The sequence below is a fragment of the Canis lupus genome, chromosome 16, assembly GCF_011100685.1.
Source record: "Canis lupus familiaris isolate Mischka breed German Shepherd chromosome 16, alternate assembly UU_Cfam_GSD_1.0, whole genome shotgun sequence".
Classification (NCBI taxonomy): Eukaryota; Metazoa; Chordata; class Mammalia; order Carnivora; family Canidae; genus Canis; species Canis lupus.
In genome coordinates this window covers 20,499,612-21,653,044 of record NC_049237.1, presented here as the reverse complement: position 1 = coordinate 21,653,044, position 1,153,433 = coordinate 20,499,612, and the positions used below count along the sequence as shown (strand labels likewise).

Sequence of the window (1,153,433 nt, the reverse complement as noted above, 5' to 3'; positions counted from 1 at the left end):
TTCTCTCTTTACAGTAGAAAGCATATGCCTTATTATTTGTTCTATTTGCCAGAAAGAGCTTCCAATGTTTTCAATTTTAAATACAAATAACATTTTTCTGGTTAAAATGTTTAAATTTCATTGTTTTTAGCTTACGTGAACCACAATTTATTTGCGTCTATGGTCAAGGTCATTCCAAGCAATGTGGTCTCTCCTGTTCTAAACAAAAAGCCTCCAGACAGACCATGCACCGGGCTCCTGTGCCCACCCCAAGCGCCCACTGAGAAGGCCACTTGGCGAGTCTTATTCGTGAGAAATCTCAGACACACACCGTGGAGAACCGCCTTCCTTGAATCTGTCTCCGACCCACGCCTACATGGCCCAGAAATGCAAGCTTGAGGCACTCTTGCACAATATGCTTTAACTCAGTTTTTCCACTTCTCCCTGGTAAACTAGGACAGAAACAATTGCCGCCAGCCTCCCTCCCTGGTGAGAAGGAGGGACAACAAAGATTAATGTGATAACGTTCAAAGAACTACCTTAAAAACTTGGAACAGAAGCAGGCAGTACATGGAAAAATCCATAATCATATCTCAAAATTGGGCTTGTAGATGGTGTCAGAGTCTATATTTTGCAAATGCTGTTTTTCTCCATTATTGGCATTCAGGGATCAAAATAGGACTGTAAATATTTGAGTTAATTTTTGAAAGAGAACGCATACAGAAGAATGTGCAGCTTTCCCCTGATACAGGCTACATGTGTTCCTCCACAGAGGTGCTTATAACGTCAGGAAGGAGACAGCTGGCAGACTTTGTCCCTTCACTTGCCCTCAGAGGGAACCCCAAATCAGCACATACACTTCTCTCAACACTTGCTTTTGATTACTTTATATTTTAGTTTTCAGAAGATAGTTGAGATATTGGAGGACAGATACAGACTTCACCTTCATGAACGTGCTCATTTCAAAGCCCAGATGGCCACCCTTAGCAAAACACAGGTTCCAGAACCAAAGTAGCCCCACCTTTGGCTACATTGCCTTGTTCCATGGCCTCACACGCTCTGAACTCTGACCAGATACCATTCTTTACCACAAGGTGGTAGAGATGGGAGACTTGGATGGGTTTATGTAAACCCGCAACACACAACGGGTATGAAATGACTCAAGGCTCATACCCTACTGGTAGACGAGCAACATCATCTCCAAAGGTGTCAGAAGTTTCTGCCCCTGCGTGAGTGTTAGTTTGTTATCTTGGTTTTCTCAGAGTGCCTTTTTAATTCAAACAATTTTTAAAAACCTTAAAATAACAAGTCAAGTCCTTCATGATACCATCTTCCAGAGATAACCACATACAGTGAACAGTTTGGTTCATGTTCAAATATCCATACACAGAGTCTGGATATACCTTTGAAAGTTTAACATAATTTTTTTATAAATTTATTTTTTATTGGTGTTCAATTTGTCAACATATAGAATAACACCCAGTGCTCATCCCGTCAGTGCCCATCACCCAGTCACCCACACCCCCCACCTACCTCCCCTTCCACCACCCCTAGTTCGTTTCCCAGAGTTAGGAGTCTTTCATGTTCTGTCTCCCTTTCTGATATTTTCCACTCATTTTTTCTCCTTTCTCCTTTATTCCCTTTCACTATTTTTTTATATTCCCCAAATGAATGAGACCATATAATGTTTGTCCTTCTCCGATTGACTTATTTCACTCAGCATCATACCCATACCCTCCAGTTCCATCCACATCGAAGCAAATGGTGGGTATTTGTCGTTTCTAATGGCTGAGGAATATTCCATTGTATACATAGACCACATCTTCTTTATCCACTCATCTTCCGATGGACACCGAGGCTCCTTCCATGGTTTGGCTATTGTGGACATGGCTGCTAGAAACATCGGGGTGCAGTTGTCCCAGCGTTTCATTGCATCTGTATCTTTCGGGTAAATCCCCAACAGTGCAATTGCTGGGTCATAGGGCAGGTCTATTTTTAACTCTTTGAGGAACCTCCACACAGTTTTCCAGAGTGGCTGCACCAGTTCACATTCCCACCAACAGTGCAACAGGGTTCCCCTTTCTCCACATCCTCTCCAACAATTGTGGTTTCCTGTCTTGTTAATTTTCACCATTCTCTTTGGTGTGAGGTGGTATCTCATTGTGGTTGATGTGTATTTTCCTGATGGCAAATGATGTGGAGCATTTTCTCATGTGCTTGTTGGCCATGTCTATGTCTTCCTCTGTGAGATTTCTGTTCATGTCTTTTGCCCATTTCATGATTAGATTCTTTGTTTCTTTGCTGTTGAGTTTAATAAGTTCTTTATAGATCTTGGATACTAGCCCTTTATCTGATAGGTCATTTGCAAATATCTTCTCCCATTCTGTAGGTTGTCTTTTAGTTTTGGTGACTGTTTCTTTTGTTGTGCAGAAGTTTTTATCTGTTGAAGTCCCAATAATTCATTTTAGCTTTTGTTTCCTTTGCTTTCATACATGTATCTTGCAAGGAGTTGGTGTGGCCAAGTTCAAAAAGGGTGTTGCCTGTGTTCTCCTCCAGGATTTTGATGGATTCTTGTCTCACATTTAGATCTTTCATCATTGTGAGTTTACCTTTGTGTATGGCATAAGAGAATGGTCCAGTTTCATTCCTATGCATGTGGATGTCCAATTTTCCCAGCACCATTTATTGAAGAGACTGTCTTTTTTCCAGTGAATAGTCAGTCGTTCCTGCTTTGTCAAATATTAGTTGACCATAGAGCTGAGGGCCCATTTCTGGATTCTCTGTTCTGTTCCATTGATCTATGTGTCTGTTTTTGTGCCAGTACCACACTGTCTTGATGACCACAGCTTTGTAGTACAACCTGAAATCTGGCATTGTGATGCCCCCAGCTATGGTTTTCTTTTTTAATATTCCACTGGCTATTCAGGATCTTTTCTGATTCCACACAAATCTTAAGACGATTTGTTTCAACTCTCTGAAGAAAGTCCATGGTATTTTGATAGGGATTGCATTAAATGTAAATTGCCCTGGGTAGCATTGACATTTTCACTATATTAATTCTTCCAATCCATGAACATGGAATATTTTTCCATCTCTTTGTGTCTTCCTCAATGTCTTTCAGAAGTGTTCTGTAGTTTTTAGGATATAGATCCTTTACCTCTTTGGTTAGGTTCATTCCTAGGTATCTTATGCTTTTGGGTGCAATTGTAAATGGGATTGACTCCTTAATTTCTCTTCTTCAGTCTCATTGTTAGTGTATAGAAATGCCACTGATTTCTGGGCATTGATTTTGTATCCTGCCACACTGCCAAATTGCTGTATGAGTTCTAGCAATCTTGGGGTGGAGCCTTTTGAATTTTCTATGTACAGTATCATGTCATCTGCAAAGAGGGAAAGTTTGACTTCTTTGCCAGTTTGAATGCCTTTAATGTCTTTTTGTTGCCTGATTGTTGAGGCTAAGATTTCTAGTACTATGCTGAATAGCAGTGGTGAGAGTGGACATCCCTGTCGTGTTCCTGATCTTAGAGGAAAGGATCCCAGTGCTTCCCCACTGAGAATGATATTTGCTGTGGGCTTTTCGTAGATGGCTTTAAAGATGCTGAGGAATGTTCCCTCCATCCCTACACTCTGAAGAGTTTTGATCAGGAATGGATGCTGTATTTTGTCAAATGCTTTCTCTGCATCTATTGAGAGGATCATCTGGTTCTTGTTTTTTCTCTTGTTGATATGATCAATCACATTGATTGCTTTATGAGTGTTGAACCAGCCTTGCATCCTGGGGATAAATCCCACTTGTCATGGTGAATAATCTGCTTAATGCACTGTTGGATCCTATTGGCGAGTATCTTGTTGAGAATTTTTGCATCTATGTTCATCAGGGATATTGGTCTATAATTCTCCTTTTTGGTGGGGTCTTTGTCTGCTTTTTGAATTAAGGTGATGCTGGCCTCATAGAATGAGTTTGGAAGTACTCCATCTCTTTCTCTCGGAACCGCTTTAGTAGAATAGATAGTATGTCTTCTTTAAACGTTTGATAGAATTCCCCTGGGAAGCCATCTGGCCCTGGACTTTTGTGTCTTGGAAGGTTTTTGATGACTGCTTCAATTTCCTACCCCTTTATTGTCCTGTTCAGGTTTTCTATTTCTTCCTGTTCCAGTTTTGGTAGTTTGTGGTTTTCCAGAAATGCATCCATTTCTTCTAGAATGCCTAATTTATTGGCATATAGTTGCTCATAATATGTTTTTAGGGCACCCCGGGTAGCTCCGTGGTTTAGCTCTGCCTTCAGCCCAGGGCGTGATCCTGGGGACCTTGGATCAAATCCCAAGTCAGGCTCCCTGCATGGAACCTGATTCTCCCTTCGCCTGTGTCTCTGCCTCTCTCTCTCTCTCTCTCTCCTCTATGTATTCTCATGAATAAATAAATAAAATATTTAAAATATATACATATATATATATATTTAAATCGTTTGTATTTCCTTGTTATTAGTGGTGATCTCTCCTTTTTCATTCATGATTTTATTAATTTGAGTATTTTCTATTTTGTTTTTAATAAGGCTGGCTAATGGTTTATCTGTCTTATTAATTCTTTCAAAGAACCAGCTCCTGGTTTTGTTGATCTGTTCCACAGTTCTTCTGGTCTCTGTTTCATTGAGTTCTGCTCAAATTTTATTAACTCTCTTCTTCTGCTGGGTGTAGGTTTTATTTGCTGTTCTTTCTCCAGTTCCTTTAGGTGCAATATTAGCTTGTGTATTTGAGTTTTTTCCAGTTTTTGGATGGATGCTTGTATTGCGATGTATTTCCCCCCTCAGGACTGCTTTTGCTGTATCCCAAAGATTTTGAATGGTTATATCTTCATTCTCATTAGTTTCCATGAATCTTTTTAATTCTTCCCTAATTTCCTGGTTGACCCTTTCATCTTTTAGCAGGATGGTCTTTAACCTCCACATGTTTGAATTTCTTCCAAATTTCTTCTTGTGATTTAGTTCTAGTTTCAAAGCATTATGGTCTGAAAATATGCAGGGGACAATCCGAATCTTTTGGTATCACTTGAGACCTGATTTGTGACTCAGCATATGGTCTATTTTGGAGAAAGTTCCATGTGCACTTGAGAAGAATGTGTATTCAATTGCATTTGGATATAAAGTCCTGTATGTATCTGTGAAATGCATCTGGTCCAGTGTATCATTTAAAGCTCTTGTTTCTTTGGAGATGTTGTGGTTAGAATATTGTCATTTACAGAAAGTGCCGTGTTGAAGTCTCCCAGTATTGCTGTACTATTATCTAAGTATGTCTTAACTTTGGTTATTAATTGATTGATATACTTGGCAGCTCCCACGTTCAGGGCATAAATATTAATGATTTTAGGTCCTCTTGTTGGATAGATCCTTTAAGTATGATATAGTGTCCCTCTTCATCTCTTACTACAGTCTTTGAGATAAACTTTAATTTACCTGATATGAGGATGGCTACCCCTGCTTTATTTTGAGGACCATTTGAGTAGTAAATGGTTCTCCAACCTTTTATTTTCAGGCTGTAGGTGTCCTTACATCTAAAATGAGTCTCTTGTAGACAGCAAATAGATGGATCTTGCTTTTTTTATCCAGTCTGAAACCCTGAGCCTTTTGATGGGATCATTAAAATGGCCCATTCACGTTCAGAGTTACTATTGAAAGATATGAATTTGGTGTCATCATGATACCTATTCAGTCCCCGTTTTTATGGATTGTTTCCTAGGGCTTCCTCTTTCTTTTACAGGGTCCCCCTTAATATTTCTTGCAGAACTGGTTTGGTGGTCACATATTCTTTCAGTTTCTGCCTATCTTGGAAGCTCTTTATCTCTCCTTCTATTCTGAATGAGAGCCTTCCTGGATAAAGTATTCTTGGCTGCAGGTTCTTCTCATTTAGGACCCTGAATATATCCTGCCGGCCCTTTCTGGCCTGCCAGGTCTCTGTGTAGAGGTCTGCTGTTAACCTAATACCTTGCCCCATAAAGGTTAGGGATGTCTTGTTTCTTGCTGCTTTAAGGATCTTCTCTTTTTCTTTGGAATTTGCAAGTTTCACTATTAAATGTCGGGTTGTTGAACGGTTTTTATTGATTTTAGACGGGGACCTCTCTATCTCCTGGATCTGAATGCCTGTTTCCCTCCCCAAATAAGGGAAGTTTTCATCTATGATTTGTTCAAATACACTTTCTGGTCCTCTTCCCTTTTGGCGCCCTCTGGAGCCCCAATTAAATGTAGATTTTTTTTTCCCTTCTGAGGCTCTCATTTATTTCCCTTAACCTTTTCTCGTGATCTTTTAACTGTTTTTCTTTTTTCCTCAGCTTCCTTCCTTGCCATCAACTTGTCTTCTATGTCACTCACTCATTCTTCTACCTCATTAACCCTCATCGTTAGGACCTCCAGTTTGGATTGCATCTCATTTAATTGATTTTTAATTTCAGCCTGATTAGATCTAAATTCTGCAGTCATGAAGTTCCTTGAATCCTTTATGCTTTTTTCCAGAGCCACCAGTAACTTTCTAATTGTGCTTCTGAATTGGCTTTCTGACATCGAATTGTAATCCCAATTCTGTAACTCTGTGGCAGGGAGTACTGTTTCTGATTCTTTCTTTTGTTGTGAGTTCTTCTAGTCATTTTGCTCAATGCAGAGTGGCTAAAAACAAGTTGTACTGGAAAAAGGATGGAAAAAAAGAGAAATGAAACAAGAGGGGTAAAACAAAGAAAGGAAGAACAAAGAACAAAAAAACAAAAAACAAGGAGGGGTATCCTCTGATTCTATATACTGATACTATATACTGTCTATATACTGTCCCTCGACTTCGCCTGGAGCTTTCCAGCACTGCTCGGTCAAGAACTTGCTCTTCGGGGATCCCTGGGTGGAGCAGTGGTTTGGCGCCTGCGTTTGGCCCAGGGCGCAATCCTGGAGACCCGGGATCGAATCCCACGTCGGGCTCCCGGTGCATGGAATCTGCTTCTCCCTCTGCTTGTGTCTCTGCCTCTCTCTCTCTCTCTCTGTGACTACCATAATAAATAAATAAATAAATAAATAAATAAATAAATAAATAAATAAAAATAAATTAAAAGAACTTGCTCTTCCCCTGTCCTTCTAGACTGGTCTTCTGGGGGAGGGGCCTGCTGCTGATTCTCAGATGTGTGCACCTGGGAGAGCTGCCCCACCCCTGCCAGGTGCACGGCTCAGTGGGAGCTGTTTATCCTGTGAGGCTCTGTTTCCTGGCGGCCCTGCTCAATCCCAGGTACAAGGTGACACAGGGAGAAACAAGACTGGCGGTGGCCAGCTCTCTTGCCCTGGAGTCAGCTCCCGCAGTAACTACCGCAGTTTCCCAGTCCGCAGGGGCCTGGATGCTCCGGAGGGTGGGGGCGCCGATCTGCACAGCTCAGGGCCGCCTGGCAGCAGGAGTGTCCTCGCTGTCCTGTGCCCTCCTGGCCTCCACCTGTCCCAGAGGATGCGCAGGATCTGGGTGTGTTCCTCGGTGTCCTGGGCTCCGGGGCCTGCACTGCTGGAATTGCACTCCCAGGGCCGCGCAGCCGCCTCCGCGGAGCCGCCGCCTGAGCTATTCCCAAAGCCCTGCTGGACAGGCGCTCCAGCCCTTTACCGCGCTCAGCCCGCGGGGTGTGGCACACTCTCCCCCCGGGCGCCCCTCCTCTGTTAGTGCCCCTGGGACCCTGAGGGCATCCCTGCCCCTCCTGGGATCCTGCCCGAGGCAAGCGCCTTTCCGTCGGGGAAGATTGGTAAAGCTCCTGCTTCTCCGGGACTGGGCTTTCCTGTCCTGGAGGCTCTGGCAGCCTGGACCTTAGACCCGGCCCCTCACCGGGGTGCCTTCCCCACTGGAATCTTTTTTAAATTTTTTCCTGTCTTTCCTACCTTGATAGAAGCGCGAACTCTTCTCACTGTAGCATTCCAGCTGTTCTCTCTTTAAATCTCAGGCCGAATTTGTAGGTTTTCAGGATGATTTAAAAGTTATCTAGGTAAGTTGGTGGGGACAGGTGACTTGGGGACCCTACTCTTCCACCATCTTGCCACCTTTTACCTGATACTTTACTTATTAGGTAATTTTGACTGCCTGTGACTATTGCCATTTGCATTACATGTTATCTTTTGAAAAATCTCAGTAATCAAACTTGCCAAAAAGAAATGTAATAATGAACACAGAATTCAGCTCTGTAAAAATTCATCTCTTAAAATGGGGGAATGTCCACAATCTCCACTACTGGCCAGCATCTTGCTAGAGATATTACTCAATGCAATTAGGTAAGAGAAATAAATTGAAGGCATAAAAACGAGTCAAGAAATAAAATTATCCCTACTGGCTGATGATATGATGGTAAACTTGAGCGCATAGCAAGATACCCTCTATTCTTGATTAGGATGATTCAAAATTACAAAGTTTAATTTATAATTTTAACATAATTCCAACAGAAATACTGACTTATAGAGTTGGACATGTTGTTACTAAACAAGCATGTAAAAACAGCCAAGAAATCTCTGATAAAGATAAAGCTATGTGTAAGGACAGGCCCAAGCAGACATTAAAACATGCTTTAAAGATACTTTAGAGCTTCTGCAATGAAGCTCTTTACTACTGGCATGTAAATAGACAGATCAGTGAAATGGAAACAGAGAGAGCCCAGAAATAATGTAAGCACACATGGAAACTCAGCAAATGGCAAACGTGGCCACCAGGGCAAAGATTCACTTTTTCATAAGTGGTGCTGGAACAGCTGGTTAACCAATGTGGAAAATAAAACTAGATCCATACCTCACACCACACGCAAGAATAAACTCCCAATCAGATTAGAGATGAAATGTAAAAAATGAAATCATACAAAGCCCAGAAGAAATGTGGGTAAATCCCATTTCAACCATACAAGAAGAATTTCTAATTATGACTCAAAAATCAAAGGCAATGTAAAAAAGAGTCGATAAATTTGACTACAGTAAAATAATTTTTTAATTAAATGTTAAAAACGGGATCCCTGGGTGGCTCAGAGGTTTAGTACCTGCCTTCAGCCTGGAGTGTGATCCTGGAGTCCCGGGATCGAGTCTCACATCAGGATCCCTGCATGGAGCCTCCTTCTCTATCTGCCTGTGTCTCTGCCTCTCTATGTGTGTTTCATGAATAAATAAATAAAGTCTTTAAAAAATTAAATGTTAAAAATGTCATTTAAAAAAAAGCAACTGACACCCCAGGAGAAAATATTCACTGCACATATCACAGATAAAGGGCAGATACACATAACAGATCAAGAACTCTTAAAAATATGGGATCAAAGGGCCCAAAACCCAATAGAAACATGGGAAATTGCAACAAATAATTCAGGAAAAGAGATATAAAGATGGCCCTCAAGCATATTTTTTTGAAGTGTACAACACATTCCTTGGGTGAGGACGTGGGACGAAATGTACTCCCAAATGTTGGTGGCAAGAATGCATCTGGTACAACCCTTCATGAGGGAGATCAAATCCTCACAAAACTGCATACACACTTACATTTGATCGACCCAGCAATCCCACTTGTAGTGAATCCCACTGAACCCTAAAATATGCCTCCAGCAATACAAAAATGCATAGACACAAGATTATTCATTGAAGTGCTATTTGTAGTTGAAAAATACTGGAAACCACCAATAGGCCCACATGAAGCCACATGTTCCAATCAATGGAGTGCCTGATATGATGTAGTGAGAAGGGAATATCACCTCTGCGATGTTCTTCTTAAACACACCAACTTAGTCTGATCATGGGGAGATATCAAACACACCCAAATCAAAGGAGGTTCTATAAGATGTGCGAGTAGTACTTCAAAGAGCATCCAGGCCCTGAAAGAAAAGGAAGGCCACGGAGAGTCACAGGCTGAAGACAGCTGGGTGGGACAGCGGGACCTCACCACATGACCCAGTGATCTTCAATCAACATCGTAACCCAGCCAATAGCATTGCACAGGGGGATGCTCTCCTTTGACAACTGTACAATGTCCATGCCAGATGTTCACATCAGACAAAGCTGAACAAAGGATACAGATGACTCTGTATTCTTTTTGCAACTTTTCTGTAAATCTAATATTATTTCAAAAATTTTCTAAAACTCGTAACTCTGTAGACCCACCCGGAAAAAAAAAAAAAAGAGAGAGAGAGAAAGAACCAGAGGGAGCCTGGTTTCCTTGGCTTGCTTGTGTTTGTTCAGTTTACCCTTATCAGCTGTGTTAGCCTCCAGAAGCACCACCCTCAAGGTCTCCCGAGTCTCTAATCCATGGAGAAGTGTTTGTTTGGCAGGCAGGGGTGGTTGGGGGGAGGTGGGGCAGAGTTTTCTGTATTTGCTTTAAATTTTTGGTGGGGGGATTCAAATCCCTCAAAAACAGAAAGGCAATTTTTTATTTTTTATTTTTTTTAAGATTTTATTTATTTATTCATAGAGACACACAGAGAGAGGCAGAGACACAGGCAGAGGGAGAAGCAGGCTCCACGCAGGGAGCCCGACATGGGACTCGATCCCAGGTCCTCAGGATCACACCCCGGACTGCAGGCAGCGCTAAACAGCTGTACTACCGGGGCTGCTCAGGCAATTTTTTTAAATCATAGAATTGACGCATATAAAAAGGAGGTGTAAGTAGAAATAACAAGAATTTTTCCTTCCCACCAAGGATGCCACCCTACAAAGGTCACCTCTGTCGACCGTGGGAGGGTATTAATGTTTAGATACATGAAATCATATGGTACTACTGCAATTCAACCTGCTGTTTTTCACTTAGCATTTTTGGACCTTGTACAGTTCCTAATGGCTGGTTCCCTACTAACTGACACCTAAATTGTCACACAAAATTCCACAACCATGTGTGTATGCACTGCTGTGAGGGCAGCAAAGAAACAAAGAATCTAATCATGAAATGGGCAAAAGACATGAACAGAAATCTCACAGAGGAAGACATAGACATGGCCAACAAGCACATGAGAAAATGCTCCACATCATTTGCCATCAGGAAAATACACATCAACCACAATGAGATACCACCTCACACCAATGAGAATGGTGAAAATTAACAAGACAGGAAACAACAAATGTTGGAGAGGATGTGGAGAAAAAGGAACCCTCTTGCACTGTTGGTGGGAATGTGAACTGGTGCAGCCACTCTAGAAAACTGTGTGGAGGTTCTTCAAAGAGTTAAAAATAGACCTGCCCTACGACCCAGCAATTGCACTGTTGGGGATTTACCCAAAAGATACAGATGCAATGAAATGCCAGGACACCTGCACCCCGATGTTTCTAGCAGCAATGTCCACAATAGCCAAACCGTGAAAGGAGCCTCGGTGTCCATCGGAAGATGAATGGATAAAGAAGATGTGGTCTATGTATACAATGGAATATTCCTCAGCCATTAGAAACGACAAATACCCACCATTTGCTTCAACGTGGATGGAACTGGAGGGTATTATGCTGAGTGAAATAAGTCAATCGGAGAAGGACAAACATTATATGGTCTCATTCATTTGGGGAATATAAAAAATAGTGACAGGGAATAAAGGAGAAAGGAGAAAAAATGAGTGGAAATATCAGAAAGGGAGACAGAACATGAAAGACTCCTAACTCTGGGAAACGAACTAGTGGTGGTGGAAGGGGAGGAGGGCGGGGGGTGAGGGTGACTGGGTGACGGGCACTGAGGTGGGCACTTGACGGGATGAGCACTGGGTGTATTTCTGTATGTTGGCAAATTTAACACCAATAAAAAATAAATTTATTTTAAAAAGGGGTTCTTTCTAAAAATTGAAATCATTGTTCATGTTTTGTAATGTGCACTGATGCTTTTTTTATTTAAATACATTTGCTGTCTGACTAAATGTCCCATAAAACCGTTAATAACAACAGAGGGTCCTATTTTATGGATATACCACAGTCTAACCCAACTGTTCTCAAACCAAGTCTAGCTCAAGGTCCATTTTTCTGTGCAGGCTAAGAATAGTTTTACACGTTTAATGGTTGTGAAATCCAAACAAGGAGGTGAAGCTAAGGCCCTATGTGGCTGGAGTGCTTCCTGTCTGGCACTTCACAAAGAGCCAGCTGAGCCTTGCTTAACCTGCTGGTCAGCACTTACCATGTTCACAGACTTCATTCCCGTGTGTGCTGCCCAATGACCATCTGATTCCAGCTCCACCAATATCATGACCAGGAGTCCTGAAGATCCTCTCTGCAAACATCTAAGATGCCATAAACGTGTAACCAGTATCCCTCAGAGCTCTCAAGAAAGAAAACCACATGGACACACCTGAGAGAAAGAGGGGCTCAGGCATGGAGAGGGGGCGGTTGACAGGAGCTGCGTTCAGCTGGGCAAGAAGGGCCACTCCGCAGATAGCGGATGGCGGCTGTACCCACGAGCAGGGTGACAAGGGAGCTCTCTGGCCTTGGGAATTTGCAGGCCAGGTAGACGCCCTACGAGGCTGTGACACCTGAATGTCTACCACCAGTATGGAAAAATGTACCGAGTCCTCACTGCACTTAGTAACCTGGTTATCCGCGTTCTGCTGGCACAAGCGCACACCCAGCTCCACCAGCTGATGTCATTCTAATACAAGCAAAGAAACCGTTTTCGTTAACTCGTGCTGCCTCCTAAGTGTGACCTCCGCTGGACTTTGGGGATCTTGGGAAACAACCCTGGGAACCACCTGCCTCCAAACTGCCTTCAAATACAAAATGCTAGACAGTGATTTTGGCTTCCAGATGGCCCCGCCCAACACTAGCTCCCTGTGTGATTTTTCATTGCTGGAACTTCCTGTTGCACTGATTTTGCCTAGGACTTCTAAAATTATGTTCTTTACAAGAAAATACCCTTCAGGCAAGATCAGAAAAAGCAATGAAAATTCATTTTAAGATTTTATTATTTTTTTTTATTTATTCATAGAGAGAGAGAGAGGCAGAGTCACAGGCAGAGGGAGAAGCAGGCTCCATGCAGGGAGCCCGACATGGGACTCTATCCCGGGTTTCCAGGATCACACCCCAGGCTGCAGGTAGCACTAAACTGCTGCGCCACCAGGGCTGCCCTGAAAATTCATTTTAAAATATATTCACCAAGCAATTTACTCTTCCAACTACATTCATAAACCTTTGGAACAGTGAACAAGCAGAAAAGCTGCCTGAGCGTGGGAGCGCCTGGCTGGATATTTGGCTTTTCTTGAAGAGAGAGCTTTCTCGCCTCCCATGATCTCTGCCAGTAGCTGGCTGGGAGTGGGGAGGGGGCGTCCAGCCCTCCTTCGTGCACAGTTCCCATGAGCAGGAAGCATGCTCATCACACTGGTACATCCAGAGGCTCTTCTCTGCAGACAGCTTGCAATCATGGATCTAAGGATGGGGGTCTTTCTCCCCTCACACCCTGCCTCAAAGCAAGCATATCTTTTCCCTATCTAGCAGGTGAAACCCAGGGGGTCGACCTGCAAAAGCACAGCTCTGTAAGATAAGGAAAAGGGAGGACCCTGATCCCAGAACCTGTAGGGTAGGCTCTTTACAAACTGCTCACGAGAAACTGTCCCCACTGCATCAGAAAGCATGGTGTTGCCTTTGGGTTCTGTTATTGTTTTTGGAGCATCAGAATAGTACCCTACACATGGAAGTCTCTCCTAAGACAAAAGGAGTTCTTAAGGCCCAATCTCCCCTAGCCCTCACCTGATGGAAGAATTCCAATGATTTCTTTGGATATTCTTGACCTGGCAAGAGCACATCCCCACCCATCCTCAACAGGGGTCAGAGGGGGGCCCATGCCACCTTCTCAATGGGATGGGAATGGCCATTGTGTCCCACTCATGGCATGAAGGTAGCCAATGCATTGCCTATAGGGTACTGGGGTCAGGCCTGCAGGTAATGAAGCTCAGCAGGAGCTTTGACAAGACTTTGGAGACAAGGCCCTGCTGCATTCTCTCAGCCCTGTGCCCGGTGGCTCTTCTGGCCACATCTGATCCATCTCTTAAAATGGGCTCTCTTAGGGAGCTCTGTATGAAAGATCTCAATGAAGCGAGCTGCCATGTACGTAGACATGGCTACTGACAATTTGCTGGGCTAGTGATTTGAATGAACCTGAACAGCCCCTCTGAGAGCACATCTGGCCAAACAGAAGCACTGGAAATCCCAGCTTTCAGCTCCTGGCTGCAGGAGCGAATCAAGTCTCTTCCATGATCGTATGTCTACACCGGCAACAAACGTTAAACAAATACAAGATGGTAAATTCATGCCACTTTGGAGAATGAAGAGAATCTAAAATAATGTACCCTGACCACCAGGGCAGACAGGGCAGGAGGTAAGTCCCTGCCCTATCCACACTTCTGACTGAAACCCTTGAGTTCATCCTCAGAATGAGAGTTCTGTCGCCTGAGCTCCCATGGAAGTTTCCAGGGAAAATTCGCCGGAGGTGTGGCGTACATGAAAGTGTAGCCATTTGCTTGTTTGGCAATTGTGACTTATATATGCAAAGTCTATGCTCATCAGTGAGAATACCCAATATGTTATCACTACATACCATAAAATTATCAAAAATAGCTGGTTTAGGGGTTTCCGGCTGTCCCAACAGGTAGAGCAGGAGACTCTTGATCTCCTGAGAGTTTGAGCCCCACGTTGGGTATAGAGATTACTGGCAGAGGGAGCATCCGTGGTGGCTCAGCGGTTGAGCATCTGCCTTTGGCTCAGGGTGTGATCCTGGAGTCCCAGGATCTAGTCCCACATTGGGCTCCCTGCATGGAGCCTGCTTCTCCCTCTGCCTGTGTCTGCTTCTGTGTGTGTGTGTGTGTGTGTGTGTGTGTGTGTGTGTGTGTCGTCAGGAATAAATAAACAAGATCTTTTTAAAAGACAGAGAGAGAGAAAGATTACTGGGCGGGGGGAGGGTGCTTTAATAATCTGTTCTGATTCTCTGAAGCAATGCTTATAATCTATACGTTAATTTTTATCCTTAAATATCAGTGGAAATCTTGGAATCTGGTGCTATAGAGAAAGAGAGTCTGAGGGTAAGAATTCAGAAGGTCAGCAGATCAAGTCATAGAGCCTCCAGGCACTTTAATGGGAAATGAATGTGGGATGTCCTAGTTCAGCCTCTCCCTAGACAGATGAGGGAATGAGCCCCAAGGACATGGGGCCTTTTCCACAGGCTCCTCTGAGGTGGGCCCAGAACTCCATGTATGAAGTCATATCAGTATGCAAACCCCAGCATCTTTGCTCTGAGGACAGGGTATTATATGGAGAAATTAATTCTGATAATATTCCATAAATAAGGTTAGAAAGGTTGTTTGGTAGGCACCTGGGTGGATCAGTGGTCGAGAGTCTGCCCTCAGCTTAGGGCGTGACCCCGGGGTCCTGGGACCATGTCCCGCATCGGGCTCCCCACGGGGAGCCTGCTTCTCCCTCTGCCTATGTCTCTGCCTCTCTCTGTGTGTCTCTCATGAATAAGTAAATAAAATCAGAAAGAAAAGAAAAGAAGAAAGAAAGAAAGAAAGAAAGAAAAAAAAAGAAAGAAAAAGAAAACCGAAAGAAAGAACATAACGAAAAAGAACAGAAAAAAACTAAAAAACGCAAAGAACGCATACCGCCCTCATACCCCACCTCCAGACCACACTCCCTAACGACCCCAAGAAATAAACGAAAAGAAAACGAACAAGAAAGAAAAGGAAGTATTGGGACAGCCACAGGGAAATGCCAAGAGGAAATGAGGAGGAAAGGTTATCCGACAAGCCTGAAATGTAGAATTTAGTAACCAATAGACAGTTTGAAACCACTCTCTCTCACAGGAAGGCATTATCAGTCACTGCCAGGCAGGCCAACTCCCAGGACAGACACTAAAAATGCATATTATCCTCATGCCAAAAACCTGTCTGCTCCAAAATAGAAAAATAACATTTTCTGAGGTGCAGCAGGTGTGTTTGGAAAGAACAGCAACAAATCGCACTTGATGATGCATGGCCCCTTTCAGAAGCAGGGGAGAAGGATCTGAAGCAAGGACAGTGGTGTTTGCTGAGTGCCTGACATTTGCCAGGGGTGTGCAGACATGATGTTCTCTGCTTCTCAAAGCAAACCTGTGCATGAATAACCCCCTTTTGCCGATTAGGGACAACTGCAGCTCTGAGCAGCAGAGCCAGGGCTCTGAACCCAGCTCTTCCCCATCCAGGGTCAGAACTACAGGGGCCAGAGGAAGTACGGGGGTATAGGAGGCTCTAAAGTTTGGATCTTGTTTCTGTGTGTGATGGCTAACGGAAAACTTATAACAGCTTGTTTTTAACCTTTTGCCTTTGCACCAAATTACCTGGAAACACCTTGAAAGGAAAGAAACCATTTTAGCAGCTCCCTGAATATTCACCCTGAACTCAGCACCATGATGATGTAAAATATCAGAGAGGCACAGGATGCCAGGCTTCCCGAGGTGGTGCTACTTCATCTTCGGTGACCAGCACATACTTCCAGCAACACAACAGGAAAACAAGATACAGAAAAACTGTACCTAACCGTGGGATCCCGGCTGTCTTGGGCACACACCAACAGGGAAATGGACAGTTCATCCTAGTCTTTGAGAACACACCTGGTGCCAGCTGCCCTCCAATTGTGGAGGGCCGTGGCCTCAGCACCTGCACGCTCAGGAGCCAGCCCATCCAGAACCCGTCCTAAGACCAAACCACGGACAGTTGCCTTGACCATCACTTCGTACTTAAGCCTCCAGATAGGAGAGTTTCCTTCCTGCAACCCTACTTCCCAAGATAGTATCTATCACAGCGTGGGTCACATAGGAACACACGAGTATCTATAAAATGGAAAGATGAATAATAACATGAAGGAAAAATCAGAAAATGCTACTTCCAAAAATCAGAAATCAAAACTAACAAGAATCCAAGCAAGAAGTCAGAGATCAGTCAGAGATTGCAGAGATGCAATCTTCCCAGGGGTTGTGTCCACCCCAGGGGACCACAGGGTGGCTAGGTAAAGGGAGGAATGTCTCTTGAGTGCCATCCTACCACATGAAATCACTGGACCTTGGGACTGCATCAGAGCACAGATTTCAGGGGTCACGAGCAGCATGGGGAGCACGGGACAGCCTAGGGTTTGCCATTCCCCAGTTTTGTGGTGTCATGTGAGGAAGCCAGGGCATATGATACTGTCTCTTTGTCAGAAATATCTCCACAAAGAATTAATATTGTGAAAATGTCAATGTTACCCAAGGCAATTTACACATTTAATGCAATCCCTATCAAAATACCATGGACTTTTGTCAGAGAGTTGGAAAAAATTATTTTAAGATTTGTGTGGATTCAGAAAAGACCCTAATAGCCAGGGGAATATTAAAAAAGAAAACCATAGCTGGGGGCATCACAATGCCAGATTTCAGGTTTGTACTACAAAGCTGGGGTCATCAAGACAGTGTGGTACTGGCACAAAAACAGACACATAGATCAATGGAACAAAATAGGGAATCCAGAAGTGGACACTCAACTTTATGGTCAACTAATATTCTACAAAGCTGTAAAAGAGACAGTCTCTTCAATAAATGGTGCTGGGAAAATTGGACATCCACATGCAAAAGAATGAAACTAGACCACTCTCTTGCACCATACACAAAGATAAACTCAAAATGGATGAAAGATCTAAATGTGAGACAAGATTTCATCAAAATCCTAGAGGAGAACACAGGCAACACCCTTTTTGAACTTGGCCACACCAACTTCTTGCAAGATACATCCATGAAGGCAAGGGAAATAAAAGCAAAAATGAACTATTGGGATTTCGTCAAGATAAGAAGCTTTTGCACAGCAAAAGATACAGTCAACAAAACTCAAAGACAATCCTACAGAATGGGAGAAGATATTTGCAAATGATGTATCAGATAAAGGGCTAGTTTCCAAGATCTATAAAGAACTTATTAAACTCAACAGCAAAGAAACAAACAATCCAATCATGAAATGGGCAAAAGACATGAACAGAAATCTCACAGAGGAAGACATAGACATGGCCAACAAGCACATGAGAAAATGCTCTGCATCACTTGCCATCAGGGAAATACAAATCAAAACCACAATGAGATACCACCTCACACCAGTGAGAATGGGGAACATTAACAAGGCAGGAAACCACAAATGTTGGAGAGGATGCGGAGAAAAGGGAACCCTCTTACACTGTTGGGAATGTGAACTGGTGCAGCCACTCTGGAAAACTGTGTGGAGGTTCCTCAAAGAGTTAAAAATAGACCTGCCCTACGACGCAGCAATTGCACTGCTGGGGATTTACCCCAAAGATACAGATGCAGTGAAACGCCGGGACACCTGCACCCCGATGTTTCTAGCAGCAATGTCCACAATAGCCAAACCATGGAAGGAGCCTCAGTGTCCATCGAAAGATGAATGGATAGGGCTTAAATTTTTCATAAGAACTCAGGAAAAACGTGGGGAAACAAATATCTTCTGCTGAACGGTGTTCCACATGAAGAGGCTCAGGCAGGCCCCCTCAGGGAGACTTGCAGCGATGGCACGGGACAGAGCCCTTGGCAGGGCGCCCAGGGCAGAGGGAGCCAGCACATGTTAGAGATGCTGCTGAAGTTGGTAGATGCTGTAAACACATGGAGAAAAAGCACTTGGGCGACCGTAGGAAAACCTGGAGCAAGGATGACATAACTGCCCTCTGCCCTGATAGCCCTCTGCAGGATGTTGTCCTGAACACAGTGAGACCCTGACAAGACTGGCGTATGAATGCTGGCAGAGAACCTCATGGTACACATTTGCCCTCCGGCTTTCACCCTCCTTGCAAAATTGCCAAATGAGATCCATAAGAGAATTCCATACACAAACCAGATTGCCACGAATGAACTGACAGTATCATCTGGGCTAATCCAGGGGCAGGCAGACCCAGGTGGGCCTGGGGACCGGCTGCCCAGGACCCTGGCTGCCCAGGACCCCAGCCCCAAGTCTGCAATAGCCGGGATGGCAGATGCCAGCAGAGCCCGGTCCCCTCTGAGAGCCAAGCACCAGCTTTGTGGTCTTGGGCCCTCTTCATAGGCAGCACACTCACTTTGGGCTCTTGTCTTTACAGGGTTTTCTTGGCTTACAAGTCTCCATCTTCCCCCTTCTGACAGACGAGCACTTTCTTCAGTTACACTCACCTTTAATCAAGTTGCACACAGGTTTCTGCCTGGGACATTTGGTCTATGAGGTCACTTTACATGTCTTTGCTTTGATCCACGCTAAGTTAATTCTCAGAGGGCCACCAAGTTCCTGCTTGAGGGAAGTCTATCAATACGAATGATAAACATACACATACAAAACCAACACTGGCGATGCATATACAGTGGAACAGGAACATTCATGAGGCTGTAGGAGTCTGGGGGGACTGCAGGTGTACATGGGAAGGTTCCAGAGGGGACACCTTGACACGGAGTGTTAAAACACAAGAAGTGGCTGCCCCGTGAAGGAAGTGGAATGGGTGTCCGAGGAGCACTTCCAGGCTGACCAAACAGTAGAAAACTTCCAGGGATCCACAGTAGTTCAACTTCTAAACTTCAACACCTTTAAGGGGAAGACTTGTCTTATTCACCCCTGTTCACTGTAGAAGAGTTCACTTATAGCAGAGGCTCAAAAAATATTGTTGAAAGTTGAATGAATGGGTCCTAGGATGCATGTGGCAGATGGTGAAAAATGAAGCTATGAATATACATAGCATTCATCCATAAAGCCACTTGTTTAACATGCCAAGCAGTCTGGATATTATGCTGGAAACCATCGGAGATTTCGAGCAATGAAAGTAACATGATCTAATGTTGCTATGGGAATCTGTGGGACCAATGAGAAGGGCCCCAATGATGCAGGTGGAGATGAGGAGATGGATTCAAATGAGTGTGAGAGGACTTGTGTGGATGATAAGCAGAAGTTGTCCAAGATTATTACCTAACCATGAATGTGGACAGCTGGACGGGTAGTGGTATTACTCACTGAACTAGGAATTAAAGGCAAGAATTCATTGCCAAACAAGATTACATTTCTATTATAGATTAAGATTAATTTCTATTATATTATAATAAAAAATTTAGGCATGGAACTTAAGAGAAGAAAGAAGGGGAAAAGGGGATGGATGGATAGATGATGGATGAATGTAGGACAGATGTTTGATGGATGAAGGATGGGTGGCTTATAGATGATGGATGGATGATAAGAGGATGATGCGTGGATGATGGATGGGTGGGTGATGGATGGGTGGATGATGTGTGGATGATGGGTGGGTGATGAGTGAATGAGGGGTGGATGATGAATGGATGGGTGGGGGATGAGTGGATGATGCATGGATGGTGAATGATGGGTGGATGATGGATAGATGACAGGTGGATGATGGGGGTATGACAGATGAATGATGAGTGGAGGGGTGGAGGATGGGTGGATGACAGGTGATGATGGGTGGATGATGAGTGGATGAAGAATGGATGGGTGGATGATGGATGGATAATGGGTAAATGATGGGTGGATATGGGTGGATGATGGGTGGATGATGGTGGATGGGTGGAGGATGGGTGGATAATGAGTGGATGGGTTGATGATGGGTGGATGATAAGTGGATAACGGGTGGATGATAGGTGGATGATGGGTGGATGATGGGTGAATGTTAGGTAGATGATGGGTGTGTGATGGGTGGATGAGTGCTGAGTGAATGGTGGGTGAGTGCTGAGTGAATGGGGGGATAATAGGTGGATGATGGGTGGATGATGAGTGGATAAAGAGTGGATGGGTGAATGATGGGTGGATGATGGGTGGATCCTGGGAGGATCGAGGGTGGATGAGGAGTAGAGGGAGGGATGATGAGTGGATGATGGGTGGATGATCAGTGGATGATCGGTGGATGATGTGTGATGAGGGGTGGATGATGAATGGATGAGTAGGTGATGGGTGGATGTTGAGTGAATGAGTGGATGATGGGTGGATGATGGGTGGATGATGGGCGGATGATGTGTGATGAGGGGTAGATGATGAATGGATGAGTAGGTGATGGGTGGATGTTGAGTGAATGAGTGGATGATGGGTGTATTATGGGGGATGTTGAGTGGATGAGTGGATGATAGGGGGTGATGGGTGGAGAATGGATGGGTGATAGGTGAATAATGGGTGGATGCTGAGTGGATGATATGTGGACAATGAGTGGATGGGGGATGCTGAGTGGATGGGGGGATGATGTGTGGATGACGGGTGGATGATGAGTGGTTGATGAATAGATATGAGTGGATGGGTGCATGATGAGTGGATGATGGGTGGGTGATGGGTGGATGATGAATGGATGATGAATGGATGGGTGGGGAATAGGTGGATGTCTGGTGGATGATCGGTGGATGATCGGTGGAAAATGAGTGGATGAGGGGTGGATGACGAATGGATGGGTAGGTGATGGGTGGATGTTGAGTGGATGAGTGGATGATGGGTGGATGATGGATAGGTGATGGGTGGATGATAAATGAATAGGTCGATAGTGGTTGGATGATGGGATGATGGCGGGGTAATGGTTGGATGATGAATGGATGGGTTGGTGATGGGTGGATGATGAGTGCATGGGTGGATTATACCCATAATCCAATCCTGATGGGTGGATGATGGATAGAAGATGGGTGGATGATGGGTGGATGACGAGTGGAGGGGTGGATTTTGGGTGGATGATGGTGAATGATGGGTGGATGATGGGTCAATGATGGGTGGATGTTGGGTGGATGATGAATGGATACAGGGATGATGGGTGGATGATGAGTGGATGATGAGTGGATGGGTGATTGATGGGTGGATTATGGATCGATGATGGGTGGATGATGATGGTTGATGAGTGAATGAGTGGATGATGTGTGGATGATGGGTGGATGATTGGAGAATGATGAGTGGATGGGTGGATGATGGGTGGATGATGAGTGGATGGTCAAATGATGGGTGAATGATGTATGGATCTGTGAATGATGGGTGGATATTGTGTGGATGATGGGTGGATGAGGGGGAGATGATGGGTGGATGATGGGTGGCTTATGGGTTGATGATGGGTGGATTATGGGTGGATGAAGAGTGGATGGGTGGATGATCTGTGTATGATGGGAGAATGAAGGTGGATGATGGGTTGGTGAGGAGTGGATTGGTGGATGATGGGTGGATTATGTGTGGATGGTTGGTTGATTTGTCTGGATGTTGCATAATGGGTGGATGATAGGTGAATGGGTGGATGATGGTTGGATGTTGGGTGGATGATGGGTGAATGATTAATGGATGATGCGTGGATGATGAGTGGATTGGTGGATGATGGGTGGATGATGAGTGGATGGGTGGATGTGGGGGGATGTGTGGATGATGGGTGTATCACGAGTGGTTGATTAGTGGATGGGTGGATGATGTTTGGATGATGAGTGGTTCAGTGGATGATGGTGAATGATGAATGGATGATGAGTGGATGAAGGGTGGATGTTGGGTGGATGATGGGTGGATGATGAGTTTGCTAAATAGCAAGATGTCATTTCTAAAACTACTGGAGCAATTGGATGCTCCATAGAAGAACATCAGACATGCTCCTAAATCTGAATAACTTGCTTACATCTGTCAGAAGAAAGCTGAAAGTACCAGAGTGTGAAATTTTGAGCAATGGGTCCCCAAATGCTCCAAGAGGTTTTCTAATTGCATATTCTTTATGAACACTTAATTAAACTTGTCACATTAATTTTTAATTAAAGAAGCACATTAACGTTTCATCTGCATGAACATTTGTGTGGACACAGTCCCTGGGTGATTAAAATCCAGGCTTCACTTGGAGGACACATGCACTCTGAGCTCTGTGCTAATGAGCAGGAGAGGGCAGGACAATCCTGAGAGCATGCCAGCATACAGGGAACCAGGAGCCTTTCTGGGTCTGGCAAGAGCTGCTCTCTGCCTTGGGCCTCAGGGATAGCTCTCCCCGTGGGGCCTGCCCTTTACTTTTTCCTAAAAACCCTCTCTTCTCTCGGGCTGACCACTGTGCTTGGGCCTTCCACTTCCAACATTAGCCTCCTGATGAAATTGAGTTGCCATCCGGAGAGCAACCCTACAGAGGAAAATGCACACAGAAGATGCCCCAGCTGTGCAGAGCCAGTGTGGAGAGGGCAGTGCTGCTGGTCATGCTGACCAACAGGCCTTTGGCCCCTAGAGGCAGGCAAGGGTGCTACAGGGAAGACATGGATAGTAGCTGAAGTCACAGTGTGTGCTTGAGCAGCCCGAACCCCGGGGGAGACCAGGACCTCTGGCCCCTGCACCCACTGGGCTCTGTGAGCTCTGAAGCAGGCACGGGCCAGTTATAGGGCCTGGGAGCAGCTCAGATGCTAACGGGACATGCCAGAATAAGGAGTTTCTCCCCTTGGGTACATTCACCTCCCTGTCCACTCCAACTTCTCTTGCCTCCATCCAGGAGGACAGTGGTGATGGTTTTGGGGAGTGGGGCTGTACAAGCTGTGTGGGGTTCCAGCCCCTCCCGCATCAGTCCCTTGTACATTTGCCACTTCTTGCTCTGGGTGCTTGGAAAGATGCTCCACGCAGACTCTTTCTCCCACCAACATTATCAGAAATAAATCCTAAGTAGCATCTGTCAAGTGCCAGACCCCGTGTCATCACTGAGGCTATGTCTGTAACCAGAAACGCAGAGAGACTTTCATCCTTGAGGAGTTCTGTGGACCTCAGAGCCTGCCCCATGCCCCTTACAAGGATCATGCCAGCATTTATTTCACTCTCTCCTTAATGGGGGCCCTTAGATTCTCCCAGTTTTTCATTAGTATAAACAAGAAAGCTGTCAGTAGCCTGGTGTAGAACTTCAGAACGAGAAATCGGCCTCCATTCAGAGCAGCTGGACAGCCAGCTGTCCCACTGTGTGGGACCCAGTGCCAGGGGCAACCTCTATGCAGATAGGGCCATGCACTCAGAGTTACCCACAATCTGGCTTCCATATCCTCACTCGAAAAACCAGCAAGTTACACCAAAATTCTAAATTATTTATTTATTTATTTATTTACGATAGTCACACACACAGAGAGAGAGAGAGAGAGAGGCAGAAAAAAAAAAAAAAAGAGAGAGGCAGAGACACAGGCAGAGGGAGAAGCAGGCTCCATGCACCAGGAGCCCAACGTGAGATTCGATCCCGGGTCTCCAGGATCGTGCCCTGGGCCAAAGGCAGGCGCCAAACTGCTGCGCCACCCAGGGATCCCTACACCAAAATTCTAAACACTTAAGCTAACATCCTATGGTCAGGACTCTGTAGTACCTTTTTTATTCCTCCACAAAATCAGGAGTTGATGGTTTTGGAAAGGATACTAGAGGATGGGCAACGTGCACCCTTAGATCTGTGAGATTCTCCAGAGAATTTTCTTGCAGAAACCTCATGAGCCAGTTAGCCAACTCAGAATATCCACATGTGACTCACTCTGAACACAGGGCTCACCATGTGACCCTGGACACTGTCCCGGGGTATCCCTCAGGTCCAGAAAGCAGTGGGGGAGCACAGAGCTTCGGATGCACAGCAGGAGGACCACTTTGGTTGGGTAGACACTGAGCCAGCCTCTCCCCTCCACAGCCCCGGCACCACACTCCCCCCATGACTTCTCCATGGGACCCCAAGCACAACTAGCATAGCTGATGCCATGGGGGCATGAAATACTGTCAGGGAATCATGGGCAAGCAATCTGAGCTCCACCCCATATTGGTCTGGGAGGGGCCGTGGATGGGACAGATGGAGGTCAGCCTCACAACCTCCTCCTAGGGCTTTCCACGGGGTGGGGTGGGGCGAGGCTGTCTCGCTTCCGCCTGTAGAAACAGCTTGGGAAATTCGATCTCCCACAATGTGTGTCTCATCCCTGTGATTGTAAAATCCTATTATAAATGGTCCAGGCTTGGGTGTCACAGTCCAAGGCTCGATGCCACCATCCACAGAATTACCTGGTCACCAGGCCACCTGGTGGGAAACTGCGCTAATGCTTCTGTGGCTGGTGGCCAGGTGACCCAAAGAGAGCTTCCAGATCATCCAATATAATGCTCGGCTACTTCTCCATGGGTTTTTTCACCCTTGGCAGTGGGGCCTTACAGCGGCTGGCACACTGGTTATCAGCATGTCTTTGCTAATAAAAGAACACTGTATGGTGTTGCCAGGTCCAACGAGTCCCCCATCCTTCAAGGACTCTGTCTTATAAGGTCGGCACCATATCAGCTTCGAGGGTGCCAACCACAGCCCCTTGGCTTTCTGGGCGAGCCCACTCAGCCATCCACCAGTGGCTGGGGGAACAGGTATCCGAGGCCCCTGCCCCACATGAATCGACAGCCCATGCCCACAGTGCCTGCGGGTTAGGATCTCCCTGTGACATCATGGCTCCTCCCTCCTTAGATTTGTTTGTTTCCCACTTTGGTCCATGCTTTCTCTCAGAGCCGGGACAAGGAGCCTGCAAGGAAGGTCTTGGCAAAATACTTGCTTATAGTTCCCATGTGAACTTACACAAACCTTGGATGCCTGGCTGGCTCAGTTGGTCAAGCATGGCTCTTGATCTCAGCTCAGGTCTTGATCTCAGGGTCGTGGGATTGAACCCACCTTGGGCTCCGTGCAGGGCAAGCAGCCTACTTAAAATAATAATAATAATAGAAATAATAACTTACACAAACGTCTGTGGGGTCACCCCAGGGCAGTACTCTGACAGGAATGTTGGAGGTAATTGGACTAATTATAAAGGTCCTTCCTATTGTTTGGCATGCTTTGGTTGGAAAAATCAAGCCAAGTCTGGTCACAGTGAGGGAAGTCATCACAGAAGCCTCCCTTCATTGTTGAGGCTCAACAGGGGTGTTTCCAATCACCCCCCAGAGCTCCCTCCTCTGCCTGGATCCTGGAGGGGTTTGATAAGCTACTGAGAAGGGATGAAAACAGGGCGTCAGATGGTGTGATTCACACCTGCACACGCAGCCTGGCTGGAGGGGGTGAGGCAAGAGCCTCCCCATGGCAGGAAACCACTGTGGGCCAAGCCTTGAGCTGCAGACTGGAGCTCCACTCCTGTGCATGCTGACCACCCAGGGAACGTTCCACCTTTCAGGATATCTCCCTGGAAGCTGTCCAAGTTGACTTGTTACAGGAGGAGGGCAAGGTTTGGTTCTGTCCATGCAGAAACAGGGCATGTGCAGCCTTCACAAACATTCATTCCCCAGGGTGTGGAAACCTCACCAAGGCGTGGGGGCCATGCAGACCATGACTCCCTACTGACCTGGGGGCAGGTGGCCCCCTCCACCCCCTCTGTTCTCTGGGTCTCCCTTCAAGCCCACTGCCCGCAAGCAGGTCCAAATGTCTGTCCCTTTGCTAACACTGCTTTACTCTTCAGCAAACACCTGCTGTTTGGGTAAATGCCACTTGATCTCATTGTGGGCTTTTCCTGGCTTCTAGCAAACGTGTATCAGGTTTACCAAGTGCAAGACACAAAGTCGCCACTTATAACTCTACTACTCTGCCATCACATGGGGTCCAAGCTTTGAGAGGTAACCTCTGCGTATGCAGGGATTTCTCACTGTGCTTTGACCCCTTACTCAGGGTAATATGTGGCCCTGGAAGTACTACGGCCAGAGATTTCACTGAAGTATTTTTTTACCTTTTGCTATAAAAAGAAAAATAGCATTTCTGTCATTTTAAAAGATTAATTCAAGTTGATGAATCTAGAAACATTGGCCAAGGCATCAAATGGGGATATGCATTACTCTTGCCAATGACTGTGACCAGAAATAATGGCAGCATCTGGTCATATAGGGCCCAAAACTAGAAAGAAGCACTGGACCATAAAAATAAGCCTCCAGGGCACCTGGTGGCTCAGCTGGCTAAGCGTCCGACTCTTGCTTCCAGCTCAAATCTTGATCTCAGGGTCATGAGATTGAGCCCCATGTCAGGCTCTGTGCCCAGTGCAGAGTCTGCTCGAAATTCTCTCTCCCTCTCCCACTGCCCTTCCCCACTGTGTCTCTCCATCTCTATTTCTATAGTAAATAGTATCTTTAAAAAATAATACACCTTCAACAATATATAAGGAACACTAACAATTCAACAACAAAAAGCCAACAACACAGTTAAAAAATGGGAAAAGGACAGACATTCTTCCAGATAAAACATAAAGATGATGGAAAGATGCTCAACATCAGTAGTCAGTGGAGAAATGCAAATCAAAGCCACAGAAGATACCACCTCACACTCACTAGGATGGCTTTATCCAAAAAAAAAAGCCAGAAAATAATAATAAATATTGGTGCAAATGTGGAGAGACTGCAGCTCCGGCACGCTGTTGGTGGGACCGCGGCTGGGAAGGGGGTCAGGGAGTCAGCACAGAGGGAGGACAGGGTTTCAGGTCGGGAAGATGAGGGAGTTCTCAAGATGGGCAGTGGTGATGGTCGCACAACAGTGAGAACGTGCTTAATGCAGCTGAGCCGGACACTTAAAAATAGTGAAGATGGTCAGTTTGTGTTAAGTGTATCTTAGGGGAATAAAAAGGAGCCCTCATGACCTCGGGAGGAGCAGGTGGTGCCCAGTGAGAGATGGACGAGAGGGAGGCCCGTTGTGGAGACAGGGCAGCCAGGGACCCAGAAAACACTAACAGGATGCCACCCAGAACGAGGCATAGGGGGCTCCTCCACACCCAGATTCCATCTCTGGGCACTGACTTGCCCAGGCCCAACCTCGGCGGTGTTTCTCATGAGAGGATGTCAGGAAGAGGGCTCGGGGGAGCGAGGAGAGGCCACATACCCAGGGCCAGCAGCCCCTCCACATCCTGCCCCTGACTTGGGCCCACCCTTGGCATCCTCTCCAGCTCCCACAAGGCTACTACTCACGGAAAACCATGGCAGCAAACCAGGAGTTCCCGGGGTTGCCACCATGGACACTGTAGGCAGCTGCACGAAGTGGAAGTTGCCAGAACCATTGTCTTGGACACAGAATTGTTTTTGGCCTAGTGACCAGGCCTGGAGCAAAATGGGGGAGGTGGTTCCTCCTTTGCCCGGCCCCCAGGCCCCCCAGCTTTGGGGTCCAGGTCCCTGCAGGGTTCTGCTGAGGAGCGAGGAGCTGGCTGCGGCAAGCCCAGGGGGTGGGCTGCGTGAGGACCACATGGGGGCTGCGTGGGGGGCAGCCAGGCTTCCAGGTGGGTGGGAACGAAAGGAAACGCCCAGGGTGTTCGGGTTGACAGATAAACTCAGAGGAGGAATGAGGAGTTGCTGCAGCAGTCATGTGACCCAGAGCAAACCAGCAGCCAGGAAAAACGGTCTTATTCCCAAAATAAACGTCTCTTTTCCCCTCAAAGACTAGAACATGCAAGGGCCCGCTAATGACCAGAATGGCCGTCAGCAGACTATGTCATTCTGGACACAGGGTAAAGCTCCAGGGGCCTCGGGTCACTTGAACTCCACTACCAGAGGATGTGCACACCGCCACAGACAGCCCTCTAGAACCTTCTAGAACCTGCACCAGGGCCAGACTCCCACTCCCTGTCCTTTCCTGAAGGCTCTGCATATGCATGGCCAAGTTCTACATTTCCTGCTAATGTGCAGTGTTAAAGGACGCAGACGCCAAGACACATTTGTAAGATCAGATGTGAAGCCTGCCGCTGGCACCAAACCTCCCATGCCCATGACTAATGACATTGGAGCGGCTGCCACTGTGCCAGAATGAGGGATGTGACTCTCAGAGCGTGGAGTTCACACGGCAGGTGACGGGTAGCTGGCAGAGGAAGGTGCATGGAGCTATTTCTGGAACCCATCATGCGAGACCGAAAGTGCAAGTTCATGGGGTGCACGACGTGCCCTGATGCCGGCTTCACCGTGTACGTGTACCTGCCGTGTGCCCCCATGTGCCCTCCCTGTGCCCCATGTGCCCACTGTGTGCCTGCCCTGTGCCGGCTCCCATCCAGGTATGCTCGCAGGAACCTGTCAGTGCAGACACCACATGGATGCCAGGGAGACCCCACCACCCTCATGGCTCCCCACCCCGGGAGACAGAAACCATGAGATGCTAAGCAACGAGCTAATCGCAGGCAGCAGTTGTGTAAGTGCCATAAGCGGGGAGCGCGGGCACACCACCGGGAGGGTGGACGGAAGGCCCCTCGGGGCAGGTGAGCTGCCAGGAGCCCAAGGCAGCAAAGGAACCAGCCACGCCAGCAAAGGTGTGTGTGTGTGCAGGTGTAGGAGGGAGTGGTGAGTGTACACGCACGCATGTGCTTATAGGTGGATGTGCATGTGTGGAAGGGTGCTCCAGGCAGAGGGATCCACACATGTGGATGAGCTGGGACGTCCCAGAAATGGGAAGGACTGTTGTGCCCAAGAGCGCGAATCCGAGAAACCACCGAGGAGCCGACACCGATGCAAACACACGAGGGTTTATTACAAGCTGGAGCTTGGGTCCAGGTGTACCCGACACTGCGGAGCAGGGACTTGGACCCCGAGACTAAGAGGTGTAGCAGCTTTATAGGGGCCAGTGGCCCATGGGATACGCAGAAAGTTGCACAGTCCTGTCGGTCCACACGCAGGTGGCCAATTGAATTACATCTTACCCTATAGGATCCACTTGAGCTGGCCTATTACTTTGGTCAGAATCGGCGCGCAGTTTTGGCGGGCACAAGGCAGGGTTACATGGTTATGAGCCGATTTCCGATTAGGGTGTGCCCTGGGCTTGACTAGGGTGGGGCAGCGCCTTAAGCAATAAGCAGGTCATGTGGGGGTCACACAGGAGGTGGCGGGTGCAGCACAAAATGGAATCAGTCCTGCTCTGCTTGTCCAGGGGTAGGGGATTCTTGTTAAATTTCCTGGGTCCCACAGGACACCTGTGTGACAAGAATGCGATTTCTCCAAAGGCCGGGGAGGCTGCCAGGCAGGGCAGAAATGAGATTCCGCCAACATTTAGAACAGCTGCTCCAGCTCCGTGCATCCAGGGCATCCCTTGGGGGGCCCCGCTCCCCCCGTGCCCCCCACCGCTCCCCTTGGCCCCCGCACCCTCCTGCTCCCCTGCTGCTGGGGCTCCCGTGTTAGGTGGGAAGGAGCCCAGGTTCAGGGTGCCCACCCAAGGGCCGACATCTCCGTGTCCCCTCGCCCTCAGACATCCCCACCTGCAGCTGCGCACACTGCTTGCGGGGACACATCTGTAGGCAGCGATCCAGGAGGGCGGCAGTGGAGGTCATCCCAGGCCCCACTGGGTCCAGGCTGGGGAGGGGGCCCTGAGGAGCAGGGACAGGAGAGCCCTTCCCGCTCTGGGGCTCCGAATGGCCTGTCCGGTGGCACCAGGGCTGCTCTTGACACTGGGCAGGCTCAGTGGGCGAAGCCTGGAGGGTGCGGAGCCGGGGCTGAGGGGCCCTGGGCAGAGCACATGAGCATGCCCCAGAGAACAAGGTCAGTGTGTGACCTGGCACCCCGTGATCCCAGACACCCTGCCACCGGATGAGAGGCCCTGCCTTCCGCAGACCAACATTGACAAATGTGCTGCTGTAGAATTGCCAAGCACCCAGGCTCCCACGGCACCCCCACCTACTGCCCCCACCCGCCACCCTCCAGAGACGCTTGCCAATGTCTCCATCCTGAAAATCTCTACAGCCCTGCTCTCCATGAGGACAGCATCTCTCCCCTGGGCTCCAGGGCCTGGAAGGCCAGCAGATCGCCCGGAGAGCGCCGCGGGGAAGTGTCCACAGTCCAGGCCTCTGTGTGGGCGAGGACCCCCAGAAGTAGGAAGTGGCATTTTCATAAGCCTGGTCTTCTGCAGCGCCCACACCACCGGTGAGGTTGGTCCCATGGAGCCCATCGCAGTGACCCCAGGCACCCCAGGCCCAGGTGGTGGTGTCCCAGGCCCGGTGGACACAGGAGGGAGCGGTGCAGCAGCTGACATGTTGGGAGGGTCCATGCCAGAAGACAAGCTGCCCAGGGACCAGACACCTGTCCCCGCCCATGCTGGAGGCAGCACCAAACAAGGGGTCCCTGCCAGCTGGCATGGTCCAGATCCCCCAGAACCTGAGCAACACGTGGCACCAGTTCCCACGACCTGCAGGTGGCCTCCCTCTGGGCACTCACCTGTTACCCTGGGACCTCAGGGTCCTGCAGCAGCGCCCTCATCTCCCCATGTCACCTGGCCGCCTGTGCCCTCCCAGGCCCCTCCACCCTCTGCCTCCTGGCAAGCGGTGCAGGAGAGAAGCGCACCGGGCTGACCTCACTCTGTCAGCTGCTCTCTTGTCTGACAAGGGGCTTCGATCCTTGAGGATCATCCCCAGGAGGCACAGTGTCTATGAAATGGCAGTTGTGGGCCGAGAGCCTCTCAGAGGTGGTGCAGGTGGTGCTGCCCCCAGACGGGCTCCAGGCAGCAGTGCCCTGGGGAGGCTGCAACCCAGCCGTCAGCCAGGCCGCATTTGGACAACGGGGGTAAGTGAAGCCCTGGTGACCTGGGGGATTGAGGGCGGCAGCAGGAGGGCTGCTCCTGGGTCATCCATGGGTCATCCATGTCAGAGGTGTGGCCCCTGCCCCAGCTCCCCTATCCCTGAGACCATCACCCAAGGAAGGAGAAAGGGCCCCAAAGCCACTTTCAGCGGCTCCCCCCACCCTGGGTGACAGCCCTGCCCTAACTGCCCCAGGACTCACCCCCTGAGTTCGGGGCTCCTCTCGGGGCTCCCCCTGCAGTAGGGACCAGGCCTGTGGCATGCTCCCCAACTCCACCCAGCATCCCACCTTCCAGGAGCGAGGCTCCTCATTCCCAAGGCACCTGCCCACCCTCCTGGCAGCTTCCCTTGGCACAGAGGCGGCCCCTGTCCTTCCCAAGGCTGAACGTGCCATGGTTGGGAACATAGCAGCAGAATTCTAGGCTCCAGCTGCTCTGACCCTCTGTTTCCTTATTGAAGGAAGGAGGGGATGTTGCCTCCTTTAGGACCACAGGCAAGAGTGCAGGGCAACTGCATACTCTGCCTCACACGCAGAGTCCCCATGTCCTTCACCGTCAACACTATTTCCTGTCTCCACCAGCATGGCCCGCTCTTCCACCACCTGCCCTCCTTCACCTCTGCAAAAGCCTCAGCCTCGACCAGCCTCCTGAAGAGCAGCCAGGCCTCGCATGTCCCTGGGTACCCCCTTGTCATCAAAAACTATTCTAGATGTTTCTGGGATAGTGTCTTTGGATGGGATTGATATCTATGTCAGTGGACTTGGAGTAAAGCCCTCACTACAGTGAATGGTCCTCATCCCAACAGCCTAACGTCTCCATAAAGAGAACAGGACTGTGGTCCCTGGAAAACAGAATTCAGGCAGCAGACAGGCTCTGGTCATGGCATAGTCTTGGCTCTCTTCCAGTCTGCAGCCTGCCCACCACCCTGCCGTGCAGTCAGTGTCTGTCATGCGACTGAGTACATTCCCAGGAACATGAGGGTGTCACATGTGTTGCTAACTCCTCCAACATGTGCTTGTTGAGGGCTCACCACATCTGGAGCACAGGACGGGAAACCGGTGGCACCATGGTGTGCTCCTGCCCAGGATGGGGACATGGAGAGGCCCCAGACCCTCCCAGAGAGGCCCAGACCGTGCTGCAGGCAAAGGGAGTGGTGCAGACCGAAGAGGAACGTGAACCTAGCAGATCCAGACAGGAGCTCTGGCCTCCTGCCCACAGGACTTCCCACGCTGGGCCCGTAGCTTCACCTCCTGAGTTACAGCAGACGGGGTGACCCTAGGCCCTAGGAATCCAGCAGGGGGCCTCGTGTGAGGCCTTTGGAGGGTCCTGCTGAATGCTGACTCCGGAGCTTTAACATAGAGAAGCCACAGGGGAAAAGAGAAAGCTGCTTCAGTGATAAAATCCAAGTTTTAAACTCATGAAGAACAACCATCATCGCCTTCAGAGGTGAACACAGTAAATGTCCTATAACTTGAAGGAAGTGATTGGCCTGCCCAAGGCTGCCCTGCAATGTCCAAGCTGCTCAGGGACCCACTCGCATCGGCCTCTTGGGTAGCAAGGACGTAACACCACAGTGGTGCACAGGTGCCGCAGAGGGAGGAGCTGCTGAGCCACAGAAATGTGTTTCCCACAGATCTGAGGCAGGAAAGCCAAAGTCCCGGTGCTGGCAGGCTGGGTGTCTGGTGGGAACCTGCCTCCTGGGATCGTGGGTGGCACCTTCTTGCTCTGTCTGCACATGGAGGGGGTCAGGTGGGCTGTCTGGGGTCTGTCTTACAAGCCACCGACTCCATCAGGAGAGCTCCACCCTCGTGACCTGGTCCCCCCTGAAGGGCCCCACTGCCAACACTGTCACCCTGGGGATTAGGTCACCACATCACCCACATGAACTTTGAGAGGGACTCAAGCGCTCAGTTCATAGCACCATCACCTGCGTGGAGCTGTTAAAGAGAAGGCTTAGAGACAGTCTGTACTAACAGGGAAAGGTTTAAGTTGTAGCACTAAGTATGAAAACAAATCAGCACCCACAATTATAGACGAGTGCAGCCCTGAGATGCCCACGCCACCACCAAACTGTGAACGCACACATGGTCAGGAAATCAGTCTACATGAAGCACTTTCTTCTCTTTCAGCCATTCCAAACCCTTCATATTTCATGACCATGAACTATTTTTATTTATTTATTTATTTATTTTTTCATGAACTATTTTTATAATGGAAAAACAAATAGTAAACCATTTTTTAAATAAGTTGCAATTCTGAAGAAGAAAAAAATCAAGTGGGTAAAGAAGTCTTAATAATGAAATGGCAGGTTCCTCCTCACAGAGTGTTTAAGGAAACTTTTGATTTGGAGATTTTGTGGAAGAGAGTCACCAGTTTACAAGAAGGGTGCCTTCCAACGCTAATACTCTGAAATTTTAAAATACTTTATTTTCCATTATCAGAAGAATCTTCAATCCTTGATGCTACTGTATAAATTAAAAATACCACTTGTGGGCCATGAAAAATTAAGTTAGGGACATTGTTTTCAATATTATGTTGTTAAGTCTTCATTAATCTAGAATATAAACGCCTTTACTTTGCAATTTCTCTTCCAGCAGCTAATTTTCATTTTTTCCCACTGTAAGTGAGCATTTGCCTGTGGAGAGAGTTTAGATCTGTTACCAAATGACAAAGACTTCATCTCAGATCTGTGATGAACTCGAGATAACTTAAGGGTTTTGGTGCCATTTTAATATGGAAGTTTCAATTATTGTTAGCAGGAGAGAACACATTTAAAAACATTCATGACAAAAAAATAAGAAATAATTAAAAAAACATTAATGACAAAATTACCCATCTTCTGCATTTTCTCTTTTCAGATCTCTGCATTGTTGTCTCTATTCTAAGCAAGACATCACGTCCCCATTCTGAATTACATGTCTTAAGAGCATGTTCTCTGGCATTTTAGGCCATAAGTGAAGAAACCGGTGTAATTGGTTAGTCAAGAAAATAGAATATAGGCGTTCTTGAGTCAAGACTCAAGAAAATAGGCGTTAGATCCCAACTGCCTGAACTAGCTTCCTTGAAACGCCATGTCTGAGAAATCTGTGGGTAATATGAGGGAAAAGTGATAGGTGGTGTCCTGGGGCTTGAGGAATTTTACTTTATTACTTTTAATTTATTGTTTACATATAATATTATCCATGCACGTGTACATATAATTTATATATTATTTTGCTACTTTATTATTTTATTTACTTTGGAGATTCGCACCTCACATGAACCTATTACAATCTCTGAGAAGTCCTGCCATATAATAAGCTCTTTACCTATCTTCAGGCCAGTATTTACAACACTCACTGTATTTCATCGAATCTAAGAAGCCATTGCTTGAAAACATGTGGCTGTTTTTTTTTTTTTTAATTTATTTTTTATTGGTGTTCAATTTACTAACATACAGAATAACACCCAGTGCCCGTCACCCATTCACTCCCACCCCCTGCCCTCCTCCCCTTCTACCACCCCTAGTTCGTTTCCCAGAGTTAGCAGTCTTTACGTTCTGTCTCCCTTTCTGATATTTCCCACACATTTCTTGTGGCTGTTTTGTGTACTAAGTAAGAAAGGACAAATAGGGGCGCCTGGGGGCTTAGTTATTTAAGCATCTGCCTATAGGGGCGCTGAGGAGGTACGGCTGTGGGGGGACCGGGTGGCCTTTGCTCCCCGCCCCTGCAAGGCCCTCGGAGATATCTTTTAAGGACAATTTTATTTCTGACTTTCCTCCTATTTCTGGGTCAGTGTTTGTTGTTCTGTTGCTACGGAAACACTAAAATCTGGATCCCGCTTGACTGGGAAGCTGATTTCTTGGGCTTGGCGGTGAGCAGAACATGCGGGCAACGCTGCCCTTTACTCTCCGCGTGGAGCCTGACGCTGTGCAGAACTGGGGGTCTGGACCCCGCCCAGGCAGCCTCGGGCATAGCGAGGCCAAGGGGTGAGCACTACACCCCGCAGGCCGCCCCCGCACCGTGCATAACCCCGGCCCCCTCCCCTCCGAGCAGGCCAGGAAACAGGCCAACAAAGCCCAGGTGCCGAGTCCCATGTGGCTCCAGGAGAAATGAGTGTTGATCTGAGGAAGGATTTTGTCCACTGACACAGGAAAGAAAGAAACGGGAAGGGGAGGTTGTTGCAGTCCCCGGGAGGGGGGAGCGCTCTGAGGCAAGGAGATCTTACCAGGCTCCGCAGTGAACCCAAAACTGGGCCATTCCCAGCTGCCACCCTGGAGTCAGACGCACGCACACACCTGGACACAAATGTCTATCTATACAACTCTACACAGGTGGGGGGGCGCCTGGGGGCTCATGGGGCAAGCATCTGTCTCAGCTCAGGGCGTGACCCCAGGTCCTGGGGGTCCTCCCTCTCTCTCTGCCCTCCCCCTGCTCGTGCTCTCTCTCAAATAAATAAAATCTTTAAAAAATAATAAATCTATAGCAAAGGAAACATCACGGTCACTGGGACCAAGCAGGGTTCAAGCCTGAGGAAAGCGGTGGAACTCTGTAAGAGAAGACAAAGTGTCCAGATGGAAAATCTGCTAACTGGCTGATTGTCGAGGAGAATCTTGTTCATAGAAACTAGACAGGTGGGATCCCTGGGTGGCGCAGCGGTTTGGCGCCTGCCTTTGGCCCAGGGCGCGATCCTGGAGACCCGGGATCGAATCCCACATCAGGCTCCCGGTGCATGGAGCCTGCTTCTCCCTCTGCCTGTGTCTCTGCCTCTCTCTCTCTCTCTGTGACTATCATAAATAAATGAAAGTTAAAAAAAAAAATCTAAAAAAAAAAAAAAAAAAAAGAAACTAGACAGGTTTAGTGGTCCCCACACTGGCGCACACGCAGCGCCCCATACAGCACATGCGTGCACAGCCACACACACACACGTGCACACCAGGGCAGGGACCTGGGACTGGCTGTGGGGTGGCAAGGCTGCAGTGACTCGTCTCATCAAACTGCCAGGCCAGGGAGGCCCTGCCGTCAGTGCTTGGCTGCCCCCTAGCCCACGCACAGTCTGGACCTCACATGCATGTGGCCTCTTGGGGACGCACAGTGCCCACAAGCATGCAGTTCTCAGGGACAGGCCGATGCGCTGCCAGGGCTGCATCTGAGCACAAGCCTCGCTTGCCCCTATTCACATCCATCAATCCCAGCTGCTCTTACGTGGTCATATAACTTCTCCTGGAGAAAATGTTTGGTTTGTTGGCACAAAGCCCACCTGCCATTTATTTTGAGGCCCATCAATCATGTGTGTGCCACACCTGGAGGCTAAGCATCTGTTTGGTTTTGTTGTTTAGCTGAAAACCTGAGCTGAGGAGCACCAGTCATGCATGCCTTCTGTGACAGGGGCATCTGGGGTGACAGTGCTAGAGACACACTTGGGGCAACAATCTTGACTTAGAATTTATAGGAATAGGGCAGCCTGGGTTGCCCAGAGGTTTAGCACCACCTGCAGCCCAGGGCGTGATCCTGGAGACCCGGGATTGAGTCCCACATCGGGCTCCCTGTGTGGAGCCTGCTTCTCCCTCTGCCTGTGTCTCTCCCTCTTTTTCTCTCCGTGTCTTTCATGAATAAATAGATTTAAAATTTTTTTAAAGAAAATTCAGAAAAAAAAGAATTTATAGGAACAAAACCTCTCATCTCCAGCCCTCACGCATAGGCCGAGTCAGAGAGGTGGGGGATTCTCTGAATATGGTGTGAAATAAGGGAGGGAAGGATCCTATTTTTCTGAGCTGCTTCTGCTGGAGACAGAAAGGATGACCCATGCTCCACGGGAAGGTAGCCACGGCAAGCACAAGCGCTTCCTTTACAAAACTCAGCTATGTCATGCAAACATGTCTAGAAACCAAATACATCTGCCCAGTTCGTGGAGAGCTGTGAGGCCCTATGAAAGCACAGAGACTCCGCAGGTGGGGAAGCTGCATCAGTGCACATACGTGGGCACACTGACGAGGGCACAGTGACAAGGGCACACTGACAAGCACACGTGGGCACAGTGACGTGGGCACAGGAGGGAGGCAGCGGCCCAGGCACTGCACGTCCAGGGAAGGCCAAGCTCCAGGTTCAAGCGCTAATAAAAGCTCTTTTCACAGAGTAAAGACAGAATTGTCACGGGGGTGATCTCTCATTGCTCCAGCAACTGCCGTGGAAGCTCCCCTCATGTCTCCGCGGCTCCCCAGCTGCGCAGGGATGGGGTCTGACTGAGCTCTCACACCTTGGGAAGTTATCAGGTGGCATCGGGCAGGCAAGTGGGGGGTGCAGCTCAAGCTCTCTCTGGCTGCTTTCAGGCTAGAGGAGGAAGCATGGACACCTGGCGACACACTACCAGCCACCCTGGCTGGGACCACCCGAAGCCTTGGCGGAGGCACCCGAGAGGAAGACTTCTGCTGGGCAGGGCCGGGGGGGCGGGGGGCCAGGGAGCAAGACCAGCTAGGGGAGGTGCACAGGGGGGTCCGTGAAGGAGGGACACCCAGCCGGAGCCGCGTGAGCCAGCTCCCTGTGACGAGAGGGCACTGCAGGCCCTGAGCCCAGAGAGCCCCACTCGGGCAACAGAGACCCAACGGCCTGTCCAGCCTGTGTCCTGGAAGAACCAGAATCCAGGAGGAAGAAGAGGGGAGGAGGGAAGGCACAGACAGGCACCCCTGAGCCACCACACACTCGCAGACCCAGGCGGGGCCCCGCCGGAGGAGATGGGGCTTGGACTGATGGGATGAGACCCAGGTCAAGGTCAAACCAGGCAGCAAGGCCTGTCCAGGACCCGGAGTCGCCGAAATACGGCAGGATCCACCTCAGATACCTCCCAGGCCAGGGCTGACAGCCACACAGAGCCATGGAGACACTGGGATTGCTCTTAAGTGACCTGCTGTTACAAGTCAGCAGCAGAACATTGTTAGGTTTTTTAGTCCATTTGTCAGTTTTACAAGAATACGGGCCTCGTGGCTTGATGTCCCCTCACCTGAAGGAGAACACGAATACCATGCCAGAGAGCTCAGAACGTTCGCCAGGCAAGATGCCAAGTGATGCCAAGTGCATCAAACATGCATCAAGGATCGTGGAGTGAGGGAGAGGCTCGGCAGCTGCAACCCAGAGGCTCCCCTCCTGCCTCCTCCTTCCCCAAACTTTCATTCCTGAAAATGAATTCCCCACGTCCACCCCCGTGGCACCTCTCAATGCTGGGGGTTCTCCTTTCCAAGTAAAACAATAAAAGCTGGAGAGGTCCACCATCCCTTCATGTGATGAACGAATGGGTCTCTGCTGACAGTGTGGGAGACATGGACTTGAGATCTCAGAGACATATTTAAGGAAATTTAGAATAATATCCATTCAGAAACCCAGGCCCATTTGCATATATAATAAATCACAGTTAATTCAGGAGAAAAAGGCTCTATTTGTGACAGGTCACACACACAAAAAAACAAAAAACATAACAAGTTAAAACATGAGTCATCTAGTCATTTGGCATGGGGCAAAGATAAAAGAACATTTTATTTTATTTTTTAAGATTTTATTTATTTATTCATGATAGTCACACAGAGAGAGACAGAGAGGCAGAGACACAGGCAGAGGGAGAAGCAGGCTCCATGCACCGGGAGCCCGACGTGGGATTCGATCCCGGGTCTCCAGGATCGCGCCCCAGGCCAAAGGCAGGCGCCAAACCGCTGCGCCACCCAGGGATCCCTAAAAGAACATTTTAAAAAGACACCAACAAAATGTGTCTTTCTCCTCGTTTGGAATCTGCAGTTTACGGCTCCAAGACAGACACGGAACATGGAGAAGGATAATGAGCACACTGGGTTTTCAATAAACACTTGCTTAAAGGAGTGTGTCACCATTCTCAGCGAGCACCTTCATTCAGAAAACACACGCAGAGCTCTGGGAATCATCACTGCAACGTCCAGGAACCCACACCTGAGTAATCCACCCAGATTCCGCACACTCCGCAGGGAAAAGGCATTCATTTCCATGGACAATTTATTGCAAAACAGCTGAACAGGGATATTGGTTAAACAGAAAGAATTATGACACCAAACAGAGATACCAACCGGCCACTGATTCCTCGTCTACTTCCCGCAGCTACACAGAGTCAGGCTCTAACAGCCACCATTAGTAGGAGAGCCTTACAGAGTCTACTCTAGGGCCACCCCCCTGGGGCGGGGAGGCTCAGCAGTGAGAGTCAGCCTTCAGCTCAGTTTGTGATCCCAGGGTCCTGGGATCGAGTTTTGCATCAGGCTCCCCGCAGGGAGCCTGCTTCTCCCGTGACCTGTGTCTCTGCCTCTCTCTGTGTCTCTCATGAATAAATAAGCAAAATATTTTAAAAAGAGAGAGAGAGAGAGAGAGAGAGAAAGATTCTACTTTAATAAAACCAATCAATTCAACACTAGGCACTTTGCATGTAAATTGGAAGCATCATAGACACGAGTCCTCCCCCCACCCCCCGGCCCCCATGCCCAGTCTGCTGCGGCTGGGGAACCCAAGGCCAGGCTTCCAGCTTGTTTTTGTCCCCCATGTCGTTCTCTTTCTCTGGCACATTTCCCGGGGTATTTATACAACTGCCCCCAACTCCAAGGTCTTATGAGTGGCCTTGCCATGCAGGCCTGGGCTGGCCGCAGCCCCTAGGTTATCCAGACCAGCTGCCACCCTGAGAAGCGCCCTTGCCCAGCAGAGAGCAGAGCCCGTGCAGATCCTGCCCTTGCTGCCTGAGCCGGGGCTAGGGAAGCACGAAGTGGCTCTGGCATGGAGGACGCAGCTTCTGGCTCAAGTCCGAGAGTAGTCAGGTCTGCATGAATGGAGCGGCAGGCCTTGGCGACACCCGGGCAAGAGGCAGTGGTATGCGCTTGAGTGGGAATCTGGTGGCCCTCCCCCGTGGGGACGTGGCCCCTGAACCTGCATTCCTCTCAGATCAGTTTCTAGGACCAAGGAGAAAGCCCAGGAAAGGGTCCCTTGAACCAGGAGCCGCTCAGAACAGAGCCGTCCTCCTGGCAGGCCTAGGCAGGGAGCCACTCTCCTTGAGCCAATGCCCGAAGATGCCTTATGACCTGCAGACACACCCAGCAGTCCTGTGTGGAGCAGCCCAGTCTCTCAGGGACCCCACCTGATGCTGCGGAGCACACAGAGCAGCTGCACTTGGCTCCTCCAGGGCCGACCAGATGTTGGCCTCGTGAGCTGTGAACGTCGACCTTCAGAGTGAGAAAGGAAGTCTAACATCATCTCATTGCTCTATTCCACATGCACGGGGCTGAGTCTTTGCAGCAAACAGTCCATGAGTCTCTGACATGCTCCATGGCTTCACTCCCTCCCTGATTTTGCACCTACTGAATACCGGGCCCACTGCTGAGGATGCAGCTCCCTGTAGCACCCCGCAGGCGGGCGCGAAGGAGGAGGTCCTCCTACCACCCTGACAACAAGACAAAGGAAGGGGATGGAATCGCCCCAATGGTAGTGAGAATTAAGTTCTGAGCAAGTGTTAGGAGAAGAACCATATTTGTAGACACTGATGGGGGGTGAGGGAGCCTTTGGTAGAGCCCCACGCCGGCCAGGCTCCATGCAGGTCTTCAGGGGTGGCTTGGATATATTTACACCCACCCCCCCAAATTACCCTGAGCTCCCTGAGTATGTGGAGCCAAGATGCTGTAGGAAGCAGAGCCAGTCAGGAGGACAAGGGAGTAAACATTTGGTCCTGGTCAGCAGAGCACGGGCCAGAGTCCCCAGGGCTGCCAACGGCAGGTAGAGGCAGAGAACCGCCAACATGAGGAGGAAAGGGGGGCTGTGCTTGGGCTCTCTTGCCAGCAAGGGGCTGGAAGCCAAGACGTCAGAGTAAGACAGTGATGTGCTGCCAAAGACAGAGCAGGTGCTCACTCGCATCTGACAACAGCATGGTTGGTATTCGGCAGTCACGAAGCATCTCGTCATCAATGCCGACAAACCCACCAAGGCCATGCTCATTGTGGGGGGCAGGTGCTAACCCCCGGGCTCCCAGGACCTCCGTCCTACGGCCAGTCCGGGTACTTGGATTCTTTGCATCTGTATAATTGTGATTTCAGTTCCAATCCCTGGTTACAATTGTAAATAGTTTCAAAACATACTCAGTTTGATGCTGTAAAATAAAGAGCAACTATGTGCACAGGTGACTGCCTATCACGGGCCAGACAATGAAACTTAACAGGAGGAATTTCCAAATATCTCAAACACACCACAGAATTTTTAAAATTAAAAGGGTTGGGGGGTATCTGGGGAGGCTCAGTGGCTGAAGCATGTGCCTTCGGCCCAGGTCATGATCTCGAGTCCTGGGGTCAAGCCCCAAGTTGGGCTCCCTGCTCCGTGGAGCACCTGCTTCTCCTCTCCCTCTGCTCACCTCGCCCTCCTTTCTCTCAAATAAATAACATTTTTTAAAAAATTAAAAGGGTTGATGTGACACATTCTTGTAAAGAAGACGTTTCCCCCTCTGAGCAGCAGACGTGAACTAAAGCTATCTATCTATCCACCAATTCAGTCAGGAAGACACGTGGAGCTGCCTGAAAGACAGGGAATGCCGGGTGCAGGCCATGCGTCCCACCTCAAGCCGGGCCACGGGGGCCAAGGGTGCAGGAATGGCTGCAGGAGGACAGAGGAGCCCCGGATGGGTCAGCCTCAACCGCAGGAGCCAGTGAGACCTCATGTCTGCATGATACCGAGGAAGAGCATCCCCTGGGGACCGTGATTCAGTGGCCTTCTTGGGGACAGGCTGGATTTGCACAGGAGGGATGCCAGCCTGCCATCACAAACCCTGCTGGAGGGAGACCACAGGAGGTCTTGCCATCAGGGGCTACATGAGGGGCAGGGACAGGCTGGGCAGAGGACACCGCAGTCCCTCTCAGGGAGCCCCTCAACTGTCTGGAACATTCTTAGAACCACCGAAGGCCTGACACGGTGGTTTGGGTGCAGCTGGGGCCAGGGCACTTTCACGACCAGGTGCTTTGAGTAAACAGAGGCCCTTCCTGCAGGATAGCAGAGGGTCTCAGGAACACCAGGAGGAGAGGCTATGGCTGGTGGCCTGGGGAGGAGGGGAGTGGGCGCGTCCAAGCAAGGCCCGCGGCCAGGAGGTATCCACTTAGAAAGTGCACTTGGTGGAGTGTGGCTTCCTTGGTCCCTGGAGGAGACAGCATGAATTTCATGTGACCCTCACCCTGCAGGATGCAGGGATCAGGTGTCTGTGCCCTGGGCTGTGGGACAGCTAGCAGCCTGGGCTCCAGGTGTCTGGGGTCGTGGGGTCATGGGGTCCCGCGTGACGGATGCATGGTTCCAGCCCCACCAAGGCCCTGACGTGACTGAAGTCGTCTGTTGAGTGAGGATAAGGAGCAGCGACCGTCCCTGCGGATTGGTTCCCATGGGCACAACCAACAGGCGTGTGATGACTTCACAGACGCCCCTGCGCATCCCCGGATGGCCCTCCAACCTCAAGAGCCAGAGCCATAGGTCAGCACCATCGAAAATGGAATCTGAAAACGTGTGTCATACAAGTCTGGACATGAGGAAGACAGTGGTGGAGCCCCCTTGGGGTGGCCTGTCTTACACAAGCGTAGACACCCCAGATTTCTAGAGGCAGCAAACCAAGTGGTGTGCACAGAGCACAGGTAAGAAGCAGTGGCCTCAGGCAGGTCCGGGGGAGGCAGAGCGGCGGGCAAAGCCATGGAGACCAGGGCTACAGCACGGGGTGGGACGACAGGGCACCACCAGGGGGACAGGTGGCTGCTATGCTACAGGGTTGACGGCCCACAGACTGCAGGCACGCTGCACCCCCCACCCCCACTGTCCTGCGTGGGTGGGGCCAGGGCCTTAAGCATCGAGCTCCCATGGCCACAGCCACTCACAGGACGAGTGCAGGGACAATGCTGCCCCTGCTCTCATGTACCTGGCAGGGCCGCAGGCAAACTGACTTGTCTGAACCCAGGAGTGGGCACCTCGGCCTCCTGACCCCAACCCAGCTTCTGCCCACCTGTCCCCTCGCGGCAGCACAGGCTGTGGGAATGGCAGGACAGGGTCTCCCTGGCATCCCTGAGGAGCGCCTCTGCTGGGAACAGGCCCTGCCCTTCAGGCGGACGGCTTCCCCACAGCACCCCAAGCCTGGCTCCCATGGGGCAGCCACCAGCTGTTCCCATGTCCTCCTTCCCCTTCTGCTGCCTCAGCTGTGGCGGCGACGTAGGGGAACCCAGGGCACAGGAGGCCAGAGCTTGTCACCAGGTAGTCCTCGGTCTCCATTGTGTCCTAGGCCAGGGCTCCAGGAACCTTTCCTGTGACCCTGAGGATAAAGGCACCCCCACCATCCCTGCAGCACTGACCTGGGGCCAGGCCTGTGCCTGCAAAGCCACCTGCACAGGGGTGGGCTGCCCATGTGGCCAGCCCGGCCCACAGACAGGAAAACAAAGCCGCTGGCCCCAGGTCCTCACAAACCCTACAAAGAAACCAAATTCGACCAGTGTGAGGGTATCTCACACGTTAGCAAAATGGTTTCAAGGTCGTGCTAGATGGACACGCAGAAGGGCCCCAGCACCCAGCGGCACCCGGAGCTCCCAGGCTCTGGCTCCTGGGACCAACACCCCCACTGCCTCTCCTGAGGTTGGGGCTGTGCCACCTCCATGGCCCAGGCTGGCTGTTCACACTGTTATCACACCCATGTCAGAGGCCATGGTCCAACAGCCGAGCAGGGTGTGCAGGGATGGGTGGGGCTCCTAGGACCCCAGCCCCTGGGCAATCTCCAAAGTCAGGCATCTGGGAAACACAACAAAGGTCAAACACAAGGGTTCTGCACACAGGAACACTGGACTTGGGCCTACACTCAGGCCTGTGTGCACACTTGCTCGCATGCGCACACGCACACACGCACATGTACATAGCCTGGTACCACGGACAGAGGCGGTGGGCAGGCTGTGCCCTCCCATTCCCTCAGTCCCCTTGGGAGCACAGTCCCTGCATCCCTGGCCAAGACCTCCTGTCCCCTGAGGTCCCCTGGGAGCACAGCCCCTGCATCCCCAGCCAAGCCGTCTCATCCTCAGGGACCTGCCCCGGGAGAGGTGGGTCTGTCCAGGGCCCCCATCCCCCCCAGCCCGGGGTCTGGTGCCAGGAAGCCCATGAACCACAGTCAAAAGCCACAGTCTGGTCCATTTTCACCCAGTTGAGTCCAAACCCCATCAGGGAATGAAGGGGGAGTATTTGGTCCCTAACACAATAGTAGGTAGACACTCATATTTATTCCTATTTGAGCAGAGAGTGGACCAGGCAGGTAAGGCCTAGATCGCAGTGTTTACACCCAAACCTTGGGGCTCCGTGTCTGCTGTCCATGGTGCCTTCACTGAACCCCTTTTATCCAATGCCCGGTACCCACCAGGCCCAGAGGAGCCTTTGCCTGGGCCCTACCACAAAGTCAGCGCTCAGTAAGATGGAGTGTCATCCCTTGGGGAGGGAGAGCCCATCCTGGCCCTCATGGGCCCCCCACCCTGCACAGCCACCTCTGATGGGCAGTGTAGATGCAGAGCAGCATGCAAACCCAGACACACAGACCCCGTGCCTGTGTCCCAAAGCCAGGTGTTTCCTCGGACCTCATCCTAACTCTTCAGAGGCCTGAGACTGGCCATCGTGATAGCAGGGGCGGGCCGGGCCCCCAGCTGCAGGCTTTCCTGTGTCCTGTCACCACTACCTGCTAGGAAACTCAAGGACAGAGCCACTCAGGCCATAATCCACATACCCTGGACCTGGGCGCCTGCTGATGGGCCCCACTCTTGCGTCTTCACCTGGGCAGTGGTGCACGGGCCCTGAGCCTTTTAGTGAAGATGTTTCCTGGTCTATGCAGAATTGCGGCCCCATCTCATCTGACTTGGATTCAGTCTCAGGAATTAGAGTATAAAAGACAATGAACACAGGTCTTTTAAAATTAAAAAAAGAGGCGGGGCAAGATGGCGGAAGAGTAGGGTCCCCAAGTCACCTGTCCTCACCAACTTACCTAGATAACTTTCACATCATCCCGAAAACCTACGAATTTGGTCTGAGATTTAAAGAGAGAACAGCTGGAATGCTACAGTGAGAAGAGTTCGCACTTCTATCAAGGTAGGAAGACGGTGGGGAAAAGAAAGAAACAAAAGGCCTCCAAGGGGGAGGGGCCCCCCATGAGGAGCCAGGCTAAGGCCTGGCGTTGAGTGTCCCCGGGACAGGAAAGCCCAGGCCCAGGGAAGCAGAAACTTTACCAATTTCCGGGTCGGAAAGGTTCTCACAGGGAGCTCGGGCAGGATCCCAGGGGATGCCCTCAGGCTCCCAGGGGCACTAACAAAAGAGGTGGGCCCCGGGGAGACCGCGCCATATGCCACGGGCCGAGCTCTCTAAAGGGCGGCAGCAGCTCAGGCGGCAGCTGAGGGGGCTGCGCAGCCCCAGTTGCGCGATTCCAGCAGCCGCAGGCCCCAGAGCCCAGGGCGCCGGGGACACAGCCCATTATCCTGCGCTCCCCCTGGGACAGACAGAATCCAGGAGAGCAAGGATGCTCCTGCCACTGGGCGGCCCTGAGCTGTGCGGATCGGCGCCCCCCGCCCCCGGAGCATCCAGGCCCCTGCGGACTGGGAGCTTCAGTAGTTACTGCGGGAGCTAACTCCACAGCTGGAGAGCTGCCCAGCGCCACCGTTGTTCCTCCTGGTGTCACCTTGTACCTGGGACTGAGCAGGGCCGCCAGGGAGCAGGAGCCTCATAGGGTAAACAGCTCCCACTGAGCCGTACACCTGGCAGGGGCGGGGCAGCTCCCTCAGGTGCATACACCTGAGAATCAGCACAGCAGGCCCCTCCCCCAGAAGACCAGCTGGAAGGACAGGAGAAAAGCAAATTCTTGACCAAGCAGCGCCGGAAAGTTTCAGGGGAAGTCTAGGGACTAGACTCGTATATAGAATCAGAGGATACCCCTCTTTGTTTTTTGTTTGTCCCCCCCCCTTTTTTTTCTCTCTTTTTCTCTTTTTTTTCCAGTACAACTTGTTGTTAGCCACTCTGCACTGAGCAAAATGACTAGAAGGAAAAACTCACCACAAAAGAAAGAATCAGAAACAGTATTCTCTGCCACAGAGTTACAGAATATGGATAATTCAATGTCAGAAAGCCAATTCAGAGCACAATTAGAAAGCTACTCATGGCTCTAGAAAAAAGCATAAGGGATTCAAGAGACTTCATGACTGGTGAATTTAGATCTAATCAGGCAGAAATTAAAAATCAATTAAAAGAGATCCCTGGGTGGCGCAGCAGTTTGGTGCCTGCCTTTGGCCCAGGGCATGATCCTGGAGACCTGGGATCGAATCCCACGTTGGACTCCCGGTGCATGGAGCCTACTTCTCCCTCTGCCTGTGTCTCTGCCCGCCCCCCCCCTGTGTGTGTGTGTGTGTGTGTGTGTGTGTGTGTGAGAGAGAGACTATCATAAATTTTTTAAAAAATCAATTAAAGGAGATGCGATCCAAACTGGAGTTCCTAACGACGAGGGTTAATGAGGTAGAAGAACAAGTGAGTGACATAGAAGACAAGTTGATGGCAAGGAAGGAAGCTGAGGAAAAAGGAGAAAAACAATTAAAATATCATGAGGATAGGTTAAGGGAAATAAATGACAGCCTCAGAAGGAAAAATCTACATTTAACTGGGGTTCCAGAGGGTGCCGAAAGGGACAGAGGACCAGAAAGTGTATTTGAACAAATCATAGATGAAAATTTCCCTAACCTGGGGAGGGAAACAGGCATTCAGATCCAGGAGATAGAGAGATTCCCCCCCTAAAATCAATAAAAATCGTTCAACACCTGACATTTAATAGCGAAACTAGTAAATTCCAAAGATAAAGAGAAGATCCTGAAAGCAGCAAGAGACAAGAGATCCCTAACCTTTATGGGGCAAGGTATTAGGATAACAGCCGACCTCTCCACAGAGACCTGGCAGGCAAGAGGGCCGGCAGGATATATTCAGGGTCCTAAATGAGAAGAACCTGCAGCCAAGAATACTTTATCCAGCAAGGCTCTCATTCAGAATAGAAGGAGAGATAAAGAGCTTTCAGGATAGGCAGAAATAAAAGAATATGTGACCACCAAACCAGCTCTGCAAGAAATATTAAGGGGGACTCTGTAAAAGAAAGAGGAAGCCTTAGGAAACAATCCAAAAAAACAGGGGACTGAATAGGTATCATGAAGACACTAAACTCATATCTTTCAATAGTAACTCTGAATGTGAATGGGCCATTTTAATGATCCCATCAAAAGGCACAGGGTTTCAGACTGGATAAAAAAGCAAGACCCATCTATTTGCTGTCTACAAGAGACTCATTTTAAACATAAGGACACCTCCAGCCTGAAAACGAAAGGTTGGAGAACCATTTACGAATCAAATGGTCCTCAAAAGAAAGCAGGGGTAGCCATCCTCATATCAGATAAATTAAAGTTTATCCCAAAGACTGTAGTCAGAGATGAAGAGGGACACTATATCATACTTAAAGAATCTGTCCAACAAGAGGACCTACCAATCATTAATATTTATGCCCCGAATGTGAGAGTTGCCAAGTATATCAACCAATTAATAACCAAAGTTAAGAGATACTTAGATAATAATACACTTATACTTGGAGACTTGAATACAGGTGTTTTCTACAATTGATAGATCTTCTAAAAACAACATCTCCAAAGAAACAAGAGCATTAAATGATACACTAGACCAGATGGATCTCATAGATACTTAACAGAACTTTACATCCAAACTCAACTGAGTACACATTCTTCTCAAATGCACATGGAACTTTCTCCAGAAGAGACCACATACTGGGTCACAAATTAGGTCTTAACCAATACCAGAAGATTGGGATCATCCCCTGCATATTTTCAGACCATAATGCTTTGAAACTAGAACTAAATCACAAGAAGTTTGGAAGGTTTTCAAACCTGTGGAGGTTAAGGACCATCCTGCTAAAAAAATGAAAGAAAGGGTCAACCAGGAAATCAGGGAAGAATTAAAAAGATTCATAGAAACTAATGAGAATGAAGATACAACCATTCAAAATTTTTGGAATATAGCAAAAGCAGTCCTGAGGAGGAAATACATTGCAATACAAGCATCCATCCAAACACTGGAAAGACCTCAAATATAAAAGCTAACATTGCAGCTAAAGGAGCTGAGAAGGAACAGCAAATGAAACCTTCCCCCATCAGAAGAAGACAGTTAATAAAGACTCGAGCAGAACTCAATGAAATAGAGACCAGAAGAACTGTGGAACAAATCAACAAAACCAGGTGTTGGTTCTCTGAAAGAATTAATAGGACAGATAAACCATTAGCCAACCTTATTAAAAAGAAGAGAGAAAAGACTCAAATTAATAAAATCATGAATAGTATTTTGATAGGGATTGCATTAAACATGTAAATTGCCCTGGGTAACATTGACATTTTCACAATATTAATTCTACCAATCCATGAGCATGGACTTTCTTCAGAGAGTTAGAACAAATTATTTTAAGATTTGTGTGGAATTAGAAAAGACCCCGAATAGCCAGGGGAATTTTAAAAAAGAAAACCAGAGCTGGGGGCATCACAATGCCAGATTTCAGGTTGTACTACAAAGCTGTGGTCATCAAGACAGTGTGGTACTGGCACAAAAACAGACACATAGATCAATGGAACAGAATAGGGAATCCAGAAGTGGACACTCAACTTTATGGTCAACTAATATTCGATAAAGGAGGAAAGACTATCCACTGGAAAAAAGACAGTCTCTTCAGTAAATGGTGCTGGGAAAATTGGACATCCACATGCAGAAGAATGAAACTAGACCACTCTCTTTCACCATACACAAAGATAAACTCAAAATGGATGAAAGATCTAAATGTGAGACAAGAGTCCATCAAAATCCTAGAGGAGAACACAGGCAACACCCTTTTTGAACTCGGCCACAGTAACTTCTCGCAAGAAACATCCACGAAGGCAAAAGAAACAAAAGCAAAAATGAACTATTGGGACTTCATCAAGATAAGAAGCTTTTGCACAGCAAAGGATACAGTCAACAAAACTCAAAGACAACCTACAGAATGGGAGAAGATACTTGCAAATGACGTATCAAATAAAGGGCTAGTTTCCAATATCTGTAAAGAACTTATTAAACTCAACAGTAAAGAAACAAACAATCCAATCATGAAATGGGCAAAAGACATGAAGAGAAATCTCACAGAGGAAGACATAGACATGGCCAACATGCACATGAGAAAATGCTCTGCATCACTTGCCATCAGGGAAATACAGATCAAAACCACAATGAGATACCACCTCACACCAGTGAGAATGGGGAACATTAACAAGGCAGGAAACCACAAATGTTGGAGAGGATGCGGAGAAAGGGGAACCCTCTTGCACTGTTGGTGGGAATGTGAACTGGTGCAGCCACTCTGGAAAACACCATGGAGGTTCCTCAAAGAGTTAAAAATAGACCTGCCCTACGACCCAGGAATTGCACTGCTGGGGATTTACCCCAAAGATGCAGATGCAATGAAACGCCGGGACACCTCTACCCCAATGTTTATAGCAGCAATGTCCACAATAGCCAAACCGTGGAAGGAGCCTCAGTGTCCATCGAAAGATGAATGGATAAAGAAGATGTGGTCTATGTATACAATGGAATATTCCTCAGCCATTAGAAATGACAAATACCCACCATTTGCTTCGAAGTGGTTGGAACTGGAGGGTATTATGCTGAGTGAAGTAAGTCAATCGGAGAAGGACAAACATTATATGGTCTCATTCATTTGGGGAATATAAATAATAGTGAAAGGGAACAAAGGGGAAAGGAGAAAAAATGAGTGGGAAATATCAGAAAAGGAGACAGAACATGAAAGACTCCTAACTCTGGGAAACAAACTAGGGGTGGTGGAAGGGGAGGTGGGTGGGGGTTGGGGGTGACTGGGTGATGGGCACTGAGGTGGGCACTTGACGGGATGAGCACTGGGTGTTATTCTATATATTGGCAAATTGAATACCAATAAAAAATAAATTTATTTTAAAAATTGAAAAAAGAATAAATTTAAAAAAAAGGAAAAGGACAAACATTATATGGTTTCATTCATTGGGGAATATAAAAATTAGTGAAAGGGAATAAAGGGAAAAGAAAGAAAATGAGTGAAAACATCAGTGAGGGAGACAAAACATGAGAGACTGCTAACTCTGGAAAATGAACAAGGGGTAGTAGTAAGGGAGGTGGTCCGGGGGTTGGGGTGACTGGGTTATGGTCACTGAGGGGGGCACTGATGGGATGAGTACTGGGTGTTATGCTATATGTTGGCAAATGGAACTCCAATAAAAAATTTTTTTAAATAAAAAAAAAGAACGAAGAACAATCAATCAATCAATCAATAAAAATTTTAAAAATGGGCAGCCCCGGTGCTCAGCAGTTTAGCTCCACCTTCAGCCCAGGCCCTGATCCTCGAGACCTAGGATTGAGTCCCACGTTGGGCTTCCCTACATGGAGCCTGCTTCTCCCTCTGCCTGTGTCTCTGCCTCTCTCTCTCTCTCTCTCTCTCTCTCTTCTGTGTGTCTCTCATGCATAATTTTTTAAAAAGATTTAAAATTTAAAAATATTAAAAAGATGTCTTTTAAGTAGAAGTCTTGAGTTTGCGACAACCAGATGGTGCGTCCCAATACTCTGGTGAGACCCTGTTATCATAGATTTATAAATATCATATCAGCATGAAGCTGAACTATCAAGATTCCAAGTTCTGATGGTAGCTTTTTAATTGCCTTGGGGTTGTTTTGCTTGGGGTCTGTTTCCTGTTCTCGAGGCTAATTCCCCCCTGTCCATGCATAGGGCAGGACCGTGCTCCCCCACACTACACCCCTGATCAGCACTCCAAGGGCAGACGGGAGACCCCTCCCCAGCTGCACTCACCCTCCCCCACGTGTGGAGGCCTCCGGGGCATTCTTGAGTCAGGCTGAATGCCTGGTGTGCTCAGAAAACCCAAGAACTGTACAGACAGGCTTTCTATATTTCTCATCTCCATTCCTTATTCCATTTGGATTTCTTATAGCAAAGAAACCCCTTCATGTATATGGAATCAACAGTTTATAACATTTTCACAAGGCTTTTTTGGGACTACAGTCAATGATCAGCAACACACAATAGTGGCCCAACTCTACATGACAATCACTAGACAAACTGGACACCCTCTGACATGTGTACACATCTGCATGGAAAAGTACTATGTTTTAGACTTGGACTTGTGTACTTTACTTCCCCTCTCTAGTAATAGTAAGAAATGACATGCACTTTAATTTGCCAAAAGCAATGCTTGTATTCTGGCAGCAACATGCTACTTCTATTACATAGTAAAGTGAATACCAGAACTACAAAGGCAGGAGGTGTAAGTGAATTTTTATTGGGAAGGGAAGTTGTCAACTAGCAGCAAATGAAGAATGAGTAAGGAAACTTCTTGTATGGAAGTTACTTGACCTGACTGTGGGTTTTCTGAGTATTTCACATTACTGCATATCAAAAATAGAAGATCTTTCAAAAAAATAAGTAATCACCCCCTTGATATCACCCTGAACAGACTGGATCCTGGTGGGTGTCTTTAGAATCACATTTCTTAGAGGAGAGCTCTGGGTTGTACTCTCCTTGCAAATGTGTGCGGTTTGGGGATCGTACATGCAAGCTCTGCAGTGAAGCCCAGGAGGTGGAGTGGAGGGACGGCCGGAGATGTGCTGTCCTGCAGGGCTCACTCTCTCACAGCCCATGTGCCTTCTGCAGATGCCCAACCCAGAGCATCCGTGAGGAGTGTGCTTGTGTTCAGAGGGCTCCAAGCAGCACCAACAAGCCACCGAGTCTGGGGGAGCAGCAGCCTATGCCCACGTAAGAGCTGCAAGTACACACGTCCCCAGGCCCAGCCACGGGCTGGGGAGACCCAGGAGAGGTGGGGACCTGAGTTGGTGACCTGTGCCAGGTCAGGGGCATCTCTCCAGGCTTCTCTCCTGGACTCCTGCCCTGGGCACTGGCAGATGCATGGCCCTGAGACCATCCTCCTGGTGACTCCTGGTGCCAAGCTCCCCGGGGCTGGGACCTTCACGATGTCTGTCTACAGAACAAGCCTTAACCTGTCAGAAGGCACACTCTTCAACAGGATGCCTAAAGTCCACAAGGCAGGAGACAACAGGTGTTGGGGAAGACATGGAGAAAGGGGAGCCTCATGCACTGCTGGTGGGAATGCAAGCTGGTATGGCCACTGTGGAGGACAGGGTAGAGGGTCCTCAAAATGTTAAAAATAGAGCTACCCTACAACCCAGCGATGGCAATGCTGGGAATTTACCTCTCAAATACAAAAACACTGATTCAAAGGGATACATGAACCCCTATGTTTAGAGCAGCATCTACGATAGCCAAGATATGGACACAGCCCACATGCTCGTGGACTGATGGAGATGGAAGATGTTGTATGTAATACAATGGAATATCACTCAGCCTTCACAAAGAATGAAATCTTGCCATTTGCAATGACATGGATGGAGCTAGAGGGTATTATGCTCAGTGAGATAAGTCAGAGAAAGACAAATACCATGTGATCTATCTCATATGTGGAATTTAAGAAAGAAAACAGATGCACAGATGAACATATGGGAAAGAGGAAAAGATAGGAAGGAGAGAGGGAAACTAGCCATAAGAGACTCTTACTGAAAGAGAACAAACTGGGGCAGCCCCGGTGGCGCAGCGGTTTGGCGCCGCCTGCAGCCCAGGATGTGATCCTGGAGACCTGGGATCAAGTCCCACATCAGGCTCCCTGCATGGAGCCTGCTTCTCCCTCTGCCTGTGTCTCTGCCTCTCTATGAATGAATAAATAAAATCTTAAAAAAAAAAATGAAAGAGAACAAACTGAGGGCTGCTCGAGGGAGGAGGTGGGGGATGGGCCAGACTGGTGATGGGATGGAGGAGGTACCTGTTAGGAGGAGCAATGGGTGTCGTATGTAACTGATGAATCACTGAATTCTGCTGCAGAAACCAGGATTGCACTGAATGTTAACTACCAAAAAAAAAAAAGGACTCTCTTGGTACCCTCACAACATAAGGGATGATCATACAGCTAGGAGGGAAAGAAAGACAGGGTCCCTGGTAGGGATGGGGGAAATAGGTGCTAAGTTCAGGACGTGGCCAGGAAAGCAGATCACCCCTGAAACGTGGTGCCAGGGCCTGAGGCAAGGCTCCATCAAGACAGAAACCCGAAGTCCACCCTACAACAAGGCAGCAAGCATCAAGCAACAAGTCACCTGCTGGAGGACAACAGAGGGAACCCCAGCTGAGGATGGAGCAGATGCTGAAGCAAGGCTCTCACAAACAAGCACTATCCCCCAAGACCCACAGGATCTATGAGAGAAATTGGTAGCAACAGCAAATCCCAAACACATCCAGCCCCGATGAGACTGACTCAAGCCCCAAGGGAAAGAAAGGCCTGGCAGAAGAGAAGGCTGGCCACTGCCAGGCCTTGGTCTCTACTGTCCTACACCAGATATGCCACTTCCAACAAAAAAAAAGAGGCCTACACAAAAGGAAGAAAAAAATATGACAGTGATGTGACAATTAGCCTACTAGTTCACAGGGAGGGAACTTAAAATAACTATGATCAACACATTAAGGTTTAAAATGGAACAAGTGGACAACACACAGGATCAGATGGGTAATTTCTTTTTTTTTTATAAATTTATTTTTTATTGGTGTTCAATTTGCCAACATATAGAGTAACACCCAGTGCTCATCCCTCAGATGGGTAATTTCAACAGAGAGATGGAGACTATAAAAAATTAATGTGATGTAAATGCTAGAAAAGAAAGACACAGCAGCAGGAAAAGAATGCCTTCAGTGGGCTCATTCTTAGACTCAACACAGCCAAGGAAAGAATCCATGAGCTGGAAGACAGGGCAAGAAAGTTACCCAAACTGGAACAGAAAGAGGGGGGAAAAAGAAAAGGAAGAAAAAGGCAGGATGGTTGTGAGATAATATCATACAATCTAATGCATACATTGCTTGAATCTGAGAAGAGAGAACAGGGAAAAGAAATATTTGAGGAAATAATAGCTGAGGACTTTCCAAAATTAATGACAGACACCAACCTGAAGATCCAAGAAGTTCAGAGGATGCTGAGTAGGGTGGGGGGTGGGGGTGGGTGAGGGGTTGGGGGGCAAGAAACCCACACATCATATTTAAATCGCTGGTAAAATTAAAATGGAAATCCTGAAAGCAGCTGAGAAGAGGCCTATTACTTACAGGGGACAAAGATGAAAATGTGGGCATCTTCTTTTCAGAACTGGCTGACGATGGGGGGACATCTGTACTGAATGAAAGCACCAAACCCAGGAAGGGACTGCTGCACTCAGTGGGGATGCATCTCAGAAAAGGGCGCCTGGGAGCTCAGCAGGGGAAGCGGACGACTGTTGCTTTCAGCTCAGGTCTTGATCTCAGGGTCATGACATCAGGCCCTGGGTCGGGCTCTGGGCTCAGTGGAGAGTCTGCTGGAGAGTCTCTCTTCTGTCTCTCTCTCATAAATAAATTGTTATTAAAAAGTGGAGACGGGCAGCCCGGGTGGCTTAGCGGTTTAGCATCGCCTTTGCCCCAGGGCCTGATCCTGGAGCCCCGGGATCGAGTCCCACCATCAGGCTCCCTGCATGGAGCCTGCTTCTCCCCTCTGCCTGTGTCTCTGCCTCTATCTCTCTCTGTGTATGTCTCTTATGAATGAGCAAATAAAATCTTTAAAATAAGTAAGTAAATAGTGTAGGAGAAATAAAGACTTTTCTAGACAAACAAAATTCTTAGGAACATTAAACCCCCAGGAGGAAGAGGGGGGTGGGTGCCCTGCGCCACCCACCGGGGGTATGATACAATCTGGGGCAGACTCACGTTAAACACATGCATGTTGTAAGCCCTCAGGCAATCACCAGCAACTCATTAAAAGAGATATTAAGTGCTTAAGTCAACAGACATAAGATGGAATCATAACAAAAATGCTCCATTAACTAAAAAGGAGGGAAAAAAAGAAGAAAAATAAAATTCGTTTCCTTGACGCTGAAAGCACACTGATGGCGGACGCAAATGCTGACCTTGTTGCTGTCTGTGGAGCACCTCCCAGTGAGCCTTCTGACTCAGGTAAGTAGGTCTTTTATCAACTCAGGGAGTTCTTCCTACAATTGTTTATTGTTACTTCTTTTCCATTTGTTCGTCCTTGGAAACACTTAGAATTCCTTGTCTGGACCTCAGGTCTTCCACTGTTTCCTCAGTCTGTCCCTCTGCACATTGCTGAACCATCATTCCTTGTGGAAAATACACACTCATCATCCTCAGTGTGGGTTAACTCTGTCTCTAGCACTTAATGCTTAAACCTGGTTTCTCCTGTGGCTTTCTAGTCCTTCTCACAGAAGCCATTTCTCCTCGTAGCCTATCATTTTGCCATTGTTTGCTGCTTGCCCATTTTTCTTCCTCTGGCTGTCTGCAGAGCTCTGCTCTTTCTCAGTCCTCAGGATGAGATCCCTTCGTCTGCCGTGTAATGTATTTCACAGCACTCCAATCATCACGAATAGTCTACTGCTCCTCGGAGTCTGGCTGCCAAGAGCAGGGTCCAGCAGGACCTTCCCTCCTAGACACTGGGGTCAAGTGTACACGATCCCAGCCCAAAGCAGACACACTGGCCCAGAGCCACTGGACTCAGATGGGGCCTCCTCTTCTGTCCTTTTGTCTCCAGATGCTCTAAACAAGCTCTTCAAACAGCAGCTCCCACCCCAAATGGGCTTCTCCAGTATAACTGCTGGCAGGGCCCTTCCAATCCCCATGCCCTCAAGGATAATTTTGACAAAATTGTATGTTGGCATTGATCTTCCTCTTGGTGTTTCCTGGTGTTGGGGCCTCCATGTGGAGGGGAGAAAGGAGGTGCCACTGGTGGGCATGGGAGGGCTTCGCCTGTGGAAGCAAGAGCAGCCACTGAGGGAGGAGCAGTTCTGCAGGGATGCAGCAGAGTGCACACAGGAGTCTTGAGTCTAAGACCCAGGCTTCAACAGGAGGACCTTGGTCTTTCAATCCACTTTTCAGGCGGAGTCCAACGATGCCACATCTCGAAGCTGCTCCTAATCAGTGGGCCAGTCTTTGGTAGCTATGCTTTGTCTCTTCTGCATCTTCTTGAGCCTCTACTGGGATTTAGAAGAGTTAGTGTGGCTGCTAACTTGATGCCCTCTTACTCTGGAGGCCGCTGGAGGTTACTGGTTATCACTAGAGAAGCAGTTAGACTGCTCTCAATTCCACTGTAGGTCAGATTTCACAAATAAGGACCTGAGGGCTGGTGGTGGATAAGGGGCCGAGGGGCCGGGCCTGTTTCCAGGATTAAAATCTCCACACCCAGCTACGTCAGATGGCAATCTGACAGTACTCTGCTATGCATTAGCGAGAGCCACATGGACCCCTCACCCAATGGCCATGCGTTCCTTTCTTCCTTCTTTCACCATAGGCTGAGCGCCTACTGTGTGCGAGGCAGGCACACAGCCCTTGAAGATGATAGTGACAAAAGAGACACGTCTCTGTCCACAGAGCTCCCGGTCCAGTGAAGGAAGCAGAGGTCAGCCTCCTGGACACCAGTTCCATGGTGAAACCCTCATGCTGCTGGCCAAGTGGAAGCTCAATGTGGCCAGAGAAGACAGAAGCCCTGCCTGGACCCTTGCTGACCATCCCACCCTCACTGAGCCAGGGACACTGGGTGTGGGACAGGGGCCATCCCAGACTTTCTTGGATCTCATCTCAGAATTCAAGAGAATTTATTTATTTGTGTTATTTTTATACAAGGACATTTTAAAATACTAAAACATAATGTAAAATGTGTCTGACATTCAAATAATGTGAAAGAAAAACAAGAAAGTTTTAAGAAAACACGGTTGACAGAGGTCATTTCAATGACATCACTCCTTTAATTTACACCTGAGCATGTCCTTTTCTGCAGGACTAAGAAAACTGTTCATTAAAATACATTCATGGTACATAGTTTAAAACATAAATGTGCTAATATTTTAAAGCTATTCAAAGAATAAGTAAAAATATTCTCAGAGAAGAACATAATCGAAATCGACTATTTCCTCTCAAGTTCAACATACACTAAAATGTTTGTTGTTTCCATTCAAAAATAGTGATTTATTTACTGGGAACACTGAGGTAACATTCTTATAAAACAAGTTACACACAGAATCCACGCCTTCTATCTACATCAATGTACATGCACTCAGATAGAGCTGGTCTCTCCACAGGAGTCATCACCTGGCCCTGTCCCCCACAATGAGCACACCTGCAGCCCCTCCCCTACAGGGCCTCCTGCAAGAGCCGCTGCAGCCTCCTCAGCTCGTCGCGCACGGGGGCCACCCAAGCCCTCCTCAAGTACTGGATGTCCACGCTGCCAGAGGCTCTGGCCAGCACCAGGGCCAGGAAGCTGCCGCTGGTCTTCTCCGCTTCACCCACGACCGTCATGGCCACCAGTCTGAAAGCAAGAGGCACAGCTGTGTGACTGTGAGTCTCCCAAGTTATCCATCCTCCAAGGAGAGAGCAAAAAGGAAGAGAATTCTGAAAATTTCAGTGTCAAATGAAAGGTTAGGCCAGAAATAAACGTATAAAAACCTATAGAAACCACTTAGAAAATGCACTTCTGTGGCTGACTGTTTGCGAGCCGACCGGCCACAATGAAGGACACGCCAGGTCAATGCCCCAAGCACTGGGGCCCTGTCCAGCCTATGCCTCCCAGTGACAGGGATGCAGGTGGCCCTACAGTGCCCGGCAAAAAGCCTGAGGCCAGCCTCACAGCCCTGACTTTGCCTCCGCCACCCCCTCACTGCCACTTTCTCCGTTCGGGTCCAGTCTCCAACCTCTCCCCTCCCAGGCCACCGGCAGACATGCAGAGGCATGCACCCCGTGTGCGCTAGAGGCCTGCTGGCTGGTCAGGGCCAACCCCACCCCAGTCCCCACACGGCTCCGATGGGCAAGACTCCTGGGACATGATCTCCCGTCTTCCTCTGGTCACTCAGAGGATAACTCTGAGACCTGGCTCAGTGGCATCCTCCCCACCCCGAGGTCTCCCCTAGCCCCTGACCGTGCCTGATTTGGTTGGGGGTCCCCAGCATCCTGGGAATGCCCGTCACACACTCATCCCACCTTACAACTCACCAAGGAGCTAAGGCCTGTCGTCTCCTTGCAATGACCAGGGGCCATGAGCTGTGAGTCCATGACTGGCCTAGGACAGGAGTGGTGAGCCCCTCAGGGGTGCCAGCACTCACGGGTAGCAGGGAACCCCGCTGTGGCCCCCCAGGGTCTGAGCACCCGCTGAGGTCCTGTAGACTTGCCCCACGGTGCAAGGCTAGCACGGCACATCCTGACGGGGACCAGGCCCCTCGGAGGCAGCTCGGCACACACCCACCCACAAGCCAGCTCTGGAGTGCCCCACACGTTCAGGGCATCTAAGCCAACCAGGAAAACTTACCATCACAGAGGGAGGCAAACCAGGGGTGACTCCTAATCATAGCGTCATGCTAAGGGTCACTGGAGGGAGTGGGAGATGGGTCACGGGAGGGGGGGGCGGGCATGGGGGAGGGCACATGATGGGATGAGCTCGGGGTGTTACAGGTAACTGACAAGTCCCTGACCGCCACCCCAACAATGATACTACACCGGCTGTGACTTAAATTTTAAGTGATTTAAATTTTAAAAAATTACAAGAGTCACCTCAACACTGTTCAACTACTCGTGTCAAATACAGGTCAAACTTAGTTGCCACAAACTTGGGGGCATGAGTACAGGTGACAAACACGAAAGGCCCCCACAGTGACTGCAATGCATGCCCAACATGGGCTGCAGAGTCCACGCAAGCACCAAGAAGACACGCTAAGAGCACATGTCGGCACCACAAGACCTCTTAGGCGCTTAGTAAACACTTGACTAAGTAACAGGCAAACTTTTGGGAATGGACTGTGTGTGCATCATGTGCTTCTATGGGAATCACAGTCTGGAGTTCGATGATGTACTGGTCTAATAACTAGAGTAACGTAAGAATAATGAGTTCTGGACCTAAACAACTGCGGTTCTTGTTTTCCCAGGTCTTATTGGTGTGTCCCCACGTTCTGTCAAACCATGCCCTGGGTTTGATCATGGCTTGTCCTCTTTCTTCCACAAAGTGGAAGATGCTGGCTGGCCTCGTCCTCCCCAGGTCATAAGGAGCCTCCATTTCACAGCAGGAATATAAAATTCCAAGGAAGAAAATAGGTATAGAGACAAAGTGGGGACAAGAGAGAGTCCTTCATAGTGAAAACTCATTACATATTTCAACTTTGGATTAAACATAACAAAATGGAATTATTTAAAGCATCAAGAACTACTCACATGAGTGTGTTTCACATTAAACTGTGCAGAGGCTGGGTGGACTGTGATGTTGTTGTAGGGCCGACAATGACACTGACGTGAAATTAAGGGAATTACTGACTCCCGTGGAGCATTTCTTTTTAGAAACTAGAAGGAAGACTCTGTATGTTACTCGGCCAAATACTGAATTTAAACATCTAGTAAATGAACATAACTAAGGAACTCACAAAAAGTGTTTTCAAGGGAAAATAGTAGAGTGTGAATTCTCTCATTCAGACTTTTCCGGATGGGATATGAAATAACATTTTCTAAAGTGGTTTTCAAAATATTAAATATGTAACTATAATAATAGTTAAATTTAAACATAAGTAACCATGTCTTAAAGCATAGTTACCTTACACATGAGACCATCCAGGATGCTTCTGAAAGGATCTGCCTATGAGGGCACATCATGGGACTCACCTGTCTGGAGAGATGAGCTGTTTGGCCACAGGACCCAGGTCACTTTCCAGCAGGTCCCAGATATAAATACAGGATGTTTCATCCTGGGCCAGGAACACAGCAGGTCTTGTCAAGGACCAGCGGAGGCCGGTGACCGCGTGGCCCTCGGTGCTGCCGTTCCACTGCAGGAGAGGGCACTCGGAGGTCAGCTGGTGTAACCGGATGCTTCCATCTGAACAGCCGGCCTGGGAACAGGGGTGGAGATGGTTGGTCTCCATTCTCTCTTCCTTTTCACTCAGATTCAGTAGCGGCAGACACTTCAGAGCATTGGCTCTGTCCTCACAAACCATAAGGTGAGCACTCACCCTGGAGATGCTGATACACTTTGGACCCCTGCCTCCTTCCCAAACAGTCAATACTGAACTCAGCAAATATAAAAACAGGTGTTTATCTTTAACAAAGTTGAATTTTGCTAATTCAACCATCAGCCATTAAGACTGGCCCTGAAGAAATCATTTATTTACCCACCTTTTTAAAAAGATTATATAAGTCTAAACCATTACTGTGGTTATATATTCCAGTTAGATTGAGATTTTTATAAAACAAAACTTGGCTGGTTTAGTAAAAGCCCAAATTTTTAGCTTAGAGAAGCTTAATTACTATTTAAATCATTCTCTTTAATCCTTCACACCCTTCCTCCAAAACAGCAGTAGCAGGAGTTAACAACCACGAGATGGCCTGTGTGCTCTAGGGTCGAGCACATACACATACAGTGCGGGCAGAACAAGCCGGGCCTCCCGCTGCCAGGCGAGTGGAGGGAGCACTAAAGGTGCATGGCCAGCACCGAGTCTGTCAGTGGGTATGGAGCTGTGTCTGTCCACATCTTGGTTTCTTGGTATTTTTCTACTGATGGGAACCAGGACTGCTTGGAGAAGTGGCTGATCCCAGAGTCTGCTGTCCCAGAAAGCACAGAATGAGGTCAGAAAACACGAGAACCAGCCTGAAGGATGTGCCCAGGACAGTCTGGGCGGCAGGGCAGAGGATGTAACACAGTGAGGAGAGGAAATAGCCCTGCGTCCACTTCCTGTCCTAAAGGCACACAAGCAGGCCTGCGGAGGACAGAGGGGAGGCCTTCCACAGCTGATAACGTCACACTTAGGGCAAGACTAGAAAACCACCATCTGCCAATCACCCAAATGACGGAGGCAGCCACACCTGGATGCCAAGCTCAGCAACGGACTCTGGGGAGCTGTGCAGGGAGCTCACACACACACACACACACACACACACACACACACACACACACGGGAATCAGACAGGGAATGCGGGGACCCCACATGGAGGGAGCTGCGGAGAGGGCTCAGCACAAACCCAAATCCAGTCGGGGGGAAACATCATGCAGACTCAAACTGAGGAGCACTGTATGCCCTTCAAAAACATCAAGGTCAGGAGAGACTGAGGCACTGTCCCAGAGCTGAGTGAACTTATGCCCTGGCTGTGATTTTATTCTAACCCAGAACATCATCGACCCACCCATCAGAGAGCGGGGGCTGCGCCGGGCCTAACTTCCTGGTGGTCGCGGCCAGACTGCGGCTGCAGGACAATGACCCTGCTTTAGAAAACTACACCAAACCATTTAGGGACAGAGTGGCATTTCTGCGACTTCCTCTCAGATGGTAAAGCACGTGCATCCACACAGACTGGGAGGGTGAGGACGGAGCCACAGAGGTCAAGTGTGGTGTGAGGGGCTGGCGATCGCAACTTCTCTGTAAGCCCAAATTATGGGAAGATAAGGAATTTTAAGGCCCATTCTACAGCCACGTGGAATGACCTGCATGAGCTGCACAGAGGACACAGTCTCCCACACCGCCCATTGGCACCAAAGTGATCAACTTTAAGAATAATCCCCAGAGATCACAGCCGAGTTTTGCTGCCCAAACAGAAATGGTGCTTCAACCAACAGCTTCTTTACCAAGAAGACTGGTTCTCCAAACGGTGAGAAGTCAATCACGTTCACTCGGACGGGTCTCACATCGTGTTGCTGAGGTTTGTACAGTTTGGGAGATACTCTCAGATCTTGCCTGGTGCCGTGACTTATCAGACCCTGGGAGCAAAGAAGAGCAGTGGTGACCATGGAGAGTGAGGCAGGAGGTGGGACAAGCATCTGTTCTTGATACAATGGTACAGCATCGTCGTAACAGAAGCAAACAAGAAGTTAATCTTCAATGAAGATATTTGCCAAGCGACCAGGGAAGGAAAATGAATTAGAGTGAGATTTCAAGTCTTACCATGTCTGTGCCGACAATGAAGTGACTAGGGTCTGACGGCAGGAACTTCACATTCAGGGTTTGTGTGCAGCCCCAGAACTCACAGCCCTTCTGACACAGGCTGTAAAGTAACAGCAAAGATGAGCAGATGTTTGATCCTAACCCAAATTATGTGTCAAGCGACTAACGGTGATGTACAGTTTCAGCGCACGTACAGATTCCTCACTACGACCCAGACCTTCTAAGAAGAACCATGCTAATACAACAAATTCTCCAAGGGAAAATCGTATGCTGGTAACCCCCAACAACAGATGGCAAAAGAAAAGATGCTTGGGAAATAAATTTACACAGAATATATAAATACCACAAGCAATATACGAATATTTAATATTTGTGTCACATAAAGTGATAGGAGTAAAAGCAAAAATTAAAATTTCTGAAGAAACTTTCATATTGAGGTTTGTTTCTTGAAACTTACCTATTTAAGTTCAGAGTTATGTGAAAACTTGGTGAAAAATAGTCAAATTGTACCAATTTATAAGATAGAAATTATTTTAATCAAAGAAAATATTGTTAGCTCTATACCTGGGAACTGTATTTACTACAAGGACTCATTAATATTAAACTAATTTAGCAAAAATAATGTGAAAGGTTGGATTTTTCAGCACGCAGCAGAACATCTTCTGTTCATGCAATTACTTAATGTCACTTCCTTCTGTGGGAAATCGGTCCTGTGAGAGGAGGGGATGTCCTGACCCAGAGCAGCACAGGCTTACCTGTCGCTCAGCTGAATCGTAGTGCTGTGCACCAGCTTTATCCTCCCTCCAGGTATCAAGCCTACGAACAGGAAGCCATAAAGAAATGTACCTCTTAATACAAGTTAAATCAGAATCCAACTGGAGTTGCCTGAAATTGTTTTTCATTGTTTAAATATCTGTGTTAGGAAAAGATGCCAAAATGTGGCCCATGAAGTGTTCCCTCCCTCAAGCAGGCACGGTTCCTGCAAACTGAACTAGAATAAAGGAGTGTGAAACCAGTCAAGACTCCTTTACATTTTTAGATTTGATAAAGTAAAATAATGGCAGTATGCTAAGCAAAAAAAAAAACCCTCCAAACCCCAAGCCCTCAAGTCCCAACAGGAATTCGTTGCTGTAAATGCCCACTGGAGGCCCCACGCTGGTCAGAAACTCCCAGGACCTCCCTCCTCACTATGCGAGGCATGCCCGATGGGCCTGCTCCTCAGCACTGGCACCCCTTCCCTGGACTCCTAACCCCAACCCTCAGCCCCTCACAGGCTTTGCCTCCGTTGTCTGTTCCCAACAGACTCCTCCTTTTGTATAATCACTGCAAATGAGGGAACTAAAAATTTATGCATATGGAAACCCAAGTTCTGGGCAAGGTATTGCCTAGAACCGTGGGAGTGGGGAGACCGTAACCACACAGGTAAATTCCACTGGCAATGGGGCGGGGGGCGGGGTGATTCCTCACACATGACCAGCTCCAACACAGTCTCGACTGTGATGTTGAGTACTGCTGTTGCAGACTTGAAGCCACCCTCCCACAGGAGCTCCAGGGCTGAGTCTCCCCACGTCACAACCTCACCTGGGAAGCCTGCCCTGCCCTTGGTCCTCCGCGGAGCAAGGAAAGATGGTGAATGATCAGCTCTAAGTGTGACCTGAGTTACACACACATGAGAGCTTGGAACTACCCCCATACACTCCCGTGGGCACGTAATGGCCAGCACCCCTCCACTGAGTTCTGGTACGAATGTCATCCCCTCTTTTCCCAAAAGCAAAGTGGAAACATGGTCAGAGTTTGGGTAAGTGGTCCTGTAGATAAAAGGAGTTTTTATACAACAACACTTCACAACAAACTTTCCACATCACTACCAAGTATTTTTATGCAAAATGATTTTGTCTCTATGGGAAGATCACAAACTAACCGTGGAAGACACTCTAAGTCCTCATCACCATCTAAAATTCCTAAGAAACGCCCCGGTAATGGCCCAAATGAGCAAAGCCCTGGGATGTGCTTGAAGGCCACAACGTCCTCGGGCCCAGGGCATACACCCGGGTGAAGGCAGGTGAGCCTGAGCCTGACTGTGAGCCCAGGGCCAGGAGCGCCTCCCTGACACCCACCTGCTCTGACGCTCCCAGGGTCTGGGGCCCCCAGAGGCTCCACACACTCAGGACAATGGTCTTGTCATGAGCAGACTGGATGCTCGGCCTTACATGTGTTAGCAGTGAAGTCAGAGAAATGACCCCGCCCCGTTCTCATGGCCAGCCGGGGGCACAGTCCACCGGCACTGGCCCTGACATGCAGCACTGGCACCTGCTGCGTCCCGTCTCTAAGTCCCTGATTTCTAAATGGTGGGAACAAGATGCATGTTGGCCAGGCTGGTCCCTGGAAAGCCAGCACTGACAGCTCATGACGTGAGGGCAAGTCAGGGAACGCCAGACCCGAGGAAGACTCAACAATTCCCCCAGATGCATCCTCCCTGGAGCGGGGCCTGGATGCCACGGCCCAGAAGCAGCAAAGTGCTGGAGCTGCCACCCACAACTGAGGCACAGCAAGGAGCAGACTGGGTCCACAGGGGACTCCTCTCAGGCCAGGGCCACCTGATTTTCTAGCCTTTCCCACGGGAGCTGCCTGCTGCCAGGAACTAGGCAGTCCCCAGAAGCCACAAGCTCCCAACAAGCCCCCAAGACGCAGTCTGACCAGTGCACCCCCATCCGGCATCCCGGACCAGTGCTAACTCTTCAGCATCTCAAAGGGGAGTTCAGCTGTGAGAATCTGACCAAACCGCTGAGCCAAGATGGACCCCAGCACTGACCCTTCACCTATATCTGCCTCATAATCATACTGAAAATCACACCCAGGGATGGGGACATCACATGCTAACTAGACACATAGGGTATGTAGCAGCATAAAGAAGCATGACCTGTGAGTGTGCCCTACACATTTACATGTCACCCTTTCCCCACCAGAGTTTCTTCAAAGCCGTGGCCAACAGCTCCTGGGGAGCCAGCCTGAGGACCCTCCACCATGCATCCCAATGCTCTAGCACAGGCCCCAGCAAAGCCCCGAGCTCCCTTCGGGGCTCCTGGCCATTTCTACCGCTCTCAGCACACACCGCACTTCTGACATGAGGCCCTCCCAGCACCACCTGCGCTGATGTCCCAGGATGAGGGCTCGGGCCCAGGGTGACTGACATGTCAAGAACCAGAGGGAGACAAGCCACAGTGATTGTGTGTCAAGCACTCAGGACAGAATAACACACACAGACAGGCAGGACCTACAAGCCCACAATGATGCGAAAGCACCGTGAGCTCCAAGGAAGGTCAATGAGTCATGCGGAGGTGCCCACCCAGCGGCAGGTGAGGTTACATGACACTCGACTGTGGCGCTCATCTTCAGGCAGCTTTGTGCTTGTTTTCAGAGTGGTTGTCGGGATCTCTAACCTCCACTCACTGCAAAACACTAACTAAAATTAAGTCTTTATGTCACACTTACCTAAGTCACTCACTGAACCTGCGATATCTGCCCTGGGTAATTCCACCACCACCTAAAACAGAACATTGACATATTACCATGCATCAGGGGTGACGAGGCCACAGCCTGATGATGTGCAGGTCTAACCAGGGCCGCGTGCTTTCATCAGTACTAAAACACTTCTCTGCTCCAGAGAAGAGACTGATCGCTGACCTCGGAACTAGTATTTTCAATGTCGTGAATCCCTTTCTTTGACCTCTATTCACATCTCTTCACTCAAACCAGTGGCCAGAGCCTCAGTGCTACCTTGAGAGCCCCGCCCCCTCCCCAGGCCCCGCCCCCAGGAAGTCATGCCCTCCAGGCATGTCATCCTGTCATCAGGTCACCGTGTCATCGCAGTCCCACCAGCAGGTGCCGACCCGGCCTGGACTGCCACAGGGGCCAGCGGGCAAGGGGCGCAGGCCTGGTGTGAGCCCAGAGCACGGCCTACTCACCCAAACGTTGAGCACCCCACTCTCATCCAGGGAAGCAACGTGGAAGGACAAACCTGACATTTCTAGTGGAAACAGAAACAAGAATGGCTTATGAACAGGAATCCACGGTTCACAACCTGCTTTAAGGATTTTTACAGAAACGAAAGTCGCATACCTTCTTGCATAGAAAAGGGGGAAAGCACAAAACTCTGTTTTTTGTAGACAGACGTGGAGATGGATTCTACCGCTTGGATGGGACTGCAGTGATTCACAGAGGTCAGGACACCATCTAGGGTCAAAGCACACAGGACCGATGAGGGAGTCAGTCACAAGCACGACTAATGCTGCGTGGGGTATGGCCACCCTGACGCCGCAAGCAAACCACGTGTGATCATGGCACTTAGCGTAACTGTGAGGCAGAGACCCCGGACCTCAGCACACCCGGAAGGAGACAAAGGACTGATCATTCCAACAAGTCCCAAGTCCACGGGCACCGAGGGCCGGAGGAAGTGAAGGCTCTTGTGGGGGAGGGGCCGAGGTTGAACAGAGATACTAGCACCCGCAGAGAGAAAATCCACCTTACCGCGCAGGCCCAGGGTGTGGGGGGCTCAGCAGCTCCAGAGAGGAATGGAGGAAGGCTGGCAAGGGTGTAGACACCCACCTGCCTGCCCGGGACAGAAACGGCACTTCACAAACTAACACCACAGAGCTCCTGTGACCTATAAGAGCCATCCACAAAATGTCCAAGAGGAGGGAAAAATCAAGACAAACCACATACAAAATTGCAGAAAAAAGAAATACAGGATGCAAATCAAGGCACTGAGATGAAAATTCTCCTCCCCCAAACCTGCGCTTAGCAGAGCCCAGAAGTCACGACTACAGACGAAACCACACCTGTTCAGACACTACCTGAAAATGCTCTCAACGCAAGAAAACAGACACACCTGACACCAGACCCAGGACGGACAGGATGGGGGGGCTGAGGCTGAACCCCAGGGAAACAGACAGGGGAGGACACACCTGATACCAGATCCAGGACAGACAGGGATGGGGGGGCACAGGAGGGGCTAGGGCTGAACCCCGGCAAACAGACAAGGGAGGACACACCTGACACCAGACCCAGGATGGACAGGGATGGGGGGAGGGGCTGGGGCTGAACCCTGGGAAACAGACAGGGAAGGACATACCTGATACCAGAACCAGGACAGATGGGGATGGGGGTGCTGGATCTGAACCCCGGGAAACAGGGGAGGACACACCTGACACGAGATCCAGAATGGATGAGATGAGAGGGCTGGGGCTGAACCCCGGGAAACAGACAGGGGAGGACACACCTGACACCGGACCCAGGACAGAAGGGGATGGGCGGCTGGGGCTGAACCTCAGAAACAGACAGGGGAGGATAAGACTGACCCCAGACCCAGGACAGGGGAGGGGACAGGGGGGCTGGGGCTGAACCCCGGAAAACAACACACAGGGAAGGATAAGACTCCAGTTCCTAGAGCTGGAGGAGGGGCCCTGGAGCAGCATCTGGGCAGCCCACGTACTGGGAGGAGCACAGAGGAAGTGAGCACGATGAGGGGAGCACACTGGGGGAGCACAGGAGGAACACAGTGTGGGGAGCACTCCAGAGGGAATCACAGTAGGGGAAGCAGTGCAGGTAGCACAGTGGGGGCAGCCACCAGAGGGAGCACCGTAGGGGAAACACACTGCGGGGAGCACAGTGATCCATCAGGAGCACTTACAACCACACCATAAACGCAATCCTCTATGACAGCACCCAGCCCTAAGGTACCTCTAAACCCCTGTATCCTCAGCAGCAGCATGTCTTCCCCAAGGAGCCCCCCGTGTGGTGCACGTCACAGACCCCGACACCAGAACCCTTCACAGGGACCCCGGGGAAGGATGGTCCCCGTGTCTCCTGCAGGACAGCCACCCCTGCTGCAGCTCAGCCACTGAGAAACTTCCAGGAGCCTGAGCCCCTGTGAGCCTCTGCTTCTCTTCAGCGACTTCCCTTCAAAATGACCCTCCCACATCCTCCTCCTCCAGGAAATAACGTCCCTCCACTCTGCTTCCCGCACTTGCCTATAGATCCCACTGCATGCCTGTCCCGGGTTGCGACCCTCTGCCATTCCCAAATACATCCACCTGTGGTGGTACGATAACTGGCAGCTTTAAGGCTCAGTATAAAACACAGCTGTGCATGAAGTGAGCATTAAACACACATGCAGCAGATGTGTGTTGTCATTGGAAGGGAGAATGGAACAGAAAGCTTAAAGGGCTACGAGCCACAGCCTGGGAGAAACACTCATCTGATGCAAAGGTTATCCAAAAAAAAATTTTTTTTAAGGAAAGAAACTTCTTAAGAAAGCAACAATAAGGCAAAAGCAATCACTCCTTAAAATGTGCAAAAGATCTGAAGAGACACCTCTTCGAAGAAGACACGCAGGCCTGGGTGGTGCAGTCTGTTGAGTGTCCGACTCTTGGTTTCAGCTCAGGTCATGATACTGGGGCTTGGGGTCGAGCCCCACATTGGGCCCCCTGCTCAGCGGGGAGACTGCTTCTCCCTCTGCCCCTCCCCCAACTTGTGCGCGCGCGCGCTCTTTCTGTCAAATAAATAAAATCTTAAAAAAAAAAAACCCTAAAAGTTATTTGACAGAGGACTTATTTAGAGTCCAGATATTTAAGGAGAAGGAGCATTCTAATCTCTGATGGCCACAAGCTGAGCACTGCCTCGTAGATCCTTGTTCTTACTATTCACTCAATGCCTCTTTTGCTCCTAGGTCAGATCTCCTCCTCTGGGGTGATCTGAATGCACAAATGCATATGCCCCTCAGCTCTGTCGCAGCTTTTCTACAAGATGCCTGATGAGCAGGTGGGCATCACTGACCAGTAGAAAATGTTGCCATCCTGAACGTCCAGAAGCAATCACCCAGCTTCACATACTGGTGTATTCTGGAATCTTCCCGTAGGTCCCACAGGATGATGGAGCCATGCGCTGTCCCAGCAAACAGTAAAAAGGCTTTAAAAGGGCTAAAGCAGCAGCAGGTGACCTAGAATGACACACACAGAGGCTGAAGGCCACAGTCCTAGGGGAACAGCCCTCCCACACCCCACGGTGCCCCATGTGCTCTCCACCCGGGAGCTATGGGAGTGGATGTTGGCTCCGCGGGGAAGGTAGGGAGGACAAGCTACACCGCGGGACTGGAGTTCACAGACATAGTGCCACACACATAGCTGGCACGGGGTGTGCACGACCATCCCTCTGTTCAACCCACGTAGCCAGGCCCAGGATGGCACAGCCATGTTTGTCAAAACCTGATTTTTGAGCCTCAAAACCTGTTACCTGTAAAACTTATTCTTCTTCTTTAGTGAAAATCAGTGACTCTGAGATCAAAGAACATATGAACAGGAAAATACAAATATGTATTTTCCCAGTCCAAAAGGAAGCAAACCTAGGGGCTGGAAGAAGCATGAGAGGCCTCTGAAGACCTTCAGGCCACAGAGAAACCCCTAAGATACCACAACTCAAGTCATGGAGGGCAAAAAGGCCATCCTGGGGCCCCAGAGCCACAGCAAGGGCGGCCAACCTCTGGACGTCTGTAGCTACACTGATGCCCACTAGTGCCCTTGGCCCCCCAAAGCTGTGATAACCTGGAGTTCTTCAGTCTGAGCTGAGTGTTGAACTAACAATTTCCAGAGTCAAAGCAGATGGAACAGGGCCGAGCCGGGAAGTCCCCGGGGTCCAGCGCTGCCATCGCCTGGCACCCCACCCACCCCTCCCACAGCCCGGCCCCATCTCGGGGCCCCTTAGACTCTCCTGCAGCTGTACCTTCGACTCACACAGCAGGACCTTCTGGGGCCCTGAAGGTTGCCGGATGTCCCACACGCACAGCACGTGCCTGCTGTCCAGCGCAGGGGCAAAGGCCGCTGCAGGCAGCCCGTGCACCGACACCACCATCTGTCTCTGCACCTGGGAGGCACATAAGCAGGACACTTCTCGATCTGGGGGTAGAAATGAGGAAAGTGTTTCTGCACATTAGTGTTTGCCAGGAGCCATGTGATGTTCACACACTTAGCAGTCAGATATGTCCCGCTAATGACGAAACAAGCAGAATTCCTTTCAGGGAGGCCTGGGCCAGAGGCAGGCTTTCAACAAGAGGCCACCACTCCCCTGGAGAAGCCGAGCGAGCCTCAGGGTTTTCGATGCCAGCGCAGGCTGCACCTCATCTACTAGCTGCTCCCAGAAGACCTAGTGGCCCGGAAGCCTTTGTCAGGGGTTCCTTGATCCCATGGTCTTCACACAACGAGGCCTCCCCCAAGAGCCGAGAGCCCCCCACCCCCACCCCGTGCTGTCCTGGGAACACGAGCATGATGCACAGCACCCTCGCTTCCTCAGTCAACAGGCTAGCATTGGCCGCCCCCTCTGCAGCACGTGTCCAAGGAGGGCGGAAAAGGGGGAAAACAGGACCCAGTCCCCCAGTTGCAGGTGAGACCCACTCCTCACTCTGTCAGGCAACCTGTCATCTGATCTCACTTCCTTCTGTTACCTCAAAATTCATGTCACTGAAGGGGCACCTGGGGGGTCATCTCAGGGTCGTGAGATCAAGCCCCATTGGGCTCTATACAGGTGTGGAGCCCACCAAGGATTTTCCTCTCCCCAACCCCTCCCCATCACCCTGCTCTCTCTGGCTCCCTCTGAAAATAAAAATGCCTGTTACTGAAACACAAAACAAGCGCAGTGCTGACACAGGGAAGCCAAGCCCGCCTCCCAAGGAGCACCGTCCCATGTCCTTCACAAGTGACTCTAGGTGCACAGACACCACCCAGCCCCCTCTGGTCTTGGGAGCTGTGCTTCCTCATCAGCACCTGGAGGAGGGTAAGGTGGAGTGTGGGAGCGAACAGGTATACTGTGAGCTACAGATACAATCACCGCTTTTCTCATAGAGTAACTCCTATCTTTTGAAACTAAAACGTTCTCAAAGAATACAAGTTTTTTAAATTAATAATGCCACATTTGTTGATGTCAAACACAGAGGGAACAATTGTGAATCTACATCTCTAAGCAGTGGGCAGAGCAGAATACGCAGCTCTAGCCAGGACAGCAACACCTGGGTTCCCCCAGGCCAGGGAGCGGGTCTCAGGGGCCCCCGACTGGAACGCGACAGCCAAACTCTCCCGTCCTCCGAGGACCACAATGTGCCTTTACTGAATTCAATCCTAATACTGTGTAGCTGCCACCATCTCACTATAGAGTTTTTATTTACTGTCAGTTCAGGCACTGAATACAGTTTCATTCTTCGTACAAGAATACCTCTGTCTCTCTGTACATACAATACAGCAAACAAGTTATTTAATAAATTAAAAAAATACCCTTCCTCTCCTTCCAAAGGCAAGCCAGTACCAGGCTGTGGCAATGACCTCACCAGCCAGAACCACAGCAGAGAGGTGAGCAGGTCAAGAAGCATGAATCTGACCATGTGAACATACTTTGCTCACAGCAATGTAAACGGTTGCATGGGGGCATGTGGGTGGCTCAGGGGGTTGGGCCTCTGCCTGGGGTCCTAGGATCAAGCCCCACATCGGGCTCCCTGCTCCCTGAAGCCTGCTTCCCGGAGCCTGCTTCCCCCCTGCCTCTGCCTGCTGCACCCCCTGCTCGTGCTGCCTCTTTAAATAAATAAATATAAATCAGGGACATGACAGGGATGTCCACTGCTATTCAACATAGTACTAGATGTCCCTTGCCTCAGCAATCAGACAACAAAAAGAAATAAAAGGCATTCAAATTGGCAAAGAAGTCAAACTCTCTCTCTTCGCAGATGACATGATACTCTACATAGAAAACCCAAAAGCCTCCACCCCAAGATTGCTAGAACTCATATAGCCATTCGGCAGTGTGGCAGGATACAAAATCAATGCCCAGAAATCAGTGGCATTTCTATACACTAACAATGAGACTGAAGAAAGAGAAATCAAGGAGTCAATCCCATTTACAACTGTACCCAAAAGCGTAACATTCCTAGGAATGAACCTAACCAAAGAGGTAAAAGGATCTATACCCTAAAAACTATAGAACACTTCTGAAAGACATTGAGGAAGACACAAAGAGATAGAAAAATATTCCATGCACATGGATTGGAAGAATTAATATTGTGAAAATGTCAATGTTACCCAGGGCAATATACACGTTTAATGCAATCCCTATCAAAATACCATGGACTTTCTTCAGAGAGTTAGAACAAATTATTTTAAGATTTGTGTGGAATCAGAAAAGACCCCGAATAGCCAGGGGAATAATAAAAAAGAAAACCATATCTAGGGGCATCACAATGCCAGATTTCAGGTTATACTACAAAGCTATGGTCATCAAGACAGTGTGGTACTGGCACAAAAACAGACACATAGATCAGTGGAACAGAATAGAGAACCCAGAAGTGGACCCTCAACTTTATGGTCAACTAATATTCGATAAAGGAGGAAAGACTATCCACTGGAAGAAAGACAGTCTCTTCAGTAGATGGTGCTGGGGAAATTGGACATCCACATGCAGAAGAATGAAACTAGACCACTCTCTTGCACCATACACAAAGATAAACTCAAAATGGATGAAAGATCTAAATGTGAGACAAGAGTCCATCAAAATCTGAGAGGAGAACACAGGCAACACCCTTTTTGAACTTGGCCACAGCAACTTCTTGCAAGATACATCCATGAAGGCAAGAGAAACAAAAGCAAAAATGAATTACTGGGACTTCATCAAGATGAGAAGCTTTTGCACAGCAAAAGAAACAGTCAACAAAACTCAAAGACAACCTACAGAATGGGAGAAGATATTTGCAAATAACCTATCAGATAAAGGGCTAGGATCCAATATCTATAAAGAACTTATTAAACTCAACACCAAAGAAACAAACAATCCAATCATGAAATGGGCAAAAGACATGAAGAGAAATCTCACAGAGGAAGACATAGACATGGCCAACATGCACATGAGAAAATGCTCTGCATCACTTGCCATCAGGGGAATACAGATCAAAACTACAGTGAAATACCACCTCACACCGGTGAGAATGGGGAAAATTAACAAGGCAGGAAACCACAAATGTTGGAGAGGATGCGGAGAAAGGGGAACCCTCTTGCACTGTTGGTGGGAATGTGAACTGGTGCAGCCACTCTGGAAAACTGTGTGGAGGTTCCTCAAAGAGTTAAAAATAAATCTGCCCTACGACCCAGCAATTGCACTGTTGGGGATTTACCCCAAAGATACAGATCAGTGAAACACCGGGACACCTGCACCAATGTTTCTAGCAGCAATGTCCACAATAGCCAAACCATGGAAGGAGCCTCGGTGTCCATCAAAAGATGAATGGATAAAGAAGATGTGGTCTATGTATACAATGGAATATTCCTCAGCCATTAGAAATGACAAATACCCACCATTTGCTTAGACGTGGATGGAACTGAGGGTATTATGCTGAGTGAAGTAAGTCAATCGGGGAAGGACAAACAGTATATGGTCTCATTCTTTTGGGGAGTATAAAAAAAATATTGAAAGGGAATAGAGGGGAAAGAAGAAAAAATGAGTGGGAAATATCAGAAAGGGAGACAGAAGATGAGAGACTCCTAACCTTGGGAAACGAACAAGGGGTGGTAGAAGGGGAGGGGGGTGGGGGTGACTGGGTGATGGGCACTGAGGGGGGCACTTGACGGGATGAGCACTGGTTGTTATTCAATATGTTGGCAAATTTAACACCAATAAAAAATAAATAAAATATATATAAATCTTTAAAAAATAAAAAATGCATGGTCATGCGTGTTAATGGCAGCTTGGCTCCCCTCGCTCAGCATCTGGTGCTCTGGGGCCAGCTGAGGTCTGAGGACCAGGACCCATTAAGAGCAGCTCTCATCTTTAAAAAAGAAAAAAAAAAAAAAAAAAAAAAAAAAAACGGCAGCCCAGGTGGCTCAGGGGTTTAGCGCTGCCTTTGGCCCTGGGAGACCCGGGATCGAGTCCCACGTCAGGCTCCCTGCGTGGAGCCTGCTTCTCCCTCTGCCTTTGTCTCTGCCTCTGTCTCTCTCTCTCTGTGTCTCTCCTGAATAAATAAATAAAATCTTTAAAAAGAAAAAAAGCGGCTCTCATATGGCTCACTGGACACCCACTGCACACTCCCTTAGGCCGCTCCCTGGGGCCCTCCCCTCTGAGAAACCGAGTAATAGGACTGAGAAAGACACAGGACCTGCACTACCCACAGTAGCTCAGCCTCTGCTCCCTTCCAGGACAGCCTCCCCTGACCTTCGGCAGTGCCTGCAGCTCTACTTGAGAGCCAACCTCACGCTTCACTGCAGACACTGAACGTGTTCTGTATTCAGTAGACCCCGTGACGTGGGCACAGGATGCAACAGGAGGGGTCACCACTTTACCATAGGTGCCTGCTATCAGACAGACAGCACAGCAAGGACAGGCCCTTACCCTGAAGGAAGGGCAGGCTGGTGTTCAGCTGGGAGGAGCTGTCACTGATGGCCAGGGTGCCGTCCACTGCCCTGGGGCTCCAGCTGGGCTCTGCGGCCACACGGTCCTCTTCCAGCAGAACAGCAATCACCTGCATTTCAAATACATTCACTTTGATAAGAAACACAAAGCATGTATCATGACCTACACATCTCTCCATTCCTGACAATGGCCACTGACCTCCAGGACATCACAGAGATGGACAGAATGAAAGGATAATGTTCTTTCTGAAAGTAAGAGACTAACAGGTAAAGTTCCATGAACACAAACTCCACAACAGAGTCATTATTTAATGTTAAATGTCATTTTTTATAGTAAATGCTCTGCTAAAAATAACAGGAGGGGAAAACAGCCGACACCCTGGTTTCTTGATTAAAGAAGAGGTATAAACACTGCCAGGCACACACCAGCACCATCTTTCCCATGTGGCCACGGCAAGGACAAAATGAGCAGTGCCTCGCTAGAAGGGCTCTAACAGAGTCAGGTGCACCCAGGCAGGATGGAGGCACCAGCATGGGAGGCTGGGGCAGGGGAGGAAGCACAGCTGGGAGGTCGAGGTCAACCCTGACCCCACTGAGCTCCAGGCCTCACTCATTCCCATGCCAGCCCCATTTCCCAAGTGCTGTCTCCTCGTAGCTCCCCAGGGACTGACCCTCCAAGGGGAAACTACGTCAAAGCATGATCGCTCCATAAAGCGCAACTCTCCGTGACACAGCACAGGGACAAAGGGGCCACCACGTGTGCAGAACATGGACAGAAGAACAGGCTGCCTCCAAATCCACAGGTCAGGGTCCACTCATTGCACATGGCAGACAACTGAGGACGGGGGTATTGGGAATGCTGATCCTCTGGACAGACACACGGAAACATGGGGGCCGAGTGTTCAGAGACAGCTGGGGGCGTGTGGCAGGAGTGCAGGGCTCGGACAAGGCCGCAGGCACGAGGTGATAACCAGCAGCTCACATGAGGTTCCACAGCCATTCCCATTATCTTGTATTTTGTGAATTTCCACCATCAGCTAAAAATCATGGATTTGCTCATTTCTAACGCCTGGTGCATGCCTGCCCTGACAGCATGCTATGCCTGTTTCTTAGTCTGTATTTATTTCAAGAATGTATTTGGTATTAAAGCACAGAATCCAAATCCACAGTCAGCGTTGTGGGCCAGTGAGCGTGGACAGACATAGGACAGTGCGTACCTGGCAAGCAGCGCGAAGGAAGCTGGCCAGCCTGGGCGTGTTGACCTTCGGGGCTGCGGCCACCTCACGGACATCTCCACTCCCGCTCCCTAGAGAGAAAGGGACTGAACCCACTGAGCTGACCCTAACGTCATGTCTTACACAACTCAGGGACCAAAGAGCTGTTACCAACTTTTCCCTGGAAGGAAAAGCCAGAGAATTTACATTGTACTCTCTAGATTTACCATGATGCTTCCAAAAGCAGCTACATCTTGTTTCACAGAAGGTCTGGACACAGAGTCCTACTCACAAGCACTAAGTTAAAGGCATCAATTCAATCACTTTGCAAGCGTTTGGTGGGGGTAGATCTGGGGATCTTCTGCGCTCAGGGTGTGGTCTCCCACAGGAAAAGGAGCGCCAGCGTCCGGGGCACACAGATGAGTCCTCAGATAGGCTGGCAGGAGGACAACGCTGTTGTGCAGCAGGATACCATGCACTCCTGGGGTCCACTCTTTGCACAGAAGTAACATATCCAAACTGTGCCTGACACATGAAATTCTCTATTAATGAGCACAGGCCCATTTCAAAGTGCTTGTTTGGGACACAGACGCCTCTGTGTTCAGGAATAAAGTGTTATAAACCCCGGTCAAGGGGTGCTGGGCCTTTGGCTCCAGTCATGACCCCGGGGTCCAGAGATCGAGTCCCACATCAGGCTCCCCGCAGAGAGCCTGTTCTCCCTCTGTGTCTCTGCCTCTCTCTGTATCTTTCATGAATAAATAAATAAAATCTTAAAAAAAAAAAAAATAAACAGTCAAGGGACACAGTGGGCCTCCTGCTCAAGCTAACGTGGGTGGCTCCTGAACACAGGTCTGCTCTCATGGAGAGTTTCGGGGGCCCCCCAGCCTCATGCTAACAACCACATGGAAACCAAACAGGGTACCACACAGTACCCGTGGGGGAACACACTCAACACCGGCACCAACACAAGGACGCTGCACTGTGGGTGCTCACCCCCTGACACAGCCGTGCCCTCTCCGGGGTGCTGCGTCCACACCCCCCTGGTCTCAATCTCTTCTGTCTGGATGTCTCGGTCAACATTATCCTCATTGTACTGAACATAGGCCTTAAAGAAGAGAGAGATGCAGGAATTAGCACCAGGTTTCAACTTCAGAGCAATTTCTCATCACTGGAAAGAAAAAACAGTTAAAATGATTAAAGTTAATAATGTGTCTTCTTGCCTCCATCGAAAGTATTGTGGTATAAATAACAATCATGCAAAGACCACTTGTCCTAAATGCTGATATCCACAGGCCTAATTTTTGAAAGTCTTCAAAAAGTCACACTAAACTGTTGGGTAAAACCTGGACAGAGCAGTGGAGAGAGCGTGCTGAGGCCGAGGCAGACTCCCGAGTCCCTGAAGGGAACTGATCCAGGCACGACTGCAACAACCAAGGCTCCACGTTAAAACCTGACGTGGGGCTGATGACAGAGGGCTGCGGGTACGGGGCCTGTGCCCCTCATCTCCGCCCCAGGGGAACCCCTAGACTCAGCAGGAGGTTCCAGTACGAACCCAAGGACCGGGGGTGCCTCCCTCAGACAGCGCTCCTCCCGCCCCCGCATAGCCAACAGCTTCCACCACCCCTACTCCAACTTCACAGGGTCCTTGGCTTCACAAACTGCTTTACGCTTGCTGCCTTCCTCCTGGAGCTCTTCATCTGAGCACAGACCCCCTTCTTCTCATGGGGGATCAAGGACCCTGGAGACCTCCACTCACACAAGGCAGATGCTCCCACATCCCTGGTCTGAGAACACTGCCACCTCACCCCCCAGTGTTCTAGTCTCTGATGACACACTCTGGCTTTGTAAGACTAAACACAACATTTCTTTATTCTTTTTATTTTTTTAAATATTTTATTTATTTATTCATGAGAGACCTAGAGAGAGGCAGAGACACAGGCAGAGGGAAAAGCAGGCCCCATGCAGGGAGTCCGATGCGGGACTCGATCCTGGGACTCAGGGATCACACCCTGAGTTGAAGGTAGACACTCAACCACTGAGCCACACGTAACACAACATTTCTTATCTCAAAACGGTACATGCTTCCATAAAGATGATTTTGTTACTAATAGCTCCGCGATGAGCAACATGCGCAAAACAGCAAGGTAATCTTCCCTAGGCCAGGAGGACCAGCTCTGAAGCCAGGGCGTGTCGGCTTTTGGAGGTCTGCCCTGTCAACTCTGTCCTGCTGAGAGTCTTACACTCGCACTTGGGGACAGAAGAACACTGTACGAGAGGACTCCCGACTTTAGAACCTCTACGGTCTTGCTGGAAGATGGACAGCCATGCAACTAATGCCTAGGATACTATGGGGAAGTACAAAGTGTGGAGTGCCCCAATCCACCCCTGGGGGAGTGGGCATCTGCCCACACTCAAGCCTGTGTGGCATCTGCGGGTATGTGCACAGTCTCTCCATGTTCATGAGCACCACACAACCAAGGGGTTCTCTTTCCCTCAGGTCTCTACCCCCTACACCGTTCCCCGGCTCTAATATCCACAATAAGATGCAGAACGGCATAAGCACACCTTCCTGCACTTTACGTGCTTTTTTTCACTTAGTTAACACACCTTCCACTAACCTGCTTGGTGTTTTTTTTCCCAAAATTTCTGATGTACATGTCATACTCATTTACTGGCGGTAGATCCAAGAGAGAGAAGGTAAATGAAAAATCCAAGTCAATAAGCCGAAGCAGTTTTGTACTCCGCGTCCTTTAAAATAAATTGGAAATGACAAAAGTTAAATTAATACTATGCAAAGGAAAAACAAGGAGAGTGTAAGGAATCTCATGATCCAATCAGGTAATCGTCAAGGCCCACTGTGTGTGTGGGTGTAGGTCTGAGGTATTTAATAGTTGCTGACAATAAGACAGTCAAGCACACACTACGAAGCAATTATAGGATGAACCAAACTGTTGAGTATTCTAATTCCATGCACCTAGTAGCAAGTGCACACCTAGAATTTTCATGGAAAGCAACCACCTCACTTCATGGATTGACATCGTGGTCAGAGGCTCACATTCTGTGATGTCACCTGGGTCATAGCCAGGTGCATGCTGTTCTCTGGGCCGCTCCTCTGAGATGACGGGACAGGAAGTAGCCAAGCAGCCCCCGACACAGCTCATCGCCCCCTGCCCAATGGGCCTGCCCACACACTGCCTGCCCGTGCGTGGCTTTCCTGGGCCTCACACTGCTCCTCGGCCACTGGAGCTGGGCTCTCCGTCCTTCTGGCTACCCTGATGTGGCATGCCCAGGGACCTCTGCCTGGCCAGAGTGTTTTCTCTCTTTCATGGACTGTGATTTCCACAAGCTGGGGCTCAGCATGCATGTGGGCAATGGTCCTCCACCACTTGGGCATCTTGCAAATGGGATCTGCTCCCTCTCTCCCTGTGTTTGCTCCCATCCTTGGGTTTTACCAAAAATGCCATCTTCCCATAATCTTACTCTCTGGCCACTGTCACCATCCTCCCAAATCAGTCCCTTCAGTCCTCCACATGTAGTATAATTTCTGACCTGAAATAATTCACATAATACACATACGCACCACGTATCATAATATGGCAACATCCCAGGGTCTGCTGCCCAGCGCCAGGTGACCTGCACCCACAGAGGGCTCCCCCTGCCCCTGACAATCACTATACAGAACTTGGTAACGATCATCTTCATGCTTTGCAAAATACGGTTTTATCTTACATTTATATATGCCTAAACATCACACTGTGTGGTTCTGATGATCTCTGAGTTTATAAAAATTATGTTAAACTATATGTAGTTTCCAAGACTTGAATGAGGTGAAAGCAAAAACAAAACCCAGCCATAGAGGCAAAAAACTGGCTTTGCTACCTCACTGGGAGGCCCAAAATATGAGGACAACAAAAATGATATGAAAACTTACTCTTATTATTCATGATTCATTTGTTCATTAAGCAAAGTTTCCTGAGGACCTACTAAGGCCACGTACTGAGCTACATGAAAACCATTTAATTTTTACATTTACTCCTAAATCATATTTGAGTTTAATATGGCAGACCCTTGACTTGAGACTGTATCCTTGACTTTTATAACCTTCTGAGCTGTAAGCTCAGACCATGACCTCTGGCTGTCCTGGCCCAGGACTCAGCTCTACTGCTCACCAGATGTGGACCTTGAGCCCACTCTCATCTATGAAGTGGGGCTCTAGGAGCCTGGTGAGCAGCTAACCCAGGAGGCCCGTGCCCAGGGCACAGGGGGAAAACCGCATGTCATGTTTTCCCAGCTCCTAGTCCTCCTGACCCTTACAGCTGCCTCAGCTTCCTCATCGGAGAAACAGATGCAGGGACACTGAGCTCACCCTGGGCTCGCCCTAGGCTTGCAGGTGTGGAGCACAGGTGATGCTGGCTGTGCCTCGACGGGGAGCAGCAGCGAGATGCGGCGAGTGCCATGCTTGCTCGGTTCTGGGAGGTGCGGCCCTGGGAGCCTGCCTCTGCCACCACAGAGCCTGATGCCTGGGCTGACCAGAATCTACAAACACTGAACACCACGTGGCGGGAGACAGCAGCGCATGCTTACACTGTTACACCATATCTGAACATGGACAAGTGTAGCACAAATTTAAAAATCAGGGATGAAAATAAAAAGAAAAGCTCTATTTTTTAACCTATGTCAAAGTCTATTAAAACTCCATGATAAAAAAAAAAACAAAAACAAAAAAACAAAACTCCATGATACCCCTCACAAATTCCTAACACACCTACTTTTGCTTAAGGGCCTGAGTCGGACTCTTCTGACGGCGTGAGGCTGTTGCAAAATCCACGAAAATTCCACAAACAGGGGCTCTGGCAGGGGAGCTGTTTGCATCTGTACAAAAAAGAAAGCTATTTTGTGAAGCTGAACTATTTCTTTCAAGCAGGAGCTGCTCTGGCTATAGAAACACTGGTTTCACTCTAAGCTGAGGGCACTCGCCAGCTTAGTTCCGTTGCCTGTGCGGTGGGCACAAAGTCCAAGGGTCCTGGGTCGCCTGGCTGGCTCTGTTGGAACAGGTGACTTCATCTCCTGGTCATGAGTTCGGGCCCCATGTGGGGCGTAGAGATTACTTAAAACAAAACTTTAAAAAAATGAGGCTAATAATCATCCTGCCTGAGCTTTATTTGGATTATTACATCGTATTAATTACTAATAATTAGTTGTATTAATCACTATTTTACTAGGTAATTTAAAGCAGTGTCTTATCTAGTAATATTTTTAATATTACCCTATTTGACTTTTGTGCTATATTTAATGCTATTTTATCAGAATGTCATAGCTTTCCCTTTAAGCAACTTTAAAATACTCACTTCCATTCTTTTAATTTAATTTTTTTATTCATGAGACAGAGAGAGAGAGAGAGAGGCAGAGACACAGGCAGAGGGAGAAGCAGGCTCCATGCAGGGAGCCTGACATGGGACTCGATCACGAGACTCCAGGGCCACACCCCGGGCTGAAGGCAAGCACTAAACCGCTGAGCCATCCAGGGATCCCCTACTCACTTCTATTCTTACACGTGACTTTATCACACCGCAATGCCAAGAATTTTTGAGAACACATTTCTAATTTCGTACAGGATATCCTTGAGGAAGAAGGGCCCACTAGGGAGCGCTCATGAGACATGTCCAGTGGGTCACATTCCTCACTGCAGCCACCGCCCACATCTGCTCTGAGCCTCCCGCCAGCAGGGTCCTTTTCCTTGTGAAACGCAAAGACGGTGGCACCAGAAAACAGGAGCACACAGCGCAGACGGACCGCTCCAGGGCCACTGGTTCCTGCGTGGGTGCCCGGGAATGATGTGTGCTCACAATCACCTGCAGGCAGCAGGCATGAACCCAAGCGGGGAGGCCACGCGCAGCTTCTCCACCCTGCACACTCATTGCCAGAGTCCTCTCTAGCACCGTTGCAGGAGCACATGAGACCCGCATCTCTGCCCGATAACAGTGACTGTCCACAAGGACTGTGCAGGCGTGGCGCCCTCTGTCCTGAGACACAGATGCATGTACCTGTCTCTGAGCTCCTCTCACCCTCCAGCAGACCTTGCTTCTGCGATAGTCTGTAGGACAACTCGCCAATCCTTTCGTTTTCTGCATTAATGGCTTTATGAATTTCCTGTATCTCCCTTTTTCTGGCCAGAGGAAGCTCTTCAATCTTCTCTTTCAGTTCCAGCTCGTTAGAGCTATCATCATCTCCATCACAAACCTCAAAGTCATCTTCATAGTCCTACAAACAATAATCACATTTTTGGAACATTTAAGACAAACTGGCTTTAAAGCACACACATTTGGAACAAAACATACAATTTAGAATTTAAAACAGACAAAACCTCATTATGGCTAAGAAAGATTTTCATAGTTTACAGATGTCAACGCCACTGAGTTATAAATCTCTATAAGCTACTAACTTATCCTCTGAAAATGAACCACACTGTATAGATTTATGTACACAGACAGCCATTATAACGATAAAGTGCTCACATTTTTGTGCTGAGGCTGTGACAGTGTGTGTATATATAAACACATTTACAAATATACATCTGGAGATCCCTGGATGGCTCAGCGGTTTAGCGCCTGCCTTTGGCCCAGGGCATGATCCTGGAGTCTCGGGATCGAGTCCCACGTTGGGCTCCCCGCATGGAGCCTGCTGCTCCCTCTGCCTGTGTCTCTGTCTCTGTCTATGTGTGTGTGTGTGTGTCTTTCATGAATAAATAAATAAAATCTTTAAAAAAAACATATACATCTGTTCCAACAGACACATACATGTTTGGATGCAGTGCCCTTAATGGGCTAAATTGTAAAACCATGTAATCACACCACATTGGTAATAACCCTAAATCAAACAGACATGGAATATTAAGAGCAACAAAAAGAAAGAAATATCAAGCTATGTAGTTACTATACTTAAGCAGATTGTAAGAACAAATTATTTTTAAACTCGGAAAAATTTTAACTTTTATACAGACTTCAAAATCATCTTCAAAACAAGCTGCATATTCGTCAGCCCCAGCATTTTCTGAATCAATGTCCTCCTTTTCAATTTCCTAGAGGTAAAAATCAAACACGTAAAAAAATCAATCATAAATTTGAATCTTGCAAATAGGCTGGGAAAATGTTTTCTAAGATAAATTTAATATTGCTAATTTTAAAACGTATTTATAAAACTAACATAACCCGGGACACCTGGGTAGCTCAGCGGTTGGGCGTATGTCTTCGGCTCAGGGCATGGTCCCGGAATCTGGGATTGAGTCCCACATCACGCTCCCTGTGAAGAGCCCACTTCTCTCTCTGCCCCCCCCCCCTCTGTGCCTCTCATAAATAAATAAAATAAAATAAAAAAAACAACTAACATAATCCAACTTCAACTTCTTTAAGAAATGCCATGCTAGCTAGTAGATATGACCATAAAGAGAAAAAAGTTCATGAATTTATCCTTTCTGACAAACCCTAGAACTCTGACAAAAGCTGTAACAGGAGGGTCTTAGCAAGGGCAGATGAGCTGTGCCCCTCAGAATCGGAGCACACCCCCACCACCTCATTACTCCAGGCCTGGGGATAGCAGAGGTTCACTACGTCAGGCTCTGGAGGTGTAGGGAGGCTGCATGGATACCCTACAGCCATGTCGTGCAGGGGTTTTCAGCAAAACTCACAGCATCTTGCTGCTGAATCCTGTTTCAGTGACCCGGACCCCTGACACTGACACACACACACGAGGGGACTCTGCACCACGTCCAAGGCTGCATCCCCAGTGTGTGCCAGGCTCCTTGCCGGGGGTGGCAGAGCTGACACATCACCTCTTTGCAGAGCTAGAGCCCAGGCAGGGATGATGACGATAAGGTGCCACCAGCAGCAGCTCAAGCACCCTTCCTCCGTGGCATTAAGCAGATCGGATACTGATTGGATCTGGTCTGTTATCAAAGATCTCCTCCTAGAAGTAGTGCCACTTCTGCAATCTCCCTGGTTTGGTGTATATTTCTGGAAATAATCTGCTACTTGACTCTGTCTGACTGATAACAAAGCACATGTTTTGAGATGTGTCTAGTTAGTCTCTTCAATTCTCCTCAACTTTCCTGAATTTCAATACAGAGCAATGATGAAAAGGTTGGTGAATCCCTCAGCTGGAACTATGTCCCTGCCACGCTCCCTGCAAAACCTCCTGTGTCCCCACAGAGAATGACTGTGGTGTCTGTGTGCACACAGCGAGTCACACCTCCTCCAGGCTGGAACCAAGACACCTTCAACACCACCCCGGACTCTCACATTACAATCTGTCTCCCCTTTGTGCCAATACTCTGCTGTCTACAAGGAATAATAATTACCCTGAAAAAAAGGTACGAGCAAAGCCAAGAATCACTAGTAAAAGCATATCTTTGGAGAGGAGCGCCAAAACACACTCTCCTCACCACCCTTTTTTGTTTTCCTTGCCTCCAAGCAGCTTCCAGGGGGAGGCGCCAGTCAGCCAGCAATAACCCAGTAATCCAGAGCAGCCCCAGACCTCACCTGGCCCCCACAGAAGTGCTGCCCTCAGTGGTTGAGGACTGGGATTTTGGCCCTGAGGCATACAAACACGGTCACCTAGGGCAAGTAACACCTGTGCCTCGGTTTTCTCTTCTGAGAAATGGGGACAGAACAGTACAGTGGTCCCTCCACCAGGGATGCAAGCCAAGACCCCCAGCAGATGCCTAAAACTGTGGATGATACCAACTCCCAAAAACACACTACTATTTTCCTACACATACGTACATATGATAAAATCTAATTTAAGGTGAACAACAACTAATAATAAAATACAACAGGGCAGCCCGGGTGGCTCAGCGGTTTAGCGCCGCCTTCAGCCCAGGGCATGATCCTGGAGACCCGGGATGGAGTCCCACGTCAGGGCTCCCTGCATGGAGCCTGCTTCTCCTTCTGCCTGTGTCTCTGCACCTCTCTCTCTCTTTCTCTCTCTCTCTCTCTCTCATTGTCTCTCATGGATAAATAAAATCTTTAAATAATAATAATAATAGTAATAATAATACAATTATGATAACCTGTAGTAAAAGTTCTATGACTCTGGTCTCTCTCTCTCTCAAAACATCCTCCTGTCCTGCACTCACCCTTTTCGGGATGATGTGCACTGATAAGATGCCTATGTGATGACATGAAGGGAGGCGAGGGACGAAGGCATGTGACGCAGCGCTAAGCTACTGCTGAGCTTCTGACAACGCGTCAGGGGAGCATCATCTGCTCCCAGACCACTGCTGATCATGACATCTGAAACTGTGGGGAAGGGGGCACCACTGGACCTAATTCCTAGTGACAGCAGCTGATAAAGTGACCCAGCAAAGGAAGCACTATTTCCATTCCTGTTGTGGTTACTGGCATGAGACATCAATACCCACAACTATTCAGTGGATAAAACTGGGGACACCATGGTACATTGCCATGAAGAAAATAAGGAGCTTTCCACGTATCCAGAAAATCATCCTGCATATTATAGGCTTCTCATAAGGCTGAAGACTTAAAATAAGATAAACTCAGTGTTGATGCTCTAAAACATAGGACCTAATTATAAGCAAAAGTGAGCTGTCAAACACATTCAAGAATCCTTCAGGGGAAAAATATATCACATATTTTCCTCTGCTGGCAAAAAAAAAATGTAAACTATATCTTATTGATATTTTTATATTGATTACCTGTTGAAAGAATATTCCAGAAGAGATGCATTATATAACATGTTATTAAAATGAATTTTGTTTCTTTTTGCCTTTTTAATGTGATTAGAGAATTTATAATCATAAATGTGGCTCACATTATAACTCTAGTTAACAGTGCTCAACCAGAGCTCACAAGAATTAGAAGACATAAGGAAAACACTATAAAATCTATATATTTTCATCCAACAACTTCAGTTCAATCATTTATCCCCAAAAGGTGTGAGGCGGATCTGCATCATTTGAACAATGAATTGAGAAAAACAGGAGGCTGCATGGGGTGGGGGGTGAGGGGGGTACATGTGCAAAACAGAAAAAAGGCATCACTAAGTCCCAAATACATAGACTAACATACAGTTGTAAGTAAAAGATAGTATAGCAAAAAGATTACCTAGGAAGAAACTGTTTTAAGGTTAACTTTTTTCCTTAGCAGCAGCTTTACCTAGATGATGAGTGATCCACCTCCCTCCCCCAAAACTGAAGGAATAAAACATACCCACATCGGAACAACACATGCCCTGTGATCTACTTGACGTAAAATTCCATGTGTTCGCATATAGAATAGAGATACATAAAAATATGGCACAAAATGTCAGATGATTATCTCAAGGTCACGGGTTTCAGATAACTACCAAAGAAAATGACAGAACAAATTCTTCTTCAGAAGTAATAACCCAAAGTTGCTTGCCACATAATAACAAAACAACAAACGGGAAAATGGCTGGATGATAATTAAAACCTAAGGCCCACTACTTTGTAGTTCCTAAATATGCACCATGAGGACTATTGTCATGGTACTAATGATGATGTGCTCCGAAACACAGGGACTGGGAATGGCCCTCCATCCAAAGCAGACGGCTGCGGGAGGGTGGACCACATGTGGGGAGCCGGTGTTGGTAACATATGGACAGAATGTGCCCACAAGGTCATCGGACACTGGGTTTCCTGTGGGAAGACTTTACCACAGAGGCAATTTCCTCACTTGCCAGGTTTCTGACCTCTTCTGGAGACAGCCGTGGTGATCCCTGTGTCCAGGAGCTTGCTCCTTCCCCTACAGGGCCTAGTGCACTGGTGGGAAATGCTGTCACTCTATCCCCTAGTGAAAGGCAGCCCAAGTCTCTACAATCATAGAATCTCCATTTCTCCCTTTAACTCTGTATTTGGAGGCTTTTGTTGGGTATGTGTTCATTTACAACTGTGACATCTTCCATCATCACAAAGGTCCTTAATTTCACTAACCTTCTGTCTCAGGATCAATCCTGTCTCACTCTAGTGAAGCCACTCGAGCTCCAACACAGCTGCCACGTGATGCTTTATCTTGTCCAGTTTTCTACTTTCAATCTATTTGAGTCTTTTAATCTAAATACGTCTACTATGTCCTCAAGTAAACCCATCTGCAGGCAAAGCCTATCTCAGGCTCTGCCTCCCAAGGGAATCACACACTGAGACTCATGGCTAATCTGGCTGCATAATAAAATTAACATAAGTGTCTTACCTTCCTTCTTGAGTCTTTATCTTTTCCATTATTTCTTACTAAATTCTCTGTATACCTAGAAATTATGATCAAATTCAAAATTAATTTTAAACAAAGACTTGAAACATGAAGCATTTTACATTTCAGTGAAGGCCCTTACCAATATCTGATGTCACTAAGGGCTGCAATAGCCTGGCAAACTTCTGAAGCATGTCTCATTAGAACTGCAGACACTAAAGTCCTTCTACATGTTTAGTATTTCAGCAGCAATTCAAGAAAGAGAATATCCTCAGTAGAAAGAAGAAACTATGTGTTTTAACGAAGTTGTATGTATGTATGACTCTCTATCCTTATGAGTTCTAGAATACTCCTGTAATTTTATTAGCCAATCCCAAATATTATTTTACATTTAACATATTTGTATTCCTAAGGGAAAGATTTAACTTAAAATACGTTCTATTTTTAAAGATTTTTGTTTATTTATTCGTGAGAGACACACAGAGAAAGAAGCAGAGACAGAGCAGAAGGAGAAGCAGGCTCCCTACAGGGAGCCCGATGTGGGACTTGACCCCAGGACCCCAAGATCACACCCTGGGCGGAAGGCAGGTGCCAAACCTCTGAGCCACCCAGGCGTCCCACATTCTATTTTTTAAATCAGATTTTCTACATTGGTGAGGGCCTAAAATTTAGGCTCTCAGAATTCCAAACCGATTCTCCATTTTCTGAAGACACAGAGAAGTGAGAAGCCCTGTGCAGCCCAGCAGGTTTGCAGCACAAAGTCTGGGAACCTGCATCCCCAGTGTAAGTGCTAGCTTTGCTCAGACTTCAAAATTCAGGCAAAGTACTTTTAACTCGAGTTTCCCTGATATGAAAAGGAATTATCAAATGTGGTTGTCATAATAACAAATTAAAATCTAGAGAGTTTACACTCAAACTCTACTCTGTAATCTTCATCAAAATAAAAGGAAAAATAAATAAATAAATAAATAAATAAATAAATAAATAAATAAATAAATAAATAAATAAATAAATAAAAGGCTTCCTGGGATCCCTGGGTGGCACAGTGGTTTGGTGCCTGCCTTTGGCCCAGGGCGCGATCCTGGAAACCCGGGATCGAGTCCCACATCGGGCTCCCGCTGCATGGAGCCTGCTTCTCCCTCTGCCTGTGTCTCTGCCTCTCTCTCTCTCTCTCTCTCTCTCTCTCTGTGACTATCATAAATTTAAAAAATAAAAAAATAAAAAAATAAAAGGCTTCCTCACAGCAAAGGAAACAATCAACAAAACTACGAGGCAACCTCCAGGATGGGAGAAAATATTCGCAAATGTCTTATCTGATAAAGGGTTAGTATCCAAAATATATAAAGAACTTTTAAAACTCAATACCCCCCAAAATTTCAATTTAAAAATGGGCAGAAGATATGAACATTTTTCCAAAGGACATCAGATGGTCAACAGACACATGGAAGGATGCTCAACATCTCTCATCATCAGGGAAACGCAGATGAAACCATGATGAGCTATCACCTCACACCTATCAGGATGGCTAAAATCAACAACTCAAGAAACAAGAGGTGTTGGGAGGATGTGGAGAAAGGGGAACCCTCCTGCCTTATTGGTGGGGATGCAAACTGGTGTAGCCACTGTGCAGAACAGGATGGATGTTGCTCAAAGTTAGAAATAGAGCTACTGTATGATCCAGTAATCATATGACTGGGTGTCTACCAAAAGGGTACAAAGATATGGATCCAAAGGTGCATATAAACATGCGCCCAAAGTTTATAGCAGCGTTGTTCACAACAGCCACACCACGAAAGCAGCTCAAGTGTCCCCAGGCTGATGAACAGAGAGAAGATGTTGTATATATACACACTGGAGTATTACCCAGCCACCAAAAAGAGTGAGATCCTGCCATTTGCAACCACATGGATGGAGCGAGAGTATTATGCTAAATGAAATAAGTCAGTCAGAGAAAGACAAATACCATATGCTTTCACTCATATGTGGAATTTCAGAATTGAAACAAAGAAGCAAAGGGGGGTAAAAAAGGGAAGCAACCAAGAAACAGACGGTTAACTCTGTAGAACACACTGCTGGTCACCAGAGAGGAGGGGACGGGGGTAGGTGAGACAGGTGACAGGATTGAGGAGTGGTGTACGGAAGTGCTGAATCCCTACATTCTACACTTGATACTGGTATTTCACTGTGTGTTAAGCAACTGGAACTTAAATTAAAACTTCCGGGCAGCCCTGGTGGCGCAGCGGTTTAGCGCCACCTGCAGCCCGGGATGTGATCCTGGAGACCCGGGATTGAGTCCCACATCGGGTTCCCTGCATGGGGCCTGCTTCTCCCTCTGCCTGTGTCTCTGCCTCTCTCTATGTCTCTATGAATAAATAAATAAAATCTTAAAAAAAAAAAAAAACTTCCAAAAAAAATCTAGAGCTTATGTACAAAATGAGAATTTACCCACAAACTCTCATTTGTAATCTTCACAAAACAGGTGCTGTTATGAGACTTTTGCCAGTGAAGAAACAGCTCTGGAGGGCTGCCCAACATGCCAAGTAGAGGCAGGCATGCCATTCCTGCAGGTTATTAAAGCTGCAAGGCCAAAGAAAACACATTTCATTTGTGCTCTGACTTACAGACACTGGTTGGGGGGCACTGGCTGGCAGAAAGAGGAGCCAGGAGCCCACCTGCAGAAACTGTACCCTCTCCAGCCATTGAGTTCAGCAAGGGCAGGGGCCGCCTCTCACATATGCACACCTCAAAGTGAATACTGATTCTCAAGTTTGTGTGAGCAAATATAAAAAAGGCAAAGTAGGACTAGTAATTTATAACAAGTTCCCAAGCTCCTCTAGTGCGCCTAGAATATAACTTGGAGGGGCTGTATCAAGACTAAATGAAGTATATCTATAATTCACTCTCATTCACTGGATATAATCAGGCCCAGTAAGAAAAACTCATTTTAAAGCATTCTATGAGAAGCACAGTGCACAGAACAGTCACCAGAGAGCGCATGTTCCTTCCTGGCTGCCGGCTGGATCTCTCCTTGAACTTGCACCCCGATTTCTGTGCTCATTGTTCTATGAAACAAAAAATTCCATGATGCTCATTAGTATATCATAATGAAGTAACTACTAATAAACTCCGTAAAACAAGCATGGACTCAAAATTTAATAAAAGCATCTGCACCACAGGAATCTTCTGAAATAACTGTTTTTACCAGCTATCTTCAGTAAATTACATAATGCAAGGAAGATGAGTAAAGGCATACTAAAAGGTGATTATACATTACCTTAGTAGTAAAAGACATCTATGCTTATCAATTTCACATTACTTCAGATACATTTGACTAGCTCCTCATACTGCTTAAAATTATGAACTTTCACAAATAATGTGGCTATTTCATAGATCCATCTACCTATATAAAATAAAATTCAAACAACTGATCTATAAATTCTACTCTGTAATTCTCTTGAATTAAGTGAATTTGTAAAAATAAAATTAAAACCATCAGATTGCAAAACAACATATCTAAGTAGGTCATTTAAAAAGAGAAGCATCGGGCAGCCTAGGAGGCTCAGCAGTCTAGCGCCACCTTCAGCCCAGGGCCTGATCCTGGAGACCTGGGATCGAGTCCCACGTCAGGCTCCCTGCGTGAAGCCTGCTTCTCCCTCTGCCTGTGTCTCTGCCTCTCTCTCTCTCTGTATGTCTCTCATGAATAAATAAATAAAATCTTAAAAAAATAAAATAAAAAGAGAAGCATCTGTGAAGTAAGTGCTGGCAGGAAGCATAGTCTGGAGGAAGATCATGAGGCCAGAGTGTGACAGGTAAAGAGCCCAGGGGGACCAGAGGCATGCCTCCCAGGAGCAGAAAAAGCTCAAAGACCTGGGGGCCGATCCATGAAGAGTGCAGAACAGAAGAAAGTCAGTCTGAAGGGCATATCAAAAGCTTTAAAAACAGTTAAAAATATTCAAATAGTTTCTTTGATCTATAAATACTTCTAGGAAGTTATTGCTATAAAACAATCAAAGAATAAATAAAATCTTTATAAAAAAAGGGGGGGGAGGGAACATCTGGGTGGCTAAGCGGTCGAGTGTCTGCCTTTGGCTCAGGGTGTGACCCTGGGGTCCCCGGATCGAGCCCTGGGTCAGGCTCCCTGCTCAGTGGGAAGTCTGCTCTCCCTCTCCCTCTGCTCCACGCCCTCATGCTCTCTCTCTCTCAAAATCTTAAAAAAAAAAAAAAAAATCATATGAAGAAAGTGAGAGAGAACCCAGGAGAACCCAATCTGCAGGACCGGTCCTGGTTCATACCTGTGGCCTGGCATAGTTATTAGTAGTGCCCCCTTGTAATTTATGGTCCCCTCAGCAGCAGTCACATCCATCACCAGGCTAACACACTAAGTTAAAAAGCGTATTTTGAGCATCTGAAAGTCAAGGCAAAGAAAGATGTGGAACACATAATGCTCACTAGTCATTCCTCATATACTGCATACTTATTTATTTCCTCATCATATGGTTTCTCCAATGGAATATAAGCGCCACAAAAATAAAAACTTCTGGCCACAGCTGGGTCCTCAGCACGTAGAACAAACACTGGCACAGAGAAGCTACTCCAGAAATATAAACAAATTATTGAAAGAAAAGAAGTTTATCGTCCATGAGATTATGTTACCCCTTATGGAAGGAGCACTCTTGAGGGCAGTAAGCTTTATTAACAAGGGGCCCTTCTTACATCCAGCCACAATAAAAGCCAAATGTGTAAACTGTGACAAGTCTCAGGAAGGCATTTCTGGGGGAAACCAAACAGAATGTTCCTAGTGACTAAATTGGATCCAGGGAATGTAAAATAGGTAAGTTTAATGGAACGTTAGTGGTAGGATCTAGGTGGCAGAAACTTGTCAACTTTGCTGTATGTTTAAAAATGTTCATGACTAAAAATTGGGAAAAACACACTAAAAAGACCCTGTTATAGGGAAGGAGATTTAAAGCACAAGAGGACACATGCCTGTTTGTGAGGGTCCATTCTCACCTCCAGCCTCCCTGTGCTTGGTCTGGTGATAGGTCTCAGGTGATAGGGTGGGGGTGCAGCCCTGCCCAGAGGGAAGGATGGGCAAAGGCAAGGAGGCGGCAGGTGCGGGCATCATTTACCCGCTCAGCAAAGAGCCAGCCAGGGTGGGCACGAGGCCAGGCAGCAACTGCAAAGATGTTTCAGGACATCCTTAACAAACGCTCCTCAACACACACGGACACACACTTTGATGGATGGCCCCACTCAATCAGAGGCCCCAGGCTTTGGCCCCAGAGGCCTGACTCTCCTGAGCCTCATGGCACCTGACCCTCACTTTGCTTCCACCTGAAAGGAAGCACCAGCAACAAACAGGAGAATGAAATCGCTTCCCTTCAGAGTCTGGAAAAACAGAACAGTGGAAGTACATATGTGAGCACGGAAGATACACCAGTAGAGGAAAACATCAAGCAACTGCAGAAATTACGTCAACATATGTGGGAGGAAAATTAGACCCTTTGCAATCAATAGTTTTATTTTTGTGTCTGTTGGTATTGCAAACTTACACTACTAATTCTAATTCAAACATTTTGCTATTTTGTTCATTTTTCCACTTAATATCATCTCCTTTTTTTAATGGTTCAAAATTTCAGTATTATCATAGATTTCTGAATATACATTAAAAGTACATTCACAATATAATCAGAAAATCTGACTTCCTACTAGATCAGCAATTTCTCTACACTGATCACATTGCACAGACGTGAACCAGGTTTTTGCCCTGTGGTCTTAGGGGCCTACAGAGCCGAAGGGGCATCAGAAACGGTACCTTGGACTCCCTTTTCTTAGGCTCTTCTCTTGTCAGCCTCTCTCTTTTATCGGTGCTACTGTGGTGCCTCTCTTCATCTAAATGAGAGCCTTCCTTGTGGCGTTTATCCTTGTGCCTTTCTTCCCCTTTCTTGTCTGAGGACGAATTACTTTTTTCTTTGGCATACTTGTCTCTTTTTTCCCTTGTGCTGCTTTTTTCTCGATGTTTCTTTTCTCGATCTGGTTCTTTCTGCTTCCTGTGTCTCCTTTCACCTTCTTCTTTATAAAGCCAATACTTAAGAGGATTGTCTTTACTGTCGCCGTACTGCAGCTTTGAACAGGACATATTGAAAAACGCATGAGCATCCGTGCCATGGGTAGCTGTCCTTCACACATGCTACAATCAAGGCAGTGAGGCTGCATTGCCCCTCACTCCACTACCCTGACTCGGAGGATGGCCTTCTGGAAAGAAAAACCCACTGCTGGCCATGCAACCCACAGGACGGTGGCCACGCTGCACACCTGCCTCCCCCAAAGGAGGAGGGAAGGATGGGCAATGGGCATCAGGGGCAATCTCCCCTGATGTGGAGAGGCACATCCAAAGTCCTCAGCATGGCACATGTGCCCCCTCCCCAACTGTGAATGCACCCTGAACTCCACCAGCCACAGTCCTGCCTGTGAGATGTGTGGCTTCCGCGAGCAGAGCACCACGTGCCCTGCCAGTCCCTGATGTTGGTAGTTCACATGGAGATTCTTAAAACTGGGCACCACCATTCAGTCATCTCTGTATCCCCGAAACCACTGTGGCCACTCAGGAATGACTGGGATATCCACCCCACAGTGACACAGGGCTCTTTGAAGAACACGCTGCTGATACGTCACATTTTTGGGTCAGACTCACGGTTTGGGGAGCATTGCCAGTGTGCCTCAACAGAATCCCAAATGGAACTGCCCTTTCCTTCCACCCAGGGCCTTCTCTACTCACAGCCAACAGTGGGTCTCTGCTCCCTCTGCAGCCACCGGGTGCTTACCTCCTCCTTGGCTCAGCACCCCCACTCCCGCCACCCCTCCTGGGGCCACCCAGCAGCTCTGACTCCTCTCCTGCCCCCGATGCCCACCCACCCTGTTCATCTCTGCCAGGATAACCTCCCATGCTGGCAAGCTCCATGGCCAAACTCCTCAGTTGTAAAGTCAGATTACTACTACACACTTGTCACCAAAATCAATTCTATGGAGATTAAAGATTGAAGTGGTAAAAAAAATTTTAAGGACCCAGAATAAAATACAAGCAAGCATTTACATTACCCTGATGGGGGGAAAAGGCTCTTTAGCATTACGTTAACAACCAAACAATAAAAGACAGACCTGACTACTTCATAACTTTAAACTTACTCACAAAACAAAGATTTCACAAGTAAAATTTGAAACAGAAATAACTAGCAGAGAGTTTATCTTGAAAGTACTCTCAGAATAAAATGCTCCATGAGGAAAGTAAACAAACGTACAGGGAGTAACTAACAACAGGGCGGTAAACCCTTTCATAAAATGCTAAGAAGTACTTTGTTCTGAATCAAATTAACAAAGATTAAAAATTATGACCATGCCGGTGGCTGCTTAGCTCAAGCTTATCATCACACTTTGATGATATAAATAATCACAGCTGGTCTGCAGTGCAAATGGAGTAAATTTACATTTACTTTCATCCAGTAAGTTCATTTCCAGAAATTAATCCATAGGAAAATAATTATGAATAAATGCAAAAACTTTGCATTGTAAAGACATCTGTGGGGTAGACAGATGTCTTTACAATAAAAAAAAATCAGAAGCAACAGAAGTGTCCAACAAAAGCAGAGGTATCAAGAAAACTAGGACACATCTGCATCAGTGAGTGTTGTCTTGTGCAGCCATTAAAATATTATCGAGAAAAAGGACTTAGAAAAATGCTCCGTGTATCCAGATTAAAGTTTATAAAAGAGTAAAAATCCAAAAGTGGGTATATATGTACATTTACAAAAATGCATACATAAAACCTACTTTGTTAGGATATATACTTAAATATTATCAATAATTGTCTTGGGGTAGAACTTGTTTTTATTTTCTTCTTATTATTTATTCATATTTTCCAAATAGCCCAAAATCACCATGTATTTCTCCTGGAAAGAGAACAACATGTAAGGAAAGTGGCTGAGAATTTCCTCAGACTTTGAATCCTGTGTGACAACACTTTTCAAAAATGCTCCTACTAACAATGCGTGAATGGCCTCCACTCTACAGATGCCAAGGACCCCTCCAGCTTGCCCACGTACCTTTCTTTCTCTGTATCGTCTTTCTCTCTCCTCGTCCCCCCTCTCAGGGTCTTTATCTCTCTTCTCCTTCTCTTCTGTTCTCACTTTGCTTACTACAAAAATAGAACGTTATTTTTAGCATTTCCAAACTTGACCACATCATGATGATCTTCTAACATCTTGCATTAACAATGTACTGTATGTTAGTTAACACATAAGAAAACATTCTTCAATTAAAACACATCCTCCAATATCAAGCATGGAAAGTTCTAGAATCTAATAAAATGGGCTAAAGAGGGAAATCACAATGGCAACAGCGACTGAAGCAACCTGGAAAATATAGAGTGACCCCCTGGAAACTCAAGCCCACACACACATGCCTAGTCCACTATGAAGAACCAGCTCAGTTGCCAAGTGCTCGGAGGCAAAGAAACACCTGCCTCGGAGACAACAGGGGAACTGCGCCAGCCCCACAGCCTCCTCGAGCCCACTAAGGGTACAGTAGGTGGAGGTGGCCCCTATGAGAAGGAGGCAAAGTGCAGCCCACCTGCCAGCACACACATCTACCCACAACTTGAGATGTCTCCCTGATGGTGAAAGGAGAGCTTCACTTTTGAATCTGTACAGACAAAAAAAAAAAAAAAAAAAAGTCATTAGACTTAAAATGAAGAGAATCAACAATTTAAAAGATGAGGATGAAATTAAAGAGATCATTGAGATACAGTTCACTCCTTCACAAAGTGCTAGTGGAGCACTGACTGCTATTCTGGGATCCTGGGACTCAAGAGATCAAAACAACAGGGCAGGGAGCAAAGGGCCAGGCTCTGCTGACTGCGGAGGAAAAGTGGGGTCCCACTGACCCCCAGGTTTTCCTGCCTGAAAGAGGGAAGGATGTAGTTGCCATTGACTAAAATGGGGGAGGTTATGGGGAAGCAGATTTGTGGGAATTCCAGAAGCTGTCCAGGACCCACTAAGTTTCCAACATCTATCAAACATCTGTGAGCCCGGAATTCAGGGATGAAACCTAGGCTGGAACCAAAACCTGGAAGTCAAGAACAGATGACCAGCACTGCAAATCATGAGAAAGGGTGCAGTCACTGAGGGAGGGAGCAGCCACCGAGGTCCACAGAACAAGGCCACACGTCACAGCAGGGGAGGCTTGGAGGAGATGCAAAGAGGCACAAAAACAGACAAGGAGGGAAAGGGACATCAGAGAGCCTAATCGTGTAACTGTTCGCATAAATGATACAGTGAAGGAACAAGATCAGGTAGCAAAAAAAGAAGATCTGAGAACAAAAACAATTCTATTAGAAATACACATGAAGAACATCAAAATACTAACCCTACAAACAGGCAATGGACAGTAAGAGAGATGCTGTGAAACATGCCAAGTGGTGACCCCGTGAGCCCACAATCCCACCCTAAGTCCCTCTAACCCAACAGCAGTGCACACATATACTTCGAGAGCCTCACAGGACGCACACCGTGGACACACACAGGAGCCCCCCCCAGAGACACACACAGAACCCCCAACCCTCCCCCCCACAGGGACACACACCTGCCCACGTCTTGCCCGCCCGGTCCAGGAGCGGCCGGCCCAGCAGACTCTGGTGGACGGCTGTCTGCCGGAGCTCCTCCTTCCTGGCCCTGCGGTCTCTGTCCTTCTCGCGGTCTCTCTCCTCTGCCGTGAGACTTGTCTGCATCCGGCTCCCAGTGTCTGTCCTTATGCCTCTCTCGGTCCCGGTCCCTGGAGTCCTTCTTCCTGTCCCTCAGCTTCTCTGGGTCTCTGTCCCCGAGAGTGTTCTCCCTGTCGCCGGGCCGGTCCCAGGCCTTGCTATGCTTCTGATCTTTGTACTCGGGGACGTCCAGGTCTGCCTCCTTATGCAGCCTCTTTTCCCTGTGCTTCCTGTCATCCTTGGGACTGCCCGACGGCACCGCCTATGTCAGAAGAGGAGAGTGAAATGCAGAGTACAGGTCCCCCTCCCCAAGGGTCTTCCCGCTCCCACAACTGCTTCCCCCAGATACGTGGGCCTGGGAGGGGGGCTCTGAACGCAGGGCCGGCCCGTCCCCCCCAACGACCATGGGGCACTGAGGCTGGCCCGAAGGTCCCAGCCCCACAACCTAGGACAGCACACACAGACTCCCGCAACAGTTTCGGGGGTCCTTGGTCTCAACCAGTTAACCTTAAAATAAAACCGCCAGTGGCTCTATCCCAGGAACTGGGTTTGTGCGGGAATAGCGGAGAACTGCAGTCTGCGACAGCAATGCCATGGCACGACCACAGGTGATGCTGCAAAGACAGGAGGCTCTCGTACAGAGGGTAGGGGGACTCGGAGGGGCTTCTAGCGGCTACACGTCCACGAGTGTAAACCGGGAGCCAGGAAGCATCTGGCTTCCCACCACGAGCTGCTGCCAGGGCAGGAGGAACCTCCCTCTCTCCATGGGTATAGCCCAGAGGCCTCCCCAGGAACACACACGTCCCCCTTCGGGTCTGCAGCCTCCTGGCTCTAGTCCAAGGGGGCTTCTTTCACACGTTTGCACAGCCCAAAGTGCCTCCATGCACACCACACATGCACACACTCACAGAGACCACACACGTGTGCACACACCACATGCACACACCCTCACACCACACAAGCACACACATGCACACACTCAGAGACCACTCAGAGAACACATACATGTGCACACACCATACACACATCTACACATGCACACACACACACCACACAAGCGCACACATGCACACACTCAGAGACCACACATGTGTGCACACACCACACACACAGCTACACACACACATATACACATATGCGCACACTCTCACACCCAGAGACCACATGCATGCACACACAGACACAGATGGCCCGAGCCCTGAATCAAAACAAAAACCTGACAGAGCTGTGCACCGCTAGGCTGAGCAACCCTGTGCCTCCACAGTTCCGACCTAGTAACCACAGGCCTTTATCTCATCTCTGGAATGAGCCACATATAAGCAACATTGAAAACAAGGTAAAACTACCCAAGAAACCATCCAAGGTCCAAATGACCCCAACTCAGATCTTTAAAATTCGGTACCGAAAGATGTCTTCTGAGCTCATCTGCTTTCCAAGTATCATCTTTTGTTCTTCTCTAAAAAGAAAAGTATAAAGTCAGAATTTTTAAAGTTTAAAAAACTACTTTTGTACAGTCTAGTGAGCTGCTTTTTCATTAGGCCATTTAAGTCAATGGCAATTAGGTCTTGACATGCCAGAAATCACTACCTTCTAGAAGAAAAGGTAATAGTAATACAAATTAAAAAAAAAAAAAAGTATTCCCTAGTCCAAAATTACCTATAAACAGCTACAGAATGTGTTCCTCTGGCTACTTCATCAGTGTACGTAAGCCACACTCCTGCCTCCCCGTGTCACCCACTCCCAACAGTGCTTCCGGAGGCCAAGGGAGCAGATGCCCTTGGAATGTCCCTGCCTGGCAGGCCTCCCCCCACTCACCCCCAGGTACTGAGCACGCAGCAACATGACTCCTCCGTCAGCACACATATAGTCCACCTGCCATGCGCAAGACTTATTTAGATAATGAAGGAGCTCATTAAGCAAATTAAGGATATTTCCTGTAGACAAAAGGCAGATTTATCCAAGTTCTCTCTTTTTCCCTTGGAGAAACACTGCTTTGAGGGTACAAAATAAGTAAAATTTTCCTAAGTTTCAGATTTAAAGCAAATGTAATACAAATGAAAAACAAAAACTTATTCATGGATAAGCCACCAAAAATCATCCTCGTGTTGTAGAAATCCGGGAAACAGAGTTCGCAATAGTTCATAAATACACCTACTAGAAATAAATAAAATGCCATCAATTATAAGAACCTAGCAAATACATACCATAACCACAAACTTTACTGTTATCTACTATAACAAGAAAACATATTTTTTTATAAATTTGTTGATTTAACAAAATGGGACCTCAGTAAGATATGGTATAAGATGATGAGCAATCAGCACAGCTATCACAGTTTCTGAAGATTGAAATTTTCCTTCTCTAATTCACTGCCCTGGGTAGAGGTTTAATACAGGACCTTTTCCAATCAAATGGTCCAGAGCTTGTTTGCCATGAGAGAGACCCCTACAGCGTGGAAGGGCACCTCCAGGGCCCAGGGGCAGACCTCCTACCACCTGTAATTACATTACTTTTGCTGGTAAGTAAAAACCATGAAGGCAACAGCTCTCTGATAGACCACAGGATCTTCCTTCTGCCTCTTGCAAGATCAGAACAACGGCCTTGCTCAGCCCTAAAGCTTTTTCTTTTTTTCACTTTTAAATGTTTTATGTTATAAAAAAAAAATTGTTTTATGTTGTAAAATAACACACAGTTCTCGCATGTCCTATCACACTCCCGTGTCACACCTACCTTCAGGAATTCTATGTACATAAGTACTTCAGACAAGGAGCCTTTTGTCTTTTTCACCCTACGCCTGGCTAAGGTTTTTTAAAGACCAAGTCCACCAGCATTTCAGCCCCTGCCCAGTGGACCAGAATTTAATTGGTTTCTCCATGTACAGAATAGAAAGGCAAAGTCAGGAGAGCTGCCTATACATCACAGTCTTCAAGCTACAGAATTACTCAGTCCACACACAGACAAACCTGAGAGGCCAATGTCCACACCAGGTGACCCCGGGGTGCGTGTCTGCCGTGTGTAAGATAAGCAGCGACTCCCGAAAGAGCCCCAGTACAGCCGCCGGCACCTCACATGAGCCATCTGGTGAACGGGCTGAGTGAAGCTCTCTGGAGCACTGTGCAGGGAGTCTTGGACAGCCTTCAAGGTGCTGTCCATCTGCCCCTAGAGTATAGCAGGACTTCAATGGCATTCCCTGCTCTTCTCGTCCACTTCATGCTGACAGCCCAAGAGACCCAGGAGGAGGGTGTGGGAGCTGGGCACCTCGCCCAATGTCCTCTCAGGAGGCAGGGCCTGCAGAGTACCTCCTCCTGGGCCATTGCCCTTTCCCCTCATTACATGATGTACTGTTTATTCTCGAGCCAGACTCAGGTAGGAAAGCCAGAGCCTCATTCTCTGAGTCATGCTCCAGGCCTGTTATCTCCAGTCATCCCTCCAGCCCCACTTCCCTGTTCCCAAAAAGCAGGTTCCCCAAAGCACATGGATCCCAGAACACTGCGCCTCAACTAAACAGCTCAGCCACCTGGATCTGCCTCCAAACCCCTCAGTGGATGTAGTTTCCACCAGTTACACCCACCAACCCAGGAGCTTCCAGGGTGTCCTGGACGGGCAACCCTGTGCAGCCATCCGATGCCCTCAACACCTGCACCATCTCAGCAGAGCAAACGCTCACGCGCTTGCCAAACATTAAAGCTAAATGTCAGTTGAACCAGTTAGTTGCGTGTTAGCAAATGCTTAAAAGTGTTGTTTTGTTTTCCATAAATTCTTTGAAAATGGCTGCCCCAGCTCCTGATACCTGGGGGCTGAGCACCCCTGCCTTCAGTACACTAGTTGCTGGTCGCAGCGGCTGGGCTGTATGCCAGGACTGGTCTAGTGGGCAGGGTACCCACATTCCATTCTCAGATCAGAGGCAACCCATCACCAAGTCCTACTATTTCTTCTTGTAACATGTTTTCTAAAGTGAAAGAAATCCATAGTCCCTGTCCAGTCCAACTGCCCTAAACCCAGCCCAGACCTTCACGTAGTGGAAGTCACATGTTGTGTATCTGCAGCACCACTCATCCAACCCAGGGGTTCTTGTTTAGAGCGCCCAGAGGTGATGTCCTTCGTGACATCAGCAGGAATGCCCAGAACTACAGGCTGGAATGAGCAGGGATACTGGAGGCCACAGAAGGGTGGCCGCCCAAGCCCACAAAGTGACTGACTAGTGTATTTGCCTGAAGACCCAAAGGGGGGAGCTGGCTCTCACACAGCTCTGGGACTGAGACATAATCTACCTCTATCTTATTCAAAATTATCCCTTATGCGAGAAGATGTTTTATATTATCAAATTCGATTACTTAGGGGTGCCCAGATGGCTCAGTGGTTGAGCGTCTGCCTTCGGCTCAGGGTGTGACCCCAGGGTCCTGGGATCGAGTCTCGCATTGGACTCTCCGCAGGGACCCTGCTTCTCCCTCTGCCTGTGTCTCTGCCTCTCTCTGTGTGTCTCTCATGAATAAGTAAATAAAATCTTAAAAAAAAAGAACTAATTCAAAGGGATACATGCACCCCAATGTTTACAGCAGCATTAGCTACCCTAGTCAAATTATGGAAGCAGCCGAAGTATCCAATGATTGATGAATAAAGAAGATGTATATATACACAATGGAATATTACTCAGTCATAAAAAAGAATAAAATCTCGCCATTTCCAAAGATGTGGATGGAACTAGAGAATATTATGCTAAGTGAAATAATGTCAGTCAGAGAAAGACAACATGATTTCACTCACATGTGGTATTTAAGAAACAAAACAGGGATCCCTGGGTGGCGCAGCGGTTTAGCGCCTGCCTTTGGCCCAGGGCGCAATCCTGGAGACCCGGGATCAAATCCCACGTTGGGCTCCTGGTGCATGGAGCCTGCTTCTCCCTCTGCCTATATCTCTGCCTCTCTCTCTCTCTGTGTGACTATCATAAATAAATAAAAAGTTAAAAAAAAAGAAACAAAACAAATAAGCATAAGGAAAAAAAGAGAGAAATCAAGAAACACTCTTAATTATGGAGAACTGATGGTTACCAGAGGGGAGGGGTGGGGGGATGGGTTAAATTGGTGATGGGATTAAGGAGTGCACTTGTCTTGATGAGTGCTGGGTGATGTATGAAATTTTCAAGTCACTATATTGTACACTTGAAAATGATTTAACATTGTATGTTAAATACAGTAGAATAAAATTTTTTAAAATTTTTTTCACTTTTAAAAATGAAAAACAAAAAACAAAAAACACTTCCTGTTCTAAGCCCAAGGGAAGACAGTGCTTCAAGAGCTATCTCCCTCTTTATTTAAAACAATAAAAGTTGTATGATTTCAAAATTAATTAAATTAGAAATAACAAGCAGATGAAACTAACAATAAAGTTGGAAAAATCAGAATATAGAAAAAAAAAAAGTCAAGGAGATGGAAAACATGAGCCATGAATTCAACATCTAACATGAGACTGAATCAGAGTTCAAGAAAGAATGGGGGAAAAAGAAAGAAGAAAACGTAGAATACAAAAAATGTCCTAGAAGTAAAAGTAGACTTGAGTTTTCATTTTGAAAGGGATACTTAAGTGTTGAAAATAATGAATGAACAAAAGATCCACAATACACATACCGCCACATGTGTCCAGAAAACCAAGGACTAAATCTTCTGGGGAAAAAAAAAAAGTTACTTTCAAAAATATTTCATCAGCCCAACTGGTTGACAGAAGATTAAAGAATGCCTTCAAAGTCCTGAGGTAAGTATGGGGCACATAGGTGGCCCAGTCAGTTAAGAGTCTGACTTTAGCTCAGGTCATGATCTCAGGGTCCTGGGACTGAGCCCCATGTCAAGCTCCCTGCTAGGGGTGTCTGCTTCTTGCTCTCCCCCTCCCTCTCTGTCTTCCCTTCACTCATGTGTGTGCTCTCTGTCTCTCTCTCTCTCAAATAAACAAATAAATAAATGAATTTTCAAAGTCCTGGAGAAATTAATTCTGATCCTAGAATTCTATGCTAAGCCAAAGTTTCAAACAAGTGTATTAGTATAATAAAAAAACTTTCTTAGAGTACAGTTTCCTCCCTACATATTTTAGTTAAAAAGGTACTCGAGGGAAAAAAAAAAAGGTACTCAAAGATTTACTCCAGGGAAAAAAGGGAGGATTTCAAGACTGCTGATGACAGTGGATCCAAAAAACAGTACACCTAACCCAAAAGTACAAAGAAAAGAAATTCCCAGAAGATAGCTCTGAGAAGGTCTAGAAAAAAAAATTAGCCATAATTAGAACAGAAAGTCAGCAAACTCTGGAAAGAATTTTTTAAAGCAGATTTTATTAAACAGATAATAGGGCAGCCCCGGTGGTGCAGCGGTTTAGCACTGCCTGCAGCCCAGGGTGTGATCCTGGAGACCCGGGATGGAGTCCCGCATTGGGCTCCTTGCATGGAGCCTGCTTCTCCCTCTGCCTGTGTCTCTGCCTCTCTCTCTCTGTGTTTCTCATGAATAAATAAGTAAATAAATCTTTTAAAAATAAATAAATAAACAGATAATATGACTGATTAAAAAGCTAAAATATGGGATCCCTGGGTGGCGCAGCGGTTTGGCGCCTGCCTTTGGCCCAGGGCGTGATCCTGGAGACCCGGGATCGAATCCCACGTCGGGCTCCCGGTGCATGGAGCCTGCTTCTCCCTCTGCCTGTGTCTCTGCCTCTCTCTCTCTCACTGTGTGCCTATCATAAATAAATTTAAAAAAATTATTTAAAAAATAAATAAATAAATAAATAAAAATAAAAAGCTAAAATATGTAAGTGGTAAGGTTAAGGAAAAAGGCTTACATTTTGCCAAAGAGAAGGCAAACACGACCTACAGGAAAATCAAAGGACCACTTAAGAAAGGCAGGGTCCAAATATGAAGTAAACTACATTAAGGAACAATTTATTGAAGGCAAGAAAATCTGATCTATTGACTCTGTTCCCAGGAACATAGTTCCTTGAGCAACACAAGCTGAGGGATACAGGACCACATTTTCTCTATCAGCCTATTCGCACACCTTACTTAGTTCTGCACTGAATATTGCTTATACAACCATGGTATTACAGTATGCACAGACTTTTTAGTTCAAAAACGTACGTATAAAAAAATCAGAAAACGCAAGTTAACAACGACTTATGAAAACATAAGGGAATGGTATAGAACGTGACGGAGGCCAGTAAGCTGGAGGACTTAAAAGATAGATGGAGGGTGGTAGGGTAGGGTAGAAAGTTCCTAATCCTAACCAGCGGGACGTTCAAAGATACTATCTAAAGTGGACATAACACAAAATAGAAACAAAGAACCTTATGTAACATTGTCAAAGTAAATGATAGAAAAAAACAAAAATAATAGGAAAGGTAGGAAATGCATGGGAACTAGAGCCCTCACCTTTTAGTGTTCATCGATCAGTACACAGAAAATAGCAAACAGGAGTTAGTGAGCCTGAGTTAAGCACTTTTGTACGCACTTCTATGACACTGATTCGATCCTCATAAACGCCCCCGAAAGTCGCTACAGTTATTCCCAAAGTCTCCAACCAGAAAACGGTGTAGTCAGTTTCCCCACAGCAGAGAAGCAAGCTCAGAAGCCAGAATTCACTCCGCCACCGCCACAGCGACCTTCCAGGCCCACAGGGCCTCTGCCTGCAGCCCACCTCCAGGTGAGGGCCCCTCAGACCCCGCGGGGGCGGGGGTACACAGCACTCAGCCCCAGGAGGGAGGAGGAGCCCCCGCAATCAGCCCGGAGAGGGCAGAGGACCCCGCACTCAGCCACGGAAGGGCAGGAGGAGCCCCGCACTCAGCCCCCGCACTCAGCCTCTGGAGGGCAGGAGGAGCCCCGCACTCAGGCCATGGAAGGCAGGAGGAGCCCCGCACTCCACCCCTGGAGGGCAGGAGGAGCCCCGCAGTCAGCCCCGGGAGGGGAGAGGTTCCCCGCACTCAGCCACGGGAGGGCAGAGGAGCCCCGCACTCAGCCCCCGCACTCCCCCCCGGAGGGCAGGAGGATCCCCGCACTCAGTCCCGGGGAGGGAGGAGGGGCCCCGCACTCAGCCCCGCACTCGGCCCCTGGAAGGCAAGAGGAGCCCCGCACTGAGCTCAGGGAGGGGAGAAGAGACTCCTTCCCGGCAGCACCGCGGTCTCTCCGCCCCTCCACCCCCACCCCCACTCCCACCCCCACCCCCACGCCCGCGGGCCCCTCTGAGGACTACAAGCGTTTGGCCGCACGACTCCGGGGAACCATCGCGACACCGCCTAGCGCGCGACACCACCACGGCAGGAGGGAGGCCAGGACACCGACAACCGTGCGGGTGTATATATATATACAGGCCAACGGGAGACCCCCGGGCCCGCCCCGCGCGCCGCCCGCTCGCACCCACCTTCCCAGGCTCCATCGCAGCTGGTAGGCCCGGGAGGCCCGCCGGCGTCCCCGGCTCCTAGCAACTGGCAGGCCCTGGCAGCCGAGCGCCGAACGACCGCGGTCCGGCATGCCGCGCGGCGGCCCCTAGCGCGCTCGCGCCACTTCCAGCTCCGTGCAGTTGGCAGGCTCGAGCAGAAGAGCGCCGAGCCATCGCTGTCCCAGAATACCCCGCGGCCGGCTCCTAGCAACCGACAGGCGAAGCGAGGGAAGGCCGGAGCCATTGCTGACCGCGTAGATTACCCGCCTCCCCACCGGGTCTGAGCGGTGGGCTGCGGGCAGAGACCCATGTGGGCTGGGAAGGTGGCGGGGGCGGGGTGAAGCCCCGGTCAGCGTTCGGTTGGCTGGAGGCGCTGGGAACCGAGCTGGGCTGACCCTCCGGCCTGGCTGGGACGTCCGGAGTTACGACAGGGAAACTGAGGCACGGCTTCTGAGCCGCCTGCTACCTCAGCAGCTCCCTCGGTTCCTGGGTGCCTGCATCCGCAGAGCCCACGGACCAGGTGCACTCAGGTTCTGGAGCAGCATCAGGAACCGTCTCTCGTCCCACCTCTTAGAAGCAAGAAAATTAGGCACCCTAAACTCGATTGAGCAAATACACAGTAGATTGGGAGAAGAGATTTTCCTCTCTGTGCGCTCGGCACCTGGGAGTGTTTGCCGGTTTCGCAGGATGCTGCGGATCCCAGAGTATCTGACAGTTGGACGCACGGTTTCACGGTTCTTTATCTAAGACGAGGGAACTGAGACGTTGAGAGGGCTATTCTGCATTCCAGGTTTATTTTACCAGAATTATTTTATTGGAAAGTTAATATAAAAGTGCCCTTGAGCCTGCAGGCCGAGGAGGGTGGCCCTGTTCGGACGCGGGGCGGTGTGACCTCGGTTACCGTTTCCACCACCTGTATGGCCCAGTCACCACAAGTGTGACTGAGACTGCACTTAGGTTCTCAGGCACACACGCAGGGTAGACTCTCAAATCATAGTAACTGTCTGCCTTCCTGCAGATAAAGAATGTATTCTGCAGATGTGATCATTTTGAATCACATGGTATTTGACCATTTACCTAGCTTCTAGCCTGAGAGACACGAATAATGGATGCAAAGAGCGTTTGATATTCCACTGTACTCTGGTCCCCGGCATATCAGTGCGCCCTTTTCATTCTCGCTCACGAACACTCCTGTTAGGAAGAACGTAACAGAAGAGATCAGTTGGAAAGGCAGTTTCAGTGATAGCTGTGACACGGGGAATTGCTCCAAGTGAGCCCCAGACTCATTTCTCATGAGGCCATTCCCTTAATTCTCGAGCATTCGTGTGAGGTAGACATGTTACTGTTTTTCCAATGAGGAGATGGAAGGCCAGAAAGGTTAAGCACTTGCCTAAACTCACAAGGCCAGGGCAGCCCCGGTGGCGCAGCGGTTTAGCGCCGCCTGCAGCCCAGGGTGTGATCCTGGAGACTCCAGATCTTGTTGGGTCGGGCTCCCTGTGTGGAGCCTGCTTCTCCCTCTGCTTGTCTCTCTCTCTCTGAATGAATAAATAAAATAAATCTTTATTAAAATAAAAAATAAACTCACAAGGCCAGAGTGTGGATGTTCTGACGCCAGAGTCCACACTCTGTCAGCCCAGGAAACAGCTGACTCTGGGAAAGCCTCGGACCCTGTGGAACAGGAGGCTGAGGTCATGCACTCCACATGACCAACTTGGGTGTGGCCCTGAGACCCTGCTCTGCTCCCCCAACTCCCAATGCAGCCAGACTCCTTCCCAGATCACTCGGTGCTGACTCTGCAGCCCCGCTGTGTGCTCACTCCCTGCTTCCGCGGCCACCAGCTCTCCTTCACGAGCATCCTCAGATGCATCGTGCTCACAGGCTTGGTGGATGCTGTGTCCTCTGGCTCATGTCCCCACCACCAGTGCCCAGTACATGGCTACCAGCCCATCTTTCCTCACACAACCAACTTCTAAGTAATGCATTTGACAGTCCCACTGCATCCTGTAATGTTCTATTGTGTTCGTGTACTGGGTAGATGCCTTCCTAAGTTCATCTGATGACCTGGGAAGCTAGAGACAGGAAACTACATAAACACTGTCTAGACCTCTGGAGGCTCCTAATTGCTAGGACACAGAAACAGGCAGGCAGCTGCCCAGAAAATGCAAAGCAAGGGTGTGAGGGATGGCTGTCTGGAAGAAAGAACTGAGGTCAGGAAGGACGCATAATTTCCCAGACAGACAGGCTGGGAAGAACAGTCTGATGGCCCAAATGCAGAGACAGGAAGGGCTCCAGAAAATAGGGTGACTGTACCTGTAACCGTGCTGCCAGTGGGAATATAATGTGAGCCACGTACATCATTATCAATTACCTAGCAGCCACATTTTAAAACGAAACACACAAAATCAAATTCAATGATGTATTTAGCCAAATACACACAAAACATCATCATTTTATCATATCGATTTAAATATTGAGTTATTTTACATGCTTCTTACATCATCTTCAAAACCTAGGGTGTATTTTATTCTTGAGGCACAGCTCAGTTCAGACCAGCCACAGTTCAGGGGCTCACACCCCCATGTGCAGCAGGGCAGGTCTGGAGCGCAGGGTACATGCATGGAGGTGGCAGGGTCCTAGAGAAGCATGAGGCGGGCAGAGAGAACGCTGAGAGGAGGACATGGCCATTTGGGGAAGGGCATTGAAATGGCATGAGGTGAAGACTAAAGTGCTGCTGGGTGGTGGGAAGAGAATGCTGTGTTTGAGGCTGAAGGACAGGGCTGCGGCCAGCCCAGGGTGGGGCCTCCTGGTGGCTCCGCTCCTCTGCCCTCCCCCAGCCACCTGTGCCCCAGGCCCTTGGAGCCCCAGCGGCAGCACCTTGCACACCCTCCCCTGTTCACGCTGGTCCCACGTGTGTGGTAGATTTCTCCTACATCCTTTTTCTAGAATTTAAACATGTCTGTCCCTCTCCTTTGCTGGACTGTAAGCCAGTTTATGATTCTAGATTATGATAAAAACAGAACCTTTTTTCACAGTAATAAGCAACTTTGTCACAAGAGTCAAGAACTTTCCTTTCCCAGCCTCTTTGGTTTTGGAGGTCAGGTAGAGCTGGTGTCACTCCCAATGTCCCATATACGGGCATGCTATAACACCTGCCTGTGGGATTAACTGGGATTAACTGTGGAGGACATGGAGTCCGGTGGGCCCCTCACTGGCTATGTAAACCAGGTGGTGTGTTTCAGCACCTCGTGCTTCAGCCAGAACCTCAGGAACCTGGGGATCATGAGGTGACCCTCCTGTACAGCAGCCATGAGCATGACAGGAGCAATCACGTAAAGCACCCAGAACAGCACTGAGTGCAAATGCAGCACAGGGCCTAACAGGTTTACCACTGCTACCAACAGACCGGCACTGGAGTTATAAACACCTAGGGCAGGTGAAAATAGGTGGGTGCCAGAATCAGGGCCTTCCTTCACAAATGTATAAATTACCTGCTACTGCCTGGAACCCTAACTGGAGCCCTTCCTTCAGGAGTCCTGCCCCTGGCATCCATGCCCTGCCCTTGGGTGTGAGCAAGACCTGTTGAGTGTGACGGGATCAACTCACAGGGCCAGGCTACTGGTCAAAGGGGAGGTAATCCTATGTGGGCCACTCCTACTGTCTGTGAAGAAGATGAAGAGGCCAGAGGGGGCATATGTAAGGAACATAGGTGACTCCTGGCTGTCACCCAGCAGAAGTCAGGGACCTGTCCCTACAGCTGCAGGGAACTGGATTCTGCCAACACCCTGAGCGAACTGGGGAGGGGATCTCAGATGACAGTCTCCAGAGGTGACCACAGCTCAGCCAACACTTGCTTTCACCTAATGAGACCTGAGCAGAAGCCCTCATGAAACCATGCAAATATCATCTGCAATATCGAAAAAAAAAAATGGAGTGGGAGGGACACCTGTGTAGCTCAGTTGGCTAAGCGTCTGCCTTTGGCTCAGGTCATAAACCAAGGGTCCTGGAACTGGGGTCCCCACTTGGGACGCCTGCTTCTCACTCTCCCTCTGCCTGCCACTCCCCCTGCTTATGCATGTGCTCTCTCTCTCTCAAATCTTTTTTTTGAAAAAATACATCGTAAAAAAATCCTAGAATGTGGCTTGTGACTTCTAGATGGCTCCAGGTGGGTGCTCTAACACGTACCATCTAATTCAGACTCCCCCCTCCCAAGAACATCAGGGCTCCCCCTCACCTGCACAGAGCTGCTTCTAGGGCTCCTGAGGGCTGAGCTGTATTCAGCAAAAAGTGTAGTCATGGAAATAAGCATAAAGTATACAAAGGACTAACTCGAGGAAGGAAATACCACAAAACGTTTCACAGAAATGGATATATACAAGTTGTTTTTGAAGGATGAACAGGAGTTTTGCATCAGGACAGAGGGCGAAGGGCAGGTCAGATGGAGGAGGGATGAGCAGCAGTGTAGACCCTAGATCAGGAGGACAGGTGAGAAGCAGGGTCAAAAGTGGACAAGAGCCTGTCCCACACAGGAGCCATAACTTCACATTAGAGGCAAAGGAAACATAAGGAGGGAAGAGATTCAATCAAACCTGCATTTTGAATTGGACATTTGATAGAAATATGAACTTTTACCAATGACATTTGAATTAATTTCATACTTAGAGAAGATATGCAAGTACAAAGCACTCCCCATCTCCGTTGCCCAGATTCCCACCGTGAACCTCCCGGCACATTCACTCCACTTGTCTATCATCTAGTATTCATCCGTCTACACACACACTTACCCATTATCGTTAGACTTGTTCTGAGTCATTTGACAAAGAGCTTCAGCTATGATTACTCATCAGTCTGAAATATTCCAGTGTTTGTTTTCCCAAAACAAGGACAGCCTCTGCTCCACAGCCCTCCCAGTCAGGGCGTCAACATAGATACAGGTCTGTTGTCCAGTCTACAAGAGCCCCTTGTTCACTGTCCCCAAAACATTCATTTTCCTTCAGATCCCACAGAGGAACATGCGTCCCACATAGTTGTGTCTCTTCAGTCTCTTACGATCTGGGATAGTTCCTCAGTAAGAACACAGAGGGGGGATGCCTGGGTGGCTCAGTGGTTGAGCGTCTGACTTCAGCCCAGGGTGTAATCCTGGAGTCCTGGGATCGAGTCCCACATCGGGGACTCGCATGGGAGCCTGCTTCTCTCTTTGCCTGTGTCTCTGCCTCTCTCTCTCTCTCTGTCATGAATAAATAAATAAAATCTTAAAAAAAAAAAAAGACAAGGGGACCCACACTGTATCTGTCCCCAAGTCCCTAGGCCATAGTTGGGTCAAACTTTCTCATGCTCTCCAGCAAAATGCCCCAGAAATGCTGCTCTGTTCCTCTTTCCCTTAGCAATTGATAAGTATCTTGTAGAAAGGATTCCAGTATTATTCCTCATCAAACTCACCTACCATCCTCAGCCTTTGTTGATGACTTGCTCTTGTACTACAATGACAGCTCAATGATGACCTTCCACTTCTTTCACTCTAATGATTTATTTTCCGTGCATTCCTCACTCACTCATTTATCTACATCAGAATGGACTCATGGGTTCCTGTTTTACTCCCTGGCTTGTAATCTGCCAATCCCCATTGATTTTGCTGTTCAGGTTGTCCCAGACTTAAACAGTGAGAGTCCTTCACGTTGCCTCCATGTCCTTTGACAGCACATGATTCTTTGAGCATTTTCTTACCTCCCAGCACAACAAGATATTCCAGGCTTGTCTTGTACTTTCACTGCTCCAGCCCTGAAGTCAACTATTTCTCCAGAGATCTCTGGTTTCTTATTAGAAAATGGTATTTAGAAGCCAAGATCTGGGAGTTACTTTGCTTATTGGTCTTGGGGTACCAATGCTTCTGGACACTCTCAGTAGACAGCAATAGAGAACATATAACATAAGCTATAGACACACTAATACAGACAATCTGAAACTATTTTTGGGTCTCTCTACATGTATATCAAACACATGAGTTTATACCTCCTCCAAGTTCAGCCCAACACATGAGGGTTCTTTCTGGACTCTCCCTTTCCACACTTGTATGGTCTTCTCCAACAGCAAGAACCCTGGCTCTCATTATCCTCAACATTATGTGCTGACTTGCTAATATAACCAGGCTGAACAAAGTCCACCTGTCACCCCAGATAGGCCTGCCTCCTCCATGGTGGGGAGGGGAGTTCTCTGTGGACCTTTTAGAAAGGGCAGGATTAAAGGACTACCAGTCAAGTAAGAGATTTTTGTAATGATCTGAGCAAACAAGAAAGGACCAAGCCTTTTCCAATTCTTCTGGTCACATAGCACAGAAGCCCACTCAAGTAGCTCCAGTAATGAACGTATGGTTGTGTCACCAAAGGAGAATCTCAGAAAAGATTGGCATCTTGGTGAGCAGTATGAAAGGAAGAGAGCAAAGTATGCTCCCACGGTCTACAATGAAACGTACGGGGAGTTGAGAGTGAAGGAGCTAGGGCAGGTAGTTGGTAAGGCCCAGACTCAGGCGAAAGGCGATGTGAAACATAGCAGAAAGGATTCAACTTCAACAGAAGGCAGCTCTTTTCTTTGAAACTGGAAAGGTTGAGGGCTGAGACTGACACTTTATAGTTTTCTTACATCACTCACAATGACGTTCTTTCCTCTGAAAGTAGTACCTTTCACTGGAGAAATGTCAGCACAGAAGGTAAGGAAGGAGGTAACGTGGAGAGCTTGCAGGAGATTGGGAGGTTTAAAAATACTAGTAGAAACCCAAGAACCAAGCTGCACCTGTTGCTAGACTCTACAGAATGAGAGGGCTTCTGGCTCGCTGGGGTGATTAGGACAGGAAGGGGCCAGGCCAGGCACTCTTGGCGGTGAGGGCAGCTCAGTGCTGTGCACCGCAGACATGTCTCTTCAGGGCACCTCACATCCCTAGGCCACGCAGGTCAAATACTCTACTCGCACCTCCACTCAGAGGTGCGAGATGTTTTACGTGGCTTGTGTTCCTTCAAATCTTTATAGGATGTGAGTCTACTGCTCTCTGCAGGAAAGACCGCAGGACAGAAAGGTTCATGCCCCTTCCTGTGTTCAGAAGGGAATTAAGTGTCTGGAGTTTCTAACAGTCTTGAGTGAGACTTGGTGTTAGGACATTTAGCTGTTGCACAGGAAAAGGTTTGAGATAGGCCATTTTCTACACTTACAATTTAGTGTAATTTGGGGACAAGCAAGAAAAGAGAACTTCTTCCCTTGCTTGAGGTTTGCGTCCCTGCCCAAAGTTGGGTGTCCAAGACCCCAAGGCAATGTTTCTGGCAGGAGATCCATCGTCTACCTCCGTGGCCACCCGCACATAGACGCACAGGTAGTTACACAGACGGAAGACGGGGGCGGGGGTACCACTCACCCAGGCGCCCAGCCAGCCTGAAGACAAGACAGACACGACACACTAATAAAACAGGCTGCTTGAAGCACTGCGGAGACGGAGACGGCGGCATGCCCTCGAGGCATGCACAGGCGGCCCAGCCTCGGAAGGCCCGCGCCTGGAGGACTGGGCCGCTGCAGGGTGGTCCCTGACCATGCTTCCCCCTCCGGGCACTGCGGCGGGGGTGTCCCAGGGTCGCCACAGACACCAGGGTCCCCACGGGGGTCTGGGCCGACCTCGGGGACACGAGGCGCACAGGCGGCCAGGGCGGGAACTCAGGCCGGAAGGTGTCCTGCGGTTTGTGGGGCCCTCCCAAGGGTAGGAGGGCAAACTAGCTCTGCCGTACCGCAGAGGGACCTTGGTTGGAGTTCCATGCGCCGAGGACTAACTAGCGGGGAATGACCCCGGGTTTCCTGGACAGTCAAGGACCCACGCGGTGTGCGGGCGCCTCCAAAATCACAGGGGACCGGCCTGTGGGCGTGCGCGCGCCTCCGCGGGGATCCAACCTCCAGGACGCCGCTGGGTTCCAGTCCCCGGGCTTCGTGTTCTGTACGCCAGAGCGGAGGGGGAGCAGCCCACGGACCGCCCCACGGAAGGGGACGTGGCCACAGAGGGAGGGCGACGGCCGCACGGAGGGAGGGAGACGGCCCCACGGAGGGAGTGGGACGGCCCCACGGAGGGAGGGGGACCGCCCCACGGGGAGAGGAGGACGGCCCCACGGAGGGAGGGCGACGGCCCCGCGGAGGGAGGAGGGCGGCCCCGCGGAGGGAGGGAGACGGCCCCACGGAGGGAGGAGGACGGCCCCGCGGAGGGAGGAGGACGGCCCCGCGGAGGGAGGAGGACGGCCCCGCGGAGGGAGGAGGGCGGCCCCGCGGAGGGAGGGAGACGGCCCCGCGGAGGGAGGGCGACGGCCCCGCGGAGGAAGGAGGACGGCCTCACGGAGGGGGGGGACCGCCCCACAGAAGGAGGGAGACGGCCCCACGGAGGGATGGGGACCGCCCACGGAGGGAGGAGGACCGCCCCACGGAGGAAAGAGGACGGCCCCACGGAGGGAGGAGGACGAGCCCACGGAGGGAGGGGGACCGCCCCCACGGTGCCCTCACTGCCCGCCCCGCCCCCCGGGAGCGCGCTGGGCCCGACGTCCCATTACACACTGAGGTCCTCACGGGCAAAGGTGCGCACACACCGGGACGCGCCGTGCTCGGGCCGCACGACCCAACCGCCGAGCTCAGCCCGCCCTTCGGGTGACGTCACTCGTAGGCCCCGCCCCGTCCCGGAAGCGTCAGCAAGTCGGGCCCGCCCCCGCAGCCAAGGGATGGGCCCTGGCGCAGGCCCGCATCCAGCGCCGCAACGGCGCGCCCCGCCTCGCCCGCCTCAGGTGACGACTCTCCGGGCCGCCTCAGCGGCGCCCCGCCCGCCGCCTCCCACGTCGGCCCCACCCGCTCCCGCCTCCGAGGGCGCCCGCCCCGCCCCCGTGATGACGCCACATGCTGGCCCCGCCCACCCGCCGTGGGTACGCGGCTCGGGTGCAGGACCGCGTCGCCGCCCCCCCCCGCCCCCGTACGGCGCCCCACCGGGCGATGACGTTCACGTCGGACCCCGCGTTTACTGTTGCCTCCGGGGACGGGGGCGGAGCGGCGCCCGCAGGATGACGTCACCCACCAGGCCACGCCTCGCCCCGCGTGGTGATCCCCCTGCCCCGGGCCGGGGCCGCGCCCGCGCCCGCCGCCGCCTCGCCCACCCTGCGTGCTGACGTAGCACGCCGCCTGCGGGCGGAAGCGCGGGCGGGCGGTTGCGGCGGCCGGGTCCCCTCAGAGGGGCGCTGGTGCGCGGGCCGAGGCGCGGCGGCCGGGTCGGGACGCGAGCGCTGCGCGATGAGCGGCGCGGGGGACCGCGGCCCCGAGGCCGGCGCTGCCCGGGCCGAGCCCCCGGCAGCGGGGCTGAGCGTGGACGTAGCGGGGCTGCTGGCGCAGCTGGCACGCAGCTTCGCGCTGCTGCTGCCGGTGTACGCGCTCGGCTACCTGGGCCTGAGCTTCAGCTGGGTGCTCTTGGCGCTCGGGCTGCTCGTGTGGTGCCGCAGGAGCCGCGGCCTCAAAGCGACGCGCCTGTGCCGGGCGCTGGCGCTGCTGGAGGACGAGGAGCGCGCCGTGCGCCTGGGGGTGCGCGCCTGCGACCTGCCGGCCTGGGTGAGTGCGCCTGGTGCCCCGGTGCGCCCCGCCCGCCCCCCCCCCAGCCGTGCGGTTGCGGGGACCTGCGGGTGTCCTGAGCGCCGCCAGGCTCCCCGCCCCCGCTGTCTGTCGGGCGTCCCCGCGGCCAGGGCCGCGCCCGCCCCTCCCCCGGGTCCGCAGACCCCCACTCGCATCCCCCGGCCGGCAGCCCGGGCAGGCCCGCTTAGGGGCGGGGGGCGGGGGGCGGGAGGCGGGGGCGGCTGGCCCCGGCTCCAGGCCCCGGCCCCGCTGGCAGTGACTCGCGCCTCTGGAATGTGCCCTGGGAGGCGGCGGCGGGAGGTGCGCCCAGCGTCCGGCCGGGTCCCGCCGCCCCTGCCCCTGCCCCTGCCCAGCCCTGGGACCGTGGGCGCTCGTGGTCCCGGGGAAGGGAGCGGGGGGACGGTCCCCAGAAGGGGGCTGCGAGCCCTTTCACTCTTCCTCTAGGAAGCTCTGGCTCTGTAGGGTGGACGTGACTCCAGCCTGAGCTTCGGAGGAGGGGTCAGAGCTCTTGGGCACTTGCACGGACAGCGAGAGTCTTGTTAATTGATCATTTTCACCCGGGAGCTTGTGTGCACAGTGGATTTCTGCAGCGAGCACAGGCATGCACTGGCTTCCCCCCTTTTTCTGCTCACTCCGAACTCTAAGCGGGAGTTGCTGTGACAGCTTCAGATGCAGGAAATCGTGGTCACTTTACGATCAACGGCGTTCCCCGGAGGCTTGGGGTGACCGTGGCGTGACACGGCCGGCCAGTGAGGCTCGCAGGGGTGGTGGTTTCTTGGCGGAGCAGAGCGCCTGGAGAGGAGCGGCTGTTTCCAGCCCCGAGACCCTCGCGAGGTCGGGCGTGGGGTGTGAGAGCGGGGTCAGCCGGGGGCCAGCCTGCTCGGTACCACCTAGCGGGGCAGGCCACACTTTCTGTTTCCTTCGCGTAAAATCAGCGAGTCACACACACGGTTTGAAGTGAGGCTCGACAGTAGGAGCAGCCTGCTAGGAGAAAGCGAGCATTCCCGTCTTGGCAGTACTGGGACGTTGTTCTGGGGCCCCTGAACTTCAGGGTGCTGTCTTGCTGTGAGTGAGATGTGTCTTCGTGGTGCGTCATTGACAGCGGTGATTCATCGTAGGGTGGACGCTAGGAAGTCCTGAACCAGTGGGTACCCACTTCCTAAGCCGCTCTGGTCGTGTCCATCCCTAAAGTAATTTATGCAGGGTGTGGACAATCGAGGTAGGGTGACTACTCCGAGAAAGAGCATGTACACTTTTGAATTAAGGGGGGCGGCTGGGGCGGGGGGGGAGGCTACCGGGATATGAAACATGGATCTCACTTAACCCTGTGAAAGTTCTATTAGGCCTTGATCCTATAGCTTGTATATAAACCGTGTTGTTACTCATTCTACACTGTTTTCCCGGTCAACAGGGAAAATGCTTGACAAGTGTGGATCGGTGGATGAGGACTGGCCTTTTGTCCAACAGTGTTAATTGGGCCCCGTAAAATTAGACCAGGGGTGAAGGGAATATTATTGAAGAGTTTTTATAGAAATGAAAGAAAAAAAAAAAAGAAATGAACAAGGACGATTTTCCAGTGAGATTTTTATTTGAAATATTAGAACTGGTATGAAGTCTGCCCCTTTCCTACTTTTACGGCTGTCCATAAATGCTGACTGGATGGCTGCACATAATAAGTAGAAACTCAAATCTGGCATATGCAGTACTACTTAACTGTTTTGACAGTTGGTCTTTTATTGCTCTCATACTTTGATGATTAACATTTAAAGCAGCCAGCTTCCTTATTAGGCAGTTGTGTACTCTTAATGTACAAGCTTTTCTTTGGGGAGAGTTCTTTTTCCTGTAGTTATTCTGGGAAGTCCAGGAGAATTTATCTCTAGCCAAAACTGAGTTTGTGTGGGCTAAGAAACGAACAAGAGAAAAGAATACACTTTGGTCTCAAAAAAAAAAAAATACACTTTGGTCTCATATGAAGGAGGACAAATATTTTTTATTCTTAATGTTAATCATTGACTTACACTTTAATAAAATTTGGTGAATACTTGTAAAAAATAGTCACATAGCTATATAAGAAACCACGGTTTACCTCTTTTAAACAGTGGTTGCCACTTTACAGTTAGCTCTTAGAGCAATTATGTGCTTCCAGAAGATGTTAGAGACCTCTTCATGCTGTGAAGGAGATGTGGATGCTGCTTTGGTGGTGTTTTTTTGTTTTTTTTGTTTTTTTACTTATACTGGTGCTTCTGCTCTAATTTAAAAAGGAGGAAGACTGTTGCTCTGAGTTATTTGGTCTAAATGCTTCATGAAGTTAGAACAGAATGCCTCAAGAGTACTAAACATAGAGTAGTAATGTCTGTTTTTTTTAGTTTGAAGTAAAAAATGGATTTAGAGTTAGGATATATGTTAATATATCAACTTGTATGCTCTGGTTTTAATAATACTTGTTTTAGATTAATAGTCTGTATTTCAAGATGGGAAACTATAGAGCTAGTACTGAACTGTAAATAAATTTAGGAATTAGAAATATATGGGATATGTTAAATTAATGTTATATTAAGTATATTTATATACTATAGCTCTCTATCTTGTAGAGAACCAAAGAACCGAAGTATGAAAAACTGAGTAGTAATGTGGTATTCTTGTTAGGCCTAGTGAACCTTTTATCTTTTCTGTAGACTTTCATGATTTCTACACTGATCCCAACATTTAACTTAGAATGATATCACAGATGTTGTGATTATGCTAAAAACCGTTGAATTGTACATTTTAAATGAGCAAATTGCATGGTATGTGCATTATATCAGTAGTGCTATTAAAAAGTGTTATAGATATTGAATTTCTTTTAAAAATAAATGAAAAGGGTAGTTACAATACAAAGTAAGCCACACATATGCCCTTGCTTATGGAATTCCAGCAGAAACTATTACAACTCTTTTTAAATTTCATTAAGCTTTTTATTTAAATTCTAGTGTAGTTAACATATAGTGTTATATTAGTTTCAGGTGTACACTATATTGTAAAACTGCTATAACTTTTAAAAATTATTGTTCCCAGAACACCTGGGTGGCTCAGCAGTTGAGCGTCTACCTTTGGCTCAGGTGTGATCCTGGGGTCCTGTGATCCAGTCCTGCATCAGGCTCCCTGCAGAGAGCCTGCCCCTCCCTCTGCCTAAGTCTGCTTCTCTCTCTGCCTCTTATGAATAACTAAATAAATCTTAAAAAAAATTATTGTTCCAACTTAAATTTCAAGGCGTTTATATTTTAGAGAATGTTTAATGAAAAGTGTGGGCTTATGAATGAAAACTAGCAAAATAAATTTTTTTACCTTAACACTCATGTTACCATAAATATTGGCTAGACAAACAATTTTGATAAATGATGCAGAAATCATGCAGAGATATAGATAGCTTAAATGTGTGTTTTTCTGTGATTATTCTAGACTTTGATTCAAGGTATTGATACATAATTATGTATAAAATTTTAGGGTATAGATTGGTTTTATATTAGATTCATTTTATCATAGCATGATTTTAGAATGTTGTTGAGTCTTTATGGCTTTTAAAATATTTTATTGATTGATTGATATTTATCTATTTACTAGAGACACAGAGAAAGAGGCAGAGACACAGGCAGAGGGAGAACCAGGCTCCCTGCGGGGAGCCCGATGCAAGACTTGATCCCAGGACCCTGGGATCATACCCCGAGCTGAAGGCAGCTCAACCACTGAGCCACCCAGGTGTCCCATATTATTTTATTCTATTTAAATTCAGTTAATTGACATAGTGTATTATCAGCTTCAGATTGTTATGGTCTTTTGTGTTAAGTTACTATCTGTTTTGGTTTCCATGACACAGTGCTACCTCAGATGAATTTTCTTTCTCCATTTAAAGATCTGGGCACCTACTGTATGCAGAAGTAGAAGAGGTCATCCTGCTTTCATGTGTGTGCTGTCTTTCAGATAAACACAAGGCAAGATGTGATGGCCCCAGTGCCCTAGCTGTCAGAACAGAGGATAGGAGGTGTTTAGTGGTGAGGCAGTGCATATAGACAAATTTTGTGGACATTTAAGAATAGAGGAACGTGACATTATACTCTATGGAAACAGCACAATAAAGGTGCAGAAGCAGGAAATCAGGCATATCCTGTGGCGGGAACATCAGAGCTCACCTGGACTGTCCCATCTGGAGGAAGCTGTTTGGAAGGAAGGTGATGAATTGAGGCTCAGGGGTGAGAAGCAGATGTATTCCATCCAGCTGGGGCGCACGTTCTCAGGGCAGCTCTCCCAATTCACAGGGAGCCTGTATTGGGCATAAATATAAATAACTGCTTTTTTAAATTCAGTGTTTTAGCATGGGAGAAAGGGGAGATAGTGATGTATTCAGAATTAAGCTTCTGAAATCAGAAAGTAGAAGCCCCTGTGCAGTGGGAGTGGTGTTCTCTTCTTCTTTTAGCTGCCAAAAAACAAGCCAAGATTATTGCTGGATTGTTGTGCTTTGCCCCAGGAGGTAGCTGAAAGTACCCAGCCACCTTCCCCCAAATAGACCATTCTCTTTTACCCTAATGATCTTATTGTGCTTATACTGAGTCACCTTGTGTTCTTTTGGAGTTGGGTGGGGCACAGTTCTTACATAAACAGTATCAGTGGTTTCTTTTGTGTGGAGTCATTTTTCTATTACACGTGTTTTACTTGAGAGTTTTCTTGTGATCTTTCTCCTGGTTACTGACTTTTCTTCATTTTTCTTAGCTGTTACAAGAGTCTAATTTTTCTTTTAAGGAAACCATTTATTTTTTTATTTGTTCCTGGAGTAGATTACATTTTAAGGAAGTAGTAGTTCAATTTACATGTAGGGATTAGAAATGAGCCTTTATGGATTCATCGAGTTACTCAACCCACATTTATTAGCATTTGCAATGTTCAGGTCTCTTGCTGGGTGATAGAGATGAACATGTGTAAGACAGGCCTTAAAAATTCAAAAATTTACTAGCTGGTAAGAGCACAGATCTGTGTGTAAATCTAGTTTTAGTCATAGTGTGCTTTTGTAGTTCTTTTTTTTTTTAATAAAAGTAATACAAGCTCATTTTTTTTAATCCTGGAAAAAATCTATTAAAAACATCATAATTCCAAACCACCCATAATTGTAGTTTATGGAGAATTACAACAACCTTGAATGGAATTGTTATTGTGATTTTTTTTTCTGTTTGTGATAAACCATACTGAAAATAATTTGTTCAGGAAAATGTGGTTTAGATTTTAAGTTTTTTTTTTTTTTACTTTTAACTATGTATGGAAAAAGGAAAGGCAGGCCTTTCTTAGGTCTTTCTGTTGGTAAAGTGGTATGCTCATTTTCTTAAAAACTCTGCCATTTAGAGCATTTTGTACATTTCCTAAGGTAAATCTGGAGTTTTTTTTTTTTTTTTTAAGATTGTATTTATTTATTCATGAGAGATAGAGGCAGAGACCCAGGCAGAGGGAGAAGCAGGCTCCCCACGGGGAGCCCGATGTGGGACATGATCCCCCAACTCCAGGATCACTCCCTGAGCCAAAGGCAGACGCTCAACCACTGAGCCACCCCGGTGTCCCAAATCTGGAGTATTTAAATCAATGCATTTGATAATTATTTATTTTTTAAAATTTTATTTGAGAGACAGCGTGCGTGCATGCACGCACACGAGCAGGGGGAGGGGCAGAGGGGCTCAATCCCAGGACCCTGGGATCGTGAACCCAGCCAAAGGCCGATGCTTAACTAAGTCACCCAGGCACCCCTAAACCAATCTATTTTAAAACAAAGATTTTATTGGTGAGGATTAAAACTTTATTCTAGGTTTTGTTGAACTAGCTATGCATAGAAGTCCAGTTTTATGCTCTTGCTGTCTTTGCTTTGTGAAAGGCAGTTTTATGATTATTCACAATGGACACCTCTGTGAGCCCACAGTTCAGCACCTGGCGGATTACAGCAGGGTATGCAGACGAAAGTATCAGTGCAAAATAACAGCACATTTTGAATGCACCCGTGTGTCAAGAGCAGTGCTTTGTTTCCTAGTGACTACATATGGGAATTGGCAACAGCCACACCCAACAGCAGATGTGGAAATACTAACCTGACAGTTCACACTGTGCTTTCCTTTTTGTTATTTGCAAGATTGTCATTGAAGTTGAACTTAAAGTTCTTTTCTTTACTCAGTGAAGTTCCTCTTACCTATTTTTAATGAACACACAGTTGTGTTTTTATGTCCCCAAAACATACAATCTTTCTAGTATGAGAAGAAAGCAACCTCATTATAGAACATTTCAAGCTTTGGAGAAGCGTCAAAAGGAAAAAGTCACCTGCATCCTACTAACTAGTGATGACCACTATTAACCTTTTGATGATTTTCTGAACCTTTAATGCATATGGATATGTGTGTGTGTTGTATCTTTCTTCATTGTGCATTATGTTGTGGACATATGTCATTATTCAGAATATGACTTCGGTTATTGCGATATTACCTATTTAATGGGGATGCTGGGTTTTATTTAAATGATGTCTGATAGATTTCAAAAACAAGATTGTTAGATATTATCTGGTGAGAAAGAAAACTAGAGTTTGAGACATATTCAATATTCTGTTCTTTTCAAGTTATAAAATATTTATTTGAGCTATATATCAGATCTGTTCTGGGACACATGAACTATTTCTGAACTCAGGAGAATAGCATGATCATTTTATATAGAGAAAACTCACTTTGGAGGCCCATGTTTCATATGGTGTTGATGTTCAAATGCATAGTCGATTCATCCAGATGCCCTCGTATGTAAATAACCTTGAGAAGGAAAGCATTCCTCTCACGAGGAGTCACAACTTTTCAGTAGCTTATTCTTTGCTGTGTTGGGATATTAGTTTGTTAACAGGAAGAACGTTTTAAACTGAAGTAGCGGCTTCAGGTAGCAGTGTCCTGATGGCTACTGGAAGGTTGCTGAGAAGACTCCCTGGGTTGTCACTAGCCATGTGACCAGTTAATCTGGCAGCCCTTGGTCACTGAGTGGTGTGTGGCACGACCATTCCCACACGTGAGGGCGTCACTACGTGGGCGCATGCTGGAGAAGCAGATTCTGGCCCTGGTAACTGAATCCAGTCCTTTCTTAACTGTGCATGTGGGCAAGTTGGCCACACCTCTTAGACCTTAGGTTCCTCCTCACTAGGTAAGCATTGAAATGAGCTGTGAAATGAACATGGTGTGGCTATGAGGCTGGAATGAGGAAAGGCCCAGGGAAATGCTGGGCCTGGGAGGGCAGTGGCTGCCCAGGGTGCCCTTGAGCTGGTGACTTGAGTGGCTCCTGCTTCCTAGCAGTTGCCCTTGTGTTGCTGCCAGTTTCCTGCTGCCTGAGTCACTTCTCTTACCCACTTCAACTGAAAGGGGGCAGATGAGACCTGGAGTTTCTCTTTGTTTCTGTTTGCTGTGGTTTGTTTGTTTTGTTGCTAAGAGTTTATCTACATTAATGCTTTGTTATTGTTCACACTGGAAAGTACTACTACTAATTTCTCTCTCTTCTCTGTACTTCTCTAAAATGATAGCCAAGGAACCTATGTTATTAATCTGCTTCCCTCCTGGTGTTTCCTTACATGCTACCCTGAGGACATGGTTCTGCTTGAAGCAACTGCCCTGATGCAGTAGATAACCATAGTTGCATTCCAACCGTATCATGTTGTAAAGTTGGTTCATTCTCACACTCATTCCCTTCCTCTTGTGAATAAGTGTTGGTTAATGACTAAAGTGGGGATTTGAAAATCTCCTATTTCTGGGTCAGTTATAGTATCTGTGGAGTCGTTCCCTTCTGTTAGCATCTGAGGGGTGATATGTGTTAGGTTTCCCTAAAATAAGGTAGAACTGTGCAAGATAAACCTGATAATGTGGGAGGAGAACATTGTCCAACTTGTTTCATGCCATAAATACTGCACTGGAGTACATGTTATAAGCTGGTTTTCAGTTACGCTGCTTACATTCTAAGATACCAGCACCAAACTGCTAAAATTATTGATCTGAGCAATACTCTTATTTTCTATTTTCTTAATAAATGTTGCTTTCATATTTACTAAAGCATTTAGTTAAATTTGCTTTGTCCTGTACTTGTGTGTAGAATTAGGAGTTTGAAGACAAGGACTTTTAATATTCATTAGAGCATCTAGCAGAATGCCTTTATATATAATTTACTTGGTAAAACTAGGGAATTTTTAGAATAGTGAACTACTGGTTGCTTGTTTCATTAGGACTTTCTATACCCAGTTTGTACATTGTTACGTAATGTCCATGTTGCCATTATTGTATATGTTTGAGGTGAACTGTCTACTGAGTTAATTTATTATGCTTCTGCTATAAGTATTTAAATGGCTAGCAAATGAATACATGAGATCTGTTAATAGTTTCTAAGTTAATGTCTAAGTACTGGGTTTCTTTTTTTTTTAATATTTATTTATTTATTTATGAGAGACACAGAAGGAGAGAGAGGCAGAGACACAGGCAGAGGGAGAAGCAGGTTCCATGCAGGGAGCCTGATGTGGGACTCGATCCTAGGACTCTAGGATAACGCCCTGGGCCGAAGGCAGGCGATAAACCACTGATCCACCCAGGGATCCAGTACTGGGTTTCTAAAAGCAAAAGCCCAAATGTAACTCAAACCATAATTCAAACCATTGCTTTCTGCTTTCCACCTATATCAAATCTCCCTAGGCTCCCTCTCAAAAGGATGCTGTGATTGTGTTATGGCATACCTGGCTTATCCAGGATAATCTCAACTCAGGATCCCTAGTTTGTCATGTCTTTTTTGCCATATAGGGCAACACTCACAAATTCTAGGGATTAGGATATATATATGTATATCTTTTGGGGGGCCATTACATACGCTACCCTGTGTCTTGGGATACCTGGCAACCAGGATGGCTAAACAATGGTAATTGTGGCTCAGCCATAGTTCATCAGTTCTGAAAGATACTCCCAACCCCACCCCCCACTTCCTATCTGTGGACTCATCTCATAACCATGTGTCATTGTTGAGTTCAGCATGCTCTTTCCTTCTTAGGGCATAGAAAATAATGTCTGTTTTATAATTGATCTCGTCTTGGATGCAACACTATGGCTATTCCTGTTCTCACTGTGGCTGAGAATTATGTGTGGTCTTGAAGAGATGGTATAAGTAGAAACAAATGGGAGAAAGAGCTGAGCCTTTGGAAAAAGGGTGGCCTACAAGTGACAGTGCTTTTGCATTGTAGATGACGAGACAAGCACAAGAAGCAGGGCCTTGCACTGTGTCAGTGTAGACATTAGGGAAGCATCAAAACATTTAAAAGAGTGGTGTGTCTCAAGTTTAAAAGGGGCCTGTACAGGGTGATGTATGAAAGTGTTAAATTACTATATTGTACCCCTGAAGCTAATAGGACACTGCATGTTAACAATTGGAATTAAAAACTTTTTTTAAAAAACACTTTTTAAAGCAATTAAAAATACTTTAAAAAAACAAAAAATTAAAAGGGCATGTGTAACAAGATACATTTTGGAGTGATATCCAGACAGACCGAGAGGACAAAGACTGCGGTTGGTCTGAGCATGAGGAAGGAAGGAGTGCCTGAATCTCAATGGAATCACATTGAGAAGAAAGGAAGAAGAGGCGATGGAAAAGTGAAAGATGACTCCAGGTTACTTGCCTGAGCTCCTGGGAGAGGAGAGGATGTTGCCATTATGCCAAGAAGGATATATAGGAGCAGCAGTTTGGAGGCCTAGGGCTAGGGACAGGAGATTATTAATTTTGTTTTATAAACATGTCAGGTGTAAGAAGCCTAGGGGAATTTCAAGAGGTATTATCCAAACATCAATGAGAAGTAGATGAGATCAAAGAGACACATATCAGCATGTGTTCAGCTCACAGGCGATGGGTGGCTGAAGTCATGCTTGAAGAGGGAGATGGAGGAAGCACATGTAGATAGCATAACAGGAGCTGATGGCCTGGGGCACACCCTTGGTGATTCTGGAGGAACTCAGAATGGGAAGGTAAAGAACACGGTTAATGCATTTAGTGCTTATACTGTGTGCTTATCTAATGCTCTATGTAGAACTCATTTAACCCCCACAGACCTGTTACCCTCATTTTACAGATGAGAAACTGACACCATGCTAACTCTTGAGAGGTACTGTGACTTGCCTTTGGTCCCAGAATCTGAAGTGACAGGGACAGAATATGAACTGGTACCTTTGCTAGCTGTTGCTCCATTGTTTTTCTGCTCTCCACTTTCTCTTGATAATAGTGAAGAAGATACTGGGGATTAGACATTGTCTTATCTAGTCATTTTGATAATTTCCACTTTTCAGAGGAGGAAGCTAAGGCCTTAGGAATTCAGCAGTTACCCACAGTCACACAAGTACCAGAGTGATGCTGGGCTACGAGGTCAAGTGTCCCTGCCTGCCATACCCTTTCCACTGCTCTCAGGGCCCAGAGAGCTGGGCCCAGGCACCTGCAAGGGTGAAGGTGGCCTTGCTGCCAGTAGAGCACACTAGCACACTCTCATGGCCTGTCTCAGGAGCAGATTGGACATTCAGTTTATATAGCATTTTTATTTTTATTTTTATTTTTATTTTATTTTATTTATTTATTTATTTATTTATTTATTTATTTATTTATTTATTTATTTATTTATTTATTTAATTCAGGATAGACATAGAGAGGGAAAGGCAGAGACACAGGCAGAGGGAGAAGCAGGCTCCTCAAAGGGAGCCCGATGTAGGACTCAATCCTGGGTCCCCAGGATCATGCCCTGGGCTGAAGGTGGCGCTAAACCACTGCGCCACCCTGGCTGCACAACATTAACATATTTAATTATTACGTTAGGGGTAACAAGTGGACAAGGGTATATATTTCAAATGTTTTTGATCTATGCAAGTATTCGGGACAAATAATAGAAACATTCTTCGTGGTCTTTGTTTCCTCCTTACATTTCCAAGTTTTTGTATGGGATCATTTTCTCCTGACTATAGAACTCACTTTCATATTTTTTTTAGTGCAGGTCAGCCAGCAGTGACTTTTCTGTTTGTGTTTGTTTACAGAAAAAAATGAGCAAATAATACAGAGTTCTCATATTCCAACCTATATACAATTTTTTTTTGAGATTTTATTTATTCATAGAGATGCAGAGAGAGAGAGAGAGAGAGGCAGAGGGAGAAGCAGGCTCCATGCAGAGAACCTGACGTGGGACTCCATCCAGGGTTTCCAGATCACGCCTTGGGCTGCAGGCGGCCCTAAACCGCTGCGCCACCGCCACCGGGGCTGCCCCATACAATTTCTTATATTAACATATTGCATTAGTGCCGTGTATTTGTTGCAATTATTGAAGCTGTTGATTCTTTTAGCTAAAGTCCACAGTTTACACTAGGAGTCTCATTTATTTTTTTAAATTAATTTATTTAGAGAGAGCATGCACACATGAGTGGGTAGGAGGAGCAGAGGGAGAGGGATCAGCTGACTCCCCCTGAGGGCAGAGCCCCATGCGAGACTCAGTCCCAGTTCCTTGAGATCACCACCCCAGTCGAAAGCAAGGGTTGACACTCAACCTACTAAACCACCCAGGCGCACCAAGAATCTCTCCTTATTTTGTAGAATAGTATCATTGCCCTAAAAAATCCCTCTATTCCCACCCTCTTCCAAGCTCCTGCGTGGTTATTGGTCTTTTTACTGTCCATAGAGTTACCTTCTTCAGAATGTCAGGTAGTTGGAATTACGTAGTCTGTGGTTATCTTTATTGCAAAAATATTTCAATAACAAAATTAACTTTTAAAACATGTGCAGTTCGGTGTCATTTAGTACCTTCACAGTGTTGTGCAACTATCACCTCTGTCTGGTTCCAAAACATTTTCATCACCCCAAAAGAAACCCTGTGCCCATTAGCAGTCCCTTCCCATTTCGCCCTCCCCCTACCCCAGCAGCTGCTGATCTACTTTCTGTCTCGTGATTTTCCTATTCTGAATATTTCCTGTAAATGGAATTATACAATATATGACCTTTTGTGTCTGCTTTATTTCATTTAGCATTATATTTTCAAGATTTTATCCTAGAGTATACACCATTTCTTTTTATGGTGAATAAAACTCCATTATATGGATATACCACAATCTGTTTATCATTTGTTTATCATTCCATCCATTGATGACCATTTGGGTTGTTGCTTTCTTTTGGCCATTGTGAATTGTGCTGTGAACATATGTGGACAAATTTTTATTTGAATACCTGTTTTCAATTTTGGGGGGCGGTATATACCTAGAAGTGGAATTGCTGGGTTTGACTTTTTGAGGACCTGCCAAACTGTTCTCCACAATAGTGGGGCTATTTTACATTCTAACCAACAATGCGAAAAAGTTTCAAATCCTCTACATGCCTGGCAACGCTTGCTATTTTTTAAACTATTTATTCGACTTTAAAAAAAAAAAGATTTATTTATTTATTTATGAGAGAGAGAGAGAGAGAGAGAGAGAGGCAGAGACACAGGAGGAAGGAGAAGCAGGCTTCATGCCAGGAGCCTGACGTGGGACTCGATCCCAGGACTCCAGGATCGCGCCCTGGGCCAAAGGCAGGCGCGCCAAACCACTGAACCACCCAGGGATCCCCTATTTATTCAACTTTTAACCAATGGGCACTTACAAAACTTTTTTTCTTTTTAGTAATCTCTGTGCCCAACGTGAAGCTCAAATTCAAGACTCCAAGATAAAGAGTCACTTGCTCTACTGAGCCAGCCAAGTGCTCTGAACACTTGTCATTTCATTTTTTGTCTTTTTGATTATAGCTATCCTGGTAGATGGGAAGTGGTATCTCATTGTGAGTTTATTTGCATTTACATAATAAGAAATACCACCTTTATGTGATAATGTGCATTTCTTCCCAACTCCACTTTTTTTTTTTTTTTTTTTTTTTTAAGGGAAAGCACTTAACTCCACATTTAATGAGTTTTTTGGGGTAGTTTTAAAATTGGCTATGTTGAGAATATTTACATACTAGAGTCGGCAATCTCAGAACTGGTCGTAAATGTGTAACAGCATATCACTGCTCTGAATGATGTTCCCCTCTTCCAGACAGGGCTCACCTGTCCTTTAAAGGCAGAATGGGAACAGGTCACCTTAATCTAATAAGGTTCTGAGTTAGGCCTAGGGCAAGTTGCAGGGAAAAGCTCTATCTCGTCTGATCTCATCCATTTTCAGGCATAGCTCCCCAAATGTTGTAACTAGAGACATGCTGTGTTGACTAAGTCCCTCTTCATTCAATCTTAGGGTCCACATTATGCTTTCTCAGTATAAGGAACCTGCCAAAAGCTCTGTTTTGCTTGTTAGAGGCTAGTTCCTGGTACTGAGTAGTTTAAGAATTTGGCAAACACCTCAAGGGTAAAACTATAAGAGTAAGTTCACTTCCCTCTGCCAAGGATCTTGGACCTGGGGTCCTCTTGCTCAGCTGACCCCACCCAACTCCCTATTCTTGACTCTGGTCTTGTGGGATTTCCATTACTCTGGCTTCTCTGCTTCTTAGGCATGTTCTCAACCTTTTAGACCACACCCCTGGGGGAAGACAGCCTTGGAATGTCAACTCACCACTGTAGTGCCTTCTCCCCTGCATTTTAGCCCCTCTGGCCCTTCTTGCTTTGGCAGATTTCCAGTGTCTTCAAGTGCATATATGCATATGTGAGAATGTGAACATGTGTGCTGAGTGTGTTTTCATCTGGCTTCTCTCATTGGTCTGCTGCAAGGTACTCCTATCCTCATAGCTTGAAGCCAGTGTTATTTTTAGGGAAAAGTGGTTTTGTGAACTCCTAGTATATTGCCCTGTGAAAATTAGAAAAAAAAAGTATTTTGTTGACTGTGTGATTTGGAAGTGGGATGGGAAGATAGATTCAGGAGAAAGGGATTAGGGGTCAAGTTTTTTTATTTTTATTTTTAAGATTTTATCTATTCATGAGAGAGAGAGAGAGAGAAAGAGACAGAGACACAGAGAGAGAGGGGGGCAGAAAGATAGGCAGAGGGAGAAGCAGGCTCCCTACAGGGAGCCCAGTGTGGGACTCAATCCCAGGACCCCAGGATCACGCCCTGAGCTGAAGGCAGACACTCAACTGCTGAGCCACTCAGGCATCCCATAGGTGTCAAGTTTTATTCATATAATTTTATTTCAAAATGTTTTCCTGGGTAAATATTTTACATTTATGTGGGTTTCATGGTACTTTTCCCCTCAGCTTTTTATTTAAATTCCAGTTAACATAAAGTGTAATATTAGTATCAGGTGTAGAATTTAGTGATTTGTCACTTACATATAACACCCAGTGCTCATTACAACCAGTGCCCTCCTTAATCCCCATCACCTATTTAACACATCCCCCCAATGACTTCCCCTCCAGTAACAGTTCTCTATAGTTCAGCTGTTTTCTTGGTTTTCCTCTCTTCCCCTTACCCTACATTGTGTTCATTTGTTTTGTTTCTTAAATTCCACACAAGAGTGAAATCATATGGTTTTGTCTTTCTCTGAATGACTTAACTCACTTAGCATAATATCCTCTAGTTCCATCCATGTCGTTGCAAGTAGCAAGGTTTCATCCTTTTTTTATGGCTGAATGACATTCCATTGTATATGTTGAGCATCTTTTCATGTGTCTGTTGGTCATCTGGATGTCTTCTATAGAAAAATGTTCATGTCTTCTCATTTTTAAGCTGGATTGTTTGTTTCTTGGGTGTTGATTCTTCTAAGTCCTTTATATACCTTGGGTACTACAGGGTACTTTCTAAAAAATTTTTAAGTAGGCTCCATGCCCAGTGTGGGGCTTGAACCCGTGACCCTGAGATCAAAAGTCACACGCTGTACCAACTGAGCCAGCCAGCCATTTCAATTTTTAATTGAAATTTAAAATTTATTTATATATTTACTTACTTATTTTAAATATTTTATTTATTTATTAATGAGAGAGAGAGAGAGAGAGAGAGAGAGGGGCAGAGACACAGGCAGAGGGAGAAGCAGGCTCCATGCAGGAAGCCTGATGTGTGACTCCATCCCCGGACCCTGGGATCATTCCCTGAGCCAAAGGCAGATGCTCAACCCACCCTGCCACCCAGGCGTCCCTAAAATTTCATTTTTAAATGAAAATACTGTTAGCACTAGGTGTGAGACAACCTGTAAATTTTAAACGGTAGAGCTTGAAGTAAACAGATAGAGAAAAATCCAGTTTGGGCTTCACTTATTTTACCTGTGAAATGGTACCTGACAAGTTTGGTAAACTTGGGAAATACCTGTCAAACATGACCATTGAGTGAATTTATGTTTTCATGGGTCACAAGCACTGTTTCATTTATTTTATACTTTATAGTTTCAGGAGGAGGACAGGCTGAAGACACTGGTAATGTGAATTATAAGTAGAGGAGAAAAATGGATTTTTAAACCTTGACATGTGTCCCATTTGTATATAAGGAGGGGAGGGAAATCTGGCTGCCCTACAGAATAGTTTGGCTAGCACTGCCTCAGGGGAGCTTGCCTGGTGTATGCTCTGGATGTGGAGTCAGGGTCAGAGTCCAGACCTCCATGGACCCCAGCTCAGTGGCTCTTGGCCAACATCAACCTAATGGGGCTCAGATCTTTCATCTGCAAAGTGGTGAGGAAGTGCATTGGTTGCTCTCTCAGGTCCATGCACCCTCTTAAAAATAAAAATGTACCAGGAGCAAAGGATGGGAGTGGAAGAGTAAAGGGGTGAGGTGATGAAGGAGTTGGGGTTGAGGAAGGGAAAGAGTAGGTTGTGCTGGGTAAGTATAACCATTGGTTGTTAAATATACAGCCTATGATGCAGTAAAACAATTTATTCATGTATCATTATGGCCTCACCAAATAGCTCTGACATGTATACAAGTTTGTAACTTCAGAAACAAGTTAGGACCATAGTGGCATGACTGTGTTCCTGCTTCACTAACGGTTAGGCCAGGCACCTAGTAAGGGCACATAGATCACTGATATGTCCTTGTTTGTTGGCTTATCCACTGACAAGGAACCTTCCATCAGGCTACTGTCTCTAGGCCTCTGGAATTACATATTTGGTTCTGATATTATTTGGGGAAATATCAGAATAAAATATATGAAGTATGGTAACACTGTATATTCCAGGGAATAGAATATTCATTTCCTTTTTATTTTTTAACAGCTGTATTAGAGATATAATCCACATACCATACAGTTCAGCCACTTAAAATATACCATTCATGGTTTTTCCATGATTGTGGAGCTAAAATCACCAGTGTCTGATTTCCATGATTGTGGAGCTAAAATCACCAGTGTCTGATTTCCATGATTGTGGAGCTAAAATCACCAGTGTCTGATTTTAGGATGATTTCGTCCTCTGTTAAACTCCACACCCACAGGGCACCCAGGGGGCTCAGGTCATGATCCCAGGATCCTGGGGTTGAGCCCCACGTCTGGCTTCCTGCTCAGTGGGGAGCCTGCTTCTCCCTCTACACCCCCCCCTCATGTTCTCTCGCTCTCTCTCAAATAAATAAACATCAGCAAATCCATGCCCACTAACGCTCATTCCCCGTTCCCTCCATGTTTCTCACACTAGCCCTAGGCCACTACTGATCCATTTTCTGTCTCTATAGACTTACTTGTTCTGGGCAGCCTGAGTAAAGAGTCAGTACGTGGTTTTTGTGACTTTGACTACCTGTGTGATAGAGAGGTAGATAGATGATAGAAAATGAGAGGTGATAGGTGGTTGATAGAGAAGTGGTAGATATTATACCCACTTCCTGATTTTGAGGGTGCTCTGCAGTTGTAGAAGATCCACTCATTGTGGAAACTGGGAAAGTGCACACAGGGCCTTATGGTGCTTTTTGCAATGCCTGTAATTATTTCAGAAGAAAAGAATGGGGTGCGTAGGGGGCTCATTCGGTGAAGCATCTGCCTTCGGTTCAGGTCATGATCTTAGGGTCCTGGGATCAAGCCCCACATCGGGCTCCCTGTTTAGCAGGGAGGCTGCTTCTCCCTCTCCTTCTGCCTCTCATGCTGGAGCTTGCATGCTCTCTTTCTCTCTCCCAAATAAGTAAACTAAATCTTTTTTTAAAAAGGTAGAGATTATTGAAGATGCTCTTGGGATCTAGTTATTGTTTCTGCGTATAGTTACACATATAGAGTGAATAAACAGCGATCTTATCATTTCTGTATGTAATGATGCACATATAGTGAATAAACTAGTGGGTTTTCTGGGGAGAATTGGAGAGAGCCCAGGATTTGATCAAGAAATATACATTTTTGTGATTATTTTCTCCAAGATTTCCATCATTAAGTCTCTTATATGGAAAAGAGACTGATAGAGTAAGCCTGTCTTGTTTCTCCCTGGGAAATCCTGTAACATCAAAATGGAAGGTGTGGGTTTTTTGGGTCTTGTTTTTTGTTTTTAGGTGTTTCTGTCACAGTTGATGACAGGCATAATGGGAGGTGTATCAGAATCTTGGTTTCAAACATCTAGTAAAAATGATATTTAGGAAAAAAGTCCTAATGTTTTCAGGTGCCTTATTATTTATTGTTCTTCATTGCATACCAGTAAGGAATAAAAAGAGAGAACAAGTAGATTTTGGGTTTGTAAATATCTTTGACTTCATTTTTATTTTTTTAAATTTCATTTTTATAATGCTTCAAATATATAGTTTGTGTGAGAGAATAAAATTAAGCTCTTAGAAATATGTAAACCTGTTTCTTAAAAATGAAAAATTCATAGTAAAATTTCAAACATGTAATGACTTCTGAGTCCATGTAGATGTTTGGTATTCCTGTCAGTTCCATACTCCAGGGGATTTTATTTTATTTATTATTTTTTTTAATAATAAATTTATTTTTTATTGGTGTTCATTCAATTTGCCAACATACAGAATAACACCCAATGCTCATCCCATCAAGTGCCCCCCTCAGTGCCTGTCACCCATTCACCCCCACTCCCCGCCCTCCTCCCCTTCCACCACCCCTAGTTCGTTTCCCAGAGTTAGGAGTCTCTCATGTTCTGTCTCCCTTTCTGATATTTCCTACCCATTTCTTCTCCCTTCCCTTCTATTCCCTTTCACTATTATTTATATTCCCCAAATGAATGAGAACATATAATGTTTGTCCTTCTCCGATTGACTTATTTCACTCAGCATAATACCCTCCAGTTCCATCCACGTTGAAGCAAATGGTGGGTATTTGTCGTTTCTAATGGCTGAGTAATATTCCATTGTATACATAGACCACATCTTCTTTATCCATTCATCTGTCGATGGACACCGAGGCTCCTTCCACAGTTTGGCTATTGTGGACGTTGCTGCTAGAAACATCAGGGGTGCAGGTGTCCCGGCGTTTCATTGCATCTGAATCTTTGGGGTAAATCCCCAACAGCGCAATTGCTGGGTCGTAGGGCAGGTCTATTTTTAACTCTTTGAGGAACCTCCACACAGTTTTCCAGAGTGGCTGCACCAGTTCACATTCCCACCAACAGTGTAAGAGGGTTCCCTTTTCTCCACATCCTCTCCAACATTTGTGGTTTCCTGCCTTGTTAATTTGCCCCATTCTCACTGGTGTGAGGTGGTATCTCATTGTGGTTTTGATTTGTATTTCCCTGATGGCCAGTGATGCAGAGCATTTTCTCATGTGCGTGTTGGCCATGTCTATGTCTTCCTCTGTGAGATTTCTGTTCATGTCTTTTGCCCATTTCATGATTGGATTGTTTGTTTCTTTGGTGTTGAGTTTAATAAGTTCTTTATAGATATTGGATCCTAGCCCTTTATCTGATAGGTTATTTGCAAATATCTTCTTCCATTCTGTAGGTTGTCTTTTATTTATTTATTTTTTATTTTTTATTTTTTAAATTTATTTATTCATGATAGAGAGAGAGAGAGGCAGAGACACAGGCAGAGGGAGAAGCAGGCTCCATGCACCGGGAGCCCGATGTGGGATTCGATCCCGGGTCTTCAGGATCGCGCCCTGGGCCAAAGGCAGGCGCCAAACCGCTGTGCCACCCAGGGATCCCTGTAGGTTGTCTTTTAGTTTTGTTGTCTGTATCCTTTGCTGTGCAAAAGCTTCTTATCTTGATGAAGTCCCAATAGTTCATTTTTGCTTTTGTTTCTTTTGCCTTCGTGGATGTATCTTGCAAGAAGTTGCTGTGGCCAAGTTCAAAAAGGGTGTTGCCTGTGTTCTCCTCTAGGATTTTGATGGAATCTTGTCTCACATTTAGATCTTTCATCCATTTTGAGTTTATCTTTGTGTATGGTGAAAGAGAGTGGTCTAGTTTCGTTCTTCTGCATGTGGATGTCCAATTTCCCCAGCACCATTTACTGAAGAGACTGTCTTTTTTCCAGTGGATAGTCTTTCCTCCTTTATCGAATATTAGTTGACCATAAAGTTGAGGGTCCACTTCTGGGTTCTCTATTCTGTTCCATTGATCTATGTGTCTGTTTTTGTGCCAGTACCACACTGTCTTGATGACCACAGCTTTGTAGTACAACCTGAAATCTGGCATTGTGATGCCCCCAGCTATGGTTTTCTTTTTTAAAATTCCCCTGGCTATTCGGGGACCCAGTCTCCTATAGTAGTAGTAGCTACTGCTGCTCTTCCTTCAATAGTAGAACAAAGCTGGATTGATTCCGTGTGGTATATAGAACATGTGCAGTTAAGTCAGTGCTATGATTACGTATGTATCTTCTGGTCCGTTTCAGTCAAAACATAAGCATATAAATTTGAATAGTAGCATTTGATTTGAATTTAAGACCAAAAACAACCAGATTGTCTTAAATGTGTTAGTGAAGGAGATGAGAAGACATGTTTCCTATTCTTAGACTCATTTTAGTTTGTAAAATTGATGTAATTTATGCCAGAACCTCAATTCTAAATCAAGATTATCACATAATCTGTTTGACTTTTCTTTAACAGTTGCAGAAAGAATGTCTAAATGACTTTAGAATTTTGTTAAATTATGCTTCTAGCCCTTGAAAAATATCCATGGATCTGCATCTGTATGTAAGGCATTAAATAAATCTCTTGACATTAGTATTTTGATAAAGGGTATCTAATTGTTGTCTGGGTAGAATTTATGAAGTGCCCCTGTTTTGACTCTGCCATTGAATATTAGCCCTGGCTTAAATTCTCCCATGCATGCACTGAAACTTATGCCCCTCTCATCCTTCAAAAATAAATGGATGAACAAATAGTTCATCTAACCAGGGCAAATAATGCTATGTGAAATTACAGAAGGTAAAATTTCTCTAATGTATATATTAGTGAATTAGAAATAAGAATTGGTTTTCAAATGATTTAGACAGCTTGGTTAGTTATAAAAGATGTGCTGGGATAAACTTAGCTTTTTAGTTTGGTTTTACTTTTTCCTGATTTACAAATATAGGTAGTGATCATTCATATAATAACAATAGTAATGCATTATTGTAGATAAACATGCTTTAAGCAAACATTTATGTATGTTAATACTTCCCCTCTCTGCCATTGCTTGAGCCAGAAGAGTGTCAAGATCATGGAGCTGAGGTGTGGTCCATACTTGTGGCTCTCCATTGGGGTTTCAACCAGACTTCCTTTGTCAGCAGCTAGTTCTTATTTCAAACTGTTAAGAGTTTAAGACCACAGAAGAAAGCAACAAATTTACTCCATTAGGTATGTGGTGAGCATAATAAAAAAGTGATTACGTTACTGCCTTTGCTCTAAGGTAAACACTGCAGGAATATTAGTGCTTCTCAGATTCCCTGGTGAAATTTCTTGTTAATGTAAAAAGCACCAAGGAGAGAATTTTAAAAATGTTTCCTGGTGGGAAAAGGCCCTTAAACAAAGGTGGATTTTCCAGCATGGCCATTGTATTTTAATGTCTTTGTGCAATATTATTCCTTCTAGTGTATGAAATCACACTGTTACACAGTAGTCCAAATCCACGTGAAGTGGACCCAAACTACTGAGAAAGGTACAACTGTTTGGACTTTGAGAAAGGTTAATTGCCTTCTTTACTGCGTGAATTAGTTGGTTGCCTCCCTTTTATGTAGACAAGGAATAAGTAAACCCAGTTATTTTGTAGTTTCTTTTTACCATCTAAATGACTAATTTGACCACTGTTAATATTTCATTACAGGATTGTTAGGTTTTGAGAGAAACATTCCTCTCTCATGCTTTTAACCTTGAATATTTTCTTTGTAGAGGTGCTTTTAGGATAAAGCACCCCAGTATCTTAGAGAAAATTATTGTATTAAGATTTCTTGACTCCAGTTTTTAGAATTTGCATCTGTATGGAGCCTCTGGGGAAGGTGGGAGCAGGGCAGATTGTGAGGAAAGATAGAGGTAGTTTACAATAACCCTTCTGGGAAATAGGTAAAGAAGTTCAATATAAAAAGATCGGAGGGCACAAATTTATGTTGGTACCAGTTTCACTGGAGTCATTTTCTCTGGTATGTTCAACAGCCAATCTGTCAGAATGCTCGGAGCTCCTCACTGATATGTTTACCAAGAGGTAACATGTACACTGGAAGATACTGATGACTTACAGTTTAAAATTTTTGAAATCCTTTCATTTGGAAATTTGTCCAGTGTTAGTACTTAATACTTTTTCTAATGCCTTTTTTTTTTTTAAGATTTATTTATTTATTCATGAGAGACACAGACTGAGAGAGAGAGGCAGAGGGAGAAGCAGCAGACTCCTCACAGGAAGCCCAATGTGGGACCCGAACACAGATCCCGGGATCACGACCTGAGCTGAAGGCAGGCGCCCAACCGCTGAGCCACCCAGGCATCCCTCTAATGCCTTTTTTCCCCCTCATAACTATATAATAGAAAGAAATTGTGATTTCTTTCCCCCCTCCAGGTTCCATGGAGAAGTCCCCAGGTCCCCTCCACTTATCTCAGCAGGCTATACATATTTTGTTGTCTGTGTCTGTCAGGACTGGAAAGCACCGGCATGGAGAATTGTAGATGTCCACTTGATCCAAGGTCAAGAGAGTGAGACCAATTTCTGACATTCTTGTACTGGTGTCCTATACTTCCATCTTTGTTGATAGCAGTTCCAAATCCTGGATTCTATACACTGGGTCCTTGGACTCCTTTTGGTTGGTTTGTGAGTTAACCGGAAATTTTCTGGGTAATTTTAACTTGCTGCAAGTCTTTTTCCATTTGCATTGATTTTAAAATTAAGCAGTATGCAGACAAGACAATATTAAACATTTGAAGATTTTTAGTTAGTATCTCCCCAGCTTATGAACTGTTTGAGTGCAGCTCAGATCTATTTAAGTAAACCTGCTGTGTACCCCCAGGCAAAGGTATGTGTTATTACTTAAAGGTTTTCTAAAAACCGAGTTTCTTTTGTGATATAATGAATAAAGTATAGGCATATCATGTTTTCTTAGAATCTGTGGTTGTCCTGTTATTGCCTAATTTGATCTTATTTTTGAGAGGTAAATGTTAATTTTAGATAAGGAAATTGCTGAAAAGTCTTTTTTCAGTTTGTAGGCTTACGTAGAACTCATTGCATGGTGTAGGAAGGTTGGTGTTTTGGGACTGCCTATATGTGGGTGGCTCTCACTTGTGCTGGATGGCTGCTGAGGAAAGGCTGGCTTGGGTTTATGCTGGTTGGGACCTCCCCCAGGTTCCAAAGGCACACTCAGAATAGCTATATCAGAAGGACTGAATTCCTTTTTCCTTTGCCCCGAAATAGTGAAAGAATTCTTTCACTGGAACCAGTCACCGCTCCAAGTAAGAATTTAGTAAGTTTTTGGTATTGGGCATGGTTTTGCTATTGGTTTTTATTTGTTTTTGAGTAGTGCCTAAAGGACAATGCAAAAATGAGCAAAGCTCAAATCTTTCTTAGGATGAGGAAGAACGTGAACATAAGTGAATTTGATGAACTTAATTGGCCAATTTCCTGTTTGAAGTTTAATGACATTTGGTTTCCAAAATGATCACTTTATTCATTTATCCTTTTACTTAAAAATATTACATCAATCATGCTTCAGGTGTCATAGATACATATCTTCATATTTTCCCAGAGCATGATTACCTTATTATAGATTTTTTTTTTAATAAGGGAAGGAGTCCACAACACTTATACTGTATGTTTCAGTGCTGGTACCGTGAGTGAAGTTTAAAAGGACACCCCACACTCAGTGTGCTTCCTGTGTAGTTGCTGGTGCCCAGTCCTCTGCCAGTGCTGGATTGAGCACTCATGTTCCACACAAGTGCTAAGTGTCCACATTGTCTTCAAGGGGAGTACTGTTTGAAGAAAAAACTCAGTCCTTTAATTGAACTTCAATTTTAAGTGTTAGCCTACATTATTTTTAATGCTCAGAAATGGGGAAAAAAGATACAGTGAAAAAAGTTTAGCTGTGCTCTGACTTGCAGCACCCTTTGTACTTCAGCAGGTGGGACAAGGAGAGTCTCTTCCCTCCAGCCTGTTCCCCGGTGTCTTTGAACAAATTAGTCATCCTCTGTGAGTCTGTTTCATGACCTATTAGATGGAGCCACTGATGGTTCAAAGTGTTGGGAGGATTAAACAAGATACTGTATGTTCTTGGCACACAATTAATGTTCTGTCTTTGTATATTTGGTTTAATTTTTTTTAAAACAAAACAACTTTGGTAATATCAACATCATATTAGAATCCAAAATATGTCTTTGTTCTTTTTAAAGATTAAAAAGAGATTTCTTGTGTAGTGTCAACTTTTAAATATAGTCAAAACTTAAGTAACCATACAATGATTCTTTCTAGTTTGTAGAGATAACATAAATAATAAATACAAAAACTTGTTTTTTAATTGGACTTAGAAAGGAAATTTAAGTGGCTGTTGTGTTTTTTAAGTTCAAAGATAAGATTTGAAACCAAATGATGTGTGTTCATAGACTCTTCTGTGATATAGGAATGTGTTTTCTATTTTCTCTGTACATTCCAGTTTTTATCTTCGATGTTTTTGCTACTTTAAATTCTGTTTGGTGGAACATAAGCAAATGTTTATGAATATGTATTAGTGAGAAGCAGATTTTTTGACTTAGTAAATAGAATTAAAATTTGGTAACAGATTTACTTTCTTTAATTCTGATATATTTTTCTTTGACACTTTGAAATAATCCCTTATAAATTAGAAGTCTCAGAACTATTGAGTGCTTTGGGATCCTACTACAAGGAGGTAGCTTGACTCTCAATGCTAGCTAGTTCACTTGCATTGAGGGCTTATTTGTACGGGTGGTTTCTCCTTATATTTTCAGAATAGATTGGGGGTACTGCAGAAGTGTTTCCTTGAATGCTAATCTTCCATCATTTCTCTACTGAACACTCTAGCATTGACCCATTGCTTGTAGAATAAAATCAGCACCCCTTTGCACAGCATTCAGTCTGGGCTTGACCTTATTTTTCAGCTTCAGCATTTACCATTCCTCCCATCTCCAAATCCAGCCAGTATAAATTGCATATGCTGTTATTTCTGCATAGAATAGTCTCTTTACATAGCAAGCCCCAACTGATTTTTCCAAACCAATATTACACACTGTTCTTCCCAGATTTCTTATGGACTCTTCCAGGCAGCATCAGATAAATTCCTTGGGCTCCCAGATCTTCCCTCACAGACCAGTGGTTACACCTTTCCACACCAGCCTACTCCACCATCTGTGAGCTTCCCAGAGACAGGAGTGTGTCTAAGTCTATGGTAGTATCCTTAGCTCTGAGGACGGAGTCAGAAGTTAACTGGTCAAAAAATAGCTGCCTCAGCCCATGTCTCAAAAATGGAGTCTATACGTGTGCAGTAGTTTGAGAAATAATAGCATGGTGACAGAAATGCAGTAACAAAATCAGAATTCACACTAATCAAACTGTATTTCTGTTCTGGTGCATGATGGTGAGTTAGAGAAGCTTTATTACATAAATTTAAATTCTGTGGACAATTTGTGGGACTGTTGTGTGTTTTGCAGGAAAAGTCAATAACCTTATAGGGTTACTCTTTTTTTTTTTTTTTTTGTAAAGATTTTATTTATTCATGAGATACACAGAGAGAGGTGGAGACATAGGCAGAGACAGAAGCAGGCTCCATGCAGGGAGCCTGATGTGGGACTCGATCCCAGAACTCCAGGATCATGCCCTGGGCCGAAGGCAGACACTCAACCCCTGAGCCACCCAGGTGTCCTTGGTTACTCTGTCTTTAAGTACCACAGGGTGAGTAGGAACTTGTTAGCATACCATTGGACCCAATTTGAAAAATACCAGTGAAGTTAAAGAAACCAAATAATGTTAGAGAAGGCACATGACTTCATTGTGGAATGTTTTTTGCAGAAGTCATTTTATATTTAATAAGTTGCTTAGAAATGGGATTGCTGGGTCACAGGGTAAATATATTTGGGATTTTATCATTACTGTTTAAATATCATCGCCCTCTCATGCAAATGTTAGGTAAAACCAGTCTTTAAATTACACTTTTCTTAGTCTTGGGTGAAATACTGGGTCTAGTGATTGTGTTTTATTGTAAATTGCTATCATGCTTGCTGAACTTTGCTATCAGCTATTTCAGGACTTGTACTGTATTTGATGTCCTGAGTCCAGATAAGTAGATCACTATTAAATACAAAATTTTCTACTTCTGACTTAGTACTTCCTATAATTTAAGGCATATAACCTGAGTTTTGAGCTTTACTCTTCAATGGGAGTCTGCCCTACTGAGAACTTGATGGACTCTGGGTTGACTATCTCCATGCCACTCTTTACATCCCTCAGTAATACAGTGGTCAACAGCAGGGGCAGACAGATCTGATTTTCCATCCCCTTTCTGTCACTTAGTAGCTATCCTGTACGTTGGAGGTATTAATGATTCCTATTTGTAGATTTGCTGTTTAGAATGAACTCAGAGCATTAGAAGGAAAAGCTGACCGGGGTTGGGGAGTGAAGGAGAGGCAGAAATGGTGACTCTGAGATTTCTGGTTTGCTCAATTGGGTGGATGGTTAGAAATAGTTCAGGTGCAATGCAGGAGAGAAAATTAACACAGGTCCCATATATGTGACTTGGGAGATGGAAAGCTTCATGGACTCGTTGAGACAATTCCTCAGTCTACTCTGAAGGCAGTTGGATGAGAAGAAGGAAGAAACGTGGACACATGCACTTCTGCAGCAAATATCTGAGGATAATGGGCGTGGATCCATGTCCTGGGTTGTGCAAACTAGTTGTGTCTACCTTATAGTCTACACATACACACACACACACACACACACACACAGAATTAGCTCAAATGTATTTTGATAGCTTACCACAGAACCTGCCACACACATAGTAGCACATAGTACTGCCTGACTAAACTGGTTACCAGTTACTTTTATTATTTCAACCAAGTATACTTGGGTTTGAAAACTCATAATGCCCTTAACTCATCTTCCAGAAACACGGATGGACAGAGATTTATTATCTGTTCCTCAGCCATCCAAGGGACGGGGTCTTCAGCATCTGCCTTCCTTCGCCTTCTTCAAACCTTTTATATGAAAGGCTTTGAAGGGACCTCAACCTTATTGACTACCTCATCATATGATCTTAGCTTTCTTGGATTTGTGGACTCTAAAAATCTGATGATTTATCTTTAAGTAAATTTGTATACATACAGCTTTGTGTGTGTGGATTCCCAGACAGGATCCTAATCTTTGAGCTTTAAATTTGAAGTGGGTGGAAAATCTAGATTAGTCAAAGCTTTCTATGTGTGAGGCATTGTACTTAGGATAGGTGGTTATGGGCTTTTAGAACTTAGCAAGAATTCAGTTCTTCGAAGAAACTAAGGAATCCTAAAGAAAAAAGTGAAAACTGCTATAAATACATTTTACCTCTCAGTAGTAGAAAGAAAACCTTTTGCACCTACAGAGAACGTTTCTCTGAAGTATGTGTGATTAATAGATGGCTCTCTACCAGTCAATGAAAAGGAACTGACCATTTACCTCCTCCCTGCTCACTGGAGAAAGATGCAGCCCATCTGGCCCAGATGTGTCTGGGAAGACCTGAGTCTATCCCGTCTCCTGGTTATTGAGGGATATCCATCTATAGAGGTGCTGGGACCAGCCCCCCAAGAGCCTACCGTGTTCTCAGTAGGGATGGACATTCTGATGTTTGCCTTAAGTGATGATTTGCGGCATCACAAGCTTAGAATCACAGCAGGTGAAGTCATTGTTTTCACAGATGGTGTTTCACTTGTTTACTGGGGATAAGGTATAAATGAACATATCCTTTCACTTCCTAATATTTGGGAACAAAAAAAGATCTGAAAACAGGTAAAAGGAAGTCTTAAGTGACAGATTAAACTCATCTTGCTATAACTTGACATTGGGAATATTTCTTTATGAAGCAGAGCAGCAGTTTAAGATTTCTAGAACTGAGGCCATATCTCCTGTGCAGGCCCCTCTCACTGACATCCTGGCATCATCTGCAAGCCCATGTGGTCCTAAGGATTATCTTGATGTGGATCGCTGCTATTTTTATTCAGTGTGGAATGATACAGGATTTTAATCTAAGTCCAACACTGTATTGAGGTTTTACCCTTCACATGACATTAAAGTAGAGAAATTTACAAAAAGAATTTACAGTAATTTCAGTAATATTCTAAATAGCCACAAATATAGATGTCTCTGAAAAAGCAAAGTCCACACAAAGAGTCAGGAGTGTTGTTATTAGGTGGAGTGTTGAGCAGTCGGTCAGTTCTGAGCAGCCTCTCTTTAGAGCATCTCTCTAGAGACACTTCTTTCCTTTGTACAAGTATGTTCTGCACTGGGCCAGAGGGAGGGGTTGGGTACACAGAGTGATTGTGACAAATGCAGATTTCTGGACAGAACCTGAGTGTGACTGTGCCATGGGGCTGAGGAGTGATTGTGAATGGTGACATGTTTGCGAAGTTGTTTGGAACTGAGGTGAGCTGATTATAAGGGGAAATGGCCGAGAGGGGAAGTTAGGAAAAAGGTAACCAGTAAATAAAGAAGAATATATTTCTGCACAAAGGAGCCATTATTGTTTGGTTGAATTCCACAGGGCTGTGATAAAGACAAGATTTGGGCATGGCAAGTCAGAAAAAATGATTTGAACCAGGTCTTTGATCTCCCGATTGATAAACATGTAGGAGTTTATGGCCTTCAGTGAGGGTAACTGAAATGGAGCTCCTGTGTTCCTAGAGTTCTAGAGCTAGGCAAACTAGCATCATGTGTGGCTGGGAAGCCGAGCAAGGCCTCCCTGTGAGTGGGTGTCAGCAGGCCCGGCATCACCAGGAAAGGCAAGCCTGCCGTGAGAATTGCCGACTCTATCGTTTGCCTTGAAATTGTAGGAGAAACACACCTACAGTGAAGGGGTTCTGGCTCTCCCCTGGTAGGTGCTCTGCTTGTGCTTTTGGTCCTTCCTGTTGCCATTGTGGCTAGTTGGATTCAGAGGGACAGGGGCCAAGGGAAGACCATCTCTGTCCTGTGAGGGAGCAGCAGAGCACACAGCCTGCAGAGGAGCTGCACACACTTCATTTTTGTACCCCGTCCAGTCACTCTAACACGCCCCCAGATTTTCAGCTTCTTTGCAGAAAGTAGTTCCACAGTGGTTTGTCCTCTGGATTTACACAGTCTTTGCCAGCTGTTCTCTTCCCTAAGTCATTGCCTTCTTGAATATTATCCCTCCCAACTCTCAAGACTTTTTCTTAATTCTGGAAGGTTGCCTTCCCTTTGGTTTTGTCCCAGGATGGAGTCAAGCTAACTGACTTAGAAGGCATTATTTCTGTTCCCTCTAGCCCACCCTCGTGGTTTGGGTATCCTGAGTCTGTGACATGGAGGGGTGGGCTGCCCAGGCACGTGGACAGACACACAGGAGGAGGAGGAACCTGCTGTGTCCCCTCTCGTGGGGCAGTGATGTGGCCTCCCCCCAGGAACCAGCTGCGGCTGCTGCTTTGCTCCTCAGGACGAAACATGAGAGCACTGTCTTCCTGGGAACCTCCCTGCCCCCTGCCACCCTGTTTTTCTCTGGCCAGCTCCTCTGAGCTAGACTGTGGGGTGGGGGGTTTGTCTTTCACTGGCTGCTAGTGTGGCAGTTCTCGAAATCAGAATGTTTCTCAGACCATCTCTCAGTCATCCTTACAGAACTGCCTGTGACCCATTGTACCTCTAAACCAAAAATATGGTTTTCAGAACGTTGGTATGGCCTGTGTGGTATTCTTTCTTTGAGGAAGTACCTAGCATTTCTCAGAGGAGAACTCCTTACCCAAAACAGCTTTAGCCTTCCTCTGCACAGGGTTTTTATTTTAACAGCAAAGAAAATACCTTTTCATCTTTTTTTTAAATAAGTTTGTTTCTCTATCTGTAAACACTCATTTTCTGCAGTATACAGGCCCTACTCACGGAGAACTAGAACTATAATATTCATTTAGGAGATGGTGTGAGAGGAGCCAGTTACAGAAAAGCATCTGCTGGCTGGTTTGGGCCAAAAGAGGAAAGTAAGAGGGAAAAGTGGGTTCTTGAAGACTGAGAGCATAGATGTTTGGATACAGATGGCAGTGCTGGCCATGGAATGGAGAAGCATGTCTCTTCAAAAGGAGGAGATTACAGCGGAATACTCTTCCCAATGTTAAGCTTCCTTCTGGACCTCAGAGATACAAAGAGGGGACTGTGGCATTGGTGGTCACTAGACTTTTCTGCCCCAAAGTGGTGTTGGGACATAAAGAACCAGAGTGTGACACGTTTCAGTTTCTCCTCAGAAGCCATTGTGCAGAACTTCAGAGGTGGGCAGGTAAAGAAGTATTATCTAAACAAGCATGCAGTAACAATATCAAAGCCTGTGTGACATTTTATGTACAGTTGCTGGGAGTCCATAAGTCATGTGTATGTTTTTTTCTCTTAGGTTCATTTTCCAGACACTGAAAGAGCAGAATGGCTAAATAAGGTAAGAATAGAATATACTAAATACCAGATTATCAATGGGAGTTAGAAGATGAGTTGCCATCTTTCCATTTTGGGGAATTTGGATGTTGACAATATGTGAACTCATTTGGACTTAGTGGGCTGGCTCCTGCTCTCCAAAACACTGAGTCATAACTAATATATTACTTTCCTAAATGGTGAAAACTGTGTCTTTAATGCGAAAAAATTGATTATATATTCATAGTTGTGTTTTTGGTCTTGTGTCTACTTCCCTGGTTGGCTAGTCCTCAAGTCTATTTTATAATGATCACAAGCACAATTTTTTTGAAATACTACAAAAAGGAGTATAACTCCCAAGAAACTTAGTAATTAATAATTATTTTTAAAGGTTATTTTTTAAGATCATATACTTTGAAGTAGATGTTTGTCCCTGTATTTTATATGTCCTTAGAGCTACAGAGGAGGAACTAATTAATGTTTGCCTTACAGCACCAGAAGTTAGTCCATTATTAAAGAAAACTCATTAATGTTTACTAAAAAAAAGCCTAAAAAAAAACAGATCTGTTTTAGGTTTTTAAAAATGAATTGGAACCACAAGGCTTTCTGATTTTTTTCCTAAGCAACTTGAAATGTACTAATATGCTTATAGGGAGTGCTTACCCAGAATAACTAATTCCTGTAGCATATTAGTTTTTTGTTGAGGTCCATTTTTGAAAATCAGATCATGTTATTTTGCGTAACAAAAGTAGACACTCCCCCCTCTTTTAACTTTCAAAAATTCTGGTAAACTATAGAGGTGTAATTTTTCATGATGACATAAGTACATTATTATGTATTAGAGCATTTTATTTGACATGGGTTCTTTCTTCTTTACAGACTGTAAAACATATGTGGCCTTTTATTTGCCAGTTTATAGAGAAGTTGTTTCGAGAAACTATTGAGCCAGCTGTGCGGGGAGCAAACACCCACCTTAGCACTTTCAGTTTCACAAAAGTTGACGTGGGCCAACAGGTTAGTTTCTTAAGTATTCTCAGTTGTGCGTATGGTAGAATTGGTGTGAAAACTTAAAAAAAAAATATTAAACTACTTTATGGGGATCCCTGGGTGGCTCAGCAGTTTGGCGCCTGCCTTTGGCCCAGGGCACGACCCTGGAGTCCCGGGATCGAGTCCCGCATCGGGCACCTGGCATGGAGCCTGCTTCTCCCTCTGCCTGTGTCTCTGCCTCTCTCTCTCTCTCTCTATGTCTATCATCAATCAATCAATCTTTAAAAAAAAAAAAAAAAAAAAAAAAGGAAAACTACTTCAAATTACTTTCTAGAGAAAAACCTGTTCCTGAGGAAGGCCTGGCAGGGTGTCTCTGCAGCTTGTCCCTATGCTACCTCATGTGGGACACCCTCCCCTCACTTGTACTCATTCTGCCCCTGCTGTCTGTGGCCAGTTCAGTCTCCTTGGGCAGTTTCTCTCAGTTCCCAGTATGTCCTTGTACCTTACAGCCTTCTGTCAGAATTACCTTTGCAGTTTTTCACAATCTGTCTCATTGGAAAGGGAGTTTGTATGTGAATTCATACTAAAAGTTTAATAATTGACAACAAACTTAAAGGCATTTACCCCTCAGGACATTTAAAATCAGCCATTAAGGACTCTGGTGCCAGGCTTGTAGAATCACATTAACGATGTGGATGAAGGGAAAGATAGATTTTGTTATTAGAATCATACAGAAAGAAAAACTGGGGATGCCTGGGTGGCGCAGCGGTTTAGCACCTGCCTTTGGCCCGGGGCGCGATCCTGGAGACCCGGGATCGGATCCCACCTCGGGCTCCCGGTGCATGGAGCCTGTTTCTCCCTCTGCCTGTGTCTCTGCCTCTCTCTCTCTCTCGTATGACTTTCATAAATAAATAAATAAATAAATAAATAAACAAACAAACTAACTAACTGCTAATTCCTAAACTACTAGTGAAAGCCTCAAGACAACATCTAAATTAGTTGAGCATAGCGGGCTTCCTTTTTTATTTAAGTCAGTGTTTACAGTGATTAGCAACAGCAAACAGTGATTGCTGCTTCCTGGTTCAGTGGAAGTCGTGTGATTTTTGTCTCTGTATCATGTATTAGATTGTATTGATTAGATTAAAACAGGTAACATTTTTCTTAACTGAGGTATAATTGACATGTAACATCGTATTACTTTCCAAGGTAGCATTGTTTTGTATGCCTAATGAAAATTCAGAATTCAGTATTACTTTTAAATACATACAGTTTACACACACTTAGTGCTCGTTCAGTAGACCCAAACAACACACCATCGCCATGTGCTGTAGTTTAGATTTCCTTGCTTCACACCATTAGGGTTTTAATAAATGTGGCCAGGAGTGTCTGACCTGGTTGTGGTGTTATGTTGTCAGTGCTCCTAGGTCCATTCCCATCCTTTACTCCCTAGGCCATCTGTCACCTTCCTCCAACACCAGATGATTTTCTGTGTGCGGAGAATGCTCCATCTTATCTGCAGTTACTCAAAAACTGGGGTCTCCACTGTAGGCACATGTTGTACTTAGCCATCTTTCCTCTTGGCTGTGAGGTGTCCAAATATATTAGAAGCTCGGGATCTGATCGTCCTCTTGTTGAAGCGCAGAAGTGCCTGCATAACCTAACACTTACCTTTCATATGTACTTTACTTTCTCTGACCTAAAACGATAACAGCAGATAGGAAAACACAGTTATAGGTAGAATGTTATGTGAGTATGAAGCAAGAGTTGACAGTTTTTCTGTAAAAAGCCAAGTACTATATGTTTTAGGCTTTGACAGCCACATGAAGTCTTTGAGGCATATTCTTCTTTCCCCCCATTTGTTTTATAATCGTTTATAAATATAGAAACCTTTCTTAGCCAAAGGCTAAATTTAACCTGCAGGCCATGGTTTGCAGTCCCATAATGTAAGATGATATGCTTGTGTTTATGGAGATTTAGAATTCTAACCCCAGCTGGATTTGTTTTAGGGAGAATTATGTTCATTTTCTATTACACACTCTGAGATTATCCTTGGGAAATAGGACAAATGTTAAGAGTAGTGCTGACTTATCAGAGGCAGCATGGCATCGTTACCAAGTGCCCCAGTATCTTACAAGTACAGGTGAACCCGGGCTCTCTGAGGAAGGAACAGGCTAGAAGGACATGCAGAGCCCCGAGCAGGGTGCTTTGTACACACCTGATGTCAGCGGGGTTCTGTTGCCTTCAGGTGTTCACTGTGTTGAGATAATGCCCAGTCATCTGGAGTGGGGTTGGCCTTGCTGCTTCTCCTCATCTCATATGTCATGTTAAGGGGATAAAGGGAATATTATCTAATGCAGACAGTTAAACTAAAGGTCCTAAGCCCCTGTACCCCATTTTCACTCCTCAGCATAATGATTTGAACTGTGTTCATTGTGATTCACCAGGGAAAAGGCTGGGAACCTAGGGCAGCAGGAAATGTAGATGCACAAAGACTTAGAAATTAGTCCTCCAGCTAGTTGAGGGGTAAGATGTTAGGGCACCTAAACCTCATAGTAAGCTCTAATACTCCAAAGGGAAGGCATTTCTTCAGCTTGAATGTTTGATGCTCAAATGTGAGGTTGAGAACCTCTCTAGAAGCAATCTCAAAGTGCTAAAATGAGAATAGGTTTTTGAAATGGTATTAAAGCTGGGTCCTTGAAACATGGCGTGTATTATAATCTGCTGTTTCTTCTTACAGTCATGTGATTTTTGTCTCTGTATCATGTATTAGATTGTATTGATTAGATTAAATCATACCTACAGCCAGTATTTTTTATTTCATTCAAAAAGCCCCATTTTGTGAAAATTTTAAGAAATGAAAAATTATAAGACCTAAAGGGGAAAAAAAGCTATGTTTCAAACCATGTCAGGACAGAATAGAGGGAAAAGAGGTCTGACCTCTAAGCGCTCACACACCAGACACATTCCCTCTGTCCTTTGATTTCACAGTAGCCTTGTGAGATAGATGCCATTGTCACCCATACTTCACAGATGAAGGCCTTGGAGAACGGAGGCCTGATAACTTGTACTTTGAAAGCAGAAGTTTAATTCCTATAGCCCAGGGCTAAGTTTGTCCTCATTTCTATGCCATATTGCAAGGTTTGGGTTTTTTTTTTTAAATAAGCTGCCTCTTGTTTCAGCCTCTTAGGATCAATGGTGTTAAGGTGTACACTGAAAATGTGGACAAAAGGCAAATTATTTTGGACCTTCAGATTAGGTAAGTTTTTATTTGTGTTATATTTATGTCATAGGTAATGACATACAATGTCATTTAGCTGTACCCATAAAGTGGAGGATATAATGAGCACATTTCTTACCTGATGTTTGGTGGAATTTGACTAAATTGTTGAAGACCCAAATTTATTTACTTTCTGTGTCTTAATTCTTGATAGCCTAGATAATTGCCAACATAAGCATGTTAAATTAAAAAAATTAAAGACAGGGCGCCTGGGTAGCTCAGTCGGTTAAGCATCTGCCTTCAGTTCAGGTCATGATCCCGGGGCCCTGGGATCGAGTCTTGCATCAGGCTCCCTGCTCAGCAGGGAGTCTGCTTCTCCTTCTGCGTCTGTACATGTGTATGCTCACTTGCCCTCTCTCTCTCCCTCCCTCCCTCTCAAATAAATAAATAAGTAATCTTTAAAAAAAAATAATAAAGACACTACAAGAAAACTACAGGCCCATATCTGATGCCAAATTCCTCATCAAAATACTAGCAAACTGAGGGATACCCGGGTGGCTCAGCGATTGAGTGTCCTTTGGCTCAGGGCATGATTCCGGAGGCCCAGGGTCGAGTCCCACATCAGGCTTCCTGCAAGGAGCCTGCTTCTCCCTCTGCCTGTGTGTGTGTCTCTCTGTCTCTCTCTATATCTATCATAAATAAATAAAATCTTTAAAAAATAACTAGTAAACTGAATTCAGCAGCATATTAGAAGAATTATATACCATGACCAAGTAAGATTTATTCTCAGGGTGCAAGGATCCTTCAACATATGCAAATGAATCAGGCACTACATTAATAGAATGAAGGGGAATGATCAACTCAGTTGATGTAGAGAAAGCATTTGAGAAAATTCAGTTTTCTTTCATGATAAAAACAGTCAACAAACTGGGAACAGAAGAATAAAAGGTATAATAAAGGGTAAGAGGTGTGTGGCTGGCTAGTTGCAGGAGTGTGTGATTCTTGATCTCAGGTTCATGAGTTCCAGCCCCACTTGGATGTGGCAATTACTTAAATAAATAAATACTAAAAAAAAAAAAAAGGCCTATGTGAGAAACCCCCAGCAAATATCGTATCAGTGGTGTGAGACTAAGCTTTTCTTCCAAGATCAGGAGCAGGCATGCCCACCTCCATTTAACATGGCCCTGGAAGTCCTAGCCAGAGCTGCTAAGTAGGAAGAAAAAGGCAAGGCATCCAGGATGGGAAAGAGGAAGTAAAATTGTCTCTGTTTACAGGTGGTATGATCTCATATGTAGAAAATCATAAGGATTCCACAAAAAAGCCTCGGAGAACTAATAAATTCAGCAAAGTAGCAGAATATAAAGTCAGCACACAGAAAATCAGTTATGTAACAATGCACAGTCCCAGAATGGAGTCAAGGAAAGTCTTGTTTACTTTAGAATCAGAAGAGTAAAATTTGTAGGAATTAATCAAGAAGGTGAAAGACTTGTACAAAGAAAACTATAAAACACTGCTGGGAGAAATTATAGAAGACGCAAGTAGATAGAAGGCATCCCATGTTCTTTGTTTGGAAAACTTAATATTATTAAATGTCAACACTGAAAACAGTCCATAGAATCTGCACAGTCCGTATAATCACATGTCAGGTAAGGGTTTAATATCTGAGGGTGTAAAGAACCCCTAAAACTCAACAGCAACAAACAAGCTGATTTGGAAATGGACAAAAGGTCTTGAATAGTCATTTCTCCAGAGAAGATATACAAATGAGCAGTAAGCACATAAGATCCTCCCCTCATTACTAATCAGGGAGATGCAAATCAAAATCATGATCTACTTCCTCATACCCATCAGGATGGCTACTGTCAGACAACAGAAGGCAGCAAGTGTTAGCATGGACATGGATAATGGACCCATGTGCACTGTTCATGGGAATATAAAAATGGTGCAGTTTGCTGTTGAAACAGAATAGTTGTCCTTCAAAAAATTAAACATAGAATCACTGTTAAGACCCAACAATTCCACTTCTGGGGCTATACCCAGAACCAAAAACAAAGTTTCAAAGAGATAATCCGTACACCCACATTTGTAGCAGTTCGTAACCATTAAAATGTGGAAGCAACCCAAGTGTTCATTGACAGGTGAGTAGATAAGGAAAATGTAGTCTGTACGTGTAGTGGAATATTACTCACCTTTAAAAAAATCTTCATGATGAACACCAGATGATTAAAATAAAAACTTATAAAAGACTTTGTGACTTTGGGATATTGCTAATTAATACCATCCTAATGCTAAAGAAAATAGAAGGAAATTCTGACACCTGCTGCAACGTAGATGAACCATAAGGACATTATGCTGAGTGAGATAAGCCTGTCATAAAAAGACCAATACTGTATGATTCCACTTAGATGAGTACTTAGGTTAGATGCATAGAGGAAGAAATTGGAATGGTGGGCATCAGGGTGTGTGGTAAGTTGCTTCACAGGGATATTCAGTTTTATAAGATGAACAAGCCGTGGAGGTGATGCTAGTGATGGTTGCACGATAAGGTGAATATGCTTGATACCACTGAACTTAAAAATGAGTAAGATTGTACAACATACATTCTGTGTGTTTTACCACAATAAAAAGTAATTGAGAAAAAGATTGACAGTCTGCCAGGTGCCACACCTGGCAGATAAAGGTGGTTTTGTTTAGTTCTTGTCCTCATTCTTTGTGCACTTGCTCATGGCTTCCTGCATCTCTCTGAGGCCTTAAACAGCTGTGGAAGGGGAGCTGCTGAGGTGTGTCAATTGACAGACTCCACTCATAGCTTTCTTTCTTTTGTCCTTGACTGAGGATCCTTTTGTTTTATAATGTCATCTTTGAGTTTCTAAAGTATATATATATATAGTAAACGTACAGAGTTTATACCAGTGACCTTTACTTTAGAAAAGAGCATTGGGGGATCCCTGGGTGGCGCAGTGGTTTAGCGCCTGCCTTTGGCCCAGGGCGCGATCCTGGAGACCCGGGATCGAATCCCACGTCAGGCTCCCGGTGCATGGAGTCTGCTTCTCCCTCTGCCTGTGTCTCTGCCTCTCTCTCTCTCTCTCTGTGACTATCATAAATAAATAAAAATTTAAAAAAAAAAATTAAAAAAAAAAAAAAGAAAAAAAAAGAAAAGAGCATTGACTGCCTCTAATGATCTGATTGAAAAATCTGTATCTTTAAAGTATCAGGTATTACTACAGACACTGTTGTCATCAGTGAGATAAAAGGAAGCCCTATGTCTTCAGCTTGGCTGTACCCTGGGACTGTCCACTAGGCTGATAATGAGCTTCATGAGGATGGAAACTTTGTTCTCTGGTTCCAGCACCAAGGGAGGATTTCATACACATTTATTAAATAAACATTTGAATGTATCAGTTAATGGACGCCATTGTGAAGACGCAGTCTGGCTTTCATGGTTTTAGCAGTCATAACAACATATGCAGATTATGCTGCTCAGATATTTATGTCTCTAAAAAAAAAAATCTGCATTCCACTTTCTTCTATGTTCCAGGCTGGAACTTTAATTAGGTTATTGGCAGTGGAGATGGGGGAGGAGTAGTTGGCAGATACTAGGAAATAAAAAGATCAGGTCTTAGGGTGAAGAGGAGAAAAGTTTTGAGATGGGTTTTTAACAGGTGATTTTATCAGCTAGATCCAGAGTCATGCTCAGTAAGAAGAATCCATAGATGCTGGCGTTAACACCAGGACATAAATATTGAGAGAATTCATCCCAGATGCCTTTCATTAGTATTTTACTTGTGTGTTTAGATATTCTCTTTGCAACATCTCTCAAACTGCCCCATGTTCTCAGGAGCATGGTGTGCTGCCTTTGAAGGTGGGAGTCAAATCAGAGATCCTGCACAAAACATAGATGATGTTTCACGTTCATACTGAGAATAGCAAGCCTGGCATTCAGCATCATGCTCTGTTCTTGTTTCATTTGTTTCATTTTGTATTAATGACTGAAATTATTTAATCATTGAGTAAAATTGGTGCCCCCAAAAGATGCATCATTTCTAACCTTTGATGTCACAGAGCCCTGGAACACTGTTGGTAGTTTTCTCACTACCAGGGAGCATAGGTGTAAAATTTACTTACGGTGAAATATAATATGAGATTCTCTTTAGGTTTTAAACAAACTCAGTTGTTTATAAAACAAGTGAAAACTACATTCCATCAAGAAACAGATCCAGAAGTTGCACTTTGAGAAGTGACATGTGTAATTGGTGTGGCTGCATCGAATCTGCTAGTGGGGATGCCTGCGATTCTGGGCAGTAAGATACTCGGGCATGGGCCTCAGGTCACAGTTTTGCCTGTAGGCTGATTTTGGTTGTTCTACTATCATTTTACTCAGATTATATACCTTGCATGTCTGTGGTGATTAAGAGACAGTAATACAGAACTTTTTCTGGCTAGTTTTGTAGGAAACTGTGAGATTGATTTGGAGATCAAGCGATATTTTTGTAGAGCCGGTGTTCAAAGTATACAGGTAAGGTTTTTAAAGTTTCATAGTCTTCTGAAATTCTGTATGCTCTGTTCAAAATGAAAACTGTGAAGTTTTTATTAACTCAGAATTTCTTTGAAGTTAAGTTTTTTATTTGTAGGTTATACTTGAAGTCAGATGCTCAGAAGTCACTGAGATGACCATGTGTCCTCTTTCTTGCATCAGTAGGTGGCCTGTGGGTTTGTCTTATGTGACATGTTCTGATTTCTCGTTTGAATTTAGATTCATGGTACAATGCGGGTGATCCTGGAACCGTTGATTGGAGACATGCCCTTAGTGGGAGCCTTGTCCATTTTCTTCCTTAGGAAACCAGTAAGTCAACATTAAGTTCATTTTTCCAATTAACTGACAAAGATATGTAAGGAGAGAAACATAGTCTGTCCTTCTCTCACTTTTCCCTTTTCTGTTACATGAATCCTGTGAGTGTTTTTATGCTTCTTTATGCTCTTAAAGGAGGGCTTCATCTCTTAATAGACAGCTTTTTTTCCCCCTGATTTTAAAAGTAGTATGTTTCTTACAGGAGATTTGAAAACATAGATTTTTTTAAAAGTGTGGGTTGTAACTAACATTCAGCTCCTATCACTGAGTGTGGTTTATAGATATTTGCTCATCTAATCCTCATTAACTCTGCAGTTGAATACTAATGTAGGTTCCTTTTACTGACCAGGAACTGAGAGTCTAATTTGTCAAAGTTACAAAACCAGTAACTCCAGGACCCCAGGCTGACAGTTGCAGTTGCTATTCTCATACTAACCCATAAATCTCCTTGGCAACCCCCACGAACAAAGGCTGCCATCATTCACATGCATTGTCTTTCTGTCGTGGTATGTTTAATGAACTACATAGTACATGGTTTTTAAGATTCATAAAGGTTTTGGAGGGCTTTTTGACTGAAAAAAAATATATATATATATAATATTTTTAAGTAGGCTCCACATGGGGTGAAGCCCAGTGTGGAGCTTGAACTCATGACTGGGATTGAGCCACCCACATGCCCCTACTGAATTATATCCTAACACTTGGATACACGATAATAATCATCACTTCACATTGTTAGGCATATATGTATATTCCACATTTTATTATAAATAGTCAATACTTATTACTCATTATTAATTCAAAAATAAGACAACAAAAATGTCTTTCCTGCCTAGTCTCCTCCTCACCTTGGCCCCTCCCACTCACCTGGGTGGCTCCTTACCTACCAGGCTCCTCTGATGTGGCCTCCTGCAGCCTCTGACTGGCTTCCTGCCTTGACTCTGTCGTCAGTAGACTTCACTAGAGTTAACCTCCCAACGTGCACACGGACCATAGGGACCATCTCTTTCTTGCAGACAAGCGTCATAATCTAGGTGGGGTCTCTCTCCAGCCTCATTTCCTGGCACTGCTCTGATGAGCATCCCAATTTCCAGCCACAAGGAAGGATCATAACCCAAGGATTGTACTGACCCCCCTCATTGCTCATCACCTCCCTTTGTCTTTTCCTCCTCCCAGAACACTGTCTTCATCCCTTTGTGCAGTCCCTTCCAGAGACACAGGAAGTCAGCTTTCCCCATATTCCCCAGTGCCATAGTGGCCTCTATGTTGTGGCCTACTTCTCATGAACTCTTTGAAAGCTACAGCCAGATCTGTCTCCATACAGTTTAGTAAATATCTGATGGATGAATTGATCTGTATCTCAGTTATCTTTTCATAATATACCCTTTTTGTAACTTCTGTGAGTCCTTTTCTGGAGGTACCATTAACATCATGTATAGTTTAAAAAGGGAATATTAATTTTTATAATTTGATTTAAATAACTTAATACAAATTATTGTTAGGTTTTTAATATACAAGTTTGCTTAGACCAAACTACAAGTCGCATTTTTTTATGTGTAAAACCACAAGACTTTCGTGTCTTCACTTTGTTACCTCTAAAAGTATTACTTTGATTTGCTTTTTATTGCTTAAATAACAGGCTTATTTTGAATGTATTTTAACTACATAAAACACAGTAAAATTAAAAGGAATAAAAGAATTTCTTGTAAAAATTTAATTAAAATTTTGAGAAATGGAGAGCTTCATAAAAGATTTAAAATTCATGTTTCTTCCCCCTCACCTACCAGTTGTTTAAAAGCCATTATGCTTAAGAAACTTCCTTCAGGGCAGCCCAGGTGGCTCAGCAGTTTAGTGCCACCTTCAGCCCAGGGCCTGATCCTGGAGACCGGGGATTGAGTCCCACGTCAGGCTCCCTACGTGGAGCCTGCTTCTCCCTCTGCCTGTGTCTCTGCCTGTCTCTCTCTCTGTGTCTCTCATGAATGAATAAATAAAATCTTAAAAAAAAAAAACTTCATTAATATAAAAAACTAATCTTTAATAAATGGCTAAGTATTTTTGATTTACAGAGAATTTTTAACAGTTAAAGACCTTTTTTTCAGTTCAGAAAATAATGAAATCTGAGTCTTTAAATCTCCCTCAAAACTTAGTAGTACTCTTCCTTAGGTTGAGTCCTCCATAGGTATATTTACTTTAAAAATAACATTGCCATGTAACTTCCAGACAAAATCTTAGTGTCAGAAATGGATGAGGCTGTGAAAAGTTCAGAATTATTCATTTCCTTATATGGTAAGTAAAGTCACCACACATATGCTTTGAAGAGAAGGGAATTTTTTTTTTTTTTTCAGTTATTTTCGACTGGAAAATATGAGAACAGAACTCACTACTGGTTGCCAAGTAATTCTTCCTCACCCAAAGGAAAATACAGCTACAAAGATTTGGGGTTTTTTGGCTATCCAGATGATTTAGAAATATAGTGTCAGAGACTCTTATGAAACCTTTGCACATTTTTGTTCTTGTTGATTTGTTTCAGTTAGGTTTGATGATATGCTACTTGTAAAAAAAAAAAATTCAAAAGTTATAAACTTTCAGAGCACAGTAAAAGCAGTATATATGGTGGTTCAGTGACAGACTTGGGTTTCTCCAGCCTGGTCTTCCACACCTGGATTTTCTCTTCTGACCATGTGCCTTGTGCTGTAAACAGTTTGTTTAATCTAAGACCAAATCTCCTCATCTGTGACATGGGGACCACATGTCAGTGGGCATCTCCTGTCTGTGACTCGGGAACTACATGTCACTGGGCATCTCCACATCTGTAACATGGGGACCACATGTCAGAGGATGTCTCCCCACAAGATTAAATGTTAGTAGGTATAAAACAGTAGGTGCCTGGTGCATAGTAAGTCCTCAGGCTTTTAAGATATTAAGTATTTTCCTACACATAGGTTTAGCATTCTGGTGGGTCTTAACATTAGAAGTCAAGTTTTGGTTAAACAGAGAACCTTGGGTAAAGGTTCTGGTAAGGGCCAGAACAAGCCAGTGTCTCCCTTTGGGCGTCGCAGGGAATTGGTCACTCACTCATGCTAACCTGACTGTTGTTGAAACTGCCTCTGGCATACACTGGGAGAGATGTTTCAGAATCCTCAGTTACTTGTTAGGTCTATTCCAGGATTACAGATTAGCCTCAAGTAAATCCAGGAGGTTTCTTCCAGAACTCATTCAGAAGATGATCCAGGGCATGCCCATAATGTGTTTATCCTAAGACAGTCCTCCCAGCCAACAGTCTGAACCACAGATTGCATTTCTCCATCTGTAAAAATGGAAATATCTTTATTTTACAGCGACCATGAGAAGAACTTGAGTTCTGTTTGCTACACATCCAGCAACTGAGATACTTTGATCAAAGGACAGGAAAAAGGAAAGGCTTTATTTAAATGAAAATAGCATGTATTGCTCTCTCATGAAACCTACTGGAATGCAGAATTTGAAAGCCTTTGTCACACAGGCCTGATAGGCCCTTGCTGCATTCTTTCTTCCCTGTGAGACCAGCTTCCTCTGGTCCTCCAGTACACATGCCAAAAACAGGGCTGCCAGTGCACTTCCTGCCTTCCGTTCCCTGCTCCATTCCCCACTCCAGCTATGTCAGATATAGACTCCTAGACTGGCTGGGAGGAGGAAGGTTGCAGTGTTTGGATCAGGTTCCCGGAAGCCAGTTCTACAACCCTATGTAGACGGCAACAGTGAGGTGGAGAGGCAGGGCTGAGCAGACAGGTCCACCAGGGCCTGCCAGACTGGGGAAGGTCCCAGACTTAGACCACACATTAAGTCATCTGGGAGCTTTGGGGGTATTTATCCTGCCAGGTATTTGGTATCTTTCATTATTTTGGATAGTCTTGCCCTACCCCCATTTGGGACCGGGGAGCTTCTCATTGCCCTGGCCTGTACTGGGCTTCACGGCTGGCGCCCTTTCAAGTGACCTTGCCTTCTCCTTTTGCTTGTGTCTTTGGTGGGTCTTATGCAGGAAAGAGTCTGCACACCCACCTCCAGTAATACAGGATCTGTAATGGTCAGGACTTGAGATGGTGTCTTCTCCTATCCCCCAGCTGCAGTGAGCCTTCTCCTCTGTGTCCCTGTTCCCAGTGGCTTCTCTTCCTTACCATGGAAGGTGGAGTTTGTGTCCTTCCAGCAGCACCCTCCCTGCGGTTCCCTCCCTGGCCTCACCCCTGCTAGAAGTGTTCTCGGTAGTCTCTGTAGCGCGTGCTCGCTGCTCAGCCCACCAGGGCAGGGCAGTTGGAGATGCCCTGTGTCTGGATTTCAGAGGGCTTACCTCTGGCTCACCTGTACTTGGTCTTTAGTGATGACGATCCAGCTGGAACCTCTCAGCTGCCCTGGGGTAGCCATAGTCACCCTGTAAAAAAGAGTTTTGGGCGGGTGGCCCTGTCACTCAGCTTTCCTGTGCATTCAGCAGTGGTGCCTTTCCAGTTTTCAGCATCCTAGGTGGAAGCTGGAAGTCCCAGGAGTTTCAAAATAAAAGCATTCTTGACCCTTTACCACCAGTGAAAAGTGACTAATTGAAAAACTCTGGAGAAGGGTGGGAGCCTCTGGTCTGTACTGTACAACTTAATGTACCTGGAACACCTGGTGTATAGTAAGTGCTAAAATAAACAGTTGAACTGTCCATCTCCCTCCGTCCATCCAACCATGCATTGATGGAAAAGCAGAGAGGAGATGGGATGTCTGTGGTTTTCATGAAGTACACAGATTCATTTGTGTTGTTCAGTTGAGTTGTAACCACACTACTGCTTCCATTTGTCCTAGAAGAGCTGCAGCAGCCCAGAGGGGTGGTTGGGAAACATCTCACTGTCTCTTCAGTTTGTCCCAGTGCACTTAAGGTGGGGGCAGGGGACCTGGGGGTGCTGCTTTTCCCAAGCATTGCCTCGCTCCCTGCCCTCTCCTGGCTTCCCCCTCTTTGTGCTCACTTTCCAAATCTCTCTCACTCATCCTCAGGTACATGCACACTTGTTCTCACGTGTGCTTATACTCATCCTCGTTCTCACACATGCTCACTCTCACATGCTCTCACACACTGGCTCACACACAAGCTTGCTCTCCCTCCTTTCTCACTACCCCTCCTCTGTGGCTCTGGACTCTTCTTTTCCTCCCTCCCTCCCCTGTGCTTGAGCTCCTCCCTCAGGCCTCCAGTGGCCCCTTCCCTGGGGGCTCCTTTCTTGGATTTGGATCTCTTCCCAAACGCAGCTGACTCCTGTTCTAGCCTCCCTGGTGTTGTTTCTCTGAACTTGGGTAGCATTTAAATGTATCTCCTCATTTTGACAAGGGTCATAAAAGGAAGCCCTCTTATGTTAACAGTTTGCGCACCAGTCCTGGAATCACCTGCTGCTTCACAATCCCTTGGAAGATGTATTTAGAGATCATGATCAGGGTGCTGGCTGGCCAGTGCTGGTTGCCCCAGACTGCCATTGCTTCCACACCTGTTCTTGGGGGATGGGGGGGGGGCATAAGGGCACCAATATGAGTTTGTACTGATATTTGCAATAAATTTACATTTAATTTCTCTTATTCTGAAAAATCTTAAGTCTTTTAGGACTTACTAAAAAAGAATTTCCAGTTTTGGTCTATCCAAAAGAATCTTGACTCTTCTAGTTTGTATTTATTTATAACTGTGTATTTCCCAAAGGGATTTGAGCAGTTTTATTACTGTAATTATATGGGTAATTGAGATCATGCAATCTCAGCATTTTTTTCTACAAATATAAAGCACAAGTAATTTTATTATGTGTAATACACACTTTGACAAGAAAGCAGTGTTTCCAATCAAGCTTTTTTTTAAAACCCATCTGTATCCAATAAATAGAATCTTATCTTAGCCAACTGTATAGGAATTATTCTAATACCCAAATACCCACTAGAAAATTGAGCAAATAAAATACATATGTTGACTGAATGGATAGAATATGTTCCACTGATACCAGGAAAATGCAAATTGAAACAGGGATAAAGTACCATTTTTAAACTACCAAATGGACTGATTTTTAATATGTTTTTGGTGAGAGTATAAAGAAAGGACATTTTTACATTTAGGGTGGGAATATAAATCAGTACAGTATCTTGTTTATTAAGGCAATTGGGTAGCATTTGTGAGCATAAAAAAATGAACATGTATACAATGGAATATTACTCAGCCATTAGAAATGACAAATACCCACCATTTGCTTCGACGTGGATGGAACTGGAGGGTATTATGCTGAGTGAAATAAGTCAGTCGGAGAAGGAAAAAAAATTATATGGTCTCATTCATTTGGGGAATATAAAAAATAGTGAAAGGGAATAAAGGGGAAAGGAGAAAAAAATAAGTGGGAAATATCAGAAAGGGAGACAACATGAAAGACTCCTAACTCTGGGAAACGAACTAGGGGTGGTGGAAGGGGAGGGGGGGCAGGGGGTGGGGGTGACCGGGTGGCAGGCACTGAGGTGGGCACTTGACAGGATGAGCACTGGATGTTATTCTGTATGTTGACAAATTGAACACCAATAAAAAATAAATTTATTTTTTAAAAAATGAACATGTAAGGGCACCTGGCTGGCTTGTTCAGTGGAGCAAGACTCTTGATCTCGGAGCTGTGAGTTTGAGACCCATGTTGGGTGTAGAGATCTTTTAAATAATCTTTGGGACGCCTGGGTGGCTCCGTTGGTTAAGCATACGACTCTTGATTTTGGCTCAGGTCTTAATTTCAGGGTCGTGGGATCAGTTTGAACGTCGCATGGGGGCTTTGGGCTCAGTGCACTCTGCTTGAGGTTCATTCTCTCCCACTCCCATCTGCCCTCCCCCCACACACAGATGTGCACTCATGCTCACTCACTCTCAATATCTTCTAAAAAAAATACAATTTGTTTATTTTAAAATTTTTTATTTATTTGAAAGAGAGCACAAGTGGAGCAGGGAGAGGGAAAAGCAGACTCCCTGCTGAGCAAGGAAACCAATGTGAGGCTTGACCCCAGGACCCTGAGATCGTGACCTGAGCTGCAGTGAGACACTCAATGGACTGAGCTACCCAGGCACTCCCAAAACAAAAATTTGTAAAAAAAAAAAAAAAAAAAAATATATATATATATATATATACACACACACACACACATATATATGTGTGTGTATATATATATATGTCTTTGACCAAAACTTTCTTTTTGAATGCTAGTTTGCATGTGCTATAAGAATGTGTATATAAGAAGATATTAACTGAATCCTTACTTATAATAAAAGAGAAATTATAAATATTCTAAGTGTCCATTAATAGGATGAAAGGTATATAAATTACTTGATTTTATCAGAGGGACAGATGCTATCAAAAACACACAAGAGAGAACACTCTGCGTAACAACAAAGGACAATGACTTTGATATTTGACAAAGTGAAAAGGTGTAGTAGGACAGTGTTATGAACTCATGCATTTTGTTTATAAAGAAACCTGTATGATTTGATTTGATAATTGGAAATAATTTGGAAACTTAATATTTTGCCCTTTTCTTAAACAGCTTATAGAAATTAACTGGACAGGACTGACTAATCTTCTCGATATCCCAGGATTAAAGTAAGTATGATCTCATGCCCTAAGGTTAGCTTGTTGATGGTGTAATGTGTGTTTCTAGTGTCATGAAAACACAGAATGGGCACCAAGCAAAATCTGTGCCCCTCAGGCCAGCCCTTGTGTGCGACTCAGGCGAAGAGACTTGGGTAGGCTCCACACTCTTGACTGCATCTGGGACACTGGAAGGAGAGTGAGTGAGGGGGTTCGACAGCATCACTCACCTTTCATTTTACTTTTCCTTCATCATGAAGCATCTTTCCAGCTTTTGTTGTTTCTTTTCATTTTTATTTTTTAAGTAGGCTCCACATCCAGTGTGATGCTTGAACTCACAACCCTGAAATCAAGAGTCACACTGTGAACTAAGCTAACCAGGTGCCCCAAGCATTGGTGTTTGAGAAAAGTAGCAGCCTTTTAATATCCTTCAAGTTAATTTTTAAATTTGTTTTTTCTTATTTTCCCAGAAAAATGAAACTTCAGAAGTGAATTTATGAAAAAAAATTTTTAATCTATAAAAAAATAATAATAAAAAGAAGTGAATATATGTTTCAGAACTAGCCCTTTGGATTCTTTTCAGGCTGTGCTACTGCCTTGCATGCCTCCAGCAGCTCCTCACAGAGGGGTAAATGTAGGTACCAGACCTAGAATGTATAGGTTGGGTGTGAGAGCTGAGAAACCTGGACTTTCTGCCTCACATCACTGGAGTCTCTTCATTATTCTGTTGGAATGTCACATCTAAAACATGAGGAAATTTGCCCATAATAAACTTAGGAGACCATGAAGGTCACATCCCTGCTGTGGGGAAAGTGAAATCTTCCTCAGGTCACAACCATCATCTCACCTGATGGAAGGTCCCTGTGTGCGGTGAACCTATTAGTTGTTGCCAAGCAGAAAATTCTGGAAACCTGCTTTTGCGGTTTACTCTTATATTATTTGAAGGTTGGAATACATTACTTATTGGTTACAGTTAACTATGTTCCTAGTAGATAACTTGTCTAATTGGATTTTCTTTTTTTCTAAACTAGGTCAGACACTAGTCTGTTTTTTTTCTGTTCCCATGTGTTTGTTTAGGTCCCTAAAATGACCGCTAGAAAGAGCTTTATTTTGTTTCATCATCAGGGAAAATTTAGGACTTTAATAAAATGAGGCATGGTCCTAATAAAAAAAATATTTCTTAGATACTGTGGTTTAATGGACATAGAAAGTACTGTTCATCTTGAAAAGATCTTTACAAAGAAAGGACAACTTAAAGAATTGTTGAAGTATTCATTAGGATAGTTGGTTGCAAGCTATAAGTCCAACACAAGTAGTCTTTTTTTTAAAAAAGTAAATGAGCAGGGAGTATTTGGCTGCCTCAGTTGGAGGAATGTGCAACTCTGAGATTGAGGTCCAAGGCCCACATTGGATGTGGAGATTGCTTAAATAAATAAACATTTTTAAAAAGTAAATGAGTAAATAAATACTATTTTTTATTCATTTATCCAACATGTAGGTATTGAGTGCCTGCTATGAGCCAGCCACTTTTCTGTGCTGTAGTGTAGCTGTGAACAGAACTGTCACACCTGCTCTTGCAGGGCTCCTATCAGACTGGCTTCTTCCTAGCTGGTGTCACTGAGCAGTCTGGAGCACTCTCTGGGTGAAATCAGTCACAGGCAGGCATTGTTGTCCATGCGATGCCCTGAAGACTCCCTGCCCAACTCTCGACTCTGGTTTTCTCTGCGTGGGTTTGTTGTTAAGCAGGCCCTTACTGTGAATTAGCAGCTTCTACCTTCTGTTCTTCATGCTTAGCAACTTCAGTCTGAAAAGAACCTTCTTCTGCTAGTTCTGGCAAAAGTCTCAGAGCTGACTTGTTTGTCCACCCATCCTTGGACAAACCCTATGATTCTGATTATTAGGTGTGGGTCTCATGCCCATCCCCAGAGGAGAAACAGGGGCACCAGGAGAAACCAAGGAGGAACTTTCACCATTACTTGCATCTGTGAGAACAGATGCTGATTAGCCAGCAAAACAACAAACCTGCTGTTTAGTGTAGAAAATGTTTGAGGTGGCTCAGTTGATTAGGCAGCTGACTCTTGCATTCAGCTTGGGTTATGATCTTGGGATCCAGGGATCAAGCCCTACATCGGGCTCTGTACTCAGCAGGGAGCCTGCTTGAGGACTCTCCCTCTCCCCCCGTAGACTTTCTCTTTCTCAAATCAATAAATCTTTTTTTTTTTTTAAATGTGTTTGTTCTGCTTTCCTGTTGTATGCATCATGGGAGGACTGAAAATAAATGCAAGCTTGTCAAGCAGCTACCCTGTAAATAGCATTATATTAGTTCCCTTAGAGAGTGAGCCAGAGGGCGTATTTTACCTTTGGCAAGCCTGCTGCTGGGGGAGTCAATCTCAAATCATTTATTTAAAAGAGAGAAACCTGGGTGGCTCAGTTGGTAGAGCCTGCAGCTCTTGATCTAGAGTTTTGGAGTTCAAGCCCCATGTTGGGCATAGAGCCTACTAAAAAATACAAAATACAGTGAAAGGGCTCCTGGGGGATAAGTTAAGTGTCTGACTCTAGCTCAGGTCATGATCCCAGGGTCCTGGGACCCAGCCCCATGTTGGGCTTCCTGCTCAGTGGGAGTCTGCTTCTCCATCTCCCTCTGCTTTTTCATGCATGCTCTCTCTCTTTCTCTCACAAAAATAAATCTTTAAAAATAAGGTAAAAGACAAATTATACACACTCACACATATATGTCTATACACATGGAGAAACATATACACTCAGTTGTACTTAATGATAATGACAGATTCTCTTTATACAGTAATAGCTTCAAGCTATTTTATATATAGATTTCTATGCACATATATAAAATATATTTAGTATGTAGAGAATTATATATGTCATTAAAAATATATACTCATGTATATTATAAATTTGGAAGGAAATACACGCTAGTTCGAACCAGAACTATGATATAAAAGGTATATATAAAAACATCCCCTTTAAATAAAATAATATATTTATATAGGATGTATATAAACAAAATTATGTAAAATTTATGTAATAAAAGATATTTTATATTTATATAAATGCTACGTAATATATACATATATACTTAAAACTTGGGCTGTGCTTTTCTCACTTAAAGACTTTCTAGCAATCACTGCTATGGCAAATCTTACAAGAGTAAATATTCGGTAACTTTGAACCTAACACATTTTGCCCTGAGGGTTACAAAATGAGTATCTATTTGCTGTATTCATTGATTAAAAACAGAACCCCGGGGCACATGGGTGTTTCAGTGGGTGATGCGTCTGCCTTCAGCTCTGGTCATGATCCTGGGGTCCTGTGATTGAGCCCCACATGGAGAACCTGCTTCTCTCCCTCTCCCTCTGCTGTGCACTCGCTCTCTCTTCCCCTGCTGTGCTCTCTCTCTCTCTCTCTCTCTCTGTCAAATAAAATCTTTATGAAAAATAAAAACATAACCCAAGGTATTATGAAGTAGCAACACTGCCTAAATTACTGTACTTCACCATAGGTTGGCTACCCCTATCAGTGAAGAGTCCTAAACTCCGTGCTAAAGGTATAGGAAGGGATGAGAATTATGGGAGAAACAGAAATAAGGGCTGCCCGGTGGGGCAGCAGTTTAGCGCAGCCTGCGGCCTGGGGTGTGATCCTGGAGATCCGGGATCGGGGCCCACATCAGGCTTCCTGCGTGGAGCCTGCTCCTCCCTTTGCCTGTGTCTCTGCCTCTCTCTCGCTCTCTCTGAATAAATAAATAAATCTTAAAAAAAAAAAAAAAAAAAAAAAAAGAAAGAAACAAAGTGATGAGCAGGCAGTTCTGAAAGACAGAGGCCTAGATACAATAGCTGTTCCTGACCATGACAGCAGCCAGGACCAGCAGAGGGGCCCGCTAGATGTTGGGAGTGATTAGGAGCAGCACTGCAGCCCTGATGCAGCTCTGAGGAGGCTGGTGGGTGTGCAGTAGGGTAGAAAGGTGAGCAGGAGTGAGGCATCAGGATGGGTCTGCTGCTGCTTTCCTGGGTGTTGGGCCTCAGTCTGTATGGCCAGGTGGTGGTGAGGTGGTTGGCCTACCACCAAGGCATTTGAAGCATATCATCATCAAAGGATCTTGTGTTCCAGCAAATTTTTTAATATAAACAAACCTAGTATTTTTGGGAGGAAATGACTAAACTGAGAATATGCTTGATCTTGAAGCTCTGAAGGCCCACCTCACACTACTGCTTAATGGACATATATCTGACTATCTGCCAGCTGAAATCCTCTCTGTCTCTTTAGACTATTAATGTCTAATTAACTGACCTCTTCATAAAAGAGCAGTGTTTTCTGTGGGGTTTTGGGTATTTCAGTCTTTTTTCCATCTTGAACTGAAATGTCCTAAGTAAGGTAAGACCTCTTATCTTGTTACTGTGTTTGGATACCCAGCTTCCAGTAAATGTTCAGTTATTACTGCAAGACTGTGCCTTTCACTCTGTCCCAGTAGGTATTTCTCTGTGTTCACATCTCAGAAGTATGGGCGGGAAGTAAGATTCTCTTCAAACTTCTCAGTTCTGATTAAAAGTGTTCTTCTGCATCAGTGAAACTTCATTGATGTGTGCTTTCAGAAAGTGTCCTCAATGCTCACATTTACCCCAAAGAATAGCCCAAAACATGTTTATTTTCTACATTTTATTCATGTTACTGAGTTCTCTGTGCAGTGGCAAATAGAATTTCAAAATTGTGACAGTATTCAGTTCCCAAATATAGTGTGAAGAGAGAATAAACTAAATTATTCTACTTCTTTGGGGGATCCCTGGGTGGCGCAGTGGTTTAGCGCCTGCCTTTGGCCCAGGGCGCGATCCTGGAGAACCGGAATCGAATCCCACGTCGGGCTCCCGGTGCATGGAGCCTGCTTCTCCCTCTGCCTGTGTCTCTGCCTCTCTCTCTCTCTCTCTCTCTCTCTCTGTGTGTGTGTGACTATCATAAATAAATAAAAAATTAAAAAAAATTATTCTACTTCTTTGGGAGCTGTGAATATATAAGGGGAGAAATTTAATGTAAGAAACATGGAATGAGTAGGGAAGATGTTTGTTATGGTATTCCTTGCAGTTTTTTGAACATTTGAAATATGCTAAAAAAAAATGTAATGTGTCTTAGTCAATATTAAGTCAATGATGAAGTTATGTAGGAATATATGAAACATTATTTAGAATATTATGAAATGTAGCCAGAATATTAACTGCGTGTTCTCAGCTATGTATGTATCCCACATAATAGTCACCGTAGCCATATTGCAGCTAAAGTATTGAACTGCTTGTTTTAAATATTGTCTTTAAGAAATTAGACAATTCTGTCTTTGTAAATGGGGTGTTGTTATCAGTTTGTGCTAAGTTAACTGTTAAAGTGATAACTAGTGTTGCTATGCCTGATAGTTGGTTTGTTCTTTTTACTGCCCACCTGATAGTGGTCTGTCGGATACTATCATTCTGGATATAATATCAAACTATCTGGTGCTTCCCAATCGGATCACTGTTCCTCTTGTCAGTGAAGTTCAAATAGCTCAATTGCGGTTTCCTATACCAAAGGTAAGTATGCTTGAGCACTCATTAACACTTAGACATAGACACAAAGAAGCTTATCACATATTCGGGTATTATAACTTCCTGTGATTTTCTCTCTCTCTTTAGATTTATTTATTTGAGAGATCACAAGCAAGGGGGAGGGCAGAGGGAGCCCAACTCCGGATCCCAGGACTCTGGGATCATGACCTGTGCTGAAGGCAGACACAGTCACTCAAGTCACCCAGATGCCCTCTCATGATTCTCTTAAAAGTGACCTTGCCACTAGGATCGTGATGTAATAGTTTGTCCTATCACACTCCTTAGAAGGTTGGCCAGTATGCATCTCAGAGACTTCAGGGCAATTCTTGAACCCCAGCCGTGAACATCCAAGGTGCTTATGGGGATTTAATTCTGCAGATGTTACTGCAAGTCATGAAAGATCACTGTGACAGCTTAATTATCTCAGAAAACACATACTATTTGTGTTATCAGAACATAACAGCTTAGTCTAAGTGATGGGCACTTTGTATAATGACTGTTTTCTCTCAGCTGTGAGAGTATGGTTTACCTCTGGAGTCATTTCATAAGCACCAGGGCAGAGACAGTGCTTGTGTTACAGCTGCCCTGGACAGGATGGAAAAGGCAAGGCGTGGATCTCAGTCACAGCCCTGGAGTCTAACAGCAGCTTTGCTTTTTGGGCGTATTATTTGGCGTGTGTGAACCTCAATTTCTTCATCTGTAAATTGGGGGTGATGCTTAGCACACACAATTAGGTCACAGATATTGGGGTTGCCTTCAGTTGCATAAACTACATAGCCTCAAAGACAGTGAGAACTTTCTAGTCAGGGACAGAATTTCTTCCACTGGTCAGAGAGGAGGTGCTTGGCGTGCATGGACCCTCACAGGTTAGTGAGAGCATTACCCTTAAAAGTGAAACCCCCAGGGGTGCCTGCATGGCTCAGTCTGTTAAACATCTGATCCTTGATTTCCACTTGGGTCATGATCCTCAGGGTTGTGGGATCAAACCCTGCTTCAGGCCTGCTTAAGATTCTCTCTTTCCCTCTCCCGCCCTTTCCTCCCTGCCTGTCTGTCTCTTCCTCCTTCCCTCTCCTCCCCCACTGCCTCCCTCTCCACTCCCCTTAAAAATAAAGGGAACCGGAGCCGGGAGGCCGCAGGGGGCTCTGGCACCACTGCTCTGTCCCAAAGGAGGAGACCCGTGTGTCCCTGGGGAGGCCACTGGGTTGTCCCCGAGGTGGGAGGGAGGTTCCTCCTGCCTTGGCAGCAGCTGGGAAGCCAGCTGCTTCCCTGCTCCCTCGCTGATTGGGTCAGTACTATTACCTGGTAATTTTAAAAGGGTTTGTGGAGGACAGTGCTGCCCTGTGCTAATGTTACCGCCATTGTTTGCCCTGAAAGAAGTGTGAGTAAGTATTTTTTATTTTACCAATTAAACATTTTAGGAAAAAAAAAGTTTGCTTTAAACTCCATGAGTAGGGACACCTGGGTGGCTCAGCAGTTGAGCCTTTAGCTCAGGGCATGATCCCAGTCCCGGTGGGGAGCCTGCTTCTCTCTCTGCCTATGTCTCTCTCTCTCTCTCTCTGTGTCTCTCATGAATAAATAAAATCTTAAAAAATAAAAATAAAAATAAACTCCATGAGTAGTATAGTATGTATTAAAAGTTTTAGTTTCCTATCTGTAAAATAAATATGACGACAGTACAGTTGCCCCTTGAATAACACGGGTTGGGCCACTGACACCCTGAGCAGCAGAAAATCTGCATATAAGTTTCGATTCTCCCAGAACTTAAGTGGTAGTAGCCTAGTTTTGGCTAGAAGCCATACCAATGACAGAAACAACACATGTTTTGTATGTTATGTACTATTCTGTATCATAATGTCAGCTAGAGAAAAAAATGTTACTAAAACTATATAAGGGAGAGAAAATTTATAATTGTGTATCGAAAAAAATCCATGTGTAAGTGGATCTGTGCAGTTCAAACCTGTTTTGTTCCAAGGTCAATTGTTTTTCATGGAATTGTTGTAAAAATTGAAGTCATGAGTGCCTGTCGAGGGCTTAGTAACACTTGAGACTTCCTGTAGTGGTGCTTCTCAGTGACTGTCTTATTGAAATGGATGGCTGTTGGGTGAGCCTTGGGGCTCTGCAGCTCAGGCTCCTGGAGCACACACTCCACTGGACCCTGCCAGAAATCTCCCAGGAAGCTCACACCTCACCCCCCTCCCTGGTGTGGCCTCCCAACTCAGGATCCTATTACTCGAACACTGTCATCTCGCCCTGCTTCGTCTCCCTCAGCACTGCCACCTGACACATTGCACATTTACCTTATTGCTCGCTGAGCAGGAAAAGGGTCTTTGTTTCATTCTCTCTCCGTTCTGTGAGCATGCAGTCATTGTTCTACGTCTGTCAGATGACCCAGCAAACCATCCACACATTCTTCTCCTTTTCAGGGTGTTCTAAGGATACATTTTATTGAAGCTCAGGATCTTCAAGGGAAAGATACTTATCTTAAGGGACTCATCAAGGGAAAGTCAGACCCATATGGAATTATTCGAGTTGGCAACCAAATCTTCCAAAGCAAGGTCATCAAAGAGAGCCTCAGTCCAAAGTGGAATGAGGTATATGAGGTAAGATATGTCCAGTGGCATCAGTTAGCTTCTCCGCACGTTCTGATTCCACTTCTGTGACACAGGAGTGTGGTTGGTTTAGAGGGTAACAAATCATTTTTGCTTTAACTTCCCATCTTTAAAGTATTGTACCTCTGTCCCTACCTTACAACGTTCTTGTTGTACTAACACATAAACAACACATAAATTTTAAACTTTAATTGCATTAAACTGTCACAGTAAATAATTGACAAAATGATTTCTGTGGTTGTTAACATATATAACCATTTACAAACATGAGATTATGTTTTGTAAATTCTCATTTAATACATGTAGACATCTCTGTGTCAGTACATAGAGATGGACCTGACCTGTCATTGCCATTCACTGAGTAGATCCCATCATTTCTTTACCCAAAGAGATCTTGGCTGTCCATGTCAGCATTGGAACCACTGCTGTTACCAATGCGACGTGAAGGTAGTGTTCTTCACTTGACCACTTTTCTCCAGATCAGCTTCTCAAAGTGGAATTGCCACCTCATTATGCCTTTTTTTTTTTTTTTGCAAAATTTTTCTCCAGAACAGTTATCCACTTTATACTTCAGCAGCTCCCCATCTTCCTGATTCTGTTTATTGCTAGATGTCTTACTCTCTAAGTGGTGGTAAATGGAGCACCACTTGTAGCTACCCCAGGAGCAGCACTTGACCAGAGCTGCTTTAGGACTACAGAGATGTGCCAAGCCTGTACCATTCGTGGGTGCTGCCTTGGGACTTCATTTCGGAGCAGTGGAAACGCAATCCCAGAAAACTGGAAACAGTAGAATGTTACTATGTGAGCACGTATTTCATCACGATTTCCCATGGGAAAATCTGTGTCTGTGTCAAAGCAGACACATTGGTTTGACGATGATGTGAAAGTGCTTTACAACTACTTGCATGAGAGAAATACACCGTGCTGTTAACTACTGTCATCATCAGCTGCTGCCAACGCTAGTAACAATGTGAGATAACTACTCATTATTTTTTCAGGCTTTAGTCTATGAACATCCTGGACAGGAATTAGAGATTGAGCTCTTTGATGAAGACCCAGACAAGGATGACTTCCTAGGAAGGTAAACCCTTTGGGAAGGACAACACAGGGTACCTTTCTTCTGAGTGGTCACACATAAAACTAATACAGCTTCAAAAAATAGGCCTATGTATGTGTTGCATGTATTTTTACGTGGCTCTTAGGTAAAATGTTTGTTTCACCTTAAATTTCTTAAAGTATGTTTTATTCCTAAAACAGCTTACATTTAAGGACAAGAAGGAAAAATTCTACATCTCTGTCTGTCACAGCAGCTACTGGCCACATGTTGCTATTTAAATTAATCAAGTAAATAGAATTTTAAATTCACTTTTGTAGTTGTACTGCCCCCATTGAAGTGCTCATAAGCCACATGTGGAGTGTGGCCCTGATGCCTGTGAGGCTCTCCAGCTCTCACACCATGCTGGCAGCTTCACTCTAGATTGAAGAAACGAGTTTTTAAACTTTTTCCATTTGTTGAGTTATTTAGGGAGCAGGAGGGATAGTAATTTATACCGTGCCTACACATTGGAAAAATAAATTTGCTTACTTAGAATAACCAGTACAGCTAAAAAAGATATTTTAAAAAATATATCTAACCCTGATGTTTATTACTTAACTGAATTTCTTGTAGCAAAAAGAAAAAGGGATAGATGACATTGGACAGATTTGGCCTTTTCAAGAATAGCCTGTGCATTATGCTGTGACTTCAGAGTTCATTCATGAAGAGGTTTAACAAGGAGTGACCGAGAGCTTATAAGCAGGGCAGTGACAGATCAAATGTACATTCTAATAAAGCCACTGTGTGGCCCAGAGGACCAGGGACTGAGACTGGGGGTTGTGGCGATAGCTCAGGAAAGAGCTGGGTGGGCTCACCTGGTGTAGGGGCAGGTGCTAGAGCAGATGGAATGCCGTTTTCCCATCCTCATCTCCCGCTTCTGCAGGGGGAGCTCCAGGCTTTGCGGTAGAGCAGGATTCTTAGGGGAAATGGAAGGGGCTCTCAGTGGAGCCAGAGGCCCCTGTGGGGCTCCAGAGACCCGATGGTCCAGGGCTATGGAGCGAGGATGGGAAGGCGGCCCCAGTGACTGCCCTGTAGTGACGACGAATGGCAGCGCCGAGGGGCTTGCAGACATTTTTGGCACATTGTAAATAGCTACATTGTGGGGCAGACCGCAGTTTTTACACCTGATCCTGGCTTTGCCAAACTGAGGATCCTCACCTCCCAGAGACTCACCCTGGCTTGTTTCCTTACTTCTCTTCATAGTTTTGGGATAAGTATGAAGAGCTGGAAGAAGTCTTTTCTTGATAAACTGTAGCATTTTGATGCATTTCCGGAGCACTTTTTGTAGACAAATGTTTAAGGTTATTTCTTAAATAAGAAGAAGTTGTAAGAAGTGTGTTTCTATGTTCTAAAGTTGTTGTGTTGTTATTTCTATAGTCTTATGATTGATCTTATTGAAGTTGAAAAGGAGCGCCTTTTAGATGAAGTAAGTTTTCTTTGAGTATTATTCTATTTCATGAGCATTGATAGACCTGCTGCCCCCACACAATGTTCTGAGAACTTAGGCCTTTTAGTAAAAACAAAGTGAAGAGAAATAAGTTCAACAGCTCAATCAGATGGTATGTACTGAGTGCCCCCCATGTGCTAGAAATTCATAAGAGTACAAGCACAGACCTACTATTTCAGGCAGGTGTGTGCTTCCTTTGGGAGTCAGGATAGAGGCTATGAGAAGCCTCCTAAAAGTGGGCTTTTTAAAGAAAGCTAGAGTTAATAACAGCTAGCACAGTGCAGTTGGTGAGAAATGGTCACGTGAAAGCTGCCTATAAATAACAGTGAGAATTGACAGTAAGCAGACACTACTTCCAAGATATTGCTATCAGAATAAAAAATATTCTTAAAAAAGAAAATTTTGAGGTGGCTTCTAAAAGATGGATATAATTGGGATAAGTAGGCCATGATTAACCAAGTAAGTGTTGAGGTCCACTGCTTTCAGAGTAACACATTTTCCTTCCTCTGCACTCAGGGCAATCTCTCAACACTGAGATTTGGGGACTATCTTTGATTAATTGCTTTGTGGTTTTTAAGCTGAAACAGTCGTGTGCTATTTTATTAAGTAGTATAGTGGTGGTTAAAAACAAGCATGTGAACTTTTTTGATAATGAAATTCAGTATTTGGGATCAGTGTTCTATTATCTCCTGGCACATAAATTCTATTAAATCTATACATGGAAGCCTGATAATACTGGACTGTACTAGAGGACATTTGAATCTTGTGTATAAATTAGGGATGAAAATAGTATTTATTCTACAGTGGTTCCCTTCATGTAAGTAAAGCATTGAGCACGGCCCCCAGTCAGCAGGCAGTCCTGGGCTGGTTCCAGCCTGATGCTGCTGTGTCCTCTGGGGCCTTTGGCTCATTGGAAGGACACAAAGTGAACTATGGTAGGCCTTGGTCCTTGAGTACTAATCCCCAACTGTCCGTGCCTCACGTGAGAAGCTCTTGATGTTTGTGGAAGCTGCTTGACTGGAAAGATTGACTCAGGAGTACTTGTGTGAACGTTTGCATTCTCTCCGCAGTGGTTCGCCCTGGACGAGGTCCCCAGAGGAAAGCTCCACTTGAAGCTGGAGTGGCTCACGTTAATGCCAAATGCTTCAAACCTTGACAAGGTGCTGTGATGTGTTTCCCATGACAACCACCACCCTTCATAGCTAAGAGTAGTTTCTTCAGGGCACTTTGCTACTGGCTTAAAAAATAACAGCAGTAATTTTGATTACTGTGCTATAAGTCACTACAGTCATGTCAGGGATAAATTAAAGATAATGGAATTTTTTTTGAAAGACAGATTTACAGGTCATTCCCACCTGTTTTATGAGATCTTCATGCTTTGTGCTTGATACATTATGGAGGCTGTGGAGAGCCACAGATTATCTTGCTTTCTTTAGTTGATTCATACAGATTCTTGTCATTAAAAGTATATTTATTGTGTTCATTCTCTTTGTGTTGCATGTATTGGATGATTTATTTCCCCACCCCCTCTTATTTTCTTGAGCATTGCAGACATAATCAGGTAGAAATAGTCTAAAATCTTATGGAAATACACCTGCTGAGGCTTCTTGTCCTTTCCTCATAGGTGCTAACAGACATCAGGGCTGACAAAGACCAAGCCAATGATGGTCTTTCCTCTTCGTTGCTGATCTTGTATTTGGATTCAGCAAGGAACCTTCCGGTAGGTAATGCCATGGGAGCTCCCTTGGGTGCTCCTTTCCTGGTAGCAGATGTTGCTGCATTCAGCCACACTGTGTCACCTGTTACTATTCCTGTGTTTTCACTTCACTCCCACCTGGAGAGCACCAAAGGGAAGGGATCAGTGTGTATTTGCTTCACGACTATAATTTATGTCTATACACTTTACTGATTTATCCAGATGTTCAGAATTATTTTTACTCTGACATGTTTTATGAAGACATCTCCGTCACATAGGAAAGGAATGTTCCTTGTAGTTAGAGGAGAAGATATTCTGTAGAAACTCACTAATTATTAAAATAGAGTTACCTAAAGATGGAAGCTGTCTCTAATTGTCATGGAAGTAAAATGAAGCAGCTCTGCCTACAAGCCCAGAGTCCATCCTGGCTGTAGTGTGGCAGGATGACAGACAGGCAGCCTGGAAGAGCAGGGCCGCGGAGTGCAGCCTCTGGTGTTCCCCCCTGGTGCACACTGTCCTGGTCATCTGTCACACTCAGCTCCTGCAGCTCAGAGCAAGTGCCCCTACTCATTTGCATCATAACTGTTTTGCTCTTAGAAAAAACTGTGAAGTACAGCTTTTGAAGGTAATGACTGTGGGGAAGAAAAATCATACTATTTTCATTCACGTGAGCACCACACTTTTTTTTTTTTTATTAGAGTTCAGTTTGCCAACATATAGCATAACACCCAGTGCTCATCCTGCCAAGTGCCCCCCTCAGTGCCCGCCACCCAGTCACCCCAACGCCCCGCCCACCTCCCTTTCCACTACCCCTTGTTCATTTCCCAGAGTTAGGTGTCTCTCATGTTTTGTCACCCTCACTGATATTTTCACTCATTTTCTCCTTTCCCCTTTATTCCCTTTCACTAATTTTTATATTCCCTCAAATGAATGAGACCATATAATGTTTGTCCTTCTCCGATTGACTTATTTTACTCAGCATGATACCCTCCAGTTCCATCCATGTCGAAGCAAATGGTGGGTATTTGTCATTTCTAATGGCTGAATAATATTCCATTGTATGCATATACCACAACTTCTTTATCCATTCATCTTTTGATGGACACCGAGGCTCCTTCCACAGTTTGCATATTGTGGACATTGCTTCTATGAACTTTGGGATGCAGGTGTCTCGGTTTTTCACTGCATCTAGATCTTTGGGGTAAATCCCCAGCAGTGCAATTGCTGGGTCATAGGGTAGCTCTATTTGTAACTCTCGGAGAAACCTCCACAGAATTTTCCAAAGTGGCTCTACCAGTTCACATTCCCACCAACAGTGCAAGAGGGTTCCCCTTTCTCCACATCTTCTCCAACATTTGTTGTTTCCTGTCTTGTTAATTTTCACCATTCTCACTGGGAGCACCATACTTTAAACTCACTATTTAGGATAGTGTGACCGTTATATAAACATATCGTTTTGATCATTTCTCCTGAGTGCCAGTTCACTTATTCAAGAGATGGCCATTCTTTATTTCATTGTGTCAACCACTAGTTTTGTGAAATTTGGTGAAAGAAAGACCATAGACTATAGCCATAAGGTACAGGTTGTTTTCCTCCCAAAATTATAATAAATTCTCACCCATCCAGGTGCATTTGCATGTAATCTCCCCTTGTGCTCCCCTTGTTGACATCTACTTGGTGGAGACAGATAAGAAAGCAGTGTGTTCACTGCCCTTCATGGTTTGCATCTGAGTGTCATGTTGGGTTGTTTTTACCTCACCTCACACAGCTAGATTATCTCCTTTATCTCATGAAATGCCCTAGTTTCACTTAGCACCTTTCAAGGTTTTAAAATTGTGTTTTACTTACATTTAGCTCAAAAAGAAATAAATGTACTTGGTGCATCTCTTTGTTTTAAAGTTTTAACAAAATATTAAAAATGATCATTTTTTTAATACCAAGAAGATGTAATTGAGCACTGTGTGTAATTATATGTGACTGTACTCTTTCAGTGAAGAGTACAGGTTGACTGATTTTAACTTTACAAATCCTTATTTTTTCTTAAAGTGTTACTTTTTGGCCTGTCTTCCAGTTAACTCTGTGACTTTTTCTGTTATAATTTCAATTTGGGGAAAGTTGTTATTTAATTTAACCTTCCTACAGAATTTCTCGTACAGCAGAACTTTGTTTATAATCATAGTAATGTTTGTTATAAAGTCTTTTATAATGCCTGATGGAAGTGAATTTGTTGTATATTTTAGGATACAAAGAATAGTAGTAGTGAATTGGCAAGAAAGAATTAGGCCTCTTTCAAACTGTATATTTTGTCACGTTAAATTGAAATTTGAATAACATCACGTAAGCAAAACAAAAGCAAAAGTGAATTTATTAATCTATTAAGATGGCACTTTGTGCATGAAGTATGCTCTGGGTGTCAGAGGCAAAGGATCTTTGTGAAACCACTGCCCTGTTGGGTGTTTGTTTTAAATGGGAGCATTTGCCCACCGGTCCTCCTGCGTTTCTGTGGGATGCTTTGACTCTGCCGTTGCACTCCTGTTTATTACGGCTTCCTGTGCGTTCATTGACCGCAATCCACCGTTCTTTGCTTTCTCCTCCTGTTTCTACTCTCCTAAGAGTATCTACGAGGGAAACTTTGGGTGTGGCTACTTAAAAGAGAGGCGAGCGTCGGGACTAGTGTTTTGTGAAAATACTACCTCAGTCTATAGAGCACTATTTGTGAGTTCTTCAGTGTTCTTTCTTCCTTTTGTTTTGATGGAGACTGCTAGAATGTGGGCTGGAACTTCTAATGCCATCAACGCTCTGGTGGAATGGTGTGGCATGCTTTTTAAACTTTCTTGCATGATTTCAGTTACTGTCCGTGTGTTTCTTTTGTGCTTGTTTTGTAAAAGTAACACTGCTGTAGCCAACTTTGGTGACTGCATCTGATGATGAGATGAACAAACCTGGTGAGTCATGAAGAAGCCATAGTGGTTCATCTCAGTGTGAGATGTAAATATTTTTTTGCAAGCTTTCAAAAAACTTCCTTAAATCTACTTTTTCCTCCTGACAAAACACAGGAGTGTCAGAACTTGGCTTTCCCTAAAGTGCAAGCCGTGGCCTCACGGATAGTCAGGACAGAAGTCCACCTGTTACCCTGGAAACTTACCTTCTCCCTCACTTTTTACCCAGAGCTTCTACGGGAGAAAAAAGCATATTGGGTTTGGGATTCAGCTTCTCTTAAGGAACTTACAGAATTTCCAGGAGTGGATAATTGAACATTTCTAACCCTTCTCTGGGAAGCTGATTCCGATCTCATTATGTCTGTTTCCTGGGGCCTTGATTCCCAGTACTGTTGGTGCTTTTAGCTGACAGTTATTCTTCCTTGCTTTGAGGTCAGAGAAGGTCACCAATGGCTTAGTCATCAGTCTAGAAAGTTATTCTTTCCAGACTGATTTAATTCAATAAATAGTGAGGTCCTTAAAGTTCTTTAGCCTTTGGATCTAATAGTGGTAGTGCTTTGCATTTTTGAAGGATTTCCATTTCTATTTCCACGTGCATTTTCAGTTTATTCTTATTAAAAAAAAAAAGAAGGGTGGGGCAAAACTTGAAGACTAGGTGTTCTGTCCCATTTTATAGCCAGGGAAGTAAAGACTCAGACCCTGAAGGCTTTGCTGAGCTGTGGAGAGTCACAGAGGCAGGAAATGGTAACCATGGATGGGCTCCTCATTCTTGGCTTGTTCCTGTTAAAGGCATATTAAAAGTCAAAATGAGGCCACTGATGCATATGGCAACCATTCTCTGCCGTGTTTTTATAAAATGACTTTGTTTTAGGCATTTCTTTAGTGGAAGATGGTCCTGTGAGCTGTTGCTGCTGCAGAAGCTCCAAACTACAGCAGCTTTCCTCAGTTACTTCTCATTCTCTAACTCTTAGGAAATATTTCTGACCTTGTGTCAGGATTTTTTAATTGCTTTACATGATATTTAGCTCCTACATTGCTGGGTTATCAAAACTAGCTTTCCTCCCACATTTTCAAAATCACATACTAGTACTGCCTAACGATTCAAATATAGGCATTAACAAAATGTTTTATAAAATAAATTTGAAATTATTTGATTGCCTTTTTTCTTTTTTAAACCCATTGGTGTTCAGTGTGAAATTAAATCATTGCTTTCTCAATTTTCCCTCAAAGGCCTGATACCATTGGTATTTCTAATAAAGGCCAGCTCCATGAAGACTCTTAGCTTCTACCTATTGAGAATACTTAATTTCCAACCCCAGGCATGTGTTACCACCACTGAGGCCATCTGCAAACCCTTAGTGTTACAGGACTTTCTCCTCTTGGAAAGAGCTTCCTGACAATATAGACTGTCAGCACTTTGCCTCTTTCTTTTGATGAAATTTCAGGCTGAATTTGAACCTGGAACATGGAGGGTGTTCTCTGGCTCCCAGTGGCTGGCTTTACAGCCTGAGACTTAAATGGTAGCATACGTTTGCTAAGCACCTTCCAGGGGCTCTACCTATATGGCTCACTTAGTCTCAGGCCCTCATGATCACTTTCAGACAGCACATAGAGTGTGAGGGACTGAGGACAGACCCAAGGTCACAGGCAGTTAGTCACAGAGCGAGAATTTAAGCTCAGCTGTCTACTCCTTCCTAGTTTAAAGTATATTTGTTATCACTTCAAGTTTGTAAGCTCATAGAGCTGTCCATGGAGCTTATCTGAGATGAGTGTTCTATATACTTTCTACTTTCTATATAAATATGCTAGCTGATGTGAAGACCACTGGGTGTGATGATGCCAGGTGCCATCTCACTTTTAAAAAGTACAGGTGGTATTACTTTAAAATCTTTTAAAAACAAAGCAGGGGCACCTGGCTGGTTTAGTTGGGAGAGTATGTGAGTCTTGTTCTCAGGATTGTGAGTTCAAGTCCCGCTGGGGGTAGAAATTACTTAAAAATCTTTTAAAAGTGCAGGTAGCTGTTACAGTGAATAGCCCATTGGCAGAATATGCAGTGACACCCAGGGCTCACCGTGGGCTCCTAGTGCAGCGGTGTGATCTGGCCTGCCTGTCCCTGAAGCCTATACAGCTTTACACAATCTCACAGTGCTCCGCTAGCACCCTGACCCACACCACGGCCTCTCTCCTCATTTTGCTTTCACTGATGCATGTTAGAATAATATATATACTTAGCCTAGATCACATCCATCCAAAGTGAAATTCAGAAAGGTTTTTATGACACCTGAAGATGGTCAGTCCTCACACCTCAGGGCAGTGGTTCCCAGCCTCACCTACCCCGGCTCCTGGGGATCTGATGGATCCCATTTTTAAAGCTCCACAGGCCACCTCAGTGTTCTGGCCTTTATGTCACATTAATTCCTTATGGCCAAATTTTTTTTATCTTCTCACCTGGCCCACCTGGCCACAGGAGGCAGGGGGAAGCCAGTTGTCCATCTTTCTTCATTATGAAATCTGTTTAATGAAAACATAATAAAAAAAGCAGTTTGTCATATGAAGTCCATAAAGGAGCTTACAGAACAACTTAGTCACCCTCTGTAAGCCAAGAAATCAATTAATTAAAAAAGTCGATAAAAGTAGAACAAAAAACCCATAATAGAACTTTAAAGCCAGGACAAACTTTTGAAGTGATATGATCAGAAGATGCCTCTGCATTTGATGCTTAGGAGAGAATGGGAGTGAAGTGGAGAAGGCCCACACCTGCTGTGGGTTTGCACAAAGAAGGAAGTAAAGTTGCATCTGCTAGGGTAGGATATGATCTGACTTGTGAGCAGTTTGGGCATTGACAGCCCATTCATTTGTAGTTCAGATAAAACCTGTAGTGTATTTATGGTTGATATTTTAGGGTTTTATTCAAGTAAAGGATAGTAAATAAAACCCTTTCTTAAAGTGTCCCTCCTGGATTTTTCAAATCCCAAAGACAAGAGGGCTGGGAGTAAAAAGAACAGTGATCCTAAAGGATTGTAGTAATCATAGAGGAAATGTGTTTTGATATTTATAGATTAAAGGTTTATTCTCAGATGAAACCTTACTCATAAAGAAGGATTTTATGTGCTAACAATCAGTTTTATTGTTTTTTTTGTGTGTGTGTCATTCTTGTTGGTGGTTTTCATTTAAAAATTTTTTTGTTCTCATAAATTTTCATGTCATTAACCTTACAAAACTCATTGCATGTTTTATTAACCCTTGGTATATTCATTTTCTTCTGACTTGAAAGAGTAACCCATTAGAATTTAACCCTGATGTCTTGAAGAAGTCTGCAGTTCAGAAAGCTTTAAAGGTAAACTAAAGCTTCCCTTTGAAAAGTTAATTGAAACATATTGAAAGAGATGATGCTTTTTAACTCTCATGGGTCTATTGACAAATTGCCTCCCTACTAATGTAGTAGTTAGTTATCTAATTAGATGCTTTTTTTGTTACCCAAGAGTTGTTAGTTAGAATTTGTCAACTGTGAAAATAAATTTTATAAAGTACCAATATGGTAAACTAGACTTCTGTCTTATTGGCCTTAGGCAGCAGTATCTAAGGTGGTTTTAAATCATCTGCATTTTATTTGGATTTGAATTTGTGAAAATGGAGAAAGAGAAGATCTGTTTAAAAACTTAACCAATTTCTAGATTATGATTTCAAGATATTCCTTCCTTGTGGAGTGTGACTATCCATTTAGAAATCACCTCTTCCAATATGCTGAGTTAGGGCTGTCTCTGAGTTGGTTGCCTCATGGCTTTTGGTGCTGCTGAGTTTGGGTGACAGATCTTTTGAGAAGCTTTACATTTCGTTAAATGAGGTATATTGAAAACTAAGCTCCACTCCCTAAAACAACATGAACATGTATTTTCTGGCTAAATTGTTTCCTATGACTTACAGTGTTTTATTTCTGTCTCTCTGATTTCTTTGAATGTTTAAGGCTTAAATATTGGGGAGGGGGTGGATTAAATGTAATTGTCTTAAGAAAATTCTATCCAAAGGAATCAGGAATGGCTTTTAATCAGCTTCATCTAGAAGAATAGTTCAGTTTTAAAAGAGAGGAAGACAAACAGTGTCTACTTTCCAATATAATATTTATTAAGCCCTTACCTACTCTGAGATGAGGTGTGGCCTAGCAGTGAATTACTCCTTTATAGTACTAGTTGGCACAGCAGTTGAAGTAACTGCCCCAAATACACTGGAAGGAATTAGATTGACAGTCTCTCTTCACCATTTCTGTGATATTGGAGGGTCATTGGCCAGTGAGACACTATGGTTGGAACGAAGGCTCTAGGTCATGTCTTGGTGTGAACACTTACCAATGTGACCTATGGCAAAATGTTCAATCGTCTGTTAGACACTGGTAATGATACGATCTTTTTTGGAGTATTGAGTAAGATTATGCATGTAAGAGAGCTTAGTGTAGCTATTGTTAGGACATCATTTCATTTAAACCTAACAAGGCTTTGGAAACTGTATTGTGTACATTTTTTAGACATGAAAACCAAAGTTCGAGTAGTTGAAATATGTAGGTCTCAATCAATTGCAAACAGCTGAAATATAATTCAAGATAGTCTAACTTAAAAACTCATGTTTTCGAGGTATCTGACTGGCTCAGTGAGTAAAGAATGTGACTCTCAATCTTGGGGCCGTGAGTTCAAACCTCCTTTGGGCGTGGAGCCTACTTAAAATTTAAAAAATGCTAACAAAATAAAAATTCATGTTTTCATTATATTTGTGTCTCTGACTCATGCTCATACATTTTAAATATTGCATCACGGTAGGAGACTTAGTGATTTAACCTTATTTCATGGAATCTAAAACATCATGCATTTAAAAATACACCATTATTTTATGTACTACTAAAAGAGGAAAAAAAGGTCCAGTTAAGGTTTGGTAGTGCTTATGTTTATTAGAAGAATTTTTAGGTTTAAGATAAATACAGATTTTTGTTACATCACACACAACAAAAGGAAAATAGAAGTAAAACAAATCAGTTAAAGTAAGAACAGCTATCTCACAATTGGGACCTGCTCAAAAATAAATATATAAAGTTACCAATTGTAAGTTGCATTCTGTTTTCAAGAGAGGTTAGAAAGTAAAAAAAAAAAAAAAAAAAAAGTGTGTCTCAGAATTGATAAGGTATAGTAACTCAGGAATGAATGCCTGCTTTTTCAGAGATGAAGTAACTTACATTAACTGTGAAGTAGTTTCTATATTAAAGCAGCTGATTTATCAGAAGGTGCAATATCTTAAGTAAGACAATTTTATTTCCCTATAACAGAATCGTGACCCAGGGCTCTGCCGTTCTATACCTCTAGCCCAAAGTGGCACTGTGGAGGGCGGTCGGGTCGCCCCTCATTGAAAGCCGGACTGTTACCTGGCCACATCCAGCTGCATGGGGAGTTCAGAAATAGAATTTTCAATTACAGAGCACTTGTGCTCTGCTGGAACTCCAGGGTTCCAGTATTAAAGGAAGGATTTAGGAGAAAAGTTAGTATTCTCTACCAGCAGTCTATAGCTTTGGATATTTTTTTTAACAATATTTATTTCATTTTGCAGAATTTATTTACATCAAAAAGATGAACCAGAAAATAAATTGTCACAGTATGTTTGGGCTAATAATATTTTATTTTGGTGATAATATGAATTCGATGCCTATTTTTATCATTGCTGCAGTGTTGAGGATCGACTCTGAAATTGTTTAAAAAACATTTTTATGACCTAATTAATTCTCACTAACACAGATATTTAACTACATCTTGTGGGGCTAAGTTATAAATAAACCTCATGTCCCATATATGTTGTGTTTTACTGTGTTCTGTCACCTGTTTGCTAAAGTATGCTTCTTACCATTTTTTCTCATTCCGGGATATTTCTCATATTTATATCTGCTTAATTTAATGCAATTCTAGATTGATGTTTATTCTTCCAGTCAGAATTAACTTAGGAGCTGGTAAGCAAGATTTAATACCTGATAGCTACATGTTTGCACAGAAGGTACTCAGTTAAAAACATGAAGACGTCTCTGATACTTTGTAGTATTTTTATTATTCCAACCAGGGAACTGTTCTGAATTGTACCCTACCTTTGCCCTTCCTCATGCTTTTCTGTTTCCATTCGCTGCAATTAATCATCCTCTTATCCCAGTAAGATAAGTTTTGAGAACTGGAATTAGCATTAAAGATTTTTTGGAAGATTCTGTTTTTCCAAAATAATTTGCTTTAAAAATGAAGGACTTTAACATTTAAAAAATGCATACAAACAGGAATTTTTTAAATTTATTTCATGGTAGATACAATTATGCTTCGGGATATACTCAGCAACTCTTTTCCAATTAAATTATTCCCAGATATTCCTTGTAACTGAAGTATCAGAAATAAATAGAAGTGATTATTAATATGAGCCAATAATCTCATTTTCAGTAAGCCCCATTTCAAGATGTATGCTTACTTATTTTCTCTTTTTTTTTTTTTTTTTGGATAGTCAGGGAAGAAAATAAACAGCAATCCAAATCCTCTTGTGCAGATGTCAGTTGGACACAAGGCCCAGGAGAGCAAGGTAAAGCTGCCCACTAGTTTTCTGGGATGTGACTGTTGCCGGTCTCAGATGAGAACTGTTGTCAGCTGGCTGATGGTGTGGGCATGAGATCATTGATTTCCATATTTTCTCTTGTTTTCTCAAATCAGTCATCTCATAGTTAACCATACTTCTTTATTGGTCAACACATTGTTCGTTTTTAAAAATAGCATTAAAAATACATGTTTTTTGCTTAATTTTGTGAGTGAATGACATAGGATAAATTTCTGAGTTTCCTTGGAATGCTCTTTTATTTTGTTGGAGAGATAGTCAGCAGTCCTTAAAATTCAACAAACACAATTCTGCTTAAGAATTGAGAGGGCAGGGATCCCTGGGTGGCGCAGCGGTCTGGCGCCTGCCTTTGGCCCAGGGCGCGATCCTGGAGACCTGGGATCGAATCCCACGTCGGGCTCCCGGTGCATGGAGCCTGCTTCTCCCTCTGCCTGTGTCTCTCTCTTCCTCTCTCTCTCTCTCCCTGTGTGACTATCATAAATAAATAAAAATTTAAAAAAAATTGAGAGGGCATTGCTGTTGCTGTAATGCCTTCCACTTTCCTAATATAAGAGAAAACATTTTGTGAATTATTTAAAGCTACAGGCTATTCACTTTTTTTTTTAAAAAAAGATTTTATTCATTTATTCATCAGAGACACAGAGAGAGAAAGAGAGAGAGAGGCAGAGACAAGGCAGAGGGAGAAGCAGGCTCCATGCAGGGACCCTGATATGGGACTCGATCCTGGGACTCCAGGATCACGCCCTGGGCCAAAGGCAGGCAAACCGCTGAGCCACCCAGGAATGCCCCCATTGTTCACTTTTAAATGTTCACAATTTAGGAAGCTTCCTGACTTACCAGCATTTTGTAGTCCCTGAGGAAGAGGTAGGACAGCGACCAGACAGAGCAATTGAGGTCGTCACTGGGATGGGCACACAGTTCATTCCCCTGACCCACTCTGAAAACTTTGGACTGTACCCACCTTTGAACACTTTTCACAATTAATATGTAATATCACATGTTGAGTAAATAAATGTCTTGGAATTTAATTAAAGTTATCCTAAGTTTCCAAACACAGTAAATGAATAAACACAGTCTCAGTAGCCCTTTTCTGCAGAAAATATCACAGAGCTGATACTTGGTTATTTCTTTCAGATTCGATACAAAACCAATGAACCCGTGTGGGAAGAAAACTTCACCTTCTTCATTCACAATCCCAAGCGCCAGGACCTCCAAGTCGAGGTATTTTATTTGCATTTTTAAATAGTTTCATTGAAATATAACCAACATACAAGTTGCTGCACAGATCTAAAAAGTACAGTTTAGGGGACCCATCACTGTAATGGACACGTCTTTGTCAGATTTATCCCTAAGTATTTCATACTTTTTGACATGTAAATTCTTTTTTCAAATTTCAACTTTTGATTGCTTGTTTCTAGTATTCGAAATGCAACTGACTTTTGTATATTGATATATTATTGTACTGAGTTGTTTGCATAACTTCTTATGGATACTTTAGGGTTGTCTTCAATCTGGCAGTCATGTTTTCTGCTAATAGTGTCCTTTCTGCTTCTGTGTTTCTAATTTGGGTGCCTTTCATTTCCTTTTCTTGCCTGTCACCCTGCTGTGGCCCTCCCACCTCTGGAGTGAATAGTCCCCTCCACCTCCTTCCTGATCTTAAGGGGAGAGCCTCAGAGTTTCACCATGAAGTCTCTTAGGAAGTTTCCTTTTACTCCAGCTACTAACTAGTTTGCCGAGTGTTTTTTTAATGAATGGATGTTGAATTTTCTTAAAGGCTTTTCTACAACTATTGAGATGATCGTATGGTTTTTCCTTTTATGTTTGTAAATAGGGTGAAATATGTTGTTCATTCTCAAATGTTAAACCTTCCAAACCTATATATGGGGATAAGCTCCACTTGGTCATGATGGTCATAGGCGTGGAGCCTACTTAAAGAAACAAGGAAAACTGTGGGAAAAAAACAACCTAACAAGAATAGTACCTGTTACAGAAATAATGCTGAAAGATTATTTAGGAGACAGAAATTACCATGCATTTATTTATTTTTTAAAAGATTTTATTTATTCATGAGAGACAGAGAAAGAGAGAGAGAGAGGCAGAGACACAGAGGGAGAAGCAGCTTCATGCAGGGAGCCAGACATGGGACTTGATCCCTGGTCTCCAGGATCCCACCCTGGGCCGAAGACGGTGCTAAACCCCTGAACCACCGGGGTTGCACATTACCATGCATTTAAGTGGATACTGTGAATTTTCGAAACAAGCAGGTAGATTTTGAATAGAGAATGCTTAAAAGGTACTTAGAAATGTTTTTCTCAAAAAAAAAAAAAAAAAATGTTTTTCTCCAAAAGCAAGTATCACCAGTAGAAACTTGGTAGACACATCACTATGAATGTATATTTGTCATCGTTTTCACAGACTTTAAGACGTTTCTCCCTAATCTTCAGATTTGAATAGATTAATTACTCTCTATTAACTCACGCTTCTAGTGGATTCCTTAAACACAGTATTGTCTCATGCTCATTGTAACTGTGTGATCAGGAGGTAGCAGGCACATGGGCTTGGGCACATTGTAACCTCACTCGTCACAGGATTCTGAGGGGTGGCCATGGTGTCCGTCGTTTATGAGAACCTACTTAGAAATGGCGGAAGTGGGGATCCCTGGGTGGCGCAGCGATTTGGCGCCTGCCTTTGGCCCAGGGCGCCATCCTGAAGACCCAAGATCGAATCCCACATCAGGCTCCCGGTGCATGGAGCCTGCTTCTCCCTCTGCCTGTGTCTCTGCCTCTCTCTCTCTCTCTCTCTCTCTGTGTGTGTGTGTGTGACTATCATAAATAAATAAAAAATTTTAAAAAAAATGGCGCAAGTGTTTTTTAAAGATTGGATTTTAGACATTTATGCATTTTCTGTCTTTACCTTCAGAGCTAAGTGTGTTGTGTCTTGTGTCTTGCAGGTCAAAGATGAACAGCATCAGTGTTCTCTGGGGCATCTGAAGATCCCTCTCAGTCAGCTGCTTACCAGCGATGACATGACCATGAACCAGCGATTCCAACTCAGTAATTCAGGCCCCAACAGCACTCTAAAGATGAAGATTGCCCTCAGGGTACTGTCGTCTTCTGCATCATGTCCAGGAGTGGATGGGTTCGTGAGCACTGCTCCCGAGTGTGGTAACAGGCATGGGACACTCGTGGACGGTGATCACGCACTTGTCTGGGAAGCAGGGAAACCACTGCTGGCAGCATCTCAGTGCCCAGGGGACATCCGCCCAAGTTGGTATTTCCAGATTGCTTAAGCAGACCAGATTAAAATTTTAAAGGTCATTCAGGAGAGAAAATTTACTAAAACTCCACAGGGTGGTAGAAACTACAAACAAAAATTTTTTTTGTCCAAGATAGACACTGATTCTTGTGTGCCTAAGGAAATACTCAAAATAAATAAAATAGAAATGCTAAAACTCACAGATTTTTAAAATGCAAATTAAAAAGAAGAATCCACTTTTAAAAAAATTAAAGCAAACTTAGTCTGTGGAGAATGCAGTGTACGTGGTCTCTTTCCACTTGGCCCCAACTCTGGGGATCAGCATAGTTTCTCCAGAAAGGCCTGCAGTGTCTCCAGGACTTAAATCATAGAGCCCTTTGAATCAAGAACCCTTTCTCTGCAAATCTGACTTTCCGTAAGAAGAAATGCAGACAGGCCATGAACATAAAGCTGTTTGCCGCAGCTTCATTTTATAAAAGTGGGAAAAGGTGACACTGTCACAGTAATGCCAGAGTGCAGGGGTTTGTGGAATATAGGCTCTGCTCAGTGAGTGTGAGTATTGCACACTTGACATAGGAAAGCCAGCAAAGCAAAGGGTCCGCATGCTCACACGAGCCTATGAGCATGAGGCCTGCTCCTGCATTGAGGCTGGTGTGTATGGAGGCCACTGGGGAAGATGTCCTTGCCTCTCATCCTCTCTTGGGGGCACTCAGCTCAGGTTCACCCATCAGGGACATCGCTTCACAACTGTGCGAAAATGTGTGCAAATGGAAGAGGCTGAGGAGAAATACAGAAATGACATTTCATGACGAAAGTGTGATCCTTTGATTAGATTTCCTTTTCTAAACTGTAATACGGCATTGCTTCAGTAATAAGAGTTGTTGAACGTACTGACAGGTATCAGGCTGTCCTAGTGTCGCTGATTTTAATTTCATTTTCATTTCCACCTCTAGGTACTCCACCTCGAAAAGCAAGAAAGGTCTCCCAACCACCAACACTCAGCTCAAGTAAAACGACCTTCTGTTTCTAAAGAAGGGAGGAAAGTGTCTGTCAGATCTCATATGTCTGCATCACCAGGTTCTGGTGACAGCAGCACGGCCCCATGCACACCAGTTATTGGGAGCAGTGATAAGCCTGGTGTGGAAGACAGAGCCCAGCCTGTGGAGGCCAGCCCCCAGGGGCCCCGGGACCTGGGCAGGAGCTCCTCCAGCCTCCAGGCTGGTGCCACCTGCTCCCCAAGCCACATCTCCGTCAAGGAGCCCACCCCAAGCATCGCCTCTGACATATCACTGCCCATTGCCACCCAGGAGCTTCGGCAGAGGCTGCGGCAGCTGGAGAAGTAAGTAGACACCCTCTTTGTTCTTGTCAAGTCAGAGTACATGTCTCTCATGCTGCAAGGATGGAACATCATCTTAAGTTAAAAGAACCTACAGTGGCCTTGGTTTTTTACTCAGTCTTTGACTTTTAAAATAAACCTGCCATTTTCTAGGACCTAATATTTGACTCATTTAAGGATCAGGAAGCAGTGGGATAGCATGTTCCATGAATAGGAAAGGGTCTGAAGCCACGGCATTTCTGTCCTCATACCAGGAAGGCAGGACCCTAAGCTGATGTTTGCTGTTAGCACTGTGATTGTATCTGTGCTCCCAGAAAGAGTCCTGTTTGCTCAGCATGGCGCCACTAGCCCTATGTTATCTAGTCTCTGGATGCATATTTAGGCTCCAGAGTCTTCAGAGGAGGAGGAAAATAGCTGACAGTTGTCACAGGCTTCAGACCTTGGCCTTAGCTTTCAGCAGAAGGAATAAATGTGCACTTGGAAGCTACTATTTCTGTTCTTATTCTCAGAGGTGTGTTGAGGAATCAGAAATGGAGGCAGAGATAAAGGTTGTGCTCCTGAGTCTAGAGGAGAGAGTATGCAGGTCTGTGACCCACACTCAGCACGATTTTCTCCTTCAGACTTTCTTGGGTCCACTATTTGGGGAAAAGAAAAAAAAAAAAAAAGCCAGTCCTTTCTCTCTTGCTTTAAAAGGAAATAGAATTTTAAATAAGAAAGTACTTTTTCTGGGGCACCTGGGTGGCTTGGTCAGTGAAGCATCTGCCTTTGCCTTAGGTCATGATCTCAGGGTCCTGGGATCAAGCCCCACGTCGGGGTGGGGGGCTCCCTGCTCAGCATGGAGCCTGCTTCTCCCTCTGCCTTTGTCCCTCCCCCTGCTTGTGGTCTCTCTCACACACGAAGGCTCTCTCTTTTTCTCTCTCCCCAATGAATAAATCTTGAAAAAAAAAAAAAAGAAAGTACTTTTTCTCAGGAGCCAAATTTGGGGAGCAGCTGGGATTTTCCCAGCTGGGCGTTGCATCTTGAGAGTCTGTGCCTCACCCCTGAGAGAGAAAGCCAAGAGGTGGTGCTTCATCCGGGAGGCTGCCCATAAAAATCAGAGCAAGCAATGTGTGTGGGGCTCTGAGAACACATATGTAGGTTTGGATACAGATAGGCCAGACGTTGCTTTGCGGAGACCAAGGAATTATTAGGGGACCTCTGAGTCTCATTTTTACCATGGGCCTTAACTGAAAATGCTGTCAGTGCTGAATAACTCAGTTATATTGAAACCTTGTTTGAAACGTGAGCTCAGCTGGTTGATTCCAAGTTCAAAGTTTAAATTATTTTCAAGTCCATGGGTAATTTGGTTCCTTTTTGTGCCAGGGACACACACCCCTCAGTCCTGAGGAGAGCTGTAATTCTCTGCTTTGCTTCCCCAGTGGGATGACCCTGGGGCAGTCGCCCCTGGGGCAGATCCAGCTGACCATCCGGCACAGCTCACAGAGAAACAAGCTGGTGGTGGTTGTGCACTCCTGCAGGTGAGCTTGGGCACTAAACAGGTTGCAAAACACTTAGTTGTAGCCTCACCAAACAGGTGAATTTATTTTATCTTTAAAGAACAAAGTCATTAGATTATAGCATAACCGTAGTATTCAGTGTTGTGTTCTTGATATTTGTTTCACAAGTATTTTATATTCATAGCCATTTTGGTTGCTTTGAAATACATTCTTGAGCTGCCATCCTGGATGTTTAAATTGTCCTATTATGTATAACAAAGTAATGAACATATGTTTCTTTAAGTGTCTCTTTGGAATTAACTTTTCAGGAATAAGTGTATATCAATTCAAAGGATCCAGAAAACTTTATAGGATCATGTTGGTATTGCCAGTAATCTCTGTAGACTGTTTCTGGAGCAAACCAGTTGACATTGGCACAGAGTGTACAGGCGTGCCTTTCCCACCCCCAGTCAGGAACAGTTCATTGTTCAGTGTACTGATCTAGTAAGTGTAAGGACATGACAGTGTTGCTTTAATTTGTATTTGATTGGGATGCCTGGGTGGCTTAGCCGTTTAGTGACTGCCTTCGGCCCAGGGTGTGATCCTGGAGTCCCGGGATCGAGTCCCGCATCAGGCTCCCTGCGTGGAGCCTGCTTCTCTCTCTGCCTGTGTCTCTGCCTCTCTTTCTCTCTGGGTCTCTCATGAATAAATAAGTAAAATCTTAAAAAATAATAATTTGTATTGGATTAGTGATGATGATATGAAGCCAAATAAATAGTTCTCTTTTAGGAGACTTGTCCATCCCAGGAGAAGGTATGATGTTAAGGTGTGACATAAATATTTGCATCTTCTAAAAGGCTCTTAGAAGCCCAGGAGTTAAAGTGAGTGACATTTAGAAATACATATATAAATGTAGAGTTTAGTTTCATACCTGTTTATTGGCACTTTATTCATTCTTGCTGTGAGATAATTACTTTCACCAAATAGTCCCCTGACTGGATTTCCAAGGTGATCAGTAGGTGAATAATTTGAAGTAGTTGTTGATCATTAAATACTAGACTGTGTTTGGCTCAGACCAGTTGTCCTAGGACAAGAGCAGCATGAGTTGCACAAAGGAGGTGAGGGGTTTGGGTGAATGGAGGGTTTGTGGGCTGAGCAGCCCAAGCAGCCACACCCGTGGAATGTGGGTGTCCTTGCTGGGGTGTCCCAGCGGGTGCTTCCTTTAGCTGTGAGGCCCACCATTCTCCCTCAGGAGAGATGACAGCCAGGGTAAGTACCATGGAAAGGGAAGCAGCACATTCTGCTCTGATGCCAGCAGAGCTAAGTGTCAGAATGTCCTCCAAATACTGGGCTCAAGAAATGGAGGCAGAAGTCACCTCCGCCAACAAGCGAGCAGAGTATGAAGACAGGAGCACACTTTGCTCCTTTGTGCTGCTCAGCATTTTAGATAAATAGGAATTCAGAATAGTTAATTTGAATGTGACACTACCATTTTCCTAGATTCTAATATTTAGTGTTCTCTGGTTTGTGTCATAAGAAATCTCATTGCCTTCTCTGAAGATGGCTCTGACCCATATGTCCGCATGTATTTGTTACCAGACAAGAGGAGATCAGGAAGGAGAAAAACACACGTGTCAAAGAAAACACTGAACCCTGTGTTTGACCAGAGGTATGGTGTTCACTGGTGGGGGGAGGGGGGCAGGAAGGCTGGATCAGTGCCTCTGAGCCCCTGATGCATTCAAACCAGTGCTCTGTCGGGAAGTATCAATAAAAAGTCACACTAGCACCGTGGCTAAACTAAGAATTTAAAAATAAGTATATATTAATTTTTTTCTTCAGATTTTTATTTAATTTCTAGTTCATGGACATACAGTGCAGTATTGGTTTCAGGAGTAGAATTAGGTGGTTCATCACTTATATACAACACCCAGGGCTCAATTTTAAGTTTTATTATAAATAACAATAATTAACCTATAACATCTTAAAATATTCTTCTGAAAAACAGCTAGTTTCTAAAACAATAAAAAAAATAGTGAAAATAAATAAATGGCATTATTTAACATTTTTGCAGATCTCTTTAATGCATGTCTTAATAGGGATCCCTGGGTGGCGCAGCGGTTTAGCGCCTGCCTTTGGCCCAGGGCGCGATCCTGGAGCCACGGGATCGAATCCCATGTCAGGCTCCCGGTGCATGGAGCCTGCTTCTCCCTCTGCCTATGTCTCTGCCTCTCTCTCTCTCTGTGTGTGACTATCATAAATAAATAAAAATTGTTTTAAAAAATGCATGTCTTAATGAAGGTCCTATATGCTTTTGCCATCACTTTGATGTGCTCATCTCCAGAGAGGGCCTTGGGGGCTTAGGAGCCTCAGGAGCCACATTTAAATAAGCCTCAGTCTGTACAAACTGGGTGCCTTACATTAGAGTCTCCATAGCTAAAAGTCCACCAGCATTTTGGGAAATAATAAAGTCAAATGGTGTCAATATCTGTCACTTCTGTTTACATTTATCTGTAAAAGGACTGGTCCTTTATCATATTTTCATGCCAACAGCTCTGTTTAACCAACAGAGACTGACAGGTGTGGTGCACCTGGGTGGCTCCATGGTTGAGCGTCTGCGTTCGACTTGTGACCCCTGGGTCCTGGAATCGAGTCCTGCATCAGGCTCCCTGCATGAATTCTGCTTCTCCCTCCTCCTATGTCTCTACCTCTCTGTGTGTATCTCTCATGAATAAATAAATAAAATATTAAAAAAAAAAAACTGACAGGTGTGTACCAGATTCTGGTATCAGTGTGTCTTGACTGTGTTCTCATGAAGCCCCAGCATTTAAGGTTTCAGAAACCTGACCTGCCAGGTTCCTAGCTACTCTAAATCCGTGGACAAGCCGGCCACCTTCCAGCCATGTCCCTGTGGGGCTGGGGGCTCTTTGTCCCCTGGTTTACTAGAGACCCCACCTCACAATGGCCAGACACCAGCCAGCTTTGAGGATGTGGTTCCCTGCAAGCATTTTGGTTTGCAGCCTCTGACTTCAGTCATTAGAAAGTGCACTGGACATCTGTTCCCTTCTGTGAAGCTCTGTCACATAATACCTTCCTTCAGTTCACTCACCCAGGCTTTGTAATCACTGTTCTTTGGTTGTTAGACCTGGATGAGAGAACTTGTCTGCACTCCCTGCCATGCCCTGTAACATCCATAGGCCCCATCGATAGGATGATGACGACGATGGAGGCTCAGGTGTGGATGTTCCAAGAACACCCCTCCCCACACATGAGGGCCTTTCCCCTACTTAGAGTGCTACAATCGTCACCTCACATTTGGAAAATAATGGGAAAAATTTGTTTTTGAGTCTTTATGAAATGCCAAGTCCAAACATTGAACAAAACTCAATTGTATAATAAAAACCAGCATAAGATTCAGAACTGTCTCATAAGCAGAAATGTCATTTTTAGTCATAGTAAAATACAACAAAGTTAAGGGGAAATTTAAGGAAGGTCCTCTTTTTTCCATGTCAGCTTTGATTTCAGTGTTTCATTACCAGAAGTACAGAGGAGAACGTTGGATGTAGCAGTAAAGAACAGCGGCGGCTTCCTGTCCAAAGATAAAGGGCTTCTTGGCAAGGTAAGTTTGAAAACTATCCTTGGTTAATTCCTATTTTTTTATAAATAGTAAACACTTAACCAAAATGCATTTTTTTAGACCATACTTAAATAAGTGGAAAGGAGTGAGCTCCCTGTGTGATTAATGCTTATTTATAAAATAATAGACAATAAAAGACTGTTGTCTTAAATCTGAGTACATTTTCAAGATTATTTTATTTTCAATGTTTTTACATATTTTTTTAATGTTTTTACATATTGATAGCATATATTCATCTAACAAATTAGTGGCTTTATTTCTCTGAACTTATTCTAGTTTTTGTGTAAATTCACATGTAACTCTTACACAAGATTGCATATTCTTTAATATTAAATGTACACAGAGGTCAGGTTAGGAAAGAGGAGTTTTCAGCTATCGATAGCAGTTACCGACTGTTCATACCAGCTGTGCTGCCATGAGTGGCATGTGAGCCAGTATCCCAGTAAACTATCTGCACTGGTTCTTATCTGCATTTGGAGTCTGCTGGATACGGGGTGCAGCCCTTGGACCCAGTGACCTAGTGTCTCACACACGGAGGAGCAGGTTCCACTGCGGCAGGAAGAAAGGCCGGGAGGCTGGCGGAGGGTGAGTGGGGCTGCTCCACCCACTGCAGAAGATGTCGTTTGCCCCCATAGGTCCTGGTGGGTCTGGCATCCGAAGAACTAGCCAAGGGTTGGACCCAGTGGTGAGTTCCCCGCACAGACAAGCCTGGTGTGTTTGCTGCACAGCACTCTCCCCAGCTGACCTCACTTCTGTCCTCATCCCCTGTGCGCCCCTAGGTACGACCTCACGGAAGATGGCACGAGACCCCACGTGGTGACGTAGTCTGTGCCGATGTGAGGAGCCTGCTGCGCTGTGCCCTCCACCCTCCCACACGTGTATCAGGACTACGTTTATAATTTCAGTGTATTTAGTTACATAAATCTTAATAGTTTTATAAGCCATGTTGACATTTTAGGCATATTTGGCCAATATTACCATTAGATTTTGTATGTTTAATTTTCTGTAGTATTTCACCAGTTACTATAGTATGTAAAGGGGTAGCAGCTCATTACTGTGTCTCATAGAGCTGTGTGTCTGTAAGTCATGTCTACTAGGAAGCAGGTGTATGTACATGCTTTACTGTTGCCTTGTTTTGTACACACTGAGGTACATTATGCCATGTAAATAGACTATTTTTTATAATCTCTACATGCTGGTTTGAATTCTGAAGAAAATGGATTAAGGAAATATATTTTTTTCTTCTAAAATGTATTAAATTCTTATGACAGATAATCATTTTGTCTTTGCAGGATAAAGTTCTCAGTGACCAATTTTATGGTGTTTCTTTTTAAAAAGAAAAGCTGAAAGATTAAATATTAGTATACTTCTGCCCGTCATGAATGATAAAAGTATTCAAAATATTACCAGTTTCATGAATGTAAAGATGTATTATTGAGAGTTAGTTGAAGTGCTTATAAGGAAAAGTGTGTAACTGAGTAATACAAAATACTAAGAGCATTGTCATGGTTCATAAATCATGGTGCACTAATTTGAAATTCTTTATGTAAAATGAAATGTCTTAAGTTTATTTTTAATTGCTTGATATAACTTATTCCTAAATAGTACACAAATACATAATTATACTTCCTAAAATATAATACAGATTTTCCATGTTAGCAGTTAGGCTGCCTGTAATAGTCGGTCATGAGCTTGTTGATTTTCAGTGTTGTCCCAGCCTGTGAAAACAGGCTTACGGGATCACCATAAAGTTTGTGGGCTAGATCTGAGGAAGCAGGTAGGAGGTGGTTTAAACACCAACAGCTCATTGATTTATCCATCAGTGTGACATTGTACATTGGACCCCCTGCGCGGCGCTCAGCTTCTGGGCCCTGCACAGAGGGCCAGAGGGTTCCAGCATGGCGGCTATTGACTTGTAAATAACCTTTTCCTGGGTCTCCTCATTTATGCCATGACTGACCTCAGTATTGGGATATTGTTATATCGTTTTTATTTTGTAATTTTTTTTCCTTTTTTGGATTACTGTAGCATGTTTTATATACTTGAGTCCCAAACTTCTTGGGGGATGAGTTTCTGCAGCAGTGTTGTAAGCTGTGCACGTCTACGAGAAACGGATGCAGAGTTTTAAATATTTTAAGCTGTATGATGCAAATGACTTCCTTAGCCATAAGAACATTCTAGAATCATATCTGACTATATTGGGGGGATAGAGCTTTGTGACTGAAATTGGAGATCTTACCATAAATCGTCTCATGGACTCATGGACTGCTCATATGACCAAACATACCAAAGTGCCTGTGGTGGACGCTGATTGTTACTTCTGCACACTTCTGCCTTCCAGCAGATTTTTAGGTTTGTTTTGATTTACCCTTGGAGCCAGGGGTTTATTTATAATGGAGTCTATAGTTCACAACACATTTCATGTAATCATAAAGACTAGTATAATCTCATTGTTTCCTATTTAATGAAGCTTCACTATAAAGCCTCACTATAAACCATTTCCAATGTTAATGTACAGGAGGAAGTTTATTAATATTGATGCACACATGAACATATATGCACACAAAAAATTTAACAGGTATTTTAGTAGCATGATAAAGGCAGGTAACTCCTTACTACATCTAGTTGCCTGCTCATGGTATTAGATTTATTGAAGATTTATTTGTTTTCTTAATTGGTCTGTTGAAAGGCTTCTGGCATAATCTATTAAAAAGAGAACCACTCACTGAAATTCATCATACCAATAATTTTTAGCAACATCCTAAACATTTGGGTTTTGCAATCATATGCTCACCTATTTGGTACATATTTACTTTATGGAATGCTTAATTTAAGCAGTTAGGCAAAATAAATACAACGGAATAAATACAACGGAAGATATAAAGCTAGTTAGCATGACCCCTGCCTTGTGACGCAGGGACAGGGAGTCTGGGAACAGACCCATCTGCAGGTCCTGAGGCCTTTGGCAGCAGGCTTCATTCTGTTTAGAAGGAGAGAGAGAATGGAAAGGGATGGTTCTAAAGACATGAAACGTTTCCAGATGTGATTCTGTCTTTCGTGGCAAGATGAGCATTCAGTGGGGAGCTCTTATGCTCTTTGGGGATGGGTGAGAACCCACTGTTGAGGCCACACCCAGTGCTGCAGGGTGAGTTCTCAGAATGTTCATCACTGGTTCTTAATCATTGCTTCATCCAGGAAAAGGGAACATTGACTTATTTATATTGAGCCAAACCAATGGGAGGAAAATTAAATGGATTTTAATTCTGTGAGTGTGTACACGTGGGTGGTTTATCCTGTGCCTTAAAGTATGGAAGTGCTGGTGGTGTTTTCAAATCTCAGATCACAGCTGTATTCACTGCAACTTGTGTACTTGGAGAACTCATTCTACAGACACACTTCATTGGGAGGTCAGCTCTTCAAGGACTGCAGCTCAGTGCAGACCAGTGTGTGTGTGTGTGTGTGTGTGTGTGTGTGTGTGTGTGTGTGTGTGTTTATACTCGGGTTATCACCCGCTGCAAGTGGAGAACGGCAGAGGGTTTTTTATTATTATTAGAAAATGTCCTTTTTGATCAACTAATTTTACATGACAATGCATGTATTTATTCAATAAACTTTTGTGTTAGCTCACTTGGGATTTGTTTTTCCTTTGTGTTTTGAAATGAAGCTTTAGGTGTGGGATCTAATGATTTGAAAAGTAGATGCAGTATGTTATTCATACATGCTAATTGTGAATTCTTTCCTTTTCAAAAGAAGGTGGGATGGTTGACATTAGCCCTCACATTCCCATCTGGAAGCCCTCGGTCGGCCCGCTGGTGCCTGCGGCCACGCCAACACATAGGCCTCCCCTCTGTGCTGTTGGTTGCCAATGAAGCTCACATACCACCTCCACCTTGTAAGTGTGGACGGATACATGCTTTGTTCCTGTCCCATTTTTGGGATTCACTCTACATTCTGCTTATAGCACTGACATGCTATGGTTTTGTGTATCTGCAGTGTATGCCGCCGGGCCTCGTGTGCCTTCCACACGGTGTCCTGTCCACCTGTCAGGTCTGCCTGGGAGCCTGAGATGGAGACCTCTGGCCCCTGTGCTGCTGTTCCCATGTGCAGATACTGGGTCCCTGCGTTCTGCCAGAGTGCACCCACTCGGCTCCTGTCTCCTGCCTGTCAGCTCCGTGCAGCAGCCGGAGGGATCTTTGAAAACACGTCTCTGTTGCTAGAATAAAAACCAAGAGCATATCAGGCCATGGGACGCCCTCACCTGTATTTCCTTCCACACTGCCGCTCGCCATAATGCTTCCTCCCATTGCTGCACACGTCCACCTTGTGCTCCTTCCCACTTCTGTGCCCCCAGCGCATTCGCACGTGGGCCTGGCCAACTCCTGTTGCCTTTGGGTTCTCAGCCCAGGGTGCGTTTCCTGGGCCACCCCTCACAGCACCCCCCATTAGCCTCTCAGCACCTCATATGCATGCTTAATATAATCACCCCAGCTGCCTGTGAGCCCGGGGGCAGAGGTTGGGTGGTGGTACGTCCTTTTCCAGCTCTTAAACTGCTCTCAGCCCATGGTAAATAGCTGCTGGATGAATTACTTCTCAAGTTTGGCAGACCTTGGCTGATTTGTCCTAAGTTTCCATTTAAAGAAAGACACATATTGACAGTTCTTAGTAAAGCCTAAAGAGAAAGGTACGATGAACATGAAGAATAGATAGTATTGCAGCAAAAAGCCAACAGTGTAATTATCTGAAACAATTGAGCACAAAGGTGGGAAAGGAGCAGAGAAGTCTGCCTTTAGTTTGTGTTCTGGAAATCCTGGGTGATACGCTATGAGACGAAAAAAAGATGATAAATGGGAGAAGTTGTTTTCAAAATACGAGATTGTCTACCTGTAAAATCCAAGAAAATATCTGAAAACTTATTAAAACAAGTGTTTAATAAGGAGCCAGTCATGAAAACATACAAAGCTCTGTGTCTCATATACTATTACCAGCTACTAGACAATATAATGGTGGGGGCCTGGCTGGCTCAGTGGGTCCTGAGCTGGGGGTTGTGAGTTTGAGCCCCACATTGGCTGTGGAGATTATTTAAAAAAATGGAAAAAATAAAATATAATGGGAAAAGTCATGCAGCAGCCTTGGGACTCTGCTAGTGGTGACTGCAGCGAGAGGGGGAGCGTGCAGCCTGGGTATAGAGCACCCCCAGGCACCCTCATCTTCAGGGAACTGCCCCTCCATGACCTGTGTGGCTCCTGGGAAAACTATCAAAAACCCTCAGTGGCATTTATGCAACATGGTGGTTGCATGGGGCAGGGATATCAGTCAAGAAACATGAGGCCAGCCAAAACAAGGGAAGTCTGGAAAAGGAGTTGCACATGGAGGAGGGCGGGGTGCACCTGCCGAGCTGGGTGGGGCCCAGAGAAGCCCAGGGCCCAAAGAGTCACCACGGGTGTTCTGTCCTCAGTCAAGGAAATCCCTCCAATCCTTAGCTCCAAACAGCCAGCTGGGCAGACTTCAGAGGCAGCTTTTAGATAATTTGCCCAAGAAAGTTGCTAAACCAGAAACAACAAAGTTAAGGAGGAGGGTTCTTACAGAGTTGCCATACTGTGTCCAATTTTCTTTGTATTGTTTATTTTATTTTATTTTATTTTATTTTATTTTTATTTACTTTTTATTTTATTTATTTTATTTATTTTATTTTATTTTATTTTATTTTATTTTATTTTATTTGAGAGAGAGACACAGGGATAGTGAGAGAGCACCAGCGGGGAGAAGGAGAGGCAGGAACACCCCCCCACACCGCCCCCCCCCCCACCGTGAGCACGCTTGCTCGCTCGCTCTCTCAAATAATGAATCCATAAATCTTTAAATAACTAGATCATTCTTCGTAAAGTGAAATGCCCTGACAGCCCATTACATCAGTTATTCTTTTACTAAACTGTCCTATTATCACAAATATTTAGACCATCCTTTGCGTTTAATTATGCAGTAACAGCCAGTAGGATGATAGTCCATTTTCTAGCTCATAAATGGACAGGAAATTTTCCAAAAGAGTATAGGACAGAATATATGACACGAAGTGAGTTAACAAGTCAGCATTTATTTGGATAAAACAAGACTAATCTAGGAGCCACATATAATCAGTACACTTGGAATTAATGTACCCAGAAGGTTTTGAAAGGCAAATGTGACTTTTCCGTCACAAGACTTGGATGCATGACAGTAAGGGATCAGGGGCCACAGGTGTGATGACGCTGCTGTGGCTTCACCGGGGTGCGTGCCTTCCTGGGGTGGTGCAGGGAGGGACGCTCACCAGGGTCCCTGCCAAGCCCAGTGGACGCTCATCTTCCGATGCATTCGGTGAGTGCCTCCTGTATGCTGGAGTGTGGGGAACAGTGTGGGGCCTGCCCTGGGGGGTGCACAGTGACCCATGCCAGGCCCTCACCCACCATCAGGGGCTCTAATCAATGAGCCTGCGGGACCCAGGGCACTCTGGGGGGGGAGGGGCGCTCTCGGCCGCCAGGGACACCCAGGCAGCTGAGCCTTGCTGGGCCTGTGAGGGCAACGGGGGCTCAGGCCCCCAACCCACCCCAGAAGGGGTGCAGCGAGGCTGAGGACTGGCTGAAGGGGCTGGCCATCCACCCACAAGTTTTAAAAGGAGAAGGAAGAGGGAAGACATTTATAGCCAATCTCTGGTCAGTTAGGAGTGAAATTTTGGGTGCGAGGTGGGGGTTCATGCTTTCTTCCACCCATGTACCCAGGAGGCTTCAGCAGGGGACACTTCACCTCTGCACCCTCAGGGCTTCCCCAGAGCTCATGTCCATGCAGGCAGGTGTGGAGCAGAGAGGACAAGTGAGCGCCGCGAGGTCCCAGTTGCTACTGCTTTTCCTTCCAGGGTTGTTCAAACACATCCACAGCCACGTTTCCCAGGTTCAACATTAGAGATGCTACAGCGTAAAAGCATGAAGAGGAAGGGAAGTTTCTGCGGCCTCCTGGTGAGTCACCACCCCACCCTCTTTCTTGGAATCCAGACTCAAGACTCATCTGCGGGTTCCCCCTGGGCTGGTGTGCCCGGGATGCCTGTGAAATAAATGCTCCTGGCGTCAGCACCAAGCTGATGATCTGACCAGTGGCCTCCTTCTCTTTAGATTATTTTCCCAGTTCTGAATATGATGATGAAATGACAAATCTTGTGTTTTCTTATGAGGCAGAGACTATTTCTGGAAGGATAACCAGGAAACTGGTAACAGTGGTTCCCATTGAATTTGAATAATTCATATTTCTTACTTGCTCAATACAAAATAATTTTTTAAAAGACTTTATTTATTCTTAAGAGACACACAGAGAGGCAAAGACACAGGCAGAGGGAGAAGCAGGCTCCCTGTGGAGAGCCCGATGCCGGACTCGATCCCAGGACCCCGGACTCGATCTTCAGCTGACCTAGGGGTCAGCTGAAGGCAGGTTCTCAACTTCTGAGGCACTCAGGCATCCCTACAAAATATTTTTTTTAATAAACCTGAATTTTATCTTCAGCCTCAGTTTATATTGCCTTACCATGGGGTCCAATGTTAATCCTCCACCTCTTCTCATTACCACATGGTAAGGTTCTCAAGAGACAGATCACCCCAAAACTCATTCACTCATTTATTCTGAAAACATTTTCTTTAGGCAACTAAAATGGGGTGGGGGGGGGAAGCCTGGCTGCTCAAGCAAAGCATGAGATCCTTAGTCTTGGGGTGGTGAGTTTAAGCCCACGTGGGGCACAGAGCCTACTTGACAAAAACATACAGAAGCAAGGCTGCCAGACTCACTGCAAGGCTCTAGGGCTGAGTAGGCTGTGGTGTTGACACAGGGGCACAGACAGGGCTGTGTATGTGTGGGGTGCTCCAAGGGCTCAGGACAGATGGGAAGGTGTCAAGGGTTTTCAGGAGGCCTGGCTTCATCCATGAGGAAAGGCCCACTGTGTGTGTGAGGGAGCCAACTCCAGTCACCGCCTGTCCCATCCCAGGTCATACAGATGGTAGTGAGGGGCGCAGCCCAGTGCCCAGATGGTGTGGGTCCAGACCCCCACCCCAAAGTGTCTGCTGCTTCTTCAGGAGGCAGAGCCACCAGAAAGAGGTAATGGGGTGCTGCGAGATGGAGCGGAGATGGGGCAAGGCTTCCGTGGCCGGGAGGGGCAGCTGGATTTCAGGTGTGGCTATCTGCAGGTTGACCGAGGGGTGGGCAGTGAGTGGGGGGCTCCTCAGCTCCCAGATGGCAGATGGTGCCCGAGACAGGGCGACAGCATCAGGAAGGAGCCCAGGGTGCCCGGGGCTGGGAGGAGGTGCTGCTCTGCGGTGGGAGGGGTGGGCCAAGGGAGGGGTTGGTGCTGGGGTGACATGGGGAGGGGGTGCACAGAACTTCCCAGGCTGTCATCGGGCCCTTCCCCTTGCCTTGTGGCCGCCAAATTCCCCACATACCAGTACCCTGCCTCAAAGCCCAAAATTTTATATTGCTCAGTGCAATGATAATAGTTTTGATTCATTTATTCTTTTAATAAAGCACGTGATTAAAATTTGTTTGACTTTTTAAATAGATTTATTTATTTATTCATGAGAGACACAGACAGAGAGAGAGGCAGAGACACAGGCAGAGGGAGAAGCAGGCCCCCTGCAGGGAGCCCAATGCGCGATTCTATCCTGCATCCCAGGATCACGACCTGAGCCGAAGGCAGGCGCCCAACTGCTGAGCCACCCAGGAGTCCCTGTTTGACCATTTTCATTTTTCCTGGAGTGGCAGCTGGAGGTCTGCAGCTATGTCTGTGGCTCGCGTGGTGCCTCCACCCGACACCCCTGGGCCAGGACAGCCGCGGCCACTCGGCCTCGCGGAGGCTACATCAGGGGAGCAGAATCCCCTCTGGATCTTTCAAGCCGGAGGGAGCCACGTCCTCATGGGGGACCAGGTAGGGTGACAGCAGGTTGGGCTGGCCGCGGGGCCCCAGCTCCGGAGAATTCGGATGGCACTGCACGTTTATGATCATGGGGCCATCTTAAAGTCCATCTTTACTATCACGTTGAGATCGCAATCACTTCAGCTGTTTAAATCAATGATAAAACATTTAGACCTGAGACTGAAAATGCCAGACCTGCGCAGAAGCGGGAGGGGCGTGGCCGGGAGCGGGGGCGTGGCCAGGGGCGGGGCGGGGCCGAGGGCGTGGCCGCGGCTCCACCCAGGCACGCTCGGCTCTCGCGAGAGCGGCGCGTGATGACGCGCGGGCCGGCAGGGCGCGTCCGCGGCGCGGGCGGGCGGGTTTGAATCTGGTCGGAGCGCGGGAAACGGCGGCCGTCCTGGGCGAGGTGAGCGCCGCGGTGCCGGCCGGCGACGGGCCCGGGGCGGGGGCGGGGGCGGGAGCGGGGGTCGGGACGCGGCCGGAGCCGGGCGGGGCGTGGGCCGCGTGGGCCGCGTGGGCCGTGACCCGAGCCCGCGGCTGGCTGGCGGCTGTGAGGCGGCCCCGGGCCGAGGGGAGGGGACCGTGGACCGGCCTCGGGGAGGACCCGGCCCGCCTGCCCCGGCCCCAGCGCCGCCCCCAGCTCTGACCCCGGAGCCGCGCTTCGGGAGCCTGTCCGCACGCGTCTGTGAGGACCCGAGGGGGAACGGCCGGCTCGGGGCGGGGCGGGGGGGTCGGGGGCGTTGACCCGCGGCGACCCGCCCCGTCGTGTGCCGCCGCCCCCTCCTGTGTGCCGAGCCCCCAGCGGTGGACCGGGCTGCTCCCCGCCGGCGCGGCGTCCCGCGGGAGCCCCAGGGCACAGCTGGTGGCGGGGAGCCGAGTCCCGGAGAGCCGGGCCGGCCCCCGCCGGGAGCAGAGCGGCCGTGCGGTCCGCGCCCTGGCCTGCGCCGCCCGGGAGTGTGGGGTTAGTCATCACCTCTGGGCGGGTCCGCCCCGCCGCCGGGCCGACGGGGAGCTGCTCGCAGCTCGCAGCCCGCGGAGACCTGGCTGCTGTCCGTGACCACGGGGCCCTGACTGTTCCCGCCGGCGCCGCTTGCAGCGGTGCACGGGGTTCTGGTCCCTGCCCCCTGGGGCTCCGACTCAGTCTTGCAGACGGAGCGCTGCCAGCGGCTGTGAGGGCAGCGTAGGATCCCCCGGGGCCCCCCCGCCGAGCCCCGGAGCCCCGGAGCCCCGGGCGGGGGCTGCACACAGGCCCCCCAGCGGGTGGGTGGAGCGCCTCGGAGCGCCTCGGAGCGCCTGGCGCACCTGCCCTGCTAACAAGCTCCCTGGTGGCCGCGCCGCTGTGACGGTGATGGTCTTGTTAGAGGATGGCGGCCTTCAGGATTCAGCAGCTGAGGTCAGCCTCTCCCTTTGTGTTTTTTTCTGTTAGTACCTTCTTTCATTGACTCCAACACTTTGTGTTCCTGTTCTGATGGAATCAGCCTCCTTTTTCTGAGCTGACTCAGACCTGCCTGAGCATCGTGGTAAGGAAAGGAGAGAAGGTGAGCCTCCTAGAGCCTTCGTTGCTAACGTCGTTAGTAACGTTATGTCGATACTATCCTTGATAAAGTAATAGTTATTTTTTAGATATGGTAATGTTTGTGTCATAATATTGTTAGAAGCCGTTTACCATAGATGTTATGGGATCTTTTTTTGTTTTGTTTTGTTTTTTTTGTTTTAAATTTTGGATGTTAGTACCAAATTACATCTTGTAGGAAAAGTTATATTTGCAAATTCAAGTTTCAGTATGACTGTTTTCTGCTAGGGTTACAGAGTAAATGCCATATGAAAAGCAGTTTCATCTGTCATGGAAAAGCGAGAGACATTTGTACAAGCGGTGTCTAAGGAGCTGATTGGAGAGTTTTTGCAGTTTGTTCAACTTGATGTAAGTTTTAAGTTTAGTTTTCTTATGATTTGGTTGTTTACGTCCACAAATGAAATATAATCCTCTCAGTGAATCCTTAGGGACCAAAGTTTATTCAAAAAAAAAAAAAAGAACTATATTCAAATACACCTGCTGATGGGCAGCGATGCACACACTGTATTTCCTGCTTCTTTTAAGAGACTTGTAAGAATGCTAAGTGATGTAGCACAAGGTGCTTCTATTTACTTAAATATTTATTGATCTCTTGCTTTGTGCGTGGCATGAGGAAGACAACTTTTTTGGTCCTCAGGTTATTTACAGTGTTGTGGTGGATCCAGGTGTGTAAGTATAGCAGAGTAACAAGGCTAAGCTGGGGCAAGGATATGGGAGGGGGCCCACATTCAGCCACGGACTGCTTCCTGTCCCAGTGGAAAGGGTATGGAAGCTGTGATTAAAGAGTAAACAAGTCAGCCAGTCAAAGAGGGATGTGGGGAAGGACCTCTCCAAGTAGAGGAGATAACTTTAAAGACCAGAGAAGATACACTGTGTTTGAACTTGAAGATATTTGGTAGGGCTAGGGCAAGAAATGCCAGGTCAGGCAGGAAGAGGCAGGGGCTGAGATTTGGATTATGACAGCCCTTCTTTACCATGTTATCCTGAGAGGAATGGGGGCTTGTATACACATAGGTGGAGAGTAGTGAAGAGGCTGTGCCCTGCACAATGGTGGTTGCATTAGGAGATATGGGTGCCTTTGCAAGCTGTCAGGTTGCAAGGTGGTGGTGCTCTTGACTGGATGTAGGCCACGGTGGATTCCAGGTTCTGACTTGTGGTGCCTTTCAGTAGGAAGAAGGCAGGTTTTAGAGGGACGATAGGCTCCATTTGGGACATTTGGATGACTGCCAGGGGGATGTGCACACGATGACCAGTAGGTGGATCAGTAGCTGTACCTAAAGCCCAAGAAAGAGGCCTGCATAGAGACAGATTTGGGTGTCCTCAGTGACACTTGGAAGCTTCAGTCATGGGAATGCAATGGGACCATCTGTAGTGTAAGAAGAGAAGCCTAGGACAGAACCTTGAGGAACCCCAACAGTTAAGGTATCAATTCTAAAACACTTGTGACTTTGGGTCAGAAGATGCATGTCATTTGTTTTGCTCATGCAGTGAAAATTAAGTTAGTAGTAATTAAAAAAAAAAAAGTAGTAATTAAGTAGAGAGAAACCTAATAGAAAATTTATTGCTAGCAACATTTATGAAGTTTTTTTTTTCTTCTTTTTTAAGAGATTTTATTTATTTATTCATGGGAGACACAAAGAGAGGCAGAGAGAGAAGCAGGCTCCCTGCGGGGAGCCCGACGCAGGACTCTATCCCAGGATCCTGGGGTCACAACCTGAGCCAAAGGCAGACGCTCAACCACTGAGCCATCCAGGCATCCTGGAATTATTTTTAAGAGGGAAATGAATTATGATATGATTTCATATTGTAAAATAGTACCCTGTAAACAAAAATAGTCAGTACAGACTCACAGGCAGCACATCTCAGAAGTGTCTGTTGAGAGCACACTATTTAGATGTTATATAAACACTTGTTTTAGTAGGAGTGTAGATGATATGTCTTCTGTTATGTGTGCAATACACGTGTGGTTTAAAGTTTACAAGATTATTGTTGCAAACTTTTGTCATAGTATTAACTACTATCACAAACTAAATTGATGATGATGAGGCTAGTTAATATTAATTTAAAATCAAAAGGCCAAAATAGCAACATCTGGGTAGCACAGTCCCTACAGGATCAGGCTGATGTAGTGACAGGGCGCCCTTTGAGATCCTTGTCCGCAGCTACCCCTGGTCACATGCCCTAGTGCCTTGGACTGTTGCTCAGCAGCACATATCTCAGGAGGATGCTGAGTTAGTCATTGTATTCATAGTCATTCCTTTTAGCTTATGAGTAGCAAGCCTTATTAACACTTAATTATTTAGTATCTTAATCACCGTGTAGCTATTAGTTAAACACGAAAATGAGAAGATGTAGGATTATGCATCACTTGTTTTCTTCGAGTTGAATGATATGAAATGCCATTCTGTAGGTCAGAATAGTTGAGTGTAGGCAGCTGTTTGGTGGCATATCCTTCAGTTTGCACTTCTTTGATGATTTGGTTAAATTCATTTTATGCGTTTTGACAGGAGCTGCATAAGTGGTGTTTTGTCTTCCTCAGTGGAGGCACATGATGTCCGTTTGTCCTGTTATTGCTGAGGTTAGTTTTAATCAGTCACTTAGGTTGGGGCTATACCAGATTTCTCCACTGTCAAGCTGCTGTTTCCACCTTCGTAATTAATAAGTGATCTTAATTGGGGAAGTAAGTTGAGATTAGGTAAATACCCTGCTCTTCATCAGACTTGTACCTTCTGGTTTTAGTGTCAATTGATGATTCTTGCCTGAAACATTTATTACTATAATGGCTATTATAGTATATAGTATAGAAAATTGTGATTTTCTAACCCCATATTCCTTCCATATTTATTCATTGGTGATCTATAGCATGCTGATGCTGTTTGTTATTTATTTATTTATTATCAGTTTCGTTTCACTGGTTCTTACTTTATTGATTGGGTTATAATCCATTACGGTCACTTGATTGGTGCTCACATTGGCTGCACACAGTCCCTTTAAGATGAATGCTCTACCCCTTTGGTAATGGTTTCTATTTGCTGTATCAGAGAGTAAGCTCATCAGCTCAGAGTGAGAAGAAATGGTTGGCTCGGGGGTTTTAGGGATAGTTGAGAGGATCCGATATAATCTCATTGGTTAAAAGAAGAGAATGATGTCTAGAGATGAGTAAGAGGGGGTGTTGAGGGTCCAAGTTGGGTTAGAGATCAGCAACTTCAAGTATACTCAGTTGGCTTGGCTGTGTTGTTGTTCTTGTACAGCTCCAACATACTTTGTGCCCTGATGATAGGCCTGGAGTGGTGGACATCTGGATGGATTGATTTTAGAGAGGATATTTCTAAGTGGGTAAAATTTTTAAACTCCAAAGACTAGGTTACTAGGGCTGAATATATAGATGAGAAACCTGCTACTTTCTTATTTTACTTTTTGAATTTACTTATTACACAGAGTGAGAGTGTGTACACACAAGTGAAGAGAGGGACAGAGGGAGAGAGAGAAGCAGACTCTACGGGGCTCCATCCCAGAACCCTGGGATCACGCCCTGAACCAAAGGCAGATGCTTCACTTACTGAGCCACCCAGGTGCCCTGGCATCTGCTACTTTCTGTCTCATAATTCCTGTACTTTTCCACTTAGGAAAAGTATTTCAAAACTACAGCTCAACTCTTGAAATGGTCATTAGCTTAGCACTTAATGAATGCACTTAATTTAGCAAAACTTCCTTTTGATGCCATTATAAAGGGGATAGAACTAATTTTTGTAATTGAAATATAACAATTGCTATTTATTTTGCAGAAAGATGCTTCTGACCCTTTCAGCCTAAATGAATTACTAGATGAATTATCAAGGAAACAGAAAGAAGAGCTATGGCAAAGGCTCAAGAATTTATTAACGGGTGTATTGTTAGAAAGCCCTGTGGCTGAGTGGCAGACGTTGGAAGTCCAGGGTGAAGACATTATGGAAACAGAGCATGAATCAAAAATGGTAGTAGTAATTTTTCAAATAGAAAACCTGTTACCTTTAATTTGTTAAAAAAAAATATTGTATGTAATTGAATTTTAAGTGATGAAAAAAAGCTAGAATTTAAGAAAGAATATTAGGAGTATGTTTATTATAGTTTTACTTTAAACAATTCTGCCCATTATTAATCTGCTATTCAATGTTGCTGTTCTCTTTGGACAACTGACCTGTATTCAAATTTAATTTACTTTTTAGAATAAGCTAGAAGTGTGGGTTAATTTTTATAAAGTTAGTAACATTCACGTTTCTTTTTAAAATTCTATTTTAAGTTGATTTTAAGTCACTTGAATTTGAATTTTTTCATTTGTAGAAAAACAGCATAGAAATAATTCATGCAATTACATGTGTGGTTCTTGCTTCTGTATCTGTAATAAATGAAAGTGAGAACTATGAAGACTTACTGGAATGTGCAGTGATGTTGAATGGTGAGTTGCATTTGTGATATCATGGCATGTTTAGAGGTGGGCATCTACTGGTTCTCTATGGAAGGAGCCAGTCTTCATGTAGAAGCAGAAGTATTAAGGTGTAACTTTGCTTTTAAGCTCTTTTACTTCAGCTAGAAAAGGAGCAAAGAAGTATTCTTTTTTTTTTTTTTTAAGTTTTTTTTTTTTTTTTTTTTTTTTATTCATAAGTGACAGAGAGGGGCAGAGACACAGGCAGAGGGAGAAGAAGGCTCCCTGTGGGGAGCCTGATGTGGGACTCAATCCAAAGACCCCGGGGTCACACCCTGAGCTGAAGGCAGATGCTCAACCCTTGAGCCACCCAGGTGTCCCAAGAAGTATTATTTTAAGGGCTATCCTGATGCACTGATTTAGAATGTAAATTACTGAACAACTGACTGCTGTTCTCAGATTTTCCAGTACGTCTTATTTGACCTATGGGACCAGTGGTAAGAGCTTATTAAGGAAAAATGGTCAGATTATAAATTCCTCAGTTGGTGATTACTGCCAGAAAGTTTCAGTTTAACCAAGCATTTGTGACGCTGCATCATTTTTTAAATATGTTATGAAAGTGACCTGAGAAATAGGTGTTGACAATTAGGGGAACTTTACTATTAAAATTTGTATCATGGTGCTTTTCAGATTTTAATTAAACTGTAAAACTGTAGTTTCTAATTTAGGAGGAGCACTAAGAATTAATGAGAATATCTAATTATAAAATACATAAAACTATTTTACAGATATAAAAGATGCAAAAATGATTTTAAGTAATGAGAAGAAAAATCACCTAAGTGTCCTCACTTTCACATTGTAATTAATTCTGTATGACACGCTTTCCCATCAGACTTTGCATTCTTAGTGCTAACACTTAGATGTATGTAGATGTTTTATTCAGAATTCTTGCATTGAAATACAATGTCTGATTAAGATGTTAGCCCTAATCAGTATATAAATAGTTCCCAGTGTTTTGTGAATGTAACCATAGTTTATTTTCAGTCTCCAAATAACTTTTATAAATGATTAGTGCTGATATTGTAGTTGTTTCTAACTTCCCATTAATTCAGGAATTTAACGTGTATGTAATGGCATTCAGATATCTATGGATTATAATTATGAACATATTATTAGTATTTTCATTTCATTCTTGAGCTTTTCAATTAATAAAAGCACTGCAGTTTTTGTATTCATTTTAATAATTCTTTTTTTTTCCATTTTAATAATTCTTTTACTGTTTTTCGCCAGTGAGCCAGAATTTGAGGCCAACTTATGAAGGACAGTTGTAGTGGGTTACTGGTCACCACACCTGACCTGGGTTTGGTGTTGAGTATTACCTGTGGGTGTTGTAGTGCTTACGTTTGGGTAGTATGAATACCTGCCTCTCTTAAACGAGGAGTTTGGACAGTGTGACCCTTCTGAGTCTTACAGTACTAAAATTCTGTATTCTATTGGATCTGCTTTTATAACAGTAGTTAACAGTTTTTTACAAGTTATTATCATTTGTATTCTATAAATAATGTATATAAATTTCTGGCAAGTTAGATGTAAACTAGTGTTTGCTTAGCAAACCTTTGTGAGTCATGGCACTTTACACTATTGACTCTGAGCTAATATTAGTTTATAGTAATTTACTAATTGAACATTTACTGTGCTCTGTTTTAGGTATTTTATATGCATTACCTGAATCTGAAAGAAAGCTGCAGAGTTCCATTCAGGATTTGTGTGTCACGTGGTGGGAGAAAGGTCTGCCTGCCAAGGAAGATATGGGAAAGACTGCTTTTATCATGCTGTTAAGGAAGAGCCTGCAGACTAAAACAGTATGTTTACTTTTTAAAATAGTGCATGTGTTTATACCAGTTATGAATTATGTTCACTCATAAGTGGCCTGACTGCAGTTGCTTCCTGGGTTAGGGTCTTTTTTAAGATGTTTGGGGGAGGGCAGCAGGCAATGGCTCCACATTGCAGTTTCATGCAGGCTTTCTCCTCTACCTTCCAGGGTGTGTGGTCCTTGCCCTCTCTTACCACTTCATGGTAGCAAGGCGGCTGCTCCACCTCCACTTTGTTGTGTGAGTTCCAGGCTGGAGGAAGAGGCAGGGAAGCAGCAAGGGCCAGACCTCAGAAGTTCTTAACCTATAGCCACATCTATCTGCTGCAGATGGGATTTTGAAGGGTTACATTGCCACTGTTAGCAAAAGTGGATATTTTTAGTAGCGAAGAAGGGATGAGATAAGTGGGAATGGCTGCCCATCTTAGTGTGGTCCTCTGAGACTGCATAGGATTGGATGTGTGTGGTGAAGGGTGATGGGGCAGGAGTGGTAGAGAAAGTCCTCGGGCCCACGTGGAGGCACCACACCTGTAGGATGTGGGGTCGTGTCAGACTAAAGCCTAGACCTAAAGTTTTAGAGAGCAGGTTTGAGGATTGGATTTAACTTGGTGCATTTCTCAGCCTTTCATCTTTGGTGTGCAGTTAAGATATCCAGAAAGAGAACTGTTTCTGTCCCCTGATCAAGAGAACAAAAGATATTTAATGTTCATCTTAGAAAATTGGGCAAGTGAAGAAGGGAAAATGAGGAAAATGAAATCCTCTGTAATTCCACTACCTAAGGAATTCCCATTTTAGGGATATTTAGGAATTTCTCTTCCTCTTTCTTCCCCTCATACCTTTACTTTCTTATGGCAGATTCTTAGAAATGAGATTCATGGTTAGTGGGTTTGACCTTGATACCCATTGCCAATTTCCTAGCAAGCTTGCACTTCATCACACTCCCACTATCTGGGTCTGTCTCACCATGACCTCCAAGGAGCCGCCAGTTTGATGACAGAAAAGACTGTCTACTCCCACAGTTTGTCACAGGATTGTCATTGTTGGTTTATCTTTTTAAAACCTGTTTTTAAAAAATCATTTTTCCTGTCTTTCTGTTTAGCTTTTATTTTTTATATTTATTTGTTTGTTTGTTTATTTATTTATTTATTTATTTTCTGTTTAGCTTTTAAATCAAGACTTTACTTAATGTCTCTAGTGTTTTACACCTGTGTGGTAGCATGTGGGCGCCACTAGCAGCACAGGGCTATTTAAGTTTCACTTGTAGTGAGGAAAACTAAACACCAGGTCCCTCATCGCATTGGTCACACTTCTGTGCTCTGTAGCCTAACAGGGCTGGTGGCTGCTGCACTCGGCATTGCAGAAACCAGATAGTGCTGCCTATTGGTGCTTCTGTTTGCTTTTGCCATGGTTTTTTCCTTTTTGATGAATAGAGTTGTAATTATTTATTACATAAAGTGTTCTTATTGTAAATTTGAAATGTGACCTTAATTGTTTATTAAAAAACTAACATTTTTCTTTATGTCATTTCTAGGGCACAGACATATGTCGGCTTTGGCGTATTCATCAGGCTTTATATTGCTTTGATTATGATTTAGAGGAAAGTAAAGAAATTAAAGATATGCTACTTGAGTGTTTCATAAGTGTTAAATATATCAAGAAAGAGGAGGTAACCAGGTTTTTTCTCTTTTGGTGTTTCTGTGAACTGCTTTTTAATGGTTGTTTTCCCTGAGTTCATGTAGTTGCTTTTGTACCACACTCAGTGTTCTAATGAAAGAGTCAGCCTAGCTCTCGAGTTGTTATATTTATTGCACATTTTTACCACATAGTAGTATTATGCATACATTTTATAAATTGTTGCTTATTTCATCATTAAATCAGATGGTAATAGGTGGCTGTGAATCCTAGGGGAGCTGGGATTACACTTTAAATTAAGAATGGGGATCCCTGCGTGGCGCAGTGGTTTGGCGCCTGCCTTTGGCCCAGGGCGCGATCCTGGAGACCCAGGATCGAATCCCACATCGGGCTCCTGGTGCATGGAGCCTGCCTCTCTCTCTGCCTATGTCTCTGCCTCTCTCTCTCTCTGTGACTATCATAAATAAATAAAAAATTAAAAAAAAAATAAATAAATTAAGAATGATCGGGGATCCCTGGGTGGCTCAGCGGTTTAGTTGCCTACCTTCGGCCCAGGGTGTGATCCTGGGGTCCCGGGATCATGTGCCACATCGGGCTTCCTGCATGGAGCCTGCTTCTCCCTCTGCCTGTGTCCCTGTCTCTGTCTCCCTCTCTCTCTCTCTCTCTCTCTCTGTATCTCTCATGAATAAATAAATAAATCTTAAAAAAAAAAAAAGATTGAATGGGAGATGGGCTAGATAGGTGATGGGCATTAAAGAGGGTACTTGCAATGAGCACTGGATGTTGTGTTTAAGTGATGAATCAGACCAGAAACCAATATTGCATGGTATGTTCACTAACAAATTTTTTTCTTAAAGATTTTATTTATTCATGAGGGAGAGAGAGAAAGAGAGAGGCAGAGACACAGGCAGAAGGAGAAGCAGGCTCCATGTAGGCAGCCCGACTTGGGACTCGATCCCGGGACTCCAGGATCATGCCCTGGGCCTAAGGCAGGCACTACACCACTGAGCCACCCAGGGATCCCCTCACGAACAAAATTTTAAAAATAAGGTTGAGAAAGCACTTCCCAGTGGATTGAACGTGACACTCTGCCCTAATCCTGGCTAACTGGCATATACTCAGAACCATCATCACATAATATTCTCAGATTTCTTTTTTTCTGCCATCCAGTCAATCCAAAGAGCAGCTTCTGGCCACTGCTGCATGGTCCGTTTTGGTGGTCATTCCCACATGAGGCTACTGAGCATGTGGACTGTGGCCAGCAAATTATAACCTTCATGGATTCAAAACTTATTATGAAAAAGAATGTAAAATGGCTCATTAGCTATTTTTATATACTTATTACATATTTAAATGGTAATAATTTGGTTATGTTGGCTTAGGTAAATATATTATTAAAATTAATTGAATCTTTTTTCCTTTTATTACTGTGGCTATTAGAAAATTAAAAATTGGGGATCCCTGGGTGGCTCAGCAGTTTGGCGCCTGCCTTTGGCCCAGGGCGCGATCTTGGAGTCCCGGCATCAAGTCCCATGTCGGGCTCCCAGCGTGGAGCCTGCTTCTCCCTCTGCCTGTGTCTCTGCCTCTCTCTCTCTGTCTATCATGAATAAATAAATAAATAAATATTAAAAAAAAAAAAGGAAAATTAAAAATTATGGAGTGGCTTGTATAGTTCTCTTGAACAGTTCTGACTTGTTATCTTAGGATTCGGATGTAGTCCTTTACTGAATGTGGACTATATTCCCATGCTAGAAGTGCAAAGAAGAATGTTTATATTACAGAAAATAGCCTTTGTTTGGTCATTGCCTCATACATACATGAGGCAAAAGGAGGAAGTCGCCACTCCTCCCTGAAGTAGGTGAGGAAAGACTTCTTGGATTTGAGGTCCATAAATGAAGGTCCTACAGCTAGTCAGGAGCAAAGACACGGTTTGACCTTGCTTTGCTTGCTCGAGCATACCCTCTCCAGCTAGAGAGGTTAAAAGGGCCATATGTGGTCACTGATCATACTGACCAGATCCCTGTCTGCTCACCTACTAGATGGTGGCCTTAATGAGACTACTTTGAACCTTGTGTTTCCTTCTGTAAAATAGGAAGCACAGTGGTTCTTTGTCACAGTTCCAGAGGGACAAAGTGCCGTGCATACATGCCTAGAGCCATTAGCATAGCGCCTGGCAGGTTCTGAGCACGTGGGAGGTATTCCAACTGCTCATTGCTGTTACCAACTCATCGTCGTTGGTAAAGACGCCTCAGGCCTGTGCCCTCAGCACCTCCAGGACTGTGGTAGAGTGTGAGGCTCAGAGCCAAGCAGCAGAGGGGGCCAGACAAGTCAGTTCCACTTACAGTGACTTGTACATAGTGGGTGCTGACCTGCATGTCAGCCTGTGTGTGTGTGGAGGTGCAATTGGTAGTACAGGCATAAACGTATGTCTCTTTTAACACTCCCCCTTTTTTTTTTTTAAATTGATGTCTTTTGAATTTATGATATCTAAACTTAGTTTCCTAATGAGTCCTTACTTTGGTTAGTTCATTCTGGATAAATGACAAATATCTTGTGCTATCATGTCAAGTACTTATAGTAAATACTTTTTAAGTATTAAAAAGTATTACCCATGCCTTTTGCAAGCATGGGTGCCCTGCTATTTATATCAAAGTGTGTTGCATTTCTATGGGATTCCAGAGACAGTACTGGTGGACTGGTAAGCAGTAAAGAGGTGAGGGTATTGTTTGCAGGAAAAGTTTTAGATATATTTTATGTGCTGTATAGAGTGTAAGTATCGTATTACTGCTTTTTAGGGCCATGTGTCATCTAGTAGTATGCATATAAACTAACACGGGGACTGTGTGTATTTGAAAATTCTAGTTTGGCAGATACTAAGCCTCTTCACAAGTCCTCACTTTTCTCATTTATAAAAGATGAAATGAAGGATTCTTTGATCTTAGCTAATGTAGACAGAGCCAGAATGAAATGTTTGTGGAGCATTTACAAATTGAGCTACTGAGCAGTATGGGACATGTCTGTGCAGTCCTGTGGCTGAGCACAGGAGATCAGTGCTGGACCCTCCAGAGGGGAGATCCTTTTGTCGTGGCCCTGCTCCTGAGCTCTATCCTAGACTCCAACACCCCCATTGAGGCCCTGAGTTGTAGTTATATATGCTTCCTTCACTGAGAATAACAGACTTTTCTGTTACTAACATCCAAGGAATTGTTTCCTTTTTAGTTATCTGAACTTTTTATTTGGTTGCAACATTGTATCTTATTTTTTTTATAGGGAAGAAGATTTCTTAGTTCACTCTTCATTTGGAATGTAAATTTTATTAAAATGATCCACGAGACCATTAAAAACCAGTTACAGGGGTTACAAAAGTAAGTATTGAGGGCAATTGGTATTTTGTGTTGTCTTGATGATTTTAGAATATGGTATTTGACCTGACTTTTAAAGTTATATTAATTGGGACACCTGGGTAGCTCAGCGGTTGAGCATCTGCCTTCCGCCCAGGGTGTGATCTTGGAGTCCCCGGATGAAGTCCCACATCCAGCTCCCTGCATGGAGCCTGCTTCTCTCTCTCTGCCTGTGTCTCTGCCTCTCTCTGTGTCTCTCATGAATAAATAAAATCTTAAAAAAAAATAGTTATATTAATGTATTGGAAGCTTTAAAAATTATCTCTTAGATTATATTATTTGTGATGTACTGTTTTTACTATGTGTTGTTTTTAACTACATATTATGTATTATTGTATCACTGTATAGTTTTTTCCCCGCTGTAGGAAGTCATTTTCAGTAATGACATTTAAGTTAAGATTTTAACTCGTGGTCGTTCTTTAAATAGTCAAAATATTTACCAGTTAAATCTTAGTCTCAATTGCAGTATGGACATGGACACGGAATAAATTCCAGGTCACAAGTACTTCTGATACCATTTTTTTTTTTAAGATTTTATTTATTCATTCATAAGAGAGAGACAGAGACACAGGCAGAAGGAGAAGCAGGCTCCATGCAGAGAGCCAGATGTGGGACTTGATTCTGGGTCTCCAGGATCACACCCTGGGCTGAGGGCAGGCGCTAAACTACTGAGCCACCCAGGGATCCCCTTCTGATACCATTTGAATGTAATGTCTACTTTCCTGTTTACTGTGGACTGAGCTATGTGGTTGGGTGGGAAGAGTCCTGCAGTCAAAGAGTCTAGGGATGCATGCACAAGTCGGAGCTCTCAGCCTCTTAGAACCTCACAGCAGTTGGAGCTGTCACGGTGAATGTTTGAATGTTTTCTGTTTGCCAGGTGTAGGGTTCAGTGCGTAATCTGCTCTGCAGCTGAGTACTTAGTGTGCATTTTCAAATGGAATCCTTCAACTGTTGAGGTGGGCTTGGTTGCTGAGTTTCCCTCTGTCAGGCAGCTAGCTTTGGTTAAGTACTGAGCTGAGATTTGACTCTGACTCAATGACAGAGCTCCTGCTGTTTGCTAGAATGCTTTCTCCTCCTGTTTCCCTACTGGCAGAATATTGGGGTTGAACTAAGGGGCTCAAACTCATGACTTCGAGATCCAGGAGTCCTGGCTCTGTCAGAAAAACAAAATAAATAATAAACTTTAAAAAAAAAAAAGTGTAGGGGATCCCTGGATGGTTCAGCGGTTTAGCGCCTGCCTTTGGCCCAGGGCGTGGTCCTGGAGTCCCGGGGCGTCGGGCTCCCAGCATGGAGCCTGCTTCTCTCTCTGCCTGTGTCTGCCTCTCTCTTTGTGTCTCATGAATAAGTAAAATCTTAAAAAAAAAAAAAAAAGAAAAAAGTGTAGTGGTTTGAACATGCATTAACTTTCTTTTTTTCCCATAGATCTTTGATGGTATACATTGCAGAAATTTATTTCAGAGCTTGGAAAAAGGCCTCAGGAAAAATATTGGAGGTATTTTCATTTTATTAAATGTTAACATTCATTTTTGTTGTATTCTAGTAAATAATAAGTTGTCATGGATAGTCATTTAATATGTGTTGATGCTCTTTGTCAAAATAAAGTCAGATAATGAGACTCCATGGGTTGGAGACTTCATTCTCATTCCCACAAATGTTCATGCTCAGTCTGAGACCCAGGATTCCTGCCACTCATTGAGATGTGTGGTTTGAGTGAAATCAAGATTTGCCCCATATCATTTTGGTAGGTTTATTGGATCTGTAATGTCCACCCACCTGTAGCTGCCATGCACTGGGAATGTGCCTAGTCTGAGTTGAGACGTGCTATAAGTGTAAGAAACACACCAGATTCTGAAGACATAGTGGGGGAAGAAGAATGTAAAATATCTCATGGGATCCCTGGGTGGCGCAGCGGTTTGGCGCCTGCCTTTGGCCCAGGGCGCGATCCTGGAGACCCGGGATCGAATCCCACGTCGGGCTCCCGGTGCATGGAGCCTGCTTCTCCCTCTGCCTGTGTCTCTGCCTCTCTCTCTCTCTCTCTCTCTCTCTCTGTGACTATCATGAATAAATAAAAAAAATAAAAAATAAAAAAATAAAATATCTCATGAATGTTGTTTTAAAAATACTGCTTGGATGTTGAAATGATAGTGTTTTGGCTATATTGGGCTGAACAAAATACATTACTACAATAATTTTGCTTGTTTCTTTGTTTTTAATATTGCTATGAGAAAGTTTTTATTTATGATTTTATTTACTTGACACAGAGAGAGAGAGAGAGAGCACAGGCAGGGTGAGCTGCAGGCAGAATGAGAGGGAGAAGCAGACTCCCCACTGAGCAGGGAGCCTGAGGTGGGGCTCCATCCCAGGACCCTGCGATCATGACCTGAACTGAAGGCAGATGTCTAAATGACAGAACCTCCCAGGCACCCCACCACTAGAAAATTTAAAATTGAGTTTGTGGTTAGGGTTCTGTTTCTGTTGGGCTTTTTTGCTCAGGAACCTCAAACTACCTCTTTCAGTTACATTATTGTTGAGAAATTAAAGACATTTGTTTTGAATTACGGCTAACCTTGAATGACTGGAATATCTATCTGCATTATGAAGATGTGGCTGTGTAATTCACAATCACAGTAAGGCTCAAAGGCTCTTTTGGAAAAATATCAGAATACTTTTTGTCAATATCCTTTGTGTTTTTCTTATACTAGTCTGTCAAACATGTTTTCTTTCTGAGAGTAAAATTTTTAATCTAAGTCAGAGAGGGGAGCAGGCCCTGAGCTGGTGGGTTGGGGAGAGCTTTACTGATCTCTGGAGCTTCCTTCTGTCCACTCTGCTCCTGTGCAGCTTAAACTTGGTTTATCACTGACTTCCACTTCTAGAAGAGGAAATGATCTCTCATATCCCCTGCTGACAGCATCTACAGTCATTTTGCAGTGTAAAAGTTTTTGGAGGAAGGGACAAAACCAGGACATTGCTATACATTTTTGCAGTTTTATTATTCATGACATTTGTTCATAGGAAAGAATATTGGTCCCCCTTTTCTCTAATAGTGGATTTATTTGTTTGTTTACTTAAAGATTTTAGTTATTTATTCATGAGAGGACAGGCAGAGACACAGGCCGAGGAGAAGCAGGCTCTCTGCAGGGAGCCTGATGCAGGGCTGGATCTTGGAACTCCAGATCAACTGCTGAGCCACCCAGGTGTACCTCCAATAGTGGTTTTAAAAATAAATGTTGGGCAGCCCGGGTGGCTCAGCGGTTTAGCGCTGCCTTCAGCCCAGGGCGTGATCCTGGAGTCTTGGTATCGAGTCCCGCGTTGGGCTCCCTACATGGAGCCTGCTTCTCCCTCTGCCTGTGTCTCTGCCTCTCTCTCTCTCTCTCTCTGTCTTTCTCTGTCTCTCATAAGTAAATAAATAAAAAAAGATAAAAAATAAAAATAAATGTTTGTAGGGGTGCCTGGCTGGCTCTGTTGGTGGAATGTGCAACTCTTGATTTCTAGTTGTGGGTTTGAGCCCTGTATTGGGTGTAAAGATCACTAAAAATAAATAAATTCCGTTTAAAAAAAATGTAATAGTTGCACACATAATTGTTTGATCGAATCTGTACTGAATTTTAGTGCAGCTCTGTACTTCTCAGGCTCGGCTTCCCTCTTCCTCCCTCCCTTCCAATTTTTCAAGCAAGTTCCAAATAGGACATCTCATATCTATGTGCTTCAGTATGCATCTCTAAGGAATATGGTTATATACGGCCTTTAACATACTTAACAAAATTAACATTTTCCGGGTATTTTTTTTAAAACATTTAAATTTCTCTGCTTTGTTTCAAAAATGTCTTTTTCTAGTTTTTTTAGGGAAACAGGATCCAATAAGTCTATGGCATTTCCTTGTTACGTCATTTAAATCTCTCAGAGCATTCCTCCCTCTCTCCTTTTGTGTTTTTAAAACCTGTGCCCCGCATGAATATGTTGAAGAAACTGGGTCGGTTGTCCTGTAGAATGTCCATATTCTGATAGTTAACTCTAAAGGTTCAACTTTTGTGGCACAAATACTTAGTAGGTAGTGCCATGTATCCCATGTCAGCGTGTGGTTCCCCGTAGGTAGTGATGCTAAGATTAGTGGCTTCAGGTGAAGGAAGTATTTTCAGAGATAATAAAGGGGGCTAATAGTAGTAACAGGCTTTCCTAATGTCCTTCCCTAAAGCCATGGGAACCTAGGGCTTGGAGGCAGAGTCCAGGGTAACGGACCAGAGGATCCTCAGGGGATTTCGGCTGCTCCCTGTGGTTGGGTCTGCCTTCTCTGCCCAGTTCTGGAGGTTGTAGGTGTTGTGGGCTAACCGAAGAGCTCCCTACAGCCAACTCCCTACTGCCCTCCATGGAAGCCCTGAAAGATGTTGTTTCAGGCACTTTGGAGTCCTTGTCCCCATCTTGAGGGTAGTTCAGCGTCAGCTCTGGGGAGGCTCTTGGAACAGACTCAGTCCCTAGGTCGTCTGGTTCAGGATGACTCAGAAGAGAGGCCCTCAGGGCATGCTCAGGCTCTGAGCCATCTGGCTTGAACTAGCCTCAGGTGGTAGGGAGAAGCTTGCTGTGCCACCTGGCACAGATTTGGTATTTCATCAAACAAGGTAGAAGAAACCAAAGGAATATCAAAACTAAAGGGATTCCAAGAGGTATAGATTTGAAATAGGAGTGCTCTGAGTGAGGGATCCTGGTGCTTTCCCTCATGATCTAGAGGACCCGTGGAGCCGCCTCAGCAGCTACGCTCCCTGTCCTGACCTCTGTCGGAGCACGTGCGCCAAGTACTAACAATGTGTTTGCCATTCCAGACCATTGAAAACAGCTGCATCCAGGACTTCATGCACCACGGGATCCACCTTCCACGCAGGTCTCCTGTGCACTCTAGGGTGCGTGAGGTAAGCAAACCATTGTGGTGCTAGTCATGGATTTTTTGATAAAGCTGATAAGTCCTAGCTTTGTTTTTAGATTATTGTTTTTGTTAAATTTAAAAATTAAGTTAACCCCTCTCATGCATCAGCCTAAAGGACTTTCTCAGAGTCTTAGTATTTGGTATCTGGCAGTTTTAACTAGAAGAAAGGTATGTTATTGAGAGTCAGAACTTTTTTCAAATAATCTTTAAATTCTTTGACATAAAAATGTTCAGAATCATTACTGTCTAACTGCCATACCACTTTTTCAAAAACAATATTTGGAATTATTTTTATTACTTATTTTCATATGTTAAATTTTCATTTTGATATTCTGTAAACCAAATGGAATAAATGTTTGGATAGTTTCTTGTGTGTGTTTTTTTTCTTTTTTAATTTTTATTTATTTATGATAGTCACACACACACACACACACACACAGAGAGAGAGAGAGGCAGAGACACAGGCAGAGGGAGAAGCAGGCTCCATGCACCGTGAGCCCGACGTGGGATTCGATCCCGGGTCTCCAGGATCGCGCCCTGGGTCAAAGGCAGGCGCTAAACCACTGCGCCACCCAGGGATCCCCTCTTGTGTGTTTTTAAAAGCTAATCTCAGGGGTGCCTGGCTGGCTCAGTCAGTAGAGCATGTGATTTTTTTTTTTTAAGATTTTATTTATTTATTCATGAGAGACACATAGAGGAGGCAGAGACACAGGCAGAGGGAGAAGCAGGCTCTTTGCAGGGAGCCTGATGTGGGACTTGATTCCCAGACCAGGATCACGCCCTGAGCCGAAGGCAGATGCTGTACTGCTGAGCTACCACGGCATCCCCAGAGAATGGGATTCTTGATGGCAAGGTCATGAGTTTGAGCCCCATCCATGTGTAGCATAGAATTTACCCAAAACAAATTTAAAAAAAATTTTTAAAGCTAGTCTCAGAATTTAGATGTGAATTTTATACTTACATTGTAAATGATCTGACTAAATGAGGCTTTATTTTCAATGTCTTAATGACACTGATAGGTGTTTGATAATAATAATGATCTTGGCAGATGGAATTGGGAAATGTGGTCTGTTTAGGACACAGGGTCAGTATCCTGAACCAGGAGTGATGCCTTGTGTGTTTGCTGTTAGTTTTGGCAACTGTGTATCAAGAAGCTAAATGAATAAAGACTTACCTTTTTAGTGTAGTGAAATTACTATTATTTATAGAATGTAAACATACATTAATTATATTAAGCTTGAAAGGATAAGGAAACATTTCTTTACATTATTGATACTTTACTTTGAGTTATCCAAAGATAAACCCAGAGATAAATATATCTAGTTGATGCTTGACCTCCAGCCCCAATGACACACAATCCTAGTGTGGCTTCAGTAAGTTGTAGGTCAGCTTGGGTCATTTATTTGGTGTTTCAGATTCTCTCTCTCTCTCTTTTTTTTTTTTTTTTTAAATATTTTATTCATTTATTCATGAGGGATAGAGAGGCAAGATTCTCTTTAATCATAAAGAATGATAGCATGTTAAATTAGATAAATTTGTGATGTTGATTGCTTCCTTCTTAGTACCAAATAAGTTAAGACTTTTTCCCCTAAGGCTTCTTTTGATATTTGATTTTCTGCTCTGGTAATCTGAGTAATTAAGATATTATAAGTATAGATATCACTGATTGGTAAACTATGGGAAAATACATAGAATTAAAAGGAAGAGCATTAATTCTATTTCACTTTTTGAATGCAGTATGTTCCTGGACTTTTAATTCTTATTGTTGCTTACAACACATTGTAGCTTCTTCCTCAAATCCCTTTTTTGGGTAAACATCACATTTCTATAATAAATTATTTTACTGATATGTTGAAAGAAGGTTTAGGAAATGCTTCAGACATTTGAAAGTAAAAATCCCTATACTGTTGATGAAAATCTTCTAACATTAGGTATTTGGGGTTTTTTTAAGATATTTTTTATTTATTTGAGAGAATGAGAGCACACAAGCAGGGGGAGCAGCAGAGGGAGAGGGAGAAGCAGGCTCTCCGCTGAGCAGGGAGCCTGACATAGGGCTCCATTCTGGGTCTCTGGGATCATGACTTGAGCAAAGGCAGATGCTTCAGGCAGACTGAGCCACCCAGGCACCCCTAAAATTAGGTGCTTTTAATGGTTGCCTAACTCTGGGAATATATACTAAAGCCCACTGAATTATGTACTTTAAAAGAGTGACTTTCATGGTTTGTGACTTATAACAATAAAATTGTTTAAAAATCTTCCTGTACACATTCAATGCAATCCCTATCAAAATACCATGGACTTTCTTCAGAGAGTTGGAACAAATAATCTTAAGATTTGTGTGAAATCAAAAAAGACCAAATAGCCTGGGGAATATAGAAAAAGAAAACCAAAAAAAAAAAAAAAAAGAAAAAGAAAACCAGAGCCGGAGGGCATCACAATGCCGGATTTAAGTTGTACTACAAAGCTGTGATCATCAAGACAGTGTGGTACTGGCACAAAAACAGACACACAGATCAAGAGAACCCAGAAATGGGCCCTCAACTCTATGGTTAACTAATATTTGACAAAGCAGGAAAGACTATCCACTGGAAAAAGGGCAGTCTCTTCAATAAATGGTGCTGGGAAAATTGGACAGCCACATGCAGAAGAATGAAACTAGACCACTCTCTTGCACCATACACAAAGATAAACTCAAAATGGATGAAAGATCTAAATGTGAGACAAGAATCCATCAAAATCCTAGAGGAGAACACAGCCAACACCCTCCTTGAACTTGGCCACAGTAACTTCTGGCAAGATACATCTATGAAGGCAAAGGAAACAAAAGCAAAAATGAACTATTGGGACTTAAGAGAAAAAGCTTCTGCACAACAAAGTAAACAGTCAACAAAACTAAAAGACAACCTACAGAATGGGAGAAGATAATTGCAAATGACCTATCAGATAAAGTGCTAGTATCCAAGATCTATAAAGAACTTATTAAACTCAACAGCAGAGAAACAATCCAATCATGAAATGGGCAAAAGACATGAACAGAAATTTCACCAAAGAAGACATAGACATGGCCAACAAGCACATGAGAAAATGCTGTGCATCACTTGCCACCAGGAAAATACACATCAAAACCACAATGAGATACCACTTCACACCAATGAGAATGGTGAACATTAACAAGACAGGAAACAACAAATGTTGGAGAGGATGTGGAGAAAGGGGAACTCTCTTGCACTGTTGGTGGGAATGTGAACTGGTACAGCCACTGTGGAAAACTGTGTGGAGGTTCCTCAAAGAGTTAAAAATAGATCTGCCCTATGACCCAGGAATTGCACTGCTGAGGATTTACCCCAAAGATATAGATGGAGTGAAAAACCGAGACACCTGCATCCCAAAGTTCATAGCAACAATGTCCACAATAGGCAAACTGTGGAAGGAGCCTTGGTGTCCATCGAAAGATGAATGGATAAAGAAGATGTGGTCTCTGTATACAATGGAATGTTACTCAGCCATTAGAAACGTGATTCAACGTGGATAGAACCTGGAGGGTATGATGCTGAGTGAAGTAAGTCAATTGGAGAAGGACAAACATTATATGGTTTCATTCATATGGGGAATATAAAAATAGTGAAAGGGATTAAAGGGGAAAGGAGAGAAAATGAGTGGGAAAAATCAGAGAGGGTGATAGAACTTGAGAGACTCTTAACCCTGGGAAGTGAACAAGGGGTACTGGAAGGGGAGGGGGACAGGGTGACTGGGTGATGGGCACTGAGGGGGGCACTTGACAGGATGAGTGCTGGGTGTTATAGTATATGTTGGCAAATCGAACTCCAATAAAAAAAGTTATACAAAAAAAATCTGTAAGGAGCATTTGTGTGGCTCATTCAGTTGAGTGTGTGACTCGTGGTCTCAGCTTTGATCTCAGGATCATAGGTTCAAGCCCTGAGTTGAGCTCCAGGTTGGACATGGAGCCTACAAAATAAATAAATGAATGAATAAATGAATAAATACCTACCAACCTACCTTTCTGTAAAGTGAGTATACGATTGATACCAAAACTTGATAATATTTTACACGCAAAAGAACTGTAGTATAATATCACCACCGTCAATAAAATTTTCTACATAAAAAATTAACAATCAGAAAATAATCCCCAGACTGTAGTTCGTTTAGGATAAAGTTGATTCAGGTTCAAACACTTAAAGTATAACCTATTGTTGGATAGCTTAACTTAGTTTTTATTTTCCACTTATCACTAATAGAATTTTAGTTCTAAAGAAGAGTGGTGAATTAAGGAATTTTGGCAAAACTGAGTTGCTGGAGACAAGAGTCTGAAGAGTTATGGGAAGACTGGCTAGTGAAGAGGGCAATAGGACAAAGTAGTGGATGCTGAGTGTACAGCCCATCCTTTGATTGTTCCTAAGCTTGGGGATGATCAATATCTAAGTTAAGCTGGTACGGTAAAGGCCCACGGAGCAGTGACACCCATTTTGAGATATATGCATGTTTCAGATGCTCTTCAAGGTTCTTCGAACCAGACACTTGTAGCCAGCTCATTTTGGAACCAGAAGGGGCTATAGAAACCATTCAGGCTGACTCCTTTACACACACTCCTCCTCCACTTCACCTTGAAGGTCAGAGGTCTCTGAACTCATTTTGAGGTTATTTGACTTTTGGTAGAAGGGTAGAAACTATGACCCAAAGTCATTGATCTTTGTTTCTTCATAGGCTTCTTTCCATGTGATTTCTCTCATGTGTTTAGTACAGTCAATATCTATTGTTATATCTTCTCTTAGGGAAGAGTTGTCAAGACTTGTGAAGCATGAGGGCCTGTTTTGGTGTAGAGGACAACCTGCCCTCTCTGTTCAAAGTAGGATCTTAAATGCTGTTTTTGAAAACATTACCTTTCTTTCTTTCTTTTCTTGGATCTCAGGTGCTGAGTTATTTTCATCATCAAAAGAAAGTTCGTCAGGGAGTGGAAGAGATGCTTTACAGATTGTATAAACCCATCCTTTGGAGAGGACTAAAGGTACACCTATTAAATACTCCATCCATGTTAAGAATGTGCTCATTATGCTTTTGAATTTATTGTGCTGTAATTCAGGCTTGTGATAAGGCAGTATAAATGACACTGGAAGCTGGGGGCTTTCTGAAGTTTGGGACACTTTTTTTTTTTTTTTTTTTTTAAGATTTATTCATGAGAGACACACAGAGAGGCAGAGACACAAGCAGAGAGAGAGAAGAGAGAAGCAGGCTCCATGCAGGGAGCCCAATGTGGGACTTGATCCCCGGACTCCAGGATCATGCCTGAGCCGAACATAGACGCTCAACCGCTGAGCCACCCAGGCATCCCTGGGACAAATGTTTTATTCTTGTATTAAAAACATTTTTAGGCCTATTAGACTGGGAATCTGAATTGGTTTAGTGCAGATTCCACAGTAGGAAGGGCATTTGTCATGCCATATAAACCAGCAGAGGTGTTGAGGTTCTGTATAGCTGAGCTGGGCCATCCTGGCTCTCAGAACCTTCTGCTGATGACTGAGACACAGAATCACAGCTGTCGGGGAGTGATGGAATTAACATGAATGATTTTCTACATGGTAAACCTAGTGTTTCTGTTTCTTAGTGACATAAGATGGGCTTTGAGATGAGGAATTGGGTCTTTATTTTTTTTTTTAAAGATTTATGTATGTATTTTAGAAAGAGTGTGTGCATCTGTAGGGAGGGGCAGAGGAAGAGAATCTCAAGCAGACTCCCACTAAGCAGGGAGTCTTACCCCGGGCTCAATCTCACAACCTATGAGATCATGACCTGAGCTGAAAGCAAGAGTTAGAGGCTTAACCAACTGCACCACCAAGGTGCCCCCAAAACATGTGGTTTGTACCCTCCTTCCGTCTTTCTTTTCTTTTCTTTTCTTTTCTTTTCTTTTCTTTTCTTTTCTTTTCTTTTCTTTTCTTTTCTTTTCTTTTCTTTTCTTTTCTTTTCTTTTTTTCTTTTCTCTGTCTTTCTTTCTTCCTGTCTTCCTTTCTTCCTTTCTTCCTTCCTTTCTTTCGTAGGCTCCACGCATGGAGCTTGAACTCATGACCCTGAGATCAACACCTGAGCTGAGATCAAGAGCCAGATGCTTAACCGACTGAGCCAGCCAGATGCCCCCAGGTCTTTTAATATCTGTCCTTACTGAGCCAAGGGTTTGGTTTAGCCCATGGATTGTCTAAGTTTGGTCAGTTTAAAGGTTGTAATTGTCTTTAATATGTAAGTAAGTCTATATTGAGATACTTAGAACCATTTAGGAAATCTATATTGAAGCCTTTGAATGTTTGCTCTTTGGATTCTGAAACACTCTTTCCTTATTCCAGGCCCGAAACTCTGTGGTCCGGTCAAATGCTGCCCTACTGTTCATTGAAGCATTTCCTATTAGAGATCCAAATTTCAATGCTATTGAAATGGATAGTGAAATTCAGAAACAGTTTGAAGAACTCTATGTATGTATTGCATGTGACTGAGTCCCCTATGATGTCAGCTATGTCTGGGCCTGTTGTGGGTCCTGGCCCCCTCCTCCCCCACCCCCACCACTCCATAACTACCTGTGTGCTGCCCTCTGATGGCAGGCTTTCTAGATCTTGACACTTCATAGAAATCCATGTTCTTCCTGGTGCCTTCTCTCACAGTGTGGACCCAATAGTTTTCTTTTTGTCACCTTTGGAACATCTAATTATTTATTACTCTGTATAATTTTAAATGTTTTCCCTGTCTTCTTGTGTCCCCAGCACGGAGGCAGTATAATATGTAATTATAGTAGATTCCCAGATTTGATGCTACTTCTCTATAATTGTTATCACTTTTGGCAAGCCACTAACTTTTCTGTCTTTATCTGTGAATCGGGGATGTTGGTATTGCCTGCTCTCAAGTTGTGGGGTAGTGTGGATGAACAAACACTGGTGATGTTTTAAGGCAAGCCTGTGAATAATGCCTGCTGCAATAGATTTTTCAAACGACTGATTTTTCTTTTTTTTTTTTTTTTTTTTCTGACTGATTTTTCAAATGAGACTTTAGAGCATTAGGATGCCACATTTATTTCCAAAGATACATGGATCTTCTTCATCCGGCTGGAAAGTGCTATCCTCTGTCTATTCCTCTACCTTCCCTTACATTTTCAGGGCTTCCTAACACAAGCTAAAAAATATTATTTATTGTCCTAGTTAGTAGAATAAAATTTTAGGAAGTGATAGCAAAAATGCCATGATAAAGGTGGTTAACCATGGCATTCCTAAAATACTTCCTTTTGTTGGTTTGTTTTTTAAGGTTCAGGATTTTTTTTTTTTTTTTTTTTTTTTTAAGAGAAAGGGAGCTAGCACGAATTGGGGGAGGGACAGAGGAAGACAGAGAAGCAGACTCCCTACTGAATGCAGAGCCTGACATGAGGCTCAGTCCCAGGACCCCGAGATCATGACCCAGCCAAAGTCAGATACTTAACTGACTGAGCACCTTGCTGCCTGTTTGTTTTTGATTTAATGAAAAATCTCAGGCATGCAACAAGTTGAAATAATAGTATAATGAATATGTATAGACTTGGCTCTTTGTATGCACATACATATATACATATGTGCACACGTGTGCATATACGTACATACACACCTCCATACAGACACACATCTAAAATGAACAGTCATTGGTATTTTGCTTTAAGTGCCTTATTTGCATGTATATTTATGTAAAATTCCCCTTGAGAATCATTAATTTTGTGGGGCTAATGTTGGTAGGCAAATCAAAGCTAGATTTTGGTAGTTTTTAGCCAAAAAATCTATGAAAACGTTTATTTTTCCTTTTTTAGTAGAGATTTTATTTTATTTATTTGAGAGAGACAGAGAGAGCATGAGCCAGAGGAGGGGCAAAGAGGGGGGAGAAGCAGTCTCCCTGCTGAACAGGAAGCCTGACTTGTGATTTGATCATGACCTGAACTGAAGTCAGGCACTTAACTGACTGAGCCACCCAGGTGCTCCAACTTTTGCTCTTTTTAACTCAGGTGTCCAAATCTGTGAACCACTGTTGTTTTTAAATGTGTAAGTGTCTGCCTTGGATGTGGTGATGGAGTGTGTGCTGCCAGTTTTCTACAGTACCTGCCATTTCACACATGCACAGGGAGGGTATGGCCCCCATGCTCCTGAGCAGAACACGTGCAAGCAAACTATAGATATCTTGCTGGGGACCTCCTTAGCCCTAGTGCTGGGCAGCAGCACACATAGCGATGGAGAGCATGGAGCCACACATTTTGTTTTGAATCCCACTTAATAAGTTTGGTCTTCATCAAATTGCATAACCTCTCTCTAGTCCTGTTTTTTCTTTAAAATTAGAAATAATATTCTGTAGGATTGTGATAAGGTCTCAATGAAAAATTGTAAGTGAAACATTTAGCTTAGTCCTAGCATTAAGATGACTAATGGTTATAGGTAAAAGGGATTTAGAGTACACTTATCTTTATAAGCACCGAGTAATATGTAGAATTGTTGAATCACTCACTATATTATACACTGGAAATTAATAACACTATGTTAACTACACTGGAATTAAAATAAAAAAATATTGTATAAAAAATGACAGTGGTTGTTACTGTCCATAGGATCATTGAAAATATGTAAAGTGATGTGATTATCCCATATAATATGAGGAGCATATTGGTGAATCCTATGTCTCTTGTACTAGAAACAAATGAATTTCTAGAGGTGTATAGGGAGCTGTTAGTCTCTTAGAGAAGTAGATGCCGTCAAGTACGTGGTATCTTGGATATTCTTAGAATATTGGCTAGTGATTGGTGTAACTATAGCTCTTTCTATTCCATTAAAAATCCCTTATGTTGTAAGTTGGAGAAATCGTACTGTGAGAACCTCATAGTTGGTAGAAATATTGTTTGAATAAAAATGTTTCCAAACTACAGAGGTTCATATAATTTTAGCAAATGTGTGATATGTACATGTTAATAAGTTTAAGAGGCAGGACCTATGAAATAATTGTTTTACAATGAAAAATAAATTAGGGGGATCCCTGGGTGACTCAGTGGTTTAGCGCCTGCCTTTGGGCCAGGGCGCGATCCTGGAGTCCCGGGATCGAGTCCCATGGCAGGCTCCCTGCATGGAGCCTGCTTCTCCCTCTGCCTGTGTCTCTGCCTCTCTCTCCCCCTATGTCTATCATGAATAAATAAATAAAATCTTTAAAAAATAAATAAATAAATAAATAACGATGTGGAGTACTTTTAAAAAAAATGAAAAGAAAAATAAATTATATATAGGAATGGAGATTCTTTAAATTTTTTTTTTTTAATTTATTTACGATTGTCACACACACACACACACACACACACACAGAGAGAGAGAGAGAGGCAGAGACACAGGCAGAGGGAGAAGCAGGCTCCATGCACCGGGAGCCCGACATGGGACTCGATCCCGGGTCTCCAGGATCGCGCCCTGGGCCAAAGGCAGGCGCTAAACCGCTGCGCCACCCAGGGATCCCGGAATGGAGATTCTTAATAGAGAAAATACCTAAAAGAAATGCCAAATCTCTGTTAGATTCTAACAGGTAAGCCGTATTAAGACTAGAATGCAGTCATCTATATTCAGATTAATCATTGTTAATTTTGTTTTTGTTTTGTTACCTATTAAAAAATAAAAATTACCTAATGTTAGGAGCACCCAGCTGGCTCAGTTGGTGGAGCATACAACTTTGGATCTCAGGGTCATGAGTTCCAGCCCCAGGTTGAGTGTAGAGATTACTTAAAATCTTTTTAAAAAAATTATTAAATGATATTTTATTTGAATAGAAAGGAAGAAAAAACTAAAAGATGATTGAAGTTAAATGTTTTTTCAGAACAAGAATTAAGTTCTAAATGATTCCTCTAAGTTTAACAGATAGAAAACACCAATGGTATAGTTGTTTAAAATTATGTATTTCTGGGCAGCCCTGGTGGCCCCGTGGTTTAGCGCTGCCTTCGGCCCAGGGTGTGATCCTGGAGACCCTGGATCGAGTCCCATGTTGGGCTCCCTGCATGGAGCCTGCTTCTCCCTCTGCCTGTGTCTCTGCCTCTCTCTCTCTCTCTGTGTGTCTCTCATGAATAAATAAATAAAATATTAAAAAATAAAATTATGTATTTCTTAGTGGAGATGGGTTTGTGTATTTCAAGTAGCAAAACTTAGCAGTCTCATAAAAATGAGATATCAATGTCTAAATGGGTTTTTAAAATAATAGTTTCAAAATTGAACATAATAATAGTCTCTGCTCCAGCAGAAAATGACTGGTGTGTGAGCAACATATCCTGTGGAGGCTGTGAATCACTTCTGGGGGTGAAATGAACCCGTGGGCAGTCATCAGAGCTTTAGGAGCTGAAATAGTTTCCATCAGCCCTGCTCTGCAGCAGGGCATTTTTTGGAGGCATAGATTTCTGAGTATTTGAATCCCAAAGTATTATTTTTTTCCCCTAACACCTAATTTGTAGTTTGGCCAGATCAAGAGAATTTTTTTATGTTCAAAATCATTTTTTTCTAGGACTGTTAAAATAGTCTGTATTGTTTTCTAGCATCAAGTGTTTCTGAAACTTTCAGGATGTTTTTCTCTTTTTTTTTTTTTGTTTTTTTTTTTGTTTTTTTGTTTTTTTTTTTGTTTGTTTTTCTCTTTTTTAAGAGATTGGACAATAATAGTCTCTAAAGTTCTTTTTTTTTTTTTTTTAAGATTTTATTTATTTATTCATGAGAGACACACAGAGAGAGGCAGAGACATAGGCAGTGGGAGAAGCAGGCTCCCTCTGGGGAGCCGGATGCGAGACTCCATCCCAGGACCCTAGGATCATGCCCTAAGCCAAATTCAGATGCTCAACCACAGCCACCCAGGCGTCCCCAGGATGTTTTTCTGTGTCTTGATTTTTTTCCTCCCCTCTGCTGAGTTTACCAGGAAACTTAGTCTATTCGTTTGAATCTTAGGCAAATGAAGCTTTCTTAGTGTAATCTCTTTATTTTCTTTTTCTTGATGCCTGTTCTTTCCTAGCTCCTTTTAGGAGGCAGTGCAGTATAATAAAGAGCATCTGACAGGCCAGATGATAATGAGGGTAGGTCCGTGGACCATGTGGTCACAGCCATGGGCTGCATAGAAGTGAGTGAGTGTGGTTTGTTCCAGTAAGACTGTGTTTGAGAACACCAAAATTTAAATTTCATGTAATGTTCACATGTCACAAAATATTATTATTCTGTTTTTTTAAGCATTTAGAAATGAAAAATCATTCTTAGGCATTGTGGACCACACACAGATGGGCCTGGGCTGGATTTGGCCTCCAGGTTGGCTGAGAGTTCGTGATCTTGTTGGATCAGGTACTGAGTAAATGGAAACAAGTTTTCATGAGGACTGATAAAGGAGATAATCCAATACGTAAGAGCAGTGATCATTTCCTGGTGTCCTCCATGTGCCTTAGCTGTTCTTTCATACTTTTGTTCTGTTGGTGTTTCTCAAACTTGAGTAGTGTAGAGAGTTTCTTTTGAAGTTCAAATGTTGAAGCGTCCTGTGAGCATGTGGGTGTTGAGACACAGTGACTCTCCTGGAGAAGCAGCATCACAAGTGCCCACCCTGAGTGACTTTGGCAGTCCTGGGATTGTTTGGGGATACAGAGATGAGCCCAGAACTCGTATGAGACTGTGTGCTAATAAGCTAATTATCCAGAGTATATTTTTGAAGAATGACATTGAAAGTAATTCATAGGAAACAAAATCTATAAAAGAACTATCCAAAGATAGTTCTTCAAATTCCAAAAGTTCTCTCTCTCTTTTTTTCCCCTTTTTTATCTTGCTGTTTGTTTTTTCTCTGATGACCTATTACTTTTCTGTCCTTACTTTTGAGAAGAGTTGGGTGATGAGGTGGTTGGCAGGGGTTTTTCTCTAGTTGGGTAGGCATTTTCCTTTTTTTTATTTTATTTTATTTATTTTTTTTTTATTTTTATTTTTTTTTGAGTTAATTTGTTTTTTTTTTTTAAATTTATTTTTTATTGGTGTTCAATTTACTAACATACAGACTAACACCCAGTGCCTGTCACCCATTCACTCCCACCCCCCGCCCTCCTCCCCTTCTACCACCCCTAGTTCGTTTCCCAGAGTTAGCAGTCTTTACGTTCTGTCTCCCTTTCTGATATTTCCCACACATTTCTTCTCCCTTCCCTTATATTCCCTTTCACTATTATTTATATTCCCCAAATGAATGAGAACATATAATGTTTGTCCTTCGACTGACTTACTTCACTCAGCATAATACCCTCCAGTTCCATCCACGTTGAAGCAAATGGTGGGTATTTGTCATTTCTAATAGCTGAGTAATATTCCATTGTATACATAAACCACATCTTCTTTATCCATTCATCTTTCGTTGGACACCGAGGCTCCTTCCACAGTTTGGCTATCGTGGCCATTGCTGCTATAAACATCGGGGTGCAGGTGTCCCGGCGTTTCATTGCATTTGTCTCTTTGGGGTAAATCCCCAACAGTGCAATTGCTGGGTCGTAGGGCAGGTTGAGGTTGAGGAACCTCCACACAGTTTTCCAGAGTGGCTGCACCAGTTCACATTCCCACCAACAGTGTAAGAGGGTTCCCTTTTCTCCGCATCCTCTCCAACATTTGTTGTTTCCTGGGGTAGGCATTTTCCTTGTATGGTAAGTGGCTTGTTGTTTTGCACAAGTGGGCAGGGCTTGTCAGCAGATCGGGTTCCCTTTGGGTTCTGTGGCTGAGGGTTACTTGAGGCCAGTGACCCCATGATAGGGGAGGGGCCTTTCCTCCTGGTGGCTTTTTTTTTTTTTTTTTTGGACAGGTCTGAGCTCTGGCAGGGTATAGGAATGTCTGATCTGGTCACAACCTTTTCTGCTCTTTCTATGAAATCTGTTTTTACTTTCCTTCTTGTAGAAATCTCTAGTTTTAGGGGCACTTGGGTGGGTCAGTTGGTTCAGCATCTGCCTTTGGCTGGGGTCGTGATCTTGGGGTCCTGGGATTGAGGCCCACGTTGGACTATGCTCAGTGGGTAGTCTGCTTATCCTTCCCACTCTGTGCTCTCTCTCTCTCTCTCTCTCAAATAAATAAAACCTTAAAAAAAAAATCCTTTGTTTTCAATGTTACTATCTCTACTACTTTGTCATTTTTGTCAGATTTGGGGAGGAGAGGAAGTAGGTGCTTATTCATCTTAACTTGAACAGCTTTTTTCCACTGATTACAGAGTAAGAATTATTTGTGCTTTTAAACTTTTATAATAGAAAAATTTGCACATAATAGTAGAGAGCCTAGTATGATGAACCCTGTGTACCCATAATACAGTTTCAGTAATTACTGGCCCAAGCCTAATCTATTTCTTCTTTGTTTTTTTTTTTAAAGATTTATTCATTCATTCATTCATTCATTCATTCATTCATTCAGAGAGAGAGGCAGAGACATAGGCAGAGGGAGAAGCAGGCTCCATGCAGGGAGCCCCGACGGGGGACTCGATCCCGGGTCTCCAGGATTACACCCCGGGCTGCAGGTGGCACTAAACCGCTGTGCCACAGGGGCTGCCCTTCTTCTTTGTTTTGAAGCAGATCTGAGATATATCATTTTAATTCTTAAGTATTTCAGTAGAAATTACTTAAAGATAGTGATATTTATTTATTTATTTTTAAAGATTTTATTTATATATTCATGAGAGACACAGAGAGAAAGGCAGAGACACAGGCAGAGGGAGAAGCAGGCTCCATGCAGGGAGCCCGATGTGGTACTCGATCCTGGGACCCCAGGATCACACCCTGAGCCAAAGGCAGAGGCTCAACCATTGAGCCACCCAGGCATTCCAGTGGCTTTTTTGTTTAAAAAGGATAATCATGCCATCATCACAACTAAAGAAAAATGATTAATTGAAGTTATCAAATATTGAGTGGTGGCTTAGTTTTTTAAACACTTAAAAATTTTGTTTTTAATTTTTAAGTAAACTCTGTGCCACATACGGGATTTGAACTGAGGACCCTGAGATCAAGAGTCACACGCTCCCTTGACTGAGCCAGCCAAGGTTCTCCTGGGTCATTGTTTTTGAGTGATATTTCAAACAGTTTTTCCTGTTTTGTTTGAATCTGTGTCTAAGACCCACGCATATGATCAGCCAATATATTGGTAAGACCTGGTAGCCTCAAGTCTCTTTCTCCTTTTGGCTTGCTATTTTTGTTGTTGTTGAAGAAGCCAAATTATTCTTTTGTTTCTTTCATTCTGGGTTTTATAGAACATAGCCCTGTGGTGTTGCGTTCCTCTGCCTTTTGTCTTTCCTGAATGTCAATAGGTGTAGAGTTGATCGATTATTTTTGTGGGGAGTTTGTTTATTGTGTCAGATTCTTCATGGGGCTGTTGTATACTTCCATTCAGAGATAAACAACATAAAAAAAAGAGATAAACAACATCTCGTTTATTTTTGTATTTTTTTAAAGGGGAGGTGAGGGGTAGAGAGAGAGAGAATCTTATGCAGGCTCTACACCCAGCATGGAGCCTGACGGGGGGCTCCATTTTACAACCCTGAGATTATGACCTGAGCTGAAACTAAAAGTTGGACATTTAACTGACCGAGCCACCTAGGTGCCTCCTCTTTTTGTATTGTTAGCAACCACTAATGACTATTTCTTGGATTAATTCATTACAGGTAGAATTACTTTATTTTGGGCTTAGTGCATTACAGAATTTTGGAAATTCAAGAGAGTGGTTTACATGGACTGTGCCTGTAGGATCAGCTGAAGTCTGCATACCTCACTGAATGTGGTATTTTAGGCTCTGCTGTCAGCAAAGTCCTATAGATGGGATTGACAGATATGGCACCACACATGTCTGGATTGTCCTCTTTAAATGCTCAACTATAGAAATGATAGTTGATATAGAATGATAAATAGAAATGATATAGAAATGATAATGTGTGAATCTGTATAGGACCAGTATTTCTGTAACTTGAAATGGCTGCTTCTTTGTGAATGCACAGAGTGCTAATCTGTAAAGCCAGTGTTGATATTAAGGAAACTGATTTAAGATTTTAAGTCTTTTTTTCCCCTGCAACTTATAGAGCCTATTAGAAGATCCTTATCCGATGGTCCGTTCTACTGGGATCCTTGGTGTTTGTAAAATAACTTCCAAATACTGGGAAATGATGCCTCCAACCATTCTTATTGATCTCCTCAAGAAAGTAACTGGGGAACTGGCATTTGACACAAGCTCAGCTGATGTGCGCTGTTCTGTCTTTAAGGTAGGATTTAAAATGATAAAGCAATATTTATCATAGAATAATGAAAAAATACAGAGAAAGAACAAATTTTAAGTCACTTGTAATTCTGCTTTATAGATATAACTCTGGGCACTTGTAAAGAATTGTAAATGTCTTCTACAAAAAAGACCTACTGGAAATAATACCAGTTTTTGATGTATGGCCAGGATGGGTAGGCAGTGCTTTTAAAACAGGAACTGTATATAGTAATTTTTTTAAAAAATTAATAGTTAAAATTGACTTTTTTGGTGTACCATATGTACTTTTAACAAGAACCTACAAAACTGTCCTTTCTCCCATCATCTAGTTTCAACAGTTGTCTAAAATACATCTCCTCTTGTTTCATCTTAGGCCAATCCATTGTCTCCCACTATTGGTTACTTTGAAACAAACCCTGGACATTGTATCAGCTCATCAGTAATTATTCAAGTATGATGATTAAAACATAAGGTCTCGTTATAGTTAATGATAATAATATTGTATGGTGCAGATGGTAACTACACATTTTGTGGTGAATATAGCATATGTATAGAATTGTCCAACTACTATGTTGTACACCTGAAACTAATGTAACATTGTATGTCTATACATACAGTGTCAGTCTATACAACTGACTATAATTCAAACAAAAAAGAGGTCTCTTTAAAAAATTGTTTTTCCTAATAAGTGGACAAATGAAGGTGGAGTATATCAGATATTCATATTGCTGCCTGGTCTGAGTTTGGGGAGGTCACTCAAACCACCTGTCAAAGGTACACATGTCTGTAGGCATGCATCATGAGTGCCCCCGGCGGGTGTTCTGTAATCTCTGGTTGTCATGTAGGATTGAGTCAAGAAATAGGAGAATTCATGGGCTACTAAAAAAATGTGAAAGGATTGTTGAATCCTAGCTTTGGACACAAATTGGCTTTGGAGCCCTCCACCAGCACTTGTTCTGTGTTTCTTTCAACTCTGAAATCCTTTAAAGTTTGGCTAAGAGCAGTACCTGGGGAGCTCAGTTGTTGAACATCTGCCCTTGGTTCATGTTGTGATCTCAAGGTCCTGGGATCGAGTCCTGCATTGGGCTCCCTGCAGGGAGCCTGCTTCTCCTTCTGCCTGTGCCTTTCTCTCTGTGTCTCTCTGTGTCTCTTGTGTCTCTCTGTGTCTCTTGTGAATAGATAAAATCTTTTTTAAATAAATAAATAAATAAACAAACAAATAAATAAATAAAATTTGACAAAGAGAAAGCATTGCAGAATTATTTCATAACTGCTTTAATTTGTTTGGGTGGGACAAAAGATGAGCTGATTATCAGTGTTGAAACTATACTAATTCATTAGAAGTTTGCTTTTTATATGAAACAGTTTTATAAAAGTTTCCTGTCGGTATATTTATTTCACTAGTAGTTCACTAATAAAGATGGAACTGAGTATTTTCTTAACTTTTTATTGTTTATATTCTAAATTTGAATTGTTTCTATTTCTCCTTTTTGATAGTGTCTGCCGATAATTTTGGATAACAAATTAAGCCACCCACTATTAGAACAGCTTCTGCCAGCACTGAAATACAGTCTCCATGACAATTCAGAGAAAGTGAGAGTGGCTTTTGTGGATTTGCTGCTGAAAGTGAAAGCCGTGCGGGCTGCTAAGGTAGGATAGGCAGGACTTTATCATCGAAGATGTGAAATTAAGAAGTATATTCGTTTTCATCAGCACAAAGACAAAGCAATTTTAATTCCAAGAGTTTTATTAATCATGTTTAAACTAGTGGATGTCTGGTATGTTCTGCCAATTTATTTGCGTCATAAAATTTTGTTTTGTGATTTTTACTGAAGTTTCTAGAAATATCATCAGTGTATTTTCTTTCTGAAAGACATTAATGTAAAGCAACCCCCACCTTAAGTTTTATTTTTTTAATTTTTATTTTATTTATTCATTTATTTATTGAAGATTTTATTTATTCATGAGAGACAGAGAGAAAGAGGCAGAGACACAGGCAAAGGGAGAATTAGGCTCCACGCAGGGAGCCCGATGTGGGACTTAATCCCAGGACTCCAGGACCACGCTCTGGGCTGAAGGCAGGCGCTAAACCGCTGAGTCACCCAAGGATCCCTTAAGTTTTATTTTTATCATATGCATAAAAGCTTTTGTTCAAATACTGAAATGCTTGCCACTCAGCAAGGACTTAAATATTACTAGGAGAATTCCCTTCATTTTATAGAAGGAAGGAGTAATTGTGCTGTGATGTACATTTAACATCGTGTAAACTTTGACAGTGAGGGTGTGCTCCCTTAGCTTGAGTCCAATTTAGCTTTTGTCTCAAAGTATTAGATTTTTTAACTTCATTTGTTAATGCTATGTCTTTTCTTCCTCCACATAGTACTTTTCTGACATTGACTTTAAAATGCTATTTTGTCCCAACACAGAATTTGGGAAGAACCTGACATGTCCAGTAGTCTCGGGTTAACCATATAGACCTGTGCTGTGTTCACAGAATGAAAGAACGCTATGTTGCAAGCAGTGTAGCAAAGCAGGTGAATGGTGAATCCATGCATTGGCCATTTGGTCTTGGGTTGAATCTGCTTCTGTGGTGGTTGTGAATTTGCACTGCATAGTTAGGTGCACTGGAGTGTGTTGGCAAGTGTTCTTTGCTGGTGGTGTTGTTAGCTACAGATGTGCTATTCAGGATTACAGCTCAGTATACCCAATAGCCCATCTGGACTGACACGCAGGCAGGAGGGGGAACAGGGAAGGTAGATCCTTCAGGTCAGATCCTCAGACTCATCACCCCCCTTCTCTTAAACCTTGAAAGCACTGCCTCTCACCCTTGAGTAAAAGTCTCCAGTCACCTAATTGCCAGCCTTAGTTTTGTAGTTAGTTGGCTAGACGCTCTACTCTGAAGCCATCTGGCTCTGTGGGGCAAGGGCTGATAGAGAGAGGTAGGCTGCCATACCATCCTCTCTGTTTGACTTACTGCTGGCAGCACTGTGGTGCTCTTTGCCTCCCCAGAACCAGCTGAGTAGACTGTGGGACTTGGACTTATTGTCTTTACTTCAATTACTTTTTTGGAAATACTGAGAGGTATGAGTGGAAGTATCCCAGGAGGTTTCCTGGGTAAGTAATCAGTAGTGTCAGATACTCAGAGATTTCCTGGAAGGGGAGGTATGAATATCTTCATCTGGATTTTCCATAGAGGTCATTAGGACTTTGGCAAGAACAATCTCAGTGAGAGTAGAAGCCATGCTACTGTGTGCTGAATTATAAGTGGGGTGAGGAAGTGGAAGTAGAGGCAGAGAGAGGTCCCAGGTGGAAGGAAAGGTGAGCTGCAAGGAGTCAGGAAATTGAGTTTTGGGGGAGTTTTGGGGGGTGGTTTTTGTTTTAAGAGTTGAGATGACCTGAAAATCTTTCATTGCTGATGAGAAAGATCAGTTGAAAGTCCTGGAAAGGAGACAAATTGTTAGAGCCAGGTCCTTGAGGAGAATGCATGTCAGTAATATTATCCCCATTATACAGAGGAGGAAACTACCAGGCATAGGTATTTGCACCGGATTGCCAGCTGAGAAGTGACTTAGGACAGAATTTGAACATTTCACCATTAGAATCTATTTCTACTACTATTTTTCTCTTGTCTGGAGTGTCTTGCCTAGAAGTTTGGCCCTCTTCTTTAGGCAGTAGATGACTTTGAGGCTTTTGAGCAGAGGGACTATAGAACAGTTGTGGTCAAACAGCAGCTGTAAGGTGGGCTAGAGGAGGCTGGTGTGGTCCTCTAGGCAAGCTGGCCCTGCAGAGGGGGAGGCCACACTGTGCCAGAGGGTTCCGCCCACTGTGGGATGCAGACCAGGTACCTCTGGGGGTCAGGAGTGATGTCTCTGTGTCTCCGACTTAGGGAATGGCATATCCGCTGTAGCTTTCTATGTCCAAACTGTTGTCAATTTTTCTATTCACTGTTCTTCACATTAATGGGCCAAAGCTTATGGTGTTTTAGGAAATTTTTAAATTTTATGACTGATAATCACAGCTATCATTTGAAAGTTTACAGCAAACATGTTACTAACAAGTTGTAATTAACCCTCCCAAAAGTGTTATACTTAGGTACCTTCTAATGTCAGTGCTTCTTACAATATGAATTTATTCTAATTTCTCTACGGAAGAGTCACAGATTCTGGTATAGTCACTTGAAATGAGTTCTCTTGAATATAAAAATTAGTTCCTTTTTGACTTTGCTCAGGAATTTTTGCTTAAAAAGTGTTTTTAAGACTGTAGGGACAATTGACTATTTCCTTCTGTGTGTGTGCTCCATACATAGTTTTGGAAAATATGCCCCATGGAGCATATTTTGGCTCGTCTGGAATCAGATTCCCGGCCAGTGTCTCGGCGCCTGGTGAACCTTATCTTCAACTCTTTCCTGCCTGTGAACCAGCCGGAGGAGGTGTGGTGTGAGCGCTGTGTCACGCTGGTCCAGATGAACCATGCGGCCGCCAGGAAGTTCTATCAGTATGCCCATGAGCACACCGCCTGCACTAATATAGGTATGGGACACCTGCATCTCAGTGCTTGTTATGTTGTCTCCCTAAAAGCATAAGCAATGCTATGTATCCTCAGCATTGGTCATTTTAATAAGCCTCATGCTTTAGTGCATTTCTTAATGATTTCCCTTGAAATAAGACTCTCGATGGTTTGGGATTATAATTTTACTATTAGAAAGACCATTTTTTTGAAGAAACATACGATTTTTATGTATGTTTATGTAATGATTATCTTAAACATTTTAGCAAAGCTGATCCATGTGATTCGCCATTGCTTGAACGCCTGCATCCGGAAGGCAGTGCTTGAGTGCCACGAGAGCCATGAGGAGAGGGAGAAGGAGAATGTGAGTGTGGTCCGGTTTGCCCTGGCTCAGCCATGCCTGTGGCCATGTTACCTTTGAGGCAGACAACACCTCTGTGCTCCATGCTTAGAGACAGGCAGAACGCTAGATGAAAGCTGGCATTTCCATGGACTGTTATGTTGGCAATATTTTTATTTCCCATTCCTTTAGTATTGATAATTCAACTAATTATTTTAGAAGATCATAAATAGTGTTTTTGAAATAATTGTTCTATATCTTTTGTAGTTCACTGTGGAATTGGGGCAGATTTAATTCAGAGGAAAATTTATTACTGGTAACACTCCCAAATATTCTTGGCCTTAAGCTGTATATTTTATTCTGGCTTTGATGTAGCATACACCTGGATTGGATTCTGGATGTTACCATATTTTATAATTAATGAGTATTATTATTGTTCTTAAGGACTTACCCATAGCCACTATTGTGAGATTCTACTAGAAACATCTGGGGGTTGAATATCTAGGAATGAACTTTATTTAGAATTGCCTTTTAAAAAGTAATTAATTGGGGCCCCTGGGTGGCTCAGTCAGTTGAGGATCCAACTCTTGATTTTGGCTCAGGTCATGATCTCACAGTCCTGGGACAGAGCCCCAGTCCGACTCTGTACACTGGGAGGTCTGCTTGAGATTCTCACTCTCCTTCTCCCTCTGTCCACAAACATGCCTGTATCCTCTCTTTCAAATAGATAAATAAATCTTTAAAAAAAATAAAAGTTTAGAAAATAAAACGTAGTTAATCAAAAGGACTGGTTAGCTGCTATTTCTTCAGAATCCAGAGTGACCACTTATAAGAAATTTAAGGCTTAGACATATATTACTTATAAGCATCGTAGTCCCTTTTCAGGAAGTTGTCTGTAGTGGTTGTTTTCAGGTTGTCAGACTGTCTTGGTACAGTCCCATTGTAGGACTGGCTAACAGACCCCATCCATGTGTGTCTGAGCTCGTTGTGTTCTAGGGCTTATGTTCTGTGTAGAAGACTTGGCCAGAGCGCATTTGTGGTTTAAGTGGAGCATTCAGAAGAACATAGTGATTATTGCTTATGGCCAGCATAACCTCAGATATGAATGCTATGTTATTTTAGAACAGTGATTGAGTGGGAGTTGGTCATCATCAGCCCTCACCAGACCTGCAGAGTGAAGTGGCTGGCAGACAGCCTGGGGTGATCTGATGGTCCAAGTGTGTAGCTGACTCTCAGTAGCAGTCACATCTAGGTAAATTCTTCCCTCCTCCCCCAGTCTGTTCACATCAAAGTTTATGGCAGGAAGTAACATCTTTTTTTTTTAAAGATTTTTTAATTAATTAATTAATTCATTCATTCATGAAAGAGAGAGAGAGAGAGAGGCAGAGACATAGGTAGAGGGGGAAGCATGCAGGGAGCCTGATGTGGGACTCAATCCCAGGACTCTGAGATCACGCCCTGATCCAAAGGCAGACACTCAACCACTGAGCCACCCAGGGGTCCCTAGAGATTTTCAAGTAGAGGATAAAGTCATTTTCATGAAATGAAAATAGACTTGATAATCTTTTATGTTTTTGCTTTAAGTCTGAAATTCTGAGATGTACTTTTAAAGATAGAGCTGTTGTAATAATTGTTCTGATTTAATTCTTTCACAATCAAATTATTTGTGTCTTAGGTTCTGGACAAAACACTGTCTGTAAACGATGTTGCATCCATGGCCGGTTTGCTAGAAATCATTGTGATTCTCTGGAAAAGTATTCACAGAAGTATGGAAAATAATAAGGAAGCCAGAGTTTATACCATTAACAAGTTTGCCTCTGTGCTTCCTGAGTACCTGAAAGTCTTCAAGGTAAGCCTGCTCACACTGTGGGTGGGTATATTAAGATTACATTTGTGCAGTGTTAGCAGAAGTGTTCAACACACTTACCTGGCAGGACCTGGTTGGTCATCTGTAAGGGCAGAATGCTGAGCCAGTACATACCTGGCAGGGTAAGTGGCCTCTTGCCGTTTTTGCAAGTGGAGGCCATGTGTCCTTCTGCTCTATATCTCCAGCACTCAGGGAAACGTGGGGTTGAATGCTCAGTTTTCCTGTCTTCAATGGTCTATAACACTATTTGAGAATCTAGTTTGATTCGCTGGGAATTGAGAAGGAAGAGTTTGCAAACACAATATCAGAGTGGCTAAGTTTCGTGGGCACTTTCAGGCATTTGATGGTGTAAGCAGATGGGCTTCTGTAGTGTTTGAGTTGCATCTGCAAGTAGAACCATGCGTGTAACTTCTATTTGGATGAAGGAAACTTGTTTCTTAACTTTTTACTTCTGAGAGAAGTTCCTATTTCCAAAACAAATAGAAATAAGACTGAACGAGAGATGAAAATGTACTCCCAATTATAAAGCAACCATGGTTTAAGTATAGACTATAAGGATCCTAGGTTTTTGTTTGTTTGTTTTTTTAAAGATTTTATTTATTTATTCATAGACACAGAGAGAGAGGCAGAGACACAGGCAGAGGAAGAGAAGCAGGCTCCCTCCATGCAGGGAGCCCGATGCGGGACTCAATCCTAGGTCTCCAGGATCACACCCCAGGCTGCATGCAGGCGGTGCCAAACCGCTGCGCCACCAGGGCTGCTCAGGATCCTAGGTTTTATGAACCATCCTTCTCTTGGTGAATTGTACTTTGGGGCTCTTCCCAAACTGCTTATGTGACCTTGACCCCTTAGCTTTTCTGAGCTGCATTTCTGTGACTATCAAGTCTCTAAGCTTCATTATGTCCCTGAAATGCAACTCTGACCTATTCAGGAAGGTAAATAATCTAAATTGCCATTATTAGTACATTTAAAAGCTTAAATAATTACATTGGACTGAGAAAACAGCACTATCTCAAAATTGTCAGACCAGAACACAGAAGTCCATGGTATATTGGATGAGATGATAGATGAGCAGTGTGGCCTGCAGGTGTCTAGGGACCCAAGGAAGGCCATTCATTTCAGATGATTCTGGCAAGTGGTCGTCTCTGCCCTCAGTTGCTCTAAGGACATTGTGGTCTTCTTTTTAAGTGAATAAACAGTCTAAAAGCCAGACAGAGTGGAATTAGTGGTGATTTTCAGTCTACTTTTGTAACTATAAGAAAACATTTTCTGTATTGGGACTTGGGGCGGGGGGGGGAATGAGTCCACTCCAACCAGATGCAAAGTGCAGGTCAAATTTCAGTGTTGTTTCTGCTTTTGTTCCATGTATGTTTTCAGGAAATTTGTAATTTTTTTTTTTTCTCTGTTAGAGTCCACCATCTCTTCTCTTGCAAAACAAGGATATTTTCTATTAAGTGTTCTTGATTGAGCCTGGTTTACTCTTTGTTTTAATGGGGAATCACAGTAACACTGGTGTGGCTATAGCTTATTAAGTGCCACTGAGGATGGGGTGCTGTGGTGTGCCTCACTGGGTCCTTCCAGCTGCGCCCTCCGCTTTTGCAGAGGAGGAGGTGGACCTCACTGCTGCCTCTTCCTCGGTGCTGTTTCAGCTGGTAAAACTGTGGAGTCTGGTTGGACCTAGATTTGGCTTGGTACCTCCTAAGCCTAAACATTTTCCATTGTACTATACTGTCTTTCCAAAGATTTTCTGACTATTTTATGGAAAACTTTTTCTCTGACTAGTTCATTCTCTTGACATTTATGTTCAGGATGCCAAGTGGACACAGTTCATTTTTTTCCCCCTTTCATCAGTATTATTTCTATAATAGGAATCAGTGCCTCGATAGCAAAGAATTTGTCTATTCTGTTTACGGATAAATTCCCCGAGATCTAGGTTGGCAATTCATACACAGTACATGCTTAAATATGGTCACAAATTAATAATACATCACACACAGTGGTAAAATGTCATTTAAAACTTTGAAACTGCTTCTCAAATATGAGGCTTCCCAGTAGGTTTGTTTCCCATGACCACTGACAGGAGTGCTCTAGTTCTTACTGAGTGTCTCTAAAGGTAAGTTATTAGGAAGTTAAATGGACATCTTTTGAAAATGTCATTGCATTTAAATACCTTTTTTCCCCTTTTTATGCTTTTAGGATGATCGCTGCAAGATCCCTTTATTTATGCTTATGTCCTTCATGCCAGCCTCCACGGTGCCTGCATTCAGGTATTCTCTCTCTCGGGAGGTAGTGAATGGGAACCCTGCATCCCTGTGCTTGGTTATTAGTGTGGCCTTCAACAGATTGTCATGCTTCAGTTTTAAGTTCACAGTGGTGGCGGGAAAGCGGCAGGATACATTTTCCAGCGGGCTCTGGAGTTGCTAAGGAATATAGAAGAGGCTACATGGAATTCAAGCAGTGTGCTTCCAAGCCCAGCAGGCAGGGCCTTAGGAGTCATGCTGCCTGTGCGTCTGGCATGACGCGGGTGCAGAGTGTACGTGGGCTCGGGGCCTGGCCTGGAAGGAGGAATGTGAGGAGCCAGGTGGTTTTCTGTTAGTTACACCTGAAGACAACATTGTGGAGACAGTGGGTTAGAGAAGATACATTATTGAAATTAATTGTATCTGTTTTTCCTTACTTTTTTAAAGGTGGCTACTAGAAAATTTTAAATGACATAAGTAGCTTGCTTTTGTGGCTCATGTTGTATTTTTTACTGGATGGTGTGTTCTAAAATGTTGGTTACTATCTCAGTAAAAATGGCTCAGTTTTATTCATATTTATGGAAAATATTAATGTTTTGATGCTAAGCAAAAATCATTCTCCAAAAAGTAGGAGTCTTTGCTCTGGAGTCTTACTCAGATGACAGAGAAAAGAAAAGCCGGGGGTTTTATGGAACTGGCATGTCCTTGATGACTTAATACTCCTATGGGACTGCCTTGACTTCCGTGTTCCTGAAGCTGCCTCAGATTCAGTATTTCCTGTTGGAACTTACCCTGTGTAGTAATTGTGGGGAAACTATGTTTATTCCTGCAGTGGAGAATATCCAGGAGTACCCTTAGTTTTTAGCTTCCTTATTTTTTTTTCACCTTTTTGCAATGTGGGAAATTGTTACTGAAATGTTAGATCTGATTTTATGTATTTGACGTTTTTAGCTGTGGTGTGATTTCCACATTAAGAAACCAGGAAGAAGAAGCAGCAGACAAGCGTTATTGTACTTTGTTGGACTGTCTCTGCTCCTGGGGACAAGTGGGACACATTCTGGAACTTATCTGCGACTGGCTGCCAGAAGAACAGCCCCAGAGCAAGGTGTATTTCTGTCATGGTTCTTTAAAATTGCTGAGTGAGGATATGTGTGTTAGAAATCATATGCTTTCCTGAGAACATGTATTTTAATTGTTACTTTATCGCTCTGTTTTTTCAGAGTAACTCAGCATCTAAACGGAAGGTGAAAATCCATGATACACGCCCAGTAAAACCTGAATTAGCTCTGGTTTACATAGAGTATTTGCTGACCCATCCAAAGAATCGGCAGTGCCTGCTCTCTGCTCCCCAGAAGAAACTTAACCACCTTTTGAAAGCACTTGAAATGTCAAAGGTAATTTTATAGAACAGATATGGACACTGAAAGTTGTCCATGTAATTAGTAGGAGTGACAAAATAAGCTCTAAATTTTTCATACTTAAGAGTATAAAATTTTTCCGTCTGGAAAGGAGTTAAGAGTTATCTATCCCTCCTCCTTCAATTTGCAGGCGGGGACGTGACACTCAGGTGACTCACTGGCGGGGCAGGGGAGGAGCCAGCTTACAATTTGGGCCCTTGGATAACCCTGTTTCTCAGAACACGCCAGTCTAAAGGAAGACTTCTTCCTGCACTTCCCTTGCTGTACTCCTGCACATTGATGTGGGAATACTAGCTTCTCCTCACAGTCCTTGGCAGGCTTTTCTAGGAATCTTTGAAGAGTGTTTCCTATGAATTCAGCATCTCCTTCTTTCTTACTGGCTCTCTGGCCGTCTCCTCCAGGGTCAGCCCTCAGAGACAGCATCTGTGACTGCTGCTAAATTTGGTCATGCCAGAGGCAGAGTATCCAGTGCTTAGCATCAGATGGGGAATGGGAGGGAGAGATCTGAAGGAGGAGAAGGAGGCTCACAACTGTCCAGGAGAGGAGATGAGCCAGGGCTGGCTGCCCCGCATTTGTAGGCAGAGCTGGGATTTTGCCCATGGACAAGGCTGGGCACTGGCTATGCTACTGTGCAAAAGTAAGGCTGCCTGTGGGTTTTGGGAAAGACGGATGGGTGCATTCCCCTGAAGGCTTTGCTAGGGGCCACAGATGACATCCCTACCTACTAATGCCGGTGGGACCTCCTCCCTATCTGTGTGACAACCAAACACAGGCTTTCCCAACACTAAGGTGCTCCTCCTTTTAGGGTACAAGGTTATGGAGCCATGAGCACGCTGAGGCTCTGACCCTGCCTGGGTGGTGACAGCATTGTTCCTGGGAGGAACTGCCTTTCTTTCTCTTCCTTTTTTTTTTTTTTTTTTTTTTTAAAGATTTTATTTATTTATTCATGAGGCACAGAGAGAGAGGCAGAGACACAGGCAGAGGGAGGAGAAGCAGGCTCCATGCAAGAAGCCTGATGTGGGACTTGATCCCGGGAACCAGGATCACACACGCCCTGAGCCAAAGGCTGATGCTCAACCTCTGAGCCACCCAGGCATCCCTCTTTCTCTTCCTTTGATGGTCTCCTCCCTCTCAGCCTCCTGACTGGGAGCAGGTCAGAGTTTGCCCCAGGGGCAAATGCTTTGTGTGCTTGATCCTGATCAATAACTGTTAGGAGTTTTTATCTTGTTCTTTAGAAGGAAGGATCTGCTCCTGAAACCAGGAGTACACTGTAAACTAACTAGAATTTAAATAAAAACTCAAAACAAAAAAAAAAATAACAGGAGGATCTGTTGGGGGAGGGGAGGAAAAAGGGAAAACCATTTCTCAGATGGTTTTGTGGTTTAGTTAAATCACCTCCGATGGCAGCTATGTGTCAGGTTCTCCAGATGGTCCTCAGTGTACACATCTCAGTTGGAACATGGCCACATAAGTGTTTTATTTTGTAGGCAGATCTGGAATCGATTTTGCAGTTGCCAGGTGGGAAACCTCACAACTTTAGTGAAGCCATGGCTCTGCGAGCCTTCAGCCTCCACTGCCGGCTGAGTGTCCACCTTCAGCACCAGGTGAGTCTGTCCCCCACTGCCTGACCACACATGAAGCATGTTGACAAAGCAGGGTCCGTTACTAATTTCTCTCTCTATTGTTATTGGACAGTTCTGCTCACAGGGGAAGGTTTACCTGTCTATTTTGGAAGACACTGGGTTTTGGTTAGAAAACAAAGTTCTGTCTTTTATCCAAGATCAAGAAGAAGAATATCTCAAGCTTCATAAGGTGGTTTATCAGCAGATCATCCAGGTTAGAAGTCTGACCACATGGAAGCCTTCTCTTCACCAAGTTTGAGACGTGCTTCCAGATTTTATTTTCTGTTTTAAAGTTATAACTTTAGATAGTAATATTGTTCTCCAATACTCACAGCATCATGCAACATCCAGAGCTTGTCTTTTCCCAAAACATAAGCATGAAATAGGTTTTCATTCATGTTTGTGGAATGGCATAAAATGAGTTTCCATATTTCTTATGGAAATAAAAATGAGAACTAATGTATCTTTTTGAAAATTCCTTTGTAAAATATCTTTATAAATACCTGCTTTAGGAGATAATTAGTAATACAATAAGATATTAGAAGCTTTACCAGGCTGAATTTATTCTCCTTTTTTGGCTCTCAGTTTCTTGGTAAATCACACCAGCACATCTGTGTCTCTTACAGACCTACCTGATGGTGTGTAAAGATGTTGTGATGGTTGGCCTTGGCGATTACAAGTTTCAGATACAGCTTTTACAGTGGAGTCTCGGAATCATGCAAACAGGTATACTTCTTTCATTAAAGGACTCATTTAGAGCATTCAGTCATCAAACCAGTCATTTCCACCTCCTTCGCTTTGCTAATTGGGACTCTTTTTTTTTTTTTGGGGGGACTCTTGATTTCAGGAGACAGATATATAACACAAACTAGCTCGTACCAACAAAGGAATTCATATGCTGCTGCAGCTGGGAAGCCCAAGGGTGTTTCTGGTGTCAGGCAGTTCCTCTCCCAGATTCTCCGCTCAGTGCTCTGCCAGGTGGTGGGCGGGGGCAGTGGCAGCTCTGAGCCTATCTGCTCACCACGTGGGGAGTAAACCCCCCTCAGGACCACTGGGAAGTTGCTGCTTCCCTGAGGGACAGGGTGACGGTGGGACCCACAGGAACGAATACCAAGGGGTCTGTGCTCAGTGTGGTGAGTGAGTGAGGGATCACCTCCTTCCAGGGGCCCTGGGGCCAGATTCTCACAGCCAGTGGGGGAGTGATCCAGGCTTTGTCTCCCATCTGTCAGCAGAATTCAGCTGAGAGTGCTGCCATATGACCCCACTCTCCTCGACTACCTCCCCCTGGGTATAGAACTATTTCTGAATTGCTCTCACTGTACATCCTGATGCTATGTCTGGTGGTTTCTGCCTGAAGAGGTTGAGAATGATGTCATCATTTGTAGATTCAGTGTTGAGGTTTGAACATAGAGCTCTTGAGTCGTGCGTGGTGGTACTGACCCCGTGCAGGCAGCCTTGGGGTTTGACAGGGGGTCGTGCTTGGGTGGTGCTGAAGCTTGGGTGCCAGCCCCTCTGCTCTGCCGTTCCAAATATGCACTTCTTGAAATGCACCTGAACTGCAGGGGAGATTGTGGATGAGTTGTTTAAATACCCACAGGTCGAAACTGAACAAATACTGTTTCAGAATCTGGCTTTTCTTCATTAAATCTTGTATCACTTTTACTTTTGTTTTTTTTTTTACTTTCTGTTGTGAAACATTTTTGACTTAAGTTTAATGATTGAAACAATGAAAAATGATTTGTATTTTTTTAAGGTTTTATTTATTCATGAGAGATAGAGAGGCAGAGAGAGAGAGAGAGGCAGAGACACAGGCAGAGAGAAAAGCAGGCTCCATGCAGGGAGCCCGACATGGGACTCCAACCCGGGTCTCCAGGATCATGCCCTGGACTGAAGGCAGCACTAAACTGCTGAGCCACCTGGGCTGCCCTGATTTGGTTTTTTTTTTTTTTTTTTTTTTAACTTCTAACTTCATTTAGAATTTAGGAGTTGTTTTCCCCTAAGGACTGAATCTACTCTTAGTATTTATAAAATTTGTAATTCCAAGGGTTAGCTGGAAGTTTAGATCTCTGATGTTGCCAGTTTCATTACGTAAGGGGTATCTGTTCCCCCCCAAAAAAGACCCTAAGCTGCTGACTTTACCTGAACCAAACTGAAGTGCACTTTGCATTTATATATTCCAACATTTAGAGGCTTCCCAGGGGGAATCAACTGTGGCCATCCTTTGTAACCCTGTCACAAAATAGGGTTATACTTAGCAACTTAACAGGGTGCCCCCAGAGTCTGTTGTTGATGGGGCTCTTTGCTCTACTTGACAGAATTCTAATAAAACATTTAAGTTCTAAAACCAGTCACATTTATATTATTATTGTTATAATATGACATTTTCCATGCTAAAGTGCATATTTAGAGGAGGTTCCCTTGAAAGGAGCGGAGTCCCCACACAACCCAAATATAAAAATCTAAGCTCACACAAATGCAGGTGTTTCAGCTATGTACATTTTGAAAAACAAACAAACAAACAAACACACCATGTGTTCTGCAAAATCAGTGACTAAAAAGTAACGGCTGGTGGGAAAACACAGTCTCGAGCAGGTTGTTAAGAGAGTGCTGTGTGCCAGAGCACTAGGAGATGGTTATCCTGGCAGAAAGCCAGCCTGTTTAAAAAGGAAGGTTAGGGGGATCCCTGGGTGGCTCAGCGGTTTGGCACCTGCTTTTGGCCCAGGGCATAATCCTGGAGACCTGGGATCCGGTCCTGCATCGGGTTCCCTGTGTGGAGCCTGCTTCTTCCTCTGCCTGTGTCTCTGCCTCTCTCTGTGTGTGTGTCTCTCATGAATAAATAAATAAAATTAAAAAAAAAAAAAAAAGAAAAGAAACAGTGAAGATGCTTGAGAAGCTTCCTGGAGGATGAGACCCCTGGCTATGGTTTGTTTATTTATGAAAGAGAGAGAACATGCGAGTGGTGGGGGATGCACAGAGAGAGAATCCCAAGCAGGCTCTACACCCTTAGCACGGAGCCTGACATGGGTCTCCATCCACAACATTGAGATCATGACCTGAGCCTAAATCAAAAGTTGGACACTCAACCGAGACTCCCTGCCACACATACTCACCCTTCCCTGGCTCTGTTTTTACAGCTCAACTTAAAATCAAGATGGTATAGAATCTGAAATGAAAATTCAAGATCTCTAGGATGAACTGGGATTAAGCTCACATGTGGAAAATGCTTTACCAAATTGATGCAACTATACACACACGTAGTAAAGGAAGTGATTCAGAAGAGAAAATCAGTACTAAACTACAAAATGTTGGAAATTTAACACAGTTGGCCTATGACATTTGTAAATCACATTTGAAATCTCTTGGGCCATCCCTCTCAGGCTTGTGCCAGTAGAGCTGGTGTGAATATTGCCATTACCTAAGAGAATGAGACACATTCTCTAGGCCCGGTGTTCCAGGGGCCACACTGTCCACATGGGTAGTAAGCCCACCAGTGATCAAGTTAAATAGATTGTTACTGTTGTTGAAGGTATTGCTGTTCTATTTAAAAGGAACAAGTTTTTAAATTTTATTTATTTTAAAATTTATGTGTGTTAAAATTTAGATTAATCTCATCAACCTGATATTGGCTTATCAGTAACAATTTAAGTTATCATGATACACATGTGTTGTGTGAAAATGTAATAATTTAAGCTAACTTTTATGGTTAGATAACTGATGTTTCCAATATTCTTTCTAGTGAAGGGCTTCTTTTATGTGTCATTACTTCTTGGCATTCTGAAAGAGGTAACTGGAAGTTCCTTGAAGCAGACACCAGATTCAGGTGAAGAAGTTGCCACGCTGTTTGATATGGTCCAGAAAGTATTTCAGAAAATGTTGGAATGTATGGCATGGAGCTTCAGGAAGCAACCAGAAGAAGGCCTACGGGTACTCACGCCCTCCCAGTCATTAAACCATGCTCACCCAGAAGGCAAGGATGCATGAGGATGTGTCACCTCACACACAGGCTCAGCCAGCACTTGCTTGTGCCATTGGGCTGTTGGGTGGGTCGCACCCCCATATGGGAGACGATTACCAGGTGTCGACCTTCTTCAGTGTGTGGTGCAGTCAGAGAGGTGGTGCTGTCTGCACTGGGGCAGGATGGCTAGGAACCCACCTTTGACTCTTAATCTTAGAACAGGTTTTAATAAGCCCAGGTAAGCAGGCCTTCTGCCAGAGAGGACAGGAGACACATAACACATTACATCTGGCTTGTGAATGCTCAAATGTTATTTCATAGTTTTCCAACTAAAATACACTTTTGAGAATGCTGATTTTGATTATATGTAGATAACAGGGACTTTATACTACTTTCTATCATAGGCTACCCTCTCATCATGTGTCAGCTTCCCCCTCATTGGGAGTGAGAGCTGCAAAGCTGGAGGGGCCATGGTTCCCTTGCTGATCAAAGCTCCTGTGAAGTGGGACTCCTGAGTAGCCAGTTCATGTGGCAGATACTGACCCATGTGCCACATTTGCTTTCCTTCTGAAGTCATCCTGTCATCAGAGGGTGTCTGTTTTTTGTTTTTTTTTTTAAGATTTTATTTATTCATGAGAATACCCAGGAGGGGGGGGGGGGGCAGAGACACAGGCAGAGGGAGAAGCAGGCTCCATGCAGGGAGCCTGACGTGGGACTCGATCCTGGGTCTCTAGGATCACGCCCTGGGCTGTAGGTGGCACTAAACCGCTGAGCCACTGGGGCTCCCCCATCAGAGGGTGTCTTAAGTAGTGGTTTATTTTTTTTTATTTTTTTTTTAATTTTTATTTATTTATTTATGATAGTCACAGAGAGAGAGAGAGGCGCAGAGACACAGGGAGAAGCAGGCTCCATGCACCAGGAGCCCGATGTGGGATTCGATCCCAGGTCTCCAGGATCGCGCCCTAGGCCAAAGGCAGGCGCCAAACCGCTGCGCCACCCAGGGATCCCCTTAAGTAGTGGTTTAAAAATGCAGATTAGCTGTTCTTTTTAAGTGAAGCTTTAAAAAATGCTGAAGTGGGAGGATGTTTATGAAACATTGAAGACTTTCAATTTTTTTCTGTTCTTAGCTGATAGAAGGTGATGGAAGGTTGCTGGCCATGTTTTCCTAGCTTACCAATTCATCTTTGAGTTAATTTGAAATGTTTCTGTTTTTGATGAGTTGGTTCAAGTGTCTTATCTATTCAGTTTGTGCCAGAATCTTTTACTTTCTCACCAAATCTTTTACCATTGGCTGTGCAGTTCCTCTCAAAACACATGGCCTCTTGGTTTTCTTTTATTGTTAGTGGTATTTCTTTATCTTTTCTTTATTTATGTTATTGGTGTGTCTATTCTTGGCATTTTTTTCTTTGCTTTTGGGAAAAGAATGGTGTAAAAGTAGCTCCCAGTAGGCTTTGGTCCTGTCTGTCCTTTTGTAGCCACAGTGCCTGAGAGATCTGAGTCAGCAGTGGCAAGGGCAGGAAATAAGATTGGGGATTCCTGGACCCCTAGGGAGGACAGTAGGAATGCTTATCCTATAAGATGTCTTTTTTTGACCACTAAAAAATGACTGGTGTGTTTTCTCCTAGCTTCTTTATTCAGTTCAGTCTCCTCTTCATGAGTTTATAATGACTGTTCAGTCTTGGCACATGGACACACCCGTCCACCGGGGCATGCTCTCAACTGTGATCGCTGCATCTGTGGTGGAGATAAGTCACCAACTACGAAAGGTGAAGTCTGTTTATTCTGAAACCACCCTGTCTGTTCCTGACTGTACAATATGCTATTCTCTATTAGCAGCACATTGTCATGTTTTCCCAAGTATTTTTTAAGAGCTCAAAGTTTAGTAGGTGTCCTGCTCCTCCAGCCTTCACAGTCCTCTCACAGTTCCAAAGCTGGCTGGTGACTCAAGTCATGTGACTACTGGGGACATATGTTAAGGGTGTTGTCATCTTTGATTAAGACCAAGCTAGTACTTCCATTGTGAACTTTTTTTTCCTTCCTGCATTTTATTTTTTTTTTAAGATTATTTATTTATTTATTCATTCATTCATTCATGAGAGGAAGAGACACAGGCAGAGGGAGAAGCAGGCTCCATGCAGGGAGCCCAATGTGGAGCTCGATCCCGGGACTCCAGGATTATGCCCTGGGCCGAAGGCAGGTGCTAAACTGCTGAGCCACCCAGGTGTCCCTCCTTCCTGTATTTTAGAGATCTACCTGAGTGATATATTTAAGACTTCCCTGACAAGGCGAAAGCAGCCATCGTCAGTGGAGCAGGGTAAGGATGGTGCTTGCCCTGCAGTTTGGGGTAGTTGCAGGTTTGACAGCTTTGCTGGAGGATAGGCCTTACGTTTCTTTTTCATGTCTAAACATAGGATATGTGAACTTTAGATATGAGTTTAAGCACAAAACTTATTCATTCCTACTCTGTAAAGGACTGGTGTTTTCCTAGCAGTTACATAGTTTTTACAGTTAGCCTAATTGGGTAAAGATTGACATAAACAAAATGTTAATTCATGTGAGAACAGAAAGCTCTGTTTCTTCAGTGAAATCCTCGAGGATGGAGGGAAGGCACAGCGTAGTGACTTAGAAGATAGAAAGGTAATGATAAATGTTTCTCAGTATGAAAAGATGGAATCTGATAGTCAGTGGCATTGTATTATATAAATTCTGTATTATATAAATAATACCGTAAGACCATGAGTATAAAAAAGCCAACTAAATTCCTAAAACATTAATAGAATTTAGGGCTCTCCTTAAAGCTTGGTTTAGGAAACTAGTAACTAGATTATATATAGAATAAGAACTGGAATTTATTAACTCCATTGAGCCTTATAGCTAACAACTATAAATAAATCAGTGGCCCCTGCGCCAGGCCTGACTCACCAGTGACTCTGTTTTTTTAAACGAACTTATATTGTACACAGCCACACCTACTACTTAGAGATTTTCTGTAACTGCCGAGCTGAGTAGTTCTGACAGAGCCAGTATATTTTACTACTTTATGGAATATATTTGCCGACCTCTCTTCTGTATCCTTAAAGATTTGTGTCCTTGTTCCAATCATGAGAAGTTAGCTCCGTGGTGGACTCGTCCCTTTCCGTTAGTTGGCATGTATGTAGGAGCTTTGTTGGTAGGTGCAGACGCACTCAGGACTGTTATGTCTTTTTTTTTTAAGATTTTATTTATTGGGATCCCTGGGTGGCGCAGCGGTTTAGCGCCTGCCTTTGGCCCAGGGCGCGATCCTGGAGACCCGGGATCGAATCCCACATCGGGCTCCCGGTGTATGGAGCCTGCTTCTCCCTCTGCCTATGTCTCTGCCTCTCTCTCTCTCTCTCGTTGTGTGCCTATCATAAATAAATAAAATAAAATAAAATAAATTTTAAAAAGATTTTATTTATTTATTCATGAGAGACACAGAGAGAGAGAGAGAGGCAGAGACACAGGCAGAGGGAGAAGCAGGCTCCATGCAGGGAGCCCGATGTGGGACTAGATCCCGGGACTCCAGGATCACGCCCTGGGCCAAAGGCAGGCACCAGACCGCTGAGCCACTCAGGGATCCCCAGGACTGCTATGTCTTTGTGATGCAGTGGCTGTCTGATTGTTCAGGAGATGGCTCTTCTTCCTTGTATTCTCATTATAGTCTGCTCTGGCATTTGTCAAGGGTACCTAGCATCCTTTTTTTTTTTTTTTCCTATGCTTTTACTTTTAACCTGTTTTTCTTTCCTTTTTTTTTTTTTTTTTTTTTGGTATATATATATTTTTTTTATTGGAGTTCAATTTACCAACATATAGCATAACATCCAGTGCTCATCCCGTCAGGTGCCCCCCCCTCAGTGCCCGTCACACAGTCACCCCATCCTCCCACCCACCTCCCTTTCCACCACCCCTTGTTTGTTTCCCAGAGTTAGGAGTCTCTCATGTTCTGTCACCCTCACTGATATTTCCCACTCATTTAACCGGTTTTTCCATGTGTTTCAGAGTGTTTCTTGTAATCACCACATGGGCAGCCCTTTTTTTCTTTTGGTCCAGTTTTACAGTCTCTGCCTTTTACCTGAGGTGCTCAGCCCATTTGATTTTAATGAGATCTTTGACATGTTTGGGTTTAATTTGACCATTTCAGTGTTTGTTTTCTATTAGTCTCCCTACTTTTCTTCTTTTCCTGCCATTTGATGGATGAAATGTTTGTAGTGTTCCATTTTATCTTCTCTGTTGGCTTTATATTGTCCTTTGTATAGTTTTAGTGGTTTCTCTGGAGATTTTAGTAGGTTCATTTAACTCACCAGTCTCCCTACAGAAATTACAATGTCCTTGTGCATAGTAAAAGTCTTGTAACAACGTTCTTCCAGTTAGCATTCTCCTCCGTGCTGTATCTGTACTGTATCTTACTGCTACATATGCTAAAAATCTCAGGATATATTTTTTAAAATTTATTTTGTTTTAAATATTTTATTTATTTATTCCTGAGACACAGAGAGAGGCAAAGGGAGAAGCAGGCTCCTTGCAGGAAGCCTGATGATGAGCCCAATTCAGGACTTGATCACAGGACCCTGGGATCATGACCTGAGCCAAAGGCAGAAGCTCAACCACGGAGCCACCCAGGCATCCCCATCCCCCCCCCCCTTTTTTTTTAAAGATTTTATTTATTCATTTGACAGACAGTGAGGGAGAGGGGGAGAGAATCTTAAGCCGACTCTGCACTGGGCTCAGAGTCTGACATGGGCTTATATCCACTGCCCTGAGATCATGACCTGAGCCGAAACCAAGGGTTAGATGTTTAACTGGCTGAGCCACCCAGGGACCCCAAGATACATTTTTATTTTAACACATCGCTAATTATTTGTCTATCAGAAATGCATTTATAACATTTAAGATGTAAAGTGTTTTAATGAGAAACAGCTATTTCAAACATAATGATGATTGACTTTGATATCCACGTTAGTATTATGAATCCTCCAAAGGGCATGTGGAAAGGCTCTTTAGGACTACAGTGTAGTTAGACCTGAGTCGAGTCCCCTGATAGCCAAGTGGTAGGTGAGAGACAGTAGTGGGATGTATGAGGGAGGAGGTGATGGGGGTAGAGTGGGGTCAGGAAACAAAGACATAGCTCCTCGCATCCCTGGCCCCTACCCCCTCCAGAGCACGGTTCTGGATTTAGATTTTCCAAAGAGCCATTTGCACATGGAGTTCATTCACCACTAATGGGTGACTTTAAACTTGTAAGGTTGATGATGAGGGGCATAAATCTAGGCAGAGCCCCTACGTGGGTCCAGGCCAACGTTACTGCCCTATGGCTGGTTCTCTGGAGGACACTGGCAGTGCCTGGGGCGGGGGTGCTCCTGGCCAAGGACACTGCTCAACATTCTGCAATGCATAAGGTGCCCCACAGCAAGGAATTATTCAGTCCAGGATGTTGGCCATGCTGAGACTGAGAAAACCTGATCCTGGATGAGTAAGAATAGCTAGTTAGACTTGCATAAAAAAGCATTATTTACAGAAAATACTACATTAAAGGCTATCTGACAAAAGGCTTATTGATTGTGTGTATCTTTTCATTTCCAGCTGATGAATAATATACCCCTATCTACAATAATAGATTAATCATAATAATTGTACTCATTTCAACAGTTAATAAAAACTATTCTTTTGAGTTTTTGGATGAAAATCCACAGCAGTAGAAAACAAGTCATTAGCTCTGTCTCAGTCTCAATTTAGAAATTACTGATTTGGAACTTCTTTTTAGATTTCTAATATAGAAGAGCTCACCCTTCCTGAGGGGCTGTCAGACCTCCCACCATTTTCAAGGTGTTTAATAGGAATAATAATGAAGTCTCCAGATGTGATCAGGTAACCATGCTCCCTTTATTGCTTTGAGATTCTTCTTGTGACTGGAAGCTCTCGGTAGATTTTGCTGTATTCCTTCAGCTCTCAAAAGTGCTTTTTTTTTTCCATGAGAAAAAGGTTTCAGAGAATTTTCTCTCATCAGCAATTAAAAGTAGTTGCATTATTTAAAAATTTTGCATTATACCTCTACAAAGAGAAATTCTAACTTTCTTTCAAATACGTCTATCTGAAAAGTCCCTGGTTATGCTTACTAAGTATACCCCGAATGCCTGATGAAGTCAGTGCCCTTGTGGGTTCTTTGGGCACATGGCTGTTCCTGTGTCACTTGGTTAGAACTCCAGGGCTTGTTGTGGCAAATCCAGGACTGGTGGCCTAGTTGTCTGATACCCGAGGAACTGTAATAGCAGGTCTATTCAACGAAAACTGGAAAATCATCATACTTAGCAGCTGTGAGTTGTTTTTCGGTGATACTCAATTTTTTGTGCGTACTGTGTGTATACAGAGTAGCTGTTTTCAATGACCAGAATGTCCCTGTTCCCCTTCTAAGAAAGCATCATCAGATGTTAATATCTTACCCTGTGTGATAGTGAGAATTACGAGAAGAGTTGAATCAACTTCCCATGTTACCTGAAAGCTAGAATTCATGGTGGTTGATGAATCTTAACGATCTTAGTCTTACTATAAAGTATTAGGATTTATATACTATAGAATAACTCCAGATGTTTATTAATTTGTTTGCAGGTCATTTTTAGATGAATTAAAGGTGTGTGTTACTTCTGATGATATTGAAGGCATTGTGTGTCTCTCAGCTGTTACGCGTATTATTTTGGTTATTAATAAAGGTAGGTTAAACTTTCTTTCCTATCATCTGGGTTATTGTTGGGTGTGATCCCACACAGAACTGTTATAGGGATGTTTAGAAACTCTGTTCCATGCTTGCTGCGTCCCCTGCCAATCAGACTCCCTCTGCTCACTAACCCTGCTCTGGCCTGGAAACAAGTCCTATCCACACCTGTCTCCCTCCCCCACTGGACTGATTACATGTCCCTCTCTGTGCCTCAGAATTGAAGTTCTATTGATTTGTCATTTGTTACCTGTGCTTAAAAGTCTGAATTTACTTTTGCTAATGATAGTGTTTTGATCTTAATTCTTTTTTTTTTTTTTTTTTTTTTTTATTCATAGAAACAGAGAGAGAGAGAGGCAGAGGCAGAGGGAGAAGCAGGTTCCATGCAGGGAGCCTGATGTGGGACTCGATCCAGGGTCCCCAGGATCAAACCCCAGGCTGTAGGCGGCGCTAAACCGCTGCGCCACCGGGGCTGCCCTTGATCTTAATTCTTAACATACAAAAAAAAAAAAAAAAAAATCTTAACATACTTGTTGTTCCACTTAACCTTATACCTGCCTGTTTTGAATATCCCACCCAGTTGAAATAGTACTGTGAAAATAGTTGGAGACGCCTCTAAAATGCTCACCTCAGTATAAAGTGGAGTAATGTCCCTGCATATTACTGTTGAGTTTCTATATTTCTTACTCAGTTTTACTAATGTTGAAATAATTTTCTAAGACATAACATATTGACATAGCATAAGACATAACAGAGAGTGCTTCTATCGCAGCAAGCTGTCCCCATAAGTCTGATCGCGTGGCATGTCTACTGAATTAGGATACTACTTTGTTACCCAGGGCAGACATCAGAAAAGACTTCTTTTTTTTAAGATTTTATTTATTTATTCATAGAGACACACACATACAGAGAGAGAGAGAAAGAGAGAGAGGCAGAGACAGAGGCAAAGGGAGAGGCAGGCACCATGTGGAGAGCCTGATGTGGGACTCGATCCAGGGTCTCCAGGATCACGCTCTGGGCTGCAGGCGGCGCTAAACCGCTGCGCCACTGGGGCTGCCCAGAAAAGACTTCTTTAAGGGACTGTCTGAGCTGAGGTCTGGAGAATCAGGGAATATTCCCTACAAGAGGGAGTGATGGTGGGGTGCTGATGAGTACCTAGTACTTAACTTCATGCCGCACAGATGATGACACTGAAACGTGGTAGTTGTGATCTGTGGCGGAGGTACAGGTGAGGATCCAGTCTCTGATGGCATAGACAGAACTCACAGGATCATGTCTGCTGGAGCTGTCCCTCAGAGCTGATGAGGTGCTTCAGAAAGCATCTATTTGACCTTCTCACATCCCTGTTGGGACAGTTACTATTGCATAGGTCACTGGGTAGATAGACTTGGAGGGTGGGGAGGCTCCGTCTTCCTGGATTTGACCTACATTGATAGAGTATGCTTGTGTTACCACCACAGTAGCCACGTTAAAATCTTTTCTCTGCTTTGGTTATAACTTCCCTGTAGGTAAACAGAAGAGTTCAAAAATGAAGGATGTTGCAGCCACTGTTCACAGAAAACTGAAGACATTCATGGAGATCACGCTGGAGGAAGACAGCACAGAGAGGTAAAGCACTAGATGCATTGGATGGATGTTTTTAAGAGCTGTGGGTACTCCACAAGCACATTTACAGCCAGGCAGTGAGAAAACAGGATTATAAGGACAGAAACATCTCTTTTGGAAAACTCCTTGAGCATATGTTTAATTTACTTCCTAATTTTGTTTTTAAAAACAAAAACAAAATTGTCATCTGATAAATATTACTCCAGAAAAGGCATACAAACTTATTTTATATGGTTTTTAAAACTAGGCAGATTAGGGGGCAGCCCTGGTGGCACAGCGGTTTAGCGCCGCCTGCAGCCCAGGGCGTGATCCTGGAGACCCTGGATCGAGTCCCACGTCAGGCTCTCTGTATGATGCCTGCTTCTCCCTCTGCCTGTGTCTCTGCCTCTCTCTCTCTCTGTCTCTATGAATAAATAAATAAAATCTTTAAAAAAAAAAACAACAAAAAAATAAACTAGGCAGATTATTGTGAGTGGTTTGCTGTTTTTGAAACCGTGGGCATTTCTAGGACATAATTGCCCAGTCCCCAGGCATCCACAATGAGGATGGGGAAGGTCCCTCCAAAACTTTGAAGAAATACTGGTCATTTCTTGCTTCCTGGGTGGCCTGTTGCTGCCACAGGACTGCTCCGAGGAAGATGTTCACTGGGCTCCTCCAGCCAAGTGTGTTTATTGTTGCATTTGCTGTTTGACATGCAATATGGCTTTCTATAGACACTGTTGTTACCTGTGTTTGATTCTCAGACCAACTGCAAAAACAGTGTTTTTCGTGCTGTTCTATGAACCTCATAAAGTTAAGTGTTATAGAGCTCTGAACTAGGTAATAGTTTTAGGTATGCCTGGGAAAGTAGCCACTTTTTCTTAGCTACTTTCTCCTTTGAAGAAAGGCTTCAAAAACCCTAAATTGCTAACTTATGAACAAGGACTGTTTTAGCTCTTTCTTCCAATCTGTACACCTTTTATCGCTGCATTAGCTAGGTCGTCCAGTGCAGTGTTGAAAAGCAGTGATGAGAGGGGACATCCTTGACTTGTTCCTGATCCTAGTGGGAAAACAGTTAATTTCTCACCATTAAGAATGATGTGAGCTGCTGATATCTTGTGGATGTTCTTCATCAAGTTGAGGACGTTCCCCTCTATTCCTAGTTTATTGAGAGTTTTTATAATGAATGGGTGTTGGATTTTGTCAGATGCTTTTTTTGCATCTACTGATGTGATCGTGTGCTGTTTCTTCTGTAGTCTGTTGTTGTGATGGATTATACTAAATGATTTTTGAATGTTGAACCAGCCCTGCATACCTAGAATGAATCCCACTTAGTCTTGGTGAATACTTTATACACTGTTGTTATTAATTGTATGCAGCTGATTGATGGTGCTGTGAAGTTCAACTATGTTCTTAATGATTTTCTGCTTGCTAGATCTGTGCATTTCTTTCTTTTCTTTTCTTATCTTTTTTTTTTTTAAGATTTTAATTTATTTATTCATGAGAGACAGAGAGAGAGAGGCAGAGACACAGGCAGGCAGAGGGAGAAGCAGGCTCCCCAGAGAGAGCCCAATGTGGGACTCGATCCCAGGACCCCGGATCACAACCTGACCCAAAGGCAGATGCTCAACTGCTGAGCCACCCAGGCATCCTGAGATCCATGCATTTCTGATAAGAGGGATTTTGCCTCATATCTTTTGTGATCGTGATAGTAGGTGCATATGAATTTAGAACTCCTATATCTTCTTGGTGAATTGACCCTTTTATTTTTATGGAGAGTCTTTATTTCTAGAAATGCTTTCCCCATAAAGTCCACTTCGGTATTAAGACAACAGTACCAGCCTTGTTTAGTGTTTCCTGAGTGTTTGTGGCATTCCAGTCAGAAGGCAGAAACCAAATAGTGACTAGGACAGGGAAATCTCTATGTCGGAAATTCTTAGGAAGGTGTTTTGGTATAACAGGTTATTGGCTAGTGAAGGTTAAAGCCAACCTTAAAGCAGAGAGAAAATGCAGATGTGAGGAGCAACTGTGCTCCTAGGGAGAATGCACACCCTAGGCTGAGACTGCTCCATGGATGGAGAAGTCCTGAGGCCTTCTGATGGGACTCACTGGATTTCCGGTCTCCAGGGGGCAGGGGAAGGGCCAGGGGAGCTGCTGGAACCAAAGCTGGAGCCTTCTGCCAAGCCTGTGAGCTTCCATGTGCTGTTCCAGGCAGGTAGCTGCTGGCTAGATAGCCGCCCTCGGGAGCCCAGTGGGGACAGTGGCCTAAGAGTCTCCTGGAGAAGGCTGGGCCTTGCATGACAGGGCACTGCAAAGTCTGGTCTCTACAGTGGTCAGAACTGGGAAGAGAAAGTCCCCACCGACCAGGTCATTGACTAGGGCACTGGAGTAGGTAGGGGTTTGCATGACCTCAGTTGTGAGCAGAGGGAATGTATTCAATTATATACTTCATCCTAAAAATTAATGAATATTTACCATGCGGTTTTAATAAAGGCAGGTTTGCCACTGCATATGAGATGGAGAAACCCAACAGACTCTTAGGTTTTATGAGCTTGTTTTATTTCTAGACATTTTTGGGGGAGAGGGGCGTGATCTTCTGATTTGGAGGAAGTGAGGAATGTTTGTATATTTCAGAAAACACATGGGAATGTAAATAGTTTTACATTTATAAAATCACACAACCTATAGGGCAGCCCCGGTGGCTCAGCAGTTTAGCGCCACCTTCAGCCCAGGGCGTGATCCTGGAGACCCGGGATTGAGTCCCACGTCGGGCTCCCTGCATGAAGCCTGTTTCTCCCTCTGCCTGTGCCTCTGTCTCTCCCCCCCTCCCCTGAATAAAAAAATAAATAAAATCTTAAAAAAAAAAAAAAAAAAGAATTAGGGGATCCCTGGGTGGCTCAGCTGTTTGGTGCCTGACTTTGGCCCAGGGTGTGATCCTGGAGTCCTGAGATCTAGTCCCACATCGGGCTCGCTGCATGGAGCCTGCTTCTCCCTCTGCCTGTGTTGCTGCCTCTCTCTCTCTCTCTGTCTGTCTCTCATGAATAAATAAATAAAATCTTAAAAAAAAGAATTATATATAAATAAGTTATTTTCATAGGATGTGATAACAATCTCAGAAGTCCAAGCAGTTTTTAAAATATTTTATTTATTTATTTAGAGAGCGTGAGCTGGGGAGGTGGGGACACAGAGGGAGAGAGAGAATCTTGAACAGAATCCATACCCAGTGAGGAGCCCAAGGTGGGGCTCGATCCCACAACCCTAGATCATGATCCGAGCTGCAGTCAGAGTCACACTGAGCCACCCAGGTGCCCCAGAAGTGCAAACATTTTACAAGATTTCTTTGTTCTTAGAAATACCATTTGCAAGGATAAGTTTTTTGGGTGTAGAATGCTGTGTGTGTACTATTGTGAAGATGTTAGAGAACAAGGCTATTTGCTCCTTATTAGAAATTTCTTTTATTCCCACTTGCGCAGGGTTTTAAGGTAAGTACTTAAATCACATTAGTTATATTGAGAGGGAAAGAAAAGCCTTAGAAGTTCAAAACTTGGGGCATCTTGAGTGACTCAGTCAGTTAAGCATCTGACTAGGTTTCGGCTCAGGTCATGCTCTCAGGATCGTGGGATTGAGCCCCATGTTGGGCTCCCTGCAGATATTAACGCTGATACAAAGATGGCAAAAAGAGTTCTTCCCTTTAAGGAGGGAACATCCAGTAAAAATAGGACTAGATCATGAAATTTGGGCTTCCTATATGTGCGAGAAACATGCTGTAGAAAACCAGCATCTAAAGAAAAATCATTCTAAAATAGACAAGATTTAAGACTAAATACAAAAATACTACTGATTTAATGCTGAGGTAGAGACATTAAGGCAAGTTAACCTCTTTTAAGACTCTGGAAACCCTTTGATCCAATTAATATTTTAGGCAACGGGGCATTAATTCAGAAGCCCTGTTTTCTTTTTCTTTCTTTCTTTCTTTTTTATTTTTTTTAAGATTTTATTTATTTATTTATTCATAGAGACACAGAGAGAGAGGCAGAGACACAGGCCGAGGGAGAAGCGGGCTCCATGCAGGGAGCCTGACGTGGGACACGATCCCAGGTCTCCAGGATCACACCCCAGCCCTCAGGTGGCGCTGAACCGCTGCGCCACTGGGGCTGCCCAGAAGCCCTGTTTTCTTGACGAATGCACTACTTTTCTCTCCAACACTGTTAGTATTTTGTTAACTGGTCTATTGGGTGCTAAATAAAAAATGCTTCTCATTGCATTTTAATTGCCTCACCCAGTATAGCATACTATAAACTGGACATAATTTCTCAAGAGGAACAGCATACGTTTGCCAGCACAGTGGTGCATTTAAATGCCAAGTATGTTATATTTATTACTTTCATAAATAGTATGGAAATAGCAATAAATTTATAATTAGAAATTTTAGAAGTATAAATATTTCTTATGGCTCAGGTTATATCATGAATTTTTCCCACCAAGTAAATGGACTGTAATCATAAGCAAATTACTTGCCAATATTAATTATGCCTGTGTGTAGGCAACTTGTATAGTGTCCAGCGTAAACCCCCAGCATTAAGCCTTGTTATTAGAACCTGAAGGGAAGGGGTTCTCCATGACAAAATCACCTCTGTTTGGTTATCAAGCATTTTATTCTGCTGCATGAAATTTTAATAGCCTTTTTAAAATGATTTTGGGACAGGATGCTTTTTTATACCTCATTTAGAGGCAAGCTTCAGTCATCATCAATGCCCAGTGGACCTTGGTATAGATAATTTAAAACCAGATGTAAATAAAAACAGGCATTGTTTATCTTATTAATTGTTTTTCTCGGAAAATTGATTTTGTCTGCCCCTCCTGTGGCTGTGGTCATGTTGGATATTCTTCAGCGCATGAACACACCCTACTGGAGGCCGTGGGGCCTGATGGTGGATGGGGTCAAGTCTCAGCTGCTGAGAGAGATTTAAAGACTTTGAGAAAAAAAAAAAAAAAAAAAAAGACTTTGAGAGCTCAGGTAGGCAAGCACCTCACTTGGCTCCAACATCTCATCACAAGAACCCTGGCCCAGGGAGGTCATTTGGCTAAGGCTTGCTGCCGCTCGCTGTTATGATAGTGACCTCCACAGGCCTGTGCCTCTCACTGTCCACCATCCTGCCTCTGCGGTGTCACGAGGGCACGACAGAAGAGCCACACATGTAGGGTAGCCCAGCAGTTAGAAAGTCAGAACAGCCATTGCTCAAGTAACAGGGTGGGGGGCGCAATCAGACCATTAATAATATGATCTTCAAAGGAAAAATCAATTATACCACAAAAGGCTGAATTAGAACTAAAAATCCTAAATTAAAAATGTCTCTGATGCACTGGAGAGATGTCATTGTTGGGACTCAGATTCCAGATGGTCTGAAAGATCACGTGGTAGGAGAACCTCAGGACACAGGCCTATGGATGAAGAGGAGTCATGGGGTAAAGACAGGTGAGAAATAGACCCAAAAAAAAGCAGTCATTTAACAAATAGTAGGAGAAAACTTCCGAGAGCTGAAGAAATGTGGAATTTTAAAGATTCCTTTTTGTTTCTTTCACTAAATTGTGGATGGGATTAATGGAAAAAGAATCACACCTAAGTAAGTCTGTAGATAAAATTATCGAATTCTGGGGGTAAAGAGAAAAATCGCAAAATCTTTCTAGGTTTGTGCTGCCCCTGCTATGGCCGTTTTTTCACATGTGGAAATTGAGCAGGTGAAGCATGGCGAGTCTGACCTGAGATGTGGCTAAGTGTAAAGTGCACACTTCAGGTTCTGAAGATAGTATGAAAAAAGCAGTGTAAATTTTGTTATTTTTATGTTGATTACAGGCTGTTGTATTTGGGTATCTTGAGTAAAATAAAATATATTAAGATGAACTTCACCTTATATTTCTGATCTCTTTTAATGAGGTGAGTAGAGAACTTAGTTCCATGCCTGTTTGTACTGATCTGAGGCCAAGCTGTTGTAGACCAACCATGGGGTGGGTTAGTCTCCACGAAGGGCAGGACTCAGACACTCACTGAGCAGGGAGTCAGCTGAGACGTCCCTGGGGACAGAGATTGGTATTTGTGTGTAGGTCCCACATCCCCTCTGAGGGACATGCTGGGTACCCTCGTGGTCACCAGGTGGTGAAGGAGGAAGGTGGCACATACTTGTAAATGCCTGTGTGAGGACTGCTCCGAGAGGGCTCCTGGCATATCCTTGCAAGGCATGGTGGGGGAGCAGCTAGAGTGGGCTCAGTCCAAAGCTGGTTCTGTGGGATAGGGAGAGCAACTGTCTCCTGGGACAGGTGTGGGGGAGGGCCAGGGAAGTGAGGTGCGTTGAAAAGTGATTGAAGTAAGTGTCAGTGTAATAGCTAGTCTTGGGGAAATAGTTTCCATTTGTTTTGTGTTTTTGTGGAAGGAAATAAAGCCCACGACTGTGAAATGTACTTATCATATTTATGAGTCTGCTGTGTATCTGAGTCGTGGTTTAATCCTCACAAATGAGAGTACTTCTGAGAAAATAAATAGGAGGTCACCTATAGGAAACCTGGCCTGGTGTTTTGTTTGCACGAAGAGTGCTTTGGGTCTCTGTGAACTGCTGTTGGCCGCAGGAGCAGTGATGACGACTCTGTCCAAGTGTGGTTTCCTCTGATCAGGATTCTTGCTCCATTTACATATGAGAAGCAATTGGTGAAAGTTACTGAGTATTTCAGCTTTCTCTCTCAGTGTGTATTCAGTTGCGAAACGTTTCTAGGTTTATTTTGTGAAAGTATATGTTAGGTTATCTTGGTCGCTGATTTCTGTTAATTTTCTTTGTGTTTTAGGTTTCTCTATGAATCATCATCAAGAACTCTGGGGGCACTTTTGAATTCATAACTAAGCCAACGTCTATGATTGTGTGAAAACAGAGAAAAAGGACTTAGTAAAAATGAAATGAATGTATATTTTCCTAGGTTTTTAATATTAATAACCCGTATCATAGGGGTGGGATTTATTTGGGGAATTATAAGTAGGAAACTCAGAGGTTCTTACGCTTTTGCCAGGTGCCTGCATAAATAATATATTTAATATAAAGGACTCTAGGTATCATTGGTGCAGTGCAGAAACCTGTGGTGCAAAAACAAAAAAAAAGTTTTCTAGCAAACATGGTTATTTTAAAAATTACTTATATATGTGCTTGTGTGTGTATACATACACACATATATATGTGTGTGTACATATATATATATATGTAAAATGTTGCTTGAAGCTATGAGTAATAAAGCGATGAGAACATCTGTGTGTGTACCTTATTTAAAAATATTATATGGGAATCCTTGGGTGGCTCAGTGGTTTAGCACCTGCCTTTGGCCCAGGGTGTGATCCTGGAGTCCCGGGATCGAGTCCAGCATTGGGCTCCCTTCATGGGGCCTGCTTCTCCCTCTCTGCCTGTGTCTCTACCTCTCTCTCTCTGTGTCTATCATGAATAAATAAATAAAATCTTTAAAAAAATATATGAAGCTTCCCTTTTAGAGACAATAGTTGAATTCTGCCAAGAGTAGAAGATGTTAAAGCAGAGGGAGTGGCTGTGCCAGATGTAGGGAGAGGAGCCACATGTGGGGTCCTACAATGGCCTCCCTTCCCCTTCTGGTCTTGATGCTGTTTTACTGGATGTTAGGATGGGCCCAGTGGCTCTAAGTATGAGTGACAGAGAACAGAGTCCTTCAGCCTGGAGGTGAATCACTGTTATTTTGTCTTTTTTTTCTGAGAGCTGACATGGTGCCAGTGGAGGACCAGCCCATCGTCCAAGACCCTGGCTTTCTGCTCCCAGTTACCAGGTCTGTGAGTCCGTTAGCCACGGGCCCCGTGTTGTGGTAGAGCAGCTACCTGTGATAGATGGGACATGAGACTTTAGTTGCTTGCTCATTCTGTCCTCTGCCCCCAGCAAAATGGTAAAGAAACACCAATTTCACTATTTCTCTAAGAAAGTACCATAATTAATGGACTGCTTACCATAGTTAAAAGCAGTTAGGGTAAGGTTTTTCTGAGATAGCTGAGAAGTGGGAGGTGAGGGTTACTTATTTTAGCTTTTTTTTTTTAAGATTTTATTTGTTCATGAGACACAGAATGAGAGAGGCAGAGACCTAGGCAGAGGGAGAAGCAGGCTCCATGCGAGGAGCCTGATGTGGGACTCCATCCCAGGACCTACTCTGGGATCATACCCTGAGTTGGAAGCAGAGCTTAAGTGCTGGGCCATCTAGGCGTCCCTCTTTTAGCTACTTTTGAACATAAGACTTTTATTCTGTATTGGCAAATGTGATTTATTCTTTCTTTTTTGCCCTTGCTCGTGTTTATTTTAGTATTAAGAAATGAACTGAGGGGCTCCTGGCTGGCCCCATTGGTGAAGCATGCCACTCTTAATTTTGGGATTGTGAGTTTGGGCCCCATGTTGGGCCCAAGATTTTAACAAAATCTTTAAAAAAGAAAAGAAATGAATTGAGGAATGCTCTGTCTTTCTGGATTCCTGGAAGAGTTTGTGTAAGATTAGAAATAGTTCCTTGGATTTGTTATAATACTCAATTAAGTCTGTCTGAACTTGGTGTTTTCTGTGTGGGAAGAGCTTGGTGTTTTCTGTCTTTAATTAAACATTTAATTAGCTTTTTAAGTATATATATGAGTTTTCGGAATAGTCAGGTTTTCTCTTTTACCTTGTGTCCGTCTTGATGGGAGAAATAATCCAATTTGTGAAAAAATAATTTCTCTCCGGCCAAAACAGTTGATAAAATCCTAATCTAAGTATAAATCCTAGAGGAATCCTGTGAATGCATGAGGACGCTCAGAGCATCAGTGTCTACAACAGCTGGTGGAAGTAGTGGGCAAGGCAGCCCTGGGGTGTGGGGGAATGTGGCTTCTGCTTTGTTAGGGATGACGAGGTGGGGATGGGGAGGGCACTTCAGGATCATGGTGTCGAGGGAAAAAACAAGTCACAGACTAACATAGTGTGATTTCATTCTGTAGAGTTTTTTTTTTTTTTTTAAAGATTTTATTTATTCATGAGATACAGAGAGATAGAGAGAGGCAGAGACACAGGCAGAGGGAGAAGCAGGCTCCATGCAGGGAACCCTATGCGGGATTTGATCCTGGTTCTCCAGGATAATGCTCTGAGCCGAAGGCAGCGCTAAACTGTTGAGCCACCCAGGCTGCCCATCATTCTGGAGAGTTTAAAGTCATGTGAAACTGAACACTATCGCTTACGCTCACATAATATATCAATATATTATTAACATATTGATAACATCAATAAGCAAGGAAAATAATTCAGAATGTTGAGTATGGGAGAGAAGGGTAGATAGCATGTAAGATTCTTTTTTTTAGCATATAAGATTCTTCAAAGCAAATGCAGAAATAAACTGGAAATAGATATTTGTGTGCTCGTTTTACGGCTTATAACCTTACACACATTATATTCTTATGTATTCACTATTTAACAACGTAAACAGAAACAAATGTAAACAATCAGATGTAAGGAAGAGAAAGCAAACATATCTTTGGCACAGGACTTGGAAGCATTCAGATACAGATCTCTGCACCTGTGATCACCACTAGGCCAGCTCTAAGAAGTGATGGCCACACACAGTGAAGATGCCAGAACCACTGTGCAGACAGTGGAAGGAGGCTCAGAGAGCTGCCTGTGTCAGTGTGGGCACTGCTTAAGGCAAGGTAACCCCCTGTGGGGCTGTGTTCCATGGGGGGACACAGCCCTCGCTGAAGCCAGATGTCTACCCTGGGGGCAGGCCCCCAGGGCCACACAACAGGCCAGTAGTGGCTCCCTGGCTGACAGTAGGACAGCCCACTGAGGAGCCAGGCTCTTGGACAGCCGTGGCATTACAGGGCCGGGAACAACAGGATCCGGTGGCAGCAAGTGAACATCGGGCAGGTGGGTGCAATGGTCGTAAAGACAGCGAGGCTGGAGGGCTTGTTCCTGCCCGGGGGAGTCAGAGGGGATCCGAGGGGGGTCCTGGATCAGTGTCCCACAGTAGGTGGGCATCCAGGGCTCTGGTCAATCTCTACCACCTGAGGAAGTCTGGGATATAGCCAGAGGCCTCTCAGAAGTGGCCCCCAGTGAAAAATCTCAATCCTTGTCCAGGTTCCAGACTTAAGCTGTGAGTTACCAAGGGGCCAATTCCCCAAAAAAGAAGATGTACTTAGTCTCTCCCCAAAGTGGCCTGTGACTGCTCTGGGACTCTACGAAAAGGTGATCCCCAAATATTGTGAAGTCCCTGGGTCTGAGCTGACCTAAGTGGGGAGCAGCGCTGGGCTGCAGGTCATAAATGGAGCCTGGCCAACTGACCCACAGGACATGGATGTGCAGAAGGCTACACAGAGGCCTCAGAAACAGCCCTGCCCCACTGAGCCAGCAAGTGAAGCATGACATGTCAGAGGAGTGGTGGAAATGGTGCCATCAGGAAGACCTGAGGAGGATAAATGGATGGAGCCATCCCCCTTCTCTTTAGCTCACTGCTTGGCTCCCACAGAGCCAGATGGATCCTGGAAGACGAGTGTGGATGCTGCCACCTGGTCTAGGGTTAGCAGGTGGCCTCGGACTTGGCCTTGGTGGGTTCTGGTGGGCAAACATCTCTTCCGTCCTTATTTGGAAAAGAATATGAGGGATTCTTCACATATGAAATGAACAAAAATATATATAGTTTTCCCCTAAACTCATGGTAACCTTCTCACCCTCAGTCCAAAGAAATCCTACGTGGACATGTTGCTGGAGGCCAGCCAGTCCCACGATTCTAGGGCATCATGTTGGATAGGGCCGTGTGAGCAAGAGATGGCTGGGTGTGGGGCCTTGCGCGCTCTGTGGTTGGGAGGTAAGTCTTGGGCGATTAAGGATATGCCATGTTGTGCTTTTGTTCATACACCGCGGCCTGGATCCCTCATGGCCAGTGAGGGAAGAGGAAATTGGCTGTGCTAATGTTGTGGGTGTAAGCCCAGTTGAGTAGGTGTAGTCCTCCCTGTGGACAGGGCAGGACTCGTGCCCCACATGGATCAGCCTCAGAGGACAGTGGTGAGGGTGCGTCCTCCTGAGGACACAGCTTATGCTGGTGCACATGGCCATCCACCTTCAGTAGCCAAGCCCCTTGGGGTGGCCAGGGTGCAGCAGCCGGGCCTTCTGGAGGCCCAATTGGGGCGGTCTCCCGGTGCAATACATTGTGTACGAGCTCAAGTGGAGCCCTGTCTCCATGAGCACAGCTGAAAGGTGGCCAGCTGGTCAGAGGCCAGAGGTGTGTGCATGGACGTGAGTTGGCCAGGCAGGCAGCAAGAAGGAACGGAAGACCTGGCACCACCTGTTAACATCCAGCAATAAGCCTCGTACCACCATGTACGCACAACCGGCTTCACACCACAGTCCAACAGCAAAGCACCCTCCAGGGATTAGGCAGCAAACAATGGAGACGACGTGACAAGGCCTGATTGGTCATGTGACCAGCTCACTCATCAGACTCCCGGGGCTGGCCTGGCAGCACGAACACCAGCCCCAGGGCAGGGAAGGGGACCCCCTCGTGCGGAGGCTATCCAGTGCTGCCACCACCCAGCAGCCCTCGTTAGCGGACCATCTGGCACGCTAGTCAGTCCCCTATCTACAGATCCGTGAAGACAGGTGGCTGTTCTTTAAAAACTGCCTTAACACAAAACAGTAAACTAGAAACTGTTCCTCCAGGAGCACATGCTGGCTGAAGGCCCTGTGGTCGCACCTCTCAGGCCCACATCCTCCGGACCTTCTGCCAAATTTTTTAGCCAACTCATGTCTGAACCACACCTCTTTGTAAAATAAAGGACATTTCTGAAGGATTAATCTCAGCAGAGGTGTCTTCATTCTCCTGCTAACATGTTACATTATGTGGCTTTTCTGTCCCGTTGCAGCCATTTTTGGTGTTTCTTTTCCAGGAAGAGGAAATTTTTTTTTTTTAGGAAGAGGAAATTTCCCAGTTTACATTTCCCCATAGATTCCTGGCACCAGCATTTGACAGGGAGTCCTGTGTCCCTTGGGGACATCTCTTCAGCCTGTCACTCATGGCACATGAAGCGCCTCCCACTGCTGACACAGCAAACAACAAATGTGAATAAGCTGCCCGAATGTATTTGAGAAGCTCACGCAGAACTGTTTCTAAAGGGTTCTGGATCTCCTGCCTCACAGACTGATGGGTGCAGTGTGTAAATGTGTACGAGGGGCAGACATGAGCCAGGCTTCCAATTCCTGCCCATGAATCAACTCACACAATAGAATGGACTCTCGCTCCATGACCTCTCCAGGTTCCACTGAGGCAGTCTTCACCCCAGCTCCTCGGTTGCCCCCACTGAGCCTCAGGGACCCCACAGTGTGCTGACCCCATGCGTCATGACCTCCATGACTCTCTACTCTCATCCAGTCCTTCCACGCCTGGGATGGGGCCCAGAGGGAGGAGAGTTTCCTCTACTTACGCGGTACATTGTGGCCATGCCAATTTGGGCCTGTCCTGAATCTGGTAGAGGGGCTGAAAGACCATTGTTAAGTTTCTAGGGTAGATTGTTTTACAAGACATAAATTCCTGGGATAAACACAGTGTGTGGATTCATGCCTTCTGAGGGGCCCCGTGGTATCTGGGTAATGGCCACACATTACGTGTTCTAACCCCTGGAACCTGCCCATATTACCACACATGGCAAAACAGATGTTGCAGATATGATGAAGGTCGAGATCTTGAGTTGGGGGAGGTGATCCTGGTCTACCTGCAGGCACTGATGCCACATCCCAAGGGCCCTTATCAGGGAGCCAGGCAGACTGGTCACACGCACAGAAGGCAGAGTGACCACAGGGGCTGATATGAGGGATGTGGCCACGAGCTGAGGACTGCAGGCAGCCAGTGCAAGCTGGCAGAAGCACGGAAGGGGCCTTCCACTGAGGCTTCAGAGGCAGCGTGGCCCCACAAGACCTCGATTTAGGCCGGTGAGACCTCTGGCTGCTGGCCTCCAGAACCCTGAGAATGCATTTGTGTTTTAAGCCCCAAAGCTTGTGGTACTTTGTCGTAGCAGCCACAGGAAATGCACACAGGTGTAGGAAACTAGGATGTTGGGCAGCTTCCCCAAAAAGATGCCAGTTGCATTGTGCTGCACCCTTGTCCTTGGCCACCCGCTCCTAAGGCTGTTTCTGCCAAGTGCTCGAGGAGTGGAGCAGGGTCTCCTGGCCAACACAGGGAGGCAGTCCTGCATCTGAGCTGCCTCCCCAGTAGGAGACCCTCCTGGAGGGAGCTTCTGGTCCCCTTCTAGGGCTGCCTGGACACTGCCTGGTGGTGCTCTGCTTGTGTTCAGCTGTGGGTGACGGGAAGGGACCATGAGATGCACGTGGCATGAGGAGAAATGGCCTAGGGCCAGCACTGTGTGGTGGCCGGAGCTCTGTGACCCCCTTCTTGCACCCATTCCACAGCCCCCTGGGTGTCTGGCGAGGGTCTCCTGCGGGGTACCCTGAGGATTAATTTCTGAGGGTCCATGGCAAGCCAAGATAATCTTCTCCAGAAGGAAATAATCACGGCCAAGTGCCTGCTGGTGCTCCAGACGAAGGCGCTCCGGCTGGCGTCATGCTACCCTGTCTGCAGCAGTGTGCAGGCCCACCTGTGCAGCAGCCTCTGCCAGCTGGCTTTAGGGCCAATGGCAAAGCAGTCTGCCCTGTGGCTGGAAGACCTTGTGCTTGGAGGGCGTTTAGGGTTATCCGGGACCTGTAAGAATGTGCAGCTCCCGATCCTGAGAGTTTCCAAGGACTACTCTTCCTTCTAGGTGCTGGGCTGTGCCAGCTCCTGTGTGTCCACACAGCTCCCCACGCCAGTCGCGGGGCCCTCCCACGTTGGGGTCATGCCCACCTGCTTCTTGGCTTGGCTGTGTGTTGTACTCTGGCTGTGGCATGATGCGGGCGTGACCCTTGCTGAGTTCAGACTCGGGCCTGTGTCCTGCGTTTTTGCTGTGGTCATGAGGATGTTCCTGCCCTCCAAGACACCTCTGCCTCCTACACCGGCCTTGCTGGAGTGTACAGGTCATGGAGCGGGAGTCACCACCTGGAGGTGTTCCAATCTTTGAGGACAGGTGTCTGAAATTCTAGAGAAATTGTTATTACTTTTTAAAAACCTGAATAACTTACATGTGGTAAAACTCACCAATCCTAAGTTTACAGTTTCATGAGTTTTAAAAAGTATATTCAACCACACAACTCATAGCCCCCTTCCAATGAGGACCTTTCCATTGCCCCAGAAAGTTCTCTCCTGCCCTCAGTCCTGGAGGTTCCTGTCACTGGGTGTTGTTGCCGGTTCTGGAGCTTCATGAAATGAAATCACACAAATGTATTCTGTGTCTGGCTTTTTCCCTTTTTGCACGTCTTTATTGTTCATTCTTTATCACTGAGTGCTATTCGATTTTATCAAGATACCACATTGCTCACGTGTAGTATTGGTTTTGATTTAATATCTTTGTAGGGAGGGGTTGCTCAGAGACTTTCTCTTTGCTTCCAGCTTCAGAACCTGTTCTTCCCACGGCAGGGGTCTAATCTGTAGCTCCCAGCACTAAGGCTGACATCCCAGGGGTATGCTCAGTTACCCGGGAAACGACATGGGGTGTGTCTGGTGGGCCGTGGTGGCAGACCACAGTGACACCCTGGCTCGCCAAGGGGGTGCATTAGCCCATAGTGCTTCCGTCCCCAGAAGTGTTAGCGCTCGCCCTGCCCAGGCCCAGACTGGTGCTGATGGCCGTCCTTTAGCTCTCTCTGGAACAGTGCTCAGCACCCACATGCACAAGCATGCTCCCATGGAGGCACGCCCGGGGAGCTGGTCATGGGACCCTCCCAGGGCACGTCAGCAGGCCTCCGGTGCTCCTCTGTTCTCCCCACCTTCCCCTGGCCCTGCAGCACACTCAGTATTCTACGGCACCGAGAAGGACATAGGTTTTTTGGTGGCATCCTGTACAGTGGGGGCAGCTGGATGTCACCCAGGCCCTCACTGAATGGAGGGAACCAGAGGGCTGTCTTGCCCTGAGCTGTGCTGTGGTGGTGGAGGGGGGCGTCTCCAGTGCACCCAATCATGAAGAAGAATAACCATTAATATTATTATTATTTTGTGCTCCAACATGCTGGAACTTCTCCATCAGGCCCCTGGACTCCATAAAGGCTGTCTCTTCCGTGGGTGATTAAGGTGAGACACTAGAAAACTTTTTTTCTGCCATCGTGATGATGTCCTGCCCCATTTTTTTTTTTGAAGTTTTTAATTTTAATTCCAGTGTAGTTGATGGACTGTGTTGCTGTGTTGGTTTCAGGCACACGGTACAGGATTCAGCAACTCTACAGGGCACTCTGCTCATCCTGATGAGGGCTGCCTCCAACCCTGTCACCTGTTTCCTCCACCCCCACCGCTCCCCCTGCTGACCACCAGGGTGTTCTCTGTAGCTAGAGTCTGTTTCTTGGTTTTCCTCTCTTTCTCCCTCTCCCTCCCTCCATCTCTCTCGCTCCTTCCTTTGCTCCTTTGTTTTCTGAAATTCCACATGAGTGAAATCATGTGGTATTTGTCTTTCTCTGACTGACTTATTTCACTTAGCACAATACCCTCTTGCTCCATCCGTGTAGTTGCAAATGGCAGGATTTCACTCTTCTTTATGGCCAATACTCCATTTGGTGTGCATGTACATACATATATCATATATCCCACTGTGTATCCACACACCACATCTTCATCCATTCCTCGATGGATGGGCACCTGGGGTACTTCTGTAACTTGACCATTGTAAGTATTGCTGCAGTAAACACAGGGGTGTATGTATCCCTTTGAATTAGTGTTTTTCTGTGTTTTGCCGTAATACCCAGTCATGCAATTCCTGGATCACAAAGGTAGCTGTATTTCTAACTTTCTGAAGCCCCTCCTTCCTGTGCTCCACAGAGGCCACCCCACTTTACATCCCCACCAACAGTGCAGGAGGCTTCCTTCTCCACATCCTCCCAACACCTGTTGTTCCATGGGGTTTTGATGTTGGCCATCCTGACAGGTGCGAGGTGGGATCTCACTGTGGTTTTGATCTGCATTTCCCTGAGGCTAAGAGATGTTGAGCATCCATCCATGTGTCTGTTGGCTATCAGATGTCTTCTTTGGAGAATGTCTTATACCCATTTTTGAAGAGAAAGAGCACATGTGCAAGTGGGGTGAGGGGCAGAGGGAGAGACTCTTCAGGCAGAAAGTGGTCCAGTTTCACTCTTCTGCAGGTAGCCGTCCAGTTTCCCAACACCACTTGTTGAAGAGACAGTCTTTCTGCCATTGGACATTCTTGCCTCCTTTGTCACAGATTGATTGACCATATAATTGCGGTTTTATTTCTGGGTTTCTTTTTCTGGTCCATGGATTATGCCCCTGTTTTTGTGCCAGTGCCACACTGTTTTTTTGTTTTTTGTTTTTTGTTTTTTTTTAATCACAAGAGCTTTGTAGTATATCTTGAAATCTGGGATTGTGATACCCCTCTCTAGCTTTACTTTTCTTTTTCAGGATTGCTTTGGCTATTTGAGGTCTTTTGTGGTTCCATACACATTTTAGGATTGTTCTAGTTCTATGAAAAATGATGTTGATGTTTTGATAGGGATTGCATTAAATGTGTAAATTGTTTTGGGCAATATAGACATTTTAACAATATTTGTTCTCCCAGTCTGTGAGCATGGAATGCTTTCCCAGTTGTTTGTGACATCTTCAGTTTCTTTCATCAAAGTTTTATAGTTTTCAGAGTACAGGTCTTTCACCACCTTGTTTGAGTTTATTCCTGGATATTTTATTATTTTTGGTGCAATTGTAAATGGAATTGTTTTTTAAATTTCTTTTTCTGCTGTTTCATTATTAGTATATAAAAATGCAACAGATTTCTGTACATTAATTTTGTATCCTGCTTTACTGAATTCACTTTACTGAATTCATTTATCAGTTCTAATAGATTTTTGGTGGTCTTTAGGGTTTTCTAGGTATTGTATCATGTCATCTGCAAACAGTGAAAGTTTTACTTCTTCCTTACCAATTTGGATGCTTTATTTCTTTTTGTTGTCTGATTGCTTTGGTTAGGGCTTCCAGCACCATGTTGAATAAAAGTGGTAAGAGTGGACATCCCTGTTGTGTTTGTGACCTTAGGGGGAAAGCTCTCAGTTTTCCCCTGTTGAGTATGATGTTCACTGTGAGTTTTTCATAGATGGTCTTTATTATATTGACGTATTCTCCCCCTGGACCTACTTTATTGGGGAGTCTTTATCATGAATGGATGTATTACTTTGGCATATGCTTTGTTTGCATCTATTTATTTATTTTTTTATTTAAAAATTAAAAAAAGATTTTATTCATTTATTCATGAGAGAGACACACAGAGAGAGAGAGAGAGAGAGAGAGGCAGAGGGAGAAGCAGGCTCCATGCAAGGAGCCTGATGTGGGACTTGATCCTGGGTCTCCAGGATCATGCCTTGGGCTGAAGGCAGGTGCCAAACCACTGAGCCACCCAGGGATCCCCTGTTTGCATCTCTTTAAATGATCATGTGGCTTTTATCCTTTCTTTTATTGCTGTGATGTATCATGTTGATTGATTTGTGAGTATTGAATCACCCTTGCATCTGGGGAATAAATCCCACTTGATTGTGTTGAATGATTTAAAGATTTTATTTTATTTTATTTTATTTTATTTTATTTTAATTAATTAATTAATTTATTTATTTATTTGACAGAGAGAGAGAGAGAGCATGAGTGGGGGAGCAGCAGACAGAGGGAGAAACAGGGAGCCTGATGTTAGGACTCGGTCCCAGGACTCTGGGGTCATGACCTGAGCCAAAGGCAGACACTTAACTGAATGAGCCACCCAGGTGTCCTGTGGTGAAGGATTCTTTTTAAATATATTGCTGGATTGAGTTTGCTAGAATTTCTTGAAGATTTTTGCATCTATGTTCATCAGAAATATTGGCCTGTTGTTCTATTTTTCTTTGGTGTCTTTACCTGGTTTTGGTATCAGGGTAATGCTGGTCTCATAGAATGAATTTGGGAGTTTTTCTTCCTCTTCTACTTTTTGGAATAGTTTGAGAAGAATAGATATTAATTCTTTAAATGATTGGTAGAATTCTGGGGCACCTGGGTGACTCAGTCAGTTGGGCATCTGACTATGGCTTGGGTCATGATCTTGGAGTCCTGAGATCGAGCCCCATGTCAGGCTCCCCACTCAGTGTGGTGTCTACTTGACCCTCTCCCTCTACCTTTCCCCTGCTTGTGCTCTTTCTTTTAGATAATGAATAAATTTTAAAAAAACCCTAAAAACCTAAAAATAAATATTTGATAGAATTTGCCTATGAAGCCATCCAGTCTTGGACCTCTGTTTGTTGGGAATTTTTTGATTACTAATTCAGTTTCATTGCTGGTTATCAGTCTGTCCAAATTTTTAATTTTTTTCTGCTTCAGTTTTGGTAGGTTATATGTTTCTAGGAATTTATCCATTTCTTCTAGGTTGTCCAATTTGTTGGCATATAATTTTTCATAATAATGTTACAATTGTTTGTATTTTGGTGGTGGTGGTTGTTATTTCTCCTTCTCCATTTTTTATTTTGTTTATTTGAATTCTCTCTCTATCTCTTTCTCTCTCTCTCTCTCTTTTGAGTCTGGCTAGGGGATTATTAATTTTCTTGATCTTTTGAAAGGACCAGCTCTGGTTTCATTGATCTGTTCTATTGTTTTTTTTAGTTTCTATTTCATTTATTTCTGCTCTGCTCTTTATTATTTCCTTCCTTCTGCTGTTTTGGTGTTTTGTTTGTTCTCCTTTTCCTAGCTCCTTTAGTTGTAAGTTTAGATTGCTTGAGATTTTTCTTGCTTCTTGAGAGAGGCCTGCTTTACTATAAACTTTCCTCTTAGAACAGCTTTTGCTGCAGCTTGAAGATATTGGATCATTGTGTTTTCATTTGTTTCCATGTAATTTTTTATTTCTTTGTTTTCTTTTTTTTAATTTTTATTTATTTATGATAGTCACAGAGAGAGAGAGAGAGGCAGAGACACAGGCAGAGGGAGAAGCAGGCTCCATGCACCGGGAGCCCGACGTGGGATTCGATCCCGGGTCTCCAGGATCGCGCCCTGGGCCAAAGGCAGGCGCCAAACCGCTGTGCCACCCAGGGATCCCCTATTTCTTTGTTTTTTTGGTTGACCCATTCATTGTTTAGAAGGTGTTATTTAACCTCCATGTATCTGTGGTCTTTCCAGATGTTTTTCTTGTGGTTGGTTTCTAATTTCATAGTGGTCTGGTCAGAAAAGATTCATGGTGTGACTTTGGTCTTTTTTAATTTGTTGATGCTTGTTTGTGGCCTAATATGTGGTCTATTCTGGAGAATGTTCTATGTGCTAATAAAGAATGTGTATTCTGCTGTTTTAGGTTGGAATGTTTTGAATATATCTGTTAGATCCATCCAGTGTTGCTTCACTTTAAACGATCAACATTTGATTATTGTTAATCTGGATCTATTATTTTACTAGGAGTTACAAAATGCTGATTTTCTAAATATGTCTTTCTTTCTTATTGGTCACCTGGGCATCTTCTGCAAAGAACTTTCTTTCTTATTGGTCACCTGGGCATCTTCTGCAAAGAACTTTCCTTCAAAAATCATTTGACACCTGAGTGGCTTAGTGGATGAGTGTATGACTCTGGCTCAGGTCATGATCCCAGGGTCCTGAGATAGAGTCCCACAGTAGGCTCCCTGCATGGAGCCTGCTTCTCCCTCTGTGTGTCTCTCATGAATAAATAAATAAAATCTTTAATAGAAAATCATTTGGTTACCCTGAAACATTATTCATGCAGAAGTCAGGATAAATGCTTTTATTTCTTTATTTTCCAATTTTTAGGAGAATGAGTTGGTGCCCTAGCAGCTTTTTTTTTTTTTTTTTTCATGAGAGACACACACAGAGAGAGGCAGAGACCCAGGCAGAGGGAGAAGCAGGCTCCATGCAAGGAGCCCAACATGGGACTCGATCCGGGGACTCCAGGATCATGCCCTGGGCCAAAGACAGGCGCCAAACCACTGAGCCACCCAGGGATCCCCATCCCTAGCAGCTATTAAAGGGTTATTAATGCTTTCTTAGTATCATTGTCAGCAGTGCATTTTTATAAGTCTGGCAAATTTTAATCCATTGCACTCGTGGTTTTTTGTTTTTGTTTTGTTTTGTTTTTAAATGCTCAGATTTTCATGTCTTTGGCCAGTAGTAGCCTTTTTCAAGTTTGTTTTTGTGGCCTTTTGACATGACTCTGGTCTTCTTTAAAAGTTTCCACACTAGGAGCATCTCAGTTCTGGATTTTTGTGAGACATTCTGGTGTGGCTTTGAGATTAAATCTGACTTCACATTTTGGTGTAGCCTCTCATTGTCTGTGAGGCTTGGGCAACTTATAAAAACTTTCTGAGCCTCACTTTATCTCTAAAATCTGGATAATAATGCTCATCTCACATCAGTGAGGTTATAGATATGAAGTGCATCTGAAACATTTCCCCTTTCCTTATTTCAGAGTATATTTCTTGACATCCCTCCTATGCACTGTAGTGTTTTGCCAAGTAGGTGGTAGCTGTGTAATGAAGCTTACCGACTGATAATTTACACATGGTGAGGCCATTAAGGTAGTGCTCGGGAAGGTGTTATTAATATCTTAGAGTGTTGTGTGAGTGCATGGCATTCAAATTGGGATTTCCTCTCTAACTCATCCCCAAAGCTACTTGGTTTTCAAATGATACCTGTTGGGAATTAGAGTCTAAATCAGATGTAAGTGCCCATCACCCAGTCATGGGCACTGAGGGGGGCACTTGATGGGATGAACACTGGGTGTTATTCTATATGTTGGCAAATTGAACACAATAAAAAATAAATTTATAAAAAATATAAAATAATTAAATCAGATGTAAGGCTGTGTTGGTTTGGCTCTGCCAATAGGTATCATTTGAATTCTGATTTGGGACTAATCCACCACCCCATGTGGTCTTAGCTCTGTTCCATTTGGTCAGAGAGATACTTGCCTTTCCAGAGGGGACTGTAGTTTAATTAATTGAGGCTTGTAGGGTCTTCTATAATCCTTAGGCGGAAACACAAATTGTAAATGAGGAGGCTCTCTCATTACAAATGAACCAATGGAGTCTCACTTTGTGGGAACTCGAGTTCTGAAATCCAAATGGCAATACTCATAGTTACTCTAATTGAATGTGGCCCAAGGACCCTCAAGCTGGCACATTTAAGACACATCAGATTGCAGATGGTTGGCTTCCAACCTGGCCCAGAGCCGAGCTGGTCAGAGAACTGACAGGAGGCCCAGGCTGTTTGTAGCCCTGGTCTGAAGCGCTTGGCCAGACCAGATATTTTCTTTGGCACAGTGGTCCCTGTGGGTCCAGGGGCATGAACTCTGGCTGATAACCTGGGGGAAAGCAGGTAGTTGGAAAAGGTCTCCCAGAGGTGAAGCAATGTCCAAGGCTGGCTTAATCTTTTTTCTGCAACTGGGAGACTTTCAGCCAGGTCCTTGTACGACTCATCCATCTAGAACATGCTAGGAAAGCACCATAGGATATGGATGTCCTCCAGAAACAGACTGATTAGCCAGCTTGTTGGGAGAATGTGACTTTCTGTGAAGCTTAACTTTTGGTCAAGTTCGCTAATGGCACATTGCTTCAGATGTTCCCTGATGCATCTCCTTCTGACTCTAAATTAAAAACCAACACTGATTTAAACATGAAGCCCCTTGTGAAGCCAAATGTCTCTAGCATCACCACCCTAAACAGCACCCAGACAGTGTCCTGGGCAGGACACTGTCCTGGGCAGGCTGACCCCTGCTCTGGAGAGCACTAGATGCTATCACAAGGACTGGCTTGTGATAGCCAGAACTTTCTCACCAAACTGTCAGATGGTGAACCAGGAGGGCTGGCAGCGGTGGGATGTTAGACTCTGCAGCGAGATGCTATGGATCTGATGTTTTCACTTAAACTGGCTGTAGAATCTTAGGAAGATGGTTGGGATCTCCTCAGCTTGATCTCCTCACTTGTAGAATGGGGGTAGCCACAGTGCCCATCCGTCACTGCAATCACTGTCTGGCCTCTTGCTGGTGCTTTATAAAATTGGGCATTTCTCTCATTATTATCTACTCATGACTGTTTACTGGCAATAAAGAATCTGAGGCCAGCTCCCTCACACAGGTCTGCAAGCCTATGAGCAGAGGACTGAGAGGCATCCAGCAAACCTGGCAAAGCGAAGGGCTGCATGGGAGGCAGGGAGCCTGCAGAGCCCAGGAAGACCCAGATGCAGGCCTGGGGATGTCACTTGGCTTCAGGAACCAAAAGGCAGTCCCCGGGGGCCAGCACTGCACGTTTCTAGCTCATGTCACTATGATGACCCAGGCTCCAGGACAGAGCATCTGCCTGGGCTTGTTCACACCTGAGTTGTTACCTGGTGGAACATCTTGACAAACACACATTTGGTGGGAGAAGGCCCACAAAGACAAATAGGACTGCCGTTGGCCAAGGGAACGGTGCCTGCAGACAATGTGAGCTGTATGCCACACAGGGTCAGCCGGCCCTCCTGCCCCCTGGGCCTCTGATGACTGGCAAAAGGCCGGTAACACAGTATCCTGTGTGCCCAGCCCAATTCTTCCCAGTTCTGGGGTCTCAGAGCAATATTGGGGATGTGGGTTCCCTTCCCCTGCTCTGGGGCTGTCCCTCCTGGGGGACAGAGAGGTGTGCTGCGGAGGTGAGAGGAGGCGGGTGTGCTTGTGACTAGAGCTCAGGAGTGGCCAGTGCTTCCCGGTGACAGAGAGCTGTGTGGGCTGCCTCATGTGCAACAGTGGGGGTGGCAGTGGTTGGTTCTGGCCCTCGGGTGCCTCTCTGGGGCCAGCAGCTGCCTTTCCTCTCAGGTGCCACTGGACCGTCAGATGACTCACACGCTGTTCACAGTTCAAACAGACACCCGGGTAGCTAGCTGTGTTTAAGTGATGAGAATGAGCCAATTACAAATGGCAATCTGGCAGTTTTAACTGTTTTTGTCAATACTTCCAATTTCATCACAGCTAACCAAACTGCTATGACGTTCAGTAAGGGCCAAAGTGCATCTAATAATTGAGGATGTGTGCTACCCCATATTTGGGTGCCTCCATTCACACAGAATGTGCAGAAGCGGTCTGTGCTCACCCTGAATCACACTGCAGATCTCTCCTCCTTGAGAAAGCCATTCCCTGTCGAGTGGGAACCCAGGGAGCACACTGAACACTTGGCTGTCCCCTGAGGGACAGGGTAAGGCCGGACACAAGCCCCGCAGTCAGCGACTGAGCTCTCACCATCCCATGGAATCCCCCACAGCTGACCACCTTCTCAGTGTACAATCAGAGGCCCAGCTGCCCCGCTGGGAATATTCTGGTCCTAAACGGGTGTCAGTTATTCTGTGATGTCAACTCTGATGTCTCCCAAGTTCCTGACCGATGCTGTCAAAACTGTCAGGTTGGTTTGATCTGTCACCACTCAGCAACATTCAAGGCCACAGAGCTGGCACAGGCGGCCTCAGAACTGAATCCTGACCTCCCAACCCCAGGCCCCATGTTCTCCCTGGGAGTTCCACCCCACTTATCTCCTCAGCCTAACAGGAGGTCCTCAGAGAAAGGTGAGGATCAAGGGTTGTGTCTGAGCTTGCAGGTCTCCGTGGATGAGGGACTGACCTATGAATGCGAATATATTCTCATGTGACCTGTAAGGTGGTGCTGCGCAGAGCAGACCATGGCACACTGTGCGTATATATCATCAAGAGTAAGTGTGACACTAACGGACTAAGGAATTTCGTCAGTGAAAGCCGCGAAGTATAAGTGCAGGTAGGGATGCCGCTATGTAAAGGGCTCAGGAATGAGCAGGTGTTGGAAATGCTGCAGAGCTGTACACACAGCAGACAGGTGCATTCGTGTGCCTGGTACCGCATCCAAGCATGTTTTCACACACACACTGGCTCACGCACACATAGCACACACGAACATGCACGCACTTCCACATGGTGCAGTCATATGTGCACACGGGTGCACATGGATGCACATGCCCACACATGTGCTCACAAGGACACGCACATGCTGCCTCCTCGTGTGTCTGGGTCGTGCACTGAGGATTCCTGTGGTGACCATCTGCCTGGCCTGTGCTCCAGAAAGAGCCATGCACAGCCCTGTTTTAGATCAGAAAGCTGGGCTGCCCCACACTGAGCCCTGGACCCGGCCTGTGCTCCTTGGCTCTGCTGTCAGCTGCTCCTGTCATTTCAGTGGCGTGGAGATCTCGTGGCATGTGAAGCAGAGCCCAGCACCTGGGAAGCCATCCACAGCGCAGTGGGTTTTGTGCTTCCTCCAGTATTTCTTTTCTTTTTAAAATTTGCTTAAAAAGATTGATCGATTTTAGTGAGTCAGCACCAGGGCGGGGGAGGGGCAGAGGGAGCCTCTCTGGCAGACTCCCCTTCCCCCAAGTGTGGACCCCAGCCTGGGGCTTAATCTCAGGACCCCGAGGTCATGACCTGAGCCAAAACCTCAGGTGTATGCCAGGCCCTGCTGGCAGGCCAACTCTGCCCCCTAGGCACCCCTCTTTGCCTTCCCTACTCTGCTTCTGTGCTTCCACTCTCCCCTTCTCGGGCATTGACCTCTAGCTGTGCAGACCCTGCAGGAACCCCAGTGCTGCGTCCCTTGGGGTGAAGCAGGCTTGGGGGCAGGAGACCACCGTCCAGAGCCAGCAGACAATGAGAACACCCCAAGCTCTTCCTGGGGGGGCTCCTCAACGATGCCAGGGATGGTCCCCCAGGATGCAGGCTCAGGAGGGGCCCATGGCTCCTCCATGTCCTTCACGGGAGATCCTGCCCAGGGTGAGCGTCCCAGTGAGCTCCGTGTTCCGGTGGGCACAGGTAGACCCAGCTGGTGCCCTCTGCAGCTGGACCGTGGTGACTGTCACCTACAGCAGAGAATGGGTAAGTCCACTTCTGTCTGCTGACATGTCCCTGGGTACCACACAGTGACGTCATTGACCCGTCACCTGTAATACCCGCATGCTTCTGCATCACCCTGTGGGCCTGTCACAAACATGCTTTACCTTCTGGTCCATCTAGATCCTATTTTCCTTCTCGTTGTTTCTGTGGCAGCTGGCTCTCTGTAGTCCGGGCAAAGGTGGAGCAGGAGGACGATGGTTGCTCCTGCTCTATCCCCACACAGTGGACCAGCAGCCTCTCTTGGGGGCAGTTCCCCGGGCCTTTGGGTGACAGAGTCCCTGCCCATCAGATAGAGACAGAGAAGGAGGAAGTGCTTTCTCGGGCACAGGAACAGAGGGTTAAGCAGGATGGGATGAGGAAGGGCCCTGGCGTCAGCAAGGAGGTAAACGCCCGGGCAGTCAGGCCCACGATCTAGTCCCAACTGTAGATGGCTGGGGTGGAGCCGAAGCCACCTCACACTCTACCCCACCTGCCCAGACCAGCCTTGTTGGGGTGATAAGGGGCAAGGAGGGAGAGGACACAGGGAGGCTGGCCGCTGAGAGGCAGGCGGCAAAGACAAACGTGCATGGTTCATGCAGCAGGAATGAGCTTGACCCAGGCCAGTGGGACCCTGGGGGTGAGAGGAGAAAGGAGCACTGACCCAGGCAGGGGGACAGTGGGGGTGAGAGGATGAAGAAGCACTGACCCAGGCCAGTGGGACCTCAGGGTTGACAGCTGGAAGGAGCTTTTTCCCAGCTAGCAGGACTGCAGGGGTGAGAGGAGGTGCAGGCCTCCCCAGTGCTGAGTGGAGCAGGTGGGGACTGGGACGTCCAGGGGATGGACACACAAACCACACCGGCACACAAAGCCACATACATATGACTCTTCCTGGAGACACTCACACTCACACTCATACTCACACGGCTCCCTCTGATGCCTCAAGCCCCCCCAGGACCCCTGCAGCCCTGTCCAGGTTTTCAGGGGTAGAAGGCTCCTGGGAGGAGCTCCACAAGCCCCTCCCCCCTTCCCCCCCCTCCCCCCCCCCCCGTCCGCTAAGGACCCCTGGACGGTGTGGGGTGGGGTGGGGGGCAGCGGAGACTGCAGCAGAGCGCCTGGGGCCGCAGTGTCCTCCCCCCAACTTCCGCCCCGTGGCTGAGGACCCCACACCCCCAGACCCGGCTCCAGGCCCCTTTCTTGCGGGCCCGTGACGCTGGGCACTTACACCCACATTAAAGAAAACTCCCTGTGGGCACCAGCCACGTCCCTGCGTGGGTCAGCGCGGGTGGACACCTGCCCAGGCGCCGAGCGGAGCAGGGCCGGGCTGGGCCGTGCGGTTCTGTCCCTGCGGCCGCGGCCTGGCGGGGCAGGGGTGCAAGTGGAGGGAGCCGGGTGCGCAGGGGGCGCCGAGGCCGCTGGGCTGCAAGGTTGGGGGGGATCGCGGGGGGGGGGGGGGCGGAGTGGGCGGGGCCGGGCGGGGCGGGGGCGGGGCCCGGAGAGGGCGGGGCCGGGCGGGGGGGCGGGGCCCGGAGAGGGCGGGGGCGGAGCCGGCGCGCGCGCGCTGCAGGGCGGGGGCGGGGCGGGGCGGGGCGGGCGGCGCTGTCCGGTGCTGAAGCGGCGGCGGCGCGGGCAGGAGCGGGGAGGAGCGGGGAGGAGCGGCAGGAGCGGAGCTCTGCAGAGTGGGTCCCGCCGCCCCCGCCGCGCCGCCATGGACTGAGCGCCGCCCGCCGGGCCGCCGACATGGGGCCGCTGGTCGCGCTCCTGCTGCTGCTGGTGCCGCCGCGCGCCGCGCCCGCGCCCCGAGCCCGGCCGCTTCCGGGGCTTCTCGGTGAGTGTCTGGGGTGAATGGGGTGTCCTGGGGCGGGGGGGCCTCTCGGCGAGTGGGGGTCCGGGTGGGGGAGGGACGGGGTGGGGTTGCTGGGAGAGCCTGGGGCGCAAGGAGGGGGCTTCTCGGCGACGGAGGGGGGAGGGGAGGGGAGGGGGAGGGGCCTCCGGGCGGGGGCGGGGGCGGGGGCGGCGCGGTGGGTGACGGGCGTGGGGAGGGGTCTTCCTGGTGAGTGAGGGGGCGAATGGGGGCGGGGGCGGGGGGCGGGGAGGAGGTTCGTGGGCGCGCTCCGCCCCCCCAGCGCCTCCTTGTGCTCGCCGCAGCGCCCTGCCTCAGTTTCCTCCCCGGCGCCCCAGCCCTCGAGGGTTTCCGGCCGGTCAGCCCCCGCGGGCGGCCGGGAGCCCCGGGAGGCGCGGGGCTGGTCTGGGGCGGCGGGGCCGGGCCGCGGGGGCTGTGGCCTGCGTGGTCAGCGCGTGACCTCGGCCGCCCCCAGCCTCGCCGCCAGACCGGGCCGCCGTGAGGCCGCGGGGCCGGGAGAGGTCCGGGGTCCGCCCCCTTGCAGGCGCACCTCCGGCCGGGCCCTCCCCGCACCCTCCCTGCACGCAGGCTTTGCGGAAACGAGGCGGAATGATGGGTGGTCGGTGGGTTTGGACAGGTCTGGGGCGGGCCGGGGCGTGCCGAGGGCACGGGGCTGGGCGGCCCGGCTGCTTGGGCCTGGGCTGGCCCTGCCGGGCTCCCGAACAAAGGCTGCGAGGAGAGCGCAGGCTGCGGGCCCCGGGCTAACGCAGACCAGTGCCCTGGATGTCCGCCTTTCGTGGGGCCTGGCGGGCGGTGTGGGCCCAGCCGGAGGGCGAGCTGCTGATCGGAAGGGACGCCCCGCTTACCCCACATCCGGGGTGCTGTTGTCAGTCCCGTGCCCCCTGAGGGCGCTGTACCAGCCGGGTCATTCGTTTGGGGGGGGGGGGGGGGGAATCCTGGTCTCCAGGACCCTGCCCCAAACTGGGAAGGAAGGTTGGTGGGACCTGGTGTGAGAGCCTTTGGTCAGCTGGCCAGGTGCAGCGGCCTCAGGCCAGGGAGAACCAGGCTCAGTGGTGTCTTCTAGGAGGGCGGCTCTGTGGGGTTTGCGGGACCCTGTCCTTGACTCTTCTTTCTGTGTTAGAATTCCAGGTCAGAGCATTTTGCTTTAATCAGAGAAAGGAAGAAGGGAGAGGTGGCTGAGGGAGGGAGCTAAGGAAAACCCAGAATTGGAAGGCTCTCAAGAGAAGAAAATTAACCTATCATGGACGATATTGCACAACAAAGCAATGATATCTTGGCTCCAGGCTGCCTCATTTTCCCTCCGTGCTGATACTGCCAGGGAGTGTCCTGCATGTGGGCTCTGTTTGGGGCAGGAGGGCTCCATAGGTCTTTCGGGTCTGCTCAGGGGCTCCAGCTGGTGGGGTTAACCTGCTACTTTCCCATGTGATTGGAAGTTCCCTGGCAGTTCTTCAGAGAGCAAGCACTAGGTGTGGTCTTCCTGTGTGGGGATCCAACCTGGAGCGGCACATAGCTTTGTGCACCCATGTGAGGCCCCCATGTCCTATGCACCCTGAACGCGGCTCCCGTGTTCTCAGGATTCATGTACGGTCTCCAGAAAGTGCAGGGGGAGCCACGATCACCCCTGGAAGGTATATGTCGCCATTGTTCTGTTCCGCAGCCGTTGGGATCTCGTCTGTGGTCACACTCAGTATGTTGGTCCAAATCACAATGAAATGCACAGTGACCGTGACCCGTCACCTGGAGACCTTAGTCTTGGCCTCAGCCATGCCATTGGTACCCTGTTTATTCATTTAGCTCAAGTCAGTGCCTAGGGAACACACCGTTCACAGAAACCTGACTTTCTGCTCCTGCCTTGCACCTAACCTAACTTGTAATGTTGTAGGTTAGAACAAGGGGTTCAATACCGCTGAGGCCTGAGACCAGGTCTTGCTGTACAGGCTGTCGTGCCTGGAGCCAGACAGGGAAACCAGGATCAACAGTAGTAAGAGCGAGTTTGTTCTCTTTGTTCTGAGCCACGTCCTGTGACACTGTGTTTGCACAGCAGCTCCTGGCAGCATCCCGGTGCCGTGGACACCCCACCTTTGCCCTGTCGTCCAGGGTACCCTCCCCTGTAATCGCTTTAGCTCCCTGCTCGTGCCCATGCGTCCATGTCATTCTGGTGCAGGAGACTTCTTTGTGACAGTTTCCCATCCATATCAGCCGCACGGGGTGGGAATCGTGGCATCCCCGTTAGAGAGAAGATCTGACGTTGCTTCCAGTCAGCATTCCATCACTGTGTCAGGCCCTCGTCCAGGATAGCGGAGTGGTTTTGTTCCATCTTGGGGGCTCCTTGGCTCCCTCCCCTTGCCTTTCTCTGTGGTTTCAGGGCCTCCTTTTGGTCAGGTGTTCAGGAAGATGCACTTCTGATTCAAGTGTAGGCTGTTGGTCTTTAAGCCACGCTTCAGTCTTGGGAAGCCAGTTCATGAACCAGCTCCAACAGCCCCTACACTCAAGAGCAATCCTATAAAAGACCCTTCTCTTGCTAAAGAAATAAGGACCCTATTTGCCAAAGGACAGAGTCAACCTTTCATGCACATTTTTCTGGAAGAATCCGAAGTCAGAGGTTCGCGGTGTCTCTGGCTTAGAGGAAGGTGTTTCGTTTGTGCCCCTGGGCCTGATTTGCCCCGTGTATTTGTCACTCCCAGTGAGTCCCCTCAGAGCTGGGGAGGGGGCAGCAAGGAGCAGGAGGCTTGCTCTGGGAACTAGATAGTGAGATTGTTTACTTGAAATCAAAGTACCCTTGCTGCTGCCAGAGCACCCATCCACTTTGTGTCCTTGGGTCCATGGCTCTTGATTCTGTGGTGTGTGTGGTGAGGAGTAGCCCTCCCCTCCCCTAGAGCACCCCCTTTTCTGGCTGTGAGCCATCTTTGCCTGCTCTGTCCCCTGCTCTGGCTCCTCCAGCATCTGTAGCTCCTGTTCCCATGCAGAAGGGAACCCGGGCTTCTGTGGAAGGGAGCTGGCGGACCACGGGCTTCTGCAGGGCCAGGTGCATTTAGTGCTGCCCTCTCCCGCGTCCAGAGATGCAGTTGCACGTGTCAGACTCTGGAGGAACGTGCAGGGAATAAAGGAGGTTTTGAAATGGCTTCCTCTCAGCCAAGCTGTGCATCCCTGCATCTTGCAGCTCTTCTTTAAGAAGCCACTCTGCGTTTGTCCCTGGTTCCCAGGACCTTGGTCCTGGTGTGCACCAAGTAGTCCAATTTTTGGTAGTTGGCTTTATGGCCTCTTTTGTGGTGGTGCCAGGCCCTGTGGCGTGTGTGTGCAGAACCTGCATAGGCCCTAAATGTGCAGACCTGTTGGGTCTCTGGCTCCCGCGCAGAAGGGTAAACCCAGGCCCTCGCTGGGGAGCTTGACAGCTGACAGCAGTCACTGTTTCCTTTACGTGCTAATAATTGCTGCATTCTCATTTTATTTTGATCTCCTTTTGTCTTCTTCTTCTTCTTCTTCTTCTTCAAGATTTCATTTATTCATGACAGAGAGAGAGAGAGAGGCAGAGACACAGGCAGAGGAAGAGAGAGAGAAGCAGGCTCCACGCAGGGTGCCTGATGTGGGACTTGATCCCCGGTCTCCAGGATCACACCCCTGGTGGAAGGCAGCACTAAACTGCTGGGCCACTGGGGCCGCCCCCCCCCCTTTTTTAAGGCAGGCAGTATTACCTAAATTGTGAACGCAGTGATTTTCCCCCCTTTTTAAAAATTTTTTGAAAGTCGGGAATATGCGTTGAGGAAGAGGAGAAGTTTGAAAGAAGGATGGGCTTAGCTGAGTGGTCCTTGTACATGGTGTTATTAAGAAATGTTTCTGTTGGGGCACCTGGGGGGCTCAGTGGGTGATCCCGGGGTCTTGCTCCATGGGGAGCCTACTGGCCTGCCTCTCCTTCTGCTCCCCCCTCCCCATGCTCACTTTGTTCTCTTTCCTTCAAATAAATAAATAAATAAATCTTAAACAAAACAAAACAAAACAAAGGTTTATATGACCATGATCTCTTGGAACATTACATTAGAATATCAAAATTCCTGATGAAAAGATGTTTGTGACTAGATGTAACCCAAACTAAAAATAACCCTTTGGCTGAGGGTGGCATACATTTAAGATACTCTGGATATATGTACATACTGCGAGTTCAAGGATTCTTTTATGTGTGGAGAGGCAAAAACCAAAACATAAAAACCTTAAGAAATGGGCAGAAAGGGTCTGAATTCAGATGTATCCTAGTAGACGCAGGCCCAGAGAGGCTCACTTCACAAGAACCTGTCTTATCGTTACTGACAAGATGTTCCGTTTCCTGAGAGAGCAAACAGCTGAATCCATAGCAGATAACTCTCTGCTCCACATAAAAGCACCTGGCAGCTGTTTCCACATTAGTCTAAATTGACCTTCATGAGTATGAACCCAGCTGGACTTGTTTTTTTTTTTTTTAATTTTGGTTGATAGGGGGCCAGAAAAGCCAAGAAGCAGAAAATAACCCCGGGCACTTTTCTGGTGGCTGGAAACAGTTACTTGTTGAAGGAAGAAGGAAGTTTTTTTCTCTTACTTCATGCTGTCCAGCAGGTTGGCCACAAGCGCTATCTAAATATTTAGGGCAGGAAGTGAAAGGGGGTGCGGTTCTCTTGGAAACACCTCTGTTCACTTGTTCAGTGAGTCTTTTGTTTGTTAGTGGCTTCTGGCTGATGAGTGGACACGCCCCTGTAAGGGGAGGGCTCTGAACTTTGGACAGAGGGGGGGGGCAGCTGATGTGTTTCTGTCCTTCTATAAAGCGATTGTTGTGTGTGCTCCATTTGAAGAAATAAGTAAGCTCGGTGACCATCGCTTGGCCTCACGTCTGCAGGAGGAGGTGGAAAACAGGGTGCTGTGGCTCTTTCCTCCGTCCCCTCAGCTCCTGCCCATGGTTCAGAAACTGCAGGGATGCTCCCGGTCAAGACATGGGGCTGTGAGGGCCGTGGAATGGGCGGGGGTGGAGGGGGTGGGGAGGGGTTAGTCAGCAAACAGATTGGGGCACTTCCTCTTTTTATTTTATTTTGTTTTTCACTTTCTCTTTTTACATTTAATTAGAAGTGAACGTACAGTGAAATGGAGCTTTTTGTTTTGGTGGATTGTTCCAGGTATAGATTCTGACGGCAGGCGATAGAACAGCCCCTTCCAGCCAGCGTGGCTCTATGCTCTCCCTTTGTGGGGACAGCCTGCCCTGTCCCTTGAGCCCTTGGCAACCTCTGGAACCCTCCACGTGCCATCACAGGTTCTTGCCAGAAACACCCCGATAAGTGGGCATTTGCATCTTCCGTTTTACAGATGGAAAGACTGAGGCTTGTGGTGGCCCAGCAGAGTGCCGTGAGACACTTGGTGCTGGGATTGGATCCTGGGCCCGAGTCTCCTCCTTGCAGCGGGCAACCCCAGGATGAGGCAGGGATGGCTCTGGGATGCAGAGCCCGGCAGGAGGGACTCGTGCACTCTTGCAGCAATGCGTCTCTGTAATGCCACGGGGACAGGAAGGTCTCCCTCCTACTGTTGCCGGGTCAGAGGGGTTTCCACTTGTCAGGTTGCCTTTCCGAAGGAGCTTCAGGGCCCGGGGGCTCTGTGGGCCTGTTGGACAGAATTTGAAATTGCTCTTTGGTCCAGAGTGGTGGGGCTGGGCTGACTCTCTGGCTTGGCTCTTGCCTCTTGCTCCAGGTGTCAAGTTCCAGGACCTGGTTGGCCTCTCTGAGGGAGGCTTGGTGCTCAGATATGGAAACTGGATTTTGGATGCCGTTGGCCTCCCCTGGGGCAGGAGTGCAGGGGCCACCGAAGTGTTCGCGGCCTTGCGTGCTCATGGGTTTCCTTGTCTCCGTCAGTCATCCGTGTGGTAATACGACACTGGGAAGCAGACCTGTGACAAGAAGAAGCCTGCTTCAGACAAAGGGGTGAGGGAGGGGTTGTTCTCATGAGAAAACTGTACGCAGAGTCCACCTGAGCTGGACATCGAGTGGCGCCCAAGCCAGGGAGACCTTCAGCCGCTCCGTACTTTCCAAGGCATCTGGTAGAGGAAGGGACAGGATTCCTGCGCACTGACCCCCCCCCCCCCCACCCCGGCACACGGGCGTTCTGTGTCCCCGTGTGTCCTGAAGGGCCTTTAGGCTCTGATGCAATGTCTGTACATGCAATGTCTGTACATGAGGTACAAAGGGTGTTTGGAAATGGTTTGTTTGGTGGAAGGGGTTCTCAGAAGGAAGGCCGACCTGGTTTCCAAAAGGAGAAGGACTTCATGTTAATGGCGCAAGTCGGTTTTGAGTCCAGCAGCGAAATGTGGTCAATTTGTCAGGGGACAGAGCTGCCAAGAAAACTGGCCACGCGAAGCTGATGCTTTTCCATTTGGGGCAGTGGCTTCAATGCAGTGCAGAGTGGTAGTTACGCTCAGGTAGGGCCGGAAGCTGGCGCGGTGAGTCGCGTGTTCCCTGACACAGCCCGTGTTTAGTGGTGGCAGGCGAGGCACCAGCGGGAGCTTAGTGCTCAGGGCCACGCACGGAGTGGGGTCCAGCCTGAGGAGGGGCGTGGCACCGTCTGTCCGTGCGCCTTCCCCACGCAGGCACATTCTCTCCTGCAGAAGCACACGTGCTCTTACCAAAATAGACCGTACGACTTCCTCAGTCTCTCTCCATTTTTTGCCTAAAAACAGGTCTAGGCTAAGGTCACTCGTCTCCCGTCTAAGTGTTGTATGAGCAGCATGTGGATCGGCTTATAAGTCCACATGGGAAATACCGAGGATGGGTGTCCGTCTGCGTGACCAAGCCTCACCGTGTTCCCATCCTTGATTCCGTGAAATAACAAACACGGAAAGGAAACAGGTGATTTCTGAAAACATGGTGGGGATGAGTGGATATGGGTCCAGAACACAAATTAAATGATAAGAGATAATGTTTCCATGCAGCACGTTGGCAGACTGAGGGGTTGCTTGTCTTCCCAATCTGGTAGTCCTCACAGTTTGCACTTACATTAGAGGTCAAGGGGGAAAAGTCAAGGGAAAAGAAAGGACTTCACCTGTAATTTTTCTGAATTTATACCATGAGCAAAGTACCGAATTCTTCATGTTTTTGAGAGGATTCTATGAGATGGTGCAGAGTCCTTGGTAATGGCAGGCCCAGCTGTTACTATTCTTGCAGGTTCCATTTTTTTTTTTTTCCAGTTAACGTTGGAGTTTGGTGGCCACACAGGGTGGAATATTGTTATTATTGAAAATATTAATACTGTGGTGAGTCCGAGTCTCAGCTAAATTGACTATTGAGATTTTTTAAAGCATTACCAGTACACTTTATTTTTTAAAAAGATCTATTTATTTTAGAGAGTGTGCATGTGCACACATGGGGTGTGGGGGTGAGCGAGAGCCAGAGACTCCCAAGCAGACTCCCCACTGAACTCAGGGCTCGATCTCATGACCCTGAGGTCATGACCTGAGCTGAAATAGAGTTGGGTGCTCAACTGACTGAGTCCCCCCCCCGGTGCCCCACCACTGTTACATTTTAAATAGTAATATCATTTAGGTTTTTTGATAAGCATGTTTAAATAGCTAAACAGTTTGGGGGCAGACCTGATCATGTTGTAATGAGCATGACCAGTGGTGAGAGCACCTTCTAGCATTTATTTCACATCATCCCTTCAAATAGCAGAAAGCCCTTGAATAAAGGAACTGGCTTGAATGGTACTTGTGCATGTTTCTTACATGTTTGAGTGGAAACTAGAGTAAAAACTGTGTGTACTCCCTCAGGTACACTAGAATTTGCTTTTAAAATATTATGTAATATTTGATAAGTGCAAAAATCAAAGCACTTCTTTAGTATATTTGATGCGTTTAGGTTGCATTGTTTTTAGATGTTTGGATTTTTGTCGTATCACCGAGGCATGAAAAATATTAGGACTCACGTGGTCTTGTAAAAGCATCGAGGGTCACACCGGAGTGTCCCACCACGGTGTGCATATCTACCTCCCACAGCCGGGGACAGCAGGTGCAAACAGTGAGGGGGAGACCCCAACAGCATCCCCTGCCCTGGAGCCCCCGTGGGGGACAGCAGGTAAGTACTGTGAGGGGAAGACTCTGATGGTGTCCCCTGCCCTGGAGCCCCCATGGGGGACAGCAGGTGCACACTGTGAGGAGGAGACCCCAATAGTGTCCCCTGCCCCGGAGCCCCTGCGGGGGACAGCAGGTGCACTATGAGGGGGAGACTCTGATGGCGTCCCCTGCCCTGGAGCCCCTGTGGGGGACAGCAGGTGTGCACTGTGAGGAGGAGACCCCAATGGCGTCCCCTGCCCTGGAGCTCCTACAGGGGACAGCAGTTGCCCCCACTGTGAAGGGGAGACACTGACAGCATCCCCTGCTCCTAGAGCCCCCCACGGGGCACAGCAGGTGCACACTGTGAGGGAGAGGTCCCAATGGCTTCTTGGAGCAGTGTGAGGGCTGAGTCTTCTCTTGCCCCACGCAGGCCTCCCAGGTCTGCACCGTCTGTACTGCTACCCGAGGCCTTGGGGAGTGAGGACGAGCTCAGCTGTGCCCTGGGCTCTTCCAGAAGAGGCTGTGGTGGCCACAGGGGTGGCGTCCCAGGGGTGGGCCAGCGCCTCTGGGGGCTCAGACTCCGGAAGCTTCTCTCTCCATGGGCCCTGGGCTTGGATGTTGTGGTTTGAGGCTCAGCTGTGGGCCTGCCAACCGAGTTCCCCTCCGCAAGTGCTCTGACTTCTCAGGCAGCCTTGGTGGTGTCCAGCAGACGCCACCCCCTGCTGTGTGTCCCGCCCTGCCTGTCCCTGTACCTGGAGCCACTCCCCCCCTCCCCTGCTAATGGGGCCCTGCTGCCTGCCCAGGGTGCAGCCGGGGGTGAGGCTCAAGTTGGCTGGCCTGTGGGATGGCTGGGGGGGCCCATGGTTTGGGTTGTTACCATCCCGTGCGCCCTTTGACCTACCTGGGGCTGCTCATAGTCCTGGGGAAGGTCTGTGGCCTCTGGGGCTGGGCCTTATTCCATCATTTGCTCCCTGTGTTTACTGGGCTCTTCCCCGCAGCTTCTCTCTTAGAGAAAAGATGAGCAAAGGCTGTTCCCCTGCTCCTCTGGCCTTTGTGAGGTTCCCTGGATGTTTGTGGGCCACCAAGGAGGCTGGGAGTGAGCCATGGGTGCCTAACACCTGGGCGCCACTCTGCTCCTGCATGACCACAGCCTTTACATCCACGTGCAAGGGATGGTGCACTTGTGTTCTGTTACTGTTGGTGAACTTCTGTCATGTGCAGCTTGTGTCAGCAGCACCTGAGTCCCCAGACTCGGGCTGCCTGAGTCTCCTGGCAGGAGTACCTGTGGGAGGAAGTGAGCAGAGGTGCCAGTGAGGTGCATGGGTTGGGGGCGGCCGGGGCAGCCCCACGAAAGCTTCATGCTGGGGGGCCAGGCTCTGGGACCTGCCCAGAAAGAACCGCCAGGTTCTGAGCCCCAAGGACCTGTTAATGTCTGTTTCAGTTCCCGTGGCCTGGAAAACGCTTCAACAGAGGGCTTTGTAACAATTGAGCTGGAAAAGGAAAACTATGATGTCAGAAGGAAAACGGTGCAGAGGCTGAACTGCCTCCTCCAGTGGACCCTGTCCGGCAGGGTGCTCAGGCACGATGGCTGGCTTCTCCCCGGGGTCACTGAGCACATCTTCTTGGCAGCGGCCATGCCGGGCCTTGGGTCTCCTGTTTGCTTGTTTTGTTTGGAGCAAGAAGCAGGGACTTCAAGAGAGCTTAGTAAGTGTGGATGTTCAAAACCCAGCTCTTTTTTTTTTTTTTTGTATATTTTTTTATTGGAGTTCAATTTGCCAACATATAGTATAGCCTCCAGTGCTCATCCCATCAAGTGCCCCCCTCAGTGCCTGTCACCTAGTCACCCCATCCTGCCGCCCACCTCCCCTTCCACTCTCCCTTGTTCATTTCCCCGAGTTAGGAGTCTCTCATGTTTTGTCTCCCTCAATGACATTTCTCACTCATTTTCTCTCCTTTCCTCTTTATTCCCTTTCACTATTTTTTTATATTCCCCGAATGAATGAAACCATATAATGTTTGTCCTTCTCCGATTGACTTATTTCACTCAGTATAATACTCTCCAGTTCTACAGAGGATGCTGTTTAACATGAAGTTCTAATTGCTCGGAGTCTAAACAGAGGGAAGCATTCTGACCACTTGAATAAAGAAACCTTTCAATTTTTTTAAAAGAATGACTGTTTTACTTTAGAGAGAGTGAGAGAGTGAGCCTGAGTGGGAGGCACAGAGGGAGAGGGAGAGAGAATCACCAGCTGACGTCATGCTGAGTGGGGAGCCTGACACAGGGCTCGATCTCACAACCTGACATCACAGCTTGAGCCCTGAGCCAGAGGCAGGCACTTACTCGACTGTGCCACTAGGCGCCCCAAGAAACCTTTTTAAGTAGAAATATTATTTTTCAGAATAAAGATTAGACTTTTAGTTTAGCCCCCTAAGAAGCGAGATCTACTTCTTTTCTTTTTTTTTTTTTTAAAGATTTTATTTATTCATGAGAGACACACAGAGACACAGGCAGAGGGAGAAGCAGGCTCCCTGCAGGGAGCCTGATGTGGGACTCGATCCCATGACCTGAGGCAAAGGCGGCAGATGCTCAACCACTGACCCAGGCGTCCCTTATTTTCTAATTTCTATGACAATTTCCAATAATTGTCCCTTTCTCACATATAGTGAACTTATATTTTCATTTATTGTTGTCATCGAGGATGGGGGTCCATGTGTGCGGATTGAGTAACTAGAAATGAGTAAGGTATGTTGCTGGTTGCTGGAAACTATCATTCACACATGGGAAGCCAACGTCTAGGAGGATGGACCAAGGCAATACCCAAGAACACTGTGGGAATATGAATAATTACTGGTAAAAAGCATTCAGACAAAAGAGGACCAAATGTTAGCGACGACATGAGATCTTGCTTCATTATGTGTATTTTGTCTTTTTGGGAAGTAAGATGCAGTTCTGAAAGAACATCTTGATTTAGTGCTATTCTGAGAAGATAAAAATGTGCAATCAGGCTGAAAATTTGGGTATTTATATAGATATGCATGTTCTCATTTTTCAAAGGTTTTGAGGGATTAAAATATCATTGTGAAACCTATTTTAGGATAGTATCAGTGCATTAATGAAGAAGTCATTAGTTAAAAAGTGATGTTTTTGGTCTCAATACTGTTGAAGAGTATACAGTATTTGTTGAATAATTAAATATTCTTCATAAGAACTGTGAAAGAACACCAGACATCTGGGGTAGATTTAAAGTCAAGCATGGTAGAAAAAATAATGTTCTAGACTGTTAGAGGTGATCTTACATAAACTAACATGTGTCACAAAGATTGTGATTAAACGGGTACTCACTCCAAAATCAGAACCTTATTTTGGAAGACTCTCCCTGGGTCTGGATGTATTGTTATTGTGTTCCTGTGGTTGTAGTTCCTCCAGAATTATCAAAAGACGCTGCTGCTTCTCCATGTCAAATAAGTGAATGCTGGAAGGAAGGACAGGCTCTGAAGAAGGGGCAGAGGGTTGTTCTGACTTGCAGCCTGGAGGATATGCAGGTGGGGAAGCTGGTGGTGTCATGCTGTCATCTACTATCTCAAGTCACAAGATGCTGTTAGAACAGTGCCTACTACTGATGATAATATAGACAAATCCACATTTGGAAAAGTCTGGAGGATGATTTATGATCTTTTTAGCCACCTTCTGTTTGGGTCTAATTAAGTTTGCTCTGCTTTTGACCTCAGCGTGTGACTAGGAGAAGAAGATCACCCCACCGTCTGTGTCTGTGGTCGTCAACAACGCGTCATCTCTTTGCAAGAATCCGTTCAAATCTCTGCTGCATATCGAGTTAGTTAATATGGGTCCTCTGGTCCGTTTCGGCCTCACCAGGCACAAGGCAGTACAAGGAGCTGCTGTGCATTGTGAGGACCAGAGGAGGGGCTTCTCTCCTCCTTCACCAGACCTCAGGGGACCTCCTAAGGCTGTGGGTTAGTAGACACGTATGGAGTGTGCTTAATGATGAGTCAGTGTTGGGATGGGCTTATCCCAATACATACACTCATTGACTCTGCTGAATAAGTAAAACAATCACAGACTTTTACTTATTTTTTATTTTTTAATTTTTTAAAAGACTTTTAAAATTTATTTATTCATGAGAGATACAGAGAGGGGCAGAGACACAGGCAGAGGGAGAAGCAGGCCCCTCACAGGGAGTCCGATGTGGGACTCCATCCCAGGACCCTGGGATCACCACATGAGCCAAACGCATATGCCCAACTGCTGAGCCACTCAGGATCCCAATCACAGACTTTTAGAGCTGGAAAAGGTCTTCTGGTCCGGTGTCAGCAAGTTATCAGTACGAAGTGAGGAGATTCAGATTGAGGGACGCCAAGGTCGGGCGGCCTCCCAGACTGACCCAAACAGAAGAACCGAGCAGGGACATCTTCATGTGACAAACGAATGTGCTGGGTGTGGGGAGCCCTGGCTACAGTCAGGAAGGTGGCCTCATGATTCTTTAGGGCCCCTCTGGTTCCTCTATGGTCAGACTCTGTTTTCAAAAGTGATACTGAGAAATGACTATCGTCACAAATAACATCATCTTATCTTGAAAATGTCTTAACTGTATCTGGCCTCATCAGCACTAAAAGCTGATGTTTACTTTTTAAAAAGTTTTTTCATTCATATTTTATTTATTTATTTGAGAGGGAGACAGAGCACGAGTGGGGGAGGTGCAGAGGGAGCAGCAGGCACCCCCACTGAGCGTGAGGCCTGATACGGACCCGAACTCAGGACCCTGAGGTCATGACCTGTGCCGAAGGCAGAGGCTGTGCCCACTGTGCCCCCAAGGCACCCTGAAGGCTACTGTTTTCTGCATTTCTAGGGCACAGATTCCCTTTCTCATCCCCTAGCCCATTTCTCTGTAGACGAGCATAAAACGTCAGTGAAACACGACGGAATGTTGGTTATCCGTTGAGGCATCTATCTGTACCAGGAGCAGTCATTCATTCATTCCTGTCCCGTGTTTTTATAAAGCTAAGATGAGGGCAGGAAATACATTCCCAGATATAAACATCAGATTTCCTTTCTTTTTCTTTTTTTTTTTTTTTTTACTCTTTGAACTTTATTTTATTTAAAAAAATTTTTTTTATTGGAGTTCAGTTTGCCAACATTTAGCATAGCACCCAGTGCTCATCCCACCAAGTGCCCCCCTCAGTGCCCATCACCCAGTCACCCCCACCCCCCGCCCACCTCCTCTTCCACTACCCTTTGTTCGTTTCCAAGAATTAGGTGTCTCTCATGTTTTGTCACCCTCACTGATATTTTCACTCATTTTCTCTCCTTTCCCCTTTATTCCCTTTCACTAATTTTTATATTCTTTGAATGAATGAGACCATATAATGTTTGTCCTTTTCCAATTGACTTATTTCACTCAGCATAATACCCTCCAGTTCCATCCATGTCGAAGCAAATGGTGGGTATTTGTCGTTTCTAATGACTGAGTAATATTCCATTGTATACATAAACCACATCTTCTTTATCCATTCATCTTTTGATGGGCACCGAGGCTCCTTCCACAGTTTGGCTATTGTGGCCATTGCTGCTATAAACATTGAGGTGCAGGTGTCCCGGTGTTTCACTGCATCTGTATCTTTGGGGTAAATCCCCAACAGTGCAATTGCTGGGTCGTAGGGCAGGTCTATTTTTAACTCTTTGAGGAACCTCCACACAGTTTTCCAGAGTGGCTGCACCAGTTCACATTCCCACCAACAGTGTAAGAGGGTTCCCTTTTCTCCTCATCCTCTCCGACATTTGTGGTTTCCTGCCTTGTTAATGTTCCCCATTCTCACTGGTGTGAGGTGGTATCTCATTGTGGTTTTGATCTGTATTTCCCTGATGGCAAGTGATGCAGAGCATTTTCTCATGTGCTTCTTGGCCACGTGTATGTCATCTTTGGTGAAATTTCTGCCCGTGTCTTTTGCCCATTTCATGATTGGATTGTTTGTTTCATTGGTGTTGAGTTTAATAAGTTCTTTATAGATCTTGGAAACTAGCCCTTTATCTGATATGTCATTTGCAAATATCTTCTCCCATTCTGTAGGTTGTCTTTTAGTTTTGTTGACTGTATCCTTTGCTGTGCAAAAGCTTCTTATCATGATGAAGTCCCAATAATTCATTTTTGCTTTTGTTTCTCTTGCCTTCGTGGATGTATCTTGCAAGAAGTTACTGTGGCCAAGTTCAAAAAGGGTGTTGCCTGTGTTCTCCTCTAGGATTTTGATGGAATCTTGTCTCACATTTAGATTTTTCATCCATTTTAAGTTTATCTTTGTGTATGGTGAGAGAGAGTGGTCTAGTTTCATTCTTCTGCATGTGGATGTCCAATTTTCCCAGCACCATTTATTGAAGAGACTGTCTTTTTTCCAGTGGATAGTCGTTCCTGCTTTGTCGAATATTAGTTGACCATAAAGTTGAGGGTCCACTTCTGGATTCTCTATTCTGTTCCATTGATCTATGTGTCTGTTTTTGTGCTAGTACCACACTGTCTTGATGACCACAGGTTTGTAGTACAACCTGAAATCTGGCATTGTGATGCCCCCAGCTATGGTTTTCTTTTCTTTTTTTTTTTTAAGATTTTATTTATTTATTCATGAGAGACACAGAACGTGCACGAGAGAGGCTGAGACACAGGCAGAGGGAGAAGCAGGTTCCATGCAGGGAGCCACATGGGACTCAATCCCGGGTCTCCAGGATCACTCCCTGGGCGGAAGGCAGCACTAAACCGCTGCGCCACCCGGGCTGCCCTATGGTTTTCTTTTTTAATTCCCCTGGCTATTTAGGGTCTTTTCTGATTCCACACAAATCTTAAGATGATTTGTTACAACTCTCTGAAGAAAGTCCATGGTATTTTGATAGGGATTGCATTAAATGTGTAAATTGCCCTGGGTAACATTGACAATATTAATTCTTCCAATCCATGAGCATGGAATATTTTTCCATCTCTTTGTGTCTTCCTCAATGTCTTTCAGAAGCGTTCTGTAGTTTTGAGGGTATAGATCCTTTACCTCTCTGGTTACGTTTATTCCTAGGTATCTTATGCTTTTGGGTGCAACTGTAAATGGGATTGACTCCTTAATTTCTCTTTCTTCAGTCTCATTGTTAGTGTATAGAAATGCCACCGATTTCTAGGCATTGATTTTGTATCCTGCCACACTGCTGAATTGCTGTATGAGTTCTAGCAATCTTGGGGTGGAGTCTTGTGGGTTTTCTATGTAGAGTATCATGTCATCTGCAAAGAGGGAGAGTTTGACTTCTTCTTTGCCAATTTGAATGCCTTTTATTTCTTTTTGTTGCCTGATTGCTGAGGCTAGGACTTCTAATATGTTGAATAGCAGTGGTGAGAGTGGACATCCCTGTCTTGTTCTTGATCTTAGGGGAAAGGCTCCCAGTGTTTCCCCACTGGGAATGATATTTGCTGTGGGCTTTGCATAGATGGCTTTTAAGATGTTGAGGAATGTTCCCTCTATCCCTACACTCTGAAGAGTTTTGATCAGGAATGGATGCTGTATTTTGTCAAATGCTTTCTCTGCATCTATTGAGAGGATCATCTGGTTCTTGTTTTTCCTCTTGTTGATATGATCAATCACATTGATTGCTTTATGAGTGTTGAACCAGCCTTGTGTCCCGGGGATAAATCCTACTTGGTCATGGTGAATAATCTTCTTAATGTATTGTTGGATTCTATTGGCTAGTATCTTGTTGAGAATTTTTGCATTTGTGTTCATCAGGGATATTGGTCTACAATTCTCCTTTTCGGAGGGGTCTTTGTCTGGTTTTAGAATTAAGGTGATGCTGGCCTCATAGAACGAATTTGGAAGTACTCCATCTCTTTCTATCTTTCCAAACAGCTTTAGTGGAATAGCTCTGGTTTCTTCTTTAAACATTTGATAGAATTCCCCTGGGAAGCCATCTGGCCCTGGACTTTTGTGTCTTGGGAGGTTTTGGATGACTGCTTCAATTTCCTCCCTGGTCATTGGCCTGTTCAGGTTTTCTATTTCTTCCTGTTCCAGTTTTGGTAGTTTGTGGTTTTCCAGAAATGTGTCCATTTCTTCTAGATTGCCTAATTTATTGGTGTATTACTGCTCATAATAAGTTTTCAAAATCATTTGTATTTCCTTGGTATTGGTTGTGATCTCTTCTTTCTCATCCATGAATGTTATTAATGTGAGTCTTTTCTCTCTTCTTTTTAATAAGACTGCTAATAGGGACGCCTGGGTGGCTCAGCGGTTGGGCGCCTGCCTTTGGCTCAGGTTGTGATCCCCGAGTCCGGGATCGAGTCCCGCATTGGGCTCCCTGCGAGGAGCCTGTTTCTCCCTCTGCCTATGTCTCTGCCTCTCATCTCAATCTGTGTCTCTCATGAATAAATCAATACATCTTTAAACAAAATAAGGCTGCTAATGGTTTATCTATCTTATTAATTCTTTCAAAGAACCAACTCCTGGTTTTGTTGATCTCTTCCGCAGTTCTTCTGGTCTCTATTTCATTGAGTTCTGCTCAAATCTTTATTAATTGTCTTCAACTGCTGGGTGAAGGTTTCATTTGCTGTTCCTTCTCCAGCTCCTTTAGGTGCAAGGTTAGCTTTGTATTTGAGTTCTTTCCATTTTTTGGATGGATGCTTGTATTGCAATGTATTTCCCCCTCAGGACTGCTTTTGCTGTATCCCAAAGATTTTGAATGGTGGTATCTTCATTCTCATTAGTTTCCATGAATCTTTTTAATTCCTCTCTAATTTCCTGGTTGACCCTTTCATTATTTATTTATTTATTTATTTATTTATTTATTTATTTATTTATTTATTTATTTTGACCCTTTCATCTTTTAGCAGAATGGTCCTTAACCTCCACGTGTTTGAAATCCTTCCGACTTCTTGTGGTTTAGTTCTAGTTTCAAAGCATTATGATCTGAAAATATACAGGGGACAATCCCAATCTTTTAGTATTTGTTAAGACCTGATTTGTGACCCAGTGTGTCGTCTATTCTGGAGAAAGTTCCATGTGCACTTGAGAAGAATGTGTATTCAGTTGCGTTTGGATGCAAAGTTCTGTGAATATCTGTGAAATCCATCTGTTCCAGTGTATTATTTAAAGCTCTTGTTTCTTTGGAGACGTTGTGCTTAGAAGACCTGTTGATTGTAGAAAGTGCTACATTCAAGTCACCAAGTATAAGTGTATTATTATCTAAGTATGTCTTAACTTTGGTTATTAATTGATTGATATACTTGGCAGCTCCCACGTTCAGGGCATAAATATTCATGATTGTTAGGTCTTCTTGTTGGTTAGACCCTTTAAGTATGATATAGTGTCCCTCTTCATCTCTTACTACAGTCTTTGAGAAAAACTTTAATTTATCTGATATGAGGATGGCAACCCTGCTTTCTTTTGAGGACCATTTGAGTGGTAAATGGTTCTCCAACCTTTCATTTTCAGGCTGGAGGTGTCCTTACGTCTAAAATGAGCCTCTTGTAGACAGCAAATAGATGGGTCTTGCTTTTTTATCCAGTCTGAAACCCTGAGCCTTTTGATGGGATCATTAAAATGGCCCATTCATGTTCAGAGTTACTATTGAAAGATATGAATTTGGTGTCATCATGATACCTATTCAGTCCCCGTTTTTTTGGATTGTTTCGTAGGGCTTCCTCTTTCTTTTACCGAGTCCCCCTTAATACTTCTTGCAGAGCTGGTTTGGTGGTCACATATTCTTTCAGTTTCTCCTATCTTGGAAGCTCTTTATCTCTCCTATTCTGAATGAGAGCCTTGCTGGATAAAGTATTCTTGGTTGCATGTTCTTCTCATTTAGGACCCTGAATATATCCTGCCGGCCCTTTCTGGCCTGCCATGTCTCTGTGGAGAGGTCTGCTGTTAACCTAATACTTCTCCACATAAAGGTTAGGGATTTCTTGTCTCTTGCTGCTTTCAGGATCTTCTCTTTATCTTTGGAATTTGCAAGTTTCACTATTAAATGTCGAGGTGTTGAATGGTTTTTATTGATTTTAGGGGGGGGGATATCTCTATCTCCTGGATCTGAATGCCTGTTTCCCTCCCCAGGTTAGGGAAGTTCTCAGCTATGATTTGTTCAAATACACTTTCTGGTCCTCTGTCCCTTTTGGCGCCCTCTGGAGCCCCAATTAAAAGTAGATTTTTCCTTCTGAGGCTGTCATTTATTTCCCTTAACCTATCCTCATGATATTTTAATTGTTTTTCTCCTTTTTCCTCAGCTTCCTTCCTTGCCACCAACTTGTCTTCTATGTCACTCACTCGTTCTTTTACCTTGTTAACCCTTATCGTTAGGACCTCCAGTTTAGATTGCATCTCATTTAATTGATTTTTAATTTCTGCCTGATTAGATCTAAATTCTGCAGTCATGAAGTCTCTTGAATACTTTATGCTTTACCTAGAGCCACCAGTAGCTTTATATTTATAATTGTGCTTCTGAATTGGCTTTCTGACATTGAATTATAATCCAAATTTTGTAACTCTGGGAGAGAGGACTGTTTCTGATTCTTTCTTTTGTGGTGAGTTTTTCCTTCTAGTTATTTTGCTCAGTGCAGAGTGGCAAAACAAGGTGTACTGGAAAAACGAGAAAAAGAAAAAAGGGGGGGGGGAACAAACAGAAAACAAAAAACAAGGAGGGCTATCCTCTGATTCTATATACTGTAAGTCCCTAGACTTTCCCTGGAACTTTCCAGCAATGCTTGGTCAAGAACTTACCGTGTCCTTCCAGCTGGTCTCCTGGGGGAGGGGCCTGCTGTGCTGGGAATTCTCAGTTGTGTGTACCTGGGGGAGCTGCCCAGCCAGGTGCACGGATCAGTGGGAGCTGTTTATACTGTGAGGCCCCTGCTCCCTGGTGGCCCCGCTCAGTCCCAGGTACAAGGTGACACCAGGAGGAACAACAGTGGTGGTGGCCAGCTCTCCAGCTCTGGAGTCGGCTCCCGCAGTAACTACCGCAGTCTCCCAGTCTGCAGGGGCCTGGATGCTCCGGGGGTATGGGTCCCTATCTGCACAGCTCAGGGCTGCCCAGCGGCAGGAGTGACCTCCTGGCCTCCGCCTGTCCTGGGGAGATGCAGGATCCTGGGCTGCGTCCCCCGGCGTCTTGGGCTCCGGGGCCTGTGCCGCCCGAGGTGCTCCTGGGCCCCGCCAGGTGCATGCTCCAGGCCTTTAGGGAGCTCGGCCACGGTGTGTGGCGCACCTCCTCTGTTAGTGTCCCTGGAAGCCAGAGGGCATCCCTGCCCCTCCTGGAATCCTGCCCGAGTTCCCTGTCAGCACCTTTCTGTCTGGGAAAATTGGTAAAGCTCCTGGTTCTACGCGACTGGGCTTTCCTGTCCTGGAGGCTTCTCCGCCTGGCCTTAGCCCGGCTCCTCACGGGGGCCCCCTCCCCCTTTTTTATTTATTTTTTTCTGTCTTCCTACCTTGATAGAAGTGCGAACCCTTCTCACTGTAGCGTTCCACCTGTTCTCTCTTTAAATCTCAGGCCGAATTCATAGGTTTTCAGGATGATTTGAAAGGTATTTAGGTAAGTTGGTGGGGACAGGTGACCAACATCAGATTTTCTTGCTGCTGGTCATTGTGCGTCACTCTAACCTCTGGAACAACCCTTTAACATTTAGGTTCCTAGCCTAAGAACACTTCCAAATAAGTTAATGACGATTCTTCAGCCTAGGCAGTGTCAGGGAGTGAGATTTACTTTTCAGTTGGAATAAAATGTAGATCACTCAGAAAATATAAATTCTCATTTGCCGAAGAACAAGTTCTGAAGCCATTTCAGTGGCAAAGATCCCGGATAAAGTTCTGTGTCCAATAGTGGTGGACGGTGTCTTTGAGTAACCACTGAGAACATAAGAGAATCCGGGCCAACAGGAGGAAATACAAGAAAGGTCAGAGTGAAGACTTTGGGGGTTGACACCTAAGACAGGAAAGAGCAGCATGTCAGTCAGTTCTGGGGAGGGACCACAGGGGTTCCTGGTGTGCCTCCTGGAGGGGAGTTGGGGACCCAGTGGGCTGCACGCTGGGAGGGATGGTCCAGCGAGACAGGCCAGCCATCCTCGCAGGGCAGACACCCGGGTATGGGTCATCGTAGTTGCCGGTTGGGCCCTTGGATCCATAGCCACCAGAACCCGTCGACTTTGGAAGGCGATGGCATCATTAAGATTTCCTGGCAGCTCCACAGTTTTTCATGTTGATGCTCGGGACCAAACAAAATGACATTCTGCGGGGAATTCAGACGCTTATCCTTTGCCCAGTTTCTTCATTCTATGAACAAAGAATGCCAGCTTCCCACTGACCTATAATATTAGGGAAGAAAACCTCTGGTCAGTACTGTGGGCTGAGGACCTGCTATACGTCAGGCACCATTCTGGGCATTTGATATGCAAACATGGACAAGGCAGTGTTGCTGCCTTCCAGAACCTTCCCTGCGTTTCCTCCCTCCAGAACCTTCCCTGACTCCAGAAAAATGTCTGTCTTCTAGCATCTCCCTGCCCTCCAGAACCTTCTTTGTCTTCTAGAACTTTCTCTGCCACCCCAAACCTTCCCAAACCTTCCCTGCCTTCCAGAACCTTCCCGGCCTTCCAGAACCTTCCCTGCCTCCAGAAGCCCACCAGGACCTTTCTTATGCATCTTTAGTGCTTATTCTACAATAAAAATTTTAAAGTTAATTTACTTAATTCTGGAGAATATTCAATGCCACATATCCTGTTTTTGGTTTGGGAAGTTCTTCTCTGTGTGGCAAGATTTTGGTGAGTGAACACTACATTTTTTATTCCATGTACATTTATTTCATTGTGTTTCCTAGTTCTTGCCAGGAAATGGAAGCAGCACCCATGAAGTTGTCTTTTTACCTTTGGGGACCTGTAAACAGATGCTTTCTGTTAGACGTTTTCCAAGACGCGGGCCTCATCACAAAGTGTAATGTGCAAATATTTTACGAAAGGATCACAGAATAAAGTGAAATGCTATAGGGAACTGATTCTAGATTGAAGACACATGAGCTGGGTTGTCGGGTCCTGCTTGAAAACACCGCCCGAGAAGCTCAGGATGTCCTGGCTGCAGGGCAGTGAGCACTGGGGTGGGTCCTACGTCGCGGCCTTTCTCCCTCTCCTCTTCCTTGTTTGTGGTGCTGTGGCTTTGTGTGGGGTAGCTGCCCCAAGGATATGACATCATGGGTGTGGTGCTGTGAGCTGTTTCCTGGCCACAGGCTGCGGCTGACCTCGGTTCTATGATGAGCGTCAAGGCTTGAGGTCCTTGTTGTCCTCAGTGTCTGTGCTGGGGGGCGGTGAGCGCAGGGGCTCATGTCTGCGCTATGGCATGGCAGCCGGGAGGGGCCGGAGGTCATGGGTCGTGCAGCCCGAGGGATAGTGGGCAGGAGGAGCTCTGATGCAGGCTTGACGGCTGGGCCATGTGGCAGGGGTGGGGGTGCTCAGGGGGCCCTGCTGTCTCAGTCATGACCATCTGGGCCTGGGGTCCAGGCTGTGAGCGAGTGAGTGCAGCACTTGACTACTGGATTGGGGCGCAGATTCGGGGGTTTCCTCCTTGGTGACCTGGTGGCTCAGAGCCCCTGAGTTTGTGGTATGTGGGTCCCTGGGCTGGGGCAGCACCCCTCAAGGGGTAGGTGGAGGGGCGTGGGTCCAGGACTGAAGTGGGGGCAGAGGCGGGAAACCCAGGACACCTACTTTATGATGCGTGAAGGCCTCGGACACTGGGCTCGCCGTCCAGTTTCTGTAACCCACAGAGAGGAAGGAAACGTCGCCCTGAGGCAGACACTTCTCCATCTTCTGGAGCCACCTCTGCCCTTTTGTCCCAGCTTCCCCTGTGTGCAGGGCTGAGGTGCGAGGTATGGTGAGGGTGGGAGGAAGGGGGACACAGTGTCCCGGTTGGTGCGTATGTGTATGCTCAGGAAATCGAGAAGGAGCGTAGGGGCGGCGGTGGGGCTGTGGGATTGCTTGTTGGGATTGCTTGTTGCTGGGGAGCGGGAGGGCGGCCAGGCCCTGGGAGCCGGAGAAGGGACAGGTGCCCATCCTCCTGGCCTTCTGTGCTGAGGCTCTGGCTTCCCCCTTTTCTGTTCCTTCATCTCCTCTACAGTGTGACTGATTGCATTGCTTCTATTATAGCCAGCGGCCTGGTACCTTCTTTGTGGAAAGCGAGGTGGGCGGTGCACGGCTGTCCTGCACCCACAGGCTCACCAGGCCACCCCGTATCCAGCCGTCTGCCCCAACTCGCAGCCGTGGACTGGCATTAGGTCCTCAAGTGGCAGGCAGTGGAGCGAAGCACGTCCAGGGTCGCCCTGCGTCTCCCTGAGGCCCCAGTGGGCTGTGTTTCCAGGAGATGTGTGGTGATCTGGTTCTGGGAGGTCAGTGCACATACCCTGAGAGGCCTGGTCTGCGACCCAGTGGCCGGGCGGTCCCCCCGGGGAGTGCACCGTGTGGATTGCTTGCACTGAGCGTGTGGAGGCCCAGACCCATCACCCACTGAGATCTCTGATGCTGCAGGTCGGGGAGTGACTCCTTCCCATCAGGTCAGATTCACTTTGAAAGACTTTTTAAAGTTCTGAGATTTTTTTTTAATTTTTAATTTATTTTTTAAATTTATTTATTCATGAAAGACGAGAGAGAGAGAGAGAGGCAGAGAGGCAGAGAGACAGAGACACAGGCAGAGGGAGAAGCAGGCTCCATGCAGGGAGTCCGACATGGGACTCGATCCCAGGACTCCAGGATCACGCCCTGGGCTGAAGGTGGCGCTAAACCGCTGAGCCACCCGGGGATCCCCCTAAAGTTCTGAGATTTTATTGATTTATTTATTGTGTTGTGTGTGTGTTTTTTTTTTTTTTTTTTTTTTTTTTTAAGTGATCGCTCCACCCAACCCGAGTTCAAGAGCCTCACACTCTTTCGTGTGAGCTGGCAGCCTGCCCGGTTAGGGGTTGTTGATAGCAGCTGGTAGGTGTGTATTTTTAAGTATTCTAAATTGGAAATCTAAAGATTTGGCAACTTTCTGTAGGTTCCTTTGAAATTAAAAACAAACAAATATGGTTACTCATCTATGAAATCAAACAAAAATAGAAACCATTATTTTATGGAGTATTCTTTTCTTTCAGTTTTTTTCACAGGCAGAGGGAGAAGCAGGCTCCCTACAGGGAGCCTGATGCAGAACTCGATCCCAGGACCCTGGGGTCACGCTCTTAGCCGACTGCAGGTGTCTCAAACACTAGTTTTTATTAATGAGAGTCACCCTGTTGAATGCACACGTCAGCAGCAGTCGTGGATGGAGCTGGTTGTGTGTCCCTGCAGGGTGACCTGCACCTCGTCCTGCGTATCTGGGATGGCGTTGGGCCTGTACGCTGACACTGCTGCTCCTCCCTGTCAGTGCCCTGTCCCCTGCCTCTGTCCTGCACACGATACCTCCCATGCCTTGTTCTGGAGGCCACGTCCATGCCTGATGCCTCTAGCACCTCCCGTGGGTTGATTGACTTGGATGTTGGGTTGCCTGCTTTGGGGGGTGGGCCAGCTTGTGCATCACATGGCAGGGACTTGTGCATTTGTCAGATAATGAGGGAGCCTGCAGGTCTGGAAGGAGCCCGCTGCGACTCAGCCTTGACATTTTACATCGCCATAATGAAAAGCCTTCCTAAAATAAGTGCTGCCTGCGTAATGTCTAATATATTCTGTTTGGAGGGTGGAAAATGCAATCGCAGGCACAGCCCAGTCTCAGCCAGCCTGTTTGTCATGGTGACAGGACGGCCTGTTGTGAGCTCAGGAATTTTCTGGCCTAGGAGAGATTGGAATAAACACCATAAATATCCAGGGAGGTGCAGTGCAAGTTACATTTCATTCATTCGTTGGATGAAAGCCATTTAGCTTTCTTTAATTTGTTATCGTTTCTGTGGTTTTAGTGTTTGCCATCGGACCTCCCATGATGTCAGGATGGTCAGGGAACCCATGGGGACCAGGACAGCTAACTGGGGAGGACAGATGTGACCCTCCTATGGGGTTGTGCCCACCCACCTCCCACCAGATAAGATACTGAGGAAGATGTGCTGCAGACGCTTAAAGGGAGGAAGCCGAGGACCTCAGAAGAGCCCTTTATATCAGCAGCCTGGGGCCCCTCACTTTTAGGCACTCAGGGTCCTTGGGTCCGTGGCGTTTTGGGGCCATGCTGGCCACACTGCCGGGCCAGCGGTGCTGGGGCTGGGTGCCCCTGCTGACCCTCTGGCTCCTGCTCTCCAGGTGCTCAGGAGCCAGAAGGACCTTCTGATGTTTGTGGACAAGCAGGTCACCAATCTTCAGCGCCAGCAAGGCTGTTCATAATCCCAGGGAGGGGCTTTATGGGGGACAGGAGGGAGGGTGGCTGGGATACAGGAAATGACCTACGGGGACAGAGCGGTGGCTAGGGAGTGGGTCCAGAGCCTGGAGATGCGGGAGCCTCCCAGCACCTCTGTGCCGCAGCCTCAAGTGTGAGGGAGCAGTCATGCTGAGGCCCGCGGCAGGTGTTTTGGTGGTTTTGGTGCCTTGTGTGGATGTGAGCCCACGGAGGGGCCTCCTGGCACCCCAGTACCCAGTGTCCATGCCCAGCGGGTTCTGCTGTGGCCTGGGGGTCCTCATTGCACCAGGGTCCAAGGGGAGCTGCACCCACGTGCCCATGGCCCCTCAGCACCGGACCAGGTGGAGCCCGACGGCCGCTGGGGTTGGGACTGGGGTGGCCCCATGTCCCCCCAAGGCTGTGCCTCGGCCTCTACGCTGTGCCCCTTACATGGAAGTGGCTTCCCTTGCTCCTTCCTGACGGTCAGTGTCAGTGGCCCAAGTGATGCCCTGTGAGCCATGGTGCTGCAAATGCCATTGGATCCTGGGCCTGAGATGCAGGTGTAGCCAGGCTGTCTTTGGTCCTGGGCCCCTGGCTGTCCACCCCACCCTGTGCCCTCCCTGCAGTCTGGTTCTCCAGGCCTCCTCTGCCTCCCAGAGGGTGTGTGCTTGGTACAGCTGCAGCTGGGCCTGCACCAAGGGTCTCCGGGGCTTCTCATGGGTGCACATCCCACCAGAGAGCTGGCATGCACACAGAGGGGTGTTGGGCCCCCGCCTGTCCTGCGGCCCAACGCTAGCACGGCCTTCATCCTCCTCGTGTTCCTTGCTGATACAGGCTGGGGAGCCCTGCTGGGGCCTGGGGAGCCCTTTCCTCACTGGGCCCCACCTGTCAGACTCTTACCTGCCCTGCAGACAGGTGTGTGCCGGGTGAAGCTCCAGCGGGACAGCTCCACACACACATGGGGACTAGGTGGGAGGTGAGGGGATGAAAGTGGGTGTTCCCGGTGTGCTCAGGGGTTGGGCCCTGGGGTAGCAGGCTGGCAGGCACCCTTGCCTGGTCTCTGGGTGTGCCAGCCCGAGGCTACAGGCTGCTTGTCTTCGCTTGTGACCCCCAGGCCTCACGGAGCACAGGGGTATCCCCACTTGTGCCCTCCTGGTGGGGTGCAGCCGCCTCACCTCTTACTGGGTGTCGATCATATTCACCACAAAACACACCACCGTACAACCCCGGGTTCCACCTGTGGGAATTTGCCCCACGACCACTGGTGTGGGGAGGACGCTCAGTGTGTCTCTCCAGGATCTTTGTTGCTGGAGTCATTGTTATAACACGAAGAGCAACGTCATGTTTTGTAACCGGAGGCTGGGTAAGTGTATCAGATTCATACAGAGAATCTTGCAGTTGTTAAAAAGAACAAGGTGGAAACTCTGCAGAGATCTCATTAGTAACAGAGTGACTGGCATCAGGGCTGCGTTCAGGTTGTCTCCTGTGACATGCAGGACCAGGCGGGAGAGTCTGCGATGTGCTTCAGATGCTCGGGCACTGGCTTCAGAGCCCTCAACCACCATAGTAAATATGCAGGTGTGAACTCACTGCCAGGCTTTAAAAATATGCACTGGATCCTGTAAATAAGGAAGGCCTCTTATTTAAAAACAGAAATCTTGGGGGCACCCGGTGGCTCAGCGGTTGAGCGTCTGCCTTTGGCTCAGGACATGACTCCAGGGTCCTGGGATGGAGTCCCACATGGTCCTCCCTGCATGGAGCCTGCTTCTCCCTCTGCCTGTGTTTCTGCCTCTCTCTGTGTCTCTCATGAATAAATAAATAAAATCTTTAATAAAAAAATAAAAAATGAAAACAGGAATCTTATCAAAGACCCCACCCACCGTCTTTTCAGTGTCTTAGGAGCTAAGAGGAAGGTGGGTGAGACTGGGCCTCTGGAGGCCCTGCAGGGTCATGGGACCCCCTCCCCTGTAGCCACCCCACTCACCTGGGTCAGGCCCTGGCACGGAGGGTGGCCTGAACCTGCCCGGATGCCCGAGTGTTGGAGGCAGGAATGCACGTCCAGGGTCCTAGTCGTGCTGCCAGGAGCAGCTGAACGCTGTGTAATTAGCTCTGTCTGGGAGAGATCTCTGTTGTAATCGAGTTGTATTTCCAGGGTTTTTCGGCCCAGTCGTGTTCTCTGCTTGTACCAGCGGGGGGTTGGCACCGTCTCACCCCAACCGCAGATTAGGAAGCATCAGGGTCCATTTGCAAACTCCTGTGTGAACCCACTTGAATTTTGTGGTTCTCTGACCCACCCCCGTGTGTGTTCCATGTTGACCTTTCCCCTACCAGATGTGAAGAAAAGGCCGCTGGTGAGTTGTCAATGCTGGACGATCAGTCCTCGAGATTCTTCGTCCAGGAGGCTTATCCTCTCTGGGTGTCCCCTGCCCCTGCCTGTAGCTGCGTGTCTGTAGGCCTGCTTCCACGGCAGGGGTGTCGCGTTCCCTCCACCAGACACCACCTTCGTCTGCAGGTGGCAGCGGGCTCCGTGCGCGTGTGGCGCGGCCTCGGTGGGCCGCTTGTCTGCAGCCTGGAGGCCGCTCTTCCCGGAGCAGAGACGGGACTTCAGCCTGTGCCGGCACTGAAGGGAAAGACCGGGAAACACCGCATTTCTGCAGGACCTGATCTCGGTATAAAGGCTTTTTATGTCTTTGGTTCAGTGTTGAGTTGATTCACTTTGTTCACATGTGGAATGTTGAGCCCGGTTCCGTGATGCTCTGGGATGGGCCCCCAGCAGTGCCCGTCATGGCATGGATCCCGAGCTGCCTGTCGCTCTGTGGATCCCATGGGGTGGGTGGCATGGAAGGCACACTTCGTGGACTGTGAAGGCCGCGGGGACCACTGGGCCTCCTGTTGTGTGGCTCCGTGTGCTCCCCAGGCCTCCAACACGTGGGCCGTCTGTGTGAGGATCGGTGCCAGCCTTAGGAGCTGCAAGGACTGTTTGTGACCAGGGGCTTTAATGTGTCGCTGACTGTGGGATGCAGAGGCGCTGTTGTGGCGTGGGCAGGCCTGGGGTCGTTGCGCCTGCTTGGCTCTTGTCTGCTGCCATCATCCCTGTTGGTCTCACAGGCGCTTCTCAAGCAGAGGGAAGGTGAACATGGGCCATGTACTGTGTCCCCAGCCCCGAAGACTTGCACCAGGCTCATGAAACCCCTGGAGACGCGACGCGCATCCGTGGGCTTGTTTGCTTCCACGTGGCAGCAGGGAGAGGGAGGGACATGGAGGCTGAGGTCTCACACCTGTTGACCATATCTTGGGGCTCTGAGGCCTGGGACTGTCCTTGAGGCTCCTCTGTTGTGACCGAGCTCTCACTGCCCACCCCCCCGCCCCGCCCGGGTGTTAACCTAGTAGCAGCATCGGGGACACCAGTGATCTCAGGCGTGTCTGCTGCCCCTTGAAGGGGTCCTGTCTGGCATGGGGCTTCTCAACTGACATGTGCCCGAGTTGAGGGGGAAACACGCAAAATGCAGTTTCTGATTCAAATTTGGACCCTCAGGGCCGCACTTCTGGAGCCACACTTTTTTAAAATTAATTTTTTTTACATTTTTAAGAATTTAAATTGAATTTGCCAACATGCAGTATAACACCCAGTGCTCATCCCATCAAGTGCCCTCCTCAGTGCCCGTCACCTGGTCACCATATCCCCCTGCCCACCTCCCCTTCCTCAACCTTTTGTCTCCCAGAGTCAGGAGTTTCTTATAGTTTGTCTCCCTCTCTAGTTTCCCCACTCTGTTCCTGTCCTTTCCCTTATAATTCTGGGGCCACAGTTAGAAAGCGAGGTTTGGATTAATGTTAGAACCAATAAACTAGGGATCCCTGGGTGGCGCAGTGGTTTGGCGCCTGCCTTTGGCCCAGGGTGCGGTGCTGGAGACCCGGGATCGAATCCCACGTCGGGCTCCCGGTGCATGGAGCCTGCTTCTCCCTCTGCCTATGTCTTTGCCTTTCTCTCTCTCTCTCTCTCTCTCTGTGTGACTATCATAAATAAATAAAAAAAAATAAAAAAACCCCAATAAACTAAGCAGTAAGAGCCTTGTTATTTGGGGATCAGGAAAAACATTTCCACTTGCTTTAAAAGAAAAAAATGAAATAACACTAAGCCCTGCTGGTGTGTGTGTGTGAGGCCACTTGGTCTTCTCTTTAAAAAAAATCTATTGTACAGATTTTGGAGGTTGTCCTACATTCCCCAAATTACTAAAGAAGGTGGAGAAACCACTCCCAGACATCTGCCAGAGGCCAGTTTTCCAGGCAGGTCTTTACCTTGTGCACTGGAGGTGCTTGCTTTCCACCTACAGCGATAGGTGTTGCAGATTTATAATTTGAAAGAGTTCCTGAAATGTTAGTGAGACTTGTTGGGGTTGTTACTTCTAGAACCATCTGAATATTCTGGCTTCCAGGGACTATGGGAATAATCATGCTTTCCTGATCCCCTTAATCTTTCTGAGTTTTTGAGATTTATTGACGTAGTCAAGTTTGTGAGGGTGGGGGGATTTAAGACCAGAACCTAGGGCTCCTGACACCCCAGCCCATTCACAGAGCTCTGTGTGCAGGCTGCCTCCGGGTGCCAAGATTGTGAGGCTTCTCGATGTGGACGGACCGGCCATCGCGTCACTGACCAGGGCCCAGGCACAGCTGAAGGGACGCAGTGGTGACTTTAGGTCAGGTGGTGCGGAGGTCAGGACAGCGGACTTCTTGTAACAGGGCATTTGCAGCAGCTCTGCATTCATTTTTTGGCGAGCCAGGTCTTCTCAGCTCTGCCTTTGGGGATGACGCGCAGTTGCTCCCTGTCCGGTTCTGTTCTCAGAGGGCAATCGGTGAATTCCTGTAAGAGCCCCGTACTCTTTATGCTGAGCGTGGTAGGTTCCCTCCACTGGAAGCCAGGTGAGGACCTGTATCTCAGGGCCACTGTGAACGTTAGATGAAATGCTTCGTCCCAGGCAGGCAGTGGGCAAGGCCGGCCATTGCCCATGCTAGGCTGACAGTTCTACTCTGAGTCACTTCACAGTAAATGTCAGTTCCTCTTTCATCTAACCATTAATTAGAAAGAAATGCCTTTATTTTGTCCCCTGGATAGGTCAAAACATTCCCGTGCTCCTCCGCAGGTCTCACACATCATCAGAAGCCACACGGTGTAAGAATCGACACGTGCCCCCTCTGGGAGCTGAACGTGGGGTATCATACACCCTGCTCACAGCAGCAGCACTCAGTGGGAGCAGCCCGGGTGTACTGCTGGGTGACGGGATATTGCTCAGCCTTAAAAACAGGAGGAAGTTCTCACACTTGCTGCACCATGGACCAGCCTTGAGGATATATTATGCCAAGTGAGATAAGCCAGCTCCAGAAGGACAAATACTGTATGATTCCACTCTCTCTAGAAGGTCCTAGAGTCGTCAGGGGCCTAGAAACAGAAAGTAGAGGGAGAGGGCTGGGGGGTCAGTGGCCTAGGCCATGGCTCAGCCACGGGGGTGGGAAGGGGTGTCGGGGTGCGAGGTGGGCAGGACTGCATTTGGTCTTAGGGGCATAGTTGGCACTGGGCTGTTGCAGTTCCCACACGGAGGCCTTGCTGGCAGTCACCGCAAGGCCAAGTGCGGGATGTGGGCTGGGCAACTAGTGCCTTACCCATGGAGCAAACAGCGGAGGTGTCTGTCTGCAGGAAACGTGGGAAGAGCAACTCAGCCCTGTTCGCTTCTTTTATGTGAGTAGTGGGATGTTGGGCATCGAGCAGCTCTGGGCGCTCATGTGGACTGTGCAGGGGTGGGTGGTGCAGGGTGCACACTGATCGAGCAGCTTCCTGTAGGGACACAGCAGAGCACGTAACAGGGAAGCAGGGCCAAGGATTCTGCTCTCTGAGGAAGGACCACGCTTCTACCGCATCCTTAGTCTTTTGGAAGAGAATAAAAATACAGAAACGGAAACTGGTGTGATCTCTGAAACACCCATGTTTGTGGACCCACTGCTGCGTCCCGGGCTGGGCTGGCAGCAGATGCATCCCTACCCTTAGGAAGCCAAGTTTCCCCGACCTGCTGGGTTTAACGTCCTACATCTTGTCCTAAATTCTGGGTTTAACGTCCTGCATTTTGTCCTAAATTCACCACTTCCGAATTCAGGGGTAGCCTCTCCACCATCTCTCCTGCAGGCGCCCTTGGTTTTGTGTCTTTCCTGTCGTCTCATGGTTTTGTTGCTCTGGATGAAGAGCTGCTCATATTGAGCCTTGGGATCTGTCTGTCTTATGGAGGCAGCCTGCTGATTCTGGGGTCCCTTCCACTCCCAGGTCCTGCCCTGGAGCCCCCCACGCCCCCAGGGCCACCAGCAGCCAGACCCCGGGGCAGTGGGGCCTTGGGGGGATGTGGCTCTTGTTGGGAGCTGCTCAGGAAAACCTGAGGCGTCATCTGAGTGCGGGCTGTGTCTGAGCACCCTGGCTCGACAGACAACCCCCAGCAGCAGGGACTCCAATTCCAGGTGATAGTCTGCAACCAGGAGATTCCACCGGAGGATGCGGCCCTGTCTGTGCTGAGCCCCTCTGGCACATCCCCCCACAGTGCAGTCCTAGGTCCCCAGGGCTCGTCATGGGCAGCTCGTCATCCTGAGCAACTGGGGAGAGGGCTCGGGGGTGGGTGGGGCAAGAAGGTCCCCCCGGATCCCCATCCAGGGCTCACGATCCTTCTGGACCAGAGATGGAAGCACGTCAGAGCTTCAGGCTCTCAGCTGTGGCTCCAATCAGCCCCCGGGCATCAGGCTAGAGTTAAGGGAAAGAATTAAATCTCTCTCTCTTTTAAGATTTATTTATTTATTTGAGAGAGTGAGGGTGCGCAGGCACATACGGGAAGGGCAGAGGGAGAGAGGGTCTCAGGCTGACTCCAGGCTGAGTGTGGGCCCGACGTGGGGCTCGATCTCAGGACGCTGAGCTCACGACTGGAACCAAAAGCAGGAGTCAGATGCTCAACCAGTGGCACCACCCAGGTGCCCCAGTCTTGTTCATTTTTAATTATGTTCTTCCCGGGGTCTTATTGGAAATCCCGGTAGGCCTCCGAGCCCTGCGTGAGTTTGGAGGGCGGTGGTGGGGCCCCTCTTTTGGGGGCAGTGGCTTAACTGTGGGGACATGGCCAGGGACTGGCTACCCAGCTGTTCCCTGCTGCCGGGCCCTTCGTGGCCGGAGGCCAGGTTCAGTGCTGTTGTAACTGATAGCAGGCCTCATTCTGTGCCATCTGGGTTTCCTCCCCTGGAGTCTGTAGGCCTGTTGGCCTGTCGGGAATCTGCTGCCCTTGCATTAGTCACAGAGGAATTGGACCCAGAAAGAAATCTCCTGGAGGGGGAGAAGCAAGGGGTCCGTTTTGTGTCTCTGCCTTCCGAGTGCACACATGACTTAGAGACAGATTTTATGCTGAGACGAGAGCACCCACCCCATAGACCTGCAGCAGGGAGAGGCCTGGGCAGGGGTGCCAGCGTTGGTCTCGGCTGCCGTTGCCTGGGTGCCACAGAGCCACAGGTTGGCCAGCACCCTCCTGTGCCCCATCTCAGCCCCACCCAGGTCCGGCCAGCCCTGTGGGTGGAATGGGATGGGTCTTCAGCTGATGTCAGGGGGCTCATTTGCTGCCAAACGGTGGTGGGAGGGATCATGCCCGAGTGACTCACTGTGGGAGGTCCATGTCAGCTTTGGTTCCAAAAATAAGATTCTGTCTTTCGTTAAACAAAAGCCCGAATCATTCACGTAAACATTATCTACCTATCTACCATTCTCCCCTGGAACCCTGGGGCCTCTTGGTGCAGGCCAGGACTGGCGTTGGACAAAGGGAACCTACAGATCAGCCTTAGACTCTGTCCTCAGGCCTCTGTCCTGGTGCCAGCTTTCTGCTGCCCGCCCAGTGTCAGAGAGTGGCTCTACGGCAGATGGCTGGTCCTTCTCCAAGGGAAGGAGGCTCTGCTGCCTTGAGGAGGAGCCAGGGCAGAGGGTCCCATGAGGCCCATCTTACTGTGTACAGTCCTAAAGCTTCCCTTCCTGGTTCAGCCCCTTTAGTCCTGTTGCTTCCTAGGTGGTGGCCAGGGCAGTGACCACCTCCTCTTGGTCTGGGTGTTAGGGAGGCCCTCAGCCTGGGGGCCTCTGGGTTCATGCCAGCTACTTGCTGGGCTTCTCCCTGGCTCCTGGGTACCCAGTACTGTGGGTGGGCAAGGGTATGTCCTGCTTTTTGAGGGCATTTTGATTAGTCTTGATGTACGGTCCTTAAAAAGTGTCTACAAAATACTGTGGGTGGAGCAGTGCCGCTGGGCAAGACATTTGAGGCAGCTTCATAAGCCGGACAGGGCCTGTGGGCATCCAGCCCTGAACTCAGCTTTCCTGGGAGTACTTTTCATCAAAGGGTCCTTGTGTTTCCAACATGATTCAGCTGCCTGACCCGTCAGAAAGTCACAGGAGTGTTTTTAAGGGGCTCTGCTCTCCAAGAAAAGTAAACGGTGATAAGTCAAGCAGTAGCAAGGAGGTTGACTTTGCACAGAGCTCAGTGTGATGGGATTGAGTCTCCACGTTGGGGTGCAGTGTGCAGGGAAGAAACCTCTGCGGACAGGGTCACTGCCTGGGGTCTGCAGATAGGAAAAGCAGGCATGAGGGTAGCACCCTGAACTTCTGGGAGCTGCTTAGTTGTGTGCCCCACAACTTGGTCTGGATTCTGTCACCTGGGAGGTGAGGGCACTAGAGACACCTGGGCTGCCTTCCTGCCCAGCTGGTAACCACGCTTCTCATTCATACCCCCTGCAGACACCTCACTGGATGGCGATTGTGTGATGATGGTGGCCTCAACGTTAGAATACACGTTAGCCCTCATGCCTGCTGGCTGCTGGCCCCGGAGGCAGCTGGGCCTCTAGATGGGGCCAGTGGCTGGGGTTTCTATCCAGGATCATTCTGGCCACTTGCTTTCTCTTTAGTTGGCCTTCTAAGTGCCTCAGAGATAATGCACTTGTTATAACTCGGGGGACAGAAGCTGTGTCTGTCCAGTGACCACTTGCTCATGGAGAGTGACACATGGACTCACCTGTAAAGGCATTTACATGTTGCTGGCAACGATTTATGACAAGGTTAGAGACTGTGCTCAAAGTTCATGCTGCAAAGACCTCCAATCTCTGGGGCAAGTGGAAACCTGAAAATGCCAGGAAGTTCTCTATGTGCTGAACTGACGCCAACTCCTCTATACCTGGCACCCAGGAGGGTGAACTAAATGACCACAACTCCTTCTTTCTTCTCCCAGAGGGAAACAGATCCCTTGTTTCTTGTCAGTGAGCTCCTTCACCATCCGAAAGTCCCCCTCAAGACATGAGGTAGGTTGGATGTTAGTCTCCAGCCACATTGCGTCCACTCCCAGGTGCCAGGGAGGGGCTCTATGTGCAGCACTCTTGCGATGTACTGGGTGTTAGGGTAGGACCTGGAATTCCTCCTGGCTGTGGGTTGACGTGCGACATTTCTGAGTCTCAGTTTCCTCAGAAGGAAATTGAGGACTGAGGGCCTACCCTGTAAGGCTGGGGAGAGTAAAGAAGACAACGTGGAGCACATCACAGACCTGAACTACTCGGTGGGCCACAGGGTCGCCGTCAGTGAGCTAGTCATTTGGGGTTCAGTTGCCGGCTGCTCACGGCCGAGCATTTTGGCAAAGGCCTGGAGTGCAGATGTTGCAGTGGAAATGCTTTGTCAATGGTGGTGACACAGTTGTGTCTCGATAAAGGGAGCTCTGATCTTCCTGGCAGCCAAAGCAAAAAGCCCCCAGACTCAATAGGTGACATAGTTGGTGCAGGTTGCTCCAAGAAAACATTACAAAGAAACTGGACATGCACTTCTGCTTGGGCAAAATCCCCTCCCCTGGACATGCAGTTACCAGTGAGATTGTGAGGAAGCATTCACAGAGTTGGCCTCAGGTCAGACCTGAGCCCTGTGTGGGGGACGTGTGTCCAGCTGCACAGAGGAAGACACACAGTGAGGGTGGAGGGCCAGGTCCAGCCTCAGCGGCCTGCTCCCTTGTCCAGCGGGCCCCAATTCACCTGGCTGAAGTGGTTCCGGGCGTCTGCCCACATTTGGTTTACAGCCCTCGTAAGAAATTACTGCTAAATTACATCTTGTAAAACGTGAGAGTCTTAGAGGAAAAAGGAAAATAATAAGATGCCTGGTGCCAGAGAATGTGCTGGTCCCTCCTTCACCGTGGCTTCTTACTTCCCCATCGAGGGTCTCGCATTGCTACACCCCTTTGTTCGCCAGCATGAGGGGTCAGTAAGCAGTTCCATGGATTAAACTTTGAGATGGCTCCACAGGGGTCAACCTGGGACAGACCATATCAATCCTGGGAAGCCTGTAGAAAAGAGAAAGAAATGATGCCATGGAGCGTCTGCATAAGGGATGAGAAATCTTCCTGGAGTTTACATGTAATCTGACAAGTTATTTTGGGGACAGGTGAAGTGTTTGATGAACACTGACATGGACTTAGCCAGTGGCTGTGCCCTGCTCTTTGGACCATCATTGGTTCAACTGGGTGTTGGCTCGGTGGTGGCAGCATGAGCTCGGAAAGGCTGTTGATGGAACCGTGTGTACCACCTGCCTGTCTTGCCTCTGGAAGGATCCTCTGGTTCATGTCCAAGTGTGGTGATGAGAGCCAGACAGGAAGCAGAATGATTGTTCCCCAGAAAGGCAGCTGACTTCATGTTTTTTTACATGTTTTTCTTTGTCTAACTGCTCCCTGATGTTACTCACTGGATAGAGGGTTAAATACTGAGATTTGGGGAGTTAAACTATTTTTGTTTAATTCTTTAGAAGGATGGTGGTGAGATAACTTTAGAAAAAATTAAAAACTTGAAAAAGGGACTGGTCAAATTCCCAAACAAAGCTGACTAAATAATGAGGAGGCTCCTGGCCTTGGTGCTGAGGGGTCATGACCAAGTTTGGGGAGATGGGCTTTCTGAGCAATGGCGAAACAAGCCTAATGGGAGATGTTGGATGGCTTTGGACATTTGGATTGGGCAGCTGAGATAGCATGGTGTGTCCTCATCTGGGGCATGGGTGGCTGGGGGCTCCAGAGTGAAATCTGTACAGACCACTTGTTAAGTGCTGTGTTTGTAGAAAACCCCAACCAACCCCTTGCCTTTATTCCTCCCTGAAGAAGATGATGCACCTTGTTTGAGGTCTTGGCACTTGGAGTGCCTTCTGGGGAAGGTGGGCGCCAAGTGTGGGGTCATGAGTTCCGGTGTCTAATGATGAGCATTGTGTGGGGTGGCGGGCTGCACTCCTGTCTTAGGGACAGCCTCTGAGGCTGTTGAGAAGTGTCAGATATGTCAGCCCTGCGTGGGGTAGTCTTAAAGCTTAATTGTGCCTCTGGCGGAGGAGGGGTAAGCTTCCAGATAGGACATAGAATTGGCTCCTCACGTTAAGGACTGGGTGAAGGATATCACTAACTTCCTCAGGGGGTCCTGATGCCTTCCTCTGGTGGGCTCTCTGAGGCCACTTACAGATCTATACGTAAGGGTTTGTCCCCCTCTGAGGCATGTTGGGCACCCTGAACAGGGCTTGATGTGGCCTATGAGCAGGGCTCTGAGGATTTGTATTCAGTATTTCCTGGTATTTACCACAGTTGCAGTTAGGCCTCATACACATAAAATGTGGTTTTGGATAATGCAGCACTTGACGTAGGCTCATGTTCGTATTTGCAGAGCCAGTCTTGTAATTTTAAATTTTCTGCCATCTTGGATAGAGATGATGCAGTTACCCTCAATCCTGTGTTTTCATCACATATCAGGAGGTTTTCAGTTGCCATAAAAAGGGATGAAAAACAAAACAAAACAAAATGCCCCATTTGTAGACTGCAGACCTTTTGGAGGGTTTTATGAAATCAAACCGACGATCAGCGAGGAGCATCTGAGTGGTGCTGGTGCTCAGGCCTCTGAGCTGAGGACTACCTTCCCTGTGTCCCGTCCACTTCTTCACCTCTTTTCTGAGTGACCTCCATGGGTTGAGGGTGGGAGAGGCTGTCCCTGGTGAGCACGGCCAACGTGGAAGCATCAGCTGGGAACCTTAGCTACACCCTCATCTCTTCAGGTCTCATTTTTCTTGTTGGAAAGTGGATTGATGAGACCACTGTTCCTAAAGCAGAAGAACCTGTTCTTCCTTCAGATGAGCGGTTTAAAATGTGCATGTCCTCCAGGGCACGGAGCTCATAGTCGGGGGGCAGTCACCATAGCAGGGGGTGTGCCCCTTCCCTGTTGTGGGTCCCCTCCTGGGCCGTGCCCTGCAGACTCAGGGATCCATGAGCTCTGATTTTCAACAATGGTCTGGCTCTTCCTTTCATAGAGACTTCTGGAATTCCACAGCAAAATCCTCAGCAGTGGGAAAGGGGCACCGGTTTGCTATCAACATGTTAGTATTGAATAAAACAGAATTTTGAAGTTTTTCATCATTAACATTTGATAAACTGAGAAAAAAAAAGTAATATTAGGAGAAGAACAATCTGGTATGCGGAGTTTCCAGCAGCCTAGGCCTGTTGGGTTGAGGGTGTGGCATGCGCAGATCCTCGTTCCAGTGATGCATAGCAGAACCATAAGGTGGGTGGCAGGGAGGCTCCTCTCACAAACCTGACCTCCCGAGGCATGAGTCCCCCTGTTCCTCGGAGGATAGAGGGTGTATGCAGCCTGGCTCCCTGTTGCCCTGAGGCCCAGTCTGTAAACCTGTGGTGTAGATGAGCTAGTGCAGCCAACCTTCATCACAGCCTGGGAAGCCTGGCCGTGGCCAGCTCCTGCGGTCTGCGCCCGGGCCCATGGGTCTTCTGTCCAGATGTGATGCCAGGGACCCAGGGGAGGAGGACCCTGCAGAGTGAAGGGCCAGCAAGAAAGCAGAGAGGAGAGGCGCGTCCGGGGCCAGCCAGGATCCTAGGTGTCCTCAGGCTGTGGGGGACGCAGGTGCCCAGGCGTGGACCTGTGCCTGCTGGTGGATGGTACGCTGTGAGGTTTCCCAGGTGCCTCCAGCAGATGAGGCAGGTGCATGGAGATGGCTCTGCCCTGAACCTGAGCCCGAAGGAGCCGCTCCCTGTGCTCAGCCCCTCTCCTGGAATGGACACCTGGCTGCCTTCTCTGCTCTGCCAGGGGCCTACCTGCAGTCGGAGCTGCACTCTGCAGGACACGATGAGGGGCCTGTTGGGACTGGGGAGGCAGGATCAGGTGCGCGGCCCGGGTCAGTATTCCAGTGTGCAGTGATGAGCTGCTCATGTTTATCTATCCATGGAGAGAAAGTGCATACTTTTTTAATTTTTATTTTTAAATATTTTTTTCATTTATTTTAGAAAGAGAGAAAGTTTGGGGGGGGGGCAGCAGAAGGAAGGGGAGAAGCAGACTCTCTGCGGAGCAGAGAGCCCGATGTGGGACTTGATTCCAGGACCCTGAGGTCATGACCTGAGCTGAAGGCAGACACTTCACTGACAGACACACAGACGCCAGAAGAGCCGGATGCTTTAACTGACTGAAGCACCCAGGTGCCCCGTAAAGTGCTTAGTTTTAAAGGAGAAACCCCAAGGATATTTAAAAGACAAGCAGCAGCAATCCCACCAGTTTGCAGGGTAAATCTATGGTAATCAAATGTGCACAACCAATATTACTGTTACTTACAGTGAGTGGTACTTCAGACATGAATAAGATGAATAATTTACTAATCCACACCTTAGTGCATTTGAATATAAATTTTAAATGATTCTCTAGCTCATTAGAATTCATAGCATATTTTTAGATGAGATTTAGAGAAATAGTTCATGAGAAAATGTGCTGCTGTTTAACCCAATGTAGTTCTTTGCAGTTTCTAACTGTGGGGAATTACAGCCAACACTCAGAGCATTATTATCCATGAAACATTTCTTTTTTTTTTTTTTTTATATCATGAAACATTTCTGGATCTGTAATTCAGTTTCTTTAAGAACCTTGAGAGAGCAAAGCATGATGATCTCCAGCTGTACTTGGAAAGACTGACCTGCAGGGATGAGGTTGCTTCCCGTCCAGCAGGTGAGCAGGCTCAACTCAGGTGTGAGACCTGAGGGTGTGGGCTGCCTGCCCGGATGCCCCAAGGCTGTGGGTTGCATGAATTGCCTCAAATATGTTTGCTTGTCTGTCAAATGGGAATAAAATGCCGAGTTCGTGTAGTTGCTTCCTTTACGAGGTGAGGATGTAGAGCGTTGACGGGTGCGCAGTCAGTACTCACGGATGTTGGCAGGCCCGGCCACTCTGCCTCGTCATTCTGTCCTCAGGTTTGGGTGGTGCGGTGGGCATGGGCACGTCCAGAAGGGGTGCAGAACAGACTCAGCCTGTCGCAGGGGACGGCACCTGCTGCTGTCCTCACTGCACGGGGCATGGGGAGATTCAGCTCCTGTGGAACCTGGGCAGCCTGGCGAAGCATGAGTCTCCGCGGATCGAATCCATCACATCTATTAATTGATACAGATATGGTGAAATATGCTGGACACCTGCAGGATGGTGAAATACGGGACGTGGTGCTTCTCTGGAGACGCAGTGACACCCCGATTAGTAATGCAGACACATGAAACAACTAGACTCAGATTTGAGATCGTACCCTGACAGGTTTCCACAGGGAGACCGCAGCACAGTAACGGCAGCAGTTGCTAGGAGAGAAAGTACTGAAAATAAAATGTTTATGATTGTGCTCATCGATTGGTAAACAAAGTAGAGTCTTGAAAACAGCTTCAAAATGGGATGCCTCGGACAGCCTGGCCGTGAAACAGACGCAAGGCTCCTGAAAACCTTGACACCTGTGTGACTGTGGTTGCCGCCGTGCAGATCCTCATCCTCATTGCCCCAGGAAGACTGCAGGTTGCCCTGGTGTCTTACTCTCTTCAGGTCTTGGGAGGCCAGAGATTTGCTTCCAATGCTGGAAGAAATGAATCTTGAACAAAGCCACTATTTTCTCTCTCCAGGAGGATGACATTTCAGCATTTTGGAAAAGCAGTTCTTTTTTTTTTTTTTATTGGAGTTTGATTTGCCAACATATGTATAGTCCCCAGTGCTCATCCCGTCAAGTGCCCCCCTCAGTGCCCATCACCCAGTCACCCCCACCCCCTGCCCACCTCCCCTTCCACTACCCCTTGTTCGTTCGTTTCCCAGAGTTAGGAATTTTCTCGTGTTTTGTCTCCCTCACTGGTATTTCCCACTCATTTTCTCTTCTTTCCTCTTTATTCCCTTTCACTATTTTTTATATTCCCCAAATGAATGAGACCATATCATGTTTGTCCTTCTCTGATTGACTTACTTCACTCAGCATAATACCCTCCAGTTATATCCACGTTGAAGCAAATGGTGGGTATTTGTTGTTTCTAATGGCTGAGGAATATTCCATTGTATACATAAACCACATCTTCTTTATCCATTCATCTTTCGATGGGCACCAAGGGGTCTTTCCATAGTATGGCTATTGTGGGCATTGCTGCTATAAATATTGGGGTGCAGGTGTCCCGGTGTTTCATTGCATCTGTATCTTTGGGGTAAATCCCCAACAGCGCAATTACTGGGTCGTAGGGCAGGTCTATTTTTAACTCTTTGAGGAACCTCCACACAGTTTTCCAGAGTGGCTGCACCAGTTCACATTCCCACCAACAGTGCAAGAGGGCTCCCCTTTCTCCACATCCTCTCCAACATTTGTGGTTTCTTGTCTTGTTAATTTGCCCCATTCTCACTGGTGTGAGGTGGTATCTCATTGTGGTTTTGATTTGTATTGGAAAAGCAGTTCTGCTGCTGGAATTGGAAGCAACACATAAAATGTGGGAGGTCAAGGGGAAACTCGCAAATATTACAAGGAAAGGAGCATTTGTAGATGCAAGTGAAGGGACAGTCATATAGCAGAGAGCTAAGTAAGACATGACCTGATAGTTCTGGGAAGGAAAACAAGTAATACGGGGTAATATGGCCCAAGTATTTGGATTTCTACACATGCAATAGGTTGGCTGGAGAGCCCGGAGCCAGCGGGTGGCTCCATAGGCAGGTGGGAGGTGGCCTGGGGCCTCCATGTCCCCCGGGGCACAGTCCGCCCTCCTCCCCGGCCCGGCCTGGGACTGCACCTGTGCTGAGCACCCCTCGGCCCTCCCCTGCCATAGGCCCCAGTCTGCTGGCAATGGGAGCCCCGCACCGAGGAGGAGGAAGGATGCCTGGGGTTTCCTCCTTGACTCTCTCTCCGTGGTGACCTCCCTACCTGCCGGCGGCCCTGGGCTGTGGGTCAGGGCCCCCGTGCTGTGTTGCTGCCAGCCTAGGTCTGCTCCTCTGCGGTTTGTGCGGCCCCGGACACTGCACACCCCCTGTGAGGACTCAGTTCCCCTATTGTCACTTGGTGCCTTCTGAGAGACATTCATTTCCCTGAACCATCTGTCTGCGGAGCAAATGCCTCAGCCTGGGTGGCTGCAATGGCACATTGGTTCCTCAGCTCTGGGCACTAAGTCCAGGGTCAAGGTGGCCGCAGATTTGGTGTCTGGTGTGTGTCCTCCGGGCTTGCAGATGCTGCCACCTTGCCTGGTGTGCTCACTTGGCAGATGGGGGCAGAGCGGGCTCCAGTCCCTTCCTGTGACCCGGCTGGACTCTATCCTGGGATGCCAGCCTGCATGGCCCAGTCCCCACCCAGAGGCCTCACGTCTGAGACCGGGGTGTGAGGCTGGTTACTGTGTCCTCCTGGGAGCTTGGGAGGAACCAGGCAGGCCATCCAGAACTCTATGAGCCCTGACCTGCCTTCCTGACTGCTGGACCCAGCATGTCTCTTCCTGGGTTTGATCTCGGCTGACAGGGGTTCTCAAGTCCAGGATGGCCCGGCCGCCCAGGTGGCCTCCTCTGCACCTGTTGTGCAATAAAGACTTGGCCCAAGCAGACTCGCTCATGCACTTTTTCTCTTATTTGCTGTGTTCTTGAAAATGACAATGATATTATGAGCCCTATCAAAGCCTCAAATCTAAAATCTTCTGTTTTATTCAGCAGGCCTCTGTTCATTTACCCAGCCCTGGACCCTGACCCGCAGTGAAGAGCTTTCACTGAAAAGGCATTTCAGACATTTTGGCTCAAGTTTTCATGTTGTCATGATGATGATGACGATGATGATGACGGTGATGATAATTAGTTTTATGATTAATATTTTAATTGACCGGATCAATGAGATTTTGGGCCTTAACATCACCGACAACAACAAAGCTCGTCTGGGGCTGGTTTGGGCGTGTAGTTGCTTTAGAATATTCTAGCCTTTTGGGTGAGCTAAAATCTAATTTTCCTGTTCATCTTACCTGATATGAAACTGGGCTTTTAGGTTCTTCATGTTTGAAATATTCTTTTTTGATATAAAAATAACAGAGGCTCATGGTAGAGCATTAGATGTCTGTAGAGAATGAAGAAGAGAAAAACAATAGCACCATGTGTAACCATGATATTAGGGTTTGGTGTGTGTTTCCTGTCTTTTTTAATGCTTGGTTAAAGAAATTAACATGGGGAGGCCCAGGTGGCTCAGCAGTTGAGTGTCTGCCTTTGGCTCAGGTCATGACTCCGGGGTCCTGGGATCAAGTCCCACATCGGGCTCCTGCATGGAGCCTGCTTCTCCCTCTGCCCATGTCTCTGCCTTTCTCTCTGTGTCTCTCATGAGTAAATAAATAAAATCTTTTTTTTTTAAATCAACATGGTTGAGGATGCACAATATCTACCATACATGTCCTGCTTCTTTCCTCTTACATCAGGTAAGCAGTTTATCAAGTAATTGAAAAGCTCTTCATAATCTCATCTTTAGTGTGGTTGCCTAATGGCTGTCTTCATATGTTTTGAGTAAATAACCCCTGTATGTCATGAGAAAGGGCCGATCCCCCGGGACATCCTCAGGGTTCCTCTGCTCTCTCTACTGAGCATCAGCCGTAGGAGGCCAGGTTTCAGAGGCAATTGAGTATTGGGAGAAATGCAACGAGGATACGAGGATATGGGAAGCACCCGGCCAGGTGCCGCCTCTAAGCTCGCATCGTAATCAGCACCACAGGGGCTCCTGACAATCATGATGTAGGTCCCAGCAAATCCCTGTTTTACAGAGAGTGAAACTGAGGCCCAGGATGGTATGAGTCATCCCCCCAGGTTTACACAGCTGGACAGGGGTACAGTGGGGATTTAAATCAGCCCATTGTTTCCTGCCAGACTATTTGCCAAGAGTATTAGAGGCCGAAGCTGCCTTTCTCTTTGACAGCATCATAGACAGAGGGCGGTGAGCCTTTGCTTCAGGTGCCTGGGAGCTTAAATACTTCCCTGAATGTGTGAGCTAGAGCTGCCAGGAGGAAACCCTTGGGGCCTTGAGCACCAGATTGTGAGATTGGGTGGTGACACAGGGATGCGGGGGTGGCTCAGGCCTCTGAGGGCTTGCATGGGTGCTCAGCACTGACAGGGAGTTGGGTCCGTGTTGGCGAGTCCCGCCTGTTCCTTAAACCATCAACATGAAAGCTTCTGCGGCCCACCCGCTATCTTGGTCTGCCGTGCGCTTCCTGCCTGACCTCGGGGCAGGAGAGATGGAGGGACTGCGGCTCCTGGTCTAGCAGCACGTCTTTGCTGATGAGCCATGCGGACCCGTGGGATGTAGGAAGAGTGTCTTGTCTTCAGGGGCTTGTGGCACACTGGACATCAAATTTCATGTTGGGAAGGCTGCCAGTGATGTTGGGCGGTGACTCGGCTCTGGCCTGGCTGGTGACAGCCACGCTGGCAGAGAAGCATGTCCTGGGAGGCGGTTGTGGCGATGGCCTGGGTGCACCTGTCCTACAGATCCATGGGGGCTCTCAGGAGTGCGAGGGTGGCAGGGTGGGCGGAGCCACCTTTGCGAGTCCACTGGTAAGCTCCCTGCCCCTGCCCCTGCCCCAGGGGGCGGGGGCGGTGAGGACCCCATAGCAGGCCCTGCACACCGAGGGGATGGGCAGGGATATCTCCAGGTATTTCTGGGCAAGGTGTCCCTCCAGCAGGCTGTCTGCTGCACGAGGGAGACCGGCCAAGGGCACAAACTGTGGGAGCCCCATTAACTGGATGTAGGCAGTGGGGGGTTTGTCATTAGTATTCTTGCTTGTATGTTTGGTCTGTGTGCTCAGCGTCTGTATCGCGGGAGGAAATTCCAGAGACATCTTGCAGAGAGCCCGTCGGGGAGCCTTGGGGAGCTCGCAGGGAGGGAGCCGTGTGACGGCCGACTGGCATGTCCCTCATCGCACGGTCCCATGAACCCCTGGGTCCCAGGCGCTCCTGTGGTCTCCACAGCAGCTCAGTGTCCACAAGGAGCTGGTGGGACTGCAGGGTCCCCGGGACAGAGGCCCCTCAGGTGCACAGGGCATCACCCAGCACCTCCTTTTCTGAGGACCTGTCCCAAACACGGGGTCCAAGTTTGTGGATGAACGTGTCCCTTTTTCTTCCTAACTTTGTAGTTTTTAATGCAGCATAAACTGATTCTCAGAACAGAATCAGCGTGTTTATGTGATCGGTGAAACGGGAGGACCCAGACTGCTTTGGTTTTTTGCCTTTTCTGTTCCTGTAAGAGAACAACCACCATGAACACTCGGGCTTCTCAGGCCCTGGGTGAATATTTGTGCAGCAGGTTTGTAAGGATGGGTCCCGGATGGTTCTAGAAGGGGTGGGGTGGATGGTGCCAGTGGCCTTACTGTGTTAGTTGCCAGCATGTATGTGATTCGGTACATATTTGTATAAAAATGAGATAAGATGTGCTGGGGCCTAATCATGATCTCTTATTATCTACTACAGGCTGGGGCGGCCGCGTGCTGGGATTGAGCTGGTGTTTTACAATTGTTTTCATGTGATAAAAACTTCCTTAGTTATTTTTCCGAGGATGATGTTTTAATGGCTCATCGGTTTTGTGTTTTCCTGAATCCTCTGCGCCTGTGAGGGCCTGGCCCGGGCTCTCGGGCTTGAACGTGGCTGAGGACTGGAATCGGGGTGGGAGGCCCTTCCCTGCCTCTGTTACAGTCCACAAGGCAATTGCAGCAGCGGGTGGGGCAAGGCTGGAGACAGTTGGACGATGTGGTAGGACTGGGAGGGAGCGGGAGGGCCCGAGGCCCGAGTGTTTGAGCAGGCCTGTGACCCAGCCACCCCTGGTGAACGGAACACGCAGTGTGCTGGCTCCCGCAAGCTCTGGAGAGCCATCTGGTCGGCGGCCCCCGGACACTGGATTCACATGGAGACCTAAGCTTCATGGGCCAAAGTACGGCTTAGGGCTTCTTGGTCTAAACACAGTCTTGTTTTTGGTGTTTGTTTTTGTTTGTTGTTGGCCTTTTGGCTTGAGCTGGAGTTGGAGTGTTTCCCATGGATAAGCTTGCATGCTCATCATGGGGAACACAGAGGTGAAACAACCTGAGGGTCGCTGGAGGGGATGGGGTGGGGATGGGTCCCTGGGTGTCGGGCATGGAGGAGGCATGTGACAGGATGAGCACCGGGTGCTGCATGAGACTCTACCTCTGATACCAATAATATGTAATATGTTAATTAATTGAATATAAAGAAAATAAAAGAAAAAGAAGTGCTTACTCAGTTCTTGGAGCAGAAGAGAGAGACATGAGCTCCATTTGCAACTATAAAGTTTCTTATTGGTTTTTCCTTTATTTTTTTCTCTTTTAAAATTTTTAAAAATTGGAATGTGAAACAGCTTCAGATTCTTTGGCTTCTGGATTCAGTTGCTTTGGTCAAGGAAATAGTGGTGCTTGACCTACGAAGACTGATTGTGTCCACACAGGTTGGTTGTCGTGTGCTTTCCCTGCTCCTGCAGCAAGTGCTCTCACATGCATGCACATGAATACGTACATTTGGAGGTGACTCAGCCACATGGTCCTCCCACAACGCCAGCAGGCCTGGGCTGCTGTGAGTGAGAGCTGCCATCGGGAGCTGGAAGGAAACTACCTGACTCTGGATCTTTTTACCTTTTCCCCTGAAAAGGGGGAAAAAATGGGGATTTGGGTGTAAAGTCTGTCTCAAGAATATGTGTTTCTTTTCTCTGCTTCCAGCTCTTCGTGGTGGAAATTCCAACCACTGTATTCTCTCCTTCATTCTGTGTGGTGATCACTTTCCTTGTTCACAGGATCCTCCTTCCCTCTGGGGCCTCTGGTACAGGGGGTCCCAGGGGGTCTCATGCACCTGCTGACCCCTGGTACGGGGTCCTAGGAGGTCCTGGCTGCCTGCTGACCCCTGGTATGGGGGTCCTGGGGAGTCCCATCCACCTGCTGACCCCTGATATGGGGGGTCCCGGCCATCTGCTGACCCCTGGTATGGGGGATCCTGGGGGGTCCTGGCCACCTGCTAACCCCTGGTACAGGGGATCCTGGCTGTCTGCTGACCCCTGGTACAGGGGGTCCTGGGGGGTTCTTTCACGAGCTTCAGGGAAGCCCCATTCAGATGTCCCTAGAAACTGGGGTCTCCTCAGGACTCATGGACGTTCATTTCCAGCCCTTGAGGAGGAAGCCTGGTGTGAGCAGGTGGCTTGAGCAGAGCCTGGGGTCCGTGGCAGCCACGTCCAGAGGGGAATTTGCGGGCCTGGCCCTGAGGGTCCCTGGCTTTTAAGCCCCAGATGTATGGAGCCTTCAGGTCAGCATGCTGGGCTTGGGACGGTGTTTTAGGGCGACATGTCTCTGTGCTGTCCCAGGGGCCTTCTGTGAGGCGTGGCCTCTGGGGACGGCGTGGCTGGAGGCTGTAGCTCAGGATCTGGGAGGGAGTGATCCACAGAGGTGTTTGCTTGACATGAGGGTGGATGGGGAGGCCCTTGAGTGGGGTGCTCTGGACTGAGCAGGAGAAGAACTTCAAAATCCCCATAATACATCTAATTATACTAAATAGTAATTAAACATTGCATCTATTAATATTCGCATCCCAAGAACTTGAAGGCTCCTGGCAGGGGGGTGGGGGGACTGGGAGCAGCAGGTGTCGCCCCCTGAGGACACAGGAGCCGCGGCAGGAGGAAACCTGTCCCCGTTTCTGCTGAGATGTGCACACAGCTACAGAGCAGGGTGGGTGCCAGGAGGGAGTTCAGTCTCTATGTCCAATTCCTCCCTCTTTCCTTCCTCAACCTGGAAGGACCCCCAGGGCAGAAGGTTGGAAGTGCAGCCTCGCCACACACGCTACCGGGGGCTGAGGCTGTTGTCCCTGCCGCTGTCCCTGCCAGTCCTGCTCCATGTGGGGCAGCTAGGTGTTGTTCCCGGCGGGGACCTGGCTTCCCAGACAGCTCGACCTTAGCCCCAGATCACGTCCCAGGAGTAGCTCTTGTCCTGCAGAAGAGCGGCGGGTCTGGGCCTGAGGCTGGAAAGGCCCCAGGCTCCCCCGCCCCCATTCCTGAGGTGCTGCGTAGGCTGATGTTTGCTCTGATATCCTTGCTGATGGTGACCAGGCTGACACGGGCTGTATTTCCAGAAGTCACAGGGGCGGGCACCACATCCCCCTTTGGAAAGGCAGTTGGATCCTGCAATGTCCATCCAGAGCACGCCCATGCTCTGTTGCCTGCTCCTGGCACCACCTTCTTAGCTCACACGTGCCTGTGTCTGCCCAAGAGGCCCCTTCCTCTCCCTCCTTGTGGTGGAACCTGAGGGGACGCTCTCTTGCCACGACCTCATTTTCCACCCGGGTCCCCTCAGGCTGCTGCTGTGACAGACCCCACAGACAGTGGGCTGGAGAGACAGCTGTGTGGTCTCAGTCTGGGAGCCAGAAGTCCAGGAGCAGAGTGGCCGGCCTGGCTCCATCGGGGGCTCTCAGGGGATCTTTCCGGGTTCTCAGCTGCCTTCTGGGGTGGTTGCACCGACCCTTGTAGCCGCGCCACACCGAATTTTTGCCTTCCTTTCCACCTGGAGTTCCCCACGTGTGTCCGGGTCTCCCCGGCTGGGAACACGGCCTTGTCGGGTCGGGCGCACCCTGAGGACCACATTCACTTCAGCGCATGACGTCTGTGGGGCCCTAGCTTCCACCGGCGGCCGGGTTCTGAGGTGCAGGGGACTCGGACTGCAGCCTGTGCATGTGGGGGGGGGGAACGCAATGAATTCAGCCTGTGACCCCCAGAGAGGTGCTTTCGCATCTCACGTCCTAGGGAGACGTGTGGCAGCTTCTCTCTGGCCCGCCTCTGCCTCCCTTGCCCCGTTGTGCGGCCTGCTGCTGCCACACACCTGTTCCCACCTCCTACCACCAACTCCGGGTACCACACTCCTGGATCGTCCTGGCCTCTCCTAGTTGGTTCTTGCCTGTGCTGTGTTGCCCTTGTTCCCCAGAAGCACACATGCCTCCCTCATTCTCATCTTGCTCTTCTAAGGCCTCATCTTACAGTTTTTAGACACCGGCAGCCACCTTAAGCTGGAGACTCCCAAATCTGAGTTTTGTCTTGTCCTCTCCCCTCAGCCCTTGGCTACTCTTGGTGTCTGTGATCATCTTTTTTTTTTTTTTTTAAGATTTTTTAAAGATTATTTATTCATGACAGAGAGAGAGAGAGAGAGAGAGAGAGAGAGAGAGAGAGGCAGAAACAGGCAGAGGGAGAAGCAGACTCCATGCAGGGAGCCTGACGTGGGACTCGATCCCGGGACTCCAGGATCACACCCTGGGCTGAAGGCGGCGCTAAACCGCTGAGCCACCCAGGCCGCCCAGTGTCTGTGATCATCTTAGACACAACCATTCAAGGGGAGTGTGTCATTCATCCCTACCCAGCAGCCTCTCTGTCCTCTTAGTCTCCACATCCATTGCTATGGAATTGGATCGCATGGAACGAAGGGTGAGGTTGGCTAGAAGGAAGATCTTGTGTGATGAGCAGTGTTAGGGAGGAGGAAAGTGGACGCTGAATTCTGTGCGTAGAGCTCGCCTAGTGGGTGCTGTGCCAGGGCCGTTCCCTCAGACACCACTCACCCCATTCTGTTCATGCCCACGGTCAGCATCTCCTGCAGCACATCCTATCTCGTTGATGAACTGTTGGCGGTGAGGGTAGGCTAGAGGATGGTTCACTTGGATGCACACGGGTATGTACCCTCCCAGATGGTACATTATCCTGATGTGGACGGTCCTTTCTGAGCCATTACCCATCAACGTATTCTTCACAGTTGTCTGCAGATCGATTTTGGGGTTGTTATAGCTTCACTATTTTGCTGGGTGTGAATAGGCCTTGTGGTTAGAGTCAGAAGCAGAGGGGAAAGCCATTTAGTAGGAACGGTTGGCTACCTGGAAGCAAGAGGCCTGGTTCTTTGTCGAGCTCCACAGCCTGTGGGGCCCCTGTGTAATCGGCCCAGGGGCTCTCTCAGGACCCTCTGGGTGGTGGCAGTTGGACTTTATTGGCCATTAGGGTAGTGGTTATGGCATAAGGCATGATTTTTGTCAAAAGCATCACGCATTCAGTTAATTCACAGGGACCCGTGCTCTGCGGAGCCAGGCCCTTGCCTGCCTTCCCCACCAGCATCCCCATGTGGTGCTCGAGATGCTCTGCAGAAATCTGCTTTTTGTAAAACAAATGAGTCAAAGGTTTTGTATCCTTTCTTTGAAGGACATAGAGAGCAAATGTGAATGCATTTCTCCCTGGGGCAGGGCGGCTGTGTGCAGCAGGGTCTCCCTTAGCCTGGGTGTTGCTGACAGAGATGGGCCTCTAGCGGCTGCCTCACAAAGGAACAGCTCCGGGACGGGGGCGAGAACTTGGTGGGCCTGACTCGTGTGCGTCTGTAAGCGGCATCTGAACTTGGAGTCTAGATCCTGCTCAGTGGCCAGTGGGTTCACACCTGTCGCTGGGTGGGGGTGGGGGTGGGGGTGGGGGGAGAAGTCACCCATGGAGGGTGGGGTCTCTGGGCCACAGTGCTGAGTGGGCGGGAGGTCCACACTCTGGCTCTGGAGACTCTTGCACTTGATGCTAATACTCTGCTCCTGTGAAGATGCCGACGTGTTGGGCTCTGAGGGCAACATGCACCTGTGACACGTTCTGTCTGGGGCCGAGAGGGTCACAAAGCCGCAGTCTTACACTAGGTGTGATGTCAGGAACTGCGGGCCGTTCACAGAGGAGGTGTGCAGTGTCCAGATTGGGCAGGTGGGTCGCTTGCTTTATGTGGTTGGCAAGTTTCCAGTGAGGGTCAGAGCGCAGACTCCTGGGGGGCTGAGGACACCCAGCCCCCATCTCTGGAGGGTTAAGCAGCCGTGCTCCTTGGTGGTTCCATGGAGAGAAACCCTGCAATCCCGTCCTGGTGGGGACACAGGAGTTTGGTTGAGTTCTCTTGTCCGTGGAGCTGAGGGAAATCCTTGGGTGGGAACGGCAGCGATGTCATCGTGGTCTGTGTGGCGGTGTCTGGTGAGCCCCGGCTTTCCCCAGAGCATGCCCCCCACTCCTCTGGCAGCCTCATTACAGGTGGGAAACCAGGAGAAGCTACAGGGCTGGGTTGGGCAGAAACGGTCTCTGACCCGGTGCCTCTGTCTGCGTCTTTGTATTTCTGTTTCTGTTGGCTACACATTTTTTAAAACAAGGAGCTGCAGCTTTTTTAAAAATGTAAATGCTATTTTAGGTGTGTTGCTGCCATCCCGCAGAACAGCTAGAGGCCATGATAGTTCAGGGCGGTGGAAGTCAGGAACCGCTGCTCCCAGCGGGGCCCCTGCCCCTGCCCCTGCACCTGCTCCGTGGGCTGTGCCTGAAGGATGCTCTGCTGGAGGTGGGAATCCGTGTCAAGCCCCTGGGGCACACCGCTCTGGAAACCACCTCCTGGAGACTACGAATAATTTCCTCATAGCAGGAACGCGGATAGATGTTCCCCCCAGACTGATGTGAACACTAGTTTCCATGAAGGACTGAACTGCTTGGTTCTTTAATTTCGGGGCGAGGACGTATTTCGTGGTCGTTTAAGCAGCTCTCCCCCCACCCTATCCTGCACCATTGCCCCCCAGCCATAGGGCGTGGCGGGGTTTCGTTTGAGACTCCAGACTACACGTCCTGCAGGGATGGGAGCCCCCATCGTGTTGTGCTCTCCTCGGGGGCGGCGGGGGGCGGCCTCACAGCTGGATGTGTGCTCCTTTCTGGGCTGTGGTGTTTTGTAAGAAGAAAGGTCAGTGTTGAGCTGGGGCCGCCCAGGCATCTACGAATCGCTTTGTGTGTGGCCTCAGGGAGGCCCATCACCTGCGGTGTTTTCTGTGGTCCACGGCCTTCCTGGGACTCGGCGTCTGGCAGGGGTGGCTGGTGCCATCCGCTGTGAGGCAGAGGATGCGGTGACAGTGGTGATTTAGTTTGAGGAGCCCTGCTGCGCTGGCCTCACCTGCAGCAGCCAGAGGAGGCAGTTGGATCTCCCCCAGCCGTGTGGCTCTCCCACTGCATTTATGGGGAGACATTTCGGGAGCACTGAGGAAGGAGCCCTCTTCTCCTTGGGGACAGTGTGTGGCCACTGATTCTTGAACACTGTTAGGACTAAGTTCCAGAACCATCCAAACCAGTGCAGAGACTGGTGCCTCTAAGATGCCCAAAGCCATCAGTGTCACACAAGGAGGGTGTGTAGTGGGGTGCAGGGGTTAGTGAGTCTGGAAATGAGCAGGACCAGGTCCTGTCTGGCTTGGCCTGGAATCCCCATCCCTGAGGCCACGACTCTGACTTCAAGGCAGCTGGAACCGACTGAAGGTATTCCAGCTGGAGAGTAATGCAGTCCCTTTTGCATTTTATTTTATTTTTAAAAAGATTATTGATTGATTAACGAAAGAGAGAGAACATGAGCAGAGAGGAGGGGCAGAGGGAGAAGCAGCCTCCCCAGTGAACAGGGAGCCCGACGTGGGGCTCGATCCCAGGACCCTGGGATCATGACCTGAGTCCCCCAGTCGCCCCCACTTAAGCGTTTTATAAAGATTGTTCTGGAGACCAAGCGGGCAGTGAGAGGAGCCGGGCAGCAGCTGGATGGGAGGTGGTGGCGGAGAGAACGGACTGCTGAGATACCCAGAACGCAGAGGTGATAAGATTGCTGATTGTTGGGAGGTTAAGTGCAGGGTCGTCCTCTGGAAGGTCCTGCGTGTGGCTGCACTTGTAGGGAGGAGGTGCTGCTGCCCTGTTTCCTCTGAGGCCCTGGGGGCTGCCCAGCACAATACAAGGGGATTGGCAGAGGGATTAAGGGGAAATACCTGAGAACTTGAGTGCCTGTGTCAGGTGTGTGAGGTGCTGAGTGAGGTGAGTCCCCCTGGGCTCTACCTGTGGGCCACCTGGGCTGGGTCCAGCAGCTCGGGGCTTGCTGTCACCTGTGCCAGGCGGGCTGCCTGTGGGTGCGGGGTTAGCCTACAGCCCATGTTCACAGGGTCAGTGAAGACACGGAGGTGGTGGGAGTGTGGAGGCTGTGCCTCCAAAGACGCTGCCAAGGAATGGGGAGTGATGGTCCTGAGGTGAAGGCAGTGCAGCAGTCATGGGGGCCTTCGGGTGTGGAGACCATCCTAGCCCCGGGGAAACAGCCCTCGTTTCCGGCAATAGGATTGAAAGAGGTCTCGAGAACACGAAAGGCAGGCCCCTGACACACAGAGCCTTGAGGCTGCCCCTCGCTCCTGGAGGTTGGCAGGCCCTGGGGGAGGGCAAGCGCGTGGCGCCCACTCGGCTGCCTGTTCTGTTCGCTTGTCTGTCTGCCCGGTGCATGTCTGCTCCATGCCCTGTGGGGTGGGCATGCCTGGTGCTCGGGAACCTTCTGAGCTCATGGGGACACCCCTGGGTGTTGCAGCCTGGGTGTGGCAGCCTGCTGTGGTGAGCATGGCCGGGGGCAGGGGGAGGGGGGCCCACCCAGATGGGGAAGGTGGGGGAAGCCTTCCACGCAGGCCCGGGGCAGGCAGGGAGGAAGGTGCCACAGAGCCTGAGCAGAGGGTGCTGGGGCCTGGGGAGGCCACTGCCCACAGTTGGCTGGGGGGAAGGGTGGGGGGCCTTGGTGCTGGGCAGGAGGGCCTGTGGCTCTTAGGGACGCAGCTGGCCGGCACTGGGGGCTTCTGTGGTCCCAGGGAGTGCGGCCGGAAGGGAGCAGACAGGCCAGGGCCCAGGATGGGTTAGGAGGCCGTGTGGCAGCAGGTGGTGACGGAGGCTGAGGACAGGCCTTCAGAGGGGCCACTGCTGTGGGCCGGGCCGTGACCGTGGGCCGTGCAGCTGGACTGCACATCTGGGGATCTTGGCAGAGTTTATTTAGGATCCAGGTTAGAGCCGTAGATGTGGAAAGTGCGCAACGTGCAAAGAAGAAGAATCAACAATAGAGTGTGGGCGACACTGACATTTGGGGGGTGGTGGATGGGAAAGGGCAGAGGGCTCGAGACCGGAAATGGGGTTGGGGAGTGACTGCGGGGGTCATCAGGCCTTCACCTAGGAGTCTGCACAGGTGGGGAGGGGGCAGCTTGAGACCCCAGGTGCATCCGGGAGGGGTCGGCACAAAGCAGTTGCCTCGAGTGGGAAGGGTTCCTCTAATGTTGTGATGTCACGCTGCCAACAGTGGCATCACCGGTGGGGAAGGTATGCTTGGCGCTCCGCCCAATTGGGACCCCTGCTCCCCACCCGCCCACCCTCTCTTGGCACTCTTCTTTTCCGTTCCCACATTTCCTCGTCACCTTTACTGTGCCAGCATCTTTAATTGATTGATTAAGACAGAGTGCTGAGGGAAGAAAGTATGGATGGTACGGTGTGGATGGCATTGCTTTCTTCTGATAATTTTCCTGTTGACTTGCTAGAGACTTTCGTGATGAAAGAAAGCAGGTCCAGGAGGTCCCTGAGCCTTGGACGTGCCACAGACAGTTTGGGCAGGTAGATGATTATTTTCTTTGGAGAAGTCAGCCATGAACAGTACATTCGTGAGGTATTTTTCTGCTCCAATCTTCATTTTCTTTATTTTAAAAGAAATTGCATATTTTAAAGGTAAATTTTTAGACTGGCATAACTTTTAACCCTGAAATTCTACAGAAAGTGTCTCTATTTTCTTTTTGACTAAACAGATGGGGCAGACTGGTTGTCTTATGTTCTCTTTTCATAAATATTTTCAAATCATTTCATTAATTTCAAGCGAGGAAGAAGCAAACACAAGTAAACAGGTGTTTGCTTGTTGCCGGGAGATGTGTTTTGCAAAGTACACCTGATTCTTCTTGCCTTTGCTTCCATGGCTTGGCCTCTGGGCCTTCAGGGACCCTGACTGTCCCATGAGTGTGGCCCTTGCTACTGAGATGATTTCTGGGCCAGTGGGGCCTAGGGCTCATCCTGGCCATGGGGCTATCCCACCCCTCAGGGAGGCCCAGCTGGATGAGCAGGGACAGCCCTCCGTTGTGGGCTGTGCAGGTTTCATGGCTTTGCAGACCTCTGAGGTGCGCCTCTGCAGGCCCCATGCTTGCAGGGCGTCCTCCTCACTGCCCTGCAGCCTGTGCTCCCCAGGTGAGCCCTCTCGCTGGCTGCCGGGTGTCAGGGAGGTCCCCGCGGAGAGGTGGCCCTGGGAGGGCAGCTGGGGTCTACGCAGCGATCCCTCCTGGGGTCAGGCTCTGACGGCAGGAGATGGTACCATGGTTCTAGCTTCTGCTTCTTGTATCTGAGTTTCTGAATTCAGGTTTATCGATGAACTGCGTTTGGTAATTTAAAGGTGAGCCAGACCTCTGGGGTCTTCCTGTGCTAATGGGTAGAGTGAGTACACAATGAAAATCACATCTCTCAAACTTGGGAAGAAATCAGGATTGTTTCCTGAACCTCTTTTATCCGGTGATGTTTATAAATCCAGGAATTGATAATATGTAGAACATTTCATATTACAAAGATGGTAACGTTCCTTGGAGAAAATTTAAAGCATGGGTAAGCAAAGAAGAGAATAAAATGCTTATATATTCCCATTGCCCAATGTAGAGGACCATCGGCGAATTTGGTGCTTTTTACACCCCAAATGTTTGTAGATAGCTTGTAGCAACATACAGCGTTCTTGATGGTTTCTTAAGTTCCGTTGTGTGTCCATTCTATATATATATAAACATATTTTTAAAGATTTTATTTATTTATTTACTTATTCATGAGAGACATAAGAAAGAGGCAGAGACACAGGCAGAGGGAGAAGCAGGCTCCATGCAGGGAGTCCGATGTGGAACTCGATCCCAGGACCCCAGGATCATGACCTGAGCCAAAGGCGGATGCTCAATTACTGAGTCACCCAAGTGTCCCTAAATATATTTTTTAAACACCTTTTTTTGTTTGTTTCAAATCTTAAATTCCAATTAAGGAATTAAGGGAGGCCGGTGTTGCAGAGTGGCCAGAGGCAGCGACGCTCTTCTGCAGGCCTCATGTTCTAAGATGTTTTGCTGTCTTCCGGCTATGTCCCTGAGTTCCCCCAGCACCCCTGTGATGGAAGGAGGGGTGGTACTTGATCCTTCAGCGAATTTGGAAGCGGAGGTTTCTCACTCGCGTTATGTGGGTGAGAGGTGGTTTGTAAACATCTTTCTAAAATCTTAACACATGACACCTTTACAAAATCTGGAAGTCTTTTTTTTTTTATTTTCATTTTTAAGTAATCTCTATACCCAGTGTGGGGGCGTCAAACCCACAGCCCTGAGATCAAGAGTTGCCTGCTCCACCCACAGAGCGAGCTGGGCGCCCCTGGAGCTCTTTTTGTAGGACTTTAGCGTGAGGGGAAGGGAAGCAGCGCTGACCCCACAGCCTGACAGCCAGGAGCTGACTACACAGTTCTGTGTGGTGGGGAAATTGGAAGATGTGTGAGGTCACTTCAGGACGGAACTGGTTAAAAAGTTGGTGTGCACGTGTAGAGCTCATTATTTTGTAGTGATTGACATTGATGACAGTAAGAAATATCAAATGCAGGATTGTTTACAATGTATTGAAAGCAGTTCATAAAATCGCGTGCACCATGTGATGGCAGTTCTCTGACACATGCCAGGAAAGGTGCCTGGAAATAGGGATGTTACCTCTGGATGAGGAAGTAACTAGTACGACTTCCTCCTGAGGATTTTCTGCATTTTCTTAATTTTTGAGACTTATATGACATGAAAAATCTCTGATAATAGTTTCAGTTTAAGTAAACAGGTGCTCAGAGAATGTGTAGTTTGTCCATGGACATGGGACTGATTTCTGGCACCTTCTACCTCTAAGCAGGAGCCCTTTCCAACAGTTGAGGTTGGATTTTCGGTGTTCAGTGCCATCATTTCTGTTTCCTTGTCATCATGGTGCCCACTATGACACTCCTCAGAGGCCTGCAAGGAAGGGAGAGCTTCCATCATGGAGAAAGCCGAGCTGCTGGGTGGGGACAGCTCCGTCCTGCACCCCCCAACCTCTCCGGCCTCTTCTCCCTCTTTCTCAGCCCCCCAGCCTTGCTGCCCCCCAGCACCCTGCAGGTGTGCAGCCACAGCTCACACACAGATGGGAAGCGTCTGTTTAGTAAATTTGTACAGGATGCACAGCTGGGAATCCAGAAACATGTAGGCTGGGAATGGGGTCAAGGGGGATGTGACCTCCCAAGGGAATAAGGACAGACTCCAGTTCTTGGGGTTGGGAGGTTGGTGGTGGGAATGGTCAAGATGGTCTGAAAAGAAGACGGCTTGTGTTGTCACATGAAGTCAGGTCCATGGTGTGATGGGGCCTGGGAAGGCCCGGGGCAGAGTCCAGGTTCAAGGGTGCATGGCTGCCCATAGGAGCATGTGCTATAGGTGAGGCTGGTCATGTGCTCCTGTGACGCCTGAAGCTGGGGCAATGAGAAATGGGGACTCGGGGGACAGCGGTGGGCCAGGCAGACACAGAGCCACTCACGGAGCTGTGTGGGACCCTGTTTTGGTTCCCGCCCATTTCTCCAGGCCAGCTTTCTAGCCCCCTGTTGGTCTTCTGAGGAGTGTGCACCGCTTCCAATGAGCCAGGGCCAGCGAAGTATTTCTGTGAACAGTCAGGGCTCTTGGGGCTCCTGGTGTGTATGTCTGTCCCAGCTCTGGGACTCGGCTATGGCAGGACGAAAGCAGCCATTCACCAGGGTGAGCAGGGAGGTGGCTGTGTTCCAGTAACACTGTGTTTACAACAAAAAAACAAGGCCGTCTCGCCTGCCCTGAGCAAGCCACTTGTTCTTCTGTCAGAATGTGCTAGAGTTGAGTGCTCTCGCAGACCTCTGGCAGCTACATGGACTCTGACTCTGGTGATAGGAGGGGAGAATCAGAGCGATGGGGAAGAATGTTTGTGCCCCCAGGTGGCTGTGCCAGTCCTGAAGCTCCGTTTAGCTCTGACATGTGCGCCCTGTTTCAGCACAGATCCACACAGGCAGTGCAGAGAGCAGGGAGGTTAGGTGGGCAGAATGGTGTGAAACCATATTATGTGACAGCTGCACATGTTTTAGTTAAAGAAGAACGGATCCAGACATTGGAAAGTCTGCCCTGTGGAAGAGGGGAGAGGGAGAGGAGCATGCATCCACTGGGAGATAATGTAAGCTTGTCACTCTGGGGGGTGTTTTGTTACCATTTCAACATGGAGAGGCTTTGCTCTGTGGAATGCCAAGTATTGGGAGCATCTGTGATGGAAGCTTCCAGGAGATAGACGTATACTCAATAGACTAAAACCTTAAAATAGAGCTGTCCCAACATGAGTTGCCCCCTTGGTCATGAGGGATGTTTCTATCCAGTGTCCCTCAGAGGGTGGCCTACCCAGGGATGTGGCTTCTTTGGGAGGCAGGTGTGGCTCCATCAGCCACAGGACCTTCTCCTTGGGGATCACTCCAGAGCTTACAGCTGTGCCTCTTACCCACACACAAGAGTAGCTAGTGTGTGTGTGCTGGAGGTGGGAGGGGGGAACCCAACAGTTTGGAACAAATCTGTTCTCTTCTAGGATTCCTAGATCTGGGCTGGGGGAGGACCTGAAAGAACAGAACCTTGCCCTTGGATTGTATGGGGTTAGCCACAGGGATGCCCAGCAGAAGGCAGGCTGTTCTCACACTTAACAGCTGGCCCGGTAGTCACATTCCAGGTGGAGGAGCCATGAATGCCGTCTTCAGATACTTGGAAAACCAGTGGTTCTCAGATGTTAGAAGGCACTAAGCATGCATCGTTTGCTTGGCCACAGCAGAGGACAGAAAAGGACCTGAGAATAACACAGATTAAACTGGATGAGGTTATAGAGGGAAGAGTTATTTTCACAAGGAACTGGTGATGACTTTCCCTGTGAGGTCTCAGGTTGTTCCACGGTTGAGATCCCACCTCACACCTGTCAGGATGGCCAACATCAAAACCCCAGGAAACAATAGGTGTTGGGAGGATGTGGAGAAGAAGGAAGCCTCCTACACTGTTGGTGGGGATGTAAAGTGGGGTGGCCTCTGTGGGGCACAGGAGGGAGGGGCTTCAGAAAGTTAGAAGTAGAGCTATTCTGTGATCCAGGAATTGCACAATTAGGTGTTTACCCAGAACACAGAAAAAAACTAATTCAATGGGATACATGCACCCCTATGTTTACTCCAGCAGTACCTACAATGGTCAAGTTACGGAAGTACCCCAGGTGCCCATCCATCGAGGAATGGATGAAGAGCATGGTGTGTGGGTACACAGTGGGATATATGTATGTACATGCACACAAATTGGAGTATTGGCCATAAAGAAGAGTGAGATCCTGCCATTTGTAACCACACGGATGGAGCAAGATTATTTTTTTTTTAATTTTCTTTTTTTTTTTTTTAATTTTATTTACTTATGATAGTCATACAGAGAGAGAGAGAGGCAGAGACATAGGCAGAGGGAGAAGCAGGCTCCATGCACCAGGAGCCCGATGTGGGATTTGATCCCGGGTCTTGAGGATCGCGCCCTAGGCCAAAGGCAGGCACCGAACTGCTGCGCCACCCAGGGATCCCTGGAGCGAGAGTATTATTCTAAATGAAATACGTCAGCCAGAGAAAGAAAATACCACATGATTTCACTCATATGTGGAATTTCAGAAACAAAACAAAACCAAGAAGAAAGACAACAGCCCCAGACTCTTAACTAGAGAAACCAAACTGATGATCACAGAGGGGAGGTGGGTGGGGCCGGGTGAAACAGGTGATGAGGATTAGACTGCATGGACTGTGATGAGCCATGAGATGGTCATGCATGGAATTGTTGAGTCACCGTATCATACACCTGAAACTGTCATGATGCTGAATGTCAGCTGTGCGGGAATCAAAAAGATGGGAGAAGTTCCCCTGTGATGTCCCCAGTTGCCTCTAGTTTCAGATCAGTGTTCAAGGGTGTGTGTGTGTCTTGGTTTCCAGTGTTGGGGGCAGCACATTGCCATGTCTTGTTGGGGGACAAGTGCTCAGAAACAGTGGTAGAAACACTTTTTATCTCATTATTTATAAACAAACCCAGAAAATTGTCAGTGCAAGAATTCTTACATCGGGCCACGGGAGTAGGTTTTGCTTTTTAATCCTCATTATGTTACCATGTACATTTAAACATACATCTAGTCTTAACATTGAACTTAACTCGTGATGTCTTGAGCCTGGGGTGTTTTCTGCGTTTGATGAGTCACTGAACTCTACGTCTGAGATTAATGAAGTCTCTATGTTGGCCAGTTGGATTTAAATTTAAAAAAATTGAGCCCAGTATAAATGTAAAAGTTAGTTTACATATAATTTTTCTTTTTCTTTTAAAGATTTATTTACTTTTGAGAGAGAGAGAGAGAGAGAGAGAATGCTTGTGCCCCGGGTGGGGGGTGCAGAGAGGAATCCCCAGCAGTCTCTCCTTGAGCACGGACCCCAACGTGGGACTTGATCCCAGGACCCCAAGGTCATGACCTGAGCTGAAACCAGGAGTTGGATGCTTGACCGGCTAAGCCACCAGGCGCCCCAACATATGATTTTTAAAAAAATATTTTATTTATTTATTTGAGAGAGAAAGAGAGAGAGAGAGTGAGTGCGAGCAGGGGTGAGGGGCAGAGGAAGAAGCAGGTTCCCCGCTGAGCAGGGAGTGGGACATGGGGCTTGACCCCAGGCCCCAGGATCATGACCTGAGCTGAAGACAGATGCTGCACTGATGGAGACTCCCAGGTGCCCAATTTTTCTTACATAATTAATTTGAAATAATTGTGCCACTTGTCATTTGGGATGAGAAAGAATTTGGGTCCAAAGAAATAAACTGCAGAGCGTTTGTGATAGTTACTTTATGATACAACCATTACTGATATGCTGATCCTGGTTTTTATTTTTTATTTTATTTTATTTTATTTTTTATTTTTTTATTTTTAAAAAATATTTTATTTATTCATTCATGAGAGACACAGACTGAGAGAGAGGCAGAGACACAAGCAGAGGGAGAAGCAGGCTCCATGTAGGGAGCCCGACATGGGACTCAATCCCAGGACTCCAGGATCACACCCTGGACCAAAGGCAGGCACTAAACCGCTGAGCCACCCAGGGATCCCCTATTTTATTTTTTTTAGATTTTATTTATTCATGAGTGACAGAGAGAGACAGACAGACAGACACAGAGGGAGAAGCAGGCTCCATGCAGGGAGCCCGGTGTGGGACTCGATCCTGGGTCTCCAGGATCATGCCAGGATCATGCCCTGGGCTGAAGGCGGCGCTAAACCACTTCCCTAATCCTGGTTTTTAGATGAATATTATTTCTAAAAGCCCATGCCCTTGCTTCATGCGGGAGATGGAGAGCTGTGGGCTCTGGGCCAGGTCTGGGGGGAATCAAACGTGTACATCATCAGGACCCCGCTGACCTGCGTGGACCTTGAAATAGGACCCATGCCACGTTCTGTCATGTGATGAGGACCAAGTGACCTCCATCTCCCCGGGAGGGTCCTGAGGTCACGTGATGGTCACAGTGGGCCTGCACCCAGGATGGCTGAGGGTCCAGTGAGTCGGCCCGGCACGACGGAGAGGCTCGTTGCCCCATAAGCCACGCACCTCACGTGTCCAGGCAGGTGTGGCTGTCCCGCCCATGGGCCTGCCCCTCAGTGACCCTAGATTTCACTTTGCCCTGGCCTCCCTGAGGCTCCCCATGGGCGTGCGCATGACCGTCACCCCGGGGCTCCCTGCAGCAGCCTCCCTGCGCCCGGTCTGATGGTGTGGCCATCCGCACTCTCCGTGTTTGATGTTGGAGGCTCTAGTTAGAGACTGGCTGGGGCTTTCCCGTATCTACGGAAACAAGCTCAGAAATGCTTCTTAATCCCACAGAACAAGTCAGAAGATGCCCTTCTCTTGAGGATATTATTCCATTTCAGGAAACTGAAGACAAACGCCGAAGGGCCGAGCGAAGGGTCACTCAGTACACGTCACAGATCAGATGCATCAGCAAGTTGTTAACAGCCATGTCCTAACTTCAGTGAGCCATGCTGGAAACACCGAGGTAGTAAAGCAGGAGTGTCACGTGTTGGCAGCACGGTTCCTGGTAATCGGCTCCTGCACCTTAAAAATAAAACACAAAGTTATTGTAGATACCCTGAACTTGGAACAATTGTCATTCATATATACATTCTTGTGTATTTATTAACACACACAGTTAGGAACTTGAACTCAAGGAAGTTACTCAAGATTAGAATCTACTTTTTCTGAGGGGTGTCTGGGGGGCTCCATCGGTGGAGTGTCCGCCTTCAGCTCAGGTCACAATCTGAGGGTCCTGGGGTCGAGTCCCGCATCAGGCTCTGTGCTGGGCGGGGAGCCTGCTTTCCCCTCTGCCTCTGCTCCTGTGCGCGCTCTCTTTCTCTTTCAAATAAAAATAAAGTTTATAAAAAGAAAGGAATTTAGTTTTCCCTTATTTTAGAAAACCGTCAGAGAAGCCACTGGCTGGCGGGTGGCAGCTGCAGGCCGTCCCCCCCGTGGTGCTGCAGTTCCATGTGGGAGAGGCTGATTTTGCAGGGGGCCAGCAGGACAAGGGTCAGGATCGTGGCCCCTGCCTCAGACACTAGCCATGTTCTCAGACACAAGAGGATGTGTGTGTCACACCCCATGGATGCAAATGTCACCTGCAGGGACGGAGCCAGCAGAGCTGGGTGGGGGGGCACTGCGGTGACCCAGTGACCAGCCTGGTCCCAGGGCCCCCTTTCCCCCCGAGACGGGCACCAGCTCACACACGTGCGTGTGGCTGTGTGGCTGGCAGAGAAGAAAGCCTGGGCCCTGAGGGGGGAAATTTGACCTGCTACGGCCCGCAGGTCAAGGTCAGGGAGGTCGGTGCTAAGGTGCAGTGAGTGGGTAGTGTGTGGCCCCCACAAGGGAGTAGGGCCACGTGTCTGCTGCAGGGCCCGCTCTCTGCTCTCCTGGGTAGGTGGCCACACATCTGCAGGGCCTGGGACCTCACTGGCCCCATTGTGACCGGCCTGGGTCTCAGGCCCCCCAGCAGCAGGCCCAGAGGCCACTGTCTTCCTCGCCGAGGGACTGGAGCGCACTGGGGTCACTGCAGCAGGGGGTCAGTGCCTGCAGGGGACAAGAGGCCAGATGCCCTGCTGCTCTGAAAGCACAGGCCTCTGGGGGCTGGTGAGGGGTAGCCTACATCATGTGGCTTTGCCGTGCGCGTGTTGTAGGGAAACCCTGGGACCCTGGCCCGGCACGCAGAGAGCTGCACGTGCTGCCACTGAGCAGCCTGGCATCCCTACCTGATGCCTGTGTGATGGCATGAAGTCGGTGTTCGATCCTGGGAACTGGTGGTGACAGACCGGCCAGCACTGGGGAGGTGGCTCTGGGGACAGGAGCCTTCCTGGGTCCGGCTGTCACCCTACCTGCCATGGTGGAGCCCACCGTCCGGGAGCTTCCCCAGTGGCTGTGCATGGCAGGAGCGACGGTGGGCTGCTTGGGGAGCACTGGACTGCTTGGAGAAGACGTGGCCCGCAGACCCGGCAGGTGGTGGCCTGGGCCCCGGGTGCCCGTGGGCAGGTGCTGGCTGTCTCGGCCTCACCAGTGCCGGCTGGTGTTCTGGTGCATGCTGTGGCTGGGGCTCCCATCACCTGGGCACAGGCCTCTGCAGAGCTGAGTGGACACCTTATACAGAGGCTCCTTTGTCCCTCGATGGCTGTCAGCTCCCACCCGCGGCTCCCAGGAGCATGAGCCCTCCCTGCCTGGGCAGACACGAGCCCAGCGTCTGCCCCTCTGGCCCTCGGGGGGCTGCCCTCGCCCTGGCCATGTGGGTGTCCTGCTGGAGGAGGGGGGCTGCTGCCACCGTCGGGCACCCGGCCCTCTGCCTGCACGTGGGGCCACCTCCTGCTCTTAGCAGGGGGCGGGTTAGGGGCCCAGCACAGGGAGGGGGCACATGTGCGGGGCATTCTTCCCTTGGAGGCGGGTCTTTCCTCCATGCTGCAAGGACGCCGATGCCCAAACGTCTTGTAGCTGCTGAACTGAAGGCTGATACAGTTGAAATGTGGGCTCCCATCTGGGAGCTGGGGCTCTGGTGGGTGCTGCTCAGCCTCCTGTCCCTACAGGCTGACACCTGAAGCCTCACGCACTGAATCAGCCCCATCACTAACGCTTCCTGCGCTGGGGCTCCGTCTGTGAGTGTCCGACTCTGTTTCAGCTCAGGTCTGATCTCCGGGGTCGTGGGATCGAGCGCAGAGCCCGCTTGGGACTCTGTCCCCATCCCTCTGTCCCTACACCACCCACTAACACCAACCAGTGGATCTTCCAAGGAGAAAGGAGAAGCGTGCACAGGAGCAGGGCCCCCTTCCCTGAAGGGCAGGTGCCCGGGTGGCTGCTGGCTGAGCCACAGCCTCGACTTGCCTCCTCCTGCCTTCTGATCCACTCCAGGCCACAGAGGGCGTGGGTAGTGGGCTGAGGGTCTGGGCGCGGCGCTCCGACAAGTCCCTGGTGTCACGTGGCTCTGCCCTTGAGGGACATACGCCCACCCCCTTATCTGGAATCGCGGATGGAGTGGGTGTCGGGGGAGACGGGCCGGGATTTGAGCATGCTGCAGGTGTGCTGGTCACTATGCTGAGTTGCAGGGCCCTCATCTGCGAGGCGGGGCCCTTGGTGGGAACTGGGCAAAGTTGTCAGGTTGCGTGGTGTCTACTGGGGAGCGCTCGGTGGGAAGACGGAAGGGACCCTGTGAGAGAATCCACGCATGGGAACACTGTTCCTTGTGAGAAATTGCCTTTGGGATGAGGTAACCTTGTCTTTGCTGATGTGCATGTGTGCAGAACCCGCTGCTGGCTGGCTGTGGTCGTCGTCTTATTTGGCTACGATACTGAACCATTTCTGGCTTAGTAGCATTATTGGTTCTCAATTTTAGGAAAATCTCCTGAGAGTTCTGGGTTCTGAGAATCTTCCAGTGGCTTTGAGGAGATGCAGCCACTGCCCCTGTTCCTGGGGCCCTTGTGACAGAGACGGTTTTGTTATCTGCTGAGAGAACCTACTTCCCCTCCATCCTTGTCTCCGTGACTTGGTCACAGATACTCCCTATTCTGCTCTCAGGCGTGGGCTCCATCCCTGTGCTTCTGCAGAATCCTGGGTGGGGGGGGGGCAGCGGGGAAGAGCAGGCCAGGTGTGAGGAGTGTACCTGGGGGGCGAGGAGTGTGCATGGCGGGGGAGTGAGGACCGTGCCTGGAGGGGCAAGGAGTGTGCTGGGGCATGTGCCTGGGATGGCTGGGCCCCAGTGATAGGGTGGTCATGCACCCTCTGTGGCAGCGTCACAGCCTGGAGGGGACTCTGGGCACAGAAGGGCTGGCGTGGGGTCCAGGAAGCGGGGTGGGGGGTGTTTCTGCTCACAGGGGCATCTCCACCGCAAAACACAAATCCCTGAGCACCTCAGGAGGATGGGAGGTGGGGGGGAGGGGCCTGGCTCCTGCAGAAGTGCTGTGTTCCCTCTGTTTACAGGAAGAGAAAGAGGCGTCGAGACGGTGACACAATCTTGCTTAGTGTTCTGGGAAAATAAGGAAGAGAACAGAATTAGACCTAAACAGGGCTGGTATGTGTGTCTGTGCATGTGGTTGTGAGTGTGGCTGTGTGTGTGTGCCTGAGTTAATGTGTGCATGTGTGTGGTGCGTGTGTGCGCATGACTGCAAGTGCGCTTGTGCGTCCTGAAGCTGGCGGGAAAGCTGTGGTGTGACGAGTGGGGTGCACCCAGCTTCCCAGCCGAGTGCCGGGGGTTCAGCCAAGGGGGCAGCATGAGCATTTTGTGAACATTGCCTCAGGTTCATGGGAAGGGAGGGTAATGGCCTTAGGACTGAGGCACTCGGGTTTCTGCCACCAGGCATGAAGGTGCACACCCAGGATCTTGCTTCCTGCATGGGACAGGCTGGCCCTGCAGTGGGCTTTGGTCCTGGCAGCATTCACGAGCCCGACTGTGAGACGCAGTGCCAACAAATTGGGTTCAGGGCTGCACCCAGCCTGCGGGGCAGTGTGTGCCACATAGATGAGTCTTTCTTCTGTGGTTCACAGTCACAATTAGTATTAGGAGGCGGCTGGTACTTAAAATGAAATGTGGCCTCTCATGACTTAGAGCAAATAACAACATGAATAAATCCATAAAATTAGCCCAGCCTGCTGGAGCAGCACTGCTGACCGACACCTTCACGTGCAGCGACATCTGTCTGATGCGGTTGTCCCGGGTCCCCGGGTGCACAGGGTGAGGCCCCTTGGCAGCAGGCGGTGGTGCCGGAGCCGGGATTCAGGGCTTCACTGTGCTGCCGTCTCGTTCCTGTTGAGTCCAGCTGCCAGCTGTGGTTAGCGAGGCTCGGAGAGCAAGTCCAGGTTTCTAGCCGCGCCCTCTCCTCGCAGGACCTGTTGTCTGTGGCTGCCACGTGAGCAGTGCGGGGTCGTTCGTGTAAGTGAGTCAGGCTCGAGCGGGGGGCCTTCTGTGGGCCCTGGAAACGCCCGGAAGGATCCTGCCACGGAAGAGGGATCGTGCGGTGTCTGTGAACCTGGGCGGAGGGAGGGGCAGCAGGACCTGACACTGCAGAGCCCCTTAGGCGTCTACCTCCTGTCCTCCCCGCAGACCGTCCCCGGGCAGCTGAGGGGTGTCTCCAGGGCCCACAGCAGCTGGGCTCTGCTGCTGGTGACACTGAGCCTGGCCGAGCCCTGGGCCCTCGCAGGAACAACACTGGACGCAGCCTTGCTAGTGCCCGGGCGACAAGCTGGCTGTCGGGCAGGTCCCGGCTGCTTTCCCTCCGGGCCTCCTGGGCCTGGCTCGGGTCGCAGGTGAGACAGGAGTGGGAGTGAGCAGCTCTGGGACAGAGCTGTGCGGATGTGGCTGCGGTGGACGGCTCAGGGTGGCTCACGGATAAGCAGGGGTGGACATGCGCTCCAGCCACCCCGAGGCGTGGGAGGGTCTGTGTTCCAGGGAAGCCGTCCTGGCTCGGGGTTGCGGTCCTGGGTGGCCCGCCGAGGAGCGGCTCCTGGGACGTCTCCTGGGGGACACGGAACCATCAGCTCTTGCTCTACAGTGGCTGTGATGGCAGATGACCTCGTGACCTCATGGTAACCTGTCCCCTGACTCCATGCCTCTGGTTCCGGAGCCACATGTGCTTTTGGGCCTTGCCAGCCCTTCCTTGTTTCAGAGAAAGCTTCCGACTCTAGGGGTTTTAGAGCAGGTGAGTAGTAGGAACTTCATGGTGATGCGAGGGATGGATTCCTCCAGTGGAGATGCCCCTACCTGCCATTCCTTCCTGTGCATCCGGCTCCGGGCACCTGCTGTGGGCCGACCCGGGTGCACAGAGGAAATGGCAGAGGATCGAAGGACGCGGTTATGTGGTTCCTCTTGTCGGGAACCTCCTGGCCGGCAGAGGAGGGTCGGCCCTATGTGGACAGTCACCGCAATGTGCAGGGCCGGTGGCCAGTGCTCGTGTGCTGGTCGGGTTGGGAGAGTCCACGGCCTGGGTGCGCTGAGTGGACAGTCAGAGTTCGTTAGGAGGCGCCGCGGGATGCAGGTGCTTGTTGGGAATACACTCTCCGCGTTGCTAGAGACCTAACGTGCTCAGAACACATCCCGGCTTTGTCAGCGGGGGTGTGTGGCCAGAGCACCCGGCAGCCTCCGGATGGGGGGCATCCGAGTCTCGGCCTCCCCCTCCCCTGGGTCTCCATTGCACCCTTCCTGTCCGGCTCGCCCTGTTTGACATCTGCCTTCTCGGACCCTCTGTGGTGGGTACAGGCATTTGGGGTCACACTCCCCATTCCTGACTGTTTCTGGAAAATGAGAGGCCCCTCCCCACCTCCTCCTTGCGTTCCTGGCAGTACCTGGGGCCGTCTGTCCACGTGGGGCCTCATCCTGGGCATTAGGCTCAGTGCTGGATGGGATGACCCAGCGCTGTTGACAGGGCTCCGTGGGGCCGAGGATGTGTCTGCATGGACGCTCTGTCCCCCAGCCCCGCTCCCTCTGCTGCTCCCCTGGCGGAGATAGGAGGTTTGTGAGTGTGTCCTGACGGAGAGGCCAGGCCGCGGACACGTGTGTGTCCTCTCATGGACTCGGAGCAGGTTCCCGAGTTCAGCTTTATCTCACAAGAGCCAAACCCAAAGGGCCATTGGGTGGACGCATGGGAGTCTGCGGCTGGGACGGCCAGGGCAGCGGCACTTACCCCTCTCTCGCTTGTCCTCCCCAGGCTGCTTGTTCCAAGATGACCTCTGCTCATCGTCTGAGACCTGTGTGAACGGTAAGTGTGTGGGGCAGGTGTGTATCCACCCTGCGGGCCTGGGCGGGCTGGCCACGTGGGGCAGACATTCGGGGTGGGTTCCTTTCCCCAGCACTCCTAGGGTTGTGCGGCCGAGACCTCTCTGGCGTGGTGGATGCGCGCCACATCGTTTGCAGGCGGGGGGGCGGGGGGGTGTCAGTGTCACGTCTGCGAGCCCCCAGGACTTCCTGCGAGTTGCCCACAGTAGGTGGGGGTCTGGGGCCCTGCCCGCCCGCAGCCCCTTGTGTGCCTCTGGCAGAAGCCACGTGTCCTCTACACCCCTGGTTCCTTCCCTCACAGGCACAGACAGATGTGCTCGGGGTTCTGGGTTTGCAGGGCTGGTGTCCCCCCAGCAGCAGGGTCGGGGGCAGCCCCAGGGCTTCCTGCTGCAGTGGCCTGGCCTCTCCAGGCAGCCCTGGCATCCTGTTTGCTGGCTGCAGGTCTGGGCGCCGCCAGTCCGTGGCGGCCCTCACCTGTTGGGGGAGGACTGAGTCCGGCACCTGCTCGGAGTTTTGCCTGGCACTGCGGTTCCTGGACCACACGGGTGTGCAGCGGCCTTGGGTTTGTGGGAGGAATGAGTGTGACGGGTGTGGCCGCTCCACTCCTGCTGTGCTGGTCTCTCAGGTCATTTGTGGGCGTGTTGGGCTCCCTGCTGTGTCCTGGCACAGGTGCCGCTCACTCCCCCAGGCGTGTGTGCAAACGAGGCCGTAGGTGGGGCCCGGTTCACAGGGGCCCGGTCCCTGGAGGCTATGCACGAGCCACAGGTGCTGTTCACTGTCTGGCTGCTGGGGGCCTGGCGTGGGGCAGCCCTGAGGGTCCAAATGCCAGTACCTGCTGCCGTGAGTGTCCCAGGAGAGGATGGGCCTGTGCACCTGGGGTTTTGGGGCTGCCGACGCTCCTGCTTTGTCCTTGGGACGAATGGCTACAGCTCTGCACGGTGCTGTTCTGTGTGGTTTGGGGGAGGGTTTAGGGAAAGAATTCTGTGCAGATCATGGTGCCGGTGACCCGGGCAGGGGGGTGGGGGGAGACAGTGCGGTCAAACCTCCCTGATGGTGGACGCAGGGGGTCCTGCTGGCTGGGTGCCTGCGACCCTTCCCCGTGGTCGGGCCTCCCCCTCAGCATTCCACCCCCACCCTGGGGGTGGCTTGTGAGTTCACCTCATGCTGCTTTTATTTGGAGATGGCTTTTAAGAAATCTTGTTTTTAAAAATCTGCCACCTGCCCTCGGTGAAATTCGATTATGAAGGAAGCAGATGGGTGTGTGTTTAAGTTGGAGACGTAAGTGGCCCCAGCATAGTTAGAACTACAGTTCTTTTCCCATCCCTTGTTCTCGACAAGAGCTGGCCTCAGGTCATGACACTGTGGGGGTTTCCTTCCCTGCTTCCTTCCCTGCATGGAAGCATGTTGATGTCATGCAGGATGATGGCTGTGACTCCTGGGGTAGATGGCGTCTGCTGTCTTTCTCTACAGTTCGGGTCTGGGAGGCAGCAGGGCAGGCGTCATCTGGTCTTAAGCTGTGTCTGAGTAGCTAAGAGGGAGTGAGAGGAGGACGAGGCGGCCACTGCATCGTCCAGGCCGCTGGCTGCAGGGCAGACAGGTGTGACCTCACAGCTCTGGGGGCATGGGCGGGCCACCCTGTGGAGTCCAGAATGTTCTGTGGCAGACACAGCTTCCCTCTCTTCCTCTTCACTCCTCTCCTTTCCTTGGAAACAGAGATAGGTAAGCCTGTTAGCCTCAGAGATGCTCTCCAGTGTCCCCCAGACTTTCTGAATCACAAGTCAAAAGGTTTCATGGGATAAGATACTTTCTAAAGAAAGACAAAAGATGAACATACTTACACCTCCCAGGACGGTTACTGTCAAAACCTAAAATAGAAACAGGAAGGACTGTGGGTGAGGCTGTGGGGAAATCTGACCCCTTGTCCCCTCGAGCACCATTGGTGGGAGTGTAAGGCTGCGCCCCTGCCAGCAAGGGGTGTGGACGGTCCAGCAAAGTCTGACGTAGGGTCACCATGCGATGCCCTAGAGGGTGGCAGGCAAGGACTCATGTAGTCATGTGCATACCCGGTGTCACAGTGGCAGCGAGCACGGCAGCCAGGAGAGGGGCAGCACCAGTGTTCAACGCAGTAAACACAGGGCCATGTGCACACCGTGGGTTCGTGTCAGCTTCGAAGGGGAGGGATTTCCAACACCTGCTCTGACATGGATGCACCTTGAGGAGCTCAGGGATATAAACTAGCCTCGAATGGTGCGTGCTCAGGGGCACCTGGGGGCTTGGCTGGTGGAGGGTCTGCCTCTTGGTTTTGGCTCAGGTCCTGATCTCAGGGTCATGGGATCGAGCCCCGCGTTGGGCTCCCTGCTCATCGGGGCATCTGCTGGAGATGCTCCTCCTCTACCCCCCTCCCATGCTCACTCTCTCTCTCAAATAAAAAATTCTTAAAAAATAGCGGGGGTGGGGGCAGATGCTCTGTGATTGCATGTCAGCGAGGTCCCTGGAGCTGTCCGATCCATTGAGGCAGGTGGGCAGCAGGGGCCTGGTTGGTGGGGATGCAGTTTGTGTCTGACAGGGACAGCATTTGAGTTTGGGGAGATAGAAGGTTCTGGAGATGGCAGAGGTGATGGTTGTACAACCATGAGAATGTGCTCAGTGCTGCTGAACTTAGACATGGATTCAATGCTGCAGTTTAGGTTACGGATGTTATGTTATCTAATGTCACAATTAAAAAAGAAAAAAGATAACCAGACTGGGAGAACCATTATTGGTAGACCAGAGAGTCTCATTCTTGCGAAGAACTCCCACTCCTTATGAGAAAAAGGCAGAGCCCTGAATAAGAAATTGGGGCAAAGATGCAAATGGTGATTTGCGGAAGAGGAAATGAAAATGGTCCATGTGTTCAATGGGAATGTTTACCCTGAAGATGGTTTAGGGAAATTTAAACATAAACCACACTCAGCAGATTGGCAGATTAAAAAGATAAGTGACGCATCCAGTGCTGGTGAGAACGCGGGGAAGTAGGCACACATCCCCCTGGAGTATGAGGTGGTCACAGTCTCTGCTGTATAATCTGGTGATGTCCATTAAGTGACAAATATAATAATATCATAGCATAATATATTATGATAATACAATACAAAATAATATAATAATATCATATAATAATATAGTAATAATATAATATAATTCAGTTTGTTTTGGGGGAGTCACATAAATAAAAGCAAAGCTGTGTGCCCGTATTTGTGGTAGCAAACCCTGTGACACCTGTGAGTCCACTGATAGGGGAGAGGTCTGAATTATGGACGGGCTGCAGCTTGGGAAATTATGTAGATACTTAAAAATGATTTAAATATCTGTTTGCTAACCAGGAAAATGTCTTAAAAGCAATTGTCAGAGCAGCAGTCATGATACGATCCTGTTCCTAGGAAAGCCTGTGTCCATGCCCCTCGGTGGATGAACAGAAGGGAGCTTTGCTGGCCAGGGTGCCGCCAAGCGCTCAGCCCCACAGGGCATCAGGTGCAGGCTTGGAGCTGGGCCGAGTCCAGAGAGAGGGTGGCCGGGGTCGGTCCACAGCCTCATTCCTGCAACGGCGCTTCCCGGGGCATGGAAGCTGGCCCCTGAGGGCACAGGCTGAGCCCCGACATGTGAAGGGGCCTCCTTCCCGGGACTCCTTCGTTTTTCCTCCTCCTTCTGTGTCCTTTGTTTCCTTCCAAAACTTTCTTGGGCTGTGAAGGAGGACGACCAAATAAATGTATTTGTTGAAAGTGCTCACAACACTTTTTTTCATTTTCGTGTTTAGTGATCATGAACTGGGCCTGTCAGCAGAGGTGCTGATCTCCTGGGTGCCCCACAGGCTCCTCTGGTTTATGGCTCTGGAAAAAATAGGATAATAGGAAGCTTTAATTTGACACCAGGAACAATGACAAGTATAGTCAGCTTGGAGAGATTAGGTAGTAGCAGGAGAACCTACGCCCCGACCCTGGAGAGGCTGGGAAAGCCTTTGGGATCCAGACACCCCTGAGGCCCTGGTCCCTGTGGGATCTGGACACCCCGAGGCCCTGGTCCCTGTCCTGTGGGGTGTGGACACCCTAAGGCCCTGGTCCCTGTGGGATCTGGACACCCCGAGGCCCTGGTCCCTGTCCTGTGGGGTGTGGACACCCTAAGGCCCTGGTCCCTGTGGGTTCTGGACACCCCGAGGCCCTGGTCCCAGTCCCGCGGGGTCTGGTCACCCTGAGGCCCTGGTCCCTGTCCTGTGGGGTCTGAACACCCCAAGGCTCTGATCCCAGTCCTGTGGGGTCTAGACACCCCAAGGCCCTGGTCCCTCTCCTGTGGAGTGTGGACACCCTGAGGCCCTGGTCCCTGTCTTTTGGGGTGTGGACATCCCAGGCCCTGGTCCCTGTCCTGTGGGGTCTGTTCACCCCGATGCCCCTAGCCAAGGAGGTTCTTGGGTACAGCTGGCTCTGTGGGAAGGGCTCTGCTCACCGGGAACCCAAGCTTGGTGCTCAGATCTGACTCCTCTGGGTCATTTCAGGGAGCCGAGCAGCGGGTTTTATAGAATGGATTTTAAACATCAGCTTTGTGGGAACCATTTCACTTGTGTTTTGGAAGGAGGTAGTCTGTCTTGACTGTTTAGGTCATAAGGCCACACTGTGGAGCTACTGGCTGTCCTGACTGCGCTCCTAGATGCCAAGGACATAGACTTGATAATGTTTTTGTCTAGATAGACAAAAATTCTGGATAAAGGTGTTGGGGAAGGGCAGCCCCGGTGGCGCAGTGGTTTAGTGCCGCCTGCAGCCTAGGGCGTGATCCTGGAGACCCTGGATCGAGTCCGATGTCAGGCTCTCTGCATGGTACCTGCTTCTCCCTCTGCCTGTGTCTCTGCCTCTCTCTCTCTCTCTCTGTCTCTATGAATAAATAAATAAAATTAAAAAAAATAAAGGTGTTGGGGAACCCAGCAACATCTGTGAAGATCATTTTAACGGCAAGATGTAGAGGCCAGATCCTCAGGGTTTGACCTTCACTTGCTTTTCTTGGGCAATTCCTGAGCATGGTTTTGGGGGTTACCAGGTGAGCTTTGTATGGCAGCCCGTTATTCAAGGCTAGGGGACGTCTGCCGAGAAGTCTCCTGGCCTTGCAGAAGTGATAACTCGTGGCCATTCAGTTTTAATTTTATCCAGTTGCTCAACAAGTCCGTTCTCCCTGGAGGCCCCTGGGCATGCCGTGGTTGCCATGGTTGGCATGGTGGGCATGGTCACTATGGTCACTGTGGTCCCTGTGGTCGAGGATGCGAGTGAGACTCGTCCTGAGACCCCAGAAATGAGGAAAAAGTTTAGGGTCTGAATATTCTAAATCCTTCCCTTGGGGGCAGCCTGAGGGCTCTCAGTGATCCCTGAGGCCCTTGGACCCACTGAGGGGCCGGTATTTCCTTGGCATTTTCCTGAGTCTCAGGGGGGGAAGCTGCACTAAAGGGCTGTGTGCCCAGGGTGGCTGCTTGACCTGCGTTGGATTTTCTTAAGTGTCCTGGGGGCTCCTCTGCCTGCGGAGGAGAAAGAATTTCTTTCAGGAAGCACGACTCTCCGCCATGTGCCTGCTCCTCCACGATGATCTGCCCCCATGGAAATGAGAGCAGGGAGGAGGTTGACCCGACCATGGGGCTGGGGGACTGCCTCTGGACATGAGCAGGGGGTGCAGGCACCACAGCTGCCCCCCAGGGGCTTCCTCTCACCAGGCCCCAGAGGGAGGGCTCTGTCCTTGCAATGACCTGCTGACCTGTGGGAAACCCCACATGGGCCTAAGTCCCCAAGGCCTTGCGTGTGACTAGGCCGCAGCCAGCTGAGCAGAAAGCGGGCAGGCAGGGGCTTTGTTGCCGGCTCAGCACCTCTTGATGCTTCTGGATCCCTCCAGCAGACAATGTGGACGTGCCCGTCTGCCCGCACCAGCTGATGGGCTCACCCTGTGCCTGGGCCCCTCCTGGACGCACGTCCTCCTCCTCCTTTCGGCTTCGTTAGTCACCTGCTCTCACTTCTCATCCTTTGATGGAGATGTGCTCACGTCAGAAGCTTTGAAAAAATGGAAAGTAGCAGGAAAGCAGAAGGCATTTCCGTCGACAGTGTCTGCTTGTGGTTTAGCGGCACTGCCTGCGGCCTTTACCCCATGCTGCAGGTGCGGGTCCTGGGTTGTCAGTCACCCTTCCATCTCCAGCATTTTCTGAAGCTGTGCACAGCCATCTGCAAACCTGCTTTGTACTCTGTGCTTGTGCTGGGAGCCCCCGAGTATAACATAGCCTTAAAAAACATTTGCATCTTTTCTAATGTTTAAAATATGTTCACATATCAAAGCAGAAGAGAGCTTTGTGCTTGACGTTTTCTTTAGTATTTTGGCTGTTTTCCAATGAGATATTCTTACGAATCAGATCAGTGCATCGTGGGCTGTGGGGCTTTGAGGGGGGGAATCAATGATTATACCTTCAGAATCTGTTTTTAGGACATAGCATCTGTGTTTGCTTGTCTCCCATTTAGGGTTATTGGCCATGGACCCAAGTCCACTAAAAAAGAATTCAGAAACCTGCCTTCATAGTAGTTAGGTCACCGGTACGGCTTCGTGTAAACGCATTTCTAGAACCTTCTCTACGTGGACATGAGGGTGGCACTTCTGGAGCTCTGACAGCTCTTCTCCAATGGCCAGAATTACCTGAGTTTGCTCTGTGACTTGTGTGTCCTGTTTGTTTCCTCCTTGGCCTTGGGTCCCCTGGTGCACAGGTCCCGCGGTTCCTGCCAGCTCTTCTCGGCAGTGGCGTCTGTGTCTCACCTGTCTCGCCCTCCTGTCTGCTCCTCGGGGCCCGAGACCCACCCGTGGGGTGAGGTCAGACTCCAGAGGCCAGCCTGGGTGTTTGAGGTCACAGCCAGGTGGCTCCAACATCAGGGGTGCGTGGCAGCAACCGCCCTGTATGTGGCTCTGTCTCCGTTGCCCGCATGCCGTCCGGTTCCCGTGTGCCGTCACCCTTGCTGTCCGTTCGTGCTCTGACTTGCCTGCCTTCCACTGCTCAGCACCAACACTATGGCTTGTCCTGCTCACGGCACTTGGCACTTTAACGTCCCTTCCAGACTGAAGATTTCCGAGAAGCCCTGGAGTGCTGCCATCCTGCTGCTCATTGCTGTGTGCATGTGGGCACACTCACGGCTCTGCTGACCCTGTGCCTTGAAGTGCAGGGGGCGGTGATGGGCAAGGGCACGACCCTGTGTCAGCCTAGCTCATGTCTGCGGGAACATGCCCAACTGCTCTTGCCTGCTGTTTCCTCCTCACCCTGCCCTCATTCTCCAACTCAGGCACCTGCCTGTTCCTGTCACTGGGCCTCCTTCTGTCCAGGCCACAGTTGGGGCACAAGGAAGTTGTGAGCTCACTCTCCCTGCTCTCGGGGTAGCCGATGCTGGTTGGGGCTTGGAACTGACTGCTCTGCTCAGAGGGCATTTCTGTGACTTCCTTGGGGACCCTGCTTGGGGCCAGACGATAAGACTGCATGAGTGTGGGCCTGATGACGGCTCTCGGGGGAGCCGCAGGGAGGGGGACGCCTGAGGAGGGTCGTGCAGGTGGTGGCTCCCATGTGCAGTGCAGGGGCAGCCCTCCCATGTCCTGCTCCGGTGTTGGGTCTTTCTTGCGTGTTGGTTGAGCCCCAAGGGTGGAAGCGGAAGGTGGGAGAGTAGGGCTCCTGCGCAGCTCATGTTTCTTCCCGGACGGTTTCCATTTGGTGGGTGACCCAACGGTGAGTCTTTGTTCAGGATGGGGTCTGTGCCGCTGCCACTGCCGCTGTCACATCTGCCCGCTTTCTGTGGTCGAGCTGCTGCGAACCTGCGATCTGTGGGGTTCAGAGCCAGGCAGCGACACTAACTGTCCTCTCTCTCTGATGCATTTTTAGGGGTTGGGTGTGGGACAGTGGGGCCCTTTCCTGCAGCTCCTCCAGCCAGAGCTGTTAAATCTATTTAGATTTCAAGCAATGTGTAGAAAGGACATATTACGGAGATTTCAAAGATTTTTGTTTGTTTTATTTTACTTTAATAGAGAATTTGGCACACTTAAAAAAACCCAACAATTCAGATACTTATGTTTGTCGGTTTGAAGCTGAATAGCTGTTTGGAGAGTAGGAAATTAGAACCCAGTGTTGGAGGAGCCACCACACACATATTATCCATAAAATGCAATGCAAAATTATCTCTCAAACTACATGGTGATTGTTTCCAGAACTTTCTCACATGCCTCAGTTTTCCGGAGACATGCCCGCCACGAGGAAGCACCTTTGGGGACCTGAGAAGGATGTCACATTGTGAAGTGAACTTAAAGAGAAAACTTATTAATTTCTAATTAATGTGTTGTTTTCTAGCTGACACATGCCATGGACTGAATGTTACCATGGTGGCACCAGGACTCTCCTCTGTCAGGAAGTCCTCCTGGTTGACCTAGAATCCCCTCCTCCTCTCTGAGAAGGCAGCACATGCCCCAGGTGATTGATTACCCAGTGCTCATGTGCTCCTGAGGTTGGGGAGTGTCTGTACTCTGGGGGCCAGGAAGCCACCTGACTGCAGGCACCAGCGGTGTTGGCAGATCGAAGGAGGTTGTAGAGATCAAGGAAGGGACAGGAAGGCGTAGTCCTGTGCTCAGTCACAGTGTATAGGTTCTCACAATGTATACTTGCATCTGTTACACAGATTTTTAAAATAAAAGGTTTTATTTATCCCCTGGACCACCCCCAGAGGGATCCATCCATCTCTCCTGCTCTCCTGGGGAACCCCCTCACCAAGCCCAACTCTGTTGATGTGAAAAATGAAATGAAATATATTGGTGAAAAATAAAAAGGAAATAAATCCTTAAAATAATAATAATAATAATAATAATAATAAATAATAATAATAATAATAATAATATTTTGTTTTCCTAATGGTAACCTATAAAATCTGGAAATAAAGACTAAAGGACACAAAAAAACTACCCCAAAGATAACACCATAGCTCATTCTAGTTCTTCCTTTTGAGCATGATGTTTTTGTTGTTCTGAAATGTTCAATATGGGGACGCCTGGGGTGACTCAGTGGTTGAGCATCTGCCTTCAGCTCAGGGCATGACCCCGGGGTCCTTGGATCGAGTCCTGCTCCCTGCAGAGCCTGCTTCTCCCTCTGCCTGTGTCTCTGCCTCTCTCTCTGTGTCTCTCATGAATAAATAAATAACATCTTTTTTAAAAAATGAAATGTTCAATATGTATGTTCAACGTGCTCCAATCACGTATGTGAGTGCCTGGTGTGCACCGCCTGGTGGGAGAAGGAGAGCATCGTTATTAGTGGAGCCACTTTGGAATTATTTTGATAACAGAAGATGGAAGCAAGTCTCGTTTATAAAAAGAGAAAGTGTTAATCACTGGGGTCCTTCCCCTGCTTTTAGGTTTATCACATGTTGCTTCAAAAATAAATTATGCCAATAGTGTATGGACATATTCTCCTGGAAAATGAACGCTTTGGAAATACATCGACCCCAGGGGAAAGATCTTCCTCCGTATCCCTTCCCTCGGCCAGCCATCACCCCACCTGCAGGCAGTGGTGGTTACCAATGGCCGCGTGCCCCACCTGGCTGACGTCCATGCCCCTTAACATGGAATGTGCCAGGCGCTTGCTCATGATAAGGGTCCAGCAAGTGCAACTCACTGGTCTTGCCCCCTGGACTGTGCTCAGTGAATTTATTGCCCAAACAACACGTACCACCCAGGGGCTGTTCCGTGGGCAGGGTCATGCCCCCTCGTCCTCACGGGAGGGCTGTGGGACGTGGGCTGATACCACCCTGCGTGACCAGGAGGCTTGTGGTGCTCCTAAATGCCAATTAATCAAACCTAAAAGGAATGGAAATTAATTACTGAGTTAAACAGTGTGAAGCAAAATTTCATCTGGCTTATTAGCAGGAAGAGAAATGCAGTTTTGAGCCTCTGCATTAATCACTTGAGTTAAGCTGGATTCAGCTCCATTTGTGCACCTGTGCACAGCTATAGTGTTTCCCACCTGTGCACAGCCTTGGACGTGCGTGTTCCCACCTGTGCACACTCACACGCAGCATCACAAATACGGCCCTGGTTAGTCCTACTGGGTATGTCTGTGTAACTAAAATAACCAGTAGTGGGGAAATAATGTGGGCGCGTATCGTTCCAAATAAGCAGTAATAGCGGGTTTGGGGCTGGGTGTGTACCTGCAGCTCAGCCTCCTGCCCCAAGGCTGGGTGTTGAGGACGTGGGCTCTGGTGGATTGTGTTTCTGCACATCACGGTTCTGAGGACTGGGGCCCCAGACACCTTCCTGTCACACTGCCTGCTGACCCTCACGGAGACGTGTCTGCATCTTGCAGCTTGAGGCGGTTAACCAGGACCCAAGATGGGCCCACAGGGTCGCGTGGACTTTGCCGTCACCATTGCAGTGGCTCCTTGGCCCGTCCCCAACGTGCCATGGGGCCTGCCACAGCTCCTTGTCGCTCTTGTCCTTAGCTACTGGGAGGCCCCCAGGATGCTGCCCACGCACACCATATAGCTTACATGTACCACCTGCTGGCCGTGGCCTCCTTCGTCATTGCCTGGACCCTTCTCAGGATGCTTCCTTCAGCTGAGAGGCCGGTGTCATCCAGAGCCCGGCACCTGCTTTCCTAGCTGCTCACATGTCATCCTGCCATGGAGTTCCTCCCGCTTCCCCTGGGAGGCCCCCCCCCACAGAGGCGGTGGGGCATAGGGGGGCTGCCCAGGGCCCGCTGGTTGCTGACCTCGAGGACTGTGGATATGCACATTTCTAGGACATTTCTGAAATACTCTTTTTCCCTTGTGTCCCCAGTTTCTAGGGTGATATACTAGCTCATTGAATTACCTCCCCAGTCTCCACTTGTGAGGTTGGGGTAGGACAGTCAGCTGTCTGGCAGAGGAGGCCCGTGTGCATGTTTTCCGGGGCACATCCAAACCCAGAGCCACTGAGGGTGTTTCTCCAGGGGGAGTTCTTGGGAAGTGCCGGTTACACTTGTGTTTCCTGCAGCATCCACAACCCGTAGCCTTCACGCTGTCGCTCCAGAAGCTTCATCAGCGTTCTGATGGGTGAGCAGATGCCACATAGGGAGTCTCCAGGTACACCAGGCCCCCTCTGTCTGGTTCAGAGTTTGGGTGATGCATGGTCAGCTGTGCATGGGCGACACGGCCGAGGTCCATGAGGACTGTGACCACCCCCCACACTTGCACTGCCTGCCTTTCTGGCCCGAGTCTGTGCTCTGAGGTCACTTTAGTGTTACGGGTTCTAAGGATGCTACCAGCACAGAAGGAAGGAGATGCTCTGCTGTGAAGGAGCACGGTGCCTCAGGGGACAGACCAAGCAGATTTAACTAAATCAGAGCCAAGAATTGTGAATAGTCAGGTTTATATTGCAGTCGTTTCTGCTTTGCAGGTTTTTTCTTTTCCTTTCAAATGCTTAAAACAGTTTGTTTTTGTGATACTTGCAGCCAACCTGATGTTTATTTTATTTTATTTTTATACAAAAGGATTTATTAAAAAAAAAAGGATTTATTAAAAAACCAGTAAGACACTACTACATCATGACGCTGTCACACTGGGCTTTTAACACAAGACTTGCTCTACAATACTGGGGGGAGGGGCGTAACACACAAATTGATTCGGAAGCATAGCAATTAAGAAATAAAACAATGTAAAATTAACATCAGAAGCAATAGCTCATTCTTGTCCACAATGTCACCGTCACCATGAGGGCCGGATGGCTTGGGCTCTCTTGAAGCCAAGACGGTGGTTCCATCAGGTCACTTAGGGCCACACTGGATCTTCCGAGTGGGTGGCTGTGCTCCCCACAGCAGCCTGAGTCTGTGGTCTGTGTGGCTGTCAGTGCTCAGAGCGGGGAGCTTGGCTTCCTTTCCTCCCCCACCCCAGAGTCTGGTTGCCATGGAGATCAGAACACCCTCCAGAATGGGGGGGCTTAGTGTCCTGCCTTTTCCCACATTTTCCCAGGGCGCAGTGGCACCTATCCGTCTCTGACACGGTGTGTGCATTCATGTCCGACCACAGGCCCCATCTGCTCTCCTGAGGGCCGGCCCACTTGTAGGCCGTTCCAGGAGTGGGGTCATGCGGGCCAGCTGGGGGGACACCCACATGGATGCAGCCAGTCCCAGCGCAACGTATGGACAGAGAACAGACACGGGTTGTGGCAGGAATGGTTTTAGAGTTTTAACGTATCTTCAAGGCTGTTCCTCCTCCCTTACTAGGATGCTGAGAATAGAATTGTAGTATTTAGAGGAATCTGCTAAAGGCTGATTTATTTATTTTTTATTATTTTTATTTTTTTATTTTTATTTATTTTTTAAATTTATTTTTTTGATGTTCAATTTGCCAACATATAGAATAAGACGCAGTGCTCATCCCATCAAGCGCCCCCCTCAGTGCCCATCACCCAGTCACCCCCACCCCCTGCCCACCTCCCTTTCTACCACTTCTAGTTCATTTCCCAGAGTTAGGAGTCTCTCATCTTCTGTCTCCCTTTCTGATATTTCCCACTCATTTTTTCTCCTTTCCCCTTTATTCCCTTTCACTATTTTTTATATTCCTCAAATGAATGAGACCATATAATGTTTGTCCTTCTCTGATTGACTTACTTCACTCAGCATAATACCCTCCAGTTCCATCCACGTCGAAGCAAATGGTGGGTATTTGTCATTTCTAATGGCTGAGGAATATTCCATTGTATACGTAGACCACATCTTCTTTATCCATTCATCTTTTGATAGACACCGAGGCCATATTGTGGACATTGCTGCTATAAACATTGGGGTGCAGTTGTCCCGGCGTGTCATTGCATCTGTATCTTTGAGGTAAATCCCCCACAGTGCAATTGCTGGGTCGTAGGGCAGGTCTATTTTTAACTCTTTGAGGAACCTCCACAGTTTTCCAGAGTGGCTGCACCAGTTCACATTCCCACCAACAATGCAAGAGGGTTCCCGTTTCTCTACATCCTCTCCAACATTTGTTGTTTCCTGTAAAGGCTGATTTAAATTTGATTCAGTTTTGCTGGAGGTGTTGGGGGGAGACATGAAATTGGCATTAGGGATCAGAAGCTGTTGGGGGGCTCAGGGGGCTCAGTGGGTTGAGTATCTGATTCCTGATTTCAGCTCAAGTCATGACCATAGGGTTGTGAGATCGAGGCCCAGGTCAGGCTCTGTGCTCAGCAGTGAGTCTGCTTGAGAGTCTCCCTCTCCCTCTGCCCCTATGCCTGCCTCTGTGCTCTCACTCTCTCTCGCCCTCTCTCTCTCTCTCTCATGCTCTCTCGCTCAAATAAATAAATCTTAAAGAAAAAAAAGTTGTTGATATTTTCAGATACAACCAAGAAGCTGGATGAATGATGAAATCAGTGGTTGTGCCACTTTGAGAAGCCCCAAAATTCTTTATCCTTAGAGCAAAATTTTACACTGAACTTTGGGTCTAAAGATTATACTTTAAAAAAAAAACCTTAATTTTTGGTGAACGGGAGACTGTTAGCCCTGTTCCAGTGGTCAAGGTAGTGGTGTGTTGGTAAATGTCCAGCAGCCAGCATCGAGGGGGCAAGGAGGCTGATTTCCAGCCAACATGATGCCACTACAGGTGCTTTGAGAGGACATGTGACATTCAGCATGTGGGGCCCTGGATGACCCTTGGCATCTTGGGGCATTGATCTGGAGGAGTTTGGAAGCAGTTTCCACAGAGGCTGGGCTCCCAGTGGAGCACCAGGTAAGGGGCAGGCAGCCATAGGTCTCTGTTCACGCTGACGCAGGTGTTCCTCACTGCTGCTCAGCTCAGGAGATCAAGCTTGGCTTGGGACCTGCCGCACTTTCAGGGTGCGAGTTTGTGAGCTGTTCCTCCTGGATTATCATCCCACTGGTCTCTTGTGTTGCTGAAGCATCACTAAGCAATAATAATAGTGTGTTTGCATGGGTTATACGTTCCTGAGTGTTTTCACATCTGTTGTTAGATTTCAGCAACATCACTGAGCAATTTTTTTTTCTCCCTGAGGCATTTTTGTTCTCATTTAACAGATGACAAACTTGGTCCCTTGGATGTTAAATGTGGAGATGCAGGGACAGAATCCCATTAGAACCCACAGTTGACCCAGCCCATGGTTCTTCTGACTGAATCATGTACCTTAACGATTCACGTTCTAGGTTCACCATGAAGATCCACATTCTAGGTTCACAGCGAAGATCCACATTCTAGGTTCATGGCAAATATCCATGTTCTAGGGTCACGGGGAAGATCCATGTTCTAGATTCACCTCAAAGACCCACCTTTTAGGTTCGTGGCAGAGATCCACGTTCTAGGCTCACCATGAAGATCCACATTCTAGGTTCTCTTTGAAGATCCATGTTCTAGGTTCACAGCAAAGATTCACATTCTAGGTTCTCTGCAAAGATCCATGTTTTAGGTTTGCTGCGAAGATCCATGTTCTACGTTCTCTGTGAAGATCTATGTTCTATGTTCCCTGTGAAGATGAATGTTCTAGTTTCTCCACAAAGGTCCACACTAACCATTATTTGCCTCTTGTGAACTCTTTTTGAAGCCAACAGAAGAGGAAACAGTCATGTGTGGGTTAGATGAGTGTTGAAGTGTGAATAACCGCATGCCCAACAACCTCTGCAGGAACCTCCTAACTCTTGCTGCCTCTGCAGGCTGCCTTATAACTGAATATCTCTGTTTGCCTGAAAATGAATTTCAGGGGCACCTGGGTGGCTCCACGGGTGGTGTCTGCCTTTGGCTCAGGTCTTGATACTGGGGTCTTGGGATCAGTCACACATTAGGCTCCCTGCAGGGAGCCTGCTTCTCCCTCTGCCTGTGTTTCTGCCTCTTTCTGTGTCTCTCATGAATAAATAAATAAAATCTTAAAAAAAAGAAAATATATTTTATTGAGAGTGAGTCAGGAGTCTCCCTGGACAAGTTCTGTGGCCAGGCTTCCCACCAGCTTGGGGAGGTTCTTGGTTATTTTTACATTTAGAAATAAAAGTAAACAAAGGTCTTCCCTCTATTCATTTGGCTTGAAATCCATATGGTTTGTGTGGTTTTAAACTTGTTTTCAGAACTGGAAGAAATCTCAGAGACTGGAAAGTGGGTAAAGGTGCACGTGTGAGGCAGGTTCACACTGCTGGCGGAGCCGGAGGCTTGGTGGTAGGTGCGATGGGAGCCAGGGGGCTAGTCCGGTAGGCCTCCTGCACATGCCGGGAGAAGGCCCTCCGCTCTGCGGGCCCTCAGCATCTTCCATGGTGGAGAAGAGCTGTTCCTTGGCTTTCCTCTGACCTCAAGTCCTGTGCAGTAGTATGACGGGGACAACTTACTTTCCTGTTTGTGCCTCCATTTTGGGGAACAGACAAAGCTCTCATATTTTTGCTGAAAATAAGACTGATCATCTGAAAGAAGAGGAGCGAGTGAGGAGGGAAACCCTACGGCCTGAGGGCTCTCAGCATCAGCAGCTGATGTGGATGGCCCTGCGGGCTCCTCTGTCCATGCAGAGCCCAGGTCAGCTCCAGGCAGAGTGTTGGGTGTCTGAGCAATGTGACGTGGTGAAGAGACTGCAGCTAGTACAAGACGATGGACGCGTTCAGGTAGTGATCACCTGGTGCCCTGGCTCAGGCGAGCGCTGGCCTTATCAGGATCGAGGATGGCCTTCAGGTTCCTCCCAACAGGGATGAATGGAGCGGGAGATGGTGATGCTCTGGTCACCGGGTAGGTCCTGTGGCCAGTGGTCTACCCTGGAGTCCCTGAGGGTGGGGTGCCGCTTATCTGGGAAGGAGAAGACTTTCCCCCCAGCCCCCCACCCATGTCTTCTCTGCTTTCCCACCAGGAGGCATCCCAGCTCATCCCTCGTGTCCTCCGTGGCATGCACTCAAGGTGTGTCCTGCCGGGGGTGGTGGGGGTGGTGCGACTGGTGTCATCCTTTCCCTCCCACAGTCTCTGGGCATCTGTTTGCTCCTGAACACTAGTCTGGGGGAGTGGGCTGTGTTCAGGGCGTTCCCAGGGTTTGGCAGCTGTAAGAAGACTGCTGGGAGTGCCTTTGTGTGGGCCTTTGGGGACCCACTGACCTCGTGAGCTGGAAAGTTTCCTTCATTCAGGTTAGTTGAGAGTCTCGAAGGATGCAGAAATGTAAGAAATAAAAGTAAATACGTAAAAAGTAGATGGTCCCATGAGCCACTAGAACCACACCTCGTTGTCTTTCAAGTCGTCTCTCCTGCTGTTCAGTCTTAGTGTTCCGGCAAAACAGAGCAAATTATCCTTGTTTTTCCAGTTGTTGAAACAAAACATTATAACCATATTTGACGATAATCTGTGTCCAAATAAAACTCTCCCACTTCGACTTTATTACTTTCCAACAAGTCAGATCCCATTGTGATGGTCGGGAAACTCTCCATTCCTTATGGATTCCTTTGGCTAGGTCTCTGCCTCACCTGCTGTGTGGCATGAACAAATGTTCTTCGGCTACTCCGATGACCTGGGTAAGAATTTACTTTTCTTGTTTGTTTCAAGGAACAGAAATTCACTTAAGCGTTAATAAGACCACTGTGGGTGACGGGGGAGCGGCACAGGGCTAGTTGCCATGTCACAGGTGCTTGAGTCATCGGCTTTGTCTGTTAATCTGATTGGCTCAGGTCGGTCTTCAGACTCCAGCCACTGAGTCACGTGTCTCCTGGTCCAGTTGGGTCAAAGTCGAGGGGCTCTTGAGCTGCTCACACCCCCTTTTCCAGCAGGGCTTGTAGGCTTCTCTCTACCAACCTTCTGAAAGTGTATCAGCAGTTCATATTTTGTTTCTTCATTGTCTGAAAAGAAACACAAAGCAACTAGAATCAAGCTTCATACCTTTTTGAGTCTGTTTATTGTGAATTCACATTTTCACTTTCTTAACCTGAAAGCACATGCATATGTGTACCGTCATGCACACTGTGGTCACCATCTCTGGTGCACACATATTGGCCTGGAGGTCAAGAACGTGGGGCCAGTCTGGGATACCAGCCTTCTTCTTGAGCTTCTCTATTCATGTCACTTCCCCATGAAGATGCTGGATTTCTCACCTGTAAAGTGAGGAACTTGGCTACATCGGAGGTTATCAACCTCGGTTGCCCATTAGAAACACCTGGAAGCGGGATCCCTGGGTGGCGCAGCGGTTTAGCGCCTGCCTTTGGCCCAGGGCACGATCCTGGAGACCCGGGATCGAATCCCACATCAGGCTCCCGGTGCATGGAGCCTGCTTCTCCCTCTGCCTGTGTCTCTGCCTCTCTCTCCTCTCTCTCTCTCTCTCTCTGTGACTATCATAAAAAAAAATAAAATTAAAAACTTAATTAAAAAAAAAAAAAAAAAGAAACACCTGGAAGCTTTTCAGTAACACTGGTGCTCGGACATGGCCTGGCAGACTTGAATCAGAGTCTCTGAGGAGTGGGGCCTGGGCATCCACTTGCTGTCTTTTCTTCCCTTCTTCTTTTTTTAAGCTCCCTGAAGTGAGCTCCAGTGTGTAGTTAAGTGGAGAAGCACTGAGCTGCGTGATCTTTAAAAAACCTTCTGGCCCTAAAAATTCCATGTTCTCTGCACTAAAATGCCAGCTGTGCTTTGTGCGATGAAGCCAAAGGCATGGGGGAAATTCAGTCTCCTCATTATTCCTTCTGTGGTTTGTTAGCAAGAACAGCACCAGCATAAACGATCTTTCTCTGTGGACACACAAATCAATGCAGATGACTAACTTGTCATTTAACAAATTGCAGATGACAGTGTAAAATCGTCTTAGGTAAATAACCCGAGTCTAATTGAGTGATGGCTTTCTGGTTTTCATTTTTAAGGATATTAGTATAAGACACAGGAAGACTATGAAAAAACTAGCAGTTGTTACTGATACCTGCATGGTGTTTCACAATTTATAGGAGATTTCGTATGCTTTATTTCACTGGAGGCACAAAATTCCAGTTGTATCTTAGATTGGCTGCTTGTCAGCCTGTTACTCTGTCAGCTGGAAGCAGGACAGAGTAGTGGGGAAGCAGGCAGGTGAGCAGTTGGCCACAACATAATACAACATAACAAGACCTACAAGGTCTTTAGCGGTAGAATTAACCAAGTTATGGAGGCCGGTGACTTAACATATATCATGTAAAGTGAGGAGATAAGCTCTGTGTTTGCTTTATGGGATCCTTTTGATTACAACATAGATGTGTCATGCTATGGGAAGACTCCTGGGCAACAAGGGAGAAGATCTGGGTTCCAGGCCTGAAACTGTATTTCTAGGCTGAGCAGCTGAGCACACACGACCAGGGCCTCCCTGTGCCATAGGCTCAGGAGGTTGGAGGTGCTGCCCAAGTCTAGCATATGCCTGGCATGTAGCCGGCTCTTAATGAGCATGTCCTGGAGGCTGTTGGACACATACTCAGGTAGTGTCTGGGGCAGTGGACTCGGTAATGAGCATGGGCCATGGGGGTCCAGCAAGACCAAGAACTGAGTCTCCTAGGGACTCAGAACTACTGCCTCCTTCTAAGCCCCAGTTTGCTAGTGAGGATGATAATATCTTCCTTGTACAAAGGTGAAATGGGGTATTGCCAGTAAAATGTTGAGTATCTAGTGGCAAGTACTGGACACTCAGTGAGTGTGGGTAAAACTGTTATGACAATAAATGTCCACAGTGAACATCTGTCTATGGACGGAGAAGCAGCACACAATGGGTGTGTATGTGAAGTTGGGTTAGGGAAGCTCTGTGAAGGGGAGGGCAGGAGCGACATCAATGAGAATCAAGACAGACTCAGGGAAGGGGAGGAAATTGTGAAGGCTGTAGAGACACCACTGTGTCTCTTCACAGCAGTTTTTTGAGGTGGGCGCTCATAGTATCTTTCCATGATAGGCGAGGAGGCCCAGGGTAGTTTAGGAACTGCCCATGATCACACCACTAATTAGTGCTGGAATCAGGATTTGTACTTGTCTGTAATCTGGGCTATTCTACAGCCTAAGAGACTCTTAGAACTTCAACTTCCTTATGTCCAAAATGGGGATAATACTCTTTATCTGAAGGTTAAGTGATAAAGAGCATAAATGGTTTCGCATAAAACCTGGCACACTGGTGATTTTTAATAAATGGCACAATAACTCTGATGATGATGGTGATAATGATGATGGTTACGATGGTGGTGCTGATGGTGATGATGATAAGAATGGTGATGGAGATGTTGGTGATGGGGGTGGATGATGGTGATAGTGGTGATGATGATGGTCACGATAGTGCTGATGGTGGATGATGATAAGGATGGTGATGGAGATGTTAGTGCTGGTGGTGATGGTGGTGATTGGGGTGGGTGATGGTGACAGTGGTGATGACAATTTGATGGTCATAGTGGTGATGATGGTGATGCTATTGATGCTGATGATGGCAGTGGTGACGATGGTGATGACAAGTGGGATTAAGAAACTGGGAGAAAGTGGAGGTAGGAGATGATGGGTTCACCTGGACTCTTGGACTTCCAGTTATTTAATTCTTTATTGAAGGGTGTGGTCTGATAGTGCCTGCTGGGAGGGAATTGGAGATCTTGTGACAGGATCTGGTTGAGAGCATTGGCTGCCGTGAGTGAAGGTCTGCACCACTTTTGAGAGGTGATCGATAAGTTCACCCAAGCACCTTCAGGAAAGTCTAACAATTTGTTTAATGTTTGGAGAAATATGGGGAGGGTTGTGATTTAGGCATGGTGGAAGGTGGTCCAGCTTAGGGGCTCTGCTGTGTGGACACAGAAAGGAGAGTAGCTGGGGCGCCTGGGTGGCTCAGTCTGCTGAGCGTCTGCCTTTGACTCAGGTCATGATCTTAGGGTCCTGGGATCAAGCCCCATGTTAGTCTCCCTACACAGTGGGAGTCTGCTCTCCCTCTCCTTCTGTGTGCTCCTGTGTTCTCTTTCTCTCTCTTGAATAAATAGATGATAGATAGATAGATAGATAGATAGATAGATAGATAGATAGATGATAGATAGATAGAAAGGAAAGTAGGGAAGGGTGTGAGTGAGTCAAGTGGGGGAAGCACAGACGGTCCATGCATCTGGGGAGGAATGCACATTGGAGAGGCCATGGCTGTTCTACCAAGTTGGGGAAGATTTTCACCCAGATGCTTGGTACCTCAGTTAGCTAGAAGTCTAATATGCGACTAATGAGAGAATTAGTTGTTTTTCGTGCAAGTCCTAGATACACTACTACTTTTCAGACTCAGTAACTCAGATTGGAGTAATTTATCCTAATGAAATGTTTTAAAATACAGGGTTGAAAACTAATGTGTAAGGATGTTTAACAACTTTCCTTATAATGTAGAAAAACTAAAACCACTCGTGTGACCAGTACCAGCTGAGATGAGTTGCAGGAGAGCTGCCGGCAGCCTGCAGAGCTGGTTGTGAGGGCTCCGCATGGCCCAGGGAGCATTCGCGATGGAGTGCGATGTCTGATAGGGGAGGCAAGGGGCGGCCTGCAGTTTGGTGAGCTCAGCTATGTCTAAAAATGAGTAATTATACAGAGAAGAACATTAAAAGAAAACGTGTCTATAATGATTTTTTTGTTCATGCTTCTCTGCATACTCCAATTTTATGCCGTAAGATTTTATTGCTCATATAATGAGAAAAAAAAGTCATCAAAAACTGGGAATTTGGCAACTTGGCAACTTGTGCTTTTTTACAAGGGGATCTCTTAACCTTAGGTGAAACCGCATGGCCTTTGGGGACACTCGTCCTTGTAGGAAGTACTGTGGTTTCTTGGCAGCGCGTCGGGGGGATGAGGAAGCTGGTGCTCCCTGTGTGCAAGGAGGTTCCTCCCCACAGCCTCTGCGGAGAGTGGGGGTCTTTCTGTCCGCCTTCCCCTTCCCTGCCCCCCTGCTCGGGGCCCGCCCCCCGCCCCCAGGCCTGCCGTTCTGAGATAGCCTGCCCCTCAGGCGCTGTGTCTCTCACCAGCCTGCAGGGTGGAGGGTGGAGTTCGGTGGGCAGCTGGGAGGGGTGTCTGACGTCCTGGGGACCCACCAGGGCCAGCGCCTCTAGCTGCACAGCTCCTGTTTGTCCTGAAGAACTTTTGTGTGCAGGTGGCTGGATGTGGAGAATGTCTGGACTCCTGGCAAGAGCAAGAACACGGATGTCTCCTGGGGTGGGTGCCTGGCTGGTCAGGGAATGCCCCAGGCGCCTGGGGCTTGGTCCCCTTGTTGCTGTGAGGGGTTCTGTGAGGGGAGGTGGAGGGGGAGCCGGGGCCCCAAGGGACATCCTGTGGTAACGGGGGGGCACCCGCAGGCAGTGGGGTCCTGGGGACCCTGGCTGCAGGGCTTCTGTGCGACCTTTGTGCACAGAGAGAAGGCCTGAGCACTGCTGGTCTCGGCAGGATGGCGTGGACCCGGCAGGCGTGGTGTCCTAGGGCCACAGGGACTCCAGGTTGCGTCCTCTGTGCTGCCGTGTCTGTGGGCACCTCCGGAGAGTCGTGTCCTGCTGTCTGTCCTCAGGGTGTTCCCTGGAGGTGGAGACATTGGAAAGTGTGGTCTCCACAGTCCTTGTCACCTCGGATGTGCGGTGAGCGCAGCCTGGGGCGGCCAGGCGGAGGCCGTGCTGTCGCCGGGTGACAGCCTTGCTCTGTCTCCCCACGGGTGCTGCTCCCTTGTGCTCACACCCCTCCTGCTCCCTGCATATCCCCCCCTCCTCTCTAGCTGTGAGCATCATCTGCCATTGCACGCACGGAGCCCTGGTGCCCCCAGAGCTAAGCCACTGGCTAGTGATGGGGTGTGATCTGGATCTGCTCTGTGCCAGCTCAGGCAGACCCGAGGCCGCTGCCAGGGTGTGAGGCTTTGGGAGCAAACCCCAACTAGGGGCACAGGGGGAGCTGGCAAGACTGGGTTCTCTGGGCCCCAGGCTGGATGGTCAGGCCTATCTGGGCTTGAATCCCAGGACTGCCAGCCAGTTAGCCTCTCTGGGCCTCCGTTTGCTCACGTGGAAGATGGGGCACCCCGGGATAGTTGGGGTACGGGATGAGGATGAGCTGTGGGGCTCCCCCCATGGCTCCCGCCCTCACCTGGGGACATGTGTGGGGTGGCATCTGAGTAGGAGAATGTGACAGCTCCTGGTCCTTGGGCCACACCCTTGTCAACTAGGTCAGAATTAGAGGTGAGGCCCGAGCTCCACAGGTGCCCACAGAGCTATTTCTGGAGTCGCGCTGGGGCCCGGCGCTGCCGCAGGAGAGAGGTTGGAAGCGGCGCCAGACAACAGGAGGGGCAGGCAGGCTGACGGGGTTGGGGGGCTGTGCCCAGAGAGTCTGCACTGGGGTTTGCTTCATCCAAGTTTAGAGGTGGAGTCACAGCGAGGCCAGGTGCCAGGGAGAACCACCCCCCGAGCCCACTCACTCCCCCTTCCCAACCACTTCTTCCAACTCCCAGATTCTACAACCAAAGGAAAGATGTGAAAATCCACCTGTGCAGAGCTGGGGGAGATTGGGAATATTTCCAAATGGAAGCAATTTAGGTACAGATGTGTGAGGCTGTGCTGAGAGGTTCAAGATGGGAGTAATGCAGTCCAGATGATGCAAACTGTGAGTCTGTTCTACCATCCCTCCTGGGAGGCCCGGGTCAGGTACTTGGGAGGGAGTTAGAGGACATCCGTCCTTGCGGGCTCACTGTGGGGCTGCCAGCACCCGCCCCCCCCCCCCCCCCCCCCCCGGCCCGTGTCAGTATCTCTGCTGTTGGGCCAGTGATGTGGTGGGAGCTCCTGCAGGAGGGACCAGCAGCAGCACTGAGAGCTGCCAAGGTGCTCATCGTTGGTGATTCCAGAGACGCTCTGCCGGAGTGGAAGTAGGAAACAATGATAATGAGGATTTTGCAGTCAGATAGTGAGGGCTTTACGAAGTGAAGATTCTGGGAAAGGATTCAGGAAACTCATCATCAACCAGTTACAGTTCATCTGGTTCATACTGAAACAATAGGGCTTACTAAGTCCATCCTGTATGTAAGATATGTGGATCTTGTTAGGTTCTTGAGTCAAACAATTCAATTATAAGATGATATTTTTATTTTTTATAAAATTTTTTATTTTATTTTACTTTATTTTATTGTTTTTAAGATTTTATTTATTCATGAGAGACACAGAGAGAGGGAGAAGCAGGCTCCCTGTGGGGAGCCTGATGTGGGACTTCATCCCAGAACCCCAGCATTACAACCTGAACTGAAGGCAGATGCTCAACCACTGAGCCACCCAAGGTGTCTCATTTTTTTTTATTTTTGAAAAATATTTTATTTATTTATTTCAGAGAAAGAGACATCGTGTGTGTGAGTGAAAGAGGGGCAGAGGGAGGGGGAACCTGCGCTGACCCAAGACTGGGCACCATCTCAACACCCTGAGATCGTGATCTGAGCTGAAATCAACAGTTGGATGTCACCCAGGTGCCCCAAGATGACATTTTAAAAAAATATTTTATTTATTTATTCATTAGAATACACAGAGAGGAGAAAGAGAGAGAGGCAGAGACACAGGCAGAGGGAGAAGCAGGCTCCATGCAGGGAGCCCGATGTGGGACCTGATCCCAGGTCTGCAGGATCACGCCCTGGACTGAAGGCGGTGCTAAACCGCTGAGCCACCAGGGCTGCCCTCAAGATGACATTTTTAAAAGTTAATTGGGGAAAATTTAATAGTGACTGGATACTAGAAATTTATTAAGGAACCATTGTTCATTTTGCTAGATGTGATCATGGGTTTGTAGTTACATCTTTTGAAGGTAACGTATGATGTAATAGGTCTCCTGTGACTGACGCCAGGTCCTCCCAGGGGCAGGGTGGGAAGCAGGAGTAAGATGAATGAATGTATGTCATCACTTTGTCCACCCACTTCGGTGTGTGCTTGAGACTTCGTGTGCATGTCACCAGGCTGGGTGCTCTGGTCCTAGGGCAGTGGGTTTTGTTTCTGCAGGATGGAGTGGTTGCTCCTAGGCAGCTCCCGGAGGTGGGGGCAAGGTGGACCCAGAAGGGAGTGGAGCCTGGCCACCCGTCTCTTGTGTCTTCCCAAAGTGGGCTCTGCACACAGCAGTGAATAAAGGGGTGGGGACCGCATTCTTGACACTCTGCAGGTGGGGCTAGGTGATGGCCACGGGCAAAGCGTGGGAAGTGTGAGTGCCCGCCCATGGAAAGGCCTTACCGATTATGTTCATGGATGAATTATCTATGCTTCTGGTGTTGGACGCATTGACAGGAGTGGGGTCTGTTCCTGCAATTCGTTTTGACGATCTGACGCGTGGCTGCACTTCTCCTGTGGCTAAAGATAAATAGAATTGTCATCTTTGACATTTGGTTCACTCACTTTCCCCTGTTCACTTGCTACTCATCGAACACTCTTGAGTGAACAACGTACCAGGTATAAGTGAGCGATTGGTGCTGTGGCTGCAGCGTGTTGCTGCAGGTAAGTGAGGGTGGCCGTTGCCACAGGGTGGCCTCTGGTGGGGAGTGGCCCTGGTCTGCAAGCCAGAGGGTGACGGCCAGCTTGTATGTCTGATGGGGGGCAGAGAGGGGCAGGAGGCTTGGCCGTATGTTGCCATAGTTATTTGTGTGACTCTTTCCCCAGGAGGCTCTGTGCTGTGCTTGCCCATGCTCTGCTCTCCAGGGAGCACCCTGGATGTGGGAGGAAATATGTCAATATTTTGTGGTTGAAGAAAAGGAATAGTTTTAAAGACAATTGTATCATCATGTGGGAGTGTTGTGCTGTCCCCACCATGTGGTTCCTAGGGCAGCTGCACCATGCAGTGATTGTGTCCCCATGGGGCTGGCTGGTCCAGGCTGGGCTCTGAGTGAGGGGCCTGGGAATCTCTGAGCCCAGCTGTGCTGGGAGGGATGAGAGGGCAGTGCTTGAGCCAGCAAAGGGAGAGGTGGTGTAGGTGATGCAGATGACACAGGGAGAGGTGATGCAGGTGATGCAGATGACACAGGGAGAGGTGATGCAGGTGATGCAGGGAGAGGTGATTGCAGGGAGAGGTGATGCAGGTAATACAGGGAGAGGTGATGCAGGTGACACAGGGAGAGGTGATGGAGATGATGCAGGGAGAGGTGGTGCAGATGATGCAGGGAGAGGTGATGTAGGGAGAGGTGATACAGGTGATGCAGGTGAGGCAGGGGGAGGTGATGCAGGGAGAAGTGATGCAGGTGATGCAGGTGATGCAGGGAGAGGTGATGCAGGTGATGCAGGTGATGCAGGGAGAGGTGATGCAGGTGATACAGGGAGAGGTGATGCAGGTGATGCAGGTGATGCAGGGAGGGGAGATGCAGGGAGGGGCAGTGAAGGCCTGTCTCCCTGGGGTGGGCAGCCTCTGGCATCTGCCGGCTTCAGGTGTGCACCGTAGTCTGGGTGAATGGGTCCCCGGATCTAAAGCACAGATATGCCAAGTTGGGGCAAGGGTGTGTTCTTTGATTATTTCCTTAGTGGATTGTGATTCAGTAAATAAAATAATTTCTTCCCGACACATCAACCTGAGGTACCTGTTAAAACCACTCTTGTCACAGAGACAAGCAGCTTTAAGAATGTTACTCCGTCTCTGTGTCTTGTTTCCGTTTCTTGCCAGATTTACACAAGGATTTCCCTTTTCTGTGTGGTTTTACCTCAGGCAGAGGCACCATCTCCGCTGGAAGCTTCGCTGCACATGCAGGCTTGCCACACAAGTGATCGTGGGCCTCTTGGCTGGGACTTCTCAGTGGTTTATCACAGTTTGTATATTTGCCCATCGAGAGACTCTTTTTGATTTTTACCTCCGGCCCTAGACCACAGCCTCCTCCCCAAGCCTCTGCCCTCTGCATCCCCTGGAGCCACTGCCATGGCCATGATGCAAGTGTGAGGACTGGACGCTGTCGTTTGTCGCACTTGCCTATCCCTTTGATCCTCATTCCGCAGGTGGGATGGTACGTGTTGGGCCGACGGCCTGCTGTTTGCTCCGCTGCATCCGGCTGGGACCTGGGTGGGGTGCATGGAGGCCCGGGTGCTGCGGGCCGCGGGGGTCTCCGAGACTGCTGCGTGGGAGCATGGGGCACTTTGCTTCTCATCCGTGTATCTGGCACATTGATGGAACGGTTTGCACACGTGTCGGCATTACCGTGCTGTCTACAACTGGAACACGATCCCCAGGTCTGTTAACTGCCACCTTCCCGGGAGCCACCCTCCTTCACAGGGCTTCTCTGCGAGCTGGCCATTCCGAGTGGCTGCCACCCCCGTGCACCCCATCTGTGCTTCCTCATCCAGGGCTCTTGTCACAGTCTGGATGTCACCGCATCGTCTGCCATCTGGAACGTGAGCTGCAAGGCTGGGGGCCTTGCCCGTCCGTCTGTGTCCCCAGGTCTGTTCGGCCACCTGACGCCAAGTTGGGGCAAAGCACCTGTTAGTCAACGGTTAGGATTTATTTCGTGTGTATGAGACACATTGCTTTAAATTTCCTCTCAATTAATTTGACCAAACTCATGCATATAAGTGGTTTTAAACATTCAGTCCATGGAAGGCGACGATCAAAGCAACAGACCCCGTCCCCCAGGCCCCCCGGGTCCCCCAGCCCTGGGAGCACTACTTGTCCATCTCACCGCACGCTGTCCCCTCTTCTTGTGGGCCCCCTGGCCCTTCCTCGTGGAGTTCTGCTGAGAAGCCCAGCTCATGGCTGCCTCCCACAGGGGCCCCGTCCTTCCCCGTCCACTTCCTAGGCCATTTGGCCAACACTGTACTTCACCGTGAAGCCCTAACACCTATCTGTGACTATGGCTGCAGGTGGACCTCGGGCGGGTTTCTGACATCGTGGCTCAATGGGGTGTCGAGTCCTGTGCCCTCAGTGGGGGCTATGTCAGCTCAGATGGTCTCTGTCTCCCTTCACTGTTGCCCCAGTTGTGCCTCTGGGGGTTTGAGTTCCAGGGGCTGCTCTCTCAGTTTCATTTCTAAGCTCCTGGTTGCTTTACCCGAGTGTCTTATCCTTGTCCGTCTGGCCCCTGCTCCCACCCTCCGCTTCTCAAGTCCTGTGCCCAGAGTGTTTCTTCTTGGAATCTGGGCTCTTGGGCTCTGGGCTCTGGCTCGAGCTCCGTGTGGGCCCTCCTCCCGCACCAGGTGTCAGGGGGCTTCTCGCACAGTCTGTGAGCGGCAGGACATGGGCTGCAAAGCCAGGGCCCGGCTGGGATGGGCGAGGACCCCACTTCCTGCATGTGGAGCACAGGGCTCAGGCTGGGCCGAGGGGGTGAGGGCTGCACAGCCCCTGGGAGGTAGACCGGGCACTGTGGTTATGCGTGGAGGGCAAGTCTCACCCTGTGGAGCGAGGCCGTGGATGCCCATGCCTGATGCCAGGACTGGCCACGGGGCTTTAAGGTGTCAGTGGGGCGTGGCCAATCTGCACCCCAGGGCCCTGCCCCTCAGGGCATCTGCACCAGCTGAGGTCTGCTGACCCTGGGGTGGCAGGGGCGTTGCCGTGGGCACTCCTGGGACTTGGTGGGGGGTTCCTGGGGGCGTGGAGAGCACAGGCATGGTCAAGGTGCAGACAGGCTGCAGGGAATTCCAGCAATGTGGAGACAGGGAGCAGAGAAGAGCACGTTCTCCTGACAATGGGGGAAATTCCGGTTTTGATTCTTTGCTTGATTCTTAGCGGCTCATGGGTGGGGCTTGTCTTCAGGTAGGGAGGGCAGGTTAGGAGATGGGGGCCAGGCTGAGCTGTGGTGCAGAGCCTCTAGTGCCACCTCCTGGCCCTCAGGGCCATGAGACATCACCTGCCCCTGCGCTGGCACATGTCCCCTTCTGCTGAGGAATAGGGGGGGTTGCTCAGCTCTGACACCACGTCCCCTGCCTGCCCCCACTATCTGCTGGGAGTGCTTGCATCCCTAGGAGTGGGCAGTGTGCCCATGACCCCATGGGCCTGCTGCCCACTGTCTCTGCCAAGCCCTACTTCAGAATTTCCCAGCTACCTGTCTGGGACAGAGCAGCTGTCATCACGTCCTGCAGCCCTGCTGACCACTCACATGTGGGCACCGTGCTTTGCAGTGTCTGCCCTTGAGTTCTGCTGAGAAGCAGTGGAACCCTCACCTGCCCCTCACCCTAGGCCTGGTGGGGGTGGTGCAGCATCCCTACCAGGATCTGCAGGAACCAATTCATCTAGAGTCCATTTGGACTCCTGAGAATATTCCCCATAAGTAGTGCACTCAGTTCTCGGTTATCCATCCTGACATGGAGAAAGCGCAAGTCGAAACACAGTGTTAGGGGAGATGAAGCCTCCTGACGTAAGTACTTCGCCTCTTGTGACCATTAAGTTTGTTTGCTGAACATTGTCTTTGACGATGAGGATGGCATGGGAGGAGGCTGGATACTGCGTGGAGGTGAGATCCAAACAAAAAATTTCTAATCCCCACAGACTTCTCTGTTTGCAGAAAGAGGTAAAAATGTGTGATACAGACTAATAATTATTAAAAGTCATTCAAGAGTGATTTTGTTCTATGTGATCCTGTTCTCAAATTATAACTGATTTTTCGAGATTGAAGTTTCATAAAAAATAAAAATGTACTTTGTTTTTCATTTGTTTCCATTTATCCTGAGGCAGACCCCCTTTCCACTAGTGTAGAAGGCAGCACATCATCCTGCACCTGCAGAATAAGGGGCTTGTTTGCTTATGAAGCAAAATCCAAAGGGCGGAGTTTTATGCAAACTTTATTTACTTTTTTTCCGTTCTAAGGGTAATATTCTTTATTAAAGAGAAACTGTCCAGAAGAGCAAGAAAACAAAGGGATTCATGGTTCTGTCACTTGATACAACCATTGTTGCTTGCTTTTTTTTTTTTTTTCTTAAAGATTTTATTTATTTATTCATGAGAGACAGAGAGAGAAAGAAGCAGGCTCCATGCAGGGAGCCTGACATGGGACTCGATCCTGGGACTCCAGGATCACACCCTGGACTGAAGGTGACGCTAAACCGCTGAGCTACCAGGGCTGCCCACATTGTTGCTTTCAACCTCTTTTTCTTCCTAGTATTTTTACACTTGGAGATGTTTTTTTTTTTTTCACTTGGAGATGGTTTATGCATTTATAAACATAATCATTATTAGAATTCTGTCTTAGAATTATGTAATAAATATTTTTCCATGTTATTTCATGTTCTTTCTAAATATAACTTTCACCAGAGTTGTTTGGGGCCATAAAATTAATGTGAAAATCAAAATCCCCTTTAACTGGAAGATTCATTCACCATTGTTTTAAAAGATTCATTTATTTACTTGAGAGAGAGCAAGAGAGTACACATGTGTGCACATGCCAGGGGAGGGGCACAGGGAGAGGGAGAGAGAATATCAAACAGATTCCCCACTGAGCACAGAGCTCGATGCAGGGCTTGATCCCAGGACCCTGAGATCACTACCTGAGCTAAAATCAAGAGTAGGACACTTAACCCCCTGAGCCACACGGGTGCCTTTGGCTCACCGTTTTGTGAGGAGACTTTTGTTGAGCAAGTGTCAGTGCCAGACTTCTGAGTAACAACGATGGGAAAACACTCTGCTGACCTGCTGACTGCACCTTATGGGGAAAGAGGAAAGTTGAGGCACGGAGCCTTAAGGATGGGGAGAAGGAGAGCAAGCTTGCCTACATTAACTTAGCGTTTGCAAGCTGTGGTCACTGTCTCACGGACTCCTCCCTGATCTTATGCTGGTTGTTTGTATCCGTGTTCCTCCCCCAGGGCAGGGGAGTTTCCTATCTCCCACAATCCAGGGCAAGGACATGGAGGCCAGTCATTTGGCTGCGCTGCAGTGTCTTCACTGGTGCAGTGTGAGAAAATGGAGGCTTTCACGGTCCTCAATTGTGTCCAGACAATCCTCCATTGTCAGTAGGGCCATGGTAGGTATGCTGTACACCCATCAGTGCTCACTTTAGAAGAAATGAAATGTGTAGGACAAGTTAATTGTGGGGACAACATTTTAAAAATATCACCTTCCTTTCAAACTTCCAAAGAATTGATTAATCCAGCAGTAATTAGACAGCCTTGGAGCATAGACACACACACACACACACACACACACACACACACACACACCTTTCCAATTCTCTATTGCAAAGATAGCATTGGTATGCAAGCTGTAAAATTAACACACATTCAGATGATGCAGAACAGTGCCACTCAGATATTCTTAAACAATTCCTACACAAAATATTAACTAATATAATCCAGTAGCACATTAAAAGGATACTATGTCGGAACCAACCATAGGCTCATTCCATGAATAAAGAATGATTCAATAGTAAGACATTAATACAGTTTACCCTATTGATAGGTTAAAGGAGAAATACAGGTGTTTATTTACAAAAAGATTTGAGAAAATTCAACATCTGTTTCTTGATAAAGATTCTTATTAATAAAATAGGAAGAGATGGAAAATTCCTAACAGGAGAAAGTTTATAGGTAGGGAGAGAAACTGATAGAGCAAGTGTTAGAACCCAGCATAATGACACGGATTTCAGCATTCATATGTGCATACACGTGTGTACATGTAGCTATAAGCTATCAACTGTTATTTAGCATTGCTTTGGCAACATCAACCCATGGCAACTCACCCTTGCTACTGGGAACTTTTGCTGCTGGGCATCACCTGGGAGCTTTTAAGAGCTTCCATTGTCTCCATTCTGCCTCAGGTCACTGGAATCAGAATCTCTGGGATTGAGACCACTGTATTAGCAAATTCAATAAATATGAAAAATTTAAGAGGTATAATACCAAAAGGAAGATACAATATGATCATTATTTCCAGGTAATATGGTTATATATCTGGAAAACCAAAATGAACCCATTAAGTAACTATTGCCAGTATTTGGTGGGGCGATTGGTTACACATTTAATATGGAGATGCAGAGCTTTCCTATATATCAACAACCAACAGAAAACACAATGGGAGATGCTTAAACCATCTGGAAATAATCTGGAGGATGTGCAGGTCATGTATGGAAACCCTCTCAAACTCTGCTGAGGGACTTCTGGTCTGAGGGACTTCTGGTCTGACCAGCCTGCAGTGGACTTTTACCCTAAAGCTAATAGAAAAGCTGGATAAATGACAGAAAATTACCTGTGGAAGATACCAGTGAGGTACAAAGATAGCCATGGTCGCAGGAAGTAGAACCAGTTCAGGTGACCCACTGTCATTGCATTTGCCAATCAATAATCAATGCTGGCAGAGGGAGGGCAAGAGAGAAAGCAGCTGCTGGAGATTTCAGAGTGGTCGTTCAGGGCCTGCCAAGGTGTGAAACCTCTGGAGGACACCCTAGGCTTTATGTAAGGACCTCTGGAAGGCTGGGAGTACCTACAGCAGGAGAAAGGATGGATAGAAAGAACCCCATCTCCAGTCGGCCTGGCTGCAGAGGCTCGGTTAATCTGCCCTGCACTGCTGGCTGCCAGAGATGAAGACTAGCTCTTTATGGGGTAAGATCAGCTTGAGTCTCTTCTGTGTTTCACACACAATATTGGCATGTGGTCAAAACTGCCCTGCCTGGGGAGTGACGGGACTGAGAGAGACCAGCCAGACAGCAGAGACAGATACAGAGGTGATCCAGGTATTGGAGTCATTAGGCTCTGACACTGAAATAATGGTGATTAATATATTTGAAACAAGTTGATCAGTGGAGAATTTCAGAAAAATACAATCATCTATAGAAAAGAACCACATGGACATTCTAGCCCTGAAAAATGCACTACCTAGATTTAGGAATATGATCTCTGGGGTTAACAGCAGGCCAGACAAAGTGAATGTGAAGTAGGTCAGAGGCCATATCCAGAGAGGAAAGGATGGAAAAATACAGAGAAGACATATGGACATTGCAAGGAGGTAATGTACTGTGGATTGAAGTCCACAAGGGGGAGGAGACAAGAATGGGGAGAAGCCAGTTTGAAGGGGCAAAGCCTAATAGGTTTCCAGAATGTGTGAGAGACATCAAGCAAAAATTCAAGAAGCCTTATGAACCCTAAGAAGAACACACACACTCATACACACACAGGAACAGTGTAGAAAAATTGCTGAAAATGAAAATTTAAAAATAAGACCTAAAAACAGAAGAGGCACATAGCCTCCTAGGTTATGAAAGACTCCATGGCAGAATGCATATCTATCCCACATCTTCCTTTTTACCTGCACACATACCTATTGCGAGTGACCTTGTGTGACAGATGGCCCTCCTGCCTACTTTTATCCTGGGCTCAGTTGCTAGTGTGGCCAGTCTGAAGAGGAGGAAATAACAGAGGTGCTGGTCTTGACACTGGGGACCTCTCCTGCTCACAGGATGGTCGTTTGAAGTCTGTGGATCCTTCTGCATTTGGGAGCTGACCTCCACAGGAGGGGCAACGAGAAGATAATGGAGGAATATCTAAAGAACTGAAACAAAGTAGCTGCCAACCTAAAATTCTATACCCAGATAAATTAACTTTAAAAAGAAGGTGAAATAAATGGATAGATTATCTGTGGCCTGAGAGGGAAGCATGGTGGAGAAGAGGTGAAGAGGGTTGAGGAGGTAGATGCATGGGCAGATCCAAAACTCCTTCTGAGAGGCATGAGGACAGCTGGATAATTGGCAAGACAGTGTTTCTGGGTAGGAAGATTTAATATTATGTCAGTTGTCTCCAAATTACCTTTATGTTTAAGCAATTATGATAAAACATGAAAAAATTATGTTAAAATTAAGGAAGCTAGTTTTAAAGTTCATGTTGAGACATATGTATGAGGCTGAAAGTTATGAGGAAAGTTACAAAACAGTTATGTTGTTTGTTGGGTGTTGACTGACCATCCCATGCAGCACTGTTTTGTGATGATGGGGTGTTCAAACCCAAGTGGTTGTGATCATAAATAGGCAGACAGATTGAAGGAAAAGAATAGAAAGTCTAGAAATAGACCTGAATGCATATGGGTATTTAGTATATGATAATCATGACATTTGAAATCAGTGGGGGAAAAGATGTATTATTCAGTAATGATTTGGGGACAACTGGCCAGACATTTGGGAAATACAGCGCTGGGTTCCTCCCAAACTCCTAACCCCAAAATAAAATCCAGATGGTTCAAAGATTTAAAATATAATGGGATTTTATAAGTACTAGAAGGGACCTTGGGGGAATTTTTAATAATTTTGAGAAGGAATAAGTATTTTAAGCAAGACAAAAAACCCATTAGCTATGAAAATTTAAAATACATATACTTTTAGTTCATCATTCCCACTCCTACAAAATTACATGATGAATATGCTTAAGTGTATGCATAAGGAATCAAATGTAAAATGATTCTTTGGAACATTGTAATAGAAAAACCATGAGCATCTTAAGTATCCTTCAAATTATGGCTCATCCTGAAGCTGGAACTGTATATGTGTTGATTTAGAAAGACCTCAGAACATTTCAAATGAAAAATGAAGATGCAGAGTAGTTAGGATCCATATGAGAAAAAAAATGAAATTGGAACTAATTTCTTGTAGAAAAAGTCAAGTCCTATATGCTTAAGTGTGAAAGGCAAAATGATAAAGGCTTTATGATGCAAATACAATGATTTTGTGACTCTGGTAAACAAAGATTTGGAAACAGGACCTAAAAAGCACTAACCACAAAAGAGAGGAAAGCTAATTCTACTACATTTAAATCAAGAACATCTCTTAATTAAAAAGACGCTAGAAAGAGAGTTAAAAGACAGGTAACAGAATGGGAAAAGAAATTTTAAAAATCAATCGATTAGCTAATTAATTAATTTTGAGAGAAAGAGGGAGTAGAGGGGGGAGGGCAGAGGAGTGGGAGAGAATATCTGAAGCAGGCTCCACTCCCGGCTCAGAGCCTGACCAGGGCTCGATCTCACGACCCTGAGACAATGACCTGGGCCAAAATCGGGAGAGGGATGCTTAACTGCCTGAGCCCCCCGGGCACCCCAGGAGAACACATTTTTAACACCGCCAACAAAAGTCTCACACTCAAAATATATAAAGAATCCTAAGAAATCATTAGGAAAAGACATACAGCCAAGAAAAATTGGCATAATGTTTTAACAGGACCTTCTACAGAGAAAATCCAGTGATTGAGAGATACATAAGATGGTGTTCACCGTAATTATTAAATTGGAGGAATGAAATTGAAGCCACATGAAATAGAGTACATCAGTTGCTCAAACTGGCAAAAAGTCGAAGTTTACAAATTTTGGATGTTTCTGAGAGTTGAGAGCATGAGAACTGGGGCCTGGTGGTGGAATGAAGGCGGAGTAAACAGGCGGGATGTGTCCCCGTGTGTGTAGCCAGTGTGTGTGTGTCCCTGCGGGAAGGTGTTCGGGACGGTGCCAGTAATCAGCCGGCAGAAGTCTGCAGCCTGGATGACGGAATAGGAAGAAAATTTATATTTCTTGTAAATTCTTTTTTGTGTTTTTGCTTTTTTTTTTTAATGGGAAAAGAAGTCACTTTGGACTTCTACAATGCATATTAAAACCATGTAATTTCAAATATTTAAATGCGATGCAGCTTCCCTGCATATATCTCAGTACAGGCCTGGGTCTTGCATTCCTGAGTCGGGCATCTGTCCACGGCGAGGCCAGGGTCTGCATGGGTTCTGCTGCTGGGGCCGCTTCGGGACATGCTGGTGCGTGCTGCTGGGGTTGAACACGGCAAGACAATCTGTTGGAAGGATTTCTGGAACCCGAGCTAAGTGTGCCCTTGGTGTTGCTCTTGGCAGTGACTTGGCGTTGCTCTTGGCATGACTTTGCAGGGTGCTCAGGGGGCCAGAGTTCGTGTCTGAGCTGCACCATGGGACCCGTCCTGAGAGAGACAATGTGCCCACCCAGGGTCAGCTCACTGTGATCGTTTCAGCACAGGGCCGAGTGGCTCTGTCTACACTGTAAGCTCTGCACTGGTCTACAGTGGGTGTTTCTCCTTGTTCTGAGCAAAGGAAACAATTTATTGAATTAGCTTACTGTTTCTGCATGTCCAGCAGACAATAATGAGTGTGTTTACAACTAAGAAGTAGTTTATGTCTAAGTTCCTTTTTTTAAAAAAATATTTTATTTATTCATAAGAGACAGAGAGAGAGAGAGAGGCAGAGACACAGGCAGAGGAAGAAGCAGACTCCATGCAGGGAGCCCAATGTAGGACTCGATTCTGGGACTCCAGGATCATGCCCTGAGCCAAAGGCAGCTGCTCAACTGCTGAGCCACCTAGGTGTCCAGTTCCATTTTTTAAAAATCTGTTTTTATGGAGGTTCGATTTGCCAAGATACAGTATAACATCCAGCGCTCATCCCATCAAGTGCCCTCCTCCATGGCCTAAGTTCCATTTTAAGGGAGAAAAACTAATATACAAAGATATGCTTGGGTCTCCTCGTGAGTTCACAGGGGACCCTGCTGTTTTGTGCGGGGTCAGGTGCGGTTCTGCTGAGCAGAGAGGGGTTCTCGGAGAGCAGTCTCCGGAGTCCTTTCTGCCTCCCATCAGTCTCTGGTGATGTGAGATGAGCAGACATTGCCGATGCACTAGCGTGGCTCGTGTTCATTGAGCACGTACGATTGTAGACAGTAGAATTGTAACGTAAGCAGTGGGCTAGCCTTTCTCTGTGATGGACTCTTCAAGGAGACAGGCAGAGAAGAAGCTTGTCACCTGTCTCCTCCCTGCCTTGTCCCCAAGCTTTGCAGTGCTCGTTGCCACATCCTGAGGTCACCTGGATGCTCCTGAGTCCAGGCAGTGATCTGGGTGAGGCCTGGTGGCCAGGGAGCCCGAGAGAAACCGCTACAGGCTCACTTTCGGGTATGTTCACACTGCCGACACCTTCGTCACCTCCCAGCCATCGTCTAAATCACACGCATTTGAGTTTTCCTTTTTGGGACATTGTAAAGCTGGAGACCATAAGAAGACGTCACCTGGTCACAACTGTATTGGCCCCTTGGCGTTCCTCCCATAGGACGTGAGGGTCCCAGGGATGAAGGTGAGGATAAGCTGTGGCTGGGGCATGAAGGGGACATGGCCTGCAGGTCAAGCTTGTGCTCAGCCCAGCCCTTCACCCCGCTGTATGACTTGTGACACTGCTGAGGAAAACCCACGGCTTCACAAGGTGAGCACAGACATGGGCAGTGGTAGGTGTGTGTGGGAGGAGAAGGTGGCAGATACCTGTTGCCCTCATGGGAAAGGTGTTAGAAACTGGGCCTTCTGGTCACGTATCTGGAGGCGGAAGGGAGGGACATGTGCGGTGATCATACTCCCCTGTGCTGCCGTCACTTGGCCTCTCTGCCAACGTGGCATTGGAGGCGGGTCCTAGCTCTGCCATCTTCATTTTAATTCCAGCCATAATACAACCTTGAAAACCTAATAACTTAGGAACAAAAGGAGATCTTAGTGTTTCTGTTTGCTGGGAAATCACAGAGGGTTACATGACTGCAGAAGTGAATTAAAGTTCACAAGTGTAGTTAGTTTATTTGAAGGAGGCTCCATCCCAGCACAGGGTCCGGCATGGGGCTTGAACTCAGGACCCTGGGATCAACACCTGAGCTGAGGCCAGGAGTTGGACGCTCATCTACTGAGCCCCCGGGTGCCCCCTGGTCATGGGTTTACATAGTGCTGAGAACTCGCACCTCCTTAGTCCCACCATCTAGGTTGCCAGCGTGTGGAAGGCAGGTCTCCGCCAACGCTGCTCTGCTTTACTACATGACCGCGTGGCCGAATTTCAAGAAAACTGAGCCAAGAAGAGTCCCATCCCCTGATGCCTGTAACCTTGTCAGGTCAGGCTCCAGCTCCACTCACTTGCCACATGGACATGGCGGGGCCCATGTGTGTCTCTGCCTGGGGGGACCAGAGGTGTGAGTCCGTGTGTCTGTAACCCCAGGGGCGGCCGAATGCACAGGTGTTTGCTTTCCATGTGTGGTGATCCCAGGGCGTAGCCGACTTGGGGACCATCTCAGGATGTGGTACCCTGTGGGACCCTGTGGGTGTGCAGCTGCCATCAGAACTGTGGAAACATCACGGTTCCAGGCTTGAATGTTCTGGTGATGGGTGATGGGGAGGGTGAAGATCAGAACACGATTTTCTTCTAGAACTTCCAGCAGCGTGGCACACTGCCTTACCCTGTGACTCTGCACCCAGCACCCACTCCAGGCAAACAGAGGCTTCGCAGAGGCACCTGTCGGAGGTGGGGCCTGCTCATCCCCTGTTCATGCTCCTCCCCTGCTCCTCTCCTGCTCCTGCTCCTCCCCTGCTCCTGCTCCTCCTCCTGCTTCTCCTCCTGCTCTTGCTCCTCTCCTGCTCCTCCCCTGGTCCTCCCCTGCTCCTGCTCCTCACCTCCTGCTCCTCTCCTGCTCCTGCTCTGCTCCTCCTGCTCCTGCTCCTGCTCTGCTCCTGCTCCTGTTCCACTCTTGCTTCTGCTCCTGCTCTAGCTCCTCCTGCTCTAGCTCCTCCACTTCTCCTGTTCCTCCCCTGCTCCTGCTCCTCTCCTGCTCTGCTCCTACTCCTGCTCTTCCCCTGCTCCTGCTCTAGCTCCTCCTCTTCTCCTGTTCCTCTCCTGCTTCTGCTGCACACTCAGCGCAGCTGGCTACTTGCACTTCATCTGGAAGATTCCTGTGGACTTTGGGTTTAGCCTGGATCCAGACAAATTGGCATTGTTACATAAGAAGCTCTTATCAGGGTCTCTGCCTGAAAATCACACCCTCCTCTGAAGCTTGCCCACTTGCTGGGGCGAGAGGGGCCTCTGTCCAAGAGTTGGGGGTGGGAGTGGTCAGCAGACACTGTTAAAGGGCATCAAGCTTTCAAATGCAGGTCAGGTCAGGTTTTAGAGGAAACATGGATGTAGGTGTCTGGTGGGAGCTTGCTGCCTGTAGGGAGGGCTTGTCTAGAGGTTGAAGCTGTGGCTGAGCTGGGGATGGGGTGGGAAGGGACCTGGGGTCCAGTTGCTTCACCTCCACCTGGAGCTGAGCATGTCTTGCAAGGCTAGTGACAGAGTACAATGGCTGCAGAACCCTCCGCCCATCCCTCAGGCCAGTGCCAGGTGGGAGAGGACTCGGCATCCTGGCATCCTGGCGGGAGAGGACTCAGCATCCGGGAGGGAGAGGACTCAGCATCCAGGAGGGAGAGGACTCGGCATCTGGGGGGCAGAGGACTTGGTGTCCAGGAGGGAGAGGACTCAGCATCCGGGGGGCAGAGGACTTGGCATCTTGGCAGGAGAGGACTTGGTGTGGGGTGGGAGAGGACTTGGTTGTTCAGGAGGAAGAGGACTCGGCCTCCAGGTGGGAGAGGACTCGGCGTCTGGGAGGGAGAGGACTCAGCGTCCAGGAGGGAGAGGACTCGGTGTCTGAGAGGGAGAGGACTTGGCGCCCGGGGGTCAGAGGACTCGACGTCCTGGCGGGAGAGGACTTGGCATCCTGGTGGGAGAGGACTGGGTGTCTGGGAGGGAGAGGACTTGGCCTCCGGGAGGGAGAGGACGTGGGGTTCCAGCAAGAGGACTTGGTGTCCGGAAGGGAGAGGACTCGGTGTCTAGGTGGGAGAGGACTCGGTGTGGCCAAAAGAGGACTCAGTGTGGGGCAGGGGAGAACTCAGAGTCCAGGTGGGAGCACTTCGAGAGTGAGGGGTAAGCCTGCTGTAAGGGTGCCGTGATGGGACCCTGGGATGTTCGGGACATGCAGGGTGCTCCCCGACCTGCGAGTGGTTGCACTGTCCACTGCACTGCCAGTCACCCTGGCTGCCCTCGGACTCAGCACCTGGGACCTGACCGGGGCCTCACACACTCGGGATGCTCCGCTGCAGTCCAAGTGACTGTGGACTACTGGGGTCATTTCTGCTGAGTTTGACTTTCAGGAAGGGACCCAGGGGGTGGGCTTTAGGGAGATGGTGGCTTGCCAGGTGGGGACAAGTGGCTGCTGATGCCCAGTGACAAAGAGCTTGCCGGAGCATGGCCTAGACACTCTGCCTACCCCCTTGGCCTCCAGCTCCCCGGTAAGATTGACCAGGTGGGCAGGGAGCAAGGCCTCAGTTCATAAACATCTGTGGGAAGAATCTCATTAATTCTCCCTTGATTCATTGGATCCTTCCCCAAGAAATTCAGTTTGTGTATCAGTTTGTTACCAATCGGTGCCTGGACGTATGGACAAATCAGGCAAGAGGTGACTGAGGCTGTAGATGCCCTTTGAGGTGCTGCTGGAGGCGCAGCATCTTCTGTAGCATCAGTACATAGATTTCTGGGCTGACGAGGACCAATCTGGCCCATGATCTGGATCATCCTGTAGAAACAGTAGTTGCTTACAGAGGAGGATTAAACAGAACAACTATATATATCTCCGTCCTGCAAGGGCTCTGTTCTGCTTTAGTGCTTATGTTTTATATTTTTGGGCCAATGCCTTTGACACCTGGTGTTTTTTTTTTTTTTTTCTCTTCTAAGTCCCCATGCCTGGAGTGGAGCCCAGTGTGGGGACTGAACTCATGACCCTGAGATCAAGACCTGAGCTGAGATTAAGAGTCAGACGCTCAACTGACTGAGCCATTCAGGAGGCCTGACACTTTGTATTTTTAGCGATTTTTTAACCAACTAATGTGGGAAGTTTGTGTTTGGACCCTCTCCTCTTATTGTCTCCCGTATGGTGGGAACAATGGAAGTAGATGAAGTCTGTTTTAATTATTTCAACAATGGAAATGTATTATTTTGCTTTCAGATAAAAAAAATATCGTAGATACATTTCCTTCCATGCCTTTTTCATATGCAGGTTTCTTCTAATTAAAGCATTTTACACAATAAAAAAGGAAACATGCCAAATGGTGATTATTTGGGCAGTACAGAAAGGTGTAAGGAGTAAGATCGAAATCACTCACTTTATCCTAAAATACCAAAATAATCATTGTGAATTATTGTAACTGACATTTGAGTGAATATCCTTCCAGATACTTTTTGGGACACAAAAATGGAATCCTATAATTCTCTAGATCTTTCTTGTCCCTTGTAAAAATACAGACTCCTTTACCCTGGTCTGCTGAATAGTGTTCCATGGGCAGGTACTGAGAGGTAGTTCCCATTATATGGAAATGTGGATATTTACTGAACCAATTCTCTAGTGATGAATTTGAGTAACGGAATACTAACCATTAATGAGATCTGTCCTAAGCCCTCGTGTATTTGCATGTGGAAGGGAACGGGTGGAAAATACTGTGGGTTTCAGTGTTCTCTGTTCTATTTCAGCCCCTTTAACCAGCATATGATGAGGTTCTCATCTCCTGTTTGGGGAAACCATAATTCTCAGTTGTTTAACTGTATCAGGTGGCCAGAGAATGGTCTCTATCATTATCAATGTTGAGTGAGTCTGCCTGGTGCTAGACCCTAATGTACTCATTCATGTAAAGTCTATGACCCTTCCTAGGTACCAAGGTCTCCAATTTGGAGCCTTTATGGAAAGCATCTAGCTTTTAGGAGTAGGACCTGAAGGTGTTTGATGTCTCAATATCAAGCCCTTGGAACATGTTTGAGGTGGTGTCTTTGCCGACAAGAGAGAGTTTTCTAGTATGGTTCTTCACCTTTGTGGGCTGTGGCCACCATGTATCCTGGTAGGTTTAATGTGTATTCTTTGTTCTTATAGACTGAGTCTGGGGAGTGTCAGCTCACAAGTGATGACATGTTGGAGGGCAGGAAGTTGTCAGGACCCAGTAGGATTCATGTGAATGCATGTAAATGAAGCTGTTTCCTAAGTGATTTAATACATTATGAGAAGGAAATGCAGATTGTGCTATAGCATGACACCACAGAGTCTGAAACTACCCTTCCTGTGGTTCAGTCCTGGTCACTCCCAGGACTCAACATTTCCACCTTCGAAAATGAGCTCCAAAAGATCTAGCCTCCCTGTAAGTGCTGTGAGATATACCACTTAAGTCCAGAAGGCTTTGCATATTGGGTAGTTCTATTGTTAGGCTTTCAAAACACATCTTGCAATTAATATAGAATTATTTATGTATCCTATACTTTCCATATCTATTTAACAGATATTTAATATTTAATATCTATACTAACACACACTAAGAATTGGTACTTAAATTCCCCTAGAATGGGGGTTGGCAAATTATTCCTATAAAGGGTCAGACAATAAATATTTTTGACTTTGAAGGCCATGTAAGGTCATTGTCTCTTCTTCCTCCTCTTTTCTTCATCTTCTTCAACCATTTAAAAAGGCCCTATAAGGAGAGACCAAGGCCAGGGTTGGATCTGAGGGCTGTACTTTGCTGACTTATGGTCAGAGTCTCTCCTACAGAGTCATTGGCAGTGGAAGTTCTGCTGATCCCTGTGTCACTCAGCTGAGCAGCCTCACCAGGGTTTTAAAGGTTGTTTTTTCACACAGAGTGTATTCATATTTGGCGATTTCCAAGAACATTTATGGTCATAAGGATTCAGCTACAGACTTCTCTTTGGGCTCAGATGACCTAGTTTGCAGCAGAGCAGATTTCCTGCAAAGAACAGCTAGAAAACCTGGATAACAAACATAGGATTGAAGGCACTGGGCAGCTGCTAAAGCAACCAGGAGTGGGGAGACCTAGATCCAACAGAGATGGGGCCAATAGAGAGCCAACATCTGCAAGCTGCTCTTTCCCTCCATGCATTTGCAATTCTTGGAAAATGAGGCTGAGAAACTGGGGAGGAGTTGTTGGGGAAAGGCATGGAAAAGAGAGAAAGCAGCAGAGCATTTTGTCATCCCACTCAAATGTGTAATTCTTCAGATTGTGAGGAGAGGTAGATGCAGGAAGAGAGTCCAGCACCTATGGCTTTCTCCCCTGAGGCATTTGCCTAATTCTTACGTTGCATGGCTGAAGGCTAATCCAAAGGATTCAGAAAGCAGAGAGAATTTTTGGCAGTCTCATGATGCCAAAGAGAGAAAACTGGAATTCCAGAATTTCTAAGAAAGGGAGGTCAGAGCCCACATCCTAGGTGTTCTCTGAAACCCTGGATGAGTTATACCCAAGGTATGTGAATAAACCAGAGATAGAATAACCCTCACGGTGATGAGGAGGGTTAGGCCTTGATTGAATTAAGCAAACTGGCCCTACTCTGGCTGGGTGACCAAGGAAGAAGGTAAGAAGATCAAGTCGGTCAGGGCCTCTGCAGGTTCATAGATGATGTCTGGTATTCAGTTGTCAAGAATAAATGGCCAAGACCAAAACACAAACACAGATAATAAAGAATTCTTGTAGTTATTGTGCTTATCACACTTAAATTTTAAAGTAACTGTGATAGCCATGTCCAAGAAAATACATGACAAGACAGAATATTTTACCAGTGAAATGGATTCTTTTTTTAAAGAGAGAGATAGTGTGTGTGTGTGTGTGTGTGTGTGTGTGTGTGTGTGTGTGTGGTGTGTGTGGGGGTAGGTTTGGAGGGGATGAGGGAGAGGGTGAGATAGAATCTTAAACAGGCTCCAGACCCAGCACAGAGCCCAAAGTGGGCCTTGATCTCACGACCCTGAGATCATGACCTGAACTGAGGTCAAGAGTCAGACACTTAACTGAGTCACCCAGATGCCCCAAGGGAAATGAATTCTGTGAATAAAATAATCAGATTGAAATATAGCACTGAATGTAAAGATTTAGTGATGGGTGTAACCAAAGATTAGACATGGCTGAAGAGCAGATCACTGAAGTGGGAGTAGGTCAGTAGGAAATAACCAGGCACAATGACAGCCCAGTGGGCTCAGTCAGAGGAGCGTGTGGGCTCCTTGATCCTAGGCTTGTGAGTTCCAGCCCACATTGGGTGTAGAGATGACTTAAATGAATAAATAAATAAAAATTCAGAAAAAAGAATAATAGAGTAAAGCTGATAAAAACTCTAGAAAAAAGTATGTGAATGTGGGATATGCTTTTAAGGTCTAGTATGTGTGTCCTCTAAGTGGAGTCCTGGAATAGAGAGAAGCCAGTGCAGAGACAATGTCTGAGGAGAGAATGTCTGAGATTTCTTTTTATAACTGAAGAAAGTTTACCAAACCTTGGATATTAAAAGAGCTACTAAATAGCCATTATATAGGCCCGGAGAGGTTGACTATTGGCAGTTTCATGTGGTTCAGCATCATAGAATGAATTCAAATCAAACCACACCTTTGAATATCACAGCAAAATGAGTAAAAAACCAAAGTTGAGGAGAAAATCTGGAAAGCATCCAGAGAAAATATCTGTCGACTCAGAAATATAATGCTCACTGAGATTATTTTTCAAATATAATGGTGAAATAAAGATACACCCAGACAAAACCGGAGATGTTCCACCAAGAGAAGACTCTCACAGAAACATCAAGGGGGGTTCTTCTGACAAAGGAAAATAGCTCCTTGTGGAAGTGGGAAATGCAGGCAGAAATGCAGAGCAGTGAGGGAGGCAAGTAGGCTCCCAGGTGCTGACAGGGTGGGAGCGACGTGTCCTTAGGTTCTAGCACGATGCTGGGTACAGTGTGTGTTGATGCTGTCATGAGTCAGGGGTCCTGTTGTGATGTCTAGGGTGGTCACAAAAACCATATGCTAGTAAAGGGAAACAAGGAAGTAATAAAAATACTCAATCTAGAAGGAGGCGTAAGGGAGAAGATAAAAGGAAACATAAAGCAGGCAGGACAGATAAAAAATCAGTGACAGGATGGTAGGTACCAATGCCAATACACCAGTAATGGCATTGAAAAGAAATGGGCGGGTGGGGGGGGACGCCTGGCTGGCCCTGTCAGTGGAGCATCTGACTCTGATTTTGACTCAGGTCATGATCTCAGGGGTGTGAGATTGAGCCCTGTGTGGGGGGCTCCGTGTTGGACATACAGCCTACTTGGGATTCTCTCTCTCTCTCTGTTTAAAAAAAAAAAAAAAAGAAAAAGAAAAAGGAAAAAAATGGGCTAAATATTTCTTTTTCTTGTCTTTTTTTTTTAAACAGAGAGAGACTGAGGGGTTGGGCAAAGGGGCAGACAGAGAGGGAGAAGCTTAAATAGGCTCCATGCCTAGTGTGGAGCCCCACGTGGGGATCAGCTTCACAATCCTGAGATCATGTCCTGAGCTGAAACCAAGAGTCAAATACTTAACTGGCTGAGCCACCCAGATGCCTCTGGGCTAAATATTTCAACTGATAATTAAAGATTGACATTCATAAATTCAACTGTATTATGTTCTCTTACAAGAGGCCATCTTAAATGTTGGGATATACAAGACATGAAAATAAAAGAATGGAAGAGGGTACCCTGAAAACACCTAAGAGGACTGGCATAACTGTACTAATATACAGAGTTGATTTTGAGGGGAAACATGTTTAGAGATAAAAGAAATCAGAATAGAACATAGGAGTCTGTTGAGCAGGAACACACAATATCATAAATTTAATGCCTCTGATGTAACTTCAAAATAAATAAGGCACAAAATTGAGAGAATCAAAGGAAAGATGGAAAAAATGAGCACAGTTACACATTAGCATATCTTTCTAAGTAATTGATAGAACAAAGAGACAAGACAAAACCAACCAACTCATTAAATATGCAAGAGATTTGGAGAATAAGGCGAGCAAACAATGTGACACCCACAGAACACTGCACCCGCTCAAATAGAACACGCATTCTCTTCAAATGGACGTCACCATAGATCCTGTAGATCCTGTAGGTGTTAATAAGACAATGAAGGAATATCATGAACAGTTTTGTCTATAAATTCAGATAGAGTGGCAAACTTAGGTGTATGTATATTAGGTGTGTATTCCAAACAGAAGTGCAAACATAGATACATGAGGGCTGTGTACAGGAGCGCTCCTGGTAGCTCCATCTCTAACACCCCGAACTGGAACATGTTCAATGTGTCTATCATTTATGTACAGAGGGTGTGTAAATAGATGTGTTCACACAGCTGAATACTATAGAGAAGATACAGAAGAACAGCCAAAGCATCACATGCAACAGTATAGATGAATCTCACAGACACAGCATGGAGCAGAGGAGCTGGATGGAAAAGAGGACCTCAGAGCATGATTCCACTTACGTAGGGTTCAGAGTTGAGGTGGAACTTGGGTGCTGTTATTCAGGGTGACGGTGGCTGGTGGGGATGGGGAGCGTGCATGTGGGTAGAGAGCTGGGCTCCCATGGATGTGGCACTCTGTGAGGACCCATCTGGCTGGATGCCTCTCATGTGCACACTGTTTGGAAGGCATGTGGTATTTTAATGCTCATGAAAATATTTCTCTCACTGTGGTTTGCATTCATAACACTCTAGACACATTCCGTGGGCTGTGAAAAATATTTTCCTAGCTGATCCCCATAGGGAACCTTGCAAAAGGAGACTCTGAGTGTTCAGTGACCTTCCCGCTCCAGGGAGGATGGCCTGAGACAGACGCACCCTAGCTCCAGCTATCGTGGGCGTCCCCGCTCCCGCCCCCAGCAGCCATGGCCTGAGTGAGAGGTTTGTTGTTAGTGCCGTTCCCGAGCCGGGTTCGTGCAGACACGTACTTAGGGAACACGGCAACGCCGTCTGAGCACCTGTCCCGTGCCCTGCCCAGGCCACCGTGCAGACGCTTCCGCATAGCACTGCTTTTAGGCTCCAGGGTATCCCTGGAGAGCACACACGATGATGACCTCCCCGAGCTGCGTTTTCTCTCCTCCTTCCTGTTCCATGAAAGGTACGCACAGTCGGGGAATCTGGGAAATGCACCGGTTACATCAAGAACATTCCAAGGCCCTGGGTGCAGTAGTTGGCTCAGGAGGGGTCATAGGACCCACGCTGATCCAATCAGAATGAATCATGGGAGTTGGAGAAATCTGGCGAGAGAGCCCTCTGTCTCCTCAGGTGGACAAGGAGGCAGGTGTGAGAGCACGCAGGTGCGCCCGAGCCATTAGGTGACTCCCGAGACACACGGGCAGATGGGGGAGAGCGCAGTGCTCTGGTAGCCTGGCGGAGCTGTCAGCCTTGGCCCCCTGGTGTCAGCCCTTTTCTCCAGTGCTTTGGTTTGAGTGAACCAGCATGTTCCTGATGTCAGGCTGGTGCTGGTGACTTCCCACGCCCTGATTGTTCCATGGATGAAGATTCTGATTAGCTCCGACTTGTTCAAGACCACACCACTGACGGCGGAGCCAGGAATCAGAGGGTACGTGTGTCTCAGCCCCATCCTTTCCCACTAAACCATGTCAGCAGACGTGGTACTGGCACTCATGGAGCGGCTCTAGCTCGTGGGTGTGGAGCCCTCCCAGGACAGCTGAGCCCATGTGAGCCTGCAAGGTGTACATGGCACTGAGCGTTCTTACCCCTGCAGGTCTCGGAGGCCACGACACCTGCTGGCAGGGGCTGGCGAACCGGCCTTGCTGCGTAACTGAGGCACTTACCATCAGTGTGATTGTCCTGCCTGTTGGGTTCCTTACGGGGTACAGTGGTTGGAGCAAATTCCGCATTGCATGAGACAGCTTCTTAACCTCATGTTGTCTTAGGGGCTGCTGGCGAGGTCTGGGGAGCGGGCCTACATCTCTGCCCTCTGTGGATCCTTCATATTCGACCCCCTTGCTTGTCTCCTTCTAAGTGATTGCTTTCCTGTGGAGGTGTAGGCTTGCCATTTCAGACCCCGTTAGCTCCCAGTCTGTGGCATACTATGGGAATCTGCTCCTGCATCAATTTGAATTTAAATCGCATTTAGTGAAAAACCAGAAAGCCAGTCTACCTCCATCTTTCCGTACATTTGCATGCTTGCAGTTCTGGACTGGAGCATTTTCCTCTTGGTGGACTCTGCTGTTGGAAGGGCACTTTGTGCCCTGAGCCCTGGGCAGCATGGGAAAAGGTAGCCGGGATAGGACCTTGAGCTGGAATGGGGTGATCCCGGGGAAGCCGAGGTGCCTGTGCAGTCTGGAGAAGCTGAGGACCAGGGCTGAGGACTAGAGCTGATGGACAGCGGCTGGGACATGGAGATCATCACGGAGCTGGGGGTGAAGTGTAAGCCTATAGGGCAGGAAGCTGGGAGAGCAGGTGAGTGCTGGAGCGCCTGGGAGCGTCACATCAGAGGGCGGCATCCAGAGTGTGCATCAGGACCCTGCTAATCGGCCTCCCTTGAAGCTTCTTGGTGCACGGCCACCTCCATGGACCTGCTAGAATGTGCCATCGGTTTGGATAGAAGTGTGTTCTTCCTGGAGACACTGAGCAGCCTGTCCTGTTGTGAGAAGGGGCAAAACCAGGTTCCAAGTGGTTCTGGTGCTGAAAAGCTGTCCTTCCCATGGGTAGACGCTTGTCCTTGGCATGGCCCCTGGAACCCACTGCAAGGCACAGACTGGCTCAGGAAGCAGATTCTTTGGTAGCAGAGCAGTTGTATAACATTATGAGTCATTAACAAAAGAGCCAGAGCTAGGAGTCAGGGTCTCGGGTCCCAGGACAGGCCTCACTGCCAAGCGTCATGTCACCCCAGAATGATCCCATCTGATCTGGCATCTGTGGAAGAGTCCAGGTCCTACTCACCGGCTGCTTTTCTTGCCCCTGAGATGTGCTGACACCAGGTGACGGAGCAGGGGGTTGGGCGGTGAGTGCAGGACATTTTTTGTTTTTAACCATAGTTCCTTTTATTGCTACAAATCATTACTGCTATAGAAAACAGTTGTTTTTCTTAGAAAAGACCCCGAAAGAAATGATTAAGTAAAATGCAAACACAAATAAACTGAATTTTCCCAGGAAGAGCAGGAATGACAGTCACAACTGAACTGTGACTCCCACAGGCCACTCAGGGGATCTACTAACTGGACATCATCTACCTTGGCAAAATGGAGCATGGTGAACTAGGAGCACATGACGGGTACTGTGTGCCATCGAAAGGAGTTCTTAAAATTATTTTTTTTAAAGTTCTTAAGTTCCAGTTAGTTAATGTGCAGTGGTGATATTAGTTTCAGGTGTTTTTAAAGTGATATTGATAAAGAGTGTTCCAAGGACATAAGGCAACACTTAAGAAATGATGTTAAATGAAAAAGGCAGCTGTAGGATTATAGAAATAATGCGATCTCAAATGTGTAAAGAGTGTGTGAATGGGAAAGAAAGGAACTGTGCCAGAATGTTCATGGCAGTTCCTCTGATTGGTGGTTATGAATAATTGTAGTTTCCTTCTCTCCTTCTCTGTATTTTCTGTGTGTCCAAACATTCTTTAAAAGAACAACCTAAGCGACTATCCAGAAAGGCTTTTTAAGGGTCTCGGCATTGCTGCCTGTTTCTGAGCTGTGGAGAACAGACTTTTTGGAGCTGAATCATACCTTTCCTTTTGTATACCCAGCACCTCATGCTTCCTTATTTAAAAAACTACTTTTTAAAAATTTTGGCCTGAAATAAAATGCTCGGTGTCCAGTCTTGTGGGAGCCAGTTTCACAATGGCTCCCGTGTAAAAGATTCTCAGTGGGTTTGTTGGGTTCCATAGCACCGCACCTAACCCGTGGTCAGAGGTGAAGAGAACACTGAAACTTGGAAAACAAACAGAATTTAAGGCAGATTAGATATGGAGGCATTAGCTAACAAGGAGCAGGATTTTAGCCTCATTCTGATGGTGAATCAGGGTAGAGCTCCAGGGCTGCAGCCACAGACCCGTTCTGGCCTCTGCAGCCCTTCCTCCGTGTGCACTTCTCCAGCACATGTGCACGTCGTCCCAGGAAAACCCCTGTCTCACCCACACCCCAGACCTCTGGCTGCACACCTGCTCTCTCTGCACCTGCACCTTCCCTTCCTTACCTGAGACATCTGCTTGGTCACCTACTCAGTGCGCCCCCTCCCAGAGGGTTTCATGAGGCTGCCCCCGTGCACTCGGATGCACCTCCAGGTCCGTGTCTGTCTCTTGTGCAGTATTTTGTTGTGACAATATATTTCCATCTCTCTCTACCACTGTGTCAGGCAGGTTTCCAGAGAAACAGAATCAATGAGGTTGTGTGCACACCTGTGTGTCTGTGAGGACAGTTATTTTAAGGAATTGGCTCATGTGATTGTGGGGCACAAGTCCACCACCTGTAGGGCAGGTCTGGGTCTGTGAACTCAGGCCAGAGCTGATGTTGCCGCACGAGGTGAACTTCTTTCCTGGACACCTCAGCCTTGCTCCACAGACCCTCCACTCGCTGGCTGGTGCCCACCCATGTTATGGAAGGAACAGTGGTGGTTGGTGCTCACAGGTGCTCACATTGGAACACAGTGGTACAGCCACACCCCCACATTAGTGTTCACTTAAACAGCTGGGTGCGGGGGCTTCTCCAAGCCAACCTCTGTAACCATCATCTGGGACCTGTAGCTGCACCTGCAGTCCCTGGAGGATGGAGGGTGGCAAGAGTGCCAGGTCTGTCATCACTCTTGGTCTCCAGCACCCATGGTCCAGCTTTGCTCCTGCATGGAACGCAGCGCTCTCCCCCATGCACAGCCAACGCGTTCTAATTACAGATTCTAGGAGTAGGCAAGTGTTGATGGGCAGAGTGAAAACAATGCCCCACTTTGCTCCTTGACTGAATCGCATTAGAGTACAGGAGTCATTGATAGGGCTTCTTGTTTTATCGGTGCTTCTCTTCCACTTGGGCCACAGTTTAATAAAGCCACATGGAGAATGGGCTGCCTAGTGAGTAGAGCTGGTGATACCACCCATCCTGCTGCCTGGGCCTCTGTGTCTGCATGGGATGTCTGTGTGGGGTGATCAAGTGGGTGTCCATGTGGGTGTCTGCGTGGGGTGTCCACATGGGGACACTGTGCACAAGGCACAGGGCACTCCTGGGCCACATGTCACTGCATCTCGCCTTGTGAACACCATTCGGTGTCTTGAGGTGGGAGAGACAGCCTGTTTGGTCAGTGTGGCATGGCCATTGGGGCGTGGCCATTGGAACGTGGCCAGCGGGGGGTTGGCCCAGCAGGTGGCTCCCAGGGCGGCCTTGCCAGGTGGAAGCTCCTGGATGTTGAGTATGCTCTTTATGTCCTCCAGCTTCATTTTCCTCATCCATTAAGGCAAGTAAGAAATTATCACCTCACGGGGTGTAAGGGTGACATAAAATAGAACAAAGTATCAAATACACAGACTCCGTGCATCCCAGCAGTTTTTATAATTAAATTCCCGTCTGGCCTCAATCATCTGGTCTTGGCAGGTGTGTGGCATTTGTGTAACCTTGTCACCTAGAGGGGTCACCAGGCTCAGCTCCAGGACCTGCTCCAGGAGGCATGCGGGGCCAAGCGGAGTGCTCAGTGATGAGTCAGAGTTTGGGACCCGCTGATGGACAGTGAGGCCCCTTGAGGGGGATCCAGTGAGATACCTGCAGATTTTACTGCCCAGTGCCCCAATGTCCTCAGGGTTCTGTAGGCCCCTGGGCAGGTGGGGCCCGTGGTGTTGGGAGAGCAGCCTGCCCTGCCCAGGCCTGTGGTGGGGGGGGACCCAGCCCACAGGAGAGACGCGGGTGCACTTTCTCCCTGCTGCTCCCTGTTAGCTCCTCGCTTACCTTGGCATCTCCAGAGTGATGACAGAGAATGATCGTGGGGTCTCACGTGCAGGTTAAGAAACAAGACAGAGGAGCAAGGGGTCAGCAAGGCATGGTCAGTGGGGTGTGGTCAGTGGGGTGGTCAGTGGGGGCATGGACAGGGAGGGAGGAGGAAAGTCAGGGGGAATCAGAGAGGGAGGCACCGGGAGAGAGTCTGGACTCCGGGAAAGAGACGGAAGGTCCCTGGGGGGATGTGGGGGGGATGGGTCATGGGGGGGCTTGAAGGGTGACCGGCATGTGGGAGGGGACATGATGGGACGAGTCCGGGGTGTTGCAGGGGAGTGATGAATTCCCTGGCCTCTACCTTGAAACAAAATGAAAGAGAAAAGAAGACAAAGTGACAGCATGTGGGGTGAATTTGCACAAGGAGCTGACGTGGGGTTTCTTGTTGCACTGGGGTGACAGCACAGAAAGAAGCTCCGCCGGGTTAGAGGGGGCTCCGGTGGGAAGCTGGCCTGTGCCCCACGGCTGCCCCATATCATGCGGTCCCAGGAGCACCCAGGGCCACCAGTGGGGGGGTCTTGCCTCCCCACCTTCTGTGCAGGGGAGACCCCTCCAGCCCTAAGCAAGCGAATCGCCTGTGCTCCCACCTCAGGCCCCACTCCGTGCTGCAGGTGGCATTTGCTGCTCCTCTCTTCCTTTTCCTGTCTTCCTTTTATTCAGAGTTCTCTGAGACGTGCCAGGCTTTGTGTACGCATCAGAATTTTCCAGCTCCTTCCATGTCCATATTTGTGCTTGGTGAAGTCTGATGGCTTCTGCAGCTGCCACCGAGGGGATTTGCCAGTACCTCTGCACGTGTGTCTTCCCCTGTCCTGTCCCACACGTGGGGATGCTGTCCTTGCAGATCCCAAGCCTGCTGCAGGTTTTCAACATCATAGATTGTTCTCGGTGACCCTTGAACCTCTTGTAGGCCAGCGCTGACCCGGTTGTCCATCTTGGAGGCAGGGCTCAGCCAGCTTCCAACAAAATTGCATGTTAACGATGCTTCTTTTGTAGGTTCTCTTTGGATAGTGGATTCTGTGGGGTTTGTGTGACGAACCCTGATTGCTGACGACTGAACTGCCTCTGTTAGAGTGACGTGGTTGGCAGCCTTAGCACCTGTGCTGTGGAAGATTGCACCCACGCCCCCGAAGAGGGAGGAGGACCTGCATTGTTGGTAGTTAACATGGCCTCATTGCTCTACTCCAGACCTTAGGGATTATACTGATTCTTTATTTTCTCCACAGCTATTGATGAATATGTGGCAGTAAAATGTTTGATCACTACTTCTAAATGTAAGAATTTTAGATTTCAGTTATCTCCCATTTATATCAAACAGAACATATGGCTCTCAGAGCAGCGCAGAACATATTGGAGAGAAACACAGCAATTTGCTCCACTATTCAGCTTTATTTTTTTTTTCCACTTTCATGGAAACCATAAGATTGTTTTTGTGTTTCAGATCAAACATGTTTTTGAGCAAAGAGTACATTACCCAGCTGTCCTAAAAGCCATTACTTATCACTGTTCAAATTTAATCTGAGCCATCTGTTACATTTCTTTCTTTCCATTTATTTTTGAGGCACATCATGGGAAAGCTGCTTCTTGACATATCTCACTTGGAGAAATTACAAAAAGGAAAATATGTCAGAAACTTTAGATAACATTTTGTCGATGCATTTTGCATAAATAATGAAAAGTTATATTCCACTTAGGATTCAATAACTGTGCTCTTACTCCAACTTAAATCTGAAGACTTCAAGAAACAAAATAAATCTTGTATTAATATTTCTTAATGGGTTGGGTCTCAAAAATAGACAACAGGTTAAATTCCTCCTTTTAAGGGGGCTGCACGGCCCGGGAGCAGCTCGGAGGGGCTCGGGCAGAGGAAGAGGCTCTGTGCGGAGGGGGCTGCGCAGCCGGGAGCGCGAATCCAACAGCGCAGGCTCCGGAGCACAGGGTGCCGGGACACAGCCCAGGATCCGGCCTCCCCCCAGGACAGGCAGAGGCCGGGAGGGCCCAGGACAGCAAGGACGCTCCTGCCCCAGCTGAGCAGATCAGCGGCCCCGCCCCGGAGCCTCCAGGCCCTGCAGACGGAGAGCTCCCTAGTTCCTGCAGGGGCTGAATCCAGGTTTCCAGAGCTGGCCCCGCCACTGGGGCTGTTCCTCCTGCGGCCTCACGGGGTAAACAACCCCCACCGAGCCCTGCACCAGGAGGGGGCACAGCAGCTCCCCCAAGTGCTAACACCTGAAAATCAGCACAACAGGCCCCTCCCCCAGAAGACCAGCTAGAGGGACAAGTTCCAGGGGAAGTCAAGGGACTTAAAGTATACAGAAACAGAAGACTCTCCCCTGTGTTTTATTTATTTTTTTTTTAATTTATTTTTTATTGGTGTTCAATTTACTAACATACAGAATAACACCCAGTGCCCGTCACCCATTCACTCCCACCCCCCGCCCTCCTCCCCTTCTACCACCCCTAGTTCGTTTCCCAGAGTTAGCAGTCTTTACGTTCTGTCTCCCTTTCTGATATTTCCCACACATTTCTTCTCCATTCCCTTATATTCCCCTTCACTATTATTTATATTCCCCAAATGAATGAGAACATATAATGTTTGTCCTTCTCCGACTGACTTACTTCACTCAGCATAATACCCTCCAGTTCCATCCACGTTGAAGCAAATGGTGGGTATTTGTCATTTCTGATAGCTGAGTAATATTCCATTGTATACATAAACCACATCTTCTTTATCCATTCATCTTTCGTTGGACACCGAGGCTCCTTCCACAGTTTGGCTATCGTGGCCATTGCTGCTAGAAACATCGGGGTGCAGGTGTCCCGGCGTTTCATTGCATTTGTATCTTTGGGGTAAATCCCCAACAGTGCAATTGCTGGGTCATAGGGCAGGTATATTTTCAACTGTTTGAGGAACCTCCACACAGTTTTCCAGAGTGGCTGCACCAGTTCACATTCCCACCAACAGTGGAAGAGGGTTCCCTTTTCTCCGCATCCTCTCCAACATTTGTTGTTTCCTGCCTTGTTAATTTTCCCCATTCTCACTGGTGTGAGGTGGTATCTCATTGTAGTTTTGATTTGTATTTCCCTGATGGCAAGTGATGCAGAACATTTTCTCATATGCATGTTGGCCATGTCTATGTCTTCCTCTGTGAGATTTCTGTTCATGTCTTTTGCCCATTTCATGATTGGATTGTTTGTTTCTTTGGTGTGGAGTTTAAGAAGTTCTTTATAGATCTTGGAAACTAGCCCTTTATCTGATATGTCATTTGCAAATATCTTCTCCCATTCTGTAGGTTGTCTTTGAGTTTTGTTGACTGTATCCTTTGCTGTGCAAAAGCTTCTTATCTTGATGAAGTCCCAATAGTTCATTTTTGCTTTTGTTTCTTTTGCCTTCGTGGATGTATCTTGCAAGAAGTTACTATGGCCGAGTTCGAAAAGGGTGTTGCCTGTGTTCTTCTCTAGGATTTTGATGGAATCTTGTCTCACATTTAGATCTTTCATCCATTTTGAGTTGATCTTTGTGTATGGTGAAAGAGAGTGGTCTAGTTTCATTCTTCTGCATGTGGATGTCCAATTTTCCCAGCACCATTTATTGAAGAGACTGTCTTTCTTCCAATGGATAGTCTTTCCTCCTTTATCAAATATTAGTTGCCCATAAAGTTCAGGGTCCACTTCTGGATTCTCTATTCTGTTCCACTGATCTATGTGTCTGTTTTTGTGCCAGTACCACACTGTCTTGATGACCACAGCTTTGTAGTACAACCTGAAATCTGGCATTGTGATGCCCCCAGATATGGTTTTCTTTTTTAAAATTCCCCTGGCTATTCGGGGTCTTTTCTGATTCCACACAAATCATAAAATAATTTGTTCTAACTCTCTGAAGAAAGTCCATGGTATTTTGATAGGGATTGCATTAAACGTGTCAATTGCCCTGGGTAACATTGACATTTTCACAATATTAATTCTGCCAATCCATGAGCATGGAATATTTTTCCATCTCTTTGTGTCTTCCTCAATTTCTTTCAGAAGTGTTCTATAGTTTTGAGGGTATAGATCCTTTACCTCTTTGGTTGTTTTTGTTTTTGTTTCTTTTTTTCTTTTTGATTTCTGTTTGCTTCCCCCACCCTTTTTTTTCTTTCTTTTTCTTTCTCTTTTTCTTCTTTTTTTCTTTTTTTCTTCCTTTTTTCTTTTTTCTTTTTCTCTTTTCTTTCCTTCTTTCTCTCCTCTCTTTTTCTCCTTTTCCCAATACAACTTGTTTTTGGCTACTCTGCACTGAGCAAAATGACTAGAAGGAAAACCTCACCTCAAAAGAAAGAATCAGAAACAGTCCTCTCTCCCACAGAATTACAAAATCTGGATTACAATTCAATGTCAGAAAGCCAATTCAGAAGCACTATTATACAGCTACTGGTGGCTCTAGAAAAAAGCATAAAGGACTCAAGAGACTTCATGACTGCAGAATTTAGATCCAATCAGGCAGAAATTAAAAATCAATTGAATGAGATGCAATCCAAACTAGAGGTCCTAACGACGAGGGTTAACGAGGTGGAAGAACGAGTGAGTAACATAGAAGAAAAGGTGATGGCAAAGAGGGAAACTGAGGAAAAAAGAGACAAACAATTAAAAGATCATGAAGATAGATTAAGGGAAATATTATTTGAAAGAATAAGATAGATAAACCATTAGCCAGCCTTATTAAAAAGAAGAGAGAGAAGACTCAAATTAATAAAATCATGAATGAGAAAGGAGAGATCACGCCAAGGAAATACAAATGATTTTAAAAACATATTATGAACATCTATACGCCAATAAATTAGGCAATCTAGAAGAAATGGACGCATTCCTGGAAAGCCACAAACTATCAAAACTGGAACAGGAAGAAATAGAAAACCTGAACAGGCCAATAACCAGGGAGGAAATTGAAGCAGTCATCAAAAACCTCCCAAGACACAAAAGGCCAGGGCCAGATGGCTTCCCAGGGGAATTCTATCAAACGTTTAAAGAAGAAATCATACCTATTCTACTAAAGCTGTTTGGAAAGATAGAAAGAGATGGAGTACTTCCAAACTCGTTCTATGAGGCCAACATCACCTTAATTCCAAAACCAGCCAAAGACCCCACCAAAAAGGAGAATTACAGACCAATATCCCTGATGAACATGGATGCAAAAATTCTCAACAAGATACTAGCCATAGGATCCAACAGTACATTAAGAAAATTATTCACCATGACCAAGTAGGATTTATCCCTGGGACACAAGTCTGGTTCAACACTCATAAAACAATGTGATTCATTATATCAGCAAGAGAAAAAACAAGAACCATATGATCCTCTCGTTAGATGCAGAGAAGGCATTTGACAAAATACAGCATCCATTTCTGATCAAAACTCTTCAGAGTGTAGGGATAGAGGGAACATTCCTCAACATCTTAAAACCCATCTAGGAAAAGCCCACAGCAAATATCATTCTCAATGGGGAAGCACTGGGAGCCTTTCCCCTAAGATCAGGAACAAGACAGGGATGTCCACTCTCACCACTGCTATTCAACGTAGTACTGGAAGTCCTAGCCTCAGCAATCAGACAACAAAAAGACATTAAAGGCATTCAAATTGGCAAAGAAGAAGTCAAACTCTCCCTCTTCGCCGATGACATGATACTCTACATAGAAAACCCAAAAGTCTTCACCCCAAGATTGCTAGAACTCATACAGCAATTTGGTAGCATGGCAGGATACAAAATCAATGCCCAGAAATCAGTGGCATTTCTATACACTAACAATGAGACTGAAGAAAGAGAAATTAAGGAGTCGATCCCATTTACAAGTGCACCCAAAAGCATAAGATACCTAGGAATAAACGTAACCAAAGAGGTAAAGGATCTATACCCTCAAAACTATAGAACACTTCTGAAAGAAATTGAGGAAGACACAAAGAGATGGAAAAATATTCCATGCTCATGGATTGGCAGAATTAATATTGTGAAAATGTCAATGTTACCCAGGGCAATTTACACGTTTAATGCAATCCCTATCAAAATACCATGGACTTTCTTCAGAGAGTTAGAACAAATTATTTTAAGATTTGTGTGGAATCAGAAAAGACCCTAATAGCCAGGGGAATTTTAAAAAAGAAAACCATAGCTGGGGGCATCACAATGCCAGATTTCAGGTTGTACTACAAAGCTGTGGTCATCAAGACAGTGTGGTACTGGCACAAAAACAGACACATAGATCAATGGAACAGAATAGAGAACCCAGAAGTGGACCCTGAACTTTATGGCCAACTAATATTCGATAAAGGAGGAAAGACTATCCACTGGAAGAAAGACACGTCTCTTCAATAAATGGTGCTGGGAAAATTGGACATCCACATGCAGAAGAATGAAACTAGACCACTCTCTTTCACCATACACAAAGATAAACTCAAAATGGATGAAAGATTTAAATGTGAGACAAGATTCCATCAAAATCCTAGAGGAGAACACAGGCAACACCCTTTTTGAACTCGGCCACAGTAACTTCTTGCAAGATACATACACGAAGGCAAAAGAAACAAAAGCAAAAATGAACTATTGGGACTTCATCAAGATAAGAAGCTTTTGCACAGCAAAGGATACAGTCAACAAAACTAAAAGACAACCTACAGAATGGGAGAAGATATTTGCAAATGACGTATCAGGTAAAGGGCTAGTTTCCAAGATCTATAAAGAACTTATTCAACTCAACAGCAAAGAAACAAACAATCCAGTCATGAAATGGGCAAAAGACATGAACAGAAATCTCACAGAGGAAGACATAGACATGGCCAACACGCACATGAGAAAATGCTCTGCATCACTTGCCATCAGGGAAATACAAATCAAAACCACAATGAGATACCACCTCACACCAGTGAGAATGGGGAAAATGAACAAGGCAGGAAACCACAAATGTTGGAGAGGATGTGGAGAAAAGGGAACCCTCATCACACTGTTGGTGGGAATGTGAACTGGTGCAGCCACTTTGGAAAACTGTGTGGAGGTTCCTCAAAGAGTTAAAAATAGACCTGCCCTACGACCCAGCAATTGCACTATTGGGGATTTACCCCAAAGATTCAGATGCAATGAAATGCCGGGACACCTGCACCCCATTGTTTCTAGCAGCCATGTCCACAATAGCCAAACTGTGGAAGGAGCCTCGGTGTCCATGGAAAGATGAATGGAGAAAGAAGATGTGTTTTATGTATACAATGGAATATTACTCAGCCATTAGAAATGACAAATACCCACCATTTGCTTCGACGTGGATGGAACTGGAGGGTATTATGCTGAGTGAAGTAAGTCAATCGGAGAAGGACAAACATTATATGGTCTCATTCATTTGGGGAATGTAAAAAATAGTGAAAGGGAATAAAGGGGAAAGGAGAAAAAATAAGTGGGAAATATCAGAAAGGGAGACAGAACATGAGAGACTCCTAACTCTGGGAAACGAACTAGGGGTGGTGGAAGGGGAGGAGGGCGGGGGGTGGGGGTGATTGGGTGACGGGCACTGCGGGGGGCACTTGACGGGATGAGCACTGGGTGTTATTCTGTATGTTGGTAAATTGAACACCAATAGAAAATAAATTTATTATAAAACAAATTCTTCCTTTTAACTGTGATCCAATTGAAATTTTTATGCAAAGACCTAAGGTGAAATTATAGTATGCAGTGTATGTACTAATGTATCACTAATTGGTAATGTGACTGGTGAGTGTGTATAACTGGTTTATTTTTATTCCAAAGCCTGGATGAAAATCTGAGCCACACAGGCTCAGGCAATACGGTTTTGTCACTCCAGCAATGAACTTGGATTCACTTAATTTTACCACAGGAGGACCTTGGCAGAATTGGGCACGTGGTTGCCTTCTGAAAGCTGCACAGGTTTTAGAAATTATAAGAAGATAATGGGTCAACTTTCTCTGCATGACTCTTTTTGGAACCTAGGGTACTTTATTTGTGAGAACCGAGGCCCCATTGGCCATGACACGTCTGTGACATGGCCATGCTGGGGACAGGGCCACAGCTCACTAACCAGAGATGGGGCGGAGATGGCCTCATTCCACTTATGGTCATGACAGACGCCCTTGCAGTGCATATGTCATGGTCGGGGATGCAGGGGAGGGAGGCGAGGGCCATGTGGCAGGGATTATTTTTTTGGAAAGCCCGTTTGGTTGAGAATGAAGATCCCGTTTTCATGATTTACACAATCCCCAGTCTTTGGGAAGGGAAATCAATGAGATTATGCCTACACGTGTGAATTGATTAGGCATGATACCCGTTGGCCTCCTCTGCCTGGAAATATCTCTTTAATTGAAAGCATAAGACAGCTTTGCAAATAGGCTGAATCTTATTTGCCTTCTAGGAAGAGGGAGAACTCGAGCTGACTCTTCAGCAGGACGCTCCCACCCTTGGAAAGAGGAGCTCAGGGTTTGTACTCTGAAAAGAGCCGTTGAGGGACCAAAGGCGCAAAGGTCTGAGGGAATGCTTGGCAGCAGGACCACTGCCCCAAGGGTTGGTTTCCCGCCGGTGGTCTTTCCCGGGCTTCTGCTGCCTCTCCACGGGCTGTGCTGGGTCCCAGGTGAGCTCACTGCATTGTGAAGAGAAGCCAACAGTGGTATTTTGGGGGAGACGGTGCTGCCCGTGGTCCTTGCTCACTTGCTGAAGTGCTTGTATGCAGATGTGGCCAGAACCAGTTACAAGGTCGCTCTTCCCTTGGAGACATTTTCCTAGGAAGTTTTTTAATTCCGGTAGAGTTGACGGACTGTGTCGCTGTGTTGGTTTCAGGCACACGGTACAGGATTCAGCAACTCTACAGGGCACTCTGCTCGTCCTGATGAGGGCTGCCTCCAACCCTGTCACCCGTTTCCTCCACCCCCACCGCTCCCCCTGCTGACCACCAGGGTGTTCTCTGTAGCTAGAGTCTGTTTCTTGGTTTTCCTCTCTTTCTCCCTCCCACCCCCATCTCTCTCGCTCTTTCCTTTGCTCCTTTGTTTTCTGAAATTGCACATATGAGTGAAATCATGTGGTATTTGTCTTTCTCTGACTGACTTATTTCACTTAGCACAATACCCTCTTGCTCCATCCGTGTAGTTGCAAATGGCAGGATCTCACCCTTCTTTATGGCCGAGCATAAATACTGCTCATATTCCCTTGCAGATGATACACCACATCGTTCTCCATTCATCTATCAATAAACACTTGAGCTGCTTTCCTAGTTTGGCTGTTTTAAATACTGCTGCAGTAAACATAGGGGTGCATTTCCCCTTCGAATTAGTGTTTTTCTGTGTTTTGCAGTAATACCCAATCATGCAATTCCTGGATCACAAGGGTAGCTCTACTTCTAACTTTCTGAAGCCCCTCCTTCCTGTGCTCCACAGAGGCCACCCCACTTTATATCCCCACCAACAGTGCAGGAGGCTTCCTTCTTCTCTACATCCTCCCAACACCTGTTGTTCCTTGGCCATCCTGCCAGGTGCGAGGTGGGATCTCACTGTGGTTTTGATCTGCATTTCCCTGAGGCTGAGAGATGTTTTTTTTTTTTTAATTTATTTTTTATTGGTGTTCAATTTACTAACATACAGAATAACCCCCAGTGCCCGTCACCCATTCACTCCCACCCCCCCGCCCTCCTCCCCTTCTACCACCCCTATTTCGTTTCCCAGAGCTAGCAGTCTTTACGTTCTGTCTCCCTTTCTGATATTTCCCACACATTTCTTCTCCCTTCCCTTATATTCCCTTTCACTATTATTTATATTCCCCAAATGAATGAGAACATATAATGTTTGTCCTTCTCCGACTGACTTACTTCACTCAGCATAATACCCTCCAGTTCCATCCACGTTGAAGCAAATGGTGGGTATTTGTCATTTCTAATAGCTGAGTAATATTCCATTGTATACATAAACCACATCTTCTTTATCCATTCATCTTTCGATTGGACACCGAGGCTCCTTCCACAGTTTGGCTATCGTGGCCATTGCTGCTATAAACATCGGGGTGCAGGTGTCCCGGCGTTTCATTGCATTTGTCTCTTTGGGGTAAATCCCCAACAGTGCAATTGCTGGGTCGTAGGGCAGGTATATTTTTAACTGTTTGAGGAACCTCCACACAGTTTTCCAGAGTGGCTGCAAGATGTTGAACGTCTGTCCGTGGGTCTCTTGGCCATCTGATGTCCTCTTTGGAGAATGTCTGTGCATGTCTTCTGTCCATTTTTAAACTGGATTATTTATTTTTATTTAAAGGTTTTTATTTATTCATGAGAGATAGAGAGAGAGAGGCAGAGACACAGGCAGAAGGAGAAGCCGGGCTCCATGCAGGGAGCCTGATGTGGGACTTGATCCTGGGTCTCCAGGATCAGGCCCCAGGCCAGAGGCAGCGCTAAACCACTAAGCCACTGGGGCTGCCCTGTATTATTTATTTTTTTGGTGTTGAGATGTATCACATATATATCTTAAATATTTTATTTATCCATTTTGACAGAGAGAGAAAGAGTATGAGAGAGAAGAAGCAGGGGGAGGGACAGAGGGAGAAGAAGGCTCCCTGTTGAGCAGGGGGCCTGATGTGGGGCTCTATCTAGAGTCTCCGGGATCACAACCTGCGCCGAAGGCAGACGCCCAACTGATTTAGTCACACAGGTGCCCCAAGTTGTATCAAATTTTTATATATTTTGGGTACTTACCATTTATCTAGATATGTCATTGCAAATATCTTCTCCCATTCCATAGGTTGCCTTTTAGTTTGTTGATTGTTTCCTTTTTATTTTGCTCTAGTTCCAAGTTTATTTTTTGCTTTTGTTTCCCTTGCCTCAGGAGACCTTTCTAGAAAAATGTTACTATGGCTGATGTCAGAAATTACTGCCCATGCTCTATTCTAAGATTTTTATGGTTTCAGGTCTCACATTTAGATCTTTAATCCATTTTGAGTTTATTCTTATGTACAGTGAAAGACAATGGTCCAGTTTCCCAACACCATTTGTTGAAGACACAATTTTTTTGCCATTGGACATTCTTGCCTCCTTTGTCACAGATTAATTGACCATATAATTGTGGGTTTATTCTGGGTTTTCTGGTCCATGGATTATGCACCTGTATTTGTGCCAGTGCCATATTGTCTTGATGACCACAGCTCTGTAGTATAATTTGAAGCCCAGAATTGTAATACCTCCAGGATTGTTTTGTTTTGTTTTTTCAATATTGCTTTGGCTATTTGGGGTCTTTTGTGGTTCTATACACATTTTAGTTCTAGTTCTGTGAAAAATGATGTTAGTGTTTTAAAAGGATTGCATTAAATCTAAACGTTATTTGGGGCAGCGTAGACATTTTAACAGTATTTGTTCTCTCAGTCTGTGAGCATGGAATGCTTTTCCATTGTTTGTGACAACTTCAGTTTCCTTCATCAACATTTTATAGTTTCAGAGTACAGGTCTTTCACCTCCTTGTTTAAGTTTATTTTTGGGTATTTTATTATTTCTGGTGCAATTGTAAATGAGTTTGTTTTTTAAATTTCTCTTTCTGCTGTTTCATTATTAGTATATAGAAATGCAACAGATTTCTGTACATTAATTTTGTATCCTGTGACTTTACTAATAAGTTCATTTATCAGTTCTAATAGATTTTTGGTGGAGTCTTTAGGGTTTTCTAGGTATAGTATCAGGTCATCTGCAAACAGTGAAAGTTTTACTTCTTCCTTACCAATTTGGATGCTTTTTTTAAATTTCTTTTTGTTGTCTAATTGCTTTGGCTAGGGCTTCCAGCACCATGTTGAATAAAAGTGGTGAGAGTGGACATCCCTGTTGTATTCGTGACCTTAGGGGGAAAGCTCTCAATTTTCCCCTGTTGAGTGTGATGTTCACTGTGAGTTTTTCATAGATGATCTTTATTATATTGAAATATGCTACCTCTGGACCTACTTTGTTGAGGATTTTTTTTTATCATGAATGGATGTTTTACTTTGTCGAATGCTTTTTCTGCATCTATTTAAAAATGATCATATTTTTTTAATCTTTTCTCTTATTGCTGTGATGTATCACGTTGATTGTTTTGTGAATATTGAACCACCCTTGCATCCAGGGAATAAATCCCACTTAATTGTGGTGAATGATTTTTGTTTTTTGAAGATTTTATCTGTTTATTCATGAGAGACACACAGAGAAAGGAGAGATGTAGGCAGAGGGAGAAGCAGGCCCCATGCAGGGAGCCCGATGCGGGACTCGATCCTGAGACCCCAGGATCACGCCCTGAGCTGAAGGCAGATGCCCAACTGCTGAACCACCCAGGCGTCCCATGGTGAATGGTTTTTCAAAATGCATTGTTGGATTTGGTTTGCTAGTATTTTGTTGAAGATTTCTGCATCTATGTTCATCAGAGATATTGGCCTGTTCTATTTTTCTGTGGTGTCTTTATCTGGTTTTGGTGTCAGGGTAATGCTGGTCTCATAGAATGAATTTGGAAGTTTTCCTTCCTCTTGTAATTTTTGGAATAGTTTGAGAAGAATAGATATTACCTCTTCTTTAAATGTTTGATAGAATTCGCCTGTGCAGCCATCTGGTTTTAGACCTTTGTTGGGAAATTTTTGATTACTGATTGAATTTCATTGCTGGCTATCAGTCTGTCAAATTTTTATTTCTTCCCGCTTCAGAGTTGGTTTGTTTCTAGGAATTTATCTATTTCTTCTAGAAATTTTATCTATTTCTTCATAGAAATTCTATGTCAAATTTGTTGGCGTATAATTTTTCATAATTATTACAACTGTTTTTCTATGGTGTTGGTTGTTATTTTTCCTTTTCCATTTGTAGTTTTGAGTTCTCTCTCTCTCTCTCTCTCTCTCGTTTGTTTTTTGAGTCTGGCTATAAGTTTATTGGTTTCCTTTTTTTTTAATAATAAATTTATTTTTTATTGGTGTTCAATTTGCCAACATACAGAATAACACCCAGTGCTCATCCCGTCAAGTGCCCCCCTCAGTGCCCGTCACCCATTCACCCCCACCCCCCGCCCTCCTCCCCTTCCACCACCCCTAGTTCGTTTCCCAGAGTTAGGAGTCTTTATGTTCTGTTTCCCTTTCTGATATTTCCCACACATTTCTTCTCCCTTCCCTTATATTCCCTTTGACTATTATTTATATTCCCCAAATGAATGAGAACATACAATTTTTGTCCTTCTCCGATTGACTTACTTCACTCAGCATAATACCTTCCAGTTCCATCCACGTTGAAGCAAATGGTGGGTATTTGTCGTTTCTAATGGCTGAGTAATATTCCATTGTATACATAGACCAGATCTTCTTTATCCACAATAGCCAAATTGTGGAAGGAGCCTCGGTGTCCATCGAAAGATGAATGGATAAAGAAGATGTGGTTTATTGGTTTTCTTGATCTTTTCACAGAACTAGGGCCTGGATCCATTGACGTGTTCTATTGGTTTTTGTTTTTGTTTTTTTAGTTTCTTATCGTTTATTTCTGTCCAATCTTTATTTTTTCCTTCCATCTGTTGGGGTTTTGTTTTTGTTTTGGGCTTTATTTTTTTTCCTAGCTCCTTTAGGTGTAAGATTAGGTTGAGATTTTTCTTGCTTCTTGAGAGAGGCCTGCTTTACTATGAACTTTCCTCTTAGAACAGCTTTTGCTGCAGCTCAAAGATTTTGGATCGTTGTGTTTTCATTTTCATTAGTTTTTATGTGATTTTTTATTTCTTTGTTTTCTTAGTTGACCCATTCATTGTTTAGTAGGTATTATTTAACCTCCATGTACCTGTGGTCTTTCCAGATTTTTTTCTTGTGGTTGGTTTCTAGTTTTATAGTGGTCTGGTTAGAAAGGATGCATGGTGTGACTTTGGTCTTTTTTACTTTGTTGACACTTGTTTTGTGGCCTAACATATGGTCTATTCTGGAGAATGTTCCATCTGCTAATGAAAAGAATGTGTATTCTGTTTTAGGTTGGAATGTTCTGACTATATCTACTACGTCAATCTGGTCCAGTGTGCCATCCGAAAGCACTGTTTCCTTGTTGATTTTCTGTTTGGATGATCATTCCATTTATCTAAGTGGGGCATTAAACTTCTCTATTACTGTATTTCTATGGATTACTTCCTTTGTTTTGTGTATTGGGGTTCTCCCCTGTTGATTGGATAAATATTTACAGTTGTATCTTCTTGTTGAATTATCCCCTTTATTATTATACAGTTTCCTTCTTTGTGGAGATATTTTGGATGAAATTCTGTGCACGAGAGCATGACAATTAGCAACATATTGGGCTTTCAGCGAATCCCTGTTGAATAAATAACAGGTAGTAAAAATCTTTGACCGTTCATTATGTTTGTCTATACTGGTGGGAAAGGTCTCTCCTTCAAAAATAACCTTTGGAAAAGAGTCTACTCCTTGCTTCTAGATTTGGAGATGGTAAAATAATGAAATGCTAAGCTTCCAAAGACATTATTTGCAATCTTAGAAATCTCTTGTTGGTGAATATTGGCAAACTAAAGCAATATAGTGGGCTTGTTAATTGTACTGTTTACTTGGAGCGCTCAAGACAAATATATCATTTTAATTCTGCCTGGCAGTGCATTGCTGACTAGCCTCCTGGCATGAAGTGGAAGCGGGAGTTCTGTGCGAATCAGTATCAATTCTTCAGGAATAATGAGGGAAAGAAAAAGCTGATGCTCATTTGACTTTCCACTTTAACAATGTTTTTGTGCAGCCCTGCATTTTTCTGAGTCTTAAGGGCTCCCCAGTGCCCTTGATATAGACTTCCTGCATCCACGACGCGTAATTAAAGTAGAGAAGGGATGTTGGCTTGTTACAGTGTGTGTAATGTTTGCAAAACAGCTGTTTCTGAAATGGGGCCTCCTTGGCCAGAAGGGCTTCATGTTAAGAAAGATTCTTAGGCTTGTGCTGTCATCCTAGTGATGTCTCCAAGCGGTGGAAGTGCACAAAGATGCTCACTGGGAGTCGGTCATGGGAACCATGTTGCCCAGGACATGGGCTTTTAGCCCGGACAGTCTTTCTGTCAAAGCCCGGCAACGTTGCAGGTGTGCTTGGATGCAGGGCTCAAATAGAGTGCTGTGCAAGCTGGCCAGAGAGGCGGAGTCGCTCATGGAACCAGAGCCAGACCATCCCTGCTCTGCCCCACGGTGCAGGACCTTTCCTAGGACCACCACGCTGACACTGGGCCAAGTGATCGCTAGTGACCAGTGGGGGTTACAGTGGCTGGAACTCTCCTACTGCTGGTTGTCAGTGGATACGGGTGTGAAAACCACTAACATTGGTTTAGGAGGGTGGGACTTAAACCATCAGAAACATTGAGAGTTAGTGTTCCAAGTCTCCTTTGGACTGCACTTGCTGTCTTGTATCCTAACTCGGAGATCTGAAGTGAGCATCTTTTCTGTGACTGGGTAAATTGTCATGCACTTTTCTAAGTTTGGATCAGCTTCCATCAATTTATCCTTTGCATGTTGAATGTTGTGGAGTATTCTCTGAGTGTTCCTTTAATGTATTTTGGCTGGTTCCATCTCCTCTCTGCATCCCTTTCCTCACAACCACATCCCTCATTTATGTGGATGACTTTTTACTGACTTCCTACAGCTGCACAACTAGCGTCTCTCAGATGAGGCTGTGTCCATATTCACCAGGCCAGCCATGTCTTCTCCAATTCCACTGGCCTTTGGTTCCAGTTTCACTTCCTATATTATGAGCTTTTACTTCTTTTCTTCACTCTCCTCTTTCTTGGTTGGTGCCCTCTTTCTGAGTGTCCATTCCTGCGAAGCATCCTGTGGTTTATCAGTGGAAGACAAGGAGCCAGCACACCTGCCTGCTTTGCGGGCTGTGTGTGAACAGAAAGAAGCAAGCATGGTGACCCATCACTGACGATCTTTGGCAGGGGTGCCGTGACTGGCCATGGTACAGTGCTGTATGCACACGGTGATTTGTTGACTGAGGACTCTCTCCATCTGGCGACTGTCCCGGCTGATATCCCTTGAGAACTGGAATGTGAACCGCACTCTTGGGTGCTGGTGCTGGGTAGCTAAGCTCTGGTGACTGTGCGTGCTCAGCTGGTGGAGTGAGTATTGCCTTATGCCCACCTGTCATAGAAGGGCCCCAACCTGGCTGATGACTGAGTGTAACTAAACTGTATACATATATCGACAGTCTCAGGACAGCTTTGATGTGTCATCAGGTTTGGGAGACATTGATGTATGGGATCTCATGTTCATGAAACCACTGGCAGAGTTGATCTGGAAGAGAAGAGAGCAAGAGCTCAGTGGACAGTGATTGCTGCTGGAGATGTCAGAGATGGAAATGACAGGAAAATGTGCTCCAGGGCATGGCCCCAGAGGGCAGGTGCAGGAAATTCTAGCTGTTACAGCTGCAGCTCTTTGAGGTGACTGTCCAGCTCCTACGGATCATGTTCTCTCATTGAAGAGCCTCGTAGAGGCAGTTTCATGAGCTACTCTGAAGTCGCCTCTTGGTGACTAAGTCTAGGCTAAATCACCCGAATTAGTTTAATTTTCCTTAAGACTTTTCTCATTTATCAGGCAAGGAGCCTGGTGGAGGGTCTTTGATGCAGGGTGTCCCCATGTGTGGGATGGCGATGAGCCACTGGAGGGTGGGGAAGAAGTTGGCAGAAATAATTCTGAGGTGGGAACTGGCCTGTGATTTGTGTTGAGAAAATAGGGCAGTGTTGTCTTTACTGCTTTTGGAATTGATACGGGGAGCTTGGTTCCTGCTTCACGGAGTCGGAGAATGAATCTCGTGGACAACAGAGAGTCAGTAAAGCAATAGAGGTTTATTAAGCAGAGATACAGAGAGAGCTCTCAGGAGTGAGCAGGGTCCCGACACGGTTGCCACCAAGGGCTTATAGGGTCAATCTTTTATAGGAGGCTGACGGGGGACTGTAAACTTATCAACATCGGGGTGGGATCTAGAACAAACACGTTGGGCTTGTAACAAACAAGATGGGTCTTTGTAAATACCCTGAGTGCAAACAAGGGCTTCCTGTCTCCTCCATAACATTTATTCTCTACATCTGAGGTCTCTGTGATCACTTAGGAGCTCTAAAAGGGGGAGACTCCCTAACACTGTGGCGCTGGGGAGCCAGGTTTATTTTTCTGTTTTTACTGTCTTATCTCTGTTTCCTTGGGATAGATAGGAGCCTGACTCTGGGCCTTTCGGTGTCCTTGAGGCTTATGGGAGCCCACAGATTTCTGGAAGCCTGACTTTGTGCCTTCCCCTTATCTTTCCCTGCCTTGCCCTATTTGCCCCTAATTCATCCCTACATCAGAATCACTCGGGGAGGTTTTAATGAAGCTGGCACTGAGGCTGCCCCCAGACCAAAGACGGAGAACCTATGGAGGTGGGACCCAGGTGGCTGGTGTGTGCAGCTGGGCTGAGGAGCATGATGGAGGCTTTGGGGGCCAGCGTGTGGGGCCTGGGGGATCCCCCAGACCCTGCGGCAAAGCACTGGTCGTCTACCCAGCTACAGCAGGTGGGTTTCTTGGGTCGATGTGCTGGAGGGTTTTGTTGTTTGGCTCTCATTCATTGGGTTTCCAGCTGTTTGCCAATGTAGTTGAGCGGTCAGAGGGTAATCAGAGAGACAAATGAATTAGGAAAGATGAAGTGGAAAGTGCAGGTTATAGCCATGCAACCAGTTGGGAAAGTAGACTGAGCTGCTTGGCTTCTGTTGCATGGAATTATGTCCAGAGCACCCCCCTCCATTTCAGTCCAGGCCAGAGGGTCTCTTTCTTGTCCCTCAAATGTGGATGACTAATAACGTTCTCCTCCAGCAAGCTGGTGGCTATTCATCAGTGTGATGGATTTGGGAAGGATGGATATTGCACTGTAAGGCTGTCCCTGGTGGATGCCTTGCCCATCCCCCCGACCTGCTTTCCACCGCCCTTTGCCGTGCTGGTGGGAGCCCCTGAAGCAGCGACCATGTCGGTGTGGCCTGGGCAGGGGAGCAGTGCAGTATGGACAAGCGTGCTGCACTTCAGACCTCACGGTGAAGGCTTTTTTGGCCAGAGAAAGGGGGTGGCTTATTCTCACGGAGGATTCTCAGTGGGTGGTTCTGATGCGTTACTTACAGCCAGGAGAATGCCGCATCTCTTCTGCAGTCCTTTTGCTCACACATGCAATTACTGGAGTGAAATTTGGTCTTGGAGGATGTGATGAGATTCTATTTTAAGGCTAATTCTCTCTGTGGTGAAGCCTGAATGGCCGTTGTTAACGCCCTGCTACCCTCCCGGATCTGTCCTTTTGGGCTCAATGGCTCAACCCGTTACCTTCTTTTAAATTTCTCCCAGGTGATCACCCCAGTCAGCTCCATTCATCTTACCCTCGGGGTTCAGGGCTGCCCTCCTGACTTATGCGTGGCTGTGCGGGTTGCCTCCCTGCTCAGGGGTGGGCGGCAAGTTACTGGTCCATGCAGGCCTCGCTCTTAACAGAGCACTCTGGCATCCTTGCATCACACCAGATTTGCTGGAACATGGCTTACAGCCCTGCACACAGTAGGGGGTGGGAGGGAGTGGGGGGTGGTGGAGGCTGGGGCCCTGACTTCCAGGTCAGGTGCAGCCAGGCAGAGGAGGGAAGTGTCAGGAGCAGCAGGTCCTCATGGGTGCAGCACTGGCTGAGCCTGACAGGCAAACTCCCAAGTTCTCAGGTGGCCTACCCCTCACGTAGGGCTCAGGGATGAAGGAGAACCTCATGCACCCTGAGCTAGTAACTCATCTGAGCTTTCTGTGGGAAGAATCTCCTCACTCGCTGCTGCGGTGACCAGGGGTGCTCCAGCTGTGGCCCTGGCCTTGGACATGCTGCGGGTGTGCAGGCTGGAAATGACAGAGGCGTGGTCGTCGCCCCTTCATCAGCCTCAGGTCTGGATTGGGCAGGAGGAAGGGGGCAGCCAACTAGAGGCACGTTAGGCTCATTTACATCATGTTTGCTCAGAGGTGCTGTTTTATTTCAGGTTTGTGTGTATTGTGTTCGGAGGCTAAGCGAGCTGCATATTTATAGGCACTGAGCAGCTGGGCTCCCCTCCTCTGTCTCCTACCCCCTACAACTTGTTACAAACAAGAGACAAAGGGTGGTTTTGATCCTGAGCTACACTTTAGGTGCAAATTTGTCTGTCTTGCTGTGGATTATCCACTAGGTCTTCAGCTAGCTGTCGATCTCTTAGATTGCAGTAAGAAAGCAGATGAATGCTCTGTGGGCCTCGGAGAAGCAATTGCCCTTGGGGGGAGGCCTGAGACCCATGGAGTTGTTGATGGGCCTTCCCTGGGTCTGGGCGCCTGTGAGCCCATGTCGTGTGCATAGCACCCTCAGGAGATGGGGCCATGGTCTTCCTGGGTCGCAGACTCCCTTACCCAGGGTCACACAGGACACTGTCCAGGCTGGCTGTTCACCCCCCAGGAGCTCTGCCCTGACCTCCAGGGCAGCAAGAGAGCCTGTCCCCTTGGGCGGGGGGTGCGGGCAGCTGGAACTCTGCGGGGAATCCTGACCTTTGTGGGTGAGGCTGGAACCTTGGGGTGGTCCCGACCTTGGGCGGGGGCGGGGTGCCGACCTCTGGGAGAGCTCAGCTTCCAAGGGAGCCTTGACCCCAGAAGGCTCCTAAGCTCAGGGCATCTCCTCACCTTGGGCTCCTGGACGGGCAGCAGGAGCTGGGGGGTGGTTTTTCCACCCCGTTGACTGTTGGCTGAGTTTTCCAACATGAGGTACAGAGTGCTCTGAATGTCAGGGGAGTGAATCTGTGTTATCTCCTGACAGCAGCCCTTTTTAGCAGGGCGATCACATCTCAGGGACCAAGAGGGGCTCTCCTCAGGCTCCCTTGGGCCTGCACCTGGCATAGATCTGAGGGTGATGGCAGTGGGTGTCCAGGCAGCCTTGCTGTTCTGTTGGGGATGGGAGTGCATTGGGAGGGAGCAGCCAAGCGGCTAGGGACACCTGGGGGCTTGGCCCACACTCTTGGCAGCAGAGGAAGCTTGGCCTGCAGCAGGCTGACTGACTGCCGTGTCTTGCCCATGATCTTCTGATGCCTCGGTCCTTGGAGAATGCCCAACATCTGCCAACCTTGCATAAAAAGCAGTGCCTGTATTTTTAAGAATAATGAACTTCCTGGTACCAGATAGGATTGTTTTATTAACAGACAATACACTAATGAGTTGCTGGTCTTTTGGCCTGAAAATAGTGGCTTTTAGATGCTATTTAGAGTTGTTGACAAATGCGAGGTTCCTAACGGCTGCTATGGCAGGACACTGTGGGGGCCCCTGGGGTGTGAAGTGTGAGCCGACCCATTCATGGCCACACTTGCACATTCAGTGGCTGCAAACCACCGTTGCTGTTGACTGAGGTCTCGTGGGCACAGACCTAGCTGGAAGCTGCCCTGCCCTTGGCCTCGTGGTTCTGGGCATCTGGGCCTGGTCCCAGGCAGGCTCAGGGTTGAGGACATGTGGCGAGGGGTCGGGGAGCACATTCCTCACAGAGTACTCCTGCCAAGCTGCTCCAGCCCAACTTTGTGTAAGCCTAAGGAAGTGTAACCTTGAAACCCAAGCCTGTAAGAGGCTTTGTGGATGACTCAACCAGTTTGAAGTGGTTTCTTGAGGATGTCGAGGACTGGCATCAGCCTCCAGTATGAGGTCTGACTCCTGGCCCCTTGAGGGCAGTGCAAGCCTGGCAGGCTGCTCGATGGTGAGCACAGCAGCTGTGGCTTCTTATCCCATATGTGCTGTTTGGAGGAACGATGACAAGGGGTGACTTTTCAGGACATGGAAACCTCTCTGGGAAGGCGGAGCCATGAGAGACCCAGAGCCAAGAGAAGTATGGTTCTGATTTCAGGGTTATAACCATGGGCTTTCAGATGTCCTCATGCAGGGTTAGGAAGAAATAGCTCCCCCTCCCAATGGAAAAAGCTCCAAAGAAATGCAGGAGGCAAGAACAAAGTTGAGTTTTCATTGTAGTGTACATGTTGTTGGCTGGCTTACCACCAACTCCACAAACTACTGAGTGTTTGCTCTATGGAAAGGTTATGCTGAATGCTGCGGAAATCAAGGAGACAAATGCGGTCTCGGGAGAGCCCACAACAGTGAGGAGAAGATGGTCTTGTGTGTACGAGGACAGCCCAGGCTGCCAAATCGCTGAGGCATGACACCATGCAAATGGCTTCTCACACACATTCCTTGTCTCAAAGGCCCCACACCATCACGTGGGGACCTGATGACCCAGGATGGTCACATGACTTTTCTGTACTCCGTGTGTCTCTTCTTAGAAGGACACAAGTCATTGCATCCTGGGCCCACCCTAAATCTAGGGTGGTTGCATCTTGAGATGCTTGACTAATACCAACTGCAAGCACCCTGCTTCCAAGTAAGGTCATGTTCTAAGGTTCTGATCGAACACAAATTTTGTGGGGACCCTATTCAACCCATCACAGGGCCCTCTTCCCAAAGGAGTAAAGAGCCACTGACATTTCTGTTCTCACTTTAGGTTTAAGGACACAGATACTTGGAGAGGATGGTCTTGCTCGGCGCCTTCAGCCTGTTTGGGAGCTTCTGCCATTTATTGTCCACAGTGCTTCCCAGGGCCGAGGAGCCCTTGCTGGAGCTGGAAGTCAGAGGGCATCTACTCCATCACTTCCGCTCTGTAGGAGTAGGGAAACTCGTTAGTCTAGGATTACCTGGCAGGACAGTGATGGAGTCTGGTGTTCTGATTTGTGCTTGTTTGATCCTGCTGCACCTTCTACCCCAGGGGACAACACTCATGTTCTCATCATTGTATTAGGGTGATGCTCTGATGTTGGGAAGTGAACTATAGAAAGAAGATGGCATGCTGGGCTGGAAGTGCCCCCCAGAACATGCCTGAAGGTGGGAGGGGTGGGCCAAGGTGATTTGGCAGTGGGCTGTGTTTTTCTTAAATGATGCTGGATGGGTAAGGTATCCAAAGACCTTGGCAGTCATCAGCAAAAGCCCTCCAATTATGCTTGCAGCCTCTAGGGGAGGTCCAAGATGAAATTTGGATCCTGAACCTAGTCAGAAGACTGCTCAGGTGGGCATCTGGAGTGGTGGAAACCATGTAGACACGCTCCCCATCCTCAGGAAGCTCTGGGAAACTAGTGCATGGCATCTACTCAAAAAGGCAACAGCTTTCTTTCTTCTTAAAACTGGATTTTTTGACAGGCGATGTCAACACATTTTTCTCAGCTCTTGACTTCAGTTCTTAAAATATTTCTCAGATCCTGCAGGAAATGTTCTGAATGTCTGTACCTCTGCAAGGGCCCCTCTTTGTCCCCAGCACTGGCTTTGGAGGAGCCCTGAGCCATCAGCCGGCCAAGCCCCTGCCCTTGGGCAGGTGAGGAAAAACGCCAGCCAGATGTTACCTGTTCCTGAGACCTCCAGGGACGTCCTTGACTTTCTGTTCTGCTCAGCCAGAGGATTAACTTGTGACGCTTCCTAAACTCTTGTGCACAGCCTGGTCTCAAAGCTTGAACAGTTCCCTCTGGGCCTTTTCCAAAGTATGGAGGATGGCAGCAAGGGCAGCTGCAGGAGAACCTGCCTGACTTTGGTTGGTTTGGTTTTAGCTGTGAGCTGCCATTTTCTTTTGTGTGAACGATGGTCTGTGGCTGTCCCCACATTGCACCTGGATGAGGCCTCGGTCCTAAGGATGAGGGCTTGCTGTCAGCCTAACATGTGGCAGCAACTAGAGAACACATGCCTACCCTGCTGCCCATCCCCATCCAGCCCAGCCTGTGTCCAGCCTCCCACTGCTCAGAAAGGGAGAGTGCTGCCCACGGTCCCGCAGCTGAATCATGGCAGAAGCCAGCTAAGAAATGGAGCCCTGTGTGTGGTCTTCTCACACACCCAGGTGTCTCCTCCTAGGCCCTTTGGCAGGTTTTCTTACTGATGACTCCTAGCCAGCAGTGCTCATAGCCATGGTGGGGACCATGTTAAACATATCCTAACCAACGGGCAGGCACATGAACCCTCTCTGCAGGAATGATGGGCAGGCTCTGGTCAGTGCCCCTCTGTGGGGTGCCCCACAACACATCCCCTTCTCAGGTGTGGGTGACCTGTGTGGAGGTCGGCCAGTTTTTCTGCCTTGCTGGTGTGGCCCTGGTCATTTCTTCAGAAGCCACAGCAGTGCAAAGGTGCCAGGCCTGGCTGGAGGCAGAGCTTGGGTTCGAGTCATAGGTGCATGAGCCCCCAGCCTGGGTCAGCGGCCCTGGGTCAGGAAGAGGTGGAGTGTATGATCTGTGCATGTTTCTGCACTTACCTCATGTGCCTCACCAGGCCCAGGAATCCCTAATCATGGGCAGAGTGGCTGGTTTCCAGCTATGGATTTTGCCCGGCCAGTCCTGAAGATCTCCCATTTTCAAGAGTCCCTTTCACCATGCAGCAGGCCTGGGTGAGCCCTCACCTCTTCAGGGCCAGAGAGGTATTTTCAGGGCCACCACAGGTTTTGTTAACTCGAAAGGATTGTTGCTTGCAGAATGAATCTGGGGGGTAGGGGTTTGGAGGAGAAGCTGGTTGCTTACACATACCCTTTCCTTCATTTCCTGCCATTTCGTTGTCTTGGGAGTTGCATGAGCCAAGAGGAGTCGTCATGCCAGCACTAAGTGGAGTGATTCTCAGTCGCGTTAGTGAGGCAATGAGGCAAGATCCGAGTCTTTGGTTTTGTCATTTGTAGTTTTGCTCATTCTCAAATGCCTTCCAGGTGTCAGGTACCCTCTTGGTCTGTGTGGTGACCCTGACATCGCCATCCAGCCAGAGCTGCTGAGGGACCAGGCCAGACATCTCAGTCCTGACTGTGGACAGAGGATGTGGCCCTGGGCAGCACAGTAGCCAGCCGGTGGGCCACTGCTTCTTGAGGGAAGCAAGCTCTGCACACTGTCCAGAGATCAGGTGTTGGCCTGAGCACAGGCCAGTGTATGTGAGTGCAGAGGGTGGGCACTGAGATGAGGCCCGGCGGGTGGGAAGGAGAGTTTGAGTCAGGTGCTACCCCTGCAGGAGGCCTGGAGAATGGAAATAGTCCCCTGGGGCCAGAGAGTAAACCTAGGATGTTCATCCACTTGTGGAGATGCCACCCATTCACTGTAAGATGGGAATTCTGAGTAAGGATGTGTAACTTCTGAGTGCTGTGATAATTAAGACTGCATGGTGAGGGAGATAGGATGATTACCTTTTGATGCTTTTTTCTTTTTTACTTAGAGGGTAAAGTGATTGCTAGAATGGGTGGTGAATATGGAGATTACCTCTGTATCTTCTAAAATAACATTGTTAGAATTCCAAACTGTCTTTCGTATCTATAGGAATATACAAACAGATGTACATATTACTGAGGAAGTCCAGTGTTTATGCCAGCCGTATTTTATGTAAACATATTGGACTTTCGGGACACCTGCCCAGCTCAGTGGGTGGAGCGGGAGATGCTTGATCCCGGGGTTGTGAGTTTGAGCCCCACATTGGGTATAGAGATGACTTAAAATCTTAAACAAAACACAAAAAACACTTCTCACCTTTGATCAAAATCTGAAATTTTAATCTGACTCCCCTTCTTCCTCCATCTTTTATATTATCACCATAGTCAAACTGCAAAGACCTGGTTATATGTTCAAGTGTAGTTCAGCAAACATAGGGGAAACATTTATATTATGCAGTTAACTTTTCTTATCACTTAGACTTTTTTTGAGGCCACCGAATTACCCATTTTATTTAATTTTGACATATATAGTAATAAGTATCATTTTGCAGAAATAAGTAATAAATATCCACTTCCTCCCAATTTCACTCAAAAAGAGAAGAGCTTCCTGTAAGATGTTGATGAACAGGGTAGCCCGGGTGGCTCAGTGGTTTAGTGCCGCCTTTTAGCCCAGGGCGTGATCCTGGAGACCCGGGATCGAGTCTCACATCAGGCTCCCTGCATGGAGGCTGCTTCTCCCTCTGCCTCTCTCTCTGTGTCTCTCATGAATAAATAAGTAAAATCTTAAAAAAAAAAAAAAAGATGCCGCTGAATGGTTTTCACAGAGGGGAGGCCTGTGGGCTCCTGCCCTCAGGGACTGATTGCTGCTGCTTTTTAAAATTCTATTTGAAGCGTTCCACTATGGAGGGAGCTACTCTAATCCAAGCTACCTTAACATGGTGTGGCCTAGGAAGAGGAAAATTGTGCTTTATTCCTTTCGTTTATTAAAATTAAAAATATGTATAAACATATTCTTATTAATTTTTTCATTATTTTATTAATATTTTATGATGCCTCTGATGGTATTTTGCTTTCAATCCCAAAGATACTGTAAGGATGTGTTTTGGTTTCAGCCTGGGAGTATTTCCATCTGGTGTAGAAGACCACCAGATGTCACTGTAACTGAAAGAATAAAATCTCAGCGTGTTGGTGCCTTTGTCATTCTGTCTACGCATGTTTCTTTCCTGTTCCGACTTCTCAGGCAAGGAAGAGCTCTAGGGAGCATGCATACACGTCCTCATGGCCGCTAGTTTGTGGATGTTGTGGGAGACATCTTGCTTTCATGCTCTTGAAGGCTTGTTTCTTAATAAATGCATTGTGAATTTGTTCTCCGTTCCTCTCAGCAATGTGATATTTTAGGATCAAGGTTTTGTTGAACCATGAGCACTGGCTCCCAGGTCAGGGTCATGGTGGGTGCTGTGCCTGGGCTCTTGGGGATCTTTGGTCTTACTCTGGGCCCAGGACCCAGAAGGTTGAGCTCGTCCCAAGTCTGAGAGCTCTGGGGGGCTGATGGGGAGGGCTGAGGGTGTGCACTTATGTGCTTTCTGGGGCAAGTGGCAGAGTGTTACCTGAGGGCAAGGACTTGTGCACTGTGTACTTTGTCCATTCTGTGTCTGTAACAGTGTCTGCAAAGTTGAGCAAAATCCCTTTGCCTAAAGTCCCGTCTGTGCCTTTCTGAAGCTTTGCTGTCCAGGGTGTCTGATAGCAGGCGACAGAGACAAACCTGTAACAGGAAACAAAAACCAGGAATGTGGTCTACCTTTTTAAGATGGAAAGGAATACAGATTTGGTTGAGGTAAGAAAAGCTCATGCAGAGAATAGCAGATGCTGTAGAACTAGCTAAATCCTGCTTTGCAGCAGGGAGAATTGTGTAGGTAAAATACTGTTCATTAGAAAAACTCTTGAAAGTTGTTTGCTGCCTGCCAATTTTGGAGGCAAGCCCGCAGCACATTGAGTCTCAGGTAGGCAGGCGGGTGGCGAGAAGCATTCCCTAGAGGCCTGTCCTGGAGCTGCAAGCTTTTCAGGTGCTCTCAATAAGGAGACCTCAGCCCGTCGGAGTCAAGCCCAGAATGCTGGTTTGCAACCCAGTGAAAGATTTGGAGGTTTTACTCCAGGCCATGCAAACTGCAGCCACATCTGCTCAGCTCCCAGTGTCTGCTCTGCCGGAGGGACGTGGGACAGGCGCACCCCCAGAGAGAGGCCTCATGGCGCCCTTCTGGGCAGAGAATGCAGGGCCACAACATAGTGCCTTGCCGCTCGAACAGGGACAGGTCCCACTAGGTGGTCAGGGCAGCAGTGGGATGTTGGATGTCCTGCGGCAGAAACTCTGTGTAGGGAATACAGCCAACAGATGCCTGGAGCAGGGCCTCCTGGGGGGATCTGGACATGTCTTCATCCAAAACCTCAGGCCTGTCTGCTGCCCAGGGACAGTGGCAGCAGCATCAGCAGGTGCAGGAGGGACTCTTCCTTGGGAGACCGAAGATTATGGATTGTGTTCTGTCCTCGGGCCTGCTGTTGGGTATCATCGCTCTGATGGGATAAAGTACCTCTAGTGGTGGCTCCTGTGTGTGCTTTTGGCTCACAGCATTGCTTGTCCCAAGTTCTCCTTTGGTGACTCATCTTGACCTGCTTTGTAGAAACTCCTGTTTTATTTTTCATTGTGCTATTAGATATCTATGACTCTCCCAGCCCCAGTATTGGGACATCGCATTTATAGTGAGTAAAACTGACGTTTAAAATCTTTGGTGGGATTTGCTTCAACGTGGATGGAACTGGAGGGTATTATGCTGAGTGAAGTAAGTCAATCGGAGAAGGACAAACAGTATATGTTCTCATTCATTTGGGGAATATAAATAATAGTGAAAGGGAATATAGGGGAAGGGAGAAGAAATGTGTGGGAAATATCAGAAAGGGAGACAGAACATAGAGACTCCTAACTCTGGGAAACGAACTAGGGGTGGTGGAAGGGGAGGAGGGCGGGGGGTGGGGGTGAGTGGGTGATGGGCACTGAGGGGGACACTTGACGGGATGAGCACTGGGTGTTATTCTGTATGTTGGTAAATTGAACACCAATAAAAACTTAATTTATTAAAAAAAAATATTTGGCTGGGGGACGCCTGGGTGGCTCAGCGGTTTGGCGCCTGCCTTCGGCCCAGGCGTGATCCTGGAGACCTGGGATTGAGTCCCATGTTGGGCTCCCTGCATGGAGCCTGCTTCTCTCTTTCTGCCTCTCTCTCTGCCTGTGTCTCTGCCTCTCTCTCTGTGTCTCTCATGAATAAATAAAATCTTAAAAAAAAAAATCTTTGGTGGGGGTGATAGTACACTCGGATTAAGTGATTTTTGTAAAATTGACTCTTCTTATTGTCCCAGTGGCACCTGTCATTCTGGAAGGTCTAGAGGACTGACATGATCAATTAGACGTAGGTCACTGTGGGCTCTCCCCCGTCCCTCCGGGTTTTGTTCTTGTTTTCCCATGTGTCTCGTCCATACTTCTCGGGCGTGTGCAGGAGTACTCACAAATGTGAAGTCACAGTGAACTTGGTGACTCTTACCTGCATTTTAAATGGTCTTACATTGATTAGTTGAATTGTTATGTTAACCTAAGAGGTAAGGCAAATACCTTTCAATTTGCTCCCTTTCAATTATTGTTGATTTTTTCCGAAGTTCATTGTCCTAGAATCAGAATTTCAGAACTGGGAGGATCCAAAAGATGTCTCAATTCTGTGGTTCCTGACCTGTTCCCATCGCCCACTGCTGTCACTCCAGGCCACCCGTAGGTGAATGTGTTGTGGTGAATAAACTCTCTCTCTCTCTCAGGAGTTTGAGCCTCATAGGAGCTTGCTGTGGCCACAGGTTCTCAGAACTGCTGCCCGGGAGAGCCCAGTCTGTCTGCGTGTTGCCGTCCGTCCTCGTGCACAACCAGGCAGGAGGGGGCTCTTCTTGGTCATGCTGCTGTCGGGCTGTCATGCTGGAATTACTTTTTTAAAAAACTGGTATGAAAAAGGAAATTCCCTAACAGGTGTTTTTGTGTAATTTGTTTTGTTAGCACAAAAGGCTGCTTCCCCTGGTTTGCTTGGGAGGCCCTTTGAGCACCATTGCTGGGCAGGCCTGTTCCTGTTATGGGCCTGGATGTGGGTTCTGCCCTGCTTTGCCTCCTCTGTGCACACTGTGAAGGCACCACGATGTCTTCATGGGAGAGGCTTTACCAAAACCTCTGAACAGCCTTCCCAGAAAGGGGCAGAATGCCTGTCTTGTCTGCCTCGGGTAGGGTGCATGTAGAACATTCTGGATCATGGCAAACATGTCAGGGACAGAGTAGCAGGAATCTTGGTGACCCCACATATTTGATGGAGATGCTTGAAATCAGGACTGGTGTAAAAGGACAGATGTGTCTAATAAACAACTTTGACTGCTCTTCAGTTTTTCTGGGTGATACGCTATTAGGGGCTATAGTGTGTCTCCCTCCAAATTTTACATTTTGAAATCTTCACTCCCAGTACCTCAGAATGTGACCTTATCTGGAAATAGGGTCATTGCAAATACAGTCAGTTAAGATGAGGTCAGTAAGGCAGACCCTGATCCAAATATGACTGATGTCCTTCTGGAAAGGGGCCATTTGGATGCAGAGACAGACACAGAGGGATAACGATATGAGGATACAGGTAGAAACAGCTTACTCTGCACCAAGCAGAGCAGCCTCTCCAGAAAGCAGCCCTGCTGACACCTTGGCTGGGACTTCCAACCTCCAGGACTGGGAGAAATAAATTTCTCCTGTTCTGAGCCCTACTGCCTGGGACTTTGTCATTGCACCCCAGGGAACTAACACCAGCTCTAGCTCTTGAGCTGAGATTTAGCCCCTGGTCTATTTTGGGATGTCAGCTTACCTTCTTGCTTCTCTCCCAGCTGCCTTTGGGTCTCTGACCTCAGATGGTCACCTTTTCTCACTAGCTCCTTGCCTTCCTGTCCTACACCCAGAAAAACTCAGCTTTCCACTTGAGTGGGGAAAAAAATACTCACTTAGTTTTGGTCCAAAAGCATCTCTTTTATTTTTTATTTTTTTGAAAGTCTGTGCAACCATTCTTAAAGTGACAAGAGGAGGCAAAATCAGTGAAGTTCCCTTGGAAGCAGAATTAATGGCCTGACAAGGTTGCCACATCCATCCTGTGGTGTTAGGAGCTAATCTCTGAGAATTTTAAAGTAGATACACACAGAGTCATGTGTTTTGGAAGGAAAGAGAAGTTGCAGATGAGGCTGCAAGGCCAGCCCTGGAATCTCCCCGGCATCCTTTGACACTGGATATGAGGTTGTGTGGGCCTTGAAAACATGGGAGTGGGGAAGCCTGGCTTTTCTTTCAAGTCACAAGCTGTGACGTGGCACCAGGAAAAGGCAGCGGCCACCTGTGTCCTAACACATACTTCATGTCTGGCTGGTGAAGACCTGAAGGCCCCATGCTGGGACCCAGAGGGGAGACCATGGATAATCCACTTAAATGCTGGGTCTTGAGAAAACCCTCAAGTTTGCCTATTTCTTGTTTGGTGAAGGACTCCCCATTTCTTTCTTTTCTTCAATTACTGCAAACCCTGAAATTAACCCAGAATCTGCAGCCATCAAGAGAAGATACTAGTGGGTGGCATACCGTAATTTGATGAAAGGAACACTTCCCCTTCCACACTTTTAAAACTGGAATTTGGACATATCACGTGTTTCATCTCTCCAGTGGCCCATGCATGATCGCATGATGCATGTAGTCTTCTGTATAACAGAGCGTCCACATGTGTGCACGTCCACCTGGCTGGCAGAGATGTGGGGTGGAAGGGGTAAGTTCCCTCTTTCCACCTGTAATTATCTTTCTGCTTCAGATGGCACCTTGGCGCTAGTGCTGCACATGCTGAATACACTTGGAGGGTTGAAATGAAAAAGGCATCCGTCATGATACCCTCCTGGGAAGCTGATGGGATGGAGACTACAACAAGGTAATTGGGTTGCAAGAGGAGCATCTGGTTTTCTGCCTCTTTGCAATAACTGTAGAGGTAGTCAGATGGGAAAGGAATTTGGAGGTGAATAAACAACCGGTGCTCTGAATTATACTCTTGCTCAATCACCTGAAACTTACAGGAGGAAGAATGGGAACTCTGGCATGCTCTACCCCATGTACAGCCTGAGACACAACCAACTGCACTGCTGGCTGGGCTCTCAGACTGGAGGCCAGGCCATCAATCCACTGTGCATGAAGCCTTGGAAAGGAATTTTATCTTTTGTTTTGCATGGTTTTTCAGCCAACCTGAATTTGGCCATGAGATAGTAAGGTGTATCGTAGAAAATGGCACTAATGGCAGGCAGTCACCTGAAGATCGTATTTTAGTTCTCTTGTGAAGGATAATTACTTATTATCTCAGGAAGGACCTTGTACTATAATTATATCTGCAATTACAAGATGTGAAAATTCCAACTAATTTTCTAACAGCCCTACTTGCAAAGTGTCATTGCGAAGACACCCGTGCCTGGGAAGTTCAGGCCCGTTGTTGTTCTCTGTTGGCCCCCATAATGCCGAGGGAGTGGTAGTTTAGGCCAAGTAAGGGGAGATTACAGTTATTACAAGACTGGGGATCGCTAATATCTATCCACAAAACACTAAATCACATAATCTCTAATTACATGCAAATATTGTCTAGGGCTATTCAGTAGTAAGTCTGAGAATCCTTGGAGAAGTCCAAGCTCAGTTGAGGAGATAGTTTTACAAAAAGCAGGCAGAAGGGTTCTGGGAAGATGACAGAGCAGGAAGCACCAGGTAGATGCCTCGTACCTGGACAACAGCTGCACTGGTAACTCTGGAGTCTACTGAAGGCTTGGACTTCCAGGGGAAGCCTTGGACAGTAAATTGGGGTTAATTTTGGTCAGTTTCAGCTAAATTTCAGTTTAGTGCAGGAGCAGCTACCTGTCTCCCACCCTCAGTCCCTGGCAGGCAGCTGTGAACGCATTCTGGAAACATTTGCACGTGGCTTGTGCAAGCCGGGGTGGGTAAAAATGCTTTCAAATACTGAGTGTATGTGTTCTAATGACTGATTCTGCTTCTGATCACAATTCTGCAGATAAGGAGGGGGTGGCCACTCTTGCACCTCCCTCTGTTCCAAGTCCCTCCCCCTGCAGCTTGTGACTTACACGGGATTTAAAGGGCCAGTGCCCCACTTTTACTCCCTTCACCTGTCACTTTTCACCTTTTGAGAGACAGACATTAAGGGCTAGAACATTAGAAAACAAGACATATATGGGGAAAATATATTATACCTTTGGCTGATCCTTGGCACAGAGATAGCCCACAGCAATAAAAAACCCCAAAACTATAACAAAAAAGTAACAAAGTCCAGTGAGTCTTGGGGAAGGAGAACATGATTTCAATAATTACCACATTATTAGATTCAGATGTCCCAGTGTTCAACAACAACAATGATGGCAACAACAAAATCACAAGACATACAAAGAAACAGGAGAGTATGGCCATTTCAAAGGAAAAAAGATAACTTAGCAGAAATTCCCTGAAAAAGGTCTAATGGTAGATCTATTAGATAAAGGATTTAAAGCAACTGTCTTAATGGAAGATGCTTAAAGAACTTAAAGGAAGATGTGGAAAAAAGGAAAATGATGTGTGAACAAAATGGAACTTTCAAAAAGAGATAGAAAACATAAAAAGAAATTATGGAGCTGAAAAGCACAGTAACTGCAGTGAGCATTTTACTATAGGAATTCAAAGGCTGATCTGAACAGCCAGAAGAAAGAAACAGTGATTGTGAAGGCAGGACAATGATAATTACTGAATCTGAGGAACAGCAGGAAAAACATTTGAGGAAGAGTGAACAAGCCTAAGGGACTTGTAAGAATCTAGGGAGACCACTGTGAGAATACCAGTAGAAGACAGAAGGGCAGAGAGAATATCTGAAGAAATAATGGCTTAAAAATCCCTAAATTTGATGAAATACATAAATATAAATGTACAAGGTCAATAAACTCCTAAGTAAGATGAACTCCAAGAAATCCACACTAAGACCCATTATCATCTAACAGTGAAACAACACAAAAAGTGAATCTTGAAAGCAGCAAAAAAAGAAGCAAACTGTTGCATATAAGGGATTGTCAATAAGCCTGTCAGCAAATTTCTCCTCAGAAACTCTAGAGGCCAGAAGACTGTGGGCCCATTTATTCAACATCCTGACTGAAAACAGCTGTCTACCAGATATATTTTTTATTGGAGTTCGATTTGCCAACATATAGCATAACACCCATTGCTCATCCCATCAAGTGCCTCCCTCAGTGCCCGTCACCCAGTCACCCCAACCCCCCCCACTCACCTCCCTTTCCACCACCCCTTGTTCGTTTCCCAGAGCTAGGAGTCTCTCATGTTCTGTCACCCTCACCGATATTTCCTACTCATTTTCTCTCCTTTCCTCTTTAATCCCTTTCACTATTTTTTATATTCCCCGTATGAATGAAACCATGTAATGTTTTTCCTCCTCCGATTGACTTACTTCACTCAGCATCATACCCTCCAGGTTCTATCCATGTTGAAGCAAATGGTGGATATTCATCGTTTCTAATGGCCGAGTAATATTCCATTGTATACAGAGACCACATCTTTATCCATTCATCTGTCGATGGACACCGAGGCTCCTTCCACAGTGTGGCTATTGTGGACATTGCTGCTAGAAACATTGGGGGTGAAGGTGTCTTGGTCTTTCACTGCATCTGTATCTTTGGGGTAAATCCCCAGCAGTGCAATTGCTGGGTCATAGGGTAGCTCTATTTTTAACTCTTTGAGGAACCTCCACACAATTTTCCAGAGTGGCTGCACAGTTCACATTCCCACCAACAGTGCAAGAGGGATCCCCTTTCTCCACATCCTCTCTGACATTTATTGTTTCCTGTCTTGTTAATTTTGACCATTCTCATTGGTGTGAGGTGGTATCTCCTTGTGGTTTTGATTGGTATTTCCCTGATGGCAAGTGATGCTGAGCATTTTCTCATGTGCTTGTTGGCCATGTGTGTGTCTTTGGTGAAATTTCTTTTCATGTCTTTTGTCCATTTCATGACTGGATTGTCTGTTTCTTTGCTGTTGATGTTAATAAGTTATTTATAGATCTTGGATACTAGCCCTTTATCTGATAGGTCATTTGCAAATATCTTCTCCCATTCTGTAGGTTGTCTTTGAGTTTTGTTGACTGTTTATTTTGTTGTGCAGAAGCTTATTCTCTTAAGTCCCAATAGTTTATTTATGCTTTTGTTTCCTTTGCCTTCATAGATGTATCTTACAAGAAGTTGCTGTGGCCAAGTTCAAGGAGGGTGTTGGCTGTGTTCTCCTCTAGGATTTTGATGGATTCTTGTCTCACATTTAGATCTTTCATCCATTTTGAGTTTATCTTTGTGTATGGTGTAAGAGAGTGGTCTAGTTTCATTCTTCTGCATGTGGCTGTCCAATTTTCCCAGCACCATTTATTGAAGAGACTGTCCTTTTTCCAGTGGATAGTCTTTCCTGCTTTGTCGAATATTAGTTGGCCATAGAATTGAGGGCCCATTCCTAGGTTCTCTGTTCTGTTCCATTAATCTATGTGTCTGTTTTTGTGCCAGTACCACACTGTCTTGATGACCACAGCTTTGTAGTATAACCTGAAATCTGGCATTGTGATGCCCCCAGATATGGTTTTCTTTTTCAATATTCCTTAGGCTATTTGGGTCTTTTCTGATTCCACACAAATCTTAACATGATTTGTTCCAACTCTCTGAAGAAAGTCCATGGTATTTTGATAGGGATTGCATTGAACATGTAAATTGCCTTGGGTAGCATTGACATTTTCACAATATTAATTCTGCCAATCCATGAACATAGGAATATTTTTCCATCTCTTTGTGTCTTCCTCAATGTCTTTCAGAACTTTCCTGTAGTTTTTAGGGTATAGATCCTTTACCTCTTTGGTTAGGTTCATTCCTAGGTATCTTATGCTTTTGGGTGCAATTGTAAATGGGATTGACTCCTTAATTTCTCTTTCTTCAGTCTCATTGTTAGTGTATAGAAACGCCACTGTATTGTATTGATTTTGTATCCTGCCACACTGCTGAATGGCTGTATAAGTTCTAGCAATCTTGGGGTGGAGTATATTGGGTTTCCTATGTACAGTATCATGTCATCTGCAGAGGGAGAGTTTGACTTCTTCTTTGCCAATTTGAATGCCTTTAATGTCTTTTTGTTGTCTGATTGCTGAGGCTAGGACTTCTAATACTATGTTGAATAGCAGTGGTGAGAGTGGACATCCTTGTCATGTTCCTGATCTTAGGGGAAAGACTCTCAGTGTTTCCCCATTGGGAGTGATATTTGCTGTGGGCTTTTCATAGATGGCTTTTAAGATGCTGAGGAATGTTCCCTCTATCCCTACACTCTGAAGAATTTTGATCAGGAATGGATACTGTATTTTGTCAAATGCTATCTCTGCATCTATTGAGAGGATCATCTGGTTCTTGTTTTTTTCTCTTGTTGATATGATCTATCACTTTGATTGCATTATGAGTGTTGAACAGCTTTGCATCCCGGGGATAAATCCCACTTGGTTATGGTGAATAATCTTCTTAATGTACTGTTGGATCCTATTGGCTAGTATCTTGTTGAGAATTTTTGCATCTGTGTTCATCAGGGATATTGGTCTGTGATTCTCCTTTTTGGTGGGGTCATTGGTTTTGGAATTAAGGTGATGCTGGCCTCATAGAACGAGTCTGGAAGTACTCCATCTCTTTCTATCTTTCGGAACAGCTTTAGCAGATTAGGTATTGTTTCTTCTTTAAACGTTTGATAGAATTCCCCTGGGAAGCCATCTGGCCCTGGACTCTTGTGTCTTGGAAGGTTTTTGATGACTGCTTCAATTTCCTGCCTGGTTATCGGCCTGTTGAGGTTTTCTATTTCTTCCTGTTCCAGTTTTGGTAGTTTGTGGTTTACCGAAATGCATCCACTTTTTCTAGATTGCCTAATTTATTGGCATATACCTGCTCATAATACGTTTTTAAAGTTGTTTGTATTTCCTTGGTATTGGTTGTGATCTCTCCTTTTTCATTCCTGATTTTATTAATTTGAGTTTTTTCTGTTTAATAAGGCTTGCTAATAGTTTATCTATCTTATTCTTTCAAATAACCGACTCCTGGTTTCGTTGATCTGTTCTACAGTTCTTCTGGTCTCTATTTCATTGAGTTCTGCTCAAATCTTTATTAACTCTCTTCTTCTACTTGGTGTAGGTTTTATTTGCTGTTCTTTCTCCAGTTCCTTTAGGTGTGAGGTTAGCTTGTGTATTTGAGTTTTTCCCAATTTTTTTTGAGGGATGTTTGTATTGCGATTTATTTCCCTCTTAGGACTGCTTTGCTGTATCCCAAAGGTTTTGAATGGTTGTACCTTAATTTTCATTAGTTTCCATGAATCTTTTTAATTCTCATCTAATTTCCTGGTGGACCCATTTATCTTTTAGCAGGATGCTCTTTAACTTCCATGTGTTTGAGTTTCTTCCAAATTTCTTCTTGTGATTGAGTCCTAGTTTCAAAGCATTGTGGTCTGAAAATATGCAGGGGACAACCCCAGTCTTTTGGTATCAGTTGAGACCTGATTTGTGACCCAGTATGTGCTCTGTTCTGGAGAAAGTTCCACATGCACTTGAGAAGAATGTGTATTCAGTTGCATTTGGATGCAAAGTTCTGTAAATATCTGTGAAATCCATCTGTTCCAGTGTTATCATTTAAAGCTCTTGTTTCTTTGGAGATGTTGTACTTAGAACATCTGTCATTTGCAGAAAGTACCGTATTGAAGTCTCTTACTATTAGTGTATTATTATCTAAGTATGTCTTTACTTTGGTTATTAATTGATTGATACACTTGGCAGCTCCCACATTAGGGGCATAAATATTTATGATTTAAATATTTATGATTTATGATTGTTAGGTCTTCTTGTTGGATAGACCTTTTATGTATGATATAGTGTCCCTCTTCTTCTCTTACTACAGTCTTTGGGATAAATTTTAATTTATCTGATATGAGGATGGCTACCCCAGCTTTCTTTTGAGGACCATTTGAATGGTAAATTGTTCTCCAACCTTTCATTTTCAGGCTGGAAGTGTCCTTAGGTCTCAAATGAGTCTCTTGTAGACAGCAAATAGATAGGTCTTGTTTTTTAATCCAGTCTGAAACCTTGTGTCTTTTGATGGGATCATTTAGCCCATTCACATTCAGAGTAACTATTGAAAAATATGAATTTAGTGTCATCATGATACCTATTCAGTCCCTGTTTTTGTAGATTATTTCTTTGGGTTTCCTCTTTCTTTTACAGGGTCCCCCTTAATATTTCTTGCAGAGCTGGTTTGGTGGTCACATATTCTTTCAGTTTCTGCCTATCCTGGAAGCTCTTTATCTCTCCATCTATTCTGAATGAGAGTTTTGCTGTATAGAATATTCTTGGCTGCATGTTCTTCTCATTTAGGACCTGAATATATCCTGCCAGCCCTTTCTGGACTGCCAGGTGTCTGTAGAGAGGTCTGCTGTTAAGCTAATATTTCTCCCCATATAAGTTAGGGATTTCTTGTCTCTTGCTGCTTTCAGTATTTTCTCTATATCTTTGCAATTCGCAAGTTTCACCATTGAATATTGAGGCGTTGAATGGTTTTTATTGATTGGGGGGGTACCTCTCTATCTCCTGGATCTGAATGCCTATTTCCATCCCCAAGTTAGGGAAGTTCTCAGGCATGATTTGTTCAAATACACTTTCTGGTCCTCTGTCCCTTTTAGCGCCCCCTGGAACTCCAATTAAACGTAGATTTTTCCTTCTGAGGCTGTCATTTATTTCCCTTAACTTTTCTTCATGGTCTTTTAATTGTTTTTCTCCTTTTTCCTCACCTTCCTTCCTTGCCGTCAACTTGTGTTCTATGTCGCTCACTCTTTCTTCCACCTCATTAACCCTCGTCATTAGGACCTCCAGTTTGGATTGCATCTCATTTAATTGATTTTTAATTTCTGCCTGATTAGATCTAAATTCTGCAGTCATGAAGTCTCTTGAATCCTTTATGCTTTTTTCCAGAGCCACCAGTAGCTTTTTAACTTGTGCTTCTGAATTGGCTTTCTGACATTGAATTGTAATCCAAATTCTGTAACTCTGTGGCAGAGAGTACTGTTTCTGATTCCTTCTTTTGTGGTAAGTTCTTCCTTCTAGTCATTTTGCTCAGTGCAGAGTGGCTGTATGAGCAGGCTGAGTCATAAATATCAACCATGACCTAAGTAAATTTCACCCTAGATGATTCTGGCGAGGTCAAAGACCAGAAATTGAAAACAAAGATCAGAATGAAATAAAAACAAAAGGACCACTAAAGTGAAAAACAAATTTTAAAACAAAGTAGTAAAAAAATAAAAGGCCAAGAATCCCAAAGAGAAGTAGAAAAAAAAAAAAGAAAAGAGCAAAAAGCAAAAGTAAAGAGGAAGAAAGAGGAGAAAAGAAAAAAAAGTGGGGGTACTGGAAGATGGTAGTGGTGATGAAGTTGTAGTGGAGGGAGAATGTAGTCTACCTTGAGGGGCCCTAGAGGAGGATCCTCTTGGTTCTGAGTATATTATGATGTGTATGTTAGAAGATGCTTATTCCCAAATTTATATAAACCAGAAATACTTGTAGAAAGCCCCAACAGTGACCACCAAAACATAAATGAGATAAAAGAGAGGGGCAGAATGGGAATGAAGAGAGAATATAATCTCACAGAATGAACCAGCATGGTATACCACTTGATTCTGGGTGCATGCTGGTCATGTTTTAGAATGTATTAACTTCCACCATTGTAGAACAAAATGAGGCAGAGAAAACAAACAACACAAAACAAAACAAAAAAAACGTATCTTGGATGTCTCCCCAAGTTAAGGTGAGTATTTTTAAGGGAATCTAGAAGTGGAAAATATATCTAAGACCTGTAATTGTAGAAATATGAAAGTCAAAAAGGAAGAAACTTGTTAGAAGTGGAAACCCTTCTCTCTGTAGCTTTCCAGCTGTCCTCTGTTTAAATCTTAGGTTGAATTCATAGGTGTTCAGGATGGTTTGAAAGTTAGCTAGGTAAGTTGGTGGGGCCAGGTGAGTTGAGGACCCGTAGTCCTCCACCATCTTACCCCCTAAAATCCAGAATTCTATATCCTGCAAAACTTTCCTTCAGAAGTGAGGGGAGTCCTCCACCACCTTGCCCCCTAAAATCCAGAATTCTGTATCCTGCAAAACTTTCCTTCAGAAGGAGGGGACTTTCCCAGGTAAATAAAGGCAGAGGGGGTTCATGACGAATATACCTGCCCTTCAAGATATGCTAAAAGTAATCCTACAAGGTGAAATGCACGCAGACAGCAGACACTAGACAATAACTCTAAGCTGTATGGAGAAATAAAGATCTCAGAAAAGGTAACACATGAGCAGTATAAAAGCTAGTATTTTAACAGTGGTTTGTTTTCTACATAGTCTATTTTATTATTTTATTTTTATTTTTTAAAGATTTTATTTATTTTATTCATGGGAGATGCAGAGAGAGAGAGGCAGAGACACAGGCAGAAGGAGAAGCAGGCTCCATGCAGGGAGCCTGACGTAGGACTTGATCCCTGGTTTCCAGAATCAGGCCCTGGGCTGAAGGTGGCACTAAACCGCTGAGCCACCAGGGCTGCCCATTTTCTACATAGTTTAAGAGACTAATACATTTAATGGAAAAACTCCAATTACCAGTATAAAAGCTAATACCAGTAAAAAGTAATAATTGGTATTACTATAACTTTGGTTTTTAACTCTGAATCTTATTCTCTACATAATTTACACAATGAATGCATTTAAAAATATTTTTTTGGCATATAATATATAAAGATATAATTTTGTGACAGCAGCTGAGAGGGTTGGAAATAGAGCTATAAAGGAGTGGAGTTTTTTTTTAAATTTATTTTTTATTGGTGTTCAATTTACCAACATACAGAATAACACCCAGTGCTCATCCCTTCAAGTGCCCTCCTCAGTGCCCGTCACCCATTCACCCCCACCCCCCGCCCTCACTCCCCTTCCACCACCCCTATTTAGGAGTGGAGTTTTTATATAATATTAAAAGTTAACATATTATAAGTTCAACTTAGAATGCTATAATTCTAGGATCCTAAATGTAATCCCCATGGTATCACAAAGAAGATAGTTCTAGAATATACACAAAAGGAAATTAAGAAATTTAAGCATTTCACTACAAAAAAAAATCAACTAAATGACAGGAATGCAAGACGTGAGGGACAAAGAGCTATAGGTCACATAAGACAAATAGTATAATCACAGAAAGAAATACCTCCTTTTCAGCCATTACTTTAAATATAAATGTATTAAACTCTCCAGTCAAAAGACAGAGAATGGCAGAATGGATAAAAACACATGATCCATCCGTATGATATCTACAAGAGACTCACTTGAATCCAAAGACACAAATGGGTTGAAAGAGAAAGGGTGCAAAATTAGTTTCAACGCAAGCAGTAATCAAAGGAGAGCAAGGGTGCCTATGTTTATTTCAGGGAAATTAGGCTTTAAATAAAAAGTTTACAAGAGACAAGGAAGAACATTGTATGTTAAGAAAAGTTTCAATAAAGCAATAAGATACAACAAGTATAAACATGCACCTAACGACAGACCATCAAAATCTACAAAGCAAAAGCTGACAGAGTTGAAGGGAGAAAGTGGAACAGTAGTTGTTAGACTTCAATACCCCACTCACAGTAATAGATAGAAAAAAGCAGAAAGAAAATGAATAAGGAAACAGAGGACTTCAATACACTATAAACTAACCAGATCTAACAGACATTTTATAGAACCCTCCACCCAACAGGTACACACATCCTCTTCTCAAGTGTGTATGGGACATTTTCCAGACCATACGTTAGACCAGTTAGGTCTCAATCAATTTTAAAAGATAGGTATTATATAAAGTATCTCCTCCAGCCACAACAGGATGGAGCCAATCACAGTGGAAAATTCACAATATCGTGGAAATTAAACCATATACTTTTAAACAACCAATGGTTCAAAGAGGAAATCACAAAGGAAATTAGAAAATACTTAGAGAATGAAAACAAAACCACAACTTACCAAAACTTATGGGACACAGTGAAAGTAGTGCTAAGGGGGAAATTTATAGGTACAAATTGTTACATTAAAAAAGAAGGATAGGGATCCCTGGGTGGCGCAGCAGTTTAGCGCCTGCCTTTGGCCCAGGGCGCAATCCTGGAGACCCGGGATCGAATCCCACGTCGGGCTCCCGGTGCATGGAGCCTGCTTCTCCCTCTGCCTATGTCTCTGCCTCTCTCTCTCTCTCTCTCTCTCTCTCTCTCTCTCTGTGACTATCATAAAAAAAAGGATATCAACAACCTAACTTTATAACTAGGGAACCAGTAAAAGTGTACACTAAAAGCTAGCAGAAAGAAGGAAATAATAAATATTAGGGCAGAGGTGAGTGTAACAATAGAGACAATCAATGAAATCAAGTTTATTCTTTAAGAAGATGAACAAAATTGACAAACCTTTAGCCAGATGGACTAAGAAGAGGGAAGACCAAATTACCAAAATCAGAAATGAAAATGGCTGATTCTACAGAAATGAAAAGGATCAAGATGATTCTATGAATAATTATATGCCAAGATGTTGGATAATCTAGATGAAATGGACAGATTCCTACAAACACAAAACCTACAAAGACTAAATCTCAAAGAAATAGAAAATCTGATTAGACTTTTAAGTAGAAAGGAGGTTGAGCCAGTAGTAAAAATCTCCCAATAAAGAAAAGCCTCAGACCTGACAGCTTCAGTGGTGAAGTCTACAAGCACTAATGTCAGTTCTCTCAAACTTCTCCAAAAAAATCGAAGAGGAGGGAATACTTCTAACTTATTCTGCAAGGTCATTGTAGTCCTAATACCAGAGCAAAAGATACTAGGAAAGAAAGCTATAAACCAGTCTTCCTTAGGAACCTTGATGCAAAAATGCTGGCAAACTGAATTCTACAGCATTCACAGGGATTTATTCCTGGAATGCAAGGGTGGTTCAACATGGGAAGCTCAGTGTATTATTCCACCACATTCACAGGGATTTATTCCTGGAATGCAAGGGTGCTTCAACATGGGAAGCTCAATCGGTGTATTATTCCACCACATGAACAGAATGAAGGGAGAGAAACGTCACATGGTCATCTCACTTGATGCAGAAAAAGCATTTGGCAAAATTCAAAAACATTTCATGATAAAAACAGTCAACAAAATTTGGTTGACTCTTGAACAGCATAGATGTGAGCTGCCTTGCTCCACTTATATGCAGATATTTTGGACAAATACAGTTTCATACTGTAGGTGTATTTTTTCCTCCTTATGATTATTCTCAGTAACACTTTATGTGAGAATAAAGTGTATAGCATGTAAAATATGTGTCAAATGATTGTGTTATCAGTGAGGCTTCTGGTCAAAAGTAGGAAATTAGTAAAGCTTTTGGGGAATTAGTAGTTTTACTCATTTTTCAACTGTGTGGGGAGTTGGTGCCCCTAACCCCCATGTTGTTCAAGAGTCATCTACCTCCACATAATGAAAGCCATATAGAAAAATCCACAGCAAACATAATACTCGATGGTGAAAGGCTGGAAGCTTTTCCTTTAAGATCAGGTGCCTACTTTCATCACTTTTATCTGGCATAGCACTAGAAATCTGGTCAGAGCAATTAAGAAAGAGAAATAAAAGGCATCCATATATAAATCTGTATGATCTAAAGACTCTCTTAAAGAAAGTGTTAGATCTAATAAATGAATTCAGCAAAGTAGCAGGATACAAAAGCATACAAAAAACAGTTTCATTTCTCACATAAGCAATGAATAATCTGAAAAGGAAAATTTATTTTTTTAATTTTTAAAATTATTTATTTACTCATGAGAGACACAGAGAGAGACAGAGACACAGGCAGAGGGAGAAGTAGGCTCTCTGCAGGGAGCCCGATGTGAGACTCGATCCCAGGACCTCGGGATCACGACCTGAGCCGAAGCAGAACACTCAACTGCTGAGCCACCCAGGCATCCCTGAAAAGGAAAATTTAAAAACCAATTCCATTTACAGTAGCATCAAAAAGAATAACATACTTAGGAATTAACCAAAGAGGTGAAGACTTGTACAATGAAAACTATAAAACATTGCTGAAAGACATTAAAATAGGAGATATAAATAAATGAAAATATATCTCATGTTCATGAATTGGAGACAATATTGTTAAAATGCCAATTACCCAAAGTGATCTATAGACTCAATATGATTCCTATCAAAATCCCAATGACGTTTTTTGCAGAAATAGAAAAATTTGACCTAAAATTCAAATGACATTTCAAGGTATTCTGTATAGCTAAACAATCCTGAAAAAGGACTAAAACTGGAAGACTCCTACTTCCTGATTTCAAAAGTTTGTGGTAATCAAAACAGTTGTAGTATCAGCATAACGATAGATATATAATATAGACCAGTGGAACAGAATAGGGAGCCCCAAAATAAACCCTCATATGTATGGTCAAATGATTTTTGACAAGGCACAAGGAGCATTCAGTGGGAGAAAGGACAGTCTTTTCAACAGGTGAAATCTGAAAACTAAATATCCAGATGAAAAAGAATGAAGTTAGGACCTTTGCTTAACCCCACATACAAAAATTAATTCCAGATGGATCTAAGACCTAAATGTAAGGCCTAAAACAATGAAACTCTTGGAAATAAACAAAAATCTACATAAGTAGATTTAATAATAAATAAATAATCAAAGGCATAGGTGACAAAAGAAAAAATAGACAAATTATGCTTCGTGAAAATTTTCAAAAATTGTGCATTAAAGGACACTGTCCACAGGGTAAAAAGGTAACCTACAGAATGGGAGAAAATATTTGAAAACCCTAGGCGATGAGGGGTTAATACCTAGAATATGCAGAGAACCTCTACAACTCAACAACAACAACAACCCAATTCAAAAGTGGGTAAAGGACTTGAGTACACATTTCTACAAAGAAGATATACGAAATGGCCAAAAAAGCACATGCAAGTCTACTCAACACCACTAATTATCAGGAAATGCAAATCAAAACTGCACTGAGGTACCACGTCATACCCATTAGGGTGGCCACTCTCAACAAAAGAGAAAACAGCAGTACTGGCAAGAACGTGCATTGTCAATGGGAACGTCCCACCTTTGGTGCAGCTGCCTTGTGAAATAGTGGACATTGCTCAAAAAGTTAAACCTACAATGACCAGCTGTTTCACTTCTAGGTTTGTACTCTAGAGAATGGAAAGCAGGGTGTTGAAGAGGTATCGGTATACCTTCGTTTGCAGCAGCATTATTCATAACAGCTAAAATGCAGCAGCATTTTGCAGCAGCATTATTCATAACAGCTATAATGTATATTATATATATATACATAACCCTAGTGTCCAGTGATGGATGAGCGGATGAGCCAAATATGGTATATCCATACAAGAGTATTTTTTGGTCTTAAAAAGGAAGCAAATCTTGATGCTTGCTGCCACATGGATAAACCTTGACGTTATGCTCATGAACTCAGCCAGTCACGAGAAGACCGATTCTGTGTGATTTCGCTTCTGTGAGGTACCCGGAGAAGTTGAGACCATAAAGACGGGAAGTAGGATGGTATCCCTAGGGGTTGGGTTGGGGGAAGAATGGGAGGTCAGTATTTAACAGGTGTAGCGTTTCAGTGTAAGAGGCTGAGAGGTGTTACGGGCATGGATGGTGGTGATGGTTGCCCAGCAGTGTGAATTGTTTAATACCTGTGAACTGGACACATGGAAGTGGTTAAGGTGGAGCATTTTACGTTGTGGGTATTATGCCACCATAAAGGCAGGAAAAACAAACAACTGAATCGATGATATCATTATAACGTACTGAGATATGCAGGTTTTGAGAATGGATTTTGATGAATTGCAAAGGCAACCAGGCCGTTAGGGTGGAATTGATTTATTTGCATAATCTGATACAAGAACCATAGGTAAAATGGTCCTAAATGATCTTGAGTGGCTGGTCATTCATTAGCAGACATGTGTGGGTGGAGGGAGAGCATGAATGAGAATAATGAGTCCTAATGACTGCATTGATCCAACTGGAACTGGCTGATAAGGCGTGCCCATCAGTTAGCATCCCTGCCCACTCCCTCTCCTACCAGGCAGTGAAGCCTGACTTGAAGCCGGTGATGACTTATTTGAAGGTCGTGAGGAGCCTTAAAAGGGACGAGCTGGTCGGTGCCTTGCATCCCCAGCGGTAGGATGGGATTAATAAGACGGATCTCCAGCGGTAGCGTGAGGCCCACCTGTGGCCCGGTTATCCCTGAGGCAGAGGGGAGTGAGCTTGCCCACATGTGCCTGGCGCTGCCCCAGCACACATGGGGGTCCTCTGCGACAGGAAGCTGGGGTGGGAAGACCTGATCAGAAGCCACAGGTCTGAATTTCTGTGGTTTGGGACACGGCCTCGGCTACCTGGCCTCTGGTCCGCAGCCTGGTGCGGGCAGGGCCTCGGGGAGCAAATGTGGTGTGCCTGGGGTTGCCTGGACACCCTGCGCATGTCCCTTGCCGGCCCCTGGGACTCCGGGCCATCTCGAGTGTCCTGCGCTTCCTGCGCTCACCTCTGCTGCCCTCAGGTTTACCTGTAGTGGGCACTCCTCTGTGGCCTTGCCAATGTGCTTCTCCCTGCCATAGACGGGTGGCCCCTCTGGTCCCGCTCAGGGCCCTGGTTAGGCCAAGCTCCATATGGAGAATGGAACGAAGAGCTGGGGGAGCTGGAACCTGGGTGCAGATGCCCTCGGGGTTCGGGGTGCTGTCCTCATGTGTGCACATCGGGGGAGTTCTGTGGGGCTGGTGGCTGTGACAACGGAGGGCCTGGCAGCTGGGAGGGCTCTGAGGTCAAGATGGGTAGTTACCCCCACCTCAAGTAGAGGCGGCCTGTAGACTCATGGACGTGGGGGGCAGGCAGGTGGTGGGGACCATCTGACCATCTGACCTCTGAAGTTTGAGCAGTGTGTCTGTACTCCAGAGCTTCCGGGCTTCCGTTGGGCCTGCAGGTTGCACGGTGTCCTGTCCCAAGTACACTGGCTCCGTGAGCCCTGGAACAGGCTGGTGCCAGCGGCAGGGACACCGCACTGGGTGGCGTCCTTGCACTCGGTGGCCTGCAGCATTTGGCTCCATGCCACCACCTCCTGTGTCTGTGCTGTCGGGCCTCCCCTCCACCAGTGCTTTGGGGTGGCCACTATACGGGAGCACTGGGCACTGCAGGTGCTCCCCAGGGGCCGGGCCAGGGTTTGGGGTGGTGGTGAGGTGCTGCGGGGCTCAGGGTGCCAGGGGGTGGGGTACAACCATGTGCAGGCTGCTGTGCAGCCCAGCAGTGGGCCGGGTCCTAGGTGCCCGCCCGTGGCCAGGTGGGCCCAGGCACCCGGAGTGGGGGAAGCAGGTGTGGTGAGAACCACGTGCATGCCCCCCTCCCCTCCTCGTCCCTCCCCACTCTGTCCCTGGAGCGGGGGGGGGGGGGGGGCGGGGGGAGGGCAGGGCTTTGTTCCCACAGCTGTGAACGGGTCCCTAATTTACAGGTACCTACTTTAGCGAGGACCTTATTGCTCTTATTTTAACTTGGGAGGAGTTCATGGCCTTTCTCCTGAGGGTGACTGTGTGTCTGTTCCTCCGCACTGAGCGCTCCTGAGAGGAGCAATGTCCCTTGGATCCTGTGGGCCCGGGGCCCCAGGACCTGGAGCATGTCCACTGTGGGCCACACCATGCATCGCAACCATCAGCGCCTGGCTTGGGCCTCCCGGTGGTCACTCATGTCCCACTTGGCCTCCCCTTTCCTTCATACCTGCCTCTGTTCCCTGCTGCCTCTTGCTGCTGCTCCATGCTCTTCTTTGTCACACCGTGTTTGCTCTGTGCCCATCTGTCCCTGCCCCCAGGGCAGCCTCGGTCCACACTGGAGCTGTCCGGTCCATGCCATGGCAGCCATAGAACCAGTTGTGGGAGCTGCAGGGATGATAGCGGGTCTCCGGTGAAGCCTGGAACGGTGTTGCAGCGACGCTCCCAAGGCCACCAGCCAGTTAGCCTCAGGAGATTCATGATGCGGTCCTGTGAATTTTGGGGAAGGATTTAATTTATTCCAGCAATTATCAACCGAGCCCCTGTCACGGAAGATACCGGGATTCACAGGGTGCCATGGCATCATGTGCTGTCTCCAGGTGTGCGTCCTCCTGAGTGCCTCCTAGACCCTCATTCTAGCCTCTGCAAACTGGCCAGAGTGGAGGGTGTGGGGTTTCCCCCGATGGGGCAGTGTGGGCATGGTCCTGGGTGGCCTGTGTTTTCTGCGCGATGCCCCCTGTCCTTGAGCAAATATGCATGGGCCGAGCCCCCAGGTGGGCCTACTGAGGGTGGCCCCGAGGTCCACGCGTCCGAGACACGAAGAAGCCAGGTCAGCCCGGGCGCCTGGTCCTGTGAGGACAGTGGTCAGCACTCTCCCCAGGTTGGGCTCCAGATTCCTCCAGGTCCCGTTGGCACTGCTTTTGGAGTGAGGGCCGCTGTGCAGACTCCCTGTCCTGCAGCTCAGCCTCATGTGCTGTGCCTCTCTCATGCCCTCCTCTCCTGGGCTCCAAGCACATCCTTCCCCAGGCATCTGGCTGTATGGCAGGTATGCCCGGATGGGAACGGCCTGCAAGGTGTGCTTCATGCCCCAGTTCTGCAGTCCTAGGTGCACCCAGGGTCCCTGCACATCCCATCAGTACAGGCACCGGGCCTTCCACCACCTGCCTCCTGCCGGCCACGTCAGGCCACGACTTAGAGATCATTTTCTCCATTAAAATACATTGAGGTGTTTTGCTAAACACGAATTTTTCCATAAGAATTTACTCTTGGCTTTGTGCCAGTACCACACTGTCTTGATGACCACAGCTTTGTAGTACAACCTGAAATCTGGCATTGTGATGCCCCCAGATATGGTTTTCTTTTTTAAAATTCCCCTGGCTATTCGGGGTCTTTTGTGATTCCACACAAATCTTAAAATAATTTGTTCTAACTCTCTGAAGAAAGTCCATGGTATTTTGATAGGGATTGCATTAAACGTGTAAATTGCCCTGGGTAACATTGACATTTTCACAATATTAATTCTGCCAATCCATGAGCATGGAATATTTTTCCATCTCTTTGTGTCTTCCTCAATTTCTTTCAGAAGTGTTCTATAGTTTTGAGGGTATAGATCCTTTACATCTTTGGTTAGGTTTATTCCTAGGTATCTTATGCTTTTGGGTGCAATTGTAAATGGGATTGACTCCTTAATTTCTCTTTCTTCAGTCTCATTGTTAGTGTATAGAAATGCCACTGATTTCTGGGCATTGATTTTGTATCCTGCCACGCTACCGAATTGCTGTATGAGTTCTAGCAATCTTGGGGTGGAGACTTTTGGGTTTTCTATGTAGAGTATCATGTCATCGGCGAAGAGGGAGAGTTTGACTTCTTCTTTGCCAATTTGAATTCCTTTAATGTCTTTTTGTTGTCTGATTGCTGAGGCTAGGACTTCCAGTACTATCTTGAATACAGTGGTGAGAGTGGACATCCCTGTCTTGTTCCTGATCTTAGGAGAAAGGCTCCCAGTGCTTCCCCACTGAGAATGATACTTGCTGTGGGCTTTTCGTAGATGGCTTTTAAGATGTCGAGGAATGTTCCCTCTATCCCTACACTCTGAAGAGTTTTGATCAGGAATGGATGCTGTATTTTGTCAAATGCTTTCTCTGCATCCAATGAGAGGATCATATGGTTCTTGGTTTTTCTCTTGCTGATATGATGAATCACATGGAATATTACTCAGCTATTAGAAATGGACAAATACCCACCATTTGCTTCAACGTGGATGGAACTGGAGGGTATTATGCTGAGTGAAGTAAGTCAGTCGGAGAAGGACAAACATTATATGTTCTCATTCATTTGGGGAATATAAATAATAGTGAAAGGGAATATAAGGGAAGGGAGAAGAAATGTGTGGGAAATATCAGAAAGGGAGACAGAACGTAAAGACTGCTAACTCTGGGAAACGAACTAGGGGTGGTAGAAGGGGAGGAGGGCGGGGGGTGGGAGTGAATGGGTGACGGGCACTGGGTGTTATTCTGTATGTTAGTAAATTGAACACCAATAAAAAAAAAAAAAAAAAAAGAATTTACTCTTGGCTGTTAAACTGGCATTTTCTCCCCCTACTTGTGATAACAACGGCTCTATAGAAGAACGCGTTTGTGACTGTGATGTGGCGCATCAGGACCTACAGCGTCACGTGGGCCCCAGGGACACCCTGGGCCGTGACCTGCCCCCTGCGAGTGCTCCCGTCACCACCCTCAGCCTCTGCTCCCCAAGGACCCAGGTGCTTCCCTTGTGGCAGCAGAACAGGAAAGAGGCTCTAGTCCGTGAAAGGTTCCTCAGCACCAGGGGATGGGATGCCACAGAAATGAAACAGAAGAGGACTGAGGTCTCTGGTCTGCACCTTTCTGTGCCCCACGGGATGGAGCTTGGCCTGCCCGACTGGTCGGGCTCCCAAGAAGCGGTGAGGACCTTGTGAGTTTGGGCAGCCTTGGGCCACCTAGAGTCCCTGCCAGCCGCAGCACTGACCCTGGTTCCTGCTCCCACCTCCCCCATTCCCTGTTCTGCCGCCTGTCATGCAGTATGTGCAGAAGCCACCCCTCTGTGATGCACACAGCAGGATGGAGTGCGTACAGAGGGGTCCAGCTTCACTGCTTGCTCGGCTCTGGCTCAGAGGGTGAATATCCTAAATCGGGGTATTTTCCCAGGATCTGGGGGAGGGGAGCCACTGGAATGGGGGTGATTGCTGGATTGGCGTTTGAAGTGCTCACCCTGCTGCACCCTGCCTGCGTTTGTGGCTGGGGGTTGCCACCTCGTCTGGTGGCCTGTGACTGGTGAGGTGTGTCCCAGCAGCTAGAGAGATGCCGCTTGTGATAGGAGATGGGGAGCTTGTGAGGACAGTGTTTCCAGTTATTCTTCAATTTGGTATTAATTGAAACCAGACATCAGAGGTTAATGTAGTTTTGTTGTTTTTATTAGATTTGCATTGACTTGGCCCATGGGACATTATGTCAAGACAGCTTTGAATCTCAGAGAAATGGACTTGAGAGATCATAAAGTGATCCTATTGATTTTTATGGTTGTTATTTTGTTGTGATATGAAGAAATTTTCCTGGGAGGGTTTTGAGGTGTCGTATGTCTGATAAACACAACAATACACCAGAATAAAAACAAAACCAAAAATCTGTGCAAACCTGAAGTAGGGAGATAATAGGAAAACATGTTGTTTTCTGTCCAAATAAAGTAGCATATGAGTTCATGCTCCTTTTAAAAATGTGATGGATTGATGAATTGGTCCAAAGGTGACCAAGATAGTGGCTTCAGGAGGAATATTAATCACTTGTGTTTTTTACTTTGGGAAAAACACATGAAATTGGGGGGAACTGTTTGGCTTTTTTGTTTTTGTTTTTTGTTTTTTTTTTAGAGATTTTATTTATTTACTCATGAGAGGCACAGAGAGAGGCAGTGGGAGAAACAGGCGCCCTGCGGGGAGCCCAATGTGGGACTTGATCCCAGGACACAGGATCATGCCCTGAGCCAAAGGCAGACACTCAACCACTGAGCCACCCAGGTATCCTGAACTGTTTGTTAAATAGAATGTTTAAAGGTTAAGTTTTGGGCTGTCGGAGCAAAAGATACATTTTTAGGATGTTTTCCCTTCTGGCCCTTTGCTTTCTGGAGTATTTCCATGAAAAAACCTATCACACTACCAACTCTACTTAACTACCTGAAATGAAGGGAAGTACAGGTGCAATGCAGATGTGGTTTTATTTTTAATCAGATGTGTTATAATCAAAGCAGATTTTTAATATTACAGATAGTTTGAAATACTGGTCTGACAGGTACTGATGCCTCAATCTCATCCCGTCAGGGCATCCCCCCACCATCCCCATACTGTATCTTCCCCTCATTATGATCCTTTGACATTGCTCCCTGGTGGGATTAAAAGTTTGCAGGACTAACTGCCTCACTTGCTGCCCCTCTTGCCACAGGAGCCCCAACTAGTGGCCAAGGGAGGATGGTCGGGTATAAACGGAGTGTGATTACCCCTTGGTGGGATGGTTCTGATGTGCATGCTCACAGATTCTCCATGGGGTAATTATGCTCCGGGCACCCACAGTGATTGCTGGCTGGACAGCACATTCATTATTGGAAGCCTGACCTTTCTTGTCTCCCTTCCCCAGTGTGGTAATTTCTTATCCTGCTTCCAGGGAAATGGAAACAAGGACAAAAGTTTGCCCATCGAAAGAGCTTAATGTGATTGCCTGTAATGATACCACTATCACCAATTCTCCAGGCACACACAGTTCCCAACTGGCTTCTTCTTGCCTCCGTATTAAATATCAGTAGGGAGCCCGGGATCATCAGACACTTACAGAACGCCTATGATAAAAGATAGGAGCCTCCCAGAAAACACAGAGAAGACGAAATGGCCAGACTGTGGAAACCAAGCAAACAAATAAGATATTTATAACTCTGGGAAAATCAAAAAGGAGTGCAAGAAAGGAATACTAATCAGGGTATACTACATGGCCTAGCTGGGAGTAGCATTTACAAAGTCGTAATGTTGTAAGGGTCTAATATTAACCTGATAGAAATTGTAATAAAACTGAATGGGACTATAGAGAACGTGTGTGTGTGTGTGTGTGTGTGTGTGTGTGTGAAAGAGAGAGAGAGAGAGAAAGAGAACTGGATATATTTGTGATTGAGAGGTAGGTTCCCATCTTCATAGTGTAGGAAAAGTCAATAGAAAATGTCTAAATCTGAAAACTTGAGAAGTAGCAATGTAAGTGTATCATTCAGAGAAATGGAGATGAATACCAGAAGATTCAATTAAATGCACTGAAAATGTGTTCCTGTAGGGAACAGGGCAGGTGTTGGAGAGTTAAGAGGTTTGTTGGTTTTCCTAACAAATCTAGATTTTTCAATTTATAGGCAGCATAATGTTGAAAAGTAAATCCTAAAATAAGAGGAGTTAACTTTGACAACAGTAATGACCACAAAGCAAACAAATACAATATATGTGTTCTTTTTGTTGTGGCGGCAGATGTGTCAGGAGCCTCTGCCAGCAGAAGTCATGGCTGCTGTACTTGTACTGGCAGAGGCCTGGTGGATGCTCAGCAGGCCTCAGCTCTTCCCTGGAGCTGAGGGAGTGGGGTGGCAGAGAGGGAGGTAGGTGGCCAGACTGCAGCCTCCACCCCTGTAGAGCTGTTGGGGGTAAACACAACCTAGTAATGGGACACCTTCTATTTCTGATAGGATAATATCTAGTATTTATTGGGCATGATGTATTTTGCTGTTCCGTCTGCATTTTCAAAACAGATTTGTTCCGGTGTGACCGATGAGTTGGGGGAACACATCGAATATGAGGCGAGTTTTGGGTTGGCTTGTGCACGATGACTGATATGTTTCTAGTCTGGTTAAATATTTACAACTAGATTTGTAAGTTTGACCACCTCCCCTCAGGACCCTGGGAACTTAGTATAAAACGTCCACGCTAAAGAATCCTTGAGGGGTCTGAACTCCCCCGACCTCAAAATCAGACAAGTCTCATCATCATCTTTTACGGTTCTTGGCCTTGGTGTTGGATGAGTGAGGACCTCCCCCGGCGTCTTGCTCTGTCACCGTCCTGTGTGTGTGTTGCTTCACGATTCCCAGGGTTTCCTTACTTACAGACCACACCATCCCATGTGTGCGTTTTAAAGGGTGCTTCGTTTCGTCTCTACGTGTGGAGCTGCTTATATTTCATGGTTATACTTTTATTCTCTATTTGTTTCTCGTATCTTTTTGGTTGAAAGGCCCTCCAAAGGCTCCTCCCCTCTCGTGGGTGAGGAAGCCAGCCCTGAGAAGAGTGGGGTGCTCGTAGGAGGCAGAGGCAGGGAGACATTGAGAGATGGTTCCCACGTGGCAGAACCGAAGCCCAAAGTCGTGTTTTGGGATCCTGAGACCAGCATCTTCCTTTCAGTCTCACTCCCTAACTTACCCCTACGAGTTCCAGTGGTGAATTGCTAAGATGTGAGAGTCCCAAATAATGCAGCATCTGGACCTTTTCTGGGCAGTCCTCTTTTAAACTGGGACACAAAAAGCTGTCCCTCCAGGAAGGAGGGCAGAGGTTCTAGGACAGGCTGGGGAATTGGGGCTGCGGGGCCGGTGTTGGGCCAAGCGTCATGCTCCGAGGCCAGGCCTGCTGCTGACCCTGTGGGAGGTGTGGGAGATCCAGCTCTGCTGCATCTGTTAGTGGGATGAGCTTCTGCAGCCTGGGGTTGAGTCCTGACCACCCCCCACCCCACACACACAGATGCTGGGGCGGAGTCCCCAGGCCAAGACTGCAGAGACAGCAAGAGGGACACCTGAACACAGCAGAGTCAACTCAGTGAGCTCACCCTTCCTGTGCTCACTTCTGAAGGACTTTCAGTTTGGGGCCATTTTGCATATTTGAAAGAAAATATGTACTGTAACCTTTATCTCAAAATACTGTCGTTCTATGTTTCAAACAGTTTCTTTTTTGGTGAAAAAGCTCAAAAGGCCTTTGATACTGACAGAGAACCAGCCTGGTTGGGACGAGAGTCTCTCCCAGGGCCCTCGGCCCTGTGGGCCACAGTGACTTGCCATATATCCTGAAGTGGGACTGGGCTGTCCTTCGAGCAGGGTCCCCAGGCTGTCCCCACGCTGTTCCCAGGCCATCTAGAGGCATCATTTAGCCTCCCCTTCTAAGAATTTGGGCAGTTTGGTCCAACATGTGGAGTGCAGGTCACAGCCAGCCTGAGTGTGAAGGGTGTCTGGGAGGGAACCGCCTTCCCACGACACTTACCTGGGACTTGCCGGAACCACCTGGGCAGCTTGAGACTGTCTCCTCCTGGGCCCTTGGCCAGAGGGTCCAGAGGTCTGGGGCGGCCAGTGATGGGGACCTGGCCTCCCACCATGGATGGCCAGACAGGAGCTGAACTCTCTCAACTTGTAGCCCGGGGGCGGGCCTGTGGTCCCACACCCTCCTCCCGGCTCAGACCAGAGGGGCAGATCCCTCCTGACCCGGTGCCATCTCGTGGCCACGTCCTGGTATTGCAGCCCGTGGCCCGCGCCACCCAGTGGGTGATGGTGGTCCTGCCTCAGACCTTGGAGACGCCTAGGAACAAGGGAGACCTGAGGCTGCCTTGTGCTGGGGGGCAGGGGGTGCTGCTTGACAGTGGCAAGGGGCATTGCTGGGGCCGGTGGGGTGGCTGGTCTGAGGCTGCAGGGGCACCTCAGGAGCAGCGTCCTGTGTGATGGCTGCGGCATGTGTTGCTTGATCTGCTTGATGCTGACCTGGCAGGAGGGCAGGACTGAGGAAGTTCCACTGATGACCAGGTCCTGGCTTGGGCCATAACAGTGTGGCAGGTGGCATGGGCTGCCGTCCAGGGCAGGACGGGATGTTGGGGCCTCGGGAGGTTTCGGCTCAGGCCAGGCAGAGGCAGCACCCACCGTTTCTCTCCGTCCTCCATGGCCTTCGGGTCCTTCTCATTCCTGCAGGAAGAGTTTCCTCATCCTCCCATCTGTGCCTTCATGGTCTCCTTCCTGTGTTCTGGGTGGGGCAGGACTGTCACCAGGCACAGCAGGTTAGTAGCCCTGGTACCCACAGGAGGTGACCAGGCATGTGGCCCCTCCGTGTGAATGGAGAGCCCGGAGCCGCTCCCCCAGCACAGCCTGTCGCCTGTCTGCAGGGAGTGATGGCCACATACTCCTGCTTGGCCTGTGGCCTGTCCCTGCCACCCTGAGCTCGGGATGGGGCTCTGCCCGGGGGATTGCCCACCGTCATCAGGTATCCTCTGAACTGCTGCCTCCTCCCAGAACATCCCCTGCTCCCACTGGCTCTGGGGTCTCCATCACCAGTGCTCCGTGACTGAGGTAGCTCGGTTGGGGCTCTGTGGGCCCAGCTGGTCCTGTGAACTGCTGCGGGGCCACCGGGGGGTTCAGGGGGAAGAAGAGATGGGAGCAGAGCTGTGAAAGCCCCGGTCTGGGTTAGAGCTGGGGGGGTAGGGAGGCACTGGGGCTTGAACCCAGCCGGCAGGACCTGGTGGAAGATGTGGTGGAAGGTCCCTGATGTGAGGAGCTGGCGCCTTGGGGCTGTGTGGCACAGTCACACACCATGACGCCACTGCTCAGGGTCAGACAGTTGGGTGCAAAGTGACCACCCTTACGGTGACTATAGCATTTGCAAGGATCACCCCCTAACCTGTGAGAAGTTGCTTTGAAAAACAAGAAACTTCATTTGATGAAAATTACATTTGGAGAATTTGGTTCCCAGGTCCAAATTCTGCAGAATGAGAGACTGCAGCCCCCAGGGGCACCAGGCAGGGGCCCGCGTGTGCTCAGGGACCCCTGCAGCACCCGACGAGCCCTGCCCTTGTCCCCTGGGAGCCGTGTCTGCATTGTCGGGGGTCCCCTGGGCGCCCCGGGTGCTCTTGTGGGACAAGCTGCACTGGCTTCCTGAGGGTGTGCTCAGACAGGGTGCCACACTGGCTTTCTCAGCTTATCGCCACAGTGTTTAGGTTTCTCGGAGGTCTGCAGGAGATCTGAACTCAAGGTTGGAGCCAAGAGAAGCCGTGTTGTTGGAGTATGAACACTAGCAGCTCCTGTGTTGTCCTGGTGTCATGTTTGGGGAGAACCTTCATGTGGGAGCTGCTGTCAGGGGCAGGCATGCTGCTGAGGCCTGGGGCGAGCCCCCCTGGGGTGTGGGCGGTCTGGGGGCGTGGCTGAGCTGCATGGGGACCTGGGGACGCCCTCAGTGACCCATGGGCACCTCACCACCCTGGCAGGGCGCTAGCTGTAGGTCCTTCCGTGTGAAGGGTCCTGAGCTACGAAGGTTTAGGTAACTGCAGTGGAATCACGGGCGTAGGGAGAGGATGGCCGCCAGTGCTGGGGGGCCCCTTGCATCCCGCTGCCCCCTCCTGTGTCCCCCCACCATCCCCCCCAGGTCCCTCTACCTCATGTGGTCCCTGTGAGCTGGTCTGGTTCCCATGGGGTAGGGAGGGTGCCTGACCGTGGCCTAGGCCCACCACCTCCAACAATTGCTGAGGCAAGCCCCTGCTCCCCTGGGGCAGGCTCGGGAGCTGCCAGGTCAGGTGGGTGTCCAGGGGTGGGGGAGAAGGCACGCTGCCATGGCACACATGGGGACAGGAGAGGGAGGCAGGAGGCCGGCGGGTGGATGGAAGTGCCATGGCATCAGCTGCGGGAGAAGCATCCAGGCTGTGGGGCTGGCCAGGTCCCAGGCCCCAGCTCTTCCCCGCCCCAGGTCGTCTGTCTGTGGAAGCTGAGAAGACGCGGCAGGAGGACAGTGTGGGGGCCTGCGCCTCCCTCCCTGCTGTCCTGCTTCCCTTGGGAGCTCTGAGGGCCGCCACGTGCACTGACCATGGGTCCCAGGCAGGTCCTCTTGAGCTATCAGCCGCTGGGACCCAGAATTGGATTAGTGAATATGGCATCTCTTTATTTATATGTGTTTCCCATTTATCGATCTCGCACAGATGCCGTTATGTTTAATTTGCTTAACAAAAGGAGTGTGTGTTTCATAATTCAGAGGCGAACTGTGATGATTCACACATGCTTCAGTATCTGGGGGGAGGGGCTGCCTGCGCCTTGATGACTTCCATTGCTCAAAGACCAGACAATTAATTGAGATGCCACCACAAACAGAAGGCACAATACATCTCTCTGCTAGTGAATTCACTCTTCAGAGCTTAAATCTGAAACAGGTGCCATTTCCAGTCATCGTGCACTTTGCCTTGCATGGCTGATGAAGGCAGGGATGTGTCACCCGTGTGTTTTCTAACGTCTGTATGGATTTTTTTTTAAAATCAGGTAAAGCAGGTGTGTCTAGGAATTGCTAACCAAGATGCGGGAAAGCTTGGTGGTATCACTTAGGCTCTGTGTTCACCACCTGCTTCCACCTCTGTCCCCACATGTTCTGTTGGGAAACGCTGGGGAAGCCGTCGTCATTGGCTGTGTCTTCATCATGTGGGGTTAATATCCCATCCCTGCAGGATCCAGTCACCCTTGGGGAAAGCCCGTTCCTTCAGGTCTGCCGTGGCTGAGCTCGGCAATCAGGATGGAGAGTAAAGAGAAGTTTAGTAGAATCTGGATGCAGTCTAACAAAAAAAGATATATTTGGTCTTTGTGTTGAGTAACAGACTTTGGTTTTTAGACTAGTTTGAGGTTCACGGCAAAACCACGTGGATAGGGCCAGTTTCTCTCATACCCCTTCCACAGCACGCCTCTGTGTGGACACGTGTCATTGTGCATTTGTTGGAAACCCGCAGGGAGTGAACCTGCGTGGTGACCCTGGGCTGTGGCACATTGGGTCTCAGTTCTGGCTCCCAGGGTCCTCGCTGTCTCTGAGTGATGAGTGTCTCTCATACGCTAATGTGATGGCCTGTGGCTGTGCCCCGATGGCTTCAGGATGGGAGCTTGTCCCCAGAAAGACTGGGGGTGATTAAAGGATTGGAACTCCCAGCACCACCTGACCTCCAGGGAGGGGAGGGGGAGCAGGGGTTAGATCAGTTACCAGTGGAATATTACTCAGCCATCAGAAAGGACAAATACCCACCATTTGCTTTGTCGTGGATGGAACTGGAAGGTATTATGCTGAGTGAAGTAAGTCAATTGGAGAAGGACAATCATCATATGATTTCACTCATACAGGGAATATAAGAAATAGTGAAAGGGATTATAAAGGAAAGGAGAGGACCTGAGTGGGAAAAACTAGAGAGGGAGACAAACCATGAGAGACTCCCAACTCTGGGAAACAAACGAAGGGGTGTGGAAGGGGAAGTGGGTGGGGGATGGGATAACTCAGTGATGGACACTTGACAGGATGAGCACTTGGTGTCATACTATATGTTGGCAAATTGAATTTATTTTATTTTTTTTATTTTACTTATCTATTTATTTTTTAAAAGACTTCATTTATTCATGAGAGACACAGAGAGAGAGGCAGACACACAGGCAGAGGGAGAAGCAGGCTCCATGCAGGGAGCCCAATGTAGGACCCGATCCTGGGTTGCTGGGATCACGACCTGAGCTGAAGGCAGATGCCCAACCACTGAGCCACCCAGGCTTCCCAAGGCAAATTGAATTTAAATAAATACCAATAGCTAATGACTTAATCAATCATGTCTATGTAGTGAAGTTTCTATAAAAAAATCCCTAAACCCAAACTGAAGGGATTCAGAGAGCTTCCTGGCTGGTACACCTGGAGAAAGGGCATGAAGCTCTGCACCCACCTCCATACCTGGCCCCAGGCATCAGCTCCATCTGGTGCTCCTGAGTCATATCCTCTGTAATAAATAAGTGATCTAGTAAGTCACCTGTTTCTCAGAGTTCTGTGAGCGACTCTAGCACATCACTGAACCAGGGCATGCTGGGAACCCCTGATTTATAGCTGGTGGTCAAAGCTCATGGGATAGCCCAGACATGGGACTGGTGTCTGGTTGTGGTCACCCACAACCTGTGACTTCAAGGCCTTTGTTGCCTCAATTTCAAAGCCTCTGATTTGAGTATCAGAGTAGTGGTAATGATAAATGTTTACGGGCTCCATAGTGTCAGGCCAGGCGTGGGAACGTTCCTCCTCACAAAGCTCCTTGTCTGCTTGGGATCATTTCGCTGCTCTGGGACGGAGAAGGGAGGGAGCCCCGACTGCGAGAGCCTGCGGCGGTCCACACCAGGGTGAATCTTCCAGACCCCCTTACAGGCATGTGGCAACAGTGGACCTGGCAGGGCGAGTGTGCGTTTTGGAAGGCGTTTTCCCCGAGCCCTGGGGAAGGTGCTCATTCACCCCAGTTTTGCTCACAGATGGGACATGAGCCACGGTGACATACTGCCTTCCCTGAAGGGAAAGTCGCAGGGGAGGGAAAAAGTGTTCATTCCATCCAGGAAGAGTCATCTCAGAGGCTGCATGGGCCATGGGGCCCTGCTCGGGGTGGGGTGGGGGGGGTAGTGCACGGCGTGCTGCTGGTCGAACTCCGCAGGATGCAGCCACATCAAGGCCACCAGGAGAAGCCCAGAAGCCACTGCAGTATGAGAACGGAGGGTGAGGGCAGAGGAGAGAAATGCTCTCTGTGTTCTTGCAATACAGGCAAATATTGGTATGATTAGGTGCACTTAAATGCACATTCTTTATTCACAGAAAAATTTCTCTTCCCCTTGCCTTGGTTTGGGGGAGTACGACAGGCAAGTGGGAGAAACACATTCTAAACTCTCATGAACTAACGTACCACGAGTCCACACTGACAGCTGGAAAGAAGGATGGGGTGGGGTGGAGGCTAATGGTCCCAGACAAACCCTTCCGTTGGACGTTTGTGCTTAATTTAGTAACAGACATTTGTTGGAGGAGAAGAAAAACACTCATTAAACTAATGAAGTATCAACCAACTGTGGAGAATATGAATAGATGAGAGAGCTCCAAAATTGCACGTGAGGGGCATTTCAGTTCCCCCCAAACCATATTTAATGATCTGGTAATACATCCCACTATGAATATAGGAAATAAGGAAAGACGACAATAGGAGGTTGCTCATAATGTCATCTGGGTCACAGACGTCAGCAGCTGTAGATGCGGTGCTGAATCCGGAGCTTCAGGATGCAGCGCTGAGACGTGCTTCTCAGCCCCGTGTGGTCCTTGGCAGGTCGTACGTGTACATTTGGTGATGGGGTTGTTTCCCTTCAAGGTAGGCTGAGGATCAAGGGATTGTTTTAATCACCGGCCAGGGCAGAATTGTGACCCAAGACACCTACTTGAACAGATTCTCGGGAGCCAGTGCCTGCGGGCTGCAGTCCTGTTCAGGTGCTGAGAAGGTTTCTGCATAATCGTCCTCTCAGATGGAGGGATGAGTTGGGGTGAAGGGCTGCCCTCCAGAGTTGGGGGTCACCATGCCCAGACTCTGCTCTGGGGAGTAGGGCCAGGGCCCACCCCAACCCCCTGTCAGCCCAGCAAGTGCAGACAAAAGGAAGAGATGGGGATTTGTCTATCAAATGTGGGGGAGGACACTTTGAAGCACACTTAATCTGGGGAGAAGATTTTGATAAATAGGGAGATCTCAGTTTTCAGGAGAACAGCCTGAAGTTTCTGTTCCCTTCAGGTGGTGCTGGGATGGCCAGAGTTATCATCCTAGCCCCTCCCTGTGTTAAGGGTGTGCTGATGAAATGGGGGAACGGAGTTATCTCTGACCCGACGGTCTGAGGTCTCCTGGGGGTTTGGGGGTGACCCCGGATGTCATCACGTAATAACTTCAGCCAATGTGGCAGGGCCTCTGTTACCTGGAAAAGGACATTTTTTTGAAACTTGAAAATTAAAGATGGGATGACTTGACGTTATAATCACCGAGAAAAATGCTATTATGATCTTGATAGTAGTGTCTCTGACGTTCTGTTTACCGAGGATGTTTTACATTTGTGTGGGAAAAGGTGGGTTTTCCATCGGATCACCTCCCAGCCGCTCTCTGTGGTTGCCATACAGAGGCATGTTTTTTGTGGAAATAAACCTAGACGTTGACTCTGTTTTGGTTGTTTCATGTGTACTTTTAGTGTTTCCTCAAATCTTTGGAAAGCTGAAATTTCATCAGAGTAAATTTTCCTGGGTGCAGTTAAAAAAATTTCTCTGTGGCGTCTTACTTTAGTTGAAATGGAACAAAACCTGATCGTCAGAGCTGCCCGCATTCAGCAACTTTCTGTAATTATGGGACTCCAGTGGTGTTGGTCTATGTGGACAAAGTTGAGGTTCTTGTCTGGGTCATCAGAAGAGAGTAAATGGTCTTATCATTACCATCCTGAGGCCCAAAGGCATCAAGGAAGCAAAGAATAGGAAACTCACAAGTAAGAAATCCCCATTCAGGAAAGCGAAAATACTGAATGGAAGCTGCTCCAGTGAACCCCAGTATTTTAAAGATGTGGAGGTGGGCAGCCCCGGTGGCACAGCGGTTTAACACTGCCTGCAGCCCAGGGCGTGGTCCTGGAGACCCGGGATGGAGTCCCACGTCAGGCTCTCTGCATGGAGCCTGCTTCTCCTTCTGCCTGCGTCTCTGCCTCTCATTCTCTCTCTGTGCCTCTATGAATAAATAAATAAAATCTTAAAAAAAAATAAAGATGTGGAGGTGGTACTTTTGAGAAGCCAGACCCGCTCAGTGCTTAGTTGATACCATCTACCTGTGTTTGGTTGGACTCTGACTCATGAAAATGCCTTCTGAGCATTAGTACCTCAACGTCTGTACTTTTGGTACCTTTTACAATAAAGGCATATTCAAGAGTTACATATAATCATATTTGGTAGATCAAATTATTTTAAACATATGATGGGCCTTCCCTATGCGTATAGAGTTTGTGGTGATTTTTGATAAAAGGAAGATTCATTTTGTCCCATAAATGCTCCTCTGGCTCAATCCCTTCTCCGAAGTGGGGTTCCACTATTCAGAACTCATTTGTGTTGACCTAAGCCATGATCTTCCCCATTATTTTCATTGTGTGCTTTGGTTTATATTGCCGAGATTTTGGTCAGGGAACCCTCTCCCCTCACCATAGGGGACAGGCTTAGCTTTAACTCTTCTCAGTAGGAAAAGCTCGTGGACATGGGATCATTGCTTCTGTAGTCCTGAATTCATGATTTTATGGCCCTGGTCCCAGAAAGTTGGGTTCTTGCTCCCACTGTTGTTTGTCTCATGAGTTTGAGATCCATATGAGGATGGTCAGGGGTCTTCTCTGCTCTCTGGGCTACCGTGGATCTTCACAGCGAGCATACTCCTCTGCTTTGAAAATTTGTGGTGGTGCAGACTCTTGGCCAGGCTTTGTCCTACATGGTGACTTCAGACACTGCTCTGTAGGTGATATCTGTGGACACATACACATCCCACAATGTTGAGTGAATAAAGGCAGAGTGTGTGATGGTGGCCATGCATAAGTCACTGGCATAGAACGTGTGGATGATCCATGATAGAGCAGGGGGTCCTTTGGGGTGAACTCTGAAGATGTTTGGGGCTGGAGTTTGCAACAGAAAGCTATGGTGCAAAATGGAGAGCGTTTTCAAACCAAGGATTCCAGCAAAGATGATTCCTCCAGTGTGCTCAGACTTTCCGGATAATAGTGATTCTTTTATATTGGAGGATTTAAAAATGTTAATGACCATTGCTTGTTAGCGTCTATGCATCTCTTAAGGACTTAGACTTCTGCTTCATGAGAAAGAAGATTCCACTTGAGACAGTGTACGCTGCCACAGCCCCCATGTCCTGCCACCCAGGGCCAGGTTAATGTTTTCGTAAATTCCCATTCTTCTGGCACTTGAATGTAGATTGATGATACCTTTCTTTCTTCACACTCAAAGTTCTTCTGTGACCTTCTGTCTTGATAACTCTATTGAGAGTATTATTTTGACTCTTGAACGTCAAATTAAATTTTTAAAAAAGATTTTATTTTATTTACTTGACACACACAGAGAGAGAGAGCATGAGAAAGAGCATGGGCAAGCAGGTAGAGGGAGAAGTAGGCTCCCCATTGAGCAAGGAGCCCAAAGTGGGGCTCGATCCCTGGCCCCTGAGATCATGACCTGAGCTAAAGGCAGATGCTTCACCAACTGAGCCATCCAGGTGTCCCTTCAAATTAAATTTCTGATACTCTGGCTACTTCACTTTTAACAATTATTTCTTGGATTCTCTGTGGGATATTTAGCATCTTTGATTCCATGTAATTAATAAGAAAAGAAAAGCATGTACTCTACCAAGTGCTACACCTTAAACTGGTAACTCCATGGGCTCTTCTTCGAAAGGTTGTACTTCAAAATTTTAAGTGCTTGTTACTTTCTATTCTTTGATGAGAGTGATCCTATTTATCTCGTTGCTGTGTTCTGAAGCAAATACTGGTTCCATAGATTAAATCAAACAGGTAGATTCAGTAGTGGAAAAGCAATGCCTTGATCTATCTGTCATTTTGCCTATGATCACGTTTTTGGAAAGAGTTATAAAAATAATTCTTCAAAGCTGTTTAATAAGAATTTTTTAAAAATTTATTTTATTTAAACAAATTTTTTTTTTGCACGTTGTTTTTTTTTTAATTTTTTTTTCATTTATTTATGATAGTCACACAGAGAGAGAGAGAGAGGCAGAGACATAGGCAGAGGGAGAAGCAGGCTCCATGCACCGGGAGCCTGACGTGGGATTCGATCCCGGGTCTCCAGGATCGTGCCCTGGGCCAAAGGCAGGCGCTAAACCGCTGCGCCACCCAGGGATCCCAACAAATTCTTTTTAAAAAGATTTTATTTGTTTATTTGATGAGAGAGAGCATGCATGAGTAAGGGGGAGCAGAGGGAGAGGGAGCAGACTCCCCATTGAGCAGGGAAACCAATGTGGGGCTCAATCCCAGGACCCTGGGATCATGACCTGAGCCGAAGGCAGACATTTAACCCACTGAGCCCCCCCAGGTACCCCAGTTTAATAATTTTACATTAGGTCTGTCTTTTGAACTCTGGTCAGATGTTCGGTTCAGGAGATGTGTCTTCCAGGTGCCCTGATATATTACCATGCACGTTAATGTTCTCCATGTAGCCTGCAGTGATAAACACTGATACACTAGGAGGGTGTTCAAGGGAGTGAGCGTTACTTATTAACATATTCCTGATAAACCTGAAGAGCTCGCCACCACAGGGAACCATCTGCCCTTCTCAAAAGACAAACATACACATACCCAGGACCCAGCAATTCTGCTCCCAGATACCTGCCCAGAGAAATGAAACATATGTCTGTAAAATTTATTGTTTGAGAACTTTCAGAGGAACTTTCTTCTTAACAACCAAACTGAAAAAAGAGAACGTCCAACAGGAAGACAGGGTTCTAAACTGTGGTGTGTCAGTATAGCGCAATGAGGCTCCACACTAAGTAGAAGCCACTGTGACACAGAGCCACCCACACAGTGACCTGGGCTGGAAGCAGGACCCACGTACGAGTGCAGAGGAAGCCACTTACACAATGTGTCAGCACGGGCACGACTAGTGTGTAGTAGGAGAGATAGGCCATTTCCTGGCTGTGCTGCTGACAGGAAAGAGACACAAGGAGTCTTACAGATGATGGCTTGATAGAGGAGGGGATAACGTGATGTGTGTATTTGCAAAAGTTCACAGGACTGTGCTTGGACGTAGATTTCTACTATATGAAAGGACGTAGATTTCTACTATATGAAAAACTGGAAAAACGTAAACAACAAATAATAATATCAGGAACCCATGTGTCTGTTTCTCCAACTTGTTACCGGTGGAGTTTTCCATCTTTGTGGTTTTAGCTGCTCTGGTTGGGATGCGGTGGGATCACATAGTGGTTTTAACTTCCATTCCCAATGGCCCAATGTAGTGTGGCCTTTTCTCAACAAAAGAGCTTGGCACACGGGCACCTCATTCTGATGCATTTGCTCCATAGTGGTTGGGTACTACCCGGTGCAAGACAGAAGGCCAGGGGCAGCCTGGGTGGCTCAGTGGTTTAGTGCTGACTTCAGCCCAGGGTGTGATCCTGGAGACCCGGGATCAAGTCCCACGTCGGGCCCCCTGGATGGAGCCTGCTTCTCCCTCTGCCTGTGTCTCTGCCTCTCTCTCTCTCTCTCTCATGAATATATAATAAAATAAAAAAAAAAAAGAATGAAGGCCAGGCTGGCTTGGGAGGCAAACCTTGGAGCAATAGGTGCATTCCTCACCACACTCTGGGTTCCCAGGAGCCTGGCCTTTGCCTAATGGGGCCACCCTGAGTTGTGTCTTTCTAAAACATGGTTGTCATTCGTCTGGATGTTTCCGAATCCTGTTTTTCCCTTAGCTCCCATTTGTTGGGAGTTGGCTACAGTGGAGTATAATTCTCCATCTCAGAGATAGACAAATCACATTAATTCAGCAGGCAACAGCAATCTCTAAACCAAAACAAAAAAACAAAAAAACAAAAAACAAAAAAAAACAACAACCAATAACTGTGCCAGGAGAGACAGACTTTATTTGATCAGGTGGTACCTGGTGTATTTTTTACTCTGAGGAGATGAAGGGACTCTTAGTGAATATACGTATGTTGCAAAAATGATCTTGCAGCCTTTGGGTCAACTAGTTTACTAAAAAGGAATATATTTTTCTTTAAATCAATATAACTTGCTGAAGATGAATGTATTTAAGAACATGGTGGGTAATGCTGTGAAATTAATGTCATTCATACTCAGTTGGAATAGAAATGCCTTCAACCTTTTAGCAAAAGCAAGAGCAAATTATAGCAAAAATTTCATTTCAGAAGTCATCTTCATTTAGAATAGGCTGGGCCCCGAGGTCAAGTCATCAATTTTGATATTCTATTTCCATAATGCGATTCTGCAGTGTATGTGCATTATGATGGGAGCCACATTTGCTTCCATATTAGTTTTATAAATGGCTATGTTAATAGTCTTTTATAGACAAAGCTGCCTTTGGCTCCTATCAGCACAAGTTTCTTTTGCGTGAAAATACTTGATTTAAGATGCCCCTGGGTCTAACTCCTTGAGGTTCTGCTTTTGCTGAGCACCGGGCCCTGACTGCCCACCTGTCAGTGGACTTGGTCCAGCTTCTGCCTTGATTTTCAGTAGGACTGTCCTGACTGGTTCTCAGTGTCTGGAGCCACCAAAAAGGCACTGTGTTTGGGGAATTTGGGCAGCTCCCACCGCCTGACCGCTGACTGAATGCTGGAGGGGCTATTTTTGGACCCTGGCTCACCGCACAGCTGTTCCTGTGTGTAAACAGTAGGCAAGGCTCAGTTCTTGTATCTTCACTTGCACCACAGATTCCTTGTCCTAAAATCATAGTTTCTCTGTGAAGGTCTGGTGGGACTGAGCGCCGGGAACAGCCCAGGCACTGGGGATGGATGGTGCGGCCCCGGGGTGGGGGGGGGGGAGGTGCAGAACCCTGTCTTCCCCTCCCCATGAAGCTGCACTTACCGGACGTGCATCTCATGGTCCAGCTGACCGTTGCCAGATCCTGGTTCCCTCTCAGGTCCTGATCGAGGATGGGAGAGTTTGGCGCTTTCTCAGGTGGGCTTGTTGTCTGACATTTGCTGTGTATGGAATTTTGTCAACTTGATATTTCTCTGATAATTTATCAGCCCGAGGTGTGACACTGGCAGGAATAAGAAATTTTTCTCAAGGTTTGGGACAAAACAAGAGCTATGAAGCATCAAGATCTGGTTATTTAAAGTGAGCACTCTCAATGTGTGCTACCTGAAGCTCCCATGACAGTTAGGGGACCATGGTCTGTCCTGGCTGGAGGCGGTGGTGGTTGCTGGGTCCCAGGAGGTCACCAGAGAGCTGGGTTCTTGAGTCAACACACAGTGTGAAACCTTGTCCTGTTACAGTAGTGGATGCAGCGTGTTCCTTAGACAAGGAGCAATCTTGATGTGGTTACCCCCCACCGGAGGTTTGTGCTATATTATGATACATCGGTGGCTCCTGATGTCTGCCAGACCTGGTTTGCTCCTGAGTGTGCACCGTGTCACTAGGTTGGTTCCCTGGGGTGCATCTAGGAGGGAAGGTCAGACTCGCATTCGGCCTCTAACAGCGAGAAAGTGGCCCCGTGTCAAGTGTCCGCCACTCGCTCTGTTTTGCTGGAGCTCTTGGCTGTAGCTGCCCCGAAGATCGCTGGGGTCCTCAAGCCTCTAACATGAATTCAGGCTGTGGAAGCTGCATTTCCACGGGAAGGATGTGGATGTGCAGAGGGCCCCGGGGCGGGAGAGGGCCCCTGGCGGGAGAGGGTCCTCTGATGCCAGGAGGGTGTTCCTGGGGCGCTTTCCCACTCTCAGGGCAAAGCCTTCTCAGAACCTACCTGACCTGCCACTGCCTCCACGCAGACCGCCCCTCTCATCCTTGCCCCAGAGCAGCTGGATGGGTTGGTGCATAGATGGCTCCGCAGGACTCACACACAGCAAGCGTGCTCACCATGCGTGTGATGTCCTGGCTCGGTGTCCGTGGCCCTGCTCCCCCTGCTCCCGAAGGCCCCAGGCCCCTTCTGGATGAGCACCCGTCAGGCCCCGTGACACGGGAGCGCAGAGACCTCCTCTCACGCAGTCCTTGCCTTCTGGGTGGTGTGTGGGCTTGGAGGAGGCTTGGGGGAGGCCTGTTGGAGGCCACGTGGGAAGCGTGCCCAGCCCAACCCACCGACAGTGGCCTTGCCAGGGGGTGCCATGCCCTCTGGCAGGAGGAGGCTTCTCCTGAGTGCCGTGTGGTGGCTCCCGAGTGGCAGGGCCGTGTTAAGTTGGATCTTCGGGGTCCCCTGCGGCCAAAGTTTATCTCTGTCATCCTGTGTGAACTTGCCTTTCCTGGCAGTGCCCCCGGACCCTCCCCGTCCAGTGCGGCCTGTTCACACGCTACGTGGGAGAGAATGGCTGCCGGGCCTGCGACAGCCCTGCAGGAACTGCTTTGCTCGTTGCTCTCCTTGAGACTTCTGGTTACTTTGCAGGTTTCTTTCCCATTGCAAGGCCCCTGAAGCAGGAGCCAGCTGAATGGCAGCTGTGCTGGGACCTCCGGTGACCAGAGGCAAAGCGGAAAATCCAGGTGAAGGGCCCTGGCTGCAAGGACAGCTGGCTGTGAAAGGAAAGTGTCCTTGAAACGAGTCCCACCAGATGCGGCGGGAGGAATGCCCACGACGGCATGGCCTCCTGTCGGTCAGTGTGTGCTGGTCACGGAGGTGCTGCTGAGGCAGCACGTGCAGAGAAACGAGGGCTGTGGGCACTGCGCAGGGTTGCTGTGGGAATTCCTCATGATTGCCAAGCAGCAGAGGCTGGTGTGAGATATTGACAGCCGATGTGTGTCCTGCTGCTTCTTCCAGTAATGATCGTGCGCGCCTGTGTGTGTGCATGTGCACATGTGCCTGTGCGAGTACATGTGTGCACCCACAGAAGCTTCATTCATCAAGGAGATGACTCTGCTCACTGCCACTCGTCATGGGTTTTCTGCCCGGGTAGATGCCGCTCCGGGCAGGGCAGGTGTGTTTCCCAAGCACTGCAGCTGGTTGACCAGAACTCTGAGAATCATGGAATAGATGTACCATGATTTCTTATGTAAAAAGATGGGGAAGGATGGGAGGAGAGAAAGGAAAAGTCACACTCTGTGGGTTAGAAGGAGCTTAAAACGTCTCATTTTTCAAAAGTGCCAAGTCTAGCTGCTTGGAGCCCTGACAAATCCCCAGTGACCATTCCAGCAAGTGGAGACTTTTTTTTCTGGTTGTGGGCCTCCCACAAGGCGCTTCCAAGGGGGCATTTCCACCCGCGTGCCTTCCGGTGCCTTCTTCCTTTCCCCAGTCCTCACTGACCCAGAACTGGGGTATTGCAGATTGCCCGTGAGGGGCAAGGGATGATGCATGTGGGGATAAATCACCCTGAACCGACTCCCCCTTTAGGACAATGACAGGAGTGTGTTTAAGGTGAACACAGAGAAACACGGACTCAACAAATCTGTCACCATAGCCAGCACTTCAGCTCTGGCTCTTGTTCTTTCCTCGTAGAAGTCAAGCCTGTGAATCTACAGATAATAGTTCATGGCAGGGGTGTGTATATTTAAAGATAAATGTGTCATGGTGATCTGTGTGCAGAGAACCCAGACAGCGGGTGTCAGAGGCGGGCCCCCACACATCAAGGGCATGGGCGATGGCTTCTAGCTGTATGGGCAAAGCTCAAGTGGCTGGATGCCTGAGCAGGGAATTATGCATGGTGAGCCTTTTGCACGGTCTTTCAGTGTGAAGTTTGATGTTTAATTGAACATCTACCCAGCTTTAATACGAACTTCTTTATTAAACTTACATGTGACTCTGCCTCTTTACTTCTATTCTCAGATCTTGGGCAATATTTAAAAATTGATTTGCTACAATCTGGAAGAATGGAGATAAATTCCTAGAAACACACAGCCTTCTAAGCCTGAATAATGAAGAAATAGAAAATCAGAATAGATTGATTATAAGTAATGACATTGGAGCACTGATTTAAGAACTTCCCCCAAATAAAAGTCCAGGACCAAGTGGCTTCACAGGTGAATTCTACTAAATGTTTAAAGAAAAGTTAGGACCTATCCTCCTCAAATTATTCCAAAAGATGGAAGAGGAAGGAGGGCTTCCAAACTCATTTTTTGAGGCTGGCATTGCTCTAATTATGAAACTAGACAGAGCTATCACAAAAAGAGAACTACAGGCCAATGTCTCTGATGAACATAGATGTAAAAAATCCTCAATAAAATACCAACAATACATTAAAAAATATCATTCACCACAATCAGTGGGATTTACTCCAGGATTATTTCAACATCCACACCTTAATCAACATGATTCACCACATGAATAAGATGAAGGTTAAGAATCATATGATCATCTCTGTGAGACACAGAAAAAGCATCAACAAAATTCAACATCCATGCGTGATAAAAACTCTTAACAGAGTGGGTACAAAAGGAACATTTAAGTATAACAAAGTCCACATATGACAGCCCATAGCTAACGTCATAGTCATACTCATCATACTCAGACAAAGCCTTCAGTCTGAGATCAGAGACAAGACAGGGACGCCCATTCCTACCACTGTTATTAGACATTGGACTAGAAGTTCTAGACACAGCAATTAGGAAATAAAAAGAAATAAAAAGCATCCAAATCGGAAGGGAAGAAGAGACACTGTCACTATTTGCAGATGGTCTGATACTGTAGACAGATTCCACCCAAACACTATTAGAATGAACGCATGGATTCAGTAACACTGCAGGATGCAAAATTAACACAGATAAACTGGTTGTGTTTCTAGATGTGATAGTGAGCTCTCCGAGGAATTAGAAAAACAATCTCATTTATAGTCACATCAAAAATAATAAAATATTTAGGAATATATTTAACCAGGGAGATGAAAGACCTGTACTCTGAAAACTGAGATATTGATGAAAGAAATTGAAGAAGACATAAATAAACAGGAAGATACTCTGTCTTCATGGATTGGAAGAATTAATGTTAAATCTTAAATCATGGCAGTAAAAGGCCAAATAACTAGTCTATAAAGGAATACTCACCTTCATTAGTAGCCATTGCAAATCAATAGCCACATGCAAACGAAAGGGAGTTATCACTTCATATCCATCAGTTTGGAAAAATGAGGAAATCTAAACACAGAGCATTGGTAGGGAGACAGGAAAGGAGGGGTGTCTGTCCGCTGCTGGGGCATGGGGAGAGGCGCACGTGTCCAGCAGCAACCTGGACGATTCATGTGGTGAATCAGTGCTTGGTGCTTGGTGACTTCCAGAATGTGTTCACCGTGACCCTGTGTCCTCCGGCAGCGCCCCCCGCCCCTGGCTGAGAGTGTGCCCCAGATGTGTGCAAATTCTCGGGGGTCCTGTAAGCTGCCCCTGCGAGTACAAGGTGGTCCTCACAACACCGAGGTAGCAAAGTAGAAGAGACTTCTCACAGCTTTTTATTTTATTTTATTTTTTTTAATTTTTTTTTTTATTTATTTATGATAGTCACAGAGAGAGAGAGAGAGGCAGAGACACAGGCAGAGGGAGAAGCAGGCTCCATGCACCCGGAGCCCGACGTGGGATTCGATCCCGGGTCTCCAGGATCGCGCCCTGGTCCAAAGGCAGGCGCTAAACCGCTGCGCCACCCAGGGATCCCTCTCACAGCTTTTTAAATCCTGTATCAATCCATGTAGGCCTGGAGTATGAAAATATATACCTCTCCTCTCTAGAAGCTTTTTGAAAAAACAGTGTGCCTATCATCTACTCTCTGTAGGAAAATACAGCATACTTGCCAACCTGGAACACGGAACAAAAATAACATCTCACACTTGCAAATGTGTTATTTTCTTACAGAATTAAAAGGAATTTTTCTTACACAGCTGAATGCTCCCTATAAACCAAGGCACTAAATATCTTAGTCTTATTTGAATGTGATAGCAATGTACTTTGAGATGTTATTTAAGGAATCTGGAATAATTTATTCAAACTGCAGACCTAAAAAAAAAAATAAAATTTAAAAAAGAAAACCCTGCAGACCTTACCCGGTTATTGTCATGACAGTGTGATGACAGCAGGAGAAGGCAGCTTTTCCTAAGGCTATACTTACTGGGGTCATTTAATAACAGTTCACCTCTGAACCCTGTTGCGGCCCTCTTAGATAAGTCCTGGGCTCCCCAAAATTACACACACAGGTGCTCTGAGTTTCACCAGGTATGAGGCTCTGCATGCTCGAAGCACTTTAAGGAAAGGTTTAGCTCTTGTAAAGGTTTCTGATAATATTGTAGAACTGTCCTTCAGAAGGGGCGTGTCTCACGCACACACTTTCCAACAGTAATTATGTGGCTTTAAAGTGGACGAGCCTGTCATGCTCGTTACACAGCAGCGACCCAAATCAGCATCACACGAGACCTGGTCCGATGGGCAAACTTGTCATGTTACCTTAGTTGGCAGCTCTGTAATTACAGATAAAGTAGGAGAGTTGTTCCTTTGTGTGTGTCCAGTGATGCTGCTGATGGAGCAGCGTTACACCAGGAGCACCCGGGCTGGGGGCTCCTTCTGCCTGTTTCTGCTTTCCAGCTCCATGGACATGGTGACGTTTAGTCGGGGCTGGGTGGCCGTCAGCTGGCTGGGCGTCTGGGAGGCGGCGGCAGGCTCGGTGCCACACTCGGCTCTCCAGGGCCCTGGGCCAGGTGGGGGGTGATGGCTTCCACACCTCTCCTGTCTGCAGCTGGATCGTGGTTTCATTGGAGGGGTCGGTGGTGGTACAAATAGGGATGACCTGTACGCAGAGAGAGCAAGTGGAGACCAGACACTGGTGAGAGGGAGAAGGAGCCTGAGCACCAAGCAGGGAGGTGAGAACGGAATTGGATGGACGGGGAGAGGTCAGGAGGTGGGCCCAGGGCAGGCGCTGGATGTGCTCCATGCTATTGCTGAGAACATGCACTGGATGGCCCTGATGTGGACGCCGGGAAGGCCCAGTTTGTGTCGTGGCCCCAGGATGACCAGACATCAGTAGGGCGCAGGTCGTCTACCCCGCCTGAGGGTGCCTCCTTCCCACCAGGACCCAGTGGGGTCCCTGGTGAGGCTCAGGGGGCACCAGAGGCCAATCTCCTGGTGACTTTGCATCCACATCTGCACCAAGACCCCTCCGGAGGGTCCCCTAGTCTGACCCTCCCTACGAAGGGTCAGGACCCCGCTAGGCAGTGCCTGCACTGAAGTAAGACCAGCTCTGATATCAGAAGCCTTGCAGGAAGCTGCTCTCCAAGAGCAGGGCTCCCTTGGCCTGAAAATTAGACCCCAGGCCTTGGAGTATCCCAAGTAGCTGGAATCCTGTTGGAGGCATCCGTGCCACCCTGGGTGTGAGTGGAGACTTGGCGTCCCTGTCATCCTGGTGTAGACGAATGCAGCTGGTGGCCATTAGAGGTTGCTCTGTGGAGAGCTGGGTTAGTGAGACCCCGCATGGGTGCACTTACCCTTGGACGCTCCACTCCTAAGTGTCTTACAGGTCCTGGGGTCTGAGGGGACGTGCCCACCTATTAGTGAATTTCCTTTATATTAAAAACTATCAGAGAAAGGAAAGCAGTTTCACCAGGCTCCTTGGTTAATGAGAGCAGGTTGCATGTTGGGCGCTTTCCTTAGGCATCTGGGCTCTTGCACGGCCTGCCATTCTTAATCATATTTTAATTTTCAAATAAATTGCTTTCATTATCCTTTCATTTACAGTACTGTGTGTGCATCACTGCTCATTAATGTTTGTCAGCACTTTGCTGCAGTGGGTCTTTAAATAGCCATGGCTACAGTGCCGTAATTAAGGATGATCCATGTTGGTTTACAGGGATTATTATTTTTTGTAGTCTTTGGGAAAACAGCCTTAGAGGGCTGCTGAAATTGGGCCTTGCAATGGAAACACTTGAAGGCCACATGAGGATGGGAACTGTCCTTGACCTTGATCTGGAGAAGGTTTCCATGGTTCCCCTGGTCCTTTCATCAGAAGGTTCATCTGGTGTGTCTGGCACGGCTGGCGTCAGGCACGTGTTCCTGGTTGTCAGCCTCACCGAAGATCTCTTGCCAACACGAAACCAAATTAAGTTGTTTTTGTAGATCCATTATTAACTCATTTCCCCTCAAGAGCTGACCTATCCAGATTGGAAACCAAGATATTTTAAAAGTGAAGAGCTTTCTACTGGATATGCTTGTTTCTAATGAAATTTTGGGGTGTCGGTAATGTATTTCCATCTCTGCATGGATCAGTTTGGACTGTTGGGGTTCTGGGGTGTGGGCTGGTCAGAGGCCTTCCATCGCTCTTCCTGAAGTGGGGGCATGTCTTCTGTTCAGTTTTTCATTCACTCACTCAATTTTTTTTTCCTCTTAAAACACTGCAATAAAATAGACCTATGAAATGTACCGTCTTAACCATTTCTAAGCTCGCTGGTCAGGGCACTAAGTGCGTTTGCACTGAGGTGCGACTGTCCCCGCCATTATCTCTGGGGTGTTGTCATTGTCCCCAGCTGAGACTCCGTCCCCATCAGACACTGCCCCCAGCCCCCTCTCTATACCCCGTGTCTATGGATCTGACAGCTCCAGGAACCTTGGATTCTGGAACCACGCAGCCTCTGTCCTTTTGTGTCTGGCTTGTTTCATGAGCACAGTGTCCTTCAGGTTTATCCGTGTCATGGCAGTTGTCAGGACGTCCCTCCTCTTTTAAGGCTGGATGCTATTCCATTGGGTGGATTCAGCACGTTCTCTTCACCCATCATCTGTGGACATAGGTGTGCAAGTGTATCTTTGAATCCCTGCTTTTGATCTGATAAATTCTTATGAGGTCATTTCTGTGGGCCAAGCATTGTGGGAGATGGGACCCAGCCTTCCATCGTCAGAAGGACTCAGGTGGGCCATCAGGTGATTCCAGATGCAGGGCTCACAGGGCTCACAGGGCTCGGGGTGGGGGTGGGACAGGGTGATGCTGAGGTCAGAGGAGAGAGTCCTGGGGGAGGGAGGCACAGCCCCCACAGCGTTCCCAGCCTCACACATTGAGGTGGATGGATCAGCTCCCAGCCTATGTGGTGGATAATTGGCCCAGACTCCAGATGGTAGTAGTTGTTTCTAGTAGTGAAAAGTTATTTTAAATACAGAAATGTGCTTTGTACAGAATTGAGTTTCTTCTAATAAGTTAGTATTTCCTAAGACTTTGGGCTCACACCTCTGGGCTGGCTCTCTGAAGCCTATTTCTCCTGAATGACCATGCACTGGGGAAGGTACACGGAGGCAGGCCGTGCTGCTTCACAGGAAGACATTTGGGGGAAGGACAGGCTTTCAAAACTGGGCCATTCAGCCGGCGGGACGTACGCCCACCACCCTCTGCCCACAGTGGGCTCCCTGACGTGGAGGCCATGAGGGGTTGGACAGGCCCTCCTGTGTCTCCTGGACTTGGTGGCCGTGTTTCCTTGGCGTTCCAGGCCCTTGGGATCTTGGGATCACCCGACTCCATTGTGCCAGTACCGGTGGCTCGCTAGGTCACGGTGGTCAGTGAGGACAGCATGGCCACGTGGGCATCGCTGTCTAGCCACGTTGGCAAAGGACCAGGTCCTGGTGGGCCCAAGGGCAGGACTTGGATTTGGGGCTGGGGGCCGCAAGGCCTTGCGGAAGGATGCGGCTCCTGGCCCTTCCCACAGGCCACCCCTCTGCCAGGCCCCATGTGTCCTGCCAGTGAGAACAGGGCCAGGGGCAAGGAGTGGAGGAGGCCCTGGGTTGGGTCACAGGAGGTCAGGGTGTCCTCCTGAGGCTCATGCGGGGGCAGGCCCTGCAGGTGACCCAGACTCCAGGCTCTGGGGGTGTCCAGGTGGCTGGGACCTGGCTGTGCCCCACGCCAGGTTGGAGGGCACAAGTGTGGGTGACTTGGAAGGTGGGACCTGCATCCTGAGGAGCTTCCTGAAGCCTGTGAGAGGCGAGGGGCTAGGGTAGGGGAAGGAGGGGAGGAGATGGAGCAGGGGGAGGAGGGGAGGGGTGGGGAAAGGCAGGGGGGAGGAGGGGGAGAGTGGAGCAGAGAGGGCTCCCCACACAGTGAACCTGGCTGATTCACACGCCCCCATGGGCTCCCTTCCTCTCCCCTCCTTCTGTCTCTTCATCTCCATCCCTCCCCGTCTCCGTCCCCCCCCCATCTCCGGTCTCTGTCCCCCCTCCCAACCTGGGCAGTAGCCCTTCTGTTGCTGGAGTCTCTGGGTGCAGGGGTGAGGGATGGATGGCTGCCAGCACCCGTCAGAGGACGACTAAGCATCTCTTTCCCCTCATCCTGCGTCATGTGCCATTTTCCTTCCGTGCTGCTCGCAGCCCCCATGCCAGCCTCTTGGTTCTTGTCTGAATAGTCGATGGAACGTTAGGGGCTGATAAGAGGAGCGGCAGGTTACCTGGCAACGGGCTGGAGCGCAGGGCTGCTGATGGGGAGATTAGCCGCAGATAAACCGCCTCCTTCCTCCCCTGCTGCTTATCTGTGGACCCACAGCAGACACAGCCCGTGGGGTTGGGTGGGGCCTGAGCTCCTGACTCTGAGGCCAGGGGAGCCCTGGGGCCTGCCTGCCGGGGAGGGGGGATGCACCCCTGGGGATGCTCGTGTGGGACCCTCCCTTGACCTGGCCCCAGGTGCCTGCTCAGCTCGTAGTGGGGGCTGTATCCCTCCGGTCACCTCTGGGAACAGAGCATAGCAGGCATCCTGGAAGTGGAGCTGCTGTGCTCGCCCAACCTAGGTCCTGCAGGAAAGCAGGGCAGGCTTGGGGCTTCACAGCGGAGGCACTTCAAGTGGGCATGCCACCTGCAGAGGCCTGCACACGGGCCCGGGCTGGTCTGGGTGCTGCCTCTTCTGTGTCCTAACTGGGTCGTGCTCCCAGCAGCCTCCCTGGTGTGGGTGGGAGGCTTGAGGCCCGGCTGTGGGGGAGCACGCCTCCTGACAATGGCCCAACACTGGACTTGGGCGCAGAAAATGCATTCAGACCACTCGGCTCCTCCCATGATGTTCAGAAAGAAGCAAACACAGCAAATGCCAAGGCCTCACCGACCAGAGAGGCTGACCAGCAGAGGACGGTTACCCAGCACGGCCACAGGGCCAGCTCCTCCTGCCCAGGGTGCTGGGAGGCCACTGTGTACCCAGTGGCTGGACCTCCTGAGGCTGCAGCTCTGGGCTGGGAGGGCTGCTCCGCTCTGGGCCCTCGTGCGCCGACAGGGCGCAGTGACAGCCTTTCTTGGATCCAGGGACCTGGGTTCAGGCAGCTCATGGCCCAGGTGCTCCCTGCAAACAGCACTTGAACCAGGAGAAAGGCCCCCAGGAAATACCTCCTCCCGCGGGTACACCATGGGGAGCTGGGGCCTGGCGTCTTCGGGCTGCTCTCGTCCCTGCCATTTGCTCCATGGTGTTGCCCCGTGGTGAACACAGAGGACGGCGGCGACCGTGGGCGTGGACCCTGAGCCCCGCCGTGGCAGCGAGAGCACCAGTTCTGGCCAGCGGCCCGTGGCACTGTGATGTCCCCACTCAGGCCCTGACTGTTGTTTCCTCCTGTCGGTGGGCACCTGGCTGCCGGAGCATCCTGGCAGGGTTGTGGGGTGGGGGTGGGGTGCCTCGGGCAGCCTGCTCGTCCCCGACGCAGGCCCATGCTTTCTCATCTACACAGCATGAGGGCCTTAGGGACGTGCACACCCTGTTGTCTTCTACTGGAAGCAGAACCCAGTTTATTCTTGAGGTGCATGGCCCAACCTGCCCACCTGCTCCCCGGGGCCATGGGATGAGCCGACAGCAGGGCCATGGTGTCAGGAATGAGCTGCGGCCGGCAGAGCCTGGAGCACGAGGGGGCCAATAGCACAGGATGTGAGTGTGTCCATTCGCATGTGCATTCCTGCTCACACCTGCTTGGTGACAGTAAGAGGGGAGCTTACTCGGCGGGAAGGGCTCGTGCTTTGAGGCTCAGCATGATTCACGTTTGTGTATCAGTAAGGGCAGCCTGCACCGGCTGCTCTCCCTGGGAAGCCCTGGGGCCCAGAATGTTCCATCCTGGTGATTCCACTGCTCCAAACGCTGCAGGGCCAGCCTCCTCCCAGGGGTCAGAAATCAGAAGTCAAAATGCAGCTGCACGTGACAGCAAGGCTGTGTGGACCTGATCCTGCTTGGTTCTCCAGGCAAGCAGCAGCAGGAGAATGTTCTTCTGGGCATGGCTGCGTGGACATCTCAGCATCCATGGCGGTGGCTGCCGGGGACAGGGGCAGAGGCACCTTCTCTTTGCAACACCAGAGGCTCCTCTGCTGCGTCCCCGCAGTTTTCTCCGCGGCCTGCATCTGAAGGCTGGAAACGAGGTTCTCGAGTCATGCCGCGCATGCTCCCCAGATCCTCATGAGTTCAGGAAGCTGGTTCCGAGTGATCGTTCTTGGAGGGCTTTCGAGAGCCGACTGCACTGTCCCCACCTAAAGGTGTCCCATGCAGGTCCCCAGTGCCTAGGGCAAGCTGGGAGGCGTCCTGGCATGCTGAGTGGAGCTGGCCTCTCCCTCAGCCACAGACCCTGTGCTCTGGGCCGTCCTGTGTGCAGGCACTGCAGCTCGCAGGGTCCCGGGTTGTGTCTGGGTCTGGGGTCTGGGGGGCCAGGGTCTGCGTCCCACCTGGAGCTCAGCCGGGGCAGCATCTGTGGTAGGTGGGCCGCTGGGTTCCTCCTCCGCGGGTGTGACTTCAGGCGATGGAGGACGCTGTGGCCAGAGCAGGTGTTTGAGGGCAGGATGATTCCAGGAAGCTGCTTGTGTGCCACAGGGTCTGTGCAAGGCCTGGGGCTCCTTGCCAGATGGGGCCTGGCTGCCTCCCGGTTCCCAGGAGCCTCACAGGTGCCGCCACCGTATGCTCTGCGCCCCAGGCCAAGCACCGTCGGAAGATGGAGGTGCCACCGCCGCCTGCACCCTGGCCCCTCCTGGAGCCGTCGTACTGGGGCCTCTCTGGTCTTCACTGACCACTGAGCGGGCAGCCTGGCTTCCCAGGCTCCTGTGCGACCAGCCAGCCGACACTCCCAGAGCCCCTTGTGTCAGGTCCCAGGGGGTGTCAGCTGGATTCACCCCTGATGCAGAGGCCGTGAGCAGTTGTTTACTGTTGACATAGGGACATGTTGTCGGGGGTCAGACGTGAGGTGGCCCTACTTCTCCGTGACAGGCTGGAATCGCCGCCCTGTCACACCAAGAGTCCTCGGAGCAAAGCGCACTGTCTCCAGGGGCTTGCGGCTCAGACAGCCCTGGGCTGCTGGATGCCTGCCCTCGGCCCCAGGAGGCTGTGGAAGAGCAGCTGGGAGCCTGGGGCCTCTCAGCCCCCTCAGGTAGGCAGTGATTGTGTAGTGCCCTGGCCTTGCCTCCTCCAGAAAGCCCTCTTGGATCAACCCTGACTTCTTCGGCACATCGGGCTCTCTCTGGGCATGTGCAAGTCTCTTCAAATGTGGGGGGTGGTGTTTCCCTGAATTCCGGTGGCTGGGCCCGGCGTGTGGACAACAGCGTAGGTGGGCGCAAAACCTATGCTCATGGTCTGAGCTACAGTTAATTCGAACTCGTCTGAGATTGGACGTGGACACTGCCCCCAGGCGCACCTATCACCAGCAGGTGTAACTGGTCTCAGGAGCCCACGCAACTGCTCCCTGTGGACGTGGCCCTTGCCACGTGGGCTGGCTTCACCCTGTTCCTCTCTGAGCACGGGCTCGTTTAACTCTTATTTCCAGTTGTGTTTTTTGTGGAATTTTTAAGTGATTTTCCTGTAACGTAATTTAAATTTCACCACATCAACCTTTTTGAAATGTACAACTCACGGTGCTAAGGACATTCCTACTGTTGTTCCACAGCTGCTGCTGACTTTCCTCTTCAGAACTCCTTCCGTCTCCCCCAGCCCAGGCTCTGTCATCATTAAACACTGATCCCTCTGTGTCCCCCCGTCCCACATCCTCCTGCCCCAGCTCCTCTGCCGCGTCTGTGAGTCTGACACTCCGAGGGCCTCAGGGGTCAAATTGCACAGCATCTGACACCTTGTGATGCTCACTGGGTGGCAGGTGGCAGGATTTGCTCCCTTCACAGCCTGAATAATGTTCCGTTCTGTGGACGGACCACGTTTTGACAACAGACAACTGTTCTCCTGTTGCTGGACACCTGACCGCTCCTGCCTCTTGGCTACTGTGAATAGTGCTGTGGGGAGACAAGTCAGTCCGCAGTCCCTCCTTTTAATTCTCCTGAGTGTAAACTCAGAAGTAGAATTGCTGGGTCATGTGGTTTGATTCTTTTTAGGAAATGTGAAATGCTGTCTCCCAGCAGCCGCACCACTTATATCCCCACCAACAGTATGCGAGGATTTTTGTTTTTTTAATTGCTTGCTTTTTATTTATTTACTTTAAAGATTCATTCATTCGTTTCTGGAGAGAGCGCGTGTGCATGAGTGTGAGCTGGGCATGGCTGAGGGGGAGGGTCGAGCAGACGCCCTGCTGAGCAGGGAGTCCCGGGTTCGATCCCAGGACCCTGAGGTCACGACCCGAGCCGAACATACAACTGACTGAGCCACCCAGCTGCTCCTAATTATTTGCTTTTTTAAGGAAAAATCACATTTGTCTAGATGCTTTACCAAGATTGTTAGCCTCTTACACTCTGGGCTTCCTTACAGCTCTTGGTTCTTTCAGACACTTGTTGGGGCATATGTGACCCATGGTAGCTCTCAGGTCTCTGCCTTTGAGTTGATTTCACTGGGTGATGTGAAGGCAGCTGAGCAGTGACACAAGTTCTCGGCCCTTGTCTCATTCTCTGCCTTGAGCAGAGCTGGCAGTGTCTAGGCTGCAAGCTGTGCCGACCCAGGTCTGAGCAGCAGGCTTGGCCCGAGCACCTGCGGGGGTTCCCGTGTGGTCTGTGCATCAGTTACTCAGGGTGGCTCACCGCCGCCAGAGAAAGTCCGGGACTCCTGCTCACACCCATCCGCATTGCGCGTTTGGGCTCCAGGCTGCCAAGAGGAGCTCTGGGAGACCCTAGGGGCACTGACCCCACAGCTGGTGTAGGGGTGGGGACCACCTTTGGGAGGGCCCTGAACTCTCTGGCCGGGGTGGCATGTCATGGTGCAGAGAGGTCCACCCCAAACTACTGCTGGCATCGTTTGGCTAAAAACAGCTGTGTGCTGGTCCTTCCAACTCCTTCCTCAGGGCCTCAGCGGGTTATGTTTTTCTGATATGGGCTTAGGTGTCTGGTCCTGCTTCCTCTGCCCAGGCTGGGGGCCGGCTGGCTCAGCTGCACAAGAGACACGGCGTTTTAGTAACAGACGGCGAGCAGCCCTAGGCCAGCCTCCCACAGACTGCGTGACCTGCAGCAAGTCACTCAGCCTCTCTGGGCCCTGGTTTTTCTGACCAGGGCAGGAGACCACCAGGCAGCGTACTGGGGAAGCCAGGTTTACCTGGAGGGGCAGGAAGGCTGGGGTCCGAAGGGGCCTTGGAGTGCAGGCTAGAGAAGAGGGATGCGTGGGCCCGCACAGCAGCACACCCATGCCGGGGTCTCTGAGCTGGGTGTGCAGATGGAGGCCCTTGGCCTGGTTGTGAACCTGTGTGCACCTGTGTAAGAGTGCAAGCGCATGGGCTTGTGTGGGTGTGAGCATGTGTACACATGCAGGTGTGCAGGAACGTGTTCACCCTGCCCCTGCCTTGGGGGACACCACCACCCTCTATCGGCGGGGCTCCAGCCAGCTCGTGGGGCTGCCCCACTGGGTGCACACAGGGTCTGGGCCATTGTGGCTTCTCTGGAGCTCCCCAGGCGGCCGTGGCTGATGAGGACCCGGTGCTGCGGGGAGGTGGCCACGAGGGGTCACTGTTGCTGCTTCATCCTCGAGGCCAAGTGGGATGGGGGGGGGGCGGGTTGCGGTGAACAAGGTGTGAGATACACTGTACTCCCTAGATGGCAGCTGTGGGCGCTCAGATACCAGATATGGCAGTTACGGCCTCGGGGTCAGGCATGGGGATGGGGCTCCCTGGAGCACGTCTCAGCCTGTGTGAATCCCTGGAATGTTCCAGGAGGTCCCATGGTCAGACCTGGGCCTGCTTCCTGGGCTTCCCATGCAAGCTCACGGGAGCTGTTCTAGACAGAGCCCTCTTGCACCTTTTGTTCCGCGGGGGTGGCCGCCGTGTCATAAGGTGAATGAACGCATTTGGTGTTTACTGGATATAGTATGTTGAGAACCTGAATGCATGTCACAGGCCATCATTTCTGTGATTGTGGAAAGAAGCCAGGCTGGTCCCTTCACTAGACCCCTGAAAGCTCTTGTTTTCACCCCTGCAAGGAATTCTGCATATGCAGGATTTATATAATGTTCCCCCTTGCCCAATAATAATAATAATAATAATAATAATAATAATAATTTTTTAAAAGACTTTATTTATTCATGAGATATACACAGATTGAGGCAGAGACTCAGGTAGAGGGAGAAGCAGGCTCCATGCAGGGAGCCTGATGTGGGACTCGATCCTGGAACTCCAGGATCACGCCCTGGCTGAAGGCAGGCCCTAAACCACTAAGCCAGCTAGGGATCTCAATAATAATAATTTTTAAAAAGTAGTCTCTACACTCAACGTGGAGCCTCACGCAGGGCTTGAACTTATGACCCCAAGATCAAGACCTGAGCTGAGATCAAGAGTCGGAAACTTAACTGGCTGAGCCCCCCAGGTGCCCCTGCCCCATAATGTTTTGAATACCACCTCCGGTACACCCTCACTTGCAAAGGCTTTATAATTGTGACACCTGGGATCCCTGGGTGGCGCAGCGGTTTAGCGCCTGCCTTTGGCCCAGGGCGCGATCCTGGAGACCCGGGATCGAATCCCACATTGGGCTCCCGGTGCATGGAGCCTGCTTCTCCCTCTGCCTATGTCTCTGCCTCTCTCTCTCTCTCTCTCTCTCTCTGTGTGACTATCATAAATTAAAAAAAAAAAAATAATTGTGACACCTTTTCTGCCCCTCCCTTCTTATTCCGAGAACATTGTTCTTAAGGTTTCCAGGAAACTGAGATAATACATTTACACATGTGTATTGTTTACATGAATAAACTATTTACACAAATTATTGAACAGGTATATGCATTGCAATCATTTCTAAATGTGCCCTAAACGAATTTTCCCACCCTGAACCTCTAAAAACAGTGATCACATTGTGTTTCTGAATTAGCTAGTCTTGTTATTTCTTCCTAGAGGAATGTAACAAAGTTGTATAAAAAATAAAAACAGGTAAAGACATTAGAAAAAGAAGGAGAGAGGATTAAGTATCATGGGTGCAAAGAACACGGTTACTTCCTTGAAAAAATACTGCCGGAGCCCGCATGGTGAGAGGGGTCAGCAATGAGGCGAGAGCAGGCAGTGAGGCCCCAGGAGGCAGAGGGTGGGTGGCTGTGGGCCTGGGGCTGGGGGTTCCTCCTGGGATGGGTCTTTTTGAATGAGTCTCTGATGATACCGTGAGGGGCATCTCAGCAGGTATACAATTTAGGCTCCTAGGCTTTTTTTCTAGAATGTACTTTAATGTAAGCCTGAGGCGAATTGCATAAGGGAAAGTGAATAGAAGTGTTCCCTCCTGTAGAGACCTAAACCAGTCTCTTCAAGCCCATGGCCACCTGGAGGCCTGACACTCAGCAGCCCCCACAGCCACAGCGTCCTGAGAGCAAAGGTCCAGGGTCTCTGGACGTGAAGGCCCTTCCCCAGAGCAGGAGTCCACTAGGACCACCTCCTCCACATATGAGATTGGGAATGGATGTGCTGGGGGAGAAACCAGTGCCCTGAACCCAATCAGAGTTCACAGAGGAGGAGGAACAGGGTTTGTGTGTTTGCTGAGGAAAGGTAGAGGCGCATGCCCTCATTTGCAGGCCCCACCATGAGCCTCCTGGGCTTGGTCTCAGCGATCCCTGGTCCTTTGTCCAGCCAGGTCATCTGCTGGGAGATGTGGACATCTAAATCAGTGCGAGATTTCAGCAAATTAGAGAACTAGCTAATGGTGTTATAAGTTTCTGTGGGCATCTCAGCTTCTTCTCAGGCAGATGGAAAAACACCAGTTAATCAGTCACAATTAGTTATTGAGCCCACAGTGGGTACAGACTATGGTATCAGATGTGGGAGCTATAAGAGGTGGAGCTGCGATGCCTGCCTGCAAGATCCCATAGAGCCCTGGGGTAGAGGTGAGTGTGAGTGCCAGAGGGATGTGCAATGTGTGTGCACCTGTGTGTGCACTGGTGTGAGCCATCTGTGTGTACACCTGCATGAGCATCTGTGTATACAGTCTGTGCGTGCAGCTTGTGTGTGCACGTGTGTGTGCACCTGCGTGTGCAGCCTATGCATGTAGCATGTGTGTGCACCTGTGCATGCACCTGTGCTTGCAGCATATGTGTGCACTTATGTGTGTACCTATGCATGCAGCTGTGTGTGCACCTGTACATGCAGCCTGTGTGTACACCTGTGTGTGCAGCCTATGCATGTACCAATGCGTGCACCTGTGTGTGCAGCCTGTGCATGCACCTATGTGCATATGTATGCACCTGTGTGTGTACCTGTGTGTGTAGCCTGTGCATGCACCTGTGTGTGCAGCTTGTGTGTGTACCTGTGTGTGCAGCCTGTGCGTGCACCTGTGCGTGCAGCCTGTTCATGCAGCTTGTGTGTGTACCTGTGTGTGAGGCCTCTGTGTGCACCTGTGCATGGACCTGTGTGTGTATCTGTTTGTGCAGCCTGTGCATGCAGCCTGTGTGTGCAGCCTGGAGATGCTCAGCCCCGCACACCAAGGGAGAAGTGGTCCGGGATGAGGGCACTGCCCCAGGCCCCCGACATTATTTAAGGGACATTGATGTTTATGAGTGAAAATGACATTTGGCAGTGGGACTAATGCTCCAGGTTTGTCCTGGTTACGACAAACATACAGACAATATCATACAAGCTGTTTTCTCCCATTTTTCCAGAAATCTAGCAAAAACCCCCATTGAGGTTTCTCTTTCTAATGGAAGATGCTAGCTACCCAGTTGTGGTCAGTGATGCTCAGGGGGTGGGGGTGGGGGAGTAGCACCCACTTTCTTAGCACCACCACATCCCCTCTTTATCGGTGTTTAAGACCGTGTATTCTCCGGTGTCTGGAAGCAGTGAGGCCCAGTCTTCTGCTCTGTGAAACCAAGGGGGGGAATCACCATTCCAGAAATTTGGACTTGGGAGCATGGCCTTAGAATTCCACTGAGGTCAGCAGGTTTGGGGGTTAAGAGTATGTGCCCCGATCTGTGGTTCATGTGGTTGTTGCCCACGCAGGTCTGGAGGTGATGCCCCGAGGAAGGATGCAGTCACCCCCTCCCCTGCCCAGGGGCCGTTGGGTAGTCAGCTTCCTCAGCTCTCTAGGTGGCAGCGAGACAGCTCATTACTAATTTGGAAGAACTCACATTGTGTGGGCCATCGTCAGGGTGTCCCCTTGAGCCCCGGAACCTCTCTGCACCATGGACGCATGGAAGGGGCTGTCCTGTGGCTGGGCGCATTGGCATCCTCTGGGTTCATTCTGATGGGGCCGTGGATCTGTCCTGCTCTCTTGTTCTCTGGCGGCCACCCTTGCTGACCCATGCTCCCCTGGACAGGCAGCTCCTGTGACCCCATGACTCCTGACAAAGTGCAAAACAAGCCGTCAGGCCTCAGCAGCTGGCGGAGGTGGGGGGCTGATACTGCCCCATGCCCTCAGGCCTTGTGGACCCTGCTTGACCTGCTTCACACCTGGAGCTCTGTCCCTTGGTCCCGGAGGCCGAGGGACTGGGTGCTTCTTGCCCGCCCCCCCCCCCCCCCCCGAGCCTGCTGCCTATCTCGCATCCTCCCAGCCCCACACAGGCAGCCCTGCTCTACGGAGGTTAAAGCTCAGCCAGATGCCACTTTCTTGGGTGAGGTCAGGGCCCCTGCCGCATGCTGCCCTCTGGCACATCCCTCTGTAGCTGGTATCGCAGTTACAAGCAGATAGTTTGCATGTCTGCTTCCGCCCCAGATGCAAGACTTGCAGCTGTTCATCTGTCCAGTAGATGGGAGGTGGGAGCAGGGCTGTACGTTTCCTGGGGCCGGAGTACCAGTAAGAGCTGTGTGGGGAGGGACAGGATCTACCCTTTGGAAGGGGAGGGAGTGTTGCAATGCGCAGCAGATGGGGGCCTGGAGGTAATGAAAAGTATGTTGAGAGTGTGCACAGTCATCCTGAGGACACAGAGAAAGCTCGTGGAGTTGTTTGTTGAGAAGTAAATATGGAAATCCGGTTTCAAAGTAGGGAAGTATTAACAATATCTGATTCTCAGATGTACTCATGATGTTGGAATAGTAGTATCCTTGGTTCTTACATGCGGTTTGGCAATTAAAAAATTGGTAGAGGTGGTCCATGTGTGTATGTGCGCACACACATCTGTAAATACATGTCACATGTGCACAGCACAAAACATGGAAACAGACACATCCATGCAATACATATGTAGGCAATGTGCACACACATATACATGTGCAGATGCAAACTTACATGCTCATGAAAATAACGCACACATGTATGCAGGTGCACAATACACTGTATATACACATGTAGATGCACGCATGCACACACAAACACATCCACACGTGTGCATCTACACTGTGCTGTATTTCTAAAGAAAATCATCTTTGTGTAAAAGTGGACCTAGAAAGTTCTAACTACTGTTGTTCAAGGGTCAACTGTCCAGGACGTTCTGGAAAAGATGCCAGTGGAGATAGTGAACTGATCAGTGGCTGTTGGGGGGTGAAGGGGTTACAGGGATAAATAGGTGGTGCACAGAGCACTTTCAGGGAGTCATGCTGTATGACACCGCAGTGGTGAACATGCACCATCGTGCATCTGTCCATAGAATGTACACCGCATAGAACGACCCTGCTAAAAGCTGCAGACTTCGGGTGATGGTAACGAATCAATGTGGGCTTATCAGCTGTGGCTGAGGTACATCCCTGGCAGGGGCTGCTGATTATGGGGAAGGGGTGCATTCGTGAGAGCAGGAGGCATATGGGAAATCTCTGTACCTTCCCTTCAATTTTGTTGTGAACCTAAAACTGCTTTAAAAAAATAAAAAAATAAAAATAAAAATAAATAAAGTTCATTCGGGGCACCTGGGTGGCTTAGTCAGTTGAACATCCAACTTGTGATTTTGGCTCAGGTCGTGACCTCAGGGTCATGGGATGGATCCCCGTCTTGGGCTCCCTCTCCCTCCGCCCCTCCCTGCACTCAGGCACACGCACTCGCTCTCTGTCAAACAAATAAATTAATTAATTTTAAAGAAATTTAAAAGAAATTTTTTTTAAATGTACCAGGGAAAGGTGTGACCTACCTCATCAGCTAGGCTGTGGTCTAGCAGCAAAGAGAATTAATAGTTTAGTTTCAATGTTCAAATCATTAAAACCAAATTTTTAGCTAAAACTAATTTTAAAAGCACAAAAAGATCCTATGTGTATTACATTATATATATGTGTGTGTTTTAAATACCTATTTAAGGGAAAGATTTCAAGAACATCCAAAAATATTTTTCTGAGAACATATTTACAACATTGTGCAGCACAGACCAAATTGAACAAATGATGCCTTTATAATTCAGAAGGGAGTTCATCCGCTTGGGATACCCCGAAATAGGCAATGTCTGTGGTGGTTCTTCTCTGGTGAGGACGGCCACCGCATGTCCGGAGCCGGATTTCTCTTGCCCCCGAGGCCTTGGTCAGGATGCCAACCTGTGAAAGTGGGGTCAGGCCATCTTACTGGTCTAGTCCCCATGCACTGTGGTTCTGCCCTGGAGACCCTCCATCTGCAAAGGGAAGAAAACATGTCAGGTGCATTCTAAAGAGTTCTTCATTTTTCTCTCATAAATGTGCCATCTACAGGCACAGAGTTCTTTGCACAAGGTAAAATCAAGGACCAGAGCCACGTGCTGTGTTTGTGCGGAGCAGGTTGCCTGTCATGGGTGATGGCAGGAGGACAGGGCCCTCCCTCGGAGATAATGAGGGCTGGGACTCCCTCTGGCTCACGGTGGCCATCCTGGTGGTGGAAGCTAGTCCCTGAGGCAGAGGGTGGCGCCGTTGACCCCAGCGTGGCAGAGGTGGCTGCAGGAGCTTTGACTTCCCTCCGCGGCCATTGTCTGCCTGCGCCCAGCAGCGTGCGGTCGTCCTCCCAGAGCCACTGGGTTTTGCAGAGTCCCCTAGAAATCCACGATGTGCGCCCAGTAGTTGAGGTGATTTCCTGCTAATTCCACGGCCCTGATCGCCCTGAGCACACACGTAATATCAGACCAGTAATTACCCAGTCAGCCTGGCGTTGGGCAAATGTGTTTCTGCTAATTAAACTTGTTGCATTTGAATGGCTTTCTTCAGCTCTACTTGGTGCAGTGAGACCGTGGTAAACAATAAAGATGTGTTTCCCCTTCCATCCAGGCCTGAAACTGCAGATGGCTGCCCTGTGGATGAAGTACTGGCCCTTGAATTAGTCTTTTGTGTGTATGAAAGACAGTAATTAGGAAGTTTGAACCCCCTACAGGAAGCTTATTTCAAAGTGAACAATTTGCCGAATAAAGACTAATTGGGGCCTAAATTAATTAGAAGGTGTGGTTTGAAAAGATGATGAGCAGAGTCTGTCATTTTAGACAAATGGAAGAGAGCTAGATAAATGGGTCCCCGTCCTGGAGCACCTCTCCTTGGCCACCTTGCAGAAGGTTCCCTGGGAACTGACCTCGCTGCCGTCCCCAGGTTGCCCCCGCCCACTCCTGCATGGCAGACAGCCCTTCCACCCCGAGTCCTCACAGCTTCTGAAGATTAATATTTATATTTCCTGAGTGTCCTGTTTCTCATCTGGAAAACCGGCCCTGAATGTTATTGATTTTTTTTTTTTTTTTTGTCATGGGACTGTCAGCAGCAAAGCTTCGGGTCAGAGAGGGGACAGCCAGGGGCAGGAAATGATGAAACATGAATGGTGGGGAGGGCCAGGGGGAAGGAATGGGAAAGTTGAAGAGAAAACGCAAACCCTCCCGAATGCACGTCCTCTTCTCTCTACCTTTGCAATTGTGTTTTCCACGATGGTCTCTTATTGAAGTAAACCGTCACCTTCCCAGTGCTCTGAATTCTGATTGAGTCGTGTGACTTTCTGGGGCCTCGCTGCCGTGCATAATTAGATATATTGCAAGGATGTGTTTAATACCTTTCTTCTCCCTGAAAATGAAATGTCACTTTCCCTTTCTTCTCTGCTTCCCTTCTCCGCAGACGGAGTGTTCGGAAGGTGCCAGAAGGTTCCAGCACTAGACACGGACCAGTATGAAGTGCCGCCGGTGGTCCTGCAGCGCCTGACAGCCACCCTGCAGAGGATCTCCCACACAGGTAGGCTGGCCTGGCCGAAACCGTGCCCTGGGACTGGGCCAGGCGCCCGGGCGCACCTAGGGGGCCTCGTAGGTGATGAGGAATTACAAGGACTGACTCTGCCCGGGGTTGCAATGGAGAAGAGAGGGCTGGGAGCAGGCCGGCTTGTTCATGGAAGGTTCCGGCAGGAGTTGGAGGAGGCCCCGTGGGCTGCTGCATGGAGAGGAACCATGGTGATTCTGTCATGCTTCAGGGGACGGGCTGGCAGCCTGTTCAGCGCTGCTAGACGGTGCCCGACCCTGTGGCTCCTCAGCCTCCAGAAAACCAGTTTGCCCCCAAGTACAGTGATTATGCAGGTTTTTGTTACATGATTTTGTCACAGGAGATACCTGTTCCCTGTTAACTTCAGGGCCTGCTAAGAAGATAATTTTAAAAATGACAATAATCTAAAGATTATCATGCATGTTTATAACATGTGTAATTTATATCATGTATGTCATCTGTAAAATGGAGGGGAAGCCACGTTGTATCCGTACGTTACTGGGACCTGTTCCTACTCTGTGCGGCCTCCCTCCTGGGCCCCAAGAGCTGGGGCAGGAGGTCGACGGGAGAGCGGCGGGGGCACAGCTCCTGTAAGGCGAGGTTGCCCATCTCACGGTCAGGGGCCAAGAGAGCCACGGCCGTGCCCCTGAGCCTGCTTTCCTTCTGCATCACATCCTATGGGGCTTATCCGTGGCTCCATAATGAAGACAATCTGTGGTCCAGTAAGTTTGGGAAACAGGACTTGTTCTGTTCATAACGTACGCTGGCCGGGTAAGATGCTGGAAAGTTCTGCGGGAAAGGGTTATGTTCATCCAGATGCACTCGGGGGCCTCCGCTGGTGAAGCCTGTGGTTTTGTAAGTCCAGGCAGTCCTACCACCTTTCCCACCAGAAGGGCCTTGGCTCCACAGGTCAAGGAATGAGCCTGGAGATCCCGCCAGCTGCCAAGGGTGTCTGTGACCATTATATGTTGCAGAACTGGGGAAATAACTACAGGGTGGATTTGGTCACCTGACCCCTGTAAGCCTCTGCTCTGACCGGTGGACCAGGGCGACGATTTGGGTTTTCTGCTCTTGGTGTCAGTTCGGAGTTGGTGCTTGGCAACCATGGAAAATTCTCATTCTTTCCTTCTCCCGTGTGCACAGTCATCCTGACGGAGGCCACAGGTCCTTTTGGAGAAGGTTGGGAGAAGGATAACAGTGGGAATGTATGGCTCGTGTAGCCTTCAGGGGACCTGCCCTCAGCTCCCCATCATCCGTGGGCTCTGGTCTGTGAGATGGAGTTGCCAAGTCTGGAAATAGCTGGAAGAGCTATGACTCTGTCTTGGTGATTCAAGCCAGGCCTCAGTTGAGTAGATCTAGAACCTTCCTGTTCATGCAAGTCGCTAAGACTTCAGGAGACCATCTATCTGTTCCTGTGTAACAGTGAAAGGTTGGGTCTCAATGTCCCCCCTCAAGCAGTGTGCGGAAGACCTGTGAAGCTGGGGACCCACTGGCCTTGCAGCTCAGTCCCCTAGGGGCTGGACTGTGTCTTTAGTGTCCACGTGAGTAGGAGCCACACAGATGCTACTTTGTGGACGTGGTTAAACATGGAGGCAAATAGCTTTTTAATTAGTGGATTTTCTTTTTTTAGAGCTGGTTTAGAGTTACAGAAAGGTTAAACAGTCGGAATATACTCCCTTAGCCCCACTCCCGGGAGATTTCCCCGTTTCTAGCATCTTGCCTTGACGCGGTGTGTTGGATGCAGTCGATGAGTCCGTGCTGATATAATTAACTAGCGTCCGTGGTTGACATTAGGGTTGGCTTTTTGTTTTGTACGCTCTGCGGGTTTGCACGAGTGTCCAGTGACATGAGCATCATGAGGACCCTACAGAGTAGTGTCACTGCCCTAAAAGTCTGCCCTGTTTGTTCCCCCCACCCCCAATCCCCTCCAGTCCTCTGGTGGCTGATCTCTATGCTGTCTCCCTAGTGTTGCTCTGTCCCGAGCGTCATGGAGTTGGAGTCACATGTGTACGAGGCCTCTTCAGACTCGATTTTTTTCACTTCGTCCTGTGCGTTTAAAGTTCCTCGTGTGCCTCCATTTTCATGGTTTGACAGCTCATGTCTTTTTAGTTCTGAGCAACATCCCATTGTCTGGAGGAGTGGCCTTGGTAATCTGTCCACCTAGCTCAGGGCGTCCTGCTGCTTCCTTCCGTGTTTGGCAGTTGTGAATAAATCTCTGAAGTGTCTGATGTGGACGGTGTTTTCAGCTCCTTTGGGTCAATACCAAGGAGTACATTTCTGGTTCATATAAGGGTAGATTTACTTTTATAAGAAACCACCAAACTGTCTTCCAGAGGAAGATGTGGAGGGGTGGTGGGTGGCAGGGGGTGGGGGGGTCACTAAACCTCCTGGAGGCTCAATTTCTCCATCTGGTAATGGACAGTCTAGATTGCCCAGCCCTCCCCTGGGTCACAAAATCCTCCCCTAGGTCACCTGGCCCCGCCCCAGGTCGCCTTGCCCCGCCCCACGCTATGACACTTAGTTCTGCCCTGTGACATCTGTCTTGCTTTAGAACCCCTTCCCCGGTTCCAACTTGAACCCCTCTGGTGGGTCCTGGAGCAGGTGCGCAGATTCCTCGGGAGCCACCTGGCGCTGCCCACAGAGGCTGGGAGAGGTCTGGTGGGGATGGGGTTCTGTGTTGGAGGTGGTAGGTTGCTTCTGCGGCAGGTGTCACCAGAGGGCATGTCAAGTGATGGACTGGGTCACGGAGGTACCCCTCCCTCCATTAGCTTTGTTCTTGGGTGGCACATTGCATCTCTTTTTGTTGGCTTGGGAGTCATGTCCCAGTAGGGCCAGGGTGTGAGCGTGAAGTGGGCTTATGGTCTAGCCTCCTGGGAGTGTCCTTGTGCTTTTCTGAAGCACACTGTCCTAGAAATTTCTGGAATGATTTTGTAGTCCCTTTGGGCTCCCTGGCAGCTTCTCGCCCCAGCTGGTTTCCCCCCTGCCCGCCTTCCCGCTGAGGGCTGGATTCTCCTCTGTGCTTCCAGCCTCCCCGGTCAGTGCCCTGGGGAACCGTGGCTCACGGGGCTTGGGGTGGACTTGCCTCCGAACTGTGGCAGGTGGGTGTGGCCCCAGGCCTTGGGCTGGGCCTGCAGTTCTCACACGTCGGATGAGGGCTCTCTGGGAAAATCACAATGCAACTGGAGAGGGTGAGGTGTGGGCATGCATCTCAGTTGCTCTTCATGAGGAGCTGGAGTTGGAGTCCTGCTACAGGGCAAGACCGGGAAATTTCCACAGGCCACCTCCCTAGGAGCCCCCCTTGCCCCCCTTCACTCTGAGTCCTGTCTCTTCCTTTAGCAGACCCAGGAGGGACAGGGAGACAGAGGAACGGCACTTCCAGGTGGCAGGACGTTGCCCTGCCCCAGGCTGAGATCCCTCTGGCTCTGCTCCCTCATGTGACTGGGCGCCCCTGGCTTCGTCTCAGCCCCCTGCCCAGCCAAGGCCTGGCTCTGGCAGCCGACAGGGAAGGTGGCCCCAGGGAGGCCGGGTGGCACATACTCTTCACTGTCTTGCTTGGGGCCTGCCTACCTGCTCGGCCTACACCGTGGACCATCTGAGCTTCCTGATGCCGTGTGAGCCTTGATATTGGCTTCAACTGTTCCTATATCACCAGTGGAGGCTCTTGGAGACAAGGGGTGTCTCCTTGGAGCCAGGGGGCACAGCAGCTAAGCGGGGTGCAGAGCTATACCCACTGAGCATCAGCCCTGGTGTGTCACACAAAATAGGACGTGAGCACAGTGGCCGGACAGCCAGGCCTTTGGGGATGGCCCTGACCTAGGCCTGCTCTCTCAGCACATGTCGGCCTCCCCACTTGTGACCTCTCTTTCCTGTGGCTGTTGGTTTCCCTAGACTCGGAAAACTCATCCTTGGAACTTGGAAAATGCAGGTTTAAGGGCCCCCATCCCAGTGGTTCTGAGCAGGGCCTGGGAGTCTGTCTTCAGTGAGCATGGGGACAACCTGTGCCCTGGATGGCTTGGTCCTCCCTGGCCCTTTGCCGTGTCTTAGCCCTCTGCCTGGACCATGTCCGAGGGCCCCCGTGCTGCTCCTGTACATGAATGGGGACAGGTCCATGTCAACCCGACCAGCATGAATTTATTTATTTATTATTATTTAAAAAAATTTTTTTTTCCAGCATGAATTTAAAGTTGGGTAATTGTGACCCTGGATTGCTTTGCCTGATGTTTGTCCTACAACAAACCTTAGTGTGAATGCAGTTCGCTGCTGCTCAGTGGGGGGTCACTACCTCCCCACCCATCGATACCTGTGTGCACACACACATGTCCATGTACACGCATGTGTGAGTATAGTCACGCATACGTGTGTGCACGCATGTACCACGACATGAACTAATGCACACACATCCATGTGCACACATGACCACGACCACACACATGAGCACTGGTATGTGCACACATGGTCACCTACGTGTGCACACATGTACCACGACATGGGCTAATGCACACACATGCACACACGCACGCCCACACATCCATCTGCACACACATGGCCACACACGAACACTGGTATGGGCACACAAGGTCACCTACATGTGCACACATGTACACACACATGCACACATGTATGTGCCCCCACCACTTTGGAATCCCTCATTTACTGCTTGCTTCCAGCAGCACCATATAATCTGGACTCTTTCTCTGATTTTTTTTGATCAGTGGTGTCTACTGTCTTCTCCAAATGTTCTTTGGCTGTTTTGGGTTTCTCACCCTAGTCATGAAAGGCTCACTACGGGATGACACTCTGGAGGTGTTGGGGAGTTTAGGAAGGAAACAACCTTTAATCCTGCTGGTTTCCTGAACTTGGTTAGCCTGATGTGAGATGGTTTTTAGGGAGGGAGCTTTCTGAGAATCCCTTAAGATCATTCTACCCAGGCAGGTGCCTTTGAAGTAGAGCGGGTTGCGAGTTTTACACATTAAGGCTGCTGTTTGGTGACATGGTTTTGCCGGTCTCATTGATGGCTGCTTTACTGCCTTTGGGGAGCCTTCCTCATGAAGAAGGAAGTGAAAATGTGATTTAATTGTGTAATTTTCCTTTTCCATGTAAATACATACATCAAGGAAAAAATATGTTCACTTTCTGTTTACCATTCTTGTGTCCTACAAGAAGGGTTCTTTTCATTGTTCTCTCATGTATTAAATTTTTAAAAAATACATTTCACTTCTTTTGACAAGCCATTAAAATCCAGCATTTAAATGTCACTCGTTGGCACATAATTTGCTGTCATGAAAACAACTATGGATTTATTTCCTGGCAAGAATCTCCTGTTGTATTGAGCTGTACGTCAAAACCAAAAGGAAAATTAAAAAAAAAATCTAACTCAGTTTTATAATTCCTTAAGAGAGAAGGAGGAGAGATCATGTAATGGTGTGGATCACCGTGATGACCACACTTGATGACCATTGGAGGAGCTGGCTGCTGGCCCTGCGTTACACACACGCTCTACACCAGGTTGCTTTGTGCAGCAAGTCGGTTAAGCTGAGCTTTGGCTGGCTTCATTTTCCTCCTTGATCCATCTCTGCGTGCAGCCAACCCCCACTTACTAACCCGTCCTGTCTTGTTCGGGAATCTGCACTCTGCCCCAGTGGTTGGGGCAGAGTGCAGGTTCCTTTCTGCAGAGTGCAGAGTCCTTTCTGAGGCCTAGCTAAGGCCCGCCACCCCATGTTCCAGGAAGATGCGGGGCGGGGAGATGGAGATGTGCCCGTGCAAGGCACGTACAGTTGCAGAGCTGATACTTGTCCTTCCCAGGACATCCACACATGGTGAGAAGCTGGTGGAGGGGCCCCTGAGTGTGAACGACAGGAGGTGAAGGGAGAGGCCATGAGAGGGCCAAGGGGACAGAGGGGCAGCTGGACTGTTAGGCCCAGGATGTAGAGAATACTCCTAAGTCAGGAAGAAATAAAGTCCACTCAGCCTCACTAGGAATCAGAAAAATGGACGGTCAGATCGTAAGAGGTTGTTTCATTAACTATAAGATGGCAAAAATGAAAGAACCTGACAATCCCAAGTATTGGCCAGAATCTAGGGCCCATTGGAAATTCTTAGGCACAGTGGATTGCAGCCAGTTTGGAAGCTGTTTTGGCAGCAGCAGAAGTGATGAAGTGAATGTCCTGCATCCCGGCTGTCTGCCTCTAGTTATGCACTCAGATTATATATCTGCTCCATCTGCACCGGTCATTGCCACCTCAGTGGTGATATGGACCGATGGAGGTAACCTACCCGAGCACCCATCAGTCAGGATGTGATTCCACGCTATATGTAACCAGGGCCAACAGACCGGAAGCACATGTATCAGCATGCCTGCATCGCACAAACATGTTGAGCAAGTAAAGCGAGGTTGTACCAGACATGCAGAGCCTAAGACTACGTGAAGCTGACAGAGGAGAACCGCACCATCAGTGTTTAGGAGAAGTCACACATGTGGCCCATGTGGAAGGGAGGAAACACGAGGCCAAGTACAACGTAAGGACAGCTGTCTCCTCTGGGGTGCGGCAAAGAGAGAGGTTTGGGCAGGCAAGGGTCTTGAATACAGAGCTTTCCATCTTACCTAAAACAGTGGTGAGCACAGGCCATTTATGAGGTTATTTTATTCCTGTTTGTGTGCACGAAACACTCGGTGATACAATAACTAACAAGGCTGACAGCGCACAGAAGATATTACAGACCAGGAACCGATGAGGGAAACAGCAGAAAACAAGGAAGGGCTAAAGAAATCATAAAAACATCAAGGAGTTAAACAAACAGCTGGGGTCTTCGACATGACTTATAAAGCAGAGAGACCCCTGTTTGACCAGGATCAGGAGTAGGTGCCCGACAACGGAGAAAGAGGCGTCAGAGTAGGTGGGCTGAATGTGGATATGACAGGAGGATGGGCTCAATTGCTTTGCTCTAAGTGTGTGAAAAAAAACAGTTAATAACATAAACCAGTAAGAGTGACTCAGAATGATGTACAACACCTGACAGGCCTAAAATCGCTTAAAAAGTCACATATGCACATTTTCAAGAAGTTGGTTTAGTGAATTCAGTGAACATTATCTATATTGTGGGGAATCCATTCTGTTCACAAACTATCCTCTCATGACAGAGGACCAGCCACATGTAGAAGAGGGCGCATGCTGTGGACACACACAGCCTCCAGTCTGTGTTCCTTTATTTTATTTATTTTTTAAAAGATTTTATTTATTTATTCATGAGAGACCCAGAGAGAGGCAAAGACACAAGAAGAGGGAGAACCAGGCTCCATGCAGGGAGCCAGATGTGGGACTTGATTTCGGGACTCCAGGATCATGCCCTGGGCTGAAGGCAGATGCTCAACCACTTAGCCACCCAGCTGTCCCCAGCCTGTGTTCCTATAAATATGCAGGTAGCAGCCCAGAGTCTGCCACAGCCTTCGTGCAGTTCAATACTGACCATCCTCTCCTGTTGGGTGAGAATCCTCCTGAACCACATTTTTCTCCCAAGTCCGTATTTGCTTGCAGCCTCTCCTCCTTGTCTCTCATGCACCCCTCCCTCCTGGAGGGCTCTGCGATCAGAGGCGAAGTGAGGAGTCTTCATTTAATGGAAAGTCCTTCCGAGACAAACATTTTCTCTCTAAAGAAGTAGAAATAATAGTCCAAGGGAGCTTGGTGCATGGTGGGCCAAGGTTGGCCAAGCTAAGAGGAAATGCGCGTCAAATGCACGGCCCGCAGTGTCATTCACACGGCCTCTCCACTTTCCCGAAGCATTCTTGGTGGATTTCCTGTGAACAAAGGGCTCCCTGGTACATGTCAGTGTTGGTTTCCAGATTATTGATACCAGGACAAACTTGGGACAGCTGAAGACTTAGCAGCCACTTCTAAATGTTGATCATTTGGAAATAAAGAGAAAACAGTTCTATAGTCAGAAGGGAAAATATGATAGATTTTTAAAGCTTCATTTTTCCTCAGCTCCTTAGAGCTGTGATGCCAGAAACTACATGGTTCGAGCCTATTCCTCTAGGAACTCCATTTTCAGAGAATCTGCCTTTCTCCGCCTGCCGCACTTCCACTGTGGTCTCTGGAGGAGCAGAGTAACTGGGAAATGTGTGTCTTTGGGGGCAGAGAGCTCATATTTTCTGTGCTATTCTAGGGCGTCCAGAATGTTGCTGCTGGCCACACTCCAGCTGTGCACCTGCCCCCTCCCCCCACAGCTCTCCCTGTTTTGTCCAGGAGGCTACTGTCCTCCCAGGAGCATTGGGTGCCCTGGGGATTGACCTCGGTGCCCATGTACCACTGCATGCCCTGTCGGCGGCCTCCAGAAGGTAGACACAGCTAATTCTGGACGATGGGTTAGGAGGGCTTGGAGTAGCTGATGGATTCATCTTCCACATGTGGGACTGTGGAGTCACCTCCTCCGTGGTATCTGATAGTTGCTGAAGAAAGCTGGTGGGATTTGATGACTACCAGCAGACCTGGCCCCAGTCCGTGTTACGGTGGAGGTGCAGTGGCACACGCACACAGGCAGGCAGGGGTCAGTGGGCACGCACCTGGTTCTCAGTAAGGAGAGGGGAGATGTGGAAGGAGCTGGGTTCCATGACCTGTCAGAGTTTGTCTTCTCCCACTCTCCTTTCATCCCCCTGGTTCTCAACTCCAGCCTGCCGTCCCATCCTGTGTGGTGGCATCCCCGCAGGGGCTCGTCTACACAAACCTGCGATGTTGCGCGTTTGGGAGCCGATAGTGGATAACTGCATGACTGACTCTCCGGGCAGAATAGATGCAGGAGACAGGAATCAGTCTTCCTGGGCTTGGATGCACTTCGCTGACACTGGACGGAACCTTTCATTACCTGGAAGACGTACTACACATGTGGGAATGGAGAGAGAACGAGGACCTGCTTGTCCTTAGGGGGCAAACCAGAGTCATTCTCTATACGTATTTGAGAATCAGGGTTTTGCCTTTTAGAAGATAATGGATATCAAGAAATATATCCTTTGTTATGATTAAAAGGTAGATTTCTTAACTTTGGACACTGTGAAGGCTTGCATTTTTTTCTCATATAAGCTAGAGATTTTGCTTTTTAATTTTAATGCATGAAGCCAGATAGCCTCATCCCTGTTAAAACTATGAAAGTGAAAGTTTCGTTGAGGGTGCTCTTGAGCATTAATGGAAACGACCTCAGGAAGCTGCTGGCATCTGCTTTAGAAACCCTGGGTGAGGACCGTCTCTGCCTCGGCCCCATCCCGCTGGAGGGTTAGATGCACCCCCGTGAGGACTGTTTCTGCCTCGCTCCCCACCCGCCGGCGAGGGTTAGATGCACCTCCGGGTGAGGACTGTCTCTGCTTTGGGCCCCCTCAAGGAGAGTTAAATGCACCCCCGGGTAAGGACCGTCTCTGCCTCAGGCCCCCCTGAGGAGTGTTAGATGCACCCTCCGGGTGAGGACTGTCTCTGCCTCGGTGCCCCCAGAAGGGTTAGATGCATCCCTGGTTGGGGACCATCTCTGCCTCAGGGCTCCCCTGCCAGGAGAGTTAGATGTACCCCTGGGTGAGGACCGTCTCTGCCTTGGGTCCCACCCTCAAGAGGATTAGATGGACCCTTGGGACAGCGGTTGAGGCCTGGACAGCCTGGGAGCCCCCCCCCACCCCGCCCCGGTGGGTAGCACACTCTGCGTGTGGAGAAGCAGGAAGCAGGGGGCCCATGGGCTGCTTGCGTGTTACATGTGTCAGGGGCCGGCAGCCATGAGCCAATCAGGCCTTTGTCTGTGAGGTAGTTGGAGCCTCAGGTGCGGGGTTACCTATCTTATGGGACAAAAGCCTTGGACTCAGGTGGCAGAGAATCACCACGGACTCTGGACCTCTTGGTGAGAAGGGTTTTATTCATCTTCTTTCTCTCCCTCATTCACCTCTCTCATCTCGACTAAACTTCTTGTGATTTTGTCGGTTTCTGGGGGTGATCTCTGGTCGCAGGCGTGGATGTGAGGCCATGTGAAGAGGCCATGAGGAGAGTTATGATGAAGAGCAGACATGCGGTGTGGATGGAACACTCGCAGCGCCGGGATCTCCTGTGAAGAGCAGTCACCAGGCCCCTCCAGGATCTCACATCTCAAGACAAAGGGCAGGTGCATGAGCACCTTGGGGAAAATACTAGAAACTACCCAAAACCTGGTTTGTTTGCCAAGACTCAGGGCAGAGGGTCCCCAGACCTCAGGGAATTAAGACAATGCAAAACAGAAGCACACGCACACCTGTAGGTAAGTGCAGTTTCGTTCCTTGACTATCCAAAATCCTCGAGCTTGAAGACAGTCGTCCACAGTACCAGTGACAGAGCTAGGTCCTCGCCAAGGAGGTCCTTGTGGAGGTCAGCAGGCCGACTGGGTGGCTGCAGGAGGAGAATTCCAGAACGCATATAGAGGGAAGCTGCTATGTGACCTAACAGAACAGGATGGGGATGGACACCCACCCCCCAAGAGGACACGCTTCCCGCTCCTGGCTCTGTGGTCACCACTCCTGGCCAATTGTCCAACAGTTTATCCTCCAGCTTCCTTAGGGGTCAGATGCCCCTTCCCCTAAACACTTCCCAGTAAACCCCGTCCAGTCGATGTGAAGCATTTAGGGGATGCTCCCGCCGTTCCTGGATGTGGGGACGGACAATCATGGATGTCAGGAGCAGGAGGGTACGGTGCTCCACCAGGGCCACGTGGAAGGGGCTCACTGGTCAGGGCGTGGAGTCGTCGCAGTGGGTCCTGAACGTCATCAGGGCATGTTCATGCTCTCGGTTTCCCTGAGCGCTAGGAGTGGCTTCTGTGTGACGGTATGGAGGGCAGATGGCGGCTGAGTGCACGGACACAGCAGCGACGTGCATCCTCCAGAGGCCACAGCAGATCAGCCTAATGTTGGCTGGGCTTCCTGGCTTAAAGCCCGGTGTCCCCCTGCGGCACCTCCCAAGGGCTGGTGCCATGCAGACGGGGAGCGAGGCGCCCCGTTCTTATGTGGTGCCAGCATCCTGCTCACACTGACAGGGTCACGAAAGCTGTCATGCCATGTGCAGAGATAGGGAGAGGGCAGGGGTCCCGAGGAAGGCAGAGAGGGGCTGGTCCCACCTCGGCCTGTAGGGCTCTGCAGGAGGCCCCTGGTCCCCAGGCCATGCCGTCGGCTGCCGTTTCTTGCCACCTTTCATTACCCCGTGACACCTGGTCCTTGGTCTTCCTTGTTCCTCAGGATCCCGACGGGGGTGTGACAGTGGGCTGAGTGCAGCGGCGGGGAGCCTCGCCAGGACAGCAGGACACGGGGCAAGCACACCCGAAGTGGCGAGTGCTGGCGGGGAGGTGTCATCACTGCTTGGCTGTTTCCAGGAGGGTTAGGTTGGCAGTGGGCACGGAAGATGGTGTGGAGGCAGGTGCACAGAGAGGGCATGGTAGGGAGGCCAGGTGTGAATGAGGTATAGACTCCTCTGGTAGCCTATTCAGGGCTGCTATGTGTGCACGGGTGCCATGTGTATACCGGTGCTGTATGTATACAGGTGCCATACATATACAGGTGCCATGTGTGCACAGGTGCCATGTGTATAGGTGCTGTGTGTGTATACAGGTGCTATATGTGCATAGGTACCGTACATGCACAGGTGCCCTGTGTTTACAGATGTCACATATGCACATGTGATGTATGTACACAGATGCCATATGTATGCTAGTGCCATATATACACAGGTGCCATACATATACAGGTGCTATGAAGCCTTCAAAATCATTCCTGTGTGCCGGCCTGGGCCCTCTCCGAGTTGCTTGGGGACATTGTGCTGGAGCAGCGGGAGAGGACGTGAGCTACTCAGGGAGGCGTGTATGGGGAGAGGCGGGAATCAGTGACCACTGTGGGCAGGGGGGTCAGGGCACTCTGCGGGGGGCTGGGAATTGGGGCCGAAGATCCAAGCCTGAGGAGGGCTGCCAAGCTGCGTCCCTATGCGGTCATGAGGAAATGTGCTGACAGGTGTAAGGATCTTCAGTGTGGCTGTGGTGTGGTGACCAGGGGCCCAGGGACTGCTGGGGCCAAGTCCCCTCTCCGTCCTAGCTGCCTGTGTGATGCTGGGCTTGCATGCACTGTCCTGCGCCGCCGCCGTCCGCTCAGTAGGAGTGGGACTTGCAGGGACGTGCAAGAAGTGCTGCAACTGTCAGCTGGCCATTTTTTGGGATTATTACTCCTTTAAGGCGTAGCTGGTCTTGAGTCCTGTGGGCTCAGCTTACATGTGGATTGTACACATAACACCGATGAACACACTTGCACACATGTGTCCATGTGCTGGGGAGAGTCTAGAATGTCTGTCATGGAAACACAGTTTGGATTGGCTCTTTTAAAAAAAAAAAAAAAAGGAAAGATTTTATTTATTTATTAGAGAGAAAGAGCTTTAGAGACAGAGCAAGCACAAACCGGGGGCAGAGGCAGAGAGGGATGCAGGCTCCCCGCTGAGCAGGGGGCCCCAAGACAGGACTGGATCTCAGGACCCCAGGGTCATGCCCTGAGCCAAAGGCAGGCACACACCACGGAGCCCCAGGTGCCTGGGGATCATCTGTCTAAAGCATATTTTAAACATGTGATTGATTAACATATGACCTGATTTTCATTTCCTTAAATGAAAGAATGTTTTAAAAGCAGAACAGTCATTCTGCAGAAAGTGCTGTTTCAGTTTTTGCTTCTCTGTGATGTGGACTCAAGGACGCAGTTGGTCGAGGTAGCTGCTTGAGCTGCATTTCGGTCCACGTCTCTCCCTGGTTCCGCCCTGGTGTCAGGGAGACTGTGGCTGAGCCCGTGTGTGCCCTGGTGCCATCCCTGAGTGCCCGCTGCCAGCTGGCCCCCTGCCCACTGCTTTGTCCTCCCGCCTGGGGGTCTGGGCAGCCAGCTCCATCCCCTGAGACGGGCTCGCTGTCCTGCTGTGGAGGCAGCACTGTGATGAAGAGTCTTGTAGGGACGAACATAGGATTGTAAACGGTAGGAGCTGATGTGGTCTCCTCTGCATACACGGTGAATACGGCCTCCAGGGGAGGGCACACCCATCTCCCCTTGATTTCCGAGTCTTTTCCTTCCGGGGGCTGAAGCCGTGCTCGGAGGTGGGTAGAGAAGGGAGGCTCTGGTCACTGGACGGGCCACCTGTGTCATCGCGTGTCAAAGTCTGAGCTTTACGGATGTGGCCAGGGACCCCAGGCAGCTGCCTTTGCCCCCAGCATGGTGCTGACTCTTCCACGCCTGCCCTATAGCCCCACGTCTGCCCCACCCTCGATGTCAAATATGAGATATTCCCTTTCCCTGTTACTTTGGTAATAAGTCACTTTTCCCAAGACACAGAGAAAGGCTAGTGAGTTGGTTTGTTTTTTGGGATGATGTGCTTATGATGCGGGTGGGAATTTTTGTTTACAAACAGAAAATGTACCTGAAGCTTCATGGGGCAGATCCCAACCCTTGTGCTCCATGGGTGTACACAGACGGAGCCAGTCCTGGGGGCACTTGGACCGCCCATGATAGGACGGTAGTTGCAGGCTCATTGGGACCTTCCGCAGGCTTCGCAGGGATGGGCCCAGAGGCCAGAGCCGCGGCTCAGACTCGGCGCCCCTGACCTCGTCTAAACCTCACCTCACACAGGTCTCTTAAAAGAGAGGCCACGAGGCCACGAATTTGGGGTCACTGCCAGTGGCCGGGTGTGACCCAGGGGCCCCACTTCTCTCCCCAGGAGAGGCGAGAGGCGAGTCCACAGGGCCGACAGAGACCCTTTACGTCTCAGGAGAACTAGGATTTACTCTGGTTTATATGTCGTTGACCCAAAGCCTTGATGGAGATGCGCTTCTGCCAGGAGCCTAGATGGGGACGTGGCCCCTTGAGGACGTGCTGCCAGGATGCACTGCTCATCTGGCACCTGTGTGGCTCAGAGGAAGGAACTAGGGCAGACTCTCAGGTCAGGGGAGCCCAGCTCCAGGACCCCCTGCTCCTGGCCTGCCTGCCAGTCTGGATCTGTTGCTTCCTCTGTCAAATTAGGAGAATTGAAAATTAAACTTACGTGGTTGGGGAGATTGTGGGAGATGAGGGCGTCACAGGACTTTCCTACAGGTATCTCTGTGCACATGGCTGTGGCCGACCTCTGGGTTTGTTGGTGACCCATCCTCCCCGAATGAACCTTCCAGGATACACTCAGTTTTCTCACTGGACCTCAGTGTTTAGGAATGCGTATTGCCCCCATGTCCTTTGTGTTTCCAAATCCCAGAAACATGAGATGCAGGGTAGAAACAATGGGTGTGAGCACTGGTTGTGTCCTTACATTAATGCCTGGTTCAGGGCACTCCCTCGGGGGCCTGGGGATGTAGGGTTCTGGGGACCTGGGGGTCTGGCAGTCTGGGGGCCTTGGGTTCTGGGGGCCTGGGGACCTGGGGGTCTGGGGACCTGTGCGCCTGGAGTCTGGGGGCCTGGGGATCTGGGAGCCTGGAGGCCAGAGGCCTGGGGACATGGGAGCCGGGGGTTTTGGAGGCCTGAGGTCCTGGCAGGCACTTGCCACAGGAAGGGCTGGGCAGCCGGTTCTCTGGGCATCCCCACGCCCCCGCATTCCCTTTCACCCCGACAGGCTTTTATTTCTGTAGTTTGAACCTGATAGTTAAACTCTCTCTGCAGAAAGCGCTTCTTCCGTTGTTCATGTTTGGGCAAATTTAAAGATTGATAATGTCGTCCTCAGAAAGCAAGAGGCTTATGATTTTCCTCCTGTTCCGTTAGTCAAGTGGCCGGGAGGATCCAGCAGGGTGGAAACACCAGAGGCCGGCCTGGCCTCCGCGGGCCTCCTGCCTGCCTGCTCTTCCTCCTTTGTTGTTCCCACACTCCTTTCATCTGCTGCTCCTCTTTTCATCTGCTCTGTTCTCCCTTTATCTCAAAACCAGAATGAAAGGCCTTCAAAGGCTGAGTTTCAAAACACATCCCCCAGAGAGGGCCAATTAAACACATAAAGATGGTCCGTGTGCAAAGACTGGAGTCTTCAGGGTCACAAGATTATCTTGAGTTTGCAGGTGGAGGGCCCCTGCTGCGCCCTCCTGGCCTCACCCTCCCGGGTCCTGCTCTGCAGACTGTCCTCACGCCACAGGCTGGGGACCCCATCCCCACGGGGCCGCTCGCAGCATGCCCCTCCTCCTTCCAGGCTGCGCCACTCTTAGTGTCACTTGGCTGGTTTTAGAGCTTGGGCTTTTGCACGCGGAGCTCCAGCTTCTGGCAGGGCCCCCGCATCGGACACAAGGCAGGCAGACACGGGGCATGTGGGCCTCGGGTGTGTGGCGTTCTCACGTGTGCACGTATACCATCTGTGGAGAGCAGACTGACCGACAAACCCAGCCTCAGACACCTTCAGCTGTTTGCAAGCACCTTATTGTTTGGTGACGTGGGCAGCTCGGGCTGTCAGGTCACGCAGGGGCTTGTGCAGCTGGGTATGCTGGGGAAGTCAAGCACTCAGGGGAGCTCCAGTCGGGCAGCGAGTGGCATGGTTTTGGTCACTGATTGCATCAATTATTGTGATTTGACCTTGACCCTCATCTTCAGGAGCGAGCTGGGAGGTCACCTATAGGAGGCAGGTGGTCCCCGCACTCGGTCCCACTGTTTTATTTGTGAGGAATTGCCTTCTGGAAGGGTGCTCCCCTATCTATCTTCCTTCCTTCTTTCTTTCTTTCTTTCTTTCTTTCTTTCTTTCTTTCTTTCTTTTGGGATTCTTTGGCTTTTATGGAGGGCGGGGTTTTTTCTTTCTTGGGAGGGCGGTCTTTCTTTTCTTTGTGGCTTAGGCGGGAGGGGGTCTGGAGGGAGGGAGTGGTGGAGGATGGAGAGGGAAGCTTCAACCAGCCCCTCCTCCTCCCTCCTCCTCCTCCCTCCCTCTTTCTTTCTTTCTTTCTTTCTTTCTTTCTTTTTCTTTCTTTCTTTCTTTCTTTTTCTTTCTTTCTTTCTTTCTTTCTTTCTGATTTTATTTATTTGTGAGAGACACACAGAAATAGGCAGAGACACAGGCAGCGAGAGAAGCAGGCTCACTATAGGGAGCCCGATGTAGGACTCCGGGATCATGCCCTGAGCTGGAGGCAGACACTTCATCGCAGAACCCCCCAGGCACCCCTGCCCTGTCTTTCAGGAATCATCACGGGGAGGCTGGGGGTAGCAGGGGGCTTCCTCTGGCTGCCCGGGGACCCCGCAGGAAGGTGCCTTTGAGCGGGACATGGGGCTCTCTCCAACACTGGGCTTCCTTTCCCTTTGCTGAACCTTCAGAGAAGGCGTGGGACCACTCTGCTCTCCTCACATGGGCGATCCCCCTGCGAGGACTCTGTGGGGGGACGCCATCCAGGGACGAGCTGTTGGAGCTACAGTGGGAGGGGGGAACAGGCCAGAGGGGAAGGGGGCTGACAGGTGCGGCCCTCCCTGCATGCGTGTGTCCCCGGGTCAGGGCCCTCATGGGATGTGACCCCACAGGTCAGCGAGGAGGGGCAAAGGGTGCTGGGAGGGGTAAAAAATCAGAGACCTGAGGAGGAGAGAATATTTGTTTATTTTTTCCAGCTCAGTGTTGGAGCCAGATGTCCAGGCATGGGGTAGGGGTGCTGTGGGAACCTGCCGGTGCACACGCCAAGTGCCCGGGTGGGGTCGGCTGCAGGGCCAGCTATGTTGTCCTTCGAAGTCACTCAGAGGTGCCTCCTGGTGGTGTTCCTGGTTGGGCGGGGGGCCTGCTGTGTTGAGGTGACACGTGGAGCCCACAGTGCCCGTCCCATCGCACCCCCGCTCTCGCCCCTCCTGGGGTCCTGCGCTGTGGTTACCAGGTCTGGCTCCTCTGGAGAGCAGCGTGGGCTTCACGGACTCAGGTGGACCTGGGGGATGACGTGCATGTCCAGGCTGGGCACTGAGCAGGGTCCCCTGACCCAGGACACGGTCACCACGTAGCCGTCCCACCTGGGGGTGGGGCTTGGGCTTCTCATGGCTCCAGTTGCTCCTGTGCACATGTGTCCCAGGAGCCACACAGGCACTAGGGCCAGTGGGTTTGGGGGGCACTGTTTCAACGCCAGACTGCGGGGTACTGCATGTGTGTGTGTGGGAGGCTGGGGCTGCCACAGAGGCAGCTGGGCCTCTGACTGCTGGGCGGCAGTCAGTGTGGGCCCCCCGCAGCTGGCTCCCTGTGCCCCGGATCAGAACCCGGCGTGCATCAAGTCTCTGGAGCTCTGAGCACGCTTTGTGCCAGGACAGCGGGAGCTTCGAGTGGCTGTGGGGGTGGTTTAAAAGGAGGAGGGGAATCCGAGAGGCCTTGCAGTGGGGACAGCGTGGAAGGGAACTGGGCCTGGGTGAGGATCTCCTAGGGCACGAGTGGCTGGGAGGCCCCTGGGGAGGAGCTGTGCCTTCCAGGCTGCAGGAGCTCTGAGGGGGGAGGAGGAGAGCGGTGTTCCTGGGGATCCCACAGCAATCCTGGGGACTCTGCCCTCCGAGAGCAAGAGTAGCAGAGTCAGAGGGGCGGTTCTAGGGCTAAGGTCAGGGCGATGTGGGCGGGTGAGGCCATGTGTCCTGGAGTCTCCGGATTCAGGTGAAAGCCCAGGTCCACCCTTCTCAGGACGTGGATGGACGGCCCCTGGGACGCTGCTGTGCCCTGCCTCATGTGACCTCGGAGGCAGTGGCGGACCCCCTGAGCCCAGAGGCTTTCCTGCTGGGTGGTCTGGCTGGTGGGTGGCTGTGCCCCTGGCGGTGCCTGAGGGGGGGCAGCTCAGAGGCTGGTGGAAAACAGCACCTTGCCTCTTACCAAAGAACAAAAATTACTCACTATTACATGCAATTAGCAATTTTAAATTATTAATGGTGGTAAAAGAATGTGTCTATTCAACAAGTAATTTGTTGTAATTTTTAGTAATTGAAAGTAATTTCTAGCAATTAAATCCCAATTTAGTGCATTTTCTGGGTGATACCCTTGTTCCAGGGGGTGCGTCTGATTGTACCATTGGGCGCTTTTCTCCAGGCACTTTGTTCAGGAAAATGCGCCGGGTGAGATATTTCGGGCGAGTGAAGTAACCAAATCTTGGAAGTACGGCGGAAATCCAGAACTGCCACTGGCCAAGGCCCCAGCACTGCGCTTGGCTTGCGGGTGGGACTGTGTGCCATTGGGGGGCCCAGGCCTTCCCCCCCGCCCCCGCCTGAGCTGCCACCCCTCTGCTGACTTGCAGGGTCGCCCCTGGGAGCTGGACCCTGTGAGGAGCCCACTTGTCCAGCAGGGCGCGGGGGTTGCAGTGAGCTGGCTGGGGCAGCAGGTGGCCTGCGCTGGGGGCTGGGGCTGGGAGAGAGGGCAGTGGCTGGACACCAGGCTGCGTGGGGTGGACCCTCGTGACTTGCCCCCTGAGCTCTGGGGGCAGGTGTGCTGGGAGAGCTGGACCAGGGAGTTAACCTAATCACAATGGATTTTCATGTGAAAAGCAGCCCAGAGACTGTCTTTGTCTTCCACCGAGGGGATCTTACCCCATGAAGTCTGTCATCTCCTTTGTCAAGTAGCAAATAAATGTTCTGACTAAATTCTTCAGAAATGAAATGACTTGGTATATCTGGGAATGTGCTTTATTCCCCTTGCAAATTAGTCCTTTTAACCACGCACAACGACTGCCCACTGCCCAGGGTAGTAATTGAAACCGGAGAGTGAACGGCCTTCCTGTATTTATCTTCTGTTGGAACGGTGTGAGTGTTGCCCTTGCCTCTGTGCATGATGCTGGCTTCTTGGGGGGCGGTCCAGGACTTCCTGGGCAGCAGCCCTGTCCCCTAGGTGGACGGGGTTGTGCACCCAGCCCCTCCCAGTCCCTGGGCCAGCGAGGGTGGCATGTGTGTCCCTGAGGTCCCTGTCCCCACCCCTTCCCCCAGGATCGCTGTGCGCTCAGGGCTCCCCTGCACTGTCTTCCTCCTGTTGCCTGGGATCCTCTGCCAACTCCGAAGTTCCCTCCCGGCCCCTGGCCTGAGCTCCTCAAGGCTCAAGTCCATGGCGGCTTCTGAAAGTCTCCCCAGGATCTCACGTTGGCTCCTGTGGTGAGTCTCACTTCCTCAGACTAGGATCCTATTTATAGCAAACACTTGGAATGCCTCCTCTCCTGCTTTAATATGAAATTAATAACAGAATTCCCAACATGCGACGATTTAAAAAAAATGAATATATTGCTAGGATGTAAAGAGAGCTGGAAGGAAGACAAATTAGCGTAGGCCAGCATGCATCTTGGGCACGTGCATGCACTGTGTAGACACGGTCTCGGCTGGAACGAGATGCTGGCCTGGGATCCCAGGGGATGGCAAACTCAACGCAAAATGATTCCCAAGCGTGCTGTGAGGCCCAGCACCATTTCTGGGCTGTGATGCATACTTGGTACAGGACGACGGGGAGGAGGGATCTGTGTCCTGGAGGCTGCAGTCCTGCTTGAGATTCCACGTGGGGACTGGATTCTGGGCATGCACCAGGGCCTGTGTGTGTCCTCCCTGTGATGTGCTTCCTCCCACCGCCAGGAGCCCTTCCTTCCTCCGCTCATGTTTGTGGCTGGGCTGCCGGCAGGCAGTGATGGGGATGCCAGGGCCACCAGGAAGCCAAGCTGGTTTCACTGGGCAAGTCCGCTCCATGAATTACTGCAGCAAGAGGGGTCCTCCCACCCCAGAAAGGCCGCAGGTGCGGTGCTCCCTGTCCTGGATCGTTTGTTAAGGGCAGTTCTGTGTGGCAGCCTGGGAGCTCGGGCAGGCTCTGACCTTTTCAGTATCTGTTGACTCGGTCTTTGAGTAGAAACAGCAATTTCACCTGCCAACGTCTCTTCATGCAAAACAGTTAGGGGGGTGCAAGGCTAGCAAAGGGCAGTAGACTCCCCTTCTACAAAGTTGAGCAGAGAAAGCAAAGGTAAAGACTGAAGATCAAGGACCAGCCTGTGCTCTCAACATAGAAACGAAGCAAAGACAAAAGAGAAGAGGTAATGTGTCTTTCATGAATAAATAAGTAAAATCTTTAAAAAAAGAAAGAAAGAAGAGTTAAGAGCCTGTGGAAAGGCCCACAACCCTTCCACCATTCTCTCCACAAATGCTAAGCACGCAGTTGCATCTCATTTTTTCCAGCAGATGTTTGCTCACTGCCACCATGTGCCCACCTTGCATGCCAGTCCTTGCAGTGGGCTAAGGAAAGGTGACCTTGGGCTGGTGGGGCTCCTTCTGGTCCCATGGTGTCTTGGGGCAAAGCATTAAACCACCACCACCACCACCACCACCACCCTGCCATCCTCCTCTGTCCGGTGAGGATGCTGAGACACGGGCCATGGAAGGAGGCATCCCGGGAGCTGCCCGGCCCATACAGGCTCGCGTGGACCAGATGCGAAGCCTTGTGTTAAACCACGGAAGTGTTGGGGTTAATTTGTTGCCATAGTGTCACCCAAACCTGACACGGAGGAAACTCACAGTCTAAGGGAGGCTGACTTACATTGTGATGGCACTGCAGGGCGATTGGAGCAGAAGCTTGGCATTCATGAGGGAGCTGTCCTCAGAGATCCCCAGAATTTGTGAATTCACGCTGAGGCAGTGTGTCCTCTGTTCCTTAGTGGCTGTAGTGTGATGTGAGAAGTTAAGGGAAATTTGGGATCATTGGATAGTTTTATAGAGTAGGACTAAGCACTGGCCCCCGAGCTGGGCAGGCTCATCCCCAGGCGGTGATGCTCCCCAGGCTTCAGTGTCCAGGGGCCCCTGACCTCTGGCTGCAGACGTGTCTCAGCCTAGACCCTTCCCTCCCCCAGCATGAGTCTCCTATACATGCACCCAGGACTCCAGGACAGATAGTGCAATTGGTCCAACAATCTAAGAGCTGAGCGTCAGAGCCCTGTGCACCAAGCTGGTCGTCACAGGTGGAGACACTCCCACAGCTGTCAGATGCCCGTACCCCCTCAGACCAGCAGACAGGACAGGGACAGACCTCAGTCCCTGGGCTGCGCTGGCATCAGAACACCTCTGATACGTGTGTGTAGGGGGGTGTCAGCAGTGCTGGTGGTGGATGTGGGTGTTCAGACCTGTCCCCAGAGTCATTCCTGGAGGACACAGTGAGGAGGGCCCAGGGAGCGGCCAGTCCTCTCATGCTTGTAGCTGCTCCCGGACACTCGCTCCCCTCCTTGCTTGTGTTTGAATGTCATTAGCGGGCCGAGCAGAGGCCTGTGCCTGAGAGGCCGTGAGCTGTGCTCTTGGACGGGTCATTCTGGGCTTGTGACATGTCCGGTCGATGGATGTGCATTCCGTGACCTTTCAAGAAGTTCAAGAAATTCACTGGGCATGTCCTTAAAAGGTACCTATCTGGGGATCCCTGGGTGGCTCAGCAGTTTGGCGCCTGCCTTTGGCCCAGGGCGCGATCCTGGAGTCCCGGGATCGAGTCCCACATCAGGCTTCCTGCATGGAGCCTGCTTCTCCCTCTGCCTGTGTCTCTGCCTCTCTCTCTCTTATCTGTGTCTATCATAAATAAATAAATCTTTAAAAAAATAAATAAAAGGTACCTACGTGTGTGAACAGTCCAACTGAGCCATTAACGTTTGTGGAACTTGGCACGCAAGGACCCACCCTCAACGTCTGCAGAGATGCCTGAGCACCTGCCATCCACGGTCACCCCCTGCAGGCTTCAGAGGGGCCCGGACTTTGATCTGTCAGGTCTCCTGAGGGCTGCCCTGGTTGGTCCAGGCTCCTCACGGCCAGTTATACCTTGACCCGCTTCCTTGTGACATTGCTGTGAGGCCAGCTCTCCCGGCTGTTCAGTAGGGACAGGCAGAGTGCTGGGATGCAGGTGTGTTCAGAAAGCACACGTGGTCGTAGAATCCTGGCTGGAGGTCCAGGTGGATGGGGCAGGTCCTCTGTCCTGTGAGGTTGGCTGGCGGCTTTATCATGGACCCCTCTTCTGGGAGGGACAGGGGCCCAGGGATTGGCCCTTATGCAGCCAGTCGTGGCCAGGACTCCCAGCGCTGCTGCCCTGATGAACTCAGGCCCCTGTGGCAGTGAGCCCGTGGACTGGGGTGGTGTCTGAGAGGAGAACCCACGTCCTTGCAGGAGGGCAGCTCTGACCGTCACCTCTGGGGAGTGTGGTGCTGTGCTCCATGGGTCTCACCTTGGTCCGTCCCCTGCCGCTGGCCTGTGGGATCAGCCCGGGCAGCACACACCACAGCCTGGCCTCCCGTCCCTGGCCTCCCGTCACAGGCCTCCCGAGCATCCCTCCTGCAGGCTGGCCCCATGTCTCCTGTTGCGTTGGCCCCAGCTCGCCCCCTGTGTGTCCTGGGTATCCAAGGGTCTCACCCTGCACTGCTGTCCATGGGTGACAGCCTTCCTGCCCATGGCAGGTCCTGGTCCAGGGCATGTGGGCAGGGCCGAAGGTCCAATGAGGCCACACACAGGCCGCAGCTGCAGCCCTGGGTCCATCTCATGTCAGCACAGAACGGCCACAGCCTCCTCAGGGAAGCCCGTCACCTCCCATGCTCAGAGCTCTGCCACTTGGGCCCGAGACAGAGAAGGACGAGAAGAGGCCGTTGTGTACGCCGCCCGCAGACTGCGTCCCCCGCTCTGTGTGGGAAGCTCACCCACGGGCTCCTGCTGCCCGGCCGGCTGTGTTCTCTCGTATCCTGTCGGCTCGTCCTGCCAGTGGCTGTTTTGCCGCTTGTTTTCACTCCCAGGACAGAACGTTTTCTCCTTAAAGCACCAGCTGCTCTCCTGTTCTCTCCCTTCTCTCAGGGACTGAAAAACCCAATTTGAATTTGCTCAAATAGCTTTAAAATCAGAGTTTACAGAACATCCTCCTTGCACACGAGGCCTGCTGGGTACAGCGTTTTGAAGGCTTCCATGAAGGAGTACGTAGACACGGTGGGTTAGTCACAGCTGCTCTTCATGGGGAGAAGCCACGGGGAGGCCAGTGGGGCAGCTTATAGGTCAGAAGAGGAGGTAGATGGTCTGGGAGCCCTGGACAGGCCCTTGGAGGGGAGGGTAAGCGTTGCTGCCCTGTGAGCGTCCACTGAGCTGCACAGCAAGTCAGTGCCCGCCTGAGGCCCCAGGGAGGTGGGGGGGGGCGTACCTGTGCCTCTGCATCCTTGTGGGTGCCCCCCCACCCCCCACCGGCCCCATGTCACTCCTACCGGGTCTAACAGCCAGGGAGTCTCCCTGTCCTCAGAACCCAGCCCCGTACCCCCCAGGAGGAAGGAGAGGGACACACGCCTCTCTTCTGTTTCTTCCTTGAGGTCTTGGTTCTAGAGCTGGAGCAGGGCCTGGGGGCTCATGGGCTTGGAGAGGCTGGAGCGAGGAACAGACGTGAGAGAACTGGGATCCCAGTGAACAGGCCGTAGACACCTTCGAGAGGCCGTGATATGTCATCTGGAAGGATGCTTCCTGCGTGCTGTCTCCCTCGGGCAGGGCACCTCTGCCCCCTCCGGGCCTAACAGCCAGCCCCTGGGGAGGAGCCGGGCAGCCGTGCCCCACAGCAGGCACTCTGGTTCTCGGCTACATGTGCTAGGCTTTGGAGGTCTTGACGTGGCGCCTTTCTAGGGGTGTGCGTGGCCCCTGTGGAGCCCAAACCTCCTCCTGCCCGTCGTCCCTTCATTCCTGTCCCCCATGCTCGTGAGACCAGGCTGCAGGTGGGGCCCTTGTGGGCAACACGTGTGCAGTTCAGGCTGCCTGCTCCAGGAGCACGCGTGAGGGGACGGCGGGAGCCCTGGGGCCCCCACGGTGCGCGGACGGCATGGCTACAGCAGGATCAGGTGCCAGGGCGGCAGGGAGGGGAGAAGGCCCACCTGTGGCTGGTGCAGATGCCCTTGGGATGTGCGGTGGCAGCCCTTGTGGTGGGCGGTGCATGGGGCAACGGGGGCCAGGCTGAGGAGGCTGCTGCAACGTCCTGAGAAGCGTCAGGTTGTGGGGACCTTGGAGTGCGCAAGTGGTGCCCGGTGCGTGAGTGCCTCGATGCCCCATCACCATGAGGGGAGCATGAGCAGAAGGCTGGGAGGCCTGCCCTGGACGTCCCAGCCCTGCTCCCCCACCACAGCTCCACCTGACCCTGGAGGTCCCTATGTGCCGCACACCGCCCTGCACGTCTGCCCCGAGGGACTTCCGCAGGCAGGGAAGCCGACATTCTGGCCTGAGGCCTCGCTGGGAGGGCCCTCCCCAGGACACGGGGCGGGGAGGCTGATGGCAGGGCTGGGCGGGGTTCAGGAGGGTTGGGAATGACCTGCAAGGCCAGCACCGGACACTGAGTGGATGTGGGCAGAGGTGCTGGCGCCACGCCGGTGTCCCCACCGCGTGTCCTCAGGCTTCCCGGTTGTTCCCACATGTCTGAACGCTGTTGGTCCTCTGGAGACTGGGCTTTGACCACGGGCACCACTGGGCCTCTGGGAGGGCAGGGCCCGGGGGAGCCAAGCCACACATGGCACTGAGCAGCCCGCAGCTTCGCCCACCTGCGACCGGAGCTAGAGCTCGCAGGTGCAAAGCCCAGATGCCACTTGGAGTGGAGGGACAGCCAGCGACAGTGCTGGAGCTTCCCAGGTGAATGAGACCTGCACATGGGCAGCTCGGCCCCGCCCACCTGCCTGTGGGTGGGCAGGGTCCTTCCTGACAGCAGCTCTGAGGATGCCCAGGCCCGGGTCATGGGGTCACAGGGGTCACAGGGCGAGAGAGCACCAGCCGTGGCTGCAGGGCCTGCCTACTGCCCTGAGGCCCCCGCAGCCCCACTGCCCTAACCTCACCTTGGCAGGTGGTGTGTGTGGGGGGGTGTGCGTGCACACATGTGTTTTTGTGTGAAAGTACATGTGGAGGCATGTGTGCACATGACTGAGTGCGTCAAACCATGTCAACGAGTGTGTACATGTATTTGTGTGTCAGTGGTATGGGTGTGATGTACCTGCTGTGCCTCAGTATCCCCCCATGTGCCTCAGTGTCCCCTGTACCTCAGTGTCCCCCCTGTACCTCAATGTCCCCCGTGCCTCAGTGTCCTCCATGCCTCAGTGTCCCCAAATGCCTCAGTGTCCCCCCTGTACCTCAGTGTCTCCCTGTGCCTCCATGAACCCCCGGGCCTCAGTGTCCCCCATGCTTCAGTGTCCCCACGTGCCTCAGTGTCCCCCCTGTACCTCAGTGTCCCTCACGTGCCTCAACACCCCCCCCCCCAGCACCCTCTCGTCCTTGCCGGACGCTGGTAGGATTTGGACAGCCTTCCCTCCAGTTGCCCTGGGGAAGGGAGGAGCCGCCCCTGGTTCCACGGCCACTGCTTCCCGGGGTCCCCATCCCGCTGTCACAGCCCCTGTCCTCGTGCCCTCCCAGAGGCATCTCCACCCACCTGAAGCCACCCTGCTGGCCCACTGAGTACCAGCGCCATCAGGGAGGAACCCACTGTCCGCAGCTCATGGAAGTGCGGGCGTGCACGTTGCGTGCGGGCAGCTTCTCTGGGGCATGCAGCAAGGGCTGTGGGGCGTGGGCTGGCCCGGGGCTGCAGGGCATCCTGCAGGGCCCACCGGCCGCCTCCTGGCTGCTGCCCTTGTGTTCAGGGAGGCAATGGTGGGGATCCACGGCCTTCCGTCCCCTCCCTGCCCATGCCGCTGAGCACCTTCTGTGCTGGTCTGGGCTGTGGGTTTCCACGCCCGCCTTCTCCCACAGTCAGGACGACGACCCATGTGCCGGTGCCACGAGGGTGGGGTGTCCGGTGGTGGAGGCTGGGCATCCCCGCAGACCCTGCCCTGGGTCAGGGCCGTCTCGCCGCGATCGACTCCCAACGCTGCAGTGGGACAGCTGGTGTGTATTTGTGCGTGAGTGTGTTAGGAGTGCAGGGATTTGAACCTCAGTGTAAGAACACGTAAGAGGGAATGTCAGGGTCATCTTTGCGTGGAAATCCTGAGAGCTCACGTGTCAGCTTCACAGCCCTCCTGGGCTTCGGTCAGCGGACTGTTTCTTCAGGTTTTCAGGAAGAGCTATATCCTGCCGGGGCCATGGCTTCCCTCATCTGTGATTTATGACAGTACATGTTCCAACACGTTACTGACAAATTATTTATGAAGCAAAGTTTTGTATATAAAACCTTATTCCCCCATGGAATTATTTATTACACTTGAGCTGTGCGCTGAGGAGACAATCTCAGGGGAAGTGACAGGAAATCTTGAGCCAAGCCAGCAGCAAAAATGGGAGGGCAGCTCCGGGCAGCGCCCTTGCTTCAGAGCCCGCGGTATTGAGAATCCACTTTGGTGAGTTTTGGGACCTCTGGGGGCTGCCCTGATGTGTGCCTGGGAAGCCCACAGATGGAAGAAAGGCGTTTGCCTGGTAGACATGTAGGCATTCCAAATCTGTTAGGCACATTATAGTCTCCTACACATGTGTGCACATGCATGTGCATTCACACACAAAGACATAACCCCATGCAGACAGACACAAATGCACATGCATGCAACACATGCACACACATGCAGAAAACACACATACATGCATGCCCATGCACATACAAATGCACAAACCTGCAGATACAAAGACCCTCATGCAGTCCATACTCATGCAGATCGCATGAACACACAAATGCACATGTATGTTACACACAAATGCACACATGCTTACATGCACTCACACAGATAACATGCAACAAACAGGTGTGTACAGAGATGCACACATATATGCCCCTGCACACACAAGACAATATATGCACAACAAGCACACATGCACAGGCATAGACACATGAAGACACAAGTGCGCACATGTACAGCCACACATATGCTCACACAATGTACATGTATATAACAGACACGTGCATGCACAAACACATGTACACATGCAAATGCATGCACACACATGCTGCTCTTTGGTGGAGGTTGAAGGAGTGCATCGCCCTCATCCCAGCTTGGGAGGAGGTGGGATCAGCAGGAAGGGGGTTGCCACTCCTCTTGGGACTCTTGGGGGGGTCCTCCTCGCAGACTTTCCAAGCCATGAAGCATTTCTCATTATGCAGTTTCTGAGGTGACAGAAATATTCTGCTCTGACTTCCCACGGGGGTATCTCTGCTCTTGGTGAAGACAGCCTGATGCCGACATTCTCAAAGCCAACGTAGGTTCTTCCTCTTGCCTCCTATGGGGTGTCCTGGGCTTCGTACTGCTTCCTGCAGCATGTGGTGGGGGCGATGGAAGGCACGGGGTCACAGACTGCTCACCCTCCCTGCGTTCCCCGCATCTGCTTCTCAGGGTGTCAGCCATCTACCGTCCTGGTGCACTGTGGGCCATCGTCTACTTCCCTGAGTTCCCCTGGAAGTTCTGTGTCCACCAAGCTGAAGCCCGTGATTGTAGAAGTGCTCTGCCTTGGAAGGAGCAGGCACAGAGGGGGCCTTCCAGAGCGCAGTGTGCGCAGAGCTGCTTCCCGGAGACCTTCCCGGGTACCCCACTCCTGCCGCGTCCTGCTTACCGTGTTGGAATTATTGCGTGCCCTTTACTACATCCCATGCCATCTCCTTCCCAACTGCAAAGGCCAGCGGGGTGCTCCATGTGGGGCTGCCGGCGCCTGATCGTGGGAGAACCCTTGTGGTGGGGGCTTCTGGTTCACACGGCACGTGAAACCACATCTCAGAGCATTTCCCCAAAGTTTCACAAGATGCAGGATGGGCAGGCTGGAACAGACAAGTACATAGGAACAAGGAAAACCGGTCCTAGGAAGGATAGACCCACAGTCCACTTGGGCCACTCCTCATCCTCCTAACAGGATGCAGGACCGTCTTCTGTGTGTGGCCACCAGGAAGTCCCCATGGGGCGCAGAGCAGAAGCCCAGTGGACAGCAGATCCATTTCCACCATGCAGGAAGTTTCATCAGGGTGTGGACCATGGGAAGCAGATAAGGTCTTCTGTGAGAACCAGGGCAGGGAGGAGGCCTCCCTAGACCAGGGCACCCAAAGGCAGCTTCCCCTCTGGGGTCTCTACCAGGCCGCATGTGGGAGGCTGACAGGGACCCGGGGCTGAGGTCAGGGGCACCGTGAGGAAGCCATCCCTGGAGGCAGGGACTGAGGTCCTCGGTGGAGTTTTGGGAACGGGCCCCCAGCAGAGAGTGGCTGAGACATGGAGCATGGATGCTCAGCAGAGTCACAGGGGAATTCTGAGTGAGAAGGGCCTCGAGGACGGTCCTCATGGACAGCTGGTGCCTGACCTGGGGCCCCTGCCCTGCCTGCGGAGTAAAAGCTTTCTCATGAACGGCTCCAGGTAGAAAGGAATGAGGTGGCTGTGATAAAATATTTGTCCTGGCAACTTCTGGGCTTTGGCTAAAGCAGGGCTCAGAGGAAGGGCCACGGCCTTTATTGCCGACACTGCTTTCTGGGCAGGGATTTTCTCAGCACAGTCAGGGACTACCGGTGGAGGAAGAGTCATTGCTGCCCCAGCAGGAAGTTGCGGATGATGCCCGCTGACCAGGCCAGGCCTGGCGAGGTCAGCGAAGACCCACTAAGGCCCCGGTGTTCTGTGGCCCAGAGAGGTCAGCGAAGACCCCACACATGCTCCCGTGGTCCATAGCCCTAAGCATATCAGCTCTTCTTCAAGCTTCTCATCCTTATTCCTGTTACCTAATGACCCTGAATGTCTGTGCTGTTCTGGCATCACATTTGTGACAAACGAGGGAAGTGCAGAGACAAAGCACATCTGTCCCCTGAAACTACTGTCCTTTTCAGCAGCCAGGTCGGGTCACCGCTGACACCCAGGTGGGCGTCCAGCCGTGATGGGGAGATAAGGGCTGAGACAGCGATGGTACAGGTTAGCCGTCAAGAGTTGTCTCCACATTACCTGAGACACGCAAGTTAGTAGTGTGTGGGTGACGTGTACGAGTCAAGAACTTGGAAAAAGAATGAGATGCACTTGAGGAAAGCATAAAAGGGCTCCTGGGTGGCTCAGTCAGTTGAGTGTCTGACTCTTGATTTCGTTGGGCTCAGGTCATCTCAAATGATCTCAGGGTTGTGGGATCGAGTCCCTGCATCAGGCTTTGCACTGAGTGTGGAGCCTGCTTGGGATCCCCTTTCCTTCCACCGCTCACTCCCCACTCATCTCCCTTGCTCTCTCTCTCTTTCTCTAAAAAAATGAAATAATTAACAGAAATTAATGGATGAGTTAGTTATAGAGACTCAGTAGAATTAATGAATAATGATAAAAGCCAGTCCTTTAGGATTCTTTAGGAGGAAAAAACAAGAAAACAAATAAACTGTCAGCCTAATAAAAAAAAAAAAAAGAGAGAGATGACACAAATACATAAAATTAGGTGCAAAACGTTATTAAAAATAGAATAGCGTAATAGTATTAAAGAAGATGATTGCAACTGAGTACTTTGTAAGCACATGAAGATGCATTTAAAAAGTTTGAATGAAATAAATTCTTGTTTTAAAGAAACAAGTCATAAAATCCCAGTGGAGACGACGTAGGCTGCCTGAGCGACCACAGCTGCTGGATTTGCTCCGGGGCCCACTGGGCCTGTCGGTCCTACAGGTAAATTATTTCAAGTCTTCAAGAAATTGGTAATTTCAGTGCCATTGAAAGTATTCCAGGTGATAGATAGATATTGGAAATTTTAAAGTCAAGCACTTTTGTTTCATAGTCTTTTGGTAAAACAGCAGAATCCAGAAACAGACTCAAATACACATAGAATTCGAGTATGAGAAGGATGGATTTTTAGATCTATAGGAAGAAGACAAATTGTTCAATAAATTGGGTTGTAATTGTTTTGGGGGGAAGTACCCGAGTTCTTATTTTTTTTTTAAGCAAAAATGAGTTTTAATTGGACCAATAACTTAAATGGATGACTGTTGTAGTAGAAAGTATGCATTCGATGTATTGGGGGAGCTTTATAATTGTGACCCAGAAGTGAGAAGCCATCAATGGAAAGACCAGTGCATTTGATGATACAAAACTTAAAAAAAAAAATTGAACAGAAGGAGGCTTTATATAAAAAGCTGCAAGAGTAGAGGACTGGCAACAATGCAGCCTTTCAAGCAAGGGTGCCTTATATCCAACAGACGTGAAAAGCAGGACAAGGCAGTCAGAACGTGGCCGATCGCCAGCACGCGGGTTTCAGAAACAGGACCTGAGGGATCCCTGGGTGGCGCAGGGGTTTAGCGCCTGCCTTTGGCCCAGGGCGCGATCCTGGAGACCTGGGATCGAATCCCACATCGGGCTCCCGGTGCATGGAGCCTGCTTCTCCCTCTGCCTGTGTCTCTGCCTCTCTCTCTCTCTCTCTCTCTCTCTCTCTCTCTGTGTGTGTGTGACTATCATAAATAAATAAAAATTAAAAAAAAAAAGAAACAGGACCTGAGTCACCTGTACATACATAAGACATTCAGCCTCACTCATAACGGAAGAGAAACAGACCAAACAACCATGAGATATGAGCATTTACCTAACAGATCAACAAAAGGAAGACTTGGGGAGGGGAGGGGCAAGACAGCGGAAGAGTAGGGTCCCCAAATCACCTGTCTCCACCAAATGACCTAGAAAACCTTCAAATTATCCTGAAAATCTACGAATTCGGCCTGAGATTTAAAGAGAGACCAGCTGGAATGCTACAGTGAGAAGAGTTCGCGCTTCTATCCAGGTAGGAAGACGGGGAAAAAGAAATAAAGAAACAAAAGGCCTCCAAGGGGGAGGGGCCCCGCGAGGAGCCGGGCTGAGGCCGGGGCGAGTGTCCCCAGGACAGGAGAGCCCCGTCCCGGAGGAGCAGGAGCTGCACCGACCTTCCCGGGCGGAAAGGGGCTCGCGGGGAGTTGGAGCAGGACCCAGGAGGGCGGGGATGCCCTCGGGCTCCCGGGGACACTGACAGACACCTGCGCCCCGGGACAGTGCGCCGAGCTCCCTAAGGGCTGCAGCGCGCACGGCGGGACCCGGAGCAGCTCGGAGGGGCTCGGGGGCGGCTCCGCGGAGGGGGCTGCGGGGCGGGAGCGCGAATCCAACAGCGCAGGTCCCAGAGCACAGGACGCCGGGACACAGCCCAGGATCCGGCCTCCCCCCGGACAGGCAGAGGCCGGGAGGGCCCAGGACAGCGAGGACGCTCCTGCCCCAGCTGAGCAGATCAGCGGCCCCGCCCCGGAGCCTCCAGGCCCTGCAGACGGAGAGCTCCGGAGTTACTGCCAGAGCTGAATCCAGGGCTCCAGAGCTGGCCCCGCCACTGGGGCTGTTCCTCCTGGGGCCTCAGGGGGTAAACAACCCCCACTGAGCCCTGCACCAGGCAGGGGCAGAGCAGCTCCCCCAAGTGCTAACACCTGAAAATCAGCAAAACAGGCCCCTCCCCCAGAAGACCAGCTAGACGGACAAGTTCCAGGGGAAGTCAAGGGACTTAAAGTACACAGAATCAGAAGATACTCCCCCGTGGTTCTTTTTTTCTTTCTTTTTCTTTTGTTGTTGTTTTGTTTTGTTTTGTTTTGCTTTTTGATTTGTTTCCTTCCCACACCCCTTTTTTCCATTCTTTTTCTTTCTCTTTTTCTTATTTTTTTTCTTTTTTTTCTTCCTTTTTTTTTCTCTTTCACTTTTCTTTCCTTCTTTCTCTCCTCTCTTTTTCTCCTTTCTCCAATACAACTTGCTTTTGGCCACTCTGCACTGAGCAAAATGACTAGAAGGAAAACCTAACCTCAAAAGAAAGAATCAGAAACAGTCCTCTCTCCCACAGAGTTACAAAATCTGGATTACAATTCAATGTCAGAAAGCCAATTCAGAAGCACTATTATACAGCTACTGGTGGCTCTAGAAAAAAACATACAGGACTCAAGAGACTTCATGACTGCAGAATTTAGAGCTAATCAGGCAGAAATTAAAAATCAATTGAATGAGATGCAATCCAAACTAGAGGTCCTAATGACGAGGGTTAACGAGGTGGAAGAACGAGTGAGTGACATAGAAGACAAGTTGATAGCAAAGAGGGAAATGAGGAAAAAAGAGACAAACAATGAAAAGACCATGAAGATAGATTAAGGGAAATAAACGACAGTCTGAGGAAGAAAAACATACATTTAATTGGGGTTCCCAAGGGCGCCGAAAGGGCCAGAGGGCCAGAATATGTATTTGAACAAATTATAGCTGAAAACTTTCCTAATCTGGGAAGGGAAACAGGCATTCAGATCCAGGAAATAGAGAGATCCCCCCCTAAAATCAATAAAAACCGTTCAACACCTCGACATTTAATAGTGAAGCTTGCAAATTCCAAAGATAAAGAGAAGATCCTTAAAGCAGCAAGAGACAAGAAATCCCTGACTTTTATGAGGAGGAGTATTAGGGTAACAGCAGACCTCTCCACAGAGACCTGGCAGGCCAGAAAGGGCCGGCAGGATATATTCAGGGTCCTAAATGAGAAGAACATGCAACCAAGAATACTTTATCCAGCAAGGCTCTCATTCAGAATGGAAGGAGAGATAAAGAGCTTCCAAGACAGGCAGCAACTGAAAGAATATGTGACCTCCAAACCAGCTCTGCAAGAAATTTTACGGGGGACTCTTAAAATTCCCCTTTAAGAAGAAGTTCAGTGGAACAATCCACAAAAACAAGGACTGAATAGATATCATGATGACACTAAACTCATATCTCTCAATAGTAACTCTGAATGTGAACGGGCTTAATGACCCCATCAAAAGGTGCAGGGTTTCAGACTGGATAAAAAAGCAGGACCCATCTATTTGCTGTCTACAAGAGACTCATTTTAGACAGAAGGACACCTACAGCCTGAAAATAAAAGGTTGGAGAACCATTTACCATTCGAATGGTCCTCAAAAGAAAGCAGGGGTAGCCATCCTTATATCAGATAAACTAAAATTTACCCCAAAGACTGTAGTGAGAGATGAAGAGGGACACTATATCATACTTAAAGGATCTATCCAACAAGAGGACTTAACAATCCTCAATATATATGCCCCGAATGTGGGAGCTGCCAAATATATAAATCAATTATTAACCAATGTGAAGAAATACTTAGATAATAATACACTTATACTTGGTGACTTCAATCTAGCTCTTTCTATACTCGATAGTTATTCTAAGCACAACATCTCCAAAGAAACAGCTTTAAATGATACACTGGACCAGATGGATTTCACAGATATCTAAAGAACTTTACATCCAAACTCAACTGAATACACATTCTTCTCAAGTGCACATGGAACTTTCTCCAGAATAGACCACATACTGGGTCACAAATTGGGTCTGAACCGATATCAAAAGATTGGGATCGTCCCCTGCATATTCTCAGACCATAATGCCTTAAAATTAGAACTAAATCACAACAAGAAGTTGGGAAGGACCTCAAACACGTGGAGGTTAAGGACCATCCTGCTAAAATATGAAAGGGTCAACCAGGAAATTAAGGAAGAATTAAAAAGATTCATGGAAACTAATGAGAATGAAGATACAACTATTCAAAATCTTTGGGATGCAGCAAAAGCAGTCCTAAGGGGGAAATACATCGCAATACAAGCATCCCTCCAAAAACTGGAAAGAACTCAAATACAAAAGCTAACCTTACACATAAAGAAGCTAGAGAAAAAACAGCAAATAGATCCTACACCCAGGAGAAGAAGAGAGTTAATAAAGATTCGAGCAGAACTCAACGAAATCGAGACCAGAAGAACTGTGGAACAGATCAACAGAACCAGGAGTTGGTTCTTTGAAAGAATTAATAAGATAGATAAACCATTAGCCAGCCTTATTAAAAAGAAGAGAGAGAAGACTCAAATTAATAAAATCATGAATGAGAAAGGAGAGATCACTACCAACACCAAGGAAATACAAACGATTTTAAAAACATATTATGAACAGCTATACGCCAATAAATTAGGCAATCTAGAAGAAATGGACGCATTCCTGGAAAGCCACAAACTACCAAAACTGGAACAGGAAGAAATAGAAAACCTTAACAGGCCAATAACCAGGGAAGAAATTGAAGCAGTCATCAAAAACCTCCCAAGACACGAGTTCAGGGCCAGATGTCTTCCCAGGGGAATTCTATCAAACGTTTAAAGAAGAAACCATACCTATTCTCCTAAAGCTGTTTGGAAAGATAGAAAGAGATGGAGTACTTCCAAATTCGTTCTATGAGGCCAGCATCACCTTAATTCCAAAACCAGACAAAGACCCCACCAAAAAGGAGAATCACAGACCAATATCCCTGATGAACATGGATGCAAAAATTCTCAACAAGATACTAGCCAATAGGATCCAACAGTACATTAAGAAAATTATTCACTATGACCAAGTAGGATTTATCCCCGGGACACAAGGCTGGTTCAACACCCGTAAAACAATCAATGTGATTCATCATATCAGCAAGAGAAAAACCAAGAACCATATGATCCTCTCATTAGATGCAGAGAAAGCATTTGACAAAATACAGCATCCATTCCTGATCAAAACTCTTCAGAGTGTAGGGATAGAGGGAACTTTCCTCAACATTTTAAAAGCCATCTACGAAAAGCCCACAGCAAATATCATTCTCAATGGGGAAGCACTGGGAGCCTTTCCCCTAAGATCAGGAACAAGACAGGGATGTCCACTCTCACCACTGCTGTTCAACATAGTACTGGAAGTCCTAGCCTCAGCAATCAGACAACAAAAAGACACTAAAGGCATTCAAATTGGCAAAGAAGAAGTCAAACTCTCCCTCTTCGCCGATATGATACTCTACATAGAAACCCCAAAAGTCTCCACCCCAAGATTGCTAGAACTCATACAGCAATTCGGTAGTGTGGCAGGATACAAAATCAATGCCCAGAAATCAGTGGCATTTCTATACACTAACAATGAGACTGAAGAAAGAGAAATTAAGGAGTCAATCCCATTTACAATTGCACCAAAAAGCATAAGATACCTAGGAATAAACCTAACCAAAGAGGTAAAGGATCTATACCCTAAAAACTATAGAACACTTCTGAAAGAAATTGAGGAAGACACAAAGAGATGGAAAAATATTCCATGCTCATGGATCAGCAGAAGTAATATTGTGAAAATGTCAATGTTACCCAGGGCAATATACATGTTTAATGCAATCCCTATCAAAATACCATGGACTTTCTTCAGAGAGTTGGAACAAATCATCTTAAGATTTGTGTGGAATCAGAAAAGACCCCGAATAGCCAGGGGAATTTTAAAAAAGAAAACCATATCTGGGGGCATCACAATGCCAGATTTCAGGTTGTACTACAAAGGTGTGGTCATCAAGACAGTGTGGTACTGGCACAAAAACAGACACATAGATCAATGGAACAGAATAGAGAACCCAGAAGTGGACCCTCAACTTTATGGTCAACTAATATTCGATAAAGGAGGAAAGACTATCCACTGGAAGAAAGACACTCTCTTCAATAAATGGTGCTGGGAAAATTGGACATCCACATGCAGAAGAATGAAACTAGACCACTCTCTTTCACCATACACAAAGATAAACTCAAAATGGATGAAAGATCTAAATGTGAGACAAGAGTCCATCAAAATCCTAGAGAAGAACACAGGCAACACCCTTTTTGAACTCGGCCACAGTAACTTCTTGCAAGATACATCCATGAAGGCAAAAGAAACAAAACCAAAAATGAACTATTGGGACTTCATCAAGATAAGAAGCTTTTGCACAGCAAAGGATACAGTCAACAAAACTAAAAGACAACCTACAGAATGGGAGAAGATATTTGCAAATGACGTATCAGGTAAAGGGCTAGTTTCCAAGATCTATAAAGAACTTATTAAACTCAACACCAAAGAAACAAACAATCCAATCATGAAATGGGCAAAAGACATGAACAGAAATCTCACAGAGGAAGGCATAGACATGGCCAAGAAGCACATGAGAAAATGCTCTGCATCACTTGCCATCAGGGAAATACAGATCAAAACCACAATGAGATACCACCTCACACCAGTGAGAATGGGGAACATTAACAAGGCAGGAAACCACAAATGTTGGAGAGGATGCGGCGAAAAGGGAACCCTCTTGCACTGTTGGTGGGAATGTGAACTGGTGCAGCCACTCTGGAAACCTGTGTGGAGGTTCCTCAAAGAGTTAAAAATAGATCTGCCCTACGACCCAGCAATTGCACTATTGGGGATTTACCCCAAAGATACAGATGCTGTGAAACGCCGGGACACCTGCACCCCGATGTTTATAGCAGCAATGTCCACAATAGCCAAACTGTGGAAGGAGCCTCGGTGTCCATCGAAAGATGAATGGATAAAGAAGATGTGGTCTATGTATACAATGGAATATTACTCAGCTATTAGAAACGACAAATATCCACCATTTGCTTCAATGTGGATGGAACTGGAGGGTATTATGCTGAGTGAAGTAAGTCAATCGGAGAAGGACAAACAGTCTATGTTCTCATTCATGTGGGGAATATAAATAATAGTGAAAGGGAATATAAGGGAAGGGAGAAGAAATGTGTGGGAAATATCAGAAAGGGAGACAGAACGTAAAGACTGCTAACTCTGGGAAACGAACTAGGGGTGGTAGAAGGGGAGGAGGGCAGGGGGTGGGAGTGAATGGGTGACGGGCACTGGGGGTTATTCTGTATGTTGGTAAATTGATCACCAATAAAAAATAAATTAAAAAAAAAAAGACTTGGGGTTCCGCCCGGTGCTGGGGGGAGGGAGGTCCAGATAGTCCACCCGCCACTGTGAGGCTGAGCCGGCAACTCCCAGAGGAGGCTCTTCCCTGTTCAGTGTGAGTCTCCCTGGCACCTGACCTCGTATGCCTCCACCAGGAGTCCACCTGTGCTACCTGCTGGTAACCAGGATATCCTGGTGGGGACCTCCCAGCATCGCCGTGTGGCCAAGAGCTGGCGGTGGGCGTGGCGTCCATCCATGATTGCAGATCCCTAGGGGCTGCAATCCAGAGCATAGCCCCAGCCTTCATTGTGTTCTTCTTTCCCTCTGTCCCCTTGCCTTCTGCCCTGCCATCTGGGTCCCCTCAGCCACTCTGGATGGATCCCCTTTCCTCCCACCCACATGAGGCCCCATGCGAGGCTCCCTCACTTGGCCTGTGTTCTCTTTCTGCCTGGATGCCCCAGCTCACTGTCCGAGGGTCTCACCTTTGTGCTCCCTTCGGGGGGCAGGGGGGTTTATCTCAGATCCCTCCCGACAGTTTGGACACTTCAGTCCTGAGGGAGCACCCCTCACCCTGCAGCCCATCCTGCTGCGAGTAGCTGCCCGGGTGCCCGAGGCATGGGGTGGACCGCCCTTGCCTGTGCAGACCCTGTCTTTCTCATTCCATGAGCCCCCGGCCCTTTGTTTGCCCGTTCCTGTTTCTGTCTGTATTCTGACTTGCACCATTTCCCACCCATAAGCTACTGGAATTTAGAACTGCCTGTGGTTCTGTCAGGGTGCAGATTTAGAATTTAGAACTGCCTGTGGATCTGTCAGGGTGCAGATCCCGGTTGGGGCCTCATCTGGGCATTCCTAAGGGAAGGGCAGGGCCTGCGCTCCTGCTCATGGATCTCTGGGACACGCTGAGCAGGAAGGACACATAGGGTCTACTTTGTGTACATGTGGAGCCGGAGAGTCCCCTTTGACAAACTCGCTCTTGGCTGGAGCCGACCTGTGTTTGGGCAGGACGTCAGTGGTGGGAGTGGGTCCTTGGGCAGCCTCGGCTCCTGGGAGGGCTGCGTGGGCTGGGCAGGGGCTGGGCAGGGGCTGGGGAGGCAGCAGGCTAGTTGACGTTCCCCAGAAACCCCAGGTTAGTCAGTGTCACCCTGGAGATCTCAGGCTAGTCGGAGACCCCAGGTGGGAGGGGCTGCGATGGAGCGAAATTCAGGGGACGCCTTCCTCCAGGTTACCAAGGGCCCGGAGACAACAATGATGGGTGGCGGGGGCAGCGCTGGAGTGGGCAGGGAAGGGAGGAGACTGTCGACCCAGGCTGCCTGGTGAGCTGGGGGGGCGGGGGGTGCCGGGTCTGGTGTCCTGGGAGCCTGCCGACCTGCTGCAGAGGGCCTTCCCAGATCATGTTTGGGCAGGATCTCCGGGGACAAAACAGGACTGGATCCTGCCGAGGCTAGAGTGCGTGGCCCACACCCGGCATGCCGGGCAGATGCTTTCAGCCCCTGGACTCTGAGGACAGAGGCGAAGCTCTGTAGGATAAGACTTTCAGGGTCCATGGAGCTGACACAGGCAGGAAGTGAGTGACAAGCTGGCGTCCCTATGCCATGGGCACCTGGGTGGCCAGGCCAGAGGATGCCTGTGTCGGGACCCGGCGATGCCGGTGGGTGTATTGTTGCATCAGCGCATCATATCGCAAGCTGGGCTGGCAGATGGTGGCGGGCATCCCTCTGAGCATATTCGCAAGCATGAAGCCTGGGTCCTGGGAGAACGGGAGTCCAGTGCCCCCCATGACATGCCTCCCACGTGGAGCTGCTCCTGCCATCGACAGTCTCCCTGGTGGTGGTTCGGTCACTTGGGGCCCAGCTTGGCGGAGCTCTGGATGCTGTTTCCTCACCTGAGAGGATCGCTGCTGCCGGCTTGTGAGGCGCCTGCTGTTGTTTCCGGGCTTTGTCCTCCTCTTGTTGCTGCGGGGCTGCTCCCGGCCTCCGTGGAGATGCCCATCATCGTGCCCTCTAGGTCTCCCTTGAACACGAAGCTGTGCCATAGGAAGGATTCTAAAAGTCTTAGGTTGTGAGCTTCTCTGCCATTGAACATACCGTCCTGCCATGTGGCCCCGGTGAGCCCCTTGCATGGTTTCTGGCTTGCTTTGTGACATTAAGCATCAGTGACAACCGTGACCGGTGGCATCATCAGGGTGATGGGAAACAGAGGTGCCATCCCGTCCTGTCTGCTGGCAAGGACACAGAGTGGAGGCCGCCAGCCCTTCCCTTGGTCTGTGTGTGTTAGACCCTGAGTCCCAGGAGGGCAGGTACTCAGTTGGGGGGAAGCTTGGTCACCTGGGGGTACCTGACAAGCGTCCTACATGCATGATGACATGGAGGCGTCCACAAGGTTGTCTTCTTGTGGAGACTCTGATCAGGAACTCTCCAGGGGACCAGGATGGCCCATGGCTGAGAGCAAACAGCACAGACACATGTGGAACCATGATCACTACACCCCCAAACTACGCATGTGGAGAATGAGCTGGTGGTTCTAACAGGTTGGGTCTGAGTGGATGTTTAACCTGCCATTGGGGTCACGAGGCCGGTGACTGAGACTCGACTGGTAAGAGGCCTGCCTTGGTGCACTAAGCAGGCTTCCTGAGATACCATCTGCCCAGGGTCATTGGAGCCCGCCTCCTGGGGCACAGCCCAGGCAGGGGGCAAGGGAGGGGGCAGATGGGGGTGAGGACCCAGCACCACCTCTGACCCCTGGGGCGGTGGTGTTTGCATTGTCAGCTCATCTGAGGCTTCAGAAAGGGGAGAATCCACCGGTTGCCTGTGTTCCCACAGCAGGGGCTCCCCTGGGTCTGCCCCGGGTGTAGTCCCTTCTTCAAGCCCTGGGCACTGGCCAGGACCCACACGTGCAGCTGTGGGGGAGGGTCAGTCATGCCCCAGGGGCCCTCCATGTACGCTCCAGGGAGCCCCACTGCTGCTGGCCTTTTCATAGGGAAATCCTCACCTTGGGCCGGCTCCGTGGACAAAGCGTACACTCCCGTCTGTGGCATGTGTGCACCTGTGCAGGCATGTCCGTGTGTGTTTGCGTGTGTATCACGGCGGGCTCTGTCCCAGCAGCCTCTCTGTAGACGTTCCCCTGCAGCTCAGGGCCTGTCGTCGTCACTGCATGCAGCAGATGTGTCCAGGAAATGGGTCTGAGTGATGGAGGAGCTGAAGGAGGATGGCTTTCCAGGAGTTGAGTCCCTGCAGTCCCTCCCTATCCTGCGTGGTTTGGGGTCACCCACTCCTTCCTGAGTGTGGGGTCCTGGGCAAGTGGGGCTGTCATGTCCTGAGCTGCCTCTGTAGGAGAGGTGAGGCCATCAGATTTGGGGGAGCATGTATGGCTGTGGTCTTGTGGCCTCTGCGCTGTTGCTTTAGGGGCCTTAGTTTGCCCTTTTTTGAACCATTTTTCTCAATCTCTTCTTCTTTCCTGGAGGCTTTTTTTTTTTTTTTTTTTTTTTTTTAATTTTGGAGAGAGAGCATAGCGAGGGGCAGAGAGAGAGAATCTCCAGCAAACTCTGTGTGGAGTGAGGTGCCCAATGCAAGACTCGATGTCATGACCCTGAGATCATGACCTGAGCTGAAACCCAAGAGTCAGCCACTTAACCTACTGAGTCCCCCAGGTGCACTTTTTGGGAGCATTTTACAGGCAGATCCTGTCTGCCTGTCTGGACACATGGCAGTTTCCCTCCAACATCAGACAGACGCGCGGTCACCGGAGTAGGAGGCAGGGGAGCAGGGGAGGCAGGGCCAGTGTCCTGGTTGAGCCGGGTTGGGGTCCACCAGGTGCCCCACAGACCAAGGGGGACAGTCCCATGTGATGTTAAGCTTTGTATGGTGTTCCTTGTGAATGCAGCACACATGATAGCCCCAGGGCCTGCTGAGAGAAGGAAGAGGACAGTGTTCTCTCTGTTCCCAGAAATCCAACCTAAAGAAGGTTCTGTGGTCTCCTTGTGGGGATGGTCACAGACTGGCTGAGTCGCCAGCTTCGTGGTCAAGCACCTGCCTCAGTTCCGAACAGCGTTGGTACACGGGGCTGGGTTTAGGGGATCAGAACGTGAACTTGGCCAGGAGAGATCTGCAACATCTGGTTAGAGTATTGGAAGCAAAGAGTCATATGTTTATCTTAAATTGTCCCAGGATTAGTGCTTAGTATGTATTTAAAGCACTTGGCAGTGGGGGGGAGGCTGGGGGGCTCAGCAGTTGAGCATCTGCCTTCAGTTCAGGTTGTGATCCCAGGTCCTGAGATCGAGTCTCACATTGGGCTTCCCACATGGAGCCTGCTTCTCCCTCTGCCTGTGTCTCTGCCTCTCTCTGTGTCTCTCATGAATAATAAATAAAATCTTAAAAAAAAAAACAACACTTAGGAAAAAAATAATTCTTGTTTGTTTTTTTTTGAACAGGTAAGTCCTATTAAGGAAATGGTGCCTTCTGCATACCGCATCTGGTTCTTAGGTTCCGGAGGGTGGATATGGGATTTTGGATTGAATTGCCTCTCAAGTAGCCAACCTCAGGTTTAGGGAGGAACGACCAGATTTCCCTAAATAATCGGTGTCCATTTGAAAAGCGGTTTGCTTCTCCAGCACCTCTATCTTTCACATCATCAGGAAACCCCAACAGCGCAGGTTGGCCTGGAACAGAGAGAAGCGAATTGGGGCACGTGGCTCTGGTCAGGGAGCCCTCCATCTGGTGGGTGCTGGGCAGTCATGGGGCTGGCCTGCCGCTGGCCGTCTCCTGGAGACAGGCTGGCGGGGGACTTGCTAGCAAGTCCATGAGTTGCTGGGGGGTGTGGGTTGTCGCCGGTTGGGATCAGGCAGGCAGAGGTGAGGTGGGAGTGGCAGGGAGAGCTGGGGATGCTGAGCCCGAGGATGCTGAGCCCAGGGATGTTGAGAGCCGGGGATGCTGAGCCTGGGGATGTTGAGCCCACGGATGCTGGGCCCAGGGATGCTGAAGTCGGGGATGCTGGGCCTGGGGATGCTGAGCCCGGGGATGCTGAGGCCGGAGATGCTGAGCCTGGGGATATTGAGCCTGGGGATGCTGGGCCTGGGCATGCTGGGCCCGGGGATGCTGAGGCCGGGCATGCTGGGCCCAGGGATGCTGGGCTGCCATGGCAATAGGGAAGCCGCTGCTCAGCCAAACAATACAGCAAGCCTCACTCTCCATCAGTCTTTTATGTTTTGAGAAATAAGAGCATGATGGGAAGTGAGAGGAGGCCAGACTGCTGGATTGAGGATGAGTGTTTGCAGGCGGGGAAGCTGCCATCCTCGCCATGGGGGCAGGTCTCCTCACCTCCTCCTGGGTATTCATCATGTGTGGGTGGAGGTGCCAGAGCCCAGGAGTCCCGTGCTCCTACACTCACAGGCCATGTTCTGAGTCCGTCAGTGTCTACACACAGTGACAGCAATAATGTCCACGTGAAGAGAAAGGCGGTTATTTCCCAGTTCACTGCTGGTGACTGTGAGGTCCCAGTGACAGTGACTGGGGTCCTCCCTCCCCACGTGCGGGATTTCCTTCTGCCTGGGGTCTGTGTCCCTGCTGTGCCTTGAGGTCCCGGGTGTCCACGAGATGATGCCACGCCACCCGGGCCTCGTTACCACTGCTCTGCCCTCATGCCTCTGCTGTAGTCGAACTTGATTTCCACCAAGATTTCAGCGCTGCTTTAATCTCTGTACCTGTTATAATCCAGTCACAAAGTATTCACATCACTGTCAATATTTCATCTTCTTTCAGGAAAATTTCCCACAAGCATTTTATTAACAAATGAATTGTTAATTTTTCCCCTACCAGATAGCATTTCACAGAAATTGTCTTTCCTAAACCACACAGTTCACAAGGCAAATTTATAAGTGGCTGAAAAATGATACAAAATAGTGGTGTCAAGTTGTAAGAAAATACCAGGAGTACAGCTCAAAAATTAAATGTGTTTTGTGTCACATCCAGAAAGAAACAAGAGTGAAAACTGTAAGAATTCAGTTAGAGTCATAAAGATAAGCTTGTCTCTTATTTTTAATTTATTTCTTTTTAAAGATTTTGTTTATGTATCTGAGAGAGAGAGAGCAAGTGAGCAAGAGCAGCGGGAGGAGCAGAGAGAAGCAGACTCCCCACTAGGTAGTGAGCCTGAACCTGGGACCCCAGGATCATGACCTGAGCCCAAGGCAGACGCTTCACTGATGGAGCCCCCCAGGTGCCCTGAAACTTCTCTTTTTTTGGGCAGCCTGGGTGGCTCAGCAGTTTGAGCGCCTGCCTTCCGCCCAGGGCGTGATCCTGGTATCCCGGGATCGGGTCCTGCGTTGGGCTCCCTGCGTAGAGCCTGCTTCTCACTCTGCCTGTGTCTCTGCCTCTCTGTCTGTCTCTCTCTCTATCATGAATAAATAAATTAAAATATTTTTTTAAAATCTTAAAAAAATATTTTTTTCTATGAGAATCTTTCGTTTTCTCTTTCTTTGCAGATGCATGAGTATTTGTGTGTGCGCATGTGTGTGTGCATGCTATGCATGCATGTGGTGTGTGCAGTGCATATGTGTGGGATGTGCCATGCATGTTGCTGTGTCTATGTCGTGTGCATGTGCTCTGTGTGTATGTATACCATGCATGCGTGTGTATATATACTGTGCATGCATGTGTGCTGTGTGCATGCAGGAAAGAGCAGAACATAGCCCTCTCTGTTTTATAGAACTTCTGCATTGCTTTGGTTTTAGTTTTGTTCAATACACATGCATTATGCCTTCAACATATGAAAATAAAGGAAAATAATCCATGATCGTTAGAAACTATAGATAAGTGGAAACTAGAGAATGTCTGCATGGACTTCTCCGAAAGGTAAAGGCTCCTGGCACCTCGCCCTGTCTGCACCTTGGTGCGGAGCTGGGGCCCGCCACAGCTGCCTTGGACACTATCTGTTTAACTCACCTGATGGGGTGAGCATGTTCCGTGTTATTATAGCATTTTCATGAATATTTTAATGATTGTGAGACATTTTGAGTTGACATATGATAGTTCATGTAATATTTTATTTACTGTCAGGCATAGAAACAATTTTTTTACTTTTATAAATAATATTCACTACACTTCTCAACATTAAGTTTAGAGAATGTGTGCATGTGTGTGTGTTTCCTGTTTACACCACACTGCATGGGAGGCTCTTGGCGTGTCTTGTCAAATTAGGGTAGAATTGTTTACAACTCAGTAACGAGCGACTGGTAATGAATGCATGTTGGTCACCGCTGACCAGCCGCCTGGTGGGGACGTCACAGAGGGCTTGCAACAGGCTGTGCTAGGCCCTTCCCAGCCCCGAGGACTCTGGTAGTTCTGCTCCTAAACCACAGCCCAGCTGGCCCAAGAGAACCCTCTTCACGTTTTCAGTTGTGTACAAGTTACAAACCAGAGGCTTGCAGGCCGACCCAAATCACAGGCGGTGGTGTGCACATGTGTGTGCAAGCATATGTGCAAGGGCACGTACACATACATGCATGCATGTGTGTATGTGTGCAAGCATGCATACAATGACATATGTGTATATGCGTGCATGTGTGTGTGCGCAAGGGCACGTGCACATATGTGTATGTGTGTGTATGTGTGCAAGGCCATGTGGGTATATGTGTGCACGTGTGTGTCTGTGTGCAAGGGCACATGTATATATGTGTGCATGTGTATGTGTGCAAGGGCACACACATATATGTTCACACATGTGTCTTGTGCAAGGGCACATGTATATGTATGTGTGCATGTGTGCAAGCAGTGTGCAAGGACATGTGTGTTGTGCATGTGTGCAAGGGCACATGTGTGTGCAAGCATGTGTGTCTGTGTAAGGGCACATGCATATGTGTGTGCGTGTGTGTGCACAGTGTGCAAGGGCACATGCACATACGCGTGCGTGCACATGTATCTGTGTGCAAGGACACATGCATATATGTGTGTATGTGTGCAAGCATGCGTGCAAGGGCACATATGTATATGTGCACAAGGGTGCATCTGTGTGCATGCATGTGCATGCATATGTTTTTGTTTTATTTTGTTTATTTGATCTTACGTAGTGTTTTAGGAATTTTGAGTTCATTGCAAACATATTAAATTGTTCAAACAGAAATAACTCATGGGTTCTCTGGAGAAGGCAGAGGCCTGGCCCACTGAGCCTGTGCTCCTCTGGACAAAGGTGGTGGCCCTCGCCGGCCTGAGCCTCACTGCTGCCTGGTGACCGTAGCTCCGAGGCACACACGTGTTGGCTCCCCGCTGTCGGGAGCTGGTGGCCCTGGCCCCGTCTTGGTGAGAGCCAGAAAGGGAGTCAATATTCCACCTTTGCTTTTAGCAGGATGTGCTTGAGCCCCAAGATGCAGGAGGTGGGTGCAGATGCTGGCAGATGCGGCGCCAAGCCAGGCTGACCTCACAGACCAGGTGCCTGAGCCGGGAGGAGGTGCTGGTCCCACCCCACAACGCCCTGTGCCTCTTAGCCTCTACAGGCTCTTGACTTGGGCTCTGGATTCAAGATTTTACCTTAGAAGCATGTCAGGGCATTGTCCCTTTTCTCCCCTTGCGATGATCCCTCATCCTGTATCCTTGGGAACAATGTGTTGTCATTTTATGAAGTAAGTTCATAGTTTCCTCTGCTGGTAGTAGTTGTGGTGATAGTATAGTTTTTCTCCCTTTCCCCTGGTGCTCGTCTCTGGGTGGGCATCTCGTGTGCCCACCCCGGGGCATGTTGTTGCGCTGCCGTTCCCAGCCGTGAGCCTTTGGGCATGTTGCTTCCTAGGCATGTGTCCCAGGGTGCCCATCTAGACAGCCCATGTTCGCCCTGTGCAGTGGGTGCCCCGACAGGCGTGTCAGAGCTGTGGGGTGGCGCAGGTGCGATGCGCATGTCCTGTGTGATGGGCCCACTCTCCTGCCGTCCCCTTGGAGCTTCCTTTGCATTTCCTGGGGAGGCTGCCAGTGTCTGCCCCTTTGTGCCACGCAGCCCTCCCTTGAAGGAAACTCTACGGGTCATGGGCACCGCCCTCCAGAGTGGTGCCTACACGGCTTCTTCCCACCTCAGCCCCAGACAAAGTCCACATTTGCCTCGGAGGCCATCCATGTCTTCCGGCCCCTGAGAGCGTTTCTCTTTGCGGGTACTTGCTGGCAGGTGCTCCAGGCACCGAGCAGCAGCAGTGGCGTGCCGGGGGCTGCAGTGGTCAGCGTGCAGGTCCCTACCCTCCTGCGATCACCCCACACCAGGAACGGCTCCCTGACCACTCCCTCCATGCCGCAGGTGCTTCCTGGCTCAGGCCTGGCCCCAGGCCTGGTCCCTCTGCTTGCTTCTTGAAAACGCTCCCCATTGTCATTGAAGCCGTGCTGTTGACGTCACTTTATTATGATCCATCAGCACACGTGGTGCCTCGCCTGCCAGCTCAGTGGGGCTGAACCACTAATACAACCACGGACCATCACTGCCCTCTGCATGTAAGTCCTTTAACATAGTCAAAAGAAAAAGGCAAATGCTTGAGGATGTGAGTCATCTGACTTTGGGGAGTCTGCTGGACAGGATGATGTGGGGTGAGCTGGAAAGCGCTCAGGCTTCAGATTCAGCTTCTGAAATGCAGTGACCCCTGCCTGAGGGTCATGTGCACCCCTCCAAGGAGATGGCGTTTTCCTCAGGAGGACACATGGGTCAGAGTTGGGAATGGTCCTCGCCAACTTCCGCATTTACAGATGGAGACTCAGGTGTGAAGGGTGAAACACCTGCCTACGGTCATGCCATGTGGTAATGGCAGCATCTTGGCTCCAGGTCTAAGCCTGTGTCTCAGTTGTCTTGGGGTCTCTGACGAGATACCACCAACCTGTCTCACTGTCGGGAGGTTGTGAGCACAGGTACGGGTCCCGCGGCCAAGATGCGCGGGGAGGGCCTCTTTCCGTCTGCAGACAGCACCCTCCTGCCACAGCACTCATGGGGGACGAAAGGCTCCCCCTTCCTTACTCTTCTTGTCAGGGCGCCTCTGCCGTCACACTGGCTCTGCCATCACAGCCTCAACCATACCCAGTCCCCTCTGAAAGGCCCACCTCCCAACTCCTGCTACCTGCTGTCCTCTCTCGTGTGGGTCTGGGGCACCACCCAACGCACCTCTCAGGCACCAGCAGACTCACCCCAGCTTCACAACGGCGTTTCTGCACCAACGCTGCCTTGTCCCTTCCTAGAAGATCTGGCTTCAGCTCACGTGAAGTGTTCGTGTTTTGCTGCACAGACCCAGAGGCTTAGAAAACGTGTATTTTAAGTAAGTCTAATAAATCCATTGATCACCTGCAAATGCAGCCTCGGCTGCAATACTCATTGTTAATGAGTTTTAATACCACACCATCTACTGGATGATGACATCATGTGGCATTCATTGCAGCAGGTGGAGAAGGTGTCTCACAGTCCCGCGTGGCGCCCTGATGTACCTGGAAGTCATGTAATGGGGAACCACTTTCCAGGGAAGCCTTTTCAGTCTAACAGAGATGGCCGGGTCCAGGTGGTGCCCATGGAGTGGGTGGCTCCGGCGCCCAGTGGGTGACGAGGGGGACTGCGCCTGGAGAATGGACTGCGCGTGATGCCATCCCGCTGCTTCGTGTTCTGGGCGGCCAGTTGTCTGCAGCCACTGCGCAGCACTTCCTAGAGCAGGGAGCAGTCAATGGTCTGCGGGACTCCCACGCCCTGAATGTGGACATGCGAGTTCCATGCAGGTCTGCTCTCAGTCCAGGCAGGAGGCTCACTAAGCCCAGTGCACACACCTGGTGGGTCAGGCCTGTTCCCAAGAGTGGACATGTTCTGTCTCAGGGGATCCACGCACATGTGCTCTGACACCTGCTGTCTGCCAGCGTGATGAGGACGAGGCCTCTGACGTCTTGATCAGTAAAACCCAGCTGATCCTGAGTCCCTGTCAGATGGACAGGGTTCAGTCCCATTTAACCAAGCTTAGGAGGTACTCAGTACTCAGTCCTAAGGAGAGACAGCTGCTCAGGAGGTACTTAAGACTCAGTACTGCCTCATGCCAAGTACAGAGTGCTGTGTAGGAGGTACTCATGACTCAGTACTGCTTCATGACAAGTACAGAGTGCTGCATAGGAGGTGCTTAGTACTATGCAACAACGGCTGCTCAGGAGGTACTTATGACTCAGGACTGCTTCGTGCTGAGTACAGAGTGCTACATAGGAGGTGCTTAGGACTCAGCAGTACTTGGTCCTCGGCTGAATCTGCTACTTAGGAGGTACTCAGTACTCAGAAGTACTCAGACCTAGACTTAAGTAAGCTTGCTCTCTCTGTGCAGGGACCTGGCCTCCTGGGTTCCCCAGCTGAGACCCCAAGGCCTCTGTGGTGAGTATGGCTGTGGCCTGGCCTGGGCTACAGCATGACCTGGACACATGAGGAACCAGCTCTCCATGGGGCTTTTCCTCTCACGAAGCAGCAGCAATGGCTTTCCGTGTTCTTTGCTCTCTCATTACAGGGCTGAGGCTGGACACAGATCACATGGGAGGCCACACTGTGGAGAGCTTTCACACAGACCAGGCAGGAGAGCACGTTGAGCTGCGCTGGTATAGACACTGAACCGTGTGTTCCTCTTGCTTTAATTCTGAGGAGGAGACACTTTTTGTGCTCTGACTCTGGTGTGTGAAAGCCCAGAACTTTGCTGGCGCTCAGCTCTCCTTGGAGGCTGGGCTTCTATTGTAGCAGCCCGTGCTGCATGGCGGAACGTTCTCGGCCCCACCTCCGGGGCCAGCAGGTCTTGTTTCCTGTAGGGAGTTGAACCCCGATGTCTACTCCACTTCTGACCCATGGGGCTGAACCCATCTCCTGAGTAACCATTGTGCGGACATCTGGGCTGCATAGGACCTTGAGCCAAGCAGGTGGGGGGGTTTGGCTCCAATTGCAGCTGGGGAGATGTGTGTGCAGTTAGCTGGGGCGAGGCAACGACAGGGCTGGGGAAGGCCATGGAGGCTCAGGGGGCAGCCCTGCATCTCTGTGGGCTTGGGGGTCACCGGGGCCCCCAGGCCTTAGGATGTAGTTTGGGTCCAATCAGAATCAATGAAGATCTGAAAACAAACAGCAGCCAAAACAAGCAACCGGCTTTGGCAGGAGGAGAACACAGGGTCCCTGTGAGACCACGTCTCGTGTCTAGACCACGACGGGAAAGGGGTGGGTCAGACGCTGGAGCCCCACGGGCCTCTCCTTTCTCAGGTCACTGTGCTTTTGTAGGATCATGGGAGTCATATGGATCGTTCCCTGGACGCTCAAAAAGTGTCCGCATATATTTCCTTAGTTAGCTGGGGGAGGCAATCAGGCGGTGACGTGTCACCAGGAGTGCCGAGGGTGGGCAGACGTTTACCTGAGTCCCTCCCGGGCTGAGGCATGACAGACGGAGGCAGACAGGGCTTCCTTTCCAGGTGGAGCAAAGCCAGAGGGAGCAAGGACTTCAGGACGCGAGATCATTCAGGCCAAGTGTGCTGGGATGATCCGTCCTTCCAAGGCTGTAGCAGGGGAGGTGAGAGATTTTAATGAAAACATAAAGTTTGTCAACACATCTGAGGGGAAATATTGCTAAAGCTGGGGCTGTGGGGGCACGGTCGGGGGGGAGGTTGAGAATCGACCTGGCGTTGGAAAGATTTATGAGAGATCACAGCTGGGGAAGCTTTGATGGCTGTGCGGGGAAGGAGGCTGCACAGGGAAGGAGGTTGTGCAGGGACAGAGGCCGCACCAGGAAGGAGGCCCTGCCGGGATGAAGGCTGCATCAGGAAGGAGGCTGCACTGCATGGGCAGTTCCAGGGCCTTCCTGCACCGACCACCCGGCCCGACCCATCGTCCACCTCCCGGAGGCCTGCGGTCACCTACGGCGCCTTCCCAGAGCCTGGCGGTCAGGTTCGTGTCACAGTGCAGCCAGCGGGGCAAGGGGCCTGTCCTCTCTCTGGAGACGGCCTTGCGCCCCATCCCGGCACGTCCCCTCTTCAACCCTGCTGACCGCCCTGCCTGGGTCCCAGGGTGTTGCCTCGGGCCACGTGTTTCCAGCCTGAAATGTTGGCCCCTTCTCATGCTCTATGCCCACCCCTCACCGCCTTATGGTTCCAGGGTGGTTAGCCTGGCTTGCTTCTGCCTTGAAGCCCCTGCCCTGCTTGCTCCCTGCCCCTCACACTCCAGCCGTTCCTGCTGACTTCTTAATGGGTCCTGTCCACTGTGCTCGCCTATCCACTGTGCTCACCTGTCCACCGCCCTTGTCTGTCCACTGTGCTCACCTGTCCACCACACTCACCCTTTCACCGTGCTCACCTATCTACACTCTCACCTGTCCACTACGCTTACCTGTCTACACCCTCACCTGTCCACACCCTTACCTGTGCACCCACTCACCTGTCCACTGTGCTCACCTGTCCATACTCTCACCTGTCCACCATACTCACCTGTCCACACCCTCACCTGTCTGCCACTGCCCATCTTTCTTTACCCACCACCAATTTGCTTTCTTTTCAGCACTTACACAGACCAATGTTTTCTTATCTGTGAGTTTATGATTATTGCGTCTTCCTCTGTGGGAATGTACGTTCATCAGCAGGAGCAGGAATTGGATCCTCCTTCACACTCTGGTCTCCGCCAATGGGAGCTTTGAGTGCCGAATACACACCCGACTCCCTCTACTTTATCCATTTATTTCCAAATATTTAGCAAATTCCCATCAGGTATAAAGGGCTGGTGCAGGTCACGAGCACACAGGGTGGACATCAAGTTTAAATTTCCTAACGCTGCTTCAGGGGGTTCCTTTTTTGATGAACCTGATGTTCTAGCGGTGACCAGTAACAGTGATGGCATTTACTCTGCTGCTGCGGGGGTCCAAGGTGAATTCACATCCTGTTGAGATCTGGCATCTTGCAAAGTGCGTATTACAGCAGAGTGGACACCCTGGATGTTTAATTAATTGGCTTTTAAAAAATGATTTCATTTATTTGAGAGTGAGCATGGGGGGAGGGGCAGAGGGAAAATCAGGCTCCCCCTTGAGCAGGGGCCTCTCCCCAGCCCCCAGCCCAGTGTGGGACTCAACCCCAGGACCCCGGGATCTTGCCCTGAGCTGGAGGTAGGTGCTTCATCGCCTGAGCCCCACAGGCACCCCTGCACTGGAATTTTAAACAAACATACCTGAGTATGCAATGTATTAATGTAACATACTTTAGTTTTCAGAGTTTGCCCTGGGAAGATGTGTCTTCTTGCTCAGAACACTTATGAGCCTTCTCTGGGCTCTTTCTTCACTGACATGGGTGTCTCTGCATCTCCCAGGCACGGGGCCTCTGCTCGTGGGTGGCAAGTCTGTGGGCAGTGGCGTCAAGCTCTCTGGTGCCAGGTGGGGCCCAAGGGGTGCACCCCAGCTCCGCAGGCTGCTTGTCACACTGCTTCCCATCTGGAGATAGCTGTGAACGTGTGCCAACCGCACTGGTTTCTTGCGTGGTTTGTAAACTGTCTTTGAAAACATTTTCCAAAGAGGCTGGGGCTCTGTGTTTGGAAGTGTTGGGTGTGTAGGTTCCGACGTGACTTACAAACAAGTCTCCGTGCCTCACAGTGATGCTTCAGTCTGTTCCAGGGGCTGTGAACGGCGAGTCAGCCCTACCCGGGCACCTGGTGCCCTGGCCTCTGCACGGGGCTCATGTGCTGGGCCTCAGGGACGGCCTGCTCGAGGAGAGCCCTGCTGACCCCTGGTCTTCCACTTCACACCACCATGTTGAGAGGACCTCTCTCTGCTGCCAGTCCTCCTCGTGCTGCCGCTCACCAGGACCCTCCTTAGTGGAGGTTGAAGGACGCACACTCTGGTGTTGTTCACTGGTGTCACTCTGTGGTCTTCCTAGCCATGTCCTCAGATGTGCTGCACACCCCCACCTCATATTATAGCCCCGACTGTGTTCACGCTCTGCTGACTGACCAACTAGCAGTATCCCTTGTGAAATAAAACGCCAACTGACTCGATTTTTTATTTCTCCCTGGGTTTTATCGAGTTAGAAGTAACTCCTCTCCCTCACCCCCGGAAGTCTCCTCCTCCCAGTTGTCTCTGTCTTTGGTTTCCTCCTCCACCCTGCACCGTCTCCTCATGCTGGCAGAGCCCTCTAGATCCTTCTCCCAACACTGACAGAGGACTATCCATGCCCCTTTCCTTGGACAGACGCTCCCCTCTCCATCCTCCCATAGCTCCCCTCTCCGTCCTCCCATAGCTCCCCTCTCCGTCCTCTCATAGCTCCTCCCCTCTCTGTTTTCCCATATCTCCTCTCTCCATCCTTCCATATCTCCCTCCTCATCACTCTCTTGGACTCTTGTTTTTCTACATGGTTTGAGGAGTGCTTTCGAAGGCTGTGGTTGTCACATGATGTTGGGGGCAGGCTCTCTCTCTCTGGGTGTTTGCTTGGGGTGGGTGACACCTCCTGGAAGTTCCTAGTGGAACTATGATAATTCTTCCAAAGCTGTTTGTTTGCCCCTCTCTGCACTCTGCTCCTTGGCCTGGCACTATCCCTCCAAAGGGACCTGCCACTGGTGGGCGTACTTGCCAGGCTGCAGGCCATGACCCAGTGAAGACTGTGAGAGTTTTAGGGTGTTGCAGCTGGAAGTTCTAGAAAGTAAAGTAGAATAGAGGGAAGAGGAGAAAGCAGGACCAGCTAAATACGAACTGCAAACCAGTGTTGGGGGAGTGATAACAGGTGCTTGTACTGGGTCTCACCGTCAAATGCACACCTTCTCCTGACACGGCTAGGAGAGTTGAAAGCCGTGGTCTTACTTTCTCATGGGAAATTCAGACATCTTTGTTGTGTATTCTGTTGGTCATTGGCTAACTTATTTCTTGCCCAGAAGCAGGGCCTCTTCCTCTAACCTGCTGGTCTGCCAGCTTCACGCTTGGCCCCCGTTGACTCACCTTCCCCCTTCTGTGTCCTTTGCCTCCATCCCCAAATCAATCCTGTTGAAAAACAAACCCAGGGTCTATGCACAGGCTGGTGTGCCCCCTACCTCGTCCTCCTTTGGGATTCCCTATCTCCCTTGGGGCGGCCAGGATGCCTGGCTGCCGGCCTTGACCCCTCCTCCTTCACTCCTGCATGGAGTGGATTGTTTGTCCTTGGCCGTCTTGCTTCCGGAAACTCTTGAACTCTGAGTTATAGCCACAGTATCTCTGGGGCAGGCTGTGTTTACACCCCCTTCCCCTCTCTCTACTTCCTTCCATTCATTATTCACAAATCATGAGGATTAAACAAGAAACACTTAGCACAGGGCATGGCCTGGCCCAGCATTAAGGCTCAGTCGGTAGATACTATTATTTTTTACAATTTCTATTATGTTCATATTGTTATTTTTATCACGCTTGTAGGACACAGTTGGATATTTATGTCGAAAGCTCTTGTGGCTCCACAAGAAAGCAGAAGCCCTTCCTGGTTGGAAAACAGGGCGTCCTGTGACTGCACACTGTCCCCTGACCCCTCTTCTGGCCCTCAATAGACTCACAGCCTTCCCACCATGTCACGCCCTGTCCTCAGGGCACACGACATGACATCCTAACCTTCACCTCTTCTCCTGCTCTCCGTTCTTCTGAGATCCTCCCCAGCCTCGTGCCATCTGTTAGAATCCTATTTCTCCTTCCTGCCTTGGTTCAGAGACCATTTTTCTCTTTGAAGCTTTTCCTGGCTTTGCACCCCAAATGAATCTCTTCATTCCTCTATTTTCCTGTAACTGTTTACTTGTAACTTTATTGCGTAATTGCCACACTCTGACTAAGTTCTGAATGAATTATGTACCTGTCTGTGTCAGCACTACACTACGACGGGTAAGAAGAGGTCAGGAGTCATGTCCGTTCCCAGGTGACATGTGTCTGATACAGAGCATGAAGAATGGGGCTGGAGGAGGGAAATCACATGGTGTGTGACATCTCTGGACTGGCTTTCTCACTCAGCACGCTGTTCTGGGGACCCGTCCAAGTTGTGGCTGCATTGGTAGTGTAGCTATTGGTCTCGTTGCTGAGGACCACTCCACCATGGGTGCAGCCGTAGTCTTTTGACCCACTTACCCATGGAAGGACATTTGGTTTGTTTCTGACATTTATATACAAGTTTGTATGTGACCATGTCTCTGGGGTAAATGGCGAGCTGTCATTTGCTGGTTTGTGCGAAAAACAAATGTTTAGTTTTTAAAGAACCACCAAACCCTTTTCCAGAACAGCTATGTTGTTTTACAGACCCACTTGAAATGAAGAAGTGACCCCATTTCTCCACATCCTTGCCAGAATTTGGTGGTGTTACTTTTATTTTTAGCCTTCCTGGTAGAGTGATGTGGTGTCTTGCTCTAAGTTTAAGCTTGCATTTCCCTGATGGCCAACAACGCTGGACAACTTTTCATGAGCTAATCTGCCATCTTTTGGGAAATGTCTCTTTGTGTCTTTGACTCTTTTTCTAATTGACCTTTTAAAATGTTCACTTCTGAGAGCTCTGTGTTCCAGGTCCTGGTCGCTTCTCAGCTGCATGGCCTGTCCTGGTCCTTTGTGTGAATATTGGGGTGGTCCATCCGGTCTGCCATCTTTGTCCACGCTTGTTTGGTGCTGACCCAAAGGATGCTTTGCCTGCCCTTGGTCCCAAAGATTTTCTGCTTTTTGTTCCCTAAAATGTTCATTGTTTTATGTTTTACATTTACATCCATTATCTGTTTGGTTACTTTTTTTGTGTAAACTGTGAGGCTGATGTTGAGGTTTCTGTTTTTGCCCCTGGGTGTCCAGTAGCCTCCACACCATTTTGTAAAAGATAATCTGTCAAACATTAGGCTACTTTTGCACCTTTGTCAAAAATCCATTGGGCATATTTGTATGGGTCTATTTCTGAGTTATTTTGTTCTGTTGATCTGTTTGCCTCCCCAATACTATGCAGTCTTGAATACTGTACCTGCGTAACAAGACTTGGAATTAGTAGCATGATTCCTCCTGCTTTATTTTTCTTTTCCCAAATTGTTCTGGCTACTGTGACTTCCTGGCTCTTCCATATAAATTGCTTGTCTGTATCTGCAAAGAATCTTACTAGGATTTTGACAGGAATTGTGTCGAACTGCTATACCAATTTGAGGAGGATTTTCATCGTTATTATGTTGAGACTTCTGATTTGTGAACATGGCATGTCCATCATTCATTTAGATCTTTGATTTCTTTCATCCGTATCGTAGAGTTTTTAGCACTTGAGTCCCGCACATGTTTGTTAGATTTATATCTGAGTATTTAATTTCTTGAGAGACTATGAATAGTATTTTAATTTCAGTGTCAATGTGTTCATAGCTGGTATGTAGAAAAATAGCTTATGTGTTCTAGGAGTGTTTTGAAGATTCATTGGGATTTTCCATGTAGAAAATCACATCACCTGGAATTAGATAATTTTATTTCTTCCTTTTTGATATGCTTGCCTTTTCTTTCTTTATCTTGCCCTGTTGTCCTGGATAGAACTTTGAGCTATGTTGAATAAGAGCAGTGAAGAGGAGGCATCCTTGCCTTTTCCAGATCATAAGTGGAAAGCCAGTTTCTCACCATTAGGTATGATCTTAGCTGTAGGGCTTCTGCAGATGTTTATGATCAAGTTGGTCAATTTCCCCTCATTTCCTATTCTTCTGAGAGTTTTCATCCTGAATGAGTGTTGACTTTTTTCAAATACTTTTTCTGCATTGATAGGATCATGTGCTTTTTTTTCTTCTTCTTTAGCTTATTAATATGGTGGATTACATTGATTTATTTTGGAATTTTGAACCAGCTTTGCATTTCTGGAATAAACCCCATGATTTAATAATTATTTTAATATATTGTGGGGTTTTGTATACTAATAATTTCCTTAAGAATTTCTATATCTGTATTCATGAGGGATACTGTTCTATGGGTCTCTCTCTCTGTCTCTCCTCTTTGGTCTTTGTCTGCTTTTGGTATCAGGTTAATCTTCACTACACAAAACTAATTGGGAATTATTTCTTCTTCTTTTATATTCTGGAAGTGATTGCATAAAATTCATATTAATTCCTCCTTAAATATTTGGTAGAATTATCCAGTGACATCATCTGGGACCACACATTTCTTTTTGGGGAGGTTTTAAATTATGAATTCAATTTTCTTAATAGTTGTAGGGCTATCAAATTATCTATTTCATATTGGATGAGATGTGGGTGTTTGTGTTTTTTGAGGAATTGGTCCAATTCATGTAAGTTGCCATGTTTATGTGCATAGACTTATTTGTTCCCTTATGAGGTCTTGCAGGGTCTGTATTGATATCGGTTTCGTTGCTGATACTGGTAATTTGTGATTGCTTCATTTTTTCCTTTGTCGGTCTTGCTAGAAATTTGTCAATTTTACTGATCTTTTCTGGGAACCAGCTTTTGTTTTCACTGACTTTCTCTGTTTTTCTTTTTTCTGATTTGAGTTATACCAATTTCTGTTCTTTATTATTGCCTTCATTCTGCTTTCGAGTTTATTTTACTCTCCTTTTTCTAGCTTCTTGATTTGTACATTCAGATGATTGATTTGAGACTTTTTCTAATGTAAACATTTAGTGCTAAAGAGTTCAGTCTTACCACAGCTTTTACTGAGTCCTGCAAAATTTTGGTTTGGCATTTTCATTTTTATTCAGGTTAGTGTATTTTTTCCCTTGGATTTTCTTTGGCCCGTGGATTATTTAGAAGCTTTTTGTTTAATTTCTAGGCGTTTGGAAATTTTCTTCTTATAGATATGTTATTGATTTCTAGTTTGACTCCACTGTGATAGAAGAATGCACCTCAAATGATTCTGATTCTTTTAATTTTGCTGTGATTTGTTTTATGGTCCAGGATATGGTCTCAGTCCGTGGTTTGTGGGCACTTTAAAAGAGTGTGTGTTCTGATCTTGTTGGGTGGAGTGTTCTATAAATGCCGATTAGAACTATTGATTGATGGTGCTGTTGAGTTCTTCCCCAGCTTTACTGATTTTCTCTTTATTTGTTCAGTTGCTGCAAAAGTGATGCTGAAGTCTCAACTGTAAATGTGGGTTTACCTATTTCTCCTTTCAGTTCCATCAGTTTTTGCTTCACATATTTGCAGCCTTGTTGTCTGGTGTATATGTATTTAGGATTCCTATGTCGTCTTGGTAGATTTACTCTTTTATCATTATATAATGTCTCTCTGTCCCTCATAATTTTTTTAATATATTTTTTATTTATTTATGATAGTCATACAGAGAGAGAGAGAGGCAGAGACACAGGCAGAGGGAGAAGCAGGCTCCATGCACCAGGAGCCCGATGTGGGATTCGATCCCGGGTCTCCAGGATCGCGCCCTGGGCCAAAGGCAGGCGACAAACCGCTGCGCCACCCAGGGATCCCCCTCATAATTTTTTCTGATGAGTAATTTATCTGTTATTACTGTAGCCTCTACTACTTCCTTTGATTGATGCTTGTGTGATACATCTCTTTCCAGCCTTTACTTTCAGCCTGTCTTTAGCATTATATTTGAAGTGAGTTTCTTATAAACGACATATAGTTGGATCATACCTTTTTAATCCACCTAGTCAATGTCTTTTCACTGGTATATTTAGCCCTTTTACATTTATACATTATTGATATACATTGGTCCTTTTACATTTATAATTATTGGTATGTTAAGGCTTAAATCTCCTATTTTACTATTCTATTTTTTCTCTGTTTTATTTTTTCTGCACTCCTTTAGGGTTATGTTGACCTTTTTTTTTTTTTAAGAAATCCATATTGATTTATTTATAGTGTTTTTGAGTGTATCTCTTGATAGCCGTTTTAGTGGTTGGTCAAGATATTGCATTATATATACAAAACTAATCACAGTATACTATCATTGTTTTACCAGTTCGCTTTATGGCTCTTCCCCTGTTTATTATAATTATCTTGAATATTTCCTCTGCATATATTTAGAAGCACAACAGACAGTATTGTGTCTGTCTCAGTTGTCACACATAATTGACAAAAGTCCAGAGAAGGAAAACTCATGGCCTTTACTTTCATTCTTTTCTCCTTCCTCGTGTTCCAGACTTCCTTCTTCCATCTTTGCCTTTCTGTTTAAATAAGTTCATTCAGCAATTGTTTTTGGGCAGGTCTGCTGCAAACAATGCTCTCATTTTCCCTCTTTTGAGACTGTCCTAATTTCCTTGTCAGTTCTGAAGGATGTTTTTGGTGGGTATCTGGGTAGATTTTGGGATTCGGGGCTGGTGGTTCTTTTCTACCAGTGCTTGAAGGATGTTGTGTGATTTCCTTGTGGCCTCTGTGGTTTCTGATGGGAAATGAAATCCTTTGTCATTCGGATTGTGTTTCCCTCAAAGGTGTAAGGTATCATTTTTCTCTGGCTGCCATCAAGATTCTTTCTTTACATTTAGTTTTCAGAAGTTTAACTGTGTGTCTTCGAGGAGATTGAGTTTACTCTGTTCAGGTGCTCAGCTTTGTGGATACTTAGATTTATATCTCTTGCCGTAGTTGAGAAGTTTTTAGCCATCATCTTTTTGAATGCCCTTTCAGCCCTGTTGTCTTTGTTTCCCTCCCTGAGACTGATGATATGAATGTTAGATCTTTTGTTATAGTCTCACACTCCCTGAGGTTCTGTCCATTTCTTTTCCAGATTGTTTTCTCTCTGTTGTTGGAATTAGGTAATTTCTGTTATTCTCTCTTCTAGTTTATGGATTTTTTCCCTCTGTCTCTCATCCTTCTATTTAGTGCATCTGCTGCATTGCTTATTTTGGTTATTATATTTTTCAGTTACATTATTTCCATTTGGTTCTTTTTATATCTGTGTATTTACTGAGACTTTCTATTTCCTTGTTAAGCCTTCTAGTTTTTTATTTCTTTCAAGTATGTTCATAATTGTTCATTGAAGCATTTTTATTATGGCTGCTTTACGATCTTTGGCAGGTAATGCTAACATCTTCAAGCATCAGTGTTGTGGCTACAGATTGAGATATTCCCCGGTTTTGGTATGACAAGTGATTTTCTCTTGAACCCTGAACATTTTTTGTATTCCATTATGAGACTCTGGATCTCATTTAGGACTTGTGTTTTAAAGCTTTTTCTGACACTGCTCTGCCAAGGCCTGGGGAAGGGGTCTCTGTCACTAATATGGGGGTAGAAGGAAGTCTAGGTTCTCCACTAGACTTCGGCTGACATCTGAGGGAAGGGGTCTTGTCCATATGCTGGGCAGGGTAGATGGTGGGAGTTCGAACTCTGTATGTGGTCTCCACTGGGGCTTGACATGGGGGTGGGTGGGTATACCACCCCTTCCATACTTGGCCATTCTGCTGACCCTGGCAGGGTCGGGGGAGATCAGGGGGCCTCATTCCAGCTTCATACGAGAGGATGCCCAGGGTCCCCTGGCCTTTGTTAGCTTGGCTGTGGGTTGGCTTCTGCTTTTTTGGTGATGTTTGATGGGAGTAGAGCTGTTATTATCTAACGTGTGCCATGTTTGTCTGGCCCCCTGGCTAGGGAGAGGTGACCTGTCAGGGCTTCACCTGCACTTGGTATTCCCAGATTGCTGACTCAGCTCCAGTGTGAGGGGCACAAGGTCCAGAGGGCAGCCCAGGGAATGCTGCCTGTGTGGTTCCTCGGATTCCATGGGAGTGCAGCCGTCCTCCCTTCACAGCCTTCTGTGCACGAAATCTCCAGGGATCTCATCGTGCCTGGTGGGGAGGGCAGGGAAAGTACATCTTCCCATCTCCCTGTAAGCAGGTCGTCTCTTCCCAGTATGCCTTAAAGATGAGTCCAGAGAGGGCATCTGACCCCCAGCCTACGCGTTGCTTGGAATCCAAATGCCCAGTTTCTGCGTGCTCCCAGGAAAGCTTAGAAGCCAGTCTAGGGGTTCAGGGTTGCCCTCAGATTGCCTGTCTGTAACACTTTTGTCAGTTGGCCAACTGTTGTGACTGAGCCCTCCTCACGGACCCCAGAATTGACACAGCTAGACTTCTGTGCTTCTTAAAAAATACATATATATCATTGAGGTTTTGTTATTTTAAATTTTAAAATGAAAGGTTTTTTATAGGAACTTCCTTTTTGTGCTCTCGATTTTTTTGGTTTCCTGATGGATATTAAGACCACCCTTTGGGAATGGCATGTTTAAACTATGCTTATTTTCTAAATCCACAATGCTAAATATTATGCTAATACTACAAATGTGCTTTCAATTGAGAATACTCCTGGGAGGGAACCAATGGTTAACAGCCACATAAGCGTGCATTTCTTATGGGTGGTTTTTAAGTTGCTTTTGGCAAATGGAAGATTCTTGCTTATTATTAAGTACATTTAATCCCAAAGTAAGCGTAACAGTGATTGTAGGGCTGGGTCTCCCTGCAGCAACCTGTTCTCTAAATGCCATATTCAAGCAGAGCTGCTTGGAACAAGTTGCCATAGGAGGCCGGCCTGTTTGCTGAATTTTCTCATCAGCTTCCCTTTTGGGTAATGCCACAGAGCCTTTGAGACTTAGAAATGTTCCAACTGTTTGAATCTTGCCATTTGTAAGTATGAAAAAAAATGTTAGATTTACATTTGAAAAAAGAATTCAAGTGTGTTCGTGAAGGCGGCTTCTATCTGCTGAGCCCTTCCTTCCCTTTATTCCCCAGAACATGTGTTTCTCAGCAAATTCTGGACTACCCTGCACTGCACTCACACACACAGGCACTGAGCTGTCCTGATCTGAAGATTTTGGTAATGTGTTTTTGAACAGGGCATAAAAATATATCTCTGTAATTACATGATATTTAGTGATTAGATAATTATGGATAATTGCACGGGGTAGTTCTAAGTGCTAAAGTGTTACCATAAGATCTAAAATGTACAAATTGCATAATAATTATTCTTGGGAGTTATTTGGTAATTCTGAGCATAATTATCATGTGATCTGCAGTGCATGTAATTAATGCGTAATCACATGGATTTTGCCTTCATAACTACTTCACTCTTGTTATAAAGCTCTTTGTCATAACATTTGCGTATAAATATAATGTAATTGGCTCCCAGATACAGCACATTAAGCCCTGTGATAATTGCCTTCACAGTAACAATATTCTTATTTCATCACAATTGTGTGGCTCTTCGGCAGGATGGAGTTAGAATGAATTGCCTGAGATTGGCCGTGAGTGGGCAGGACAGTGGCTGAGCACATGTGCTAGGAACCTTTCTGTGAGAAAGTCTGTGTCTTTCGCTGGGGTACATTCATCTTGCAGATGAAACGACACCGGCTCAAGGCCTCCTTGCTGTCCAGCCACAGACACTACTGAGCCTCATGTTGTTCATCTAGTAAAGTGCCGGTCTTATTTCTGGGCCAGATGTCTCAGAAGACGGGGACTTGTATGAGAAGAGACCTTCTTAATAAACTGCAGTGAGAGGGAGCCCTGGGTTGTTGATGGCATTGAAGACAAACTTTGAAATGGCAGAAGTTTATCCTGAGACTGAAATAAGACCTTTGGCTCAACTTCTGGGTTGATAACACAGCTTTTGCAACTTCCGCCAGGCTTTAAGTGGCAGGACGACTACACCCAGAACATGATGGCCCAGGAGCTCTCAGATCTTCCCCAGACCTACCCGCGACACCTGGATACCCCTAGCACAGCCAGGTAAGCAGACGTGGTTATGTCTCCAGGCTCTCTGCCTGCAGCCTGCATCTGTCAAGCTTATTTTGTTTTTGTTTTTGTTTTTGTTTTTGTTTTTTGGTGAATTTTTGTGTTCTTTTTATTGTTTTACAAGTTTATTCATTTTTTTTCCTTGTTTGTGTATTTTGGGTTTTTTTGGTATATTTTTTATTGGAGCTCGATTTGCCAACATATAGTATAACACCCAGTGCTTATCCTGTCAAGTGCCACCCTCAGTGCCTATCACCCAGTCACCCCATCCCCCTGCCCACCTCCCCTTCCACTACCCCTTGTTCGTTTCCCAGAGTTAGGAGTCTCTTATGTTTTGTCTCCCTCTCTGATATTTCCCACTCATTTTCTCTCCTTTCCCCTTTAGTCCCTTTCACTATTTTTTATATTCCCCGTATGAATGAAACCATATAATGTTTGTCCTTCTTCGATTGACTTACTTCACTCAGCATAATACCCTCCAGTTCCATCCACATTGAAGCAAATGGTGGGTATTTGTCATTTCTAATGGCTGAGTAATATTCTGTTGTATACATAGACCACATCTTCTTTATCCATTCATCAAGCTTATTTTTATTTGAATTTATTATCTTCTGGTGTAGAGGGTCCAGAGGGTTGGAAAGTCCAAAGAGGAGCTGTTGGGTGCTTCCCTCTTCACCGTGTCCTAGCCCGGGAAGCAACCTGCCCTGGCATGACCCTTTACTCAGATGCCGTCCTCATTGATGGACGTCCCAGGGGCCCTTCCTCTCCCTTTCCCAAGACCCTTGGAAAGCCCTGCATCTTCAGAGACTTGGCCGAAAGCAGAAAAGTCAAGATTTCTCGTCTCCCATTTCACTGGGAAAAAGGAAAAGGAAAAGGGCCTTCCCCAGACACTTAGGGCAGTTTGGAAGGTCCATTGTTTTCAGAGACTATTCTGAAAGTTTAGTTAGAAAAATCTCAGTAACACAGAAATGAGGGTATCTGCCTGTAGCTCATGTTCTTCTCATAAGTGAAGCAACTAAGCCAAGAAGTTCGTTTGCAAACCAGTGAGATGACGTGAGTGGATGCCCATGAAGAATTCATGCGCACTGAGGACACATTCATTGTGTTGACCCCCTCACTAGCCAGACGAGCTCCTGGAGGGGAGAAGGCATATCCTGCTTCTTGCGCCCAGCCTGTCCACTGGAGCGCCTCCTTTGTCGGAGGATGTGCTGTGACCGCCCATGGGTGTGTGCAAGACTCTCTGTAAGAAGAAACCACCACCAACCAAAGTCAGGCTGTCTTGAATTTCTGTTTCTGTCTCGTGTGATTGCATGCTCTTTGCATGGTCTTTAAATCTCACTTGGGCGTTTCTGTGCTGCCCACTGCTCCTTCCTTCCTCGTGAGGGCTTAACTTCACTAAGTGTGAAGTGCACTGTCCTGGGTGACCTTGAACTCCACAATGAACAAAGAATGGCTCCCGATCCCACCAAGGAATAGGGCGTCACTCAGGGACCCGTGTTTGCACACAGGTGAGGCCACTGGATGGACACGTAGGGGCTGCCTTCTTACCGGCATCAATGTTGTGATTTTTTTGGCTGGGTACAGCATACTTTATTGATGCTACATGACAAAGTAGGGCTCCCCAAGTCCCTCCCCTTCCTCAGGGGGTCTGGGATGTAAATTGGAGGTCAGGAGATTCTCAGTGTGTTGGGGGATTAAGTCGGGGCAGGGACTCCCCAGCAGCTGAGGGCCTCTCTCCTCTTCTTGTGCCTCTGCTGGAGGTGGTGGTCAAGGGGGCTCTTACTCCATGGAGGCCATGTAGACCATAGGGTCTACCACTCAGGTGCTGTGGTCAAATTCATTGTCGTACCAGGAAAGGAGCTTGACAAAGTGATATTGAGAGCAGTGCCAGCCCTGGCATTATAGGCCCATTGACATGTTGGGGGATGGGGACACAGAAGGCTAGGCCAGTGAGCTTCCCATTCAGCTCAGGGATGACTGTGCCCACAGCCTTGGTGGTGCCAGAAGAAGCAGGGATGATGTTCTAGGCAGCTCCACGGCCATCACGCCACAGCTTCCCGAAGGGGCTGTCCACAGTCTTCTGGGTGACAGTGATGGCATGGATCAATGGCCAAGAGTCCCCCCCCAATGCCAAAGTTGTCATGGATGACTTTGGCTAGAGTGGCCAAGCAGTTGGTGGTGCAGGAGGCATCGCTGACAGTCTTGAGGGAGTTGTCGTACTTCTCATGAATCATGCCCATCGCAAACATGGCGGCTTCAGTAAAAGAGGTAGAGACGATGACCCTTTCAGCTCCACCCTTCAAGTGAGTCCCAGCCTTCTCCATGATGGTGAAGACCCCAGTGGACTCCACAGTGTACTCAGTACCAGCATTACTCCATTTGATGTTGGGGGGATCTCACTCCTGGAAGAGGCTCTGACGTCAGGCACATGGAGGTTGCCGCACTGCAGCTTTATCGGCACGAGCCATGCCCACAGTCACTTCGGAAGCCTGCCTTGGCTGCCATTAATGCCTTTGGTCTTGGAGTCCGTTTTTCTAAAATTAGTGCTGCATTCCTGTTTTCTCTCTTTTTATTTGCTGCTTCGTTGATCTGGCTGCCCTTTAAAAGTCCACCCTTTGCATTCTTCCATTTTTCCATGCAGCCTTCCTGGGAAAGGCAGGTGGCAGTTCCTCCTGCCCCCGGGGGCCCTGGCATCTCTCCTCTGGGGGGCGGGATGAATGTGCCTCTCTTGTCTTCAGGGTTTGCATTCAATTCGTGACCATCACTGTTTGGGTTTGCAGATATTTTTAGAGCACAGGTTGAGTCATTATTGGCAAAGAAGTCACTGCTGTCTATCACCCTGTGTGCATGGCTGCCTTCTGCCCCCCTGGCATCCCCGCCGGTGCTGCTTCCGGCACAGAGCCCCAGTACCTGGCCCAAGCCTTTCACCAGGTTGACATTTGGTCGATATTTGCTGAATCAGTGAAGAAAGGAGAGAATGAATGAAAACTACTGGTGACTTTGAATTATTTATGGGTAACTCCGCCACCCATGAGCCCTTCCTTGCTTTTTTCACTGCACAGGGCAAACGCATTCCGCTTACACTCTGCAGAGCATTCTGGATAGGTTGTGGGTGTCTGCAGTTGGCCAGAAACACACTCAGCATGTTTCCTACCAGACAGCTGACCTTTAGAGGAGTGAGCTTGCTCGGATAAGGCTAGAACCATCTTCTGAATGCCCAGCCCTACTCAAGCTGACAGCAAGTGAAAGCCAGGGAGTGGGCCCAGAGGTAATTAAGGAACTGAGGGGAGGCGTTGGGAGTCATGAGAACATAGGAAGGAAGCTAGCCCTCTGCTGACACTCCCATGGGCAGGAGGCCAGTGTGTATGTAGCTCCGGCGAGCTCCCACGGGGCTGTTGTTAACCACAGTTATCATGACTGAGAGAGGAGTGACGACCAGGTTCACCATGTGCTCTCTGTGAAGATTTTGTTCCTGGTTTGGGTTTTTTTCCTTCAACAAATTGGGTGACAGCTGAAAGCCTCTCTATTATTTGGAGCCAGAGGCCGGTGCCTGCAAGTGCAAGAGGGTAGTGAAGTCCTACACGTAAAATATTTTTACTTTTCTTGAAGTGGAAAATATGTACTTATGAAGTTTTGATCGACTTCAAGCTGAATGACAGAAGAGAGCCCCATTTGTAAGTTAACTGCTCCAGGGTTGACAACGGGTGTGCTCATCAGTGTTGCATCTCACAGGGTCGTAAGCAAACCTACCAGCAACAGTCACCACAGGAAGATGAACAAGACAAGTTAGAGGCACGTTTATGAGGTTAGCAACTCATCCTGGGGGAAGACAAACTACCGGAGAAGTGAACTGACCTGTTAAAATTACCCTGACCCACAGAACATGGGATCCATCCAGGCAGTGATGGCCCAAGAAATGCTAGCCATGCTTTGAGATCAAAGACCTGTGACGTCCTTATTGGCACACCTGTGAGGTCTGATTACGTGTAACTTAAAAGGCATGGGAAATAAAAATAGGACAACTTTATCTGATTGAGATAATTAAATGCAAATAAGAGGATTTTCTGTGAGTCCCAGCTTTTTTTTTTTTTAAGATTTTATTTGTTTATTCATGAGACACACAGAAAGAGGCAGAGACACAGGCAGAGGGACAGGATCCCTGTGGGGAACCGGATGCGGGACTTGACCCTGGGATCACGCCCTGACCTGAAGGCAGATGCTCAATCGCTGAGCCCCCCAGGCATCCCTGTAAGTCCCAGCTTTTATGAAATATAGACAAATACCACACCTAACGTCAGTGATCCGTTCTTAGAAATCAGACTTCCTATGTGAACAAACTAGCTGGGATCCTGCTCTCCATTACTTTAAGTGGAAAATCTATAATAAGTCACACACCCACCTTAAGCCATATTTCCTGAAGTATGTCAGAATCACACCAAAGACCTAGATGTAAGGAGCAGACTGTCATGTTTATATAAACTACTCAAGACACTGTTTCCTGGTCCTTGAAGGTAGATACTGTTATTAGCACATTGAGCATTTTATTTGTGCTAACACAGCCTGCAAGACATCTACACAGACCAGATGCACAGGTGTGGATGCACAGATATGGACACACACATGGACACACACAGACACACACACGACCCTGAGTGGGACAAACCCCCTGCATTCTCAGGCTTCAAGCTGTGCCCCCACTTCTCCTGATTTGGGCTCTAAGGCCTACACCCTGTGCCTGGGGAACCAAGGCCCTCCTGTCTGCACACCAGAACACCTTGTTTCTAGGATCGTCATGAGACAGTTATCATAGGTGGTACACGTATAAATAAAAATGAAAATCAAATGATTACTTAAAAGTTAAATCTCTCCAAATGAAAAAAAAATCTCCACAGAAAGGACAGGAAGAAATGAAAAACACGGCAGGTGAGTCCATGCCCTTGTGTGCACTGATTTTCTAAAACTGCGTCTGGACGTTGGGTAAGCTGTGCTGCCTTCCTAGCAGCCTGGGGATATTTTTGTTCAACGTCAAGGCTACTTCTGGCAGATAATTAAAAACAATACAAATTTTAAAACCCGGTATTTACTTATGTGAAGGTCAAATGCATTTTAGTATGTGAAGAAACCCACCCACGTATATCGCTACGTAAATGTCAAAGCTGTAATTGCTTACAATTGTTTATTATTCAAAAATCAGCTGCCACATTGGGGAGCATGCACTACAGAGGGTACGTTTGAGGTTGTGTAGAGTTGCCATAGGAAATGTGCCCAGTTCTTTGTACACAAAGCAGACTTCTGGTTGTCAAAGATGCCTAACAGAGGCTGGGAGAATTATTTTCTATATTTTTAAGATTTTTTTTAAGATTGTATTTATTCATGAGAGACACAGAGAGAGGCAGAGACACATGTGACAGAGGGAAAAGCAGGCTCCATGCAGGGAGCCCCGTGTGGGACTCGATCCCAGGACTCTGGGGTCACGCCCTGAGCCAAAGGCAGATGCTCAACCACTGAGACACTCAGGTGCCCCCCAAACTTACTTTCTTTAAAAAAGAAAGGAAATAAGACATTCTCCTTTCAGACCAGTCCATAATTCGATCGCCCCCACTACACCACAATTACCAGTTTTGTTATGCTGAACTCACTTTCACTGACAATAGTTTTTAGATTTCAGAGGACAAGTGTCATTTAATAGGTTAGTAAGGTGAAGTGCTGGTATCTTGGGCTACCCCTGCGTGGACTTAGAGGTTAATGGCTGTATCTGTGTTCACTCATTCGGTCCATGTGAACTCACAGCGGCTGCTGAGTTAAGCTCTGCATAATTCTGGGCTTGGAGCAGAGAGCAAGAGCACGTGGAGGGACATGACCTTTCCCCTCAGGCAGCTTTCATTCTGGTTTAAGGACATATAGCAACAAAAAGCACACGTTAAATAAGGAAAGTGTTTCCAGCTGGTAATAAATGTGATCCAGACCGTGATTTCAGGGACGTACTAGACGGGGACCAGGACGTCGTGGAGGGTTGGCAAAGGCATGTGTGGGCCACAAAGGGCACGAATGGCCTGGGACGTAGGACGGGGTTGGACCTTTTCCCCGTGAGTGATGGGACCTGGTGCACTTGCTGCAGAGGCTGCGGGGCTCCAGGCAGGGGTGTGACAGTAGCAGCACCTGCACCCTCTGCCACACGGCCACCCACGCATGGCCACATGTGACCCAGGGAGGCAGCAGTGCAGGCGGGAGCCAAGGGTAGATACGGGGCATGTTTCCAGGTCCCATGAAGGACGGTGTCCATGTGTGAGCACAGAAGGGAAAAGAGAAAGGGGAACAGTGCAGCCTGCAGCCCCAAGTCTGCTGCTTCCACAGCGCACATCTATTGCCTTTCAGTTCTGGAGGCAGAGGCTCTGCCCGGGCATCATAGCCTCAACACCTTCTCTGGGGCCAGGCCACGAATGTTTTCTTCCTGGTGCATTCTGTGGCTGGATGTCTCTCTCCCCGACATTACTCTGACCCCCACCCGGCCTCTTTTAATGCCCTGTGATCACATGGGGTCACTAGGTAGCCCAAGGTCTGGGAGCAGCACGTCCTGCCACCTGCTGGCCCTGAGCTGTGGCACCCCACTGTTGGCAGGGCTGGGAACGGTCTCTTGGGTTTGCTGTGTCGCAGCTGCAGACGCCCAGCCCTGTCCAGGGGTTTCCCTGCTCCGTTGTTGTGGCGCCCCTGGATGGCTGTGCATGTGGGGTGTTCCCCTGGGTGTTGGGCAGGACCCGGGAGCTCCATCCCAGGGCTCTCCTGCACCGTGACGCATGCCTCCATGGCTGGGGAAGGCCCACCTGCCCTGTGTGTCATGAGGTCAGTGGGGGTCAGCTGTCCGTTCTTCCTCGACCACACTCAGACCTCAAACCCCCTTCCGTGGAGACGTCCATGCCCACGGCTGCGCGAAGCCCTGCTCTCTGCTTCTCAGATTCCCGTTGCACTGACAGTGAGATGTCTGTCAGCTTGTGTCGTGTCCAGTGGGTCAGAGGGGCCACGTTGAGAATATGCTCCAGGCCTCACCTGCCTTTGGGGTCACTCAGGTCCCCACAGCAGCTCGGGGGGCGCATGACAGATCCAAGCCCATGGGCAGGGGGCACCAAGAGGGCAGGGACTGGCCCTCTAGCCACCAGGTGAGTGTCCTCACTCGGCCCCCACACCATCCGCATGCATTTCACGTGAAGCTGAGGCCCAGGCGGCTCATTATTGTGAGCAAACATATGACCAGTTTGTGGTTCTCTTTTGTTTTTCAGGACGTCAAAGAAGAGCGTGGATCAGGACAGGCGGTATGGCCTAGAGGACGACCGTGCTCTGGCCAAGGCCGTCCAACGCTACCTGCAGGCCCTGTCCCAGGCTATGGCTCTGAACATGCGCCCCAGGACAAAGCACGACCAACCACTGACTCAGGTGACTCTCATGGCTTATTCTGCAGTCTGGGGCATGTGCAGGTTCCTCTGGCATGCACGGGGTTTCTCTCCCATGTCCCAGGCTTTGGGTGGTACACGGAGGGCCTGGCACACACAGACATGTCCTGGACCCCTGTGAGTCACACACACATCAGGAGCCCAGCAGTGGCTGTTCCCCCACCCCCCAATCAACACTGGGCCAGCCAGTGGTCCAGGCCCCAGGGCGGAGGGGGGGGAGGCTCCTCAGGGTGTCCTCTTCGGGATGAGCCAGGGAGCTGTAGGAAGCTCACCACTAATCACAGACGTGAGCCCTGGAGACAGCAGAGAGGGTGTTTCCACCTTCACCACCTGGACTCGGGCAGCAGTGGACACAGCTCTGTGGGGGTGGCTGGCCGTCCCTGAGTGCCTTGAGCCGTGCTGGGTCACACTGCATGTCCATCCTGGGGACACCAACCGGGGCAGGCATCCCGTGTGGTGCGGAGTGGCTGGCGCCAGGTTCCTGGGTAGAAGTTCATTCTGTCCCAACACTGAAACTGCCCTTGAGCCATTTCAGGGTCTTCAAAAGATCATTTTGAAGAAACAGAATGACAACTCTCAGTTAGCTTCTAGGCTGGAAGACGACCGCCTGTGACACTGGGGTTGCCAGGTTTTGACTCACCTGGAAAGAGCAGGCACAGGGTGCTGGCGACCGTCAGAGCCCGCGGCCCTCCCGCATCCCAGGAGGGGGTTTGGGCAGCATGTTGAAGTCTAGAGTGACCGTGGGCATGTAGGGTATCTGCTGCAGTGTACACCTTCTGGTTTCAGTGTTGGCCACTGGGGGTTGACCTATTTTCCTTCCCGCAAGTGATGCTTGGTGGACGAAGGTCCCCTTCCTCTGAGGCTTCATCAGAAGGTGGTCGTGGCTCCGGAAAACATGGGAGAAGCAACATGGGTCCCTTCGTTGATGATTTTCCTGCCAAGAAGCCACAGAAATGATTGAAGCCCACCCGGGGCTGGGATTCTGGGTAGTGGCCACATAAGTTCCTCATAGAGGGCGCAGTGCCGATGAGGCCTCAGAGTTGCCTTCTTGTGGGAGTGTTTGCTGAGGGGGGATGTCCAAACCAGGTGCATGTTTTCCTGGGTGCTGCGAGCCTGTGGGGTGAGGTCAAGGTATTGTGGGCTGGGAGCTCCTCCTGAGTCACGTTTCTATGCTGGGTCATGGGAACGTGTTTGCCCAGCTTCCACCGTAATATCGAGGCCTTGGGTCCCCACAGGTGAGCTGCTGGCGAGAGAGAGAGTAGGAGAAGCCGGGAGGGCCCACTGTGCCTGGTGTGAGCCCCTGACAGCCTGGACCCTTGGCCAGCTTCCCAATGTGGACCTTAACGCTGAGTAAGCTGGGTCCACTTAACACTTTTTTAAAATGTTAAGATTTTTTATTAATTCACTGATACTTTCTATGAGCCAGATGCTCCACTGAAGGCTTGGGTGAAGGTTGGGATTGTTAGGACCTCTTCCTGGGGAAGTTGGCAATGGACGTGGTGGGTGCGATGCCAGACACCCTGGAGCAGATTCAGACCTGGATCCCACCCATGTGGTGTGGCCTCAGGGCTGCTGCTTGGCCTCTCTGCCCCAGGACCTGGCTTGCAAGTCAGGCTGTAACTATCCTATGGTCATTGTGAGGATTTAGCAAGATAGAACCTGTTGAGCTCACAGGGAAGGCCTCAGCTAATGGTCGTCGTTACCTCTCATCATAAATGGTCTTCAGACCCACGGGGAAAGTGGTCAGGAGTCTAGGAAGCATAAGCTGCTCCGTGGTGGGGCCCCCATCTCCTGAGGAGAGCTGAGGACACGGTTGTGCCGACAAGGCCGCTTCCAGCTGCACCCTGGCACGCAGAACCCACAAGCTCTGCAGGTCTTGCTTGTTGACTCCACCGCACACTGGACCTCCAGTGTCCCCCCAGTCCTGAACATGGGTGACTCAAGTCCATACAAATGTAAAATCATCATTTTGTTGGCCCCGTTGCCCCTTGACATGTCTTCGTTGAAAGGGACATGGACCTTCGTGCTCAGCCCTGGCTTCTGCTGGGGTTCCTGGGCTGCTGCAATGAAGACATTGCTGCGTGTCCCTGTGTGTCAGACCTGGACGTGGCTGTGGCAGATGGAAGGGCAAGGAAGTCATTCATTAAAAGTTCCCGAGACCCAGAAGATTCAGAAGATGCTTGAATGATAGGAACCCGCTGAAATCTGCCTGTGGGATGGTTTACCATGTTCCCCTGACCTTCTCTTGGACCTTCTCTGCTGGCTCCAGGACAGCCACTCACCTCTGTGCCTTGGGACCCTGGTGAAGCCCCATCAGCTGTCCCCGTCCAGTGCAGCTGTCCCCGTGCAGTGAGAGCCTCAGTGTCCATTCTAAACCCAGCACCATGATCCTCTGTAATGTGGTCATCTACTCACTTAGCCTCACACTAAAATAGGAGAGTCCAGTTTAGAATAGAATTTGCTCCCTGGACGTGGAGGGGTGTGGGCAGCGCCTGGGTTCTCTGCCATCTTGTCTTGCTGTTGGCACCTGCTACGGGTGACCTGAGAGCATGACGTCGGGATCAGATAAACTGCACCAACTGTGGAGCCTTGGGAAGTGGGGCTTCTGAGACTCTGGCAAGGTCTGTGCCGCAAGTGTTGGGAGCAGCTGTGGCAATGCCATGGGAGGTGCCCAATGGGAGCTCCTGGGGGCTCCCAGGGTAGAACCAGGGCGTGACCTCCCAGGTAGTAAATAACTGCCAGCTCTGCCTAGTGGGTTCTGGTAGGCCTGGGCGTGTGTGTGAATCTGTAGCTTCCTTACACTGGCCAGTAGGATTTGCTGCGGTGTCTTTCCAGGCCTGGCTCATGTACACTGTGATTCCACCACTGAGTGTCTGGATGCATATCCTGGGATTGCTCCTGTTTTAGAAGAACGTGTGACTGGTGTCTTTGCATGGACCCTAATTCCTTTGAGAGCCTCTGACTAAGATGTGGGGAGGGCTGAGCTCTGAGGCTGTGGGGCCCTTGCCTCTGACTCTACCCGAGGGCCACTGGAGGCATAGGGAGGGGTGGTATCCATCCCTGCCTGTGCTCCATCTCAGGAGAGAGAAATGGGAGAAAGGGACTGGCGCTGGTCTTACCACACATTTCATCCATTTGACACGGCCAAGTTTGGCTTCCACAGTGCCCAAACACCCACCCAGTAGGATGGCCACACACCATGGTTTGTCTGGACACTTTTCCTCACAGATGTCCCCGGGTGAATCATGAATAAGTGGTTGTCCTACCACATGGCCATTTTAGCACCACAGTCACAAGGACTATTCAGAAAATGAGCACTTGGGGGAAAAAAGAAGAAGAAAAGAAAATGAGTACTTCGTGGCATTTTTGGCTTAGGCTTTTTTCTTCTATGTTGAGATAAGTGCTTTTCAGTATTAAAAAATGCATGAAAACTTAGAACTTATTATTTTCTCTGTCCAGTGTAATCTCTCTAATGAATAAAGCCTGGATAAAGTATGAGAAGTCCATAATCAGATGTTACCCATCTACACAAAAAAGCGCACTTTTTTTTTTTTTTTTTTTTTGCCACAAAAGTATACCCAGTTAAGGCTTTGAGCAGTGTTTTCTGATTTCTGCCCTCTCAAGTGTTGAAAATCTTAGTTGGAAATTTCAGCTTTATACACTCAGGATCTTTCAAGGTGCAACCAATTTCCAATGAATTGTTTTATAAATAGTCTTTTCTTTCTGTGTTTCTTTTTTTCCTTTTTTAAGATTTTATTTATTTACTCATGAGAGACAGAGAGAGAGAGAGAGAGAGAGAGGGAGAGGCAGAGACCCAGGCAGAGGGAGAAGCAGGCTCCATGCAGGGAGCCCAACGCAGGACTCCAAGCCGAAGGTGGCGCCAAACTGCTGGGCCACCAGGGCTGCCCTCTTTGTGTGTCTTCAAAGATCTAACTCTAGCATAGAGAGAGAAACATTGTGAATTTATTACCTTCAGAGGCATTAATACTCTTTACTTCATAACAGAAGCAAAGGGAGTAGAACAGCAGTGCTGCTCTGTTTTCTCACTCAAGCAGCATCCTTGTTCCCTGGGTGTTGTTGGGGTGGAGGCAGCTCCTGTCTTTATGGACCACAGCAGCATTGGTTAAATGTCCTTGTAAGTCACTCTAGAGAACACAGTAAATTCTTAACTTACACTATGCTGTAGAGGAGATTAAATCCTAAAATCATTACTTGGAAACTGATTTATTTTGTAAACATTGTCTCAGCATTTTTCATGTTCAATAGGCTGTGCTTGGAGCTGGGATTAGAAAGATAAACCCTAGTCCTGCTGCTGGGACCTCACAAGTCCTCCCAGGTAAGGGAGACACGCAGGTACAGTTAAAGGTGGAGCAGCAAGGCAGTGCAGGGAATACTCAAAATAAAGAAGGCCTGTGAACCAGACGATGAGTGGGTCAGTGAGGGCTTCTTGGGATGGGCACTGGAGGAGCAACTAGAAGTCACTGGGTAGACTCAATGTGCAGAATGTCAGGAGACCCCCCAGTCCCACCTGAACAGCATGAACAGGCCAGGTGAGCGACCAATCCTAGCTTTTAGAAAACCTCTTGGATTGCTGATGATACAAAGAAACCCAAATGAACTGAATTCCAAAAACTAGTGAGGTCATTCTAGGGGAGAAGAGGCCCCACTACTTTTATATTGGCTGCAACAGCAGGAGGGGAACCAGCTGTAGGAGGGATGGGAAGAGCATGGCCCCAACTTTAAGGAACCACTGACAGTGCATGGAGACCGGCATGAGGGGCAGGAGCCCCAGGAGCAGCTGCACAGAACACTGGGTGTACAAGAAGACAGCATACTGCAGGGGGAGACTGAGAACACCAGACCCTCCTGAGCACTCTTCAGCAGCCCTCTGGAGGCTTGGGACAAGGCAGAGTAGTAGGATAAGTTGCACTGATGGGGAGTAGAAAGGTGGGGCCCACAGAGCAGTATTGGCTATAAATCAGAGATAGCTCCCATGGTCATAACAGTGGCAGCTGTCTGCAAAGCATAAAGCCATCCTCAGAGTCACACTAGGGCTGAGGTCCCAGTGCTGCTGAAGAAAAGGCCTGATCCCATCCTCAACATAACTATCACCAGTAGGTAACTGAATCTGACTCTGCAACAAAACCAACACCTATTTCAAGTACATCTCACATGAATTCAGCCCCACAATAGCAGACCAACAGGAGAAGGATCTGCCCTTTCCCAGGGATAGATATTACTTCCTTCATTCTCTATTATTCTTCATATAAAACCCAGCTTACAATCAAGAACAGGGAGATGCGTGAAGGGACAAGATGTGACTCCTGGTCAAGAGAGGAAAGAGGCAATAGAAGAATACCCAGATGTGACTCAGGTGTTGTAATGATTAGGAAACGATGCTTTAATAATGAAATATATTAAAGGATTGAGTGGGGAAAGTAAAAAAAAAAACCATAAATGAACAAATGGAAAACTGCAGCAGAGATAGAAACAATAAAAGAACACCAAATTGGGATGCCTGGATGGCTCAGTGGTTTAGTGCCTGCCTTTGGCCCAGGGCATGATCCTGGTGTCCTGGGATCGAGTCCCATATTGGGCTCCCTGCATGGAGCCTGCTTCTCCCTCTGCCTGTGTCTCTGCCTCTCTCTTTCTGTCTCATAAATAAATAAAATCTTAAAAAAAAAAAGAACACCAAATGGAAATGCTGGAATTGAAAGCAATAAGATCAGAAATAAAGAATTCATTTGATGAGTTTAGTAACAGACCAGACACAGTAGAGGAAAGAGTCTGTGAATTTCAAGTCAGATCAATAGGAATGATCGAAAATGAAACATAAGAAACATAAGAGGTCCCTGGGTGGCTCAGTCAGTCGAGCATCTGCCTTCAGCTCAGATCATGACCCTGGAGTCCTGGGATTAAGTCCCGCATCAGGCTCCCTCCTCCACAAGGAGCTTTCTTTTCTTCTCCCTCTCCCTCTGCCTGCTGCTCTGCCTACTTGTTCTCTCTCTCTCTCTCTCTGCCAGATAAGCAAATAAACAAATAATCCTAAAAAAAGTAAAAAAATGAAACAAAACATCCAAGATACATGGGGCAATATTAAATACTCTAACATGTGTAATTATAATCCCAGAAGGGAAAGAGAGAAAGAGATGGGATAGAAAACGTATTTGAAAAAATAATGCCTGGGATTTTCCCAAAATTGATAGAATATAGCAAAACATAGATGCAAGAAGCTTAATGAACCCCAAGGAGGGTAAACAGAAAACAAAATCTAAGGAAAACCAAAGTAAAGAGAAAATCCTAGGGGTATTTCAAAGGGAAGAAAAACATATTATATCTTGGAGAATAATTATAAGAATGAAGTCTTACTTCTCATTAGGAGACCAGAAAACAATAGAACATCTTTAAAGTATTGAAAGAAAAGAAAAAAGCTGTCAATTTAGAATTCTATGTTGTTCAGAACTATAGGTGAAACAGGGAAAATCTTTCTCTGGAAGACCCCTACTACAGAAATGCTAAAAGTATGCCTTGGCTTTAAGAAAAATGATGTCATAGAGAAGCCCATATCTAAAAAATAGAATGAAAATGACCAGAAATGGTAAATTTTCAAGTAAATATAAAAGATACAAATACATAAGATGTACAAAATTTTGATAAAGATTATTGGATATTTAAAAGAAAATAATAAAAATTATTGTGAGGTTTGGGCACCTGGGTGGCTCAATCGGTTAAATGTCTGCCTCCAGCTCAGGTCATAATCTTGGGGTCCTGGGGTCGAGCCCCACGGCAAGCTCCCTGCCCAACAGGGAGTCTGCTTCTCCCTCCCCTCTGCTTCTCCATGCTGCTCATGTGCTCTCTTGCTCTCACTCTCTCTCAAATGGATAAAATCTTTTAAAAAATTGTATTGTGGATTTTATAGCTTATGTGGAAGAAAAATATATGGGAACAGGAGCATAAGAGTGATTTGTGAGGTCCTCTAATATTATATGAAAGTACATTGTAATAAATTAAATATATACATTATAACTTACATAGCAAGCATCTTTAAAAATAAGCAAAAATAGTTATACCTAAAAGTCAATTCAGAGATAAAATGGAACGCTTTGTTTATCCATATGAAGAAAAGAAAGGAGGAAGTAAGAGAGAAATGAAGACCTTATGAGCTGAACATAAAACAAATATCAAGAAGGTAGACTTAAGTCCACCCATATTGATAATTTTTTTCCATATTGGTAATTTTATCATACAAATGGACTAAGCCCTCCAAATTAAAAGCAGAGAATTAATAAAAACAGAAAACAACTGTATTCTATTAAAGCTAAAGCACATATAATTAGAAAGACATATATAAGTTGAAAGTAAAAGATGGAAAATGTGTACAATAGAAACTCTAAGTATCAAAGTTGCTATGACTTAATTTTAATCAAAGAACACTTCAAGACAAGAGCGTAATCAGAGATAGAGCAGTTAAGAATGACTAAATGATCAATTCATTAAATGACATAAAAACCTTTTTATGAACCTAATGTCAGCACTTCAAATACATAAAACAAAAATATGAGAAAATCAAAAAGAAAATCAAACGACTATGCCCGTAGTCGTTTTTAGAGATTTTAACTCTCCTCTTTCAAGCACTTCCTTTTTCAAAAGATTTTTATTTTTATTTTTATTTATTCATGAGAGATAGAGAGAGAGAGGCAGAGACACAGGCAGAGGGAGAAGCAGGCTCCATGCAGGGAGCCCAATGTGGGACTCAATCCTGGGACTCCAGGATCACGCCCTGGACCGAAGACAAGTGCTTAACCACTGAGCCACCCAGGCGTCAAGAACTTCTTATACAAGTAGATAAATTAACATTAAGGATATAGAATATTTGAACAATACCATCAAGCAACTTAAACTAATTGATATTAATAGAATGTGTCTAAAAACTGCTAAATACACATTAATTTCAAGTATACACAGTATATTTCCCAATGTAGATCATGTCTGAGGCCATAAAATAAATCAATAAATACCAAAGGATTAAGATCATACAAAGAAAGATAAAGGAAAAGAAAACTTCAGATCATTATCCCTTAGAAATACAGAAGCAAGAATTCTAGGCAAATTTTAGCAAATCAAATCCAAAATTATATAAGAAAGGATAATACATGGTGGTACAGGGAAGTTGTATACATTTGAAAGTTATTCAGTATAACCACATTAACAAGAAAAGGAAAACTATACAATAGTTGTAAAAGATGCATTTGACAAAAGTCATCAATTTCATCAATTTCTGATGAAATGAAGAGGACTGAATACTTTCTACTTAAAATTGAGAATTAGACAAGGAGGACTGCTCTTGCCTCTTCTGTATTGGAGAGTTTAGCCAGTGCAATAAAGCAAGAAAAAGAAATAAAAAGCATCCAGATTACATGACCGTCTTTGCAGAAAATTTGGTGGAATCTACAAAACAACTAAAACTAATAAATGAGAATGGCAATGCCATAAAATGCAATGTAAATGTACAAAAATAATTGTATTTCTATATACTATCCATAAACAATTTGATACTAAAATTACAAGAAGCCATTTACAGTAGCATGGAGATTATGAAACAATTAGAAATGTAACAGAGTATGTGTAAGGCTTTGTATACTGAGAATTAAAAAAACATTGATGTGAGTACCTGGAGAAATTCTAAATTAATGGAGATATATGTCAAAAAGCTCAAAAGTGTTGAGGTCCCCCTAAGTGATGTATAAATGCAACACCAAAAAGTGTAGTCAATAAGAGAAGAATTCATAAGTTGGACTTCAAAAGAACTAAAAATTTTCTTCTTTGAAAGATCCTGATAAGAGAATGAAAAGACAGAGGATAGGCTGGGGGAAAAACTTTGTGAATAATACACCTGAAAAAGTACTTTTCTCTAAGATGTATAAAGAGCTCTCAAAACATATTAAAATGAAAAAGAGGAGGCAAGTAATGAATTGAGCAAAAGGTTTGAAAAGGGACTTCACCAAAGCAGATAAATGGTAGCAAATAAACTCGAGTGGAATGTTCAACATTATCCATCAGAGAAATAAAATAAAACCATCTAAGGAGCTGCCACCAGGCACCTGCTAGAATTTAAATTTCAGTTGAAATTTAAAAGAGCGTCCATACCACGTGTTGGCCAAGGGGTGGAGACATGGAACTGTTACCCACTGCGGGCTGAGATATGCCCACTCCATGATGCAGCCACTGTCACACTCCTCTCCAAGAGCCATCAGAGCTTTGTCCATTTGAAAACTGAACGTGAAAATTAACAAGACAGGAAACAACAAATGTTGGAGAGGATGTGGAGAAAGGGGAACCCTCTTGCACTGTTGGTGGGAATGTGAACTGGTGCAGCCACTCTGGAAAACTGTGTGGAGGTTCCTCAAAGAGTTAAAAATAGACCTGCCCTACGACCCAGCAATTGACTGTTGGGGATTTACCCCAAATATTCAGATGCAATGAAACACCGGGACACCTGCACCCCGATGTTTCTAGCAGCAATGTCCACAATAGCCAAACTGTGGAAGGAGCCTTGGTGTCCATCGACAGATGAATGGATAAAGAAGATGTGGTTTATGTATACAATGGAATATTCCTCAGCCATTAGAAACGACAAATACCCACCATTTGTTTCGACGTGGATGGAACTGGAGGGTATTATGCTGAGTGAAGTAAGTCAGTCGGAGAAGGACAAACATTATATGTTCTCATTAATTTGGAGAATATAAAAATGTGAAAGGGAAAGGAGAGAAAATGAGTGAAAATATCAGTGAGGGTGACAAAACAGGAGAGACACCTAACTCTGGGAAATCAAGAAGGGGCGGTGGAAGGGGAGAAGGGCGGGGGGTTGGGGTGACTGGGTGATGAGCACTGAGCGGGGCACTTGGTGGGATGAGCACTGGGTGTTATATGTTGGCAGATTGAACTCCAATAAAAAAAATTAAAAAAGAAAAAAGAAAACTGAACGTGAATAGTCACGGCCGCTGTAACAGTAATTCCTAACAGCTGGAGAAGCTTGAATGCCTATCAACAAGCGAGTGAAGAAACAAGTGGCATGCGACTCAGCAGTTGAGATGGATGAATTATTGATGTGTGCCATAGCTCAGTGACTTTCCGGATCATTATGCTGACAGACAGAAAGAACATGCACACGCTTATAGTTTTATTTGTCCGCAGTGTGAGAAAATACAAAGTAGTGTAGGGGCGATGGAAAGGAAATCGATGGTTGCCCGAGGGTGAGGGATGGACACGGTGGGAAGGAAGTGTTAAAAGGGGAAGCGTGTACTCTTTGGGTGATTTGCATTCACTGCTTTTCCTCTGCTGATGGTTTCATAAGTATATGGTTGTGTTAAAACAAGTGTGTGCTGTTTATTGTGTGTCAGTTACACCCTAGTAAAGATGAAAAAGAAAAACAGCTGCGCCAGCCAACACAAAATATTGGGGAATTTTGAACAGATACCTCATTTGAAAAGACATGTAAGTGGCCAATAAGGGCATTAAAGGTGCTAGACATCATTATTCAGTGGGGAAAATACGGCGTAACACTGAGAAGAACTACTACTTCCTGTCCACTGGATTGGCTAAAATAAAAAACTGATACCAACTCTTGGTGAGAATGTAAAGTAATAGGGGCTCTTGAATTAGGGGAAATATAAATTGTTACAGCCACTGCACTGGCAGATTCTTTACAGTTGAACACCCATCTGTCTTGCGACACATTAGAGGAAGGACAGGGTGTGTTCGTGGCAGCCATCTCCTCAGGGCCCCGGCCTGGAAACCAGCCAGGCATCCTCTGCTTCTGAGGAGGTGCCTCCTTAGCAAATCCGATCTGGGGCAGAGGTCAGGGTTCCCTCCTGCCCTCCTCTTAGCCGTGCTACTGAGACTAGTGTGTGCCAAGGCATGGAGCCCCGAGGACCGAGCCATATCCATGATGTTCATTTGGCTAAAACTTGCCTTCTCATGCCGATCTGTACCAATCTTCGGTGGGGAGCTGCGATCTCATGGTGGAGCGCTTCCCAGGTTTGTCCCACTGTGTCGGGAGGGGTGAAGCAGAGTTACTAAGGACTGCCATCCCACCCCACGCACTCAGCACTGAGCTCTATGGGCGGACAACCTACCTGTCTCTGCACGTTTGTCTGCCCACCTGGCAGGTGTGGAGCATCTGAGGCGTCAGTCAGCAGGGCGGGAGACCAGGTGGTGGCCACAACGTGGTATGTTTGCCCACACACCATCTCTCCCAGACCTGTGGCCTGACCCCATCCTGGCTCATGCTTCCACCTTCTGTCCTGTAGGACCCCAAGCCAGGTCCTGCCTAGAGCGAGGCAGCCAGCCCGGCCCTCCTGCAGCTGCCCTGCTGGTGGGAGAGGTCAGAGCATGAAGCCACGAAGCAGCTTTGTGAGGGGTCATTAGTCCTTGCTTTTCTTTCACGTTGGATCTGTGTGTGCAGAAGATCTTCTTTTTCTGTCCTTAGTTTTGATCTAACTTCCCATGTGACCGTGTGAGAGAAGCTTCTCCAGTGTTCTCTGACATTTGTCTGCTTCTCTCGTCTGGACTCTTGGGAGCAACTGGACAGACGGAAGAGCCTCAGCCTTGCAGTGTCAGGCTGACTGCACTTTCTGTAGACTTGTTCTTTGTGAGGATTGAAGTTCCCAGGGATGTTTCGTGGTTTATAGAGGGGGATGTGGAGGCCGAAGAGACAGAGTGACATGTCTACTTTCAAACTCTTACCTGGTGGCAGAGCCCTGAACTCTCGTCCAGAGTTTCATGTTTAGTCTTTAAGCCAACAATAAGGTCACCGGGTTTCCTCCTCCATACTCCATGGAACAGCAGGTCTGTCCCTTCCTCCAGACAGATCGAGAGTGAGTCTGAAGCCAGGTGCATGGGCTATGCCCCAGGCCCACTCCTCACTTGCCAGGACATCAGCTTTGTCTCTGTAAAATGCTGTGGCTGTGTCCACACCATAGGGTTGTTGAGAGGGTCAAAAAGAATTAAAACACATAAAACCAAAGAACAGCCTGACAGCAGCACTCCAAGAGCAGAAAGCCCTTGGCGATGACCCGGATGTATCCTGGCAGTCACCCCCGGCAGCAGGCCTCTGACTCCATGCCTCATGCTCATCCCTGGGGACAGGACTGGGGATGCAGCTCTCGGCCTCAGTCCACTCCAGGTAACTTGTGAGCTGCTGTATGTGAGGCTGTCTGGGCAGGTGCTGGGAAGGACAAGGTGCAAACTGGGTAGCAGGCAAAGTGGCTGTGACAGGGAGGAGCGGCAGGGTGGGTGGGGTAGGGAGGAGGAGCAGAGGTGTTGGCTTCGGACCACCTGCTGTTTCTAGGAGCATCCCACACAGGCATCATGCAGGATCATCCCACACACTCCCGATTTAAAACCCACAGCTCATATTACCCTCAACTTTCTGCAGAATTCACTGGTCCTGAGTTTAGAACTGAACATCTCTTCAAGCACATGGAGATTGTGAACTCTGTAAAAAGTGCCTGGGGACGATATTTTTAAGTGAAAGCTCTGGGTCTCAGCTGCAGAGAAAGACAGACCAGTGTGAGGCTCCCCTAAAGGCAGACATTTCTTTAGTCCTGGCAATGGTGCTCCTACGTGGGGCAGGCTGGCTGCTTGGAGCCTGAGGACCTGGGCAGGATAGCCTTCTCTGTGTTGGAGGAAGAGGTGGGGGGGGAGGGGAGGGAAGGAGAGAGATGGGGAGAGGAGGGGAGGAGAGGGGAGAAGACAATGAGGGAGAGAGACAGAAGCAGAGACATTGACAGGGAGGAAGAGACCAGAATCTTCCTCTAAGGCCCAAGCACAGAAAAGCACAGCAGGGTAATCCCTTCTTTACACTGATGAATTGGAGGTGGGGGCCCCTGGCCCCCATGGGGATGCCAAATCTTGCCCATCCAGTGGCATGTGGGTCGCCTCAGTAGGAAGCCTGTGGATGGTCCCAGTGTTGTGGGCCTTGCTACTAGCAGCGAGCTCATCTCGATCAAGGGGCTTGTCAATGCTGCCTTCAGGCTGTGAGACAAATGGGGGACACTGCTGTGTGGTCAGAGGAGGCCTAGTCTATTTCCTAATTTGTTTTGGGTCCCCAGCCTACGAGCATACCTGCAAAGCATTGGAGACCAGTGGAGAGACAGGAACCTCGTGCACTCCAGGTTTGCAACGTGAGGGTGGCTGAGAGCCTCCGGGCCTGCCTGGCTGTCTGAATCCATAATTGTACTGACTGGGCCTGGAGTGGGCAGGTGCCGGGAGAGGAGGGAGGACTGATGTCTGCTCTGGTGCCCGGGTACTGGTGAAGCTGGGAGGAAGGGGAGCTTCATGCCCATTCCAGGGGTGGGCAGAGGGGTGCCGGGTGGGCTGTGGCTCTAGGAAGGGCATCAGCCGGCTCCTCACAGCCGCTCTGATTTCCCTCTGACATCCAAGTCGATATGACTGGACCTCCTTACAAACAGACTTTGAATGTTACATAGTCTGTGACCTAATTCTTACTCCCGTCTGCGGTTTGTCTGAGACCTTCTTTCCCCAGAAGGTAGTCCAGAGAAGACGCACCACATCCTGGTGCTGGTGATGCTGCTGATGGAGATGATGAGGGTGCCGTGCTGAGGGTGCTAATGGTGGTGCTGCTGATGGAGGTGATGGGAGCACAGTGCTGAGGGTGGTGCTCGTACTGATGGTGATGATGTAGGTGAGGGCGCAGTGCTGAGAATGGTGACGGTACTGATGGTGGTATTGATGTAGGTTATGTGGGTGTAGTGATGCTGAGGGTGGAGATGGTACTGATGATGGTATTGATGTAGGTTATGTGGGTGTAGTGATGCTGAGGGTGGAGATGGTACTGATGGTGGTATTGATGTAGGTTATGTGGGTGTAGTGATGCTGAGGGTGGAGATGGTACTGATGATGGTATTGATGTAGGTTATGTGGGTGTAGTGATGCTGAGGGTGGAGATGGTACTGCTGATGGTATTGATGTAGGTTATGTGGGTGTAGTGATGCTGAGGCTGGTGAAGGTACTGATGATGGTGTTGGAGGTGATGAGGACGCAGTACTGTGGGTGGTGTTGGTACTGATGGTGGTAATTATGGAGGTTACGGGGGTATAGTCATGCTGAGGGTCATGACCGCACTGATGGTGTTGCTGCTGATGTAGGTGATGATGGCGCAGTGCTGAGAGTGGTGATGGTACTGATGGTGGGATCATTATGGGGACCGTGTTTTTCAGAGGTGATGAATCGTGCTGGTGGTGATGATGCTACCACTACACGTGGATCACCTCCTCCAATTTGTGTGCTGAGCCTGGGGACCCACCCGTTCACTCCCTAATCCTTGGTCCTGCTGGAAGAAGGAAAGTAACTGTTTCCTGGGTTGGACATAGTGGGAGGGGGGCTCAGAGTGGCATGCGGAGGCCACTGTGCTGGTGGATCAGGCTGTCCCACAAGAGCAGTATGCCCCCAGTTTATTCAGAAGTTGGTTCTACTCCTCTCCTGCAGCCTCACTGTGGGTAAAGGACGTGCCAGGATGAATGTCATTTCAGGGCGACATTTGCCGGGCTGTGGTGGCTGTTCTCAGCTGCCTTTTTTTTTTTTAATTTTTTTTTCAATTTATTTATTTATGATAGTCACAGAGAGAGAGAGAGAGAGAGAGAGAGAGAGAGAGAGGCAAAGACACAGGCAGAGGGAGAAGCAGGCTCCATGCACCAGGAGCCCGATGTGGGATTTGATCCCAGGTCTCCAGGATCGCGCCCTGGGCCAAAGGCAGGCGCCAAACCGTTGCGCCACCCAGGGATCCCCTCAGCTGCCTTGATCAACGTGTCCTGTGCCAAGGATGCCCTGCAAGATTTCTCTAATGGGTGGCACAGAGAATAATGCACCGGAGTGGCCCTACCATGTGCCGGGAAGTGGCCAACTTTTGTCCCTTTATGTTGCTGATTTCCAGGTTTGGGCAACTACGGTCCTAAAGGGGTTTTAGCATTATTTTAGGGAACCTGACATCATCAGTTTGTTCAATTCAGACTTAAAACATCTTCCAAAGGAGGAGTGGCTTCTGCTCAGTCAGTCCGTGACTTCCTACTGTTTTTTTTAATAATAAATTTATTTTTTATTGGTGTTCAATTTGCCAACATACAGAATAACACCCAGTGCTCATCCCGTCAAGTGCCCCCCTCAGTGCCCGTCACCCATTCACCCCCACCCCCCGCCCTCCTCCCCTTCCACCACCCCTAGTTCATTTCCCAGAGTTAGGAGTCTTCATGTTCATCTCCTTTTCTGATATTTCCTACCCATTTCTTCTCCCTTCCCTTCTATTCCCTTTCACTATTATTTATATTCCCCAAATGAATGAGATCACATAATGTTTGTCCTTCTCCGATTGACTATTTCACTCAGCATAATACCTACTGTTTTAAAGTAAAGGAAAGTCCGATTGACTATTTCACTCAGCATAATACCTACTGTTTTAAAGTAAAGGAAAGTCCCAGAAGGTAAAGTGAGTAACAGCAGTAATCACAGTAGGAGCGGTTGCCACTGGCTCTCCCGGCAGGCACTGTGCTGGTCATCCCCGTTTTGCAAATGACCCAGAGGTTAAATAAGTCACCCCAGCATGGTTCCTGGGGCTTGTGAGGTCAGAGGTGGGATTTATACCTGGGCGTCCAGCCCCACCCGCCGCTCTCTCCTCTAGGACCTGCCACCAGCGTGAGCCTACTCTTACTGTGAGTCTCCCAGCTGCCAGCGCTCCTACATGTAGGGTGGGGGCCCTGCCTCTGGGTCCCCTGAGCTCCCCTGAGGACACTATCGTGCTGCCTGTCCTTTGCAGAAGACCCAGTATGACCTGTAGAAACTGATGTTTCTCTGTTATTTCTACAGCTTGCCCACGGAAACACTCTTTTCCCCACTTCTAATTGGGTTCACGGATAAACAGACTCCAAAATAGACTGTTTGTCCCCATTGACTATATGGGTAATGTTCTCAGCAATTTGTTGTGCACGGTGCTCAGCCTGGTTTGTCCCTTACCTGGAGCCTTCCTCTTGGACCATAATTAAAGGCCCTTTGAATGGAAGCTGCGGGTTAGGCTGCACCCGTAGCAAAGAGGAGAGATGCTGGTGGGTACATTAATGAGGCACTTGAACACTCTCTGTGGCCCCCAGCACCATGACCTGACGGGGTGTTCAGAGGCAGCCTCTCTAAGCAGGAGTTCCAGCTGGGCTCAGGATTGACACTTGCACACAATTTGTGGGAAACTGCTGGAGGGGCTATTTGTGTGGTAGCATTTTATTTTCCTCTCCCTTTCCCTAATGAATCTCACTTCCCCCTTTTCTAAAGGAAAAACAGTTGATTTTAGCTGGTACTTGGACAACTTTAAACCATTGCGATGACCAACACCAAGGAAATACAAACGATTTTAAAAACATATTATGAACAGCTATACGCCAATAAATTAGGCAATCTAGAAGAAATGGACGCATTCCTGGAAAGCCACAAACTACCAAAACTGGAACAGGAAGAAATAGAAAACCTGAACAGGCCAATAACCAGGGAGGAAATTGAAGCAGTCATCAAAAACCTCCCAAGACACAAAAGGCCAGGGCCAGATGGCTTCCCAAGGGAATTCTATCAAACGTTTAAAGAAGAAATCATACCTATTCTACTAAAGCTGTTTGGAAAGATAGAAAGAGATGGAGTACTTCCAAATTCGTTCTATGAGGCCAGCATCACCTTAATTCCAAAACCAGACAAAGACCCCACCAAAAAGGAGAATCACAGACCAATATCCCTGATGAACATGGATGCAAAAATTCTCAACAAGATACTAGCCAATAGGATCCAACAGTACATTAAGAAAATTATTCACTATGACCAAGTAGGATTTATCCTCGGGACACAAGGCTGGTTCAACACTCGTAAAACAATCAATGTGATTCATCATATCAGCAAGAGAAAAACCAAGAACCATATGATCCTCTCATTAGATGCAGAGAGAGCATTTGACAAATAACAGCATCCATTCCTGATCAAAACTCTTCAGAGTGTAGGGATGGAGGGAACATTCCTCAACCTCTTAAAAGCCATCTACGAAAAGCCCACAGCAAATATCATTCTCAATGGGGAAGCACTGGGAGCCTTTCCCCTAAGATCAGGAACAAGACAGGGATGTCCACTCTCACCACTGCTATTCAACATAGTACTGGAAGTCCTAGCCTCAGCAATCAGACAACAAAAAGACATTAAAGGCATTCAAATTGGCAAAGAAGAAGTCAAACTCTCCCTCTTTGCCGATGACATGATACTCTACATAGAAAACCCAAAATCCTCCACCCCAAGATTGCTAGAACTCATACAGCAATTCGGTAGTGTGGCAGGATACAAAATCAATGCCCAGAAATCAGTGGCATTTCTATACACTAACAATGAGACTGAAGAAAGAGAAATTAAGGAGTCAATCCCATTTACAATTGCACCCATAAGATAACTAGGAATAAACCTAACCAAAGAGGGAAAGGATCTATACCCTCAAAACTATAGAACACTTCTGAAAGAAATTGAGGAAGACACAAAGAGATGGAAAAATATTCCATGCTCATGGATTGGCAGAATTAATATTGTGAAAATGTCAATGTTACCCAGGGCAATTTACACGTTTAATGCAACCCCTATCAAAATACCATGGACTGTCTTCAGAGAGTTAGAACAAATTATTTTAAGATTTGCGTGGAATCACAAAAGACCCCGAATAGCCAGGGGAATTTTAAAAAAGAAAACCATATCTGGGGGCATCACAATGCCAGATTTCAGGTTGTACTACAAAGCTGTGGTCATCAAGACAGTGTGGTACTGGCACAAAAACAGACACATAGATCAATGGAATAGAATAGAGAACCCAGAAGTGGACCCTGAACTTTATGGCAACTAATATTCGATAAAGGAGGAAAGACTATCCATTGGAAGAAAGACACTCTCTTCAATAAATGGTGTTGGGAAAATTGGACATCCACATGCAGAAGAATGAAACTAGACCACTCTCTTTCACCATACACAAAGATAAACTCAAAATGGATGAAAGATCTAAATGTGAGACAAGAGCCCATCAAAATCCTAGAGGAGAACACAGGCAACACCCTTTTTGAACTCAGCCACAGTAACTTCTTGCAAGATACATCCACGAAGGCAAAAGAAACAAAAGCAAAAATGAACTATTGGGACTTCATCAAGATAAGAAGCTTTTGCACAGCAAAGGATACAGTCAACAAAACTAAAAGACAACCTACAGAATGGGAGAAGATATTTGCAAATGACGTATCAGATAAAGGGCTAGTTTCCAAGATCTATAAAGAACTTAATAAACTCAACAGCAAAGAAACAAACAATCCAATCATGAAATGGGCAAAAGACATGAACAGAAATCTCACAGAGGAAGACATAGACATGGCCAACACGCACATGAGAAAATGCTCTGCATCACTTGCCATCAGGGAAATACAAATCAAAACCACAATGAGATACCACCTCACAGCAATGAGAATGGGGAACATTAACAAGGCAGGAAACCACAAATGTTGGAGAGGATGCGGAGAAAGGAGAACCCTCTTGCACTGTTGGTGGGAATGTGAACTGGTGCAGCCACTCTGGAAAACTGTGTGGGGGTTCCTCAAAGAGTTAAAAATAGATCTGCCCTTCGACCCAGCAATTGCACTGTTGGGGATTTACCCCAAAGATACAGATGCAATGAAACGCCGGGACACCTGCACCCCGATGCTTATAGCAGCAATGTCCACAATAGCCAAACTGTGGAAGGAGCCTCGGTGTCCATCGAAAGATGAATGGATAAAGAAGATGTGGTTTATGTATACAATGAAATATTACTCAGCCATTAGAAATGACAAATATCCACCATTTGCTTCGACGTGGATGGAACTGGAGGGTATTATGCTGAGTGAAGTAAGTCAATCAGAGAAGGACAAACCTTATATGTTCTCATTTATTTGGGAAATATAAATAATAGTGAAAGAGAATAGGAGGGAATTGAGAAGAAATGGGTAGGAAATATCAGAAAGGGAGACAGAACATAAAGACTCCTAACTCTAGGAAACGAACTAGGGATGGTGGAAGGGGAGGAGGGCAGGGCGTGGGGGTGAATGGGTGACTTGCACTGAGGGGGGCACTTGACGGGATGAGCATTGGGTGTTATTCTGTATGTTGGCAAATTGAATACCAATAAAAAATACATTTATTATTAAAAAAATAAACCATTTCAATGAATAAAGTGACATTGTTTGAGACATAAAAACCATCTCAGAGGTGATGTCCAGGCTCCTTTGATGGAAATTGAGTCTCAGGAGGTCAACAGATTTGCTCAAGTTCACATATGAGAACAGTAACGAGAGCCCCTATCAACCCTAGTTTTCGGATTTTTGACTTGCTACCCCCTAAATCCCTCTTGGAAGACTGAACCCACATATCTTTGAAAATAGCCAGACTGGGAGTCTGAACCATGTGGCTTAAATTCAGTGATGGCCGCACATCTTAACTAGATCCCAAGGTCTGCTCACCACTGACTTGACATTGATCTTGGCCCCCAGCGAGGTGCGTTTAGAAAATGTGAATGGGCAAGATTTTAAAAATGTATGATTCATGGAGCCATTGCAGACCACAAAGGGGACTCTGAATAATCCCGGGACAGCTATAACTTCCCTGAGAATCTTCACGTTGGAAATGTCTATGTTGGAAATGTCTATGAGATTTTGATGGTCTCATAGTCGGAAGTAGAACAGTGAAATTCCTAACATGTTTATGGCTGTTCCAGGGTGAGGACCACTAGGCCTCGATTTGTCTAATAGCAAGAGTCTGATGAGAAGGTCCCCTCCTGGGAAAATGGACTCAGTGAATGAGGAGGGCCTACAGGTGGGGACTCCGTAAGAGGCCGTGCTGGTTGGATCGTGGACTTCGTATCACATCTAGTGGTTAAAAGGGAGACAGAAAGGAGTTGGAGTGAAGTGAAGACCATAAGGCAGAGAGGTAGGTGCTTCTTCTGAAAGACAGAGTCAGTCACGGTTAGAGAGCTATTTTTGCAGCAACAACAAACACCAGGGCAGGTGACGGCCCTGGAGAAACCTTTCTCTGCATAAGAGAGAAGGCCATGAAGAGATGCTCCACGTCGTTAACTGTCGGGGAAATGTGAACCACAGCCTCATTACGCCACCCCATCACTCCCACTGAGGGCTGCAAGGAAGCAGATGGCTGATGACAAGTGCTGGCCAGGAGCAAGGGATACGAGTCTTCACACTTTGCCAGCGGGAGCGTAACGCGGTGCACCATGTTGGAATCATCCTGGTGTGCAGAGATGCCATACTACCTGGAAGTTTCATGTCTGGGCATAAATCCAAGAGAATTGGAAACATGTGTCCCCCCAAAACTGGTAGATGGACGTTCATAGTAGTATTATTCCTAATGGCCCCCAATGAGAAACCACCCAACTGATAGAAATCACCCCGACTGATAGAAAACGTGCTTTCTCTGTCCAACAGTGTTTTTTTCAGCCACAGGAAGGAATGCAGTACTGGGTGTGCTGGGAAAGGCCACATGGTTTACGAGTCCGTTAACATGACCCGTCCCAAACGGATGACTCCGTAGATACAGAAAGTGGACAGGTGGTTGCCTTGGGCTGGGGGAACGGGGACGAGTGTGAGGTTTCTTCTGGGGTGATCAAAACATTCTGGAATGAATGACCGTGTGGTGCTCTCACTACCTGGATATACTGAAAACACCGAGTCGGGTATATTTTGTGGTCTGTGAATTCCGTTTCCATAAAGCTGATGTTAGGAAACCAGTGCCAGATGGATACGGGCCTTGGAGTTTGGTCTTTTGGGCCTAAGGATTGGGGTGGGCATTTCAGAGATGCTGGTGCCACCTGGAGCCTTGAGCACTGAGGTCAGACGCCCTCTCATGTGGTTGACCCGGAGGCTTACCTGCTGTGTTTGATCCTTGGCCCTGCAGGGTGAGGATCCCCGTGCGGACGGCGTTCTGACCTTCATGGCGCAGACCTCTGCCCTGACTTATGCTCCAGGGCCCCGAGCCAATCACCCCGGGGGCCGCCCTTTATGGACCCGTGGCCAGCTGCAGCCTGACGAGCTCAGCCCCAAGGTGGATGGTGGTACCGACAGGCAGAGCCTGGTTGCTGCACTGAGCACCTCTGCAGCTCGGAAGTCCCCAGCACCCCACAGTGAAGGCAACCTGGGGCCCCAAAACATGCCACGTGCACCCTGGAAAGCAGCAAGGGTCCTTTCGTCCCCGGAAGCCCTGCAGAAATGGCCTTCACCTCCAGGAGACCCCAAGAACCCCCCTGCCTTGGGCGATGGTAAGTCAGCCTCCCAGCCCCCTGGGTTTTTGTTGTTTCTGTTCCTCTGGCTCCCGCCCAGGGCCAGTCCTTTGTACTCTGCCCATCCTGGAAATGGCTTGTGATGTGGCAGCGTTGCCCCCTGGGTCCTGGCTGAGGCCAGTGGGGTGTGAGGAAGGGCCACCCACCCTCCCGTTCTCTGCTGCTATAGCAGAGAAGATGGACCTAGTCGTACCCGGCAGGGTGGCGGGGGCACAGGGGGCAGGAAAGGGCCCTTCCGGGGTGGCTGAGGCACGGCTGTGTGGGCCCTGGCCCTGCAGTGTCCGTCTCATTGCTTCACTGATGAAGGTGCTGCAATAGGGAAACATGGCCAGATATGGCACCCAGGCCATGTTGGCTACAGAACGTTTTGGAAAATGGAGCATGACGGCGTTTGGATTCAGCATAGGTCACGCCCACACTCCTTCTGGTCCAATGCTGGCCACCTCAAAGAGTTATGGTTGTTTCCTGTCCCCAGAAGGACCCAGTCTGAAGCTAACACCACCCACCCACAGTGAGGGCACCATTCAGGCTTTCAAAGTGACTAGCTTTCCATGCCGCTCCTTTGGGGCTGTCATGCAAGTTATGCCATTGCACCCTGTCCAAGGAAAGGGGTACGGACTGGCTCCCACGGCTCCATCTCTGGTGTCTTTATCTTCTAGCAGCCTTGTTCTAAGACCATAAAATAGAAAATGAGACTGATAAAATAGGTCTTTGTCTTTGAAGATACACAAATAATAAAATTGAGCAGAGAGAAGGGTTTTTAAACTTCTAAAAAATGAATCGAGAATCACATTAACACCAGCAGTTGGTTTTCTCTAAGTGACGCCTTAATTGGATTTGCTCTGGCAGTCATCTTTTAAACCTATGGCTGCTTTTCAGCTAAGTAGGTCCCTTGTTCTCTCTCTCTCTCTCTCTCTCTCTCTCTGTCCACAAAGCCATGATGACACCTTCTAAATGGAAGGAATGCAAAGTCATAATCAGAGGGAGGCGCGTGTGGCCGTTACCAGTGCTTTCTTCTCATACTCGTCTTGGGAAAGAATGCAGACTGTGCACTTGCTTATAGGACTTGTTTGCCCATGAGTGCACCGCTGGTGCGACAGGTGCTCCTCTGAGGAAGGCTGCCACCTGGACCAGCACCTCTCCCTCCTCTGGGGGCTGCTTCTCCTCTGCGTTAAGCTGTGTGCTGCTCAGAGGAATCCCTTTCCCTGGCCTGCTGCCTTCTGCACCCTCCTAAGAACCAGACTCTCTTGGGGGTTGGGGGGGGGCATCATCCGCTGATTTGGCTTTCCCATTGTCATTGCACCTTCCATCCCCCTGACTCAGCCTCCCCTGACGCCCCTGCTGTGAACATGCTGCAGAAATTCACGCCCAGCCACCCTCTGGCCACTCACCCACCAGCCACCCTCCGGACACCTTCCGGCCACCCACTGGCCACCCTCCGGCCAGGCAGTGGCCTCTGCGCCCATGTCTAGGCCCCCTCCGTGGTGCTGACCACCCGTGTGCTCTTGAGCTCCAGACTTTCTGATAGGGGCTACTTGTCTCTGTAACCACCCCTCTCTGTCTCCTTTCTATCTCCTATGACAAAAAACCCCCACTTATCAGCTACTTCTGTCCTAATTACTGGACATAGGGAGCCCCTACCGAGGGGACTTAAGTCCATTAGAGAGCCAGATGTGTTCATGGAACGTGGCGTACTCTGTGTGTCTGCTGCTGCCCGGGGTGGGGAGGGGGAGGGCTTCCTGCCTCCCTGTTATTTTGGCACCTCCCATTCTTCTTGGTGTCTCCCGAGGTGCCGACCTTTGAGAACATAGTCTCTGAAAACACTCTCCACGCTCCTCTGACCCTTATTAACTGCATTTTTTTTCCATGCTGACTTGCAATGTTGGTTATCTTCTTATGTACATGGTCTTCCCAGCTGCACTGTGTGCTTTAAAAAGAGACATGTAAAGTGTCAATCATGATGTGAATAGAGAACCATAAGATGAACCTTGTGTGCTGCATCCTGGAGCTTTAGCAAAGGGCAGCTCCTGCTCTCTCCTGCTACTTCTGTGCACCAGTCACCATCCCCCCCTCAGCTGGTCCCATCTGTATCTCAGTACCACATTGCAGGAAGCTGAGAATGCATGTACAACCCTAACCACAATAGTCTTACCATGTACTAAAATAAGTACTAGTGTCTTAATATCATTACCCAATCAGCAGTCATGTTTCTTAGTGGTCACGAATGTTCTTCACAGTTGTTTTGTTTTGGTTTTGAAGCAGGATCCAGAGAAGAGAGCCATTGAAGTGGCAGGTCTATAACCCTGCAGAAGGGTTCTCCCCTTCTTCTTCCTTTCCTTACATTTTTTATTTATTTTATTTATTTATTTAGTTATTTTTCTAACAACATTTTTTTTAAAAACACATTTTCTCGTAGAGTTTTTCACATTCTGGATTTTGCTGATTGTGTCCTGAGATAACACGTACCTTGTTCCTTTGCTTTGTACTTTGTGTGAACCTGGAGCTGTAGGGGCTAGCCCAGAGATTTGACCGTGGTGTTCACTGCCCAGCAAGAAGGCTTCAGAGGCCATGACAATGTGCCCTTCTGTGAGGAGGACACAGTATCCTGTGGTTGTTTTTTTTTTTTTTTAAGATTTTTAAGTTTATTTATTCATGAGAGACACAGAGAGAGAGAGGCAGAGACATAGGCAAAGGGAGAAGCAGGCTCCATGCAGGGAGCCTGACGCGGGACTTGATCCCAGGACCCCGGGGTCACACCCTGAGCTGAAGGCAGACACTCACCTGCTGAGCCCCCTGGGCGTCCCTTCTGTGGTTGTTTTAGCACCTGTAGCCAAGGGCTGCCCGACCTTGCTGGCAGACTTCGCCTTGGTCGTTTGAACGTGATGAGCTTGTGGCACCGTACCTTCCCCAGAACACATCTCACAGGGTGTGGCGTGCGGTCATTTGATAAATGCTTCTCTCCCCTCGTGGACTGTCAGCTTCGGAAGATGGCACACCCTCCCCTGTCCCTGTCTACATCCCAGCACCCGGAGCCTGTTTGCTGAGTGAATGAGCCAGTAGGTTCTTCCATGTAAACAGCCTCATTTGATTTTCATATCACCCTTAAAATACCGTATTATTTTCAGCCTCATTTTGCTGTTTAGGAAGCTGCAGCTCAGAGGCTAAATGGTAGCACTCACCTCGATGTCAGGTCATGGAAGACAGAACTGGGGTCACCCTGACATCAGGTCACTGAGAACAGAGTTGAGGTCACCCCCATGGTCAAGTCACCAAAGACAGAGTTGGGGTCACCCCGACATCAGGTCACTGAGGACAGGATTGGGTCTCCTAAGAGGCAACTGTATTAAATATAGATTTGAACACAGTTTACTTTGTTTCTCTGGCTAATTGTACCTGGATTCTAAAGCTGTAAATAACCTTTCAGCTGCACAGTTTAGCTTTCTCTGCTGTGCAGAAGCATGTACCTCATAATTATTGAACTCTACATTGAAGCTAAGTATGTACTATATTGAATTAAATGAATTTTTTAAAAAAGTGTGTGCTGTCCTCTAGTGGGAGTAGCATAGAGAAGATCACGTGGCAAGGTGTCCAGTGTCGGAGGGTAAAGATTTCTCTTCTTACATATTTAGTGGAAAAGACCACCTTTCCTCTAAATTTGCAGTCCAGAGGCTTCCTGAAAGTAACTCTCTGCCTCAGTGCACTCCTGGGATTTAGCTGTTCAGGGAGCCGACCGCCTGGAGACCTCCGGTGCCACTGGCCAAACAGCCGTGGCCCTGTAGAACGTGCGTGCCGGTGGATTCAGTGCCTCTGGGCACAGCGTCTCCATGGGCCATTCTCTGCAGAAACCCTGTTTCTCTGGAAGCAACTGCCGGCATGTCAGAGGGGAGGGTTCCACAACCCCTCAGGGTGGTACGGCCTGGCCGGCTGGGTGTCCCAGAGCCCTGGGGCATGGCTACCTGGAAGTGGGTGGTGCTGAGGGCCAGGAGCACCTGTGTGACCCCGCAACGAGGCTGCTGTCTGCAGCACGGTCGAGTCCTACCGCAACACCAAGTTCAGGTTTTGCATTGAACCAGGGGAAGACCCCACATACCCATCACCAAGGAAGTGATGGAGAAATCCACCTAATTTGTGTGGCAAATACTCATTTGGTAAAAATTTTGGGTAGAAAAGAGGCTCTCTTCCTTCAGTCACTTGTTAGCGACACCTTATCCTCTTAAAAAGCTTTACGGCGGGGTAAGCCTGAAAGGAAAGGAGACAGCATGGGGCAGGGCTCCCAAGCATGGTTTAAGCTTCCCTCGTCTGGCCTTGGCCATGAGGGACAGAGCCCTGGTGGCCGCCCACATGCGAACTCCTCCATAGACTGTCGTCTGTGTTTCCGTGATGATCAGATTGCTGTGGAAATTGGTTTGTTAGAGATAATCTGTTGTGCTTTCCACCCGTTACAAAAGAACAAATGGTTACTGAGCAGAGTATGAATAATGGGTGTGTAGAAAGAAGACAAAAGTCGCATCCGTGTCTCATCTGAGGTGAGGGCCGTCACAATGGTATGTCCACCCCTCTAACCTCTGTGCACTTGTGGCCCAGGACTAGTCCTTCCTCCAGCCAGAGACTACCACTCAGGCAGGTCCTGGGAACTCTGCACATCCTTACATGATAAAAATGGACCATCTTAACCATTTTAAGTGTACAGTTGAGCAGCATTAAGGGTATTCAAGTAGTTGTACGACTGTCACCACCATCTCTCCCCAGAACATTACATCACCCCAAACTGGACTCCGTCCCCACTAAACAATGACTCCCTATCTCCCTCCCCCAGCCCCTGGCATCCACCCTCTACTTTCTGTTTCTATGGGTTTGATGACTCTAGGGACCTTGTAGAAGTGGAATTGCACAGTATTTATTCTTTTGTGACGGTTTCATCTCACTTAGTATAAAGTCCCCAGGGTTCTTCCATGTTGTAGCAGGTGTGAGAATTTCCTTCCCATCTAAGGCTGAGTGATAGTCCATTGTATGGATAACACCATATGTTGTCCGTCTACTGATGGACACTTGGACTGCTTCTACCTTTTGGCTATCGTGAATCCTGCTGCTATGACATATTTGAATTTCTAAATTAACTTTTGCATTATAAAATTTGCATATTTCAGAAAGATCCAAATAGTACAGAGTATACAGAGTGAAATCTGAAGTGTCCCTCCCCATAACCGGTCCTTCTATGACTGCTCCATGCTCAGATGTAAATGCCTGTCCTGTGTGTCTGTGTCTTTCAGATTTCCCACCAAAACCAATGATCCATACATGTACCCATACATCTGTGTTTCCACAAATGGAATCCTAGTGTTGAAAGATACTGGAACTTGCCCTTTGAGTTTTGGATAGTTTGGGTGTCCCTCTGTGTTAGTATTTCTCGACTTGCCTCCTTGCTGGAGGATGCAGTGTCCTTCATATCGCTGCTCCATTGTCCAGTTAATGACCTTGGAGCATGCTTGTTTCATTGTACATAGTAGTTAGCATTTTGCTGCATCTCTAAATGTGTTTCCATTACACTTTTTATGGAGGCACCACAGTTGCTGTATGTATGTACCGTAATACACTTAAATTGGTTCTGTATCTAAGCTGTTGACCCTTGAACCGTGTGGGGATTAGGGGTGCCAACCCCCTGTGTGGTTGAAAATCTGCACATAACTTTGGACTCCCAAGACCTTAACCACTAATAGCTTATTGTTTACCAGAAGTCTTACTCATCACATCAACAGTTGATTAACACATATTTTGTATGTTCTGTATATTACAGACTGTATTTTTGCAATAAAGTAAGCTAGAAAAAAAAAGGAAATGTTATTTAAGAAAATCATGAGGAAGAGAAAATGTATTTACAGTACTCTGTACTATAAAAAAATCCATGGATGGTGGACCTGCCCAGGCCTAAGCTATGTTGCTCAAGGGTCAACTGCATGTCTATTAAATATATATTGTTGTTGATCTTTGCTCTTCATATAATGCTGTATTAACATCCTCATGCATAAATCTTTTCAAACCATAGAACCTCGATTGTGGTTTTTACCAGGCTCACTGGTCACTGAGTTTTAATGAAGCCCTTTAAAGTCACTATTTTCCCTTTTTTAAAACAGACTATTTTTTTTTTAGAACGGTTTTAGGTTCACAGCAAAGTGAAGTGGAAGGTATAGAGATTTCCCATATAAATTCAGGCTTCACACATGCAGAGCCTCCCCCATAAACAACATCCTCTAATCTTCTACCAGTGTTAAATTGGTTACAACTGAGGAACCTGCATTGACACGTCACTATCACTGTAGTTAAGGGTTTCATTAGGGTTCACTCTTGGTGTTTTACACCCTTGGGCTTGCACAAATGTACACTGACATGTCCATCATGATAGGATCCTACAGAGTAGTGTCACTGCCCTAATAGTCCTCTGTGTCTCCTGGTTCATCCCTCCCCATCCCAGTCCTCCAACCACTGATCTTTTTACTGTCTCTGTCTCCATAGTTTTGCCTTTTCCAGAATGTCTTAGAGTTGGAATCACACAGTGTGTAGTCTCTTTAGATTGGCTTCTTTGACTTAGTAATATGCATTTAAAGTGTTTCCATGTCTTTTCATGACTTGACATCTCATTTCTTTTTAGCACTGAATAATATTCCATTGTCTGAGTGTACAAAAGTTTACTTTATCCACTCACCTACTGAAGGACATCTTGGTTGCTTCCAAATATTGGCAGTTACAAATAAAGCTGCTGTAATATAAACATCCAGGTGTGAGTGTTTGTGTGAACATAAGTTTTCAGCTTCTTTGGGCAAGGAATGTGGTTGCTGGATGTAGGAGTTTTATATTTTTGTGTTGTACAGTTAGGCTTGTAATACATTTTGAGTTAGTTTTTGTGAAGCATGAAGGCCTGTGTTTAGATTTAGTTTTTTTGCATGTATATGTTCAGCTGTTCCAGCAACATTTGTTGAAAAGACTATCTTTGCTCCATTGTATTGCCTTTGCTCCTTTGTTAAAAATTAGTTGACTAGTCTTATGTGGGTCTGTTTCTGAGCTCTCCAGATCCATACATCTGTTCATTTACCAGCGCCATACTGTCTGGATTACTGTAGCTTTAGAATAACTCTTGAAATTGAGTAATGTCAGTCTTCCATCCTTTTTCTTCTTCAATATGGGGTGGCTATTCTGGGTCTTTTGCTTCTCCATATAAACTTTGGAATCAGTTTGTCAATATCCACAAAATAATTTGCTGGTATTTTGGTTGGGATTGCATTGAATTATAGATCAGTTGGGAAGACCTGACATCTTGACAGTATTGGGTTTTCCTATCCATGAACATGGAATATCTCTCCATTTATTTAGTTCTTTGACTTCTTTTGTCAGAGTTGTGTAGTTTTCTTCATATGGTTTTTATAAACATTTTGGCTAAAGTCACTCTTCCAACTCAAGTCTCAATGATGACAACTAAATAATTATGCAAACCACCTGAGGGGATGATGATGCATCATCTACAATTTTCTAAACAGTTAACTGGAGCTAATGACAAATAATATGCAGTATGCCCACTGGTAGAAGCTCCCAATCTAATTCTTGCTCACTGATAATACTCAAAACACAACCACATAGGAAACAAAACTTCTAACCAATCTGTTGGAATTTTTTCTTTATCATCTTGATTCTACATCTTGTGGAGCCTGGACTAGGAAATAGGATAATTTAATTCAGAGTATTGCTCTACGAACTTTTGGTCTAGGTATTTTGTATGCTAGCTTCTTCCCAGCATGCCTTGTTGTTTCTCCTAATCAGGTGTCTTACTACATTATAGTTTGAATGGCCAAGGTAATGAGTTCTCCACCCCGCCCCCCAACCTGTACTAAAATGGATTCTGTTGTGCTGATATGGAACATTTACTGGGGTGGAAGTCTGAAGGCCTTTCTTTACTGGCTGTGCAGTTTTCTATGTGACTCTTAGCAAGTTTACTCATGAATTCACTCATTTGCTGAACACCTGCTGAGTGCTAGCCAGTCACATAGCCTTTCTTATTCTCTTCCTTCATTCAAGATAAGAGTGTTGTGATAAGTATATTTTTAAGCCTCTTCCCATTTGAACTTCCCATGATTTTGAAGTCCTGCATTTGCCAGTTGTATTGTTAACTTTTCTATTTGTGTTGATGGTGGGAGTCCCAACCTGAAAATTCATACAGAGCAAAGAGTATACCCTGCATCCCTCAATCTCAGGAGGGTACTGAACCAGGTCTTTTCATAGATTATAATATTGAAAAACCAGATTCAAGTGCTTCTATCACCCTGGAGAATATATGTCCACAATTTTGCAGTCATTTGCACTTTAAAGGAAGTACTGCTGCCTTTTTCATTTTCTAAAAAAAAAAAAAAAAAATCCATCCACATTTGAGTGAAGACCAGTGTTGCTCTAAACTTTTGGTTAAAAAAAAAAAAAAAAACAAAAAACAAAAAAAAACAGGACCAGATTGATCACTTAGTCACTGGAGTAAAGAGTCTGCTTCTCGGAGCCTGCTCCATGAGGAAGTGTCAATAAATTCTTCATCCTGGCTACATGCCTTTCCCTGGGGTTTATCTAGGACACAAGGAAGAAGGCACCTGTGTTACCAAAATACCTCTCGTTTCAGTGGAATTTAGTCTCACATTTGGTATAAAATGCCTGAAGCTTTTATTTTAGCTTATCACCATGTTGTGGGGTCAGCAAATAGTCTACTCTTTCCCAGGGTGGAGGAGAAGCAGAAGCAGGGCAAGGGAGTCTCTGGGTATCAGTCTGTGGCTTATGCAGCAGGAAAATGGCTCCTCTTATCTTGTCTTTTGATCCCACCCCACCTGCCCAGTATCTTTGAAGTGGGAGGCACCTGAATGGGGGTGCTCAGCTGTGCAGGGAGAGCAGCTGGTGTGACCAGGGATCCTAACTCCACATCGCCCCAATCCCATGCCTTCCTTCTTGCCTCAGACACCACTTTCCTTGACTTCTGCACCAGCAAAGATTCACTGTTCAGATTTGAAAGGAGCCTGGGGAGTCATACACTCTGCTCCCATATAACAACATATCTGGTAGATGAACCTACAGCCTTCCCTTAAGCACTTGTGACCTCATTGCTTCCCTGGGAGGTCATTCCATAAGGAACCTGATGTGTTTTCTAGAAAGTTCTTTATATAGAGTAGTATGGAGTTAAAATTTGCCTTTATAGATGGATAATGGGTAGGGCACCTAAAGATAACTTACTACAACCATTATTCCTGTTGCTTTCCACCAGGAAGGCCTCCTGAAACAACACAGAACAAGTGCACTCTCCTTGTTGCCTATCAACCCTCACATATAATGTCAGCTTCCTGACACATTTCCAACTGAAAACTCTGGGTTAGTGGAGACCACTGAATCTAGTGATTTTTACCTTCCAAAGGCATAGAATGGGTCTCAGGAAAGAGCTGAAGGGTCAGAGGCAACCTTCCCTTTCTCTCATGTGAGAATATCAGTGGCCCCCAAAGAGCGGAGCCAGGGTGTTGAGTCCCCAGGGCACTGTGGGGTAGTGACTGGTTTGGATGTGATCATAAGTTGAGTTCTTAGCTACAGATATGTATTAACTGTGCACACTGGTCCTCCACCTGATAGAGCTACTAGGAGGGAATTAACAACTCTTGCCATTCAGAGGGTGTTTCTATGACTGGGATCCAAATATTCTGCTGGTTAGCTTATTTGGCTAATGTAGAAAAAATTCAGTTAGTACTCTTGGCCATCTCTGTAAAGTTTTTTTTAATTATTTATTTATGATAGTCACAGAGAGAGAGAGAGAGAGAGAGACATAGGCAGAGGGAGAAGCAGGCTCCATGCACCAGGAGCCCGATGCGGGATTCGATCCCGGGTCTCCAGGATCGCGCCCTGGGCCAAAGGCAGGGGCTAAACCGCTGCGCCACCCAGGGATCCCATCTCTGTAAAGTTTTATATCCTAGTCTGGCATTTGCCATCCAGCACATGTCCAGGCCACCTTCCCTTGTCATAAGTCAGTTACCATTTTGAGTATGAAGGTTTTTATTAATAGGAATTTCAATGAAGCATCCTTTAAGAAGGCAGTCGGACTGCCACCACCAACTGAAGTGACACAGTTAATCCAAACCTAATTTGATTTTTTTTGTTCTTTGTCTTAGTATTACATGTTATAGAGAGACTGGGTGATGGTGATGATAGTGGTGGTGGTGATGATGGTGGTGGTGGTGGTGGTGGTGATGGTGATGGTGAAGTGATGATGGATGATGGTGGTGGCAATGATGGATGATGGTGGTGGTGATGATGATGATCATGATGACAGTGGTAATGATAATGGTGGTAGAGATGATTCTGATGATGATGATGGTGTGTGTTTAGACATGGCTACATTGTATACTTGCATATATGCATGGTGATAAAGGCATTTAAGAGCAAGAGCTGTTATACATGAACCACATCTTCCTTGTTAAAGCAATTTTGTAGTGAGATTATCCACACAACATTGCTTATTCGCTAAAGCTTATAACATTTTGTCTGAGGGACCCTATTAAGACATATAATTTCAGTAGGTCAGGCTTGTAGCAGTTGTGCTTGTGGGTTGATCTCTTACTCCAGGACTTACATATTTGATGTCCTGACATTTGTGTAATTGCTCTGCTAGAGCCCACTTGGAGCATTGAAAGCTACTTAAAATGTCATTATTAGCTGCCCGGGTCTCAGAATTATATGGTGCAGTTGATGGAACAAAAGAATGTTCCACTTTGATGCACGTGGTATTTGATTGTGCTCTGGGCCACGGTCCCTCTTCAATCCACCAGGGATAGCTGGACTTTTTAAAAAGGATTTTTGATTTCTGTTCATCTTCAAATGATTGACAGTGGATGCCTTTGAGATAACTCAGTGTGGTTTACAGAGGTGGCATGAGAGATGACTTCTGATATGCGTTAATTGTTCTCATCATAAGCTGGTCAGCCACTTTGAATGTTTTTAAAGTTGTTTTTCACTAATGAAACCTGAAAGGTTTCTTTTTTGGATGAGAGGAGACAATTTTGGGAGTTATATTTTATTATTCCATTTTGGAGACAGATACTTCATATTATAGCCATTCTAAGAGACCCATAACAAGTCTTCCCTGTTCTCTGATCTTTATCTTAAAGAATATGAGTTTTATCATGTGGGGATCTATTCCTGTTCTTCTCCAGATAATGAGAACAGACTGAAGGAAGCTGAAGAAAAAAAGATGTATGGTAACAATAAGAATTTCTCTGAGTTCTTAAATGTTGGAACAGATTATTAGAAGAGGGACACAATTTCACATTCACTGTATTAGTGAATTATTGGCTTCCCACCTCCCCCATCTTCCAGACCCTGCATTATTTTTCCATAGCTCCTGTCAGCACCAGATATTCTATGTATTTGTGTTTTCAGTTGCTTATTTTCTTTCTCTTCTGATCTGGATGAATGTTTCATGAAAGCTAGGGCTTTGTTAACTGCCTTATTCCTGCACTTGAAAAGTAGCTGTGCATACAAAATGTGCAAGGGAAGAAGGAAAGAGAGGATCTCCTGAACTCTTCTGTTTAAATTCAAGTACCTCTGGGGGGCATATATCACTGATTATCAGTAACCTTAGTGAGACCTGGAATGAGTCACCCATACCACGAGCAACAGAGAGAGGCTGCCTGAAGAGCAACCTGGGTGGGTCAGTGAGGGCAAAAGGGAGGGGCTGTTTGGACACCTGGGGACATGACCAGACCTTGGACTCCTACACAGAAGATGCACAGAGAGTTAGGGGTACAAACCTTGCCACACACAGGCAGGGATGTGAGAGTCTAGCCTGCTTCACAGCTTCATCCAAGGCCAATGTGCTGCAACCCAGGATCTGAATCATCACTGTGATCATTCTTCTGGCCCCTTTACCTGGTAGTTCCAGCCCAATAATCCCATCAGGGTGTGGTCTTACATCTGGAGACAGTAGGGCTCTGAGAGGAAATGTTCTGCCCAGGTAGACAGTAAACTTTGACTCAGGGGCTTAATTTAGTCTGCAATGTTGCCACAGGGAGGTATGTGATGTCCTCTGCCCACTGCCATTAGGTGCAGAGTGGGGGTATGCAGGGATTCCACCTTGAGGAGCCCTGTTAGGATAGATGGGGGTGGTCTGACAGAGACTGGGCATGAATCCTTGGTTAAACAAGGTGCTTGGGAATGGAATGTTTTTATCCAGTGATTTTTCTGGTTGAGTTTGCATTCACCAGAAACATATTTTTGATTCAACACTTGTTAAAAGTTTCTCATAAATGTGTGGCACCTTGGTGAATATCTGGGGGCATTGTGGTGTGTTCTTCAGCACACTGCCCCCCTCAAAGGAGGGGGGCACACAGGGAGCATCACCCCACTGTGACAAGCCTTGGCCACCTGCTGCATGGTCTCTAATTTTAGGTGTTGCCTTTTCTCACCTTCTATGCCATCACTGCAGCAATGCAGGCCACTTGAAAGTGGATGTGTTGATACTGCTAGAGATATAATAAACAGCAAAGACCTGTGCTTGCTTTTTAGTCTAGGTTATTGTCTCATGTTTTTTATTGACTTTCTATTTGAAATACATTCTTGGCATTTTTAATGGAATAGTTTTGCTCAGGGTAATTCAGACCCCAAAATTATACTGTAAGACTTTTTTTAAAGACATGATTTGGGTTTATCTTTTTTTTAAAAAAATCAGCAAATTAATTGGGTTACCTTCATTAGAAATTATAAATAATAAGAGGTGCTTAGGTGACTCAGTCAGCTAAGCATCTGCCTTCAGCTCAGGTCATTACCTCAGGGTCCTGGGATCAAGCCCCATGTCAGGCTCCCTGCTCAGCAGGGGGTCTTCTCTCATTTCCTCTGCCACTCCCCCTGCTTGTGTGCTCGTTCTCTCTCTCTCTCTCTCTCTTTGTCTCTCTCTCAAACAAATAAATAAAATTTAAAAAATTATAAATAAGAATTTTTAAAACTTTATTTTAGCAAAAGCCAAGTTTTATATTTTTATATTTTACAAGTTTTGTAAATGACTTTGTCAGATCTAAGTTTGTCAATTTAAAATTTGATTTCTTTTAAAAAAAAGATTTCATTTATTTATTTATGAGAGACAAAGAGAGAGGCAGAGACATAGGCAGAGGGTGAAGCAAGTTCCATGCAGGGAGCCTGATGCAGGACTCTATCCCTGGACCCCGGTATCACGCCCTGAACAGTGGCAGATGCTCAACCACTGTGCCACCCAGGCACCCCTAATTATTGATTTCTGAGAGTAAAATTTAAACGTAGATTTAAAGTTTGGAGGTTGTTTGGTTGAATTTCAGGAAAGACATTTGCCTACAGATAGGGTAATAAGTGACAGTTTGAATAACATGTCAATTCAAATACTTGTCTGTTTTAGGAGGAAAGTAAAATGACTTCTTGAGTTGTGCTGTCCTTTGATGTTCTTACATGGTATCTATGGTTGGTCTATCCCATATATTAAGTTTGCTTAATACTCTCCAGTAGACAAGTCTCTCTGGCTTCTAAAACATTTTGATATGTATGTGTGAATCCTATTGTAGCTCTGCAGCAAACTGCCTTTAATTCATTATCCTTTCTCATAGTGATTCTTACTCAAGGTTCTGAACACAATAAGTACCCAGTACCAGTTAGTGAAGTGAAAAGGTGAACGGATGGGTGAATGGGGGAGTGGATGGGTGGATGAGTGGATAGATAAATGGGTGGATGGGTGGATGGGTGGCTGGATGGGTGGGTGGGTGAATGGATGGTTAAATAGACGGACAGGTGTATGGATGGGTGAGTGGATGGGTAGTTGGATGCATGGATGCATGGATGGATAGATGAGTGGGTGGATGGGTGGATGAGTGAATGGATGAGTAGTTGAGTGGATGGGTAGATGGATGGGTGGGTGGATGGATGGGTGGGTGGATGAATGGATGGGTGATGGATGATGGATAGATGGGTGAGTGGGCAGATGGATGGCTGAATGGATGGCTGGATGGATGGCTGGGTGAATGGATGGGTGGATGGGTGGGTAGATGGATGGATGCATGGATGGGTATATGGGTGGGTAGATGGAGCCTGGGGTCTGATTTTAATAACTGAGGTCAACAGTTTTTTAAATGAGGGTTAATACTTAGGAGAGAACCATCTCAGAAAGCATAATCCTAAATTGAATCTTGAAGAAACTGGGAGGCAGTAGTCACCTGGCACAACTAAGCATTCTGATGGACAGGGGGTGTGTTCTCTGCTTTTTGTGTGTGGATTATGCTGAACTGTAGCTAGCACTCACCATGGACATCCAGGCTGTGTATGTGCAGTGGACTGTAAGGGATGAAAACCAGTGGAGGGCTAGGTTATTCCTGACCATCGCCTCATCATCATAATAATAGTTCTGGCTGTTAAGCACTTATGGTATGCCTACCACTGGATAAGTGATTTCTATGCCTGCCTCACTTGTCCCCATCATACATAAGGGGCCTGAGCTCCAGGGAGATCTAGGGGCTAGTCCAGGACCACACAGTGGGAGAACTAGGGGAGAGAGGAATCCAATGGCAGTGCCATCAGCTCTTGGCTTCCTGAAGAATGTTTGGGGTGCAGTGTAGTGCTCTTTCTCCTAAGTGGCCGCAGTGCACGCCCCACCAGAAAGAAATCCACATTTCTTCATGTGAATCCAGCTCACCAGCTCAATGGATGTGATGAGACCAAGGAGAATTTTGAATGTGCCCTGAGAAACCAATGTCTCAGCCACAGCTGTAGCCAATAACAGTCCTGACAGAAATCCTGCCACAGAACACCCCACTCCCTCACCACACGCACCCCTGCCCGTTCCTGCAACGCGGGGACACAGGGATATGGAGAACGTGGTGCGTGGTACAGGTGGGCACAGCAGCTGGTGCAGGAAGGAGGCAAGAGGCCTTGCCCACTGAGGCAGACAGGAGGACAGTGCAGGCCGCATCTGCTCCCTGTGTGGATGACATTGGTCATGAGCCCTACTGCTGCGGGCAGGGGCTTCTATTCCACTTTCTCAAGCCAGGTAATTCCAGAAGCTATGGAGGGCAATGTATGTACCCTGGGATGCGCAGATGCCAAGAGCGTTGATGTGTGTACGTGTGATGGACACGTGACACATCCCGGTCACCTCTGAGGGTCCCCGCCCCCGCCCCCTGCTGGCCCCACCCAGTCTGGAAGTCCCCTCCTTCCAAGAGGATCATGTGTGCTCTTCGGTGATGAAATCCCTTCTGGGCTCATCCCTGTTTTTGCATGCATCAGCTGCTCATCGTTGCTGACGCAGATGGATGGCGGGCCATTCATCCTCTCTCCTGTTGGTGGACTCAGGGGCTTTGAGAGGGTTTTCTGTTTGCTTAGCTGTTGTGAAAGAGTCTGCTTGACACGGTCTCCTGGGCATCAGTGGTGGACAATGGATCTTGAACCCATTTCTAGGTGTACGGAGGGCCACGCTCACTAAGTAACTGCGGACAGGACATCCTGGGGGCTGTAAAGCTTCCCCCTCCCGCCACCTGGGGCAAATGAGGCCTCGGCTCCACGTCTTCTCCACAGTTTGTTCTCAGTCTCTTAAAATCGAGTCATATCAGCAGGCATGAAATATGGTTTTAATTAGCCTCTCAGGGATTGCTCATAGTCCTGTGCACTCGCCATGCACTCCCGGGCCACTTGTGTTTTCTTTGCTTATTTTTGGGGTGTTTCCCTCTTTATTATTGATTGTCGTTATGGGAGTCTTTAAATATACATTCTGGACAAGAGTCTTATGCCAGAGATTTTTGTTTCATCACCTTTTAAGAACGTATTTCCTTTTTTTCCGTTGAAATGCCTTTGAATTAGGGAACCTCGTTGGAAGTAGTCTGTGTAGAGTCACCGCTGCACACCGCATGGGAAGTGCAGACCAGCCTTACAGTAGGTGGTTAGGTCCTCCTCCTGGGCCATGAAGTTTACACCAACACGTCCTATAAAGCCCACCTTCAAGAGATTGCCCCTCCTTGTGGGGTCAGCTGCCCTCAGGGGCATTGAGGGAGGGCAGGCTACGGTCCCCGCACCTGCCATCACCATGCAGCTTTTCTGCACCTGCTCCAGGCCTGTTTACAGCGGGCATCACCCTCCTGGTCAGCCCAGCCCCTGTCATGTGGACACGTCTTCCCCTCACCCTTATGCTTGAAGGGCATTTTCACTGGATACCCACTTCTGAATGAAATGTTTTTTTTTTTTTCCTTTAACACTTCAGATACGTCATTTGTGTGTGTATGGTCAACTACGTGGGCAAGATGATGTCAAAGACGCCATCCCCACAGGACGTGTACTGTCTCGGGCTCTCTTTTGCTTTAAGTCAGCCATGGCCTGCACCCTGCCCCTGCCCTGCCCTGCCCTGCGCCCTCCCTCCCGCCCTCCCAGTGCCCTTCCCGCACCCTCCCTGCACCCTCCTCGCCCACCTCCCTGGCGTCCTGGACCCTGGCTGCCACTGGGGGTCTCCTCCACCTGCTGTTCTGACAGTCATCCTGTGCTTCTCCTTCCCCCTCTTCTTTCTGAACTGCATTCAAGCCGCAGCTTCTGAAGTTCATGGTCTTCACCAGTTTCGGGAGTTGCCAGGGTTGGTTGTTCCCCTTCAGTTCTCTGGCCACATTCTCTGTCCCATTTCCTTCTTGCTCCATTTGTCTGTCATGCCTGATATGGTTCTGCAGGCTGCTGATGTTCTGCTCCGTCTTCCTCAATTCTTTTATTCTTTTAATAAAGATTTTATTTATTTATTTGAGAATGAGAGAGAGAGAGAGAGAACAAGCAGGGTGAGGGGCAGAGGGAGAAGCAGGCTTCCCGCTGAGCAGGGACTGGATCCCAGGGCCCCAGGTCATGACCGGAGCCAAGGGCAGACACTTCACTGCGGAGCCCCCCAAGTACTCCCTTTCCACCTGTTCTTAGATAATCAGTCTCTTTTCTACATTCACTAACCATCGCCCTCTGAGGCCCGTCTGTGGCTGGGCCCCTCCAGCAAGTGTTTAAATTGCACATCTGTGCTCATCATGCATAGAACCTCCGCCACTTGCCGGTCGAGCCCTGTGTCCCTGCTGACCTGGCTAGTGCCCCCAACACCCCTGTTTGCATCACTCATTTATCTCCTTGCCTCCTGGTTCCAGTGCTGACTGTTCCTTGCTGGTGTCATCTGTGCTCACCTTTCTGTGTCCCCAGAAGCACTGATCCAGAGTCTCCTGAAGGACCTGGGAAAGCCGCCAGTGCATGCAGAGGGTGTGAGCCCCCCGGACCTTGGCAACATGGCCCACATGATTGCTACCGCCATGCAAGGTGTGGGTACTGACCTAAAGCTTCATGGTGCTGAGAAAGGAGTCCCAGGAAAGCCAGAAGAAGCCATGCAGGGTGGAGACAGTCCACCAGGTGAGCCTCTCAGCCTGGGTTATGGTGGTCGGTGGGGTTGGGGGGTGTGCCATGACGCTGTATTGTGCAGGGCCTGGCTCACCAGGCCGTGAAGCATTCCCTCTGCCGCCAGGACATGGATCTGTAGCAACGGGGTTTACCTGTTTGAACGTCCTCCTCCAAAAGCTGTCATAACAGGTGCAGCCTGTGAAGCAGTTATGTTGGAAGACAAATCACTTTTGGTGCTGAGGCTCAGAGTCAGGGACACACGGGAGTGATAGAAAGTGTTTCTGTTTGGATTGTGCGAGTGGATAGAGTCGAATATTTGAATAATACGTGAAAAGGCTTCATTCAAATGTGTGCTTGAGGCTCAGCCTCTGAGGCTGCTCCAGGGACAGAGCAGAGCAGAGACTGCCCCTCCACCCCAGTCCCCCATGCCCGCAAGCGCTTGTACAGCTATGGGATCCCTGGAGCTGAGGGCAGAGCAGGGCTGAGCACGGCCTTGTCTCTGCCTCACTGCTTCTTGGAGTCACAGGAACCAAATGAAAGCATCTGTTCAATGCCTGGCACGCAGTAGGTGCACAAACATGTGTGCCAAAGCACAAGTGGAATGGCACATGGCTGTGTCCTCCATCCCTCCCCCTGGGGACAGGCTGGCCTGGGGCTGGAGGCGGGGCATGGAAGAGGAGCCAGAGCTCCAGCAGGACCTGGTAGTGCTAGTCACTCAACAAACACGGAGGCGGGTGCCTCTGTGCTGGTAGGGGGATCTCACCGGTGCCTGGGCTCTAGGGCTTCACCTACACAAGTTCCGCACCGACGGCACCGCTGATGGAATATTTAGAGAAACAACCATCATGGCAAAGTAATGGGCTCTGAAGATGTCCTAACCTGCGGGGTCTGGTGTAGATGCCTTGGTCTGCTCTTCTGGAAGTCGTGGTGGCTGCGGGCGCCGTGGGGACCAGCGGAGACCCACCGCTGAGGGTGGCGCACAGCTGTATGCTGCTGGGGACGCAGCTCACAGTGAATCCACGTGTTGTAGCTGGTGAGGCCCTCGCCATCCATGACATTGATGGAGTGCTGGTTGTGCTGTCAACAGGAAAGTGCTCCTTCCTGGTGGCAACCTGGCTGGCATTGCTCTGCCCACCCTTCTGTCCCGGACCGTTGGGTCCTGCGGTGTGCTGCTCCACCGACGGTGGTGTTCTCCACATGGGTTCTGATACATGCTTGTGTCTTTCACAGGTGACCGAGTGCCCGACGGGGAAGATGCACGTTACAAAGAGGTATGCTGGCACGTGTCTGCATGTTGGGCTCACCCTAGACCTAGAGCTGTCCTGGTGACCTTTCTGTTCACACTTTGGGGACATGTGCATGATTCAAACGTGTGTTAGTTGGTTGGGTTTTTTTCAGAAAACCTTGGAAAAACTCGGACATTTCTAAATTAGGGAAAAAGCATAAAAAGAGCATAAAAAGCTGTGTGCATTTCGATCTACTCATGTCTACTTTCAGGTTGTATAGTAATATTTACCTGTTGTAGAAATATGGAAAATAGGGTTAATACAAATGAAAAAAATAATATTCCTTAGAATTTTCCTCCTTGGGGACATGGGCTGAGACCATTGCATCCCCACTTACATCTTTGAGATCATCCCATGAGCCCTGACACCCGAAGTTCATTTAGGTCAGACCTTCACAGGCCCTAGGTCATGTAGACCCACGGTGTCTCATGTGGTAGCCACCAGCCCCATGTGTCTATTTAAATTTAAATTCATTAAAATTAAGTAAATAAAAATGCAGTTCCTTAGATGCGCTGGCTGCACTCAGGTGTTCTTCATAACGTGTGGGTGGGATGGTCCAGATAGGGGATGTCTCCTACTGGTCAGGAAGGCCATACAGAACTGTGCTCCATCATGGGGGACACCCTCACAGGGCTCTATGGGCGCTTCCCGCTTGGGAACCTTCGCTCCTTGGTAAGGATGCGGAGTAATGACAGTGGTGTGATGTGGTTCCACGAACCCCTCTCTCGTAGTGTGGGAAACATGTCCTGGTGAGCACTTCTCTTTCCAGGTCATCTTAGGGGTTTTTGGTTTAGTGCCTTGAATACATAGCAAATAAGAGCTCTGTGGTCCTCTTTAGCATCTCCCGGAAGTGGGGTGCTGTGTCTCGGTGAGGAGGGGACATGGCAGTTAGGGGGAGACGTGGGCCACGCTGGCCGAGCAGCAGGAGCCAGGGCTGCGGCCGACACTGATTCCACGAACATCCTGGGGTTCTGAGGCCCCTACCTTCACATCCTGAACGGGTTAGATTTTGATTCATTTTTCTGTTACTTGGGGTACATTTTTAAGCAATTTTTTGGAAAGGGCATCTGAGCATCGTATTTTCTGAGCTCTTGTTTGTTCATTAACATCTGTTGTTTCCTCATCTCATGGAGCACAGTTTGCGTGAAAACACCACTGTCTTTCCTTCCAGAGCCTGAGGACGGGGCTCTGTCCCTCCCTGCTAACTGGCACCATTCAGGATCCAAACTGGAGCAAATGTTTTTATCAAAATACTATTTTCTTTAAATATTTCAAGACACAAAAGGAAGAATGAGGTCCCATTTCCAGTGAGCAGGGAATAATTTATTTCCCTTTCTAGTGCTTCCTTGTTTCCTAAAAACCTGTGATTGGTGAGGGTCCGGGGATCATCCTCTCGTCTCTCCGTGTAGCCTCACTTCAGAGGTGTGGTCTCACAATGGGAAGGAGGCACCTGCCGAACAAGCATGACGCCTCACTCTCGCTAGCCTCCGGAAGTCTCTGTCCTGTGCAGTAGCGGCCCTATGACTGCCTGCTTCCCGGGACGCAGTGCCGGAGGCTCGGCTCATGGGCGCTGTGCCCAGGTAGCACCCCGGTGAGAACTCTGCTCACCATCGGATCCGCCAGCCTCAGCCTCGGTGATGTGGGGCGGACGAGGAGGCCCTGTAAGCCCCGAGGTTGCGGACTAGACATGAGTCCAGGATGAGCCTGTGGCTGAGGTGGGGAGGGAACGTGCACTGAGCACAGAGCCTGGCGCACCGTCTGCTCCCAGCATGCGGGACAACGGTCCCCTTGTGCAGGAAGTGGAGGTGAGGCAGGGAGCTGCTCTGGGGAGGGACTCAGGTTCCCCAGGGGCCGTAAGGATGCACGTGTCGCCGTGACCGTGCCCTTGGGGGACAGGCAAGCCAGCTCCTAGCACAGGGCATTGGGAGGACTTGAGGGCCGACGGCTGGGGTGTCTGTGCAGCCATGGCACCGGGGGGATGTGATCCTGTGTCTCCGGGTGAGGACGGCAGCTCCAGATCCTCAGGGCCTTGGTACTTAGCTTTTGGGTGGTGTGTTCTGTGTGTTTGTTTACGGATTTTATTTATTTATTAAAGAGAGAGAGGGAGGCGGAGAGAGAAGGAGGGGGAGAGGGGAAAGAGAGAGAGAGGGAGACAGGGACAGACGGGGGAGAGGGAGAGAGAGAGGGGGAGGGAGAGAAAGGGAGGGGGAGGGAGGGGGGATAGATAGGGAGAGAGGGAGAGGGAGAGAGAGGGAGGGACAGAGGGGGAGAAGGAGGGAAAGAGAGAGGGTGGAGGGAGAGAGAAGGGGGAGGTATAGATAGGGAGGGGGAGAGAGAAGGAGAGGGAGAGGGAGGGAGAGAAGAGATGAGAGAGAGAGAGAGAGAGAGAGGATTGAGCGAGGGAAAGAGAGAGAGGGACAGACAGGGAGGGAGAAAGGGGGAGAGAGGGAAAGAGAGAGGGAGAGGGGACAAGAGGGGGAGAGAGAGAAAGGAAGAGAAGACAGAGAGGGAGGGAGGGGGAGAGAGAGGGAGATAGGGAGAGAGGGAGGGACAGAGGAGGAGAGGGAAGGAGGGGGAGGGAGAGAGGGGGAGGTAGATAGGGAGGGGGAGAGAGAAGGAGAGGGAGAGGGAGGGAGAGAGAGAGGATTGAGTGAGGGGGAAAGAGAGAGGGACAGACAGGGAGAGAGGGAGGGAGAAAGGGGGAGAGAGGGAGAGAGAGAGGGAAAGAGAGGGAGAGAGGGGGGAGAGAGGGAGAGACAGAAAGGGGGGGGAGAGAGAGTGTGTACAAGCAGGGGAAGGGGCAGAAGGGAAGGTAATCACTCGCAGAAGCCCCACAGAGCTGAGCGGAGTCCAATGTGTGGCTGGATCCCAGGACCCTGAGGTCATGACCTGAGCCAAAAGCAAGAGCCAGGCGCCCAAGCCCCTGGGCTCTGTAGCCCCCCGGGTGCCCCCACGTGGGCTGGCTTTGAAAACATAGATGCCAAACACCTGCACTGATTTTATACAATGAGATTCTTTATGAAAGTGTATGTGTATGTGTGCAAGACAGAGACCGAGATGGAACAGAGAGACAGATACAGAGACTGAGACAGAGATATAGAGATGGGACAGAGAGACAGATGGAGAGACAGAGATGGAGAGACAGAGACAGAGATAGAGACACAGAGATGGAGATGGATACAGATGGAGAGACAGAGGAGCAGAGACAGAGATGGAGGGACAGAGACAGAGAGATAGGGACAGAGACAGACACAGACAGACAGAGATGCAGAGACCCACTGGCAGATGCACTGCAGAGTAATGCAGACATGCGAGGCCCTTGTCCTCCCCTCAGCTGAACATGTCCCATCCAGATGTGATTCTGAATGTGGCCATGAGGGTGCCACCCCGCCCCTGCCACCCCGCTGCCCCCCTCCCAGGCTACCCACCAACTCCTGAATGTCACCTCACTGAGCCTCCTTTCTGCAGGTCCATCGTTTGAGCCTTGAACTCGGAGACCAGCTGCTGGATCCTGGATCCCAACTCTTTCTGGCCACCCCCCTCCTCTCAGAGACAAAGAAGTCAGAGACCCCACAGACAGTCCCGACATGGGAGGAGGAGGGCGCAGGGGTGGAGGACGTGAGGAGTCAGACCTACTCCAAGGAGCGGCTGGAGAGCCCACATCCTGCAGAGTCCAGATGGGGCAGCTCCAGCGAGTTCCAGCCCTGGATTCTGGGGCCCCCACAGGATGATGCCCCCCTCGATGCCCAGGGACGGCCTGGTGAAGGCCTACGGCTGGAGGTCAGGCCCTCCCAGGAGGAGCTAGGCTACATCGTGACTGGGAATGAGTAAGTGGAGACTCTGGTTCTTTCCTGGCACCCATGACGGCAGGGGGGCGGGGGGCTCTTCATCTGGAGACACGGGATGCATTCCGGGTGTCATAGGGGCAGGGGCAGCCGGGATCCAGCCCGTCCATCACTAGAGTGTGACCTATGAGCCCAGCTTGAGGGGATTCTCCACAAAACAAAGCCACTCCCAGCCTTGTACCCGCAGCCTGGACTGTGGAGCCCGTGGACGCGGCTGCCCCTGGCGGTGGCTGGGCCTGGGATTGATGCCCGCATGCTGCCTCCATGCCTCTTGGAACCCCAGCCAGTTTTATCTGTGTCACATGAGAGCTGCCCAGGCGCTGGGACTCACTCTTGGGAGGATCTGCTCGTGGTAATGGGGTTCTCCTCCTCCTCTTGGTTCTGAGCTGCTTGTTTTGAGGGCCCGTCCCCACCCTGTATACCCAGCAGGTGGCGCATGCTCAGCCCCGTTTTTCAGGTCCTCTCCCTAATGACTCTGGCTTCTGACACTCGGTAAAGACAAAACTGTGTTTTCTTCAAGTAACAGAAAACACTGTTTCAAAATGAAAACATATCTGGCTGTACACATGCGAACGTGTGCGTGTGTGTGCATGTGCATGCATGTGTGTGTGCATGTGCATGTGCAGGTATGTGTGTGATGTGTGTGCATGCTCGTGTGTGAGTACACATGTGTTGGGTGCTGTGCATGAGTGCACTGTGTGCTGTGCATGTGTGTGCTGTGCTTGCACACACGTGTGCATGTGTATGTGTGCACGGTTGTGCACATGTGCATGTGCAGGCATGTGTGTGATGTGTGCACATGTGTGGTGGGTGCCGTTTGTGTGTGCAGGTGTGTGTGCATGCACACATGTGTGTGCAGGTGTGCAAGTGTGTGCATGTGCACAGACATAGCTATGTAAGATCCTGCAGTTGCGTGACAGTGTCTGTGGTCCAGCCATGTCCTCCTCAGCAGCTTTGAGTTGCCCATGTCAGTGACTATGCAGAGCGTAGGACTCCCACTCACAGTCCCTCGTTTCTCATGTTGGTTCTGCACACCCTTGTTCTGTGCTCACACCTCCTTGACCAGTCCCTCCACTGATGTGCAGCACTGGTCACAGTGCAGATGGTAGGTTTCATCATTAGCCAGAACTGAGTTCTGCTCCTGGGCGGGAAGTATCTTATTTTCAGCTCAATCCACAGACCACATATCAAAGCCAGCATAAAACTCAAGACTTCTGAGCTCTGGGTGTGTTTTTACTTGTGTGTTGACAGAAGTCCTCAGAGCTGACACCTCAAGCTTGCACCAAATACCGACTCCGTTTTCCCGAGTACACACCCCCTAGTCTCTGAGCTCTCTGCCTGGGTGGGAAGTCCCGTGCACCCATCTCCGTGGTCACACCCCCATCCCAGGGTGGGAAATCTCAGGGGTGGGTGCGTGTACCTTCCAGGGAAGCATGATGGGAGCTCGGGCATGTCCTGTGGGGGGCACAGCAGAACACCCCTCGGCTCCTCATGAATCCAACTATCCTAACAACAGTTACTTATTCTAAACTGTCAAAAGCCCTTTGTGGACTTTTTCCTCCTTTGGGAACTACTGTACGTGTGTGTGCACAGCCTCCCTGGGAGTCTTCTTGCCCCAGGACACCGGTCCCCATGTTCCAGACTCCCAAGGGCTCATCCGCTGTGCAGGGAGGTTGCTTGCAGGGAGACGCAGCTGCCGCTCCAACATCTGGGGCCCGGGGTCTCTGCGGCCTCATGAGGGCGGCAGACGCCCCACATCAGGGCCAGGAGAGGGGGTCTCATAGTCTGTCAGACTCTTCCAAGTGGCAACCGTATGTTGCCATGGACAACAGCAGATGGTGCCCTTAGAGCAGTCCAAGCCCTGGACCTCAAGGCGACTCTCAGAGGGATAATGACCGAGTTGTGGGAGGTGCCAGCGCTTCTCAAGTGGAGCGACCACCGCATCTGCCTTTCCTCTTGCTCCCTGGCTTCCTGGAGGGAATGAGGCCACCGGTAGGGCAGGTTTGTCTTTGCATTCAGAGTTTATTTTCCTGTCGCGTCCTCCTGGGCCAGAACCTGGGGACTTGGATGCTTACCTGCTACAAGCCTGGGTCAGAGAGAAATCATTATCGCGGCTCATTTCCCTTTACTTTTGCACCCTCAATTGGATGGAAGATATATGGTGCTGATAACATGGCCTCACATCAATAATTCTGTTTGCTCCCTCCCTTCAGTGGAGACAGATTGAGGTTTCCGCTCTGTTATCATATCAGTCGGTGATGTGGGATTCTCTGGGACAAGATTTCCCAGATCTCAGCTTCAGCTTAATGAATCAGCTGTTAATTGACAAGAATTTGATGCCGTTCTTTAAAAAAAAGGACCTCCATACACCTGGTGGTCCTCGTACCTGTGATCTGCATGCTGACCCTGTCCTCCCCGTGGGGGCTCAGACCGGGCAGCAGCTTCCCTTGGACCGGGCAGTGGCTTGGCTCTGCGCTGCTGTCTCTTCCGCCTTCTGACAGAGCGTCGCTTCTCCTGCTGTGCACGATCCTGCCCTCTACCCCCCGGGGGACCCTTCAGACTGGCTGCAGGTCCAAACGGCCGCCCCATCCTCCAAGGCTGATTTTATAGGTGCTCTGAATTCAGAAGAGATGGCACACGGAAGGCGAACTTGAAGCCAAGGGACCCATTTGGGTCCTGGCAAAGGAGAAACCACTTTTTATGCCTGATGAGATGCTCAGGAGCGTGTGGCTCTCCTGGTATTGGGGGTGGATTCGTGTGGATGGACATTTGCGTGCAGAAGACTGGCTTTGGGGAAGCGAGTGCCTGTGGGGTTGGGGGTGGGGACTAGGCGGCTGCCAGGCTGATGTGGGAGACAGTGACTACTGTCCTCAGGGTGGCAGCAGCTCGTGTGGGGACCACGAGAAGCCCTGCACGGATGCACCAGAGGGCCTGCTGCGTGGTCCAGCTTTGGTCCGCAGTTGCCCTTCAGCCCCAGTGGTGGGGATGGCCCGGCTGCTGGTGTGGCAGGGGGGAGTTGGGGGGAGGTGCAGGGCAGTGGCCCCTGGGCAGCTCCCTCACCTATCAGGTGGCGCCCCGAGGGCCTCTGGGAAGAGTGGTTGACACAGAGAGCCTCCTGGCTTCAAGCAGGTCGTGGCCGAGGGTGGCAGCCTGGTGGCAGGGAACAGAGAATGCAGCTGGCCTGGAGATAAAGGAGCTTCAGTCTGGGGAGAAGGTTGCAGGCTGAGTGCCAAGTCCGGCGAGGGTGGTGAAGAGGGTGGCCCTCATGGAGGGGCCCCAGGCACCTGCCAGTTATGAGGAGACCCATTGGTTCCACATGTTCCCTGGGGTTTTCTTTCCACCACATACCCTGATGGAAGCACAGATATCGTGACGAAGTCCTCTGACAGGCTGGCTGCAGGTGCCTAGGCAGCCATCCTGGAGCCACCCACCGTGTCCCTAGGGCCTGGCTTGTCTCCAAGCACGTCATCCAATGGCTCCCCTGGCCTTTCAGGTTCATATTTTTCATGAGGCAGCAGATGGCCATATGTCTCACTCTTTCCGATGCAGGACTTCCAACAGCGCAGGAAGACAACAACCCAGGCCCATCCTTGTCCCATCTGACCCCATTTGCTCCCACCCCTCATGCCACTTTCAAACAAACCCCACTTTCTTGGAAGCATCTCGGGAAATAGCTCTGAAATATAAGGAGCCTCCTTTAACCTACCACAATGCCTCAGTAGCGTCAGGTGCAGAGCCCGTGTTTAGCTCCGGTGTCACATCCACATCACAGCTTTGTTCATTGGTTGGCATTTGACACCGGATCCAGATACGTTTCACCCCCTGCCTCAGCTGTCTGCTCTCTGGTGCCCCTGACTCACAGGCCTGCTTTCGCCCCATTGTCGAGGTTCAGATGACGTGTTGGATTTCGATGTCTGTTATGGGCTGGGATCCTAGAACTGGAGGGAATTTCAAACCAGTCTGACCTCTGACCATGGTGGGAAGCACAGTGAGAAATGCCATGAAAATGCAAATACGATGGGTGTTAAAGACAAGTCCAGGGCCTCTTGGACCAAATGGGTTCCTGATTTGGCTTAGCCATGTCTCGCCAGTCAGGAGATGCCTGAAGAGGTGACACCACACCAGGAAGGGGCTCTTTAATGGTCCCAGACTGTGGACCCCCCTTTCCCACATCTGACACTCTCTGTTATGGCAAAAGGTGAAATGGGGGGGTGGGAGGCTGCACAGAGGAAAAGGAACGACTGGAACTGCCCAGCCCACTCTGACCAAGCCTGGGACCTGGACACTGTCCACTCTGGAGTTGTCCTCTGTGGGTTCTGCAGCTCTGCTTGGGGGCTTAAGATGCAAGAGGGCCTCAAAGGGTTCTGGTGATGCTGGGACTCCATGGGCCATGCTCATATCTGATGGGTCAGCAAGGGGGTCACCACCAATACTTGCCTCTACATCTGTGTCTACACCTACATCTCCAGGGTATATCTGCACTACACCACATCCACATCCACATCCACATCTACATCCACATCCACATCATATATCTGTGTCTGTACTGAACTGTATCTCTGTCAGCATCTGCATGTCTATACCTATATCGGGTATAGACGTGTGTCTACACCGGGTCCGCATGGTCTACCTGGGTCTACATCTGTGTCCATCTACATCACGGATCTCAATCAGCATCTGCATTTCTGTATCTATACTTAGGCCCTCATCCAAACACATGTGTCTCCTAATCACGTGTGTTGGTATCAGTACCCACATCCACATGTGCACCTCCCTCTGTGTCTACACCTGTATCACCCCTGATCTACCCTTAACCTTCACATCTGTGTTATCTTTTTCAGCTGTGTCCGCTCCACCTCTGCCCATATGTCTGCCTCCTCCTCGTGGCAGGCAGTCATGTCTGCCATCTATAGCCGCACGGCCTGGTTTGGTATCGGATTTCTATAATTGCTGGGGAAGTTTTGCTTTTCCTATTCAGGAAAAGCATCCATAGTAGGAATCCCCGGGACCTTCAGAGCTCAACCACAGCAATTGATTTTTGAAAAGTGTCATCTGCTTTATAAGTTGACCTCCAATTAAATCTGTCTGAGTTAAGCAGTTTAAATATCACTCCTATATGGGAGAGAGGAAAAAGGAGAAACATGAAAAGAGATTCGCTAGGCTGTCAAAATTGAAGTAAACTGCAGATGACGAATGAAGACAGAAGGAAAAGGAAGAATTAGAGAAGGTAGTGTCCTCACGTAGCTCAGTTGTGGAATATTGGCTTCCCTGGGACTTTAATGACTTAAAAAAAATAAAGAAGAACGTCTTTCGGAAGAGCTGGCCGTGGGTTATTGAATTCCAGCACAACCTCCCGGATTCTAGTTACGTAAAGGTCCTGTTCAAGCTTTTGATGGACTTGTCTGGTTGTTACTGCAAGCTCTGTAGGGGCGGGGGGCAGGTGGGGGAAGGAAATCATGTCAGGAGGAGCGTGGACACCTGAGGAGCTGAACTACAGCCGTGGGAAGGTGGACGCCGTCAGTGCGGGGGAGGCTGGTGAGGCTGCGGGGCCCCAGCAGGGGTTTGGGTCCTGGCCCCCCGCAGATGCAGGACACCGCTGGAGGTCACGCCAGCAAGTGGTGGGGTTGGGGTCCCCTGTCCCAGATGCTTCTGCTGCCGAGTGGAGAAGGGATTATGAGAGGAGGGTGCAGAGGAACGGAGGGACAGCAGGCGTGCTTGGGCCACTCCCCCAGCTCTGTCCCCCCCTCCTCACGCTCTCTGCACCATGAGGCTGATCTGCAAAATGTCACCTGTGCTTACGAACTGGCCCAGATGGCTCACTATGGCTTTCCAGACAGTTTTACCAATGGGGCTTCAGGCGAGGTCCAGCAGGCTGCACTGCCCTTCCCCCCCCCCCCCCAATACCTGCCCTGATGAGTTTTTACCATGAATGGATGTTGCATTTTGCCATGTGCAATTCCTGCATCTACTGGGAGGATCATGGCTTGTCATCCCTCATCCTACTGGTGTGCTGGGTCACCTTGTCCAATTTGCGGATGTTGAACCATCCTTGCATCCTTGGAATAAACCCCACTTCATCACGGTGTGTGACCTTCTTCCTGTGTTGTTGAACTCATTTTGCCAATATTTTATTTGTAGATGTTGCATCTGCGTTGCATCGGGGATCTTGTCCCGAGCTTTCTTTCCTTGTGGTGTCCTCATCTGACTTTGGTATCAGGATGATGGTAGCCTCATAAGATGAGCTTAGAAGTGCTCCTTCCTCTTCTGTTTTTTGGAAGACTTTGAGAAGGCTTGGTGCTGATTCTTCTTTGGACATTTGGTGGAACTCGCCTGTGGAGGGGGCCATCTGGTCCTGGGCTTTCCTCTGTTGGGAGATGTTGGTGTACTGGTTCAGTCTCTTGTTGGCATCTTCAGATTTTCTCTTTCTTTGTGGTTCAAGCTCGGTTGGTTGGGTGTTTCCAGGAATTTATTCTTTCTTCTTGGTGGGAGGTCTGTTCACATATAATCGTTCCTAGTCGTTTTCTTACAACCTGTTGTATTTATGTCTCTTCTTTCATTTCTGATTTTGTGAGAGTTCTTTTTTCCCTTGGTTTGTCTATTTTATTTATCTTAAAAAAAACAGCTCTAAGTTGCATTTATCTTTTAGATTGTCTTTTCAGTCTCTATTTCATCTGTTTCTGTTCTGATCTTCATTATTTCCTTCCTTCTGCTGACTTTGGCCTTCATTTATGCTTCTTTTTCTACTTCCTTGCATTGTAAACCTAGGTTGTTTACTTGAGATCTTTCTTTTTTCACAGTGCTGGATTCGTCACCATAAACATTCCTCTTGGACTCTGTTCTGCCTCCGACCCATTTTGGTGTGTTACATTTCCAGTTTCACTTGTTTTGGGTATTTTTTATTTCAGCTTTGACCCATTGGTTGTTTAGCAGCATATCATTAAATCTCCATATATTTGCGAATGTTGCAGTTCTCTTCTTAATTGATTTCTAGTTTTGAACCATTGTGGTTGGAAAAGGTGTGTGGTATGATCTCAATCTTCTTAAACTTAGTAGTATTTGTATGTGGACTGTCATGTAATCTGTCCTGGAGAATGCTCCACATGCTGGAGAACAGTGTGTATTCTGTTGCTACTGGGTGGAAGGTCCTTCATGTTCTCTTAGGTCCTTCTGGTCCCTGCTATTATATTGCTGTTTCTCTCATCAGATATGTTGGTATGTTATATATTTAGGGGCTCCTGGGCTGGGTGCATAAATATTTTTCATGTTTTATTCTCTTGATGAACTGACCTCTTTATTATTATATACTAATCTTTTTTTGTCTCATTACAAACTTTAGCTTATAGTCTGTTTTGTGTAAGGAAAGTTTGTCTACTCCGTTCTTCTCTGGCTCCCTTGTCATGGACCGTCTTCCTTCGTCCCCTCACACTGTCTACTCTGCTCTTCTCTGGCTCCTCAATCATGGACCATCTTCCTTTGTCCCCTCACATTGTCTATCCCACTCTTCTCTGGCTCCGCTGTCATGGACCGTCTCGTCTTCCTTTCCCTCACATTGTCTATCCCGCTCTCCTCTGGCTCCCCCATCATGGACCATCTTCCTTTGCCTCATATTGTTTACCCTGCTCTCCTCTGGCTCCCTCATCATGGACTATTTTCCTTCCCCTCATATTGTCTACCCTGGTCTCCTCTGGCTTCCTTGTTGTGGGCCATCTTCCTTCATCCCCTCACTGTAAGTCTGTCAGTGTCCTCATTGCTGAATGGAGTCTCTTATAGGCTGCATGGAGTTGGGCATTGTTAAGTTTTTTTTTCCCTATCCATTCAGCCACCTGTGTCTTTTGATCGTAGATTTTAGTCCATTTACATTTAAAGTAATTACTGATAAGTATGGGCTTCATTTTGCCATTTAGTAAATTATTTTCTGTCTGTTTGGCAATTCCTCTGTTCCTTTCCTTTCTTTCCTCCTCTGTGATTTGATGATTTTCTGTAGTGTGTGCTTCCATTTCTTTCTTTTTCTTTTGTGTACGTATTAAAGGCTTTTGCTTTTTGGTCAGTATTAGACTTACATGAAATAATCTATGTCTAGAACAGCCTGTTTCAAGCTGATAACAGCTTTGAACACATACTAAAGCTCTACATTTTTGTGCTATCTCCCTCATTTTATCTTTTTGATGTCAATACACTTTGTGTAAAACTAAGACATTGTATACTTAGATTTGTGTTAAGCTGTTGGCAATTTTCCCCCCAAAGTTGAGAGAAATAAATATACTTGAAGTTGTTGGAATACAACAGTTTTTCACCAATTGATTTTTTTACCTATGAAGAGTTGGTGGCTATCAACAGCTTTGCTAGTAAGAGTAATTCAGGGTTACTGGTGCCACCACATGAATTTGAATGTGCTCTGGAAGCCTGAAGGCTCAGCAGTCAGAAGAATCCGTTTGGTTGCACAAATGACCATGAGCTCACTCACTCATTCTCCAGAAAACATTGGGCTTTATTTCTCTGCAGGAAAGAAAGGTGGTACTGAATTAGAGTTGGGATTTTGAATCATGACAGCTCCTGTCTCATTTCTCCTCATCAGAAACATCTTTTTTCTGCACTGGGGAGAATTGCTATGGATTAGTAAAAGTATAACTAGCTTACAAGATTATTTAAATAGAATGAATATCATTACTCATTAATAACAATATATGTGAATCACTGGAATAACGGGAATCCCATGAAAACCTCATTCTATCCATTGGTTTCAAATATCTCATCAAAAAAGATTGTATGAAAGTTGACTGTTATCATTTTGCAATCCATCATCATCTGGTTCCTTAACCTTGGGTGAATTTTTGAGTGAATAATAAAAATAATCCGAAATCAGGAAGTGAAGCAGCAGAAGGATAAAAGGTCAGCCTTTGAATGTAGAGTCCTAGGCACGCATGTGTGGTTGGTAGGACTGTCTGGGCCCATGAGGAGGAGACGGGAACACCATTGCAAAAGCAGGACCTGGAGAAATGATGGGTGCAGGCACTCCTCAGTTTAGTTAAAAGGTAGAGCACAGGTGAGGATGTGGCCCTCACCTGGGCTTGCCCATAGCCTGGAAGCCCACATCACAGCACTCACTGATGAGTAACATGTGGGCTTTGGGGCTTACTGGTGGCATGACCTGGGGCATGAATTTAATTTCTCTAGTCTCAGTTTCCATCCATCATTTCCAGAATGAGGTTAATGACAACAGCTTCATCACGAGTCTGTTGTGCATGAAGAGACACTGGTAAGAGGTCTTAGCACAGGGGTGAGTGTGGGGGAACCCTCACAGACTTCCACGGCCCCTGCTGTGTGTGGCATTAAGGCCCTCATGAAAAATGGGTGTACGGTCACTTCTCATCTGGGCATCCCATCACGTGAATGGTGTAAATGCTTTAGATTTTCTCCTATTTTGCTTATTTAGTAGGTCCCTAGGGGCATCTGATTCCACAGTCATATTAACACATTGCTCTGCCTCAGTGAGAAAGCCTTAAAGGAGATTGCATCCAGATTTCGAGAACCCTCTCTGCCACTAGATGTCGAGGCTGGCAGTGAGGACCTGAGCCGCCAGTGCTGCATGCGTCTCTCCCTCCACAGCAGTGTCAGGTGTCCAGGTAATCAGGGTGACAGCTGTCACAGGCACACAGATGCAATTGTGTGTGCCATATCTGTCCATTGATTTTTGAGATTTTTGAGATTAAGGAAGTTCAGATCATGAGATGACAGATGATGGCCATGTATTTTAAAAATAAAATAGAAAAAAATAAAATAAAATAGAAATAACTGCATGCCCATTTTGAGGACACTCAGCACCATCTTAGTGGTCTAATTATTGACCAGACCCTGTATTGTCGTAAGCCATCTGTGCTCCGTGCCGCGGCCCTGACAGCATGCAGCAGCAGCCCAGGAGAGGGCCAGGGCCTTGTCGTGGAGGCAGGGGGGCTCATACATGTTCTCTGAGCCAGTGAATTTCATCATCTTTAAGGCTGTTTTAAATAACCTTGTTACGAGAACGAGTGCTAACTGTGCATTATGGAGTGAAGGAACATGGGAGTCAGGAGCTGGTCATGAGATTGGAGTGGGGCTAGGACTCATGGTAGAGCGCCTCGCGTCCCCATCACATCGTGTCGCCCTTTGATTTAAAACAGGCTAGAGTGAAGACTTTATGGGATCCAGTAGGCGACCTGGTTGGTTTGTGTTCAGGGTGGGGTGGTAGGCGGTGGATCAGATGTGATTAAGGCCTTTGCTGCATCTGCAGGGGAGTAGGAGTAAAACACGGGAAGTAGTTAAGAGACCTTCTATGGTAAGTGGTGGCCTGGGTGCTTCCGAATGGCAGCAGAAGGCATTTTAGGAAAAGGAAGGAGCCCCCCAGGGCTCTGTGGTTAGAATTGGTGAGGCCTGGATGTTGGCCAGGATGAAGGGAGGAAGCACTCTGTGGCATTGTGGGTATGGAGCATGCAGGGGGCTGCAGGAGGGGAGCTGAGGGTGCCTGGGAGGAGGGGGCAGGCAAGTGGGCCTACTAGTGCCTGTGATCCCCACAACCTCACTGGTTTTAGGGCCGGTGCCCCTCTTGGTGAGAGGTGCGTTGTTTCCTGCACACAGCTGCACACACATCCCCCTTCATGTACGCTGCAGCCTCTTGGGTCTGCGCATGTGTGTGCGCAGACCTGGGGTCCTAGGAGTCTCACCAATTGATGCCCGCTGTCCCAGCCCATGTGGAGCTGCCTGCCGTGCTCGTCTTCAGTGCAGGGCCAGTGCAGGCTTGCTTTTCTGAGTGCAGGCTCGGGGGGAAGGCTGTCTGGGTGACCAGGGTTTGTGGCCTCACAGTCACTGGGAGGCCCCTGCACACCAGCCACTGACCATGGCCTTGGCAACACGCAGGCACATGTGCAGGCACAGCATGTCCTGAGTGACCACAGGAAGAGGGTGGCCTGACAACCGTTGAGCAGGGGTGTCATGGAGGAATGGGCCTGTCGGGGGCACCCTCATGGCATATGCGGCAGCAAACCGAGCCTCATTTCTCCTACTCCTCACCAAGTAATTGTCACCTGGTGGGCCATTTTCCTAGACCCACCTGTCATTCATGTCCGGGCTGTGCACCTGCTGCCACCCCTTAACTGAATCTCTTTGCTTGGCCACATACGGGTACTCCTCCCCTCCATTCAAACTTCTGGAGACAGGAGGGCACGGGGCTGAGACCTTGTAGCCCAGTGTTCTGTGCACACCTGTGCTCTGCTTGCTGGATGCTCGGGGCCCAAACCTCCATCCAGCACTGGGAGGCGCCCTGCCAGTCCCCGGGGACATCCAGGGGTGGGGCGGGAAGGAGTAAGTGAAGCGTGGGCCATCAGCAGGAGCCAGCACATACACGTCACTCAGGGCACTGCCAGAGAGCATTTGCGGGGTGTCTGCCTGGGGACCCGGGCACATTCTGGTAGCCACAGCTTCCGCAGGCGTTTCCCAGCCAAGACCCCCTCCACACAGACAGGATTTCTCCGGGCGGCCCCTTAAGCTATTTCATTCAAGAGTGTTCACATGCCTGACCCGGGTGGGCCCCTCTGGGCTCACACAGTGACCCTGGGCATGACCCTGCTCGTCTCTGTTACTGTGAGGACAGCACCCAGTTGCAGCACATCAGGCCCTGTGGTCTCTCGGGCGATCGTCAAGGTGACATGTGCAGGGCCTTCTGTCAATGCTGCATCTCGGACCCCTGCTGCCCCGTGCCCACTGTGGGCTGGACAGTGTTTCGGGACTGGCACTGCCTGGGTGCAGATCACGCTCCTTCCTGGGGAACAGGCAGTGGGAATGGGCAGGAAAGGAATACGGCAGGTCCTCCTGCTCCAAGGGCGACAATTATTTTTTGATTGTCCTCTTGTCAGCTACGTGGGACTCCTTTAAGTACTTACATTTTAATGATTTTATTTTTTTATTTTCTGTAAAGATTTTTATTTATTTGAGAGAGAGGGAGAGAGAGCATGAGTGAGCAGAAGCAGGGGGAGGGGCAGAGGCAGAGGAAGAAGCAGGCTCCCGGCAGAATAGGGACCCAACATGGGGCTCGATCCCAGGACCTGGGGTCATGACCTGAGCTGAAGGCAGACACTTAACCCCTGAGTCACCCAGGCACCCCCATTTTAATGATTTTAAATGTCAAAATTTTGACATTTTCCTGTGTACTCACACATCTGTGCTGTTAACACATCCATCACGTCTGCTTGTGTTGGTGACCAAAGCCTGAAGCCCACACAATGAAATGAAAGCCTTACTGTCGGCGCTGCCGTGAGTCCACACAGGAGCCGGCCTCTCAGTTGGGTTGTGGGGCTGTGGAGGGAAGATGAGCCCCAATGCAAAGGCCTCAGTGGCCGCTGTCCTCATGCCCAAGGTCAGCGGGGCCCGGAGCGGAGAGCCGCCAGGTGGGCAGCAGATGCAGCAGGCGCAGGCGGCAGGCTTGGCTGTCAGAGTGTGGTGGGGCCGGGCCTCTGGGGGCAAGCCGGGAACTGAGGGGGTGGGGTTGGAGTGGGGGTCCCTGAGGCCAGGCCAGGTCCTGCGTGGGCATCTGGGCTGGGGGATGTATGCTCAGGAGTGTCCACCGGCCTCGTCAGGCCCATTCACTCTCTTCTGCAGATGCTGTCCACCCACCCTGTGCTGGACCTGGCCCTGGGGACAACAGCCTTCAGAGGCGCTGTGGGCAGGGGCACTGGAGCTGTGGCCTCACTCTGGCCCTGCTGGTGCTGCCAATGCCGACATCATAGAGGAGGGCTTGGTGTGGCTGTGGGTGGGACTTGTTGTAGCCTGGATGACACTGCTGACCCCCTCTCTGAGTCCCCACACATCATACGGCTCTTCCCCTGCACGGCTCCCTGAGGCTCTGGGGCCTGGGACTCATCCTCCCAGAGCACACCTGCCCCCCTCAACAGGGTCCCTGCAGAGTGTCCCCTGGTCTCCCCGTTTACCTCTAAATGTATCCCATCAGGTCTCTGTCCTTAGGACATCACTCATTTTAGAAACAAGTCCATTTAAAATTGTGTTTCCTTTGTATCTTTGAAGCCCACCCTGGATTCTCAGCACCTGCTTCCCTTCCATCTCCTTTCCCCTTCTCCACCCCCCCCCATTATATTTTTTATTGAAGGCCGAGCTGAGCCATTGCAGGATCATGGGCCCATTACGCCCCTAACAATTCCATTTGCACTGTATTGTTTGTCTCATTGCTTGGAAATTCAGGTGATTCATCATGCCTGAAGAAGCACCTGATCCCAGCTGCCCCAGGAGCCTGGTCACTATGTGACAGGAATGCCATAGGCGCTGAGGCGGGGGGCGCGGGGGCACGCGGCTTCTCAAGTGTTGATGAGTTCCATTCTGTGACGCTGCCCCCGCTCTGTCCACAGCCCCCTGAGCCCAGGAGATGGGAAGGAGCTGCTGGTGAGCGTCGCGCGTCTCCTGGAGGTGCCGATGAGCGTCTTCGCAGACATCACGTGAGTGCCGGGCACGGGGTCTTGGGGTTTTATTCTCCACGCGCATCAGGTTCTGTTTCATAAATTGGTTTGCAAGGGAAAGAACTGTGTGCCTGGGGTTCTTGTTAATTATATCAGAGAAGCTGTTCAGGAGAGAACCAGGAGAATTCTAGGTGGGTTTGGGGAGTTATTTGAGCACAGATGATACAGGAGCATAATTGTAAAAACTATAATCTGGAGGGGCAGTGCCCACCGGAGCTGTGGTTCTCAGCCCTGCTGCACCTAGAATTGCCTGGGAGGCTCTAGAAGTTTCCAGCCTGGGCCCCACCCCACTGCAGATGAGTCAACCCAGGGAATGGCACGTGTCCACAAGAAGTCAGCACTATGGAGTACCTACAGTGTATGGACCCTGCCATGTGCTCCCTGTACCGGGTCACCAGAGCACAACCTGCCTCTCTGGTCATCAGCGCACAGGTTGTAGGCAGATTTGATGACACTGGAGGCTTGGGGTGCTGGCCCGTGGCACGTCAGCCATGAGGGGCCACTGCCTCCACATTTCTTGAGGAATGCACAGAATAGGAGCAGGTGCCTGGGAGAGGAGCAGGTTGGTGCATAAGTGAGTGCAGGTGTGGACAGACCCGCATGTCCCAGGTAGGGGAAGGGGGGTTCTGGATGTGGAGGTCAGTCCAGAGGGGAGCGTGGGGATGGATCTGTGTGTGAGCCAGGACCATTCAGACCTGGAAAGAAGAGGCTCAGCTGAGTTGTCTGTTGATGTGGATGGCTGGCCTGGGGCCTTCAGTCCTGGAGGTTCCTCTGACCATCAACAAGTCTTGCCCACCCACCTCACCACCAGGGCCTCCGCACACCCTTCCCTGCTGCCATCAGCTCCTGTGTGGTTCATCCCCTTTGAGTAGGAAGGAGCCAGAAGCTGGGAGAGAGGAGCCAAGGCCAGTCCTGGACTGAACAGGACCCCAGCTTCACATCCTGGGCTCCTTGCAGCCGACAACTGTCCAGCCCATGTCCACCTACTGAGGGCAGTTGGCCCACGTCTGCCCTGGCAAACATGACCATCTGCATACTTTCATTCAACAAACATTCATGGAGCACCATGCCAAGGTGGAGCAGAGAGCTGACATTCTAGCAAAAGCATATGCAGAGTGGAGCTGGGAAAGGTCAGGTAGCCCTAGTCCTCGTGGAAACAAGGGATAGAGGCTGCGGGGCCTGGGGAGCAGGTGCGCGGCCAGGAAGGCCACCCACAGACAGGAGGGACAGGTGCTCTGTGCGGACAAGCAGGGCAGCTCAGGTGGCCCCCGGTCCTTTGTGAGCCTGTCCTTCTGTGGGCTGGGAAGCCACCAGGAGCACCCACCAAGGGAGCATGTGTCCAGCTATGTGAACAGTGAATTACAAGGATGCAGTGGTGGCCCAGGGACTTCTAGCTGAGGGCTGGTGATGCTGACCCCATACCAGGTAGACGCTGTGGGTGTGGGCAGTAGCTGTGAGGTTGGGAGACATCCATTACCCTGTCTGGTAACACTGCATGCCAGGCGCGTGGGAGCCACTCGTATTCCCACCTGTCCTCCCTGATGCTCTCGAGAACACCCTGTGTCAACGTGTGCTCCTTTCCATGCAGAAGTCCCTGCCAGGTGTACTCATGCATCTAGGCACTGCCCATCCCCATCCGACCCTGCGGAAGGGGCTTGGCTGTTGGACACGGGCACTCGGCGGCTTGCAGCCCTTGGCAGCCCATACAGGTCCTGTGCCCGGGGCATGGTCTCTACAGTGTGCAGTGAACAGGATTGCACAGGCAGAGCCAGGCCGGACCTGGTGGCACTGGCTGGCTGTTCCCTGCAGAGCAGAGGGAGGTCTCCTGAGTGTGCCTGCACCTCCCACGTGGCCAGTCGTCTATAGCGTCCACTGGTGACCTGAGGTCAGGGGTCACGGTAACCCCTGGCACATGTTCACATCGGGCACCTAGCGCCATGACTGCGCCTGCAGCAGAGTGAGGACTTGTGGAGCCAGGCCTGGCCTCCACAAGTAGGGGTGCGCTGCTCACCCCTCGGTCCATGAGTAGGAGACGCCAGGTCTGGCCCCTGCCTCCATGGGCTCAGGAAATGCAGCTGCCACGGAGGGAGCAGGCAAACAAATGAGAGCCGCCACCATCAAAGGGACAGAGGTTGTGGGAGCCAGGAGAAGGGGTAACAAGACACGTCTCCAGGAGGAGCTCGGGGAGCAGCCAGGGTAGCCCAAGCATTTGGACGATATTGCTACAGCTTAGGCCACAATCGAGAAAGTTTGATGAAAAGTAATCGGGCAGAGAGGCATTAGTGTGAGCTTTGGCGGGGCTGACTTGGTGAGGCTGCCAGGGAGGGGATTCGTTGAACCATCATTATTTTCCCTTTGCCGTCGGTGCCAGCTGTGCCAGGCCTGGTGCCTCCTGGAGGCGGCGCCTTGCCGCTGCTCATTCCTTAGACATGCCCGTATGTTCATGCAGTGGCCCAGCCCTGTGCTACAGGTGTCGCAGGTTGGGGGGCGGGGGGAGGTATGTGCAGAACAGGCGGGAGCGTGTGGGCTGGGGGTCTCTGAATGTGCAGCTCTCCAGGCCGGGGAGGGCCACCGCGCTGGGGCCAGGCTGGGAGTCGGGTCAGGTCAGCCGCTGAACAGCCCAGGTCCAGGTGGTAGCCATGTGTCTGTGCCCCTAGGGCAGCAGCAGTTGGGCGTTTCCCACTGAAGGAAGGGGTCACCACAGACAAGGAGACACAGTGTCCGAGGTCCAGAGGACATTTAGCCCTGGATGGGGTCTGGATCCCTCCTGATTCTACACGACCCACCTGCCACCTCCCTGTCCTTGTGTACTTAGCCAGAGCCTCAGGGCAGTGGCTGGAGGGCAGGAGGGCAAGTCAGGCTCCTGGAGGGGCTTCCGATGCAGGCTGGGGGATGGGGTGTGCCCTGTGGGGTGTCTGGTGGGGCGTACCCCATGGGGTGTCCTGTGGGGTGCCCTGTGGGGTATCCAGTGGGGGGTGCCTAGGGCAGGGGCACCCTGTGGAGTGTCCTGTAGGGCGTCTGGTGGGGGGTGCCCTGTGGCACATCTGGTGGGAGCTGGCTGCACTCCATCTGTCCCTGGCCCGTAGCTGGCTCTGCTGCTTGCTTACATGTCTCAGCCCTTTCCCCCTGCACCTGTGTCATGTCTGAGGATGATGGGGACACAGGCTTCCAGGGAGCACTTTTGGGTGGAGCTGGTGACCCAGCAAGTCTCCTGCCGCAGTCTCTCCCTGGTCAGAAAACAGGGGGCTTCCTCCGTCCCATGGGGACCTGACAGCATCACCCGGTCTATGAGCTTGTGTGAGACAGTTCCGTAGCTCTCGGGTGAGCAAGACGCCCAGGGATCCTTTCCCCAGCCCCGCCCAGCACAGGGAGTCCCCAGTGTCCCCTGCCGTCATGTCTCTCACCCATCACGGGTCCTCCAGGTGCCCGGGGCTTCTCTGCAGCCCTAGTTCTCCCCGTTACTGTGGGTGCCGCAGCTCTGGCCTGTCCTTACTGTACATGCACATGCACATGCGTGTGCTTGGTACCAGCTGTGCTCCTGGGCTCAGTGCACAGGCCAGAGGGGGCCTGGGGCCTCGGGGAGGGGCCACTGCATGACCCGCACCGGGGCATCCACGGACACGCTCTCAGGGCTGCCGGCCATTCCAGGAGAGGAGAGGGGCTGCTGCGCAAGCTGGCGCTTTCAGAGACCGTCTGCATTTTTATGGAAGCACCAGTGATACTTAATATGTTTTGTTAATGGTTATGTAGCTGTCAAGTAAATTCCATTATTTCTTATTACATCATTAGAGACCATTAAAACCGCATTAGCATGCTGATGTAATTACGCCAGCAGACACACCACAATCTCACTTATAATTTTATAATCTAATCATAGCTGTCCACGGCGGTTCTGATGGATGGCGGTCCGCTCCCTCCAGGCCCGTTGGGTGGGCGGTGCTTCGGGGATCCATAAGGAGGCTCCGTGGTCGGCGGGTGCGGTGCGGTGTCCACACTCCTCCTCAGGGGCTCAGCAGAGAAGGCTCGGATCAGCCTGGGGCACTGCGGGAGAACAGCCTGATCCTGTGATCAATCTTCCTCCATCTCTTGGTGCAGGAAGCAGTTTAGTTTCTCATCTGCATGATCCATGGACTTGAGGAAGACATGGCATTCTTGTTTTTCAAGATGGTTGCTGTAGGAGCGGTAGTGGGGACGCACAGCCCTGAGCCTTCTGGTTAGGGCCTTGGTGCACAGGGCCAGGGCGGGTGTCAGCCCAGGTCGGGCCCAAGTCCCAGCCATACAAGGCCTCTTAGTCCTTCCTTCCCAAGCCGCCCCCCCCACACACCCATCCACTGGTGAGAGGATCCGTGGGAGTTTCTGTTCCCCAGGGCAGAACTTGGCTTATTTGGCTGCCATCTTGTCTCTGATGAAGGAAGACTTCAGAGAAAGGGTCAGGTTGGCCTTGACCCCACTGTGTTGCGGCCCAAGTGATGACAAAGTTTTGGATACCTTGGGGAGTGTACAGGGCACTGCAGTGACAGAGGCAAGGCTTGGGATAAACGAAGATCACCCACGGCCAAGTCCCCAGCAGTAAGGCCTGCAGCCCCATGGGAGGCCCAGGGGAGGGGATTGAAGCCCTGCCAACTGCCCGCTGCTTGCCTGTGCTGCTGATTGCAGGGGGACATTCTCACCTTGCTCCGCTTGCTCCAGGGTGTTTTCTGGGATGCTACCTTAGGAAAGCAGAGATGGAGGGCCTCCTGTTCGGGAGTCTGGTCTTCCCGGAGCAGGAGCACGGGCTGTGCCCTGTGTACACGCCACAAGACCGCCAGGGTCCCTCAGAGTGCTACACATGGTGCCCCATGGGCCCTGGGGAACGTCATGGTGTGTCAGAGCTGCCCTGTCCCCCCCCGTTAGACTGAAGACGAGAGTGTGGGCAGGGCGCATGGGCAGGTGTGTTCACAGCTGGCAGTTGTCGGGTGACAGAGGGCCTTTTCTCATCTTCAGTAAATCCCTGTGCTTCAGGTAAAGATGTTTATATTTAAAAGATTGGTGGAGCATCTTTCCTATTGAGAAATGACATCACAGCTTTCGGGAGCAGAGTTAAAATGCTTCACCTTTCTAAACCTCAGCCTCCCTCCCTGTAAAATGCGGATGGTCAGGGTGTCCTGTGGGCTGTGATGTGCAGTCCTGCTCTGAGGAGGCCCCCACGAATTGCATAACCGGTTCTAAGGCTGGCAGGGTCTCTGTGCAGATCCTAGAAGCAATCCCAGAGCCATAGGCCCTGCCTGCATGTAAGCATTCGGCTTGACAGGCCTGTACCGTTTTGCTAACATTATCTCCATTGTTATTAAACTTCCCAAACTCCTAACTGTGAATAGATTCAGTTGTCAAGAAGAACCCACTCAGTCCCATTTCCCAGGCTTGTGCTGACACTTCGAGTGTGAAGCGTTGGGTAGGTGGTGGAATCATGTGTTGGACTGCACGTCTCAGTGTTCGGGGCTTCTTAAGAGACACCGTGGTTCCTTCTAATGATCCTCTGACCTGGAAGCGTTGTGCCTTCATCTGCCCCAGGAGACGATGCTCTCCTTGATGGCGAGGCCTGGGCCTCTGAAACTCCGTGATGTATCTTTAGTGTCTACAATGGTGTCAGGTATGTGACAGGCGCTCAGTAGTTTTCTCAGTCACTGAGTGAGCAGTGGATGAATGAGCCAGTCTATCAGTGTGGGCTGAGTGTTTAGCTATCTTTCCGCTGCCCTGAGATGATGGGCGAGCTGCTGAAGTTGCCCTGCCTCCACTGGCTCGTCTGCAGGCTGGGCGTTGTGGCCCCTGCAGAGAGCTGTGGGATGAGCGCTAGGCATGTGCAGGTGCCCAGCACTGGGGGGAAGGGTGCTCTGTGTACAATATGCTACAAAGACATGAAAATTATGTTTAAACCATGAAATGTGTAAGCACGTGAAAGCAGTTGTGCTTATACTGAAATAAAACTAAACACCGTGGTAAAATATGGATTTTACTTATTGCCTGTGCTGTGAGTGCCCGTTATCTCTGCTCAGCTTCACCCTTATTTCTCTCAGGAGGACAAAGTAAAACTTATTTTCGCTCTCCTGCTTTCCACTCTTGAGTCAGAGATGCTTTGGGCCTGCTGATGTCCCCGAGGCTGTGCAGGAGGCAGGTCAGGATGTGTCCTGAGAGGACGCGTTAGCATCTGGCAGGAGGCCAACCTTCTACTTGGGAACTAATCTCCGTGAGGAAGGATGGGAGGAGAACACAGTGTGGCCTCTCCTAAGTGACGAATGCAGGGACTCTTTCCCGCAGGGAAACCAGCCCCAGTGTCGCATCACCTCATAGATTAGGAGCTGATGCTCAGGTGAAGGCTGGGCAGCCAGCGGCTTTGGTGCCCAGAGAAACAAAACTGAACCAAGGAACGGAGCAGAGTGAGCGTCGTCGGCACCAGGAGGTGCTGCGGGTCAGGGCGGGATGCAGCAGGCTGGCAACCCTGTGTGTCGGGTCAGGATTTCCCGCAGCACTGCTGGCCCTTGGCCTGGTTCCTGGGGCCAAAAGCCTCTGTCCAGATTTTCAGGTGCTGCCTTAGTTTCTGAATGTTTGTCACTAATAATTCAGTTGTTTATTTGTCTGTTTAATTCATGAATCCTTAAGCACCGTGGGAGTCGAGGTGCAATGGGAGGTCCATCCCCACATGCCCTGGGCCCCACAGGCTTGCAGGCCATGCTCCCTCGGGTCACCCGGGCCCAGTGGGCAGCTCTGCTGCTGGAGCTCCACTTCCTGTGACCAAACATATCACCTCCCACATCTCCCAATTGGAAAGCAGTAAATCGTCCTGGGATTTACAGACTAAATGCTTTAGGAGTCCAAAGTCACAACGTGAATATGGAATATTTCTGTTTTCTTCCAAATACTTCATGGGAGTGCAATGTGAGGCATTCTCTGACCACAAAGAGGAATTCCCAAGCTTCACGTAACCACATGTGATTGCACATAAGAGGCGATCTGTGCAGCAAAGCAGCTGCTCAGGCCTCAGGAAAGATGGAGCATCGTGATGGTACGTTTCGGTGAAGGCTCGTATCACGTCGTCGTGCGATGACTCCTAAGCCTCCACCTCCTCATGCAGAGAAGAAATGACCTGTTCTCTTGTCTTCCCTCCTGGTCAGCCCTCAAATCAGATATTTTGGAAAGCAATGACCTAATGTGTGTGCAGAAAATACAGTAATGGAAAGTATGCTTTTGGAACATTTGCGTGGATTACTTTGCTATTTCATGGAATTCTAGAGCTTTTGCAATTTGACAGGGAAGGGATTAGCTATGTGAGGATGATGCCGTAGCCACCAGACATTTTTCTGTTGGTTTTCTCTTGGCGGCTTGGGTCAGTCCAGGACCGGACTGCGGGCTTCTCTGGGGTTAGGGGCAGTGGAGGAGGATGAGCAAGGTTATTCTCAGAAACAGTTGAGGGTCAGTACAGGCCTCAGGGAAAGAGGGCAAGCAATGTGGGTCTGGACCCAGGAGCCAAGGAGGGGCCCTGGCGGAGGCAGCACAGCAGGGTGGGATTATTAGTGGTTCTCTACAAGCTCTCAGGGGAGAATCCAGGAATCTCTTTTCCCACGGAGGCATCTCTGTTAGAACTGGACTCTGGGGCAAGTCCTTAAAAACCCATGGTTTTAATTCATCTATAGACTGAGGGCATTGCAGGTGAATTGCTTTGGGTCTAAATTATGCCATCACGGTGCTCAGCTCTCCACCAACACACCCTCCCTCTGTGTACACGCGTGAGGCCAGCAGTGGCACGGGGGTGCCTCTCCGGTGCCTGAGCATGGAGGCTGGTTGAGGGGCTGGTTTAAGAAGCCCCTCAGACCTGTGTGTGTAGACGCAGAGATCCTCTTACTCTTACGTGGCCTCAGTTGGTGTTCGGTCAGACACAGCCAATCTCTTAGACGACTGATTTTGTTTGCTGACTTTGGGACCTGTGTTAGCATTTTGTTTTTTTGTTTTTAAATTAATAATAAGGTACAGAATGAGCAACTTACCAAATGTATCACCCGTGGATGAGAAAAGTTAATGTAGAAGGATTCTTAAGCCATAGATAGGATTTTGAGGAAATGTCTTATGTTTGCATTGCTATCAGGGTGCTCCCTCTCTCTGTACATATGAATATGTAAAATCCATCCGTCATGTATCCATTATCCATTATCCATCAGCCACGGTCCCTCCATCCTGCCTTTCCTCCATCCTGTCCACCTATCCATGTTATGGGTTTTGCTCCAAATCCAGGATCAAACAGACAAAGCACAAGCCAAGGTGGAGCATGATAGTAAAAAATGTTTAATTAAGTATTCCATCAGGAGTATTTTTTTTTAATTTCTAAACATCTTTCAGGAAAGTGCATTAGTTGAAGATGCAGCATTTACTTTTATGTTAGTTGTAAAAGCTTCAACATTAACTCTGTAACTGTTTTTTGGTGTCAAACAGGCTTTGCCATCTTCTATAATCCCCAAACGTTGAGAGGGCCCAGTTTCCTGAGGCTTGTCTCTATTTAAATTTAAGTACAAAGGGCTGTTTAGCCCATCTTTACAAGGAAAACTGTCATCATATTTGTTGTATTCACGGTAGACCATGAAGGTCAACCTGATGCAAATAATCCTGTTCACAGGGACATCTGGGTGGCTCAGCTGTTGAGTGTCAGCCTTCAGCCCAGGGCATGATCCCAGGGACCTGGGATCAAGTCCCACATCGGGCTCCCTGCATGGAGCCTGCTTCTCCCTCTGCCTGTGTCTCTGCTTCTCTCTCTCTCTCTCTCAGTCTGTGTCTCTCATAAATAAATAAATAAATCTTAAAAAAAAATCCCGTTCATGTATAACCTATTGCTGCACAGGAGAAGCAACACCCAGATTAAGCAAAGTAAGCAGAATCCTTAATTGATGGGAATTTTTGAGTTCTACATTTTGGAAATGGTGTTTAAAAAAAGAGAGAGAGAGAGAAATAAGATTTCATCAGGGAATCACTTGCCTTCCTCATTCTCCACTGAAACATTGGTGTGAGCACAGGGTCCTCTGACTCGTGTGACTAGGGTCTCATGTAATTACAATGAGCAGGTGGACGATCTCTTCAAGACACAGGATCCTCAAGAAGACGCGTCTGTCAGCATGTTGACACCATAAAGGCAGAACACCCAAGTATGCAAAACGACTCCAGCAATAAAAGCAGGAAAAGAGGATTTCTGAAGTCTCCATGTAAAGAAAACACCGTGTAGGCAGAGCTCTCACCCCCAGCACTTGGGTTAGTGGGGTTTTGTTCATTCCATCATCTTCAAATGATCAGGTGGGAAACACCAGAAAACCAGCAAAATATGTCAATATTAAGATGCTCAAAGTTACTTCTGTTCTTTGTTAGCCTGTCCTGGGACCATGAAACAGGAGTGATTGTCAGTGTTATGACTGATGCATGATTGCATATGGGATCTTACAAATACATAACCACGTGTTATAAATACATAAACATCACATATGATTGAAATTATAGTAACTTTCAAGTAGAAACATTGAGTCTTACACAGCCTCAGGACCCCTTGGACTTCCCTCTAACACAGAGGTGACTCCAGCTGGAATGGTGGTGATGAGACTTCCTTCATCTCTGCACACGCACGTGCTCTGCTTGAATTGGTTAAAGGGAGTTTTGAATCAGTGAATGAATTTTGAATCAATGAATGGTGCAAGATCTCAGGGAGATACCTTTTCTTTTCTTTCCTTTCTTTTTTTAAAGACTTATTCATTTATTTTTTTTCTTATAAGTTTATTTTTTATTGGTGTTCAATTTGCCAACATTAGAGTAACACCCAGTGCTCATCCCGTCAAGTGCCCACCTCAGTGCCTGTCACCCAGTCACCCCCACCCCCCGCCCACCTCCCCTTCCACCACCCCTAGCTCGTTTCCCAGAGTTAGGAGTCTTTCATGTTCTGTCTCCCTTTCTGATATTTCCCACTCGTTTTTTCTCCTTTCCCCTTTATTATGCTGAGTGAAATAAGTCAATCGGAGAAGGACAAACATTATATGGTCTCATTCATTTGGGGAATATAAAAAATAGTGAAAGAGAATAAAGACTTATTCATTCATGAGAGACACAGAGAGAGGGGCAGAGACACAGGCAGAGGGAGAAGCAGGCTCCCTACAGGGAGCCCGATATGGGACTCCATCCCAGGACCCCAGGGTCACGCCCTGGGCCAAAGGCAGATGCTCAACCACTGAGCCACCCAGGTGTCCCAGGGAGATAGATACCTTTTCATCTTGTTTCCAGCTTGATGGGGAATTAACTCCTCATAACAATGTTTCTCTGGGAGGGGCCTCTGCAGCATCCCTGGGGACCCACATACCCCCTATGGTTTCCTAGGCTGAGACCATGGAGACTCTCTCTCACTAGAGTGGGAAGGGTTTATGTCTGGGCAGGCGGGTTCCACCCGTGACATCTCTTCCACCACAAATGGGAGCCCCTGTCACAGGAAGTGAGTTGGGAGGCCAGAAAGCCTGCGGTCCTACAGGAAAATGGCCTCCAGTGGCACGTGTGCTGTCAGAGCAAAGCACCTCATATAGGTAATGTACAGTGCACCTGCCCACTCTGCCCATGGCAACCCCACCAGACCCATCACGAGCTTGCCATCCTGGAGCCGGAGGGTCAGGTGAGAAGTGGCTGAACTTCCTTGTATCCACCCTGTCGTTCCAGACGGAGGATGACCTCCTGGGTTGTGAGGCTCCATGGCCAGTAGCAGTGCTGTGAGCCCACGAAGGCCCAAGGTGTGGACCTCACCAGAGGGTCTGGGGGAGCAGCAGACCGCTCTAGACGGATAGGGCAGAGGGTGATGGGGTTGGTTTAGAGGACACCCAAACACCCCTCTGGGTATGTACTAATATCCTCACCTTGCAGGTTATCGAGTGTCCAGTGCTGAGAGCACACAGCAAGGAAGGGCAGGTGCCAAGAGGGTCTCAGGCCCCGACTCTCTCTACAACAGTATGTGTAGGATATGACAAGGAAACAAGGTCACGGATGTGTGTGAACGTGCTTAACACAGACCCCAGAAGACACGGTGCTCCCCTACTGCTTGTGATCCCATCTTTGCGGATATATGGTAACCCCGAAATCTGTGCAGTGCTCCCGTGGTCACGTGAGGACAGGCACAGGGGGGCAGGGAAGAGCCCTACTGTCTCATACACTCCCGGCTGAGCTTGAACTGCAGCACCCACGTTCCTGTGTCAGCCCACACCGTAAACACGCACTTGTCACGGTTACTGCCACATTCTCCTTGTCATCGTGCCTTCTGTGGGTGATTTCCTGTTGGAAACGGCCCGCACGTGCACATAGTGTGTCTTACGTCCTGTGTACGAGGAGGCTGGGCCGTGCTTTCTGCAGAAAACGCCATTATGGGGTAGCTGAGGTCAGGCCTGAATGACAGGTGCTACAGGAGGTGGACTCACTGCTTCCCAGGTAGCAGCATCTGTCAGTAAGCTGTGGTTGTACGGACACATGCAGAAGCCTGGGGCACACTGATGGGCTGGTGGGAACATGGTCGGACGCCAGCAGGCCCAGCCCGGGCTTCCCCGTGTTCCCCTAAACCCACACTTGTGGTCACCTTGTAAGACAAACTCTGCAAATAACAAAAATGTACGGGAGCATGTCTCCAGCGGTTACAGGGTGACTCTGACCGAGAATCTGAAAGCCAAGGAATGAATGAGTATCTCTGTTTTGAAGGGAAACATAGGTTTTCCCTTATAATCTGACATTCATCTTTCTTTGTGTCCGTTTCAATAATTTCTTCCCAATCTAAACAGTTTTTTTGTATCTGTAGAGTTGGCATATGGTGCTTGCATGAGAAACTCTCATTTATTAAATCATTTATTTATAATAAATGTAACAAATACATAAATAAAGTAATTTATATTTATTTAATAATTTGTTTTTTAAAAAAGACAACTCTGTTCTGTCCAACTCCAATATCAGGTGTTACATTTCCTTTTCAGAGACTTTGCAAGGCTTTGGGCATCGGTTTTACTTTTTACTTTCTGGTTAAACACAGGAATTGTCCTTTCTGCCATGTTATGCATACGGGACTGTTCCTGTCAAGGATTTGAAGAAGTAGCTCTGAGCAAAGGGTCGGGACGGCCCAGGCCACGCGGCCCGGGAGGGGGACGGCCGCAGCTCCTGGCGCTCACTCCCACTCCGTAGCCTGTGTGCATCCTGCTCAGGCGGAGCCGCATGCAGAAGCCTGGGGCACAGGGAGCCCTGCTGACTGGGTTTGCGTGGCAGGCATCCCCCTGGTGGAGGAGGCCCTGCTGCTCACCAGCCTTGCACACAGGTGTCCTGCAGAGCATGGAGGGAGGCCTTTAGTGTTGATAGCGCCCAGGGCCTAGGAGAGGATTCTGCCCCCAGTAAGAGTGCGGAGCTGAAGAAGGAGGTGTGAACATCTCTACAGGGTCTTGCCAGCCTCCACGTGGAACGGACATCCTGACTGAGCCCCGGCGACCACAGAAGGGTCTGGAGCATGCCTTCCCCGCGGGGGGTGTCACCTCCCGGGGAGAGAACATGGGACCCGATGAGGAGGAGCCCCAGCTTGGAAACAGGCACAGGTGCGTCTGTGGCATTAATGTGTCATGGACAGAAGCTGCTGGGGAGCAAACGTCTGGACCATTCCACTAGGGGGTCGACGAGGAAGCTGGATGGAGAACCCCGTCGAGGAATGGAACCCCAAGGGGGAGGGGCCATGGTGGCACCTCATGCCGGGTGTTTGGATGCACAGCTGTCGGATGCCCTTGGGCACGGTGCTGGCGGCTGGTGTCCCTGATGGTGCCAGGATCTGGAAAGGACGCCACACCCTCTCTGTCTCTGTCCCTGGAGGGCACGGGGGCCCACAGCACAGCCGATAGGCTGCCCCTGAGTGGCTGCTGTGACAGCAAGGTTCCAGGAGGTCCACCGTTTGCTTCTGAGTTCATCTTTTTTTTTTTTTTTTTTAAGATTTTATGTATTTGAGAGAGAGAGAATGAATGAGCAGGGGCAAGGGGCAGAGGGAGAAGCAGACTCCCTGCTGAGCAGGGCACCCAACATGGGGCTCGATCCCAGGACGTGGGATTATGACCTGAGCCGAAGGATGATGCTTCACCGACGGAGCCCCCCGGGGCACCCCAGAGTCTATCCTCTGGCTCCCAGGAAGGACATGGAGCACCTCACCCAGGGGATGCGTACTCCATCCTTGGGGCGACGGCAGCACTTGGCATGGCGTAGCCCAAGGCGCTAGTTCCCCCAGGACGTATCCCTGACGCGCTGCACCCACTCTGAGCTCTTCCGTTTGTTTCTTGACACCATCTTCCTTTCCCTCCTGTCACCTAGAAGGTCGCTGATCTCATTGTTCCTTGTCGCTGCCTGCCCAGGGACGCCGAGCTGGCCTCAGGCTGTACCTGCTCCTCAGCTGAGCCCCCGGGGAGCACGGGAGCCCTGACGGCCAGAGAGGAGCATGCCCAGGGGCTCACACCTACGTGCACTCCCGCTCGCCCTCACCCCTCGACCCTGCCCACCAGTCTCACCGTCCTCTGTCAGCCACCACGTCTGTGTGCTCTGTCCACCCTCCGCCGGGATGGGCCTGTGCTTGAAGGGAAAGGGTAGGCAAGGCATCCCTTCAGGAATTAGTCACCAAGTCATTTCTGCGTAATCTGGCTGCTGCCTCATCCCCACACACAGGATAGAGGGTGACGGTCGGCGGTATGTTGCTTTTTATGGCTGAGAGCAATGTAAGGCTCATAAAAAATAGCAGCAGAAGTACTGAGCTGCAGCAGCGCCACCCCCCCCAGGGTCTAGTGTGGCACTGGCACGTTGTGGGGGGCATCTCCACCCGCTCACCTTGACGGAGGAGGCCCAGCAGAGCCGGGCGGCAGCATTCTTACCATTTCTGTGTCTGATATTTTAAGCCCTTTCCCAACACAGTCCTTCTTCTCCTCGGCCTGTTTCCTGGGGCTTCAGCCTGCACCCCAGGGCCGAGGAGTTCCCCCACCCTTCCCCAAGGAGAGAGCCTCTGCGCCCTTGGGGCTGGGATGAAGCCTGTGTCTCCACCCGCTATTTGCAAACAGCTTTGGGCTCAGAAAGCATCCAGGAAGGCACTGGACTGATGGGAGTTCCCAGAGTCACAGAGCAGAAAGGGGCGGACCACTGGGAGGACTGGCGCTCCGTGCTGGATCCTGCAGGCCCTCCAGGCGCTGCAGCGGGGGATTGTGGGCTCTCGCCAACGTCTACCACACAAACTGTTTTGGTTTGGGGATCCGACACTCTCCAGCTACGGGTCCCTGGCACATGACTGCCCCTGGGGCTCGGCTGCACTCCTTCAAGGGCTTCACATTTTAGAAGGGAAGCTTGGTGTGCTCCTGTGTGGTGAGCAGTGGGGTCAGAGGGCTGTGGGGACACATGTGGAGCAACTGACCACGGCCGAGGACAGTGGTCCGTGCTCAGCCCTGGACACCCGCCCTCTCTTCCCTTCCTGGTGCTGCAGGATGCGCTCCCCGCCCTGGCGCAGTCAGGCTTCCCACGGCAGCTGCTGCAGGCAGGTCCAGAGCCCCTTGGCCAGAACATGCCTCCCCATATGGCCGAGGGAATGGAGGCCAGAGCTTTAGAGGGCAGAGGGGTGGACAAGAGTGACACAGGACATAGAGGTGTGGTTGAGGGGTCTGGAAAGAGACTGCCGTTTCCATGTCAATGGGGGTGTTGGGGAGGGTGTTGGGGAGGGTGCAAGGCCCCGTCGTGCCATTGGGCTGGACTGCAGGAGCCTCTCTGAACCTGCTCTGCACGGTAGGTTTCCTTCCGTCCCAAGATTCTCACAAGCCCCAGAGGCGATGGGCCAGGGCTGGAGGGGGGGGGGGGGGCAGCGAGCATCACCAGCACTTTTGTAACAGCCTTGGTGACAATGATGCCAACATTCGGGAGTGCTCCCGAGAGTCCTAGGTGCATTCGCAGGGGCAGGGGTGTCCTCCCGCTGTGCAGGGAGAGGGGGGGTGTGACTGCACGCTGCTCCCTGACCTGCAGCCTCTGGGGTCTTCAGAGAGGCCCCCTGGCAGCTGGGGGAGGATTTAGGTCCAGAGGATTGCTCGGGATTTCTCAAATGTGTACGATGGATTAGAGATGCCCCCCCACTTGAGGTGTAAACTGAGGTCAGGTTGTGAGGCCGCTGAGACGGCAGGTGAGGCCTGTTCAAGTCACTGAGGCCCCTCCCAACCTCCGTGTAGAAGCAGGTATGTGCCCTTATGACTCAGGCACAGCCGTGGTCTGTCCTCCCACTTGGGTGTGAGGTGCTGCCACAAACTCCCCACAGCCCCCAGAGCCAACCGTGCCAGGAAGCCGGGAGCATCCTGTAAGATCCCTGGTGCTAGATGCTCAGTGCAGCCATACCTGCCAGGTGGTCTTGGGGAGGGTCTGCCGAGGTCAGGGCGTGATGGTGGTCAGGGCCTGACAGTTGATCAGGCCGCAGTCAGAGCATGATGATGGTCAGGCCACAAGAGGTGCTGAGGGGCGCTGGGGCCTCACTCACCGGGCGGCGGGAGAGGCGGCAGGAAAACCACCCACGTGAGCCACGGAGGCAGTAGCAGCCATGGTTCCAGGGCCTGGGGCTCCCACTGGGAATGGGAGGAGGGCAGCCTGGCGATTGGGGGCTCTAGAGGGGCCTGGGACCCCATGTGCCAGAGGGCAGGGATGGCCATGGGGATGTGTGGGGCCAGGACGTGGCTCTGCCAAGACGCGAGCCAGGGTCCAGTGGTTGGTGCCGGGGACACGCGGGGAGGAGGGATGTGGTCGTCAGCACTTTGTGACCATGCAGACGTTTCTTGTGCAAGGAGGTGGAAGAGAAGGTCTGTGGGCTGGAATGGGTGGACGCGGAGCTGCGGGAACGGTACCAGGGGCCCATCCGAGGTCTCGTGGGCCTGAAGCCACACTGGGCCTTCTGTGGGAAGATGCATCCTAGGGCCATGCTGGTGGCAACTGGGCAGCAGAGGGTCTTCCAGGGGCAGGGCCTTGGGCGGCAGGCTGGGCACGGGGATGTGAGCCGGACCGCCGGGAGGAGCAGGTGCAGGGCAGGGACCACGATGACCTGGGGGTGGTTCCCGAGGCCAGAGCAGGGCTGGTGGGGAGGGCAGGACATCCTCTTCCTCCGGTCTCCCTCCCCTCCCTCCTCCTCCCTCCCTTCCCTTCCCCTCTCCCTTCCCCCTCCTCTTCCCTGCCCTTCCCCCTCCCTTTCCATCCCCTCCCCTCCCACCCTGCCTCCTCCCCCTTCCTGTTCTCCTCCCTCCTTCCCTCTTCTCTTCAGATGAATAAAATTACTTAAAAAGTAATATATTTTTTAAACTGATGTGCAACATAGTATTTAAGAAGCTTTGAAAATTTTAATCATCCTTATCTGGCAATTCCCTGCTAGTTATTTTTATAGTAAATAGTTCTTAATGACTGATAGGTTTTTAAATGGTTCCTGTCAAGAGAAATTTAAAAACCCCAGTGTCTTTCCTTCCTGCTTTTCATCCCTGCCACTCCCATGGGGGCCGGAAACTCAAATCTGTTTCCATCACAATTTTCCCTTTTCTGCTTGTTCTTGGTGGTTTGTTGAGGGTGATCTGAATGTTTTGTAAGTTGCTGTGTGTGGGTCTGAGAAGCACCACTTACCGGTGGAGCTCCCGGAATGTAGGGGGGAGAGTCACGGTGCCCAGGACGCTGGAGCCTGGCCGAGGTCACGCGTGGTGTGAGCGGTGGCTCTGACACATGCGTGCCATGTTGCGCTGGGAGCAGCTCAGGATGCTGGGGCTGTTCTGAGCTCCTCTCTCTTCCTCTCTTTCAGTGTTCTGGGCCCAGCGGTGACCTTCAGGGTGAGCGCCAGCATCTGGAACCTGACGACAGCAGACGTGGTGCAGGCCACAGGTAAGGCTGCTCCACGCACCCTGTGGACAGGGAGGCCCAGTCTCCCCAGATCCCCATTGCCACCGTCCACAGGCCTGGCTGCGGGGTGGGGGTGTGTGTAATGAAGACCATGTGGGCCCTCTGAGATGGAGGGGCAAGGGTGGGGGAGCAGGGGCCGCGGCGGCCCTGTGTGAACAGAACACATGCCATTTGCTTTAGCCCCATGTCCCTGGTGTCCCACCGGTGCATCTTCTGTCAGGGACCTGCACGGGGCAGGAAGGATGGTTTAAACAGACAGGGAGCTGCATTCTAGCTTCGCCCTCGAGGCCCTGGAGATTCCTGCGCACCTGCCTTGAGACCCAGCAAGCCACCTCCAGTGGGATGGTGTTGGCCGGGGTGTGGGCAGCTGGGGGGCTCCAGCTGCTAGAAGTCGGGCTGTCTCACCTGCTTTGGTTGCTGGTGAACTTGACTTGCCAGACGTCTTGGTGCCCTTCATAGCTCTTTTCCTGAAAGTGATGATGTTGGGTCCCAGTCACGTCTGGTAGAGGTAGGATTCTTACCAAGTTGCCTTTCCTCCAGGAGGCTCTGTGGAGCGCCGAGGGCCCCAGGCTTCCCTCTAGGGTGCTGTGTGACCATCAGACCGCGGGTGTCGGGCTAACTGACTAGGAGTATGGGGGCAGCTTGATGTGGCCTCGGCAAGGGAGGCCAGCCACATTCATTGCAGACACGCTGCCTCCCAACAGGGAGTGGGACTCGGTGTCAGCAGCTCCGACCCCTCATGACCACGGGCTCCATCCTTCCCTCCGGCATCCGTTTTATGGTCCTAGCTGCTCAACAAGAGATTATTGAACATGTTTGAGGCCAAATCAGTTACCGGCGTTTTCATGCAGAAACACAGAAACACATTCACAGCTGTTGTGTCCATGGCCATTCCTCCCAGCGCTGGGCAGTTGTGCTGTCAACATTGGGTTCACTGGCCCGTCACATTGCGGTGACGAGCAGAACACAGCAGAAGGAAGCCTTTTCCTCTTTGGTACCCATGGTGACGTGCACTCACTGAATAGCCTTCTGTTTATTTCATTGCTTTCTGGGGAAAACAAGGTCCGTTACCTAAAATCTAGTTTCTCAGTTATTTTAAACGTGTTCGTGATGTGCACCGAGGTACTGGTGCTGACGGGATGTTCCCCATCGATTGTATGTTTGAACATCATTGCAACAACTTTCCATACACTTGAATCAACTGAATTACAGCATGTGCTTGTATGGGCTCTCGTAGCTGTGCACGCTGTAGCTCATCAACCACGTGCAAAAGGACATATATACCTAGTCTCAAAACTTAGTTCTCTTATGTTGTGAATCCTTTTATGATGTTAAGAACATAGCTGATGCCACGTAGGAGAAAGAGGATGGAAAGTACATTTGTGACCATCAGGGTTCTGTGGTTTGGTAGTAGATATGCCAGTGCATAGCAGGTGCCACGTGCCAAGTCCCTAGGGGAGTGAATGGGTCCCAGGAAGAGAACCAAGCTCACCAAGCATGAGGCTTAGTCACGTGTTAGCAGGAAAAGAACTTTGGGTAGTTTCTTGTTTCAAAGACGACATGGAGCCCTTGTTGGTGCGAGCGGCCCAGTGGCACTGATGGGGTGGACGCTGTGTGCTGGGGGCTGCAGTGGTGGTGGTGGGGCTGCTGCCTGTACACCCAGCGCCACGTCTGGTCCCCTCTGGCCCGACAGCCCCACGAGGGGCACAGAGGTGGCACAGCCCTGCTGAGGGGACGTACAGGGAGTTCTTGTGCTAATCTCGTGCAGAATGGAACAAACAGAATGAATAGGGGTGCAATCAACACCACATGGCTCCTGTCAAACATGAAAGCCGTGTGCCTGAGGGATGGATGCAGCTGGCCTTCCGTGAGTGATGTGATTCTCTTCTGGACATTCTGCTGAATTTGTGAACCTGGGCATGAATACATGGTGTGCCTGAGGTGTGCAAAGGCAGTGGGTGCCTCCTGGCGAGGCGCCCCTGTGTCGCCGGGTGTGCAGGAGCGCCCACTGTTCCCATGTTGTGCTATGTGTGTGTCGGGCATGTGGGTTTGTAATCAAACATCTGTATGCACCACGAAACGGTCGTAAGTGGAGGCGTCACACCTGGTCGTGCCCTGTAACCTTCCCAGCCGCGCCATCTCAGCGTCTTGGGCAGGACAGAGAAACCCCTTCCTACCCCGCATTTCCTTGGTCTTTCACTCCAAGTAGTGTATTTCTAATCGGTTTTTGCATTTCTCCTTTGAGAGAGGGATTGGTTAAGTCCCGTCCTAGGAGAAGTGCTTCCTTCCCGTCGGCAGCAGCACAACACACCCCGTGACCCTGGGCCCCATCTTCCTGCCGGGAGCCACCTGGTGGGCTGCCCTGCCTCTGAAATCACCTGTTCCTACAGCCCCCCTCATTTTCCCGTTGAGCACCTGTAGGGTTAGTGAGTCTCCTCTCTGCTGTGCTGCTGTCCTGCTTCTGATGGATGCATCGTCTGCACAGAACAGGGCAAGGCCGTGTCTCCTGTGGCATCTCTCATGGACACTAGCTCGTGGCTCAGCTCTGGACTCTGAGGCTCTGGGAACGTAGGTTGGGGGCTCGCCTCCATACAGGAATGCTTTAAGACACATCAAATATGGGCTACAGAGTGGGAGGTCAGGCAGCTGTGCCTGTGTGCAGGGTGTTCGACCCCAGAGCCCTGTCCACAGTGAGTGCTGCCCAGCCTTCTGGCATTTGGGTAAAGGGGGTGGGCATGTTTATTTTGGAAAGGATGATGGAGTCGCACCTGGCCCAGTGAAAGGAGCCCTTCTGAGATGCTTAGTCTGACCATCTAAACTGTCTTTCCAAGCGAGCCTTGTGCTTCAGGCTTCCTTAGGTTTTCTCCCAGGGGAGGCACTGCACAGGCCTAGGCCGTGTCAGCACCCAGAGGACAGCAGCCTCCTCAGGAGGAGTCGGCCTGCCTTCCAGAGGCCTGGATGCAGTGCCAGGTGCCCAGGGAAGGGGCCTCACCAGGTAAGGCCACCCAAAGAAGCTGGCCTCAGGTGGGCGACCAGGAACAACCTGGCTCTTAGGTGGGTGGGGAGGTGAGGACAGGCAGCCACATGAGGGACAGGGCCAACGCATGGGGCCCACCTGCCAGGGACAGGGTGGGGGCTGGAATCCAGGGTCAGTCCTGAATCAGGCTGTGTAGTGTGGGGTGTTGTCCTTAGCACCTACAGGGAGCCCTCAAGTTTGGCTTACCTGTGGCTGAGGGAATGTGCTTTCCTCCCGGTGATGGCGGGCTGGCCAAGGGCCCACGGGCAGAGAGGGGGACCCTGGGTGGCACACACACCGTGTGCCATCCACTCTCGGCCCCGGTGAGCACGTGGGGCTGCATGGTGCAGGTGTCACTGGTCGGGGGGGTGGGGGGAACCCATCTGCAGTAGCTGCAGTCCCACTGTGGCTGGATCGCATGCCCTGTAAGACGGGCTGGTGGCCCTCGGCAGGGAGGGGGGCTGTACTCCTCCAGGGAACAGGCAGGGTGCTCTGGAAATACTGGGGCCCATGTGCCAGGAAGATCTATGCTCGCCTGCAGGTGAATGAGATCCCTGTGAAAGATCTGTGATGGTAGAAGTTCTCAGGGACTGTGCACACTTCTGAGATGTGACTCCTTCCAGAGCAGAGCCTCAGGTCATGGCAGCCGGCGGGGTGGGGGTTCTGAGGTGCCATGGGGAGCTCCCAAGATGCCCGATGTGCCCGTAGCAGGAAGGATGGGACAGGCTCACCTGTCATTTCCAGTGACGTGGGCCTGCTGCTCAAACACCAGCCTTGGCTGAGGGTCCAGGGGCACTCGGGGGGGGGGGGGGGGAGGGTTGCTCCTGTTTGTGCAGCAGCTTCTGGCAGGTTCCAGCTTGAGGGGTTGCGAGGCCTGGCTGGCCTGCGGGGTCCCAGGTAGTGGTCAGTGTCTGCCAGTGAGGCTAGCAGGCAGCATGCTGCTGGTGGTGGATGGCACGGGAGGGTGAGGCCACTGTGTCAGCATCTGCTAGGCCTGTGGAACTCCAGAACGAGGCGTGGGGGAGTGGCCACAGGTGGCGGACAAGGACACAGAAGCTGTGATGCTGGGAGATGGGTGCCTGCCTGGAGGCAGGACATAGAGAGTGAGGTGCACTGTGCAGCTGGAGAGGGTCCTCCCGGGAGGGGGTGCAGCCTGTGCTCCGGCTCCGGCCGCTCCGTCCTATGTGGTTGCTGCTCTGCAGGAAGTGCTGAGCATCCATGGAACTGACAGGTCACAAATTCCAAGAGCAAAATGTAGGAAGAGGCCTCTCATCCCTTTGAAGATCCTGAGATGACACATTGGTCTTGTGGGGCCCGGAGAACAGAATTGTGTCCTTCAGGGCACTGGTGAGGCTGGGAGTGGTGTGCTTTCCCTGGGGTGCTGCCCTGATGAGGGCTTCCCACTGTTTCATGAGGACGAGAGCAGACAGATGGAGTTGGGACGCCAGTCCTTGTTCCTGGGGAGTGCAGAGCGGGCGATGGGCGAGGGGGCCTGGACGGGGCACGGGAATGATGGGCCTCCTGTTGCTGCGGAGAAGTGAGATCATGGAGTTGGCCACAGAGTCGTCTGGGGCCTCAGGAACCTGCTGTGGTCACAACAGGGCGTGCTCTCCTCTTCGTGTGGGCACAGCGACCTCTGCTTCTGTGCACGGGGATGTCAGAGACGCCCCTCTCCCCTGTGCTGGCCGTGTCACGTGCCGCTCTGCCCACCCAGCAGGTGTGGACGGGGACCTCGCTTATGGTAGGGGCTGGCTTTCCTCCTGACGTGGGGACTGGCCTATGCGGACCTGGGGTGATGCGTGGTGTTGGGAGTGATTCGTGAGCTGCACATGCACAGGTGGTCGCCTGGCTTCCTGGGCACATCAGGACTTGGGTGCCGACATGGAACCACCACAGGGACGCAGCAGGGTCACACTGTGGGGCAGATCCAGAAATGCGCTTCCGGGGCTGGGGGTGCTGGGGAGGCAGAAGTGGATTCGGGGGTTGGGGGGTGCATTGGGGGTGCAGCAGGGGCAGGCAGGACCCAAGGAGCCACCCAGGGTCATGTGCAGGGCACCTGGCCCGACCTCAGCCACAGGCCAGGTCCTGGCCCTGCCCCTGCTTCCTCCCTGGGCTATGGGCCAGCATGGGACCCAGGCAGGAACCTGCCCTGTCGGTGGGACACCTACCCAGGGTTAGTGAGTCCCGTCATCTCAGGGTCAGTAGATCCCCTGAGTCAGCTTCGCAGAGTCCAGTTTCCTGCGCACTCGCCCCCCAAAGTGACACCTACTGGACGTCAGCCTCGCACCAGGAACCGTGTAGCAGCAGCGCCACTGGCTCAGTGAAAGTGACTTTGCCCTTGTAGAGGCTCCCCCCAGGGAAGGTGGAAGATGAGTAAGTCAGCGGTAATGGGACATGGCATCATGGGGGGGGGGGGTGACATGTTGAGTGTGACGTGGCAAAGTGGACGCTGAGGGGACAGTGTTACATCAGGTAACACAGCACAGCCAGTCCAGCGTGTGCCCCTGCCATGTGGTGCTGAGTCTGAATGCCTCACGCGCAAGGATGGAAGCGCGATGGGGTGATGCCCATGACCTATCCCATCGTCGTCAGGAAGCACCAAGCGTTCTGAGAAGGAGCCGGGCAAAGGCGAAGGGGTGTCTCTCAGCCGAGGCAGCCAGCCATCCTACCTCGGGAGGCGTGCAGGCCTGTCCTGGAAACCCGGGCCGTTCGTGGGCTGAGGGGGCCGGGGGACCTGACCCCGCGGGGCCAGGGGGTGCCATAGGGCTGGTTAGCAAGGGGGGCCTGAGAACCAGTGCCCGCCGGCTGCGGCCTCCAGGAGGCAACTGGGTGAGGGCGGGAAGGGCGCTGGCCCCTCCCTTGTCCTGCACAGCCAGGTAACTGCTTCTGGCACCTTCCCAGCATTCACCGGGAGGAGGTGGTGCCAACAGCACAGCAGCCCCACTGGACAAGCCTCCCAGAGCCGCGTTTCTCTGATTAGAGGCCAGTTCTCCTCGCGGTGTCACCCCGAGCGTAGGGGAGTCGATGTGGCCGGGGGTTCCATGGGTTCTGTGGGCAGTCACAGGCGGGGTTAGCTCTGCTCGGACCTGGGGACAGTGCTCCAGCAGGGCCGGGGTGGCATGTAGACCAAACACGACAAACCATACTGTTCGATCCACACTCGTTTCCTCCCAGACAAAGGCCGACACAGAGTGACATGTATGCTCCGTGGGAGGAGCGCCTGCCCCCTGCAGATGGCTGAGTGGGTCACAGCTCTGTGCCGCAAAGTCCCCAGGGGTCGGTGGTGCTCACTGGGCGTTGGCGGTCCTGGACGCTTCCTGCTGTTGCTCCAGCTTCTGCGTGCTTGCCGCCCCTTTGGAGGGTGATGGGAGCTGGAGCCCCAGCCTCTCCACCTACGGCTGTGAGAACGGCCCACCTACCTCGCTGGCCCAGCAAGCCCCTGTCTGCCCCCACAGCTGCGAACAGGTACCTGGGGGCTTCCCAGGCCAGATGGCGGGGGTGGGTCCCAGAGGTCCCTCCTCCCCCGCCGGACACACAGTGCTCAGTAAATGTGCCCACCCTACTCCCCAGTCTTCACCCTGTTGGTGGAAAGTGGCCGAATTTAACCAGCAGGGTGTATGTGGAACCCAGTGTGTGGGGTGAGAGCTTGATCCTGTTGTGTAAACCCCCAAAGCAGGATGGACATGGATAGGGTCCAGGAGAAGGTGACTCACCTCCCAGCTCTGGCGGTTTGGGAGATTCCTAGCTTCTAGGTGCCCTCGGTGAAATGGGGAGCACACTGGCCTCGCAGGGCAGGGTGGGTCAGACAGGGCGGCCTGGCCTGCTCGAGCTCCAGCACGGCCCATCCTTGTGATGACCTCTCTTCCCTCCATGGGGAACTGCAGCTGCTGCATTTGTAACGGAGGCCAGTGTTTGATCGTGGACAGTCAGGATGGCACTGGTGAGCACTTCATGGCGAATCTGCGTCAGCACAGGTGACCCATGCGTGTCGCCAGTCAGCTCTGTGACACAGCCCTCCCTGGACGGGTGATGCCCTGGGGTGCTCCCCCGCACTACGGCCTTTAGAGCCTCTTCCTGATCCACATCCAAGGGCCGCGTGTCCGGTGGGACTTGGGCATTTATGTCGTATGAGCTGAGAAGCTGCGGGTATGATGTGAACCTGAAAACCTGAACAGGGTTGGTTTGTGTGATGTGCCAACCAGGCATGAGGGAAGGGAGGTCACAGCTCCGGGAGGCAGTCCTGGTCCCAGGCTCCGTAGGCTTGACTGGGGTGACAGCACAGATGCTCAGGGTGGAGACCCCCAGGATCAGTGGGAAGAGGCTGGATGTGCAGCGAAGGAAGCAGAGACCCAGAGGGTGGCCCCAGCATCTGGGAGTGGCTCCCTGGAGGAAGGGGGGCTCTGGGAGCACACAGCAGGTCACCATGGACGGCATCTCTCTGTGGGCAGAACGAAAGTGCAGACACACGTGTGGATTACAGCCACGTGTGAACAAAGGGAGGGTGGGGCAGGCCCGAGGCCCAGGTGGCTGAGGTGGTCGGACCTCACCTACCAGGAGGGATGCAGGCACCTCACAGTCAGCCAGCTGCGCCCCATCCTGGATGCGGGAGGGGGTCAGCGGGTTGGTGGCCATTTCTTGTCGTTCCCCTAAATGAGGAGATAGAATCGCAAATGGGGGGCAGTGGTGATGGCAGCTCCTGTGCCTAGTGGCCCGGATAAGACCGGACAGACCGGCCTGAGCCAGCCAGAGGCTGCAGGCTCGGAGCTGTCCCCGCGGGGGCAGCTGTCCTGTCATGGCCACTGTGTCTGTCTGCAGCTCGTCTTTGTTTCTGAGCATTACCAGTTCTACAGACACATGCCAGATAAACATGAAATCCCTGAGTGTCCAAATGGCACTTGCCAGAGGCACGCGGCCACCATCTTAACAAAAGGTGCTGACGTTCCTGGTTTTCCATATGTTGGGCAGTTGTTTCATGTCTTCACTTGAGAAAACTCTGGCCTGTGAACAATTAAAGGAGGAGCTCTGTGATGGTTCCGGGGGTGTTAATACAGTGAGCACTGTCGGCCACGTCCTCAACTGTCAGAGTGACTGGGTGTCCTGGAACAAACCTTCAAATTAAAAACAGCCGACACGATTTAACTGAGGTTAATAATGATGCTGGAAAATTGAATGAGCAGAGAAACCAATGTGGCAGACTCCTTCTCCTGCGGTACTTCATTTTGTGGAGAACTGACCCAACCTGTGGCCCGTGAATGTACCTTAGCTGACCCCTGTAACCCTTCGCAGCATTTTACAGGCCAACCCAGCCCTGGGCCCACGGCTGATGTGGTTCTGTTGAAAATGGTGCACTCTTATAAAGTGGTTTTCCCAGTGCCTGCGTGTGGCCCACGGAGGTGGATGGAATGAGCCCGTTTCCCATGATCCTGGGGAGCTGCAGGCATGGCTAGCTGGTGGGAGACAGACTTTGCGCCATTGCACACCAAGGTGTCAGTTGTTAAGATGTGATAATCCATATTTATGGAGCATTGTTAAGGGGATCCACCTGAGTCTGGGGGAGACTGACACCACTTGGGGGACAATTAGCAGCTTGAGGGAGCCCGCACAGCTGTGCAAGTGTGGGCAGGTGTCCCAGCTGCGGTAGGCACCACGATGGGGGTGCGGAAAGGCCGGGCTGCCAATGGCTGTCCTCTGTGGACAGCTACAGGGCAGGCAGGGCTGGAGAACCCCAGGAGGAGTGTGGCTTGAATGGGTGCTGGCAGGTGGGGCTCAGAGCTCCAAACGCAGGCAGGAAGTGACAGCAGTAGGATTTGGTAATCGAGGGGATGGAGGAAAAGACAGCAGTGAGGGTACAATCAGGAAGGAGTGGCTGCCAGGCCCCCAGCTCCATTCACATTGAGGTATGGAAGCCACGGTGGCCCCATGAAGGGATGGGAAGGGTCAGGGCCTTGGTGCCTGCAGAAGAATCTGTTCTGGAGGCACAGGTTGTGTGTGAGGCCTGGTGCGTTCAGGTGGACACATCAGACCCCACAGCCTGGCCTGTGCAGGGGCCTCTCCCTCTGGCCCCTGAAGGTGTCTGAACACTTGCATCCTGGAGGAGAGCATGTGCATATCCCCAGACCACACTCCCCATGGAGGCATCCTCCTTCCCTCCCTCCCATGGCCACCCAGTCCCTCTGGACATGGGTTTCTGTGCTAGTGTCCTTGGTGGGAGTAACGCCCACAGAGGCAGGTGCCTAGGAAGGATCCAGTGGGGATGCCCTGATGGCGGCCACCCCCTTCACGTGACCCCAGCTGGGGGGTCCCTCTCAGCCTAATTTGGAAGGGAGTCTCACGGGGTCCCCTGCTTGCTTGCTCTGGGGCATCTTTCAGTCTTCCTTGGTGGGCTGGAACACTCCTTCCGTGAAAGGGGACTTATTTATATGCAGCTTTCTGGAACATGCCTATTAGGTTTAATGCCTTTCTTTCACCACATTCATCAAATTTAATCTCTTTATTGGTTTATGATAAGGCACACTAAGAAAATGTGTTTTCTGCTTTGTCCTAAAGCTCATCCCTCTGCCGAACTCCCTGTTCGGTGTCAGACGCCACAGTTGGCCCTGAACATGATCCCCTCCTCCTGTACTATTTCCACTGATTGAATAGTTGAGCTTTGGCAGCAAAGTGACGTGAAGAGGAGACGCACAGGCCTCCCCGTTTGTCCTCCAGTTAAGCCCAGACGTAGCTGAAGGGCCGCCCTGAGTGCCGGGCACTCGCCTGGCACTTACCCGTGGGGCATCTGGCCTGCCGCAAGCTTGCCTGCACCCCTGCTGGTTGGAAGCCTACTGCCCTAGTGTTCTCTGAGGTTCCCCCACAAGCAACCATACGTCTACCCAGCCACAAACCCCTTCCTGGGTTAGTTCATGAAAAGCACTTTCACTGACCTTGTTCGTCATTGAAAGGGTAACCCACCCACAAGATGATAACCAGAGAGCAGAGCCGTGTTTGTAGCAGGTGACATGCCACTTGGGATGCTGGGAAGTAGGTGTGTATGGGGTCAGATGGAGCAAATGATTGCAAGGTTTGTGAATCAGGCAGAGGAGGGTGCAGCCCCCGACACAGGCGGGTCTCAGACCCCCCGGTCCATGCCCTCCATCCTGGCTGGTGGCTACCTGGGGAGGTGTGGCCCCAAGGGGACATGCCTCGAGGGGGCGGCCATCGGTGCTGCCAGGGACAAGTTCTCTGCAGGAGGCACCCAGGTGTGACAGAGAAGTGACAACACCCACCCCATGACCACAGGCACAGGCTTCCCCCAGGAAGTGTTTCTGGCTGTTCACCAAACTTCATATCATTTGTGATTTAAAAAAAATTTCCCCCAAATCACCCACAAAAGCTGTAGCCGCCGTGGCTTTTAGAGGAATTCAGGGAAGGCTTTTCCACCAATGCTCACGATCTCGTCATCATCCTCAGGATTTTGCTCCCTTCTGAAAAGAGTGTCAGAAACCAACGAACAAATGAATCAAACATCAAAGGAGATCACTTATGATAAGAAAATGTTATGCATAATAAACATTAGCACATGTTTAACAAAAAAATTTCCTCTTGTAGAAGTCATTCCCATGTTAATTTAATCCTGCTGTCTAAGATAATATAATCTCTTTGAAACAGCCTCAATTCTAGTGCCCAGGGACCTTTCCTGGATCAGAGGCTGAATTTCCATCACCTGATGAGCTCATCTGATGTGACAGCCTTGGATGCAGACGGGGAGTCTCCTGTCAATAGCTTTTCGTCAGAGACAAAGAGAGGCAAATGTCTATATTCATTTTCTCTCCTCATGCATGAGTAACACCAGCTCTTTCCTCTTCCTCTGTCTCTACCTGGTCGTCATTGCAAATTTAAACTTCAGCTTTTGTGTTTCAAGCTGGCTGTGCCTGCAAAGCTGTTTATGGACGCCTGGCAGGCTTGTCTATCTGTTTAAGTTCAGAGTGTTTTGACATGTAAATTTACATGAGGCATATTTAATCAGTCACAATGATATGCTAATTGGATTCATCTGTGAACTGAATAAAAAGCACATTTGAAGAAAAATGAAGTGCCTTATTACCAGCTGAGGCACTTTGTAATCAGTGCTGTGAATCATCAAAATGTGAAGATAAAGGTGCCAGGTATTTGCTGGGGGGAACATGCTGGCCCTACTTCAGGTGAGCTTTTCTGGTGGCCCTGGCACATGGACAGGGTTCCATGTGTGCATAGTGACCACAACAGGCGTGTCATAGGTCTTTTCAGTGCTGGCCCTCAAGATCACTCTGAATAACTGCACACCAGAACGACTGGTAAATCCGTTGAGTGTGCAAGCATGTACAAGCATGTGGGTAAGTCTGTAAGTGAATGTGAACATATGTCTGAGTGTGAGCATGCTTGTGTGCAAGAGTGTGAGTGCATACAAATGTGTGTGTACATAAGCATTTGTAGGTTTGTGAATGTGTCTGCAACTGTGTGCACATGTGTGTGCAGAGGCATGTGTATGTGGGCACATTTGAGTGTACAAGCATGTGCGAGAGCACGTGAGCCTGCTGTGAGTGTACACGTGCGGGCAAGTGTGTGTGGCCATGCAAGCATGTGAGAGTGCTGGCGTGTGAGTGTGGTGTGAATGTGTTTGAGTGTATGTAGGTGTGTGTATAGGTTTGTGGAGGCATATGTGTGCAAGCATGTTTGTTCACTGTGTGGGTGTGAGCATGTGTAAGCACATGAGCTCCCATGAGCTTGTACATGAACACTTGTAGGTGTGTGTGTGAGCATGTGTGAGGATGTTTATACACTGTGAGTGAGCATGTGTAAGTACATGAGCTCTTGTGAACTTGACATGAACACTCGTAGGTGTGTGGGTGAGCATGTGAGTGTGCGAGGATGTCTATACACTGAATGAGCATGTAGAAGCACATGAGCTCCCGTGAGCTTGTACGTGAGCACTTGTAGGTGTGTGTGTGTGAGCATGTGTGAGTGTGTGAGAATGTTTGTACACTGTGTGGGTGTGAGTGAACATGTACAAGCACATGAGCTCCTGTGAGCTTGTATGAGAGCACTCATAGGGGTGTGTGAGCTGTGTGAGTGTGCAAGGATGTTTGTACACTGAGTGGCAATGTGTAAGCACATGAGCTCCTGTGAGCTTGTAAGTGAGCACTCATAGGTGTGTGTGAGTGTGCGCGCAGGCCCAAGTGTGGAGGAAGGGGCCTCCCTCCCTGCCCCTCCCCAGGTCCGGTCTCGGCTCAGGAGCGAGTGTGAGCGGGCCTGAGGTCAGGCAGCCCCGCCCCGGCCCTCCGACCCGGCTGCTGCCCGGTGCTCTGCTCACCCCGCCTTCATAGCCTCGGCTCGGAAACCAGCAGCAGGAAGCGAACCACCCAGGGCTCCTGGGCCCTGTTGTGCCCGACGGGCGTGGGGGGCTCAGCGACCCTGGATTCTTCACCCCATGGGCACACGTTTCCTCGGTAGTGCTGTGCACGTGGCACACGCAGCATGCGTCCTGTGCAGGGGTGGAACCCCGGCAGGCTCCTCAGAGGGGAGCCGTGGGTGTGAGTGGCGGGTCTGGTGCAGCTGCGCAGCGATGCGGTGGGCGGCCACCGCGTCTCCAGCGTCCTCTTCCCGCCGAACGTGAGACCTCCCCTTGGCCGGCCAGCCCGCGGGGCACCAGCGAGCGGGGCCAGCAGGGCCGCGGGAGGCAGGGCATGGTGGCGGGTCTTACCAGCCTGGCCGCAGAGGGAGGGTCCGGTCACCTGCACCGCTCGCAGGGCCGAGCAGGGCACCGGGTACAAAGCACGGAGCATGTGGGTACTGGAAAGGCCTGGAGCGAGGAGTCGGGAGCCCGGCCCACAAGCGAGCCGGCACTCGCCGTCCTCTGTGCACGGCCAGAGGACTTCCTGGAGGCGGCCGGCATGAGCCTCTGAGGTCAGCATGGAGAGACGTGTCCACGTGGACGTGAGCTTGCTTCCACTGCGAGGGCTACAGGAGCCTGAGCCCAGAGGTTGAAGGAAGCCGTCCACAAGTGGTGATGGCACGTAATTTAGTACAGCTTTTGTTCTGTGAATTACAGTTTTCTCTAAGTGAATGTAAAAATAAAAGCATAATTGCTTTTAAAGTGAATGACCCATGAAAGTCTGCATCCGTTGAATGCTTGTGCTCTTTCAACATAATTCTGTCAACAGTGTTTTAAACGGTAACTTAGGCCACTTAAGAAGTAAATTGGCTTGGACATATCTTTTCAGAAATGTGCTTGTTTTAGGAGTTGGGCTGCCCTCTGCTCTTTCTTCTTTTTTGGCCTAATAAGGTGGGATGGTTAACAGTGGGCGCTGCGTGCCTGGACCACTGTCTTCTCTTAACTCCTGCTGGCACTGAAGGCAAGTGGACAGTGATGACTGAGCACCGGGTGTCCACCCACAGGCAGCGCTCTCTGAGGTGCACAGAGGGGTGGCCAGTGGCGTGGTAGGAACCATGGACTTGGCCAAGCTCCCCAAGGAACTTCAGGGTCAGCAGAGGGTCCGGGCCAGTGAGTCCTGGCTTCTGGTCCATGGGTCAGGAGGAGCAAGGAAAGAGACAGGGCAGGAGAAGGCGAGGTGTGGGCAGCCTCCCCAAGAGGGGTCTCCGGTCTCTGCAAGGGCACCACGGGGATCAGCCTTGAGCTGCCCAGGGACATGGGGCCTGGGGACAGCAGGGCCGGGAGGGCAGAAGGTGAAGTGCAGCAGGCCCAGTCACTGTGGAGCCAGAGGGCTCTTGACCGGAGGCAGCAGGAGGAAAGGCTGGAGGGGTGACAGGATGGCAGGCCTGGGGTGCTGGGAACGGAGGGGCGTCCATGGAGCCTTGGCGTTGGAGACCTGAGCTGGCGGTTGTTACCCCTTTCCACACCCACTTCCACCTCCAGGCATGATAGGAACGGTGTCTGCACGTGGCAGCGGCTTAGGCACGCCAGCTGTCATCATCAGCATGGTGGCCAGTAGACGAGCTTCTGATTCACACTGGACCCCAGAGACGGAGAGGGGCCACCCCACCACGTGCAGAGCGAGACGGAGTGGTTTCTATCCCCGAGGTGAGGGCGGGGATGCTGCCAGTAGTGGGAGGGGTGCGCACGTCACACCGGGTCGCTAACGTGCCTACACGTGAACTGTCACATCTGCGGAGCCAGGAGCCAGGCACGCTGCCCCGCCGCTACAAGGACTGGGTCTGAGAAAACGAGGGCCGGCAGGAGAGACCCGGCAGCCCCTGGGAACATAGTGCGTCCTCCTGAAGCTCCGTGTGGCCGGAGAGACAAAGCTGCCATGTGCATCCCTCATTTTCTTCCTGGGCTGAGGCCCACCCATGAGGGGAAGGAAACAAAGCACCTGCCTTGGCTCATCTCGTTACTAAGTGTGGTGCTTGTTTTCCGGCTCCGATTCCAGTGGCCACGACACCTCCCTCTGCGTCCCTCAGAGGGACACCTCCCTCTGCTGTCCCTCAGAGACAGTGCCCAAGTGTGCGGGGTGTGCTCTGTGTAGGGCAGGCACCCACCAAGCACTGGGGGATGAGTGTCCTCGGAGGCTCCACACGCAGGGGCACCAGGCCTCCCCGCCACTCCCCTCCCTCGTTATTACTCTGCTTACTGCCCCGCAACTGATCTGGAAGGATTAAGGATAAATTAAAAGGAAGCATGTGACAGATGTAGACGGACCTCCCAGCAGGTGGGTGGTGGGCGTGGCACGGGGGGCGCACACGGCGGGAGGGCAGAGGCGGTGGAGGGATTACTGCTGAGAGGTGCGTCCCCACCTTCCTGGGGTGGGGGTTTGGGAAATGTGCTGTAGGACACCCGAGAGCTGAGATGCACCCCTCGCAGAAGTGTCTGCTGGAGGAACCTGCCACAGGGGGACCACCCCCAGGTCCCCAGGGCCAGTGCCAGGGCTCCGGGACCTGATGCTCTGCTCCAGGTCGGCCGCCACCAGCCTGCCCACCATCAGCAAGCCTTTGCTCTCTTGCTTGTCAGGCTCAAGATGCATCAATAGGAAGATTTCACTGCACTGACTCCGACACCTGCTCCCGCCCCCTCCCCTGGACAAGTGGCTGTGGTGCCAAGTACCCATGCATCCCCATCTCTCCTCTTCCATCAACCCAGGCCAGGAGCTGGGATACTGCAGGAGGCATTACCCAGGTTGCTGGGACCTTTACTGCCAAAAAGTGAAAAATAGGAAATAAGAATTTGAACATCTTTCCAATTTATGTTTTTTTAATAAAAACCTTAATTCTCCAGCCGTGTGGAGCCTCGTGGCATGGGGACTAGCTTAGCTTTACTCACTCGTGGCATCTTTGCCAGAAACATATGCACCCTTGCTGCACATGAAGTGACTGGTTTCTAGAAAGCCCGAGTCATGTCCGGGGTCTCCAGTTGTGTGTCAGCCATTGGAGGGTTTAGCCTGAGACCCCGGTCGCTTTGGGGCTGATACCCGTGTGTGTGTTCACCCCTGGTGGAACCACGGACCTCGCTTTGTTCTTCAAATAGGGACATTTACTGAAAAACCCTCCAATGATCATCCAGCTGGATCTCAGTCATGTCCTAGGAGGTCAATGGGGTTTCACTCAGCGTCTCTGGCTACCCTCCACACCTGCCATCTTCTCAGCTAGCATGCTTCTTGGAGTGGCTTCCAGGTGGTCCTCGTGAGAAGGCCCAGTCCTCATGAGAAGGCCCAGTCCTCGTGTCTTGTCATGGTCAGGCTGGACATTGGCAACCTGTGTGCAGAAGAGGACGTCATCTGTGCCGCAGTGAGGCTGGTGATCAGGGACACGAGCAGCCTGGGCGCATGGCTGAGGGAGCCCCTGTGCTTGTCCCAGAGTGGCCCTGGGTCCCTGTGGAAGCACAGCCTCCTGCCCCATTGCAGCCTGATCCACGTGTTCCTGTGGAATATGGGGTGCGGGGCCTTCTCACAGGGACTGGAGTGCCCTGCCCCTCCTGCCGTGGCTGCCCCATCCGCGCCCAGGGTGCAAATAATGTAGAACTGGCTCCTGAATGTTCCCTCTGTAGTAGGAACCAGGACACGTGTCAGATGCTGCTGTTTTTACTGTCTGTGGAGGTGAGGCCTCTGAAGGGCGAGGGAGCAGGACTCTGACGGATGGAGCCTTGGAGAGGACCACCCCCTGCCCCCCCACCCTACCCCCTGCTACCCCCACCCCCTCATCCCCCTGCCCCCTCCTCCCGCGCCCCCACCCCACCCCACCCTGCCCCCTCCTCCAGCTCATTCAGTTCCCAGGCCCTCTTCCTCCCTTCCTGTGTGTTCTGCCTCCGGTCATCTTCCACTCAGCCAAAGGCTGCCATGCACATGGCATTGGCTCTTGGTTTGTAAAATCCTATAACTCAGATAAAGTTACTTTACATTTCCTGATCTTAAGCACCCCACAGGGTTGCTTTGAGGGTTAATTTCTTTTATAACTGTGGTGCCATGACATCCTATAAAAAGGTCAGGTCTACTCTGCTGACCTGTCATTGCCAGCAGTGCTGGGATCTGTTCCATCCTCCACCCACTGCACCACGTCTGCACCTAGTAGGTGTTCCACACACCTTCTGAGGGAGCGACAATGAATTAATAGTGCAGGTTTTACATAACAGTGAAATACCAACCCCATTGTGTGCATCCTGCCCCCCCGGGGAAATGTCCTCGTGGAGTCAATCCTGAGTGGCCTGCATTGTAGAAAGGCTTGCTCACTCGGCTGCCCTGGGATTTGGGACAGAATTCCATGAGCAGGTTTGTACCTGCCCCATTTCATTGCCAGTGATCCTAGCTGTGCTCTGGAGCCTGTGTCTATTGTAGACAGTGTGGGGGTGAGGTCAGACCCCTGTCCCCGTTGCCCAGATGCCACTCCTCCTGTGTGGAGTTTGCTGTGGGGGACACAGTCTTGTAGATGATTGATTGTTTTTGTGGAAAAGCTTAGCAACCTTCATGTCAGGCAGCAAGAGTGAAAGTCCTGCTCACATCCCCATGCTGCATAGCTGGACACCCTGGACACAATTAGGAAGGACCACAGTCTTGTCTGCAGAAGGTAGTAAAGCCTTGCATTTGTTCACGAAAATCAGAGGAGAGTTTTCCCCTTACAGGGTGGGTGATCCTAACTCTCTGGGGCCTTGATCTCAACCCGCTGGGGCCACGAAGAATGTAGCTTCCCTCGCAGTCTTCCACCTTTCTCACAGCTGTGGAATGGCCAGATGATTCACAGACCTTCCAGAAACTTCATGGGTATATATTTTTGTTTCTTTTGTACAGAAATATGGAATTTACCAATGTGGAAACTGCAAGCTTTCCTTTCAGTAATGATAACAGAGCATAGGGGACACTTGGGGGGCTCAGTGGTTGAGCATCTGCCTTCATGACCCTGGGGTTCTGGAATCGAGTCCTGTACTGGACTCCCTGCATGGAGACTGCTTCTCTTTCTGCTTGTGTCTCTGTCTCTTTCTGAGTCTCTGATGAATAAATAAATAAAATCTAAAAAAAAATAATAGAGCATAATATAAATCCATTCCTAGGTAGTCTGTTAGAATCTGTTTTCCAGTATTGTGTCAGCCACCAATCTGCACACAACCCTCCTCCTTGTCCAGTGCAGTGGCGGCAGGTGTCCATCACCGTCGCCCAAGGCGTCAGTCAGAGGTCCATTGGGATTCTCAACCAGCAGGTGTTTCCTAAGCACTTACTGTGTGCCCCAGCCAGCCAGGTGCACAGGGAGCAGCAGGCCAGCAGCATCCCTGTTCCCGGTGAGTTTTCCTTGAGGAGGTAGGAGCAACAGCAAGGAACCGTTGAGCAGCACGTGGTCCACAGTGAAGGGATGTGAGGAAAGTATTAAGAGCAGTTTGCGTAAACCCAAGTGTTGGTATCTGTTCGGTATTATTTACAGACCCGAATCTTACATTTCTTTTGGCCTTTGTCATCCCCGCAGTGGGAAGGGCCTAGCCTCTCCCGCCTGGCACCCACATGGTCGCAGGTGTCTTGGGCTCAGTCTACAGTGACTTCTTGCTAACTGGAACTTTAACGGACCAGAGCTGCTCCTACATCACCGTGTGCGGTATCGGCGGGTGTGCTGTTCCTCCCCGGCCTCTTCATGCCACAGGTTTGCAGATCCACTCACTTGTTTCTCTGGATGTGACGTCTCCGCGCAGTTTAGGTGCTTGGCGGGTGTGCTAGGCTGCATCCTGCCAGCAGAGAGGGATGTTGGCATGTGGTTCCAGGGACACTGTGTGAGAAGGAGTTGGAGATGGATCAGATGAAGATGAGATGGAGGAATCTGAACTCAAAGATGGGCACGAAGGTAAAGACAGTGGTGAAGCTGAGGATGCTGAGCTGTACGATGACCTTTACTGCCCAGCATGTGACAAATCTTTCAATACTGAAAAGGCTATGAGGAATCATGAAAAATCAAAGAAGCATCAGGAAATAGTTGCTTTGTTAAAACAACGGTTGGAGGAGGAGGAAGAAAATTTTTCAGGATCTCAACCTGATGAAAATCCATTGAATGCCAATTCTGAGGAAGAAATAGAAGATGTACCAAAACAAAAGCTTTCTAAAAAGCAGAAGAAAAAGAAACAGAGGGATCCCTGGGTGGTGCAGCGGTTTGGCGCCTGCCTTTGACCCAGGGCGCGATCCTGGAGACCCGGGATCGAATCCCATGTCGGGCTCCCGGTGCATGGAGCCTGCTTCTCCTCTGCCTATGTCTCTGCCTCTCTCTCTCTCTCTCTGTGTGACTATCATAAATAAATAAAAAAAGAAAGAAAGAAACAGAAACCAGCACAGAATTATGATGATAATTTTAATGAAAATGGAACTGAAGAAGGAGTAAAGGTTGAATCAGAAGATACCAATTTAAATCAAGACCGTGCCAAAGAACTGGAAGGTAGTCCCCAAGCAAATAGCAGTGTCACAGGAGACTGTCCAACTCTGTGATGATCCAAAAAGTGAAGCTAAGAATGCTCCTAAACCCAAAGGAAAGAAAGCCAAAGATGCGAAAAAATCTGTCAAAGTACCTGCTGAACCACAGACACAGACAGTGAGTGATGTTCTTATCAGCTGTACAACCTGCCATAGTGAATTTCCATCCCGGAATAAACTTTTCAACCATCTGAAAGCCACAGGTCATGCAAGAGCACCTTCATCATGTTCTTTAGGCAGCGTAACAAGTAGTCGAAGCAAGAAAGAGATACGTAAAAACAGAAATTCTGCCAACACTTTTTCTTTTTGATTGTCTCTAGATTTTGAAACCAAAAACTGAACTGAAATCATCTAAAGAGTTAAAATTTCGGTGATCTGCAATTTATTGCATTGTGGAAGATTATTTTTTATCTTGTAAAAACATTTTTTTGTTTAATATATATTTCTTAAACATTTAATTAGTGATTGAATTCTACTTTGCCGTCTGAATTGACTTGAATGTCTCAAAACAGGTATATGCTGTAAAAGTACACATTCTTGATTTCTGTTGGCTCACGTGGACAGAAATGTACAGGGAGAATTAAATTATTTTAACATATACAAAAAAATGTCAGAATCTCGGGGTTTTAATTGCATCCCCTCCTAATACAGATGTCTTTGTTTCCACATTGATCTCTCGAAGGCTTAATACAGGTAATATCTAGATACAAAGAACTCGAACCATGAGATTAATAAGAGCGCTGCAAGACACAAGAATTAATAAAGGAGCGAGACGTGGGTTGAAAGAAGTCTGTCTCTTCAAACATGGACTTAATCATTTGTCAGAGGGGACGCGTTACAGGAGAGGATGCTGACCTTATAAGAACCAAACCCACCTAAACTCAGATCCTTTTTTCTGGGCCCAATTATATCCTCAGGTGTCTCTTTGGCCATGGGTTTCCCAAGAGGATAAATATTGACTATTTGCAGTTTTCTTTTTTTTTTAAAGATTTTATTTATTTATTCATGAGAGACAGAGAGAGAGAGAGAGGCAGAGGGAAAAGCAGGCTCCATGTGGGCAGCCTGATGTGAGACTCTATCCTGAGACTCCAGGATCACGCTCTGAGCTGAAGGCAGGTGCTTAATAGCTGAGCCACCCAGGGATCCCTATTTGCAGTTTTCAATTGTTTCTTTATGTCAGTGGTATTAAGAACTACTTGGGGGGGGGAATTTTTATACAGGTAATGTATTTTTATTCATACTTTTAACTTCCTCTAATAATGAATAGGTCTATTTGAACTACCCCGGCTTTTCTGCTGTTCCTGAAACATTCCGAGAAAGTGCCCCATGGCCTTTGCACTGCTCTTCCCAAAGCCTGGGATGCCTCCCCTTAGATATTTGCATAGCTCTGTACATAGATTGGATTTTCAGCTATACTGTTTTCCTTCCCTCTGAAGAGTTTCCTGTAACATTTCTTTCAAGGCAAACCCACTGTTGACAGAATCCCTTATTTCTTTGTTTATCTGTAAAAATATTTCTCCTTTACTTGTGGAGGATGATTTCACTGAATACAGATTTGCTAGGTTGGTGCGTGTCTTTTAACACCTTCAATATTTAATTTCATTCTCATCTTGCATGGTTTCTGAAACAAAGTCAGTGGAAGTCCACCTTTGCATTTTGGTAGGTTAGGTGTGTTCTCCTTTGGCTTATTCAAGACTTTCTCTTTGATCTTCTGCAGTTTGAATATAATATGTCAGGATAGACAGGGGGTGGGCGGTAGATTTATTCAGATGGGTGTTCTCTGAGCTTCCAGCATCTGTGGTTGAGTGTCTGTCATTAGTTTTGGGATTTCTCAGCCATCGTTATTCAAAGTGTTTCTCCTGCTCCTTCCTTCCTTGTCCTCCTGGTAGTCCCATCACACATGGGGCAGACTCCCGGTAACCTGCCCCACAGCTCACAGTAACATCCCCCTGTCCTCTTCATATCTCCCCTCCCTGAAAGGCACTTGTGGAAGTTTCTGCCAACGTCTCTCCGAGCTCCCTGGCTCTTCTATCAGCCATGCCCAAGCCCACCCATGAGCACATCAAGAGCAGTCATCGTTTCTGCTGCAGCATGTTTGATTTCCAGTATTTTAACAACTATTTATTGGATTTTCCATTTCTCTGCTTACATTACTCGTTGTTTCTACAGGTTGCACACTCTTTCCAATAGAGCTCTTTGCATAGTAGTCACCGTGATTGTGAGTTTCAGGTCTGATGATTCGAAGATCTCTGCCATGTCTGAGTCTGATTCTGACGCTTGCTTTGTCTCTTCAAAATGTTGTTTTGGCTTTGCCTTTTAGCACACCTTATGATTTTTGTTTAAAGCCAGACGTGGGGATCCCTGGGTGGCGCAGCGGTTTGGCGCCTGCCTTTGGCCCAGGGCGTGATCCTGGAGACCTGGGATCGAATCCCACATCAGGCTCCCAGTGCATGGAGCCTGCTTCTCTCTCTGCCCCTCTCTCTCTCTCTCTCTCTCTCTCTCTCTCTCTGTGACTATCATAAATAAATAAAAAAAATTAAAAAAAAATAAAGCCAGACGTGGTCTACCAGACAATGTAACGGGTACATACATGGGCCTTTGGCTTGAGGCGTGTGTGTATCTGGCTGTGTGTGCTGTGGCCACGGCGGCAGAGGCTGGGATTTCCTCTTGGGTCCTTATTTTGTTTCCCTCCTTTCCTGTGGGTTTCCCTAGGTCTGAGCTGGGGGTTCTTGTAGCTGTGATTCCCCATAACTGTACAGGAAGGTCACTGATGTGGGGGGGGGGCAGCCAGGGCTCATGGCTTTTGAGTGACCAGCACCCTGAGGCTGTGAGCTTCCCGTGTGCCTCTTGGGCCTCTCTACCTGAGAGGATACAGGTGGGCTGTAGGGGCTGGAATGAGCCACATGTGTGCAGTATCTGTAAGGTTATAAATGATAAGACCTTGTGTTTGTGTTTTTAAGGTGTGCTAAATGTTATACATTTATACACACTCTGTATATGTAAACACCTTGCATTACATATAGCATAAGATTTTTTCATATAAATATGTAGTATTATATTTGAACAATAATCCTTTGTTAGTAAATTATGTATATTACAAAAATAAAGATACAGCTCATGTTTTATCTTTTTATATGGTATCGTTTATTGCACAGAATTTGTTAGAAATTAATCTTATCAAAATTGATCAGTATTTTCTTTAGAGTTTGGGCTTTTTGGGTCTCCATTAAGGTAACTTTTTCTACAGTGATGTCAGTAAAATTGCCAGTATTCTCTTCTAGAATTTTAGTCTTTAATCCATCTGGAATTTTTTTGCTGTTAATGTGAAATAGAATTTTATCTCTTTCTACTTAGTCTACTTTCCTGGCACTTTTCCCTGAATGGTTTAAATATCCTCCCTTCCTTTGGCGGCATCACACCTGTTCTGTGACATCACATGTGATGTCATATCTGATGAGTACCCCAGTCCCACATGCAGGTTCTATCTTCCTAGCTTCTGAGTTTTACTCTGTTGGATGTATTTATCGATCTTCCCAATACCATGCTTATCAAGTTTGTAAGAAAGACTGATTAGATTTTTTAATCATTTATTTATTTATTGCATATCTTAGTTTGGACAGAATTGGCTTATATACAATATTAGGTCTTCCTATCCATATACATGGTGTCTTTAGGTTTATATTGCCATTTATTTAGTTATTCCTTTGTCATTCAACAAAGCTTTATTATTTTTCCTATAAATTTCTTAAAATATTTTGTTTAGTTTTTTGAAGTACTATAACATGAGAGTGTATTGTTTTTAAATTAATTTCTAGTCATTTAAAAATAATTTTAAATCATTTTAAATATTTGTTAAAAATAATCTAAAATTATTTTGGTACAGGAATTACGGAAAACAGTATGGATGCTCTTTAAATTTTAAAAATAGAGCTTCCATATGATCCTGCAGTCCCATGTCTAGGTATTTATCCAAAAAACCCAAAATGGCATTGTTGAAGAGATAACTCACCCCTGTGTTCATTATTTGTAAAACCATGACATGGAAACAGCATGTGTCTGTTGATGGATGAATGGATAAAGAAAATTTGTCCTACACACACAATGGAATATTACTCAGCCATTAAAATAGGGAAATCTGCCATTTGCAACAATATACGTGAAGTTTGAAGGTGCTATGCTAAGTGAAATAAGTTAGGCAGAGAAAGACAAATGCTATATGATCTCAGTTATATGTGTAATTTTTAAAAACCAAACTTATAAAACAGTAAAATGATGGTTGCCAGGGGCTGGGAGGGGCGGTTGGGAATGGGGAGATGTTGGCCAAAGAGTACAAACTTCCAGTTATAAAATGAATAAGTTTTGGGGATCTAATATACAGTGTGGGGACTGTAGTTAATAATACCATGTTGTGTGCTTGGAAGTTGCATAGACCGTCGATCTTAAATGTTCTCACCACATGAAAATGTGACCTGTGAGGTGATAGATGTGCTCACTTACCTTGTGGCCATCATATCACAGCTTGCAGTGCACCGAATCTTCACATTGTGTACCTTAAGCTTACAAAATATTATATTTCTTTTTAAAAAAATACTATATTTCAATTATATCTCCATAAAGCTGGGGAGATAATAAACAGTTTAACAGCTTAATTTTAAAAAAAGAAATGTACAATTATTATTTTATAATTAGTCATGGCTGATAGAGAGGCACATTGTTTTCTGCTTTGACCTTGTGTCTTGCACCTTTGAAGGAAATTCCTATTAGTTATAATTGCTTGATTATAGGTTCTATATGTAGGAAAGCATATCTCCAGCTTAGAGTTGTTTTTGTTCCTTCAAATCCTGTATATCCGTTGTTGTTTTTTTCTTAATTACATAGGATTCTGTAAATAGAAGGAGTGATGGCAGGTGTCAGTGTCTGTGTCAGACCTGAAGAAAAGCTCTTTCAGTATTCCATCCTGACAAAGGACGATCTTTGCTGAAAGACTTGAGTAGATAACCATTACTAGATTAAGGATGTTGTACTCCCAGTAACTTAAAATTTAAAAAAAGCTTTTTTGAATGGATGAAATGCTTATTCTTGAATCCTGAGATGTTATTTGGGTTTTCCTCTCTTTAATCTCTTAATAAAGTGAATAACATTGATAGACTTTATTTATTTATTTTTTATTTATTTGAGAGAGAGACAGAGCATGAGCAGAGGGAAGAGGCAGAGGGAGAGGGAGATGCAGACACTCCACCGAGCAGGGAGCCCCACATGGGGCTCCACCCCAGGACCCTGGCTCATGACCCAAGCCGAAGGCAGGTGCTTCACTGACTGAGCCATCTGAGCGCTCCACATTGACAGACGATCTGATGCAGATTTTTGCCTTTCTGGGGCAGACTGTTTTTGGTCATGAAGTTTTGTTTTCCTTCATTGGATTCAGTTTGATAATATTTTGGGGGGATTGAAATTCACTCATTTTTCTTGTCCCGTTTTAGTACAAGGTAACACTAACCCCATAGGGTACCTTGTGCCTTCAGCTGGGAGACCCCTGCCCAAAGCAGGGAGGGGCTGTCGCTCTGAGGCTGGCTGTCAGGGCTTGCGGCCCTCCACGGGTGCTACGGCGTGAATGCTGGTGTCCCTGGCTAGTGGCTTTGTACAGTCAGGTTCTGTTCTTTTTGATTCGATTTTGGTATTTTTGGTGTTTTCCTCCTAAAAATCATGCATTTCATTTCTGTTCCCTGATTGCGTTTGTGCTATTCATGGCATTCTTTCCGTCTGTAAGTCCCTGCCGTAGAAGCTGTTATGTCCTTCTTCATTCCTAAAGTACTTATTTCTACCTGTTTCCATTCATGATCATCTTGATAAGCTGTTTCCGTGTTTTACTTATCTTTTCAAATAACCACTTTTATGTGTTTGTCAGTGTTTTTATTGTTTTTCATTTTATTACTTTTTTGCTATTAGTGTCTCTTTCAGATTATTATATCATCTCGATTTCTTATGGTGTTCTCTTGTTTGCTTGTTCTTTTGAATTTTCCTGAAACTTCTTCATTGTGGGTTGTTCCTTATGATGTTTATGGGTTTTTTATAGGTTACCAAATTTTTTAATTTTTTAATTTATTTATGATAGTCACAGAGAGAGAGAGAGGCAGAGACATAGGCAGAGGGAGAAGCAGGCTCCATGCACCGGGAGCCTGACGTGGGATTCGATCCCGGGTCTCCAGGATCGCGCCCTGGGCCAAAGGCAGGCGCCAAACCGCTGCGCCACCCAGGGATCCCTGTTTATGGGTTTTTTAAATTGTAATTTTATCTTTGATGCCTTTTCTTATGAGAATCCTGTGGAAGTCCCGAGAACCCTCATTATTGAAAATGTTCCTTTAAAGTGATTTTAATTGGAGTGATTCTGACTAGACTATTACGTTAAGTATAGAATGATTTTATCATACTAGGGTGTGACACTCCTGTGTGGTACAGACTCTAGGTTTCTCTTTCTCATGGGCGATATTTTTATTTTGATCCAGAGGCTAAAGAAAAGATGGGAGGGGAAGGGCAGGTTGGAGGCCGTGGTTGGGAGTCGGCCTGGCTCGCTGCCATGGAGCCTGCTGCCCACGAGCGGGTGTCAGCCACGCGCACATAGACTCTCCACTGGGGCAGACACCACCTGCTCCCTAGCCTGTCTCCGTGCATGCTCATCAGTCCAGCCTTGGTTTGCTCTGCGTTGGGCATCTGGGGGATTCCCTCCCTTCCTTGCAAGTTCACTTGTGTATCAGAGTCTTTGTTGTGTTGTATTTGGATTTGGCATATTGATGCATTTGACACTCATGTTGTTTTTGCTGTTTGCTTCCATCTGGAGTCCCTCTTGACTCTATGGTTTCAGAGTTAGGATGCCTGTTGATGACAAAATTAGAGCATTTCAAGGTACACACTTTCACCACATGGATTCTTAAAAAGACCCCTGTGCATCTGAGATTTTTCCAGTCTGATCTCAGCCTTCTGGTTCTCCTGAGCTTACTGTGTCATCTGGGCCATGTGTTCTTAGTCCAAAAGAAATGGTGACTAGTTTAACAAGAGTCACTAAATAGATCCCAGCTTTCAGTGATGCCATTTTGTTTGACGGAGACAGCAGAGAAGAGCTCTGTGTCGATTCCAGGTGTAGGTATATAAGCCCCCTCCCTGGAAATGGCCTCTATGTGCCAAATGTTGACCATCCCACGGTCGATATCCTGCCTCCACTGCCATCGGTGTGAGAGCCCCCAGGAGACCCAGCCTCTGCGGTGACCCCAGACTCAACTCGGGCCCATCAGGGTTTGGGAGGGCGAAGGAGCTGGGATCAGGAATCCAGCCACCTACCCTGACTCCTGGTCCCTGGGTCCCAGCCCCTCGGGGATGGGGGACATCACAGATCAGAGACTGCAGAGGCTGCAGGGCAATTCTGGCTCCAACTACTCAGAATTAGCCAAACTTCAGGGGTGACGACACCAACCCTACAAGGCTACCCCCACTCAGACACCAGCTGCAGCTGGTGGGGTTCCCATGTCCCCCTCAGGCTTGAGAATTCCCTAGGCTGACTTGCAGAACTCAGGAAAGCTCCATCTATGATCACAGCTTTGTTTCCTGTTACAAACCAGGAAAGAAGAGACACATAGGATGACGTCTGGGTGGGTCTCGGCATGATGCTGCCTTGTGCTCTCCCTGTGGAGCCCGACATCCTGTTTGCCTAGCATGTAGACTCACAGAGGTTTGCAGGGTCCTGCCCACCAGGGAAGCTCACTTGAACCCGTGTCCAGACTCCTGCCCATGAACCAGCAGCCGAGGGATGAGTGTGGTCTCCAGGCCCCTACCTGGGGGCCAGGCTGCCACCATGTGGCTCAGAGCCCCAGCTTCCATCTCATGGTCCGTATCTCTGGTGTGGCTTCCCCACCTCGAGCCACAGAAGGAGACACGTGACTCCGTGTTCCCTATCCGACAAGGCTGTGCCGGGTTCCACTGGCAGGCCAGCCCCCACCCTGTGAGTTTACATCCATGCACACTCAGGGTTCTGTACACTTGCAGGTGTATAGACTTGCTGCCTGCTGTCTTAAGTGTCCAATATGACCCCCACCAGGTCCGAACTAATTCTAACACACACAAAAAATGCTAAGTATGCCCTTGGGTGCTCTGTACATACAACTCGAAGCTGTGTAAGCTGCGTCTGACACTTCTGCATTCATGTTTTCAGACAGAAGAACTGTTATTGTAGACTTTCTTCCATTATTCTGATGTGCCCTGCCATCCTCAGACTTTATTTTAACCCGAGGTGTGCATACCTGTGTATGCACAAATGTACCTGGCAGCCGAGGCACAGAAACCGAAGCCGGTTTGGTTCCCCAGCATCCCCTTGATGATGGAACTAGAAACGCTCACTGTTTTTTTCTGGAAATAGTTATGGGTTCCCAAATTAACTTGAAGGTGACCTCAGCACCTGGAAGCCCCTAACTGTTGACTTGTAAGTCGTCCTGGGATTTTTGCTTCTCATCGGTGCTGCAGGGAGATTCAGAGTGCCAAGATCCCTACCTGCCCGATGACATGACAGGCCCTGCTGCTCTGTGGTCCTTGTATCTTGTCCAGTGTCTACATGACAGTTTTGGAAGAACTGGTCCAATAAATATTTTCAACCGTAGGCACTTACAGGGCCTTGTTTAAAAGATACTAATATATGCTTTCAGTTAATTGATTCATAGAGCTACGTTTTATACACATAAATAAGTGGATTATGAGTTTATTCAACAGCCCGGTGTTACCTCCTTGGGAGCTGAGAGAAGTCACCTGTTATGTGGCCCCATCACATCATGTCTACGTGAGACGGGATTTCCTGCCTGATCTTGGGGTGCATCCAGTGGGGGCTGTGTCCCCATGAACCATGGTGTAGCTGTGTGCTATGACCAGGGTGGTGAGCAGGAGGAGCCCGGGACACGGTCTGCTATGAGGTGCCCTGGGCTCCCTCTGGGTCTCCTCTGAACTAGCAGAGGCTGTGCTTCCTCGAGGTGACATCCCACACTATTCTGTTGTGAGCTACCAGGGCCCACCTGGGTGCGGCATCTCCCCCACGAGGGAGGGTGCCAGGGGGCAGTACCCATCCTTTATCAGGGCCCACCTGAGTGCAGCGTCTCCCCCAGGAGGGAAGGTACTGGGGGGGGTACCGCCCTTCATCAGGACCCACCTGAGTGCAGCGTCTCCCCCAGGAGGGAGGGTACTGGGGGGAGTACCCACGCTTCATCAGGGCCCACCTGGGTGTAGTGTCTCCCCAACGAGTGAGGGTCCCAGGGGGCGTACCCACCCTTCATCAGAGTGCACACACCCCCTCCCTGGCCTTTACTCATGGGAGCATGTGATTACGATGGGTACGAGTGCCCCTTGCTCCGCTGGAGCTGGGTCCCGGAGCCTGGCGGGAGCAGGAAGGCCCCGTCGGCGTCGGCCCCGGGTCTGGGGATGGGCCCCAAGGCTCCATATGGCCCGTTTCTCCAGAAACATATCTTTGTGCACATCCTGCCTCAGAAAACATCCAAAGGTCCCTTGAAATTGAAAGCTCAGCTGCTCAGAGCATCCTCCTGAATCAAGAGTAGGAAACAAAGGACATGGAGAGACTTCAAAGGTTTCTGGGGCCTTCGGAGCTTCCAGCTTCAAAGCAGACTCTCTCTTTTGTAGTTTTACTCCAACGATAATTAATACATTTTAAATACCGTCCCATAAACAGCTCACCTTCTGATTTCGGTCCCCCTATCCTCCTGAATGATTTAAACTGTTTTCCGGCTTTGTCACTTTTTAGTGGCTCCTGACCTTTTTCCTTTTCTTTCTTTGTTTTTTTTTTTTTTTTTTTTTTAACAAATGAATAGTAACATCCACTGAAGATTAAAATGCCTTTTGAAAAGTTTATGTGAGAATGCTATTCCTAGAAAAAATCCTTTGCTGCTTGCCCTTTTTATTTCTTTTTTCTGAAATCAGGAAAAGCATTAATTTCCCAATTCCTAAAATGCATCATCATTATATTTCTCCATTTCAAAGATAAACAGAAGGCAGCAGAGAGCTTCACAGCACGTGGACACAGTTCCTGCCCAGAGAGGCAGGGCTGCTGCAGACACTCTGGCGGTAAACACCTGTCTTACAAAAATGAAGGGCATTCCTGAGGGGGTTACTGTTTGCGGCTCTACCCTGTGGTGAGACCTGTCCTTCCTTGAAAACAACACAGACCCCGCACATCACATGTGAGACCTAGTAAGCGCAGAGCACCAGGAAGAATGAGACAGGTGTCAGGACAGGTGTCGGGACAGCTTCTCCTCTCCAGGACCATGGTGGTCTGTCATCAGAGAGTCTTCTAGAATGGACACTTGCTTCTGTTAGTAAATTTGGGAAAACTGGGAGCATGTTGAAGACAGCAGTGGCCCCTGTGGCTGAACAGTGGTGTTTCTGCATCCCCTGCTGTGGCCTTTGGGATTTAACGTCATCTTTGGGGGGTCAGCATGTGGTGCAGACGACCTGAAGGTGTGATGTAACACGCATCCTTCTCTTCCATCTCCACTTCAGTGCACACAGAGCAGTAAAGAAAGACTTGCAGCCCAAGAGCACCCGAGGGTCATAGGGATGGCCCGGGGTGCCCCTAGCCGGCCCCTAGCACTGCTGACTCTAGATGGCTGAGGTGCTGGGCTGAGATGCTCGGGGCCTGAGAGCCACAGGGGTGCCCTGTGTCACAGTTCCCAAGCCTGTGGGTCTGCCATTAGGGTGTCAGTAGGGCCCTTGGGGAGGAGATTTTCGTTGCTGGCAGGGCTTGGATTCTTTCTTGTAGATGTACCTGTCTTTACCTGGCCATCTTCCCCATGTGTCCCTGACCCCATGCTCAGGCGGACACCAGTCATCTTGGATCAGACCCACCCAATGACCTCACTTTACCCTGTCACCTGTGTAAAGATCCAATTTTCTTGCAGCCTCAGTGACAGGAACAGCATGTTCGGGTCCAGCATGCCTCTTGAGGGGGGCAGCATTCAGCCCAAAGCAGAGCTTCAGCTCTGTAGTCACAGAGGGCACAGGACTGTGCTCTGTCCTGTTCATGCCACTTGGCCTCTGGGAGGATTCCTTTCTGTACTGTTCTGCCTTAGATAGTACCTGGCCTCAATTAGAAGGTAAGAAGGAACAGAATATTCCCATTTTCATCAGATACTTTCTGCTTTGGGGGGAGTGCCGAGGAGAACCACGTGGTCTGGTTATTGCTCACTGCTGGGTGGACCCAGGGAACTGAGCTCCAACCCTGGGATTTATGCTCACTCCCTGGGGGCGTCTGCTGGGGGCCAGTGGGCACAAGCTCTCAGCCCTTCCCAATGTCCATGCCATGTTGTCCAGTGCCGCTTGTCCACCTCTGCTTGGACCTGAGCTGACAGTAGGTCCCAGTGATTTGCCCTCTTGAGCAGGAGCGGAGGCTGCTGTGATAGGGCCGTCAGTGTGCAGTCTGGTTTCTCCATCCTCTACTGGAGCATTTTTGACTCTTCTTAAGGGATGAGGACGGGCCAACTGCTTTGAATTCATAGCCCGATGCTCTGGTTTGGATATTACGATAGCTGTTTTCACTAGGTTGATTTTCAACAGGTGACCTTTGCAATGTTGGCAGGGCTATAGCCTCGTCCCTCTCAGAGGTCCTGGTCGCTTAAGGCAGAGGGAAAGACGTGGCTTTCTTCTTATGGTTTGTGCTCACTCCCCTTTGTGGGTTTTGGATGCTTCCCCTACACGGGTGCTCACTCCATGCTGGTGCTACTGGCTGCCGCTGCCCCTCGCTCCATGCAGGGTTGGCCCCTCCCTCCACCCAGGTGACGCCCCTCCCTCCTACCCAGGTAATGCCCCTCCCTCCACGCAGGTGACACCCCTCCCTCCACGCAGGTGATGACCTGGGGCAGGACACAGGGCTCTGGGGAAAGAGCAGCCCTTCAGTCAGTGTTTCACCAGTTCAGGGCCTGCCTCCTAAGGCTGCAAATGTTCAAAACTACTTGTTCCTTCCAAAACTCCAGTCTTTTCTTCCCCAAATAGCATCAGTTAATCTAATTCACTTCTCTTTTTCTTGTTTTTAATTTCCATCCTATGCCTCACAATCCTTTCTGTTTCTAGGCTGTGTTGGTATCCTGCCTGTTGTTTTTTTGCCTGTTTTCTTCTCTCTCATCTGGTGGCTCTCTTCAAGGATTTGGGGTGGAAAGTGGATCAGCAGGTCCTGCTGCCGCTTCATGTTTCAGCTCCCTCTCTTCACTTCGCTTCTTAGTTTTCATGTTTTTAACTTATTCCATTCTCCTCCTCCTTTGTCCTTCAAACACATTCTTCACCTGTTTTTGTTCATGTAGGTTTTCAAGAGCCTCTCCTTCAAAATAGTGTACCACATAACCTGATCCCTGGAGACTTTAGGGGAAAAAATCCAGTAATGACAGATGTTTTCGTGGGGTTTCTAGTCATAGAAATGTTAAGAGAATTTTAATATGATCAGGAAAGAAGACGTCTGAGTGGGGAGACCAGCTGGTACCCTGGGACCCTAACACTGGGAGGAGACAGCAGGGTGGGCAGACCAGCTGGTATCTTGGGGACTCTAACACTGGGGGAAGATGGCAGGATGGGCAGACCACCTGGTATCCTGGGACCCTAACATTGGGAGGAGATGGCAGGATGGGCAGACCACCTTGTATCCTGGGACCCTAACACTTGGAGGAGACAGCAGAGGGGGCAGACCACCTGGGACCCTGGAACCCTAACAGGGAGGAATTAGCACAGGTCACATTGGCTAGTACAGTGGATCTCTAACACTGGAAGTAAGGAGGGGCTACAGGGACTCCTTCATTCAGCCATGTTTTTGTGATATGCTAGTTATTTCTAAAAATGTTCTCTGCCAGAAGCTCAAATTGGATGTGTTCTCTGTTTAGTTTAAATTTTTAAAATAAAATTGAAGCTTCCAATCTTAGGACTACTGGAAAGTTGAGATTTTTAATGCTTCTTTGAATGTAACCAGCTCAGAAATGCTGCAAATTTCTTGGGTCTGAATAAAAAGACAACACCATGGGGTGGGGGTGGGGGGGGCGGTGGTGGTGGTGGTGGTTCCATCCTGATCATGTCTACATCCTCCTCCTCCTGACTTTATGGGTGCTGTCACATCTGACTCTCTCGATGAGTTACAAATGTGCCAGACATCCCTAGGAGTTAAAACATCCCTAGGATGTTAGGACAACCCTATGGTTAGGACATCTTCAGTGATTAGGACATCTGTGTGCCTTAGATATCCTTGGGTAATTAGGAATACTTGAGTGGTTAGGAAATCCCTAGGTGATTAGGACATCTCTGGTAGTTAGGACATCCCTAGGTGGTTAGGGCATCCCCAGGTAGTTAGGACATCCATAGGTAGTTAGAACATTCCAGGTAGTTAGGACATCCCTAGTGGTTAGGGCATCCCCAGGTAGTTAGGACATCCCTAGATAGTTAGAACATTCCAGGTAGTTAGGACATCCCTGGTGGTTAGGACATCCCTAGGCAGTTAGGACATCCCTGGTAGTTAGGATATCATTGGTGATTAGGATATCCCTGGTGGTAAAGACATGCTAGGTGGTTAGGATGCCCCTGGTGGTTAGGATATCCTTAGGTAGTTAGGACATCCCTGGTGGTTAGGATGTCCTGGGTAATTAGGACATCCTAGTTGGTTATCTTGGTGTAAGATTTGTTTACTCTCTAATAATAAAATTATGGCTTTGTATTGTGGGCTGTAATCACTCGTGATATATTTCACAGGAATAGCATTGTTTGTTTTATTGGAGAAATGCACTTCACAGCCTTGGTTTCAAAATGGTATTTTTAAAAAGTGTGTCTGGTTGACTTACACACCTAAGAACCTTTAGAGAATAACACAACAACTGTGAAAATATGGAGCTAAGCAAAAGGGAGGTGATGTGAGAGATCGCAAGCTGTATAGGGGGTCACCAAGTGGCGGTGAGGGGCCTGTGTGTTTGGATCATAGTTGCCTCCAAATTTGTTGCTCAAGTTTCTGACCCTGTTTCCTTAGCTCTGAAACTCAGGGTTTGACCAAGAGCGATGACTCTTATATGATGTCCCTGGAGCCCCAGGGGTCATTGCTGGGGCCACAGAAAGTCCTGAGACTTCCCACAGCTGCTTCTCCTTCCTCCTATCAAGGTCTAACAAATACCTGGCCTTTTATGTCTTATCTGTTGAAAATCCTGTCGCATGAGTTCATTCTACCTGAGTTCCTGTTACTCTTGGTGGAACCAGTGGATGAACTGGCTTCTCGGGGTCCTTCTCCTTCTGCATCGCTCATTTGTCTCCTGCATGTTGCTGTGGGTTCCAGGCTTGCCCATGAGCAGTTCAGATGGCCTGTGGGGAGCCCAGATCAGGGCTGTGGTACTGTGGGAGCTGCTGGGCAGCTGCCGACCTCCTATAATTAGCTGCCCAGGCTGCCGCCTGAGGGTTTTATACCCCCGGCCTGGTTCTGTTGCCCTGTTGGGGCTGTTCAAGGACCTTGGGCCTGGGCATGTCTGCTTGAGGGGGCAGTGGGGTGGGGGGCAGCGCCAAGTGCCCACAGATGGCAGCCCGCTGTCACCCACGTTGCCCCTCCTGAAGGCATAGGCCCCCAATGTGGGTACTGCAAGCCAAGTGCTGAAGATGCACCTGACTGCGGCAGATGTTACATGGTGGAAGCCAGACACAGAAGCTCACAAGATTAACGGGGTGGTCGAGGAGAATGACAAGCAGGCATGTAACACAGCTGCAGTGGGGTCCTGGGGACAACATGACTGCCTTTCTGGGGGGTGGTGTAGAGGGTGCTCGGGAAGGTCTCACAGCGAGATGGTGCCGGGCTGGAAGGGCCCAGTGTGCTCCAGGCATCAGAGAGCTGGGGCAGCTGTGGGGATGCCCTCAGCAGGAAGCACACGGGTGGGGAAGAGTCTGGTCATGGCAGCTTTGGCCCCACGTCCCGGAGGTTTGGGCCTGACCCTGGCAGCAAGCAGAGTGACCAGTGGGTCCTGTGTAGGGAAGGTCCATGGTGTCCCATTGTCAAACCCCTGCTGTGGTGGCTTTAATCCGAGATCATGCATGACTCCGTCCTGCAGGCACCGTGCCCTGTGGTCCCCATCACCCGTGTCTGAGGACCAGGCCAGCCCCACCCTGTCTTCCAACAGCTCACCCTCTCCGTGTGCCCCGTGTTACGTGCCATCTTCAAAAGGGCCACTCATCAGACCAGGCCCCTTCCCCTTGAATATGTGGATGTGCAGATTCCATCATCCCTGGCATTTTACCTAAAATTAACATTTTTGGGAAATACATCAATAGGAGGGATATGGACGCTCATTTTCCCTAAAAAAGACACTGCTCCAGATAGAACCACGAAGCCTAAATAATGTATCATCTTGGGAGAGCCAGTGGAGTTTCTCCCACCGCCCTGGCCCCCGTTCCCACCTCAATCACTATGAGTGGCCTCGACAGTGCGCAGTGTGTGTGTGTGTGTGGTACAGAGAGACAGCTGTGCTCCCGCGGCCGTGGACAGGGACTCAGGAAGCTGCCCCTCACAAAGTGACCACCTTTGAAGACTCATACTCACTGTCAGTAACAGCTGCTGCCGTTGTTATGAAAGTGATAGAAGGTAAAAATAAGACCCAGACAACAGGACTAAGCCAGGGCGCAAATCCTGCCCTGGACGTGCCTCATGTGCAGCCCATGCATTTGTGTGGCCTGGAATTGCAGACCCAGCCTGACCCTTCCTGAGGGTTCACCTTCTGAGAAGGGGATGCAGATGTGCAAACCATCATCCTCCCAGAGCGTGTCTGCATGTGTGCACATGCTTCAGTTTCTGTGAGGTTATGAGAAGGCTGTGCTTGTTCCATGTCCCAAGGCCTCGTGTACAAGTTGCACTCTTGCAGTGACCAGACAAGCCCACAGGCTGCACAATCCAGGATCTGAATATCCAAACCATTGTCCGGGGTGTGGTGGCCACAGGGTGGGCGAGAAGCCCTCAGACTTGCGGGTGAGTTTGTGACCAGCGCACTATCCCAAGGGGTAGTTGGAAGCAAAAGCCAGTCCAAGTGTATTGTCCCTTTGAGATTTTTGTCTGCATTTCTTAATATGTTAAAAATATTTTTTAGACCTTCAGTAGCAGGGCAGGTGAGGGTGTGGCTGGCTGCTGTTCTGCATGTCAGTCTGACCAGTACCCACCAGCCTGACGTCTCTCGGTGGGTTGTGGGCAGGCACATCTCTGCCTCTGGAATCATGCCTCCTCCGGGTTCTGCTGGGCTGTGGCAGGCTGGGCATGTCTCTCCGCCTGCCAGTGGAACCAGAGCACTCACCCTCAACCCCTGGGGCACAGTCATGGCAGGCCCTGCTGCCCTGCGTGTCTGGGAAGAGAATATGTCGTTTCAAAGCCACGCAACTGCCACCAGTAAGGCAAGCAGGTGCCTTGTAGCACCCAGGCCCCACTAAAGCTTTGTGTTCTCGCTTTGTTCTTGTTCTGCTTTTAGGTAAAAGCTGTTTATTGAGAACCTAATGTGTGTAAGGGCAATGGCAGGAATGAAGGAAACAGTGGAAAGCCACTTGGGTCAAGTCTGAGAATGACTGAGTTTGCTGATATTCAGTCCTGGGGGCCTTCTCAGCCCTGGCTGCCAGCAAGGGGTTTCATCCCCTGCGTGGTGCTGAGGAGATCTGCAATCCGGTTTCCACTGGTCATGGTTGCCTTAGCCTCTGCCCCCCAGACAGGCACTCCCGGGGGCCATCAGCCGGGCCTGGGAAGGCACATCTGTCCCAGTTGTGCCCGTAGATGCTGGTGCATGTGCAGGGATGAAGGCTGCAGGGATGAAGGCTGTGAGCCATGTGGGGTGTGTTTGTGCCGCTCAAATGCTGAGTCCAGGTCACATCGTTATGCCCCTTTCAAGTGCCATTGGCAGTCTTTTGGCAATTAAAGAAGAAATCAAATGCATGTGTCTCCCTAGGAACCTTTGGACTCAGGAGCCAGCGAGCAGACATGTCAGTCGAGTGGACTCTTCCGTGTAGCCAACTCTTCCTCTAATTGATCTGCTTCTGGGAATGAGCTGACTAGGGGTGTGCCCAACCTAGCTGGTCGGTTATATCCAAGCCCAGAGCCCATCCAGACTCAAGGGCTCTGGGTGCAGGAGCACCCGGTGGCAGCAGGTATTCCTCCATCACCACCTGCTTTGCTGGCGCACTCTCGGGTGTTTTCACAGAAGATGAAAGGGGCCCTTATGCTTCAAGGGGAACTGCTAGGTGTGAGCATGTAGCCGTTCCATTAGAGGTGCGGGTTGCACCTGCCAAATACAAACCTCTAGTACCTTGCTGCATGCATACACGTGTAAGCGTGTGTGTGCACTTGCGCGGGGAGTGGCATTACTTGGGGAAGGCAGTCCTGGGATGGAAATGGAAGGCCTTCTTACTAACCGCAAGACTGGCTCGTGTTATGAGCACACATACCCACCAGGTTCAACTTCAGAGAAACTCAGCCCTCACTCCTGCAGCCTTGGAGATGCTCTCATCTATTGGTGCAAATCCCAGGGCAGTGGGCGGGGCGTGGAGAGGAATCACTCTGCGTGCCTCTGCGCCGTGGATGGAGGGGATAGGCCCGTGTGTTGGAGAGGTTCTACTTATTTGAAATTACAGAAGTTCTTAAAAAATTAAAAAGAAACATTAGTTACTACAAACAAACAGAACAGCAACAAACATCCCCAGAAGATGTCAGAGAGGTGTCCCCATGAGCCTGAGAGCGTGCTGGGCTGACAGTGTGGACGTGGGAGGCAGGATCATCCTCTCAGGAACCAGGGCTTGGCTGTCCAGTGATCAGTCTGTTCATCAGTAATGCATCACGGGGAAACAGCTGTTGCTTTGGCAGGTGGACCTCCATTTATCACCATGTGCTTTATGCTTTATGCCTTTTTACTTACTAGAGATAAACCTATGTGGAGAAGGAAGTCCCTGATAACTTCCCACCGATGCCTGGGAAGCAGGGTATGCCACTGTGAATGGGAGATGCTCAGGGTCGATGGGATCTGGGCTGTGCGGGCTCTCGCAGGGCGCTTCCTGGTCAGCTGTCCATGGTGGCAAAGACCTAGGGAGCAAACTCTGCTACTGAGGGCCAAGGTTCCGTGTCAGGCCTCTCGGCTGCTGTGACCAGACCGCACATGGGGGCTTGTCAACCATGGGCGTTCGCTCTCACGTTCTGGAGGCTGGGAGCTGGAGATCGGGGTGCAGTGTGGCCTGGCAAGGGTCATGGGTACAGCTTCTTGCTGGGCCCTCCCCTGGCAGGAGGGAGCATCCAGGGTCATTTCCATAAGGGGGCCAGCCCCATTTAGGAAAGCCACTCCCCATGATCTGATCGCCCCAAGGCCTTGCCTCCTACTCCCTCAACCCTGTGGGTTAGGACCTGAACATGGCTTTGGGGGGACTCAAACCTTCCGATGGCCCCAGGGCCCAGGGGGCTCCATAAGCAGGTGGGATGTGGTCATCCTTGCTGCTGTGCTGTCAGTAAAGTCAGACGCTAGTGCTCGGCGATCTGCGCAGACGGGCTTGACCTATCTCTGTCGCTAAAGCCCCTGGGGGGCGATGGAGCTGAGTGGGGAGGTATTCTTGGGTTCATAGCACACCTGGCCATGGGCTGACCACAGAGGCCTTCCCACAGAGGGTGCCATGAGGATGGAGGGTTCAGAGCTCATGGGGAACGTGTCCTCACACTCTGGAGGATGCGCACAGTGAAAGGGTCACACCCCTTGGGTCGGTGCCAGAGCATGCTGGTCTCCCCGAGTCTGCCTGTAGCTCTCCTGCCAGCAAACCAGGACTGGTGCTCTGGGATTCCCATCACCTGTCCCCCTGCGGAGTGGGAGGCCCAGCAGGTGTTCATGCTAGGCCTGCAGACAGGGCAGGGGCATCGACCACCAGCCTGCTCTGCACGCCTGTCTCCCTCCCCCAAGGGGACCCCAAAACAGTGCCTCACTTGGGCTACAGATGGTCTCCAACCTGGAGGCTAGCAGACCCTGGCCCACAAGCCAGGCACCTGTTAGGGAAATAAAGCTCTATCGGAAATAGTGTTCCCAAGGCTGCCCGAGCAGGAGCCCACTCTGGGTGCTAGAACCAGAGAACACAACTTGTTTACAGTCCTGAAGGCTGAGAGTCCTGAACAGGGTGTGTCAGGGTGGACACAAGCTTCTCCTGAGGCTTCGCCCCCTGGGATGTGGGTGTCCATACTCTCTCTGTTCTCCTGGGGTCTTTTCTCTGCGTGCAAAGACCTCATATCCTTTTGTGTGTCCACATTTCCCCTACTTAGAAGGACCCCAGTCAGATTAGATTAGGGCCCACCCTCACTTGACCTGAACCCCCTTGTTGTTGGAGGCCCAGTATCCAAACATAGCCACGTCCTGGTGTATTGGGTCCTGGTTAGTGCTTCGGCATATGAATTTTGGGTTAGTGGGGGACACGATTCATCCCATAATGTCAGTTTAGCAAATTAAAATACGGGATGCCAATTAAGTTGAATTTCAGTTAAACAGCAAGTAATGCATAGAACAGAACATACGTATCTTAAAAAATTGTTACTCATATGAAATTGTGGTTTGTCTGGAAATGTCACTTTATCTTGCCGCCCTGATGAGAACATAGTCACTTCTCTTGTGCATCTTTAGCCTCTATTTTCATGCATCAGTGGCCAAGCTGAGGCGCAGAGGCTGATCTCAAGTCCTTTGAGAGTCCATGTGAAAGCCACCACCCTGGGAAGCAAGAATATGGAGCTTGTAGTGACTCCCAAGGACCAGGGTTTGGGCTCAGAACAGAACCCACAACAGTCCATCCATGCAAACACTCAGTATTGAGTGTGTGTCCCCCTAAAGCATTCAGATTCGGTGGGGGGCGGAGGGGGAACCTCAGGGCCTCCACTCTACCATTGGGAATACGTCCTCCTGCTTTCTGTAGGCACCTCCTGACAGTCTCTCCCTTGAATGTACATACTTGGCTTTGACCAACATCCGTGATTGAGTTTCCCACTGTCTTGTCCCAAATTAGAAAGCGTTATGTCCACCAGTGATTATCACAATTTCTTTCTTTCTTTCCCCACTTACATACTGTTTTCATTGAAGGTATTTGTTTAAACTTGTTTTCTGTTATGCTTCCTGTGGCGTGGATCCCATCCAGCTCTGTCCTCACACCTGCTGCACTCTGACAAAGTAAATACAAGGCATTTAAAACCTGAGAAGCCAAAGGGTGTCAACAAATTGGAGGAAATTTAGAGAAAAGCACAGAAATAGTTAAGAAGCTGGAGGATTTTATCTGCCAGAAAAGCGTAAATGAGCCAAATGCATTAGCCTTGGCCAAGGGGTGACCACGACGGGGTAGAGACACTGCCAAGAATTTTAAGTGTGGCAATCCCAAGGACAGAGAATTATTTTAGAGTTGTAGAGTAAATTGAATCACCAGGAGAGAAAGGAGCTGATTGTGCAGATGTCCATGGAGGAAGAATCCCTCCACATAACTTTGGGTCTAGCCCGGGGTGGGGGGAGGGGGAGGAGAAGAGACGGGCAAGCCCCCACCCCTACCCCAAGATGCAGCAGGAAGTGAAGGCAAGGGAAAAGGGGGTAATTGCAGTGTTGAGAGGGAATGCACCTGCCGTCAGCAGGCAAGACTCGGGGTGGCTGCCTGCACCTGTCTCCGTCCCTGATCCCCGGCCAGTATCCGTGTCTGCCTCAGTCCTCAGAACACACTGGCCGGGCCAGGCCTGGGAACCTCACCAGCTGCATCAGAAGGCCCGATGCCGTGCTGGTCTTGCCTCGAGTGGTTGTGGGGCCCACTGACCACTGACTGCATGCCTGGTGCAGGCCCCGACCGCGGGCAGCCACCTGCCCCTCAGCCAGGCCCCCTAACTCTAGAGGAAGAAGGGGCAGAGGATGGGTAGGGAAGTGTGAGGACACACAGCTCCACCTGGCTGGCACCTGCGGCTCGACCATCGGGGGGTCAAGCAGTGCCCTGAACCTCCACACAGAACCCGCCGGTATCTGCACTTTGGGCTCCCCCAAGGACGCCTGCCTGACTGGGGGACAGGCCATGCTTGTGTCCGGCCCTTTACCAGCTATGTCTTGTTGCTCAATTACTGTCCATGCATTTTAATGTGAACTCACACAGAATTGAGGCAGTTACTGCAGAAATGAGAAAAACATAAACTGCTCTGGGGCATTTTATTTATTTATTTATTTATTTATTTATTTATTTATTTATATTGGAGTTCAATTTGCCAACATATAGCATAACACCCAGTGCTCATCCTGTCAAGTGCCTCCCTCAGTACCCGTCACCCAGTCAGGCATTTTATTTTTCTATTTTTTATTTTTTTAATAAAATAATTTTTTATTGGTGTTCAATTTACCAACATACAGAATAACACCCAGTGCTCATCCCGTCAAGTGGCACTGAGGGGGACACTTGACCAGTCAGGCATGTTAAACCAAAGCTGAACCCGGACAGAGCCACAGCCCTTTGGGAATCGCTCTGGCCAGCTCAGATCACAACCCTTTTGTTCTCTGAGGAGCCGGTTCCTTCTGGGATACACTTGTCCGAAGGTGCCTGTGTTCTTTGGCAAATGCATTCTTCTGTGATTTCAAAGCAAGAAGTGCATTTCAAGAAGAACCATCCTGCTCTTTGCCATAGTGTTTGTTCACATTATTAATCTGATTTAAGTGAAAATGATCCTTTGTATTGCTTTGCATATATACACACTTTTTTCCCCCGTTTAAAATGGAAGGTTATGCCAAACGCTGTGTTTTCCTTTCCTGTAAAGACGTGTCGGGCTGTTTTAATACAGATTAGTGGAAGTGCGATAGAGGAGCTCCGTAGGTGGTAAGACTCAGTTATCATTTGTATGATTAGTTTCACCTTGTAGCTGTGTCTCCGAAAATGCAATTAACAGTTTCATATTCAGCATAGCTAGCTTTTATTTCTGCTGCATGCTGTGCAACATTTGCATCATAAAAAAAACTAATTGGTAAACACAGTCTTGCCAGCTTCTCTGGATCCACCCAAGTCTCTTCCTGTTAATTGGCTCAGCTCCAACACACGCGGGATAGGATTTCAAAGGATGCCGCAGATCGGGAAGCCTTGGAGCACTTGTGTTTCACAGAACCGACTCCAAGGAGGCCAGGGAAAATATTTTAAATTAATGCCGAATGCCGGCAACTTGCTCTGTCCAGGCGTTGCCACGGAAACCATTTTGCCTGCTAATCTGATGAGGGTGTGTGTGTTCCCTGGGACTTGTCCCTGGTGACCTTCAGGGAGGAAGTGGGCTGCAGAGACTCTTGCCCCTGGCGGAGGCCGAGCCACAGCACCCGGAGCTCCCTTCACAGTCCCTAGACTCGGTTCCGCGTCTCTGCCCTGCTGCCACTGCCCTCCTCGTGTGGCCTCAGGGGTAGTGCTGTGGTGCCACACAAGCCATGTGTGTGGCTGGGGAAGTGGCGGAGATTCAAGGGGCTCCGTGTGGAGGTGCGGAGACGTCACCGTGGAACTCCTCCCACGCCTGCCTACCCACCCGGCCTCCTCCACCTCTGCACCATCCCTTCCTGTCCCCTCCCCTCCCCTCCCCTCCCCTCCCCTCCCTCCCCTCCCTTCCCACTCCTGAGCCCTCGGCGTAGTCACATGGTGCCTGCAGAGGAGCCTTTCTCTTCGAGAGAAATCAACACTGTCTGATTTGTTGGTTGTTCGCTTGAATAAAAGCGTTCCTGGATGTGGTTGCTGTTCCGGGTGTCATCCCCACAGGGCTCCTGGGGAGGCTTGGGTCAGAGCTGGTGTCCTCGACACTGCTTCAGCTGCCGCCCCGGAACCCACAAGGACAGAGACCGAGCTTGTCCAGTGATGTGAACAAGGTTTCACTAGCCAAACACTTGTTTTTCCCTGTTTTTCCCCATCGCCTGTCCTCCTCCTGTCCTCCCCCTCCTTCCCCATCCTCCCCCTCCTCCCGTCCTGCCCCTCCTCCTGGACCCCAGGGTCCGTACTTTCTGTCTAGATGACCAGGCTCTACTGAACAGACATGTCTGCCTCAGTGTTGAACGTGTTGGGGACTATCAGACGCCCTGTGATAGATGGACACCTTTGGTTCCTGTTTTGAACTCCTACAAGTAGATAGTTGCTTAATTGCCAAAACCCCCTCATATGTTGTATGCTAGTGGCAAAAACAAAAACAAACAAAACAGCTCTTTTTAGTTAAAAAATAACAAAATGAACCACTGGTGAGTACAGAGAAGATGGCAATGGGGCCTCTGAAACTGGATTCCAAATACGTCCCTGGAGAGCAAGGAGGGAGTGGGGCAGGGGTGCTCACCTGTCCTCAGCAGGTAATATAGAGCAGTGTGAAACAGAGCCTGATTGTACTGGATGCAGAAGTGGGACAGACTTCCAAGGAAGACCTGCAGGTGCTTCCAGCTCCAACCACTCACCCTGGCCTCATCCTGGGACACGCACTCCTGGCTTCAATCCTGAGCCGCGCCCCATTTACCACAAATTATCTCAAATACCTTCGATTTTTTTTCTTTTATCACCAGACTAGAAATCTGTTTATTTAGGATTTGGGCTTACAAACCAAACCAGCAAACAAAACAATGAGCACCAATGGAAAAACGGTAGCTGAAGGTATTGTAGCTTAAAGAAGTAGACAGACCTGGGGTGGGGGGAAGGAGTGGTCAGAGCCACCAGCTGCCCGCAGGGAACCGCCTGCTGCCTGCTTGGGTCCTTGGGGCCAAGGACTGATTTCCTCTGCTCTGTATGAGCCTCCCTTTTCGACTTCCCTCAGTGTGACTTGCAAGATAGAAGGGAAGGAGAAGAGGAACAAATAAGAGAGGAAGAGGGGATCCCTGGGTGGCTCAGCAGTTTGGCGCCTGCCTTTGGCCCAGGGCGTAATCCTGGAGCCCCGGGATCGAGTCCTGCATCAGGCTCTCGGCATGGAGCCTGCTTTCCCTCTGCCTGTGTCTCTGTCTCTCTTTCTCTCTCTGTGTCTATCATGAATAAATAAATAAAATCTTTAAAAAAAAATGAGAGAGGAAGAAAGTTATTCTGGAGTTTGTGTCCTTTTAAAAATTAGGAAGTGAAAGTACATTTTTGAATTTTGCATGAACACGGCAGCCTCAAATCTGTGCTTGGAAGAAAGGAAACACTAGATGTTTGGCGGTGGGCAGTGGCCGTCATGGCTGCTTGCCCATCCTGCTTGGTGGTGACTGATGAGAGCCTGGATGAGCTGGGGAGACCCGGGCCCAGCATCAGTGCCAGCACTCGCCCTCCTTGGTTTCTGCCAGCCCCGTGGGGTCCTTCCCGGCTGGCGGGAGGCTCCCCAGGGCGGGTAGGACCCATACCCCCATAGTGGGCATCCTGCCTCTTGGTCATGGACTGAACAGTGAGCTCCCCTGATGGGCGTCACCTGCAGGTTCCTAGGGATGTGTGTGTCCCTTCTGGATCATGGCTGAGAGGACAGACGTGAGCGTGCCTGGCATGGCTTGCATGAGGGGTGCTGGGTGCGTGGACTGTCTGAAAGCTCTGATTGCCATGGACTGAGCCAAATGTTGAACTCCCGATACGATGATATTAGTGGGGGCCCTTAAGGAGATGATTAGGTCTCAAGAGTGGAGCCCTCGTGATGGGATCCGTGTCCTTAAGAAAGAGGAAGAGACACAAGACCCTGCGCTGTCCCATAGGGAAGAGCATGATGAGAGGGTGGCCGTCGGCAGGCGGGAATGGGGCCTGTGCTAACAACCAGCCTCCTATGTCGTGTGAGATGGACGAGACTGCCGCATGGGCCCAGTGGCTGTTACTGCGGCCTCTCCTGTGCTCGCAGCCAGAGCGAACACTCGCAGGGGCCGCGCCACACCTGCTCACAGAAGCCTGCCCACCGCACCTCGGCTTAAGTACATGATATACTTTAAAAAGTCTCCCTCTGCTTTTTGTGCATCTCGGTAATTCCTCCCTTACTTTAAAGTCTTCTGCCGTGGATTACTGAGCATTGTAGCCTTTCTGCCTTTGAAACAATGCCACCTAAATCACGGAGGCATCTTGCGTCAGCCTGGTGACTCCGGGGGCGTCTGCATGCCGCGTGCCGTCTCCCCCAGCCTCATCGTCACATGTCCGTTCTTGGATCTTTCTCTTCTTCACTCACCCACTTAGCAGAATTCTCAAACATCTGTTTTATGGAAAGTGCATAGGAAACACTATGAGAACACACACAAATACCTGAGCCAAGGGCCCCAGGCTCCCGCATCTGCAATTGCTGGGGGAAGGTTCTAGAACAGTCACCCAATAATCATGTAACAAGTGAGCTTACGTGAAGCAGAAGCAGGAGTGACTTTCGTTATAGCCTCGAATTCATCCACAAGCAGTTAAAAGCTTTTGTTCTCTGCCCCAGGTTTGGTTGGAAATCCTTGGTAAATCATTTCTCTTGGCATCGTATCCTGCAAGGTCACCCACGTTAGTGCGCATGGCGGGATTTCCTTTCTTTTTTTGGGGGGGGGGGGTTCCTTTCTAAAGGCTGAGTCATACTCCATTTATACGAAGCCACATTTTCTTCATCCCTCCGTTCACTGACAGACATCCAGACCGTCTTCTTTTCTCACCTGCTGTGACCAATGCTGCGGTGAATGTAGGCACAGACACCCCTGTAGATGGCAATTTCGTTTCCTTAGGGCAAGTACCCGGCGGTGGCATTGCTGGGTAGTGCCACTCTTAGTTTTCTGAGGAAACTCCATCCTGCTTCCCGTGAAGGCTGCACCAGTTCACACTTCCACCAACGATGTACAAAGTTCACTTTTCTCCACCTCCTCGTTACAATAAAACTGGGGGTTGGGGGTGGAGATTATTCTTGCCCATATCTTCATTTTCTCTTGAGATTCAGTGGAACTTCTTGGGGAGAAGATCCAGGTTAGACAGAGGGCTGTGGTCTGTTCACACTGCGGGGCCTGACCTACCCTGTGTCACTGTCACCATTTTGTAAAGTGAGTTCCCGTAAGGAGCACAGCAGACAGGCTGCAAGGCATGGGTCCTACTTTTGTTTTTGCGTTGGGTCCTATTGTCTCATTTCTTTCCCTGCCTGTGTCTCCTGAAGAGCCCCAGCACCATTATGCTCCTTTCCCGGTCCGTGCGGTTTTCCATTGCTGAGGGCGCTTATTCAGGTTCCGATGATGATACAATTGTTCCGAGTTTCTTTTAAACACGTGCTCCCTCTTCTGGTTGGATGGATGCTTCAGACTGGAGTGGAACCAAACACGCGTGCCTCCCTAATTTAGGATGTCGGTGCCTTCAAATACTATTTGCAGTAGAGGGTTTCCAAACAAAGATGATGCAGCAAAGATGATGTCCCAGCAGAGACAATAGCTCCATCCTTTTGTGAGTCCCCCCTTCTCCGTGTGTCGTGGAGAAGCAGAGGCCCACCTTGAATGTTTTTTTTTTTTTTTTTTCCACCTTGAATGTTGTTTATGACATCGGAGGCACCCGTTTCCTTGAGCGATGACATGCAGTGGCATTTCGTTTGGCGGCGACACCATGGGGACCCCCACAGTGGTCACTCTTTGGTCATTTTTGAGAATACCACGGCCATCATCTTCCATGATCGCGTCTGTGTTCCCAAGTCAATGAGCCCCTAAAATTTTCTGCCTGTAGAAGTGATTTTTACTCAGAGACGTTTTGAAAGTGGGGCTGGTCCTCCCCTTTCGGGGCTGGCGAGGGGGGACCATCTGGGGCTAGAGGTGCTGGCCCTCCTTGTCTGAACACACCCCGACCCTCAGCATGGCACCAGAGGGCCCCTTGCCAATGTTGGAAGTGAGGACTCTGAGTCCTTGAGAATGCTCAGCATCTGTTCTTTCCGCCACAGTTAGGGCGGCACAGACATCAGTGATTCAGCAAATACTTTTTAAACACAGACTTCAGGTTAAAGCATATATGCCTCTCAGACAGGCACCTAGGTAGGGATGTCAAGTTACCCTGGAAACTCATGGATCTGGAATAACTTTTCCCTAATTGACGCTAAATAAATGAGGTGCCATTTCTCCAAAATGCAAGTTTTCAGTATTTGTGAAACTCGTTGTTGAGGCAATGGGCCAGGGTCACCATGGACCGTGGACCGGAGCAAGCTTGGACGTTGGTGGGCATCACCCTGAGGTTTGAGTGAATCCTCTGTGTGAGGCTCCGCCCTGCACCCCCACCCGAACTACTGGCCTTGGGATTCTTTCCAAGGATAGAAAGTCCATGTGTGCGTCGCCTGGGAGGCATCCAGAGCTGTTAGACTTCAGGAAGACGGGGTTCGCCTGTCTGGGGACCTGTCCTGGGCTCCGCGGAAGCACAGGGTACGAAGCCAAGCTGGGGGGTGGGGAGCAGTGACAGAAGGAGACCCCCATCCTTTTCCAGCCATCCCGAGACTTCCCCGTGTGGGCCTCGGGCGATGCTGTGATGCAGAGGGCGGCCCTCCCTCACCTGCACCTCCCGACCACAGCTGGACTCAGAGATGGAGCCGCGAACAAGTAGAGTTGCCCTTGCAGAGGCTGGTGGTGCAGGAAGTGGAGAGGAAGGGGACAGCCCGGGCCCCACAGGCGGCAAGCCACCTTCAAGGTCAGGTGGGGGTCAGTGGCGTGCCACGGTAGAGGGAGGGCGCCCCCTCAGTAGGAGGATGCCAGGTCAGAGAAGGCCGTGGCGCCCCTTAAGTAAAGAATGTGAGAAGTCAAGGTCGTGTCAGGTGTACCATGAGGGGTCGTCAGCTGCATTCCTAATCCCAATCTGGAAAGTGGGATCCAACACCTGGTGCTGGGCTGTGGTCTCCCCTGGAGGTTTGACGAGAGATCTCTGGGTGGTGCCTCGTCAGCGTGGTGGGCTGCACCTGGGCAGGCGCTGCAGGGACGACGGGGAGGACTCCCGGGCACATGGGAGGTGCTCGGGGAGTGCTGGGCCCTGAGCGGGTGTGCCCTCTGGCCAGACGTTAATCGTCCCCCGACTTTTAGTAAGATGTGAAGAGTGGACTCACCTCAGACGTTTGGTGAAGATTGCCCAGTCAATAATCATTCACAACCACTGAAAACCCATTTATCTTTTATATGGTTAGTGCGGCGTTACCTAGTGGGCTCCACTCCCTAATGCCGAGCTGACTTCGTCTACGTTTGAAGTAAACGTAACAGCAAGCAGCTATGGACGGAGAAATCCCTGAGCAGCGCTGGACTCAGAGGCGCGGTGGCCGCTCACAGGACAGACTGCATGTGCCTCCAAAATGCTAGACTCCGGTTAGGTTGGGACACGCTCCGTGGTTAAGGACGGTGCCCGCAGTCTGGCCACGCGATGTGTGAGGCCCGTAGTCGGCTGACCGCAGACTGGGGACATGTCGTGGGAGGCCTGGAATCCAAGGGGCACCCGTGGACCACACGGGCGGGTCTGCAGGCCTCAGCCTCCCGACGGCTCCAGCTCTGATGGAGGAGCTCACAAACCACGGTGAAGGGAGAAAATCTGTGTCTTCACCTTCAGAAGAAGGTTGGGAATGTCAGTGTTCTTGACAAACTCACCGAGCACCGTAGGAGAAGAGGTGCTCATGGCAGGGAGGGGGTGCGTGAGGGGCATGGTCTGACCACAGACATCGGGAGTGCCTGCCATGGGCCAGGCCTTGCAGACGGATGAGGAGCCTCCCGCGGCCGTGAGGGATACAGCAGCACTGCATGGAGGGCAGCACGGTGTTTTTCTTCCCTTAAAATGATTTCCTTTGTTGTTAGGGTGCAATTTGCAAAATAAATAAAAATCAGTGGAAGACGAAAAGATTCTAAACCTTCCTTGGACAAGATGGCACCTGAGGCATCTGGACCTGGTGCTCCTGGCGAAGTCGGGCAAACGTGCCGTGGGTGAGGGAGTGAAGGCGCGCGTGATGGGCCGGGGCATCCCACATCTGCTCCGGGGTAGTCACCTGGCATGAGGCCAGCACACAATTCGGTCATTGTTGCCCTGGACTCATGGATTCATTTGTCACCTAGAGGTGCTTGAGCATCACGAACGTGCGAAGTTGTGCACACACGCCCACACACATCACGTTTGAACAGTCTCCTGCCCAGTGTCCCTCTTCCTCTTGTGCTCCTATTTGATCCCTTCACCACACTGGGAACAGTGTTCGATGACAACAAGTGTTGGCGCCCGTGAATCCTGGAAGCACCACACACAGCATTGGAGTCACCATTCCCTGTGTACCCATCTGTGAGGCTGTGGGCCCAGGTGCAGCTGGAGAGAGGAGAAGGAGACTTGGACATGGGACACCGCCTGCCTCCCCGTGCCCCGCGCTCCCCCCCACCCCCATGTCCTATGCCCCGTCCCCCGCTGGGAGGGTCCCTGCCTCCCGCCCCACACCCGCATCCAGGGTCGGCACAGGTCACTCGGCTCCCTGTGAGTTCCCCCTGTGATGGGCTGACTGGTGTGTCCCCGAATTCCTGTGTCGAAGCTCTGACTTCCAAGGTGCAGGAGCGGGTATACGTGGAGATGGAAACTTTGAACAGGGAGGTACGTTAGGGCCATGTGGATGGACTGCAGGCCGATCTGACCCATGTCCTCCTCCTGAGAAGAAGGAATGTGGCCATGCAGACAGAAGAGACCATGTGAGGACACGGGGACAGAGAGGCAGCCTGGCCCTCCCATTGGTCTTGGATGTCCTGCCGAGAACAGAGGCGAGCCTGCTGGGTGAGCCACCCTGTCCGGGCCCTCTGTTGCTGTGGTCCAAGCTGGTAATATTCCCCTAATGGTCATATTCCCCTAAGATACCGTGATTGCATGATAGTCCTTGAATTTTCACTGCTGTGTCCTGAACAACTTGCAACCTTGGTGTTCCCTCTTGGACAGCAGTGACTGCCGGGTGGCACACGGGCAGGTTACATGTCTGTCTATGCCCGAGGAAATGACTCCAGCCTCCTTCTCTTGGTGAGACCAGACCAGAGCCTGCTGACCTGGGAGTAGCCCCCGGCCACACCCTCACCTCCGCTCCCATTCAGGGAGCCACCGGGAGAGACAGTGGACACAGAAGAAGTGTCCAGAGAGGGAACAGGAGGGTCAGTGGTGTGGCAGAGACAGCGTTTCCTTTTGCTGTATTTGCCGGGAGCAGCCCCTGCAGGCACCTGGTGTCTGGGAAACAGGCTGGGACGGCGGTTTCACGTCGTGGTGCCTCTGTCTGACCACAGGCCGGTTTGGCGCTCCAGCCACACCACGCCCAGGAGGGCAGGGGCTCAGGCTGTTCTTGGAGAAGTTTGTAAAAAGCTATACATTCCTGGTCACTTCCATTCATGGTGCCCAGGTCACCTCCATCTCGCTTCAAAAAGGAGAACGGTGTTGATACAATAACCTCACGTGGACCATAGGTCGCTCATCCTGTCACAACTGTCTCCCAGCAGCTGAGAAGACCAGCCGGCCACTTGGTGCGGGGCCCAGGGGTGAGGAGGATGCATAGGGAAGTGCCTCAGCAGGGAGGGTTTGTGGGGGCAGCGAGTGCTGATGTCGGAAACAGCAGAGGAACCTGAGAACGAACGTGGAAAGCGCTTACCTGGCCATCCTCGTCCAGCCTTGTGCTGAGCGCTCAGAGGAAACTCCAGTTCAGGTCCCGCACAAGGCCGTCTCAGCCCCCAGGGTCCGTGCATGTGTACGTAGAGTGATATGAGTGTCCGACTCAGGCGGCCCACTGCTGCATGTGTTCCCGTCACCCACACTTGTACCCAGGAGTGTTCCGGAGTGCGGGCACCACCCGCCGCTGCCATCTGGCCCAGCATGTGTGGCACAGGCATGAGGACGGCCCCAGTGCCTGTGGCTGCTCCCCAGCTGCTCCCCACAATGGTGCGTGTTCCCGGCCTTGTTCCGCAGGGGCTGCACTTGGAGCCTCCTTCCTCTCCTGACACCTGCCCCACCTCTGACCTCTCCGGGGATGGCCTGGAAACCAGAACGCCTCTTCTCGTCTTATTTTCTGCATCTGAAGTGGATTCCATTAGCCCTGCTCTTTTGTTTTCACTCAGTGCATTCCAAACTGGCAGAGGCCCCTGCTTAGTGACCATCCCCCCGCTGTGTGTCCTAGGGGGAGGCTACTCAGGATGATGACAACTTGCTGTGCTCGTTATCATAAGGCTGCACTAACCTTCAGGACCTGTGGGTCCCCAGGTACCGCGCTCAATGGCAGCTGGACGCTGGACCCGTTTGCTCTGGTTGGACGTTCACTGGCTCATGGGGGTGAACAGGAAGCCACATGTCCCCGCATCTCTGCTCTGCTGCTTGTGCACCATGGGCAGCTGGCATGTCCGTGGCATGTCTTCTACCTGAGAGCTGTAAACCCGCCTTCACATAATCAGCATCATTGCAGGAAGAATGGAAGGAGGTGTTTCAGAGGGAAACCTTGGTAGCTGGGGTGATGATGCTTCTAGAACCATTCCTTGAAAATGAGCTCAGGGTCACCAGTGTGCGATTTACATTAGTTGGCTGGAAGGACACAGCTTACTGAACCTCTGCGGATCAAAGATCGTCATGAATTTTTTAAAAATGAGAACACGTTTAGGGAGAGCAGAATGTAAGCAGCATTCCCCGTACAAGCACAGCGTGTTATGTGGTCTTGAAAATTAAACTGTCAGCGAAACGGTAAGATCTGCCTATTTCTGTTGTTTCGGAGAAATATAAAGGAGTGGCAAAACTACGTGGAAAACCATGGTCGGTGTTTCTAGTTGCTTTTTTCCTGTGTTAAGTGAGATGTCATTCACAGCAAAGAGGTACCTGCTCACAACCCTTTACGGACGTACACCTGTCGGCTCTGTACCTGCTGCTGAGAGAAGTGGCCTTCTCCGTGGACGTGGACAGTGGCGGCACACAAGTGCAGACGGGCGTCCCGTTACGGGCCATTCTGAGTGTGGCTTACACGGTGCCAGGGCTCTGTCCCGGGCCAACGGCATCAGCGGACATATCCCCCACTACGACCCCTGAGGACGTACAGCATGGGCCTGCAGCCCCACCAGAGCCCTGCATGCTCTTCTCAGGCACAAATGTCACTAACACGCTCTTTTTTTTTGGTGACAAAATCCACTCCCCCACCCCCCGATTGGACACCGGAACCGTTAACAAAATAATCTGTAATTTTTCCAAGGATCCAAGCCACCAGGCATCTTAAATAGGAAGCTAAAACCCAGTTTCCCTTCAGACTTGATTTGTTCCGACTCCATATGGATTTTCTGGGACTCGGTAAAATGAGAAACATGGACCAGGTTTTATAAGGTGCTGACAACTTTCCTCTAATGATATGAAGGCAGCAAATGATTTCTGCAGTTTATAGAATTGTAAATGGAGTTGGCTGATTAAGTCGGCGAGGGTGATGAAATTAATAGATCCTCTCAAAGTAATTAGACAAGCAAGCTATTCTTAAAGAGTGCGAGCGAGCCTGGAGAAATTTTATTCCACTTTATCAATGACCTTAGAAGTGCTGGGTGGGGTGAGGCTGATAAGCACAAATTAAACGCTACGGTGGCCGAGGAAAGAGGCCTTCGCAGTGGAGCATGGACAGACCTAGTTAAGGCTTTCTCCCCCAGCCTTGGACTTTCTGGGCAGGCGTGACGGGGTCCCACGGACAAGGCTACTTAACCACAGACATCTATGCCCTACGTTCTCAGGCTGGGAGGTCTGGGCACCGGCAAGGCCAGTTCCCCCTGGGGCTGCACTCCCTGGCATGTGGTCAGCCAGTGGTCCCCGTCCCTCTGTGTCTGTGCTCATGAGGACACCTGTCCCACAACCCTGATGACCTCATTCAACCTTCATGACCTCTCTCAAGACCCCATCTCCAAACACCATCACATTGGGAGTTAGAGCTTCAGCGTATGGACCTGGGGAGGGGACACCGCTGAGCCCGCAGCACAGCCTAGATGTGGCCCACCGTCTGTCCTCCATCCTGCCTGTGCCGGTGACTCCCATGGATAGGAACCCACAGGTGCCAGCAGGCACCCAGGCGGGGTGGACCAGGGCATGCCACCTGTGTGCCAGGAGGGCTGGCACCAGCGGCTTGCAGTGGAGCATCTCCATAGGGATGGTGGCCAAGGCCCGGGTCCATGAACTTGCAGAGGCCCCTGAGGGGCCCTGTCCAGCTCCCCGTTGACCCTCAGGTCTCCCTGCAGCCCAGCCCTCATGATCCAAAGGCCCCTCCCTGAGCTGGCACTGGGCTCCCAAACCTGCCAGCGTGTGTCACTGCCCTTCATGACCTGTGTTCACTCCTGGGATCGGCCACGAGCTCCTAGGAGGTGAGATGGGCAAGCAGATTCTGTGTTTGCTCCACTCCCAGATTCCTGTGCATTTGGTCAGAGCCCTCATACACCACGTGGTCTTTTGGGTTCTTTATTCATCTGCTGACACATATGCTGGGCTGGCATTACTAAGCTCACTAGATGCCAGCGACAGTGCTAGGGACCTAGGACACAAGGTGATCAGCACCAAGGGGTTTCGCGTCCACCGTTTCTCCTCAATGCTGTCAAGCGGCCACTGCACGACCCCCTACACCATCCACCCTGGGCACTGTCCGGGCCGTCTGGCTTTCCCCCGGCTGCCATTATGAGAGCTGCCCTGTGAGCAAGTGAGCACATGCACCATCATGTACCATGCACAGGGCTGCGTGCTGCCTCTGGTTGTGGGAGGTCATTCCCGGGGTTCTTGCCCAGGTGGGTGTTGTTTGAGGGAAGCTGACCTCGGACAGTACCCTCCCCCCACCGTCCCCTGTGCTGCGGGGCATCCCCTCTGCCAGCCCAGCCAATATTCTGGCCCTGGGTTGCCTCTTCCACAACTGGTTCAGTCCAGAGGCAGGCGGCCGCCCTATGGCCGCTGTCCTCACCCAGTGGTGGCTAGGAGAGGAGCACGGGTCCGTTGCCCACAGAGACCACAGACAGGATTCTTACAGCAAATGAGTAGTTTCCTGGAGGTGGCCGTGAAAAGTGGCCTCAGGATAAGAGGAAGCCGTGATGGTTTCTAGACGGTTCTCAGTCTCAGCTTTAGACACATCATTGTATCAACCTGAGCCACAGACCCGAGGTGCTAGACCTGCCGCGGCCTGGATGGCAGCACCAGCCATGTGAACCACTTAAAGTAGAAAGTCAGGCCGTCCACCGGGCCAGTCACAGTCCAAGTGCTTCGTAGCCACTTGTGGCAGGAGACGCCCATTCTGGACAGGATGGCGTGGATGACACTCCACCACCGCAGGAGGCCCGGTGTACAGCGCTCTCGGACGCCACGGGCAGAAGCGTGTGGCCCACTGCCTGAACATGAAGTATGGCTAGTAAGGAGGTTGAGGCGCAGAGACATACGAACACTCGTGTTTTGAAGGGTGTAAATGGTGGAGATGAAAATAAAAGGAGTGACGTACACAGTAGGTTCCGAAAGCACTTAAACTATGAAGGCCAGAGATGCGTCCCTGGGCACGTAGTCCACGCAGGGACTTCTGGAGTCCGAGTGGTTCCTGTCGGGGGACCTCACATCTAGGGTCCATACCCTGCTGGAGCGCCAGTGCCCAGGCCCTGTCGGGGTCACAGCGGGTTGTGCCCTGGGCTTCTCAGAGCAATATCATGGGAGGGGGCTGTGACAAAGGACATGCCCTGCCCCTGACCCCACGGCCTTTGCATGTGCTCCTCCCAAGGCTGCTGACTGCCCACCTGCCCTCTGCCCCGACTCCTGCAGCCTCGGTAACACCTCAGCCTCTGCATCCCAGCCTGATGGCCCCTTCCTCCTGAACTCCTCATGGCCCCTCATGGCCCAACAAGGAGCTCCCAGGCCTCCCTCCCACATCCTCTGTTGGCGGTTTCACGGTTAGCTGTCTGAGTAGCCGTTTCCTACCTCCCCCAGGTCCATGTGTGTGGGTTCACTGTTCGATGGCACAGGATAGACAACACAAGCTTTCACAGGAGGGAAGACGGGGGGCAGGGAGGGGGGTCAGGAGCAGATGGACTCCGGGACCGCCCAACTGACCCTTGTAACGGACGCAGACACTGTCAGCCTGCAGACTCGCCAGAGATATGCTGACTGGATGCCTCACTGACAGTTGGGGGTCCTGCTGGCAGACACGAGGTGCTCGTCTGAACCAATCGCATGAGCTTCATCTGGCAGAGGCGTGTGCTGGGGAAGAAGGAGCGGGGGGCGGGGGGCACGGGGCTCTGGGAGGAGGGGCAGGTGTACACCCCGCCCTCAGGGGGCCCCTCACCATGGTTTTCCCCAGGGTGGCACAGAGCAGCTGTGGGGGCCTGCTCGCCCTTTGCAGAGGGAGGCTGGACGGGAACCCAGCAGGGCTGGGCCTGAGCTGCCCCTTCCTCAGAGCACAGGAGCCCAGGGGCTGATGTAGGACCGGGCCCAGGAAGGAGGTCCTGGGTGCCCCACAGGGCGTCTGGGAGTGTGGAGCAAGGCCGGGTGAAACACGGGGGGCAGGTGCCGCTGGCCTGTGGGGGTAGCCCTGCCCTCTGTGCTGTGCAGCTCCTCATGGTTTGGCCGTGGGAGGTAATGCATGTAGGCCAAGTGAGAAAACACAGCCACTGTGCACAGAAGTGTGCGTCCGTGTTGGGTGAGCTTCGTCAAACAACAGACCAACAGGTGTTTCTTAGTCATACTTTTGAAGGACAGGTTCCACTTTAAAGGGTTTGTTTTACGTGAACTTGAGTACATGCCACAGAAGTTGGGTTTTGTGGGGTGGCTTTGCCTCTGTGCATGCAGGTGTTCCGTGTCGAGTGTGTCCTGGTGTCAGGCAGGGACCTGTGGGCCCAGGCTGAGCCCCGCACTGGCTGCTCCTGCTTCACGGGCTGAGAACCGCCCGCAGCGTTGGCACAGGTGGTCTGGGGCTTAAAACCACGCAGTAGCTCCCGTCCTGAGGTGTGGGAGTTGCTGCCCTGTGGGAATTTGGGATCCTGGCTCCAGGTGTCTGGGTGTCTAATAAATGCTGGTTGAATCAAGGGGGCATGTTCATCTCCCAGCTGTGGCCAGGCTGACATGAGTCCGTGGAAGGCAGGCAGCCTCAGGACAGTCTGGAGAGGGTAGAGTGTGGTGAGGGCAGAGACCGACCGCCCCACACTGTCGAGTTGGGAGCACGACCATTAACATTAAGAGCGAGGGGTCAGGTGTGTGCATAGAGCTGAAGCCATTGGCCCAGGAGCGTCTCGGGGCAGGTGGGCTCTGCACCCTCTCAGGACTCCCCGGGCCTTCCCATCTCACGTTCCCTCCAGGGACGCAATGCTAGTTTTCCATCAGCGTGTTTGTGTTTTTGTCAATTTTAAGGACAGAAATATTAGGAGGCTTCCCTGGGCTTCTTATTGAAATAAATTGGGAAGAAGACCACGGTAGGCCATAACTGCAGCCAGGAGAGCCAGTGGAGAGAGCTCGGAGCAGGTGCCTGCCCTCATGCTGCATAATTACATTTCCCTCTCGAAGCAGATTATTGGTGGCCTGTAGCAGAGCGTTGCTGTGCTGGAAATACTTAAAGAGGCTGAAAATGTCAGGCTCGTTCTGCTGGTTTCAAAGAAATACCTACACATGGTTCAGTAATATTGTGAGCCTAACGATAAATCACGCAGATCACCATGTAGCGCTCATGTGCATTCGTGGCGATAAAACCAGGTCCATGCTTGTGGAGGCATGTGACAGGTGCTCATCACCGAGTGCTGGCAGGGCAGCCGGGACAGTCCTCTCCTGGCCATGGGTGTCTAGGGGTTCTTCCTCTGGCTCTGGAGATTTCTGCTCACTCCCGTGTGTGGGCAACACTAGTCTCCCCATGGCCGTATGAACCTGCAGGCCTGGCCTACAGGGGCAGGGAGGGAGATGCTATCCGATGGCCAGGGAGCCCCCATACCCCCACGTGGCCCTGAACAGGGGAAGTTCTGGCCTATAGGATGGCTGGAGACCTGCACACGGCCCTGAGCAGAGGCAGGGCTGTGGGAGAGGTCAGCCCTCCTGGCTGGGAGGCTTCCGACTCCGTGTCCAGGCAGATGATGGAGTGCAGTCCTTCCTGTGTCCCCTGCACATTTGCCGGGAGGCTGCAGGTTTCCTGCTGTGCTTCTCCTCTGCAGCTCCCTGGTCCTGGGTGGATACATCACAGAAATTCCTTTTCTGAAAGGAAAACAAAATTGATGCCCATGGTGAGCACGTCGGCTCCAACCAGGAGCAGGGATGAGCTTGCAGGTCTTTTCTGCAGATGCTCGTTGCTGCTCAGATCCTACTTTTGTAACTTCACCAAGTCATACCCCTAGGGTAGAAAACCTGGTTTCTTCTGCGGATGTGATCGTCACAGGGACTGGTCCGCCCATACGGGAAAGCTGCTCTCCAGAGAAATCTGAATCTATTTATGTTTTGGTAGAAAATCTTTGAGCAGACCATCCTACTTTGTGGGAAAATGAGTTTGAGCTGCTGTCAGGTGGTGGAAGGTGTGGTGCAGCATGCAGTGGAGGCTCGGCACCCAGCAACCATCTTCCCGGGAGTCGGGAGGGCATGGGCCCCGGCTGCTCCGCCTGACATGCAGAGGGCTGTAGGGATGCATCTGCCACCCCTGCACCGCACAGCGCCCCGAAGGCATCCACGTGGACTACACAGAAGATACTCTGACGCTTCCTAAGTGACGACAGGAAAGGATCTTCTAAGTGGAGCTGTTTGCAGTCATGAGACCCAAACTCCCAAGCTGTCCAGGGAGACCACCCAGGAACCCCACTGATGCTACCATGCCTGACCCAGGGTGCCCCAGCTTCCCCCGGCCTCTGCCTTGGCCCACGCCTCCCCTCGGGGTCTCAGCTGGGGGACCATGAGCCCTGAGCAAGAAACGCCGCCTGAACGGTCTTTCCAGGGAGGACGCTGGCAAGGGGCTTTCACTTCAGCTCCTCTGTGCTGTGTTAACATGTTACTAAAACCTCACATTGGGAGCCATGGTTTCGGAGGTGCTGCCCTTTGGAATGGAGCCCTGCTGATGCAGATCCCAAGAGGACGTCTTCCACGCTGGAGAACCGGGTCTTCCCCTGGACTGCCCTGAAGCTCAGAGGCCGCCCAGGGCTTGCCGCCCGCGGTTGCTCCCAACCCCACGCTCAGGCCAGCCAGGGACCCAGAACTTCATCCTCCGTGGCCCTGTCCCCTGCAGGCGCCCACGCTCGCTGGGGAGCCCGTATTGCGGCATTGTGTTGTCTGCTAAAATCAATAGAACGCTGTGCTTTCTGCTCACCGTTCCCACCTTTATGGTGGCCTTCTTGGGGCGGTGACACAGTTTCCATCAGAGTCGTGATAGGCAACTTGCCCATCACATTAATGTATGGCGTTCAAAGTGAGACTTCCAGAGGCTCGTGTCACAAACGATATCTTGGGTAGCGTGTGGGTAGGATGGAAGCGTCCTGAGCCACCACTGCACTGTGTTCACTCATTTATCCTGAAAGCCACCTCTGGTCTCCAGGACACAGGGGATGCAGCCTTCTGCCAGCACGGAGCTCTGCAAGGTCATACACACACACACACACACACACACCCGCCAGGGGCCCCACTTATGTCCCCTCTTGCAGGAACCTGCTCTCCTGGCCCAGGCCTTGCGAGATGGCACTCGCTGGCTCTCCTGTGAATGGATCCATGCGCAGCCCCAGGTCCATCCCAGAAGCCAGGACGCATGCTGTCTCGGGCTCCCGCTAGGCCTCGGGTGCTCAGGAGACCGAGGCTCCCTGACCCTGAGCAAACGCAGGGCAGCACAAGAGCCGCTGCTTCTTAGGGGGCATCCACAGAAGATCAGAGGTTGAGCGGGAGGCTTCCTGTAAAGCTGGTGACAGTGGAGAAGACACGGAAGAAGGGATCCTGCATTCAGTGGCTGGGCCGCCACAACCTGCAGCAGCAGAACCCAATAGAGTCTGTTTCTGCATAGGAGACGGTATCTCTGAAAGGCTGGCAGTTTCCACCTGGACCTGAGTGGTGCCCAGTGCGTTCCTTGCACAACCGCCTCTGGGGTCACAGTCAGAATTCCAGTGTTTGGATGACAGAGGATGGAGGGCAAGCCTGGTCAGGTGCCCCTGGCTGTGTGCTGGGCTCTTCAGGGACGCGCCAGGTTGTCCTCAGAGGGAGCCTCAGCCACCTTGGTCCAGGTGGTCAAGCCAGGTGTACACAGAGGCACGGGCACCTTGCCCTCCCAGTGGGGTAGCTGCGCCTCTGAGGAAAGCGTTGGTGGGGACTCACAGTCCTCCAGGAGCAAGGGACCTGTCCCTGACGGCTCTACAAGGCCAGGGCTCGCATAGCCGGGTGTCTATGTTGCAGGCACCCAGGTGTCTACACTGCGAGCACCCAAGTGTCTACACTGAGCATCCGGGGTGTCTGATGCAGGCACCCAGGTGTCAGGCATCTATGCCATGGGCACCCAGGTGTCTACACTGCAGGCACCTGCAGGCATCTGCAGGCATCCAAACGCCTCCTGACTGTGGGCCCATCACACCACAGCCAGGGGGTTCCCCGGACTCCCAGGGGTCCATGCACGGCTTGTGTCTTTGGCCCCTGCCACTGTCAGATGGGCTCAGTGGCCACAGACACAGAGTTGAAACCTGCAGCTTCCTGTCATTGACCAGAGGCTCTGGGGTCCCTCCTCACTCCTCAGGGGAAAGCCCCTGGTTCTTGATGAACATTCAGACCAGGCTCTTTGTTCTGCTATGTGTGAAGGTGACCATTGGCCCCCCTGCCTGTCCTTGCCCCTGCGGGTGGCTCGGCAGAGCGCTAGGGTCCGGGTCCTGAGTGCTCGGTGGTTGGCACCGACTCTCTGGGGAAGCAAGAACCAACTGGGCACCCTGGGAGCTTGCACCACCCCTCCCACCCCGTCTTCACTCCCCTGTTCGTTCAGAGAACGTGGGAGGACGGCTGTGGCTGTTTGGTGGCTGAGGGACGTGATGCCATCCAATGACCTCTTCACGCACACGTGTTCCTACCACAATGAGGAGCATCACCTGCAGCCCACAGGTGTATGACGGCCGGGGCCCCAGAGTTGCAGTGTGGCCACAGCCAGCACGTCCCCAGGCCCCTGCTGAGGTCACAGCTGGCCTCACTCCCCACATCTCTGAGGTCGAGGGGCTCCTGGGCCTTCCCCACTGCTGGGCCTGTGGTTCTGGAGCTGCCACAGCCAACCAGCCCCCTGGCTGCCACCCGACTGGGGCCTGGGGGGCAACCTCCCTTGCCAGTGCTGCTTCATGGGCTGCGGGTCAGCTCCTGACCTCCAAGAGAGGCCTGGGCTCCGAGGTCGGCAGGAGTGGATTCCGAGCCATCCCATTCACCATGTGGGAGGTCTGCTGCCCTGAGTCGCTCTTGGCACTTGGCCTGGTGGCCTCACCCACATGACCTGGAAGGCAGCCTTGCGGTGCGTGGAAACCCCACTGGCTGCATCCCACACAGAAGGAAGAATTGAAGTGAGTAGAGGGATAGGGCCTCTGAGACCACAGTGATGGATCTGAGGGCGATTGGATCTTAAACACAATGCATATTCCTGTCTAACCGAGGGGTCCTGTAGCATGACCGCATTTCTCATCTCTAATCATGGCTGCTTCCTGTCAGTATCTCTTATTTCTTTCCCATTTTGAGTGACACAGTGTGATATGTCTAATGACAACTAGAACAAATTCTGGTAATGAGGTCACCTTGGGCCCGTATTACTGTCTGACTGCTGTTTTCCATAGAAATTATCTGTGAAAGCACACCACGTGCTCGGAATAACTTTCTCTGCACGAGTGTGGGTGTCAACAGGCAGATGTGTTAGAACTTGCAGGAGACAAGTGGCTGGTGCTGGCCTCTCCGGTACAGACCCATAAAAAGACAGCTTTTGCCTCATTGATGGGGAAGTGATGGATTGTGGTTATTTAGTTTCCTTTAGGTGCAAGATTTTTATGCAGATTGTGCATAAATGTGTGGTTTTAAAGTAAAGGGGGCTCAGAATGCATTATTTTTATACTGAGGTTCAGAAATGCAGAAAGGATTATTGTAGTAGGTTCTTGGTGAGGCTCCTGGAGCAAAGGGATGATGTGGGCACCTGGGTGGACTGGCAGGACGTGGCAAAGGGAAGGGAAATGTAGGCATCGCAGTGAGGAGCTGGGCTCAGGAGGGGCCACAGACCAGGAATGGGGTCAGAGGTGCCAGGGGCAGGGGACATGAGGCTGTGTCTCGGCAGAGAGGTCCAGGGGTCTGAGCAGGGCAATGTGGGGCGTGAGGCCAGCCCTGTGTACCTGGTACACCCTGGCACCTGCCTTATCGAGGAAGAAGGTGGGGCCTGTGTGTGGAGACGTGCCGGCAGGAAAACCAAGTTCATGGAGAAGTAGCCAGAGGACCTGGTGCTGTTGCTGATGAGGATGGTCAAGTGCTCTGGAACTGGCAGGAGGTCAGACACCCGTAGGGATATGAAAAGGAGCACCATCACAGTGCCGGGTCCCCTGGGCACTTTGGGGGCCGTGTGCTCTGCAACCCGAGTCCAAGCCGCCAGATTCCCAGCTGGGGCCCAGGTCCAGATGGAGCTGAGGGCATGGAGGGTGGCCTTGGATAAGGAGTCCTCAGAGGCAGGTGATGCTCTTTAGACGAAGTCATCATTAGCTAGACGTTGTCTTCTGGGTAAAGAGGAGATAAGACACGGGGCTTAGAGCCTGTCCACAGATAATCACACGTTGCCTCTGTACCTGGACTCACAAGTTTTCTGATCTCGTAGGACACGAACTCTGTTTTCTGATCTCGTAGGCCCTGCGTGAGTCAGGAGGAGTGACCTGGCACCTCGTTAGCGTTCCCGTCAAGCTGGGGGGATGCTTGCGCAGTGCCTCAGAGGCGGTACCAGAAAACCCATCTGTGTGGCAGAGCGTCTACACTGTTTGCACCGGGGCCTAGCCTGCACCTTTTGAGTTAATGAACTTCATTATATCCAGTCTCCGTCCCTGACCAATGGTCAGTACCGTAACCCGGTTGTGTTTTGTCCTGAGGCACACACACACACGTGGGTACGTGCATGAGCTCCCACACGCATGTGCACACACGCGAACACCCTCCACACCCATGCAGGCTGGCTGCTCCAAGCCCTCAGTCCGGGGCTGCAGGCCACCCAGGGGCTGTACGGCCGTGTGTGGCTGGAGGTAACTGAACGGGAGAGCGGGCACAGCCTTTAGAATAGTAGTTGCAAACTTTTGCTGCATCAGAAACTTCTGGAGGTTTTGTTGAAGTAGTGACTGTGACTCCTTCCTCTGCTGGCCAGGGCTCAATGGGTCTGGGGTGGGGCCTCCTTATTTGCATTTCTGACAGCTCCCAGGTGACACCTGGTCTATGGGCGACCTGCAGAGAACCACTGCTTCACAAAACCCTAAATTGCTTCCTTTGATGAAGGAGCTATAATTATATTAACTTGAGGTCTTCAAATCATAACTTGTGCTGTTCTGAAAGTGCTGTGAATTAATTAACTTGGAAATGGATCACTCGTGACAACCAAATGCAATTTTAGAGCAAGTCTTGCCTTATGTGGTAGATACAGGTCCTGATAAGCTAGGAGTCAATAGAATTTTATTGCAGTGAATTATTAAATTATTTGATATTCTGAATTTATTTTTAATGTGGGTGAACTACATTTAAAAAAACCAAAGAAATGGAACAGCTCCTTGTAAGTAAAGTAAAAGGGAAAGATTACTTTTAAAACAGTAAAGAAATTATTGTTTTTTAAAAATCTCCTAGTGTATCTATGACCAGAGTCAGATTTTTTGTACATTTTTAAATTTATGGTTTTGGGGCACCTGTGTGGCTCAGTTGGTTAGGTGTCCAACTTGTGATTTCAGCTCGGGTCATGATCCTCAGAGCTGTGAGATCAAGCCCTGTGTTGGGCTCTGTGCTGGGCATGGAGCCTGCTTAAAAATTAAATAGATGACAGATAGAGAGGTAGATAAATAAAATAATTTAAAAAGGGGCACCTGGTGGTTCAGTCAGTTGAGCATCTGAGGTTTGAGCCCCACACAGGGCTCCATGCCAAGCATGGAGCCTATTTAAAAAATAAAATAAAATTTGTAAGCTGGTTTCTTTGGCATGAGTTTCATCTGCACTAGAACAGAGCTCTTGACACCATTGGAAGGTTTCCCCATCCTCCATCAGCACACATTACTGCCTCACGGGGTCTCCCTGGATGCTACTGCCTGCCAGGTCCTCTTATGAATCTGTGTGAAGACCAAGAGATATAGAGGTTCTTTTTAAATTTTGAGGTCACCCTTGGGGTAAGAGCCCATTTATCCCCTAGACTTTGGTGTGGGGAAATCCTTCTTGCATATGACTGATCTAAACTTGTGGTGTCTAAGGGCAACACTACAGAAAGGTATGGTCGGTGGTAGCTCTGTGCATCCCTGGTGTAAGTGTAGGGGCTTTGAGCTGCCCCAACCCTAGTGCTTTGACCTCAACACCTCTTTCTGCCTCTTAGGCTGGCTTCATGGGGGGAACGTTTTTCTTGTCTCCATTATTCATATAAATATAGCACTGACATTTCATGCAATTCAGGTCTCCTTGTAGAAGAAAACTCTCATCCCTCTGCTTTGACCAAAACACGAGAGGGCCTGGTGTAAGGGAGGGAGATGGGCTCTGTGGGAAGGTGGATGTTGGCTGGCTGTACCCTGGCGTCCCCATCAGTGCAGAGGAGACTGTTACCTGTCCCCAGAGGCACCATACCAGTGCCCTCACGTGGTACGTAACACCTGCTCAGTCCTACAAGTCTTGCTTTCCCCTCCTCAAAGAGCCAGGATTATGTAGTTTGGTTTTTGAGAAAATTTGACAGATTCTAAGATATTTGAAGAATATTTTCCCCAGAAGTTGGCATAAAAAGAGCAAATCATTTAAGAGTTTTCCTACCCAGAGGCAGAGATCCTGGATGAGTCTCAATGTCCAGCCTCATCCATTGGTTTAAGAGTCACAACTAAAAAAAAAAAAAAAAATAGTCACAACTGCGTAAATTGAATCCTCTGACCACAGTGTTTCATCTTTTGCAGAAAAATCTCAGTGATGTGGTAATACTCTCACCATTTCCACCACTGCTGAATTTTTACCAGGTTATCAAAATGTGATGGTCATTGAACTTTAATGAAAGTAGGATTATATCACATAGGCTAAGAAGCACCCAATGATGATTTTCACAGAACTCTCCAGAAGCTCTTTTCATCCATTGAGGAGATATACTGCATTAGTTATCTAGTGCTATATGTCAATTTACCCCAAAACTTTTCAGCTTAAAACAATAGGCATGTTCATGTCTCGCAGCATTTCTGAGGGTCAGAAATCCAAGAGCTGCTCAGTTGGATGGTTCCAGCTGAGAGTTCCTCCTCAGGTTATTGTCAGGCTGCAGGAGTGGGCTGATATCTCATCCGAAGGTTGACAGCAGAAGAAGCCACTTCCAAGGCAGCGCCCTCACACATCTGTTGGCCAAAGGCTCAGTTCTTCACCAGGTGAGCTTCTTCAGAGGGATCTCCATGACAGGATAGCTGGCTGCTCCAGAAACAAGTGCTCTAAGAGAGAAGAGCTAGTAGGAAACCATATGACCTTTTATGACCTAGTCTTTTCCATGTTACTCTATTCATTGAACTTTAGTCATTAAGTCCAGCCCACATTCCCAGAGAATTTGACTCCATTTCTTGATCGGAGCAGTTTTAAGCAATTTGTGGGCATCATAAAACCACCATGCATACCATTGATAAGGGACCTGGAAAGGTAATACTACTCTGCAGTGAGACTATCAGGATTAAGATGCTGGCTTTTCTACATATTAACCAAATAACCTTGGACAGCTTACTTCAGATTCCTCAACTGTAAATTGTGGGTTATAAGAGAACCTCCTTCATAGGATTATGATGAATTTAAGTATGATATAAGAACTTGGAGAAATGACTAGTATGTTGTGAACACTCAGCAAAAACAGTGTTGCTACTGATATCATCATCACCATCATCGTATTATTATCATCACCATCACCACTACTTCTTTATTACCATCACCATCATCACCATCACCACCATTTTCATCACCACTGCCATCACCATCATCATTTTTTATCATCACCATCACCATCATCACCATCACCATCGCCACCATCACCATCATTGCTATATCTATTGTTATTGCTGCTGCAATGACAATTGTACAAAGAGTGTTTTTCCAGATATTTAAAGTTCTCAAGAGTGGTGAATTTTCCAGAGAAAACCATGGAAGTAAGGATAATATTTTCTAAACTGTACCTTATAGTTAACATGTACCTCTGTTAGGAAAGAAATACCCTGTAGAAATCCCCACTATTGGGAGAAACATGTATCCCTGACGACATGAGCATCCTGTGAGACTCAGGAGGGACTAACCCCGAGCAAGCACAGTCCATATTCTGCATATTAATAATAGCACCCTCGGTGCCCGTAGGTAGGCAAGTCAATGTACTTCTCTGACGTTCAGACCTGCTGTGTATCATAGAGGTAAAGTACCCGGCCCTACAGAGCGGTCGTGAGGATCAGGGTGTCGCAAAGCATAGAGCCCGGCACACCTGACTGTTCTTTCTACAGCAGCTGTGCTATGGGGGACAGGGGGAAGCACATTGGTCCCTCAGGGAACCATGAGCTAGGCTTCAGGCAACCCAGACACACTTCACCAGGGGCAGCATTGCATCACACCCTGAGGGAGGAATGGAGGAAAGGACAGGAAGGCTGTTGTGAAGAAAGGAAGGAAGAGCACGTAGTCCCGTAGTCCCAAGGCTGGTTGGAGGAAGCTGTGGGGTCGTTCCTGTTTTCTAAAGCACCAATCCTTGAAAATATGTAAGATGTGATCCGCTTTCACCTTGGAGGCATTTAACTCTGGTTTCTATTTTCCTGGGTTTGTGACCTGGACGGGTTTGTTAAAGGGGCCAAAATTAAGACCTTTTTATTATTTTCACAAATGAATGAATGGGCCACCTTGCCAGAAACAAGGCCACGGTGGGTGGTATCAAAAGCTTCTCAGGAAGAAAAGACTCAGTTCTGGAGACTAGTTTCCTCAGTAGTCTGTGATTGTTCCTTGCTTGGGACGTGGGGACATCAAATGTTTTGATGCATATCACCCACGAGGAGAGTTTTGGCTCTCGAAAAAGGAAAGTCAAGAAAAATGTGAGAATGTAACAAGTTTTCATAAGACCATTATAAAGCCTGATGTTGTAAAGTCAAGGAGAGTGGTTTGCACAGCAAGAGGGGACTCTTCAAAGTCCCCCCCCCCCCCCCCCCCCGTGAGGGCATGGCATGGGCAGCACAGGGCAACGCGATGTTGCTTGCAGCCTTCCTGGGAGCCGCCGTGCCCAAGGGCATCCCCGTGGCCCCCCTTGGCTTAAGTAGTGCTAAGAATTGGGATCTGCCTGACCTATCATTGACCTCTGTTTTTTTAAACTTGTTTGGGATTTAATCTTGCAGGTTGTTCATGTGAAACACTGAGAGTCAGGATGGGGCATTTAACCTACTTACAAAAGTATGGGGAACCCGGGGTCTGTTGCCCTGCTGCATCTGCCCCGGCTGTGCCTGGGCACCCCCCACCTCAGAGCAGCAGGTCTTGCTGCCACAGGGAGCTTTAGAGCATACTCAGGTCTTGTGGATGCTGATGCCTTTCACCACTTCCCATCCTGATGTCCAGCCCTGACCCTGCACCACAGCGAGCACGGCACGCACATACCTTGACACCCCCTCCCCCTGCATCTACTCTTGGATAGGCAGTCAGCTCATCCCCACTGTGGGCTCCAGGACTGCAGAGCATATCCCAGAATCTGCTCAGTTGGCCTTGTGCTTTAGACGCCAGCCAGAGAACCCCTCAGCAGGGTTTTCCTGGCCTCCAGACCCAAACAACCTCCTGCCACGTACCCCTAGCATGTCAACCTCCCTTACTCAACTTAGGGCCCTGTCATGAGCTGAAGTTATCTTGTTCACTTATCCATCTGCTTGCTTAGGATCAGTATTGCCAGAGATGAGACACTCCATGCAAGCTCCATGAGGGCAGCCACTTCCCCTGAGGACCCCACTGGGCCCGGTGCCTGGAAGAGCACCTGCTCTCACAGGTTCTGTGAATATGCTTCAATTATGCATAGTTCATGAGTTATCCCACTGATTAATTATTAATTAGATGCAAGGACAGTTAGCCTGGCTTGTATCCTTGCATCTACCTTATTTTCCATATCTACAAGTGGTTTTGGGGATAACTGCTCTATTTGTTGCTATATTCATAATTACATGCCTTTGAAGTTTGGTGAAATCTGTAACAGCTCACAATGTATGTTACCTTTGTTAAAGACCTCAGGTTTGGTTTAACTAGCTTTTCCTAAACCTGGTTCTGATAATTCTGGGGATTCAGCAAAAGCCTTCCTATGCTCTAGTGACAGTAAGGTGCTCCCACCATGGTCACATAGTTTAAACAAGATTAAATAGGTTTAGATACAATTAAAAACAAAGTATTACTTAATTTTTTTGTTAATTTTATCTTGAGCATTTTATCTGAATACTTGTCTGCTCCTTGGAGGCTCAGCTCAGCTCAACACATTTGTTGAGTGCTTGAGCCTCATGTGTGCGAGGCGCCACCCTGTTGCTCTGTGAGACCCAGGAGAAGTGAAGTGGTTGGTGGCCTGGGGCCCTTAGGACCTGGTTGGGGTGAGTGTGCTGAGGACAGCATCGAAAGCAGAATGTGGGGCATCACATGAGGATGCCCACCAACTGCTGGGGGCAGACCTGGACCGCCAGAGACTGCGTGGGAGGCCCTGCAAGGTGATGTGGCCCTGGGGAGGGCTCGTGGCTGGGGTCTGACGCCCCAGACAGGAGAAACAGAAGGGCAGAGGCACAGACAGCAGCACAGCGTGTTTGGGGACAAGAAATGGCCCAATTCAAAGGAGGCTGTGTGTACAGGAAAGGCCCAACCTGGAGGACCCTGGTTTCCAGGTCTCGTAGCTTGAGAAGCATCAGCAGCTGATGGGTAGCCATGGAGGACTCCAGATCAGAAGAGCCTTGGCATCAGAGCTCTGCTGGGGGGGAGGGGGCATCTGTGTACCCATCAAGTGGCAGAAGCCGAGCTGAGCTGGCCCCTGACTGAGGATTGGTCTGACTGGTGTCATGTCAGGCGGTGTGTTGGTGTTGTGGCTTTGCTTCCCACCCAGCCTTAGAATGGCGAGGACACTGGTGACAAGTGTCAGGTCAGTGAGGACCCCCATGGCTCAAGGTAGTGAGGACCTGGAGTGTGCCGCTGTATCACTACCAGGCACTGGCTCCTGGGTCCCTCAGCCACTGCCACCTTTTCCCTGCCACCTGTCAGGACAGATGTGCCTCCTCTGGAACTCGGAAGGGAATTGGGGGTAGGAAAGTGAGTAAGAGAGCAGGTGCTTGGAAGTGGTGTGTGGACAGCAGTGTAGGCAGAAGGGGAGCCGTGGATAGGCCTTGGGGACAGATGCCAAGGTCAAGGCAGGGGGGCAGGGGGGAAGCAGAGAACGTGAGGCGTGCCAGGACTGAGGCAACCTGCAGGTCAAGGTTTAGGAGGACGTCAAGGCCAAGTCCATGCCTTTACGTGCTGGGCTCAACCAGAAACACCTATGCCCTCTGCCCTCAGCCAGCCCGGCCTCTGGCTCATCACCAGCCCTGTTCCAAGGTTGTGTGTTCCAGCTTTCGGACCACAGTTTTACAAGCACCCTAGACCTTCTCCACAGATCCATCTGTCCTGCCTCTGGTCTCCCTCAGCACCTCCCACTCCGCGGGGAGGGTGAAAGCATATGAGGGAACAAGGCAATGAATGGAGGGGGAGTTTCTGTGCTGCTGGGAGCCCTGTCTGTGGCCAGATCATGGGCCTCTGGGCTTCCTGGGCACTCCTGGGCCTCATCTCCCCCGCTGCCAGGTGCTCACCTGTTCTCACCTGTTCTCTCCCCCACCTCCTGGACGTCATTATTCCACCTGCAGCTCTGCTCTTTCCACACTCCCCTCTCTGGTCAGGCTCACTCCCGGCCCCCACCCCTACATCCCCGACCAGGAGCCTCCGAGGTCTGAGGTCTTGCTCAAACAAGCTGAGTCTGTGATGGCTGGATCCAGACATGTCCACACTGAGGATGGGAGGGCATCTCTCCTGCACCACAGCGTCAGGGCCTCATGCAGACTGGGAGGCCCTGCACATCTCCCTGCCAATGGGGGGCTCCGTCCTCACTTCACCGTCTTTGTCTTCTCAAGGTAGCCCCCCGAGCTCCCATGGTAGGGCCTTGTGGTTGTAGCACTCGCTACCCCAGAGCTATCTTACAGACTCACAAGCACATCAGAAACCTGCTGTTTGAAATGCTGGACGTTTTTCTGGGAGTTGAGGAGAAAGCCCTGTGGGAACACCTTCTTCATCAAAACCCTGGTGCCAGCTCCGTATCTGGGCGAGAAGTGGTTGTCAGGTCTCACAGTGAATGTGCCGCTCAGTGTTGATCCCCTGGAAAAGCTCGCTAGCAAACCTCCGAAATGGGTCTCTGGCAGGTTCACACGTCGCGAGGCCACTTTTCATTCTGCGCTGTCTTCCCCAAGCCGATTATTTTCTCTTTGTTATTTTACGTTACCATTTAGAAAAACTACATACAGATTTTTTAAATCTTACAATGCCCTATCCTGTCTTGCACATTTGCACTTGCCCCCAGCCTGAGGCCTGGGCACCTGGCACTGGCACACGCCGTCCCCACTCCGTCGTTTGCTGCTCGCTGCGATCCTTACAGAACAGACCGTGCCTGGGGCTCCAGAGTCTCGGATGTGGGCCGGCTCCTGTGGCCTGGGCAGGTCTTCTCTGTGAAGCCTGTTTGTTCTGTAAAGTTATTGTAAATGACTATGTACATAAATATTGAAAACTGATTTTCCTTTAATTAGGACAATGATGTAAGGAGTCTGGAGACACATCCAATTTTCACACGTTAAGTGAGTGTCTCCTCGTGGTATCTCACCCCTTCCTCCCCCTAAATGCTGTTTGTTATTTTCCACGTGTAAGTTTTCTGTGATTTCCTGTTTTCATCCTCTAAACTGTGTCTGTCCATCCCATCGGCCCGTCAGTCCCTAGGATGCAAGGTGTGGCTGTCTTCTTTGGACCTGCTCCCCTATTTGTGACCCTGAAACAGCTGTGGGTGGGGAGTTCACCTCTGGGGGCATCTCCCCCTGCTCCCCCTCTCTGGGGCATCTACCCCCTGCTCCATCTCCCTTGGGGTATCTCCCCCCTGCTCCCCTCTCTGGGGGCATCACCCCTGCTCCCCTCTCTGGGGGTGTGGCTTCCCCTCCCTTGTCCCCCAGCCCCAGGCCTGGAGTTCTGGATGCAACCTTGCCTGCCACCCACGAGGAGCATTCCTCTGGCCCTGGCCTAGTGGGTGGCTCTGCTTGGCCCCGTTGTCCCGCCGTGGGTGCTCTGCTCTCCTACTGTGAAATTCCAGTGGTTTCCCCCAGAGGGACCACAACCATCCTCTGTTGTTTGGCTGGTGTCAGTGTTCTCCTGTCCTGACCGTTTGTCAGTCAGCAATTTAATGCACCGCCTGGGTGCTCCGGCTTCAGCCTTTAAGATCTGCGGCATTATTTGCTGCATTCTAGGTGTCTCTCTGTGTGTCTGTCATCCCTCAGAAGATGCACATTTGAACCAGCAGAGAAAAAAATAGCATGATTGATGTGACTTTTGACATGATTTTTGTCAGGACTTCGGCTTGCCATTTGCTGGAGAACCTGTTCTAATGAATGCCTTTTACACTTGCAAGCTGTGCAATCTTGCCACACGCTCCCTTTTCTCCCACCTTGATAACCAAATGCCAATCATCGGGAAGAAAATTATGCGACTGAATGAGGTAGCATGCAATTTACCCTCTAGAAATTGAACATTTACTTTAAGTGGTAAAAAAGGTGTTTTCTATACCTTGATATAAGTTTGCATATAAATCTCTGCCTCCATATTTCTAATTCGTGTATACGGAACGCATATCTTTGCAAATTATCCTTTTATTTCACTAGAGTGTTTAAAACACATTTTGAGATTGCTTCTGTACACATGCAGTTAATAAGTTAAAGTACAGGAGAAGGTATTTTCACTTTGCACCTTCCCGGGGGAGCTCCCTTCCTTTCCAGCTCAAGTGGCAGCGTGTGTTGCCGCCGGCAGCGACGGCCCGGACGCTTCCTGGAGGCTTTCATTACTGCATTCCAATAAAGTGTTGTTTTTTCCTTTCCCACCTTTTTTCTTTATTGGCTTGGGATTTGTGTCTTAATCAAAGTGTGCAAGAAATGTACTTAATCGTCAGACATGGTGACACTTTTACATGGTGCTCCAGTTAATTAATGCGGAAAGTTGCAGAAGAACGCGTGATTTTCCATTTACATCAAATGAGTTTGCTGTGATTAATGCTATCATAGGAAATACCAAAGGAATTAATAATGATTAGGCCATTACTTCCAAGTGGTGTTGAACATTCCGAGATCTTTACTCATCACAACAAGAGCTTTAAGAAAATCCACCCGTGTTGGCTTCTCTGCTGTGATGTGTGCCTGTTGGACGTGTAGGCTTCTGTGGAACGGGTCCCTGGACTCACCGGGTGATGTTCGCTTTCCAGTTCCTTTTTCTTCCCAAGATTTTCAAATTCAGGTTTGTGATGGGTTAAAAATTTTTTCAGTCTTCTTTTTATTTTTTTTTTTGAGGAATTGATGCTTCATTTATTCATTCTTAAACATAGTACAAATACAAATGTGTACTTGTGTACAAGGCCTAGAGTTATGTATTCAAGGGTGATACCAAAGATACATGTAGTGTGGCTATATTCTTTGAAGAGCAGGCAGGGAGGCACCCACATAAAAGGTGCATTACAAGCATGTGTTGGTAAAGCTGGAACAGAGACACTCAGGGGCCCGGGTAGGAATAGGAGCATCTCTGAGAGCTCACGGGAGCCAGGAAACCTCAGCTGCTCCTGGAAATGAGGAGTTTGCCAGAGACAGAGCCGAAGGAGGTGTGGAGTTGAATGCCTCGGAGACAGGATGACTTGGAGTGTGTCTGGAGCCCAGGCTGTGTGCACAGACAGGCGTGACCAGGAGGGACCACACAGGGAGCCCCAGGGATGGAGTGGGCTCGGAGCCTCCTTTACTCATGGTGGGAGCAGCAGTAGGGGTGCGTGGGGGGCAGAGCCACGTGTGCACCTGCCCACTACATGGCCAGCCCTGCAGTGCCTGGGGGTCCCTGCACGTCAGAGACCCAGTGGAGCAGCACCCAGCGCAGCAAGCAGCTGTCCTGGTGACAACCTGTGGACCCCAAGTGGCTTCCTGACTCTGGAAACCAGTTGGTTGTAAAGGGGAGGGAAGCTTGCTCTCAGTGTCATGGCCCTCCAGACGTGTGGTGTCGATAGATGCTTGGTCCTTCGGGCCTGTTGAGAGCGCCTATGAATGGCACGTGGACACACTTGGAGATGGCCGGCCTCTGTTTTCCTGACTCAATTGCTGTCCCGGTTCACAGTGCTTCTCCTTTCACAACACTGAGCTCTTGGATGGGAGTTGACACCTCCCTGGTCTGTCCCTGTATTCGTTGGCTCTGGTTCCCTGGTCCTTGTGAGCAGAAGACCTAGAGCACAGTGGTCTGCCGATGCGTGGACTGGAGTGGGCGCCGGCCCAGCCTGCTGCTATGGCACCTGTCTTTCACTGTGTGTGCCCTTGGTGCTGGGTGGTGGCAGAGGGTGGCCTCTCATAGCCCGTCCCCCATGTTCTCTCAACAGCTGAGCTGGGGGACCTTCACCTTGTGAAAAATTTGTTTGTTCGGTGCCTGTGCTCTCCTGGGTTGGGCCTGTCCCTGCCTCTGGACTCACTTCCTATTGCCTGTCCCTCTGGGGTCCCATGGCTGTGACACTGCAGAGCTGCTCCTCCTCCCCACCCCACGGGCACCCCCCAGAGCCTTCTTCTCTGTCCCCGAGGAGCTCAGGGCTCCCTGTACTTCTACTTGGACACCTCCCTGCCAAAGCTGCCCAGTTCGTCTGCTGCCCAGGCACCTGCTGCCCTTGATGACGGGAGCCGCAGGTCAATCCTCCCTCCCCTCCACACCCAGGCTCAGACCACACACTCAACCTCTCTGCAATCCCTTCCTGGGCCTCCACGTTGCCATGGTTACCGTGGGTCTCCTGAGGCCTGGCAAACCCAGACCTCCCCAGGTGAGCCTGTCAGCAATCCTGCCTGCCCTTCCAGACCTTTCCAACAACGAGGGCAATTTCATTTCAGGATTTAGAAGAGAGGGAGAACCTGTGGACAAACCCAGAGCAGAAGGTGGGAATTGTGACTGGGTGGCAAGACAAGGCATTCTGCTTTCACATGCAGCTTCTGGTGAGGGGGGAGCAGGTGGGGGTGCAGCGCAAACTTGTAATCTAGCCTGGATCAAAAGCTTAAACAGCGTATTTAAAAGGAGATCTTCCATGACTCATGGGACAAAGAGGTGTCCTGTTTTTTCTCCGGCAGCTTCCATTGAGCTGAAGAAAGCGCCCACCTTCACAGGGCAGCCCCACAGGGGTGAGCATGTGAGAGACCCCACTTTCAGCCCCTCGACATTCCCTGTGACACAGGATTAGTTCCCACGTACGCAGATCACCAGTATCCACTTAAGGTTTTCCTCTCACTTTGTCCTTAACCTTCTTATTGTGTATGTGGAAGTACAATGGCCCCAGGAATTCATCTACAAGACACCAGCACGACTTCTAGCCTCCATCCTGGGCCGGCAGGCTGGCCCCTCCATCTCGCTGGTGCTGCTGGAGATGCAGAGCAGGAGTGCCGGCATCTGGGGGCCAGGGTGGAAGGCTGGCCCCGGTCCTCGTGGGCAGCGCTGAGCCCCTGCAGCCTGGGGACACTGAGACTCTTCCCAGCTGTGTGCAGCAAACACGCCTGGATGGCCATGGCTGCCACGCACCCCTCACTGCTCACAGTGTCACTTCTTGCTTGTTCTGCTGCGGGAAAGTCAGCGGAGACGCCCCAGGGCGTGCTGGGCTGTAAGTGGACTGAGGGCCATCCAGGGAAGTTCTGAGCTCGCAGTGTTGCTGTTCCAGGGCTCTGCACTGGGCCCAGACCACGCTGCCTCTTCTCACTGTGAAACCAAATGGTGTGAGGGAGGCAAAGACACCGTAAACCATGAACTGCCACCTGGCTGTCTTTAAGGCTGACTCGAAGGGGACGCCAGCATGGACAGCACTAGGCAGCGGGTTCCTCACCCTGCCCTGCGGCTGGGTGGCCCTGGGTGTGAAGGGCTGACAGCAGCACTGACACCACGTGGGGGAGCACATGACAAGGCATTGCAGTACCACCGTGTGTGCTGTCCCCTCCCTGCATAGGGGGAGAAACTGCCAAGGTCAGTGGAGTCACTGCTGCAGCCCCCGCCCCATGTGCCGTCCACTTACTTGTCACTCAGGCAGCCCGCGTCCTCAGAGCTCTGGGTGCTGCTGGTTGTCAGGCCTCAACAAACACAGGAGCGGCTGGCTTCGGTGCTCTGGGCGAGGAGCTGTGGCATCTTCACTCTAGTTATCTTTGTGTTTCCTGATAACTTATCCCAAGGTCAATTTGTCTTCAGTGACAGGCCAGACAGCCACTGTTCTCAGTTTCCACTCTCTTACTCGTTGATTTGTCCTGCTTTCTCTCTATTGCTCACAGCTTTCTGGGGGGAACTAACACCCCATGAAGGACATATATTCAGCTTGTACCATCTGGTCACTTTGGGATCAAGTAAGCACGTGTCTCCACCGTGGGTGCATTTGGCCCTCGAGGGCAGGTACCCACTGCTCCTCGGCTGAAACATCAAATTGCAGTTTTCCTAAGGTCTCACCAACAGGAGCAACTAATGCTGTTTACAAATCCAAACTCCTCAAGTGAGGTATAAACCGCCCTGCAGAGACATCCGCCCACACTGCCCAGTCCTATTTATAATCATCTGTGTTCAGGGGAGAAGCCCTGAGGTGTTGGAGGCCTGAATGGCGTCTGGATAACCACGGGGCGACGGCACAGGGCACAGCCATGTGACATGGTCCTTCCCACCTCAGTGTCACCTGCACTCATTGCCTTCTGTCTCACACCTGGCAAAGTGCTGAGCAATGCTGCAGAACCCAGACCACTCGGTGAACCAACATCCTTGGCAGCTGTAGGATGCATCGGGGGCACCAGGCTGTCATGCCATATCCTTGCTGGCAGGGCCTGGAGCCCTGAGTGCTGTGTGACAAGCAGCAGCCCTGGTAATGCATGCTCAGCTCCTCATCTGCTTTTATTAACCACGGGCCCCTGACACTAGGGGGGCAGCAACCCCGTGCCCTCATCCTCACTGCCAGAAGCTGTGAGTGTGTCACCTTACATGGCAAATGGGATTTTGCAAATGAGACTCAATTAATGGCCTTGAGAGGGGAGATTGTCCACACAGACCTAGTGTGATCACAGGTCCATAAAGATGGGAGAGGGAGCAACCGACAATAGTGGGAGACATGACCATGGGGGAAGGATGCAGCCAAGGCACCCAGGAAGCATCCAGAGGAGGGCAGGGCAGGGCACGGGGTCTCCCTGAGCCTGCAGAGGGGAGCCCATCCTGCGGACACCTGCAGGCCCATGAGTTTATGGCGATTTGGCATGGCAGCCGTGGAAAGCCAGGACCCATTCAACTCAGGACCATTTAGAATTCAGTCCTTTTAGAAAACGATGTTGATGTTGATGAGGATGAGGAGGAGCCGCAGGAGAAGGAGGAAGAGCTGCCAGGGACCAAAGCGAGACCTTGCTCTCCCATGGGAAGGCAGTAAGCCATGAACAATGGATCTGCCAGGAAAGAACGTGCTTTCAGAGAAAGGACATGCTTTCAGAGAAATTCGTCAAGTTGCTCTAGGCCATGGGGCAGGTCACCTTGGAAGAGAACTGCTGTGAGGACCCCGTGGGGTAAGCTGCCATCTTCCTGTGACCCATGTGTGACAGGAGCCCCGCGTCTGGGTCCCCATGTGTGCAAAGCCACAGGGCCGTGTCCACACATGACCCAGAGCAGGCTGGCTCCCGGGGTTGCCAAAGCGCTCGGCACAGGGGAGAAGACAGAGGCTCTGCGAGTGTTCGGGGGTTGTGGAGGCTCCATGGTCTTTCTTTGGAGATGTTTTTGGAAACATACCTTTTAACTTGTTGGTAATAGGGGGACTCCTCTAGTCGTCGTTATTTTGAGAGAGAGAGAGAGAGAGAGAATGGGGCAGGGAGGGGCAGAGACAGAATCTCAAGCAGACTCCATGGCCTGCATGGAGCCTGTTGGGGGCTTGATCCCCTGACCCTGAGGTCATGACCTGAGTGGAAATCAAGAGTCAGACACTTAACTGACTGAGCCACACAGGTGCCCTGGGGTGGGGAAGGGGGAGGCTCCTGTTTTTAAAGCAACAGGATCTTCTAAAAGTCATTAAAAAAAGGCAGTATGTTATTTGGGCATTGGGACACCGCGCTGGGTGTGAGCAGAGATTGGCAGCAATCTAGGAGAGAGAGAGATGGAGAGACAGGACCTCAGACCACGACCCCTGTTGGGCTCTGACCTTGCCTGGGCCCCCGGGGACCGGGTATGGGTAGGAGTTGACTTATGTGGGAAGGGACCCAGAGCTTTCCCTCCATGCTAGTATTGATCCCAGTGCCAGCTTCAGCACTTCAGCTGTGTCTGGGGGTGATGAGGTAAGTCCTGGTATTTTCTACTAAATGCAAATGTGGCATTATGGGTGACCATGTGCCCCAGTTTGCCCAGGGCAGCACTGGCTGATGCTGGTACCCACTCTCAATGCTTCCCTCTTTGGAAGGTACATTGTGTTGTGACCCTATTTGCAGAAAACAGAGTGCCAGCTGCCAAATCTCACACCCACAGTGTGGCTAGGAGACGGGCAAGAGGAGGACATGCCCCTGTAGCTCTCCAAGGAAGAGAGCAAGGCCCGGGGACTGCATGGCTGCAAGAGCCGTGGTCAGCTCACAGGTCTGCCCCAGGCTGGTGCTGATGGCAGCAACATGTGTCGAACGAAGGTGGTCGGCCCCAGATGCTGGTGCTGTAGACTGTCCCCCATGCCGTCTGCACCTGCCCCCTGCACTACGGCCTACACACAGGTCCTGAAGGGATCGGTTGGCCAACTTAATTGATCCTTAGAGTGGGATGCTTCAGATTTCATCAGTTTATATCCAAATTGATGAATTCACCTCAACTTCAAATTGTCCTCAAGTTTTGCTGTCTTGACGGATTCAAGTGATCCTCCTATTTGTCCTAGTGGCAGAGCCACAGGATATTAGGGCCAAAACCATCTCTGTAGCTTAATAACCACCCAACCCAGTAGTTCCATCTCTTGCTGCACTTAGGAATTATTTGGGAGGATTTTTTAAATGTTGAGATCCAGGTCCTACCCCCAACAAGTGAATCAGACTCCAGGCAGTGGGACCTGGCACTGTACCAGGGGCACTGTGCACACAGGGGCAAGATCCCTTGTCTGGTCTGGACTCTTTACAAATGGGAGGATGTCCAGGGACCAGGAGTCAAGCGTGGGCACTGGGGAGCCAGCTAGAGCTCCCAGCACTTCTCTCCCACACTCCCCACAGTGTGCGGGGTAGATGGTTGAGTCCCATGGGAGATGGTGCCACAGAGAGTCCCTCAACAGCCTCTTACTGGTCAGGAATAAGATCTGGGAATCATCTTCATCCAAAAACACATATAGTTTGAACTTAATCAGAGCACATGACATATATATAGGACTTAGTAGTAGAAATGATGGTTCATCAGTGTCACAGTCACCACTCAACTGGAAAGGTAAACGGAAGCCTCCTAGTGACTAGAGCTAATCCTGACTTGGCATCCTGAGTGTGGCCCCGACGTGCCGTGGTGCTCAGTGCAAGTAGCTGTCGGTGTGCTTCCAGAAGGAGCTTGAGAACCTGACCAACACAGCCTCAGTCCCTGGGACTTCTGCCCCAAACTGGAACTGTTTTCACTTGAGATGGCCCAGGTGTCATCAGAGCACGTCCTCTGAGAAAACATGAAGCAATTAAATCCAGGCTATTGGGCTATCTAGCAACAGAACTGATGTCTATAACACATAGACCATGTAATTCTTCTTAAGAACTGAGTCTTAACCACAGCAAAGTCTCTGCTTAGGGAGAAATAATAAAACTGAATCAACTCTTAATTATTGTAGTCCTAGAATACAGGGACGCCCTCAATGCATAAAATCTGCAGATCGCAGAAACATCTTACATGGTCTTTAGTTGCGACGTGCTCCAGCTCACTATCCCAGACGACAGAATCATCTGCTTCTGTTCTGGTCGGCGCCCCCGCCAGAGCCCGCTGTAGGGAACGGCATGCTGCTTGTGCTGCCACTTTCCCCACGTGGACACACAACAGTCAGCAGGTCGCAGGCAGTGAGCATGGGTATCTGTGGAGCACCAGGCCAAGTGGTCGGTATTGAATGCATGTACCCTCCGCCATCCTAGGACATGAGCACATCATCCCCATGACAGGAAACTGCGGAAGGGATGGGTTCAGTAATGGGTCAGAATCACAAGGTCATTCAAACCGTGCAACGTGGGACCAGGAGTGGTGTTGGGTCTGTGTGTCCGCACAGTCCCTGCAGTCCATGGTCCCCAGATCAGGTAGTAGAGATTGCCCGAAGCAAGGCCTGTGAGGTGAACTCTTGCAGACCTTCCTGGGCTGTGGTTGAGATTCCCCTGGTTGCTTATTTCAAACTTTTCCCTTGACATTGTCATGGGGATGTCAAAAGGCAGGCCTCAGGAGCCGTTACTATTCTAGTGGTTGCCATCTGAAAGCCTTCCCAGAGGGTTCTTCCCTCACCGTGTCAACACCCGTTTGTTGAGTTCCTACTATGTGCAGGCTGTGCCAGGCTCCAGATGTGGACGGATCTGTAAAGACACCTGGCTCCAAATTCCAGGAGCTTAGTCTCGACATACGTAAAATAACCCACGCATCAAATTCTGCCTGAAATGTAAACACCCCTGAGTGTCAGCATTTCATCAGTTTGCCCTCTGGTTTCAAAGGACAAAACTTATTATTGAAAACCAACCTGCTGGTGATGGAGCTTAAACATTCTGCTGTTACTCCGCTGCATTCCTCTGCAATTGCATTAAAGCCAACACGGAGGGACTGGGCGCTGGGAGGTCATGACCTCCCTACTCGTACACATGTGACTTAAAAACAATTTTAATTCCAGTATAGTTAGCGCACTGTAATATTCACATCAGGTGTACAGTGTGGGGATTCAGCACTACTGGACACCGCCAGATGCGTCACGACAGGTGTGCGCCCCGTCCTGTCACCTGTCTCACCCATCCCCCACCTCCCCTCTGGTCACCAACTCTGTGTCCTCCGTAGTTAAGACTCTGTTTTCTGGTTTGTCTCTCTTTTTTTTCCCTTTCTTCGTTCATTTATTTTGTCTTAAACTCCACATACGAGTGAGATCATAGGGTATTTATCTTCCTCTGATAGACTTATTAAATGTGTACATTTAAATTCAGATCTCATCCTACTTACACCATGATTTCCAGTCACAACCAGAAAACACACAAATATTTTTGGTTGTTTATGCTAATGCACCAACAAATTTTAAAGTGTGTTTTTTCCTCCCTCAAGTACCAAGAAAAATAGAAGACATAGGGATCCCTGGGTGGCGCAGCGGTTTGGCGCCTGCCTTTGGCCCAGGGCGCGATCCTGGAGACCCGGGATCGAATCCCACATCGGGCTCCTGGTGCATGGAGCCTGCTTCTCCCTCTGCCTGTGTCTCTGCCTCTCTCTCTCTCTCTCTGTGACTATCATAAATAAATAAAAATTAAAAAAAAACTTTTAAAATAGAAGACATAATGATTAAAAAAAACACACACAATGATCCACTTCTTTCTCCTTAATTTATTAAACCATTTAATAAAATCCTCCCATGAGTGAGGTGTCCACTGGGGCAGGCTGAAGGCTCTGGATTCCCACTACACAGTGTCTATACCCACAGGGCACCATGGGCCTCTTTGTCAGGAATACAACCACTCAGCGCTAGCTCCACCTTCCCCTCCCTTAGGTCCCCAGTACCACCATTGCACTGTCTGTCTCCATGGATTTGAGGACTCCAGGCCCCTCACATCAGCGTATTTTTACAGTAGTTGTCCTTTGGTGTCCTTTGGTAGTCTCTTTCTCTCAGTGTAATGTCCTCAAGGTTTGTCCGTGTTTAGGTGGGTGTCAGGATTTCCTTCTTTTTTAAGGCTGAATAGTATTTCGTGTGTGTAAACCACGTTTTGTTCATCTATTCCTCTATGATGAACACATGGATTGCTTCCACCAGCAGCTGTTGTGAATAATGCTGATAGGGACGTATGTGTACAAATACCTTTTTGGGTCCATGCTTTCCATTCTTTTGAGTATATACTCAGAAGTACGATTGCTGGATCGTGTGGCAGTGAGTGTAATGGGGGGAGAGCTGCCATCCTGTTTTCTACAGTAGCTGCACCATTTTGCATTCTCACCAGCAATACACAAAGCGTCCAGTTTCTGCACACCTTTGACACTTATTTTTTTCTGTTTTTTTTTTAAGAAAAAATATCTATCCTGAGGGGCATCTCATTGTGGTTATGATTTGCATTTACCTAGTGATTACTGATGTCCAGTACCTTTTCAGTATCTATGTGTTTGTTGACCATTTGTATATCCTCTTTGTAAAAACATCTATTCAAATCCTTTGCCCATTTTTAAAATTGACTTGTTTGGGTTTGTTTGTGGTTGTTGCATCTAAGAATCTTTATATATTAATCCTTTATAAGACACGTGATTTTTTTAATAATAAATTTATTTTTTATTGGTGTTCAATTTGCCAACATACAGAATAACACCCAGTGCTCATCCCGTCAAGTGACCCCTCAGTGCCCGCCACCCAGTCACCCCCACCCCCCACCCACCTCCCCTTCCACCACCCCTAGTTCGTTTACCAGAGTTAGGAGTCTTCATGTTCTGTAAGACACGTGATTTGAAAATATTTTCTCCCGTTCTGTGTGTTGCCTTTTCACTTTCTTGATACTGTTCCTTTATACACAAAAGGTTTTGACTTTAATGAAGTCCAATTTACTTATTTATTCTTCTGTTACCTGCGCTTTTGGTGTCCTATTCGAGGAATCATTGACAAATCCGACATCATGAGACCTTCCTCCTATGTTTTCTTTTAAGAGCTATAATTTTATCTCTTACATTTGAGTCTTTGATCCATTTGGGGTTTGTTTTTTAATACAATGTAAGGTATGGGTAGAGATTTATTATTTTATTTGTGGATATCCAGTCATCCCAGCACCATTTGTTGAAAAGACCGTCCTTTCTCCTTTGAGTATTCTTGGCCACCTTGTCAAAAGTCTTTTGACCTATACGTGACAGTATTTCTGCACTCTATTATATTCCATTGTTCTGATCATCTGTCTTTATGACAATACCTCACTGCTTTGGTTAATGTTATTTTGTAGTAAGTTTTGAAATCAGTGTGATTTTAAGGTTCCTTTGAGATTTTATGTGAATTTTAGGATAGACTTTTCCTAAGTGGGGCACTTCAAAAAAGTGGGGAACTGCAAAACATTATTTAGAATTTGATAGTGATTGCACTGAATCTGCAGATTGCTTTGGGTAGTATTGACATCTTAACACTATGCAGTATTACAATCTGTGAACATGGGATATCTTTCCATTTATTTGGGTCTTCTTTAATTCTTGCAGCAATGACTAATTTTGTAGTTTTCAGTGTACAAGTATTTCACTTCTTTGGCTAGGTTTATTTACTTAAATAAACCTAAATAAATAATTTATAAATAAGTAATTATAAATAATTATTATAATAATTATAAATGTAATTATAAATAAATTACATCAAATACTTTTGATGTTATTGTAAGTGGAGTTTTCTTAATTTCCTTTTCAAATTGTTCATGGTTAGTGTATAGAAACAACTCATTTTGCATATTAATTTTGCATCCTGCAACATTTCTGAATTCATTCATTGATTTTAATAGTCTTCTTTGTGGAGTTTTTAGGGTTTTCTACATATAGGATCATGTCATCTGCAAACAGATAATTTTACTTCTTCCTTTCTAATTTAGATGCTTTTCTTTCCTTTTCTTGCTTAGTGGCTCTGGTAATCACTTGCAATATTATGTTGAATGGATGTGGCAAACATAGACATTCTTGTCTTTTTCCTGATCTCAGAGGAAAAGTTCTCAGTTTTCCCCCATTGAATGTGATGTCTACTGTAGGTTTTTCTATGTGACCTTTATAATATGTGACCTGTAGTGTGTGAAAGTCTCCTTCTCTTCCTAGCTTGTTGAGTTTTTTGATCATGAAAGGTGTTGAATTTGTCAAATGCTTTTTATGCATTAATTGAAATGATTGTGTTGAATTCTTTCCCCTTTTCATTTTGTCAAACTGGTGTGGTACATTGATCAGCCTTTCATATGTTGGTCATCCTTGAATGCCAAGAACAAATTGCAGTTGGTGATACTGTAGAGTTCTTTTAACAAACTACTGACATTTGTTTGCTGGTATCTTGTTGAGATATTTTTTTTAAATTTAAATTCAATTTGCCAACATATAGTACCTTAGTTTAAGATACAGTTTTCAATAATTCATTAAGTGCATATAACACCCAGTGCTCATCCCATCACATGCCCTCCCTCCTGCTCATCCTTCAGTTACACTGTCCCACCCCACCCTTCTCCCCTCCAGCGACCCTCAGTTTGTTTCCCAGAGTTAGGAGTCGCTCATGGTTCATCTTCCTCTCTGATCTTTCCAGTTTCCAGTTTCCAGTGGTCTCTTGCGCTTTCTTATATTCCACATATGATAATTGTATTTCTCCAATTGATTTATTTTCCTCAGCATAATACCCTCCAATTCCATCCATGCCAATGTAAATGGTAGGTATTCATCCTTTCTGATGGCTGAGTAATATTCCTTTGTATATATACTGCATCTTTATCCACATCAGTATTTATGAAGGATACTGATATATAGCTTTCTTTTCTTGTAGTGTCTGTATCTGGCTTTGGTATTAAGACAGTGTTTGCCTTCAATTTTTGAAAGAGTTTGAGAAAGATTGATGTTAATTCTGCTTTAAATTTTTGGTAGTGTTCACCTGTGCAACCATCTAATTCATGGCTATTTGTTGGTTTAGAGGTCCCTGATGACTGATTCAATCTCCTTGCTAGTTCCAAGTCTGTTCAGATTCCTGTCTCTTCATGATTTTGTCTGGATAGGTTTTGTATTTCCAGGAATTTGTACATTTTATCTAGGTTGTCCAATTTGTTGACATACATGTTCATGGTATTGTCTTATAATATTTATTTTTTACTCTACCTTTGAAGGTATCAAATATTACTATTTTAAAATATTACTTAATCAATTTGATTATTTTTAATTTTTTATCTGTGTGTATTATAAATATTTTTCTCCAGAGATTGTTTCACCATAGTCTGATTCATTTTCTATCCTGTAGCTATACGTCCCTTTAAACCTCTTACCCACTCACTGCCCAGTCTTTGGTTTATGGGATTCATCCATATGGATCAATACTCAAGTCCCAGATGCCAAATGTAAGCACTTCCTGAGCACAGGGTTGAAATGCACTGTTCTGCTGTGGAGAGTGAGTGGGGATTGGTGTGGGGACACTGCAGATTCTGGGGCACACGTCCAATGAGTTCGTGGGATCTAAAGTTGCCTTGCATTGTTCTGGTCTCCTGCACGAATGTCCAGCAGGCTTAGAAGGATGAACCCCCACAGCTATTCACTAACCCTGCAGCCTCTCACTCGCCAAGACAACAGTTTCAGACACACTTGTGTTCTCTGAGGGGCTTGCTTATCTCCTTCTTACATCAGGCAGGATATTCCCTGTTTTCCATCCCATTCCTTTTTAGGGAACCATTACTAAAAACAGAACAAGCTCAAATTCAGGTTTTCACAAAGGGTCAATCAGATGTTTTAGCCAGGAAGCATATTTAAATAATCCTTTTGGTTTGTGGCAATGGAAACATTCTTTTTGTGAATCCTTGACATAAATTAGTCACACAAATTAATTCCAACTCACTGGCTCAGGAGCTGAGATAAATCAGGCCCCGTATATAAAAATGCATGCTCTGGGAAAGTAAGGTTTTTATTAAACACTGAAACAGTGACCCCTGACCCTGGGCTGTCAGCCTCCGATCCTCAGGGCTGCCAACTGGACGTGCACTGGGGCAGGAGGGGCGCCAGCTCAGTGCCGTGCTGCTGTCAGGGTGCTGAGGCTCCTCTGTGTGCTTTGCTGTGTTACACGCCTGTCCTGGCGAGTGATCGGAACAGGCTGATGCACACTGATGGGACCCTGAGGACCTGCTGGGACCCCGTCTTCACGCACCTGATCCTCACACATCGGGGCCCTTGCATGTGTCCATGTCCGAGGAGAGCTGTGTTCTTCAGCAGCCACTGGCCCCTCGTGGGCCCCCTACCTGCCTGAGACTGGTGTGCAGCCTTGCTTACACCAGCTCGCATAGGACCCTCCCCATCGACTCCATACATGAACCTGGGTGTGGACAGGAGCTGGTCCAGCCCAGCCCCTGAAGATGTGTCTTCCAGCTCTTGCGTGTTCCACGTGCCCTCTCTGCTCTGATGCCCCTGCTGCCCCGTGCCCTGCACTCGGAGGACTCCCAGAAATGCTCTCAGCTTACAACCAGGCCTCTTCCTCCGTTCTTCTCATGAAGTAGTAGGCTGTTGGCATGGGGGAAGACCAGTCATCACACGCAGTCGGCGGGATGCTCGTAGGGCCAGGAGGACCATGGCAGATGCCACTGTCTGAGAACGTGGCTATCAAAATGTGCATGTGTCCTCTGTGGTCTCCTGGGTTTCTGCTGACCCCCGGAACTCCTTAGAACTTTGCAGAGGCCAATTTAGTTGCTAAAAATTGTGCCAGCTTCTAGACTTTCTCAGAGGTGCTGTTTGGGACCCTGAGCTGCACGAGCCCCCAGGTCAGCCCCTGCGCGGAGCTGTAGCACTGACCTTCCTCTCCCTTGTCTTTCTCTTCTGAGTTCGGCCCTGTGCTTAACACAGAAATGATTAGGGGTTGTGTAAAGCTGGAATGTGGTCCCGAGGCCGCTCCTTTGGATGCATGGATGCCCCCGCTGCATGCTGTCCAGAGCCAGATGCGTGGCAGGCTTGAGGGCCCCCTTTTTCCAAGGACCTGAGAGGGGCCCAGGATGCTTTCCTGAGCTTTGCCTTTAGAGGAGTTGAAATGGTTTAAACTTGCTGATGGGGCCTCCATCACCTGATTAGACCTGGAGGTAGCTCCAGCCAGGGAGGATGTAAAAGCCTTTCGTGTAGGGCGCGCGGCTGCAAGAAATCTTAATAATCACAAACATAACTATTCTTCTGGATGTTGTACTTGGAATTGCTTTTCTCTAGCAAACCCCTTGTGATCTGGCATAAGTTTAGGACATTTTTGGCAAAAGGGGGGTTGTTTAATTGGCAGGGAAGCAATGTGCCTGGACAGAAGATTCTGGACTACCACGTCATTCCAGCTCATTTCTAGTTGCAAGACAGAGCAGCATTCATGCATGTGCTGCTCTTGTGCACAAGGCTGGCTGCAGTGAATCAATATTTTGGAATATACCACCAGAGGGGTGGTCTTCTCATTGAAAAAAGAGACTTACAGTGACGACCCTGCGGCATGCCACCTCCTCCCACAGCAGACATGAAGATAAAAAAGCAGTGCTTGGTGAAGCCAAGGAGAATTCTCCAGTGTTTAGATTTTAAATCTATACTGTGATGTATTATTCTTTTACTTTATTTTAAAATATACTTTTGCAGAAATAAAATGATAACTGACAAGCATAGGGGACATCTAAACGCCTCGTCTGCCGGGTCAGGGCCTGGGCATTTCGTTTATTCCTGTTGCCATCCCTCCCAACCCTCGTCTAAAGGTCCTCTAGGCAATTAAGAATAAAATAACAATTTAAGATCAAATGTGCAACATTCACTTTTTAGCTCAGCTGCTAAAACTTGTTCACTGTTGCTGGAACTCCCACTAATGTGGCATTTTTAAAAATAAGAACTCTTTGAACTGCCTTTTAAGAGCATTCTCTAGATGAAACTGGTGTCACATGCTTGTCTTCAAAGGGCACACACATCCCGGGTTACAGGGGACGCAGATGAGCACTTACACCTGGGATTTCTGCTTCCCCAGCACGACCCTCCTCTGTTCCTTCAGTGACAACACGGCCCCTTCCATCCTCGTGCTTACCTTTCCTCCTCACAGCAGATCTTGCCTGGGTGACCCTGCTGAACAGAGCTGCCCCTACCGCCGCTGGGTCCCATGTGCACTGGGAGTCCCTGATGACCGTCAATCCTGGGGGGCCATGGAGGATGTGGGGCACCCTTCTGAGGACTGGGTGTAGCCCAGAAAACAACAAAGCTGGCGGTCACAGAGGGAGAGAGACCCCCGAGGAGTGCCTGGTGCAGGGAAGGGTGTCCTGCTCTGGGCTGCGCCAACACAAGTCCATTGCCCCTAAAAGAGCAGGGCCCCATGGGGGCATTCAAGCAGAGCTATGTGGCAGGAGAGATACAAGGTCGTTTGGGCAGGACGTGATTCTTCCTCCCCTTAACCTGGGTCTGTACCCCCTGGAGGCAGGAGCACCTGGCCCCACCCTGGCATCCAGAGGGACCCTTGGGGTGCCCCAAGTTTCCAGGGACAGTGGTGACTGCAGGTGTCAGGCAGGGACCCAAGGTGGCTGTGCGGCTGCAAACAAACCTGGCAGGAAGGGAGACGCACAGAGGAGTGGAGCTGCATGAGCTGGTCAGGCTGTGTGCGGGGTGCTAGGCTATGTGGATGTGTGTGCCCGGCACTCCGGCCCAGGTTTCCCCATGGTCCGAATGGCCAGGGGCGGCTCCAGACCCAGGGGTGTCCCGTCTCCCTGCCCCTCCTCCCTCAGCTTTGTATGCAGGTTGGAAGGGCTGGTCCGAGCAGGTGGCATCCAGCAGCATGCAAACTGCAGACCCATGCACATCTGTCCCAGGGCAACTGCACATGCGGCGTCAGGTCTGGCTGCAGTGTCCAAGCAGGAGACACAGGGACCCCACCCAGAAAGAAATCTGAGCATGCAGGGGCTGGCCTCGTGTATCCTCCGGCACGTGGCTGGTCGCCAGTATTCGCTTCCATGTTAGTCTCACCGTCTCTCGTCCCCTCCCCAATCTCTCCGTCTCTGGCTTTGTCACCGAGCCCTCCCTGCACCCCCCCCCACCCCGGCCTCCAGCACGCGGCGCCTGCTCCCTCCTCTGCCTGCCAGGCGTCCGGCCTCAGTCGCGCCAGAGCTGCTGTGGGTGTGGAGCGAGGTCCAGGCAGCAGACTGCCCCGTGACGAGCTTCGTGGCCGGCCTTTGCTGGCGCCGCTGCCGCCTCCCTGGACTCCCGCCCGGGTTGGTTTGCCCCCTGCACCGCGACTGTAGCCTGTTGCAGGGCGTGCTGAGGCCGCCGGAGCGCGGGAGGGCAGGCCTGCGGCCACCGGCGCTCGCGCTTTGAAGATACACGGCGGCAAGTCACGAAGCGAGACCTGACCCGGACAACCTGAGACAGGGCCTCGGAGAAACAGGATCAGCCCCGCAGTGAGCTACCAAGTGCCGCTGAGTCAGCGTGAGGAAAGGGCACCGAACTTCTGCAGCGCCTCGGAAGAGCTGGGCCGCAAGCCGCCTCTGCCAGACGCCGGTGCCCCGGGGCTGGAAGGCGAGCCTGCGGGTCAGAGAGAATGGGCTCAGAGATGGGAAAGCGTGGATCGGGAGACTGTGGGAGGCCAAGCCGAGTGTGGGCTCGTCAAGTGGTGTAGACGAGCTCAGCGGCCGGCAGCGCCGCCAAGCACACCCTACGGGAACTCTCTTTGACCAAACAGGAGTCAAACCAGCCCAGCATTCCTGCTTCGGTCCTTGTGGAGGTGCAGCTCCTGATTCCGGCACCAGGAGCGGGTTGTGTGGCCGTAGTTAAACCAGAGTGGGATCCTCACCATGATGAGCCGCGCAGAGCCGTGCCCATCTCTGCACACAGCGGTCATGGTCTCCGGCTCTGCGCTGACCCCAGGACGGAGCCCATGGGTTTGCTTTGCTGATGTTACAAATCCTCAGTGACACGGTGACTGTGCAGTTACCTCTTTTGACCAGAGAGATTCTTGGTGAGGAGTAAGATTCTAATTTCCCGAACGTCTTAAATAAAAAAGGTTTTATCATAGTCTTTTCAGACCACAGCTACCGCCCCTGAACTGTGTGTTTTGTCCCCGAATTAAGGAATGAGGCTGGAATGTGGGGCAGACCAGCCTGGGGCTCAGGACCCCGGAGGGTCTTCTTGGGGGGGCCCTTCTGGAACCCATGTGTGCTCCTATTGGGAGGTGGGCCACTGCACACAATACAGCTGTCCTGGGTGAAGGGGTCCGCCAAGGTCAAGCACCCGGGCATAGTCCCCATGAGGAATCAGAGCCTGAGTGCATGGAGGGCAGATAAGACACTTTTCTATTTTATTTTATTGCTAATAAATGAGGAGCCCCTCCATGGGCAGGAAATGGAAACGGGGATGCAGAGGGGCCACCTGGGGGTCTCCCGTAACCGTGGCTGCCTGCCTGGCTGCATGCTCCTTATTTCCTGGCTGCGCCATTGTCACAACACGTCTCCGTCATTTCTAGAACCCCATCTGGAAAACAGAGAGCTCCGGTGAACGTGGACCTGGTTTGCCTTTTATAAAATAGCTCTCAGGGAATGGCAGCTGAGAACACGGGAGGGTGACGCTAGCAGCAGATGTTGTCACCATCAGAACTGGAGTCACGAGGCCCAGAGCAGACAGAGATGCTGGAGAAGTGGGAGGTCCCAGAGCGGAAGTACAGCCAATGATGCCAAATGTGAGCGAATGTGAGTGTGAATGCTGCGGGCGAGGAGAGGGCCTTGAGCCAGCAGTGGCATGTCATACGCTCAGGGGCTGGGCGTCCCCCAGGGCTGGAGGTCACGGCCGGGACAGTGGGTCCCGACCCCGCGGGCCTTACAGCCTCGGGGAAGATGGTGAGGAAATCACTCCGCTTGACATAGGCATGGGGAGTGTTAAATACTTAATCTGTGGAAACATAAACTTCAAAAATATAGTTTTTTTCACTAATGCATAAAAAGTTGGTGATCCACACACTAGAGAATCAGGGCTGGTTCTAGCTCAATTCTTTAAAAGTTTCGCTCTAATTTAAAGTTGGTGAGGAAGCCGAGAAGGGCAGGAGGTGCTGTAGGGAGTGTGATCCTAGCAGCCGCTTGAGATGCCAGCGCCCTGGAGGCCGGGAGGCAAGGAGGCCGGCTGCTGGAGGCAAAGGTGTCTGGGAGCATGCTTGGTCATGCAGTTGGGGACTTCGGGATGCATGATCTTCGGGGGCCATGGGGTGGGAGCTTCTGGGCCTGCGGGCGGCACATGCGTGAACAAGTGAGGTCTGTGTTCAAGGGTCCCGAGGGGGGAGTGGTCCACATGGCCACTCCAGGGGTCCTCCTGCACAGGTGACCCCGACCCCGGGAGATCGGACATGTGTGTCCATTAGCCTCAGGGGCTTGGCAGCAGCAGACAAACATGCAGCCAGGGCCAGGGAGCCGTGGGCAGCGGAGGCCCTGATGGGGTTTGGAGGGCACTGGGGAGATGATGGGCTCCATATCCGAAAGACCCAAGTGGCATCTCCGGGGAAGGGGGTGGGAAGCAGAAGCTTCGAACAAAACAACACACTAGAGGTAAGGGTGTGTCGGTGACAGGCAGAGGCCTGGACAACACAGGACAGGTGCCAGGGGTCGCAAGGGCTCAAGAATGTGGGGTGTGGGCCTGGGGTCTGGGGCACAGTCTCTCACAATAGCACATCCAGCCCGGCACCAGAAGGAGACCCCCGTCTGTGCTCTGATCCAAGGACTCTGTGACTTCCAGAAACACTGGAAGGTCCCCCAAACCATGAACCAAAGTGGTCTCGTTTTCTTGAAAGTTCCAGAGACCCCTAAAGCAGAGAAGGAAACCTTCCGCTCGGCAGCAAGAGATAGCAGGCTCGGGATACAAATGCCTCGTGGAACCCCTCCTTGACCGGCCATCATTGCCGTCAGTGTGTAGGGAGGGTCAGGGAGGCCTCGGCTGGCGGAGGGGTTGCCCAGCCCACAGGGGCTTGAGTCCCGCACAGAAACCACTCGGGGAAAGCACACAAGAGGGTGTGGAGGCCACCCTGTGACAGAGGCACCTCCTCCCAGGGGCTGGCCCGTTCAGGGCCCCACAAACACATGGGGTCAGGCACCATCAGCCTGTGGGAGACAGACCCAGCCCCCAACCTGCCCCCGGAGCTGCGGGGTGCATGGGGTCCACACGTGTGGCTGGCTGGCCCCCACTCACAGGAACAATGCAGAGGGAAGGGGTCCTGACCAGTGACCGGCAAGCAGGACTCCTTCACTGGGTTTGTCCTGTTTCCAGCTCACAGGATGGACTGTGGCACAGTCATCAACAACATGTTCCGTTTCCGCTGTAATTATACCGGGCAGGGAGAACGCACCCGTCTCCTCAATAGTGTTTTAAGAGTTTGGTTTTCCAGCAACACTGGAAATTTGCTTAGATGCAGTTTGTCCTGGGGCATGGGGCCCCCACAGAACAGCCACTGAAGGAGCCCCCCAGACCTGTCCTACTTGGGCGAAGGAGCCCTGGCTCTGGGCCCCCCATCCGTCCATCCCTCCAGTGTGTGCCAGGGACACTCGTGGCTGCTGCACCTACAAGCATATCTGGGGTTCGGCCCCAAGCCTATAAGCTCCTGGCCTTCCTTGCTAAAACAGAGAGAGGTCAGAAGAGAAGTGACTGGTTCTTTTCTTCTCTGGCTCGGTTTCCACCGAAGGTATCTCTCCACACTGTGGCTGCTGTTCCCAGATGTGTATTCTTCCTATAAAACACGAGCAGCTATTCTGTGTGGCGTTCGGCAGAAGACCCCCAAGCTCTCTGGTCTCTGGGGAAAAGGGAGGAGAGCATGTCTGTCTGCCCCCCAGGGGCTCACACTGTGGAGACGGACACACAGCCACAATGCCAAGCAGACAGCCCTAGGAGGAGCTGCGGCACCGGCCCACGCCCACCATGCACCAGAAACGTGCTCTTCCACCTGTTTGGGATCTGAGCTTAGGGCACCCCTGGGGCCACATTCACTGTATAATCTTGGGTTTTGAGCCAGAGATCTTCTAAAACATGTGCACACATCTGATGTGATGAACACTCGTTATCAAGGCCGGCACATGTGAGCTCTGCATAGAGTTGGTGCCACATCCTCACAGCCATGGGGGCTCCCCTGGGATTGAAGGGCTTCTTGACCAGGCCAGGGTGTGACCCCGGTGATGCCCCAGGAGGCCAGGCTTGAGATCCTTTGTTGACGGCTCTCTTCACCACACTGTCCTTCAAGCTGGGCCAGGCAGGCAGGGCTGCCTCCCCGATGTGACGGCAGACAGACATGTGGCAGCGTCAGGCCCAGCCCGCTGCCCACTGTCTTCCATGTGACACGATGAGGCCCTCTTGTCAGGACAAGCCTGTGTCTGCCTCAGCCTCCCCTCCCTGACTCAGTGTGTTTCTCTGTCCCCTTGGTCAGTGTCCATCTCACCTGTCTCTCCATCCCGCATGCCCCGGTAGTCAACCAGCTGCCAAGCCATGAGCCATGACCGTGACCAAGCATCCCCTGTGTGCTCTCAGGCAGGCAGAAATGCAGGCCCGCTGGTGGAGCATACACAAGTCCATGTCCTCAGCTGTAGCAAGATTAGATATGGGCCCAGAGGATGGGCCCGCCTGCATCTTTGTGCGTGGCTGGAAGAAGTCCAGAATGACTTGTGGGCTCCCATGCGTCCCTGGGAACCACATAGCATCAGTGTGGGATACGTCTCTCACCCCAGCAGTACCTGTCTCCAAATGCTGGGCACCGGGAGCCTCTTGGGCAGCAGAATAATAGAGCAGCTGGCCCAGAGCAATGGGTGGGTGCCCCAGGCCGTGCCATGATCCCTGCTCCTGTCCTAGACACCGCAGCACCACACTTCTGAGCTTGCAGGGTTCCCGGGCCCCATCACTCGTGGGACCAGCCGGGAGAGATCCTTGATGATGTCCTGCCTCCCGCCGACAGACCCTGCCAGCCAGGTTGGGGGCTGGATGGGTGCTGGATCATGAGAAGGAGGTGCTGGCAGCTTACCCTCAGGCCGTGAGGGGAGCACTTGGGCTCTCGCCACCGTCTGTCCTGCCTGCCTCCTTGCAGATTGCCCTGTGGCCCTGCTGGTCCCCAAGCCCATCAGATCCACCCGCACCCCTCTGCACCTCTGCTCACATTCCCCTTTGCCTGGGAGTTCTGTCCCTCTCTGGCTGCACAGCTGGGGTTCAACTTCTCCTCCCACCCTGGGCCACTGCAAGGACAGGTGAGCCTTCCCTGCTCTGAGTCTGCTCAGCGTTCATTTTCTGCTATTTTGTGTTGTTGCGTGTCTGCTTCACCACCTGTCTCACCTCCTCCACCAAACCCTAAGCTCCATCAAGGTGAGACCCACACTGTCGGTCCCCCTGCAACATGCATAGCCCCACAGAGTGGCCATCAGAGCCACATGAGCAGCCTGGGGACATGGCCTCACCATCATCCACAGCTCCCTAGTACACTCAAGAGTCAAAGCCAAGTTCTTTACTGAGATTGAAGCCCAGTGATGTGGGTCCCAACCTCTTAGACCTTGCACGGCCTCTCCAGCCACACTGGCCACCTTGATTCGGGAACATAGAAGGCCCAGTTGTCTTCCTTATACTCACCTGGGAGGCTCCTCCCCAGATGTCCACGTGGCCCGTAACCTGCTCCCCAGATGTCCACATGGCCCACAGCCTCCTCCTGAAACATCCACTCGGTACATGCCTCATCATCTTAGCAAAGGCTCCCCTGGCCACTCTACCCAGAAGGGCAATAGCTTTCCCCTTCCCTATTTCCTATCTGATTTTTTTCTTTATGTTCATTATCAATTTTTATTTATTTTATTATCTGCCTTCCCTGCTAAAATGTCACCTCCATGAGATCAATATTTTGTCTATTTTGTTCTCTACCAAAGCTCCAGACCCTAAAACTGTGCCTGACACATAGATAGCGATCAGGAAATCAGGAAAATAAAATGGTCAATTAGTCTTGTTTGGAAAACCTGTCGAGTACGTCAAATATTCTATTTTCTGTGGGTGCCATGTTTCTATAGTGACTGGGCCAATCATTTTCTTATATTTGAATATTAAGACTTAAAAGCTGTGAATGAATCTTAGTATTTGTAAGAAATACTGTTAGAAGAAAAACTGGGTATTTTGAACATCATCTCCTTCCCTACCTCTCTGTGGCTTCCAGTAAAGCTAGTATGCTGACTCTGAGTAAAGACAGTCTTGTCGAATGAATATAATTTGTAGGAAAGGTGCACGAGTTTTTTGGTTTCCAGATACGTACACTAGCCCTTCCTCCCCATGTGCGTCCTTCCATGAATGTGTGTGGATATTTATGAGAAGGAAGGCCTGCATGCCCTCTGGGTTTCCAAACACTTGATCTTTTGCAGTCTTGTTTTTACAATCAAAGATCTGTCACAGCAGCAGGAGAAATTAAGAATCTCCTATGTCACAGACAGAATGGAGTGAGGGCAGGGTGCCCGGGCACCGTCTTGTTCCTTCACTGGTTTGCTGAGGGCTTGGAGACACTTGGCCCTGTGCTTGGTGCTCTGAGGATGGCACAGGAAACAAAAGCCAGCAGGGCTCACAAACTTGTTAGACTTAGCATGAAAATGGGTATTCTAGAACTTCCTCACAATTGTGCATTTCTGTCTGTGCCATGACTGGCAGAACCACAGCTAGTGGACAAGCTGGTACAGGGAGACAGGCAGAGAGGGGCTGGGCAAGCCCATCGTGCAGGAAGCCAGCCTGCCCTGACATACCCTGGGTCTCTTGAGCCCCATCCTTCTGGGGGCTGCAGTTGTGAGCACCCAAGCAGGGTTGAGCCTCAGCAAGGTCATCTGTGCTGTTTGTTTCATGGAAATGTCTGTGCCACTGGTGTCTGAGTCATTCAGTGATGTTGGCCTCATGCTCAGTAGTGCCTTCAACACATATTCTCTGTGCCAGGCACCACATGAAGAGGAGGAAGGCTCTGTCCATGTTTGAGAAAACTTAGAATCTGGAGGAACAAATAAATAGGAAACAACGCAGCACAACTAAGTCAGTGGAGCTTTAAGAGAAAAAAAAACTTGAGATGAAATTTGCATCACATAAAATTGACCATTTTAAAATGAACAATTTAGCAGCATTTAGTACCGCTAAATGCTGGCACCTCTAACCAGTTACTAAACATTTCTCCCAAATGCATCTTTTCACTTTGAACCTACTTATATCTCTGGATCTAAAGTGGATCTTAGAACACTGGACCAGATGAACTGAATAGATATCTTCAGAACATTTCATCTTAAAGCAGCAGGATATACAGTCTTCTCCAGCGCACATGGAACATTCTCCAGAATAGATCACATTCTGGGTCACAAATCAGGCCTCAATTGGTACAGAAAGATAGAGATCATACCATGCGTGTTTTTAAACCAACAACACTATGAAATGTGAAGTCAACCACAGGAAAAAAACTGGAAAGACCACAAATACATGGAGGTTAAAGACCATCCTACTGAAGAATGACTGGGTTAACCAGGAAACCAAAGAAGAAATTAAAAAAATACATGGAAGTAAATAAAAATGAAAGCATGATAGTCTGAAACCTTTCAGATGTAGCAAAGTCGGTCTTAAGAGGGAGATATATAGCAATACAGGCCTACCTCAAGAAGTAAGAAAGACCTCAAACACACAACATAACCTCACATCTAAAGGAGTTAGAAAAGGAACAGCAAATAAAGCCTAAAGCCAGCAGAAGAAGGGATATAATAAATATGAGAGCAGAAATAAACAATATAGAAACAAAAACAGTAGGATGAGTTATCAAAACTAAGAGATGGTCTTTGAAAGAATTAAAATTGATAAAACTCTAGGCAGATTTATCAAAAAGAAAAAAGAAAGAATCCAAATAAAATCATAAATGAGAGAGGATAAATAACCAATACCACAGAAATAGAAATAATTATAAGAGAATAGCATGAAAAATTATATGCCAAAAAACTGGGCAAACTGGAAGAAATTGACAAATTCCTAGAAATCTACAAACTACCAGATCTGAAACAGGAAGAAATAGAAGACTTGAACAGACCCATAACCAGCAAAGAAATTGAATCTGTGATCAAAACTCTCCCAAGAAACAGAAGTCCAGGGCCAGATGATTTCCCATGGGAATTCTTCCAAATATTTAAAGAGTTAATACCTATTCTTCTGAAACTGTTCCAAAAAATAGAAATGGAAGGAAAAATTCCAAACCCTTTCATGAAGCCAGCATTACCTTAATTCCAAAACAATAGACTCCACTAAAAGGGAGAATTGCAGGCCAATATCCCTGATGAACATGGATGCAAAAATTCTCAATAAAATACTAACAACTTCAACAGTACATGAAAAGAAATATTCACTATGATCAAGGGCTGTAGGGCTGGTTCGATATCTGCAAATCATTCAATGTGACACATCAGATTAATAAAAGAAAGGATAAAAACCATATGGTCCTGTCAATAGATGCAGAAAAAGCATTTGACAATATACAGCATCCTTTCCTGATAAAAACCCTCAACAAAGTTGAGATGGAGGGAACATACCCCAACGTCACAAAGGCTGTATACAAAAGACCCACAGCTAACATCATGCCCAGTGGGAAAAACTGAGAGCTTTCCCCTACAGTCAGGATCAGGACGGGATGTCCACTCTCACCACTGCAATTTAACATAGTACTAGAGTCCTAGCCTCAGCAATCAGGTCACAAGAACAAGAACTGAAAGGCATCCAAATTAGCAAGGAAGATGCCATAGTTTCACTATTTGCAGATGACATGATACTCTATGTAGAAAATCCAAAATACTCCATCAAAAAATTGCTAGAACTGATACATGAATCCGCAAAGTCACAGGATATAAAATCAACGTACAGAAATTTGTTGCATTCCTATACACCAATAACAGGCAGCAGAAAAAGAAATCAAGGAATTGATCCCATTTATAATTGAACTAAAAACAATAAGATACCGGGATGCCTGGGTGGCTCAGTGGTTGAGTGGCTGCCTTCAGCTCAGGGCATGATCCCAGGTGCAGGGATCGAGTCCCACATTGGGCTTCCTGCAAGGAGTCTGCTTCTCCCTCTGCCTGTGTCTCTGCCTCTCTCTCTGTGTCGCTCATAAATAAATAAATAAATTCTTTCAAAAAAAATAAGATACCTAGGAATAAACCTAACCAAAGATCTGTACTCTGAAAATTATAGAACATTTATGAAGGAAACTGAAGAGGACACAAAGAAATGGAAAAACATTCATTCCATGCTCACAGATTGGAAGAACAAATATTGTTAAAATGTACTGCCCAAAGCGATCTACACATTCAATGCAATCCCCATCAAAATACCACCAGCATTTTTCACAGAGTAGGAACAAACAATCCTAAAAATTTGTATGGAACCACAAAAGACCCCAAATAGCCAAAGCAGTTCTGAAAAAGAAAAAACTGAAGGCATCACAATTCTGGATTTCAATCTGTATTATAAAGCTTTAGTCATCAAGACAGTGTGGTGCTGGCACAAATAGAGACACATAGATTAATGGAACAGGTGAGAGAACCCAGAAATGAGCCCTCAACTCTATGGTCAATTAATCTTCAACAAAGCAGGAAAGAGTATCCAGTGGAAAAAAGTCTCTTCAACAAATGGTGTTGGGAAAATTGGGTAGCCACGTGCAGAAGGCTGAACCTGGAACACTCTCTTACACCATACACAAAAATAAACTCAAGATGGGTGGAAGACCTAAATCTGAGACAGGAATCCATCAAAATCCTAGAGGAGAACACAGGCAACAGAGTTCTTTCACCTTGACTCCAGAGCAACTTCTTATTAGACATGTGGCCAGAGGCAAGGGAAACACAAGTAAAAATGGACTATTGTGACTACAGCAAGATAAAAAGCTTCTGCACAGCAATCAGCAAAACTAAAAGTCAACCTACAGAGTGGGAGGAGATATTTGCAAATGACAGATAAAGGGCTGGTATCCAAGATCTATAAAGAACTTATCAAACTCCACACCCCAAAACCAAATAACTAGTTAAGAAATGGGCACAAGACATGAATAAATATTTTTCAAAGGCATCCACATGGCCAACAGACACATGAAAAAATACTCAACATCACTTGTCATCCGGGAAATACAAATAAAAACCACATGAGATACCACCTCACTCCTGTCAGAAGGGCTATAATTGGTGAGGATACAGAAAAAGGAGAACCCTCCTGCACTGTTGGTGGGAATGCAGGCTGGTGCAGCCACTCTGGAGAACAGTGTGGAAGTTCCTCAAGAAGCTAAAAATAGAACTATGACCCCAGCCATTATACTGCTAGGTATTTACCCAAAAGACGCAAAAATATAGATTTAAAGGGATACATGCAACCCGATGTTTACAGCAGCAGTATCAACAACAGCCAAACTGTGGAAAGAGCGCAGATGTCTGCCACATGGATGGATAATGAAGATGTGGTCTGTATATGTACAATGGAATGTAACACAGTAATCAAAAAAAAAAAAAAAGAAATCTTGCCATTTGCAACCACATGGACGAAGGTAGAAGGTATTATGGTAAGTGAAATAAGTCAGTAAGAGAAAACCAGTATGATCTCACTCCTATGTGGAATTTAAGCAACAAAACAGATGAACATCAGGGAGGGGGATAAAAAGAAAGAGGGAAACAAACTGTAAGAGACTCTTCACAATGGAGAACACCCTGAGGGCTGCTGGCAGGAGGTGGGTGGGGATGGGCTTCATGGAGGATAGGGACAAAGGAGGCACCTTTGTGAGGAGCACTGGGTGTCATATGGAAGTGACGAATCCCTGAATTCTACTCCAGAAACCGATACTGCACTGCATGTTCACTAGCTAGAATTTCAGTTAAAAATAAAAATAAGGTGGGTCTTAGAGATGGTGTGTGGTTGGATTGTACTTCACATCTGTCCTGGCCAGTCTATCTTCTGATTGGTGGGGTGATCCCTTTACATTTCAGGTGAGGACAAGCCCCTCCCTCCATGCTGCTGGATCTCCTCTGCCTCACACCTGTCCTCAGTCTGTTCATTGTGAACAGTACAGGAAACTCTCTGTACTTGTTAAAGTTGTTCTCTTAAGTGAATACCATGGGACTTAAAACTAATAACCCAAATTTACAATAACCTAGTTGGAATTAATACCAAAGCTTCAAAGCCTATAAAGATTTAAATCCTACATGGCTCTGTCCCCCCAGCTGTATATTGTTATTGTGATACGTGAACTCTTTATCAGCTGTGCACCCATTAAAAAAAAAGATTATTTATTTGACAGAGAGAGTCCAAGAGTGTGAGGGCCAGAGGGAGATTTTGCGGTGATCAAGGAGCTTGATGGGCAGGCTTGATCCCACAGCCCTGAGATCACAACCTGAGTCGAGAGCAAGAGCCAGACACTAACTGCCCCAGCTGCATGCCCTTTAACTTAGATTCATAGTTCGTGTGTCATGCATTTGTCTTTTAGATCATTGAGACCACAAATCCCTTCCGTTTTTATCTAGGAATGTCTTGACTTCACCTTCATTTCTGGAGAATGGTTTTGCCAGATACAGAATTCTTGGATGAGCTTCTTTCTTCTAGCACATTAGATATGCCCTCCCAGAGCCTCTAGCCAATGGCCTCTGGTGAGGAAGCAGCCGTCAGTCTGGTTGGGCCCCTGGAGGTGACAAGCCACTTCTTTCCTGCTGCCTTCAGGATTCTTCTGTCTGTGGCTTATGACAGTTTGATTATAATGATTCAGTGTGGATCTCTTTGATTTTATCCTTGAATCTGTTGAGCTATTTGGATATGCATGTTTATGTCTATCATCAGATTTGAGCTATTATTGGCCATTTTTAAAAGATTTTATTTATTTTATTTGACAGAGGAAGAGAGAGAGAGAGCACACACAAGTAGGCAGAGCTGCAGATAGGGGCAGAGAGAGAAGCAGGCTCCCCACTGAGCAGAGAGCCCCATGCGGGGCTCAATCCCAGGACCCTAGGGTCATGACCTGAGCCAAAGGCAGACACTTCACGAACTGAGCCACCCAGGTGCCCTGTTGTCCATTATTTCTATCATCAACCAGGAACCTGAAAGAGGTTTCCTTAAAGTCTTGGAGCCAGGAGGGGGGAAGTACTCTCTCAGCCTTTGCAGATTGGTTCTGAGCTAGTCACTCCTTCAGCACTGTGCCCAGCCACCCATAACTCTGCCTTCACCTTTGTGTCCCATTGTTTAGAGCCCAAAGGTCAAGCGAGGCCAAGACTAGGATCCCTCCAGGCCTCTCTGAGTGCATATTGGCCCTGGGCACGCACGTCCTACTCCGAATTCCCCGGGGTGTGCGGCAGCCCTCTGAAACCTGTATAGTTGCCCTGCACCTTCCTCTCGGCCTCCTTGCCCAGCTTCTAGGTCTCTGCTGCTTGGCCTTCCACCATCTCTGGCTCTGGATGGAGCAGTGCTCTCAACATGTACTTCCCAGAAGGCCAATCCAGCTCACAGGATGCAAAATAAAGCTTCGTCTCTGCACCGGTCCCTCGGGGAACCACCAGACACTGCAAACATGCACCACTTTTCTTGAGAACAAAGTCAGTATTATCCCTGGTCCCAGCCAGCAACACCTGGAGTACAGGCCACTGTCCACGTGGCCACTGCTGAGCTGGTGAGGGTGTGGAGAGTAGGTGGGTGAGCAAAACACTGTGGCCCTTTCTGCCAGATTACGGTGATCACTTCCTTTTATGACCGTTCCCTTGGTTGCTGTCTGCCTTTTCCACTAGATCCCCATGTTCTGAGGAGTTGATCCTATCCATGTTTGTCACCAAAATCATTACTTCAGTGGGGGGACAGGTCCGTGGTGCCATCAGGTTGATGGAAGAACTCCTAACAGACCCATAAGCCCTGCCCACGTCCCCACAGCCCACTCGGCCCACCTGCAGCTCTTGGGTCAGGTCCTGGCATCTCCGTGGCTCAACAGGGACAGCGGGCCCAGGCCCACAGATGGCCAGGGCTGCTCAGGAGTTCCCTTCCTCACAGAAGCCCCCAGAGTATGCGGGATGGTCTGGCGTGCGTTCTGCAGGCTCACAGAGCACGCATCAGGATGGTCCCATTGCCTGTGGGTGCTTATCCATGCACCTTCAATAGCATCCCTTCCGGGCCTCGTGTCCCCCTGCCCCAGCCAGGGTGCTTCCTGGGATCACCTGCGACAGACCACTTGTGGCCATGTCCCTGTTTCATGTGAAAACCCAAACTAAAACAGCCTCTGCTTACAGCCCTTCGTGTTGAATCCTCCAGTGGTGACATCCCCATACCTGTGGCTTGCGGGTCACCCTTCACCAGCAGCCCTCAGTGGAGCAGGCACTCACGCAAGGGGCCTGGGCAGCTGCAGCAGTTGGCCTGTGCCTGGTTCTCAGGGTTGCGAACCCTTGCTTGCTGTGTGTGGGCCTTGGCATCTGGGTTACGTGTTAATAATTAAAAGTGTCTCATTTGTATACAGATATGTCATAATCCTTACCTCCAGGCAAAAATAGGCCCGTGTGAAATGGTGTAGAAAAAATAACTTGAAGTATTCTTAGTCTCTGCGGCTTCACTCAGCACATAAGCAATATTTTCCCTGCTGATTGAAGAAATCTTTCTCCCTAAGGACTGACTGGATCGTACCTCTTTTTTCTTTTTCTTTTCTTTTTTTTTTTTTTTTTTTTTTTTGCATGTCTTCCTGAGAGAAAGATCTATAAGCTCTCCCAGGAGGTGTAAGCCAACTGGAGGGACGTCAGCTGAGTGGTTTGGTTACCTCACAAAATCAGAAAAGTTGATTTTTTTCACATCTCCCAAGTGAGTCCTGAGATTGGGAGCAGCTGCTCCTTCACCGTGTTCCTCTGACATGTCATGGCTGACTCTCCTCACCTTTCCTGTCGTCGTCTAGCCTCTTGCTGGGAGGTAAGGTTCCTCTCTGCTGGGGCTTCGGTGCCCTGCGCTGAGCCTCGTGACCCAGGGACCGGGAAGCAGGAGGCCACAGCAGGCAAGGTGGGCAGTAAAGGTACAGACCACCCATCTGCAAACAGCTTCTTCATGGCTTTGCTCCCACCTGTTTACTGGCTGCAGTGACCAGATGGGGAGTGAGGGCTGCGGACCTGGGGGCAGGCCTAGGTCGGGAAGCAGTAGCAGACGCTTGTGTGGAGGAACCTGTGGTGCCAGTGGGCTCCCGGGCCTCCTCTCCCTGGTCCCCCGCTTCTGGCACATCTCACACCCTCCGCCAGCCGAGTGCACGCTCCTCGCTATGGGAGCTGCCAATTGGAGGCCCGTGGAAACTGGTTCTGGCTGGCTGCTCTCCTGGTGGCTCACGGCAGAAGGCGGTTCAGCTATGATTTGACAGGAGTCGGTGTCTTAGTGAATTTTCCTCTTGACAGGAGCCTCTGAGAGCAGAAAGATCGTCGTAGAGCCTGTGAGCGCTCCAGCTGAGTCCAGATGTTTGGGCTGCCAGGATCGTAGGACAGGAGACACGGGGGAAGTTAGGTGGCCTAGGTGGCCGCGGGAGCTGTTTCTGTTCCTGACAAAGAGCATCACACCAGCTCTCTGCGGGCTCCAGGCCAGAGGCCGGGGGTAGGGGGGGGACATCAAGAGCTCCTAGGGCTGCCAGCAACTGGAAGAGGCAGACTGGGAATCACTCCCAGCAGATCAACCCATGAAGCCCTGGGGCTGGCACACAGCATTGGGATGCATGCCTGAAACGAGATTGCAGAACCTTCTAGAATGCAGTAAGACCCTTCCTATGCGTCAGCCTACCTCCCACGGTCATTCCTGGTGCCCTGGGTCCTGGGGGGAAGCCTGGCAGTGCCGCCCCTCACAGAGGCCATCCTCTGCAGGTGGAGCCCCTGAAGCCAGGCCATGTGGTGCCAGTGGGGCAGTGTGGGGCCTGGGGGGGCATCAGCAGGGCTGGGACCTGGGAGTGGGGAGAGGACAGCTTGGAGCAATGTGAACTCCGCAGGTGCAGGGACAGCTCTGCAAAAGAGCATGGTTTCAGGGCCCATGGGGTCCAGGGAGGCCTGTGGGCTGTGTCGGGGAAGGGGGCTAGCAGGCTGCCTGGCCGGTGGTGGTTGTGAGCCTGGATGTGGTCAGCACCCCGAATCTTGAGCTGGAGGGGAGGGTGGACAAGGCTGCTTTGAGGGACTACTCAGGCGGAGGTGATAGGCTGGAGGGTGGTCTCGAGTTCCTGGTATAAAGTACAGGTTCTGTGATGAGAAATAGGATGCTGCACAAGGAGTCACAACACCATCTCCTTGGGGAAGTCCAGCGTGTCTCCTTTCTCTTCTCCAGCTTAACACGACAAGCGCTTCCTGGAAATGCAAGCTCTTTGGAGCCTCAAGACTTCCAGGGAGGGGGCAGCCAGGAGTTCCTGTCCTGTCCTGTCTGAGGCTGGGGGTGGTGGGTCCCCTGTTGGGACAGGAGCACAGCTGGGGAGGAGCCATGAGCTTGGGGTCGAGACGCTGAGCTGAGCCACATGTGTGTGGCCCTCTGGGGATGGTGCAGCCACTGGGCCCTGGGGTCGTGGGTATAGAGTACCCCATGGGCATGCAGGACCCTGGCGTGATGCTGTGTCTCCCCTGTGTCTCCATTTACGTGCGCCCCTGGACTTGGCTGTCCCAGTCCCATTGCCCGCGTTTAGTCCAGGTAGGAAGTGGACCTGCCCTGCAGAAGTGCCCCCAAGGTGGCAGCATCTCAGGACACACTTGGGTCAGTTGCCCAGCCGGCTTGCGACCAGCCACGGTGGAGAAGCCAGAGCTTGGGACAGGGCTGGGGGCATCAGGGCCCTGGTCCTGCCCTCTACGTGCCCTCTACCATAGAGCTGGGGGCCTTTGGACTGTGGGCTGGGGTGACAGGAAGAACTGTCTGGAAATGGTTGAAGGGCCACTGGATGTCATCGTGTTGCTCCACAGGGTCCCTCACAGCTGACTTTTCCCGAGGCGGTTCGAGCCCATCCACAGGGCCTGTGAGGACCCCTGAGAACATGGGGTCCCCTTGCAGCCTGGCCATGGCCTCATGCTTCCCAGGGGCCCCATAGCAGACAGCAGATGCTGCCTGGGTTGTTGCACGACAAGGGGACAGCAGAGCCCGACTGCCAGAGCAGGAGCCATGGTGTCTGAGCCCTGGTCACCTGGAGCTGGCACCCTAGCCTTGCCTGGGACTCCTCTCCACTTCTTGGGATGCCGTGTCACTCAGCCACTGGCAGGGGACCCAGACAGCCAGCACGCATTTGGAAGGATAGCTAACCATGACGTCGCCCAAGTGTGGTGAAGACGGTTTCTGAGACTCTGACTTGAAACACATTGGAAGTAGTCACCTCTGGTCCTCAGTCTCATATTGAGCCCCCTCAGGAGGGGCTCACATCATGTCCATGAGAGCAGAGCAGGGCTCCCAGGGGGCCTGGGGAAGCCGCTCTGTCTGCCGCCAGCCCAATGCCCCGAGCACAGCCAGAGCAGTGTGTCCCGCACATGGTGGTCCCCTTAGCCGGGGCAGGATTTGGGTCAGAGCTGAGGGAATTGGGCACAGCGGCCCTTGCTCAGCAGCACGTCCCACTCCTTTCTGTAGAAGGACTATGGTGGTCATCGGGGGCTCGGCTGCCTGTGCGCGTCACAGAGCGTGTTGTGCTCCAGGCTCAGTGCCAAGCCCTGGAGATACCACCCTGCATGAGACGTTCTCGAGTCCTGGGCAGCACACTGGGGCAGATGCAGCCCACGTCTGACTGGGGAGAGTGCATGACAGGGCTGCCCTGGTGGCCGTGCATGGGCCCCGCGTCCTGCCACCGCTGTGCCCCTGGATCAGGTAGCCCACACATCCTACATTTATCTTCGCTCTCAAGTGGCCTCTGGTCCCTACAGGGAGCTGCTCTCTGCTCTTCCTCCACAGAAGCAAGCCTCTAAGAGCCTCATGTACCTACATGCCTGGAATAGTGTGCAGAGCCCGGGAATGGGTCGTGGGCGTGTGGCAGAGGCCAGGGTGGGTGCGTCCCCAGGTGCTAAGGGGCCCCTCCTCACAGGCTCATTGCTCTTGCCAAATGCTCTCCTTCGCTGTTTGTCTCTGGGAAGAGTTGTGTGTTTTTAGACCCAGTCCCTGAGTTGGTGGCCTTGGTGGAGCTCCGTGGGAGCTCATCAGCAAGTTCCAGGGGACAGGAGTACATCGACTGCTGGCCCTTGGTGCCACGGACCGGAGAGAACACAGGCCAGGCCAGGGCAGGCAACCGCGGGATGACGGCAGGGCTCCAAGAAGTGCGTAGAAGGGATGGAAGAGTAACAGCACCCACCTGATCAATGACAGGGTAGGAGCTCGCCGACACGTGGCAGGTCCAGGGGCTCCACCCTGGAGACAGCTGGTCTCCTCCCTTGGGGCGCCCACATGAGCATGTTCTTGGACTCCCACTGGAACCAGACTCAGGGCATGCGTGGTCTCCGCCCCCCATTCACCAGGTGGGCTGAGGGCCACATCTACTGCCCACCAGCTCTGCACAGGCCTCAGGGAGACCGCAGTCCAGGACCCAGAGGTGCCCGCAGTCCCTTCACAGGACCTGTCTGTCCTGGAGGCTCCCTAGGCAAGGTGAGCTGTGATTGGCGCCCGTAGGCATCGGTCTGGGTATGGACGGCAGGAGTGGCAAGCCGAGCCCACCCTGTAGCCCATCACTGCAGCTTCCGGGTACCCGGCGGTGCTCAAACCAACGTGTCTGGTGTGATTGAGGATTATGCCTGCTGGCCAGTAACCACCGCTCCGCTCTCCACCTCTACAACCTCACTGCCATAGATACTTCGCGTAAGTGAGGTCACACAGCTGTCATCACTCAATGATGACAGACCACTCAGCGTGATGTCTTCAGGGTTTATTTGCGTTGTTCCATGGGACAGTATTTCCTTCTTTAAGACTAAATGATAATCCCTGGCATGTATGATGTGCACATAGGCATGTACGGCGTCTTCTCCATACGTTCTGCAGTTGGCAGACACGTTGTACGCTTCCCCATCTTGGCTGCTGTGAATGATGCTGCAGAGAATGTGGGGGTGCAGATTCTCCTTCCAGACCCTCATTGCAATTCTTTTGGGTAAATAGCCAGGATTGGAATTGCTGTCGTGTGCTAATCTGACTTTTAATTTGTTAAGGAGCTTCCACACTGTTTTTCCCAGTGGCCTGGTCATTTTACATCCCTACCAGCAGTGCACAAGGGTTTCAGTTTATCCATCTTTGCCAACACTTGTCTTTTTTGGGGTAATTGCCATAATTAGAGGTGTGAGGTGTACAAGCACATTTTAAATACCCAGATACAGAAGTAAATTGCAGGTTATCCCTGAAAGAATGCAGGGCCAAGGAGACAAGAGGTCAAATTCTATGTCCATTTCTACCAGAAGCTGTAGGTCACACTGGTGCTAGATGCAAGGCCCCTGGACCTTGCTTCCACTATTCTGTGATTATCGGTTTTGGTAAATTGGATTCATGACCATCCCTTCACTGCAGATGCAGCTCTGCCCATGGAGATTTATTTTATTTTATTTTTGTTTTCCTTTCTTCTTTTTTTTAGATTTTATTTATTTATTCATGAGAGACACAGAGAGAGAGGCAGAGGCAGAGGGAGAGGGAGAAGCAGGCTCCCTGCAGGAAGCCCGATATGGGACTCAATCCCAGGACCCCAGGGTCATGCCCTGAGCCAAAGGAAGATGCTCAACTACTGAGCCACCCAGGTGTCTCCCACTGAGATTTCTGATCCTTGGTGAGCTCCACCCAACATTCCCATTAGCACTTAGGGAAGGACCAGTGCCAAGTGCCTTAAGGCAGCCCTGGCCTGGAACTTCCACAATGATGGGAATGTTCTAGATCTTTGCTGTCTAATATGACAACCACTGGCCACTTGTGATGTTTCTAATATAACTGAGGAGCTACATTTTTTATGTTATTTAATTGTAGTTCATTTAACGTGGATCCATGTGGCTGCAGAAATAGCAGTGCAGCTTTGGAAGGTTCACGTTGTGCTCACGCTGTCATCATGGCCTTGGAGAGCCCAGCCCGATTGCCTTCAGTGCCCTGTGCCCATCCTGACATGGCACTTCTCTGTGGGCCACACCCACAAATGTACGAACTCTTTGTTTCACTGTTAGAAATGAAATCATTCTGCCTAAGTGCTGAACCCCCCCCCAAAAGGTAGTTATCTTTATTAAAATATTATCACATTTGGCATATCAGAAAGATATCTATCTTTGATATTAAATAGAACTTTGGGGAAGAGAGTTACCCATAATTCTGTCAATTTGATACAACTTGAATATTTAATCTTTAATGTATTGATATGGCAGGTCTACCATTGAAAATGGTGGTATTTGGTGCAAGACAGATCCAGGGTCAGATCCTGCCTCTGCATTTTGTCGAGTGGCAGTGAGAAGATAGATGACCTCCCCGGGTCTCCCTTCCCCATCTGTAACGGGAGGAGGAGCACCTATGCTACGTGCCTGGCACACGGCAGAGCATGGAAGGTGGTCTGCATGTACAATGGCTTGTATCTCACATCTGTCCCCACCTACCTTTCTTGTTGACATGGCTGAGCAGTCATGTTAGGACTTGTGGCCATAGTCACTGGGCAGACCCAAGTGTCCCTGAGAACTGCCCCAGGTGGCACTCATCTGCCCATTGCTGCACACACATCCTTCTCTTCATCGTGGTTCCCAGTTTGTCCTCTGTGTTTACCCGCATTTTCACCTTAGTTGATATGGGAACCTCAATCCTGTGGGTGCTCCAATTTTTCTGAGACTGCCAATGCCTCAAAGCAAAGGAAACCTTTCATAAGGCACAGTCTGCCACACGCTTGGTGTCCTCCCGTGACAGGCCCACTCCACGGCCACCACCTCCATCCACAGTGCTCTATCTCACAGAGAATGGCTCTTGTCTTTCAACAGCTGGGGTCAAGTTATGAATAAAATCATATCAAAATAGTCCTACCGTGCATTTCACTTCAGATCTGGAAGATTCCATATATCACCGCTGTTTCCAAATTTTAGCTTGATAGCGTCAGAGGAAAATAAAGCAAGCCAGTGAGAGAAGGAACGTGTGTCAAACAGTTATTAAGGCCCAAGTCACAGCGGTTGTAAATGGTGCTGCTGAGCAAGATTGCTGCTGGGCTCGCATCATCAGGTTGTGAGGATGTGGGTAAAGATGAGCTAGAGATGCATGGGACTTGCAGACAGACTCTGCGGCTTCCTGAGACATCAGTCCCTCATCTTCTAGCTCCAAGGGTGATGGGTGGTCAGTCCCTTTCAAGCCAGGACTTACCCCGAAACTCAGGGGGCTGTGCCTCCTTCTCTCCATGAATGGGATTGGTGACAAGAACAAAACCTTTGGACTAATGAGTCCAGCTCCTCTCTGGCTTTTTTAAGCATTTTCTCCCAAGAGTAGAAGATAAAAGCCTCAGTGTCCAAGTCACCCCAGAGCATTGCACTTGAGGTGTGAAGCCACTGGGCGCCGATGGCTTTATTCTCTCATCAAACACTCTTCATCGGGTTCCAAGGTAGATGATGTCAACTGAATGGGAGCCCACACGATCTGCTCCAGAAATCAGGGATCAGTGTCTTCTCTCTCCTTTTCCTTTCATCATCAATGACCTCGGGTTCCCTCATGCCCAGGTGACAGGAGATCCTGCGTCCCGCTCCACAGTCTTCTTGGGCTTCAGTCACTGACACATGACTAATCCAAGCTCATGTTCTGACTGCTGTCAGGGGCCTTCACAAAGAACCAGCATCTGCTCTCAGGTCGTGGAAGTGCCAGAAATGCTTCCCACAAGGTGCCTGGCTGGATTCTGAAGAATGACATGGGATCACCTAGCATGGGGGGTTAGCATGGGTGACGGAGGTGGGAGGACACCCTGCAAGAGGCAGGTGTATGCAGAAAGACCCATAAGTGAATAGGAGCATGGTATGTTTAAGTCATGTGGTGGGTGCTGCTGAAGGATGGGGTGAGGAGTGTGTGATGGTGTGCGTGCTGTGCCTCTGGTGATTCTGCACAGGGTTTCATGTGAGCGGGTCCACATTTTAAACACTACGCCCCACCCCCCATGGCTTCCACATGAGAAGAGAGGAAGGGTGGGTAACCAGAGAGCTATTGGCAAGACCCTCGGGAGGGCTTGTGGATGACTGAATGTGCAGAGGAGGGACGGCACGTAGCTGGCAGGTTCTGGTCTGGGAGGCATGGGCGGCATTGACACCCACAGAGCCCATGATCTCGTGTGTTGTGTCCTCAACAAAACAGAGCTAAGCTGGTGACTCTCAGGACTTTTTAAATTAGCTGAAGCAGAATACCTTTTCCTCTCAATTTGACTTTGACATACTGTAGTCGTAGCTGCAGTAAAATTCACCAGCGACTATTAAGCACCTCCGTGTAAGAAAATGTGGGGTAAGTTAAAGCAGGAGAGCATGTTTGCATTTACTGTAGTTAACAGGTTTGCTTTGGGAAGACAAAGCCTGTGTTAAAGTAGATGTCACACAGGGTCAGGATAACCAAATAGGTGTAAAGGGGGAAAAATAGATACTAATGAGTATAGACACCAATAACTCAGTTATTTCTAATTTTTAAAAGAATTAATGAGGTGTCACTAGGTCCCTATGATGTTCTGATCAAAATGTCCAGTATGCAAAAAACAAAACAAAAAAAAACACTAAATATATGAAGAAGCAGGAAACTGTGATCCATAAAAAAAAAAGAAAGAAAGAAAGTGGTCGACAGACACAGACTCTGGACTTCAAAACAACTCTTACGGATGTGCCCAAGAACGTAAAAGGAAAATATGGGGGCGCATGGGGACCTGAGCAGAAGAGCAGACTCCACAGAGGGACTCAGAGGTCTTAGAAAGGAAAAGCACGTGTCAGATGGAAGGTTCACTGTGTGGACTATGTGGCAAAAGAAGGGATTGGCAAACTCCACGTCGGGCAGGCAGAAACCATCCAACCTGATGAACAGAGAAAAATACAGAAATCGTAAAGGGAGCCCAAGTGACCTGAGGAGTGGCAAGCAGACTCCCATGCCAGTAGCAGGGGTCTTGGGGGCCAGAGAAAGAGCTGGTGTGTGGCCGCCCCCAGTGGTGGGAGACAAACCCCGGGGAGCCCCGAGCCAGATGGACAAAAACATAGTGGTCTGAGAACATCTGCCTCAGGCTGCTGTGGCCTGAGAAACCCTTAGAAACTAGAAACCGCCCAGAGAGACACACATTACTTCCCAGGGAGCGGCAACAGGGACAGCAGCTTCCCCTTCTCCCCAGAAACATAGAGGCCTGGAGATAGCTTAACATCTCTAATGTTAAGAAGCAAAGCTCTTCTTCCAAATACGGGTGGAGTGAGTGGTGTCTTGTTCACACATAGTGAGAGGACCTGCAGCCTTAGAGCATCACCATGCACAATGCTGCAGGGGGCTCCGCTGGCCGATGGATGCAGCAGGTGCAAACAGGACCCACGGGGCGCAGTCAGGAGCTCAGGAAATGGCAATGGCCTGGTGAACCAGGCTGCAGGTGGAGCTTTGGGCTGCAAGAAGGTGAGGTGATCCTCCTGGGAAGGGGCCCGGTGTGAGTGATGCTGTGCACGCTTACTGAGCCAACAGGCTGCAGGAGACTCCACACCTGAGGGGTGGGCGGGGGAGGGGGCGCACACAGGAGCAGAAACAGGAGAAAGCTCAGCTTTATTCCTTTAAAGAAACAAAAAAAAGGTGGAGTATTTACTTCAGTGGAAAAGGAACCCTGCATGCCCAGGACTTCCGAGTGCTCGTTTACATGCAGATGATGGCAGGATAGTTGCATGTGCAGAATGCTTCTGTTCAGACTCCCCAACCCCCATCCCATCACTCTTTGCAATAAGCATAGGAGCTTCTCATGTTTACTGTCCATAGCCCTTCATACTTAAAGTCTTCTCACATTTGATATTCTTTATATTAAAATCAAATAAATCTTAATATTTGGTTGAGAGGAGCCTGGATGGCCCAGTCAGTTGAGCGTCTGACTCCTGGTTTCCACTCAGGTCATGATGTCACCCTCGGGGGGATGGTCTGCTTCAGGTTCTCCCTCTTCTTCTGCCCCTCCCACTCTCTAAAATAAATATATGAATCTTAAAAAAATAATATTTGGTTGAGGCAAGAATCATCAATGCGTCCTGAGATGAGTGGGTCAGAGCTTGAGGGGCACCAGGGAGAGTCCCAGCACAAGACGTGTGAGCTACAGTGGGAACATAACACTGACGGTGCAGAGACCTGGCAGCCAGCTTCCTCCGAGGGCAGGAATCCCATCCCCTGCAGGGGGACCGTCAGCCTTGTGCCTCTTGATGTGATGCATGGAGAGTGACATGTCCCACTTCTGCATTGTTCTGCCCAAGTGCAACCCCTGCGTCTGATAGGAGGCAATGAGACAAACTCAAAGTGAGGGACACTCTGTAAAATAACTGATCAGCACATTTAAAAAATTTCAATGTTACAGGACGTCTGAGTGGCTCAGCAGTTAAGCATCTGCCTTCAGCTCATGTCATGATCCTGGGGTCCTGGGATGGAGTCCCGCGTTGGGCTCCCTGCATGGAGCCTGCTTCTCTCTCTGCCTATGTCTCTGCCTCTCTCCGTTTCTCATGAATAAATAAATAAAATCTTAACTACCGGAAGACATGAGGACCAAATGCGAGGCATGATCTTGGCTTTGGTTTTGTCATAAACCATGGTGCTGGGATAGTTGGACAGATGTGAATAAGTCATGTTGATTGGGTATTAGTAGCATATCAATGTCAATTTCCTGACCTCGGGAAGGTCCTGGGTCATGCAAGAGATGCTTCTGTAGGGATGTCATGCTTCAGAGTAATGAAGTTAAAGTGTAAATATCATTATCGAGGGAATTCAGAAGAGAGCATAATGCAACAAAATGTTACATTTGGGAAATCCAGATGAAGGACATGCAAGGTGCTAGCACAATATTCTTACAACTTTTCTATAAATCTGACATATGTCAAAGTAACATTTTTTTTTAAATCAGGTGAAAAAGTCACTTAGAGCAGCAGTAGAGAACCATGGCTCACTGCAGTTTCCTACCAGAACTGGTTTGTGTGCATACAGTGCCGAGCGCTGCCCTGCAGCCAGTTTTTACCAGATCCTGGGTTAGTCCATGGCAAGCTCCAGGCACTTGTGAAGCGTAGTTTGCCAAAGCTTAAACTTTCAACAGTCTTACGACTTACTGGAAATAATCCATCATACGTAAGAGTAAGAGTCCGTAGAATCACCCATAAAACAAAAGGGGGAGGAGTCTCATCCGTGGTTCATTCACGCCCCCCCCCGCCCCCGCGAGCCCCTGCGAGCCCCTGGAGCCATGTGTACTGTGCAGGAGTTGAGCTCGGGCCCCACACAAGTGCAGATGCTTCCTGAAGACAGGATGGACTGAGATCAGCTCCCAGCCCAGCTGGCCTTGGTGAGCTGCCTTCCTAGTGTTTATTTGGAGGAACGCTGCATGTCGCATAGACAAGCAGACGAGAGTCACCCCTGTCCTGGTGTCCTGTGCAGGCCTGAACCCGCATGCCCTTCTCAGAGATGTGCCTGCCAGAGGGCACAGGAGCCCCAGCTGCTTAGGACCCAGGTTGTATCAGGGATGGTGTCTGCACTGGGCCGGTGCTACTGGCAGCCATGGGCTCAGACGGTCTGCCTCTGGGGAAGGGGCTCCCCTAAATAGACCAATAGTCACATTTGTGTCCTAAACTGAGCAGATGACACCAGACTGGTGCCCCTTTCTCAGCATCGCGGGGCACAACTAGTGGGTGGGCGGGTGATCCAGGGAGACAGGAGGCCTGGGCGTGGTCACCCCACCAGGCTGTTGCCCCCTGCAGGCACCAGAGGGCAGGTCCAGGTCAGACCTGCACTGGGGTGTGCACTCCCCAGGAGCTCACGATCGCAGGGCCTGTGGTAAGACGTAGCTGGGGTGATGCCCAAGCAGCCCTGGCACAGAGCGTGTCTGCCTGGGCTTGTGGCTGCTTCCCGGGGGTCCACACTCTCGTTCCCAGTGTGCGTGAGGGGGTCTCTGCAAGCCATGAGCTGAGAGCACCTTCACACACAGGAGACGCTGGGAAGGGCCCAACCTCATCACAACCCCATGAACTCGCAGCAGAACCGAGCAGGAAATATTCGCTTGTGCTCAGGGTAAACATTTGCATTTGGCTTCCTGCCCCTTACATCCCACCCACCAAGCTTGCCCGCACCACAGCTGGGCCTCCGCATGCAGTCACTCGCGGTCCCCGGGTGCTCCGTCCTTGGGGCTCCGCGTCAGGAGCACTCTGGTAGCGGGACCCCAGGAACCAGAGTTCCAGACACAAGTGGAGGCACCACTCACCGGCCTCTCGCCCACAGATGGGACGAACGGTCTCCAAGGTGGGAGGCTGAGAATGTCCTTTCCAGGGCTGAGGAAGTGGGCAAGAGAGGGGGGCGCAGTGTGCTCCAAGGCTGCTATCCAGAGACCCATGGCCACGGGGCCAGACCCGTAGCAGGACGGGGACTGAATTGGGTGATTTCTAAAATCCCCTCTTGCTCTCTCCTTGTTTCTATGGAGCTGTGGCTCTCCCGTGAATTCAGAGTTTGAGGCAATGCGTGTAAGGCTCTGACACGCTCCCTGGCACATGCCGCATACGAGTGGTTTCTCGTCCTCCACTTACCGTGGCTGCGGTGGGGGGAGGTAATGGCGTGGCCTGCCGCACATACACGGACAGCTGGACGACGATGGATAGCACGCCATGGGCGGTACATGCGATACACAAAGGAGAAGAGACCCCTCCGTTGGTGCTGCGTGTCCTCCAGAGCTCGGCAGAGTCTATGCCAGGATGTCCTGGTTACACTGCGGGTCCTGACAATCATGAGATGCTGCTCCCAGCTCCGGGAGAAGAGGCTTTAAGATTAGGCAGCCAGGGAACAATCTGTGGGCGCTCTGGGTGCAGAAGGCTGCAGACACCTACCTGCTCCTCCACCCTTTCCCACTTCTTACCATCGTTTCGTGTTTTCCCAGTGGCTCCAGAGCGTGACAGCTAGTGGCTAGCACCTCTGATGCCTCCCTGGCGCTGACCACACTCTGGCTTCCCCCCATCCCCCCGGGATGGCAGAGTGGTTGGGAACGCAGGGGGATCTCAGCAGCCCCTGCCCCCGGGTCAGAATCTGCACTTTTGCCATGTCCACGGCCATTCCTGTGCACTCGAGAAGCACCCCCCCAAGGTGCCCCCTGGCTTCCACTTGCCTCCCCACCCAGGTGGGGCTCCGTCCAGCCACAGGGGCGTGGGGGAACTCAGCCACTGGAGGGCATGTGGCCTAGCTGGCCTGGGCCTGGCCTGAGCTGCTCGGGCAGTTTGCGTGCTGCAAATAGAGGCATCCTCCTCAGGACCCTGTGGGATTCTGGGAGAGGTTTAAGCTCCTAAAAGTGAGGCAATGGGCACAGGTTCCCTGCGTCTTGACTACGTTGCCTGCTGCATTTGCCTATTAGAAGGTGGGCTGCAAAGTTTTTGTCACCTAAAGAGCCATGAGGATTACAAATGTTAATGACGCAAAATTGGACAAGCTGGATGGTAAGCTGTGGAGTGGCGGGCTCCTGCCGGGCAGGGCAGGCCTCACGGCCAAGGGTGCATTAGGCTTCCTGCCCTGGCGTTGCTGGGACAAGCCAGGGAGTCCTCCCCATAGCCCATGTGAACTCAAGCCCATCTTCCTGCTGAGCTCCCGAGTGGAAACCACCATGGCCTGAGCAGACCGCTGCCCAGTGTCCAGCTCCGATCCCTGGGGTGTCCGAGGCCATCCCGGGATGGGGGTTCCAGGGTCAGGCAGTGTCCAGAGGGAGCAGCTGCCTCTGCCAGACCTGCTGTGGTCATGGCTGGCCCCTCTGAGGCCCCCTCCATATAGCCTTAATGATGGGGTGTCCAGCTCTCCATCCTAGTGGTCCTTCCCTGCCACGGGCCAGGGGGCCCCTAAATGGAATTGAAACCATATTCAGGTGGTTTTCTTGACTTAAAGCATGAGATTTCACATCATCCTTTGCAGTTCCCTCTCGTTGGTTTGTTTGGATCCACTGATCTACCTGTCAGGGCCATTTTACAGAAATGACCTGTGTTCCTGGCTTCTCATCTGTTGGGTGAAGGAATCAGGGGTGAGACCCTCAGAAGTGTGATGTTCATTGACTTTGGCCCCCGGATTTTGTGCAGGATCTTCAGAGGTTACTTTCTGGCCCCAGTTGGGACCAACTGGCACATGCAGAGGAACATGGATAACATCCTCTATGCTTTTTCCAATCCAGTGTGCTTGAACGTCCCACACTGCGCCTCCCATAACACATGAGCTTGGCTCCACACGGCCTATGCCGGAGCTCAGGCAGGTCCAGCCCCAGGTGTGGATGGTCTCTGAGGTGCTGGGGAAAACTTGTCCTGCCCCAGACTCACCCCATTGACAATTCCTTGGTCTTGAGCAGCAGCATGAGTGGATTGCCGGCAGCTCCCATCCCTGCACCGGCTTGCAGGGTGACTCCCCTTATGTTTCCGGTTTGGGTTAGAAAACGTCCTGGGGGGTGGAGGCCACTGTACTGTTGTGCACTTTACAGTGTTAGGATAAACATGAAAACCCAGAATGATGTTTATAGACCTGTGTGGAAACACACAGTTTAGGCTAAAACTTTACATTAGACCCTGGTTACAAATAAATGTGTTCACCTGAGTAAACGGTCTCTGGGGTCTTTATTCAAATGGCTTTAAGGAGATGAGGAATGTGTTACGTGCCAGCGATAGGCATCCATGGGGAAGGCTGGTCCCGGGCTGGCTTGATACTGGCGCCATCATTTGTAATGTATATTTTCATTTTGCTCCGAAGCAGAGCAAATAGATTTTTGTAAGCCAGTGACCTTACGGATTAGCTGCGTTATTTGTGACTCAGTGAAGCAGTCAGTTGAAATATTGAAAATGTTTTCCCAACTCAGTGTGATTTCAGCGTGGGGTGTGAGGGCATGACATCGCCCCTCCTGATGAATAGGGAAGACCACATGCCTTACATGGTTTGAAAGGGACAGAACCTAATCTTAGCACACATGCTGCTCCCACTCCCCCGGTGAAGAAAGCTCACCGCGAGAGAGCCATCAAAGCAGAATTGCACGTGGCAGTTTGTCATCACCAAAGACTATGTTCATCTCGCTCCAATCGGTACTTAGCAGGGCTACAGGTCCCTGTGTGGGTCCCACCAGTACTTCCCGGGGGCATCCTGGCACCGCAGAGGGGCATCCTAGCACCGCCGCTGACCTTCAGCACCACAGGCCCGTGGACAGGTGCCCCCTCTCTTCCTGCCGTGTTTGGAGGCCCAAGGTATGGCCCGCAGAGGGGGGCCAGCCACAGCTGTGCCCTTCTGCAGGTGGCCTCTCCTCCTCTGCACCCTGTCTCCTGGTTTCTAAGAATTAAAAAATCCCATAACACGATGTTAGACACAGAACACCAGTCAGCTGAGTAGGAAAATGATAATCACGCTTCAAACTCCTACTGGCCATTCCTTTGTAGTAATGATCTTTGTGCAATGGGATGCCCTTTACCTGCAGGTGTCAGGGCATCTGAACTTCAAATAGAAACAACAGACTCTTAACCCTTGTGTTTGTGGGGTTTTTTTTAAATAGGTTTTATTATCAGAGTAGCTTTATGTTTACAGAAAGATCAAGTAGCAAGTCAAAAGTGCTCTGACGTACCTCCCACCTGCTCATGGGTTCCCTGTCACTGACCTGTTGCCTACTGTAAGACATTGTTTGTCCTGGACAAGCCGATCATCACGCATTATTATTGATAAAAGTCCATAGGATACATCCAGGTTCAGTCTTGCTGTCGTACGTTCGGAGGGTTTTAATAGATGTGGGAGGAAGTGTCCACTATTACAATGTCACTGCCCTAAAAATCCTTGATGTTCTGCATGTTCATCCCCCCCTCCCCTGATCTCTGGTGACTCCAGTCTTTTTACCATCTCCATGGTTTTGCCTTTGCCAGAATGTCTTAGAGTTGGAATCACACAGTGTGTAGTCTTTTCAGATTGGCTTCCTTCGCTTGGTAATATGCGTTTAAGGTGCTTCCATGTCTTTTCATGGCTTGATATCAGCTCACTCCTTTATCATGCTGGATGACATTCCGTCGTCTGGATGGACGACACCTTATCCAGGATCTTCTGAAGCCCATCTCGGTTGCTTCCAAGTTTTGACAATTATGAATAAAGCTGCTGTAAATATCCACATGCAGGTATCTATGTGGGTATGTTTTCAGCTCCTGTGGGTAAATGACAAGGAACATGGTTGCTGGATCATGTTGTACACGTGTGTTTAGTTTTGTCAGTAACTCCCAGCACCTGTTCCACATCCCAGCCGCCATGTGTGAGTGCTCCTGCAGTTCCACATCCTCACTGGCACTTGTAGTTGTCAGTTCTCTGGATTTTGGCCATTGTGATAAGAGTGGGTTGTGCTGGGGGGCCCATAGCTGGTATACTGACTCAAGAACATGCAGATTCTGACCTGCCACATGAGGGCACAAGCCCCCCACATGGGGGTGGCAGGTGGCTCCCTTAGCATCCGAGCTTCTACCTTGGGAAGTGATACCCAGGAGGTCATGTTGATTAAAGATACAGTTTCAGTACACCCACACTTGCAGGTCCCAGAACAGGAGGTGCAGTGCTGGAGGGAGGGCAGGCGGTGCCCGTAGCCAGCAACAGGAGATGGAGAGCAGGCTAGCAAGCTCCTTCTATCTACAAGGTGGCCGGGATAGAGGTCACTTACTCTTTGAGGCTCAGCTTTAAGTGCTTATTTTGAAATAAGCAGAACCTTGGTCTTGTGTAAATGCCCCAACTCAGTGTGGGCAGGTTGTCACACTGGAAAATGCCTAGACAGGAACTCAGAAAAACAGTTGTTTTTCTCATCCCAATAGTGGTGTCTCGTTAGTTTAATTCACATCTTGCTGGTGACACATGATGTGGAGCAGCTTTCCACGTGCTTATCTGCCATCTGTGAGCCATCGTTGGTGATGGGTCTGTCCATATCATGAGCACATTTTCCACTTGTGTTGTTTGTTTTCTTATGGTTGAGTTTTAAGAGGTTTCTTGTGCACATGTTGTAGGATTTTTATTTTGTGTACATGCAATTCCTTTGTCAGATGTGTCTTCTACAAACATTTTCTCCTATCTTCTAATTTGTCTTCTTTTTTCTTTTTAAGATTTTATTTATTTATTCATGAGAAACAGAGAGAGAGAGAGAGAGAGAGAGAGGCAGAGACACAGGCAGAGGGAAAAGCAGGCTCCATGCAGGGAACCTGATGTGGGACTCAATCCTGGGTCTCCAGGATCAGGCCCTGGGCTGAAGGCAGCACTAACCCACTGAGCCACCTGGGCTGCCCTAGTTTGTCTTTTTATTCTCTTGACCACTTTTCATGCAGAGCAGTTTTTAACTTTAGCAAAGTCCCATTGACCAATGTTTTCTTTTTTTTTTAAGATTTATTTATTTATTCATGAGAGACACAGAGAGAGAGAGAGAGAGAGACAGAGGCAGAGACACAGGCAGAGGGAGAAGCAGACTCCACGCAGGGAGCCGGATGCAGGACTCGAGCCCAGATGTCCAGGATCACGCCCTGGGCTGAAGGTGGCGCTAAACTGCTGAGCCACCTGGGCTGCCCTGACCAATGTATTCTTTTATGGATCATGCTTTTGGCGTTGTATTTAAACACCACCCCTAACCCAGGTCACCTGGATTTTTCCCCATCCTCTCCTCAAGGACCTTCATAGTTTGGCATTCCACATCTGGATTTAATCATGAATTTGTTTTTGTGGAAGGGGTGAGGTCTGTGCCTAGTTTTGTTCGCCATGTGGGGACATCTACTTGGTCCCATGCCATCTGCTGAAGACCATTCTTCCCCCTATGACTTGTCGTGGCCCCTCCGCCCTAGGCCAGCTGGCCAGGTATGTGGCAGACTCAACTTCTGACTTAGGAAGATGTCTTGATCAAACGGGTATCTTGCTCAAGAGGTTATGGGAGGCTCCAAACATTTCAGGTCCTGAACATTCGAAGGGAAGAAGAAATAGGCCGGACCCCAAACCGCTCTCAGTCCACTGTGGTCACTGAACATGCCCCCAGCATTGACCCCAACACCCCCTGGGGTGCTCTCACTTGGCCACGGGCCTATGAGGTGCTGACACGGGGTTGCTGACTCCTCGACGTCCTGGATGAACTTGGTGCCAGGCTCATATTTTTCCTGAAGGAGATTTAGCAGTTTCTTCTCTTTCTTCATAGTAATCTATTCAGAGTCTTTCTTCAGTCTTTGGCAGTTTAATAATTTATGTCTTCTTTGTTTATAGTTCAATTCCTTAAGAATTCTGAATATTTATACATAAGTAATATTATTAGCTTGTAACTCTAAAATTTTCACTGTATCTTTGGTTACATTTCCTTTTTCACTATTAATTTTGGTAACTTTAAGACTAGAGGTGTTTTATTTTTCTCTGGATTAGACTTCTAGGAAGAGTTTATATATTTTTCTCCTAAAATCTTGCTCTTGGATTTATTCATCAGTTCTGGTTTTCTTTTATAGTTTATACATGCTATTTGTACTTATTTCTGTTCCTTTCCTCAAGTTCTACTCCTTAGTTTGAACACCTACTTTGTTTCCCTTGTTTCTTCGGTGATGAAGGAAACATTGCCATCCCACCCCTACCATGATGAAGCTTTGGTTGCCTCCCTCCCATAGCTCAGATTTACCGTTTTCATATCATTATTTGCTGAATATTTTGAAACCATAGTTTTGATTTCTTCTTTAACCTAAGAGTTATTGAAGAACGTATTTTTTAATACCCAACTGCTTGGACAGTTTTATTTTCTGTGATTACTAATTTTTAATTTTATTAGATTACCTATATAAGATTTACTATTTGGAATTCAAGGCCTCCTTTGAAGCCCAATACCCAATCATCTATATTTTGTTTCTACACCATAGAGTTTGATCTGTCGCTACTGAATTGTCTTCTGTACGTCCTCCATGTGGGTTCAGTAGACTCATGTCAAGTATGGTCTGCCATTTATTAGCTGTGTGGCTTTAGGGAAGGTACTTATCTCCTGGAGAAAGCTCAGTCTTCCTCCCTCATGCAATGGGACAGATGAAAGGCCCTGTCTTGAGGGGTGTGTTGTGTAAGGCAATGAGAGTGCTGGGCACAGTCCTCAGAATATGGGAAGCCATGCATATTGGCTGCCATTGGGTTTTCTGTCTGTCAAGCCAGGGGAAGCACATACTCATTTCAACAGTTTGTTTTATTTCTTGGCATATGCACTGTACCTTCATTTTGTTTTTTTTTTAAGATTTTATTTATTTATTCATGAGAGACACAGAGAGAGAGGCAGAGACACAGGCAGAGGGAGAAGTAGGCTCCTTGCAGGGAGCCTGATGCAGGACTCGATCCCCAGACCCTAGGATCACGCCCCATAGCCAAAGGCAGATGTTCAACTGCTGAGCCATCCAAGCATCCCTCATTTTAGATTTTTTTAAGCATTAATATACAATTACCCTATTTATTTCATGTAAAAATAACTTTTGTATAATTGTATGTTGTCTTGGTATGAATAGCATGGTCCTTCCTTTATTTCTTCCTTTATATTTACCTTATTTTTTCCCTACTCCTTAAATTTTTAACCTTTCTGACCTGATTTGTTTAGATTTGTTTCTTGTAGATAATACTTTTGACTTTGAGAAACACTTTGTCCTGGGAATAAAATTTAACCTGTTTACATTTATTTTCATGACTACACATGTTTTTAATTCATCATCTTGCTTCCTGCTCTCCACTGCCTGTGCCTCTTTTCTGTTTCTTGTAGTGTTTGTCTTCAGTCACGTAGATCATGTTGGGTGTCAGGTTGTTCTCAAGTGATTTGGAATGTGCATTCGCCGTTGTAAGCTCTTCAGACTTTTCAAGCAGTTTGGATCCACATATTCTAACTATGAACTTCAAGAGGAAACAGATTCTCTCATCTTAGAAGGGCCCTTGAGGGTATCTGCCTCCTCCCGTACTTTGTAATGTGAGGCTGAGTTTAACCTCATGTTTGCCATGATCACAGGGTGTCTTTCCGAAGTCTGTGCTGATGCTGATAGTTTGGAGGCAAAAACTGAGGACCATACGCTTTCCGAATTTGGAAAGAGGACTCTGGTGGGGAGGTTCCAGGCCTTATGGGAAAATTGTCAGAAAATGCATTGATGAGATGTGGCTGTTTATCCAGGTACCTTTTAATAATAATAATAATAATAAACCTTCATCAGATGTCACAGAGATTTGCATTGGGAAAGTCAATTACACAGTGAAATTGGTGGAAAATCTTATTATTAGGAGCACCTCGCCCCAGCTCTACCTGCTTACTTTAATGTCTAGAGATAAATGAGAAGGAGATAAATTTCTATTTTTCCAAAGCACCACGGTCCCTCCCTTCCCCGTCACTTTTATTGAACATAGCAGTTCGCCAGGACCCACACGCTGAAAATTGCTGCAGATAAACATTGTATTTTAAATTACTACAGGCAACCAGGCAGGCTGGAAAAAATCATTTGAACAAATTGAAAACTGAAATGTTGATATCAGATATTAAATTAATGTAAGTGAGATTGAAACAATATCTAATTAAAATAATTTGAAAAATGACTTGGAAATTGAAGCTGACATTAGCTTTTACCAGCCTGTCATTATTATTACCGCGCAGCTATGCTGCGTTTTCACAGAAGCCCTGCCTGCTCTCGGGAGACTTCACAAGACACTGGCAGATAAAAGTCTCATTTATTTACTCAGTTATGGCTGGAACATGGGGGCGAAAGAACCTTTCTTGGGGACCCGAGGTGTGGAGTTTGACAAATTGACCTTTCAGTTTCCAAGGAGAGAATGCCTTCCAGACCCTCTGCTCCAATATGGTACCTTTCTTTGCATTTGAGGCTGGAATGTGTTCACTGCCTTCCATTTATACAAGGCATTAAAAAGAAAAATAAAATCAAGTTTGGAATGGCAAAGAAAATGAAGCAGGAGCTTCCCTGCTGTGGTGACCAGTGGCAAGTGGGCAGATGTGTGGCCAGCAGCTCCCCAGCAGGGTCCATGCAGGGACAGCAGAAGTGTACACCCAGGAGCTGTGCGGCAAGTTGGGGTGAACGTCTGTAATGAGGCACCCTCACACCTCCTGAATGCAAATGTAGCAGCACTGACGATGCTCCTTTCATGCTTCTCTAACATCTGCTTCGAGAACTGTCCTTACATCTGTTTCATGAATAAAAGATCATTAAAGGAAAGGATTGTCACATGGGCACACACGCTCCTTCAAATCCATAGGTGGAGTGAGGCGAGAAGTGGCCTCAAGCTCAGACGTCCTGACTTTGCTTCCTGCAGAACGTGGCAGCACCAGGCAAATGCCAGCCCCTCCGAGGAGATGAGTTTGCTCGTGTGTTAAGTGGGTACTTTGGGGTACAGGCTTTAGATCCAGCAGTGTGCCCCAGGGGTGTTGAAGACAGACGGGGTGTGAGGGAAGTGCAGATTGCGAGCAAGGGAGAGACCCGGGTCCACAACCACAGTGCTCTGCAGAGAGGGTGTATTGGCTTTTCCTCTTCACAGTCCAAGCAAGAGTTCCTACACAAATTGCATGAAAACACTAAATAATCTGACAGTTTCATGCACATTTATTTAGTTATGTTTAGTGTAATATAAAATTGCCAAATTATTTAATGTTTTACACACCTTAGTTTCCCACAAGGTTTTGCTCAAACCTGCATTAATGTTGTTGCTGTTTCATAAGCATAGAGGTTGAGGATGGGGTGGGAGCTTCTCAGAGAATTGCTGGGGTCTTCCTGTTTCCGTTGCCTTAACAGAAGAACAGATATGGAGCTGACCCCTGTTCAGAAAACAACCCAAAGGGCAGCCCCGGTGGCGCAGCGGTTTAGCGCCACCTGCAGCCCAGGGCATGATCCTGGAGTCCCGGGATCGAGTCCCACGTCAGGTTCTCTGCATGGAGCCTGCTTCTCCCTCTGCCTGTGTCTCTGCCTCTCTCTCTCTCTCTCTCTGCATCTCTATGAATAAATAAATAAAATCTTTTAAAAAAAGAAAACAACCCAAAATGCTGAATGCAAAGGTATAGATATCATTTTAATCATAGGTATCTGGCAGTATTCAAAGTCTTAGAGATCCTAAACCAAGTAAATACCACATCCTGCTAGGACCATCTCCCTATTTTCCTAATAGGGAAACCATAGCGACCCCTCCTACCCTCCATCTGACCTGGAGGATGTGAGGTTGCAGTGCTGTCACTGGGTGTGCCCTCAGGGCACTGACCACAAGTCAACACTCACAACAATGTGATGACCACATGTACACCTCCTGCATGGTCTGTAAAATCTCAAGCAAGGAATTTCATTTAAAGTGGTCTTGAGTTGACAGGGCTTCCAGAATCCAGAAGGAGGAAATGCAAAGGATTCCCACAGTTAAAATACCAAGAAGTAGGAGTCCACAATAAACAATTTCGGAACATGCCAGAGAACAAGATACCATGAGGGAAGAAAACGGAGAGAATGAAAGAAATGAAACCTCAGATGGTGTGAATAGTAGATGCAGAACATAAATTCATGTATTTTAGTCATCTAAAGAAATACAAGAGGGAGATAAAGTGAGTCCTCAAAATAGCAAAAAAAAATTTTTTTTAAACAATAGAATTTTCAAAATGAAAGATATACTAGAAATTCTAAATTCAGGAGGTGAGTTTAGTGACAAGTTAGGTAACAAGTTGAAGAGGGAAAAAGAACCAGTAGATAGAACCGAGAAATTATCCAGAATGCACCAGAGAGAGAGATAAAAGGAAAATATAGAGAGACAAATACACATTGAATGTGAGTTTCAGGAGAGGGGAGTGAGCTGAGGCCATATTTGAAGGTAGAATAGCTGAAGAATGTCTGTGCGGATGGAAGACAGCCATCTGCAGATTCAAGAAGTCTGTCGGAGTGAAAAGGGTTCAGACAGTGTAAGTGCAGGATGTCAAAGAAAGACTTCCCAGCAGCCGAGAAGAAAGACGGCTGTCCAAGTGGAGTGACTGTTTCTCAGCAGCCAAAGTGGAAGCAGGGACAGAAGAGCAATGTCTTCGTGTACTGAAGGTGGAACAGTCATCAACCCAGAGATGTTCAGGAGGGGCTGTCTTTCAGTAAGGATGGCTAAAATGAGGAAAGAGGTGGGGAAAGAGAAGAAACCAATTTCCGGCAAAAACACAGATGCACATTGGGCATCCCTGGGTGGCTCAGCAGTTTAACACCTGCCTTTGGCCCAGGGCATGATCCTGGAGACCCGGGATTGAGTCCCACATCGGGCTCCCTGCATGGAGCCTGCTTCTCTATGTTTCTGCCTCTCTGTCTCTGTCTCTGTCTCTCTCTCTCTCTCTCTCTCTCTGTCGATCATGAATAAATTTTTGTTAAAAATGTTCTAAACAATTGAATTTCTAACATGAGAAAGACAGTTAATGTAACTGACCACATTAATGGATTACAGAATAATCAGGTTTTGTGATAGATTTTGATTAGAAAATATAACATTCATTCATAATAGAAATGCTTTAAAATAGGACAAGTTTGTTAACTTTATAAAAAAAAAACCTACAGAAACATCTTCCTTCATTGTGAAACATTGAAAATATTCCCTTCAATGGCAGAAATACACCAAGGATGTGAGCTGTCACTGCTGTGAGGTTGTACATGGGGCGTTACTCTGAAGGGCAGCAGGTGGTGGGTGCCTGGGGACGGAGACTCAGGACCCAGATGACGGGAAGCCCACCTTCCTGAGGCTGAGGAACTGATTGGGGTTGGCATTGCAGATGAGAGAGGATATTTTGGCAAATTTTGGCAAATTGTCCTGGGAGGACTGGGTGTCCAGTTAGGACATACACAGGATCAGTTCCTGGAATTACACATGAAGGCAAAACAAAAAATCTTTTACAAGAAAATATGTTTATGATCTTGGGATACAGGAGAATATTTAAACAAGGTACACAAAGTGCAAACCATAAAGAAAATGACAAATTCGAGTGTATTAAAACTAGGATATGTGTGGGCACCCAGTGTGGCTCAGTGGGTAAAGCACCTGCCTTCAGCTCAGGTCATGATCCCAGGGTCCTGGAATTGAGTCCCACATCAGGCTCCCTGCTCAGTGGGGAGTCTGCATGTTCCTCTGCCCCTCCTTCCACTCATGTGTGTGGACCTGCACGCATGCTTGTTCACACTCTCTGTGAAATAAATAAAATCTTTAAAAAAAAAAACTGGGAAATTTATAAAGCCAAACCACAAACTGAGATAAGCTAGTAATAACCCATATACCTGACAAAGTGTTAGTATGCAGAATGTCTACAGGACTCCCACAAAGCTAGAAGAAAAAGACAATTCAATAGGAAAATGGGCAAAGAGGCAAACGAGGATTTTGCACATGAGGAAGCACGAATGGCAAATAGCACACAAAAGACACTGATACGTAATCAAAGGAAAGCTCTGTGTAAGCGCTGTGAGACAGTGCTGCATCCACCAAACTGGCAACGGTGTTGAAATCTCACGTGCTGGCTGGGTTGGGGCGGTGCAGAGTCTTACAAGCTGACCAAGGGACTGTGGATTGATGCTGTCACAGTGGGACATGTATTCCAGCGATTCCACTGTAGAAAAGCCTGTCCGGTGCTAGAGATGCGAATCAGAATGTTCACGGTGGCCCCGGGTGGGAAGAGGAAGGAACAACTGGGTTGTCCATTGGATCCGATGTTTGCATGAACATAGATGATGGTTCTCCGGGTGCACCTGGAGTGGCCCCGCGGCAGGGAGCACATGCGCACCACATGCACACAGTGCAGCCCCGCGGCAGGGTAGAAATGCAGATCACGTTGCCTGTGGCCTGGGAAACATAAGTTAGCAAAGAAAGCTGGTCAGAAAGGGGCGCCTGGGTGGCTCAGCAGTGGAGCATCTGCCTTCGGCTCAGGGCATGACCCCGGGGTCCTGGGACCAAGTCCCAAATCGGGCTCCCCGCAGGGAGCCTGCTTCTCCTCCTGCCTGTGTCTCTGCCTCTCTCTCTGTGTCTCTCATGAATAAGTAAATAAAATCCTTTTTTAAAAAGCCAGTCTAAGAGAACATACATGTCATTATTCCACTTTATTATATTCAAACCCAGCAAAACTGATCAATAGTCACATGTGGAAAAGTCTACACAAAAGGAAACTGTCACCCCAGAATTGAGGGGTGTCAGGTCCCTGGGGGCTTGTCTTCAAACCGGAGGTGAGTGTGTAGGAAGACGAGCTGCTCTGCAGACACCCCTTCCCTGGGGTTGGACTCGGTGGCACAGACTCTCTGGCCGCCTGTCATCTTTCCCTGGGACGGATGAGTCCCAGCTCCCTTGCCCGGTGCCCCTGGAGAGCCGAGAAGTGGAGGGAGCACCCGTTTCTAGCCAAGGACAGGACAGGGAGCACCACCCCTTCTGTTTTCCCCTTAGAATCAAGATTTAACTCGTTTCTCCTGTGGTAAATAATTGTCAGGACAGCAGTTAGCTTTCAGGGTTATTTTAATTCTTCCTGACAGTTTGCAAAATTAAATATCCAAATGTTGTGGTAACACATTACTTTCAGACAACTTGAGTTGAAATCAGCATCAAAACATTCTCCTGTGCCTCACGTTGCCATGGCCTGTTACACAGACATGCCCCAACCATCGGGCGGGTCACAAGGGCCAGAGCCAGCACCCTGTGCCCACAGTGGTCCAGGAGTGCTCGGACGGTGACACCCTGGTTTGCTGTGTATGCAGACGGTTCTGTGTGGCCGCGCGGGAGATGGGAGACCTGACGGTCTAGCAGCACATGAGGACACGTTTGCCTCTGGGCTCAGTCCTGAACCAGAGCTGACGGAGCGGCAGGTCCCATCAGAGAGTGAGGGGATCCCAGGAGCACATCCTCAGTGCCTTTTTGGACGGATGCATTGGTTCCAGAACTAGAATGGCGGGGGAGCAATCAGGTGCCAGTGACAGCAACAGTAGCGATGAGGCATGGTCATGGTCATGGTGCACTTGCTCATCCATGCCACAGATCGCACGATAGTTCCTCAGCAGGTGGTCACTGGCATCCTCCTGTGCACCTTGCTCTGCTCTGGGCACCTGGCCTGTCCTACACACACAGCAGATCCTGCCTTTGTTGTGCTCACATCCTAGCGGGGGAGGCAGGAAGAAGGGATGGGTGGGCAATCCAAGCAGCTCACACGAGAAGGGGGCGCCCTGCGGGTCCTGGGCCCTGGGAACATACAGCACACCAGCAGTGTGGACCCTAGAGAGTGGGGATCCCTAGGGACAGAGGAGTAACAGAATGACCTGCACTGTACCGGGGCCACGAGTCCATGGTGCTGCCTGTCAGAGGGACCATCATGCTGGAGGGACCCAGGCACCTGCACGTGGAAGCCCCGTGCCAGGTTTCTAATATTTAAATGTCTACATCAAGTCTGTGAGCTGTTACTAAAGTTTGATCTTTGTACTTTGAAAGATGTATTCGTGATATATATATATTCATAATGAAAAAATGATGTTTAAATGTGCATAGAGGTATATTTTTAATCTCTGAAAATCAACCAAATATAAAAGACAGCTGGATCATGCTCTGATCACACATGTGTGGTTATTCTCTCACTGCGCAAGCGGAGTTTGGTGGGTAATAACCTAAACATGTGTAGTTGCTAATTAGTGCGTATTTATTTATAAATGTCTCTTCTTCCCCTTATTTCAGAAAATCACTAATTATATTATTTAGCAAGATTTCATAAAATCTATGCATTTAGACAGAAACTATCCAAGCATAATTACGAAGAGTATGAAACGTGAAGGTGTTTTCATCAAAAATACAAAATGCATATGAAACTGAAATTAAAATTGGGTGTCTATCTCCAAAAGGGTTCTTTTTCCTTAACAATACTCATAACGGACAAAAGTATAAAACAAGATATAATAATAGATAACAAAGCTTTAAAGATGTTAATAAAGGTGAATCTTTGATTCTGTATTTTGAGAATTTCGTCCAGTGGCAACCATTGGAAAGGAGCACGGTTTGTGCATGTTACGTGTAGACGGACACACATACAAAGTGGTAAGTAATAGGAATCATTTGGTAGTGCAGCGGCTTCTCTGCCACCATGTATAATGGCTCAAACCTGTGGCTTACCCATGGAAAATCTCGGAACCACAGACTGAGATGCGCAGACGAGCATGTGGATGCTCGGCAGGGCTGGGAAATGACGCTTCTTTAGACAAGAATTGGATGCTTTCTGGCTCCAAGAGCTTTGACAAGTTAATTAATGTGTGTCTCTTTCCATCCAATGTTTCTATGGTTTAGACCCTCCCCAGCCCCAGGCCCCGGCACTGGGCGGCAGTCACATGCTGCGTTGAGAGGACAGAGGCAGGAACATGGGGAGCCCGTGTGTCTGACCCCTCCCAGGGGCCTCGCAGGGCAGACTCGAGCCCCAGCCCCAGCCCCCCTGGTGGGGCCAAGCAGAGACAGGACAGCCAGGGATCCCAGGGCACACAGGCCACAGTGGGACACACGGGAATGGGAGGCAGGGCGAGGGCAGCAGGTGCAGCCAGCCTGTGCCCCACACCCACCCCAGGGCACCTGGCGGGCAAAGGAGAAAGATCCCCTCCTGGAGCACAGGGCTCACTTCCTGTGGGCGGGAGAGGATGCACACGTCCCCTCAGTGGGAGAGGCCCAGCCTGGGTCTGCTGCTCAGGTCAGAACAACCCAAGACTTTGAATGAGCCAAGGACATGTGCTCAGCCCCAGAGCTCTCTCAGGTACTGGAGACAGGACGCAGCATGTTTGCAGGGCTCATGAACAGCATGGGTGCTCCAGACAGGGTTCCTCACGAGAAAGCTCCAGGGGTGAGGCCAGGGATTGGCATCCAGGTCCTGGGGCAGGCTGTCCTGCTCTGCGCCTCCTCCTCTGTCTGTCGTGGCATCGGCCCTCCCCTGCCCCACGGCGCCCTGGCCCTACCTTCAGGCCCCTCTCCCGCCCTCCCACAGGGACAGTGACCCACAGGCCCATGGTTGCTCCCAGGGGCCACCGCCCACCTTCCCTACATGTCAGGGCTTCCTTCTTCCACCGTCAGGCTCCTTCCTGGGCGCTAGGCCCTTAGTAGCTGGGCAAGGCTGGTGACGCTGAAGCCACAGCTCTTCTCTCTGATGGAGAGCCCTGGGCTCCTGCAACAGGGGCCTGGCACCAGAGCCTGAGGACTGGGCCCTGCCCTGCGGGAGGCGCACACTCTGGGCCCCAAACCAGACGCAGGTCAGGGTGATGAGGTTCTCCTCCCTGTGGTCTAACTGGTCCCTCACTTGTGAGGGTCGCTGCATCCACCTCCGGGGGACCACTGGGCACACAAGCATTGTAAAGGCCCTGAGAAGGCGAGCAGGTGTGTTTACGTGTGCTTCCCTAGCCTGTGTGATCTGAGACGCCACTTGTCACCAGCACCCGTTTCCATCCAGGGGCACGCCCGCGGGATCTGGAGCTCACACAGAGGCACTCAGCCGGCGCCCTAAGGCGGGAGGGGAATATGGCCCATGGGGCCTCCGCGGCTGACTCTGGCAGCTTCTCAGAAAGGGCATTCATGGAGAAGAATGGACGGTAGTTAAGCACTGACATTTTCTATTTTTTTTCTGATTCCTGCACAAGAAGACGCTCTGCCTGAGAAGACTGGGTGCGGAGCTATTTCCAGGGCGGTCCCCTCACCCCATGACACTTCTCTGCTCCCATCGAGCACAGGAGGGTGTGTGCAGGGTGGGGAGTGCCTGGGGGGTGGTTGGGGCACCTGCTGCGCCGGGCGGGCCTCGTCACCTCCCTTCCTGGCTTGGGCTCCAGCTAGGGGTTCCGAGGAGGGAGTCAGCCCTAAGGGAAGGGGACAGTGACCGCCAGGCCGTGCTGCTCCACAGGGCCAGGCCCCCAGGTGGAGGGGCCCTGAACTACCCCGATGCTTTGGCCCCTTCGATGACACCTCTATGGCTAAAAACGTGTGACAGAGGGAATGAGGGTTTCAAAAGTGGAAGTAGGTCCGGGGGCAGATGTGCACCTTGGAGCAGGGGCTTCAGCTCCGCCAGCAGCTGGGCTCCACCTCAGGGGCTGCTGGGCTCCCTGAAGGAGTCACCATCCTGCTCCCACCCCTGCCCCGTCTTTCCCATGGAGCGCAGCCCTCCGGTCCTCCTGTCCCCATTCGGATCACAGGAGACACCTGCACACCCTCTCAGGTAAACGGCGGGGCCAAAGAGAAAGACGAAATCACCACACCGCCGCTACGCGCTTAATTACATGGAGTGCTGCATACATTGTCCAGCACAAGGAACTGTTCTGATAAATTAAAACACTAATTAAATAGGCTATTGCAGCATTTTGAGAACATTGTAGGCTTCGGCTTCTCCGGGTAATTTGCATATCCTTCATCTAGCGAATTTAATTTTAAAGGACTTCTTTTTTTGTTTGGAAACCCTTTTTGTCTCCCGTGAAGATAAAAATGGGCTTTGTGCGTCGTTCTGGGCTTTATGAAAGTGGCTTCTCCCAGGATCTCTGCCCCCCGGCCCCCTGGCCAGCCCAGCCCTCCCACCCAGGGTCTGTGCCAGGCCCTCCAAATAACTCGGAGCTGACATTTGACAGAGCATCTGCTGGAAGCGAGGCTTTTCTTTCTCCCATCAAAAAGCTCTAGCCAAAGACTGACAAAAATGGCAATGTCACTGCAGCATTCCCAGAACATGGTCCCTTGGGTACACAGCCTCATGGAGGAAGCACTGGGGTTGTAGGGCAGGTGCCCAGGGATGCAGCGCGGGCGTGAGGCAGAGGATATTCATGTCACCATCGACCCTGCAGAGGGGATTCTGGAAGGACATCCACGTGGCTGGGGGCACCCAAAAGGAGACCGCAGATGCCCCCGGATGGCATTGAGAAGGATGTTGAGAGCCTGGGGGTGCAGATCTCACCAAAGACTGCGGGGTCTGCCCACTTCGGGCCCATCTGAGCTAAAAAGAGGCAGAGAAGGGCTACATGCAGGATGCATTGAGCGCCTTGTGCAGGTGCCGGAAACAGGAAGGGTCCGCGGGGCTCCACTTCTCCATCATCTCCACCAATGAGAGATTTCAAACAACAGGACAGAGTGAGTCCAGTGTTGTCGACGGGTACTGACCCCAAGACCGTGAGGGCACAGAGACTGGAATACAGGTGCACAGCCCCCAGCCACCCCGAGGCCCACAGACCTGGTGGGAAACCCGCCCCGAGGGCACCCCTGGGAATCACAGGGGACAGGGCCCTGGAAGGTGGTGACCCCGCAGCGTGCTGTTGGCTCTGGACGACGACCAAGTGAACCCTGGAGGCTGCCGCGTTCTGGAATCAGCAACAGGTGGTATACACGGCCTCAGATTCCGGGCACAGCATCATGATGGCCTTGAGGGCCCTGGGGCCAGGACGGCATCAGCAGGACACCCCGCTGCTCGTAATAGCCTGTGGAAGATGTGCAAAAATGTGCACAGAGGAGTATTTGGGGGTAGATTCACCTCTTCTTGAACTACCGGAGCCAAATAGAGAATCTGAGGGTTAGTATAAACCGGAAAGATGGGTCCACAGTGCGGGACACAGTGCCTGGGCCTGTCCTGGTAGCGTCTGCATGCGCACCCCCGAACACATGCTCACATGGAGGAGAGGCCAGGAGGCCTGCCTGCAGCAGGGGTGGGTGACCTCCTCCTATATCCTGAGTGAAGAGCCTGGAGGATGGAAGGATGGGCTGGATGTCGCAAAGTGAATTATAATGGGATAGACGTAATGGCATGACCGGGGTTGGCAGTGATGGGTACACCCCCTGTCCTGTCCTTTGTGAGTACGCAGCCCACGGGGCGCACTCATGACTCTCCCAGACTCTTTCCAGATAGCCCCTGAGCAACCCCGATCCCGCAGGACTGACCCTGGCTAGGCCACACCGGAAGCAGTGTGGTCATGTCTGGAGGCCCGTCCATGGACCTTGGGCGCGCGCATCCTGCCCTCCGAGAGTGTCAGCTCACCAGGCTTGCCCACTCACCACCCGCCCAGCCCCTGGCACACCACCCGGCCACACATGCAGAGTGCCAAGTGGCTGGCTGGGGGCAAAGTTTAGAGGACAGACAGTGATGGTCTCCCACAACACCTCATGCTGGCTAACCCTAAAGATCAGCTGGTGATAGGGAGGGATGCACATTTTTAGGAAATATAATTACTAGCCCCACCCCGTGATTTTCTTACTCAAAGGTCTGCTGAGGCCAGGAAACAACGCTTTTGTGAAGACCTGAAGTTGAAGCATCTCAGGACCCCAAGGCGAGGACCCTGCAGTGGGCGGGGTGGGGCGGGAGGCCAGGGTGGCGGCTCTCAAAGCAGGCGGCGCTCAGGCCAGGGGTCCCAGAGACCGTGCTGCTGCTGTTCTGGCCACACCTGAACCCGGTCACCCGGCATGCCACCCACGGAGGGATGTTCGCTCGCCTTGGGCCTTGGCAGTGAACAACAGCAGTGTCAATCGGCATGCTGAGGACGGGAGGCCGGAGATTATTGGCGTTTCAGAACGATGGGCAGGCAGGTTCTGTAAAGCGATAGTGGAACTGCTGTCTCACACTGACCCTGACACCGGATGTGAGTGTCCCAGGCCCATCCCGTGAGGGGAACCAGAGCCGGGGCGGGGGGGGGGGGGGACGGGAAGCGAAGCCCTGGTTCCGGACCACCACCGGCTTCGCCTGCAGACCCTTTGCCCTCTTCTCCCTGGGGTCCCGCCCTGCGGTACAGCCAGCCATGGCCCATGAAGAGCGGTCAGTAGGTCACTCCAGAACCGTGGGTGTCGCCTCAGCCTCTGCCCCTGAGAGAAACTTTCTTGAACAGGTTTTGCTTGGACTTTAAGGCAGAGGCCAGGGAAATGCTGGTGGATGAAGAGCGGCTGTCCCGTCCATGCCCAGTTTGGGGCAGCGGCTCTGGGTGACTTCAGTGTCCTTCTAAGGCTGGAGACAATGCTGGACCGCAGAACCAGTGAGGCTGGCGCCGGGTGCCCAGCAGAGGCAGCAGGTTGGGGACATCCCAGGACACAAGCCCCTCAGGGGCAGGGGGAGGGAAGTGGTGCCAGTGGGGCACTGGGTGGGGAGGCTGATGCTCCTGGGTGCCATGGCCAGGCACAGGGGTGTCCAGGGTCTTGAGGAGGGCCCTGCCGGGAGGCTCCCCACACCTCAACACCCTGGCTCCGCAGGTGGCCGGCCTGTGCTCCTGCGGTGTCGGGTGGCCCTGATGACAGGTCCCCTCCCCTCAGTCTCAGGCCACGGGGTCCAGGTGGGTCAGCCTGCAGGTATCCCTTTGGAGATATGGGGACAGTAAGGGTCAGACGAAGTCACCAGGGTGGGGCCTAAGCCAGCAGGGCTGCAGTCCCTGGAAGAGGGAGGAGCCCCTCCATCTGGGGCAGACCCCCAGGAAGGGTACTCAGCCCACACCCACCCCTCAGTCCCCTACCCAGACACGCAGCACCCCCGGGCTCTGGGAGATGCTTGGGGTCCACGTGTCTGGTGTGAGCCTGCGCTGCTGGAGTCTGACCTGCCCGTGGCTCTGGGCAGTGCCACACTCAGGGATTCCTCAGTTTCCCCATCTCAGATGGAGACCGAGCCATCTAGATCCCAGTGGGTCTGAGGATGAGCTGAGGCTGGGCAGCGCTCATGCCTGGGGGCTGGCAGTGGTGGTCTCACCACTGTGTTTATCACGGACTTGATGGTTTGGCCTTCAGGTTGATTAGTTCAGGAGAGCGAAGCAGCCCACCCCTCTAGAGAACCTTTAACACGCGGGAAGCAGCGGATTTACCTGATCTAGGTCGTCTGTCTCATTTGCTGACTGGTTTGAACCAAGTGAACTCCACTTGGCAAGGTCAGGGCAGCTCCAAGAGGCTCTGGGCCAGCGGGTCTCCTGTGTGCGCCACAGTCACAGTGTGAGCACCTGCAGGCTGCCCAGAGCCTGAAAAGCGGGAGCTTTGCCCAGCAGCCTCTGGAGTGTCACAGCCCACCCCACCCCACCCCGGTTCCACTGGGTCTCGGGCACCCTTCCTTTGCTTTAGGACAAAGCCAAGCAAAAGGACCGTAGCGTGATACTTTCCAATCACCCGATCGCTTTGTATGAACGTGGGGCTGTCTCAGAGCCATCACCTGGGGCAGCTTCGCAGATGCCAGACACACATGTGAGCACAGCCCCAGGTCAGATTTCACTGTCCCCCCACCCGCACGCTGCCTGTGCTTTTCCGTCCATTTCAGTGACGCCGCATTTCACTGAGAGCCCATCAGGTGGCAAATGCCCCTTCCAGAATGTTCTGGAGCTGGTTGGAAGGTGGCTGCTGGCAGGCATGGGAACGCATAGCCCTTCCCTGGTGACCCCTAATGGCCAGAGTGTGGGCAGCAACGGCTCCCCAGGCCACACCTGCCCACGACACAGTGATAGGTCTGACATGAGGCAGGGAATCGTGGCGCATCAGGCCCTTGCCTGGATGTGAACACAGTTCTCCCCCCCGTGATGGAGCCTGTTTTCTCTGTTCACTGGGGCTTCACTGCCATGTTCTCAGTGGTTCTGTGAGCCAGTTGCGATGCATAAAATTCCACACACTTACATGTACGTGACACTGAAATCAAAGGGACCAGGTGCCCGCATGTTCACCACGTTTTCCTGTTATCTGCCCACTCGAACATGTGCATCACTGTTTCCAGGCAGTGAGAACATGGTAACGACATGGCACCCAATGTTTCCTGGCATGTGGGGACCCCACCCAGCACAGCTTGAAGACGCACACAGACATGGGCAGGCATCCTCGGGAAGGCCTCCCGGCACCTGGCGTCTCAGCCTGCTTGGACAGTGATCTTGCTTTCAGTGACCTGAGGTCAGCACTGCACTTCTGGCACAGGGAAAGGGCCTGCCCGATGGCCTGGGGCCCAAGGGGCCTGGGGCCCAAGGAGCACCCGGGCCTGACAGACTGGCAAAGCTGTGCATCCACCAGAGACACGAGGGGAGGGCTGGTCCGCAGTAGGGAGGGTCCGCTCTTCATCCTGCAGACAGGGGCCTGGGCAGGAATTGAGGCAGAGAATGGCTAGCATGGGACATCCTGTTCGTGTGGGTGGGGAAGGGCCTGCAGGGCACGTCCCTGGTCACTGTCATACTCTGGGGCAGATGCACTCCTCAGCCTGCGCAGCTGGGGGAGACTGACCACCCGGCCCCTCTGGGAGCTTTGCTGTCGCAGGTCGGGTTGCCCAACATGCTGCGGTTGGATGACTGCTCTGGGGCTGACCCCTAATGTCTGTCACTGCTCTGCGGCCATAAATGGAGCAGATTTTAAATTCCATTCTTACGCATTTTCTGTTCCTCAGCCTATTTAAGAGTTCACTATTATTCCCCCCAAAGTAGCTTGCCATTCAGTAAAATGTTCCCTTTGTTCACAGAAGAACATTAAAATCTATTGCTTTGTACTCTCTTAAGGGGTGTTCTCCTCCACTGGGACTGCTGCCTCTCTCTCCACCCACCCCTTCTGCTCCCGCACACCCACGTGAGGGTCTGTGTTTGCCTCATTCTCTTGGCGCACGGATAATCACCTGCATGTGACAATAACGTTCGTTTGTTCAAAGGGAAAGACTGTCCACGCGAGACGAGAGGAGGCCCCTGGGTGGGGCAGGCGGGCTGACGGGATCTTGGTCGTTTATTCTGCGAGATGTGATTCTGTCACCAAGATCAATGTAGGCAGAGGACAGTCAGGTGGAAGTAATCGGTGTTGTCTCCCTCCTGTTCGGCCTTAACCACAGTGGCAGGGCGCGCCGCGTTCTGAGGGTCTGCAGTAAAATCCTATTTGTCCTGCTTTTCGTTTCCAAGATGACACAGGCTTTGCCTAAAAAACAGTTTCTACAGATTCGTAAGCCAAGGTCCACTGCTTGGTGACACAACTTCTCGACAAGGCGGGGGCGGCTGGGTCTGTGGTGTTGGCGTGAGCATGAGTGCATTTCCATTTACATCTGCTAATGGTTTCCGCAGCAACTTTCTCTCGCGCTGATTTGGAGGGTAATTCGTCCACTGCAAGTCAGCCTCATTCTAAGTCAGGAGCGCATGAAGACAAAGCTTGTGTGGGAGCTAAGTTGTCACAGAATGATCCTGGTCAGGCTGCAGATTAGGGAAGTGAGCTGCCCCGGTGCCACGGGGTGCATGCACACAGTCCAGGCAGCCTTCCCTGCGAGCTCGGGACGCTGGCTCACGGGGCACGCTTCCCAGTGATAACACACCAAGTAACCAGCACATCATCCTAAAATAATGCACAGTCCTCGCCACAGTCCCGTGAGTTCCCGTGATGGCGTTCAGTGCCAGGGGTGCAGGTTCGTGGGGAGGCTGACCGGCGTCCACCCCGGGGGACTGGCTGCAGGCTGGCTCTGCGGGTGATTTAGGCTGTCCCTGCAGCAACTCCATGGCGCGTTTCTCAGTGGAGAGGACGTGCAGGGCGTCTTGAGAACCATGAGCTCTGCACGCTGACCCTGTACCTCTTGGCTTTTCCTAACAGTTAACAACAAGGAGAAACTGGAAGCGGCGTCCGGACTGAAAATTCTTCACGTTGGAAGCGGGTTGGTGAGTAGCGGAGGCGCTGTCCTCTCAGACATGCGTGGTCGGCAGGCGGCCAGCTGCTGGGGGGCCTCCCGTTGCTTGAACACCCTGATCCACAGCACCAGTGTGTGCAATGCCAGTTTTGGTTGCATTTGAAGCCATAATCCCGCGCGTCCCTGAGCAGGAGCCGTCCTTGGTCAGAAAACGCTGAAATGCAGAGAACGCAGGCTTCCTCCTTCAGAGGTTTAGTGACCGCTGAGGTGTGGACACAATCCAGCTGAGGGCGGTTCTCCTCGCAGGGAGTTGTTGTTTAAAGACACGTTGGGGTGAGGGCACTGTGCGCGTGTAGCTGCCTCTGGGATGTGACTTGGTCTGTGACGTGGCAGATGTGCCCTCATGGGGCCGAGTTGGTTTTGGGAAGAGTCGCTTGACCAAACACTCCATCAGCCATCTGAGCTGGTAGCAATGCCCCTGGAACCCTGGAACCCAGGCCGCTGCCCGCTCCCTCTCCGTCTTGGGGCAGTGTAATGAATTGTGGGTGGAACGGCAGACGTGATTGCCCACAGGAGCAGCACCAGCCACGCGTCAGGCGGTGTGGACCCGAACCAACATGGGCCATTGCATTTGAAATTTTAGATTTCAGGGCACTCGTGATTACAGGTGATTAGCCGTCCCGGGCAGCTCATTTGTGAGGGCCCGTCGCTTACAAAGCCATGGTGAACCACAGCCCCAGGGAGATCTGTTCCATGGTCGTGAGTCCTGGTCTTGAAGTAAGGACGCACTTCTTCACAGATGGGCTCGTGTGCTCGCAGGCAGCAGGCAGGTCGAAGAGCCTTGCGGGGAGGCACCTGGTGCCGGGCACTGGTGTGCCAGTTACGTGAGGCGAGGAGTCAGGCGGGTCTGGTGGAAGCCCGTCAACAGAGGCTTGGTGGGACCAACCCACCCCGTGCCTGGTTCTCTCCCAGCCTGCCCGCCTGGGCGGGAGGCGAGCCTGTGTCAGGCAGGACATCTCATCCCCCTGTGCTCCAGGCTTGGCACGTGGTGAGGGGCCGAGGCGGGGCAGGGAGGAACCGGCCAATGGGATGGACTGTGGGCACGAGATAGAGGAGTTCGGAGTGTGCCTGGGCAGCGTGAGTGGTGTGGGTGGGGCTCCGGCGGTGCCCCAGACCCCAGCCTGGGGGGGTCTGGCACCCAGAGGTCCTCTCCTGAGGGAAACACAGCCTCCTGCAGCATCAGGAAGGAGAGAGGCCACGTGAGGGCTGAGCCCATGGGCTCCTCCAGGTGAGCACAGCTTTCCCGGGAGCCCGTTGCACTGGCTGCTGGACACCGTGACCCCCACACTTTGGTGGGAGGAACACCTGAGCCCTCGCGAGGCCTGTTGAGGAGGAGCTGCCCAGACCCGGAGGATCTGGGCACTGTGGCTGCGTGTCCTTGCCCCGCCCCTGCATCTTGGCCAAACCCTGCTCCGTGAACAACCCCTGTCCCCCAACCCCCGCCGCTCACCTGTCTGCCCTACACGACCTGCCCGTCTGAGGGACCTGGGGCCTCGTCCTCCTGCCCAGTACTGGACGGACTGCTTTGGCCCCACGCAGTCATGCCCATCCTCTCCCGTCTCCGTTCTCACCACCCGACTCCATGTCCTCGGTGTCAGAGGAGGTTGGGGTCACTGGGAAGGGTGGCTGAGGCGCAGGCCTACTCACCGCCCCTACTCGCCGCCCCTCTGCTTCCACGGCCAGCCAGGGGCGCCATCCCAATATCCACTCCCAGACCCGTCCCAGGTCCCGGGCTCAAGGTGGAGCCCCCACCGCCCTGGTGCTGTGCACATCCTCCCTCCAGCCCACCCACACCTGGGCCTGTGTGAAGGCACCAGACCCCTGTGATCCACAGTGACCAGTGCCTGCTCGCGTCAGGTCTTTATTCCCCTGTTCACTCTGGGGTGTGCAGGTTACCCTTGTTCCGGTGCTTCCCCGTGTCCACAGAGAGGCGCCGACGCCGCTCCAACCAATGCACAGTCCACTCATCCATAGGATATGAGCCAAGTGCCTCCTGTGCACTGGGCACGGAGCAGGACCAGGTCTGGGCAGTGAGCAGGGACCACCTCCCACCTCCCACCTCCCAGCCGTGGGGCTCACCCCTCCCCGAGCTGGGGTCCACTGAGGGTCTCCCATCACATCCACTGGGTTCTGTCTTGGGTGAGCAGCCTCTTCTGTCCCTTCCCTGGACGGACTTCACACCGGGCCTCGTCTGGACGGTCCCTTGGGCTTCCTCCTCGCTGCCCCCACACCCGGCCATCCCTACCGGGGCCCCTCCCGTGACTTGCACAGCTCTCTGCCAGAGTCAGGACCTCCTCCGTCCATTCACCCCATCAGCAAACGTGGAGCACGGCAGCGTGTCATCGGGAGTGTCCATACGTTAGTGCCAGCGCCAGTGTTCTTCAGCGCCCATGTCCCACGTCCCTGGGACCCCGCCCACGTCTTGGAGACCCGCCCCCCACACCTCAACACACTGCCCCCCACATCCCCAGGACCCTCCCTACATCCCCGGGACCCCGCCCTCCAAATCTCTGTGCTCCCCCCACGTCTCCATAACTCCCCACATCCCCAGGACCCTGCCCACATCCCCGGGCCCCCACCCACATCTGTGTGCCTCCCCCAACGTCTCGGGGAAGCAGGTGAGCTCCTGGCTTTCCCGCCCCCTCCTTGCTGATTCACCAAACTCGCTGCCGCAGACCCTGGAGGGTCACTGCCGGGCTGTCCTTTCCAAGGACGCTCATGTGCCCAAACTCCAAGCACTCACTGTGACGTGTGAGAGGCACCTGCTCCGGCCTTCCCGCAGACCAGCTTTCTACAGCCAAACACAGGGCTCCTGGCTCATTACCATCGGTGTGCAGATTTGCGGGGGCCTTTCCCCCGCCACTATGTGAACCACCCCCCGCCCCCAGGCCTCTCTGGTAGCTCTGACCCCACATCCCTGCACAGCAAAGCCCAACGTCGCTGGTGCACGTTTCCCACATGCGGCACCTCGCGTGCTCGCCCTGGTGCCCCTGTCAGCACCTGGTCTCCACCAGGAGTGGAAGATTCTGCCCTCAGAGTCTTTGGGCCTCTGACTTGGGGTCACCAGAGCCACCATCCCTTCTTAGACTGAGCTTCCTGTCCTCTTAGCCGTCCAGCCTGCTTTTTGGAACCGTGAGCATGCTGAGGGCCCCGCTCTGACCCCTGGTCTCTGATGGGTCCCAGGCACAGTCGTCTCGGTCTTCCCTGAACTGCCCCCTGAGGGATCGCTGGGCCCCGGCCTTGGCTTTATTCTCCTTCGTGGGATGCTGGCCCCAAATGTAGCTCTGCAGACTGACACAATCACTATGTCTCTTAGCCCCACACTTTTGTCCTTAGAGGGTGAAACAAGGTACCAGCCATCTCTGCCCCAGGCCCCACTGGGTGACAGACACAGCATCACCGTTGGTCACTAGCACTGTCCACGCACTGGATTGAGCCCAACTCCAGGAACTGGACTTGCACTTGGACTGTTTGTGACGATGACTGTTCAAACTTGCAGAAATTGCCCTCCACTCATGCTGGATGGCCGCCCTTCTCACTAGGGGGCAGTGGGGGTTTGCCCAGGTGGGGGGCTGCTGGAGATTTGGCGGGTGGGGGTGAGGAGGGCCAGTGAGCCCACCACCATGGCGCTGCCTCCTTCCTTTCCACCCACCTGGTCTGCTGCCTTCTCTGGTCCCTGAGTGGCCAAAGCCTGACCCACCATCTTCGGGGGCGTAAATACCCACGCCCACGCACTGGAACCTGGCTGTGAGGGCCCCCCACCCCCGAGAGCGCTGTTTGTCCTCCCTGCAGCCCCAGGGCCTTCTGTGTGCCAGAGCTTTGGAGACCACCTCTCCAAACGCTTTCCCCTACCTTGACCCAGAAAGCTCTGGGTGGGGTCTCCAGCCCAGGACCCCTGCATCCCCCTGGGCTTCTGTCAAACCAACCCGTGTTCAGAAGCCGCCCTTGACAGAGACACAGGTGCTCAGAGATCAGGAGCCAGTTTTGGAAACTGAAAATGAGAACAAATGGGGCAAGTGGAAACATTTTTTTAAAAAGCAAATAATGTGTGTTTCTTGGATGTTAACCACCTCGTGCAGCATTAAGCCTGATTTTGGTGATTCTGGGTTTTTGAGTGTTATCAAACGTGAGCATCTCCACAGCTTCCTGACTCTGAAGTGCACAACTCACACATGCGATCACAGCAGAACAAGAGCCCTTTAAGCCAAATGGCAATATCTCAAAACAAAATGTAACAGAAATGGACAGATGCACGCACACTACCCTGATAGACTGGGGCTATTTTGATGTATTTCAAGATCTAATCTCTGACATCTTGAAAGTGTTTGCATTTTCTTCAAATTTACAAAGTGGGAGGTTCTGAGAAGATGGCGAAGGTCTCAGAGCTTTACGATGTCACTTGGGAAGAAATGCGAGATAAAATGAGAAAATGGAGAGAGAAAACTCACGAAACAGTGAGCAAATTGTGGAAGTTGGAGAGGAATTAATTAATGAATATGCTTCTAAGCTTGGAGATGATATTTGGATCATATATGAACAAGTGATGATTGCAGCCCTAGACTATGGTCGAGATGACTTGGCATTGTTTTGTCTTCAGGAGTTGAGAAGACAGTTTCCTGGCAGCCACAGAGTCAAGAGACTAACAGGCATGAGATTTGAAGCCATGGAAAGATATGATGATGCTATACAACTATATGATCGAATTTGACAAGAAGATCCAACTAACACTGCTGCAAGAAAGCGTAAGATTGCCATTCGAAAAGCCCAGGGGAAAAATGTGGAGGCCATTCGGGAACTGAATGAGTATCTGGAACAATTTGTTGGGGACCAAGAAGCCTGGCATGAACTTGCAGAACTTTATATCAATGAACACGACTATGCTAAAGCAGCCTTTTGTTTAGAGGAGCTAATGATGACTAATCCACACAACCACTTATACTGTCAGCAGTATGCTGAAGTTAAATATACCCAGGGTGCACTTGAAAACCTCGAACTTTCAAGAAAGTATTTTGCACAGGCACTGAAACTGAACAACAGAAATATGAGAGCTTTGTTTGGGCTTTACATGTCAGCAAGTCATATTGCTTCTAATCCAAAAGCAAGTGCAAAAACAAAAAAGGACAACATGAAATATGCTAGTTGGGCAGCTAGTCAAATAAACAGAGCTTATCAGTTTGCAGGTCGAAGTAAGAAGGAAGCTAAATACTCTCTTGAGGCAGTTGAAGACATGTTGGAAACACTGCAGATCACCCAGTCTTAAGGTTTCAGACTCTTTCACATTACATTTCACAACTGCACAGTTGAACTTATTGGCCTGTGACTTATTTACTAAATGCCTTATTTACTAAGTGCTATTTATATACTAATTTTTGTTAAGAGGGCAATTGTAAAGAAAGTTTATATAAACCTAAAAATGCCTTTTATTGCTAAGCAGGAAGATGGAGGAAGTCCATGGAAGAGAGATTTAACAAGATTCATATTGATTGTACATCATTCTCTTCATATCACACATATAGAACTTCTCTTAAATCACAATGTGATATAGAAATCCCATAAATAAATCTTGTGATTTATTAAAAAAACAAAAAATTTACAAAGTCGTATTTCTTCCAAAGGAAACCTACCACGTTACAAGAAAAGCTGAAGTATTTAGGAGAAAAACAACATAGGAGGTTGTCACCAGGAGGGCAGCTCATGAATGCATCTGAAATAAGGAGCCATTTTCTGGATCTTGGTCGTATGATGATATCCAGCTACCAGATTAACCTGCCCAACATCTCAGAGGCGGACCCTCAAAGAGGCTCTGCATCGCTCCCAGGCAGCACACGTCACCGCGCCACGGTCCTGGTTCACGCCAAGTGCCGCGGGTCAGCCACAGAAGGGGCTGCCCTGACTGCCCTGGGGGGTAAAAGCACCCCATCACCCAGCAGATTTGGGCCAAACAGGGATGGCCATCTGCTCAGATTCTAAAAAAGGAAGTCTTTCCGTCTCATATAGGGAGGGAAAAGTTTTCCTCAACCTCCCAGGGGCCCTGGCTGGGTCTGACCGTGTAACCGACAGACAGGTAAGCAGAAGAAAACACCCAAGTATGTTCAGGACAACTTTCAGGAGACTTGGGAATGTAGGAAACAACCCAAAGGAATGGCGAGAACTGAGTCTGTGATGCTGGATTTGATGCAGGGTAGACAGGTGTGGGGCCCACGGAAGGTCCAGGAGTGTGTGGTGAGGGCAGAACATGGGGAGACGAGGGAGGCCCGTCAGCTGGGGCGCTGCTCAGGGTCCCTCAGTCCAGGAGATATGGGCTCTCCCTTCCTGTGGGGCAGTGAGGGCACCTGTGTCGTGAGGGTCTTGGGACCTGCTTCAGGGCGAAGTGTGATCATAGCTGTCCTGCTCTGGCACCGTCTCCAACTCCTTCAGCTTCAAATACTTACATGTCAGGCACTGTATTTTGGGGCAGCACGCCCTGAACCCCATCCCCACTGCGCTGTGATGTTAGGTGTGTTTTTTTTTTAATTATTTTTTTTTATTTTAAATAAACGGAGTGGATGTGGGGGAAGGGAGGGGCAGGGAGACAGAATCTCGAGCAGACTCTGCGCCCAGCATTGAGCTGGACACAGGGCTCAATCTCATGACCCTGAGATCACAACCTAGGTCGAAATCAAGAGTTGGATGCTTAACTGAGCCACCCGGGTGCCCCTAGGCGTGGGGTTTCTATATACATCTTAAAGAGACCTGGGGTGTGAGCACCTTGATGAGTGAGGTGAGGAGGTGGGGACCCCAACCCGACAGCTGCCCCCACTGTGTGTGTGTCCCCTGTTCCTGTCGCTTCTCAGGCACAATTTTGTTCAAGGAAGGATTCCGTGGCCAAGACTAGGTTGATTCTAAAAGTTCCCTCGGAGTCTGTGAGTCTATAGTTGTGTTCCCACTGCTGGAGTGAGTGTGCGCTCACCACATGACAGTCGGTGCTGTGCAGCATGGTGCAACAACCCTCCTGCACCATTGCCATCCAGTTGCTCCAAGTCCTATGGGAGGCACGTGGGCACGAACCCCTGGTCCAGGCCACCCCCCCAGAGGCCCTGCTCAGGGGCTCTGATTGGACTCAGGAGGTAACTTGGCGTGGAGGGACCTTTGCCCACAGGGTGAGGAGAGCACCAGGTCAGCTTCCCCCAAGAATAGGTGGGGGAAATCTCCATGGGACATCAGGTTGAGGGGAAACTGTCCCCCTCTGCATCGTTGGTGGCACAGGCACCTGCCTTCATCACGCCTGGTACTGACTTGCAGGATGGTTGACCCAGCTCTTGACATGTTGGCCATGACCTTGCCAGCGGGTGGCTGGGAACCCCATGAACACACCACCTTTGGCCCTGTGGGGAGTGGGGAGGTGCGGGTCGTGGTGGCGCTGTGATGCATCCTAGAGCGCCATCAGGAGCACTGATGGAGCTGCTCCAGGGCCGCTGTTTGGCTTCTGTAGTAAATGGCAAATGTGCTAAGACTCCTACTCTCACCCCATAGAAGGTCTGTGCCGTCCACACAGTGGGTGCCTCCGCGGGGTGGGGCAGTTGCCATCATGAGAGTTGATCTCATGGGAGCTTTGCAAAAAATTAAAACTGAACCAAATATGAGACCATAGGAAGGTAACTAATTACATGGGAACAGGCAAACGGACTGTGATGATTCCCTTACTCGTTCTGAGGACTCGAACCCCTAACCATAGCGGCCGCGGGTGTGTGCATGTGTGGGGCTCAGCGTCGAGCAGAGCTGCTGGGACTCCAGGCAAGTCCTCTCCCTTTCTAGAAGGCTCTTCGGGCTGACGTTTGACTGTTTGAGTTGTTATGGGTTCACAGGGAGACAGAAGGACGGTGCCAAGATGCCACGTGTGCCCTGGCCCTTGAGTCTCCCCACACCAGCGCCTCTGTCACTGCGGGCTGGTAGCAAAACCAGAAGGTGGATGGTGGCTCAGCATGTGCATAGAATTTTGTGTGTGTGTGTGTCATTTTATCTTTGATGCCACTTCTTAAAAATTTGATTAAGAACAGACCTGCGACTAAAGTAAATGAGGACATGTTTGTGCTTAGAGATACGTGAATGCCCCAGCGGCTCCATGGGGCTGAGCCAGCCCCTCCTCACCTGTCAGCCTCGTGGATTGTCATAGAGAACACTGATAGTGACCCAAGTCACCACATGTTTGTCAATGTCTTTGTCTGCTCGGCATCCCGCACAGGAGGGGCCCCACGAGTAATTTAAAGTATCCCCGGTGCTTGGATGGAGGCACGTGCTTGAAGTCCAGGGGCCAGAGCCATGGGTGTGGGTGCATGCCGGGGGCCAGCAGGGTGGACCGCAAGCACCTACCCAGGCAGCGGGAGCCTGACATGGAGGCGGTGGGTTCTGGGGGTGCTGCTGTCGGAAGAGCAGGAGCTGCGGGCCCTGGCCTGTGAAGGGACAGATGGTAGCATTTTAGGATGGGCGGAACGAGTGCGAGAAAATGGGGCATCGGGGTGGACAGGGCCTCTCGGGAAGATGCTGGGAGTTCACTCTGCAATGCTGCTCATGTGTTTTCAAGAGTCCGTGATCCTCCTCCTCCTCTGCACGTGCCACAACTCCCGGGGGTCCTCTCTGCCAGCCCGTGGGATGAGGTGTCCTGCGACTCCATGGACGGGCCACGGGGGCTTTCACAGCTGCCCCCAGACCCTGTCGTCACTGCTGCTCCTCGTCCCATCCTCATCTTTCTTAGAACTGAGGAAAACCACACAGATGTGCGTTCAATATAATCAGTGGCACCTGACATGTTGACAAATACGAGTTTCTCATGAAAGAATGTCTTTTCCTTCTGAAATGCGTGTAAATACCACGTCATGTGGACCACGGATGTCGTTTCAATACTTTCCCTGATTTAAAGGCAGGAGAGCCGCCCTGTGATGTGGCAGTTGCTATAGTGACACATTCCGCTTTTATTGAATATCAGAGTAAACAGTCACCTGAAGTGAAGTAGGTGGCATCTGGCTGTGGCGGCCCCACACCTCGGCCAGCCCGACTCGGCGCTTGGCCTCTGCTCGCACCGGCTTCAGCGGAAGCGGGCCGGCCCGGGGCTCCTCCGAGCTGTTGCCGAGGCTGGGATTCGACGGGGTCCCCGCAAGAAAGGAGGGCCCAGGCCCATCTAAATAAAGCGTAGAGTTTCCCTGCAGCTGCATCTACAGAGCCGGTTAGTGTGTCCTCAGACGTTACTTTTCATTTAAAAACTAAGCTCTGAAGAAACTCCCGAGAGTCCACAGGGGGAAATAGTTCAGACACCGTTTCTAAGGCTCAACAGGTAAGATTCGCTTGGAGGAGAATGAAGACGATGGGAGGGAATGGCCACCCACCGGAGCCTCGTACGGCCCCTCAGGACAGCCCCGCAGCAGCAGCTGGATGCAGCTCCTACGCAAGGCAGGGAGAGGCCAAGGGACAGAGGTGGTGAGCCGGGCGGTCCCACTCGCACACCTGCGTCCTAGACCCTGGGCTGCGCCACACAGGCTCTGAGACCCAAGAGGCCCCAGGTTCGCCCTCTGGTGGAAGGGACCTGGTGGCTCCAGCCCCACGGCGGACAGCTTCACGCTGCGTCTGGCCCTGCAGACAGACCTGCGTCCACCTGAGATCCTGCCCCTCAGGGGCTTAGGTGGGAACGGAAGAGGAGCCATGCGTGTGCATGCTGGGGCCACTGCCACAGGGCACCACACACCAGTGGCTCCCACGGCCCTGGGGCCTGACGTCTCAGTGGCCTGACCCGGGGCCCTGGGGGGATCCCTTTGTGCTTCGTCCGCGTCCCGTGGATGGCCTCCTCGGCCTGCACGCCGCTCTTCACGTCCAGTTCACATCCCCGTTCACAGGGATGCCTCTCGTATGGGGTTAGGATGTCTGTACCCACCCTGTGTCCAACGCGGGCCCCGCCCCATGCCCTGGGAGTTGGGACTCTGACACACCCTCTGGAGGGACACGGGTCGTCCCTGACAAGCTGCTAATCCCCCTCCCCACTCCACCCGAGGGCTTGGGCTTTAAGAAGCTGCTTTCCTGTCAGGAAGGGTCTGGCACGCGCCCTCCGTCCCCCACTGAAAGGACACAGGGTCCCTTGGCGCCTCGGAGCGCAGGGCGCCCGTCCCCTCCTGCTGCCCCTCCCCGTAGGGGCTGTCAGAGCACGGTGTGGCTGTGTGATCTCATGTCTGCGCCGTGTAACTGTGCACTCGAGAGTAAAAACGGTGTCTCCAGCGTGCCGCACGAGGCCTGACACGCAGCAGAAACTCCGTAACCATGCCTTGAGGGGAGTTGAGTCGTGAACCCCGCTGCAGGGTAGATGCCCTCGTCAGCTCGCTTGGCGCCTTTCTGCTCTGTCCTCCGTGCATCGTCCAGGCTGCCCTTCCCAGGGCTTTGAAACCTCCGCGGAAAACACAGGACTCCTGGAAGGATTCCTCCCTCCTGTTGTGTGCGCTCTGGCCCTTGTCACAGAATCGCACAGGACGCTCTGCTGCACCACAGCTTCTCTCCTGCTAAGCTGGGCTTCATCTCCATGACAACTGATTTGAATACCTCCTCTATGCTTAATCCACGGGTGGTTGGGGTTTTTTTGTTTTTTATAAAAAGGTTCGTTTCATCCACACGAAATAATTAGTAATCAATATAACACAAAATATAATCAAATGTGAAATTTCAAACACTTCTATCGAAACATACGTGCAGTCGAGGCGATGGCTGTCGAGGATGGCAGAGGCGGACATGACTCGCAGCTCTCCGCTTATCGGTAGGTGAGCACATGTCCCCGTGGCCAGGATGAGGTCCCTCGGAGCACGGCCCACGTCTCCGGGCGCCTCCCCCCAGCCACGCTGACAACTGTTCACCACCAGTAAGTGCAGGAACCCGCATCTGACCGGTGATGAAGGGGGCGAGGTGGCCAGGACTGGAGGACGGGTCCCCGCGTGTGGGGTCGTGCTCAGTATCCAGGGGGCAGGTGCACACCGCCTCTCCTCTCATTCCCCCGGGTCCTGGTGCACCGTCCACACCAGCGTCCGCAGTTCCACTCCAGGCCCGAAATCCACACAAGGCCATGCGGTCCCACTCTGTCTCTGTGCCCCAAGATGGATCCTCGTTAACAAGCTCTGGCACCTGAGTACCCCTGATGTGTCACCCCACAGCTGGCCTGCAGGATGGGACTTTTCACCTGCTCCCATCCTGCATGGGACCCACAGCTGGCAGGTAGGTCCTGCCACCCACCAGGCTCTTGCCAGATCATGACCCCACTGACCTGGGGGTCAGTATCCTGGGACCACTGTGACAGGGGGCCCTAAACTGGAGGCTTAATGGACGAATTGACCTCTGCCCATTGTGGAGGCCAGAGCCCACCATCCAGGTGTGGGCTGGGCTGGCTCCCTAGGGCTCTGGGGAGGGTCTTTCCTTCCCCCACTGCCCCCACCACCCCTGCCCCTGCCGCCCCTGCCCCCAGTGCCTCTGTCCCTGCTGCCCCTGGTGCTGCTGGCTGGCCTTGGGGGGGCCCTTGGCTCACAGACCCAGCCCTCCAGCCCTCCCCCTGTGTGTCTGCCCTACAAGGACACCTATCACTGCAGGCTGTGCCCGTCCTACCCCAGAAGGACCTCATCTTAACTCAAATGCATTTCCAAAGACTAGTTTCTATGTAAGGCCTCACTCACAGGTACTGAGAGTTATGAGTTGTACATACCTTTGTTAGGGGGACACATATTAGATCCAAACCACCCTGAAATCACAGATGTCCCCCACCCTCTGGACTCCAAGCCCCAGCACTGATCCGTGGCTGACCTACAACTGAATTTTTCTCCTTTTGGGGCTACAGTACTTTGCTCTTCTGGTTGTATGAACAGACCTCGCCTCTCTGGCTAAATACATTTCCCTGTTAATCCAGTTTGACCCCCAGACCACACGCACCCCAGACCCACTCCTGTCTGCTGGTGCTGACACAACTGGGGGGATCCAGGGCCCGCATGGGGATGGTCCTCATGGATGACACTTGTCCTGCGGAACTTTAAGGAGGAAGAGATACCCAGAGCCCTCTGATAATTCCATATTTTCAGGTAAACATGAGCAGTAAATCTAATGTTATTTTTATTAAATTAGTGAATTCTTGTACTGTCCTATTGTTAACTTTTCTTGTCAAGATTCTTAAAAGTCATAATCTCCTTAGTTTACCCCTCAGGCATATGAGCATCTGCTGTACTCTATGACAGGAAATTTCTTTTTTTTTTATATGAAATAATTTTTAGCTGGAAGGTAGGGTAAATGCTTACATAAAATTTTCACCTGCAAAGTCCATGAGCTACAAGTGCAAAACCTTAATTTCCCAGATTCTGAGCAAGCTGCCCCTACTAGGAAGTGGGGCAACCGATGGAGGAGCGCTGGCAGTGCAGCCTTGGGCTGATCTGGTATTGTGCAGGTGTGTCCATGTGCCAACTGGACATTCCTCTTCCCGGGCACCCTATGCAGTCTGGGCCTGCCGTGCACTAACTGTGGGCCAGTAACCAGGGATGAAGTAGGGAGGGGTGCGTCCGCTGCTCCCACAGGACATCTCAGCTCCCTGGACGCTGGACATGGGCCGCAGCCTGAGGGCTGCCCTCCCCGTTTACACAACGTGCTTTATCATCTTGTGTCAAGGGTTCCTCCAATTTGCTGGGGCCACAGCACCAAGCTACCCAGCAGGCAGGGGACATGGGGGGCCCAAGCCCCCGGCCCCCAGCCACTCCTCCTCAGTTTGCATGTGCATAACTTTTCCTTTCCTTCCTGTGCAATGAAGCACCGAGTTAGCAGCCAATTAGAGTTCACAAGGCTTTTTATGGAATTACAGCTGTTTTTCTTCATGAGAACATAAAGCAAAAGGATATTCTTTTTTTTAAGATATTATTTATTTATTCATGAGAGACACAGACAGAGGGAGAAGCAGGCTCCCTGCAGGGAGCCCTATGTGGGACTCGATACCAGGACCCGGAATCATGCCCTGAGCCAAAGGCAGACACTCAGCCGCTGATCTACCTGGGCATCCCCAAAAAGATAATTCTTGAGAAGTAACTTCATTCCTTTGACAAGCACTTAGACTTAATGCCACACTGAAATAGAAACATCTTTCCTGTCATATGCCAGCACCGTGCCCTGTCCTGGGCAGGACGTACCACAAATGCTGGACACCAGCCTGAGGGGTTGTTCCCCCACCCACCCTATTAGTTTCCCGCAGCAGCCTCAACACCGCATGTGGGGTGCCTGCAACACCTGGTGCTCGTTGTCTCACAGCCCGGAGGCCTGGAGCCTGAGACCCGGGCATGGGCAGGGTTGGTTTGCTCTGAGGCTGCTCCCCTTTGCTGTGTGGGTGACCGTGTCCTCACTGGTCCCCATCTGAATGTGTCTGTGTCCTGATCTTTTCTCGTGAGGGATCTGTGCCCCGCACAGAATGAGGGAGCTCATTCTAACCTAGTCATCTCTCTAAGGCCCCAGCTCCAAAGAGGCCACATTCTGAGGTCCAACGTATGGTTGGGGAGTGGGGGGCAGCTGGGCCTGGAACACCAACCCATAGTCAGATCTGCTTCGTGAGTGTCTGATTAAACTTAGGGTGCCTTGTGCGTATTCGCTCCAAAAGACAGCATTTCAATAAGCTGACTTCTGAGAAACATACCCATGCTGTGTTTCTAGTGTTGAATGACTGTCAGAAAAGGAAAACATTGTACCAAGCCAATGAGGGAGATAAAAAATAAATAAGAGTGTGCATTTTTAGAAACACGATGGGTTTCTGTGCACAAACCCATCAAATCTGCAGTTTGATCTAACATCCAGCCGTAGCCATTAAGTAAAAATTACCACATGGCCCAAATAAATTAAGTCTCAGCAGTGGTGGTGTTGAGGTGGGAAGAGCCAGCTGACCTAAGCAGCGGGGTGGCTTGGCCATACTTGGCCTCCTTCCTCCAGCGCGAGATGTAGACACGCCCCGCTAGCTTGCGGGGGAGGGGGGGTATGGGGGCCCAAAACATTCTTGACATTAAAACAATGTAAATCGTGTTGTGATTTTATTTCCTTGGCAAAGGGTTGCCTGTTTCTTTGTGGCTTATTTACTGATGGAAGCCTTTTCATTTTGGCATACAGCAGGTAGAGAAATGAATTTATTTTAGAAATGTCAGTGCTGTTTTATGATGCTGCCTTCGGCAGCGACATAAAAGGGACTGATTGTGAAACAGCTAATTTACAGATCTTCTCTAAGTGAATGCAAACAAATTCTGGTCCTCAAAGCCCTGCTAATATACAATGTTCAATTTTTAATTTCCAGTCCATCTTAGATTATGGGGATGAAAAACAATATTTAATCCCTCGTTAACACATGAATAAGCGGAAGCTGTCATTTTCAACCAGACAATAACGGGATTATCTCAAGAACTGTCAGTTTATGTGAAAACATTATGTTGCCCAAATTTTCATAAAAATTAGCGGTGGATAATATTCAAGATCAGAGCCATGGAAAGAGGAAAGTCTGCATTCATGGTAATAAATATTCATATTTGTCTGCTCAGGAGATGAAAATCTAATCAAGGGGCTATTGATGCGCTGGCTTTTTTTTTTTTTTAAACCAAGATGTTTTATCTAAATTGGGTTTGATATGGAAATGAGTCTCACTGGAGTCCTCCAGGCCATGAGCACGTGGGGATCACGGGGTGGGGCGTCCACGGGGTCAGGTGTAACTGCAGCTGACCACGGCCAGCACCCACACCGGACATGAGCACCTCGCAGAACTCAGGGTCCTAGGCATTGAACAGGATGCAGTGTTCTGGTCCCTTCCTTTGTTTTTTAAGAAAAACACAATATGATTTCATGCCAGTTAACTTCTGGCTACTGCAGGGTTAAAATCATCTGTGTTTTTGCTTTTGTTGACAATTACCATAAATCAGAAGACACTCCGCATGAAGCTTAATGAAATATGTATGATTTTAAAAAGAAAAGATAGTAGCTGCAGGATGTTGTGTATCTGTGTGTGTCCCTGATACTTTCTGAAGACGACACTTTTCCCCACACGTCAACAAGCATGTGGAAAATCTGAATAAAATGGCCATGCGTTGGCAAACACGGGGCAGGTTGGCCCATGAAGGCATCCCGATCCTGGCCCCGCCAGGGTCACTCTGTCCTCAGCAGGTCTGAGTGCTCCAGGCCACGACCAAGCCCCTAGCACCCGGGTGGTCCTGAGGCTGCAGGCCCCAAGCAGAACAGAACCATTTGCAGCCCTCATGGAAGTTCCTAGAGAGCAGGAAAATGATGTGCCGGCTCATCCTTAGCAAAGGACCAAATACGCCCTTTAACGCAGCAGGGACACGATAACCATGTGGCTTCACTGTGTATCAACGTGTCCTACTTACGTACACGGGACTTTCTTTAGATCAATGCGATCTGTTAGAGCAGGGAATTCATATATTAATGTTGTTTTCAACATATATGTTGATGTTGTTTTCAATTACAACCCTGACCTCTGTTTCCCATTCACTTGTATCCCCACCCTTTCAGGGGAGCTGATTTAGGGGACGGTCTGGTTATTTTGGATAAACACATGGACAGCATTCTCTGGATAGAAGTTTCCTCCCACGGCTCCTTCTGTACTGGGGCAGGAAAGTCAGGAAGACCAGAAACCCTTTCCTTCCGTGTGTGTTGCTCACTGCCTCACCGTGTCCCTAACACGGAGGTCTGAGTCCTACAAGAGCTGCACCCTGTTCCCTCCCTCCCTCTTCCTGCATCGTCAGGACCTGAGGCTTGATGTGGGGTCCACAGATACTTCATTCCTAGACACGTGTAGGGATGGGCATGAAGAGGGGGCGGAGGGCACGCTCAGGTCTCCTGGGCTCCACCTGTGGTTTGCCGACATCCCTTCCCATATGGACAGGGAACTAATGAGTCTTTTTTGGGAGAAAACATTCCTCCTAGATGTCAGGTTTGGTGTGTGTCCCTGCCCACCACTGTCGTCCTCAGGGGTCCCTGGAGTCAGCTCCACACATGCCTGTGTAGACGCTACCCCTCAGGTATGGGGTGCTGATGTCTGTCCCCGACTTTCCCCCCAAGATGCTCCTCCACCCTAGAACCAGCTGCCTGTGTCCTGGAGCCCCCGTGCAGGCTGCCCCAACCTCCCCTCGCGCTGACCTTCCCTATGTGACCCTGGTCGTCCCCACAGGTGGCAGGTGAGACGTGTGCTGCACCCTTGTCTCAGGGCATCATGCTGTGTCATCCTGAGAGACGTCGGACCAGATGTGTGCATGTGGGGATAGGGGGAGAAAGAGAGGAAAGCCGTGGGCCGGCCTGCCGTGTGGACACCAGCCAGGCCCTGTGCACTATCCGCAGGCCCCGGAGTCCCACCCGAGTCCAGGGGCCCGGACCTAAGAGCAGGATGCCTGGTGCAGAGGATGCATGGCCAGGTCCGTGGACAGCAATCGGCCTCCCCCACACTTTGTTCCAACTCTTGACTCAATGGCCAGTGTGCGTGGGACCAGCGCACAGACCACCCAAAGGACCAGGCCCACTGCCTCACCCGCCACAACCTCCCGTGTCTGCCTGTCGCTTCATGTGTCTCCTGCTTCCACACAAATGAGAACAGCAGCTATGGGGGTGGAGGTCAGGCAGCGCTCACACCGTCCACAGCTGTGCGAGGGCTGGGACATGTTCCTAGGGAGCTGGGCCTGAGGTGCTGGCGGGCTCCCTGCAACAGCCAGGCTTCCTCTTTCCTGCCGGAGAACTCACTCACGAGTGTGCACACGCCCAGGTGTCCATGTGTTTGCAGGCTCTCTGTGCACCGGCCCACCTGTGGCCTGCACTGGCTGTGTAGGGCTGTGGGGAGAGGGACCCCGTATAGGGAGGAGCAGAAGGATGAGGGATGGAAGGACCAAGGTCTCATGGCTGCGTGGGGAGTGGAAGGTGTAGTCTCGTGAAGGAGAATTTAAGTAAATATTTATTTAAGTTAAATAACTGGGATTATCTGCAGTGGAGCTAATGTTCTATCATTTTAAGGAAAAGGGTAATACGCCACAGCAGAAAAGTGTTAGGTTTTAGACACACAAATGAAGCAACTGTCCCGGGACTGCCACTCGTGAATTCTGCATCCTTGGTGCTGAGAATTGTTTCCAGCGCCGATTCCGCCCTCAGCGTCCACCCCATGCAGCGCATCCGAGGCCATGGCCAAGAGGGGCCTCGACATGAGGGTCTTCCCACAGGACTGTCTCATAGCTCACGTGGGCACTCATCCCTGCAGCCTGGCTCCCCGCGTGTGGCTGTGGAAGGAGGGGGACTGGGAGGCGGGCGAGGGCAGCTGGAAGTGGACGTTAATGGCTGGGAATCGGGATCTGTTGAGTGGAGCTTGAGCCAGTGCATCCCCAGACAGAGAAACAGCCAGCACAACTCGCTGCGGTTTGCCACAGTGCAGACCCCACGCAGCCCCTGGACCCCACAGGGAGCCCCGGCAGCAGTGCCACCTTCCTTGGGTCCAGGCAGGACCCGCCACCCCTGAACCCCCAGGCCCCCCTGAGAGGCCGGCGTGCTGCAGCCACTAGGATCACACTGACATCTCTTACCCCCTTGGGGGCCTCTGTTGGGTGGTGGGACCTCCACACATTGGCAAGGGGTTTGCCAGGATGGACAGAAGGGGCCACGGGAAAGATGTGCAGAAACTGGAGGAACACACTTACCACCAGTCTCTGGAAAGCCTGGTGGGGTGGCCCCACACTCTGGAAGTCCTGGACGGCTGCTCTCAACCAGACTCACATCACCCCAGCAGGAGGACAGTGCCCTGCCTGGAGGAAGGGTATCCGAAACTGCTGACGGGGATCTCCCCATTTTCTGCTCTAAGTACTTGAGGCCCAAAGGAAGGAAGTAGCATCTCCCTCTGGCCCACAGAAGCCTGTAAACTCTCTGGTTTCCTCTTGTTCGAGGAACTGGGGAGTCCCTGAAGCTCCTGGGAGAGCACTGACCGCACTCATCACCAGCCTCCCAACGAAATTCCCAAGACCAAAATCCTCATCTCAAAAATGAGTGGAGTGATTGTTCATTTTCCAGGGACCCTGCCCTTGGCAGGAGGATTTTCTGCAGGTTTTTCTACTTATTTATATATGTGTATACATGTGAGCCAGTGCGCATGTATGAGCACATGTGTGCATGTGTGCATGAGCCTGTGAGCATGAGCCTGTGTGCTTGTGTGTGAGCACTAGGCATAAGCCTGTGAGCATGTGAGCATGTGTGCATGTGTGTGTGAGTGTATGAGCTTGTGCGCATGAGTATATGAGCATATGTGCATGAGCATATGAGTGTATGTATGAGTGCATATATGTGAGTGTGTGCGCAAGCATAAGTATATGGGCACGTGTACACAAGACTGAGCATGAGCATGTGAGCACTTGTGTGTACATGTGTGTATGAGCGTGCACGTACAAGCCTGTCAGCACATGAGTGAGGGTGTATGCATATAAGTGTGTGTATATGTGAACATGCATGTATGAGTATATGTGCACGAGCCTGTCAGCACATGTGTGTGCATGTGAGTGTGTGTGTGAGTGTGTGTGTGAGTGTGCATGTATGAGCATGTGTGCAGGAGCCTGTCAGCACAAGTGTGAGTGTCTACACATGTGAGTGTGTATATGAGTGTGTGTGCAAGCGTGCATGTATGAGCATGTGTGCACAAGCCTGTCAGCACATGTGTGTGTGCGTGTGAGTATGCATGTATGAATGTGTGCAAGCATGCATGCACGAGCCTGTCAGCACATGAGTGTGTACACATGTGTGTATATGAGTGTGTGTAGAAGCATGCATGTGTGAGCGTGTGTGCACAAGCTTGTCAGCGCATGTGTGAGTGTGTGTGCATGAGAGTGCATTGCTCTACTTCTGGGAGCATACCCAGCTGCTGCGGGCCGACTCTGACAGGGCCACATTCTATGCCTTTCTCCCTGTCTCCCAGACCCCAAAGCCTGCCTGTGAGTGAGTCCAGAAGCTTCCAAGATAAAAATGGGGCCTCGTTGAAAGAAGAGAGTTGTGAAGTTATCAGCTGCAGGAAGACACTCCAGGGGGAGCCAGGCGAGCAGAAGCAGAGAAGGGAGCTGGGGCTGGAGTAAGTACGGGAGGAGTAGAGGAGAGCGCAGTGCCCAGAAAGCAGGAGGCGGTAGTCGGTTTGAGGACAGAGTGAAGTTCAGGACACCATCACTGACAGACATTTGGTGAGTGTGACTGTCCTGTCACCTACTAGCTCGCCAGCCTATGGGAGGGACACTCTGTACCCTTCATTCTACAGAGTTCAGCCCACCAGACTCTCTGATTTGTTAGGGCTGAGGCAGAGCCTAAGAATGTGCTCTTCCAAAGTTCTCCATGATGTTGCGACCTGGGGCCCTACTTTGAGAACCCCTGCTCTGAACATCTGGGTCTTGCCTGGTGAAACAGAGGGAAATTGGTGCCTAATTCAGAGGCCGCTTGTGTCCAGTGATGTCTTATGTAGTCAGCAGTGCCATGTGGCACATAAGAGAACAGTTCCCCCCCCCCCCCGCACAGAGGTGTGCTGCCCCTACCCACTTGCACTGAATGAGCCCCTAGGTAGGGCATATTCTCAGAGCCCAGGCTGACCTGTCCTACCATAGCCAACACAATGTATGCTCACCAAGATCTCCATGAATATCTGTTGGATGGTTGGGTAGATGATGGGTGATAGATGACAGATGGATGGATGGACAGATGGATGAGTTGGATGTGTGGATGGATGGATAGATGGATGGATAGATAGATAGGTCAATGGGTAGATGGATGGGTGGGTTGGTGGGTAATGGATGATGAATGGATGGATGGATGAATGAATGGATGGATGGATAATAGATGGTTGTATAATGAATGATGCTTTGGTGGATGGATGCATGGGTTGGTGGGTGACGGATGGATAAAGAATGGAAGGATGAGGGGACAGTGGAAGGATGAATGATGGATGATGGATGGGTGGTTGGATGGAAGGATGGATGGATAGGTGGATGGGTTGGTGGGTGATGGATAGATGATGGATAGATGGATAGATAGGTGGGTGGAAGGATAAATGATGGATGGAAGGGTAGATGATAGATATGCTGGTGGATGGAAGGATGGATGATAGATGGGTAGATGGTGGATGGATTGACTGATGGACGATGATGGATGGGTGGATGGTAGGCTGATGGATGGATGGTAGATGGTGGATGAATGATGTGTGGTTAGATGGGTGAATGAGCTGTTCATCTGGATGCCTCAGAGTTCATTATCTAGAGCTATCCTTGAACTTAAAATCTTTTTCTATATGCCATATTTTTCTTCTGTTTAAAAAATTATAGTCATTTCTTAAAATTGGTGGTTTTACTGAATTACACCAGAGAGAATATAGGTATTGGACAAGTGCAGCTCTGAAATTCATGGGACCAGTTTCCTCTCGGGGTGGCTCTCATCTGAAGGCAGGGACTTCTCTGGAGCCAAGGACCCCATGGAGTCACGGGCCTCAGTGTGTTGCCCTGCAAAGATGTGGTTCTATCATGGAAACAACCCATCATGGGAACAAACAGGTGCACTGTAACCCTGAGAAGAAACATCCCTCGGCACACTCCATCCCTCAACATGTCCTGCAGGAGTCACAGTTCAGAGGAGTTGCGGGTCCCATGCTCCCCCATCACTTGGCCATGAGTGGGTCACAGTACAGTGCCAAGGCGCTCACCTGGTCACATCTGGAGAGGAGCCGTTCCCACACATGAGCGCTCGAGTCACTGGCATCTGAAGCACCAAGTGAACCTTGCCTGGTTTGACTACATCGCACAATGGTTGGGAAGGTGCAGAGCATCCTCTTGCCTTCTGAAGCCCGGGATGGTGGGCACATCCTACCGTTCCTGGACGTGTGATGGGTGTCGCCGAGACCCAGCTGACCCCAGGAGGGCCGCTGGGTGCTATTCACAAAGTGGCCACCCAGAGGCTGTGGCACCAGTGGTTTGTGCCCGGGGGTCTAGCCCCCGGCTACCCCTCCCTCAGTGCCTCCAGGGCTCCTCCTTCCTTTGGCTGCCCTGGGGTGTAGAGAGCATAGGCCCCAGGATGAGATTTAGGGAGAGTCTGGCAGTCTGTCTGTCTGTCTGTCTGTCCACATGAGTGCTAGCGCCCAGGCTTCCCCAGCCTCTCCATCCGCTTTATGTTTTTGAGATTTTCCATGTTGATTTGTGTAAGTGACCTCTGGTGATGTGAGCTTTTCTGTCTTTTCCCCCACGAGGATACCACCCACTGTGCTGTGAGCAGGGCTGTGGACGCATGTCTCCAGGCACACGGGCTGCACCTTCTCTGGGGTATGAGACCTGATCTCAGCTCCCCCGTGTCAGTGCTGTGGCTGCAGGGAGCGGGGGGGTTGCTCAAACACTGAGAAAGGTCCACAGAGATTAGAGCGGGTCATGAGTGTGAGTGAACACATGTGCGTGTCTCTGCAGTTGCGCTGTGTGTGTTTGTACGTTTGTGTCCCTACACAGGTATGTCATATGCATGTGTGTAAACAAATGTGTGTATGTGTATGTGGGTGTGTGGGTGTGTGGGGTGTGTGTATACATGGTGTGTGGTGCGGCAGGGGAGTGTGGTGCATGTCTATGTGTGCTCGTGGGCTATGCATTAGTATGTGTCTGTGTCTTACATGCACGTGTGACACATGTGGTGTGAAGTGTATGCACACTCAGTGTACCTGCTGTTCTCTGGCACTGGGTGTGTGGGCAGGGAGCCCCGGCAGGTGCAGGGGGATGGGAGCCTTGGCCGGGGAGGGCACCCACAAATGACTAGTCCTGCTGCTTGTAATGCCTCTGTCACTAAAACCACGTTTGGATAAAAGGAAGGGAAACAAAAATGGCAGAAGCAGAGCCTCTGACTCAGTTTCTAGCACCTGTCCCACGGGTTGCTGCAGAGACGGGGAAGGAGGTGGATGTGCGAGGCCTGCAGTCCATGGCCCAGCTGCCAAGTGGCACCCCACCTGCCCCGTGCTCTGAGCCTCCGGTCCTGCTGCGGCTCCGGGTCACCACGGTCCATGCACAGGCTGCCCAGGAGCAGGAGACAGGTGCACGAGGACAGACACAGGTGAAGCCTGAGTTCCCACAGCGATGCTGGGAGGACAGTAGCACAGGGGCCTCACCAGCCTTAACTGGGTGGTTCTGACAATGTCTGGGCATACGACGCAAGCCTCCCTTAGTCTTCTCTTGACAAGGCTCTGTGCAGCAGGGCCAGGCCCCCACATGGTGCAGGACCCAAAAATCACACTTGCTCTTAGAAGCCAGAGCACCCGTCAGCTTTGGGGCCCCCAGAGCCTGATCTGCACACCAGGAGGGAGGCTTCTGGGGGGGGGCACCCCAGCTGCAGACCCCCCAAGATGGCGGCCCAGATCTGAGCTCAGGGCTTAATCACATTGTGGAGGCAGCTCCTCACCCCCTGCTCCAGCCCCAGGGCCCAGCTGTCATCTGGCCCTGGAGTCACCACCTCCAGGCAGCAGTGGGTGGGAAACTGCTGTGAGGACCCGGCAGGAAGGAGGTGTGTGGGGACCATGCAGGATGCATGTGGCCCCCGTCCCATGGCTGAAGGTTGTCCGGGGCCACGCCACCCGTCTGGGGAGCTGGGACCCGCCAGCCGTGCATCCAGGAGACCAGTGGCATTCTCATCTAGGGACCAGGCTGCTAACCTGCCCACTCCCTCCAGGGGCTGCCTGCGTGGGAGACCCCTGGTCTGGGTGTTTGTGCTGCTCCCTGAGTGCATGTGTGAGGACATCAGTCCACCAGTGACCCATCATCACCTGTGTCACCTCTGAAGAGCCCGTCCCCAAATATAGTCATGTCCTGAGGGGCTCGGGGGGGGAAAGGACCGACTGTACCAGGGCTGCAGATCATGCTGTGGCTGCCCTGACACTTGCCTTTGGAAGAATCGTGTTTAAGTTATCAGAGTTTTGGGGGCACCTGGGTGGTTCAGTGGTTGAGTGTCTGCCCTCGGCTCAGGGCGTGACCTCGGGATCCTGGGATTGAGTCCCCCATTAGGCTCCCCACAGGGAGCCTGCTTCTCCCTCTGCCTGTCTCTGCCTCTCTCTCTGCATCTCCTGAATAAATGAATGAGGCCTTAAAAATATTATCAGAGTTTTAGCTAATATTATTTTCCTTTAGAAACTACTTCGTGTATAAAGCTGTGTTGGGCACAGGTCCAGTCCCACTGGCCAGAGGTCAGATGCTGGGAGGACTGGCCCAGCATGACGACAGTGGTCCCTGTCCAGACGAGAAGGGAGATTGTCGGAGGCATCCTGACGTTTCCTGCATGTGCTCTCCAGAGTGCCGGCTCTGGAACATTCCAGGAAGAGGGCCTCTTGGTACCAGAAGCATGGGGAGGCCCTGGTGGGACAGCTCAGTGCAGGTGGACTTACAGCGGTGGTGACCTGACTGCTCAAGCTCCCCTGACCCCAGAACCTACTTTTCCTGTGACATTTCTGGGGTCACGCACTGGGGAGTGTGGGGCAGGCCTGGAGGACAGCAGAGCAGGCCTGGAGCTCAGCCCACTCGGGCACACGACTACCCTACCATCTCCTAAGCAAGCAGCCTGTGTCTGGGGCCCGGGCCCCAAGTCCGAGCTCCCTCCTGGCAGCGTCTGCTTCCGAGGCTTTCACAGATAGCCCACCGTGGGAACACATGGCTCAGCTGGGGCCGTCTCTGCCCCCCGCTTTCCCTGTTCAAGGAAGAGGCTGCTGTGTCTGCACAATGCTGCCAGTGAGCACCCCTATGCGTCACCAAGCGACGCTTCCTTCCCGGGCCACGTCTGAACCACGTGCTTCCCACCTGGTTAAAGCTACACATCTGTGTAAGCTTTGTGATCCCTTCTTAAAAAGCATTTTGTGTGCACAGAAGGCTCTGCACTGCTTTTTTTAGCCCATTTGTGAGTATTAAATATTCATCTGTTCCATAAGGCATCTAATTGTTAACCTTGGGAACCATGATTGACAAAATGGTGAGTAAACAGCTTCTGTGCCAACCACGCACATGGTGGGGGTTCATTCTCCAGGCACGTTCAAGCTCGGTGACAGGTACCTGTTAGCTATCTGGGTGCCAATTCATGTTCTAAAAATAGAGGTGAATATAAAACAAAAATGGAAATTCCTGGATCCTGTCCCCCATTAGTCTATAATCTAGTGGAAGAAATAAAATAAATGCCTTTTAAAAATTGGTAAGCAGTGAGTGTGTGATGAGCTAGTATACCCATGGAATTAAATAAGAAAGTCTCTGTTTCCAGAAGAGAGCCTGTGGCCTTGGGGCCTTCCTGACAGAGCAGATCCTTACACTGCCACTGTCACTACCTTATGTCCCCCCAGAGACAGGCTGAAATCCCAGCCCCTAACCTTGGAATGTGACCTTATTTAGGGACAGGGTGGCTCCAGGTGTCAGTGAGTTGAGATACGGGCCTGCTGGAACGGGTGGGCCCTTGTTCCTAAGAGGCCATGGCCACACAAGGACCCAGACTCACTGGGAGATGCACCTGCAGACCGGGCTCTCCAAGGGTTGACCACTGGAGGGGCAACACGGGGCAAGAAGGCACCTCCGTGGTGCCTCAGAGGGAGCGCCACACCAACACCATGGTTTCAGACGTTGGGCATCCACACTGAGCAGATTTCTGTTGTCTGAGGGACTCTGTTAGGGCAGCCCCTGCAGTAGCGGGACGTTCCCACGCTGACAGTGCCCATTGGAAGAGGCGGGGGCAGATGGTGGGACCAGGGCTTGGAAACCACGTGGGGCCCAGCAGGCAGGTGAGCAGGCCTGTCCCAGAACAGGGGGCAGTACAGGGAGGGGATGCAGCAGCTTCCAAAGGTCGTGCAGGCTGTGCCTCAGGAAGTCCCATGGCTGTGAGAAGCCAGAAGGGTAGGAGGCAGGGACCTGTGGGCATGGAGCAGCCAGGACCTGCTCGCACAGGACTCCCTGCAGCAGGTGTCCATGTCCTTACCTGACTTGCTCGTTAGGAAGGCGTGAGGATTCTTGGGATGCCAGGGGCCTGGGGAGCCTCATGCCACGTTCCTTGCCGTGAGGAGGAAGCGCCAGGCCCCAGGTCCCAGGGCTCCGTGCTCCTCCTACTCCCCAGAGCCTGCTGAACCCCCTTAAAAAAGGAGAGATGGGTCTTATGTTCTCCTGCCTGTAGCTCTCTTGAAGGAGCCACCTTCAAGTATCCATCTCTGATTTTTAATTAACTTTAGGCTGATCCGGCTGAGCCAGTTCTGGACTCCAATTTCAACAACTATTGACTGAACTGCCTGGTCAGTTCCATGAAAAAATAAAAATAAAAATGAGTCCAACCAGCCAGTTGCTGATTGAATCGATCGGCCCATGCCGGCAGATGATTTGTCAAGCCACCTGCATTAGAGGGCCATGAATGCAGTCAGTTTGTATTTTACTTAAAGGATGTATATTTATATAAATGTAAGAAACTGTGTGCTCAGTGCACAGAGCAATTGTCTACGTCTACCATGTAATTATCTCAATGCGATTAGTGAGTGAGATATTAAAGCAGAAGATTAGATATTAAAAGGCATCATTACAGCACAGAAATGAGATTTGCATAGAGCAGTATCTCATTCGAAACCAGAAATGCACTCACAAAACACACAATTAGGTATCTGGAGACCCAGCCTTAAAACAACCGGATAGGAAAACAAAGTTAAAAATTCATTACTAGGCCCAAAAAATATGAACTCTTCCATTTTTAAAAAAATGCAATGTTGTAGATCTCCAAGAAGTGAGTGAGTGATGATAACTGATGTGTGATTGTTTTGCAAAATAGCACTGGTCTCCTATAGGGAGAGAAGGAAGGGCGTGGGGCAGGGCCATGGCTCGGGGGTCACATCAGTGTCGTCACTAGAGGCCTCTGTGGTCCGTGGCCCTGGGCCCCGTGAGCCGAGCAGTACAGCCTAGCTCTGTACAGCTTGACTGTACAGCCCAACTGTGTACAACCCGACTATGCAGCCCGACTCTGTACAGCCCGACTCTGTACAGCCTGACTCTGAACAGCCCAACTGTGTATGGCCCAACCGTGTGGTGCTGCCCTGCCTCAGGTGTCGAGCATGTGCTGAACTGGGCAGGTAGTCCTTCCTCATAGGGTCAGCAGTGAGGCAGCTTCCACAATGTGAGGAGCCCCCAGCGTAGAGCCGCTGTCCATCCCACAGACCACCCCCGAAGGCTGGGACCTCTCTGGGACCTTGTCTGGGCCACATTGGGACACAGACACCCCACTCTAGCAGGGGGCCCTCAAGCCTGAGCCAACAAGAGTCATTTGCAAGCTGCTGTCCCAACCAAGGCTGTATTTAGGGGGACACCAGTGGACTCAGAGTGTCAACAGCATCTCTCTCATGCTTAGGACAGGGGCGGGTGGTTGTCACGTTGACCCAGACACCGATGGGCTGGGACAGGCAGGGGCAGAGTGGTCAGGCCTATGTGGTGGGGCAGGCTCCGCCGAAGCAGAGCCAGGGGGCTGGGGAGGTAAGACGGCAGCCTAGAGGGGGAGGGGAGGGGGAGGAGAGGTATGCTGCCATGGTCCAGCCCAAGTGTGTGCAAAGCAGTGACCGTGAGGCCCGTGTGGTGTGGACTCAGGGAAATGTTGACCTCGACCTTCCAGTCCCTGTAGTGGCCAGCTGTCCAGGCGTACGCCCTCCTGCGTCCCTCTCTCCCCCCAGCAGGGACGGGCCAGCACGCCGTGCCTTCCCCGAAGCGAGGCGATCATGCTCGTTGTTCAAACCACCTCCCTCTGCTCGCAGAGACTCAGAAAGTGCATGGAAGATGTTAGCAATGATTTGAAGCAGCTCTCAAAGTCTAAATTGAGGGGATTTGCTAAATGGTCGTGTGAATGCATAAGTGATTCAGACTTTTCTTGATTTATAAACTCATTTTCAGTATTGGCATTTTACTAGACATCTCCACTCAGACTCGGACTTTGTGGGGTGGGGGTCAGGGCCTGGGACTCTGTGGGTTAGGGGTGAGGGTGCAAGGGAACCTGCTCGCCACCCCAAGGATCTGGACCTTGTGGGTGGGGGTCAGTGGGCAAGGGGCCGTGCTTGCCACCCCGAGAACTGGACTTTGCTCTGAAAGTACCGGAAAGCTGCTGGTGAGTTCAGTTTAGGGCTCGTGTTCCCAGCATGGTGGACGATGGATTGGGGGCAGATCTGGAGACAGCAGAATTCATTGGAAGCCTGCTGGAATGACCCAGATGAGGTCTGAATCAAGGCTTCAGTTGCATCCACACGTGGACAATGGAATAATAATAACAGTAAATCTCAGGACTTTGTGGTGATCAAAGGATCACTGCTCTGTGCCTAGAGCTGTGCCTGGTGCTGAGGACACCGTGCTTCTTTCTGCTCAACAATGAGAAGGATGTGAGCTTCCTGAAAGCAGGATTTTGAGTATCTGATGCACTGATTTTCTACCTCGTATACAACCTTCTACATAATTTTGTGATAAATGAATAAATGTATTCTTTGAAGATTTTATTTATTTATTTTTTATTTATTTATTTATTTATTTATTTATTTATTTATTTATTTATTTATTTATTTGATGGAGAGAGAGAGGAACAGAGAGAGCACAAGCAGGGGTGAAGGGCAGAGGAAGAAGCAGACTCCCCGCTCAGCAGGGACTCAATCCCAGGACCCCAGGGTCAGGACCTGAGCCGAAGGCAGACACTTCATGGACTGAGCCCCCCAGGGACCCCATAAATGAATAAATGTTTTTTTTAAAAAGGGTGACCGGCTTCTCCAGCAACTGCAGTTCTCTGTGGGCAGAATCATCATGGGTGAGGAGACAGCTCTGATGGAACACGAGAGACAGTTCTGGGCACAGTGCAGAAGGAGCGCCACACGTGAAGTCCCTTCTCTACGTTAGTTTAGGGAATGCGGCAAAGAGTTATTTTAGACAATATATTTTTATTTTTAGCAATTATAAACAAGACCTTTGAGCCATTGAATAACCCCTATAATAAGTCTTGTAATAAAATTGGAAGAAACCAGACAACATGTGCCACACAGAGGTTGGCTGCTTGTCCACCAGACACGGGTGGGCGAGCCACGCAGGCGGCAGTCCAGGGGCGCGGGCCACAAATGGAATGGGTGTCCTTGAGCAGACGCGCCCGAGTGAAAGGAACTTCCTGAGTGAGGGTCGTTCAGAGATACTTTCCTTGCCGTGTGGGGCACTTGACAACAGTTTGTGCCCTTTAAAAAATTGTTCATAGTTATTACATTTCTAAGCACCTCAGGACTTTCTAGTTCAGCATCTTCCCAAGTGATGTGTTTACTGTGCTTAATAGGTGTTAAAATCACAGTGAAAACACAAGAAGTTCTGGTCCTTTAGAAAAATAATTAATGGACATCAGACAAGGAGAAAAAAATCTGTACAGCTGGTGGCTACGAGACAGATGAATGCCACAATTCAGGAGGCTCAGCTGACCTGTCCCACCTACGTCCGCGTGCACTTTGGGGCACTCCGCAGCTGCCAGGGCCGCCAGCACCAGCCTGGAAGCACAAGTGTCGAGGAGCAGTCCTTCAGTGTCTTGAGGACAAACTATCAAACCAGCCTTCGCAAAAATAACGAAGCGCACGCAACCATATGACTCTCGCTAAAATACTGATTATTAAAGTAGTTCCTAGGGCAAAATGCCTTCTCTGCCATCACATGATGACATTTTTAAATGCTGCTTATTTCGTCTTATTCTCCTCTTGTTAAGCCAACTTCCCAGATGTCCTACAACATACACGTGTGTACAGTGGCAGGCAGATACATTATCAATAAATCAATAAATATTAGCAAGTGCTCAGAAGTTACAGGTAGAAAGCATTTGAAACTGAGCCAGATGATTTATAGTTAACTGAGGATTGGGATTTTTTCTTGTTCGTGTTTATATCTCTGCTGTTTGTGCAACTTCATGTCTGAGCTAGACTGGAGGAGGAGGCAGAGACGGGCCTCCACTGCCCACCTACCCCCATCTCCTGGCCACCCCCTCCGGCAAGCTCGACCCCGGAGCCGCGGCTTCCCCTCAGCTCAGCATTTGCAGACAGCGGCGCCCCAGGGGAACCACCCTCCATCCCGGGAAGCCACGTGTGGGACCCTGGAGGCGGGCTGGACCCAGGTGGCCCCTCGCACATCCCACCCTCGTTCCGCTGGGCCCCAAGCAGCACTGCAAGATCAGGATGTGGGGCTCTGGAAGCTGCTGCTTCGGGGGGTGGGGGTGCAGGTGGACGAGGCTGAGGCTGCATCCCGGATAGGACAGGGGACCATTCGTAGAGCACGCCCGGGGACACCTCCCTCAGGGTGCTCGGGTCTTCCCCACACTCAGGGCCCGCGCAGCCCGGGCCGCCGTCCCCTGCTCTCTGCTGACCACAGCGCTGCTGCTGTGAGGCGCTACGCTCCGACTGCACGACCCTCACCCTCAAGAACAGCCTGCAGGCCCCACAGCCATGCCTGGGGCTCCTCTCCTGACCCATCCCCCCCTGGTCTGCTTCTCGTGCTTCCCCAGCAACGACCCCACTCCGCTCTGCGGTCCCTTCCACAAGCCACTCCTGGTGACAGTGACACGGCAGCCCCCGCCCCCCATGACGGGAGAGGCAGAGCTCAGAGGCCTGCAGACCATGCCGACCGCTGCGCCCCTGGACAGCAGCGGGCCAGCCGGCCGCCCCAGTGCTTTGCCAGGGGACTGGGGGCTGGCCTGCCCCTGTGCCCCTCGTCTCCCTCCTGCCCAGAGACAGGCCCTGAGGCCCACACTGGTCACCTCCTCTTCCTTCCAGATCCTGCATGCTGGACTCCGTGCGTCCAGCCCATAAGGCAGCAGCTGGACGCGGAGATACTGACTTCCTTACTTGTACATGATCAGCCCTGTCGCACGCCGCTTCTTCCCGGGATGGTGTGAACATGTAGACAGCAGAGCCGGAGAAACATGGGCGCAGGCAGACTGGGGAGGGGGATCGTCCCATAGCTCGTACCCTGCCTCCCAGCCCCTGCAAGCTGCTGCTGGACACCAGGCGCAGGCCCCATGCGGGTCATCAGTGAGCAGTGTCAGGTGTGGGCTGACAGGAGAGAGGACATCATGCATGAGTCCCCACGTATCTGTGACCACAGATGGGGCAGCTTAATAGCAGATGTTCATCTGCTCATATCCTGCATGCGAAGGGGGGGTACCTCCCAGACCAGGTGTCACAGGCCTGGTTCCTCCCGGGGCCGCTGTCCCTGGTGTGTGGACTCCGTCTTCTCCCCATATCCTAGCGTGCCCGTTCCTCTGTGCATATTTGTGCCCTGACATCCTCTACTTACCAGGACCCGGGCACAGGGTATTAGGGCCACCTGTGTGGACTCGTTTTCACCTGACTGCCTCGGTAGAGACCTTGTCTCCACCTAAGATCACATGCTGAGGTCCAGGGTTGAGGGACCTGGCTCAGCCCCTGACGTGGGGGAACACCAGCCATGACGGGCGAGAGTCCCCACACAGAGCTTGGGCCCCATGCTGCTTCTGTCCCATCTTCCAGGCCTGTCTCCAGTGACACATCACCCATGGAGGTGGCTCAGCTGTGACCTGCGGCACAGGGCTGCCCCCACCCCATTGGGAAGGGGTGGCGGGTATGGATCTCGAGGCTTTCCCACTTCTGCAACCACAAAGAAAACTGTGCATTGAGGTGTTTGGGGATGAGGAGGAAGCCAAATGAAGCAAATTCCCCTTCCAGGACCCCAGCCAAGCCCCCCGTTGGCCAGCTCCTCTCTCCAGGGAGAGGTCCCTCCCAGCAGACAGCCTCGTCGGGGGCAGTGGCTGTCGGGGGGTCCGATTCTGCCTCAAGTCCCCCTTGGGTCCCCCTCAGGCTGGCCAAAAGGAGTGGTCTGGGCCCACCCCCAGGAGCTGGTCAGGGCAATGCGGGCGTGCGCACTCACAGGCCCGGGTGAGGGAGGAGCAACGTCTGTGGCAGCAGGGGGTTCACGGCCCTGTTCTTGCCTCGTGTCGGCCGGGGGCTCCCGAGGACAAGCCTGGGGATCGCTGCCCCACCTGGCCTCACAGTGATGAGAGTGCCCTTCAAAGCAGATGGGGATCCCTGGGTGGCGCAGCGGTTTGGCGCCTGCCTTTGGCCCAGGGCGCGATCCTGGAGACCCGGGATCGAATCCCACATCGGGCTCCCGGTGCATGGAGCCTGCTTCTCCCTCTGCCTCTCTCTCTCTCTCTCTCTCTCTCTCTCTCTCTCTCTCTGTGACTATCATAAATAAATAAAAATTAAAAAAAAGAAAGAAAAGATTCAAAGCAGACGCAGTCACGGTGAACAGAGAAGGCATCCAGGGATGTGTCTACCCTTGCAAACTAAGTGCTTAGCATCAACCGCCTGAGCCCCACATTTCAGTACTTGGCTGTGGGTGGCCCCCTGGTCGTTCAGAAAACACTTGAACCCTCCTTTTGAACCCCCAACCCTGCCTGGGAAAATATGCTTTTTAAGATAGTTATTTAAACATTAAAGAGTAATCATCTTGGTGGGGAAAGGAGGCTCAGTTCAGAAATCACAGGATTAATATTTCGGGAGCTGGTCTGAGGCCTAGCTGTCAGGGGTGCGTCCACAGGGCTGCCTCAGCCCAGCAGCTGTCATCCTTCTCTTTGAAGTGACAGCTGCATGACACCTGTTGTCATATTGTTTTCGACAGAGATACACAGAGTAACTCTCTAAAAACATGTTAGTGCCTTTGGGTGAAAGCTCAGGTAATCGGACAAAGAATTAGCAGATGTCTCAGAACTATTTTAACAAAATACTTCCTACGTGAGTACAACTTTCCTTGGTTCTGTTTGCCATAACCCTGAGGTAGTTTTAGCATAATTCAAAAATCCAGATGCACAGACAGGCAGCATTCAAAGCAGAGTTGACTCTATAAAATCTGGAAGCTTTAAGGTATAGTTTTCAACACAAAACATCCAACACAGGAGGTTTTGTTTGTTCACTGAGCAGTTACACGTCCTGTTTAAATTACAGTTCTGGCACCAAGCTCACTGGCCAATCTTTTAGGGAAGCGGATGTTGTCCGGACGGAGGCGGGTATGCATACCAGAAGCACAAGAGGAAAATACTTCGTTCAATTATAAATACATGAGCACTGAGGTTTGGTGCCAAAGAAAAGAAGATCTGCAGCACGGGTGCCTGCTTTTCGTGAGCATGAGATGCGTTCACAGCAGAGGCTGCTGGGGAGCACGCAGCCTTTCCTGAAAGGGTCTCTGTGTCCACAGAGACCCTTTTGCTTCCATCCCAATGGGAGAAAGCAAACCCCGAGGGCACCTTGTGGAGCCCCCATAACACCACCTCCCCACCCACCCCCACCCCGTGTCAGGCTCCCACCCTGCTGCTTCCGCATACCTGCCTCAAGGAGGCACCATGCGGTGGGTCTGCCCACACAGCAGGCAAGCCTGTCAGCCCTGCCTGAGGATGGACTCACGGGTTGTGACCCCGACTGGGTTTGCCTCCTACTATAGAACACCAGGGCCACTCGACTCAAGCAGATCTGTGGGTGGGATGGAAGGATGGCCCCTCCATCGCCAGGACCCGATGCGGGGCGGGGATGGTGGGGAAGCCCAGCAGGTGGGCTTCAAGGGTTCTATGTCAGTACGGGATTCATTCGTGAGCTGTGTTGGCGGGAGTTTTCAGACACATGTTACGATTATTTTGAGAAGTTAAGGGATAATTTGGATTCTCAGTCAATGCTCTTTGTATTATTTAAATAATGCATGTGCTTATTAAGCATTAGCTACCACCCTGTGGAGGGGGGACCCAAAATGGCCTCATTAAGAGGATGATGAAAAGACTCTCTTTAGGGCCCTTTCCAGGGCTTGGTAATTACCACTGGCGTTCATTAGGCAAAAGGGAAGGGAGAGGCCTGCTGCCGGGGTGTGTGTGTGTGTGTGTGTGTGTGTGTGTGTGTGTGTGTGTGCAGGAGACTGAGCTGAGGATGGGGACGAGGGGAGGAGCCTGCGGGACGTCCTGTCCCTGGCTTTGTCCCCTGCCAGCCCCACCTCTGGCCCTGCAAGAACTTCCCTAGCTAGGGGCAAACCAAGAAGAGTGAAGAGCTACAAAACCCTGACACAGAAGGCGTATTTCAGAGGTGACTGCTCCCTTTCCCAAAAGAAGAAGTGCTTTTAACAGGCGGGTCCAGCACAGAGCTGCTCCCGGATGCTGTGCGAGCTTACCCCAGATCCCCGTCTACCCTGGGAGGCAGCCTCCTGCTGCCTGGGCCCCACCTAGACCTAGCCTGCCAATCCCTGTGCGCCTGGCAGCCCACAGCATGCAGACCATGTGGTCCCCCAGAGGGGGGATGAGGACCAGGGTCTCCCCACAGCCTCCGCAGCGAAGAAATATGATGAAGTCCAGCCCAGGCAGTTTGGGCAGGGATGGCTCCAGATGTGGTGGGATGACCGCTTCCCTGCAGAGCACAGGTGAGGACACCCAGCGTGCCACTCAGAGTCATGCCCCTGCGCAGGGCAAGACCCTTAACTGGATGAGGTGCCCCATGTGGGGAGTGGCCCACGGTAGCTTCTCAGAAAATTCCTACAGATACACTTTGCAGCTCCTGCTCCTGGAGTGGAGAGAACACGCCGTCTGTTTATTACTATTCCCCCCACCTTATGTGCTTTCAAGCACATCTGATCAAGGAATTCATTTAAACCAAGAGCATTTGAACAGAAGGTGGTGTGAACTAAAGTAAGGGAAGTTCACCCGCCTGGATCTGCAAGACCGTTGGAGGCACAGGCAGCCGGGCCGGGTCTCACCAGGAGGCCCCTCCAGCCCTCATACTGTCCCCCACCCCTGCCATCTCCCTGCCCTTTTGGGCCCAACATGCACCTAGGAGGACACAACAGTGGGTGCACTGCCCGTCCAAGTGGACGGCTCCAGGAGGGACACGGACACCTGCCACTCCCCCGGGCGGTCTGGAAGGCGGACGATGGCTAGAACTTAGGAGGAAGTGAGTCATCAGGGGGCTGAGGCTGGAGGGCAGCAGGAGGAGACCCGGTACCTGGCTGCCCCTCCAGGTTGGCACCATGCAACAGAAGGAAAAAGGCAGCGTTATTAGAGCTCTCCTGCTACACACAGCTGAGGTCCTCTGAAATGATGCTTCTTCCCGGCAGCAGGTACTAGGGCTAGCCCGGGCTGGCCGTCCCCGGTGCCAAGTTGAGTTCTAACATCAGGGAAGCCACTTGGCAATAACCAGGGGGCCAGCTGGCCTTCTGGACGACTTAGCTCCATGACCTGGGGCAGGTCTGCAATGTCTCAGGAGCTCCCGGTGGCTTGGCTCTCACACGAAGGGGTGCCTGCTGCACACCCCCAACCTGGCCCACCCTTGTCTCCAGGCTGCCCAGTGGGAATGAGGTTCAGCCTCAGTGAAAGGACCCAAAGAATCACCCATCACCCCAGAGACCTCTGTCTGTCCAAGGTCGCAGGGTTCTGGAGACCAGCCACGCTGGCCATTGGCCCATCCGCTGACCTCGCCCCGAGGAACCGCAGCCAGGTCAGAGTTGGGGTCAGGGTGGGGGTCGACCTCGGGGCCCCATGCTATGGACCCCTCACTAGGGAGAGCGGGGCCTGGATGGTGCCCCCAGGGCTGCATGGATCTGGCCCAGCGCTGCAGCTCTCAGGTGTGTGAGCCCTGGGCAGGAGAGGCAGCCTGCGGGTGACCCTTTGGGAGAGAAGGCTCAGCACCGCCTGCCCTGGGGCCAGAGTCCCGGGGCAAGCTCTAGGGCTCCGCTGGGGCTACTGAATCCAGTGTATCATGGAAGCACTTTGCAAGCCTGCACACGGCCGCTGGTGTAGTCATCATGGCAACAGCAGCCCTGGGTGCTGGCTCTCCACACAGCTCCTTGACTGGCCCAGGAGGACGCCCTGGGGAGGCCCACCCTGCTCTGGTGCCTCTCGAGGTCCCTGGAGGAGGCCGGGGGTGGGTCCCCATTGCTGATTAAAAAGCTGAGGTCCTCAGAGCATCGCGATGGCAGAGGCAGACAGCATCCGGTGTGCTCAGGGCAGGCGGATGATGAGGGTCTGGGTTTCCATGATGCAAACTTAAAGGCCACCCGTCCCCAGGCTGCCACCTCCTCTTTGTCTCCCACACACTGGCCGCTCTGCCTCTGTGTCTTCACCTCATCCCCAGGACAAGGGACAGTGGCTGTGGCTGTCCCAGGGGTCGAGGTCAGCCAGCGCCTCCCCCTGGCTGGGGATACCCCCCTCCATGTCTGGGCGTGAGTTTGCGGCACCAAAGATTCGCCCTCTGACCTAGTCCGTCCTACCCTCCATACCTTGGTGGTCGGTGCTGCCCTTGGTTCAGGGGGTATTTACATCTTTTCCTCTATTTCCTCTGAAACATTTACGATCCTGGCTTCCCATTTAGGCTTTCATGTGCCGGGGTTGGTGTCCGTCCACATGGAGAACCACAGTCCAGTCTGACCTTTTGTGGCACAGGGACCCTGACGGGTGTGCTCCTGCCTTTCCCACTGGCCCCGACCCCCAGAAACCCTGCCCGAGCTGCCAGCACTGCCATCAAGTTTCCAGGGACACGGGGCCTCACCTGCACCTCTGCTGTGGCTCCTGGGGCTCCTTGCCCTCCCTGCATGGCCCCTGTAGGGTCAGGACAGCGTGTCCTGGTGTCCCAGCCCCCGCTTCTCCTCCGTCTATTTTGGACAGAGCACCGACCACTGGTAGACCAGGAAGCCAGGTGTCCAGGCCTCCCGTGGAACCACCAGTCAGACCACCCAGGAACCCACAGAAATAATACTAATAAATTGAAGAAGCAGAGTCATCAGGGGCGCATGGGAATGGGCCCCCTGTTGCTCCCAGCACCTCGGAGTGACCGGAGAACCCGAAGGGGCATGTGGGTCCAGCCAGCAGCACCTGGCTGCCCCTGCACAACGGCTAACCCCAATGGGCCCCCGAGCCCAGTGTCCCCTACAGGACACTCTTGGGACTCATCATAACACAGTGATGCTGTGTCCTGGCAAAGAGCATGCCTTCCTCATCTGGCTGCGTTTGTGGTAGAAAGGACATGGCCCCAGTGGCCCAGCTCCTGCCTGCCCAGCCCTGCCTCCCAGCACCCTGGCCGCGGAGGCTCCCCACCTTTCAGCCCACCTGCTGGTCCTCCTTGTGTCTCCCCTGTCCGTGGACGCTCACTGGGCGGCCCGCCGGGAAGCCACGGTAGTAGCATCAGATCAAAAGGGTCCCTGACAAGGGAACAGGTTACAGGGGTTGCCTGGAAAGAGTACGGTAACTGTCCCACCCCGTTCATCAGCCACCAACACCCTTGGCATCAGACCTCGGCCCGCGGTCTGTCACACCCCAGCAGAGGCTTCTGTTTTCCGAGAACGAGGCCTACGGAACAAGGAGCTGCGCTTATTAGCTTGTTGTGGAGCATTGAGGGGAAAGCCCGAAAGGTGTTTACGGCGGCTACCGCGCCCTCGCTGCTTCTCCGACACCTGCGCGCCACGCGCCGCTCTGGGCTTAGCTCTGCCCTGGGAACCTCGATCCCAGCGGCCGGGAAGGGGGAGCATGCCAGTTCATGGCGTGGGGCGGGGGGCTCTGGCCCGTCAGGGTTCCAGGTGGAGGAAGGTGGGGATGCAAAGCAAGGAGGCAGGGTGCCTGAGCCGGAAACCAGCCTCTAAAACCCACACGATGGCCCCCTCGGGACCATTAATTCATTAATGCTCCCAGCCACCGCAGCATTGTTTTCTTGTAATTATACACACCTCGTACGCTTGCTTTTGAAGACATTAATTGCATGATTAGTTTTATGACTTCTTCTGATTACCAATTAAGTCACCTTTTTTTTGTATTTCATACATACCATTAGAGTTTATAGTGCCGTTTTTAATTTCTCACCTAGCAGGGGTTCTCACACGTTGGAAGGCTACATTATCCACTCAATAAACAGAGAGAGTTTAATTTTCTGTGCAAAGTATTGGTGTGGACCTGGGAAGGTGATGTTTCTGATATTACACTATCAAGAGTGACATTTAATTTTACAGGGAAAAATCTTGTTTTTCACTGTCATGACGATGTTCACAGAACATGATGTTAGAGAAGAGCGCCAACCAGACGCGGTGATCCTGGGTTAGCTTGGATGGAGTCATCACACCCCCTTCTCTGGGAAGACATTGGCACACACTCTGCTCGTGGTTTCTGTATGCCCTGCATCCCCCGAAGAGGAATGTGGCCCCGCGGGTGCCCACGTCCATGACCACGGTGCCCACCGCACCTGCCGGGCAGGAGGGAGGCTCTGCATGCCGCCGCTGACAACCCAGGGCAACGCTCTGCGGGGCCTCTCCCTGCGTCCACCATGGCTCACAGAATGGCATTCAGGCCCTGCTGTACATTCACGTTCCAAGATCTCTTCTCTTCCCCCAGGAAAAATAAGAGCAAATAGATCTGTAATCAACAGATGGTCAGGTGGATGAGATGCCTAATTGAATTGCACTGAAACGACTCCATAAACGGGGCTGTGCGGGCAGCGGTGCAGTTTAATCGTGTGATTTAGCGGCATCGATTCACAGCTCCGTGCACAAAGGGGCCGGTGAATAATGCCAGTTATAATGCGGTGTATGGGTTGGAGACCTTCACGTTGACTTAAGACATATGTGTGGTTCCAGGGCCCTGAGAGCCATGCCGCTCCGGAGGGGTCACTGCTCCGAGGTCTGAGATACTTTTAATTGGATGTGGCTAGAGAAAGAAAGTTCCAATCTCAGTGTTGATCCTTAAAGTATCGGCCTGACAAAGCGTCGTGTTAGGGTGAAGAAGGTGGTGGGGGCACATCCACACAGTGCCCCCTGCATCCTGGACACCCTGCAGCCTGACCCAGGGCAAGGGGTGCCTGTGGTGACCGAGAGAGTGGCCCACACCCTAAAAGCCGACTTTTTCATAATTTGTGGGAAACATACTGGGGTTCCTTGAGCACCCTTTTTTTACTCTCAGCTTTACTTCCTTTCTTCTGTTAAGCTGCTGACTCATTGTCCCGCAGGCTCCTGAATAATGCATGAGCAGGCTTGCTCTCCAGGGCACAAAAGTCCCAAGCCAGAGCCAGGGGTCGGTTCAGGGGCCTCTGGGGAGAGGTTATTACCATTCGTAAGGGGCAGTTCCCTGCCCCAGATGCATATGTGTTCTGAACCACTTATTTAGGGATTTTTTAGGAGAGCTTTGTGCTTGTGGGGGGTGAGGGGGCCCCTCACCTGAGTTCCATTTAAAACCTAAAGATTATAAGTTTAAAAGAACTATGGGGAAAGAGAGGACTGCCCTGTGACGTGGGCCTCGAGTGTCCAGGCGTGACTGCCTGAGTGGGAACATCTGCCTGCACCTGGCGGATTCCGTGAGGCACCTGCCTGCCGGCTGTGACAGCAGAGGAAGCACAAATATGGCAATGACACTTTGGGACCTTATGTGCTGTTCAGACAGTATCTAAGGGAACTTAAAAGTACTACCCCCTAGTCCCGGCCAGCGTCCTGGGCCGTTTCCTACAGAAGGGCGTCACTAGGTCTCAGAGAGCCCGCTGTCTGCACCCTGTCTGGCCTGCACCGCCTGGGGCATGGGGTCGGCAGTGGCAGTGAGAAGGAGCAAAGGGGGGCTGGGCGTGAGCTGGGGCACCTGTTGTAGAAGCAGACGGGCAGCGGCTCCTGGGGGGACCTGGGCCCTGGCTGGCCACCCACCGCTTGGCTGACATCGCTCCAGCTGTTGTTGGTCTTCCCTCGGGGACAGAGGACGGCCAACCCTGGGCCCTCACTGCATCAGGAAGGGGACCCATTCTGATTGCAGGGAGGGGTCAGAGGCCAGGCCTCTGCCCCACAGCCTTCCTGGGGGCCAGTTCTCCTTTGCTGGCCCCTGGGCCGGTTGGAGACGAGTAGCAGCCAGGCTCATGGTGTTTGTCTGGAACAGCATCGCTTGTGAACCGGAATGGCCCTCGTGCTGGCACCCCGCCCTCCGGGGTCTACAGACATCCAGTGTTCCAGCTGAAGCGGGTTTGCAGCAAAGACAGTGCACTGTCTGTGCCCAGAGCAGACCCTGTGCTGGTAAACGCATGTGTGCTCCTGCACATGTGCACACTTGTCCACGCGCTGCCATGGCCACACGCAAATTAAATAATTAAACAACAATTAGGTAGGTGCCAATCTGCCTGTGCTGAGTGGGAATCACCGGCTTTTGGAGAGGGTGTAATCAGAAAAGCTTGGGGTGATCAGAGGCAACTCCATGAAGACATTACAATTTCAGTGGCTGCTGGGAAGAGGAGAGGGGTATGAACAGACATAATGGAGAAGGAGACACATTTCAGGCAGATTTATCCAAGTGCTCGGCAGACAAGCACCAAGGGGCTCACATGCCCCACGTCAGGCAGGGCAGTGAGGATAAGGTGAGTGGGACCCAGGGCAGTGGGGGCATGGATACAGCCCTGGGGAGTCGCAGGAGGGCGTGCACGGGGGACGGCTGCGTGTGCCGGGGAGTGGGTACAAGGTCACTGGCTAAGTCAGCACAGAGGACACCAACAAAGAACAAGAAAGGCCTAGGCCCTGAGTATGCACCTGGGGTGGTGGGTGCCCAGCATGCCCGGCGTGCCCGACGTGGGATGTATGTATAGGGAAGAGCCGACTGCTTTCCCTCCAGCTGGCACCCATTAGCCTGCACTTACCCAAGGGCATGGTTGACTGCCCGCGGTCCTTTAGCCTGGCCCAGGGACACCCCGAGGAAGCATCCATTTCGTGGGAGAGAGGGAGGGAGGGTGGGGACGAGGTAGAGGGCAGGTGACTGAGGGGTGGATGGGGAAGGGGTGACCATGCAAATGTACATTTGGAGGCATTTATTGGGAAGTCTGTGGAGCTAGACCAGTGGTCCAGGCCAGCACCTGTGTCACTATAGTGACCACATGCTGCCTTCTGTGTCTCGGGTCAGGAAGTGCATAGTTCTGTTAAAATGCTTACTTGCTTTATGGAATACTTACATAGAAAACTTGGGAAATGCAGAATAATAAAATCTAAAAACTTAAAACCAGTGTCATTCTGCCCCCTGGACTTACTTGCCACATGGTGTTTCTTACAGAACATCGAGGCACAGACATGGGTGCTTCCAGCAGCTACATCAGAGCACCAGAGGGTACCATCTAGCTCTTAGCGCACAGCCACATCAGATAGTCTCACATGCTGTCTGGAGGAGCGTGGTTCTCTGTTCAGTTGTCCCTGCTATCTAACCCCTGCCACTACTGGGTGTTGCCAGGATTGCAGTTTCAAATCTGGCTGTAGTTGTACTTACACACGGCTTATTACATGATATCGCCTCTAGGACATAAGGACCCTGCTAGATGTGCCCACTCTACTAAGTCTCTGCGTCCTCAGCATCCAGTCCAGTGCACGTCCACCCCGACCATGGGCAGTGCCCACCTCAACCGCGGGCAGCGTCCACCCCAACCGCGGGCAGCACCCACCGTGACTGCGGGCTGTGTCCACCCCGACCACGGGCAGCATCCACTCTGCCCCCAGGCCTGTGAACACACCCTCAGCAGCACGGGGGGTCAGACTTTGCTGCCCTTCCTGCGATTCTTCAGGGTAAATCGTGGCATCGTATCATTGCTTGAATTTATGGTTTTCATCTCGCATGGAGTTAGCATATTTATCGTACTCTGGCATTTCCTGTCCCACGTGTGCGAGTGACCCTCACGCGTTGCTGCTTACGGTGGATGTGCGGGGCCCTTGGCTCACCTGTCACAAGGCTTGGAGTTGCAGACACTGAGCTCTGGTGTCCCCGTGTCTGCCGTTCCTCAGGGACCTGCCGACCGCTCTCATGTCTAGAGCGTCCAGGTTGTACTCAAGCAGACAAATTCTACTCTTTGTCCTTCCCGTCAACAGCCCACGTTGTCCCGCTTCCACGGTCTCACACACCCACAGCATCTCTGGCTGCCACAGCCGGTGCAGTGAGGGTCAGGTATGTGTTGTGCCACGAAGACCTGCGTCCTCCCGCTGTTTCAGTGTTGCCTGTGGCCCCATCACTGATTTTGCCTAAAACAGCTTCAAGAAGGTAGAGAGAACGTGCCGGATATTTTTTCTAAATCCTTTCGGTTTTCACTCCACTTGTGAGACGTATTATTCCCGTTGGCTGTGCTGACATGTCCCCAGATGCCGGTCCCTCAGGGATGCGTGTCCCCATGCCGATGCTCATCCCATGTTGTTCCAGAAGCTTCTGGAAGCTCCCCAGGCTCACCTCCGACCCTGTGGCAGTCTGTTTGGCTTCCCCTGACTGGTTGGAACTCTGCTCCTGGGGTTTCCCTGCCCTGTTGTCACGTCCAGGTCCCCGCAGGGCTTTGCCCCGTCACCATGTCCCCGCCTGTTCCTCTCCACATGTCGTGAGTCCTTGCGCCCACCTGTGTCCTGGCGCCTGAGGCCCGTGGGGAAGCCCCAGTCATGACGCCCTCCCGCTGTGGGCATCCTCTCAGCCATCTGTCCATGTCGCTGGCTCCTCTCCGCAGACTGGCCACTGGGAGAGCAAGGATCAGCTCAGCAGTCACAGCTCCCAGGAGATGCCCACGAGCCAACGTGTGTTTCAATCCACTTTACTGGGGTGTGAGTTACTCTCCGTAAAGTTCACCAATTGGCTGGTGGGCAACTGCGAAGTGTCAGACCACAGGACTGGCTATGAGGCCTGGTGACGGCCCCGGGCATGGCCACAGAGTCATGTGCCCGCCCTCCCTCCTCCTCCCCACCCCGGCCCCTTTCTGCTCTGACTTTCTCAGACTCATGCAGTTTCAGAGACACTAACAACTTGGTCCTAAAACTTCTGCGTAAGAAGGAATGCAAAATACTGGCTTATATGGAGGAAATCCCATATGTGCTCCTTAGGTTCATGTGTGGCCCCTCAGCCTGACCCCAAAACATGGGCTGCACAAGCACCATACCGCTGCTCATGTCCAGTCACCTTTATGACCCAGCCATAACACCCCACCCCTAGAGTCTCGGGTGAGTGTCTTCTCGCGTCCCTTCTGCAGAATCTGGGTGGATGCAGCCTTTCCTGACTGTTGTCCATCTGTCCCGTCGGGGGAGGCCATGGTCGCTCTTCTCCCTGTGAGTGTCGGCGTGGCCCCAACCAGCTGGTTCTCTCCTTGCCTTTGCTGCTGGGGGGCAGGGAGCCACAGAAATTGCCCCCACCCAGCCCTTAAATCAGCCCGATGCCTGCATGAGACACATGCGACTGAAAACTAGGACAGATTGTGCATCCCCCACCCACCCATCCCCCATTATTCCTTTTTTAATGGCGATTTTTGTGGTTACTGGGAACAGAAGCCACAAATCTCCGGGTTTTAGGAGAGCTTGAATGCATCCATCACCCAGGATAAAACTTGGACTTTGTGGGCATATCTGTCCACTCAGCTGAACCACTGAACTTTCTTGCCTCCCACCTGCTCCTCAAATTCATATTTAAAATAAAAACAAAACTATTCTGTCCCCCGTTTACTAAAAGGCAGCCATCCCTAACAAGCCCAGACGGATTAGCGCTCCTACATCGGCGGAGCCCACTTAGCAACGCGTGAAACCGTCGCAGCCCAAGGTAATTTGCAAAACGCAGTCGCCTCTGATCAATCTGAAATAATCCTCCTGTTTATAAAACAGAACATGAGTCACCGCCCCAAGCCCGACGCCAATTACACCGGTAACACGGTTTCAAAGTGGCGCCCGTGCTGCCGAGCCGAGGGCCAGCCAGGCGTCCGCGCGGGCCCGCCGTGCCTGTGCAGCCCCTCGGTGCCGCCTGGGAGCCACTGCCGAGGAATTAATCACACGGTCACAGGAGCAGCTCTCATCCCCGGGAATTAGCGGGGGCGCCAGACGCCGTGAATGTGCCGAGCACCACTGATAAGCCTGCCGGGCGCTGGGCGGCCGCCATCCAGACTCGGGCAGATGCGGGTGGGAGCCGCGGAGACGTCTCCTCCCCGGCGTGTCAGCCTGCGCCACTCCAGGGAGTGGGTGCCACCGCCACCCGTCGGGGATGCCCGGGTGTCAAACCTCCTGGTCGTGGTGTCTTTCAGCTCTGGGAACATTCCTGCCCCAGTCCCGCGGGGGTGCAGGCGGCCCCAACATGGGAGCGGGACTGGGGCTTCCCTGACCAGAGCAGTGGCGTCTGGCTGCCCTGGGTCACACCCTACACCCCGGGCTGCCCGAGGGCTCCACCTGGCCACTGTTGTCCCAGGGCCAGGAGGACCCCGATGCAGAACCCCTGACAGGCGGCTGTAGGACAGCGCGACGCCCTCTGCGTCCAACCAGGTGCAGGCTGTTGGAAACCCACCCCGTAGCAGTCCCCCCCCCCCCGGCGCCCTCGTCACCTTTGCTCTCCCTTCCTCACCCCACACACCCGAGCTGCCCACCCCTCCCTGGCTGTCTGGCTCTTCCCTGGAAACGTCGGCCCGCACCAGTGAGACACTCGGAGGAAACAGCAGCCACACCGGGGAGAAAGGGCTCCTTACCCCGCAGGAGGCCCCAGCGCAGCGGGTCAGCTCTGGGGCGCCTCACCTGTCTTCATGCTTGTCCCCCAGTCACCGATGCTGGGACAGAGCCCCCGGCGACCCTCCTCCCACAGTTGGGCTCACAGCAGAAAGGATGGGTCTTGCCTTCTCCTTATTTACTTTGGAAATTCCAAAGTTTTGAATGGGTTGAAAGAACAGTACAATAAGCATCCATTGTTCCTCAGCTAGACTCACCCACTGTGAGCCTTCAGCTCCCTGGTCTTATGCTCCATCATCTGTCCATTGGTCTGCGTGGGACATCTGCGTGTACATGTCTCCAAAGAACCTAGACGTGCTGCATCACCCCCAGGACAGGTCAGTGCAGGGCGCCATGTGCCCGGGGACTCGGCACAGGGTCCCCCCACTGCCTTCCTGTGTGTCGTCCACGTCCCAGGCCAGAGGCAGAGCTCTCGTCTTCACCTCTCCTGCCTCTGTTTGCTCCCCGCGCGCCTCCTGCCCATCTGTCTTGCTCTGTGGTTGGCCTACTGGTTCTGCCGCGAGTGACCCCCCGGTCCAGGCCCCTGGTCCTATCACGTTCCTCGTGGTCTAGGTGTGCCCATTCCCCCACTGATCACACTCAGGTGGAAGGTTTTGGTCTGTCATGGGCTCCCCCTGTCATGTCAGAGGCACGCCCAGTGCTGAGGGCAGCGACACCTCCTCACTCCGTTACAACGGTGACCTTTTTCCTGGGTTGTCAGTGAACCATTCGGAGTGACTTTGAGGCTCTCTTGTCCTCAGCAACGTTTCCCACATGCCTGTTGGAGCCGCTGGAAAGGAGAGGGAGCCAGGGCAGCCTGAGCAGGGAAGCCAGGCGTGTGGCACTGTGGCGCTCAGGGCGAGGCCACCCACCAGCAGGGACCTTGAGGCACCTGGCAGCCGATGTGCACACATAGACAAGCCAGTGGCAGGCCTTGCGCCCAGGGGAGCTCTCCATGGGGCGGGGGGCAGGGGGGCCGGGCGGCAGGGACCCTGCAGACCAGGAGGCCATCGCTGCTGGAGAGGGCTGGCGCCAGGGGGCCAGCCTGCAGCATCTCTGGAGGAGCGGTGCTCAAGAATCAGGGTGCACCCTGAGAGGGGCAGGGAGTGGTGGTGGTTCCGTGGCCTGGGGGGCCCACATCTGGGTGAGGCCGCGTCAGCCCAGGGCCAGGGCCCCGACCCCAGGCTGGCACGCATGGAGGATCTGCACAGAGCCTGTCCCCGGCCTGTGGGGCAGCAGGAAAGTGTGCCTGGCCCCTTCTTCGTCCCGTCCGTCATAGAAACACCATCACTGACCAATCTCTGCTGCTGTTTGCGCCTTTTCGTGAGTCCCCCGTGAAAGTGACTCGCCACTGGACCTTCCTTGTTGTTCTTGCTGGAGCCTCTAAAGACAGCTTCCCTGGTGGTATTTTTTTTCCCCCGCATGTGCCTTTAGTGCCGCATTCAAGCTCCCTGCTCACACGTGTGGACTCCTTCCCAATGCTGACCTGTCTGACCCCAGCGGGAACCCAGGTTCCTCATTCCTACAATTCCTCTTCCCAAGCAACTCTGTGAACCACCAGGAAGCCAGGTGTTTGCTTTGTGCGCTGACCGATTGACCGAACAGGGGCTGGGCAGCATAGGGCCCACAGGGGCTGGGCAGGGTCCTGGGATGCTCATGTTGGCTTTAAACAGCTGCTCTTTGTGGGAGATGGTTTATTGCGGACTCTCTAAAATACGTTTCTGGGGAAACAAATTTAGTCGCCCTTATTAAAAATGTATCACATATTTCAAATTAAAGCTCCGCTCACGAGCACGCTGTGCCTGGCTGCATCTTATGCTGGCATCAGCACACAGCATGACGGGAAGTGCTCTGAACGCATTTGAAATTAAAATTGTGTTTAGTTTCAAGACGAGGATGTAATCAATTTCCTTTAGAAAATAATAAAAACCGGAACGCGTAAAGAAATGTGGTTTGAAGACATAGTGATGCTATCTTTTTACTGAATTCATGACGTTATTTTATTTTTTTATGATTTTATTTATTCATGAGACACAGAGAGAGAGAGGCAGAGACACAGGCAGAGGGAGAAGCAGGCTCCCTGCAGGGAGCCCAATGTGGGACTCGATCCCAGGACCCCAGGGTCACAACCTGAGCCAAAGGCAGATGCTCAACCACTGAGCCACCCAGGCATCCCTGAATTCATGACTTAAAACAACTCACCCTGCAGATCATTTTCCACTGAGGGCCACACAGATGAAACTGGGACCTATCAGTCAGCTTTCCACCGAAGCCTGCCCTTCAGTCCAGACGGGGACACCACCCCCCAGAGACCCCAGCAGGTCCCGGGTAATTTGTCACCCATTTTGCAGGAAGGTGGTTCTTGGCCTTAGTTGTGTGTTGGCCAGGCTTCATTTGACTTCTCATGGCAGGTATTTAATTATTCACGTGTGCAGTAAGTGGGGCCTCCCGTCAGGAGCTGCATGAGCTACTAGAGCGCCTTTCCCGTGCCCCATCCTCCAGCCTGGGGGTGCTGACCACATAGATGTCTGCTGTGCAGGCGGGTCAGGAGCCCAGGGGCTGGCTTCCTGCGACGCTCAGCCTGTGATGGGAGGGGACTGACAGCACCCAGGTCGACATCCCATCCAGGGATGGTCACCATCTGAAGCTCAGAGGATCTGCAGTGTCCGGATGGGCACCATATGCCCACAGCTGCCCCGAGCCCCTGCTAGGCTGAGTTCCCCGACCAGGACCCCGCTCTGTCCCCGCATAGGGAGGGAGCCGAGAATTAATCCTGTGAGAAGGGTGGATGCACATCGTGGGTAGAAGGACTTACCAGGCCTACACGTCATGGGTAGTTGGCGTGCACAACCCACAGCAGCACCCTGACACCCGGAGAGACAGGCCGGCTCCCTGTGTCAGGGCAGCCCTCTGTGCTTTGACCACCAGCTGCCGTCTCCCTGCAGGTCTGGAAGCAGCCGAGCCCCTGGGGGAGGCAGCTGGCCCTCTGACTCGTGGTCCCTGCATCACTGCCATGAAGCACTCGTGGGTGGTGCCGGGCTCCCAGGTTCACATTGTGCTCCCCCTGGCATCGTGGCGCAGGACACACGCGGTGGTGCTGCAGCCAGTGTCAGCCAGGCCCTGAGCTCAGGATGCCATGGCACCGTCCCACCTACAGCCTCGTCACAAGGCTGTGGAGTCATGCCCATTTCTTGGATGCGGAGCCTGTGGCTGTTGGTAGCTGTGCACTCGCCCTGGGGCACTCGGTGGGGAGGCGGCGAGGGGGTTGCATCTGTGCTCATCATGCAATCTTCACTGTCAGGGATTCTCCTCCTAAAACGGCAGAGTCGCTCTGCATTCCTTTAGCAAGAACACCCTAGCAAGAACACCCAGGTGCATCCACCTGGCCCCACGTGCACCCCGCCTCACGGTGCCCAAGCCGGCAGCGACCACACCCAGGGAGGCGCCCGGACATCCTGTCCTTCTCTGTGTGAGCCACTGGGATGGCAGATGCCAAGTCTCCCTTGAACCCAGGATGTTGGAGTCCCAGCTCCCCCCTGGATGTGGGAAGACCATCGGAGGAAAGAGGAAGTCAGGGCTCACATAGGGCAGGTACCTCACCACAGGGTGTTACTCGAGCCTCCATTTCCCTGTGGGTCTCCTTGCTTTTCCTGCCTGAGTGACGCACACCGGGCCTGCAGGGGCACGGGTCCCACCCTGACCTGGGAGCGGTGCAGAGGCCGACAAGGCGGCAAAGGCACAGAACCAGCGTGCTGGGCCCTCCGTGCCTACTAGGTTGACTGCCCGCCCAATGGCCTCCTATGGGCACCTCCAGAATCTGGCCCCGCACTTCTGCCCCGTGCTCCTGCCCCGGGGCCACGAGCATCAGCGCAGGGTCCCTCCCCAAACCTTCAGCCTTTATTTCCTCTTCCAGAAAAGGTGTGCGATGACCAGGCTGGACCGTGTTTTCATGTTTTGCTTAAGGAAGGTAACGGCCTTGTACCTAGGAAGACCCTGTAAAAACCCTTCGGTTATTCATTTTAAAGTACTTTTTGTGTATGAAATCTGGTCAAAGGATGCTTGGATCACAGATAAGACAAGAACCGTCGCCAGAGAAGAGCAGCTGCGTCTGGGCGGGAGGTACATCTCCCAGCAAGGCCCAGCACAACCCTTCCCCTGAGGCTCGAGCTTCTGGCTGCAGGTAGGATGGGAAGGGCAGGCTCCCAAGGTCGTAGATGTGGGGTCGGGGTATCTGCAAGGCAGGGGGGCAGCCAGGGCCTCACCCTGGAATGCTCGCCGGCACACGTGCCTGGAGGAGGCCAACTCCCAGGACAGAACATCTTAGCGTTGGCTCAGGAGCAACCCAGCAGGACCCTCGGTTCTCAGAGCCCCCCTGAACATGTGCCTGGCCCCCCTGCCCCACACTGGTTGGGCACCGCACAAACGGCTATAGCCTGGCCCGGTGGAGGTGACCCCAGCCCTGCATGGCCGCCTCGCCCTGGCACGAGCCTCTGTCCACGGCGTAAATAGTGCCTCGTGGCCAAGCTCAGGCTACCAGCGCTCTAACAGTGGGTCTGCACAGCATCCGTGTGTCAACCCGTGGGCTTCGTGGGGCATGGGCCGGCACCGGCACAGCGCAGTAGGCGGACTTGGTCCTGTGGCGTTACCCAGCCGTGCACACCCTGTGGCCCGTCCTGCGGGTCTTGCCTCTGCACACTCACTGCACGATCACCACATGCCCAGCAGGTTGCCACTCCCGTCCTGCATTCCAGGGAAGAGGAGACCCAAGTGCCCGGGGTTGGCTGGTGCCCAGCAGCACGCCTACAGGTAGAGCCCAGCCCTGGGAGCCTCGCTGCAGGTGGCCACAGCCCAGGGTGGGGGTTCTGGGAGCAGTCTCCACGCTGTGCAGGGTCCTCTGGCACCTTCTGACCCCCCACGCCGTGCTCTAGAAAGCTGCCTCCCCATTCCTCCCTCCACCCCACTGTGGCTCTCAGTGGGCCTGGGACAAGCACTCCCAGCCCTGGATCCACACTCACCTGCCTGGTGGGACATAGAAAGTACAGTGCGTGTGCAGGCTGATGCCCCAGGTGGAGTCTCAGCCTCCCCAGGGACCTGGGTGCAGCTGGTGTGGCCACGTTTTACAGAGGGGTAAACTGAGGCCTCGGAACCCCGAGCAGCTCACGCCAGGCACTGGGTGAGCTGAGAGCATGAGCTGGCTGCTCTGAGGCCGCCCGGGCTCCCTGGGGGTCTAGGTACAGCTTTTCACATCATATTGTGTGCTTGGGGCTCACCCCAGCAAAAGATCCCCCTGGAGGAGCCTCGTGGGGCTGCCGCGATCACCACTGTCCCTCTGAAATAGTGAGAAAGTAGGGATCCCAACCAGAGCATCATGGCTTGGGGGAGGGCAGAGCAGGGCTGCGGGCCCCAGGGTCACAGGTTCTGGAATGTCAGGGAGGGTCCCTGGGTCACAGGTGCCGCCTTCCTCCCCATGGCTCCCCTGCCCCACCCCGGGGTCCGGCGCACAGCCCGCCATCTGGGAGGACCACCCGCAGAACTGACATCCCTGGGCTCTCGTGCTGGGGGAGGTCCGCGAACCCACTGCCCTTGCCGCCACCTGAGCCTTTCTTCAGCACTGTGGGGCACACCGTGGCATCTGTGCGCCCGCCCTCCATGGCGCCTTGCTTCCAGTCTGCTGGATGAGAGAGGCTACAGGGGCACCATGGGGGGTGCTGAGCCCCACACACAGGGTCTTGTCGAAACTCCCCAGGGAAAGGTGGTTCCAGACGACTGTGGGGTCCGTGGGCCTGACCAATGTGTGGGCTTTCGTTGGTTTCAGGTTGGATTTGGGGCAATACTTAAGTATTGAAAAGTAAGAGCCAGCCAGCTCACCTAGGGGAGGTGGGCCCTCAGGGTGCCAGTGGCCTCTCACAGTCAAGACCAAAGGCTGGCCGAGACCAAAGGCTAGCCTCGAGGGATGACCTGGGCGTCCTCCTCAGTGCAGGGTGCCTGCCGCTGGCTGAGTACTCAGTGGTGGGAGCTGCATCTCGTCTTTGAAATGCTCAGAGGGGCAGGGCCGGCTGGCACGGACCTCGGTGCTGCTGGTGGGTCGCCTGTCTTAAACATGGGGTGTATGTGGCACCAAGCTTCCTGCAAACCGGCCTTGGCTCGCTCCATGTCCCATGGTCTCAGGGGTGAGCCCTGCTGCTCAAGCCACGCTGCAGCCCGTGTGCAGGCCACCCGGTCCTCCCCCCGCTGTGTTGGGACTCACCGTTCTGACTCCCAAGGCTCCACTCCTGGCTGTCACCTGGACGGCGGGACATTGTGTACGTGGTGCTGGTTTTGGCAGGCACACACCTAAGTGCAGCTGTCACACCTGCTACGGCGTCATCCTTAGCGCCAGCACATGGGATCCCTAGGTCAGGGTTACGTTAGCCCTCATGCACATGGGAGGTGTATGCACGGGTACCATTCTGTGCCTTCTGTCCGCGCCCGAACCGTGGATGGCCCAGAGCTTTCCACAGGGAGGCTACTTTCCATTTCCTGGCACCTGGAGACCCCCGGGAGCCCTAGCGATCGCGCCTGGGAGCGAGACAGGGCAGCCAGCCAGGCACTCCTCTGTAAACCCCCAGAGGCCCAAAGGGCTCCCAGCTCCCCGCGAGCACCTGCCCCCAGGGTAAACTGAATCATGGGCAGCGTGGGGACGGTCTCTCCACTTGTGCTCTTGACGTGGAAGCCTTTGCCATTCGCACATTTGGTTTGGAAGCCAACTTGGCGTTTTGATGTATTTGAGAGGATAATCCATTTACCAGCAAACACATGATTTAGTCACGATCATGTGACTGACACAAAATCCAAAGTAATAGTGGCTTGAACAACAAGAAGTCTGTGTTCATGTCTCGGGGAGAAAGAAACCTGCAGCAGGCCATGCAGCTGGGTGGAATCTGAGAGCCAGAGATGCCAGCCTGCGGGGTCACGGCTCCCACCTCCTGCCCTCTGGGCCACCCGCCCACGGGACTAGCAGGGGGTGGACAGAGCGCACCTCCCTCCCTCCCACAAGACTCTGCGTACAGTTCTCACTGCACCCCACAGGCCGGAGTCCAGGCTCACATCAGCCACGAGAGCACCAGCAGGTGTTGATGCCCGGTGCTTGCGAGCCAGCTGGAGACCGGGGTTCCTAGGAGGGGAGGACCCCAAGGCCTGTACACACCTGCCACCTGATGGTCTGCTGCCCGAGTGGCCCCGGCCCCGGGGGGGTCCTCCAGAGGTATGCCCCCCACCACTACCCACTCCACGCAAGGTGGAGGGTATCTGGGGCTCGGTGCTCATTGGCGGGCCTGGGGAGCCCCCATCCTGGCACAGACATGCTGCTGGCCTGCGAACCCCTGACCTCCCCTCACCGTCCAGGACAGAGGGCAGCCTCCTCATCCCACCGCAGTCTTACAGGGCCCAAGAGGCTATGCTCACGAAGCCAGCGACAAATCCCCGGGTCAGGACTAAGTGGCACTCACCCTGCCGAACACACCTGTCCCCAGGAAGCCCACGCCTGCAGGAACAGGAGGGTCACTCAGTGTCTCTGCACTTAATGTCTTAAGACAGACTTGCTGCGTAATGTTCAGCTCCAAAGCAAATAACCAGCCATAACCCTGATGGGGAACCACCTCCCAAGACCATCCCTGTGCTGGACAGACAGGTGGTCAGCTTCCACTCCGAGCACAGCTGGGAAGGCAGGGCGCTGTGCACAAATGCCGGGAACGGACGGACAGAAAGTCTCCCTGGGAGGCAGAGCCGTCCCAGTTCCCGGGAGTGCGGGGCCGTGGACTCCATCTACTCAGCATTGCTGGGTCCGTCCATCCGTCCATCTCTAGAGAGGGCAGGGAGAGAAGAGTGTGGTGCTGTCGCCTGTCCCTGCCCCACACCCAGGCCCCCAGGAAGAAGCAGAGGAGTGAGGGCCTGATGCTCACCCTCGGCCCTGGAGGAGCAGGCTGGTGAGCGCTTCAACCACGAGACCATTTCCACCATCAAAAAGAGCTTGAAGTCTCAGGACATCAGGCCGCTGAGGGTTCAAGGCTCACTGGACACCCAGGCTTCAAAAAATTCAATGGAATGCTAGTCGTGGAGTGAAAGAAAAATCTAGAAACATAACCTGCCCTCAGCTGTCATAGAAACTTGATGTGCTAACCGGTAACCTTGGGAGTTAGGTGCCTGGGACCTCGCTTCCAGACACCCTGGGGTGCCCAGGGCTCCAGTTCTGGGCGGGGTGTCTGCATCAAGCGGGTAGTGGATGGAACCCAACCATCTGAGTGGAGCCTGGGTCCCTGCCCACCTCATGGCCTCGGGTGAGCTGACCAATGCCTCTCATGCAGGGTCGTGTGGCTCTGACAAGGCCACATGTATAAATTCCTGGTGCGTGGTGGGTGCTCACTACATTTTGGGATCTCTTCCTTCCACACGGCCCTGAGACACAGCGTCTGATGCCACTGCCCCTGCACACAGTTGCTCAGAACACATCTTTGCTCTCACCTTTCCTGGTCCCACATGTGAAACGATGAATTACCCCAAGATGGCACTCAGGGATTTTGGAAACCTCAAATGCAGGAATACCCCATGGGGTCTCTGTGAACACCTCAATATCTCCTCCATGTGGGTTGGCCTGGCTTCAGGTCAGAGTGTGCATGCGTGCATGTAGGTGCCTATATGTGTGTGCATGTGTATGTGCAGGTGCATGAATATGAACAGGTGCATGAATGTTCTGTGTGTGTGCAGGTACATGAATGTGTGTGTAGGTGTATGAATGTGCTTTGTGTGTGCAGGTTTGTCTATGTGAATGCATGTGTGTGGGTGCATGTACATGTACATGCATATATGCGAGCAGGTATGTGTGTATGAATGCATACATGTATGCATGCATGTGTGTACATGTGCACATATGTGTGTGCTTGTGTGCGGGTGCATGTATGTGTGCATGCATATATGTGAACAGTTGTGTGTGTGCAGGTTTTTGTATATGAATGTATGCTGTGTGCATATATGTGCATGCAAGTATATATGTGCATACTTATGTGCACATGCATGTGGGGGTGCATGTATATGTGCGTGTGCATGTGTATTCTTGTGAGCTCACGTGTCCAGGTCACAGGGAACAGGGCATCCCACCCCCTTCCCTCTCTGCCCATCCAGCAAACTGCCCTGATACATGTCAATGCTGCCAGAGACCGTGGAGAGAGAGAATTTCTGATGGCGGGTGCACCTGGTCTGCTCCGGTTTGTGTGTTGGAGGCCCAGTGCCGAAGGCTCCTTGCTACCTCCCTCCTTACAGGCCCTGAGCTGGGCCCACAGCCCTCTTGGTGACTCAGGCCATACAAGGAGCCCTCCTGGTCCTGGAGGCGGGGTGGCTGGAACTGGGTCCCAGGGCAGAGCAGCTCGGCCAGGCCTTCTGTCTGGTGTCTGGTGGCCTCAGATGGTCCTTACATGTGGGCATTTCCTCCCTGTGTCTTTACACTGTGCCCCCCCCACATGTGTGTCCCTGTCCATGTACCCCCCTTGTGGGGACCCTCATGATGCTGGATTTGGACCCCCCCCCCTCCTGAGCTCATCTTCACCCTGTCATCTGCCAAGACCCTGTTTCTTTCCAAAGAATGTCACGCTCAGGGGGCCTGGGGCTCAGAGGATCCACATCATTTTGAGGGGCCATGATTCAGCCCATAGCTCCTACTAGGCCTTGGACGTTCCCTGTGTGGTAACAGTTCTGTACATCACTCCACAAACACTAAACATCACTGGAACAGCAGAGCCCTTGGCCTTCACCTTGCTGACCTGGACCACAGAGGGGTCGTGGACCAGGAGAAATGCAGCCGTGGGACCCAGAGAGCCCGGCACCAGAGCCGCTCTCCCTGGATGCTCTGCAGGATGGTCGCATCCGTCCCCTGCTGGGCAGGACCCCACACAGCCAGCCAGTCCCTCCACACATACCTGCGAGCTGCTCCAGGCATGGGGCGGGTGGGTAGGCTTGGCCATCAGAGGCCCTGGGAGGAAGAGACGTCGTCTAGCCTGTGCAACAGCCACGAGCCCACAGGGTGCTGGCTCCTCCTCCCCACACTCCCTCTGCACAGGGCCTGAGGAAATCATCCCGGCCGAGAGCTCGCCGTGTGAGTGCCGCCTGAGTTTAGATCCTGTCGACGGGGTGGCCACATCTCACATGCACAAGCGTGTTTAAGGTGCACAAAGTGCTTCAAGCATTTGGAGACAAACAGAGGAGGTTTGGGGTTGGAAATGGTGTCAGAAGGCCTGTCTGCCCTGCCTGTGTGGTGCCAAGGCTGGATGCTGGGTCCCACCCACAGGGAGGCACAGCCCCTCAAGCTTGCCAGGTGCTTGTGGAGGTTCTCACTGTGGGTCCCCAGACCAGTACCACCAGCACTCCCCAGGAATTGACGGCAGTGCAGAAACTCTGGGGTATTCCAACAAATCTCCATGACCCCCAACTCACGATCAGGTGCCCGAATCAGTGGAGAGCACACATGAGGTGTAGGAGCTACCCAGGGACAGACCCAGCCCATGGTGCAGTCACTGCGGGAGCCAGGGACTGCATCTTCCCTGGTGGCCACTCCCCTCTGAGGGGGCACAATGTCCATCTGGGGTCAGCTTCCCCCTCTCGAAACACCCACTGAGCCATCCCTGGCCTCCCGTCCACCTGGCTGACCCATGTCCCTCAGTCCACTCTGTCCCGGCAGCATGGTTGATGCCACCCCCCTCACCCCAGGCGTCTGCACATTCCTGCCTGAGCCTGCCGGTTGCCCTGCCTTCTGGGGCGACACTCACACACTAGTTATCAGTGTCATGTGGAGTTTCCTAGTTGGGCTCCCAGGCTTCACAGGTACTCTGCAGTCACCTCCTAGGTCCATGAGGAACTTGCTAGGCAATGAGGAGTGGGACCTGCATGAAGACAGCCTGTTGTCTCCACAAGAGGTGACCCAGCAGGGCCACCACTGCCACGTGCCATGTCTCATCTCCCCGTCACATCCTGCTTTGCCGTCCTAAGCAACTCTCTGGTGCTTTGTGTCACATCTGCTGCATGCACCAGGAGGAATGAGACCCAGGCTGGGAGCCCCGCCCACCAGAGCCTCTGTAAACCAAACCTCAGCCAAGATGGGGGCCGTGCGGCTGCTCCCAGCTGCAAGGGCAGTTCCAAGGCCCAAGGCCCTGTGACCCACTGAACCAGCACCCGGCTGCCCCGAGCTCCACTGAGACCTGTCAGCGAGCAGGGAGGGGTCCCTCCACCTGAACCCTTACCCCTGGGCCTGGGCAGTACAAGACAGGGGCCTGCCCTGTGTTGCCCTGGTGTGCCCCCGCCTGGCAAAGGTGCGTCTTGGGAGCAGCTGCTCTGTGCCAGCCTCTCCTTCTAGAAAGGCAGTGGAGGCGCTGCTCAAGAGCTGGTCCTGGTGGGTCTGGGGAGCCATCCTCACCTCCAACCGGTTCAGTTCTTCGTTGGTGGCACCTTGCCTCAGCACCCTTTCCCCACAAAGAGGTAGCTCAGAGTTTGGGGTTTTACTTAAATAAGGTATCTAGACACAGATTCTTAAGATCAAAGAACAAAGCAGAAATGCCCGAGCTGAGGGGCGGAGGGCAGTGGGAGACTGGCGTCCTGACCGGCTGCTCCCTGCACGCGGCACCTCTCCGCACGCGGAGCCCCTCTCCCCCCACCCCCCGCCAGTGTCTCCCCACCTCAGTCCGTCCTCGGGCACTGGAGCCTGTCGCAAACAGCGGGCGGTGCGCGGGGTCGCAGATGGGCTTAGGCCGGGTAGACGCGGCCCGCGTGCTACCCCGGGGCCCATCCCAAGAAATCCACTCGACGTCTCTGAGCTCAGTGCATTTCCCGTCTCGGAGGCAAGCAGAGCCTTAGGTCACAGCTTGGGTGCATTTACAGTCAAAATGTGCAAATTCGGTCATCCACAAATTACATGTCATTTTATAAGGAGCTGATCCTGCTCTGAAACAATGTAAGTCCGTTGTATAAATTTTCAGGTATACAAACGTACCCCTCAGAGCAGAGCGTGTTCTTACGGGGAAGCTGTGGCAGTGGTGGACACCCTCTGGCCCCCGGGCCAGGCTCCCGGAGCCCTGCCAACCTCCCTGACCTGCTCACGCCTCTACCCCCTCCCGACACCCCCAGCGACACCCATCTGCTGCTGTCCGTGGCAGCCGGTGGCACTCTAGCGGCTCTGGGCGCACACACGGAAGTTGGCAGGAAGACCTGCACCCCAGTTGAGAGGCTGCAGGTGAATGACCCCAGGTGCAGACTTCCCGTGGCCTCCGGCGACACTGTGACGTGCAGGCCTCGGGGCCAGGAACGGGCAGCATGTGCCCTGCGGCGTGAAGTGGAGCCTCGCGTGTGGGCATGAGGCCAGCTCGCATCTCTGCCCCAGTGCAGTGAGGACGGTGGACTGCACGGCCACTGCCGGGCCCCCTGCTCCAGAACCTCGGGCCCTGGTGCGGGGAGTGCTGAGGGGCGCTCTGGGCTGGTGGGGGAGGCTGCTGCCCCACCTCCGGGAAGCCCCGGGGTGTATGTAGGCTGGGCGCTGCCATCCAGGGCCCCGGCAACCTCAGGTCCTCCTGTGTGGCCAGTGTTGAAAGTGCCTCCACGCTCAGGCCATGGAGGAGCCATGCCTGGAGGGGCAGCCACTGCTGCAAAACAAGCTTACAAAGACTTGCAGACCATGTGTTCTGCTGGTTCATGGAGGGGGGCTGTTTTCCACGTGGTCCTGGAAGGTCCTGGAAAGTCAAGTGAAGGCCAGAGCTCAGGACTGGTCAGGCCCTCATCAGGGCTGTGGAGGATGGGGGCTCTGGATTCTGGGGTCCGCCGGGAGGATAGGGGGAGCTGTTGGGGCAGGTGAGAGCATCGGGAGCCGCAGTCAGACCTGGTAAGCTTGGAGTGTGGATGAACCCCCAAGGGAGGCGCACAGTCCAAGGGAGGACCCTGCTTGCTGGGGCCAGGATAGCAGTCGGACGAGGGAAGGCCCGTGGGTGTGGGGAGAGGGGCGCGGGAGGGGGTCTGAGACCTCCGTGGGGGCCGCCAGGGGGCTCAGGAACAGTTTTGCCGCCTGGTGGACACACTGACCAGGGCTGGGGCTGTTGTCTGTGTCCTGAGTGTACTGGGAGAGTGGAGAGCTCCTGTCCTCAGGTCCCCGCGCTGACGCAGGTGCGCTCGCCGCAGGGGCCTCTAGAGCCGTCAACGCACAAGGCTCCACTGCTAGCTGGGTGTGCTGTGTGTGAAGCTGTGGCAGGTCCAGGCTCACAGGGCCTCCAATGCCTCAGGGGCCCCCTGAGCACCCTGACAGCTGCACCCCGCTCTGCAGATGAAGGGAGGGTGGCAGGGTGCACTCACGCGTCTGCTCTCTGGGGGCAGGGGGCACACGGATGGCACCAGGTAATTAGCCGAACAGCAGAAACTGGCTGTTGGGTGTGTTCCCAAACTGCAAGAATGCTGGGTGGGGTGAGGACCCGGACGGTCCCCCGAGGGGTGTCTGGAACCCAGATCATGAGGACCTGGTTCCCCCAAGGCCTCCCTCCGGGGCATGTGGACGGCTGTGTTTTCCCATGTCCTCACATGGTAGTCCAGCCACGTGTGCCTGTGCTCCTTGCACGAGGACACCAGTCCAGTCAGGGTCACCCCAGTGACCTCATTTCACCCTAATCACCCCTGTAAGGGCCCTGTCTCCAAACTAGGTCGCGTTCTGAGGTGCTGGGAGTCAGGGCTTCCACAGAGGGATCTGGGGACATAGTTCTGCCCCTGCTTCCTCTCAGGACCCCGACCCATTCCCAAGGGGGTGGTTTCAGCATGTTCAAGCTACCCCCTGGTGGTGATGTGCAGGGTCTCTTCCCAGAGCAGAGGGCACCGCGCGGCGAAGACCACCCATGGGCAGTGAGCACCGGCTCTCCCGCCCAGCTCTGCTTCTCCGGGTTTAAATGTTCAAATAGTTTAAAAATGATCCACCTTTGAGCCAGTTTATAGACCTTTCTGACCAGAGCGGGTATATTTTGTCTGTGAAAAACAAACCTCGTGATGCTTGTTTAGCAGAGTTGATGGGAGGAGGAGTTGCAGCAGGGAGCATCAGGGATGTGCTCGGTGCCCGAATGCTCGTGTTCCTCAGGCTCCATCCTCATCATCATTCCCAAAGCTGCCCCAGTGCCAGCCCCCTGCACCCTCGGGCTCATCTGGGAAGGAGAGAGGGAAGCCCCTGAGACAGACTGGACATGGTACATCCCACCTGCCCACCAGGGTCTGTGGGCCCCACCAGCCACAGGCACCTTGGGCGGGGAGCAAAGGCACTGGTGACCACGGAGAAGCAGGTGGCCATGTGGCCAGCAGTCCCAGGTGCAGACTGGACGTTTGGTGCATTAAATCAGGACTGACCCAGGACTTGGCTCCCACAAGTGGAGAAAATGGGTTGGAAAGGGAACCTGAGCCCCGTGATAAGGTCCCAAGCAGCGAACTACCCTCGGGACGTTGTCCGGACAGGCGCCTGGCTAGAAGCCGAAATCGCCTGTTCCTCTCCTCAGATCTGTGGCTGTCTCGGAGCAAATGCTGGTTTGCACCAGAGCTCTGTGAGCTCGGCGGCGGTTGGACACCTGTCATCTGACACGTGTTTTGAGTGCATCCCTGCAGAGCACCTGCATGGCAGGCAGGCAGCATGTGGGACCTGGGGCCAGCCACAGGCTGACCTGCCCTCTGCTCACAACCCCCAAAGCGACGCACCTGCCTGGGGATGCAGTGAGGGCCAGGAACAACAGAGGATGATGGGAATCTCGATGTAATGCGAAAACTTGGGATAAAATTACTTTGATACTAAAACACCCCCAGATCTACTAAAACAGAAGTTGATAGAGAGCAGAGCGCAAAAAACCACACCAATTTTAAAAATAAAATAGACGACTTCAGAGCCACAGCTGCCTGCTGTCAGGCCCTCGGGGCTGCCGCTGGGGCTAGGGCCATGGACCTGGGGAGTCTCTGGTGGAAGAGCCCAAGCTGCCTGGGGCCCTGCCACAGTCAGAGGTCAGGCCATCTGGCAGCTGGGGCCCCTGGGGGGCAGCTCCAGGACCCTCCCCCTGGGAGTGGCTGTCTCTAGCTGCCCTGGCCTGCCTGGGGCCGGGCAGGTTCCCAGGATAGGGGGCTGTTGGGGCTAAAACTGAGAGATTGTATACATGTATGCACACACACGTATGTACTTCCACATGTTTATACACATGTGCACATGCAGACATCTGTCTAGACATGTGCATGGGTGCCTCCTGGGCACTGGGATGGCACCAGGACTGACACAGAACCACGTGGGCTTCACCGTCCGCCTGGACTGAGCCCTGGAGCCTCCACTCATGTGGGGCAGGCTCTTGGCGCTGAGCCCTCAGAACCCCAGCGTCTGGGAGCCTCTGTGTCCTCACGTGGCGGCAGAACTGGAAGGAGCACACCAAGTGCCCTGGGCCCTGCCGCCCTCTCGAGCAGAGCCAGGCTCCCCGGATCCTATGTGTGGGGCCACCCACAGTGGGACGGCCTGGGTCCCTCACCTGGTTGGGTCTCTGCCTCTCCCAGGATGGAGTGGCTTCTGCTCTGCTTTGCAAAACATCCTCCTTTCACTGAAGTTAAGTGGTGGAGCTAATTAACAAAGATTTACCTCCTACTTCCTACTCACTGTGTCCTGCCCCTTGACTAGCAAACAAGCCAGGAGGCCGCCCACTGGCACCAAGCATAATCCTGCCGCACCTGGTGTGCCGGGGATTGCATGTCTGGTGCCTGTTCCCTGCATCTGCTTTTCCTCCCTGTTGTCCATTTAAATTCTCTGCATGTTTTCAAACCTTATTTCTCATTTTCCTATTTTCCTGAACTTTATTCTGGCCTAATTTGTAGGAAAAATCTGTCTTGAATTTATAACTAAGCTATTGAAGAATAAGCTACCTTTCATTCCTGATGCGCTGACATCTATTTCTTTCAAACCTTGAATTGCTGGGTTTTTTTCCTTTGCTTCTTAAAGAAACAAGGCCTAACAAAGACCTTCCAGGTGGATAGTAAAAGTACTGCAGGGGAGGGAGATTAATGATTTCATCATTAGAGAAACAAAGATGTTCCTTCTTATGGAATCTGCACGTGTCTGGTTTTAGGGAGGACGTATCTGAGAGCATTGATCAGGCTGTGGACTGTGTCCTGTGCCATTTGTGGTGGTTTTCAAGAGCTGGAAGAGGGGATCTCCTCACCTCCTGGGATAACTGGGAGCCCCTGGTCCCTCTGGAGCCTGGGACGATGGAAACAAATATGGGAATAGGAATGTGAATCCCAATAACGTCTCCCACAGGGAAGAGGGAGGTCCTGCCAGGGCCCCACAGTGGGGAGAAAATGAGTCCTGTCCCCTGGGTGGGCTCAGACATGGAGCTGGGTGGGGCAGGGGAAAGGTGGCACCAGACCTGTCTGAAAAAAAACAGCACTGTGAAGAGTCAGGATGCCTCCACATTGTGACTGGGTGATGGGCTGTTGGTCTCAACTATGTCCATGGACCACCTGATGGGGTAAGGGCTTGAGGGGAGGAGTGTGCATTGGGTGTGCACACACATGCACCTGAGCACTCACTGTGTGCGGCATGGCCTCATTGAGAGCCGTTTTGCTAGGAACTTAAAATCCTCTCCAGGAGCAAATTCCAATGTTATGAAATTGTTTTGGGAGTTGGGGTAGTTGGAGTTTCTAGGCACTAGCAGACCCTAACAGTGGGAGCATCTCCAGCAGGCTGTCTCCGCATGATCAGGGATGCGCACTACTGAAAAACCCAGGCTTAAAAAAAAGAAAAAAAGAAAAACCCAGGCTTACACCTGTGTCTTAACAAATCCCAGCCCACACAATTCCTTATTCCCATTAACAGGGGTCTTTTATTTCAACTCTTAATTACATTGAGGATACGCTTACCACTCACTCTCGTGCATGTTTACACCAAATAATGTCAATAGCTTCCCTCAAGTAGCTTTTAGGAGGAAAATGTGATTGGCAATAAAGAAATCACACCAAAAGGAAAAGTTGGCTTGTCTTTCTGTCATGAAAAACCTGCCCAGGATGCCCGTTAATCACGCAACGCTTCCTGATTTCAAAACCTATTTTGAAGCTACAGTAACTAAAACAGTACAGTAGTCGAATAATAACAGATCAATAGGCCAATGGGATACAACGGATGACCCTGGTGCCCAGGTATAAATCCACACATATAGGACGGCCAATCTTCTGTAAAGGAGCCAGGAATATACACCAGGAAAGGAGAGTGTCTTCCGTTAATGGTGGGGAAACTGAACATACATGAAAATCGACTCAAAGTGGGTCAAAGTTTAAATATAAGACCCAAATTGGAACGCCTGGGTGGCTCAGTGGTGAAGCGTCTACCCACACAGTTCAGGGCATGATCCCAGGATCCCAGTATCGAGTCCCACATTGGGCTCCCTGCAGGGAGCCTGCTTCTCCCTCTGCCTGTGTCTCTGCCTCTCTATGTCTCATGAATAAATAAGTAAAATCTTAAATAGAATAAAATTAGATAAAATAAATATAAGACCCAAATCTATAAAACTCCTAGAAGAAAACATGAGGGAAGAGTTCATGACTCCCATCTGGTAATGATTTCTTGACATGACACCCAACAGCACCAGCAACAACAACAAAATTGGCGAAAGCGGTGAGCTATGTCTAGTTGAAAAGCTTCTGCGCAGCAAAGGAGACGATCTATAGGGTAAAAGGCAGCCTACGGGGTGGGAGGGGATATTTGCAAACCACACACCTGATCATGGCTCAGTATCCAAAATGCATAAGGATCTTTTACAATCAAAAGCAAAAAAAATAAAGAAAGAAAAAAAATAACCTGATTAAAAATGGTCAGAGGATTTGGGTAGATTCCTCTTCAAAGAAGATACCCTGATGGCTGACAGGTGACTGAGAAGATGCTCAGCATCACTGTTTATCAGGGACCACATATCAAAACCTCACAGCTGTCAGGACGGCTAGTGGCAAGACGACAAGAGACAGTGGTGTTGGTGAGGGTGAGGAGAAGGGGGTCCTCAGGCACTGCTGGCAGGAGTGTGCACTGCTGCAACCCACAGTGGCATCTCAGAAACCTAGAAATAGACCTCCCGTGTGATCCAGCAATCCCGCTCTGGGTGTTTACCCAAAAGAACTGAAATTAGGATCTGGAAGAGTTCTCGGCCCTCCCACGTCCCCTGCAGCATTATTCACCAGCACCCGCACGTGGGGATGACCCTGGTGCCCACCGTGGACCATTGCATGGAGAGGACGTGGCCTGTATGCATGGCCAGAGAGTGTTCAGCCTTGAGGAGGATGGCATCGGTGAGGCTTGGGGACTTGGTGCCAAGTGAAATAAGCCACTCACCAGGGCCAAGGCTGCGTGATGGAATGGACACGAGGGGCATCGGAAGTGGTCCCACCGTCGACGCAGAGAGGGGGATGGCCACCCGGGGCTGCAGGGAGGAAGTGGGGAGTTACTGGGCCTCAGCGGGTGCGATGGGTAACTTCCAGGCACCCACTGCACACCAGTGGGCTGAGAATCAGCAGCAGGAAGAGGATGGATCCCGCGGGATGTGCCCTCGCCACACAGAGGACCCCCAGGGAAGGAGGCAGACCCACTGTGACACAGAGGCTCAGGCCCCAGACCCGGAACCCAACCCCAGAAGCTCCAAGGGACTGCGGCCCTTGCGGTACTGCGACGCCAGCCCAGCAATGCCATCTTGGGCTTCTTGCCTCCAAAGCCGTAAAACAGCAACTGTTTTTATTTTTAGCTATAAAAAATAAAAAAGATCATGCGAGTTGTAACAGCATTCTGGAGGGACCCCACGGAGCCCAAGGGCCGAGCACTTCCCCGTGCACCCTTCTGGGCCGGCGGTCTCCTTCCTGTCCCTGGTGTCGCCGACCTTGCTTCTCCTTGAGCACCCAGCAGCCACTTGCTTTCTGTGGACTCCCTCACACTTCACTTGGAATAAACAGGATCGAGTCCCTCAAATGCTCGCCGGGAGTCAGTAATCGTCGGCATACCTGTGAGATGGTGGTTCTGCCCTTCTTCCGAGATACCATTTGTTTTCAAACAGCCGGGAAAACATTTGTTTTGTGCTGCACCCCGTCACCCACAGGTTTCTCCAGCCAGTGAGGCGGCGATGGGGATTTGCGCTGCGTTCATGTGGAGTCTGACATTTAAAAACACCTGTGCGGCTGCCCCCACAGGGGAGCGTAACGCCTCCCTCTGACGGATTAACAAGTGACTCCCACGCCACATCCCCACGAAGTCAAGAGCCCTGGTGCATAAATCACCACGGTTCTTCCTAGAGACAAGGAGCACCCAGGAGGCCGGGCGGTTGATCCGACTTGCCGCCATCACCCAGAACAAGAGAAGCAGAGGGTCTGGGGAGGTGCTGAGCAGAACCAGTCATTGCCCCATCTCGTTTCAGTCTCGGGTTTAGAAGTGACTGCCACCTATGTCACTTAATTGGTTTAGATGCACAGGACATGCTCCAGCAGCCCAGGGACACCCCCATGAGGAGCCAGCTGTGCCTTGGGTTTTAGAATGTTAAGGTCATTTTTAAACCCTCTCTCTTGAACAAAGTACTGGTTAAATTTTAAATGAACACGGAGTAAGTAAGCTGGGAAGCCAAACTCTTTCCACGGGGGGCTCCCTCATGACGGGCCTGTAATCCGGGTGTGCTCACCGGGGCTGGGGACTGGGGGCTGTCCCTGGGGGGCCTGGCTCATCCCGGAGCTGAGACCACAAGTAAGCAGAGGGACAAGGTACCGATGGCGCGTGAAGGAGCCGCCACCAATGCCCCACAGGCAGGACACCCCCAGGCAGCAGAGAGTTCTTTGCCCTGAACTGACTGGGCAAGATAGCAGGGGGCCCACCCGGACCACAGACAGAGCTGGGCCAGATGTGGCAAAGCCAATGACCAGAACTTGCTGGGCACTGAGGGACCTCGGATGCTGCGCATCCCGGGCCGGGAAGCTGACAGGTGTTCACACCACAGTCGAGGTGCTGATCAGGAACAATGTCTGCTGTCCCTGCAGGGAGGGACCGCGGGAAGTAGGACACCAGCAGAGGTGGGAGCGACTGCTGGAGCTCTGAGGCCGTGCTCTGCCACCCGAGCCAGCAACAAGCAGGGATAAGTGAGCTCAGAGGTCAGCCAGGGGCCGGGGGCAGGACTGGCTGTTGTGCAGTGGGGACGAGGAACCAGAAGCCCCTGGGTTTTAGGCTGAGCCCCCTGGGTGAGTGATGGCCATGCCACATGCTGAGAGGGCTGCGGTCAGCTCTGGAAGGGCCATGGGCGGCTGCGCCTGGACGGTCACCTTCGGGACATTCTCACAGGCTCTGGGAACAGTGGACAGACTCGATGCCGAAGATGTGCACCCCAGTTGTCTTGGGGGCCCAGGGAGACCCCAGAACCCAGGCCAGCAGGCAGCTGGGTCCCAGCCCCTGTGCACAGTGTGCCTCTGGACAAGACGCTGACTACCCCTCTTCCCGTGTGTGTCTGGTGCCATCACAGGACCTTCTGCCCAAACCACGCTGTGCTTCGTGTGAGTCTTTCCACACTGTCGGCCGGCCTGGGGGCATCGAGCCATCACAGGCCTCTTCTGAAGGGACAAAGAATCAGGGCTGAGGACAGGTCATGCAGTGGAGAAGGGTGGGAGGGTGAGGAAGGTTTGGGGAGCCCCTATGCGGGAAGTCTCCGGGGCGAGAGCAGCACTGTCCCTACGCACAGCGAGCAAGGAGGGAGGTTATGCCAGAGGCGGGACCCTGCAGGGGTGCAGCTGAGCTGACGTTCCTCCTATGTAGCCTTCCGGAGGGAAGAGCCAGCATGCTGGCCATGGAGGCCACCATCTGAGACATGGGACGGAACAAGCGCCTGGGACCCGGGGCAATCAGGGGGAGCATGATCCCAAAGGGCTGGAGGTCATGGGCTGTGGGTGGCATCTCTGGACATGTTGTCATTGGGGATGGGGCAGAGAGGAGGCCTGGGGAGCACCTGGGCCTCGTGGTCAGCGTGGTGGGCTGCCAGCTTCGTGGCTGCATTCCCAGGAGACAGGCTTGGGATAATGTGACACTGGGTGAGAAGATGTGTCCCTGCAGACAGGGAGTAGGGCGACAGTCCCCCCTCGACTCACAGCCTGCTGGTCCAACGTCTTGTCTTCAGGAACGTCAGGTGGGGAAGAGTCGTACGTTACAGCCTGGGTTCCGTTCCTATATCTGCAGCAGGAAGGAGGTGATTAATAAGGGGAAAGTGAAGCTCTGATTATAGCTGTAAATACTTCCCCTCGGCATCATTAAGATGAGGGACGGGTTTTGTGAGGAGGGGGAGAGACGGGGCGGGCGTTCTCCAGCTGGATGTGATGCGTGTGTGGGGATGTGCACCGGCACGTGGACAGGATGCCGCCAACTGGGGCACAGAAGGAGGATATGGCCCCAGGGCACGAGGGTGGGGAAAGGTGCTCCCCCCACCCACCACCCCGCATCTCCCGGAGGCGACATTGCAGGGTTGTCTCAGGGGCAGTTTCACTTTCCGAAGACAGGAAGGTAATTCCTAAAAACAAGGCAGGAACACAGACCTCGGGTCACGGCCCCGAGTTCACAGTCCTGAAGGCTCGAGGGGCCCCTGAAGGGCACTCGCAGTACAAACCCGCAAAGGGGACCAGTGAGGATGGAGGTGAACTGGACCCAAAGAAGGAAGCAGAGATATGTGGAAACATTTTTGCACAACGATGAGGAGGCCAGCACGGGTGGGTCTGGCCCCAGGCTGTGCTCTCAGGGGTCAGGGTGATGGGACCTCCTCTCACCCCGGCCAGCACGGTTCCTGGCTGACGCCTCAGTGTCTGTCCCCTGGGACCCCAAGGATCCTCTGCCCGTGAGGCACCCCCTCCCCCACACATCAGATGGGGTCACCCCCTCCCCCACACATCAGATGGGGCCGTCGGGCACGCCCTTGGTGGCAGTGGGGTGGGGGGTAGGCAGGCGTCTAGCCGCCAGCCTTGGAAGGGGTATGAAAAGCAGACAGCCCCTCAGTGCCTCTTGTGAAATAGCTCCGTGCATGACCCTTCTGGAAGGTCTCGGCTCCCCATATGAGGACCCTCATCCCTGACGCTAACCGGGTCTGGGGTCAGCACCTCTGGAGGGGATGGCTAGGGGTCCCAGTCCCAAAGGGAGTAGGGAAGTCGCGAACCCAGCTGCTGCCTCTGCCTATGGGCTGAAACCCCAATAGAATGAGACCTGAGGAAAGCGCCAAGTCTATGGCCAAAGCAAGAAGAGGGCCAGAGAGATGCCTCCACCGCAGGCATGAGCATGACGCCCACCCAGGGACAGTTCAGCCCGCTCCTTGTGCCAGGAAGACGAGGCTCACAGGGGCTGGAGCACGGCCAGCAGGTGCACATGCGGTGCAAGCAAGTGCAGCTTCAGAGGGCCCAGGAGCCGGGATTCCCAGGACTGCAGTAACCTCGTCCTAAAATATGGGGCTTGTTCTGGGTGATGTGGGAGAGAGGGGATGCCACACAGGGACAGATGTGGGGATGGTTCATTTTCAAGGGAAGGGATTTGGAAAATCACCCCTGAGAGCTCAAGCTAACAGGTGAGCCAGTGAAACACCTGTGCCAGGCATGCAGGAGAACTCGGAGAACTGTGTGAGCCCAGGGCACCCAGGGGTCATCAGGTGTATGTTCCATCAGGGGGCCCAGGGGGATACCGGGCGTACATCCCGTCGTGGGGCCCAGGGTGCCCAGGGGGTCACTGCGTCCCGTTGGGGAACCCACAGGGTCCTTGGTCGTACATCGTGTCAGGGGGCCCAGGGCACCAAGGGGGTCACCAGACGTATGTCCCTTCAGGGCACCCAGGGGATCACTGGGCATATATCCCGTCAGGGGGCTCCTTCCACTGTTTTCAGGTCTCAAGCCTCACCCCTGGCCCACTCAGCAGCTCTGCTGTTATGTTCTGCAGGGAAACAAAGCCATGGGTAGGACCACATCCCCTTGCAGCCAGTGGAGGACCAACGAGCACTGGTCAGTGGCCAGGTGGCAGCTGTCGGACATCCCAGGGGTGGGCTCCGAGGCTGGGCTTCTTAACCTCTGTCAGTGACTCGGGCAAACATGAGGTCAGTACTGTCGCTCATAGGAAGTGAGGCAGGGATGCTGAGCCTGGGCACCCTTCCTCCCAGGGCCTGACCGCGTCCTCAGTGAGACATTCTGGGGGCTGATTCTACATCTTGCCCGTTTGCTGATTCCGCGTCACACGTGCAGTTTCATACCGAGGGTCTCACTGCTCCTGCATGTTACACAGAAGCTGGAGGATGGGCATCCTCTGTGGGGCTTTTTCTTATTATCCTGAGTGAAGAGTTTGTGTTGGTGTCTTTCTCTCCCCTTGTTTGTTCATCTGTTTTGTGTCTTACATTCCACACACAAGTGAGATCATGTGGGATTTGTCTTTCTGTGACTTATTTCACTTAGCACAATACCCTCTCGCTCCATCCAGGTCGTGAGGGGGAAGGTCTCATTGTTCCTCACGGCTGAGTGATGTTCCAGTGTGTGTGTGTTGTGGACACATATGTGTGTGTAGGTGTCGCATCTTCTCTCTCTGTTCATCAGCCCGGGGACACTTGGGCTGCTTCCATGGTGTGGCTGTTGTGAACAACGCTGCTATAAACGTTGGGTGCATGTACCCCTTAGGAGCCATATCTTTTGTACCCTTTGGGTAGATACCCAGTCGTAGGATTACTGGATCACAGAGTAGCTCTACTTCTAACTTTCTGAAGCCCCTCCTTCCTGTGCTCCACAGAGGCCACCCCACTTTACATCCCCACCAACAGTGCAGGTGCCTTCCTTCTTCTCCACATCCTCCCAACACCTGTTGTTTCCTGGGGTTTTGATGTTGGCCATCCTGACAGGTGCGAGGTGGGATCTCACTGTGGTTTTGATCTGCATTTCTCTGAGGCTAAGAGATGTGCATATGTCCATATGTCTGTTGGCCATCTGATGTCTCCTTCGGGAAAATGTGTGCTCACGTCTAGTTTTTTTGAGAGCAAGAGTCTTTCGGACCCTTCTGTGCCTTCCCAGGGCCGGGGCGGTGACCTCTACATCTGAGTGTGGGACTAACCACCCAGCTGACCTGGAGCCACCAGCCCAGGAATACCACTCGCTCGTGGAGGAGCAGCACCATTTGTCAGGAGCGTAAATACACCCGGGCTGAAACCCCATGAGCGATGCCGCTGTGCTGGTCAAATGTGTGAGCCATCAGCAGAGAGGAGAGTGGTTTGCTTGGCGCGCATGTTGATAGGCAAGTTTGTGGGGAGGCGAAGTGCTGTAGCACTTGCGGAGAAGCTAGTGGCCAGGGCTCTGTCCTGAAGCTGGCGGTGATATTCATGTCTTTCTGATGGAAAGTGATGGGATGTGCCATCCCCTCTGATTTATATGGCAGCTGTATTCCCAGGCCTGAAAGGCATGTGTTTATTTGCTCATTCAGCGTGTTGGGCACTGTCTGCAGCCAGGCCAGGTGGGCACAGGCCTGTGTGGCTCCATCCACATCTGCCCCTGCCACAGGCTGCCCCCCCCATCCCATCAGCATGCTGACTATGTGCAGCAGTGGCCCGTCCAGCGTGTGGTGCCCTGTGCCGTTCAAAGCCATGATGCTTCCAGGGCAAAGCAGGAGTTTTCAGGGGGCAAAGGGGTAGGACCCTCACGGAGAGGCCAGCCTCCACCTTCAGCCCTGCATCGTGGCTGCAGGAGCATCACCACATCATCAGTGACGCCCCTGAAAGCCCCACATCCTTCGCCCTTTTTGCCCTTTGACCTGGGCAGATGAGTCGCCCGGAAGCCTCACCCACTCAGGCCCGATTGGTATCTCAGTGACAACCTCTCATCCTTGTGATGGGGGGGCAGCTCATATTTCCAGCCCCTCAACCAGGTCACCACCCCAGGGTAGGATGGGCCTACCCGAGACTGAGTCTCAGCCTCAGCGGATCCCCAGACCCTCACCCCCTGAGGTGCAGGGATGCGCAGATGCTGTTGTCTGGAAGGAGCTGGCACCTGACCGTCTGATGGTGTGCGTGCTGATCAGAAGAAGGGGGTGGGTTGAGCTGGGTGGCCAGCATGTGGCCGTGGTGGGAGGCCCTGGCAGGAAGCCTGGACCTGCAGGACAGGCAGCTGCTTCTCACCCAAGGAAAAGGATGATCGGCCTCAAATAATTTGTGCATCAGGAAGAAGCGTCACCAGCAGCCACGAAGCCCCGGGACTTTGGGCGGCAGACACTGAGCTCCTGGCAGTGGGGTCTGGAGTCCTAATTTGGGCAAAGGGAAGCCATTGAACTTTCATAGATGAAAGCCCTGGTCTCTTGTAGGAAGATGCACCAACAACTTAGGACCGTCCTCCCCAGGTCTTGTGCATGCCCACCACACCCTCCTGCTCCCTGGACAGGGAGTCCCTGCCCCACAATGGGATGTGGACTTGATGCTCTCTGGTCACCACTCCAGCGGCTGCACTCCCATACCCACCGGCTTCCCAGGGGCGGGACACAGATACGGCGCCAGGTAGCCCCTGAGCAGAGCTCAGCCCTCCGTCTGGACCGGTGGCCTTCTCTGGGGAGAAACCAGGGCAGAAGCGAGCAGAGGGGGAGAGGCCACTCGGCCTGGGCGTGGCACCTGTGGGGAAGGGGACACTGCAGGGCAGGTGAGGCCTGTCAGCACCACCAGCTGGGTGCTGCACAGACAGCGTTGTTCCTACGACCTACGCAGGGATCTGGGTCCAGATGGTGGTGTCCCCCCCCCCACAGGTAGCCCTTGAAATCTCTGTGCCAGGCACTGGTGGGGGCACACGTTTCAGTCCTGCTGTGTCTCACCTGTCTTGGAGACTGAGAAGATAGGGAGAGGGACAGGAAGGGGGCCTCAGTGTCACAGGTGCCGACCTCCAAGGTGTGGGAGACACATGGGTCCCACGGCTGGAAGGCTGGGTGCTCTAGCGTCCTGGGGCCTCGGCCCCTCCCATCTCATCTCCTCCCCTGGCCCAGGAGCTCGTGGGTGGGGACCCCTCGGCATTTCCTTTGACAGCTATGTGGTGGAAAGCCAGGCCCCACAAGGGAGGCGTCATTGTCATTAGTAACATCGTGAAAGTTGCGTGGAGCCGGGTTCCCTGAACGAATGTGAGATGGGTGGACCTCGGGGATGGGCAGAAGGCGCTTGTTCAGGGGTGTCTGGAGCTGTGCCACGTCTCCGGAGGTGACACCTACCTGCCTGGCCCCGTCCTGGAGGTGGCACTCAGGGCTTCCAGCAGGCAGGTGAGGCCTGCGCCCAGGCCTAGGCCCCACAGACATCTGGGTGAGCTCGCGGCCTGGAATTCCTCGGGGGCCGATGGCAGGGCGTGAGCGCTCATGACTCCTGCTGCAGTATTGGGAGACATTTCCGCTGGGAAGGTTCACAGGGAAGGAGGGGTCCTGGGACCGCGTGCTGGTGAGCTGGGCGCAGCCGCCACCAAAAAGTCCTGGGATTTCCAGGGTCCTCAGGCTGCTTCGGAGTAAATGACACAATAAAAAATCCAAAATGCATTGGGCATCGGTCTTTCCCTTTCGTGCTTTTACTGTGTGTGCATCTGAGCCACGGAGACATGAGACCCCAGCGTGGGGAGGGCAGCTGGAGAGCTGGGGCCGTGGCCCGAGCATGGTGACCGCCGTTCCCTCGGAGCGGGAGAGCCTGTTTTCACGCAACCACACCTGCAAAGCCTTGGGGACCAGGCTCCTCGGGGGGACAGTCCCTGCGTCCGCTGTGCCGCCTGGAGCCATCAACACGCATCCCCCCGGCCCCTAAGGGGGGGACCCATGTCCACACCGCTCATTTGGGGTCAGTTTCTCACCGCCTAGGCTGGCAAGCAAATGCACTTTCCTCTTAAGAATTGGAAAAGCACCCAAAGAAAGAAAGAGGAGATGGGCTTAGCAGCCACGCTCTGAGGCCGCCCCAGGCCCCCACAGCCCCAGGGGCACACACGGGCACCCCATACCAGATCCAAGCAGCTCGAATCTTATCTCTTACTGGACTTTGTTGTTTTCAGAAGGAAATCAGCTGTTGGCCACTGTCCTGTGATTTTCCCCCTGCTCTGCTACAGAGCAGGGGTCTCTCCTCCCATCAGAACCCCGAGACCACCTCCCGGCCGATGATGTGAGACATTTAAATATCCTCACGTAGCTCGTTGGCTGTTTCGTTCGCTGTTGCTATTTCTGTGTGTAATCTTTGTGAGTTGGCTCGTAGGGAATGTGGGCTCTGTGAGGAGCATGTGTTTCATTGCCAGCTCCCCACCCCCCAGAAGGGCTTTCCCAATGCAAACACCTAATAGTGGCGTGTGGAGAAAGGATCTCATCAGGCTTTGTAACTTCTGCCAACGTCATAGGCAAAACAATGCTTGATTTTTTATTTTGTAACGATGACAAAGTCACACGTCTCTACAAACTCACTTCTGTTTGTGTGTCGTCTTCTGTGATTTACCTGATTGTACTCTGCACAATTTTTCTTTTATTTTTTTTCCCCCCACCGATTTGTAGGAACCATTCGTACGGCAGTTGTATTCACTGTTTAAGACTCCTGGATTTTTCCAAATAGCTTGGGTATTGTGATAATCAAGCCCCAACATAAGCAAGTATTTTATATTTCCTCCCAAGCATTTCATAGCTATTTTTTACAGTTAGATTTTTTAAAACTTATTTATTCATGAGAGACACAGAGAGAGGGGCAGAGACACAGGCAGAGGGAGAAGCAGGCTCCCCACATGGAGACCGATGCAAGACTCGATCCCCGGACTCCAGGACCATGCCCTGGGCCAAAGGCAGACCCTCTGAGCCTCCAAGGAGCCCTTTACATCTAGATTTTGATCCGATTGTTTTATGTGCTGGGGGTTCACCTCATTTTCACTTCTCAGCTGTGCTTACTGGGGAGTGGGTTCTTCGCGCATGGGTGTGAAAGGCCACACTCGAGTGCAGGATCCGCTCCTGGCCGTCTGTCCTATCCCTCATGTCGCATCACCTCCTGCTTTGTCACATAGCTCAAGATCTGCGCGTGGGTTGCTCTTTCTGTTTCCCCCAACTTCTTTAGGCCAATCCTAAATGTTTATTCTTCCGGGACCCGAATCCAAATGCTCTTCAGAACCAAAGTACCAAGCCATGCACTCACACTCAGCTCTAGAATCTCCCTGGACATGTGTCCTAACTATTGACATTAGGAAGTTATTGGCCTGGCTTCTCATGACAGAAACGTTCCCATGGACAAACGACTTGTTCTGGGTTTTGGGAAAGCCCTTTCCCTGATGCCGCCTTCTGTGGGCATGGCCACCCATCCTGGGAATACAGGCCACAGAGCACAGGTGCCCCAGAGATCCAGGGCCGGGGGCAGGGGACAGGCCTGTCATCAGGCCTTGGTCCCTGCAGCCGTGTGGGCAGCGAGGCTGGAATCCACAGGGCTGCCCATCAGGCTGGACGCCCCAACAAGGTTGATGCTGCCACCAGAGTCCAAGGGCCACCTGGAGACAGAGCTCCCACTTCTTCGGGGCAGGTGGGTCCTGTTTCTCTTCATGACTTCGCCTGATTCGATGAGGCCCACCCATGGTGTGGAAGTCCGCCTACTTTATCCTGAGTTCACTAATGTCGGTGTTAACCTCATCTAAAAACTCCCTTCGTGGCAACATCTCAACTGGGGTTTACCAACTATCTAGGTCCCACTGCACCTGTATGTAAAACTCCCCATCACGCCAGCTGCGCAGCCTCTGTCATCGTCCTTGCTGGGCACACAGGCATCGCTGCTCCTTAAAGGTGCTTCCCCATGGCGGCAGACCCAGCTGTTGGCTCCCCTTGCCCCCCACCCAGGGGCAGAGTTCACTAGCCCCCCGCTGCTGACCATGAAGCCCCCTGCCAGGGCCACCTACCCTGGAGAGTCTGCAGCACAGCGGAGGGGCAGGCAGGTCCCACGGCTGGTGGTCAGAGCACACGCTTCCCTGCACTGTGTGCTAACCCTGCCCTCTGCCCCTGCTTACTCACACAGGCAGGAGGTCCCTTCCATGCTGTCCGCATCCTGATCAGTCAAGGTCAGAGGCCAGCTCCCATCCCCCGGCCCTGCTGCCCAGGTCACCCCTCGCCAGCCCGGCTGCTGCCTGATTTAGTGTCAGGGGAGGTGGTACTTGGCTCTGAAAGAAGGGTCACCTGTCAGTTTGACAGGCTCTCGAAAACATCCCGACTCCATTACCAGTCTGGCCCTTAGCACCTGGAACCGACACGGGGCAGGGGCATCGACCCTGCGGCAGCGTTGCCTGTGGACAGCAGAGGAGGGCCTGCGGGCTTGCTCTGCCATCCGAGCCGTCGTCTGCCCCGGGGCCGGCCCAACCTGCGTACTTCCTCCTGCCAGGATGCGGCCTAGGCACCCAGGGGCCCTGGGGTCCCACCAATTCCGGGTCTGAGTCAGCAGGCTGAGGCTGGAGGAACGGGGAGGGGAACGAGGGGGAGAGGAGACAGAGAGGAGGAAGATGGGGACCCACATGTGGCCAGGGGTCCCTGTTGGGTGAGTGGGGCTCAGCTGCATCCATGGTGGTGCCCAGAGCCTTCTCAGCATGCCGCCCGATCCTGTCCCCCTCAGTCAGGACATTGGGACCCCACAGGGGGGTGGGTGCCAGGGCCCCTACCTCATGCACTCCAGGCTGCCCTTCCCACGTGTGTTGAGGGCTTGGGAGCCATTCAAGCCAGAAGCCACGTACCGTCTGAGCCTTAGCTGCTGCCAGAAACTATTGATGACCAAGATTTTCCTGGAGGAAACCTGTTACTGACTGGATCGGTGAGCTTGGGTGTGGACCTGTCGGGCCCTGAAAGTTCTGAATTAGCAGAGAGCCCATCATAGGGATCGTTTTGGACTCCGTTACATCCACGCAGTGGTGCTCGGCAGCGGCACCTGTGCACTCCTGTCATGCTGAGCCAGTTCTGAGGCTGAGCAAGCCCCACTGCGCAGGCCGCACCCCCAAGGCATGTCCAGAATGCTCCGAGGGTTCCAAGTGTCTCACTGGAAGTTCTCATTTTAACACTTCCCTGCGACACAGTCACAGAAGTCACGCTGACTGCCTGTAGGAGGGGGAGGTGGTACACACTGCGTTCCATCTGTGGAGAAGCCAGCTGATTCCACCACTGGGTGCCCTGCTCCTGAGGGAGAGGATTCCATTTCCTTCCTCCTGTTCTGGCCTCTGACTCCTCCGAGCTGGACGCTTCTGCGCGAAGAGGACATGCTGATAGCTGACGAGGTGTCGTGAGGTTGTTTCCGGGGTAGTCGCTTGCTGCGTCGTTTTTTGGGGGACAGAAACCAGAATCTGTCTCTCAGGGGGACGTGACCTGGGCATGAGTTCCTCCCTGTGTTTCCGCTGTTGCTGTGATGATTGCAGAGGACACAGCCTGGTGTCTGTCACCAAGCCACTGTCCCTGCCGGGGGCAGGGGGCGGGGGACGGTGTGCAGTCCTGACACTACCTCCCATGATTGCGTCTCCCCTCCTGGTGCTGGCTCCTGCCCTCCCCGCCTCTGGTGCCCAGCTCGCCCCCTTGCTCAGCTGGTTGGAGCACTGGGGCCTGGGTCTGACTCCAGCACGGACCAGCTGATGACACTGGGTGCGACATCTGCATGGTCAGATGCACAGGTGCTTGCCGGCAGTGCCTTCCCGCCGAGTCAGGACTGGCAGGGTGTGCATACAGGCCATTGGGGGGATGGCCCCCTCACCATCTCCTCCTTCCCATCTTTCTCCTCTCTGTCTCCTCTCCCCCTCGTCCCCCTCCCCATTCCTCCTCCTTTCAGGAGAGGTTTGTTCAGTTCAAGCAGGGGAGGGGGGAGGAATCAAAGCCCCCTTCCTGCCTGTCCAGGACTGTGCTCCCCCAGTGAAGCCCCCCTCAGAGAGGCGGCTCTGTGTGACATCCTGGAAATCGGGACAAGCTGAGGGTCCGTCCCATACTAACGTCCTGCAAACCCAGCGTGCCCTCCGTCCCTGGGGCTGCTGGACTCTCCGGTCTGGGCACTGGAGCTGTCCTGGAAATGGGGCCACCATCAGCCATCACCCGTGCCCCCAGAACCCAGCCAGCTCCTAGGGCCACGCGTCTCAGGCATTGTACCTTCTCTGCCTGTTGCATCCCCGTGGCGGACAAGGTGGTGTCCATGCAGAAGCAAACAGCTCAGAGGTTCTGCTGGAGGTGAAATCCTCTGAATTTTACACCTCGAGTCTCCCACTCCCGGCAGCCACCAGCACAGAGGAGCGGCCGACACCACTCGGCCCCTTGGAGTGGTGTTCCTGCCCCAAGTGGGATGAGCTAGGATGTCACTGTCCTGACAAATGGAAGCATGCAGAGGCCGTTTCTGTTTTCATGGGGCATCCCTCCAGGCCCAAGGGGCTCTGGCGTGTGAGAGAGTGCCGCCATCACCCCCTCGGGGTCCCCACCTCGGTTTTCACTGATCCGCCTCTGATCACAGCTTCCAGAGACCCTCAGGTGCCCATGAAGCACAGCCCGGTATTGGGCAGCTACATGGAGGGCCGTTGGCTCTCACGGCCCACAGTGCCCCCGTCAGCCGGGCTGCTCACCTCCCAGAAGACCTGTCCCCCAACCCACCCGTCCCAAGGATGCCTGCCTGTGCCAAGGTCCAGCCAGCCCACCTCCTCTGCGACATCTCGGCTTCGGCAATTTCTCCTGACGCAGGCCGGCTTCCACAGCTGTGGTGTTGGGCACCCCATGTGCACCCCGTGTCCGACACAGAGCCCCCAACGCCGGGCTGGGCACTGACCCGGAGGCCACGGGGCCCCGTCCTGCTAAAGTCACCCCACCTGGAGCTCTGGTGGCATCTGGCTGAGCAGAGTCACACTGATGCAAGGGAGCCTGAGCAAACCCAGCTGACCCCTGGTTCACCCCTGGGCCCGGGCTCCCTGCACCTCTGAGGCATGTGCCCAGGTCTTGAGGGCACCCACAGGGCTGAGCTACTCCGCTATGGGTGGCCAGCAAGCCGTGACCTGCTGCCTCCTTTTGGCTCGCCAGTGAGGTCCCAGGGCCCCCTGGGGTGGTTCTTTTTAAAATACAGGCATAGTTATGCTTTGTAGCTGCTCATGTCCCTGCTTGTCTTTGTTGTTTGATTTTCACCTCACCCAGTTTTATGGGTCCTACTTTCCTGTATTGTATGCGTCTTTCTGGAATAACGTGAGGCATAAATGAGAAAACAAGTCGCCAGCGCCCCATGTGGCCCTTAGGAAGAGCTGCGTGGAACTCCGGGTTGGGGTTACAAGGTCTTCCACCGCCGACTTTTGCCCAGACCAGTCCAGTCATGGCTGCTACCGTCACAGGGGCAGGACGGACATGGCCTGGGCCTACCAGGAGCTGCTAGTTGAGGATGACGCCGGCGGCTCCGGGTGAGGATGCCCAACTGCTGCAGCCCCCTCCTGTGGCGAGCAGATGCCCTGTCCTCTGAGAGACAACGTGGGCAATGCGGGGGTGGGGACGGGAGCAGGGCCCGAGCTGTTGGGCAGGGGCAGGACCTATGGCTCCAGGCCCCCAGCTTTCTTTTTTTTTTTTTAATTTATTCATGAGAGACACAGAGAGAGAGAGAGGCAGAGACACAGGCAGAGGGAGCAGCAGGCTCCATGCAGGGAGCCTGATGTGGGACTCGATCCTCGGTCTCCAGAATTACTCCCTGGGCTGAAGGCAGGAGCTAAACCACTGAGCCACCCAGGATGCCTCAGGCCCCCAGCTTTCTGAGACACAGCATCCCCTTGGGGAAGCAGGAGCCATCTGCTTGCCTTGCTCACGACTCCTCAGAGCTTCTGCAGACTGTGCTCTGTCCCTCGTACCTGCTCTTGCCGCTGCCGTCCACCCCGGACACCGGGAAGGCCATCCTGGAGCGTGACCAGGAGCTGTTCGTTCTGAAGACCCAAGAGCCAGAGAAGAGGGAATCCAGGGCCTGTTTTTGTTCTGCTAGAAACACCAGACAGAGGCCTCACCAGGAATTGCCAGGAAGACCCGACGTCCTGCACGGAGCCTCCGCTGAGTCTGAACTGGCATTAGCTCTGTGACCTCCAACCTGCGGCCTGTGATGCAGGTCCCCAGGTTGGGGGCTGGTTTGGTGGGGGCCACGCTGCCCCCCTGAAATGCACAGGCCTCAAACGTAGCTGGCCAGAGAGTGGAGACCAGATGAGGAAGTTCCAGCAGGTGATGCAAGGGAGCAGCCAGAGATTGACGGATTCATCTGAAGAGATGGTCAGCCAGTCCTGGGAGACCTGGTGGGGAGACCTGTGCTGCTTTCTGGCTCCTGTGCTCTTCATCACCTGCTCCTCCTGGAGGGAGCACATCACCACTGCAGCAAGCTAATGCGAGAGATCCTGCTGGTCTTAGCTTCTGACCTCCCTCCAGCCCACAGTCCCAGGACCCCCGGCCATGAGCGCTCTAGACACCACAGCCTGGTGCTTGGCGGCCCTGCCGCCCAACATCATGTGTCCCGTTTCTCCACTCTCTTGGGGCCCGGCCACCACAGCCACCCAGAAGGTTCTGTTTCAAGCACACTGTTCTCTTTTAAAATACAGACATGCTCAGGAAGGTGGGCATGTCAGGCTATGGCCGCGGGAGGTCTGAGCGTGGCCATCCGTGGGGACAGACCATGGAGCCTACAGAGCAGAGCCCAGGGAGCATGGTGGCAGCACGGGGCGGGGGGGAGGGGGAGCTTGTACAGCAGCCCCACCCCCACCCCACAGGCAGAGCAGGACCTTCCACTGGCCAGGCCCTCCACCTATACATACTCACTGGCTGCTCCTGCCCCAGAGCCTCATAGACCTCATCCTCCCAGGCACCAGGCTGGTGGGGTAGGGAGTGGGGGATCAGCAGATGTACCTGTGGGCTCCAGGCCTCATCTCCTCATCCAGGCTGGAGATGTGGGGACAGACTGCATCATGAGAGCATTGTGACCCCCCCATGGGTGCTGCATGCAGGCGGGGGCATCTAGGCCTCACACCGTCATTACTATTCTGTCTCCCTAGACCCTACTTCTTTCCAAGACACAAAGCCTTCCTGAGTCTCCTTGGAGGGAATTCCATTCTCTGTTTCTCTTTCTCCCTCTATCTCTCCCTCTGTGTCTCTGTCTCTCTCTCTCTCCGTCTCTCCCTCCATCTCTCTCTCCGTCTCTGCCTCTACCCTGACCTTGGCCGCATGATGGGCCTCCTGCCACGTCTCTTCCCTGCAGCTGTGAGCTCCTGGAGGGCTGCCCACATCTTGCTCAGCGTGAACCCCCAAGCAGCACGAGGCTGTGGGGCTCTAGTAGGCCCGATGGAGCTGGGCAGGAAGGGAAGATGCGATGCCACAGGCCAGTGGGAGGGCTGGACCCGCCATGGGATCCTGGGTAGTGCAGGTGGAGCACTGAGCCGGGGAGGTGGAGGCCGTGTCCCCATAGTGCATCTGCTGGTGCCGGACAGGTGGTCCTGAAGCTCAAGGGCCGCTTGTAGAGCTGATGTTTCCACGGGGATGGTGGGGATGGCTCCTCATGTGCGGCCGGGGCTGGAGGGCTCACCTGCAGGGTGGCCCGTCTACATGGCTGGCTGGCGGCTGTCTCTGCAGCTGCCTGGACTCCCTGCCAGGGTAGTAGGAGCGTCCAGGAACAGGTGTCCAGGTCCACCCTTCATCCTCTCGAGGCCCGGAGCCTGGGGGTGCAGCACTTCTGGGACTCAGTGGCTACTTGGCGAGGACAGAGGTCCCGCTTGGGGCGGGAGAGTTGGGATGAGTCACCTCTGCCTTCGCCCAGCAATGCTGATACAGCTGGGCCATGGGGTTGGGGTGGCCACAGGGTCAGGGTGTCTATGGGGTCAGGGTGGCCACCAGGTTAGGGTGGCCGTGGGATCGGGGTGGCTGCCGACTGTCCCCACACACATCAGTCTGGTGTGGTAGCTCTGGGGTAGCCCGTGGAGGGCAGGAGGAGCGGTTCCAGAGAACCCCTGTTGTCCGAAGGCACCTCCTCCACCCCCAGGGTTTGCAACCTTGTACGAAAAGCGTATCCCTGGAGGAGAGAGTCCCACCTCCCAAGGTTCGAGGTTCCTGTGAAAGAAAATGAGAGAAATGAGCTGCCCACATCCATGATTCCCACGTTCTTGGGGAGCCCGGAGCCTGGTAGCACAGAACCTCACTGCTCAACAGACAGAGCAAGAGGAAAGCTGATGTTCCTTCAGCACAGAAGATGCTTAATTGAAAATGTGGTTCCTCTCCATATTGCTGTTAAGGATACTTAATTAGCATTACCACGTTGGCTGTGACGACATGATGCGTTCTGTGACGGATCCATGTGAGCCAGCAGAAGCCTCGAGTTCTCTCTGCAGACTGGCTGCTCGAAGGCCAAGCACAGCTCCAGAATGTCTCTGAAATTCAGTTCATGGGTTAGAGAAATAGAATCAAGGGTGCCAGAGCTCCATGCCTAAAGGACGGCTTACATGGGACTCAAGGACGTTTCCCCAAAGTAGGCACCCACCGAGGCCACAGTCTGCATGAGATCCCGGTGCAGCTCACCTGGTGCAGGATGTGTCTGCAGCCGATGGGGGCCTGCGGCCTCTGGGGCCCGCCCACGGTCAGCCTGTGGCCCCTGCGATCATGGCGACGCCGCCCCCTCCCTTCCCACCGACTCCTTTGACTGGCCTTCAAGAAAACGAGCCTGCCTCTGAGATCTCGCTGAATCACAGCTGGGATGAGCACATTTCCTCCAGACCTTGTGACTCGTGCGCGATGGTTCATGTTGGCCATGAGCTCAGGCTCAAGTTCTGAGCCCAGGGTTTGGCAGCTGCGTGGGATGGGTGCACAGCCTAAACAATCACGGGAACTCCTTCTTTCTTATTTTTATCAATGTTTCCCCCAGACCTGATTTTTTTTAATTACATGCTTTTCCAATGTATGGGATGTATTCATGAAAGTGATATTTTTAGAATAAGATATAAACAAATACTAGTGCACAGATAACTGGGTATGTAAGTAAGCCTCCTAACGTTGGTGACTGCTGGAGGAGTTGGCCATTGGGTATGCATCATGCCCGTAATGTTTCCTGGCAAGGACATTAACTAGGGCAGCATGAAGACCATGAGTGGTGTTTATTCACTCAACAAACAGCCACTGTCTACCCCCTGCTCGGGGGGAGATGCCAGCCGCAGCGGTGTCTACATGTGACTAGGCCCTGCTTCTGTCCGACCTCTGCTGAAGCCTCAGGGTGCACCCAGAACCCCCCTGACCCACGTGGCCCCTTGGGGGGCTTGTAGGAGCAAACGTCCTGGACGCCTGCACTCGTAAGCATGCCCTTGACGTGGTCAGGATGCACGTTTGCGTTTAGTTTTCTGACCTTCACGTCTCCGCAGCTGCTGCGTCATCCATTACACCTCAAAACCAACACAAGCAGCTTTCCGGGACCTGAGCAGAGTGGCTGGGGGTGGGGTTGCAGGAGGAAAGGATGGCTGGGGGCCCGACAGGGCGAGTGGCACCATTGTTGCTCGGATTGCTGGCAGCTCATTAGCACTGCCCCCCCCTTCAGATTAGCAGTAATTAAACTGTGAAATCAGAGCAGTGCCTTAAGCCCAGACACCATACCAGGCTGTCAAGAGGGATCGCAGGGGATAAATCACCGGCCCGTGCACAGCGTCTCCCTCTTGGCACGGGCAGGGCCTGCGGGAGGCAGAATAATGAGGACATTCAGCCTCTCCTCTCGGGTGGACACTGGGCAGGCGAGCTTTCAAAGTGTTGTCATGACGATGACGGGGCATGGGCAAACTTCCTCCCGCGAGCCGCGGTTAATGTAGACGGTCGTGAAAAATTATGCCAACATTATGGCCATTTCTTGTGTGCTGACTGGCACACGTAACCTCGCACCCAGTGGCACCATGCAGTGGTGACAGTAATTGTGCCTTGACAGATGGGGCCGGGATGCCGGGAGATGTCTGAGTCGCAGACATGCGCGTTGGGCGAGCTGAGCGATCCCTTCCAGTGAGCGCCTGCTTTGTTCCCCGGACCCTCGGTAGGTGGCATCAGACTGTGGGTGCCAGGAAGCGTCTCCAGCCACGTCTCCTTGTTTACCGGAGAAGAGACCACTAGTAAGGCAAAAACGCCCCCCTTGATAGAATGAGCGAGAACAGGATGAATCAAAGTGTTTTTAGATTGTTTAGATTGTTAAAGGGATCAGTACGTACCATTTCCAAGTGATTATTTTTTTCATTAGTGGCTTTTCTCTTGACTGAAACATTAGGGGTACAGCCGGGGCTGGGACAGGGTAGCCACCCTCTGTGGCTCATTGGCCTCTGTGGCTCCCCATGAGCCCAAGAGAGTGCCGCATGTGTGGGTCACGTCACCTAGGAAGATGACCCCACTAAACTGAGTGGCGCAGGTGCCTTGTGCCAGGGACAGAGTGTGTCCAGGCCAAAACCATGCTGTCACCATGCTGGGGTCACCTGCTGGGGTCACCCACTGGGTCCTGATGAAGGCAGCACATGTGCGCTCTGCACGTGCATGCCGTGCCTGAGTAGATGCGCTAAGAGGTGCAGATAAATGCAGAAGAGCTGCTCAGGGGAGCTGATGACAATTTATTTACTGCAAAATGAACTAGCAGGGCTCGTTTTCCTCACACATCCAGGGGCCGGACTTGTGGTTCTGAGGGTTCAGAGAAGTTGTACAGATCCGCACACAGAGGCCATAGCCAGCAGCCAGGCAGGTGTGCCCACATGTAGGGCCACGTGGTCTACCACAGCCAAGGTACAGACGCAGCCCAGGTGCCCCCAACAGATGAGCAGAGAAAGAACAGGTGGGACACAGCGTGGAGTACTACGCAGCCATCAAAAGGAGTGAGATCTTGCTGGTTGCAGTGATGTGGATGGACCTAGAGGGTCTCATTCTCAGTGAAATAAGTCACTGAGAGAAGGACAATTACCAGATGATTCTACTCATGTGGAATTTAAGGAATAGAACAGATGAGCAAAGGGGGAAACAGAAGAGAGAGAAAGAAGCCAAGAAACAGACTCTTAACTGTGGAGAACACACTGCTGACACCAGAGGGGAGGGGGGAGGGGGGATCAGGGATGCAGGGGGGATGGGGATGGAGGGGAGATGGAAGGGGTGCAGATGGAGGGTGGTGGGGGGTCAGGGATGGAGGGGGTAGGGATGGAGGGGGGCACCTGCTGTGTCACGCGCTGGGTGGTGTATAAGGAAGAGCTGACTCACTATTGTACACCTGAAATCAACACAACACCGCATATGAACTAATGGAAATTTAAATACAAATCCTTAAAAATGTAGGCGGGGGCCTCACGCGTGAGGTCTTTTTTGTTGTTGGTTTGTTAAACGAGGGCACATGCACAGTGGTACACCTTTGGCGAGGGCGGGACTGGCTGCCTCGCTGCCACACGTGGTTGCCAGAGCCATCCTGTTCTGGGCCGGCAGGGATGGCACGTGGCTCGCCCTCCGTGGTGTCGAGTCCTGGACGCCCCTCCGTGGAGCCCGCTTGCCAAGTCCACCCACCTTCCCACTTACAGCATGGCCAAGGGCCAGGGATCCACGGCTGGAAGCCGCTGCTTAGGTATGGGGGCACCGTGCTCGCCGCCACTCCCTCCACCCCCTTCTACTCCTAGAAGGAACTGGAATCTGCAAGGGTGAGGAACTTCTCAGCTCACCCCCGAGTCCCAGACACAGAATGGAGCAGGGCGCTAGTGTGCGAGAGCGGAAGGAGGACTTGTCTTGAGTTGGTGGAGCTGGTGAGCCTGGCTTACGCACCCACTTGGCGCCATCAGTGTTCCCGGGCAGGTACACGGAAGCCTTCACGACTCCCTGCACACATCCTGTGAGGGGTCATCCCAGTCGTGCATGTGCAGAAGCACTCAAGCACAGGCATGAAGCGTGAGCTACCCCAGGAGGTGCTCACCCTGAGGAAGTGGGCCCTGGGTGGCCAGCCCCATGCTCACCGAAAATACTGTAAAAACAAGGGAAGCCCGCTTGTGCTCACACGCCAGCACCGTGTGTTTGTGCGGGTCAGTGGTAAACAAACATGAAGGTGATCTTTGAACTGCCAAGTGCTCACTGGGTGCCACCTGATGCCCAATGTCACCTGAGCCTTACTGCATCAGGCAGAGCAGGTTGCCTGTCACCCCTGCCCTGTAAACAAGGGAGGCCCCGCCACCTGCCTGGAGCCCTCGTCTACATGGGCAAGTGGCAAGGATCCAGGTGCTGTGTGCCAAGGCCTGGCTGGTTACCAAGTAGAGGAAAGAGGAAGGGCGCATGGTGCCACCATCAAATGTTGTTGGGCTTAGGGGACCCACCGGGGTGCAGACAGAACCCAGGACACAGGGGGGCTCCTTCCAGCACACGTAACCCAGAAACGGTTCTTCTCGTGCTGGGGCCCCCATCAGCTGATGAGCAAGGGACGGGTTGTACGTCACTCTGGCTGCAGTGGGGTCCATGAGGACATGCTTCAGAAAGCTGGGAAGGAGGCTGGGGTGATCCCGGAGGGTTGGGGGCAGAATGTCACGAGCCACTGAGGTTTTGTGGGCTCAGCTTGTGTCACAACCAAATGCCAAGGATCTCGTGTGAATGGCTGGCCTGCTGTGAAGCACAGCAAGCACAGGACCCACAGCACGAGGCTACATGGACAGACACACACTCTGCACATGACGCAACATCTCCCTGGAGTAGAAGCCCCCTGCAGAACTGTGGTTGTGTCCACTGCTGTGTCTGCCATGCAAATGCCAACTGACTGGATGGACAGATGGATGGACGGACGGATGGACAGACGGATGGATGGTTGGATGGATGGACAGACAGATGGATGGGTGGATGGACTGACAGATGGACAGATAAATGATTGGATGGATGGACGGATGGACGGACAGGTGGATGGATGGATGGATGGATGGATGGATGGATGGATGGATGAACAGATGGATGAATGGACAGAGATGGACTGACAGATGATTGGATGGACGGAGGTATGGATGGATGGACAGACAGACAGATGGACAGATGGATGAATAGATGGACGGACGGACAGATGGGTAGATGAATGGACGGACTGACGGATGGATGCACAGATGGATGGCTTACATGTTACATGTTACAAATGGCCACAGCCTCTGCGGAGACCCATGACCCCTGACGAGCCTGCCTCTCTCCTGATCCCAGGGCTGAGGGCGCTGGGAGCACTCTGATGCCCTCCTCCACGTCACTGCCCGTCCCAGGTCCACACCCTTCCCCTTCACCCAGCAGCTCACCAGCAGCCGAGGGAGTCCTGAGGACGTGCATGCAGCCATCAGGGAGATGGGGGCTATCCAACCCTTTCCTGAGAGTAGCTTGCTGGGGGGCAGCTCAAGCCCCATGACACCATGGGGGTCAGAGTGGACTCTGTTCTCCAAGTCCAAGAGCAGCCTCACCCACACCCCGTGCAGTTCTGTTGTGGGGCCTGGGGTTCAGCTTCCCCGGGGGCAGGAGACAGGACCTCCTGGGTCCAAGTGCAAGCTCCCCGCCTCCCTGCTGATGATCTCCAGGGCACAGGATGCTCAAGGCCCTCCCCCCAGCATCCTCACAGCTCTGAGATGTGGAGGCTTGAGAGAGGCAGCGGGTCCCCATTCCCTTGGCCAATGTCTGGCCGGAAAGGGGGCAAGAGGGCAGGTCAGAGATGGCATGAAGGTCACACAGGTTGATTCTCTAACCCTCCCAAACTCTCTGGGGAGGACAGTCTGAATAGCTCCCTGTGGGTCACAGTGAGGAAACAAGCACAGCCTGCTGAGTGGCTGACCACCCTGCTTTCCCATTAAGGCATCTGGTGTGGCCTCCTGGGCCCATGGCTCATGCTGCTGACATGAATCCCCCAGAGGGTCTGACCTACCACCCCAGGAATGCATCTGGGGGCCTGGGGCTCCAAACCCAGGAGAGCCTCAGACAGAAGAACCGAGCTCCCAGCCTCCCCACCCTGTCAGCCACCATGACCCTGTCCCTTCCTGTCTCTTTGTTGTGGTAAAACATGTAACATGAAACCTGTGCTCTCAGCCATCTCTGAGTTTAGCATGAGGCACGTCCACAGTCGTGCCACCACCACAACCATCACCCCCAGAACCTTCCCTCTCCCACCTGAAGACACTAAGTGCGGCCCCCTCCCCGCCCCAGGCGCCCCCACCCTCTGCTCTCTGCCTCAATGGGTCTGACAGCAGACCCGGAGTCACAGCATTCATCTCTGTGTGGCTGGCTTATCTCAGTGTCATGTCCTCAGGGTTCATTCATGTGGTAGCAGGTGTCAGGATGCATAATACTGAGTAATACTCTGTATGCAATGGACGCATGGGTCAGTGGACACGTGTGTTGTCTCTCCCTCCTGGCTGCTATGAACATAGGCGAGCAAATATCTACGTGAGTCCCTGCTCTCCACTCTTTGGGGTGAATGCCCAGAAGTGGGATTACTGGGTCGTGGGGTAATTCTCTCTCAAATTTTTAGAGGAGCCTCCACAGTGTTTTCCTGGGTGGCTGCACCTGTTTGTGTTCCGGCCAATAGTGTGCAGGGATCCAATGTCCCCACATCCTCCCCAACACCTGTTCCTATTTTTCGTTTCTTAATAACAGCCCTCTGGGGCGGGGGGCTGCTTCTCCATCTCACAGGGTTACAGCTAAAGCCACATGGTGCCTGGGTCATGGGGAACCTGGGAAGGTCATGGGGTAGGTCACAGGTTAGGTGTTGTGGTTTGTCTGAGGTCTGAGCCACAGGATTGTGCCTGTGTAGACGCCATCCACGTGCATGACCAGGGCGCGAGAACATCAGGGACCATGCCCTCCATGGGCATGCAAGGTCCCCCAGCAGCGCCTCCCACCCCACAGCCGAGCAGCCGAGCAGGAGGCCACCTTCCTGCCCAGGACATGAGGGCCGGGGCTGCCCTTCAGCCGGCTCTTGTACATGACCCTGGAGGAGCGGGCGGAAGAACGTGCGCCAGGCCCACCACCCAGGCGAAGAACTAATGCCTGATGGAGAAACCGACCAATGAAGCCCACTAAGGCTTTAAGAGATTTTAATCTGCGGGCAGATGGCCGTCCCAGGGCCACTGGGGCACCCACCCCTGGGTGGGTAATGGGGGGCCCTCTTCCTAGCTCTGGGGCTGAGATGAAGGTTTGGAGGGAGCCTCTGCTGTGCTGCTGCAGGACGGGAACCAGCCCCCAAGGGGCACCGACCCCACCCAGCCTGGCCCACTCGAGGATCTGTGCTCCAGGGTGGCCACACAGCTGGGGTTACAACCTGGCACAGCCAGAGCCACAGCCACAGCCACAGTGACCAGCAGCTGGGGAACCCCCTCCAGTCCAGACCTATGGCTTCTGGGGAGCTGAGCACTCAGCTGCTCCCCATCTCTGTGCTGAGCAGCAGGTGCTTAGCACACAGCAGGTGCTCAGCACACAGTAGGTGCTCTCTCATTGGAAAACGGGAGGGAGGACAGGGACGGCAAAGGTGCGCCCACTCAGGCCACAGCCTGCAGAGGCAGACCAGAGTGAGGCTGTTGACTCCGAGCGTGTGGCGCCCCCTCCTCGGTCGCATGACTGGGCAGCCGTAGGATCGGGGGAAGGGCAGGGTTGTCACCTCAGGCCTGGCCGAGGCGCCTGCTCCTATGGAGGTGCTGTGGCACGCCACCCCCTGGACTTGCCCTCACAGTCCACTTCCTGGGCTCTTAATGGTTTTCCCAAATTGCAGTTGAGATGTTAGAAGGCACGTATCCCAGGAGGTCGCCTTGGGCTTGGACCACTGAACGACGGGAGCGAGGCCAGGAGACAGTGAGGGCACTGAGAGGGTGGGGCGGCAAAGCCTTGGTTATTCTCCTTCAGGAGGTTGGGAGTCAGCCCCTGCCCGGACAGTGGTGGGTTCAAGGGCACATGTGCGGTTCCGTCTGCATTGTGAACATTCGGGAAGTCTGGGGTCACGTTTGTGGAGCAGGGCCTGTGTGTGTCTCTCTGGAGGAGCGAGAGTGCTGTTCTCACCCCCGGCCATATGCCCCATGTGGACGGGCCTAGAGGGACCCCCTGTGCCCACGGCCGTAGGAGACACCGGGCAAGTGGGGCGTGAGCACTGTTGGCAGGGCAGTCACAGGAGCTCGGGGGCCATGTGGAGACCCCTGGGGCAGCACGGGGTAGCCGGCCCCACAGCCCCCCCGGTTCCTGGAGGGCGGACTCGTGCATGCACACAGCCCATGGCCCAGGGCTCACAGCTCACGGCCCACAACTCATGGCCCAAAGCCCATGGCCCACAACTCACAGCCCAAGGCCCACGGCTCATGGCTCACAGCCCACAGCACATGGCCCATGGCTCACGGCCCACAGCCCTCGGCGTGGCAGCTGGTCTTCATCCCCGGGACCCCACCTGGCTTCCAAAGGAATGGACGTTCCTGCTGGCACTTTGATGTACATGACCTGCAGGGGCCTGAAAGCTGCCTGACAGGTGTGCCTGGGTCCCCGAGGGTGGGGCAGGTCAGGACGGTGCTCCCTGGGGCCGGAGGGGTGGGGGGGATGTTCTGAAGGACACGATGACCTTCAGCACAGTGGCTGGCCCAGGTGCCCATCTCGGCATACACGTCATTTTAAAGTGTTTTTTTTTAACCTCTGAGTCACAAGTCCGGCATATGCAGACCTCAGCATGAAGTCATGGGCCAATGAATCAGTGCTGAGGACGAAGGGCCCCCCACCCACCCCCGGAGCTGGGCATCCCTGCTTCTGGTGGAAGGAGCCATTTGAAGGGCGAGCTCCTTGCTTGCTCCAAGTCCTTTCCTATTCCCGCGGTAGCTGTGGACAGGACGGAACACTCGGCAGAGAGCAGACTTCCCGGGGCACAGGATCAGCTCCACCTGGTGCTCCATGGGCACAGGGGCACGTCCAGTCTGGGTACCAGGCACCCAGCGCACTGCACGCAGCCAAGAACTAGGAGAAGTCACGATCCCAGATGAGAGCACATCAGCCCTAGAAACCTCCTCAGCCCAAGGAGTCAAACCCGCTGCGCCCATGGGATGGGTAGTGCACTGGCGCCCGTGTGACTGTGACCCCAGGACTCAAGTCAGGAGCCCCTCTGCACCTGGATTTCCCCACACTCACTGCACCATCGAGCTGCGTGGCATGTGGGGCCCTGCACCCTCCCTCCCCCCGCCCTAGAGACTCCAGGACGCTGCCTGTTGGCCTTTATGAAACAACGTCCAACTTAAAAATATAAATAATATGTCCAGGTCATTGGTAGCCATGAGCCTTTCAATGCAATTTAGCCCTGGAATAAGCACAGGAGAAGCAAATAGAAGGAGCTTGGTGGCTGCACTTGCCTTCGGACGCACAGGTGAGTCGGCCCTGGAGATGGGACTTGGGCTCCGTGCAGAGGACACTCACAGAGCCTGTCCACGCTCCCTTGTTTCCGCTGCTGGGAGTTGGGTCTGAGGAGCCGCATCGGTGACCAGGTCTGTGATGGTGTCAGTGCCCTGAGGCGCATGAGAGCTCCCTCCAGAGTGGCCACACGTCTGCACCCCACACACAGGACAGGCCCAAGGGGGCTGGAAACAGTTGTGAGTGGAGGCCTGAGTTGCTCCCTTTCATCCTAGAAATGTGTGTCCTGCGCTTGGGCTACATTCAGTGTTTGGATAGTTTCCTGGGAGAGGCAGTCAGGGAGCAAGGAGACGGGCTTCTGTCACAGGTGGCAGAGAGCTGCACAGAGAGGACACAGTGTGGGCCAGACCTACCCACGAGACTGCCGTGAGAGGGCAAGGGCACCGCAAGGTGGCCCAAAGGCTGCATGTCACAGGTTTACAGGCCAAGGAAGAGTAGCACAGGTACCTGCCTTTCCCTCTCCTGTGAAGCTCAGCTGGCGTGACCTATGAAACTTTGAGAGTGAGAGAAAATGCTAAGTATGAAGACTGAGGAACGGATCCCCACCCCCCGGATTATTCCCCACGTTGGCATGAGGCAGGAGCTGGCGGGCCAGGAACCAAGTTCGGGGCTGAGCAGGTGCAGCCACGAGGCCCCTAGGGCAGGAGAACCACTGCCCATGATGTGACGCAGGGAGTCCAGTAGGGATCGTGGTCGTGCTGCTCAAAAGCCACATCTCTGGGGCCGGTTGGGGTCATGGGAGTGGAGAAGCCCTAGAAGCCACTGCGTGTGCGTCAGGGGGATGGATCCCACGTCCCTCAAGTCGGCCGGCAGCGGGCAGTGCGGAGGAGTCTGGATGAAGCTGCCATGGGCCAGGCTACTGTCTCCATGGGCCCGACCAGAAGACACAGGGTGTGGAGGGGCAGAGCCCTGGACACCTGCCCAAGACCAGGGGCTGGACGGAGTGGGGGGGCATCATGGGGACCCAGGGGCTGCAGCTGCCCTCAGGCAGGGACACCCGGGCTCTCTGGCCATCCCCGACGTGGCTGTCGTGCTGCCTGAGCCCACTGCCCTCACATCAGCGCGCCATCCCCAGAGCCCACCCACACCAGCCCCACAGGGGAAACGGGGCCCGGGGGCGATGCCCAGCTCAGCCAGGGGCACGGGCATGTGACCCCCACAAACCCGTGGACTCCCTGTGGGCCCTCTGGGGCCCATCCTTCCTGGCTGGATGCTCCCCGGGACGCACAAGCGAAGGCTCCCAGAGCACAATGAAGCACCATGGGCCACGGTCTGCGTACAGTCCACGGTCAGCACACAGTCAGCGGGTAATCAGAGCCCTTCCTCCCACCAGCAGGCCCACTCCATGCCGGTCACCTCTTAGACGCGCCGCTGCTTGGGGGTCCCAGGCACTAACTCCCCTCTGGGCTCTAGGGCCTCAGCTCTTAGAGGGGGTGTTTCCACTCCCAGGGATCCCATGTCTCCTTAGGTGTCCTTCCCCCTGCCTGGCCTCACCATGTCACCTGGTCCACCACGGGGGAGGCCGCGTTGGCAGTGGGCGCGCGACAGTCCCTCCTGGAGGGTTGGGGGTCTGGCTCCGTTCATGCCCAGTTGCCCACCTGGGTCTCTCCACATGCCTTACTGGGCATCCCCACTTCCTGCCAGGAGCTGCAGGCCTGCCCCCACGCCCGGCCCCTGGCTGTCCATGCAGCCCAGTTGTGTGCCCACGGCGACCTCCTCCGGCAGCCGCGATCTGCGGTCCTCCTTGGTCCCTCTGTGTCAGCTCAGGAGCAGCAGGATGGGAGGCAAGAGCCATCTGTCTGTTTGCCTCCCACCCCCCGCCCCCCCGGCCTGTCCCGAGCTCCCACACACCGGAAGAAGTGCGGCCTGTGGGTCAGCGTGCCGATTACGCGCCCTGAACACTCTCCTTTACCGCCCACCACTCTGTCACCACTTTGAGGAACGAGGGTCTAAGGTCACGGTCACTGCCTCCCGCTTGGGGCAGGACTGCACTGAGGACACTTCTGTGATCCCCCAGCGCTGTGCTCACTATGGAAACACCTTTGGGAAATACCGGTGTTCCAGAGAATTCCACTCTAGAAAAGACACACGTAGCTATGTCGTACCCTAAATAGGCCTTACATTGGCACGATGCTTTGCATGTTTTTATACGTGTTTTTGCTTGACGCTACTGTGGTGACGCCGATCTACCCACCAGCTGTCAGAGCTGTCGGGCCAGCCGTCCCTGTACCTGGGCCCCCCGAATCCCCACCCTGGCACTGCCGGAGGCCTGCATCCGACTCTGCCACCATGGGCCGTGTTGGGGGCTGCCCAGATGTCGAAGACGCTCCTGTTTTTCTGCCAAACAAATGGAAACGATTGCGCGTTTACCAAACCCCCCCGAGACGCGGACACTGTGACTGTGAAGCTCTGACGAGTGATCCACTTCCCAAAGGAAGGTTCTCTGGAAATGCTCGTCGGCAGCTCAGGGCTAAACAGTTCAAAAATAACAAACCTGTTAGAGGTCAGCACTTCCCACTACAGCTTTTCTTGTCTCCTCAAATGACTAGAAGGTCTCAGGCTCCTGTGGATCATCTTCCTGGCTCGTGGGATCGAAAACGTCAATGTTTGCAATTTCCAGGAAGAATTCTTCCACAGTAAAACTTTATAATGTTAGACGTTGCTAGTGTGGACGCAAACCTACTGCAGGCTTCAGCACAGGCCTTGAATTCCACGTCAGGAGTGGTTCTAAGTTTTATCCTCGACTATGGTCAGCCTCACATCACGTGTGCCCCAGGAAGTGGGGCTGCATCCTGGAGGAGACAGGGAACCAGCAGGCAGGGCATGCAGTGTTTCCGGGGCCTGCCTGACCTCCGGGTGCTGGTTCTGAATGCTTCTCCTGGGACCCGTGGGGAATAGGACCGTCGCCTGCTGTGTCCTCACGACCCTGGATGACTCCTTACTGCATGGCCAACTGTCCTGACCCCGAAGGTCACCGGCTGCTGGGAGACAAATGGGGGCTGGAGCAGCCGGCTCTCCGAGGATGTGGGTCAAGGTGTGGGCCAGCGCGAGGGTGGGCAGGAGGGCTGTGGGGCTGGGCCAGGGTGGACGTGTGGACGCTGTACTAAATGGACAGGTGCTCCCGTCCTGGCATGGATGGTGCCTCAGTAACAAGGCGTCAGCGTGAGTGTTGACTTCTGCCGTCAGCACGCAGCAAGCAGGGGCTCAGGTGGTGAGGGCCTGGAACTGGGATCCGAACCCGGATTTTGGTGGAAATGGAGCTCTTGCTGTACCGATCATGTTTATGGTGCGCTTCCTTCTACAGCCCCATTCTGATGGCATGAGGGAAAACATCCTGATGGAAAAATAAACTGATACACGGTAAAAAAGTCATCTTTATTCGTGACAGTCCAAGTCCCCTCCAGGACCCTTTGTATCTGCAGGGACCCTCTCAGCGCCCCCCTTTCTCTCCGAGGTGGCCCTGAGAACCAAGGAGCCCATCCTGCAGTCTGGGCCCAACACCTGGGCCCCAGAGGAAGCTGCAGAGACTGTGTGTGCTGTCACCTCCCCCGTGCACAGGTGCCATAACCATGCAGACCCAGGAGCCCAGTCGGGGTCCCAGGACTCCTGGGTGATGACCAGGCCCGTCCAGCTGCCCCCACTCCCCGGAGACAGACCCGCCTCTGGTTACTATGGTTCCCAGGCCTCTGGCTCACTGCCTTCGTGCTCATTTGTCCTCTCGGAGCTGGACGCTGGTGGCAGGAGCAGAGGGGGAGCGGGGAGCAAACAGCACGACTGCCCCTAAGGGGCCCATGTGGTCTGACAGGGCAAGAGCTACATGCGGGGAGGAGTCAGGCAGTGACCCCAGGGGCGGGGTGGGGTGCAGGGCCAAGCGCAACCCTGGAGAGGCTGCCGTGCTGGGCCTGACCTCTGGGACTCACAGGAACCTGCTGCCCCATCCTCCCGGGAAAGGGTGGGATTCAGGGGAATCACCACGCTGCAGGGTCAGCACCCTCGTGGCTCCCTCTGCCTCCGTCCTACTGGTGACCCCCGGCCTCCCCACGTGGGTGGGGCAAGTCCTTGAGTGAGTGCAGGCAGGGGCGAGGGCCAAGAGGGAGAGGCAGAGCCATTGCTGGGAGCTGGGGAGCTGGGGTTCATTGGAACACATCAAAACGGGGTTGGAAATCTTGTGAGGCCAAGTTTTCCAGCAGGACTCAGAGCCCCGCACACGTGTGATGGGCTCGCTGCAGCAGCCATGTGTGTGCCCTCCCTTTCTCGTCCTCAGCTCCTCCAGGAGGACATGCGGGAAGACTTTCTCATCCCGCAGGCACCCCCGTCCTCTGTGTGGGGTGACGTTGACAATGAAGGGCTCGGTGCTGCTGCACTACCCGCTCGGAGCCAGGGTGGGCCTCTAGAACTGTAGCAGTCGGGGAGCGAGGGGGCGGCCTCTCCTGCTGCAGCCGCCCCCCCAACTCCCCACCCCCACCCCGGATCCTCACCTCCATGGAGGCCACCCTAGGAGAGGCCGCAGGGCCCAGCTCCAAGCGGGGCTGGGTGGCGGGCCGTGGCGGCAGCAGGGAGTGGCTCCGACGTGCCATCCGCAGGGTGCACCCCCCCCCCCAACTGCATGATGCCTCTGTGCTAAATTGTTTCTGACGTTTAATTTAAATGCCCAGAGCCTTCCTTCAAAGCCGCCCCCGCTGTGCACAGGGCACTCACAGTATGGATTTTTCCTGTGGGCCCATCTCCCTCATTGACCCCACCCTCCCCCTGCCCAGTGCGCACACACAGGGCCGCAGCCGTCTCTTTAGGCTGGATGTCACCTCCATGCACCCCCATCCCAGAGCTTCCCTCTGCATGTCAGGATGTCTCCATCTGCAATTTGTAACCGAGAAAGAAATCAACCCACCCGTATTGCTGCCACGCAAGAGCCCCCGAGCCCATTACCGGGTGTTTGGACCGCCTGCTCCTCTTCCCACCTCCACGATCAGCCAGGCGCAGCCGGCCTGGCCACACGGCAGGTGATCTGCCCCCATGCAGGTTGGGGGTTGGGTGCCTGCTGCCAGTGATGTGTTCGGGAACCTCTGACCCAGTAACCCTTCCTGTGCAGGCAGGAGACAGGGCCCAGGACTCCCTGCCACTGAGAGTGGGCTCCATCCTATCCAGCAGGACAGTCAGGCACCCTTGCACCCCAAGCCCCCAGCACCCCAGACCTGGAGCGGCCGCGTTTTGCACCACAAGCACATGGCGCCTCTGCGAGTGAGATTTCATTTGGCTCCGTCATCTCAGAGACACTCTAGAACGCTCAGGTTGTAGCTGCTTCTGCCCTGAGCACCTCCACACCCTGGCACACCTTGGGCTACTGGGAACAGTGGGCTGGACACCAGCCAGGAGCCAAGGAGGGTACTCCAGGAGTTGGACACCAGGGGCATTTCCAGCTGTCAGATTCTGTTTTCTTTTTTCTTTTTCTTTTTTTTTTTTTTTTTTTAGGATTTTATTTATTTATTCATCAGGGACACAGAGAGAGAGAGGCAGAGACACAGGCAGAGGGAGAAGCAGGATCCCTGCAGGGAGCCCAATGTGAGACTGGATCCCAGAAATCCAAGATCATGCCCTGGGGCAAAGGCAGATGCTCACCCGCTGAGCCACCTAGGTGTCTCTCAAATTCTGTTTTCAAAAGAAATGAAGACATACCCCAATAAATGGACATTGGATGAAATGGAGTGTGCCCAAGGGTCTGGGACCCCCAGAGGCCTCCCTCCGCCCTTGCCCTCTTACTGGGCCTGGTGGGACTGGCGGTGACACAGCCAGGAGCCTCCTTCATTTGCAAGTGTCACTCATCCAGACTGAGGAGTGGGTCTCCAGAGCAGGGTTGCCTGCACACGGCTGAGCGCTTCCCTCCCCTGGACCTGGAGGCACCATCAGCAGGTAGGGAGGAAGCCACATCCCCTAAAGGCAGGAACCCTTCCCCTGGGCTCAGCGCGTGGCAGGACCTGGACCCACTTAGCGCCTTGCTGCAAACCACGGGGCCCACTAGCTGCGGGACTCAAGGTCTCAGGCACCATGGGGAGGCCAGGGCCCAGGGGTGGATCCTTTGGCCGAGGTGGCACAGCAAGTCGCAGCAGAGGGGTGGTCTCCCGCACCCTTCGGGAATAAAGGAGTCCTGTTGGCCTCATCAGCAAGGAGAAAAAAAATGCACACTCAAATTATGTGTTTATACAATTGTAAATAAAAACTTCCAACGACGCAGAGTGTGGGAGCCAGCGTAGCACAGGGCTCTGATCTCTCCCACAGTGATTCTCAACGGTGACTCTGACACTTGAAACACCAAATATCAGACCATTTTGTTTAAAATAACAAGGCGTGGGTGCCCGAGCATGAGCTGGGTCTCCTGCAGACTGCAGCATGGGCCACACCAGAGGCGACCCTGGGCCACCGCAGCCCAACCTGGAAGCTTCCTCATTCCTGAACAAGGCAATGTCAGTGGGGAGAGCCGTTGGTCTGGTGGGGGCTCTGTCAGCGGGTACCCCACCCGGACAGGGATGTAGAGATTGGATGTGTGTGCGAGTGAGAGCTCAGGCTTGGACTCCCTGCTCTGTGAGCTGCCCCCTGCTCTGTGTCATCAACACCCAAAGTGCATCCATCTTTGGTTTTCCCACAAACACCAATATGGTGGCACTAGGGGTGGTGGGTTTGCATGGTGACGGAGGCGAGCGTCTCCAATACTTGGTATTTGACCTGGTAACAGCCTTGTGGGGTCAGCGCTTGGGAAGGAAGAGGCCCATGTCCCAGAGCTCGGGGAATTGGGTCAGCCACCCAGGGCTGGGGTGTTAGTGGGTCCACTGCATCCACAGAATTGAGGAAGGATGATCGTCCCCATGCTCCTAGATGCCGCCCTCGGCTTCCTGCTGGTACCTGGTACCCTCAGCTCTTTCACAGGATGCCTGTCTCCTCCTCTTAGGAAAGAATGAGATGGAACATGGGAGGTAGCATGGCGGCCTGCAGTCCCAGGTGCGAAGAGCTCACAGCACTGCGCTCTGCAGGGCCATGGAAGGCTCTGGAAGCAGGCGTCAGGAAGCAAGGGGGACTGAGCACAGGCGGCCGTGCCACTGACACAAGCGGTACGAGTTTGACAGCCGTCCCTGGGGTCGGCCCAGGCCGGCGTGACAGCTGCTGCTTCTCACGTTCATCTTGAGCTGCTATTGTGTGGGCCACGCAGAGACGTGGGCACAAGGCCGGCAGACAGCCCCAGGGCACCTCCACCTCCAGCTCAGCATGGCTCAGCTGTGTGGCCCCGGGCAAGGCACGCACCTTCACCCCAAAGGGCTTTGCAATAAAACACATCCCTGGGTCACAGGGGCTGGGGGGCATGTAAAGGTCAAGATCCTGGGAGTCCCTCCCTGAGTAGGACGTGCCTACAAAAAGTAACCTGGTGCAAAGCGAAGCCGCTCGTTCCAAGGGCTGAAGGCGGCTCCCTGCCCTCCCCTTGCCCCTTCTGCTCCCGACGCTCCCCGTCCTCCTCAGTGGACGCCAAGGTCTACCAGCGGCGGCGGACAGCTGGACAAACAGTTGCACTTTGACTTGTGAATGCCTCAGGGGTCTGCCCCGACCCCTTCACAAAACTAAAAATGACATGCACGAAACCATGAACCTGGGTCTAGAAGGAGCAGAGCCCTCCTCTTGCCCAAGATGACTCACACTGATGCCTAAAACACCACACACCAAGTTATGTCATTTTAAATAGCACAACGTGGGTGCCCAAGCACAAGCTGGGTCTCCTGCAGGCTGCACATTGGCTGCGCCAGGCGACCCTGGGCCGCCACAGACCGAGCCTTCCGTCTTCGCAGCTGGGCTAGCCATCTTCTGTTTGGGCTCAGAGCAAAGGGCACGCCAGTGACCTTCCTCAGAACCCCAAACCCCACACCGTATCCCCAACCCCACATGTGTGTGTTCCCCCGCCCTCTGGTGGCTCTGCTGCCAAACCTCCTGCAGCAGCTGTTCATGCCCAGTGCGTCCGTGCCCTCGTCTCCTGGTGCTAGAAACACTTAGACCCCAAAGGTAATAGGAGGAAGTGCTGGCTTTCCTGGCGCCCACGCGTGTACCGTCTGTGCTTCACGCGTGGGACTCCCACGGGTCCGTCATCAGCTGGCAATGATGGCCTCGTTCCAACCGATGCAATGAGCAGTTAATAGATTTTTTTTTTTAAGTAATGCAGTTACTAAGAGGACTTCATAGTGTGTAAAAGGGAAAGCTTTTATGGTGAAATGAAATTTAAAATCCAGAAGAACAAGCGAGGCCTTTCGCACAGGAGATGCAGGAGGCTGGGCCAGGGCCTGGGTGGCCAGCCCCCCCAACAGCACTTGTGAGCAGGGTCCTCACTAGGGCCACGCACATGAGGGTAAAGAGCAGGGCCTTCTCCTTTCTCGCCTGGTGTCCATGTGAGCCAGGTCCCCTGAGGCTGCTGGCCGAGCCTGGCCCGCTGGAGCCACGGGGGTTGCGCGGCATCGAAGCCTCTCAGAGTTCTGGCACCGCCTGAGACGCAGGGAACCGCTGGAGTCCGCAGTACTGTTGGTCAGTCGATGCATGGTGTCCTCGGCACATGAGCAGGAGCCCTTCTAGAGATTCCAGGTAGCCTCTGCAGGACTCACAATGCATTTTTACCAGACATTACGGCCAGTTCTGCAGCCAGGAAACTCTAGATGCACCAGGAGATAAACGCACATGTCCCCTGTCTGCCACCCCGGACTCCCTGTGGGAAGAAACAGGTTCCACCCTGACCTGCTTTCCCTGGGGACCCCCATGCCTGTCGCATCTTCACTTCCTAGAAGCTGAGCCCCGGTAGTCCGCCGTCCCCAGAGCCCCGCCAGGTCCAAAGCTCAGGCACAGCCTGGACGTGATCGCCGACTACCCTGTGCCTCTGGCTCTCCCTCATGCTTGCAGACTCCCTGGGTGTGGGCAGGGCTGACGTCATGGGGGGATGCACCCACCCCCAATACCCAACTGTATGGGGCAGTGGCGGAGGACTCGGGTTTCCTGGTGCTTCCACGGCGCAGAAGGGGAAAAGGCACAAAGATGAACATCAGGGCCAGACTGAACGTGTGCACCGGGGCCTCAGGAGATACTCGTCATGTTAACTTTTTAGGCGGTTGTGTGGAGCTCATGCCGCTGGAACCGGGCCTGAGCCAGCCTATGTTCATCCCAGGTGCCTGGTGTGGTGGTTCCAGAGCAGGTGGGCCACCCTGGACGCGTCCTGCAGCTTCTGCCAGGGGCAGCTGAGGTTGAGGCACATGCCCTCCATCACCTAGAAATGCCACCTCCGGTCTCACCAGGAGGGAGAGGAGCTGTTGTTCCTGGGAGAGCTGCTACCACGTGGCTCCAGAACCCATGTGTGTCCACCTCCCCTACTACCCTCTTCTTTTCTCCAAAAGTGGAGAGCCCACACTGAAGCAGATGAACAGCAGAGGAGACACAAAGAACAGGAAGCTGGATGCGTCATGAAGCATGGTGCCAGGGGTCCCAGGAAGAGGCCATGTGTGCCTCACCTGAAGGTGGACACTGCATTACCCAAATGCACAAGGCTGATGCCCTGTCTTCACTTGGGCAGCCACGTAACAAACACACACTGATTTGCCCGCAGTCCAGGGGCAACAGGCCCACCCCAGCATGCCGCAGGTTGTTCCCCACTCCCCCACCCACGCCGCGGCCTCTCTCCTTGATGTGCAGGCAACCATCTTCCCCCCCGTGACCCCGCTCAGGGCTGTCCCTCTGGGTGAGCATCCCTGGCATCTCCTTGTTTCCTGCCACATCGAGGGCCTACCCAATGACCTCATCTGACCCTAAGGATCTCCTTAAAGGCCCATTTTCAAATACAGTCACGTTAGGAGGTCAGAGTTTCGTCATCAGGACTTGGGGGACACAGCTCAGTCCATAGCACTCTCTAGAATAGCAAGGCCCATGCTGACAGGCTGGCCTTCCAGCTGACCGTGCCATCCCCTGGCGGTGGTGGCAGCGGCAGCTGAGGGGAGCCCAGGGGGCCGGTGAAGATAGGCCATCCATGCCTCGCAGGGTCATGGGAGTCACCCCCACCAGAGACGCTGGGACAGTGCAGGAGGCCCACCCCGCACACCCAGGACCCCACGTCGCCTACCAGGCATACCACACTGACAGCAGTGTCCCAGGCCCCCACCCTGCACAGCTGTCACCACCTCCTGCTATGAGGCCTGTGTGAACTCCGGACCGTCGTGTCCTGACGCTTGCTGATCATGATCAGGGTTGATGTCAATACTGTCCTGGGTGCACGTGTCCCCCAAAGTCCTCTGACCCACATGGGTGTTGGGAGCTCCCCAGCGGGTGCTTCTGGGTAGACAGGTGAGCGGAGGACTCATACTGCATGTCTCCTGTCGGGATGACATCAAGATGGGCACACGCCACACATACCACCTGCCCTCAGACCTTAGAACCAGCCCAGGAGTCACGTCAGGTTCTGTCATTTCAAGTGTTTTGAGGCCATTGGATCTCTTTGCGTTTCTCAAAAATATTTTTTTAAATAGATGACCGTCGACTTTAGCTCCAGCTGCCCCTTTAGAAGAGCTCACTTTGGAGCGCCGTCTGCATCTCTGAGGGCAGATTCAAAATCTCATCTGCAAACCCAGCTCACACACAGAGTGCATTCCGTGGCTACCGTCTCGGTGGGAGCACGAGCTCCCGGACAAGATGCAAACTGCCGTGCTGGGGACCTGGCAGCCCTTTCCAAGCAGCCGAAGCCCCCGGCACAGGCTGGGGATTGGTTCCACCCAACTGACTTGTCGGTCTATTGGTCCAATGACAAGTTTGATGGATTCTCCAAACTCCGTCAAGAGTTGCTTGGCCTGTTTGGCCACCACAGCCAATCTTGCTGCAAGTGTTCCACATCCTGTGGTGGCAGGGCCCGGGGAGCAGTGGTCAGTAGAGGTGGCTCGACTGCGCAAGAGGCGTGCCTGCATCCACCAAAGCCGTCTTCAAGTGATGCCCACGTGTGCTGCCTACTAGCAGCATTGGAGATGGGGCCAGCGTCGGCGGGGTGCCGGGCTCTGTGCTGGGTCCATCAAGGTCGGCATGCCTGAGGCACTAAGTCAGCACACAGTCTGGGGCATGGTTGGCATCAGGTCTCGAGCTTCCTTGGGGAGATGACTCCTTCATGGGCCAGTGTGTGGCTTCTATTTGGTAACAGGGCATATGTGTCCCCTGGGAAGCCATGTGGCTGGTTCCCATGCCAACGCGGACTGGGGAGGGACATTGGCTGACAGCCGACCACCTTGGGTTCCCTGTGGCCGGCTGACCTCCTGGCCCTGTGCTCAGCGTCCCCTACCTGGCGGGGTTGGGGGGTGATCGCTGGCAACCCACGTGGCTCTGGGTCATCATGACAGCACTTTACTACTATTTCAAAGCTAAGTGAAAATGTCTGTTCCCTGTGTATGTACAGCCTCGTAACATTTCAATAAGACAGGAACAGAGTTAAGAATAGAAAATTATGTATTCGGGGAGTCTCGGCTGAGTCACCGTTTAGTCACTGGGATGTTGTTAAAATATTTGTACATCTCTGGGAGTGGGAGATGTTGGAGCGGTCTTTGTCTCTCTCCCCCTTTCTCCTCCGCAGACCCAAGCAGCTGCAATCTACTCCAAAGATATACCAGTTATTAAAGTTCTCATGTTGCTGAAGTGGGTTAGAAATGGTTTTTAAAGATTAAGTTGGGGGATCCCTGGGTGTCTCAGCAGTTTAGCGCCTGCCTTCGGCCCAGGGCATGATCCTGGAGACCCGGGATTGAGTCCCACATCGGGCTCCCTGCATGGAGCCTGCTTCTCCCTCTGCCTGTGTCTCTGCCTCTCTCTCTCTCTCTCTCTGTCTCTCATGAATAAATAAAATAAAATCTTTAAAAAATAAATAAATAAAAATAAAGATTAAGTTGTGTCTTCCTGGGGGAAAAAAAAGGAAAACCGTTTGCAGAGCGTTCTCCTCTATCCACGACATTGCTGAATGCTAGAGACACCGAGATGAGTGACACAGAGTCTCTGTCCCCAAGGACACCCCATTAATTAACTTATTCATTCCTTCGGCAAAGTTTCATTGAGCACCTGTTACATGCAGATGCTGAGCTGGCAGCTGCCCAGTCTGTACCATAAACAAGGAGCTGCCGCAGGATGCCCTCTGCAGTCGTAGGCCTTCCTCCGCGGCACAGAGATGGCAGGATGCTGCCAAGGTCAGCCGGGCGTGCTTCAGGGCGGACTGCAGGGAGGATGATCCGCGGGGCAGGGTCTCGAATGTTAAAAGTGATGGACGAGTGGGTGTTGCTGGTAAGAGTCGCATCGGAATGAGGCGACACGGGACTGTCAGTGCCACCCTGAGGGGGATGTGGATTTGCAGGCGTGCCCAGTTGAGGCACGATGGCCAGAGGCTGGGGAGGCGACTCTCAGGTGGGCTCGAGGATGTCCAGCCACGTTGGGAGTTCAGATGTGTCTGCCTGGGGGCAGGGTGGGGGGCATTTGCTCAAAAAGGAACATGAACAGACTGGCATCTTGGGAAAACTTTGGGAATCAGCTAGAGACCAGGGAGGCCGACACAGGGAGGCCAGTCGGGGTGGCGGTCCTAACTAGGAGGGAAGAGTGAAGCCGGCCTAGAACACCCTGGTACTGAACAGAGAAGACACAGAAGGAAGCACGCAAGCCACCGAGCCAGCCTCACCTCCCGACAGCGATGCATCCGCCCAGAGCCGCTGAGTCTCGTGCAGCGTGGAGGGGAGGGGAGGCCCCTGATGGCCACGTCCACTCCGGCATAACTCTCAAACTGATATCGGCACCAACAAAACACAAGTGAGGATGAAGCGCGATGGAGTAACACGGTTGACCAACCGGGCCTGTGAGTCCTCGTGTGCAGCCACGAGCCCAGCAGACAAGGTCCAGTCTGCCCGGAGCGACACAGTTCTGGGCAGGCAACCTATAAGCCAGGCGCCCCAGAGGGAGGGCCGTGCTTCCTGGCCTCGGTCTTCTGCGTCTGCATAGCTGTCCAGGGGCCTGCCAGGGGCGAAACCCACGACGCCCTGGATGGTCTGCACTTGTTCTAGTTTGTTTTTACACAAGCCAAGGTGTTTGTATGTCGTGTAGGGAGGGGGGGCCACATGCGGGAGGAGACTACGGGGCTGCAGGGGAGCAAAAAGATGATGGAGAGGGGGTGAGATCGCCATCAGGAAGCAGGGGCCCAAGGGGAGCTTGGGAGAAGCCCTGAGGGGAGAGATGCTCTGGGAGCCGTTAGGGCGGGAGACAGTGGGGGGGGGGTGCTGAGACCAAGCCACCCTGAGGGCATGGCCATGCCAGGGGAGGCCATGCCCAGGGGAGGCCATGCCAGGGGAGGCTATGCCAAGGGGAGGCCAGGGCGCGGCCACAGGGCGGGATTCAGGCGGCCATCCCTGGCTCCAAGCAGGCTGACAGCGCTGTTTCCAGGGACCCCGCGGATCCTCCCAGGCCTGATTACCTCGTGTGCATTCCCTGGGTCGGACCCTTTATTGGAAACGGTCTGCAGCATTGCAGGGAAGTTGAGGGAATTTCTGATCCCGAGTAAGAGAATCACAGCAGAAGCAGGAAGGCCTGACCTGGTTCCAGGGGAGCTCTGGGCGCTTGGACCCCAGGATGCTGTGACCCCAGGAAGAGCCATGCCCAGGCTCCACACGGCTTGCCTCATGGGGCCCACATGACCTGCCCCACGGGGTCCAGATGGCCTGCCCCAAACATCTACATGGCCTGCTCCACAGGGTCTGCATGGCCTACACTGCGGGCAGGGCCCAGACGCCACAGACCTAGAACCTAGAACTGCTGGACCGTCCCCTGCCCTGGGTGACGTCATGTGTGTGACGTAAAAATAATTTCCCCAAATCTTCTGATAACCTGACCCTCGAAGAAGGTGGACACGTTTACCCGGTGGCTTCAGGAGCCTTGAGGAGTCAGACATACATCCTGCAGTCTTGTAACGCATGTACTTTGTTTTCTTCCAAAGGAGAGAGAGGGAGGGAGAGACCTGGCGCCTCCTCCAGGGTGTCCCCCCGGCCCAGGGCAGCCTGTTCCTGCAGAGTGCCCACCCATCCCAACCCATGGCGCCCCTGCGGGGACCACAGCAGTCACAGGGGATAGAGTCTGTCCCACACTCAGATTTCCCGAGCTTGGCATTCTAGCCAAGGGCCGAGGTCACAGGTTTAGCAGTAGCAGCCACTCCTCAGGGAGGAGCTTTCTAGGATGAGAGTGCTGGAGGGTTGAGGTGGGGGGCTGCCCAGATGGCTATGCGTGGGGTCCCCGCAGGCCTCTTGCCCAGGCTGGACCTAGATCAGTGCCCAGAGTCCCTCCTTCAAACATTGGAAGTGGCAGTGGTGGGCACTTGAAAAGTGAAATACTCTGTGTTGTGTCTGGTGAAGCTTGTACCCCAGGAAGACTTGTGCGTCAGGGTGATGCCCAAGCCTCCCGTCCCTCCCATGTGCCTCCCTGTCTGTGTCCATGGCCCTCGTAAGGTGACACCCGGGACCTGTCATCTGTGCTCTGGGGACTGGCTGAGCCGCGGCTGTGCACACCGAGTCCCTCCCGGGCTGAGCCCCCTCTGCTCCCAGGGGAACGGGGGACAGGAGAGCCATGATGAAGGCACCCCTGCTCCTGGGACCTGCTTCCCGGGGGCCCCCAAGAGCGTGTGCTGGGGCCTGGAGGTCTGCACTAGCCTGAGCATTCGGTCCTATTTGTCCTGATTTCATTAACCTCATACAAGAAGCAGGTGAAAGCAATTTATGCAAATCCTTTTTTTCAATCGTCTAAGACTTTTACCTTTTGATAATAGGCAACCGGCCGGAGGGAGAGCTGCACACAGGCAAGTTTTGAGGGCCCAATTTAAAATGTGAGCTCCCTCTTTTTTTTCCCCCTCACTTCTTCAAAAGCTTTTCTGAGGATAAGATAAGAGTGTAATCCCTTAGTTTGGTACAAATGTTGTAAGACTTTGTGTTTCTAAAATCCAATTTGAATTAGCCTTGAACTTTAAAGCTGTTTTGTCTACCGAACCAAAAGATACCGTGTGACACCATCATAGCATTGTGTGATCTCCGTCCCTCCCCTCCGACCCCAATGGGTGCAGGCCAGGAAAATCATCCAGAGGCAAATGTCACAACTTCAGAAAGCTGCAGCTCTTGCCTCCTTTCAAACAAGATTTTCTCAGCTTCCCTCCCCATGGACTTGAGGAGTCTTAACATCTGAATAGCTAGCTGTGGGGTCAAGCACACATGCACAACCTTGGCCTTGCTCGTTGGGAAGACCCCTGGGAGTAAGCGGACTCTTGCCACCCAGGCTTTGGTGCAGGGGTGCGGGGCAGAGAACACACTCACCTGACGCAGGCTCCCGCACTGAAGACATACGTGGGGGGCCTGCATGAGCCTGTGGCCCATCCACGGGGCCAGCCAGGTGGAACAAGGGCCCATGGGATCCCCAGGGTGGAACCCCCAGCAGAATGGGGAGGGGTGACCTGCTGGGCACTAGACACAGCCAGAGACCCAGGCTGCTGCCCTGCAGACCTCGGAGATCATCCCTGGGGTGCTGGCTGGAGGGTGGGGCAAAGGCTGGGTCAGGACTGCCCTGAGGCCCCTCAGCACCACTCCGCCTCACTGTCTGCTTCTCCGCCTGTCAAACCCTCTCTCAGGAATGCCTAATCCAGAGAAGCCCCTTACTTGCTGTTTTTCCCACTCTTCTATCCTTTCTTTCTTTCTTTTTTTTTTTTTTTGTCTTTATTCTGGTAAAATTATACATGACCTAAAATTTACCATTTTAGCCATTTTTCAGTGTAAAGTTCAGGGTATTAAGAACATTTGCATTGTTGTGCGACCATCACCGCCATCATCTCCAGGATATTGTCATTGTCCCCAGCTGAGACACTGTCCCCCAAGTGTCTTTTTCTGCTTTAGTTGCCAGTAGCCACCCTCATCCTGTCAGCAGTATCTCTTTTGATTTGCATTTCCCTGACGACCATCCTCACTTGGGCATCTCATCCCTGTGCTCTCTGTCCAATTGTACATCTTCTTTGGTGAAATGTCTATTTGAGTCCTCTGTCCATTTTCGAGCTGGGTTGTTTATTATAGGAGTTCTTTATATATTCTGTATACTAATCCCATAGTAAGGATATCATTTATAACTGTTTTCACCCATTCTGTGGTGTGCCTTTTCTCTCTCTCCCATGGCATCCTTTGATGCCTTAAAGCTTTTAAGTTTGATGATGTCCAATTTGTCTTTTTTTTTTCCTTTTATTGCTTGTACTTTTGGTGTCATATTCAAGAAATCATGATAGATTCAATGTTACAAAGATTTTCCCTCCCTATGTTTTCTTCTAAGATTTTTATATTTTTTTCCTCTGACCTTTAAGTACTTGATCCACTTTGAGCTGATTTTTGTCTCTGGCATGAGGTAGGGTCCAGCTTCTTTCTGTGGCATGCAAATGTCCAATTTTCCCAGTATCATCTACAGAGAAGATTGTTCTCCCCCTCAAAGGTTTTTTTCAAAGTCAGTTTATTTTTGTATAGTATATGGAAAAAACAAGTAACTTTTAAGTAAAAGGAAGTTTTGTTTCAGACTGTATTTTTTTTTTAAGATTTTATTTATTCATGAGAGACAGAGACAGAGACAGAGACACAGGCACAGGGAGAAGCAGGCTCCCTGGGGGGATCCCAATGTGGGACTCAATCCCAGGACTCCGGGGTCACACCCTGAGCTGAAGGCAGATGCTCAGCCACTAAGCCACCTAGGTGCCCCCAGACTGTATATTTTTTAAATTACATTATGAAGTTCATTTTAGATGATCTTAAAAATACTGATAATCTATAAAGCCAAATATTGACTTTGCCCCATTTAACATATGAGGAGTACTTTCTAATTTGGCTTAAATGAATAATGTGGGAAAAAGCACCACTCATGGAAAGTAAACCCAATGGTATGTCATGTTTAGTTTGGGAGCTGGATACATAATACAGTGTCATTGAAATTTAGGTGTTATGGCCTCGCTATTAGACAAAAGATACTTTAATGATCTGATGCTTGAAATTTCTTACGTTTTCAAACAGAAAATTTTTAATATTTATCATTCCTGTATTTTGCTTATGAATTATAAAATGAGAAGTTTTAGCAACTACTTGCGAGTAAGCTTCTGCAAATAAACACACTTCAGTCATGGGAAATCTAAATCCTTACTAAATTAGAAGCCCGTTTGGATATATTCACCTTTAACTCTTCAGTCCTGAGTGCTGGTTTTGAAGCATGAGCATCACCTGGGTGCACCTTATGCACTGGGGCAGGATGAGGTGGGACAGGACGAGGCAGGACGAGGTGGGTCACGACAGCTGTGGGGAGCCTGTAGGAAGGCGGGCTGCTTCCCGTCTCACCCAGCACACTTCGGGCCGCTCTACCCCCACCCCGCATCCGCTCAGTGCTCCTTGCAAGAGCTGACTTCACGACATAACCCTGGGCCTGTCGTGCATCCTCCAGCCAACACAGGCAGGCGGCATTGGGGGCACCGGGAGCTGCTGCCCCAGAGCTCAAGGCCAGACACTCAGAGGCCTGAGCTTGCAGTGGTGGGAATGGGGGTGGGAGCAGCTGTCTGGGAAATAAAGGCTGCGAGGTGTGGCAACTGCAGGACAGGACGAAGGGAAGGAGGGCAGAGGTCAAGGGCCTCCAAGGGCTGGTTTGGGCTAGGTGCCACCCCCCATGGGCGGCTGGGCCAGGGTAACACTGCCGTGAGCTCCGTGGGGACTGTGTCCTGAGGGGCGGAGGGGACACAGAGGGAGGCGTGCAGCCAGCGCAGCATAGGGGAAGCCCAGGGACCAGGACAGAGAGTGGAGAGCAGCCCTCTGCTACCCGGGACCCCTGCAGCCTGGCCCAGCCCTGAGATTCCAGCCTGACAGAGGCAGCTCTTCTTTAAAGAGGATTACTTTTCTTTTCTTTTGAAATTCTTATTGTATTGCTTAATTTATTTTATTTTTGTATATTTTTTATTGGAGTTCAATTTGCCAACATAGAGTATAACACTCAGTGCTCATCCCGTCAAGTGCCCCCCTCAGTGCCGTCACCCAGTCACCCATCCCCCCGCCCACCTCCCCTTCCACTATCCCTTGTTCGTTTCCCAGAGTTAGGAGTCTCTCATGTGCTGTCACCCTCTCTGATAGTCCCCACTCATTTTCTCTCCTTTCCCCTTTAATCTGAATAGTCCTTAATTCAACCTTGAATTTCCAGCAAATCTCCCATCATTAACCAGAACCAGGTGGCCATCCAAATGAGGAAAAATCCGGGTTTATGGAGATCTTTGGGATATGCTCTGCGATGCAGCAGAGGCATGACATGTGCCTAGTGAGCCGTCTGATAGAAGTGGTGTGTGTGAGCCAGTACAGCGTGATGCATGGCTGTCTGCCCAGCCCCCTGCAGGGGTCTTGCACATCAAGAAAGAGTGTTCAGCCCTGCACCTCGTGCAGGTCACATGCTGGCCCAGGGGAGAGAAGCACCCACCTCCCCGCGGCCCCTCCGGATCCTGTCCCATCCTCACTTCTCCTCTCCAGGACAAGCTCTGGGTCGAGGTGTGAGCTCCCTGCCGACACTGGTGACCCCATGCTCCCCTCACCGGAGACACAGCCTGGCACCCCACAGAAGCCTAAACACACTCGCCCCCTGCCATCCCTGCTGCATTGGGTTCCACCGTGCCCACGTCTGTCCCTCCAGTGCCTCTCCTGCTCCACATGCAAGAAGGTCGGTTCTCTTCCTGCTAGGGCAGCCACCCTTCCCGTGGTCAGACCTCAGCCCCAGCAGCATCCCCTTACCCCCGTTGACTCACCCTCTTCTCAGTGCCACGGTGTCCCTGCCATCCTCGGAGCCCCCGAGGGTCCCAGGCAGACTCTCCCCCACCCCTCAGACAGCTGAGGCCTGCATTCCCAGCCCATCCAGGAAAGTGTTGAAGCCGGAGACCCCCAGGCCCTGGCCCTCCTGGAAGCAGGGTGCTGTCCCAGGGCAGGCCTGTGTAGTGCAAGCCGTTGGGATGTGCTCCTTCAGACCTGCGTGCCCCCGACCCCAATGTGCTCACCATTGAAAAAGCCCATCGAGGCACAAACTGACTTCTGCCCGCAAAAACGATAGAGTATGATTCACTCTTATTGGCCAAAACCAAGTCAATGTTCTAAAAAAAACATCCAACAGATTATTTCCTGCTTTTTGGTGATTCTTTCTTCAGTTTTCTCCTGTGAGCTTTGCAAACTGGAGAAACCTCTTGGTGGGGGGGGGGGCTTGTATCCCCCCAACACCTCATTTCCAGTGAGGACTTCCTGTTGACTCTCCCTCTGGATTTCTGGCTGGCTGTAGATACACGTAGGCATCACGAAATTGCTTCGCCAACAGTCCCATCCTAGCGAACTTTCCTATGCCTGCACTAGGCCCCGGGGCTGCCCCGGCCACAACTGAGCACGCACACACACACGTGTGTCCTCTCATGGTTCTGGACACCATCGGGAAGTCTGAAATCAAGGTGTCGGTAAGGCCCGCTCTCCTCAAAAGTTCTAGATGATCTTTTGGGAGTTTTGTTTCTTTTTTTGGTGAAATCATTTAAGATTTATCCTCTCAGCACTTTCGAGTATATAACACGGTATTATTGACTACAGTCATCATGTAGTACATGACACCCAGGACGTGCTCATCTTACAACTGAGATTTTATACACTTTGACCAATGTCTCCCTGTTCCTACCCCCTCCACCTGCCCCTGGCAACCACCATTCTATTATTTCTATGAGTCTGACTTCTTTTTTTTTGGATTCCACATATAAGAGAGTTCACACAGTATTTTTTTTTGTTTGTATGACTTATGTCACTGAACATAATGACCTTAAGGTCCATCCACATCATTGCAAATGGCAAGATTTCCTTCTTTTTCATGGCTAAGTAATATTCCACTGTTTGGATACACATTACATTGTCTTTGTGCGTTCATCCATCCCTGGACACTTAAGTTGTTCCATGTCTTGGCTTGTTGAGAATAATGCTGCAGTGAACACCAGGGTGCAGGTGTCTCTTCCAGATACTGATTTCAGTTCCTTCAAATAGATGCCCAGAAGTGTGAGATTGCTGGATGACATCGTATTTTTAACTACTTGAGGACCCTCCATCCTGTTTTCCATAGGGGTCATACCAATTTACACTCCTGCCATCAGTGCCCAAGGGCTCCCTTTTCTGCACATCGTCACTGACACTTGTTATTTCTTGTCTTTTTTATAAGAGCCATTCCAACAAGTGTGATATTTCATTGTGGTCTTGATCCACACTTCCCTGATGATCGGTGATGTCAAGCACCTTTTCATGTTCCTGTTGACCATCTGTGTGTCCCCTTTGGAAACATGTCTGTTCAGAAGGACCTTCCTTGTGTGTCATGGGTTCTGGTTGTTGGCAGTACCTGGTGTTCCTTGGCTGTACCCCTGCGGTCCCTACCTCTGTCCTCACATGGGGCTCTCCCAGCACCTCTGTCCTCTTATAAGGACATTAGTCGTATTGGATCAGGACCCATCCTATGACCTGATCTTAACCAGCTACATCAGCCACAATCTTACTCCAGATAAGGTCATGTTGTAAGGTACTGAGGTGTCTTAGTCTGTTTGGACAGTGGTAACAAAACACCGCAGACTTGGAGCTTCAACAACAGCATTTACTCCTCACACTCTGGAGGCCCAGGTCCCAGCAGATCCATTTCTGGTGAGGGTCCACTTCCTGGTTCATGGACGGCATCCTCTTACTGTATCCCCGCCCAGTGGAACAGATCTCTATGAGGACACTCATCCCATTCCTGAGGCTCCACCTCATGACCTAATCACCTCCCAGCAGACCTGCTTCTCGATGCCACCACCCCAGGGCAGAGGGGTGGGGTAAGGATTTCAATCCATGAGTCTTAGGGAGACACGAACTCAGTCTGCAACTTGAAAGTTAGGACTTCAACCTACGTCTTCCTTGGAGGTGACACATCTCAACCCATGACAGTAATTCAGAGTGCTGTCTGCTTTTGTACAGGGGAGAGAAATTCAGGAATACATTCTAGTATTTTAGTATTGTCTCCAAACGGATAGGAATACCTGCCAGCAGTCACCAGCACCACTTCTGCCCCCTAGCCTGAGTCCCACCCCGGACCTAAGACAGTACAAGGATGCACACAGGGCACTGGGCCTGCTCGACACTGAAGGTGTTTGGGACTGGCCCCCACCACGCTTGAAAGAGTCCATCATAGGAATGATTTTCTGACCCCCAGACAAAGGTGTTGTTCTTTCCTCTGGGTTCCAGAGGAATTTTGTTTCCCCTAGCATTAGCTCCCGCTTCCCACACCTCAGGGTCATTGACACAGACGGCCATATGCCTGCCTCCCTGGACAGACAGATCCTCGGAAACAGCTCCCCTGTCTTACTTACCTTTACAGCCTGCGTGTCTAATAAATACAGAATCAGTAAAGGTTTGATCAATAGGCACCAGTGAACCGATCAGCTGACGTGCTGCCTCCTGTGTGATATGGGCAACACATCTCTCATCCAGTCACAATGAGGAATGAGGGAAATAGGTAGAAATTTCCAGAAGGCAAGTTAGTAAAGGAGGTTTTTCTTGGGAAAGGAGGTTTGTGACACCCACCCAACCTCGCCTGTCTGCCTCATCCAGCGCGGCTGACGCACGAGGCCCCGTGGAAGGAGGAATGGGAGGTGGCCCACTCACCCTGGCAAGTTTGCTTCTCAGCGTCGAGGCACAAGTTCAGTCCAGAGACCCACCACGGTCCGTGGCATAGAAGAGAGACCAAGACCAAAGAGCTCTCATTCGCATTCTAGAAAACGTTTCCACCAGCCCCCCATACCTCCCTGCTGCAGCCTACCCCCACAGCGAGGGGCTCCCATTCCCGTAGCCGGCGTAGCCTCTAGGTGCGCTCTTCTCTCTGCCACCCTTTCCGCGGAAGCTTTTACCTGCTGAGAACCAGGCAGTAGGTGGGAGGTCCTCCTGCGCCCCAGAACAAGAGGTTGGTCCCCCAGATGGGACTGGCAGTGGAGGTGGCTGTACCGGGCTGCCCGGTGGGATGCGGGCAGCACAGTGCTGGAGTTGGAGACGACAGCCTGTGCTCCCGCACGTTCCCTGCATTCCCACTGGGGGGTGCTCTGCTCCCCAAGCCTGGAGAGAGGGGTTTGTGGGGGGGCCGGTCTCTCACCTCCTTCCCCGGAGTGGATCCAGAAGAAACACGCGTCTGTAGAAAACCTTGCCCGAGCAGCCCCAGAGCTAACAGTACTCGGCCTGTGGAGCCATTTAGCTTCCAGCCGGGTCTGTGGGTCCTGGGGGAGTGAGCATGTAAAGAAGGCTTTCATTAATCTCTTGTTTTATGTAGCAGCCGCAAAAGCAGAGAAAACGGGTTGTTTTTAAAACAGCCTCTCTCTCTCTGTCCAAGTGATTATCTACAGAATTAGCTGATAGCTCAGAAACTCTAAATTTATTTGCCAAGTTCATTCAAATTACTCTGATCTTATCGCCCTTCCCAAATCCCACACCCACTGCAGATTCATCTCTTGCCGCCTCCTCCCTCCTCTGTACAATGGCCCAGGAGGGGTTCCAAAAGCTAAGTGGTTGGTAGTTACGAAGGAGAAGCCGCCTGCGGAAGAGTCAGGGCCCAGCGGCCTGTGCCCAGGGGCTCGGCGCGGGTTCCTGGGAAATGGGGGCGGGCCGGTGGCCACCGGCGCGGAGCTGGAAATGAAGTGGTTGCGTGTGTTCCACAGTCACTCGGAGGAACAGTGACAAATGGCTTCATATTAACATCCTAAAGTCACGCAGTGGCAGGAGCGATTAATTGTCTTCAGTCCTGAAGGGTCTGGCCGCCGGGGCTGTGATGAATGCCCGGCACTCCTGAAGGCTTCGTAGCAGGTGCCGCGTGGCGAGCGCGGCGGGGGCGGCCCGGAGCAGTGGGCCGCGGCGTCGGGAAAGCCCGGCCCGGTGGGAAGCACACGGAGGAGAGGCTGCGGGCTCCGGGAGCGGTGGCAGGAGGGCTCTCCCTCCGTTCGGAGGAAGCTCCGGCTTCGCACTCGGGTCTGGGCCCAGGCACCTGCTGGGAGCTCGTGACCCGGTGACTCTGGTGGCCTCCGTGCTCCCGTTTCTGGGGAGCCAGCTCCAGGCCACGTCCAGGGCGGCAAACCCCCAGGTTTGTGGAGGCCACCCTGCCCTGCGGGTCTCACCAGCTCAGAGCCAGAGTGCAGATCACTAGCTGCTCTCCTGCTCCACGTGGTCATGATCAAACAGACCACACGTTTTTACACACACGTGTGTGCGCGCCTTCTCAAGGTCTCAGGGATCCGGCTGATGGCACCGTGGATCATGGCTCTGACTTCTGGTGTTCCATGCAGGTGTCCTGCACCCGTGTGTCCACCCATCACCTGCACTTCCTCGGAGGAGACCTGGGGTGTCCCTCCTCGGCCCCCCTCAAGGTCACTGCGGTCACCCCCCACCTAGGGCTCCCAAGGCCCGAAGGTCACAGGGCTGTGTGGCCCATGCAGGCTCCAGGGCTTTGTTTTTCATCCCTAGTTTTTGGAGAAGTCCTCTTGGAAGTTGGTATCTCAGATTGTTTTAGGTTGAAAAAATAAGAGAGAAAACCTGAGTATTTAACCCCAAAGTTCATGAGCACTGCTCTTTGGGCGTCACCACGTTGTGGCTCCTGGCTTCACCCTCTGGGGTACCCAGCCTCCCTGGGCTGCCCCTCATTTCCCTCCAGGATGTGACCACAGCACAGCCAGGTCGGGGGGCCCATTTCTTTCCACCTTGGCGGGAGTCAAGGAAACCATTCCCCTGCACGTGGGGCGCCACGTGCCAGAGCCTACCCTCTCTCCTGGAGCGGATTTGCTCCCAGTCACCCATCAACCTTCTATTGAGCCAGAGCCAGCCTGTTTCTGCCATGGCTGAGATGCAGGGGGGTCAGGCAACCAGCTCCCGTCCTGGAGTGTCAGCGGAGGGGTCTCCGGTCAAACTTGCAGCCCGCAGAGCCGAAAAGCAGCAACTTCATGGAGGGCTATGGGCAAGTGGAGCGGGCAATGGCAGCCTCACCCCTGCCCCCCCACCCTCTACCCTCCCCACTTCCCCCCTCCCTGTCCCCTATCCCTGTCCCCAGGGCCTCCTGTTTCCTCTGCTTGGGCTCCCTGGGGCTCCCTGGCCAGCAGAGCTGCTCCCTGGGACCCGGGGCCCCTCCATCTCACCGGCCGCTCCCCCCGCCCACTCTTCTCACTTAACTTGTTTCTCTCCCCACCTGCGTGTGAGGCTTTTCTCGAGAAAGATCACATTAAGCAAAGCGAAACTTCATTCATTCAGAATGAAGGTGACACAAAAGACACCAGATATGTCTTATTGGAAAGCTAGACACACAGAGTATTTTTAGGAGAAACACACGAGGCCTGGTGATGAGTTTCCATGGGAAACGGGCTCGCGGGGCTCTCACACCACTGCTGCCGGTGAGCACTCCCGTTAGAGTGGAGGCCGGCTTTCTTGAGGTTGTAGGGTATTGATTTTCTCAGGAAGAAAATAGTTTGAAGTTGTACTCAATAGCAATTATGTACCACAATCTCTAAATTCATGAGCTTTTCTATTTTTAAGCCCTGTCGGGTGCCCTCCAGGTCCCAGGAACGGGAACACGCATCTCAGTTCCCAGGGCCTCCTGTGGTCACAGCCCATGCCCTGAGATAGAGGAGCAGCCTGAGTCAGGCAGCCTGAGGCCTGTCGTCAGTGATGGTACGAGTATGTGGAAGCGATGGTCCTATCCTGGCGTCTGTAGTGCCTCAGTGGGACCCGGTCACGAACATAGGTTTTAAAAGTATTGCTATCCATTTTTATTTTCTTAGCACTATAGTGTCACTTGTGAGATGTCTCAGAGGGAGGGACATGAGACTCCCGGCTCACCAGAGGACGGCCACCATCTGGCTATCAGGAGCAGGATCAGAAGAAATGCTTTGGTCTTAAACCCTCTTGGACTTACACCCCTCAGCACATGGAGTTCTACCTATTTCTGCATCTTTCATGAAGGGCAGTTGCCCTCGAATGGGCAGCATGGCTTTGTCACCTGCTCTCATGGATGTAGCCCTGGGCCTGCATTGCGGGGCCACCAGGAGAGCAGGCCAGGCATGCATTTGCAAAGGCTTGGGGTGACTCTGGAGCCCCAGCAAGCACACGTGCTCCGATCCTGGCTCTGGAGAGTGTAGCGCAAGCGCAGGGTTTTCAAAATTGAGAAATTTTACATAAAGAATCTGGATGTCTGACACTCACTTTAAAAAAATAAAATCAAAAGTTGTGAGCAGCTGCAGGCCGCCTGCCCTCCTGGTATCTGTGCCGAGCAGAGGTGGGGCCCTGGGGCAGGCAGGCACCCCCAGTTCACCCTGCCTTGTCCTACCACTACATGTCTGGGGCTGGCCAGGCCCCTGGGAGTGAGGTGGTCCCAGACCCTGATTTCCACCCTGCTCTGCCCCAGAAGGATTTAAGGCATCTCTTAGAAGGATCATGTGCACCGATGTCAGGATGAAATAGTCAAAGGAGGAGAGAACCATGCCCTCAGGAGTCGGGAAGGTGCCAAGGCAGCCAAGCCATCTGGCAAAACTGCAGCGTCTCAATGAGGGAGACCTGCTGGAGGGTGGGCAACCTGGCACCAGTGGGTTTGCCTTCAGTTCTAGGCCCTGCCGTCCACTGCAGCCTGGGAGGCAAAGGAGAATCAGAAGTAGAGCAAGGCAAATGGGAGGGCAGACAGGGGCCGCATGTACCCCAGGAAGGAAAAGAGGAGGTTAGGGGCCGGGATTAGGGCCTTCCCATCATCAGGTGGCCACTTGTGGCCAAGGGCATAGCCTCCTGGCAGCTGCAGAGGATGAAGGATCGCAGTGCACACTGGTAAAAAAAGCCTTATTTCTGGGCCGTAAATATGGGCTCTCTAGGGTCTGGAGTTTCAAGTAATAACACAAGTGCCTGTGGCTCCACTCACTGGAAGTGGTCAGGCCGAGTGGCCTGAGCCCCAGGGACAGTGTTTGCATGGATGTGGGGGTTAAACAGATGATGTTGTGTCCAGAAAAGATAAAATCCAATGGGTCTGTGAGGTCATGGGAGGAGACAGAAGCCTGCGAGGCCCAGAAGTCTACCTGCGAGATGGCACACAGCCCCCCAGGCCCAGTTTGGTGATGCCGGGAGTTCTGAGGGCCAAGTGATGCATCCTGTGGGGGGAGGGGGCATCCTGGACCTTGCAGGACGTGAGCAGCATCCTCCACCCTGTGGACACCAGCGGTGCCCCCAAAACTGTGCCCGCATATGGCAGATGCCCATGCAGCTGCAGAAGCACCCAACAGTCCATGTGAGTCGGCATCGGGTTTTGGCCCAGCAGTCAGGATCCCTGCCCCTGCCAGCACCTTGTACGGGGTCCCTGTAGTTCATCTGCGCAGTGGGGCTCAGAGAACAAGTGGGAAGTCAGAGCTCTGTCACTGCCACCAAACACAGTGGGACGTTGCCCAAGAGGCCTGGGCATTGTTCTTACCCAAGAGAAATGGACGAAATGTCAGCAGTACTGAGGCAACAGACATCAAGCAGAATAACAATACTCTTGGTTTAACGTTCGAGGGGATGGGGATGACCAGTGTTTACTCTGCACAGGGAAGCCCTTAATGAGCACGCAGGTGAAGAGGGAGCCTAACCTGCTTGGTGTGGTAACATTGCGGCACCCGGGAGTCTTGTTTCCCGCCCCCATTTGGAAGTCAAGCAAGAGCAACAGAATGTTGGGCTCAGGGGGGCCCCGTCCCTCCTGTCCCCAGAGAGGTCAGTGGGCGGCCCATTTTCTCTGGATCTCGGCTTCCAGGGGGCTCAAGCACCTTCCCGATTCCTCCAGCAGCCTGAGCTGGGCTCTCCCAGGGGGCCTTGGTGGGAGGTGTTGTGTGAGCCCACCATCATCCTCGGGGAGACCGGCAGCAAGGTGGCAGGCAGGACCTGGGCCCATGGCACCGACAGGGCAGGGACCACAGCTGAGGCCCAGAGCCCTGGGGACCGGGTGCAGATCGTGCTGAGTCAGGGTACCCGGTAGGGAAGTCAGTGCAGGTGGGTGCACGATTGATCATGTGCTCACAGGTGTGAAAGGCCGGGGGGTGTGCCTCCAAAAGCCACGAGTGGGAGAAGCAGAAGCCCGTGTTTACCTCGCTGTAGAGATGCTTCTTGGGTGCCCCCGGCCCCGACGATGTCCAGCCACCCGGCACGGGGATGCTCAGTGTCCACATGGTTCACACTCCTCACCTGCCTGTGTCTGCTGCCGCCACACCTGCCTTGGCTCCTCTGGGGCCCAGAGCAGAACTCACCTTGCATGAGATTGCATCTCCCTCCCTCCTCAGCACCTTGCCACTGCCTCTCATGATGTGACGCCACATTGGTGCAGGCCCAGGCCCAGGAGCACACCTGAGGCCTCAAAGTGTTGTGTCCAGGATTGCGAATCCGAGAAACCACCAAGTTGCTGACACTGATGCAAACACACGAGGATTTATTTACAAGCTCTAGCTTGGGTCCAAGTGTACCCGACACAGCGGAGCAGGGACTTGGACCCCGAGACTAAGAGGCGTAGCAGCTTTATAGGGGCCAGTGGCCGATGGGATACGCAGAAAGTTGCACAGTCCTGTCGGTCCACACGCAGGTGGCCAATTGAATAACATCTTACCCTATAGTATCCACTTGAGCTGGCCTATTACTTTGGTCAGAATCGGCGCGCAGTTTTGGCGGGCACAAGGCAGGGTTACATGGTTATGAGCCGATTTCCGATTAGGGTGTGCCCTGGGCTTGACTAGGGTGAGGCAGCGCCTTAAGCAATAAGCAGGTCATGTGGGGGTCACACAGGAGGTGGCGGGTGCAGCACAAAATGGAATCAGTCCTGCTCTGCTTGTCCAGGGGTAGGGGATTTTTGTTAAAATTTCCTGGGTCCCACAGAAGGAGGCTCCACGAGGCAGGTGTTCAGGGAGGCCACAGCCTCCTCTTTGAGGCTCCTCCAATTTGCTCCCAGCTGAGGGTGACTGAGGGAAAACTTCCCTTCCTTTGTAAGGAAGGCAGTTCCTTTTCCCACGCAGCCCCGGTGCTGATGCCAGACGTCGTCGTTCGGTTTGTTTGTCGTGACTTGCCACTCTGGGCTTCCAGGCTCTTCCCTGTATCCCAGTTATTCACTGTCCCAGGCCACTTAGGGGTGGCAGGGCCCTGCCGTTTGGGACTCCCAATTCCGTGCACATCAGGATGATCAGAGCAGTGCGTGGGGTGCCCTGGGCCCTCAGAGCAGGTGCATCAAGCCCTGGGCTCCCAGCCCCATGGGTGAAAATACTGAAAGCCTCCGTGTCGCTGCGTGTCTGGCACCATGACAAACCCCCTGCAGTGTCTACCGCAGATACTTTCCAGTCCATGTGCTTCCTCTCATGGCCAGGGCTTTCGTTCCTTCTGGAGGGGGGCGGTGCTGGGGAGAGTGGCTGGAAGGACTGTTGGAGGTCAGGGTCTCATTTGCGCTTTTCTTGGGCATAAAAGTCAGCGGCTCCTTGCTGACAATGCGCCCGCCGGGAACTTCTGAACAGAACAGGAGTGTAAGGGTGTCATGCTGACCGCGAGGTGTGTATCCAGCCCACGGCTCCAGCAGCCCCAACAGCACATCCCTGGGGCCCCTGCCCGCTACAGGATGCATGTGGAAGCCGCAGTTGCTGCCAGGCCAGGCCAGTGTCTGCGTGGAGGGACCAGGTTGCGGTCTCGGGCCCCAGGTGGACTCCCCTTGCCCTGGAAGGGGGTCGCTCGCAGGGGACAACGTGTGACATCCAGGCGCTAGTAGAGCAAAGTGGATGGAAAAATGTTTCCAGGTCTTTTTTTTTTTTTTTTTTTTTTTATGATAGTTACAGAGAGAGAGAGAGGGAGGCAGAGACACAGGCAGAGGGAGAAGCAGGCTCCATGCACCGGGAGCCCGATGTGGGATTCGATCCCGGGTCTCCGGGATCACGCCCTGGGCCAAAGGCAGGCGCCAAACTGCTGCACCACCCAGGGATCCCTGTTTCCAGGTCTTAATGATAACTTCTACTGAGCTGCACTTGGTTTGTCATTAAGTTGTGACCGGGACCCGTATTATGTCTGATATAAAGGATAGAGGAATTATATGCCTACGGGTGATTATATTGCATTGTTTGGTTTATGAGCCTCAGTGAAAAAAGTCCCACAGAGAGAATTACCCATCACAGCCACCTTTAAATGTAGACTGACTTGCTGTAAAACGTGCAACAGGAGAGAGCTGACTCTGTCCTGCGGCTTTGCACACTTCTGAGCACAGGGGGCCTGGGCCAGCTGCGGCCACGTCAGACGTGGAGCAAAGACCATGAGCGGTCCAGGCTCAGCTGAGAGCTGTTGGGGCGTGGGGCATGGGTGCTCTGGGCTCATGGATGACCCTGGGGGTTTTCAGCCACTCTTGAACCACGGCTGCCTCGGCGGCAGTCTCCAGGGGTGTGGGGGGGAGAGGCAGGCCATCCTAGGTGGTCTCTAGGGGTGTATGGGGAGGGCCGGGCTGTCCTAGGTGGTCTCTAGGGGCGTGTTGGGGGACCAGGCCATCCTAGGTGGTCCCCAGGGCTGTGTGGGGAGAGTGGGCCATCCTAGGTGGTCTCCAGATGCATGGGGAGGGCCAGGTCATCCTAGGTGGTCTCCAGGGCTGTGTGGGGAGGGCCAGGCCATCCTAGGTGGTCTCCAGGGCCATGGGGGGTGGTGGGGACCAGGCCATCCTAGATGGTCTTCAGTTGCATGGGGAGGGCTGGGCCATCCTAGGAGGTCTCCAGGGGCTATGGGGGGCTGTGCTGTGCTAGGTAGTCTCCAGGTACATGGGGGCACCATCCTAGGTGGTCTCCAGGGGCATGTGGGGAGAGCCAGACCATCCTAAGTGGTCTTCAGGTGCATGGGGAGGGCTGGGCAGTCCTAGGTGGTCTCCAGGTACATGAGGAGCACTCTAGTAGGCACATGTCTCAGTTCTGAAGGACCCTGAGTCTGCTCTGGAAAGGACAAAAGGACAAAATGGGTCCCTTCAGCCACAGGACCTGGAGATGGCTGCAGAGCGCCTGACTGCATCCCGCCTGGTCCCTCTGCCTTCCCAAGAGGTGCCAGTAGGCAGACAGATGGGACAACTTGAGAACTGACTGCTCCGCCTGAGGGAGCAGCAGAGGGACTGTGGGCCAGCAGTCCCAGGAGCCAGGAAGTCCCCCGATGGAGCCCCTCCCTGAGCAGCCGTCAGACTCTCCTACACAAATGCACACTCCCTTTATCAGGGCTTGCTCATTCTCTTCGTATTTTTATTTTTTTAAAGATTGATTGATTCGTTCATTCATCAGAGACACAGAGAGAGGCAGAGACACAGGCAGAGGGAGGAACAGGCTCCAGGCAGGGAGCCTGATGTGAGACTCGATCCCAGGACCCCAGGATCAATCCCTGAGCCACCCAGGTGGCTTTGCCACAGGCTGGACTCACGAGTATTTTGTGTTTCCTCATTTTTCCAGACTTTCTGGAATATATTCAGGGTGTAAAAGCGGTTACATTCTTTTCCTTAATTTTAGTTTAAGGCTTTCCACAAAGAGTTCCATCAGCAGCCATCTCCCAGGACCAGTCCTATTCCAAAATAACAGCTCCCAGAGTAAGGGCCCCTTGGATCCCCTGCGGACACCCCTTCCTCGTCTCATGGACACGCACCCCTCCCAGAGACAGGAACTGGCCATGGTCACCAGGCGGATGGGCTCAGCAGGGCAGGGCCACAGGGGGCCGGTGACCTAGAGTGGATGGCACTGGTGTACACATGTTGCACTCATTCTGCAGAGACCCATTTTTAAAACCACAGGTGTGTGGAACTGATAAAAAGAACAAAAGCCAACTGTCTTTTTTCAAACACAATTATTATTAGTGAATTGTTACTCAAGCAGGATTATTATTACTTTACGGGGAAGCTTGGAGGGTCTCATGGGGTGAAGGGGACTGAGCCTGCCCAGGAGCCTGAGGCCAGATGTGGCGTCTCCCTTACACTGTGTGTGTGTGTGTGAGCGTGTGTGTGAGGTGCTGTGTGTGAAGGTGTGTGTGTGTGTGCCATGTGTGTACATCTAGGTTGACAGCATATATATCTGTATGATGGTGAGTGTCTGTGAGACACGGCTCCTGCCGGGGACCATGTTTACACGGATGTAGATGGCATGTGTGCACATGTGTGAGATGGGACATACGCGTGTGGGAAAATATCACAATGGTGTCTGCATGTAATTGATATGGGATGTATGTGGGAGTGTAAACTGTTCACTGGTGTGTAGGTGATATGTGTACACACCTGTGTGATGGCGTGCATGCATACATGTGAGGGGAGGACAAACCTGGACCGTTCAACACTCTGCAGCCAAGGGGCCTTGTGCTGGGTTTTTGGTGAGTGGTGAGTGAGGGACTCTGAGCGCCCCTGCTCCCAAGACTGGGCTGCATTCAGGGACAGAGCAGCAGGGGGAGCGGAGAAGCAAGGGTGCTCTGGAAGCACGACCACGCGTGGGGTGGGGGTCAGCGGAAAGAGGGCAGCCAGCCTTCTGTGGGTGTGAGGAGGGCAGGCCTGTGGAGCTGGTGGTGAGAGAAGGGACATAAGCAGATGTAGGCAGATGGACGCGGAGGGGGCTCGAGGAGATGGGACGCGGCGGGGTGGGGGGCCGCAGCTCGGGGCACAGCAGCTGGGGGGGGCCGCGGGCCGGGTGGAGCGCATCAAGGCTGCTGAGCAGCAGGGACTGCCCCACAGGGGGCAGAGGGCAGGGAAGCTGAAGCCGCAAGGTGCACGTGGGGTGGGGGGAGTAGCGCAGGGAGGAAGAGTGACTGGTGTGCCGGTGAGCAAGCTGAGACCAGGCCTCCCCTGGGGCACCACTGTTGTGGAACAGCCTTGCAAGAAATATTTAGTGGTCAGCAGCGATCTTTCCTTAAAGGCCTTATTTTATTGTTTTAAATTCTCAAGAGGGGGTGCCTGGGTGGCTTGGTCATTTGAGTGGCCAACTTAGGGTTTGGGCTCCAGCAGTGATCTCAGGTTGTGATCTCAGGTCGTGGGATCGAGCCCCGTGCCGGGCTCTGTGCTCAGTGGGGAGTGTGCTGGACCTTCTCTCTCTCCCTCTCCCTGTCCACCCCCCCCAGAACCTATGCGCACGCTCTCTCTGTGTGTCTGAAAAATATATAAATAAAATACTCAAGTATTTTAGAGAGATCAGGATGCTGGCACAGGGTGATCCAGTTAAGCAACAGAGTTTGGGGGAAACCAGAAGTAAAACATCATTAGAAAATATGAGACTAGATTTTTAGTTTTGTTTGGGCATATTCCAGACAATTTTAATGGGAATTTTAGATAGGATGGAGAAAGGCTGAAGTGAACATAGAATAACTTCCTAAAGGGTTTGAATTGAAAGATGGTGGGAGATATATATATATATTATATATATATAATATATATATATAATTTTTAAATTTTTTGCTGAAAGACATTTTGTTGCTGTTTTTTAATAAAATAGTTTCATGTTAGGGCCAATGGAGAGGGTGTCACCTCTATTTTGTAAAATACTTCAAATTTTCGGACTTTAAAACTTCCAGGTCAATCTGAATATGAGCCAATATGAGAACTAATAATAAAGGCCAAGTAATTTGGTAATTTTTTTCCAAAACATATATATATATATATATATATATATATATATATATATATATATATATATCTCAGATAGGTTTATAAGAAACTTTAAAAGCCGTCTCAGTACGCTAAAGCATCCTATTTAAGATTATATGCTAATTTTGTACCATCCTTGCTAAAATGCCAACATACAGCATCTACAGAGAAGAGCTGAGTATTTTTTATTCACTAGGCTATTTGGTAGCTATGGGTGAATTCATACGGAATTCTGAAATACCACTACTGAACTTTTTTGAGGGGGGTGGCTGACCCTGAACCTTCTGGATTGCTCCGTTATTAGAATTAATATTAGAATGAGAAGCGTCCAGCTGTTTCCAGCGCTTGTGCCCCGTTAGATCTAAATGCTCGGGCAGTCCTGGTGGCTCAGCAGTTTAAGCTCTGCCTTCAGCCCAGGGCGTTGGAGACCTGGAATCGAGTCCCATATCAGGCTCCCTGCATGGAGCCTGCTTCTCCCTCTGCCTGTGTCTCTGCCTCTCTCTCTCTCTGCCTCTGTGTGTGTGTGTGTCTCATGAATAAATAAATAAAATCTTTTAAAAAATAAAATAATAAAATAAAATAACATAAAATAAAATAAAATAAAATAAATGCATGGACGCATATTTGCAATACAAAGTCAGGGGACAGCACTCTACAGTGGTTCCCCCTCTGTAGACTCCAGGTAACAATGCCCAGGCCGCCAGGCAGGGCTGCTCTCTCCTTTAACCCCAGCCTGTTTTCACACATAAAAGCAGACATCAGAGTCGTTCCTGAAAGTATATGTAAACAGCACAAAGCTGAATTACATAATTGTGAAATAAACATCACTTGAACTGCTGTTCTACTTTTAACTCCAAGCCCATTTAAGGGAAAAAAAAAAAAAAAAAAAAAACTTTTCCCAAACAATTATATGGACCAGCAGCATGCAACTGACAGAATTCCTGGAAGAGCTTTTGGGCTGAAAAATAGCACAAACCTGGGCACTCTCCATGGCAGTATTTTGTTTCCCATCATCTGGAAATAATGGCAAAAAAAAAGTCAGATTCTCATTCACAGAATGAGTTTTTCCTACCAACATTCACTCTAAAGAATTTTAGCTCAATTTTGTAAAGAAGAATAAAACCTAACCGTGAACATACTACACACACACACACACACACACACACACACACACACTGAGCACCAACTCTTAAATATGTATATTATAGCATTATTTTTTAAATAACTAAGGTTAGATCTTTACAAAGAGGTGGATGGAAAGTGATAGGCTTTCTAGATTGTAGGGCCTGGGGGTTAAGCACCAGATTAACCTGAACGGCAGCGGTCTGCCAACATGTGGCCTCAGGAGCAGCCCAGCTCCCGCTGTCCCAGGAGCTACCAAAAGCAACACTAGTCTCTGCAGCTTCTCTTGTTCTCACAGGAATTGTCATTTCAAAGTTTGAGAGAGGAAGTCTAAAAATTCCTACATATTTGTTAACGGCTCTTTCAAGCATAATTTTTTTTATTTTTTATTTTTTGCATTTTGTTGCATACATTTTGTTGTTGTTGTTGTTGTTGTTCTTTAATAAAATAGTTTCACATTAGGGCCATTGGAGAGGGTGTCACCTCTATTTTGTAAAAGACTTCCTATTTTTGGACTTTAAAACTTCCAGGTCAATCTGAATATGAGCCAACACGAGAACTAATAAGGCCATAGTAATTTGGTAATTAAAAAAAAAAAAGACTATTTTTCTGTTTAGAGTACAGAATTCACATTTTTTGGAAATAAAGTAAAAATATTTGAACCAATAATTTTACTATTTCTCAATTCCTCTCAATTTTAAAGTGAAGGGTAAATATCTTAAGGCTGGTAACATATGAAATGCAGCAAAAGCTTATCCTAAAGAATCTCTCCAGTTGTTGAATTTGATTGTCCCTGCTTCCAGCACACAGGGGTGGGTGGCATGCAGGTCCTTCTCCCCACAGTGGATTTGTCTTCTTTCATGATGAATAAGGACTTGCCATTAGTGCCTAACCCTTCTACAGATATTGCCCTTGTAAACAGCTATTTATTGACAATTAATGAATTTCAATTTAGAGTCATCTATACTAACCTGTGCAAGTATCTTCTTTTTAAAATTATCACAATGACTATTTTCTCTAGGAAGCTGACCAATTAAAACATCTGGCTTTTCAAAATTCACTCATTGATATTTTTGAAATGTTATTTTAACATTTTACTATGCATGAAAATACCATATACGCATAACTACAGTATTCAAAAGAACCTAATTTCATTTTTATAATTTAAAGTCATTTTTATAAATGGATTTACAAATCGGAAATATTTTAAATATGATTTGCATATAATTATTACAAATTATTGTTTTATTTGTTAAACAAAATTAGTTTAGATTTTCCAAAGTCAAGTGGGTATCCCAGAGGTATTTTTTTTTATCATTTTCTATCTAACCATATTATTTAAAATTCCTGAAATAGGTGTTGTTTTGCTTTATAATAATCATGTTTCCCATGACTGTCTTTCCCTATTTTCTTTAAAAGTACATTTTCTTTGATAATTTAGTACATTGGAAATTTATCCTAATCACTTAAATATGTGATATATAGTATTTTGGTGTTTCCTAAATTGAAAATGAGATACTTATCACAGAACATTAGGTTCTACACATAACAAATGTGAACTACTCTTTTAAAGAGGTATTAGCAGGATCAACAAATCATTTCAAACTATTTATATTGTTTAGATATTTTTTAGATCTTGGGGAATTTTACATATCCTATATTTTTTATTCATCAGCCAAACAATCCTAACTTCTATATGAATAATGTACTCATTTATCATGTATAAATGACTTCCATCAACATGCCTCTCAAAAACATTTTGTTATGTTCAAAAGTTTTCTCTGTAAATGTCACTGAAATTGAAAATTGAAATTTATTATTAAATGAGATCTAAGCTCTCATGACCAAAAAAAAAAAAAGAAAAGCAAACCAACCCACCAGCTAACATCATTCATCCTCCAAAATATTAGCTGAACCTAGTCTCACATGACTGAAAGGACACTTTTCTAAAGTATTTTCAAGAATTAAAAGACACATTTTTTTCCTGCCCTGGAAATAAAAGATTTTAAAACAAAGGAAAATAGAATGAAAATCTGGTGGATTAATTTATCAGTTTCTGAAACAGTAGAACTAAAAAGATCAGTACCTAAAACACAAATACTTCCTTTAATGAATTCCCTGGGAATCCGTTTACGTGGAGCTCTGAGCGCGGGTTCAGCAGCCCTGCGACGATGTAGGCAGAATGGCCGAGAGGGGGAGGGGAGGGCAGAGGCGAGGGGGGGAGGGGGGGAGGGGGCCCACCCAAAAAGACCCAAGGTCAGGGAGGAGATACACCTCTGTCCCTGTGGACACCTGCGTGAGAGTTCAGGGTCCACCTGACGCCTACACAGGGTACCACCTGCCCACCCATCCTTCCTGAGAGCTCCAGAGAGACAGGTAGGTCATTAAATTCAGATTAAGTCAGGAATGTGGGGCTTTGATGTTGCAAGTGAAACCTTTGGGACAAGTGAAACACTAGCCCGATAAAGTAAGTGTAGCCATCTACTCGGGTATTACGTCATGTCATGTTTGCCAGGGCACAGACCAGTCCATGTGGCTTTGAGCTGCGCTCTGTGCTGGTTCCAGCTTCTCCTGGGGTCGCCCACACTCTGGCCACCCCGGGAGCCCTGGACGACGCAGCCAGCACCTCCTGTGGCCGCGGGAGAGCCGAGGTGGCGCTGGGGTCCCACCACCTCGGTGATTGGGGGGCTGGACACCCCGGGGCTTCACACCTGCTGGCGGGGAGAGAAACGCGAGGCGCCTATCGGCCCGGGGTGGCCCGCGCGCAGGGTGGCCGCCGAGGCCGCGTCCTGGGGACCCGGCTGGCCTGCAGCGCGCACGGCCCAGCGGCGGCGGCTTCCCGGAGCCTCTGTGCGCGTCTCGGCGGGCAGGCAGCAGGCGTGGGTTCCCCTCGGTGCCCGCGGGGCGGGCCGGGCGCCCCCTGAGGCTGCACGCGGAGCCCGCCGGCCTAGGATGGAGGCGCAGTCGCCCGGCCCCGAGTCCGCCCCGCGAGGCGCCGCGCGGAGTCTCAGTGAAGGCAGCGTCGTCAGCGCCACTCCCCCGATGTCCCAGGGCTCCGAAGCCGCGGCGGGCGGGCCCGGAGACCAGGGCCGAGCGCCCCGGTGCCCCTCGGCGGAGCGCGGGGCCCGGGCGCGCTACCCCCGTCCCCCGCCCCGCGCGGCGTCCCCAGCACCTTGGAGGCCGGCCCTGCAGTCCTGGAGGGGCCTTCCCTGTCCTCCGCGCCCCGGCTCTGAGACCCCCACCCAGGACTGGGGAGGCGCAGGAGCTCTCTGCACACGCGCGCGCGTGCACACACACACACACACACACACACACACACACACAGGCGCGCGCGCAGGCCGTTGCTATGGAGAGGCCGGTTACCAGCGAGGCTGAGGGCGACAGGTCCCCTCCTCCGGGCCTCCCTTCCCTGCCTGCGGCCCCCCTCCGCCGACCTCCACCCTCGCCCCGCCGGAGCTTCCGGGGCCCCTCCCACCTCCTCCGCGGCCCCTGCCTGCAACCCCTCCGCTCCTCCTTCCCTTCCCAGGGCCGAGCCAGGGGTCGCCCCGGAGGCTGGAGAAGTGCGTGGAGGCCTGGGGCCCTCGGGTGCGCCCCAGCCCGGAGGAGGGCAGCGAGGAGAGACGGGAGCCACCGCTACTCGGGTCTTTGCCCAGGGCGCAGTGCCGGGGCACAGGTCTCGGGATTGGACCACCGGGAGGCCCAGCGGAGGTGGGGGGGTGTGGCAGGCTGAGACCCGAGACCCGAGGGCATTTGCTGGGGGTCTGCAGGCCTTGCCCTGGCTCGAGGCTGCGGAAGCCGGGGCCTCCCGGCACCTCCCACCCTACTGGATGTGTGAGGCGGTTGGGGTGCACTGTGGGTGGGGAATCCAGGAGAAGCCCAAGTCTGCCCATTCGTCCTCCCCTGGACCTCATTCTAGAAGCCTGGGCCACCCTGCCCTGCGACCAGCGAGGCGACAGGGGCCTGCAGGGGCTGGGGTGGACGCGCCACCTCTTAGCCCAGTCCCTCTCTGAGCGCTGGCTCTCGGCCACTGTAAATACCAAATCAAAGCAGAACCCAGGCCTGGGGTCGTTGGAAGTGAGTCCTTCAGACACTTTTAGAGGCCAGTGGGGACTCCACTCCCATCTGTGTACGACCCCTTCCCCTGAGCCCCAGTCCAGGCAACCCTGGAGAGAAGAGTGACAGCAGGGCAGGTCTGGGGGCAGTGCGGGAGAGGAGGGCAGGGCCCAGGGAGGGTGTCTGGTGTGCCCTGGAGGGGAGGGAGCGTGGCTGCGGGGGGGGGGGGGGGTGTCTCCGGCTGTGGGCTGAGGAGGGGCTGCCGTCTCCAGCTGTCCCGAGCCCAGGAACAATGGTGAGGCAATGGGAGAGGGAGACAGGGAGGGCGCCAGGGTTTCCAGAAAAGGAGAAACTAAAGAGCCCTGCGCAGACTGTCATCTGCATGTGACAAGGTCTCTCCCCACTCCTTTCTTTCTTCCCCTTGTTCCTGCAGCTGTAGGCCGCTGAGAACGCTTTATACACACAGATGTTGGGTTTCAGCTCCAGGGGCTCGGCTGCTCGCCCCGGGAGGTGCACACTGGGGTGCCCCAACCTGTAGCTGAGACAGGGGTCCAGGGCTTGGAGGGAAAGAAGGGGGGCAGTGGGGTGGCTGCATGCAGGAGGCCATCCTAGAGCCCAGCGGGCCTGGTTGCCCCCAGACTCCAGCAGGGCCCAAGAGCAGTGATCCAGGCCAGGCCTTTGACCTGGGGAGCAGGAGGGCAGGTGGACTCCCCGTTTTCACCTCCGCCTCAGACCATCTTTTGGAGCCGATAGCCTGCAGTGCGCCTGGACCAAGAGGTGGCAAAGTTCTCACTCCTTCCGCGGCCTGCAGGGTGCTTTGTGCGGGAACTGGAGACCTAAACACTTGAGGGTAAAGGGGGAGGGCGGGCATTTCCTCCCCTGTTTTACCAGCGTGATCAGCCTGCTTCAATTTGGAGAGACAGCAACCACCTGCCCCCCCCCCCCAACCATGGCAGAAGTGGAAGAACTAACTCGAAAGAGCGGTTTGCCATGACTGTTTCCCTTGCAGTCTCGACCCCCCCGGCCTTTCCCGGGCAGAGGTCGCAGGCCATGCGTGCTGCCGGTTCTGGCCGGCCCCCTCTGCCCGAGCGCTCCCCCGAACTTGCCGGGTTTGGAGTGCACTCGAGCGGTGCGAGGGAGGACGACTGGAAAGAAAGAGCCGGCGAAGGCCCGGGCGATGTACGAATGACTGACAAAGCCGATGTCCATTCATAGTCTCGGGCGGGAGACGGTGTTCCGAGAGCCGCGGCCCCTTAGCCAATTGCTGTCAGCAACATGTGGGGGGGGGACATCGCTATAGCAACCGGTGGCTGGGCCGCGAGCCGCGCCGCCGCCGGCCGGGTGCGCGCGGGGCCGGATATAAGGCGGGGCGCGGCGGCCGCGCTGGATGGAGCTGCGCGCGCGGCCGGTGGCCCTGCGGGGACCGTCCCGCGTCGGCCCCGCGCCCGTCCTCGCCGCGCCCCGGCCCGGAGCGCCTTGTCCCGGGGCCGGGCCAGAGCGGCGCGCTCGGAGCCCAGCGGAGCGGCCGCGCAGAGCTGCCGGCGCCCGCGGGCTCGGAGCTGGTGCCGCAGCCGCCGCGGGAGCCAACAGCGCACCGCACCTTTGTCTACGCCGGCCTCCCGAGAAGTTTGAAGTCAGAAGCAGGATGGACCCGCTCGTCTGTGGCTCCGGCGCAGGGAAACGGCTGGCCGTGGTGATGGCGCCGCCGCTGCCCGCGGCCGCCTCGCCCCGAGGCCGATCGGCCGGGAGCACGCCCCCCCACTCTCCGGCTTGGGCGCCGGGCACCGGCCCCTCTACAGGTAACCGGGAGCTCGGGAGCGGGGCGCAGGCACCGGCGAGGTAGTAGGAGAAAGGAGAGGGGCTGGGGGAAAGGAGGGAGGAGGCAGGAGGGACCCACGGAGGGCTCGGCCGGGCAGCCGGGCAGCTGCGGTGGGGGGGGCGGGGTGCGGAACCAGAGCCTGTGGAGGGTGGAGGGTGCGCTTGGGGGCTTGGATGGGCAACCTGGACGTCGGAGAGCCCAGTGCAGGGCTAACTCAGACTCAAAGCAGGACACCTGTCAAAGGCTCTGGCTGGCAGGGGAGGTCTGAGGTCATCCCCTCAGTGGGTCTGGGTGGGACATCCCAGGCTGACGGGGTTGGTGCTGCAAGGATTGGGAGGGGGGTGACAGCTGTCCCGTCCCCCCACACACATCCGCACCTTGGAGAAGGGCAGTATTGGCTGGGGCCTTCCCTCCTGGACTTGCTGGGAGCCACTTGGGCGGTTCAGATCGTCAAGACAGAGGGGCGTGGGGGTAGGGGGAGCGCATGCTGATGTGCAGAGGTGTGGGAAGAGGAGAGGAAACTGAGGGAAGAGCAGCCAGGATGGAGGGGCACCACCGGGGGGCATTTCCCTCCCAGCCCATTTTCGGGCACTCCTCACTGCCTCTCTGGGTCCGGGAGCAAGCCTGTGTGCAGTCGGGGTGTTTGGGATGGGGTCGCAGGGAGGAGCAAGCAATGGGCAGGTGGGGCCGTGGTGAGACTGCAGGATCTTCTGAGCACTGCCCCCCCCCAGCACTGCCCCCCAACCCCGCGCTGGTTGGAGACTCGCCTTGGTGTGGCCACCTCCCCTCCCCAAAACAGAACCTGCGCTTTCTCAGCAACCCCCCTCCCACCCCTAGGTGAGGCGGCTGCGTGCTTGCAGAGAGAAACTTCTCAAGGAGGGACATCATCGCCTGCCTGCCTTAACTACCTGTGTGGTTCTGAACTGCAGCCTCCTTGAGGTTCTAGAGAAGTCTCCCTGGAGGAGTCAGGTGGACCCCAAAATTAGAGGTGGAAACCACAGCGGAACTGGCTTTTTAGGACCCGAAAGGGTCTCCTGCCCTTTTGTGTCACCAGTGCGCTGACCTACCGCACTGCCCGCTGGATGGTTGGGGGATCTCTGGCACAGTTGCCAGGGCTCCCAAATGCACACGCAGGGGTCAGCGAGGACCCTCTCGGCGCTGGTTGCCCCACGGGGCTGGCCCTGCTGTCCCGGCCTTGCTGCTGATCCCCTGCCCCTGTGCGTCCTCCCACTCCGGCTCCCAGTTCCCCGGACTAAGTCCACATGTGGCCGTCCCTGTTGGGCACCGGGGGCCTCTCCTCCTGGGGTCCAGGGTGCGGTGTGTCCACGTGGTCTCTGCCCAGCCAGCGTTCCCTGAATTTAGACGCGAGCAAAAGTGCATCGTGGTGCTGAGTTGTGTGCAGGAGGGGGAGGGACACTCATTTCTTTTTATCAACTCAAGAGGAAACGCCCCCCACCCAAGCAAGCACACCCACTCAGCTGGAGCAGGCTTGGCCGGGGCGGGGGCAGGGGCCACAGCGGAGACGTGCCTGGCAAGCCTCTGCGGCTCCCGGTGGAAGGATGCAGGCATCGTTAGGGACACCACCCGGTGCCCAGTGGCCCGAGTGCTTTGTGGCAGGGAGTCTGGGCCACGGCATTGTCCCCCGGGGAAGGGGGCTGGGGACCTCTTGGAGAGCCTCGTGCCTCGAGTGCTTGTGGCTCCCAGGAGCCCTCGTCGGGGCCCTGCAGCCTGATCCCTTGGTCCTCTGCGGGATTCCTGTAAATGAGCTCGTGGCAGGGACCCGGCAGGGGAGGTGAAAGAAACTGCAGCACAGCTGCGCTCCACCACGGTGGGGTCCTGACCACCAACACCCCCCACCCCCACCCCCACCCCCAGCCCCAGGGCCAGGCCGGGGACGCTGGCTGGAGCCTCTTGGCCTCGGAGCCAGAGGATGGGCGAAACTCCAGTCCTGGAGAGGGTCTGGTCCTTGCTGGGAGGACTCCTTCCTGGAGACCTCGGCTCCTGGGAAACACCTGACCCCGAAGGCGCGCCAGCGCGCGCGTCGGAGCAGGCCTCCGGGAGCGGACTACCCGCCCGCGGTAAACACGGAGCAGGAGCGTGTTGGCCGTGTGTGATGTGTCTGCGGTGGGAATGCCGCGGAAAACGGGAAAGATGGCTAGGGTCAGGGTTCCTCTGGGGGCCCCGCGTTCCTGGTCTGTTCTCAGCTGGTAGCTCTCTCTTCTCCCCAAGACAATTTGCTATGTATCAAGCTCTACTAAGAATTAGTTCACACAACGGTGGTTTTCCCCCTTTAAACATAAATATCGTAAATCTTCCCTGATGTCTTAAAACAGAGTAGTTCCCCAAAACTGGTGTTCTAGGAGTACTTAAAGATGGCAAGTAGATAATTTATTATCTTTTGCATATTTATTTTTGTGTCTGTGCCTGAAAAAAAATAAACAAATGTCTTATTTTAAAATAGGGTATCCCCTCTTATTTTCATTTAGGAATAATTATTTCTTGGGCATTCTTTTCTCTTGCCTATATAGGCCTTTTTTTTTTTTTTTTTTTTTTTTTTTTTTGGCTACTTGAATGGCAGATTTGCAAGTACAATTTCATCTGCGCTAGGAACAATGGCTTTCACTTGCACAAAGGATTTCTCCCACCCTGGATTCAGACCGAAATGCCTCTTGCTCTGATAATAGCTTCTGAAAAGATTTTGTAATGCAGAGAATTAATACATGATTATTTCCGCCTGACTTCTCTCATTTATGAGAATTCTGTGGCAAATTCCAAATTAAAAATAGTTCAGTTAACAGCTTTAAAAAATACTTTTAAAATATTTTAAGACATTACCGCTCCCCCTCCCCCATATTTTTAAGTTTGGTCATTCCCATGGCCCAAAAACTATTAAAATTTTTGATCAGCCTTAAAGTGATAGCTACTATATTTTAGTAAATACATCTTAGTAAATCTATTTGAAATTTCCAAATAATCTTAAAATTTTTCATCTGGGAAAGCAAAGACAGATTTGTTGTAGCAACTCATTAATAGTGTCTAAAATCAAATTCTAAATTTTACAGGGAAAGAGAGCATTACAATCATAGTAACCAAAGTGCAGAGGAGCACAGCATGAGGCTGGGTTTGCAAAGCCAAGTCCTTAGGAATGATACAAATGAAAACATGCACAGATTAGAAGTTTCATATTAATGAAATTAAATGCCTGTGCCCATAAGTTTTGGATACAAGTGTATTTTACAATTGAAGTCAGTGGCTTAGGTAAGGGACTGCTATTGTTAACTGTTCACTGGGCACAGGCTTGGAAACATGCTCAATGTAGCTCCTGGTCCATAAATATTTGTTACCGTGAAGTTTTGTGTTTGTGTGGCTGCCTTAGTCCTCACAACCGCATTTGAGCATAAAATGTTCTCTCTCTCTCTCTCTCTCTCTTTCTTTTTTCCTCTCTCTTTTAAGCTTACCACATGGACAGCTAAAGAAAAAAAGTTTTGAAGATATTTTGCCATAAATGGCTCAGAAGACAATGTAAAGGAAGCCCCATGCACGCTTCACATTACAAGCACAGATCAAAATAGTTTAAATAGGTCAGGACAACATCTGTAGATTCTAATTTCTAAGAGCAACTCCACAAATTGTCTCTGTGGTCACATTTATCTCAAATCACAGCTTCTGCAATATTTTATATTCTAAACTCAAGAAGTTGCAGGTGGAAATGTTTGAGTGGAAGAAATATGCAATATTGTACTGCAGTTTTCTGCCAAGATACATATAACCTGATCTAAGGTTGACTTCATTATTCCTGATTATTTTTAAAAATCGTACTTTTCCTGCATCTGGAACTTAGCATTAAGTGCTTGTGTGTGCAACTCCTGCATGCTGGGGTACACAGCTACCGGTGCTCCTGTGTGACCTCTCTGCCACTGTACAGAAGGAGGTGTTCCGCTTTTAAAGGATGCCTGACTATAAATGTCAAAGTCATAAATATTTAAGCATTATTTTCTTTCAATTCCAAGCCAAGACTGACAGGATACCTCTAATTAGTCGTGGGCTCTCTGCAGGGCCCAGCCCCAGGACAAAATTTGGGGAAGGCACAAATAGTTCAAGTTTCTCAGCCTTGGGGGGGGGGGCAAAGAGGGGGGAGCACTGAGCACCCCCCTCCACCCAGGTCACACTTGGAGCAGGACAGGATCAAACTCACTTCCCAGCACATATCAGGCTGGTGGTTAGCAGGGATTCCAAGTTTTGTTTGTTTTCTTAATTCCACAAAAAGAAAGGAGATAAAATAATCAAGTTATTTAAGCTCAATCACTATGCCAAAAAGGGGAGTTCACTTTCCTTAATTTTTATTTTTTTGAAAAATTTGTATAAATTTTCGTTTCTTCCGGGATTCTTAAGACCAGACTAGCAACCAGCACCAGTTTTTCCTCTCACTGGGCCCTGCGGCTCAGCGCTAGGTAGGTGGGCACCCACTGAGGTGCGGGCTGGGAGCGGGGAGGGGCAAGGAAGAGAGACTTTTGGTTCCAGCGGTGGCACCCAAGGCCGGCAGGAGGGAGGGTTCCGAGCTCCGCAGGGACTGGCGACCTCAGCATCACAGCCAGGACGGGAGGGAGGGTGCATGGTGTCCCTCTGGCTCACACCCTCCGAGCCCCCACCCCCCTCCACCCCGAGCCCATGCTTGGGTCACCCAGAGCTTTCGCCATCAGCAGCCTCAGCGACCCCTCTCCTGACTGCAGGAGGAGCCGGAGCCATCCCCCATGAGCTGCGGGATGTCAGCCAGGGTGCCTCCCTCCTGCCCGGGACCACGGTCACCCTTCTCTGCAGGACAGCTTGGAACTAGAGGGGACCAGAGAAAATGAGACTCTGTGGGCAGGGGGGTTGCGTCCTGTTCCTCCCCGCCTCCCCTCCTCCCCCAGCAGCACCTGGGACCCGCAGGGGTGGGGTCCGGGGGAGCTGGGCAGCGAGCAGGGAGGAGGGAGAGCGGGATCTCCAGAGGAGGGACAGTCCGCCGCTCTCCTTGACATTTTTCTTTGACCTTTGAGTCAGTTTCTCGCGCTGAGGAAGGGGCAGCCGGCAGGCCCTGTTCCAGTCCCCGTGCGTGCCCAGCGCATCTTGGGCCACCATGACCGATGACCCGTCGGTGCCCCGGCCACGGTGGGAAGAGCTTCGGTGCGGCCTCCAAGCTGCATGTCCAGCCTGGGGTCTCTCCTTTGCCCCCGACCTGGGCCAGGTTGGTGTGTGGGCAGGGCCTGCCACTTGTCTCCGTGGCCTCCCGCCCGGAATCGCCGGCCGCCCTGTGCCCCTCACACGGTGAGCGGCCGGGCACCCCCGGCCCGGTGGTCCCCGGTCGGGTGCGCACTGAGCGTCCACCAGAGGCCGGGCTGGCCAGCACCCGCGTGTGCGCTCCGCGTCGCCAGGCAGGAAGGCCCAGGAAGTCCCCGGCCCGGGCGCGGCAACCACGTGAGCGCGAGGGGTCCTCCCGACGCCGGGTTGGCATCCCCCGCGCTGGCGCCCGGCCCAAGTGGGGACACGGGGACTTCCAGTGGCTGCCCCGGGCGGGCTGGCGGGACGCGCAGCGGCGGCCAGGCGGACCGAGCCGGGGCGGAGGGACTCGGACGCCCCTGTCTCGCCGCGCCGCCTCCTTTGTTGTGCGCGCTCCGTCTGCCGAGGCGAGGCTGCCCCGCGGGGGGCGCGGGCGGAGGGGGGCGAACAGTCTTACTGGAAAGCCCCTCACGGAGGTGTGCCTCCGGCCTCTTCGGGGAGCAGAGGGGATGGCCACCCAGCCGCGGAACGCAGACCCGGGGCGGCGGGGGGACCCTGGCCCGAGCCTCGCTGCGCCCTCGGGCGCTAAACCGCTGCGGGACAGGGGACGGGGACGCAAGCGAAGCATCGAGGGGCCGGGGCCGGGGCCGGGGCCGGGGCCGGGAGCTGGGGAGCGGGATGCCGGGGCCGGGAGGCCGGGGCGCGGGGACCTGGGGCCGGGGAGGCCAGGACCCGGGCGGCCGCGCTCCCTCCGGCACTGCTGGGCCTCGCTGCGCCGGGCGGGGTCCGCGCGGTTTATTTACGCGGGCGGGGACAGGGGTGCGGAGGGAACGGGGGTCGGCGGCGGCGGGCGGCTGGTCCGCGGCTCCCGGAGCCTCCACCTTCTGGGGGCGGCCGTGAGGGCGCGGAGGGAGGGGCGCGCGAGAGGGGGGAGGGGAGGGGTCCCCGCCGGGGGCTACCGCGGGGCCCGCCACACAGGCCTCCCGCAGCCCTGCCGGCGCCTCCCGCGCCCCCGCCCTCCACCCCGAGCCCTCCCTCTCCGTCCCTCCCCCTCCGCCTCCCCTCCCCCTGCGGCTCCCTTCCCCCGCCAGCCCTCCCCTCTCCCAAGCCCCCCCCCCTCCGTGCACCTCCCGCCGTTTGCCAGCCTCGCCGCGGTCCTCGGAGCCGCGCATCCAGGCAGGAAAATCCAGCGCCTTTTCTCATTTAACCCGCGTTTCCATTAACTCAGTCCCGGCACCAGCTAATCCGCTGCACGGAAGGCAAAAGGAGGCTAATTAATGACCAGCTTTTCCAGTCAAGACCGGCGATAATTGCTTTGGTGGCCTTTATGATTACAAGATAAAAATGGTCCGGCCTGACATAGGAGGCCCTGTGTACACTCGGGGACGGGAGCGAACGAGCGGGTGGGAGGCTGGATACGGAGCAGAAGATTACTAATAGAAGACACATAATGAACAGGCCGACCAGGCATTCATGGGGAAAAATCCATTTTGTTACCACGCGAAATTAGGTGGTGGAAAGGAGTTTGCTAATTGTTCTCGTCTTGTAGCAAGCTGGGATGAGGCGGGGCGCACGTCTCCATTCAGGTCCCCAGGAAGGCTGGAGGGCGCGCTGCCCGAGGGGCCCTCCTCCCTGCCCTGACTGTGGCCAGTACACCTGCCAGAGCGGACTGGGAGGCCAGGCACCTGTCGCCCGTGGAGCCTAGGGAAGCACACCTGGAGGCTGTCCCCTGCCCCCAGGGCAACGGGAATCTGATGGCTGGTCTCCTCAGGCTCCGCACCATGAGAAGGGGACTCGGGACCCTGGGGTTCCAAAAGCCTTGCAGCTCCCTCAGGGAAAAGCACTCGGTGCATGGTGCCCTTGGGGTCTGTGTCCAGCGGGTGCGCGCAGGGCAGGTTGGTGGGGGTGTCGGCAGCAGGTTCCTCTGGAGGTGGCCCCCCTGCAGTTGTCTTCAAGAATGCGGATGTGAAGCTTAGGAGAACCTGCCTACCCTGTGTGCTGTGTGCTGTAGAGTTGTTTGACTTTTCTGTGCTCTAGGCACCGCCCCCCCCAAGACATTTGTGGTGTGTGCTCGGGATAAACTGCTGTATTTTCCTCACACTTGTCTAGAGGAAGGGATGCGCACTTTTACTTAAGGCAGCAAATCAGCTGCCAAAGGCTTGACGTTGTTATGGTTAGAAAAATGGTGTCCATAAGGGAAACAAGTGATACTTCCAGATCCTTTTGAGAACATTGCAGTCTGTAGTGTGCTAGTTTGAGGGCTGCTGTTCTGAATGGTCTGATGGCAGCATAGTGCTGGGCTGAGCCTGACACTTATGTCTCCTTGGAGAAGGGTGGTCTTTAGGAGGTCCTAATTTGTTAGGTCCTAACATGCACCTTCTCTCTTGTTCTTCAGAAAAGCAAGCTCAAGCTTCTACCGCAAGGAGCAGAGCAAGAGGACTCGACCCCGTTCATCGTGCTCACCCTGGTCTCTGTGGTGGCCATGGTTGGGGTCCTGCTGGCCTCGAGTGTCATCTACTGCCTGCGCCACACATCCCACTCCAGGCTACAAGAGAAGCTTTCGGGAGTAGGGGACCACTCTGGCCCAGATGCTACAGCTGCCTATCAGGTATGGGTTTTGTTTGTCCCCTCTGTTCCCAGCGGTTCATTTATTCATAGTTTGCAGCTACTCATCAGCATTCGTGTAAACACCCTATAACCACAGGTTTACTGCTTTGTATGAATCCTACTCTATTCTCGGCTAGTCTCCATGAGTCGTGAGAACAGGTTGCTCAATAGAAATGTGGAAAAAAGTACAAAACATGAATTATGTATGACCTGTTATCTTAGTTTGGCCACTATTCATGAAAGATGCCAAAGTTGCAAGATAAATTGGTTATGTAGACATTTGAAGATGTCTCTTAGATCATCAACTTCCTCGGGTCTTATACGAAAAGACCCTTTGACCTGGCCCATCACCACCCCCCACTATTATTTGGATAAAGTGCAATCCAGTGCTGAGCGGTGGGAAGTACACCAAGGACGTCTCCATGAGAGCAATGGTGGCGGGTGTGTGCTGAAACACGCGACCATTCCACACACACCTGGAAACAACTCAGAAGCCCCTGAGAGTGTGAGGAAGGCGGGTGCAGCCCAGAAGGGACAGTGAAACACTCACAGAATGTTTAGGAGTTCTGTAGCATGCACTTCACATTTAGTGACATCCTAAAGCAATGAGAATGGGCCAGCCCACAGCACATACAAGTCAGGTGACAACAATCAGTATCGTTCCCATTTGGGAAGGTAAAATACTTAATTATCATTTTGAAAATTCAATCAGTATATACTTGTGAAATATCTTCTCTCATTGGGCCAGATTCTTTGTTTTTTCTAGTCAGGGGATTATGATGTATGGCACGTCTGTCTTGTAAATAAAGCATCACATTTTACAATAACATATAAGTTGAATATTCAGTATCACAGTTACACAGGGGGCTCCCAAGCTCTTCCTAGAACCACCCTCCCCCCATACTGTCTTGCCAGGTGCCCCCCCAGAGCTTGTCCGAGCCGGCTGCTTTTGCTCCGCTGGCCACCCTGGCGCTGGCCACCCTGGCGCTGGCCCACAAAAGGAGTTGAATGAATTTATAAAATCACTATGCTTAAAAGAGACCAAGAGATAGCTTCCCCCTGGCCCTTGTTAGAAAGTTCTTGGTATCACCACTGAATAGAGAAAAACTCTGGTTTTCTGGAGGAGGTCGCAAGGCAGGTCAGTAGGATCTTCTCTTATAAAGAAATGGCACTTTCGAATGTGTGGGAGATGGCATTTCAGCCTCAGTGCACAGCTCTGCTTCAAAGCAAAAAAAAAAATAAAAATAAAAAAAAAATCACGTTTGAAGAAGCAGCCCAGAAAAAAAAAAAAAAAAAAAAAAGTCACATAAACTAGTAAGAATTTATCCAGAAATTCTATTGAGCAAGACCATCAGTGTAGGATGCCGGGGCTTCTAGGCTGTGTCTGTGCCAGGACATAAATAAATTATCACACCAGTTCTGTTCTGTGTGCAAGAGACGGGAGATCACACAGGGGTGGATTTTTAGAAAGCATGGCATCCTTTGATATACTTTGAAATTCAAATATAAAATATTGATAGAATGGAAAGGTTGGGCTTGCATGCAGAAGTGACTAAGTTTGGCAAGAATGCAGGTTGAAATTGCATACTTAGAACCGAGTTTGTGATAATTAACAGAAAAAAAATCTTCCCGGTGACAGCTCTAATTAATAGTATCTGTAATTAAAATCATGCCCTTCCAGCAGGAAAATTGTTTGAATTTCTTAGAGTGACCTTTCTGCTGTTCCTCCTGGGGGCATGGTGGTTAAGTTGATATTGATTTTATAATGAGCTCTGGTTTGTTTAATAAGAATCTGTAATCCAGACAATAAATGAAATGTGTGCTTTTCTTCCACCCAGATTAATAAAAAGAGGGGGGAAAGCACAGAAAAAACTTTTGCTTTAAAAATACAATCTAGGAAAATTTGGAAATGAAATTATTACAAAGATTTTCTGATGGGCGTAGTTTCCAAATCACCATGAGATACTTTTAGGGAACAACTCTGGTTAACTGTAGACGTTTGACCCAAAGTGGACTCTCTGCTGGGGAGATGTTACTGCTTGAGCTGTTGAGTTGTTTGGGTTTGTGGCTCGCAGAGCAGGACTCAGCAAATGGGGATGGGATTTCAGGACTTTTACCGCTAGATTTCGCTGAGTCATGGATGAAGGCTCTCAAAAGTGTCAGTAGAAATAGAGGGTGCTTACATTTATGAAGGGAGCAGGTATTAACTCAGGAATGCATCCATCCTAACCCTGGCTTTTCTAGAGCTACCACCGTCTGGGTTTTTTAAAGTATTGCAGAACATAAAAACAGTCTCAAGAAAAGTTGCTTTGACGCTTTCTTCATTTTTCAACCATTGAACTTTTCTGCACTCTGCTAATCCTATAATGCAAGTGAGATTTGGATAAACCTCCTGTTAATTCCCGACACTGGGTGATGAGGAAAACTGAGCAATTTAACATCATACGTTATTTCATACTCAAACTTTCCAAGAGACAGAGGTTGTTTTTTTTTTGTATATTTTTTTATTGGAGTTTGATTTGCCAACATATATTGTAACACCCAGTGCTCATCCCGTCAAGTGCCCCCATCAGTGCCTAGTCACCCAATCCCCCCACCTACCTCCCCTGCCACTACCCCTTGTTCGTTTCCTAGAGTTAGGAGTCTCTCATGTTTAAGACAGAGGTTATTGTGTACAGAGGTTAAAAGCCTGGGAGTGAGGAGCTGTGGGTGGCAAAGCAGTAAGTTTTACTTACATCAGATTATCAACTTACCCTTTAAATAGAGGAACTGAGTGTTCTTATCAGAACATGAGGAGCCTGGCTCTGGTCAGCAGTGAAGACGCGGGGAGCTCAGGGCTGGTGGCCTCTGGAGCAGGAGTTCTTCCCAGGGAGCCATGGAGGAGAGCCCGTATGTGCCCAGGTGAACAGCCAGCAGTGGCCTCATTGCAAGGGAGCTCAGGTGGGGAGGCCCCCGTGCAGCAGACCCTTTGGAAGGCCCTGGTCCTTGCCATCCCTGATAATGCACACCTTCTAGATTTTACCCTCCCAGGCTCCTGGCAGCCGATGCAGAGCCCCCACGTGCTCATAATTCACGGTTTGTGGCTTTGGGTGAGTTACAGGGCATCCGTGGAGTGTTCCAGAATGATCAGTGGGCTTCTCTTAAAATCGTTTCGAAACAGTGAGTCATTTGCATTATTAGGTCCCAGTGCAAACACGCTTAAACATGCTTCCTCTTCTTCCTAAGCATGAAGCTATTTCATAGACAGAGTCAGCATCTCAAAGCTTAGTTTACACGTGTACTTGTGTGATACTTTGGTCACTCTACCTATTGGAAAATCAAGTATTTCTTGATAGACTCTTACACTTTGACACTTACCCAGAGATCAGTCTTATCAGATAATCTATTGAAGTTTCATTTCCTTGAGCCTGAAAGAATTGGGTGTATTAACTTTCAGAAAAACGGAAGCACATTTTGAAAGGACATTTCTTTTAACGACGGCTGCCAACTTTTCCCCGTTGTGTTACTTCATGTTATTTTTTCTCCTAAATATATAAAACATAACATGCTTGGATTAAATCTGTACTTCATTATTTAAAAAGATAATTTTCTTACTTTTATTCCCCCCCTCCACACACACACACTGGCATGTTAGCACATAACATCAGTGTCATGTAGATACGTGTGTGCACGTCTACAGCACCTGCTCGAAGCTGGTGGGGTTCGGGTCGGTGTGGATGGAGGCGTGGAGCTGTGTCCCGCATGGGATGGGCATCTCCTTGTGGGGAAGTCCTGATTCTGGGGAAGGCCGTTGGGTGACACTGCAGAAAGAAGTGATGGGGTGGTTAGAACACATCCCCCTCCTCTCTTGGAGTCTCTTTGAATGTTGCCTCCGTTTCTCTGAGGCTTTGATCACCTTGGGGCAGCCCCATGCTCCCACCCTGCCTGTCCCCAAGTGAGGGCACAGAACCCTGCGGAAGTTCCAGCAAGCGTCTTTTGATGGTTCACTTCACAATACCCAGCAGGCTTCCTTGTCCCTGGGAGGCCCTTGGAAGCAGACCCAGAGGAGAGCATGCGTTTGGGTGCAGGGCAGCCTGCACACTGGCTGTGGGGCTCACCCCACTGGCTATGCAGTAGGTGCGTGGTGGCAGCTGCTTGGGGTGCTTCCTCCGCCCGGGCTGAGGTGCCCTGGGGCCCCAGCCTAACTCCGCAGCCCAGGGCCAGGGGAGAGCCTGTGCCTCACAGAGGAGGGGGCATGTTGCCAGCTGGCTTATTCCTCTGCACATTGGATCAAGGGACCTTCTTTTTTTAAGGCAGTTGAATCTTTTGTAAGTAGCGCGATCACTAGTTAGAGAAGTGTTGTCCAATTTCAGTAGAAAGCGGAGTCTGCTGACGTTTCCTTGACCCCCACCACAAACTCCTGAAATAGCCCATTTCAGTCTGAAAGCATGGCCTTTCTTTGCTTTACATTTAAATTTTCAGGTCAAAATAACTTTCTTTCTTTCTTTCTTTCTTTCTTTCTTTCTTTCTTTCTTTCTTTCTTTCTTTCTTTCTTTCTTTCTTTCTCTTTCTTTTTTTTTTTCAACTTCCCATCAAGCAAAGTCTATCCTGCTTCAAAAACAGAAAAGTACCCTCAAGTATCATTAAAGAACTTAACGTTTTTATCCCAACTCAAGCAAGCCTGAGAATTGGGATTCTGGCTCATTTTGCCTTTGCAGGAAGCTGTTAGCACCTGTGGGTCTGTAGGGAGAATTCTCTAGAAGCTTTCCAGACACAGAGTCAATGGCTCATCTGGTCAAGGAGAAGCTAGGCTCCTGAGGGGGGAGGCCTTGTCCTGGGGTGCTGTGCACCCCGTGATCCCAGAGAGAGGCCTGAGCTCCACTGCAAATTAAGTAAAAGCCGTATTGTTGCCTGAAGGTGCCACATGCCATGGCCCTAGTCACGTGCCAGCCTCAGGGAACCAAGCAGGCCCTTGCTCTGCAGAGAGGAATGCCTGTGCATTTTGCGCCTGCGTGCAGTTTCAAGTGAGGGCCAGCAAGCCCCACGGAATCTTCTAGATTCCTTTGCACTCTGAGTCTGAGTGCCATTCCGCAAGGCATGAATCTCTAGTGCAGCCTTTCTCATAAACCTGAAATTCTCAAAGATGCCGTTTCCAAAAGCCGCAAGCGCGAGCCCATCCTCCAGTCTCTGCCCAACGTGTCTCCTCAGAAATAGCTCCAGAGATTTGGAAATAAGTCTAGAGGAGGCGGAAGCCTGGAAAGATTGCCAAAAACATATCTAAACACCAAACTGAGATATGTCTCTGTCCTAATATAGCAAAGCCATCTCCCTTGATCAAACGATAATAATTAGATCAGACTTAATTGAAAATAACAGACCACTCAGTGAGCTGCTTGGAAGACAAAAGCTTAGGATGGCTGGTACGCAGCATCCCAAGACCTGGATTCAGGGCTTCCTTCCATCACCGTGTTGCCGGGTTCTGTTGCCGTGTTGGTGGCTGGTTAGCGGATCTGGATGTGGCTTGAATAACTGTCTTTTAAGGAAGGCAAGCGATGGCGGGGAGGGCACACCAGCTTCACCTCCACTGCGTCGGGCCACGTCCCCAAGCGTGGGTCATGCTGTCTGTAAGGGGTCCTGAGGGGCCAGGGGCGTCCTGGCAGGGCTGCCGAGGGAGGGCCCAGGTCGGCGCTGGTAACCTGCTCCAGTGCTGGTCTCTGTGGAAGCCAGAGCTGCTTCCATCCCTCGGAGGCCGTGGGAGCTCCTTCGAGGGCACCCTATGTGCTCAGGGGGCTCCTGGGGTCAGACCCTGGGGTTCCCAGCTGGTGCCCACAGTTGCCTGCCAGCACCCAGGGAGGTGCTCTGACAGCAAGCGTCAGATCAGCTGTGACTTGTCCCAGTCCCCCGCCGGTGGGTGGCGCAGCTGAATTAGGGTGATTTACACCTTCTGGGCCCCAGGCCAGCGCTCTTCCCACTGCCCAGACTATGTCATGGGCCGGGGGGCCCTCACACACAGAACCTGTCCCTGGGCTCAGACTTGATGGGCCCTCTGCCTCTCTCTGGGTGTACGTGGCCCCGGGGACTTTGGGAACGTCAAAGTCACATCTCAGCTCAGTCTCTGGCTTCTTCAAGGCAAGGAGTCTGCCATCCGACCACAGGAATGACACTGAGACCACAAGTGATGACACTGAGGGGGAATGCCATCCCTGTCACTGTGGCCACTGTCTCCACAAAGACAGTAGGGCATGGAGGACATCCTTCGTGGGCATCCTGGAGGCAGGATCAGTGTGGACGGGGCAAGTCCTGGCCCAGGAAGGCCCCCAGCCCGTGAGCTCCTGTGGGGGACCAGGTCTGTCTTCCCGGGGCCAGGCCGGCTCCCCTGCACTGCGCCAGCCCTGTGGGGGAGCCACCTGCATGCCTATCCTCTGATGCTGCCCTTCCTCCTGGATCTCCTGCCTGCACCTACCTGCAGAATGGAATGAGAGGAGCTGTGGGATCTTCGGGGGCTGCCCGAGGTCACAGGAGGTCACAGGAGTATGGATGTATATAAGGTCTGAGCAGTTACTTGTGGTGCTAGTGGTGCCCAGACTCATTGCTGGCGGCTGGGGATTCAGCCTAAGCGCCAGGGTCCTGGCAGGGACACCTCCCTTCTGGATGTGTACTTCTTACCTGGTCCTCTGTGCCCGGCCCCGATTCGGAGAGGTGGGCACATCATCTACACCAAAGCTGAAGACAGTCTGCAAAGGAAGCATGTGCTTCAGGGACATCCAGACGTCTGTGAAGGTGGCTAGGGTAGGGTGCAAAGGGGTTATTCTGCTTCTCCCCCATCTTCCCAGGACCAGCGAGCAGCAAGGCCAGCCCTCGGATGCAGCCCCGACGACAGGGGGATGGGGGTGCAGCCTGGCCCAGGTCACTTCCATCCACCCTGCCCACCTCCCGCGCCCCGGGCCAGCGCAGGGACCCTGTGCAGGGGAGCCGTCCTTGTGCAGGCAGCGGCATGTGCCCAGGGATGGATGTGTTGCCCTCACATTGTCAGGGGCAAGGCCCTGAATCACAGGGGCGCTGGCAGGAGAAGCTGCCAGAGTCAAGTGAAAGATGCAAAATGGGCTTCATGGGGATTGAGGCGAAGATGGCAGGAGCGGGGAGAAGGCATTCTCAAGGGCAACCGCAGGGACCAGGTTGCACCACCCAGTCCAGGCCCCGAACACACACACACACACACACACACACACACACACACACACGTCCCCTTCAGAGGGGCTTATGTCGCCTGGTTTCCCTGCAGGGGGCAGGGCCTGGATGGCTCCATATAGTCAGGCCCTCCCTGTGGGAGAATGATGCCCCCAGGCCTGCAGCCTGACACAGGGACAGCCTGGGCTCGGCCACCTGGCGTAGTGTCCACCTGGCGTAGAGTCCGGCCGTCAGGCCCTGCATGCATGCGCCAGGAGGCTGGTGCAAGGACCTGCACTCTGACCCAAGCCCCCAGGGGGCCGAGGAAGTGTGTCCCAAGCCCAGTGGCATTGTCCGCAGTGCAGTGCGTGACCTGGCAAATATAGGCAAGCCCAGTTGGGCCCCTCCCGTGGCAGGGACGAGGGGAAGCCATCCTGCAAGTATGGGTGGGGAAGGGCCCTCTGCCTCTCTCTGGGTGTATGTGGCCCTGGGGACTTTGGGAACGTCAAAGTCACATCTCAGCTCAGTCTCTGGCTTCTTCAAGGCAAGGAGTCTGCCATCTGACCACAGGAATGACACTGAGACCACACGTGATGACACTGAGGGGGAATGCCATCCCTGTCATCCCGGGAATGCCCCTTGAGAGGGCCCAGGCCATGTGTTTACACTCCCACCCAGGAGACTCGGGCCTATGACTGTCATCTCCATATGTCAAGGAGGGACATTCAAGGTCATGAGGGAAGGATCCAGTCAGCCCGCAGACTCCCAGAGGCAAGGGCCCACTGGTGCGCATGCGTCCTCACCTCACACTCCTCCACGGCCCCCCTGTGCCCCACTGCCTACCTCCCACCCTGCCCTCGTGCAGATTCAGGGTCGGTGGCATGTGGGTCACCCCCAAGGAACACAGTGCCCAAGCCTGGGAAAGGCTGGATGGCCGAACGCAGAAGTGGCGCCATAGGTCTCTCTCCAGAACGCTCATTTCTTCTAATGAAAGAATCACATTTTCTGCCACAAGAAGGTTGGCGAAGACCTTGCTCACACATAGGACCAGCTTATACCTGTGTGAATCCTGTGCATGGGATGGAAGGGGAGCCTGGGGGGCCTGGGAGGGCTTCTCAGAGGAGGTGAGGGAGAGAGGCACTCAGGCGGTGATGTGGTCTGGGCAGCATCCCAGTCGTGTCTTAGGCAGCGAGCAGTATCAGCTTTTCCTCTTACATTGGAGAAGCTGCATAATTGGATTTCTCTTCTCCGCCTAATTAGTCATTCTTAAACTTTGTTCCTCAGAATATTCCAGTCTCCACTGGGGCTCTCTGCTTTGGGAATCTTGCTGATAATTAAGAATGGAATCTTGGTAGGTCATTTGTCTATTAACCAGGACAAGATGTTCACACAAATGATCTCCAGGTAGGAAGGTGACTTGTGCAAAGTATTCAGTCGGGATTTTTGATGGTGAAAAATAAACAGCCAGGATGTGAGGGCACTGAGGCCGCGACCCCTGCCACCCCACTGACTGCTGGGTTGATCCGGTGGGTCTGGCCGCCGAGGCAGGTGTCCCCTTCCTCCCTCCCTGAAGCCGTGCTGACTGGAGGGGACCCCCTTCCCCAACAGAGGAGGACCTCGGGCCCTGGCACACACGTGGTGCTTGCTTGAGAACACAGGGCTGTCCAGTCCCGAGACTCCAACACATCCAAACAAGGTGCTGCCAGTGTTTACCTTTCTTGAAGAACATTGAACGATTTTTAAATTTAAGCTTTAAGAATAAAGCAAGCAGCCCGATTATGTGTCTGGGTGTGTGTTTGTGTGTGTCTGTGTGTATGATTATTTGGGAAACAGGGGAAAGCAGACTCAGAGACGCTGCGATTAGCAAAGAAGGCCAAATGTTTTAAAATGCGTGATTCCATATGGTGTTTGGAGAATACGAACATGAGACGGCGTTGGGCTTGGATGGACTTGATGGCTGGCGGAGTTTGGGTGGTAAATGCTGGGGTTGCTAACTGTGCAGGAAGTCAGCACCCATGAGCAGCCAGAGGACTAAGGTTCTTGAATTAACATCAGAAGTCGGGATTTGTTCTGTAAGTAAGCATCGTGTCACTTTGGTTTTCTGTGAAGACAATGGAGCAGAAGGATAACCCAAAAGGGGGTATGCCTAGAATTGCACCTTTCATAAACCAGCACAGAAACCAAGAGGGGGGAAGTACAGTATGGACTTGTTTGCAAAACCAAGTAATGGGTGGGAAGGGATGCCCCACCCAGCTGGCATGTCTTGGGATGGTCTCCCCCTCCCCAGTGTTGCTGTCCTCCACCACAGTCAAGGACAGTGAAAATCCTGAGCTCAGTGGCCCCAAACTTTGAAACCTGAGGGGAAACCAGGACCAAACTTCAGACCGTCCTGTTGGCCCTTTGAGCCATTGCTCTGTGGTCCTGGTGTATCGTGAGTCTGTGCATCTCCGGGGGACACAGCTGCCCCCATGAGCCTGGTGCCCTGGAGCCTCCCGGTGCCTCTTCTCCACCAACCCTGGTGCTGGCTCTGCTCAGCCCTCGCCCTGAATCACAGGCCGGCACCCTGGCTGGACTCATGCGACGGCCACTGGAAGCCCCAACCTCCTTGGAAGGGCAGCACCTGTCCCCATCCTGGACCTGTCTCGGATCCTCATGAGCCCTCTGAGGCCAGCGCCCTTCCTCCGCATCATGCCGGAGGAGGCAGAGATGAAGCTGAGGTGGGAAGGGGCTGGTGGGGGTCACCTGAAGCCACCCAGCTCAGGCCTCCTCAGGACCCTCTTCGGCCTCGTGCAGGCAGGTCGCCATTCAGAGTAGTGTCACATGGAGTAATTGGGCCCTGGACATGTGCAGCCCCTAAGCAGAGAGGCAGCTGCTGGGGGCTTGCCCCGCCCCCAGGCCCTGCCCCCAGACCCTGCCCTTTGGCTTAATTAGGCAACGCTGCAGAATGCATGCATGTGAATACCTTTTGTGTCCCTGGCCAGCTCCTCACAGCCCCTGGAATATCCCCTGTGCTTTTCTGTGTCTGAACCTTTGTGCGGACTATGCCCCTCACACTGAAAGCCCTCCCACTCGTCTTTATCCTTCCAGATCACTCCCATCTGTCAGCCTGCCCAGACCCCACACCCTCACCGAGCCTTCTCTCCTGGCCCTGGGTCATCCTGCCCAGTTCTCAGCACCAGGACCCTTTGTTTCCCCTGACCTTGCCCCACGAGTCTGTGGTCACTTCTCCGTCACTGGTGGTTGCATCTGGGCTTCTTTCTGCACGGCGGCCGGCAGGCCTGGTCCTGTCCCTCCCCATCACATGCTCTGCGAATGTGAGGACACCCTGGTTTCCCTGAAATGCCAGATCTGTGTGATGAATGCACAGCGCCCTGCAGGGGACCTTCTGGTGCTCAATAAAAGCTAATCCATATGTTGCACTAAGCCTCAGTTGTGAGCGGGGCCAGTTCGGGGTGTGCTGGAGGCTCCGTGAGCCGTCCCTGGTGATGTGCAGCATCTGGGGGGGCGCCCCTCACAGGGGAGCACCGGGGTCAAGTCCTGCAGGTGTTGCCCAGCATGATGGTGGCGATGACAACAAGGGATGATGATTCATCATTACCTTTCAGCAAGAAGAAAGGACAGTGGCAGACGTTTCTTATAGAAAACAGCTCGCAGCCCACTCTGCCTGGCCAGGCCAGGAGGCTCTCAGGGTTTATTGGTGACGGATGGACTTGGCTACTCTAACTGGTCCAAATTGGGATGTGCGTGTGGGCCACCCAAGACTGGCCCTGCTCACGGAGGTGGCACTGGATCTGTGAACTCTGAAGGCATCGCAGACTCCTGGACAAGATGATAACTTAATGGTAGGAGGGTGGCAGGCTGCAGCGGCCTCCAGGCCTGGGCTTCGTGTCTGTGGTCAGCCCTGCCACACACCTGTGGCCAGGTGGGGCTGTGCGGGGCTGTGAGGGCTGCTCGTCCGGCGGGAACTGCCCATCTCCAGGTCCTGTCCAGCTCCGGGTGACAGCGCAAGCGGTCGGGGCAGAAGCCCTCAGTCCCTATGTGCTGGTGGAGAAAGACGTTTTATGGAAACAATGGCTTCCTTCCTCTGACTTGAGCCTGATGCTTATCAAGAGCAGAGCTGAGAGAAATGAGCATGCCTCTGCTCTTAAAGGAGAGGCGGCCTCCAAGAAGAGTGGGTTTGGCAGCCCCGTGGGGTTCAGGCCACCACATGTGGGTGGACAGAGTGGCGCGCACTCGCCAGTTGCCTTTGGGGCCTCTTCTGTGGGCTGTGTGCCACCTGCCAGGGTCAAAAGACTGTAGGAACCTTCCGAACTTGCTAAAGCTCTTGAGCTGCTGCCTGCCAGTGGTAGTCGGTACCCGGGGGTAGGATACCGCCTTCCCCTCTCTGCAGCTGGACATGATGCCAGCTCCCAGGTGGCCCTTCTGTCCAGGGCAGCACACCAACGGTGCACCCCACAAGCAGGCATCTACTGCAGCCTCCCCCCTGTGCTTGACACCGAAGGAGATGGAAAACACCGGAAAATGACTTCCATTCTCAAGTTTGGGAGGTGAGGTGTAGTTCTTGTCCTGGTAGCTGGAGAATGACGCGTGATGGCTGTTACCTAGGGCCACCCTGGGGGGTCTGGCTGCATGGGGGCAAGGAGTGGAGGGAGGAAAGAGGGAGGAGTGGAGGGAGGAGGGACACGAAGCCATGGCGCCAGGGCCGGGGGCAGAGAGTGGAAAAAAGCGTTTTTTTTTTCCTTCTGACATTGGATGGCTCAAAGACCCTTCTAAATTCACAAGAGTGTTGAAAAGTATTTTCACTTCTCCAACTTAAAATGTGCCTTTTTTATTTTGAGAAGACGTCTTGCAAAATGGGATAAAATTACTCCCTATTCCTTGGCAAACAACGTTTATCGCGGAGCTGTTTGGGTTAGTTTATGAATGTTGTGGAACCCAGCACTTAAAATAATGCAGCTGCACATTGGACCAGAGGAGCGCCGTCTGCGGCCCGAGCATTAGGAGGGTGTCGGTGGTGGGGCGGGCGGAGTGAGCGCCCGTCCTGCCTGGGGCCCTGGAGGAGCATCCCTCCTGGGGGTCTTGGGCCAGACTCCCTCGTCAACACCACTGAGAAGCCCCCCGGGGGTGGGGAGGTGGCGTTCCAGGATGTTCCAGGATGAGCAGCGGTGGCCATGCACCCAAAGCCAGGTCCCATGGGTGAGCTGTGAACCAACTGAGCGCCCCCATCCCAGGAACAGTTGTGGCTGTGGCCAGATGAGAGGTGGGCCTCCCTGGGTTTCTGCTACGGCTCCGACTTCCGAGGGAGGGGGCAGGAGGGCTCTGTTTGTCACCCAGGAATGGCTGTGGCCGTGTGTGCCCTGTGTGCCCCCCAGAGCCCCCCACCCCGTGTGCAGGGGATGCTGAGAGAGCCTCTCCAGCCTGCACTGGGCTTGGCGCTCACGTTCCTCCTCCTCCTCCGCAGCACCAATGATGTATGCGATTTACGGGGCAGGCGGGGGGGGGGGGGGGGGGGGGGGGGGGGGGGGGGGGTGTCGAGCAGCTCTTGTAAACCATCTGGGAAGTCCCAGTGTCAGCGCCATCGCCCCATGGCCCAGAGCGCAGCAGTCCCTCCTAGGCCATATCCGTATCCACGGAGAGGTAACAACCCACCAATGAAACCTGAAACCGCCATGGACAGACACAGGTGATCACACGGGACATTTCCCCGATGTGCCTGGTTTTCTAACGCAACCTTATCGCCACTTTGACAACCTGGGATGTCTCCTCCTGCACTTTAACCTACACGTAGTTTCTAACCATTTCACTTAGTCTTCTTCATATGGAATGAAGAATTTTATGGATTCTAAATGCACCTTGTTCTGGTGTTCTTTACTACAGAAGTCGCACATGCTTTATTTAAGGGGGGAAAAATGAGCAAAATAAAAAAGAAAAGCAAAACTGCCTGCCTCCCCACCCCCACCCCCAGCAGAGCCTCCACAGGTCCAGACCATCCTGCGTGCACGGTGCCTCCCGGGAACCTGTGTGTTTGCTCCAGAATCAGAGGGTCTGGATAGAGACCTCCCCATGCTGTGTGCTCTGTAGCCCCCACGCCTCACCACAGCATGCGGACCCCTGCCCCCCATGAGGCCTCCCTGTGGGTGCTTTGTGTGCCATTGTCGGTGCTGTATTTGTGGGAGGCTGCAGTGCCCTCTGAGCTGGAGACAGGGTCCCTCCCCGGAGAGGGCTGGTTCCTTTTCAGAGTGCTCGCTCAGTGTTTTATGCAGCCTGGAAAGTAATTGGCCTTCCCCCTCCCCGGCACACCCTAATGAGCCACCCCTCCTGCTCTGGCGGCTTTGTGCAGCACTCCTCAGTTCTGCTCTGTTACCACAAATTATGCTCTCCAAATAACCCTAAAACTCCAGCCACCCTTTGTGTACACACTTAGGCAGCGCGCGGCTTTGTTCCGATTGTTCCTTGAAAGGTACAAAGCGGTTTTTCTTAAGCCTTTGTCGTCTTGGTCTTTCTTTTGGCAGAATTTGGGAATGACAGGTCTTTTCTCTTGGAGCGATTCCCACTCTCTGCAATTTTCCCCCATCAGATAAAGATTTGAGAAGTGAGACATTTGCATTATTATGTGTGTGGATGGATTTCTGCCCCCAGAATCCTATTCAACTTATTTTTTGCAAATTGTGTTACAAAGAAGTAGAAAATACTTTGAGGCTCTTGCAGAGATACCCCAGGGCCTGGGCTTCGAGGGCTTTACAGGAGGTGGCAGCCATGGGGTTGAAACGTGGCCTGCAGGCCCGTCTCCTTAGCCTGTTCCCTGAAAATGTGGGGCTGTCTGGGCCCCAGCAGACCCCACGCTGACCCTGCCCAGAGGGGTCCTGCCCCGGGCCCAAGAGTGCGCCGGCTCCAGACATGCAGGAGGCAGCCCTGTACTGCACAAAGGCTGAGGTTTTGAGTTTCCTCAGAGAGTCTGTGGTCACCCGGGCACAGGCACGAGTGTTCTCGCCGCTCCTGACACATAAGGAAACTTTTGGCCACTTTAAACAGCTCGGCACAAGCTTCTCATGTCTAATTGGTGATTGACCCTTCCGTTTTAGAAATCCTGTTACTCTGGTTTCTACAGAAAGGGTAGAGAGGGAGTCCCCTTGTTGAAGACGGTGGTCAGTGGTCATGCTGGGTTCCACCTGGCCCGTGGGGCCGTGACCCGGCAGGGGTGGCATCCGGGCAGTGGGGCCTGGCCTGGTGTCCTGACCCACTCTGCTCCCGGTGGTGAGGGGGTGCAGTGCTCAGGGCCGCATCCACACCCGCCCCGAGGATCTGCCCGCCAGCTCTGCATGACTCTTCCATTACCCCACCTTGCAGTTCGTGAAATGGAGACACAGAGCCGAGCACCTCATCCAAGTCACGCAGCTGGAGACAGGGCAGTCCAGACTGCACAGCTCTGGGTGTGCGGTCCTGGCCATTGGCCCCTGGTCGCTGCGGCAAATGGGGGGTTCATGTGGACTGGGGTCTGTGTCGGACCTGTGTTCTCTGCCATGGATTTTCCCCAAGATGGGAGTAGTCTAGGACACGTGCTTGTTAACCATGTACGGCTGCCCTGGGGAGGTCACCTGCAGAACCATGTCATCTTCTCATTATTGTGCGTGCACCCTTCTCCACAGAAACATGAAATGATTTGCATCTGTTTTCCTCAAGAACCTTCTTCACACCTGGGGTGGGTGGGTAGATAACTAAGAAGGGACAGAGCAGAGATGCGGAGATGGTCGATCTCTCCAGGAAGACCTGACACCCATCTCCAGAGGCAGACGTCCCGAAGGCACAGAGCTGCACACTCCAAAAACCAGTGACTTCCCCTTTGCTATCTGGAATCTCTAATTCACGTGTGCAGTGGCGTTTCCTTCTGTGTCGGATGACAACAGAAACCCGCTTTGGTGAAGCCCCCGGGGGGAGTGACTCAGGACCCTCACTGAGCACTCTCAGGGCCAGAGGGACGCACCCCAGGTGCGTATAGGACGCAGCCTGGAGTAGGTCTGGATCTTGGGTGCTTGGGGCGGCCCAACGACAGAGCCATTTGAAGGGGATTACGTGACTTGTGGGTCGACCCCACATGTGGGTTTGTGACCTGAAGATCCATGTGATGAGACCTGCCTTTCTTCCTCCTTTGTGATTAACTGCCTCTTGGTTGTTGAATCCCATGAATTACTACGTGAAGATGGTAATTGTCTCATAAACGAGGTGGTCAAGCGGAATGCTCAGGCCCAATTTCATTAATGTGGTGCTACCCCGAGCATCATTGAAACATGAGAATGGACTTGGTCTGGACCTTAAACATTGTTTATTTTTTAGTGAGGGGCTGGAAGGCCCTGCATGAACATCCTTTTCCAGCCAAGTGAAGGTACGTTTGGGGAAAATCTGTGCCATGCAGAGGACAAGGTGTGACCCACACAGCACGTGCTGGGGTCCCAGAGGCAGTGCTGGGCTCCAGGGTGAAGGGAGTTGAGACTGTGCTGGGTCCAGGCCCTCGTTGCTCCCACCCTCGGTTCATGGCATGCGTAACCCGGCCCCAGGAACCTGCGTTCCTGCCAGGATTCTGAATGATACAGATTTCAGAGCAGCATTGGGTGGGTCCCCAGGTTCCTTCCGGGGCGCACTTGCATTGTTTATGGAACATTGCCCGTCCTCCTTTGCACAAATGAAACGCTCCCTGTAGATGGCCCCAGCCCTATGCTCTACACTCACCAGATCGTTCCTTACAGAGTGTTCGCTGGGAATGCAGTGTTTGTCAGCGGCTGCGTGAGTTTCTGCTCTGTCCCGCATGGGCCCCCCCGCAAGCTGATGGTGAATACAAGGCAGTAAATGCAGGGAAGCAGTACAGGGAGTGGGAACAGTGCTGCGGACTTCAAGTACAGTTTAAATCAGTGTTTATGCCTAAACCATTGCTGGGTCACTGCCTATGGGGTCCAAAGGATCACATCCCCAGGTGTTTCTGTGTGACTGCAATCGCCTTTTTTAGGTATAAATGAGACTTTTACATGAAGAGTGTGGTATTGTCCAGAGGCCAGCAGAACTTTCTGGTCAAAGGGGAGGCTGGGGAAGCCAGACGGCTCTGCTAAGAGGCTCATATCTGCATAGCACAGGACCCTGAGCCTGAGCCTGACCCTGACACTGACCCTGAGCCTGAGACTGACCCTGAGCCTGACCCTGGCCAGACCACGACTAAGTCAGCTCATAGTCTGTATCTTGTCTTTTAAAAAGAAGTTCCATTGTCCTTAGGACATTTTAATTTTAAAGCAGTGCAGAGACTGGTTAGAATGCAGAATTTCTGTTATTCTTTTACAAACCATAATCAGCCTCAAGCACTAATTAGAGGACACATGGTGATTCCCTCAGAGAGCGCAGCAGGGGAGGAGGGTGCCGTCTCCTCCTGTGAAGACGTGCACTCGCCCCCTCCCCGAGGCAGCAGGCCTGGCAGGTGTCCTCCCCTGGTTGGATGGATGGGCATGGCGTTGTTGTGTCGGCCTGGAGGGAGACCCCAGGGGCTGGGGCTGGCCCCCCACAGCCACGGAGTTGCCGGCACCCCCACCTTGTCTCGTGCTCACACCTGCTGCAGCAACCCTGTAACGAGGGACCAGCCTCCCATTCTTTCCCCAGTCCTAGGTTAGGAAGATGAGGTGGGGGAAGGACACGGTTTGCCCAAGGTCACAGGAGTGGCCTCCTCAGGGCAGAGAGCAGACCCCAGACCACAAAAAGGGCGGAGCAACCCCTGAGAGGAGGGGCTGGTCACGGATGAACCTTGGGCATGAGAAGTGGTGCCTCAGCCACGGCGGGTTGCAGGCAGGTGCAAAGGGCAGGTGGAGTTCTCTTTGGACACGAGCAAAGCCTGGGGGTACTGAGGAGTATGGGGGAGGGGGCTGACGTGAACAGCAGCATCCCTCGGAGCCTCCACGGCACAGATAACCACGCCTCCGACTGCATTTCTGACCAGATGGACCGTTCACCCCGCTGTTCACCTCCTGCTCCCGAGAGAGCTGACTGCAGCGGGGGCCACCACCCGCAGGCCCAGCAAAGACCTGAAGCGCGGTCTCTGCAGAACACAGAGCTCCAGGTGGGGCCCTCTCCCCTGTGCTCTGGCCGCCAGGATGCTTTAGCCTCTCCGGCGCCCCCCGGCATCTCAGCACACCTGGCAGATCCACGGCGCCCCATCCTGGAGGCCCCCACCTGCCGGCTCCTGTCCCCCGAAAGACCCAGCAGACAGTGTCCATGTTATTGGTGCTGTGCACAGGTCCAGGAGCCAGGGAGCTTGGACTCGGCTGGTCCTCCTAGACGGGTCTTCCTGGCACCTAGGGACAGTGCATGCGTCGCTGGAGCTGAGTGATTAGTGCTTGCTGTTCACGGGCTGTGCAAGTTCTGAGCACCTGAGCCCTCAGATGAGGAAACCAGGACTCAGAGAGGCCAGGTGGCTTGCCCTAGGTCACACAGCCCTCAGGTCCCAAAGCCAGAACCATGGTCAGGCTGTCACTCAGGTGCTATCAGCAGGTGGATGATTTCCCGGAATCCAAGGAGAAGAATCAGCTCAGGTCTCTGGAACCCTGGTTTCTAGGCGGAGCCTCCCCCTGAGACTGCATTCAGGGCCCTGCCACACATGCCCGAAGGCACAGACCCTCCCCCAGCATGTGCCCCCTCCCCGTCCTTGGGAAGCCCAGGAGCATACTGTGGGTGGCTGCCCACAGAGCAGGGCTGCAGGGGCTGCACAGGCAGACTGGCTTCAAACCCTGGAACCCATTTCCAACTGAACCCTTGTGTCAGGACACTCCTCGTGTTGGCAGCTCTAAGTTCAGGATGCACAGTCAGTCCAAAATCCAGGTCCACCTGAGCAGGTGGCCCCAGCTGTGACCTGATGTACAATGTAAAGGATGTGGGGATGAGGCCCAGCCTCTGCATGGAGGCAGTGGGCTTCCTTGGCCCAGGAACGCTCCAGCTCTGCGGGTGAGGTGCCCCCGCAAATGGCACCCCCCACCCCCGCCCAGCCACGCTAGGGCCACCGCCACACTCTCAGGCGTGCACGCTGTTGGATATGGGCTGGGGACCGTTTCTTCTTGGAGCTTCCTCTGTTTTTAAGCATTTTGTTTGTTTAAAGAAAGACATACAAGCACTGAGTAGGCATCAGAGCGCCGGGCCCCAGGTCCCAGCCCTGCAGGGCCCCGCAGAGCGTCCACAGTCAGCCGCCACATCCCCTGTCCCACGAGGAGGTCTGAGCACACGACCAGATGCCTCCCCAACCCCACAATGCTGTGCTCCCTCGACAGACACATCAAACTCACTGAGCGCTTGCATGTTCGTGTGGGCTGAGAGCTGTTCTCATTTTTGTTGTGCGAACCCGCACTGTTCTGATGATCGACTGAGGACTTTCCCCATGGCAGCGCAGCACGCACGTCTTCGGGGACGAGACTGGTACCTGCATCTTCAAAGTGGAAACAGGCAGGCTCGGGGCTGTGCGTGGGGGCCCACCCTGCACATCCTCCTCCCAGGGTTTGTGGTCGTCCTCCTCTTTCCCTCCACAGGTGTGGGGCGGGCACGTAGCTGGTGTGACCCCAGCTGCTGTAAATAAACCCCAGCCATCCATCGGGAACCTTCCTCCGCCAGAGGTGCTCCTTCCTGGAGGACATGTTCTGAGCACTTCTGGCTGTGCTGCAGGTGTCCTTCTGCTTCCATTGGACTCACTGCTGACTCTTGCAGGTGAACAGTGTTAAATAAACCACAGTAGTGAGTGCAGACATTGCATTTCGGGTGCTTTCTAACAAAATCCAGTAGGATCCTGCGTGCGTCCATAGAGAGAAGTGGTGACCAGAGCCACCCACCTGTTGGAACCCCCATTGTGTTGGAGGCGGGAGTGTTAAACAACCTCATTGTCTGAAAACCACGTGTGAGCCAGCAAGCACAAGGATGAAGGGGGCACCCGCAGACGTGCAGCCCGGTGTCCTCCTCCTGCCCTTCCGTGACCCATCATGTGAAGTCCCCCGGCCCTCTGAATGCCCACAGCCCTGCTCCTCAAGACCTGCTGCTCTGCCAGGAGGAGGGTCCCCGGAGAGCACCTGTGCTGGGCTGTGTGCACCATCTGGCTCCAGGGAGCTGCGCTGAACGGGGTTTTTCCTCCAAGGTGGCAGCCGCCTCAGGAGGGTCTTCAACGCCAGAGGAAAGGGCAGCTGCGTGAAGGGTTCCGCGGGCCTTACCCTGCCCTGGGGCACCTGAACTGGTGGCACAGGTGACCCTGGGCACCCCCCCCCGGGAGAGGACACAGACACGGGAGCCATGCAGCTCCCCAGCATGGGAAGCTGGGAAGAAGAGGATTCTTCCCAGGAATGCATTTCTGATTCGTCCCTTGGGCTCAGCTTCTCTTACAAAGTTTTTCTTGCTATCATTTTATTTTGGTGGCTCAGGTTCCCACGGTGGATTCAGGGGGCAGGAGGATGGAATTCATCAGATCATGACGCAGGAGCATGTCCAGGGTGTCTTGCTAGTGAGATGGGGGGGTCCCGGCCAACCCACCCTAGGTGACAGCGGCAGCTGGTGTGCAGCTCCACTGGGTCCCTTGTGTCTGAGCGCCGCCACCCGCCAGTGCCGGGTTCACACGCCACCTTGCGTGGGGACGGCCCGACCCCACAGTGACCCGACAGTAGCTTCGTTCACCCGACATGCTGGGGTTTTCCTTTAAACCTGGACACTTTGTCTTTGGGATATTGTCAGAGAACCAATCCTTTCCACTGAAGCACATGCTTTGTTGTCCATACATGACATTCTCTGCTCGTTTTCATATGGGCCCTCATCAGTTCGGGTGTCGTTGGGGAAAAAAGGGAAGAACCAAAGAGAGGTTGCAGGGTTGCTCCTGAACACCCGAGCACAGCAGCAACTTCAGAGCACCCTATAAACCCCATCTGTCCCTCCACGACCACGATCCTAACACGGAAGGAAAGACGGCCCCATCTGCACATACGTTGCCTCATTCCGAGGATAGTGTAGCATCCCCACCCCGGTGGGTCCAGCGCCCTTTTCACTGTCTATGTGTGTGCACTGTGTGTGTGTGTGTGTGTGTGTGTATGCTGTGTATGGGTATTCGTGTATCTGTGCAGCTGGGGGTGTACATTCATGTGTGTGACATCTTTGTATGTGGACATACATGTGTGTATCTGTGTGTATAAATCCATGTGTATTTGTGTATATGATGTGCATATACATGTGTGCATCTCTGTGTGTGTATATCCATGTGTGAGATATCTGTGTGTATCATACATCCATGTCTACTATTGTGTGTACACATGCATGTGTGTGTATCCGTGTGTGATATCTGTGTATCTGTGTGTGTCTACTATTGTGTGTGCATGCACACATGTGTGTATCTGTGTGTATGTACACCTGTGCATGTATGTGTGTGATATCTGTGGGGGGGGGGCATGGCCGCAAAAGAGCCATGTGGCCCATAGCGTTTGGGTGGGGCAGGGCTGGGGGCACGTAGTAGCCACAGGAGCAGCACTGACCTGCCTTCCCCGTCTCCCAGGAGCTGTGCCGGCAGCGCATGGCCATGCGCCCATCCGAACGCCCAGAGGCCCCGCACACGTCGCGCATCAACAGCGTGTCGTCCCAGTTCAGTGATGGGCCGATGGCCAGCCCCTCTGCCAGGAGCAGCACATCGTCCTGGTCTGAGGAGCCCGTGCAGCCCCACATGGACATCTCCACCGGCCACATGGTCCTGGTAAGGGCTGCGGTCCTCTCCACCAGGAACCGCAGGGCACACGCCTGCAGGAGGGGGAGTGAGGGTGGGCATGCGGGGAGGGGGCTCCTGCCAACACACGTCCCCTGATTCCCACCACACACCCAGGCCGTGTCAGAAGCCATGGTGACAACGTGCTGGCCACCGAACCCGACTGGTCAGGCAGCTGCCGGCGAGATGAAACCCAGTGTCAGAGCGCCTCAGGCTTGGTCCTCTGGGCTCAGGGGAGGGTGAGCACGTGCACCCGAACACACCTAATCATGCATGGGATTCTGCCCTGGTCATTTTGTTTTCAGTGTGGAATTTGCATCAGAGAGCGCCTGCTGTGTGTGCTGCTGTCGCTCAACCTCTGATCCATCAGGACACAATCATGGTGTCTTCCCCTCCAAGGCAGATCACCAGGTGTGGTCGGGGAGGCAGGGGGGTGTCACTGATTCTACTTAACAGTGAGGGGGACAGAGGTAGGGGCTCAGAGCCTTGCTGGTTTGCAAGACACCCCCTGGAGGCCCTGGTGTAGACAGGCCACCCTCCCCCAGGCCCTGGTGTAGACATGCCCCCCCTGGAGGCTCTGGTGTAGATGCATCCCCCATGGAGGCCCTGGTGTAGACACGCCAACCCCCCCAGCTCCTGGTGTGGACACACCCCCTGGAGGATCTGGTGTAGACATGCCTCCCCCCCCAGCTCCTGGTGTGGACATGCCCCCCTGGGGGATCTGGTGTAGACATGCCCTCCAGACGCCCTGGTGTAGACACCCCCCCCCCGCCTGTCCGGCTCCCTATCCTATCTTTCCCCAAACTGCGCGTTGACTTCAGAGGGCCACGTGTGGAGAGGTGGTGCATAGCCGTGCTACACAGTTGCTGTTTGAGTTATGCTAAGAGGTGTCCATCTCACTGGCTGTCTCCTGAAGGCTCCTGGGTCCTTGGGCCACACGCATCTTCCTGTTGGTGCTTGTAAAGCACAGCCCCAAGCTATTAGCCATGACTGTCCTCCTGGAGACAGGCTTCCTGGGGTGATAGGCAGAGCGTGGTCTCCCCACTCCTGAGGCCGCCATCAGGGGAACCCGCACACAGAGCCCTGTGTCCTCGAGCCCTGTAGGCTGAAGCCCAAGATCAAGGGACCACAGCGTGGGAGTCTGGGGAGGCCCCTTCCCTGTGCATAGCTGCCCCGTTCTCACTGTGTCCTCCTGGCTCCTGGGGGGCAGGTCTCGGGGCGGCCACTTGGCGGTTTGCCACCCCAGCCTTGCGTCTCACATCCTGACCCGCAGTGGGAGCACGGTCTGCACAGTGACATGCGTTGGGGGGCCTCTAGGTACTTCCTGCCTGTGCACCCGTCCTGACATTCTGTCTTCTGACCCAGCATGATGGGCGGCGTCAGGCACTCTGGCCACCCTGTGCTGACCACCCCAAGCACCTCCCCTCGTGGGGAGCCCCGGGCCCGGGGTCCCCGCGGGGAAGGCCACAGGCACAGTGTGGCCGGCCCAGGGCCCATTCCATGTTGCCTGGCCGTGTCCTCCAAGGCACCCGCTGCAAACCTGCGTGTGTCAGAACCCCAGGGATGCGCCAATGCCTGACCTTCTACCTCATTAAGGCTACAAGGGAGATAATTCTTCGGTGATCAGTCAGCCCAACTCTCCGTGAGGGAACGTTCATGTTTATCAGACAGCAACATGATGATCTCCCCAAACTACATGCGAAGGATTCAAAGACCATCAGATAAAATACACGAGGTCCAGGTGAATCCTAGGGACCAGCTGCTCCAGATATGCAGCTGCACCATGGACGTCATGCACCTGTGACACCTCAACTTACAGACGTGATGGAGTCCAGGGCAGGGTGGCAGCAGGAGCACCCCATAAGGTGGAGAGGAGATGGCCAAGTTATCTGGAAAACACACTCCTCACCAAAACCTGTGGCCAGTGCGCAACAGTGCAACGTTTCCGTTAGCAAAGGATGGAGAGCGTGTTGGAAGGAACAAGTGCGAGGTTAGAAAGGCAAAATGGACCCGACACGCTAGAGCACTGTCAGGGGCAGCAGACCTGGGGTGGGGCTGACCTAGAAGCAAGGCTGACCTGGGGGTAGAGGTGACCCAGGGGCGGGGCTGATGGGGGGGTGTAGGGCTGACTTGGGGGTGGAGGTGACCTGGAGGCAGGATTGACCCAGAGGTGGGGCTTATCTGGGGGCAGGGCTGACCTGGGAAGCAGGTTGACCCAGGGTGAGGGTCACCTGGGGAAGGAGCCCCCACCTCCCAGTCCCCAGCCCCCTCTTGGTCTGGTTACTCTGCTGTAGAATCCAGGGTTTCCTGCCTGGAAGCCACAGGAATGGAATTCTAGAAATAAACGTTGCAGCCAGCAAGTGACCAGAGAGAGGAAGCAGGCACTGAGGCTTTGCATGGAAGAAGGGAGATCAAGGGCTGACGGGTCAGCAGGGGTCAGGGGTTGCAGGTCACCCACTACTCCACAGTGACAGCACTGGTGATACTAGCCTGCTAGGCCTGGGTAGCCTTCTTGGGGAAGAGGCTGAGGGGGGAAGGATTAGTACCCCTGCTCAAGGGGTCCAGGGTAGGTGGATGGTCCACCCAGAGGTAAGTCAGGGGAGTACATGCTGACCGAGGCCCAGAGACACCACAGGGTCAGGGTTGAGAGGAAAGGCGGGGGCAGGGAATTAGAGGGAATTCTCTGGCAGCCATGGGGTGAGAACGTGGGGAGGGTCATGGCTGCTCCCAGGGGCATCAGAGCTGCCCTGCGGGGGCACCGAAAGGCTCACGGACACCCCCACCTTCAGCCCAGGGATGGAGGGGGCAGTGGATGTGGGCCCACCTGCTCCTGGAGCCTGCAGAGCGTGGGACCAGGTGGGGAGTGTTTGCAGGAGGGTTGGGACCCCTGGGAGCCAGGCCCTGGGGGGAAGCACCTGTGTCAGTAGCCTGGCTGGTGCCTGAAGGAACGTTTGCAAGGGAGCACGGTAGCGTGTAATCAGGGCCAAGGGCAAAGTCTGAAACACGCAACCCCATGCAGCCTACCTTGTGAAGCATTACAAACATCCTCATACCTTGAGTGTCTGAGGGCAGAGCTGCTGGTAAAGGATCATCTTTGAGGTTAGTATTTTTGTTTTTTTAAAGATTTTATTTATTTATTCATAAGAAACCCAGAGAGAGAGGCAGAGACACAGGCAGAGGGAAAAGCAGGCTCCATGCAGGGAGCCTGATGTGGGACTCAATCCAAGGACCCCGGGATCACACCCTGAGCTGAAGGCAGATGCTCAACCACTGAGCCCCCCAGACACCCTGAGTTTAATTTTTAAAGAGGTCTGTTTCCACATCACACTTGTCCTCAGAAGTTGAGCGTGGCGGCCCTGTAGATGCTGAGATCAGGTCAGCGTCCTGCGAGTTGCTGAGAGTTGCTGATGGCCGGGAGCCTGTGGAGAAGTGGCATGAGAGTGAGTGGACACAGAGGAGCCACAGGGCTCGGCCGCCCATCCACCACACTCTTCTCCACTTCTCTCCTGAGTGCGGGGAGCGGGAACATTGAGCAAAAGCTGGCTTGCTGCTGGCTCCGTTAGTTATGGTGTAAAGATAGATGACCTAACCCAGGACGTGGGTGCTGGAGAGCATCTTGGTCCCTGTGGGAGGTATGGATTTCACCTCATAGCACCCTTGCCTTCCCTGCATCCTTGGACACAATGCAGCAGGAATGAGCATCCTGACCGTTTAGGGGACAGCCGCCATCCGGAAGCCATGCAGTGGGAGCCGTCGTGCACCCCGTTTCACAGATGGAGACCACGGGACTGAGTGGTACATGCAAATGACTGTCCCAACCCCAGGAAGAAAGACGAAAGGCCTGGCGTCTTTGAGAACAGAGGGAATGAGCTGCAGCAGGTGTCAGCTCAGCAGCTGACTGAGGGCTGTGGAAGGCCTGCGAGGGCTGGCGAGCACTGTGCCCACAGTGGGGACCCCGGCGCTGGCAGAGCCCTGCCTCGCCCATGTCTCTGCCTCCTGGGTGTCCCACGTTCCTTCTCCAGCCTCCCCAACCATTTCCGTCCCAGCGGCCTCCTGGGTCAAGTGCTCCTTCATACTCCCCAGGCCCCAAGTCCCCTGCTTACCTGGGAAGGCTGGCGGCAGGTGCTCCGACTGCAGGCTGGCACAGCATGGCCTCGGGCAGCTTACAACCAGGACCTCATAGTCTTTCTAAAAGGATGCAGTTCTGTGAGGCTCCTTCCCTCCCTGAGGCCTGAATGAGCATCATGGCACTCTGGCCGCCATCCTCACCGTGAGGTGACTGCCCCTCAATCCCCACCCCGGAGCCAACGTTATTGTCAGGTGTTTGCTGCTTGGAACGGAACACAGTCCTTCATGGGACCCAGGGTCTGAGAGGGGGCTCCATAGGAGTACATGACTCTGCTCTGCATGTCTTGACAGACCCTTAGTTCTCTGTTACTCCATTTACAGTCACCTATGCTGCTAGGGGTGATTTAGGCAGTTTTCAAATTTCGCCACTTCAAACACAGCATATGTGAAAATAATCCCAGGCTAAACGTCTAGAAGACCCTGGGTCATTGAGGATGCAGTTTCATTTATTTGGGGAGGTATCAGCAAACTTCCTGCCAAACGTTTGACTGATGGACATTCCTACCAGCTCGGTAAAACACGGTGCCTGTACCCCAGATGCTCCCCAGCCTTGGGTATGGCCAGCCTTCATCTTTGCTGCTGATGTGTGGAAATGATATTTTAAAGCAGGTTTTTTAAGATTTTATTTATTTATTTGAGAGAGAGAGAGAGTACAAGCAGGGGGAGCGGCAGAGGCAGAGGGAGAAGCAGGCCCTCCATAAAGCAGGGAGCCCAACATGGGGCTCGATCCCAGACCCTGGGGTCACGACCTGGCTGGAAGGCAGACACTTCACTGACTGAGCCATCCAGATGCCCCTAAAGCAGTTTTAATTTACATTTCTCTCATTGTACATAAGACTGAGCAACTCTTCCAACATTTGGGAGCTCTTACTGTTCCTCCTGAGAACGGCTTCAGAAGTGTCCCCTCGGGGCTGCAGGGCTACCGGCCTCTGAATGTGCACACGTTCTGCGCATTCATGCTGACGACAGTGTACGGACCTCGGCACTGTAGTGAAGCCGAGGTGCTCTTGTCCCCTGTGTGACTGACTCTTCCACCTGTGGGAGGGGCTCTGCTAGCGATGGATTTGGAGGAAGTTTCAGTACGAACCACAAAAATGAACCCTCCGCAAGGTCCCCCTGGAACAGAGACATGCATCACCAGGTTGGGAGGCTGGCAGGCTCCAAGCCTCACGACGTTTCCCGTGCACACCAGCATTGTGAGGTGGGCCAGGAGTGTCGTTTCCTATTCTAAAAACAATGTTCCTGGTGACATGAGTGGGGAGGGCGCCCCCGAAAGTCCCGAGTGCCTGGCTGCTGCTCGGTCTTCCTCCCTAAGGACCTGTCCTGGGGGCTGGAACAGCAGAGATGGACTTCCTCACGATCCTGGAGGCCACAGTGCTAAGATCCAGTCGTGCACAGGGCTGGTTCCTCCCGGGCCGCTCTCCCTGTGTATGGGCGGCCGTCCTCTCCCTGTGTCCTCAGTGGGTGTCCCTCCGTGTGTGTGTGTCCTCATGTCCCCTTCTTACCAAGACACTGGGCACCCCAGGTCAGGGCCCATCCTAGTGACCTCGTCTTACCTTAGCTACCTCTTTAAGACCCACCTCCAAATACAGGTATGCCCTGAGTCCCAGGGGTGGGGGCTTCCACGCAGGAAGGTGGGGACGCTGTGAGCCTGTGACAAGTGCCGGTGCCTGAACTACCCCATGTCTTCTGTAGTTGAGCCAGGTGCCAGGCCCTGGTCTTTCCCATCGTGTTTCCCATGCACTGCAGGGCCTGAGCAAGCGATGACACTGCCTGTGCCCGGCTCTGCAGCCTGCACACCCCGCACCCTGAGAGCTGCGCAGGGCCCCAGAGATGGGCTGGCAAAGCATTCATAGCTCCTGCTCCTTCCAGGCTCACATTCCCTGCCTCCTGCCCCCAGCCCCTACCTCCTGCCCTGGCCCCACCTCCCAGCCTGTCACTGTTACTCTGGGAGAAGGCAGCTCTGCAGGAGGCCACCTGGGAAGGGAAGTAGCCACTGGGCTTTAATTCAGTAACAGCATGTGGCCGCCCTTACATAGGGCCTGACGGTTTCCACCCATGAGCTAGGCCCTGGGGACAGGTGCTCAGGGCAGGAGGGACAGGCCAGGAGCACCTCCTTAGTGGAAGGGGTGCGGGGGGCGGGGGGGCTGACCCAGCCAGATGTTCTGGGAGCTGAGCCCCGGAGCCAGGTGCTCTGCACCAGAGACGTTCCCGACCCCCAGGTTCCCTGCTGCTGGGGATAGGAGGGACGGTGCCCTGTATCCGCACCGCTCTCACAGTGCTGCTGCCCCTGCCCCACAACCGTTCCTGAGGCACCCGAGGCTCCTTTGGCAGCTGGGACATTGGTGACTCTCAGCAGCTTGATCTTGACACAAGCAAAGAGTGTCAATTCTGTTGTTCAGTCTTTATAGGGACGCGTGGATTATTTATTGTGTTTTTGATGGAGGAATGTGATCTGCTGTGTTGTTTTTTAACATCTGCTTTATTATTTAAAGTGCTAGGATGAGGCTAGAACATTTCCCCTGCTTGTTAGACCTTCTCGTAGTATGTAAATTGGGTAAAGCAGAGTAAGTGAAGTCAGACATACAATTATATTCGTTGAATTAAGTTAAATAATCAAACACTGCATTTGGTAGTTAGCAGGTCTAGGAGCTCATGTCTATGAGAAATCAAAATCGGTGCCCAAAACAGGACATGGAGGGTGTTCATTCACATATATGTGAGCAGGAAATACTTTCTGAGCATCCAGGGACCTACTGGGGCTTCCCTGATATCAACCTGACAGGATAAGCCACAGAGAGATGCTCACATCTCCCCCCACCCCCATCCTGGCCTGTTCAGTTGCCTCTAGACGGTGCAGAGGAATGCACCGGCAGCAGCACGGTTCCCGGCCCAGGATGGAGCAATGTGATTGTGTCTGTGCAAACGAACGCAAAAATTTAACGCTGTCTAAAACGCGGTTCTTGAAATTGCACAGAGCCTGTCGTTCCACAAATAACTCATATGCGGACAAGCATCCATTGAGTTTGCTCATTTTTGTGTCCTTGGCATCGAGCACACAGCCCTTGGATATAGCAGGCATTGGATAAAAATCGTCCACATGCCCGAGTGAAGTAGTGATGAGTGTTTCACTCCGGAGAAGTTTACAGTCCATCTGAGGAGGCGTGGACGTCTAGAAAACGCTGGAACATCCGAAGGCCAAGTCATGCTCTTTTGCTGGGAAGATTTCTTCATTCCCTGTGAAGGTGTGCAGTGGACAGGGAGGCTGAGGGGAGCTGGCCCCGAGGGTACTGACTGGGCACAGTCTTGGTCAGAAAGGAGCAGCTGTTTGGGGTGAGTGGAAGGCAGGGTGGGCAACAGCACAGCTCCTGGGAGCCCTGCAGCAGTCCCTAGGGCCGCAGTCTGTAAAGGACTAAGTAGCATGAAGCCGGGCCACACCCAAGCCAGACTGAGCCACCACGTGCAGGCTCATGCCTGATCCTCACACGACGGCTGTGGCTCCTTGAACAGGAAAATAGGGAAAGCGGCATCCACTTGTCCACTTACCCATGTTTGTCTGCTAGGAGGTGAGAGCACATGTGACAAACAAGCTGGGGACCCACAGGGTCTAGACCACTGCGCTCTGACGTGTTTGCCTGAAAATGTTCTGGCAAATCCTCCTGCTGGCATAGTAGACTAGCCAATAGTCCAAGACTCGTTAATTGTTTCTCATTACTTTAAAAATCCCATTATCTGTGATGCCGCAGCCGTTGAGGAGGCAGTTTGTGGCCAGCACAGCGGCTGCCATGCACATCCTTCCACTTTCCTCCAGAACCCACTCCCTTGTCCTGGGGTCTCCCTGGGCCCGGTCTTGGTGCAGACCTGTTCTATTCCTACTTTCGCTCCAGCCTGACTGAATTCCTCCATCAGAGAATCCCTGTTTTGCATTGGTCCTCAGAGTCCAGGTGGCTCAGCAGTTTAGCACTGCCTTCAGCCCAGGGCATGATCCTGGAGACCTGGGATCGAGTCCCACATTGGGCTTCTTGCATGGAGCCTGCATCTCCCTCTGCCTGTGTCTCTGCCTCTCTCTCTCCTCTCTGTGTTTCTCATGAATAAATAAATAAATAAAATCTTTAAAAAAGAAAAGAAAAAACCGCCATGCATTGGTCCTCAGAAACGACAGGCCATTCACAGCCAACAAGTGACCGTCTGTGCTCTCTGCTCTTGTAGAAGCATCTGGGGCACGTGTGCTCCTGTGCCCTTGCGTCTCTTCCACGTGTCCTCTTTTTGTACCCCCACCTGCATTCCAGGGGCTTCCCTCGGGGCTGTTGTCCAGTTTGCACTGTTTCTCTTCAGCAGCGTCTAATTGGTATGCAATCCACCCATTGCATGGATGATTGCAAGGAGCATCATTTTCATTCATGGTTGATCTCTTCATTCTTTTTCAAAACTGCCCGCCATGCTGTTCTTCTCCTGTTGACCCCCATTGCAATAGCTTCAGTCTTCATAGATGTATTATTTGTGTTTCTGCCTAATGCTCTGTCATCTAGGTTCTTCTGAATCTGATCCTGCTCTTTGATGTGTTTTCTGAGTTGCTCATGGGAGTTTGTTTCTGGCAGGTTCTGTGACTTCCAGAATTTCATGAAACCATGCCGAGGGTGATCACCTCGAGAGAGGTTCTCGGGTTACTTTGCCAGACACTTTGGGCTCCCGTGGAGCCGGACCATGTTCATATTGGTTCCTCTCCTGGAGGCCTTCAGACCACCCACATATTGTACGGTTGAGCCTCAGTCCTAGACGAGGCCTGTGGTGCAAACACTTTCCCATCCTGAATCCATGCGGAAACAGACATTCTTTCTCATGCCGCAAGCAAGCCCTTTCCCTGGGGACAGGGTCTCACCAGGGCTCTGGTGTGCAAGGAGGGGTAGGGGTTGTGGACTCCTACATCCACCTTCTACCTTCTGCCCCCAAAACCCCACATGGACAGGAAAGCCAACACCTGGGTTTGAGGTGCAGGAAGTTGTGTGCTCTCCCTTTCTCGGGGGCTTGAGAGCCTTCAGGTCACAAGCTACCCATGTCACTGTTGTCCTCATCCTGGATTTCAGAGGATTTCCCTTCATCTTATGAAAATCTGACTGTGCCCTTAATCAGTGTTTCTACACGTCTTGTGGGGGAGGCTCTTCAGGTCGCCCCATTGCTCACGTCCCTGGGAATAGAAGACTTACAGAGAGTTAAACAAAGGGAACAGGGGATATGCCCTTTGATTTTGCATCACCTTGACAGCCGCACGTGAGAGCCAGTTTCATGAGACCTATACCGGTGGCAAGCTCTTGTCAGAGGAAGCCAGGCAATGACGTCATTCAGACTGGTTCCCACACATCCCTTTCCGTGTGCAGGCGAAGGGGTCACCTTGCATCAGGAGGTGCTCACTGCCCCATGAGTCCATGTTGAGCTGTCTGCAGGTGTGCACTGCCAGGAGCCTTGGCCAGTGGGCAGGGTGGGCAGCCGAGTGGACCCTCAGTGCCGATGGCCAGCGGCCGCGGACGGGATCCAGGTGGCATCCATGTTGTGGCCACAACAAAGGCAGCTGTTGGCAGGGGTGGCCCCAGGTGCTGGAGCTGCATGCACGGGGACAGAAGAGCAGGCGGGATGACATCTGACAGCACAGTCTCACCTCACCCATCAAACCTTGAGGACTCGTGGGTGTAGGGTGCGGGCAGTCTGCCGTAGGATTGGCAGTTAAGCTGGAGAAAGGTTAAAAATATATTTGATAGTCTTATGTCTAACTGTTCACCCTAAGAAAGTGAAGATAATTTCTGATAGATCGCCTCCCTTCTCTTTTCTACCTCACATGCCTCATGTCAAAGGCATGGAATGAAGAACACTTGCCACCCGGCACCTGGCTGTGGTGGCTGACGACCAAGCCTCACTCTGTGTCCTCCCCACACATCAGGGTCCCGCTGCTGGGAAGCTGCAGGAAAGTAGAGGAGGCTCTGGCCTCGTCCCTCTGAGTGAGAGGGGACGAGAGATGCGGGCTCTTGTATGAGCTTTATGAGCTTTCCAGGCGTTTGTGCCGTTGATTCTGCCCCATTCCTGTTTACTCCTCACAGCACGTAGCCTATTGTTTCTAGGAAATTAAAACCTGAAACGTCCTGGATGCAAGGGGTACTTTCAGAATTTTTGTGAGTCTGTCCTGATAACGTGCTGCTATAGGATCCAGCATCTCCCATCCAAACTCTAGGAGAGAAAATTCGTGTCTGTGGGGCCGGCCGACATTGCCCAGGCTGCACTCGCTGGAACTCTCTTCTCCTAAGCCCCTCAGCAGGGAGTCATCGGGAAAGTCATTGTTGTTGGTTCAGGGCGCCCAGGCACTGCCCAGGGAAGACCTGCCATCCTGTGGTGGGGGGGCGGCCTGTGCTGCTAGGCAACCACCCTGCTCCTCTCCAGGGTCTTCTGTTAGCCCACCATTGTTGTCTCTGAGTGAAGACGCTGTCCCCAGGGCTGCCTTGTCAGGAGGGGGAGGGCGATGGTGTTGGGCCTTTGAGAAAATCGGCTCCTGTAACAGCGGCCTGGAAGTGGCCATGTGAATTTTGTAGTTGACCATCCACGTGGGGAGGGGGTGCCCGGTCACTCACACGCACAGGCCTGCTGGCACACAGCCTGCGGCCATAGCTCTTCAAAACCCGCTCCTCAAGGGCTTCAAGACAATGGTGCTGCCCGAGTCATGGAAGCCAGCGTGGCCAGAGCAGACGGGGGACCCCGGTTCCTCCATCTCACCACTCCGCCCTGAGTGTCGGCCTCAGGAACCTGTGGGTGCACAGGTGGCTCTGGGTGCTGCCCGCTTTGGAGACCCAGCTTCTCTGCTGGAATTTAACAGGAGGCCACTCCAGGGCTTGGTTATCTTAGAGCTGCATTTCCGTGACTTGTTTCCTCTTGTATCCCTGCCTTTCCTGGCAGCTCTTTGGAACCCAGCATTGGTTTCTTGTTGACTTTTGTATCTTAATGGAATTTCTAAATACCCTGCAGCTTTAAGGATTTCTCATATGTCAAAGGGACATGGCTGCAGCTGAAATCAAAGTCTTCTTTTCTCATTCTAAAGATCACGTATTAATTTATATTGACAACGATTTGTTGTGAAGCCATTTGCAAGCACATTCTTTCAAGTTGTTCGAGTAATTTATAAAACAGAAGTAGAGGGTTGCCTGGCTGGCTTAGCGGTTGAGCATCTGCCTTCAGCTCAGGGCATGATCCCAGGCTCCTGGGATCAAGTCCCACATCAGGCTCCCCATAGGGAGCCTGCTTCTCCCTCTGCCTGCGTCTCTCTATCTCTCATAAATGAATAAATAAAATTAAAACAAATAAGCAGAAAGGTAACTTTGTCCGACAGTTTGCTCTTCCAGTTAAACTCTTCTGACTTCTGTTTACATCAAAGCGTTAGAAACGGTAACTTCCTTTGTTAAAGTTAGCATCAGTTCCTGTGCTAAGGTGGCTGTGGTCAAGCTTGGATTTTATGGATGGAACGATTTACTTACTGCCAAGCACAGGGGTTTAGGAGATGCGTGAGGAGAGAACAGGGGTGGAGAGCAGCTGGGGGCCGCATTGTCTTTCGTGCAGATCCTCTGATGCCCATTTGTCTGTCAGGTGAACATGTTGTTGGTAGAAGCTAGACTCCTTAGCAGCGAATTCTTACAGTTGTTTTGAGAGTTCCAAATGCCATGGGTAGACATTTTAAACTCCTAAAAATCAGAAATTAGTAGAAATACCACAAAATTGAATTATCTTTTTCTTTAGACTTATGTTAATTGTAGGGGCTGCCGACTAGCAGACAGACATTTAAAAATCACCACATTGTCCGTTGTGGGGTTGTGGGGAGGGGGTGGCGGTTGTTGTTACTGTCTATAGACCAAAATTACAAAAAGAAGAGAAACACACAAAAGATATTTGGTAAAGGCAGGTGGTCTGGATGAATAATGTTCCTTTCATTAACATATTTCCCTTATTAACTGTATAATTAATTGTACATAGCCCAGGGAAGCTGTGGAAATTGCATTTTGAGATGTATCAAAGCGGACTTATGCTTCAGACTTGCATGCAATTTACCATTAATGAAGCCAGAGATGGAAGCCTCAAATCTATAATTATTACTTACTATTTGAATGACAAGCAAAGAATTTTATCAGCAGAGTTTTAAATGAAAGGGGATTAGCAGCTAATGTTGAAATTGTTAATCTTTCTTATGAAAATAATTTCGAAGAAAATGTTTTAGTGGAAAGAGAGGTTTGAGGGACACATGTGCCATTAAAGCAGCCACTTTCTGCTACTCTGTATGAATTTGTCCCTGTTGACAGCAGGGTGCAAATATTTTTGAAAGTGAATGAATATTTTATAGGCTCCAGAGCTGCTCATGCATTCCAGGAATGGATTATGTAATACTTCCGAATATCCCAGCAAAGGTGAGAGAGTCTGTAAGCCAGCCAAGGGAAAGGAGCCACAGCTGAAACAAATCAAAATATATGAGACTATTCTAAAATAAATGGAAACTTGTCTAATAGTAGAGAAACCTGCCTTTCCCCACTTCTGAGTGCTCATTTAAGATTATAAATAGTAAATATTGTTAAATGGAGCCCTGGTATCCGTTCATCCAGGAGGATTTCCTCCTTGGCGATGCTGCCGTGGTTCTGTCACCTTCAACTCAGGTGCCCCCACGCAGGGCCAGCCTTAATGCCAGGGTTCGCCAAGCTGTCGCCCATTCTCAAGGCTGGGACTCAGACAACAAATATTTATTGACCACCAAGACTGTGCCAGGCTCCATGCCAGCAGTGCAGAGACTGTAAGGAGTGAAATAATTGGCCTCTTGGGAGTACCTAAGATGTATCTTATATTTATTTCTTTGTCCTGATTTTTCCCACTGAGCTAATGGCATGGACTAAAATACTAAGTTGGTAGCACCATCTGGTTAGACCCAGTGTCGCTATGAACAGGAGGTTCAATGTTCAGGTTTCTAGAAGCCCAGGAAGCTTGGTGTGGAAGGCACGGTCCCTGGGCTTCAGGCTCTGCTGAAGCCATGTGCTGACAGGCGGGCAGGTGGCCCCCAGGGGCTCCCTTGTCGTTCCCGGACAGCTCTGAGCTGCCCTCTATGCGGCGCCCAGGGAGCCCAGGCAGGTGGTGATCGGAGATACTGAGGTGTTCTCTCTTTGCTTCCTAAAAATGCTCATTTCCTCAAACCTGTTGCCTTCTTGGTTTCCACCTTTAAAATATTCTTAAAAATATGTTTTGGTGCACTGATGCCATCGTTCTGCTCCAGTTTACGGGTCTCCCTGGAATTGTTTAGTGTCATCGGGGAAGCAGGTCACAATGGCAGTGATGACCCAGGGCACCATGGCGGGCCCTCGTGGGCTGCTGGCACTGCCATGCTGGCGTCCATGGGTGCCACATGATTGCACACCTTTGTCTGTGTTTTAGGATTACCTTACTCATGGACACATACATCAGAGCAGTCCAGGTTAATATAGTTGTTTGATTTTACATTTTGAATTTTGGGTTAAGCCCTTGGCTGTTAATTTTCTGCGGTACTTTGGAGGCACTGCCGTGATGTCGACAACCAGGTAGTGCTATCAACTACCTGGGCATTTCGTCCAGGCGACAGAAGGACAAAGGTCAATGGAAACACCAGGAGTGTTGATGGAATTTCTCAGATTTTACCTCAACCTTTGACTTGGGGTAGATGAAGTCTACCTTGCTTGACCAGATCCATAGGCCCTTGCCCCACTGCAGTTGAACCAGTCATGGAATATTTTACAGACTGAATGATTATAGAAATTCAGGCATATAGGGAGAACAGCTTGGATAATCAAATGAGCAATCTCTATCAAATAGACTAAAATCCTCTAATTTGCTCCGTGAGTGAATCCTGGCAGTTCTGCCTCTAGAATAGATGACACCCCCACCCGCATCTCCGAGCCCCCCCCGCCCCCCGGCCCTCGCCGGTATGTCTGAATGTCAGCCCTCAGGCTCATGTGTGGATGGCCCCTGCCTGGAGCGACAATGACCTTTCAAAATCGCTGTCACCATTATGTGCCCCTTTGCTGAAAACACTCTGGTGGCTTCCCACTGCACTCACTGCAGGCCTCAGATGCCTGCAATCTGCCCCCCAACCTGGGGCCCAGGCTCTGGCCACTGCCCCGCCTCCCACCCCTGGCTCAGGCTGCCCTGGCTTTCTCTCTGGTTCTGGACTGTGCCAGATCCATTCCCGCCCGGGCTCTCCACCTGGCTGCTCTGTCTCCCTGTGATGCCCCCAGGGGCTTTGTGTCATGAGCCCTTCCTGTCCTGCAGGATGTCCTCAGGACTCAGCCCTGCAGAGGGGTCTCCCTTCCTGGGATCTGACCCCCTGCTTCCCGCACCCCTCACTTCTTTGTTGTGTGTTCCTACCACGTTACTGTTATCTTTCTAATGTGTGTGTTTATTTTGTATGTGGTCTGTTCTCCACCTGAACAAACCAACCCCATGAGGACAGAGTCTTTGCTGGGTCCTTGGAACACACCAGTGCCCTGGCTCTTCCGACATGCTAACTACGTGAATAACAGAGGAATAAATCACTAACCCACCAACACAGGGGCAGGAGTCTGAAATAGTGTGGCTCGGGTCTGTCTTCTATAGTGAGAGGGGGACTTCAGCTTTCACTCATGATGTCAAGGACCCTCCTTGCCCTAAATTTAAACATCAGTACCCATACACGTGTGGGAAATAAGGTATAATTCTCTCGATTATTTTCCATTGCTTGTAAGTATTTATCTTTGTATGTTAAGCTGTGTACACATAACCTTAATTTCTAAGATGTTAAATGAGGTAAGATTCAGAAAATTATTTATAAAGCTGGTGGAGCTCCTTGGAGAGTGACATCCTGAAGCCCAGAGCAGCGCACTTGCTGCTGCCGCATGTGGCTCCCCCCTCGGTCTCTCTGCAGAGAGCGAGGCGCCCGCATGCACATGTGGAGCACTGCGTCATGCTGCACGGCGCCCCGCAGGAAGCAAACCTCCTCCCTCTGTCCTGCTTAATAAGAGGAGGTGCAAAGGACCGACCTGCTTATTTCTTGAAGTTTATTCATCAGAACCTGTCCGGGACAGATTGTGTTCGTTATTAACACTTGCCATCGAGATTTCCGTCATAAGTCTTCAGAAAGTCGTGGTTTTCTTTTTCTCCACGTCTGTCAAGTGACGCTTAGTGGAAATCACGCACGTATTCGATGAGCGGGTATCATTCCCTCAAGCAGGGGGGTCTTCCCAAGGAGGCCGGGCTCCATCCTGCACCCAGGAAGCCCATCCTGCCGCTTGGTTGCTCACTCACTGATTCCGGGAAATGCCCTGCAGTCTCTTTCATCCCTGGTCAAGACCTCGGTATTGTTAATACGATTTCTTGTGACTCTGGACTCTGTTCTAGCTGTAGAAAACCAAGACCCAAGACTCTAATAAAGCTCCCAATTAGTTAAAGTCTGCATAACTCAGATTCAATTTGTTGTCAGGTGCCTTTCACTGGTGGCTTTGCAGAAATGCACCTTGCATTCTCTCTGACCCTCCAAAAGCCCAGGGAATGCCGGCCCCGGACACTCCTGCCCAGGGGGGCTTCCCAGTCGTTCTTTGAAAAACATGACATTTTCTTTACAACTTTTATTTTCCTAGTTCTTGCATGTGTTTTATTTTTCAATTACAAAGAAGGATCTTTAAATACAACAGAGAATTCAGTGTTCACAGCCTCAAAGCCAGCATGTTTTATTTTCTGTCCATTCTGCCCGTCGTTCTGTCACCATGTCCACTCCCCTCTGCGCCTGAGCTGAGTGTGTGAGCCAGGCACTCCCTCTCCGAGCCTTGAACTTTTCTCCACTGTGTCCATAATTTTATCTTCCCGTCCAGACCCCAGTCTGCTTGGTTACCCTGTGAAGCGTGGGAGTGCATGGCTAGGTCGTGGGGAGAGAGCCCTGAGAACAGCTTTCAGGGACTCCTGGGCTGCAGAGACTGCGTGACCCAGGGAGCTTTCAGAGGGAAAATTTGGGGGAAATGATGTCAGTTCACACTTGCTGGTGAAGCTAGTTCTGCTCACATGATGCTCCTGCAGGTCAACTTCACCGGGATAAACAAGGCGAGTTACTCACTGCAAATATGCGTGGAACATTTGCCTCCTCAAAACGAATTTCCATGGAAACGATTCTTAAAATGCAATAAAAAGGAGGAGAACCACGTGGCCTTTCATTTATTCCTCACGCATACTTCTTTAGGTTTTTTGTACACATGACCCAGAGGCTGAATGCCAAACTGTGTTTGCTTTTCCCGAGTCAACTCCGTCTTGACAACACAGGAACATGCTTTGAGTTGGCCTTTTCTGGGTCTGTGTTTTTTGCCGTTTTAAAGGCAAAACATTGTCTATCTGCTGTATGTTTGCAGAGCCGGAGCAATGCGTATTGTAACCACCAATGAGACCATCAGCCCCGTGGCAGGTGAGAAGAAGTGCAGAGGTTGGGCACGTGGAAGAGACACGCCGGGCAGGCAGATGGTGCCCTTGGCGTGGGGCCTCACCTCGTTGCTCTGTCATTTCACAGTCAGGGGCAATTTGAATATAATCGTGTGGTTTATGATTCCTGTTTCTAGCAAATCTTTTCTAAGCTGAGAAAACTACCCTCTGATCATTTAACTAGATCCGTCCTCCTCTGAGTTTGAATGTGCTGTTTTGAATTCCTAATTTTGAATTTCAAGTATCTTCAGATGCCCCCTCATAATGTTAATGAGTAACATATAAAGCGTGTCAGATGCAGCGCTGTGCACACGGGCAGAGCCTCTTTCCTTACCAAGCCTCCAGCTGATACTGCGGCTCCCAGGCTGTAGAAGCGAAGTCAGGACAGTGGACCCTACCAGAGTTCTCCTTTCCTCTTTTCGTATTTACTGCTCAGAATTCAAACCTCTTACTGTGGGAATTCAAACATTTAACATAAACATTTCCCTTTAATGTATTAATGAAGACAGCTGGCAATGTTTATTTTTATAGAGAGAAAAAAGGCCCACCTTTCCCCCAAATGGCAGCAGAAGCAGCTTACTCCCTGCTTTTAAAGGCATTAATCTACCTCTACCCGATTTTAAAGCACGAGCCTTCTGGTCTTCTCATGAGGAAGGGAAAGGTAAATGGGTTGTATTCTTCACTCTGACAAAAGGTTTGATTGTCACATCCATAAAGTCATGTAGTAATGGGCATCAAGGTAAAGAAAGGAATGGGAACAAAGCTTCCCTCATAAAAATCGGGTCTTCCAAAACCCCAGCTTTCTTTACAATACCTTTGCCACAATGGCCAGGTGTTTCCTTCTGGCAGCATTCTCATAAAATGAAGTTTGACTGGGATGCTTTCTATTTGCTTCATATCTGAGGACCCACAATGCAGTAGAGGTCTCCAGACACTTGGGAGGACACTGTTTTGTGCTAATGTTGACAGTTTTCGTAGATATTGACTGAGGGGACATGACGCTGGGCAGATGCCATTTTGCTTATTTCCACGTAGTCCTCCATCCTCGTGAGTGTTGGTATTCCATGAAAGCAACGTGTTTCTACTGTTCTCTTTAATGATGATGAATCCACCTGCACTTCCTAGTGCCTCACCCCTCCACTGCTGGTGGTAAGGGATGCCAAAGTAGCATATCAATTCTCTGACATTTAACGGAGCTAAACTTTGCTGTTCCTCGGGCCCAGCCAGCCGCTCCACGTGGATTTGGCAGAGGGCCTTTGGAGGCTATAATCTGTGTGGCCCTGGCCCTGCGGCCTGGGTACAGACAACCCTTGACAAGCCTGCATGCTCTGTTACCGTGGCACCGAAGGGTGGACATTGGCTTGTCGCAGGTGGTGAAACAGAATCGTTTTAATAAGTGGGATTATTTCCTTAGTGATCCTGGAAACTGGTCCCTGCTGTTGACACTAAACATAAAACGGTGCCCGTGAAACAGTCTCCAATCACGCCGTGGTCTGAGGGCGCCAAGTCAGAAGCACCACAGGATTAGCACCCTCTTTCCACACTGGAAAATATCTTTTTAATTAGCAGCTTGATTTCACACCTGCCCTTAGGCTAGTGTTTTCCAGTGACACCTCAAGACTGGCCATGAAATACCTCCCTCTCCAAGCAGTAATCAACAAAAGGGAGCACGTAGGAGGAGGGGGCGAGTTCTGGAACCATCCGTGATTTCATGGTCGAGTGGGTGCAAACTCAACACGGCAATCTGAGCACGTGTTGGTTCTATCCACACAATGCAGAAACTGAGTTTTTTAGGAAGACCACTGTCCCTGGTAAATAGAATACAACTGTGAAGCTATGAACTACGTGCTTCAATGGAGCTGCGTGTTACTTACCTCTCTGGTAGTATTTACGGTGGTGTCGCTACACTCACAGCGATGGCGCATCCCCAGCAGTGGCGCCTCTGCAGCTGCTCCTGGACTTCTGCATTCAGGCTGCACTACATGGCTGCTATTTCTGGAGATTCACTGGTCATATTTCATTAGGTAACAGGAAGCATTCTCCAGAACACGCAGTGAAGTCACAGAATACAGAAGAGGATTTAAGAGATTCCCTCTTTTTCTGATGAAAAGCTGAGACCCACCATGATCAGCATCCTTCCTGCTTGTATACACTTTATAGTTCAAAAGCAGCTTCCCATAGTGACCCCGTCAACCCTCAGAACCACCTTCAGAAATACAGACTATGATCCCCATGTTAAGTAACAGTAAGCTAAGGGTCAGTGAGATGAGGTGGTTTGCCAAAAAGTAGCTGTGTGGGGAGCGACCCTTTGTGTATTACACTGTTGAGAAGGCTTGCAAAATCAAGTCTGGCACCTGCTCCATTTTACTGCTTTCCAATTCAGCAAAAGCTCCTTGAGGCTTTCATAAAGGCTTTGTGGACGGTAGCTAAAATCATCTCCTGAAGATACAAAGTGCTCTTGTGATTATTAATAAAACCTCATCATGCTCCAGAGCATCCCAAATGCCCCATAGTTCTAGAAATTGCTTTCTTAACCTCACAGTGCTGACAATTTGATCAGAAAATGCTGCAGAAAATATTTAAGCTATCTTGACAAATTTGTGGACATGTCTCCAAGCAGTAACATTTTTGTCCCAAAGGTTTGGGATTCTGTGTAACATCATCCCATTAAATGTGGAGGCCACTCAGTTTGTCTGACACACGGACACTCTGTCATCTGGTAGCACATAGTCCTTGTGACCTAGAAAGTGCTTATAGTCTCCCTATCAACGGTGTAGTAGCATGAGCTAGAAAAACAGGGACAAGACGGGGAACTGGACTCATGAGGGAGATTGAGCAGAACCTCTGACTGGGTTAATATCTCATAAAATAGGGCTTATGAAAGCTGGTGTCATTCTTACTGGGCAAAAAAATTCAAAAGAAATGCTGGTTCATCTTCAGCCTGCTGTAATTGCTGATGCCATGGAGCCTGAGGCCAGTATCAGCCAGTGTGTGCCAGTTACTAACTCAGAAAACCCACATTCTGGGACCTGTGGGCTTTTCCCCACAGTTTATCTGGGGATTATCTTTTCTGCAAGCCCATTAACTCTAGGTTCCAGGGAAGTATCAAAATTCAAGAAGGTTTAGACAGCTCCCCACTCAGGACTCATCTAAAACCAGCTGGAGTAAAATCCCCCTGATGGAGTTCTTCCAGCCAAGAACCTTTGCACAACCTCTACCTCTGTCACCACAAAATATTAGGGTATAGTGAGCAACTCTAAAAGATTAAAAACATGCTTTCAAATGTTCCTTAAAAACCAGCAGTAGCTATCAAAATTAATTGATCTAAGCTCTTCAAATTGAATCAATACTGACCACCAACTCTTCATTTCATTTACATTTTCAGAGTGTGCATCATGGCAGGATCCCACCTGCATGTGGCCGGTTCCCTTCTACTACTATAAACTAGTACTATGAACTAGTATTTCTTGTATCCCAGGGCTTTTTTCTTTAAGTTTCAATTCAGAGGTACAAGAGCCTGGAATGGGGGCTGTGTAAAGTAATGTGGGTACCTAACCAGCAGATGCTTACAGCTCCTGGTGCAACAGGTTCTAGAACATCCCTCATCACACCAGTGACAACACCTATTACATCCCAAACAAGAGGCACTTGCCGAGTGCACAGAGTTCACACGATGACAGAGAAGGACTGGAGGAGACAGTGTGCAGCCTACACTCAGAAGGAAGAATAGGAGGGTTGTAGGGGGGGAGAGCTTTCTCAACTGTTGTGGTGCCTCCAAGTTCCTAAGGGTGGCATTACATCAGGGGTGCCACAAGGCGTTAGAATGTGGCAGCACCTACTTGGCGTGGATTATAAAGATGCTAGCTGGATAACCCAGAAAGGAAGGAGGTGAGGAAATATACAATGAAACATTCCAAAGTCCTTATGTTACCTTTTGGGGCAATCCTTCCAACTTCAGAAGATTGGAAGGCAATTTTTTGGATACCATCATTGACATAAAATGTTTATCTGTAGTACAAATTAGTTCTAGAAATTTCCAGGTTATGAGCAGTCATCTAACAAACATTGATTATGGGCCCAAAGCACATGCCAATGAGACATTGGCTCCATTCCCAAAAATCTTAATCTCTTGAGAGGAAGAACATCCTGACACCCCCAAGCTATAGCGCAAAGCAAAACATGATTAATGTCACATAGTTTTTAAAATAGTAAGTGTCCGACAAAGAGGGTGGGGTTGTAGGAAATGAGGATCAGAGAGACTGGCAATAGGCACATCCCAGACTCACAAAAGAGGTGGTGGCATTTGCACTGACCTTAAAGTCAGGATAGATTAATTACAGAAGAATCAGCATAAACAAAGTGTAGAGGATGATGGTGATGTGGAGTGGTGTGCAGTGGGGGTGGGGGGGTGTCCCAAAACATTGACAAATAGTCCTATTGATATAGAAAGGAGCAGGTTAGTAAAAGCTTGGACAAAGGACTGTGCTAGTCTAGGCTCCATTGGTGGTTTTTCAAATCAATGGTGTCGGGACCAGAAGTGGTGATCTGGTTGCTTTGTGAATGAATTGAGAGGTGGATGTGAAGGTAGGGGTGTGGGGAGGAGGCTGCATCAGGGAGTCAAGACAAAACAGCAGTGTCCCAGGCAGCAGACACAAGCTTTGGTACTGCACCTTGCTGCTGGGGGCTTCAGGCTAATGGATCTAGGCCTTGGCTCCTCCGAATATAAGATGAAAGTTTCATCTCAGCTTCTTTCCAACTCAGACAAGAATGTCCTAATAATATGGATATTGTCCAAAGCTGAAGTGATTGGTGATCAGCACTGAAAAAAAAAGAAGAAAAGCAGCCCACACGCGTGCCAAGAAGAGTAGGGTTTATTGAAGCCTTTTGGTTAGCTCTGGGTAGTGGAGTTATTAGTAGCTTTTGTTTTCATTCTGCTTACTTTCATTTTCTGTTCTTTTCTCTGAATGCTACGTGTATAATAAAAATGTGCAGTTTATTTAAAAACTATACCCTCCCGGGGATCCCTGGGTGGTTCAGCGGTTTAGCGCCTGCCTTTGGCCCAGGGCATGATCCTGGGGTTCCGGGATCGAGTCCCACATCAGGCTCCCTGCATGGAGCCTGCTTCTCCCTCTGCCTGTGTCTCTGCTTCTCTCTCTCTGTGCCTCTCATGAATGAATAAATAAAATTTAAAAAAAAAAACTATACCCTCCCACCATCACTACCATTCTCACTCTCACATACACACACATATATAAAACAAAAGTATTAGAATGTCAGTTTTTGAAACAGCTCCAGCTACATGCTCACTCTGGGGGAAAAAACATGAGTAGTGTTTCATCACATGTTAATTTACCTAAGTATTCCAGAAGGTGACTATGTCTGAGGATGGTACTATATCTGTTGTAATTCACACTTCTCACACCCTGGAGAGGCAGGACCTCCCAGGATTAAGCTATTGTGGCAGACTGTTTTTGTTTTTGTTTAAAACATTATTTTTCAACCAAGGCCTAGCTTCCCCACAGACAACATGAAAATATACTCTCATGTCACAGGTGAAAGCATCTTATCCACAAACATGAAAAAGGAAAGTCGCCAAAACCTTGAATGGGGAAATTATATCAGTTTAATATCATAAATGATATAAAATATTAACAGAATAGATCAAATTGAGATAAGCAGAACATGACCAGAGCAGCACGTGCCAAGAGAAAGAGTCATCTCAAGTTTAACACAATCAAGTGTATCTTTATGTGACTTTGTTCACAATCTTAAAAAGCCCATATCTACTTTCCTCCCTCTTACCACCCAAGCTTGCTTACTACAGTCCTACTTTGCATTTACTGCTATAAATTTAGAAATTCAAGTGAGCTTGCAGCATGATTTAACTTCCCATTGTGGAGGTAAATGTGAAAATGTAAACACCTGCCATTTACAGGGATTAAGGTGACATCCAATGCCCCTCTTACAGACGATAGCCCATCTTGAGAAAAGTAACTATAGAAATGCTGAAACCATACACTTCAGCCAAAACTATCCCTCCCCACCAGACCCCTCACGCAGCATATCTTAGCTAGACAGATATTTCACAAAACTTAAATGCATTATATCAGGCAAAAATGTCCTTATTAGAATAATTTTGTGGGACACCTGGGTGGCTCAGCGGTTGAGTGTCTGCCTTTGGCTCAGGGCATGATCCCGGGGTCCTGGGATCAAGTCCCACATCGGGCTCCCTGCAGGGAACCTGCTTCTCCCTATGCCTACATTTCTGCCTTTCTCTGTGTGTCTCTCATGAATAAATAAATAAAATCTAAAAAAAATTTATATTCAATATTCCATAATGATTGTCTCAAACAAAAAGCAGTTTACAGTTGATGTTTTCTGGGTTGGAGCCACTTAAATTCACTTCCTCCTCTTGTGAAGAACCCAGAGGGGCTGTCTGGGTGGAGGTCACAGCATAGGGCGCTGGCGAGGAGGGTGGGCAGGCTCCTCTCCTTCAGCTTACAGCAGCTGGAGGCTCTGTTCCTGAGGATGGCATGTGCCTCAGAGGGTCATGAGTATGTCACAGAAAAGCGTTCAGTGAGTGACTCGTGTGGCTCTCTGCCAGCTACACAAAAGGCCATCCACTGGTTTCCTCCATGGCTCCAGCAGGGGCCACAGAGGATAGGTGACAGAACCCGGGGCCCGGCTTCTGGTCACAGCCCATTGCTGGCCCTCCTGGTGATGTGGGCAGGGTGTCCCCATCACCCCCTACCTGCTGAGCTAGGCAGAACCTGCAGGTGATGCCTTCTCACCCACAGCACCCACCCAGGGCAGCGGCTTTCCATGATTTGCAGACCAGCATGGGTAGAGTTGGTATTTGTTAAGTGAAAAACACAAAACAAGTCAACTCTAGTCCAAACCGTGGTAAGAGCAGGAAGCCAACGAGACCGATGTGCGTTCCCTTCTCCGGTGTCACCAAGCCCAGAGCAGCTGCCAGGGCAGAGATGGGGCAGGCCCAACCTGGCCAGGTGCTCCCCAGAGTGAGAGGACAGTGAGGGCCGGCAGGGGCTCAGGGGCTCAGGTACCAGTCCCTGACACAGGTGCCTAACCATAGGGACCTGGACCTATATGTGCGTGTATTATTCTGTTTGTGGATACAGCTGAACACCTGTGTCCATACCCAAAACATTGAAGACCCACGAACAAGGTGTCCCGGGGCAGGACCACCATTTCCATCAGGCTGGGGTTTGGCTTTTCCTTAAAGTCATGATCATTTCTCAGCCGCACAGATGGGGATGGGCAGGGACACACAGACAGGGCCAGCCAGCACGGAGGTCTTTGTGGGAGGGAACACTCTGGAAGCGTTTCCTTGTCTGCTTCTGGTGATCACTACTGATAGACCAGGGTCCAGAAAAATGAAGATCCGTGCAGCTGGGGGTCAGGCTATCGGATTCCGTTGTTTTTGGTGTTGTTATTTTACCACTACAAGCTGTTTAACATTTTGCACACATCTGAGCAGTCCTGTATATTAAATACATCACACCCACTGGATTCAGAAAAGTGGGTCAATTATAAGACGGCTTCTGTGTAGACACGTTACCTACACCAGCTTTGGGGGAGTTGCTGGGATCTGGTCTACCCAGTGTCCTCCTTTTTCACAGTCAGCTCATAATTGCTGACAAGGCCACGTCCCCATATCAGTGTTCTTGCCACCCAGGCTCTGTACCCAGAATGAATATGTCACAAACACCTGTGAACCAAACAGCAAAATATGTGAAGAGCCTTTCCCACATTTGTGCATCTGGCTGGTCTGTGTCTTTCCTGGATCTGGAAAGAAGCAGCTTCCTAACTCATGCACTCGGGAGTGAGGGCTGTGACCTCTGTGGGCTGCAAGCATGTCCCAGGTCATGCCAGGGACCCGACGTTGCTGTAGGCAGCAATCCCTGACCCTCTGCTTTCCATTTCAGGCCTACATGGAGGACCACTTGAACAACAAGAACCGGCTAGAGAAGGAGTGGGAGGCACTGTGTGCCTACCAGGCCGAGCCCAACAGCTCGCTCGTGGCCCAGAGGGAGGAGAATGTGCCGAAGAACCGCTGCCCGGCGGTGCTGACCTGTACGTAGCCAGTGTGGGGCTCCTGGGCCATGGTGGGGTGGGAGATGGGGAGGTGGGTGCTGGGTAGGGCTGGGCTGTACCTTCCCATTCTCTCTTGTGTCTCTGCTGCTGTTCTCGTGGCTGTGAGGCTGTCCCCGGCCTAAAAATGGAATCAGTTTCTTCCGTAGTGGTCCAGTAGCACAGCCCAGGGTTGAGGATGTCGACATCCCAACCAACACTTGCTCTGTTTGCCATTACTGCATAATTTGAGAGTCATTTCTTAGTCTCATTGAGCCTCCTCTCTGCCTGTAATTGGGATCCCCCCCGTTGTCCTTGAGATCCTCAGGCCCTGAGGACAGCAAGCACAGCGCCTATCACACTGCGGGCACAACGTGGGTGGTGGTGGTAGCAGTGACCTTGCAGCCGCACGCTTATCCCAACACGCGTGTGGAGGACCCCCTCCCCAGCTGGGAATCACCCGCAGAAAGAGACACAGAATGACGCCAGTTCTTTAAAGCCTGAGGCCACCTGCATGGAGTAGGAGACAGGCTCATATCATGTGTGGTGTGTTCCATAAGCGACATCCAGATGGACAGGCCCACAGAGGATGCAAACAGACCAGCTCAGCCTGCACCTCCCCAGCCACCGGGGCTCCTTCCCCTCTCGTGTCGCTTAGTGATTAAACTCAGCAACCTCCGTTGTTCTAGCAGGTTCCAGGCCGGGCCTGCACTCTGATTAGTGCACAAGCCCACCCTGCAGAGAGGAAAGGGTTGTGAGCTGTGTTTATGACCCGAGTGCTGGACATCAACAGACACTCACCGAATGCTGACTGCATGAGCAGCAAACGTGCATGTGGAGTTCCCCCGTGGCCATCCTAGTGACTGCAGACAACACGTACTTGTGCATGCCTCGAACATCACTCCATGTTTGTTGTCGGCTGACAGCTTGGGGGGCACATCAAAGCCACGCTCTCTGCAAGATCGGGATCCACGGAGGGGAAGGGTGCCCCTCCCCTCCCGCTGTGTCCCACACACTGTGTCCAGGCCCTTCAGAGCTTGGTGCCCCCCCAGAGCCGGGGCACAAACCTTCTCCTGACCCCCCCCCCACCTGGCCCCGCAGAGGCCAAGATGGATGTTCTGACGGTAAATGGCGGGGATCTGATCCAAGTTTACAGGTCCACAAGATTAAAAGCTGGCCCCTTGTGTTGCCTTGGACACTAAGAGGCACTGCAGACCCTTGAAAGTTGAATGCATGTCTGGGCATGATTTTTTCTAACAGTTCAGTGGGGATTCAGGCCAGGGCCTCTGCTTTCATGAGATCTGGGGGTTTTCCCTGAAGAGCTTTGAAAACAGGAGCTTTTATATCTAGAAAAAAATAACAAAAACCTGCAGTTGACTGACATATTTATTAAGTACCTACTGTGTGCATGGGAGGGGGGCACTGACAGATGCTGGGCTGTGTGATGATCTAATGGGCCTGCAGATGACCTGGGCTGTGAGGGGGAGGCCTCCACCTGTGTCTTGAACACTTGCTGTTCAGGGCAGATGGATGCGCAGCAGGCTTCGCTGGCACATCTCCTTGGGTCGGTTGCATACGTGGACCATCAGGCGCCCTGTGGTTAAATGTTAAAATTTAGAGCCTCTCCCTCAACAGTGCAAATGCAGACCGCGGTGGCAGGTGCCCGCTGGCTAGGCCCTCAGTGACAGCAGAGCGTCCTGCCCCATGGCCCCAGGAGCCCTGACCCCCGCCCTTTGACCAGAGCCTCCTTCTCCTCCTCGTGGTGCTGGGGTGAGGTGGCCGGCACCCCCGCCGCAGTGGCCTGGCCCAGGGCTCCTCACCATCTGGGGTCGTGGAGGGACCCTTCTGCCGGTCCTGGAAGTCAGGGCTTCAGAAGCATTCTCGTGATGACCCCCAGGGACCCCTGTGCCCTCCACGCCTCCACCCTGTCCACTTGTAGGGGGAGCCTTCCCACGGATTTCAGCTGTGCCCCTTCCCAGGCGGGATGCAAGGGGGACGGCATGGACCTTCTTGGTCTCGCCAGGATCCACCGGAGGTCACTGCCTGCCCTTTCTGAAATCCTGCTTCCCGTGGTCAGGCGCTCACTCTGTGGTCCAGAAGCGGCTCTGTGGTGGACGTGCAAGGTGTTGAGAAGAGTGGGTTCCCTGTACCCCCGGCCCCCACAGGCCCGTGCTAATGTCCATCGGCACAGAATGTACTCCTCCCCGATGTCCCCCTGCTGTTGCCGGGGGGGGGGGGGGGGTCTGTGGGAGCCAGCTGCCCCTGCAGCTGCTTCCTGCGCTGAGACCCCCAGCTCCCCCATTGCCTGATATAATGGGGCCTTGGATGCATTGGGCCAGGACCTCCGTGGCCGGGCCTCCCGTCCTCCTGCTTCCATGCCTCCCCCTGCGAGGACGCGCTCCTGCAGTGGTTCCTCCACGCAGGAAAGTGCCTGCTTGAATCCACGATGCATGCCCATTGGCATCCACAGTCTACCAGCTGGACTCTCGGGGCTTCCCGCTGCCCCCGTGCCCACCTCAGATGCCTCTCCTGCCTCCTGGAGCTCAGCCCTGCAGGTCCTGTGGGAAACTCAAAAGGGGCCAGGACGTGGACCCTGCCAACCCGACAGCCTGGACCTCCCAGCTACTTCTCCCAAACTATCTCTTAAAGGAGAATTTATGAGGCGATTAACTGGCGCTGTGTCATCACAGAAGTTTAAAGAATCTCAGGCGCTTTCTAAATGTGTTTGAATTTTTAACAAGGATTATGCAATATTCTGCTCATCTGCTCTTTAAATTAAGAACAGGAATATGGTGCTATTTTGGTGCATCATCTTAAACAAAAAATACGTATATACATATATATTTTTTTTTTAATTTTGTGTGACAAAGACAAGACCAAGAAATAGGTGGAGACCCAGGAATACGTAGAGGGGAGAGCACAGAGTGAGCAGCTCAGGACGCAGAGATGTGGAGACAGAGTGAAGGACACCCCACACAGAGCTGCCCCAGTTTGGCTTTTTGGGGCTTTGTGCTAAGTGACCCCTGCTCAGCCTGGCAGCGGGGCCAGGCGGAGGTGAGGGCAGACCCCGAGAGCAGGGCAGCGGTAGGCTCAGCCACTCGTGAACACTGCCCCCTGAGCAGAGCAGGTGCTGCCCCTGCCCGGGGAGCCCGTGTGAGGCCTATGCCCCGAGCCCCTGGGGAGGCGGGCATCACCCCGCACTTCATAGATGACAACCCAGGGACTTAAACCCATGCCCGCTGCTGGGGTCCATGTGTGCTTGTGCCCTCACCCGGGTCGGAAAAAATGCGCAAAAATGTCAAACTTCCTCAGAGATGAATACCCCAAATTCACACATGACGCCAGAACTTTGAGCCCTGCTTCCCTTAGAACACACGGGAAGTCCTTTCCTTCCAAACAAGCCTTTGATTTACAAGGATTTTTCTCAATGAGTCTCTGCAGTCTCCCCATGGAGGAGGGACCTGGGTCAGCCAGGGACCCTGGTCTGCCGGTCACCAGGGGTCAAGGGATGCCTCCCGGGTCTGACATGGGACCTCTGCCCTCATGTGAAGGGCTCTGCACACACGTCACCCCGATGAGGAGGTTCCTGGGCCCAAGACACTCCTGCACTCCTGACACAGCAGCCGTTGTGAGTGTCGGAGCTGCGAGTCCGCTGGTGCGAACAGAAGATGACCGGCCAACTGCTGCATCACAGGCCAGAGGAGGCAGAAGTGGCTTTTTGGGGTTTGCAGCTTTGTCTTTAAGGAATGCCAGGAAGAGGCAGAAATGGCGTTTCAGGAGACAAGATGTGGTCCTGGCAGGGCCGTGTCCCGAGGGGCCTAGGAGGGGTGTTCCTCCCTGTCCCCACCTGCCCCAACTCCGCTGCCTCTGAGAACAGGGCGGCAGTGACCGTCGGCACCAGTGAACCCCTCAAAGCTCATTACTCGTTCCCTGGAGCAGAGCCCAGCCGCCCCCAGGGCTCAGCGTTTGCCACCCAGTGCTGCATAAGGGCCCAGAGTCGGGGGGCCCAGGGCAGGTGCAGGGCCGGGGACTTTGACGACGGCCGGCAGCTGGCCCAGCCTCCTCTGGACAAGCGCCATTTCCTGGGCCAGAGCGATGCGCCGTGGCTCCTCCGAGGGCCTAGGGCAGCAGGTGTGGGCTCGCATCACAGGCCACGAGGTTGGCTCATGTCTTCTGTCACCGGGTCCCCAAGCCCCACCCGTCCTTGCAGACGTGCTTTAGAGGCGCTCTGCATTCCTCTCTGGCAGCAGATCCTTGTTCAGAAACAGGAAGATTTTTCAACGTAGAAGCAACCCTGTCTCGGCTTTCTGCTGTCCACACATTTTATAAACGTTTACGTGTCTCTGAGTCATCTGTAAAAGCACCTCCGCAGGTCCACGAGGGGCGCTGCCCCACACAGGCCCCATTCATGCAGACGCAGGCCCATGCCGGGACGGCCGGTGGCTGTTTGTGCTGCTCCTCGAGTGCTCGCACAGCAGCCACGGGGGAACGAGCGGCAGACTCTGTCTTCACGAGCCTGGGGAGGCTCTGGTTGCATGTTCCCCATGGCAGGAGAAGAGCCAGAGCTGGAGAAGCTGAAGCAGCTTGCTCGGGGCCGGCCTCCTGACCCCCAGCCGACTGCGCAGCAGCCACACCGACCGGGGCGGTTCCTGTGGGCAGCCCTGCAGCCCTTTGCAAGCAAGGGACGTCACGGGCGTGGCAGGGTTTTCCTCCACACGCGTTGCTCTGGAAGTTCTGAAACGCTCAGGGAGAAATGACTGCAGGGTCCCTGACACACCACCACCCAGACTCCTGGCTGCCAGTCAGGACATGGCTGATTCTGCTCAACGTGTGTGTATCCTCTGTTTGTTTTTTTAGCTGAACTATTTCAAAGTTTTAGGCATCGTGACACTACGTAAAAATGTTAGTCTGCGCCTCCTAGGAGTGAGCGCGTTCTCCACCGTTACTGCAGCCCTGTTGTTACAACCAAGAACGTGAGCTGTAGCTCCCCGACAGCACCCGATCCCCGCCCATCTTCAGGGTCCCCGGCGTCCCGGGCACCTCCCAACGGCCATTTGTTTGTCTACCATGACCCGACCGAGGCTCATCACCTTTGGATTCTACACCTCCGTAGTCTCTTTGAAACAACCCCGTTTGTTTCCTGATGTGACTTGTCCTGAAGGAAGCTGCTGTCCTACTGACCACATTCCCATTCCCGTGTCACAGATGGGCCTGTTGGGAGGCCAGCGGGAAGCTCACCTGCCAGGTGCAGGCCCGCTGTCCCCTGCCCACCCCCATTGTGGCCACACAGCCAAGGCGCAAGGCCCAGGGACACCGTGAGGTTGACAGCATCTGGGCCAGTCTCCACGTGGCTGCCGTGAACATGAGCAGTGAGCGTGCTCCTGTGTCCTTTCCTGGAAGTCGGGTGGTCAGTGAGTGGTGTCCACCCACCCCCTGCCAACCCTGCCCCCTTCTCTGTGCCTCCTGGTCGCAGCAGAACCATGATCCAACTCGTTTGGTCTACACTGCCTGTTACGATGCCTTTACTCACACCAGCAGAGGTTCTGTCCCCAGTGAGATCTTTAGGTTTTAAACAAACGCAGTGAAGAAGACTCTTTCTGTCACCAGCCCACTGAAGACGTCAGCCTGCCTGATGCTGATCCTGTGAGGTTTGTGCCCGCATGTGCCCCCGTCCTGACGTGCGTCTGCACACAGCTCCCTCTCCTCAGTGCCTGGCTCTCCTCTCCATACTTGGGATATTGGTGGTTGTGCCTCGGAGTGTGATACTGAGGATTTCAGTCTCCCTGTGGCCGGGCTCCCTTCCAGAGCCCCTGGCACAAGGTTCTCTCATCTGCTTACAAGAAATGTCCAGCCAGTGTTTTCTTTCTTGGCAGCCTAACACTTTCAGAGAAGTTGGCCGCTCTGCACTCAAGGTCACCATCCATTTAGCAGATTTTTTTTCCTTATTAGAATTCAGTGCAGGTGAGAAGTGGCACCGGTGCCTGGTGGACTTCTAGAATGCAGGTGTCAGCAGGGAGTCTGGATTTAAAGCTGCACTTCCCCTTCCTAACCCCATGCTCCCCTCCTTCCTTCCCCCTCTGCTTCCCCCCACCTCTGCTCCTTATCCACGTCACTCCCATTGGCCTGGAGGGCCCCCATGCCCATGGCACAATGAGGTGTCCAGCAAACGGTGGCCTTCCTTCAGCTCAGAGGCTGACCTCACCCACACGGTGCCTTCTGAACAGGGTTAGGAGAGCATCACCCACCTGGCCACACGGTCCGTAACAGGCGGGGGAACCTGGGATCACAGAGCCCATTTGCTTTCAGGAGAGGCCCTGAGTCTCCAATGGATTATATGTCAGTTTGCTGAGCGTAGCCAGCAGAGTAGTGGCCCCAAGATGCCCATGTTCCAGCCTCCCAGATGCTGTTACTGTGTCCTTGCGAGGGAGGGGGATTTACGTGGCAGACAGGACAAGGGTCTACTGATCAGTGGACATTGACTTAGGGCAGGGGTGCGTGCAGGAGGAAGGCCAAGGGGAGAGGCTGCAAGCCAGGAACATGGGCGCATCTCAGCCAGAGAAGGCAAGGAGGCACCTTCTCCCTGGACCCTCAGGACCAGCCTGCCTGCACCTCGATTAAAACTCACTTTAGGCTTCTGACTGCAGCCGTGTAATGAGTGACTGTCAGGTGTCTGCAGCCAGATGTACCTGGCCTGTCCATGCCTCTGCCCACCATGCTCTCCTCACCCAGCTGCCGTAGCTCCCACAGGGGACCGTGGAACCGTGTCTCTGTGCAGAGCTTGTGATGGACTTGAAGGAGCGGCCACACCACCTGCACAACTGTCTGCTGGCCCAGACAATGGCCTGGTCCCATCCTGAGGGGCTCTTCCAGGGTCTCAGGTGTAGATGGTCTGGGGGATAACTTTGTGCCTGACGGAGCGGTCACCTGCCGCAGTATCAGCTGAGCTCGGGCCTGCAGGGAGAACCCAGGCCGGTCCCTTGGGACGTGGAGGGCACCCCATCTCCCCAGTGAGCAGCATCCACCCAGACACAGTCTCATCCTGCCCGACATCCACCTGCTTTCCAGCAGCTCACTCTCCCTGGTGGCACTAGGCCAGCCACGGTGCTCCCGTGGGTGTGGGGTGCTGGCCACTCAGGCCCTGCTGCAGGGACAGAGGAAGCCACTCCTGCATCTGTTCCATGTTCCTCCGACCCCAGGGCCACACCCCTGGTCCCTCATAGAGGGCTTGTTCTGTGGGTCGTCTGGATGCTCCCCCCACTACCCGTCATGCTTTAATCTTCTGTGGTGCTTATCAGCAAGCTTCCTGCTGAGCCTTCTTCTTCCGCTTTCATAGAAGTGTCCTAGTTGGCAAGGCCTGGGGGTGATAATGTCTCAGTGTTACCAAGGTCAGGGGTCACTGTGCCAGCCCAGGTCCCCTTCTGGTGTCAGGACTATCCCTAGAGGATGACAGCTTGTGCCTGCCCCACCCTGGCCAGCACAGAGGCAGGTGGGATGGCCTGTGTTCTCAACAAAACACAGCTCTCTCGACTCTGAATACACGTGATCACCCATCGCCCACAGGCTGCAGGAGCCGCTCACTCTGCCACCTGTAGATTGTGCATTTCCTCAGCTCAGCCACATGTGTTCCTCGTGTGAGTAGATGTGAAATCTGTGTGCCCCGGTTGCTGGTCTCACCGGCTGTGCTGGGTGGTGTCTGTACTCTTGTAACTGCATGCAGACCGTCCCTGCCAGAAGCTGGCCTCTTCGCCTCCCTCCACATTGGTCTCCGTGCCTGACATGACACCCTGCATGGGTGCTGTGCACACGAGGCCCCATGACCAGCATGGGAAGGGCACTCACACAGCGCCCACTCCTCCCCTGGGACCCGGCTCACAGGCGCCGCAGATATCTGCTGACTGAGTGCTCCCAGCGAATCTTGATTCTTTCCTGCTGGCAGGACCCATCTTAATCATCCGGGTTCTTCTCTCAGAACCTGGGTCAGAGGAGGCGAGACAAGCCTGGTGCAGGGCAGGCCAGCCAGTCGTGAGGAAGCCAGAGCAGGAGGGAGACCCAACTCTAGGTGGGGGGGCCCGAACACTGTGAGACCACCGACCTCGGTGGAAACGATAGGCTTTGATTCTCAGTCCTGGAGTGGGATGCTCCAGCCTCTCTACTCAGCGTGCACACACATCATTGTCCTCCACATCTGTCTGTGTCCAAATTCCCTCTTCCTGTGAGGACACCAGACACCTCCACATGGGGTCCCATCTCAGGTACTGGGGGCAGGGATGCCAGTGTATCTTTTGTCATGGAGACCAGGGTTACACGGCTCAACTCTTGCCCACCAGGGCTGGATAGACAGCACCAGGCCATGGACACTGGAACCACTGGAGTCGGCTCCTGCTCATGCCATGCTCCGCACACCAGCCGTGCCCATTTGTGCCCCTTCCTCAAAGCTGTACAGTGGAGGGTGAGGCCAGCATGTGGTCGGAACTGCCTCCAGCATGGGTGTCCCGCTGTGCACCTCCTCATCCTCTGCACAGTTATTCACCTGCAGAGTATGCGGGCAGTCCTATTTGGGGATATCTCTGGGAGCTCTGCCAAGGTGTGAATGAAAGTGTTGAAGCCACGAGATGGGAGACTGGCCCTGGTGACCAGCCACTGCAGGCTGTTGGGGGACCCTCAGACGTCCTTCTGCTGCGTCTGGGGCCATGGGTGCCCACATGAGCCTCTGTGCCGGGTGACGGGCAGAGAGACAGAAGGGATTGCACTTTCACCAGCTCTGGATGCAGGAGGGTGCGGTGAGGCTGGGCCCCAAATGCAATACCATGTGCTGGTCCAAGGAGGTACCGAGCGGAGCCCTGTTGCTTTCTCTCCTGGAGGTTTGATGATCTCTGTCATTTGAGCTGAGAATGTCCAGCAGCTCACTGACTGAGGAAGGGAAGCCCATGGGGAGAAGCTTGAGCTGGCCCTTCCAGAGAGGACTTAGGCTTCAGAGCAAGCATGTGTCCTAATCTCACTGTGGTCTTCAGCTTCCCAGAGCTATGGAGGGTCCCACTGTCTGTGAAGCCACTAGGTCCTGAAGCAAACAGTACAGAAATGTATGGCTTTGCTCTGCTATGACGAGTCCCAATCAGCGAGGACCGTCAAGTGTGTAGACAGCGAGGATCATTAGAGCAACCTCAACAGCTGGTAGACTGATGGGAGCGGAGAGCTCCAGGCTACGTGCCTGCAGGACACCAAACCACCCGTGGACCCATGAAGTCAGAGAATGGTGGTCGCAGACACCACTGAGCTTCTTTCTCTGAAGTTAAAGACTCGGAACTCTGACCCCGCAGCACAGAGCGCCAGTGGGTCACTCACCACACCATCAAAGTAAAGGAAACAGCATCCAGCCAGCCTGAGAGAGGGTCAAGACCCCTGGAAAGCCCCATGAGGACATTAGCAAAGCGCTCAGGTGAAGATTTCCCTCGTGCGGAGCCCATGTCCTCCAGCGACCCACGCACACCCGATCCGTAGGCACTCAGCGTCCAGGAACTCATCTGCCGTGGGGTAAAGATTGCTGACCCATATCCATCAATTCACGTGGCTTGAATGATGTAACCAGGATGCCTAAAACAACACCACCCTTCGTGTTACCAGACACATTAGGGACAAAGGGAGCCTCCATGCTCCGTCCTTGGGTTTCGGGGGACGTGTTCCAGATGACGGCACATGTGGGGACGTGCCCACTCGTGGTTCAGCCACAGCCATCCAGAAGCATCCAGTCTATCTTCTCGTGTCCTTTGTCCCACTGATAATCAAGAAGAAATTCTAGAACTTGTGTCTTCTGTTGGCATTTATGAAAATCCTTTCATATTCACTGATGACACAGCGTACCATAAATAAATTTTGCCAATTTAACTGACTTTTGCTCAGTGAGGTATGTGTCCAGCAGTCGTCTTGAACTTCTGCCACATTACAGTGCACGCAGCATCATGGCAACCCCGCAGGCCAGAGACCCTTAGCCTACATTTTGGATGACACCTCTGACACTTCCAAATATTGAATAATTTACCCAAATACCACCTGGCTAGCAGGTGGCAGCGTTGAGATTCAAGCCCCGGGTTCTTAGCTACTGGCTGCATGGCCTTTGCCGAGACCATCAGTGGGTCTTCCCGGGACTTGGTTTCTTCGGTCTAAAAGGGGGACACGGCCCCTGTTCTGAATGCACAGCATTCCAGGAAGAAAGAAGATGTGTGAAACTACTTGTAGGGCATGTGGAGTGCTGGAGGAGCTTGGAATGTCGCCCTCAAACAAGGGGTTGAGGAAAGGACCCCGCACCACACTGCCGCATAATCCAACAAGTTTCTTCCTGGTGGGTGTTTTTCTGCTCCCCCCACCCCTCACTCACAGTCATGGCTCTCACAAGAGATGACTCCATCTGAGGCCCGGATGCAGACAGGAAGATTCCAATTTTCCATTTCCCGGCTTCCCAGCAAAGTCTCCAAGGCCCTGAAGGACATACCCCCTCCTCAGCTGAAGTTCAAGCACCCAGGTGTCTGCAAACCCTGGCTGTGTGGCTGGGGCATTGTCATTTGCTGCCAAGGCAGGCGTGTGTGTTCACACTGGCCGTCCCAAGGAACAGCACTTAGTCTGCTGGGCACAGGCAAGGGAGAGGAGAGTTTGCTCCCGAGCCCCACCCCACCCTTACCTCTAACCTGCTCCGACGACCTTGAGTGAACCTGCAATCCTGCCAGGCCACCCTGCCCACCCTTTGCCTTACAAAGACTCAATCTGACATCAGCTCGTTGGCTTCCGTATCAGCTTTTGTGAAAAAGATGAACAGGACAAGTGAACCACAAACAGTTGAGAGTTGCCCACCCCATGGAAACACCCCCTGGGCCGTCCCTGCCATGTGAATGTCGCTCTGCCACGCTCCGACCCTTCCAATGCCACTCTAGGTGTTTCAGATGGAAGTTTAGATGGCCCAATATTAAAAACAAAAGAAGTTCACTGTTAATTTTGAAATCGGCGTGTTGCCACAAAATCAAGGGCGTAATGGGAAGGCAGCAGAACTCTGCAGCTCTGGAAGCCCTTGTCCTAGGCCTGCAGGACATGAGCTTCAAGGATAGCTGTCCTCACAGCCAGGCTCAGGTGCTCCAACAGCCCATCCCCTCAGCCGCCAGAGTGCCAAGCTCTGAGTGCCAAGCAAAAATGTTAGATTGCGTTTTTATTTCACCAAGATGCCCAAATTTGTGAAGTGTTTTCTTAATTTTCTGACTAGGAAAGTCAACTGGCTCTTGTTCTCTTGGCCAGGTGCTTTCAGGCCAGGCAGTGCCATCCATCCCCTTGGAGGTAGAGGGTGCCCAGCAGCCCCCAAGCCTGCACCTGTCCAACGGGGTGATGTTGGCACCATCTCGGCGTGCCCCTGAAGCCAGAGGCTGGTGGCTGCAGTCCTTCCTCCCGATACACCTGCCGTCCCTTGGCCAGTGACTGTTCTTTGTGAAAGGTTCTCTGACAGTCAGGACGGGTCCCCATTGCCACTCTCGGCAGTGCCTGAAGTTGGCTGTGCTGACCATATTCCATGGAGCAGGGCCCCTGGGAGGCCATCTGGAACCCTCTGGAAGCAGCCAGAAGCTCTGCTTTTTTTATTCCAGAATTCTGTGTAGGCCACAACACTAGACCTGGTGCATCCTGCTAGAAGGCAACTGCTTCTGAGCAGCACATCATGGTTCCCATCTTGAGGTATGCATAAGGACCCCGCCATGGAACTGGGCTTCCTGAACTTCATTTGGGGTAGTGTGATGGGGTCCCAGCTCATTCCACTCACCGGACAACAGGCCAGTAGGCCAAGAGGCAGGGTGTTGGGGTAAGGAAAGCTGCAGACCAAGATGACAGCCTGGCGTCCTGAAGAACCCTCCAGCCTCAGTACAGATGCCGACATGGGAAGGGGGAGGGCTGGAGTCGAGTGACCGATGACTGCAGACATCCAGGAGTCAGAATGGGTCCGGGGAGGACGGTGAAACTTCTTTGTCCTTGGTCGCCTCATCTCTGGGAAGAGGAATCCAGCTGCGATTCTCCTGTGACTTGGATGGGGCAGCTGCCTTCCATACTTCCACATCTCCTTGGGGGAACATGGGTCTCGGGTAGGGGCGGTTTGCCCGAGTCTCAGCAGAAGCCCTTCCATGGCTAGCATGCCGGTGTGCAGGGCTGAGCCAAAGTTTCCAGGCTACCGGTCACAGCAACAAGGGAGCCGGGGGCAACGTGGAACCAGGTGCATGGAGCTCTCCCGGTACGTTTGGTAGCATTTGTGACGTGTGGGGATGTCAGAGTTGACCAACTTTTCTGGTAAATCTTATTTCAATTTCCAGCCACTGGAAATTGTGCCAATTTTCACTGCCTGAGCAGTAGGATTCTGTATCACTATTGACGCCTTAGGGGAAGGCCTCGGCAGCTGCCATTGTGATTTCTGAGTGTTTGCACTGCCTTTGGGTGGGGTGGACATGCGTATATGAGCACCTGTGTGCTCCTGCTCGTCTCTGGGTGCTTCTCCTCTACTGGAGAAAGCTAACGTCGGTATCCCACTAAGACCGACAGGATGATGTCCAGGCCAGTGGACTCACCCAAGTTTCCAAGCCCCACAGTTGTTAAAAAAAAAAAAAAATTAAAATCTCCTAGAGAAATGGAAGAAACCTGAGGCACAGCCATGTCCCCATGACTTCCTGCCCCTGCTGCCCAAGCTGCTCTCAGGTGGGGGCCTAGAAGCGGATGCTCTGCTAAGATGTGGGTCGGGGGCGAGACACGACCCCGTGCTTCCCTGGCTCCTGAGGCTCCAGCCAGCTTGTCTTCAGTGTCTCAGAAGAAAAGAAATGGGTATTGTGTGTGGCGCCCAAAGGCAGGGACCAGAGCAGAGGGCAGAGTTGAGCGTGCTGCCATGTTTGGTGGCCCTTGGTTCCCAGCTGCACCTCACAGAGGACAGAGACAGTGACCGCAGCCCCAGAGACAATGGGAAGAAGGAGGGGCTGTCAGGGCATCCCCCACCCCACCCCGAGCCTGTCAGCAGGAGGAACCAGCACCGCCCTGCTCCCCGCACCCCTCCTCAACGTCCCTCAGGATGCGGCTTAGAAAGTTCCTGAAGATAGGCAAAGTCACTGTCCACGGGGAGGTGGTTGTTCCAGAACCAGAATTAAGAATAATTCCTGTGTCAAACTCCAAGCTTTGACAGCCCCACTCCCTTCACCCCCACCAATGCATCCAGTCGCCACCTCAGTTGAGCCGTCATGCATGTTGGAGGCACGTGGGTGCGGAGCCTCCCCCCTGCACCATCTCTCTTCCTTCTTTAGCTACTTTGTCTTTTTCTCCTGTTTTCCCCCGAATAGTCCTATAATCTCCTGATTTGACCATTTCCAGAGCACATGAGTGTATGTGGAGAACAGTTGCCTGATATCTTAATACTCATGCATTTGCTATATGCCTCCACACGTGTCTGCTGGTTACAGGGAAATCCTAAATAAAATACTGCAGAAATGGGATGCTTGTGTGGCTTAGCATTTAAGCGTCTGCCTTTGGCTCAGGGCGTAATCCTGGAGTCCAGGGATCAAGTCCCACATTCGGCTCCCCGCAGAGAGCCTACTTCTCCCTCTGCCTGTGTCTCTGCCTCTCTCTGTGTCTCTTATGAATAAATACATAAATCTTTTAAAAAAATAAAATAAAATACTGTAGAGGAACGCCTGATCCTGGTTTGAGGATTCTGTGTAAGAAAAACATAACAATACCTCAATTCTGCAGGTGAAACCTATGCGCCCTGTTGCTCCACCCGTCACGGGGAAGGAGCTGGATGGAGGATGGAAGGGCAGGGACAGAGTCCCGGGCAGGGCCACTGGGGTCACAGCGGGCAGCCCTCGAAGCGTATTCAACACCTGCTGTTTCCCTGAGTGGCCCCTCGTGGACACAGGCCTGTATGCAGATCTAACTTTATGCCTTTGGGGTTGCTTGCAGATGATCACTCCAGGGTCCTGCTGAAGTCAGAGAACAGCCACAGCAGCTCAGACTATATCAACGCCAGCCCCATCGTGAGTACCTTCTGGCGGGGCCTGCTCCTGGGGCCACGAGCCCGGGGGATCTCAGCAGGTGACTGGGCTCAACTGGAGGGTTAGTCTCAACTAGGCAACTAGTGAACCGGGTAATTAGTCTTAACCAGGTGACCAGCTTCAAGCAGCTGGCCTGGGCTGGGTCCTCCCCAGGTGGGAGCAGCCCTAGGTCCGCTGGCTTGAGGGGCCCAGCCATGGCTGCAGCTGGTTTACTGCTGTTTTACTGACTGGAACCCGTGACTTTTAGGAAAATCTGTGGTGGGTTGCATTCCTGTTTTCTAGACCCACTGGTTCCTTATGTATTCAGGAGAAATGGAAGAAATGAGACCCAAACTGTGCCCTTGTTAAAGACCTGGAGGGTCCAAGGCAGAGTGCATAGGCCAGTCCCCAGGGGTGTTTCCAGGCAGGCCTTCCTGTCAAGACAAGCAGCAGCCATGCACAGGACCATGCCTCCTGGGGCCGGGCTTTCTGTTTCTGAGAACAGAGCGCCCGGGAGGAGACCCCATGACCCCCAGGCACTGGCTTCCAGAGAGTCCCCTGCAGCCCACACCTGGAGCAGTGTCCCCTGTCATGAACCCCACGGGAGAGCAATAGGAGGGAAAGTCAGAGCACCCTGACAGTGACCAATCCCATCTCCAAGGTCAGACCCAGGCGCCAGCCTGGCTCTTCCACGTGGAGCAAGAATGATTGTACATGGAATGAGCGTCCATCCACGGGATGAGTGTGTTAAGGAGCATGGTTGGTGGCAGAGACTTTGGGAGCTGGTGGGGCTTCTGCAGGAGGCTGACGTGCCCCCACCCCCTCCACACCCTGTAAAGTGTGTATGTCAACCCTGGTCATCAGAGAAGTGTCAGGATGTCTCACCAAATCTCAAGTTTGCATGTGGTAGAGCCAGGTGTGGAGGGTTCCAGCCCTGGGAGCTTGCTGGGGGCACGTGGGGGGCTGGGTAAGGCAGTGAGTCATACCCCGCAGTGCCCCAACAACCCCACCTGCCCCAGAGCAGGCTTTCTGTGAGAACATCCGCCACCTAATCTCAAGCAGCTGCTGCTGCTGCTACTAGAACATTCCTGTAGCCACTGGTTAGATTTGTATCAGGTGTGTTCTTAGGAGTCCCTATGCCAGGGTCGGATCCCTTCTCCCAGCCCCTCCCATGCACAGCGAGAACACAGTAGCATCCTCACTGCCAGAAACTGGGTTAAGGGCTGGTCGGCTGCCCCCTCCACACTCCCTGAGCCCAGAGCTCAGCTCCTGCAGTGATTTTTAAGGAGTGGCTCCATTAGGTCCAGCGTAGGAAACCCCAAGGGCCAGTCCCATCTGTGTTCCCGAAGCTCTCATCCAGAGCCGCCCTGTCTTTCTCAATAAATGCCCTGCTGTGCTTAGTATTTTTCCATTAATTCTGATTCAGAAATCAAGCCAAAGCCTCATTCCATGGGTAGGGCATCGTCTCTGGTGAGGCGGGGAACTGTACGTGCCTCAATGGGGTCCCCACGGGGCCGTGGTGATGGCTTGCAGATCAGCCCAGAGAGCCATGCCCTCCTACTGGCGGCCTCATCTCAGGCACGAACCATGTGACAGGGCTGGGAAGGGAAGCAAAGCAATTATTTTCAAGTGTAAAAGATGAACGTCCAGGGCTGGGGCATGCCCACCCCACCCCCCATTCATGGGCTCTAGCTTCCTGCTGTCGGTCACCCCCAGCTGCAATGCAACATCAGTGCGGGAGCCGCGTCCTCCCCGGGGGCCATTCAGCAGTGAGGGTGCTCCAGAACCTTCTGCCATCCCTGCCACCCTTCCCTTACGGGAAACGCAGGATGGCGCCCCCCACCCCGACCCCACCGGGCAGGCACTCGGTCCGGAGGCGCTGCCAGGGAAGAGAAGAGATTTAAGGCAACCTTTCTTTCCCCTTCATTCATGCCACGATTCTCTTTTCCTAATTTGGGTTGTGAGGATGAACCGCGGTACATCCTCTTTCTGAAATAACCGAAGGTGCCGTGATAACAAGCTTCCTAGCAGCATTCCCAATGCAAAGCTAACAATTATAGCCCAAGAAGACCCTGGCTGCATGGAATAAAACTACAATAATTACATCTGTCATATTTGTACAAGGTCCTCATTAAATTCCAGGGAAGTCATCCAGTGGTAAATAACGTGCAGTCTTTGCTTTGAGAGCAAAGGTCACCAAAGTAAATGGGAATTCTGTTTTCCTGCACAGCATGTGTGTGGGGCAGCCCATCAGCACCGCCCAGGCCTGCAGCCTGGCTGTTCCTGAGGATGCATCCAGGCACCCCAAGCAGCACATAAATGTCCTTGCCAGGGACAGGCCTGAGATGCCCCCACCCCTTGAAACCACACTTCTCCTTCATTCCTCTGTTTATGGAGGGAGGGGAAAAAATGGTTTGACATTTTAATTCAGAATGTGGGTAGGTGTACGTGGGCTCCTCACGAAAGGGTGACCGGTTAGATGTCCCGAATATCAGGAGAAATTGGCCAAATATGGGGGCCAGCTTTCTGGTTCTCAGGAAGTATTTGCAAGCAGGCATCTATGTGTGTGTGTTACATTCTGTAATTTACTTAAATCTCAATTCAGAAGAAAATATGAAAATAGCTTCAGCTCCTAAGTCAGCCTCTTTTGCTGTCGATTACGGAAGCCACCGTTTCTCAGTAAATTCCTATAGGAAGACTGGACATCTAGAAAATAACTTGTAACTTGAAACCTCTGGCTGATAGTCACTTGTTTTTAAGAAAACGTTTGGTGAAATTTGCTCTAAATGTCAGAAAAGGCAGGTGCAGGGGCAGGCAGATAGGACGAGAGAAGGAAAACATGCACGTTTACTCCCTGAGATTTCAGAGTAAGAGCATGTGTGCCCCTCCCGGGGTCACAGTCATGGCGAGGCCATCGGGCTGGACAGAGCTGCTCTCCCCGCAGGACATGGCAGCAGCCCACCTGCTTCTCTGCCGAGCTCTTTAAGCCTCAGGACGCAGGTCCCTGGTCTTGACATGATGAATGCTCAAGTTTAAAAACCTTTTTTTCTTTGTACTACTGGGGAAATCATTGCTGAGTGTTTTTGTTTTTGTTTTTAAGATTTTATTTATTCATGAAACACAGAGACAGACACAGGCAGAGGGAGAAGCAGGCTCCATGCAGGGAGCCCGATGTGGGACTTGATCCCAGGACCCGGGGTCATGCTCTGAGCCCAAGGCAGATGCTCAACCACTGAGCCACCCAGGTGTCCCTATTGCTGAGTTTTTAATGCAGTTCAGAGTTTCTAAAAACCACTCATACCTATTTAATAAATGCCATTCGCAACTTAGAGCAAACGGCTAGGTGTGAGGTGTTATGTCGGTGCGTTTAAACATTGACAGGAACACCCTTTTCCCATACCCTGCCACATAAGAACCAGCCAGCCACAGGGACATGGGATTCGACACCAACAGGTTCCCTTTTTCTGAGGGAAAAACAAACAAACAAACAAACACAGTAAAAGCAAAATTGTGTCTTCACCATACTTGGGACCCGGCACCCTGTGGCCTGGCATGACACGTGGTCCCATGGGGAGGGTCCTGTCTGACGCAGTTCCCCAGGGCGAGGCGTGGACCCACATGGGCTTTCACGGAGAGCCTCAGGGTTACACACTCCCACGGGCATACAGATGAGTGTGCACATATCTGCACATGGAATCTCAGAGCCAGCAGGCCCCAGAGGTCCTGCAACTGTCCCGCCACCCACCCCGCTCCACCCTACAGGCACTGGGTCTGAGGACCAGCGACAGGAGTTTATGTTTGGGAATGTAAGGGAAGTGCAAGTAAAGAGCATTGTACGCAGAACAGGAAAGCCATTGGGGGTGGGGAGAGAGGCAGCCTGGGGCTCTGGGAGCTGCAGCCCCATGTTCCCCGCCCAGGGTCCATGTGCTGGGGTCCCGGGCCGGGGTTCCTGGTGGAACAGGTGGTGTTGGTAGAAACTTAGCTCATTGCCTTTCATTACACTCATCTTGCCTTGGAAATCTTAACCATAAAGCCTCTGTTCATTTAGTTAAATATATGCTTTACTTTTTTCCGGCCGAAGATTGCACCAAACAGCGAGAGGGCCACGTGCACCGAGTGCTTCCGCCCAGAGTTATTTTCTGTTCAACAGAGTGTGCACAGGATGGAATAATTCTAATTGTCTTTGAATCATTGTTAAATTGATGACACTTTGGCTGCTCTGTGATCGTTAAGGTATCTACTGCCCCACACGTGGCCGCCGGGGGCTGCAGCCGAGGGGGCTGGGAGGGCGGCAGCCTTGCCTGGGCTCCAACGGGCGCACGCAGCTGAGACCCCCCCACACTAGGCTGCCTTGTCTTACCCTCCCAAAGGCCTGCTCATGTTTTTACTATTAATCACATATTTCTCAGCTTGAAAGCGACTAAGTGTGCTGCTATGAACACACTAACGATTTTCAAATGTGGTGCTCTCTAGATTGCTCTGGGCGAGAAAGAAGAAAACCAGATTTGAAAAGGAGGTGGGGTTTTTGCTCTTTATGCAGAATTGTTTGCTAGAAAGAGATGGGGTTGTTGTAAATAGCTGTCGCCCCCAAATGCGTATTTTGAAAAATCAAAACTCCCTTCTTTCTGCTAAGCTTTTTCTCCTGAAACATTTTAATTGGGGCTTTCAGCCAGAGTAACGTAATTTTACCTGTATTGTGTTTGTTGTGGTGCATTTGGAAGCGAGGTCCAGTTTTAATTGGGAATCGCTAAATTGGAGACAGAGAAAGCATTTCCCTCCTCCCCTCACCAGCCAGCGTCCCACCGTTGTCATGTGGGAGTGACTTAGATGCTCTTCCCATAATGTGCGTAATTATAAGGTGCGACGCGCACCCTTTTATGCTGACAGCCATCCTCTCGGGAAGTGCTGGTGGGACACTCGCGTTCCAGAGACGGTGCCTCTTTCGGGCTGCTCCCCGAGGCGGTGCAGGGCCATGTGGTTTAGGTGGCTGCGGGGCGCACAGCCCGTGTCCTCGTGTGTCACCGTAACACCACACATGGTTGAAACCCTCTCCTCTTTCACTGTATTGGGAAATGTGTTCTCCACAAGTGTCTTTAATAAGTACAGAGCGTCTTACACCTTTAATCAAGACCTGCTAGCAGCAGAGTGGATTCCGGCGCCAGATGGGAAGGAATCTGGTCTGACAGGTGGGCAGCTGCCTGGCACCTGGGGGGAGGGTCCCGGGTGGGGTTCCTGCATGAGGCCCCATCTGCCCATCTGGGATGGGTTCTGCGGTCCTGTCCAGGCTGCCCAATAGGGATGAGATGCTGACGCCCCTGCACTCCGGACCACGGTGGGGCCGTGCGGGGCAGCGCCCTCCATCTCACGGCTCTCAGACCGCACTTCCACCCTACTGCCGTGTCCAGGGTCTGTCCCTGGGCCCATTTTCCTTCTTTTCCCTGCTTAGACGGTCTTTGCGTTGAATGTTGTAATTAAGGTGTTTAAGGCCAGCTCCTGTGAGGCTCGCAGGCTGCTTGTAATCAACCAGCCAGGAAACCCACAACCACGTGCTGCCTTTGGTGCGTTGTTGGCCCCTTGCCCAGCACAGTGGCCCCAGAATCAGGTGCGACCTGCTGGAAGGTGGGCGCATCTCCCCTGGAGTGCCCGCACACCACGTTCGCAGACCCCGGGTGACCCGGCAAGCCAGCGCCCCTTTCCGGGTAATAGAAACAAGCTCCCGCATGAGAGGAGCTAACTCTTCGTGGGAGGCGGAATGCACTCGTTCATTAATTCTTCCAGGAGCCCGAAGGGTGGTTCGGGGGCCTGGACCCTGACCACAGAGAGCCGAGGTTGCATCTGTCCCAGAGGTCCTGTGGATTTGAACCCTGCACGTGGCCTATAGTGGGCGTGCAGGCTGCTCACACTGGCAGGCAGCTGGGGTCAAGGTTCATAGCTAGAGTGGAGGCCACTCATGCTGGCAGGTGCCCTGAGTAGAGGCCTGTGGCCAAGATGGAGCCATGTCCAGAGGGAAAGTTGCTCATGCTGGCCTGTGGCGTGGGGGAGGCCAGTGGCTGGGGTGGAGGCCACTCATGCTGGCTGTAGCTGAGCGCTCTACAGCCGCTGACCCCAAAGAAGCAGACCCCTGGTGGCACCCTGCCCTGTGCACCCGCACCCGGCCTCGGCCCAGCCTGTTGGTTTACTGGCATCTGGTCTCTTCAGTGGCCTGGTCTCCATCTTGGCTTGTGCTGCCTCTGCCACTCCAGTATCAGGGATAAAGAAGGCTCGCCAGTGCGGTCACAGGGCTCCAGGTGCAGGGCCCCCGGGGCCCTGCCTCAAAGCCCAGCTCCGTTGGAACCCCAAGGGAGAGCAGGAAGGCCAGCCTGCCCTTCTCACGCCCACAGACCTCTCTCTGGTGCTGACACGGCTGGCACTTGGCATATGCGACATGCCACCTCCACTTCCTCCATAGCCCCTGCTTTCTTTCCTGGTTTTTACTAGTTTTTAAGCTGATCTTTGTGCCTATCATCTAATCCCTACAGATGGATCACGACCCTAGGAATCCTGCCTACATCGCAACCCAGGGCCCACTGCCTGCTACCGTCACCGACTTCTGGCAGGTGAGTCTTTTGTAATCAAAACTTTTTCTGAAAATGGGATCTTGATAAATTGATCGTGAGTAAGGCCATGGGTTCAATGGTGTAAATTTAAACTTGTTTATAGGTGGTGCTCATCAGATGTTACAACCTCAGGATGTATGGGAGTCCTTTAATGTTTTTTATTATCAGTCTCTTGTTTTTCAAAACTGGAGTATGAACGTTCCCTCCAAGACATTGAATGCTCTAGAGACTCTTGCTTTTCTAACCACTGTACAATTTTCTTTCATGAAACGTAAAGAAGTGGTGTTAATAAGCGTTTAAGTGATTGTATTACATTCAAATGTGTCCTTATCTGTTGTTCTCTCCTATGAGGGGAGAGAACAGTGCTCACGTTAGTTTCTGTTCCTTGTCGATGCTCTTTAATGCATTCAAAAGGCCAAGCGAGTGTGTTTTGTCTGGCACAGTCCTGGTCGCCTGGACCGAGGCTGGGACGCCAAGAGCGTGAGCCACTAGGTGCACAACTGGGAGAGGGAGAGGCCTCCCTTCCTGCCCCCGCATCCTCCTCAGGCTTCAGCCATGCTACAGGGCCAAGCGGGAATGGGCTTTGAAGGTGGCACGGTTGCACACTTGCCCCCATGTGTCAGGCACGCCGCTGGGCTTCCGCCCAGAAGAGCCAGCAGGGGACAAGGCTGAGAGAGCAGCAAAAGGTAGGGTGGGGCACCTGTTAGGCCCAGGACAGCCAGCCCTGCACCCATGGCCATGCAGACAGAGCACCTGTCAGGCCCAAGATAGCCAACCCCACACCCATGGCCACGGGGTGAGGCATAAAGCCCAGGTGGTTCCAGATCCCCAGTGGTGATGTCAGTATCTGGTGTGGCAGCTCTGAGAGTAAATGCCTCACCCGGCTGAAGGTGCTCCCCTGCTTCCCATTCCCCAACTTGCCAATCAGGCCTCTGAAGCCTCTCCACCCATGGGAGGGCAAGTGTTCCTGTCTCCACCGTGCGGACGGCCCGAGCAGGGAGGAGGGGGGTCCAGAGACGTCGGGAAGGGCTCCGAGACCATCTAAGTATGTCGACGCATGCATACAGGACAAGCAGAAACCAAGGTTGGGGCACATCTGCCCAGCCCCTGGCTCTTCCTCATGGCCTTGACACTCCCGAAAAAGAAAAAAAAAAAAAAAAAAAAAACGAACCTCAGCGTTACGTTGTCCAGACCTGTGATGGTGGCTCAGAGCCCTTCAACTCTGGCATTAGAGCCATGTGGGGACGGGCTGTCCCACTACCCTCAAGGCACCGACTTTCCTCTGTCACACCCAGCAGGTTGTCCCTCCCAGCCCGGGGAGCTCAGCACCCCTGGGCCATCTGTTCACGTAGGACCTTCATGCTGAGGTTCTCCAGACACTTGCAGGAGCCCACCGAGAGACCCCGCTGCGTACTCTGCCACTCACTTGTGCTTCCCTGGCCTCTGACACTCAGGAGGAAAGGGCACAGAGGGCTCCAAGCTGTGTGGCAGAGCAGGGGAGACCCACAGGATTCCAGCTGGCCATCACACGGCAGGCACTTCTCCCGGCTGTCGGGGCCAGCCATCACCTTGCACGCATGGGGCTCTCTAGGGCACTCAAACACTGGACAGTGGAACGGTTGCTCATATCCACCAACGCCAACTGCAGACCAGGTCCATGTTGAGGACTGTGTGTGTTTTGACAGTCTTTGCCGTTGCAAGACATCGAGGCTTATGCTTTGCCCAACGCCATGTGGTTTGCGAGTGCAACAGCTGCAATGCTTTTCTTGCCACTTGTTATGGACGGATGTGGCTGTTGGGGTGAGTCATCGGGTCAGGGTCTGCGGTCCATAAGGTGGCCTCCTGAGGGTCTGGAGGTCTGATGTCGAGGGGCACACGTCCATGGGTGCAAGAAGCCATCTTTAAGTGAAGTAAGGTGAGAAAAATGACCAAGCACAGGACATCAGGAGCCACTGCCGGCATTGGTCACGCTGCCCTGGAAGGATACCACGGGCATCCTTCCACGTGGCAGCAAGTGTCCCGGGACAAGAAGGCTTTGCGGGCAACAGCCTCGCCCTCCTGGGTTATCATACACAACAGCACATCGGGGCTGCTGAGGAGTCCCATCGGAACTTTGTCTCATCCAAATGCCCTTGACCCAGACGCCACAGCCTTGAGGAATGCGGGGCACGACCTCTCCCGGCTGCGTGCCGTAACCACAGGAGGCCAGCAGCCTGAGATTCAGGCATGGGCCGAGGGGCTCCACCCAGAGGCTACGCGGGAGAGCCTGTTCGCGCATGTGTCTCCAGCTGCTGGTCATGGCCAGCCCTGCTCAGCATCCCCCAGTTCACAGACACATCACTCCTACCTCTGCCCCCATCTGCATGCTGGCCCCCCACAGGGTGTCTGCAATTCTGTACTCAAACGCCCTTCCTCTTGGAAGGTCCTGATCATTAAACATATGGTCCCTCTGGCCAGCGTGGCCTCCTCTTGGGCACACCTGCAAGGCCCTGCTTCCATAGGTCACAGCCACAGGTTCCAGGTGCGTGTGACGTTTGGGGACATGATCCTGCCTGTTACAGAGGCTCAGAAAAGAGCATTGATGGAGGCTAATACTCTGCTGCTGTGACAGATGCGTGGGCACTGTGGGAATCCAGAGAGGCCACTGGGCCGGGGCAGGGGGGTGAGGAGCCAGGCAGGAGTGGGAAGCAAGCCAGGCCTGGCGCATCCAGATGCAGAGGCTTCCAGTACTTCTACATTGACTTCCAGGAAGGAGCTGACACCTGGGGCTGCCTGCAGGCACCCAGAAGCTCTGGTCGTCGTCCTTGATGAGCTGCATGGGGGTGGGGGAAGTCAGGACAGGAGGGCAGAGGAGGAGGAGGAAGTGGTGAAGGTCAGCTGTCCACGGGCCTCACTCCTGAGGCTGGAACCAGGGAAGACGTCCCCATCTGTGTAATGGGTGCTGTGTAACTGCCCTGAGAGACACACACACACGTTGGGGTGGGGGGTGGGGGGTCTTTGTCCAGGTCATGCAAGGAAAGGAGCAGGAAGAGAAGGAAGTAACTCCGAGCACTTACTGTATGTGACCCCTGCACCGGCACTTTGGGTATGGGGACCTTGGGCCGTACCCCTGAGAACCCCCGAGGACCTGAGCCCCAGGGTCCCCCTGCCACGAGGTCTGAGCAGAATCAGATCCAGGCAGACAGGAAGTCCAGGGTGGGCGCCAGAGGAGCAGAGTTCTGGAGGCGGGAGGAAGGTGGTGATAGTTGCCAGTGGACCAGTGCCACTCAAGTCTGCACTTACAAATGCCGAAGAGGGTTCATGTCATGGTGTGTGTGTTTTACGGCAATAAAAGCAGGTCACAATCCGCATCCCGCTGACAGCTGGTGCGCGGGGCCTCGTGATGTCCCAGGTCTACACAGCCTGCTGCAGGCCGCAGGGTTCCCCTCAGCTCTGTGGGACTCAGGTGCGTTTTACTCCGCACATTCCTCAGAAAGGAGAGAAGCACCGTGCTGGAGGCGTGGCTTGCTGGCATGCCCACTGGGGTCTGATGGCTGGGACAGTCCACGTGCACAGAGGATCGCCCCGTCCCTGGCCAGGTAGCTGTGTTGTGCTCCATCCCCGGGCCTGGAGTGTAGACATTGTCTCAAGCGGCCACGGGGTGAGCTCCGTGCACCTGCCAGTGTTATAGGCCCACGGGGCAAGTGCATTGCCAGGACGGCCTCCATGGAGGATGGACATCTCTGTGAGGCATAGCAGGGACCATGGGCCATGGCCAGGCCACGACCGGGCTACAGGAGGAAGGGACAGCCCTGGGGACTTGGCCCATCACTGCCATTCCTGCCACAGGTTCCTATATCCCAGAACAGAGCTGGAGCTCCTCCTGCCGCCCCGTCACGCCCTGTCACCCACCTCATCCTCAGGGACCCTATTTGAGAAAGGAGGTCACCCCTCCTGTCATATTCCATGCGCTTCCCTCGGTGGCAGCTTTACTCACCAGCACAGGGGGAGGGGTCCCTCCAAGGCGGGAATTTCTTCTAACCCAGAATTCAGGCAACAGGGCACCAGGTTGGGGTCCATGAGGGCTGTTTACAGATGCAGAGTATAGCTGGGTACTAAGTCCCCAGGAGGTCACAGCAACACCTCAGCCCAGGAACCGTGCCACACCCCACTGGACATGCACAGGACACCATACCCTGTTCTCCACAAGCCAAGGCAATTCATGGATCTCTGGGCTTCCATCCTGCTTGACGGGTGAGCTCTTTGGGATGGAAACCTTGGCCCAGTCCCGGGGTCCAGCCACTGCCTGGGGATGCCTCACGGACACCACTATCAGCATGTCACCAAGAAAGGCCGCCCATGGTTCCACATCCCACTTTCCAAAGGCGTGCTGCTGGGAGGCTCCCAGGAAGCACACTTTCTCTTCTCCCACGGTGACGGGCTTGGTTTCAATAGTGCTTGTATCTCTGTGTCCCTCGATGACCAGCTCCCACGGCAGGGGAGGGGGTGCCAAGAGCACAAGCAATCCCCTCCAGGCACCTCCTCGGGGAGCAGAGGCAGAGGTGGGGCAGGGGCAGGAGGGTAGGTGTAACAGGCCCGAGCAAGCGGCACATACAGCGTGGCTACACACCTGCCCGGGTCTGGTCTGGAGACACGAGAGGGAAGGGGCGGCCGCCTGAGAGGGGTTGCCATCAAAGCCCCCCCAAGCAGACCCGGTCATGCAGAGGCACCCGGGGCCCCAGCGTCCCCCTTCCAGCTGACACCACACAGCCTCGGGGCTCCAGCCTATCCCCGAAGCCCTGTTCCTGTGATGCTCACCACGGATCATGGGTCAGCCCACACTTGCTCCAGTCACACATGGAGGGAGGGACGAGTGTTTGGGGACTGTCCTGGTTCCAGGTCACTGAGCCTGTTAGCTGACGGGTCCGTTGGTTTTGAAGCACGTTGCTGGATTACATCAAAGGAAGTTCAAGAACTGGGGAGAGTTAGTTCCTTAGGAAAAACGTAATTTGTGATTTCCATTGTGCGAGCACTTGCACACGCCCAGGATCTTCCAGGACGTTTGACTTCAAATACTTTGTGTTGTTGCGTTTCTGGCACATGAACCCATCAACCTTCAAGGAGGATGGAAAACCTCTGTCCTGCCGCCTTACCCAGCCTGGGGCTGCAGGACCGGCCATGAGCCCACCTGGGGAGCCCACCACGGAGCGTGCGCGTCCTCCAGGCAGACATCGAACTCAGGCCCAGGCAAGTCGTGCGTCTTGTTCAACAGACACTGTGGATCATGGCTGAAGACATCCTGGCTGCTTGTGCCTAAACGTGTCCTTGGTTCCCTTGCACCCTCCGTCCTCCCTCCTCCTCCCCCTCCTCCCTCCCCCTCCTTCTCTCCTCCTCCCTGTCTTTCCTTCTCCTCCTCGTCCACCTGCACGTCCCTTCCCTCCCTCCTCCTCCTCCCTCCTCCTCTTTCTTCCTCCTCCCTCTCCCTCTTCCTCTCTTCCTCCCTCCAACCTCCCTCCCTCCTCCCTGTCCTGCCTTCTCCTCCTCATCCACCTGCACCTCCCTTCCTTCTCCCATCCCCCCTCCTCCCTCCCTCTTCCCTCTTCCTCTCTCCCTCCAACCTCCCTCTCTGTCCCGCCTGCACCTCCCTCCCTCCCTCCTCCTCCTCCTCCTCCTCCTCCTCCTCCTCCTCTGGGATTCATAGCCCCATCTGATGCATTGGTATCAGGTTCTCATCTCAGAAGGACAAGTGACAGCCTGAGTGCACTCTAAGGAAATGTCTGGATATTTAACCTGACAGGTGGGTAGGGCCGAGGGACTGCGAGGGGCCCTAAGTGGCAGTGCTCCCTGGCACCAGGGCAACTTCCTGGACGTGAAGGCCTATGACGAGTGCCCTGCGGTGACTGCATATCCAGCCTGGAAGTATATGGCCTGGCTCTGGAGTCCCCTGAGGGATGTGTTTACATGCAGCCACATGGAATCTGCTGGATGCGCGGCAAGTCCAGACACCTTTGCAAGCAAACTCCTACCAAGTTCCAGGGACACAACAAGGATTTCTTACGTGGATGCTTCCTCCTTGCCCTGGGCAGAAATGCTTCTGGTGGGAAAGGATTTCAGAGGTGGAGGTGCCACTCGTGGGCTGTGCAACTGGTCTGGGTGCTGGGTGCCCTCACCCCTGCCCTAGTCTGCTCAGCAGCCGAAGTCAGCACAGCCTGCATGGACATGCGCTTGTTGCCATCACCTCATCTCTAAGGGAAACCCATGCTGACATACTTGTGTCCTAAAAAGCAGGTCAGGTGGGTGTGCAGAAGACGTAACAGAGGTTTCCTTACCCATCCCCAGTTCGACAATCCTCCTCAGAGTGTGTGGTTTGATGCATGCCCACGACCCTCTGCAGCCTCAGGAGGCTTGCTACAGTGCACCCAATGGGTGTTTGGGGCAGGGGGAGGGCAGGCTGGGGGGTCCCCACTGCAAAAGGCATCACAGACACTTGTTCTCTCCTCACTTGATCTATTTCTGACCCCATGAGAGCAGAGTGATGTCAGTGAGCTCAGAAGGAGCAAAATGCAAATGTTATTAAACCTCATTAACTGACTCCTTATTATTTTAAAATATGAGTCAGCCTCCTCAGGGCCAGACTTCAGATTATCTCCATTCAACCTATAAAAATAAGTCTGCCGCAGAAGCACACGGTACAGTAAGGGTTGCAGGGGGATGCGAAGCCTACTCCAGGGAAGAGCCAGCTGCCTCACATACCAGCAGCTCCAACAACGCAAATGGTTTACGTGCTTAAAAAAAAAAAAAAAAAAAAACTTAAAAAAATAAAAAAGCTTTTCTGCCCATTAAGCAGGTCCTGAAAGAACTTCCAGGCATGCTTTGACAGCACGTTCTTTGAGTTTTCTCTTTTTAAAGAAATATTCAAATAGTCTCTTATTTTTTTAAAAGATTTTATTTATTTATTGAGACACACACACACACAGAGACAGGCAGAGGGAGAAGAAGCAGGCTCCATGCAAGGAGCCTGACGTGGGACTCGACCCTGGGTCTCCAGGATCACACCCTGGGCTGAAGGCGGTGCTAAACCGCTGAGCCACCCAGGCCGCCCCAAATAGTCTCTTTTAAACATACGCATTGTTTTCAACTGAGCATCCACTGTAATAAATCACCATCCTGGCTGCCGTAGGAGGTGGAAACGGTGCCCAGACCAACATCTGGTCTTCTCGGAGATGCCAGCCTGGTGGGAGAACGACAGGAGCACATGATAAGGACGGTATGAGGGAGAAAGGGATGCATCACAAGAGGTCTAGGTAAAGGAAGAGGCTTCATGCCCGGAGGGACCAGGTGCCTGACACAGAACATGGCCTGGGCCGCTGGCAATTTCGGAGGGGTCCTCCTTCCTCTCATCAGGTCTCAGCAGGGCTTTGAAAGAGTCAGGTTTGTTGAATAGTTAGCACTCAAGAAAGACTCTGGATGAACAGAGCGAGGTTTCTTTCCACCTACCTCAGTCCAGTTCTTGTGTGTGCCCTGGAGCTGGCATGCCTGTGCTCGGGCACCGCTGGCAGCAAGCACAGCTGAGGCGGGAGCCAGGCTGAGCTGCCTGGGGTCGCTACACGCGTGTCTGCCAGGAGCTCTGCAAACAGTAGCATCTCTTCTGTATGATTTTATTAATGATACTTTCTTTCTCCAGCCTATACTGTAAGAACATAGCAGACAACACATGTATAACAGATCAGATACTAGTCAATCTGCTGCATATGTTATTGGTAAGACTTCCAGCGCCTCTGGCCCTTAGCAGTGCAGCTTTGGGGAGTTGGAGGCTAAGCATGCATTCTGCGCCGCGCAGGGGCCGACGCCCTCATCCCCGCGTTGTCCAGGGGTCAGCCATATGATTTCCTTGAGCTGCCCTAACCATTTACCACAAGCCAGGGGGCTTCAAACACCAGGTGTGTATTCTCTGAGAGTTCTGGAGGCCGGAAGCCTGCAATCAAGGTGGCGGTGGCTGCGGTGTGCCTCCTCTGAGTGCTGGGAGGGGCATTGTCCTCTCAGTGTCTGGGGCCCCTCGTAGGCCTGGGCCATGGCCGTGTCACTGGCTTTCTGCCTCCTTCATCCCCAAGGCTTCCCACTGCGTATGGGTCTTGGCACAGGGTTTCCCTCTTCTTATAGGGACCCCGGTCATGTTGGATTAGGGCCACACTAATCCTGATTAAGCGACATCAGCAGAAACCCCCTTTCCAAATAAGGTCACATTCACAGGTCCCAGGGGTTAGGACTTTAACATATATTCTTGGTGGGGACAGAATTCAGCCCATAACAACAAGCAATATGGCATTTCTTTTCAAGTCCATAAACTTACTCAGTTGGGTCGAATAGCAGCCAAAGCACCCGAGCCACTGGGTGTTCACTTACCCTCCAGCTTGGTGCTGAAAACCACGTGGGTCCCTGTGGGCAACGATTTGGCATGGAGAGTATGTCCTGAGCGGGCTCCTGAGCATCGGCAGCAGGTGGTGGCGTATGACACCAAGCAGACCACATCCATTCCTGCAGCATACCGTCGCCCAGAAAGAGGCTGCCAGGGACCAGAAACACCAAAGGCCGCCTTGGCTCCTGCCCCTGGCATTTGGGCCTTCCGGGGGGCTCCTGAGGCATGGCACTGGTGTGTCTGAGAGGATGCTCAGCAGAAAGGGGGGACTGGCGGGGCTTCCCCGAGTGCAGCCCTGGTGTGCTTCAGGGCCCCAGGATCCCGCTCACTTCTAATCTGTTGATGGCTTCGTTTCCATCAGGGATGGGAGCACCTGCTTCCTGGGTGGGAACTGACCCACTTGATACCCGATGAGGGGAGCTATGGGCAGGGCTGCAGACGCCTAGGGCCGCAGGATGCTTGTCCCCACCCCATGCTCAGCAGCAACCTTTACTCACCTCTGAGTCTCCTGACTCAGTGCTGAGCACTCTGGAAACCAGGAGATGACCAGAAAAGTGCTATAGGAATCACCATGTCTGGCATTCACACATTTAGCTCATTCGCTCAGCAAACCTCCTCGATTCTGAGATCCAGTGGGGCCTCTGGGTGGGTAGCTGCTTCCTAGAAGAGAAGGATTGGGGTTTCCCAAAGACGAGTCACACAAACAGCCCTTCCTGGAGGGATGCTGCCCTGGAGGAGAGGAAGCAGAGAAACTTGTCCCTGTCTTGAAATTGAACTGTGGAGACACCTGGATGGCTCAGCGGTTGAGCATCTGCCTTCAGCTCAGGGTGTGACCCTGAGGTCCTGGGATCAAGTTCCACATCGGGCTCCCCACAGGGAGCCTGATTCTCCCTCTGCCTGTGTCTCTGCCTCTCTCTCTGTGTCTCTCATGAATAAATAAAATTGGTTAAAAAATAAATTAATTAATAAACTGATCTGTGGCGTCCTGGAGCCCACCAGAACCCACAGTCACTGTGCTCAGCCTGTCATGAAGATCAGCTGGGGGCACGCGACCGGTGGTAGCCAGAGGGAAGTGCAGGGAGGACACCCCCGGTGCCCTGCATACCCACTCAGGCCCTGCACGTGGACACACTCAGAGCCATGCCTGGCCTTGTAATGTTGGCGCCCGAGTGGGCCACCTGTTTGTTTGATTTACTAAATCCCCCTCTCTGCTCTTAGATACAGTGACCTGAAAAGAAATATCCCCAGGAGTGCCTTTGGGATTGTTTGTTTAAATTTTCATTTGGATTTAATCTTAACTGAGTCTTCAGAGAGCTGGGGCGGGCTCCTGCATGGAGGGACCGGGTGCACGGACCAATGAGGCAGGCTGCCCGGTTGGGAGGACCCCTCTTCAAATGAGGGGCTTCCTAATGTCACACTTGGGTGGCACACGCAGAGTGTTAGATGATTAGTTTATGGTCTAGATCATTGTATTTTTATTACACTCATAAAATCTGTGTTTCTCCTCATTTTCGTAATGGCTTCAATGAGCTTCTCCACCTTCTAAAGACACATTAAATTGTTATGTTCTGGAAGGGCCAATTTAGTGGAGCTGGCTTGACAGCCTGCAAGCTGCAAGTGAGACGCATGCTTTGAATTCTCATCTTGGCGTTGGCTTTGCACTAAGGATAAATGAAGGTGTACGGGTTTGGGCATAATTTGTATTTATTTGCGGGCTGTTTCATAAACACCAGCAACCTCCATGGAATTCCAGCACAAACAGGACACGATGCGGTGCCGAAAAGGCATCAACTATTCCTATCACATGGGTGTATAAATCAATATTCAAGGGGGAAAACATCATAGACGTGTCTCTCTTTAAAATATAATTTAAAGGGGGCTATTTAATAACGTGAACTATGAGGGAAAAGCATTTTATATTTGAGATGAGGGGGTTTTTTTAATGACAAGATTTTAATTGAATTGTTATATCTGTCTTTAAAAGACACAGACGCTCCCTTAGATCCTAAGTTTACATCTAAATGCGGTTGCTTATAAACATTGCCATGGAGTCACTATAACCTGCCACGGAAAAGCTGACTCCTCTTCACTCTATAATTTAATACGTTAATACAAGCCTGTGGGGCCACCTCAGCATGCCCCATAGGATGAACGGTGTTGGGGGTTATGCTCCAAGTATGAGTATGCAGGGCCACAGCCCCAGGGCCAGGAGTCAGACTGGCAAGGAGGGCCCATGGAGGCCTCGGTGGCTGCCCTGTCTACCTGTGGATACATGTCCGTTAGTTCACCATGTCCGGGAGATGCTCTGCAGGGAGCTACCGTAAATTATTAACTGGATTCTGTTTTCAGAGAAGAGCACGGCTGTGTTGTGTGAGCGTAACTGAAACCCCAACCCTGAAACTGCTCCCTGTAGCAGGAAAGCCTTCCAGTAGGACGGCAGCCTCACAGAGCAAAACGGTTTTCCAGTCATGCAGAATCAGGACAACGACCAAAAGACGATCACATTGACCAGGTTCAGCCCGCACAGAGGCGCAGAGGGGCGGCCGTGTCCAGAGCAGTGCCCACCTGAACGCCCACCTGCTGCTGGGCAAGCACCAGAGTCTGGGTTGTCTGTTTGTTGTACAGAGTTCCCTTCGCCAAGGTGGGAAGCCAAGCCACAGAGTGGGGATCGTAAAAGGTCCTAAAAGGCAAGGGACGAATCCATGGTGGTGCTGGTGGTGGTTGAACATCTCATGGGATGGGGAAACTCTGGGGCCAGCATATTCAGAGATGTGGGGCCCGCTGTGGAGGGAAGCTGTCTGGTGAAAGAGGTGTTTGCGCGGAGCACAGCCGGCCTGCATGGCGAGCATGGGGGCACACGTGCTGTGTGGGGACCCACCCATCACACTGTGGCCACGGGCCTTTCTCTGTCTGCAGATGGTGTGGGAGAGTGGCTGCGTGGTCATCGTCATGCTGACCCCCCTCTCGGAGAACGGTGTCCGGCAGTGCTACCACTACTGGCCAGATGAAGGCTCCAACCTCTACCATGTCTATGAGGTACTCCCCAAATCGCCTGCCTGTAGGATGGCAGAGAATAGGAGCGTCCCCTCCTGGAGCTGCCCCCGACCCTGGGAAGGCTGTAGATACCCAGACCCTCCAAACAGCTCTGGTGGAAGTAGTGTGGTCTTCATTTTTTAAATTGTATGATTCCAAATCCAGACAGAAAGAACCAAAAAAAAAAACCATTTACCTTCATATTACATTTACGGGGAGGCCCACTGAGCCAGGCCCCGAGTGATGGGCCATCAGTAGGTCTGTTTTAGGAAAAGCCCTGCTGCTACATGGAGAACTCTGGGGCCCCCACCTGTGCCATGCCTCCCGCGGCGTTCAGGGCTGTGTGCCTGTAGGTCTGACCTTCGTCGAGGGTCACCCACTGGCAAGCTTACTGCTCCTGCTGGACTTTCCACCCACACCAATGATGTCCTGAGTGAGCTCGGGCAGTTCAGCCCACGCCAGCATGCACCCGTTGTTTTTGCATTAAAAATTAGTCAGCATGCCAAAGTCCCTGGGTGGAAGTGTGAAGATTAATCCTAAATCACACAGTCGTGGCTTTTAGGCCGCTGAGAACGGGCTAGACCCTGAGCAGCCCGGGTCCCCCCATCTGTGAGAATCCGGTGGTATCCCCTTCACCTCTAAGTGATACCACCTACTGTGGGATTTCAGTTACAGTGGAAGCCACTAGGGTTTTTGTTCAATAGGGCAGCTTTTCTAGAAGGTTTATATAGCTTAGAGGTACGAAAGATGAAAGCTGATGTAGTTGTGGGTGGTAACAGTTTTCTAATAGTTTGGCTGGTGCACCAAGGTGACATTAAAAACCACAGTTATCTTTTGCTTAAAGCATGTTAGAATGGAAACAGTGGGCAGGGCCACTAAGCAGCTGCTGACCCGCAGGCCAACCTCAGGCCATCCTCGCAGCCCTCGCCCTCCGCTCCCCCATGTGGCCCCTGTACTCAGACAATGCTTTACATTCCCGATGCCCCCCTATCCTCCTGCCCAGGTAAACCTGGTGTCTGAGCACATCTGGTGCGAGGATTTCCTCGTGAGGAGCTTCTATCTGAAGAACCTTCAAACCAATGAGACACGCACCGTGACCCAGTTCCACTTCCTGAGCTGGTATGACCAGGGAGTGCCTTCGTCCGCGAGGTCCCTCCTGGATTTCCGCAGGTATGACAAACAGCACGCTTGGCAGGGTCATGCGTTTATGAGAGTGTGGGCGTCAGGTAGGAGGGAATGTGGTCTGTCACCAGACCTCCCATGTCTGAGAGGCCATTTGCTGGAAGATAACGCCCTCTGTTTGAAATTTACGTGTTGTGACTATACAGCTGATCCTTGAACAACACGGGGTTGAGACACCACCCCCCACACACAGCTGAACAGGCATGTTTAACCTTCGACTCCCCCAAAACTTAACAACGAATAACCTACTGTCGACTGGAAGCCTTGCCAATAACATCAAAAGTCAGTGGACATGTATTTTATGTGTTCTGTGTATTATATGCTGTATTCTTACAATAAAGTGCACTGGAGGAAAAAAAAAACTGTGAAGAAAATCACAAGGAAGAGAAAATACATTTTCAGTGCTATCCTGTATTTATCGAAAAAAAATTCCCATGTAAGCAGACCAGTGTGGTTCAAAGCCATGCTGTTCGAGGGTCACCTGTATCCACATCATATATAGGAAAGCGGAGGGGAAGGAGAGTATACTAACGGTGCATATTAACTGCAAGATGTTTTCTGGTTGTGAAGGCGTTAAAATGGGGGGGAGGAGTGCGCAGATACCTTAGAATTATATAAATGTGGTCATTATTTCTGATAAGATTATTTGAGCAGTAGAGTCCCAAAGTTCATGCTTCATAGCCTGATGAGGAAAAGGCAGATTCTTAGTTTGGATACTATGTGGTTGGACATGATAACGAGCCTCGGTGACCTTAGACCTCAGGGGAGAGCTGTATGGAGTTAGCACACGACTGCAGATTTTAGTGCAGTATCAAAGCGGACAATTGAAAACATCCCACCCCTGTTCACACTAGGGTCAGCCCATCACCCCCAGAGGCTGTCTCGGATTAAAGTGGGTTTATGGAACTGTTGAGAGGGATACTGAGCTCCATCTTCCGGGAAGATACTGACCAGGCAAAAAAAAAGGGGGGGGGGTTAAGATGGAAGTTTGTCCGTTGGATGCGGTGATCACAGTGGTCGGCGTTGGCTGTTGCACATGGTAAAGAATGAGCAACCGCCGAGAGGGGGCAGGTGTTGGGCAGCAAGGCCTGTAGAGCCTCTCTCACGTTTGACCGATGGAAACCTGCCCCATAACAAACACAAATACCCAAAACAAGGACGAGGAAATAGAACTCACCTTAATCCAGTATCGTGCGCAATCACAAAGTGAGGTGTGCCTGAACAGTTACCCATCCCTGAGTCTGCAGCTGTGTCGCTCGAGGGAGTGGGGGTTCAGGCTTCCCTCTGGATTTCTGGAATTTGTGTGTTAGACATTCTCAAAGTTATCGTGATACTGTTTCTTTTGCCTTTTAGTCTACTTTGAAAAGCAAAACAAATGTTTTATTTGAATAGTTTTTTGGATCATAAAGCATGTGAAAGAGCTCACGGAGAGACATGCATGAGGCATCACAGCCATGGTGCACGTTCGGTGACACCCCCTCCCCCCCCCCCCCCCCCCCCCCCCGCCCCAGCCCTGCTCCACCATCTCAGCCTGGAGAGGCAGAGCACGCACAATGCATCAAGTCCTGAACGCATCCCCAAACACTGACTACACAGAGCTCCCTCTCAATCCATCCCGGTGTCCTGGCTATTATATACCTTTTCTTGATACAAATTTATTTCAAAGACTCTATCTAAAAATCTTAACCCAGGGCACATTTCCTGAGATAGAATCTTCAAGAAACAGTCATTACTGGCAAAATGGATGCGGCTACAAAGATAGCAGTTCATCTTAACCCCTGTCTTTACGCTCATCCAGTGTGTTTGTACATATATGCATATGGGTGGATGCCGAAACCCATATCCATATATGGATCTGAACAATACACAACCAACCCTCTGTGCTTACAACCTGTCATGAAGAAACACGGACTCCCCGAGTTCCCTTTCCCCAGAGGCTTAGGAGATAAGGCTCCAAAAGGTTTTTATTAAATTGGAATTTGCAAGTCTGCTAGCACCGAGAGCCTGGCTTGCTTGCCATACTTGGCAACACCCAGCATCCAGGCCGGCCTGCCTGCCGTGGACAATGGGCGTGAGCAGGCGCGTTCTCAGGAGCATCACACGCAGGCACAGATTGCCGCTTTGCGGTTTTCTGTGTAAAAGAGCCACCCAAAGTCCAGCAATCGGAAAGGGGCATCGGCTTCCGAAGACACTGGTCACCCTCCCCGCAGGTCTCTCCCTCCACCCCCGCCCCAAACGCTCGCCCAGCCTCCCCGTGCTCTGGCCAGTGTGTGCGTCAGGCATTGAGACGTGTAATTACACACTTCTGGAGCCCAGAGGGAGCATATTTACACTTTAAAGAGAAGCTGCTAAAGCCAAGAGATAATTAGCATCACATGTGAGGGCTTTGCTTTTACGGATTCTCTCGATCTTTCTGTCTCTCTCTCTCTCTCCCTCTCTCTCTCTCTCACTTCTTGCTGTGTGCAGCGGCACTCACAACGCTGATCCCTGTAGACATGGACAGACCCTTACTTTGCCAGCTAATGAGCGGTGGCCAGTGTCATTTTTGTGATGTTGCAGCTAGTAATATGAGCCCAGTTGCATAGTCACAAAAGTGATCATTGGAGGCTGTGACTCTGCTGCAGGGCAGTGTGGGAAGCCCCCTGTCTGAGCCTCTAACGACCTCTGACCTTTGCTTGCGGTTGGTTGCATGACGGTCCTTCTCACTCAGTGACCCGTGGGTTGGTTTGTATTACTAACCGTTCTTTCTCAGTGAATTCCTCCTGTTGAAATATATATAATATCCATTTCTCTTCATGTTTTCAACCTTTTGCTCACTGCTGATTTGTGCTAATCGCGTAAAACAAGACAGCTGTGTATTGCTCATCTCCATGAATAATCTGCATCTCTATCTGGGGTCAACCAGGTGAACGCTTTTGTTGACTATGTGATGCTTTTTCTTTTCTCTTTGTGATGGTTTCCATTGTAATAAATACCAGCACCTGATTCTTTGTGAATTAAATTCTGAACCCCGGCAGCACATGGTATTTGCACCGCGTGGCTCCTGGATGGCTGTGGCTGTCTGCACATGGGTTGAGCTGGGGCGGGGCTGGCGTGGAGCCTCCCTGGGTCCTGCCGAGGCAGCCAGTCTCAGCGTGTTGGAGGAAATACTGTTTTAAATGTTGTATGACGCAAGGGCAGGGAGCACAGGAGAGGAGGGTGGCTTGCAGCCAGAGATGCCAGGACTCCTTTGTGGGCCGAATCTCTTTGCCAGGAAGGTGACCCTTAATGCACTTGACCTGAAATGGGACTGCCCGGCTGTGCACGGGCTGGTCTTTTTTTTTATTGTGCTACTTTTGTGCTTGGCCCCATCAGCAAAAATGACCAAAATCTGGGGACTGAGCAGCGTGTGAGCAGGCACACATTGAGGTTAGCCAGTCCGGACACGGCCTGGATGGCCGAGAGTGAATGTAACAGGATGGTGGAGGTGCTCACCTAAAGCCTTCAGCGCCTGACAGCTTTCTAGTAAAGTCTTCTGTGTGAATGTCAAAGGCCCTACAGAAATAAAGCCGCCCTTGATCTAGGCTGCCCCTGACCTTGCTGGATTCTGCACATGTACACATGCATGGCAGGTACATACAAGGCACACACAGGATGAGTGTGTGCACACACAGGCACACATAGGGTGAGCACACACATGTACGGGCACACTGCATATACACACACAGGCACATACAGGGCGAGTGCACACAGGAAATAGCACATGTGCACACACAGGCACACACAGGGCGAGTGCACACGGGCACACAGTGTATGTGCACACACAGGCACACACAGGGTGAGCGCACACAGAAACACAGTGCGTGTACACACAGAGGCACAAGGTGAGTGCACACGGGCACACAGTTCATGTGCACACACAGGGCAAGTGCACACAGAAACACAGTGCGTGTACACACACACAGGCACAAGGTGAGTGCACACGGGCACACGGTGCATGTGCACACACAGGGCGAGCACACACATACACAGGCACACAGTGCATATACACACAGGCACACACAGGGTGAGTGTGCACAGAAACAGTGCATGTGCACACACAGACATACACAGGGCGAGCACACAAACACAGTGCGTGTACACACACAGGCACACACAGAGCGAGCACACACATACACAGGCACAAAGTGCGTATACACACATAGGCACACACAGGGCAAGCGCACACAGGAACACAGCACATGTGCACACACAGGCACAGGGCAAGCACACACAGGCACACAGAGGGCAAGCACACAGAATAGTGCGTGTGCACACACAGGCACACACAGGGCGAGCACACATGCATAGGTACACAGTGCGTGTACGCACACAGGCACACACAGGGCGATAGCCCATGGGCACACACGGCCTTGGTTGAGCTGGTGGGCCTCAGGCCACCCACGTATCAGGTACATCCTAGGGGTCTGGCGTCTATGTTGTCAGACCTAAAGCTCATGTTGCCTTTACAACGTGAGTCAAGAATGCGAGTTTTAAGATTTTTTTTCCTTAATTTTTAAGTAATCTCTACCCCAACCTGGGGCTGGAACTCACAACCCTGGGATCCAGAGTCACACGCTCCAGGGATGAGCCTGCCAGGCGCCCCGAAGAATGGGAGGTTTTAGGAGAAATTCGTGGATGTATTTTCCAATCTGTTTTATTCTCCAAGGCCCCAGAACCTTTACAGCATTCTGGCACACCGTTGATTTTAGCAAATTTGCTTGTACTTCCTTCACTTTTCCCCCAAACCCCAACATCGTGATGTACGTTGGAAGTAAGAGAAAGCTCCAGCAGACATAGTGATGTGGCCGCAGGGACACAGAGCAGCTTGTTTTACCCACATTTCTGGGTCTGCTCATTTTTAAGACATTTTGGGTGGCCCGCAAGCTGCAGATGCTGCAGGAGGCAGCCAGGGATGGCCTGCCGCCCTGGGGGGCGACGGTGTGGCCCATCTTAGGGGCACTCACACCCAGGCTCCCGTCCTGCCATTTGGGAGCATGTGGACCTCACTCTGTAGGAGAGTTGGAAACAACCAGCTGTGCTCTGGGGGCAGACGTGACGGTCCCCGCTGGGCGCCCAGGCCCACTGCCAGCTCCCTCCTCCCTGCTGCCTGCCATCCCTCTCAGCTCTGGGCCTTTGAGACCGATGACAGCATGTGCACTTCCCGCTGACCCCTTGGTGCCGGGTGGGCAAATCTCCACAGAGAAATGGGACGTGTTCTTGTGTCTGGTGCAAGGACAAAGATTTTTTTCTGCACCGTCATTCTAGTTTTGAATTTTGCCTCGTGTCATACATGGTAGAAATTAACATGGAGCATTTTAGAACACAGCCCTTGCACACGTTTTTTTTCCATTTACTTTTTTCAATTCAGAAATATCTTACCAAAAATTTTCATGTACATTGCAAACATGTTTACTGGTGTCACTGGCTTTAAAAAATTTTGGGGAAAAAAAACAATTTTGGAGCTTATCCAGTGAATTTTAAATCAGTGCTTTGTTTTGATTTGGGGCTTGTTTACAAAATAATCTATGCTTATTGTTAATTTTCATAAATTCTGGTCTAAAATCTGCATAACAGAGTTGTTTGTAAACATATGCAGATTTATACAAAGGAAGGACTTGTCTCTGTGGCTTCTCCACAATTCAGAGCTGCGACCAAAAGAAAGGATCAAACAGACCTTTAAGATGCAGTTTTGAGACCATAGAGTCATATTACATTCCAGTAGGATGTCTCAAATGTAAGAAATTTTGAGCATAAATTGCAACACTTAGCAATTGTAGCAAAGCATCGAGATACTCATGTCACCACCCAACAGCCCAGCCGAGCAAGTGGAGCAGCAGCCCAGGAACAGCAGCCTAGGGTAGAGGGGTTGGGGGGAGGCTGGTGATGGAGGCCCCGGGTTCTCACCTGGAAAATGAAAGGGAAATTGTGAAAATGTCAGAAATGTTTTTAAAGCTCTGTTTAATACTTTAATATCAAAAAAGAAAAATAAATCTCTGAAAATGTGTGTGTAATTTTGATTCGCTTTGTCAAAACAGGCTATTATTACAATACAAGTGAAAGATACAATCTATTTGTTTTGGCTTAGGAGTTATTTTGCAAAACGTAAGACAAGGAAGACAAGGGTCGTAGTGCATGACTGTGATTTCTGTCTCTTTCTGTTTCAGAAAAGTAAACAAGTGCTACAGGGGCCGCTCTTGTCCAATAATTGTTCACTGCAGGCAAGTACGACTTTTACGTGGATTCACCAGTGTTCGCTACCTCAGAAGGAGCCACAGTTAAATATGCACGTCGAGCTTTCTCACTGCTTCATAAATGCACCTTCCTGGCACTTCTGAGGGAAAGCAAGGACACAGATGGGGTGTTGGCGGCAGTTTGGCCACATGCCGTGTACGTGCCGCATGCATGCTGCAGGCTGGGCCTGCACAACCTGCCTGGCCAGGCGCCACGTGGGTACTGCCCACAGGGTACTGTCCTTGGCTGCCCAGCGCTCCGGTCCACCCACTGCGTGCCTGCTCGGGCCTCCTGCTGCCCCCGCCAGAGCCCTGAGACGGTAGTGCTGACCAGTGGCGCGGTGGCAGCCACGAGCTGGCTCAGCTGAGGTGTAGAGCCCGGATACCAAGACACGCTTGGGGCCCATTAGCCACAGGGATGCCCCCAGGTGGTGCGTGAGCCTGGCCTCTGGGTACAATCTGGGGGCTCCTCAGGCATGTCGCACCCACACCCATAAGCAGAGGTCTGCTCATAACTCCCTGTCCAGGTGCCCCCTTCCCCCGGGGATCACCCCCACCACGCTTCACGCCCACTGTGCTTGGGTAGAGAGCCACACTCTGTGCTGTGGGACAGCTGTGCAGATGTTCCTTCCTGCTGAGATAGAAAGGAAATCTGTCTCCAAGGATCAGACACCAGGGCCTGTGCGTCAGGGTGTGCGGCATGGAACTATATCTGTGGAGGGTGTGTGTGTGTCGGTGTCTGTAACTGCAGGTGTGTGTATCTATCAGGTGTGTATGTGAGTATGTGTGGGGGTGTAACTGTGTGTCTGTTGGGTGTGTGTCCATATGTCTGTCAGTGTGTGTCCATGTGTGTGTCTGCTGGGTGTGTGTCCATGTGTGTCCATTTGTGTGTGTCTGTGTGTATGTCCATGTGCTGGGTCATGTGGCATGTCTCTTTGTGTGTCTGTGTGTGTCCGTGTGCAATGGTGTGTGTGTCATGTCCCTGCCTGTGTCCGTGTGTGTGTGTCCATGTGCTGGGGCATGTGGTGTGTGCCCATATGTGTCCATGTGGGAGTCCGTGTGCTGGGGTATGTGGCGTGTGTCCGTGTGTGTGTCCATGTGTCTGTGTGTGTCTGTGTATGTGTGTCCATGTGCCGTATCCCTGTGTGTATCTCTGTGTGTCCGTGTGTGTGTGTCCGTGTGCTGGGGCATTTGTCTGTGCTCTTGCATGGTCTGTGCCAAGGACCCAAGCAGGCTGCGGGCCCTGGGAGAGTGGAGGACCCAGCCCAGGGCACAGGTGTCCCTGTGGCCATGGCGGTCGCTGGGTGTGGGTTGGCATCACAGCGGCCATAGAGGCGGGTGGCGGGGACAGGGTGGCAAGCGGGCTATGCACAGGGACCTACAGGTTGGGCCTGTCCCGGGAGCTCCTACAGCCACTGCTCCAAGGGCCCTGTAAAGCCTGTGAGCCTCTGCCCAGTGTCCGGGTGCTGCTCATGTCCTTCTCCACCCTGACATGGAGCCCCTCCAGCCCAGGAGCTGCACCAATTGTGTCCCCAGCTCCCAGCGACTCACAGCCTGGTGGCAGGCACACTCCCACGGGACATGTTCTCACATGGGGCATGCTCCTCCACAGGGCACACTCCCCCACAGGGCACACTCTCCCACGGGGCACACTCCCCCACAGGGCACACTCCCCCACAGGGCACACTCCCCCACGGGACACACTCCCCCACGGGGCATGCTCTCACAGGGCATGCTCTCACACAGGCCACATGCTCTCACACGCCTCACTAAACATAGCCTTCCCAGAAAGGAGGCTCCCTGCCCTCTGCCCAGGGACCCCGCAGTCACAGCTGCGATGACCTCATACCCCACCAACGCGAAGCCTGGACACAGACATAGCCAGACTCATCCTTTCTTTATTCTGATGAAATTTACCAAAGAGGGAGAGAACTGGAGACCAGAGCAAATCGACATGGTCACCATAGCTAATCCACACTGCTGCTGCTGCTGCTGCGACCCCTCCTCCTCTCCCTCTCCTCCCCTTCCTCTTCTCCCTCCCCTCCTCCTCCCCCTCCTCCTTCCCTCCCCCTCCCATCCTGTGATCCTTCCTCACCCCACACTCTCTTTCTCTCAAAACTACACCTTCCTCTCCCCTCATGAGCCCCACTTAAACACAGAGGGCCACATACTGTCGCCGGCTTTGGTGGGCATAGGGTTCGTGTGGTGGATGGTGTTCTCACCTCTCCTCTTCCGTTGGCAGTGATGGCGCAGGCAGGAGTGGCACATACGTCCTGATCGACATGGTTCTCAACAAGATGGCCAAAGGTGAGGGGCAGAGCGTGACTGCTTTGTTGCAGCTGAGCTGGGACGGCGTTGCTGTGGCAACCCGGGGGGGGGGGGGGGGCGGCGATCCTCTGGGCCTTGGAGGAAATTAGCCCACTGTTGTCCCCTTCCTGGGTCACGTGAGCACTATTTGCAGTGAGCAGGGTATTTCCGAGGCTCTTCTGCTGCCCGTGTGGCGCTTGGGCCAAGCGCACGGTAGGTGCTAGCTGAGTCCCCGCTGCATCCATAGGGCTCACATCGCAGTCAAGGCGAAGACGGCCTTCGGATCTTTGGGTGCTGTGGCATCAGGCGTTTGATAGGAGCCTTCCCTGTTACTAAGGCTGTGTCTGCACACCTGGCACGGCCTTATCTCCCTGAATGGCCTGGTAAAGCCCTGAACAGCCTGGTAAAGCACACTTGCACCTACGCAGCCTCTGCACAAATGGGCCTTCCCTGCTGCTCACGGCACTCTGGCACTTGCATGGACACATCCTAATGAGAAGACAGGGTGCACGTCCAGCAGCAGTGCACACAGGGCTGGCCTGGGAGCTTCTCCTGGGGCAGAGTCTCACCCTCTGGCCCTTCTGCTTCCGTGGAGGTGTGGATGCTGGGTTAATCCAGCCTCCCAATTGTGGTCCCTGGACCAAAGCTGTGAGGTGTCTCTTTAGAGACAGGAAGCATGCTCCACGGTCACATTTGGGGAAAAACTCATATTTTGGACAGTCACACGCGAATTACCATGGCAACCAAGGAATCCCACAGCACTTCTAAGCCTCTCCGAGAAAACTGCTTCTCCCCAGTGCACGTCAGCATCCCATGGGACTTGTACGGACATCCAGCCGAGGTAGGCACGCCTTCCATCTCTCTCACCCACAAACATGACGTTCTCTCCACCTACACATGCACGTACACACACACACACATACAAACACACGCCACTGCACGTCCTCACAGACAGGCCCCTGCCTTCCAGAATACCCATCCTTCATCCTGTGCCCAGAAGCAGATGCTGATTATAGAAATGAGATTCAGTACATTTTCGCACAGCTGTTGGCGACTCTCAAGCATTTTCCTTACTGCCTTTTCTGGTTAAAAAGAAGGAGAAAAGTAGGACACATCTCTAGACTGAGGATTTATTTGCATGCTTTAAGATACAAGCGTAGCCCACCACTTTATGCGTGAGGACCAGCACCCTTGACCTACCTAACGCCACCCAAGCAGCCACTGGAGGACGAGGACCAGACCAGCTGTGCAGCCCACACCCTGCTTTGTGTGTGCAGCCGCCCAGGCTGGCCGCTGGGGACAGCAAGACATTGGCTCTGCACCATCAAATCTTATTTTAAGCACCCTAAATTAGCTGAGTGCTGGCAACACGCAAACAAAGAAACCAAAGCAGAAAGATGAATGATCTGATAACTGTTTTCAGTGACGTACTTTGGTTTTAGATCATAACACAACCCTGACCTTTTTAATTACAAGTTTCCTGTCCATTTAATACCTCTGTGTCTGTGTCAAATGGCATCTTTTCCTTGGCAAATTTCCAATTATTGGGAGTTTAGAGCTCTCACAGGAATTTATATTTCTCCCCCTATACCTGCCGGCCCTTCTGCTTGTTGCACATGTAATCTTTCCCTTCTGTTAAACCAAAATTCCTTCCGAAGGACACAGACCGCCATTCGTGTTTAAGACGACCCCTGTGTTGATGACCAGCAATGTGACACAATAAACCCCGGGTACGCATTTGCATCAGAATGGAACCGGCTCCCCCGCTGGCAGCGGGGTGGACACCGCTGCTTTCTCAGTTCTGTGGGGGTCACTTTGGTGTCCTGGATTTTCAGAGGTGCAGGCCGGCTTCACAAGAAGCAGCCGTGCAGAAGAATGTTCTGGCCCGAAGAGCTAGCTGGGGGCGGGGCTGACTTCATTGTCCGAGCCCTAGCCTGCCATTGACTGGCTCCACTGTCACATGGAATGTCAGATTCCACTTCGGGTGTGGGCAGCGTCCAACAATGGAGCGCAGCCGTGTGGAACCAGCCCCAGAAGGCAGGCTCCAGGCTGTAGCTGAGATGGGTCACCCCCATCCTGTTCTTGACCTGCTCCCCTCTGCCCGGGGGGTGTGCAGTGTGAAATCCTCTGACCTAGGGCCTAGGCCGGTCTCAGGAGAGATCAAAGGGCAGGCGGCCCCTCGCCGGCTGAGGTGGGTCTTTCCCAGGCCGCCACACTGCGCCACTGCCCAGGGTTTTGTTCTGGCGCCGCAGACCCCTCGTTCATCAAATGATCAAAGGCCCAAAGTCTGGGCTCGAAACCTTTCTTCCCATTTCCTTTTCTTAGAAGGAATGAATTGCATGAGGACCAAAGAATGCCTTTCCAAAGCTCTCCTGCACGGACTGCACAGCCGCCGAGCCTCCAGCCCTGCCCCGAAAGCCGAGATCGCTCGCTGGGCCAGCTGCTGCCACAGACGCAAACCCCACTCATTCACACAGGCTCTTGGGGATTAAGGCCTGCATCCTATTTAGAGGCCTCTGAGAGTGAGCGAGGCGTAATCCGGGCTCTTTCTCCGCTGTCTAGTTTATTAGCAAGCAGACAACAATGCAGTCGGAAATCAAAGCCCACGGGCTCATGCTCTCTGCCCAATCCATAAAACCCTCCTGCGCATTTCTTCCGTTGCCATGAGTGCATTTCTCACTCGCAGTTGATATTTTCATGGGCGCCGTTTCCGGGAGTGTGCTCGTATGCTCCTCTCTCATGGGAGAACGTGGCTCAAGTGTAGCCGTGATGCTTCTGCAGCCAAGACGTTTTCCAGAGTTGTGCCTTGGAAATCTGTGTCCGTGACATCTCCTCGGCCAGGTTTTTTTTTTAATTTTCGTCGCAATTTTTTAAAGGAATGGTAGTGAGTGGGAAGTCGTGTGTGCTGGTTCACAGTGAGGCGGCGGCAGCTAGTTGGCCATGTCACTCTCAAGGGGGCCACTACAGAAACCCGCCCCCGAGCCTCAGCTGTGCAGCACTGAGGCACTCGCAGCCTGAGGCACTCGTGGCCTCCCGCCTTGGGTGGTGTTCAGGAAGGCCCCGAATGTGCTCACAGAGGCCTGTTCCTTTGTCTGTCAAGGGCCTTGGGCCTGGGGGCCTCACAGTACAGGCATCACCTGCCCCGCCGGTGCACACAGATGTGCCATGCTGTGACCACGCCGTGGGAACGTGGGCAGGTGTGCATGCCCAGGCAGCCATGTGTCTAGCACCCCAGTAGGCCTCAGCAGCCCGACCTGCTGTCCTGTTCTGTGTCACATGGGGCACTTCAGTCAACAGCTGCTCATGTGAGGGGATGTATAGTCTCCCTCCTGCCCGCTGTGCTGAAAATTCCTGGTGCTGGGACGTCACGAGTGCCATCACATCCCTTTTGGGGCGGGATTGGCTTGCTTAGCATCATGTCCTCAGGCTCACCAGGTCGCCAGTGGCAGGACTTCCTTCCTTTTCAAGGCCAGATCATAGTCTGTCGTGTGGAATTCCTTTACCCATCACCCCCTGACGGACACTCAGGTTGCTTCCAACCTGCAGCTATCATGTGTGATGTTGCCACGTGGACGCACAAGTACCCTTGGAGCCTCAGCTTCCACCTCTTCTGGGTACAGGCCCAGCGTGGACTTGCCAAATCACGTGCCAATTGTATGGTTAACTTTTTGAGGATGTGCCACACCGTTTTCACCAGCGGCTGCACCATTTTACATCCCCAGCAACAACAACATACAAGGGCTCTAATTGCTCTGCGTCTTTTCCAACATTTACTATTTTCTTGTTTTGGAAGTAGCCATCCTAATGTGTGTGAAGTGGTGTCTTGTTGTGTTTTTGATTTGCATTTTCCTAATGAGTGTGATGCTGAGCATCGTTTCATGTTTGTTGGCTATTTGGATATTTTCTTTGAAGAAATGTCTATTCAACTCATTTCTCCCTTTTTTTTCCAAGTTGTTTCCCCATTTTTTAATTGGACTGTTTGCTTTTTGTTGTTACTGAGCTATAGAGGTTCTTTATATATTCTGAATATTAATCCCTTACAGATATGTGATTTGCAAATATTTCCTCCCATAGAACAGGGAAATTCTGTGGGAGAAAATATTTTCATTCTCCTAATGATGTCCTTGGTGCACGAAAGCGTCTAGTTTTTATAAAGTCCCATTTGTCTATTTTTCCTGTCGTTGCCTGTGCATTTAGTGTCCTATCCAGGAAATCTTTTGCCAAAGTCAGTGTCATGAAGATTTTCCCCACGTGGATCACTATACTGTCCACCTGAAACTAATGTAACACTGTATGTTAACGATGCTGGAATTAAAATTTAAAACACAATAAAATTTAAAAACACAAATAAGGAGACACTGCAGACCCAGGACAGCCTGGAGGCGGTGACTAATAGCTCAAGTCCATAAAAAACGGCCTCCAGCAAAACTCCATTACAAAAGATGGGAAAGAAATAGAGTGGAAAGAGTGAAAAAGTAGAAGCAGCAGAGCCTGAAGAATTTGTGGTGGAAAAAGTGCTGGGACAACATGTAGTGAATGAGAAGAATTTTATAACCAGGGACAAGCCCATGTTGTTTCTGGGATGCCATCATTTTCGGCGACTTAAGAAATAAATCATTTAGGGGCACCTGGGTGGCTCAGCAATTGAGCGTCTGCCTTTGGCTCAGGGCATGATACTGGGGTCCTGGGATGGAGTCCCACGTTGGGCTCCCCACAGGGAGCCTGTTTCTCCTTCTGCCTGTTTTCTCCTCTGCCTCTCTCTATGTCTCTCATGAATAAATACATATTTTTAAAAATTAAAAGAAAAAAAATCAGTTAAACTAAAATTTTTCCTGAAACTGAAATTTTTCCTGAAATTTGAAATTAACCTTTCAAATTTTGTAATTAACCAATTTAAATATAATGTAAACAGTTTAAATCAAACAATTTAAAAGCAGCCATGTCAACCCATATCCATATTTACAGTCATATAAGTGCAAGTTTATTTGTAAGATCCCTTAAAGGAGCATTTTATCACCACCAACAACCTCCCCACCTGAAGGACAAACCCAGACAAGTCCTGGTGTATTTTAATTAGGTGAGCAAACTTGGTTACATGGACATTGAAAGCCTCCTTCTGGTGAACCATTCCTTCCCAAGAAGCTGAAAGTCCCTGTGCTGCGTTGACAACAAAGTCACAATTCGTGGACCGCCCAAGGAGTTGCACATGGAAACCCAACCATAATCAGATGGTTAGAAACGTTGGCAGTTTCACCTGCTGGAATAAATGGGCAGACAGACTTCTAGAACCCACGTTCTTGACCTCCATGTTTTTTCATGGCCCCAACTCATTCCTGATATGCGAGCTGTCTTCTCAGTATTTGAGCTACTGGTTCAGCAGAAACCAGGAAAAACAATAACATTGTAGTCAGAATGGTATCAAACTGTATATTGTTTATTGTAAATACTGGCCCACAGGGGGTCAATAAATAGTTTTACATTCAAAATAAACACAGGAATAAATAAAAGCAGTGACATTCACATGCCTGTCAAAGTATCACCGAAACATATAAAGCAAAAAAGGGCAAGTTTTCTCACCTCCTCGCCTTCATCTGCAGACGGGATGAGTCTTGAGTCTGTAGTGTGCATCACTTTAGACCTTTGTATATGAGCATGTACAACTTTTATTTATTTAGCTTGATTAGCGATGTTTTCCCTAGAGCACTTTGTGACCAACACGGAAAATGCACATGAGAGTAATTTTTTAAAACCTGTCCCCAACTTTGTTTCTTATGCATTTACATTTAAGGTGGTGATGTACAATGGCTCTGTGCGCTCTAACACTTGGATTAGCATTTCTCAGGTGCAGACAAGTGGGCTGACCTCCCCCAATGTCACACAGCATCAGGTGACCTCCCTGGGATGTGACTTCACAGCCTGTGTCCTTGATAGCCACGCTGTACTGTTGCCTCTTCCCTGCCAACCAACAGACCCACCCCATTTGTAAAGCCCACAGCAAATTGTCTGGTGTAGGAAACGTGGATCAAACCCACAATGAGCTATCATCTTATACCTGTTAGGGTAGCTGTTACTTTAAAAGAAGGAAGGGAGGGAGGGAGGGAGGGAAAGAAAGAGAAGAAGAGAAGAGAGAGAAGAGAGAGAAGAGAATAGAAGAGCATAGATAAGAGAAAGAGAGAATAGAAGATCTCACGTAACCTCTACGCTCATATCCTCTCCCTCTGCCCTCTCTCCCCTCTCCTCCCTCCCCGCCTCCCTCCCTCGGCCACCCCTCATCCCCGCCCCGCTACCCCCTCCCTCCCATGCAATCCCACGACCTGCGCATGCACGCCCTCCTCCGACTCCTCCCGCCCTCCTCCCTGCCACTCCCTCCCTCCCTGCCCTTACCTCATCCCGCCTCCTTCCCTCCCGCCCTCCCTCCCTCCCGCCATGTTCGTGTCGGTCTGTCGCAGCAAAAGAAGAAAAAGAAAAGAAAATTTCCCCCCACATTTTCTCATAAGAGATGTTAACTTTTAATAGCAGGTCAAAATAGGGGCATCTGGGGGGCTCAGTTGGCTAAACCTCTGACTCTTGATTTCAGCTAAGGTCATGATCTCAGGGTCACAGGATCAAGCCCCACATTGGGCTCCACCTTCAGTAGGGAATCTCCTTGGGGTTCTCTCTCCCTCTCCCTCTTTCCCTCCCCCTTCTCTCTCTCTCTCTCTCAAATAAGTAAATAAATCTTTAAAAAAATATATCAGTTAAAGGTAGAAGGTGGAATATTAGCTTTGGGAACCAAGAGAGATGACCAAGCAGAAAGATTAAACAGATTAGCTGAGTATCCTGCCCGTACACCATGGCTCACTCTTATAAGTAATGATATCAAGATGACTTTTTTTAAAAAGCTTTTAAGCTTTTCCCAGCTTTAGTGAGATATACTTGGAGTAAAACACTGTATAAATTTAAGGTACACCACGTGGTGAATCGACAAATATGTGTGTTATGAAACGATGGCCAAAGTAAGGCTAGTTAGCACCTCGTCTGCCTCATGGTTGTGATTCTGTTTTGTGGTGAGAACTTTAAGGTCTGCTCCTTCAGTGACTGTCAAGTGTGTAATCGTGCTGTGAGCTATCAAATACCTTTCCTAACTAATATAGTTCATGGCTCCTTCAGCTTCTTGAAAGCTGCTGCTCCTCCAGAGATGCACTGCGCAGTACGTAGCCACGAACCCCACGTGTCTACTCAAGTGAATTAAAGTTTGGGAATCGGTACCTCCATCGTGCTGGCCACACATCTCGCGCCCAATGCCACACATGACTCATGGCTGCCACAGAGGGTGACATAGCACCTCTGTCGTCGCAGGGAGCCTCACGGGGCCATGGGGCTCTAGGGAACTGCGCTGAAGGTGGGCATCCCCAGGTACCCGCCACCCCATTTTCTCCAGCCCCACAGCAGCAGCCTCTGGACTCATCCCCCAGCTGGGTTCTGACCTCATCTGTTCTCCACACAGCATCCACACGGCATCTACTTGGCGTCTGAAAGAGCAAGCCCTCAGAAGCCTTGCTGACTCTTGCATCTCACCACTGCGGCCTCTGACTGTGGAGCTCGGGGCCTTTGCACATACTGCTCCATGGCTCCCCAGCTTCTTTCTCCTCTCATGGATCCTGCTCTGCCTCATGGCCACGGTCGCCATGCCACGGTGACCCTCTTGTGGCAAAGCCACAGAAGTGTTGTTTCAGCCTGGCATTTATTGAACACCTTGCCAGGGTTGGTGTCAGGGAAGGGATGGTGAACAAGGCAGGACAACCCTGTCATCCTCCCTGAGGTTCTCCCCTATGGGGAGAAACAGACAGAGCCCCAAACTGCGGTCTGCAGGGCCGTGAGCACCAGGAGTACCCTCACCTGGGTTGCAGGGCCCTGGGAGGTACCTCACTCCCCACCCGGGGCAGAGCCTTGAATAGGGCTGTGGACTCCTGTCTTTGGAGCAGAATGGGACATGAGGCTCCTGTGTTCCAACACCTTGTAAACTGAGGCAACAGAGCTCAGACGTTTGGTGATGAGCCAGAGGGCCCCCCGCCGACCAGGTCAACATAGATCCCTGGTCTTTCTGCAAATGGCAGAGCCGAGGTCGAGGCACTAGAGGGCAGCCAGAGCCCCAGAGTCAGCACTGCAGAAACTCAGGCAGCAGGAGTGGTCGTGAACGCGGGAGCAGGGGAGGGGCCCGAGGAGCCTGCACAGGGCCCGGGGTGAAAGGACACCCAACCTGGGTCAGTCTGGAGCCACCAGGGAAGCAACAGTGCAGGGTCTGGACAGGAGAGCTGGGGTGTGCAGTCTTCCGTCATCTGCTGTCACCACATGTTCGGCGCTTCCCACACCAAGCTGCCCGCATATGGGTCAGACAGGGTCAGAGGCGGCCATGGAGCTGGGACCTGGCCAGACTGGGCAGGGGAGAGAACGAGACACCACGGGCCGGGTACTCCCAAGATCCTACAGTGGCTTCTAAATGGTCTCTGGCCCAGGGGCCGGGCAGCATGGACGAGCAACGCGGGGCTGGGTGGACAGCTCAGGACACAGACCTGCCAGCGGGTAGATGCAGGGCCCGCTCCCCCAGCCCTCCTGGGTCAGGTCTGCTCCTGGGGTCGCCCGCAGTCTCCTGCCCAGGCCGGCCAGTCCATGGGGGCACGTGAGAAAGCACAGACCAGCTCAGCCTACCCTCACTCAGTTGGTGTTTAGGCCCAGCCCTTCTGGGGACCATGGGCACCAGCAGCCAATCCACCTGTCCCCCCCCCCCCCGTCCCTGCAGGCATCACCACCTGTCTGTCCTGCCGGCCCCACGGGCACCTACAGAGCCTGCACACATGCCCGCTGGCACCGCAGCCTGCCCTCTGCGGGGCCTGGGTGTCTGCCCCTGGCCAGGAGCCTCTCCCTGGAGACCCCAGCAGCCCCAGGGAGGCTGCCTGCGCCCGGCCCTTCTCGGAGCTCCTGCTCACTTCCTCCCCACACAGCCAGGGCGTGTCCCGTCCTTGTGGCAGGGAGTCCCCAGCACAGCTGTCTGGGTTGTTGGGCAGTGGCAGCTCGCATGCTGTGCTCAGTAGGATCCTGAGGCTTCTCACGGGAAAGGGCACTGTCTGGCTGGGCTGCAGTACTGGGGACAGTGCTCTATCCCACTGAATTAGCGACTCTTTCTAAAGGCCTCCCCCCAGTGCCCTGGGGTGACCTAGGAAGGACACACCCCATAAGTGCTAACAGTCTGGCGCTGTCCTGACTACCTCCAGGCTCTCTCCTGAGGGGTGAAGGATCTGATCTCTTCCTGAGGCTGCAAGGAGTCAGAAGAGGGCCCAGTGCTTCACCGTTGGCACCCCGCCCCCCCCACCCCCCCAGGCCGTGGCTCTGAGCCCCCCCCCGCCACTGTGGCCACGGCTCTGAGTCAGAGGTAGCCCTGAGACCAGAGCAGGGATGGGCCGGGGACCCTGTGGCGCCGTTCCGGAGTGTCCCCACCACTCACAACCGACCGCTGACTGACTTAGTATCACAATCCTAGCAAGCAGGGGACTGTGAGCCATCCATGCCAACAACATCGCTTCCCAGAATCTAATTCTGGGCATTTCTAAGCGTCGGTTTGACTTTCCTGAGTGTCTGACTCTGGCTCTGCACTAGCCGCCCTGGCTGGCTGGACGTTACCCTCCTGGTCCCGGGACAGCCCGTCAGACGTCCCCTCCTCTCCCACCCTTCCCCTCTCAGGTGCTGGTCCAGAGGGCGTTACTCGTAGCATTTCATCCAAGGGGCGGGTTGGGGCGGCCACCCAGGAGGGAGGGCGCGTGTCCCCAGCCCTCTCCTGTGGCTTCCAGCAGGGACGGTCCACAGGGTCCCAGCACACAGAGCAGCCCTCAGGATACAAGAGCTGCTGGAAGAGGTTTTAACAGCTCCAAGGAGGGGCACCGGGGGGCTCAGTCAGTGGAGCCTCTGCCCTCGGCTCCGGTCATGATCCTGGGGTCCTGAGATGGAGCCTCATGTCGGGCTCCCTGCTCAGTGGAGAGTCTGCTTCTCCTTCTCCCTCTGCCTCTGCCCACCCCCTACTCATGCTCTCTCTCTTCTCTCTCTCTCTCTCAAATAACCTTTAAAAAAAAAAAAAAAAAAAACAGCTTCAAGGACTAAAAGAAAGTGCCCTAAACTGCCTTAAAATGAGAGAGGTTTTATCAGAGTCTGGATCCCACACTAAACCCTCAAGACTTCTTTCCTGAAGGACTAGGCCTCGGTCTCTGCCTGCTGCCCCAGGGTCCACCCCACACCAGCGGCTCCAGGATCTGCGACTCCAGCCATAGGAGGGAGCAGCCTTGGGCATGCCTGGAAGCCAGTGTAGACCGTAAATGAGCAGATTCTCCCTCGGGAGAGCCCAATCTCGGAATCCGAGAGCTCCTGACATGCTATGGGTGCTGAGAATTCTTTTTTTTTTTTTTTTAATTTTATTTATTCATACTCTTACACACAGAGAGAGGCAGAGACACAGAGGGAGAAGCAGGCTCCACGCAGGAAGCCCGATTCAGGACTCAATCCCAGGACCCCAGGGTCACGCCCTGAGCCAAAGGCAGACGCTCAACCACCGAGCCACCAAAAGGCCCGGTGCTGAGAATTCTAACAGCTGGTGTGGCACCGCGTGAGACCCTGCAAGGAGCCTCAGGCCGGGGAAGAGGAGCACCTGAGCCCCATCACCAGCCCACGGGTGGGGGACAGTCCCACAGAGCCCACACTCGGGGGCCTCTGCCCAATGGCCCCCAGGGTGCTTCTGACCAGACTGGCTAGAGAGAGGCAGCACCGAGTGTGGGGTGTTGCAAACCGTCTCCCCACCCCCTCCATGTAGGCTTTAACCTTCCTACTGCAAGCCCATTCCTGGAAGAGGCCAAGTCCTGTGCGCCGTTGCCCCTGAAATGTGCATGTGGCCCCAGATGCCTGGCCTACTCCGGAAGCAGCAGGGCCTCAGTCCTTGGCCGCCGTGGGGGACCCCACACCCCCTGACCCCTGGACCCGCTGGCCCGGCACCCCCTCATCCCCATCTGCCCACTGGGCAGTGGGGCAAACTCACCCTTTGTTTCAGGCTGTCTCAGGGGCACAGGTTCCCTTTATTTCTATTTACTGTTTTCAATCCATCATTGAACTTTATTTTTCTTATTTAAATTTCAGTGACCACACAGAACAGTGTTGGCTCCAGGGGCAGAAATCAGGGATTTGTCCCAGTGCTCCTCTGACAGGTGCCTCATGCGTGCCCATTCCCCATGCAGCCCAGCCCAGCCACCTCCTCCAGCCGCCCTCCGGGTGTTCTCTGTCTCACAACTCTCTTCCCGCTCTCCTTTTTCTTCCCCTTCCCCTGTGTTCATCTGCTTTTGACAAAACACCGTTAAAACGTCCATACTACCCAAAGCAACCTGCACATTTAACGCAATCCCTATCGGCTACCACCAGCTTCGTTCACAGGGCAGGAATGATCCTAAAGTGCGTACAGGACCAGAGCCGACCCGAACAGCCGAGCAGGAGGCATCACGAACCGGACTCCGAGGTCTATTACGAAGCGGCTGTGATCATCAAGACAGTGTGGTCGGCACAAAAACACGCAGAGCAACGGAACAGAACAGGGGAAACGTGGGCTCCCTTTAAAACAAGATTAGATGTGTTGAGGCCTTGCTGTCAGCTTCCCAGGACTTGAGTCCTGTCTTTTCCTGGAATGAGTTTCTCCGGGGACCCCACCTGCCCAGCTCCCTGAGGGTCCATCTGGCTGCTCCAGGGACAGCTTTCTCCTCCTCCCTGCGAAGGCCCTGATGTAACACGGGGGAAATGTGTAACGCTCCTGCGCCCATAGGGTGCATTCCTTACCTGGAAGGTTCCTGTAAGGCCACCATATTGGCTGGGAGCTCACGAGGGGCTGAGCACCATCCCCACAGCCTCAGGAGGGGCAGGCGCTCCATCCTGTCTGCTCAAGGACGGGGACTAGGGATTGACACGGATGCAGGCGGCCATTCCGCCATCCCTCCTCCCCCGGGGGACACGTTGCCAGAGACACCTGTTCCCTTTGTGCTGGTACGTGTGGTTCAGCCTTGTCTCCTCCCACCACCTCCCCTGCCCACCTTTGTCCCTCTCTACCTGTCTCACCTGCTGCGCCCGGAACACATCACTGGCAGCTCGGGCGCCACCCGAATACGCCACTGAACCACAGGACTTTCAAACTTATGACAACCTTGGAAATCTTCACATTAATCTCCTGGCTCTGTGCCAAGGCAGCGATGCACTCACTCAGATTGTGCAGATGAGCAGGGCCCCTTCCGCCTGGAGCAGCCTGGCTGCCGATGATGGCAGCCACCTGCTCTGGTGACCAGGGACACACCGTCCTGCCTAGACAAGCAGGAGCAGGGGCAGCTCCACCCTGCTGTGAGTTGAGATGATGCGCAGAACGTGGCACCTCCTGTGGCACGTGGGTTCTCGTCTACCTCGGAGGCAGCCACTCACTCCCACATTTTGCATTTTCGTACTGGTGGATGTGTCTCAACTCTTTGTCTGTCTCCTAGAAATAGAAGAACAACACACGTTGAATTAATGAAAAGGTCAAAATTTCAAACCCAAATAGTATTATTTCTGTGAAGCTCAGATCCCCTGTTGTGAGACGATGCTCCGTGGGGAAAGGTCTGTCAGTGAACGCATCCAAGGGCATCATTACCTTTCCTTAGCGTTTGAAACCCTCATTGGATGCCTCGTCTTTAAAGGCCAATGTAATATAACATTTATTAGTCTAATTTCTCATGACTCGAAAATTTTTTTAAATCCTGTGCAGTTAAAATTAAAGCTTATATGCTTCCTATTTCAAAAACATTCTTGGAAACGCCACCACAAGGGGATCCCTGGGTGGCTCAGTGGTTTAGCGCCTGCCTTCAGCCCAGGGCATGATCCTGGAGTCCTGGAATCGAGTCCTGCATCGGGCTCCCTGCATGGAGCCTGCTTCTCCCTTGTCTGTGTCTCTGCCTCTCTCTCTCTCGCTCTGTGTCTCTCATGAATAAATAAATAAAATCTTTAAAAGAAAAAAAAGAAAACGCCACCAAAAAAAAAAAAAAAAAAAGAACACTAAGTTGTAGCTTCTAATGGTGATGAGCATGGTCAGTAACCTAGATGAGCCCCTGACAGAAACACCTCAGGCCGCGCTCCTGAATGGATGCACGTGGGAACTGCTGCCTGTCAGGCCTGCTGAGGGAGGAGTGTAGTCACCTCGACTTGGCCTCTTAGCCCGAAGCGAGCCCGGCTACAGGAGTGGGACAGACTAGAGCGGTCACCTTGTGTCTGAGCTCACTGCCATCTGTGTGTTATCTGTTGCAGGCGCTAAGGAAATTGATATCGCCGCGACCCTGGAGCACTTGAGAGACCAGAGGCCAGGCATGGTCCAGACCAAGGTACTGTCCACCAGTCCTCGGGGACCGCGGGGCCGTCAGGGGCGGCCAGTCCTCAGGGACTATGGGGTCACCAGGGGCAGCCAGTCCTCAGGGGCCGTGGGGGCGTCAGGGGCATCTCTCTGAGGTTGCTTCCGAGCAAGGCAAGAGAAGGGGACAGGGGACTCCCACACGCAGGTCCCAGGCAGGACACAAGGGCCCCTCCTGGGAGGGAGACCAGTGGTTCCAGCAACCACCCTCATTTCAGCACAAACAGACACAGTAGAGTCTTCAGCCTGTGGAGCCTTCCCCCCACCAGATCTGGGAGGGGTGAGAGCATCACATCTTTATAAAAAGAGGTTGGTGATCGGGGCACCTGGATGGTGCAGTCGGGTAAGTGTCTGACTCCTGGTCTTGGCTCAGGTCAGCATCTCAGGGTCGTGGGATCGAGGCACACTGGGCTCTGTGCTGAATGCAGGGTCTGCTTGGAATTCTCTCTCCCTTTGCCCCTCCTCCCCCTACATGTGCTCGCTCTCTTGCTCTCTCTCTCTCTCTCTAAAATAAATAAATCAAAAAAAAAAAAAAAGAGGTCAGCGATAAACCCCAGCACCTTGTCGTGGAATGTTCTAGATTCACTCGTCATCCCGCCAGCCTCCCCCACCTCTGGCCCTCGGAACCACAGCTCTGCTGTGTGGTCATCAGAGGTCCCTGCGGGGTCCTCAGGGCCTCCAATGCCTCAAAGTAGCTGGTCTGTATACTTGATGCAAAGGACTTATGTGCAACGAAAGTAAACACAAGATTGCGGGGTGGCTTTGGGTTACGCAGAGCTAGCAGCAAGGGTGGCATGATGTTCCTCCAGCGTTCGGAAGATCCCGCGTCCACGTCTGTTCCCTGAAAGGGCTGAGCCATAAGATACCAGTCTTGTCTTCCTCAGGGTACTCCTGACGCCTGGTGCTGCTAACACCTGCACAGAAGACCAAAGTCAGTAGCAGAAGCCCTCGCAGAACTGCTACTTCCTGCCTAAGGGGACTTGAAGCCTTAAACAAGCGCTCCGGAAAGAGGAGCTGGCCTCAGGGCCCGAGGATGGGCTTTGGCCTGGTTATCCCGCCCCCGGGGTCTCACTGTTCCCCCCGGAGCATACCAGCGGCCCCCAAGTCCCCCCTCTGTCTAAATCAGGCATAACCCGGTCTGAGCTGGGTGGGAGAGGAGACAGCCGAATCCACACATTCTGCTGAGAACATCGAAGCCACGCACCTCATAGGGCTACGCTGCGCATTTTGAACTGGAACCATAGCTCCCGGGGCCTTCCCCAGCACCATGTGCCCGCCCCATCCCCCCCTCACAGGTTGTTATGAGAATCACATGTGATTAGCGTGAAGACTTTATCTGATGGTGATACACTTTGTTTTCTTAGGGCTTGTTTTTTAATTTGCAATTTTGTAATTATTTTAGACCTGCAAAGCACTTGCAGAAATAATCCGCGTCATTGGCAGACGCCCTCAGTAGGCTCCCCCTGCCAGCGTCACCACAGGAGATGGAGGCCAGGAAGCCATCATCAGTATGAGCTACTGACTCAGGCATCGGCCATGTCCCAGCTCACCCGTGTCCCCAGTGAGCCCTTGCTGGACAGGACCGCCCCCCCATGCATTCCGTGGTCATGTTCTGCCCCCCAATGCATCTCCCTAGTGGGACGGCTCTGTGGCCTCAAGAGGTCTTGGAGAGCTGGGCAGGCATGGCTTGGGGTTGGTAGACTGCCCTGCTTGGGTTTATCTGACGTTCTTGTGATCATTCCAGTTGTTCCTGTTGGGCAGGAACATCCCAGAAGGTCGCACATGACCCTGTTTTCTCTCCTTGGATTGCTCGGCTCAGGGGGCATCCACCCAGTTATTCCTCTTGGTAATGGGCAGTGTCCTGCAGGAGAAGCTTGGCACTGCTCATGTCTCTCTGCTGTCCCGCTGTCAGACTTCAGCAGGTGACTCTGCCTCGGTGACAACCTTTGGGTCTTGTGCTCAGGGAGGGTCCACCCTGTACACGGACCAGTTGGCGGAGGCCCCGTGGGGTCCAGCACGGCAGGGTCTGGTCACCACCCCTGAAGGGTTGGCCGCACTTGGTGGCTGAGATGGCGGTGGGAGAGCAGCGCCACCTGTCAGCAGGGGTGAACCACAGATCCTGCATCTGCCTGGATCCTGGTGCTGCCTGGATCCTCTACTGACAACCTGCAGGAAACCTCAGGTGCCTCACCTCGCTCCCTGCCCCGGGGTGCGCCTCCAGCAGGCCTCCTACACCCCGGCCAGTGCAAGGATGCCCCAAACACACTCCGGGGTGGGCCTAGCAAACTACAGGGACAGTGCCCGACTCAGCGCAAAAGCCATTCGGGCCTCTGGTCTGCGTCCAGTTTGATAAAACAGGCCCTGGTGCCCGGGGGGGCCGCCAGGCCCTGCCGGGAAGGAAGATAAAGCTGTAGTCGTGACCACTGTGTGTCACAGAGCTGCTCAGGTTAGTGACTGACTGAGTGAATGACCAAACATTCGCGCTATAGCACCTTGGGCCAGATTACTTAGCTGTCGCTTGTCCCCCAGATGACAGAGCACCTGCCTCCCCAGCCTCCCTGCAGGAACCCACCCTCTTCCTACCGGTAGGGGTTTAAAAGTTGTCCTACGGTGTGTGCGTGGAGGTAGGTCCCGAGATTTTCACATCAAAGCTGACATCCCATCCTAGTTTATGACAGCTTCACCCAACATGACTCCAGGACACCGAACTTTCCCTAAGGTTCAACTTAACAAAAGGAGAATTTCTGTGGGAAACGATAGTGCCGCACGGCCCAAACACTCTTCCATAGAAGCCAAGAGAAGGTCTCCCATGGGCCGTTCATTCAAACATGGTGGTCAGGTTGCCCCACATGAAGGACAGATGGTGGGCTCCATGGACCAGGACCCAGCGGAGCCCTGACCCCAGCACACAGTCTGACTGCACAGCCTCATCCGTATGTTCAGAGAAGCCACCGACAGCTGCTTTTCCCCCTGGACACAAACCCTTGGCCGAACAAAACATGGACATATCACACGTGTCTACCTGAGGACAGACACGGAAGACATGGCCCTGGCCACGCAGCTGGCATCTGTCACGGGGATGAGACTCCAGCAGAAGGATGTGTCCCCCGGTCTCCATCGCCACGCATTTGTTAGCCTTGAGCATCCGTCGTCCACCGCCTGTGTCAGGGGACAGGCTCCCCCGACCCCCTGCAGGGCATCTCGGGAGAGATGCCTCCTTAATCAAGGCCTGAACGCTCTCCATAACGACATTCCCTCTTTTACGTTGGTCATTCTTAAAAATGAAAGCTCATTGACCTGTGTGTCCCCAGGAAGCGGTGATGTCTGGTTGGCCGGGGGGTGGGGTGGGGATGCGCACGGTGTATACAGGCAACGTCCATGCCCCCTGCACCTCCCTGGCTTGTTTCTGCATTTGGATTTCACCCTGTCCATGTTCCACTCCACAAGCACGTCTCCCTAAGGCTGGACTCACCTTCCTGGAGACAGGGCACCGTCCCACATGTGTTCACACCTCCCCATGGTCTGGAGCGGCAAGTACTGATGGAAATGAGTGTAATCCGGTGCAGAGCCCTGGGCCCCGCCCCTCGCCCTGCTCCATCACAACCCACCTCATCACTTTGAGATCATTCCCCTCCATCCCTCCTTGTGTCTGTCTCCCCTGTGCACCTACGTGTACATGTAGACGTACATATGCACACATACATGCATGCATACATACATGGATGCACGTGTATAGACATACACATGTGTGTGCACTTGTGCATATATGTGTGCATTCACATGTGCGCACCTGCATGTATGCACACAGTCCTGCATTCATGTGCACGTACATACACGTGTGCACACACTCATGCATGCACAGATGTGTGCATGCATGCAGGTGTGCACATGCATACACAGTTGTGCATCGTGTGTGTAATGCACATACACGTGCATGTGCGTGCAGTCATGTACATGCACACATGTACATATACGCACTCGTGTGTGCACATGTGCACACGTATGTACTCGTGCATACACACGTGCACACCCATGCACATGTGCACATGCGTGCACCCTATCCCTGGCCTGCTGTGCTAACACATGTCAAGGATGGAGCCAGGGCTGGTCCCTGTGGAGGACGGCTGCCCCCGGGGAACAGAGGGCATGCTGTCTGGACCGGCCTTATGGGAGAGGCAGGAAGTGCTGCCCCTGAGGGGTCGTTGGCTCTCCATGGAAGGCAACAGCCACTCGCTCTGGCTCCCCTTGAAATTGGGAACGATGAAAGTACTGTGGGTCCAGCCAGCCCTTTGTGCGAGCCATGAGGATCCAAACAGGAATCTGAGTGTAACTCTAAATGCAAACACACACACACGCAGCCTGCCACCCCCAACACCTCCAATGACCCTCGCAGCCGCCACCACAAAAGCATGTCAGGTGCAGCGTCTGCCCAGCCTTTCTTTGAGGCCCACCCAGACAACTGAGGGGCCAGCTCAGATCTGTCAGCGGAGGTGGTGCCACTGAAAGTGGGGGTGCCCGGTCTCCACCTGTGACCAGTGAGGCACTGGCACCACCACGCCTCGGAACTACCACTCGTGGACATGTCTCGAGGCAGGAGCAGGGTGACTGATGACCCCTGACTCATCGCCGACCGGCCCTGAGGAGCACCACACGCCTCTACCGCAGGCCCTTTGTCACGGAAACTGCCCCCCGCCTACAGCCGATGCACCCGGAGCCGCCTCCTGTGGCAGGACCCAGAGCCATGAAACCTGTGCATCCCAGAGGCCCATCCACTCCAGGGGACACACGATCAATACTGTAACAATTTAAGCCACGCCTCCTGTCATGTGTCACACATCCTGCGAACACACAGTGTCTGGATGATTATGATCAAGGCACAGGTGCAAGTCTGCCATCTGCTTTTGCCACTTGACCTTGTGGCACACACATTGCCTCCCTGCCTCCCCACCAGGTACTCTCGACAGCTGCATAGGATTCCAAGTGCGTGAACGCACAACTGTCTTCATACTTGCCCACTTTCCCATAAACGTTGTCTTGGGATGGACTTCCAGTGTGTCTCAAGCTGGAAGCAGGCATGTGACATATGACATGAGAGTTCCAGGGGGTCTCTTTTCATTTTTTTCACATTTCAAGTCATCACAAAGCCTTGGTCCACCCATTGGCAAGCCAGTGTTTTGGGAAGAAATGGTCTGGTGTGGCTGTTCACACATAACAAACCCGGATCCTCCAAAGGACACATCCCCTTGAACGAGCTGTTAGCTGGAGAGACGGCGGGGCATCTCTCTGAGGTTGCTTCCGAGCAAGGCAAGAGAAGGGGACAGGGGTCTCCCACACGCAGGTGCCAGGCAGGACACAAGGGCCCCTCCCGGGAGGGAGACCAGTGGTTCCAGCAACCAACCACATTTCAGCACAAACAGACACAGTAGAGTCTTCAGCCTGTGGAGCCTTCCCCCCACCAGATCTGGAAGGGGCAAGAATATTCCACTTTTGTGGGGTGAGCTGTGCACCAAGGCCCAGAGCATCAAAGACTAATTGCAGGATCCCGGTGACACACCGGGGCCATGGTGTGCACAGTGTCCTCGCGTCCTCTTCTCATGCACATCTGCACAGTGTGAGCGCAGGGGCAGCCCCGAGGACCCTTCCCTCCCGGCCTCGGGCTCTACCCCTCACAGCAAACCAAGGCGGCTGCCTCCCCCAAAGGACACACACTGGTAGCTCGGGACATTTCTCCCCACAAAGGGGCCGGCGGTACGGGCAGGGCGCTGTGGCTGGTCCTCTACCCCCCTCAGCGACCCCAGCCCCTGGTAGAGGCATGTATTAGTCCATGCAGGTCATCGCTTCAATGCCAGTGCGAGGAGCATGCCAGAGGACACAGCCTGTTGTCCCAGAGTAAGCATTGAATTACCCCACCGTTCTATTGTTTCTGCTACTTACTGGGTATCCAGTGGACTTTGGTCATGATTTTTGGATCTGGAGCTACTCTGCCACTTAAATTGTCAAGTATTAAGCCATCAGTGGGGCTTTCCTTGCCCAGAAACTCCCAATCGATGATGGTGGCCATCATTTGCCAGTCCTGGGCTTTGCTGGTATGATTGAGATGTGCCCACAGCCCACCTGGAGTTTCTCGAGCAGCGTCGGGGGTGTCGTGTGGCAAGTGTGTGCAGGGGAATGGTCTATGACCCTCCCGTTGCTGAGGCCTCTGCTCCCAGAGGACAGAACAGTCCTGACACCGCCCTCATGTCTACCTCCTGGTCTTGCAGGGTTTGGCCTGAGGCAGCTGCCCTGTCCAGTGTGTGGCTAGGAGCACACGTGTGCACACGCACGTCTAAGGCTGGCCACGCCGCGGGTGAGGTGGGGTCTCCTGGCAGATGGAACAGGGTGGGGCTGATGCCCGTGACAGCGAGGACACTACCCTGCTCCCTTTCCGAGGGGCGGCGGCATGGCGGGTTCCACAGCGGGTCTGCAGGCAGCTGGAGGGGAGGCTGGAGCTCAGAGCGCCAATGTGGCATCTGCCCCAGGCCTGCGCTCCACCGTGGTCATTGTCACCGCGCAGTCAGAGGGTGCCAGGTGGGGGCTCCTGCTTGCTGGGGCCTCAGCAGCTCCTCCCGGTAATGAAAGATGAGCCTTTCCTACGTGACGAATTCTAATCGCCATCAACATGGGGTATTTTTTTTAAGATTTTATTTATTTATTTATTCATGAGAGACGTAGAGACACAGGCAGAGGGAAAAGCAGGCTCCATGCAGGGAGCCCGATGTGGGATTCGATCCCAGGATCCTGGGATCACTCCCTGAGCTGAAGGGAGACACTCGATCACTGAGCCCCCCAGACGTCCAACCCGGGGCCTTATCTTGCAAACCACTGCCCTCTCCTTTCTGTGGAGATACATGACCTATGTTGTTTTTGTTGTTTTTTGTTTTTCTGAACTATTTCTTTCTGCAAAATAACACAGCAGAGCTAAAGGGCGGAGCTGAGAGGAAAGTGGCCCCACTCACCTCTTCTTCCCTTTCTTGTCCCTCCAGGAGCAGTTTGAGTTTGCACTGACGGCTGTGGCGGAGGAGGTGAACGCCATCCTCCGGGCCCTCCCACAGTGAGCGTCCACCTCCACCACTGGCCGGGAGGACCCCACACCCCTGGCCGTGTCTTCGGTGCCCCTGCCTCATCGCCATCACCGTCAATGCAGTCTACCGGGTACAATGTGCATCTGTGTTCAACCAAATCATAATTGGGAGAGGTTTGTGGGATCGTCCAATCACAGGGACAGTCACTTTTTCTGTGTTCGCTTCCTTGAAAGAAAAATTACTTTTCCTTAAAGCACATACTCACCTTTTCCATTGCAAACTGTGTCGTAGCAACGACGCAGTCCTATGTGCCCTGGACTGTCTCCAGGGAGCGCTGAAGGTTGGGTCAGCTGTGCAGGGAGGGGACCCAGGGAAAGCTGGCCGGGCACCGCCTGAAGACCGAGGGCACCGCAAAGACGTGGCACTTGTCTTTAGGACGACTTATCACTGGGAGGAACCCCTGGCTTATTCAGGAGCTAGAGCAACAGACTGTTACTGCTCTGCTGCTCTGGGGTAAATACTAATAAAACCGTCACTGCTCCCCTTGTGCTCCCCACGCTCCCCGACGCCCACTCCCGGCACTGTTGACACCCGCCCCGGGATGGGCAGGGGCCCCAGGGCACTGCCTCGCAGGCTGTCCACCCCAAGTGAGGCCTCACATCGGCAGCCAGTCTAGAGACACACTTATAACTTTAAAATATGGGTTTCCACATTGCAAAAGCAGATGCAGCCAACAAACTCTTTCCTTGGGGGTAAGTAACCAGAATCAGGGGAGCCGGTCTGGCAGGTCAGAAGCTCCAGGGCCCCCGAGGAGCATGACGAACCCCCGCCCCCATCAGACACGTCTGCTGCCCTCCCAGGGTGTGTCCTGGGCCCTGTGGCTTCCAGAGCAGACCCTGGGTACCCCATTCCCAGGAGGAGACGCAGGGTGACATGTATGTTTCTGCTTTGCTGGGTGTGACATCATAGCACCAGGGAGAAAAGTGGAGATGGCAGTGCCGGCCCCGGGCCTCCTCCCCAGTCACCTAGGTCAGGCACTTGTGCAACTCGCGCAGACACGAGCATCTAGGGGTGATTCCGATTTGCCCCCCACCCCCCAGAGACGGAGGAACTCATTTCCCTGGGATCGGGACAACAGTTTCCAAGGAGGCGTGCAGATAGCTCCGGATGCTGCAGCTTCCGTTTTAGGAGTGGTTATGAGCATATCCCGGTCCCTTTCCACGTCCTGCTTCCTGCGCACATTCTCTCCGCCCTAAATAGATTCTACGTCCCAAAAACCAGTAGCCTTGGGAGAGCGGCCTGTGCCTGGGGAGGAAGATGCCAAAATACTGTTTGTGTCTTTAAGTGGTACCGTCATGTCATCTGCTCTATAGATCTATAGTTTTTGCCAGAGTTGTTTCTCCCTATCTGGAATCTAAATAATGAATAGAAACTAATTTATCTGAGTATAGGAATCATATACCTACTTGTAATTTCTAACTCCTTATGTTTCGAGAGAGATCCTCCAGCGTGAGATATATGAATATATTTAATTGTGTCAGATTAAACTTTTGATTTCACACTTGAGTGGTCTTCATTTGGGGAGTACAGAGCAACTCTCCCTGCCCATCCTTTGCCCCCAGATGTTGGGGAGCAAGTCCAGGCCTGAGAATATTCCGCTTTTGTGGGGTGAGCTGTGCACCAAGGCCCAGAGCATCAAAGAGTGATTGCAGGATCCCGGTGGCACGCCGGGGCCATGGTGTGCACAGTGTCCTCGCGTCCTCTTCTCATGCACATCTGCGCAGTGTGAGCGCAGGGGCAGCCCCGAGGACCCTTCCCTCCCGGCCTCGGGCTCTACCCCTCACAGCAAACCAAGGCGGCTGCCTCCCCCAAAGGACACACACTGGTAGCTCGGGACATTTCTCCCCACAAAGGGGCCAGCGGTACGGGCGGGGCGCTGTGGCTGGTCATCTACCCCCCTCAGTGACCCCAACGACACAAGGCTGCATGTGTCAGCTTGTCCGGGAATTAGGTAATGGCTAACTGTGCCTACCGGCGTGAGGCTCTCCGCGTCAACCTAAGCACTGGTGTGTGTTTCTCAAGAGATCAGCCCCCCAGGTCTCGCTGGGGGAGCACCCAGCTATAAGGCCTCTTAGGCTCCCCTTTCCTGAATCAGCCTCGCGTTCAAACCCTGCCTGGGTGCAGACTCGTGCTCCCCACACACTGTAAGTTACTGACGCTGGGGTCACTGATGCTTCACAGATGCAGGCGTCACACAAGGGAGGCTGCTCACGCCAAGCACGTGTCTGAATGGGCACGTGGCAGGCTGCAGAGCCATGAAACAGTTCCCTCCCACCGGGAGCATGCAGGAATGCTGCACAAAATACTAATACGTGGCACACACCAGCTCTAAAGACAGGACGTAGCTGGGACTGGGGATCGGTGTGGGCAGAGTGTGGACACCCAGCCGCACCAGGGCTGAGGGTTCAGAGCCGCCCACTCAGACCCTGCATGGTGGCCCTGGGAGGCGGCGTGTTCGAGAGCTGTGTCATCCCTACGTGTCCACTGCAGAGGTGTGCTGAGCTCGTCCTAGATCTGCACCTGCCAGCACAGAGTAGTAACACACCATGCCCCCTTCACAATCAGGGCCATGTAGCCCCGTCTTCTCCACCACCCATGATGATTGTCTGGAAGTCAACATAATGAGAGATGAATCCCCAGACTGTCGCACCTGCTGATCTCTGTGATGGAAATACCCTCCCGAAGAGTGATTCCCACAAGGGAAGGGCAGGGAGTGGCCAGAGTGGCCAGAGACCCCAACACAGCTGCTGGAGACAGGGGAAGGCAGTCAGAGTAACTGGGAAGTGGCCCCTCGTGTGTGAATATAAATTTTTGTTTAACACAGTGTCATTTTGGGAGGATCCCTGAGTGGTTCAGCGGTTTAGCACCTGCCTTCAGCCTAGGGCATGATCCTGGGATCAAGTCCCACATCAGACTCCTACATGGAGCCTGCTTCTTCCTCTGCCTGTGTCTCTGCCTCTGTGTGTGTGTGTGTGCGTGTCTCTCATGAATAAATAAATAAAATCTTTTTTTTTTTTTTAAAAAGTGTCATTTCAGCAGCTGTATTTAACAACCAGGTTGTGAAACCCCTTTCAGCTGGAACCAGCCAGCGGTGGCACATCCCTGCCCTGGGACCGGACAACCAAGGGTGGACTCTGGACAGTGGCCAGCACAGCTGTCCTGCTGGAAGAGAAGGGTGCCATGAGAAGGTGTGGGGCCTGGGGTGCCCCCTACAGCACGGAAAACCCACACAGAACAAGTAGGGTTAAATGTGACGTGAGCCCAGTGGAGCCCTCGGTGCCAAGCACCAGTGAAGGCAAAACCACTTGGTGGACAGCCAAGTCCCCAGACAGACATGCCCCAGGGCATCGCATGGCTCCCCACAATGACAAACACACGAGGACCAGGACCACAGCTGCAGAAACATCTGATACGGGGAGAGATGCAGGGACATCTGATGGGGGAGAGATGCAGAGACATCTGATATGAGGAGAGATGCAGATAACACAATACAAAAAGGCCATAAAAGGAGTTTGGATGTTTCAAATGGCACATGGGAATAGTGCGGGGGAAAGGAAGCAGATTTGAAAAAGAATCCAATGCAACTTCTTTTTTTAAGATTATTTGAGCGGGAGGAGGGGCAGAGGGAGAGGGAGAGGGAGAGAATCTCCAGCAGACTCCACACTGAGCACAGAGGCCCCCCTCCACCCCTGTGGGGCTCAAACCCACGACCCTGAAATCGGGACCTGTGCCAAAACCATGAGTCGGCCGCTTCGCTGACCGAGCAGCCCAGGTGCCCCCCCAACAGCTTCTGGAAGTGAACTCCAGAGCAGCGATCATCTAGAAAGTGGGGAAGGCACGTTGAGGTGATCCGAGCTGAGGTAGACACCTCTGCCTTGGTAGCAACAGGTTGGGAACAGCAGAGGACAGAGCCGGAGACCCCTCGTTAAACGAAAACGTGCAAGAGAAGTCATGAAACGGGATGGAGCCCACATTCTGGAAGGAAACAGAACAGGCATGAGGACTCCCTGCAGACCCTTTGCTCCAGCACTCAGCAGGCAGGCGACCCTGCAGGAGCCCCTGTGACCCCAGGGCCCATCCCCCCGCTGCTGCGACACCTGCTGGGGTCCATGTGATCACAATGGCACTTCCTTCTGGACTGACCTGGGACGTGCGTCTCCTGGTCATGGGGAGCGCTTTCTTCCCCCTGACCATATCCAGCACTTAGTGTGCACCAAGTGTATACTCTGGCAGAAGGCAGCTAAAGAGAACGATATGTGCACTCACCTGGCCCCAGACCCTCACCAGGGGGCAGTGAGCTCGGTGCTGGAGCAGGCAGGGCACAGTGAGCACTGAGTCACCCACCTTCCAGGAGGCTCTGCATTCACCCGCCTCCCCCCCAACCCCGTTAAGTCTGGGCCATTCTAACCAGTCCCCTCTCCACACTGTGGGCCTCACCGTTGAGCAATTCAGGGATGCATTTTTATGAAATTGTTGCTTGAGACTTTTTTTTTTAATAAAAACTGTTAGATGTAATTTTATAGAAAGGAAATGGAACAGCTGTGTGCTTCAATTCTATAACCTGAGCAATTCGGGAAACACGTCGTTTCTCTGTGCTCTGGGTACTGGAACCAGGGTCACCTCGAGTCCTTGGAAATACTCATCTGTGTGCTCACAGGCACACCTGCTGCGGGGTAAGGTCCCAGGACCGTAAGGGTACTGGGCTCACAGCTTGGCCGTCTTGTGCCACACTGAGCTCTGCTCCAGCCTGGCCTGCACCCCCACACACACCCTCCATGGCCAGCTGCACTCCACCCTCACTGGCCGGACCCACGCGGCTTTGTCTCACAGGCAAGCGGGGGCGTGTCACTGCGGGCACAGTCTGTCATCCTCCACTAAAGACCCACGGTCATGGGGGCTGGCGCAGCCCTGTCCACTGACCCCAAGTCCACTTGCCGCGGCACCCACCCAGGGCCAGGTCCTGTAGGGGGGCTGGGGCAAGTCCATGTGCTGCCCCCTGGCTGGAAGGAGCATCTGCTTCTGCAGTGTCCCAGGTGACCGCCACAGGTCGCCAGGCCCTTCCCAGGCATCAGGGGTAGGCTCGGGGACTCCCGCAATGGGACCTCAGGTTTGAGTGTAGGAGGCTGTATGTTCCTTTTTTTTTTTTAATTTTTATTTATTTATGATAGTCACAGAGAGAGAGAGAGAGGCAGAGACACAGGCAGAGGGAGAAGCAGGCTCCATGCACCGGGAGCCCGACGTGGGATTCGATCCCGGGTCTCCAGGATCGCGCCGTGGGCCAAAGGCAGGCGCCAAACCGCTGCGCCCAGGGATCCCTGTTCCTTAGAAAGTTACCTTTGTGCATTCAGGGGCTCCTCGGGGACTCTGTCGCTGGCCAGCTGCCACAGCTCAGGTCATTATGCTGGAGTCCCAAGGCACAGCCCCACGAGGGGCTCCCTGCTCAGCGGGGCATCTGCATCTCCCTCTGTCCCTCCCCCCACTTCATGCACACTCTCTCTCAAAGTAATAGATAAAATCTTTAAAAATATATTTCAAAAAAGAAAAAGGAAAGTAGTCTCCATGCTCTCAGAGCTGCTCTGCGAGCCCTCTGCTCTGTCACTGTCTTTCTTGCCATTGTTCTCACATTCACTCCGTGGGGAAATGACAGTAATATTTTATGTGATCTGCGTTGTGTGCTTTATTAATCAAGTAGAACAGTAATAAAACCTTCGTAATTAGTGGAATAGGCATTAATTCAAAGATGTTTATTGGAATAGAAAATTAGAATTTGATGACACCTTTGTTCCTACACAGTGGCTGGGTTTCCTTTTATTTAGGGTATTTGTTTAGGAAATGGCCTTGGCTGTTTGTTAGACATACGGCGATTTCGGGCAGGTGCCCTCGACCAGGGGCGCCATCCCCTGCTCGGTGCTGCTCCCTAGGGCGGGGGTGAGGGAGGGACGCAGCCCGCTGCTCCCTGGACACCGCCCCTTGGAGCAGGGCAGCCCCCGGTGATGCTCACACTGCGGCCAGGCACAGGGTGTGTGCGGGGGCCACGCTGCACAGACACACACGGGGACACACACGGGGACATGCACGGGGACCGGTCCCCGCCCCCCGGAGAATCTGCAGGCCTGAGAACCACCCGGCACAGGTGGCCTGGCAGCCTCCAGGGTCCGTCATGCACCTTCTTGGGCTGCCAGGGTGTCAGGGTGAAGGAGGCAGGTGGGATGATTCTGCTCTCCCAGGGCCCTACCCTCCCCTGCTCCCCACCCCCTCACACACACCTGCCCTGCACGCAGCCGTCTAACAGGTGCGCTCACACCCGTACACACCCACCCCCGCACGCCCCTGGGAGGTTTAGACACAGGGCAGCCCATCTAATGCAATCACCTGGAGCAGAGATGTCCCCTGCAGGGGCTCCAGGCCGCAAGCCTCTCTGGGGTGCCGCTGAGTGCCTCCCCTGCACAGCGCTGCATCATTCCTGGTATGAGGTCCTTGCACCGGCTTCCTGGAGAATGCGGGCACCGCAGGGCGGCTCCCAGGCTTCCTGCTCCACAGGCCGCTCCCTGCCTCCTCCAGCCTGGAACTCCTACAGCCCTTGGCCCCAAGGAAGGACTGGAACCAAACCACTGCCTGGAGGGCCCTGGCGGGGCCAAGGGGGTGGGTAAGGTGGGGGGAGAGGGTTGCTCTGCCCTCTGGCAATGCACCCCCCCCCCCGCCCACAGACCCCGCCCACTGCCCCCAGCACAGCCTGCCGTGCCTTCCCTTTCCCTGGACACCTGGCCCCGAGCGCCCCTCTGCCCACTGCCCACCTGGCAAAAGTGGCCCCATTTTGTTCTTCGACTACACAGAGTGTTTGTGCCTCCTGCCCCTCGTTCCCTACACAATCTCATTTTCTGTCCCTAGCACTTATTCAACCAGCAAAGTTGGTCCAGGAGCAGTTCGCCCACAGGGCCTTTGACCGCCTGCAGCTGACCGTGTGCTCCGGTGGCAGCCCAGGGGCAGGCCCCCCAGGCTGGGGGTAGGGGATGGGTGGCCTGCATGGACACCTGCTGTGACCGCCCTAAACTAGGCGGCTAGTACAAGAAGGGAAAGTGGAGAAGCAGGTGTGTGGTCACCGTGAGACCCCCTGGACCCAGCACGTGGCTGGCAACTAGAGCAGGATCCTACTGGAACTCCCACCAGAACCCCCTGGGCTGGTTCAGAAGTGAGAGGAGGTTCACATGGACCCACTGCCGACCCCAGCCCAGCTTACTGGAGACCAGGGCCACTCCCATGGGTCCTTGGGTTGGGAGGTGATGGGAACATAGGCTTCACCCAGACGGGTCCCAACATGCCAAATCATGCACGCAGGAACAGGGTAAGGAGCTGCTTCTGACCCACCCAGGCTAGCCTCTCTGTGCCTTCCCAGGTTACCCTCTGTGGCCTACCCCCTCTCCCATATCCCCACTCAGCATCAAGCCTGCTCCAGTCCCAATCCCAAATCCTCCTGGGAGGCAGGGGAGTGACAAGGTCCACTCCAACACGCCTCGGAATGGAGCTTTGCCCACACCTGACTCCCCGAGGCCCTCTGAGCCCACTGTAGCACTTTCTCCTTAGCCGGGCCTCAGGGGCTGGTGGTGCTACTCCCATTGTCTTCTAGGATTGCATCACCAGCCTGGGCATGGCTGCTTCTGCTCACTCGTCCAGTGGGAGTCCCGGGACCTGGCCCCTCCGACGTGGTAAGCCTCTCAGAAGTGCTGATTGAACCACTTAGGCCCACCTCTGACACCTGCAGGGCATCCCAGGACACAGCACTGGCCACCCTCTGGGTGCCCCGAGACCCAGCAGCCCTCTCCTGGCCACCCCTTCATGTAGAGCATTTGATGGCTCCCTCTCTCTGTCTCCGTCTCTTTGTCTCTCTATGTCTCTCTTTCTGTCTCTAAATCTCTGTATCTCTGTGTCTGTCTCTCTGTGTCTCTTGTATCTCTATGTCTATCTGTCTCTGTATCTCTCTTTGTCTCTGTGTATCTCTGTCTCTGTTTCTGTATTTCTCTTTGTCTCTGTCTCTCTGTCTCTGTCTTTCTGCCTGTCTCTCTCTGTCTCCCGCACATACACATCACTCACTAGTTTTGTCCTCAGAAGCGGCGGCCCAGCAGGTGTGGGACTCCCCAACCCAGCAGGTGGGGACCCCCTGGCCCCTCCAGGGTCTAGCTCACACAGGAGAGGCCCAGGAGGAGCCCTGACTTGTGTAAGAGGAGGTGGTCACCCGATGTAATCTCTCCTGGAGAAGCAAGCTCTCTCTTTATCTGAAGGGGGGAGGGCGTCCTTTTGGTTTGGGAACAAAAGTTGCCTTTCACAAGAATTGTTTGCTAAAATTAAGCCTTTGTTCACCAGACATTTTTAGACTGAGTAATTTTCAACGAAAGCCTATGATAAGTAATCTGTTTTATTAGCAAAAAAAAAAAAACCCTTGTCAAATTTGTGCACGGATCAGGTGAGACCCCCTCCACGGTGGCAATGGCTCTCCTGGAGGTGGCAGTGCATGGCCTGTGTGGGCAGGGACGACAAAGGCCCGGGTGGTGCGCTGGCCGCAGGAGCATGGCCTCTGCCCTCAGGGCCCGAGGAAGGAACAGGTGGCTGTGGGAGGGGCCTGGGGGGCAGATGGTGACGGGTGTGGGGGCCTGCCCCCCCCAACCAGGGTCACAGCTGCCTGGAGCACAGCCCTGCCACCACCTGCCATGTGGATGTGTGTGGATGCCCTGACTTCAGTGGGTGAGGGGTGGAACAGGAACACGGTGATGACAGTAGCGAGCGCTTGCCCGTGTCCACTGCTCTATGCCCAGGACCCTCATGCCTGTCCCACGGGGCAGGTGTGCTTATTACCCATACGTTACTTAGGGGCACACTGAAGCACAAAGAGATGGGCACACCCCAGGTCGCATGGCCAGTTGCTGAGGACAGGTGTTCAGGGCACCTGCTCCAGACACATCATCCTACTCCCAGGTGGTCCAACAGTAAGCGCCTCAGGAGGGGTAAGTGCCAGGACTAAAGGGCACTAGGGGTCCCTTCCCTAGAAGTGAGGTTGGATGTGACTTCCAGAATGAATGACAGCTCGCTGGAGGCTGGTGTTAGCAGGGGAGGGAGTGGGGAAGAGGGACCTTCAGCAAGTGAGCAGGGCCACTGCCAACAGGAGGACAGGACATGCACTACACAATTGCAATCACGGCAACGAAGACATATCCCCTGGAAACTAGACAAGTCGGCAGCAGGCATGTGACCAGCCTGAAGATGCGAGCACGTGGGCCCAGACTTCCTAAAGCGGCTCTCATGCAGGGAGGCGTGGAGGATGGGGGAGGGCGGGCTGGGGCTGCAGGTGCCTCACCTGCAAAGCAGGGTCAGTAAGTTCCATCTGTCTGTCTGCCCAGGCCACGTAAGTTCCTCCCTTGACTGCCCTGCAGACGGCAAAGCTCTGGGGACACACTGAGGTCCTCCCTGAAGACAGGGTTGGTGAGGGGCAGCAGGCATCCTTCACCAGGTGCGAGGGAGCAGCACAAGGTGAGCCTGGTCCCCAGGGTCCATCCCTGGGCGCCTCCTACCCACACTCAGAGCTACCAGGCCCCTGGGAAGCGAGAGGGGTCCCGAAGAGAAACGGGACCCACACAGTCCGTGAGGATCCCCGCCAACCTGGCAGGCATGAGCCCAGGAAGCACGCCAAGCTGCCCGGGGCCGGATGCCATCCGGAGCCAGACCAACCATTTCCTGACACTTCAGGAAATCCCCACCTAGACAGTTTCCTCCCAGTCCCTTTTTCTTTCCTTCTTTGAAAATTAAAAGCATGAACTGCTGCTGAGAAGCCTACAAAAAAAGCAAGAGACACATTTATACAAAACCTCACAGGTGAAGCCACATACATTCGAAAGTGCAAGCGATGTGTACATGAACCAGTGCCTTTCACCTCGAGAGCCCTTGAGGGGTTCGGACGTCCCCCCAGAAGCGCCCCCGACCTGCCCCCACGAACCCTGCATTCACACATCCTTCCTTCTGACCCATGGGGCCCAGAATCAGGCCAACAGTCTCATTCTCCGCCACTGCGTTCTGCTTTGTCTCATTACTGACGGTTCAGCAGCATTGCTGCTGCTACTAGAGCTCTCCACAAGCGGCCAGAACCTCGACACCATCCGTGACATTGCATTTATGGAAAATACGCTCTAAATCGTCAGACAACACTTCCCACTGGGACGCGAGACACCATCTGCATTTTTAAAATTTTTATTCAAATGTATTTAAGCCTAAATAAATTCAAATTCTTTAAGCTAAAACAAAACCACTAACCCTATGGTTCATCCATTTCTCCAGCCCTCCAGCCCCTGCCTCTTGCCATCACCAGTCCACTCTCCACATCTGTGAGCTCGGTCTTTGATTCCACGTACAAGGGAGACCACGCAGTGCTTGTCTTTCCCTGACTTATTCTGCTGAGTGTAATGCTCTCAGGGTCCATCTGTATCGTTGCAAATGGCAGACATTTTCCTTCTTTTTATGGCTGAGCAACATTCCATGTTATCTATATCTTCATCCATCAGTGGGCACTGGGGTCATCTCCACATCTTGGCTATTGTGAACAATGCTGCAGTGAACATGGGGTGCAGATATATTTCCTAGATCGTGTTTTCATTTCTTTTAAAGACTCAGGACTGCAACTGCTGGTTTATAGGGTAGTTCTATTTTTAACTTTCTAAGCGACCGCCATGCTGTCCTCCAGAGCGGCTGCACCAGCAGCGCACGAGGGTTCCCCTTTCTCTGCATCCTCGCCAGCACCTGTTGTTTCCTGCCTTGTTCATTTTAGCCATTCTGTCAGGTGTGAGATGATAGCTCATCATGGTTCAATCTGCATTTCCCTGATGATGAGCGATGTCAAGCACCTTTCCATGTGTCTGCTGGCCACCTGAGGTCTTCTTTGCAGAAATGTCTGTTCATGTCTTCTGCCCATTTTTAATCAAATTTTGTTTGGTTTGCTATTGAGTTGTATGAGTTCTTTGTGTATTTTGGATACAAACCCCTCACCAGACATATGATTTGCAGATATTTTCTCCCATTCAGTAGGTTGCCTCCTCATGCTGTGAATGGTACCCTTCACTGTACAGAAGCTTTCTTATTCTGATGTTGCCCCAATAGTTTATTCTTAATTTTGTTGCTTTTGCTTTTGATGCCAAATTCAAAAAAATCATCACCAAGGGGCACCTGGGTGGCACAGTTGGTTAAACGTCCAACTCTTGGTTTTGGCTCAGGTTGTGATCTGGGGGGTCATGATCTCAGGGTCACAGGGTCAACTCCCATGTCAGGGTCCATGCTCAGTGGGAACTCTGCTTCCCTTTCCCATCTGTTTCTCCCTCTGGCCCTCCTCCCACTCATGTCCTTTCTCTCTTCCTAAGTAAATAAATAAATATTTTTTTTAGGATTTTATTTATTTATTCATGAGAGACACAGAGAGAGAGGCAGAGACACAGGCAGAGGGAGAAGCAGGCTCCATGGAGGGAGCCTGATGCGGGACTTGATCCCGGGTCTCCAGGATCAGGCCCTGGGGCTGAAGGCGGCGCTAAACCGCTGAGCCACCCAGGCTGCCCATAAATAAATCTTTAAAAAATGAAATGCAAGAGCTCTTTCTGCATTGGTTTTGTGTGCTGCAGGTTTGCTGAATTCAGTCATCAATTCCCACAGTTTTTGGTGGGGTCTGTAGAGTTCTCTCTATATAATACCACGTCATCTGCAAATAGTGACAGCGCTACCTCGACCTTTACAAGTGGGATATGCCTTCTGTTTGTCACCTAATTGCTCCAGGGCGACCTCCAGTTGAATAGAAGTGGTGAGTCTGGGCATCCTCATCCTGTCCCTGATCTTAAAGGAGAAGCTTTCAGCTTTTCACGGTTGAAGAAGACGTTAGCTGTGGGGGTGTCATATATGGCTTTCATCATGTTGAGATACATTCCCTCTATACCTGCTCCATTGAGGTTTTTTTCATAAAGGGATGTTGAATTTTATCAGATTTTTTTTCTGCATCTAGAGATGATCCCATGATTTTTTTTATGCTCCATTTTGTGAACGTGGTGCATCGCACTGGCTGATGTGTGGATGTCGAGACATCTTTGCATCCCTGGAATAAATCCCAGTCGATTCTGATGAATGATCGTGTTGATGTATTCTTTGTGTGTGTGTGTGTTGATGTATTCTTGAATTTGGCTCACTCATATTTTGTTGAGGACTTTGGCCTCTATATTCATAAGGATATTGGCTTGTAAGCATTGTCTGCATTTTAATTCTTTGGAAACTTGTACTCCACAAGTGGTACATGTAAGAATTTGGGATTACCCAAAATGTTAATTTAACTAAAACAACCCATTTCCTGACCATTTCACTCAGTGGAAGCTACTGTCGCAAAAGGCTCCATCCCCTCTAATAATAATGGAATTATGTGAATAATTAATATGGGAGTAATGTGCTTCCAGGTTCCGTTGTATAGTAGTGGTTTCAATCCCCAACAATCCCGCAGAGGGCCCGCTACTTCTCAAGTCATGGCTTGGGTTCAAAGCACACCAATTAACAAAGGTCTGAAATACATGGAATCTGTGGCAAACTGTAAAGCTTCTTGAAATAAAGCACAAGGTGTAGAATCTCTGGGTGTCCTCCAAGCACCTCAACCTTTTTTCTAATGGTGAGTTTCCACTTGGCCAACAAAAGATGGAACTCTGAATATTTCAACGTGGAAGAGGGAATCCAAGAGATGGCAGAAACGGGTCACTGCTCTCCTTCCTGCTGTGGAATTGGTGGCCTCCCCAGAGTGGGAACCTTTGTCCGTGAGTGTGTGGAGCGAATGCGCCCGAGCTGGGGGTGGGCTCTGCTGCAGTTGGCTGCTTGCCATGTGACTGTCTGCAGGAGGGGACACACCTGGAGCAGCCCTGTCACTGGATGGAGGCAGGCAGGGCAGGCGTGGAGTACAGAGGTTGATCCAGGGACAGAGAGGAAATGGGGATGAGCAAGCAGAAGGGAAGGCAGCAAACAGAGGTGAGATAATGCAGAAGTCGGGGTGGGCAGAGCATGGCACAGGGGACACAGGCACTCCTGGGACAGTGTCAGGTACAGAAGACGCAGGCATCAGAATTTGTTGATTTAAAAGACTGATGAAATCAGAGAACTTTAGGTCTAGAAGATCTTTCTGAGGCCATCTATGTCCACGTCTTCCTGTGCCACCTCACATGTGCATACACACACGCACACACGTATGCACACATGCACATGTACATACATACACATGGCACACCTACACACACGTGCACAGATGGAACATGCGGGCCCACAGGGGCTACAAGACTTTCCTAGGTGCTATCTGGGAAGGGGGAGAAAATCTCACCTAGAAATCACTAGAATCCCACGTACCCAAGCTACGTGCACACTGTATGGATGTGCAATGGCCTTCTCGCCTGGCCTGGGACCCCATGTCCGACACAGCAGCTCACGGGGTAGAGGGCTGCTCAGCCAAAGACTTGCTCCTACCGAAGGGAGCTCAGCCACACGTCCCCAAGGGAAAGTGGCCACATCCACCAGCCAGTGCAAGTGGCCCTTCTGAACTGCCTCTTCTTCCCCATGCCAGCTCACCTGGCTCGCTGCCCCAGACAGCCCCTGGGCTCAGGAGGCACCGTGTCACCCACCAAACACAAGAAGGTCCATCGGGGACTGCGTAGTACCTGCAGCATCTGGTGGCATTTCCAGTCCGTTGCCACTTTACAGATGACAACACTGAAGCTCTGTCTGGGTCATGCAGGTGGCAACACACAGTGCCACCACTGGACTCGGGTGTGTCCCCGGGGAGGCCTGGCCCATCCACGCCCATTGCTGGTGGTTGGTGACTTAGTTCCCAGGCGTGCCTCTCACACCCAAGAGAAGTGAAGATGGGGTGGCTCACTGCACTCCTTCCCGTCGAGCAACTGGGGCACGTCCTCTCCATCAGAACTGTCCCCTCTGTGCGCTCTTCCTGGCAGAAGCATTTCTATCCAGGTTCGTGGTGTTTTCTTTTGGAAGAAACCAAGAATGTACTTCCCGGCTCACATCCTCATGGAGCCATCTCACTTTTGTGCAACATGCAAACTCCAGGGCTTCAGAAGACCTAATGCTTCTGCCGCCCCGGGAGGTGGAACGCTAAAGCCCCGGTTGAACCTTTGTCTTCTGCCCGAAAGCACGCTGGCCAAGAGCGACCGCAGACCTCGGGCACCTGCGCCCCGCCTGGCGGACCCGGCCCCCTCCGCCGGGGCGTAGCCGCTGGGTGTCTGGGCGCGGGGCCTGGATCCTGCCGGGTCTCCGCCCCCGCTGGCTCCCCCACTGACTCTGGGGGTCACCTCCAGTCGAGGCCCTGATATGAGCGGTTAGTAACTCCACTCACTGTGTGTCCTGTGCTGCAGGAAGGCCGGGAGAAGGCCAGGGTGGAAGGGGGGTCACCTGGCGGGGGTGCGCGGTATCAGGGTGGGTGGCCTCACACTGGCCGCCTACCTTTCCTAATTCCATAGGCCATCGGGACCGACCCCCCCCGCCCCCCACCCCGGATTCCTAGGTCTGCCGAGAGGCCACGGGGCGGGGGCCGAGGGAGGGGCGCGCCAGGGCTGCGCGGCGGGAGGGCGGGGAGCGCCCGTGGCCCCGCGGACAGGCGCGGAGGGGGCGCCTCCTGGCTCCCGGGCGAGCGGGCTGAGCACCGCACGGCACGGGGAGCCGCAGGGAGGCCAGCGCCCCCCGCCCCGCCCGCGGAGCCCGGCCAGCCACCCCGTTCCCCTAGCCCCGAGCGCGCCCCCGGCCGCTCTGCGCCTGCGCACCGGGACCGCCCCGCCGTGGCGCGAACCCCTCCCCCTTCCCGCGCGCCCCGCGGGGATCGTCCACACCCTCCGCGTCGCGGAACAAAGAGTGTGGGCGGCGCCCAGGCCCTGCGGACGGCTGCGCCCCAAGCTGCAGGGGCGCGCCGTGAGCGTGAGCGTGGGCGTGGGCGTGGGCGTGAGCGCGGCGTGGGGGCTCTGGCGGGCCGCCCCAAGCTGCCTGGGGCCTGCCGCGTGCCCCCGCCTGCAAGTCCGTCCTGGGGGCGTGGGGGGGGGGGGGTCCCGCGGCGCAGGTGCGGCCGAAGTGCAGCCTCGCCCTTGCACCTGGAAGGAAGGCGCTGGAGCCCGGCCGAGGCCGTGGGGACTTCTCCTGGGAGCTCCCTGGAGGGGTCACCCGAGACCGCTGCGCAGTAAAGCGGGCGTGACGGGGGCGGGGGGCGTCCTGGCCAAGGGAGGCCAAGGGTGCCGGTGCGTCCCTCATGGGAGCCCTCCTGGGAGCTGCAGGCCCAGCCCCCGCGGCTCCCCTCCTGGCCTAGGGCTCTGCATTCGGGCGAGTCCCCAAGGCCCTACACCTGCCCTGACCTGGAGCCCTTGGAGCTCCCGACCGCACAGACACTAACTTCCTCGCTGTACCGAGGTCGCAGACAGGGATGGAATTCTGTCCCTTTCCCGACAAGCACTGCCTCCCTGGGCGACGGAGTCCACCCTTGTTTCTAACGCTGGGCTGTGGGGAAGGTTAGCCCGGTTTCCCTGGAAGTTACCATTCTGGGTAATTATAGAAGCCGACTGGTGGGAAGGCTACACGGAAGGCCTGCAACGGTGGTGGAGCCCAGGAGGCCCCAAGGGAGACTGGGTGGGCCTCACCCTTCCCTCTGCACGAAGCCTGCGGAGCGCATGTGGCTCTGGCATGGGGGGGGGGGGTGGATGGACAGCTAACCAGGAGCAGTGTGGGGAGGATGTGAGCAGATGTGAGCAAACTGGTATACAGGGTTATAACCGCATGTGAAATAACCAGGAAGAAAATCACAGGAGGCCCTGTGCAAGCGGAGAAGTGTTACTTAAATCTATGGGATCGTTCCGTGCGGCTAGAGGTGAGGAAGGGGTCACCCACCTCACGCAGTCCTTCCTGAACATTTGTCTCGGAGCTAAAGCTGCAGACCTTCCACGGAAATCCACTGCCCCACAGACTCTCTGTGACAAAACGAACTCGCCATCCCAAAGCCTTGTGTTCCAAATAAAGGACATCCCAAGCGCCCAGGAAGGCTCCCCAACTACCCCTCCACCCATCCCCACACCTCATGGCCTCAACACTCAGCTCCCCGACCCCCCAACCTTCCCAACCTCCCCTCTGGCCTCTGCCCCTAATTCACAATTCATGTCCCACGCCATGGCTCCCAAAGGCAACCGGAGCACATCACCTTAGCTGTCAGCGGCTCCCCCTTGTCTGATAACAGGCAACTGAGGCCCACATAGCTTAGGGGACTATGGGCCGGCAGGGGGCTCCCCATGCTCAGCCTGCTCCAGCCAGGCTGGACCCCAGCCAGCCACCCGCCTCTTCCGTGGCTGTTCCCACACTGCAGGTCTTCCCAGCACCTGTGGGAACCCCGTGCTAATCCTCCAGGGCCCCAGCCAGCACCACCCAGGCCACCACTAGTGGCGCCTGTGCACACCCGCCCCCCACAGAGGCACATATCCCCCCAGCCCTGCTGGGCTGTAACTGTGGGGATTGCATTGTTGATGGTGGGACCCCAGTGCTGCACGTAGTGGGTGGCCGGTGAATGTCTGAAGGTGGGGAGCCACATCCGTCCTGCCCTTCCCCCACATTGGCATCCACTACCTTTAAAACTGTTATTCTATCCTGCCTGTTCCAGAAGGATCTGAGGTAACTTCGATCGAAACTTCACAAAGACTGATTTCCCAAGAGTCCTGGATTAGCTGAGAGCCAGAGGCTTAAAATTATACATTCACCCGTTCAATCAATCAGCAAATATTTTATTCAGCTCTGAGTGCTGAGAACAGGTTCAGTCCACACGGGGCCACGAGTTTCCATGTCCAGCTTCACCCTAGGCCCCTGGGGGTGGGGGTGAGCTAACACGCTTGCATGTGGTCCCCGGAGGAAGGTGGGGAGTAGCCACTATCCCCTGAGAACCCATTCCCCCACTGGCCCCATATCACCTCCCCAGCCCTAACCCTAAGAACACTCTTCAAAGGAGCTGCTCTGTCCAGATCATGAGCTTGTACTTAGACGGCTCGGGGTCCAGGGGGAGGGGATGCAGAGGCCCTGACTGCCACCCCGCCTTGGGACCTGGGAAATGCAATCTGCTTCTTCAGGACTCATACCTGTCACCCTAAAGAGGAAGTTGAAGTGGATGCCGCCAAAGTGTGTCTCAGCTCTGGAATTCCAGAATTCTGGAATCCTGACGCTGCAGCTCACACAAGAGGACTGAGGAAAACCGTGTGGGGGAGGCAAGGATGTTCCCGAGCTTAATAAAGACTGCCAAAAGCATTCGGCGTGGGACCCGGCCCGCAGAGCCCTTAGCCCCAGCCCTTCAGACCTCTGCGGAGGCCACGCACGGAAAGGCCCCAAGGAAGCTTTGGTCCTGGCCTTGCTGGGAGACGTGTCCTGGACCCTCCCGTGTGAGACTGTGTAAGGACAGGGGTGCAGAACCATGGACAGGGGAGCAGAACTCCTGCCGTGGCACATTCCTGCACCAGGAGACACCTGCTCTTCACAAGGCCAGGCTGCCATGCGCTGTGGGAGCCACGAAGCAGGGTGAGGAGGTGGGGCTGGGGGACCAGCGGCCTCTTTGGGGAAGGGTCCGGGCAGGACTGAGTGGGGAATGGGGAGAGCTTCACAACCCAGGACGGGAGCATGGGGCTGTCCTGCGGGTGTGGGTGCTGTGGTGGCTGCATGTGGGGGACAGAGGAGCAGGGAGGTCTCCTAGAGCTTTATCTTGAGCAGCTCAGGGAATGGGGTCAGGATGGAACGCTGGTCTGGAGGCCCTGTTCTAGAACAGTCTATGACTCCACGTGTTCACCTTCTTTTCCCGTTAAAAAGGCTGCCGTTCTCTCTACCCACACTTACCAGCCCTCCTGGTTTCTCCTGCTCTCTGTGGGATCCACCCTAGAGAAGAAAATTAGGCAAACTTGGTCTTTGGTGGCCCTGCCCTGCCACAGTCAGCCATTCTTCATCCTGGGTGCCAATGGCACAGGGAAAAAGCCAAAGATAGGGCTTGGACTGGCCTGCTGGTCCTGCTCAGCCCCCCTTGTCCAAGGTTTGCGTCCTGCTTCCTGAACCCACCGCTCTCCTCATCTTCAGTGACTCCTCCCAGCAGTCCTGGGCTGCTCGGCATTTCCTAGAAGCGATGTGGCAACGTGTGGAAGTGTGCCCACACCCACATGGACAGGCCTTGATGGACAGAAGAAGAAGACACACAGCCTATGCACCTCACACTTTGGGCACAGGACTGCCCACAAGCAAAGGGAGCCCAGCCACAGCCCCAGAACAGCCCAGGCTCCCCCAGCAGGCCACCTGCTGCCCATGAGACATCCCCGCTGGCAGACACCGGGGCTGGTGGCAGCTGCCCGTGGCTTTGACACACTTCAAGGGCAGTTCCCAGCTTCCCTGCTGCCCCTGGTGCTCTGGACGGGGCGTTCAGCACCTACATGGCGGTCCTTAGCTGGATGCTGGAGCACTCCATTAAATGATGGCTCAGGAGTCATCTTTATTCTTAAAGAATATGCAGCTTTTATGAGAATGGTGTTGCCTGGTAGCAGCTCTGGGTGAAGACATCACAACAAAAGACAAGTACAGAACCATCTGTCCTATGAATATGGAGGGACTGGCTCTCAGCAAAATGCCAGCACAGACTCCAGCGGCCTACCGCAGGCATTGCACACCATGACCAAGTGGGATTTACCACAAGGAGGCAACGCTGGCTTAACACCCAAACATCAAATAGCGTAATAATATCTCCTATCAGTAGAATAAAAAAAACAACTATCACACGATCACTCCCTGTACATAGAGAAAAGGCATCTGGCAACATCCCCAGGTCTTCTCATGATAGACACCCTGAGGGACGAGGGACAGGAGGAACCTCCACCTTGCAGGGCATCCCTGGGAGCCACCGCCAATGTCACACCTGACAGGGAAAGGCTGCATGTGTCGCTGGCGGTGTACAACAGAGGGCAGCTGGCTGTGCTCCCCCCGACCCGCCATAGCACTCAGGCACACAGCAGGAGGGATGGCAGCATGGGCACACCCGACCTGGTGCTCGACATTTATAGCCGCATGACTCAACAACCAAAGGTGGACCAGCCTTCAGCCCACTCGGGCAAAGGAGCAGAACGTGGTCCGGCTGCACAACAGCATGGAAGAGTAGTGACACCTGCTACCACGTGCGTGGATCTTGAAAACATTACCCCAGACAAAGGGAGCCAGACACAAAGGCCCGGGCCGCGTGACTCCATGCACACTGAGGGTCCAGCAGGGGGACGCTACGGAGACCAGGAGGAGGAGGTAGGTGCTCGGCACTGAGGGGCACAGGTGGGCGGGAGTGACAGCCGCAGGATTCGGGGTTCTCCTTGAGGAGACGAAGATGCCCCCAACTTGTGGCAGCTGCACAGGTCTGAGAAGATAGCGGCTACCAGCTGCTGTGCGCTTGCAGTGGGTGACCTGGTGGGTGTGAATTAGATCCCAATCAACCTGGTAATGTTAGAATGCACCTGAACCCACCCACAGGGTGACCCACTCGATTCCCAGGGCTGCTGGGACAGGCATGACACTGGACGGTGGCCAGATCTCCACCACAGCCTGGGGCCGCAAAACAGAGGGGAGGCATCAGCAGGGCTGAGTCCCCCCGGCCTCTGGTGTCTGCTCCCACCTTTGATGTTCCCTGGCTCATAGACATGTCACCCCAACCCTTGCCTCCACTGTGACGTGGTGCCCCCTGGGTGTCCACGTCCCTCCTCTTCCAAGGATGTCAGTCATTGGACTTAGGACCTGGTCCAGTACAAGCTTGATGGCACTTGCAAAGGCCCTATTTCTGAATAAGGCCAATACACAGGCATGGAGGTTAGGACTTGAACGTATCTTTTAAGGGCACAAAATCCACCCCCCCAACAGGCTACAAGAATTTGCCTTTATGGCACATTTCATTGAATACACCTTCTTGGCCTGGGGAGGCAGGGCTGGGAAGCAGTTGCCTGTGTCACTTCCAAGGGTCCTGCTGACCAACTGGCTTATGTTCCTCATTGCTTCCAGTATTATTTCCTTTGTTTTCATTAATTTATTTTGTGTTTAATTGTTCAGGGTTTGGGGGTTTTTGCTTCAGGTTTTCATTCTATAAACACAGAGCACTAGACAAGCACAGTGTTTATGAACTACTACATAGTTTCCTTCCTTTGTCATCATGGCTTTGACCTGGGCATCCACCTCAGACAGGATGGTTGAAGGGCCAAGTACCCCTCAATGTGGAGGGGAGACCACAGTCCCCACGCCCACGGCCAGAGCGTGGACATCGCTTCCCAGGCCCCCGTGCACTTGCACAATCAGAATGAAGCGGGCTCCCCACCCCAGGCCAGCCAACCCCAAATGCTGCGCAGCCTCTGAGCACCCCCAGGAGGGACTTCATGCAGACTGGCCCCTCCCTCCCCAGCTCAGCCCACCTTTCGTCGCCTTTACTTGCTTGCATGTCTGCTCCCCTTGAGGATGAGACGCTCCTGATTGGAACCAATCACATTTACTTCCCAGACGCCCACAACAGCTCACAGAGGCTCTCCTCTGCCTCAGATATGCAGATCCCCCACCTCTGCTCTCGTCCAGGACTCACATTCAGCGCCCCTCATCCCCGTGGGACCCTGGGCTGCTCTGATTCCAGACAAGCCATGCTGAACCCAGTGAGCTCCACTCCTGCTCTTGGACCCGAGGGGTTCCCCAGGGGGTCCAGAATGCAACCCCTCCACCATGTCACCAGGCACTGCATCCTGGAGACGGGGTCAGACCCTAAGAGCCACCTGGAACCCTGCACTCCCCAGAGGCCAAACCGGCCCTGGGGCCAGGAGCCCCCAAGGCCCCTGAGCAGGTGCCTCTGCCTCGCGCCAAGGGACACGGTAGGCAGCAGGAAAAGAGGACTTGTGGGTTCCAGCATCAGCCCCTGCTTGACTGGGGCGAAGGAAAACAGTTAGAAGGTGGAGGGGTCATTAGCATTTGTCAGTAAGAAGCAATAGGAATTTCTAAGCAGCGGCATCTGGAAGAGCAGAAGAGATCACACTTCAATCACCACAAAAACCTCTGCTCATTACACACAATCATTTTTAGTTATTAATAGACACTCGCTAGACACTGACATTTCACACATTTCCTCCACAATGCGTTGGGGACACTTCTGGCGTTCAGTTTATCATTTTCATCAGTGTCTTCCACGGATTGACCGCCCGACCCCAAAAATCTCACACTGTCACTCATCATAAGTGAATTTATCAACATGTACGTAATCGGAATACACATGAGAGTTTTAACTGTTTGCATACGAAATTACTTCATTCTTCACGCTTCAAAAAAATTCAATTTTGCATAATAAATGATGATAAGGTCCAGTTGACAATTACATAGGTGGGAATTGTGTGAGGAGATGCCTGGAATTTCAATGGGCTGAGAGCGTGTCTGGAGGCTGCTCTCTGGTGCTGGGGGTTAACTCAGAGCCCCTTGCCCCCACCTGGGGCTCCTGTCCCCCACCTGAGGCCCCCTGCCCCCACCCGAGGTTCCCCAATCCCCACCCGAGGCTCCCACCCAAGGCCTCCCAACCCCCACCCAAGGCCCCCCAACCCCCACCCAAGGCCCTGCCCCCACCTGAGGCCACCTCCCTCACCTTGCTGCTGGCATGTCTCCTGTTTGTACCTCCTCCTGTGACACATCCTCCAACTGGCTTAGATGCACAGTCAGGCGAATATTAAAATTAATTAGGCTATTACTGTACTGCAGAGGAACAGCAGCTTGTCAAAAAAAATCTTGCAGTGACCACCCCCCCCCCCCCCGCACAAAAGTCAGCGACCAGCTTAACCCTACAAGGAAGACCCCCCCAGGACGCTTGGGGTGTGGACTCTTCACATCAGAGAAGAAATGAGAGCAGGGTGTGTTCTAGGCTTTTCCAAGGACAGCCAGTGTCCACCACACATGCTTCAGACGGAAACCAGATTTTACATCTGATTACAGCGGTTCAGGGATTGTGCTGCGATGTGGCTCCTTAATGAGATGCGTCCCTCCTGCCCTAACCCACACATGCCGTCCATGTAGGGCCCACAGAAACCATTGTCCCCTGCTGCTGTCACTCTTCCCCAACTTCACTGTGACGCACTTGAGGGTCAGAGGCCCCCAATGGCTCTGAGGCTGACTGCAGCCCCCCAGGCCCTCGGCCCCACAGCCCCCAGACCCCCGGCCCCCAGCCCCGCAGCCCCCAGGTGCCTGCATCACAGCCACTCCCACCACTGGGGCGGCCACTGGGAAGCACAATGATCTGAGAGCCTCAGGAAAACCGTCCTCCACTCCTGTTAAAACACAAATCCATATACTGTGACATAATCCTTAACCCCCTTTCCCACTGAATATCTACAAAGTTGACTGGCATGTTCTCACCTTAAAAAGTTCCTATAATTTTTCCACCCATGTGGCAGCGTGTGACTGCCTTGGAAACGCGAGGCTGTGCGGGGCCCCCACACCCCACCATGGGAGGGACGCCTCCATGTCGGGCTCAGGGGCTACATTCTGGGTGCCCGTGCTGGAGGCTGCATCCTCCTGAATCCACCGCCAGCCCGCGTGGAGTGCCAGCCACTGTCATTGCCCCGGGAGTGTGAGAGGATCCCTGCCCGCCCGCCCCCATGGGTGGCTGTGTGGCCTCAGCTCCCGCTGTGGGGCGCTAGCCACAGTCCCGCCAATGGCCTGCCCCCAAAGGCTTTGGGAAACCTTGGGTGGGTGGGGGAATCAGGCTCATTCCCAGCATTTCCACAGCAGGTGCAGAAATAAATGTCACCAGATTCACCAGATCCAGAAATCCACCAGGAGAAGGGGAGGACGAAGCACCTGCCTTCAGAATCTGGCCTCGCTGGATAAATAAGACAATGTTGCATTGACCCCACAGAACAAGATAGTCCAGGAGTATGTGTGATGGGAGGGTGCACCTATATACTACAAGGTACCTCCCCCACTGCATCTGACTCAGTGTGACAAGGACACATCCCAAGGATGGATCGCCAGGGGCTCCCTGGAGCAGCTGTCCCCACTCCCACCCACACAGCAGGGCGGGTGACCTGGAGTGAATCCCAAGTGCATCTCAGTTCTTGCTTAGGGGGACGCACCACACCCGGGAATGCCAGATCCACTGTGACACCTTCCACACGACAGCCCCTCAGTGACTTCCCACTATGACACCCCCACTGTGATGCACCCCATTACGCCTTCCCTGTGATGCCCCCATGGTAACACCCCCTTGTTATCCCTCCCGGGAAACCCTGACACACACATCAGGGTCTGGGGCATGTCCCCAAGATGAAGCCGCCATCCAGCTCCCCTAAGTATTGGCCTGCAGGACCCCAGACCCCGCCGTGGTCCCCAAGGATTCCTTTCTGTTAGCACCCGCACCCAGAGCCCCCAAACCCAGGACACTCAATGCCCTAGGGTGAATCCACACAAGTGTTCAATTCCACTGCTCCAAACCACTGCAGCCTCCACGGGGGCTCTTATAAGGGATCAGTCATAAGAAGAGGAGAACAGAACAGACGCGGAAGGTGGTTAGCATGGGTGCAGTGGGTGCCATGGGTGCTGTGGGTGATTTTCTTTGTTTATTCATGAGAGACACAGAGAGAGAGGCAGAGACACAGGCAGAGGGAACAGCAGGCTCCATGCGGGGACCCCGATGGGGGACTCCGTCCCACGACCCCGGGGTCATAGCCCTGAGCCGAAGGCAGACACTCAACCGCTGAGCCACCTGGGCTTCCTCAAAAAAATGAAGTTTTTTTAAAAGAGAGCACTCATTGTATCCATGAAAGAAAAACATTTAATACAGGGAATGAAACAATCCCGGTGTGTCAAGCGCCTTGAGCGCTGAGTGATATTTACAGTGTGATACTGTGAGCTCAAGGAATCCTATGGTTGTGGGCTCCGGGGCGGGGGGCAGGGCGGGGGTCGGTGGGAAAGGGAGGGAAGTGAGAGCAAAGGCTTCATAACAGGAGCCAATAGGGAAACTCAAGAATGGCAACATAAGGGATCCCTGGGTGGCGCAGCGGTTTGGCGCCTGCCTTTGGCCCAGGGCGCGATCCTGGAGACCCGGGATCGAATCCCACGTCGGGCTCCCGGTGCATGGAGCCTGCTTCTCCCTCTGCCTGTGTCTCTGCCTCTCTCTCTCTCTGTGACTATCATAAATAAATTTAAAAAAAAAAAGAATGGCAACATAAGCTTGTTATTTGCAAATACAGAGTAAATAGCAGGAGAAAGGAAAGTTTCCTGCCTCGTTGTAAAGCGGGATGATTTTGTGAAACTATGTTCCTGCATTATTTTGATTAAAAAGTAAGTGGCCGAGGTCAAAAACCACCTGGAGAGATTTGGGGGCAGCGGGGGGGGGCAGGGTGCCCCCGGGGAGCAGGGGTGGGGAGACCAGGTCATACCCCCCCGTTCTTCTGCCCCTGCCGCCATCCCCTGGGCGTGGGAGCTGCTGGAGCCACGGCCACCACATGCCCTCCCCTCAGGAGCAGGTTTTCCCAATGGGCACTGGCATGGGGTCACCCCATCGTCCTCGAGGCCCAAGGGAGCCATGGGAGGTGGGGGCGGATGTCATTTCTCTGTGTCTGCCCCACACTCATTTGGCCCGGGCTTAGTGTCCCCGAGGAGGCGTAGACGGGCAGCTGCCCCTGCTGTGATTCTCTCTGCTGGCTCGGCACCGCCGGGCCACACGTCTGTGTCTGCGTCCTCGGAAGCCTGGCAGCACTCTCCACCCCGAAGCCCTGGGCATGCGCCCCGGCTGCCTCCCCCAGAGCCTCCACTGCTCAGGAACACGGGCTTCCGGGGCCCCTTGGCCATCGGCAGGCTCTTCTGTGCTCCCCCTCCTGTTTCTGGGGCCACCGGGGAAATGGCAGCGCCAGGGGTCCCCACGCCGTGCGCAGGAATGGCCCCCAGGGTCGACAGCGCCCGGGCCTCTCGGGAGCGGCCCACGCGCCACAGTGCACATGGAGCCCTGCATCCAGCCAGAGGAAGAGCGGCGGAGGAAGGCCAGGGTGGCAGGTCGCCTCCCAGACAAAGCAGCGGAGGAGCTGAGTCCTGCCAGGCACAACGCAGTGTCCACCACGGCGGCGAAGGTGCAGGAAGCACACGCAGGCAGACAGCTGTGCGCTGCAGGCGCATCCTGGAAGTCCCAGTGGAGCACAGGCTGCACCTCCCCACGCTGGCGCCCGGCGGGCACCAACCAGGGCACCCAACACGGAGCAGGGCCCGTCGGAATCCCTCCCTCACCAGGGAGCCGAAGTCAAGTGGGAATGCCCACCATTCATTAGTCACCCTGTCTCACCCGTTTGTCTGAGCAACAGTAGAAGCAGAAACGGCCGCAGGGCGGGTGTTTGTTGGCAGAGGAGTGCCAGGCTCGCCCAGGTCTCGCTCCCGCCCAGCCCACCCAGCCCTCCCTGTCACCTGATCGGCGCGGCCCTTTGTCACAGTGGTTTCCCTCAAGAACTGTGAGTCGTTGGAGGAAAGGTCATGCTGGGGCCCTTTGCAAATATATGCTAATAACCATGTGTTAGATGAGCTTTATTAAAATTAAACACTGTGTGTCCAGGTGGATCTACTGGAGACATAGAGTCTAGAAAGACAGAGAGGCACGCTGCCGGGCAGTGAGCCAGCCCACAGCAGACGCTGTAACCACACAGTGGCACTCCAGGCATGTGTGGCCATGTCCACACGGCCAGCGGGCACATTCCTGGTAGGGACGCCTCCGAGTGGCCACCAGCATGCCAGAAGCTGGCATACAGTCGGAGCAGGGCGCAGTAGGAGCCAGGCCTCCAGCGGGGGTGGCCGCCCTCGGCACAGTGTCCCCAGCCCCCTCGGCATACGGCACATTGGGCTGCGTTAACTCACAGGCCAGCCCCAGTGACTTATAATAACCTGCCCAGTCTGGACCAGCTGGCCTTGGCTGCATCGATGACAAAAGTCTGCTAACCAAATCCATGACAGATCACATCCACAGAGGTGAATTTTGCCTTATTTAATTAAAAAAAAAATGTAATGACTTAAGAAATTAAAGTAGTAGAACTTCTGCCTCAGAGCCTCAGAATGGGTCCTGATGGGACCTTCACCCGGTGTCCTCTCAACCTGCAAAGGGGAGAAGCGACTCACAATGAGACGCACGGGTAGAGACCAGGAGTGTCAGCACAGATGCAGCGAGACCAGTTGGTTCCACGAGGATGGGAGTGGGTTGGGAAGCTGAGGGGAGCTGGGCGGGAGGGACAGCGCCCCAACCCACACAGAGGTCCACACGGAGAGCAGTCCCCTACCTCGCCTCTGCCCAGGGGTCCTCAGAATTCCATCCCGTGTCACAAGCTCAATATCGCTCAACCCCCACGACCCCCTGCCAGCAGGGCAGCCTGTACACAGCAGGTGCTCAGGAAATGCTGGAGGAGTGGATGAGCACATACACAGGGAGGAGCCTGTGGGGACACTGGGAATGCGGGGAGCACTGGCCGTCCATGGGGCGGGGAGAGAGGCCTCAGGAGAAACCAGCCCCATGACACTTGCACCACGGCCCCCCCCACCCCCCACCCCGCCTCCAGCACCGAGAGGGATGAATTTCCCGCAATTAAGGCCCTGCTTGTGGGATCTGTTACGCGGCCCTGCAGATGAACACCGGCCCGCAGGAGAAAGCCATTCATGGAGGCCTCCCCAGGGCCATTGGGCCTCAGGGCAGCAGAGAAATGAGGCACCTGCCTCGGCTCCCACTCCTGCATGGTAGCGAAGGCATCCCTCAGAGTTGTGCCTGCTCCGGGGAGAACGAGCAGTGCATGTGGGCGCCGTGGGAAGGGCAGGCGACCATGTGGGGGCACAAGTGGGAGGGTGGGGGCCGAGCCTCAGCGTCCTAAGGCCAGGGTCAGGGAGAGGGGCAGTCGAGGCACCAGGGCTCCCAGGCCATCAGGGTGTCACCGCGGGCCCACGAAAGACGCGGAGACCTGCTATGAGCCATCCACCACCTGGACCCCCCAAAATGTCACCACCACTAAAGGCAGCAAAACGAAGTCTGAAGGACTATTCTGGAAGGAAGGAAGGAAGGAAGGAAGGAAAGAAGGAAGGAAGGAGAAGAGACATGAGCAGTAACATGGTTCGTGGGATCTTTGATTTAAACATTTAAATAGTTTAAAATATTTAAAATATCTTAAATTTTAAAAAAATAAAATATCTTAAATTATTTAGAGCAATTCCTACAAAGGAGATTACAGACATAACGGCAAAACTTTGAACACCGCTGGATCACAAATAAAAGTATCATTTTGAATTTCCTACATGTGATATTTTCATTGTGGTCGTATAGATGTTCACCTTTGTTCTCAGGATACACAGTATTTCCAAGCGTCACGGGATGCCTGGGTGGCTCAGTGGTTGAGCATCTGCCTTTGGCTCAGGGCGTGATCCCAAGGTCCTGGGATCAAGTCCCACATCGGGCTCCCTCTGGGGAGCCTGCTTCTCCCTCTGCCTGTGTCTCTGCCTCTCTCTGTGTGTCTCTCACGAATAAATAAAATCTTTTTTTTTTTTTTTTTTTTTTAACCAAACAGCAGCTTTTACTGAGCTCCAGGTAGGGCTGGCCTGGCACAGCTAGTGCAGCTAGTGCAGCAGACTGGCCCCTCAAGGGCCAGTCTGTGGTGTGATAGGAGATGCAAAAGTGCACACATCAGAGTTGCTCTTCATTGCTCAGCTGGGTGGCTCAGATGGGAGCAAACGCCAGGGTTCTCTGGAGACCAGAACCAGCCAGTGTGGCCCCTCCACCTATCCTCAAGGCCCAGCTGGGTCAGCCCCCAGGCCCTGAGGCAGCGCCGGCGTCCTGGGCGTGTGGAGTACTGCTGTCCCCACTGCTCCACGGGAGAAAGATGACCAGTAGCACAATCAGGATGATGAGCAGGCCAACGCCCACCACCAGCCCCAAGTAGATCCGGCAACGGACACTCTCCCAGCTCTTCTTCTGAGCCAGGTTTTTGGTTGTCTTGCTGAAGGCTGAGCTCATGTGCAGCAGTTGGTCTGAATGCAGCTCCAGCTCGGCCAGTTTCCCATCGCGCTCCAGGACCTTGTCGAAGTTGTTGAGCAAGATTTCTGTCACCTCATCCGCCTGCCACTGGCATCATTCCAACTCTTTCCCTGCCATAGCTGCAGCCGCCACCTCGCCAGCCAGCAGGGTTCCTGTGTCACTGCGCAGCCGCGGTGCCAGATACCCGGGCTAAATAAAATCTTAAAAAAAAAAAAAAAAAAAAAACAACAAGTGTCATAATATCTGCATCTCACTCTCAAATGGCTCAGCCAGTAAAACACATGTAGAGGAGCACACGCGTGTGCACACTGGACAGATGACACACGTCAAAATGGCAATAGCAAATCCAGGTGGAAGTTAAGATGTTCCTGTGGGTTTGCAATTTTTCCAAATAAAAGTTGGAAGAAAAGAATGCAAATAAATAGATGACATTTCTGGGGAGAGATAAGCAGGAAGGAAGAAGCCTGTGAGGAGAAAGAGAACCTGCCTGAGTCTGTGGGGTAAGGTGACGACTTCAGGGTCAAGAGCAGTGTGTATGAGGATGACTGTTTGGGGCAGGTTTATAACCAACAACAACGTCAGGGCCAATACCATGGGGGAGGGGCGAGCGTGGCCCCGGCCTCACGGGCCTCACAAACCTCACAAGCCTCACAGGTCTCACCGTCCCCACGGGCCTCATGGGCCTCACGGGCCTCACGGTGTTGGAAGGAAGCCAGGGCTCTGGGGCAGCGGCGGGAGATGCAAGGCAGCTGTGAACAGGACAGGAGTCCAGGGACTGGAGGCCGGAGAGCACGCCCTGGCCACCTGGGAGGAAAGCCCACAACAGGTCACACAAGCTAAGGTTGTAGACAAAGACCCCGGGCGTCCACTACTGCCTGCAAGGTCACTGAATTGAATCATCAGGTAAAATGGAATCTCCAATCAGAAGTTTCTAAAAAGCACAGTTTATAGAAACAAGTATAAAAGAAAATAATTTGAGACACTGAAAGCAAAGAGCTCGAAAGATAAATCGGGAAACACCGAGTCTGTGCTGCCCAGGGGGTCAAGAGCCCGCGTTCCAGAAGGGAAGCCCCACATTCACCCCACACTCGCCACCCAGCGCACCAGCACCAGAGTGTCTGCAGCCTGCACGCTCCCCCAGAGTGCCCTCGTGGAGATGTCCTAGCTCCTCCCCGGGTCTGGCAGCCCTTCCTTCCTTCCAGTCTTACTGTCTGGCCCTCACTTCCCAGATCCTGGGGGGGCTAGGGGGGCTGAAGCAGCCATCCCTCCAGGTGGGGGGAGCATGACCACGGGCCAGAACTCTCCCTCGCCTTGTCCCCTGACTGGGCTCCAGCCCCCCACTCCTCCCCCTGCCTGGTGGCTCTGACCCCCACCCTGCAAACACCAGCTCCGTGCCGGCCACCACGCAGGCCTGTCCTTCCGCGCTGCCCAGAGAGCCCGCGTGCAGGCCCTGCTCCCAGGAAGGAGCCCAGGAGGTGAGAGGGGAGGACGGACACACTGCTGTTCCTGCCGAGACTGGTTTCTGGGGACGCCACGGAAATGCTGGTGTCCCCGCCTCCCGTTGCACATGCACACGCACATGCAGATGTAAGCAAAGGTTCTGGGGGCGGATGGGGCAAGGGTGGCCCAGGGGTTGGACAGAAGCCAAGTGGAAAGCACTGGGCCAAGCTGTGGGGAGGGACGGTGTGGGAGCCGGGGGTGATGGCGGCACAGAGCCCCCACTGACCATGCTATTGGTTCAGCGCCCGAGGCACAGACCCCAACTGCGTCCTTGCTGTTGCCACAGACCTGGACTTCATCTCCCGTCAGTCACGCATCACCTGAGGGGACTCTGATAGCCTCTCGTCCTCCTTCAAACCAGACTCTTCCCTGGGGGGATCTGAAAGGGACCCCCCACCCGCTGACCAGCACCACATAGATTGTGGCCAGTCCAGATGGCACCTTCTGAGAAATGCAGAAAGCCCCCTTCTCCTGGTCCCTGAGCCTGCAGGAGCTTGGGCAGGTGCCCCAAGGGCTCCCCAGCCAGGACGGCGGGTGCCGGTGCACCTGGGTCTTGGGTCCTGAGCCCACCCGGCCTGGGTCTCCTGCTAGAGGCTCGCAAATCTGTACCTTCTTTTTTCAAGTTAGTTTACTTTAGTGCAACGTGATTCACACACAGTGTCACGGGAGTTTCGGGGGTGCACACCTTCCCCATCAGGAGCTGCGGGCAAGACAGCCGTGTCCGTAGGTCCCAGGTGGCACTTGAGGAGAAGCCGTCCTCCTCACAACAGCCCCGTAGAGCTGGGCCTCCGACAACGCCCACCCTAACCCCTGGGCCCCAATCACTGAACCCGGCTGGGGAGCATGGGTGCTGCCTCCTGCGGGGAGAGAGGTAAGAGATGGCCGGGACTTGTGCTGGAACCTCGCAGGAACCGCTGGGGGACGATGTGTCTTGACTGCGGGGGGTGAAACCACACCCGCTGGTGCCTGACATGGGGCCTCGGAAACCAAAGGGCAGATCGGACCCAAGCAGCTCAAGCCACTCGTCATGGACCCACTTCTGCAAAATCCAACCAAAGGGGATAATCTGTGAATGATTGTGCCAGACGGAATGGCGGCTTCCAGGGCGTGCGCCCCCACCCTTCCCAGTGCAGGGAGCACCGGCGTGCCTGGGCAGCGTCGGGGCCCTGCCGCCCCTGGCCCTGAAACACCGTCTGCGGCTGTGAGGTTTACAGAGTTCGCTGGGTTCTGGGTAAGACTTTTGTGGATTTTTGCAGACCTAGTGATTGCTCCCATGAGCCAGTTTATGTTAACATGATTCCAGTTAACAAACATCCAATTTGACTCAGGGAGAGAAGCACAAAGGGCCAAGGTGGTGGGACTGTGTGCCTGTCCTCCCACTGCACCCCAGCCTTGGACGCCCTCTCTGGGGCACAGGGAGCCCCTCTTCAGTGCAGGCCGGTCCTGGAGGCTCTGGTTACCTCGGAAGACCACAAGCTTGTGTGTCCCCATAGCGAGTGCCCCGAAGCTGGCAAGGCACCACAGAGAGCAGACCGGGCTCAGCGGGAGGAGGTGTTGGCCACGGTGGGTCTCGGATCCTGCGCTCTCCAGGCACAGTTAGCATGGCCTGGCCTGCAGTCCACTGTCCCCAGGACGACCAGTCCTCGGGCTTTGCAGTCATGGCATTCAGTTTGGGTTTGTGCCTGCTGGGCAGCGTGGGGGGTCCCATTATGGGAAACCCAGGGCAGCTCCAAGGACCCCGGCACACCGGGCAGGAGTGCCAGCCATAGCTCTTGCTGACCCGCCTCTGCACAGATGGGCTGAGGCCGGAGAGGGATGCAAGCAAGCCCCAGGGGCCCACTCACCCCCCCCCCCCCAGTCCTCAGTCCTCTGAGGACCCCGCATGAGGGGCGAGCCAGCATCGTCCGGGGGGCAGACCCAGTCCCCCGCTCAGCCTGGATCGCCACGCTGAATCGCAGCAAAGGGAATGAACGTACAGAAAGACGGCAAGAACCCAAGCAACTGAAGCAAATCAGACCCAGTAGGTCGTCCTGTCCCCCTGGAAGGACACTGGGCCCTGAGGTGGCGGGCCCTCCGAGCAGAGCCTCCAGCCCTGCACCCCCTTCCAGGTGCCGTTGGGCCCCCCTTACCTTGGCTCATGCCTGCCACCTGCCCCTGCTCCTGACACCTCTGTCTCCTGGTGGTCACACGATCCCAGGAACAGCATCTGGGCGGTTGGAAAAGCATTTTCCATAATGCGACTAAAAACAGCCCCAAACAGCCCTGGTGGCGCAGCGGTTTAGCGCCGCCTACAGCCCGGGGTGTGATCCTGGAGACCCGGAATCCAGTCCCACATCAGGCTCCCTGCATGGAGCTTGCTTCTCCCTCTGCCTGTGTCTCTGCCTCTCTCTTCGCTCTCTCTGAATGAATGAATGAATGAATGAATGAATGAATGAATAAATAAATAAATAAATAAATAAATAAATAAATCTTTAAAAAAAAAATGGCCCCAAACATGCCAAAGTCTCCACCAGAAACGCCCCTCGTCCAATCTTGGTCTCTCCGCTCTGCTGAAGACGCTCTGCGGCCTCGGCCATGTGACCATCACCACCACGCGCGGCCGGCCCCTCGCCCCACGCAGCTTCCTTCCAGCTTCCCTCCGTCGGGGCGGCGGCGGGCAACACAGGTCCCTTCCTTCCAGCGCCATCCCTCTGCCTGATGGGTCTGACAGGCCAGAGCTGACACAGAATTAACAACGGTTAATAAGCGTGATGGTCTGATAAACTAACAGGCCGCGTTTCTGTAAGAGGATCACGGCTCCTTGACGTGCCGCCTGCTTGTTCTGGCAAATACAGGAATGCAGGCACATCCCAGGTGTTCAGGTGAGCCGGAGGGGTCACTCAACACCTGCAGGACAGTCACAGTCCGCGGCCTGGATGAATTAAACCTGACTTTTCTTTGTCTTATTTTCACAAAAAGAAAACTATGAGGCACAAGGCTTGTTTCTTACATCACTTCCCTGCGCGCCGTGTCTAGCAGACGCACTGGCGCTCACCCGACGTGCAGCGTCATGAGCGAGCACAGTCACCCCAAGCCTCAGAAGCCCCCGCAGCCCGTCCCCGCCGCTGCTGGTGGCCCACCTCGTGGGGTGGGGTTGTGCAGGGCAGGGAAGGCAGATGCCAGGCAGAACCGGGCACCCCGCACCGCCCCGTCTCCTCCCTGGGATTTGCCACTGCCCTGGGGGAGCCGTCCTTGTCTCACGCCACCCTCGAGGCACAGACTCCGGGAAGTGAGTCCTCCAGGCTCTTCTCTTTTGCTGCCTTTTAAATTCCCAGAGGGTGGCTGCCCATAGCCGACCATGGATCACCATCGGGGCAGGACCTGAACAGAGAAGGCCACCGGGGTTCTTTGCGAGAACAGCACCCGAGATTCTGGAAATGAACACCCGGACTTTCCCTCCAGAGAATGGAGGGAAAGAGGGGAGGTCAGACACAGCCGGGCAGCCTGGGAAGGAGCCGATCCCGGCAGCGCCTCCCTCCTGAGTCCCTGCCTGCCTGAGATGCTGGCCACTGCCCCAGCTGCGGCTCCAGCAATGTTCCCATTGGGGTGACACATGTTTTCACCCAACGTGCTTTTTCACATTCTGGAATAAACACTTTGCGTCTTTGAGATGAAGCTCTTTCTCTCCCCTTCCTCTCTTTTAATAACTGTGGGCCCCTGGCAGCGGCAAGAAGTTCCCCACGGCTGAGGCAGGTAATAACAGGTGTTTCTGATGGTCCTGACACCGAGCTCAGCGTTTCTCCAGAAAGCTGGCTTGTTGGTTTAGTGGCGTTTGAGCCCCAGACTGACACTTGTGGCTCTGTCCCCCTGTGAAGGCAGGGCTGAAGTGCTCGGGGCGCGCAGCTCTGCCCGGCACTCGCCCATGCTCATCAGCACCCATGTTACCTCCGGCTCTGAGACGTGGAAACAGCAGGACTTGGCCCTCCTGCTTCCTGGCTTGGTTACCGTGGTGGTGGCCAGGCTGTCAGGACAGTGCTTGGCCTTGCCTCTGGCCCGCAGCCCTCCTGGGGGGCCTGGGTCGTCCTGGTGGAGATGCCCACCCTCTGTGCCAAGGGGAAGGCAGCACGGCCCCCTGCCCGGCCCTGCCGAGGTGGACATGAGCCAGCAGGTACTGGGAAGGGAAAGGGCAGGCAGGGGACTTGGCCCCCCACCCCCTGAGATCAGGGTGGCGCGGCATCCACGTACATGATGGCAACACGGGCGGCAGGGAACCAGGCCCCCCAGAGAAGGAGCACACAGCCCCTGCACCCGAAGACTTGGGGGCTCCACGGGGAGCACTGTGCACACTGCGCACCTGGCCTTTCTCAGCCAAGTAGTTTTTTGCCTCTGGGGGCGCAGGGGGCAGCAGAGGGTGCCAGGGAGCAGAGGGAGGGTTCCATCTGGGCCCCCAGCCCCTAGCACAGCAGGCCTAGAGGGAAAGTGCCCAATACTCAGAAAATGCCATTCCTCATGTTTCTATCCCACTTTGTCTCTGATCGCAGGCAAACAAGAATGCCCCCAAAGGGTCATGGAGTTCAGTGAAAATCCTACAAGCTTTTCCAGAACAAATAACAGACACTGACCCCTGGCCCCTCTTTGCATGAGAATTAACATCAGCAAGCCCTGCCTCACTAGCAGCAACTGGGCTTCATAAATGCCAGCTTCTGATTTAAAACTCGGAATTTTTTTTTCTTCTTAAGAAGCCAGAAGAAAAGGGGGCACTCGGAGCTCATCTGCATTACAGATCAGGCCTCTTGGAGAAAACCAACCATCCATAATTCATTACGTGTTCCTGCAGGGGCTGCAGACGGCCTGAGCCTAGCAACAGAGTCCTGGCAACGCGGCGCAGCCAATCCGCGGGGGCCTGGGCTCCGCCGCCGGGAGGGGCCGCCGACAGCCCGGCCGCTCGGGCATCTGCACAGGCCTTTTCATGAGCGATTCCGTGGGTGGGCCGGGCTCGCCCGAGGAGGGATGGCAGCCTGAGAAGCTGATCCGGAGGCCAGGGCCAGGCCGGCTCTCGAGAGCCGCGGAGCCCCGTCCCGCCCCCCAGGACCCAGCCGGCAGGGGCCTCCAGGGGCGGTGGGAACCTGGAGGGCTCCGTCCAGAAGCGTCCCCCATGTGCCCCAGGCGCCGGCAGCCTCCCCATCACACCAACAGCCCCTCAGTCCTCACATTTTATCAAGCCGGGGCACAAAGTGGTGCCCCATGGACCCCCAGCTCTGCCACCACAGAGGACACACAGGCGAGGGGCCCCAGAACCCCCTGGACCCCCTGGAAGCACCCCCACACCTCCCGGAAGGGCCCCCCCAAGCCTCCCATGGAGCCCTCACCCCAAGGCCCTCACACCCCCCAGCACCCCCTCCCACGCCACCCTGGATGCCACTGACTTCCATGAATAGAAAAGGTGGAGCCTTGCTTTTGAAATAATGGGTTCGGGGTTCATTTTGTCTTTAGAAAGCCTCCTTCCGGCAGCCTTCCAATCTTGGGCCTCCTCTGCTAAGCTGCCCCCCCAGCCCCACCCCCCCCCACCCTGTGCCCCAGGAAGAGCACTGTCTGAGCCTCCAGCCTCCACCCCATGAAGCACGCACCCACGAGCAGTTTAGGCCGGGCTTCCGGGTGCCACTCTGCCCACACTCACCTGGCCTATCCTGTCTGCTGTTCTGAATTCCGCTGTAGCACATGCAGTGACACACAGGAACACATGGGAACATGCAGTGACACACAAGAACACACGGTGACACATGGGAACACACGGTGACACATGGTGACACGCGAGAACATGCAGTGACACACGGCACCACCTTTTCCTGCTTTCATGCCAAAGTAATGAGATGACACCTCGTCCGCTGTGGCCGGAGCAGGCCATGTGTCAGTCACCGTGAAGACTTCCAAAGACGCAGCTCTTCGGCAGCCAGGCCACACGAGGTGGAGCCGCACTCACCTCCCCGGACATAGACGCGAGCCGGTGGCCAGAGCAGCTCGTGGTAGGGCTGCATTCATCTTCCAGGTAAATGAAGAGCTTGCTGGTCTGCCCTGGGGCGGGGGGAACTTGGCCTCTGCACAGCGCCCCCACCCCCCGCCCCGCCAAGCCCTCCGTGTCCCTTCACGGCCCACGTGGTGCAGACAGCGAGAGCGAAGCTGACAACGTGCTTTACAGACCCTTCATGCTACATCTGGGGACCCACTGCCCAGTTCTGAGCTGCACTGAATCTGGATCAGCGGGAGCACGGGCAAGCTGCCAAGAACGAGAAGGAAAAGGCAATGTCCTTAGGGTCCGCCTCCCGCCCCCAACACCCTCCCGGGGCGGGGTCCACCTGCCGAGCCTTCTTGAAAGTAGATTGCGTGAGAGATTATCCCCTCCTTCAGACTCATACTGACGGTCCTTCCAATCCTGCTGGAAAAATCATCTCATCTCTGAAAACCCAGCGCTTTCTTCTTTGTCTGAAATGGGTACTTTCTCCTCAAGTCCCATGGAGACATCACCTGTGGTGACAATTGAGAGTGAAGACCACTCTTACATTTCTGCAGGGTCCACGTGGGCCCCACAGAGCTCACCCAGCTTTAAAGACACCCAGACAAACAAGCATAGCCCAAAGGTGGTCCTGAACACGGGCATGCAACAAGCTACGGGGTTTTGAAACACAAGGATGCGACTCTGCTTCTCTGCCCTGGACGTCTGCATGAAAATCCCTCTGGTTTGTGGGGCTGGAGCAACGGTGGCCTTGAAGGGTTGGTCAGGGACACCTTCACACAAGCGCTGGGGAGAAGCCCTCACTGTCACACGGCCACTAGCATCACTAAAGCTAATGCAGTGCTTTTCCACTCCTATCAATAAAACAGTATAGCAGAAACCCAAAGATATCAGCTTTAAAAAAATTTTTATTTATTTGGGATAAAGAGAAAGAGAGAAGTATGAGGTGGGGGTAGAAGGAGGGGGAGAAGCAGACCCCCACTGAGCAGGGAGGCCCATGTGGGACTCAATCCCAGGACCCCGAAGTCGTGACTTGAGCCAAAAGTAGGTGCCCAACTGACTGAGCCACCCAGGCGCTGCAAAGATTATTTGCTTTTTAAGTAATTGTACATTTCTAGTTATCACGCTCTGTGCTCCCTTAAAAAAGACCAAAAAACCCTGAAACACAGGCAGGAACCTAATTCCTAACCAGCCATCGTGCACGTCACCATGGTGAAGAAAGTTTGGACACGCTGACTCCACGATGAAAGGTATGAGTATGAGCACCGGCAGATTGGGCCGCGGCCGCTCAGGAAACACGAACCACGTCGCCTGAATGCTCTCAGCCGTCCCCACGGCCTCTTTCTAGCCATGGGACAAGAAGCAGGAAACCACAGGAGGCGTTCTGGAGGCACAACTGCTGCCCAGCCATGACCAGCAGCCCACGTGGACTCTGGGTCCCCACCGGGTCACGTCAGTAGGCTTTTTGTGACCATGACGTAGAGCTGGGTCAGCACCTCGGGAGCCCCCGTCAAGCGTGGAACCCTCCCAGAGAGGGCGGCCCCAAGTGCCAGCCTTCCAGAGAAGCTCTCCAAGGACTTCCATGTCCCCACTACATGCCTGTCTGAGCTCGTGCACACACACGCACATGCACACACACCGCACACATGCACACTCATGCATGCACACATGCATTCACACACACACACTGCATGCACACACATACCATGCACACTCACACACGTACACGCGCATATGAACACATGCATACACCGCATGCACACATGCACACTTGCACACATGTATGTGCAGAAGTGCACACAAGCGTGTACTTCTCTATCAGCTGGCTTTGTCACACACAGAGAGTATTGCTGCCCCAGGCATGAGGGGGACAAGCGGGGCATGTGTCCCCCGACTCACTCCACTGTGACACCTCTGAAGAGCAGGACCTCCATGTCAGGTGAGACGGAACGCCCGCTGTGTGTAGGGTTCCACCTTCATGTGTAATGAACTTGCACACATGGGAAATACGCCAACTAGTTGGCAGGGGATGCGACTGTCCCCATGCATTTCCCACAGTGCTCCCTGGCTGGCGAGGTGACCCACAGTTCTTACAACTGCTCAACTTCCCTGCTTCCCAGCTTTTCTGAAACAAGCATCTGCACTATCGTGGAAGTGCCATTAGCAAGAGCTGGAGTGTCGGACCTTCACCTTCCATCAGAAAGTTCTAGACATGAGCACCCAGGACAGAAGCCAACAGAAGCTTGCAGAGGAGCTGGGAACCTGGCACATGGTCCACCATCCTAGTGGCAGGTGCCTCACGGGCGGGGCTGACCCCACAGGCCTTGCTCCGTGGTCTCAAGTCGTATGTTCTGAAGAGAAGCCCGTTGGAGAGAAAGAGGCTGGACACGGCTGCCCGTCTGCACCTCCTCCCAGAACCGGGGGAGCGGGGGGTGTCTGGCCTCAAGGCCTCACCCTTGCAGGAGGGCCGCCTACGGTGGGGGCCTCATGCACATGCACGGTTGGCACTAAAGGAAGTGATCTTGCTGGCCCTGTTCCTGCAGGTGACCAGGTCACCACTGATCCAAATGCAGATTTTTCTTCCTCCCCAGGCCCAGGGCAGGCCATGCATCCCAGAGCCAGCCTCCCTCCCCTTCTTCCCTGTCCTCCCCTTCCTCTCCATCCTCCCCATTCTCCTGCTCTAATTCTTCCCCATGCCCTTTCCTAGAGCACCGGGGCCTGCCCCTAGGAGACTGCCTGCTGTGCGCCCCACCAAGGGCCACCCCCGCCTCAGCCCCAGGGACCTTTTCCAAACACAGACGCTAGGACTCAGAAAGTGTCTCAGACGGGGGTGTTCTGCTCTGACCTCTAGTTCTTGCTGCCAGCCAGGGGGATGCTGGGAAAATGACCCTTGCCCCCAGGCTCGGCAGGAGCCCAGGGTCAGGAGAGGTCAGGAAGAAGAGCCCTGAGCCTTTGAGCCTGCACCTTCCCCATGAGGCTCAGGAGTGCCATCGAGTGGATCTGAGTCCTGTCGCCTGCCCCTGAAAGCACACAACAAACGACAGGGCCCAGCTCACATGCAACAAGATGAGTCTCAACTTCCTGACCCAGAAATCAGAAAGGAAAGTGGAGAAATTAAATTAAACAAATCGGCACAGAATCAGGGGCACCCACTGGAGAGGCGTAATCAAGACTCTGAGCCACAGATCAGGAAGGTTTTGATTAAGGAACAAATTGCCAAAGTATGTTTAAGGAGCTTCTGGGCTCCTCCCTCCCCCAAGTGCTGCGATTTTCCTCCCAGCGGCTCCCAGCACCAAGCAAACGAGGGGTGACACAGGATGAGCAAAACCCAGGGGGCAGCCACCTCCATCCCTCACCCTGGAAACACAAAACCCCCCACGAGCCCAGGGACTCAGGTTCCAGGGGGACAGCTGCCCGCAGGGGGCATGTTGGAGCCTCCCAGTCGCACCCCCCTTTCTGGCAGGTTGTGCCAGGAGCATCTTCAGGGTCAGGGACAATTTACCACCAAGTCCATGTCCCACTCATCCTAACCATCGGGGACATGCGCCAGGCATGAACAGGACATCTCTGGTGCAGACCTGTACAGACAAAGGCATGGATAGGAGACAGAGGGCCTTGCCGGGACTGCGGCTTCTGGACCGCGGTGGGGCCGGGTGAGCTGGCCCAAGGACAGAACCAGGGACACTGGGGGACACAGAGGGTGGGCCGAGCCACCTGTGCGATTCCTTCCACCTTGAGCTACAGGAGGAAGACCCAGCAGACACCTGAGCCTCAGGGCTCAGGCACGGTCTCCACATACGGAATTCCTGCCCTGTGGCGGCTCCATGCCCGGCACTGAAGCACATGGTGGGCACAGGCCACTGCCCTCAAAGAGCCAAACCCACCTGCGGCGAGGCTTCCCCAGCAAGGGTGGCGCTGGCCTGCTGGGCAGAGGGAGGGGCATCCCAAGCACATGAGGTGGGGGTGACACGGCACAAGACCAGAGGGGCACGGACGCCAGAGCATGGGAGGTGTGGGGAGCATGTCCATGGTGGGGATTGGGTCTGTAGGGGGAGCATGTCCTTGGGGGGAGCACGTCCTCAAGGGGAGCACAACCTTGGGGGAACATGTCCTGGGGGGAGCACATCCTTGGGGGGAGCCTATCCTCAAGGGGAGTACATTATAGGGGGCACACCATAGGGGAGAGCATTCCCATAGGGGGAGCACTTCCATATGCAGGAGGGCCAAGACCCTGAGAGGCACGGGGTTAGCTGTTACTGCACAGCCGGAGGGGCCATGAAGTCCTGGGGGGGCATGAGAGGATATATTTGACCCCATGGACCAGGATCAGGAGGCTGGGCATGGAGAGCTGCCTGATGCCCAGATGGGGCATGACAGGAGCTCGCAGCTCAGAGCCCCTCTCCTGGACTGAGGACAGTCAGACAGCTGGCCCAGGACAGGCTGGCCCAGGTGTGGGGTTGTGGCCCACCACCCGCCCACTCCCCCCAGCTCTTCACTCACCGTCTTGGGTCCATTGGTGCTCACCCAGCGCCCTGTCCCCATCCCGGGCTATAAATACCGCAGGGGCAGCCCAGGTGGCTCAGGGGTTTGGCACCTGCCTTCAGCCCAGGGCGTGATCCTGAAGACCCCAGATCGAGTCCCATATCAGGCTCCTTGCATGGAGCCTGCTTCTCCCTCTGCCTGTGTCTCTGCCTTTCTCTCTCTCTGTATCTCTCATGAATAAATAAATAAAATATTTTTTTTTTTTTAAAAAGAAAGAAATACTGCAGGCCCGTGGCGGAGCTCCAGCCTGGCCTCCGAGGTCAGTGACTGCAACATGACTTAAGGACTGGCTGACACCACAGCCAGACGGTCATATCTGACCGGTTCAAACCTTTCCAGAAAAAAAACAAAAATGTATGTATTCAGTAAACCAGATGCCATGATACCACAAGCGAGGGAACAGTAATTTAACTTCCATGGAGATGGCCTGTCCCTTGCGACGGACGCTCTAGGCTTCAGGGTCTGCTGGATGGGACGCCGGGCCCAGCCCCTCACAGTGACAGAGCTTACCCGCCACTGGGTGTATCCCAAAGCCAACATGTAAGGCCCGGGCACCCAGCATGGAGGGTCAACGAACCACCATCCTCACCTGCAGCCCAGACAAGGGGACAGGGTGTGTGGGCGCAGGTGCACAGCCACAGTCGGGTCTGCTGTCCCCCAGGGTCCCTGCTCCTGCCCCTGCTCTGTAGCCGCCAGGGCCCCACCCACCTGGATTCCTCAGGAGAACCTGGCAGGTAAAGGCCCAGCCTGCCCAGAGAGCGAGCTTCATGGTGCCAGGGACCCCCGTAGGGTCGGTGCAGGGCCCTACAGGGGGCGGGGGGATCTGCCTTCTTTTCCACCTTTGTGTGGAAAACATCTGATGATGTTCCATTATTGAACACAATCAGCTTTTAAAAAGAAAATTTTGGAGTCCCTGGGTGGCGCAGTGGTTTAGCGCCGCCTTCAGCCCAGGGCCTGATCCTGGAGACCCGGGATCCAGTCCCACGTCGGGCTCCCTGCCTGGAGCCTGCTTCTCCCTCTGCCTGTGCCTCTGCCTCTCTCTCTCTGTCTCTCCTCATGAATAAATAAATAAATATTTTTTTAAAAAAGAAAATTTTAAATAATTAAAAATATTCAAATCTCTCCTTCCATCCACTCTGGGTTTCAGGGCTCACACAGCAGGAGCTCAAGTGGGGACAAGGCCTGAGGTGGTTCTTCCCCTGGGACGACACCTGCCCCGGCCCCCAGGCCTCAGCTCCACTGGCTCAGACCGGCCCGCGCTGGTCAGACAGCACAGCCAGGGCTCACAGGCCCACCAACCCCTGAGGTCCCTCACTGGGGTCTGAAGGCTGGAAGCGGGGCCAGGGTGGGGGGCACCCCTGAGGCCGCTATCCTGGCTCCAGGATGGTGGCCTTCCCCCTGTGTGCCCTGGTGTCTCTCTCCTCAGAGGGACAGTGAACCTGTGGAGGACCCACACTGGGACCCCAATAACCTTAATCACATCCCATACATCGGTATGGGGGGGTCAGGGCCCCAACCCATGAATCGGGGGACACAGTTCAGCCCATAACCCCCACTGCGCAGGCTGAGTTCGGCTTCACCTGTACAGTTGCTCACCTGGATCTCTAGGCCCCACTTCTTCCCCACAGACCCACCCTGGGGCTCCGACAGCTTCACTGACCACCCATCCCCTGCATCTGGAATTCTGAATGGCCCCCAGGATTCCCCATAAGAGAAGGAGGCTGGCAGGGGCACTCTGGGGGAAGAGAGGATACAGGCAGAGGCGCCCCACAGGAAGGGGGACACTGGCTGACAGGAACATGGGACTCCGGGGACCTCTTGGCCCAGGAGATGCTGTGCCCACAGCTTGGCTAGTTTTACTGACACTGGCCTTTGCTGCTGAGCAGAGGTGACATCCCTATGGCCTGCAGCCTTCTAGGACCATCCACGTGCCTGAGCTAAGAGACACGTGAAAGCTTCCAGGATATTCTGAACCACTAAATCCAGGGAGGGGAGTGAGCTGCACCCTGGTTCTAGAACCATCACGGCCTTGCATCATCTATAACACAGGGCTCCAACGTTTCAGCCTATTCAATCCTGTTCACCCCTCCCATGTTCCATCCTATTGGCACCTGTCTCCTGGCGGCACCTCTTACACCTGCAGGCTCCATGCCACCAGTCCAGCCTCCCAGGGACATTCACGCTGCTTCTCCACCACCCAAATCCCAGGTGCCCCTCACCTCTGGCACTCCCAAGAGCTTCCGACTGTGGATGGTTTGCTCTGCCCACCTATGGATCAACAGCCTCGCTCTGGGACCCTGGCTCCTGGAGGGGGGGTTGGCAGACAGGACCTCAGAGAGCTCCGTAATGCCCCCTTACAGAGGTGTGGCCACAGCACCGAGTGAGGGGGCTGTCACCACAGGTCCTGCCCTGATGCAGGCTCGCCCGCACTCCTGGGGCCCAGAGGGCAGGACCGAGGTCTCGCTGCACCCACCCGTGGCTCCCGTGGCTGCGCACGCAACTAGCCACCCTCCCAAACCCACTGAGGCACAAAGCCTCAGGGCCTGAAGTCATGACCCCCAATCACCCCAATCACCGAAGTGTTGAGCGTGAACTTGCGGGCATCCGGGTGGGAAGTGCAGCCAGCTGTTCATTTAGACGCTGGTAAGTTCACACTTAGGCCCTGCTCCCTGGGTCCTGGGTAAAGGACAATAAAAGGGGGCGCCTGCCTCCGAGGGAACACGTGTGCGCACCCCTGAGCAACTGGACGGACCAGCACAAAGCAGCGTGTAGGGAAATGCGAAGTTCAGGCTTGTGCCAGGAAGGACAACCGCGGGATGATCACCGCACCCATGGGCAGGCGGGAGGCGGCGCCCGCAAGCTGCCCCCGACTCACGCCCCTGGGATTTGTTCCCGCTGATCCCCCACCCGCGCTGGGGCAGGACGGCTCCGGGCCCCCTCCCTGCTCCAGGCAGGCTCCCACTTCCCATCGGAGCCAGGGCCCCAGCCCCAAGTAGGGGCTGTCGCCGCGGCTTTGGATGACATTTGGCAACGAACTGCTGCACAAACACCCCCTCTGGGGTGCCCTGCCTTGGAGAGGAGCTCCCGTCTCCACCAAGCGCCACCTCCTAGGACCTCGGTGGCAGCATGTCTGCTGTAGCCCAACCCTGGGGAATCCCGTGGAGATGGAGCAGCATCCCAGGGACGTCACCCCACCCCTGGAACCTAGGGACACAGCAGGCTCTGGGCAGGAGGTGCGTCACCAGTGTGAGCAGGGGTCCCGACCACTGGGGGCTGGATCCCATCAGATCCCATCGCAGAGCCCGTGGAAGCCTAGGATGGTCCACGCTGGGCTGGCAGAGACGTGGCAGGAGAGGCCAGGGGAAGTGAGGCCACCACTGCCAGAGGGGCTGCCGAGAAAGCTCGGTCCACCCGCGAGGTTGGGACCCCGGCCGTCAGCCCTGGGACCTGCAGACCCCACAGGGCTGGAAGCGGCAGGTGAGCCCAGCAGCGCGGGCGGATCCCACAGAAGGTGAACAGAGGACGCCGGATGAGAGGCCCACACCATCCACAATGCCCCGAAAGAACAAACGCGCACAAAGCTCGCACGTGCTGTGGTGGGAGCGGCAGTCACAGCAGCTGCGGCGTCTGCTCCGGCCCTGGGGCCGGCACGTGTACTGCCTGGTGTGTGTGCTGTACGTCCATAAGGAATTCTCTAGAAGACGTGGGCCAGGGGCTCCCCCAAGGTCTGCATCCCCCGCCCATCACTGCCACCAGGGCGCACAGCTCGCCCAAGCCTGGTTCTCCCCACGCCGTGGGCTCCCGGAGGCCGCAGCCACTGGGTGGGCCGCTCCCCGGCCCTCAGCCCACTCTTGTCCCCATTACGACAGTAGCAGATGCCAGGGGTGCGCAGGGCCTCCACCATCCCCACAACACAGAGAGAAACGTGGAAAAAAGGAAGGAAGCAAGCGAACCACTGGGTGAATCCCTACAGGATGGAATCCCTGAAGGTCAAGTTATTCCCAGACGGGAAAACAGTGCTCTGGGACACCTGGGTGGCTCAGCAGTTGAGCACCTGCCTTTGGCCCAGGCCATGATCCTGGGGTCCCAGGATCGAGTCCCACATTGGGCTCCCTGCATGGAGCCTGCTTCTCCCTCTGCCTGTGACTGCCTCTCTCTCTGTGTGTCTCTCATGAATAAATAAATAAAATCTAAAAGAAAAAAAAAAAACATAAGTTAAGGGGTGTCTGCCTGGGGGGCTCGGTTGGGTGGCCAACTCTCAATTTTGGCTCAGGTCATGACCCCGGGGTCCTGGGGTAGAGCCCAACATTGGGCACCCTGCTCAGTGGGTTGTCTGCTTTTTGCTCTGCCCCTCCTCCAGGCGTACTCTCTCTCTCTCTTTAAAAATAAATAAACAAAAATAAACAAACAAACAAATAAACAAACAAACAAACAAACAAACAGGGGATCCCTGGGTGGCTCAGTGGTTTAGCACCTGCCTTTGGCTCAGGGTGTGATCCTGGAGTCCCAGGATCGAGTCCCACTCTGGGCTCCCTCCATGGACCCTGCTCCTTCCTCTGCCTGCGTCTCTGCCTCTGTGTGTGTGTGTGTGTGTGTGTGTGTGTCTTTCATGAATAAATAAATAAAATCTTTTTTAAAATAAATAAATAAATAAACAAATAAATATCTTTTTTAAAAAGAATGTAAGTTACAACCAAAGAAGAAAATCACACTGTTCCACTTCCCTACAACATCTACAGCAGCCTAAGTCCGTGACCTCTCAAACAGGCACATCCCCCGTTGCCTAACACGTTGTGCCTGCATCATGCTGACAGTCGACATGAGGCCAAGGGTTAGGTTCTGGAGACCTGAGCAGTGCTGGAGGCAGGTGTTCCCTCCCATGGCCATCTGCGCACCCCTGACAGGACCCTGCAGCCTCAGGAGACACTCTCTGTTGTCCTGTCACCGACACCATGGAGCAGCCACCAGGGCGACCCAGCCGAGTGCGCAGCGAGGAGTGTATAGCCCCGAGACGGCCACACTGCCTGCCCACCTGGCCCCACTCAGCCCCAGTCTGCGGAGTGTGGCCTGGACTCTGATGCACAGTCCCATGCCCTTGGCCGCACTTTTTCCAGGGCATGGGCTCCGCAGGAGACAGGAAGCCTCGCGACAGTGTGAGCAGCCAGGGAAGAGCTGTGACAGCACCACCCATACTGCACAGTGAGCAGAGTCACGAAGGAAAGGACACTGGCTTCCCCCAGGGATACGTGCCAGCTGGAGCAGAGCCTCTGGAGATGAGCCCTGAGCACTGATCACCAATCACTGAGCATTGAGCCTGAGCACTGAGCCTGAGCACTGAGCACTGAGCCCTGAGTGCTGAGCCCTGAGTGCTGAGCCCTAAGAACTGGGAACTGAGCCCTGAGCACTGAGCCCTGCACCCTACACCCTGAGCCCTGAGCACTGAGCCCTGCACCCAGAGCCTGAGTCCTGCACCCGGAGCCCTGCACCCTGAGCCCTGCCCCTATGGCTGTCAGGGGCTCACCCCACATGCTGCATCCCTTCAGGACACCAGAGAGAGAGGCCCAGTGTGGTGTTGCAGCCCCAGGCTGGTGCCACGTGGCCACCACAACTCAGAAATGTCCTGCGCAGCCTGGAGGCCCTTGGAGGCTCAGGGGGTGGGGGGGACGGTGGCAGCCTTCCCCACGTCCTGGTGTCTGGTGGTGGTGGTGGCAACCCTTGGGTGCAGCGTATGGCACCAGCCTGTGCCTCTGTCGTCCTGGGGGAGCTGGGGCCACCCTGCTGTGACCTCTGCGGCTCTGTCACTCTTATTCCATCTAAGGCCACATTCAAATTCTTGGGGTGACCCGATCTTCCTGGAGGACAAGATGTGCCCCACCACCACCAGGAGACCAGAAACAATCCCACTCCCAGGACACACAGCAGAGGCCCCGGGCATTGAAGGCCCGCTCTGACCTGGGCCTCGTGAGAGGAGGTCTACCCGTCAGACCACTTCCGGCCCTGAAGACCCTGAACATCTCATCGTCACCGGCTGCACTCCCCACTCAGGGCGTGGCCGGTTATGCTGCTGTAAGATGCTCACGAACCTCACACACCTGGTGGCAGGCCAGGCAGGGGCCCGGGGCCCTTGGCTCTGCTCGCTGCCCCGTCTGGTGGCCTCCAAGCTCCCAGGCCCTCTCCCACAGAGCTCAGACTGGCCCTGCCTGATTCCATTCCTCCTCCAGGGCCTGGGCCTAGCTCATCATACCCCTCCGGAGGCAACAGCTTTGGAGAGTAGCACACTGGAGAGTATAGGTCAGCCTGGATGCCACGTGTGTGTGTGAGATGCTCGGACTGTGGCTCTGGCATGCACTGGGGCTCACAGGACACGAGCATCCAGGGGGTTGTGGGAGCTGCATCCCCAAGTACATGCCCTGGACAGCAGCTCCTGAGAGCCTCCCCAGGAACCAGGAGGCCTGGCGAGGGACCCATCCGACCGTTTCACGAAGGGAATTCCCTCCTGAGACCTCCAGTGGGGGCACCTGGGGGGCTCAGTCAGGGAGGCATCTGTTTTGGGCTCAGGTCATGACCTCGGGGTTCTGGGATCAAGTTGGGATCGGGCTCCCTGCTCAGTGGGTAACCTCCTCCCTCTCCCTCTGCTGCTCCCCTCCTTATGCTCTCTCACTCTCTCAAATAAATAAAATCTTTTTTTAAATTAAAAAATAATAATTTCTAAAACCATGAAACATCCAGCAGCATCCAGGGTGCGCCTTCTTCCCCAACGGCCACCAGACTGCGGGAGATCTACGGCCGTGATGACCTGTCGTGGCCCCAAGTTTCCTAACCCTGCTCCCTTTGTGCAGATGAACTGCTGGGCTTCAGGCTGATGCCTGAGGGCAGGGAGGCCGTACACCAGCCACACAGACTCAACGGTGTCCGTGTGACAGCGCCCTGGGCTCTACAGTTCCCCCAGGAAAGTCTGTACTGTTCCACCGGGAGCAGGAACTCCTCCCTCGTCATGAGGATGGTTTCTGGACATTGGCATCATCTGCACAGCCCCGGAAGGGCCCTGTCACCAGCAGAGGGGCAAGAGGTGTCTGGCGCCATCACCAGGCTCCTGCACACGACCAGGCCTGAGCCCCCGAGCGCGCGCACCCCGCAGGCTGGCGTGTTAGCACCAGCGCTCGATGACTCCAAATTGGCAGACTCTGCTATAGACCCATGGGTCTCATACGTCCTGCACCAACTCCTTCCACCCTGAAAAAGGAGTGTTTTCACCTAAGACGACTGGACAAAAGGAGGGGGGCAAGCACACATGCCCTGCATACACGCCGTCCCGGGCATGCTCGCCACAGTTCGTTGCTTGCAGACATCAGCGCATCGAGACGGAAACTGCGTCATCGGAATCGAATGCAGAGAGAAGAGACGAGATTCTCAGTCTGGGGACATTTCTGAAATCACTGGTCACCCTTTCCCCGCGCATCTCTGCAGATGGTGTGTGATGGATGAGGAGCCCTCTGCTGCTGCCGCCACTGCCGTGTCACTGCCCTGGCTGCCCAGGCTGCGTCATGCCCGCGTGGCTGCTCAATTTGAGGAAGATTCCTGCATTTTAAAATCAGATTTCAATATCTTGCACGTGATCGTAGTGAGTTCTTAGTAAATGGCTTTTAAATTTCAAAGAACGGGGCAGACCTGGTGACCTAGTGGTTTAGCGCCGCCTGCAGCCCAGGGCCTGATCCTGGAGAGCCTGGATCGAGTCCCATGTCAGGCTCCCTGCATGGGGCCTGCTTCTCCCTCTGCCTGTGTCTCTGCCTCTCTCTCTCTCTGTTTCTCATGAATAAATAAATAAAATCTTTAAAGTAAAATAAAATTCAAAGAACGATGAGCAGGCGTTAAATACGCACACATGCCTGTCACAAGACTCTTAATCGACTGCTGCAAAAATTTTTTTTAAAAATTAAAAAAAAATCGACTGCTGCGTCAGCCTGTGACAAAACCCTTGACCTCTGATTCCGTGATGTCCTGTGGCAGCCATAATGCATCACTATTCACATCAGATTTAAAACTTTTAGAGTGGGGCAGCCCCGTTGGCCCAGCGGTTTGGTGCCGCCTGCAGCCCAGGGTGTGATCCTGGAGACCCGGGATCGAGTCCCTTGTTGGGCTCCCTGCATGAAGCCTGCTTCTCCCTCTGCCTGTGTCTCTGCCTCTCTCTCTCTCTGTGTCTGTCATGAATAAATAAAATCTTTTAAAAATAAATAAATAAAACTTTTAGAGTGTTAACCTGTGTCCCTAAAAGCAGTGATAAATTCTATATTTCAGAGCATGACCATCTCATTCAAGGGATCTTAGACTCTGAAATGCTTCCATGCTAATGACTACCATTTACTTTCTGCAGTTTCATCTAAGATCTGACATTTGAGATGTTCTCTGATTCCAACTCTTCCTAACCCAGCTGCGATAAATATAACCGGTGCAGAGATTGCAGGGTCACTTCCGGCAGATTTGATCTGTAGCACTGTCCGGGGGAGAGGCCCACGCGAGGAATTCTACATTCACCCAGTGATCAGCACGGGGCCAGCCCTGTTGCCCTCATCTGACAGCAGACGGTAGCTCAAACACCTGTAAACTGTGGGGACGCTGTGCAAACACTGACACTCCCTAAATCCATAGGCAGCCTCCAGATCCGGAATAACATCGGTTGTCCAGCTCTAAGGAGATATATTTAGCTGGCAAATCTGATGCATGCTGACATGTCCCTGGACACTCAGTACTTACAGGTTTGTCAGTGCAACTAAAAATGTAAAGAAAGCATATTTAAGAGCCCATAAAAGATTAATTTCTTTCCAGACCACGCTTTCATTTTTTTTAGGATTTTATTTATTTATTCTGAGACACACAGAGAGAGGCAGGGACACAGGCAGAGGGAGAAGCAGGCTCCCTGCGGGGAGCCCGATGCAGGACTTGATCCCAGGACCCCGGCATCACGCTCTGGGCTGAAGGCAAGTGCTCCACCAATGAGCCCCCTGGGCATCCTAGACCATGTTTCTATTTCCTGGCTCCTACTCTGGATGGCGAGGTGCACTGCGACTACGATGGCCTCTCTATCCCGAACCCATTGAGAACACAAACGCCGACGGGGGGAGCACAGTGCAGAGTGTGCACATGGCCCAGGGCTGCCCTCACCCAAACGAAGCCTGCCTTTTGTGACGCTGGAAGCCCAGGCGTTACTCCCATACCTATTCCTACTTTCAATTTCAACAGTTTTAGGTAAAATGCCTTCAGTTAATACAGCTGAAACCAATAATAAGAGGTATATGTTCTCCTGGCCTGGTGGGCGACCACGGACAGTTTTCTCGGGTGTCAGGTCCTGTCTCTGCTTAGATGGGGATCCTGTTCTGAGAGCGAGAGGCCCCGGCAGGTGCATGAGAGTGGGCATTCCACGTCCTCTACAAGTGTGGGGTGGGGGAAGCCAAGCAGCTCTCCCCTGAGTGTGACCAGGACAGGGCAGCTTGGGTCTTGACCTCGGTTTCTTTCCCCTTATTTATGTCTTCCATCGGCGTCAGGTTTTGCTTCAGTTTCAATGACGATTTGGCAGGAAGTGAAGGACGGTAGAGGACACGTGGAGCGTCTCTGATGTCCCGCAGCGTCGGCGTGCCCAAATGAGGACAGACACAAGCAGACTTCCACTGTTACTAGGATATTACTAATCGTAAAGCCCGGGTTGTGAACCAACCCCATTTCACACCAGGGGTTTCTGAACAACTCCTGGATGGGTCTTGTCAAGCACAAGGATGGAAGGGCCCCTGCATCTGCTCTGGGGCGCGGGCAGGGCTCTGCTCCCCACTGGGGAGATTTGACATCTCCTCCCTACCACCACTTAGCAAGGGGCAGGCGCACAGCTCTGGGGGCGCTGGAAATATTAACAATAGATTTTATTTTTCCCCATTAGCCCAGGAAGCCACACGAATTACCATTTGTCAGATGTCACTGGAGTGAAAACTGAAAATATTATTGGCATGTGGGCGTAGGGGAAAAAAATCTCAAACTTTTGGTACAGCCTAATTTTATTTTCTCAAACTGTGTTCTTGTGAGTCCTTTGATGCGTTATTTATATGGTTATGAGACTAGATGGTAAATGTCCAACAAAAATAACTCCCCACTCTCTAATCAAACCAATTATTTTACTTTACCTAGGGGACCGCACACGGGCTCAGGCCCCCACCCCCTCCAGCCCATTTTAGTCTTGATTAATTGGAACATGAAAGGTTGAGACTAATCTACTCTGCTGCGTGTGTGCATGCGTGTGTGCAGGTGTATGTGCATGCATGTGAGCATGCGTGCACGCATGTGCACACACACACCGGTCAGGGTGGTGGTGGCAGCTACCCAGTCCCAGTTTCTTTTATGGAGGCGCCCTCCTGTGGCCACAGGAAACATTGCACCACAAAACCGGGAGTCACAACACACCTGCAGGCTGACCTCCCTTGTGAGCACCTTCGTGAGCACCTTCGGTAAAGAGGAATTCCAACACTGAGCTACAGAAATACAGGGAAGTTTCTCCGAAAATACCCGACTTGGGGTTTTAAACGTTAGGATGTTCAAGTATAAGCCAGGGAACCCATGTTTTAAGAGGAAGTTCTGAGAGCAGGGTCCGCATGCCATCTGGTCGGCCCTGAACACATCACCAGGCACCAAGTGCTCATAATGCTGACGCCCGTCCCCCTGAGGTCCCTAAAGCAGGTCTGGAGCACTGAGGTCTGAGGTCCAGGCCTGCTGAGACTCCCCCTTCCCACCTCTTTTGGCCCCGGTGGCGCCAGGCACCTCAGGGCTCATGGCTGCGTGACCCCAGGCTTGGCCTCAGTCTCCGCATGGCCTCCTCCTATCCGTATCTGTGTCTCATGTCTTCCTCTCCTCACCTTAGGACACCCATCACTGGATTTAAGGCCACCTTAATCCTCGTGATCTCAAGATCCTTGGCTGAACGTGCCTGCAAAGACCCAGGTTTCACACAAGGTGACCCTCACAGGTCCCAGGGTAGGAAGGGGATGTACGTTTCTGGGGCCACCATCAACCCCTGCAGGTGACATGGGATCTCGGGGAGGGGCTGGGCAAGCAGGCAGCTGGGGCAGAAGGGGGGCGGGAGGAGGGCACCTCTGTGGCCCAACTGGTCCTCTGCCCAGGGAGCTATTGATTCCTCCCTCCAACCACTCTGCTGTCAGGGCCTTTCTCTGCAGAGCAGACCCTCCTCACTGCCTCTATCAAGACCCCAGGCCCTGTTCAGGGCCCACCTGAGGTGGGCAATATGGGACTCGCCTGAAGCAGGGAGAGCAGCCTGCCTTGTGTAGGTCAAGGTCTGTCTTCACAAGGTGACAAGCAAGGGGCTGTCCCCACTCTAACAGGCCGATGACTCTGGGCTGGTTCCTCACTGGCTGCTCCCCAGGTCATGGTCCTGAGGGATGAGGGACAGGAAGGAAGGACTCGGGACTCCCAGAGCCAAATGTGACAGGAGAGCCTCTCAGTGACAGTCAATCATCAGGCCGAAAGATCTGCTGAGTGACAGGTGACCACTGTTCACCACAGATGCGATCCTCAGGTTAGGCCCGTTCTCCACTGCTCACTCAGTTGAGCCCCTGGGCCTGGCAGGAAAGCAGCAGCCCGCCGTCCTCTCCTTGGAACAGTCTGCGCCTAGGCCAGGCTGGCTCTGCTGGGCTCCAGCCACACCACGTGCTGTATTCAGCACCCACTCCAAGCTCTAGCTGTTGCTGGAGGCTGCCCCAACCTGGCCCACACTCCTGCCAGCTTCACCTCCTCCTGTTTCACCCAAACCCCTCCCCTTCTGCGGGTTTACCTCTCTACCTCCAGCCTGCACCCCAAGCCTTGGCTTAGGCTTCCCCTTGCCTGCACACAGGTCTGGCTGCCTCTGCCCTCCAAAACCCACCTGTGAAGCTCCTCAATAACCCCACCAGCATGAGCTCCTCTGAATTCCTTCTGTACTGTCTGAGCCCATGGCCAGAGCACAACAAGGGTAGGGCTGGAGGTGACTTATCCTGCCTGTGGACATCACCTCTTGTCCCCTCTGCAGGGTGGGGCTGCAACACATACAGTTGTGTTTGACACATGTTGGACACACAGTGTACATTAGACAATGGATGGACAATGGGTGGGTGGATGGATGGATGGATGGATGGAAGGATGGTTAGGTAGATGGATGGGTAGATGAACAGATGGATGAGTGAGTGGATGGGTGGATATATGGATGGATGGATGGATGGATGAGTAGCTAGGTCAGTGGGTAGGTAGATGGATGGATGGACAATGGGTGTGTATATGGATGGGTAGATGAATTGGTGGATGGGTGATGGATGAGTGCATGGATGGATGGATATGGATGGGTGGGTGGATGAGTGGATGGATGAGTATGGATTGGTGGATGGATGGATGTGTGGGTGGGTGGGTAGATAAGTAGATGGATGGTTGGGTAGATAGCTGGACAGATGGATGGGTAGATGAATGGATGGGTGGATGGACAGATAGGTGGATGGGTGGATGGGTAGATGGGTGCGTAAATGGATGGATAGATGGATGGATGGATGGATGGATGGATGGATGGAAGGAAGGACAGAAGGGTAGATGGATAGATGGATGGGTGAATGAATGAGCATACAGGTGGGTTGGTGGGTGGTAGTCGGTTGGATGAATAGATAAATGGGTGGACAATGGGTGGGTGTATGGATAGTAGATGGATTGGTGGTTGGATGATAGATGAGATGAACTGATGGATGGATGCATCAATGGACGGAGGGTGGATGGATGGGTAGGTGGATGTGTGGGTGGGTGGATGAGTGGATGAATGGATAGTGGATGGGTGGATAGGTGGATGGGTAGACGAATGGGTATGTATTGGTGGATGGATGAGTGTGTGGGTAGGTGGATAAGTGGATGGATGGATGGGTACATGGATGAGTGGATAAATGCATAGGTGGATGGATAGATGGATGAACAGGTAGATGAATGGATAGATGGATGGATAATGGATAAGCGGATAGAGGGAGGGTTAGAGGGAGGGAGGGCAGGCAGGCGGGCTCCATGGATGGGTACATGGGTGGATGGGTGGACTGACCCACTGTTGGTGGCCTCTCCTCCACTAGACCAATGACAGTGGGGCTCTGGAAAGAGCTAGTGGCAGAAGCTGGCCCAGGAAGAGAGAAGGGTGAGCTGGTTTCCAGCCTTTGTTAGTCATCCAGAAATCAGGCCTGCAGTTCCTCGGGCCTACAGCTACCCTGGGAAACGAGAATGTGAGGGCAGCTATGTTGCTTTTTCATTTTACTTGTATCACCCCTGAGTTTTTCCCAAAGGCTTTTAACATCTCTGGTCCCTGAGAGCAAACTGATATCCCTTTCATGGCTCAGCCCACACTCTGTTGTCACCACTGGGGCCCTCCATGCCCTCCTATGGGATGGGGTGCGCAAAGGCCAGAGCTTTCGCTGAGCCTCTCAGGCCCACCAGGCCAGCCCGGCACACACAGCTACCCCAAGTCCTGGGTAACCCTCATTAAGTACACACACTCCTGACGATCACCGGTATCCACACCCCTCTGGACAGATTAGGTAGCCTAGATTCAGAGTGTCTGGGACTGACTTCACTGGATGCAACACAAGAAAGATCTTAAAGTCTGCACATTCATTGGGGGGTTGGAAAGAGGAAGTAGTTGGTTGTCACGCCGTCCCCAGCAGGGGGGGTGGGGGGGGTGCACACAGCACCAAGTGGTTCCTCAGAGACCTGGGAAGGAAAGACGGGTTTATTAGGCTTTTCTGTACAAAGTGCACTTCATGGACCCAGAGTGGATCCAGGAAAATTCATCTTTACAGGATCCCAAGCAAGAAAGCAGAGGGAGAGACACTGGACGCACACGGGGAGAGATTGCAGCGTGCGGGTTGCTCTGCAGGAGCAGAACGGCCGGCTCTCATCAGGCCCAGCTCTGTGGACTCCAGGAAACCAACATGACATCCTGGAGTCTGGGCTCTCCTCTGTAAAAGGACAGGAGAAGCAGAGCGTCCTCCATGCCCCCATGCCATACACCTCCCTAAGAAACATGGTATCGCAGCCCACACGACTGCCCCAGGAGGGGCAGGCTCTGCCCTCTACCCACTGGGCCCGGGCCTGCTGCCCTGGGATCAGGAGGGACACAGGACACAGCCAGGTGGCAGGCAGCCCCAGGGGTAGGCAGGGGGATGTACGGTCCTCCCCAAACCAGGCCCTTGGCCAGGAAAAAGCCCAGGATCTCTGGAAGCCCCACCCCATCCTCCTAGAGCCAGATGACTGACTGCTGCCCCGTATATCACACTCATTTCTCAGGAACGGGAAGATTCATCATCCTGTGTCATCCAGGGTCACCCCGTGTCACTGCGTAATGGCTAGTCAGTCAGAGAAACAATAATTTTCATGCCATAAAAACTGAATTCTGTTTGTTCGCTAAGAATGAATGGTGCTGACCAAGCAAAACCTATAAAAACCCCTGAGTCAAAAGGTGAAGGGTTAACGCCAGCTGCTGCCAGGCTGTGGTTGGCGTGCCTGTAGACAGCCCAGGGTGCAGCAGGCCAGGCAGGGCCGGGTGGAGAGCCACCGCAGAGAAGGCAGCATAGTGGCTCCAGTGACACGGCCCATCCCTCCTAATGTGGCCACAGTCCAGTATCCAGGAAGGGGGCCCCCTGCTGCTTCGGCGTTCCCCAGAGGAACAGTCCGTGCAGGTCTGGGACACATCATGGCTACGGGATTACTTCCTAACTGGTGACAAGATGCTGGGGCCACTTGCCGCCTGGAGCTGGTGCTGAGATTTCTCCAAGGAGCCATGGGTCAGAGGCACAGACACACCTGTTGAGGCATGCCCAGAGCCCACCCAAGCCCACACCGGCACCAGGCACCCACCTCAGCGCCCATGCCATGCCAAGGCTCTGTCCTCGCGCCTCCCCACACATCCTCAGTGGGCACGGCCCTGGCAGGGCTCCTGGCCACCCACCACTCGATGTCTGCCAGGAACCAGGTCACCCACACACTTGGATGAGACGAGGATGGGAATGTGGGGGCACCAGGTGGCACCCCAGGTACAGACAGGAGAGAGTGTGACACCAGGGGTGACCTGCACTGGTCATCAGCTATGGGCTCAGTAGGGGCCAGGGGACCTCAGGCACCTGCACCAGTGGCCTCCTTGGAGGGGCAGCCCGGCCCAGCCTCATTCTTGCTGTGGCAACATGGGAGTAACACAGCCCGAGGGGCCGGGCCCGGCAGCAGGTTCCTAAGGGCAGGGGTAGGTGGCCCTCAAAGGAGCCCCGGGCATGTGATTATTAAGGTCACGGCCCTACCTGTCTCAGATGGCACCGTGTCACTCTCCGGGCACTGGGTGTAGCCACCCTGGGCCTGTCTGTGCAAGGACTTTAACATAAATGTGTGAAAATCCCTGTTAAAAGGGAGTTTGTAGGGATCCCTGGGTGGCGCAGGGGTTTGGCGCCTGCCTTTGGCCCAGGGCACGATCCTGGAGACCCGGGATCGAATCCCACGTCGGGCTCCCAGTGCATGGAGCCTGCTTCTCCCTCTGCCTGTGTCTCTGCCTCTCTCTCTTTCTCTCTCTGTGACTATCATAAATAAATAAATATTTAAAAAAAAAAAAAAGGAGTTTGTAGCTAAGAAAGGGTACTTGAAGCCTTGTAACCTTAGCTGGACCTTTTAAAAAGATATTTCTAGCACATATTATAGATGGACAGGAGCTATTTATTTATACCTGTGATGCCAGTTGTCATTAAAATGTTTTCCATGGCTTGAAAAAAAAAAAAAAAAAAAAGGGAGTTTGCAGGCGTGATCGTCCTAACCCAGGGGCATGGGCTGGCGGACAGCCGTGGGTGCATGTGGGGCCCTTGGCTGGGACCACCTCCCAGCCCACACCCACAAGCTCCAGCCAGCCCCACGCGGCCCTCCGGGTGAGGGTGCAGCAGGAGGAGGCTGGCTGGGTCCTGCCCTCCGGCACCGTCATGTCTGCCCAGCACCCATGCAGCCCCTCCGAGAGGCCACCAGGCACCGGGCCTTCAGCAGCTGCCCTGAAGAGAATTGGGTCAGCCTGGGCGCTGGCTTCCCGGCCTCTACACAGCAGCCCCACTCTGAGGGGGTGGAGCACACCCCACACGGGCAGGGGTGACGGGGTGAGCTCACACGCTCTCAGCACAGGCTGGGGGCCGGGTTGTCCCATGCTCCCCTCGCAGCCTGGGAAGCAGCACCTATCTTGCTCTCCAGGCCCGTGGGGCCTCTGTCCAGAGGGAAGCGCGGTCGTAAGCTGCCCGCCCCGCCGCAGGGCCTGGTGAGGACCAGGGGCCCGATGGCCGATGGCAGCTCGCTCTGGGATGACTGGAGGACACCCTCCCAGGGACACTTGTCCCGACGAGACCAGCCGTGGAGCGCAGGGAGGGTCACGGGCCAGGACTGGGCTTCCCCCCTTCCCCGGTGCCGACAGCAGACTCCCCATGTGAGGATCTGCCATGAACCCCCAAACCAGACGTCCCCTTGGGAGAGGCTCTTTCCTGGGGCCCTGTTATGGTGTGTCCTGGAGCCCGGGACACACACGGCCCAGACATGTCCCGCCTCCTCCAGCAGCTCCCGCGCCACCAGCCAGGCTCCTGGGCTCACAGAGCTTGGTTTGGTGGGAGGATGGCCCGAACATAACACCGCATCTCACGGTGACCTCCGAGTCCAGCCTCTTGCCCCGGGTATCACTTTATCTTTCACGGTTGAAATGACAGACAGCAACGGTCTTTACTTTTAATTCCTAACAACAGTGCAACTTGCAGATGTGAGGAACAATGTCAAGTGAGCGGGACCATGTTGCGTTGACATTTTATTTATGTAACACTTAAAATACATCACACCTTCCAGGGCACGTGTCCCACGGTAAGCAGTCCACAGCAGTCCACACCGCCACCCCACCAAAGCCAAGCAAAGCAAACTTCCCTGTAACAGTCACCTGAAGACCACGAAGGCTGCACTCATCTCTGGCTCACAAGCCCGTGACACGGCCACAGGGGGCTGGGCGGGCTAGACACCACCAGACCCAAGTCACCAGCACCCCTGGATCCCGTGCAAGCTCTGCCCCAGGGCCCCTAAGCCAAGTGGCGTGAGCAGGCCCACGTGCTGCGGAAGCGGCCCAGGCAGGGCGCGTGCAGGAGGGTTGAGGCAGCTCGGGATCTAGTCAGTAGAAGGGGTTGAGCAGCAGCTGATCATGCAGAGGCATAAGCACGAAAACCGCACAGAGTCTTGCTGGGCAGGGGGCAGGGAGGCAGGGGGAGCAGGGGAGGATAAAAAAAAATCGTTTAAAAAAACCGATGTTTGCAAAGGTGTCAATGTTGACAGACTGAAGCATTTCGTTCCCCTTCCTGGTTCACGTCTCACCGTGAGAGGGCGCGTGGCCCTAAGAACCTCGCCTGGCCTTCCCCAGCACCACCCAGCCAGGCGCCGAGACGCACAACCCAACAAAATTCTGTAGGCTCCTGTGCAGACACTAAGATGAACTATGGGTCCAAAGAAAGAAGATGGGGTTCAGCAAAAATCAAAGCATATTTGAAGTCAAGTTTGGGCTAGAGATTAAAACCACGATAAATATAAGGAATGACTTTATATCTAAGTGATTCACCCGCAGGGACCCCACGGGTATGGCCAGGGCCCTGTGCAGAGCTGCTTCGAAGCCTAACCCCCATCCCCCCGCCCCTGGGCGTGAAGGACGAGCACCTGGCAGCTGCGCCCTGACATGCCAGTGCGATCCCCGCCCCGTCACCCTGCCCTTCACCAGTGCTAGCTCCAGGAACTCTACCGCCACAAGTCATTCCGTGAACACACACTCGCTTATCTGCCTGCACCCGTCGCAGCTCTAAAGCTCTACGCGCCTCAGGAGCTGGTGTCGTGGTTGAAGAGTTGAAAAGGAGCCGGGTTCTTAACCACTCCTGAGGAGATACTATCGGATTTAGTGCGGAGACAAGCAGGGACAATCCAGGCAGGCTCCACGCCCGTGCCACCACCACCCACAGCCATCGCTCCCATCTCCTGCCGTCCCTACGCTGACTGATCATCACCAGCGTCCCCGTGCAGAGAAGGTGTGGTCTTGGGACAGTGGCCAAGCAGGTGCCGCTACCTAACGCGTGCGCACTGCCGCACGGAGCCAGCCTGGGCGCCAGCGAGGCCGCGAGTCCGTCTAGTGGTTGCCTTTGGTCGCCTTCTTCTTCTTGGACTCCTCTCTCTGCTTCTGCTTCTTCCTCTTGCCACCTTCTTTGAACCCTAAGGAAACACGGCTCGTGAAACACTGTGCACAACAGCGGCTGCTTCCCCACTAAGAGGCAAACAGGTTTCCAAATTCTCCCCCGTGTTTAAAAAAAGACACAGTGAGCGCAGGTGCCTCCACTCGTCTCCAGTCCACGTCTGAAGCTCAACAAAACCATGAGCTGACTTTTTAAATTGCAGAGGAGCCTCTGACATTATTCGAAGGGCGTCACAGCCATGCAGGCGGCAACGTGCAGCTCACACGCCCCTCGGCTCACGCTGCTGAGTTCTCACATCTGCCCTTGGCAGCCCCACCCCACGCCCCCTGGAGACCCCACCCCCCCACCCCGGGGATGGGCTCCCTGCAGCCCTGGCCAGTCCAGAGTCCCCTCTGCAGGTTCTGGGCTCTCCATTCCCATTTCTCATGTAAGGACAAGAACCTTTCATTTTCCCCGTGCTGTATGTTTAGCCTGTGCTTGGCTGAAGGCGGAGGAGAGACAGGTAAACGTGCACCTGCTCATCCCCCAGAGGGTTCATCCAACAGCCCCGGCTCCAGTTGTGCAGAAATAACTTAGGGCCCTGTGCTCACTTGTCTCAACAGCGTGCTGAATGATGAGCCAGCAGATGGGCTGGATGCTGGTTGCAGGGCAAAGAGCCGTGTTTGATGGGACAAGGGACAGAACCAGCCCAGTCGCTGTGAGGCTGGGACTCACGCACGCCCCCGAGCCTACTCAAAGATCACCTGGAAGCACCTCAGGGTTTTTAACTACGAGGCCATGTTCTGGAGCATCACTTCCCATCCAGATGGGACACAGACGCAGTCATCAGATGCCACGGGGGCACGACACTTGTCCGTCTGCAGAACCACAGTCCCAGACACGTGGGCTCAGTTCCTCAGACGCGGACCTTCAGCCAATGCACAAGGACCCCCAACACCTGCCCCAGGCCTGGCTAATGGCCTCACCACCTACTGCCAGGTGGACGGTCTGCTGACCCCGTGACAGCACCAGAGACCACACACACCTCGAAGACAACAGGCCTCCGATCCACTTGGTCCTCACGCAAGTGACACAGGAGGCCCTACATGCCCCACTCCTTCACCCCCTGAGGCAACCGGGCACTTTCCCCTGTAGCTCGTGCACCTGAGGTTCCACACGGCCTGCCTGTCTCACCCGGAGGCTGTGACACCTGCCAGATGCTAAGTCATCCAAGGCTGTGTGTTTAGGAAAGCTGCCTCAGAGTTCTGAACAGGAGGGAGAAGACAGAGGGCTAACCCACCCGGCAGGTGAGGGCGTGGGCATGCAGAGGGCTCACCCACAGCCGCACCCAGTGGCAAATCCGGTGAACAGACCCAAACAGCCACAATGGGGGCACAAGAACAGCCTCCAAGGCACCAAACAGGGAACCAGAGCTAGTTTGGGGACATGTCCCTGGGTCCTTTCTCAGATGTGATTACACACGGGAGGTGTGAGGTGACATCAGGATGGGCCATTCGGTCCCGGGAGGGTCTTCTGTGGAGAAACCTCCAGAGGGGATTCTTCCCTGGATGGGCTCCCAGGCTGGCTGTGAGCAGGGCAGCCAAGCGCCAGTGGGGTTCAAGGACACACAGGGAGTGGGGTTCAGAGGCTTCACGGGTGCCTTCTGGGGGCGTGGCCGACTGTGGGGCTGAGGCATAACTTCTTAGAGGGAGGGCAGCCCCCTCTCCCCCTACCAGATCCAATTACGTGTAAAATAACCCAAGAAGAAAAAGAAAAACCTGCTGACTTCCTGCACGCCCCTGCACTCCCCTGACTTTACCGAGCTGTCATCTCCTGGCCCGACTATGACAACCAGGAGGAGGAACAGATGGACCCGGAGGAGCACGGGGGGCCCAGGACCCCCTCCTGCCTCCAGGACACAGCATGGGAGGCCTCCCTGGCCCGGCCTGAGTGCACTTGTCTGGTCATGAGATCCTAACCCCTGACCCTGAAGGGACCCCGAAACCCCCAAGCACATATCAGGCAGAGCTGGGCTCCAGCCATGGTCACCACCACCCTGGCCCCTCCCCAGGGAGCACCTGCTGCCCAGCACAGGGCCAGGAAATACATTTCTCATTAAAACACCACTTCTAGGGGATCCCTGGGTGGCTCAGCAGTTTAGCGCCTGCCTTCGGCCCAGGGCGTGATCCTGGAGTCCCGGGATCAAGTCCCACATTGGGCTCCCTGTGTGGAACCTGCTTCACTTTCTCTCTGTGTCTCATGAACAAATAAATAAGTAAACCTTTAAAAAAATAAAATAAATAGATAAATAAAATACCACTTCTGCTACAAGACATTTTTAATTTTATGATGACCAAAAAATAACTTGGGACAAACTAAAGGAATTCCAGCACAAATGGCAAGATTCTGGGGGTGTGGAGCTGATGCACAGCCCCCCCAGCAGGTCCTCTGCAGCTGGGGCATGTGGGGGACGCCAACCAGCCTGCGGCCACAGGACCACACCCCAGCACCACCTGCAACCATCCCTCCTGCTTGTTCCCTCAGAGGCCCAGGGCTCTCTGGTCACAACAGACGCAAGTTCCCGGAGGTTTGATTTGCCCCAAGAGGCGGCTCTGACAGCCTGGGATGGTCTTCAAAACCACACAAGGAAACAGGTGCTGAATAAGCAATCCTGCACTTGACCCGGCACACTTCTCAGGGTGCTGCATGTGCACCCAGGGCTCCAACCGAGGGAGCCAAATGCCCGGTGCTCGCGGACGGCCGGGAGCAGGGGCTCCATCGCAACCTGGCCGGGGATGCCTGTCCGAAAGCAGGCAGCCCAATTCCCAGGTCCCCACCCCCCCACACACCCATGGCACAAACCCAGGGTCACCTGCTCTGCCCCTGACAGTGCGGCGGCAAAGCAAACCTTCACCCAGGGCCCCCTTCCCACACAACAAGGCGGTAACGTGACTAAGGGGACAGAAATGCCTGTCGGATGTTAACGATCTAAAACTACAAGCCAACAGGACGGCAGCGCCAAGGCCGGGCCTCCGAAGGGCCATGGGGCACCAGCAGGCACGGGGCGGCTCCACAGGGAAGCAGGTTCCTGCGGAGTCTATGACCGGGACAAGGCCATGCCCCCTGTCAGCCGTCACTGGGATCACCAGGTCCACTGGCCGCCTTCCAACAGGCTCACGCACCAAGCATCGCTCACAGAAGGAAACATTGGAAAGACTCGGTGAAAGTTCTGGGCAGAGAAGCGTGTTAGGTTCATCAGGTAGTAGCACTAGAGGGACAGCCCGCGAAGCCGCCCAAGGCCACCAGCCGTGTGGGCACTGGGAGCCGAGCCGCTGCCACCGCCGCCTCCGCTGCCCCCTCCTCCCGTGCCCCCTGTGTCCCAACAGCCCCCCTGTTGGGCTCCGTGGGTGGGGCCCCTCCATCTAGTGGCAGCTCCAGTGCTGAGGCGCGAGCGGGGGGCACCTGAGCAGCTGGGAACCAAGCTCCTCCATGCACACTGTTCTCCAGAAGAATCCACCCCCAAGCTGGAGGTGTGAAGCCCCTACAGACGACCCTGGGGCCCATGGGCCATCCTGCCCGGGGTTGGCAGTGTCCAGGTCTCCAGGGACCCAGCTCGGGCGGAGCTCCCGGGAGGAGCCCCAGCACCCCTTTACTGCTGCCTGGCGCCCGGATCTGCAAAGCAGAACCGAGAGCTGCAAACGGTTGGTGCAGAGAAGCGAAGCACCCTGCTGGCAGGAAGAATGCCCTGAGGGGGGTGCTCCCACAGCCCGGGAAGGCATTCACCAGCTTTGCGTCCCACTTTGTGATTTGGGGCCACGTACTAGGGCCCTCGAGCCAACAAGCGGCCTCACCAGGAAACCCCAGCCCCGTGCTGGACTCGGGATGTGCCCTCTGGGCACATGGCGCTGGTGACGGGCCCAGGTCCTGCCCCAGATCCTGGCCATCACTGAGCAAGACCACAGAGAGGGTCGGAGGCCTGGCCACACTCCTTGTTCTCAGGAACTGGGGTTCGGACCCGGTACGCAGGTTGATGGCGTCCTTCCAACCAGACACTGCTCATTAAAGACCATCGTCCAAATGGTGATTGGTTCAGGCAAACTGAATCCACCACGTGCCCCTTGCCAAGACCCCTGGGTACCACGCGGCCTCTTACCCAGACCACACAGTGCCAAGAGCTGACAATCAACTGGGGAAATGTCCACATGCCCACTCAAGGAGGAACACATCCTCTGAACTTGCACGACCTTGCAACCCCCCAACGTTTCACCCCACGACGAGAAGGCCAATGCCTCCAAACTGTGATCCATGTGTTTGCTCAGCACCACTCTGTGAGAGCACAGCCCCGAGGACACTCTGGCTAGGGTTCAAAGCCCCAGGACGCCCAGTGTCAGGCAGGGGACACCTGCCTTCCGTCTTCAGCAAAACCCACCACGTGTCTGTCTGTCCCTAAGAACAGAAGAAGCGTGAGGGGCCAACTTCCCGGGAGAAGGTTCTGGGGGAGGAAGGGTCCGACAGACCTCGGCCTTATCCCCGGATGCAATGGGGTGCTCCGCCGATGCCCAGAGGCAGCCTTGCCACATACCTCGCCATCACCCCGATGTCTCCTACCGCCTAGTACACGAGGGTCACCGTGGCCACTCCCGGGGCGGGGGGGTCAGCAAACATGGGCACAGGTGCTTCCCACTCATGAAAAGTCCAAATAAACAGACCGGACCTCAGAACACAGGTCGAAGCCACAGGCACAGCCAACCTCTCAGAAACCATCCAGAACTTTCAATGGGGGAGACTCTTCGAAGACCCTTTGGGGCTTTATAAGAAATTAAAGAAGCTGGGGGAGAGCAGAGCCAGGACTCTGGAAAGATGGGGTCATTAGCATCCAGAGTGTCAGAGGTGGGAGAGGAATCCCAGCCAGCGCCCCAGGGGAAGGTGGCGCAGGATGCCCAGGGTGGGGACGCTCCATTCTGTCTGCAACCCGGGAACCAAGCATGGGTGAAGGCACGAGCGGCAGGAAGCGCTGTGAGGTTTAAGTGGGGGGCGGCCAGGGGCCTGTGTCCTGGCCACATTGCAAGAGCCCAAGCACCAAGTGGGAAGTGACAAAAAGGAACATGGAAAGTAGAAGCAGCACCTGGCATCCTCTGCCAAGACAACACACTCCGTACCGTCGTGGAGGACTGGCACCCCGTTTTAATTGGGGAACCTTGCAGGAGCCCCAACCACTGCCGCCGCGCTCCAAGCAGCCCCCGTGCCCCCGCCCAGCCCACCCCTTCAGGTCAGTACACAACAGCACAGGAGCGATTTCTGTCCTCTCTGGTCCCGGGAGGGCAGGGAGGCGTCCCTGCGGGGAAGCTCTGCCTCGGTTTCCCTTTGCACACCTGCAGAGAGCAGTGAGGGGTCCCAGAGGCTGTGGGTGGCTCGCTGTCGGCCTGGCTCATCCTCTTCAGCGATGTCATGAGGCTCGGGTTTGGGCAGGGAGGCCGGCCTCTGTGCCCTCGGCGACTGGCCGCTGCTGCCGGCGGGCTGGGAGGGCAGCGCACTCTGGCCTCTGCGCTGGCACTCCTCCAGGAACGCGAGCTCGTCCGCCACACCTGAAAGCAGAGGACGGGGCGGCCGTGAGCTCACGCTGCGCCACCCTCCGCCCCGACCTGTGGCCCCACCTTGGGGCCACCAGAGCTGCAGCCTTCGTGCTTCCGCCAGAGGAGAGGGAAGACGCCGCCCAGCCTCAGAGAGGAGCCAACGGGCCACGCCGTGCCTCCACGCACAGGGCGCACAGGGCGCACAGGGGTGCGGCAGAGGGAGAGGGAGAAGCAGACACACGCAGGGCAGGGAGCCCGACACGACATGGGGCTCGACCTCAGGACCCCGAGATTACGACCTGAGCCAGAGGCAGATGCTTCACTGAGCCCCCGGGTGCCCCAGTCCTTTAAAAAAGTGGAAAAGTTTTGCACATTAGTTAAATACCAGGAATAAAATCAGAAAACAAATTGTAATGGTCACTGAATGATTCCAAGTTTCACTGCCTGAAAGCTTTTGAGGAGCAGGCGAGCACCTGAGAGCAAGGAAGGACGACGATGTCAGGGTCGCCGTCTCTCCAACAATGGGCCTGGGGAGGTCCTCCCCTGTGCCTCATACCCACCCTGCCCCTTAGAGGGAGGACGGGGCATCTACCATCCAGGGGACAACTGCCACCGAACACCCTGAGTCCCGAGAAATAGAGAGGCCACCTCCATCCAGGGCAAACCCCGGGTGCCTCCCCAAGCACAGCACAGTCTCATCCCTTGTTCCCCGGATGCCTCCCCAAGCACAGCACAGTCTCATCCCTTGTTTCCCCCTTCCCACGCTGGGGAGCACGCTCCAGGACGGTCCTAAAGTGCAGGGTCAGGGCTGCACACGAGCACATGGGCCTCACGGTCACGCACTCACACCCAGGTGCCAGGCTGGGCGCCTCCCCCGCAGCCCACCAAGGTTATCCTGGAGCACACGAAGGCACTTCTCATGGACCCAACTTCTGAGCTGCCAGGACTAGCCCCCAAGCCCTGGCACCAATTGTGCCCACACCCGGGGCACTATAGCCATGCTGGTGAGAGATGGTGGGCTCTAGGGTGTCCCCACCCACACCAAGCACAGAAATCACTTGAGAAACATGAGGTCTTGGGGCAGCCCATGCCGTGCAGCCTGTGTTTTAGAGGTTCTCCAAAGTCAGATTTGGGTTCCCCGGCGGGGGGGGGGACCTGAAAACACCCAACAGCTCTGGACACAGTGGTGCCACACAGGTGCACTCCGTGTCCTCTGGCACCTGGAACCCCCACCCCGCAGCCAGGCCTGGCCAAGGGCCTATATCCAGCTCTTGCTTGGGCACCACACACAACCCACCTGCTGGACAAACCCGAAGGTTCTGGAGCAGCTTAAGCAAACTGTCATCCAAGTGGGGAGAGGGCACCTGGCGGCCCCGAGCACGTGGCCTGGACAGATGTTTCCGGTGAGGACCTCTAAGCCTCAGAGTTAATCCAGTCACCGAGGGGACACAGATGCTCTGGAGCACCCTGTGTCTGCCACGGGAGGGCAGTCAGTGGGGTATCCATGAGCAGGGCCAAGGTCAAGGCCAGAGAGCCCTCATGGGGAGCCCACCTCTCAGGGGTCTGTGGTTTGATGTCTGGTACGGTTTTTTTGGCAAATAAAACAAAATTATGACTTGCAAACACATGCAGTAGGAGCCGTGGAGCTGGTGTTAAGGAATCACCGCTGGACGGTGGCTTGACTTCAAAGCATCTGAGGGGGCAAGTGGCATAGGGTGGGCGCCCCAACTGTGGGCCACCCTCAGGGAGGGGCTGGTGGCCACGGGGTAACCCCTGGCCCCTGGATGTCACCCAAGGCACAGGCTCAGCTATGTCCAGCTTGGAAGGAGGTGGGAAACCTCTGCAGGCCAACTGCCCCCTCCTGGCCCTGACCCCATCCCATCACCCCTAATGCCCCATTGCCCACAGCCCACAGTGAAGTGCTGCGCACTGTCCGCCCCAGTTGGGGTCACTGACCTCTCTGTGCGGGCTTGGCTTCATAAGCGGCGAGCCCGGGGTTGGCGGAGAGGGCACCGGGAAGCATGAGGGGAGCCACCGCCTGCCCAGCTCACTTGCCTGCCCAGCTCACTTACCGCACCTCGGGAATGCTCAGATCCGAGTGGTTCAACCACGCGATGGAGACAAGAGTGGCATTTCTCCTGCCGCCCCCAGAAGCACCCCCAGAAGCACCCGCTGCCACCATGGGCCACCTCCCCATGAAGAGCAGGGAGCCTGTCTGGGTGCAGACCGCCGGCCTGGCTTCCCTCACTTACGGTGCAGGGGGGACACTAGCTCATGGAGACAGGCCAGGCTCCCCCAGGGCAGGCCAGTCGTGCCCCTCAGTCCAGGGCCATTGTGCCCACCCCAGCCCAGGACAGGCGCTCACACCACACTCCAGGGCCACGTGATGCTCAGTGTTGGCGTTAAGCTCAAGAACATCCTGAGAACGTGTCCAACATGCAGCTTCCGGGGCAGGCATAGCACATGGACAGCTCCAGGTGGGTGAAGGCGCCGTGGGTCCAGGGTCTCTTGGGCTCTGACCACTCAGGGCGGACCCCGGGGACCCCGGGATGGTCCCAGGGATGAGGCCACCACCCTAGCTGCCCCGCCTGCCCGCCAGCTCCGCCAGAGGCCTGCACCTCTCTGCCCTGCCCTCTTGGGCACACCGGAGGGCCCCTGCAGCTCGGACCTTGCCCCACGATGCTCCTGCCCTGCAGCCCTGGACACAGCCCCTGCGTCCAGAACCACTGTGTGATCAGGGCATGCCCGGGCCACAGGGACCCTTTCGGAAACAGTGGTAGGATGTGCTGCTGACCCACGTGTCACAGTCTTCCTGACCCTTCCAGGGGCACGGTGACCACTATGTGCCCCCAGGTCCCCACACACCGTGGGCTCCTGAAGTCCTTGGTCTGGAGCAGAGACGACGGAGTCACTGACCCCACAAAGTTCCCACAAAACTTTACAGGGGATCAGGTACCAGGAAAAATAATTTAGGGAAAGAGGATGGAGGAAGGAAACGAGAAGCAAAGACTCAATCATGGTCTCACCCAAAAGTCTTCACTGGGTACTTCCTGCAAGGACGCACTCAACCCATCACATGTAAGGAACGCCGCCGTGGGTATGGACAGGCATCTGCAACAGGAGGCCACCATCCCCCACCTGCTGGTGGGAGGACATTCCCCCCTCCTCCCCACCAAGGTTGAGTTAGGTTTGGTTAGAACCAAGGCTACGACGGATTTTGACCCAGGGCCAGGCCATCCCTCCTGGTGGAGGCTCTGGTCCTCCGAAGGTGGGAAGCCCGCACTTCCCAGGCTGAGCGCTGCAAACTCCCCAGTGTCCCTCAGTGCCCTGACCTGTGCCGCCTGCCTCCCACCCACCGCCCTCCTATCCTCCTATCGCCCTCCTATCCTCCTATCGCTAGGGCTGGAGCATGGGGAGGGGGAGCCAACAAGACACAGGAAGGAGAGGGACAGACGAATATCTGGAGGAATGTCCATGCCCAGGGTCAGATGGACCATCAGGACCCCAACTGTCCTGGCCTCGTGGTGACAAAATAGGGAGCTTCTGAGGGAGGAGTGGTCCTACAGGATTGGACCCAGCCTTACCTCACCCCAATTTTAAATTTTTTTTTTTTTTATTATTCATTTATTATAGTCACACAGAGAGAGAGAGAGAGGCAGAGACACAGGCAGAGGGAGAAGCAGGCTCCATGCACCGGGAGCCTGATGTGGGATTCGATCCCGAGTCTCCAAGATCACGCCCTCGGCCAAAGGCAGGCGCTAAACCGCTGCGCCACCCAGGGATCCTCACCCCAATTTTAAAGCAGCCTCATCTCCTCTCCCTACACACTATACCTAGATCCAGCACCTGCCATGGAAGTCAGTGCCCGGGTGGGAGCACACCTCCCCCCAGCCCCCTCTTCAGAGCGTCTGCTCCAGCAAGACTGACCAAAACCCAGACCAAAGCCCAGTGACGCTGAAGAGCCAGGTCGGGGGAGTTCCCACTGCCAGGCCAGGTCCTCAGGCAGCAGCCGCTGGGTCAGATGGCCTGGGGAGGGGTCACTCACCGAAGCCATGATGACAAGCACGAATCCCCACGGTGCCCTGGCACAACCTACAACCCTCTGAGATAAAGCGGGTGATCACTGCATCCCTACCTCACCCCCTAAGCCAGTGTCATGCTTCCTGAAAGCCACGGCTTTGACTTCTTCCCACGCCGTTTCCCACACGCTCTGTACTAGCTCATTATTTGCTAAACTCTTCCTCTTCTGTGGCATTTACGACCACTGTTCAAACAACTTGAGCTGGTCGGTTTGTACTGAATGAAGGTAATAACAAATTAGTTGGAAAAAATAATAAGTCACATCTAGTTTCACATCCCATTTTGGTAGACGCTCTGCATGCCTTTTTTCTTGTGCATGAATTAACTGACCTTTATGTTGCTCCTGACAGTCCAAGCATCTTTTTTCATTTGGAAAACTAAATATACCAGAATCAGTCCTGCCCTTAGCACCAAGTTATAAAATTTGAAAACAAACACATGGGCTGCCAGTGTCCCAGGCCAAAGCACACTGAAATCATCGGGAAGCTATGAAAGGAATGTTCGGCAGCTGCTCCGTGTACACAGCCGTCCTGTCAAATGCCTCCGTTCTTTCCCCAAATGGAGTCCAGATACAGTGAGCGGCATGCTGGCTTGATAATATGCAAATGAAAACAAACTTCCATAGATAAAAACAGGATCACTTTTCCCAAATAAGTACAATCCAAGAGGCCCTGGTGCTGGCCGCTTTCTTGGGAGGGCAGCGTGTCAATCCCATACTTACTCAAATCATGAATACTGCCAACATAACGTGAGATTACACAAACATCCAAAAATGTACCTCTGGCCCATCGGGGGACTCCTTCAAAGCTCAGGGCCTGGGGACCAGCGTGGGACGCAGCTCCTGTTATTACAGCCTCAGAACACGGTGCCATGATGAGGTCAGGGCCGCCCACCTCGTGCCCTGCAAATCCATAGCACGGAGGACCATCGGCCAGTGGGCAACAGCCCCGAGGAGGGCAAAAAGAGGTGCGGGAAGGCCACAGGGAGCAGCACAGACTATGATGTGACCGGGACATGGTACCAAGTGGACCAGAGGCACAAGACAGATTCTACAAGGTCTCCTAAGCCAACGCAGCCTGAGCACCAGCCAACAGGTGGACACGTGACACAAAGACAATGTGCAGGCCACACCCAGGAGGCAGACAGGTGTGCTGGCTCATTAGGGGAGGCAAGGACTACTTGTCAAAGTAATGGGACCCCGATTCCATGAAGGGAAACCATCATGGGGATGCCCAGCCTTGGCTGGGAGGGGCTGCGGTGCCAGGAGCAGGGAGGTGCCCACAGGTCCGGGGCTAAGGCCAGGAGCACACACAGGAAGTTCCTGCTGGGGCCCTGGCACAGAAGATGAACAGTGCATGGGACCCCACGCCAGGGGCCACTACGAGGCAGCCTATGAGGGTGTGGAGGCCCCAGTGCCACGGGCTTCCCTCCAACTCTGAGCACGTATCAGAACTCCTGACCGTGTCCCCATATCCCCATGCCGGCATCCATGACCTGCCGGGCCGTGTGGCCACAGGGCCTGGCAAGCAGCGGAGGGTCCTCGACAGGCCCCTGCTGGGACCTCAGATGCTCGGCAGCAGTGTAGGCCTGATGATGTCGGTTACGGCACAGGGCAGCTTAGCATCCTCCTGAGGCCCACACAGCTCCAGCTCTGGATCCCTCCACAAGCAGAAGCGCCCCCCGGGGCACGCACATGCGGGTCCCGGGGGACTGGGCTGGAACCCACAGCCCCAGCAGCAAGCGTGCGTGTCACAGGTCCACCCGACAGGGCTGCAGGGGCCTAAACACGGCGTTGTCACGATTACCCTGTCACCACACCCTGTGGTGTCCGGGGGGTCATAGGACAATTGTGATGGACACTGAAGTATACAGGGGCATGCTAGGGCTTCTTCACTCTCTATCTGGGCTCATCTGGAGTCAAATCAGCCTCTTCCCTGGAGCCCACCCCCTCTCGAGGGGATCCTGTCTAAACCCCCGCTGCAGGAGGCTGCCAGGCCCCGTGTACACCCTGCCCAGGGCAGCAGAAGATGGAGATGATGTGCAGAAAGCAAGCAGTGTGGAAGGTGGAAGGCCAGCTGTGCCCAGCCGCCCTGAGGCCCCTGCAGTGACCCTGGTGGAGGTCTCGGGGCCACACTGCCCTAACTCTAGCTGCAGCAGGGACTCCAGAGGACGGGGTCCGTGTGGGCAAAGGGAAGGAACCTGCCACCTAAGCGGTGACTCATGTGGAAGGAGCTATAAACGCTACCCTCCCCACCAGGCTGGACCACTCTCTGGCCTGGCCTCATTAACCATGGGTCTGGAGCAGGCCTCCTGCCAAGACGAAGGCAGCGGACTTGATTAACAGTAACTAAAGTCTATCCTGGAAAGACACCTTATACAACACAATGAACATTCTATTTCCACAGGTTTGCATATTCATAAAATCTGGTTTTCCTGAAGACATGCAGTTCAAGCCACAAATTCCTAGTTTCTACTCAAAGTGACTCAGTGTTCTATGAAATACATCTGTTACATCTTTCAAAAGCCTATTTTAGATGAAGCATCTGTGCCACAGACTCCTGCAGTTGTTTTCATCACATCTCACACCATGAGTAGCCCCCAGGGGCTACCAAGCACTCCCACCCCCACCCAGCCCAATAGGAAAAGGCTCAAGTGGCACCAGTCCCCAGCAAAGTCTCCCTTCGCCAGGGAATCACTGCGGTGCCAGGGGCCCAAACTCGGCTCCTGTGTCCACACCACACCAGCCGTGAGTGAACATGACTCACTAGCAACATTCCCATGAGATTCTCTATAAGAGAAAATGTAAAGCAAAACTAAAGGACATACGAATTTTAAAAGTCGGTTACACAGAGGACCATGAATGCATGTTACAGGCATTGCACTGGGCCCTGCTGTGCACAGTATGGCACACTGGAGGCACTGAGGCACTTCTCTCAGGTCAAAGTCCACCCCAGGCCATGCCGCTCAGAAGGCTGAGCCTTTCAATTGCACTTCCAACCCTGGCATGGTCCATGGGCAGGCCCGTCCCTGGTCTGCCCTGTCACGCTGTAACTGAGTTGAGAGCCAAGGTATTCCCTCTTAAAAAACCCATCCTTAATGGAGTTATTCACTATAGGGAGAATTATGATCTGTGATCTTAAAAAACAAAACAAAACAACAACCAAAAAAAATCCGAAGGCAAATTATTAAGAAATCACAACTCACAGTGGAGAAAGGACAGAAGACTTTCATGTGAGAAAATAAAACTGAGACTCCATAACTTCACTTGAAAATTCTAGATGGGTTAATATTTTAAACGTCTATAGAAGGTAAATATACAGGGACAGAAATAACTAAACCAGAAAAGGAAAAACCCCAGCAAAATAAAGTTCACAGAATCGACTAGGCAAAAACTTGCAGTTTCTGAAACTTCCTCCCAAACAGGTGCTTCATATTTTCCAGGCTGTTTTGAATGGAAATAAAAGCACAAAAGACTTAAAATCAGCAAAAATGAAGACTGTTTTATACATTGAACTCAGAAGTCATTTTAAAAACTCACATTTGTGAAAAAGGCTGTAAAGAAAAATTCAGACATGCTACTCACAAAGAGAATGGGAAGAAAAACGACTAAAATTAGGTATCTGGGGCAGCCCTGGTGGCGCAGCGGTTTAGCGCCGCCTGCAACCCAGGGCATGATCCTGGAGACCTGGGATCGAGTCCCGTGTCGGGTTCCCTGCATGGAGCCTGCTTCTCCCTCTGCCTGTGTCTCTGCCTCTGTGTGTGTGTGTGTGTGTGTGTCTATGAATGAATAAATAAAATCTTTAAAAAAAAAAAAAAAAAAAAAACTAGGTATCTGGGGATACCCGGTTGGCTCCATAGAGGAGCATCTGCCTTTAGCTCAGGGTCTGATCCCGGGGTCCCGAGATGCAATCCCACATCAGCCTCACTGCAGGGAGCCTGCTTCTCCCTCTGCCTGTCTCTGCCTCTCTCTGTCTCTCATGAATTAATAAATAAAATATTTTAAAAAATTAAGTGTTAATAAACAGGAAACTCTAAAAGCTACTATTTCTAGAAGGACTAAAATAAAACAGGTAAACATTCACGGGGAAAAAAAAAGTCTCTCAGCTCAAGTGGACCACCCCTCCCTAGCCTCAATGGGATGGACATGCTCAATGCAACAACTCACTCAACTGACAAGGAGAAAAACAAATCAAACAGCGGAAAATTTTCAAGACCTCAGTAACTGGAAAACGTGCCAGGACCAGAGGACTTGACAGGCAAGGCACTGATTCTCGTGGGGACAGAAGAGCAGACTGCTTCTCAGTGAAACAAAGATCCAGGCCACACTGTCCTGCACACGCTGGACCCCGGGGACTTCAAGTCACAGAATCCTGCATCAGCAGCCAGCTTTCTCCTTCAACAGGATGGAACGGCAGCACATAACCCCACAAAGCCAACCACTAAAACCAGCCTACTGGGAACAAGACGAACCACCCCTGTCAGTATTCATAATTAAATAAGACAAAATGGGGGGACAGGGGCTAAGAGAAAACTAGTAGGGCTTTCTATCTATAAAAAATAGGCACCTTTAAAAAAAGAGTAAGCTAATGGACGCCTGGGGGGTTCAGTCGGTGAAGCATCTGATTCTTGGTTTCAGTCCAGGTCATGATCTCAGGGTGGTGGGGTTGAGCCCGTCATTTGGCTCGGCGCTGAGCATGGAGGCAACTTGAGATGGCCTCTCCCTCTGCCTTTCTCCCACCTCTAAAATAGAATAACCCAAGAGTACAGTGAAGCGACCAGATGAAAGGCAATATAAGAACTTACTTTCTCAAAGACAACAACCAATTAGGAAAGGATGGGGAGGAGCTGGCGTTGACTGCCTTTCACCTAAGACAGGTTGGAGGAGGAGCTGCCCTCCTCCACGACAACCAATACAGGGTACTCCTGGCATAAAATACCAGAAGAGAGAGGAATCCCATAATAGCCACACGTCTAACAGGAATGCGCAAGAGCGGAATACGGAAAGAAACCTGGGGAAAGGGGGTCCCTGGGTGGCTCAGCGGTTTGGCGCCTGCCTTTGGTCCAGGGCGTGATCCTGGAGTCCCGGGATCAAGTCCCACATCGGGCTCCGTGCATGGAGCCTGCTTCTTCCTCTGCCCCTCTGTGTGTGTGTGTCTCTCGTGAATAATTAAAATCTTAAAAAAAAAAAAAAAGAAACCTGGGGCAAAGTCCATGTAAACTAAAGGAGCAGAAATGTGTGAAAGCACAAGAAAACAACAGAAAACCGTGCTGTTAAACCGAGGCCAAAACAGAGACACCTTTCTGGGGAAGAACGAAGTGACTACACAGGCCGATGAACCACAGGCTCTGCAAGGAACCATCCCCTCAACGGAGCAGGCCAAGGACGAAGCAAGCACAACGGGAACCTCCAGAACCCCCCCACCTTGAAGAGCACACCTTATACTCCAGCCAATTAACTGAAGAAATGCACATTTCAGAAATCATTAACAGTCTTTATAGGTTATGTGAGGAAGCCATTGACGACGGAAAAGTGGTCTGTGTAAAGTGATGCCATTTTTCATGCACACATTTCAACACAAATATTCAACTTCTAGAAACCAAATTTAGTGTTACTCCTCCTACTGGAACAGTTTGGGTTAAGAACCGCAAACCTTATGGGGAGAAAATACAGCAACATTCTGCTGGGGTTCACAAGACAATCAGGCCAAGACCACAAGGGGCTCAAGAGGCACACCAGCACATACCACGCGTAGGCTCAGCTGTCCAACCCCTGCTTGACAGAGGACCATGGGAACGTTTCCTCACGCCTTCCCAATGCCCTAAAACACATGATTGCAGCTCAACAGACTTTGCATGGACCCTTCAAGTGGTCCAAGGGACACGGATGAGAGAGAGACAAGGAGAGATGGTGGACAGGACACACTGAGCCCACTGCTCATTCTCTTCCAGCTTTGGATTTAATGTTATCAGTGCCCTGGCAACCTATCAAGCAACCCCTAAGTCTCAGATAAGAGGTCATCTGCTCAGGCTTGGGGTTGATGAGCAGCCACGTTCCTAACCTAGGGGCGGGCACAGTGGCTCGGCAGCCTGTCTTCACGAGGCCCTCAGCATGTCCTCCCTGCCACTTCAATGCCAAAGAGGGTCAAGTATGCCACGGAGGCAGTTGGAGAAGATGTTGACTGAACATCTTTGTTCTGGTGGTTCCAATTTCTCTAGTATCTTTGTTAACATGTGTAAGTATATGGTGCACATAACATTGTATACTCATAACATTCAGGATGGAACCGATTGATACTGGAAAATACTAGTACTTAGTACCTTCTTCAGGGAAATTCACCTCTGAATGATAGGCTGTAAAGTCACTAGATGCTCACTTCGGCAGCACACAGACTAACACTGGAATGACACAGAGAAGATTAACATGGCCCCTGATCAAGGAGGACACGCAGATTCGTAAAGTGCTCCGTAGTTCAATGAACCCAAGGGAAAGGAAGGAAAAATAAGACAAAAACAGAAAAAGACAAACTATAAGAGACTCTTAACTCTAGGAAACTGAGGGTTGGGGGGGCGGGGGGGGGCAGGGGGCAGTAACTGGGTGATGCGATGAGCACTGGGTATTATATGCAACTGAAGAATCACTCAACTCTACCCCTGAAACTAATACTATATGTAACTACCTTGAAATCAAATAACTAAAAATGGGGGGGAGGGGGGAAGAGGTGCATGGGTGGTTCAGTTGACTGCTTTCAGCTCAGGTCCTGATCTCCTGGTCCTGGGATCGAGTCCAGTATCCGGCTCCCTGCTTAGCAGGGGGTTGGGGGGGGGGGGGGCTGCTTTTCCCTCTCCCTCTGTGCTCACTTCTCACTCTCAAATTTTAAAAAAATAAAAATGATTTAAAAAAAAAACTGTTTAGGAAAGAAACACAACTAAGACTTAGCACATATGTTGAGAATTCTGTACATACAGGAATATTGGTGTACTAATACTCAAAACCATCATTAACTCTATTATTATGAAAAACAAAATGGGGAAAATCCCTGAGAAGCCTCACACAGGTTTTAGACTCCCCCAAGTACTATGTCACCAAGTGCTTGTCTGGGGACGGCAGGAGGACAGTGCCAGGAGCCATCTGCTTAGGCTGTCATTTCCGCCAACATGTCCGGCAGCCTCCATTAAAGACAGAAATCTAACCAATATCCTATGATCCACCCAGCGCTGCCGAAGCAGCTGGTGCACTCAGTTGTGTCTATGGGCAGGAGGGGGGTGGTGGGGTGAGGGAGACAAGGGTGCAGAGCAGAGGGTCATGCCAAGTAAGGGTTAGCAAGTAAGGTGGTCTTCCCAAAGCAGGAGAAAGGAACCAATCAGACTCTGCAACATCACTCCAGCTCAAAGGGCCTTTGGCAAGGCTCCCTGCCACCTGCTAGGAAAGGCCTGTGTTCTCCATGTTCTATCTTTGTGTGGAGTGCTTTCAGTATCAGGATGCAGACTCCAGCAGTCAGCCAAAGAGGAGGGTGGGGTGGTGAGATGGAGCATGACGGCAAGACCCACTCTCCTGACACACATCAAGCCCGTCTGTAATAAACTGCAGTTTACTAGATAAGGAAACTCAACGTTTACTATTCAGGGGTCCACACAGCAAAGAAATATCATAAACCAAGATGCACCCCAAGCCCTACCAAACCAGACCTGGTCATTCCTTGGCATGAAGGACCAAGGGACGATGCTCCCCAGGTCAAAAAGGAGGAACGGAGAGGGACAGCAACCCCACCTCAGGCTCAGGAAGCAGTGCCCCCAAGGGCCGCGATTCTCGTTGCGGTTGCACTGTGTTCCAACAGCAGGAAAGGATCAAGAGTGCAGTCGGGGTTCCCCAATAAATGAGTCACCCACCCAGGTAGTCTGAGATTGCCTAACACAAGGGCAAGAAGACAGTATGTGCCACCCAAGGGCGAAGAGCGAGCTGATGGGCCTCTTGGTAGACATCCGCTTCTCCCTAACAAGCAAAACTCCGAAGTCCCAGCTAGTTCTGGTCTCTGGAAATCAGTGATCACTGTGACTTCCAGATTTGATTATACTGTTAAGAACTGTTAAAAAAAAAAAAAAGAACTTGTAATTTTCCCTCCCCTGACCCTCTCAAAACTCAAGATGTAGTAACTGAGCCAAAAGAAAAGTATCTGGCCTATAGCAGCCCCAACTGTTAGTCATACTAGAGAGCCAAGGTCTACATCTAATTAATGAAACTCACAACTCAACTCACCACTGATGAAGCAAGAACAGAAAGTCATCCACATGACCAGACTGGGAAAAGGATCGAAAACCAAAGTGAAGCATTATTACATTGAATATAAGGACACAGGAAATGCTGGAGAATAATTTAAGCCAGTGTTTCTTTAAGGACCTGCATCATTTAATCACCCAATGTGCAAGTACTGACCACCTCAAAAACACCTAAGATGTAACAGAATCGGATATCTGCATTTTTTTTAATATAAGCCATTGAGATCATATATAGGTCAACCCCTCTTGACCACACAGTATCAAGTGTTCAAATTTACTAAGCTATTTTGTGCTTGAATACCTCCAGAGATAGTAACATCTACCCCCACCCTGTTACTGAGCGTGCGGATGGCTAACTTTTGTCACTACTGAGAAGCAACAGCAGAGACAATAAAACCAATTATAAATTACTGGATTCTCTTAAAATAAAAGCATATTCAGTAACTTAAGTAATGCTTCAAAGAAAAACAAGAATAGCAGTCCCTGAAGAAGGCAGTGATAGCTAGTAGGTAGGTCATCAAGGAGCAATTTTAAATGTTTAGAAGATAATAAACAGAAATGACAATTGATTGGAAACATGCTATCCCCCCCCAAGCTTTGCCATTCTGTATGGAACAGACTTCAACAGACTAGGTACACAAATTCTAAGAGTAACTTTAGTAAAATGTAAAGCTAACTCTATAGAGTTAGAGCCTGGGTGGCTCAGTGGTTGAGTGTCTGCCTTTGGCTCTGGGTGTGATCTCAATGGTCCTAGGATTGGATCCAACATTGGGCTCCCCACAGGAAGCCTTCTTCTCCCTCTGCGGGTCTCTCATGAGTCAATAAATAAAATCTTAAAAAAAAAAAAAAAACCTAACTCTACAAACTTCCACAATCTATCCTTGAAAGAACTTCACAAAAAAGAAAAAGAAAGAAAGAGAGAGGAAGGAAGGGAGGGAGGGAGGGAGGGACACACAAATCACCATTCATGTAACACTGCATATAAAGTTACTGGATTTTCCAAACTCACATCTGGGTCCTCTGGAGCTGTAAAGGGCAGGAACATGAGGCAAAATCCATCTGAACTCAATCAAACCAACAGAGGAATACGGTGCGGGGGTAATACAGCAGCCTTGACATCCCCTCAAGACTTTGCTTTGGAGAATTAAAACCAAAGATGTCCCATCTTCAAAGACTCTAAGGATTCCTGTCCCCCAAAACATGAAGCACACACAAAACAGGACATAGATCATGTGAAACAGACTGTGCACACTGGATGCAGGCCCTTCAAGGCAGGCACTCGCCCTCCTGTTTACAGAGGCATCCAAGACTCCAGAAACACAAAGAAATGCAGAGACCAGCATGTGACCAAAACCAGCAAAATGTGCATCACAAGCTCTTCTTGAGCATCATTCCTCATGTGAGTGATGTTGCTGATTGATGCCGGGAAGATGCCTCGTGGCTCCAGGCTCAGGGGTCAGTGACTACCTTAAATACCTCAGCAACAGCCAAGTTCTTCACCCTATCCACAAATTTATAATGAACACTCCCAGCAACAACACAAGTACAAAACAAAGGTGATGTTCTCAAATGCCAATGAACATTTGACTGGGATGCTCCTCACAAAGAAATTTCAGCAGAAAGCCCCTTTGGAAGCCAGGAACCTCGTGTCTGTACCATTCATAGTGAAGGAAGAGGTGCACCCAACAGTCTCCAGTACCACCCCACCGCCCCCCAAGAGGCTAACAATGGCAAACCACAGTCCCAGTGTAATGCCTCCCAGGAAGCTCTACTGGAGGATTAGACAAGACTTCTCATCAAGCACCTGGTGTCCCTACGGGACCATCAACCTGCTCCACCCCACAACCCTTTAATGACAACTATAAAATTCCACATCTGTTTAGTTCCAAATACTTACTGCAGTTTCTCAATGACAGAGAGACCATCTATTCTAACAGCATAAACAGAAATAAGCTTTCAAATATCAGAATTTCAGTTTGTAAACTTCCATTTTACAGGAGCCCTTTCTGTGTGACATACCTCCATGTCTCTCTTATCTAGAGGCGGAGAGCTAGGACAGCTATACCTTTCATGGCTTCCCTTAGTACAACTGTCTTCAAGAACTTATACTTAATTCTGTAGTGCTTTCTTTAGAATAAATTTCTAGGAATCTTCTAAATTATTATTTGTTGTCAACAAAAATATATTTGATTCTGTAAAGACTGTATGGTATTTGGGCAATTTCCATATGCCTTCCGATCGGGCCCGCTGAGAGAAATATGTCTGTCGTGAAGGAACCACCCTTGCTCCTGTCCTTCTGGCAGGACCATACTGCTTACCCAAAACAAAGCTAAGTACGGTTGTTCAAATGCAACTCAAGTCCAGTTTAACATTCCTCTAGCTGGAATTCTAGTTGTCAATGGTTGGCTATGACAGATTTTACACGTTGAAAAACAAAGAAGACCTTTATTTTTGTTCACATCTATGTCACCCCATTACTTTGCCACATGTATCACATTTTTAAATGAGCCAGCATCAAACTTACCCTAGAAAACTAGAAACTACTTGGAAGGAATGAAAAAGTTATATAGCTATTTCTTCCTTCCCCATAAAAATGTTACCATAGGAGAAGCTTCAATAAATTGCTAATCATTATATAACATAAATAGAAAAATCTTCATAAACCCTCCAAATATACTGAGGAAAAGAAATACATATAACTTTGTATTGGCATCCACACCTCGAGGAACAGAAGTAACAGTAATGAAGTGACACTGGAAGCCCAGGCACAAAATCATACACAGACACAAGAAGGCTACAGGCCCCACTCAGAAAAGAATGCACCAAACACATTCGCATTTATTTTTTTTTTAAGCAAATGACAAAGACCCAGTTTACCAGCTTTACTTTTTTTTAAACCTAAGCTTAACATTACATATTTAAACAATTGTCAAATCTTACTAAGTTGCCAGCGTTCATGCACAACTAGAAAAACATCCTCAATTTATATTAAACGAGAAATGTATTACCATTAATGCATTAATATCTCTCACTACTAAATACTGAAAAAATTTGAAATTATTTTTGTGGAAGATTCATCCTGGCAATGTTAATTTCACAGCAGGCTGACTCTACTTGGCTCACATTTCAAACACAATGGAAAAGCAGGTCCGTGCTGGTGTTAGTGTACGAAAGAGTCACGGCCACCTTGGATTATGTTTAATAAAAAAGCAAAGTGCATACAGAGATTTACAACAATTTTTAAAGACAAAAAAAAAAAAAAACAAAAACAAAAACAAAACAAAACAAAAAAACCCCCCAAACAATGGTCCTATTATGTGGTCCCAACAATAAACTCAAAAGTCTATGACAAATAGGGCTCCGATGAGCTGTGTATAAATATTTTAGATTAGGTACAGTTATACTGAAAGTTGAGTTCGTTTGAAATCTTCAAAAAAAAGCGTTCCTGTCAGTCCTCAATGGTGCCCGTTACAGCTAACATTTCTGCTACACGCGTGCGTTGTTACTTGTTATCCAAGCGTAGCAGCTGCTCCTTACCATTTATCGTTAAGGACTTTAACTGGCCGTTCTCTTCAACTTCTACTCTTTCTTCACCATTCTCCACAATTCTGAAAGATAAATTGCATTTCAAACTGTTTTTAAAGTCAGTACACACAAACTTAAACTGTTTTAAAAAAGCATAATTCCCAGTGACATAGATCAAATCACAAATTTTGAGGGTTAAAATACACAGCTAAAAGCAACCTGATAAGACTTCTTTCTTAAAATACATTTATTCTAACAGATAAAAGCTCTGTCTCAGATACTACACAACTGAACACTACATACGTGCACATGTACCAATAATGAAAACAGTAAATGTTTACTGGTTTTTATCATTCTAGCAGTGCTAAACCAAAATTACTACGTATTACTATGTTACTGTGTATTTTAAATGTGGCTCTAAATAAAGACTACTTCTCATATGTAACATTAAGCAGTTTAAAAGGGAAAGCTCTAATTCGGACACTGAAAGTAAAAGATCCCACCGGTGCTAGATTTAACATACAACCTGTACTTCGTACTCGGGGGCGGGAGGGGTTGGCAAAGGAAACATGGCACCATGAAACTTCTACCTACTTATTTAAAAAGTGTATCTAAAAAAAAAAAAAGTGTATCTAGATAACCACTGTACCTCTTTGTAGTGATTTTTCTGCCATTAACCATTTTAGTAGAAGTGGATATAGATTTGAAGTTGCCCATCCCACTACCACCAAATGTCGTGGAAGAGAACGAAGTGAGGCCCCCGTGACCTGGCGATGCGAAGGAAGTAAATCCTGTGGGAAGACAGGAAGATTAGAGACCAATATGTCCATTACTAATATAACACAAGTATGAGTAACAGGAAAACCACAGGGCAACAGAGCAAACCAAGGAGAGCCGAGCCGAAGCAGAGCGGCCACAGAACCATGAGGAGGAGGGAGGAGGGCAGGTGCTCCTCTGGATGTTGGATAACAGGATAACCCCCCACCCCCCAGGCATTCCTGGGTTCTATTTCCTCTCCTGTCTCCCTTACCCAGCACTGTCCTGAGCCCACTGGCATCTCACCCTAGTTACAGGCAACCAACTCGGCACTACACACCACAGAGGAGTAGGATGGCAATATGTGTTATGTTGCAGGACAGAGTAGCTTCGCCAGCACAGAATGCCAACCCAACCTGCTTACCTTCTCCTTGCAATGGGACCATGTAAGGGGTCAAACTCTGAATTATTAAAAACCTCAAGTAATTTTAGAAAGAATATTGCCAACCATTACTGAAAAGGTACAGATCTACATAATTCATTTGTGGACAACATTCTCATTTATGGCAATCACACTACGATGCTAAAATCCCTGATTTCCACAAGTTACACTAAAGCTAACCAACATACTGAGACTGTTTTACTTACTTCAAGAGCTTACTACTTGTCCCACTTTGAAAATATTCACATAAGAACAAATCCCCGGGGCAGCCCCAGTGGCACAGCAGTTTAGCGCCACCTGCAGCCTGGGGTGTGATCCTGGGGACCCGGGATTGAGTCCCACGTCAGGCTCCGAGTGGAGCCTGCTTCTCCCTCTGCTGTGTCTGTCTCTCTCTGTGGGTCTCTCATGAATGAATGAATGAATGAATGAATGAATGAATAAATAAATAAATAAATAAATAAAATCTTTAAAAAAAAAATCCCCATACTCCCTTCAACAAGGCTCCTGGAAGGTCTGCACCCACACATACCTCATGACCCATCAGCCACACATTTCTTAAATGATGTACTATGTTGTTATTTTAAACCAGCTTTCTTGGACTCCCCCTTAAGCCTGAGCCAAGTCCACCTTCAGCATACCACAGATGTTCCCTAACAAAAGGGTCTGCTGTAAAGGCCACCTACAGTAGCCCTCCCTACTCAAGTCCAATCAAACCAACCATTTACATCCATGGTGCTAACACAGCACTTGAAGGGGAAGAAAACTGTGAACTTTGTGTTGCAGGGCAGCCTTCCTTAACAAGCACTGCCAATTCCTACCATGTAGCACTTGAAATTAAAATCAGAGCATCAGAAAAAACAAGAGCTCCTCTTGAGAGGAACTATACGAAATGCAAAGAAAAGATCCTTAATCTTCAGGTAAAATATATAATTATACCATGCCACATGTATGTTGCTCTGATAAGCTGCCTTTTCTTTTTAAGGACTTTATTTTTCTTAAGTAATCTCTATACCAAACGTAGGGCTCACACTCACAACCCCAAGTCACATGCTCTACTAAGACAGTCAGGTACCCAGGTGAGCTGTTTTTAAAAAGACCACTGGCCACTGTGTGTGGGCAGGGCAATCTCAATCAATCTCTCTCTCTCTCTCTCTCTCTCTCTCTCTCTCACACACACACACACACACACACACACACACACACACACAGATTGTAAACCCCCTACCAGTGGACTCCATGTGGCCACAGACACCCACAGACTGGGTGGTGGGGGAGTGGCCAGAAGGGCTGTGTTATAGACCCACCTTCTGATCACATCACCCTGGACTCTCTTAGAATACCACTGTTTTGATAGTTGCCAAGGTTAGACAAAAAAGGAATTAAGAGAGACTGTGTACAAGTGGGTTTTTTCAGTTATTTACCCCAAATCAATTCCTTTTAAACAGAAATTTCATTAAATGTTGACCTTAGAAGTGGATTTTCAGGTAAAACATTCCTGGGAACATTGGGGGGGGGGGGGGGATGTAGGTTAACAAAGCACAGACTATACACATAAAACTACACCATGACTATTCTACAAAGGAATAGACTCATCAAACTGCTCTGAAAATGTATCAGCATTAATGTCTGTTCAGATATTGGACATCAAATCTAAGGATTTAATACCTGTATCAAAAGAAGAAAACCCTCCTCCAAAAGACGGAAATCCACTGAAGGCGGAGAAGAACGACCCCGTGCCTCGGTTCCTGCTCCCACGGGGGCCTCTTCGGCTCCCAAAGAAGTCCTCAAATGGGTCTTCTAAAAACAAAGACATAGTTTGTAAAATCTTTATATTTTTTTCATAGGAGCGCTGCAGTAAGGAGAAATGGGTTAATGCCTTATAACACATTATTCCATCAGAAGCGTAGCTAAATAGAAACCAAAGTTCAGATAATCAGCAGCTTTACTCATTTAATTCAACTACAGCTAGAATATATTAAAGGAGTAAATAACCAGACTATTGATATAATCACTCTATATACAAATATAAAAATCAGATCACTAAAGTGCACATCAAACTCAGAGAGCTGTGGGGTTTTTTTCTTTCAAGATTTTATTTAAATTCAAGTTAGCACATATATACAATACTGTTGGTTTCATGGAACCTGGGCTGCCTTACTCAACATAATTCAGAAATAAAAACAAAAATGGATTATTCTAACATTTGTTTACATAACACATGGAGGTTATAGCAAGTGAGGCAAAATTTGACAGCTGAGTCAAAGGGTTTAAGAATTCCATTTACTTTCTTGTAAGACAGACGACAAAAGAACATTTTAGAAAGAATTAAAGTCAAGGGGATCCCTGGGGTGGCTCGGCGGTTTAGCGCCTGCCTTTGGCTCAGGGCGCGATCCTGGAGTCCTGGGATCGAGGCCCGCGTCGGGCTCCGGGCATGGAGACCGCCTCTCATAGATAGATTCATAAATAGATAAATAGATAAATAAATAAGATAAATAAATAAATGGATAAATAAATAGATAAATAGATAAATGAATGAATATTAAAAAAAGAATTAAAGTCAAATCTGAATAAATGTTAATTGGCAGACATTAACAACAATGTGCTCTATTTAAACAGAAGACTGGGACGCCTGGGTGGCTAAGCAGTTGAGTGCCTGCCTTCAGCCCAGGGCATGATCCTGGAGACCCGGATGAGTCCCACATCAAGCTTCCTGCATGGAGCCTACTTCTCCCTCTGCCTAGGTCTCTGCCTCTCTCTTTCATGAATAAATAAAACTTTTTAAAAATTTTTTTAAAAATAAAAATAAAAAAAATAAAAATAAAAAAAAAATAAAAAAATAAAAAATAAAAATAAAAATAAAAATAAAAATAAAACAGAAGGTTTACAGCTAGGCAGCGTGTTCCTATTAGATATACCAAAATGCTCCTGAAAATAAAAATAAGATTAGCCCTGATATTTTTCTGGTTATCAGTTAGTGAGCTAAAAACAAAGAAATTATACAAACTTTTAAAAAATGCACTGCAGCTCTGTGAATTCATTGGTGGATTTTCAGAGAAATAGAGTAGCTCTGCATGAAACAAAACAAGGAACCCCAGTGGAGGGTAAGAAAAAAATGCATGCCAAACAGAAACACACCCCAGGCAGCACAGAAACTACAGAATCAGGGTGGTGTGTTCTGAACCATCCGGCAAGAGTGACCGAAGCATGAAAGCTCATACAGTGGGGTGGAAAAATGAAGGAAAACAAGAGTCCACATGACCAGGCACCAGGTAATGAGGACTGGCCCCACGCAGATATGGAGGTTCACGATGCAAGAAGGCACAAACACAGAGACCAGAGATGTGGCCCCTCAGGGAACACTGCCTCAATCCGCAAAGATGCACAGGAGAGCCAGGGTAAGAACAGATGCCTGGGCAAGGCAGCTTCCAGCAGGTCAGGATAAGGCCAAGGAAAGAGTGTGAGTACAAAGCCTTGTTCTCGGCAGATGTCGGCTGGTCTACTTTATTTAACACTACACATCTAGGGAGATGGGCCTGAAGACGCATTTAGAGAAACTGCTTACTGCTGCCCTCCTGAAAGCTCTAGAAAGGAGATGTCAGGGGCAGGAGGATGGCCTATGTGCAATCCCAGTAGAGAGACATGGCCCCATCGGCCCCCGAAGAGACAGCGGGAGTCACAGAGGGTACAAGATTAGGCTAACTTGTACAGGTAACTGCTGCCAAGTCAACCCCCAGACCCCTGGGGTGGCAACTTCATTCCCATCTTGCACACTAAATGCTGCCCTTCACAAAATAATTTTATGAAAACCATTTATAACCTACTTTGTAAATGGGGCCACACTTACAGTTCCCCGTAACAGAAGTATGAATAGAAGTTCATCACCGAACTTTACTAAAGCAGTAATACTGTGAATTTCTCTGGAGACCTTATTCAAAAAAACCCAAGCAGTCTGTTTAGAAAGCACTCTTTTCCTTAATACCACAGCTTACACACCCGCAATGCCACATTTTGTCAGTTACCCTGATATCCACCACTCACATGGAGAAACAGAAACATGGCAAATGCAATTTAAGCTCATTGTGTAATTTCTGACGACGGAGGAGGAGGAGGAGGAAGGAGGAGGAGGAAGGAGGAGGAGGGAGGAGGAGGAGGGAGGAGGAGAGGAGGGGGGAGGAGGGAGGGGGAGGGGGGAGGAGGGAGGGGGAGGAGGGAGGAGGGAGGGGGAGGAGGGAGGAGGGAGGAGAGAGGAGGGAGGAGGAGGAGGCGACGACCACCACCACCACCACCACGACGACGACCACCACGACCACCACCACCACCACCACCAACGATGTATGTAGCCTGTTTCAGATTTCCAGGACCCACACAGGAATCCCCAAAACTACGCTGCTCTGCACCCCAAGACTTCATTCACAATAAATCCTACCATGTTTGTCCTCCTAACATACTCAGTCATAATATCAGCAATCAAACCCTCAGCACTGTTCACTGTTCAGGGGCCACGTGGAACCACCACCAAACACATGGGCCCAAACACACTCTGCTAAATGAAGGCCTACCACCAATACATGAGCCCGTTTTTTTTTTTTTTTTTTTTTTTTTTTATTTATGATAGTCACACACAGAGAGAGAGAGGCAGAGACACAGGCAGAGGGAGAGGGAGAAGCAGGCTCCATGCACCGGGAGCCTGACGCGGGATATGATCCCAGGTCTCCAGGATCGTGCCCAGGGCCAAAGCCAGGCGCCAAACAGCTGCGCCACCCAGGGATCCCCGAGCCCGTTCTTCTGAAGCTACTTCAAAAAGCTGGTTTAGAAGGAGGGGTAAGGCCGGTCACTTTTCAGTTTGTATTTTCTTTTTTTTTTTTTTTTTTTTTTTAATTTTATCTTGGGATGCCTGGGTGGCTCCGCGGTTGAGCATCTGCCTTTGGCTTAGGGCATGATCCTGCAGTCCCTGGATCGAGTCCCACATCGGGCTCCCTGCATGGAGCCTGCTTCTCCCTCTGCCTATGTCTCTGCCCCTCTCTCTCTTTCTGTGTCTCTCATGAATAAATAAATAAAATCTTTTAAAAATAAAAATAAAAATGTATCTTTTATCTTATTTTATTGTTTCTATTAATACAGCATAATGCTTTCCTACGATTCAGGTAGTCATTTTAGTCTGTAAACTTTACCATCTTTCAAATATTCAAGTTATACAAGTTTAACCCTGGAAATGCAAAGCCTCAGTTACAACAGTCACGGTGACCTGAAGAAACATATTTTTAATATCGTGCAGATGTTGTTACAAGTTGCCACTGTGAAATCAGTCAAATCTTTAAGAGATTATCTTGTTCTCTTTCATTTTTTTTTTCTTGTTCTCTTTCAAAAAGCAGTTAAGGAGTATGTACCATGACCTTTCAAAATCTTCAACCCCAAATTAAATACAATCAATTTTTAAAAACTCTTCAACCCAGCAATTCTATTTCAGAGAACATCACTCATCTCAAACATGGAAATACAGCACTGCACTAAGAGAATTCAAAGCATTAATTATGTACTAAAATTTGAAAATAACCAAATTTTCCAAAAGAGGAGGTGGTAAAATAGAGCATTTTAAATGCACATTTATATGCACATTTTTAAATGGTCATTAAAGTTTGGGCTTTAGAAAAAGGCAGAAGAGGGTATCCCTGGGTGGCGCAGAGGTTTGGCGCCTGCCTTTGGCTCAAGGCGCGATCCTGGAGACCCGGGATCGAGTCCCACGTCTGGCTCCCGGTGCATGGAGCCTGTTTCTCCCTCTGCCTCTGTCTCTGCCTCTCTCTCTGTGTGTGACTATAATAAATAAAATTGGAATACTGCCTGTGTTTAAAAAAAAAAAAAAAAAGAAAAAGGCAGAAGAGAATATTTATGTAACACACTACAATTATAATACACAAAAAATGTTAAAGTGGATTTTTTATTGGTAGCGAGACAAATGTTGATTATCCCTCCTTACATTTCCCAAATTCTTGAGTATGTTATTTTTGAGATTAAAAGGCCTAAGTATTTTATTAGATTTTAGAAATAAATTGTAGTTAAGACAATGTAACATAACCATATACACTATCAAGTATGATTTCCCTTTCAGCCCAATGGGCATATAAACCACAGCCTGCTGAGGTGTCTGCTCAAGGCCAAGGAAATGTGGAGCATGCAGAGGAGGAACAGACCCCTGAACGATGAGAGGTTAGGGGCGCTGATTCCCTCACACAGTCAAAAATCTGAGTTTAACTTTTTTTTTTTTTTAAGATTTTATTTATTTATGGGCAGCCCCGGTGGCATAGCGGTTTAGCGCTGCCTGCAGCCTGGGGTGTGATCCTGGAGACCCAGAATTGAGTCCCACATCAGGCTTCCTGCATGGAGCCTGCTTCTCCCTCTGTGTCTCTGCCCCTGTGTGTCTCTACGAATAAATAAACAAAATCTTTAAAAATATGTATTTATTTATTCATGAGCCACACAGAAAGGGAAAGGGAGAAGCAGGCTCCCTGCAGAGAACCCAATGCAGGTCTCGAACTCAGGACCCCGGGATCACACCGAGCCAAAAGCAAATGCAACTACTGAGCCACCCAGGCGCCCCTGACTCTCCAAACGCTTATCTGCTAATAGCCTACCACTGACAGGAAGACTAGAACACTAGCCTAGAACACAGGGGATTCAGATTCTGTATGTTGTGTTACACCCCGTATTCTTTCAATAATGTAAGCTAGAGAAAACCAAATGTTAAGAAAATCGTAAAATAGATTTACAATACTGTAATCTATTGAAAAAAACCTACGAAAGTGGACCTGCGCAATTCAGACCTATACTTACAAACATCCATTTCAACCACATGCGACTCCTTAGTAGACCGCCAGGAGTGTCCCCTTTTTATTTTGTTATGGAGGTTTGTGCACATGTTTTAATATGTTAAGCAAACATCTTTGTTTTCTCGCCTCTCCTATCCCCTACCATGTAACCTAAGACACACACCTATTATAATATTTCAGGATCTCACCTCCCTATCAGAGGAAAAAGTGTATTTTGGGGCACAGACAGGATAGCTATCATGTTGGGCAAAAAAGTCAGCCTGTGCTATTGTCTTTATCTGGAGTTTAAGTGTCGTAACTTAAGGCATTGAGCACAGGTATCAAGTTTGGGGGGGGGGGGGGGGCTAATTTCACAGGTGATGACATTAATTTCACATGGCAACCTGAAGCGGCCCAGGATGCTCAGGTCTTTGGTTAGTTATTACACTGAGTGTCTGTGAGTGTGTTTCTGATGAGGTTAACAGATCAGTAGAGTAAGCAGCACATACTGGCCTCCCCTGCAAGGGTGGGCCTCGTCCAATCTGTTCAAAGGCTGAAGGGAACAAAGTAAGAAAGAGAATTCTACAGACTGATGGGTTTTCAACTGGTTTTTCCCGCCTCATGGCCTTTGGACTCCAACTCAGACGCAGCTCTACGACCCAGGCCAGACCAACAAACTACATTAAAGCTAAGGATCAACAGAGTCAGGACACTAGCTTCCCTTGGAAAAGGAAGCTGAACACAGGGGGCCTCCCGGGGAGTGTGACTCAAACACGGCATGCAGATCTCCTTACAGGGTCCACACCTGTGGTGGGATGGCCAGCCCTGCTGTTCTCACGGCCCAGAGCCCCCTTCTCCAGAAGCCAGCCATTCCTGCTCCCTGCCAGGGGGTAGGGCTAAGGGACTGAATGAAGGCAGTCACAGGAATAAAGGACTCCAAGTCCCTACAAAGGACACAGTAAACAAGTGAAAAGCCAAGGATCATGAGCAGAGCATCCATCCTCACTTGCCAGCATAATTTTAAGTGAAAATGAACTATTTCCAAATGCCAGTTCCATATACTAAGAGCAAAAGTTCTCAAATAAGTACAGAACCATACACTGTTACCATAATCTGACCAGAGCACTAGGCCTCCTCCAAAGAGAAACAAGCGGAGAAGCCAGAGGGGTAGCAATACTCCCTGACCCCCATCACTCCTCAGGACCATGGGCTCTGTGGTCATGACACCAACTATAGCGGGAAACCAGTCTAACACGATGTATTTATGTGGATTTTTAAGTCTAATTCCTTGCCTTCAGTCAAGTTATGTGTGTGCAGGGATGCCCAAGGGTGGAGTCTGCCCCTGAGTAACTAGAGGGGGCACCTGCACCTCTCCCACCTCTGACTTTGACATTCTCTTAGCACATCTTACTTCAAACACTTCCCCCTTCTTTCTCCTTCCAAAATGTGCTGCTTCTAAAGCAGACAACTCTTTATGGAGAAACTACATTATAGGATGGATTGTGGCCCCTCAAAATGATGTAGGTCCCCTGAGCCCCAGGCCCCCTGACCGTGACCTTCTTTGGAAGGAAAACAGGGTCTTGGTGGATGACGGGGTAAAGATGAGCTCAGGAGGGGGGGCGGTCCAAATCCAGCATCACGAGGGTCTCCAAGGGGGGGCGGGGGGGGGGGGCGGTATGGACAGGGACACACACACAAGGGGGCACAGTGTGAAGACACAGGGAGGAAATGCCCACACGCAAGGACCATCTGAGGCCATCAGACACCAGACAGAGAGCCTGGTGGAACAGACAAGCTCCACCCTGGGACCTGGTCCTGGCCACCCCCACGTCTCCAGGACCAGGAGGCATGGGCTCCTGTTGTCAGTCCCCGGCCTGTGGGACTGCTGCAACCACCCCAGGACACCATCCGGGCCTGAAAGCACTGGCTCCTGGATCTTGGTGAGCGTCATTCCTCCTAGAGCTACCCTACCCCACCCCACCCCACCCCGCCGCTGCCTCCACTCCCTCCAGGCCAGCCCTGGTGCCTGAACAAGGACCATCTCAGACACTAGTCAGTGGGCACAAACATTTTATTCCATACGCACTTCCCGCCGGCCACCCTGCCTCACTGCTGCGCAGGCAGCCCCTCCAGCTCTGGCCCGCTGTCCTCACTCAGCAGCTCCTCGCACTCCTCGCTCAGCTCTTCCTCATACCCTGGGCTTGCCTCATCCTCACTGGACACAAATTCCAGCTCCTCACTCAGCAGCTGGCCCTGGCCCCGGCTACAGCCTTCACTCGGCTCATCTTCACTATAGATATCAAGCTCCTCGACAGAGATCACATCCAAAACCTCGCTGTTCTCTTCGCTCTGGGAGTCTTCGGCCGAGTCCTCAAACCCGGGGTCCAAGTCCTCACTCGCCACCTCCTCGAACCCTGGGAGAGCAAAATGACGGGCTCACTACGTTAAAGTCAGAGCTGGTTCTCAAAACTTAGCTATTTCCCTCCTCAATAAAATTCCACTTCCCTCCAAAAGCCCGCTTTCCCTGAGGTGACCTGCACGATCCTTTCTCCGTGGCCAAGGATTTTTTCACAGACCAGGCTTACGAGACTGATGCCGTTATGAAGGGAAAACAGGCTAACCTGAATGGGCTCTCTGGACATGGTTTTAGGTTTTAAAGTGTGCCCCTCACTATCCACCATGAGAATAAGAGTAAATAAAAATGTGAAGTTATACCCAGACGATTCTTCCCAACAGTATTCCTTCTGGGGCTCTAACAACTATGAGATACTAATACTAGTTACTCATCCATCTGAGAATGTTGAGTAACAGTGCCCTGAAAGAAGTAAATGATGAGCAGATCACCCTAACTCAGATTAATGCAATCCCTTCCAATTCACATTTGGACGAGAGCTAGCTCTGGCATGCTCAGGATTTGGGAAAGGATTAGAATCGGCTGCCCACAAAGGTACGGCTTGCTCCCTGGATCTCAGGGTCAGCACTGTGTGCAGGTTCTGGAAGCCCCGTCACTGCCTCTCTGGTTGGGGAGGTGGGGGGCAGTTGTGGTTGCCAGGGCTTCGGAGTCAGGAGGCCCCAGGCCCAAGCGCACCCCCAGCATGTGACAATTCTCAGCGGCTGGTCCTTCAGCACAGAACTGCTTATACTCCATCCAACACCCTCCACACCTCAATCCTTCCCACGTGCTCGCTCACCAGCTCTCTCAAGTTTTGTTTCCTTTCATTTAGGGAGTCTGAAGTCAGACATGGAATTTTATGTTCTGATACTCGGCAAAGGGCTTAGCTTTTGACCTACTTTTCTTGGAAGGCAACAAGGAGAGGAGGGGGGACAAGTGTGAAAAATTAAGACTAAAAACAATGTGCTACTACTACAAATGGACATCACAACAGAGCTGAGTAAGTAGCATGTAGATGCTGGTTCACGCCAAGTAAACTACTGCCAAAGCCGAAGCCCCCAGCCCTACATGGAGACCCAGACTACACATACCCCCCGCAGGCTGTACCGTGACTTCATACATGTAGTAGCCGTGGAGAAGCTTCTTTTCCTGTGTGGAAATCCTTAGAGCCTGAAAATGGAAGTCCCCTAGAACACCTACAAGAACGGATTGAAGAAGTATCACTGCCACACTAATCATGGGCAATATACAGAAAATGCCTACTGTTAAAATTTCAGAATCTAAACCAGAGCATCTCAGTATCTAAACCAGAGGTCCCAGAGGCTAGAACTACAGTAAGACTAGTTACCTCTTAAACAGGACTGAGTCCAAAACAAGAAATTTCCACCAAAATGTTCCTTGTGTTCAATCTCCACGAAGTTCACATGTACATAAAGATTTATACGTGTGTGTATATACATGTGTGCGTGTGTATATCTATATATAGATATAGTGATGGTGAGGGGCACACTTTATATGTGTATCTATATATAGATATACACACACACACACACACATCTCAATTTAGATGTGAAAGTCAGGAGATTTAAATAGCTAATAGTGGGTTAAAAAAAACCACAATTCCACAATTACTTCCTCCTTTACACCTAGTAACAATCTTCACTCTAGAGAGAAGTGCTCAATGAAAGTCATTTTTACTGAGAAAGCTTGGCCTGTCAGACCATTTTCCCAAGGAAAACAAAATCTGGTTACAATTCAATCACTAAAGGGCTCTTCCTCAAAACAAGTCATGAGAATATAAAGCATGCCTGGCCTCAAGCTCCAAGGTCAGCCTACTTTGCCACCCCCACCCCACACTGCAGGAGAACCAAAACCCTCAGGGGCAGAAGATCCTCACTTGACCACCAGGAGATTCACCCTATCCAAACAGGACTTCACCCCACACTGCCCTGTCTCCCCGAAAATACCACATGTGAAGTTGGCTAAAGATTGAGATAAGACACAGAAATAATATTTTTTTTAAAGATTTTTATTCATTAGATTGGGGGGGGGGGGGGGGCGGTGGTGGCAAGGCAGACACACAGGCAGAGGGAGAAGCAGGCTCCGTGACTAAACCACCGAGCCACCCGGGCTGCCCCACAGAAATAATTTTAACACAGGAAACATTAAATTCTTTGTATTTTCCTTACAGTAAGATTTCCTACATACACGAAAGCCAAGTCAAGGATATACCTAAGAAATATCATACATTTCATAAGTTAAAGGGGAGCCTTCCCGATCCATCCTCTCTCATGTCTATGGTAGCAGTATGAAAGCAGAAGTCTTCAAAAGACTAATCTCCTTTCCACCCCTACTTTAGCCTCATTACAACGTCTGTGGATGAAAAAGCTCATCTATGCTGATATGTGTTATATTACTACCCATCTCCCTCCATCAGCTACTCTTCAAGTCAGGCCATACCGCGGTAAAAGATAAGGAAAATCTCTATGAACCCCCACCTGAAATAAACTCAAGGGCCACACCACTGAAAGGGCCCCATACCTACCAGACGTGGCAGTGAATTACTCTCCTTCATGTTTAGGATGGGCAAGGGTCCACCGGTTTCTCCCCCATTATGTGTAGACAGAACCTCTCTTCTCATTTCCCTCCTGGAGGGGCGCAGGTGGTGCTCAGGCTCTCTGACCAGGCTCCAGACCACAACAGACAAAAACACAGGTTGGGTCCCCCACAGGGAACCAAGACAGAAATGGCTGCGCCGGACACAGTGAGCCCTGGCCTCCCATGTTTCCCAGCACCCCAGACAGCTCTGGAGACGGACAGAGAGCTCTCTCAACAGGCAGCACACACCCGCTCCACATCATGCCTACGCCGCAGATGAAAACCTGGCATCCGGCATCAGTGCCAAGATGTGCAGTTGATGGGAAAATCCATTCTGCAACGAATCATCAGCTGGAACACCACGATCTCCTTTCGCAAAAACTACTCTTGGCAAAGAGTATCTATGCTGCCTTGTTCTAAAGACGTCTTTTCACACAAACTGTGAACTCAACAGTCACAACATACCACAGTGGGAGGAAAGAGCCAGTGTCCTCTGAACAAGATCTGCTACAATACCCAGTGACTCCCCAGAGCAACTCGGGGCAAATTCACACACAATTCCATGCTCAACAGCCAACGGCACTTCCAAGGCCCCAGCATCTGCATCCTTACCATTGTCTGAGGGGAAAAACGGCAGTTAATTAGGGCCATACATAGTGAAGAAAATGAGTATGTTCAAACCTTTATTATTGCAATGCGCATGGTATTGAGAATCATCTTCCAGAGAGGAGGAACAGGATGTTAGAAACCCACACTGCTTAAACAAAGGCAAATACGGTGCCATGATGATGGAACAGAAAAGGCTATCCATCTCATCAGAGTCATGGACACGCCAAAGGAACAATGAACTTACCAAAGAAGTCAAAGGAAAACGGGTCCCTTCCACCAAAAAATTCCCTGAAGACATCATCTGGGTTACGGAATGTGAAGCCAAACTCAAATGGAGTGTCAAAATGAAGTCCACCTACATGATACAAACACAACTTTTAGTTTATGAATTCTGGTGTTTAGTATGCAGTTACTTATCTACAGAACATTCTATAAAATTGGGACCTTAATGTAAAAGAAAATGGCTCATCCATTCATGGATCTGTTTTGCCACACAAAAACTGCCAGTGGCTGATGGGGAGGTCAGAGCAGCATGGCCACCAGCACTTTCGCACCATCTCTACAACTGCCACCTGCACACGGATAACGTGGTTTTCTCTTCTGTCAGGAAGCATCATGCACACCAAACATAGAAACATTCACTTGCACTCATCACCCGGGTCTGTGCTTAATCTGCAGCACTGACCTCCCAAGGCCCGCTGTGGGGCTGAGGGTGCGGGCCATCATGGGACATCTCCTGACACATGCACCTGTGTGAGGCCGCCACCACAGGCAGCAGGTCTGTGGGTATGTGTGTTTGTTACACCCTGAGAACATTTTGACACAGGGTCAGGTAAGTGATGTGGGTGCACAAACTCAGTGCGTTGGAGCAGCGCTGTAGCGGCATCCAGGGCTACAGAAGGGAGGTCAGCACACATGCGGCCGCTACATGCGGCCAGTCTTCCCCTTCCGTTGGTGTGACACCCTGTCACATGGTGAACACACCCGATGCAAGGAAAATGCAATGTCCAACCCCTTGTGGAGACCAAGACCTCCGGTGGCCAGATGGCCTCCTTTGCTCACTACAAAGCCAAGAGAAAAGTCAACTTTTACGTACCTCCACCTCCACCATTTAGTCCTTCTTTGCCGTATCTGTCATAGATGTCCCGTTTTTTTGCTATAAATTTAAAAAGGAGAGAGCATAAGACCAAGGTCTTTTTCCCTCAGAATTCACATATTTCCAAAGCTATAAACCAAGAAACCAATGCAGTTTTCAAGGTTTCAGTGTTAAGTAGTTAGGCCTCCCTTACTTTACACAAAAAGGGGGAAGAAAAAAACAAAATATATCTCCTTACAAACTCAGAAAAATTTTTAAATAGTGTGAAGTTTAAAATGTGATTATAAAAAAGTGCTTCTAAAAAATAAAAAATAAAATAAAAAAATAAAATAAAATAAAAAAGTACTTTCAGCCTACTATGCAGAGATGTGGCTCACACATACATTAAAATCACGTAAGTTATAAAACTATTCCAACTCTCGAAGTATACCGTCTTACAACCAAGTCCATTTGGAGGGGGACTAAGATCTGCGGCACACAGTGGACAGGATGGGGCCTTGGTAGGGCAGGAAACAGATGTACTTAAAAGCCAGATGACAGGTGCTCCAGTGGTGCAATCCGTTAGCACGTGGTACTTGTAAAAGCCAGATGAAGAGCCAACCCCAATCCCGCAGGCTTAATCCCCTTGGAAGAGCAACAGCCCAACCAAGCCTTGAAGATGCTCTACTGTCCTCTGTCCTCTTGACTCTCTACCTTCTAAAACAAAGAACTGCAACTGCAGCGCTTAGAGACAGACACCTTTTTTTGATACTTCCCCCCAAAGTATTATTTATTTTACTGTGTGGTAAAATAACAAGAGTTATAGGGGAAAACAGGTATACAAACCACTGAAAGTCAGTTCGGGGTAACCAGAGCGCTAGTAAGAATGGTAAGCACACCTGTGAAGGTAACACCTATGCTGGAGGCTGCATAAGAGACATGAAAATACACTCTCCCTCAGAAAAGGGGAGTAGGAGGAAACAACAGCGTCTTTATGAGAATTTAAATGTTCTCTTCCTGACAAAAATCAAGTCTGGGTTCAACCTAAAAATAGAGAATCAGCTGACTAAAATAACAAAAACAGTTTAGGTTTCCTCCTCCATTGTTTTTAATCATTCCTGGTCTGTGAATCCACAAATCCAGAAGTGTTGATCAGCACAAACAAGGACCAAACAAGACAATAATGACACGGAGATCCCATAGTGCTCCAACTCAGTCTGTTCAGAAGCTGCAATCAGGGTGCCTGGGGGACTCGGCAGTTGAGCATCTGCCTTCAGCTCAGGTCATGATCCCAGGGTGGAGGGATCCAGCCCTGCATCAGGCTCCCTGCTGAGCAGGAAGTCCACTCTCCCTGTCCCCCACCTCTGCTCATGCTCCCTCAAATATCTTTAATTTTTTTAATTTAAAGATTTTATTTATTCATGAGAGACACAGAGAAAGAAAGGCAGAGACACAGGCAGAGGAAGAAGCAGGCTCCACGCAGGGAGCCTGATGTGGGACTCCATCCCAGAACCCCAGGATCACACCCTTGGGCCAAAGGCAGGCACTAAATAAACTGCTGAGCCACCCAAGCATCCCTAAATTTTTTAAATCTTAAAAGAAGATAAACCCGCTATCAGTTTAAGATCTTAAATGCCACATTTTTAAAAGACTGCAATTATCAGTGTCTATGTGTTTCCTAATAACAAGCTGCTCATGAAATAAAACATCTGGGACTTTCTTTAAAATAGAAGAAGAGACGTATTCACAAATAAAGATGCTCCACGTGTTATTAGCAGCAGTGGAAGGCAAGTGGCGGTTAAACAGATTTCCTCTAAACTCAGAACTGCCTCTCACTGACGATCCTGCCAGAAGGATATACTTGGAGGAAGCACCCACGCCCTGCAGCCAGTAAACCTCACTGGTGACCCTGACCCCCTGTGGATACACTTGAAGGAAGCACTGATGCCCTGCAGCCAGTGAACCCTACTCCAACCTTCTGGGTACCCTGCCTTGACTCACACCAGGTCATTCAGTGCTCCTTCCTGGCAAAGCAATGTCAGTACATTTCCAGTCTTCTAACAAACCTCCACACTGCTCTCCCAAACCCAGGGCCCACACACACTTTTCTTCACCAAGGACCTGCTGATTGAATCTAACAGCTCACCTTCCACTTGATTTGTGAAACCAGGCTAATGGATCGGACTTTTCAAAAGCCTACACTTTCCAGTATCTATGCTCTAGACCCAGGGGCGAGGGAAGCAACACCTCAAAGTCTGGAGACGCAATGACCCAGATGGAGTCCTACACTCTGATCCATCCTGTCAGTCCTCAGATCAGTGTCAGTAACTGTTTAAAACAGCCATCCTGAAAGAAACTGATAGAAGCAGGGTACCCACAGCACTCACGGGTAACTGTATCAAGGATCTGCCAGGGACATGGGTCAAAGCTTCACAAGGAAAGAAACTTTTCTCCATGCCCAAACCTCAATTAGCCAAATCCATACTCCACTAAGCCCTGGGGAGAGTCCGAGCTCTGGGTAGGTTAACTCACCATCTGATAACACCTCATACGCCTCAGCTACTTGCTTGAATTTCCTCTCTGCTTCTTCTTTATTTTCAGGGTTTTTATCTGGATGCCACTTTAGGGCCAGTTTCCGGTACCTTGGAAAGAGTAAAAGGGCACTGGTCACTTCCACGTGCAGGTCACTTCCATGTGCAGAAATCCAACGGCTATGAAACATCACGAGGTTCATAAACCTGTGCGATGAGGGTCAATTCAGGAGTAAAATCTCCCTTTCCCCCACCACAAGACAAAGAAGTTCTAAAATCCACACAGCACAATACAAAACTGAGAGATACAAAAACATGGCAACATTTGAGGATCAATGTGTGCAGGTGAACTCCTGGTCGTGCAGCTGAGAGAGCAGAGGCAGAAGGCAGCCTTGGTAAGGGGCCAAGGGTCCAGCACCACAGCCCTGGTCCCCAGCCTGTCGCCTCCCACAGCAGTATGGCAGGGGTGGGCTGTAGCAGCTCCATTTACAAAGCCACCCCGTTCTGTGCTCAAGACTCACTGAAGCCTCCAATTAACAGTAACAATTACAGGGATTTATTTTTTTAAAAAAATCCTTTTTAAATACGATAAAAAAAATCTCTTCTACTTAACTAAACATCAGCACCACATATGATATGAGGTGGGGGCGGGCTAGCGGGGGAGGGGTAGGCCCTGCAAAAGCTAACATGAGGAACCAGGCAGTCCTCCTCACACCTGCAAGTTGTTAACATAAGGCTGTTGTGGTTCAATTTAACATTTTAATCAAAAACCTTGGCTTGAACTTCTTAAAATCTGGTTAACACTGGACTCTACAACACTAAAACAATATTTTATCTTTCTATCACCATGGACCTCAACATGCAATAAGCAGACCAAAACCCCTGAAATGCAACAGATCCTGGGCAAAAATTGACAGACCATGTAAAAGACCAAGGAGAAAGAACGGTTCATTTGCACTAGTGTGCTCTTTGAAAACAAAGAATGTAGCAGAATCCAGGGTAGCTTTATCTGTACAGGTTTTATGAAAGACTACTCAATCTTCTTTGGATTCCAGGCACAATCCATGAAATGGGAAGAGTATCGGATGTCTTTTAGCATCAGCCTCTGGACTGAAGTGTGACTTCACAGCAGTACTTGAGCACCAACGCAGGCAGGCTAACCCGTGGAGCGAGGAAAAGCACAGGGCCTGGGACACAGAGCCAGGTAAGATTGTAGGTTCCTCAGGAGAAATGGTGAGAGAGAGCAGCCACACACAGTTACTCCTCCAATAGAAGCTTTTCTGGTCACTACGCATGAACAAAGCCTAGAATCCACAAAATGGACTAAAAACATGCACCACTCACAGGTGCAGTTCTGCTCATTAAAAATAAATAAGGGGGGATCCCTGGGTGGCGCAGCGGTTTGGCGCCTGCCTTTGGCCCAGGGCGCGATCCTGGAGACCCGGGATCGAATCCCACATCAGGCTCCCGGTGCATGGAGCCTGCTTCTCCCTCTGCCTGTGTCTCTGCCTCTCTCTCTCTCTCTGGGACTATCATAAATAAATAAAAATTTTTTTAAAAATAAAAATAAAAATAAATAAGGCTAAATCCAGCCTAAGTTAGTATTAATTTAACTGCACACTTAATGGGAAACCCTTACTCTATTTACAGGAAATAGCATTTCCTAAGTTCATACTTCAAAGCATCCTGAAGACGCTGATCGACCCCTATTCTCATAGGTAACTAAACCAACTACTTTCTGTGTTTAGAGTAACAAAGGCATGTTTTTCCAGTGGTTAATAAAAATAAAAATACTGTGGACATACTATTCAGGAAGAATACGATTATTTCCAACTAGCCACTGTTGCCCACGAGCTGTGAGCAGAACTGTTAACAGAAGTGAGAAGCCCCAAGGCCCACTGGTGACAGCCCAAAGGCACTTCCTGGGGGCCCACCTACTTGAATTTCCTGGCTGAGGTTTAACACAAGGATATTCTGCAAACAGCTTCAGGTAGGCTGGCTGTAGCAGTCAGGCTGCTATCTTTAGCATTTTTCAATGAAATATTTGATTCAAACCCCTCAAATGTGGGATACCTGGTTGGCTCAGTTAAGCATCTGCTCTCCATTTTGGCTCAGGTCATGATCCCAGGGTCACAGGACCAAGCCCCGTATTGGGCTCTGCCTGTCCCTCTCCCCCCTCCCTGCATACAGGCTCTCTCACTCTTGCTTGCTACCAAATAAATAAATCTTCAAATAAAAACCCTTAATTTCCATCTGAGATCTATGAAGTCTAATAGTATAGACTTGTGTATTAATAAAAATGTTTGGGACGCCTGGATGGCTCAGCGGTTGAGCATCTGCCTTCGGCTCAGGGCGTGACCCCAGGGTCCTGGGATGGAGTCCCACATTGGGCTCCCTGCAGGGAGCCTGCTTCTCCCTCTGCCTGTGTCTCTGCCTCTCTCTCTCTCTCATGAATAAATAAATAAAATCTTTAAAAAAACATTTTTTTAATAAATAAAAATGTTGGTTCCTATAACAAATTGAAATTATTCCAAGCTGAGTTTTATTAGTCTCTCCAAGCTAAAATCTGTTTCATAACATTTCTTGCTACACATGAAGGTCAAATGAATTAAATCCAGTTCACCTTGGCCACCTGTGCCCTCAGCCTTGCCCTGTACAGGCGCCAGGCCTGGTCACAAAGGCATGGATGGGTAAGGCTGACAAACCATACCATGGACCAGATGGGTTCTAGTGGTACAGTCAGGGACCACATGACAAGGATTTTTTAAAGCAACTACACCAAGGTGGTTATAACACCATACTCTTAAGAGTGCCAGGTGCCAACTCAACTCCATTCCAAAAATCCAATGTCAGAGTTCTCCAGGATTATCTCACATCCTCAGTAAGTCTGATCTACTATAAGCGGCCAACAGAATCCATGTCCCAAGGCAAAGTAACAGGAAACCAGGCAACCTTCTTATTCCTCAATGACAAGTGACAGGATGGCCTAGGTCCCAGAAAGCAAGAGTTAATTTGTTAACTACTCTGTCTGGAGGTAAAATTACACAGCAGCATTGAAAGAGTGTTATACTACATGGTCCATTTCGATAGATAAAAAGTTACAATACCCAAGTACCAGTGCAAAACGGATTTATTATTTCATAAATATGATTACTTACGCCTTTTTAATATCCTCAGCTGAGGCATGTCTCTGCACGCCTAGAACTTCATAGTAATCCACCATGTTTCAACAGGCTGTTGGAGTGAGTCCTGCAATTAGAAATCCATGGTCAATGACAGGACTGCCAAGGCTGGGTTCATTGTGGGGGGAAGGAACTCCGTGGGGTTGGGGGGGGCTGGAGGGAAGACGTCACCTCACCTGAGCACTAACCACTAGCCTGTCAGACTGGGCCCTTGTCTGGGAACAGATTCCAAGACTTGTGCCCTAAGACCCTTCTAGATATATAATAAAAAACCCTGAAATAGCCTAATAATAGCTGCCTAAACTAAAACAGAGGACTCTGAGGCAGACACTCAGGGCCCACTTGACCACCAGCTGACAGGCCCTGTGTGAGTATCTTGTTTTCCTGACAAGAGCTGTGCTCAGGGAGCTTTGGTTACCTCCTTCATTCAGTGCATTCCCAAGCCAGCCATTGGGCAAGACTGCACAGCCACCAGAATGAACACATTGTCTCAGCGATATGGGACCCACACAAAGACTGGGGATGAGCTACAGTAACCCCCCATCCCAAAGTCCCAGGGAAAGAAAAAGAAAATGTCTGACAACACAGCTTTATCCCCTGGCTTCCAAGTTCCAGCCATCCACCACACACATAGATTGCTGCCCTGTTGTCAACACTAATTAGAAGGTAGCCTTACAGGGTGCTTGGGTGGCTCAGTGAGAAAAGCATGTGCTTTCAGCTCAGGTCATGATCTCGGGGTCCTGGGATCAAGCCCCACATTGGGCCCCCTGTTAAGCGGGGAGCCTGTTTCTCCCTCCTCCTCTGCTCCTTCTCCTACTCATGCTTTCTCAAATAAATAAAATCCTTTAAAAAAAAAAAAAAAAAAAAAGGCGGGCAACCCTGGTGGTGCAGCGATTTAGCACCGCCTACAGCCCGGGGTGTGATCCTGGAGACCAGGGATCGAGTCCCACATCAGGCTCCCTGTGTGGAGCCTGCTTCTCCCTCACATGAATAAATAAATAAAATCTAAAAAAAAAAAAAAAAAAAAAAGGCATCCATACAGATCACGCCTTCGGTGGCAAACTAACAGCAGAGATTGGCCTCACAGTTATCCACATCACTTCACAGGGCAGGAGAGTGACAGTCGGCTCTGCCTGTGCCACCTCTAACAGGGCTGGGCCCTGGAGCCCAGAAACCAAGGACATGCTGCCTCTAAGTGAAAGCTAATGAGCTTACTTCTTTAACTCTGACTAAAGCAATTCATTCAACCACTGACCAGACACCTACCAAGAACAGGCCTATCCTCTCTGATGGTCACGCTACCATCACCCAGGAAAACAGGCCCTACAGTCAGGCTACCCTGCCCACAAGAGAAGCTGGGCTCCCCAGAAACATCCCCAGAAACTGTACTATCCCCAGAAACTGTACTATCAGACTTCAGAGACATTCTGACTCCAAGCGAGTATCTGCAGTTAGTCTTCCTGAGGCTGAACGAGGTCAACTAGCAATTACTCCCACTGCTCAAAACAAGATGCATACACAATTGTGTCCAATGTTTGGGAAGCAACTCATAGCAAAAAAAAGTACCTGGTATTACATAACGGACATGTACAAGTCAAGCAATTACAGAGAAACTGTATTTAAAGGGTCAGAAAGTAGCGCCTGGGTGGCTCAGCCAGTTGAGTATCCTGACTCTTGAGTTTCTTGGTTTTGGCTCAGATCATGAGCTCAGGGTCGTGGGGTTGAGCCCTGCTTCCACTTCCTCTTCAGCCAGCTCAGCAGAGAATCTGCTTGGCCTTCTTCTGCCCCTCCCCCTCACTCATATTCACTCTAATAAATAATCTAAAAATAAATAGAAGCAAGGATGCCTGGGTGGCTCAGCGGTTGAGCGTCTGCCTTTAAATCAGGGCATGATCCTGGAGTCCTTGGATCAAGTCCCGCATCGGGCTCCCTGCCTGTGTCTCTGCCTCTCTCTGTGTCTCTCATGAGTAAATAAAATCTTTAAAAAAAATAAAATAAAATAAATAGAAGCAGCACATGAAATCTACTCACTACTAGCCCAGGAGCTCAACACATGAAATAACTGAAAAATGCCACAGGAGGATATATAATAGTTGCCCCCTCATACCTAGAAATGTTAAAATCCAACAAACATAGTTGAAGAAGAAAGAAAGCTGAGCTGCCAGAAAGAGACGGCTCAAGTGCCAGAAACAACCATGGAGTTGACACCAAAAGTGGTAATCCTGAGTGGGGGGATAAGGAGGCCTGTGTTTGCAGGACAGGATTTGCTTTTGAAGCACCGGAAGGAGTGGCTGCACTGAAGATCCAGCCCCAACCCTTATATTGTGGCTCCCAAAGGGCTGTAATTACAAGAAAGGGGGAGGAGAGAAACCGCCTCCAACCTGCTACAAAGAGGTGACGGCCCCCCCAGGCGGTGAAGCCCTAGGGCTCAGAGAGGCGCAGAAAGGATTCCCCTTCACTATCCTGTGATGCTCCACACACTGCAGAACCACCAAGTGTGACCCCAAGATAATGAGGCAAACACAGGGGCACCTCACACTACAGCTTTAAAAGCTAAGTCACAGATCCCAGCAGAAAACACAACCCCTGCTCAATAGGAGCTGACCAGGAAAGCAGCAGGAGTGAGAACACCTCCCAGAATCTGAAGCTAAGAGCTTGAAATGGAACATAGAAAAAAAGGCATTCATAAAATAATCACAGTAACCAGTGGAAACCACACTGGAGAGGAGGTCAAATCTGTTCTGCAAAGGATGAAATCATTAGCCTGGCCGCTGCAATTTAAAAACAAATTAAATCGAGCTAAAGAGAGTTGGTGTAGTGGAAGTGAGGCGTGAGGAAGCCATACAGGCTCGCACACAGAGTCGGAAGGTAAAACACAATTCTAAGGACAAGCAGGCTGAGAGCAGAGAGGAGACGAAGATCACGTGATGCTGAACCTGGCTCCTCATCTCCAGAGCTGACAAACCCACAGCATGCTCAACTCTGTCTCCCAGCTGGAACTAAAGTATGACAAATTGTGTAAGGCGCACAACAGGAGGTTCTGATACATGCAGACACTGTAAAGTGATTACAGTCAAGTGAACTCACATACCCATCGCCTTAAACAGATACCACTTCCTTTGAGAAGTGAGGATAGGAAGAGCTCTGTCAGCAAATGCCAAGCATTCGGCAGGTTACTAGCCACCCAGGCTGCACCACAGTCTCCAGAATGTACTTGTAACTTAAAGGCCATACCTGTTGACAGACACAGCTCCCCGCTTCCCTTCCCCAACCCATGTTTCTTGGGGAGCTCAACGTTTGTAGATTCCACACATAAGATCATGCACTATTTGTGTCTGGCTTATTTTGCTTAGCCTAACACCCTCCAGGTCCACCCATGTTGTCAACACCACCAGCGTTTCCTTCCTTCTCAAGACCAACTACCATTTGGTTCCACAGGGTCCCCTGGTTCTGTGGGAGGCAAGCCGAGCCGCACGCTGTGGCTTGGGCAACAAGAGCAGAGGGGCACTGAGAGAGCCAACAGAAGCCCCCCGTCCCAGGAGTATGGAAGGCATAGAAAGGAACACATCCCAGAGCAGCTCAGGGGTCCATGGAAGCCGGCAAGTCCCAGCTCACAAAAACAGAGCAGAGTGCTGGCCACGAGGGGCAGGGGCTGGGACAAGTGGGGAAATGCTGCTCGAGGGGCACAGACTCACAGTGAGGATTCTGTTCTGGAGCCAACACTGTGGTGAATACTTCAGGGCTGCCAGAAAACTCCATCTTAAAAAACGTTCTCCAGATGCCTGGGTGGCTCAGTGGTTGGGCATCTGCCTTCAGCCCAGGGTGTGATTCCAGAGTCCCAGGATCAAGTCCCACACCAGGCTCCCTGCACGGAGCCTGCTTCTCCCTCCATTTATGTCTCTGCCTCTCTCTCTGTGTCCCTCGTGAATAAATAAAAATTAAAAAAAAAAAACAAAAAAACAAAAAACAAAAAAACCATGTTCTCAGCACAGGAAGACCTGGTAACTGATGTGACAAAGTGGCTGGTGACCATACTGTGATACAGAATGTCTCCAGTCAACCACATCTCAATAGACTAAAACTTCTAAGTGTTCTACAAATATTAACTCGTTTAAATACTTCAGTAAAAAAAAAAAAAAGGTAAAAAAATAAAAATAAAAATAAAAAAAATAAAATAAAAAATAAATACTTCAGTAAACACAGTAACTGTAAACAAAAAAAAAAATCAAAGACATCCTAAAATTGAATTTTGTTTTTCAAGTTTTAGTAAGATACAACCAAACATACCACAGTTTAAGGTATACACTGTGCACCTTAATTTCACTGAATTCTTTTAAAATCTCCATTGTTCCAAGAGAAAAATTCAAACTCCCATGACATGAAGGGTGCACAAGGCAGACACTAGGAAAGTTCGCACAGCACCAGGACTCTAGGAAGGATCCACTGGGGTAAGAGATTATTGGGAACAAGAACTTCGAAAGGATAAAATTGCAATACTGCCATAAACACAGCCTCAAAACATCCAGAACGAAAAGAGCATTACGAGGCAAACAGAACTTTCAGGATGGAGGCTGGGGAGGAGGAACTAACGTGAAATGGGTACAGAGTTCTGATGCAGGAGAGAAGACGTGGCACTGGAGGCACGACACTGTGACTGCCCTTTGATGAGTGCACTGAGAAATGGTTAACAGGGTACATTTTAGGTTTGTAAAACATAAATGATGTTAAGATTTACAAATAAAATTAGGTTTTTATAGATGTTATAAGTTATTTATATATTGTTTTTATAAAGAAAACCTTCTGGGCAGCCCGGGTGGCTCAGGGGTTTAGCGCCGCCTTCAGCCCAGGGAGTGATCCTGGAAACCCGGGATCGAGTCCCATGTCGGGTTCCCTGCCTGGAGCCTGCTTCTCCCTCTACCTGTGTCTCTGCCCCTCTCTCTGTGTGTCTCTCATGAATAAATAAATAAATAAAAATCTTTAAAAACAAAAAATCCTTTTATAGAATAAAAAATAAATAAAATAAATAAAATAAATAAAACCTCCTCCTTTCTATGGGGGAGGGGGGACAGAGATACAGGCAGACTCCCAAGCAGGATCCACACCCAACATGGAGCCTGACCACAGGGCTCCATCCAACAACCCTGAGATCATGACCTGAGCCAAAGTCAAGAGTCAGATGCTTAACCAACTGAGCCAGGCATGCCAGAAGTTTAAGTAAACTCCACCCCCAACGTGGGGCTCGAACTCACGACCCTGAGTCATATGCTCTACAGACTGACCCAGCCAGGCACCCTAAATAAAAACGTTTTTTTTAAAAAGACACATGCAGGACACCTGGGTAAGTAAGCTCTGCAGTTGAGCGTCTGCCTTTGGCTCAGCGTGTGATCCCAGAATCTGGGATTGAGTCCCACATCAGGATCCCTGCAGGAAGCCTCCTTCTCCCTCTGCCTGTGTTGTGTCTCTGTGCTCTCTCATGAATAAAAAAATAAAATTTTAAAAGAAAAAAAGAAAGAAAAAGAAGATCCACGTTCTTGAGGCAGCTGGCTGGCTCATTCGGTAGAGCATGTGACTTTTTTTTTTTTTTTTTTAAGATTTATTTATTCATTCATGAGAGACACGGAGAGAGAGGCAGAGACACAGGCAGAGGGAGAAGCAGGCTCCATGAGGGAAGCCCGACGCGGGACCACCCCAGCAGGCGCCAAACCGCTGAGCCACCCCAGCTGCCCAGATCTCAACCTCTTAAGTTCGAGTCCCACACTGGGTGTAGATATTACTTAAAAATAAAATTCCAGGGGATCCCTGGGTGGCGCAGCGGTTTGGCGCCTGCCTTTGGCCCAGGGCGCGATCCTGGAGACCCGGGATGGAATCCCACGTCAGGCTCCCGGTGCATGGAGCCTGCTTCTCCCTCTGCCTGTGTCTCTGCCTCTCTCTCTCTCTCTGTATGTGACTATCATAAATAAATAAAATTAAAAAAAAATAAATAAATAAAATAAAATTCCTAAAAAAAATAAATAAATAAAATAAAATTCCTGGGATCCCTGGGTGGCGCAGCGGTTTGGCACCTGCCTTTGGCCCAGGGTGCGATCCTGGAGACCCGGGATCGAATCCCACGTCGGGCTCCCGGTGCGTGGAGCCTGCTTCTCCCTCTGCCTATGTCTCTGCCTCTCTCTCTATCATAAATGAATAAAAAATAATAATAATAATAAAAAATAAAATTCCTGGGCACCCCTGGTGGTGCAGCAGTTTAGCTCCACCTGCAGCCTAGGGTGTGATCCTAGGGACCTGGGATCAAGTCCCACGTTGGCCTCCCTGCATGGAGCCTGCTTCTCCCTCTGCCTGTGTCTCTGCCCCTCTCTCTCTCTCTCTGAATAAATAAATAAATCTTTAAAAAATAAAATAAAATAAAATTCTTATTAAAAAACTTTTTATTTTTTTTTTTAATTTTTTATTTATTTATGATAGTCACAGAGAGAGAGAGAGGCAGAGACACAGGCAGAGGGAGAAGCAGGCTCCATGCACCGGGAGTCCGATGTGGGATTCGATCCCGGGTCTCCAGGATCGCGCCCTGGGCCAAAGGCAGGCGCCAAACCGCTGCACCACCCAGGGATCCCTAAAAAACTTTTTAAAAAGAAAATCCAGGGGCACCTAGGTGGCTCAGGTCATTATCTCAGGATCTCAGGGTCCTGGGATAGAGCCCCACATCAGGCTCCCTGCTCAGCAGGGAGTCTGCTTCTCCCTCTCCCTCTGCTGCTCCCCCTACTTGCACTGTCTCTCAAATGAATAAATTTTAAAATCTTAAAAAAAAAAAAAAGAAAAGAAAAGAAAAAAGAAAAGAGGGGATGGATCCCTGGGTGGCTCAGCGGTTTAGCACCTGCTTTTGGCCCAGGGCATGACCCTGGAGTCCCGGGATGGAGTCCCACGTCGGGCTCCCTGCATGGAGCCTGCTTCTCCCTCTGTCTAGGTCTCTGCCTCTCTCTGTCATGAATAAATAAATAAAATCTTTTTAAAAAATAAAATTGAAAAAATTTTAAAAAAGAAAAGAAAATCCGTGTATTTTTATCAAACATGTGCCCATTTGGCAAAGCAAAGCTTAAACATCTAAGCTTTGGAATGCTTACAAAAACAATGGAACAAAAATGGAAAACATGATCACAAAACCAGAAACAAAAGACTGGGGAAACAAAACTGGTTTTCAGAAAGCCCTTGGGCCAAAGATCTCATATAAGAAATTAGGATGTGTTTAGGTGAAATATATCAACTTGATCACGTAACGAAAAAAAAATTACAAGGTAAAGTATAACCTCAAATACAGCAGTAACAGTTCTAGAGGTTGGAAGGTTAAGAACTCAGAACAGACTTGAACTTGACTTGCCATTTAGAACATCAAAATATGTACTTTTCTCAAATAGATTTCCAGAATTTTTTTAAATTACAAATTAGAGAAAATTATATTGTGACTATTTTCTTGCAATTCCTGCGACTTAACCTGAAAACCCCAATTAGCTATGCCAGACACGTAACAAAGGATATTGCGGGGGAGGAAAGGCTGCCTCTGCCCTATGGACCTTTAGGAGGGCCTAAGAGCCATGTAGACAGGAGCCAGGTCAACAGGAGAAAATCCATTGTCATAGGTGTGGGTAGGAAATTCCAAAGACTAGTAAGGCAGCAGGAAGCTTGTAGGAGCTCAGGAGAGGGGCAGGTCTGAGGGCACAAGGGGGAGGAAGGCGACAAGCAAGGAGGAGAGAAAGGTTTGGAAGCCCAAGGTCGCCGGTGCCCATGGAGTTGCTTAGGTGAAGGGGAGTCCCTGGGGCACCTGGGTGGCTCAGTGGTTGAGTCTCTACCTTTGGCTCAGGTCGTGATCCCAGGGTCCTGGAATCGAGTCCCACATCAGGCTCCCTACAGGGAGCCTGCTCTCCCTCTGCCTATGTCTCTGCCTGTGTCTCTCATGAATAAATAAAATATTTTAAAAAGGGGGGAGGGTCCCTGTTAACCGGCTCAGCCTGATGCAGGCTCTCCTTTTCTATGTAAATTTAGGCCACAGTGGGGGAGGCAGGGGGCTTCCCCACCACCACCACCCCCGCATCTGCTGGGTTTTGAGGACTCCAATATAACGTAATGCCAAAGTGGCCCACCTTTAAAAAAAAAAAAAAAAAAAGGTGGCCCACCTTGGGGCAGCCTGCCATGAGCCCCTCGGTATTAACTGGAGAATGTACCAAGAACATTGTTCACTGAAACACAGCTTCTGCTGTTCTGTTTGAACATGTTCAACATAAAACATAAGGTATTTGTTTGAAAGGCAATCAGTTACACAATATAGGAGTGAGCACCCAATTTTAAAAGTTTCCTCTCTGGCAGTTTCAACATTAAAAGCACACCGGTTGGCCAGTGACAGCAGCCAAGCTCAGGCTCAAAATTCCCAGCTCCAAAAGACCAAGAAGCACAGCAAGCATCCACCTCCAGGAAGTAAAAACCTGACCACCAGCCACAACACAGCAAGAGCAGTCGGAAAGAGCAGACGAAGCAGCCAGCCCCTAGCATCTCTACTTCCAAGAGCGAGTAAATAACTCTGCCAGATCCCGATCCCCTCTAAGCTCCAGCTGCTGCTGCGACCATCTGCGGGGCACCCCGAGAGTGGCCAGCAGGAACAGGACTTGTCAATCCACTGTTCCCAACATGGAATGAGACTAGGCTCCCACTCTGTAACAGCTGAACCATCACCAGAGCCACACGTGGTCAGAGGTCATCTGGTGTGTCAGATGCCACTGCTAAGATGTCCTTGGTACTGCTTCAAAGCTGGGATTCAAGTTCGGCGGTTTCTCTTTATTTGCACTGATGTGGTGGTTTTTGTGCAAATGAGGACGGTAGTGTGGCAGCAGGATCGCCAAGGCAGTCATGCAGATGTGAGTGGGGACATGGCCTCAACCTGCTAGGTGGTATAGGCCCTGGTTACTTTACCTAACATCCCTCAGGGCAGTCACTGGGACAGGGAGAGCACATGAACCCCAGCAGTTAACAGGACCTGGGAAACAACAATTGAATGACAGCTATTTGTCCCTCCAAAAGAAAGCTGCCCCTTAAAGAAAATGCAAATGAACTGAATGAGACCAATCATCCGGAGAGTCCAAAGCCTCAGCTCCACTGTCCCTTCAGCAAGCGGCTGTTGGTACCTCCGCCCAACACCAGTAGCACGACTAGCAGCTCACTTAGGAAGGTCAAGAGAAAAATCTTTCCCCGTTAACACCCAGCAGACATTTTCAGAGCTCGTGCAGTTTGACTCTCCAAAGCCCTCAGCACACAGAGGCTTTCCAGCCCTGTCCCAGTTCTGGTTTGCTCTCCCAACAAGCCTTGTGAACACAGAGTGGGGAAGCTAGGGTTCAAAACTTCTGCTACTCATGTCTTTTCATCCACTCCTATTGTGCAAATACCATCTGTTTCGCAATGATTCCCAAATATAAGCTCCAATCCTAGGTCTCTCTTTGGCACTTCAGACATGAATAGACAGATGACTACTTGACATAGCTACTTGGCCTTATGACAGACATCCCAAATAGAACAGGACCAAATTTCACTGGATGCTCCCTACCCTACTCCTTGTCATTCTCTAGTAAATTCTGCCTCCCACTTCCACGCTGTTAACTGGAAAGTTTTGCTCCCCTCATCACTGCTATCCACCCCCTCCACCTCCCAACACACACACCCACACAAAGTAACCACAGTTCTGTCTGGTGTGTCTGCCAGCTATCTCAAACCCCTTCAACTTTTCTCTATCTTTAATGGCACCAGCCTCTCCTACTGCTGGAGCCTCTTAATCATATCCTCTTCTCTCACAGCCAAAGTAAGCTATAAATACACAGGAGCTATCAGAGCAGACACAATATGGTGTCCAGCACTGGACATAACCAGCTATAAGGACATGGTCAGCTCCACTGGGGATTACATGGAGTGAGACTTTACTTCACTGGCTAATACTAACTCTGGGGCAGGAAAAGGACATGACGAGCCTAAGACATCCTACTGAGCTCTTCAAGTACAAATGATAGCAAAAATTATAGGCCTGGTCACAAAAAAAAAAAACAAAAATAAAAAACAAAAAACAAAAACCACAGTAAAGACTAGAACTGTAACATCTTGAGGTGACTAAGAATAAATGGCAACTAAACACTACCTGGGCTCTGGGATTGGTGTGTGGAGCAGGGAAGGGACATTAGTGGATTACGGGCAGGGTATGAATAGAGATCAGAGTTAACAGTATTGTAGCAATGTTGACCTCTTCGTTTCAGTGGACAGTACTGTAGTTACATGATTAAGGAAAGTCAGATGAAAAGTAAAAAGGAAATGCCCATACTGTCTTGAGGACTCTGCTGTAAACCTCAACTCACTCTAAAGTTAAAAGAAAAAAAGTCAAAGGAAAGTAGGACCAGGTCAAAAAGACCTCAGAACAAAATTGATGGAGAACTCACAGACCAGAGGGGAATCTGACCATCAGAATGACTACCATGCATTTAAAATACACATACCAGTAAAAGAATCAAGGATTTCCTATGCTACATGTCCTGTACAAACTACAATGGCAACAAAGTAATTGCAGAGCAACATTCTTTTTTAAAGAATTCTGGGGGCACCTGGAGGGCTCAGTGATGAAGCCATGAAGCTTCTGCCTTCAGCTCAGGTCAAGATCCTAGAGTCCTAGGATCAAGTCCCCTGTGAGGCTCCCTGCTCAGCAGGTAGCCCGCTTCTCCCTCTGTCCCTCCCCCTGCTCATGCTCAGTCTCAAATAAATAAATAAAATCTTAAAAAAAAAAAAAAAAAAGAATTCCACCTAACAAATACAGAAAAAATGCTAGAATTAAAAAACTATCATTCTGAAAATAACCTAGTGCTTTTCAAAGCATAGACTTGGGCCAGCAGAACCAGTATGTTCTTGTTAAATAAAAGGACTTATTTTTTTTTTTAAGATTTTATTTATTTAAAAAGAGAGAGACACAGAGAGAGGGGCACAGACATAGGCAAAGCGAGATGCAGGCTCCTCGCAGGGAGCCCAGTATGCGACTCGATCCCAGGACCCCAGGATCACGACCTGAGCTAAAGACAGACTCAACCACTGAGCTACCCAAGTGCCCCAAAAGGACTTTTAAAGTAACCTAGTTTCAACTCTGCCTCAAAGCATCCCTACTACATGGGGCAGCCCAGGTGGCTCAGCGGTTTAGCGCCGCCTTCGGCCCAGGGCGTAATCCTGGAGACCCAGGATCAAGTCCCACATCAGGCTCCCTGCATGGAACCTGCTTCTCCCTCTGCCTGTCTCTCTGCCTTCTCTGTTTCTGTATCTCTCATGAATAAATAAAAATCTTAAAAAAAAAAAAAAAAAGGCATCCCTACTACAATAACTACTAAGAAGCCCAAACTTTCTCTGTCAATAGTTATTGGATTCTTTACACTGAAAGATGGGGCCTCCAGGGAGTTGTCACCCTTTGGTCCCTGGTTCAGGTTACACAACGCATGCTCAATTTCTTTTCCACACAGAGGTCTTCAAACATTCAGGGGCTTTATCTTCAATTTTTCACTCTCAACTAATACAGATTTACATTTCTTGACAGTTCCTCCTTGAGCAAGCTCCAAGGCTGCAATTTCTGAGTACCCAGAATGTCACCAACAAAAATGTAAGGAGACTACTGCACTTCTCCTCTGAACCTGGATCATCAGATCATCAACTCTCCTAGGACACATACCTGAACTCAATAATCAACATAAGTTGAGTTATGTCCCTGTGAGTATGTGTTCACTGTCCTGCCTCCCATCATGGCCGCTGTGCAACTGTGGTTCTTCAGACACATGAGCTTCACAGCTTGCCCCCATAAATTCCACCTTGGTGACATTGGCCCATTGTTCTAATCAATCAAAACCTTTTTTTCTTTTAATCAAAACCTTTTTGATAGAATTCTACCATCAACATATTTACTCTCAAGGAAAACAATGATGTAATTCTGAATGAATTTAATCATACAAATTTACTATTTAAAACAATTGTAGACTAGCTCTGGGAATAAGTCACGAAGTTTAGCAGACAGATGCATGAACAAGTTAGTCATGGACAGTTAACACAAACATGCGAGGAGCATGGAGGAGAGGGTATGGAGAGTGCAGGCAAAAAGTGTAAAAGAACACTGCCACTTCCTGAAGAACTGGAAACAGAAAGCAGCTCCCTGTGCAGAGGCAAAATTATCTCCAGCTGAAGCAGCAGCATATGCAGTGACGAAACTATGAAAGCACATGGCCCACTTGTGAAGTGACAATTTAGTAAGGCAAGACTTTTAGTACAAAGCTTACCTCTAGGGCTCAAGAAGAAGACACTATTCAAGAATAATTTTAGAGCATGCCAAAGAAGGCAGCCTGGATGGCCCAGTGGTTTAGCGCCTGCCTTCAGCCCAGGGCGTGATCCTGGAGACGCGGGATCGAGTCCCACATCCGGCTCTATGCAGGGAGCCTGTTCCTCCCTCTGCCTATGTCTCTGCCTCTCTCTGTGTGTCTCTCATGAATAAATAAATAAAATCTTAAAAAAAAAAAAAAAAAAAAAAGAACATGCCAAAGAAATAGGACTTTTTGACTATAAGCAAAGGAATTTTTAAGAAATGGTCTATTAGGGGAATGCCTGGGTGGCTCAGCGGTTTGAGCATCTGCCTTTGGCTCAGGGCGTGATGCCGGTCCGGGGATCAAGTCCCACATCAGGCTCCCTGAGGAGCCTGCCTCTCATGAATAAATAAAAATCTTAGGGAAAAAAAGAAAAGAAAGAAATGGTATATTAGAGATGTATTTGAGAAAAATGACTTTTAAGTACAAGATGAGTAAACTTCTAAAGAAAATATGATTGTGTGGTGTTGGGGAGATCATTAAAAAAATATTCCAAATGAAATGCATTTTCGGAATCAGAAAAACGACAGTAGGAATGGAGTAAAGTAGTGAAGGGAAGTGAGATTCAGGAACCTGTTACGGGTCACCCTCTAAAGCAGCAGGATTTCATTAATAGGATTCCATGCACAACCACTAACATCTCATGAAAGGTTTTTTTCAACTTCTACTGAAAACAGAATTTTAAAAACTTTTTCATCCACATGTTTGTACTGGTGACGCTGCATTTGGTTTAGTAATAATTCAGGCTGAATCATTAGCCTAATCAGGAGGAAATATGTCCCTGTCTTGTGCCAGGCATTACAAGTACCTATGGAGTCACGACCACAGCCGTGAGCAGCTCAAAGGAACAGTCAATTGCCCAAGGTTTCCATCAGTTCACATCCCCAAGTTTGAGGGTAGAATTCTCCCGCCTATGCCAAACTGTGCTGTGAGTGTGGGAGCCAAACACTTGATGCTAGAAGGACATTTCTTACATCAACACTACCTTTTCCGTTTTTATCAAATGCCAAATAGATCAACCAGTTTTACCATAAACTCAAAAATATGGGATCCCTGGGTGGCTCAGCGGTTTAGCACCTGCCTTTGGCCCAGGTCATGATCCTGAAGTCCCAGGATCAAGTCCCACATCGGGCTCCCTGCACACATGGAGCAGGCTCCTCCCACATGGAGCCTGCTTCTACCTCTGCCTGTGTGTGTCTCTGCCTCTATGTCTCTCTCATGAATAAATAAATAAAATCTTTAAAAAAAACTCAAAAATATGCTCTATAAAGACAATAAAAATGAAAACACCCTAAGGCCTATAAATAAAGATCCAAGAAGCCACTTAGACCCTGGGCATCTCCTAGGAACCTGCAGAGTAGACTCAGGTCCTGACACCACAGCATCCAGCATGCAGCATCAGCCACAGGCTGTGTAACCCACCCCCTGCTCACAGCTTCAGAGCAAGTAAGGGTAAGAGGATTAAGTTAAACTTAACAAAATCCACAGATTATCTGTGACTATATATATAAATGCCACATACAAATTTGTATCTGTAATTTCCCTACAGAACACGGTATTTCAAAATATTAACAGCCTTTTCTAAAACAATGATAAATCCATACACTAAACATATGGCTGACTGTATAATACAGGATAAAAGAAATCTGGAAAATTAGAAATACTATCCAATTCCAAAACAACTTTAACTGCTGCTTAATCACGAGATGTGCAGATAAATAGATTTTATATACAATTTCCCTACCCACAGATAAACTAATTTGAATCTTTAATCCATTTTTCCTAAAACATCAAATACATCCATTTATTCTCAAAAAAAAAAAAAAATATGTGTGTGGCAACAAAACCTTTAAAATGGCCTTCACCAGGATGCCTAGGTGGCTCAGCAGTTGACTGCCTGCCTTTGGCTCAGGTCGTGATCCCAGAATCCTGGAATCAGAGTCCCACATCGGGCTCCTTGCAGGGAGCCTGCTTCTCCACCCTCTGCCTAGGTCTCTGTCTCTCTCTGGCTCTGTCTCTCTCATGAATAAAATCTTAAAAAAAAAAATAAAATAAATAGGGATCCCTGGCTGGCTCAGCGGTTTAGCGCCTGCCTTCAGCCCAGGGTGTGATCCTGGAGTCCCGGAATCGAGTCCCACATCGGGTTCCCTGCATGGAGCCTGCTTCTCCCTCTGCCTGTGTCTCTGCCTCTCTCTCTGTCTCTATTAATTAATTAATTAATTAATACACAAACAAAATGACCTTCACCTCTCTCCTAAAATCAGCCAACCATCCCTGCTCCCCAGCTACAACTGCCAGGGAGTGTGAGAGGGGCAGTAAGGCCTCGCTATTGGGCTGTCACCTAGGACACACACACACACACACACACACACACACACACACACGAGTCCCACCTTCCCCATCCCATCTCCCATGTGCAACTGCCATTACAGAGGCCAGGCAACACCAGAAAAATGGAAGCCCTGGGGGTGGGGGGATGTGTGTGTGACACATGCCCCCTCATGTGCCTTCTCTTCACAGGGGTACCCAAGGACCAGGGAGGAACATGGTGCCTACCCACCGCCTCCCACTACCTACAGATGCTACCTGGAGAAAGCGGCTTCTCTCCTGCATCCAAGTGCCAAAAAGGAAGCATATGTCACGTGAAAGAGCAGACCATGTACACTAAAAGCACAGGTACCCACAAAGGCCTTAGGCAGGTTCCACTGGGCCCAGGAAAACTCTGAAACCACACTGCCTCACGGCGCAAACTGTTCCCAACAGGCAGCCATTAACTCTGACGTCATTATGATTCAATACAATTAGAAACTCAGTCCCTTGATCACACTGGCCACATTTCAAGGGCCCTGCAGCCCCATGTGGCTACTGACCTCCGTTATGGAAAGCATGGGCAGAGAACAGAGCTCTACAAAGCACAGGGCTGGTCTAAAGCTGCCTAACAGAAATCAATTCAAGCTTAAAGGGAAGTCAGATGAGGAATGGGAAGAGAATTCAATTCTCTCACTACATCTTTCCTAGTGGATATTCTGAAACTTCTCTCATGACCCACTAACAGGACCTACTACTGTATTTTAAGGAAGCTAAAGAAAATGAACACTTTCTACTCTCAGTTAAGAACAAATGCTTCTGGGATCCCTGGGTGGCGCAGCGGTTTGGTGCCTGCCTTTGGCCCAGGGCGCGATCCTGGAGACCCGGGATCGAGTCCCATGTCGGGCTCCCGGTGCATGGAGCCTGCTTCTCCCTCTGCCTGTCTCTCTCTGTGTGACTATCATAAATAAATAAAAATTTAAAAAAAAAAAAAAAAAAGAACAAATGCTTCTGGGGTGTAGGGCTGGCTCAGCGGAAAGAGCATTCAACTTGATCTTGGAGTTTTGTGTTCGAGCCCATTTTGGGCGTACATTACTTAAAAGAATACAAACTTAAAAAATGCTTAAGACAATCAGTTTGTTAATCTGTTTAAATGCCCAAAAAAACATGTTAAGTGAAAAAAATTAACTCCATCTCTTTAGAAAACCCACTAACCTAATCCTCATTAAGAAACTAGTCCCTCGGGATCCCTGGGTGGCGCAGCGGTTTGGCGCCTGCCTTTGGCCCAGGGCGCGATCCTGGAGACCCGGGATCGAATCCCACGTCGGGCTCCCAGTGCATGGAGCCTGCTTCTCCCTCTGCCTATGTCTCTGCCTCTCTCTCTCTCTGTGACTATCATAAAAAAAAAAGAAAAAAGAAACTAGTCCCTCAAAGGAACTACTTCTAATAAACTTAATAACCCTCAATGTCAAGACTTTCAGAAGTCTAGATCATTGGTACCAAAACACAAGTGAGTACCACATCAGTAGGAAAATTAAGTTATACCTCCCCAATACACATCATGAGATGTATTAAAAATTACATACCTAAACTATTATGTACATTAAAACCAAAAATAGGGACACCTGGATGGCTCAGTGGTTGAGCCCCTGCCTTTGGCTCAGGTCGTGATCCCGGGGTCCTGGGATCCTGGGATCAAGCCCCCCATCAGGCTCCCTGAGGGGAGACTGCTTCTCCTTCTGCCTATGTCTCTGCCTCTCTCACACAAATAATTAAAACCTTAAATAAATAAGTAAAGTTTCCAGGCAGCTAGGGTGGCTTTGCCATTTAGCACTGCCTCCAGCCCAGGGCATGACCCTGGAGACCCAGGATCAAGTCCCACATCAGGCTCCCTGCATGGAGCCTGCTTCTCCCTCTGCCTGTGTCTCTGCCTGTGTGCCTCTCATGACAGATAAATAAAATCTAAATAAATAAATAAATGTATGTATGCATGCACGCATATAGGTTTCCAATGACAGGATTAAAAATATTTGTAGGTGCTTGCCCATCAGTATGGTTTCATACAGTAATTATGAATATCTCAAGGTACATCTATGGTGAATGTATCTACAGCATAGGAGATGGGGTGGTAGTTATAAGTGTAGACGTCATCCCTAAGTCTTTCAGCCCCTTGACCAGTTTACCAGTATCAGACTAACAAAACAGTTGAAAGCAAGTTACTATGAAAGTGTTCTTGCCCCAGCACCTACACTACAAATGCTGCAAAATCTATATATGGAGATGATGGCTGTGCCTGCACCAAGCGGACTGTGTCTCTCTGTGCCCAGTTCATCTCAATGGGTATGTGAGGGTGTCAGGATAAATCCATAAGGTCAACATCTTTTGAGATAAACATATAGGTTTCATACATAAAACAGACCTATTTTACTTTCTCTCCTCCTGAAACCTACATAAAAATTTTGCTTAAAAACACAAGAACTGGGCAGCCCCGGTGGCTCAGTGGTTTAGTGCCGCCTACAGCCCAGGGTGTGATCCTGGAGACCGGGAATCGAGTCCCACATCGGGCTCCCTGCATGGAGCCTGCTTCTCCCTCTGCCTGTGTTTCTGCCTCTCTCTCTCTCTCTCTCTCTCTCTCTCTCTCTCTCTCTCTCTCTCTCTCGGTCGGTCTCTCATGAATAAATAAAATCTTTAAAACACACACACAAGGGATCCCTGGGTGGCGCAGTGGTTTGGCGCCTGCCTTTGGCCCAGGGTGCGATCCTGGAGACCCCGGATCGAATCCCACGTCAGGCTCCCGGTGCATGGAGCCTGCTTCTCCCTCTGCCTATGTCTCTGCCTCTCTCTCTATATATATATATGACTATCATAAATAAATAAAATTAAAAAAAAAATTTAAAAAAAATAAAATAAAATAAAATAAAATAAAACACACACACAAGAACTAAGCAAAATTAATTTAAATGATTTTTAAAATATAAAAAAAAAATACAAGAACTTCTAGTTTCCAGCCCAGCACATAAGAACCAAAGTAGTCACCACGCCATCCTCATGAGTAAAAGGTTCAACTGAGAAATCAATAGCTCTTTTGACATCTGCCAACAAAAGTATGTCCCCACACTAGAAACACAGGTGGACAAGACCACAATTTGCACAGTAGACCCCTCCACAGGAAGCAGTGAAGGGTAGGGACATTGAAGTGTCATTAGGGTGGACTGCTAGCAGCTTCGTGTGGACAGGAGGACAAGGCTGAGTTAACATGCCCTCTGAAGTTTCACATCCAGGAGCTCTACCAAGCCCTCCCAGGAAACATGGGAACAAAAACACGCTGGTGCTTTAGGCAAGGGAAGGGGGAAAGAACCATTTAAAAATACCAAAATTTCCTGTTCTTCTCGAGATCTACCGTCAGAGGAAACCATTTTACCAAAGCCCAACCCACCTGGGGGCAGGGAAATACCCGACTGTGGTCCTGGCCTCCTGTCTGGCCTGGGTGGGACATGATGGCGGCGCGGACTGGAAAGCACCAGTGAAGTGAGCCGACAGTAGACTGACACCTACTGGGGGGGGGGGGGGGGGGGGCGCGGAAACCACCCCCTTCCCCCACCTGGCCTCACATGGCAAAGACCTGTGGGTGGCGGTCCTCCTTGGGCTGGTACATCATGCCCACCCTTAAACATTACAAGGCACACTAAATGGTGAGACCCAGTCTGACAAGCCTAAGCAGACACAGCAGGAAGACTGGAATCATCAAACCAAGAATTTGGTAAAACTAGGATTATTACACTAAAAGCTTAAATGCCAAATGTAGACCCTATGCTAGAACAGATGAGGAATGCAGGCAGAGGTGAAAATTCTAGGAGTCAAAAAGAAATGCCAGGGACCAAAAGCCCAGTAGAAATTAGGTGAGCTCATTATCATTAGTAAACTGGACCTGGCTGGGGAATACAACAGAAGGTTAGAAACTTATAACACTGGAAAACAAGGGGGAAAGCAGGCAACAGGATACCAACAAGCTGTGGGACAGCTTAGCAGAGTGCAGGACAGGTCGAGGGAGTGCCAGAGCAGAAGGAAGAAGTGGAGACAGTGCTCTGAGGCATCAACCAACCCTGAAGCAATAAATGACTGACAATTTTCTCCAAATTCACATCAGGCACCAAACCACACATCTGAGATGAGATAACACCATGTGGGATAAATGCCAAAAAGCTGTGCATCCACATATTGCACTGAAACTTCAGAAAATCAAAGACCAAAAAATCTTGAAAGCAGCCAGAGGGATTTAAAAAAACACCTTACCTCTAAGGAAAAAACTGTAAGAATGGCATCCATGCAAGAAAGAAAGGAGTGAAGTATTTTTACCGGGGGTAGGGGACCAACCTCCAGTGCTGCAGCCTGTAAAACTACCCTTCAAAAGTGAAGACTTTTTCTGACCAACAATTGAGGGTACTTGTTGCCAGTAGATCTGCCCAACAAGAAATATTTGAAGTCCTCCAAAGAGAAGGAAAAGGGTAGGACAAAAACTGATCAATGCAGATCTATGTAATGAGCATCAGAGAAAAGTGGATATAGGGGCGGCCCGGGTGGCTCAGTGGTGTAGCACCGCCTTCAGCCCAGGGCCTGGTCCTGGAGACTCAGGATCCAGTCCCACATCGGGCTCCATGCGTGGAGCCTGCTTCTTCCTCTGCCTGTGTCTCTGCCTCTAAGTCTCTCATAAATAAAATATTTTTTTAAGTGGATATAAAATAAAACTTTTTTTTAATGGTTGGGTGTTTTTTGGTTATTTTTTGTTTTTTAACTTTCTTTTAAGACTTTATTTATTCATGAGAGGCACGGGGGGGGGGGGCAGAGACACAGGCAGAGGGAGAAGCAGGCTCCATGCAGGGAACCCAATGTGGGACTTGATCCAGGGACTCCAGGATCACACCCCGGGCCGAACCAAGGCAGGTGCTAAACCACTGAACCACCCAGGGATCCCCTGTTTTTTGTTAAGATTTCACTTATTTATTCATGAGAGACACACAGAGAGAGGCAGAGACACAGGCAGAGAGAGAAGTAGGCTCCTGGTAGGGAGCCCAATGCGAGACTCATCCCTGGGATCAGGACCTGAGCCAAAGGCAGATGGCTCAACCACTAGGGCTCAACCACTGAGCCACCCAGACTTCCCAACTTTTTCTTATTCTTAATTGGTGCAAAAGAGAACAGTTCAAGTAACAGCAACAACATATTATGTATGCTTCTGTGCAAACCGTGCTCCCATCTAAATGAAATGAACACAACTCCACAAGGCAGGAGGGAATTAGGAACTGCAGTCCTAAGGCACCTACACTACCACAGCATTGTAGGGTCACGTGACTGTGCACTTGTTAGTTGTAAATATACACTGCAGACTCCAGGGCAACCAGGAAGAATTCTAAAAAGAATTCTAAAAAGAATTCACATAAAATGTTCAATTAAAACTACAAAATGCAGAAAATGTGTACAAGACAAAAGCAGCAACAATGAGGCAAAAAAGATGAACAGTGACAATTTTAGAGGTTAATCCAACTGAATCAACAGTCACTGTGGACCTCAATGGCCTGAACAAAGCACTCTCAAATCTGGACACAATCTCCTGTGACTGACCCATCCCATTCTCAGCCCGCCTTAACCAATCACCAAGAGCCACCAGTTACCGCCCCTGCCTCCCCACCCCATCCCCTCCCCCCTTTCACCTCTCCCCACCTGTCTTGAGCCCACCACAGAACCACCACAGCTATACAGCTATAACCACAGTGGGCAGGGCTGAGACCCATGCAAACCCTTCAAGGGTTCCCATTTAACAAACTTTACCGATTTCTGGTCTGATTTGTACTTTTCATGCCGATCATCTTTACTTTTTTTTAACATTTTTAAAAATTGATTTGCAAGTGGGTACATGTAATATCCACAAAACCCATAAGTTAAAAATGCTAATTATTTTTTCTAAAACAACTTGGATGCAGTAAGTTTCATTACTTTAGTAGCAAAAACCCATCACACCCATCATCTTAGATGGAAAACGGCATCAAAGGCTGGCATCCAGATTTCATCCTCTGTGCAAAGCAGACTTCACTTCCTGTCTGCACTCTGGCCTGAGTGTATCCTCTGCCTGGAACTCTTGCTCTGTGCCCCTCACAGGTGCACTCCTCATCCATATCTGAAGTCAAGGTTACCTCCTCACCTGAGGACACACTTATGAGTAGCCCTCTTGACCGTGGATTGGATCTTATATAACATTTATCACTTTATCATATCCATAGGCTCCTTGAGGGCAGAACCCACACCATGTTACCTTTATGAGCTCAGTAATCCACTCCCTGGCAAATTACGAGGCTTACTGAATGGGTACAGAGTTACTCTGCACTACAGAACCTCAGGAAACTACCAAAGTTCCTTCACATTCCAACAGGTGAGTAAGCTGAAAACTCAGTATCTTATACTCAGTAATATAAATGCTGGTGCATAAAGAGTTTGTATTCCCTAATTAAATCTTCCAACGGTTTCATTTTTAGGGAGACTTATTAGCAAATTAGCAAACATTCTGATTGGCTGCCACTTAGTCTATGACCATGATATGATCTTTTTCACATTCCGTGGGTCCGTAACACACTGAGGACTCTACAGAGACCATCACTAGCTACTTTCCTAAGGTCAATTTTTTGTGCTAAAGCTGGAAAGGCATTTCTAAAACCATTTCTTCCCAATCTGTGTTCAGCCAAACAACATGTGTATGACTTGAATGCACCTGCTGCCTACAAGGCTAAATCGAGGCAGTGAAAGCCATTTAAAATAGCATCTATTTAAACTTTAAACTTTACGTAAAGCACCCAAGTTGAATCTGAGGAGAACATTATAAGGTATAAAAATATACAAAGATAACAATGTATCCTCATAAAGGTATTAACTACAGCTATAATCACACTACACTATACAAATGTGCAACACCTACACATACACCAAAAACATACATTACATACTAATTTTATCTCAAAAAAAAATTCAGGATTAAATGACCAAAATAAAAAAAATATATGTAGTACAAGAAAGAAAAAAAATATGGAAGCAGAGGCAACAATAGCAGAATTAAGGGTCAGCTGGAAAGCAGGCCACAGGCCTGTACACCCAGCTTCCAGGGAAGAGGCCCTACAGTGGCTCAGACACTGGCAGGGCAGTTTCAGAACAAACACGTACAGGCCAGTTTCCCCTTTTACAGGGCAACAGGCACTGTGGATACGCAAACACCCTGACACAGCTAACACTTGAGCCCATCCTGTGTCCAGCATGTGCTCAGGCACCAGGAAGCCAGGACCGCTGTCCCTGTTGCTGTGTCAGGAAGTCTGAGGTCCAGAGTCATGCACCACAGTGGTGGCGCACCAGGAGTCCAAATCAGCCCCAGGCCCACCATGCAGAGGCCGCCCTCGTCACCACCACAGTGCCACACAAGTATCTCAAGAGGTCCGGTGTAGGAATTTCTACCTCAGAAAAATGTGTAAGACACTGCCTATCTGGGTTCTGGGGAGGCTGCACCAATTTACACCCTACCCGGGCTCAGGAGCTCAGAAACAACACCTTTCCAACCGATTAAGTGAAGCCCGCTCTGTTCTGCATCCACAAAAAGAAGCAACTTTTCATATTCAAGAGCTATCTGATGTGCTTCCACTGAACGACTGAATCTGCATCGTTTGCCCATTTTTCTACCTAATGGTTGGTGTTTGTGACTTTTTAAAACCAAATCACAGAGACCACTAGAAGCCAAGCTTTGTCTCCTAATATCCGTTGCTTCAACATGGGAATACTCATCAAGTGGGTACATGTTGCTAGGGCTGAAAAAAGTGGTCAGTCAACTCAGAGTGCTCCTACCCACGTGAGATGGAGGGCAACTCAGACTCTGAAATGAGTCAGGGAAAGCACAGGGCAGGCACCAGAACCAGCCACACAGGGGCCCCAAGCAGCAGTACCATACTGCGGTCCACTGTGACCTCATATTCGTGGGGAAAGAAAAACATCTAATTGAGGATTCTTAGGCCTGATCCAGAAGATGCTATCTCCCCTAATACTACATGAGCCTGTGAATTTGCACTTTAAAAAAAGTACCTCAGGTAGGTGATCCATACAAATATTCACGTAGAATGCAAACCTGGGGGGCGCTCAGTAGGTGAGGCATCTGCTGAATCCAGTTGTGATCCAGGGATCCCAGAGATCAGAACTCTCTACTGGGGAGGTGGGGGAGTCCCTGCTCAGCGGAGACTCTGCTTCTCCCTCTGGGCCACCCCCCCCCCATGCTCTCTGAAATAAATTTTAAAATCTTAAAAAAAAAAAACAGAATGCAAATCCAAGGTTGCCGGTCTACTTACCAGAATGAATTCTGACTAAACCAAATTGGCAAAATATTAAAATGTTATTGCAGGGAATCCCTGGATGGCTCAGTGGTTTAGCACCGCCTTCAGCCCAGGGCGTGATCCTGGAGACCCGGGATCGAGTCCCATGTCGGGCTCCCTGAATGGAGCCTGCTTCTCCCTTTGCCTGTGTCTCTGCCTCCCTCTCTCTGTCTCTCATGAATAAATAAAATAAAATCTTTAAAAAAAAATAAAAAATAAATAAAATAAAATGTTATTGCATACCCAACATATGCCAGGTATCATACATTCTAATCTCATCTTCTCATCCAATTCACTGTACCCAAATGATCATGGACTAGTTTCTCTCTGGAAAGAGGACTTCCCATGTCACCTAGGTTATGCGTCCACAGTCCTGTCAACAAGAGACGAGTTGTGTGGTCTTTGGCTCCTCTGAGGATACAGCTGCGGAGTAAAATCAGTCCTCACAACATACCAGCCCACTAAGTGTGAACACCTTCTCCTTTCAGCTTTTGGATTAAGGGTCTCTCTCATCTAACTCCTAAGTGTCCAAGCCTGCCCATTAAGACTCTCACGTTTTCCATGGAGACTACAATCACAACAAATGAATTAAAGTATAAACATACTCAGTACCCAAGATGCTTCCTAGGAGTGAAGGCTAGTAGCTCAAGTACCCACTTCCCTATAGTTGCTTGCTACTTGAACCCACATACCATAACCTTGATACCAAAACACAGGTCTGATTCCCAAAGTGAAGTCAGCTACCATCATCTCTTACAATTACTCTACAGAAGAATTAAGCCATCTTTATTTACAAGTTTTATTACTAGAGCATTCTGGACTACAAGCAGAATTCTGGGTAAAATAAGTCTCGTCATTTTTCCTAAGTGTCTGAAATTTCCCCTTTACTATCAAGAGAAAAAATTACGTAGAATATCCATCCAAACTGCCTTTACTGACTTCTATTTCTATGTATCATTGAAAAAGTACCAGAAAGGCACTTTACAGGTTCTCGAACCTCTTGGTTACCTTCAAAAGCTCACCTTATTCACTTTAAGACTTCCTCTGATCAATCTAGCCACTTCATTCTTCTCTAAATACATGATCTCTAAGGATACAGCCCCTTGAATCAAATACTCCTCAACTGGGATGCCTGGATGGCTCAGCGGTTGAGCATCTGCCTTTGGCTCAGGGCATGATCCCACGGTCCCCGGATCGAGTTCCATATCAGGCTCCCTGCATGGAACCTGCTTCTCCCTCTGCCTATGTCTCTGCCTGCCTCTGTGTCTCTCATGAATAAATAAAAAAATCTTTAAAAAAAATATTCAACTGCAGGCAAAACAGTCTGCAGAAAAAGAAAAGTTCTAACTACAGAAAGAACACTCTTGCTCCACAACAAAGATGTAAGTGAAATATAACAAATTATCCAAGGACACAGCTAAGCCAGTACAAAATTACTATCCCTCTCCAAATACCACCTTCCCCCACCTGGCCCCAGAAACTAGCTGCAGAAACAAATGATCTGCAGGGGATAAGGCAAAGATGAGGAAACAGCAATGAAGGTTGGCCTCAGAGAAAAGGTGGGATCAGATCCATCTCGATATCCCCTTTACCCAAAGAGCTTCATGTGATTTAGGAGGCACTGCTTGGCTTCCCTGTACTCTCGTCCCTGAAACTTCTCTACTATCAGCTTTGACTATAAATACATCAGTTATCTGATGAGCTATGTGAGGTGCTCCAGGAGGAGTTAGCTCTAAAAAAGCAAGTTTTCTGCACAGCCTAGTTGGCCCCCTTCAGTTACGAAACCTTGGTTTTGCTTTTTCTAAAGGAGAAAAAAAAACTCAAGAATGTATGTGCCTTGCCCTGGTGGCCCAGCGGTTTAGTGCCGCCTTCAGCCCAGGGTGTGATCCTGGAGACTCGAGATCGAGTCCCACGTCAGGCTCCCTGCATGGAGCCTGCTTCTCCCTCTGCCTATGTCTCTGCCTCTCTGTGTCTGTCATGAGTAAATGAATAAAATCTTTAAAAAAAAAAAAAAAAAAAAAGTATGTGCCCAACATGACTGCTATATGTTAGCCTCTCAGACCTCTACAGACTATCCCTGAGTCAAGATCCTCAAGCCTAGTGGATGACTTAGACCCCTCCACATTCCAGGATGTTGTTATTCCATATCCCAAATACTGGCCAACTACCACGTAAGATGTTACTGGGCAGAAGTGACCATCTTTCCATAAGACCTTTCGCAAATACCTCTTCACCTAACATCTAAGAAACCTTGCTCTGCTTGCAAAACAAAAACCTCCTTTGTTCCTTTCCAACCTATGAGACTAAATGCTGAAAATGTTCGGGAAGGGAGAAAACCCTCCTTGCACAATGCCTTTTCTTCTTATCCACCCACAGACTGCCGCTCATTATACATTGTTATAACATAATTCCAGCGAAAGGTCATATATATCCATTTAACACATTTCCTAGCTTTAGCTTAAAAACCCAGCAAATCAAAATACTCATTACTTCTATTAACTCAAAAAAGAGGTAACTGTAAAGAAACCATTTTTATGGGGCATCTGAGTGGCTCAGTTGGTTGGGTGTCTGCCTTCAGTTCAGGTCGTGGTCCTGGGGTCCTGGGATCGAGCCCCACATTGGGCTCCCTGCTCAGCAGTGAGCCTCCTTCACCCTCTCCTCCCCACTCGTGCAATCTCTCTCTCTCAAATAAGTAAAATCTTTAAAAAAAAAAAAAAAAATTAAAAGAACATTCTCATTTCTTTCTTAAGATTTTAAGTAATCTCTATACCCAACATGGGGCTTGAACTTACAACCAATCCAAGACTAACAGTCACATGCCCTATGGACTGAGCCAGCCAGGCGCCCCAAGAAACCATCTTTTTAAATGTTTATTCTTGTATGGCATCAAGCTAATTTAGGGCAATGCAATTTGCTTAATGGAATGGAAGCAGGCAAGACCTTTAATAATAAATTAATAAATCTGGAGAAGTTTCCTATATGTCACTTTGTTACGTGAGAATTCCCAGAATACATTGGCTGGGGGACGGGAGAGGGGAGGGAATTGGGTTGCACACATGAGATGGGACACAGTCGTGAACTATTACTGCTTATCACAGACCATCTACTTACCTACGGAGCCAATATGCCATCAGCTATTCCTGAAATAAGCAAGGACACTATTTCCATTCAACTCAAGATCTGAGACCACTGATCGCCAAAACCAGTAATCAACAACTATTAGACCCTCACAGACATAACTAAGCTCTTTTTGTTAAAATAAACAGGACACATAGCAAGTACACAGTCCTGGTACCTGTGAACTCAAACGGAGTACTTTCGCCCCCAACTCTCCTGAAGTCTGGATTCCATTATGAAACACGAAGTGTAAGCAGGACAAAGATCCACCCCAAATCATGTTTTCTCAGCACTGTGGGCCTTAGGCACAAAGAGAGCACAGAAGTGACGATTCCAGGCCTACCCTAAAGAAACACACAGAAGGCCCTATAACCACCTGTGCTGGTGAAAAGTAGAATGAGAATTAAAGGGTACAAATCACATGCTACCTGAAGAAATTAGCTTTCCAAATACAACTGATCCTTGCAACTGAACTTAAATATCCTAAAATAACTGGAGTATTTTGATAAACAAATACAACCAAACACAAAAACTCCTTGCAGCTCTACTACCTCACAGTCTTTCACAATGGCTATTGTTTGTTTTCTTACTTAAGACTGATGTCAGGGTAACAGTTTTCAGAGAAAACCAAGCTATGCCCAAGTAAGAGACTTCTGAAATAAGGTATTAGAGGTATATAAATAAAAGATTCCTCTCCATTACGGCATAAAATGCAATCCTTAGAAATGTAACTACCGGGATGCCTGGGTGGCTCAGCGGTTGAGCGTCTGCCTTTGGCTCAGGACGTGATCCTGAACTCCTGGGATCAAGTCCCACGTCAGGCTCCTTGAACGGAGCCTGCTTCTCCTCCCTCTACCTGTGTCTCTGCCTCTCTTTCTGTGTCTCTCATGAATAAATAAATAAAATCTTAAAAAAAAAAAAAAGAAACCTAACTACTTTATAATTTTTTTCAACATTTTTCAGTAATCTCTACATCCAACACAGCTCCAACTCACAACTGAGACCAAATGTTGTGCACACCACTGATGGAACTAGCCAGGTGCCCCGTTTATAATTTTTTTCAGAAATTAATTTTCCCCACCTTAAATATGAAGTGAAATAATAGTAATAGTGAAGTATTTTTTTAAACTTACTTTTCCTAAGCAGGATATTAATACAAGGGGGGATCCCTGGGTGGCTCAGTGGTTTAGTGCCTGCCTTTGGCCGGGGGCATGGTCCTAGTCCTGGAGTCCCAGGAGTCCTACATCAGGCTCCCTGCAGGGAGCCTGCTTCTCCCTCTGCCTGTCTCTGCCTCTCTCTGTGTGTCTCTCATGAATAAATAAATAAAATCTTTAAAAAACTAAATGGTCAAAAAAATTTTTTCTCCAAACTGAGTTATCCATAAGTCATTTTCTCCATTTAGGCTTTAAAATAGTCTTTCCAGGGCAGCCCCTGTGGCCCAGCAGTTTAGCGCCGCCTTCAGCCTGGGGTGTGATCCTGGAGACCTGGGATTGAGTACCACGTCGGGCTCCCTGCATGGAGCCTGTTTCTCCCTCTGCCTGTGTCTCTGCCTCTCTCTCTCTCTCTCTCTCTCTCTGTGTCTGCCATGAATAAATAAATAAAATCTTTTAAAAATTAAAATAAAATAGTCTTTCCAGGGCACCTGGCTAATTCAATTGGTAGAACATGTGACTCCTGATCTTAAAGTTGTGAGTTCAAGCGCCGAGGTCAAGGTAGAGATTACAATTAGTCAATCGTCCTTCCATTCCTACATTATAATTTCTACCACTATTCTTATCTTCACCAACCTTGCTGTTCTTCTCATTTACCTCCTGAATTTCAAGTTCTCACAAATCTTATTTATCAAAGAGAAACGACAGCATTTGTTAATTCCTGTTGGCCACTGTCCCCATCCTAAATTCCCTAATAAACCTGCAATTACGCCTATTTCACCACTAGGTGGTGTTCTGAACAAATTTAAAGCAAACCAGAGTTCTCAGACCACCCCCACTCTAAATTTTAGATTTCCAAGAAAAAAAGCCTTTCTAATTTACAAATAGAGGCTGATTCCATTCACTTAATCCTTACCATCCTGCAACAGAAAAGGCATGCAATCACCCTCAACCCTTAACTAACACAGCAGATGACCTGTAATGGGCAGTCCCAGCAACTGTGGAAGGTAACAGAACATCACCAAGGTAACAGTAGTACACTGCAACCCTGAAAAGTGAATTTAAAATAACTCACTAAGGGCGGCTGGATGGCTCTGGTCAAGATCCCAGGGTCCTGAGATCTGGGATGGAGCCCCAGGGCAGGCTCCCTACTCTGCTTCTCCCTCTGCCCTTGCTGAGCTCACTCTCTCCAATAAATAAAGCAAGCCTTTAAAATAAGTTAAGTAAATAAAATTATAAACTTACTGAATTTTAAAGTGCCCTCTTAAATAAAACAAACTAAAAAATATGCAAACACCATCCCCTGCCCCAACCTGGTTTTTGAGTTTGCGAGTCAGAAACTACTAATGGTAGGGAGTAGAATCGTTTTAAAAGTGTCCAAAACAGGGGAGCCCTGGGTGGCTCAGTGGTTTAGCGTCTGCCTTCGGCCCAGGGTGTGATCCTGGAGTCCTGGGACCGAGTCGCGCATCAGGTTCCCTGCATGGAGCCTGCTTCTCCCTATGCCTCTCTCTCTCATGAATAAATAAATAAGATCTTAAAAAATATACATCCTTTAAAATAAATAATAAAGATGTCCAAAAACAAAGTGAAAACAGAGGAAAATGGTTCTACTCTTAATATTTACACCTACGAAAAATAATGGGCTTGCTGAAAGACAAAAGCTATTGTGTGCCACTTAATTGCAGGTGTACTATCATTCCTCGTCCATAATTTAGTCTTCAGAATATTAAACACCGCTCTCCACCCAGCCCTCCGGATAAGTCTGTCCCGCAGCCAGAAAAACCTCTCAAATACACCAATCTCAAATCAAGGAAACAAATTTAAAACACAGATTTTTTAAGTGGGTGCTGAACTCCTGTGAAATCCCCTAACTGCTCCTTAAGTCCCAAACCCTAAGCAACAAGTTGAGGCTTAGGCTCAGCCCACCCCACCAAGCCAATGTACTTCCCCAACTCCCATGCGCCTTATCCAGAACATTCCACCACTTACCGGCTACTATGCATAAAAACCACACATCCTTTTGTTACACAAACACGCAAGTACTAACCCCAAAGTAGTTAAAAGTGCACATTATGAACTTCCCAGGGAACCGGGGGTTGGGGTATCTGGGAGACGCGGGAGGGAAGCACAGTGCGGAAACATTTGGACCCGCATCATTATTCGACACGATTACAGCAGAAAAGCAGCAACAAGTTCCACGGGCTTGCTAACCCCTCCTCTCGCTGGCAGCCGACTAGTCCCGGCCAGAGCCGAACCTCCCCCCCCCCCCCCGCCCCCCTGCCAACCCCGGGCTCGCTCGAAGACCTTCCGGGACCACACGGTAGGCCACCTACCCTCCGTGCCTCAATTGTCCCCTTCCTTGGGCACAGGCTGACGTAAACCTCACTCCTATAAATCATGACACACTCTGAAGCAACAGACCAAACCGGCTGTTTGGGTGAGATCCGGGCGTTTTGCTCATCCGAAAACTTTTAAACAATTAGTGGGAAGTTCCGGGAACGCGGCTTCGCGTCTCCCGGAGCCGCTTCCTGGTCTCCGTGTTCGGGGCGTCCTCCCCCAGACTGCCACCCTCTGCAGACCTACCTCGTCTCTGGCTTTGGGGTCATCCACGTGGGGCTTTATGAAGAGTAAAAACCTGCCTTCCCGCGGCGGGGCCCCCGCCCAGCCCGCCCCCCGCCCGAGCCCCGGCCCAACCGCCGGCGCGGGGCGAACCAAGGGCGAAGGCCGCCCCGACCCCGGGGCCCGCCCCCGCCCCGGGCCGCGACTCCTGACCCCGGCCCCGCCCCGGGCCGGGCCCCCGTGCACCCAGCCCGACGCCCACGCCCGCCGCCCGCCCCCGCCGCCCCGGCCTCACCGCCGGCCCGGGCCCCGCCACCCCCACCCGCCGCGCCCGCGCCCCCGGCCCCGGCCCGGCAGCCCGCAGACACCCCAGCCCGACGCTCACCTCGGAAGGCCGGCCCCACGGCAGGCCCCAGATCCCCGACCCCGGGCCCGAGCCCCCCGCCCCGGCGCGGCCCCACACCGGTCCCAGGCCCGCCCCCCGCCCGAGGGCGACGCTCACCCAGGACAGGGAGCCGGCGGCGGGCAGGAGGCGCGGCGGGGCGGCGGCCCGGGTCCCCTCGGCTCCGGCACAGCGGCGCTGGCAGCGGCGGCGGCGGCGGCTCCTCGCGCTTTCCTTTCTCTCCTTTCTCCGACAACAAACAGGAAGTGCGTCACGCGGCGGCGGCACGGCGACGTACACTTCCGCCCGGCCCTGACGCCGCGCATGCGCCCCGCCCCGCCCGCGTTCCCGAAGGTTCGTCGAGGCCCGGCTTGGGCGGGGGTGGAAGGGAAGGGCCAGCCGCGGCGTCCCGGCGCCCCCGGGGGTGCTGTCCCGCGCCCACCCCACCGAGCGGCGGCCGTCACACACACTCAGCCTGGGCGGCCGGTCAGGAGGCCGGGCCCGCGCCCGCCGCCCCCCGCGACAGTGCTCTTTGTCGTGTCCCCTCTAGTAGCAGGAAAACAAGGTGACCGCGGCTCCAGGGACCGCAGAGCCTCCCCTGCCCCCCTCCTGGAACTGACCCCCACCCCCACCTGCAGAGCCTCAGCTGCCCCCCTCCTGGAACTGACCCCCATCCCCACCTGCAGACCCTCCCCTGCCCCCCTCCTGGAACTGACCCCCATCCCCACCTGCAGACCCTCCCCTGCCCCCCTCCTGGAACTGACCCCCACCCCCACCTGCAGAGCCTCAGCTGCCCCCCTCCTGGAACTGACCCCCACCCCCACCTGCAGAGCCTCCCCTCCCCCCCCTCCTGGAACTGACCCCCACCCCCACCTGCAGACCCTCCCCTGCCCCCCTCCTGGAACTGACCCCCACCCCCACCTGCAGAGCCTCAGCAGCCCCCCTCCTGGAACTGACCCCCATCCCCACCTGCAGAGCCTCAGCTGCTCTCCTCCTGGAACTGATCCCCACCCCCACCTGCAGAGCCTCAGCTGCTCTCCTCCTGGAACTGACCCCCACCCCCACCTGCAGAGCCTCTGCTGCTCTCCTCCTGGAACTGACCCCCACCCCCACCCCCACCTGCAGAGCCTCAGCTGCCCCCTCCTGGAACTGACCCACATCCCCACCTGCAGAGCCCTAGCTGCCCCACTCCTGGAACTGACCCCCATCCCCACCTGCAGACCCTCCCCTGCCCCCCTCCTGGAACTGACCCCCATCCCCACCTGCAGAGCCTCAGCTGCCCCCCTCCAGGAACTGATCCCCACCCCCACCTGCAGAGCCTCAGCTGCCCCCCTCCTGGAACTGACCCCCACCCCCACCTGCAGAGCCTCTGCTGCTCTCCTCCTGGAACTGACCCCCACCCCCACCTGCAGAGCCTCAGCTGCCCCCTCCTGGAACTGACCCCCATCCCCACCTGCAGAGCCCTAGCTGCCCCACTCCTGGAACTGACCCCCACCCCCACCTGCAGAGCCTCAGCTTCTCCCCTCCTGGAACTGACCTCCCCACCCCCACTTGCAGACCCTCCCCTGCCCCCCTCCTGGAACTGATCCCCCACCCCAGCATTCTCTTGCTTTCATCCAAGGCAGTGCCTTGTGCCATCTCAGGGAGCGCCTCCGTTTTCCTGGGTGTCTCCTGTAGGTGTGGAAGGTGCACACATTGTTAGACTTGTGTTTGCTTTCTTCCTGTTACTAAAGGAGCAAGAACACAGGGAAGAAGGGCTACCGCTCCTCCCCCAGCTGATCTAAGGCCTTGAGATCTTTTAACTTTCAACACTTTTAATTTGTAACATCTGATTAATAATCTTCACTATAGGCATCTGGAAGGCTTAATGAAGGAGCAGTGGCTCTAGTTGTTGCTACTCTGGAGGCTCAGGGCAGGCTGCCCCAGATGGCCAGTTGGTCCTGGAGATCATTGAGCTGAAGGCCTTGGAGACCCTATAGCTCAACAGAGCTTTTTGCCCCTCCGGTAATTACAGGGAAGAATCTATATTGGGACTGAACACTGGTTGTTACCAGACATCAGCTTTATCTGAGTGACCCATCAAATGGCAGAACAAATGTCTATTTAGCAAAGGTGTGCTCTTATTTCTTCCCTTCAAAGTCCAGCCTCCCCCCACCACCCCCACCCCACCTTGCTCAGGATGATGTATAGACCTCATTTTGTCCAACTGCCTGGAACCTCCATGTCTCTGTGGCTTCCCGGTGTGTAAGCTACTCAATGTGGGTTTTTCCTGCTAATCTACCTCATGTTAATTTGATCCTTCATCCAGGTAGAAGGACCTTGAAGAGAACAGGAATTCTAAAAGATTGCTTTATGGTGTGCATAGTCTTTTCTTGTGTTTCTTAAACACTCCTTGTATCACTTATAGTTTTAATTAAGTGACCAGTTAGCATAAGAAAACAAAAGAATTCCTCTGAGTCAATTTCCTATTCTTTCTTTTAGAAGGTAAAGTAATATAAACGGTCAAAAGGAAGGAATCACATGGTATTTGCTTTTGGTACGGACACCTGGTGATAAAAGATAATCTTTAAGACTGGAATTTCATTCAGGTGTGTGCACAGTTTGGCACTGTCACTGTAACTATACACCAGCCTGCTGGCGGGAGTCTCCTGTCCCCTCCAGTGCTGGTGGTACTATCACATGACATTTCACATTTAAATAAGTCCCTACAGCAAGTATGAGCTCATCTTGAAATGCAGACAGGACAGAAGCATGAATTTTAAATAGTAAGTGGCAGGCTAGCCACAAATAACTTTTTCATCCTCCCTCCAAATATATATATATATTTATTAAAACATCTGTCGGGCAGCCCTAGTGGCTCAGCAGTTTAGCGCGGCCTGCAGCCCTGGGGTGATCCTGGAGACCCTGGATCGAGTCCCACGTCACGCTCTCTGTATGATGCCTGCTTCTCCCTGTGTCTCTGCCTCTGTCTCTATGAATAAATAAATAAAATCTTCAAAAAATAAAAATAAAAATAAAACATCTGTCATTGGGCAGCTCGGGTGGCTCAGCCATTTGGCGCCTGCCTTCAGCCCGGGGAGTGATCCTGAAGTCCCAGGGTCAAGTCCCACATCGGGCTCCCTGCTTGGAGCCTGCTTCTCCCTCTGCCTGTGTCTCTGCCTCTGTGTGTGTGTGTGTCTCTCATGAATAAATAAATAAAATATTTTTTTAAATAAATAAAATCTTTAAAACAAAAACCAGAACCATATGTCATCGCAGTGAGCTGTATTATCAGAAAAACCAAGTAAGACAAAACAAGGCTCCTGCCCTGATGGGATCACATGGTGCTCTGGCTGAACAGGAATAAGCACCCTGAACATTAAACAACACGGCAATATTTAAGTGACTCTTAAAAGAAAAAAAAAGAAAAAAGAAAAACTATTTTAAGTAAACAAGAGGAAGGATCTTTCAGAATAAGATGGAGGGTTTATTCCAACATTAGTGTTACCCCAGATGGTGGTGCTACTGGAAAGTCCAGTCCAGGGGACGATCACCTCAAAATGGAACGGCAAAGATTTAAATTGGGGTGAAGGACATTTAAAGCAGAATGAAGAGGCAAAGTGCAGAAACACAAGGTCTGCCTGCGGAGATGGTGCACATGGACTTTAACCCCCGAGGATGGGAAGTAATTGCCAGAGTGGACAATAGGACAAGGGCTTTACTCCTTATCTGGTGGGAAAGGGTACCCAAGCCCTCCTGTACTGTGGTTTGCAAGATGAGTAGAAGAGAGTGGGGAGACTTCCGTGACTTTGTTGTCTCATCTGTAAAATGGAGCTAATAGGCTTGTGGTGAGAGTTGATAGTATGTGCACATTTCAGCCTAGCACACAGTAATATTCAGTAAATGATGGCTCTTCTGTGTCACGCCCTCTTTGAGAAACTAATAGTCCAAACTTCCTAGAAGAAACATGCAAGTGATAGCAGGGAATCAACAAATGTCAGGCTCCAGCCACGCCCCCCCCCCCCACACACACACACACCCTGCCACGCAGGGTCTGAGAGCCCTAGCCCAAGGTCCTGAATGACCGCTGGCAATTTTTATCAAACTAAAATGTACATTCTATTCCAGAACAATATTCCATAGGAATTTCCCTAAGGTGATATATTCAGGAAAGAAAGAAAAAAAAAGTATACATACAATGTTTTTGATCACAGCTTTGCGGACAACCGGCTCCTCCTCACCAGGAAATGCCAGGCCCAGCCATAAAAATAACAATGTCATTCTATTTCTTGATAACAAATATAACATTCCCAAGATACATGAAGATAGCGGGTAAAATGTGATACCATCTTTACAAGATTATATCCGTGTGTGTGTGTGTGTGTGTGTGTGTGTGTGTGTGTGACAGAGGATGAAAGTGGACTTAGTGGCCTCCATTTTCACCTCAAACCTTCCAGCTGGTCCTCAGCTCAGGCGGGAGGCCCTAGAGCAAAGCATCCCCCCGTGGGAGCCCCTGAAACTATCCCCTGGATCCTAAGGCCTGCCCTGGGCCAGCGGGCCCCTTGCAGAATTGACTCCCAGACAGGGACCCTCTGACCCTCGCTGCTGCCTGCACGGACTACCCTCCTTTCCCCCGTATTTTCCTTCTACAAACCCAGAAGCACTTCCAGCATTTTGTTGAGTCTTTGGGACCCTGGCGCATTGTCTTCCCAGCGTGGGCCTCCACTGAAATAAGTCCTTGTTTTGCCACCATCGTCTCTGCCTTTGGGTTTTGCCAGCGTCACGTGGCCAAGCATGGTATGTTGGGGCCTCCGGAACCAGGTACTCCCGCCCCCTGCGCCCCGGCTCTGTTTTGGTTAAGAGGCTACCTTGAGGAAAAGAGCACGGTGCGAAAGTTCACAGGCTTCCCTGATGGCAGTGGGCAGCCAAGGACGGAGGCTGACGGTGGACACCTTGCAGAGCGGGCAGGGGCCGTGATGTGATGTTTCCAGACTTCATTCCTTCTGTGGCATCTCAAGAAGTCCCGGAACAGTATTACCTCTGCAGCCTGTGGTTCCCTTTGCAACGTAAGGGGCTTTGAGGGATGGGCGAGAGCCAGGGTTTGTACCGCGCGAGCAAAGGATGCCTGCCCGGGGTCCCTAGGAGGCCAGCCTCTGTGGAGGAGACTCAGAGCGGGTTGAGACACCAGAAGAAACCACGATGCCGACAGCCGTGGAGATGCTTCAGGACTCCGTGAGGGCAACGGTGAGGCTTAGTGCTTGCCCAGATGTGGTCGGGCCAAGGAAAGGGAAATCAAGTCAAAGTCACCAGGAGGAGGTACCATAGTTGACACGGGTCATTGAGGGGAAGAGCCAGTTTCGCGGGAGAAGAGAGTTAAGATATGGGCCCTGAGGAGGGAGCGGTGGAAGACTGTGTCACCAGTTATCGCCTGGGGCTTCGAAGACTGAAACTGTTCAGAGTTAGCAGGACAGTGAGGTAGGACCAGGGTCCCCAGCAAGACAATATGGAAGGGGGGGGACAGCTTAAGACAAAACAGCACAGACATCCTGTTTTACATCTGAGACGGCACCGCACACACGAGCATTCTGTTTTGCAGTCTTTGCAGAAATGACTTCTGCAAAACACCTTTAAATAAGACAATTAACCACAAGGCATTTGTCCATATTGATGTGGGAAACAAAGGCAGAATTAAATGTCCTTAGAAACTGCTGCCCCCCCCCCCAAAAAAAAAAGAAAAAAAAGAAACTGCTGCCCACTGACGAATACTCGAGACAGGCAGAGTATAAGCTTCTCCCAGGAAGCTCCTCTCTTCAGGCTGATGCCTGGCTAGAGGGAAGAGCAGCCTCAGTTAGCCCACAGCAAGGCCTCTGGGATCCTGTGAGTCTTCTTTAACATATGAAAGTCCTTTTGGAACTCCCCTCATCTTTACTTCCCCAACCCCAAAAATCTATAATCAGGGGCCCCTCACCACCTCGGGGCAGCAGCAGCTCCTTCTGCCCAGGGTCCCGTCCCCTGTGCTTCAACAGAACCACCATTTTGCACCAAAGATGGCTCAGGAATACTTCTTTGGCCGTCGGCTCCAGACCCCACCAAACCTCACCTAAACGCGTTCAAAAGTGACATCACCAATCCTGGATGGGCAAGGGGCAGTGAAGACATAAGCCCCCCCAGGGGGAGGTGGGCAGCAAAGGAAAGACCAGCAGCACATAGATGTTAACCTAATAGTGACCAAAGCCCTGATTGGCACGATCCCATACACCCTGGTTGCTTAAGATAGTTCCACAGAGAGCTCACAAAAACCCTGAAACAGCGGCAGTCCGAATGGCTCAGAGGTTAAGCGCCGCCTGCAGCCCAGGGCCTGATCCTGGAGACCCGGGATGGAGTCCCACATCGGGCTCCCTGCCTGGAGCCTGTTTCTCCCTCTGCCTGTGTCCCTGCCTCTCTCTCTCTCTCTCTCTCTCTCTCTCTCTCTCTCTCTGTGTCTCATGGATAAATAAACAAAATCTTAAAAAATAAAAAAATAAATAAGAAGAAGAAAAAACATAAACTTAGAAACTCCAGTGGCCACAGTCTCCCACTCCCACCCCCACCCCCGCCACTGCTGTTGGGTGGGCCAACCTTTCATTCCTGGAAGCAGCTGGACCAAGAACCGCGGGCACTAAAGGCAGACACTTCCTGCAACAGAGTAGAGGTCTGAGAGCCTCCTCACTGGGAAGACGAGGAAGGCCCTCAGACAAGAGGAGACCTCCCCAGAGAAAGGCTTGGTTAATATTATCAGGTTGGTACAGGAGAGCGAGGTGCTATCTCACGGAGCCAAAGAATGGATCTTGTGGACACAGGAGCGTGAGCAAAGTGACAGACCTTCATTATGCAGAGACACAGAGACAGCTCTCAGGAGGGAGAGGGCCCCACACGGTTGCCACCGGGGGCTTTTAGGGTCAGCTCTCTTTGAAAGCCAACCAGGGAACCCAAACATTATATGCTGATATCACCACTGAGTAGGGACTGGTGATAACATCTTCAATGGCTTACTTCTTCTTTGGCATCTGGTTGTACTTTGTCCCTCACACATGACTGTCATACAAAGACACCCTCCCCACCCACACCTGGGGCAGTGTGGTTTAGAGTGTTCCCTTATCTCTGGTGTCCTTATGCCTTGACATTGGGGGGATTTCTGTGAGCCTGATCATACAACCCCCACCTATCTCACCCTCCCAGGCCTCAGGCCTATCTGTCCCTCACCCACAACCAAAGCCAGTGGACAGGAAGATGCTGGAGAGACAAGCAATAGGTAAAGGAGTTCCTTCTCAGAGGAGGTCTCAGGTGCAGGACGATTAACCTTGGAAAAGAGGGACTGACATCTGTTCCTTCAAAGCAGCCAGGAATGAGGAAAGGTGGACACAGAGGTGGGACTCCTGGTGACGGCAGGCAGGGGACAATCATCACGGGTGCTGGGGGCACCAGACCGAGGAACAGGCGTGACAGTCGGGCAGTAGAGAAGTTCCCTGGTATTCTGGAAGGAAACAGGAATAGAGAGGAACTCAGTGGGTCTTGAAGCGCTCATACTGCCATGTGTCTGGGCCAGCTGGTTTTTCAGGGGCGGGAGAGAGCAAGGACTAACCCAGAGGCCAGGGAAGGAAAGCCAGCTGCCAAGTGGTGGCCACAGTGGTGTGACACCTGAATTTACTCCGTGCCCTGAAGAGACTGGGTGCTGGGATCGAGTCCCACATCGGCCTTCCTGCATGGAGCCTGTTTCTCCCTCTGCCTGTGTCCCTGCCTCTCTCTGTGTGTCTCTCATGAATTAAAAAGAAAAAAAAGACATATTGCTAACTGGAAAAAAGCCAAAAGAGTGGCCAGTGTGTATGCCCTGCTACCTTTTGTGTGAAAAAGGAAAGGAAGAACCAGAGCTCCAGTTGGCTTAGGGAGCTCTGAGATCAAACCCTAAACATAGGGGACAGGGGTGGGGGAGGGAGGGACCAAGGATGGTAATGAGACTTCTTCCTGAACGTTTTCTCTAGTTACACTGTTAAACTAGTGAACATATCACCTATTGAAACTTTTCCAAAACCATTTTAAAAATAAAACATTAACGGGATAGATCTGTATGTAACCACAGGAGCTCCAACACACATTGTCTAGCTCAGAACAGAATGTACCATATGATGCCATTGTGTACAAGGAGTATATGGGGGGCAGCCCGGGTGGCTCAGCAGTTTAGCTCTGCCTTCAGCCCAGGGTGTGATCCTGGAGACCCAGGATCGAGTCCCACATGGGGCTCCCTGCATGGAGCCTGCTTCTCCCTCTGCCTGTGTCTCTGCCTCTCTCTCTGTGACTATCATTAAAAAAAAAAAAAAAAAATGTGGGTGAGATGTGAAGCTGGTTGCTGATGCTTATTGTCTGAGTCCTGTACTGTGGGAAGGTACCCACATGGAGTCAGTAGGCCCAGGAAAAGAGGAGCTGAGTAATCTTCTCGTGAGGAGTCCTGCATGTGGTCATGCTAAGTATTAGCTGGAGGTGGTTGCGTATTTCCTGATACTTTTTTTTTTTAAGATTGTATTTATTTATTCATGAGAAACACACACACACACACACACACACACACAGAGAGAGAGAGAGAGAGAGAGAGAGGCAGAGACACAGGCAGAGGGAGAAGCAGGCTCCATGCAGGGAGCCCGACGGGTAACTCAATCCCGGGACTCCAGGATCACGCCCTGGGCCGAAGTGGCCGCTGAGCCACCTGGGCTGCCTGCCTCATGACACTTTACTGAGGGTGTCACACTCTCCTCATTAATTGAGCAGAAAAGTTGAAGACAAAACATGGAAAGGACTAGCTTCCACAAAGCCAGCACACTTCTCCCCGCTCAGACACCACAGCACACAGCGTCACCCCTGCACCTAGAAAAGTTGGAGCCAAAAAAAAAAAAAAAGAAAAGAAAAGAAAAGAAAAGAAAAGAAAAGAAAAGAAAAGAAAAGAAAAGAAAAGAAAAGAAAAGAAAAGAAAAGTTGGAGCCCCTGACAATGACCAGGACGCGTGGTGCCATGGAAGGCCTTCCAGGGGTTCTGCTCCTGGCTCAGACGACCTGCTCATCACGACACAGACTAGTATTAAATATGGATAATAGTAAGTGCTTGTCACAAATCGATTCTATATATTCAGCATTTCTATAAAATGGATATAGAAACTACACACCCGGGGATCCCTGGGTGGCGCAGCGGTTTGGCGCCTGCCTTTGGCCCAGGGCGCGATCCTGGAGACCCGGGATCGAGTCCCACGTCGGGCTCCCGGTGCATGGAGCCTGCTTCTCCCTCTGCCTCTCTCTCTCTCTCTCTCTCTCTCTCTCTCTGTGTGTGTGACTATCATAAATAATAAATAAAAAAAGAAAGAAAGAAACTACACACCCCAACATCTAGAAACAAAACAACAAAAGAAAAGCACACTGCTAAAATTTCTCTGTAGGTTTTTTTTTTTTTAATTTATTCATGATAGAGAGAGAGAAAGAGGCAGAGACACAGGCAGAGGGAAAAGCAGGCTCCATGCAGGGATCCCAACATGGGACTCGATCCCAGTACTCCAGGATCGCACTCTGGGCCAAAGGCAGGCACTAAACCGCTGAGCCACCCAGGGATCCCTCTCTGTAGGTTCTTATTAATTCCAATTGCTTTCTTTGATCCCTGTGTGCTAATACCACAGCAGTCACATCACCAAACCACGCATTCGAGGAATTCAGGTGGTGAAAATGTCCATTAATTGCTTCATTATTTGGTTCATCTTGCTAAGTGGTTGGCCTGCACACTATGTGCAGCTACAGTGACATTCTCAGAAGATGTACCATATTTATACATTGGAGTGCCTTGAAGACCTAGACGTCAATTTGAAACAGAAGACTTCTGGAAAACAATACAAGGAAAGTCTTTAAGACTTTCATCAGCAGAGATTGTGCAGGACACTAAAAGCATCTGTCATAAAAGAAAAAAAGATATTTTGGACTTTATTAAAATTTAAAACTTTTGTTCAGAAACCTCTTATGAAAAAATTAAGAAAACAAACCAGTTGCTGAGAAGTCCACCTCCAGGAGAAAAATCCACATTGTTTCCCACCTCATGCCCACTGGGACAGCTATCAAAAAACCAGAAAGTGGGTGTTGGTGGGGCCGTGGGGAGAGCCGACCCCTTGTGCATTGGGTGGGAATGGGCAATGGGAGTAGCTGCTGTGGAAAACAGGAACCTCCTCCCAAAAAAAGTTAAAAATAGAATTACCCTGTGAGGGATCCCTGGGTGGTGCAGCGGTTTGGTGCCTGCCTTTGGCCCAGGGCGCGATCCTGGAGACCCGGGATCTAATCCCACATCGGGCTCCCGGTGCATGGAGCCTGCTTCTCCCTCTGCCTGTGTCTCTGCCTCTCTCTCTCTCTGTGACTATCATAAATAAATAAAAATTTTAAAAAAATTTATAAAAAAAAATAAATAAATAAATAAAAGAATTACCCTGTGACCCAGCCATTGCACTTCTGGGTG

The 1,153,433-nt window shown here is 50.3% G+C and overlaps 5 protein-coding genes, 3 long non-coding RNA genes, 2 other non-coding genes and 2 pseudogenes across 24 annotated transcripts; 7 read left to right on the top strand and 5 right to left on the bottom strand.

Moving 5' to 3' along the window:
• Window positions 1-57,306: 57,306 nt before the first annotated feature.
• DYNC2I1 (dynein 2 intermediate chain 1) lies at window positions 57,307-105,596 on the bottom strand. Its single transcript, XM_038559853.1, is given in 25 exon segments — window positions 57,307-57,889; window positions 60,220-60,443; window positions 62,171-62,302; window positions 62,487-62,586; window positions 63,242-63,302; window positions 65,979-66,030; window positions 66,452-66,513; window positions 66,606-66,719; window positions 69,321-69,483; window positions 70,263-70,435; window positions 74,898-75,027; window positions 76,135-76,223; window positions 77,125-77,236; window positions 78,750-78,879; window positions 80,901-81,003; window positions 82,176-82,392; window positions 83,132-83,209; window positions 87,354-87,408; window positions 90,336-90,412; window positions 93,166-93,474; window positions 95,450-95,541; window positions 96,987-97,104; window positions 97,106-97,366; window positions 98,507-98,560; window positions 105,492-105,596. Coding segments are annotated over 25 exon segments (3,096 nt in total). The 5' UTR covers window positions 105,507-105,596; the 3' UTR covers window positions 57,307-57,714.
• A 9,201-nt stretch (window positions 105,597-114,797) lies between these two features.
• ESYT2 (extended synaptotagmin 2) lies at window positions 114,798-196,952 on the top strand. Its single transcript, XM_038559190.1, has 23 exons — window positions 114,798-115,109; window positions 144,980-145,021; window positions 145,876-146,010; window positions 149,163-149,239; window positions 153,644-153,716; window positions 153,954-154,043; window positions 161,598-161,653; window positions 167,088-167,208; window positions 169,647-169,823; window positions 170,831-170,913; window positions 172,306-172,354; window positions 173,446-173,535; window positions 174,000-174,095; window positions 180,285-180,347; window positions 183,521-183,595; window positions 184,760-184,846; window positions 186,576-186,725; window positions 187,834-188,219; window positions 189,635-189,733; window positions 191,229-191,360; window positions 193,202-193,307; window positions 193,961-194,010; window positions 194,105-196,952. Exons 1-23 carry the CDS (start codon window positions 114,798-114,800, stop codon window positions 194,148-194,150), a joined length of 2,595 nt encoding a protein of 864 aa, XP_038415118.1. The 3' UTR covers window positions 194,151-196,952.
• Window positions 196,953-202,543: 5,591 nt separating this feature from the next.
• NCAPG2 (non-SMC condensin II complex subunit G2) lies at window positions 202,544-266,826 on the top strand. 10 transcript variants are annotated; one of them, XM_038559849.1, is made up of 32 exons: window positions 202,544-202,651; window positions 203,672-203,783; window positions 204,055-204,166; window positions 206,326-206,396; window positions 207,604-207,792; window positions 208,139-208,253; window positions 209,928-210,082; window positions 211,622-211,756; window positions 214,993-215,087; window positions 216,546-216,615; window positions 219,938-220,024; window positions 224,966-225,061; window positions 226,389-226,514; window positions 235,108-235,287; window positions 235,657-235,734; window positions 236,781-236,933; window positions 239,590-239,812; window positions 240,056-240,153; window positions 241,805-241,978; window positions 244,193-244,263; window positions 245,188-245,341; window positions 245,457-245,630; window positions 247,142-247,258; window positions 247,350-247,490; window positions 247,903-248,002; window positions 251,013-251,200; window positions 252,857-252,997; window positions 257,011-257,114; window positions 257,853-257,953; window positions 259,464-259,563; window positions 263,823-263,903; window positions 266,374-266,826. In XM_038559849.1, exons 4-32 carry the CDS (start codon window positions 206,367-206,369, stop codon window positions 266,423-266,425), a joined length of 3,528 nt encoding a protein of 1,175 aa, XP_038415777.1. In that variant the 5' UTR covers window positions 202,544-202,651; window positions 203,672-203,783; window positions 204,055-204,166; window positions 206,326-206,366; the 3' UTR covers window positions 266,426-266,826. The 10 variants fall into 10 exon arrangements, 9 of the variants coding, with proteins under 9 accessions (XP_038415777.1, XP_038415776.1, XP_038415775.1 ...); XM_038559848.1 differs by having other exon boundaries at window positions 204,047-204,166; XR_005371401.1 differs by lacking the exons at window positions 206,326-206,396; window positions 263,823-263,903 and adding an exon at window positions 264,931-265,015 and having other exon boundaries at window positions 204,047-204,166.
• A 19,416-nt stretch (window positions 266,827-286,242) lies between these two features.
• PTPRN2 (protein tyrosine phosphatase receptor type N2) lies at window positions 286,243-1,013,930 on the top strand. 2 transcript variants are annotated; one of them, XM_038559842.1, is made up of 23 exons: window positions 286,243-286,354; window positions 353,227-353,277; window positions 491,294-491,407; window positions 552,441-552,543; window positions 559,824-559,977; window positions 581,001-581,361; window positions 598,603-598,806; window positions 600,025-600,065; window positions 603,549-603,907; window positions 617,314-617,400; window positions 634,256-634,335; window positions 768,967-769,031; window positions 904,288-904,500; window positions 925,183-925,377; window positions 949,941-950,088; window positions 964,045-964,118; window positions 970,634-970,711; window positions 982,023-982,142; window positions 983,143-983,309; window positions 989,507-989,560; window positions 991,815-991,879; window positions 1,005,209-1,005,282; window positions 1,012,331-1,013,930. In XM_038559842.1, exons 1-23 carry the CDS (start codon window positions 286,267-286,269, stop codon window positions 1,012,400-1,012,402), a joined length of 2,967 nt encoding a protein of 988 aa, XP_038415770.1. In that variant the 5' UTR covers window positions 286,243-286,266; the 3' UTR covers window positions 1,012,403-1,013,930. The 2 variants fall into 2 exon arrangements, with proteins under 2 accessions (XP_038415770.1, XP_038415771.1); XM_038559843.1 differs by lacking the exons at window positions 286,243-286,354; window positions 353,227-353,277 and adding exons at window positions 431,733-431,907; window positions 433,774-433,887.
• Window positions 291,214-296,161, top strand: LOC119877099. The gene is made up of 4 exons (XR_005371398.1): window positions 291,214-291,269; window positions 293,073-293,241; window positions 294,384-294,462; window positions 295,882-296,161. It is a non-coding gene; the product is annotated as an uncharacterized LOC119877099 (long non-coding RNA).
• LOC119869615 lies at window positions 517,506-528,624 on the bottom strand. The gene is made up of 3 exons (XR_005371399.1): window positions 528,448-528,624; window positions 518,832-519,033; window positions 517,506-518,532 (listed from the first exon to the last, which is right to left on the bottom strand). It is a non-coding gene; the product is annotated as an uncharacterized LOC119869615 (long non-coding RNA).
• Window positions 611,677-616,648, bottom strand: LOC119874643. The gene is made up of 2 exons (XR_005371397.1): window positions 616,110-616,648; window positions 611,677-612,421 (listed from the first exon to the last, which is right to left on the bottom strand). It is a non-coding gene; the product is annotated as an uncharacterized LOC119874643 (long non-coding RNA).
• LOC102156512 lies at window positions 772,686-774,616 on the top strand (annotated as a pseudogene).
• On the top strand, window positions 985,847-985,926 carry MIR153 (microRNA mir-153). The gene has a single exon (NR_049428.1). It is a non-coding gene; the product is annotated as a microRNA mir-153 (primary transcript).
• Window positions 1,013,931-1,039,762: 25,832 nt separating the features above from the next.
• LOC102156361 lies at window positions 1,039,763-1,040,630 on the bottom strand (annotated as a pseudogene).
• A 28,751-nt stretch (window positions 1,040,631-1,069,381) lies between these two features.
• Window positions 1,069,382-1,143,166, bottom strand: DNAJB6 (DnaJ heat shock protein family (Hsp40) member B6). Of its 5 annotated transcripts, none has more exons than XM_038559837.1 (10): window positions 1,143,063-1,143,166; window positions 1,112,606-1,112,696; window positions 1,109,449-1,109,558; window positions 1,106,938-1,106,997; window positions 1,106,086-1,106,196; window positions 1,095,105-1,095,236; window positions 1,092,891-1,093,032; window positions 1,092,254-1,092,324; window positions 1,076,162-1,076,374; window positions 1,069,382-1,070,829 (listed from the first exon to the last, which is right to left on the bottom strand). In XM_038559837.1, the coding sequence occupies exons 2-10, from the start codon at window positions 1,112,668-1,112,670 to the stop codon at window positions 1,070,747-1,070,749; spliced, it is 987 nt and encodes a 328-aa protein (XP_038415765.1). In that variant the 5' UTR covers window positions 1,112,671-1,112,696; window positions 1,143,063-1,143,166; the 3' UTR covers window positions 1,069,382-1,070,746. The 5 variants fall into 5 exon arrangements, with proteins under 5 accessions (XP_038415765.1, XP_038415766.1, XP_038415767.1 ...); XM_038559838.1 differs by lacking the exon at window positions 1,143,063-1,143,166 and adding an exon at window positions 1,142,585-1,142,634; XM_038559839.1 differs by lacking the exon at window positions 1,109,449-1,109,558 and having other exon boundaries at window positions 1,143,063-1,143,154.
• On the top strand, window positions 1,086,809-1,086,915 carry LOC119869658. Its single transcript, XR_005371751.1, has one exon. It is a non-coding gene; the product is annotated as a U6 spliceosomal RNA (small nuclear RNA).
• Window positions 1,143,167-1,153,433: the final 10,267 nt, after the last annotated feature.

What these genes read in the sequence shown, in the direction of transcription:
- DNAJB6 (XM_038559837.1), bottom strand. Translation starts at nt 1,112,670, where the DNA reads ATGGTGGATTACTATGAAGTTCTAGGCGTGCAGAGACATGCCTCAGCT. An exon ending in ACTAAATGGTGGAGGTGGAG is followed by an intron (nt 1,106,197 to 1,106,937) that starts GTACGTAAAAGT and finishes TGTATCATGTAG; the next exon opens with GTGGACTTCATTTTGACACT. An exon ending in GTTTTCTTCTTTTGATACAG is followed by an intron (nt 1,093,033 to 1,095,104) that starts GTATTAAATCCT and finishes GTCTTCCCACAG; the next exon opens with GATTTACTTCCTTCGCATCG.
- PTPRN2 (XM_038559842.1), top strand. Translation starts at nt 286,267, where the DNA reads ATGGGGCCGCTGGTCGCGCTCCTGCTGCTGCTGGTGCCGCCGCGCGCC. An exon ending in AAGATGCACGTTACAAAGAG is followed by an intron (nt 600,066 to 603,548) that starts GTATGCTGGCAC and finishes TCCTTTCTGCAG; the next exon opens with GTCCATCGTTTGAGCCTTGA. An exon ending in CCACCGGCCACATGGTCCTG is followed by an intron (nt 925,378 to 949,940) that starts GTAAGGGCTGCG and finishes TTTCCATTTCAG; the next exon opens with GCCTACATGGAGGACCACTT.
- ESYT2 (XM_038559190.1), top strand. Translation starts at nt 114,798, where the DNA reads ATGAGCGGCGCGGGGGACCGCGGCCCCGAGGCCGGCGCTGCCCGGGCC. An exon ending in AGGAGCGCCTTTTAGATGAA is followed by an intron (nt 172,355 to 173,445) that starts GTAAGTTTTCTT and finishes TTCTCTCCGCAG; the next exon opens with TGGTTCGCCCTGGACGAGGT. An exon ending in AGGCTGCGGCAGCTGGAGAA is followed by an intron (nt 188,220 to 189,634) that starts GTAAGTAGACAC and finishes TTGCTTCCCCAG; the next exon opens with TGGGATGACCCTGGGGCAGT.
- NCAPG2 (XM_038559847.1), top strand. Translation starts at nt 204,089, where the DNA reads ATGGAAAAGCGAGAGACATTTGTACAAGCGGTGTCTAAGGAGCTGATT. An exon ending in TGCGCTGTTCTGTCTTTAAG is followed by an intron (nt 235,288 to 235,656) that starts GTAGGATTTAAA and finishes GTTTCATCTTAG; the next exon opens with GCCAATCCATTGTCTCCCAC. An exon ending in AGGAGAGGGAGAAGGAGAAT is followed by an intron (nt 240,154 to 241,804) that starts GTGAGTGTGGTC and finishes TTTGTGTCTTAG; the next exon opens with GTTCTGGACAAAACACTGTC.